This window comes from Arctopsyche grandis, chromosome 9 (assembly GCF_051622035.1).
Source record: "Arctopsyche grandis isolate Sample6627 chromosome 9, ASM5162203v2, whole genome shotgun sequence".
Classification (NCBI taxonomy): domain Eukaryota; kingdom Metazoa; phylum Arthropoda; class Insecta; order Trichoptera; family Hydropsychidae; genus Arctopsyche; species Arctopsyche grandis.
In genome coordinates this window covers 8,850,038-10,003,470 of record NC_135363.1, presented here as the reverse complement: position 1 = coordinate 10,003,470, position 1,153,433 = coordinate 8,850,038, and the positions used below count along the sequence as shown (strand labels likewise).

General features: G+C 34.3%; 17 protein-coding genes across 21 annotated transcripts; 10 read left to right on the top strand and 7 right to left on the bottom strand.

The window, feature by feature from the left end:
• Nucleotides 1-394,182: 394,182 nt before the first annotated feature.
• On the bottom strand, nt 394,183-394,959 carry LOC143916979 (baculoviral IAP repeat-containing protein 7-like). The gene has a single exon (XM_077438330.1). It carries the CDS (start codon nt 394,924-394,926, stop codon nt 394,402-394,404), a length of 525 nt encoding a protein of 174 aa, XP_077294456.1. The 5' UTR covers nt 394,927-394,959; the 3' UTR covers nt 394,183-394,401.
• A 43,157-nt stretch (nt 394,960-438,116) lies between these two features.
• LOC143916290 (putative inhibitor of apoptosis) lies at nt 438,117-440,530 on the top strand. The gene is made up of 3 exons (XM_077437309.1): nt 438,117-438,252; nt 438,641-438,795; nt 438,886-440,530. Exon 3 carries the CDS (start codon nt 439,394-439,396, stop codon nt 440,159-440,161), a length of 768 nt encoding a protein of 255 aa, XP_077293435.1. The 5' UTR covers nt 438,117-438,252; nt 438,641-438,795; nt 438,886-439,393; the 3' UTR covers nt 440,162-440,530.
• A 13,773-nt stretch (nt 440,531-454,303) lies between these two features.
• Nucleotides 454,304-979,583, top strand: Ten-m (teneurin transmembrane protein Ten-m). Its single transcript, XM_077438746.1, has 17 exons — nt 454,304-454,631; nt 573,625-573,724; nt 823,466-823,672; nt 965,167-965,340; nt 965,424-965,738; nt 965,923-967,521; nt 968,062-968,339; nt 968,410-968,626; nt 968,700-969,104; nt 969,176-969,511; nt 969,612-969,819; nt 971,313-971,529; nt 971,605-971,781; nt 971,850-972,258; nt 972,338-972,590; nt 972,669-976,452; nt 976,527-979,583. Exons 2-17 carry the CDS (start codon nt 573,709-573,711, stop codon nt 977,241-977,243), a joined length of 9,312 nt encoding a protein of 3,103 aa, XP_077294872.1. The 5' UTR covers nt 454,304-454,631; nt 573,625-573,708; the 3' UTR covers nt 977,244-979,583.
• A 42-nt stretch (nt 979,584-979,625) lies between these two features.
• Drp1 (dynamin related protein 1) lies at nt 979,626-991,030 on the bottom strand. Its single transcript, XM_077438998.1, has 12 exons — nt 990,813-991,030; nt 988,358-988,502; nt 987,870-988,289; nt 987,673-987,782; nt 985,965-986,102; nt 985,645-985,885; nt 983,775-983,920; nt 983,555-983,698; nt 983,292-983,483; nt 983,019-983,211; nt 982,724-982,935; nt 979,626-980,579 (listed from the first exon to the last, which is right to left on the bottom strand). Exons 1-12 carry the CDS (start codon nt 990,912-990,914, stop codon nt 980,523-980,525), a joined length of 2,100 nt encoding a protein of 699 aa, XP_077295124.1. The 5' UTR covers nt 990,915-991,030; the 3' UTR covers nt 979,626-980,522.
• LOC143916762 (uncharacterized) lies at nt 990,775-1,009,285 on the top strand. Of its 3 annotated transcripts, none has more exons than XM_077438004.1 (6): nt 990,775-991,578; nt 1,001,681-1,001,922; nt 1,006,420-1,006,610; nt 1,006,772-1,006,928; nt 1,007,195-1,007,360; nt 1,007,923-1,009,285. In XM_077438004.1, exons 2-6 carry the CDS (start codon nt 1,001,734-1,001,736, stop codon nt 1,008,552-1,008,554), a joined length of 1,335 nt encoding a protein of 444 aa, XP_077294130.1. In that variant the 5' UTR covers nt 990,775-991,578; nt 1,001,681-1,001,733; the 3' UTR covers nt 1,008,555-1,009,285. The 3 variants fall into 3 exon arrangements, with proteins under 3 accessions (XP_077294130.1, XP_077294132.1, XP_077294131.1); XM_077438006.1 differs by lacking the exon at nt 990,775-991,578 and adding an exon at nt 1,000,048-1,000,246; XM_077438005.1 differs by lacking the exon at nt 990,775-991,578 and adding an exon at nt 1,000,048-1,000,256.
• LOC143917262 (testis-specific serine/threonine-protein kinase 3-like) lies at nt 995,936-999,430 on the top strand. The gene is made up of 6 exons (XM_077438745.1): nt 995,936-995,986; nt 997,246-997,411; nt 997,453-997,567; nt 997,996-998,801; nt 999,175-999,239; nt 999,347-999,430. Exons 1-6 carry the CDS (start codon nt 995,936-995,938, stop codon nt 999,428-999,430), a joined length of 1,287 nt encoding a protein of 428 aa, XP_077294871.1.
• A 72-nt stretch (nt 1,009,286-1,009,357) lies between the features above and the next one.
• Nucleotides 1,009,358-1,011,334, top strand: LOC143917261 (uncharacterized). The gene is made up of 10 exons (XM_077438744.1): nt 1,009,358-1,009,482; nt 1,009,559-1,009,649; nt 1,009,886-1,009,951; nt 1,010,028-1,010,159; nt 1,010,230-1,010,374; nt 1,010,456-1,010,566; nt 1,010,639-1,010,781; nt 1,010,954-1,011,065; nt 1,011,123-1,011,138; nt 1,011,226-1,011,334. Exons 1-10 carry the CDS (start codon nt 1,009,358-1,009,360, stop codon nt 1,011,332-1,011,334), a joined length of 1,050 nt encoding a protein of 349 aa, XP_077294870.1.
• Nucleotides 1,011,335-1,011,494: 160 nt separating this feature from the next.
• On the bottom strand, nt 1,011,495-1,013,360 carry LOC143916839 (nose resistant to fluoxetine protein 6-like). The gene is made up of 8 exons (XM_077438088.1): nt 1,013,248-1,013,360; nt 1,013,018-1,013,178; nt 1,012,768-1,012,936; nt 1,012,498-1,012,691; nt 1,012,195-1,012,324; nt 1,011,927-1,012,116; nt 1,011,712-1,011,854; nt 1,011,495-1,011,620 (listed from the first exon to the last, which is right to left on the bottom strand). The coding sequence occupies exons 1-8, from the start codon at nt 1,013,308-1,013,310 to the stop codon at nt 1,011,516-1,011,518; spliced, it is 1,155 nt and encodes a 384-aa protein (XP_077294214.1). The 5' UTR covers nt 1,013,311-1,013,360; the 3' UTR covers nt 1,011,495-1,011,515.
• Nucleotides 1,013,361-1,019,127: 5,767 nt separating this feature from the next.
• On the top strand, nt 1,019,128-1,027,153 carry LOC143916838 (uncharacterized). Of its 2 annotated transcripts, none has more exons than XM_077438086.1 (12): nt 1,019,128-1,021,159; nt 1,021,238-1,021,476; nt 1,021,555-1,021,775; nt 1,022,527-1,022,693; nt 1,023,566-1,023,759; nt 1,023,840-1,024,000; nt 1,024,117-1,024,285; nt 1,024,360-1,024,553; nt 1,025,706-1,025,835; nt 1,025,919-1,026,108; nt 1,026,185-1,026,327; nt 1,026,424-1,027,153. In XM_077438086.1, the coding sequence occupies exons 1-12, from the start codon at nt 1,019,386-1,019,388 to the stop codon at nt 1,026,970-1,026,972; spliced, it is 4,131 nt and encodes a 1,376-aa protein (XP_077294212.1). In that variant the 5' UTR covers nt 1,019,128-1,019,385; the 3' UTR covers nt 1,026,973-1,027,153. The 2 variants fall into 2 exon arrangements, with proteins under 2 accessions (XP_077294212.1, XP_077294213.1); XM_077438087.1 differs by having other exon boundaries at nt 1,021,238-1,021,480; nt 1,021,559-1,021,775.
• Nucleotides 1,027,154-1,037,065: 9,912 nt separating this feature from the next.
• LOC143916479 (nose resistant to fluoxetine protein 6-like) lies at nt 1,037,066-1,061,328 on the top strand. The gene is made up of 12 exons (XM_077437607.1): nt 1,037,066-1,037,508; nt 1,056,817-1,056,998; nt 1,057,923-1,058,110; nt 1,058,177-1,058,471; nt 1,058,550-1,058,713; nt 1,059,796-1,059,964; nt 1,060,050-1,060,243; nt 1,060,318-1,060,443; nt 1,060,528-1,060,733; nt 1,060,813-1,060,971; nt 1,061,053-1,061,154; nt 1,061,248-1,061,328. The coding sequence occupies exons 1-12, from the start codon at nt 1,037,139-1,037,141 to the stop codon at nt 1,061,319-1,061,321; spliced, it is 2,229 nt and encodes a 742-aa protein (XP_077293733.1). The 5' UTR covers nt 1,037,066-1,037,138; the 3' UTR covers nt 1,061,322-1,061,328.
• Nucleotides 1,061,329-1,063,534: 2,206 nt separating this feature from the next.
• Pi3K68D (phosphatidylinositol-4-phosphate 3-kinase catalytic subunit Pi3K68D) lies at nt 1,063,535-1,084,820 on the top strand. The gene is made up of 32 exons (XM_077438743.1): nt 1,063,535-1,063,805; nt 1,065,600-1,065,861; nt 1,067,635-1,068,313; nt 1,068,381-1,068,457; nt 1,072,418-1,072,494; nt 1,072,580-1,072,788; nt 1,072,861-1,072,951; nt 1,073,020-1,073,160; nt 1,073,237-1,073,325; nt 1,073,557-1,073,794; nt 1,073,871-1,074,040; nt 1,074,112-1,074,331; nt 1,074,405-1,074,609; nt 1,074,685-1,074,933; nt 1,075,006-1,075,124; nt 1,075,197-1,075,372; nt 1,075,454-1,075,620; nt 1,075,696-1,075,918; nt 1,075,995-1,076,180; nt 1,076,246-1,076,403; nt 1,076,485-1,076,572; nt 1,076,644-1,076,773; nt 1,076,848-1,077,003; nt 1,077,083-1,077,233; nt 1,077,307-1,077,463; nt 1,077,544-1,077,671; nt 1,078,611-1,078,724; nt 1,078,796-1,078,996; nt 1,083,956-1,084,152; nt 1,084,233-1,084,378; nt 1,084,453-1,084,539; nt 1,084,610-1,084,820. Exons 1-32 carry the CDS (start codon nt 1,063,697-1,063,699, stop codon nt 1,084,784-1,084,786), a joined length of 5,577 nt encoding a protein of 1,858 aa, XP_077294869.1. The 5' UTR covers nt 1,063,535-1,063,696; the 3' UTR covers nt 1,084,787-1,084,820.
• Nucleotides 1,080,421-1,082,740, bottom strand: LOC143917494 (uncharacterized). Its single transcript, XM_077439081.1, has 3 exons — nt 1,082,248-1,082,740; nt 1,081,953-1,082,162; nt 1,080,421-1,081,872 (listed from the first exon to the last, which is right to left on the bottom strand). Exons 1-3 carry the CDS (start codon nt 1,082,273-1,082,275, stop codon nt 1,081,025-1,081,027), a joined length of 1,086 nt encoding a protein of 361 aa, XP_077295207.1. The 5' UTR covers nt 1,082,276-1,082,740; the 3' UTR covers nt 1,080,421-1,081,024.
• A 3,300-nt stretch (nt 1,084,821-1,088,120) lies between the features above and the next one.
• Nucleotides 1,088,121-1,095,534, top strand: LOC143916968 (integral membrane protein 2B). The gene is made up of 5 exons (XM_077438310.1): nt 1,088,121-1,088,314; nt 1,093,095-1,093,301; nt 1,093,383-1,093,569; nt 1,093,653-1,093,904; nt 1,093,981-1,095,534. Exons 1-5 carry the CDS (start codon nt 1,088,246-1,088,248, stop codon nt 1,094,118-1,094,120), a joined length of 855 nt encoding a protein of 284 aa, XP_077294436.1. The 5' UTR covers nt 1,088,121-1,088,245; the 3' UTR covers nt 1,094,121-1,095,534.
• On the bottom strand, nt 1,094,933-1,101,990 carry LOC143916969 (uncharacterized). Its single transcript, XM_077438311.1, has 10 exons — nt 1,101,752-1,101,990; nt 1,101,230-1,101,302; nt 1,100,994-1,101,149; nt 1,100,603-1,100,828; nt 1,100,260-1,100,529; nt 1,099,752-1,100,193; nt 1,099,416-1,099,640; nt 1,097,765-1,098,060; nt 1,095,577-1,096,812; nt 1,094,933-1,095,505 (listed from the first exon to the last, which is right to left on the bottom strand). Exons 3-10 carry the CDS (start codon nt 1,101,079-1,101,081, stop codon nt 1,095,121-1,095,123), a joined length of 3,168 nt encoding a protein of 1,055 aa, XP_077294437.1. The 5' UTR covers nt 1,101,082-1,101,149; nt 1,101,230-1,101,302; nt 1,101,752-1,101,990; the 3' UTR covers nt 1,094,933-1,095,120.
• Arr1 (arrestin 1) lies at nt 1,101,362-1,112,501 on the top strand. 2 transcript variants are annotated; one of them, XM_077438309.1, is made up of 8 exons: nt 1,101,362-1,101,969; nt 1,110,788-1,110,978; nt 1,111,057-1,111,235; nt 1,111,346-1,111,481; nt 1,111,554-1,111,711; nt 1,111,780-1,111,923; nt 1,111,994-1,112,123; nt 1,112,190-1,112,501. In XM_077438309.1, exons 2-8 carry the CDS (start codon nt 1,110,886-1,110,888, stop codon nt 1,112,286-1,112,288), a joined length of 939 nt encoding a protein of 312 aa, XP_077294435.1. In that variant the 5' UTR covers nt 1,101,362-1,101,969; nt 1,110,788-1,110,885; the 3' UTR covers nt 1,112,289-1,112,501. The 2 variants fall into 2 exon arrangements, with proteins under 2 accessions (XP_077294435.1, XP_077294434.1); XM_077438308.1 differs by lacking the exon at nt 1,101,362-1,101,969 and adding an exon at nt 1,109,504-1,109,612 and having other exon boundaries at nt 1,112,190-1,112,500.
• LOC143916966 (glutathione hydrolase 1 proenzyme-like) lies at nt 1,102,242-1,106,385 on the bottom strand. The gene is made up of 7 exons (XM_077438307.1): nt 1,106,247-1,106,385; nt 1,105,927-1,106,081; nt 1,105,707-1,105,858; nt 1,105,432-1,105,626; nt 1,103,296-1,103,852; nt 1,102,659-1,102,811; nt 1,102,242-1,102,576 (listed from the first exon to the last, which is right to left on the bottom strand). Exons 1-7 carry the CDS (start codon nt 1,106,272-1,106,274, stop codon nt 1,102,407-1,102,409), a joined length of 1,410 nt encoding a protein of 469 aa, XP_077294433.1. The 5' UTR covers nt 1,106,275-1,106,385; the 3' UTR covers nt 1,102,242-1,102,406.
• Nucleotides 1,112,502-1,113,377: 876 nt separating the features above from the next.
• LOC143916492 (neural cell adhesion molecule 2-like) lies at nt 1,113,378-1,122,492 on the bottom strand. The gene is made up of 16 exons (XM_077437625.1): nt 1,122,342-1,122,492; nt 1,121,467-1,121,659; nt 1,121,158-1,121,287; nt 1,117,628-1,117,836; nt 1,117,416-1,117,529; nt 1,115,860-1,116,063; nt 1,115,636-1,115,781; nt 1,115,424-1,115,565; nt 1,115,222-1,115,352; nt 1,114,992-1,115,151; nt 1,114,727-1,114,916; nt 1,114,551-1,114,654; nt 1,114,335-1,114,476; nt 1,114,111-1,114,262; nt 1,113,760-1,114,038; nt 1,113,378-1,113,685 (listed from the first exon to the last, which is right to left on the bottom strand). The coding sequence occupies exons 2-16, from the start codon at nt 1,121,570-1,121,572 to the stop codon at nt 1,113,492-1,113,494; spliced, it is 2,403 nt and encodes an 800-aa protein (XP_077293751.1). The 5' UTR covers nt 1,121,573-1,121,659; nt 1,122,342-1,122,492; the 3' UTR covers nt 1,113,378-1,113,491.
• Nucleotides 1,122,493-1,153,433: the final 30,941 nt, after the last annotated feature.

Here is a 1,153,433-nt window from a genome sequence, read left to right as displayed (position 1 = left end):
AAGTGAGAAAATTTTAATTAAATTCTAAAGTTTAAAGGCGTTCCAAGAAATTGGTAATGTTGAATGTGTTGTCACAATAAGCGTAGTACATTAATTATTTACAATTGTTAGGGAAACTAATCTCATCATTTAAGTAAATACTTTATAGTCGAGCTATAATACATATGTAAATATAGTACAACAGTAAATATAGTATTATGAATTTTTAATTTATAATTATATAATAATATACATGCACATTTTCTGTTATTGAGGGTAGATCTTTTCATACGTTTTACTATAGTATTGCCTTTGTAGTGAAAAATTTTCGCAAAGATTTTGTATTAAATATTTTGATACAAAACTATTAAACAAATGGAATTGCGATAATATATACATATGTATAGGATATTAATTGTTGATGCAAACTTTGTATGGAACTGTCTTTACTCTTTCTATGTACTACACATGTTATTTGCATATGTAAGGTATGTAATGTAAAATTGAGAGCATTAATTTTATATAAATTAATTATCACCGAATATCTCACTAAAATACACACTAGAAATTATTTGATAAAAAAATTTTATTTTTCAACTTTGAAATCAAGATTTCTTGGTAATTCTCATATCAGATAAAATAAAATAAGAAAATTACATTTTCTTTTAAAATTTTTACGTAGTTATTTTTATATAAATATGGGATCTATGAATGTTTGCGGGAGGATATTCAAAGTCAAAGTCTTTACGCAACTCGTTTAATGTGTTCGCTTCAGGCTCGTCCCAGCGAGTGACGCCTCAGGCCTGCCAACTTAAAATATTAAATTTCTACATAAATTTCATTTCTTTTCTTGGAAGTGTTGTTTAAAGATGTACATACATATGTCACGTGATTGACAGCCATGTATTTTTTAATTATATCATATTGTAGTAATATATCATATGCTTTTTGAAAAATTATTATAAATATAATATTTTTGGGTGATCTAAGGTTAACTTTGACTCATTTGCGATACTGAAAGTGAAAATTGTTAAATTTGTACTTTGAAACTCCTAACCTGAAATTCAAACGAATTGGAGCACACGAATTGTTCTGGAATTGGGTTTTGAATATAACGTTTTCGGGACATGAAAGTTTTACTCAGCGTGCGCGCGCACTTCGGGAAAATATCTCGCGCTTCGGACTTTTCCGCTAATTTCACCCGCTCGGAGAGGGAAAAAGTTCGCGGGTAAAATAAAAAAGACAAAAAATTAATTCGTTTTTCATATCTTGATAAGACTCGGTTCGTCCGTCTCCTCCCGCGAGCGTCTCTACCCCCCCCCCGGTCGAAAATAAAGAGACATTTTTTCTGGTGCGTACAGAAAGCGAACGATCATAATCAAAGGACATAACTTATGCTTATCTAAAGTTATGGCCGCCCCAAGATATCTCCCGAGAACACGGGAATACTTTTAAGGCATTATAATGTATGAACCGGCATTCTTTCGGAGGTAGTATGGTATGGGGTTTGGGGGAGGTACGAAGGCGAAAAAAGTGAGGAAACTCACCCCCATAAACCTCCTTTCGAAGCCCTCCCCCTCTTGCTACGTAATTGGGCATGTAGATTTATGAATTGAAAGCGCCGCGGGAAAATTGCTCGCGGTGTCATTTTCAATTTTCATCTAGACCAATGGTGCGCCGAACTAAATATTTCATGGTCTTAAACCGGTAGCTTTAACACGTCAGCGAGTTGGAGGAAACCTACCTACAGCCTGATGCGTGTCTTTTATTTCAATTTAAATAATCAAATTGTTTAAGGGACGAGGTGAGATGGTGAAACTTGCATATATACATACATATGTATACACATACGGTCGATGAAAGCATTTTCACATTTAAATGAAAAAAAATTGTATTCAAGCTATGAAAATTTAAAATGGCATTTTCATAAATATCGTGTCATATGCATATATGAATATCTGATTCATTAATTATTATACAAAATGAAACAAACTAATTTTGACGAGTGATGACATACTCGTACACAGAGCCGAACGAATGCACCGTGTCCATATCGTTCGTTTATTCGCGAAATAAAAGCTAACGTGCGAATGCAACGGTGCATTTGAAATATTGGATGCGCTTCAGCGTGTGAAATGGCGCCACAAAGAAATTTTACGACCGGTTACATTCTCGTTACGGCGTGGCGCCAATTAAGGTATCCTGGACCCCCCCGCCACCCAAATGCTACTGCTATTATATCGACGCACCTGAGCTTGCATAATAAAAAATTAAATGTTAATCTGGGAGTCTCGGCCTTTTGAGTTTAGCTGCAAAGTTTATCTTAAAATCAAATTCCGGGGAAATCATTTTTGAATATTCCGAAAATTCTATATGTTAATATTTGAGGAGAGTTTTTCCTGGTATATGTACTTCAATACTTTGAAAATAACTTATAAAAGAAAATTTATCAGTAGTGCTCGGCTTGTGTTAAATGGCCATGGTATTATTTGAAAAACTGGGCTCCATAATAATACTTTTTAAACAAAGAGATTCTATAAGCTATCAGTTTTCATATAATAATAATAATAAGTTCAAAGTAATTTTTCCTTTTAAAAAGAAGTTAATTTTTTTTATTATGTAGTTAAAAGAGAAGGGTATAGAAATTTTGTTTAGAAACAACGACGTAACATGTTAAAATTACGTTGTTGTGCTATGTCGTTTTAACTTAAGCAAATTGTATTTTTTTTCCAATTAAAAATAAATTATAGTAAAAATCAAATTTTAAGAAATTTAAATTATGTATATGTATATGTAAAATGTTTATTTCGTCACTATGATAATTCTTTGATGATGTACATACGTTACATCTACAATCACATTGATTGCTCGTATCGACATTTTGATCACCTGATTACTATGTATAGGTAGATCAATTTGCAATATCTTAAGACTCGTTTACCCATATTTTTCGGTGTATTTCATCGTTGAGTTTGTATATATACAAAACACATATGCGAAACGGTTTTACATAGTGAAATGCGTATTTACCGAGATAAATATCAACTATTAAAAAAATGAGTAAGAATCCATTTTAAAACGTTTTTTTTTAATATTTTAAAGGTGTGTAAATAGCTTAAAAACCCATGAATGATCACAAATATCTTGTATATTAAAGATATAACATACATTTATTATTACTACATACATGACATCTCAATGATGCTACATTCGAGCTCTTTTTCCTATTATGCTTTAGATTAACATTAGAATAATATAATACTGTGATTACTAACCAAATTAAATTAAATTGTAAAATAGAAAATGATCATTAGATCAGTAGCTATTAAAATAGATATAAGATGTATTGTGAACATAATTTCGTAATAATAAAAAGCATTTAAAAATCAAAAAAAAAAATGCTACATTCCTTTTTAAGCTCCTAAATGGTTTCCTCGATTGTCCCGATTTACTGAGCAAGGTTGGTTTCAGGATCCTAGTTAGGTATTCTAGACACGTTGCACTCTTTTCACTTAATCCTTTCAAAACCGATTCCCTAAAATATTCCTATCTATGTATATACAGCGTGTTTATCGTATGTTTAACGGGGAGCTGAATTACGTTGATCTATTCGATATTTTCTTGCATTACTTGATTGATTGATCCATTTCTATTTCTATTATATGTATAATCTTTATCCGATATTATATCACTTTATGTCTAGTTATGCACTATCCTACTTAGTCATATTTTTAGTTTTTATTCTTTTATTTTTCATTTGTTTGTCTCTATGTAATTTGTAAAAATCTATAATTGGGCTCAGATGTTATTTTGTTACATTTATTTTTTATTTTTATGCATTTCTACATCTGTTTTCTGTTGATTTTTAAATAAAAAAATATATAGATAAATATGTACATGTTTACAAAAAACATTTCTGTATACAATATTGTAAATACATACATACATACTCTTGTTTAAGCAGACGAAAAGTTGAGAAAACGAGTCTCGAGATATTGCAAGTTGGTAGAACGGAGCGCAAATATAAAATATTCTTGTAAAATACGTATGTAAATGCGTAAATACTTTTTGTAAATACGTAAATATTTTTGTGAATAGTAAATATTTTTGTGGATAGCCGCCGCAGATAGATATTGATTGATGGGATGATTTTGAAGCAATTACTTTTGTTGTCGAAACTATGAACAACTCTCATCCGATTCATTTCACTTTTTATGTATGGTATGTATACGGTTGTTGATTTTTTCCCCAAATTTATAGGTATAGATGTCGCAATGCGACTGGAGTTATTAGCATGCAGTAAATAGTGTGACGCGCCAGGGCTGGACTAACGAGGCCCATTCGGGCACGTGGCCGCCGGAAACAAATCACTCGTCCCGTCGCTCGCACGTGCCACTAATGTCGGCTTATTATTGTCATTAGCACGACGATGCATCGGTGCTACTTTTTCGGAGATGGGGACCAACCGTGTGGATGCAAGATGGTCTAGAAATTGATCCATATATGGCTATGTAAGGACGATGAAGCTTTATTAGTATGAATGTTCAAGGACGAGTGATATGCTATATAGTTTTTTAATTTATAATTAATTTGATTTTAAAGATTTCGGCGTGGTAGCGAAACGTATCCGCAACGCATCGGCCGCCGTTTGAAAACGCCCTCGAAAGGTCGGTGACGATAATAGGAGAGGATTTGGCGAGGGGGTGTTTTGTGGCTGTCTTGGGGGGCGCAGTGCCCTAATCCGTCAGGTGACAAGGGCCCCCCTCGCCTAATTGGGGATCAGCCCCCGGGATTCAATTACATTTTAATAACCGTATGTGGATTTGTCAAGTTGCAGTTTGATCGTGTCCCGCGGGATACGAATATGAACTGCGTATCTTGTATCCTTGCCCTTTCATTTTGGTTTATCCGTCGTGGTACGTGTGTCGTCTGTCTATTGCGAGTTTATCGGAAAAGCGCATTCGAAACGTTCCCTCGGGATTTATTAGAAAATGCATACACATAGATACATACATACAGTATAGTAAGATAGGTACTATATATAATTTAATTTAGTTTATTTTTTTCTATTAAATGTTACTCATTGGATCTTCAAAATTAACTAATCAGTTTGTATAGGCATTTAGGAGTACATAAATCACTTGAAATAGTCACTTTTTATTATTTCAGTCAAAGCTTCGTGATCAATTAGAGTTTATGAAGCGTGTTTGTTGACCAATTAATGAGTGTTGCTTTGAACAATCAGCACCCAGCAAACCGCGTTAAAATCGCGGTATTTATGGTAAAATCAGTGAAGTTTGATCGTTTATCATTAAATACGCTTGAATAGTCGTAATAACCAGCAGAATAGTTTAATGGTTTGCGTGTAATGTTTTCAATTGTGTGGTCATGGTTTCTATCCCTGGCTTTGTTGCTGGTCAGACCATGGATATGTGACTCCAAGGTCGATCGTTTCCTTTAAGATTTTTCCAATTTATTTGATTTCATTGAAACCGGTTCCAACAAATTGGAAATCCTGTCATATTTCTCGCAGAATTTAAGTTTACAGCATCTCTAAATTTGTTGATATTTAAAATGCTGCAAACATTTGTCCATAGATGTCTCTATGATCGATTTTTGTAATTTGAATAATATATGTATGTACAATGTTTGAACATAGATGTCGTGTAAAATAAAAATGGGTGTATTGATATATGTATAAATAAATAAATAAATATAGTTTGTCACTAAAAGTAGATGACGGTTAGTTGAATAGTGACTTACAGTTTGACGGCTTCATGTTCAAGCCTGTCTTAAGTGGCAATAGGATTCAAACTTAGCCAGAAGTATAGTTCGGTGGTTGCGTTAACGCTTTCCACTGAGAGGTTCCCGGGTTCAAGCTCTGGGTTGATCTCGATTGAAAATAATTTATTAGGAAGTATTTTTACAGTACTACTTATCAGATTAGGATATTTGTGACTCCAAAGTTGATTGTATCCTTTTAGAGTTTGCCAATTTATCTGATTTCGTTGTTGAAACGGTTCTTCATCAAATTGTCAATAAATCATCCTACCCACTCTGTCACCACTATTTGTAAATGATTTTAAAAATTCACAATCTATTAATTTATATATGAAGAAGTTTCAATTATTTATTTATATCTTTTTGCTACAGTGACATTACATAATACTCTAACACGTCACTTAGAATATAAAAACTATATACCTATATGTGGATATAAGAATACAGGCATATAAGCATAATACAAATACTATATATGTATGTATGTTCATATATATAAGAATTAGCGAGACATCTATGTTATAGATAATAAATTTGCATTAAATTATAGATAATGATATTTAAATAGTGGTGACATAGTGGGCAGGAAGGTTTTTGCCAATTTGATAATGAAATCAGATAAATTGGAAAACTCTGATACGATACGATCGACTTGTAGTCACAAATATCCAAGTTTGACCAGCAGCATTTAAGATTATACTCAGAATAAATTCTTTTCAAACGAGGTCATCTCACGGGATCGAATCAGGCGACTTCTCGGTGCCAGTATGCTGGTATCAACGCAACCATCAAGCCACGCTGTTGTTACAATATAATACAATCAATACAATAGGTGTCGCTTAGGGGCCACCCGTAATACTATAATGGGAAAAATATAAATATAAACACGACTATTCTTGCATTTTGAAACAATGGATGCTGTACTGTTTTTTTTTTTGTGAGACCTAGGCCAATATCGAGTTGAGTTTGTCGTTCGAGGTAAAGTTAGTGACGGGTGTTAGGTGGAGGTGCGTGAAAATTTAATAACATGACATCGCAATTGGACAATGGGAAAGCACACCGGCGGGTGGCCGCAACGAGGGATGGTCGGATAGTAAGAATAAAATGTAGTCGGTGTAAACTATTCGTGAACAGGTGTAATTGACGAGGCACGAGGGTCGCGCTTAATTTGGGAATACTTGCAAGGCGGCCGCCGCAGCCGAATTTATTGCCAGAACCTCCCTTTCCACCCACCACCCAACATCAAGCCCTCCCCCCATTCGAGAAAATGCCACCCGGTAATCTATCGCTCTTCTTTGCACACACACACACACCCCACCCCCTCTCAACCACCCCGTACTATCCCTATAATGTATGTACGTTGCATTTTATCCAACGACTCGCACTAACTATGGGGCATTAATTTCCTATTCAATACACCATCGTATGCAAATTTTGATGTTGCGATGAGAATGTGAAGTATGGAATTGATTTGTTCGCAGTGAGAACATTCTCATCGCAGTGTAAGTAATCGAAATATATTTTTATTACATCTGATGTGTGAGCACGTTAGAATTAATACACTTCCTAGTCGATATCGTATTTGTTTATTTATTTTTTTTAGTTATTGTATTACTATATGTAGATTGTGCGATATATTAGAGATTGCAATACCGGAGTACCGGTATACCGGTAAATCGACAACAAACTCGCCATCGGGAAATACCGGTAAAATTTAAAATTTACCGCTAGCTATTTTTTAATGCGAATAAAGAACATATACACGCATAATATTGCTAAATATTACATTAAAGGTCGATGCAAATGACGTATTGTAGATTAGGCTGTTTGGAATTTGTTTATTTTCAGTATTAAATATGAAAATTTCAAATTGATAAATTCAAATGGTACAAACTTTAAATAAATAAACATGATAGGTTACAATGTAAAAAATAAAAAGAAAAAAATAAAATGTATTTATTATTACGAATTTACACTTATCATTTATATGACGTTATTCACCTGAGATTTATTTGTCATTATTTTAGGAAAAGTAACTACATGCAGTTATCTAATCCACGATTTTTTTCATTAACCGTTAAATACCGGTATACTCGTATAAGAGAAATAATTTACCGTTTACCGGTAAATTAAATTCCCTACTGTATATGTATGTACACTAGTATCAACTTTAATATCTATTCATACTATCCAACAGTTCACGGCTACAGCACAGTACAGCAGCTCACGTAAAAAACAGTTTATATTTATACTATTCAGCACTTCACGGCTTCGGCGGGTTCAGAAAGTCGAAGTTTGGTCGAGTGCAACGCAAAATTGACTTACTTATACATTGCAGATCGTGACGATATGCAATATTGCTTGGGTCGTATCAATATTTTCACAATATGACGTTTCCGAAAATATTCATATGCGCATGCGCACCTTTGTTAGTACGCGTGCACTAGCTACTATGACGTCACGTCATGCGTGAATATTTCTACAGTGGCCAAAAAAAATCGGTTTTGCTTGCTACGTTACGGTGACATGAATAGATTTTGTCGGCTACTGCTATTACTTGCTGTTACGCCTACGCCACATTAGACACGAATGTGTCCATACAAAATGAACCGAGGAATATTTTTCGTACTGCTGGCACGAGCTGTGCTAGTATGAATAGACATTTATGTATATAATATTTCACACACGTCTCTAATGAATCAAATGATCTAATTTGCGGGATCATTTTTGTATTCATTGTTAAATATACATACACGTACTTCTCATTTTAAACATTTGAGGGGTAGGATCAGTCATTTTTTTCCCGTTGTGATTCGGGAATGATCAATTTATTATACATATGTTTGTATGTAGAACGTGGCCGCTGCAATGACTCAAATCAATAATTTCTTCAACTTAAAAAAATTAGATAAGATAGATTTATGTATGTAGAGCCAATGAGATCGTCTACACTGCTGGGTGAGAATGATTCCGTTTACTCACGTACCAATAAAATGAAGTTAATATGGATACGGCTTCTTGAAGCTAATCTGAAAGTCTGACAAGTCTATACTGTGTAGAACTCATTAAAGATAGAAAGCCAGATATTTAAAAAAAAAACTATTAGAATATACATATTATATTTAGACATATTATATACAATATAAATATTACAGTTTGGGCGTTTTGTATGTACATATAATGTAGGGATAAACATTGTCTCAATTTCAAACTTTTTGATGCAGTCTCAATTTATGGAGATAAATTAGCACCTTAATAAATAATTCTGCGGCGATAGTTACTAAGGCCGCAAACACATCACCCAGAGATTCTCCACTAATTTATCGGCAACGTAAGTCGTACCGAGTGCTTCTCATGGATTGGGGTGGTTTGCAACCCTCGCGTCATCAGTGTTGTTTCTGGCGCCCTTCTTGTCCAAGGGCCACCACTGCAGCCGTAAGGGGACGAATCTGGTGGGGGTGGGTGTGATTCAGGGGTATCGCAGTGTGGGTCCGCGGTCCGGTCCATCCATCTGGCTGCGGTGGCCGGTAGGCCTGACCAAACGCTCGTATAAATTAACCGAGCACAAAACACACACACTAGTATCAAACATTTGTATGTACATACGTATGAACCGTATTGTTTTTAACACCCACGCGACCCTCTTCAAAGTTACGTCCCGCGTAAATTCGCATTAAAAAGTTTTAGATTAAATTCGACCCGATTCCGCGTCGCAGAAGCCAAAGGGTCATCTGCGAAATTAATGGATGAGTTCAGCTTTTCGACTTTTAAACTAAACATTAAAATTCCACGTATTTTGAATGCTCTTCTATACCTACATATTCAAATTTTGAATAATTAGACGTAATTTTCACTCACCTTTATGTATACGTGCATATATTTAATATAAAGTTTCAATGTTGTACAGTACCCATGCATATATCTACATATATTGTGCATATTTTATTTTAAAAATACGGTAGCTTTCAAATTTGTCATTTTACTTCTTATGGATGTATACTTAAACTGCACCGGCGGCGTTTATTGATTATGAAATATTAGCTTATAGTTATTTTATATTTTTGGGGCATTGCGGGTTGAGCTTCATTTACTTTTAGAGACAGTTTGAATAGGTCAGTATATTCTAGATCTGATTGGCTGGAGTCTTATTTGAAGATAAATTCATTATATAAAAGATTTCGTTGGATTGGTAAGTCGATTATTTAGGCAATTTCATCAAACCAGCTAAGATAAAATATAAAGGAAACCGGAAATTCTACTATAACCAAATTTTAGTTATGTAAACATAGGAAACCTAACAGTTGGGCAATTTATTATGATGATTAATCATAAGGTAAGAGGTATTTCGAGGACTAATAATATTACTAAAATAAGCTTTAAGAAATGGACCCAACGCTTCAGCTTTATTGGGTTCAATTTAAAATCTTTTGTTAACTACTGTCGTGTTTAAATCCACGAACCCAACTAAGGTTCATCGATTTATGAATAATAGTAGAAGTATAATGCAACACATTGTGATCTGTACATCTAACATATCTGAATGTTGGCCGCATCAAAAGTATCTTATCCGTTTACGTTGGTGTTAAATATACCAAGTAAATAACAAAATCAACAAGTGTTAATTTTCAGAATAATTTTCGTTTCACAAGTTATTACCCGTCCAAATGATATCACTCAAAAACAACATCCAAGTTTATGATAGATACGAAGAACGGTACGAAGTATATCTTTTTTAAATGATATCCCCTTTTATTTCTCGTTTTTACGTCTCGCGATCCAACTTCTTATTTCCCCGTTACAAATAAAGTATCTACAAGTTGTTCGGCAATTCGGAGTTTAATTAGCCTCGTTAAAACCTTTGGACGCGATGCGATGGCGCGCTGCACATCCTACAGATCATAAACTTGCAGCAACCATCCACCTTTAAAATATTGTCTCCGGAGTTTAACGTCGAAACGAGATATCTCTCAAACAACGGACAGACGAATTCCGACCTTAAGTAATGTATAACATAAAGTTAGAATCGCTTTTAGGTACATATGTAGTTTATTGAGCCGTAAAGCGCACGGCTAACTTATCGCGCTCACCTTCGGATTGCCTTAATTTTGTATAGCTCTTTGTCCGGACGTAACGAGTCCTATATTATTTTAATTTCATTGCTAGAAATTATGTTGCCAAGTTTAAAATTTGCGAGGGTTCAGTGGGTGGGCGGGTGGGCGGGTTTGAAAGCCGCACTTTCTAGTAGGCTCGTCGCAAGTTTCGCGATATACGCTGCTTCTGGTACGAAATACGCCGCCGCGTAAGCGTAAGTTTGAAAAGGGCGCCCGTGTCGAAATTGCCCAGCGGCGCGTGCACCTGAAAGCCTTCAAAGTTTCCTGTTCCTTCAGCTGTCCATAATGTCGGTGGGGAGAGCTGTGCATTCCTCCCTCGTGGTGGTTTTGGGGATGGTTGTTGCGATCGTCTGATTCTTTAATGTGTGGATGTGTGATCGATGTCGGTTTCGGTTGTTGACGATTGGCAGTCGATTTCGAATCAGCGGTTGTGTGTTCGGTGTGTGGGCTGTGTAGTTGGTTTAATCTGTCTGTGTTGTATTGATTGCAAATGGTGGTCGAATGTGTTTTAAATGTTGTTGTTTTAATTGGGTGAAATGATCCTGTATACCTTTTTTATATTGCATAGTTTCGAGGCAATAGTTCGTACGAAGCAAACATTTTTTTTAAATATGAATCACCATATACAACGATTAGTTTAGTTTTGATGATAGTTTTTTGATATAGAATTGTGAACATAGGCAAAATCAATCAGCAAAACAAAATTTTATATACTATGTATTTGCTAAAGTACTGATGTTTGCTTTGATTTACGTTGTCTATGTTAATTTGGAGATATTTAAATAATAATGCAAGTTAAAATTCATATTATTGGTTTGATTTGTACAATTATACATATTTATATATGTACATTTGTTTCAGTTAAAGTACATAAATGTATCTTCCAGTTGTAATATATTTTGATTAGTTGGAATGTATTCCATCTAACCTGGTACTAACTACCGTTATAATTGAAGTGTAATTTCAGTTGTAATATATTTTGACTAGTTGTAGTATATTTTGTCTAACCCACGTAAGTTGATTCATATGGTGAATTATATTCCAACTGTCCAACACTTTTTTTCAACTGAAAAAGCAGTTCAACTATAAGTTGGTACCAGGTTAGATGGAGAGGTTAGCTTTTCGTGAAAATATCAGGTGAATAGTAAATTGAGTTGGAAAGTTACACTTTTTTCTTTTGAACACATTCTTAGAGGTATGGCAAGACGATAATTATAACTTTTATTCGTAATACCTAGCAAATATTAACGCATTATTGGATTCTTAAGCATTTGAAAAACATCAAAGCAGTCAAAGCTCAACTGTTATATTACAACTGGCGCACATTGTTGAAGGTGTACTCATAGAATTGTATGAGAATATGAATGAACTAAAAGGCTAGTTGGAATATATAACAACTGAAAATATATTTCGACTGTCACATACATATACACAGTTTTAAATTGTAAAAAATTATGAATATACATATGATATTTTGGTGAACAGAATATTCTTCACAAGAAAATTTTCCACACAAGTATTGCTTGCGGATTTCAATGTGATCTTCATGTGAGCAATACTTGTACGAACAATACTAGTGTGGGAAATTTGGGAGTTATTATAGGAACAATATGATATTTGAACAAAAATGTTGATTTAAAATAATGTGAATACATATACATACATATTCACAGGAAATCTAGTTTTTTTTAAATCTGAAATAACCTTAAGACACCCTTTAAGTTGGTTTTGAAACAGTCTGTGGAGCGATTTCAGCCATAAGCCTATTTAGATTCAAAGTTTTCGTGATGGGGAGGCACTCGACTAGGTGGTTAGAGTTGAACGCGCATTTTTAATTTTAATCCGTCGAACTTTAATCGACTTTGTGTGTCGTCGGAGTCCCAAATTAAGCCATCGAGCCGTGGTCGGGTGGCCGGTGGGCCGAGTCAACACATTAGCGGCCGGCCGAGTATTTGAGGTCCACTGGAGATGGCGCCAATTTGCGCGGAAGACCTACAAGGAAACCGCATTACGACGCATGCCACCACTGCTTCCGGCTGTGCCCTCCATCTCCACCAAATGGACCACTTCTTGTTGGCATCTGGATCACGTTGGGCAAACCGACCGGCTCGCGTGTGACCATGCGTGGTCGCGGATGACCGACAGCCCTCGGGGTTTATCTCCCTTAAAGCGATCCCGAAAACGAGACGCGATTGCTAATCAGAGTAGTGGTGAAACCACTCTCGATTGAAACTTCACTCGCAGTGAAACTTGTACGTCGTGTTTGCTCGGTTTGCCCTTCGACGTAGTAAGGTATAATTGCAACTGGGGAGTATAGTGGAGCTTTTCGGTTTTTCCTTTTTTGAAGTTTATTTTTTTACTTGGCGAATGCGAAATACCATTTGCATTTCGGTGGTGAAGTTGAGGTTGAAGTTTCCGTCTCGGCGGCTGCCACGCATCCACTCTCGTGCTTGGGAATTTTCCCCCGGAAAAGAGGGAAACTGCGCCGCGACGACGGATTAACAAGTTGGCCGCTCTCAAGAGCTGGCTGCTTGCTGCATTTCATTTCGCAAAAATGCCCCTTACGTGTACCGTGTATCGTACACGGAAACTTTTACAAAAGGGGTGCCCGAAAGTATATGTACTCTTTGGCGTATTTCGGTTTGACTTTATGTTTCATTTGAAACGAATGTAAGTGTTTTCGTCCATAATAATATAAGGAAACATGCAATGGTACTTATTATATAGTATACGTATAAAATTAAATAACACATAGATATATCGAATGATCTTTTTCACTTTGTACATGTTAATTTTAGAATAAAAGCATTAAAAACATATTTTTTCACAATATTTTCCTTTACGGCGTCTTTATGGAATCTCGTTTCAATATTTTTCACCAGCTTACATTCCTTATATAATACACATTTTTCTCCGAAATATTATATAGTATAGAATCTATACTAATTCGTAGAAAATTTCTTAACCGTCTCAATCGAAATCATCCAAGAAAGTTAAATGGGTTGATTTCCAAAGATTTTTGTATCGTTTCATTTTTTCAGGGCTATAGTCACTTCAACATTTAACGACTCCGACTTCAAAGATTTTAGTACGATCGACTTTACTTGTCAACGTATAAAATTGCTAGTAGTAAAAATAAAAGATATTTTCGAAATAAAGAAATAGAAGAAATTGAAAAAATCATTTAAAATTTACATGTAGCCCAATTTATTGAATTATTGATAATGAACTAGTTATAAATGAAAATAAAGTACATTAATAGTGTATATGTATGAATTCAGTACATATCAATTTTATGAAAAAATGTAAATAAAAATGATTGTAAAGATATATGAGATGGAGGAAATAATTGGTTTTTTGGCTGCAACACATTAAAATAAGCGCAATTCAACAATTTTATTTATACTATAATTAAAATTCAGGCTTTTTATGAAGACATTATTAAATTTCAATTAAGTGGTAGATTTGAAACTAGCTTTGAAACTATTATCTCAACTAGGCTCTAGTTGAGATATTATTAAAGATAATAATAATATTAATTAAAGATAATAATTAAAGGAGCCGGAGTCAGTTGATTTTTCACTACTCCGTGACTCCGTGACCCAGCATTATTCGGAAAAACCTCCCTGAACTTTTGACCTGGGGTTGTCGTTGACTATCCAAAATTGAATACTTACGGCAGTGTTAATACAAGTCAATCTACATTTTGATTTAAATATAGCTATAGTTCTTTATGCCATGTTCAACATAATGATTTGCTGCTACTGTAAAAATATATATTTTCTATTTTTGAAGCTAATATTTCATTTTTCATTCCACTTAAATTCCATCAGATATTGAAATTGAAAATATTTATTTGCTCGAATCGAGCAGATACGCAGTGCTCAATGATATAATAGTTAATGGTAGTTCGGAATAACATTTTACAACTACTGTAATTTGTGATATATTATGTTATTATGTAAATATGTATGTATGTATGTACATATGTGCATACACAAAATTAAGATTGTGGAATTGTTATCTTTTTGAATGTATAACTTCTGAGTTTTCCTTGTTTTCATAATATTATTCTGAACATTTATAAACAAAAGTATACGTATCTGTATATAATATATAAATTTGATACAAGTGTCCAACAATCGCAGATACGGACGTAGATAAATAGCGGAAAACGAAAAAATAAATATGTAATGCGTTAATTAACAACCCTCGTTTGCCTCAGCGTTTTTGCCTCCTCCATTCCATTTTCTCCTCCTTCCGAACAATTACACGCTTTTTGCGGCGTGGAAATTCGGCGAAAAGTTTTTTATAACGGAAAAGCGGAGGAAAAAAGTTGCGGGTCTTGTCGGAAGGTTCCATTTTCCGCGACGGACGTAACTTAAGTGTAAGAAAGTTGCCGAATTGTGTCCAGAAAGTGTGAGGATTTTCGTTATTTTTTTCCCACATTTTTTGTGAAAAAGTTTGACGAGTAGCTAACGACGAAACCGAAAGAATCACATGTGATTGTAAAAAAAAACCTTCGCACTTGTTACCATTGTATCATACAGGTAGTTCTTCACATGAATCGTTTTTATATTCAAGAGCGATTGTGAAGTTTTCCAGGCGATTTCCTCCGAGGGTGAAAATAATAAGGGCGATGAGCTTTTCTTTCCACAGCCACTGTTTGCAAATATGAATTGTTATTTAGAGAGCGAGTGAGCTGTTAAATGAGCAGCTCCGTTCAGCGGCTTTATTGTTCGGGTAAAATAATGAGTGAACGCAGCGAACAATAGACTTCGAAAAGGTTCGAGACTTCGAACGAGTGAAAAATATGGTCTTAGGTTAGGGTGACCCCACGTCCTGACATGCCCTGTCCACTTATAATTGTGTGTACCGTTCTAATTTCCCCTTTCAACCGGGTGGGCGAGGGGGGGTCCAATCGGGACACAGTTCGTCCCTGTTGATACAAAGGATTTACTATGGCAAACAGTTTGTTCTCGCAGTTCAATGGTCAAACGGTCAAATCAAATGTTCAATTTCCAATACGACGTCAACGACGACGACGGTGCTCCAACTGCGCAAATATATCCTGCATTTTCCAATCTATTTACAATATATGCATTGATTGTGCAAATATTTGAATTCAAGTTTCGGATTTTGATCAGAGCATTTTATTCAATTACACGGACCTGCCAATTTCGCATTGCATTTACAGTCAGTTTTAAGATTCTGACGTACATACATATGTACTACATAATTTAGGACATATAATTTGTCGGACTTTATCAAATTTCAAGTATTTTTTTTATATTATGTTTTTTAAAAGCACCAAGTTTCTATATTTGAAATTAAAACTTCATACATACATATGGAGGTTTGTAGATGTTTTGATTAATGCATGTTTTGACAAGGTTTTTAATGATTTACATATATTATTGTTCGTTACATTTATAAGAACTGATTTGATTAACGAAATTTTTTAATCAATGCAATGCGTATATACATATTATAATATACCTATACATATGTACATACATGTTATAATATAAAGATTTTTTTTATTATTTATATTTTAAATTTTTGTACGGTAATCTCTGCCAAATTTTGATTATATATTTTCTTGCAACAGTATTTTATCGTTTAATGATTAAAACATTGTGTAGTATTTACATATGTATAGGTATAGCTATCAGCAGCATAGCTTGGTGGTAGCGGTAATGCTAATCACTGAGAGGTTGCCGTGTTCGATTCCGTGGGTTGATCTCGATTAAAAATAATTTATTCCGAGTATTATCTGTAGTACTATTGTGACTCCAAGTAGATCGTTTCTTATCAAAGTTTGTCAAATTATCTGATTTCATTGTTGAAACGGTTCCCCGTCAAATTTGCAAAACCATCCTACCTACATACTATTTGTCATCACTATTTGAATATGATTTCAAATTTATAAATGTATATACATGTGTATGTACCAGCTTAATACCAAAGTTGTCGCTTAGGGGTAAACCCATAATGGCATCATGGAAAAAAATAAATCTTTAAATAAATATAAAATTCACTCTTTTAGGTATGTGAATTTGTTAATACATTTCTGGTGATGTTGACAGTTTCACCAACATCTTATTTGAAACAAATGATTCTTTTAATCCCTAGAAAGATGTATGTATGTAAGATGTCTTCTGAGATTTTAAAAGAGATTTTGTGGTTATTTATGTATAGTGATATTTAGAGTTTGAGGAACTCAGCGACAGTTGGCCATAAAAGTCGAACGTTAAACACGGTCCGGTTCGCACATGTCAACGTGTTCGTCAGATTCAATAAAAATTCTCGTAAATTAATTTATAGAGGGCGAGAGGAGGGGAAAGGGTGGTCCTGTATTTGAACTGCGCTCTGGTCGCTATGCATACGAACCGACCATTACTTCTGGCCTGTCCTGTATATTCAATCAACTCGTCGCCATTTCAATCGAATACGTCCGTCGCGCAAGCTCGCACTTTTATTTTCAAATTAAAATGACAATTTTCAGAATTCAAATTAAATTCACAGAATGACTGGACTGTTAATAATTATTTGATGAATGTTTTAAATTTATTACCCATACATTCTTTCCGGTTGCTAGCCTCATGTCTATGACTTTCCTGTCTTCTAATTTCCACAATGAAGCCCTGACCTGTTTTTGCACTGCATCTTTTTGGGCATCGTTCTCTTACTCTGTTTGTCTCAAAACTTCCCAGAACGACCATCTTTCCAGGTGGTCCTGGTCTTGCCTCACAATGTCTACAAAGAACTGGAACCATACATACATATGTAATATGTTGAATTGGGAGAAAAACATTGCTTGGGAACTATTATTTTGAACACAACTATACTGCCTGTATTGTAGAATCTTATTAATTCATGCTTGTGAAGTGTCGAGTGATGACACTTTTAGAATAAAAGAAGGTGAATTCTCGATGACTGTATTTTTTGTTTGTATGGAGGTTTGAAGAAAGTGTGATGATCGGTCGGTGATTGATTGGCGCCGGAAGGGCTGTTGTTGCTCCATCTGGGCCGATAGATAAATAGTCCTGTCTGTATGTCATTTGAGCAACGCTGGATGAATATTGATGTGCAAACTGATGTGCCGGGCCTGCTGATGTGCTCAATATTTATCAGAACTGTCAGCGAACGGACGTCAACGCGGACGTGCTCGGTTCACTCTTGTGCCTACATTTCATTGTATATTATTTATCAATAGTCGGAACGGCCAATTAAATGCCATTAGATTCCTTATAAAAGTGAATGCATGCGGCATAATAAGCTGATGAAAACGGTTTAACCAAAAAACTGTATGACATTTTTATATGTGAAACTAGTTAGTTTATTTTGCCTGCTGGAAAAATAGTGAAAATGGAAAATTATTACGAATGTAGTGCTAGGTGGCGTACGCACAAAAAATATAAATAGACTGTGATGAAGTTTATTTAAGGATATCTTTCCTAGACTACAGGAGAAAGTTCCCGCAGGATTCAACGCCAATTTCTCTCTCGCTGTTGACAACTCTCCCGGGAGGTATATTTCACGGCTTTGTGAAATCGAAAATATTTTTTCCCCGATTATACGTTTCGGCTGTGAGGGATAAAAATTTATATATGATTTTCAATTTAAATATAATGTGCACTATCGTCCGCAACTAGCCTACGTATGTGTAGATTGTAGGTTTGTATATTATTCAAAACTGATAGATGATGTAGTTCGAATGCAGATTTTGATCTCATAAGTTTACAGTAGAAGGGATTTTATGCTGAAGATGTCATTAATTACATTACAAAGATGGTTAGTTTTTGCCAAAATGCTGAAATCCGATATACAAACTTTCGCATCAAGATTCCGATACTCGCTTTCGCCACACCATGAGAATCACACGCAAGATGTGAATGAGTAATGTAATGGATTACCACGTTGCAAATCTTTTCCCATAAATATACAAGTGCGGTGGTTCCATTAACAATTTTGAGCGGGTGAGCTTAATTCGTCTGATAATTTAAACGTGTCATACATAATATATGCCATTAGTATCGCGGGGTGGGTGTAAGGAGACACTCCCTCTTCCACTTCCCCAACTTCGCCCACTTCCACGACACCCGTTATATCCTCTCTCTCTGGCACCATTGTGTCGTATGAATATCTTAAATGATGCCGAAGGATTGCATTAGAGGCGACGCGAATTGAAATTAGGACAAGACCTGTGGAAACCGCAGCCTATCCCCCCCCTCTACTTTCTATTCGCACTGTTGATGTATACCAATTTTCATAATCGTGTATTAATGCATGGATAATAATTTCAGATTAATTAGGTCGGATCGCAAATCTAATTTGGCTCAGGTTTAAATTGTGAGCTTTGGAAAAAGTCTGTCTTGGCAAGCTGTGCTAGAATTGTGAGATTTAAGTCACATTCAACTGGAAACAAATAACGAATTTGGGAATGACAATTCTGTTTTTATGTCGATAATTTGTCGGATTCTTAAAATGAAGGCTTATATGAGTATTTATATGATTTTACAATGTTTCAAGTATATATCTCTATCTATTGGCTACGAAAGTGTTTTGTATATATAGATTTTTACTTTATCTATGTACGTAGTAACAATAGATGAAGTTTTGTGATCATGCGAAAATTCGAACTCGAGATTTTGACTGATTCGAACTCAGAATCGATCACTGATCACGTTTTCATGATCTAGAAAAAATGTGTGTGTGTGTGTGTGTGTGTGTGTGTGTGTGTGTGTGTGTGTGTGTGTCTGTGTGTGTGTGTGTGTGTGTGTAACTGAAACTTAGTATCGGTCACTGAAATTCTTATCGACACGACGTAAATTTTTTTCAAATTTTTTACTATGCGAAGATTAGAATATCCTTATAATTATATTTTAGTTTTCATTTATTCTTTCATTGTCTGAAGAAAGAGTTCAGAAATTCTTGCATACTATCCAAACAATAAAGCACATTTGTTTTAAATAAAATATGATGAAGTTTAAAGTCAAAAGGAGAATCCATTTTCAGAAAGATATTGTTGCATTTTTTGCAATCATACAAACATAAAAATAGCAAATTTTAATTACATAAATATGCACCAAACTATACCTAAGTCATATGAAGTATTAGTTTGGTCTCAATTGAGAAAAAGTAAAATATATGCAAATAGATGAAAATATAATAAACGTGCTAGTATTATTAATACAATATTCTATCTTCCGTTTGTTTTTGTTTTTAGTTTTCTAGATTATTTAACTGGATAATTTCATGTCTTTCAATTGGATCAATAGATTTTCATTTAACCAGCAGTATAGATACGTGGCAAGCGTGTAATGCTTTCAATTGTGTGGTCACGGGTTCAATCTTCGGCTTTGTGCTGCTACCACACCTTGGATATATGACTCGAAAGTCGATCGTTTCCTATCAGAGTTTGCCAAATTATCTAATTTCATTGAAACGGTTCCAACAAATTAGCAAACTTGTCCTCTTTCTCGCAAAATTCAAGTATAAAGCATCTCAAATTTGCTAATTTATAAAATTATTGTTTATCGATGTTTATAATTGACCTTGAATAATACAATAGTATATAAATAATATGAGCCATTTTATTTGAAAGCGGCGGAAGTCCAATTTTCAGTTCCAAAAACACTATGTATTTCTGTTTGACTTAATTCACAAATTTCTATCACTTCTTTGAATTCGATATGTTCAGAATCTCGGAAAATCAGAATAAACGTATTACAGGCCACGAGTATTGTTAAACGCAAAAAAATATATTTTATGTTTTGCGAAACACTTCTTGAAATGAAGAAAAATGGAATTTACCGACTTTCAAATATAACGGATCATATACATATGTATAAAACTGTATAAATAAATTTACTTTTGGTTTCTCTACAATTGTAGGTTTTCCCGTAGAATAATATGTAACGGTATATTACTAAATGCAACAGAATAAAGTAAAATTAACGGAATGAATGTATATTTTTTTGTTTTAAAAAAATTAATAGACCCTGTACGTGTGAGTTGGTTGTGGGGATAGAGGAACAGCTGGGTAAAGGGGGTTGTCAGGTGCGGGCAGGTGAGGCTGTGTGGCAGTGTGAGGGGCGCATTAGCAGAAAAGCTCTTTGGGAAAATCGTCGCCTGCTTAAGATTTGAAACGGAAACGGCTTGCTAAATAGATGGGCTGGCAGATAGCCGTAATTAGGGGGGCGGAGCCTTTATTGCCGACGTGTGAGCACCACTTAACGACCACAAATGGAGTGATCATATCGGGCGACACAGCTCCACCGCGTTCAACCATCTCAATTTTTTATGTGAAAGTACGTATGTGAAAGCAGATATTATTCACTCATATATTATCATAGAGTTTGAAATGTTATATGTACATACAGTTAGTTGGAGGTAAAAATTAAATTTTGTAAAGTACTAACTTGTGCTTTTACTAACATCTAATATACAATTTGGAAAGATACTTTGCATATATGTATGTATGTATGTATGTATGTATTTAAACTTTGTTAGCTGGTTCGTAGTTTTTTTTTTCGATTCATAGGATTCAAAGTCCCTGGGGGCAAAGGCGCCGAGGGTGAAGCCCTAGGGAGCGCAGCTACGGAGGGCGCAGCCGCGGGGGTGCAGGTGCCGGATTCTGGTATACATATAATTTCGAAAGAGACTTACTATATATGTTTGTTTGTTCGTGTGACTCAATTTAATAAGAAAAACGAATGAGTATTCAAATAAATTTATATAAAATAAAACTATTCAAATAAATTTAATAAAACGTTTACTATTAGATTAGTCACGTTTTAGCGGTTTATATTACAAATACTGAGCGAAGCCGGGTAATACAGCTATTAGTTTATATTTTGATTTTTAAATGCTTTTTATTATTACTAAATTATGTTCACAATACATCTTATATCTACATATTTTAATAGCTACTGATCTACTGATCATTTTCTCTTTTAGAATTTTAATTTAATTTTGTTAGTCATCATATTATTATATTATTCTAATGTTAATGTACAGCATTAATAGGAAAAAGAGCTCAAAAACCTATTTACAATTCTTATAAATGCTCATAATACATCTAATACATAATATGAATTAAAGATTCTCTTAAGTCGACGATCTAAAACTAAATATTGTGTTTAGGTAATCTGAGTTTATACCTGCAGGGTATAGAATCACCGAGCACATAGTTTATATGCATTTCGGTCAGTGTTCCATTTTAATGAGTTTTATCAATATTCGAACATAATTTATTAACTCCAGTTGATTTCAAAAGAAAAAAAAAGAAATTACACATACATACATACTTATCATATGATGTGTCGATTTTTATTTAACATTCAAAGAAAAAAAAGTTTAAAACAAGTTTTTGACTTGAGAATTACGACTTTATCATATATTAGCAAACTTGGTAAACTGCTTTAATCTCGATTATTATGAATCTTTAAAGTACGCGAATTCCTAAATAAGCGTCATTTTATTGGTCACAACATCATAGCTGATCGAGAAAAACCACGTATTTTCCTGTCTACTTCCAAAGTAATTACATTAACTTCAAGAGACAGTTTCCAGTTGGGTTTTATTTGACTAAAAATAGCGTTTAATTATTATCTTAAATAATGAATGGGCATACGTATATGTAGTTTTGGATGATTTTGTGTCGTTCAATCTTTTGTTATTTTTTTAGTTAAGAAATTGAAATCGTAATAAATGAAACTAAGACTTTTAGCGCATTTGAACTTTTTTGTTATGTTACATTTGAATTTGACCATACAAAATACGTGAATTATATGTTTATAAACGTTGTCACGACACGAACGTGTACGAACAAAACGTCTAACGACACCAAGTCTACGATAAAATGAAAACGCGACATTTTCAATTGACACTAAAATAATCGTTATAACGACCAAAACTTTCAATTCAATAGTGTATTCAAAATTAGGAGAAAAATCAACACAAACTGAAGATGGACAATAAAGAAAGTGAAAAAAAATATAATTTTCTTATTATTACGAAGAAATAGAAGGTTCTTATGATGGAGTTTGTTATTTTTGATTAAATATAAAACTACACTTACCCATATAATATTTATTTATTAATATGTATGTCAAGGGATAGATCTTCGTAACCACACGTTTTATTGAAAACTAAAAGAAATCTTTTTTGAACATATTAATGTTTTGTGTATGTCATTTTGTCGCACACGTGTCGTTAGACGTTTTGTCGTGTAACCTTTACGAACACTTTATAGCACACGATAAGAAAAAAAATCTATCAATTAAATTGTATTTTAAATTTTCTTTTTCGAAAGTACCTGTGAGTTTCCTCTATAAAAGTAAACGAAAAGAGTCTAAAATGGCGTAAAATTTTACTGTTCCTTCAAAAAGGCTTCCGTTTAATGTGCCGTTGTGGGCTAACCGCCCCGCTAAAGATATTTGCATACATTTCTGGGTCTGGAGAGATTGTACACCCCTGGCTCGAGTCCTCCAACCCCCAATCTTCGGCATCTTCGCCACCCCTGTCTCCCGAACCACCCACCCGCTAATGGATTCCCAGCCGTATAAGCCGCACCAGGTGTCGCGCGAGCTTCGCAAACACTTTATTGGCGGATTATTTTCAATTATTGAGCTTTAAATCGGTTTCATTGTAGTGTGCTGGAGTGTTTCGCAATCGAGACCACTGAAAGGGAGCTTTTTTCATTCCAATCCGTTGTGCTGCATACACTTAAATCTTATATTTGATTCTTCTCTGTGCCGTCTTTTGGTAGCATTATAGAGAGGGGCAGGAACAGTTGGATGATTAGTATCTTGAAATTTAACACTGGAAATTTAACATTAATATCGTTTATTAATTTTCTTAGTCAAATTTGTGAAATATCTGTTTGGATGCTACATCTTTACTCTCGAATAGTTTTAGGTTGATTATCTTACAATTTATTCATTAAATATGAGTGAGGAGGTCAGATATTTCTTAAATAAGACAAGTTATGTTTTGGCAGCATTTCTTATTTGCCTTGCAAGGAATAATGTGTAGTGTGCATCCTCTTGGAATCACAGCATTCTAGAGGTTTAGGATTTTAATTTAGAAATTCAGAAAAAGTTTAGAGACTTTTCTGAGGTACGTAATGAACGATGTTCGATGACGTGCTGGGTTCACTTGAATGACATTATCTTCAAAAATGACTTTGTGGCTATGTAGTTTGTTTTTATTTATCGAGTGAATACTTATTGTTAAATTAAAGTATTAATTTTCAAGTTATTTACGTATGCTAGGAATCTTCTTTTCTGCTTACTCGTACGTGAATGTTATATTTATACCGGTTGTTTTATTGATATGAACAAGTATATATTTGGTCATATAGATACAACTACAGGTAACTAAAAACTAATAAGGTTTTCCAAATTTTTCGATGTCTTATGAAAAATCAACTATTTCACATCAAAGCAACAGAAGAAAGGCGTCATAAAACTAGTTGAAAAAAAAAATGCACGGAATTAAAGGGAGTGATGGATAAAAGTTTGATGCACATTGTAAATTGTCAGTTGAAAAAGAACAATATAATATTTTATTTTTAAAAATCAATATCACAGACAATTCCAAAGCCGCATTGTGGTTATAATACAAATATAAGTAAAAATAAATCAAGAATAATAAAAATCATAAAAAAATAAAAATCAAGTAAGATATATATGTATATAATAAAAAAAAAAAAAAAATAAGATTGAAAATTATATCGCGCTATGTAGGATGTGTTCGACTAACTCAACATAACTGGCATTGAAGAGGAAGAGCTCTAGAGAGGGGGGAAATCATGAGCACGTTTGTTTAAGCCCTAATTGGCAAAAAGATATTATGCTTTCGCAAAACAGTATGATTTTCCGGGGCCCAAAATTTTAGCTTTTCCAGGATAGCGGGATTGTGAATCTCTCCTCTAAGTAATTTTACGAAATGTTTCCCAAGAAACAAATCTCTTTTCTTTGGTAGGAAGTTGAAACCCAAAGATCCCAAGACAAAGCAACTACGATAAGGAACAGATATGGATAAAATCCAAATGTCTTCGGATATAAAAATCTAAGGAATTTCCTTTGGACTCGTTCCAACATTCCAACACAATATAATGGAGCCAGACTCGAACAAACTGCGAACTAATGTACAATATAAAAGACGAATGGCAGTGAGCCCTAGATCTGACGAATTACGGATTACGAATCCAAGGATTTTTGTTGCACTATTACATATATTCCCAATGTGGATGTTGAAACTCCAATTATTTTCGAAAACGATTCCCAGATCAGATTCTCTCTGAAGAAGAGAATCATGAAATTTATAGGGACGAGAGTAAGAAATGACCCGACATTTAAAGATATTGAAGGGAAGTTTATTTACATTTAGTTTACATTAGCCCACTCAAAAATATTTTTTTAATCCTCTTGCAAATAATGAGCGTCAGGTAAACCAATTATTCTCTTAAACATTTTTAAGTCATCCGCATATAATAAAAATTTAAAATGGTGAATAGAAGAATAAATATCGTTGATAAATAATAGGAATAATAAAGGGCCAAGATTTGATCCTTGGGGAATCCCAGAAGTAGCAACATACTCATAAGAAAAGCAACTCCCAAACTTAACAAATTGATTTCGATCTTGCAAATAAGAAACAAAAATACTAACAAGATTTTTAGTAAATCCACGAACACACTTTTTATTAATTAACATTTTATCAAACGCCTTCTTAAAATCAGTATACATTACATCCATTTGATTATTAGTCCAGAGAGCTGGTCATATCACTAGAGAAACATAACAAATTGGTAATAGCTGATCTGGCTGGACGAAAGCCATGCTGCTGATCAATAAGTTCATGTTGACAATGATTAAAAATATATTTCTGTAATATTACTTCAAACATTTTGGGTGTCGCAGACAAGATAGTAATGGGTCTGTAGCTCCTTACACAAGATTTGTAAGTAGAATATGTACGTAGAAGTTTATTTAAGAATTGCAGGGGCACTACAGGGTGGTTTTCGGACCGATAACGAGCCGCCCTCATGATGAGGCAACGAAGCCAACCGTGTGTGGCGCGCGTGCTCTGGTTTACGATATACACAAACCCCCTTGTCCACTCACTTCATTTATATCACTATTTTTGCACACATTCACCCTCCCTCCCCTTTGAAAGGAACATTCGAAGAATAATACTAAATGCTTCGAGAGTTCTTTTGGATTTGCTTTGTGTCAGGCACTCGTGATCGAACAACAAATTGAAGAACCATATATGTATGTACATACATATGTAGATAGTTTCGTTATATTTCATCTTCACATACACTACTTGATTGTTTACTATAATAATTTCTTATGTTCTAATTTCAAAGAACATATTTTATTCCATATTAAATTTATATAATAAATGCATTATAGTACATTTATCGGTAAATGCGCAGAGCAGAGTTTACCGGCGAAACTAACTCGCTTCAATGGCTCTCTATTGCATTCAATTTTATAGTATGGCTAAAAGTTAGCTTGCAAACGAAGTTTCAGCTTATTTCAGGGACATTTCCTCGGGCTATTTTTTGGCAAAAGCTCTATCGAAGCAGCATAATCTCGGAAAAGCTCAAAGCACGTACACGGTCAAACCCCCTTACCGAATCGTTCAATTTTTAATAGTAATCGCGAATACTTTTGTCGTTATCTGAATTAAACAGAATATATGTATCGCTATAGAGTATAGGTATATTGTAGATAAACCCGAAAACGGCAACAACAATAGGGGGTAATCGGTTTATATGCGCAAATATCGGTTTATGTAAATAAAAGGTTGGGGGTCGCTTAATCCTCACCCCAAGTGTCGGATCAAACCCTTGACTCAAATCGGAAACGTGGATTATTAATTATAGTTTGGCGTAATTCCAAAATATTCACGAGTATTTAATAAATACATACATGTTTAATACAAATAATATTTGATTTAAAAACTTGAATTGAAATTATAATTTACATAGATGTTGAGAAAAATATTTTCTCTATCATTTATTTATCTTGTGAATACCGAAAAATTAAAAGTATCAAAAGTTTTGTCACAAAGGAATTAATATGTATGTATGTGTATTGTAAAGCAGTTGGTCCGTGTCTCATGCATTTCACGAGATTCAGAGACACTGTTCTACTGATTGTTTATGTATGAATGTATTCCGGCTTAGTTGTGACACTTTATGGGAAAGTTGACACATGACTCGTGTATATAAGGCCAAAGGGGAGGGGAACATACTCTCTACCCACTTGCAGATCAAATATTAAAAGACCTCTCAACGCCGACTTGAGAGTTTATTTTTAAGACTACACAGTAGCCGCAAGTCCAACATATCAGGACAATAGTTTGATACATATTTGTAACTTAAAGTAAAAAAAATGCGATTCAAGTGCGAAATCGAAGTCGAAGCTGTTCGATTTTTATTAGCGACTTCAACTGCAAAGTCCTAATTTAAATTGACCAATATATGTATGTATGTACGCATTGGTCAACAACGTTAGAATGGATAAAAAAAACATACATGCATACGTATAAGCAAGTATTACAATTCACATTCAAATCCGTTCTGCAAATCGAAAAAAAAAATGCAAATTGGAGCTAAACTTGTCACAACAAAACGACGAATTTGGCGTTGATTGTTCCTTTCAGTGTAAATTGACGGTGGCCGCATGGGAAATCGACGATGCGGCCAAATTGTGCGTGCGGGACTTCGAAATCGTCTAGTCGCAATTTATACATTTTTTCATGCGAATGTGAAAAAAATGAAAATACATACGAATCGAACGAGTGTCTGGGCTATGTGCATACATACATATGTTCGTTCATTTGCAGAGTTCTTTAATTGTACGGAGTTTTGGTGTTCGACCCTTGGGCGAGTGCAAAGAGGGGATGGTAGGGGGTTTGTTCCCGGGGGTCGTAGGCCCTCAGTGGTCCACGGACCAGATTTATGCTGCCCTGCCGCCTGATTTACGATCCGCCCTCTCAATACTCTAACATGACTGATTTTAAATCGCACACGCGGTGACCTCAGCCAGTGAAGGCACGTTTACTATGTGCTATCAATTTCATTTCATTAAATTTTTATATCACGTATACATATGTACTACATATAGGTGTATTTAGATACAATATTTTATTATCTTATTTTTTTTTTCTGATACCCTAAAAGAGACTTTTGGGAAGAGGCATACAAATTTTTTGTTTTTCAACTTTTAAGTTTTGCTCTAGTGAGAAAAACTACAAAAACTAAAACCACATACATATGTATGTAGTTAGTTCGGCTATTATATTATTGTATAAAAAGTCGTATTGTATAGTTTTTTATACATATAGTCTGATCCGTGTTAAGGATTTATAAAGATACGCTTTCTGAATGCGATATAGAATGAGTGATCCAGTCTGAAAATAAGACGATAAGGTAAGTGAAGGAAGCAATTCGGTGAAAATGAAGGTGAGATTAAGTGATTTGAGTAATTTAATTTCAGAATAATTAAAAAATTTTGGAGTCGGTGACAGGTAACCCACTCGTTTTGTCAGATTTTAATTGTTTAAACGCCTAGAACTTTAATTCTTCCACATTTTATCTTATAAAATTTGCATTATATGTTCCATTATCACTCATATATATTTTTACTTCACTTATGGATTACATAATTTATATATCACGTGATCTCGGCCTTAAATCCTGCTTGCACAAGAAAGTAAGGCTGTGTGCAAGCACAATGCTAGCTGTGTGATTTAATTGCGTGTGTGCGTCTTTCGTCTTTTGTCTTTGGTCTTTAGTCTAGATTCATAAGTTGCAAATAAATCATTCTCTCCCTAATCACGTATTTACCAATCAACGATCGATCTTACTGATATTATATGTATATTATATTTAAACAAAAAATAAATCAAATCCTTAAGCCAGTAGGAATCCTAATGTAAACGAGCCTCTGATGTGTCTGGCGGCTTGCAATGTCCGTTGCACTGAGTTAAAGGACATTATTTTTGGCACGCCAATTTATTCAGGGTTGTCACACACACACACACACACACACCCACGTCCACATCCTACAGGTTAAAATAAAAACACCGCACAACATACAGTCTCGTTTCGTTCGATGGACCGATAAAAAGAATTACGCACACGAGACTTGGGAAATTAATAACAAACGCACACACGTCGAAACGAACTATGCATAAAAAAATTCAAAACGTTTCGTACGAAGTGACGTTAAACGGGGGAAAGCCAGTCCCTCGCGGATGGATTTATTGCGTTTCGTCATTGTTTTGATGGGGTGTTTAATTTAAAACATTGGTCAATGTGCATGTGCATACATTCGATACACGCTGGTGTGCACGTTTGATTTACGACCAATTTAGTACTGGCTGCTAAAAATCTAACGAGGATAATTAATAGCGATCGCCAACAGCGGCCGCTGTTGAATTCGTGCGAATAGTTGGATATAAAGTTGCATTATACGACAAAAAGTTGACTGGTTATTCATGTGAGATTAATTAGTCGGGTTTTTGAACAGAACGGTTCATCGATGGACGGTTCATACTACTTCGAAAGTTTTTCGTGCTTGAAAACTTTGGATTTGGATTTGGTTTGTTAAAATTTTGATGGTATGCATGTACATATGTATGCATATTTTTTGTTCATTTCATTATAAAAACCAGTAATTCAAATTAGTTTGAGTGAAAATTGAGGTCATACAATTAATTACCTATAAGTTCTAAGAAAAAATATTAAACGAATACAACTTTAAATTTATACTTTAAGTAATTATTAATGTATAATATTATAATAGTTTATAATAGTTGATATTTTCTAATAATTTCATAATGTGGTTGTCCCGAAGAAAAAAGTCAATAGTCAGAAAAAAATAAAACATGTGGTAAAATATATATGTATGTATTAGTACATTAAAAATATGAAAATCGTTTAAATAATATCCTCAAGTCAACGTTGGCATTGAAAAATTCATTTGATTTTCGATTACTTTTTAAGTGTTTTTACAAGATCTGATTAAAGTTGTAATACAAAATAAATTTAAAAATTGCAGTAGCCTTAGCTCTAGAACATACAACATTTTTATTTTAGCTATATATGTTTTTTTATAAATATATATACTACATATGTTTTTTTTATACATATGTACATATACTACATCATACATATGTGCTATGACTGGAAATTACCCCAAGGTAACCCCCACATATGGTTAGATTATTTTTGGATAATATATATGTATATATGTACTAACAATTTTTCAAACATAATAAGACACAATATATACAATAGAGACATCCATGGTCAATTAAAAAAAATGATGCACAGTAAATTTCCAAAAATATTTTAAGGTAATGTTTCATTACGTAGGTTCAACAAACTCGATATGCTAATAACTCGAATTTGCGAGAAACTAAGGAGGAGGATGACAATTTATTGGACCCGTCACAACAATTAATCTACAAAAAACGGAAAATTCTAGCAGGAGACGGTCGATTTTTTCTTTTCCAGTAAAAACAAGACCTCGCCAGTAGCGTATTTGGCCGGGACTTATCTTTTGGTATGCAATAGTTCTACTTTGTGGCTATGTTCTAGAGCAGTGGTCCTTAATATCTCGGCCACCGTTTTATAGCAATATTGATCAACCACAAATTTTAATCTGAATTATACATCAATAGATTGAGATTTTTTCTTTAAAATTATTATGCCTTAAAAACTTACAATAAAATAAGATAATATTATAAATACTTATAAAAAAGTGTAAAGTGGATAATTATCACTGGATCAGTAGCTATTAAAATAGATTTGAGATGTAAGACAAAATGCTTTTAAAAATCAACCAAATTGCACTCTACTTCAAAATATGTACGTACAAAATTTGAATGAAATGATGACAATTATTCGATCATCCATTATTCTTGATGTCTGTCTTTGATTGAATAAACATTTATAGAAATCCGTCAGTGATTGAATAGCACTGATATTCACGAATCTTTTGAACACCCTAATGAAGTCGGATTTACATATGTGTACGTATAATAAAACGGAGTCGAAGACTTGCACACATGTTGTATGAAGGAGTGTTAGAAATCAGCGTGGTCAAACACGGATGCAGATTGGCCGTGTAAACATGCAGGGCCGGCATAGCGTCCAGGGCGATGCGGAAGGGGGGCGGCTAGGGGCGGCTAGGGGCGGCTAGGGGCGGTCAGAGGGGCGGCTCGTTACAGTGGCGGTCGCGTCCCTAATCAATTTATACGCGACGCCATTGTACGCGTTCACAAAACGAACCCCATAATCGAACCGGTCGGGTCTACGCGCGCGCGACACGAATAATCAAATCAATTCTATTTGCCGTGCCATTTGAATACCGCCGGATAAAACTGCAATCGCTCTCTATTTATGCACGGACGTCAATCGGCATGCTTTCAATTTAATTTATATACATACATATGTGCATATGTATTTGTCGATGCGTTTCAGTTGCAGGTTGGCTGGTGCGGATTCGAAGGATCGTGTGGGCTTGTAAATTTTTACCGAATTTGTTTTTATGAATTGTATCAATACAATCGATTGAAATATAACTAGTGGCCCGGTGCGGGAAAATTCATGCTTCAAAAAAGTTTCTTTTAGATAGCTTCACGATATACGAAACACATTCTTACATAAAGTATGAAAAATATAGAGTGAAAAAAGAAAATGTTATAGGCGTTTAAATAATTAAAATCTGACATAGTGAGAGGGTGGCGAAAAGGGAAAAAATGATCAGAACAGTCTGGAAAAATGCGGCAATGTGGACAATAGACGTCACCGAGAAATATTATGGAGTATTTTTAAACGTGTATATTACGACTATTTTTACATACCTCCTTTGCATTTCACATGGCTTTCGTGTTAGTGGTCATTTTTTATATCTCTTATCTCTTATCCGATCGTTTTCATACTTTGCCATATTGCTCATTTTGGTCATCAATATACATAAATGTATCGTCTGCCATTACGTTGGAGATAAAATATCGTATACAACGCGTTTTAAAAACGGGGCACGTAACCTTCCTGACGTTTAAAAAGCGTTCGTCCCGTGTCTTCCAACTTTTTCGCCTTGATATGGCCATATCACATTTTAATTGTTTAAACGCCTATAATTCACTCTATATTTTATAAAATTTGCTCTATAGGTTCTCGTTATCTCTAATATATAAATATTTATAGTTTTAACTGTCATATGTATATATAAATTTCAAATTTGGCGTGTAGCTTCTTATAAGGTAATACACGATATATATTGATTTTTGGCCAAATATGTCAGATCTTCAGACATTTCACGACTAAAAGTATATCTCTTCACTGGGTTTTATCTGCGAGATAAGTATTCAATAAGAATTTATGTTGTATCTAATTGTTAATATGTTTTACAATAAGCTTACATACATTTAGTTTTTTACAATAAGCTTACATACATACTTCACATACAATTATTTTTAGTTATCAGCTGATTTTTCACCATTGTAATGGCGGACTTGATTTCCACATATATTGATGACCAAACCAAGCAAAATGGCAAAGTTTGAAAACGATCGGATGGGTGTGGAAAAGAACCCAAATTTCGTCAAATGAAAAATCGAAAGTGAAGTAAGAAGAGGTTAGTAAAAATAGTGAATAACAATAATGAATAACGTAAATATTATGTGATTGGCGCTCGTCAACCACTGGTTTACTAGCACTGATCACTTAATCGCGCGTTGGGGCTTTTTTGGGCGTAGTTCATTTTTACAAGGTTATTCTTAGTTTTACTTCGCTAATCGGTCAGGCAATATTCCTACATTCTTCCAATCGATTTCAAACTTTGCAATTTTGCGCGTTTTAGTCACCGATAGAAATTTAAATCGCTTCCGCTAATTTGATGGTAATAATTAGAGTACGGACCGAAAGCGCGCCGATCATTGTTCAATTGTTGTAAATACTTTGTAAAAAAGGTTCGGCAAACCTTTAACAATGCATTTACAATGAACGGCACGCTGGTTATACGGGCTTTAGTAATAATCATAATAAACAGGTTTAAGAGAAAAAATTTGGAGACGATTACAGCTTTTTCCAGTATTATTCTGTTGGCCTATTTTTTATCTATAGGTGCAGTGGATAGGGTTTTCAATACAAAATATGATATTTATTTTCATGAAATAAATAAACTATGTATTGTAATAAAAATAAATCAATAACAATGTATGTAAATATTGTAGATTAAATTTGTCGTTTTCTTTTCCTCTTTGTCGAGGAAGTTTATACCTACTTTTGGATTTAGGCTTGCACTTACATATGTATGTACATTTAACGACATGGGTCCGTCCGTCCGTAATAAACATTATTTCCATTTCTTAAACTAGTTGGTTCCTTTGAGAGTATTATTTTTAAATTAAATGAATATCTCTGCTGGCAGCTAAATAATGACTTGCTTCAGAAAAAAAAAATCTCCAAAATACACAGACACAGACACACACACACACACATTTTTTTCTAGATCATGAAAACGTGACCAGTAATCGATTCTGAGTTCGAATCAGTCAAAATCTCGAGTTCGAATTTTCGCATGATTACAAAACTTCATCTATTGTTACTAGGTACATAGATAAAGTAAATATTTAGTTAATAGTAATCTTGTACAAAATAGTCTCAATGAATGGGCATAGCATTGTATGTCATATACCATGAGTATTCATTGCAGTTATTTATTTTCAACAGATGCGAGAACAATATCAATTTCTTAATTGGTATTCATACTTTATAAGTCGAAAAAAAAAGTTCACGCCCATATAAACCGCGTGGCAACCACTGGTATACTTTCAACAACCAATAAGGTCTCGCAACCCATCGACTAATTATCTCTTTGCGCCGCATTTGTTCCGTGCTTCATTCAAGCTAGCTAGTCAACGGATCAAGAAACACTACTTGCTGCGTCTTTCACTTCGATTTCGGAAATCCCTCTACACGTCCACGTTAAATATTGCATCTGTCAAGAACGGACGAAGGCCTTAGATCTTTATGTAAATAAATACATATAAAAATCAATTGTACTTTAATGTACTTTTTAATGAAAATTCACTTTATATAAACAGAAAATAGTGACATTGATAGTGGCATGATCAGTCAATCCCAGTAAAAATGGGTAGATTTTTAATTTGAACTAATTATAAAGACTTTTAATATTCACAGACGAATACTAAAATTTGACGGTATTTCAATCAACATATGCATAATAGAATTGAAATGAAAAATTTTATATTATTTCAACTAGATCTGTATGAGACATTTTTATGAATTGACTTACTTATATATAGTTAGTAGTACTTTTGACATGTGATTTATGACAAGTACGGTTTTCTAAGTTGGCCAGGCATTCAAAGATGCTGTTCATTATATAGCGATTATACTCAGCTTAGTACTGGTTTTATTCTGAAAGTACAATAAATTTAAACATTGCGATTTTATTATATTATAACGATATATGTACATATATACTTATGTATGTAGGTTTGTTTGACTTTGTGTGTATGCGTATGCGGTATTTTGTGATTTCGATCCTTTCTTCGAGTGATTGCTTTCAACTGAGTATTATCAGCGTTTTGTCTGGTCGAGCAGTCGTGATATTTCGCGTGATTGAACCTTCGTTCAGATTGCAGAGCGCCGAGGTATTTAATTGTGAAATTCCAAAGAAACACCTCTCCAGGATTATGGTCGAAGTTTCGCTTATTTCGCTTTTTTTCTCTTTCCGGTTTTACCTCGCAGCTCCAATCAACGCCTTCGCAGCCCATTGCCGATGACTTCCGCTTCTTTTATTTTTTTCCTACACCGTGCTCTTTCTTTCATTTATTTAGTTTTTCTTTAGAGAAAAATAAAATCGGATCTCGCTTTCCCTCCCCCACCTCTTCCCACCCGTCCACCCTCCTGTCTCTCGATCCTTGTGAGGTTTTGCAGCTTTTAAGCTATACGATGAGCTTCAAAAGCTCCCCGCGGTTATCGCTGAACCGTTTTTTCCACCTCTCGTGGATTTTTCACTTTGTCTTCTTTTTACGAAACAAATTTTTCCTTTTCCTTTTCCCGTCTCGTCTGCTGTTATTGTCTTTTTGTTTGTGCACTGCGCGAAAAACCTCGAGAACATTAAAATAAAATGTATTTCGATAAAACGCACAGCTTTTGATCTTAAGTCGTAATGTAGCATTTGAACGAATCGTTATTTTACATTTAGATCTATTTTATTATTTTTAGGCAAACAATACTATGAGAATGAAATAAATTAAATTATTTTTAGCATTCAAAGAAGCATTTATCACCCGGCGTTGCTCGGGTTAGAACAAACAATGAAACTCAAACTCATAATATCATAAGATAGTATGTATAACAAATTTTGAACGGCGGAAAAGTAAATTAAAATTGAATTTTACAATGTATTATAGATTATTTAGTGATCGATTTCCGAATGAATAAATGCATATGTATGTGTAGTCAATATTTGAAGAAGAAGCTCAGCTATTTTTAATTTCATTAGGTGTAAATAATGCAAGAATTAAAATGCACTTATCTTTCTCTATAGTAAAATTCATACATATAACATATAAAACATTATAATAGATGCGAGGGTGACAAGTCTACATTTAATAAGGCGCAAAAGTGTTGAATTTTAGTAATAAAGTCCCACACGATTAAACGTATGGGTACAAAACCGTCGGTCGTAGATTATTTCAGCAGGTAACAGTTGGCACGGGCGAGAACATATTTCACTGCAGTTTAACACATACGAGTGTACGTACACGTGCACACGTGTGCACACACGCGGATATTCGAACGTAATATGAAAATATTAAATGACCCACACATTTTTGTGAATAATAACGACAATTTGTTACGCTCCCGCCTCGCGAAATCGTAAGTTATACGCCCTTTTATGCGCTCGTTTATTAAACCCCGCACGAGAGAGACGTACTCTCGGCAAAAGCACACTCGTTATTACCACATCTTATACATAATACATCTCGTATTATATGTGAGAAGTATCCGTTCGATTATATTTAGCGTAGGAAGGGGTTCGGAGACAGCCACTCGAATAGTAGACCCAAACTATTATCAGATTTGAAACGCAGACGTTGTATCAGCATAGGATTTTCGTTTGAGGATGTCTCATGCACATATAATACGTACAAATACATACGATGTGTAGAACAATACAAAAGAAGAGTTTCAAAGTGTAATAGATTTGTTGAAAAAGTGGAGCATTATGATCGGTTTATCAATTGTTTGATTTGATGATCATCAAAAAGTTTAGCATGGAATAAACAAAGGTCTTACTTTATGGCAGACATATTGTGTGATGTAGACGAAGGCAAAAAGCTGTCTGAATCGTTTTGAGGGAGGGAAAAAAAATAATTACAATAGCGACTTAGATCCTAATGATGTAATCTATCACAGTTTTTTCCTCTCGACTCGTATTGGCAAAAGTTTTCCCGTCGATATCTCGGACAGAAACGAATCAAATTGAGTTCATGAACAATCGTTAAAACTTTTTTCTCAGGCTGTTTTCTTAATCCCCCTTTACGGCTCATCCTCTATCCTCCATCGAGCCACCCCCTATCCCTACCAGATGCCGACAGGACTTTCGCTGGATGCTAGGATGTCTGTAATCGAAAATAAATTGGATAATCACCTTTGTCTGATGCGAAATAACAAACTACACAATTCTAACTAGGAAGTCACTTTTCCAACTTCCATACATGGCTACCTAAATAAACAGGGTACTTTTGATTTGCTTGCGAGATACTTCAAAACAGCGTTGTTCAAATTGTGAAAATCTTTTATACATTAAAATGAAATGGAAATTGTAATCCATTGACGGTAAATCAAAGCTCAAAGGACGGTTAATATTGCACTCCCCTTCTATATGCTTTTTTCCTGCATAGGAACGTTCTTATATCGCCCTCTCTAAACCTAAAGTATTGCACACACAATGTCAGAGGAGTTCTATACGTATATTTGTCTTTTATGTAAAATGCAAGACCGCAAAATAATTCAATATATTGACAAAGACTCTCGAGGGGATTGTGAACGTAGGCTTTGGGCCAGACAGTCTGAAAGATAAAGAATATATCGAAACGTATGTACTGCTATTTACTTTTAGAGTAAACTCTACTTACTAACACATACTATTGAATCTATATATCCGCATGTGCAACTAAGATGTTATTATTGAATTTAATGATTGTGCACAAAACGATTTTGTAAGTTAAAGTTTCATATTATATACATATGTACATATGTATGTACATACTTGAGGTGAGGTATTTGCTCCTTTTTATTCTGATTTTTAGTGAAGAATTTACGATAGTTTTTCGAATGGTGGGTTTCCGGGCCGTTGCCTTGATCTGAATATATTTGGACAAGTTGCAGAACAACAAAAAATATAACCGGATCGCTGGATGTCAGATTATGTCCTCTTGCCTGGCGGCCGGCCACCCCTAGCAAGGATTACTTCCCAACCCCCTCCTGCCTGTTCCCGTTCGACATATCTATCGGAAAGGGGGAGCTTATTGTGTTTTATACCGTTTTATTTTCTATTTCTAATATTATTGGCTTTTATACTATTCGCGTTACAGCCGCCAGCTACAAATACACAATGTAAAAGTTTATTTTAATATTGTCATTTTTTGCTCCTATTCACACATGCATTTATATTTTTTAATAATAACAGAGGTACGTCAAGCATTTGAGATGAATTAAGTTAATATACATACATATGTTTAATTTACTTCCAGTATTTAGAGTTTTACTCAATTTCGGCACAACCTAGTTCTATAATGTCTATAAAAATATTGTACTTGTCAAATAGACATGTACTGTACATATGTCTATATATATATTTAGTTTGGAAATAGAAGGTAAATATTGATTTTTATCGGTCAACGAGCTTTTTTATGAAACTTGAGAACATGATTAGATAAATTCCTATTGGTCAGAATCAAAACCAATAGAAATCACATATGTGGATATTATTCTATTTATTATCAAGTCAATTGAAATAAATTTGATTTTCGATAATAATTTTCGAATAATATTTAATTTAAGTGAATATATCTAATCGTGATTGCAATTATTGCTATAGATAGGATTAAAATATGATAACAATGATCCAAAACCATGTCTAATTAATATTATGTCATTAGTACTTCTATTTTATACCTAAAAATATTTCATGGCTATAGCAATTCTATTTATGGTAGTACGTTAAGTATCTTGTTAGTTATGTATGAATATAAACTCAATCCCATTTGCATCAACTACATTTTAGTTTAAAAAACATCAACTTGATCGTTTTGAAACATATTGGAATATTTCAGAGCTTCATAGATAATTTTATATATATATATACATATATATTTACACTTAGTGTCACTATCAGTGTCCAGCTAGTAAGAATTTTCCGTGCATCGAATACGTCACTTTGCATCCGCTTCGAACGTCCTTTACGACGAAGTCCCCCCAAAGTCGATAGATAGGATCTGGACGTACTTTACGGGATACCCTGCATTAATATTTGTCTTTTTTCTGGTACGGTGCACCTTCAATAAATAATCGAATAAAATTTTTCCCTTTTTCCTTGTCTCCCACCCCGTTCCGTCTTTATGCCCACGTCGAGAGTGGGGAAGGAAAAGCGAATTTTCCTCGGACAAGAGGAGGGCGGGGGCATTGCCGTTTATTTGCGATGGCCTTTTTAACTTTATGGCGGATAAGCGATTCATGTAGGCGATATATTTTATTCGGGGGATCCCCTACCTCTGCCAGGAGTGGCCATGCGTAACTTGGGTAGTTTTGTTCCATCGAGGAAAAAATGATAACGTGTGATATAAGGAGAGAGAGTGAGCAGATGTCCCCGATGGACGCGTAAGCCGTGTAAGATCGCAAAAAAATATTGCACATGCCTTAAATTTTGCAATTAAAATCTCGAAAGCGATGTCACCCCAACGAAATTAATATTTTCAATTTGGTCAAACGATGGGGTTTGCCGATCTCTTTTTCTCTCCCCCTCGGTTCGTTTTTAAAGGATGACACAATGGACGACGGCGTACATTGTGACGTTGAATTTATATTTACAGTAATAATAAAAAAAAATAACACACCGAATGATTAATAACAAACATGGCAACATCCTGCGCACAATGAGAGTGGCATCGTGCTGATATATGACTCGTTGAACAATAATATAATATAATCGCATATATTTGGGTCACGGAGTGAGGTTCGAGCGTTCTGAAGTACAGTGACATATCAATTGGATTATATTTAGTTGTGCAATATGCATTATTTATACATTGTACAATGCAGTTAGGACGTAGAGCTTGAATTGTGAATGAATCGGGTTTGATTTATTTTATTTTGGTCAAATATGTGATTTGTTTTAAGTACGTGAACGTTATACTTTATATATTTTTTTAATTCTCTCCACCTGAAGAGTGAAGTGATTTACATAAGAGGTGACCACGCGGGATATTTTTGGGCGTAGTTTATATTTTGGTCGTAAACTTTTTTTTGATTAATAAAGGACGAATACCAGTCAAGAAATTGATATTTTTCTCGCATATTTTGAAAGGTAATAACTGCAATGAATACTCAATGGTATATGACATATGTATATGTATTAGTACCTGCTATTTCCGTTCGTTTTTGGCTATTTTTGTATAAAATTACTGTTAACTAAATACGTTTTTCTCTAAGAAAGACATTTTTTATCTGTCGGCAGGTTCATTTTATTTTAAAATAATTCTCTCAAAGGATCCGAATTGATAAAAGTAGGAAATTATTTTTATTACGGACGGACGGACTAATGTCGTTAAATGTACATACATATGTATGTAAGTGCAAGCCATAATACAAAATAAAGTATAAATCTCTATGACAAAAATAAAAAAGGGAAACGAGGGATCTTATCTAAAATATTTAACACGAAAATATTTAAATTGTTATTTATTTATTTTATTACAATACATAGTACATACTTGTTTATTTATTTAATTGTGATGTGTTTAATACAATACACATTATATTATGAAATAAAAACCGCTATCAATCGCATCTATAGACAAAAATTCGGGTTTGACCAACCCATGACTTTATCTATGTATTTGAGGAATATAAGAAGGTTACAAAACAAAATTCGATATTGAACTAATAACTATGATAGCGATACAAATTGAGCGCAAATATATGGAAACTTGCACAAGACAAAATTTCTACTTCCGGTTGTCGGATTTTGTTCAAATTTTTTTTTATTATTTAAAATCAGTATAATTATTATACACATTAAATATCAAGAGGATAAAAATAATTTAAAAGGTCAAAATAAAATAATGAAATATTGTTTTAAAAAAAAATACTACTTCCGGTTTACGAATTCTGACCAAAACGTTACCAAATCTAAGTTAGTACATAAAGAATACAAATATAATTTTTCAGCTTAATACGTTCAGGGGTGCGGATTGTTACTACGTACATAGATAAAGTAAATATAGGCCAATAAGATATGTACATATATTGGAATAATGAACTACGCCCGAGAATAGCCCGCGTGGCCACCTCTGATTTACATATAATATATTTATTTTAGTATTTTATAGTACAACAAATGTTTCATAAATTTGTACATTTTTATTTCAATGTTGTTTCGATCTAAAGCTTAGTGGCGTTTATTTGTTGAATTCACATCGTTTTATTGACATACATATGTAGATATGCACATTTGTACCTGGAAGAAGATTTCATAAAAAAAATGTTGTATTTCAGATTTACTCGAAATACGCTATATTTTCAATATGGGTTTGTAAGACTTTTTATTTTTTTTTTACCTTTCAGGACGAAAGTTTTCCATTTTATCCAAGATAATATACTTCGGACGTAGGCGACTACCATGGGCAGACATCGTTTATGGCCCGTGCGATATATGTATTTAATATACTACAATGACAGATTAAAGTTTGCAATTTTGATAGGCATCTGGTAGGTGGTTTGGAATCCACCAATGGAATACGGTATCACGATTAGGCAAGTGTAGTGAGGAATTAATTTAAGAATTTCTCTCAATTTATGGGGGGGAAGCAGTTCCCGGCGCGCACATTAAAAGGTAAAAACAGGAATAGGATTGTACATCTGTAGGTTTCGCTTTTCAAATGGGGTTGGGTGGGGTTCGAATTATATGAAACTTTTTGTTGCGAATTAAATGGGCCATATTGCGTTGCAACTGCTTTGTTACTCTTTATTTAGGACCAATGTAAAACGAGAGCGTACAGTCGGCGACATAGAAACGATAAAAATGCATTAATAATATATAAAACTTACAGTTTACATACATCAACAATAAAATATTTCATTTAACTACTAAATAACAATACGAAATTTTTACATGAATAGTTTTATAACGCAAATTTTAAAAGTTTAAATTGATCAAGGCTAGTTTACACTGATTACCGATAGTTCAAAGTTGTTGCAAATTGTATTTATGACATCATAGTACATAGATAGTAGAAATTCGTCATTTAATTCATATTTCTGATACTATTTTTATATTTTTTGATTGTATCAATACCAGTAAGCGTATAGTTTTAATTCAGATATAACTATGAAAAAAAATCATGTACAAAAATAACATTTGCATTGTATTTCCAGTGGTGTATTCGATGCGTGTGTATTCACTTTTTACCCCACGCGTTAGATTCGAGTGTCTGTAGTTTTACAAATACCGATGTCGGTGTATCCATTGTAAATTCAGTCATTAGAATCGCTATTATGGCTTGTTCAATTTTTTATACCCACGGGCAATAATAGAAATAGAAAGGACCCCATTCGTTTTAACAACTGTGTTACGGCTTTCGTTTTTTTTTCTCTCTTCTAGTTACACCGATTATATTTCTAATCTATCATCGATTGGATATGGCGAAAAAGTCGGTCGAAATTTTAGCTTTTTACCAATGTGAAGCACGCATCGATTAAATCACACGATTTATGTATAAATATAATAAAATGCATCTGCGGATTGGTGGGAATAGTACGTGAATATTTATTATTTAAAAATAATTTCACAAAACTTGATTGATTCATTGAGAAATGTTTTCAAAGTACTTATCCTACAGTAATATCCTGTCCTTATGTAGGCTCAAAGGTGAACATTAGCTAAATGACCTTCAATTGTAAGTTCCTTTAGCTTTAGGTATTTTCTATTAGTATTTTGCTCGATGACATTTCAAAATAACATTTGATAAGGAATGTGGTTTAAATCCAAAACTTTTGTCGATTGTATTGTCAAAAAATGAGACGTAATTTTGAAAAGTTAAAAGTGGGATCTGTCAGAATATTTTATTTTACTTACACATATACATACATATATATGTATATATATACATACATATACTAGGAAGGCTTAACATGTAAACCCAAATGCATTCTTGGCCATTCGGCCATTACAAAAATATCAATATACAATTCAGAATAATTTTAACAGAGCAACAGCAAAAAATTATCTACATTTTTGATAAACTTACATTTTTCGAGCATTTTTTATGAAAATAAAAATCGTCAAATAACGAGATGCAGAAAAACTCGAAAATTTACGATATATTTATAGACGAATTTGCAGCATTTTTGTACGATTAGGCGAAATTTGAAATGCTTGAAAACTCGAAAATTGCGAGAAATGAGTAAAGGTTGCCAATTTGTTGGAACCGTTTCAATGAAAATCAGATAAATTGGCAAACTCGGATAGGAAACGATTGACCTGGAATCATAAAAAAAGGTCTAGCCAGCAGAAACTAGTGGAACTCGTGAATTGATAAGTCAATTTGGGCAGATTGTGGAGTCATCACTTTTGCTTTCTTAGCACGCGATATTCTCTAATAATGAAAGTAAAATCTTATAAATAAACAATTAAATATGTATGTGTACATACATATTATATATGTACATCGGACGGATGGTGCGTCAAAATTAAACATGGCGATATACAATACATAGGCCTTTTTGGAATCAAACACGATGATTTATTTTGCCGATTGCACAATTAATAAAACCTACTTATCCAATGGCAGCAGTCGAACACATAGCATTATATCAGTGGTCGCTCGTGCGCGATAATCCCGAATGTGTGCCGGTTTTTGGTGACACACTGTCAAATTAAGTTTGCTATTGGGTTTCGAGCACCCCAAGCCGAAATGTCCCAATGCTCGTTACCCTACCCTCGAATCCAATGGTTCATATGTATATAGTATTTTTATAATTAAAATTTAGTATATGTATAGTTAAAGCTTAAAATGGGACCTTAATTAACACCGGGTAATCTAAAATTATATAACAAATTTTGTATGCCTAATATATGTACATATGTATGTACATATATAATATGTACGCGTATGTAATAAATACAAAATGGTTCGTTTATTACAAGCATTGTTATATGTAATGAAATTATGAATATTGATTGAAAACGTGAAAGGGAATTTTCGCTTTTGTTACAACGAGCAATTTATGTTGGGTTTTGGTTTTACATAATACGTATGTATGTGTGTATGTATTATATATATGTTTATATAATATTATATAACCAATTATGATTTTAATTCGTATTTAAACTTCTTATAGATATCCAATCATATGATATATTAATCTTTACACTCGATTTTTGACCGAATAATTTATCCATACTATCATCACGAAATAAAGCCAAAATATCTGATATTGGAGGAAAAAAATCAAAATAAAAATCGAATTTGTATGAAATATGTTGGGTTAAATTTTTAAATTTATTTATAATCAAATTTAGATTTCTTGGAGAGCAAAATTCTCTGATAATAAGAATAATTAGCCAACGTGACATTGTAAGTAACCAACGTGACATTATAGAGAGTAAAATTGGCACTCAAATGATACCCAACATTATGAAAAATAGCTTAGTCGATAGTCCAAAATTTGGGGTTGATGAATTGAGAAAAAAATATGAACGTATGAATGTATCTTACATAGATTAGGCAATGAAAATTTTGGTTGTTGACATACATTTTTTTCATAGATGCAATTCGATTATCTAGCAGTGGTTCCAATACTTCCAGTGATGGTAGTGTTCAAATTTATCAAATGGCACGAATTTCCATCCAACTATAGTGAGTGCGAGAGTATGGATTTCACGGGAGAGAGGATTTGCTAGGATTTACGACCTCTGTTTCGCTTCCGCAGCCACTTAGTTTGCTATCCCCATCCCCTACCCCTAAATCCGAAATTCAATATACAAAAACGGGGATTTTGTCAGTTTATTTTCATAAAGAAATCTAATTATATGATAACATCTCTCGGGTCGCATGTCCATCGCAATAGGGTGCCATTGTGCTTAACGGTCTGTGCTAAAAAATAAATAAATAGGGCATGCGTATCGTTAACAGTTACGAAGTAAACAGTGTGCATTCGAACATTGAATGGTTTATATGCCGTGGGCTGGTAGAGCTTTTTTTGCTCTCTTACTACAAAGTAAGAGAGCAAAAAAAGGTTGCCAATAGTAATTGACAATAGTGAACCATTTATTGTGGGCAAAAGAAAGCTCTTCGTCGATGTCTGTTAAAAATAATCCTGACCGCCGATCTCTGGTAATAAGAGTAGTTCCAAGCCATGCTCGGACTTTTGGCCGAATGGACACTTGTTCGAACGGACATTTGGCTGACGGAGTTTTGGCCAAACGGACATAAGACCGACGGACGCTTGGCTGAATGGAAATTTGACTGATTGAAATTTTTAATTGCTTTAATTTATTTTTAATCGGTAGTGAATGGCGAATGGCCATAAATGATGATGATGATGAAAAAAAGATAAATAAAATATCATTGCAAAATATTATTTTATTAATAGTATATGAACAAAAAAATCAATAATAGCGCACACACTTTTATAAGGTACCGCCAGTCCATTCAATGCTTTAACATCGTTTATATCTTCTACTATTTACTAAATACAAATATTTTTTCTAATAATTTTGCATTTAGATCGATTTTGAAAAAACGCAATTTAAATTTTTAAAGCAATATAAAACGGTAAAAACTAATAATTGTGTATTGAAATTTTTAATAAATTCACTTAAAATAGATACATTTTTCAGAAATCACTTTGTCATAAAAATTTGATATTTCTGCTAAATTTAAATAATTATAAATTCAATTTGGCCAAATGTCCGTTCAGCCAAGTGTCTGTTCATTCATCCGTCTGTCGGCCTAGTGTTCGTCAACCAAGTATCCATTTGACCAATAGTCCGACAAACGTTCCAAGCAGCCTGGAGGATCTGGATTTTTTTTTAAATATGTATAATAAATACAATAAAGTTTCCGCTTTGTTAAATAAAAAGTTAATATTCTTGCTTTGTATGCATATTTTAAATCGTTTTCCTCATGGAATAAACTGGGACATATACTCGCATTATATCGATTCTTAGATAGTTTCTGCAATTATACAGACACGGCGAGATAGAGAGCAGTTATGTGTATGTTGTGTATGTATGTAGTGTGAAGCTGGAGGTGGAAAGTGTACGGCAAGGGTACATAAATAAGGCCAGAGGGCTCCAGGGGCTGCCTACCCAACAGTCAATGCGAATTATGGAATTAAACTCTAACAAAGAGGGGTGTAGCCGGCGACATTCTCATTCCATACACTAAATTGACACAAACTTGTATAACTCGGAATACATTTGCTATAACAGCACTAACGTGTGTACACATCGATTGAAAACATCACCGGAGATGTGGTGTTGAGTTTGTGCGAGCGTCACAACATTGATATAATCTTTAAGTCACTTCACAGATGTCATCTACATATGTATCTACCTGGGTGTTGAGTTTATTGTAATAATAAAATAAAAATGCTAATTTGAGAAAAATAATCTTGTTATAAGGGAAGGGTTTGGTTTTGACCGCATTTTAGGTGTTTGTAGTTACTTAATTTGTTTACAATTTAAAATATATTAGTTTAATCTTTTAATAAGGATTTTTTTATATAAGAAAACGTGAATTTTAAAAGTGGAAGGTTTACGAGGGATGTGTGTGTACAAATGGTACCCAAGAAAATATAAAAGAAAGCAAGTTATGTAGGTCAAGAAGCAAGTTTCTATTTGAAAATGTTTTGCTATTATAAAATACGATTTTAAAACTTTTTATATGAGACGTATAATGCAGTTTACTTGGAATGATAAAATATATACAGGTAAATGATTAGAATTTTATGAAAAGGATGATATTATTAAGACATACTGAAGTCGACTTAAATATAAATAACGAAGAACATTGTCTCCTATATATTGATATTATACGTGCTATTTGAACGATTCGTGTTTTTTTGCTTCAATTTTTGAAATAAAATACAATATTTAATATCTAGAAAGCATTGCTTTTGATGCTTAAATCTTTAAACCGAAAAGTTCGAATTTAGATATAAAATAATAAATGCGACTATGTACATATGTAGATATGCATACAAATGTAAATCATTTTACATTTGGGTGTATATTAGTGGGGTTCAATATTTCATTTTCTTTTCAAAAAAGTATATAGAATAGAATTTTATTTGATAATACCAATTCAGAAGGAAAATTTTATATTATATTTTGAATAAATTTTATATTATCTACCTTTGTAAATTTTTAAGGATGAGTGCATACAATATACGATTTATATAGGTATATTATAATATGTACGTAGATAAGTTTTAAGCTTTTTCTTTTATTATACTTTAACCATTTTAGCAACAAAAAATATATATATATATATATATAAATTACTGAACCAATAACTGTTAAAATATATCTAAGAACATAAACGTTTGTAAAAAACACTGCATATTATATTATACGTACATACGTTCCATTGAATGATTATCATTAACGACTGGATTGGTCGAGTTTGTTCGCTTTAAAAATTTAATCACCGAACATCGACAGGCATACGGACTTTCAGGTACCACTTGACACTTTTTAGCACCACAGTGCGGCACTGGAAATTATAGTTGCGGAAATAAAGGTAGTAAGTGTCGGCAATACGCCCGTGGCTGGTAGCGTCAGCATGTGTGACCTGCCCGCACACTAAATTTAATAATAACTACACCGTCTGAATACGGGACCCAAAAACCTCACATACCACACCTATATAGTATCTCCTTTATTTCCAAGACATTTCCTGACTCATTTTCGGCCAGGACAGAGTCCTTTCATTTCTATTTCGCCGCTGGGGATCGGCCAAAAGGACCGCTAATCACAGAAGCCTTTGCGAATCGATCGTCAGACAGTTCCGTCAGATCGCGAAAGATTGAGAGGTTTCGTAATAGGCTTATGTTTTAAAATTTCGCTGGGAGATGATGTCTAAAATCGTGGACGGGATGAAAGGATGGACTGGTGAAATTGCCGCAGTACTGTGGGGGAAGCCGTAAGTAATTTTGCAATTCATTTGAGAATTGTGTATTAAATTCGGCTTTTGTATGTTAGTGTATATGTGTGTGTTAATAGAATGAGAATAAAAGTACTGGATTGTTACATAGGTTCATTTGTTGGTTAGTTTAACCGTAAAGGCGAAATTGTAATCCTCGGAGAGCTTTGAGCATTACGGTCGCTCTGGGAATAGTATTGCGGAAAATTCAGAAATATTTAACGTATGAATATTCATATGTATGAATTCTACATGTACATAGGTTACGGTTTTAAACGCGAATGATGTTTATTTTTTTAATAACAGAGTTGAGAATGTTAATTTTCATTTAAATAATGTATTGAATGTATGATTTATATGTGATGTTTTCTATTTATTCGAAGGCGGAATTGAAAAGTGAAAAATAAAAAAGAGTAATTTAAAAATTAGCATAAAATTGATAAGAAAACATTCATACGAATAAATTTATAATGGTTCATTTTTAACTGAAATGATTTTTTTCTCGTAAACCATATTTCATATGTACTTAACAAATGTATTTAGCTCAATTGTAACAAATTTTGCTTTATTTGATTTATTTTCTAAATCAAAATACTATTACTAAAATTATAAAATTAAAAGAATTTTCTATGTAAATAATTTCGTTTGACAGATTAATCCATGTCTTAAGTTTGACGATTTTAGTTGATTTAAGAGGTCTACATATACCTTAAATCCCATAGTACTGTTGCCGTGCTTTTCAATTAATTTGTAAAAAGTCATCTGGAATTTGCTATTACTGTTTGGAATCCTTTATATTGCGTATAGTTAATGATTTAGAATGCATATGTATGTAGATAAATAAATCCATTCCTACTGCAATTTTTCATAATTATAGTTTTGTTTTCATCGAACTAGGAGAAAAATTTATGATTTATGTCTTTTGTTTAAGCATTTGAATTACATAATTGATAGTTCTGATTTATTGAGTAAGATCTTATTCCAATGTCCAATTAGATCCCTCCATTTATATTTAGTATTTCAAAGTGATCTCTGTTCTACCAACTACTCCTTTAATTCCTTTTTATATACATAGATCTTGCTCTTCTTTTAACAATATTCCCCCTCATATTGATTCTTTCTGTTATTTATTTTCTTGCTTTTTAATTTCTATTATTTGATCATTTTTCTTAGTAATACGTAAGAGAGAAAAAAAAGTATACAAGAAACAGAAATAAGATATTGGGAAGGAAGAATTACAGAAATCCTTTAAGTTTAAGAAATACATCAAGCTTGTGTCTGTTTTTTTAAATAAATATATTTATAATTTAAAATACTTCCCTAAAAGGTATTCCGAATGAGTTATGTACATACATAACTAAAGTCACACTCATTCGGAAATAGATATAAAAAAATGCGTCAAATTGATGAGTGTTGACCAATTTAATATCATGTTCACTTTTGCTTATGATTTGGAAGGTTATAGCTTTTTACTATATCTATCTTAGTTTCACTTTGAACAAAGATAATTTTGATTAATTTATACGAAGTAATTTAAAAAACACAACATTATAGGAATTTTTTCTTTCAGCAATGCTCTCATTTTCATGATAAAGGATATGAATTTGTCATGTATTACAAATAAGTACATATGCATGTATAAATATTATGCAAAGGTTCTCGCTTAAATTGTATAGCATACCGTTCCCATAGTATGTTTAGTTCGATCTGATTCGCCTCTGACGATCGAATCCTGCCGAGGATTCGACAACATTATAATTTGTCTGGGGTTGAATAAAACGATTTTGATTTTGAAACGACATGTCTGACACATGACATTGAAAATGGTAGTAGGATTTCGGTTGTGTGGCAGAACTTGCCTGGGTCGGTTCACCTGAGACCCCCGGGTTCAACGGTTGATCTAACAACGGCTTTTCCTGTCCAGTGCCGTGCACCAGACAGGACCTGGCTAGGATTTAGAAATCACCTCCAACACTATCCGCCTACTTGCATTTTGAATCTGTGACCCTTAGAACCCAAAATGAAATATATTCACACACCGTGTTCAAATGAAGATTTACGTACTCACAAACTCTGCATATCATGCAGAAATTAAAATAATAAATTGCTGTTATAGAAAAAATAAATTTATGCGTGAAAATCATTGCAATTATCAACGAATTCATTTACTACGGTCGTACAAATCTGGCGTCATATAAAATTTAACAACTTTCACTTAATGAGCATTATTGCAATATGATGATTTTTTTTAATAGACGTAGTCTTACGTGTAATTCAATGTGGTTATATTATATTAAATGTATGTATATTGAAAATAATCGTGATTACATTCTATTTTGGTGGCAAGTTTGAAATCCGATTTTCCGAATCGGTGGATGACCATTCCGGAGAGTTGAACAACTCAAGTCCGGTCTGGAGTGGGATGATGGGGACGGGTCTTTTTACAGGATGTGCACCCATTCCATTCTGGTCAGCTACTTCATTTTCAACCCCCCCATTGTTATCGAATGCAAATTGCAGCGACGTTTTATCCGGGTCAATTCTCCCTTCACCCTCTCAAATTTATTAATGGACATTTCTGCGAAGTTTTGTTTTGAAATTTCGTCATTTTTTATCTCTTCTGAGGTTCGTCTGCCTGGGATAATCCTTTGAGGAAGCGAGGAGGTACTGTGAGAAGTCGGAGAGGTGCCATTTTATATTTTGCGCCTTTGATCACCGTTGGGTACTTGTCAATAAAGTTCCAATAAACCGAAAAAGAGAAAACGCACAGCGAGAATTCTATTTCGGGTCTTCTCACACAAAGAAAATCAATTTGGGTCTAATTCGAAGCATTAGATTTAGGTTGGGTATTTTTATATACAAATGTGCGAATATAAATTTCAATTCTACATTATATTAGGTAGACATAATGTAGAATTGATTTCAAATATCTATGTATATGTATGTATAGGTTAATCGAATGTGAGTATTATATACGTTTGTATATAAAAATGTGTGATCCACAAACGCCATCCTTCAGGACGAGTAGCGTGGAATGGCGTGAAAATTTAAAGTGCATACAGTGGATGCACCTGGTGCAGCCGCTTCTTGCGATATTGAATATGTCCTTGCAAATCGGAAGGAGGCGAGTGACTCCATTATCCGGATACGGATTGCATTTACACAGATGGATCACCTGGAAACTGTGAATCTTCACCCAGATATATGTATTTTATTGCAAAAGGAAAACTCGCACATAAAACAAATTGGGTACATTCGATTCCACTTACGAATTGCACCTGGAATAAAATCGGATGAAATTCCACATATAATAGATATATTGCATTGAGTTTTTGAAAATTGTGCTATTATACGTACTTTAGAGTGAGAAACTATGCCGATTTCTATTTTGCGTTGACGATCCAGTGTTATTGATCCAGTTTGCATCAGCGAGAGGCTGTTACGTCCATAAAGTGGATTTGAAGCCGTTACTACCGAGAGGAAGTTTTCCAAACAAAGCACTCAAGAGCTGGGCCTAGGCCTAATAGCCCTATAGGACACCTATTTGCATTTATTTTACGGCCACGTGGAAACTGTCATCACCGAAATTGTTCCATTTTATTATTTTTTCTTCATTTCCTGAGCTCTCCACGGCGAAGTCGAATAGGTACCTATTATCGTTTGACTTTTATGAAAACTGCTATCTGAGACGACAGTCGAAGATTAAACTTCAGTTTTCAGAAGTGATTTCCTTTCGAATGTAATTATATTTTTTATAAGTCAGTCGGTGTCTTATATTGTATTATATTTAAATATTACTTATATTAAATATTTAAGTCAAAATGAATCTGACTAAATGAGAATTGCATATTTAAAGAAAAAAAGAGTATTAATAGGTAGAACTACTCTTATTTTATTGCGAAAATAAAAACTATAGAGTTGCAGTTTAACAACGATTCATTTATTTCATCATTGTCATAATTTTATCGCACATTTGTTTTTTAATTATCATTGCAGTTAATAATAGACCAATTATTATGGTAATTTGCAGGAATGCAGGAATTTGCATGATACAAAATTTCATTCAATTTTTGAATAATTTGGACACAACAATTTGGGCTGTCTGGAAATTAATAGGATAAAGGTGCAGACAGTGTTTTTATTTTCAAGGCTTAAGGTAGTTTCACACATGAGAAAAAAGCGTTAACATGCCTAATCATTGATATCGCGATCTTTGAAAAAGTCACCCCCTGGAGTCATTTTGGTGATATTTTATCCTTGTATTGACATAGCTTTGACAGTGGTCGATAACGGTGATTCCCATATTTGAAGAAATATAGGATAAACTTGTCGAAATAATAAAATCGTACGAATTAACAAATGACACGAATACATGCCTATCACAGTTGGAGTCTACATACATAGGCGTGACGTGTCGCAGTTTTAAATGTGTGTTTTTATTAATACTAATTACACTTATATAGCAACAAAAAAAATCACGTTTTATACTTACCGGAACGGAAACTAACCACATTTACATTTAGAGGTGAAAATTTTCTTTCACAGGTAGTGCTAATATTTTATAATTTATTTAAAAAAAGCGGATAATCTTGAAATAAAACAACAAGAATAACACAAATCGATCAACATGATTATACATATGTATTTGATTAAAAATATCTTCTATATAATATGTACATTGTAGATATATGGAACGACTTCCATTGAATTTATATTTTAGTAGCATGAGATATATACCTATGTATGTTTGGTATTATACATATCAGTTTCATATAGGTTAAGCCTTATTTTATAGAGGGTTAGGCCATCGAGGTCGTTGTAGGCGATCGGCTGTGAAATTGGAAGCTGCAGACCTCGCTAACTGCACTTCTGCTATCAGTTCTAACTTCATATTTTCTGACGAACAGTTTAATCCATAAACTTTCGCAAATATACTCTTCTCCCATATAATAACTATATAATCTAAAATCAAAACAAAAAGTTTCATCTATATCTATCGAGCTATAATATAAAATAATGATTCATGGCAAATTTCCAGCTCGAGTATCTTGTATGAGTGCATAGCAAAGTATGTCAAATTTATAACAAATGCGTTTGTTTAGCGTTGTTTTTGGTGTCGGCGTGACGGGGTTCGGCATCACGGTGAATTAATGGGTGGATGGTGGTCCATGGGGGTGGGTGGGTTGGGGGCTGTGTGCATCCCCCGTTACTGATTGAAACAGCTTCATTGCGAACGCAGCATCCCCAAGTGCAACTGTGGCGATGCACGTTGCACCCGTAAATCATAATGGTTTTAAGCCGACACACAAAAAATGGTCGGAAATTTGTTCCGGGCCCGAATTTCAGTTGCATCATCACTCATGTCCGCCGAGGTACTCTAATGCAACCCCTAAAATTTCCACCGTCTAACAATTGAGATGATAGTTTGAAAATTATTTAGAAGATCGCGGAGTGAGTCATTGTGAGTCGTGTAGTGGTTAGTCAGTATGATTTATGAATGGAAGCACTCGAATTCGTTCAGGCTTAAGAATTAAATTAAATTACCGAAAATTTAGGGAATGCTATTATAATTCATAATATGAATAAAAATAGCGCGATTTAATTGTAAGCAGCCGTAAAATAAATCACGGTTATGAAAGTTTAACTTATGTAGTATGATATGAGCAAAATTTATTCTGCTTATATCATACTGTGACATTACTAGAAAAACACACAAGAAATGTGATAATTCATTCTTTGATTACTGTCTAGTCGTATTATTTGCACTTCATGAAACAATTTTATGATTTCTCGAAAAAAAACACACAGATTTTGCATGCAAAAGTTTCTTGACTCATCGCCTTGACAAACACGTGAATTCAAGGGTGGCTTTCAGTCTACAAGACTCCCTCTTCATCCCCCGATCTCACCCGGGCCACACTTTGATTTATTTTCGATCGTGTGTGACCGCGAAGTGGAAAAATATATTATTATTGTTGAACATAATCCACCCCTACTACAACCACGACCACTCTATCGCTATGAATGTAATTAATTCGCGTGCAAAAAATACACACTCGACTCAAGTGCGTCTCAAATATTTACAAAGTCATGATGGTATCTTCTGCAGATGTACATATTTAATTCGTACAATTATCTATTTAATAATGGAGGTTCGGGGGCTCGATTTCAGAGACGTGCAAAGGGTAGGTCTGTAGACGATCGCCTTTCCCACTCGTCCCCTTATTCTCCTTCTTCCTCTTAAGAGTATTTATGAACATGACTTTCGTGTGCAATGGACCAGATCATAATCAGTTTTCACTGTCGGACCCCGGCGTGCTTAAGACCTCCTCTTTATATCTCCTTTATTCCGATAAAACTTTGATATCTTTATTGCTTTCGAGGGTTACGAACGACGTGTATTCTGTTTTCGTACTAAATTTTTGTATCGGAAACGGAAATGTATACATTTATTTCAATATGCTATTTTGTAAAATTATATTTGGATGTAAATGAGCACGTGTATGTACATTTGTGAGATAAAAAAGCAATTGTTTGCTCAACGATTACTAAATTTGTGAGAGAAAATAGTCACATGATAGTTTTAGTATAAATGTATCTGAAATTACTCATTAAACTTAATTAAACAGAATTGTTTGAAATTAAAACACACGAGTGGTACACGGCATGTATTTTTTTATACATAGTTTTGCATATATAGTTTTGCACATGAAAAAAAAATCACTGGCTTGCTTAGTCAGTACCATTGCGATCCTTCCCTTATTTTAACAATATTCCCCCTCATATTGATACTTTCTATTGTTTAGTTTCTTGCATTATTATTTCTTTATATGTAGTACATACATATGTATTTTTATCCCATATCTAACATTATTCAATGCTTTTCTTCATGTTTTTTTTGTTTTATTTTTTCATTGTAATTAATCTTTAGAAAACTTTTTAGTGTCAATGTTATAAACGTTGTAAAGCTGTTTTTTTTCATTAATATAAATAATTACTTCACATTTTACCCCGTTTCTGACACACTTTGAGTTTGCATGAAACTAGATAATGAATACAAATTTAAAAGAAATCACAAAGAATATAAAAAAAATATTTATTTGTTTCATCAAATAGTATACGAGTAGTATTTTTTTTAATAAGTTTTGATTCCTTTCATGCAATTTTTATGCACAGTTTCAATTAAATATTTAACGCATAGCAAATAGACTTCGCTCACTTTTTATTAAACCTTCAACAAAGCAAGTAGAACGTAAGAATGATTTACGATTAAAACGCCATTCAACGGACCATTAATGCAGACTAAGTGCGCTCCGTTCTTTAATTCGAATATATTTGAACGAAACGCATGATTTATGCACAGTTTATTTCGGATCGCCTTGTAAAAAGGTGAAACAGTCTAGTTAGAGAGGCGCAGATAGTTTCCTCAAAATTAAAATTTATCATTCAATTACAAAGCGGCGCTTAATGGCTCGAAAATAAATTCGCAAACCGGAAAATTCCAACAGAATTGCGAATACGTACATATATGTATGTGGACGCGCGCATGTGTACCGACAGTTTCCCAATAATGGATATCGCTCTCATCAAACGGCCCTAATATTACAACCGATTATGCAAATAATGGATTGAAACTGCATCTATGCGGTGCAGGGGTGCAATAAGCGCGCTACCGATTGCACATGGGGATGCGCCACGGCCGTTGCGCCAAATAACCGCACTGCAATTAATACATTTAAACATTTACGATACTTAATGCTGATGTTGGTTGTGTGGTTAAAATTAAAATGGAACGATGGTCGATTGAGAAGTGGTGGTTCGGGTGCATTGATATGCAAACAGAAGGGGTAGGATAACCGCGGCGCGAATTTTATGCACCAGAAGATATTGCAAATATTCAATTGCATCGGTGCAACGGTGGCCGTTTAATTAAACGGCCGACGCAAAATGCAACACGGTGCAGTGTGCGTTGTGTGAGCTTTGGCTATCGTCGTTGTTGTCCTTATCGAATTGGTCCGTGGCCGTGCAAGTTAATCCTCAGAAGTGGTTTTGTGCATGTTGTGTGCGATTGAATTCGAACGAATAACTTTTAATTGAATGGATTCATGTTAAGCTTATGTTGTGTGATTAAATAAGTTTAGATCAATGATTGAAATTAAATGAATATCGTGAAAAGTGTGATATATTTTTCTCTGATATGAAATCTGGCGGTGCTAAATTGCAAACGGTACAATTGAAGTTTACTCTGCGTTGCCTGGGCTTTTTTGTATGGGAGCCCTTTGATTTTAGACTCCGAGCCTTTCCAAAATACCACAATAGCTAAATTTAGAGCATCATGAATTAGGTACATAGTTAATGAATTCATTTTATAGCCCTAAGTTAAAAGCATTCGAATTAAGTAGATATACAAAATTTCATTTAAATATATGTACATGTGTACATTTGTATATTTAAATGAATATATAATAAAATACAAAAAAACATTCTTAAAAAATATAGATGTTATGAATTTATTACTCGCTCTGTGAAATTCGGAGATTTTTCTGCCAACAAGTTTCTGGCAATTTATCTGTCGTAAAGACCTTGATCCCAACAAATTTTTATTCACAATAAATTACATTATGGTTAGAAATGTTATGGTAATACATTACGGTTTAATATTTTTTCTTTTTGTGTTTCCTTTTTTCAATTTATTTAGAAAAACAATGGTGCTAATTTTTGAAAATATTTTTTTGATCTCAATCGTTTGTATTAGTTTTTAAAAGGTTTGTATTTATTTGTTCATTAAGTTCGTTTGATTTGGTCAGTAGCTCCATCTGATTTGGTCAGTAAATAGATGATCAGTAAGTTACATATCTATTATCGGTCATCGAATGCCTGACTATTGTCTAATGGTGGTATAATATAATGTACATTTATAAAAATAAGTTGCTTACTGACTATTTATTTTTGTCCACAATATAGTACACTTTTATTAATTTTTTTTTTGGTAAAAGTTAAAAATAATAAAATGGTATAAATTAATCAATACAGATATACACATGTATGTACATATGTATTATACAATATATGCCCCACTTTATAGATACGCTTTATTTATCTAACAGTTTTCGAGAGTCAAAAATAAGGTAGTACGCACGAGTATCCGAATAAAAATATATCAGAGGATTTATTTATTACACCTATAATATACTAGTGGTTTTACCCGGCTTCGCTCGGTATTTGTAATATAAACCGCATAAGCAACTTTTTATTAAATTTATTTGAATATTCATGTTTTTTTTTATTAAATTTAACGTCACGGATTCTACGAACCATAACTTACATACATAAATACTTACATTAATACATATGTACATACATAAAAAGTCTCTTTCGAAATTATATATAAGATAAGAATATCTTTTATAATATATAATATTTAGATGTCGAAAAATTATACCTAGTTAGATAAAATTAGCTATCAGGCGTTGACTATGTGACAGTCAGTATTACAAATCAAACGAAATGTCGCCAGAAGTCCATTACGCATTTTCTAGTTCCGAAAGCAAGCGTGCAAACAGCTTAGAGTGAGTGTCCTTTGACACGAAATTCGTCCTTATCTGGAATTCTTGGCAAATACTTTGTATGTAAATGTCGCGCCAGATATAATGGCAATACCTTTATAACGTTCGGCTGACATGAGCTCGCGAAACCACGATAAGGTCCACTGAAACGGCTTTTTATTACTCCCATAGACATTATAGGTATTATATCTACAACACATCTATTAAATTCAACGTTCGTCTTACAAATGTCTACGAGTGCAATCAATTTGATGTTTTTATATACATACATATATAGATAATATGTACAATCTTAGTTATATGTATGGTCGTACATATATACTGACGTCATTTGTATTCGAGGTGGACGAATACAAGAAATTAGTAATGCTCGGACCTTATTGAATCAGGGTGAATTACCTAATTAACGACAACGGGGAGATATCTCCCCGAAGGATTCGAAAAAAAATACAAGGAAAAAGCCAGAGCGACGATGCGTCCCTCTGAAGACTCTCGGAATTGTTATTAACTTCCATTGAAGTCGAATCTCCTTTTATCTTTCCCTACTTGGTTAGTCGAAGCTTGAAAGAAATGGAAGTTCGCTCTCTTTTTTCTTGCTTTTATGTAAAAAGATCGCATTTTGCAATTTCGATTTCATATTCGTGTGAAAATTTCACACTTCAGAGTACATACATATATGATAATTTTTATTAAGTAGCGTGGTAAGCCAATGTTGCTTATCTTTATTGCTAAAAGGCTTTAGTTTTACCGCCTTTAAAATTCACCCTACTATGAATCATAATAAAATATAGTGAAATACACGTAATTGCTATAATTATTATTCAGCCAGCAGCATAGCTCGGACGTTAAGCTTCTGCTTACCGTCAAGAAGGTGCCGGGTTCTATCCCTGAATGAAAATGAAATTTTCAGAGTATGCTGTTGGTCAGACCTGTATTTGTGACTCCAGGTTGATCGTTTCCTATCAGAGTTTGCCAATTTTCTCTGATTTCATTGTTGAAACGGTTCCCGGAAAAAAAATTGGCTAAAAATCCTTCCTACCTACTATGTCACCACTATTTGAAATTTGATGGATGTACAATAAAAATTTATGTACAATTCATAGATGTCTCGTTAATTTGCGAGTTTTTTCAGTGTCTCGCAATTCAACGACTTATAATAAAAAAATGCTGCATTTGTATTTGTAATTGGCCAGGAAGGCGCATTGGGATTTTCCTGTATAGCCTTCCTGGTATATATGTAAAAAAAAAAAAAAAAAAAAAAAAAATAAGTACATACATAGTTTCTAACTGATACGTGTAGAAATAATGTTACTTTGTCTGTAAAAAAAGATCTTCGATCAATGCGTTTTGCCAGTTGAGATTTATGGATGTGAAATTTGAACACCTAGAAGCTAATACAAAGCTTAATGCACTCGAAGAAGTATGGAACGTTGTATGCTCGTCATAACTAGGAGAGGTAGGAAACGGAATACGTGGGTGAGAAGTATCATAAGGGAAGTGGATATTTTTATTTTTTTTATTTTTTAACAGGTAAACCCCAATGTGCCTTCTAGACAATGAATTACAAACATTGCAGCATTTTTTTATTACATAAACACCTATGGAATAAGACTTGTACACAATTTTTACATATTATACATAAATCAAATTCAGATATATGTATGTACATATGTGACATAGCGGGTAGGATGGTTTTTGCTAATTTGATGGAGGAATCGTTTCAACAATGAAATCAGATAAATTGGCAAACTCGTATATGAAACGATCGACTCGGTGTCACAAATATCCAAATTTGACCAGTAGTACTATGGAAATACTTCTGAAAAAATGGTAGATCTGATAGGAAACGATCGACTTGGAGCACAAATATCCAAGTCTGAACAGTAGCATTAAAGATGGACACGGGATCGAACTCGGTAACCTCTCGATGCTAAGCATAAACGCAACCACTGAGCCATACTGCTAGCTATAAATGTACTGAAGAGATTGAAATGGCAATGGGTGGGTCAAGTAACTAGAAGAATAGACCAACGGTGGATAATAGAAGTGCTGAAATGGTACCCGAGCGAATGTAAACGGATGAAAGGAAGGCAGAATGAAAAATGGGTGGATGAAATTAGAAAAATGTCTTGGGTGCGATGAATGAGAGTTGCGACGAATGGAAGCGTGTTGGAGAGGCTTTCATCCAGGTGGTGAATGGCTGTAAATGATGATATTGTTGATACATTCAGACATATTAATTGTTAACTTTTTACATACCTCTTCTTACTTCGCCTTATTAAATTTACTGTGATTGTGTATGAAAAAGTATAAAATCACGAAATGAATATGAACACATTTTTGCGATCATTCATGATTACCAGTGGTGTAGTCGGGCTAGGTCGTCGAACTGGTACTTCTTTTTGAGCCAGGTCACCGCCCTGGCACTTTGATTGATATAAACATTGTTTTTCGAGTACAATTAAAAAATATTTTGACTAAAATTTCATATAAAATTTTGTATTCAAAATATTGTGAGCAGACTCTCGTTTTAACACTCGATGACTACAATCGAATAGTAATCTGAGCACATTTAAAACTTAAAAGACGTTTAATGAACTTTATTGGAGTTTTTATCTAAAACCACCCAAAACTTCGAAAGAAAACATTCTTTGAACTATTGAACAGACGCACTTGAGGATAGATAAAATGAGGGAACTTAGCTTAATTGAATAGTAATCTCTAAATTCACATGCTAAAATTAGTTTTTTGACATACATATGTATATATGTATACATATGTACATGGTTTTAGCAATGCTAAAAGCAAATGTTGCTGTTGACACACATACACGGGTTTTGCATAATCAAAAATGTTGAAGAGGGTGCATTATGGAAGTTTTTATAAAATATAAAAAAATAAATCATAATTTCAACAAGTAAGAATATTTTTTAATTATTATTTGATTTTTTTTATAAATATTTCAACTACTAATATTAGGATACAACTTTTTTTTTAGTAAGGAATACAGCGGGGGGGGGGGGGGTCATAAAAATTGAACACCGACTTGGTTCTTTTTTATTTAGCACTACACCACTGATGATTACCAACAACAATTCATCCTTCAAATGATAAATTCAACGAATAAAGTTTTCTTAAAAAAAAAAAAATGATTTCATAAAATGATTCCTTTGATGTGAACTCGGTTCAATTATACGTAGTTCGTTCCAAGCGGACGAGCCACAAATCATCGGTTCATTTTAACCGTCGTTGGCGGAAATTCGCATCGCCTCGAATAGTCGAAATTGTTTTCGCATTTTTGAAAGTCTATTAAAAATTATTTATTTGTCTGAGGGCTCCACACCCCAGTCGCGCGTCAGGGGGTTGAATTTATCGCCTCGGAATCTAATTAAAATATTGTTTATGGTGGCGCTGTTGTTTCAACCCTTTGACGGTCGGCCAGTCGTAAAGAGCGAACGACACGAAACGTTTAACGTCAATGTACAATACATGTATATTTGTATGCTTATGGTGATTTTTTTTATTTATTTACGAATTTTGCACAACACGGTCTAATTGCGTTCGGCCCGGGCGCGTTTTGAAATGCAAAATCGACTGCAATTAAATGAGCACACATTTGACGGATGCGTTTTATACTTTGCCGGTGAATTTGAGTTAATTGTTGTTCGGCGGGTGAATTTAACCGTTCGGTTCAGTACTCGTTAATTATGGTGGCTATTTGAAAAGCGAAGGCTAATTTCGTTTTTCCATTTTTGAGGTTGCGTGTTTTGTATATGATTTTCCATTTTAATGTTTTAAATTTAATGTCGTCGAAATTGTAAGATTAATATGGGTGTGATAATTTGGAACGATATTTTGTATGCGATCAATTTGCTAGTCACGTTAAGCTCTGTGTGGAGAATGTGTGTATGTAGTTTGAAAGTTGCGTGTTGTTCTCATCGAACTGTCAATTTTCGTATAAGTGGTTATTAATTTTTCGATACATAAACATTTGAATTCATTTTCCATTTAAAACAAAATGTAATAAAACTGTTGGTAAAATTCGATAGATGTCACTATATAACTATGTAGGAAAATTTGATGAAATAATTTGAAAAATTTAATAAATATATGAAAATATTGTTAAAGTTATATATAAAAAAATAAAAAAAGATTTGCAACAACAATAAGAAATAAATTTTGAATATAATTTGCGTTTAACGTTGCATAAAAAATATTTACGAAGTTTTAGTTGTTAAAATAAAATGTTGGTTTGATAATATTTGAGTAAATAATTAAATTAAACTGTAAATTTAAGTATACACATATATATTACATAATTTTAAATATATTACGCATTTAGATCTAGATTTTAGCATAAATGTGTATATTTGCTTAGTTGCACGTTAGGTTAGTTTCCCTACTAATAACCAATATTTTACAAGGTACATTTTATGCACTCAAAGTACATACAATTTTTTATGTCAAATAATGCTTTCATATTATAGATGAACTCGTTATTAAATCATTTAGTCACCGCAGTTTAGTACTTATAAACAAATTTAAATGTCAAAGTAAAAATTTGACAATAATTTCAGTACATAAATTCTCACTTTACTAGATCAATATCATTTTGTAAACACATTTCAACTAAAATTCAAACTGTAATTCAATTTTTAATCAGTCAAAGGGTTATGTTTCAAATTTCAAACTGAAATCGAAAGGTCTTTTTGATAAACACGAGTGTATTTACATATGTATATGTATGTATGTACAGTCGCTGACAAAAACGAATTGATTAACTTCCGATTAATAATTTCCTGTCGAAATTTACTGATTTCATCAGACGGCGATCGTAAAATGGTTTAAATATTATTGGAATCACCACAGATACTACCCATAAACATAACTGTTTAAGTATGTTTGAAATTGTAAATGGGTGGCGTGAAGTTTTGTAAAGTTAGCCAGCCGTCATCACGTAAATCTAGCAGGTGATTCTGATGAAATTTTAATGATTTCGTTTTGTTAATGATTAAATTCCTATAGCGTTGGAGACATTTGCTTACTTTAATGAAAGCTTACTCCTGTATGTCGGTAAAATTTAAAATCGACCGGAAGCGTGGAAGTGGAACATACGGTTAGCAAAACTAATAAAAGGCTTGTTTTTAAAAAACTTTTTTTTACCAAAATTATTTTATTTCATGCTTTTAGAGTTTCAGAATTTTTGTGTTTTGACACTTAATTTGGAGCAGTCTAATTCTTCAATGTGCAGTACATTTAGTAATGTCATCGTAGGCTTGCCCGGTAGTCCTAATACTAACCCGAACACCGATTTTTGTTACAGCTGCTTTATTGTAATGCGATTTTCATAGAATTTCCCATTTTAAATACTTGACCTCTTCGGTGACTGAAAAGTAGTGCAGTAAGATCAAACACCAGATGAATTTTGAAAGCTATGTAAAAGTAACAGGTAATGATTGGGCAAAGTACTTCAATAGTTGGACCACGAATTTCACCAACATATTAGTACCTTATTTAATATAATGTATAGTGAATTATAAAAGGAACACGAGAAAGTATAAAAACTTCTAATTATACGCTGCAAAAATATCTGAATTTGATTTATGTACAATATGTAAAAATTTATGTACAAGGCTATGTAAGTCCATGGATGTCTCAATGGATTAATTAATTGTTCAGTTCGTGTTCTTCAGACTTTCGAAATACAGTAATTTATGTAATAAAACTGCTGCAATGTTTGTAATTAATTTTCTAGGAAGGTTTCTCATTAATTACCTGTCAGGCCATCCTGGTATGTAAAATATATAAATAAATAAATAAAATAAAATCTCTATCAGGGACCAAACTTTGCAAAATGGCAAAGTTTTAAAGCGATCGGAAGAATGTAGGAAATATTGCCTGACCGATTAGCGAAGTGAAACTAAGAAAAAGCCTCATACAAAAGTATAAATATTTAACACGTTGAAGTCCATTTATAATCAAGTATGATACATTTTACAATTATTTATTGGATCCAAAAATGAAACATTAACAATTTTGTATATGGCGTCCCAAATATTATATTTGGTTCAAAAATCCTCTTTCTTTGTCAATTGGTTATTTCGCTGTCAATCCTAAGACATACTTTGTCAAGATTTGAGGTTATGTACATACGTCAACTTTCATGAAACGATTATAACTAACTAGTGTTGTACCCGTTGATTTTAACGGGTGGTTTCGAAAAGGAATTGAAACACGAATAAAAATAAAGTTAAATAAATTGAAACGACTGGTTTCGGAAAGAAATTGATGCACGAATTAGAAATAACGAAGTGATTACGAATTAAGAATTACGTTTTGTGCATCGCCGACGCCTCGACATCTTTGCCCCCAGCGCCCCCGATGCCTCCGGCACCCCGGGGGCCTTCGCCCTTGGCGTCCCCGTCGCCCCCGTCGCCTCCGGCGCTTTCGATGCCCCGGGGCCTTCGCCCTCAGCGCCGCCGACGCCTCCGACGCCCCTGCGCCCCCGATGCCTCTGGCACCCTGGAGCCTTCGCCCTTGGCGCCAAAGCGCCTCCCACGCCCCCAGCGTCCCCAGCGCCCCCGATGCCTCCAGCACATAAAAAAACCTAAATAAAGAAATCACCAATTCTCTCCGTAAACTTTGATCATGAATATGGCAAAGTGCCCAATCTGCCATAGCAAGAGGGGGGAGGAAGGGTGAAAAGGGAAAAAAATTATCAGAACATTGTGGACAAATGATTCAAAATTCTTAATAACTGGTGATTTTAATCTACCAAATTTGGACTGGCAAAACCTTGAAATGAATGAAAATTCTCCAATTCATCAAGAAATTATAAATTTATCTTTAAATTTAGGTCTTAAACAATTTAATACTATTTCCAACTTGAATGATCGTGTCTTAGATTTAGTTTTTTCCAATTTCAAAAACACTAACGTTATGAAATCTCATGATGTTCTATCTCCAGTGGATGGCCATCATCCACCCCTAGATATTATTATTACTTTAAATAAATCTACTAATCTACCTTTAATTCAGCAAAATATTTTTGATTATCACAGAGCCGATTATAACGAAATCATGAACCAATTAAATGTCACTAATTGGTCGTTCTTAAACGATAACATTAACTTTGAATCAAAAGTCATTATGCTGAATGAATTATTAATCTCTTGTATATACAACCATGTTCCTCAATATAAAAATAAGTTGCATTTTTTTCCAAAATGGTTTAGTCCCGAATTAAAAAACCTAATACATAAAAAAAAAAGTGTGCACAAATTATTCAAAATTTATAACTCTACACACATATATATTGAATTCAAAAAACTAAGAGCTTTGTGTAAACTACATATATCCAAATGTTTTAAACTTTATATTAAAAAAACAGAATCATTCATTGATTCAAATTCCAAATATTTTTGGTCATTTACCAAAGAATTAAACAACAATAAAACATATATACCAGAAAACATTCAACTTAACGGTAAATTTGTTGACAATACTAATGATTCAGTCAATCTTTTTGCTGATTTTTTCAAATCGATCTATGTCAAAAACAACAACAATAATTCTAATTATAGCATTGTAAATAATAATGTCCTGATTTCACCTTTACATTCTATAAATATATCTATTCAAAAATTGATTAACAAAATAAATGCCTTAGATATATCTAAATCTGCGGGTCTTGACAACATACCCCCAATTTTTATCAAGAATTGTGCCAATGTATTAACTTATCCTCTTTTTAATCTCTTTAATCAATCTATTTCCACTGGTATATTTCCCAATTCTTGGAAGTCTGGCTATTTAATGCCTCTCCATAAAAATGGGGATAAACATAATGTAATGAACTATAGAGCCATCTGTCAACTATCAACTATTCCAAAACTTTTTGAAAGTTTAGTATTAGACGAATTTATTCCTTTCATTAATAACATTATTATTCCACAACAACATGGTTTTACTTCTGGTAGATCTACCTTATCCAATTTATTATTATATGAAAATTTTATTTCTAGTGCCTTATCTGTTAAATTGCAAGTTGACTCAATTTACACTGATTTCAGTAAAGCATTTGACAAAGTTGATATTGAGATTTTATTATATAAACTAAACAGTATCGGAATCAGCGGTGTATTACTAAACTGGTTTCGGAGCTATTTGTCCAATAGATCATTATTAGTTAAAATCGGCCATTCTAAATCTTACTCCTTCAATCCAACTAGTGGCGTTCCCCAAGGATCTCACATGGGACCAGTCCTATTCAATATTTTTATAAATGATATTATAAATATATTTAATGATGTTAAAGTGCTCTTATTTGCAGACGATTTAAAAATATTTAAATGTATAAAAGACACTAACGATTGTGCTACTTTACAAACTAATTTAAACTCATTAAACGATTGGTGTTCTTTTAATAAATTATATTTAAACATTAAGAAGTGTTCTGTTGTCAGGTTCAGTAGGTCAAATAACAAAATTATTTATAATTATCATATAAATAATGAATCATTACCATCATCATCGCTAATTAAAGATCTAGGAGTTATTTTTGACGACAAATTAACTTTTAATTCTCATATAAATTTTATCACAAAAAATGCCATCAAAACACTTGGTTTCTTAATAAGAAATAGTACTCACTTCAAAAATGTAAATACGATTAAAATTTTATACACCACTCTGGTTAGAAACCAATTAGAGTACAATTCTACCATTTGGTCTCCTTATTTAATGAAACAAATTAACATAATAGAGTCAGTGCAAATAAAGTTCACTAGATTCATCAAATTTAAATTTTTTAAAAGTCATAATCACTATGTCAGTAACGTTATTATTTATAGGAAACTTAATTTGCTAAAATTATATGACAGAAGGAAAATTAACGATATTTCAGTTCTGTGTGGTCTTCTTAATGGCACTATTAAATGCTCTGACTTGGTGAGTTTAGTATGCTTCCATGTGCCGGGTAGATCAATTAGATGTAACCATCTTTTTGATATGCCCAGGTTTACCACTAATTACTCATTGAACTCAGCTATGTTGAGACTGCACAGAGTTGGAAACGAATTATCCATGGTCGATTTATTCATTGTTAGTAAATATAACATGAAATCTATTTTATTTAAATATTTTTTTAATATAATGTAATTTATTTTGTAGTATATGAATGTATGTGTATTTTTCTTTTATATTTCATTTTAATTTTTTTTTTCTTTTTCTTTCTCTATTTCCAACATGTAAAATGGTCAATTTTTTCTTGACCGTAAAATAAAATAAAATAAAATAAAAAAATAAAAATGGGACAGAATGGACGATAGACGTCACCGTGAACGATAGATGTCACCGTGAATGAAGATGCAGTATTTTCGAACGTGACTATTACGATTATTTTTCACCATCGTAATGGTGGATTTGATTTCCACATATATTGATGGCAAAGTTTGAAAACGATCGGATTTTTTCACACGAAAAAATCGAAAGCGAGCTAGAAAAAAATAATAAAAATTAAAATCATTTGTTTGAGTGCAACTTTTATCAGAGGTTTAAGTCACACACGACGTGCAATTGCATGTTGCAGGATCGGAGCCTGCGCCGTTTTGAAGGTCTAGGCTCCCAAGGTTGGTTGGTATAGGCCCTCTTGTCTGTCCCATCCCTCCGGTCGTCTGGCGTAGAGAGAGGGAGCCCTCGCAGCCTCCGTGAGGGCCGAACTCAGTCCCGTAAAGCGGCTCACACGTTGCGGACGAGGAGGAGAGAGAGAGCTTTCAGGTCCGCACCGGAAAACTTTCAGCCGCGAATGCAAAATCATGCCCATCATATGATCACAACAGCAGAGCAAATTTTCACTCATAAAGCCCTTACCAGTTTACCTGTTACGCACGACCCCATTCGTGTACGCTCCTCACATTCTCGTCATTAGCATACTAGTCATTCCTAGTGTCACGTGATGTGCTAAATTTCATTCTTCCTTCTAATTCGATAAATTTGTATACGTACGTAGAGTCAATAGAGCTTTGTGTGTAGTTGCTTCGTGTCGTAATTTGTAAGAATAGTATATTCGCATATATTCCTTGAAAACATTTTGTGTTGTGTGTAGGCGAGAGTCGGGTTGTGATCGCTGTCGTCTAAGGTAAGTTGTTTCAATATTTTATATTAATGCGTTTGTTTATGAAGAGTTTGATCCACTTTCTTTACGTGGAAAAGTTTTGCGTCACTAATGCCCTCTGTCGACGGAAATTCACGTTTGCAACGATGCATTCCTTCGGCGTGACAGCCACGTGTTCTTTTTGACAGTTAAGAATTTTCTCTTGAAGTTTTCAACATATTATATTGTTTGTATGAAGGTTTTTACATTTTCGAATCACGTCTGTAAGCACGTGCTGGACTGATTTTGAATTATAGAAAAACATGATTTTGAATTTCTTAACATTTGTGAAATATATGTAGGTATATGTACATACACATGTGTATAAAATATACATTAAGCAAGTATATTTTAAGATTAATAGAATCTTTAATCTTGAAACTTTATAAATACAAATTGCAAAAAACACTGACCAACCGATATGTGACTGACCATAGATATGTATATTATACTCACCGGCCTTTTGTCTATTTAATCCTTTTTTTCACTGACTGCTTATTTTAAATACTAATCATTTATTGAAATGACTGATCAAACTCATTTATTTATGCAAATTTAGATGCTTTATATCGAATATAAAAGCTAGGGGTTGTTTTTATTTAACTATATAAATAAAAATCGTATGTGAATGGTAAATAATTAATGTTACAACAAACTTTGTTTAGAAAACTTGAGTTTTCGAAATTGAAAAACTTTTTATATTATCAAAATATTATTCATATTATCTCCAAAAAAGGTTTCCAATTGAAAATTTTCAAAAATAAATTTATGGTGGAAGTAGTAAATAATTATTTATATTAAGGTCAAATAATAGATACATATATCCGTTAGTAAAGAAGAAGAAAGAAAGAGACGTATGAAGACGAAAGAGAGTGCATTTGGACGAATGAATGTTGTTTTTAAATCAAAAATGCCACTTTGTCTGAAGAAAAAGATCTTCAATCAATGATTTTTGCCAGTGATGACGTATGGATGTCAAACTTGGACATTAAACGCTACATAGAGTCTAATGCACTCAAAGAAGTATGGAACATTGTATGTTCGACATAACGAGGAAAGACAGGAAGTGGAACACGTGGGTGACAAGTATGACAAGGATAGTGGACATGGTGGATGGAGTAAAGAGACTGAAATGGCAATGGGCGGCCACGTGGCTAGAAAAATGGACGAAAGGTGGACAAAAGAAGTGCTAGAATTGTACCCGAAAGAATGCAAAAGGGTAAAAGGAAGACCACAGGGAAAATGGGTAGATGAAATTAGGAAAATGTGTGGGGTGAGATGGATGAGACTTACGCAAAACAGAGACGAGTGGAAGCGTGTTGGAGAGGCATTCATCCAGCAGTGGATGGTGAGCAGCTGTAGATGATGATGACATTAAAATCTACATATGTTTGCTTTAACAGACTTATTCTATATTTTCGCTATCGAATCCTTCATTCCATGATTGAAATATTCTATTTATAATTTATAAATATAACTTCTCTGTCTGTATTATTAAACGACCGTATTAAAATAACAATAATAATTGTATTTATGATTTCGTTTTACCTTGCGAACAATAATAATAACATGTAGTTTTCCTCTTAACGACATATCAAATCGCAAGTCGGGCAAGACTTTTCCGCAAATAAATATTTTATATGTCGCCTGGAGCGGTACCGAGGAGTAAGTAGAGGGGGTGGTGGGAGAGGTTTCACAAAACCACGGTTCAGTGATGATAATAAGTCGGTAACGTAAAAAAAATACAAAATACCTCTGATAGGGTCTCGGGGCACGTGTATAGGCAATACGTAATATCTCACCTGGAAAAATCTCTTTAGAAAAACCAATTTCCACGTGACACACGGCTACCATTACGCGGCTCTCGCCGCGATACATGTATAATTTTCCGGAAAAGCTCTCGCGCGTTTTTCCTACCGTGTGTGTGTTTTCCCGGCGGCGTTTCCCGATTCGATAATTTTGCCGTTTGTTATTTCGACTCGACCTTTTTGACGGCAAAATAAAGCCAGCCCACGTGAATAATGATCGTCGGCTCGAGCCTTTTGCTTTACCGCAATTCAATTTCGCTCCTTACGCGGAATTTGCCGATTTCGACGGATTTCTGCGCTGTACTGATTTTTACTTAGCTTTAAACAAGCTGCCAAGGGTGTACGTCCCGAACAGTAAGAGGTAATAAATATGTTTCATAAGATTCGAAAACGAAAAATAAGACGACTCCATGGAAGTTTACATTGGGTTAATACACATTTGAACATATTTGTCGAAGCCCGAACATTCTCTTCCTTATTTTTCACCGTTTATATATATATACATATATATATATAATTTTATTGTAATTTTCTCGAACAAAACAACAAAATTTTGAAGGTTATATTCGTTTTGAACCACAGTTTGGGAAACATTTCGCCAACTAAATATACGAGAAAAAAGTCTGTTTTTGTGGAACTTTCTCAGTTCTTTATGTGGCAGTATTTGAAATCTAATCTGATTACATTCGCATTTGACTCTTTTTCATTGAATTTAAATATGTATGTATATATATATTCCATAAGTAAATACGGGATTCCTATCTTGTCTTGTATGTACAGTAGAAAAGTTTTACAAGTCTTGATCGTTTGCCCAATTTCCCTTTCAAAGATGTCGACTATCTTTCCAGTACACGAAATTAATGTTTTTTTTGCTATTGACGCTCCGCGATCAAATCGAATCGAAACGTTTTAACTCTCAAGTAAATAATTGAAGCTGGAGATTGAAAATTTATAACGGAGTCAAAAGCAGAAGTCAAGCTGAATGCTTGTACAGGTGAACGCCGTCTCTACTATTCACCACCTCACACCACCCACCCATCGTTCCTTTCCTTCTTCTCCTTGGTCCTTTTTTTCCTTTTTTTATAATAGAAATGCAAATTACATTGCTCTAGCGACTTCCATCCTGGCGGCTCTGCAAACTTTTTTAAACACTCTTCAATTACCAGCGATGGAGATTTTTCCGTTCGCCTCTCCTTCTTCCCGTTTGGATTTCCCGGCAACACTGCTCCAGAATATGCATATTAGCCTCGGGTTTTTTTCTGCCTCTCTCGCACTCGTTTTCTGTGTGTTGCCAAAAGAAAAAATGTTTAATACGTTGCGCGCGCGTATCTACCTACCTTGCAACTTAAATGAAGGCTTCGACCGACAGCAGAAAATTTGCAGGATCCTGCGGAGACATTGTCGCCAAGTGGGAAAATTTCCCACGAGAGCCACACGCATAGAAGTGATAGTTCATTAGCTTAATTTAACACTTCAACTCATTCTAAATTTATATAAACTTGTATATTTAATACAATCACAAATGCCAATTGGACAAATACTCTTTAAATGTATTCAATTTTAACCACGACATGAAACACGCTTTATCCTATGTATTATTTTTTTCCGTAGACAAAAGAATTATATTAAGTAAATAATAGCACAGCATTGTCTCATTAATTTAGCGCCCCGCAAACAATGCAACATTTATCAAGGCAAAAGTTGGAACAAGACATTAATCCGCAGCGAGATATCGCCCAGCAGGCCAAACTTATTGGTTACATAAACCTCTCACTTATCAGCGGTATCTTTTTTTCCCCGCCTCCTTCGTCCCTTCTTGTAAGACCCCTTTCGCCGCCTCCCTTGCACTTCCTTTAGAAGCAGGGAAAGAAAACTCTCATCCGTATAAATAATTCATACAAAAATGTATTTATTCACGGGGAGTGCGAGCCACTAAGAGTTTGGGTTACGCGACGCCCAAATATTTATTTAGGAATACCTTAGAACAGAGTTTTCCAAACCCTATTGGTCCACAGTGGCCTAGTAAGTGTCGCGAATAAACAATGAAATGTCCTTGATATAAAAATTATAGATTATATATTTTAATTCAAACCATATACTACACGTGTATTATATTTCAACTGCTTAAGGTCCTTGTATTTTTCTAATCCAAATAATACTAATTATCGACAGGAACAAATAGAGATAATGTATTGTGAAATTTAAATTAATCAATATTACATATACTCGAGTATATTTCATTTTATGAATGTTTGCAGTAGTTAGAAAAAAGGCTTGTATTTATTTGGTCAGTAAATAGATGGTCATCTTGCTTAACTATTATTATTTAGAAGCAATCGAGAGGCCGTTCATTTTTAATAATACATAATCAAGGCCGTTATGTTTCATAAGATTCGAAAACGAAAAATAAGACGACTCCATGGAAGTTTACATTGGGTTAATACACATGTGAACATATTTGTCGAAGCCCGAACATTCTCTTCCTTATTTTTCACCGTTTTTATATATATATATATAAGTATATATAAGTATATATATATATATAAGTATATATATATATATATATATATATATATATATATATATATATATATATATATATATATATATATATATATATATATATATATGTATATATATATATATATATATATATATATATATATATATATATAGCATGAGTCAAATGCGAATGTAATCAGATTAGATTTCAAATACTGCCACATAAAGAACTGAGAAAGTTCCACAAAAACAGACTTTTTTCTCGTATATTTAGTTGGCGAAATGTTTCCCAAACTGTGGTTCAAAACGAATATAACCTTCAAAATTTTGTTGTTTTGTTCGAGAAAATTACAATAAAATTGATTATTTTTTCATATGTGATGACTTAACAAAGTAGTAACAAAGTCAAATTACGAACACATGCAGTTACAAAGTCAAATTACGAACTTGATAGGGAAGCGTTGCAAAATATAAAAAAAAAAAAAACACTGTAAAGTGTACAAAGCTTTTAGAAAGTACATATTTTCATGAATGACACTTTTGAATGGATAAAATTTCCATACTAAAATAATTTTAAATAATCTTTAAAATGCAAAAGAAGAACAACTCATTGAGCAGACTACAGAAGTTGTCTTTCAAGGAAAATTTCAACAGTAATGGTTGTCTTTCTTTTGGCTACGAATTCCATTTTAGAATTCAGTGGTGTCGTTTTTTTTCTTTATTTAATTTTATCCGGAATTAAATTTTCACTACGACTTTATAACAACTACTTATGTATGTATATATACCGTGGACTTACATACATATGTATGTATGTATTAGGCCACATGTAAAAAATCGTTTTAATCGGAAATACTCGGGTATTCCAAACAGCTGTTATTATTCCCTAGTAAGATTAAATGCAGATAGTGCATTTAATCTTACTAGGGATTCCTCTATTGTTTAATCTACATTAACTCTATGGCATGGATTTTTTTCTATCACGACCCTTGAAAATATATTCAAATGATCCAAGCCGCATTTCCTTCATTAAAATACTGTATTTTTGGCATTATTCAATTAAAGGAAATCATTTTGAAAACTCAAAAAAGATAAAGACAAAAACAGTAACGGAAACGATGAAACCAAATGGACAATTTCGTAATTTTATTGATAATAAGCAACCCAAGGGCTAAACAATATAAGAATTCATACGATTCGGGTAATGCCTATATCGAATAACTGGGTATTTTCGGTCAAAACTATTTTTTACAAGTGGTCTAATACATTTGTCCATGCTTATACATATGTATCATACCCCTCTTTAAGTACCCATATATCCTAATTATTTTTAATTCGTCGGTTAAATCTAAGCCTCTGAAGAAGTTTGAGTATTGAAAAATACTTAGCTAGCTAGCGTATGCAAGAAATAATATCTCTTCAGTGTGTTTTAGCTGCAACGACTAAATTTTACAGAGACTGCAAGCACCTAGCAAATATCTAAGCCAATTAATTGCGAATATAAATTAGGAGTGTCGTTAGAGGGTATGCTGAAAGGGTCTTCTTATGCGTTTCGAGGCAACTTTCGTCCGGATCAATACTCCATCATCTTGGACTAATGACGATATTCCGACGTGCACCGCCGAAAGTATTTCCATTAGGAAGAGAGCAAGAATGGTGCGGGCATGTGAGATATTATTCCCGGGTAGGCAATTTGCCATCGAGCGGGAATTTAATAAGGGCTGATGAAAACTGATAGGCGGGTGGGCGCGACAGGAAGAAATCAAACGTTAATCTAACCGTTCGACGTAAATATTACACTCCGACACGGACATCGTCTATTCATGTTGTATAGTCTAAATTAAACTAAAATCTTCTCAAAGTACTCCTTGTATCAATTTAATTAATACCAGTCCAATTTGTGTTGCTTGGCAAAGTATTAAAAATGATTTATAAAGAAAATGTATGTATGTATGTATGTGGGTATGTATACGGCGGACCGTGGACAAGAATATAGTAGTATACGTAACGTGACGACCGATCGTGTTGAGGAGATGCGAGGAAGCAGGGTAGCGGTGAAGTGGGGGGAGGGGGTTTAGAGTGTCTGACATGTGCTCATGATTAGAGTACGGATAGCCAAGGTGCCGCTCATTGTTCCATTGTTGTAAATGCTTTGTAAAAAAGGTTCGGCAAACCTTTAACAATGCATTTACAACATTTGAACATTAAACGGCACCTTGGTTATCCGGGCTCTACTCATGACATTGGACGAGTTGAAATGGGTGGCGTCAGTGTCAGATGCGCTGCGTGGGAGCGTACAAACATACACACATCCACGAAGACACACACACACACACACACACATTCATTCATCATATCGATGTGGGTGAACGGCACATTAATACGTGTGCGCCTATAAATTACTTTACACTATATTTATATATAATATATAACTTTATTTTGATTCATGTATCAATTCCTTTCCAAAGCCACCCGCTGAAACCAACGGGCACAACACTAGTTCTGTTCTAAAATGTTTATAGTTTGTCATCACTGTCTCCGGCGCTGTAATGCGCCAGATCAAAATAAATGGGTTCCTTTTTTTGATCCCTAGAGAGCAAAAAAAAGGTTAACAATAGAAGTTGACAAAAGGAACCCATTTATTTCGAGCTGGCGCATCACAGTGCCGGAGACTAGTCATCACGTGTTCTTTATTTGTTTATAAAAAAAAATCACAGTTCTTATTTTAAGCTTTTCATTATCTAATATATAATTTCGAAAGAGACTTTGTATGTAAGTAGATATTGTTGGTTGGAAAATGGTTGGGAATTTCGAAAACAAGTCAAAATTTCCATGGCGATATGGGGATTTGGGACGCTGGGCGAAGGCCCAGGGGGCACCGGGGGAGCCACCCGATTCTCGTATAATATATAATACATCTAATATATAATTTCGAAAGACAGTTTGTAAGTTTGTAACTATAGTTGGTTGGAAATCGAAAACATGTCAGTTTCTATGACGATTCGAGTGGTTGAATATATATTTTTTTCGATTCAAATAAATTTAATTAAAAAATAAATGAATATTTGCTATTAGATTCGCCATGTTTAAGCTGTTTATATTACAAATACTGAGCGAAGTCGGGTAAAACAACTAGTATAAAATAAATATACATGTAGTTGTATAGCTCTCTGAGTGAATGAAATTTTTTGTCTCGAAAAGAGGGTGTCGCAATCTATCAATATCGATCCGCGTGCAGCTTATTCGTTTATTATTAGTCGGGTTCGGTTCGGGTTTTCGTTTCGAGTTCGGGTTCTGGGTGTAATTTGATAAAAGGCCCGACCCTCTCTCGCTATCCTGATCAGATGGTGACCCCTGATATACCGTTACAGTTCACCTGAAACAGACACATTTACACACGGCCCCATCACCATCAATTATCATACACACGTCAACTATAAATTGAAGCTAAGAAAAAAATCCTCACGAATTCCATAGAAGCAAATTTTCACGGAAGTGCACAAGAAAAATGAAAATCGAGCAATATTTTTTTACAGCGCGTAGTTCTTCGAACAAAAAAAATGTAATAAGATTTTTTTCCCCGGTATAATATATGATTCAGGTATAGATAAACCGGGTCATATTCGATTTGAGGGCACGTATATTATTATTTTTTTCGCATTCATGGGGATGAGAGAGAGGGTCCATTTCGCACGGGGGTGAGCAGTAGGGGTCGGGACTCTCGCGTTCGAATGGGCACAAAAGGGAAAAAATGGGATACCTTTAAATTCACGTGGAAATATAATGTTGAAAGGTGGGCTTTCTGCTGTATGTGTGTGTGTGTGTGTGTGTGTTAGGATGGACGACATTCGTTTTCCTTTTTTCAGATTTATAGTTTTGTGTATGGCGCGGGCGAGAACTATCGCATAAATCCTGTATCGAGAGTCCGCTGAAATAATATTCTTGCACCGCGAAAATCTACACTAACACCCCCGCATCGGGGAAATGTTGACAATTTGTAAATGCGATATCGTATTTCATACGACTCGGGGCCGGAATGTACATAGGTATGTACACATTTATGTAGGTCGAGAAATGAATAGTGTTGTATGGATTCTTTTCTGTAAGTCAACTTTGACCGATACGTGGTATTTTCAAGTGGTGAAATTGGTGCTTACATATGTATCTTTCAAATTGTATACGTGTTTCATTTTAGTTCTGCAAAAATGAAACAAACTATAAACAGCAGTATTGAATGTGTTTTTGTACTAACGATAACTTATGAAATTGTTTAGGATAGGAGTCTTATACTTTTTGATCATTTTAAAAGTAGTGGTCAAATTTAAAGACTCAATGCTAAATTGACAAATTCAACGGCCCATAACTTTTTCGCTCAAATTCTTGCTCTTATTATTTATTGATAAAAAAAACAATAGAAACAAACGGCATTATACCAAAAAAGTTATTAAATTACAACAATGAAAAAAAATCATTGAATAATGTTAGATATGGGATATACATACATATGTACATATGTATTACTAAGGAAAATGACCAAACAAGAAATTTTAACCAAGAGATTAATATGAGGGGGAATATTGTTAAAAAAAAGAGAAAGAAAATAGAAACTACAGGAATAGTTGGTAGAATAGAGATTAATCTGAAACCATGAAGTATTATAGATATATCTGATTGAACATTGGAATTGGATCTTTTTAAATAAACAAATACTATCAATTATGTATATACATATGTAATTCAAAAGCTTAAACAAAACATACACAGATAAAGTAAATAAAACATAAATCATAAATTGTAAGGAAACAAAATTATCATTGTGAATAAATCTGGAATTGTAGTAGGAATGGAATTTTTTATTAACGCGATAGAAAGGAATCCAAACAGTACTAGAAAATTCCAGATGACTTCTTACAAATGTATTGATAAAAATGAAAAAATTATTTATGTATTGGTAATTATAAAATCAATATGAAAAAGGAAAGATAATTTACTATCAAATATATAAATCGCCAAAGTATTTCATGAAAAATGCATGAAAACTTTGATAGTATAGCTGAAAATATTGATAATATTTTTGTGATAATGAAAGTCAAGTAGATGTTAAAAGACATGAACTAAGAGAAATACATGCAAAAATTGAAGTAGATTAATTTGTATCGAAATCAAAACAACAAATTACAAAATTTGGTAAATAAAAAAGTTCGTATTAAACTTTTAAAAGTTATTATAAACAGTGATTTCTTTGAAATTTTATAGTATACTAGTGGTTCTACCCGGCTTCGCTCGGTATTCGTAATTTAAACCCCTTAAACATGGCTAATGTAATAGTAAACATTCATTTGTCTTTTTATTAAATTTATTTTAATCGAAAAAAAATAATATTCAACGATATCGATATCGTCGTCATAGAAACTTTGATTTAAATGTCATAGACAAATGTATTTACAAATCAGAATCAAAACATGTTGAATCTACTGGATGTATCATATCTAAGGAAAACCAAAAGAAAATACTAATATTATGTATATTCCTTATATATTAGATGGATATATGTACGTATGTACATAGATGATACCTTAAATTTTTAAGAAAAGGCTTTCCAAGTATAATCTTGGAGAATTGTAGACCACAAAAGTGTCTGGAAAAAATATTTAAATTCATAATACACAGAGGCGTGCGTATCGAGAGGTCACGTACGCGTTTATGACAGATAGTGTTCCACATAAAAAACGATAGCTTCAAAGCGATTTGTATACGCTGGAGGTCCAGCCCCTAGGTCCCGGCTACATTGTGTGTGACCTTTGTGTTCTGAAAAACCCAATTTTGTCGGCGAAAACCCGCCCGTCGAGGCCCATTGTGCCTTTGGTGCCCCACACCAACGGTAACTCATCTCGAAACGCGCGGTTTCGAAATATGACACAGTTTTCCACCGTGCAAATAAACAGGGTATACGTATAAAGTGTATTCGGATAATACCAATGTGACCTTCGTGCGACTTTTTCCAGTGAAATTTTTTCAATTGGAACTGTATATAAGACACTTTTCATACCATTTTTCATTTTTCATAGACAGCGCTCATCCTTTTTTTCATAATTGAATGTGATGTATGAGTGGAGGTTTGATCTTCTCTCTTCCATTTGGGCTTTGCAGGGATGTTTTTTATTTGCAGATAGTTCTTATATATTGGTACTGGCTGTAGGTGCAACACAATCCCTACTTTGTATTTTATAACTTGATATTTTTACTTTATCTTCTACTATTAAAATGTATTTTCGTTTGTGTATATATGTATGTATATGTTTTATTTTTGTCTCATCTCTCTGTATTTTTTCGACCATTACGGATTCTTGTAATGCCACAATGGTCCAAACTTAAACTAAAATAAATAAAATGAATCAGTACATACTCAAGCCAACAATTATTCTTTCGAAACATTCTCGCTTTTTTTATTGATATAATTGAGTTTTATTACAGTGCGTTAGATCATTTTGAATTTTTTGTGTTGTGGCTATTTCTTATATGTATGTACATGAATATGTGTAGTTTGTATCAAAATCTTCATCCAGAAGATGGTGTAAGGCTGTCAACGAAGATGTGCAGTATCCAATCTACAAACAGAAATCCAAATCAACGTGTACGATATGAAGTCTGGTAATGTCGATGGGGGAAATTGGGAAAAATTCTGGAAAATTACACATTCATGCATATCGGTTTTCCCCGTAGGTTGTCGAATGGGTGGGTGGAGGGTGGGTCTCATATCCGCCAGCTGTTATCAGTCAATAACTATGGGCGCGTTTTCGCACGGTGAAGAAATCCTGAAATTTCTCAAGCAATATTGTTGCAGGGCGATATATCATCATCATCCGTTCGCACATACCTGGCAAATTTTCAAGCGCGGCCCAAGAATTGATTACCGTTTAAGCACTCCTTAGTCATCATTTTTCAACGGGTGATTGATTGCCGCGCGTACGAGCTCCAGTTTTACAGGCGGCGCTTTTCAAACTGGGGCGCGCAGAGCTCTTATATATACTCACATTTCAAAAGAATGTGCACGCATGAAGTGTTAGTTTTATATTCCAATGAACGATACATTTTTTCGTAAATTTTCGTATAACTATAATCTTGTATTGTATATACGAGGATATTTATCATCACTGTCGTTTGTTGCAAATTATAATCATGTATTGCTGAAGGCAAAGTTCAAGTTCAATATGACTAAATAGGGCTAAATAAAAACTAAAATATGACTAAATAGGACTAAATAAAAACTAAAATATGACTAAACATAAAGTGATATAATATAATTGGATAAAGATTATATAATAGAAATAGAAACGGATCAATCAATCAAGACTCTCGTGATGGCAGTCCTGAATTCATGCAAGGAATTACCGAATAGATCAACGTCATTCAGCTACCCGTTAAGCATACAATAAACACGCTGTAGATAGGAATATTTTAGGGAATTGGTTTTGAAAGGATTATGTGAAAGGATTGCAATGTGTCTAGAATACCTAACTGGGATCCTGAAACCAACCTTACTCAGTAAATAGGGACAATCAAGGAAACCATTTAGGAACTTAAAAAAGAATGTAGCATCAGAGAGTCGTCGCCTGACAGAAAGATTGTTAATGGATAGGATTTTTAAAATATCGGAAACAGTAGTATTGGCGTAGGTTGGAAAATGGTAGCGTAAGGATTTAATTTATTTGTATACTTATTCGTGAGTCTATTTAAATGTATATATATATATATATATATATATATATATATATATATATATATATATATATATATATATATATATATATATATATGTATGTACTTACAATATTTATTTAAGTTTGGACGATTTGGGCATTACAGAAATCTCTAATACACCACAATGGTCGAAAAAAATACAGAGAGATGAGAAAAATAAACATTTATAGGTACATATATACACAAACAAAAATAACTAAAGCATTATAATAGTAGCAGATAAAATACAAATTTCATTTAATAAAATACAAAGTAGGGAATGTTTTGCACCGACAGCCAGTACGAATAAAAAAGAACCAGCTGCAAATACAAAACATCCTTGCGAGGCCCAAATGGAAGAGAGAAGATCAAAATCCACTCATATATCACATTACATACATATGTACATAGCCAGCAGCGCAGACTAGTGGTAAGCGTACATGCTTTCAAACATATACATAGGCTACGGGTTTGAGCCCCACTGGTTGCTGCTGGCTAGACCTTGGTTTGTGACTCCAGGTCGATCGTTTCCTATCAGAGTTTGCCAATTTATTTGATTTTAATTGAAACGGTTCCAACGAATTGGCAACCAATTTTTTTCAGCATCTCGAATTTCGCTGATTCGTATAAAATTTGTCCAAAAATGTCACGTAAATTTCGAGTTAATCACAAATTTGTCAACATTTATCCATTTTAACATATGATGCTTTGTTTAAAGCATTCAAAAATGTATATATGTTTGTAATAGGTTTGTAATATTGTATATATGTATATATGTTTGTAATAGGCCAGGAAGGCGCATTGGGGTAAAAATAAAAATATGTTTGTACATACATACATACATACATTTTTAAAAAAAAAGTTAACATATGTGCATTATGAAATCTAGAGTTGAATGTATAGACGATTGATTTTCCGTTATATACATAGTTTATTGCAAAGTTTTCCGATGTTAAAGACAATTTTATATATAATAACATCGTGTCAACGACAGTGTTGTACGAACGCATTTTAGCTAGGGGTTGGCTGCTGCATCACGAGCGCCACTTTATGGTTTTATGGGCGCTCGTGCTCGACAATTCGTTTATTTCTTTCTTGGCCATCGCCAACACCCACGGGAAAACCTCGTGTAATGTATAAATATGGCCGTAGAGAGGGTCAAATCAGTATTTTTCCAACCTTCAAATCCAAACAATATATTCCATAATATATAAATATTATCAGAATATGTGAAACAAAACACTGTCTGTTTGCACCTCAGTAGTCTGCTACGCTTGAAAATCTATTGACCACAATTCAATATAATAAAAAAAACAATCATTAATTTGAAGTGTTTTTAACCGCTTGCTCGGTCCGTGCTAAAAAATCCGCTAGACCCTGTACTGGATTTCAAGCATATGTGTGTTTAAATTAAAATAATGCAAAATCTGTAAGGTTAATTGTTTTTTTAGCTTTAAAATCATTATATCAAGTATTAAACGTCAAATAATATAAAATAAGTGTAAGGAATGAAAAAAATGACGACTGATGCAGAGCTGTCATTGCAAGGCGGATATCATTCTCACAGTGACCATTGAACGCGGAGCGTACTGAATTCTCACTTTTTCTTACATCTGTTAGACACGTTGTATAATGGGCTTCCCGTGAAAATAATTGTTTCTGTTGATATTGATCAATGTTTATATTTCGTATTGACATAATTCGAATCAGAGGTTTTGATGAGAAATACATAAAATATGAAGACTCTGCATTCCGTATATTTGGAGAAATAAAATAAAATAAAAGTCCTGGTCACTCGCTATCCATATCACCGGTCAAGTGATAAATAAGAATTATTTAAAAGATATTCCCCAAATAACTGTTTGATGCAGGGAAAATATCAAAATGCTTAGGCAACACGTTTGGCAGTTGGATGGCCTTTGAGAGGTTTGAGTCTACAAGTAAATTGGATCAAGCCAGAATTGGTAGAAATAGAGTTCTGGAGAAAAATCCTCTCAGCTTTTCGGGCACCTAAACTTGAGGCCAACCAGAATCTTTGCAATGTGACGGGAAAAAATCTTATGAGATTTTTTAAAATAAGTTGAACGTTTCTATGACAGGTTAAAAATAAATCCAAAAGGCCTATCACTAATCCACTCGAAAACGTTCTTATATTTATATGTAGTAATTTTCTCTGTACTCTCTAACATAAGCGGGTACTTAGTAGTCTGACTGGGACTCCATATGGAAAGTAAGTCTCCAGTGAACTACGCGCCAATGAATCGTGAGTTTTTAAAGACAAAATCCAACATTTTCGTAGTCCTATTACATATAAATATCATATAACATAAACGTATAAACCATATATTATATATGTTTAAACCAGCAGAATAGACTAGTGGTCAGCATATAATGCTTTGAACAAAGTGGTCACGGGTTTCAATCCCACTGGTTTCTGCTGGCCAGATCTTGGATTTGTGCCTCCAGGTTTAACGTTTCTTATTAGAGTTTGCCAATTTATCTGATTTTCATTGAAATAGTTCCAAAAAACTGGCAACCTTACCCATTTTGTCGCAAATTTAGAGTTTTCAGCAATCTAGAATTTCGCGGAATTGTATAAAATGATGCAAATTTAAAAATTTGGACATAAATATGGATAATTGATACGTATTTACTAAATTTCGCTGAATTGTATAAAATGGTGCAAATTTACAAATTTACAAATTTGACCATAGAAATCTCTGTGGGTGTTAATTGATATGTATTTTCTTTGTATAATACTAATAATACTTGTATTAATTGTACAACGTTTCTGGCCAGAAAGGCTTATTGGGGTTACCTGTTAAGCTTTCTCGGTATAAATTAAAATAATAAATGATCTTGGATATAGAAATTAAAATTCCGAATGAAATCTTTCAATACCAGGTGTTTTGAATCTACGTCATGTGGTCGGACACGTGTACGGGAGGTATTACGTATGCGCCGTCGAGCGGTGCATACGGTGCATACGGTGCACCAACTTGAGACAAGTGCGTTTCGGTGTAGCCGCCTACATGGAACTGCAATTAGGCGCAACATCCGAAGAGGAAGACCCCCGCGACCCTCCAGGCTACCTGCCCTTCCCAGGTAATTAGCACTCGCCAGACGGCTCGAGAGTTTGGCGTGCGAAAATAATAGGAAAAAAGCGTATATAGGGTATGGTCGCGAACGCAAACTGCAATCGAGCGTTGCACCTCGTTATGCACCTGGCGGCTCTAATTAACGACCTCCTCTGTTCGCGCCTGAAATGATTTATGACGTTCTGTAATTGGATTGGATCGTCACATATTCGGCTAGACGTTGCCGTGTTGGGAATTTTCAGCTTGCTTATTGTAAGTCGTAAAAGTGAAAAGTTCAAATTGAAATCTGTAGATTTGCACAACACACATACAATGCCCGAACACACGCTTAAATGATTGTTGATACCAGCGCAGTTCAACTACACGTAAACAACAGTACGAAAAATATTATTTAGTACATTCTATATGGACACATTCATATGTTAAGTGGCGTAACTGAAACAGCAGCAACTGACACTATCGATTCATACTATATCGGCAGTACATATCACCGAAAATTATCAAGTATAACTAATTTTATTTGGCCATAATGTGACGTCATAGTGGCCAGTGCACCCGTGCTAATTTTTATTTATTTAATTTCAATCCAACATGTAAACTCGCCTTACAGATTGCTCCAATGCGACAAGTGTACTAATACAGATACAATACAATAACGCATTTTATACATCTATGAATACATTTTTGGAGCATTTTTTTTATAGAAATTGGCGAACCTCAAGACGTTGAATATTTTGAGATTTTCAAGGGAGATTGGAAAGACAATGCCAATTTACAGGAACTGTTTAAATGAAAATTAGAAAAATTTGTAAACTATGAATGAAAACGACCGACCTGGATTCACAAACTAAGGTCTGGCCAACAGCTACTAGTGGGAATCGAACCGTGACCACTCTGCTCAAAAGCATAATATGCTAACCACTAGTCCACGCTCCTGGTTGGAATTTTTGTCATGAATATTTTCGGAAACCTAATATTGTGACAATATTGACTCGACGACACGACGCAAGCGATATTACGTCGTATCTTCGCGCTCTGTAATGTAAATGTATGTAAGCTAATTTTATCTTGCGCTCGTCCAAAACAAGCACGAAAACGAGTGGTGCTGTATAGCATTTTACATATGTATATATGCACATACATATATACAATATACCAGGAAAGCCTGACAGGTAAACCCCAATGCGCCTTCCTGGCTGATTACAAACATCAATACACAATTTTTAGAATAATTATAACAAAGCATCTTTGAGACATCTATGGATGAATGTTTGACAAATTTTTGATAAACTTACATTTTCGGAACATTTTTTTTATGTAAATAATTCGAAACTCGAAATTCACGAGACATTAATGGATAAATTTGCAGCATTTTATACGAATAAAGGAAATTAAAGATCTTGATAGCTCGAAAATTGTGAGAATTGGGTAAAGGTTGCCAATGAAAATCAGATTAATTGGCAAACTCTGATAGGAAACTATCGACCTGGAGCCACAAACCAAGGCCTGGCCAGCACCAGTGGGACTCGAACCCGTGATTACTATGATTGAAAGCATATATGCTAAATGCTAACTACTAGTTTGCGCTGCTGGTTGACTGGTAGTATTTTTCGTGTAGTACTGTACTATTTGTGCCGAGCATAATGTTAAATAATATTTAAAATTAAGCAAACTTTATAAATCTATTCATACTATCCAGCACTGTAAAAGAACAGCCCGGCACAACAGTGTGCGGAAAATACTACTTATATTCATACTATACAGCACCGCACGTGTAGGCAATTTCAGACTTATTTTGGCTTATAAGTGCAAAGCAAAATTGGCCTACGTATACATTACAGAGCGCAACGATACGGCGCACTATTGCTTGAATCGTATAGTCAAGTCATTATTGTAACAATTTGATATTTCCGGAAATATTTGTAAGCGCATACGCACTTTTTACTATAGCCTCTCGTTGCGCGTGAATATTTCTACAGTGGACAAAGAAAACCGGTTTTGTTTGATACATTTCAGTGACATGTACTGCTGTATAATAAGAGATTGTGCCAGCTACTACTGTTAGGTCAACGCCACATATATATTACGGAACATATGAATGTGTCTATATAGAATGGTCCAAAGAATATTTTTGTACTGCTGTTTACTTGCAGCTGTCGGTCTGTGCTGTGCCAGTATAAACGAACCTTAAATAGTACGAAATTTTATTCATATTTGGATATTTTAGTCAGTGCTATGCAATGTGCATTCGATATACTATTTATGAAAGCTCGCATTCAACAGCGTCTTTCGATACATGCCCATTTCCCAAGTCGATTTCAACACACTCTGGCACCATAGCTCTCCAGTAGATAGCATCGACTAATTGCAGTCTTAATTGCACAACTGGTGCATCGACGATTTAGAGGCCGCATAAGAGGGTGAGGAGGTGAGGGGAGGGGTCGGGGATGGTCTGGGTCATATCCAGTTGCCATTATTGGCGATTAGCGATGGGTGGCTTTCGCTCAGCGCAAACAGCAAACGGCCAAATGCAATTACAGTAAAAGCTCACTCGGCGGGGCCAAACGGTGCATCCATTGCATCCCGTTTTTTAAAAAGTGCACACAAACACCGTCGGATCATAATATCGACGTTTCCGACCGGCGAAGCGTGACTCATGTGTGTCGGCCTTTGCAGAGCTTTCCCTTTAATTAAATCGTACACGTGGTACTTGCGGACTCGTTGTATATTTCTCAACATTGATAGAATACAATTTGGAAATTTTCCTCACATGGATGCTGAACCCACACCAAGCTTCAAGCATACAACCGTAACTTGGTAGCCGACTTCAAGTGATGCATTTCAAAGGAGATAAACGATAGTTTTAAACATGTAAATGGTTTATAAATTATTCAGATAATGGTCTAGACCGGAAAATTCACGAGAAAAATCTTGCAATTTTCCGAAGCGCACAAAAGATTCCGTATAGAGATGGTGTGCCCGCCGAAACTTGAACCGGATCTTGATCTGAAATTTGTGTTGGACAAACACAGATAGTTTCAGGACTGCGGGATTTAAGTGATTGCGATGTGTCCCGCGGGACTCGGGAACATAGACCAGATAGCTGGTTTGTCGGCGCAGACACGCTGCAAGGAAACCAAATGGCATATGCGGGAATATGAGAGCACATAAACCCAAGACCAACCGGTTGTCGTGTTTGTTTGCGAGAAATCAACTTGTTCGATCGCGAAATATTATACAGTTCGGAGTTTATGGAATTTATTGTCAAGTCTATATATAGGAGGGCTCGTGAAGGTTATTCGCTAATTTGGAAATTCACTAGTTGATTGAAATATATTTGAAGACTTTAATCAAATTCCATTGAACGTATTTAAAATATGTGTGAGCTAATTCTAAGAATTAAAATTAATTAAATTTAATTAGAGGTTTAGAGTCAAAACTTTCGAAGTCTGCGGTTTGCTTCTACAAAGACCACTCTAAATTCTAATGTACTTATTAATAAATACCAATCCACATAGTTCTAGAAAAGTGCGTTTTCATCATACAGTTACTAGTATATTATTGCTGGCTTCACTCTTACCAAATAAAGATAGGAAAAAATCTACGGTTAAAGTTAGGATATCGCGAGTTATAGTCGATCCGATTAGTGTGAGACTTACGAGAACCGATCATGCTGTTGCATTCATGCAATTTGTTGTAACATTGAAAGTACGTTAAATTTTTTTTAATCATTTCTCATTTAACTACATATACCTATATAATATTATTACAATATAATTCAAATCTTTAATAATATTACTGTAAGCATTGCTATCCATAACATGACGTTGACAACTACTTTTACCGTCTAAAAAATATAAATTTCCATTAATATAAAATAATATACGTATTCTGTTTATAATGAGCTTACGCTGGTACTATTAAAATCTGACGCTCTTATTATTATTTACTGCTCGAATGAACTGACTGACTTAATATGTATGTATGTACTGATCGACTCTCGTACTATGGGTACGGTTTATATAGTCGATTCTTATCGACTTATTACGACCAATTTTATAGTTTTGTTATTCCCATGTATGATCAGTGTGAACATTCTAAATTAGATCGTGGGAACTAGGTAGAGGAGCGGTACGTAACAATATTTATAATGTAGATAAATAGATAAATTCAAGATATAACGAGGAGATGAAAAATCTAACGGTTTATTTATGTACATCAAGATCTACTCAGCATGTTGATATATTTTTGGATGGATTAGGACTGATCAAGAAAAGGATCATGTATCCCATGTATCATGTATGTAGATCATGTATGTAGATCATGTATGAACTCAACCCTTATAAATGGTTATAGTTTATATTTATCTTGTTTTAAAGTTTCAAAGCATGTAGGTTTTCTCAAAAATAAAATGATCCGATGAATACAAGTTTATAATCATTTAAGATCCTAATATTAGTATATTATAATATGCACAATTTATATTCAACGTTTATATTAAGTTTCTAAAGATTCCAACTCATTAAAATATACAAAGTTCTTACATGTTACCTTTCATATAATTTTCTACAAAACATTTCATGCAACATGAATCAATCTATATATAAATTTAATTCCAAAAACGTTCAACGTCTCCTCATAAAATATTCCAAACACTGAACAATCGTGAACCCAATCGAACATTTGTGTATGTGGGGCAAACCTCCTTTCGTTTTTCACCTCCATGCATCAACCGAAGGCTGATTGTCGATTTCCCAGGGGTAGAACACCGTTTTCCATCACGCCGATTTATTTTGGGCACCCGTGAAGCGCTCAGCATCCTGTAAATTATCTAACGAGTCTCTGAGATACGCGCGACACTTTTATCGACGGACCCCACAGGAGGTCCCACCAACTTTCGTCCGTCTTCCATCTTTATATATTAAACCCAATCTCCTGGATGCTGACGTCGAGGGTTTTTTCGATTTTTTCTTACCTTCTAAGACACCCCCTTTCCTCCCATCCATTTCCCGCGCTACGGTTCTGTTTCGAGCGCTGCCAATATTTGAGCAGCCATATCGCTAGTTCTCACGTTGAAGATTGATATTTTCGCCGATGAGAATATCGAAGCAGCTTCACCCATGTTCCAACACTTCAAAAAAGATGCGTCACGAGTGAGCTCACATGTTTCGGCTAAATCTAATTTAACAAGCCACTTCCCATGCATGTACTTTGAGGTTATATGACTTCAGGCTATGCAATTCAAATAGTTCATGAAGTTTAACCACTAGAATATCTTAATTAATATAATCAATATCAGAAAGTTCAAGAATTGATCAGGAAAAAGTGACTCAAGTTGAAAAGAAAAATAAATTGGTCGAAGGGGGATGCAAAATCGGTCTATTAGCAGTTTTTCGCTTTTGGCGGTGTTAATACGTTAATACTAAAAACACGTGAACAATTGTAATATACAATTGTAATAAACAATTGTAATGAACAAAAAAAGGGTTATTAATGAAATAAAATTTAAATAAATACTTTAAGTGAAATAAAATATGAATTTTTTTCCCGACACGCTTTGACACCGCCAAAGGCGGAAAACTGCTAATTGACCGATTTTGCACCCCCCTTCGACCCCTTTTTTTCTTTTCAACTTTGGTCACTACCTGAACTCTAACTAGCATATTCATTCTTAAATTTCACAAATTTTTGTTCATATTTGCATTCAGTAGCCTGTTTTACTATTTAACCTTAGTGGTCCATCCATTGTGTCACACCTCTGTATATGTAGTAACAACAATATATTACAACTGAAAGATACACTTCAACTGTAACACACATATTTAAAAAAACAGCGATACAGGAAGCAGTTTGGCTGTTTTTTATTTAAGTTAATTTGCTTGTTTTATTATAATTGTTTGTTGATTATAAAATAGTTCATATAAATCAACCTCTTATTTAATCTTTATATGAACTTTCTATAAGTTGAAAATTCTTGAGCCATTTAAGATCAAATTAACAAATATAAAAAGATAAAAGAATCGCTCATTTGATATTTTAAGATTTTTAGTTGAAAATATATGGATTTATAAAAAGTTTGTCCACTTCGAACACCTGTTGTTTCCAACCTCTTCAATTCCTGTCGACCGTTAACTGTATTTAAATTGGAATCTTCCATTAACTGAATTTATATAAATACATATATATATATATATTACGAAGTACACTTTAAAATTTGCCTCGGAAAATTATTGCAAAGAAATCTTTCTATATTTCCGTCGAAGATTGAATTGAAAAAATAAATCAAAATGAACGACGTCAATATTATTAAATATTGACGCAAACAGACGAAAGCCATTTGATTTTATGAAATTAAGGCCAATTTACGTCATTAGAGCTGCGTTAGGGCTGTTTAACCCTGGCCGACCGGAGAGTGGGAAGCGACGAGGGAGGTGAGGGTGAGTTCTCCTACCTCTCTGATGAATATCCTTTCCGATTCCAAATTAAAACATCAAGATGTTGCTGGCTGGCGTAATTAAATTAAGACGCCTCATGATATTCTAAAGTAATTTGTCTCTGTCTTAATTACGGGCGCCACAATTGGATTCGTCGGGCTTCTGCCGACCGGCACAAAGAGGAGCCGCAAGCGGGAACGCTTTTTTGGCTTCTTCGCCTCGAAATATTTAAACACTACTGTACCATGCGAGAGAGCGGGTGGATGCTGTGTGGGGGCAGTGGGGGGAGGGGCTCACTTAACGACTTTCAACTTTGTGCAAGACCGGAAGATGAAATCTAGAAGTTGCTCCTCTTTATCGCCGATGCCCTTCAAAAGTGGAGGGTTGCGCTTATTGAGCGGAGAACAAAGAAATTTGTAACGCAGCTAAGGAAAAAAATGATAAAAATCAAATTCGAATCGAATGACGGTTGTGTGTATTGGAGGTGAATTGCTTCTGCATATTGTACTCTTGACTTGATTTAAAATTGATTAACCAATATATAAGAAGGTTGGAGAATATCTCAAAGGGTGAAAGGAAATGATAATGTATTATTTGATATCATTTCATATATTTTTGCTTAAAGTCCGATCACTTCGAAAATCTGTCATTGTAGTATGTATGTAGTACTCTGTTTGAAGTTAATGTAAATAGATTACTTTTCAAAACTGCTTCTGCATAAACTTGACTCAGAATGAACTTACAAATAAAATAAAATTATTTACTTCTCATTAATCTAGAATTTTCTGTAGTGTCTTAAAAAAAGAAAAAAAAAAGACATGACAAAGATGAAAACTAAATGTTGCCAATTTACATATATTTATCAGTTTCAACAGATTTTAACAGCATACAGTTCATTTAAAAATATCATCTAGAACATGCCAACATCTGATTTCAAATCCATCGAATAAAACTTTCCACTGCATCCAGACTCATATACATATAGTCTATTTCCAGTTCATAAATTCTGACTTTGACTCATTGCGTATGTACGTATACATACATATATTGGATCAATTTGATAGCAAGATGATAGCATATATACTACCTTTCTATAGGTCAATGTGTATTATTTTTCATTAAAATAAACACGATTGGGATTTAATATAGATTTTAATTTAATGTATTTATTAAAACGAATGCTTTTGTTAATACCCGGTAGAAAGTTCAGTATGAACTGGGTTCATCAAATTGGATAGCTTGGTAGTTAAAACGTTCTAGAAGTAGTAGTATGTATGTACATACATATAATGCTGTATGTTACAGTATAAACACCATTTTCGCAATTCCGAAAAAGAAACTTGTTTGATTCCCTTTTGACGTACGACCAACAAGAGCAGGGGACGCGGACCTTTTCCTTCACACTTACACAGAGGGCAAAAGAGGGACAAAACGAATAGCCCTACCTAATCACCGACCGGGCCAACCCTCAGCGGCCCTCAAACGGGTGGCCGCGGGGGGAGGAGGCGAGTAGAGAAGGGTATTTACGACGGGGGCAGAGCCTCGCCGAAACAATGGCATTCGGTTTAATTATGTTAGGTCTCTCCGGTGTATCGTTTTACATAATGCTCCAGATCCGTAATCTTGGTGGGCCCACGTGTCTTATCCATGTCTGAGGGCGGCGATAAGGTTTATTGTGAGAGACGCGTAAAGATGTCTCGCGACTACAGCTCGATTACCCTCGAAGTACACTCGTGGGTCCCCAGTTTAAATTTACCGCGCGAAAGCCACTTTTCTTGTTGTGCTGTGTTGTGTTCTGTTGGGTTGTGTTGTGGCACACTTTTGTTTATGCGGCCGTATATCCGCAAATGTATGTGCGCCGTTCGAAACAAAACACGGCGATATCTCCAAAGGCCAAAACTTTATATTTACGGTGGGAAGATGCCGGGAATCATTTCTGGAAGAGTTGCCCTGGAATCGGTGACATTTCTCGCCGGGTAATTCGAGATGCTATCAAAAATATGGCGAATATACATATATATGTACTTATCTTCAAAGTTCTTATGTACTACATGTGTACTCGCGCATACTTAGCAGGGCCGGGACGAGGGTGAGGCGAACGAGGCACTTACCTCGGGTGAATGATGGAAAGTCACAGAGTTGATTAAGACTTCGATTTTTGAAGTCAATGATTTAAGAAATTAAAATTTGATGGAAAAAAGAAATTCATAAAAATCATCAATTTTATTTTTAACGAAAATTACAAGAAGGCCTTTCAAAGTTTTTTGCGTGCAGGTTCAAATATTTTGGTTGTATTGGCTATTTTTACTAACCTCTTCTTAGTCCTGAATCGATTTTGTTGTCTGACGAAGTTTGGGTTCTTATCCGATCGTTTTCAAACTTCACCATTTTGCTCGGTTTGGTCATCAATATATGTAAGTGGAAATGAAGTCCACCATTACCATGGTGAAAAATGATCGTAATAGTCACGTTTGAAAATACTGCATCGGTGCAGTATAAATACATCACAGTGACGTCTATCGTCCACTCTGTCCCATTTTTCCACACTGTTCTGATCGTTTTTTTCCCTTTTCACCTCCCCTCTCGCTATGGCAGATTGAGCACTTTTCCATACTCATGATCAAAGTTTACGAAGAGAATGGGTGATTTCTTTATAAGTTTTTAGGTCTTTTTATATTGTCTTAATTTTATAAACAAAATATAGAAGAGGTTATTTGTATGTGTGCATACGGGCAAATTTGATTAACAGGTCACAATCGGCTTTAGAAATGGAATTGCCTACAAGGTTAGAAAACAAACCTTGTATAATTTTCAAGTAAGATGATCGATCTTAACAACAAATGTTCCTTATGAATCATAAGGAACATTTGTTGTTAATCATAAGGAACATTAGTTGTAAAAATTTGTTGTTAAATATTTATCACTGCATTTATTTCTACTGTAAGTAAAAATGTGTCATCGTAAGTTATGATGATACATTTTTACTTACAGTAGAAATAAATGCAGTGATAGATATTTTAATAACACAACTAAGATGAAGATATTTTATTTCAATCAATTATTCACACTAGTCTTAGAAGATTACTCCAATGCGACGAGTATGGTATACAGATTTTAGAGTTTTTAATTATTTATACAGGTATATGTACACCCATATATGTATTTACATTAAACACAACGTCTATGGCCAAACATCGTACAGAGGTATTGTAAGTATTATACAAAGCAAATACAAACTTCGATTAAACAATAAACATCGATTCACAGAGACATTTATGGACAAATTTGCAGCATTTATACAATGAGCGAAATTCAAGATTCCAAAAAACTCGAAATTTTGCGAGAAATTGGGTTAAGGTTGCCAATTTTTTGGAACCTTTTCAGTGAAAAAAAGACAAGACTTTTGTAAATCTTTTGAAGATATTTTTCTTCGAACAGTGACCCATTTTGCTCATATTCGACTTTCTCAACGATCAAAAAAATCAAATTATCTGTTATATCAACATTGACCAGTTATGTGTAGTTAAAATAATCAAAGTTTCATAACTTTTTCCTTCAATTTAAAAGTACATACAACCTTACATTACAAGTTTAGTTGGCCAATTGCTCGTTATGAATCAAGAAATATACCCACTTCAGATCAATACTATTAAATTTGACGTAGGTGTCACTTACTTGTCGTTATATGAGGTTAACTTAGGACAAAATGACACCACATTTAACCAATTATAAACATCATTTCCGTTAACTTGAATTACTATTGGTCAGTTAGGATGTTATGACTAATGGATTATACTAGCACAGCTCAAACCGTACATTCTTATAGACACATGTATGTACAGATATGTTTCGCAATGTGTATGAGACGTTTCCTAAACAGCAACAACCGTCACGATCTATTCATATTAGACGGCAGTACATGTCACCGAAACGTATCAAATAGAACCGGTTTTTTAGTCGCTGTGGAAATTTTCACGCGCGATGTGACGTCATTGTGGCGAGTACACCCGCACTATCAAAATTGCTGTCAGGGGCATATTAATATTTTTGGAAAAGTCATATTGACTCGAAGATATGCGCCGTAATTTTGCGGTCTGTAATGCATACATATATGTAAGCCGATTTTGCCTTGCCCTTGTTTGAAACAAGCATCAACGTACCGAAAATGGGTGGTGCTGTACATTATGAATAGAAATAATCTTTTCCGTGCAGTGTTGTGCCAAAACGTTGACGTGCAGTTCTGGATTACATATGAATATGTAATCATACAAAATGAAACTTCTACATTGTGATATCAATGCATGATACATGAGGAATTTATATAAAATCCTCGATGTACATACATATATAGAGTAAGTAAATACAGTAGCAACAATGTCGAAGAAAGGTATATACTTTACAGTGTGAAAGCGTCTTGTTGCGGTGGCCACTTTTGACTTGGCGGCCAGACCAAGATATATCCTCGTTTAATGATAATGGCAGGGGAGTGCAACCGAGGCGAGGGTTGAGGGCAGACCCTGAGCCCATTGTTCACCACCCCTTCCCCGCAGACTCCAAATAAATCACCGGTCCAACAACAAACATCAGTGTCGGCCCTTCGAGAGAGCGCCCCCTCATTGTGCGGGGTTCTTTCATGGACCAACCCTGAATGGACTCGGTGGGGTCTAAACGCCTCGAGGTGGCTTTCCTCGCCGCGGCTCGTCTTGTCCGACGACGACAGTGTAAACACGCCATTGTCGGCCATGTTTGAAGATATTAAGTCGTCGTTTGTGCGGTGCACACTATTGCATTGTCCGATGCGACAAAGCAAACGTGGATCGAACGTGTGAATTGCACCGGTTCGACAATTGATTTTGTTCTTGTTTGTTTGTTTGGAATCATAAATAAACGGCTGGATTAAATTGTATTTGTGTGTAAGTGGTCAAGGTGCGCGTCTTGCTGTCTTCGTGCGACCTTTAAGTCAAACGGTGTCAGATAAGATGAAAAAAATTAACCTTCTCTAGAAATAATATATGGGTTTCCGAAATCAGAGTGCAAGACGCAGTAGTGTGGTAGATGTAGTTTATTGTTGTTCCGACGTCGATCCAGCTCCAAATGAATCACGCTCTAAAACCGCCCATTATTTATACTCAAACGTGTACTCTTAACACAGAGAGATCATTGGTCGATAGGTCGCGAGACCTCATTGGCTGTTGAGTACGGCTCGTTTATATGCCCAAGTATTTTTGGGGCGAACGCGAGATGTCGCGTTCAGCGCTAGTAAGCCAGTGGTTGACGAGTGCCACTCACCTTAACTCTACGTTACATTGTCATAGTGACGACTTGGAACTACTATGCAATGTAACTATGGTAAAATTGTAATAAATAATTAGATACACTTTAAAAACAAGTCTTGAGCTACATTTGAACTATTTGTTGTAAATTCGTATATTTTACAAAATACAAAGTAAACTTTCAATAATTAAAATATTTACGAAATCTTTAACATAGACATTTTTAAATTATGTCAATGAGATAATAAAGCACTTTTATAATAGTATTTTATTACTATTTATTTGCTAGAATTTGAATCTGGTCATTTGTTTATTAATTGATTTTCTTCCAACTATTATGAAGGGTGCTAATTAATTGAACTTTAATTTTGATCATATTAACATTCATAAAAATAGTGTATACTCATAGCTAATAAACACATGATTAAATTATTTATTATCACTGGAATTTATTTATTTGCACTTCAAATAACTAAATAATATGGTATTCTTTTTACTGGCAACGTTATATTTCCAATTAAGTACGTCTGTATCCAAAAGTTTCCTTTTTGTCTGTAAAACTGAACGTTACTTTGTTTATTAGTGACTGGTAAGCGGATTTATATATTAATCAAAATTTTCTAAATTTAAGTGCATGATATTTAACTTGTCAGTATTCGAAATAACGTTAAAAGTATTCGAGGTAAAGTTGAAAGTATTCAAAATAAAGTTAAGGTATACCAAGTAAATTAGATACTATATCTAATTTAAAGTGTAATGTATCCAAATTAAAGTTCCGTCTGCTTAGAGAATATGTATGTACTATCAAAAATAAAGTTCAATTTTATATTCCCCAATTACAACTTTAGATGTATGAAACTTTTTCTTCTTCTAATTTTTCGTTTTTGAGATGTATTACATATCGTATTGCAACTGAATTATTATTATCTATTAGTACATCCATATTTGGATGTCTAGATAATAAATAATTTAAATGCTTTTAATTTAAGCTACTGTCGAAGATTCGTTAGCCTAAATATTTGTCTTCTATAGACACTTTTTTCTACTGATTTTTCTTTGAATGATAAATTTTTCATTGATATTGTTGCGTACGGGTGGGTGGAGGATCCAAGAAAAAGGCCAACAGTCGTTTCACAGCATTTATTGATGCCTCAGGAGTTACACGCAGTGTCACGGCTAAGTCCAGAATGACTTATATCGCCTACGTACCGCCTTATAAAGGGTAGATCTCTCAGGACGCCTAATCTGTTTACCTGTTGTATAGTCACGTATTCGGATATGTATTTCCAAGACATTGGGTCTTCCCATACTGATTCTGAGAACTAACTAATAACGGTCATTGTTTAGCCTAAATGCACTTAGAGTCCAGATATAATCTTTGGAAGTAAGTGCATGCATTTAGTTAACCGATAACAGATATCCGTTGGTCTAAGTACAATTCGCTCAATCCACGGCGTACGTAACAATATAATAGTATTATTAAATGAATACTGAATACGATGAAGAATCAAATCAAATGAAATGGGGAATTTCCATGAATTAAATACTAGGCTTAAAAGTTTTAACTTGAGAGATTAAAAAATTCTAATCGATCTATTAAATTAGAAATTGTACTGAGCAATGTCTTGTCATATTTAAGGTATTTTTTAATCTTATTTCTGTTCATATCAAATTCGCAACGTGATAAAAAAAGATAAAACCAATTCATTCAATACAATTATCAAAATTTCCAACAACCAAAGAAAGGGAGCCAACAAACACATAACAAATCTATCGAAGGGGGCACAGATGTACCTCCAATACCTGGAAATCTGTCGATAGCATTATTGCAATAATAGCACATAATAATTACCGACCACGGGGTGGGATGGAATGGAATGGGTGTGTTGTGTGCAGTCGCAGTGCTAGATTGGCACCCCATTAATGAAGCCTATTAACCGTCGGCGAGTTGCAATGCAAATTGATTGACTCCCCATTAAATCGGTAGCCTAATGGGTCACACATATTGATGGTCCCGTCGCCGTCCCGGGATTCCCGGGATTTGTCGCGATGCGTTTAATTAGGAAATACGCCACGCGAGTTTTTGCGCGGAATTACGTACGAGTTCGTTACATAGGCGAGTTCCACTTTTAGCGACGACAAGTGAGGTACGAAATTAGTTGAAGGCGAAACTCGGTCGATTCATAAAACCCGTCATTTGCGAGACAGCCCGGTGACATATTTATTTTTGCCGAAATGGCGTGTGGGTGTTTTGGCGCATCTGATGTGGTGCGCCAAAATCGCCGGAAGTTGCTCTTCCGATGGCCGGCTTAAAACGAACTTAAACTGTTTGAAATTAATTATGAGAAATATTTAAAAATGGACCTTACTTTGCAGCAGATAATATTTTTGAATCATACTGTGAATGGCACAATTTGAACCTTATAAGGACTGTGAGGACCAAAAATCGGACTAGAGATATATTTGATATATTTGAATGATACTATGATTTGAATTTCACAATGAATTGCTAAAGTATACAGGAGACATTCCATTCGAGAAAAATACAACAATTTTCATCATGTTGAAACATATAGCATAAATTTTTTATATTTAATGCATATGTAATATGTAATCTTAATAAAAAAGAAAAGGGGAGCTTTCAAGAGTAGGGGCTTCTCTATTCAGGGTTAATAAGAATCTTATGTAGTTTATTTATATCTTAATTTACTTCTACATATAATATAGTGCATATCAGTAAGACACATAAGGAATATTTATATTCCTACGTTTACTAATGTTTAGTACTGGATTTACTCATTATCAGTTGGGTTTGTTTATTTGAGACAAATAATGGAAACATTATATTTATCTTAAATTTGCTTCGCATAATTGTGGTTGTCACATAGTGTCCCAAATAACCAGAATTATTATAAACTAGTGTTGTACCCGATGACATACCATCACATGGGTTTTGGCATATATAAAAAATGAAAAGAAATGTGTCGGTCCTGTGTTTGACCCGCATGCGGTCAAATTTTTTCCAAATTAAATATATTTAATTCAATATTTATATTTATTTATTTATTTTATTCTAAACAGACCATTGTGGCATAACAGGAATTCCTAAAGCGCCACAATGGTCAAAAAATATAACACAAAAAAAAAAACAAAATAACAATTAATTGTTTTAATATGAAAAAAATGGTAAAAACTACCTACCTACCTACACATAAACAATATAAAACACTACTTGAAAAATTAATTGATTAATTAATTAAATAATTCTTCAATAGATGGCGAAAAATTCTATATTTGCCTAGAGGAAACATTGGTATCGAACAGTATCAGTAACGCGCAATCAAGTCACCAGTATTAGTAAAACACCAATACCTAATCTTTACATTACATTATCAATGCTTAATAGCGTTAGTCTGGCTTTATATAAATAAGTATCAATAAATATACTTGTAAATGTATGTATGTATTATTGGTATGCGAGAGATAGGGAAAATTTTCAGATAGTTTTGCGAATGTATAATTTTTTTTAAATCGTTTTACTTTACTTAAGATCTGATGCTTTTTATACATATTTTGATAGTTAGATGACTGATGGACATCGGTGAAATTGCTCTCATATTAAATTGACTGCGTGCATCCTGACTGACTCGGTCCGGTTGACTCCCTATGTCAATTTTACAGCGGCAATTTGCTATGCCATTTTTATCTGTTCATGTCAATAATCTCAGTAACAGCATTAGGTGTGAATTTTCCGGTAGCGGAAAACGCGATCACGATCTGATCGCGTTCGCCTCACATCGAGCGATAGGAATGTGAAAAATGAATATGCGTTCCGGGTCCGAGTCGGATGCGATTATAAAAGCGTGGGAAATTGGTCGCATTCCATACTTTAACGTCGATCCTAACCCCCCTCTCATCCCTTGGATCTCCGGAATTCCGGAAATTCCGCCCCACATTCGAGAATCGCAACCGGCACGGGAGGGATCCCGCTCTCGCCGCCTCCTCTTTAATTGAGATTTTGTTTATTTGCATAAAAACGTCGTTCGCTGCGAATGGAGTGCACCAGCAGACGAGAGGCCAAATTACACTAAACGTATTTCCCTTTGAAACGTTACGACCCCATTTTACCAGAGTCGCGTCGCGGGACTTGCTCTACGCGAATACATACAACGAACGTTGTTATTCTTCACTTCTCAGCTCGAAAGGAGGTAGTGGGTGGTCGATTCGAGAGGGGGTTGAATAATAAAGTCCTGTTGAATTTATTCTATTAGTTAAATAATTAAAGCCTTAAACGGGTGCCGACTTATTCTCGGCTGTTTATGAATACAAACATGAACTGGGGTGAGGGAAAACTGAAGCCGCCGTACACAAGGCGACGAGGGAAACGCTTAATAGGCTTTACTTTGCTTGGATTTGTATTATCGTAGTTCTAAATGTAGTTGTGCATCTGGAAGATATTTAAAATGCCATCTTTATAATGCTTGGAATGTCTGGTTGCAAACTTCGAATAAAATAGTGGTTTTGTATAGGTATAAAATTGTAGGGGTCTGGATTATGTTAAAACATCTTATGAATATGTATGTATATTATGTTTGTATTTTCACTAATGTTCAATGTGTAATGATTGTATTGTTGGAATTGATTAATTAAGAATATTGCAACGATGGTCGATATTTGGAATTTAATGAATATTTTTTTAATTAAGAGCGTTGAAAATTTTTAAATGACAGTTTAATGTTACAAAAATACATTTTTATAAATATGTATAAAGACTTTTATAAATATATTAAAATAATTTAATTTTGAAACAGTATAATATTAGTCTGTATATGTTAATGAAAAATTGTATATATTATATGTATCATAAAGTTGAGCAATTTTTTAATTGTATGCTAATTTGATAAACATTTTCTTTAATGTAAGATGAAACGGAAAATTGTTGAAAAATTCAATTCTATTGCTTTTGTAAAAAAAAATCAATGAAAGGACAGACCTTTAAAGAAATCTTATTTCATTGATACAGTTAATAATCATTTAATAATTATACACGAAAAATATTGCTTAGTGTAACAATTTTATTCGGAAAACTTCTGAAAACGATTCTGAAAGAAATACTATGTCCTTATTTTCATATCGAAAGATTTTTCTTTCGTGCGTATGTATGAATATGGGAAGAGTTCCATGCCAGCTGTAATAATTTACCCTCAAAACCATAAACACATAACATATTGTGCACCATACCATCGATTCGTTTATGCAAAAGCTAAATTTTCCGCAAAATCTCGCATTTCAACCCGCTTGTGCCGGTTGGTGTCGTAAATTATGCCTCACGGAGTCTTTTTCCAGGGCTCGTCTGACGTACGGCTCTCGGGTGTATTGTCGACAAGACCGTTATGCACTCAGCCTCCTCGATAAATAATATAATAAGTCGATATATTCGTCCATAAAAGTGCATCTTCCAATTTTGGGTCAGGGGCGATGGTGAATTTTATTTGAGATGATGGTTGCGACAGATGTGGCTCGGACATTAACCGGTCTATTTTATGTGTCGAATCCAATTTGGTTTTTATTATTTAAAACGAGCGGAAAAAAACACGCGTGAAGATTTAAGCCAAGAGCATGTGAGATCACATCGCGAAAATACGGCAGTTACATTCGAATTATGTAAATTGTGGAAAATTAGATGTTTTCTTTTTACTTTGCGTCACACGTCATTAATCCACTTCTCGCAGAAGGATGGTTTTGTGTCTTAAATTCGAAAACAAACACCGTTTTGAGGTCATCGCAGTCGAATATTGTCGTATGATTAATTCTCAGCGATGGCTTGTAGAGTGAGCTCGATGAAAGAAGAAGATATATGTATATGTATGTACATAAAGCGTGCTTTTTTGACCATCAAGTTACCGGAGAGTTCATCCAGAGGGAAAAGATAAAGTCACTTCATTTTTAGAAGTTGTGTTAAGACAATTTAAAAGCATTGTCCTATTCTACAATATTAGATTGAAAGTATTTGTGGTATGTTTATGTAGTTATTGAATGAATGTTTAATCATAATCAATGAAGTTAAGGGAGTCAATATACTAATATTATATAAGTAAAACAGGCTAAGGATCCATATTGCCATTCGATAGAGTAAGATACATACTTAAACTCTCCAGAAAGAGATTAGTGGAGGCGTTAAGATCCTTGTACAATAATATGATTTAAGTAAATTGGGAAGTAATATTATATTTTTTGAAAATTTTTGATTTGTAATCGCCTCTGGGTCGATTTCCGATGAGTGTGGTACATTTTTAAAATATGCTTTTGAGAGTTTCTGGGAAAGTGTGGTATAAAACTCTTATCAACATGTATGTACGTAGGTACACGTTGATAAGATGCTTGTTTTTCAGAGAAGAAATATTTAATACAAAGTTGATTTTGATTTTTAAATGCTTTTTATTATTACTAAATTATGATCACAATACGTCTTGGTTAAATATGAGGTCGCGATAATTTTGTTTTATTTGGAGTTGATAAAGAACTATGGCGGTTAAATATTGGGTATATTGAGGATATCCCACGTATCGCTTTGAATTCAGATGGAATTCAAAGGAAGAAGCAAATAAAAATAAATTGATTAACGATTAAGTCTTATCTAAAACTTATTTATTGTATCTTTTCATGATATCTGATTAACAATTCATGGATTGAAAAACATTATAATATGTATTCCATATATGTATGTATATTTTAATGATGTTTTAAATAATATATGTATGTATATTTTTCGTTAGCAAAAGGTAACAACACTTGAAACAAAATACTTTTAAAATAGTTGTTTTTTATGTAAAATTGTTGTTTTTTATCGACAGGAACTATTTGTTTTTATAGCCAGAGTTATTTACGATCCAATGGGTTTTAAGAAATTACTTTAAACAACACATATAATAAAAACATATATATAAAAAGTTTAAAACTTAAATTATTTCTATATGTAAAAACGATGTTCAAATATAATAAGAAGTTTTTAATAAACCTCACCATGTGAACTACAGTCCGTGAGTTTTAGACGCAAACCTTATATTTGCGAGGATGATCGTTTAACTTTTATCTAACCACACATCTCCGTCTACATGGAAACTCTGACGTCTGAATATTGTCGCTAGACTCATTTTAAAAAATAACACTCAAATATACATACATTTCACGAACGCAATATAGATAGAAACACCGTCACATATCATGAAATCTCATTTTATTTCAGCGGTCAGGTCAAGCCACTAACGTATAGAGCTATATAAAAAGAGACTTTGTCTTCAGCGATTCGCTATAAATAATAGCGCTTGTGGCCATTATGACAAATTAATGTCGTAAGCCACGCTGTTGGTGCACACCAGACCAGCTATACATCATGATAAGCTGTTGGTGATACAAGAACTTGATGCCACAGCCTCAGATTTATACACGGCGACCCATGACCTCGTACACCATGAATAAATATATATATGTAGTACACATGTGAATTAAAATTAGCACCTACACACTGAGTATCGTGAAGTTCTGAAGTTGGAGAGTTTAATATGGGTCGGTTTTGGCGATCGTAACGAATACGGGGCACGTTGCCGAGACAAATCTTCGACGTATTCGTGGGTACGTTTGAGAGCTTTTAAAAAAGTTAAATTCGGGGTTTTCCGCATACGCGAAAACGAAATTACGAAACTCGGCGTACCGGTGTAATGTGCTCCACTTTTTGGTCGATTAGTTTACAATGGCGAGTTGCACAAACATTTTTATTCGTTTCGAGAGCGCAGAAGAATACGGTAATAAAATCGCGTTTTCAGTCCACTGGCGCCTGTAAATGACCGTTTTTATTTATTTTTTCACTTCGTGTTTTTTTTTACTATATTTTTGTGCTTCTGTGGCGTACGTCACCGATAATATTTCAAACTGTTCTAACAAGGGATTTGAATTCATGCGAAAAATCGTTTCACTAGAAAAGCAAAAGTTATTTTTGTTATTGAATTTAGTCTCATTTAAATATTCGTCTTCTTTTAATGAACTATTCCCAACTTAGAAGTCATATAGGAGTACGAGAAGAAACAGTATTATTGGCGGAAAATTATCATTTCTGACCATCTCTTATTTTCTTTTATTAAAAAAAATGTGACGATTTCCTATATCTATATATTTATTTACGTCAAATATAATAATTTAATGAAGTCGAAAAATTTAACCAATTAATTTACCTAGGTGTCTTAATTTCAAGAGAATGAGGATGCCAATTAGAAATCAGCGATGACCGTTCTGTCAAAGATATGGAGGAATCGTTTTACAACGAGAAAGACGAAACGTTATCTGGTAAGATCTCTGGAGATCTTTATTCCATTGTATGGAGTTTAGCTATCAACGGTGAAAAAGAGAAAGGGACATGTTAGATTCCTTTGAAATGTGAATCTTCGGAGTGTAGGTGGATCGTCCACCGAATTCCAGATGACAGGATTTGAGATAGAAGAAGCTAATACTTAAAAAGAGATAAAACACTAGATGTACAAAGTATTAAACCATGTCTGCTGAAGAATGATTGAAAATGTAAACTAATCAGGTTTTAACAAACTATAGATTACATCAAATATTTAAATGCTTACGAGCTTCCTAAGTACAATTGTAGTAGAGGGAATAGGGGGCGTTAAGAGGATTATTATTTTAATAAATTTAATATTCGGGGTACGATATTTATATATGAGCTGCCAATGGGTAACTAACTAATACATATATTTTTTTTTTCTAAATTATGCAAACGAGTTCAATTCAGTAAACATTTTGAAGTCGAATTTTCGCATTATTATAAAACTTCATATATTATTACTTTGTATATACATGTATGTATGTATGTATGTACATAGATTAAGAAAAATGTTAGGAACTGTTAAGTAACTATTCTACAATATTAAATTGAAGTGCAGAATCTTGCTTAATTGAACTAATGGTGTTTGAATTACCTCCATAAAATACAGATACAATAATTTACGCATACATATGTATATCATAACCAGCAGTGTGGACTAGTTGTTACACAGTATGGTTTCGAGCGGAGTGGTCACGGTTCGATTCCCACTAGTAGCTGTTGGCCAGATCTCGGTTTCTGGTCGATCGTTCCTTTCAGAGTTTGCCAATATTTCTGATTTTCATTGAAACGGTTCCTGTAAATTGGCATCTCCTTTCCAATCTCTCTTGCAAATCTCAAGCTATTAATCGTCTTGAGGTTCGCCAATTTTTATAATAAAATGCTGCAAAATTTTCTCCATATATGTCACTGTGTATGATGTTTGTATGCATTCCCATTGTATAAAATGCTTGTATTCATTGTATTATTGTATTGTATCTGTATTAGTACACTCATCGCTTTGGAGCGATCTGTAAAGGCGAGTGTACATGTTCGATTGAAATAAAATAAATAATAAATATAGCTGCAAAAATTTCGAATTTCCGAAGTCGGAATATTTTACTAACACTATACGTAATCTATCAATATTTCGTATGTATGTATGTATTTAGAAAAAGTTAATTTGTATAAGCAAAATACATACATACATACATGGAGACATATGAATGTATCGATATGTATTTTGTTCAAGTTGTTTCGGATAGTTGATTTATGTACTCAATTCGACTCAGACTGGTGGTTTTAATGGGGTCCAAGATGATGTCTCAACTTTCAAGTTGGAAAATCGGAAAAATTTCCAGTAGGGTGTACGGAGTGTGGGAGGGATGATCGAAAAGTTATGTTGTTATTAAATCGCCGCCGGGGCCGTATTTACGTTTTTCCGAAGCATTCGCTTTACGTGACGCCGTAAAACAAATTGGGCTGGGATGGAACGGCGTGTATTCAATAAAGATTTTTATGAGTGACATTCTCGTAAAACGGGTTCGTGTCCCGCACCACCGATTCGACGCTATTTTCGGGAAATTCCCTACACCTAGAGAGACGCGTACTTGGAAAAACTGCACGATCACTTTTTTTCGCCGCACAAAGTTTCGGGAAAATAATCTTATATGAATAAAAAGAAACTATCGATCAATACACATCAAAGAAAATAGTTCATGTAATATATTAATTCAACAACTTTTCGTATCATATTAACCAAAAGAAAATCTAATCGAATGCTTATTGAAACATATTGTATGAATATTATAATGAACTATTGATATGAAGCTACATATTATATGTATGCAAAAATTTCATTCATTACAATTCATTACAATTTAATGTAGGAATTGGTTTATCAATTTTGTATATGTAGAACAATTTAAACACTTTTTATTGGTCAAAACCAGGAAACTCTAATAGGAGACAGTCCATTTGTATTTTGTAATCCAAATCTTTTCATATATATTTGTAATCATTGAAAAAATTGAAATTTTTTTTAGTGAATGAATTATCGATTCATTTTGCTAGTAATAAGCTCGGTGGTTGCGTTAATGCTAGCCACCACCAAATTCAAGCTCTGGGTTGACCTCGATTTAAAATAAGTTATTAAGAAGAAACAATTATCATAGTTTAGTGGTTAGCGTGTAATGATTTCAGCTGAGTGGTTCATTCCCTGGCCCAGTGCTGTTGGCCTAACCTTGGATTATTGCCTCAAACGATTACGTTTCATATTATAATTTACCAATTTATCTGGTTTAATTAAAAGGTTCCAAAAAATTGGCAACCTTGTCCTAACTCTCGCAAAATTCAAGTTTATAGCATCTTTAATTCACTGATTTATAAAATTCTGTAAAAATGTTTGTTATATTCGTCCATGGATGTCTCTACGATGCTCTGTAAAATTGTTTATCGATGTTTCTAATTCGCCAAAAGATGCATTGGACACCTGTTAGCCTTCCTGGTATATACAATATCTATGTGTAAAATAAATAAATAAATTTATGTAGTAGTCAGACTTATGTATGTAGATATTTGTGACCAAGTAGAACGTTTCCTATCATAGTTTGCCAATTTATCTGATTTCAATGTCGAAACGGCTACTCATCAAATTAGCAAAAATATCCTACCTACTACATATGTCACCACTATTTGAATATGATTTCAAAAATTTATAATCTATAAATGTATATACAATGTACAAGCTTAATACCAAAAGTTAAGCTTAGGAGCAATCTATTGCAATCGCTTAAATACTAAACAAATAATTAAAGACACGAAAATTTTTCCATAAATTATTGATTCCGAACTTTGAAATGGCAGTGGGTGGGTCACGTAGCTAGAAGAACGGACGATATATGGACGAAAGAAGTGCTCGAAGGGTATTAAATATTATGTAAAAGGGTGTAAGGAAGGCCATAGGGGAGATAGGTGGATGAAATCAGCGAAATATATGGGATGAGATGGAAGAGAGTTGTCTAAAACAGAGACGAATGGAATTTGGAGAAGCCTTCACCCATCAGTGGATGGTGAAGGGCTGTGAATGATGCATCAAATAATTGTGTACCATTTAGTTTTCGAAAAAAAAACTTATCGATTCAGTCGTCGCTAAACGTAGGTGTATAAAATATTATTCGAAAGAATTCTGTTATCCCCATAGCGTACATTTCCCATAACACGCCACTTACATACCTCATTACTCTTTCAGTTCTCCCCTAATTGATATAACAAATTGTTACACGGATTCGCTTTCAAACGAATCAACCGTGCCGGTCGTACACGTTCGATATTTGCAATTCGTTTATATGAGATTCGTTGCGAATATACATATTGTGCGAATTGACTCATTGTATGTGTTATACAACGCCGAAAATATTTATAGAGACAGCGGTACACACTGTTAAAAAGCTATTAAATCTAACAGTAGTCTAAAAACTGAATGATGTTTTAAATTTGGAGCGTCTTACTCTAGACGCTGGCAAGGTTTCAGATTTTTTTTAATATGATGCGTATCGTCTTTTTCATTAGCAAGATGGCTAATTGCAAAATGTATTTCAACTTATTTAAAATGTTAATATTTTTATGAGGATATATACTTGTACTAGTCACCTGTGAAGTGTTTTCTATTTAAAATTATATATTATATTTAATTACTAAAGAACATCTCTGAATTTAAATTTAATTTTGTATATTTATCTATTCATCTTAGTTTTTAACAATGATTATATACTATTATTCTTTGTTTAATTTAAAAATTTGGCTACCCATGAACTTTCTATGATTGTTTTCAAAGATAAAATATATATGAGATCAAAATATATATGAGATTTATTTTATTTGATCAGTAAATAAAATACTAACAGTTCTATTACGACGTTCAAAGCCACATACTAATTTTTTTTACAAAATGCAGTAGTGTAGCTAACTTATAGCAAAGTCATGGAAAGCATGAGGGATTTACTTGACAGGGGGTCCAAATTAACATACATATATGTACACTCAATATAATTTAACATTGTCCAACTGAAAAATTTCGAATGTCATACATTTGTACATACAAAAATGTCATACATTTGTACATATAAAATATAATTTTGCTTCACATTTATTTTACGATACAGAAATGTGAAAAGGTCACAAGCAACTATTTAGAATTATATTGTAGTAGACTATAAAAAGCTATTTGGGTTCAAGTGGGATAATTAATCAACGCAGTTATTAAAAAAAGACGAATTTTTAAAATCGATGAGCTAAGTTAAATTATTTTTTTTTTGTAGAATTATTATATTAATAGTCCTATGTAAATATGAACATAGGTATCAACAAACAATTTGAATTATTTGCCACTGACAAAATTATATTTCTTATTTATATAGAAAAATATTACAGGTTTTTCATTCCAAATTGACCCTTTTTGTATTTTTTATATGAAAAATCGGACATACATATATCAGGTGGATACGATATTGTTTTATTACAAACATTGAATAATAAGCGTGTGTTTAAAATGTTCCTTTTTGGTGACGTATGAGTGTCGATCAGTGGTGCTGAAACTGCGGCGTTCATGGCACTGACCCATCGTCCATTTTGATGAATGAATTGACGTAAGTGACCGCTTCGCACCAGTTTTCCTCAACGTTTTCCTAAATATAGAACATCAACAGACGGTGATTTATAAACGGCCTGGCATTTATCCAAGTTTTGATTACTTTCACTCTCCATAACCGAATGGCCTGCCTGGCGCGAACGCAGATTGTCACCATCGCAAGTGAGATGTGTACATCGATAACACTGCTCACAGATTGGCCAAAAATAAAATATCAAGCGCATATATTTTATACCTTTTCAACTAAGTATTATAATATGAACCATCTTTTGACACTTCTTTAATCCTTTTTTTCCCAAACTAGTCATACTAAGAATTCACATTTTGGCTGGTTCTCTCCAATGAATTGGCGTCTAACGCATCTAATGATATTGGGTTGAGATATCGTTTTGGTCTTAACTTTTACAAATTTTGAAGTTGGCTCAATTGAAGTAAGTGGTTAAATTGATTGAACGAATTAAATTCATCTCAAATTTCAACAAGTGTAGTACTAGTGAGTGAATTACATTACATTATCTCAAAAATAGATGTAGGATGAAATTAAAAACCATCATAATGTCCGAAGTCAGCTAGTACATACATATATTATATATATGTATGTACTAGCTGACGTACATACACAGGTGAATCAAAATATAGATTTATTACTGGTTTAATTTAATTTTAATAAGAAATTTATATTTGACCATGCTACTATTTCAGTTCTCATAAAAAACATGGTTTTAAATTTGTATATACATATCTATATAAATTTACAGATTATAAATTTGAATTCAAATTCAAATAGTGGGTGGGATGGTATTTGTTAATTTTGACGTGGAACGTTTGACGTGGACGCCAAACTCTGATAGGAAACGATCGACTTACATAGAGTCACAAATATCCAAGTCTGACTAGCATAGCGTATATACATACATATGTACATATGTATACACAAGGAAACGTTTTTACTGTTCAAACTTCAAACATATGTATATATACATACATACATATGTATGTATTTATTTATTATCTTCACTAACTTCACAATGTATGCACATAAACTATAGACGTTTAAATTGTAGTAAAAGGAGGTGGGGGGGATTTAGTTTAGACTGGCAAATCACCACCCCTTTCCTCCACCCGCTACAACTAATTCGTAGTTGCGCTTTACGAATTCAGAGCACACAGGGCGCAAAGATCCAAAACCCGATGGGCCTGTCACTGTGTGTAGGGGTGGTCCCTTGATTACCCCTACCAATAAATATGCATCCAGTTAGTCCAAGGAGTTAGAGAGAGATCGGTCATTTGGACAATTGCCCCCGCCGGACCGACCCCTTTTGTTGGGCCCGCTAGTTGTCGGAGTAGTATACAGGGTGTGGGGCGTAAGGGTGGCTGGAAGCCCTTCGTTAATTGGACCAATTTCAAATCGTGACCATCGCTCCATGCCGGCTGTACATCATCCTGCCCTGCAATTAGCGATCAGCTCAGATGAATAACTTTCACCCCATACGTTGTGATTGTCAGTGTCAATGCGACAGTCACTCACGCGGCCACAGATCTTCAAACTTTTCAATTTGAATATATTTTTGTACTAGCGCGTATTCTGATGATGATTTCGAGTGGAGCGTTGTCGCTAATGCTACGAATACATTTCGTCCGTCAGTTGAAATGGCATGCCTCTCCCGATAATGGATGAGAACAATTTTCGCGCGATGTCGAGATAATGGCCGATGATCATTATTATTGAGAGCAAAGTTTCGGGGAATTTCAAAGGGTGCGTGAAGGATTACGGTCATCTGAAAGATCTAGATATAAATGTCGGAAGTCGGGTTTATACACTCGAAGTTTGCGATATTTTGAGAGCGTAATGTATATGTTGAGGCCGAAGACAATATATTGGACATTGATGAGAATATCCAATAAAATACACTCGGATATTTTCAAGGCTACAACGATATATATATATATATATATATATATATATATATATATATATATATATATATCATCATCATCATCATTTACAGCCATTCGCCATCCACTGCTGGATGAAGGCCTCTCCAACACGCTTCCACTCGTCTCTGTTTTGCGCAACACTCATCCATCTCATTCCGCACATTTTCCTAATTTCGTTCACCCATCTTCCTTGCGGTCTTCCTTTTACTCTTTTGCCTTCTCTCGGGTACCATTCAAGCACTTCTTTTGTCCACCTTTCGTCCATCCTCCTAGCTACGTGACCCGCCCATTGCCATTTCAATCTCTTCACTCTATCCACTATGTCCACTACCCTTGTCATATTTCTCACCCACGTGTTCCGCTTCCTGTCTTTCCTCGTTATGCCAAGCATACAGCGTTCCATACTTCTTTGGGTGCATTGGATTTTATTTTGCATCTTGGCGTTCAGTGTCCAAGTTTCACATCCATACGTCATCACTGGCAAAACGCATTGATCAAAGATCCTTTTCTTCAGGCAGAGTGGCATTTTTGATTTAAAAACAGCATTCATCCGTCCAAATGCACTCCACCCTAATTTCATACGTCTCTTTATCTCTTCATTTTTACTACCAGACATGTCAATTATTTGACCTAAATATAAATAATTATTTACTACTTCTACTGGTTTATCATCTAAGGGGATGCTATCAGGCATGCAATAACTATTGAACATTAGTTTAGTCTTATCTACGTTAATTTTTAATCCTACTTTTCTACTTTCCCTGTCCAGCTGTGTTAGTCTGATAAGTAGGTCAGCTGAATCACGAGCTACTAAAACTATATCGTCTGCGAACCGAAGGTGACTCAAAAAGCGACCGTTGATGCTTACTCCGGCTGTATCCCAATCCAATTTCCTGAAAACTCCCTCAAGCACCGCATTGAATAACTTGGGCGAGATTGTATCTCCTTGTCTTACTCCTTTTCCTATGCTAAATCTATCTGTACCTGAAAAAATTTTAACCGAAGCTGTGGCATTCTTATATATTGCAGCTAACAGTCCCACATAGGGTTCCGGCACTCCCTGTGTTTTTAGAGCGTTAAGTACTGCATTATGACTAACTGTATCGAAGGCTTTCTCATAATCGACGAAACCTAGGCACAATGGCCGTTGATATTCGTTGGCGCGCTCGATTAGTTCGCCAACTACTTGGAGGTGGTCCATTGTGCTGAAATTTGCCCTAAACCCTGCCTGCTCTATAGGTTGGTTCTCGTCGAGGATATTCTTCAGCCTTTCTGTAATAACCTTCGTGAAGAGCTTGTAGACCGCTGAAAGTAGACTAATGGGTCGGTAGTTCTTGATATCGCTTTTGTCGCCTTTTTTGTGTATTAAAATGATAGTTGCGTTATTCCATCCTTCTGGTATAGCTTGGTTCTGGATGCATTTGCTGAAAAGCCTAGCTAAGATATTAATTAGGGGGGGGCCGCCACATTTTAGTAAGTCAATGGGAATATTATCTTCCCCTGGGGATTTACCGTTCTTTGCAGTTTTTAGCGCGGCCTCTACTTCGCTAGGCAATACTGCAGGAACCCTTTGGCCGTGTGTCGATTCCAGAGCGGGGAATTGGCCGTTGTCGTTCTCGTATAGTTTTGCATAGAACGTGTAAACTCTGTCTATGATTTCTTCTCTATTCCTAATTATTACTCCGCTCTCTGATCTGATTGCGATCATTTGGTTTTTGCCTAAGAAAAGATCCTGTTTGCACTTTTTCAGGCTACGGTTATTCTTAATGGTATTTTCTATTAGCTTGCTGTTAAAATCCCTGACATCCCTGACTATTCTCTTTTTAATTTCCTTATTTACTAGATTGTATTCTTGCTTATTATTATCCCTATCTAAATTCCTTTTATGCTTAATTAGGTTTTTTGTTTCCGCTGAAATTTTGCTTAATTTAATCTGTTTCCTGAATCCACCTAATTTCTTACCTGTTGAGGTTAGAACCGAACTAATTACAGTGTTCAATTCCTCGATGTCTGCTTCTGGGTTTAATTTCCCGTATCGATTTCCAAGTTCGAGTTCGAATTCCTTTTTCCTAGACCTTAGTTGAGCGAAATCTGGAGAGTTACTGCATCCTTTTATTAATTTCCTACGTTCGCAATTTATATTAATGGCCATCTTGGCACGGACTAATCTGTGATCGCTACCTATATCTACTTTACTTAAAACACTAACGTCTTTAACGGAGTGCAGGGCATTTGTTAGGATGAAATCGATCTCGTTTCTGTCTCCTTTAGGACTCTCCCAAGTCCACTTATTGTTGGTGTTTTTCCTGAAAAATGAATTAGTGATAAAGAGCCTGTTGTGTTCTGCGAATTCTATGAGGCGATCGCCTCTGTCGTTTCTTTGGCCGGTACCAAAATTGCCTACTGCTCTTTCAGTATTTGCCTTTTGTCCTATTTTTGCGTTAAAGTCGCCCATGATTATTTTAAAGTGGTGACGGCTATTATCGTATGCGTCCTGTATTTTTTCGTAGAAGTCTTCTATTTCCTCGTCTGGGTGGCTAGATGTGGGGGCGTACACTTGGAAGATTTGACAAGTGTACCTGCTCGAGATTCTTAATACTATATAGCATATACGTTCCGATATGTCGCTTATTTCTATAATATTTCTTTCTATTCTCTTATTGATAAGAAACCCTACTCCTCCTATTCTACCATTTGGTAGCCCTCTCCAGTAGAGACAGTTACCACTTTTTAGGATTATTTGGTTTTGCTGTTTTCGTCTTACTTCACTAAGTCCTATTATATCCCATTTGATATTTTCTAATTCATTCTCTAATGCAAGCACACTTCCTTCACTCGATAACGTTCTTACATTGTACGTGGCTAAATACAGGTTTCTATTAGCTAAGCTATCATCCATCGTCACTCTTACCTTGTTGGAGGTTTGGATATTATTTTTCTCGCATTTATCCAAGATGTGTTGAGAAAAAGGCGGTACTTGAGAGAGATTTCCATTCAAGGAGTGAGTTCTTACCGCCATAGACTCTTCTCTGTGGTCAGCTTTGACAGATAGTCATCCTAGGTATCACTTGGATCACTTATGAGTTATTACATGCCATTTAACAGGGTTACTTTGTAAGTGAAAGTAGTTAGTTATGATAATAATAGATTAGCAATTGTTATACTACTTTTTTACAGATCTTTATCGTGAGACGCCTCTTTGGAGACAACGGATTTATATATGTGAGTGCGGTTTGCAATTTAATATTTTAATAATAAATTTAGTAAAGAATATAAAATTACACGAATTACTTTAATATAAATTAAATATGAAAAAGAACTATTAGACAGTTGGGAAACACCGTTTCTGTTTGCTATTATTCTATTAAGTAAAGTTCGTTAAAAATTTTTGTCTGAAAGCAATTATGTGGAAGATTTATTGCTTCTGTGGGACCGAATTTTGACTGGCGAGCAGGGACCCTTATTTTTTTGTATTCAGGTAGGGAGATGTATCTCGTTCGTATACGCTTTTGTAACTGACACAAAATTAACACAAAATTTTTCGCAATCACTGATATTAAAAACGCTGTTAACGGCCGATCGTCTGTTTATTTTTACACTTAAATTATACTAGGATGCAATTAGTAAAATAAGTGATTAGATGGTTAAATTTTTAGATTAAATTTCGTGCAATAGCCGGGTTTAAGCGAGTAATAGCGGGAAGAACGCAGAAGCACGTCTTCCCCGCATGACACGAAAGACCGAACTCGTCATATATATATATATATATATATATATATATATATATAGGAATTTAGATAGGGATAATAATAAGCAAGAATACAATCTAGTAAATAAGGAAATTAAGAAGAGAATAGTCAGGGATGTCAGGGATTTTAACAGCAAGCTAATAGAAAATACCATTAAGAATAACCGTAGCCTGAAAAAGTGCAAACAGGATCTTTTCTTAGGCAAAAACCAAATGATCGCAATCAGATCAGAGAGCGGAGTAATAATTAGGAATAGAGAAGAAATCATAGACAGAGTTTACACGTTCTATGCAAAACTATACGAGAACGACAACGGCCAATTCCCCACTCTGGAATCGACACACGGCCAAAGGGTTCCTGCAGTATTGCCTAGCGAAGTAGAGGCCGCGCTAAAAACTGCAAAGAATGGTAAAACCCCAGGGGAAGATAATATTCCCATCGACTTACTAAAATGTGGCGGCCCCCCCCCTAATTAATATCTTAGCTAGGCTTTTCAGCAAATGCATCCAGAACCAAGCTATACCAGAAGGATGGAATAACGCAACTATCATTTTAATACACAAAAAAGGCGACAAAAGCGATATCAAGAACTACCGACCCATTAGTCTACTTTCAGCGGTCTACAAGCTCTTCACGAAGGTTATTACAGAAAGGCTGAAGAATATCCTCGACGAGAACCAACCTATAGAGCAGGCAGGGTTTAGGGCAAATTTCAGCACAATGGACCACCTCCAAGTAGTTGGCGAACTAATCGAGCGCGCCAACGAATATCAACGGCCACTGTGCCTAGGTTTCGTCGATTATGAGAAAGCCTTCGATACAGTTAGTCATAATGCAGTACTTAACGCTCTAAAAACACAGGGAGTGCCGGAACCCTATGTGGGACTGTTAGCTACAATATATAAGAATGCCACAGCTTCAGTTAAAATTTTTTCAGGTACAGATAGATTTAGCATAGGAAAAGGAGTAAGACAAGGAGATACAATCTCGCCCAAGTTATTCAATGCGGTGCTTGAGGGAGTTTTCAGGAAATTGGATTGGGATACAGCCGGAGTAAGCATCAATGGTCGCTTTTTGAGTCACCTTCGGTTCGCAGACGATATAGTTTTAGTAGCTCGTGATTCAGCTGACCTACTTATCAGACTAACACAGCTGGACAGGGAAAGTAGAAAAGTAGGATTAAAAATTAACGTAGATAAGACTAAACTAATGTTCAATAGTTATTGCATGCCTGATAGCATCCCCTTAGATGATAAACCAGTAGAAGTAGTAAATAATTATTTATATTTAGGTCAAATAATTGACATGTCTGGTAGTAAAAATGAAGAGATAAAGAGACGTATGAAATTGGGGTGGAGTGCATTTGGACGGATGAATGCTGTTTTTAAATCAAAAATGCCACTCTGCCTGAAGAAAAGGATCTTTGATCAATGCGTTTTGCCAGTGATGACGTATGGATGTGAAACTTGGACACTGAACGCCAAGATGCAAAATAAAATCCAATGCACTCAAAGAAGTATGGAACGCTGTATGCTTGGCATAACGAGGAAAGACAGGAAGCGGAACACGTGGGTGAGAAATATGACAAGGGTAGTGGACATAGTGGATAGAGTGAAGAGATTGAAATGGCAATGGGCGGGTCACGTAGCTAGGAGGATGGACGAAAGGTGGACAAAAGAAGTGCTTGAATGGTACCCGAGAGAAGGCAAAAGAGTAAAAGGAAGACCGCAAGGAAGATGGGTGAACGAAATTAGGAAAATGTGCGGAATGAGATGGATGAGTGTTGCGCAAAACAGAGACGAGTGGAAGCGTGTTGGAGAGGCCTTCATCCAGCAGTGGATGGCGAATGGCTGTAAATGATGATATATATATATATATATATATATATATATATATATATATATATATATATATATATATATATATATATATATATATATATATATATAATGTGTAAATATTTGCTTTTTATGTAATGAATTGAGTGGTTCCTCATTAAATTTCTCTGTTAAGTATTGGAAATGGAAACGAATAAAAATATAAATATTTAGTTTACATATAATAGCTTTGTAAAAAAGCATCTAAGCTTAATTGTAAATGTAATTTTGTACAATTATATTCTGCAAACTGGCAAATTACTATTATAAATAATTCTAGCAACTTTGGTAATTTTCGGCCATTTTATGATCAACAGATCAAATTGAAGGAATGAATCAGCATCATCATAATTTGCAGCCATTCACTATCCACTGCTAGATGAACATCAATCAAAAACGCTTCAATTCGTCTCTGTTTTGCGCAACTCCCATCCATCTTAACCCACACATTATTCTGATTTCATCGACCCATCTTCCTTTCACTCGTTTATATTCTCTCGAATACCATTCTAACACTTCTTTTGTCCATGTATCGTTCATTTTTCTAGCTCATTGCTATTTTCATTTTAACAACTGTGCTTGTTATACTTCTCACCCGTATATTCTGTGTGGCAATCAATAAAATAGATAAATACATACGGCCTTTCAAACGAAAGTTAGAGCTCCTAATTTCGACCATTTAAAATAGTTTGTTTTACTTCATCTTTTAACATTCTCTTGGGAACCATTCAAGCACTTCTATTGCCCACCTTTTGTCCATTTTTCTAGGTATGTGACCCGCCCATAGGCATATCAATCTTTTCACTCTTTCCATTATATCCACCACTCTGTCATAAGAACTAATCGTATTAGAGAAGTTATTGTTGTGATTTAATAAATATTTTGTGTATAAAGTGACTTATTTATTGACTTGAAAAGGGGATATATAAATGTTTGAAAATAAAACTAGATTCACAAAATATGATTTGGATTTAAATTAAGGGTTTTTAAACTTTTGTCTGCAGAAGGGCCACATAGAAGTATTTTAACTATTTATGGTTTTTGTAGAGATTTTTGCGATTTGACATATGTATGTACATAATTCTGGAATGTACATATATACATTGTTTGAGGACATTTACTTTAAATAGTTGGAATCAAATTGTCTTAGAAATTTTAGGAATATTGAAATTGTTTAAAAATCTGTAAGCATTCGGTGTGTCGCTATGACTGATCAGAGATTAAGTTAGACGCAAATCTTTCAAATAGTGAAAATCAATGACGTATGTATTTATGTACATATATCAGACGTTATATTTAAAAACGGCATAAGTTCACTTTTCTTCATTTTAGGAAATATTTCGCAAAACATTAAATATAATATTTTGCGTTTAACAATATTTAAAAATACTGGTAACCTGTAATATGCTTATTCTGCTTTTTCGAGATTCTGGACATATCTAATTAAAATAATTGATAACAATTTGTAAATTAAGTCAAACAGAAATAGTATTTTTGGAACTAAAAATTGGACTCTGTAGCCACTTTAGTATTTGTAAAATGCTTAAATCAAAATATGCACACACATACATAGTATGAGAGCCACTGCTCCAAGCAGTGGTTGGTCGGCGGCCTTTTATTCAATTCTAAACGAATTTCGTCAGGTAAAAATGGAGGATGTTTGTCGGTACCCAGTGGGGTTTTGGGGGGTGGTTAGCAGTCGTCGAGGTGGATATGCGGTGGTGTTTCTTGTCCGGCTTATCGTGGTATTTGGCGGTCATTAGGGCTCCAGCTCTAGTTATGGTTATGTCGGAGACCCTCGTCATGGCTTTTCGTGACAATCCTCAGGACTTCTTGTCACACACTAGCGGCGATAATAAATAAAAAAAATACACACATTATATACATACATACATACACATGGAATCTTATGTATGTAGATGGAAATCAATTTGCAACAGTGCGTGGAAGTTTAGAGCTCGTAGATTTGTTTCCGGGACACCCTGTATGCATACGCATTGGACAATTTTGTCGGTGGCGGCGCGTTTTATCGTGCGGAATCCAAATGAAGCGTGATGATTAAAAATATGTTTGGTGGCGCGCAATTGGGCACGTCTCCAAGCTCCCGCCGAATTTGGAATTCAAACGGTATCGCAGAATCGGCAATTGGCCTCCCTTATACTACCCCCCCCCCCTTTGAGTCCCCCCCCTTCTCCTGATCTAAGGGGTGGTTGTGGGTGTTGGTGGTGGCAATCGACAAAACTGACGAATCGGCACAAAAAAGTGAAAGACCAGAAATTATTCCGCTCGATTTGAGAAATCAAGATTTCTGCTGAACGGGAAGCTGTTGCCAACAATCAGCGGGAGACGTGCTCACAAGCCGTCGCCGGAAGTGCAAGCCGCGGAAAAGTTTGACAATACGTGGTCTTTGGCCGAGCGTAAACTTTGCATGGATTCACTATACAATTGGAAGACAAATGTTCCGAGTTGAAATTGTGTGAAAGAAAATTGAAATAGCAAGTAATCGATTTCGGTTAACCTTTATTACTCTTTATTATTATTTGTATCTATGTATATAGATTACATTTTATTTGTTATTATTATTTGTATCTACGTATATAGATTACATTTTAAATAGGTTTTAAGATATATATTTTCCTACTATACTGTAGGCATTAAAATCAAAATAAGATAATATTATACTATAAATACTCACAAGAAAAAAAAATGTAAAACAGACAATGATCACTGGATCAATAGATATTAGAATATATGTACATATGTACCTAAGATGTATTGTGAATATGATTTTATTTTATCTTAACAAACATATACCAGTGTTATCACAGGCTACGCCAATATGACTGTTGTCAGATAAAAAGTACAATAATATGTATGTAAAATTAATAGTAACAGTAAAAATTTAACAAGAAAATAAAAATAAACAAATAAATTGATAAATGAATAATAAAAAGTTTAATCATGTTTTTACAAGGTTTTTTATAAGGTTTATTTGAGAGTAAGCTTATTTAACGAGGGTAGAGCGTACCTTGTTTGAGATAGAGTAAAAAAATCAATCAAATTTTAGTATGTGAAATATGATAAAAATACATAATCATTTTTTTTTCATTTTAAAAATGTAAAATGATTAATATTGTTTTTATAAGATAAACTAAATTGTAAACTTGGATAAGGCCAGCTCTTTTTATCCAAGAAAAACAAACGATTTTTTTTCGATATTATTACTATAAAATTTTTTAAAAAGTTTTTGATCCAATTTTCTTTTCTATGCAGAAGAAAGGCTTAACGTATTTTCAAACGTTATACGTGCTTTTTTTAAAGATATTTATTAATTTTCGACAAAATATGATTATTTTAGAATAAATCATGCAAATAAATTTGTATCTCAACGGTATATGAATAAAAATAATGAGTGGTTCGCAAAAAAATGTTTTTATTTATTTATTTTTGATTTTTAAATGCTATTTACATATGTCTTCACAATATGTCTTAGCTCTATTCTAATAGCCATTAATGCAGTGATTATTTTCAATTTTACACATAATTTTTTTTCGTTAGTACTTATCTAAAGTATATTATGTTAGCATAATAGGAAAAAAGCCTATTAAATCGAAACCTATTATTTTTTTTTCTTTCAATGAAAAGTCTTTGAGAGGTGTGAGATAAAGTATTTCAAAATGTGACAAAGATTTTACACTGTATGGTGACGTTAACTTTGTGCAAAAGTTAGCTAAGTTGAAAAGTTCTAACATACATGAACATATGTATGTACATATGTAAGACACTCGTTGAAAGGTATCAATTAATAACCGAATTTTCCTAGTAACTTGAGAACCATTTGAAACCATGGACATTATTTTTTTTCGATTTATACCGCATTTGAAACCACTCTACCGGCAAAATAGATAAAATAGAGTTATTTCACATTCTCAAAATAAACATCTTCCTTCGTCGGCCACGCATCAATTTGCGTGAATCCGAGCGCAAAAGGTTAACGAATTTGTTTGTTTGCTTTTGCTCACAGTGTCCGCGAACGGCATTATGTTTTGCAAAGCGCAGGTTAGCCGGTCTAATCTAGCGGAATAATGCAAGACGTTTGCCAATTCGCAATCAGGTATGCCGGTCACGTAGCCACAATGCATCCCAGGTCCAGGGGCGGGAGCAATCAAACGTACGCCAGCCAGGACCTAAATTCTGTATAGACTCCGCGCGAATAAATTATTGATCCCGTTTTCGTTCGGAATTTAGTCAGCGGCGGCACTAACCGAAAATAGCGCAAAAAACAGCATTCAAATAAAATAAACATGCCGTTTTCGATTGCAGAGTGAAACTTTGAGAGGTGCTGGTGCGCTTTGAAATTATTCCAAATAGTAATATTCCTTGTACGTGCATATGTATGTATATTTGCGTACTCGATCTGATTTGACAACACTTGATAACACCGAATCACAACATTACCTTGGTATGGTTTTAATACTACACATTTACATACATATGTACTACGTATCACTTGGACGCTTTTAAAATTTGAAAATTTGATTTGAGATTTTTTTGAACTAGCTGAATTGCTTGGTTTTACTCGGAGTTTGGAAAGTAAATAAAGCAAATTTTATAAAATATAGAGTGAAAAAGGAAAAAGTTATAGGCGTTTAAACAATTTAAATCTGACATAGCGAGATGGCGGCGAAAAGGGATACAAAGTAAGAAGAGGCTAAAACGAACAAACTGGACGAACTGGACGAACTGGACTGAACGATCAATTCGGACGATAGACGTCAAGAAGAAATATGACTGAGTATTTTCAAACGTGTCTATTAGGATTTTTATCGCCATCGAAATGGCGGACGTCATTTCCACTTATATTGATGACCAAACCGAGCAAAATGGCATAGTATGAAAACAATCGGATAAGAGCCCAAATTTTTTTTTGACTAGTGATTGTCAGTGAAAGTAAGAAGAGGTTTGTAAAAAATTGTACAAAATTTTATACGGGAAGTTTTTTGAGAGATATTCAAAAAACCGTCTACGGTCTAAGCTACAGTATCATAAATGAATACAAATTGTTTGCTTATTCTAAATTCAAACTATAGAATTGGATAGTGGACATTAAACAAACATTCATCTTTATGAGGTTGTATTAGTAATTAAAAATGTAGTAATTTAATTTTTAAGAAAACTTTTAAATTATTCATTATCTGTATGACTTTTAGAATAATGTTGTTGTTAGAATTATATATATTGCTCAAGTAGGTGAAAGTTGAAAAAAATTTTTAAAAAATATGTGCACGAAAAGATTTTTAAGAAACCTTTCAAAAACTCTTTACGTTTAAAATTACAGTCACATAAACTGTAGATTTTTCATAGCGGAAAAACAAACATACATTAATCTATATTAAATTGCATTGTATGTACATATATACATATATGTATTATATATGTAGGTAAGTAGATATGGAAATAGTAATTTCATTTTATAAAAAAATTGAAAAGATGAATAATCTGTATGTTTTTCAGAATCATACATTTGAAGTAAATAAAATATATACATATCTTGTATTGAATTTTGATATCAATTTATCTAAAAAATAGAGGTTTACCCAGACAATTGTTTGAAAAATCTGATGTGAATACTACCATACTTTTTTTGATTTATAAATTCAATCCCCAAGTGCATTGCACTACTATAATAATAATAAAAGAAGTATGACTCGTAAAGACGGTGAAAATTTCTACAAAAAATAAACCTTAGTTGAAAAATGAATTCTTACTAACTAAAAATACTAAGCCCTGTCTAAGACGTGATGTATTAGTTTAAATATTACGTAAAAATCTGTCAAAATACATAAACTTCTTTACTGATCGATTATAATTATATAAAGCGAAATAAAATACGTATTTAATATTAGAAATTTATTAATACTCAGATAATTACCAGGTTGTGCAACCAGTTTACCTTGACCGATTTTCTCAAATGTATTATTATTATATTATGCCTAGTGTTTGTGACTTGACAGGTAAACGGAGCGTTATGAAACCTATTTAAAAATATTATTTTCAGTTCAGAGAGGAACACTGCCAAGTAGACAATAAAAAAAAACGAGGAGACTGTGTTTGCTAATTTATTATTGTACACCCCGTAGGAAAGTCCGTTTACTCATCTTCCGTTCGCTGACGTCATATTTGAAAATCGTCGCTGCTTTACGACACTGCGAGCCGGGTGCAAATTTTCACTATTAGCAACTTTATAGAGCAGTGGTCGTAAACAATTTATGTGCTATTTTTATGTACACTCTGTTCAGACTAAACAACACACTTGCACTTTACGCACGAACCGAGTAAATACTAAAAAAAAATCTATTCCGAGGAACATTTTGAATCATTGAATATAATGTGTCTGGCTTTAGAATTGAAAGGTTCTTTGTCAGATAACAGAGTGTTATTAAATATTCAAATGTTTTGTCGATAGTTTTAAGTGCAGTAAAAGATGTGATATATTGTGTGAATCTGATATATGTATGTATGTATATTTCAGAAGATGTAAAATGTAAGCACACATATAAGAATGTATGAGAATAAAGGATGTTTTAATATTGAAAACCTGGTTTGATGATGATCGAATGATACGTGCACTAAAGGCGTTTTATGTGCAGTCCATATTACATATAAAAATTACGCGCAACAAACAATGTACCTATGGATAAGTTACATTGTATGTAGAAACATTGAAAATCAATGCTCAATTAATAGATTGAATCTGCAGTAGTTACATAGATAATCTGATGATGTGAATTGATATATCACTTGAGTAAAAATCATCCACTGATACAATCTTGTAGAAGACTAGTAGGATTCTACTCGTTGTTTTTCATGTTATTTTTTATAGTGTTTTTAATTTTAATATAAGTGTACATATGTACGTACATATCGATGGCTTGGTGCACAGATATTGTTTGTCCATTTTTGAATTTGTATCAAATTTTAAGTTTGTAGATGCTGGAATAATTCAGGTTTTTTTCTTTTAAGGCAATTTATGTGGTATATTATTATACAATATTTATGCACCAAGCCATCGATATGTATAGTCCAATTGAAAATTTTGTTCATATTACATATGTGTAGTTTGCTCATACACGAACCAATCAGGCTAGTTATAGTGTTCACAAAAGCGAAAATTGACAAACGAACTAGTTTGTTAAGCACAAACTATTAGGCATAAGTTTAAGTACTCTCAATCATTTGTCCTATCTTCTATGTATGTATGCTTACAATGGGTTTCAGTATTTTTAATATTAGTGGAAACGGGAATTATAGCAACGTTGTTGTACCATAGAATTTCCCTTTTAATATAATATATGGCATTTTGTATCTCAAAGGTTTTGATGGCTCAAAAGTTTTGACAGCTAAAGGAATCATGCAACACCTGATGAGTCAATTTGAAGGTACATAGCTTTTGACTGTTAGCACTCAAACTTGAACCAATAGTTCGTGTATGATCAAACTAGTATGTTCATGAATGAACCGGAGTGAACACTCGAACTGTAAATATACAGCAAAATCGGCAAAAAACTGAAAAATCTATTTACAATTATTATGTGTTCATAATACATTTTATATGTATAACCAGCAACATAGATCAGTTGTCAGCGTGTAATGCGATCAACTGAGTGGTAATGGGTTGGTATTCTGGCCCGGTGTTTGCTGGCCAGAATTTGGATATGTGACTCCAGGTTGATTGTTTCCTTACTAAAGTTTTCCAAATTACCTAGCTTCATGGAAACGGTTCCACCAAATTGACAAACTTTCATGTCTCGCGCAAGAATTCGGGTTCACGGTGTTCTCGAAATTTGTTGATATGTATAGTATATAAAAATGCAATGTTTGTCAAATTTATCCATAGATGTATCTATGAGGTAATTGTTATCGATATTTGAAATTGGATGGGGAGGCACATTTGGGTTTGGGGTTAGTTAGGCCTACCAAGAATATATGTTACAGTTGAAGTGTATCTTCCAGTTGTAATATATTTTGACTAGTTGGAATATATTCCATCTAACCTGGTACCAACTACCGTTATAGTTAAGTGTATTTTCAGTTGTAATATATTTTGACTAGTTGGAATATATTCCATCTAATCCTTAAAGTTGATTCTTACAGTTCAACAAATACAGTGTAACTATAAGTTGATATCAGGTTAGATGGAGAGGCTAGGTTTTCGTGAAAACGTCACTCGACTAGTAAATTTAGTTGGAAAGATACAGTTTTGTTTGAACACATTCTTAGAGTTATTGTAAAACGATAAGCATTGCCTTTATTCGCAATACCTAGCAAATATTAACACATTATTGAATTCTAAAGTATTTGTAATAACATCAGAGCTATCAAAACTCAACTGTTATATTACATACAACTGGCGCACAATACTGAAAGTGTATTTGCGCTTGTAGAGCTATAATGAACTAGTTGAATTGTATTCGAATATGATTGACCTACATAATACGCTAGTTGGAATATATTACAACTGAAAATACACTTCGATAATCTGTGTTTATACTTGAAGCCTTGAAGGGTTGACATCTTGTTGTAATCACCGAGAAAATTCACAAGTGTACAAGTATGGTTATTAGTAATTCTGTCATATAATCAAATGGTTGGTTTACATATTAGTAACCAGTGGGGCTACCCGGCTTCGCTCGGTATTTGCAATATAAACCGCTTAAACATGACTAATCTAATAGTAAACATTTTATTAAATTTATTTGAATAGTTTTATTTTACATAAATTTTTTTGAATACTCATTTGTTTTTTTTTTTTTTACTAAATTGACTGTCACGAACAAACAAACACATATACTGTCTCTTTAGAAACTATATGTATACCAGAATCCGGCACCTGCGTCCCCGGAGCCTGCACTCCCGGAGCCTTAGCCCCCTAGGGCTTCACCCTCGGTGGCGGTGCCTACGACTCCTAGGGCTTTGCCCCCAGCGGCTGCGCCACTGGCGCCTTCGCCTCCAGCACAAAGGCGGCTTTGCCCTCTTAATCTTATGAATCGAAAAATATTGGCGCCTATGAATAGAAAAAAAAACTACGAACCAACGAACGAAGGTTTCATACATACATATATGCAAAGTCTCTTTCGAAATTATATATTAGATATCTATGACTTCTCAGGTTAGTATAAATGGGCGTGTTACAAATGCTTTTTAGTAATAAATATGAATAGAGTGTATACATGTCATGCTTCAATTTAAAAATTGTTTCAAAATAGAATCATCAAAAGCTCCCAGCCTCAAAACAATACTTTGCATACAATTTATGCATATTTATTTTCTACGACAGGTTTACAACCCCTATACAACACGCTGTTTACAAACGCGTAGCCAAAATCCGCAGATTAACATCGTGCGATTGACGTCACGCATGCATCTCGCTCGTCGCCGAGACATCAAAAGCCGCCCCTGATCGCACCCAGCCAGGGACATACACATACATATTTATACATATGTATAATATACATTTTTTGAAGCACACGTGACTTTGACATAATCCATCATCGGGCCAAATTGAAATCCGTCGTTTGACGCGCGAAAAGAAGCTTTCGTTCGTCGCTACTATAATATAAAGAGATTCCCCATTTATTTATTTATCATTATTATTATATCTTGTCACATGCAACGTGCGACACGGGCTGATCAAAGGAATTAATATTTTGGAGTAATATTTTACTTTTTTTTATCCTCGATTTTTTTCCCGCACCCTCTCTTTGGTCCCGGTTCTTTCCGGTCGCAATAAACCGAAAGAGTCTTACGCCGCAATAATTTCATTCTCGGGCGGTCTCGCAATTTAATCTGTGCGCGCAGGGCCGGATCGAGATTAAATTTTCGGTCATCCGCGCGCGTAAGAAGACGCGCCCCGGTTTTTTAGCGCCTAACCCCCTCCCGGCCCGGCAAATAAAATTATTCATTACGAAGTTGGAATTTTATAAAAAAAAATATATAGAAAAAAAAACTTGCGAGGACCCCGTGGCAGATAATAAATTATAAGGTGAGGTCGCTGTCAGCCGGGCGCCCAATAAGCCAGTTACGGCCGTTTGATTCATTACCACCCCGGCGCTTAATTAATCACCCTCTAATGAATATTAAGTAAACCTATATTTTTTAATGGATGACCTTTGGTGGCCCTCGCCGACGTTATTCGAACGGGGTGACAGATTCGCGAAACTTTCGCAAAACTCGGCGCCAGTTTAAGATACGACCCCATTTTATCAGTCATGCAATCAAGACTGTGAATGTGTGTGTGTGTGTATTGTGTTTGAATATTTAAAATGTGACTTAATTTTATTTATTTCACATACATATCACATACATACATATATGTACATATGTATATACCTAACAGGTAAACCCTAATGCGCCTTCCTAGCCAATTACAAACAAAGCACCATTTTTGACATTTTAAAATAATGATATATTTTACACATTATTTTCTCCGCTATTGTGCATTTATCGGCCATTTTTATGTTTACAAGGATTGGTTTTCTATCCCAATATTTTTTTTATCTATACGTACTAATTCGCGTAGAAAAAAAATTCAGACAAAAAAACACTTCTTGTAAACGGTGTCCCGACAAAACCACGCGGGACAAAATCGCTTGAACGAAACCGCGCAGCCACAAAACGCGCAAACCAAAATAGCGCGGTGACAATATTTAATTGTTTATATAGCGCGCAACGCATATATTAATAAACAATTGTTTTTTATTCATACTTTATTGAAACTTGAATAACAAGAATCGACATATTAAATATAATTATATGTTCTAAATTAAAAATAATATCGAAGTATTAGTACAAATTCAAAAGTGCGCTTTAAAAATAAATAAAAAACCTTATTTTATCATTACTGTGTTCTATCGGATTTTTCTTATATATTAGACCTGTTTTTAATTGTTTTATATTTATTTTCTTATTTATATGTGTTTAAATTTAAGTATTCCTCAATTATTATTCCAGCCGCCCACGTACAAATGAGTATGTGTGTGTGTGTGTGTGTGTGTGTATTATGTAAATATGTATGTTCATGGTGCGGATCTCCTGCATTGTTATGAACTTCTGATAATTGTAATACTTATTTTTTGAAACGTATTATATATGTATATATATATAATACGTACTTGTCTTTTGAAATCTACTACATACAAAACTCAAATGTACAAAAGGTTATATGAAAATTATTTATAGTTTTAATTCATTCCTCATCCGTCAATGGTAGTTTAGAGAGTACTCTAAATTTGTAATAATACTATAATTTGAAAATAGCGAGAGCCGGAGCTACAAAGTTAGAGACAGAATTGTTTTCCTACCCTTTATTTTGTCCAAACTTCCGTACTAGACATGGAGAATGCAAATTTACCGAAATTTTCTATTTAAAAGCACATTGTAGTCGACTAAACCAAAAGTCCACAAAAGATTCAAACCGTATAAGAATAGCATAGGAAAACAAAACTGAAAGTTGCTTGAAAGGTTGTCAGTACTTTTACTGTTTTTATATTGGATCTTTTATACAATATAAAATATTTCTGATACATAACAAGATAGTTATCAATTCCGAATCAAACAATGTGCCAAAAGCTAACTTAAATTATTCAAATTATTCCAATCATAAAGATATTAGCACCACTAACAAAAGCGAACGGCATGATCATAAATGGTGTTTGAATGAATTTGCAATTCGTTAACTAACGATCGCCATAAAATTGCATTAAAGTCTTACTACATGCAAGCTTTCTAATATACGATCTGCATATATTATACAAACTATAATAAAATATACATTAATCGTTGGTATAAATACACACATGAAGCAAAATTTTCTTTCTTTACTTTTTTAACATACATATACATATATATAATAGTATCAGAAAGGCCTGACAGGTAAACCCCAATGCACCTTCCTGGCCAATTAAAAGCATTTAAATACTTTTTTTAGAATAGTTTTTACAAAGCATTCAAGAGACATTTATGGATTAATTTTTGATAAACTTACATTTTGGGAGTATTTTTTTTATATAAATCATCAAATTTTGGGATGCTGAAAAACTCGAAATTTGCTAGACATTTATGGACAAATTTGCAGCATTTTTACAAGCCTTCGTTATATTTCAATTCGCTAATGATTCAGTATCTATTCCTACAGTATTCCGATCGTTTTGAAACTTATGGAAATTTAAATTGATTCTGATAGTTCGATAGTGAAAAATAATCGTAATGAACACGTTTAAAAATGAAAAAAAATTTGGACATTTCACCACCCACTCGTCTTGTCAGATTTTAATTGTTTAAACACCTATAACATTTTCATTTTCACACTATATCTTATAAAATTTGCATTATAGACTCTCATTATCTCTCATATATATTTTTACTTCACTCATTATACGAATCAGCGAAATTCGTGATGCTGATAATTCAAACATTTGCGAGAAATGGGTAAAGGTTGTCAACTTGTAGGAAACATTTCATTAAGATAAATTGGCAATATCTGATAGGAAACGGTGGGACTCGGACCCATGATCACTATGTTAGAAAGCATATATGCACAATGGTGATATACATAGTATGTATTTTTGTAAATTCATGCTTTCCTATTATATTGTGAACGTTCTAATTCCTTTCTGAAATTACCTGTTAACAGGTGAAATATTAGTTGAAAGTAAAAGTAGCATTTGAAAACTGAAGTGAATTATTAAAAAAATATTTATTTTATATTCAGTTCCTTTGATTTCTAGCAATATATAAAGCATTGCTCTGAAAAATTAAATCGTTCGTACATAAGGCCGCGATATGTTCGCAGTAAATTGGCTACAGAATTGGATACATCGTCTTCATCTCACACTCGGTCCCCATTTCGTACATTGTACATATGAATCCGCCGAAGAGAGTCAGTTTTATGTAAATTTGCATTCAATAAAACCGTGAAAGCGCTTTCAGGAATGCATAATGGTTGTGATTCGAGCGCGAGAGAACATGCACCTAGTCGTCCGTCCCATTAAATGCACGACGGTTGTGTTGCATGCACTTTGCGGAATATGGAGGTGAGCATCTGAACAACAACAGCATCCAATGACGAGTACCCATTATTATTATTCGATTTTGGATTTAATGAAAAGCTCCAGCTATCGATGGTGGGTGTCGCCGTTTATGGTGTGGCTTTCGGTCAGTCAGGTCGTGTGACAGAATGCCATTTGTCTTATCTGACCGTATGGCTGGCTGGCTTATAAGGTCAGCTTTGGACTGAGCTTTGGTGTCCCCGATGTATGTATGTATGTATGTATGTATGTGCGGGGAGATTGAAAGGTTTATTGCGATTCGCAAAATTGGCATTGAATGCGGCTGATTTATGATGATGCATTTATATGCAGCGGGCGACAAATTAAGAAAAACTTGCACGTCAACATTGCATTGCAGTGTATTCAGTGCATTAAACTGCACTGTTGGCCTCTGGATACAATAGTTGAATGTATTGTGACTTCATATGGATATGTAGGTTAGAGTGGTTTTCGTTTTTTTTTATTAACTATATACATTTGATTTAATTATCATAATAAGGAATGCAGCCATTTTATTACGTTGAACAAATTCATATAAACATTTGTTGAGTATATTTCTTGGTGAATGTTCTTATCTATATATGTAAATAAAATTGAATGTCTGTTTGTTTGTCTGTCTGTCTCGTGTAGGCTTCTAAACCACTCAACCGATTACGATGGAACTTTCAAGATTTTTTGTATGCATGTCCGGGAAGCTTACCGTGAAAAAAAAACTGGAAAAAACCTCTTAATAATAATATTCGTAATTACGATTTTACCGATGCGAAAGTTTGAAGCGCCATTGTGTGTCAAGGAAATGTGTTCGTTGGTAACCACGTTACCAGTTGGTTTATGACGACACGGTGTTGAAGAGACGTTAGTTAAGCTCCGACCATTACTTGAAACGGGAACGGGAACGGGAACGGGAACTATAGGAAAATAATATAGTATACAATATACAAAAATTCTGCTGATAGTTTTTATTTAAAAACTAGTGTTGTGCCCGTTAATATTTCAATAGTTAGTTTTCTAAAGGAATTTATTTACCACACCTGTGCATATTGCCACTGGCTGTTTTAGTATGCACAGCCGTTACTTGCCCAGCCGTCCACGAACAAATGAGCATTTGTCTTCGACAGTAATCAAGGCGCAATCTTAATCATTCTGATCTATTCACGGTGTATAAATAACTATTTTTCAATTTTCATTCCATCCCTGTGTCTCGCCCGGTCACCCACGTACAATAAGCATATTTTACATGTACATACATATATAATATATACCAGGGAATCCTAACTGGTAAACCGAATGCGCTTTCCTGGCCAATGTTTCTGTGATATTTTTCAAAGTATCACAGAGACATCTATGAACAAATTCGACAATACTACTATTTCAAGAAGTACACACATTTTACAGAGTGTCTATTGTCCATCCGGTGTGGGATGACGGGTAAAACGTATATGTTATCTACCTCACCGTCTCTCAACCAATAGCATTTCGCGCGTAAAAATGTTCTAATGTCTGCACGAAATGCTATTGGTCGAGGGCGGTGAAAGAGATAGCATATACGTTTTACCTGTCATCCTACACTGGATGGACTATAGCATATTTATATCATTATTAACAAATTAGAGAGACAGGGTTGGTTGCCAATTTTGTTGGAACCGTTTCAAAAATGAGTTACATAAATTGGCAAACTCGTATAGGAAACGATTGACCTGGAGTTACATATATCCAAGATTTGGTCAGCCACACTTGGTTAAGGAATACACCCATGACCCTTCAGTTGAAAGCACTATTTGCTAGTTAATAATATATGTAGTAATAGTAAGTATTGGTCTATATAAGAAGTAATGTTTAAATTGGAAGCACATTTTTCAAACAATATGATAAAGGTTATAGTATATATTCAACTAAAACGATACAGATGTATGTGTATATATGTACACATATATTTCTTATAGAGTTTATCATCAAAATAATAAAATAAAAATGATTATTTAAGAATATGAATTCGGATATCAATTGTCAGATGCTGAATATAACGAATAATTCCCGATATAAGGCAGAACAATTCGGACTATTTTATCGACTATTCGTAGCAAATGACGATAGAGTGCTCGCATTGCACATACAACATGCACTCACAACGCCTATAAAAATAAATTTATCGCCCATCGCTCTATTCGCAATTTATGAAATTGGTTCGCGGATTTTTTTATTATTTTTATTTTTCACGCTTTGATCCGGGCCAATAAAAAAATGTGCGTTTTATGCGCGGCGCGCAAATGGGACGCGCGGCGTTAATGGGTTGAATTCGCACACCGTCGCCCAATAAAATCGCGATTCGGATATTTCCAATCACATAAAAATCGGTACGTTGCCACATCAGGCCGCATTATCCGCGGCTTTATTGTTATTTACGCCGGTTGAAAATATTCTTTTTTTTTCCTCGTCATTTCGGTTTAGTGCTCGCCAATCCCTCCTTAACCGTTCCACTTTATGGCAACGACATAGTTTGTGACGAGGGCTGGCAGGGAAACTGTCTCCGGCAGGCCCTTCACTATCCCAACGTAGATAAAGAGTTAAGATACTCGCTCAGAATATTCTAGTGTGCGATCGCCGGCCGGAAATTCGATAAAAATATAAACATGGAGCAAACTGTCCACCTTGTACAATTTTCTAAATGCAAATTTCGATTTTGGATCGTGCATACATATGTATGTATATATACAGGCAACGATGTATATAAGTCGGCACGTTGGAGAAGTGAATTGAAAGCTAGAAGTTAGAATCTGATTTTTTTTAAACATCCTTGAGACACATCTCAAGGATTTGATTTTTCTCAATGAAGTAAGGTAGTTGAGCAAAGAATATGTTTTGTTTGGTTTCGAGAGCAATTGCCAGAAATAAGAACATTTTTAATTGAAAGAAAGGATAATAATACGACCCACATATATCTTAAATTTAATTGGATCGATTTAACAAAAGGCTTATTGACATTAATGACCGTCATTTGCATTTTGCAGTTTCTTATAATCAATCACCTTTAAATGATGTTGAAAGTCTAGTAAAAATCATGATGTGGGAAATTTTGAATTACAGTTGATTGAATGCAAAATAAAGTTGATACAATATTGAAATCTTCTTATATTTGGAATGGAAAATCCAGAAAAATACTCATATTTAAACGAAGTTTATGACATTCATAACAAAAGGAAATTATTAAGTTATATTGTTTCTTCAATTATTCTACGATATTTTGCCTTTTAAAATGAATATTTTAAACGTAAAGTACTAAAAAAAGCAGCATATAAAAAATTTAGATGAAAAGTAGCTCACAATCTCAAAAAAGTTGGCCACCTTTTGTATAAGGCTTGTGATTTTCCAATCAATTTATACCAATTTATTTATCGTTGCCAGAAAGATTTGAGATGATTATATAGGTATTATAAGATTAAAATTGATCATCTCCTGTCAGAGTATCATTAAAAATACGATTTCTCATCGACTTTCCATTCAGTCGGCGCTAAATGGCAAACGAGAGACTACCCATGTGATGAAAACTTTTCCCAAGATGAACTTCACTATATGCCAAATATGTAGTACAACTGTTTTAATATGGCAAAGTCCACTATGCTCAGAATCGAGTATCCATTTAAAAAAAAACCGTTTTCAAATCATCCCATTTGCCCCAAAATTTTGGCTCTTTAAAAAGTTCGCATTATCGTATATACAAACATTATTTGCCATATGTTAGCTAAAAGTCAGATATGAGCTCATGTTATTTAGTTAGTGAAAATTTAAAGATTTTCGACGAATCATAGCTTAATCACGAGATTAATTATTTGGAATGATTCTACTATGGTCAAAGTAAGAAATGGGAATAAATTTAATTGAAATATTAGAATGGAATGCGTTGTATCTTTATTACTGATTAAAGTAAGTTTCATTTCAAGTACTGAAAAGGCACTTAGGTGTCTCTTTTATAATATGCTTTAAGATGAAAATGTTTAATAAAACTTGATATATGTATAGTGGAAAACTTTTAAAACTTTGAGTCGTCTCTTTTAAAAACATAAAAAAAAAATGTATGCCAAAAGGTAACGAGCCATACGAAGCAACATTTCATTGAAGAATCATATTCAAATTGCGTTTATATGATGTATTGTAATCAATTTGAACGTTAAGAGTCCTTCATATACGTTTTTTCTCGAATATTCCCTTAGGGTTGCATCGTTAGAGCGATATCGGCCACGTTGATGAAACTGCAACGAGCCGAAGGAACGAAGGAGCGGTCCGGTCGGTTTAAACGCGCCAGTAGTATCGTAATGGGGCCATTTGGACTTGGAAAGCCCCCGGTACGAATCTGGATGTGGACGTCCACGAAGAAAATTGAATATCGGCCTGGATTTCCTTGCGTGGCCCCCCTGGATTACCTACGGCCCCTTATTTTATACGTTTTTCCTGCTAGATGCGATGCCCGCGATAAAAACTCCCACTATCCAATCTTATTTACAGTTTATCCGAACGCCTAATGGACCATAAAAACAAAACAAATCCAAACCTACACAATACCAATATAAAGGACAATCTGGAGGACTCGATATAAAAAAGGAAAATTATTCGATTGCATCGACGCGGCTTACACGTACGTACGAGGCGTAATAACGGTCAATTGGAAAATCGATCTCGATTGAATTATCATCTAATTTACGACTGAATCCTTATATTTAATTTAAACAACAGTCTATATTATATTAAATTTCAATAAAAAAACGTGAATAATTACATTACTTTTATTTAATTCAATTTTTTACTTCGAAGAAACGATTATGATGCAAAATTAATGTGTTCAATTTTTGGACATATGTACATACTAGGGTTTCTGATTTCTTGACTTGAACTCCCAGGACACAGGACGGTGCTCGGGACCATTCCCGGGATGCCCGGGATCCTAGGATACCTCCCCTTATAGGCGTGCTCTTTTTTTTTTAAGTTTTTGGAATCAATTATCTCCCAACCCGCTAAACAGATCAGACTAAATTTTTATTATTTTTATTGAATTTATTTTTTATATATGTATGTATAATTTAATTAAAAAATAAACTATATACATATCGTAATTTAATTATAAAAGAAGATTTATTTTTAATAACTTCTTAAGAATACAAATATATTTAAATGAGAATCCAAAAGCTTACTTATATACTCGATCCAAATATTTCCAACATTGGCAAAAACTCTTTCAGTTTCGGTCGAAGCTAGTTTTATAGTTAAAAATGACGATTTTTTTTAATTGCCTTTTTTTGTATTATCATTCCTTTTTAAGTCGAGGCCATTTTTACTTACATTACTTTGTAGATTTACCTTTGATAAATCCTTATTTAATTCTTCATTCATCGTCAATCATACAATTTTCGAATCTTTATTAGAATCTAAGAGAGTTTCTTCTACATATTGTGGAAGAAACAATAAGGATACATTCGCTATACAATAGTTTCTAGGTAGGATATACGTTCGCCTTTATTATAACACTAGTGAATAGCCCGATGAAACATCATCGCATGGGTATAAAATTATTATATACTCTTATAAAACTAAAAAAAAAAATCCGGAACCGGAACCGTTATTTTCGTAGACTCTCATAGATAGTTTTTAATTCTTTATTTGTAATAATTTTCGATTCTTAAAAATACGCAGACTCCCATGGAGAGTTTTCAATTATTTATTTAAAGACTTCCTATTTTTTTCTATTATTATTAGCTATCGCCCCGAGCGATACTGCAAATCGAAATCGATTCACTCGATCCATGACACCCGACTTCTCCCGACAACTACCGAAGATATGACTCCGTTTTGATTGGTTGTCCATACGTTCTGTACGATTATTGAATATTAACGTTATTTAGAGCAGCCTTTATATCCGTATCATGGTGTACTGGTCAGTGTATATTGATCTGGGCGCGATGGGGGTAGGTTCGAGTCGGCGTCCTGGAATTGATTTTATTTTTTCAAATATCGCTAAAATATAAATTAATTTCAATTTCAATAATTTCAATTAAAAATATATATTTAATTGTTTTATATGAAAAGAAAAAAAAATGGTTCAAAACTTCGATAAATGAAATTATTAAAATTACGTATTTTTATATGGCGAGAAGGAATATTTCAATTAATGTTTAAAAAAAAAAGGCGAAATGAAAAATTGGATTTGGCACGATGTCAGAGACCATTAGCTCATTTAGACCCATATTCAGGCTATTTGGGGTGATCGGTTCGAGTCGCGACAAAGTCGTCTCGTCGAAAAATGAATTAATCGATTTTAATCGATTCGTTCATTATGTTCGGCGAGAGTTAGGACACACACACACACCCACACACACACCCACACACACACCCACACACACACAGATTACCGTCTTTATATATATGATTTAAAGAATGTTTTGATCGAAGTATTTTTCCTGGGACTCCCGGGTTTCCTATCAGAGTTTGCCAATTTGTCTGATTTACTTGTTAAAACGCTTCCCCACCAAATTTGCAAAACTATCTTGCTTACCATGTCACGAATATTTAAATATGATTTCAAAATTAGATTATGAAATAAGTTTAATAGCATATGCGTATGATATCATGGGAAAAATATAAATTTAATATATCTACACATGTATATAGTAAGACTTTATATAATGCTTTGAAAGATTTACGTTGACGCATCTTACCGACTTTGGGAGAGTTTTAATCAGTAATTCGGTGATGATATCTTCCCCTTTTCCCATTCCTTTATCCCACGGTAAAATGGAGGATTGATTGATAACCGTTTCCGTCATATCATAATTGCGGACATCAAATGCTAATTAATGAATAGCGCAATTTGGCACGAAGTTCGATGAAATTCCTCCAATAGAAATTATATTGTATGTATGTATATAATCGTACAATATACGGCCGAAGATATTATATGTATTATGATAATCCAAATAAATAAATCCATATACATACATACATATATGTATGTACATATATCTAGTATGATATTAGTAATTCAAATATTTCCATTACACACCGGTTGTTTGATTTTGACGAGAGTGGATACGGATATCTGCACAAACTAGTATAACTTGACGCTTTCAGAGCAGTCTTGAAGGTCGTGGGAAATGTTCGCAGTAAATTTATAAGTGTATCAGTTTATGTTCGTCGTAAAGTTCACGGACGTTTCGCAAGTTTAATAAGTCTGAACGCAAACTTTGCACGTGGAACAGTTCGGTTTGATTAAACAAATCAAAATCGGCGTATTAAATACGCGTGTATGTATGTCGGGCTGCGTGTTTTATTACACTGTTTTGATAATTTTGTATGATTACAATCAGGGAAAGTAATTCGTAATATGAATACTTACAATTTTCATTGTCATTTTGGTTATTATGTATATATTTTGTAAAGTTCACTAATTTTTACCGCAGTTTCTATGTTTAAACACTGACACATACATATATACCCGAGGAAGTTCTTTACAACTTTTATATTCAAAACAATGACGAGAACTTGAATAAAATGATGATTTTATAAAAATACTGTTTCCGCCATATTGTGCCAGTCACGCATCTTATATTGGGGTTTTGTATAAAACTGTGAACTAAACATAATTTACATATGTATTTAAATTAAAATAAAGGACTGTTGATTGATTTTTTCATAAGAGTTAATAGCTAAATAGCCCTAACGTCGCTCACTAGTAAAATATAATATATTTTTATTCCAGACGATAGGGAGAATAGTGCAATCCCTATCGCTCATATAAACAATATATAGATAATATAAATAAATATAATAATAATTATAGTAATTATATACATATAATAATAATAAATAAATAATTTAAATATTTAGTTAATCAATTGACAAATAATTTATGGTGCTCGGTGAAACAGTTCCATCCATCGAATGAACGGAAATGATGAGTCATGGCAGCAGTTACATAATTTGACGGCACGGAGACACGATAACGTGGGGAGGCCGCTCTCATCCTGAGAATGGCCTCAAATTGATGCACATGTCCTTCCACAAACATCGCACTGCAACACAAAAAAAGCACGGTAGCTCTTGTTGTATTCTACATTTATCCTATTCATTGTATTTCGCCAGAGGTGTCGTGGGTTCAAAACCCGACCAGAACCGAATAATCATTAGATGTATGTTTATACGCTGCTGGCGAAATCTGGATGGTTATTAAACCCAGATCAATCGTCTCCTCCTGTTAGAATTTCAGAATTTATCTAACTTAATTGAAGTGACGGATCCAATAAAAATCAGCATCCTCCCTCCCCTCAGTTTCTCGCAAATACGTCGCATAATGAACCAAAACCACCGAGCCACGTTGTTGGCTTACCTACTTTACAGAATGTGTATACAAATTTGGCCATTGATGTCACTGTTGTAATTTATTTAAAATGTTACTGTGTACAAAGTTTGGCCATATATGTCACTTTGGTGCAACCTGTCATGGTAAAAATGTACGAATACACAAATAAAAAACTATTCTAAAATAATTTGTATATAAAATTATTATTTTGAATAAAAATACCAATAATTTTATTTTACTACCGCCATCTATGTTTAAAACTAATAAAAAAACGGTGGATAAACGTCATCGACTATCTCTCCGGGCAGATTTCAAACGCGTCTTACACGATATTTTTGCACCATCGTAATGGCGGAGGATCCATTTACTTATATTGATGACCAAAATGAGCAATATGGCAAAGTATGAAAACGATCGGATAAGAGTCAAACTTTTTCCTGAATTGTAATCGTAAGTGAAACGTAAAGGAGGTATGTAATAAAAAATAGATCCACTTTCTGTGTGTATTTTCGTTATATTATATATTAGCCAGCAGCATAGCTCAGTTGTTAAGCTTCCGCTGAACACCGAGAGGCGCTGGGTTCAATCCCACGAGCCTACCTCGATTGAAAAGGAGTTTTCTGTAGTGCTGCTGGTCAGACTTGGATTATTGTGACTCCAGGTCGATCGTTTCCTATCAGAGTTTGCCAATTTTTCTGATTTCATTTTTGAAACGGTTCCCGATTAAAATTGGCTAAAATCCTTCCTAACTACTATGTCACCACTATTTGAGTATGATTAATGTACTATAAAATTTATGTACAATTCATAGATGTCTCGTTAATTTTCGAGTTTTTCAGTGTCTCGTAATTCAGCGACTTGTGTAACAAAAATGCTATATTGTTTGTAATTGGCCAAGAAGGCGCATTGGGGTTACTTGTAAGGCCTTCCTGGTACATACATATATGTAAAAAAAATAAAAAAATAAAAATATACATCGGATCATCGGTTATTTGAACGCACAGAGCATTGTTTAAAATGGATGAAATTTTTTATTTGATTTTTTCTTGATTTCATTTTAATCCAAAATTCACTATATACATATGTACATATGTACATACATACGTTTTTTGTATCAAGTACCTATACGAATGCTTGCACTAAGCCGCTAAAATTTTATCGATGATTTCGTATCATAACATAGTATTTAAAAACATATATTGCATAATTAACACAGTTGTTAAAAAAAAGTATGAATTGACAATTTATTGTATGTTTATAGCACAGTTATCGCGCTCGTTACGGACATTGAACGCGAACGATGATCGTTCGTCGATAATAATCGACGACTTTTGAGCTATAGTAAGCTCGATATGGTGCAGCACTAATGCTAAATTATGCCGGTAGTTTATCTCGTCAATTAATGAACTATTAAAATCTATTCACGGCGCTAACGACGAGCGAAAGCGCATTATCTGCGCGTTTAAAGCTCGTTCACGCGTTTGCTGGCGCGCGAAATTTGCTTCGATATAAACCCACACACACACACACACACACACACACACACACGATCTAAGCCAATAATGTTTTGTTAAATATACATGCAAATGTGTGTGTTTTGGTAAAATATAAATTTAAATTGGGTCACGAATTAATGAAGCTCAAAGTGCATTGTGTGATCAAAATGCTCGATGACATTGGAACACATGAATTATACAGTACACCGCGGCGATTGTAATGGTACTTATTCTAACAATAGTCTGAGTGCATAATATTCGAAAAATAAAACCGTTTATATATACATATATAGATCATCTCTGTAAATTTATATTTAGAAAATGAATACATTGATTTTGTTTGACAATTTTAATGTTCTATTTATGAATATATTCAAGCTACTATACATATTATTGATTGATTTGGGTTAAAATCTACCATCTGAATATGTAAAATATACAAATAATAATAATTTTTAAATTGAAATAAACTTTTGCAATAAATATAAATATTGTAGGCTAATTTTAGATTTATTATTGAATATTTTCTTGGTCAACTTTTACAATAAGAATAGTACGGGCAGTATATCCTGTATTTGATGGTTAAATAAACGAATTCACGTACAACTAGAAAAGTTTGTCGATTTATTTGCAAACTTTATGAATTCGAATCTCTAAATCTATAAAAGTTTTTTTTAATATTGTACTTTTTACTAAACTAAGCCAATTTAATGATATTTATAGACTGAAAACGTTAAAATTTGTATTTTAACGATATATTTATATTTTTCGATCATTGTGGCGCACTAGGGATTCTTGTAATGCCCCAATGGTCGAAACTTAACTAAATATACACATGTATGTAAGCCACGAACGACATTACAGCGCCGACAAGTCCGACAATGCCGCGCAAAACTAAACCAAAAAAATTAATTATATTCAATAAAACAGAAATTCTTTTTTAGAAGACAGGAAGATAGAACAAATTAAGACTACATAAAAAAGTATACATATAAAAAAAAATTGGATCTGACCCATGACTTTTTCTATGTATTTGAGGAATATATGATGTATAAAAAACAAAATTCGACACAAGTTTAAGTGCTAGTGTAAGGAAATTCACACAAGACAAAAACTTCCGGTTGTCAGATTTTGTTGAAACTTTTACTTTATTTTTATTATATAATGTCACTATGCATATTGTACGCATACCATATCAAGAAGAAATAATAAATAGCTCAATGATTGATTCTGAGTTTCACAAAATAATGAGTGTAATTTTCTCCACTCGTACATAGTTAAAATATATATGCAATTTCACAACACATATACAATAGTTTACTGAGCTATCCAAAATGTATACTATTAAATAAATTGGACTTGAAATACGGCAATAAATTATTTCATATCATAGCAAAATGTAAGGTAAATATAAGTACATACCGAAAATCGCCAGTACATCTGCGAAGACGAGGTTTAAACTGCCATCAAAGTTTCAATTTGAAGAAACACACACACTTCACTTATTTTATTTTCATTTTTAGTGTTTTTATTTTTATTTAAATTTATTCGACGAGCAAGTGCGTCACGGGTGGTTGAAATTCTACGCACTTTCAAAATGTCATTAAAAATTATAACAAATGCACTAAAAACGAATCGCAATCGGAAGTAAAGATCATCACGAATATTTAACGATTAATTTTAAATTGATCGCGAGTGTTCGACCGACATCTCTACACCGCTCGAGACACGCGTTGCAGTCAACTGCAGGTATTGCACCATCCATTTAAAATTTGCGAAACTTCAATCAGTCGTCATTTTTGTCATCAGTTGAATATTTGCCAACCCGGCGATTGGTTGTCGCGAATCTGTCCACGAATCTGATCGCGAATCTGCTCTTCGCATGCAGCATCCTTGTGTTTTCGTTCGGATAAATCTTAGTATCGATACGTTTACGATACTATGTACATACATATATGTATAAGTGTTTTCTGTGCGCGTTTTTAAATAATACATTTTTCGATGAGCCGCGACGCCATTTTCTTGTATCTATGTACATAAGTACTACGTATGACAATACAATTCATTTGTTTTTCTTATTTAAATTTTTCGTATTTAAATTCAAATTTATTTGATAAGTGTGTAATAACTATTAGTGTTTATTAAATTCTGTGCACTTAATAGTGGAGGAGCATCTAACATTCATACATTTATACCAGAGATGGTAAGGCTCTATACGGTATCACTTTATCTATGTACGTAGTAACAATAGATGAAGTTTTGCGAACATGCGAAAATTCGAACTCGAGATTTTGACTGATTCGAACACTGATCACGTTTTCATTATCTAGAAAAAATGTGTGTCTTTGTATTTTGGGGATTTCTTGAACACCATTAGTCCTATCGAACTGAAATTTAGTATCGGGTACTGAAATTCTTATCAATACGATGTATTTTTTTTTCAAATTTTTAAGTTGACCAGAAATTTTACCTCCGCTTATAGGTGTCCTCTTTTTGTAAGGTTTTGAATTCAATTATCTCACAAACCGCTAACCGAATCAGACTGAAGTTTTTTTACATGTAATATAAATTATGAAGTTTTTAATATTTTTGAATATTTTTACCTCAACCGGAAGTAGTACTTTTACTCTATAGAATCAAGGTTTTTTATGTTAGTTGGAATCAGTCAAAATCTCGAGTTCGAATTATCGCATGATCAAAAAACTTCATCTATTGTTACTACGTACATACATAGATAAAGTAAAAATGAGAAACACCGGTACTTAAAATTCATTATCTATAACTTAACGCAACTATTCTAAAGACGCAAAGTATTTAAAAAATTATTGGACGTATGCTTAAACTACAACCGTTATAAAGCTTTATGAGTTTTGTCTACACATAATTTATATTCCGTTATACATAGTTCAGCGTTTTTGATAAAAAAAATATTATTTTCATTTCTTTTGGAAACTTTTAAGATTTATTGAGACAAAAAATATTTAGTGAGACAAAAAAAATAATAAATACAAATAATTTAACTTTTAATTTCTATTGGATATAAAATATAATATATATACGAGTATATGTATAAGAAGTTACTTTTATCCTGCCGTGGCATGTCGGCGCGGCATTGTCGGTGCAGAAGTTTCATGCGCGGCTTTGTCATGGTACCACATATGTATAATATGAGGAAGTGCTTACGAATTATGATAGGACCTAATTAAAAATAAAATTGTAAAGAAATAAACGCGTACTTTAACAGAAGGCCAATACAATAGGAGAATTATCATATGATAATCGCTTGAGGAAAAGTCAAGTGGAGGAGTTTTTGGAATTTTCCGGGGTGGTGTTTGCGTACGGAGCGGGAGAGGACCAGTCAAAGGCCTAGTTGCCGTATTTTAAATGTACGATTGTGTAAATTTGACGCGGCCCGTCCGGGAAATCTTGGCGAGGGGCATTTTCGGGGCTTGTTTTTCCGGGGCGGAGGGCTCGAGAGTGCCGACTAGGGCTTTTTCCTAAGAAGATTTCTATTTTCGCCAAGTTTGCACGGCTCGAGCTTTCCCTCATCCTCTCTCTTCTCCCTCCTTTCGTTCGTCCTACGTTCGCCAGCCGCGCGAAAGTTTGTTTTTGCTCCGAACGGAAAGTTTTTCCACTACACGGTATTGTTGATTTACATTCGCTTCCGTACCGGCTTAGACCGGAATGATATTCACCCTAAGAGGCGCGCTGATGTGCCGCTTTTGTCCCGCTACGAACAATACCCATGACGACTTCTCTACATATATGTATGTACATTCCTATACTATACGCTAAATAAAATAAGGACAAATATTGATTTATCAACGTACATAAATCTCCTATCGGGTAAACAAGACTGTTACTCAATACAATGTTGAGCATTCATAACAAACATTACGTACATTGTATTTGTTATGTCTTTAGATTAAAATGTATACATATATATATATATATATATATATATATATATATATATATATATATATATATATATATATACATATATACATATACATTTATTAAGTTGTGGAGACTGGTCGAGTGTATGTCTCTATAATGTTTATTTAACAATTCCAGATATTCTAGAGTGTCTGGAATTTTTGTCCGCAAAGCTTAAGACTCGCCTCCGCAAACGGGTGCATATGCTAATACGCGAGCCAAAGTTTGCGCATCGGATTTGGATTTTCACATACACGACATCGTCGCGAAATTCAAATGTTGAGAGGATTCTCAATGCTGAATACTGGATACTGTGTTTTTTTTTTTTGTGAAAATATCCTTTGTATGGCTTCTTTCCGAGTTTGTGCTCTGAAGAGGAAGACTTTCTCTTTATTGGCGTCCTTTAAATAATCAGCCTCATACTAAGTAGTTTAGTCAAATGATTAATAATTCATTCAATGTTGTAATGGATAGAGTTGAGTTTTTCAATATTTTAATATTGTTAGTAAAAAAAAATTTAAATGATTTAGTTTCAACGAGAAAATAATTAAATATTATACAAAATTGTTCCACTCATTTTTTACATGTTTTATTGATGCGTTTTTAATCATAATTTAAGTACGTTATATATTTTGCTGATTTTAAGTAAATTTTTCTAGATTGAATACCATAAAGATTGATTTAATTTAGATTTTTCTCTTACTCATTATTATTGATTTACGTTTTATTTATCATACCATAAAGGAAGCTCTCATGCCCCTTTATGGTATGATAAATAAAACGATAAAGAAAGCGCATTATCTGCGCGTTTAAAGCTCGTTCACGCGTTTGCTGGCGCGCGAAATTTGCTTCGATATAAACCCACACACACACACACACACACACACACACACACGATCTAAGCCAATAATGTTTTGTTAAATATACATGCAAATGTGTGTGTTTTGGTAAAATATAAATTTAAATTGGGTCACGAATTAATGAAGCTCAAAGTGCATTGTGTGATCAAAATGCTCGATGACATTGGAACACATGAATTATACAGTACACCGCGGCGATTGTAATGGTACTTATTCTAACAATAGTCTGAGTGCATAATATTCGAAAAATAAAACCGTTTATATATACATATATAGATCATCTCTGTAAATTTATATTTAGAAAATGAATACATTGATTTTGTTTGACAATTTTAATGTTCTATTTATGAATATATTCAAGCTACTATACATATTATTGATTGATTTGGGTTAAAATCTACCATCTGAATATGTAAAATATACAAATAATAATAATTTTTAAATTGAAATAAACTTTTGCAATAAATATAAATATTGTAGGCTAATTTTAGATTTATTATTGAATATTTTCTTGGTCAACTTTTACAATAAGAATAGTACGGGCAGTATATCCTGTATTTGATGGTTAAATAAACGAATTCACGTACAACTAGAAAAGTTTGTCGATTTATTTGCAAACTTTATGAATTCGAATCTCTAAATCTATAAAAGTTTTTTTTAATATTGTACTTTTTACTAAACTAAGCCAATTTAATGATATTTATAGACTGAAAACGTTAAAATTTGTATTTTAACGATATATTTATATTTTTCGATCATTGTGGCGCACTAGGGATTCTTGTAATGCCCCAATGGTCGAAACTTAACTAAATATACACATGTATGTAAGCCACGAACGACATTACAGCGCCGACAAGTCCGACAATGCCGCGCAAAACTAAACCAAAAAAATTAATTATATTCAATAAAACAGAAATTCTTTTTTAGAAGACAGGAAGATAGAACAAATTAAGACTACATAAAAAAGTATACATATAAAAAAAAATTGGATCTGACCCATGACTTTTTCTATGTATTTGAGGAATATATGATGTATAAAAAACAAAATTCGACACAAGTTTAAGTGCTAGTGTAAGGAAATTCACACAAGACAAAAACTTCCGGTTGTCAGATTTTGTTGAAACTTTTACTTTATTTTTATTATATAATGTCACTATGCATATTGTACGCATACCATATCAAGAAGAAATAATAAATAGCTCAATGATTGATTCTGAGTTTCACAAAATAATGAGTGTAATTTTCTCCACTCGTACATAGTTAAAATATATATGCAATTTCACAACACATATACAATAGTTTACTGAGCTATCCAAAATGTATACTATTAAATAAATTGGACTTGAAATACGGCAATAAATTATTTCATATCATAGCAAAATGTAAGGTAAATATAAGTACATACCGAAAATCGCCAGTACATCTGCGAAGACGAGGTTTAAACTGCCATCAAAGTTTCAATTTGAAGAAACACACACACTTCACTTATTTTATTTTCATTTTTAGTGTTTTTATTTTTATTTAAATTTATTCGACGAGCAAGTGCGTCACGGGTGGTTGAAATTCTACGCACTTTCAAAATGTCATTAAAAATTATAACAAATGCACTAAAAACGAATCGCAATCGGAAGTAAAGATCATCACGAATATTTAACGATTAATTTTAAATTGATCGCGAGTGTTCGACCGACATCTCTACACCGCTCGAGACACGCGTTGCAGTCAACTGCAGGTATTGCACCATCCATTTAAAATTTGCGAAACTTCAATCAGTCGTCATTTTTGTCATCAGTTGAATATTTGCCAACCCGGCGATTGGTTGTCGCGAATCTGTCCACGAATCTGATCGCGAATCTGCTCTTCGCATGCAGCATCCTTGTGTTTTCGTTCGGATAAATCTTAGTATCGATACGTTTACGATACTATGTACATACATATATGTATAAGTGTTTTCTGTGCGCGTTTTTAAATAATACATTTTTCGATGAGCCGCGACGCCATTTTCTTGTATCTATGTACATAAGTACTACGTATGACAATACAATTCATTTGTTTTTCTTATTTAAATTTTTCGTATTTAAATTCAAATTTATTTGATAAGTGTGTAATAACTATTAGTGTTTATTAAATTCTGTGCACTTAATAGTGGAGGAGCATCTAACATTCATACATTTATACCAGAGATGGTAAGGCTCTATACGGTATCACTTTATCTATGTACGTAGTAACAATAGATGAAGTTTTGCGAACATGCGAAAATTCGAACTCGAGATTTTGACTGATTCGAACACTGATCACGTTTTCATTATCTAGAAAAAATGTGTGTCTTTGTATTTTGGGGATTTCTTGAACACCATTAGTCCTATCGAACTGAAATTTAGTATCGGGTACTGAAATTCTTATCAATACGATGTATTTTTTTTTCAAATTTTTAAGTTGACCAGAAATTTTACCTCCGCTTATAGGTGTCCTCTTTTTGTAAGGTTTTGAATTCAATTATCTCACAAACCGCTAACCGAATCAGACTGAAGTTTTTTTACATGTAATATAAATTATGAAGTTTTTAATATTTTTGAATATTTTTACCTCAACCGGAAGTAGTACTTTTACTCTATAGAATCAAGGTTTTTTATGTTAGTTGGAATCAGTCAAAATCTCGAGTTCGAATTATCGCATGATCAAAAAACTTCATCTATTGTTACTACGTACATACATAGATAAAGTAAAAATGAGAAACACCGGTACTTAAAATTCATTATCTATAACTTAACGCAACTATTCTAAAGACGCAAAGTATTTAAAAAATTATTGGACGTATGCTTAAACTACAACCGTTATAAAGCTTTATGAGTTTTGTCTACACATAATTTATATTCCGTTATACATAGTTCAGCGTTTTTGATAAAAAAAATATTATTTTCATTTCTTTTGGAAACTTTTAAGATTTATTGAGACAAAAAATATTTAGTGAGACAAAAAAAATAATAAATACAAATAATTTAACTTTTAATTTCTATTGGATATAAAATATAATATATATACGAGTATATGTATAAGAAGTTACTTTTATCCTGCCGTGGCATGTCGGCGCGGCATTGTCGGTGCAGAAGTTTCATGCGCGGCTTTGTCATGGTACCACATATGTATAATATGAGGAAGTGCTTACGAATTATGATAGGACCTAATTAAAAATAAAATTGTAAAGAAATAAACGCGTACTTTAACAGAAGGCCAATACAATAGGAGAATTATCATATGATAATCGCTTGAGGAAAAGTCAAGTGGAGGAGTTTTTGGAATTTTCCGGGGTGGTGTTTGCGTACGGAGCGGGAGAGGACCAGTCAAAGGCCTAGTTGCCGTATTTTAAATGTACGATTGTGTAAATTTGACGCGGCCCGTCCGGGAAATCTTGGCGAGGGGCATTTTCGGGGCTTGTTTTTCCGGGGCGGAGGGCTCGAGAGTGCCGACTAGGGCTTTTTCCTAAGAAGATTTCTATTTTCGCCAAGTTTGCACGGCTCGAGCTTTCCCTCATCCTCTCTCTTCTCCCTCCTTTCGTTCGTCCTACGTTCGCCAGCCGCGCGAAAGTTTGTTTTTGCTCCGAACGGAAAGTTTTTCCACTACACGGTATTGTTGATTTACATTCGCTTCCGTACCGGCTTAGACCGGAATGATATTCACCCTAAGAGGCGCGCTGATGTGCCGCTTTTGTCCCGCTACGAACAATACCCATGACGACTTCTCTACATATATGTATGTACATTCCTATACTATACGCTAAATAAAATAAGGACAAATATTGATTTATCAACGTACATAAATCTCCTATCGGGTAAACAAGACTGTTACTCAATACAATGTTGAGCATTCATAACAAACATTACGTACATTGTATTTGTTATGTCTTTAGATTAAAATGTATACATATATATATATATATATATATATATATATATATATATATATATATATATATATATATATATACATATATACATATACATTTATTAAGTTGTGGAGACTGGTCGAGTGTATGTCTCTATAATGTTTATTTAACAATTCCAGATATTCTAGAGTGTCTGGAATTTTTGTCCGCAAAGCTTAAGACTCGCCTCCGCAAACGGGTGCATATGCTAATACGCGAGCCAAAGTTTGCGCATCGGATTTGGATTTTCACATACACGACATCGTCGCGAAATTCAAATGTTGAGAGGATTCTCAATGCTGAATACTGGATACTGTGTTTTTTTTTTTTGTGAAAATATCCTTTGTATGGCTTCTTTCCGAGTTTGTGCTCTGAAGAGGAAGACTTTCTCTTTATTGGCGTCCTTTAAATAATCAGCCTCATACTAAGTAGTTTAGTCAAATGATTAATAATTCATTCAATGTTGTAATGGATAGAGTTGAGTTTTTCAATATTTTAATATTGTTAGTAAAAAAAAATTTAAATGATTTAGTTTCAACGAGAAAATAATTAAATATTATACAAAATTGTTCCACTCATTTTTTACATGTTTTATTGATGCGTTTTTAATCATAATTTAAGTACGTTATATATTTTGCTGATTTTAAGTAAATTTTTCTAGATTGAATACCATAAAGATTGATTTAATTTAGATTTTTCTCTTACTCATTATTATTGATTTACGTTTTATTTATCATACCATAAAGGAAGCTCTCATGCCCCTGAGCGAAACATAGGGTATTAAACTTATCTAATATATAATTTATAAAGAGACTTTGTATGTATGTAATGTTTGTTGAAAATCGAAAAACAGATCAAAGCTTCTATAACGACGATTCGATATGGTTTTTTTTCGATTCAAATAAATTTAATAAAAAAACAGATGAATATTTACTATTTGATTCGCCATGTTAATCTGTTTATATTGCAAATACTGAGCGAAGCCGTGTAAAATAACTAGTGCATTACAAATTTGAAATCATATTCAAATAGTGGTGACATAGTGGGTTGGATGGTTTTGCCAATTTGATGACGAACCGTTTCAACAATGAAATCAGATATGTATATTGGCAAACTCGTTAAGGAAACGATCGACTTGGTGTCACAAATATCCAAATCTGGATATTATAATATTTAAATGCGTCTGATGAATTCAAACAAACGTTGATAGATTTTGATGTAGGTATACACACCATCCAAATATCACATGTACTATCACTTTGTATTGTCAAATTTGGTAATGGTACTTTGAAAATTGGAATTTTGCTTTATATGTACTATATTATATACATTTGTAAATTATGTATATGTACATACATAATTATATGTATGCTGTAAGAAAATTTTAAATTTATTTTCAAACAGATATTTGATGGAATGCAATTTTTAGATGAACAAAATATTACTTTGTTCTGTATATTTATTTATTTTATTATAAATGTATTTTAAAACTTTTCTATCAATTCTGATATTATACGTAGTATCATTTAACTGTAATAAAATTTTGCGTGATTTTATACTAAATTATTCACATTCCGAAAAATCATTATTATTTATTGTTTTCCTTTGAACTCCTCCAGTTGATTATAGAAAAATATTAGTTTAAATCATTTTTTTTTTTAATTTTAAGATCAAAATTGATTTTTGCTAAACATATGTATTTTATTGTTATATGTATCTATGTATGTATATATTATTGAATTAAATTAATTATTTAAATCTAGCACTGCCATATGAAAAACATATATTTTTACGGAATCGTGATTTTTTTGCATGTAAATGAACCAACAGCAACGAAATAGGAATTGTTTTGCTGAAACACCAATGTAGGTTCTATGTACATATGTATGTATATAAGAGGAACAGAATGTGTACAGTTTCGTCGACCAGCCGTTACAGTATATGCAAATACGGAAATGTATTTAAGTTTATTCTAATAAGCAAAGTTTTCCGAGGCTGTTGACTTTTTCCAAGAACTACGCCAACTTTTAATTTTCCGCAACCGCGCGCGCGCGTCACTTTTGAATACAATTACGTACGCGACTTTCCGGATTCAATCGAACCATGTATACATATGCATATATATTATTAAATGTGTTAATGTTTGTCATCGTACTTAGCTTAAAGATCCAATTAGAACTTCGAGCTTAAAATATTAATATTGTGGGAGAGACGATGTTGCATCGTTTAAAAATAGTTGTGGGTAGGGAGGAAAATTCTCGATTTTCGTAATTAAATTTTGCCAGACCTGTTGAAGCGCTCGCAAGGGATGGAAAGTTATCTTTCTGAGAAAACACAACTCGGTGGAGACTAAGGGTTCCCTGGGATGGGACGGATGGGATGGGTACGGTCTTTAGGTGAATTCAGTCCCCCTTTTCGAGAATAAGACGATGAGGGAAAAGTCTCTTCTTTTAGACGCATACTTTGTAGTCTTATATAAGTATGTGTTATTTAAAATTCAAATTTATATCAACCATATATGTAATACCAATTATATCAACCTATAATCATATATGTAAGTAATAATTACAACAGGTATTTAAAACGTGGAAACGGACACATACTAATTAGTGTATATAAAAAGTGAGAAATGAATAATATAAATAATTTAAAGTCTCAATTGTTGTTCAACTATGCATTGTGATATATTAAATATTTTATTTCAAAGCTATTTAAGCGGTAAGGAAAAAAATAAACCATTCGATTTTTAGGTCTTCTAAAAGACATACACATATTTTGTATGGTATAGCTTTTTGACCAATATGAATCGAGATTTAGGGGTTAACTCTTTATTAACGAAACATCGCAAATAGAATGTTGTATTTGAAATTCCTTTTCTTTCTTTATGAAGAAGGTATGGAACTGTCGAACTGATTTGAATCCTTCACGAAGTTTATAAAAGTCTTCAAGACTTATGCATTGTATCTTAACATTGCTTTGACTAATGTATGTACATATGTTATTGTAAAGCCTTTTACCAAATTCTTAATATACTCAATCATGCTGCCACGAGATCATTATATAATAAAAGACCGGATTCTCCCTCCACTCCCAGGAAAATTAGGTGCTTTCAAGTATCTTTTTTTGAATTTGGAATTAAGGAGTAACTTATTTTGTAAGTTTGGCGGTACTTTTAGTCACTTGCGACTCAGTCGGTCCATCTCAGAGGTCTGGGTGCAGTCTGGTAGGGGTTTGAGACGTAAACATCAGCGTATTCATCCGATTCCTTATGGTGGATCGTCACATGGTGCCAACATGTTGATATGTTTCTTTTGGCATTTGTGATGTGTAATTTGTGGGGATGTGATTTTAAAATGGCGTACGCTGTGACAGCAGTGCTCGCAAAGAGTGCCGTTCTTACGTCCGTTCGTATGGAACTTAAAGAGATGAATGTTGAATATATTCTACACATTGTAAAATCATTAAACCTTACGAGACGAGAATATATGTACATATGTTTATTTGACTAATCAACTAATCATATGGTAATTTAATGCACTCGAAGTGATTTAAAAATATTTTAATGGATTTAAAAGCATTCAATTTATCAACTCAAGCTTCTAGCTTATCATGCCAAGGTTTTTGCCCATCTTTCCAAGATACTACATAGTTCTGTTGAATATATGTAAATACATGTAAATGTTTCAATTAATTCAAGATTTAAAGGCACTGTATCTGATTTTTTAGTTTTAATATAAACTATGTATATATATATTTTTTACTTGTATATATTCGTCGATGTAATTATGTAGTTGCAACTTAAATAGTACAAGTCCAAGAGTTTGATATTGATATTAGCGAGGATCGTGCCAAGTTTTTTTTCCTAACAAGCCGAGAAGCAACAACCGTCTGACGTCACGCGGCGAGATGAAACAACTTAACTAAGTCAAAATAAATTCTCTAAAACAAATTAAATCAACACTGCGAGAGTCTGCCTGAAGAAACTAAAGCAACGAAACGAGAAAACAACAACAGTTAACCGTACCGGGTGTACGCGAACGAACTCGTCCAAATTTTATTATATTATATTTACGCATCTAAACGGCTGATATTGACAAAACGATAGATACGAGGGAGGTCATCAAAGTGAAATTTGATTCGCGAGCGTCGATGAAAAACGGCTTAGGGTCGTTTTTTTTCGGTCCGCATAGTGACAAACTCGCGAGTCGCGAGCCAATAAAGTCAACTTTATGAAAACCATAAATTTCGAAATGGTAACAATGGATTCGCGCATCAAATTTCGATATGATGTGCGTTTCGTTTTTCCAGCCGGCCCCGTGAAAAAGTAACTCACCCCCCCCCCTTCCTCCCCTTTGCAAGTTTATACGAGTGGTCGTTTGGATTTTCAGCTGTAAAGTTGTTGTTGCTGAAGTGACTGTCGTATAAATTTATAGCGAACGCTGACGACGCCTTCTCTGCGAGAAAAATCTGAAATATTGTACTTGGATACTATTCGACGGTATTAAAATAAAAATATATACAAATATGTATTCACAACTGTAATCTTCTGCTTCTATTTTATATATAAAAATTGACCTTAAAAGCGAGTTGTAATATTATAAGCGTAAACAAATAAATGCTTTTACGATCCGCAGTTTACATTGCAAAAGAACATATTTAAATTTTTATTTTTATATCCTTGGATATAAAAATAAAAATTTATTTATTTTATTTATTTAAAATTTATTTATTCATTTTATTTTTATATCTAATAATTCATTCCTTAATTTCTTATAATATAGTATATAATTTTGAAAGATACTTTGTATGTACATATACCTATAAGTTTTGGTTCGTAGTATCCGTGACGCTATTTTCAATTTTCAATGACGACGATACCGATATCGATTTCGATTTTTTTTTCAGTTCCGGTTCCGGATTCCTCTTTCAGTTCCGGTTCCGGATTCTTTTTTCAATCCCGGTTCCGGATTAATTTTTCAGTTCCGTTTCCCGATTCAGGATTCCGGATTCAGATTCCTGTCTCAGTTCGGATCCGAATCCCGATTCTTGTTTCAGTTCCGATTCCCGGTTCCAACTTCAGTTCCGATACCCCTATATATTAAAAAAAACCATTCGTATCTGATTGGCTGTCGTTAAATATATATTTTTTTAGATTTTTTTCAGAGATCAAGTCATGACCACTGACAAAGACACAAACATACATGTATGTGTATGTACATATATTCATTTTTTTATTTTTTACATAAATAAAGTCATTTCCACGCGTAGGATGGAATCAGAGGTCAGGGGGAGAGGAGAGGTAGAGTGAGGGTCGATGTGAATTAACCTCAAAAGTTATGCATACTAAAACCACTAACAACAACAGCCTCGCAACAAGCAACAGCAACTTCACGCAACAATTCCTATCAAAAACCACCCATTGAAAAATCAAAGGACACAACACTGGTTTATGTATAGTTTTGATTTAATTATAAACCATTGATTAATTTTAAATCATTGATCACAAATGGTAGATGCGTCTCCTATTTACCTGCCCAACATAACATATAAAATATGCCTCATCCAGATAAAAGAACTACACTCACACGTACATATGTATGTACATACATAGTTCATAGCAATAACACGGCCAAGATTTAACATCGAAATTTTCACCACACGGTGCACTTTCCTCCGGTGAAAATTATCGGTGGAAAAGTCGAACGTTGCGCCCCCTACCGGTCTGTGGCAGGGGCGGCCAAGTACGGGACCCCCGTAACTACGTTATTCGGGCCAACCATGCACAAGTCACGTTCATTAGGGGCAGTTAGTTACGGCCAGGTTGGTCGCTCAACGTGCGTGACTGACTGCCAGCCCTGATGGAGGGCCGGAACCGACCCCAACGCTCTCCGAACCGAAAAACCGAACCGAATATGCATATAAGTAGCTTCCTCTTCGATCCATCGAATATATTATATAATACATGTATAAAATCCTCATACGTATAAGAAAAATATGTATGTAGAGCTATAAGAAGGACAATTAATGGTTGAAAGTATGCAAAATGTAGTACTTACATAGTTTCACAAACCAATGCTTCTGGGATAAAAAATGTAGTTTTGACGAACAAAATTTATTTTTTTACTCGCCAGCTGCATGGGTCGGTGGTTGCATTATTGATAAGCACCGAGAGGTTGCTAGATTTGACCCGGTCAGCTGACGATTGAAAAGATTTTATAGAGTATTATCGGTAGTGCTTCTGGTCAGTTTTGGATATTTGTAAAGTCGACCGTTTCCTATCAGAAAAGGTTCCACCACCAAATTGATAAAAAACCAATCCTACCCATTTTGTCATCATTATTTGAATATGATTTCAATCGGTCTCCGTGACGGTCCCGAATGTGAAACGCCCGAAAACGCAAATATCGGAAGGCAAAGATTGAAAAAAAGGGTGCATGGTAAACGGTACATACTCACGTACATACTCACTTAATTTGCGCGAGCAGGATGCAACAGGAACAAGAGGAACAGGCTTTTCCTCCCGTGTTAATGTGAGCGCGCAGAATGCTGTGAAGCGACTTTTATTTGGATCCTTAACCCACTTCTACGCAACAAATAGAATTCAATAGAGACATCTATGGACAATCAACAAATTTTTGATACACAGAAAATTTGCAAGAAATACATTATGTAGGTAGCATTTTATAAGATTCAACAAATTCAAGGTGCTAATAACTCGAATTTGTAAGAAAATGGGGGATACCGATTTATTGGATGCGTCACAACAATTAAGATAGAAAAGTTACAAAATTCTAATAGGAGACGGTCCACAATATCTCGCCAGCAGCGTATTTGGCTGGGACTTTAGCCCACGACCTCTCTACTGATATGCGATGTATGAATATGTATGTATATATTGTAAATTTGAGATGATACGTACGTATTATCGATAGGTGAAACAATAATGTGGTTGAATAGAGTTTACGTATAGTAAAAATTTTAATAAATCCTTTAAATGGCGTTAATAAACAAAAAAAAAAGTTTTTTAAAAACAAACCTCTTTTTTAATTTTGTATATAATATTGAGATATATAAATTATTATTTTGAATAAAAATACCAATAATTTTATTTTACTACCGCCATCTACATATGTATAAAACTAAAGACTACATAGACCTCACCTAGATTTCAAATTTGCAAACTTCAAACGCGTCTTAAACGATATTTTATCTCTATCGTAATAGCGGAGGACCCATTTACTTATATTGATGACCAAAATGAGCAATATGGCAAAGTATGAAAACGATCGGATAATGGGCAAATTTTTTCCTGAATTGCAATCGTAAGTGAAACGTAGAGGAGGTTTGTAAAAAAAACAGTCAAAATCTCGATATTGAATTTTTGCACGATTACAAAACTTCATATATTGTTAGTGCGTACATATGTATGTACATATATATGTACATACTTATGTAGATAAAGTAAAAATCGTTAATTCCAATTATGGTAAAAATAAAGAGTGGGTTCAACTGTTTTTGAAACTATTATAATTGCTCCAAATTCATACGGTTACAACTAGTATAGTTGTATATAAATGGGAATTGATTAATTTGCTACACAGTTAGGGTGAGCAACCCTGAGATATCATCGTCAGGTGTATACGTGTGTGTGTGTGAGGGTGTATGGGAGGGATTCGATTGACCCTAGCAAATGAATAGGTCGGACAGGGTCGGATTGGTAAGCAAGAAGTTATTGACGTACAGGAAAAGGATATGAGGACGACGACCTATTTAAGAATTCCTCACGCCTCGCCTATTCGTTTTGATCGTCAATTAAACCCGAACACTTTTCCAGCCACGGCTAAAAATCAACTTTCCCATATGTACACATGTATGTATGTATATGTTTAATACTAATGGTCTTTGTAAAGACGATGCTATTTGAATGTGAGGTGTGTTCGTCGTGTGAGGGTCGATTTATTATGTCTCCTTTGTGTTATGGTGTCCGGCGGAAAATCTGTGAAAAACGATTGTGTTTTCCCGAATAGAGAGTGCGCCTTGTACATTTATCATTTTCCCTGTCGCCCACCCTCCCCCCTCTGCCAATTTCTCCGCGTTGCTTCGGTACAAATAGCGACTAGATGTCCCAGCATCGCTGTCGAATAAACATCTCTTCGGTTTTTTCCTCCTTTGAAATTTGAATGAATCGAAAACGGTCGGTGGCCGAATCGTATTTCATTTTCGTTCTGACGTCTGAACGTGTAAATGTTTTTACACCGTTTGGGAGTAAATTTTTTGTCGGAATTATTTTAAGGACGTTTTAACGTGATTGTATGTATAATTTTTGTGTTATTATTTTATTGATTTGTTCAGTTATTATGATAATTATTTATCGATGACCTTATAATATATAATACTAGTGTTTTCACCCGGCTTCGCTGTGTATTTGTACATAATATAAACAGCTTAAACATGGTAAAATAATCTAATTGTAAACATTCATTTGTTTTTTTATTAAATTGATTTGAATCGATACTATATCGATATCGATATCGTCGTCATAGAAACTTTGATTTGTTTTCAATGTTCCCAACAAACCTTACATACATACATAGTTCCCGAACCCAGTTGTCGGAAATGTTGTTGGCGTTGCAATGCCACTCATTCCCATTTTTACTTACCTCTTCTAAGCTTGCGAACGATTTGGTCGTGTTACGAAGTTTGGGTTCTTATCCGATCGTTATCAAACTTTGCCATTTTGCTCGGTTTGGTCATCAATACAAGTGGAAATGACGTCCGCCATTACCATGGTGAAAAATAATCGTAATAGACACGTTTGAAAACACTGGATCTTCCTTCGCGGTGACGTCTATCGTCGACGATGACGTCTATCATCCATTCTGTCCCATTTGTCCACACTGTTCTGATCGTTTTGTCCTGTTTCGCCTGCCCTCTCGATATGGCAGATTGAGCATTTTGCCACACTCGTGATCAAAGTTTACGGATTGAATTGGTGATTTCTTAATTAGGTTTTTTATATATTGTCTTAATTTTATAAACAAAATATAGAATATGTTAGGTTAGGTTAGGCTATGCCAATGTACTCAAAGAAGTATGGAACGCTGTATGCTTGGCATTACGAGGAAAGACAAGGGTAGTGGACATAGTGGATAAAGTAAAAAGATTGAAATGGCAATAGGCGGGCCACGTGGCTAGAAGAATGGACGAAAGGTGGACAAAAGAAGTGCTTGAGTGGTACCCGAGGGAATGCAAAAGGGTAAAAGGAAGACCGCATGGAAGATGGGTGGACGAAATTAGGAAAATGTGCGGGGTGAGATGGATGAGAGTTGCGCAAAACAGAGACGAGTGGAAGCGTGTTGGAGAGGCCTTCATCCAGCAGTGGATGGCGAATGGCTGTAAATGATGATTATGATGATATAGATAAAATAAGTTATTGAGAGCTTCCTTGGGTATTAAATTATTATTTGAAATATACGAATTTCATGAAATATAATCAAGCCAAAATGTCGCATTGCTCAAAATCGATTCTTGATACGACGCAAGTTTTCAAATTCAAAGTTGGCATCTTTCGCTCCACCCATAATACACAATCATATATGTAAATACACCTATAGGAGTTTACGCGCTTTCGCCAACATTCCTCACACAGGCTCCGTGAAAGAAAGGTGTGCGACACCTGTTTTTTCGTTTTAACCTGTGCGCAACGAACATTCGTCACCGATGTCCGTCGAACCGTGAAATGCCCGCTTAAATATTCCAGGCGTGTGTGTGGGGTGTGTGCGCGCGCTCGCTTGCGATTTGTATGGCAGACCAGAAAAACACCCGTAAAGCCACCCCACACCCTTCTCACGGGGTTTAGATAACCCCATAGACATACACACACACACACACACACACACACACACACACACACACGCGTCCCTTCAAACGTACAAGCGAGCAATACGCCAAAAACTGTAAATGAAAGTGACACTTAGAATTCATGGCGATTAGGGAGTGAACTTCCTATGGAAGTTTTGTCGATAAACTGCTACGACGCTTTTAACCCTCACAATGGCGAGTGTAATGCCAGATCTATACGTTTCTATATAGTATATATTTTTCGTATATGTACATAATATAAACCTGATTATTTTAAGAAAATACCAAAAAATGACTAGTCGACAATCTATAGCAGATTGTATTTAGGTAATCTTTGTTTATAGCCAAATGTAATAAATTGTTGTAATCACTGAGACTCTTCACAAATGTATTTCTATGGCTATTAAAGGTTCTTTTGTAGAATCTCTTGGTTAGTTTGTGAGTTATATGTATCTATCTACAACTAACGGAATGTCATTTCAGGACTTAAGTATTTTTAGTTTTTTTTTGCATACCTCCTTTACGTTTCACTTACAATTACAATTCAGGAAAAAGTTTGCGTCTTATCCGATCGTTTTCATACTTTGAAATATTGCTCATTTTGTTCATCAATATAAGTAAATGGATCCTCCGCCATTACGATGGTGCAAAAATATCGTGTAACACGTGTTTGAAATTTGAATTTCTGAAAAGTGCCTGACGTCTATCCAGTTCTTAGTTTTAAACATAGATGGCGGTAGTAAAATAAAATTATTGGTGTTTTTATTCAAAATAATACTTTTATATACAAATTGTAGAAGAGGTATGTTTTTAAAAAACTTTTTTTTAAACATTAATTATTATAAATGGGCGTTTTTAAATCATTTTAAAAATTTGTTTTGGTTTATCTTAGAGTTTTGAATAGTTCGTTTTGGAGGCATTATTCCATACAGATGTAGCACAGGTGGCTACCCACTAATTCGTTTTGATGGTCCTGCCTTTTTTGACAAGGTTATTTCTTAGTTTCATTTGTGCATTGATAAGCGTTCCATTCCTAAAACACTACCGATCGCTTTGAAACTTTTGCGAGGTTTGGCCCCCGATAGAGATATAAATCGTGTCAGTATTTTTTTTATTATTTCTAAATATATACATACATATGCACAACTATTGGGTTTTTTAGTTATAAGTGACAGATTTTCATACACATAAGTTCATATTGACATAATATATACTATTAATATTTGATGATATGAATACAAACTTATCTTATTCTGTTTGTTTATGGATTGAAAAACATATATTATCAATACCAAATCATGTATAAAAATGAAACTGTAAGCCTATATGACACATTTGTACGAATATACTCGTGCATACAATCTATAGGTACATTTTTTCGTATTAAAGTTTAAAAAATGAGAATGTTTTATAATGATTAAAAGGCAATTAATACAGACTAATAATCAAAGAAAAAGTGCACTGAAATATGCAACTGGCTTTGTTTCGCAAGTCGTTGAAATAAGCATCACGCGCCTTTTCCCGCGCGCCTGCGCTAATTCCGAATTCCGAATATTTCAATTCACCGCGAAGCGATTTTCCGACCGATTTGACTTTTCCGAATTTTCAGAAAATTAATTGCGAATTCCTCGCTGGCTGTCAATATGCACGGAGGTGTGCGCGATACCGCCGATACGAATATTTATTAACCAAATAAACTTGAGGTATCTCGAATTAACTGCGCGAATACTTTCACTATATAGCCGCCGCATAGCATTCGAACGAGCCTATAAATTAAATTCCAAACCGAAAATATTCCACGTCATTATTATATTATTGAAAAAATAATGATGTTTGATATTCATTCTCTCTCGACGCTCGCCTTGAAACTGAGTCGGGCACGACGATTATAAAAGTGCAGACGTTGCACTTTCGCGAGAGACGCAATATATTTCGGCTAAATGCACAGTAATTTACGTGCACAATATAAGCTGCATAAGCGTTTTAATTAAAATTTGCGCAACTTATCCCGAAGGAAAATTTGCATCTTATTAAAAATTCGACGAACGTGGACAATTTTCTCAAATACTTAATGAGTTTATTTGTGCACTAGCTACAAACACCCGAGTGCTACAAATAATTGGATATGGGTAGGAAACTAGTGAACAACACCATCACTTTTTTACAATCTAGTGTCAGCATCTTTTTTTCTGTAGGAGACCTCGCTTGCCCATCATCATATACATACATATAATATCGCGGTCTCCGTGGGGAGACAGAATGTTAAATGACAGAAAACGCAAATATCGGAAGGCAAAGATCGAAAATCGAAAGATCTTAAGTCGAAAGATCAAAAAAAAAATAGTGCATGGTAAACGGTACATACGACATACGGTCATTTAACATTCTGTCTCGTCACGTAGCCCCATAATATCGCTATTCTATGTCTGTCTATCTGTCTGTTGTGTATCTAAGATAACGCTCGTTGTACTATAATAGTCTTTTTGATTCGACATATGTACATATATATGTATGTACATACGTCACAGCTAAATCACTGCCGAAAAACATATTTAATAACAAAAGAAAAAAATCTTCTATATACTGTTTGCTACCAATTTTTCCTCTAGGCAAATATACGGCTCTAATTCTAAGGCGCAAAGTCTCCGAGAATTTACCGCCATCTATTGAAAATTTATTAAATTAATAAATTTTTCTCTTGGTGTTTTATATTGTTTGTATGTATGTTGGTAGGTAGGTAGTTTTTACTTTTTTTTCATATTAAACAATTAAATATTATATAAATATAAAATTAAATATATTTAAAAGGTATTTGAAAAAAATTCGACCGCATGCAGATTGAACACAGGACCGACACATAACTTTTATTTATTTTTATTTAATAACTTAATATGCCAACACCCCATGCGATGATATTTCATCAGGTACAACACTAGTCATTGGATAATAAAAGATCTGTAAGAATTTCAACCTTTTTTTCAAAATATCGCTTCCTAGATCTTTATCTCTTTTTTTTCAGAAGCCTTCTCATAGCAATACCTAGGACATTCCTTAGAAATCTTAAGAGAAAAACAGTTTTTACTTTTATTATCTATACCACTTTCTAAATACTCATGTATGTTGCCTCATTGAAATGAATATCCAGATTTGAAGTCACAGTTTTGGGTATTGAATTTTATAGTAACAAATTTATTGAATTTTTGTTTTTCAATAACTTTGCTACGCCAAATATCAAATATCTTCTTTCTAAGCAATTTTTTTATTCTGTTATCCCTGTGACGCAAAACCCGTCAATTTTAAGGCTAGTCGAATGTGATATACTTCTTATTGAATAAGCTGGATGCAGATTGCATAAAAGAGATCCACTTGCAAATTTGATCGTATCCAAATAGTCAATGAATATAGCATACTTGAAAATAAATCTATAGTGTGCTTTACTTGATTTGGAGATCTCTAACTATTGATGAATAAATATTACTTATAAAAATTTCACCCACATCCTTAAATGTTTCATCATTGAAAAGACCCGTTCATAATTGCAGACCTTCATGTGCATATGCAAAAAAATCCGTCTACACTTTCTCTCTCGTATAGTGTATAATTATATTCTCTTTGTAAGGTGCATTGCATAATGAATCAATGTGCAGAAACGTGACTGCGCTTTTACATCGCCTTGCTAATGACACCATTATGATAATACGCTGGCATATTCCCGTCAAAAATGACGGAAAAAACATATGTACATTAAAAATAATCGATTGAAAGTTAATAGGGAAAACTTCCAGTACAGTACATAATAACTTTTGCTCGAAATTTATATGCATCGAATTAAAGTTTTCCAATATGGCTCCGTGCATGCGTTGCATGCCTCAAAGCGAAATTTATGCCCCGCGACAAACATTACTCATAGGAAACTTCGAGATCCTAAATCTTAAGCGAGACAGACGGACGGACAAGCCGTGCAGTGATATTTTTTTATCTTCACGTATAAAGTAAAGCTCACGGTGAATCGCAATAGTGCGGTGGAAAAGGACGAATGAATCGATACGCGCGTGTTCCACCGTGCAAGACGCAATATTGGAACTGTCACAATATGATTTAAAACCTATCGCGTTGCATTTCGCTCCAGTGAATGCCAACCTTTTTTTTATAGGTGTTTGTTTAAATATAATCTCGAGAATATACATACATATATACATGTCACAGTGTGAGAGTGCTGGAAATGGATGCTATTAACGTTGTAAGCAAATTCGTCTGACAATATCCACAGACGACTCTCCGTCGATATGTTTCGAAGGGGAAAAACGAAGAAAAACAACAACCGGATCTTTTTCCTTTCCTCTCCTGCCCCCCTTCCCCTCATCTTTCTCTCAGGTCGGTTCGGCGAGCAGTCGCGGAAACTTCTCCGTTCGCTGTGTGTCGCGGAATTAAAAAAGTTCTAGATGTCGCTGAACAAACGCGGATTACGAAAAAAGACACAACTCTATGTTTATGGGCCGCGGTGCTTTGTACTGTCGGATCCCTGCGGGAGAGTTTGTATTTATATAAATTTATATGTGCTTGTGTATTTTTGTCACAAGCGTGTACCAAGTACCTGTATGAAGTACCTGGATTTATTGTTTTTGATTTTATTACATATTTTTATTTTATGCAATCCGAATCAAATCGATAATTAAGTCAGCATCTTAAGCTAAAATGCTATATTCAACCGTTGACTATACATATACATACATACATATGTACAGTTTTAAAGAGAGAAACATTCAACTTGGTATATTATCTCATTCCACCTAGATTTATTTTAGCCAAATTTTTTAATTTTGCTTATTTGATGAATAATGCGAGGATGTTACCGTTTCAATACGTAATATTCAGTAAAATTAGTTTTAGTGAAGTAAAGTTTAAACAGGAACTTACTTTTAAGTTTTTACTTTATCTACAAATATACAAAGATATATATGAAGTATCAATAGATGAAGTTTTATGATCGTGAGAAAATTTGCCTTCTAAACTTTTACTGATATGTACCCAGTATTGATTTAATGCTTATTCAAATTTTATTGCTTCCTAGAAATGTGTGTGTGCCTGTTTATTTTTGGAGACAATTCAACAGTCACATTTATATGTGTACTAGCTTTATTACCCGGATTCGCTCGGTATTTTTAATATAAACCACTTAAACATGATAAATAGAATATTCAACATTTTATACGCCCTCTGTGCCCTATGCACCCCCGTGAGCCTTTGCCATCTAGGGCTACGCCCTCTGCGCCTCCCTGAGCATTTGCCGTCTACGGCTACGCCCTCTGCGCCCCCCTGAGCATTTGCCGTCTACGGCTACGCCCTCTGCGCCCCAGTGAGCCTTTGCCGTCTAGGACTACGCCCTCTGCGCCCCCAAAAATCGAATCGGCGGCTATGAATCGAAAAAAAAATCGAATCATTTGTTCGATGACGTCACGGATCTACGAAAGAACGAACGAAGGATAAATGCATACATACATACATACATACATACATACATACATACATACATACATACAAGTCTCTTTCCAAATTATAAATTAGATGTATGTAGTATGTTTAAAATAAAATAAATTAACTGCTGTTTTGAACCTACATACATTTTATTTATATATGTATGTATGTGCAGGTGTAGTTCTGTTTATTTTCATCAAGAAATGAGTCAAATAAAGATTTAGTACAAAGGCACTCTTATCGAAGTTTCAGTATTGTTTTTCACGTTTTGGTCGTATCGGGGTTGTAGTCGTTGGCTTCTGCTGGTACGACAAGCTCACGGCAAACAGTGGCCATCCCTGCTTATTCCCTTTGTTTATGTTTGCACTGAGCCGGAGTTTTCCGAGCCAGCGGAAACTTTCGAGTCAAGCTGCTGGAAAAATCTTGATTTTTCCAACGGACCAGAATGCCTAAGCCAAACTTTAAAACGGCTTTTAACTAGAAAACGCCCCACAACTAGCAGCCTCTCACTCGTTTACGTTTCAATCATTTTTATTTTTAAATAATTAATACGTATTTCCATGTATGCATAATAGCAAGGAGTGTTTATATTGACGATTTTGTTTACACGTACATACATATTTTATTTTGTTATGGAAGATGTAGCTTAGTACGGAGGAGATGCATCCAAGCGTGAGGAACGTAATTAAAGGTAAACGAGCCAACGCCCGTTGCTACGAGTAAGTGCATACTTGCAACGGCTACAGCTAGCTGGATAAAACACCATTTGCAATGGTCAATTCAATTGACTTATTAGATTGAAATTTAGACCATAATACGAAGAATCTTCCGAAGAAAGTCCGATTTTCAAAATCTGCCAATATATTAATGAATAATGCGTATTTAAAAAAATCTAAAGTCTTTAACATCATCAGCATCATTTACAGTCATTCACATATGACATACTCGAACTGTAATATAGTGACAGATCCGATGAAAATTTAATCGGGTGTATTATAAGTATTCCCGTTCCCGTTACGTTCCTGTTCCCGTGCCCGGTCCCATTTCAAGTGATGGTTGGAGCTCCAATAATGTCTCTTCAAAGCCGTGTCGTCAGAAACCAATTGGTAATGTGATTACCAACGAACACATTACCTTGACTACACAATGGCGCTTCAAACTTTCGCGTCGGTAAAATCGTAATTACGAATATTATTATTATGAGGTTTTTTCCCGTTTTTTTTCCACGGTAAGCTTGCCCCGGACATGCATACAACAAATCCTGAAAGTTCCATCGTGATCGGTTGAGTGGTTTAGGAGACAGACCGACAGACAAACAAGTTTAATACCAGAGGTATCACTCAGGGGTAAAACCCGTAATGGCATTATAATAAATTAAATCACAATTTTAATATAAGGAAAGTTCTATTCAGTAGTTTGAATCTTTCATTACCAATAGTGAAAGTGACGTCAACATAAAGCTCACCTAGCACAACTTTTGTAATTAAGATTCGTACGGCTAAGTTTGGTCCATCGTAACTGAAAATCGCATTGATATTTTCAGTCAAATTGATCACATAAGCACATAGCTACGATCTACATTTATATTCATGCAAGGTATTTTAGTTAGGACAAGGATATGAACGATTTTTGACGAAGGTATGTGATTTGTAGTCGCGGGCGTGTGTAATTGTCGCTGACACCGTGTATTTGCGGGATGTGCAGTAGCGTGCGTCCATGTGATCAGGCATTGCTAAATTGCTCCCATTTGGGGCCAGTGACGTCCTCATTAGTCTGCTGGCGTCAGGGGGACACCCCATGGGGAGGACTTTGGCCCCCAAACCACCACCCCCACGCCATAGTAATACAGAACCTCGAGATTCATCAGACAAAAGTTCACGGATTTGCCGAGCCGAGACCACTTTCAATTAGTGTCACACCTACATATGTACATATGTACGTGCGAAGAGGGATCGTTTCCATGTACTTAATTCCTATTTGAACAAATATGGTGTGGGAGGAGTGAGTGTGATTTTGAATTGTGATGAGTGTGATGATTTGTCTAATTTTTACAAGCTTTTTATTATCTGTTAGTTTCATGACATTCGTGCCCGTCGAAAATTTGTGATTTGATTTTAAAGCACTTCCACTCTTTATAATAAGATTTTCATAGATCGCTTTGATGTTTTACCGACATACGGAGAATAGCTGACATTGGAGTAAGTCTATGTCTACGACATGAAGTTAGAGGAGTTTAATCATTAACGAACTTATTAAAAATTACATCGGAATCTTGTGTCAGATCAGACAGTTATCCAAATGCGGCTTTCTACCGCCTCTACACAACTCACTTAAAAAGTGGTAAAAGTTAGCTTTTTCATTCCATTTACTCTGATCTCATATTAACTTAATATTACAATCTCATATACATACGTTTTTAATTCACTTATTTGTATGTACAATTTAAAGCGAATATTTGAAACATCTACATATGAGCCTTTATATTCGAAAGTGGCGAAAGTCCACTTTTCTTCATTTCGAGAAATATTTCGCAAAACATTCAATATAATGTTTTGCGTTTAACAATATTTAAAAATACTGGTGGCCTGTAATTACTATAATTTTTTTTCCCGAGATTCTAGATATATCGAATTGAAATAAGTGATAACAATTTGTGAATTAAGTGAAAAAGAAATGGTATTTTTAGAACTGAAAATTGAACTTCCACCACTGTCAGATAGATATAACGGATCATAAATTAATGAATTTATTCACATATTTATATAAGAAGTTTGAAAATCTTCATATGTACATATGTTTGTGTATAATAGAATTTTATTACATTAAAAGATTATCTGTTTTTTTCGTTTTATTTATTTAAAGTATTTTAGTTTTAAAATATTAATTTTTATAACAAAGTGTAATTGGAAGTTAATATGACATTTTAAGCGAAAAGCTTTAATTTATCAATTGATTTAATTAAGATCTTAAATATATTAGACAATTATGTAATTTTTACTATTCACAACGATCGAAGGCTTTTTTCAGTATCAGACCAGTTTCTTATACATACATAGTTCTTATTCGTTTCTTATTTTATTTATTTATTATTCTTTTTTTATTTCTAATTTTTTTATACATATTACCTACATATGTACATATATATGTTTTTTTTATTTTAGAAAATATCTCATTTCATCGATCACTTTTAAGCAGGAACAGTGATGCTCCATATGTACCTACATATTTATATTACATACACTAGACCGGAGCGAAAAACTCGAAATTTAGATTTGAATCGATGAACCTAGTGGAAAAATTTTGTCGTATCAAGAGAACGTTAAATAAAAATTTTAAACATCGATTTTAAACAATGTTCTGTGTTTCCAATCAATCGATTTATCTCGACGACATTTTGAGAATTGCTTCGATTTTTCACTATTTTAATAAGAAGAGGTATGTAAAAATAAACAAAGTCTTAATTGAAGTTTATTTGGGTCAATTATGATAAGTTTTGACTGATAATCGAGAATTCAAAGTCGCAGTTTCACTCAAAAGTCCCAATAGAAAGTACACCGTGCTCGTAATGGGTGTTTGTATGGAGAAGCGTTATTTTCAGAAAATCTTTCTACTAGGTCCATCGATAAAAAAAAATGCATTTTTCGCTCCAGCCTAACGCACACCCTTCAGATATCATCTCACAAACGACACAAAGTTGAGTCATAAAATTCAATAACAGAAGTAATAGTTCAATATCCGACGATTTAGTCATTCAATAGTCGTTCATGTTATAGTCAATTTGCGTAGGAAAATCATCTAAACTTTTCCTCTCGCAACTACCATCTCACCACGAAAGGGGGTCTGGCATCCGAATCAGTTTTGAATCGGAACCACCCGAATCGGTTCCGACGAACCGAACCGGTTTGATTTTTATATCCGGGGATTTGTCGCGATCGCCCCCATCCGTTGCGATTTCCCAGCAGCAGCAGTTGTTTCGAACAAACTCAATAACCGTGAATTGCGCCCGATTGAAACTTAACTGCGACCGATCGCAGTTCCAAAGTGCTACCGAGCGGTAAAATGTGGTAAATTGAGTCGTCGAAAGGTCGATCGATCAAACGAAGACGACGACGAAGCATCCATCTTCGGGTTATCGTTTTGCGGGGCGCTAATGGGTTCGGCTCGACCGCGGCTTATTTACTCCACACTTGAGATAAGACACGGCGGCCAGGGATGTTCAATCTTTTCGCGGAAGGGTCAAGTAGAGACGTCGACTCGTGCGGGATAGTTTCGATAAACATCTCGGCTCGAGTTTCCCGGAGAGGATCCTCTTTTATTTTTATTTTATTTTGCCCCCTTCTCTCCCTCTGGCTCTTCTGGTTTTTCTCGCACGACGTGTGAGTAACGCGCTCAATAACGTATGACGTGTGTGTGTGTGTGTGTGCTGTAGTTATAACCAGTGGTGTAGTGCTAAATAAAAAAGAACCAGGTCGGTGTTTAATTTTTGTGACCCCCCCCCTGCTTTTTTCCTTACTAAAAAAAAGTTGTATCCTAATATTGATATTTATAAAAAAAATCAAATAATAATTAATAAATATTCTTACTTCTTGAAATTATGGTATATTTTTTTTATCTTTTGTTGGATTTGTTGTATGCATGTCCGGAAAGATTACTGTGAAAAAAACTCTTAATAATAATATTTGTAATTACGATTTTATCGACGCGAAAGTATGAAGCACCAGTGTGTAGTTAAGGAAATGTTTATGTTGGTAACCAACTGCGCGCACGCATTGCCAACGTACAAATAAATTACGTACCACTCATACCAACCTCAAGTGCGTATACTCAATAGTTCAAAACATGTATTCTTTCGAAGTTTTGCGTGGTTTTAGATAAAAAATCTAATAAAGTTCATTAAACGTCTTTTAAGTTTCGAATGTGCTCAGATTACTATTCGATTGTGGTCATCGAGTGTTAGAACGAGAGTCTGCTATTTAGAATACAATATTTTACATGAAATTTTAGTCAAAATATTTTTTAATTGTACTCAAAAAACAAAAACAAAAATTGTTTATATCAAAGTTCCAGGGCGGCAACCTGGCTCAAAAAGAAGTACCAAATCGGCGACTTGGCCCGACTACACCACTGGCTATAACTGTATACATTCTAGTTTACTTAAAACTAAAAGTCGTCTTCTAAATGTACTGTGACCTAAATTACTGCGGTTGATATAAAGCGGTTCATTTTGACATCTGTGAAGCTAGCGATATGAAAAATTCAAAAGTATGTTTCATCTATGACGATATTTTTTATTTATGGCGAGTTATTGTGCAGTATTGTTAAAGAAATATTATTAAAAAACATTTGTAAAGTAATTTTTATATTTATGACTTGAAGTCATAAATATCGATTGACGATATTTATGACTTCGAGATTGACCAGCAGCATTTTAAGATTATACTCGGAATAAATTATTTTCAACCGAGGTCAGCTCACGGGATCAAACCCGTTGAGCTCTCGGTGCTTGGTATCAACGTAACTATCGAGCCACACTGCTGGCTAATATGCTTTATATGCTTTTTATTGTTCATAAATTGTGTTCTCAACACATTTTAAGTCTATTTTAATAGCTACTGATGTATCGGGAGAGAGAAAGGTATAGGCGATTGTAAAAGTCCATCAGTTTTACGTAGAGCTACATACATAAATATGTATATCTATTCACGAGGGTACATCTTAATGTCGTTATTTCTTGCATAGCAACTAAACATACGTACATATATCGTCGTATAAAGAAAAATCGACGTTTTATAACCATACTAATAAGTTTTTGATTTATAGCAAAGCCGCAGTATATGCGAAATTTTGTATGAAGTTCTGTCGGTGATCCAAATAAATTAAATTGAATGAAATATATAAACTTACATATATACAAATTTTTGTATTACAGAAACTATGGTATTCGCATGTGCGTGAGAAATGCTTATTTAATTTTACATGTAAGCACCTTGGCCCCAGTGATGTTATATATTCTGATTCAATTTTATCTGGCTATAATAGTGGAGTATCTAAGGACGATATTCTTCTGGTGTAACACTTTTCATGGAAACGTGTTACACCTGAAGAACTTATGTACATACATATGTATTTATGTAATAGAATGACCCAAAGATAACTTAGCCTAACACGAATCGAACCCACTGTAAACTAACCTACCTTTATTTTTGTACTTAAAGTTTCGTTGATTTCAAATATTGCCTTTACTCCAACTCCATATATAAGTTTAAATATTTTATTATATTATAAACAAATGAAAATTATATTATACAAAAAACTTGCCAGTTTACATAGCAACTGGCTAGTTAGAGTTTCGGTAATTGTTTGTAGCATATTAAAGGTATTCAAATCGTTCTAAAGTGTGTTTTTTTCGCAATATTTAAACGCTAAGAGTGTCGAGACAAATTTTTATGATAAAAATCAATCTTTTTTTAAATATGAGTGCAGTAATTAAATTTTGAGTTGAAACGGAACTCTCAACGGAAAATTTCACCGTGAAAAAAAATTGAATATCTTTTGTTTTAGGATATAAAATAAATTTTCATATTTATTTCTTGTAAAAGTAATTAAACAGTGTTCGTTATAAAATGGTGTGATCGTGAAAAGATGAAGAATATTATTTCAAATTGCAGCTGAATCTATCAATCAGTATTAAGAGGTATTTTAATTTTATATTTATTTATTTACATAAATATTTGCTACAGTGACATTATAGAATACTCTAACGCGTCACTGTGAGCCGACATATAAGCATAATTCAAATACTAGGTATATAGAAGAATAAGCCATGTATGTTATAGATAATAAATTATTGAAATAATATTCAAATAATGGTGACATAGTGGGCAGGGTGGTTTTTGCCAATTTGATGAAGAAACCGCTTTAACAATGAAATTAGAAAAATTGGCAAATTCTGATAGAAAACTATCGACTTGGAGAAATAAATATCCAAGTCTGACCAGCAGCGTTTTAAAATTATAATCCGAATAAATTATTTTCAATCGAGGTCATCTTACGGGATTGAACCCGGCGAGCTTAGAATCAACGCAACCACCGACCCACGCTGTTGGATATACATATATACATATGTGTGTATAAATAAACATTCAAAGTTCAAAAATATGATTTGAAAAGCATCATAGCGTTAATTATTAAATAAAAACGCGATAAAAAATAAATCAATCATACAAATTGCAATATTAAAAAAAAAACGAAAACAATAATTAAATTTTAAATTTAAATTTATGCGAGCGCATTACGTGTCCACTATTTTAATGCGACGTTTATATTATTTTTTTATTAATACCAAACAGGAGTTATTACCGTCGTTATTAGCGATTTTATGAGCGAATTTTATTTTTATAGTGACCAGCGCTGCGCAAAGCGTCGTCGTTTAACTAAAGTTAGACATGCGACGAGTTAAATAGCGAAAGGAGAAAAAAAATAGTTACAAATAAATATAATAAAAGTATTAACGTATCGGTATATAATATATAATACTTTCGGCGCGGAAGTTTGAATAATGAAAAATCGAACGAGACGCAAAACTTCTGAGGTGAGTTTTGAATAATAAGGTCAAAACTTGGGATTCGAAACGCGCAAAGGGGAAACAAAGGGGTCGCCAGCCGAGATATGAAATAATTTATTGCGATAAAAATATATATTATATGTATATATTTATATGTCGGTAAGTATGTGTGTGTGTGTGTGTAAGGGTATACGCCCTTTGGCCCCAATCTGCGCACATATCTCTATGGAAATGTGCTTTCGCAAACATTCAACTTTTTCTATTACCCGTTTGTTGCGAATGTTGCCCTTCTGCGTTCGCCAGTTCTGCTTCACTAATCAAATGTCCAAAGTTTTTCACTTTATTGGATTAGCACATCCTTGTCTAGCTGGGCTTCTTAAACTGTGCTTAGAGATTTTAACAGACACGACAAAAAACAGATTGTTACATATATGCACATACATATGTACCTACAAAGTTTGTATTGGTATTTCAACCAATTATTTTAAGTGAATCAATATGTGACGACAATTTGTATTAAGTGGTGAGGTGTTTCGAAATAAGGTATAGATATATATATACCATTGAACCAATTTCTTGATTTACGATTAGAATGGGTCATATCCTCTCGTAGCAACGTCATCAACGTTATCATAATCTTTGTATGTACATATATATGTACATATTTCCAGTGGGATGAAAGAATCTCCAACATGCTTCCATTCGCTTCTTTTTTTTACTTTATTTTTAATTTAGCAATTTAGCAATAAATCTTATTATGTAAATAATTCCACACATATTTTTTGTTTCATTCACCCATATCACTTGTGGTCTTCCATGTACTATTTTTCATTCTCTTGCGTGCCATTCGAGCACTGACCGTTCAAATTCTTTGCTTGCTCCATTATGTCTGTAAAATCATTTATCGTTGGAATTGGTACGTTTAGATAAAAAATATTAAGATAGAAAATCAATCTTTGTAAACGAAGGGAAATAATTGGGCCAATAAATGCATAATACTTGGCAAATGTGCAAAAAAAATATTTTTCACTTTTAAAATTCATTAGATAATTAATTATAAGTATTTAAAATAAAAAAAAATCACAATCAATAGACTCTTAGAATAGAGTATTGGAATTAATAGTCATACCACTATTGATTCCAATAATCACTTTTAGCACAGAAATTTTGAGTAGAAAGATTAAGAATAAATTAAGAAGACAAGAAAACCAAAAAATTATAAAAATGTTACATGTTTTTTAAACGTTCATATCTCATAAACGAAAGCAAACCAACAAAATTATTGTCATATTCGAATTTAGTGGGTCAAATTTAGTAAATATTGATTAAATTTGAAATCTGATATTATATCCAAAGGAATGTTGTTGATTTTTGTTTTAATTTGAAATGTACATATGATGTATTTAATTGGTATAGACAAATTATTTAGACTTACTGATCAGAGATTATTTAATTACGCAGAATAAATGGTAAAAGTCGAGAAATTAATCTTTTGAATTAAAAATAATACTTAATTAATATTTTCTAATTTTGTTTTATTAAAAAATGTTTGTGTTTATGTTTTTGTTTTTATGATTTCCCACACATGTATATACGTAATATTATAAAATATGAATCACATTCATAAAGGTCAAGTTTGTGAAAGTTACGTGCATATTTATAGCATTGCGATTATGCCGTGTCGGGAAATTTCTCATGCAAAATCAAGTAAGGGAAAGCTTGAGAAGCTTTCTGTCAACGTTAATAAAAAATAATGTCTAATGAAAAGTTTCAGGCTAAATTTAAAACGCACAAGTCTTTTCAAGAGCTCTTTATATGTATGCAGGGTTCCGGGTTGTGTAAACTTGGTTCATAAATCTTAGCTAGAAAACTATATTTACATCTTGAAGTGTGTGTTTTAGCGAAAAATACCAAAGGAATAAAAAAAAGAAAAGTTTTATTATTGCCGTTGAATCGTGAATCTGAATTGAATTAATTTACGTAGTATTTTTTTTTTGTTTCAGGTAAGCGACAGTTATAATTATTTTGCACGCGATCCTGCGTAATTGACGTAAGTGGTTTTTTTTTAATCCTATTTCTGTTTAGTGGAGATTATTTATAAAATTCCAAAGCACGTAAAAGCACCTCGAAAACGTACGATTTTGCGAAAAATAGAAACTATTTGCGCAAAACGGCCGTCAAAAATGACGGAAAGTGAGCAATTACCGAAACGCGCTCGTTTTCTTTGCATATTGTACTAAATTACATTTATTTCAAGGTAACAATATATGTATTCACATAAATGTGTTATACATATATTAATTTTCATACGCTTTTGATACGCATTATTGAAATTAGCCTATCAAAAAATATACTAATTTATATAATAAATTTATTGTGCGCAATACTTTTTATTTATTAAGCTTTAACGGAAGTGCTTATAATTTAATTTAAGCGTCGTAGTTTTGTATAAATTCTTTATCAAACCTGAACGGAGGAAGTCCCCCAGGGCACAAACAACAAGAATGAAACATTTCTCAGATTGTTCAAGATAAATTGTTTCCATTATAAATGACTCCGCAATGGATATTGAAGAGTTCATTAAGGGTAACGAAACATCAAATGTTATTTATTTGAATTGGCATAAATTCAATTATAAAACCGCAGGATTATTAGATATTATATAATAACAAAGGCTGCTTTTGCGAGACGTCGAGTGTAATGTAGGTGTATTTTATTACGTTAACGATCGTTAGAGTCGGAAAACTGATCCTGAATATAATGACAATAATACCCTCGATGATAAACGGCGTAGTCATTTAATTTGTCGTCGTGTAATCTTCGCGGTCATTTGACCCTCGAGATTATATACAGTGACCCTTACGATTATGTCGTGAGTAATATTGGATAGGACTTGGCTGGAAACCCAGCTCGGGAAAAATCGATTTCGATCGAACTCGACTATAATGGTGTATAGATAATGTAAAAATATAGATTTATTGTCGTTTTATGTATTTCAAAGCGTATATCATTTATATAATACGATATGTATGTAAATAAGTGATCAGACTACATTAGAAATTAGTCATCTGCATACAAATTTTGTACGATAAGTGCACATTGAGGCGACGCGATAACAGTATGCCAATCATTTAAAATGACAAATTATAATTTTTAGTAAGTGATGACGGCTCGTTGTTTCTTTTTACATCGTGTCGCGTCGCGTATGTCACTTCACTTAATAAGCAATTTTATTCGTTCACTTTGGTCAAGTTAGTCAAGTCACTTCACATCTCATTATTGCATAGTAAAGCTTGTAGTCTTACTTTCAATTTATTTATATTATTTTAATTAAGGCCTATTTAAAGTTGACGATCTATTAAGGGTATGTTGTCACCGAGATTCTTCACAAGTGTATTATCATATTATGGTTATTGGTGATTCTGTCTTAAAATCTCCTGGTTAGTTTGTTAATAATATCTAAGACTAGCAGAATATTGTATTGGGTGTGCAGTATTCTGTGGAGGCACAAATATTCAAGTCTGACCGGCAGCACAACAGAAATACTTCCGAATGAATTATTTTCAATCGAGGTCAATCCAAAACTTCATGGAAACCTCTTATGAAAGAACATGGGAACCTCTCATGGGAGCTACACTGCTGGCTTATTATTTTTATTATATTTATTGATTCAATAAATCACGCACACTCGATCAACAGATTGCTCTAACGCGAAGAATTTGTAAAACAGATTAAAAATTATTTATTAATTATTTAAACAGGTACACACATTTATTAAACGAAAGACAGCCACAGAGACATGTATGGACAATTTTTTGCAGCATTTTCTAATCAGTGAAAATCGAGATGCGGAATAACTCGAATGTTTACGAAAGGGCTAGGACAGAGTTGCCAATTTGTTGGAATCGTTTCAATGAAATCAGACAAATTGTAACATTTTCATGGGAAACGATCGACCTTGATCGAGTCACATATCCAAGGTCTGGCCAACAGCATACGGGATGAAACTCGTGACCACACAATTGAAAGCATTATATGCTAACCATTGATCTATATCGCTGGTTATTATGATTATATACTATTCTTATTGAGAGCTTTTTAAATATGCTAAAAGCCTTTTTATTTCAAAGAGTGGTTTTGTCCCGATATAGATCTGATCGCTATAGCTTAGTAGCAGCAATCTAATATCTCACTTATTTTTTAATGCTTTTTTATTTATTTTATATATTATTGTATATTTATTTTTCTCTGGCCATTCTCATTTTGGGGTAACTCGTGAAAACACTGGTACATGCGTACTAAAATAAAATAAAATATGTTTTTGAACTTTAAGGTGTATGCAAATTTCAAGTCGCACTATCGCCAGCTTCCAAACAAAAAGTCATTCGAACGGTCACGTACGCATCAATCAAGAGGGCAATTGTCACTGTTGCGATGCTCAAACTTGGGTTCGTCCCCAAACGAGAAATTAATGATCGGAAACGAACGTTGTCCCATGTAAATCGCACCGGCCGCAATATACATCATAAATTTTCCGCGAGGTCGACTTCTCGCCGAGATTTTTCATTCGCCAGATATGACGACCTGAAGAGGGAGCGGGAGGGGGGGGGGAAGGTTGCGAGGAAATTTGGTGATGGGGGAGGGGTGTGAGAGAGTGAGTTTTTATCTTGGAAGATGGGTGGGGGGTGGGTGGGTGGGTGGTCGGGGGCAAATGTCGCGTCGGAATTAATTGCCGATTAATTGTAAGTAATGTGCGCGCCTCTGCCGATGATTTATGGACCGCAATCTTGATAAACGACCCGAAAACTTGGGGCCCGGGGCCCGCGATTAATTTAACATTTCGTACATTACAATGAATCCATTATGCACCCTTAACGTAACGTCGTCACGCCTTTTTTTTTTTTTTGGCCGATTCGTTCGTGTAATTATTGTAGGCGGTCGCACGACAAGCGTCGGTCCGGAAAATTCAATAGGAAATCCGAGTGTACATATGTATGTATGAGCTGCTTTTGTGATTTGTAGACTTTTCGTGTGTTTTTATCGCTATTTTTCGCCATTGAGTGGTCGATAGTTGGATTTTAGCTTCCGACGAGTGATTTATATCTTATGTACATACATACATATAATACAAACGATTAAACAAGCGATTCTTGTGTGTTTATCAAATTTATTCTGAAAGTAGCCTCAATGATGGGATGAAACAGTCAAAAAAGTAATTAAGATATATTTTTGGAGTGCAAATAGAATAGTTATTAATTAATTATTTAATTAAGACACAATTTCATTGAGTTTTTCTCATTTATCATCATCGTCTTTGTTTGGTTTTTTTATTTAGTCAAATTACAGAAATCTTTTGCATCGTTTCTTTTAAATTTTTAACACATTTTAAGCCTGTTTTATTCGGTTTAAGAATTATCATATCATAGCAATATTGGAAATGTATATACCTGAATAAAGCCCTTAATTATATTTGAAAATAAAAGGTCTCGATAACATATTTACAGTAAAAGTGGTTGTAAAGTTAGCTAATTGACGAAGTGAAAATAAATTTTAGTTGATATGATTTATGATTTATTTAATATTTTGAGTATCTATTTTAACTAAATTCTTTAAATCGTGATGAAAATTTCTGAGGAAAATGTTTTGTGATAAAAAATTATATTATTCGCATTTACGACGAAAAAATTCCTCTCGAATAAATGTTATTTTAAATGAAACTATCCGTTTACGTTACTGGTAAGTGTAACGTAATAATTAAAATACGATTTTTTTCCACGTTTCCATATAATTTGATGGAACGCAAATTAACTTGAGAATTTAAGCGGATTACTCAAAAAATACTTTCAAAGAAACCGTGGTTGTATCATATTTCAAGTATGAATACGTGCGTTTTATTTTATATTTACGACCTTCAGTTGACATATGATATAACAGAAAGGGCTTAGATGACATACGTATAAACCCTACGCGTCTACGCTGACTACATTCACAATGCATTATGTGAAATATACATATGTATACATACATACATATGAATATACGATATTATATAAAAATATAATATGATTGACATTTTTTTACGATTTTGGGTGTATTCTATAGTGTTTATATGTATTGAAGTGTATATATATATAGATATGTAAGTGTATAGATTAAAATTAAAAATCTTTCAAAATTGTCCCAAAGATCTCTTACATAAATGTTCTCGCGATAATAAACGGCAAGCTTCAGACTATAGATTTTTGAATATCAAAAAATACGTTTAATTAACTCGATAAATCACGTTAAAGAATTAAAAGTTTAATTATTAGTGTGCACGTAATTTTACTCAATTGACTCAAGTTTTCAAGATAACAATTTTTTTTAATCATACTGGAAGTATGTGATTTATGACATTTATAAATAACTTTGAGGGGGAGCAAAAACTATAGTTTTAACAGAATATTGCATGGTAACCTGAAATTCGCATGTGTGTAAATTTTCAAGTTAATAAACTCTATTAAGATTTGAACCAAACAAACACAAATGTCAAGCTGAATAAAACCATGTAAAAAGGAAACCAGTGGAAATTTTTTTAATAGCTCTTGTTTCTAAAAATGAATAGATTTAATCAGTAAAACTTATAAATTATAATATATAAGCCGTTATATTTAAGTTCCACAAATATTTTGTTTGGATTAATTCACAATTTTTTATCACTTATTTTAATTCGATATGTTCAGAATCTCGTGAAAGCAGAATAAACGTACAGGCTTTTTTTCAGACCAGTATTTTTTTTTTTAATATTGTTAATCATTATATTTAATGTTTTGCGAGATTTTTCTCGAAATGAAGAAAAGTGAACTTATTATCAATCAATTATAACGGCTCATATTAGAAAATAATTTTTAAAATATGATCAAAATAGTATTATATAAAAACAACAAAAACAAATATAATTAAATCAAACGAAGAAATGAAGAGGGAAATGAAAATAATTTTTAGAGATTGGAATAGAAAAGGAATTTGAATACCTAAGTTAGACATGAAAGATGGCAAAATAAAACAAAATATGCTGGAGTTTCAAATAAATGATGAATTTTGTTAATTGTTAGAGGAGCAGAGATTCTAGTGAAATAATGAGTGATATCTGATGGATACATTATTCAAGCCGTTTTAAACGATTTCGAACTAGAACCACAAAACGGATTTCTGAAAGATATAGGAGAATAAGAATTCTACTAAAGAAGACATGAAGATATTTTACCAACGTACATATATTCACGTGGGGCAGATCTTCAACCTTGCGATTGAAAATTCAACGCAGCATACATCGTAATGAGTTATCTGTGACAGACCAAGCCGTTTTATAGGCTATTGAATTTCAACCAGAAAACGGATTTCTCACGGATCTTATAGAACAGCGTTGAAGAAGTGTACTAAATGAGACATGAAGACATTTTCTCAACGAAGTAGATCCCATACCTTGCGATTGAAAATTCAACGCAGCACACTCCTTCCTACCCACTATAACTGCACCGGGCATGTTAAACTAGCGGCGTTAAGATGCAATTTTATTGCAAAATTACCCTATGCGTCTATACGAGCAGACGTACGTACGTACGTACATACATATGTACATACACAGAGCAGCAGCACGTATAATGTACGGGACGTGTAAGAATGTAATTATGCAATAACGAGGCGGCACCCGGAGGCTCTCCCCAGAATTCCCAAAGTCGCAAACGCGAGTAATTAGAAAACCGAGGAAACAATTTTGTTTGTGTAAAGTGTAGCGACATTAAGGGTGTCTGGTCTTAGGCGATGATATTTATGGTTTTGCGGCGCCGATAAAGCATGTTACGGCGCGCCGCTGGCACTTTAATGCGCGACACTGTTCATTTGCTAACACTGTCCCTCTCCCCCCGCCCCACCCTCCCCCCTCGTCGAATTAATTATATCGAAATAAGAAATACGGCTGGCCGGGAGGGAGGGGGTTAAACTTTGGAAACTTCTCGACCCTTCGGCGACCCTTCTTATCCGCGCGGTCGGTCGACAATGGGTTGAGTTGCAGTGCGTTAACATTACTCTGCGACCGCATCGTACTAACTGTTAGTTTGTAGCTGTGGACCAGTTTTGAGATAAGATTATCTCCGTAGGTTTAATTTTGCGTGGCCTCTCAGTGTGATCGTTAGACGTGGTGATTGTCTTGTTGCACTGTATAGGTACATATGTATGTATGTACATAGAGCAGCAGTATGGCTTAACGGTAGCGTATATATTAAGCACCAAGTGATCAGTGGGTTCGATCCGCTATACTTGGGGCTTTATGGTTGGATTTGGGGCTTTTGTGACTCCAAATCGATCGTTTCTTATCAGAGTTTGCCAATTTTATCTGATCATTTTTTAAACGGTTCCTTAAAATTGGCAAAAATTCATGTTTCCTGTTTTCACAAATCTTCTATTTATTGTATGTACAATTTGTAAAAATTATGTACAAAAATTAATTAATTCTGTAATTCATTAATTAATTGTTCTGGAAATATTTAACTTCTAGAAATATAGTTATACATGTAATTTATTTATTTATTTTTATTTTATTTTTATTTTATTTCATACCAGGAAGGCATTACAGGTAAACCCCAATGCGCCTTCCTGGCCAAATTACAAACAATACAGCATTTTTTTATTACATACATAAGTCGCTAAATTACGAGACACTGACTTAAACTCGACAATTAACGAGACATCTATGAATTGTACATACATTTTTATTGTAATATTTACATTAATCATACTCAAATAGTGGTGACATAGTGGGTAGGAAGGATTTTTAGCCAATTTTTAATCGGGAATCGTTTCAACAATGAAATCAGAGAAAATTGGCAAACTCTGATAGGAAACGATCAACCAGGAGTAATAATAAAATGCTGCGTTATTTGTAATTAATTGTCCAGGAAGGTGCATTGGGGTTTTCCTGTCAAGCATTCCTGGTATATATCTATGTAAAATGAAATAAAATAAAATATATTCAGCAGTATGGCTCGGAGGTTGCGTTTATGTTAAGCACCGAGAGGTCACCGGGTTCGATCCCGTGCTAATCTTTAATACTGCTGGTCAAACTTGGATATTTGTGACGTCAGGTCGATTGTTTCCTATCAGATTTCACCAATTTGTCTAATTTCATTGTTGAAACGGTTCCTCCATCAAATTGGCGAAAACCTTCCTACCCACTATTTCACCAATATTTGAATTTGATTTATGTACCATATGTAAAAATGTATGTACACGTCTAAATCTATAGATGTATCTATGAATTAATTTAGTTAATTTCGTGTTCTTTAGCATCGAGAAATTCAGCGATTTATGTAATAAAAATGCTGCAGTGTTCGTAATTGGATAGGTAGGCGCATTGGGGATTACCTGTTAGGCTTTCCTGGTATATATCCATGTAAATAAAATACAATAAAACATAATAAAAATATACCAGTGGTGTGCCGTCATTACCGAAAATTAAAAAATATCAATAATTCAATTGCAATAAATTCAAATCATTGTCCATATTGATATTGTTCACTCGGATTAGCGAAGTTCAGAAACCAGAATCGGTAAGTGGTAGTGATGGTGGATTGCTATGGTATGGTACGCCGCATCGTTCGCATGCACGGACTAGTCTAGTTTCAATTCTGTTCCCCTAGTGGTACTGGCTCATTTTTAAATATAGGCGTTCCATCGAAGACAAAACTTATTTTTATTTACTCATCTCTTCAAGCATTTATGAAATTTTCACCAAGAATATTTTGATTTGTTTCTATCAAATATCATTCTGAGCTAGTTTTTGGTTATAAAAATAACACATTTACACTAAACTTGAGTGTAAATATGGCAAGAGACTAGACTTACGAAACGATACCCTCATAAAAAATCAATGCAGCACGCGCGGAAACAAATAACGAGTTTTCGAATGTCGCATTCTCGATCGATTGTTTGACAAATTATCCAGAAGATTAAGTTTTGAAGACAAACAAAATGTTACTAAAAAAGGAAGGCTACTTATCTCTTGTTGTTTTACCGAGCATACTTCCATACTTACTATATTATGGTATTGAAACTTAGATAGAAGATGTTTTTTAAAAGATCAGAGTCTGGGTCAGGCATATACATTTTTTTTCAAGCACTAGCACCTTTATAGCACTTTTTCGTCTATTTTTCTAGGTACATATTCTATCGATTGCCATTTTAATCTCTCCACTATATCAACTACCCTTGTCATGCTTCTCACATGCGTATTCCGTTTTCAATATCTCCTCGTTTGTCGAACACACAGCGTTCCATACATCTTTGAGTGCATTAGCCTTTATGCAGCATTCTGGCGTAAAATGAGGATCACTCTAATGTCACATACTTAAATGTTTGAAAGACAGAAGCAGGAACAAATATATGATTGAATATTGAAGTTAAATATCATACAATGATCATACTCAAATGGTTGTATAATACATCAATTGGATTAAAAATTACAATATTTCATGAAGAATCAGATCACATATGTGTTAGATGAATAAGTTAGTTTCACGAATATAATAAATGTGGAGTTTGGTCATATATGGATGCTAAGCATTTATGGGATGTATGTACATAGTTGTAGTCGAAATTTAAAATGCATCGAAAAACTTTAAAGCAACAAACAAACGATTCCCAAAAACATCATCACTAGGTAATTTATACCCACACGTGTTCCAAAGCGAATATTACTTACACGAGAGTGTCGCGAGGTGCATGCATTTCCCGCAACCGAAATGCATCCCGCTCGGCTAACATGCACATTGTACAGTGCACACGTCCGAGGCGGTGGAGAGAAGGAAGGGGTGGTTTTTGGCAAACGGCTCCACGTGGAATTCGACTGAATAAATCTGCGAGCCGGGGACAAAGTGTACAATTTAGCCGGGGCGACATCTTTTCTTGATGTCACCATGTGTGTGCAGTCGCGAAGAATTCATTTTCAGCTATCCAGATAGCCGTAACTCGTGAGCCGCACTGCACTCGCCGCATATAAAAATTGCAAACGCTGCACTGTCGAAATTTCCGAATCACCTTGAGATGGACATATTAAACGCAGATCTACATACTCATTTTGAACAGAAAATTGACAGATTTTGAGACATCGACCGAACAACACCAAGAAAAATCGCGCGATTTAAAAAACACATATAGCTCCGAATATCGAGCCAATCAACATTTTTTATTACCAGATTCGTGTTCACTGGGCATATCTATGTATAAGAAAAAAGTCATATCTCGTCTCTGAACCAAAACATTTGTCGAACAGTGTTATTGATAAATTAAAGATTTAGTTGTAAAATGTAAAATGTACATATGTAGATAATAACGACGAAAATAAATTAATAGGTACTTACCGTATAATTCATCATAATAGATATAATAAAGTTGTACATGAGTGGCCCATTTGATCATATGGTACCTTTGTTTTTTTTTTAACTTTATTATCATTTTGCATAAAATGTTTTATAATGCATGTTACACAGTGAGATAAATACAATAGTTAATTGTGACACGGTGACGTAACGAGCGGCACGAACGCGACCCACTTCATTGTCATGTCCCATTTTATTATCATTCCCATAATATTTACGACCGTATAGATTATTTTATACACTATTATATGTACATATGTATAGTATAATTCCATAATGGATATGTATGTGAGAGTGCGGAATCAGTGCGAAATACACATAACTGTGCGAGGTTTTTAATTGCGACATTTGTATAATGTCTTTTTGACCCACATTGTCGGCCGACCCGTTCGTTCGTACGGACTCATTATGCGCTCCATTTTCACGTGGCTTTTCACGGACATTTTCCGACGCCGATGATAATGTCATTTATACTTATTTCAGTTTTCCGTTCGCTCTTCCTGCAGATAGTTTGTGTGTGTGTATTTTTTTTCGTGAATTTCTGACCCGTGTCCGGTTTTCTTTTGTGTTAATGTAATATATATGCATACTATGTATGTATTTTATAGCGTGTTAAAATAAATGTTATCGTACGCGATATTTCATGGTGATTTTTTTATGTGAAAAGTCAATTGAGCTTTTTATGGTCGTATCTTTGTATGTAGATCAAACCTGATGTATTCATATATATACATATGTAGTTTTTGGGTTGACGTTGGCATGTTGAAAAATTTGTTAAAAATAGTGCGAAGTTAATAGTATTTGAAGGCAACTAAAAATGATATTAGAGTAATTATTTTAAATTAATAGCTTTGATATTTTCATAGAATTGAGGCAGCTATTGGATTTCTGTTTCTTGGAAACGTAATTATTGAGCTTTAAACCAGTGAGTCCTAATCTTTTTTGTGCTACGCCTCATTTCAATGTCTCAAAAATGTCAATACCCCCTCCATAATTATATCACTAAATTCAAAAATAGATAAAGCTATTAATACTAACCGTCACAATCCATCAATACGGCCATCATAAACCAACATAAGCCATAATTACAGCCCCACTGTCTGAGAACTTGTATTGAGAATTTTCTTGTACTCAATTTTAGAATACATAAGTTGTGTTTCTACATATGATTAGCAGTATTTTTTGCGGTATCATGAAAATCAAATGTTGATGGAATATAATATTGGTATTACTTGTACAAAATTCTAAGAAAATCAGCTCGGTAGAAGTAGGTCAAAAATTGATTATATGACTTGTTCCGAACAAACAGAAATAAAACTATGTCAAACACTAAATATCCATGTATATTTAATTTAATTTAAAAAGGCTCACCAACAATGTATATACATTACACAATATATTATTTACATATTTATGATTCTGGTATATATGTACATACATTACTTATAGGTGTGCACAACATTATTTAAGTATATTACAAATTATTTTTAAATATTAAGCAATTAATCTAGAATACAGTAGAACAATTAAGACAACAATAATAATAATAATAATTCGATTACAATAATAATAATAATAATAACAATTTCTTCCTAAACATCATAATGGAATCACTAAAAATATCTATATTACATCTTTCAGAGTTTACTTCATTATAGGTTCTACATAATCTAATATATAATTTCGAAAGAGATTGTATGTATGTGTGTTTGTTTGTTTGTTTCGTAGGATCCGTGAGGTTAAATTTAATAAAAAAAAACAAATTAATATTCAAATAAATTTAATTAAATTAAAACTTTTCGAATAAATTTAATCAAATGTTTACTATTAGATAAGCCATGTTCAAGCGGTTTATATTACAAATACCGAGCGAAGCCGGGTAAAACCACTAGTCTAATATATAATTTCGAAAGAGACTTTGTATGTACATATGTATAATATGTTTGTTATCCGTGACGTTCAATTTAATAAAAAAAGAAACGAATGTTCAAATAAATTTAAATAAAATAAAACTATTCAAATAGATTTAATCAAATGTTTACTATTAGATTATCCATGTTTAAGCGTTTTATATTACAAATACCGAGCGAATCCGGGTAAAACCACCAGTGATACATACAAACGAAAATTCAGATTTACTATGTTAGTAAATATTCAACATTTGTACATGTAAATAAGGGAATCTTTGATTACCTTGGACCTAAAAAGTGAATAAAAATCATCGTCGATTCGGATATGTATGCATGTATTTTGGTATTAGAAATACCGGTATCGCGACTTCTGCGTCGAATAACCGTTTCGCTTGAGCGCGTCCATTCCGGAATGCCTTTTGCGGGAACTTTGTCCGCAGTTTAGACGTTAATATGGTGTGAGTTATCGCTCACTTTCCGCCAACTTTATTCGCGGGGACTATATTACGATCGTCTTAAAATACCCCTAATCGTCCGCGAGGGTACGTCCAACTTTTGCGACTCGAAACGAATACGTCGAACGTGACCGTTACCCCGACAATGATACCCTCAGTTGAGATATACTCGTATGTATCCACGTATGATAGGACGTGTATCGAAAGTCGAATGATTTCGATGATTTTTGTAATAAGGTGGCGGTTTATCGATGTGTCGGTGCTCGGAGGGTTGAAAATGGCACAATATTATGATACGATAATGAACGAAGTTTAAATGTGCACTTCATGAAATAGAATGATTGCGGGCCATTTGCCGGCGCGCCTCCCATTAGTCTTTAGTGGTTTAAACTCGAAAATAACGGCTAACGAGCCGGGGACACCTCGACACGTGCCAAATGCACGTGCACAGCGATAGTCGAAAGTCGTGTGCTGACTTGGAAATTGTTTCAAAATTAAATGATTTTTTTTTGCTAATTGATTTACTTAATAATTCCACGTGTTTTGTGTATAGGTATGAATGTATGTATGTTTGTTATTTATTTATTTTTATTTTGAATATGTTAAATATGTGATGTTGCTTTATTGTTCGCTTGTCCGGAGCATATTAGAGTTTGCGTCTGTAATTTGGAGTTCCATAGAAATTAAATTCTCTCTATTGGTGAAAGAGTTCAAAAAAAGTTTCTTAGATGCCTTTATATTGGGAAATATAAATATTACCCCTTTATTATACCTTTTTACAAGGTATACTAGGCTTTGACTCACTATATTTAGTTTATTATTGCCATTTCCAAATATTTCTTTGGAGTATTAAAGGGAAGAATTGACAACCCTTCGATTTTATTGGAATTTAAATTTTTGGCGCCTGAATGGGGTGGAGCTTTGCGTCATTATTTACTTTTTCAACCTATTCCTGCGAAAACGTTTGCTTTCAATAACTCGTCTCTTTTAAAAGCTTTCCCGGTTCCTTAATGTGTTATATCAGCATTTGGACTTTTTGAAATTGAAATTGTCATGTTGATGAGCTGGTCAGTTTCATGAGATTCAAAACAAGTTTATTTGAATGAGATGAATGATTGGTAATTTTTATTGTTCTTTTCTTTGTTATTTTATTTTTTTGTAAGACTGGTGTGACACTTTGGGGCAACCTGTTAGGTCACATTGGTAATATTATTGTTATTATTATTATAAAAATAATGAATAAATATAAAATATGACATTTTGCGTCAAAATATGTCATTTTGGTCTCATTATATTTCATGCAATTCGTAACTTTTTGTGTTCAAAGTAAAGTACATATGTATGTATATACCCGAGGAAGCTCTCTACGACTTTTATTTTCAAAATAATTACGGGAATCCAAAAAATGACGATTTTCTGAAAACAGCATTTTCCCCTTACAAACGAGTTGGGTTCTCTTTGTATGGGGACTTTCCAGCGAAAGTTTTGAATTCTCGTTGATCAGTCAAAACTTATCACAATAAACCCAAATAAACTTCAATAGGTAAATATTAAGCCTTTATTTTGTTTAAATAGTTAAAAAATTAAAACTATTTTCAAAAATAAATATACATATATTAAAAAAACTCACATTTTTAAATTTATGTCATATAGATATATCGATTGGTTGGAGGCACAGGACATTATTTAAAATCAATGAAATGTTTTATTTCACGTTCCCTTGGTACAATGAAATATTTCTAGTTGTCCATCGATGAAAATCAAAAATTTTCGTTTTTTGCTCCAGCCTAACGTACATTGTATGTAGATAAATACATTCATACATGTGAAGGTTAAGTTAACCAGCAGAATAGACTAGTGGGTAGCATATATGTACATACATAATGGTTTCAACAGAGTGGTCACAGGTTCAAATCCCACTGGTTTCTGCAGGCCAGACCTTGGATTTGTGACTCCAGGTCGATGGTTTCCTACCAGAGTTTGCCAATTTATCTGATTTTCATTGAAACGGTTCCAACAAATTGGCAACCTTACCCATTGTCTTGCAAAATCTCGAGTTTTCAGCAATCTAGAATTTCGCTGAATTGTATAAAATGCTGCAAATATACAAATTTGAACATAGATGTCTCTGTAAATATTAATTGATAAATCTATGTACTTTGTATAATAATAAAAGTATTTGTATCAAATATACAATGTTTTTGGTCAGGAATGCTCATTGGGGTTACCTGTTCGGTCTTCCTGGTATAAATTAAAGATAAAATAAAATAAAATAAAGTCTGATAAGTGGCCTAAATTGAATTATTTGAATACATTATCTTGTAAGATGAATTTGAGTTAAAGTTAAATCTAGTTTATTAAATTCGTTTCATGTAGCTTGTAGATATGCTATATATGTATATTATATTATTCGATAATGCAATTCATTGCATTGCATTGTAGCCGATCATAAATGATGTTGAATTTCAAACAGCATTCACTTCGAATTCGAAACGCGAATTTCATTATGAAATTTAACACGTAAATGTATGAATGTTCATACATACTCGTATGTAAATACATATATAAAACGCCACTTTTTAACATTTGTACGTGATATGTAAATGAAAAAAAGCGTCAATAATTGGCCGCACGTACGTAGATAGAGAGAGTCAGGGGCGAGTCTGACACGTGTGTGCACGCACCAAACTACAGCCCCCGGCTGCATCCAAATTGACCCTTTCGTTGCACATTTGCGATGCAGATTGGCGCAAGTGGCGCGGGACGGTCCCGCGGGGCCGCAATTTGCGGCCCGGGACCGTTCAACAGCGATGCGGCCACTATGTACGTATGGCCCGATATTGTTGTCTAATTGATGCGGCCGGACGATCGGCCGCATGCTGATTATCACATATGTATCTACATATTACTACACATAGTCGTTTAGCATAATGTGGTGAATTTGGACTTAAAATTAGGGTTGAGGAGTCAGATAGAGAAAATTAAATCGATTTTTATTTTTATTTTCCTTTTCGCCATCCTCTCGCTATTTCAGATTTTAATTGTTTAAACGCCTATATCTGTCATTTATTTGTGTTGTTTTTATGTGGGTATGTGTAATCATTTCAGATTCATGATATTTCGATTGATTTCATATGTCATTTCAATTGGTCAGCTAAGATGTTCTAATTTATAATAATCGCATATTTAAAAATGTGTGTAACAGAAAGTTCCAAGTTACCTGAAATTGCCTGAAGTTTTAGTTCTGTGCAGAAAATTTCATGAAAATTTGAAATTTGTGATATTTTTTTTCGAATTTTTTCGAATGTACGTACATATAATGAGAAAAAATATTTCAATTTTATTTTATAATACGATCATTTTTTATGATAAAATTTAACTAAAATAATCGTTCCGAATATAAGACAGTTAGATTTAATTAAGGAAATATTATATTATATTTATGAGGGATTTTCGATGAGATGACTGAATGGTATTGTAAAGGTTAGCAATATTGTAGACCGAAATATTAATATCATGGAATTAATAAGGATTAGAAACAATATGTATTATTATATCATCCCGTTGAAATCATTTACATCGAAAATGTTTAAAGATGGAGGTATATCAATATACAAAAATACTCCGATGCGCCTTCCTGGACAATTAATTACAAACAATGCAGCATTTTATTATTACATAAATCACTGTATTTCCAGAAGCTGAAGAACACGAATAAACAATTAATTAATTACAGAATTAATCCATTGAGACATCTATGGATTTAGATTTTGTACATAATGTTTACAAATTATACACACAATAAATACAGAAGATTTGTGACAACAGGAAAAATGATTTTTTGTCAATTTTGAGTAACCGTTTCAATAATGATCAGATAAAATTGGCAAACTCTGATAAGAAACGACCGATTTGGAGTCAGAAATACCCCCAAATCTAACCAGCAGTATGGCGGACCGAACCCACTGATCACTTGGTCCTAAATATACACGCTACCACTAAGCCATACTGCTGGCTTAATGGTAGCCCAATACCTACTATTATCAGCAGCATAGCATATAATGCTTTCGAAAAAATTGGGCACTGGTTCAAATCCCACCTGTTGCTGCTGGTCAGACCTTGGATATGTGCTCCAGGTCGATCGTTTCCTATCAGCGTTTGCCAATTTATATGATTTTCATTGAAACGATTCCAACAAATTGAACACCCATGCGATGATATGTCATCGGGTACAACACTAGTTTATAATAAAATGAAAATCTAAAAAAATTCTATCCAATGCTAATATTGTGCTTAAGTAATGTATGTATATCAAAATAGCGACTCCATAGACAGTTCCAAAGCGCTTGTTGGCTATAATGATGGAATGGTAATAATTCGATAAAGTAACCTTTAGGCCAGAAGGTGTCTCGTTAGTGGGAATTCCTAGTTACGGAATAAATTATAGACAAACCTCGACATTCGAGAATGTTCGATCGTGGCTAACGGGAGCATTTACAGAATCGTCAATAGAATCTGGTGGGAGGGCGCGAGGGGAAGGACCGATGGCCAGGGCCGGAGACAGTTAGTTGTCAGGGGGCGGGTGCAATCCCGTCGGTTGCACCCTGAATGCCTAATGCCCAGGGCGGCCCTGCCGCAGACAGGGACGTGCCATCGCCCGCCGCCCCACCTTTCAATTTCACCTGGAACAAACGACGTTTAAAGCACAGGACTCGCCAACTGGACCCTAGCCAATGTGCACGGATGAATCGGTCAAATTTTCACAAGTCCAATTTTCGTTGCTTCAACGGGGTAAGCATCCAATTGCGAACACATTATGTTAAAAAATCGTTCATGCATGTTTATTTTTACTTTATCTATGTACATACGTAGTAACAATAGATGAAGTTTTGTGATCATGCGAAAATTTGAACTCGAGATTTTAACTGATTCAAGTTCAGAATCCATCACTGATCACGTTTTCAAAAAGTGGCCTAGAAAAAGTTAGTATGCGTGTCTGTGTATTTTGGAATAAACACCGTTAATTCTATCACACTGAAATTAAATCGCTTATCGATACGATCTAAATATTTTTAAAATTTTCAAGTTGACCGTAAGTGGTACAGCCCCTTATGTGCGTGCGTGACCGTATTTTTCAGAACTCAAAACGGGACGTTCAAAAATTTTATAACTATTTCTTTTTATAAAATTTTATAAATATTGTTAAGATATTTTTTTCAGAATGTATAATTATTTAAAAGTAGAAAATAAAATAAGATATAAAATGAAATACAATATAATATTGTATTTTATGTCGATTTAAAAATATTAATAACGAAAATAATAATAATAGCACGAAGCGATTTTTTTCAGCATGTTAAATGAATCATGTAACAAAATATTTAAATGCTACTTTAAAATGAATATATTGTATGTAAATGTATATTTATATAATAATATTTGTTTTTGGGGAAAAATTGTTTTGGAAAAACAAATACAAATCGGGACAAATTAAATAATTTCACAAAAACCACGGAACGAACGCAAAGCACGTAAAAAACGGGACTGTCCCAGCCAAAATCGGACGTATGGTCACCCTACTTATAGCTATCCTCTTTTTTATTTTTCATATGTGCCATACTTTCATAACAGGTCACCCTAAGTTATTCAATCCAGGCACATACATATGAGCCGTTATAATTGAAAGTGGCATAAGTCCACTATATATTTAACAATATTCAAAAATACTGGTGGCCTGTAATTGGTGACATTTAGAATTAAAACAAGTGATAAAAATTCGTGAATGAAGTCAAACAGAAATAGTGTTTTTGGAACTGAAAATTGGACTTATGCCACTTTTAAATATATAGGTTCATATACTGGTCATAGACCGCAAGCATTTATATTCTTGCAACAATCAACAACCTCTTACTAGTCAACTTGTCAGGAAGGGGGGGGGGGGGGCGAGGATTTTACCGGAACCTTCACAATTCTAACAGGAGAAATTACTTTAATTAAAAGAAAAACCACTCTCCTGGTAAAAAAAATGCTTATTCAGTGAACTATGTATGTTAGCTATGGCTCAATATATGTACATATGTACCTATACATTTATTCACATATAAATAATACAATTTATATTGTACGTGTGAAAATATAAAATATATACATATAAAATGAACATATACAGCAACATATCACATATAAAATGAACAAGCTATAGACTTTGGCATATAAGCCCGTCGCTCAAGCATTTATCGTCTTAGCCAGTTTTGCAGTTCGTTGCATCCGAGCATGCACTTCAAACGACACGAATATGGCCCGAATTGTACAAATAACAGATATCGGAAAATATCATATGCTATGCTGATGACTTTTTATAATATTTTATATGATATGCATGAAATATATTCCCCTTTCAGATATCTATGATTTTAAATGTTGGCTTTGAATACACATTGCCTTAAAAAGTCACACGTGTGTAATAAACTATAGGTAAATGATTATAACTAAAATAAAAATCACTGGGCCTGATTTGGATAACATTTTTTTGTACATATCCCGCAAGTTAAGTTACAAAATATGCAATATGTGGATGCATTTCCTATTTACAAGGTTTTTATATGTTTTCACTATATCAACTTGTGGGATTCGACATGTTGAAATGGGGTGACTTTAAAATGGCTTATAAAATCTAGTATGATAAATGGTTTGTAAAATATCAAGACTAATATAAAGACCAAATCAGTCCGAGCTGTCAGAATGGGCGTTTAAAATTTGGCCGTAACACGTACGTATGTACATATATCAGAATTATAATATAAACATTTTAACATTCATTATAAAACCTATGAGTGAAGTAAAAATATATATTAGAGATAATTAGAACCTATAATGCAAATTTTATATAAGGTATAGTTTAAAAAAGATAAATAACTAGGCGTTTAAACAATTAAAATCTGAAAAAACGAGAGGGTGGCGGAAAGGTAACTAAATAAGGGTACTTACCATAAGACATCAAGATGGTCAAAATTGTAGCAGAGCTAGGAGAGCCTTGTAAAAAAAAGTTATGTACGTATGAATTTGTATATATGTATGTATGTATGGTATTTTTTTTATTGTTTAATTGAGTTGTGACGGTAGAAAGCCGCGTTTGGATAGCTAGCTGTTATTGCTATGATCAGACACAAGATTCTGATTTTGAATGAGTTCGTTAATGATTAAACTCCTCTAGTTTTAAGTCGGAGACATTAGCTTACTTCAATGTTAGCTAACCCCCCATGTCGGTAAAATATCAAAGCGATCTAAAGAGCGGCAGTGGTTCTAAATCAGATCACAAACTTTTGATGTGCAGGAATTTCACTGAAGTAATAAAAATATTTTAATGAAAATCTTAAAGTTGAATTTTCGCATGATCACAAAGCTTCATCTATTGTTACTTTGTATGTATGCTAATAAACTGAAAAAGTTTTATATTGCTTATGACTTGTTTACTGATCTCGTCGTCAGCATCAATTTCACGATAATTTCCGGCAACAGACGATAGTCCCCGTGTCGGCTATTAGGTCGCTTTAATAACCCGTTAGCGATAACCTGTTGGCAATAATTCTGCATCGATTGCATTTTGAACGATGCAAGCCGATAATGGCACCTCGCGTCATTATGCAATCGCGTTCAACGCTCGTCGATGTTGACTACAAAGGACACATATTTATACACATAATAATAAACGGACATAGTAACGGAGGTGGTGATACACACTGAGGACACTTTCCCAACAGGTATGTAATTCGATCATTTCAAGTCAATCTAGAAAATCTCAAGGAAAAACGGAAATATTGATCGTAGTGCCACCTAGCGGTCAAATCAAGTTAGAGCGGCGGCTATTTGCGTAAATGCGTTTAAAAGCTCACCCCGGGATCCGGCGCGTTAATGAAGCCAATTACTCGAGTTAACCCATCCAGGGCTGGACCGGGGACTTGTTGTCCAATTACAACCCTCCCCCCACACTCTCTCTCTCTCCTCTTTTTGGTCCGGCGTTAGGCCCGCGTCCAACCAATCCCTTTTCTGGCCGATTTGGCGCGGAACTACTAATCCGGCTGACCGGTGCCGATTTGTTTTCGCTTCGATCGACTAGAAAGCTAGATTGGAATCTCGCAAAGATCTTACATATTTAAACTGGAATGGCCGGAGAGCTCGGCAGATTGAATTCGTTTGCGGAAAATCGACAGATGAAAGCGAAACGGTTCGCTCGCCTCTGGGTCGGTTTCCGACGAGTGTGGTACATTTTTAAAGTATTTTTTTGAGAGTTTCTGGGAAAGTGTGGTATAGAAGTATAATATGTATTTTTATTTTTCATTTTTTATTTTTTATTACATTTTATACCAGGAAGGCCTTACAGGTAAGCCCCAATGCGCCTTCCTGGCCAATTACAAACAATGCAGCATTTTAATACACGAGCCGCTGAATTACGAAACACTGAAAACTCGCAAATTAACGAGATATCTATGAATTGTACATACATTTTATTGTACATTAATCATACTCAAATAGTGGTGACATAGTAGGTAGGAAGGTTTTTAGCTAATTTTAATCGGGAACCGTTTCAACAATGAAATCAGAGAAATTGGCAAACTCTGATAGGAAACGATCGACCTGGAGTCGATCTGGAAACGAATATCCAGGTCTACGCACATATGTACATGTTGATAAGATGCTTGTTTGTCAGGGAAGAAATATTTAATACAAAGTTGTAGGATAAGTCAAACCACATGTGTATATTGAATTTGCTTACCATATGTAGCGTCTGTTTGTTTTGTGATTAATCAGTTTTAATCAATCGATTTATTCTCTTTGTAGTACTGAAAAACGGATTAATTCACTTAAATTGATAAATTGATAGTACTTTTTATCAATTTATTGACATGTAAAATAGATTTAATCTAAACATACATATGTCGTGTTTAATCTATTCTTATTTCTAGTATGAAGTATCTAGAACTGAATGCTTTGGTTCAAATTATTTATAATTGTAAATAGGTTTTTGAGCTATTTTTCCTATTATTTGCTGTACATTAACATTAGAATAATATAATACTATAATTATTAAAAAAAAAGAAAATTACCAGTAAATCAATAGCTATCAAAATATATAGAAGATGTATTGTGAACATAATTTAGTAATAATAAAAAGCATTTAAAATTCAAAAATCTAAATATGTAAGTTATATGTATATTCAAGTGCCTAAAGAAAGGTTTCCGTAAAGGATTTGTAAGTTGTAAACTACATACATATGTACATATATAGTAATAATACCCATAAAGTGTTGGAAAGAGCAGATGAGCTCAATTAATGAAAAGTTGGTACTCCATGTTTCGATATAAGCATGTGTTGGGATTTTCGTTAGATTTTAGTTAAGGATAAGAAGATTTATAAGAAAACTTATATCTGCTATCTCATTTCCTTCTGCCTTTTTATATACCTTAAACCAATGGAAAATCTTTGAAGTTGCTGAAAAAGTTTCGTAAACGAAACATGTTTTGGGTATGTCAATAAAGTATTCGATTTATAAATCGTAAGTCGAAAGTTTTCAGTGATTTTTCTTAAAAAGATTTGTATATTATTGAGAGTCTGCTGTCTTATTATATGTAGTTCGAAATTGGTATCATATTTATGTATGTTGTATTCCGTCTTTTATTTATTTCGTCTACATTGGATATCAGAAAACCATTATATATTAATTATATAGTGGAAAGAGCGACGAGCAAATCATTATGTATTATACATTCAGTATATCGTTATAAATTAAATTTTCCATTACATCTAAATATCTGAGTGCATTAAAATGAAGATGAGGCATTATGCAAGTTAAGGTTTAGTACGATGCTATTGATATTACAATTTGAAGGGATAGTTACGTATGTCGGTCGTTTCGCTGACGAAATTGTAAACGCTAATGTCTGCAAATTGCTTTTATGGCTTCAGCAGAATTTCATGCACTCCTGAAAGACTGACCTGCGAGGCAATACGTAGTAGTAGGTAGTAGTAAAAGCTTTTGCAAATTACTTTTATGACCGCGGTTATAAAACTGCATTTCGCTGACGTTTCATTATGTGATGAAGTAATGGTTTAGCGCTCGAGTACTAAATAAACGTTTTCCCACACCTACACACACACACACACACACACACACACACACACACACACACACACACACACACACACACACACACACACACACACACACACACACACACAAATATAGCTTTCACGTCGAATTTCCCACGCCCAAAAGTGAGCAAAGTAAAATAATAAATGTAATGTTAGGCCCCGATGTATGTCAGATATCATCAGGACTTTTATTCATTATTATATGTTTATTCTCTAGTTTTCCATTGTATTATTTTGGATATCATTCATGCACTTCTTCTCAAGCATACCTTAAGCCACGTATTCAATTACCATATTTGCATCAATTGCATGTTAAATTCATTGTTTTTGGTATATGCACTGGTCGACCATGTTTTCAACCAACAATCTCTTGTTCATCTAAGATTTAAGTGTATACCTATTTTTAATTCACTTCCAACAAAAATCAAGTTTTATTTGGAAGTTCAATTTTCAGTTCCAAAAACACTATTTCGGTTTAACTTAATTCACAAATTGTTATCACTTTTTTTAGTTCGATATGTCCAAAATCTCGGAAAAGTAGAACAAACGTATAACAGGCCACTAGTATTTTTAAATATTGCTAAAAGCAAAAATTATATTTAAAGTTTTGCGAGATTTTTTTCAAAGTGAACTTATACCACTTTCAACTAAAATGGAGGAAATAATAATTTCATATAAGTATGAAATTATTATTAAACTTATATTAATTAATTAATTTTATAATAATATGCAAGTCGATTTGTCCGTGATTCTAAACGTACATATATCTGGCTTAAAAAATCTTCGCGATTCATTTATTTCGTCTTAGTCTACATTTTATTATATGTATGTACATATGTATATTTTTTTTGTCAAAATCATTGAAATTAACAATAATTTTATTTATTATGATCTTTTAAAAACCATTTGGCAAGCAAATTCATATTTTAATAAATTATTTATCTTGTTATATTCAACGACATAAATTTTTAATTTGTAGCAATTTTAAAGACAATATTTTGTATACAAATATATGGCCGAAGAGGAGTTTTTTATATTAAAGTAAATATCAATGCCCAAATAAGCTCTCAACTATTTTTGTTTTTAAAATAATGACGGAAACATGAAAACGACGATTTTCTGGGAAAAAAAACCACTTCTACTCAAAATGCGCGTTTTGTATGGGAGTTTATGTATAGCAAAACAGTGACTTTCACTTCTCGTCAAAACTCAAATAATCGACTCAATTAAACTGAAATAGATGAAAATTGAGCATTCATTTCTTTTAAAAATACTAAAAAAATCCATACTATTAAAAAAAAATATATATGAAAAAATCCGCACTTTTTCGAAAATTCTGTTGAGGTAAATCAATTGGTTGGAGGCACAGGAATTTGTTTAAAATTTTTATTTAACGTTCCCTTGATACGATGCAACTTTTCCATTAGGACCATCGTGGGAAATCAAAAATTTCCCATCGCATTTTTCGCTCCGATCTAATTTACGTCAAAAATCAGTCGAAGATGTTTAATATTTTTTGGCATGTGTGTAATTTTGAGGACAGATAGTGTGTTCAGACGCGTATACGTACATACATTGTACATATTGAAGGGTCTTCAACGGAATTGGCAAACGGTAATTTCTTTTGGCGAATACGTATGAACGGGGTTTCGTCCTAAGAAGGGATTACCGGCGCTCCCCTATAATTGCAAAGGGGATTTTCGGAGTCTACTCTCTGGCCAGTTGTAAAATACAGAAATTCCTCTGTGGAAAGGGGGTGAGGGGGTCGGGGAGGGGGTTGGATGATGGGAGGAGATAGAGAAAGGTGTGGGGAGGATGAGGGGGTGGTACACTAGAGTGGTGATGTTTTGGTAGAGCTGCGTTCCTCGTCATTTGATACGGCATGGACGCGGGTGAAATTCGTCGTTCACTTGGCGTTTTACTACTATTTGCCTGTTAGACGACCATATTAAATTAACCCGTTCTTTGCCTGTCGGGTCTGCGCACTTTCTGGCGACGAGAGGAGCGCTTTGAGCACCTGAAATTTAGCCGCACTTCACAAATAACACAAACTCGTACTAACTATAATTTATACTAATGTAATTATTATCAGACAAATTTGCGTTTCTGTTTGCCTCGTTGATGACTGTCTCGCATTCTGTTGACTGTTTGTGCGCAATTTTGCGACGACGATTTGTCTCTATAGATTTCGAGTGATATGTTGTTATACATATATATAATATTAAGTATGTATATGAGTATATGTACGTATATGTATGTATGTAAGTGTGTGTATGTATGTGTATCTTATTCTTATTTATTTCTTACTAACTTCAAAGCATTTTATTGTAATTTTTTTTCTTTCTCCTTTTCTTTATGTAAAATGGTTATTTTTTTTGACTGTTGGAAGCTTTTATGTACATATGTATTTAGCTTTGAAGCTAAGGTTGTAGATATTCAAGAAATTTAATAGTGCCTTAATATTAGGCATTGATTGGTTACATCAATATTCGTGAGAGAGATCCGTTGTAATGATTTTATGAACAACTGAAGTCTATAAAGGCTTTTCAATAAATATATTACTGGTATTATTGTACTGGTATTCTTAAGTTATCCGAAAATTATAGAACCATTAAAATGGCATTATATCAAATTCAGTTTATAATTATGTATTATTCCATTTAAAATTTAATATTTCCAAAGGATTGTAATTTTGCTTAATGAAATGTGGTAAATTAAGCCCTAAGTCTCTAAATAAAATAATTAAAAAAATTCTATTCACATTTTTATTTACATTAATACGGTGTTCAATTTACTTGTTTTATTTAGGATTGTTTCCTTTTTATAATTATTATTATATTAGATCACTATCATAGTTCAAAGCCTTTTTTGTAAAAATAAAGTAAGAGTTGTAAATAAGTTTTTGAATTTCTTTCTTTTCTTAATGAACATATATACACTATAATTAAAATATTATAATAATATAAATACTAACAAGATAAATAATTTGTAAAATACATACATAGTTAATGATCACTGGTCATCGCTTCAGTCTGACAGAAGATTAAAGTAATTTTTAATGAATGCCGTTACGTTAGTGTCATTTATACTTTAATCGGTTACTCTAAATTTTTGAATTTACATTATTTATTGATAACAAAGATAATTTAGCATGAATGCATACCAATAAGTTAATAATTCGTATGAGTATAAAACGTGTTATCAGTGTTATCACTTTAGTGCAATGTTACAACATTTTACGGGTCATAATTTTTTAATTTGAGTCCATGCCACTCGCCATCAATACACACAGTGTTACAGGCATTAGGCTATTTGTTTTGTGTTTAAAACACTCTAGTGACAAGAAATAGTCATTATTTCAAGCAGACAAATACATTTTCAAATTATGAAGAGTGGAAGTGGTTCAAAATCAGATCACAATGTTTTAACGACAGGAATGTCACTGAACTAACAGAATGTATATATATATATATATATATATATATATATATATATATATATATATATATATATATATATATATATATATATACATAGCTAATAACATGCTTTCAACTAGCACCTACCAGTAATAAGTTGCAAATCTAAAGGGTTTCTCGTTTTTCCATACAAAAAATCACTTCCGTTTCACACACACGTCTCCACCACACATTTCACGCGACGATTTTCAAAGTGTCACTCGAGACTTTGTTCCAAATTAGGTCTATTCAGATGTGTGCCGTTAGTGTAGCTAAGGGCCACCGACGGGTCTCGCACTTGACCCGAATTTCTCAAACTTTCCCAACCTGGGGGGGGGTCCCCTTTTATCCCCCCACCTTCCTCCCCTCTGCGTCCTCCGTACTATATATTTTTTCTCGCGGAAAACTTTCGCGCTCTTCACGTCACTCCCGCATCAAATATTCCAACCTCACTGCAAAGTGCCCCAGTTGATCCTTCGGGATTTGCCGGCGGTCCTCTCCTTTGGGGCGTTCGCGAACTTCGGAACCTCTTAACGGCATTACCTACCAAAGAACGGGCAAAAGGACCGAAAAAAGGAACTCGTGTAGTACTAAAAGCGAATTCGGTGTAACGTTACATCGTTTTTGTTTGAAGGTCGCGAAGATCAACAATTTTTTTACTTTCATCGTATTTTTGCATGTACATATGTACATGTATACTGTTATGTACTTCGTTTAACAATGTAGTTCCCACAATAATCAAATTCCTTTTTTCCTTTCTCATGTTCATATATGTACGTGAGTAAAATTCAAGTCCATTAAAATTCCTGTAAAGAGATAGTCAGATAAGATAGGAGTGCTGGACTTTTCGCAACCCAAGAAATAAAGAAATCGTCTGTATAGATCGCGATTCGATCACACTAGTCAGTCAGTTACCATCCGACTCAACCTGTAAAAGTATAGTCACAAGATAGGAATACCCAACCCAAGTGATAAAAAAATAATTTATATAGATCACGATTCAATCACATTAGTCAGTCATCACCATCGAGACTCCGAGAGTAACTGTAAATCATCAGCAGAGTAGACCTAAATAGTGCAAGTCAAAGTGAAACAGTCCTACGCGCCTCATATACATATATTAAAGTTCACGTTCTATTAATACGTTTTCGCATATATGTATAAATCACAAGTGTGACATTTAAAGTTTAAATAAAGAAATCTTGGTTGAGAGTTGACGAAATCGTGATCCTCCTAATCAAGGAGTTTTAAAAAAAAACTTGAATGTGACCAATTGTTTAAAAAAAAATACCTATAAGGGGAGGTACCATTTACGGTCAACTTAAAATTTTGAAAAAACTTTACGTCGTGTCGATGATAATTTCAGTTATCAATACTAAGTTTCAGTTTGATAGGACTAACGGTGTTTAAAAATCACCAAAGTGCACAGACACAAACACCCACATATTTTCTAGATCATTAAAACGTGATCAATGTTCGATTCTGAGTTGGAATCGGCCTAAATCTCGAGTTCGAATTTTCGCATGATTACAAAACTTCATTTATTGTTACTCCGTGCATTTACACGTTTATAATATTTCTTTAAAGTTTTGCAAATAATAATAATAATATTAATAAAAAAATAAAAATAATAGTAATAATACTTATAAAATATATAAAATAAAAGCAAAAAATGCATGAAATTTTGAATAATAATAAACATATAAAACGAAACTATTGTAAATTCCAATGATGGTCATATAGATTATAAGACAATGATGAAATAGATGACTCTTTCCAGTTTTAATATCCAATAAATTTGCAGCTGAAATCCACTTTTTTAAAATGGCTACGAATAAAGTCGTCTGCATCTATTTCAAATTATTGGCAAAGTATTTGAAAAGCTTAGGTATAAAATATATTCAGTCTGCGTTTGAATTAAAATTTATTGATATGTGAATTATTCCATACATACATATTTTTCCGTACGAAATTGAATTACACGGGTTATTTTTTTACGTCTTGCTATGGATAAGTTTTCAGACTGTACAGAGTCGGGTTCATGGCTTATCTCGGCGTCTGGTAACTGAAGTGGAGGGTCAAGTCTTGTGGCCTCTCCTGACGACAACGAGGGTGGTAGTCGTGTAAACGTAAAACGAATTAGGATTGCCTCACAGCCCTGGAAAAAATAATAATATAAAAACAATTTACGAAAATTTCCCATCGTAAAATATCTCACTTTCGTTTCTTACGAGGGGTTGGATAGGTTTTTATATGGCGGGACTTCTCACGTGTCAAAAATGCAGCAGGGATTTACACGTGCAGTCGACTGCATCCCTCGCCGTTCTGCCGTGTCAAGCTGATAAATAAATAAACAATTTTCCCGATGATTTGTGATCTTGCGAGGGATGCCGTCAGTTCAAAAATGTCATTAATCACACAGTTTAATTACGTATTTCTCACGCGGATACTAGAGATGAATATTTAAGCTATTTTTTAAATGAAACATCACGTTTTCAAGCACTAAACAAGCGTATAATTAACGATATATGTATGTACATACCTATATTAGTTTGACTACATATGTATATCTGCATTATTGAAAGTATATTAAAGGCGTTTCAAATAGTTTCAATGCGACTTTTTTATCACTCGCCTTTATAGATCGCCCCAAAGCGACGAGTGCACTTACATATATATACATATATGTATGTAGATACAATACAATCAATATTCACAAGCATTTTATATAATGCGAATTAATACAAAAATCCACAGTGATATACATATGTACATATATGGAGAAATTTCAGTTCCAATTTTCCAATTTTCCAATTTTCAAGTCCAATTTTCAGTTCCAATAACACTTTCTGTTTGACTTATTTCACGAGTTATTATCAGTTCTTTTAATTCGATGACCAGAATATCGGAAAAGCAGCACAGGTCATCATAAGTTTTAAATATTGGCAAACGCAAAACATCATATTTAATGTTTTGCGATATATTCCTCCAAATTAATAAAAGTGGACTTATGCCAATTTAATTTGAACGGCTCATATTAGTTAGGTCTATTAACATGTGATTGGTCATAAAATATGTACGTATTTAAAAGAAAAATTGAAAATTTCTTGATTTATTTAATTATTGATATGTGTGATATGTCTCTAAAAAATCTATTAAAAAAATCAAATCTGTTTGAAGTGCATATACAGTTTTTTTGATGAGAGTATATTTCGTCTGAAAACATATTTAAAGGTTAAAAGGAGCAGGTTGGTGGCATAAAAAATTATTTATCTTTTTAATTCTGTATATTTTGACGCTGTTTGTACGTCGGCGTACCGGCGGGAAATCACGTTAGTTTTTATCGGCAAAGTGAAATAGGCGTCGTCAGAGACGTTTCATTTTCCTTGAAACGTGCGATTTTCTCGCTTTAATAAGGCTCTCGCGGAAAGCGGGAAAAACACTCTTGCGGAAAAGCGACGCTGAAATAAAAAAAGAAGTAGAATAAAAAACGAGCGCGAGACAAAAGAGAGCGTTAAGTGCGACACAAGTTTGTCGCTGCGAGACGTGCAACATCCACAATTCGGATATTTTTTTCTGATCTAAAAAATACAATTGAAATACATCGAAGTCTTTTACATACGCTGAATAATTTTGCGCCGTGGTAGATGTGTAAAGTTTCCACCGATATCTGTTTTGTATGCTCGGGGTGGTTTACAGCCACTTGTCCATTGATTTATCTGCGATTAGTCAACACAGGCTTTTGTCACTAAGCAAGAGACTGTCTCAAGTTCAAACGTGCAAGTTTCACGCCCTTTTTCTCTCTACTCAAGAGCTCTTTCGTCCCCCAAGCCCAAGGCTACGAACTACACAGCACTCGCTACTTGGCTCGTTTTCCTCGCGATATTGCCTCAATGCGGTCGGTTGTACATATTTATAAAATTATTCGGTAGGGGGAAATATTTTGTAACACAATTTCACATTTCAAAATTAATGATTTGTTTTATGTGCGGTGTATCGACCGTGCGGTCGTTGTATGTCGCTTTAGCGCAAAAGGCAATTTGGCCATTTTAATTGTAACCCCCCCCCCCACCCTCTACCTACGTCCCTTCGCGTTTGACTGTGAACTATGAACAAATCAAATCTGACAAATTAATTTAGAGCGATGCAATAACGTTTGCGGTTTTTATCATCTGTAACAAATGTGTCTGTCTACTAACTAGTAGTGGCAAATTTTATGTATGAACATAACATTATAACGCTTATATCGGCAGAAAATTGCGGTTCATACATATGTATATGTAGATATAGAATTGTTTACTTTTTGTTTCCGTTCATTACTTAATCTTTTTCATTTCCTTATTTATTTATTTTTATTTGAATTTTAGATTTTAAAACGGCAAATGCACTCAATTTCAATTTTATAAATCTCTTTATTAACTAATCTATAATATACAGTTTTTACATTTTTTTCTGACATGGAATTTAATACATATGTAGATCAAATACGTAAGTCAAGATCTGATGAATTTTGTAGACCTGTCAAAACATTATTCTACCTATTACGATAAAAATTGCGAGAGAGTTTTGCCTCATCTTACTTATCCTTATTTTTTCTTGGTTAACAATCATGAAACTTTCTAGCTTCCCATGTGGATGTACATATATAAAAAACAGTGGAAAAACTGATTCATTGATTTTTAAGAATGGAGCTAATGCAACTCCATCTGCAGGTTATTTTGCACATATATAATTGGAATTTTTATCGTGATAGGTAGAAGAATTTTTTGACAGGTGCAATCACATCTATAAAATTCAGCAGGTCTTGACGTACTAATTCTACATACATATGTATGTACTAATTTTCATGTCAGAAAAAAATGTAATTATTTCTACATCTTGCAAGCCCACATCTTAAAATATATGATATTAAGGAGATAAAATCCCCTACCTATTTCATAAATATTATTTTAAATTCGTTATTGAGGCTATGTGAATGTCAATTTTTCTTTAGAAGTATATAATTTCTTATTGTACTTGTTGAGAAATGTATTTGAACAGGTATTCGGCTGCGATACGAGCAATTTTTGCAATGCAAACTTAAATAAATTTCCTGGATTGTCAACGTCTGTACAATAGCTGCTATGAGATAATTCGCAACAAAAATAAGTCGATTTGCAAAAGAGGTGGACAAAATGGGGGAGAATGCGAAAGAGTCTGCGGAGGTACGGGGGCGAGGTCTTAATTATTAATCCTTTAAGCCGCTATACCGAAAGGTAAAACCTTTTGTGTTAAATAGGGCTCATGAAAACTGTTTGCGCGGACCTGAACACCCACCCCTCGCAGCTGCAGGTGGGAAGGGGTACGCAGTGGCGGTGAGCGGGCTGGAAACAAGAAAGTTTCGCTACATAATTATTGGATACACCTGGATTTCCCCCGGTTACTTATTGGAATCCTACCTACCGACCCCTGCCCATCCTCCCTCAACCCGTTCAGAAGTTTGTGCGCACACGCCAATTTACATATCGCAAATTATTTCCTTTCGCTTTAGTGGAATTTGCGAAAGCCTGTGCCGGCTGCGTGCGTTGAGACAATACCGATTTGGCGGACCTCATACCACTTTCCGGACGTTAAATTTCTACATGTGATTCGGGAATAGTATAACTTTGCATTTATTAAAATTTTAATACTATTAGCCAAAGCATATCTTATTGGTTAAGGCAATTGCTTGCTAGTTAAAAAGCTGTGGCTTCAAATTCCGACCGAAATAATTTTTTTTAGTTTATTCTATTGATCTACCATCCGATTACTGGTATTACCGATATTACGAGAAAAACTACCGACATTAACCAACTATGTACATTTATGTTTGGTCTCTGATGTGTTTCCATTTTCAGCTCCAGTTTCTTTCGTATTATTCCTATTTCGTATTTCGTGTTAGAATGTAACTATTTTATTAACACATTGATAGATGAAGGTATTTTCGGAATCCCTAATAATGATATTAATGTTTATCAACAGCCTTTTAGTAGAGTTTGTTGATTTTATGTGATTATCATTGTTCAATCCATACAAAGTTAGATATACAACTTTTTTTTTCACTCTAGAATATAGTGGGAAATATTTGCAGATGGGATATTTTTCCAAGACAACTTCAATACATGGCAAATAGTATAGATGGATTGGAGCAGGATATGAATTATTATAAAATCCAGATCAGAGTTCTTCCGGTTCTATCTGACATTGATTGTTGGGACGGTTGCATACAAGATTGTTTTTTTTCAAAATTCAACGTGATACACTTGAATCATAATTTGTTTTTTTTTTGTATTGTTTCTACTAAGAAACCATGAGTAGATAAAATCATTACATGGCAAAGAGTACAAATGCTTGAAATGAAGTGCATACATGTCTTAGAATTTATTAAGTGTTACTTACATACTAAGCGACTTGACACAATTCCGCTAAGGAAATGATAATGAAAAGAGCGTGTTGTTTCTTTGGATTTATGTTGATCGACAGTTTTATTTTTTTTTATATATGTTACAGTGAAAGCATATTTCAAGTGAAAATATATTTTCACCAATTCAAGCAGTGAAAATGTATCAAAAAATCAATTTACAACGTTTAACTCTATAAATTTAACCCTAATGACCCAATCTTAAATGAATAGGGCCAACCCTTACTTAACCTAACCTATCATCACCCTTAAATAATACCAACCCTAACAATCTAATCTTAAATTAATAAAACCAACCCTGAAAATGTAACTGGTTATGATTTCATTGAAACGTCAGTGAAAATATATTTTCACTTGAAATATAATTTCACTGTGACATATACATATACACATGTATAATCGTTATAAAAGTCTGCTAGGCTTGGAATCAAGAAATAAATAAATTGTTGACATACGTATATTCGAGTCAACTTAATTTTATTTTAAACGTAATTACGTATGCTTTGTAAATTTGTGTTGGAAGAATAGACCTTTGGGAGGTAAAACAAAAGTCAGGGACAGAAGTTTTCCTAATAATAAATTAATGACGACCCGGAAAAGGTGGCATTGTTGCACATAAATAAAGCGCATTAAGGAGACCACTCACCGTTCTCCTTTTTGGGTGCGCTAGACGAGTGGGTGTTATTTTAAGACTTTGCAAGGACCAAAAAGGAACGAAACGACGGAAAAGGAAATGACCAGACGCTGGCTGTATTTGGCCACGGTCGGTTTTGTCGCGGCCATTGTCTCCTCGCTCTCCGAGGGCTGTTATCTCGAGATGGTGCAGAATAACACCTATTATATTATTCTTTAAACTTCTAAACAATGTGTATACATAATGTGCACACACGTTGAAGAGCGTATGCCGTTTGTTTAAGGATACCTTTGATTTTTGTAAAAAAAAAATGAAATCGTCATGGACTTATTTTATTTTCACACATTATTCTTATTGGAAGTAGGTACATGTATTATTTAACCACAATAAACTGTATATACACCAGCAGTCACATAAAACGGAACGCTTGTGAATTTTACGACTTCGAGGTCATTAAAGGATTATCCCTTTATGTGTAGGGTTTTTAACGACCAAATATTCTAAATATGATTGTTTTCAAAGATTTGAGTTCAGTTTAGTGTGGGTTTTCGAGGAGAAAGCATCAAATTCGAATTTTAACACGTCAACATGAAAAAACGAGCTCAGTTATCATTGCAGAAGAGTGTAAAAATCGCGACATTGGCGAGTTCAGGATTTTCCTTTCGGTCAATTTCCAAGAAAATGGGATGTTCTATATCGACTGTTTCGAGAATACTGATAAAAAAAAGAGAATCTGGAAGTTTTGATCGTAAGAAGGGGACCGAACTGAAAAGATGCACATCGGAGAGGCAAGACCGTGTAATAACCAGATTATCTTTACAGCAGCGATTCAAAACTGCTGTAGAAATAAGAACAGATGTATCTTCACAATTTTCCATGGAAATCAGCGACTCAACAGTAAGAAGGCGACCCAGAGAAGCTGGACTGTACTGTCGGAAAGCTGCAAAAAAACCACTACTAACCAAGAGAATGAAAAACAATCGATTGGAATGGGCGAAAGCACATGAAAATTGGAGTCCATCAGATTGGCAACGAGTGATACTTTCCGAAAAATCAAAGTTTAACCTCTATAGTCCTGATGGTTTTCCGTATGTCCGAAGGAAAGTTGGCGAAAGGTATAATGAAAATTGTACCCTTAAAACTGTTAAGCATCCTCCATGTCAAATGGTCTGGGGATGCTTTTCGTACCATAGCATTGGACAATTGGAGTTTCTACAAGGTGCCATCGATGGAAAAAAATATAAAAAAATTTTAGAAGAAAGCTTTGTCCCATCGATGGAAAACCACCTTTCATATACCGATGATATAATTTTTCAAGATGACTCTGCCCCTTGTCATCGAGCTAAATTGGTGAGTATTCATTTTATTTGATAGCATTGAATATAAATTATAAAATTTCAATCAAAAAACTGATTTTTTTTTTTACTTTTTTTTTGGTTCGGGACTATTTACAAGAAATGGGTGTAAAGACACTACCATGGCCTGGCAATAGTCCCGATTTAAATCCAATCGAAAATTTATGGATGGGTATCAAGTACAGGATAAGGAAGAACAATGTTACTACTCTTAAATCGTTGAAAGAAATAATAGAAAAGATATGGTACGAAGACTTCCCAATCGAAAATTTAAAAACTTTAGTAGATTCCATGCCAAACCGAATAAAAGAAGTTATAAAATCGAAAGGAGCCGCTACAAAATATTAATTTCTTTTTTATAAGTTGTAAATAATAATATGTGACTGTAATAAAATTAAAAATGTATATGTATAGTGTTATTTTCATTTCAAATTTCATTTAACCGTGAAGTCAACGCACGGTCGTAAAATCTGCCCTCCATTAAATTTCTCCCCAACTCATTTTTGTCAACTTTTTTTTTTCACGTTTGGTATTACACGAATGCACTATGGTACACCCTATCATTTAAATGACTTTTGGTTTTGGTTTTATATAAGATTACCGAAATTTCACGCAAAAACATGTTTCGCGTAAGCGTTCCGTTTTATGTGACTGCTGCTGTATGTATATGTAATTAGAGATGTGAATCGATTGGATTTTACAATGTAAGGTAGAAAAATTTATTCGATTTCATCACACGATGGGAGCTCTTATTTTTCAGGAAAAAAATGTCAATTTTATTTCACCTTGCCGTGACAGTTCTAGTCAAGACAGTTTAAGATTTACTCATAAAGTTTTGTAGCTTAAAATTTATGTGGATTTTATGCCGTGCGAATTATTATGACGCACACTAACTGAATATAAAATGTTGAAAAAATATTTTTATAACTTAATATAACATTTTTTTGTGTAAATGATTTTGTCTAAATAAATTTTTGTGTTTGTAGTTTGATAAATTTGCCTAAAAAAGTAGTTTAATTATTATTAGTGCTTTAAAATTGATTTTGATAAAAAAAATTACGTCATATCGATAAGAATTTCAGTACCCGATACTAAGTTTCAGTTCGATAGGGCTAACAGTCTTCAACAAATCCCCAAAATATACAGACACACATACACATTATTTCTAGATCATGAATACGTGATTAGTGATCGATTCTGAGTTCGAATCAGACAAAATCTAACTTTCGAAATTTCGCATGATCATAAAATTTCATCTATTGCTACTACGTATATAGATAAAGTAAATAAAAAATAAACTAATGAATAATGAATATCTAAAAATTGTAAATAGGTTTCGAGCTCTTTTTCCTATTATGCTGTACATTGACAATATAATATTATAATTACTAACAATAAAATAAAATTGTAAAATAGAAAATGATCAGTAGATCAGTAGCTATTAAAATATATATAAAATGCATTGTGAACATAATTTAGTAATACTAAAAAGCATTTAAAAATGAACAAAAAAAAACAAACTAGTGAATATTCACCTAGTTAACATAATACACAATAAATTTGTATTTAAAATCGATAAATAATTTATCACAAGAGTGTTTGATTTCATTAATTATTTCAATGGAAAGTGTGCATTTAAGATTTAAAATGGAATACTACAATTTTGTATAGATTCAGAAAATTATGGAACGTTGTGTCCTTTAAATGATGATGAATGACAAAAAGACAACAAATATGTAGGTTAGAAACATGACTAGTTTGAGTGAATGAAGAGTTTGAAATTAAAATCAATAGGTAGGAACACAATAAATGTATATTAGAAGAATAAACAAAATATAGATACTAAAATTGCTCAAATTGTACCCAAAATAAGGGTTCTCGACAAAACGTCCACGACAAAACAACACTACTAACGACATAACGTCCATGACAAAATGATTACGCGACATAATGGTGATGGATAAAATGTTAACGCGACATTAATGGTGATGGATAAAATGTTAACGCGACATTAATGGTGATGGATAAAATGTTAACGCGACATTAATGGTGATGGATAAAATGTTAACGCGACATAATGTTCACAGATAAAATGATTACGCGACAAAATATTCATGAACAAAATGATTACGCGACAGAACACAGCATTTTAATCTTGTTTTCACATACGAACTTTTATTCTTAATATTTTATTAAAATACAGTTCTTGATATACACATATATAATACAAACACAAATACAGCATAAATTACGAACTTGATATTTATTGTAAAAATTTAACAGGTACGTACGTACATGTGCATTTGTAAAGACCAAGCTTCATTCAGCATATATTAAGGCTTTACTTATAATTTAATAATCAATCAACTGTTCTGTTTCTGGTATAAGTATTTATTTACATACACGGTGTTTGCACGGTGCAAGTTTAACAGATTGACGTTCTGAATCGAACGTGTGGTAGCGCGTGCGATACAAGCGTTAGTGCTCGTAAGTGCATCGCTGCATTATTGCATATTGCAGCCGCCGCGCTGTGTCAATTAGATTAGAGGTCCATTGTTACCCTTTAGTGGTTGCAGTTTGTATGCAGGACAGTCGCATCGGTCGAATTTAAAGCCGTTTCAGCTATTTTATTTTGGCCGTTTTGTTTGGAAGTGGGACACAAAAGACCAGGAATATTCGTGTCGAAACGCTTTCCGATTCGGAAAAATATAAAATTTGACTATTGATTATTTAATGATTTTTATTGTTCATATTATTATGTTCACAATACATATAAAGTCTATTCATTGCTACCGGTCCAGTAATTATTATTATTTTAATATATTTTATTTTCTTCCATAGAACATGAACACTCGCCTTTACATATGTATAGCTCCAAAGCGACGAGTGCACTTATACAGAAACAATACAGTCAATCAATACAATAAATATATATACGCATTTTATACAATGCGAATTCATACAAACATATACAGTGAAATTTATGAAGAAATTTTTGCAGCATTTTTGTAATCAAATTTTCGAACTAACGCTGAATAGCTTGAGATTTAGCAAGAGTGATAGGAAAGGAGATGCCAATTTTTTACACGAACCCTTTCAATGAAAATCAAAAAAATTGGCAAGTTCTGATAAGAAACGATCGACCTGGTGTCACAAAATAAAGTCTGGCCAGCAGCGGGACTCTAGTGGGACTCGAACACGAGACTACTCTGCTCGAAAGCATACTATGCTAACCACCAGTCTACCCCACTGGTTATATATATATATATATATATATATATATATATATATATATATATATATATATATATATATATATATATATATATATATATATATATATATACATATTTTATAAGTTGCTATTTACAGTATTATCTTATTTAAATTATAGCGTACATATGTATACTGCATAATAGTAAAAAATAACACAAAAACCTAGTTAAAATTCTTATAAATGTTCATAATGTGTACATATTACATACATATTATTTTTAAATAAAGACTGTTTAATGTTGACGATCTAATGCAAATTGTGTGTAGGTAATTTATATTCATACCTGAGGGATATACATATTTAGACATCTTGTTGTAATCCCAGTGTATTATTATGCTTATTAGTGATTCCGTCATAGAATCTTTTGTTTAATTTATTAGCAATATCTGCTAGTAACGCAATATTATTTTAGGACTATCGCATTTTCAAGATAATGTGTATAAATGGGCATGTGAGAAGTGATTAAATATACCCATGTAGGGACGGTGAGAGGGCGCATCTGATGGTCAGCTGTCAACACGTCGATCTGATAGTCGATTCCGATAAAATTTTGATGATTTCGTTAATGATTAAATTTGGAGACATTTGCTTATGTTAATTCGAGCTAACTTCTGTATGTGGGTAAAATATCAAAGTTATCGGAAACGTGGAAGTGTTTCAAAATCAGTCCAAAAATATTGCGTCTCGTACACACAGTCAATGAAACTATTATAATAAAATGTAGTGAAAAAAATGCAAAATGCATCGATCGGTTGATAGATATGGTGCATCGAGTGACTGTACAATATGTGTATATTTTGGTTAAAAAGTGTTGCTTTTAACCTTTTGATAGTTTCTGAAAAATTATTATTAATATTATAATTGACTTCCGTTCGAAAAATCACTCCTTTGATGTTGCACTGTATGTACATTGGTGATGAAATAAAAGTCCTCGAAACTTTTTACATATATAGGTAAATTTCCAACGAGTGTGCAATCGATATATGTATAATATGTATATAGAGTGAAAATAATATTTTTAACTGGTAGGTTATGTATGTACTAACTAGAGTTTATGATTTCCTAGACTTTTTTGATGCCCGGGACATTGGACATACATACATATGTACGATGTAAGTTTTTACCCAACTTCGATCGGTATTTGTAATATAAACAGCTTAAACATGACAAAACAATCTAATAGTAAATATTAATCTGTTTTTTTATTAAAATTCGAATTGAAAAAAAATAATATTTGACGATATGGATGTCGTCGTCTTAGAAACTTTGATTTGTTGTCTATTCCCAACAACCTTACATACAAAGTCTCATTCGAAATTATATATTAGATTAATATGAATATAAATAATAAGTAAACAATATTTTGGTATGTATCAATTGACTGGAAAAATGTTAAAAATATTATAATTTTTTTAATTTATTTGAAATACCTTCTTAAGAATTCTAAACTATTTAAATGAAAATCTGAAAGACTTTTTCCAGATTTAGCACAAATATTTCCATCATTTGAAAAAACTCTTTTAATTTCGGTCAAAGCTGGTTTCATAGTAAAAAGGAACGAAAACATATATTTTTATAATTACCTGTTTTTTCTCCCGTCAGCATTTACATATATTTTCATTTCTTTTTTAAAGTCAATGATATTTTTGTTTACGCTTTTTTTGTGTATTTGTCATTGATTTTTAATTATTTAATTAATTTATTTAATTTTTAATTCATTGTCAAACACGTCAAACAATATTGTCTCATATTCATCAGAATCTAAAAGAGTTTCTTCCATTATGGAACCGTCAATACAAGAAGAATACACTCGTTTTATAATAGTTTCATCGTAAGGATATAAATTCGCCTTTATTATAAAATTTAAATAACGGTTTGATTAAAATATTTTTCCTGGGATTCGAGATAAAAATTCGACAGCAAAAATTCCATAAATTCCTGGGAATTTCTGTCGCGGGTTGACCTGGGCAGAAACCCTAGTATGTATATAGGTACATATGAGTGCATCTTTAGATACATCTAAATATATTCGGTAAAAAATTGCTGAAATTCAATTTAAAATTAGTACATCTTAAGTTTTAAAGGTTAATTCTTAATGAACTAAAGATGTAGCGATCAATACGGTAATTTATTGTAGCGATAGAAAATAGTAAGTAGCAGACCCTAAACCTATTACATACATATATAGGTATAAATGTATTTTTTTCTGTATATTTTTATTTTTATCATCTCTCTGTATTTTTTCGACCATTTTGGTGTATTAGAGACTCCTGTAATGCCACAATGGTTCAAACTTAAACTTAAATAAATAACATGCTTCACGATATAAATCAATTCGTCAACTACGTTGATTTTCATATACATCATGCACTTCTAATAAACCAATTGAATTTTTGTCAAAAGCAACGCCTTTTAATCCATTTTTAATTTGTGAATAACTCGGGTTGAAACCAACGAGGCCCCAATTATATAATAATATCATACGAACAATGATTGCAAATCATTTTAATATCTATTTTAATAGCTACTGATCTACTGATCATTTTCTCTTTTACAATTTTAATTTAATTTTGTTAGTCATCATAGTATTATATTATTCTAATGTTAATGTACAGCATAATAGGAAAAAGAGCTCAAAAACCTATTTACAATTCTTTTAAATGCTCATAATACATCTAATACATAATATGAATTAAAGACTCTCTAAAGTCGATGACCTAAAGCAGATTGTGTTTAGGTAATCTGTGTTTATACCTGAAGAGTATAGACATTTTCCTGTAATCACCGAGACTCTTCACAAGTGTGTTAGTATGGTTATTCGTGATTTTGTCATAAAATCTACTGGTTAGTTTGTTAGTAATGTCTGTAACAAACGGAAAATTATTTATGGCATGCAGTTTTTTCAAGTTAGTATATATATAAATTATTTTTAGGGATTTATTTTGTATTACTTGGAGCTTGGAAAGGTTAGTATTCGAGGCGTTATTCCATTCAGGTAAAGCATAGTATAATGAGCGCGCGATATAATTTTATTTTATTTTGAGTTGATAAAGAACTATGGCGATTAAATATTGGATTTTTTTCATTTATCGCATAAGTTTGACGTAATACTTCAGATTAACTGTATGTATGTTAGTAGCCAGGTGAATTAATAATTATTGTTGTATTTTAGTATTTAGTTAATGATTTGTATGAATTTTAAAGGCGATACATTATGTAAGGATCTTGAGAGGGCATATAATACATATGAACAAATGTATGTCATATTACAGTTATATGTACGTCAAATAGATCGACTTTTAGTATAGCTCATACTCCTGCCTCGCTCTCCACGGCTATCTTTATAGATTGAATACACTTTTATTTGAATAGGCAACTTTTCCATTCTTCGAAAGTAAATTTTACAGCCGGCGGCGCAAGTTAGCGTGCAGTTTTATCGAGTCAAACGGGCGAAAGCGAAACACATACAAAGGAAATGGGGGATAGTCAAGTTATTCTCCGTCTGATGAACGTTTCTCCAGACTGGATGCTGTGCGCTGAAAGAAGTGCATTATTGGACGATTTGGGATGCGTTCAGCGAACGGAGGCTTACATAAATAAAAGGCTCTATTTCCCTCATATAAGCCATCGGGCTCCGCTCCGGGGTTAGACACATGAATCTCTCAAATGGCGAGGCATTACCGTGAAGGTCTCTATCTCGGTATATACAGGCCTATACACTCTATTACGGACAAAATCTATATATTGAATATACATATGTACAATACCCTCCCTCCCCCACCCGCCCAGCCGATCGCTTGCCCCGGTTATAAAATAGACCGGGACTCTACAGTTTCTCTTCTTACAAACCAATTACTTTTATCGCGGCAGATAAAAGTATTGAAAAGAGAAGAGGCCGATTTCAGTTGAGCGATCACAGGAGGAGACGCTCGTTCACGCTGTGCAAACTGGGTACCTATATTTTGGTGTTTTGGTTTAAAACGCTTAATATTTAGTCGTATTACTTCTTATATAAGTAAATTTGTTTAAATATTGGAGACAGTTATCGAACTCATTTCATCTTTCAGGTAAACACTTAGTATGCTCATCAAAGATACGAAACTTAAATCATTTTGGTTTGTAGGGAACCGACTGAGAAAAAGGATTGTTCTTAAGGAAGATTTCAAAATTTCTCGGGGTCCTAAATTGTAATTGCTCAGATACAAAAACACGCGCAAGTGTGTGTTTCTGAGCAATGATTTTTTTTAGTGAAAGATAAAATACTTATTTGTGTTTATATGAATTTTTGCGTATCATAATTTACAGTCATTCACAATCCACTGCTGGATGGAACCTCTCCAATACACTCCCATTCTTGTTTTGATCAACTCTCTTCCATCTCATCCCACAATTTTTTTCTAATATTATCCACTGAAGTCTCATGTGGTCTTCCTTGTACCCTTTTACATTATTTCGGGTAACATTCAAGCACTTCTTTCGTCCATTATTTTAATCACGTGAATCGTTCATTGCCATTTCAATCGCTTTACTCTCTCCACTATATCAGCAACCCTTGTTAATTTATTTGATAATTCCTCATTTTAAATATCAATCTTGTCAAAAAATCTATATTTTCATGATTTATTTTGAAGTTTGTATCCATTTTGTGATTTTATGAACTCAACACTTGCCTTACTGTGCTAAAAAATCCGCTAGCCACTGTGTTGGACGCCAAGCGTCAAGTTAAAAAAAATTATGGTTAATTTTTGTAATTAGCTATAAAAATCAATTTATCGTGTATTAAACCTCGAATAATATTAAATAAGTGCAAAAAATGAAAAAAAAATAATGGCTGAAGTAGTGACGTCATTTCAAGGTGGATATCATTGTTACATTGACCGTTGAGAATTGCGTACTGAATTCCCCTTCCCCATTCTCTTACATCTGTAAGGTACGTGTACAAGGAGCTTAAAATAATTATTTCTGTTGATATTGATCAATGTTTTTATTTCGTTATTAAATAATTAAAATAATAGGGGTTTTGATAAGGAATACATAAAATATGACGAACCTGCATTCCATATATTTGGAGAAATACAATAAAATATAAGTCCTGGTCACTTGCTATCCACCAAAGTGCGGCAAGTGTTAAAATATGTGTATGTAGATTGTTTGGATCTTTTGTTATATTTATTTCCGTCTATGCATAAAATATTGCATTTCTATAGTGTAAAGTTTACCACCGATTGATCGGCGTGAACGTTCCAAATGAAATATTGAAGCTTTTATCGAAAAGCCGACACGTTTCCTAATTCGAGTTCATATACGAGTCGCGTTCGATATCCCATCGATTATTTGGCAAATCCGTAAGTTTCTCGCGAATCGAACGACTCGGAAGGATAAATTGGAGTTTTAGAGACGCAAAATAATAAAAAAAAAATGGGGAGAGGATATCGTCTCAGGCGAGGAGGCTTCGCGGGAGAGACGCATTAGAGAGTCAGCCGAGCGCAGAAACAGAGAGAGGACTCGCCCTCGATGTGTACACAGGGGCCATTATGAGGCCGGTTGACAAATGTTGCTGCACAGACTGTTTGCTCATGGTGGGTGTGATTGCGGTTTGATGGTTCAGACATCTTCAATAGCCCAAGGCCACCGGGTGTTTCATTTCGAAGACATCCAACCTACCCTTCAGACTCGTCTTATCCATCGCCTGGGATGGGGGACCCAATAAATCTGCTCCCGGCTTAATTCTAGCCGAGCGAACGAACGACAACCGATTCTACATTCTTTCCAGTTTTTTAGCGTTTGCTCTCTTTATTGCCGATGTAGTGGTTCAAACTTATCTATACGGCCGGACCGGAGTCGGCTTTAATACCTCCTCAGCAGCGATTTTATACCAGTCGTATAAGTTGAGTAGCATCTGCTTCATGAGTCGACGAAACAAAGACATTTTATGAACAAAAGCACTCAGCGTATGTCAGATTTCGTATCAAGGATGGGACTATTCATTTGACGGATCTTGATTATTTTCGATAGGAGGATTAACATAAATTGCACAAACTTGCTTAGGATGCTTAGACTGGTGTTTTGAGGTGATTTTTCACATGCTTTCATCTTTGTAGCATGTATAATAAGGCTTGGGATCTATTCTAGGCACTATGTATGTACATATGTATGTGTTTTTAATAAAATTTCATTCAAAGGCCGTCAACACAGTGTGTGTGTGTGTTTTTAAATCCTCAAAACTTTATACAAAAAATAATATTAGTAGAAGATTTATTTTCCAATTTTCAATCATACATGGATATCTTATCAGCATATCTTTATATCCAAAATATCGATAAATTAATTTAAAAATATACATATATTTCTATGGTTTAAAGCTTGACTTTTTTCCAAGTTCGATAATATTCAGAAAATATTTCAAATCCCCAGATATTGAAATTGAGTGGTTTTTTCTTGCGTAGGATACATATTTCTCAAATTACATCTTTCATTCAAATGAATAGCACCACAATGATAGGTTTCGTTTATTACGTGAAAATTTATTGAAGTGGACATATGTATATAAATTTAATAAAAATTGAATACAGCAATCACCATAGTCAGAGAAATACTGATATGATAATTCATAAGATTGAAGACAACTAGTTGTAAAGAAGCTGTATTTTAAATTTTAAATTTATTTAATAGAAAGATTTAGGAGGTATGTTTAATTTACAAAACCTATTATTTTTATGGACTTTCAAAGAGTTTTCTCAAAATTATGGCAGTCCATAATGAGTTAATATATGTAAGTATATATTTATAATCTATTTTTAGAAACCAACTGCGCTATAAGAATTTTGGATTGAAGATTTTGACCTGATTTCTTTGCAATATATCAAGGAAAATAGAAAATAAACAATTAACAGGTTGATTTTGATCTTTTTGGCGTCCATCAATCTTTTCTTTTCAATTTTTATTTATCTCAGTCTGCTTTTATTAAACTAAATTTTATAGTATACAAGATTGCCTGAACGAAAGTTCAAGGGTTAAGAATCGAAGTGAGGAATGCGCGTGCCAAATAATCGCTAACTTACAATATGTATACAAAAAAGTTTGAATAAAAATCACGTCCCTTTATATTGTGATAAAATATTGTAATATTGAATTAAATTGCTATTCACTTATATTAAATTTGAAATAGAATAAAATCATTTGATCGATAAATGTCTGTTTGACATTCGTTAGATTTCTTTGCCTCAGTATATATAGAATAACACTGATTGCACAGTCAAAGAAAAATTTAATTTTCCACATACATGAATATAAAGTGCGATATATATCAAAAATAAATTTGGTGTTTGTGACATTTGACAAATGGATTTAAATATCGTGCGACCTTTGCGTCTCCCTTCAGGGGGGGGAGGCTCCCGAGGAGATCTGATCCTTTTTTTCACATTAGCCCGCAAAACATACGCATATATCGGGAGCACGGCAAAAAAATAAGGATAATCTATTTCGGGACGTGCGTATTTCAATACGCCTATTCCTTACAAAGGAAAAATTCAAAACCATTTTCACCGACGAGTCAGAAAGCTCGCCTTGTAGAATTTACCCCGTCAATTCTCCAATACAATGTTAGAGGTGTGGAAGATTTTCAGATTGAATCGTTCCGAGATTATTATTGGCACATAGACTAGAGAGTGTAACACGTGCATGTCATTAGTTGCATGTTGCGCTTCGTACGCAATCTCAAGTGTCAGACCACCCCTGTCAGACCACCCGCAGCACCATGTGTCTTTTTTAACGGTGAATGTTACTGCCATTTTTATGGCATTCCTTGAATCGTTTTGGAAATAATTGTCGAAAAAATCAGTCTGGCTCGCGTTTGTATGTGGCGGTCTGCGTCGTCGCGGTGTGAATTGAATTATTCTAAATTTGCAAATAAAAACAAAGAAGAAAGAGGAGCGAAGCGAACGACAACGTTCCATATATGGCACGTACGAAAATGGAGAAGCCCTTTTGCGAATACGTGTTTCTGCATATTTTTGCTTTTAGAAGCAGATGATTTCTTCTGTCGCGTCGAAGCTGTGCGGTGAATATCTACTTTTTGAAAGTTTTGTTTGCAATGTTGTTGAAAGTGAGTTTTTACAACTCTATTCGACGGCATGTTAGCTCGGATGTCTAATGGGAAAAAATGCTAAATATAAAATAAGATAGTTTAAATAAATATTCTATAACAAAATGATTTGCAATATATGTATGTAGGTCTAAATCCATAGATGTCTCAATAGATTAATTAATTTTTAATTTCGTATTCTTCGGCCTCTCGAAATACAGTGATTTATATACTAAAAATGCAGCAATGTTTGTAATTAATTATCTAGGAAGGCGCATTGGGGTCTATTTGTCAGGCCTTTCCTGGTATATGTATATATAAAAAAAAATATACATGTAAAAAAAATATGTCTTAAAGAAATATATTCGAAAACTGAATATTTTATTCGCTAAAATGAAACATGGAAATGCTAAAATTGAATAATTAAATACAGCGTCTCTAATTATAACGCATATTGGATGTTTTTTTTGAACATATGAATTTTTAAATATATGTAAACATTTGCAGATAAAATTTCGATATCTCGAATAAAATCTTTGAAGTATAATTTTAATATAATTCTTTTGGTTAATCAACTTATAATATCTTTTGAAAATCTGTATATTATTCATACATAAATATGTACATATACACGTACCTTAAATTTTGATGTCGTATATGAAATGGTTGAAATATAATTTTATTAAAGAAATCGCTGCTACTGAGCCTGGATGTGATATTTTCCACCTTAGTGAGCGTAGGTTATTATTATATGTAGATTATTTCAACCTATTTGTCTGTTAGCCTGCACTCATCATTATTTTCATAATTGAATGTGTTGTATGAGTGGAATTTTGATCTTCCCTCTTCCATTTGTGCTTCACAGGGATGTTTTGTATTTGCGGCTGGTTTTTAAATATTGCTGCTGGCTATATACAAGACATTCCCTACTTTATTTTATTATTTGATATTTTTACTTTATCTGCTATTATTATGATGCTATTGTTTTTTTATGATTATGTATAAATGTATTTTTTGTGTGTATATACATACATATGTAGATATTTTTATTTTTCTCATCTCTTTGTATTTTTTTGACGATTGTGGCGCATTAGGTCCAAAATTAAACTTAAAAAATAACAAATATAAATTAAGCTATCGTTTTATTGGTTAATAAACGTTTAATATATATAATATTTGAAATTAGGAAAATGTGTGGGGTAAGATGAGTAAGAGTTTCGCAAAACAGAGATAAGTAGAAGCGTGTTGGAGAGGCCTTCATCCAACAGTGGATGGTGAATGGCTGAAAATGATGATGATATGTTCTAAAGTTTCTAGTAAATTAAAACTAATGCCGAATACTCTTTTAATTTATAAATTAAAGTAAAACTTTAATTTTACTTTAATTTCTAGATGAAATTAATTGTGAAAAATGTAATTTATTAATATTATTTATCGTATGAATTGATGTGAAGTTTCGGAATGCGTTTAAAACAAAGCACTAAAATTTTCCGAACGATACGTTACGAGATTTCTTGTAGGTATTTCCGCAGGTATTTTTTACTGAAAAGTATTCTTTTTCACGAGTTTGGACATATTGAATTCTGAAAAATCTCCCCTTTGCAGGGGCAACAGTGGAACAATCTCAAACGGAAGAGCTTTGGGCAAAAGTACACGCGAAAACATATACGCACGTAGAGTACACGTTTTGCTGTCGCATACTTGAGACGTTATTTTCGTGAAACAATGCAAAAATAAAAGTTTATACGAAGGAAACTTGGACGTTTCCCTCTCCTCACTACTGGGGACGTGGGCGCGTGCGAAACAATGCACGAGTTTTGCTACAAGTTACACACACGCTTCTAAAATCAATCTGATGTTCATTTCTAGGTCCTGAAAACTCCCCCCCTATCCAAAGCGACCCTCCGAGGGCGAGTTGACAAGATAGCTTTCGGTGAACGTGTCGCAAAGGACATACAAAAACTTGTATACAGACATGTGTATGTACATATAAGGATTTTCGTAAAGCTCGCACTACACCGAAGAAGCATTTTTCAACTATGCGATTTGAAATTTTGCTGACAAAAGTTTAAAAGAAATCACATTAATATTGAAACATGTATGTCTTAAAATAGTTAAGGCTAAATAGTGCGACGCTCCTGGCATATTTAAAAAAATCAAAATTTATTTATTTAGAATACATAGGGAAGGCCGCAAAGCTGATAGACCAACGGGGTTTGACTTGTATAAATAGTAAAATCAAAACAAAAATACTCATAGCAATAGATAAAAGAAAAATATACCAAAAGATAATGAATAAAAATAGAAAAAACTGGAACGGTAACATCTAATATATAATTTGGAAAGAGACTTTGCATATACATATGTATGTATGTAACCTTCGTTCGTTGGTTCATATTTTTATTTTCGATTCACAGTTGCCGATTCGATTTTTTTCGATTCAAAGGATTCAAAGTGCCCAGGGGCGAAGCCCTAGGGTCGCAAGCGCCGCCAGGGGCGCAGCCGCCGAGCGCGAAGGCTCCGAGGGCGCAGGCGCCGGATTCTGGTATACATATAATTCCGAAAGAGACAGTATACATATATGTTTGTTTGTTCGAGACAGTCAATTTAATAGAACAAACAAATGAGTATTCCAATAAATTTATATAAAATAAAACTATTCAAATAAATTTAATAAAATTTTGTTTAAGCGGTTTATATTACAAATACCGGGTAAAACCACTAGTACATAATAACCAAAAGAAAACAAAAATATAGAAAAGTTATTGGAAAAGGAGAATTACAAAAATGCTTTAGGTTTGAGAAATACATCTAGCTTGCTGGCGTATCTATGTTTAAAATAAATATAGATACGCCAGATGGCTCTTAATAACTTTTATATTCAAAATTATGAGAGGAATATGAAAGAACATTGTGACGCCTTTTGTATGAGAGTTTCTGTCAAAGCGGTTAATTTGAATTCTCGTTAATCAGTCAAAATTAATCGTGATAGAACCATTGATCTAAAGTAGGTGATAATTTTTATAAACAAATTAAACTATTCTAAAAATGATACATACATATACATATATGTATGTATATACATATGTTTATGAAAAAAAATTTGATGATACATTTATACGTATTTTTTGTTGAGATAAATCGATTTTTTGGAGGTAAAGGACAAGTTCCAAATCCATGTTATTTTTTATTTAACGTAGTTTTGATACGACGTAAGTTTTCCATCACTTAAGGTCCATCGTAGGATATCCAAAATTAACAGTATTGGCTCCAGCCTAATTTACATATTATATTGTACATAGATTGAAATTAAATACATTCTTTCGTTGATTTGTATATTGATGTTTATACAGTTTGTGAGCTTAGTTAACTGTCTTAGTTGAAATGAAAATAATTTATATTTGTATATACATAGATGAACTTTGCCTTTAGATGTGTACACAAAACAAGATTCACTCAACAATCAATATGTAACTAACTATGTGAAAGACTCAGAGAGGTTGGACAGTTTATCAAAAAAATCCTTTGAAATAGCTGAAAGTGATTTTTGGTTCGATTTGTGTATATTGGGCTTAATGTCTGTCTACTTATACATATGTATGTAGGTAGGTTCGTATGGCACGTGCTTAGTGAAGGATTTTATTTTGGCGTGAGAGTGGGTATTGTTGGGCAAGTCGTGTTGTTGCGAGACAAAGCAATCAAAATGGAAGTTTGTGCGGATAGATGGATGATAGATACGGAGCGGAAATTAACGGCTAAGTACTAAGTAGAGATAACATTAAATTAATTAAACTCTCCGGCGAGATGATGGGACCCCCCCCGGAGACCTCGCTAATCGGGTTTGTAAATATAGTTTGCACAACCAATCAATCCAGTTCCAATCGATAATTCATAGCCCGGATTACTCGTGTACTTACAAAAGTCATATATTACATTATACTTAAGTACTTGTCTTTTGAAATTGGAATTGAGTTGAAATTAAGATTAATTGAACGATAGTTTGTGTCGGAGGAATACTTGTCTCCCGGCAGTGGGAATTTAAAACTGATGTCTCACATCTTCGAAATGGGTCTGTATTTATTTTTAGACCTAATTGGGAAGCTGTTAAATGTATGATATAACATTTAAGAGGATATTTTTACAGAGATTCCAACAGAGCGAACGATTTTGTGAGTGTTTATATTATATTTTGATATAAAAATTTGAAGATTTAGAACAAAAATATTTTTGGAAAATGCTGTAATATTATTTTATAATCAATAGCAAAATATATTTTGAGTGATTTTAAAAGGCCATTTTCTGGTGATTTAACTCGATCTTTTGAAGCAGAAAGCTGATTATAATTACAGATGAATTATCACAACAGATTTATTTAATACTTTCTTGATTTATACTATTACTTTTTTGTGTAAGAACACACTTAGAAAAACGAATAACTCTTTTTGTAAATCTAAAAATCAAATTGATGCACTTGTGAATTTGGGATCAGGATGCAAGGTGTTCCAAAGGAGGCACGTGGATTAGATCAGATAGTGTTTTATTTTACGTCTTAGCGTTGGGCATGCCATAGGGAAATTGTCTCATATATGGTTACTAGCTAGGTAGTATACGAGCATTCCACCCACTTCTTTCCACCGTGTAACCTACAATTGCTTAATCGTGTATGTATATGTATACACAGAGTCGTGTGAAGGTAGCAACGGTCCCGGGCTTCAAAATTTAGGGGCGCCAAAATCGTCATAAAAATCTCAATTTTTAATGAAAATTTTAAATTGAAGTAATAAAATCCCAAATTTTTAAGTGATACAATGTATGCAAAGATATCGTTCCCGCTTTTGAATGAAAACATAAAAAAAATATCACTTAGAATTTCTTTTATTAATTTATTGATTTAATTTGACAGAAAATTATAAAAAAATGTATAGAGTATGAATTTTGAATCAGTAAAAATATATTTCAATAAACTTTTTATTATCAAAAGTTGTTATAGATCTTAAATGGTTCAGGATTTCAATTTTATCTTTTATCATTTAATACGCAATTGTCCCTTTCGGCATCTTGACAATTATGGCAGCCCTATATTAGTTGTATGTACATATGTATGTATGTAGATTGCGATTTTGCACAACAGATGTGCTTACAGGTCAATTGGAAATTTAAAAATTTATCTTTTTTTAAATCAAATCTTAATTTTGGACCATTGCGGCATTATAGGAGTTCTTAATTTGCCACAATGGTCGAAAAAATATGTCATTATAAATAATCTTATTTACATACATACATATGTCAGTGATGTAAACATGCCACATTAAAAAAAAAACTGAGAAGAAGAATGGTTTTTCACATGGAAAATGTATTATTTCAATGGAAAAATCAGTCAAATTGAAGGACGATTTGCTGCCCCATTTATTTTACGATTCGTCTGATTTAGCTCCGTCTGATATTTATCTGTTTTCAAACATCAAAAAAACTCTTGATCGCAAACCATTTTCTTTAAACAATGAGCTGGAATTGACAGTAAAAGGCTATTTTAAAGAATAGAACCTTCTAGATTGGGTACATGTACTATGTATTGTATCTTTGAATAAAGTCTATGAAGATTATATCGAAATAATCGGTATAGATAAAAAAATAGTCTTTTATTAAAAAAAAAAAATTATTGCTGCCCTTTGGTATTTTCGTTTTATATGTACATATGTATACACACGCATGTATACTATATCTAATTTGAAGCTAAAAACTGCGTAAGATTTAAATTTAGCGTTATACCTAATACATACATAACATAAATAACCCGATTTTGCTTGTGTAAACTGGTGGTCTAATTGGTGTCTGGCAAGATATACGATATTTGTTTGAAAATACCTTTTACTTTCAACTTAACCTAATATATGAATTTCACGGGGTATACGAACCGTGCAATGCATGCATCGTTCCCGTGTTTACTTTGCATGTGTAAATGGGATCTTGAGGATTCTCGCCGCTCCCGCACAAAAGGATCCTCTCTCCCCCATTTCTTGAAAGTTTTCATTTCACGGCCGACAAAAGGATGCAGAAAGGAATTCCACAGATCCTCCATTGAATGTGTTCATTAGCCGGTCGGCCCCTTTCCCGTTTGGGGTAAACCAGAACCCCCAGTATCCAATCAGATTTCGATAACGCGTTCGCCTTTCAATACTCGGGTGGGGGAGTTTGGTCCTCCTCTTCGGAGAGGCTGCGTAATCTGCCCAGAACACCCACCCAACCCCACTCTCGGCTATCTTTAATTTCTAGTTCTTCCTTGAGAGCGTGGAGACCTCCCTCGGCGGCTTTTTTCTGGCTTTTCCGCCGTCTCGGCTTCCTTCAATGGTTATTGCTCTATTTATCATTGAGTATGATTGAGTCTGCGGATGCGTGCGCGCTGGGGATATATTTTTTTTGTGTAAGCCGCACTCGACGGGTCAAGTGATGGGGCGGAAAGTTATGAAAATAATCTATGACCCTCTCTTTGTCGGATGCACTTGGGGGCTGCAAGCAAGACGACCCCATTAGGCTGATAAAAATATATAGTTTGTGCAATCTATTGAAGCATTGCATTCACTTTCATCTCTGAATCCAGAGTGCATAGCATACGTTCCCAAAAAACACTTACTTATAGGGATATTGATATTGAAGGTACAAATATATATACGTACATATGTACATATACATATGTATATGATTTCAATTTTTTTTGATTTTGCTGTATCTCGTAACATTTTACTGTTCCTTTTTTTCTTATTGAATATTGAAAATTCCGTATCTAATCTATGGATATGTATGTTTGATTTCAAGTATGACAAAGGTGGTTGTAATAATGAATGAATTAAAGGTCCACCAAAATTTACTGGTCCACCAAACTGAATATTTTGAGGAACACCGGTCTAGTGCACTCAAAGAATTATTAAACGCTGTATGCTTGGTAAAGCGAGGAGAGATATAAATTGGAATGCGTGTGTTAGAAGTAAGACAAAGGTGGATGATATAATGGATTAAATTAAGAGGTTGGAATCGCAGTGGGCGTATCACGTATCTAGAAGAATAGACGATAGATGGATGAAAGAAGTGCTCGAATGGTACCCGAGAGAATTTAAAAGGTGCAAAAAAGGCCACAGAGGTGATGGGTTGATGAAATCTGAAAAATGTGTAGGACGAGATGAATGAAAGTTGCCCAAAACAGAGAGAAATTGAAGACATCAGTGGATGGCGAATGGCTGTGAGTAATTTCAAGTCGTATTTGTTTTTGTTTTAAATATCTATCTGTTATATATTACATATGAAATTAAATTTGCTCAAGAGAACTATCTCAGATGAATAACAATTACTGACAACTAGTATCATCATCATCATCATCATTTACAGCCATTCAACATTCACTGCTGGATGAAGGCCTTTCCAACACGCTTCCACTCGTCTCTGTTTTGCGCAATTCTCATCTTTCTCACCCCATACATTTTCCTGATTTCGTCTACCCATCTTCCCTGCTGTTTTCCTTTTACCCTTTTGCATTCTATCGGGTACCATTCTGGCACTTATATATTTTGTCCATCTTTCGTCCATTATTTTAGCCACGTGGCTCACTCATTGCCATTAACTCGTGTCTGCTATCAAGAAACCTTATAAGTTTAAAATTGAGGATGAAATAAAATTTGAATATATTGTACAAGAAAATACAAGTATGCATTTGGCTAAATTAGACGATTACCGAAGTGTTTATCATAATATAAGATATTCTAGAAATCTCGAAATTCATGCAATTTTGGCTTATAACTTTTACAAGAATCAATATCGTACGGTGCTACATACATACATAGTAACGTTCAAAACATCAAATTAACATTATATTTAGACGGTATCGGGATTCATTCGTGAATCACTTAATTCAAGAATCTTTAACTTAGTTATTCCGGGATGCGGAATCTACATACATATGTATACATACATACATATGTATATTCATTTAAATCTACATATACACTAGGTCTGTGTATACCGATACGTCGATAAAATTTCTTTGAACTCGTCTGAAAACCGTTCCACGGGGGGGTCTTCATCAATCGCTTGCGTTCATCTCGAACAATTTCAAGAATTCCCATAAACGTCGAATCTTTGTTGTAATTTGTACGCGAACTACATATAATGTGCAGCTCTCCCCACTTGCTTTGATTAGTTTTCTACTCGTGTCTGATATTGTAAATTTGCGGCCGCTTTGTGATCATCCCAACACGAAACGAGTACACCATATCATATTATAATATACATTATTAGTAGCATGTGTAGTATAGTTAACTCGTCAAGGTGTACTTATATACATGTGTACGTACCATTTAATCTGTTGTCACCTCGGTTCGAAAGAGTCGTCTCGACGATAATCCGTCATGTCTTTCGGAAAAGCAGGGGGAGAGGTCTTAGCTTAAAGCTCTCAACTATTTCTTGCAGCGTCCCTTTATTAATTAAAAGGGATTTTAGTGCCGTGCTGAAAAAAATGTAACAGATGCCTGCACATGGCCCCGGATTTCACTCAATGTCGTGGAGTCGAGGACTTGCCCTTTGTTTGTGTAAACGCAACGAAGCATCCTTACAAATTGTCCCGTTCCTGGAAATGACAAAACTGTGTTCCGTCTAATTTGGAACTCGTTTATATATACATAATATATATTATATAAAGAGAATTATATCATGAAGTCCTCATCAACATGTTTATACAAATTTAAAAATTTCTATAGAATTTTTTCTTTTCTTTTGGAACTGTTGTTTTCTTGTTTTGAATTTAAGGAAATTTTCATGTCACGTTTCCGTCCATGTGTTTTGAAAGTAGCTTAAGTTGGAAAACACATTCTGTTTTCGTCTAAAAAATTAACATTGATAAAAATCTAAGAAGTTAGTAGCATGAGTCAAGTTTAGATCTGAAAAATCAAGTCTGAAATGGCAATCAGTGATAAAATATAATATTTAGGAGTAACATTTGATAAAATAATGAGATGGGCCCCTCACATTGAGGCAGAAAAATGCAATGCAATAAGTGGTATACATATCTTCAATTTACCCAATATTTAACCGCCATAGTTCTTTATCAACTCAAAATAAAATAAAATTATATCGCGCGCTCATATTACCAATATTAACTTATTAACGGATTAACGCTTCTAATACTAACCTTTCCAAGGTCCAAATAATATAAAATAAATTCATAAAAACAATTTATAACATACCCATGTATACTAACCTGAAAAAACTGCATGCCATAAATAATATTCCTTTAGTCACAGATATTACTAAGAAACTGACCAGTAGATTCTATGACAGAATCACTAATAAACATATCTACTAAAGCACTTGTGTCTGTACCCTTCAAGTATAAACACATATTACCTAAACACAATCTGCTTTAGATCGTTGACATTAGAAAGTATTTATTTAATATTATGTATTATGAGCATTTATAAGAATTGTAAATAGGTTTTTGAGCTTTGTTTCCTATTATGCTCTACATAAAAATTAACATTGATATAATACTACATATAGTTAATAACAAAAAAATAAAATAAAATTGTAAAATAGAAAATAATCAGTCGTTCATTAGCTGTTAAAATAGATATAGGATGTTTTGTGAACATGATTTAGTAATAATAAAAAACATCTAAAAATCTAAAATATATGTGGGATTCATTTATTAAATTTAAATGATTTAATAACACGTATTTTTTTTGTTATAGATAGCGTCCGGTCTACTTCGCTAAAGGGTAAGTGAGCGCCATTTTTGAATTTTGATCCTTTTGTCTTAGCATTTCGAAAAATTTGCAAAAGTTTCGCATTATTTTTAAGATACGATATATTTTGAAGTGGCCTATGCTAAAAAATACTCAGAAAGTGGTTCATTTCAATATGAAAAGAAACTACAAAATCACCGCTCGCCACGATTAATGATCCGTCACTTTCCCTCAAATATCCGATGGTCTTCGCACAACAACAATAGGTCCCGTTGCAGTATCCTAATCGACTTGCATAATGCCTACGATCCTTTCCAAAGTCGCCCCCATCCCCCCACAGATAAAATAAACAATAATAACGACGGAAACCCACCCGTATCCAAATGGAGGCGTATTTGATACGCGCCAGCTCCGCGTCATCGTGCTCCTAGGCAGTATTCCGTAATATTTATATGAATGGTTTTTAAAATTCTATGCGGAGATTACTGTCGTGCGGCTTTTGGGTGGTTTCGAGTTCTTTTGTTTACAGTCGAGGGATTCAGCGGTCTCTGAAAATACGACCGTTCAAATGTTGCTAGTTCAAAATGAAAGTTTTGAAATTTCAGGGAAAATTGTTTTCGTGAGTGAAGTTTAAACAGCTGTTGTCTGATTTATTTTCGAATATTTTTGTCGAGTTCTCTTTTGGGAATGTCTTGAATTTTTGTTAACATGTACATATTTATGTATCGTGAATAGAGTTGAAATGATGATGATCCCACCGCTGCCACCAGTAGTTAAATGATCGTGAAATAATTGGAATCGATGTCAGCAGTATTTGAAATATTCATCATCATTATCATTTACAACTTTCCACCATCAATTGCTGGGTGAACGCTTCTCCAACACGCTTTATTCGTCTCTGGTTTACTACTACTACTTCCATTCATTTCAAAACACACATTTTTCTAATTTCGTCTACTTTTTGATTCATTTATCGTCATTTTTTTTAGCTACGTGATCTACCTATTGCCATTTCAATATCTTTACTTTCCTTATTTTAATAACTACCCTTGTCATACTTTTGATCCACGTATTGCGTGTGGCAATTCTTAAAAGAGATATATGTACACACATTTACATACCTTTCATACGATGATTGAAGCTCTAAATTTTTATCATGTTAGATGATACGTTTTATACTACTTTTTTATTATATTTAATATATCTAGTATTTATAGATACATATCGTTTAAAAATGTTTTGCCCATTTATTCACATATGTATGTATATGTACATAAATGTTCGTGTAAAATATCATTGACGGTGTTTATGAAATCAAGCCGTCAGAAAATTGTTGTCTAGTGATTTAAATCATTTTTTTTAGTTGAATCATGTTAAAAATAAATCATTTCGTAGTGAAAAGAATATTCGGTAATATCAGAAGGGTTCTTATTTCTTAGCTTTAAATTCTACGTGTAATGTAACCTGTAATTTTTACTCCCAAAACGTAAATATTATATATTATGATACATTAATATATTTTCCATAACGAAATTACGCATTTGTTTTCATCAATATTCTTTATTTTACCACAAAAACTCTTGAATGTTTTTAATAAATTTGAGAGTCTATCTTTTCATTACGCCTACGCCTGATCTAATTCGGCTAATTTTAAGGGCCACTCATTGACGAGTTCGCGCAAGGAATTTGAATGAAGGGTAAAGGTCAAGGATGTTTTACACGTAAAATATAATACAATCGCGTCAAGGATCAGTTGCAAGGAATCGCCTTTTATAATTTGATAGAGTTGTGTCGTCACTGTCGAAACTTTGGCGTCTCTTACACGTGACGTTTCAAAATTAATGACGCTTGAGGAATCGCTCCTCGGAGACGGGCAGGCAGTTGAGGCAGCCCTACTTTACTTCACGCTCTGATTCCGGTGCCCTTTTTTGCGCCACTCTCCCAACAGCCTTATGGTTTGGTATTTAATTAATGCGAGACGTCGGCTAAAGGTCGATATTGACGCGAAACAGAATACCAATGGTAAGAAAGTAACCTTCTAGTATGCGAATCTGCCATTGCTCGGGTAATTGCCATAACCGGAGTTGAGCCGATCGTTCCGGAACGTTCCGTTCGGTCTCGAGAGCAGCGAATCTGCAGTCGTAAAGTCGACTTTTACGGCTCGATTTATTCGATAATTATATGAATTTAGTGCTCCGCGGCGTGTTTTACCTCCGGCTTCTTCATTGTTTGAGTATTTCCTCCCGTGAGGGTGGACTCGTTGCTGGTTGACTTTTGTCCTTGTGAAACTGGCGAGAGGGCAAAATAAATAGTCGGGGAGGGTTGCCAGGTCGTTGCTGATACTTCATCGGTTGGAAACGAGGGGTGGAACGAATAGTGCGACGCTTAACCCATTAACGTATCGTTGTGTCTCGCACTTGAACCCCCTCGCTGCAATTAGCTTTGCTTTAAATTGAGAAATTTCAAATTGCGCTTTTTTAATGAAAGTTAAAAAGAAGTTTGTACTAGGGTGTACATAGTTTCATTTTGTGAAAAAGTGTGAAAAGAGTATTTCGACCAATTAGTCATTCAAATTTTTAATTTAAACCATTTGTAGCAATGTCAAATTGGTAGCACGAATGTCAAACTTGGCAAGTAAGAGCTTTTCGGCAATTCAAATTATACAATTAAAAAATGGGATATTTCTTCTTACACTCACAATGTATAATATTAAATTTTATAATTAAAATCTGGCAGTCTATCTACAAGTAAAGGTCTTCAGTACGGCACGTCAACACATCGGAACAGCATTGCACGGAAAAGACTACTTCCATTCATACCACACAGCACCACCCGTTTTCAGCACGTTCATACTTGTTTTGGATGAGTGCGAGGCAAAATCGGGTTGAATATGCATTACAAAGGGCGACAATGCGGCACAATATGGCTTGTTTCGTATCGACCACACAATATGATGTTTCCGAAAGTATCAATATGCGCACAGCAACACTTTCGTTAGTACGGGTGCACTCGCCATTGTGACGTCACTTCATGCGTGAATATTTCCACAGTGGTCATAGAAATCTGGTTTTGCTTGATAAGTTTCCGTGGCATGTACTGAATAGATCGTATCAGTTATAGCTGTTTCGGATATGTCACGTACACATTACGGAAGATGTTAATGTGTCCATGTACTAAATAATATTTTTACAAGGCAATATTTCCTACATTCTTCCGATCGTTTTAAAGCTTTGCCATTTTGCGAGATTTGGCCGCCAATAGAGATTTCAAATACTTCCGCGAATTCGATGGTGAAATATAATCGTAATAAACACGTTTAAGAATCCAAAAATTTTGGAGACGATGACAACTAACCATATGCAGTAGCCTGTAGCCTTTTGCCACCAACTCGTTTTGTCAGATTTTAATTGTTTAAACGCCTATAATTATAACTTTTTCACACTATATGTTTGCATTATAGGATTTCATTATCTCTCATATATATTTTTTCTTCACTAATAGTTCGTACTGGAATTTACTGGTGTAAACAAACCTTAAGAGTATATACATACATATGTACATATGTATATAAAAATACAGAAAAACAAACTGTGAAACAATATTATAAAATAAATAGTTGAAGCAATAGGTATTGATGTTTTAATGACATGTAATATGTTGTCATTTGAAAAGATTTTTTTTGTACATGTTTATGTTTCAATTTATTTCAGAATACATTTTTGTGAGTAAAAATGTAGCTGGGAATCAAAATCATTGAGAGTTTGTTACAAATTGGAATACAAGGTAGTTCGTTTCGAGGAATTAAGTTTGATAGGTTTTGAAAATTTATGTTAAAATAAACTAAGAACTAACTATTATATAGTATTTAATAGCTTAGTTGATATAATGTATGTATGTATTACGGAAAATGTTACCTAATATTTCCTCATAAGTACATAGGTAAAACAAACTTCCTATAAAGTTTTTGTATTAAAATTTTCATATTACGTATCAAATTACATTATTTTTCCATATAATCTACTTTGAGTACGTACTTAGCATACTTTTTATTCACAAGTTTACTTAGTATTAATTTCAGGCAAAACAAAAAAATTGGCTCTCAAGCCTCACAAGGGTCGCGTTGTATTTTCCGGTGAAATTTAATTAAATGTAAGTTTATTTATTTTTTGATATTACGCGTTTTAATCTACACGGCTGAGAGGTGGTGGATGCGGGAAAATGAAACGCAATCGTCGAGTTTCGCGGAAAAACTTTTAACCCTCTTCTTCGCGAGCGAGTCGTTAAGTGAAACAATGAGGGTAATATTTGGCCAAAGGAGGAGCATAGAGGGGTAAGAGACGCCGTTTAATTGCAGAAGGGGTAGGATGAGGTGGCGTATTATTGCGTTTCGCGAGAACGAGTATATTCGTTACTGAAGGGTATGTAAATCAGGGAAGGTTAAACTTGAAGAATAAACGTTTGCTGGCGACACTCATTTGGTGGCGTTTGAGTAAGCTTTTCATTTCTTTTCAACGAAAAAATCACGTGTTAAATATACATATACATATGTAATGGATAATATTTTATATCTTTTTCCTTAGTAAATTATATATTACCTTAGTTTCAGGGCAAGATGAAAAGTGTTCGATAGATCTACATACATACATATATCTTATATTACTTTATAAGTTTTATTACTCTTTTTCGACCTTATTGTACACTTTTGGCTTTAAATGTTTTACAAAGAGGGTTGGAAATATACTTAAAGAGAGGAATCATCATAACAGCCTCTAAAAATATAATAAGACAATTATGATGTGAAATTTAATATTAAAATTTTAAAGGTAAAATTTCACGTAAATTTTACCGCAGTATATGTATATTCATTGCTAAAGATGGAATGGCTTCAATTGAAATTTAAAAATTAAATTTTTTAAATTGAAGCTGTTTTTCAAATGTAGATTCCTTTTTACTAATTTTGAAAATTCTATTGCGTAACTTCAATTTAAATTACAGTATTTTTTTCATCACAAGAGTTTTGGAACATTTTCAATAATTTTACTTTATATATGAACATACATGTATGTAGATATATGTACATGGATGTTCAGAGTGGGTAGCAAATGTATCTCTAAAATAAATAATCAACAAATTGGAGATGCTACAAATTGGAATTTGTGACAAATGGGGATAGATTGCCAATTTGGTGGAACCGTTTAAACAATGAAATCAGATAAATTGGCCAACTCAGGTAGGAAACGATCGACATGTAGTCACATACATACATATATCCAAGGTCTGACCAGTAATACTGGACCAGGGAATGAACCCATGATCGCTCAGTTGAAAGCATCATATGTTGCTGGTTCAAAATAAGTTCACAAATTTTGTATGAAACCTATAAAAAGTTTGTAAGACATAACGCGTTAAAAATTTGGCTGTAATACGTACGTATGTATGTATGTATGTACATATATCAGAATTATAATATAAACATTTTAACATTCATTATATAACCTATGAGTGAAGTAAAAATGTATGAGAGATAATGAGAGCCTATAATGCAAATTTTATAAGATATAATGTGAAAAAAAAGTTATAGGCGTTTAAACGATTAAAATCTGACAAGACGAAATGTGTGGCGATTAGTCAAACAAACAGGTTACTGACCACTAAACGTCAAGATGTCCAAAATTTTTGCATTTTTAAAGTGTCCATCAGAATCGATTTAAATTTCCATCGTTGATCAAACGCGCGCAAAATGGAAAAGTTTCAAAACGATCGGAAGACTGTAGGAATATATACACTGAATCGTTAGCGAAGTGAAACATATAAAAGTCCAGTAAAAATCAGCTGATAACTAAAAATAAAACTATCACTGTTTAATATGTGTACTAATTAAGCTTGTATTGGTAAGAAAGTTTGTTTTGGAGAAATAAACAATGAAATTTGAGGTTATGGGTAGCTTGTAAGCTTTTTGTAAAAAACTAAATGTATGTAAGCTTATTGTAAATCATATTAACAATTAGATACAACATAACTTCTTATTGAATACTTATATCGCAGATAAAACTCAGTGAAGAGATATACTTTTAGCAGTGAAATGTCAGATCTGACATATTTGGCCAAAAATCAATATATATCGTGTATTACCTTACAAGAAGCTACACGCCAAATTTGAAATTTATATATATATATATATATATATATATATATATATATATATATATATATATATATATATATATATATATATATATATATATATATATATATATATATATATATATATATATATATATATATATATATATATATATATATATATGAGAGTTAAAACTATAAATATTTATATATTAGAGATAACGAGAACCTATAGAGCAAATTTTATAAAATATAGAGTGAATTATATGTAGGCGTTTAAACAATTAAAATCTAATATGGCCATATCACGGCGAAATGGTTGAAGATAGATTATGGTAGCTTGCAAGACGTCACCGTACCCAAAATTGTGGATATTTGATACGCATTGTATACGATATTTTATCTCCAACGTAATGACAGACGATACATTAACGTATATTGATGACCAAAATTAGCAATATTGCAAAGTATGAAAACGATCGGATAAGAGATAAGAGATATAAAAAATGACCCCTTACACGAAAACCATGAGAACTGTATAAGGGGTAAGTAAAAATGAATGAATTATTTTATCAAAGCTATGTAAATCACTATCAAAGAAATTATAAATCTAACTATTAAAAACCCACATGTGTCTGACCACTATAATTTTTAGTTGATTTTTATTAGGGACTGGTGTGTGGCTTATATAAAACTATTTCGCTCGGTATTTGTAATATAAACCGCTTAAAAATGACTAATCTAATAGTAAACATTTTATTAAATTTATTTGAATAGTTTTATTTTATATAAATTTATTTGAATACTCATTTGTTTTTTTTTTAATTGACTGTCATGAACAAACAAACATATATGTATATGTACTGTCTTTTTTGAAATTATATTTATACCAGAATCCGGAGGCCCCCCTAGCACCCCTCGGAGCCTTCGTGCCCAGATCCTTCACCCCTGGAGCCTTCGCCCCCGGAAGTTTCACCCCTGGCGCATGCGCCCCCGGGGACTGCTAATGCTTTGAATCGAAAAAAATCGAATCGGTGCCTATGAATCGAAAAAAAAATGAATGTGTCGTCTACGAACCAACGAACGAAGGTTACATATATGCAAAGTATCTTTCGAAATTGTATATTAGATTGTTAATTTTATATGTCTCACGTACGACTTTATGAAAGTTGAACAAGCGTAGACGTAAAAAAATCCGTTGTAATTGTCTTTATAACGATTATTATTATATTCACAAGTCTGGACGACCTCATACAAAAGCGAATGAAAATAAAGGGAGATTAATTGGCTTCGGCGGCTGGCTGGGTTTTTGGTCCTGGGTCGAGCTTTTGTTCTTGGGTTTTTCTTGCGGTCTCCGCCTTGACGATATCTATTTCGGTCTGCCGTTAATGAAGCGCTCTTTAATGAGGCTCAGCTTCTGGCTGTTTTGCGATTGGTTCTCCTCCTACGGTTCTTTTTGCAGAATAAATCTCCAATGCTTTTATTGCCGCCATCGCTCATCTGGTCGCAAATCTCCCATTTGTTGAATCCCCTTTCAGCGCAACGAACAAAATTGTCGCGACTGTAATTCGATTCCGATGACACAACGGTTTATTGCCGTCGTTAAGACTTGACCTGCTCCCGCATTTGACCCAGAAAAATTGACACAGTGAGAGCAACCAACAAAAGTACCAAGCTGTAAGCTTATAATTTAAAGTTTTGAAATAAAACATTGAAAAATAATTGAGCGATTGATTTTTGTAACTTTTAATGTGAAAGCCTTCGTAGTTGTATCGATTCGCAAATTTCGCCAAATAAACAATCGGATAGCGATCGCAGAATTTTACGAGGTTGTACTGAAATGGTTTCGTGTTGGATAGTGAACGAGCGCAGGATATATTAAACGTTTTAAACTGGGCCAATTAATGCGAAAACTTTTCTTATCGAAAGTTAATATAAACTTCTCCGTTTTTGAAGCACTAAGCCACCCATCGTTGCTGTAGTATCTATGTACTTGTTCATACTATAGTGCTTCGATCCTGAAAACTCAGCTTTAAAAGCGCTTCCAAACCAAGTTTTCAGCATGTTGGAGTACGCATAGACACTTACATATGTACATACATAAGTATCTACATTTATAAGATTGAAACTTCATTTATATTGTATAAATTATTGTTGAAATGTGTGGCGGTTGGATTCTTTAAATTACACATCATCATTTGATGGCTGTACTGCCTGCCCGCACAGTTCTTTACCAGATGGCTCCTATTCTAAGAGATATCCGGATGACTTCTAAAATTTCAAATCATTCATCTCATTCAACTAGACTTGTGTTGCATCTCATGAAACTGACCAGCTCATCAGCATGACAATTGAACAAGTCCGAAAAACCGGAAAGCCTTTACATGAGACAAGTTACTGAAAGCAAACGTTTTCGCAGCAATAGGTTTTGAAAAGTAAATGATGACGCAAAGCTCTACCACATGCAAATTGTACATGAAATACATATATTTCATATCGTTTACCAGAATTATTTTGGCCTAAATTAAATTAAATGGATATAGATTAGTTCTGGTTTCAATAAAACGGCGCTACACAAATTTGGGATGCCATAAATTTGAATTTGCGAGAAACAGGATAGGTTGTCAATTTGGTGGAACTGTTTCAACAATGAAATCAGATAAATTTGCTAACCCTGATAGGAAACTATCGATCTATTCAAGGTTTGGCCAACAACACCGGGCCAGGAAATAAACCCCTGACCAGCAGTTGAAAGCATTGGACGCTAACCACTGAGCTGTTGCTGGTTTATTTACGGGCTGATATTTATTTATGAGCTATGTACGTTTTAATTACGAAAAACTTTTGTGGGTCTGAATATTTAATTTTTTCAAAATTCTTGTCTATTTTCAGGATAAAATTGACCGATGAATGCTTAAACTAATAAGAATTGCTCATTTAGAATATGCATATATGATAAAATATGTACATATGTAGGTGTGTTGTGCATCGTTTTAATTACGAAATGCCGAGACGCGGTTGAGCACACGTCGTCTTACAATGGACGGGGCAAAGTTTGGAAGTTTGACTTGTTTACTCTTAGCAACTCGATAGTTATTCGAAGCTCTCAGTGTGCAGTTGCATGTTCCCAAAGACAATATTAGTCCAAGTCAAGACGCTAAGCAGCTCGCTGCTCTCTGTTTCCCTCTCCTTCTGTGTACCGAGCTTCGTCGCTGATTGCGCCATCGCTGTTTTATTTGCTTTATTAATTTTTGCAGTTATGTTTGTTTATGACGGTGTTAGTGGATTAAAATTTTGGAGCTTGTGTAGTAAGTTGGGGGTGGGTGTTGTGGTGCATATATCACAGTGGGAAATGTGTCAGCAGGGGCGGGTGTGAGTGCAATTGCAGCAGTGGGCCACCGTATGATGGATCGCTCGCTAATGCGCCGTTTTGTCCCATTTTGACAAAAATGCATTTTCATCCCAGAGAAATTCGTTTGTTTGATAATTTTTATGAAATTTGATTCCGGTTTTTTATTTATTTTTCACTTTATATATGTATATATGATGTGATATATACAAAAGGTCCAGGGTGTCGCGACTCAAACGACATAAAAGCGCGGCGTCAAAACCGCGCGATACAAAACTGCAAAGTGACAAAAGAGCACGCAAACATTACCGCACGAGGAGAAAGAGCGTGGGGACAGAAGCGCCAAATTTTAGTCATACAATTAAATTTATTTATGAAAAATAAAGTATATTATAGTTTATAAAATGAGTTTGAATAAATATTGTCGTTTTCAATATAGAGTAAATCATGCTGTGTGAAAAACCGACCATCGCTCTACCTCGGACCATCTTTTCATCAACCATCAAGACTATTTCAAGATAAATAATACTCGTGACTGTAACATCTGATATAACAAACTTGTTAAAAACACTAATAAAATATAATAGATAATATTTAGACTTGTATAGCATGTGTGATTGAAGAGTCTCGAAATAATGAAGATACTGAAAAGCGGACACTACCATATTATATTACCTAGTAACTACTAACTACTAACGAAATATTTTAATAATGATTTTTTTTTTGTATTTGAACATTTAAATTCTACCAATTAAATCTCTCAATTATCCTAGTTTTTTGCAATTAACTGCGCTATTTTTTCAAATGACAAATCGAAGTCTGAATAAAGGGATGATTGTTATTTGATATGGAAATATTTTTAGTGGACCGTCAAAAACACGAAATGTTTATTTACTCATTTGAAAAACTATAATATATTTTTTTTTTCATAATCATAAATAAATCAAATTACTCTTGACATTTAAATTTTTTCAAATATTCATGGCGCGCTTTTGTCACCAGGCTCTTTTACCTCGCGGGTTTACCAGTGCGATTACTTTTGTCGATTTGTGGTTTTGTATCGCGCTGTTATGTCAGCGCAGTTATGTCGGACACCATTTGACTGGACGCAAAGGTCCAGATATATTATATATACTATGTATTATACATATATACTAAAATAATGGTATAATTTTTTTTTAATAATTTTGTTAAATAACTAAGTAAATATATTTGTAAGTATAGTTCATCCCATGTATGATGGCTCACGCCAACTTATCGAAAGAGGTGCGCAAAAGCTACAGTCAGTATACAATTTTACTATGCGCATCTTTTCTATGGAGTGGGGGTGGGCCGTCATAAATGGAACGATTTCAATATATTGGGATTCTATTTGAGAGTACATTCGTGTGTGTTCATTTTGAACATTGTTAATTTGGACCGTTGGTAAAAGCAATGAAACGATACTTATTAATTGTTAAAAAGTTTCATTTACGTATAATATGTAAAAGCGATGCAAACAATTTACTACGCGAATGTTTGGTTTGTATTGCATTGTTGTTTACAAATTAATGAAAATAGTTTGCTCTCAAATTAATTATTTACTGTATTAATGAAAATTCACATTTCGTGCTGACGTTTTGCCCTTGTTCGGTTTTGGTTTTAATAATAGTAATTTTTCGTGTACAATTGTGAAATTGATATTGTTTTGTTCCGTTCGATGACACGTAGCTGCAAACGAGTGCTATGCACAAAGAGAAAAATGAATCAAATTAATCGAAAATAAATAAAATCAAATTATGAATTGTAATCTGTCATTTTGTTATGGGAAATGCGTTTTATTTTCCGTTTTCGCATTTTTATTTTAATAAATATTCACCGAGCGCATAGTTTCGCATGTAAAGAGTTAAACGAATGCTTTTGTCATTGATTGATCACTGGGCTTTCATTATGTCATACATATAATATTATATACGAGTATTAATATACGCACTCGTCTTACTGGTTTGTAGCTCATTTGTGTCGAATGCATTTGACAGACTGTTCAAAATAGGCACAGAATTATCAGAAATTATATAAAGAGATAGAGACTAGCTTTAGAGCAAACAAATTTTCCGTTATATTAGTTAAATTAAAGAACAACCAGGTCTATATGTTTTATAATACGTACATATATCTATATTTTATCAAAAATTCTATTCGAAGTCTATGATAATGATACATATATAAAACGTTTATTTTGGTTTAGTGTTCGTTTGCCCCAAACATATCCGATAAGATAATTTATTATATAATATTTCATAGTACAACGATACATAGCGTTTTGTATGGAGCAAGATCAAACTTATTCATCTGCCTCAAAAGTACCCCGTATAAATTATTTAAATTTCAACTGTATATTTGCATTTAAATAGATACACATATACATATATGAATGCATGTATAGGAATGGATAGGAATGGAATTGGGCAATGTAATCAATGACGGATTCTCCATGGCCGTCATCAATATTCACCACATCTGCATAATCCTTTCGATTTATCGCGTACGATCGCGACAGGTGCATCTGGTCGCACGCGTCAGGTGTGGCAATGGGGTGGGAGGGTGGGTGGGTGGAAGGGCGAGCCCTGGCCCTCGTCCCGGTCCTCCAAGTGCGATTGACATGTCATGTTTGCCCGATCAATGATAAGTTCATGGCAAATCGACTATCTGCGCCTGAATCAACACTGATGCTGCCTGCTCTCGTGTTTGCCCATGAGCACCTCTACTCTCTACCTCCTCTAATGTTTGCATCGATGCAATTTACCTCCTCTCTCCCCCTCACTCCTGGAGATGTTGCATTCTACGATTAATTTCCAGAGGGATGATGGTCGAATGAGTGCACTCGAAAACTATCGCAGCAGGGTGAAGTTGTCCACTTTTAATTAGTACATTGTGGGTGAATAGTATGAGGGCTCTCTGGAAATGTAAATATGTAGACTTCTGAATAATGAATCAATAGTCCATTGTATGGAATATGACGATGAGACAAGTGCTTGTGAGGAAATCAAATAGTTTGAAAAAAAGTAGCGCTTCATTTGGATATACATACATATGTATAGCTCAAGAATACGCAATACTAACAATTATGAGAAGAAAGGCTAAATATTTTTGTACGTCAAATATAATTAATATTTTTTAAGCACTTTTCATTTTACATGCTTAATTACTTTATGTTTGTATCAGATTATCTGACATCGTGGTTCGAATGTGGAGATTGAAATGTTCAAGGTGCAAACACAATAAATCGTATGCCATGCACGTGCTCTTGGTCTCCAGCTGGGAGGGGCGTTTCAGGTCATTGCTAATTTGTATGATCTTATTATTTCGACAAGTTTCTTCTACGTTTCTTCAAATATGGAAATCAACATTATCAATCACTGTCAAACCTATGTCAATACAGAGAAGAAATATCACCAAATACACTCCAGAGAGTGATTATTGGGCTGGTTGCCATGGTATAGATAAGGCGTGATAGCATTTTTTCTCATGTGCAAAAAAACACGTGCCACGTATCTCTATTTTTGTCTGTGCCTTAATGGCGTGATTATGAAGCTAGAATAATGGACGATATGTAGACAAGAATGGTAGCTAAGGGAGTGTATTAGGGCGCAAAAATGTTTTGAAGTACATAAGACGTGTGCACGAAATAAGGAAAGTTTGTGAGGTTAGTGTGCTCAAAATAGAGATGAATGGAAGGGTGTTGAAGAGGCTTTTATCCAAAAGTGGATGACGAACGGCACTAAATGATGATTCATATGTACATATATATGTAGAATTAGTTTTACAAATAAGTACATAGAAGTCTCTTGGTTTAAGTGTAAAATATATTTTTTGCTTAGAGATACATAGATGTACGTACATAGGATAGGCATACAATTTTAGAAAGCATATTTCAACCCTAAAACCTAAATCCATTCTATATACATACATAGTATGCATATACACATGTACGTCAGTGTTGTTATAAGCAAACAACCTGATATGAGGAATGAAAAAAAAATACGTTCATTTAATTTAAAATGTTTTTGTTTTACAATAAACTTTGAATACCGATCATCTACATACACCATATTGGAAAACATTTCAAATAGGATTTACATATTTGTTGCCATTTTCTTCTTTTTTCTAGTATTTGAAATGAGCACGCAGTAAATACGGCAAGGGTGGCGACCTGACGTGCATCGTAGGGGTTAGAGTTGATCTCTTTATTGGAGTACGATGGCGAAAACCTGAAAATCCCTATCCACACGTACGCACGTATCAGAAAGCGCTTTGATGTGCTGCTAAGAGCGAGAGCACAAAAGGAATTCGCGATACTTCGCATATTTATCCGTAGAGTGAATCCATCATGTGCAGCGGCTGCCAAATTGCTGTCGATGCCCTCTATCTCCCTCGTCCTCTCTCTCTCTGGTCCTGCATGCGAGGAAAAAATGCTGGATTAGGTTCAATGGAGCGTCTCTGGAGTATGATTGATCGCCTGCATCCATGTGCCAAACCGGGCCAGGTTTATTCTCGACCCCACCTCCTCTTCCTCCCTCGCTTTCATCCCCAAAAGACGACATTATCTGCAATTTCTTTCGCTAATACGGGCGTTTGTGCAACGTTCTCTCCTCCCCCTATTGTATTGTCCCAGATAATGTATGGCGTCACGCCTGATCATGAACGGGTCACCCTGTCCGAAGAAGATCGATCGATCATAACGATCGCTTTGTGAAGTTGTCATGTTGGAATTGCATCTGAAGCTATGATTTCATTTAAAATATCTTTTATTTGGGGGGTCATCAAATATATATTTATTTTTGGATTTGATTTGTAATAACGTGAGGCTTTACTTCCGAGTACGGTTGCATAGTACAATGAGGAGAGACAAAACACATTATACAGGTTAGAAGCATGACAAAGGGATTTAAATAGCAATGAAGGGGATATGTATATATGTATGTAGGAAGAAGACTGAAACGATACCGAAAAGAGTGTTGAAAGCAACGTAGTAGGTCACAAGTGTAAGGAATCAATTGGATGAGCGTATCTATGATGGGTATAAAAGTAAAGGTGCCTATGTCCATTTTCATATGTAAGTTCATTTAGAGTAAAACGAGAAAAAGGTTTTTGAGCTTGTGAAAGCGATTATACATACTAAAATAGAAGCTTTAAACAGTATTTTATACTTTTACTTATGAATAGAATAAAACTAACCCAAGATCCATTATTAAACAATAACACAAAATTTGTGTGTGTGTGGACATAGGCACCTTCGCTTTTATACCCCTTATACCTCATATATACATACATACATATGTAAATAGCATAAAATAGGACAGAATGAACGTTATATAATTTAAATTTTTTTCAATAATAAAATACAGATCCAGTAGGTATTTTTTTTATATTTTATTCTATCAACCATGCACACTCGTCTAATGTGCATGATTGCTTCAACGCAATTTAATTAAGATGATTTAACCATTTATTAAACACGACATCTATATTCAAACGATTAACAGCCACAGATACATGTATGCAAGCGCGGCTCGTTCATAGCGACGCTGCAGCACCCCCAGAAAAATTACAAAAAAATCACATTTACAACATGTATTTACATATATTTAACATACTCATTAATAATGATTATGTCAAATATCTAATCATTCTTATTTAAATTATATTCACAAGTTCGCCGCAGTTCCTATGCACGAGCCGGCGCCTGCATGTACATATGTAAAAATTTTCCAATCAGCGAAAATCGAGATGCTGAATTTGTGCGAATGGGATAGAGTTGCCGATTGATCGGAGCAGTTTCTATGAAATTAGATAAATTGGCAAACTCTGATAGGAAACGACCGACCTTGGAGTCACATATCCAAGGTCGATATAGGTATGTATGTATATTGAGACATTCTAATTGCGCTCCGTTATTTAATTCGAATTGTATATTTGAAGAAATGTAGGAGAAATTTGGGTGCAAGCGAGATGGCATGTAATCCACCTCACAGAGTACAGCGGTCGGACTACATGCCATCTCGCTTGCACCCAAATATTACGCGCTACAACCATATACACAACGAAAGCATTTAAATTGCAATTACCGCTTGAGTTAGTACGTTTAGATAAAAAAATATTGAGATAGGAAACCAATCCTTATAAACGTGGTGAAATAAAAAATTTGCCAAATAAATGAAAAACAGCACGGAAAAAAAAAAATATTTTTGACTTTTAAAATTCGCTAGACAATTAGTTAGAAATATTTTACAGCAATGAAATATAACAATTAATAGGAAAAATATCTGACTATTGATTCCAATACTCACTTTGAGCGTAACAATCCTAAATTTTGAGTTAAAGACTGCAAAAGCCAAAAAACTGTAAAAATCGCAGATTTTTTTAAACGCTCATATCTCGTAAACGATCACCCACCAACAAAAAGCAATATCATATTCGAATTCAGTGGGTCAAACTTAGTAAAGATTGGCTAGTCTCCGCTCTGGTATTTTTTATTTTGTTGCTCAGTGTAATTAATACTATACGAGCTTATACGTATAAAGTAGATGTATGTATATATGTAACTTGTAAATAGATTATTCAAATTATTCAAAAATTTTGATACTAACAGAAACGTCACATCGAACGACACATAAGCAAATTTTCCCATCAAGACTTCGAATACAAAATATTATTAAAACCCATACGACTGGTGATGCACTGAAGGCCTGACGGATATCCACGTCAAAATTGTAATTGGATCAAACCGTTAACTGGACGAAACGTCAACGCGCTATAATAATAGCTCAGCATAACATAGTACAGAGCACAGGGTCGGTCGCACAGTCACGAGAGTTTGCTAAACACTTTCGATGTGGTCCATATCCATAGCTCGGGTGGGTGGGGAATGTTAGCTTTACCATCGAACCGCCACATAATTTTCCATGGACAACCCTTATCGCAAGGTATCGCTGTGCGAATTTTACGGTGCAAATTTTAAGTGTTTAGCACCGATGCCTTAAAAGCCGACGGCCTCGGATAATCCGGTGTTCGGACCTGAAAGTCAGCACCCGGATTCTGTGGACCCAACCCTTGGATGTCCCTTATACCGAGGACCGGAGCTTTTGCTTTAATTCTACGCAACAACAACAACAATGGGACGCGGACCGGGCAAACACCGCGAAACACTATTTGTTTTGGGTCCTCAAAGTGCTTCCGCAAACACGGCGGGGTTAAATTGAATCACCGGATTACCGGGAATTAATTCGCACAGCCAGATAATGAGATTCGATCACCTTTTACCGAACGATCCGACGGACGGGTTGTACTTGGCGGAAAGACCTACGTTCGTTTGTTCGTTCGCTAAATTATATTAACCGGACATTGTGTGTGTGTGATAAAAAGTGATCCAACAGATTAATTTGTGTGTGTGTGTGAGTTTGCTCATCACCACACCTGGGTGAATCCTAAGATCGAGAATGTCAATGATTGCCTTTGTGGGCCGAAGGACAATAACGGCCAGTGTTTGCTCAAGTTATGCGATAAGCAGGACGTGGAGTACACCAGCTCCAGGATGGACAAGGTTCTGCGTGAAATTAATCAACGTAACGATGTTTGGCGGACAAACACTTAGGCTTGATGAGTTACTCTCATGCTACGATGCTCCATCGTGACGAATGTGGCAGGTCTGATAACGAATGGTACGATTCAACTAACCGGATGTGGGATGATGGATTGCGAATGTACCTGCCATTGTAGAAAAAAAATCATATTTTTTTCACCGAGATTGAACTTTGATATTTCAGCATAGCGATAGTATTATACATAACATTAATTAAAATATAATTTAAATGAAATAATAATATATCTGTTACAATAATATATTCCGCCTAAAACCACGTAAGTAGATACATATTGCGAATTACATTCCAACTTGTCAAAATATATTAAAATTGAAAATACAATTCAACTATAAGTCGGTACCAGGTTAGACGGAGAGGTTAGGTTTTCATGAAAACGTCACTCGACTATTGCATACAGTTGGAAAGTCACATTTTTTGTTTTGAACACATTCTTAGGGCTATCGTAATATGGTACTCATTGCCTATATTCGTAATAGCTAGCAAATATTAATGCATTATTGAATTTTAAAGCGTTTCGTAAGAATATCAGTAAGGTGTCAAAATTCAGCTGTTATATTACAACTGACGCACATTGTTGAAAGTGTATTTGCGCATGTACAGATATAACTTACTAGTTGAATTTTATTTGAATATGAATGACCTAAAACGCCAGTTGAAATATATTACAACTGAAAATGTACTTCGACTGTTGCATATATAAATTTATCAGTCATGAGGAAATGAAAAGGCCTGCTAGTCACTTCATGCTGAAAGAATATTAAGTAATGGTTGATATAAGTCACAAATGGGCTGATTTTATATTGCACATGTGTGAGTTAACTTAATTTAAGGTGTACAAACGCATCATATCAAAATAGAAAATTTAAATATATGATATTATATTAGTAACAAAATTGGTTCTTCGGCACGTTTTTGTGAAAGAATTTTGTATTAAAATGTAATGTGTAACTGAGGAAATGTAATATAACTTATTTCATTGGTTTTTATACTCCACTTCGTGAAATATTTTTGATTTTTAAATGTTTTTTTACTATTACGAAATTATGATCTCATATCTATTTTAATAGATACTGATCTACTGATCATTTTCTATTTTACAATTTTAATTTAATTTTGTTAGTAATCATAGTATTATATTATTCTAATGTTAATGTACAGCACTATAGGAAAAAGAGCTCAAAAACCTATTTACAATTCTTAGAAATGCTCATAATACATCTAATACATAATATTAATTAAATACTCTCTAAAGTCTATGACCTAAAGCAGAAGTTCGTGAAATATATGTATATGAGCCGTTATATTTGAAATTGGCGTCCACTCACTCATTTCACTAATAAGTGTATTCTTTGTCGAATTTAAAGTAGTGATTTCAATTTGTGAATTAAGTTCTCATATACGTTTTTAATTCACTAATTGATTAGAAATAATTATTCTTCACAATATATGTACATAGTCTATTCTAACTGGTCTAACAGAGATCAATATCTATTTTACAATTTATTTTTATTTTTAACATACATTGTATTATTATTAGTATATATTATTTTCAATCGAGGACCCTTTCAAGTCGAGTTCCCATATAAAATATTAATTTAAGTAGATTAAAAAAAATGATTTAGTTAACGATTTAATTTTGAACTGGAATACATTTACATTTTTTGTACATTTTAGAAAAGAAGTTTTCAAACCTCTGTCGGATACCATGTATTTAACTTGAATCAGCCGACCTTTGACTTGATCTATGTGTATGCGTTTTGCACATTTTCCCTTTAAACGACTTGCATGAATAGTCAGTACTTGACCTTTGGCGTTATGGGTTCTATGTATATATACAAGGAATAGGAAAACGGCGGTTTTTACCTCTCTCCATCCCCTTTCTTGCCCCCCTTAGCGTGCCAAAAGGTCTTTTATATAAATAAACGCAAATATATTTTCTTGTATGTGTGTGTGTATGTAAAGCGGAGTAGGTACAAATAAATACACACATAGGGTCATTCGAACGGAGTGCATTAGCGCGGTTCAAGCGTGCATTTTACATATGCGGCCAGTATTTATGCTTTCCGGATTAACCCTGAAAGAAGTTGACGCACGTGAGGGCAATGGGGTGTGCTTGGCCGGTTGCTGAAAGCGGCTTGATAATCCCTCGGTCGTTGTTGCCGGAAATATATATGGGGTGTTTATGGGAACGTACAGCTCTGTGGCCTCAGGGTGCTACACGTCGGACTTTAAAAACTTATTATGTAATGATTAATTTATTTTATTTTATTAATACATGTATACACCCATTCTTATTACAACGACATCTATTGTCGACATTGTTCATAAGTATTATTCAAGTCACACATCCAAGATCTGACAAGCTATAAATCCAAGAATAGAACTCGTGACCACACAATTCAAGGCATCACACGCTAACCACTGATCTATGTTGCTGGATAATGCGTATAAATTGTGAATTTGCTGCATTTTGAATTTTGAATACGTATGTATGTATGTATATAGTTGTTTTTGGTTCTCGTTCACCAAAAATACTTTTAGTACATTTCAGGAGTCAGATGGTTCATGAAAATTGAATATAGAGATGTGCAAAAGTATGAACGTTGCACAAATATTCCAGATAATTTTGTAATTTGACTTAAATCTTAAGCAAGCATCAGCGTAGCTATTCTTATAAATGCATCTTTTTGGACATTTAATATTGAAAATAAACAAATTCCAAACTAACTAATCCACAATACGCCATTTGAAATTGTAAATAGGTTTTTGAGCTCTTTTTCCTATTATGCTGTACATTAACATTGGAATAATATAATACTATGATTACTAACATAGTATTATATTATTCCAAATTGTAAAATAGAAAATGATCAGTAGATCAATAGCTATTAAAATAGATATAAGATGTATGGGGAACATAATTTAGTAATAATAAAAAGCATTTAAAAATCAAAATACGCTATTTGCATCAATTTTTAATGCAATAATATTTTTTTATTTACATGTATGTATGTATATATGTATATATTTACCAGGAAGGCCTACCAGGTAAACACCAATGTACTTTCCTAGTCAGTTGCAGCATTTTTTATTACATAAATCGCTGAATTTCTCGATGCTGAAGAACACGAAATTAACTATTAATTAATTAATTAATTAATCAATCTATAAAGACATCTATGGATTTAGACTTGTGCATAAATTTTTACATATTGTACAGAAATCAATTTTAAATATTGGTGACATAGTGGTTAGGATGGTTTTACCAATTTGATGGAGGAACCGTTTCAACAATGAAATCAGATGAATTGGTAAACTATGATAGGAAAAAATTGACTTGAAGTATCCAATTATATGTATGTATTATATATCCAAGTCTGACCAGCAACATTAAAGACTGGCCCGGAATCGTATTCGGTAGCATCTCGGTGTTACCTAGCATAAACGCAACCACCGAGCCATACTACTAGCTATTTTATAACTATAAAAATCCCGAAGCTACATATACATATGTATGCATACACAAAAAGTATAATTTGGATCAATATGACTGAAAAAAGTAACTACTCCAGGAGCAGTTAGTATCTAAAAACACTTTATATTTGTTTTTAAGCCTGTTTAGTGTACATCGCTTTATTATACAGGGTTGGATTAATCACAGAGAGTCGCGTGTTGGTCGCAGCATGGCATAGGTACGTTTCGGTGAATTATGGAGCACCGGATTCATTGCGTGTCCGCGCATCCCCATGCATCTACCGACGCGATGCACTTGCAACGCGATGCAAACTACACGACCGGTTGGCAAAAGCTTCACAATTCGCGCACTCTACCACCTATGCAAGAATCGACCTTGTGTGTACGTACATTTATCTACGTACGATGGAGTTTTCTTTGCGTTTTTTTTGCCGCTACTTTTCTTCTTCGCTTTTCCGTTTCCTCGCTCGCCGGAAGACAAATAGCCCCGGCTACCGTATCTTTATGAAGGAAGTGGTCTGCATTCAAAACCCGGACAAGTTTCAATGCACGTCTTGTTTACCCGCCATTGTGGACTGCAAAGTCGCGATACGGAGTGCTTGATAAAAGCGTAGACGTACCGGGAATCAGAATGAACTGGTATTTCACCGTGTGTATGTGTATGTGTTTCAATTATAAACGATATTAAGAAAACATTGGCTTATTGAAGTGAAAACTTCTTGCCGCATCATGTAGTAAATTGTACAGCTGAGTTTGTTACGAATCGTTGCACTCATCCTTTACTTATTACTTCACAAACCTTAACCCTTTCTTTTCATATATTTATATATTTTTTAATTAAGTCAAACTACGAATCGAATCTACAGAGTGAAAAGGTGAAATCTACAATATATTATATATGTATATACGTATAACAATGTAATAAATCATGCGGTTTGAATAAAAAAATGATAATTTTTTACCATTCATACAAATTAGCCGTCTTCCAATAAAAAGTTAATTTTTTGTTCAATTTTGTATAAGCTACACATCAATGAGTGGTTTTGGAAAGGAATTGACACATAATAATAACTCAATTTTAATTATGAAGATGCAATGTGATTCAAATTATAATTTGGTTAGTTAGAGCATTAGAAATTCTCCCAGAATGGTCAATTTAACTTTTTCATTATTACCAATCATCTTGATTATGTATAATCCTTTCCGGTTTCCGGTTCATAAATATTCTTAAACGTTCACGGTAAATTCATTGCAGAGGATGTTCTGTGACATCTTGAGCTGTTTTATTTATTACTGTAGATGGTAATTGTAAAGAACGACCCCCTTTCAGTAATATTCTTAGAAATATTCCTATTATAGAATATTCAATTATGCAGACATGTAACGAAATGCTTATTTTAATTTGAATACATTCGAATCATATTCAAATTTCCTTGTAGCAGATAATTCACCAAGTATCATAATTTTAAGCAAATAATCTCGTAGTATAGAAGGTTTTTAAAGAAAAGAAAACTTAAATAAGACGATTTGAGCTCCTTCTGCCTAGAAAATCATTCTGAATATTTAACTTACAATTTCGTAATTAAATTATTATTATTTTTATTTTTATTTTCCCATTATGCCATTACGGGTTGTCCCTGAGTGACATCTATGGTATTAAACTTGTATATATTATATACATATGTATGCATTTATAGATTATAAATTCGAAATCATATTCAAATGGTAGTGACAATATTAGGTAGAATGTTTTTTTCTAATTTGATGACGAACTGTTTCAACAGTAAAATCAGATAAATTGGCAAAATCTGATATGAAATGATTGACTTGGAGTCACAAATATCCAAGTCTGACCAGCACCACTGCAGAAACACTCCGAATGAATTATTTTCAATGGAGGTTGACGCAGGGAACCTCTCGGTGGTTAGCATAAACGCAACCACTGAACTACTCATATGTTATTGTAGCGTGGACGTGTAGATAGGTTTCCGAGGTCGGAGTGAAAGACGCAGTAGTAGTGCTAGGGGTAGTTTATTGAATGATCCAAAATTCAAAGCTGCCCAATATTTATACCCCAGCGTGTACTCTCAACAAGAGAGATCATTGGGCGATTGTTCGTGAGACCTTATTGGTTGTTGTGTACGGCTCGTTTATACGCTTAAGCCTTTTTCAACGCTAGTAAACAAGTGGTTGATGAGCGCTAATCACATAATTTCTACGTTACAATATCATGTAACAGTAGCGCAACATGTTCCTAATTTTTCATTAGGCAATAGGCACTTCTCTTTATAGGGATACGACATGTTATAAGTTCTGTAAAACTACTCCAATATATACATACGTACATGTGTAATTGAAAATCATTTTAACAAGCATATTATACCACAATTATGTTTATTTTTTTAAATGAGTTTTAATTATTCGGATAAGGGTCGGTGTAGAGAGGGGTTAATTTGTCGGTGTGTCGAATTGAAAAGCGATAAAATCGACAGTTTCGGGATGCTCGCACGCCCGTTGAATTCCAGATCCTCTACAAGCCTCAACGTTTACGCGCAATCAATCAGGATAATGAGGGTATTAGGCGATGACACTGTTTCGTGCCTGGCTACAAGATAAGGGCCATATTGGACAGCTATGAGGCCACATGGATGCACAAACACACAAACCGGTGAAACCGGCTGGAACCGGCGCTGATACTGCCCTCAAAACGCCTGCACTCGTCAATACGGTTTCTTTGTTTATGCGGGATGTGGCCAAGATACGGGCGCTTATATAAACTATCGAATACTAAAATTCACACACTAATAATTTTATTAATTATAATATATATGCATAGTATAGCTCAGTGGTTGAATTAATGCTTACCACAGAGATGTTGGCGGGTTCGATCCCGTGGGTTGACCTCGATTGGATAGATTATATTCTGTAGTGCTGCTAGTCAGACTTTGATATTTGTGATTCCATGTCAATCAAGTTTGCTGATTTATCTGATTTTGTTATTGAATAGGTCCTCCATCAAATTGGCCAAAACCACCCCAACCAGCATGTCACCACTACATATTTGAATATGATTTTAAAAATGTATAACCAATAAATTTATATATGTATGTACAAGTTTAATAACAGATGTCGCTCAGGGGCAAGCCCGTAATGACATCATGGAAAAAATTTAATTTTTTTTTAAATAAATTTAAATCATATTATCCTACCGTGACCAAGTTTTTTTAGTAATATATTTAATTATATTAATCCTCTAGTACAGTGCTTCTCAAATTGGGGGTCGCGACCCCCCTGGGGGGCCGTCGGATTTCTCGCGGGGGCCGCGAAAATATTCAATGGAAAGTACAAATATTCATTTATGAATATTTTTCCACATTACATATTTAGGGAATGTATATATTTAAGGAAATATTTCCCAAACTTGAATGAGGATGAAAGGAACAATTGGATAAGAACACCATTTGCCAAGTCCTTGAAATATGATCATATTACGTGGACAGCCCAAGAAGAGTGATCGATATTAGATCAGATAATTTACTTGAAGTGGATTTTAATGAATAAGTATTTCAGAATTTTGGTTAAGGCGACAGCAAGAATATCCTGGTATTGGAAAAGAAGCCCTGGTAACTCTTATTCCTTTCGCGACTACGTACCTATGCGAAACAGCATTTTCGTCATTACTTATATTAAAAAATAAGCAAAGGTCATGCCTTTCCACGGAGACTTTGGAAGATGCTTTGCGAGTTAGCATTTCTGACATTGAACCCGATATCGATTTGTTATGTAAAAACATGCGACCTCATCTATCACATTAAATTGTTTCATGTGTGTATAGATTTTATATTAGAAAAATGATTTTAAGCAAGTTCCTATAATTTTGTACTGAATATAAATATGTGTATTATAATTGTAATAATTATTGCAAAATAAATATTTTAACTAGAAAAAAAATTTTTTTAGGGGCCGGGAATTAATTATTTCAAATTTAGGGGGTCATGACATGCAAGTAATTGGGAAGCACTGCTTTAGTATACATATTATATCTTTATACTGAACCAAATACGTATAATTAATAAGATTTCAATCAAAATCGTGATCCCGACTTAAATTAATATAGATAATCTTCGCCTTTTCGCGGTTTTCAGTAATATATTTAATTACATTAATCCATACATATTATGTATATTTAATTCATATAAAGATCCTCTAAGATTGTCATTTAAGCCGAGACTATAATTTTTATATTGTAGTAGGTACATGTTTTTTTATTTTTATTTTCAATATTTTTTACTTTTTATAAATGTATATACATTTTTTATATTTTGTTATTTGGTTAAGAGCTTCAAAACATGTGACGAATACTTTGACAATCGCAGTTTATTTTAATGTTATTTTTGTACGACATAAAAAGTATGTAAGCTGGATTATTTATTGTATTTTAATCAATTGTATAAATTAATGGACATTTATTGTGAGTTAATATTTTCGAATCGCAAAATCCACTCCAGATTGTCGAAACTATTTTGGATTTAATCCGATCACTTATGAAAAGTTTAAGGAGAGTTGATTTGTTCGTTTAAAATCCATCTTGACTAGCACACAGATAATATAATTGTCGTAGTTAACCTTTGACTTTGAGTCGGTCGTCTGCGTATTCGTTCAATTGATTTGCTTAATTGCGCACATACATACGATGACGAATCGTGAATAATAAAACGCGACATTTGTGATTCAATTCGACGAAAAATGACAATTAAACGTCCGCTCTGCATTTTAATCGGTATTGTTATAATAACGTGTATACAAATAGTGTACGAGATCGATTTTGAAGTGCGATTCGAGAGCGGGTGGGGGGGTTATGACGAGTGGTTTCCGAAACTCGGTTAGATTATTCGTAAAGGATTCGGTGATTAGTGGCCCTTGGCAGAGCTCCTCGTCCCGGACAATTAATTTCGGGACCCCAGAACTCGATGACGGGGCATTTAACGTCTCTGGGTCCCTCTCTGGTACTCTGATGAGGAGACCTCCCCTGTAGAATGGGCCCCGTCCCACGGTCCTCTTGTTCGATAATGAACGTAATTGCGGCGCGGAGACGTTAAAAATTCATTATTGGACCAATTGCTGGGACGTTTATGGCATCGGACAATTGTTCAGTGCCTTTATGTTTAGATGACGGGGATTAAAATATTTAGTAGACGTAATAAATTGATTGGTGGATCGGATTTCGTGCACTCTACAGATTTTGATGTCAAACAAATCTAAAACCATAAATATTTTTGTACAATGTAAATTCAGTTTCATTTCAGTATACAGCTTTGTTTATACATACTACATATTTGAATCCCAAACACTTTTTAGTACATACATACATATATTCATAAATAAGCAGTTCTTTATAATCACTTTATAGTATAGTGGTTTTACCCGGCTTCGCTCGGTATTTGTAATATAAACCGCTTAAACATGACTAATCTAATAGTAAACATTTTATTAAATTTATTTGAATAGTTTTATTTTATATAAATTTATTTGAATAGTTTTATTTTATATAAATTTATTTGAATACTCATTTTTTTTTTTTTATTAAATTGACTGTCACGAACAAACAAACATATATACTCTCTACATATAAGTCTCTTTTGAAATTATATGTATGTATACCAGAATCCGGCGGCGCCCCCGGTGCCTTCGCCCCCGGACTTTCGAATCCTTTGAATCGAAAAAATATCGAATGTGTTGTCTACGAACCATCAACGAAGGTTACATACATATATGCATACATACATACATATATGCATACATACATACATACATATATGGAAAGTTTCTTTCGAAATTATATATTAGATTACTTCCAGTAACACAAAAATTATTTAGAAAGCAATTACGGAGTATTTTTTATATGTACATATGTACATCTTATCTTACTCGATTGGGGTTTAAATCAACCATCTTTTTCCGAAAACTTGATTTTATTCCATCTTTGGAATGTTAATACATATGTACATATGTATGTATAACATGCATCTTTTTTTCACGTAATTTTAACTATGTAGTCTTACTATAAGTCCTTGGGCTTTCTTTCTTTCGGTATAACTGTCAAATGCTCCATTTCTATAACAAGATTGTTTCACTTTTCAGACTTATTGAAACCTCTCGATAAACAAAGCTAAGATTATAATACCAAGAGATTTCCAAATACGTTCTCAATCCTGATAAAATCTCTTCAACTACTTCAGAATTAATCAATATTCCATTTTGTGGTTGTTTGCAGTAGGGAGAAAAATACGCCATTTCTTTTGGTTGGCTAAGATGTTCAGATCAATTGGAATCGCGCATTTTGAAGTTTGGGTATTTTTTAGGTGCAGACACACAGAGGCTATTAAATGGTTTTGCCCATGCAAAAAAAATAACTCTAGCATGCCTAATCTATACCTTTGCGATCCTTGGTTAAACTCACCCCCTTGAGTGTTTTCACTGATATTTTATCCTTGTATTAACATAGGTTTGACGGTGATTGAAAATGGTGATTCCCATATTTGAATAAATAAAGGAGAAACTTTTCGAAATAATAAGATCGTATGAATGAACAATGACCATCATTGCATATGTGTATACAACATTAGATTGCATATACATATATAAAGATTTGACTAAAATCTTATCTGATCTGCGTATATTTCCTTCTCCGATATTCTCTCGTATCTTTTAGTTTAGAAGTTATTTTTTTAAAATACCTGAAATATCCAAAACGAAATCACACGACCAATAGAAGTTCGCGTTATAAAATCAGTATAACGGCAACCATTTAACGACTTGGATGCGTCCCCAGACAATAATGACGCAATAAAAACATTTATAACACATTTCCACTACGATGAAAAAAAATGCAAAGAAATTCTTGATAAGCTCTTCCTCCCCATTGCGCAAAAAAATCGTCGAAACACACGTGAAAAAAACCATCCCTTGACGTTTGAATATTGTGGCACGTACGTTGAACTCCCCTGCATCGATGCCAGTAACTAGCTCATTGCAAGTCCTTAGTTTTTACAACCGCGTCATTTATAGTAATGGATCCTTGCGGAACTGGGGGGATAAAATTCGAAGAATATTAAAATATAAAATGAACTGGCATCTTAAATTTTAGTACGGATAGTAATTTCTTCGGTGCTGTAAATTATTATAAAATTAAACTCACTTTGATGCGCCTACGTTTACTTGACCTCTATTTTCAAAGGTCCAATGCACGTACATACAATGAATTGGTGTACATAAATTGTACAGGTTGTATTGGTCTTGTGTCATTCGTTGCAAGCCCATTAACTGATGGTCGTTTTATTGGATGTTTTTAATCCGAGTTAAAGTCCGCCAGGTCCTTTTGGTTCCGGATATGTGTTTGTGTGTGAGAAAAATGGCGAGGAAAGGAAGAGACTTTGCCGAGCGGAATGAAAGCCTTTAATTTGATGGTGGAAACGTGTTTATGACACCGAAAACATTAAAAAACGCATAATTCAAAACTTTCGGTAATAAAAACATTATATGAAGGCCTCCGAGAAAATCCCTTTGAACGGTGTAACTTTTACATTTAAACGCTGCCGAAATTTTTTTTCACTTTTTTATTTTTCGCTTTCCGACCTCCGCCGAAAAATGTTCCGACAACTTCTTTCTTTGGCAATTTTGAAAAATAAAATCCATTACGGGATTTTTCCGTGCGTATTATTATTTTTTCCCGAGACCGATTTTATTTCACTTCGCCATGAAATTCTTCATATAATGCCGCCCGTAAAGATTTAGACTGATCTGTATCGAATATCACACATCAAACGTATATTGTAAATAGGTTTTTGAGCTCTTTTTCCTATTATGCTTTAGATTAACATTAGAATAATATAATACTGTGATTACTAACCAAATTAAATTAAAATTGTAAAATAGAAAATGATCAGTAGATCAGTAGCTATTAAAATAGATATAAGATGTATTGTGAACATATTTTCGTAACAATAAAAAGCATTTAAAAATCAAAATCAAACGTTTCCCAGAATTTGAATATTATGTATAAGCATAAATATTATATATAATATATAATTATACTACTCAATATAATTAAAAGCAAATTCGAATTACAACTCCATATTCGAGAAACGTTACAAAAACATAATGTATAATTTAATAAAATATTGATAATCGTACGGACGCTTCATAAGTACAGGTGGTGCTTAAGATCAGATGAAGATATTATGTATGTATTGAATTTTCTAAAAATTATCATATCTACAGCCACTTTGCCATCCATTGCTGGATGAAAGCCTCTCCAACACGTATCTATTCATCTCCGTTTTGCGAAAATCTCATCCATCTCATCTTCCTTTCACCCTTTTAAATTCTCTCGGGTACTATTCTAGCACTTCTTTCGACCACATTTCGTCCATTCTTATAGCTACGTGACCCGACCATTGGCATTTCAATCTCCACACTCTCTCCACTATGACAATTACCCTTGTTTTAAATCGTATCTACGTATTCTGTTTCATATATCTTCTCGTTATGCCGAACATACTTTCAAACTTACTACCTTGTGGTATTCAAATTAAGATAGTAGATTGTATTTGAAAAGAACGGGGTCTGAGGTCAAATCCATACAAATTTTAGTATAAGCACAACCAATCTAAGCAGTATAGCTTGTTGGTTGGGCTAATGATAACCATCAAGGGGTTTCCAGGTTCAAGCCTTGGGGTGACCTTGACTAAAGAGACTTTATTTGGAATATTTCTGCAGTGCTGCTGGCCGTATACGCATCTTCCTTGCGGTCTTCTCCTTTCACTCTTTTACATTCTCTCGGGAAGCATTCCAGCTCTTCTTTTGCTCATCTAATCTTCTAGCTACGTGACCCATCCATTGCCATTTCAAGCTATTCACTCTCTCTACTATCTATATCCACATACTTTTCACCCACGTATTCCATTTCTTATCTTTCCTCGTTATTTCGAGCATACAGTGTTACATACTTCGAGTGCATTAGACTTTACGTAGAAAAGTAGTATTTTTGGTTTAAAAATGGCGTTCTTTTTGCCCAAATGTACTCTATTCTAGTTAAATGTATATTTATTTATTTTTATTTACTATTGGACATGTCCATTATTTGCAGATAAATTTTAATTTGATTTTTAAGAAAAAATGTTAATTTTTATTAGATTAACTTTACATATATTTACTATCAATAAAGAAATGTTTGTTATCATAAAGAAATTCGACCCTGAGATTCTTTTATTTATTGCCTACCATTTGATAAAATGTCGGGTAAATCGTTGAGTGTTAAATTTACCCAAAATGGTTTTATTTATACAATTTTGAATAAATAGTAAACACTGGCACATAAATATATCGCATAATTGTATTTTAAGCGTGGATATCTGCAGAAGATTGCCGCCACGAGCATAGCGCGAATTTAGTGTGATTTTTCCGAACGCACAATTTCGAATTCGCTTATACGAAATATTCGCTCGGTGCGGAATTACATCGACAGAAAAAAAGGGAGAAAAAGCCAGCGGTAACGATAAGAGCGACAAACAAGCCTACTGTTCCGGCGATAAAGCCTACTTACCACTGATGAAAATTCGCGAAGCGTACGCGCCGCGAACACTTTTCAAGAAAATAAAAAAAAAATCGCGTGTGCGTTGAAAATTTCCACAACGCCAGTCTGATTTTCCTCCCCTCCTCCATCTTCCACCGCGTCTCCCCACCCCCTCGCGATGAAATCCTCCTTCTGAGTCAATAATCTGATTTATCAATATTGCGTACGCTCTGAGGCGTGTCACACATGTCTCGTTACATTATATTGTTTATTCTAGGGACGTGTTCCTAGAAAGAATAAGAAAATGCTCGCACACACGCACACCCATAAATGATAATACATATCTCTGCAATAATATTTTTTATGACTTGGGGAATGTGTGTGTGTGTGTGACCCAAACAAAGCCATTTGTACGCGTGTAATAATGAATGGAAGAGTTGACAACCTCATATGGGAGCGAATGAATTTATTGGTCGACTTGGGCACAACTTCCCTGCTGCCGCCCCTGCGTTTTTGTATTATTTCTGGAAGCGGTCCAAATTGCCCAAATATTATCTTAACAGTGTCTCCGGAAGACCACAAGCAGAGTTTTCTAATCGTTCTTCTCTGAGAAGTCAATTTCTCTATTCATTTAATTAGGTTAGCATACATTATATATTTTTATATATATATTTTTTTTATAATATAGAATATATTTTTCTTACTTATCGTAAAATTAGACTTTTAAAAGCATTTTATTGTTCGTAAACTATGAATGTATGTATGTTCAATTGTACATATGTAGGTATGCTCACAATAAATCTTAGGGCTATTCTGATAGTTATTCGTCCAGCGGTCATTATGTATTTAAATTGCAGAATAAAGGGAAAAAATCAAAATATAAGAAAATAGCTCATATTATGAGTTTAGAAAGGTAAATAAAAAGCATGTACATACATATGTACGTAATTTTTTTATTTGACTGGTAATGATTTGTCAATAAATGAGTGATGTTCTATGGTTAAGGCATTATTACTACATACATAATTGTTGGGAATGTAATTTTAAACCATTTTGAAGTTGTCGAAAGTACGCAAAAACATACGTCGAAAGTAAAATATTAGAACTTTAAACCATTTTGAAGCTGACGAAAGTACGTAAATGAGTAAAAACTAGAACTTTGTAGTATCGTTAGTGCTTACTGATGAATGATATTGTAAATTCCAGCCTCTACGTTGTCACGATACGTTTTCTTAAATTAATGATTTAATGCTGTCTATATGTGTGTATTCGATTTGTATGATTTTATAGAAAGAAAATTTTCGAAATTTCTTTTAAATATTTAAATTATTATTTGAATTATTTATTTAATTAATATCAGACTGAAATGATCATTGAATCGTATGGTGAATGGTACTAGCTCATTTCCTGTTGTAGTTTGAAAAATTCGTATTCAATAACGGTTTCTAAAAATAGGCATCAATATAATAAATGATTAAAATTCAAATCCGATTCTTTTCGTACAATTTTATGCAGTTATTGAAATGATTTCGTATACAATTTTCCCATTTTTATACGTTCAATTTTATTTTCAGAAGCTTTTTACTATTCATAAAATACACACATGTGTTCAAAATACATATTCTTATTTAAAATTTATTTAAAAGGGTGTTTATTATTAAAAGGGTTGAAGATAAAGTTCGAAAATACGATTTTCAATTCTCACTCTCTTATACAAACTTGACATGATGGATGAAAATACGACTATTACTGCCTTCAGAATGCAATTGAAAATTCTTTTTAAGACATTTCAATTCAAGGTAGACTGTAAAAAAATTGAATATTTTATAAGGGCAATGTTCGTAAAATTTAGTAGGTATATGTATATCAATATGTACATATGTTTATACATATTTATGCAAGGATTATAAATGAGTTTTTTTTTCGTATATGCCACAGTGCAATGACAGGTTAAATTGACACAAGTAAATATCAAAACCCGCTATACAACAATTACACGGCTATACATTACAAACCGCAAAAATAAGTGTGCTTATAAAAATTGACAATCTTTCTGATCTTATCACCGTAAAAAATTCTCGTAAAATTGAATAAATTTTTGGATTCTGGTCGGAAATTGAGCGGTCTTCTCCGCTGGTAAAAGTCGCTTAATACTGTGGCTAGCAAGTCGTCTCGCAATTGAACGCATGGAAACACACCTTAAAGTTTCATTCCAACGTACATATATTAAATTTATTCTATATAGGGGCATTTAAATGAAGTTGTGTGCTCGGCGAGTTCACAAGGCGGCGAAGACGTTTTAAAAAAGCCAGTCGACGGCAGTAATGAGGGACATTTGTCACTGGAATGGCGCTCCAGAAACAAATAAAATAACGGACAATCAGCGGCATTATTCTGGATATCGTGAGCACATTATCCCGGAAAACTCTCCCGCCAACCGGCAATGCTTTATCGTTAACTTCAACCCGGATAAAACGCACATAAAACACACATCCCTCCATCCCATCGACAGACGACGAGTCCGACTCACTTCCCATAAGCAGTGTCCAATATAACAGCAACGATTTCTACATGCATATGTTGTAAGATAAGTATATTAATTTGTTGAATGTTTTATATATTTGAGTAATCGGAAAAAAATTATCCTTCAATTCTGGAAAAAACTACATACATATGTATGTAGTTATCTGATAAAACGAGTGGGGGGCGGAAAAAATATATAAGGCTACAGACTAGTGGCAAAGGATTAGCTGTCACTGTCTCCAAAATTTTTGGATTCTTAAACGTGTTTATTACGATTATATTTCACCATCGACTTAGCGGACCCAATTTAAATCTCTATCGGCGGCCAAACCATGCAAAATGGCAAAGTTTCAAAGCGATCAGAAGAGTGTAGGAAGTTTGTCAGACGAATTGATAAAGTGAAACTAGTAAAAAGCGAAAGAATATAAAAATAAATATTAAAACAATATATAAAATGTAGACGTATGTACATATATAAGTATTAAAATCTTAAAAATTAATATTAAAAGTACTGCAATATAAAAATTATAGTCCCGGCTTAAATGGTAATCTTAGAGAAATTTATTGTTATGAATCAAAAATATTATGTATACTTGATGATTTAATGTATTTCTTAAAACCATGGGTCCCCTTTACATTATCCTTCTTCGCGAACCAAAGTTTAAGTAATATATTTAATTATATTAATCCTCTAGTATACAATATTGCTGTTTCGAATTACTTAAATATTTTAAAATGGGGAATCAAAGTTCGTAGGTTTATATAAGTACACATATTATAAATACAACTTTGCATGTTCTGTAAAATTCGTAATAGCAAATTTTGAGGTAAAACGATTATTTCGTGTGGTAATGAAATTACTTAAAAACAGTTTTTTTCTCTCATTATAAAGACATTTTCAGTACAACGAAACAATTTATAAGTATGCGTAGTTAGAATATTTTTAAAATGAGACTGTAACATGTTTTTTTGTTAAAAAAATCAATGATTTACAAGATAATAAAAGCCGCGATCATTACGTGTATCAAAGTCGAATATTTTGTTTTCAAAAGATTTTATTATTAATTAAAATACATATATTTGAAAAATGCTGGGAATGAATTTGTTTTTAAATTGTTCGTGTATTATCACTATGCTTTTATTCATAATATTATGTTTTATTTACACGTTTAAATACTTAAAATGCATATAAAGCATATTGTAATGAATACATCGACATTCATTTAAAATAAAGATAATCAAGGAACATCCCAGCAATGTATGTACCATTTAATCCGGTTTACCCATGCTTTATTTATCGACCGGTGCCCGTTAAAAATAAGTCACGAATGTACACAGTTAAATTACGACTTAACTTCGCACTAACGTGTCATTATGGTGTCCTAAATGTAAATCAAAACACACGCGTTAACGGCGGCGTTAAATTCGCGTTTTCGTATGTATATAAAAAGCGGCCGTTAAAATGCGATGATTTCGCTCGTTTCGAGACTCGAGCAAACAAACGCCTCCATTAAAACAACACATCCGCGGCCGACGATCGTCTATAAATTATAGTGATGTGCATATTGTATAATATATGTATGTATATATCAGGGGATGAATGCTGGTGGGGTTTTAGCAGAGTTATTAGCGATTATTTTCTCTTTTTCGCGGTGTTAAGAAAGAAAGGCTTTAAAAACTACGGCTTCGTATAAAGCTCGCCGACGTAGTACAAACGATCCCTTGAAAGCTTTCAGCTGAAAAACTGAGCGCGCTGAATAAAACCGCGGAATGCTACATAAGTCCTACAGCGTGTAAAACTTCATGAGATAAATACAAATTAGGTCAATTTATCACATTTACATATGTACATACATAGGAACGCGTTTAATACGGGCTCAAAATGCTTCAAAGCAGTGACAGTTTTCAACCTGTCATGAAAATGAGAGAAATTTCATTTTGACTATATACACCGGGTTCTCAAATAGGATAATTGTATGAAAGTCAGAATTTAGTTCCTTTGCAAATCACTACTTTTTTATGTAGTGATTTGCACAAACCTCTTTTATGTTTCACTTACGATTAGAATTCAGGAAAAAATTTTCCTCTTATCCGATCGTTTTCATACATAGCCATATTGCTCATTTTGGTCATTAATATAAGTAAATGGATCCTCCGCCATTACGATCGTGCAAAAATATCGTGTAAGACGCGTTTGAAAACTCTCCCACGAAAAAGTGCCTGAAGTTTATCCAGTGTTTTTTTAGACTCTTCTCAATTTTCGCAGATTTCAGATTGTCAGATTTCAATTGTTTAAACGCCTATAACTTTTTCTTTTTTCACTCTATATTTTTTTAACATACTTTTAATTAAACCAAAATAAAACTTCATGTATTGATACTTCATAAATATGTACAAACAAATGTAATAGGTAGAGATAAAATACAAAAAAATGTATATTTTGATTTATTTTTACCATGTACTATTATTGGATTTCAATATGTAATATGTAATCATATATGGCTTAATGGTAACGTCTATATTTAGCACCAAGTGATCAGTGGGTTTGATCCGCCATACTGCTGGTTAGATTTGGGGAATTTGGGGATTTGTAAAAATTATGTACAAATCTAAAATTCATAGATGTCTCAATGGATTAATTCTGGAATTAATTAATTGTTATTGCGTGTTCTTCAGCTTCTGGAAATACAGTGATTTATGTAATAATAAAATGCTGTAATGTTTGTAATTAATTGTCCAGGAAGGGGCATTGGGGTCTTCCTGTCAAGCCTATACACATATCTATGTAAATAAAAAAAATATCGATAATATAATTTAACTTTATAATTTCCTGCTTGTACAGTTCTTTATCGAATGGCTCCTATTCCAATGTAATAGTTGCTGCTGAGCCTGAATGTTATATTTTCCACCTCAGTGAATGTAGGTTATCGGAGATTATTTTAACCTATTAGATCTACTCTCATATATTTAACGAATTTTGATCTACTCTCATCCATTTGTGTTTCGAAGGGATGTTTTGTATTGGTGCTGGCTATATGTGCAAGAAATTCCCTACTTTGTATTTTATTATTTGATATTTTTACTTTATCTGCTATTATTTTAATGTTATTGTTTTTTTATGATTATGTACCTATATAAATGTATTTTTTGTCTTTCTATACATATATTATATGTTTTTTTTTTATTTTTCTAATCCTTCAGTATTTTTACTAACCAGTATCTTAGTTCAGAAACGATTTTATCGCGTGACGAAGTTTGGGTTCTTATTTGATAGTTTTCAAACTTTGCCATTTTGCTCGGTTTGGTCATCAATATAAGTGGAAATGATGTCCGTCATTACGATGGTGAAAAATAATCGTAATAGATGCGTTTGAAAATACTGCATCTTCGTTCACGGTGACGTCTATCGTCCATACTGTTACATTTGTCCACACTGTTCTGATCGTATTTTCCCTTTTCGCCCCCCTATCGGTATGGCAGATTGAGCACTTTGCCATTCTCATGATCAAAGTTTACGGAGAGAATTGGTGATTTCTTAATTAGGTTTTTTTATATATATTTATTTTTTATATATTGTCTTAATTTTATAAACAAAATATAGAAGAGGCTAGTTTTTAAAAAGTATTTTTTCCATTTTTATAGGATGGTTATGGTGCATTAGGGACGGACTCCTGTAATGTCACAATAGGCCAAACTTAAACTTAAATAAAAATAATATAATTATAAACTTGAAATCAAATTCAAATAATGGTGACAAATGAGGAAAGGTGGCCAATTTAGTAGGAACCGTTTTAACAAAGAAATCAGATATTTTGACAAAATCGACCTATCACATATGTATGTATATTCAAGGTCTTGCCAGCAGCACTGGATCAAGGCCCGAACCCGTGACTCATCAGTTGTTAGCATAATTCGCTAACCACTGAGCTATGTTGCTGGTTATAATTTTAACATATATCTTACTTAAAGAATGATATAAAGATCGAGAGATTTTTATAGAGAATGTAGTTGAAAGACCGATAGATTCTATTGATTTATTACATTTTTCTATCTACCTGTGGCTTCATGTATTAAAGATGTTTAGAATGGAGTGGATCGTTTTCTGTTAAAATTTTCGCATTTTATAACTGTCGAAGAGATTCAATTGTAAAACTAATAATAATTATCTTACTTTTATATATAATATTACCTTTTTTCTTATACATATTTTTAAATATACATATGTAGATTATGAAACATAAGAAATCTGAAAATAAACTACACAATCTGTTTTTCATAAATCTAAACATATATATATATATATATATATATATATATATATATATATATATATATATATATATATATATATATATATATATATATATATATATATATGTATATATATATATATATATATATATATATATATATATATATATATATATATATATAAATATATATATATATATATATATATATATATATATATATATATATATATATATATATATATATATATATATATATATATATATATATATTTATATACATTTGTATATTATTTCTCGCTTTTTATTCATATAAGTTATGTAAATATAATGTTTTTAATATATAATAATAATATCATACATATATATATATATATATATATATATATATATATATATATATATATATATATATATAATAAAATTTTCGCATTTTATAACTGTCGAAGAGATTCAATTGTAAAACTAATAATAATTATCTTACTTTTATATATAATATTACCTTTTTTCTTATACATATTTTTAAATATACATATGTAGATTATGAAACATAAGAAATCTGAAAATAAACTACACAATCTGTTTTTCATAAATCTAAACATATATATATATATATATATATATATATATATATATATATATATATATATATATATATATATATATATATATATGTATATATATATATATATATATATATATATATATATATATATATATATATATATATATATATATATATATATATATATATATATATATATATATATATATATATATATATATATATATATATATATATATATATATATATATATATATATATTTATATACATTTGTATATTATTTCTCGCTTTTTATTCATATAAGTTATGTAAATATAATGTTTTTAATATATAATAATAATATCATACATATATATATATATATATATATATATATATATATATATATATATATATATATATATATATATATATATATATATATATATATATATATATATATATATATATATATATATATATATATATATATATATATATATATGTATGATATTATTATTATATATTAAATCAAGCACGCTACCAATTTTCAATATCTCGCTCGAAAGGTCAGAAATCCCACATATGAAAAGTAAGCATTTTTGCTACCTTTCGCATTTGGCGAAAAATGCTGTGCCATCACGTTGATGTTTGACACATTTGACCACTGGATGAGGTCAGTAGAAGGCGAATTGACATGTCGACCGACACGGACCCTGAATGTATTATGCGACCCTGGAATGACCGTAGGGTCCGACTAAGTCCTCAAAAGGACCTTTGATACAGGGAAAAAAGGACACGCGAGAGAAAACAGTTGTGCTACGTGAATAAATAAATCCGACTTGAAAACGCAACATTGAAATCCTCTATTGATTTAGGAGCTCGCTATATCCGATTACGAAAAAAGAATAACATTGTTATTATTCAAAATAATTCATATGAAAATACACACGAGAAATGTACCATAGTTTGTGAGCGCACTTTTTGACTTACAAATGAGATGAAAATTTTTGCCTTAGAATATTTTTCATATTATTTTTTTTCCTTATCTACATACGTGCATACATACATACATATATATCAGTGAAATTATAAATTCGCGAGTAAAATTATATGAATAATAATTTTTCTAGTGAATATGTCATTTCTGTTGCAAAATATAACTATATGTACATATTAAAATATTAAAATTCATTGGAATTGATGCTGTAACCCTTAGTGTCTATTTAATGCATAGTCAGATATGATTTCAATGAAACGTCAGTGTAATTATAATTTCACTTCTATTAAAATTTTACTAGTTGTGACCCGCAATGAATTTATAAATAAACTTAGTGAATGCTTAACCGGATATGAACTCACTGTAACTAAGTTTTATTTAAACTTAACTGTTTAATAAGTAAAAATTGACACAGTAGCCCTTAGTGAATATATAATTACACCTAGTGAACGCGTAGTCAGATAAAAATTCACTGATACGTCAATGTAAATCTAGTTTCACTGCTATACGAATTGACGTTGCAACTTGCAGTGATTATATACATAATCTGTTATAATTTCACTGAAAATTTTGGTAGTTTAAACTTGACTGCTATTAAAATTGAAACTAAAATCCACAGTGGACATATAACTATAGCTAGTGAATGCGTCGTTGGATATGAATTCAATAAAACTTGGTGTAATTTGAGCTTCAATGCTATTACAACTGACACTTTTACCCGTAGTTATTATATAATAATTTATTTATTTAATTTTATAATTTTGGACCATTGTAGCATTACAGGAAGAACAAGAAAACCGGAAAAAATTAAATGAAAACAGAATAAAAAAGCAGGAAATATGACAAAAAAAACGAAAGAAAAAAATCAGCGTCGTTATAATTTCGCTGCTATTAAAATTAAAACTCATTAAAAAAAATTGAATTTCGCTAGTGAATAACATCATTTTGGTTGAAAAATATAACTATATCATATTAAAAATATAACTATGTATATGTAATTAAAATTTTACTGCTATTAGAGTTAACACTGTAACTTACAGTAAATTTATAAATTTACCTAGTCAATGCGTAGCCGGATATAAATTCACTGAAACTCAATTTAATTTGACTCCTATTAGAATTGACACCGTATCTCGTAGTGAATATACATATAACTACACCTAATAAATACGTAATGGGATACGAATTCACTGAAACTTCAGTATAATTATAGTTTCACTGCTGTAATTGTAACACGATTTTGATAATTAGTTTGACTTCCAATTTTATATGGAATCGTCTCGATAATCATCGGATAGAATCAACAAACTCTAAAAAAAAGGCAGTCAATAATTATCAAAATCTTACCAAATATAATATAATGATTTTAGTCCTGATTTGAATACATTAAAATTTCGTTTAACTATTTGGCAAATAATATAATATTTAATTTAAATTAAAATATAGACACTTATTGGACAACTGTACCTACATATATACGTACACATAGTATCATCCATTACTACCGGTTTATTACTTGATTATAGAAAGAACTCTGACGTTTCAGGCCCGTGTCGTTTTTCAGCAGTTTCCTTGTAAACGTGCGGTTACAGCACAAGTGATGGATAACCAGCTCAGCTAAACATTCGGGTTATTTTATACATACATACATACATACACACACATAGCTGAAAAGCCCTCACTTTATTTACAACGCACATAAAATATATAGTGTTTATTGTGAAAGCTGAAATATCGCGGGAGACCCCTAACATATGTACAATGTACTCGTGTATTTTTTTTCCAGTTTATTTTTATACCTCCGCAAACTAGCATTAATTCTATATTTAAAGCACACACAACAGTCGGCGAAAGTTCCCGGCTTATCTAAGCTCGTGTTAGACCAACTTTGCTTTTCTAGATTGATGCAGAAAGTGCACACTCGAAGGTGAGTCAGAATGGAAGTACTCGTGTACTAGAAGTTGCAGTTTGCGCAGTCACTGGGTCAAACTTTCTGCACGAACGGTGGCTAAAATAGCGTGATTATACACAAAATCGCATTCGCCATGATATGCAGTAATACCTCGCTTAGCGCATTGGATGCATTCGTTATCTTAACGTATTTACATATACGAAGTTGGATCTATCAAAGTTTCATCGTATCGTGTGCATGTATGTAAACTGGCTAAATGTAGGTTTTAAGATTCATATCAGTTATATCAAGCAGATAGGTCCACGCGCCATCTGCTTGTGTAGAATTCGCGACATTCACCACGTCATACGGCTTTGGCCTGACACATGTCAAAAATTATTGCATGTTCTTGTTGAATGTGTGCGTGTGGAGATTAAATCTTCAATTTTCAAATGACATGAACAATTTTTACTTTGGACTTGATATCGTGACTTTTAAGTTTATGATTTTTTTGCTCTTATTTGTTATAATAAGTATTGAACTTATTGATGAATATTTTCCATTAATTAATATGTACATGTAGAACAATGTTTTCAGAATATTTCCAATGTTTAAGTACACATTATTATTACTATAACTATTGCGTATTACTACTATGTATAACTCTAAGAGTGTGTTTAAAACAAAATGTGACTTTTCAATTCAATTTACTAGTCGAGTGACGTTTTCATGAAAACCTAATCTCTCCATCTAACCTGGTAGCAACTTATATTTAATTGAGGTTTATTTTCAGTTGTCGTATATTTTGACCAGTTGGAAGTAATTCGCCATACCAACATAGACATAATATATTCCAACTAGTCAAAATATATTACAACTGAAAATTCATTTCAACTATAACGGTTGTCAGTAGCAGGTTAGATGAAATATATTCCAACTAGTCAAAATATACATATGTATTACAACTGGAAGATTAACTTCTATTATAAAATATATAGATACAATATATCTAAACAATGTTAATGAATATACTTTCAAAATCTAGATTGCATAGTTGTATATATGTACATATGTATATGTAAGTGCAGAGAGTGCAGTTTAGGATTTTATTATTATAAGTCAATTGTTGATAGGTTACTTAGTAACTGAAATATGTTAAAATTAGACGTTTCGGTCGTACAAATTCGACGGTAATCGATTAATATAAAAGTGTTATTATCGCAAAATGTTAATATCGTGTTTAAATTTGTGATGAAAATCGATCAATTCAAATATAAATACAGCTTTTGTTCAGCTTTGAAAATCGTAACGGAGTTTTTCTTAGAAAAAATTAATAAATATATCTTCATTTGTTTTTTATATGAAAAATAATTTAAAACGTTTTCGTTTGAAAATAATTCAATATTTCTCGCGTTGAACATAATGTAATCGTGAAAGTGAGTGAAAAACAGTGTACGAACGTCAACAGCCTGCAGCTCAAGTACTTAGAAGTTAGCAGAAAACTAAGGTAACTCATTTACCTAAATACTAACTCACAAAGTTTATCCTTTTTTAAGCATTTCTACCAAATATTATATAAAAAAAATATTGGAAATACCTATGCACTTTTTGGTTAGTCATTTGTCCTATGATTAACCTCGTAACGTTTAAATATCTTCTTTATCGAATAGAGTGGTTAAAATTTGGAACAACTATAGTCGATCCGATGTAGCGAGAGACTTACGAGAACCGAGTATGCTGACACATTCGTGGAACATTGTTGTAACATTGAAAGGCCGTAAAATAATTTATTTCTGTTTTTTAAATAATTTCTTATTTAACTATATAATATTATTACGATATAATTCGATGCAAGGTCTGTCATAAAATTATTTATGACGTAAAATAAATAATTAATTAATAAGTTTTGCTGTCCATAAAATATCGTTGAAAATTACTTTTGTTAATTATACGTATTCCATAAATATATAAAATATATACGTATTCCATAAATATATAAAATATATACGTATTCCATAAATATATAAAATATATACGTATTCCATAAATAAATTAATAATATCAACAACTTACGTATTTTATATTAAAATTTTATCAATGTAAATATTATAAAATAAGAAACTCACGAACTCAAAACTAACAATAAATAAAAGTAAAAATTCTACCGACCGCACGAACAATGTTGTATTTCTTGACCAAAATGCAATACGAAACTGAAACGAAATGTAACTGGCCATCGCATGGCAAGTGAGGGGTGAATCATCGCCACGTTAGATGTTTAATCAGTTTTAAAAGTTTAACGGATCTTTTCCCCTCCAGGCACAGTCCCTGTGGATGTTTTGAAAATTTGTATAGAATCTAAATCAACACTGTGATGATTTCATCAAATTGAGATTTCGTTATAATTCGTGTGTGTGTGTATGTTTATATGTGGAGTCAGAGGATGTCAAGTAGAAGGCAAATAAAGCGCGCGGCCCTTCGTGTAAATTGCACCATAAACGCGGCTTTGCCCGGCCCTGTTTCACTTTACGATCCTGCCTCCGGTATCAATCCCTTGTTTATTTTATGGTCATGACCATAATTCCGAAATGTGTGGGCGGCGCGAATCAACATCTCTTTATTTATTCGGCGGAGCAACTTCTGAAAAAAATCGACCGTTTCTTTGTTGTGTGTGCACGATTGCAATCTTTAAGCGAGTGTTGGGCTACTTGTGATTTTAATACGTGTAAATGATTTCCAGACTGTTCTGTTTGGTTCGAAGTTCTTTTAGTGATATCTTATACTTGTATTGGCACAGGTTTGCAAGTTATCGATATCGGTGATACGCATATTTGTAGAAATATTGGACAAACTTGTTAAAATAATAAGATGTTTCGAATTAATGATATGAAGATACGCCACGAGCCATGCCGTACGATTCAATGTACCTTTATGGTAAGAGCACATCTCAGAGTTTCTATCGGTTCGTGCTTTCATTCGTCGTTTCTTTTTGCAGTGGATATGTGTTGTTTAGCATCAGCTGTCATTTGTATTCTCTAATTGATTACCACTTCAATGCGAGCTTCTTCGATACGCAATCTTTAGAAATTAACTTTACATACATAAATATTTGAGGCTAAATAAGTTGATTTAAAATTTCTTTTTTTTATCATTAAGCTTTTCAGGTAATTTTCCGACAATCTACAGTTGCCGTCTTTTTTTTTAAATAAATTAGATTGTAAAAGAAAATCTAAGTCTGTGCTTTAAGCATTTTATACAATATATTGAGTGGTAAATCTTGAGAGTTTTTCTTGATATTTTATGTAATATACGGAATATTTTGGATTTACGTTATACTAGTGTTTTCACCCGGCTTCGCTTGGTATTTGTAATATAAACAGCTTAAACATGGCGAAACTCGTAGTACATATTAATTTGTTTTTTTATTAAATTTATTTGAATCGAAAATAATATTCAACAATATTCAAATTGATTTGTTTTCGATGCTTCCAAAAAACCTTACATTTAACCTTACATACAAAGTCTTTTTCGAAATTATATATAAGTATGTCATATACAAAGAAATGAATTAAATATAACGACATATGTTTAGCAAGTTCACTCACAAAGGACAAATCAATCGCTTTCTGTTTTTCCTAGCCGGCGGCCAAAAAACGGTCAGATTTTCATTTTGAACAGTGAGGAAAATCGTTGTTATTGCGGCGAAGGTCGATAAGACCCCGAAGGCTTTCGTTTTGAAAAGAAAAACACTTTTCCGAATCGGGAGAGACGGGCGACGAGGAGTGGGGGGAAGGGGTCGTTGGGAGATGTGCGACTTCTTACGTGACCGCAATTATCGCATTACCGGCCACAAAGAAAATTACCAGCCCGCTTTTCCTGCTTTTCCTTTGTGTTTTATTTCAGAGACGGCACGAGTGCCTCGCGCCACCTTTGTACGCCACTGTACATTTTATTTCTGTTCCTTTTTTTTTTTTGACCGCACGGAAAATAAACGAACGAGCAGTATAATAATATATAGGAATAGAGTATTGCTCGTTTCCACTGTGAGGTATTTTTTTTATTGTAATCATTAATGTGAGAATTTACCTGGAAATTTACCTAGAATTTATTCAAAAGAGCACAGTTTCAGTACAGCTTTTTTTAGAGCAGCATACAGAGATGCTTTTCTAATTTTAGTTTGGTAATACTGTGATGAAGAAAGGGACATTAATTTGATGGATAGCTTTTGTCTTGTAATTAACTCAAATTACATAAAATTCTGTAAATTTTATTATGATTGATGATTGTGGCTTTCCATTGAAACAAATTGAACCAATTCTTTGGCATTCTTTAACATAGATGTAACATTTATGCTAATGGTTACTTTCAAATCTTATCATACTATTCAAATGATTCATATTAATACGAAATTATTTTCGATTTCTTAATATTTTATTTACATATTTGTGGTTTATTATCATTATTTTATCTAGCTTACTAGTCAAATTTTATTCGTACGATACCACGTTACAAGTGCTATCCGACTAGCTCGTTTGAGCGACTCGTTCTAAATTTACTCGTATTATTTCAACCCGGTATAAGTACCATGGAATAATATTTCAAATTTGGCGGTTATAAATTATTTTTTACAAATATACATATGTATGTACACATGTAGGTACAAGTAGACAGCAATCAAACATTCATTCATACTAGTGATATAATATTGTAACGTGGGAACAAAACAGAGTATCCACTGTCCAAGTGCATTCGTGGGTGAACAATAGACAACGTATTAGGCTAACGGGACTCAAATAAGTAATTGCCCGAACAAAGGTAACGCTGGGGTTCTCACAGAACGGCGCGAGTATGGGTAGACTTACGTGCCTAACATGTCAACGGATCGGGGATGCTATGTTGGACAACTTGTCTTTTATAAGGAGATACCACACGGTAGATCAGATTATTCTGGAGTGAGCGGTGGTTACGTGTGGACCTCCCGAATCGTTGAATAAATGCTGTGAAGCGACTTTGGCTATTCGTTTGGATCCTGAACTCAACCCTACGAAACAATATCATGGAATTGGATTTTTTAATTTAAGAGTTAACCAATTATTTGATTAACTCATCTATCGATTTTTCGAAACTATCTGGTTGTTATGATTTATTTATGATCAAAATATACTATTTCAATTTCATACGTCTGTGTTATTCAATTTGAACTATTTGATATTTAAGTACCACAAAAAAATGTTATACATATATGTAAATATAATAATAAAATGGGATATTTTAATAAAGTGTACAATTTCCATGTACACTGCAAACTTCTCGTGTATTACAAGTACCTTTCAGTAAACTAGAAAAGGAACTCTTGGGGGGGGGGGTGGAGAAGAGGTGGAAATCTTAATAAAAGTAAACATGCACCTCTTGCAATCTAAACAATGCGTGCAACACTAACAAAACACAAGCCCTCCTGCCCCCCCTTTCCTGCTCTTCTAGCGCCATCTAATCAAATAAGGGGTGGGTAGAGAGCCCCTCACACAACGAAAATTTATATTGTATCATTATTCTTTTCTTCGGAGGAAACAAAAAGCGCTTTTATTAGAGTGTTTGCGCGGCGTTTTACTCGTGCGAAAATAAGGGTGGGGGGGACAACTCAAACGCTGCAAATGAAACTTACTTAACCTCAGCTAGGATAGGGTTATATTTATATTGGATTGGTTTTGGATTCCGAAGAGAGTAAGAAGGCGTTTGAATTATGAGTATGCGGTTTATCTTATAATGAAGTGGGGATATCAACGTTGCACCCCTTCAATATGCTGAAAACCAAACACTAAGTATAAATGAGGCAAAACCACACTTTCTCAAAAGATAAATAAAAACTAAATGTGTGGAAGGGCACGCACGATAGAAGTGTTAGCTTTTAATAATAATAAATATTTATTCCAGATAGTAATAAGTAGAGGTAGGACCGGAAGCGTGCTGTTTATTGTTCAATTGTTGTAAATCCTTTGTAAAAAAGGTTTAGCAAACCTTTAACAATGCATTTACAACATTTGAACAATATACAGCCCCCTCAGGGTCCGGGCTTTAGTAATAAGTTGTAAATGTAGAATAAGTGAAACGTAAAGGAGGTATGTAAAAATAGATTGTATTTAATATGTTTTTTATACATAGATTTGCGATATTTAGTTTTAAAGCTTTCCAAAACAACCAATATGTCTCGTCACTACAATAAACTAGGTTAAAGCGTTTTGTTTCATATTTGCTATAAACCTGTTTCAATTGCTTATCGACTTCATTGCCGCACGTTTTTCTAGACACCCATATGGAAAGTTTTTAAAAACTTACGAAAAGTACAATTATTTTCAATTTTATTTGTTTTTAAAACTATTCATAAAAATCGTTGTAAAATAAGCGAAATTAATTAAGCTTAATTTGAGGTATAGCGACTATGCGTACACGGATAGGCGCGTGGCGATTTCGAACCTTGCTCAAGCGCCCATTGTTGGGCGCACGGCGATGAAGAATGTACATTCTTAAAACATTAATAATGTATTACTGAATTACAAAAAGAATGTGAAAAAGTATAAAAGCTTCTTATATTGAGTTTATGTGAGATGAGAGTAAATGAGAGTAAAAATATAACCGTACCACTGTTTCGATGAGTTGTAAAGGGGTGGTAGAAAGAGGCGCATGGAAAGCGAGCTGTCATTGCTCCGATCTGACACAAGATTCCGATGTAATGAGTTTTTTAACGATTAAACTTCTCTAGTTTCTTGTCGGCGATATTAGCTTACTTCAATTTTAGCTGACCCCCCGTATGTCGGTAAGATATCAAAGTGACCTAAAGAGTGGAAGTGGTTAAAAATTAGATCACAATTTTTTTTAATGAATTACCAAAGTGAAGCTAATAAAAAGCTTGTAAAAATATCTAAAATTCATATAATATCGGAAATTTTCTTTATTTATATTTGTCGTTCCCAAGATTGCGCAATGATGGTCGTTATCCATTTATAAATTTGAATAGAAATTAATATCAATTTGCAAAAAATTGTTTCGACATACATATGTATATGTAACTGTTCGTGTTAATTTTTCTAAGAACTTCATTAAAAAAAACTTATTCAACAAGAATACATTATTACTTAGAAATATTTTACATATATATGTAGGTATACCCGATATACATGGATATATACATACATACGCACATAAAGGTATGTAATTATTTAAATACATTCATCACGAATTGTACGCCTATGAAAGTCGATCTTCTATATTTGAAAACTTCCGAGGTCTATAAGGGAAAATGGAGGATAGACAGGGGTTGGGAAAAAAGAGCGAGAGGGCCTCGGTAGAGACGATGACACGCCGCGTTTCCGTTAGAATAATTTTCGATTGTTGGAAAAATCAGCCCCGACATTGATGTATGGACGATATTATTCAGAGGCGAGACTTGCTGGCTGGTTGCGGTGCCCGACACTCCCTTTCTCTACCTTTCACCCTCTGAAGTCCTCTCTCCTCCCTCCCGAAAAAAATCATCCCTTGAATCGATACCCAATGCAGTTCACGCGCTTCCTTAAATTATAAAATATACATACGCACATACTAGGTGCATCTGCTTGATCCAAAGTTTGGCTCGATCGATCTCTTGGGTCATCGGATGGTGATTAAGCAGGTGTCGAGTGTGTCCCACCAATTTGTGTAGTGTGTGGGGTGCATCCTTGTTCGGAATGATGTGCAGTTTTCGCACCCCCTTGGCTTGTTGTCTCTTTTCATTGTGTGTCGATGGTGTGTAAACGGATGAATTGTCGAAGGGAAAAAGGTTGGCCGCCCGTACGAAAGCGAGCGTCTAATTTGGAAGCGCTTCTCGAATTGATTCGATTAGAAGCAGCGCGCGTGGGGTGAAGAATTCGTCATGTCCTGACAAGTGTACGTACAGAATGTGCCAGAATTATTTATTTTTACGAGGTTTAGTTCTCAAAAGTTTGATGATTAAAATCCGAGGTTATTGTCACTGGCAGTTCCAGCTTGCACGGTCAATTTGTATATATTGTACATATGTATTTAAATTATGTGATATTATATTTACTGCTGCATTTACATACATACGCCTTTACCTTCGACAACACAATGTCTACGGACAAAATGATAACGCAACATAATGTACATGCACAATACGTTCCTATGTTCAAAAAATGATTCTTTAACGAAATAAAGGTTTAAGTATACAATTAAAACGTGTGGTGACGAAGATCTGTTCACGTCCTTTGACAGATTAATAAATACATATTAGATAAGCCAGTATAATTGAAATTTTAAATTTTAATCATTAATAACAAACTTTATCATAAGAACTTTCGAATTTTTGAACATATGAATTTTTTCTGTGTGTATCATTATGTCGCGAAATCATTTTGTCCGCAGACATTATTTATTTATTTATATAAAGTTTGGACCATTGTAGCATTACAGGAATTCATGAACAACCGTCTCGTGCTCTGACGAAAGGGTCTCTTAGACTGTATTCGTTGGGGGGTGGGGGGGGGTGGTGGCCTCATGTTGAGGGCTTTAAGGGTCAAATTCATTGAATTTAAAGTGGGCTTAGTGAAGACATAGTTGGTAGGATGGGTTTTAGCAATTTGATGACCAACCGTTTCAACAATGAAATCGAATGAATTGACAAACTTTGATATGAAACAAACTAGTCGCAAATATCCAGTTCTGATCAGCATTACTACATATAATACTCGGAATAAATTCTTTATAAATTGAGGTCAACCCACGGGATCAAACCCAGCAACGTCTCGGTGGTTAGCTTTAACGTAACCACCAAGCTATGCTGCTGGCTAAATATGATGTAAATTTTTGATGACACACTTGTTTTTTTTTCGAGTATTTAGTGCCCACTATCCAATTACAACATGGTAGCTTATTTTAATTTTAATTTTAATTGAACATGTAAAGTCGCCTTTACAGATCGCTCCACAGCGACGAGTGTATTAATATATGTATGTAGATACAATACAATAATAAACTAATGCAAGAATTTTTATACAATGCGAATTCATACAAACTTCATCCACATTGATATCTATGGATACATTTTTTTGTAGAATTTGACTATATAAATTGGCGAATCTCAAGACGCTCAATAAGTTTGCAAGAGGGAAATTGGAAAGGGAAAGCTAATCTACAGGAACCGTTTCAATTGAAATCAGAAAAATTGGCAAAATCTGAAAGAAAACGATTGACCTGAAGTGAAAAACCAAGGTCTGGCCAATAGCTACTAGTGGGAATCGAACCGGAACCACTCCGCTAAGAAAGGATAATATACTAACCACTAGTCCACGCTGCTGGTTTTGTTATAATATATAAGCCTTGAACAAATATCCACGGTATAATTTGCACTAGAATTGGTTCACCGGAAGGCGGTTTCGCCGACAAAGGTAATATAACATGCATAAAACGTATGCCGATTCGTGAAAAGCGCGTATCCGTTTCACTCGCTGGCAGCACTGCAAATCCCGTCCGTCGAAACGTTTAATTTAATTCAATCTGCAAATTTCAAAGCTTAAAACCAACACAGTCGTCCGCGAAAGCCTCAAAGCTCTCACTTCTACCGCCCCTCCATCCTTCAGCATCCCCTTCGCCATTCGCTTCTCTCTTCAGTGCAAATCCTCCTGCCGAGTTTCGTCATACGTACAAAGCGAAATGTACGTGCGAATAATTATTACGAAACGAGGGTGAATTGCGGTCGCGCGCCGGCTCGGTATAAATTAATTTCGTTTCTCGCCCAACGGCTCCTGCGAGACAATGGAGTCATCTCTTGGAGAGACCACATCCGCACCACCTGCAATTGTAGAACTTTTCTGGTCGGCCGAGCTTGCGAAAGCTCTAATGGCGCCGGGGAACTCATTTCCGATTGTCGCTTCTCCGCCTCCTGCCCGGAAAAACTCGAAGGGACATTTTCCTCCCGTCCCTTTTCTAGATATTTTTAAGCCGGTCGGGATATTACCGCAATGAGCTCGCCGCCGCCGCCTCTCCGTGTGCATTTCGCCGGAAAATTGCATTATTAGAGAAGTGCAGCGAGTATCATCAGCGTCGGCGTAATCTGCGAGGAATGCATTACAAGTCTACGGTAAGCCTCTTCCTCCTCGCCACTTTCGCGATTACGAGACTTGGAAACTTCTTTCAGTTCTAGCCTTGTTTAAAGATTTTGTGCGGCTTTTCTGCACGCTTGTTCGTAATGCTTCTGGCCTACGTAAACGAGTCTAATGCCGCGTATAGAAAATTCATCATTAACCGTAGCTATTCATACTACATAACTGCAATAAAAAGTAATTATTTCAACTTTGGGTGAAAAGGAGATGTTTCAATATATTTTTTCCAAAATAGAAGCTTATCTAAAAATGCCAAGCCGTAGTAGCGTAGCTGGAAATTTTGTGCCCTCGTGCAAAAAATTACGTAAGGGCCCCCTAACATTTTTTATCTACATATGTATGTACGTCGTAACAATATATGAAGTTTATGATCATGCGAAAATTCGAACGCGAGATTTTGACTGATTCGAACTCAGAATCGATCACTGATTTTCATTATCTAGAAATAATGTGTGTGTGTGACTGTGTATTTTGGGAATTTTTAACACCGTTAGTCCTATCGAAGTGAAACTTAGTATTGGTAACTGAAATTCTTATCGACACGACGTAATTTTTTTTCAAATTTTTAAGTTGACCGGAAATGGTATCTCCCTTTATAGGTGTCCTCTTTGTATTTACTAACCTCTTCTTAGTTCACAATCGATTTTGTCGTCTGACAAAGTTTTGGTTATTATCCGATCGTTTTCAAACTTTGCCATTTTGCTCGGTTTGGTCATCAATATAATTAAGTTTTTAAATTCAATTACCTACCAAACCGCTAACTGAATTTGGACTAAATTTTTTTTACATGTAATTATAATCTTTATTTTAAATATGACATCAAATAATTTTAACTACGTATTTGCACAGAAATAAATATTCTAATAATACATGGAGTAAATAATGAAATAAATTATAAGCTCACTGATTTTAATTTTTTTTCTTTCTTGCTTTAATATTTGCGAAATCACTAAGAAGTTTTTTAAGTTCTATTTTTGATACTTATTTATGTTCAACGGCCAGTAATGAGAGATATTGAGAGTTTCTTTTGTAGTCTATAATGATTTTTGACGTACTGAAAGACCTTTCAACACTTGCCACTGTTATATTGGTAGAGTAAAAAATTACATAAACACAATATAAACAAATGAAAATTCTCTTTCTAAGCAACTGCTCAACAAATTCAAATTTTGTATGTTTTATTTAAATTTCGATATTTTTAGATTGATAATAATATTTTTTTCATATTGGGTGTTTACAAATTTGGGCCCCTTGTCAAATTGAGCCCTTATGCTTTGTATGACTACGCCACTGCTAGCAATTCTGGTTATATAGGTAATTATAATATTAGGTGCCGAAAAGTCACCAGGAAAGTTTCAATTTGTCTACGTTGTGGTCAGACGATCCTATTTAAGTCCGCTGCCGTAATCGTATTTCACGGATCCCAAAGTATTATTAAGGATTTGTCTTCTGAGAAATCTGTACATAGATGACTATGTATATACATACATTGAGTAAAGATTGCATATTAATTATGTATTCATATAATCCGCCTTCTGATATATTTTGTACCTTTTGAGTGCCTTAATTTATTCTATGTTGAACTTTTAGTAATATTCAGATGTGGTTAGGTTCATTTTGGTATTAGGTGAGAATAATTAAAAAATATTTTTACTAGTTTAAAACTTGCCGCACTGTAATGGATTGCGAGTGATCAGGAATTATATTTTATTTTATTTCTCCAAATATGCTGAATGCAAGTTCTTAAAATTGTATGTATTCATCATCAAACCTGATTTGAATTATGGCATTCCTAATTAAAATCATTGATTAAATCAACAGAAAAATTATTTTCGTGGGAAGCCTACGTGACTTACAGATGCAAAAGAGGGGGAATTCAGTAAGCGCCGCGCTCAACGATCAGTGTAAGAATGAAATCCGCCTTGGAATGAAGACTCTACTTTAGCCGTTATTTTTTCATTTCTTGCACTTATTTTATATTATTTAAATAAAATGATTTTACTGCTATTACAAAAATGGCTAGAACAATTAATTAACACGACAATTTCTAATTAGGGACAAATAAAAGCCCATTTCGAATCATATATATAAAGACGGTAATCTGTGTGTGTGTGTCCTAATTCTCGCCGAACAAAATGAACGAATCGATAAAAATCGATTAATTCATTTTTCGACGAGACGACTTTGTCGCGACTCGAACCGATCACCCCAAATAGCCTGAATATGGGTCTAAATTGAGCTAATGGTCTCGGACATCACGCCAAATCCAATTTTTCATTTCGCCTTTTTTTTTTAAACATTAATTGAAATATTCCTTCTCACCATATAAAAATACGTAATTTTAATAATTTCATTTAGCGAGGTTTTGAACCATTTTTTTATGTATTTATTTTCAATTAAATTATAATTATAATTTATTTAAATTTAAATTTAAATTATTTATATTTTGACGATATTCGAGAAAAAAATTGATTTCATTCACCGCGGGCGCCGGGAATCGAACCTCGGACCCTCCGATCCAAACGCATTGGCGCTCACGAGCTCGCGTCGCATGCCATATCCTCGCCCAGAATACGTGTTGTAAATACACATCATATGTATATGCACGTAATTTGTTATGTGTAATAATAATATTCAACGTTACGAGGTCAATGACCGTTTGTGTATAATCGGAAAATATTACATTTTGTTAACGTTAACTTTAAGAATTGAAAATTGTTACAAATAAAGAATTGAAAACTATCTATGAGAGTCTACGAAAATAACGGTTCCGGTTCCGGATTTTTTTTTAGTTTTATACGGGTATATAATAATTTTATACCCATGCGATGATATTTCATCGGGCTATTCACTAGTTATACATAAATACATTGTATTTTACAGGTTCATGAAACTATTGATTTTATTTCTATCGATTTGGGTTTACATTAAAAGTGCATGCAATTTAAAATACATGCAATAGTTCAATTATGTTTTTGTATTTTCTATTTTCAAGTTTTATAAAGATTAGTTTCTTGGCTCACGCTAATATTTTGTTCATTTTTTTTAAATAAAAGTATATAGCTGACATTATGAAATAGCATACATGTATATACACATACATATGTATATTAAATCCAATATATTGATTTGGAATCTAAAAAAAGATTACGTATCTTACAAGAAAGACTTATTCCATTCAATTTTAGTGCTTTGATCACATCGATAGCGGCCTTTTGTATCTTGCATAATAAACACCATCAAAAATAGTCGACAGGTAAAACGAAAACCATCAAACCTGTGCCCGTCCCCTAGCTGTATATTTTCCCATTTTAATTATAGTAAAAATGAACTGCACGTGTCAACTATGCTATTTCAAAGTTACCGTAGTAGTATTCAGCCGTGGCGGGGGTGAAAAGTACCCGTAGCGCATCGCAAGTAATTGGAATGGGTTTGGGGCTGCTCAAACAACCCTAAGTTACTAGACCGAAGGGGGGGGGGGGGGAGGGACGGAGCGGAAAAAAACTCTTCGGAAGAAAGAAGTGTCCGGCTCGTAGCAGATAGAGGCATTAGGTTGTAATTGTGGTTTTTGCCGAGGGAAAGCGAGGTCCGAGACGAGGGGGAGGAGGGCGACCTCATTGGGAAACTTGTTAAGTGGACACTAGGGGTCCGAGGAGCTGACGGCTAATAAACCCTATAATTAACTGGTAATATATGATGTATTCGGAAGGCCGAGTACTTTTTCTATTCCCTTCGATATGTATACGAGGCGAGGTCACAGAATTACTATTACCGAAAAATACGTTCATTTGAATCGGTTGATTAGAAAGTAAGATAGGGATTCAGCAATATTTGGGAGTTTTATTATATTTATTATAGTATTATATTTGCAATATGATGGGTGTAGTATAATAATTATAATAATATATACTATATATAAAAACGGACGCGATGTATGTATCTTTGTGGGTATGTACATAGAATGTGGCGAACGCGTGGACAGGTATGGAGATTTCAAAAAAACAAATTTTAGAATACCAGTAGTATACGTTATGCATGGGGATGTGGCGTGACGACCGATCGTGTCAAGGAGACACGGGGAAGCGGGGTGTAGAGCGTCTGACAAGCGCTCCAGATATTGAGCGAGTTGGAACAGGTGGCGTCGTCGTGAGATGCGCTGCGCGGGAGCGTGCACACATATCCACATCCACGAAGATACACACACACAAACACATATTCATTAATGATTTCGAACGGGTAATTAAATTCGTGTATCAATTCCTTTCCAAAGCCATCCGTTGAAGTCAACGGGCACAACACTAGTATAGTATAATATAGCATGATGAAAATAGGAGATTGAATGAAGAGTAAAAGTACTTGTATGTAAATAAATGTATAACAGTTTATAGGGATTAAATCGATTGGAAAAGGCTTCCTTCAGTGTGTTGATAATTTTTCAAACTCTTGTACCTACAAACATACTCGTATATACATATGTATGTATGTATATAATAATTAAAAAGTGTTTAGATTTTAGAAGTACATATTTTATGTAATAATTGTTTGTATCTTTGAAGTAGACTGATTGATCATTGTTTCGACCTAAGAAATAACCCAAGATATCTTCAAACCATTTATAAACTGTCTTGAATTACATATATTAGTATCAAAAATTCCTCCTTTTCGAGAAACTTGCTCGTCTGTTTGCAGTTCATTTGTTAGGGCTAATTCTCGAAATGTGTCTTGCAAAAATCTTACGGTCAGATTGAAATTTATCAGTTTAATATAACATGATTGTTAGTTAAATTTAATACACATGGGTACATATATTTCGCATTTTTTTTCGGTTGTGCAAAATGTCCCTGCTAATTTTCTTGAGGTCGCTCGGTGATTGAGGGTTCAGAGCGAGGGGTAAGTGGCCCTCCGGGGAGGGACAGGGACAGTTTGGGGAGCTGTTGTGTCGCAGATGGATGTCCAGCTCGCCGACTGACGTCTCGGATTGATTAACACCGCAATCTCACATGTCATGCCATCATTAGCCACGGACGGTTAAGCCCGACTTACACAGCATTATTTGACACGCATTCGTTTACCTAGATTTCCGTTTTGTACTAACCACGCAAGGGTATGTGCGGAACAACCAAAACAAACTTAGAGAAGAGGGGATAAGTTCTGGGTATGATAATTTATTTATTTTCATTCATGTATTTATTTATTTATTGAAAAATCAACAGGCCTTAGATGTAGAAATTCACAAACATAAAGAATAAATATAACAAAATAACATCTGAGCCTACATAATGAGCCATACATAATATATCTAGTACATATAGACAAACAAATGAAAAAGAATAGAATAAAAACTAAAATATGACTAAATAGTACAATGCACAATTAAACATAAAATGATATAATATAATAGAAATAGATATATAATAGAATATAAATATAAATGGATCAATCAATCAAGACTTTCCGGATGGCAGTCCTGAATTGATGTAAGGAAATACCGAATAGATCAACCTCATTCAGCTCCCCGTTAAGCATACGATAAATACGCTGTAGATAGGAATATTTTAGGGAATTGGTTTTGAAAGGATTAAGTGAAAAGAGTGCAACGTGTCTAGAATACCTAACTGGGATCCTGAAACCAACCTTACTCGGTAAATCGGATCAATAAAGGAAGCCATTTAGGAGCTTATTAAAGAATGTAGCATCAGTGAGTCTTCGCCTGACAGAAAGATTGTTAAAGGATAGAATTTTTAAATATCAGGAACAGTAGTATTGGCGTAGGTAGGAAAATGGTAGCGTAAGGATTTAATAAATTTTAGTTGGACTTTTTCAATACAATTAATATAGGATAAATAAAAATGTGACCAGATAATTGAGGCAAATTCAAGGTGGGACCTTACAAGGGAGAAATAAAGTAATTTACTTACATAAGGATCATTAAAGGGTTTTGTTGAGTGGAGTGGGAATCCAAGAGATTTATATTCATACATAAACTCTTCATAAAATTCATTATTTAAAATGTTCATTATAACTATCGAGTATATATGTACCTCAAAAATCTCTTGCATAGCAATACATAGAACATCAATGGGACGTCAACATCGTTGCGGTTGAATGGGTATTTGACGAATCGTCCATTTTATTAACAGTTCCTTGATAAACGCTCCCCGAGTCTGTTTATGAATCGTCCTTTGATTAACAGTCCGCAGACTGTATTAATACTAAATAATAGACATGTCCGGTAGTAAAGAAGAAATAAAAAGACGTTTGAAATTATGATGGAGTGCATTTTGGGCGAATGAATGTTGTTTTTAAATCAAAAATGCCACTTTGCCTGAAGAAAAAGATTTTCCATCAATGTGACATATGGATGCGAAACTTGGGCATTGAATTCCAGAATACTGTATAAAGTCCAGTGCACTTTAAGAAGTGTGGAACGCTGTATGCTTGATATAAAGAGGAGATATAGAAAACGAAGTATGTGGGTTAAAAGTACTACAAAGGTGGTTCATGTAATGGTGAGATAAAATAAATTAAAATGGTAATGGGCGGGTCACATTCCTATAAGAACGGGCGATAGAAGTGCTAACATGGTACCCTAAATAATGTACAATGTAAAGGGGTGCAAAGAAGGACATGAGGGAGAGGGGTGTATGAAATAAAAAAAAAATGTGTGGGATGAGATGGATGAGAGTTTCTCAAAATCGAGACAAATGAAAGCATGTTGGAGAGGTATTCATCCAGCAGTGAATGGCAAATGGCGAATCTATCAAAAAAATCGCTAGCAATAAAATCAATAGGAAAACAATTTGACAATTGATTCCAATACTTATTTTTGGCACAGCAATTTTTTTAGGTCTGGTTAGTTAGTTGGCCTGTTTTTGATTTTGTTTTAAATGGTCTTTACTGTTCATAAATCATATTCACAATACAAGGTATATTTTAATATCTATTGATCCAGTGATAATTCTCTATTTTACGCATTATTTGTTTCGTGCGTGTATACATTGTATAGTGTAATCTTTTTTTAATGTTTGCGTATACAACATAATACGAAAAAAGGTTAAAATCTCTTGACAATTCTTATACATGTTCATAAATCATTTTATACATATGTATATACTATTTAAATCTGTCGATCCAAAGCTAGTTGTTTTAAGTCGACTTGCAGACATATGTACAGTCGTATCTGTCATATCGTTCGAATTTGAAGTCTAGGTATACATACATACATACATATGCGTACATATAGTATGTAGAACTCATTGTGTTTGGGATATGTGAGTCAGACTTTACCCACTCTATTATAAGTCCGTGTCTAAAACTGGGTCGATGGAACCAACGAGGTCCAGAGAGGATCCTAGCACCTACCCGTACCTGAGGGACACGTTGATTAAGTCGTGGCACATAATTGGCACTCATTAGATCCACATTTAAATGGATCATCGGGTCGTTCACGTGACACGAAAATGACATTTATTGGGGTTCGTTATAGCGCGGTTAGACAAGGGCCAATTACGCTCTCCAACACCCAGTCAAAAGTAGATGTTTATCTCGAAGATTTTTTTATGTATGTGTACGAGCAAGTTTGTAAAAAAATGCTTATATAATATGCTGTATTGTATACTTTTATTAGGAAATAGTTGCGCCATGTGTAATTGGTTACTGATAAAGAGAAAATATTACATAGCGAAATCAGATATGGAAACGCAAAAAACAATGAGGAAAACCCTCTATCTGGGGCAGATGGTAGATTGCGAGCAACAAATCGAGAAAATAAACTTATTTTCAGAACGAAGAAAATCCTCCCCTAATCGTTACGGGACCGAATTTGGGTCATTCGCGTTTACATCGAAAGTTGCGTTTGTTTCGTTTCAAAAATTAAATGGTCCAGTTTGGTTCGATTTGCGATGCAAATATCGACGGAGCAGCTCCGAGAGAGGTCAGAGGTTAGAATAACGAAACTCTCAAAGTGAAAACATTTAGGTCTATGCGTTCAATTATGTACACGAAGGGCCTGTTGACTTTTAATAATTCACATATACTTCGTTGTGACGCAACTTCGGAATTGCTAATATTTGACTGAAGGTTTAAATAATTGTTTAGACCTATAACTTCAAAGTGTGCTGTAACATTGAATTGGTACAGCGTTGAGATTTTGATCCGAGGCAAAGTTTCGAACTATTAAATATTAATTTATCAAAAGAATCAAACTGTTCTCCCATACATACTAATTAATGGACGTAAATCATAAGGTCACTCCTGTGAATATTTGATTCATAATTTTAACAGAATATTAATTTATAACATATATCAGTATGTTAAAGTATGTATTTATTTTATTAAATGTGAACAGCACCAACAATTTGTAGAAATTTAATTCCGTAGTAAATTTAGTCCTAACTTGAAATTGCGTAATACCTTAATAATTACACAATTATACGCTTCATAGTGCTAATATCATTACATACCTATACATTACGTGGAACTATTTCACCTTTTATTCTATTTGTGTAGTTTGAAGTATCAAACCTAAAAGATTCCATAGAATAACAAGATGTAGAAACTTAGTCTAATTTGGTAAATTTAGTACGTATTCGGAATATTTAGGGCAATTTTCATTGAAAATTTGCACTCGTGAGTATTAGTGGTTCAATATCAATGGATTTTTAAATATTTGCGTTTCTTATTATATCTATAACAACATATGTAATTTATTTTTTATTTTATTTTATTTTTTTATTTTATTTTATTTATTGAAAAATCAACAGACAACAGGATTTAGATATGTATAAAAAACAAATAGTAAATGTATAATATATGTAACATCCGAGTCCAATAAAAGATTTTTACAAAGATTATAAAAAAAATGAAAAAGATAAATATAAGGAAAACAAATGAAAAAGAAAAGAATAAAGGCTATAACATGACAAAATAGAACATTGTATATTTAAACTATAGTATTAAAATATTGGAAAAAGGTTATTAAATAGAATATAAGAAGAAATTGAAATTTACAAATATAAAACAAATGAAAAAGGTAAATACAAAATAAACAAATGAAAAGGAAAAGAATGAAAGCTATAACATGATTAAATAGCACATTACATAACTAAACTAAAGTATAAAAATATTGGAAATATTGGAAAAAGATTATAAAATAGAATAGGAGAAGAAATGAATCAATCGGTCAAGATTCTCTTGATGTTAGACCTGAATTCAGTAGGGAAATACCAATTTATATAGTCATTATGAGCTAGAAACCATAATACAATAAGTATCTTGAAAAGGAATACTTTAATTGAATGTTTACTAACTTTATTGATATCATATCCAATATCCGTACGCCGATGACACTAACTCCGTAGAGGAAATTACGGATCTACTCCGTTGTCTACAACATGAAAGTTAAGTACTAAGACTCGAGATGAACAGAGCAAAAACCAATGATGGTACATAAATATGGTCAACTCTATGGTGAAGACGGATGCTCTATGTATCTGCTCTTGAAGTTGTACACGAGTTCGTCTATTTCGGAATAACATGATCGGATTTCGAATGATGTGAGGCTAAAATTAAAGATGGGTATGGAAAAAACCTCAATATTGAAACTGAGCAAAATTTGGAAAGACCAAAGTATCACCGTGTCTGGTCCCAGATTTTGTCTTCTTTATTTCTATATGAAGTGACGATATGGATGGTGTGAGCTCGAGATAGGTAGAGATGAGTCGATTTTGAGATTTGGTACTGGAAATGGATACTCCAGCAAAAGACTCAATATCTCCATCCTGCAAGAGCTGAAGGTTGGCGACAGGTTGTCATCCATCTGTCTCAAGCGTATTTTTCAGTTCTTTAAGCATATCTCGAGGCGATACTAGGACAGCCTAGTTGGTTGTTCTTGGAAGCGTTGAGGGAAGCAAAGGAAGAGGAAGATGCCCAACAAGATAGAGTGACCAGGTCAAGGCTCATACTGGGGAAACTGAATTCGAAAGGGCTTACTTTCCTCAGGCATGAGGAAAGCGACAACGAATTAAGAACAAAATTAAATCAACCTAGTCATTTTTTTTTTAAAGATATGTGATTTCACTCATATGAGCTTAGCATATTGTCAATCACTTTCCCTAACATAATCTCTGAAAGTTTGTAGTTTGGAATTTTACTATGTACATATGTAGGTATGTATATAGATTGCTTATATTTACCGGCTGAATATTTACTTCTCCAATTGTCTCAAATAAGTTGAATCAAATATAAAACATATGTATATTATTTATTTGCAAGAAAATTAATATGGAAAATTATTTTATCATGATAACTACGCTTCCGTATACATTTGTATAAATTGGACGACAATATTATACGGCGACACACCGAAAGTATGTATGTATATTTCATTCGGGAGATGTAGGCTGATTTTTACATATTGTCCACGCATTTGAAAGGGCTTGTTCTTTTTATATTTTTTTTATTTTTCGGTCCTTGACAAAACACACATACGCTGTCGTCCTTTTTATTGTGGTAATGATGAATTGGGGCGTGAATTGTGTTACGGGGGTGTGTCTAACCTCGCCCAGGGACGGACGGGGTGCTTCACGTCTTATGAAAAATTTACATATTTTAAATTATAAAGGAAGATTATAAATGTAAATTTTATAAACGCGACCAACATTACTAAGGCTCTACCTGGGGTGCCCATTTTGTCTTTTAACAATAAACTCTACATGGTAGTGTTGATGTATACATATAATATATACGCCATTTTATACGTGGCCGTTCCGGTGAAATTTGAAATAATTCGCAATCAGTCTACATAGAATCGTCCGTCTGGTTAAATGAAAAATGTAGTGAAAAATGCGAAATTTAAAAAAATATTTCATTCAAAGTGTTAAACGTCCGTGTTCGCTAACCAAATTAACAATTAGGTAAATTTTTCAAGCAAACGTCCATGTTTACAATTTGGTCCCCTTTTAATTGCGGAAAATTTTTCGAACGTTCAAAAAATTATTTTTATTATTTTGAATTTAATTTGCAAATTTTACGTTTGAGTTTATAATTGTGGAAATTTTAAATTCATTTAAATTGCTTGTAGGCCGTTGGCGAACATTGCGTTTAGTAAAAGAATAGTTCTTATATCACAATTTATAAATTTATTTTTAATAAGCTTTGTAAGCTATTTGAATTATGTCACTAATATAATGTTAATAGTAATTGATCCAGTGATTATCTCTTTTACATTTTTTCTTTTTGTTATTATTGTAGCTTGAACGTGTAGAGGGGTTTCCAAATTTGGAGTGAAAGACCCAACTAGTAGTGGTAGAGGTAGTTTATTGTTCTTGGTCCGTCGACCAGCTAGCTCCAAATGACGAACAGAACAAAATATTTATACATAGCGTGTACTCTCAAGTACAGAAAGGTCGATGAGTCGCAAAACCTCATTGGCTCAAAGGTCGATGAGTCGTGAATGCTCGATCAGGCGATTAGTGAAGGCAAATCAGTGGTTCACGAGCACCAATTACTCAATCTCTACGTTACATTATCATATTTCTCTTATTTTAATGTATAATGGTGAAACATTTCAAAAACCCATTTGCCATATAGATGTTAATGTAAATTTTTTAAAATTTCTAATGAAATTTCAACACAGCTTGGAATGATTATTTAAAACCAAATTAATTAAATGATTTATTTTATAAATTTATTTCTAAAAATGATCAAAAATGATTTATAATTTAATAACAGTGTTTTGAGAGTGTAACTTGTTGCACTTTTTCGATAATAAGAGAGTAGTTTGCTTCATGCGGATTCCACACAATCGCATTAAACTCTAGCTGACTTCTAACAAGCGAGTTGAAAAGTAAGCGAGAAGACAAAAGGTTGGAGAATAACCTAGCAAATATATATTTGTTAATTTTAATTAAAAACTTCAGATAATCTACATAATGCATAAAACGCTATATGCTTCGCATAACGAGGAAATATAAGGATACGTGTGTGAGAAGTATGACAATGAGCGGGTCGGGTACGAACGAAAGAAGTGCTCAAATGGTACCTGTAGGAATGTAAAAGGGTGCAAGGAAGGCTACAGGAGAGATGGGTGGATGAAATCAGAAAAATTTATGGGATGAGATGGATGAGAGTTCCCCAAAATAGAGACGAATGGAAGCGTGTTGAAGAGTCCTTCATCCAACAGTGGATCAGGGATTTAATTTTTACACGGTCATAAAAATTCATTCATATACTATGTACATATGCATGAGTTCATACAATTAGATGGAACAACGCAAATCTTACAGTTTAATACATCATTAAATTCCACTCGATTTATATATCATGATAAAATATTAACCTTTACAGTATTCAGCTATAAAATCTTATCAAAATAATTCACGATTCACTTCTCCGACCATAACAGGCTTATCATTCGCTTTTATATCGGGTCTCAAACGGCCGAAGACGATCCTTAAAAAGTCGTCTTTTTTACATTGTCAAAACATTGACTCATCCCCACTATCCCTATTAACGTTTTAACGTTCTCCCTCCCGTCGTTCCTCATTCAGATTATATTACTACACTTTTCCGCGTTTGTTTGCCCACCCCATTGTTCGCGTCTGCTGGCGGAGGATGGGGTGGACCGGGAGGAGTGTGAGGGGAAGTGTAACAATAAAGTTTAATTTAAGACTATTGTGTCACGCTCCTGAATGTTCCACTTCTTCTTCCTCCCGCTACTTCTATTTTTTTTTTGTGACTTTATAATAAAGATAAACAGCGGACGGGAACAACGGACAATTTCGTAACAATAACAAGTTTCATTCGTCTCTAATTCTTTTTTTTACGCTGCACCCTGTATAATAATATTCACCGTTTTTAATTTTGGGGAAGGGGTCTCGTCCTAATCATCTGAAGTTATGTTAAGTAATCACTGAAGTTTTCGACTAACTGCATTATAGAAACTAGACACCGGTTTAATGTACCTACGTAGTTCCATGTACTTCAAAGATTTTGAATTAGAATTTTATTAAACGAAAAAAATAGAATACATATAATAGAAATATACCCAAGCTTAAGATTTATTGCAGAAATGAAAATAGTAGAGTTGCTGTTTAACATTTGATGTATAGACATCATTGGAATTGACAATACTTTGAATTACTGAACTTCATACATATTTGCTCGACTTAGAAGCAATTCTGCTGACTGACTGTAAGTCATCGGGTACATTATCCATCATTGTTATTATGTATATTTGACGGTTTAAGTACTGTTGCTATGCAAAAGATAATTTTTAATAATTTACATTTTATAATAATCCAACATTACATTCATATGAACTCTTATCACAATTGTGTAGTTTTAATGAGAGGAAACCATCGATTTGTGAGATAAAAAAGCGATATTTAAAAACAGCGATATTTTTATTGAGTGGAAATAGAGATATTGTTGTCGAACGACTGTAGTAAATTACGCTAGATAAATAACAACGTTTTCGACAATTTATTGTCTCGTATTACACACAGTATATTTCGGCTAAATGGGCACAATATTTACCGAACGTTAGTGCGATCGGGTTATAAATAAAAAAGGTTAATCGCATTTGCGGTTTTTCGGAATATATAAAACCCTCCGCTGACGATTGATTGCAAGTGTTGAATATTCAAACATTATCGAAACGATTTAAAAATTGACTGTTTTTTCGAAAAAATGCAATATGAGAGGAAAAAAAAGTGTTTTGAAAGCTTGAATATACCATCGCTACACAAATTAATACTGAAATATAATATTTATCGAATGTAGAAAATATCGAAGCAAATGTACATATGTAACTAATTTTAAGATATTCTATCATATGATGTTCTTAAAAATAATTTATTTTATTTAATTTACCATGACGATGTATTTCTCTTTATATTTTATTTAAATCTTTTTATTATCTACGAAAAACCTAATATTTCAATCTAAATGTGTCAAAATTTTTATAAGAAAATCTGTTTTTTCTGTTCTTTGTTTGCAAAATTTTATTTTCTGCTTCTGTTTGTTATTTTGTCACTTATTTCTACATTTGTATTTTTAGTATATTTATCACACATTATTGCATTTTCGTTTTATTTAGAAATGAGTGACAAGTCCGATAAACGAGAGATAAACTTATGTAGGTCCAACAGTTCCCAATAAAAATATTTATATCCTTATCAAAAGTACCGAACAATGGTTATGAAATTCAAGAAAAAATTTAGTTACTATGACAATACAATCAATAAATATAAACTCTCAAGAAAATACTATTTAATTAAATAATAGTTGTTTTACCCGGCTTCGCTCAGTATTTGTAATTAAACAGTGTAAACATAGCGAATCTAATAGTCAATATTCATTTGTTTTTTTATTAACTTTATTTCAATCAAAAAAAAATTAATATTCAACTAATTGAAATTGTCCCAACTAATGATACAAACTTACATATAATTTTGGCCAGCTTATAATATTTTATAGCATTCACACAATTTCTCGATTTATTTTGTGTTCAAGTAAAGATAGATACCCAAAGAATAAAGTAAAGATAGTAAAGATAGATACTCAGTGAATTATATTTATAAAATAATGACGGCAACATTCAGGATTTTCTGAAGAAGAAAAAAACCACTTCTATGGGAGTTTCTGGCAAAATAGCCAATTCGTCAAAACAAATCATAATCCACTATATTAGAATGCAATTTCAGCGTATATGAGTAAAGTTTATTTTGGTTTTAATTCCACTACCTTACAATTCTCAGTTCAAAAGGTGCAAGCTCTCAAAAATCAAGCAGCATGTTTTCGTACGTAGCGTGAATAGCCCAGTGAATAAGTCAAGGCTTTTCCGCACTAGCTGAAACTACATAAAGTGCACAAACGCCGTTAACATCCTAACTGCAGTTATAGTGGCTTTAAAATCGAATGAATGCTTGTGCGACCCGGACATAAATTCAACATTGTGCCGAAGGCTGTTTAATAATATATGACCGATGGTTAAACTCGTGTAGAACTGATCGCTCGTAAATTTTAGATTTTCCACGGGAAAATTCGCCATCGGCACGTGACGGGCCGTTTATTTTTAATTATTACGTGCAAATAAAGCTCCCAGACTGGCACAAGATTGAAATAGTTGCAGAAGTCGATACCCACCAGGTAACGTGCAAGAGGTGCATTATAGTCTCGACTATGGTGTTCTAATTATGGCGACGAGGCGTTATTAGCGCCACAGGACAGATGACGAAAGTTCGCGGTGTAACCTTTTAATTACTTGGACTTAGAGCGAGGATCGTAAAGCGACTTCAGAAGACCGTGCCAAGTCGTCCCTGAGAACTTGAATTTGCAATGAAATTGTCGAACGAGTTAATAATGGATCCGCGAAACGAAGTTAAATGGGAAGATGCGACTCTCATTAAGCACATTGTGAAGAAGCACTATAATAAGGAATTTTTATATACGCTTTTATTTAGAGATTAATTTGATATTTGATTAATCAAATATGTATTTATAGAAAAATATACGATCTTTTGCCACAAAGTGTGTGTGTGTGCTTATTAAGTTTAAATTTTCGTACTGTGTTTTTGTACTTGTACTTTCCATTGTACATAAATACATACATATGTAGACAGGGAAATAAATAGGTTGTGATTATATTTAAACTCGATTACAATTATTTGTTATTAACCATGTTAGATTTAATTCTGACCTATTATGTAATTAACTACTTACACATGTAGTTACATATATTGGATCGGATTCCAAACTTAACTAATCAAAATTAAATAAGCCTTGAACTACTCAATATTGGGTTAATATTCTAGATTTATCTATTAAGTATGAATGTGTATCAAATATTTAAATACATACGAGCTCAATAAGCACAGTGGCTGCCAAGGTATGCGAGTTAAAAAAATAGATTGATTTTGAAAGAACTTCCAATCAAGAATGCCCGGGTAACGCCGGGTAAGTAATTCTACTATTTTTAATATATGTATATTCCCCGAATTTTGTATAGTATCTCGTGGTACCCTGACTTGGATTGTAGATGTGTTTTAGAAGGGGTCGAAGTCCTTTGGAGATTTTTTTGTCCGTCCAGGTAATGCCGGGCAATGCCCGTGTCTAGCTTCGATAGGCAAAAGTTAGACCGTATTGAAAATACATCATTTGTATAGATACGATGCAATGAAGATTAAACATTTTGTCTGCAAGTTGGGCAAATATTTAATTGGTTCGCAATAGTGGTTCAAAATCTACTCTTCGATCGTTTCTTTGACAAAAGGATAAATTATGAAGTAGAAACGCTACTAGTCCTCTGGGAAATTTGTCCACCATCTATCTACCATCGCCCAGTAATTTAATTGACTGCGATCGATGCGAAGGACAGGCACCTATTTTTAAATAAAATAATGATTTATACAGCTCTACTTATGTAAACGTAGAAATACGTACTCTATAGCCTAGGATATTTCTCTGCAATGAAAATATATACCAAAGTTTCATCATAGTTTTTACATTTTATTTTTGAACATCACTGCAATTAAAAATACTGTTATTTATTTCGGTCACATACAAAATGATATTTTATACATAACTTTGACGCAACACTGTTATACATATTTTACAATTATATTTTACTATGGTGTCATTACAGGTAGCTTCAAAGCGACACCAATGGTATAAAAATATATCCAATAAGACCCCAATGCGCCTTCCTAGACAATTAATTACAAACAATGCAGCATTTTTATTACATAAATCACTGTATTTCGAGAAGCTGAAGAACACGATTAACAAATAATTAATTAATTGATCCATTGAGACATCTATGGATTTAGACTTTTTACAAATTGTGCATATGTACATTAAATACAGTGAGATATGTGACAGCTGGTACGATGATTTTTTTTTGCCAATTTTGAGGAACCGTTTCATCAATGATCAGATAAACTTAGCAAACTTTGATAAGAAACAATCGACTTGGAGCCACAAATATCTGACCAGCAGTATTAAAGATTCGCCCGGAATCGAACCCAATAATCTCTTGGTGCTAAATATAAACGCAACCACTGACCCGTACTGCTGGCTGTATATGAGATAGTTTGAATCATTGACTTCAGCACCATGTATGGATCGTGTATGCAGTGGTGTAGTCGGGCCAGGTTGGGGCAGGTCGCCGCCCTGGTACTTCTTTTTGAGCCAGGTCGCCGCCCTGGCAATTTGATACATATGAAAATTGTTTTATGAGTAAAATAAAAAAATATTTTGGCTAATATTAATAGCACTTGAGACGAGAAGAATATAAGGCGACTTAATCGAAGTATTTAAAATAATAAATAATCATCATAATTGTCTTATGTCCAAACTCATTACGTTCAATGAAAACACTCATCTTAGAGGTCACACTCTCAGAAAAATCGAATAAATTGATCAGAGATTCCTTCTTTTCAAACATTGTAGTAAATTCTGAAAACCATAATAGTCATAAAAGTCTTTCTTAAACTTGAAGATTTTTGTAATCTTTCTTTTCCAATATCTTTTCTATATTTTTGTTTTCTTTTAGTTTTAATTAATTTTTTAGACGATATAAAAAAACAACATAATTTCAACAAGAATATTTGTTAATTAGCATTTGATTTTTTTTATTATACATATTTTTGGAGTGATGAAAAAAGAGGGGGGGGGGTCATAAAAATTAAACACCGCCCTGGTTCTTTTTTATTTAGCACTACACCACTGCATGTTTGTATGTATGTATGTATGTAAATAGCAGATCACACAGAAGTAAATTACCACACCTGAAATCAAGCATAAACTCTACCATCCAACTCATTTCAATAACAAATACTGATTTGGAATTAATACTACTGCGACATACATATTTTTAGACATCAAAGAAACGATCCGCCGTTTCGTCATTTTGAGGCAATATTGAAGTGAGCGAACGCTGAAAGCCAATTTTAAAGTATAGCACTGGTCGGAGGTAATCTTCCGTGGGTATGGGAGAGCGTTGGCGCTGCATTTTCTGCCGTAGGTGGAGAAAGAAGAAAGAGCTGCTGATTGAAAACCTGATGTAGCGGAAGGAAGGTGGCTGGCTGCCTCGGATACGGGAGGGATGGGTCCAAATGTCTCATAGAAATCCCCAGGCACACTCAGCATCCACCCACCCTCACACCTCCCCGAAGACGGAGCCACGGGGAGGGGTGTGTACACACGGATTCGAAGAAGAGGGTGGTGGTATTCGGCCAAACCGAATTATTTTCACGCTCCGAAATGTCACCCGTGCAGCTGAATTGCATTCGGGTTAAATCCGAAGATTAACGGATTCGATAGCGGTCGCTCAGAAATTTCGGAATGCGACACGCTTAAAGAAATGCGAGCAATAAAATCGTTAGGCCCAATAAATAAATACGTAATATCATTCGGGTAATAAATAATGGCGTGGTGTAATGTAGTCGCTTATTTATCACTACGCCCACTCTCATCTTTATCCGCTTCCTGTCGCACTCACACTCTCCTGCCCACGTATGGAATATTGTAAATATACTCGCAGCCCGGCTGAATAATTTCGTATTTCGTACGTGTTGTGTGTGGATATTTATTGTGGGTCAATCGGATGATTTCGGTAATGGAATCCTTGACTTGAAATAATAATCGCTAGTACGAATGTCGTGTGAAGTAGTGTGGTTTTGTGTAAGTGTGCGGGTTGATGTCGCAAAGTTCATTTGTATTTGTTTATTTTTTTTTTTGATTTTTAAATGCTTTTAATTATTACGAAATTATGTTCACAGTATATCTATTTTAATAGCTACTGATCTACTGATCATTTTATATTTTACAATTTTAATTTAAATTTGTTAATAATCATAGTATTATATTATTCTAATGTTAATGAACAGCATAGTAGGAAAAAGAGCTTAAAAACCTATTTATAATTCTTATAAATGCTCATAATACGTTCATAGTCGATGCCCTAAAGCAGATTGTGTTTAGTTAATCTGTGTTTATACCTGAAGAGTATAGACATTTTCCTGTAATCACCGAGACACTATTAGTGATTCTGTCATAAAATTTACTGGTTAGTTTGTTAGTAATGTCTGTAACAAACGGAATATTATTTATGGCATGCATTTTTTTTAAGTTACATAGTATATATGGTTAGTATTTGTATATAAATATAATGTTATTCATATCAATTGATATGTTTTTGCTGGAACAGTTGGGATTTTTGTCCCTGATGATTATGTGCGTGGTAGACATCATCATTGGATGTTTGTAATCCTGCTTACATAGTTCTTAATCGAATGGGTCTAATTCCTAGAGCTATCCGATTTCTCAATTAAAAAGTTGCTGCTGAATGTGATATTTTCCACCTCAGTAAGCGTAGGTCATCAGAGATTATTTTAACTTATTTGTATGGTAGCCTGCGCTCATCATTATTTTCATAATTTAATGTGACGTATGAGTAGAATTTGGATGTTTTCTCTTCCATTTGGGCCTCGCAGGAATGTTTTGTATTTGCGACTGGTTCTTAAATATTGGTGCTGGCTATAGTTGAAAGACATTTCCTACTTTGTATTTTATAATTTGATATTTTTATTTTATCTGCTATTATTATTTTTTATTATTATGTATAAATGTATGTTTTGTCTGTGTATGTATATATTTTTATTTTTACATACCTCTTTTATGATTCACTTACGATTACAATTCAGGAAAAAGTTTGCCTCTTATCCGATCGTTTTCATACTTTGCCATATTGCTCATTTTGGTCATCAATATAAGTAAATGGATCCTCCGCCATTACGATGGTGCAAAAATATCGTGTAAGACGCGTTTGAAATTTTAATTTCTGAAAAGTGCTTGACGTTTATCCAGTTCGTAGTTTTAAGCATATGTAGATGGCGGTAGTAAAATAAAATTATTGGTATTTTTATTCAAAATAATAATTTTATAAACAAATTATGGAAGAGGTATGTTTTTAAAAAACTTTTTTCTCATCTCTCATCACTGTATTTTTGACACAATGGTCCAAACTTAAACTTAAATAAATAAACTTGTTTATATAAGTAATTGCAACTAAATATTATGGAGTTTTTGAATGAAGTTATATTTAAAGATACAGGAGGGCGTTTGAAAATCAAAGTAGACATGACTTTTTTGTAAGAGGAATGTGTGACGGTATGTCAGGAAGTTGCTCTTGAGATAGTCTGGAATATAAACACATGGAGAATAAGTGTCTTCGAGCATAATAATCAATTGGAGTGAAAATAAATTTAGATGAAAAGTTTTCTTTTATTTTAGTGAATTCTACTATTTAAAAATAACAATTCTTTATATGCGTATGTGAATGATAGCAATGAACGCTTTGTGATCTATTTGCTATGTTTACATATTTATATCCTTTAAAAAATCACAACGTTCTGTAATAGTTGCTCCGTATTGCATCATCTTCATAAATGCAAGATTTTGACTGATTTATAGTTAGTATTGATTTCTGATTACAATGATTTCTAGTTACATATGTATAACTACGAATTTAATTAACCAAATTAATTATAACAAAAAAATTATCAAATATAAATGTGTACTTGATTGTGTATACGATTTTTACTTTATCTATGTATGTATGTACGTAATAACAATAGATGAAGTTTTGTGCCAATATGAAAATTCGAACTCGAGATTTTGACTGATTCGAACTCAGAATCGATCACTGAAAATGTGTGTGTGTCTGTGTATTTTGGGGATTTTTTGAACACTGCTAGTCCTATCGAACTGAAACATAATATCGGTTACTGAAATTCTTATTGATACGACGTAAATTTTTAAGTTGACCGGAAATGGTACCTCCCCTTATAGGTGTCCTTTTTTTTTGAATTCAAGTATCTCCCAAACCGCTAGCTGAATCGGACTGAAAATTTTTTGCATGTAATAGAAATTATAAATTTAATACCCGAATATTTTTTAAATATTTTTTCCTAAGCCGGAAGTAAACAGGAATTTTGTTTTGTGGCCTTCTTATATTTTTCAAATACATAGATAAAGTCATGGGTTGGTCACATCCGATTTTTTTTTATTGTTGCTTTAAAATCTTTAGAATCTTTTTGGTGTCAGTGTTATAAACATTATAATGCTGTTTGTTAATATTTTTTTAAAACTAAATAAATAAATAAAATATTATCTTATATACATTTTAGTGTATGTACATCATAATAAATAAAAATGCTCAAAAACAATTTTCAATTCTTATAAATGTTCATAATACATTTTATACATAATGAAATTTATATACATAAATATTTTTAATAATGACACCTAGGACTAATTTTTATTTTTATTTTGATGAATTCTATACAAAACCTTTTTAAAATAAAATAAATGAAAATCCTCGCCCGTAGAAAAAAATAAAAACATATTGGCAATCACAACATGAGAGTGTATGTATGTGCATAGGTACAGTGCGTACCGGAATCGGTACGCGCCAAATGAGATTTCCCGAGCTCTCACTTCATTTATCTTCAGCTGAAATAATGAGCTTTTGCCGATAATAAATCGGCCTTAACGTATTGATGTATTTTCTTTGATGTGCGACTTTGACGCGTTCTCCCCATCTCACCCCCGCCCCCCCTTCACCCTGGGGCCCCGAAAAACACTCGGCCATTGTTAAATGGACCGGAAGGAAATTGTTATTTCCGAGCCGCCGACCAAACAACTCCATTCGCCGGCGATCGCGAACTCTCGAGATACAATCCCGCTTTTTTTCATGTACGAGTTATTAAATTAATTAATTTTACTTTAGGGGAGTCTGCGGATGCTAGGATGACCTCGTAACTCACATGGCGTCCGCAATTATTCGAAGGGATTTCGGCCAACAATGGGTGACCATTGATAACGTACGGAGGTCCGGTATCCTTCCGGCCGCTAATCGTATATCTTTTAAGGGCCTGAAATCAATGACAATGGCCCGAACTGGGCCTTTTAGGGGCTTCCTAAATATTTTCTCTTGCATTTAGAGGTGCATTTAATGCTTATGAGGTGGACAATGCCCACCCGCTGTCACCCACTTAACCGGTCCATTTGTTAAATTATAGCCATCAGATCATTGAACCTAAGCTTTAACTTGATTATTAGATTATTAGATTAGATTTTAGAACTTTAAAAAAATGTAGTCCACGGTGTATGATACTAGAGTACTATGAGTTAGTATTAAGGGTTTCAAGTCTCTGTTTTCGAATAATTTTTATGCGAATATTTTTTTCTTTCTACTATTCCTTGTTCCAGATTAGAATTCTGTTGAAATTTTAATATTTTTTTGACCTAAATAAAACTTTATTCTAATTTATTTAAAGATATTTGAATAATTTCAATGTTCGGTAGCCCTAGTTGCTTTTTGTTCGTGGATGACCGCTATATACGTCAATCGTAAAATTCTAGTAGCAAGAATGGAGTGACTCACTGTGCAAAAGAAATACTTCAGGCGTGATTCACTATTTAAAAAAATACATTAGGTGTCAATTAACATATTTGGTAACTTGAATAAATATTACAATATTTACGGAAGGATTGTAAATAGGTTTTTGAGCTCTTTTTCCTATTATGCTTTAGATTAACATTAGAATAATATAATACTGTGATTACTAACCAAATTAAATTAAATTGTAAAATATAAAATGATCAGTAGATCAGTAGCTATTAAAATAGATATAAGATGTATTGTGAACATAATTTCGTAATAATAAAAAGCATTTAAAAATAAAAAAAAACAATATTTACGGTTGAAAACTCGATTTAAAAATTCATTAAAAAACTATCGCGAGAGCTGCCGTGGGCAAAGGCCATTGTTGGTAGTAAAAAATTTAAAACTGTTGATTTGCATAGCAAATCAACTAAGAAATTGACAATAATATAATATATTTTGTATACATTTTGTTTTTATTTTTGAATGCTTTTTATTATTACTAAATTATGTTCACAATACATCTTATATCTATTTTCACAGCTACTGATCATATTCTATTTTCCAATTTTATTTTAGAGTTTTTGTCAGTAATTACATATATGCAGTATTATATTATTTTAGTGTTAATGTACAGCATAATAGGAAAAAAGGCTCAAAAATCTAGTTACATTTTTGTATACAGAAATCATGAAATCTTGTATTTTGAGTGAGATTTATAATTCGATAAATTGTTTTTATTGATTTTTTTTTTAATTTTTATACCCAATCTATTGTTAAATTAATGCTTTAATATCATTGTGTAATCAAACGGAAGTTTTTAAATACAAAACGCACCGTAGAAAAGCTTAAGTGAAATTAAAGTGCTGATTTGTTGTTTTATTTTTTACAAAACATTTTAAGTAAACTGTAATGGAGCGTAATTAATCGACAGCAACGAAAACAACAACTTTCATTATTCTTTTGCAAAAAAAATTTCTTTAAATATACAAAAGCACACTGGTATGATGGCGTGCGAGAAAAATCCGCAAATGTTTATTGCGTGTTTATTTATTGCCCCTGAAAGTCCTTTGTGGATCGGATGCTTCTCTAGAAACAAATAAGTAACAAATGATAATGTCCGATATGATTAATAACCTTTCTTTATACAGCATTTATTACGTTACATGTCGATGTATTTTTTTCCCCGGCCCTTATCTCTTACCATCCCCTACCACCGAGCCCAAACCCTCGTTAAGTTTTGTACAATATTTCATATTATAATAAATATACAATCCCAAGCAACTCATTAAGATCACTCCTGTCGCAAAAGCGTCGATTTATTTAACCAGAAACCACTTTGTTGCCTGTATTGATTCCGATGTTTATCGGTCGTGTTCGACGCGTGCAAATCGATGTGCCAATACCGCATTACACGTGCATTAACTAATCGTTGTTTACCCCTTCCCTTTAGGGTAAGTCCTTTAAGCCGGCCATTTTGGATAACCCTCCGGCGACCGGGATGACGTTGCACCGGGGTCAACCCCATTGACAGACTCATAGATCAAGGCGAATAATCCCGGTCAGCCAGCTTCCTCAAGATCGATACTTGCATGGGACTAATGGAGGATGGATGTACTTTGATGGACTTGTGTGCAAATTGTACAGAACAGTCGAATTCGGTTACAACGAGGCTCGAGGGATCTATATTTCCTCGTAATATCAACAGGATTCAACTTGATAATGTTGTATTAAATTCAACTTGATTAAGTTTGTATTTTTTTTTTCAATCAATCATGGACACTCGTTTAACAGATTAAGAACTATTTCTTAATTATTAAAATAGGTCCCATTCATCAAAGACGACATCTATGGTCAAACGATTAGCAGCCACAGACATCTATGGTAGAATTTTTGCAGCATTTTCTAATTAACGAAAATCGAGATGCTGTATAGCTCGAATTTTTACGAAAGGGATAGAACAGGGTTGCCAATTTTTTGCAACCATTTTAATGAAATTAAATACATTAGCAAACTGTGATACTAAACGATCGACTTGGAGTCACAAATATCTAAGTCTGACCACTGATGCACTGCAGAAATACTCCGAATAAATTCTCTTCAATTGAGGTCAACTCCACATATCTAGAGTCTGGCCAGCAGCATACGGGATAGAACCCGTGACCACACAATTGAAAGCAGTACATGCTAACCATTGCTTTCTTTACTTGGTTACCATAAAAATGTGTCAACATTCATTGATTGTATTTATATATCGTGTTGTTTTAATAACGGAGGGATTAAAAATGAAATATTTTAAGTCGTGTTTCAACGGGCATAAAACTAGTATAATATAATGTTATTTATTCATTTGATTTTACATATCAAACAATATACATACATAGCTTATATACCTATAAATTAGTCTCACCCTATGTATTTCATATTCAATTTAGCCCGTCTAAAACAACTCTCCGATTCGCACTGTAATCTTCAACCAACAACGCAGCACATCAGGTTGATTCACCCATTTGCAATACATTGTCGTCGTCTAAATGAAGAAGGATGAACGGCGAATGCAACGGTTCGTCATCATCCCCCTGACCAAATCCCGGTCATCCGTTCCGGACTGATGAATTGAATTAACCGCGCCAAATAACATTAGTGTCCCCCCAGGACGACAAAAGAGTGGACCGCCGAGTTAAAAACTTTCGTCAGTAATCAAATTAAGACGTCGACCCTCTCACCCCCTATCCATCCAACCCACAGTAGATTCAGCCCTACAGAAGTACTCGCCGTCTGTAGATTTCAACTTGGGATCCACTCGAGTCATCCTCCCCCCACTTTGTCAATATCGTTTAATTAAATCGACCCCGATGAGACGCGAGCACGGTTCGAAGATGTCATAAATGCGAAATTTTGTACAATATTCAAAGTTTCGCTTGGCTCGGCAGTTGCAGCTTGCTCCAGACCCACTTTGGGATCTCCTGCTTCGAGTGTTCTTAATTGATTTCGTTGCATTGCGAGACTATGCATTTTTTCCTCTCCTTCGAGGACCGAGTGCAATCGAAGCCGCAGGGGTTCTATTAACGCGTTGCACTCTCGGTGCACTCCCTCGCCCGCTTGGTTATTAATTCTGTTTATCCATTAGTGCTGAAAAGTTGATGGATGGTACTTGAAGACAAACAGACGCTTCTTCTGTCAATTAATGATGGCTTGAAAAAGTTGCGCCGATTGTATTGCAATAATGGGGGGTGACAATTAAAAATACTAAGCGAGTCTTTGCCGACTTGTTTGTGCTCAACTATCGACTAAAAATAACAGATCGTTGAGTATAAATGAATATAATGCTAAGATTAAGCTTAGATTTTACATGTATACATATGAAAGAGAGCTAAGAGATCAACAACTCATCAAAAGTGGAGCTTAATATACAGTTACTATACATACTTCCACAAACATTTTATATGGAATATAATATTGGATGTTAGTCCCGAAACTGGGGGATCAAATTGAAACAGTTCAAATGTTATGGAAAATATAGTTTTTTGTTTTTAATTTATACCAGGAAGGCTTAACAGGTCACCCCAACGCGATTTCCTGGCCAGAAACATTGTACATATGTACATATGTATATTGATACAAGTATTAATAATATTATATAAAGTAAATACATTTCAATTAACACCCACAGAGATATCGACATATAGTCAAATTTGTAAATTTGAAGCATTTTATACAATTCAGCGAAATTCTATATTGCTGAAAACTTGAGATTTGCGAGAAAATGGGTAAGGTTACCAATTTGTTGGTACCGTTTCAATGAAAAAATTAGATAAATTGGCAAACTCTGAAAAGATCGACCTGAAGTCACAAATCCAAGGTCTGGCCCGCAGAAATTAGTAGGATTTGAACCCGTGACCACTTTGTTCAAAGCATCTAATCTATAATTTGGAAAGAGACTTTGTATCTAATCTATAATTTGGAAAGAGACTTTGTATGTAAATATCCTTGGTCGTCGTCGTCGTCGTCATCGTCCGTAGATCGGTGACGTCATCGAACACGTGATTCGATTTTTTATTTTTCGATCCATGGGCGCCGATTTGTTTTTTTCGTTTCAATGGATTCACCCCCACGGGGGCGCAAGGCGAGTAGCTTCATGGGGCCCCGCTAGGGGCGCCATAAGGGGCGCAGCCCCATGGGGCCCCGAAGGGGGCCCGGAGGGCGCAGCCTCATGGGGCTCAAAAGGGGGCGCAGCTTTATGGGGCACAGCCTTATCGGCCGCAGCCTTATGGGGCGCAACCTTATGGGGCGCAGTCTTATGGGGCGCAGCCTTATGGGGCGCTGTCTTATGGGGCGCAGCCTTAGGGGCGCAGTCCTATGGGGCGCCGCCTTATGGGGCGCCGCCTTATGGAGCTTAGCCGCATGGGGCCCCGAAGGGGGCGCAGCCTCATGGGGCGCAGCCCCATGGGGGCCCAAAGGGGGCGTAGCCCCATGGTGCCCCAAAGGGGGCGCAGCCTCATGGGGCTCCAAAGGGGGCGCAGCCTCATGGGGCGCCGCCTTATGGGGCGCTGCCTTATGGGGCGCCGCCTTATGGGGCGCTGTCTTATGGGGCGCAGCCTTATGGGGCGCCGCCATATGGGGCGCCGCCTTATGGGGCGCCGCCTTATGGGGCGCCGCCTTATGGAGCTTAGCCGCATGGGGCCCCGAAGGGGGCGCAAGGGGGCGCAGCCTCCTGGGGCGCAGCCCCATGGGGCGCAGCCTTATGAGGCGAAGCCCTAAACGGCAACTGATCATGGGGGCGAAGCCCTTGACGGCATTTAATCATGGGGGCGCGGAGGGGCGAAGCCCTAATAGGCATTAACTAAGGGGGGCGAAGCCCTAGGCGGCATTTAATCATGAGGGTGCGGAGGGGCGAAGCCCCAAAAGGCATTAGTTAAGGGGGGCGAAGCCCTAAACGGCATTTTATAATGGGGGCGCGGAGGGGCGAAGCCCTAAAATGCATTAACTAAGGAGGGCGAAGCCCTAAACGGCATTTAATAATGGGGGCGCGGAGGGGCGAAGCCCTAAAAGGCAACTGATAATGGGGGCGAAGCCCTAGACGGCAATTAACCATGGGGACGTGGAGGGGCGAAGCCCTTATCGGCAACTGATCATGGGGGCGAAGCCCTAGACGGCATTTAATCATGAGGGTGCGGAGGGGCGAAGCCCCAAAAGGCATTAGTTAAGGGGGGCGAAGCCCTAAACGGCAGTTAATCATGGGGGCGCGGAGGGGCGAAGCCCTAAAAGGCATTAGCTAAGGGGGGCGAAGCCCTAAACGGCAATTAATCTTGGGGGCGCGGGGGGCGAAGCCCTAAAAGGCATTAACTAGGGGGGGCGAAGCCCTATACGGCATTTAATCATGGGGGTGCGGAGGGGCGAAGCCCCAAAAGGCATTAGTTAAGGGGGGCGAAGCCCTAAACGGCAGTTAATCATGGGGGCGCGGAGGGGCGAAGCCCTAAAAGGCAACTGATCATGGGGGCGAAGCCCTAGACGGCATTTAACCATGGGGACGTGGAGGGGCGAAGCCCTTATCGGCAACTGATCATGGGGGCGAAGCCCTAGACGGCATTTAATCATGAGGGTGCGGAGGGGCGAAGCCCCAAAAGGCATTAGTTAAGGGGGGCGAAGCCCTAAACGGCAGTTAATCATGGGGGCGCGGAGGGGCGAAGCCCTAAAAGGCATTAGCTAAGGAGGGCGAAGCCCTAAACGGCAATTAATCTTGGGGGCGCGGGGGGCGAAGCCCTAAAAGGCATTAACTAGGGGGGGCGAAGCCCTAGACGGCATTTAATCATGGGGGTGCGGAGGGGCGAAGCCCTAAAAGGCATTAACTAAGGGGGGCGAAGCCCTAAACGGCAATTAATCTTGGGGGCGCGGGGGGCGAAGCCCTAAAAGGCATTTACTAAGGGGGGCGAAGCCCTAGACGGCTTTGAATCATGGGGGCGCGGAGGGGCGAAGCCCTAAAAGGCAACTGATCATGGGGGCGAAGCCCTAAACGGCAATTGCTCATGGGGCGTGGAGGGGCAAAGCCCTAGAATGCAAAGGCTCAGGGGGGTGCCGAGGGCGAAGCCCTAGAAGGCAAAAAAAAAATTTTGATTTTTTAAAAAAAAATTTTTGATTTTTTTTTTGATTTTTTTTTTATTTTTTTTTTAAATTTTTTTTTAAAATTTTAAAATTTTAAAATTTTTTTTAATTAAATTAGCTTAGTCATGTTTAAGCGGTTTATATTATAAACACTGAGCGAAGCCGGGTAATACAGCTAGTTATCTATATACTAACCACGAGTCTATTCTGCTGGTTACAGGAATTGAAGTGTAATAAAAAGTGTGTTTTGTTCTTAATCAAATTATGAATAAGCCTGGTTATGGTATGATGATTATGAAATCTTATATTGTGGGAAAAATTTACAAATGCTTAAGATAAAAATCAGTTTCATGGTCGTAAATTTTTAGTTAAATCTCATTTAAAGAATGTATAAGAGGTCTCACTGGTAAAAAAAAAATAGAGATTGTATTATTTAAAACATTAGCTCTTGGTGTTGTTAAGTATCTGGGGAAAGATATTTTCCAGTTGCTTCTACATATAGTGGTGAGAGCAGAATAAAAAAATGGGACATTGAACCTGTTGATATAAATAATAAATCCAAGCGTCATTCGTTCAACGTGAATTATTCAATTGATAATTTGAATTTAGGTGATTAGTTTTTGCTATATATTTTAATTGAAATTCAATAATACTGAGTTGTAGTAATGCATATAGAAAGGATTTTAACGAAATGGGATAAATCAACTGTTTTAGGGTTTGAGGAGAAAGCGATTAAGCTAGATTTCTACTTTCGAAAAGCTCATTTGAAAGATTGATTTTTACGACTTAATTCTTCGGTATCTAACTTCGAACATAAAACAGATCGAAAATTTTGATTTAAATTTAAAGTAGCATAAGAAGACAAGAAGATTAGGTATTGTATCTATAGAATCACTACTAATTCCAGCAGTGCAGTACTAAAACGGCCAAATCATCGCTCTTTGTGATCTCTGAAACTTGAGCTTTCAGCTCCATGGTTTCGGTGTCGGAGGGGAACCGACCGAGTGTTTCGCAAGAAACTGCGATTGTTGAGTTTCGTCGGTGTCGATATGGCCGAGATGGATGAATCCTGGATGAGGTTTGACGCGGTTGAAAACTTAACCCTTTCTCGCCGTTTGCTGCATTAGGAGAGACGAAGCGGTGCATCGCGGCGTGACTTGCACTCCGTGCGCTGCAATAATTATTCATCGTCTTCGTCATAGCGAGCTTTCACGGGCGTCCCCCACTTTGAGAACAATGAGCGACCTGCCCCCATCTCGGAGCGTCTTCCATCAATCATCGAAAGCTATACTATTTCGACTATTGATCACGCTGTCTTCGTATCGAATGGTATTTATTACTTCGGGTGTGAAATCTCCCCCGAAATATTCGTTTAAATTTGAGTTTGACTCATTTATTTATGCAGGATGATTCACAATTCGAAGAATATGTGGGGATGATACGGGAAGTCATCTCGGTGGAATATTTTGAGATGCAATCATTTTTTTATTAACAAATTATTCATGAGGCATGAGATTTCAAAGATTCCTTTTGTCGATGTGTTTGCTAGATAGCATATTATACTATGTACGTAAATATACACATACATATATCTATACGTATATGTATATCTACATATATTTGCAAAAAGTTTCAGTTACATTATAAATGTATGTGATGTAGTTTGAAGACGCTTGAAGTCACAATAATTTAAAATTTTAAAATGTATACATTTATATATGTATGTACATATGTACGTACATATATGTATATGTACATATTTGCTTAAACTAAGAAATTCCAATACATTTTCTATTCGAATTTACTCGATTTGTCTGACTTAAATAGATATTGATTTTGATTGTTTATTACATTTGTATCATGTCTAAAAGGCAGTGAAAAACTAATGGAAAAATATTCTTTATTTAATACAATTCTTTGCTTGTGAAATTGTAAAACATTTGTCATGATAAAGTATATGTACATACATATGTATGTGCTCTAAATCAAGTACGGTACTTTTACAAGAAGACGATGATAGTTGAGAAGCCAAATTTTCAGGATGTTTAAATTATATAAGAGTTGATTATATATTTCAGGATGATTAAACCGTATATAATTAATTCAATATTGAGAAATATTATAATATGTATGTACATACATTGTATATAAAATAATCGACTTGACAAAGTATTAGGTTTTATCTAGGGGTTATCAAATATTCGAATTACTCGAATATCGAATAGAAAGCTTTTAAATATTTGGATCAAGTTTTAGAAAAGATTTTGTATTTCGAAAAAATATGTTCGTTTAAAAATATTCGAATACATACACAGGTTTGAAATCTTTAAATGTATGTCTAATTACTGGATTTACAAATTTTTAAAAACTTGAATACTGTTTAAATTCTTAATAGTTAGTTGAATCCATTTATATGGAAAATTATAAACGGATGGAGCATTCATTTTTCCCAAGATTTTCATTTTTACCTAATTTATATTAAATCAATTCCAACACCTTTGATTTATGAAAATTGGTGTAAAAATCGTGTCCGGACATTTCATCGCGGGGACAACTGTTGATTTATATATTTTGTTCGAAAAAATTTATTGCCGTATAGTATAATTAAAACATAGTTGCATGATAGATAAGAATTGTAAATAGATTTTTGAGCTCTTTTTCTTATTATGCTCTACATTAACATTAGAATAATATAATACTATGATTACTAACAAAATTAAATTTAAATTATAAAATAGAAAACGATCAGTAGATCAGTAGCTTTTAAAATAGATATAAGACGTATTGAAAACATAATTTATTAATAATAAAAAGCATTTAAAAACCAAAAAAAAAAATTGTTGCAAGAAATCTGTCGGCAAGTTGTCCCCACGGTGAAATATCCTAGAATCGTACCAAATATAAGTAAACCTTGTCAACCCTTCACTCAATCCAAAGTTGATGTTTGGTTTAAATTATTATATGTACATATTATGTCGTATACATCAGCGGTTTCCAAACTTTATGCTACTACGCCTCCCTAAAAAAAATTTTTTTTTCCGCGCCTATAATAATATAGAGACGTTTTAAATAATGAACCTTTATTTAAAAAAAAATACTGAACACTACAATAGACAGAATAATAAAAAGGTTTTGCTATAACATAAATTTATACGAACACGTATATTTATTTTTATATTAAATTACTAATTAAACTATTTATTGGGACAAAGTTTATCAAATCTTGGGGGCAATATGGAGAGTGCCACTCGTAACTCCTTTTCGACTATTAACCTGGTTCGATATTTGGTTTTCATTGCAGCTAGTGCCGAAAAGCCCGTTTCGCATAAATAAGACGTTACAAACAGTGCCGGCCGGCCCAATGGCGCCATCGGGCATTTTTTTCTAAGCACCCTTAGAAAATTATTTTTTTATTAAAAAGTTTTGGCGCCTCCCCTGGCAGTAGTCCGCGCCTCCCCAGGGAGGCGCGCCTCCCAGTTTGGAAACCGCTGGTATACATAGAAATGAAGGATCACATTGTACTCGGTAATAACCGCGGAATAACCGCGCTCATAAATTATAGTAGTATTACATTTGTTTTTTCCATTTGGTATACCATCATCATCATCGTTTTCCAACATTGAAAAGTTGTGAATGGAGAAGGATGCACTTTGAAAAATTCGCAAACTGAACATACGTACATACACGAACTGTCGCGTCTGTCAGACGGGATAAATCCCGGCACGGTAAAAATGTAGATGGCGCCATTGTTGCCTGTCGAGGGCCTCAGGTGGTGCTCGATTCTCCATTTGCGTGATTATTGTTTCACTGTCAACAGTTTGCCATGCAACTTTTGCTCGGCTTTATGGGACACTAGATACACAGTAGGTACAGCTTGTCATTGGTTATTGTGCACACTGTGGAAGTCACCGAAATGCAACCTACATACCTATGTAGATCGGTCGGAGTATATCGATGGAAATATGTACATACATATAATATGTGTTATTTGTACAGCCACATATATATAATTTATAATGACTGACTAGTTCAGTTTAGTCGAATTTAAGAGGAAAAAATGTATCGGAGGTTTGATATGATCTGATTTTAGTTGTGTAGTAGTTTTCTTGCCTTGTGTTTAAAATAAGTTAAATGTGAAAACAAGATCGGTTTGATGACCAAATCTTTTATATACAGAAAAATATTCAAATATTTACAAATTCAAACAAAATATTGCTTTTATGTCATTCAATGTAAAGTAAATGAGATAAATGTTAGGTACATAGTTTAAGTCAACCATGGACTATTGGCCGAATAGAAAATTGGCCGACGGACGCTTGGCCGAACGGGCATTAGGCCGACATACTTTTGGCCGAAAATATATTTGGCCAATTACACTGTTAGACACGAAAAATGGTTCAGAGACGAGATATGACTTTTCTTATAGATCTATGCCAAGTAAACACGAATCTAGTAATAAAAAATATTGTTTGGCTCACAACACAAAACTGTGCTCCACTAATACGAGTTTTTAGCTCGCAATTTTACCGATTTAAAATTCAGCACACTTCCAATTAACCCTTTTAAACGAAAATAAAAATTAGTATGGCTAGAACACTATCCCAATTAAAAAATTCAATAGAAAATACTCAATATAAAATAGTATTGACAGTGGGAAAAAATCCCAAGTGAAAAAACGTTCTTTTGACTTTTGATTTGAACTGGATGACTACTTAGAGAGATTTGAAAGCTGAAAAGTACTACAAATAAAAGATAAAATAACCGATTATAGATTCCAATATTCATTTTGAACAGAAAATTGACAGATTTTGAGACATCGACTGAACAACACCAAGATATAGAAGTTGGCCTAATTTCCGTTCGGCCAAGTGTCCACTTGGCCAATAGTCCGACAATCATGTCAATATGTATAATACTGCGACATAATTTTAATCAAGTGAAAATATGAAATAGGCATTACAGAAATTGAGGTCCATATCAATTTTAAGGAATATATCAAGTGAGTATTTTAAGTTGGACTTTATGATTTTATTGGACTTCAGTTTTTATGGTCCAAAATGTAATAAATTTCGTATTTGACCTCTCACTAGATATACATCTTGATCACAATGAAAATAATCATTAATAGCATTTGATAGTGTCTGAAAACGTGGTATGACGAAGGGGATGGGACAGAACTTTGTTTGGATTTACCATACCGGTTCAGAAACCTAAGGGTCTGTTTATTAGTGGTATTTGTTAACTGTTGGAATACTGAAAAAAATCTTAAAATGCTAAGAACTACATATTACGAGTATCAAATTTCTCCATTATTCTTCTTCCTTATACATATTATTTTGGCTTCTAAATTACCCCGTTTTGTTCATCAAATCAATTGAAGATTTTTGTTTCAATTACTTTTTCAATCAGTTATTTTATTTTTTTACATATATACCAGGAAAGCCTAACAGGTAGACCCCAATGCGCCTTCCTAGACAATTAATTACAAATATGGCAGAATTTTTATTACATAAATTGCTGTATTTCGAGACTGAAGAACACGAAATTAACAATTTATTAATTAATGAATTAATCCATAGAGACATTTATGGATTTAGACTTGTGCATAAATTTTTACATATTGTACATAAATCAGATTCAGATATTTGTGACATAGTGGGTAGGATGTTTTTTGCCAATTTGACGGAGGAACAGTTTCAGTAATGAAATCAGATAAATTGGCAAACTCTGATAAGAAACGATCGATTTGGAGTCACAAATATCCAAGTCTGACCAACAGTATTAAAGATTAACACGGGATCGAACCCGGTAACCTCTCGGAGCTAACCTTTAATACTGAGCCAGGCACAACCAAAGAACCATACTGCTGGCTAATGCAAAGCTTAGTACTTACTTCAAATACTATCTCTCAAAAAGTAACGCAACCTAACCTAACCCAAAAACATTAGCTATTTATTATACACGTTTATTGTACAATTCGAATGTAAGCTATGTATGTACATATGTAGTAGTAGTAGGCAATTCATAGAAATAACTGCGATACTTTTCTACGTGAACCGTTTAGTAGGAGGCGAGCCAGTAAATTAATTTCGAATAGGTCCACCGATGTAGTAAATCACGCTTTGTACTTGAGTGACGTTAGTCGCAGACGTGCAGCAGACTTGCACTGGCTGCAATCGAGGGGCAAGGGGTGGGTGGGTGGGAGGAGGTGCATCTGAAGCAAGCCTTCAGAAACCAGACGATCGCCCCACACTCCCACCACCCCCTACCAACCCACCCTGGATGGGATAAGAGGGGGTGGTGTTAGAAGGTGCGGCTCAATAGGCTCCTCGCCAAGAATCACACGCCTGTCAAGAGCGAGCCTGGTGCTGCTTTATCAGTGGGTACTTACTTGGATACACTGTGACCCAAGATTTTTAAACCCAACTCGAATGTTCGGTGAAACATAAATATTATTTGGGTTTTGATGTGCATTTTTAGTTGTATGATCATTCCGATTCAATTGAGTCGTTCCATAATCTACCAATACATGTATTACAATATGTTTTTATATACATATGTACATATATTGAATGAGTCTTCCTACAATAGTTTTTGTTATTGACATTTTTATTTACATAAAAATCACATAAATATGTATGAACAGTGCCGGTCTTAAACCCAATGGCGCCCTTGGACAATTTTTTAGAAAAAAATTATAAAAATTGGATTACCATCCTCCTTTTTCCGGCCTTAGGTCCTTGCTATAGTTTCAGGTAGTGCCAACAAAAGCATAGCAACATAAATGTTTGGATATAATTCTTGTAAATTATGCTGTTTTATAAAATTTATTGCAATGAGTGGATTCATTTTACCTTGAACTTTATTTGAAAGAAGGGCTTTTCAATTGATAACTTTTCATTGCTAATAATATCAGATTTTGAATTCTCGGTGAGCTTAATTTGAAGATCAGCTCTTTCCAGTAGATTGTTTACAAAATACAAAAACCCCCACATCTTTGAATATTCGTTTAACTGTTCAAATCTAAGATATTTTTTTAGGAATATAATTACACGTTATCATTTAGAATCTTCCATAAATACATTAAAGCAGAAAATAGTGTAAAAAATCTTTGGAGAATATCGAAAAAAGTATGCGATGTTACAGAAGATTTCGCAGCGTCGTATAGCACAAGATTTAAATTGTGGCTGCCGCTGGAAAACGTTAATTATAATACAAAAAGGAATGCGCCTTCACCCTACGAATAGAATTTGCCGAGTACAAATGTTGAGTTTAGAAAGTAAAGATGCCTAAGACGCTATAATCAAAAATTTTATAAGGCCTTTGGCGCTCTAATTTTAAATTTTAAAGCGCCTTTGGCGCAACGAGCGGCGCCCCAAATAATTTGGCGTCCTCGAGCGCTGCCCGAACCAGCCCCCCCTAAAACCGGCACTGTGTATGTATATCGCATCAGTAAATGACTTGATATTTTTTCTATCCAAATTATGTTGTACATAATATGTATTGTAAAATGATAGTATGAAAAATGTATCAATTAACAAATTGTAGATGTAAAAACCCATTCCATAGTAAAAGGAATTTAATAAAGTTTCGAATTTTTAAATTACGGTTTTCACTTTGACTCATTCTGTACCTGTAAGAAGTAAATCCTCACCGCATGAATATCATTATGAAAACGCAGCAGAGATCGCAAAAATCGACAGAGACACTTTCTTATTTACCGATGCTCATTCTAACAGTCTCCAACAGTCACTATGTTTTACACGGAGAAATAAAGACATGAATGTTGCCTTTTATAATATACTCTACTTATATATATTTTATAAATATATAAAAAAAACAATTTTTACACTACACTACAGAATTCAAACAATAACACGCAACATCTAAGGTAAGAAACAAATTAAGTTCGTGAGGTAATTCTCAATGGGGTGGACGGGGAAAGGAGGATGAGTAAAATAAATAAATAATTAGAAGTTCTTTTAAAGAAACAAGACACAGGGTTTTATATTAATAGTTTCATAATTATGATAGTATTAGAGAATATGTACTATATATAGGTATGTATGATTGTAATTATTTGAAAAAAACCTTTTTTTATAATACACTCTAAAAATAATTTATAATACACCCATATATACTAACTTGAAAAAACTGCATGCCATAAATAATATTCCGTTTGTTACAGACATTACTAACAAACTAACCAGTAGATTCTATGACCGAATCACTAATAACCATACTAACACACTTGTGAAGAGTCTCGGTGATTACAACAAAATGTCTTTACCCTTCAGGTATAAACACAGATTATCTAAACACAATCTGCTATAGGTCATCGACTTTAGATAATCGTTAATTAATATTATACATTAGATATATTATGAGCATTTATAAGAATTGTAAATAGGTTTTTGAACTTTTTTTCTTATTATGCTCAATATTCAAATAGTGGTGACAAATACTAGATAGGATGGTTTTTGCGAATTTGCTATATGGGTAACGAATATTCTTCAATGAATTAATTTGCATCATCTCAACTATTCACTATTTCACGTGTATTTAATTGCATTGGACTGTATTATGTCAAAAAAGGTTACTTCTTTGAAAGCGACTAACCCAAATACGCTTACACGTTACAGTATTTTCATTTCACCACATATTTTCTGAATGGATCCACTTTAAACTTGGAAATCCGAGTGAGAAACAAGATCACAGCTTCACAATTACAGCGAATTCATACGGAAAGTGGGATTTGCTTACTTTTTTTTTATTATTCAAAGTTGTTTAGTGCAACTGGCATATGTATGTATGTATGCATGTACGTTGCAACTGTAGGGTAGTAGCTATTTGCCATTCCAGAATTGAATTCGAGTCGAATGCTGAATGGTCCGTAGGAAATGAATGAAGAGTGCGTTTGACTGGGCGGCTTTATGCCGGGGCGCCAAATGAATAGGCGTTTCAAAAAGTCCCGATCCCAGAACGAGAATTACACGGGATACCCTCAATTCAGCCTCCGACTGCACCAGCCACCATTCATCGTTCGTAATTAATTTTTGAAAAGGAACCCGCAAATAAGATCTCATCGCACTTCTAATAATTTTTACTTTTTCGTTTTCAGACGCTCTTTCATCGTGCTGGCGACCCGCTCTTACGAAACTTCACACAACATAATAATAGGTGAGTGCTTACATATATTGTATATATATTGTATTGCTTTACATATATGTTTTAAGATTCAGGTTCAAAAATGTATTTAAATGACTAGGAGCTATTGAAATCCTATCATAAAATCTATCTACCATTCATATCTGTATTACTGCTATAGTCGTTGCGAGATTTATTTATTTAAATTGGCACACATACAGAATAAAATATAAAAGAAAGCAACGCAGTGAGTCAAAAATAAATATAAATAAAAATAAAAATATTATATTCCAAGTACAGTGGCAATATAAAGAAAACAAAAAAGAAAAATTACAAAAACATGGTAAAAATAATGACAATGAAGGTGAGGAAGAAAATCAAACACAGATATGCTTCTTCACCTTAGCCCTAAAAGTACTGAGGCAAAAGTACTGAGCAAAAAGGTCAGGGCAATCATGAATACCATCGTAAAGACGGCATATCCGTGCGAATGCAATATTAAATGATGTATTGTTATTAAAATTTCCATCTAAATTATTGAGAATTTTAATTTCCTAATTTTTTCTACTTCTTTAATCTTTACATGATCATCTATAGACATATTTGTATCGATCTTTCAGAATGCTGTCTTAATTTGATCATATAGTCTTGTTTCAATCGTATTACATAGGTCATATATGTATGGTCTGCCTTTTTCATTTTCATCTAACCAAGGCTAACCACTTCAACTCTAGAACTTAACGAGACTTTTCTTTGTTTTCATTCAAGATTTGACCAGGTTTTGACCAATTTCTTTGAACAAATATTTCAAAAAGTCCAAATCTTCTATCGTATCGTAAATATGATAGATTTATCAATCTATCTATAAACTTTCTGTATCAGTTTATGAACCTATACATTTCCATGACTTGTATAATAGCAAACTTTTGCCGAAAGTTTATGAAGATAATTTTTATTTCCAGGATGATTATATATTGCTCATAACAGAAAGCATCCTATTTTTACTTAGGTTTTGGCGAAAACGTTACTCGACTAGTAAATTTAGTTGGAAAGTCACATTTTTGTTTTGAACAAATTATTAGAGTTTAGATTAGATTAAATTAGATAGATTAGATTAGATAGATAGATTCTCACTACCATAATTCGTAACAACTAGCAAATATTAACGCATTATTGAATTCTAAGCATTCGTAAAATCATCAGAGCTGTCAAAATTCAACTGTTATATTACAACTGGCACTTTGTTGAATATGTATTTCCACTTAAAGAGATATAATTTATGGGTTTGGTGCAAGCGCTCGACAATCACCAGAAATATTGAACGACAGATAAACTGGATGGCAGCTTTAAACGCAATTCTCGTCTTCTCGAATGATAGATTGCACATCAGATGACGAGTAACCTTTCGATTTTAATAATTGCATCTGTGCACATCGAAAGGTTACTCGTCATCTGATGTGCAATCTATCATTCGAGAAGACGCGAATTGCGCTTAATGCTGCCATCCAGTTTATCTGTCGTTCAGTCTGTCTGGTGATTGTCGAGCGCTTGCACCGCACCGATAATTTATAATTGAATTGTATTCGAATATGAATGACCTAAAACGCCATTTGGAATATATTACAACTGAAAATTCAATTCGACTGTAAGCAAATTCAAAAGCCTTTGCTGTGGATTGCGGACAACAAACATTCATGATAGCAAAATATAAATTATCATGACAAATTTCAAAGGTAACCAGGAACAATTTCAATAACTTAAAATCACCACATTGTCTTATTGGCAGAAGGAGTCAGTAATTTTGCATAAAAGATGGGAAAGTCTGTCGAGTAATTACTCGAATGTGAACCGTCTCTATTTTTAGGTCGTTTCACTCTGAAAATACTCGTTTGTAAATTGCTCGGTAAAACAAATACGCACAGAGGGATATTTCAACACGTTCAGCAATTAGTGTGGCGGTTAGCAAGTGTACGTTCCATACACGCGAGAGCATGTTTTAAACGCTTATTATTTATTATTCACAATAACGAATATTCATATTTTCAGTGTTTAATTGTTCCAAAGTTAGGCATCCAAATTGAATGTTTGAACGCATAACGTGTAATTGAAACGGGTGCGTAGTGGAACGCTACCCTTGTGTGTGTGCAAAGTCTCCATACAAGTTTGACAGTTGAGATTTAATTAAGCATCTTGATGCACAAAACCCTCCCAGATGCCAGGGCGATTCACTTTCTCTGAACTGGACTTCCTCTATTTCCCTTGGACGAGGGGAGATGGGAAGCTTTTTCATGGGTCGACTGGGATCAACGCCCAATTACACAAAACACCCGGTACCGGCTTGCACAATTCCTACACACTTTCGTTATTCATAATACTCGATTGTTATGGATATACAAATGATTCATTTAGACATAGTTTTCAAAGGGAGAGCTTTTCAATCTTGTACTGAGCTTCAAGTAAATTGATCGGTGATGTATGAAGTATCGATACACATCTAGTGTTTATTATATTACCAACGTTTTTTGTTGGTTATTTTTATGGTGTATATTAAGCACTAGATGTATTACCCGGCTTCGCTCAGTATTTATAATATAAACCGCTTAAACATGACTAAGCTAATATTAAACATTTAATTAAAAAAAAAATTTAAAATTTGAAAAAAAAAATCTTGCCTTCTAGGGCTTCGCCCTCGGCACCCCCCTGAGAATTTGCCTTCTAGGGCTTCGCCTCTCCACGCGCCCATGAGCAATTGCCGTTTAGGGCTTCGCCCCCATGATCAGTTGCCTTTTAGGGCTTCGCCCCTCCACGCCCCCATGATGCCGTCTAAGGCTTCGCTCCCTTCGGGGCCCCAAGGGGCTGCGCCCCCTTCGGGGCCCCATGGGGCTGCGCCCATAAGCTCCATAAGGTAGCGCCCCATAAAGCTGCGCCCCATAAGGCGGCGCCCCATAAGGCAGCGCCCCATAAGGCTGCGCCCCATAAGACTGCGCCCCATAAGGCAGCGCCCCATAAGGCAGCGCCCCATAAGGCTGCGCCCCATGAAAGCTGCGCCCTCTTCAGGGCCCCATAAGGCTGCGGCCCCTTCGGGGCCCCACGGGGCTGCGCCCCTTGTGGCGCCCCTGGCGGGGCCTCATGAAACTACTCGCCTTGCGCCCCCGCGGGGGTGAATCCATTGAATCGAAAAAAACAAATCGGCGCCCATGGATCGAAAAAAAAAAATCGAATCACGTGTTCGATGACGTCACCGATCTACGGACGACGAAGGATACATACATACATACAAAGTCTCTTTCCAAATTATAGATTAGATACATATATTACGATTCTGCTTAGCGCCGAGAGGCGCCGGGTTCGATCCCATGAGCTGATCTCGAATGAAAATGAGTGAGTGAATGAACTCGAATGAGTATATTTTTATTTTATTTTATTTTATTTTATTTACACCAAGAAGGCCTAACAGGTAAACCCAATCCTTCCTGGCCAAAGACAATTATATAAACATATATGTACACCATCCATATATACACAAATACTTACACGTTTACACAAATACACATACATACATACATAAATATGAAAATACACATATATACATATACATACATACACACCTACACATATGTATATATATATATATATATATATATATATATATATATATATATATATATATATATATTCACATATACATACATATACATATATATATATATATATATATATATATATATATATATATATATATATATATATATATACATATACACATACACATACAATACATACATCCATATACATACAAACATTATACATATACACATAAACACATAAATAAAGATAAATTACTCCTATATATAAAAATAAAAAATAGCATACATATATAAATAAAGATAAAACCAATATACATACATACACATTATGCTAAATAATAAAATTACAAAATGAAAACAACATGTGTAAATATGTATGTAGCCAGAAGTCATTTAAAATATGCTGCCTGACAGAACTGTATGATGCAGTAAAAACATCAAGGCTCCCAGAAAGCAGGTTAAATAATCGAATGGCTCTTGAAAGGGGTCAGTCATCAAACACATTAGTTCTGGCCCGAATAGGCAGGAACAGAGTTCTGGAGCGAGATTCTCTCAGTTTCTCAGGTACCCTAAGTTTAAGATTACATAGAATTTCAGGAAGATGACATTCACCCCTTAGAATTTTTAGAAAAAGCTTACCAAGATGATTGTTTCTACGTGAAGCTAAGGAGTCAAAGCCCAAGGAGCCTATGACAAACTTACTGGGAAATAAGTAGGGATAGCGCCCAAACTATCTCATATATGTAGTGCTGCTGGTCAGACCTGGATATTTGTGACTCCAGGTCGATCGTTTCCTATCAAAGTTTGCCAATTTTCTCCGATTTCATTGTTGAAACGGTTCCCGGTAAAATTGGCTAAATATCCTTCCTACCTACTATGTCACCACTATTTGAGATTGATTGATGTACAATAAAATTTATGAACAATTCATAGATGTCTCGTTAATTTTCGAGTTTTTCAGCGTCTCGTAATTCAGCGACTTGTATAAAAAAAAATGTTGCAATGTTTGTAATTGGCCAGGAAGGCGCATTCGGGTTACCTGTAAGGCCTTCCTGGTATATACTATGTAAAAAATAAATACATATGTAGTGAGTAAAGGAAAAGTCGCCTATATTTCAACGTGAAGCTTTGTACCAAGTTTCAGTTCAAGTCAGGGGTGTAGTTGTATCGTGCAACTGGTTTGTTTTATTCGATCGATAGGAGGATTTGGAAGTGGGAGGGGAGGTGGGGTTGGATACAGAGGGGAAGAGGGGGATAAATTGTCGTGGCTCGTGTGATCCCGCGCTCCAGCCTGGCGAGTTGCTCCCCCGGGACGAATAAATCTACCGGTTATGCGCTGTAAAAAGAGTTTTTAAGCCGAAATCTTCACGGCGGGAGCGCCGCTCTAGATTATGCCCGCTTTATAGGCGGCCATATTTTTTCATACCACTCAAGGAGGATATTGCCAGGCGGAGAGCAGGTGAGTTATGGCCGAAGTTCGGTGTTGCCAGCCGCGAGGACATCATCGTCTCGCGCCCGATAATGAAAACTCTCACTAATGTACTGAGTGAGCCGCGTGGAAGAAGCAAAAACTTTGAGGTCACCCGATTCGAAATGAAAAATAAGTTACCGCCGGATAACGAGATTTTTCGCCGCTATTCAGAATCAAAGCTCACCGTTGATGTTGCTCGGTGTGATGGGGAAGGTCGTCGGGGGAGAAGAGTCGCGTAAGTAGGGGAGAAAAAGTAGGAAATGTTTTCTAATGACGATTTTACTTTTGAAGAATTAATCTTTTACAATTTTCGCGGTGAATAAAAGGTTTTCAAAGAATTTCAATTTGGATCATCCCAGATTATTATATGAAAGCACTTTGCCAAATGACTTCTGTACTTCATATGTGTATTTGATGGTCATTACTTTATCACTGCGGACTATTTTTATTATTATTAATAGCCTCTTCCTACTTCGCTTTCGAATTTTTCGTTTGGGTTATTTTCCACACTCTTCCGATCAGTTTTAAACTTTGCGATTTTGCTCGGTTTGGTCATCAATATATGTGGAAATCAAATCCGCCATTATGATGGTGTAAAATAATCGTAATAGACAAGTTTGAAAATACTCCATTATCATTCTTGGTATTTATTTGCCGTATTTATCCACACTGTTCCGATCGTTTTTTTCCTCTTTCGCCACCCTCTCGCTATATCAGATTTTAATCGTTTAAATGCCTATAACTTTTTCTTTTTTCATTCTATATTTTATAAATTTTGCATTATAGGCTCTCTTTATCTTTCTTATATATTTTTACTTCACTCGTAGGTTATATAAAAATTGTTAAATAGCGTGGCTAAAAGTCGAATGACGTTTATTTGTCATTTCTTAGTGCGTGCCGACAGATCCACCAAAATGACAGATCCTAATCAGGTTATTTCATACAGGCTTACATACATATAATTAGTTATACAAAATTACATATCATCAAATACGACGTTCTTTTTTTTGGTATTTTTAATGGTATTTTTCCTTTTGATATGGTACAAAATATAATATAATCATTCTTTCACTTACGTAGAAAATTTTATATTTCATACCTTTACAAAGAACAATTCGTCAATTAATTGGTTTTTATCAAGATATTTATTCCATAATAGATTTATAGAGTCTGTAGTATAAATATATGTATAAAATATATTGCTTTCTTACTAAATTTCGCCAAAAAATATTTTCAGATATTTTTGGGTCAAAGTTATGGTATTTTCAATTTATTTTAAATACAAATACAAAGATCGTTTGAAATAGTTTTAAAGATTGAACGTATTTAACTCATTTATAGAAAAAGCCCCTTTCCATTATAAATAAAACTTTCCATTATAAATATTAATAGACTTCTAATTAAAAACAGTTTGATGTAAAATCTAAATCAATCTCTCACTTAACATACCCAGGATAATTTAATGGAAAGGAGCTTACTGATTATTTTACTTGACTTTAATTTTTTGAAGTTTTTCTTATCCATAAAGACAAGCATGTATGCGTAGGAAATACTACAATTATCTATATGGAGACATTCTATTGAAGAATTTGAAATTAAAACCATTTCGAAATTTCAATTTTAGTTTTTAAACGCTTTTATTATGTACATATGTACATACATAATTACATATGTTCACAATACATAAATCTTAGGTATATTCTTATACATAGCTACTGATCCAGTGATCATTGTCTATTTTATACATCATTTTTTTATAGTATTATACCATTTTAATGCTAGTGTATACAGCATATTAGGAACAGCTTAAAACCCTATTTACAATTGAAGCGTGCGGCTGAATATAGTTTTTGAATATAGAATAAAATTTTCAGTTATTTTTTTTATTGATTGAAAAAAATACAACTATCATCCTCTACCTACATACATATGTGTTTTCATATACATATATTCACAGTTTTCCTCAAATATAAGTGGAAGAGGATTAAAATCCCCCTGCGATTGAGAATGGATTTTTCAGTTGAACAAAGATACATGTTGTGCACTGCTGTGTCACGAGTAATTAATATTATTATACATATATCACAATTTGAATAAAGATATATGTATTGTGCTATCGTTTTATCATTCATCACAGAGCAAAGTATAACATAAATCTTTCATAGTACAACATAAAATTCTTGTTCATAATCTAATATATAATTTCGAAAGAGACTTTGTATGTAACTACGTAAGGTTTGGTTAGGATCATCGAAAAAAATTAAAGTTACTATGACGATCGTTGCATATTATTTTTTTTCGATTCGAATAAAATTAATAAAAATTAGATTAACCATGTTTAAGCGGTTTATATTACAAATTATATTACAAATACCGATCAAAGCCGACTAAAACCACTAGTACTTTTATAAATACAATACTATTTTTAAAGTCGACGATCTAAAGCAAATTCAGAATTTTTATTTTTTAGTTGCGTATCAAAAATGATCAATCACAAATTCACAACTTCGTCAAAAAGCAACGTTCACACCAAACTATAAACAATAAGACGTATGTATAGCCCAGAAGATTGCCTGAAGTAATATAGAGCAAGCTGACGAAGAAGGATAAGGAGAAAGAAAACGACAGTGAACATTACTTCTAATACCAACTACCCAATAAATAGTGTAAATCGCACACGAGCCACATCAATAGTCTCAGTTGATGTCCCCTAATGGAAAATTAGATTGCGCATTATCCTCTCGCATACTCCAAAGGGTGGGACAAATGGAGTGCTCGCCGAATTAAAGCATATATGCGAGTTTCACCTCCGACATTGTTATTAAAACTGTCTGGCAATATCCCCTAAACCACTCGACAAGTATGTAGTTGCCAAACTCGAGCCGAGCCAAACTTTGAGGACCGCCGCACTTGGCAAACCCCCCCCACCCCCCCGCTAATGTTCATCGATGCGAGCGTTCGTGTAATTAATAAATTATTGCTTTCGATTTCCCGATTCGCGAGCCCGACTTTCAGCACACCTGAAGACGAGACGCCAATCAAAACTTGGTCCAGGAGGATGCGTATTTATTCGTAATAATTTCATGAGCTTTTATTTTGATTTTTAAATGCTTTTTATTATTACTAAATTATGTACACAATACATTTTATATCCATTTTAATAGCTACTGATCTTCTGATCATTTTCTATTTTACAATTTTAATTTAATTTTGTTAGTAATCATAGTATTATATTATTATAATGTACAGCATAATAGGAAAAAGAGCTCAAAAACCTATTTACAATTCTTATAAATGCTCATAATACATCTTAATATATAATATTAATTAAAGACTCTCTAAAGTCAATGATCTAAAGCAGATTGTGTTTATACACGAAGACTGTGTTTATACACGAGACTCTTCACAAGTGTTTAAGTTTGGTTATTAGTGATTCTGTCATAGAATCTACTGGTTTGATTTTTGATTTTTAAATGCTTTTTATTATTACGAAATTATGTTCACAATACATCTTATATCTATTTTAATAGCTACTGATCTACTGATCTACTGATCATTTTCTATTTTACAATTTAATTTTAATTAGTTAATCTAAAGCATAATAGGAAAAAGAGCTCAAAAACCTATTTACAATCCTTATAAATGTTCATAATACATCTAATACATAATATAAATTAAAGACTCTAAGTCGATGACCTAAAGCAAATTGTGTTTAGGTAATCTGTGTTTATACACGAAGGGTAAAGACATTTTATTATAATCACCGAGACTCTTCACAAGTGTGTTAGTTTGGTTATTAGTGATTCTGTCATAGAATCTACTGGTTAGTTTGTTAGTAATGTATGTAACAAATGGAATATTATTTATGGTGTGCAGTTTTTTCAAGTTAGTATATATGGGTGTATTAAAAAATTATTTTTAGGGATTGTGAGCTTTTATGACGACCATTGTTCGACTCGCTTGCCGCAAAATAGACATACATATAAACAATATATAATAGAGGCATACATACATATATAAATTACATAAAATTTGCAAACAAATGTATTACTTGCTGTAATAAACAAATTCAAACCATCTAGATCTTGCCAACAGCGATAGATGTACTCGTAATCATCGAGAAAATCGAATAAATTTTTCAATTCCGGCACGGATTGAACATTCGACCCCCTCTACTTGTAAACCATCAAATTTTGGAGGTTAATTCTATAGATCAATGTATAATGTAGATTACATATTAATAATCAGGTTGCAAGGGTTTCCAAATGGTGCACGTGGATTGAATCAGATAGTGTTCATTGTACTTCTTTACTTCAGGCCTGCCATCATTATTAGCTAGGTAGTACACAAACATTCCACCCATGCACGCTCTGTCCTATACATCCTGCACGTTCAATATCAAATCCTACATATATGTACATATATCTTTTCAGGATAAAGTTTAGTATAGCTTCTCACTATTATTCCATAGTTTGAGTACCGTTTAAATACATACTAAAATTACATAAAAAATATTCCAATTGCAAGAAACTTAATCTAGCTGTATCCATTTATGATGTTTCAAAGTTAGTTTCAAAGTTTACTTAAATCAATTATGTACTTTGAGAGTTAGTACGAAGTTTGATGTTATATTTACATGTACATATTATTGTTTATTGATATTTACAGTATGAATCAAACGAAATATTAAATAGTTTATATCAAAAGATTCAAAACATCAACAAAGCCTTCCAATGAGTAGTTTAAAATATTGATAGTATGAAAATTAATTGCATTATCCACTTAAAGTTAAAAACAGCAATATTTTCACAGGAAGATGATTTGCGAAGGAAGACTTTTATAAAAATCCTCGTTAGTAAATTTTTGTTGAAGACTTAATTGAAAAACTTTCAAATAGCTTTTTTTTCTACAACGAAAATTTAATGTCTTAAATTCTAAAAGCCCTTGCAAAATTTCGGACGAGTACAAAGTTACAAACCATATAATATAATATGAAATTACCAATCTCACTCGGATTAAAATTCTCGTATCAAATTATACTTTTCGCACTTTAAGTTTATAATTAAGAAGCTTAATAATAATATATGTATGTCATATGAAGAATTCGTTTCAAATATACATATTTAAAATTGCAATATACCTACATAGGACGATTCTTCAAACGTACATAATTATATTATCCACGTCGTATAAATACACGCGAGTTTACGACACCTGGCTCGAGTGAGTTGTAATAACAAGAAACTCGACGCTGGGGCGGCAAAACCTTCTTCAGGGCCAGTCTACTCTCACGACTTTAATAAAATAATTCAAGTGTTAAATTAATTTAGGGTTAGAGGAGCGTGGGGTGTGCTATTGTTGGGGTGGCACTCCAGCCCGAATTACCGGAGCTGGAGAATCTGCAACAGATAAGATAACCACCCCCCAGCCACCCCCACCTAGAACTTATATAAACAATGTTGAGAAACTATTTTCAGAAAAAAATTGACTTACACGGTTTGAATGTGTATTAAAATTCCTCTGTTCTAGCTATATATGTACATCCATAATTTATTGAGATCTCTCTTACCCAAAATCATATACGTATTTCAAATTCAGCTAATGAATATTAATTTATATACCATTATGTATGTACATATGTACTACATATTGGACCTAATTCGTAAAATTTCTCATTTCATTTTAATGTCAAAAAATTTCTCTGTTCATGAAAATGTCAAAAAAATTGCTCAGTTCATGAACAGTTTAATAAACCTATTTCTTTTCATGATTTTCATTTTTCAGTGTATAGTATTCTTATAAAAATGACCACTTAAACGAAAACTATGTGAAACGTATAAGAGGTTAGTAAAAATACCATTGCTGATAAGAACACACTCAAAATTGAAGCATGGAACACTAAGGTAGACTCCAGATGTGATAGGCGTGTTTTCATTTTATTGTTAACTGTACGATCCTATTATTTCAACAAGTTTCTCGCACATTTCTTTAAATATGGGAATCACTGTCAAACTTGTGTCAATATAATGATAAAATATGATCAAAAACATTCCAAGGGTGTGTTGGAAAAGATCGCGATGGTATAGACTAGGCATGTCAGTATTTTTTTTTTGCTTGTGCAAACTATATAAAAATATTCTATTCCTGAATTAAAAACGTGTATTAGATAGTATTTTCTTGTAATAGAGTATATATGGGATAAGAGTAAATGAGAGTGAAAAAGTAACTTTGACCACTGTTTAAGCGACAAATGAATGTCAAATTTACTGTATTGTATATACTTGTATATAATACATTAGCTGTTTTATTGTTATAATATGTATAATAAAATTGAAGAAAAAATTTTGTAATTCAAATTTTAAAAACTACACTTTGAAACGAAATCGAGCAATAAATGAAATTGTTTCATAAAAAATTCAAAAGGATATAGGCAACCTTTTAGAGACGCTCATCTTACTACGTATGTATACAAAACTTAATGACTTTATATTATAAGTAACAGCATGGTTTAATATTTTAGACGCTATTTAAATTCTACAAAGTGCCACTTGAAAAAATAAATACAACGTTACTGAATATTTATATAAGATTATTTTCTTGACGGCTTTCAAGAAAATAAACGAGGGGAACGCAATCTGGGGTGATGCAATTTTCGGGGAGCGAACGTCAATTGCACTTTATAGTGCACCATTGCAAATATTACACGCCGAAAATTTTAATTCTAATTATCATCCGTGCATCATCTTGAATAAATTTAATACATACTTACATATATTAAATATGTTACAGTCCAAGATTATTTTCAGTTAAAATATATTCCAATTGGCATTTTAAGTCATTCATATTCGAATACAAATTCAACTAGTTAATAATATCTCTACAAGTGCAAATACACTTTCAACAATGTGCGCCAGTTGAGTCTTCACAGCTCTGGCGTTTTTACGAATGCTTTAGAATTCAATAATTACTATTCGCAAAGGTATTACTAATAAAGGTAATGAGTACCGCATTATGATACTATAACTCTAAGAATGTGTTCAAAACAAGAATGTAAATTTCCAAATCAATTTACTAATCGAGTGTCGTTTTCACGAAAACCTAACCTCTCCATTTAATCTGGTATCAACTTATAATTGAACTGTATTTTAAGCTATAATATATTTTGACCAGTTGGAATGTAATTCTACACATGAATCAACTTACGTGGATTAGACGGAATATATTACAACTGAAAATACACTTCAAACTATTATATAACGGTAGTTAATACCCGTTTAGTTGAAATATATTTCAACTACAACTGGAAGATACACTTCAACGGCAACATATATAATACATGTTGAATGTAAGGAATTATAATAAAAATTCACCACCACTATCGGTAGAAGCTGGAGACTTCAACGCGTTCGCGACGATCAAACGTCGCACGCGTAAATTTCGCAAAAAGATAATTTAACGTTGTAATTCGACCGTTTTGACCCTTTCGACGTCGGCAGTTTATTAAATTCGCGACGTCGGTGAAATATGTTTATTATCGCAACGCGGCGTTCGGTATTTGTATCACATTATAAATTCGGGGCCTCGCGTTAATTTGAGGCGCGTATTTCATTGCGAACTCCTTAGCGTACGCAATATAGAAGGTGGGGGGGGGGGGGGTTTAAGGGGCGGGAAAACTTCACCCACCCTCCCAACATCCTGCGTTGTCGTTGTGGAACATCCGATAAATTAGAAAGTCGTTAGTGCGAGAATATATATACTGAGTGTAAGACACACTAACTGGCTCTTCTTTGAGCTATGCACGATGCAAGTGATGAGGCTGCAGGCTAAGCTAAAGTTGTAACAATCATTGATTTTACTTTATCTATGTATGTACGTAGTAACAATATGTAAATGAAGTTTTGTGATCATGCTAAAATTCTAACTCGAGATTTTGACTGATTCGAACTCGGAATCGACCACTGATCACGTCTTCATGATCTAGAAAAAATGTGCTTCAGTGTATTTTGGGGATTTTTTGAACAACGTTCGTCCTTTGATTTTGATTTTTAAATGCTTTTTATTATTACGAAATTATGTTCACAATACATCTTATATCTATTTTAATAGCTACTGATCTACTGATCATTTTCTATTTTACAATTTTAATTTAATTTGGTTAGTAATTACAGCATTATATTATTCTAATGTTAATCTAAAGCATAATAGGAAAAAGAGCTCAAAAACCTATTTACAATCCTTATAAATGTTCATAATACATCTAATACATAATATTAATTAAAGACTATCTAAAGTCGATGACCTAAAGCAGATTGTGTTTAGGTAATCTGTGTTTATACCTGAAGGGTATAGACATTTTGTTGTAATCACCGAGACTCTTCACAAGTGTGTTAGTATGGTTATTAGTGATTCTTTCATAGAATCTACTGGTTAGTTTGTTAGTAATGTCTGTAACAAACGGAATATTATATATAGCATGCAGTTTTTTCAGGTTAGTATATATGGGTGTATTATAAATTATTTTAAGGGATTTATTTTGTATTACTTGGAGCTTGGAAAGGTTAGTATTCGAGGCGTTATTCCATACAGGTGAAGCATAGGTTAATAATGGTAATATGAGCGCGCGATATAATTTTATTTTATTTAGCGTTGATAAAGAACTATGGCGATTAAATATTGGATATATTGAGGATATACCCCGCATCGCCTTGCATTTCGCTGCCTCAATGTGAGGTGCCCATCTCATTCTTTTATCAAACGTTACTCCTAAATATTTTATTACTGACTGCCATTTCAGACTTTCTCCAGAGGGGATTTTCAGATCTGAACTTGGCTTATGTTTTCTAACACTAAAGAATATGGCGTCTGTTTTGGTTTGATTAATTTGAATTTTCCACTTAGTGAAGTGTTCAGTCATTGTTTTAATTGCAAATTCAAGATTTTTAAGAATAGTGTCTGGTTTTTTGCTACTTGTGAAGCAAGCTGTATCATCTGCATATAGGGCTATGTGACAGTTTTTTGGAATAGGTATGTCATTTATATATATGGAGAACAAGAGTGGGCCAAGCAAGCTCCCCTGCGGAACGCCAGCTGCGATTATTTTTGGAGACGATAATTCATTATTTACGCTAACCACTAGCTTTCTACGAGTTAAGTACGATTTGATGATGAGAATTAGGTAGTTTGGTATTTTGTTAATAAGGAGCTTATGAATGAGTCCATCGTGCCAAACCGTGTCGAAGGCCTTTTCTATGTCGAGACATACCATTCCGGTACTTCTCTTCATATTAAAGTTCTTCGTCACGTGTTCAGTTAGTCTTGTTAATTGTTGGGTCGTGGAATGTCCAGTGCGAAATCCAAATTGTTCATTTATTAATTTCTTATTTACGACTTTAAGTAAACGTGTGTAGATTATTTTTTCCAGAATTTTTGAAAGCGTGCAAAGTAAGCTAATGGGTCGATAATTGGCCGGGTTTTTTGAGCTTTTATCGGGCTTAAGTATGGGAATTACGTTGGCTGTTTTCCAGTATTCTGGGAAATACCCGGTGAGTAAACATGCGTTGAATATTTTAGATAGTGAGACTAAAGCTTTAAATGGAAGTTGTTTGATTGTGATGTTATCTATTGAATCTCGCCCAGGTGCCTTTTTATTTTTTAAATTACGTATTATATTTTGGATTTCACACGGATGCACCAATTTTATATTTTTAGTACTGTTAGTGGGAGTTTTTGTGATGATTTTAATGGACCGGTTGACTTTATTATGCGTTGGTATGTGATTGTAATGTTGTGTGAGTGTGTGATGTTTTTGGAAGGATTTTGATAATAGTTCTGCTTTGTCGCAATCACGCGTCACTGAGATTCCTGCATCATCTAATGGAGGAATCGAGTTTTTTGTCCTGCGAATCGCTTTAGCTAATTTCCATAGAGAGCCATCAACTGAGCTCAATTTTTCTAATTTTTTAGACCAAGCTTCATTTTTGATTTCTTTGATTCTAATTTTAATTTGATATGTGAGCTTATTAATTAATGTTTTCAATGCTGGATTTTTTGATGTTTGCCAAATTTTACGGAGTTTATTTTTACTTTTAATTAGATTTGCAACAAAGTCAGTTATCTCTAATTTGTGTTCAATGTATTGTGTCTTAGGTATGTGAAGGTGTTTGGATCGAGTTATTGATTCCGTTAGGTGTATTATGGAGCTGTCGATTTCGGTTTTGTTTGTGAGTGTGGTAGAAGTTAGAATGGTTTGGTCATTTATGTATGACTTGAACTCTCGCCAGTTAGCTCTCCCGTAATCCCAACTATGCTTGATGATTTCCTCGGGTTTCCCGTCGATTGAGAAGATTATCGGGAGATGATCAGACGACAGGGTTTGAAGGGCATTTGGTGTCGATATTTTTGGGCAGTTCTTGACGAGGACAAGATCTAGTGTGGATGGTTGTGAGTTATTTGTGGGATAGTGTGTGTATGTATCCGGATGAAGTAAGATTGTATCTGTTAGTTGAATGTATTTATAAAGAGTTGTGCCTTGTAGGTCAGTGTTTACGCAACTCCATAACGGATGTTTGGCATTAAAGTCACCAGCTACCACTACCGAACTACCAATGTTAAATATTTTGTTAAGATCGGATGCCAATAATCGTTTTTGGGGAGGATTGTAAGCGGATGCTACTATGTGATGGGTGTTGTTAATTGTTAGTTCGATGGCGGTTAGTTCTAAATTTTTTAGTGGCGGAGTTATTACGCGACAATGTTTAATTGACGATTTTATAAAAATGGCAACTCCCCCTCCATGCTGTTCTCGGTCTTCGCGATAGCAGTTAAAGTTAGGTAGGTTAATACGGATATGAGGTTTTAAGAAGGTCTCGGAGATTAAAACTATGTCAACACAGTACTCACCGATCGCCGACTCTAGTTCGTCAATCTTATTCTTAAGTCCACGAGCATTCCAAGCTAGAATGTTCAGGCGCCTCCCGTTAATCAAAGACATCGAGATATTCGACAAGCATGAGTGCTAGCTCTAGTTTGTCGGTGCAACCGCTGGCCTTGGCACGAATCTCCTGGAGGATCTTCAACATCTTCGTCATAGACGCCATGGAAGTTAGGTCTGTTGTTGGTTGAATGTTGGGATTGGTTGGTTGGTGGGGTTTTTTAGGGATATTTGGGATATTTGGTGAAGGAGTTTTAATGGTCGGTAGCTTTGGGAAGTTATGATCGTTAACGACCGGGATATTTTGTGGCTGCGCCACTGGGAGTTTCCAAGGGTTTGCTTTGACAATTGATGCTCGATTCTTCCTCGATTCCAGCATTTTCAGATAGCTCTGTCTTTTTGGACAATCTTTGAAGTTAGCGGGGTGAGATCCTGAACAGCCTGAGCAGACAGCAGGGGTAACTATTCCTTTATTGCATTGTGCGGTGAGGTGAGTGCCGGCACATTTGACGCACTTGGCCTGCCGATTGCAGTTTTTCGCAGCGTGTCCATATTCTTGGCATCTGAAACATTGAGTAATATTTTGTGATTTACTAGTATATTTAACGACACTGACCTTTGTGTAACAGATGTACCGGATTTCTTTAATCTTCTTTGCCGATACCGATGGCTCGAAGAACACCAAGTATAGCTCGGTGGCGTTGCTCCTAGGCTCCTTCGTCTTCATCTGTATGACTTTGGTTACAGGGAATCCCTGTCTGATGATGTCATCTTTAATATCAGCTTCCGGCAATTTCGGCAAGCCACGTACGACACTTTTTATTTCCTTTTCCTCCTTCCTGGAAAAGGTATGGAATTGTCGGTCTGGTGTCAATCCATCCCGAAGTTTTTTAAAGTCTTCAAGACTTTTACATTGTATCTTGACATTATTTTGACCAATGTAAGTCATTGTGAAGTCTTTTATAAACTTCTTGATCGACTCGATCATGCTGCCGTGAGTGCCAGTAGCTGTCATGATGATGGGCGGGATTCTTCCACCGCTTCTGGGGACATCGGAAACTTCCAAGAGCCCTTCAAATTTGTTTTTCTCCTGAATTTTAAATTCAGGAGCAACATCTTTCACGTTCTTTGCCGTATGTTTTGGAAACTGCCACTCGGTCTCCATCTGAGCGGTCTGAGAGCAGCCTGGTTGAGGAGCTTCGGTAGTAGTTATCAGTGTCTTCTTAATTCGCTTTTTCAGGTTGGATCCTCGCATGGTGCCAACATGTGTTCGTTTGGTGTTCGTTTTGTGGGGGGTGTTTGTTTTGTATGTTAAAAGGTGTGGGTTTTTTGACGGTATGGCGTATCGCTGTATTATGAGCGCTCGCACAGAGAGTACGTCTTCGGCACGTCCGTTCTCACGGAGCGTCGAGTGACGAGTGTGGCGTTCGTCCTTTCAAACTGAAATTTAGTATCAGTTACTGAAATTCTTATTGATACGACGCAAATTCTTAAGTTGACCGGAAATGGTACCTCCCCTTATAGATGTCCTCTTTTTTAAGTTTTTGATTTAAATTACCTCCTACACCGCTGATCAAATCGGACTGAAATTTTGTTACATGTAATAGAAATTATAAATTTTATACCCGAATATTTTTTAAATGAAGAAAGTTGGATTTTTTCTTCTTAGAAAAGTCAAAAATGTTGTGACCACGATTTCTTCCACACCACAAAATAAAATATTGCAATATTTTATTTTTACCTTTTAAATTATTTTCATCTTCTTAATATTTTATGTTTGTATGATGATGATGTTAAATAATTTTTTTTAACAAAATCCGACAGCTGGAAGTAGAATTTTTGTCTTGTGTAATGTAAGGAAAATATTCTTACTTTTCCACTCAATTTGTATCGAAAATGCTCTCATAGACAGTATTTGTGAACATCTATGTATTTTTACTTTATCTATGTACGTAGTAACAATAGATGAAGTTTTGTGATCATGCGAAAATTCGAACTCGAGATTTTGACTGATTCGAACTCAGAATCGATCACTGATCAGGTTTTCATGATCTATAAAAAATGTGTGTGTCTGTGTGTCTGTGTGTGTGTGTATTTTGGGGATATTTTTAACACCGTTAGTCCTATCGAACTGAAACTTAGTATCGGTTACTGAAATTCTTATCGACATGACGTAAATTTTTTTCAAATTTTTAAGTTGACCGGAAATGGTACCTCGCCTTATAGGTGTCCTCTTTTTTTAAGTTTTTGAATTCAATTATCTCCCAAACCACTAACTAAATCGGACTGAATTTTTTTTAAATATAATACAAATAATAATTTTTATAACCTCATATTTTTTAAATATTTCTATCTGAACCGGAAGCAGTACTTTTACTCTAGAGAATCGAAGTTTTTTATGTTTTTTTCAGAAACCTTTTGGTTTATTGAACTGAAATTTCATATCTAAAAGTTTAAGTTTAATACCAAGTTAATTATAAAATTTAGTTAGCATCCGTCAACCGGAAGTAGCAGTTTACTCTTGTTCGATTTTTCTTCCACTATTTTTTTCGACCCCTTTAACATGTGTGTTCGTCACAAAAAAATTCAAGTATAATTCTTGTATCAATTTGATGAAAATAAAAAAAAAATATTATATTTTATAAACCGGAAGTGGGATTTTTTCCTCGTAGAAAGGTCAAAAATGTCGTGCCCACTACTCTGTCCACACCCCTGAACGTATTAAGCTGAAAATTTATATTTCTATCCTTTATGTACTAACTTAGATCTGGTAGGATTTTGGTCAGAATTCGTAAACTGGAAGTAGTATTTTTTTTTAAAACAATAATTCATTATTTTTCAATTATTTTATTTTGACCTTTTAAATTGTTTCAAGCTTCTTGATATTTATTGTGTATAATAAAAATAGTAATTTTAAGTAAAAATAAAAAAAAAATCACTTAATTTAATAAACCGGAAGTGGGATTTTTTTCCTCGTAGAAAGGTCAAAAATGTTGTGCCCACTACTCTGTCCACACCCCTGAACGTATTAAGCTGAAAATATATATTTCTCTTTTTTTATGTACTAACTTAGAGCTGGTAGGCTTTTGGTCAGAATTTGTTAACCGGAAGTAGTATTTTTTTTTAAAACAATATTTCATTATTTAATTTTGACCTGTAAAATTATTTTTATTTTCTTGATATTTAATGAGTATAATACTGGTAGTGATTTTTTTATTATCGAAACTTATTTTTTTATACTTCTTATATTCCTGAAATAAAGTCATGGGTTGGTCACAATTTCTTCAAAGTTACATATGCAAATGCAGAGAGTGCATTTGAGGATTTTATTAGTACACGTAGACTGTTGATTAGTTACTTAGTTACTAAATAACGTTTAAAGTAGACGCTTCGGTTGTACGCCAATCCGAAAAATTCGCAAATAGTTAAATAGTATAAAAGTGTTTACGCAAAAAATAATTATCTTGCTTAAATGTGTGACAAAAATTGATCATTTCAAATATACATATAAATACAGCGATTTATTCAGTTCTGAAAATTGTACCGGAATTTTCTTTAGAAAATACATATAATAAAATTTCATTTGTTTTTTTACATGATTTTTTTTTAAATGTTTTCATTTCAAAATAATTCAATATTGCTCGCGTTAAACATAATGTGATCGTGAAAGTGAGTGCAAATTATTGTTATCGTGTAAAGTGAGTGCAAATTAGTGTACGATCGTCAATAGCCTGCGGACTGAAGTATAGAAGTTAGAAGAAAATTAAGGTAAAAATTTACACAAGACTTACATACATACAAGTTGTTTATCGGCATTTGTTCTTAAAAAGAAAACTAACTGTTTATTTGAATCGTTTATGCATTTTTCGGTATTTTTATTTTCAGTCGTATTATTCATATGTATGTATTGTCGCGAGTACTTTCACGCCATTTCGCCCGTCGCTTTGCCGTACATTAACCGAGGCAGTTTTGATTAAATGCTGGGTGCAGTTTGCAAGTGCAGTTGGTCGCTGACAAAATAATTCGCCTCATATATTTGCAACACGTTGCACTGTTGATTTATATGCGCACTGTATGAAGTTAACCCGACAAATATACCTATACATATGTACATACAACGATAGTTTGCGCCGCGTTAAATTTATTGTCCCTGTCGAAAAAAAAATGCGTTAATTTTACATGAAGTTGTGGCAGGCGAGGTAACTCGGTGCTTGGGATTTGAGTTTTTTCCAAATTAATGGGTGGATTTGAAATGCTATTAAGAATATGTGTTGATTTTTTAATTTGCGTAAAACGAAATACTGTCTGAATTTTTTGACCGTTTGATTAGCTAGAATCATTGGATCGATCTTTCCAATTAGTGGAATTATACTGAAATATGCATTTTTCACAATGTAAACACGATTCATTTAATGAATGTGGATTCTCAGTGCCTTCTATGTAATATATACATATGTATATATGTATGTATGTTTAACTGTTTAGAAGAAAATCAAACTCACCCGAAGAAGCAAATGAGATTGGAGTTTCCTTCAAACGCAAATTAAAATATTAGTTGTTTTTATAAATTGATTCGTTTATATCATTGTTTTTAACAAACCTAGAAGAAGAAGCTTGTCTTGTGAAAATCATTAAAATCAACAATGGTTTAATTTATTTGTTTAATGGTTAATTAAGGTAATTATAACTCTTAAATGAACAGTCCATCAAGTGATCTTACGCCATTTGCCGGACTGCAAAAAGTTTTGATCTTTTTTTATTTTTGTTAAAGTTCAAGAACTATTGTTTCACATACTAGCATAGATGATTATAATGAAATAATATGACTTCGCATACTTTCCAATTCAACCACCAGGCAACATGCATATGTACATATGTGTATCAGGTTTTCGTACTTAAAACTTTTGACAGTTGTGTACAAGTGACATTTGTCCATATGACGACGATAGAAGCGTGGCGCATTTCAACATCTTCATTTTACTTAATTATTTATACTATCTTTGGGTGAATTAAAAATGTGAAAGTGTGAAAACTTTTATTATAATGTTTTTATGAAATATTGTGGAAAAAGTTTCAGTTTAAACAATATCAACGTAGGGACGATGCTTTTTGCACAAAAAATAGTTCACCATTGTCAACCATGCTTTTTTGCTCTCTTGCTTTGAAGCGGTCTATTGTTATTTCCAGCCAACGCCGAAGATTAGTTATAACCAGAGGTAGGCGTTCGGTCTGTTGCTGTGAACACTAATGGAACGGTCTATTGTTATTTTAAAAGCAATTAGAAGACTAGTTATAAGTATACTGCGGATAGAGACCGTGCTTTTTCCAGGAATCGGGGCGGTTTGGCTCTATTTACTAAGCTAGAGTACAAAAAAAAAGGTTGGGCGAACCTTTTACAACAGTTGAACAATAGCATTTACAACAATTGAACAATAAACGGCGAGCTGTGGATCCGGCCACTAGTTATAACTAGACACCGGATAGTCACAGTGCTATACATTGTTCCATTGTTGTAAATCCTTTGTAAAACAGGTTCGGCAAACCTTTAACAATGCATTTACAACCTTTGAACAATACGCGGCACCTTCTGGGTCCGGTGACTAGTTATAACCATTTTGAGGTGGCTAAGATGCTTTAACCCACAAAAAATGGTTCACTATTGTCAACCATGTGGTTACATACAGCAGCTCACAAATTTCGTACGATTGGGAATTTCACTAAACTAACCAAGTGAAAGCTTCTAAGAATTGTTTTTACTTTATCCATGTACGCTGTAACAATAGACGAATTTTTTTTTCTTCGTAATGATAGGTAAATTGTATTATTCATCCAATGTTCGATTTAATAATTTAATCGGTGCTTTTGTATAATCCGTACTAACGAATTTTGAGAGAGAGAATAATTAGAATTTTTCGACAATAGTATGCGTAGTAAGTTTCGTATAATGGGGATCTCGCTCTGTTTAATATAATTCCACTTAATGAGTCGATGATGAAAAGAGGCGGCAGAGACGTCGGGAGAGCTATATCGCTCCAGATGATAAGAAGAAAGGCCAAACACAGTGAGAAATTCGAGACAGTCCAATAAACGGACTCTGATTAAGGAAACAATGGCTCGCGCGACGGCAATAAGCAATCCGTAGGGCTCATTGTTTACGAGCTGCGAATTAACATCTCGACGTCGTCGAATATACCTATACACACACCTGGAGGGACACGAAGGGTGAGCCGAACGACGGCTTCAGGCATTTTAATTTCGAAATTCCTGCACTGCTAGGCACTCTTCCATACAAACTTGGCTGGCTACCTGCGATCCTTCCCGCGTATAAATTTCCTCGACGTTTGTACAATGTACATAGGCGCGCGCATACACTCGCTAGTGTAGTACTTTAGGACCACTCCAGCTCTCCAACTTGGCTCGTTTCGGGAGAAATTTGCTTGAATATGCCATGCCGTGCTTGTCAGCACGGGGATTGTTTGATTTTGATTTAAAAGGATTGGTGATCAGGTTCTGATATTTTTTTGATTTTTATTTCTTTTTGATTTTATTATTTCACAATTGTGTTCACAATATATCTTATTACTATTTTAATAGCTACTGATCTACTGATCATTTTCTATTTTACAATCTTAATTTAATTTTGTTAGTAATCATAGTATTATATTTGGATAAAATTGCATTCATGGCTGTTACGACCTATTTCCCCCTCCATTCAGTGTAATGCTCTATAAGGTGCAATGCTCACGCGCAGTCAGACAGACACGTGGAGGTGGTCAACCGAGACACTCTTCTTAGACGAACTACTCAGATCACTGAGCAGTTCGGAAGCAGTGACACGTGAAAGTAGTCACTCGAAACCCAACTCGAAACTCATACACACAACAGTCGTCGGCACGCACCTTATGAAGCAACAAAGGAAAATGTGCTTTTAAATTACAAATAATTGTAAGCCAAAGAGAGGAGCAAGCATTTATTTCAGAATTCTGGATCCCGAACACAATCCTGATACAAGCCCGAATATGGTCCTTCTTAACGGACCCGAACAATATTATTCTAATGTTAATGTACAGAATAATAGGAAAAATAACTCAAAAATTTATTCACAATTCTTATTAATACATAATGTTAATTAAAAATTCTCTAAAGTCAACGATCTAAAGCAGATTGTGTTTAGGTAATCTGTGTTTATACCTGAAGGGTATAGACATTTTGTTGAAATCACCGAGACTCTTCACAAGTGTGTTAGTATGTTATTAGTGATTCTGTCATCGAATCTACTGGTTAGTTTGTTTGTAATGTCTGTTACTAACGGAATATTATTTATGGCATGCAGTTTTTTCAAGTTAGTATATATGGGTGTGTTATAAATTATTTTTAGGGGGGTTCTGCTATAGTCAAAGTTCTTTCGATTATTCCAGTAGTTGCTATTTAGAATTGTGATTTCTTTGAAACAGTAGTATAATAGCCTATATTGCTAGCGGCTGAGATGTTCCGTATTCAAGCTAGTTGGATCTTGATAGAAAAAAATAATCATAGCTAGTTGATTATTCATGCGGTCAGATTGGGATAACTGTGACTCAAAGTCAATCACTTCTTATCAGAGTTTCCCAATTTTATTTGATTAAAGCGTTGAAACGGTTCCATAAAAATTTTCCTATTAGTCACCACTTACTGATTGAACATAATTTTAAATTTTTATTAATGTATATCGTACATACACTATGGCTAAAGTCAATTAAAATGATTATAATAAAAACAAAAATGATGACATTTAATAATATTTTTTCAATAAAAAACCATTTGAAAAATACTCGTTCCGGTAAATGTTTTATTGATATGCATTGTATTAGTATCTGGTTGCTTCGTTAACGATATTTATATGTATCTATGTGTCTTTATTATCATAATCATTATCATAATTTATTACAGTCATTCGCCATCTACTGCTGAATGAAAGCCTCTCCAACACGCTTCCATTCGTCTCTGTTTTGGGAAACTTTTATTCATAGCATTCCACGATTTTTTCTAAGTTTATCTACCTATGGCCTATCTTGCACCCTTTTATATTCCCTAGGATACCATTCAATCACTTATTTTTTCCATTATTCTAGCTGCAAGACCCATTCATTGCCATTTTAAATCTCGGGTAATGAATAAGTGTATGATTTTTGAAGATACTCTTCTTCGAACAGTGACCTATTGAGTTGATATTCTACACCAGGGATTTTGCAAACATCCGAAAAAAAAATTTCGCTTGCAGTGCATGATAAGTAAGGACGATATTTTCTTTCTGATATCCTAACTCGTCGTCCAAACTCTTTTCTTTGCCATTTCCATTCCAATCTCTTTATTATATCAACTACATATTTAATATATAAATTGTTTTTATCTAACGAAAGGCTACAGTAAAGAGATGATTTAGGAAATTTATAGTTGAAATAATATTCAAACGTGCTATATTTTATATCTATTTAATTCATTTCTTTTGAGTCCTTTTTACTTTAATTTTATTTACATAACTTTAAATAGTGCTATACATATGTATGTATCTATGTACATATGTACAAGGGCGAGCAATTGTGAAAAGTTTTTCTTGAGCATGCCACTTTTGGTTTGAACCAAGACGGATCTGACCTGTTCGTTCGCATCATTTAAATATGCCTGTAAAAGTTTGAAAAGCACTGATTGGCGTCATTCATTCGCGCGGCCGTTTTGCGAGAGACATTGCACTGAAGTTCGTAACAACCTACGTTCCAAGTTTAAAGTTTCATTTACCTCCCATAGTTTGGACCTCCGACATGCGGCAATTAATACCCAGTTTGCACCCGGGAACTTTGCGCCGAAAGAAAAAGAGAGACACGCGAGAAAAAAACAAACGTTTCCAGTTGAATTATGTACATCGCCTATCTTACGGTGCAACGTTAATTTGTGCGACACAAAATCTGATTTAGCGGTTTAAAAAGTGCAAATTTAGCACAATGCAGTCGAGGGAAATAAGTCTGACTGGAAGAGGGTGGGTTTATAACGGTATCTGCGAGGAAAAAGTAAGAGGGGTTGGAAAGGTTGGTGCACGCGCAACGTTCGGTTCTTTTTCTGCAGACTGAAAATTCACATTAAACGGTTAATGGAAATTTTACACTCTGCTAATTAAAACAGTTTATTATTGCTCGAACACATTGCGTTCATACTTTCGAGAAATTTTAAAACGTTGATAAATCTCGGCGCCGAATTTAGTATTACTTTTCGCCGATTGTATGTTTTGTGATTTCGTTCATAAATCGTTGGCCACTTTGGATGTTTATTTTATTTTTTATTTTTTTTTGTTTCCATCGGTCGCTCGGCTATTTCCGCTATAAAATATGTTTTTAATTTTACAAACTCTTTCCAACTGCCGTTACATTTGTGCGGTGTCCGATAAGGAAACCTCCAGGGGCGGCTCTATTTTTTCCCGGACTCTCGCCGAAGATAATTCCGGAACCGGAAAACAAAAACGTCGAGCCGCGTCATAAATAAAAATATTTCGAAAAGTTTCTCAGGGGATAGGACGAGGTGGGGTCTCTGCGTTTACACAATGTGTTTAATTGCGATAGCGTTTTTTTTTTTTTTTTTTGTATATTTGTAAATAAATATATTTCGTTTTATTATTTTTTCGTCGTCAAAGTGATAGCCGCGGGCTATTGCGGGTTACTTATCGGCGGTGCGGCGCCTTTTCCCCGTGCGCATAAAGAAAAACTCTGTGGAGAGGAAAAAAACACAGGAAAAATGAAAAATGCTCTGCGGGAGGGGGCGGAGAGGAAAAAAGGCGTAAACACCATCGCAAACATTTGCCAAAGCTTTTTCGCAGCAAACGAGTTGATTAGTCGAGACGTTTCGCTACTTCATTTACCGTCGATGAAAATTATTTTCGAATAGGAAATTTAATTTCATGCTTATCTCACAACGTCATGTTATTTTAATGACTTTTCAGTGAATTAATTTTTATATGAAGTTGTTTAAATTGTGTACAGCTAGAGATTGAAATGACAATAGGCGGGTCATGTGGTTAGAATAATGGACGAAAGGTGGACAAAAGAAGGGCTGAAATGGTGCCCGAGATAATGTAAAAGGGTGGAAGGAAGGCTGCAAGGAAGATGGGTAGATAAAAAAAAAAAAAAGTGGGATGAGATGCATGAGGTTATAAGTAAAGCCCAGACCCAGAGCGCGCCGTTCATTGTTCAAATGTTGTAAATGCATTGTTAAAGGTTTGCCGAACCTTTTTTACAGAGCATTTACAACAATTGAACAATGGGCGGCGGGCTTTGGGTCCGCACTCTAGTTATAAGAGTGTAAGTGGTGATGGTGATATAAAAATGGCTTATAAAATCTAAAGTCTAAATCAGAGATAGATGAGATAGTAAAGAGAGTTGTCTTTACTATCTCATCTAGTGGCGAGAGTGGCGAGAATGGCGAGAACGCCTTGGCCAAAGAACGAACACTGCATCGGCCTTTTAAATTTTATAAAAACATATTTTTGTCGTTCATTATATAATCTATTAATGAAGTAAAAATAATAAATGATAGATAATGAAAACCTATAATGCAAATTTTATAAGACACTAGTGGTTTTGCCCGGTTTCGCTCGGTATTTGTAATATAAACCGCTTATACATGGCTGATCTAACATTAGTAAACATTTCATTAAATTTATTTGAATAGTTTTATTTAATTTAAATTTAATTGAATATTCATTTGTTTTTTTACTAAATTGAACGTCACAGATTCTATGAACCAAAACAATTATACATACATACATACATACAAAGTCTCTTTCGAAATTATATATTAGATAGTGTGAAAAAGTTGAAATTATTGGCGTTTAAACAATTAAAATTTGATAAACAAACGGGGGGTGGAAATTCAAATAAACATGGCTACTGACTATTCTAAATGGGTTAGCTGTCACCATCTCCAAACTTTTTGAATTTTTAAATGTGTTTATTATGATTATATTTCACTATCGACTTAGCGGACTCAATTAAAATCTCTATCGGCGGCCAAACCTCGTAAAATGACGGAAGAGTGTAGGAAGTTTGTCCACACTATCGGAACAAGTGATGCTAATATAAACCTTGTAAAAAAAATGCGTGCTTTTTTGTTAAGCTACGTATTCTTGCAATGTGAAGATATATAAATTCATATTTACTAAATTAACTAAAATGTGATGATAACAACAGATATTTGAAGCGTCTAAATAGTCGTTTAAAATGGTGCAGATGTCATCTGCGTAATTCATTATTTTGGGATCATGGGTATACTGATGTACATTGTAGTAGTTACACATTTGACGAAGCTGGTGCAACAACTTGACGACCACCTTGGGTTGTAGTGTCAAAGATAAAGACATACTTATAGCTACGATTTTTTGACAAAAAATCAAAATAAAATATTTCAAATTGAGTTATAACAAAATATTTGTCAGTGACCGATTCTGATCACAAATCAGTTACAATCTCGTTGTTGAATTTTTCATAAAACTTCATGTTCGTAAATATATACTCGTATGTAGGTAAAGTTAAAGTCATGATAGTCATTTACATATTTACTTTAGATTTTAAAATAAATAATTTGCTAGAAAATTATTCGAATCAAGATGCTTTATATTTTCCGGTGAAATTCGTCTTAAGAATGGTATTACGAATATTACCCTTTCTTTTGTTTTAAAATGATATTGAGATTTATAATTATCATCTTTTGTAATTGTACAACCTTAAAATCTTTATTTCGTATTGTTAGTACATACATATACACTTCGAATTGATATTTAAAATAAATAAAAAATGTATTGAATTTATTGAAAGCACAAAAATGTCAAATGCTAGTTAATTGTGCAAAATTTAATGGTACATATGTATGTGACTATACAAAAATCATTCATGCGCTATTATTATATACATTTTTATTGCAAATATAAATTGAATTAACAGCAGTAAAATATTTAATGTTTTAATGCTCTCAGTGACTTGAATTGTACTCGTAGAAAGGAGCTAATTGAAAATGAAAATTATCGGATTAGTCTCCCCTATATCGGTTTAAAAATGCGTTCATTTGGAGTTTTATCGCGCACAAACGAGTGGCAATCCTAGGTGTAGTCTTGGATTCATTGATATGAGTAGAATAAGTAATTATTAAGCCGGGGAATTCGGGTATTAAGTCCGTGGACACGGATAGGGATGAGAGAGGGTGTTGCGAATGAGGGGGAGAATAATTCAGCTGAAACAGAAATTAGTCCCTCCGCTGAAGGAAATGCGACCAGTCCTATAATTTGTTTCATGGGATATTTAGCACACACACACACACATTAAAAGAGCTTGCAATATAATTTATTCAAATATAAAAATCTTCATAATTCTGCCGAAACACCTGTCTGTCTCTTCATCTTCCAATTATCCCCCGCATTAAAAATAAGGTAACGAATGAATCGTGACGAAATCGTACTTTCGGAAACTTTGCAAGGTGGCACTTTTCTTCTTCTTCTTCCACTTCTTCTTTTAATATCGTTTTCGACTTTCCCCTCTTTTTCGCTAATGTAAACATTTTTTGATTAAAAAATAAGTAATCTGCCGTCTCTCCCCCACCACGTTGCGTTTAAATAAACAGGAATATATACGCGTTCGCGTCTCCGCGTACAATGAACGATGATATCAAAAAAAGTGCAAGCGAGACTTAAAGAAGCTTTAATGAGGTAAAGCGAGACGGTGTGGGTTTTTTTATACTGTCGGAATTTATATAATCTTAATTATATTGTGTGTAAGAAGTGCATGAATTTTTAAATATTTTTGGGAAAATGTTTACTAAGACTTTACGTTATGAAAAAAATGTAAATTTTAATTTTAAATTTATTGAAACGACTTCATACTGCCATGAAGTCGATATTGTGATATGTAGTAGATTCATGTTAGTGTTATTGTATACAGCATAATAGGAAAAAATTTAAAAACGAGTTTACAATTCTTATAAATGTATATAATACATTTTATACGTAAAAAGTAAAAAATTTTGAACGTCGAATGTGTGGTTTGCAAGCGTGCATAGTGCAGAGCGTGTTTGGGCAGAGTGTTTCTGAACTAGCTAGCTGTGTATACAGGCCCGAATTTATTTTTGATGAACCTATATTTTTAAGCAATTCCAACGTAAATTCCAACTATGTTTGACCGGTCAATTCGCAAATTAAAATGTTTGTGTTTTTTTATAAAAGTAGTAATATTTTTAAATTAAAGCTACTTAAAAGTTGATGAAAATTTAAATATAGCTAATTTTAATAATAATAAAAATAATTTGCACTTAAGCTTACACTTCTGGAGACCCCGGGTTCAACATTTATATTTCTATGAATATTTATTTACTTTATATAAAAATGACGATACATCTAATTTGGAGACCTCTGGATTTAAGACATCAAGCTTAAGGTTTTTACAAACCTCCTTTACGTTTCACTTACGATTACAATTCAGGAAAAAAAAATTAGTATATATGTAAATTTGGTGTATAGGACACTTGTCTTTTGGCAGGCCAATAACTATAACTACATATATATGATTTCTCAGACTGCTTTATAAGGAGCAATATGGGATTTACCCATACTTATTTCCTTCAAAATTCGTCATGCATATGGTCGGCTACACTTCTCTTGACCACAGGAGGAGTGTTGCCCTCGTCAAGTTCTTGTTTTCCATATTTAGAGGCTGTATCTCCTGTGCGTCTATCCTGGCTGAGTTGGGCCTTCATGCTCCAGAGAGTGTGATTTGGACCCGCCATCGTCCCCTTTTTCACACTCCTTTGGCTAGAACTGTGGCTTTTATTTATTCTCCCATTCCTCGCGGCCTCCGTTTCTTAAATTCACTGGATGGTGCCATTGACATTTGTCACGTCTCTCTTCATTATCTGCACCACTTCCTAAGTTATGGAGGTCGCGACCATTTATAAAGGTTGAGTTAGTGTTTTTAATTATGATTTCATGTTTTATTCAGTTATCTTTTCCTTATTTAATAAGTATATTTGTATATATAATTTGTTTATTTATTTTATATTTTTTCCTTTTGTACTTCTTAATCTTTTTAGCACACTTGTCGCTTTGGAGCAATCTGTTAGACGAGTGTGCTTGATTAATTGATTTTTTAAAATAAAATAAAATAATAAACACTGTTCCGTCTAATCCACGTGCATCATTAAGATTCCCTTGCAATCTAATCCTGCATACATATGTACATATATATGTATATAATTTTTAACTGAAGACTCTTTAAAGTCGATCAAATATAATCATACCAAGAATTGAAGAAATCTTTTCAGACGTGCGTATAAAAATGCATCGATTAAACATTTGCCATCACCATTAGCTGCCCCAAGAGTATAATTTAATTCTGTAATATGTAGATGATTGAATTGTGAACTAAATTATGTAATATGTTTTTTTTCGTACGAAATTTCCAAAATTTTCCTCTATAGACAATATCAGGCGACACGACAAAAAAGTTCAATATTTTTTCCACATCGCTCGCTAATTGGCAATGCGACGTGACAGAACGCAAAACTGAAAATTAATTTATCGTTTCGATTCCGACCCTGAAAATTCATTTTTAATCACCGCCAGGGGTGGACGCGGCTCGCTCGTAAAAATTCGACAAACACGCATATCGAAAAATAATTATTATTCAGTAGATTTGCTACATACCTGTGTGTGCGAAATGTTGAGCAGGAGTGTCGAGCGGATATATCGTTAGCGAGTGCACGTGCACGTGTACGTGGTGCATCGCAGACGGAACTGCGCCGTTGATATCCGCACGTTAACGACACGTTAATACGGTCAGGGGAACCGTAAATTTTCCTGAAGTTTCCACTCCATCTGGCCCATTTCAGACTGCACTCTTGCAGCTCGCTCTCCGCTCTTTAATTGTCAGTCCACGTTGCGACAGATTGCATTTCTAACGATGCACTCGCTCAGCCGACGACGAACGGGCTCACCGTTGAGTTGCACTGACGCCTCGTATTAAAGCCCATAAATTCAACGTGCAAATTTCTATTCGTCGTAAGTGGCGTGTGCAAGTTTGCCGACTGATTTATTGGTAGATTATGCTAAAATGTCTGCTTCGGCATTGACGTAGAACAATGCTGTTTATTGGGATACATACTAACGATAGCTGTGTTATTAAAAATGCTAAGGGTTCCACGACAAAAGCTCCACAGACTTTTGGTCCAACGACTTTACGTTCATAACAAGGAATCTATGTAGCTAACTAAGTTGCAGCGAACCATTGATCGACAAGCCATAGATCCAATGACATAATGACCAGAAACAAAATTTACAATATTTATATAAAAAATAAAAATCGGACGTGACTAACCAATGACTTTTTTTAATTTTTAATTTTTACAAAGGCTTGACAGGAAGAACCCAATGTGTCTTCCTGGACAATTAATTACAAACAATGCAGCATTTTATTATTACATAAATCACTGTATTTCCAGAAGCTGAAGAAATACAGTGATTAACTGAAGCTTATTAACTGATTCTGATTAACTTCCAGAAGCTGAAGAAATACACGAAATAATAATTAATTACAGAATTAATCCATTGAGACATCTATGGATTTTAGATTTGTACATAATTTTTACAAATTGTACAAACAATAAATACAGAAGATTTGTGACAACAGGAAAGATGATTTTTTGCCTAATTTTGAGGAACCGTTGCAACAATGATCAGATAAAATGGGGAAACTCTGATAAGAAACGATCGATTTGGAGTCACAAATACCCCCAAATCTAACCAGCAGTATAGCGGATCGAACCCACTGATCACTTGGTGCTAAACATACACGCTACCATTAAGCCATACTGCTGGCTACTCTATCTATGTATTTGAGGAATTTAAGAAGGTCACAAAACAAAATTCGATAATTAAACATACATACACGCTCACACATACCGGTTGTGAGAGCATTTTCGATACAAATTGAGCGCAAATGTAGGGAAACTTTTACAAGACAAAAGTTCTACTTCCGGCTGTTGGGTATTGTTTAATTTTTTTTCATTTCTTAAAATCACTCCATATTATACACATTAAATATCAAAAAGATGAAAGTAATTTAAAAGGTCAAAATAAAATATTGTTTAAAAAAAAATTACTACTTCCGGTTTACGAATTCTTACTTAAACTTTATAAACTCAGTATAAAGTTTAAGTAAGAATTATATTTGTATTCTTTCAGCACTTAAAGAATACAAATATAAATTTTCAGCTTGATACGTTCAGTGGTGCGAAAAAAATTAACAACAATTTTATCTATTGTTACTACATATATGTACATATGTAGATAAAGTAAAAAAATAACAATGATCAATTCTATTATTTTTTTTTAATAATTAAATTAATTAACCAGCAAAATATATACATATGTATTACAGATCAGTGGCTTCTATTTATTGTTTCCATTCAGAGTTTATCAATTTGGAAACGGTTTCAACAAATTGAAAATCCTGTCCTATTTTAATTTATTTGATGATTATTAACTATAATTTCAATGATTCTCACAAAGCGAGTTTACTATTATTATAATTGTAAGAACACACTCAAAAGTACGACACTGCACGCCTAGGCATACTCAAGCTGTGATTACCTTGCCTTTATGTAATTGCTAAAACGATCATTTTATACATTATTGGGGGTGAGTTTAAGGAAGGATCGCGATGGTATGAACTAGGCGTGCTATCGTTTTTTTGCATATGCAAAATTATCTAATAAAAAAAGCTCTTGTGTGTTTGCACCTTAACTATTGTGAATAAACTAGAATTTACATGTATTTCCGATATTTTAGATAGTTTAAAAAAATGAAATTTAACAGTTTTTTCGGTTTTTGTATGTTGAAAGTTACTGCTGAATTTACAGATGACTCGGAATTAGAATATCACTAATACTTTAAATGGTTCTGAGAAATGATGTTCCAGTTCTGGTTATTTGTAATGATGGTGATATTTTTATTAATTTCTTCTTAGTTCGGAATTGATTTTGTCGTGTGACGAAGTTTAGGTTCTTATCCGATCGTTTTCAAACTTTGCCATTTCGCTCGGTTTGGTCATCAATATAAGTGGAAATCACGTTCGCCATTACGATGGTGAATAATAATCGTAATAGATACGTTTGAAAATACTGCATCTTCGTTCACAGTGACGTCTGTCGTCCACACTGTCGCATTTGTCCACACTGTTCTGAGCACTTTGCCATACTCATGATCAAAGTTCACGGAGAGAATTGGTGATTTCTCAATTAGATTTTTTTTTATATACATGTATTTAAACTCTTATTTTGATTCGGACCATTTTCAAGCCGATAAATATTCATATTGTAAAATATTATACATATTTTCGAATCGTATCAGAATTGACTGAAACAATGCCAAAAACGAGTTAATCGGATTATTGTTTTACGTGGCAAAGGAAGGGGTGCGCTCTTTCGGGGTTGAATGGTCATTTTAATATTCGTCCGATTCTTTCGCAAAGCCGACTTCACTGAAAATTATTTTTTAAGCCGTTTTCTCCCTCACTTCTTCCCTCCTCCTCCCCCCCCCACTTTAAGGCGGGGGAATTAAACTCCCGTCCGCGGCCCGCCGCCGATAAATATTGACTCGCCTAATGCGCTTATAACTTCGTAAACACGCCATTATTGTTTTATCGGGTTGTACCGAGCGAAATAAGTTTATCCTTTGAATTATCCTTATTGAAAAACCAACACCGATTGGCGCGTGCGCCCGTTCGCCGCTAATTTTGACGCCAAACACGACTTCGGAAAAATTAAGTTTAAAGAGATTTCCCTTAACCTATCTAAACCTATCTAACCTAGCTAAAACGCAAATCAGCTATACACCTTTAAAGCATCTATGTATGTAGAGCGGATTTGCGTTTTAGCTAATATAGGTCGTTAGATATCCCGGACTATATTTTAGTTCAACTATCTATTGTACGTACAGTCCCATGACAGCGAATTACTAACACCATGCGGATTTTGCAAATTCTATGTTTAGAGCTATATATTGAAGAGTAGGTTCGTAAAATTAAAACAAAGATGTGTTTATAATGATTATACATAGTTTATTTACAATATTAATACAACATATATAAATATTATTAATATTTTGTATGTCCACCCTTATTTCGGAGACACGATGCTATTCTTTTGGGCATACTCTCGATACAAGACGCAATGGTTGACTTTATCTCAGGATCTCCCTGCCACACAGAAATTATGTTTTGTTTTAGGATATTTTTATTGGTACATTGGAGCTTATTTAATTTCATTTTAAGGGTATGCCAGACATTTTCTATAGGATTTAGATCGGGAGAATTACCGGGCCAGTGAAGGAGCGGTAAATTGTGGTCGGACATGATTTTTTTCACAATTTTGACTTTGTGGCAGGGTGCAATAATATTCCATTAAGTGCAGGCGATCCTTTTTGTCAATTTTGTTTTGTATAGAGTGCAATAGGGTGTATCGCAATACCGTTATATATTGCGAAGCATTCATCATCCCTTCTACAAAATACAATGGCCCCCGACCTTCCGCACTAATTGAGCCCCAAATCATGAGTGAAAGCGGGTGTTTCACATTTTTTATGACACAGGACTCATTATACCGCTTGCCGACTCGCCTACGTACGTATTGGTGAGTCGGTGTCATCAATTGAATTGACGACTCGTCAGAGAAGTGAACCTTAAAAATGTTAAAAACATCGATTAATTCGATTCATTCAAAAAATATTAAACAAATAATTTAATTTCAATTAAATTACCCCTTTCCAATCGTCGAGGGTGAAGTGGCGATGCTCATTAGCCAAATTGAGCCTGGCTTTCTTCATTTTTGGCGTCAAAAGCAGTTTTTTAGCTAGCTGCCTGGTTTTCATTCACGCCTCTGCGAAACAGCGTTGTATTGTCCGAGTCGATATTTCGGTTCCGCTCCCGTAAATTCGTCTGGATTTTTTTATTTGTGGCAAACCGATCCTTCTCAACAGTATTTATAATATATCGATCGACTCGAGGACCGTATTTTCGAGTGCCACAACAATTCTTACGCTTGGTGACCGTAGGATTTTCACCTCTTTTTAGTTGGGTGCTAATTTTATGCACACTGAAAACGCTAACCCCCTGATCTTTAGCAATATATCGTATAGAATACTTCCCAGTATTTAATAATGTGGAAATATTGGCGATTTTCTCCATAGATAAATCTTTATTTCTTCCCATCTAAAAAGGAAAGGGGGTTTTTTCACAAGCAATTTAAACAAATAATTAAGTCACATTTAAAAAATTTAAACACTTTAACTAACTTCAATGATATCGATAATATACAGGAAAGCAAAAATCTCTTCAAAACTAACTTTTCTCCCAGTGAAAGCACACGTCTACACCAAACGAATTTCAAAGCCAAACTGTGTATTTGCACTTGTTCGGTTTTTAAACTATTTGTATAAACACTACTCATCCTATCCTTCTCTAAATACATAGAATAGGATACAATGAATGGTCTACAAAAAAAACCAACCCAAAATGTTACTTAAGACGGCGCAGGTACACAAAATAGGGTAAATACGCGGGTGTTAGTAATTCGTTGTCATACGACTGTATGTATGCTTTCTATGTTTTATTTGAAGTAAAATCATAATTTTGTTTCATGTATCTATAGATTCAGTGTAACATGGAAACAACAAACATCTGGGTACATACATACATATATGAGATTGAAAGTAATGAATTTGTACACTTTGGAGACGAGAAGAATGAGAGGTGATATAATTGAAGTTTTGAAAATTGTAAATAGCGATTAAATATGAACATTACGTTTAACAATAACGCTTATCTGACAGGTCGTAATCTTAGACTCTCTTTTTTTCAAAAATAAAGTGGCTAAAGTTTTTTATCCAATGAATTAATAATTTCTAGTAACTTTTAAAAATATATCTATACATGATGATTTCCTTGAAATAAATGGGTTTTTGTAGTTCCTTCCTTTTTTTATTACTTTATTTTCTTTAAAGTGAAGTTAACCTTTTTTATTTTCTCTTGTGTGTTTTATTTTCGTCTATTTTGAGTGGGTAATATTTTCTTTTCGGTCTTCTTTGTTGATTTTCTTTCTATTATTTTTTGTTTTTGTTTTTATTATCCTATTTAAGATTTATATTTCTGTACTACTGTTTGTTATCAAACCCTTTGGGTCAATCGGCTTTGCCGCCTTTCCCAAGTATTCTTAAATAAATAAATATGTTCTTGAAAGCAAGTGTATTTAAAGAAATTTAAGGAGTACACATATTGATTTTAGTATTATATATATAATGAAAAGATACAAATAGATGAAAAATAAGCAAATATAATACATTGTATATGCATAAAGCCAGCAGTATAGCTTGGTGATTGCGTTAATGCTAACCACCGAGAGGTTTTGGGCTCGAGCCCTGTGTTGACTTCGTTTAAATAGAGTATTTTGGCAGTGCTGCTGGTCAAACTTGGATATTTATGACTCCAAGAGGATCGTTTCTTATCAAAGTTTGCCAATTTACCTAATGTCATTGTTAAAACGGTTCCTAGCAAATTTGCAAAACTACCGTTTGTTACGACTATTTGAATATGAATATTGAATAATACAAGTTTAAAACCACAAATAAAATATAAATTTTAAATAATAATAGTGAAACGCCTGAAGAGATTATGTAAATAGCATTTTTAAAGATTTTTCATTAGGAAATTTTATGAGAGATTGACTAGTGGCACCATATTTGGTACCAAAAAGAAGTAATTAAAGTTTCGCGGCATTGGTATTAGAACAAAATGTAAAAAAAGATGCATGGATGTTGTCTAGAATAAGAAATAATACAATTTTATTACATAGCTGTCGATTGTGGTAATGATAACGATGGTAAGGATTAAACTATTAAATTTACAATTATTTGATTCCATCTTGTTTGGAAGTCAAAAATAAAATAGCGTATTAGAAAAGAAACGTCTTTAAATCATAAATCAAGTAGAATTGATGACTTAGAATGGTACTTAAAGACATTGTATGCATATATTATTTGTATAAGTATGCAAGTCTGGTATGTTGAGACAAATGAGTGAGACAAATTGCAACGGTGATAATATCAAAATATCAAAACTAATCTAATTCCGAGTGTATATTTAGTTCCTAGACATCCATCGTATCAATGTTTAAAACAGTTTTGCACAAAGTTGAGGTAACTATTCACCCCTTTGGTAATATGTACGTTGTAATATTTAGTACGTGGAAACTCGTCGCCGATCGTAGGACTACATAGTAGGACTCTGCTTAAAATTGATAATTTAAAGTCAAACGTACCAGTGTCGAAAGTGTGTAAGGGTGTGGGTATTTCCATCCACACACAGGACCAAGTTTGAATGGGCCGGGGAAAACAACCGGTTATGGGGCCCACACAGACGCGCAGATGGTCCTTAATCTCGAATTTAACCCCCGGTATTAATTAAACCGCACGACGCACGTAGCCAGTTCGAGAGTCCTTAAAGTTTTGGCTCCAAATTCAATTGAAATTTGTTCGAGGCGCCTTCGTGAGCCGCATGCACAACGCCAGGATGCAGTTGCAATTAAAGAATCCTGACCCGCCCACCCTTGCAGAATCCCCGCGTCGTTTTGTGCTCTTTTTTGATTTTTTTTTCAACCACCCGCCCTGCATTTCATTAAAAATTCTCCGGACATAATTCGATTTCATAAGGTTACGTGATGGGCCGCGGGATCTGCACTGCAGCTGCTTTTCCCTCCGCTGGAAAATCCTCCGGCGTGCACGTCCAAGAATAAGAAATCGAAGATGGCCGAAGTCTCATTCTTTTGCACGCGGAATTGTTTTTTTAGTCCATTTTAAAACAGAAAAAAGTTTTATAATACATTTTTATTTATGAATGATTTACTTGGGGGTCAACAGATTCATATCTATATAATATGTATATCAAAAATTTCAAAATCATAGACTTAATAAACTTCCAAAGTATCAAGAAGTGAAAAAATATTTCTCAAAATCTCAAAAAGTTTTATTTTTTTTATTTATTATATGTTGATTTTCATATTATTTTTCGTTACCGCCTCAGTATAAAACTTTGATATGAATACATAGTTTGAGCTTCCAAATCTCCACTATATTACTATATTAAAAAATATCTCAAAACAAAATTATTTTGTAATAACTTATGAATTTTCATTTCAGTTTTAATTTGGCCTTAGTAATTGGGAATTAATTCATATTTAAAATCTACTTATAGACATATAGTTAAAGAACATCATCTTAATTTTTAGCCATTCACCATCCCCTTCTGGATGAAGACGTCTTCAATGCGCTTCCGTTCGTCACTGTTTTGAGCAACTGTCATCCATTGCATCTCACAATTTTGTTTTTATTTCATCCACCCATTTCTTTTGTGGTCTTGCTTGCATCCTTTTTCATTATCTCGGGTACCATTTGAGCGCTTTCATCCATTCTTCTAGCTACATCACCCACTTTTAAATATATTTACTATCTCTAATATATCAGTTTCCTTTGTCATACTTTTCACCCACGTATTCCGTTTCCTATCTCTTCTCATTACATATGCTGAGCATACAGCGTTCTATACTTCCTTGGGTGCACTGAATTTTATGTAGCATTCCGGTGTTCCAGGCCCATTTTATATTTTAGCATCCATGCGTCATCACTGGCAAAACACATTGATTAAATATTTTTCTCTTCAGACAATGAGGTAATTTGTATTTGAAATACCCAAATACAATCTACCTACATATCTACATATGTATGTATATACTAGTTTCATTCATCACTTTTATCCTTTTCTTAGCCTATAAATAGTTATGGATGTTGCTCACCTTTTCCGAAGAGGTGGGGGTAGGTCTTTATAAATGGAATGACCTCTACAAATACATATGTATATGTATAAGATAATGTACTATCAATTCTAATTCTAATATTATTATTACATTTTTATAATATAATTGAACCCAAGCATAGATAAAAATGATCTACGTTGTATTAAAATGACGAAATTATTGCACCGGGAGGTCTAAAATTCAATTTTTATTCAAATGGTACATCATTGATACTCGATAGTCATTCATCGAACTATAGAAACTAGCACTCTCAAAAATAGATTTCAAAAATTAGATGTGGGTTACTTGTGTGTGTACGTAAGTACGATTAGAGCGATAGTAGTACTCGTAGTGCCCTTCGACAATGTGGATCTAATTGTTGAATAGTAACAATGTGTATGAACTTGGAGTATATAATATAATCGTACGCTGTGGCAGCAATTGTGCAACGTGTAGTTGGATGCATGTATTATATTATATGTATGCAGTAGGTGTCGGATGCATCCTGCCGATGCGTGCCGCAATTGCACCGTTTTCAATTAATTTTTTGTGCAAGTCACCGATTCAATTTAGACCGTATTACGGACACAGTATTATAGGGCCCCGGTGTGGCCCTCGATGCTCAACATCATCAACGGCAGCCGATAGTAATAAATTTATATATTATATTAAATTATGCAATCGTTCAATACCATCTATGTTTGTTTGTTGTGGGTGTCTGTCCTGTGCAGAGTTACAATAAAGGTGTTTCGTATATACATATGTATGTGCGTGTTGTGTAATTTGGAATTTAGTTTGTTTGAAATGTTCGATGGAAATAGTGTGATTTGTATGTGGAAGTTGTAATTGAATTTTAGATGCATTTGTTGCATAGGTTGATCGTTGCGAATTTACTACATATATTGTCATGTATTTGAAATTACATAGATATATGAAAATATGTTTTATATGGAAGAGGATCTATAGCTAATTTTAAATGTTATAAATTCTCTCGTTATTTGTTCAAATATGTAATTTTATCATACATATGAGCCGTTATATTTGAAAGTAGTCCACTAAGTAAGTCCACTTTCCCTATTTCGAGATATATCTCGAAATACATTAAATATAATTTTTTGCGTTTAGCAATATTTAAAAATAATGGTTGCCAATATTTAAAAATACTCGAGTAACGTTAAAGCACGTTCGTCTATCTATCCATCCATCTGCCCATGGTTCATCTACATATATAGCTTTCATCCAGCAGTGGATAGTGAAAGGCTATGAATGTAAAAAGGTAAAAAAAAAAGACCGCAAGCAAGATGGGTAGACGAAATTAGGAAAATGTGTGGGGTGATATGGATAAGCGTTGAGCAAAACAGAGACAAGTGGAAGCGTGCTGGACAGATTTTAATCCGGCAGTGGATGGTGAGTGGCTGTGTATGATGATGACGAACTCCCTCGCATCTTTTTCGTTATCTCGAGTAACGCTAAAGCATGTTCGTCCAACTATGCAACCATCTGTCCATCGTCCATCTATATAGACGATTGGAATCCTGTTAGAGAAGCTTTTATCCAGCAGTGGATGGTGAAAGGCTATGAATGTAAAAATTTAAAAGGAAGACCGCAAGCAAGATAGGTAGAAAAAATTAGGAAAATGTGCGGGATGATATGGACAAGCGTTGAGCAAAACAGAGACAAGTGGAAGCGTGTTGGAGAGGTTTTAATCCAGCAGTGGATGGTGAGTGGCTGTATATGATGATGACGAACTCCCTTGCATCTTTTTTGTTATCTTGAGTAACGTTAAAGCATGTTCGTTCAACTATCCATCCATCTGCCCATCGTCCATCTACATATATAGACGATTGGAAGCCTGTTAAGGTCTGACCGCACTATGCGTCTGCGACACGAACGGCAGCGTGCGGCCAAATATTGTTTGTATGAAATTGTATGACATATAACGCACTACGCGTTACGCGACAGAGTTGCCTTTTGTATCAACTTTGCCGTGCTGTATCGTGCTGCAGCAGTCGACGGCCGTATAGTGCAGTCAGACCTTTAGAGAAGCTTTCATCCAGCAGTGGATGGTGAATGGCTATGTACATACATATGTTAATAATGATGTACATTTTTTGAGGAGGTTTTAAGCAAATATTTTTACTCAAATATAAAAACTTCTCGATAACATATTCAAACAAGAACTACGGGTATATTGGAACGAATTCGTTCAAGGCTCGTTACGATAGTGCACGGTCTAACGACGCTACGTTTTCCAGTTTTTCCAGAAATCTGAAAAAGAATTCACATCGTTGAAATTCCACGACAAATGACAACGTCCTGCAGAGGCGACGACTACGACAACCACCATTTCAGCACGTGTTGTGTTATTCTAACATCCTTTTTTTCCTCCGTCTCGTACGTCGCGTTGCTCGAACACGTACTAAACGCGATACAACCGAACGGAACGGCGATTTTTCTCCGGAAGCGTCCCGGCGTTTCCGGCTTATCGCGCCATTATGACGCGCAGATTGACTTTTATGTCCGGAACGGACGTCTCCGGATCAATTTGCGCAGGCGTCGAGTGTGCCGTACCCACCATACTAATATCCACCGGGGAATTGTTATTGCGGCTCGGTCGCTTTAAGGGTTAAGATCCTTCGACTTCATCAAATTGTTTTCGGGTGTGAGCCGCCCGCTGCGAGAGGACCCCTCTCACTATGGGAGGGCCCTCTCACTCAACGGGAGAGGATGCCCGGGTGTTGAGTTGAGTATTATTGCACCCGGCGTGATGCAACAGTTTTTACTTTTTTTTTTTTTCATATCGTGAAATTTATTAATAAATGCATGCGTTTATCCCCTCCGTTCGATTTTTTTTAAATTAATTGATTCATTAACTTATTATTAATCATGCACACACAGATTTCTCCAAAGCTACAAGTGTGCTCAACAGATTAAGACTCGAGAAATTATATATATTCAATCGGTCTCCGTGACGAGCCAGAATGTTAAATTACAGAAAACACAAATATCGGAAGGCAAAGATCGAAAATCGAAAGATCTTAAGTCGAAAGATCAAAAAAATAGGGTGCATGGTAAACGGTACATACTCACTTAATTTGCGCGAGCAGGGTACAACAGGAACAAGAGGAACAGGCTTTCCCTCCCGTATTAATATGCGCACGCAGAATACGGGAGGAAAAGCCTGTTCCTCTTGTTCCTGTTGTACCCTGCTCGCGCAAATTAAGTGAGTATGTACCGTTTACCATGCACCCTTTTTTTTGATCTTTCGACTAAAGATCTTTCGATTTTCGATCTTTGCCTTCCGATATTTGTGTTTTTTGTAATTTAACATTCTGGCTCGTCACGTAGACCCATATTCAATACATACATAAATCGAAACCATACATGTCAGACTTTGTAAATATCGTATACAATACGGTTGATAAACATCGTGTACAATACGATCAATAACATTTTCATGTAAAAATACGAATTTATATACATCTAGCTGAATGCGGCTTGCGTTGCAATGCCACAATAACGCATGCAATTCCCGTTCCTATTTTTGTTCCCGTTCCCATTCCCGTTCTCGATCTCGTTACCATTTGTCGTAAAAATGCAGGCAGCGAACACATTTGAAATTATTCAATTGTTTGTTTATTTTACCCTAACAACGCAAGTCATGTCGCGAAAACATTTGAAATGATTGAGTTGCAATGTCACTCATTCCCGTTTTACCCGTTTCCGTTCCCGTTTTTGGGCGATTTTTTTTTACAGTAAGCTTCCCATCGTAATCGGTCGAGTGGTTTAGGAGCCTTTACTATACGAGACACAGACAAACAGACATATATACATTTTTATATATGTGTGTATATATGTATGTAGATAAACATCCACGGAGACATCTATGGAGGGAAACCTGGCGAAACCCGATACATAACAAAATAACTCAAGCTTTTGTGAGAGAAATGGGGAGGATTTTGCAGGAATCGTTTCAATGAAAATCAGAAAAATTGGCAAACTCTGATAAGAAACGGCCGACTTGGTTACAAACCAATATCCATCAACCAGTGTGACTCGAACTCATCACCACACTGATCATAGCAAGATGTGGTAACCACTAGTACATTCTGCTGGTTATACCACTATTTATATCAGGAAGGTCTATCAGGTAACCCCAATGCGCCTTCCTGGCCAGAAACATTGTACATTTGATAAAATATTATTAGTATTATACAAAGTACATAAATACATATGAATTAATATCCAAAAAGACATCATTTAGGTTAAATTGGTAAATTTGCAGCATTTTAAAAAATCCAGCGAAATTCAGTAAATACATATCAATCAACATTCACAGGGACATTTATGGTCAAATTTGTAAATTTGCTGCATTCTATACAATTCAGTGAAATTCGAGATGGCTGAAAACTCGAGATTTTGTGAGAAAATGGGTAAGGTTGCCACAATTTGTTGGAACCGTTTCAATGAAAATCAGATAAATTGGAAACCTCTGATAGGAAACGATCGACCTGAAGTCACAAATCCGAGGTCTGGCCAGCAGAAACCAGTTAAATTTGAACCCGCGACCACTCTGCTCAAAGCATTATATACTAAACACTAGTCTATTCTGCTTTGATTTGGTGAAGATAGTACGCAGAATGGTACAGTTCGTTTGAACTGAGTAAGTTCAAACAAACATGTTTAATATTGTAACCCCTACAATGCGGGCACGCGTCGCCTCGTGCTTTTCTGTTTGGATTTTTGCCGGTAATCCGGCGTTGATAATCATCATGGCATTACGTTGATTTATCGGATTGACCCTTTACGCGCACGCTCGCGACATCCACATCTCACAGATTACTTAACAAAATGCGTACGCGTATTATAATAAATTTCATGGGTGACGCTAATTCCCGGTGACTCGTTTTTCACGCGATCAAACCGCTACCGTCTATGGAAATCTTATCATATTTTTTCTAGACTAAGAGGATTTTCTAATAAATATATTATAGCCCGGCCGCAATCATACTTGAGGAATTGGACTAAGTCGTTGCTCATTAGACGGTTAAATCTAAGCTGAACTTATTGTGTTGTATACTTGACACATTTAAAAGTCATACAAAAAATATCAAATAAATTATATAATTATTGCTTCACTATCATACGTAAACGTACATATATCAATGTCATACGAAAATTATGAAATAAATTATTTATTTATTTTATAGTTACAATGCTGTACATAAGAAAACAAGAGAAAAAAATACAAAGAAAAAAAAGCAAAAGCAGAAAAATATAATAAAAAAACAAAAGAAAAAATAATACATAAAAATTAAATAATACGCATTTAAAAAATATCAAGTAAAATAATACACAGTAGGGAATATCTTGGATCTACATCCAGCACAGATATATGTATGTGCTAATGCGTGGACTAGTGGTTAGTATATTATGCTTTCGAACAGAGTGGTCACGGTTCAATTCCCACAAGTGGCTGCTAGCCAGATCTTAGTTTGGAACTCAAAGTCAATCGTTTCCTAACAGCGTTTGCCAATTTTTCTGATTTATTTCCATCGAAATGGTTCCTGTAAAATTGGCATTTTCTTTCCTATATCTCTTGCAAATGCAAGTTATTCAGCATTTTGAGGTTTTCTATAATAAAATGCTGCAAAAATTTCTCTTTATACTGTGGATTATGTTTGTATAAATTCGCATTGCATAAATGCTTGTATCGATCGTATTGCATAAATGCTTGCAATGCTACTTTGCAATGATTTTGACCATATACGTCGTACATAATCTACAAATACATATTAATAATTACATATGTATTTATACATAATCTAACGTTTCTTGATCTATATTAGTACACTCGTCGCTTTGGAGCGATCTGTAAAGGCAAGTGTACATGTTCGATTGAATAAAATGTACACATAAGACCAGCCGTAAATACAAAACATCCCCACGGGGTCCAAATGGAAGAAAGAAGAGTTGAAATTTCACTTACATAAATTATGAAAATAATGATGAGCGCAAGCTACCAGACGAATAGGTGAAAATAATCTCCAATAACCTATGTTCACTGAGGTGGAAAATATCACATATAATTTATATACAAGGCACATATAATTAAGAGGGACATAAAGTCCCAAACGTTCCAGCAACGACGGGCATGACGTATTACCACGTGGAAGCCAGAGAACAAAACGAATTAATGATAAGTTTCTCCGAAGTTCAAGGGAATTATACCCAAGTATGCTCAAAAGGAAGGGAGTAGGTAATGATATGGGTAATACCCATACTCTTTCCTATATAGGAAACGAAGAAATGCATTCAGATCATGGAATCGCTACGCTGTGGACTTGAAGACATTTTCTCGAAATATCTACATACATTGATGAATAGTATATTTGAATTATATTCTATAATGTACTTTCTATTTGTGTTCTTAATCTATATAGAACACTCGTCGCGTTGGAGAAATAAATAAATCTTTGTTTAATAATTTAGATATTAGATAATTTAATGAGCATAAATTTGAATATTATGTATATACGTCATTTTCTATCAACTATACTAGTTTTATTTCTGGTTTCATACATATTTTACATCTCGTTAGCTTTTGAATATATGTACATAAATTTCATATGATTTGACACCCCATATAAATCTGGATTTTCGATAATACGTATTTTCATTGAAAAGTAAATGAAATTATCTTTTTTATAGTATGTATTATAAATCAAATTTAGCACAATATTATATTGTCAATAGAATATTGGTGAATTTTTTTAATGGCAACATGGGTTTTTTCGTTCATTGTATTCCTGCGGATCGAGCAACCCTTTCGCACGGGGATTTAACCCTTCGCGTACCGCCCCGAATTGGCACGCGGCTCTGCAAACACACACATATATGTATGTGTGTATGTAGTAACATGTGAACTTAGAATGCGACAATTCCTAAATACCATTGATATCCGTGAAAAAGTTCACGGCCGCACGCGATCCACCGTTCGACACGCTACTGTTTTGCAACAAATATTGTTTACTGCTACGCCGTTTTAGTACATTGTACTTTTTATTATATTTGATTTAATCTAATATTTTTTTAATGTTCTGTGTGATTTTTATTAAAAATGTTTATTAAAAATTACCAAAACTCGTCATGTAAAATGACGAGTCAAATGATCCAATTTCGGTTGAAAAATCATAACGAACGTCTATTAGAGGGTGGGCAGGTCCGGTGAAACGCAAACAAAAAGCGGAGCGTGAAATGATAAACACGGAGAAAAAGGGTTAAAAACGATTCGTACTGACTGTGGGATCTCGAAGCGCCTTTTCCCCTTCATTTTACAACCAATTAAATTTTTATTAGTTTTTTTTCGCCAACGGAATTCGCTGACCCTGAATCCCGATTTTTTCGCTCTAATTCTTTCTCTGACACGAAAATATTCCATTCCGGTGAAGTCGATTTGTGGAAATTGCAATTTTGAAACTTCCATAATTTTTTACGGGCGCTTTGAATGTTATTATTGATTTTATACTTCTTTGATTTCCATTCAAGTGATGCTTTGGACGTGGTTTCAATTAAATTTTATGCTTTTATTGAAGCCTAAAGCAAATTCAAACAGTCAAGGTGAAATACGATAATAACTAAAAGGATCATCTTCGGTTTTTCTACTCGTATTTCATTTATAAAAAATGCGAAAATATACGTTCAAAGTGGCATTTTATGTGCATACATACATAATTATGTACATGTGATTTCGAGAATTTTAAATGAAAGTTCTGGTCATAATATTTGTTTGCACTAAAGGTGAATATGGATTAAATGCGACCGATATTCTGCGAATATTTGTATTTATGACAAGGGTATTTGATATAGTCGAGAGAGTAAAGATATTTAAATGGTAATGAGTGGGTCACATAGCAATGTAGAAGTGTGGACGACAGATGAATGAAATAAGTGCTGGAAAGGTACCCGAAATAATGAAAAAGTGTGCAAGGAAGATCATCATCATCATCTACAGTCACTCACCATTTACTACTGGAAGAAGGCCTCTCCAATACGCTATCTTTCGTCTTTGTTTTGCTCACCTCTCATCCATTTCACTCCACACATTTTCCATGCGGCCTTCCTATAATCCTTTTACATTCTCTCGAGTACCATTCTAGCACTTCTATTGTCATCTTTCGTCCTTTTTTACAGCTACATCACCTGACTATTGTCATTTAAATCTTTTAATTCTCTCCACTATATCCACTACCCTTGTTATACTTCTAACCTGCGTATTCTGTTTACTATCTCTCCTCGTTATGCCCAGCATACAGCATATCACACTTCTTTGAGTGAATTAAACTTTGTGTAACATCTCAGCATTCAATCATTCAAGGGAGATAGGTGGATGAAATTCAAAAAATGTGTGGGATGATGAGATGGATGAGATTTGCTCAAAACAGAGACGAATAGAGGCGTATTGGAGAGGAATCTAGCAGTGGATTGCGTATGGCGGTAAATGATTATGATGATATATAAGTATGTATATATGTACATTTGTAAGAAGGTCACTGTGTTCAAATTTATTTAGCCCAATATATCATACACTAGCTGTATTACCCGGCTTCGCTCGGTATTTGTAATATAAACCGCTTAAACATGACTAATCTAATAGTAAAAATTATAGTTATATAATAGTTTAATTTTATTAAATTTATTTGAAAAGTTTTATTTTACATAAATTTATTTGAATACTCATTTCTTTTTTTTATTAAATTGACTGTCACGAACAAACAAACGTATATGTATATACAGACATATATAAGTCTCTTTCGATATTATATGTATACCAGAATCTGGCAGCCCCCCCCCCCCAGCGCCTTCGCCCCCCGGAGCCTTTGCCCCCGGCGCCAGCACCCCCGGGGACTTCGAATCCTTTGGATCGAAAAAACATCGAATTATTTGTTCGATGACGTCACGGATTTACAACCTAACGAACGAAGGCTACATACATACATTCAAGGTCTCTTCCCAAATTATATATTATATTGAAGAGTATTCAAAGGTAAGTGGAGTCAGGTCGAGGTACAAGAAAACACGCAGGCAGGTTCCAAGTCTTTATTGCTGCTCGTCCGGTGGAGGTCAGGATCCGAATGCCCCCGATCGAGAGCGTACCATTCTTATATCATAGAGCGCTCAGCGCATACACGTATTATCATTGGTCAAGGAGTCGGGTGCAGCCATTGGCCGCAACGCCCGACTCCACCATTGGTCGGCGTCACCATGACGTCACCGGTCTACGGGGCGTCTCTCTATGTAACGTTACAATATGTAATATGTAATAAAAAACTTTTGATTGGATTAAATTTGATTTTTAATACAATAAAACAGAACAGTGTTATAAATTAATATATTGTTTGATTTAAAATACTTTGCGCAATTTTAGCTTCGGGGAAATTATCAACATTATTACGAAGGAAATGCTTATAAAAGCATTTTATTCATAACAGACTATCCACTAATTATTTATTTATATATTAATCGTCCGGTTTACGGACCAAGTCTCTTTTGTGTTGCTTGTATCATAAAATAATCATATAATTTCTTCTATACACAACAAATGGTTTCCAGGACTTAAGCTCCGATTTGAAGAGCCATCAACATCTGGCACAGACCTTTGAGAATCGTCGACGTAAAATACATAGACAGTGTGTCGAACAGGTCGTAATCGTTTCATTGCCGCTCGAAAGGAGACCAGGGAAACGATGCTCTAAAATAAACTTGACACAGGAATGTTGTGCAATGTATCAAGTCCTACAGTGGGTAGGTCGATAAGCGCGCCCTAATCTCCACACCCGTCCACCCACCACCCACCCACCCTCATTCGCAGAGGCTACATCCCCGTATCAACTGCTTTACGGGGTGCACGTGGCGAATGAACTACCTTCAAATTAATGTTTTATCATTCCCCGCGGGGTGCGCCCTGTATATATCACGCGGACCCACGAGGTGGGGGGGGGGGGGTTTGTTGCACCACGTGTGGGTGGTTCGGATCCCTCCCCCTCCTTCCAAGTTAGGTCTAAGGGGGGCGGTAGGGGCATCGATCAACCGGAAGGAAGGAATAAGTTCTCCCCGTGATCCAATGAGAAATGATCTTATCCGATTTTATTGCGCCGTCGCAATAAACTTTTATTTATTACCCCTGGATTGGCGGTGGTCGATTCCGATCGGCGGAAAGAAAATCTTTGCATACGACAAAACTTAATATAAAACCCATTCTTCTTCTGGAGCACCCCCAGTGCATTTCCGATTTTCCGGATATTGCATTTTGTAAAAATAAAATCACTTCGCGGAGTCGCTCGAATCCGGTGACTCAAATTTTAGTTTTGTGACGTTTAATCTTCGAAATTTCGGATGTGTGTGTGTGTGTGTTTGAATGTTGAGTTTACAGTTATAGTCGCATATGAGTTATGATTGGTCGTGGTTTTCAGAGTTGGGTTCATTAATTTTGATATCAAATGTATGAACAATATGGTTGACTGTGGATGTGTACAGTGTGGATATTAAATTATGATTAATTCTAGTGATTTTGAGATTTTAATTGTTTGCATTAGTAAATGGATATTATCAGTATGCACATACATATGTAACCAGAAACCAGTGGTTAGCATGTAATGCTTAGTTGCTGGCCAGACCTTGGATATGTGACTCCAAGGTGGATAAATGAGATTGATGAGAGCTAACTTTCAAATATCGGTAAAATATCAAAGTGATCGAAAGTTTCTAAGTGGTTCAAAATCAGCTTACAAATTTTGTGTTGTACGAACACATTTGGTAAAACTAATAAAAAGCTTGTAAAAATCTATAGTGATAAGTTGATTGATTCATTGTTTAAAATAAGATTTGTTTTTCAGCTATAAAACTCTTCGGGTATTTCGAATCAAAAAGTTTGAATGAGAACTATATATATACATATGTATGGTAAACCAAATTGATATACCAAAAAAATGTATTGTATATTTTAAATACGTATACATATAATGAAAAGCTTTCTTTTGATACGTAAAATTTCTTCAACGTATGCAACAAAGACGTCACTTATTTCGCGTACGTTTAACGATTTTTTTTAAATTGAATAAAGCTCTGAAGATAGACCGATGCTAGCGAGGAGGAGAGACATTTGAGGAAAACGGCGAGGTTCGTAGATTTAATATCATGCTGTCTATCAATATTTGTATAAAACGACAAAGAATATAAAAAAGGAGGAAATTGACTTGTGAAATGTGGCTTTGTGCTCGGTGCCCCTTTTGTTGTTCGCGAGCGGAAATTTTCCACGACGAAAAAAAAATAGAAAAATTCGGATTCGCGAGCACATCGAGTGATGCGATTTTAAATAATTTTAGAATGCAAAAGTGGTGCAACACTTTAGCAATTATGCAAATACAGCGGTGCACGAACGGTGTGAACGATAATTGAAAATAATACAGGTGCGGTGATGCAACAACGATCGCCGGGTCGCACTGTACACGCACGCGTAACCTTTGCAGTGGCGTCACGCGACGTACGGACAACAAATTCATTTATTCTGATTTATCTTAATTTGTCTACGGTGAATTATTCATATGCTGGTGGTCGGCCGATTGATCTTTCAATGTATTTTCACAATTTTTTTTTAACTGAATCACGCTATTGTCTTTTGAATGCCGTTTTCAACAGGCGTTTTTGGAACTGATTTAATTTGATTAATATATCCATGTTTGTATTTTTTATGCATTATAGAATAATTGGAGTTGATTGATTGACAAAATTTTGACCGATCTTATCGATTCTTTATTTTTCGAATTTGCGATTCTTTATCTTAGCAATTATGAATTTCAAATTTCTATGATCAAAAAAAAAATTGGTGTTGGATCCAAACTTTCTTAGGGAGTAGGTGTATATTTCTTTGAACAAAAAAAAAGGTAGCTTTGAGATATATGTAGTAATAGACGGAGACCAGGTCATAAACAAATAAAATATAACTGAAAGTAGTTTCAATAATATACACAAGGCCTTTCAGAATTTCGGAAAATTGGGTTTTCCATAATTTATATTGTTTAATTATTTGTACATACATATAAAGGATCTGTCGATTTACGGCTGTGATATTTGTTATAATAATATATATGTAATAATGATATTATGAAAGTTCGTAATGTTTATAACTCAATTTAATTTGTAAACAATTTTTTTTGCATAATCGAATTTATTTTTCGATATAAAAATTAAAAACTTCCACCGGCTTTTTATTTGTAAAAAAAACCAAAAACCGGCTTTTTCTTTCGGATGGTTTTTTGAAATCCCCACTTTAGAATAAAGTTCAAAAGATTTTTTCAGTAATCTCTAGTATCTGGAAAAATAATTTCCTAATTTTTTAGAATCACTGGATATAAGTTTTCTAATACATTCTGTCTTGTGCTAAATTTAAAGATTAGAATACAACTATTTATCTTAGGTAAACTTTTTCTACGATGGAACACTAAGCTTTGGGCAACTTGGGGGCTCGCAAAATATTTTTTTCTAAAGTGGAGGGAAGTCAATCTTAATTTAATGGAGGAGGACGAATCATAAGTACTTAAACATAAAATATTGGAAGATATATTTTTAAGTTAAGAATAAAGGTGATAAAACATTATCCTTATTCTATGTACATATATGCTTAGCCATAAACCATGTGCCACAGGTGAAAATAAATCAAATATCTCCAAATACATCTAAATTTAAGATTTAAATTGTGACTTTTTTTCAAAATTTGAATCTCAAACTCTTATCTCACATCTTAAATCTCAAACTTTGAACACCAGTGTTCAAACTTGGGAACGCAAATTTATGAAAGCTTGATCTTATGCAATCTTAGCGAAATTTTATTATTTCTTCCATTCGAGTTGTTTTTTTTATCATCTTCTATCAAATTTTCTAATCACATATCGTCCTTATGATTGATATGATTAGTTGTGTTTCTCAACTCGGTGATGTTTTATTAAATTGGTTTTGTTTCTCAACTTGATGTTCAGCATCCGCACTTTGAAGATGATACAAAGATTCATTTTAGAAACGATGAATATTTTTACTAAAATAAATTAGAACGCTTAAATCAAGATTTTTTTCAGATAGTTTACACTTTTGTTTAATTTTGACTATAATGAATACGTATAAGTTTGTGTAAAAGTTTTCTAGTTATTAAAAACTACGTATGGATTTTCTTAGTATATGACTATTATATGAATGAATATGAAATATGAATACAAACAAACGATTTCAAATATGCCTCTCATATTTGTCATTTAATGCATTCTTTCCTAGAAAGGAATCATTAATATTCATTATTCACTTTATTATTTGGTTACTTTTTGGATATATTATATTTAATCAAACTAAGCTTATCGTACAAAATAAGACAAAATATTTAAATATAAAGCACCATTAGTCAACCGTGCTGCAAGTTAACAAAACAGACACAACTTGGCGAATCCTCACTTAAGACCAGGATTATAATTAACCATCAAAGTGATTGATGTTTTATTTAAAATATGCAGATACACATTGGGTAAAACTACACGACCGGAACACGACTGAATTCATCGAAACTCACTTACCATAGGTATTATATATGCACATGCATATATGTATTATATATATGTACACAAATGGGATGACCATAATTTCTAAGCGCCATCAGGGATGGGATGAGTCAGCGATGTCATTCAATTTCCATAACAATCGATATACATATGTATGTTACAGCTGAAGTGTATTTTCAGTTGTAATATATTTTGAGTAGTTGGAATATATTCCATCTAACATGGTAACAACTACCGTTATAGTTGTAGTGTATTTTCAGTTGTAATATATTTTGACTAATTGGAATATATTCCGTCTAACCCACGTAGGTTGATTCAAATGACGAATTATATTCCATTTGGTAAAATATATTACATCTGAAAATACATCTCAACTGTATGTCGGTACCAGGTTTGACGGAGACGTTAGGTTTCCGCGAAAACGTCACTCGACTAGTAAATTGAGTTGGAAAGTCACATTTTTTTAACACATTCTTAGAGCCATCGTAATACGGTACTCATTACCTTTATTCGTAATACCTAGTAAGTATTAACACATTATTGAATTCTAAAGCATTCGTAATAACATCAGAGCTGTCAAAACACAGCAGAGAAATGTAATAATAATAGAAGTGCCCTTACGAATAAATAATTGTTGTCAATATTACGCGGTACGTCAATACGCTACAACGCATGGAATATAATCGGATCAATTTACTTATAAAAATGTATCCCATGTTGTTTATTGTGTGTTTTTGAATGCATTGTGAAATTTTCACCGATGCTTGCCCATCTTGCGAGTAATATAAACAAACAGAGAAGTTTTTATCGGACATACGTCGAGCACCAGGCTTCAAATGCGACTGATGCTAAAATTATTTAGGATTGTCTGTGGACAATCGTCACTTGACAACAATATGACGCCTAAAGTCACTTCTATTAATATAAAATTTTCTCTGAAACTCAACTGTTATATTATAGCTGGCGCACATTGTTGAAAGTGTATTTTCGCTTGTAGAGATATAGTTTATTAGTAGAATAGCCGAATTTGCGAGAGAGGATAGGGATGCCACTCTTATCGGAACCGTCACAACAATGAAGTGGAACTCTAACTGGAGATTTTCGATCTGGATTTAATAACTATGGGACATATGGTCATCCCACAGTGTATGGAAGTGAACATCTAATTGTAGTGAGCAGCAGGAGTCGAAGGGCAACTCGCGCGCGTATCCTCCCACGCGGACCTCAATCAAGACGGCCACCAGCTAATGAGCGGAGATTTATTCGGTTCTCACAGGTCGACATGGCCATGACGAAGGTCATCCGAGGAGACGAGGATAGGTGGAGTGTGTGTAGTCGTCCTCGAGCCCTCGTTTTGTACCCTTGCCGCTTGAATTATGTAAAAAGGGAAGCGGCAAACATGTGTAAAATTAGCGGCTTAATGCCGCCATTAAATTATTATTACGGACACAATGCGAAAAGGGGACGAGAGCGTTTACGCTGCTACATATACACACATGCATACGTACCCGAGGCAAATTTTTGCAAGAGTGAAAAATAGATATTTGCATATGTGCGTATATAATACGATGAAAAAATGCCATCTGTTTTTTACAAGGCTCTTTATTAAAGACTTTTTTCTAATCATATACATATATATAATATCGCTATTCTTCATATTTTATTTTTACATATACATACATACGTACGAGTATACCAGGAAGGCCTTTAAGGTAACCCCAAATGCGCCTTCCTGGCCTATTACAAATAATGCAGCATTTTTATTATACATACAAGTCGCTGAATTACGAGGCACTGAAAAACTCGCAAATTAACGAGACATCTTTGAAGTGTACATAAATTTTATTGTACATTAATCATACTCAAATAGTGGCGACATAGTAGGTAGGAAGAATTTTAGCCAATTTTAAACGGGAACCGTTTCAACAATGAAATCACAAAAATTGGCAGAGTTTGATAGGAAACGATCGACCTGGAGTCACAGATATCCAAGTCTGACCAGCAGCACTACAGATGTACTCAGAAAATTTCTCTTTCAATCGAGGTCAGCTCATGGGATCGAACCCGGCGCCTCTCGGTGTTAAGCAGAAGCTTAACCACCGAGCTATTCTGCTGCGACAGTATATCTGTATGTATATAATATCGCTAACAAAATGTACGAATATAACAATGAAAGAAAAAACTCATGTTTATACTGTTTGCTACCAATGTTTTCTCTAGGCAAGTCTCTGAGCATTTAGCGTCATTTATTGAAAATTTATTTAATTAATTAATTTTTCTATTGGTGTTTTATATTGTTTATGTGTAGGTAGGTAGGTACTTTTTACTTATTTACGTATTCGAAAAAAAATCGACCGCGTGCGAATGGAACACAGGACCGACACATTTCTTTTAATTTTTTCTTATTTGATAACTTAATATGCCAACACCTATGCGATGATACTTCATCGGGTACAACACTAGTTGTATTTATAAAGCCACTGAAATATACATACATATATTTATTTTATTTGTATTCAATCAATTAATTTACACTCGTCATTAAAGTCGCTCCAATGCGTGTTTAAAAAAAAAAAAAAATATATATATATATATATATATATGTGTGTATATATGTATATATATATATATATATATATATATATATTTTTTTTTTTTTTTTTTTTAATACATAATCATTACATAATTCGAAACCGTACATGGCATCTATGGTCATACATCGTATACAATGCGATTAATAAACATCGAATACAATACGATTAATAAACATCTTTATACAATAAACATCCACAGACATCTATGGAGAGAAACCCGGTGAATCCTGAGATATAAGAATAACTCAAGATTTAGCGAGAGAAATGGGTAGGGAAAGCCAATTTTGCAGGAATCTAATTCACAAGTGATGTTTTAGTTAAAGGAAATACCTTGATTCAAATTTATTTTCAGTATAGTTTAAGTAAAAATATATTTATGTATTATACATGAATGCAGATGTCATGGTGTAAAGAATTCCAGGAACTTTCGCTTTATTTTATATATGTATACCTCTGAGTGCGTACGAGAGAAGGACATATGTATGTAAATATACATATATATAGGTACAATTTATAAAGACGTTTTCGCGTGCCAAAGCGAGAATTTTTCTGGCTTTTTTATGCGACAGGAGGACACAGGGGCGGTTCGCGAATTTCTCGCATAAAATCCGCCCACCCACACTCGTGGCGCTTTCACGGAATGTTGACCTCTCGGTGTTGTCGAATCGCGCTTTCGAATAATAATAAATTAAGAAACAGTAATATTTTTAAATAAAAATAAAATATGCAGGATTATTACCCAGCTGGTCACTATTTGTATTTAGATTTTTTTTTAATATTATATTTTATAGGTTTGTACATATGTATACCTACTATATCTAATGTGTATGAAAAAATAATTTATGTCCCAATTTATTCTTATACAGGTGTTTTGGACAATTGATACTAAACCTTAAATATTGATAAATGACATTATTTTGAATAGAAAACATTGTGACGGTCTATTATTAATAGTTGTATCTATAAAAAAATTGAGCACTGTACAGGAAAATATTTTTTATTTCGTCTAGACAGAGTGATTTTTTGCTTCAATTTTTTTCTTGTAATTTATTTTTAGTCTAAAATAATTGCTTAATTGTAAAAACAAAATAAGTGAATTTAATGAAAATCTTTATAGGATAAAAAATGGAATTTAATTACACTGAGCAACAAGTAATCACGTTTTTACTTTATAATAAGTTTTGTCAATATATAAAAATACGAACTCGAGATTTTGACTAATTAAAACTCAGAACTGATCACGTTTTCATAATCTAGAAAAGTCATGTGTGTGTTTCTGTGAATTTTCGGGATTTTAGAACACCGTTAGTTTTATCAAACTGCAACTTTGTATCGATTATCGAATATCTTATCGATATGTAAATTTTTTTCAAATTTTTAAGTAGACCGGAAATGGTACCTCCCCTTATAAGTGTCCCTAAATTATACTTTGGAACGTAGAAATGCATAAATGTATTTTTTTGCGATGTACCCCTTTTCTAAATCATACAAAATCTATTAAAATAAATTTCTTGTACTTCATTCTAGGAATACAAGAAATATAGGGTGTATAGCTTTGAAAACCACATAGTTATTTTGAAAAACGTAAAAATTGGGGCACTTACATACCCCACTTCGGTGAGGGAGGGTTAATATCTATACAATTTTGATGGGCAAATTTAATTTTCATAGTTACATATACATATATGCAAATGCAGAGAGTGCATTTGAAGATTTTATTATTACACGTAAACTGTTGATTAGTTATATAAATAATATAAATAAATAACGTTTATAATAAGTCGCGAGTTGTTCACTTATTATTATTATTTTTTACATGTTCTTATATTTTTATTTATTATAATATTTCTTAGTTATTAGTAGATATGTTTTATTTAAAAAAAAAAAACTCCGAATACTGGTCTGGTTCTTTTTGTTTCTTGAAAATTTGATCACCTTTCGCGGTACCTGAATTGAATAGATGGTGGGGGTTCGGCAATAAAACAAACCCTAAAAAACTTCATTACGTCGAGATCATAACGGATAAGTTCGATGGTGAAACGGGTTCGGATTTAGGGTCACTCGGTCTTGTTACGTGTCTGTGGGACATTAATTAAGTCGCGGAACGGTTGCGATCAAGACCAGAACGACTAAATTAAAGTCGGACAGACAGACACACGACGGGGGTGGGGTTCACCCTACCACCCCCTTTACACCCCCCTCCCCCCGGACTCCCTATAAAGCCGCAATAAAGAATGGCGACGGTCCGGTGAGTCACGTGAGTCCGGGTCGTTTATGGTCGCGTAACTCGGATACAGTACCCGCGGGCGTACCGCGTTTACGCGAAACAACAACCGCTTCTCAAATTGCCGTGCGAATTGTGAGTAAAACATCGAGACATGTATGTATGTTAGGTATAATAGTTAGTGTATCAGCCTCAGAGCTGTGGGACTGTTAAAAACAACTTTGACTCCGACTCTTCTGAAATTTTCGAACAATCCGATTCCGTTTCTTAAAATATTTTTACATTTATGAGCCTGGAATGGGAAAGCCGTAGTAGACATAAACGGTCGCTTTTTGAGTCATCTTCGGTTTGCAGACGATACAGTTTTAATAGGTCGCGATCCAACTGACCTACTTAACAGACTAACACAGTTGGACAGGGAAAGTAGGAAAGTAGGATTAAAAATTAACCTGGATAAGACCGAACTAATGTTCAATAGGTATTGCATGGCTGATAGCATTTAATTAGTTGATAAAAGAGTAGAAGTAGTAAATAATTATTTATATTTAGGTCAAATAATAGACATATCCGGTAGCAAAGAAGAAGAAATAAAGAGACGTATGAAATAAGGATGGAGTGCATTTAGACCAATGAATGTTATTTTTAAATCTAAAACGAATCTGCCCGAAGAAAAAGATCGTTTTGCCAGTGGATGTGAACAATTTTTCAAGTAAATCACCGTTATTTAAAGTCATTCACCATATTCTGATGATTGAGGCCTCTCCGTTTGTATCTGCTTTGAGGATTATTCATCTGTCTAATCTTACATATTTTATTTATTTCAACGACCCATCTCACTTGTGCCCTTCCTTGTATTATTTTATATTCTCTTGGGTACCATTCCAGGAGTTTGTTTTTCCAACTATGTGACAAGCTCATTGCCATTTCAATACCTTAACGAAACTAATATTTATTTCAATAGTGTTAACAAAGTAAATGGTTAAAACCAAATTCGAATAGAGGTCGTATTACTATTTGCTGACCCCATAGTTAGGTTCGATTATATATGTAGGTATGTATGTATGTATCTATAATGAAGACGATAAGCGTGGGCAGATTGACTGATGAGGATGATTAATATGTGGAAATTATTAGTTGTGTTGTGACAGCCCGGTTTGATATTGATTTTAATCATATGATAATGTTTTGATTATATTGAAGTTATGATAATATAGATTTGATTTGGACGCGGTTGGTATTAATAAACTATTAAAGGAATTAAATGTTATAAGTGTGTGCTTCTCTGTTTGTACATATATGTATAAATGAATAAATTGCTAGTTTTATTTTAGAATTTCTTATGTATTTGTATTATATTATTATATTATAAGTGGTGTTTCTACTGAACTAATATTATATATTATGTAATCTTTTTTGGGACTGTCATTTTAATTTGTTACCTTATTAATAATTTAATAAAACGTGTACATATGTATGTGTATGTATCTGTATCGATAGTCTTGTTTGTATTTGATATTATCTAAAATATGTATATGTAAATTTATAATTAGTTCAACACATTTTTATTGCGTATTGAAATTCCTCAATTTATCTCGATTTGAAATAATTCAATAGATAATACGGGCTTGCATCATTTCCAACGTAATATTTTGAATAAGTCATTATTTACGTTTAATGCGATTTATGACTCAACTCTTTTGTGTTTATTCTATAGCCCAAATCGCTCTATTGTTTTTATGACGTCGTAAATTATTTAAACAATCGTCGGCGTCTTATTTTCGCGTAATAATACGCCCGGCGATTTCCCTTTTGTTTCTACGGATCTTTTTATTATTATCCTTTTTTTTTTTGTTCTCCTCCTTTCGTTTCATTTCTGGCGGCGAGACTGTCTGTAAACAAGACGTAATGGCCGCCTCTTTTCGTATGCGTGGATTTTCCACTTCAGAAGATTGAGATATTGGATATGGAGAAGAAGAAAAATAGAGGCGCGAGGGTAAGAAGCTCGATAGCGAGCAGCTTCCAATATGCGACTTGTTCCCCCGTCTCGCGGTTCTCCGAGCTTTTGCCATGGAAATTCCGTGTTGACTTAATAACTTGCGAGATGTGATAGTGTAATAGCAAGTGAGTATACATATGTGTGTATGTGACTTGAAAGCCGTCAAATGACTAATGGTTATAGAAAAAAATCACCAAAAATGTGAACTTTCCCCCACATACCCAAACTATAATACAAACGAACCAAAAAAACGTACATTTACATATATTTATTGTTCTTAAAGTAGTGTTTATATTACCTTCATCTTACGTTTATTCCAATAGCTACTGATTTAGTGATCATTTTCTAATTTTCACATTAATAATTTTTCCCTTATTTAATTATTTGTATTTTAAGCTATATTAGGAAAAAACTGTATGGACTTTTCTCAGAGTATAATATGTACATAAGTTGAGAGATACAAAAAAAACTGTCTCCTTGGTGCTTCTTTTCTGTATTTCAAAAGAGATATTATGAAACTTATTGAAATACTCCATAGAAATTTTGATACTCATTATGGAGTAAATAGGGTTTTAATTTTTTTTTCGTTGAAAGTAAATTTAACCATAACTTAAGACTTTTATAATATAGGTATAATACATACAAACAGTGGTTGACGAATCATGAATCCAAGTACATATAGAAAACGTACAGCACAGCTAAAAGTGCTCTTTATTTAACAACTTTCTTACCCACGTTGATCCATTTGTCCTTGTTTAGATTTTCATTTTTATTTATTTTCAATTCAAAAATCTCTTTTCATCTCCTTTTTCAATCTCATTGATTGCTTTAGAAACTGTTTTTATAATGTCGTAAGAAATTCAATCCAATTATTTGACCGATCAGTCATACATACATACACATATGTATGTATGTATATTTCTCTGTTTTATTTTTAAAACATTTAACAAAATTATTAGTATAAAACCCTGTATGTACGGGTTACGAGAAATGGAATACGTGGGTGAAAAATATAACAAGGGTAGTTAATATAGTGGATAGCGTGAAGATTGTTTCCATTTTAATGGAAATGGGCGAGTCAAGTACCTAGAAGAATGGACGAAAGAAGTGCTTGAATGGTACCCGAGTAAGAATTTAAAATTGTGCAAAGAAGGCCCCAACGGAGACGGGTAGATGAAATTAGAAAAATGCGTGGAATTAGATGGAGGATTAGATTAGATTATTCGTCGCAGAGGAATTCATCCAGCAGTTGGTGGTAAATGGCTATGAATGATGATTATGATATTCTTAAAAAGTACTTCACTATGTTTCTCATTTATTCCTGTAATGCTAAGCGTCACTTCAATACACGATTAATACATTTGTTACAATGTATAACCCATTGATTTCCACCGAACCTACAGGTCACACTAGTTCCATTGAAACTTCATAACATCCGATATATTTATGTACGCTGTGTATGTATGTATTTATTTTATTCATTGAGATCCTGAAGCTCGGTCATTTCGTACGCATATAGGAAAATCATCGTCGGCTCGTTCTCACTAAAGATCCCTCGCGCGGCGTTCCCATTATTCTCCACCTACGTGGGCCATGTTGCGCGTATAAATTACAAGATATTCCCAGCGTGCATTATTGTAACAGCTGAATGAAAACGGCGGATTATGTTGTTATTATCTGGCGGTGACCCCGGAGGCGCCCGTCGACCTCCAGGGGTCGTAAATCGCGGTCCGCGAGGCGGTCGCCGTGACCTTTTAGCGTTGCACTTCAACTGCACTGATATGCACCGGCCCGTTCGCGGGGCGTAGGAGGACCTATGCAAGTACATGTGTACTATTGTAATGCGAGTACTGCAAAATTGTTCGAATACACTGGAGATGATCGAAATCTAGCACCCATGAGAACGAGAATAATAACAAATATGCATGTAGTACCTACCTGAGTATTCTCTCAAGACATTCTTATGTTCTGTATCTGTTGATTTTGAAAGTTGAACTATGTATGTAAATTGATTCATATTAAAATATACAGGTTTCAACTTAATTCGGATTCTAACTTACATATCTTAGTGGGTTTTGGAAGAGTTTGTATCTACATACATGGGTGTAGCTGCTACATACACCCATGAACGTAGTTACAAGCTCTACTACATGGCTATACTGTAGCATCCATTGATGTATAATACACTAGATCCGCCTTCACGTGTTATACTGGTCTCCCTTTTGGCGCATGCAAAATACATGGCGCATGCACAGTTTCTCTTAGTAGGTAGGTAGGTACCGCTGCGTCGTAGGGAAAAAACCCAACTTCCCCGCTAGTTAAACCCCCCGCACCCCTCAGTTAGTGAAGACAAGATCTCCGACCAAAATCACACGTCAGGGCCTATCTAGTGTATTATACATCAATGGTAGCATCTCACAGTAACGAAGGTTCGAAGGACCCGTATATAAAAATGCCGGTCAAATGTATATATGTATCTATGGATTAATTCATTAATTAATTAATTGTTAATTTTGTGTTCTTCAGCCTCTCGAAACACACCCATTTATGTAATAAAAAAATGATGCAATGTTTGTAATTAATTGTCTAGGAAAGCGCGTTGGGGTCTACCTGTTAGGCCTTCCTGATATATATCTATGTAAAATAAAAAATAAAAATAAAATAAAATAAAATATATGACAACTCAAATAGATTATGTCTCGAAAGATCATCCGCGTTTGCACTTGCCAACCATTGACCAGCATCTCAAATCGAAACATGCGGACAATGTTAGTAGATGTAATTTTATATTGTACTAAACCATTTTGAAAGCTACAAAAATTTTATGTATATAAAATAGTGTTACGTACGCCGTGGATTGAGCGAGTTGTACTTAGACCAACGGATATCTGTTATCGGTTAACTAAATGCATGCACTTACTTCCAAAGATTATATCTGGACTCTAAGTGCATTTAGGCTAAACAATGACCGTTATTAGTTATTTCTCAGAATCGGTACGGGGGAAAATACATATCCGAATACGTGACTATACAACAGGTAAGCAGATTAGGCGTCCTGAGAGATCTAACCTTTATAAGGCGGTACGTAGACGATATCAGGTCATTCTGGACTTAGCAGTGACACTGCGTGTATCTCCTTAATCATCAATAAATGCTGTGATACGACTGTTGGCCTTTTACTTGGATCCTCCACCCACCCTTACGCAACAATAGTATATATGTACATATCTATTATCAATTTAGTATGATGTTTCATAAGAGTTTAGTAGTGAATATAGCAATCTTTTAGTTTTTAAACTCAATACAAACTAAATTACCATCATGGCTAATCCAAATGCACTGTGTTGCAACCGAATTAAATCTTATCAATTACAATTGATGCAGTGGATTGTTCGCCCACGTCCCTCTCAACTGCATATAACTGCAACGGCAACGTTGAATCTCCCACGATTCTTGCAATTTACAGACTTGTTTTCAACTATTTCGACGAACCTGGACTTCCGAAACGATCTTTCGTAAGCAACAATGCACAATTTCGTATTAGAAAAGGAACAATACCATGAATTTCGTTCACATGCATATATAATACGTACTTAAGTGGGTTGAGATCGAAATGAAAGTAAAAAACCGCTGATAAGTTCCACTGTTCACACGAGAGTGGTCCCGTCTCGTCAATTAGTCTCAGTGAGTCGAATAAAAAAAGCACAAGTTCTAATTTATCGACTGTTGAGCCGCTTTCGTTGTCGTGCTTTGGCTTTTAAGGCTTCGACGGTCCATTGTAGTGAAATTCAAGGGAGCTCACCGTCTCGAGATAAATGCACTAAGCGTGATCTGCTACATGCTCTCAAGCCTTATCGACGATGTATGAGAGTGCGGATCGTAGTGAATCAGAAGCTACACCTTTCCAAAACCTAGTTTATAATTATTTTAATGAATTTAAGAAGTCAAATTTTATCTACTTTCAAATTATGTAGTACTAGATAATTCATGTCGCGTCTTTTGGTATATTCTATAACAATTGGTCGTTTTGGGTCGCTTCATATTGCTTCAGTATACACACATACATACATATATGTATGATGAAATCCAATAAATATTCGAAATGTGGTGATGAATATGGATGCTGCGCATACCTTGGACGTACCAAAATCTACATCCTCAAAGAGCTGGCAGTCTCAGAGAGACTCTCCACAATATGTACTATGTACTAAGTGAAAGTAAGAAGAGGCTAATAAAAAGAAGAGTTCTTTCATACTTTGGCAATATGGCCAGGAAGAATGTGGAGAGTCTGGAGAGGCTGGTAGTCACCGAACGCTGGAGGGAAGGCGACCGAGAAGACGGTCTTCCAAGAGATGGTCTGACCAAATCAAGGAACTGGCGGGATTGTCCCTTCTGCCCTTAACTTGGCACAGAACCGGGAAGAGTGGAGGCAGATTGTCAATCGTATCCAAGATGACACTAATGACCACGACGCTCAGCGTTGAGCAAGCGAGAGAAAAGAAAAATGAATATAATGAAAGGAGTGCTCAAATGGTTACTGAAAAAGTGTGAAAGGGTGCAAGGAAGGCCAGGGGGAAGATTGGTGTATGGAATAAGAAAAACGTGTGGGACGAGATGAATGAGAGTTCAAGAGCCCAAAACAGAGACGAACGGAAGCGTATTGGAGAGGTCTTCATCAATGTAGTATGATTTTACTTTAGTGTAAGCCGACTTTTTTTAAAATTCAGTTAGTTGTGTAAGTGTCGCTTCCGTTTACAATGGGTTAAAAGTCTCAATTGTTCCCAAATTTTGGCTGAATGATTTAAAAATTACAGCAATCAAGTTAAAAGGTTAGAATTAAACGGTCGCCTGTGACATGGCTGTTTAGCAGTGAATATCTGTGGGACTCGCCTTGGGGCTCACGGAGAGCCTCACGATTCTTCCTCTATTTCATTCTCACGTATGGTGAGAGAGGAGGATGATTGCTAAATGTTATGGGCGTTTGATGATGGGAGTGTGATGATGACTATGCCGGTTTCGCATTAACGATCCACCTACCGATTATCCGCAGGTAGATGGTTCTATTTTGAACGAGTGATCTATGGACGCTAATTTTTGTACAATACCGAGTCATAGTTGTATAACTTTAACATTTTATATATGCTTTATCGGTTATTTTAAATTTCGCTGGATTAATTAGCGTAATTGCACGTTCGATGTTATTATAAAATTATACGTTAGTTTCATAATAATATTGCTATGAGTAAAAACGTTTTATGTACTTTTTAAATTAAAAAGAAAACCGCAAACTCGAACCGTTAATAAAATGCCCGAGGCGCATAAATTGAAGTTCGCAAAATTTTCCTCGAGCTTGCTATTTGAAAATGTGCAATCTTTGAATATATATATTTTCAAAGTTTTTTAGTCAATAAATGTTCCACTTTTGAGCAGGACGTAACAGATCTGATTCAAATTGCGATGACCTAAATCTTATATAACTTAAATTGTATTTATTTTGCTACATATTAGTTTTTTCAGATATTTTTATATATGTATCTACATATGATATAATTAATTATGGTTATAATCTGATTTTAAAAATAAATTGGTGATTTTTTGAAACGCCAATATATGTACATATGTACATCCATAAACAACATATGTACGTATATACATAGAACATGATTTCAAGGGTTGTCTCATTATTTTTCGAAGTTATAGTACAAATTTAATATATATGCAGAAATGCTATATTTTGGAATGAATTTATGAATACAGAATGAATAGCTTCAACCACTTACCATTCGCTACTGGATGAAGGCCTCTCCAACACATTTCCATTCGTCTCTATTTTACGCAACTTTCATCTATCTCACCTCTCATTTTTTCTAATTTCATCCACTCATCTTCCTAGCAGCCTTTGTTTCGCCCATTTACATTCTTTCGGGTACCATCCGAGCATTTCTTTCGTCCATTTTTACATACCTCCTTTACGTTTCACTTACGATTACAATTCAGGAAAAAGTTTACCTCTTATCCGATCGTTTTCATACTTTGCCATATTGCTCATTTTGGTCATCAATATAAGTAAATGGAGCCTCCGCCATTACGATAGAGATAAAATATCGTATAAGAAGCATTTCAGGTCCGAAGATTTTTAATCTCGGTGACAGTTGGTAGTCATTAATTTTATACATAGATGGCGGTAGTAAAAGAAAATATTACAAGAGGTATGTTTTTAAAAAACTTTTTTTTTATAGCTACATACGTGGTCCACCAATTGAATCTTGTCATACTTCTCACCCACGTATTCAGTTTCCTTTCTCTCCTCGTTATGTCCAGCATATAGCGTTCTACATATGTATACTTATTTTAGTGCTTGGACTTTGTGTATCATTTTGGAGGTCAATGTCCAAATTTCACATCCATTCATTTACTACATAATATAAATTAAATAAACAAAAAGCACTTATATTAATTAACAAAACCTAGTTCATAGTGAATCCAGTAGTTTCTTGTAAAATTTGCATGTGAGTTGAATTCTAAGAATTATATATTTGAATTTTGTTTTTGTATGATGTATACATAAATAGGTATACATATTTATAAGAACGTGTAAATTTTTTTATACCAAAAATTCACATTGAATTCCGGGCGAGTTGGGAGAGATATTAGCATATTATTTAGGACGAAACAAAAAGTGCACGAGGCTGCTAAAGCTCGTGTCGAAAAAAAACAATAATAGCAGAAGGATGGTAAAAAAGGAACCATGTGACCCCAGCTGACCGCTCGAAGCCGTAACTCAGGTTGAATAGCGTTTTTTTCAATAACTATAAATCACACGGCACTCTTTGAGAGCAGGTCCTTCGCAGAATCATCAGGTGCGCGGAATGATCTTTGTACGGCCGTTTAATACGCGCCGATGGCGATCACTTTCCATCTTTACGACTCCAACTTAAATTTTTGACAACATAAAGGCGAATAACTTCCATACGAAATTCTCACCTCGATATTAATTTATCGTCGAAAGTGGAAGTGGGTTTGGTAGTGGGCGTATTGACCAAAACAAACATCTCAAATTACAAACATACAATGATACTAAAGCACATGCTTTACGTTAAGTTTTTACTATACATACATAGATATGTACATAGTGTTTAATATAACTTTACGATAGTGGGTTCGTTGAATTATAATAGGATTTCCAGCCACAGTATGTATTGAACGTTTCCAATGCGAGACTGTGATAAGCCCAAGAAGTGTATCTTGTGGGTAAATCACACAATATATATGGACATAGCAGATAATGTATAATACATATGTACATCCAGAGAAGCTTTGGTGCTTTCGTTGAAAGCGTTCAAAATTCAAATGAAAGTTTTTCACGTCGGAACAAAGGCTCTTGTCTCCGGAAAAATAAAAGGCTTATCTGAAGGGGGGTTGGCAAACGAAAGTAAAATATCTGGTCAATTAGTCACCTTTCTACGTTGTGGAAGAGATAAGCGCTAGTAACTGCTCGGCTGCTCCTTTTTTTCGGTTCAAGTTTACACCCATTAAGTGGAGTTTAGTTAAAACGAGATACGGTTACTGCGCTCGCTCAGAGATGTTTCTTATTCAAGAAGCGATAAATTATTGACTTTCTACCGCGTTTACACCTCGCGACCAGAGTAATGAGCGTTTTCGTTTTTATTTCAACGCCTCCTCGGTGACATTTCGGTGTCTATCTTATATAAAAAAGATAAGAATCAATTAAAATACACTAGACACACCTAATACTAATCGAAAATGAGAATTAGAATGTAATTGCAAGAAAATTAAATCACGTTTGAGGCATAAATACCCATCTTCAAGTAAGAGAATGCCAATCGCTCTTTTAAACCTTTGGATACACTTTGGACGTTTGGTTTACATCATTTATGAGATTTGAATTGTAATCATGTATTAAAAATATTGCCAAAATTAAAAAAAAACTTATTGTTAATTAACGAAGCGTCTAAATCAAGAGAAAACTAGTCAAATTATTATTGAGACGATAGGTATAGTATTAGATTTACACTTGTAAAAAATATTTTAATAGAATATTATATTATTTATCTGTATTTTGAGATGAATGTTTTCCATTATGCAAATCAAATCAATAGTTTTTAATCTAGAACGAATGAATTTAGTAAACACCTTTGTATTTCATATCTTATCGTACAGTAACTTTTACCATAGAACACAAAATTTTCTGGGAATGCTCAATTTATTTTTTTTAAAACTTTCGCCCATCTGATCTACGTTGGGTAATTTGAAACAAAATATTCCCCTTTTTCGATTTGTTTAATAATTATGAAAGGAAAAACATGCGCCATAGACAAAGACTTTTTTTATTACCCTTAAAGTATGTACGTTTAAAATATGTATTATTATATTTAAATATCAAAAACACCGATTTGTGCCTTTGATCTAATATATTTTAAATATATAAATTTAATATATTTTAAATAATATATTTTAAATTTATAAATTTAAATATATAAATTTAAATATATCACCGATCTGAGATATTTTAAATATATAAAAAAAATATTTAGAATTTTTTTTATGTTCGTACGTTGCAGATGAATTATGAATAAAAATAAACCTATTTTCATCAGCTTTTTTTAAGATTTTATCGAGAAGTATACAATCATTATGACCCCGGCGAGTGCTGATTCATAATTTGCTGTCGGTTTTTCATTGGATTTTTTTAATATCTGATATTCTCAGTGGTGTAGTCGGGCTAGGTCGCTGCCCTGGTACTTATTTTTGAACCAGGTCACCGCCCTGGTACTTGATATAACAATTGTTTTTTGAGTACAATTAAAAATATTTTTGCTTATATTTCATATAAAATTTTGAATACCAAATATTGTGAGCAGACTCTCGTTTTAACATTTGGTGACTACAACCATATCCTCACTCAAATGTCTATTTGAGTGCAAGAATTTATTTCAAAACAGCCCAACAACAACCCATTGAAAAATTATAGACACTTTGAATGACGCCGAAATCGAATTATCAGAACTCTATATTATTATATTGCAAAAAATCATAACCATTTTGATTGATTTTTCAAGTTAATTAGCATTTGATTTTTTTATAAATATTTATACCACCAATATTAGGATACATATTTTTTAAGTAACGAAAAAAGCGGGGGGGTTGTGTCGTAAAAATTAAACACCACCCTGGTACTTTTTTATTTAGTACAACACCACTGGATATTCTTATTATTTCCTCCAGATTAGGTCCTTTAAGTAGCATGGGTCTTGGGAATTGGCCTCATCTTCCCCCTTCCCATGTCAGCCCCGTTCATCGTCCTTCTTGATTTTAATCGATGTATCTCGATTGTCCTTTGATGGATTTTTTAAAAAATTGAAATTGAGATTGCCTGAAATATGGCGGTTTTTGTCGAGTTTCAGTTTGGGAAGTGTATGCCGATTTCAACCGGATTTTGGACGGTTTGAATGGCGCTGGTCGGACGGACGAAGATGGATGGAGCGCGATAGGCATCGATCCCTTGTCCCCGGGCTAAATGACATGTCACCGTGGCGACACGGCTACCGCTGGCAGCTGTTGCTTTTTTGCAACCGCCAATTGCCTTTTTTGAGGAGGGCATAGCCATCAGGACGGCACTCTGTGACAAGGAGGACGCATCCCAACAATACCTCACACCATCGACAGTGCTCGAAATACCGTAACTTTCACCCCCGTTTACGCAAGAGTCATAAATAATATAATAATAAAATATCGTAAAATATCGCAAGGCGGTTTAAAAATAGTTAGAAATCCTTGCGGAACGGTCAGTTTTAGATTTAAAGGCGAAAATCACAAACACAACACACCGCATGGAACTGTCAAACTATTGTGAAAGTACCGTTAGCAGCGTAGGTAGTCATTAGATGTAGGATAGTCACAGTGCTATCCATTTTTCGGCAAACCTTTAACAATGCATTTACAACCTTTGAACAATACACGGCCCCCTCAGGCTCCGGTGACTAGTAGTCATAGTAAGCTTATTGTAAAAAACTAAATGTATGTATGCTTGTTGTAAATCATATTAACAATGAAATACAACATAATTTCTTATTGAAGACTTATCTCGCAGATAAAACTCCGTGAAGAGATATAATTTTAGCCGTGAAATGTCAGATCTGAGATATTTGGCCAAAAATCAATATACATATCGTGTATTACCTTACAAGAAGCTACACGCCAAATTTCATATGAGAATTAAAACTATAAATATTTATATATTAGAGATAACGAGAACCTATAGAGCAAATTTTATAAAATATAGAGTGAATTATAGGCGTTTAAACAATTAAAATGTGATATGGCCATATCAAGGCGAAAAAGTTGGAAGACACGGGACGAACGCTTGTTAAACGTCAAGAAGGTCTACGTGCCCCGTTTTTAAAACGCGTTGTATACGATATTTTATCTCCAACGTAATGGCAGACGATACATTAACGTATATTGATGACCAAAATGAGCAATATGGCAAAGTATGAAAACGATCGGATAAGAGATAAAAATGACCACTAACACGAAAGCCATGTGAAACGTAAAGGAGGTATGTAAAAACCTAAGAAAGCAGCAAACCAACAATTTAAATATGAAGCGCAAAAATCTTATTTAACAATAAAATAAATGAGAGTGAAAAAATTAAGCTTTACCACTGATCAAGCTTTTAACCTGTGAGTTGGGGCGGTAGAATTGGCCTAGAAACCTACGGTAGAATCCTGTGGTAGAAACCTGTAGTAGAAACCTACATTTAGATAGCTGGCTGTCATTGCTTCGATCTGACACAAGATTCCGATGTAATTTTTAATGTATTTGTTTATGATTAAACTCGTCTAGCTTCATATCGGAGACATTAGCTTACTTCAAAGTTAGCTAACCCTCGTATGCTGGTAAAATATCAAAGCGATCTAAGGAGTGATACAAAATCAGATCACACACTTTTTGGCGGGCAGTAACGTCAAGCTAATAAAACGCTTGTAAAAAAGGTAATATTTTCTAATAGATTTTTTTTAATACTTATAATATTAATAAGTAGTCTTAAAAAAGAGTTTAAATTTAAATGTAATCAGACAATGTGCCTGCTTAAGAAATCAATCCAATATTATGTCAAAAAAAATACATAAACAGTACGATTTAACAGAGTGAACCTATAAAAAGCTTGTAAAAATAGTAACGTGCGGTAAATAATTACATAAGATTAAATCAGTCATGTTCGTAGGGTCGAAGTGACTAATTGTACAAGATTTAATTTTCATTAGTCAAAAGTCTAATATAAAGATAGGAAAGCTTAGTTTAAGTGGTGAGCGCTATCTTTTCCATATATAAAAACGTTTTCAAATATTTGAGATTCCATTGATAGGTTGAAGAATTTTTTAAGACCCATCTAAACGAAGCACATATGTACATATTGTGTATCTTGATATTTTGGTGATGTTTAAAAGCACTTATATCAATATTGATAACCCGCTTCTAGCACTTCTTTTGTCCACCTTTCATCCATTCTCTTAGCCACGTGACCCGCCTATTGCCATTTTAATATCTTTACTCTATCCACTATGTCCACTACCCTTGTCATACTTTTCACCCACGTGTTCCGCTTCCTGTCTTTTCTCGTTATGTCGAGTATACAGCGTTCCATACTTCTTTAAGTGCATTGAACTCTGTGTAGTATCTTGGCATTCAAAATCCAAGTTTCACATCCATACGCTATCACTGGCAAAACGCATTGATCGAAGATCTTTTTCTTTGTATGTACATATGTATGTATATAAATTATGCAAGTAAAAATGTTAATTTTATTTTTAAATACTTTTTATTGTTCATAAATTAAGTTTACAATATATTTTAGGTCTATTCTAATAGCTACTGATCTATCTGGTGATCATTGTTTATTTTACACATTATGTTTCTTGTTGCTATTTATATTATTATCTTATTTTAATATAAGGGTATACTTGTTATGAAATTAATCATACACTATATAGTTTTAATCCAAAATAATAATTCGAAAAATGTTCATTCTTATATTAACCGTGTGCTTTGTCAGTGAAGCGAAGACTGAGCTCCATGTCAAGTTCCAAGACCCTTCATATGCATCTTAAGAGTAGAATGCTATCCACTCGATATTCATACGACTCCACAGCATCTTTATCTCGAGATGAAATCACGCCACGATTTAATTCCAACGAATGCCCGCACAGGTTTTAGCGATTGAAACGTGTAAGCAATGTAGGCATTCTCTGCTGAATCACACATCGAAATTGATGATGTCGGTGTCATAGTGGCGTTGCCGATTCATCCGGGCAATTTAGACCCCATCTCCAAGTTTGACGGGATTACCTCGCAAGGCCTCCGTATATCTTTATTTCTGCGGGGATTTTCGCGCACGCATCATTAATCATCATGGATCCTGCGATGGGAGAGATCTTCAGAAGTTACAGCGCCGATTCGGCGACTTTGAATACCTTTTCTTTTCTTTGGGTTCGGTATGTTTGATTAAATTTGTAATCCAGGACCACACAACACAGCTGATCGATGATGAGACATAGATGATTGCATAGCTTTTTGTGAATTTTTAATTGAAAATTCCGGCCCAAATTAATATAATGATTTTGGGTTAGAAGTGGTTATATATAGTAGGTTGACTATCGATGTTGGATTTTGATATGAGTGTAGACGCCTTTCGCTCTCTTTTGGATCAATTAGCTGTAAAATGCTAATATGTGTGACAGATACCATCTGACGGGTGCTTGTGGGAGCTGATGATGACCAGACGATCTTCCATATGCCACGAAGGCGATGTCACGACACTCAATTCCTCGACTTTCCGACGAAACCATTTGCATATTCACGATTTTTCTCCCACACGCCCAGTTCGACTAATGAACCACGTGCATAAACTTCTTCTTTCACTTTTTTTCCCCTTTGATAAATTTTTAATTTAATTGAGGCCTCGTACTATGTATTGAATGTTTGTGCAATATTTATTATGGTCAATTTGTATCGCTTCGTATCTATTTATGTATATATGTATGTATGTAGTAATCTATGGATCAACTCCATCGTCCATTAAAATTATCTTATCTATTATTTCTATTAGAGTTTTGTTAAAGAAAACATGATATATAATGTGTTTATAAAAAACGGGATTCCCTTATTATTTCTTACCGAACTAAAAATATTAGAGTTAGTTCTTGTTTTACAAGCATTCATTTGTTTCCATTGGAATTAAGAATAATTTCGAGTATTTTTCGTATAACTTTGACTAAAAAATTTGGAGTATTTATTTTTATTTTGTAGTTTTGGATCATTATGGCATTACGGTGCCACATTAGAAAATAAGAAAAAAAAATGCAAAATAAAAATATATAAGATTAAAAAGTGAAAGCAGAAAAATATTATAAAAAAGCAAAAGGAAAATAATATATTAAAAAAAAAGAATAAAATACACCATAAATTTAAAAATAGAATACACAGTAAGGGATGTTTTGTATCCGCAGACACAATATATAATAACTAGCCGTAAACATTACATGTACATAAAATCTCCGTGAAGCCTGAATGAAGACAGAAGATCAAAATTCCAGTCATACATCACATCCAATTATGACAATAATTATGAGCGCAGGCTACCAAAATCTCTGATAACCTAGGCCAATAAGGTATAATTACTACAATGTGTCATTCTTACTTTATTCTGCATGTTTCTTATAAGAAGTTGAATCAGCCATCATTATCAATGCAGTTGTCTTCTGAAATTTTTATGGGTTTCCAATATACATATGTATATATGTATTTGCCACAAAAACTTGTGAATCTAACTTTCGACAATGGATCAATGGGATCTAAGTAAAATAGCGTTTCAACAATAGTCAGATCTTCGAAGTTTAAACGTTAGAATATTTCGCATCGAGAATAATAAAATCACAATGAAAACCGCCGCTCTCCGAGAACTGCCTTGAATAGGAAACACTGTAAAAAAATAACCCAAAAAAGAGAACTCAACGTAAACAAGCATTGTGTCGTTTGTTCGAACAAGTGTTTCTATTTTGGACGATCTCTCGAGTGATACAAAAAACATGTGCGCGAACGAAACCCGCAGAGATTGAAAAGGGTGCAAGCGCCGAAGAGAGGAGGAGACTACGAAAAAAATAAGAAGAAGGAACACGCTAAGTGGCCTTCGGGGGGGCATAAAGATATGGAGACGACGGGAAGGGTGGGAGAGAGAGAGAGTGGGTTGGACAAGAAAAAGGAATGCGTATATTCTCTGTTAAATATCGTTTCGGCGGGGCACACTTTTAATATATGCATCATGCTAACAAGGGTCCGAAAGGCATGTTTTTCGAAAATGTGTACCATCTGCTCTCGAGGCAATTTGTAACGAGACGATGATGAAAGATTTGCCTTATCGTAAACTTAATGCACAACACTTGCGTGCAATTAGTGCACCAATGCGTGAGGAGTGCTCCGAGCGAAATTCCATCCTTTAAACAATTTATTACCTACTCCTGTTCTGGGCAAACCGTATCCACGTGGTGCTCTCAGCATACTGTGAGATCCTTAAGAGTCATCTTGCATATAATTTTCATCGTTAAAAAAAAGAAGATTAATTTCAGTACTCTATACTTAAGTCAGCTGATTTGCATATGGGTATCATAATTTAAGCATTCAGCAAATATGTATGCATCTTCGTCTTTCATTATTATACATTATAATTTAGATAATACTAATATTATCCATTGAAAATAGTATGAATATATTTTAATTTAATATAGCTAAGCGTTAATCGGATGGTTTGGTCTAAATATTGCTAAAATAGCATAAAAATAATACATAAAAGATGGATAGGAGGACTTATAAGTTATAAGTATAACTGTTATAACTTATAACTGTTCAACCATGTAACTTGTGTATATATGTGAAGTTGCGTAGTTCTTTTTTGTGGGTTCTAGTCCCACAAGAGTCCCGCTGCTGGCCAGACCTTAGTTTTTGACTCCAGGTCAATCGTTTCTTATCAGAGCTTGCCAATTTTTCTGATTTTCATTGAAATGTTAAGTTATTCAACATCTTGAGCTGCTGCAAAAATTTCTCCATATCTGTCACTGTGGATGTTTGTATGAATTCGAATTGTATACAAATGCTTATGTATATTGATTGTATTGTATCTGTATAAGTGCATTTGTAGCTTTGGAGCGATCAGTAAAGGCGAGTGTTCATGTGCTATTAAATAAAATAAATACTGCGTACCAGTCTCAAAATTCACACAAAAATGTAAAATTTTCAACGATTTTGAATAATTCTGACCTGACCGTGTATGGTCTAGCTGGCGCATTATAATATCACGATTCGAAAATAAGGAAATTGAATGCGGAAAAGGGAATAACCGAGGAATCGGCGATGAGGGGGGAGCGGAACTTTTCGACCGGCGAAGTTGTTAATTAATACCGAGCGGAAATTCCGGCGCTTTCACAACAAAGATAGACAAGTTGTATTTTAAGTATTGAAAATAAGGCAAAACGTCAATGACAGATACGCTGAAAAGGGTCGAAATTATATTTATTTACGGGGTTATGCTCCGCGCCGAATGGAAGTTGCGGGGCCCTAATTTCAATTTGGCCCCGGGCGAGTTCTCGGCGCGCCACCACCAATCCGAAAGACAGCCTCTCGCAACGTTCGTTTCCCATAATTCGATATGAGGGAAATACTCGCACGAGTGCTATATTTATACCTGTGTGGGGTATCAGCGGTGTATACGGTCATATATAAACAGGTGAAAGATCTATTAAATTGCATACAGATTTTGTTGAAAGGTGACTTTAGGTAAATTTCTCAAATATCTCATTGTCCGAAGTATTTCAAGTATGTATTTCGAGTAATGTGACATTTAAGAAATTGATGTTAAACAATTTACCGGATATCTTAAAAGTTAAACGCCATGTGAAGCAAAGTACATATACATATGTTATATATGTACATATACATATGTATGTATGTAGGTACACAGGGATCAGATGGTGATTAGTGCAATGTCTGTTTGGCTATTGTCAGTGGTGTAGTGCTAAATAAAAAAGTACTAGGGTGGTGTTAAATTTTTACGACCCTCTCCCCCCTCCCCCGCTTTTTTCGTTACTTAAAAATATGTATCCTAATATTAGTAGTACAAATATTTATAATAAAATTAAATCAAATGCTAGTTAACTTGAAAAGTCAATCAAAATGGCCTGAGTAAAGCTTATTATTTTTTGCAATATAATATACAGTTCTGAAAATTTGGTTAGATGGTTCGATTTCGGCATCATTCCAAGTGTCTATAATTTTTTCAATGGATTGTTGTTGTTTTTAAAATTATTTCTGCACTCAAATGGGCATTTAGGTGAGGATACGGTTGTAGTTACCAAATGTTAAAACAAGAGTCTGTTCATAATATTTGGTTTACAAAATTTTATATGAAATATAAACAAAAATATTTTTTAATTGTACTCGATAAACAATTTTTATATCAAACTACCAGGGCGGCGACCTGTCACAAATAGAAGTACCAGGTCGGTGACCTGGTCTGACCTGGCCCGACTACACTACTGGCAATTGTTAACTTTGTGGGAAACCTTTTTTTTCCAAAAAAATCACCTTTAAAAAGCCTTGGGTTGAATTTGATTGGAAAGAATTTATTCGGAATATTTCTGCAGTGATGCTGGCCAGACCTAGGATATATGTGACTCTAGGTCGATCGTTTCTTATCAGAGTTTGCCAATTTTTCTAATTTCCATTGAAATGGATACTGTAAAATTGACACCTTCCCAATCTCTCTTGCAAATCTAAGTTATTCCACGTTTTGAGGTTCGCCGATTTGTATAATAAATTTTTGAAAAAAACCTCTCTATATATATTACTGTGGATGACGTTTGTATGAATTCGCATTGTAGAAATGCTTGTATTGATTTTATTGATTGTATTGTATCTGTACTAGTACACTCGTCGCTTTGGAGTGATCTATAAAGGCGAGTGTATATGTTCGATTGACATAAAATAAAATACAATGAATAACTTAAGCCATAGGTGTCACTGTGGGGAAGCCTGTAATGGCACTATGGTAAATATAAAAAAACCTACGACGAACGAAATTTAAATGGCAAACTAACGCAAATAAAAGCCATTAAAAAGGGTGTATTAACTTAAAAAAAAAATCACAGGAACGTGTTGGTGCATTTTTGATTGAAACAAACTCATACTTAATGTATCTATTGAAAATATTAGAAATACTTTGATCACTATTCTTCAGGTGTAATTTTTTACTGATGTTAGATATCAGAGTCTTTTAAAATCTATACCAAAAAATCGAGTAAAAACTTTAATTGATAGAGTTTCAACAAACTCACAAATAACTCCACTTTGAATTACACTTATTTTCGTTAAAATAATTAAGATTCAAATAACTGCTATGAGCAATACTTACTGACGATCAAAATATGCATGAATAATAAAAAAATGATTGCATTGATGAAGTATTCTCGCTAGTAATGATCTTTGCCTGATCGAGTAGCTAAATTAAGATGATTGAAATAATCGGAATCCATCACAATTCACTATCAAGTAAGATGATAAGATGATTCAATAGGAAGAACACAATTTATGTCTATGTAATTAGAATTTCAATATTGCTAACAATATATATCAATCACTACTGGATGACATGTTAGTATAGTATATGTATAATTAGATTAAAATTATAATTTCATTATTGCTAAGAATTGATCTCGTCCATTAATACTGGATGACTCGTTTCATTCAATTCAAAACTATGTATGTATGTAAGTCAATACAACTCACTTGTAGCCAATCTTGGGTAGCATTCAGCTTCACTTTCATCTGCTTTCTATCGAACCAACTATCGACAAGTTCTGAAACTGATATTTATATTTATATGTACATATGTATATTTGATTTTTTCCATTGAGGGAGTGAATGGCACTAGCGGTCGTTTATTATTCAAAGTCAATTACGCGAGCATCGATCGGCCCATTCGAATGATAATTAATTTGGGACGCGGCCATTGTTTTTTGAAAGTTTGCTCGTTTTATATTTGATTTGCATTTATCGCGCGCTCGCGTCGAACGATTCAATTTAAATTCATTTGGCCTTTGTTCGACGGCCATCATTTTTGCGATCTGCTAATTACGAATTACCGCGTTTGCACACTGCGAATTTCCACCGCTCTCAATTAAAATTTCATTCAAATCATTAGCGAAAGTCAAATATTTAAAATAATACTTATTCAAATTGGACGAGTTGTCATTTTGTTCTATTTGGAGGCTGCGACGAATGAGATGGTTAAATATTCAGTGTTTCGATATATGTACCTACATACAAATCATACATATGTATATATGTAGATACATATGTGTGATGAGACGAGTACGATTTGTGATTAGAATTTGAAATGGATTCGACGCAGACAGGTAGATATTCGTAGAATATTTGTAAACCATTTTAGGTATAAAGGAATAATAAAAAAGGTAGTATTGATAAGAAATATCCTTCCAAGAACCTTTTAAATACATCATGTAATAAATTTTCCTTTTGCTTTCATGTCGCTTATATTATATAATATGATTTATTACATAACAAACTGATGAATCAAGGATATGGCCAAAACATATTAAATTATTTAAATTAATTTAATCATCCAAAAAATTAATTATTCTGATAAAAATGCACCTAAAATTAAACTTGATAATGACATTTTTTTCATGTAGTTAAAGGTTGATTAGAATTATTAAAGATATATTTTATTACATAATTGAAAGCAAAAAGTGTTGAATAAACTTACTTATTTATATGAATCCAAAAAATATTTTCACATATCCATATGTTTACGTATCTGTTCATATTTATACCTTTTACCCTCAAATTTAAAACATAAGTGTAAAAGCAGAGCATTGTAAAATCGTCAACGCAAATTTGAATTTTGAATGCGAATTTCAACAAATGAACCAACAAGGAACGTTCGATTATTAGATAAATAGATTTTATTTGAGAGAAAATTATAAAAATATGAAGATAGCATGTATGTAGAATTTTAACATAATAGCTTAAAAGCTTAATATAAACTCAAAATAGTCAAAAGCTATTTAAGATCTTCAATGGCCCAGGATAGACTGAATAAATTGTGTATACTTACAATTGAATGCACTATTCTTAGATTTGACACTCTATTTTTATTTCTATTGCATAAAAAAATTTAAATATGATTTTTTAGGGGAGAGGGGGGGTTGCATAATTAATGTTTTTGTCCCGGTTGCAACTTCACATGGATTCCACGGTTGGTTTCTTCACATGGATTTGTTTAGAAACTTAAAGACGACTTAAAGATAATTTCAGACTCTCATTCCTGAAAACACACAGAAATTACCTTTTATTATTTCGCATTTGAAACAAATAATATTTAAACGAATACTTTTTATGTTGGTTTGAAGTAAATGTTCAATTTTTTTTACCTGCATTCTAGTATAGTAAATTACATATAAAGCATGTTCGCGTTGAGCTATGTCTTCATTGCGTTCTGAATGGGAATGCTTGAATTCTCCGAAGAAAATCTCTCATTTAATGAATGAAGGCTGCATTGAAAACTGAAAAATAGCATTAAAAAAAAATGAAAACCGCTCTCTATGAAAGATAAGCTTTGAGTTTCAGGGCAAAGCTTCACTATTATTTAGGGCACGTATTCGCTTTGCAACTATTTATAAGGCGAAAGCTTCGCTGGCCGCAGAATTGCTCGTAAAATCACTTTTAGTGCCGAAATGAATTAACGCCGCATAAATCTTGGAACTGGGACACTGGGATAACTGGAGATCGCCGCAAACGCGGAGACGATCCCCAATTTAGCATTCATTGTTCAGTTAAAATTGTATATTACATTTGCATGTTCACATATGAGGAAAATGCCTAATGAAAGCATAAACTCCCAGAAGAGATTTCAGCACACAACACTTAATCAACAAAACTTACGTCTGAATTTATATACGTACATAGTTCTTTTGTATACAGAAAGATATGCTTAAATATACTGGCTTCTATTGAATATATGTATGTACATACAATACGAAAATATCCATATATGGGAGTAATATCCAAATGATATTAATATACTTACTTATTTGCAAATTGAAAACTTTTCATAGATAGATATACATATGAAAAAAATACAACTTTATTAATATGTTTGCAAGAAAACATAAACGTAAATCATCTTAAAACATACACATTGGAATTTGCCTGTGTAAGAATTTAATGTATGATTGCAACATTATGTATATTTCATCATAAGTTTAAAATCAAAATAGCCACCTTATCTGATAAGTAAAGTTTTTCTAGTAATGATGTATGAATGTGAAATGACAATGAACAGAACTTGTTTCTAGAATGGTAACCAAGAAATTGTAAATACAAGAATAATTAAATTTGAGATAAATAACGAATACAAGAATGATTAAATGTGAGATTTGTGGATGAAGTTTGTAAAATTTGGATACGATTATTTGATTAGATAATGTGTAAAATGTACGATTAAACGAATATCTGTTGTCGGAATAATATCTCTAAAGGAAAAAAAACACTTATCATTTAAATGATTTATTGTAAAATATCACAAATATTAATTAAAGATTGTTTCATATTTCTTGATAACAAAAATTAAAACTGATAAAAACCATTCTAAATATAAATCAATAATAATAATCATTTCGAATCTTACTTTAATTTGTTAACGATCGTTTTAAATATACAATTAAGTACATTAGTACAACAATAACTATCACTCACGCGAATTTCGTCAAAACCGAGTTCAAATGTACGTTTTGACTTTATATTTGATTTGTACGTTACAAAAGGGACACATTTCGAATGATGCCGAGCACTCCATGCAGGTCAGTAAATGTCCACAGGGGATGAAACTGGCGTTCTTTTGGTTCGTATTGCATATAGTACAGTTTCCCTTCAACAAGTTTTGTCTATGTGTTTTCCGTTTACGTTCCATTTGTTTCAAGTCGACTCCTGGTTTGTTTTCCTTAGCTGCGTCGATGAACTCCGTTCCCTTCAAAAGTTCCATGAATTGGCATTTTGTGTCCAGTTTAGCGTGCTCTAGCCAAGGATCTTCGACTGGATGTTTAATGCTTCCATTGCAGAAGTAGCAGGTCATTTCAGCTCCTTTTCCCGCATAGTAGAAGCCAGCTTTGGCCACTTTGGTCTTGCATAGAGGTAAACTGCAAGGCCAGTCCCTAAAAGTCAATATGCGACTGCGGAAAGTCATGTAGTTAAAATTCGTAGGCAAGCGCTCTTCCTCTTTGTTGATTTTGATTAATTGTGACATTGTGATCACCAGTCTCCATGTACGATTTATGATATACTGACTCTTTATTGAATATGTAGATACTATGTTGCTAGTATAAAAATGTCAACAAGATAATGGATGATAAGATAATGAATGTGGAATAATAAAGTGCAAAAATAATATTCAATAAGATAAATGATAAAAAATACTAATTTATTTATTTATTTATTTTACGGTCAAGAAAAAAAATGACCATTTTACATAATGAAAATGGAGAAAGAAAAAAAATATAAAATAATGTAGTAACAAATGGAAAATAGTACAAACAGGTAATTTGTTAAATAAGATAACAGTACAAAAATTTAAAACGTTAAGTAATCAAAATTAAAATTATTACTATTATGTATATTAAAATTGAATTCAAATATCAAAATAAAAATATTATTATTATATTAAAATTAAAATTAAATATTGAAAGTTAAAACAGAACATACACAATTTAAATAAATTTTCGAAATTGAGCTAATCATCAACAATCATATAAAGGTAGTCCTCGACTTTTGAATTACGCAGGCCTGTGGTGCCCTTCGTTGGCTTGGTGCGTGCGAATTAAGGATTAGAAGAATTTCTTTATATAACCAAATATAAAAATTAGATGTGCGTTAGAAGAATTATAAGTGCGATAAAATAATTTCTTTATATAACCAAATATAAAATCTTGGGGTGTACGGACATGTTTTCAAGGTAATATAATATGTAAACCCAAAGCTTTTATATTTGGTCATATAAAGAAATTCTTAACGTTTTACATTTTTGTATTGTTATCATATTTAACAAATTACGTTTTTGTATTGTTTTCTTAGTTTTTATTAAGATTTTTTTTAACACCAATAAGTACTAAAATCTTAAAAATAAATAAAAAAGGACTACATTATAAAAATTATAGTCCCGGCCGGCTTAAATGATAATCTTAGAGAAATTTCTTTATATAAATCAATAATTATACTAGATTATTAGCGTAAAGGATTTATGTAATTAAATATATTACTTCGAATAAAGATATAATATGCACATATACTAGAAGATTAATTTAAAAGATTCGTGTACTTTAATATGTATATTACTTAAAACCATGGTTCGCCTTTATATCATATCTTCCTTCCAGGAATCAAGGTTTTAAGTAATAACATACCTCACAAAGTGGCGAAGTTTCAAAACGATCGAAAGAATGTATGTAGGAAGTTTGTCACATCGATTGGCGAAGTGAAACTAATAAAAAACCACAGTCATTTTACTTTATGAGTTCCAGAATTTTGTATTTTGTCTAAGATTTAGTAATTTCACTCTGTTAATGCTACCGTAGGCTTGTTCGGCAGCAAAGAATCTTGATCCTTAATATATTCTTGTCGATACCCTCATTCCTGAGGATCGCAACCTCCATTCCAACACTCTATATGCCAAGTGACAGCTATGTATAGTATATGGTTTAGCTAAAACACTTAATATCCCCAATAGATATATTACTTTATTTAATCTATTAGTGAATTGAAAACGTATGTGAGCAAGTATAAAAGCTTATAATATTAAGTTTATATAAGATGAGAGTAAAAAGTAAGTGTTATAAACTTATAACTGTTTAACTGTAAGCCTGTGAATTGTGAAGGGGTGGTAGAAACACGCCTTTGGATAGCTAGCTATCATCGCTTCAATCTGACATAAGATTTCGATAAAAAATTTAATGAGTTGGTTAATGATTAAACTCCTCTAGCTTCATGTCGGAGACATTAACTTACTTATATGTTAGTGAGCCCCCGTATGCTTATAAGATATCTGAAGCTTGTAAGACATCAAAGCGTCTTGAGGAGTGGAAGTGGTTCAAAATCAGATCTTAATTTTTGACGAGCAAGAATGTCACTGAACTATGTAATAGAGTGAAGCTTATAAAGCTTGTAATAAATAAAATAGGCGTTCAGAAATTCAGAGTTTACCTACTACAAAGGTAAATGAAATGAGGCTTAGGTATTGATGGTCCATATTTTAACCTTTTCGCATTCATATAATCGCCATTGGGTGCTCTCTTGCAAATCGACTTCTCCAAATTAAATTAGACATCCCTCACAACCGTTAATCGTAGAGAGACGCACGGCCGGCTTAACGTGCAGACTGCGGGATGCCTCGTGTGAATTAAGTGGATATAAATTTTATGAGATAAACAGCAAAACGCTAACGCTAGTCGGGTGATTAATGTGCCCGCGTGTTGGCTTTAAGTATTTATATATTAAATTTGTAGCGTCGCATACACACTTTATAAAAGCCTCGTTAGTTAACTTAACCTAAACGAAATAATTTGGGCACCAAAACACACACACCCTTTTTTCGAAAATGACTTGAACATTACAGCCCTGTTTAAAAAAATCTACTCTATGTAGCATCCGTTAATGTTACTACTAATTATGTGCTTTGTAATAATAGGATTGTAATGGTTGTTACTAGGGGCAGCACTTTGTGAGTCACATTACTGAATAAGGATATAATGATATACATATTTGAATGTGGCGGAAGTCCAATTTTCAGTTCGAAAAACTCTATTTCTGTTTGACTTCATTCACAAATTGTTATCACTCATTTTAATTCAATATTTCTAGAATCTCGGAAAAGCATAATATACGTAATACAGGACACCAATATTTTTAAATATTGGAAAACGCAAAAAATTACAGGTATTTGATGTTTTTGCGAGATATTTTTCTAAATGAAGAAAGAGAACTTTCGCCAATTTCAAATACAATGAATAAGGATAATATGATTTGGTGACATTTAAATATATACATACATATGTATATATGCAAGTTTTGAGTCAAAATGTTATTTACATATGTAATTGGAATTGATTTATTTTTACTTTAACAGTTGCCTTACTGTGGATGGTGGATGCCAATGCTAAAAATGCGTACTTCAAGTTAAAATAATACAAAATCTGTTAAGTTTATTATTGTAATTAGCTACAAAATCATTTTACCATATATTAAACGTCGAATAATATAAAGTGCAAGAATTGAAAAAAATAACAGTTGAAGCAGAGCCGTCATTCCAAGGCGGATATCATTCTCACACTGGCCGTTGAGCGCGGCGCGTACTGAATTCCCTCTTTTTCGCTCACAATTTTGAGGCACGTGTACAAGGTTCTTCCCGCGAAATGATTATTTCTCTTAATATTGAAACTTTGCTATTTTGCGAGTTTTGGCTCCCAATACAGATTTCAATTGTATCCGCCAAGTCGATAATCTATATTTAAATTTTTTTATATATTGTTTTAATATTTTTTATACAAAACTAATTTAAAACCTTGTTTTTAAAAATCTTTTTTTAATAGTTTTTTTTAAATGCTCATATCTCATCAACGAGAAGAATTCAGTGGGTCAAACTTAGTAAAGATTGATTGGTGATTAATGATTGATCTCCGCTCCGGTAAATAAAAAACGTAATTTTTTGATGCTCAGTGTAAATAGTCTACAATCAAATTATTGTTGTTTTATTAATAGTATTTTTTAAATAAATCGATACCATTAGATATCAGTACTACCGGTAGTGGAATTTTTTAAATCTTGGAATCCAAATCAAACATATGTGAATTATTGAAATGTAAAATCAGCTTTAAATATACTCAGATCAATGATATGAAATGTTAGTCGAGCTCTATTGTAGAGGTGAAATTTTTGATCTCCGAGGAAATGGAAACATAATAAATGAAATTAAGTTAAATCTATTATACTTAGAGTTGGAAGGACTTTAACGACTCGCCCTCCGATTCGATAGCCCCAGAATCCTTATGATACATTAGGTAGGAATGCAGGATGCGGACGACAATTACTCTATAATGTCATCATCTATCGAAATTGATCTTTAGAGCGTGTGTCCGTCAATAGTAACGGATTATGCACGGGGTGTAAGGGACATACCACAATGTGAATGAGTAACCGATTGAATGTCTTGAATGGAATATTACGATCACGTGCGAGCCGTTGCTCGTGCATGGTAATTTACCATTTCACGCGGCCCTTTGTACCGCAAAGGATCAATGGGCAAGGATTCGAGATGACGGTGTTTTATTGTTTCGATGTTTCCGAAAGACAATGCCCAGGGCATATAATTTATATTGGTTTGTAAGTCTGGCGCGCGCTCGCGCTCTAGGGGTCAAGCGTGGGTCGAACCCTTTTTGATATTTATTCACATTTTTTTTGTGTGTGTGTAATTCGATATGAGCGATATATTTGAGGTTTTGTGTTCACTTTGGAATTGTTTTCGATCTCAAGGATGACCGGGACCGAAATAGTCATCGGTTTCGTCATAAAGAAAGTTCTTTGTTCACACGATGCATTGAAGATTTTGGCGTATTAACGTATGTACATATGAACATATACATACATATGTATGTGAATGTGGATTTATTTTTATTTTTATTTTTATTTCAATATCATATAAAGTATATTATCTATTCATCAAATGTATGGTGTAATCGCTTGTTGGCTATTTTATATAAATGCTGGTGTTATCTTTTTACAAGGCCCAAGGATAAGATATAAAGGTGACCCAAGGATTTAAAGTAATAAATTTTATTACATTAATTTAAGCCCGGATAATAATTCTGATTGCAATCTTAATCACACCAAATGAGAATTTTTTATATTTCTATATATTTTATATTTTAGTGTATTTTTTAAATTTTCTTTTTATTTTATATTTTATCATATCCCATATATACTTTTTTTCCAATTTAGTTTTTAAAAATTTTGTCGAATTTGGTCTTTAAAAATCCTGAATGTTTGTGAGTTCGATTTACATGACGGCTTCAATGTGAAGTATTTAATAGTTTAATGCATATTCATAAATGTACATACTGGGTGACCGTGAAAAAGTCGAAGTGAAAAAGTCGAAAATATTCGTTTATCATGCATACATATGAAAAACGGTTAGTATATATACCTATCAGTGGCGTGCGGTAAAACTCTCTCTCCCCCCGTCGTACATCCTCACTTAATTTGTGTTAGCAGGATACAACAGGAACAAGAGGAACAGGCTTTTCCTCCCGTATCCTGCGCGCGCACATTAAACAAGGCTGTTTGACCAAAAGAGAGATAATTTCACCGCATGCCACTGATAAATATTATATACATATACATAGTACCGTTTACCATGCACCCTTTTTTTTTTTTGATCTTTTGACTTAAGATCTTTCGATTTCCGATCTTTGCTTTTTCGACCTTTTCACTTTCGGTCCCGTGAGGTAGACCCGTACATACTATATCAAATCAATTTCCATGTGATTTAAAGATAAATATTTATTTATTTTAGAAAGAATATATAATAAGTAACATTTTTTTATAAATAATTAAATAAAAACATCTTATATATAATTTCGAAAGAGACTTTGTATGTATGGATTTATGTATGTTTGTTTGTTTGGGTCGTAGATTCTGTGGCGTTCAATTTAATAAAAAAAATAAAAAGAATCAAATAAAACTATTCAAATAAATGTAATAAGCCTTTTACTATTAGATTGGTCATGTTTAAGCGGTTTATATTACAAATACCGAGCGAAGCCTGGTAAAAACACTAGTATTTTATAAAACACATATTTTTACTATTTATTATTACTAAAAATACTGTTATTTATGAATCAATTAAATTTGACAAATATTTGAAATCATACTGTTTATTTATTTATTTTGAGATAATTTTGGTTTGATTTCTTAGGCAGGCACATTGTCTCATTATATTTAAATTTAAACTCTTTGGTAAGAATACATACAAAGAATACATAAATATTAAATATTATACATAAATATAAAAAAACTTTCAATTAGAAAGTATGACCTATCTTTTAAAAGCTTTTTACTAACTTCACTCTGTTAGTTCAGTGACATTCCTGCCCGTCAAAAAATTTGTAATCTGATTTTGAACCACCTCCACATTTTATGTCGCTTTGATATCTCACCGACATACGGAGGTTAGCTAAGATTGAAGTAAGCTAATGTCTCCGGAATGAAGCTAGAGAAGTTTAATCATTAACTAACTCATTAAAATTTGCATCGGAATTTTGTGTCAGGTCAGAGCAATGACAGCTAGCTATCCGTACACAGCTCCTTTGCAACTCACAAGGTAAAAGCTTAATCAGTGTTAAAGGTAACTTTTTTCACTCCCGTCTCATATAATTAAACTTGTCAACTTAGTGATCATATTCATTGAATATACTGGTAAATATATTAACATAAGCTTCCAAGCATAGGTATTTTTGAATGTATAAAAAGTCATCCAGTCAATATTTCAGGTTACTAGTAGTTAAAATATTGGTAAATTCATATATTTAGAACTCAATATAAGTACGTATGTATGTACATACGTACTTATATTGAGTATTATATTAGTATAACGTTTTTGAGATATCTGCAAGCTAGTACCAAGTCGTAGATTGCCTTATCTCGAAGTTAAACATTATTCCAGGTCAAATACAATTATTCCTTCTATGCGAACATCGACGATAAAATCTGCCAAGTTGAGTTATGCCACTTTGAATAGGCAGTTCGCGCCACAACACGTGTCATGCGCTCTACCGTGTGGTCCTTGCGTGGAGGTATGCGTTTCGCGGACGACAGTTTGACTTCGAATGTTGCGATAAATCCGTCTTGAATATAAATTCGCACGGAGGGGCATTCATTAGGGGCAGGTCATGTGTGTTTATTGCCGGGCCGCGGCCCCTTTGTCGGTCCGTCCCTGGAATTTATGTTCGTCACTGGCCCAAACAATAAACCTGAATCACAATATAAAACGCACTGCGGTGACGAAAAGCCGCAAAGACTTTCTTCACAACAAAAATGTACAAATATATATGTTATTTATGTGTGTATGTATGTATTCAATTTTAAATATTTGTATTGTCTTTTAAAGTGGCTGAAAGTCATAGAAATATTTGATAATATTCAGTCCAAAATAGGCACGCAGCTACATATGATTTTTTCTTAGGGGGGAGGGGAGTTACTATATATATATGTACATATATATACATATTTACTATATAACATAATATGTATGTACATCCAAATTAACACATAGGCCCCAAACGCACTTGCGATTTTCTGTCGCGTGATCGTTTTTTCGCGCGACAACAACTATCGCACAAAAATATTACGGTGCACGCACTAGCGACTAAACAGGCGAAACTTTATCAGTTTCAAAATGTATTTTACAGAAAGGTGTTGTGTTGTGGCTCTGTTGTTGCGCATAAAAGCGAAAAAAAAACGTAAATAACATAGTGGGTACATCCCCTTATTAGTCAGATGTTTTTTAAAGGACTATTTCATAAAATTAATCTCGATTTGATTAGTCTAATTTTTAGTCTAACTTAGTTTAATTTTCGAATCAACGGTTCGACACCCTTCGTTACGTACTGAAGTGCGACTAAGCTGCTAAGCAAAATCTCGAGGTCGAATTTTTGCATTTTCACAAAACTTCATATATTTTTACTGTGTACATATGTTTACGAGTGATTTGAAATGATAAATTTCAGTAGGTGGGAGGGGGAGGGGGGGGGTAAAAGTCCCAAAGCCAAGCTTTCAGTGATAATTCAAAACTACTACAAATACAGATACCATTTTGATATGTATAGAATATGTAATAACTAGTGAATAGCCCGATGAAATATCATCGCATGGGTATAAAATTATTATATACCCGTATAAAACTAAAAAAAAAATCCGGAACCGGAACCGTTATTTTCGTAGACTCTCATAGATAGTTTTCAATTCTTTATTTGTAATAATTTTCAATTCTTAAAGTTAACGTTAACAAAATGTAATATTTTCCGACTATACACAAACGGTCATTGACCTCGTAACGTTTAATATTATTATTACACATAACAAATTACGTGCATATACATATGATGTGTATTTACAACACGTATTCTGGGCGAGGATATGGCGTGCGGCGCGGGCTCGTGAGGACATTTGAGGTGAGGAGGCGTTTGGATCGGAGGGTTCGAGGTTTGATTCCCGGCGCCCGCGGTGAATGAAATCAATTTTTTTCTCGAATATCGTCAAAATATAAATAATTTAAATTATAATTTTAATTTAATTGAAAATAAATATATAAAAAATGGTTCAAAACCTCGCTAAATGAAATTATTAAAATTACGTATTTTTATATGGTGAGAAGGAATATTTCAATTAATGTTTAAAAAAAAAAAGGTGAAATGAAGAATTGGATTTGGCGTGATGTCCGTGACCATTAGCTCAAATTAGACCTATATTCAGGTTATTGGGGTGATCGGTTCGAGTCGCGACAAAGTCGTCTCGTCGAAAAATGAATTTATCGATTTTTATCGATTCATTCATTATGTTCGGCGAGAGTTAGGACACACACACACACACACACACAAACACACACAGATTACCGTCTTTATATATATGATTGCGGTTTGGAAATCATTTGTTCTTTTTAAATCTTGAATATTTTAACAGTTAAATAAAATTGAACACATTGTCCATATTTTCGGGGCGTCGACCATCTCCAGGTCCACTCAAGTCCATTGTATTAGGAAAAACTAGACGACGACATCATCGAGGTCCACGGCGGGAAATGTGTTGAATGCCATAAATTTCGCGGGTAAAACACGCGCGAGGGCGAACTTCGCCGTTTAATAATTTAGAGAGGGATGATATTCCGGGGCTGCGATAAATATGTCGCCGAGATATGTTACCCGGCTCGTAAACAAACGTTGTTACACATCTGCACGTGGAGAGAGTTCTCTGGCGTCCCTGACACACGTGAAACCGTAAATATCGCGAGTTTCGCAGCTAATGTGCCACCCCTGAAAAATCGTCACAAAAATTCACGACACTGCGACTACATTACAGTGAAATTTGAATTTTAAATAATATGTTGAATGTACATATATACATATGTATGTAGTTATTTCAAAGTTATTGCCTTTGCTGGCAAAGCTTAATCTTATACATATGTGTGTATGTACTTTTAGCAATAGCTTAATCTCTTTAGGAGACTGCTTTGGAAGATTTGGGTATATGTAGATTGCAATTACATTAAGGCTAACTTATCTGGTTATCGATTTAATTTTAAAGACGGTCCTATGAATTGTTTAAATAATCGAAAAGTATGCTGAAAACTTTCAAAAATCTGTGCATACATATATGTACATATATTAAATTATGACCTTCATTCACTAAAAAGTTTTAAAATGATTGGATTAACAAATCTAACATATTTTTTTCATTCATTTAACCGCGTATGGTTTGAATTATAGGCGCACACAGAATTTCTTTTGGGGACGGTTAAGCCGAATAAAATTCATTGTTAGAACATGTGAATATTTTTATTATTAAAAATGTATGATCTGCTTGTCAGGAGACATTAGCGATACAGAAAATGATATTCATCCAGCGGTTTTAGTCGTCGTTTATTTTTTGAGACGCCATGTTAGCTACACGTTACCAATCTTATCATTCGCACATGCACTCTTCTAGGTTAAAAACTACACAAATCCCACATATAATATATAAAAAAAACGGAAGGATGTATTTAGGTATGTGAAGAGTGCATCGACAAGTATGAAGATTAAAAAAATATAGAATTATCGAGAGTTATTTTATCGATATTGATTCCGATTCCGATGATGACTTCGGTTGCGACTTCGGTCCCGACTTTAGTTAGCATTACGAGTACGATGAAAATTGTTTTGTTGTTTTCTTTTATTATTATATATAAAACTTTATTTTAATTCATATGTCAATTATTTTCCGAAAACACCCGTTGAAATATAAACGGGCACAACACTGATATTTTATAGTATCAGATCTATTTAAAAACTGTTAATGAATAATATTAAAAAGTATTTGTAAAAACCTTTGTATGTATAAAAAAAATAGCATTAACTCTATATAATTTTAATAAAAATTAAATCAATTTGTGTGTCGATTATATCTATGATTTTAAATGAAAATTTAGAAAAAAACAACTTTACGGCGAAAATTTTTTGTTTCAGATTATATTACACATTTATCATTTACGTATTTGGTTTTAGATACGCAAAATAGATGGCTCTGTGAATAATATTTCAAAAAGAAAAATTGTAAATATTTAACTTTCAGTACATACATACATATGTTCATACATACTACTATAAATTATAATTTTATAACTTCTTATCTATGAGATATATCCATGTGTACATATGATACCTACTGGGGCCCCCATACATAAATTCATACCAAGTGAATGTTCTCAAAGGCATTATTAAATTTAATTGAATTCAAGTCTACCGAAAAGTGTTCAGTGGAGGGTAAATAATCATACTAAGCGACACATCGTACCTGAAGATGCACAAAGTATCGCATCCCTCATGAGAATCCCGCTTCTCTTTTTTTTTTGAACCGTCTAACGAATTGCACGCAATTACTACTACGCACGAATTAAAAATTGAAAAAAAGTGAAAGAAGCAGAAGACGCGGAAAAAGAAGAGGAGCGGAAAGAACTTTGAAGTGGTCCGTTTTTAATTTGGGAAACTCGGGCAGCTGTTGCTGTAAAGTTTGCCGTCGCGCGAGCTCCAGGATTTTTACTTTCTCTCTCGCGCCTAATTTGGGAAACATTTCCGGTGTTGCCATATGGCGCGGTAAAAGAAAAGTCCTCCTTGCTCCTCGGGGGGAGGGATGCTGGGAGAAAAGGTGAAGCGCCCCTGAGGGCGGCTCGTTACCTATGAGCGATGACGAAATAAAGCCGCGCAAATGCCTCTTTACGGGAGTCCCGGACGTCGAGACGCTCCCTCAGGATCTCGGCCATTTTTCAACCACCGTGGAAGGGAGTGAGGGATGAGGGTGGCTTAAGTTTAAACTCGAGTTTGGCGTCCATTCTTGCGTTCGCGGGGATTAGTTCGCGAGCGGTCTCATTAATACGCGCGTAGCTGGAAGAGGGTCGTCAAAAATGTCCTTAAGTTGTTGAGTATGTGTTGTGTGCGATTGGCGATAATGTATATATTTGTTTATACATAATTGTAGTTTTGGTGAAGCTATTAAATTTTTAATTCAAGGGAATAGTCGAGGTTAGCTTCATGTTTAAAAATTCATTTTATTTTACTTGAAGTACATATAACTAGGGTAGTGGACATAGTAGATGCCAGTGATGGCGTATGGATGTGAAACTTGGACATTGAACGCCAAAGTGCTACAAAAAGTCCAATGCACTCAAAGAAGTATGGAACGCTGTATGCTCGGCATAACGAGAAAAGACAGGAAGCGGAACACGTGGGTGATAAGTATTATATAACAAGGGTAGTGGACATAGTGGATAGAGTAAATAGATTTAAATGGAAATGGGCGGGCTACGTAGCTAGAAGAATGGACGAAAGGTGGACAAAAGAAGTGCCAGAATTGTACCCGAGAGAATGCAAAAGGGCAAAAAGATTACTGTATGGAAGATCGGTAAAAGAAATTAGGAAAATGCTTGGGGTGAAATAGATGAGAGTTGCGCAAAGCAGAGACGAGTGTAGAGGCCTTCATCCAGCAGTGGATGGTGAGCGGCTGTAGATGACGGTGATGATGATGATGATTACAATGTTTATTTAGATCCTGTTGGTTAAGTTAAGAAAACGTAAAAAAAGTTTTTGATGTATCTTCTGAAGCAGAATATCTTTTCAACTAATTTTAATATGACAGATAATATATTTAGACCCATTTCTGTTTTATTTCAATTCTTATAAAAAAAGAGTTTGGTGCAACTTATATAGATTACACATTCGATCTTCTTCAAAAAAGAAGATACCTTTATTTTAGAAAAATATCCTTTCATAAATAATGTTCACAATAGATCTTCAGTCTATTTTAATAGTGACTGTCCAGTAAACATTATCTGTTTTAAAAAATTGAGCATTATTTTTCTTGTTCGTATTAAAATTACTATCATATTTAAATTTTAGTGTATGCAGGCGTAATAGGAAAAAAAATCTCAAAAACCTATTTACAAATTTTCAACATACACCATACATATTTAGTAAGAATATATTATTTTTAATTATAGTCGAAATCAAATAAAATTTTGGTAAATTTTGTTTATACCTGAAGGTTTGTTTGTGATTCCATCATATTCATAATATAACTTCTCTGTTATTTTGTTAGTTACAACTACGACTAATTGGCTTTTGAAATGTTGAGTTCATAGTTTTCGGACATTTTATACATAATCTATGTAGATATAGGATTATATACATAATGCTTCAAATCATCTTCAAAAATAAATATAAACCATTGAAGAATAAATACGCTTTCAAAGATATTGAAACAGTATTCTAAAAGTATTTTATGTGACTTGGATGATTTGTATGTATGTATAATATATAGTAAAATCTAAGCTTATAAATCGATTAAATGCAAATCTTTGAAATTTCAAATACATCTTTTGTGATTTTTCTCATATTTCTCATATGTACATTTCTACATTATTTCATTTAAATAACGAGAAATTACTAAGATCAATTTGCACAAATCAAATCATTAAAGAATAATCGTTTTACTATATTTCTATAGTAAATGAAAGATCACAGTAGTTTAGAAAGTTTTACTACATTGTTTGTGATACGTATCATTGTATACTTTATTATAAAAGGCTGTCTTTATTATTATTCTATCTTATTAACTTTAATCTCAAGTATTTTATTGAAGATTATTCTTAAGACAATTACAACAAAGCAAAAGTAAAAAGTTTGTCAATAAGTTGCTAGGCGCTGATAATAAATAAATACTTCAATTATAGAAAAATAATATGATATATCACAATGTATGTGTGTTAGCTATCCGTGGAATTTAATGATGGAATACTTGCCAGTTGTCTATTGCGAATTGATTTTTCGCTGACGATTTTCATTCGCGAAGGGTGGGTGGTGTAAAGCCGTCATGCTTTCGTGACTAAGCGAATCTTCCCCCTACCCTTGTGAGCTCCATACCCGTATTATATGACGTTACTCAAGTCTGATTGTTACTCGACTGTGTCTATGTTACGTACTGGATTTCTAAAGGAAAGCACCTCCTCCTGGGACAGACGTGTGCAATCTTGCGCTATACGCTGAAAAGAACATTCACATTCTGAGTGAAATTTAATTTATTTGGACGTTTGACGATACTCACTTCTTATTTTGAAAATCTTTAGTTATATTCGTCGAAGTTTTCATACTTTGGCCCATCAGCTTATTAATATTTTTACTCTGTGTCAAAGGTAAGGATCACAATCTGGAAGACCAAAAATCGCTCGGAAAAAGGGGTGATGAGGGTTTTAATCATTTTATATTGCACATATTGAACAAAAAACATTGTATGAAAAGTAAATACATGTGTGTTTTAAATATCACTTGGAAGAAATCAATTCGCAAAAGAATGAGTTTTACCAAAGTCAAAATCTACGCATGTAAATATGTATATAGCAAAGTCTCTCACCTGATTGCGATAGGTTCGCTTCATTTAATTAAAGTCCTACGACAATACATTTCATATACATATATACAAAAATTGTTTGGTAAATAGTATGGTACTAACATATGTATGTATATGAAGCTAAAAATTTGTAATAAAAAAGCTTTAGTGCTATATACATATGCCTATTCCAAACTTTCGACTATATTAGCGAATATATGAAGCAAATACAACTATCGACTATATGAAGCAATACACAAGTCATTAGTAGAAATGTATGTAATTCAACTACTTAATTAAATACGTACAAGCATTTATATAAAATATTAAATAGAAAAGTTCATTTATTAATTTAAATGGTATAATATTTCGATTTTACGCGTGTGTGACGTTAATTCGGTATCATGAAAACTCCAACTACATTGACATTGAACTGCAAATTTGGCGGTTTTAAATAGAAAATCTTTCATTTGCATACCAGTCAAATAAACATTAAATTTTGTATATACGAAATACATGTATGATATTGAAGGTACATTAAATTATTCGGGAATTTTATATACATAGGTATGAAATAATTGAAATTTAATAGATTTTTGTGAATTTTATACCCAACGATTGCATCAGCAGACCGAGTAGCAATGCCGACATTCAGCACACATAAAATAGGATTCTAAACCGAACTCCATGGCCATAAGTTGGGTATCCCTGTCGTCGAGAGTTGTTCTGTTGTATTTACAGTCGACGGCGGAAATGGATGTTTCTTTGTGTCTTACTCCACTCTCACTTGGGCCTGATTGCAAGTTTCTTTGTCGAACGATATCTCGGACTCCGAACTCGGATAGTATTTGAAAAGCTTCGCAAATGTAAAACATAATATATTTTTAATTCAATTTGCGGCCACGGACAATGAGTATTGTTGTGAGCTATTTCTCACAATGTAACATCATCACATCGGTACGTGAATCATGACCGCAGGTCCGCATGCGGTTTCATAGAAAATTACCGGCATTTATGCGAATCGTACCCGTGAGATGGGTACCCAAATTATAATAAAAATAGCACGTTGCGGATACATTTCGATTTCCTTATTATTGTCTCAATTCGAAGAAGTCTTTATAGCGAATGACACGTCGGTGAAATTTCTTTCGGATTATACATAACACAGTAATTCAGTGTTTGGAATTTTCGATGCATACATACATTTGTCATAGAATGTTTCTTCAATTCAAATTGTCGGACTTTTATCCTCAAATGAGGTAATTTGTCTCATTATCATACGGAGTTTAAGTGTTTTTACATTTGTCATTATGAATCATAGATTCTTTGTACGATTGGATTCGACTTTTAAAATGTGTCAATGACATATGCATATATTACGAAATGCGTGGTCATTGAAAAAGTGTTTATAAATTTTTCATTCAAAATTTGTTGAAAGAACTCCATACAAATATAACACAAATGTAAATTTCGTTTATTCTATTTAATTTAATCCTCAGTCATCTATGATTCATTCAAACAAAACTGTTGGATAAAATGTATTTGAAATAAAATACACCACTCTTGGAAGGTTGAAATTGTCGTTATATTTATTATGATAGATAGTCATTTAATTTAGTTCATTAAAATTTTGAAATCACTTCATACTTATCTATCATTAAAAGCTTCACTATAATAATAATTAAAAATGATTCATCGTATGAAGGAAGTAATGTTTAAAATTAAATAGCTAATTCAATGATAAGTGATATTTGAATTATAAAAATAAATTTTAAATACGATAAATATTTAAAAAGGTAGCAACAAAAATGTGTAAAACAGTAAAGAAATCTAATCAAGACAGGTTTACTTTTCAAACTACGAAATTTCAAACTATTGAGAATAATATCTAAATATTTCACCCTAGACCCTGAAATTGTTAAAGAAGTTAGTAAAAGGCAAGTACACCATTTTACAAACCCACACGAATACCCTAAAAAAATAGTACATATACTTGTCCGAGTTTCACTTTTCCTCATTAATTATATCCACATTTACCAACAGGGCTATCGGCGAGGGGGTTGGCGGAATTTTTCGCGGTAATAAAAGGGCAAATAAGTTATCGATGCGATACTCAGTATCGGGGAGCCAATCTGCGTATCGTTTCTCTTGTAAACGTTGGCCTGGAAAACTATGTGAAACGTGCGGGAAAGTGGTGGAAATGGGATGAGAGAAGAAGGGGGTGGAAGCTTTCGAAACAGGTGGTGGGGAAAATATCGCGCACATTAATTATGGTCGCTGGGTTCTGATCATGACTCCCCCTGTGTACGTATAAAAAAATCAAAAGCTAAAAGTGGAACGTTCACTTTACCGATATCAAAATGTGGAAAAGTGGAGCGGAAAAATACGCAAATTAAAAATTATTATACGATTAAAACCCTCGTTCGGTCGCTTTTTAAATCAATTCCATAGAGAATTATCATTTTATGTTTTATTTTAAGAAGCGTGCATATTTACTAAATTCATCAAGGGAGTTTTATTTGAAGCGTTACTTAAATACATACATAAATAATAAAAAAAAGTATCTTAAAATTAATTCAAATCTAAGGCTTTGATTTGACGTTTCATGTTGGACCGTTATCCAATTCATTCGTCATCTAAAAATGAAAGAAAAATCTTTTTTTTTAAAACAATATGAATTTCATCTCAACACGCAATTTTAATAAACATATTTCGACATTCTCAAATTATTTTTGGATAAGATGTATCAAAAATATATTTTTAGAACATTCACATTCTATAAGGTTCATTTATATTTCAAGGTTGACCATAGTTCAGGACTCAAAATGGGACACTTTGCAAAAAAATTGTCTCTCCCCCCCGTTTATAAAAATATGTGTTACACGTCCAAAAATTTTATAATTTTTCTCAAATAAATACTATCAACGAATTTTTAGTTTATCTATGTACGTAGTAACAATAGATGAAGTTTTGTGATCCTTTTTAGAATGTACAATTCTTGTATACTAGAAAAATATGTGGAAACAAGATAAATTCGATGAGTTTGAATTTTCGCATGATCACAAAACTAAATCTATTGTGACTACGTATGTACATAGATAAAGTAAAAATTACAATTATTATTATTATATTTGATGTAAATATTTGTATTATTGTATTTGATGTAAAATATTATTTTAATCTCAATGTTTATATTCACATAAAAGAAAAAATATTTGAAAACTCTATTTACCATTCATATTTTATCTTATGTATATACATATCTACATAAATGTGTATGTATTAAAGGAAAAAGTAATTGAACCTCAAAATAAATTTTTATTGTTAAAAAATATTGATATTATTCCACTATTAATACACTGACGTTCATATTCGACTGGCGTTTAAGGTCATTCATATTCGAATACAATTCAATTTATACATTATAGCTCTAATAGTGCAAATATACTTTCAACCATTTGCTTTAGTTATAATATAACAGTCGATTGTTGACAGTTCGAATGCTTTAAAATTCAATAATGCGTTAATATTTGCTAGGTATTATAATGAATGATGGTAATGAGAATCGTATTATTATAATTATTATTATCACGAAAACCCAACCTTTCCATCCGAACCTGGTACCAACTTATAGTTGAACTGAATTTTCAGTTGTAATATATTTTGACCAGTTGGAATGTAATTCGCCATATGAATCAACTTACGTGAGTTAGACGGAATATATTCCAACTAATCAAAATGTATTACAACTGAAAATACACTTCATCTACAACATATACATAAAATAATTCTTTTCAACAGATTTTTTTTTATATAAATGCCTTGAGATTTTGTACTGAAATTGGATTAAATAATTGTGAAAATATTTTCAATATACGTGTGTATTATACTTTTTGCTGCAAAAAATCAAAAGCATTTTACTATATTAGAAAATTTGTTATGCCAGAGAAGCTTTTAGCCATTATTTGCCATATTTTAAGGAAATTGATCGCTCCTATTATGCTAAAAACATTCATAATGCGACAGTTGACATTTGAATACCAGACAAAACCCAAAACCGCTTACATTTTTTACATCGCCTAACCCACATACGAAATAGCGAAAGTCCGAAAATAATTTCGCCCCACGTTGGTGGGATAATAACGGGGCCCCCGATGAAGATTGCAGGGGGCCAGAGCTCGTAATTGTTCATTTGTTTTTATATTTACGTGTACAAGAGCAAGAAGAAGTGAAATTAACATGCTAACAAGAAAAGTTGAGGGCCTTAATTCGCGCGAGTCGCTCTCCCGTCGAGATTGGGTAAATAATGGAGGAGCCTCGGCCGGTAACTGCCCAATCAGACCTACTTTGTTATTATCATTAACCGTCATTTCGCGTCATTCATTAAGGGATAAAGTGCCCCCGGCAACAGCAATGGGTCGACAACATTTTTAAATTCAATTTCGGCGGCAGGCCATGGGTTAAGTCGCCTACGATGAGCTCCTCGGCGCCTAATCCGTTTACGTACAACGGGACCACTATATTACATCTGGCCGCTTTTGACCTAAATATTATTTATGTTTGCAATATTATCGCGAGCTCTCCCCCCGGCTTTATTTTCGCTCGAGCGTTATGCGAAAAACGAGGAAATTCGACTTTTCATCGCGGAAAAACAAGACCGAGTCGAATGCTGCTATTAACCTCGCCGCTTACGCTCGCTCTCTCTTTGAATGAAATAAATTAGATTACTTATGTTTGATTCAAGTTTTTCACGAAATAAATGTTCCAAGCTCAACTTGAAGAACGGCACAATGATCTGAAAGTAGTAATATTAATTACCGTCAAATATATAACAGGCGTGTAATCTCATTATGTTTAAATTTCAACAATGTCAATATCGGTTCGGTGATTATTGGTCACAAAGTGCTTGCCAAAAAGTCACTAAAATCTCTACGGAACATCTGAACCGAAAAGTCCATCATACTAACGAGAACTCGAGTGTCAAATATTTCGTATTCGCGATCTTCATGGCAAAAATTGTCTTTTGGGCGATCGTAATGTGACTAATAATCCAATTACCGTTAATATCATATGTATAATTAGCCAAAGCTCGGTGGTTGCGTTGATACTAAGCACCGAGAGGTCGCCGGGTTCGATCCCGTGAGCTGACTGCGATCGAAAAGAATTTATTCCGAGTATAATCTTGAATACTGCATGCTTTGATCCTTTTCTATCAAAGTTTGTCAATTAATCTCACTTCATTGTAGAATCGGTTCCTCCATCAAATTGGAAAAAACCATACTACCCACAATGTCACCACTATTTCAATATGATTTCAAAAATGTATTATCTATAACATAGATAATACATTTACATAAATGGCTGAAATTAACAAATAATTAATTCTTTAATTAATCCATAGAGACATCTATGGATTTAGATTTGTACATAAATTTTTACATATTGCATATAAATCAAATTCAGATATTTGTGACAGCAGATAGATTGATTTTTGCCAATTTGATGGAAGAACCGTTTCAACAATGAAATCAGATAGATTGCCGAACTCTGATAAGAAGCGATCTAATTGTAGTCGATCCGCCATACTGCTGGTTATATTCGGGGGTATTTGTGATTCCAAATAGATCGTTTCGTATCAGAGTTTGCCAATTTTATCTGATCATTGTTGAAACGGTTCGTCAAAATTAGCAAAAAAGTCATCTTTCCTGTTGTCACAAATCTTATGTATTTATTGTGTGTATAATTTGTAAAAATTGTGTACAAATCTAAATGTATAGATGTCTCAATGGATTAATTCTGTAATTAATTAAATAATTAATTGTTATTTCATGTTCTTCAGCTTCTGGAAATACAGTGATTTATGTAATAATAAAATGCTGCATTGTTTGTAATTAATTGTCCAGGAAGGCGCATTAGGGTCTTCCTGTCAAGCCTTCCTGGTATATATAGGTATCTTTTATGGAATGATTTTTTGTTGTATATATTAGGGGGACCGAAAAGTAATAAAAAAAAAATCCCTGTCTGTAAAATTTTCCTATGTGATAGACTATGGAAAGTCAATCTTCAACAATAATTCCTCGATGGTTTGAGAAGAATCTGATTCCACCATTGACGTCAGGATATCATCATCTAATTTTTGAGCTCTTTTTTCGTGCGATCTCCTTGAAGTTTCTTTTCCCTTTTTTTTTAAATTGCTTATACCACCGATAACTCTTGTTTAGTTTCAGAATATCCCCGTGAGTATCACTGCTTTGTTTGCCTTCATTACTTGGTCTAACATTAACAGCATAAAATGACGCAAGTGCCCTTCCTCTATTATCGGTCTCGACATCCTTCGAAAGGTATTTTTTTTTTAAACAGAAACCATAAATTTACAACAATAACTTCAACATAATAACAAAACTTAAGTGCTTACTGGACTGCTTTCTCGACATAAACTGACTGCGAAAGAGTCGTTGAAAGGTTTTGTCCCCCTAATAGTTACGAATTTTGTAGCCAGAGACGTGCCTTCCAACCAATCACTATATGGATGCCGACAGTATACAGTACGTGTTAACAACATTAGACCTGTAGTTTGACCAATCGAAACCAACTCAAAATCAGTCTCACTCAACGGTACCTTCCTGGGAAGGCCGACCATCATCTCAGTCAACACACACACAGCATCCTAGTGTCAAAAGGACTCGGGTGTGTCGTCCTTTGTGAGTCGTTGTTTGTATGGGCGTCGGTGTCCATTGTACAGGGGAGGCTACGCTAGAGTGGCACCGCCAACGAGATTTCACATCACAGCGGCTCCGTTAATGACAAGCCCTGCTTTTTTTCTATTCCCGTTTTGTCTGCCAGTGATGCTCTTCAACGGAGGCTGCGACGCGACGTAGACTCGGCGTGTCTCTCTATGTGTAGCCGTTGGCGTAGCGTGTGACGTTCTACGCCACCATCTCTATGGCGTCTACGCTATTGTCTACGGCCCAGACGACTTTTTAATACATAATCATCTCTTGCTGGTCTGCATGCACGTGCTAAACAATTCGGTGTGCTTGTCGCGCTAATTTTTCATGTAGGTGCAAACAAAATTGTAACCTAAAATGCAAAGAGCGTTTTTAATGTTTTATTTCTCGTCCGATTTTAAAAGCATATTAGAAACTCTTGTCAGTATGTAATTTTCGTTTGCATGCTTGTATGGGAACGCTATTTGCATGCTATTTATTGGTACTCAACATAACTGGTAGTAACCCTTTGAATGCTGACCAACGCCGATCGGCGTTTTGTCAACAATTCCATGAGTCTGAAATACGCGGATTAGAGCGAAATTACACAGCGTGGGATGTGGGTTTTTTTGAGATAATTTTAAATATATGGAAAAAATGGGTCTACGTGACGAGCCAGAATGTTAAATTACAGAAAACACAAATATCGGAAGGCAAATATCGAAAATCGAAAGATCTTAAGTCGAAAGATCAAAAAAAAAGGGTGCATGGTAAACGGTACATTCTGCGCGCGCACATTAATACGGGAGGAAAAGCCTGTTCCTCTTGTTCCTGTTGTATCCTGCTCGTGTAAATTAAGTGAGTATGTACCGTTTACCATGCACCCTTTTTTTATCTTTCGACTTTAGATCTTTCGATTTTCGATCTTTGCCTTCCGATATTTGCGTTTTCTGTAATTTAACATTCTGGCTCGTCACGGAGACCGAGAAAAAATATGGCGTTCATGGTACCGTACATGGGATATTATTTTCAAAATGACACATTCGAGCTGTTTCGTTGAAATTAGCCCAATGCGCCTTCCTGATCAGAAACATTGTGTATTTGAAAAATATATTATTAGTACTATTCAAAGTAAATACATATCAATTAACATCCACAGATACATTTATGGTTAAATTTGTAAATTTGCAACATTTTATACAATTCAGCAAACTTCGAGATTGCCGAAAATTCGCGATTTGCAAGAAAATGGGAAGATTGCCAAAATGGGTAAGATTGGGACCGTTTCAATAAAAATCAGATAAATTGGCAAACTCTGATAGGAAGCGATCGACCTGTAGTCACAAATCCAAGGCCTGGCCAGCAGAAACCAGTGGGATTTGAACCCGTGACCACTATATTCAAAGCATTATATGCTCACCACCAGACTAAGCCGGGTAAAACCATTAGTTATTAATAAACATAAATTTTAACTTGATACTAAAATATTTAATATATTTTAAATATTTATCTTGTTTATGTCGAATAAATCCAATCACTGTTACTATTTATGTACATATGTACATATGCATATATAATTTCTAAGATTATATTCGTTTCTCAAAATAATGATTGATTGTTATTAATTAAAATATATATTACATATTTTTAAGTCAAACTTTTGGTAATTTGGAACTAAAATCAGTTAATAAAAAAATGTCACCTTGAAATAATACGAAGATGTTTTTCCATTCAAAACAAAAGAAATATATTTACAAAGCCCTTAGTTCTTAAAGTAAGTCTCTTAGTAAGTTCTTAAAACTCTTATTTACTTAAATTGAAAACCTGTTTGTTTGTCCTGAATGATATGATATTTATAACATTTAACATTACATAGTACACTCATACATTTAAAGATTTATCATAATTTCCAAAAGGGAGTAAACATCGATGTAGACAATATTTGACTTTATTATGTCGATATGATTACTCTTTACATTTGGTTTTCCTAGTACATACATAAAACAAATTCAATTTAAGAATTCTATTGAACACTTCAAAGACGATCTACGGTATATTAATCCCGACTGTATAATTAATTTTGAACCGTGAATCACCGCAACATTGATTACACGAACTCGCACAAAACAACACCCAACATTTAACATATTAATCAAAACGATTTTTGTTTTATTTTTGCAGGTAAGTCAACCGGCCGCGAACTTAATCTACAAATGCACGCCAACCGAGGGAAATAAATAGAAGAACAAAACCCGGCTAAAAAAAAGGAAAATAGAAGCTTGAGCGTGTGAGGGGTGATTTGGTGATGTAATCAGGTGGGTCACTGTGGCGGCTGCTATCAGTTAGCTGATATGCGCGCACATTTGTATCGAAACCACCCCCTTTCTCCCACCCACATCGGGGATGTGAAGTCGGGGGTGCTGCCCACACCCTGATAAATACCCGGCGAACCGCAGACACCCCTAAATTATTTGGAAATTTCACCGCATTTATCAATGACGTGATTTGGCCGCTCGGCAAATGGGAAAACTCTATTAGTGTGTAACCTTCCTGCTCCCCCCTTCATTTCTCACATTTAAAACAAAAAAAATCGTAAATTAAATGAGCATCAATCATGCCATTTTGCGTTTGTATTCGTGCGATCAAACTTAAGGGATGAATCAGTTTTTAAATTCATCACCCTTCGTCGTCGTCTTAATCATGGTGCGGAACATTAAGTGAAATTGATTTAAAATTTTGATGAATTACTCTAAGGGTAATGTTGTTCTTAATTTTAATTCTGTCTTTGTGCATTTGATAGGACGAAAACTTTAAAAAAGTATTATTATATAAACATTATTAATGACTAGTGTTATGCCCATTGATTTCAACGGGTGGCTTCGTAAAGGAATTGATACACGAATTGAAATAAAGTTATATGTTATACATATATACATATATAAATATATTGTAAGGTAATTTATAGGCGCGCGCGCGTATTAACAGTAAAAAAGTCGAGTGAGCTCATTCGAAATTATGAATGAATGTGTGTATGTGTGTGTGTATGTGTGTACGCTTTTATACGCTCCAGCGCATCTGACGCTGACGCCACCCGTCAGTTCAATATCAGGAGCACATGTCAGACCCCACCCCCCCCCCTACTTCCTCGCTACCCCGAATCTCTTCGATCGGTCGTCACGCCACATCCTTATGTACTCCTGGTATTCTAAAATTTGTTTTTTGAAATGTCCATACTTGTCGATGCACTCGCCACTTACATACCCACATACCCACTAGCATACACACATCGTGTCCGTTTTTATATTAATGATAATGATATTGGATGATGTGAAAATTTGAAATTTGATTTGTATCCATTATTACCCCGGCAAAGCTGGGTATATCAATTAATTTGATATATCTATAAATTGCGTATACAATGCCATAGTGATTCATTTTTTAATGTTGGTTAATTATGTTTGTTTTGATACAACATTGTATTGTAAAAAATCAACAATGAGTTAATCAAAAATTGATCAGAAGATTTTATCCAATCATACAAGTAAAATCAGGCCAAATAAACATGAAATTAATATATTTATTATTATTTATTCATTTAATTATGTATGTAGTTATACGAAAGGCTAAATAAAAACCCACGTTCAGTTTGAGAAACGCCATTAAGTATGTAATCCATAATCCAGAATGCGTTTTGTGAGTACATTCACCGGAAAAGTATATAAATCAAAATAGAATTTTCATTATTTAAATGGAAAAATTCTTCCATTAATAAGAAGCAATGTTTGCACGAATAACGTGAAATAAGGGGAAACAATAAGAGGAAATCAAAATTAAAATTGGTATATAAATCAAATTAACGAGCTTAAGAAAATGATAAAATAGATTAAAAGCTCAAGTTTATTTAGACTTAATCAATTATTACAAACATTCAATGGCGTAGAAATTGCGGCAAAATTACACACACATATGTACATATGTATGTATAATATAAAACATGCACAAGAGCTTAAAACGAATGAACCGCGGTTAAAAACTGTGATTAGACTCACCGAAAGCCTCAACACAATTTATATCATTAACCATTGAGATACCGAGGTCCAGATAAGGGGGTCCAGAGTGGCCGCGAACGTTAAGGCGCGTGCACACCGACGAATTTTCCTAGTGGGAAATTTATTTTCGGAAAAGTCTCGAGCGAGCGCGGGCACCTTATAGATAGACGTACGGCACGCCATGCCGCGATAAATCGTCCGGCGAAAAAAACCCATTTATATGTGGAAACGTTAATTAAAAGATTCGTTCGGGGAGGGTTGGTTTGATTCCGTGCGCGCCCAAATTGAATTATACCGCGCACGTTAAAACCGATTCGATTCGATCGGAAACTGCAATCGCAGATGTGCGACTTTTGATTTTTAAAAGCTTTTTATAGCTCGTTTACAATAAAACTTAAGTTTAAGACTTTAAAGCTACTGATCCAGTGACCATTACCTATTTTTTGTCAATATTTAATGGGGTGGGTTCAGGTTCCAAATAAAAGGCCAAAGTCGATTCAGGAGGTCCACACGTAGCCACCGCTCACTCCAGAATAATTGATCTACCGTGTGAACCTCATTTTAAAGGGCAAGTTGCCCATCATAGCATCCCCGATCCGTAAGCGTGTCTATTGTTTAGGCACGTATGTCTACCCGCACTCGTCCCGTTCTGTGAGAACCCCAGTGTATCCTTTGTTCGGGCACTTACTGAGTCCCGTTAGCCTAATATGGGGTATATTTATATTGGGTCTATGTAAGTAGCGGGGGGGAAGGTGGCAATGGAATTGCCAGACCCTTATATTTAAAAAATAATATTATAATTATGTCAAAATATGAACATGAATAATTTATTTGCGTCTTGAATTGCAAATGTTGTATTCATTTTGTTGAATAGATAAGAAAACCGCATTAAAGCGTCGCTGACGTAATTTTTTTGGCGTTTTAGGTCACAATTAGTTCTTAAAAATTAAAATACATAGATTAAGTTTTGAATTGGAATTTTGTATCAGTATCAGAATTGTTGATATCAGAAAAAAAATATACTTAATTTGTATGGAATTAATGTAAGAAGAATACTACGATTCCTTAAAAGAAAAATATTCCAAATGTTAATTTGAAATCATAGATTGAAACGGCAATGGACTAGTGCGTAGCTACCATTGCGCAGAGTAATGCAAAGCATCTCGGCCCATGCTCGAGAAGGGCCCAAATTTATGAACACTCAGGAAGTGAGGCTTAAATGATGATTTTGAAAACAAACGTCATTCTGATGAGTTAGCATCCGATTACAGATTCAACAGTGAACAACTATTCACAATAAATGTATTTTATAACAGTATTGAAAAGGTAACCATTCAACTTAAAAACAATTAGTGAAAAACTATTTCAGTTTTCTCAACCTCGTAATATTATGAATTTATCCGAAGAAAATATTTTAGAAAATTGTTTTAAATTAAAGAAAAAATATCCAGAAGTTTTCTCAGAACAATTTGATGACCGGTTCATTCAAATAATTTCATTATTGAAAAACGATTGCTCTGAAAACATGACCATAAAACAATTTTCACAATTACTTATCACAAAATACAGTTGTTTAGAAAGTGAATTTTCGGAAGTTTATGTCGTGTTTATGTTATTTTTTATTTTACCAGTTTACAGTGGCGAGTGTTGAAAGATCTTTCAGTAAATTAAAAATGATAAAAACTACAAAAGAAACTCTATCGGAAAATCAAGGCTAAATAATCTGTATAATCTAAACAAGGCTGTATTGTTGGCCATTGAACATAAACAAGCGGCAAAATTAGAAGTTAAAAAATTTAATTAGTGAATACGAAAGCAAGAAAGAAAAAAAATTAAAATTGGTGAGCTTATTTCTAAATTATTTTATTATTTTCTCTATTATATGAATAATTATTATGTAAAATATGTACATAAACTTATTTCATTTCATATTTAAAAAAAATTCGTAATTTTTGCATCAGGGCCCAAAATTTCTAGCTATGCCACTGCAATGGACGATAGGTGGATAAAATAATTGCTTAATGGAACCTTAGATAACGTGAAAGAATGCAAGGATGGCCTTAAGTACTTAAAATTGTAGGAGTATTGCCAAGAATAAAGACGAATGGATGCGTATTTGGGAGGCTTTCATCCAGCAGCGGATGGTGAACGGCTGTCAATGATGAATTTAAAATTTAAAATTCAAAAAATATTTCAAAAAAAGCTCTTAATTTTCCACCTTATCTTATTTATTGATATTATCAGAATAAAATATTATTATAATATCAGTATTTAAAAAAAATACTATTTTGCATCGTATAATTTCAAACTTTGAAACCATAATTACAGATGTTCACATATGTATGTGGAGATTTGTTTGTTGACTGATCGACAGCTATTGGCTAAAAGTACGGCACGGGACGTGCTAGTGGTTTCAGTTTTGACTGGCGTATCTTCACGTCATTATTAATTTGTCCAATCTTATTATTTCTAAATTTTTTATATTTTTTCAAATATGGAAATCATCTTTATCGATCACTGCCAAACTTGAGTCAATACAAGGATAAAATATCCACAAAAATACTTCAGGGGTAAGTTTTGCGAAGAGACGCGACGGAACAGATTTAATCCTGCTTTTTTTTGCATGTGCAAAAAAACCTAAAAAAAAAACACGTGCCGATATTACTCCATGTTACTGCCGAAGCGGTTTCACAGAAATCAACAATTTATTGAAAGACTTGGTTGACAATAAATTTTTAAAGGCTTTTGTTTTTATTAACGTAACACACTTTTTATGCATTGCGCAAAATTTTTCATTGACATCTTGAATTAATAATTGTCTAATGTACATACATACATATGTATGTCTGTTATTAATAAATGGCCAACTTATAATCACAAATATACTCACAAACATAGATCATTGCGTATTTTTCGAAACCGTCACACTTCACATCCGGTAACACATCATCCCCAAAAGTAACACTCTATTTTTCTAACAAAGACCTTCTCGGAATGCTCGCCATGCGTCAACAGCTCGCTCCAGACACGAAAAACACTCTCCAGGATATACACATTATTTTCTCTGGAAAGATAACAACCTGGAATCCTATGTAAACATCGCGAATCGTCTGGCGTCGAGGGGAATACCGAATTCGCCACTGTCGTAACTTCACCAAGTCGCAAAATCAAACACCAAATTCACCACGATTAATATACGTGAATAAGTACAATTGTATCAATCTTATTTTCAATTTTTTCACATTTCATTATGTAATATAATATTATTATACAAGTTATGGCAAACTTCGAATCGTGTCTATGGGACTCGGGACGTGTCTGGGCGAGATAAAAACGGGTCATAATGACCCACCAGAGCGGAAGCCCACGTCCTTCCGACGAGAAAGATCTCATTAAAAATGTATTGTGCTAAAATAGTAGTGGTATATAAATGTGCATAGGTTCAGTCGATTCTTGCAAAGTTGACCCACTTCTGCGAAATGGTTCATATATATATTTTTTTTATTTTTTTCCCTTCGACGATTCGCGAATACGGTGCAATTTTAGCGAATTTATATTACATCACTAGGTTAAAAGTGCAGGTTATATGTATGTATGTACATAACTTTACATTTGTACAATATATTATACATATGTGCAATAATGCCATATGGTGTATGAGAGAAAGGGGTCATCGCGATCAAAAGTTCATTGTAGTGTTGTATAGCTGATGACTTGTGCGGTGGCGTTTATGGATATATGTACATACATACATACATATGTAGGTTTTGTAATTGAATATGATTTATAAAATGAGTCAAATCTGATATGTAAATATGAACACATTGCACATGATTATTCAGAATAGTATATCTAGAGATTTTCGTTGTATATTTATTGATAATAAAGTAATTTATAAATTGTATATACATATGTATGTACATACATGTACTGACCAAAGTTATAAATTATAAATTACAATCTTGTACTTTGAACTTTGATGCTTTCCAATCATACTTATCAATTAGAGTAATCAGTTTAATTAAGCTTTATAGATATTTAGATGTTTTTGATAAAAATTTCAGCAGATTACAAATTAATTTCGCCGTCGAGTTAAATTAGATTAGATCGAGTAAATTAGATCGAGTAAATTAATCAGTTCGCCGTCGTTCGTTGTCGATCGATGACGCATTCGCACCGTTATTAGCTCTTCCATAAATAATATTTAATTAAAGTACCTAAACGGTCTAAAAAACACAAAAAAATAAAAAAAATAAAAAGATCTGTCAATCAAAGTTTGTTCCTGTTGTGCTATTTTTAATTCGTACTTATAAAATATATTCATAATAATTTCAAAAAATATAAATTCAAGTTTCAAGTGGGTAGTCCATACATTCTCGTTCGCAGAGTGAATTTCATAGATTGTCAACCTTTAGTTCAATTCAATTTGGCAATCATGCAGTGTTGTGCATCTTGTGAAACGCAATTTTCTAATGGAGTTCAATGTGCTAATTGTAAGAGGCATTACGATTTTAATTGTGCCAAAATTACTGAAGGCGGCTACAATAAATTGGGAGCTACTAAAAGGGCTACATGGAAGTGTCCACGATGCCGTAATCCACAAAGTCCTCATTCTTTGACCGAGTCACCTTCGCCGTCATTGGGTACACTACTTACGGAGATCCTGGATATCAAACGTAACATATCATGCCTGCCGTCGCTTGCAGAGGACATAAAAACGATAAAAACTGATATTAGCGACCTCAAAGCTACTTGTGAATTTAACAGTTCAAAGATTATTGAGGCCGAAAATAGGATAAGTGCAGTAGAGGATAAAGTTAAAGACATCGAGTCACTTAAGAATATTGTTGATGTATTACAAAATAAAATCGCAAGCAATGAACAGAGATTAAGGCTCAACAATGTTGAAATAAAAGGAATCCCTTGTAAAAATAATGAAAACGTCTTTAATATTTTTGACTCGATCTCCAAAACTGTAAATTGCAATATTCCAAAATCAGAAATTAATTATATCACTAGAGTTCCCACCCGCACTTCGGATAAACTACTTGTAGTGAGCTTCATCAATAGATATATTAAAGAAGACTTTGTTGCGACTACCCGTAAACACAAGAATCTCACAGTTAATGATATAGGTGTTGGTGTTGATAATACCAAAATCTACATAAATGATCAATTAACCATTGCCAATAAGCAACTTTTGACCAAAACAAAATCCTATGCTAAAGATAAGGGGTTTCAATACGTCTGGGTAAGAAATTCAAACATACTTTTAAGAAAAAACTCCACTTCAAAGATTCTACACATAAAGACTTTGGACGACCTAAAAAAGATTATATAAATATTTTTTCAATGAATAAGCAATCAATTCTAATTTTTTATTTATATTTTTCTTACCTTCTCTTTTATGTGACAATTATATTTACCGATCCTGTTATTCTCTTCTCTATATTTTATATCTACATTTCTTACTTTATTTTTTACTGTATTTTCCACCATATTTTTTACTATATTTTCACTTTTATTAATAATAATTATTTGAATATAAATATTATTATCAAAGAATATACACTAACTAATTCCATATTTTATTTTGCTTATACTTATTTCAATTCAATTGCTATCATCAATAATTGTTGTTTGATAATTGATTCTATATCTTCATTTATAATTACATATACTTGTACATGCAATTGCATTTTTTACTGTAATTTCTTCCATACTTTTTGCTCTATTTATAACTATAGTTTCACTTCTATTATTGATTATTGTCTTAATATTAATATTATTGTTAAAGAATATAAACTGGTTAATTCCATTTTTCACTTTGTTAATATATGTTCAGATTCATTTACTACCATCAATGATTATTATTTGAACAATAGTTCTATATCTTTGTTTATAATTATTGATGCATGCTCATTTGTATACATATGTCTATGCTTACCTACGCATGTAGGCTTATACGTCTATCTTTATACACTTTATCAATTCTACCCATATATTATGGTTTTTGTTTTCTTTATTAATTATTGGTTCTTTCTTATATTTCTGAACGCACTTTATTTTCAATTCTATCATCAATTGTCATCTAAATCATTGTTTATTATTATATTATGAACAAACACTTGCCAAAAAACTATATAATTCGCTTTATTAATTTTATTTTAACTCAATTGGTATCACGAGTGATGGTTTGCTCGGTAATTCCGTATCGCTTCTATGGATGCAAGTATGTATGTGTATATTTATATTCATATACACATAACTGCTGATATTTATGCTTCTAGATATCTACACGTCTATCACTACGTACTCATCAATTGCCAATTCTATTTACGTTTTACAATTTATCTTATTTTTATTACATTGCTATATTTTATTCTGTGTACTTTCCATGTTCCTTATTTCCATGTGCTTTATTTTCCTACTCTATTAATACGTTTCATTTTTATGTTTGCATACATATTGACATGTGTATTTTCGTGTATAATTGTATGTACATATGTGTGTATGTGTTTATATGCATTTGTATATGCACATATATATATGTGTGTGAGTACCTTTTTATTATTTTTCTGAGACCACTTAATGGATTCTATTAATTTATATTATCAAAATGTACGTGGTCTCCGTACAAAAACTGATATTTTTTTACGAAATATAAACATGTCCAATTATGATATTATTTTGCTTACTGAAACTTGGTTGATGGACACTATAAGTGATCAGGAACTCTTTGATGAAAGATATATAGTGTGGCGAAGAGATCGTAATTATGTTAGCTTAAACCAAATACGTGGTGGTGGTTGCCTTGTGGCAACTAAGCGTGAACTTGGAGTTGTTTCACGTCCAGAGTGGCACTCTTCTGCGGAGGATATCTGGATATCTCTCACTTTACGCAGCACCACTAATCATCGCAACCTTCTCAAATTTCATATATGTGTATTGTATTTATGTTCTGAGAACATAGGTAATTCTTTTAATACTCAACTTACTAATTTTCTTGAAAACATGTCTACTATTTCAACTAACTACCCGGATGATAGATTTTTAATTGTTGGAGATTTCAATCTAAGTAACATCCAATGGTCCCAGGATATCTCCAGAGGAGGACTTATACCTATCAATTCGTTAAGAAGCACCGAAATGACTCTTATTGATGCATTACATTTTTGTAATTTTAAACAATATAATGGAGTACTTAACTTATTCGGCCGTATTCTTGATCTAGTTTTATCAAATGAACATTTGGTAGTAGATGCCTGTTTAGATCCTCTCGTTCCTGAGGATCCTTATCATAAATCTCTGTTAATTACTGCTGATCTAACTTTTTATCGATCACTTAAATCTAAACCTTATACTAGATTCCTTTTTGATCTTGGTAACTATAACGAGATTCAAAATGAATTAAACTCTGTTTCTTGGTCTTATTTACATACTGTTTCTCTTGATGATGCTGTAAATTCATTTTATAATCTTATATATAATTTAAGGGATAAATATATCCCACAGAAACATGTTCAAAGTAGAAAATTTCCCGCTTGGTATACTGCACCCCTAAAAAAAGTCCTGAAGGAAAAGTACAAATTTTTTAAGAAATTCAAAAATTATAACAACCTGGCTGACCATCATACCTTTGTACTATTACGCAATCGGGCAAAAACTTTAGAGAAAGAATGTTTCAAAAATTATATGACTTTAGTAGAAAACGACATTTCCTTGAATCCCAAAGCATTCTGGTCCTACATTAAATCAAGGAACAAAAACAACGTCCTACCTCATATTCTGTATCATGGTGACATTACTGCTGATACGGGGGTGGACATTTGTAATTTGTTTTCTTCCTTCTTTTACTCGACGTTCCTTAAACCGGTCTCTAATCAATCGACTTCCTCTTATCCCTTACCAACCAACGTCTGTTCTGTCACATCTTCCTCTGAAATTGGATCAATTGAAATTCGAAGTGAAAAAGTATTAAATATTTTGAAATCAACTGATATTCATAAAACAGCAGGCCCAGATTTAATTTCTCCAATTTTTATCTCAAAATGTGCTGAAAGCCTAACTTTACCACTAACCATTATCTATAAAAGATCTATTAGTGAGGGCCTTGTACCTTGTATCTGGAAATCAGCATTCATATCTCCTGTACATAAGAAAGGAAAAAAAAACGAAATTTCCAATTACAGGCCTATATCAAAGCTATGTATATTTGCTAAGATATTAGAAAAATTAGTGTACGACCAACTTTTTCCAGCTATCTCGCAATCTCTTAGTATGCAACAACATGGTTTTCAGAAAGGACGCTCAGTTACAACAAATTTACTACTATTTAATGATTTCGTTACTAATGCCATGAACGATCGGTCTCAGGTTGATACTATATATACAGATTATAGTAAGGCATTTGACAAGATTGATCACGATATTCTCCTTGAAAAACTTTTACAGATCGGTATTCATGGTGATCTCTATAGATGGTTCACCTCATACATTACGCGTCGATCACAGGCTGTCTCATTAAATGGATTTATATCGAAATGGATGAATATTCCTTCTGGTGTTCCACAAGGCTCCCTCTTGGGACCTCTATTATTCAATATTTTCATCTTCGATATTGAAAAATGTTTTCAGAATTCAAATGTACTATTATTTGCTGATGATATGAAGATTTTCAAGAGAATAGACAACCGAAATGATGCTTTGGCCCTACAAGATGATTTGTTCAGACTAGAGGCTTATTGCAGCATAAATAAGTTGGAAATTAATGTAGCAAAATGCTCCTGCATAACCTTCACCAGAAAACTATGTCCAGTTGACTTTCCTCATTCAATTAACGGACATAGACTCACAAGGGTATCGGAAATTAGGGATTTGGGAGTCTTTTTAAACTCTGATCTATCCTTTAGTAAACATATTGACAATGTTGTAGCTCGAGCGTCGAAGGCCCTCGGGTTCGTCATCCGGTCCTCCAAATGCTTTACTTCTATAAAATCATACAAAATACTATATTGTGCATACGTAAGAAGTATTGTTGAGTTTGCATCCCAAGTTTGGAACCCAGATTACTCTGGTGCAAGAGACAGATTGGAGCGCATTCAGAAGAGATTCCTGAGGTACGTCAGTAGCCGTTTTGGATTAACCTATACTTCCTATGAAGATGCTTGTAGGTGTCAGCATCTACTTCCTCTTGTCAAAAGAAGGGAGATAGCTGACATCTCAACAATTTTGAACATCCTTAACGGCTCGATTGACTGTCCTCAATTATTGAGCAGACTATCATTGCGTGTACCAAATAGAATGACTAGATGTAATGAGCTCCTTTACATACCTAATACTTTTTCTAATTATGGAAGAAGCTCATTCATCTGGCGTGCAAGCTCCACCGTCAACACACTAATCTTAACAATTTCTATGTTTGACTTATTTAATATTAATGCTATACAAGCTAGAGTAATTATTGCAAATTTGTTTTTCGATGATTAATTTTAATGAAAGTTTATGATTATGATTATGAATTTTTATTTTGATGTATTTATTTTGTCTTTTTGTTTTTTGTTATATATTATATTTTTTATATTATTTCATAATTTTTATCATATTATTATTCTTATTATTCTGATATTTTTATTATACTGTTATTTCTATTTTTTTTCTTTTTTTGTTTTCTTTAACTATCTTACTCTATTATCATTTTTGTTTCTTATTTTAAATGTTTGAGCTTTTCTTTTTTTACCTATATGTGAAAATTATTAATGGTTTACTTAACATAATTATATTTTTTTTACTATCAATCTAATAAACTGTAAACTGTAAATTTTCCAAATAAATAAAATAAAATAAAATAAAATAAAAATAATTTATAAATAGATTAACCATTTAGTCTCTTTATAGATTTATTATATGTACATAAATTTGTATCTACATAGGTATGTCATAAAGTTTACTGTTTATAAACAAATTAAAAATAGATGATTTTCAGTCAAACGAAACTTAATAATTTGAAATCGAATAAATAAAAAAATTTCCGATTATAAAAATCAAAACAAACTTGTGACCTCAAGTGCTTACAATTTTTGTCGATAACTTTTACTTACGGTTTTAGCTCGTTACCGGGTTTTTGGCTCGTTGCCGTTAAAATTGTCAAAGGCAGGTGAGGTTGTGTGTTTGTCATATCTTTGGGTCAACTGGCCGACAAGGGCCTGTTTGTGTTTCTGTCCTTTGACTTTGTGTCGTGTTTGCGACAACTCTAACGCATATCCAAAAACAAAATACGGCCGCACAGACTTTCAAGATATCATGAAATTTAATAACATTAAAAATAAAGTAAAAACCGCCATTTATTCACCAATGTTTAAGAATATACATACATACATAAATTTTTCATATCACGAAGGCGCATTTAAATAAATAATGAACTGATTCTAAATGTATAAGAAACAAATACGTATGCATTGTATTTTTATTTACATTCCATAAATCATATGAGTGTTTATGAATGCCGGTTTTAAATCTAAAATTCCACTTCGCAGAGAGATCAAGATGTTCAATCAATTTGTATTGCTAGTGATGAAGCTCACCAGTGATAACGTCAAAATGTTATATACAGAGTCCAATCCTTTCAAAGAAGTATGGAACGCTGTATACTAAGAATATATATTATGTGGGTGAGAAGTATGACAAGGGTAGTTGATATTTTGGAGAGAGTGAAGAGATTGAAATGGCAATGGGTGGATTACGTGGCTAGAAGAGTGAACGAAATGTGGAGAGAAGAAGTGCTAGAACGGTACCCGAGAGGATTTAAAAGGGTGAAAGGAAGGTCGCAAGGAAGGTGGGTGGATGAAAATTGAAAAATATGTGGGGCTTGATGGATGAAAGATATTTTTGGAGTACATTTATGGATACTTTTACTAGAGGGAAAAAAGTAAGCCCACTCAACCAATGCGATTCGTGAGGAAAATGCGTATATACACTCGTTTATTAAAATTGCTAGTTTAAATTGTCTAGCAGACATGGAAAAATTCCAAACTGACGTTAGTAGATTATCTCCATGTATTTGATTTTAATTTTTAAATGCACAATTCTCTTCTACATTTACATACTTTGTGAACGTAAATACATACATATGTAGTTGGAATACGAGACTTGCATACAATTTTTACATAGCTTTGGCGCAATAATGAAAATTGTCGACTAAGCTTCATTTTTCCTTTTTTCAACGATGCAAGTATTTTATTATCGTTATATGATATGTAAATATATGTACATATCTGTGAGCGTAGGTTATCGAAGATTATTAGATGTTTTGTGTTTGCGGCTGGTTCTTATATATCAGTGCTGGCTATAGGTATAAGACATTCCCTATTTTGTATTTTGTTACTTGATATTATTTCTTAATTATTATAATGTTATATATTTTTATGATTATATATAAAAGTATTTTTTTGTCTGTGTATATATGTATATATTTTTATTTTTCTAATCTCTCTGTATTTTTTTGACCATTGTGGCGCATTATAAATAAATACATATTGGATATATAGCAATTGTAAATATGACACATTTGCATAATTCTACTAATGATAAAACATAAATTAATTATCAGAAGTGATATATATATATATTTAGTGACTATGACTGAACCCATCGTATACATATATACATAGTAGGTATACCAAAAGCTGTAGTGCTTTATTTAGAACTCGTAGAGTTGAATTTTGAGTTGTGTTACCGGTCTAGGAAAGGTATCGTTCTACCGTTACGTCCTCTAGAGAATGCAATAATTTCAACGTATGAAAGCTTAAGCATATAAGGTTCGGTAGAAAGCTCATGAATACGTCACAAAGCGAATTGTTTGAACGAGTTCGAGTGATTCGTGCGAGCACGTAACCGGCCAATAAAAGGTTATTGCATTGTCAACACACGACATCGCGTGTTTGGCACGAAATTACGACACGCTTTTTACTGTCCATAACCAAGAATTTGCACAGAAAAATATCGCTTTTGATCTAGATCTATTTGTACCCATTGAGAGAAGGTCGCGAAACTCGGCGAGATGTGTTTTCGGGCTTTCGTGTCGAGTGCGCATTTGTTATTGCAAATGTATCATATCAATATCGACGTGCATTTCGCATGTCAACAGTGATTCTCATATACTCGCAAAATACACATACGACAAGATGATTGCTGTTTTTGGACGACTTTTGGTTAGCAATAAGACTGGCACAAAAAAGTGAAACACGGTACTATGAACGTATTACATATATACAATAATACAATACATATAGCGAAAGCTCTTATATATGGCTTTCATTATATTGAATATAATGTATAAAAACGGCTTACAAAAAATAGGATAAATATAAAGTTCGTAAAATATCCCAGTTCCGAATAGACGCTCTCAGTCCAAAATGAAGCAAAAAAGTCAAACTCAGAGAATTGAATACAAACATCGACTGGACTTGAAGTATTTCGTTTAAACGATGAATCATGTCAACCGCGGTACTGGAATTTTAAGAATGACGTCCATAGCGGTCATCCACGAGGAAACCAGCTAATGTTGAGATATATTTGATGGTTGTACCTGCTGCTCGCACAGTTCTTTTTCGAATGGCTCCTATTCCAAATGGAGCTATTCGACTTCTCAATTAAATCGTTGCTGCCGTCCCTGAATGTGATATTTTCCACCTTGGGGAGCGTAGATTATCGGATGTTATTTTAACATATTTATCTGGTAACCTGCACTCATCATTACTTTCTTAATTTGAATGTGATGTATGAGTGGAATCTTAATCTACTCTCTTCCATTTGGGCCTCGCTGTAATTATATTTTATTTTTATTCATATTTTGTTTTATTTATTTTACTTTTTCTTTCTCCTTTGTACATTTTTATGTACTATTTTAATTGTATTATTATTTTCCTTTTGTTACTTTTTTATAATTATTTTATTCTACCATGTTTTCTGCTTTTTAATTTTTCTGTTTTTTACTAATTTTACTTGTATTTATATCTTTGTTAAATGTAGGCCATTGTGGCGCATTAGGTTCTTCCTGTAATGCCACAATGGTCCAAAACTATTAATAAATAATAAATAATAAATGTACATATTTATGTAAGTAAAAACGCGGAATAGATAGATATTATATATGTAATACTTTTTTTTTTCAAATAATTCTAATAGAAACAAGCATTATGGTATATCCTCCGTACCTTAATTCTACTTATAATTTAATATGTAGACATTTCATAACGTCAAAAACGATTACCCAAAATTCTTAACAATAATGTGTAATGAGCGTGCTTTCCGCACGAGGTAAACCGCGTGCTTCCACACACGCTTCTACTTATTAAAATAATTTTTGCTTTAACGAAAAAAAATTATAGTATTAAATTTTCAGGGACGTTAAAAATAATTAGATTTTCGTCGGAGGAGTAGCGCCGAAAAAAAAGGTTCGGAAAATATTAGATGCGATATCTTCCCTTATTTTTTTCCTACCTTTCTTTCTCGAACGCGAGCGCTTTGGCTACCAGATAGGGAGAATCTCGACAAGTTATTAGACATTATGCGCAAATAAGTTGACAGTGAAAATACATTACCCGAAACGAACGCGAGGCCCATATTAGAAAGGGGGAGGTAGAAAGGGTAGGTCACGAGCCCTAGTATCGTATGCATGATCACTTATAATCAAAATAAATTGAGAGGGATACACCGAAGACATATTTCGCGCAGAATGGGTTCTTTACTTTGCGAAGAATAGGTTAACTCGAAACAGCATTGCGAATGGTAACTTTTTATTGAGGGGTCGAATAATGCTGGTGTGTTGGAACTTGGAAGGGTTCGGGTTTATCTCGCGCTCAAATCTGAAAGTCCTGAAACCAATTTGGGGGGGCAGGTCCGAAAGGAAGACGAATTCCCCGGATCCTGGCCAGGACAACGCCGAACTCCTCCTGCCAAGATAGTGATGATGGATTGCCCTCTGTGTGTACACACTAATGCAAGGACCCCTCTCCGATTCGAATCGTCCTTTTGAAATTTTCAAAAGCGGCAAACTTACAGTGTCAAAAATGTTTTTGAATTTATACATACATACATATGTATGTAGCCTTACGTATTATAATTGGAAAAGTTTTTGGATTTCTATGTAGATTTCGATCGAATGATCACATAGATGGTGTCGATGATGGAATTCTCGACCTAAATATAATATAATAACGATCCTGTTGATCGATTTATGAGGATGAAATGGCTGAACTACTTCGTATAATAGAGATAGAGAGTAGACACCCGGGTCTAGAGATAAACAATAATCCTTATCGTTAACAGATTTGAGACTCTCATAAATTCCATCCCATTAAAAGACGATGAGAAAGTCGACGAATTTATCTACCTACATATGTATGTAGGTGACTTGATCTCAAGGGAAGGAGGATACCAAGCAGAAATCCGCAGAAGAGTATGAAACTAGGAATGGGGAAAACGGTGATGATCAGTCTAGTAAAATATGGAAGAACCGCTCTATTATGAAAATCCGTCTGGTGTTCCCCATTGCATTATATGGAGTCGAAAAATGGATCCTGAACAATAGACTAAGAGACATTTTACATTTATTCAAAATGTGGTGTTTGAGACAAATGCTGCGCATACCAAGACATACCAGGATCGCAAGACGCGCGAACATCTCCATTCTCAAAGAGCTGGCAGTCTCAGAGAAACTCTCCTTAATATGTAAAAAAAGAGTTCTTTTATACTTTGGCAATATGGCCACGAAGAATGTGGAGATTCTGGAGAGGCTGGAATGCTGGAGGGAAGGCGAGCGAGAGTACAGTCTCCCAAGAGATGGTCTGCCCAAATTAAGTAACTGGCGGGATCGTCCTTTAACTCTACCTCTAACTTAGCAATGAACCGCGAGGAGTGGAGGCGGATCGTCAATCTTATCCAAGATGACACCAATGATGACACTTACTCGCTTGCTCAGCATTGAGCAAGCGAGAACAAGAAAAAGATCGATTAATAAAACATTTTGAAGCTGTTTATACCAAAGAGAAAAATACAATCAACTAAATTATTACAAACCAGGAATCGCAGATTTTGATGTTTGCATATCATCATATCATACGTATGATATCGCTATCTACTATATAAAACACTAAAGTTTTTTTTGTATTCTTGTATTTTTCGCCATCTGTTCATATATGTATGTATTTATGTATTTGAAAGGAAAAATGGACTCGAGATAGTTGCAATTCCACAAAAAAGCGTAAAGGCGTATTTGTATGTTATCCGAGGGTGCTAACTTTTTTTTGTGGAATTCTATTGCGTAAGTTATTTTTGAGCGCCTTTGAAAATTATGACTTCTCGAAACTGCGCTACTATTCAGTGCAATTTAGTGCATCTTTCCGGGAACCGATAGGAAGTCCGCAAGGAAGATTGGTGGATGAAATTAGAAAAATGGTTGAATGTTTCTCAAAATAAAGATAGTCTCTAACAGGATATGGACGCTTTGAATTTAATAACCATGCAGATCCGGTACATGTAAATCGAATAATTACTCAATTTCGGGATTTAAGCCTTCGACCTCCTTACTGTTGATAATGACTCTACTAGTGAACTACATATGTATATATATATTATACATACACCTATATATGCCTTGGAAAAATATGTTTTTGTTAGAAATTGTATGTTTAAACCCTTTGTTAAAATATAGGATGTAATTGGAAACAATGTTATATAGGTTGTTTAAAAAATTGCAAATCTATGAAAAAAAACCCATCTTTATAAGATAACTTACTTCTGGTCTTTGATATAATTTGGTATTTTCTGCCGGCTACATTACATATCAATCGTACGACCGAAAAGACGAGTAGATCATTCTAAATATAATAATATTTAGTGCGCCAGTCGGGTTAGTATATTTTTAATGCAAATAAATCAATCTGCTTGATAATTAATTCGAGTGCGAGGCGAAAGATTAAGATTTGTTCATTTCTCGGCGGCCGAACTTTATTCATTAACTCATTAGCGAAAAATCTCTGAGTGGAATAAATAATAATCTCGGCGCTTGAGAAAGACGCTAAAAATGTTGTCGGAAACGGAGTTCAGGGGCGGTGCGCGGGCGGGACCAGAGGGGGGGAGGGTAATATTTAATTAAATATATTTAGCCGTGTAAATCTCCCGGCGTTTACTTAAAATTCATCCATTTTCACGCCTTGAATTAAAACGAGTTCACTAAATTGTAGGCAGGATTCCTAAGGATATTATTAATGAAATTTACGACTCTCGGCGAAGATAAAGGTGCTCAGTGTTAATTCTATTGTAGCACCTCCCCCCCCTACCCTCTTACTCTCATCCCCACCATTTACATCTTCCACAATCCCCGTCGCCCACCCCCATGTCGTCGTTGTAATATGTACCCCAATAGTTAAGAATAAATCTCACAGCAATTTGTACAAGCGGTTAGCACAGGGTAAATTGGTTTTATTACTACCACCGCGATTTTATATTAGATCATCTACCAGGTCACGTTATTGACTACTCTTTAAAATAAAAAACAAAACTCGATAATGAAACATATGTTCGCATATACATACATATACATACCTTAGCACATACTGGCCATGACAGCTTTTCGATAAAAATTGAGTGCAAATACAGGCAAATTTACACAACACAAAATTTCGACTTCCGATTGTCAGATTTTATTATATTTTTTTTACTTAGTATCACTATAAATATTATAAATATTAAATTTCAAAAAGATAGAATTTTAAAAGGTCAAAATAAAATAATGAAATATCGTTATATTAGTAGCCCCAAGTAGTAAAAAATATTACTTCTTGCGGTTTACGAATTCCAACCAAAACCTTATCAAATCTAAGTTAGTACATAAAGAAAATAAATATAAATTTTCAGTTTAATACGTTCAGTGGTTTGGAAAAAACTGTAAGGTCAAAATATTTTTGACTTCCGGTTTATTAAATTTAATATATTTTTTTTAATTACATCACATTGACAAAAGGATTATACATATTTAAAGGGTCGAAAAAGATTGTGGAAGAAAAATCGACCAAGAATATGCTGCCACTTACGGTTGACGAGTGTTCACCAAATTTTACATATAACTTGGAATTAAACTTAATCTTTTATATATGAAATTTCAATTAAAAAAAAAAGAAAAGGTTTCAAAATAAAAACATAAACCTGGATTCTCTAGAGTAAAAGTATTACTTCCGGTTCTGATAAAAATATTTAAAAAATATAAAGCTATTCAGCATCTCAATTTTTCGCTGAATTGTACAAATGCTGTAAATTTCCCCATAAATGTCTGTGTGTGGATGTGTATCGTATTTTATCCTTGTACAATGCTTACAATACTTCTGTACAATGTTTGACCATAGATGCCGTTTTTAATATAAAATATTACGGTATAAAATTTATAATTTCTATTACATTTAAAAAACATAGATAAGGTAAAATTTCAGTCCGATTCAGTTAGCGGTTTGGGAGATAATTGAATTCAAAAACTTAAAAAAAGAGGATACCTATAAGGGGAGGTACCATTTCCAGTCAACTTAAAAATTTGAAAAAAATTTAGGTCGTGTCGATAAGTTTTAGTTCGATTGGACTGATGTGTAAAAAATATTCCCAAAATACAGACACATACTAACACACAGACACACACACAGACACACACACAGACACACAGACACACACACACACACACACACACACACACACACACACACACACACACACACACACACACACACACATTTTTACATCTAGATCATGAAAACGTAATCGGTGATCGATCTTACTTCAAAATCTCGAGTTCCAATTTTCGCATGCTCACAAAATTTTATCGATTGTTACTACGTATGTACATACTAAGGCTTCCAATCCCGGGATACCGGTGTTTTCTGGTACCGTGAATCCCGGTGCTGAAACTAGTCTGAATACCGGGATTACGGTGCTGGCAGAAATTTCTTTAAAAATATTATTTTTACAAAAATAATATGGAAAAAAACATAAAACAACAATATATATGTATAATGAACAATGGTGGGATGAGCAATGACAGTCATAGTCCATTTGTTTGCCACCCGTTTCGACGCCGGCTTGCCGTTTCCACGAAATGGTATGAACGGCCTGTATTGTGTCCCAGATATTGTGCTCAACCGCAATTATATTTGAAGCATATTTTAACTGATTCGAACTCAGAATCGACCACTGATCACGTTTTCGTGATCTAGAAAAAATTTGTGTGTGTGTGTCTGTGTTTCTCTGTGAGTATCTGTATGTTTATTGTGTGTCAGTGTATTTTGGGGATTTTTTTGAACACTGTTCGTCCTATCGAACTGAAATTTTTATCGACCGGAAATGGTACCTCCTCTTATAGGTGTCCTCTTTCTTTTTAAGTTTTTGAATTAAATTATCTCCCAAACCACTCATCAAATCGGACTGAAATTTCTTACTTGTAATAGAAATTATTAATATTATACCCAATATTTTTTCCTAAACCGGAAGTAGTACTTTTAATTTAGAGAATCAAGATTTTTTATGCTTATCTAAGAAATCCTTTAACCAAGTTATATATAAAAGTTGGTAAGCATCGGTCAACCAGAAGTACTTTATTTAATTACATTTTCGGATGTGTTTTATGTAATCTTAGAAATTTATGGATACGAACAGAAAATTTAAATAATGTAGCCAAACTCTCAAAATTAGTACGCCAATATGGGAGTATTTATGAAACATCGGAGTTTACAAAATGCAATTGAACGGTTTTGAAATATGAAAACATGCAATTGAATATTTTTCTTATTCATTTGAAATCCCGGTGTTAGCACCGGGATCCCGGGATCGGAAATTCTTAGCACCGCAATCCCAGTGCTGAAGTAACCCTCCGGGATTGGAAGTCCTAGTACATACATATGTATGTATATAGATAAATGAAATTTACAATCGAACCCATTATCTGAATGCGTGAACGATGATAAGATATTATATAAAATTGTCGCTGATGTGGCAGTTCTATTCCAATCTACTAGTAATAATCACGTGTGCTTGGTACGATAGCAAAGCAAAGTTAAAATTGTGGTTTTTAGAAAAAAAATTATGGAACAACAAAAAAACGTATGTACACAATTGTTTTATATACACATGTATGTTTTATTTAACATTAATACATTATGTGCAACTTAAGTCCCTAATGAATCCTAAGAATTTGATTTAGAATTCATTGAAAAAATTATGTATATTAAACAATATACAAACGTACATATATGGGTAAGATACCACATTGCCCCCCTCCCCCCGTTCAAGTGCTTTAGACCACTAGTGTTATACAAAAGTTTGCATTTTTTAAATTTATAAAATTCTTCTTAAATACATCAAATAATATTTTAAAATCTCACGTATATGTATGCATGTATATGGCCATTGTTATTCATATTGATTATAAAACAATGGCATGTAAAAAAAGTAATCAGCAATCCTTATGGTATTTACTATCGATTTACAGATGATGATAATAACAATGAATCATTGACAAATTTGCATTGAATAATGCAATTTTGGGCAATGAATAATTTCTAAGTAATTTTGACAAAGAAATCCATACAAAGCAGAAGGATCAATAAATCATTAGAACAAACAATATAAACAAGTCATATACAGGTATATTTTTATTAATTTAATTGTTTTATTTTAATATGTATATATGTATGTATGTATGTAATTTTGACTCGATTTTTTAAATTTTTTCAGATTAGAAAAAAATATATTTGTAACAAAAAACTCTATTCTTATCTACTTCTACGCAGTAAGTAACGAAATCAGCTTTGCATAGTGCTGATAAAATATAGATAGGTGATATACGTTTACAGAAGTTCAACATTTTATATTTCATTTTTTGTAATCAATTTCGCGATGTATTTTCAAAAAATGTGCGCTTTTTTTCATACATCGTACCAATTAGGCAAAGTGTCTCAATTTAGAACGTTAAATATGATTCGTGGTTTTTAAAATACGAAAGAAAAAAAAATTTCAAATTAAAAATATAGAAAACTAGGAAATGGAAACTAAAAAAATAGAAAACTAGGAACTGGAAACTAAAAAAATAGAAAACTAGAAACTGGAAACTAAAAAAATAGAAAACTAGAATCTGGAAACTAAAAAAAAAATAGAAAACTAGGAACTAGAAACTAAAAAAATAGAAAACTAGCAACTGAAAACCAAAAATTTTAAAAATAAAGAGAATAAATGATTTAAAAAAATGGCAAACATGTTAATGGAACGTGACCGTCTCAAAACGCTTGTTAATTGGCCCGTGAATTTTATAGACAAACGAAAAATGGCAGTAGCTGGCTTTTATTACGAAGGAAACGGTTCTGACGACAGAGTAAGATGTTTTCAATGCAAAGTAGTTGTGGGTCAATGGGAACCAGATGACGAGCCCAACATAGAGCACATAAAATGGTCGAGTAATTGTCGCTACATAACATTGCTAGTAGATCCACTCGTTAGTGTACCAATCGATGGTCCAAGACACCAAAAATATGCTAATTTCCACGATCGAATGAAAACTTTCGAAGACTGGCCAGTAAGTTTACCTGTAAAGCCTGTAGATTTAGCTAAGGCTGGCTTTTTTTACAAAGGAAACAGCGACAAGTGTTGTTGCTTTTATTGCGACAGTGTCATTAAATGTTGGGTGTCAGGAGACGATCCTTGGGAAGAACATGCGAGATGGAACCCCTCTTGTGTATTTTTGCATACAGTGAAAGATGAGAAATTTATTAAAGCTGTACAAAAAAAATATTCATCAAAAACCAGTCAACCATTGGAAATTGAAGATATAAATGCAGAAGAAATTCCGGAAGTTGATGAACAGAGTTCGTGTAAGATATGCTTCCAGGATCGAAGAAGTATATGTTTCCTACCATGTGGACATATACTATCCTGTGCTAATTGTGCCTTCGCAGTGAGTAAATGTCCAGCGTGTAGAACAGTTATTGAAAAAAGACAGCGAATATATTTTTCGTAATCTAGCGTAATTTCGTAAATTTCGACAAATTACACTGAGCAAAAAAAAAAAAATTACCAGAGCGGAGACTAACCAAACTTTATTTAATTTAAGTTTGGCCCACTGAATTCAAATATAATAATGATTTTTGTTTGTTAGTGATCGTTTTCGAGATATGAGCGTTTAAATATATGCGGGATATTGGATCAAAATTAAATTTAAACACCCCATAACAGAGCAGCATTGAATTGCGACTGATAGATAAAAAAAATTAGCACACCTCATGATAACAGATAATTTTCATTTAAAAAGATGAATTCAAGAAAATGCTTGAGTAATATCAATAAAAATTTATTTGGAATAAAAATCCTAAAAATATGAACATCAATAAAAAGTCATTCAAGAAATAGTTCATTTAAATCGTTATCTTTATAAATAATGATGGATGTGAAGACAAAAGCCAATATTAATCTTATCTTATCGTAAAGATAATATTTCTGATGTTAACGCTTTTGTTAATAAAATATACAAACTTTTCAAAAACCCCCTTTTTTGAACAAAATAAAATGCAGCCGGTGAAAAATTTTTACATTTCAATATTGGCAAATTCAAAATTGGTTAATCATATTATCTCAATTACGTTAGTAATTTTTGACACATATTTACGTTGCGAAAAGATTCATCCTCACTGATCTTTTCTTTAGACCAAGTTTACAGAAATATATAAATCGTCACTAGAAAGCGGATACAGTGTTTACAGTGAAATGTTCTAATTCCAATACAGTACATTGTATTGGAATTAGAACATTTGGATTATCATTGCCGCTTACCAAAAGCTCAACGGATTATAGGATTATGACGAAGGAGAAGGATGAATCATTATTATTTTTATGTACATATAATAATTTTTATTTTTAATTAGTTTCATTTGTGTAAATATTTAATATTTTGATACATGTATGATATTGAAGGTACGTTAAATTATTCGGGAATTTTATATACACACGTATTTTTATTTTTTTAAATTCATTTTATTATTACTAATAGTTTTTAGAAAAAATAGTTCATAATATCATCCAGCACTGTTCGTCAACAACTCGACACAACACTGCACGGAAAAGACTATTTCTATTCATACTATACAGCACCGGCCGTTTTTGGCACGTTCATGCTTGTATTGGACAAAATCAGTTAAAATATTCATTACGACGAAACTTCACAATATTGCGTCGAACCTTCGAGTCAATGTTGTGACAATATGACGTTTCCGAAAATATTCATACGCACCCGGCAAAACCATCATTAGTACGGGTGCACTCGCCAATATGTCGTTACGTCATGCGTAAATATTTCCACAATCGTTTCGGTGACATGTACTGCTGTATAATATAAATAGATCGTGTCGGATGTGTCTATATGTATATGTAGAATATTTTTCGTAATGCTGTTTACGTGCAGCTGCCGGCTTGAGCTGTAATGATATAAACTGACCTTCAAATGTATCGTATTGTTAACGTGCATACATACATACATTAAAATTATTGAATTATAATATAATAGTTAAATCATGACTTAGTAGTGTTTTTTTTATCATAAAACATTAATTAACGTCAAATTATTTATTTATTTATTTATTCTAAACAGACCATTGTGGCATAACAGGAATTCCTAAAGCGCCACAATGGTCAAAAAATTATCATGATGTGCACAACTAATAAGTCTTACGTATATATAATATACATTTGAGCTTAAAGCATATCGAATTTGCTGGTAAAATGGTACCCACTTTGTAAAATGTATGTATGTATTTCTCAAAATTTTTCCATTGATATATTTTTGACATAAACATAGATAGTGATAAAATTAATCTATTGTATTTATAATTTTAAATGTAAAAAAAATAATTAAATAAATGTCAATTTAAATTCAAATTCTGTCCTTTTTAATTTAATTTTTAATTTTTTTTGATTATTTGTTTTACATTATTTTTATCTTTGTAAATTAAGAAACCTCGGTCAATCGAGTTTGCCGCCTATTCAAGTATCTAATATACATATAATTTCGAAAGAGACTTTGTATGTATGTAAGTATGTAAGTACATATCTTTGGTTGGGAACTTCGTAAACAAAACAACATTTTTATGTCGACAATTCAATTGGTTGAATATTATATTTTTTTCGATTCAAATAAATTTAATAAAAAAAAATGAATTAAACTATTACATGAAATGAAACTATTGGATTCGACATGTTAACGCTGTTTATATTACAAATACTGAGCGAAGCCGGGTAAAAAAAAAACACTAGTTTTAAATAAAAATAATAAATATTAAAATTAAAAATGGATTGTTATCATTTTAAAGATCAGTATTGTATTAAAAAAATTAATATAAAAAAAAAAACAGATTCACTACTGATTTTAAACGGACAACTATCTATATCTTATTCTGTTATTTTTTTATCATATATTATATCTAATTATAAATTTTATTATATATATTTTTTTCCTTATGTTCATTTTTATGTAATCTTTTTCTTGTTTATTTTCTTATGCAGGCAATTGTGGCGCATCAGATTCTTCATGTAATGCCACAATGGTTCAAAAAACTATAAATAAATGATTCCATGCGGAAACGAAAATACTTCTAATTCTTAAATTTAATGACCGTTAATTTTTTAAAATGAAATCACCGTATTTGGAGTTGATTATATGTACATAGTTTCGTCTACATATTACGGTCAATTATGGGATTTCATACATTTTCGACCAACTTTGAAGCAATACGGCGATCTGACTCAATACAAAACGTCATTCATGCTCTATTCAACAGCTTCCATCCTATATGTAGCCTCACCAATAGCGTAATGCAACGACAAAAATATCCACAAAATATATGTGTTAAAATTAAAATTTAAAAATATACTTACAAGATTTAATCAACAGCCAGTACCAATAGTGAAAAGATAAATGTGTCGCGCAGAACGAATCAATTTAGCGGGGCGTATCAGAATCGCACCAGCCTCCGGACAGACAAATGGGCTTAGGGTTGAACCCGATCCGGTATCTGTCCAGCATCCGGTCCAGTGCCAGCCCTGATACATTTCCCGGGATCAATTGATCGAGACCGACGCGCTCTCGTCCCGGTGACAAATCGTCTCGGATAATCGCGCGATTAAGCGACCACCGACACAGGTAATCTTCAGTCGGGGTGAAAAAATCGAACAAAGACACTTTTATACACTCCCAACGACCAACATACGAAGTTCAAGAGATATGTACTGCTTGCGGATAATTCGGAAGGAGAAATTCGCCAGTTGCAGTTGCAAAAGCGGCAGCAATCGATATCTACGACATTTGTATTCGAAGTAAGTGGTTGGTGCAAATTTATTTGGGTACTTACATAGATTAGAGATTTTGTTTTATTTTTAAGCATAATAAGACTAAAGCCTAATATTTTAGGTCACTGAAATATCTTCTTATATTCTATTTTATAACCTTTTCCAAATATTTTAATACTATAGTTTGATTATGCAATGTTCTACATATTTTGTCATGCCTTTATTCTTTACTTTTTAATTTGTTTTCCTTATATTTATCTTTTTCATTTTTGTAAAAATCTATTATTGGACTCGGATGTTACATATATTATTTATTTACTATTTGTTTTTTTTATACATATCTATGTACATCCTGTCTGTTGATTTTTCAATTAATAAAATAAAAATAAAAATAAATAAATAAAAAAATCTGCTACCTCCCACTTACTAGTTGTCCAATTAATTGTGAAGACAAATTTTCTCATGTGTGATCTTGTAAGAATATAGTATCAAAGTTTGGAGTATATTGTGATTGAATACATATATTCAGAAGACTCGAAATGCTTTCGATGATTATTTACCTTATAAATACCTTATAAGTTCGTACTGTTTGCAGATTATTCGACGGAAAAAGTTGCCAGTATAATCGAAATCTATGATATTTGTATCGCAGTTGGTGTTTGGCACAAATTTGGTTAAGTTCTTACATTGTTTTGAGCATAATAGAGCTAAAGACTAATATTTAAGGTTATTGAAATATTTGTTTTCTACGATTTAATAGTTTGTCACGATGAATAGTTCGACTAATTGTTTCATGTGTGGATTTGTTGGTAGCACCAATGTGTGGAGGTGTAATAAGTGAAAGTAAGAAGAGGCTAGTAAAAATACAATCATATTGTGATTAAATATATTCAGAAGACTCAAACTGCATTAAAAATAATTTCGATGTGTTTAATGATTTTTTTTTATACATCGTATACGAAGTTCAAGAGATATATTATTGTGCTTGCGAATTATTTGAAAGAAAAATTCGCCAGTTACAGTAGCTAAGGTACTATATTGTTTTGGAGAATCTTCTATTTTTGACATAGTAAAGTTAAGGCATCTAGGTAGTTCATTTTTTAATATCATGGCTCCTTGGAATACCTGCTACTTCTTTGTATTATGCTATTATGATATATTGTCCAACTAATTGTGCTTCATGTAGTACCAAAGTTTAGATTTGTAAAAATACAATCATGTTGTTATTGAATATATTCAGAGGACTCGAAGTACTTTAGAAAAAATATCTATACCCTTCAGGTACACTTCAGGTAGATTACCTAAACACAATCTGCTTTAGGTCATCGACTTTAGAGAGATATGCTTTAGCGATTTGTTTTTGCCAGAAAACACTCAGTTTGACCACAATGTAAATAAGTTTTAAGTACAAATTAATCGTTGACTTTAAGTGTTCAATATATTTGCACAAGAAATAATCCCTCTGCAATTTTATGAATCATAAAAAATATAACAATAGAACTAATATTTCATTATTACATACTATTACTCAAATTTATGTTTGCTTTTTCTAAATTCTTGATTAAAAAGAGTGGTAAAAGTTTTGGCCATCAAAATGTTGTTTCAAACAACATATTTTACATCAGAGTTCAAATGTTTTTGAAATTCATACTTCATTCTGTTGCTTGTTGCAAGTTTTCAATGTATGTAAATGTGCAACATTCTACAAAATTTAGCCACATACAGAGATAAATTGAACTGGAATCAACATAAAGCTTATTTTACTGTGCTTCTTTTTGCACGTTGATTGATTATCTACTCCAAAGGTTATTAAAAGCAAAATATTAGTTAAGTATATCTCATATATGAATGTAGAAGAACACTCACAGTACATACATATGTACATACATACATATACGCAAATTGAGCCAAAACTGAAAAACCACAGAGGTCGTATATTTTGCACCGAGCCTGTGTATTCCAATTAGTCTAAGCGAAAGATTAGTGACAGGTAAAATATCTGTTTGAATCGTATCTATCTGTACGTGCAATTGAGCGCGTGTCGAGAGATTCGAATCTCGAAAAGTTCTTTGTTAATGTCCGATTGTTGAGTGTGCGTTTATATGCGTGGGTGTCGGGAACATAAACGATGACCGTTGTTAAATCGTAACTTCTTTCTTAGGTACATCGCATATATACATACGTATGTATGTACATATGTACATATATTTATAATATAATATGTATACATGTAAATGTTGCCAGCCTTGCTCTGACTAAACGAAATCACGTCCCGTCGAGTGTGGGATTCGTCTCGTAAGACAATTTTAATATGCGTCGATTCGATAGGTGTGGTAATTATATTTAGTTTCATATGCGAAATGTGTGTGAGAAATGTATGAAACAATGGTGAGTGTTGTGTGTTGCATTTTATATTGTACGATGCATTGTGAATATGCAGTGTATTTCATGCTCGTACGCTACGTACGTAGTGTCTGGTTGGTGCGATTTCTGTAAGCTTCGAATTGGCTGTAGAATATTTAAAAGTAGGTTTTTTACTAATTTCTACTAATCTTGACGTATTTTTTATGAGTTGAATAAAATTGTAAACCAAAATAAAAACCATTAAGATATGAAATACATTCTTAATAGTGGAGAGCTGTATTTTGTATTATTTTTTCATATTTCTGTTTATTTCCTGATCATTGCCATTTTTAAAGGTTCTTTTACAATACTTTTCAGTTGCTATGTCTGATTTAAATTGAATATATTTTATTGACTTCGATTTTTAATTTTTAAATGATTTTTATTATCACTAAATCATGTTCACAATATATTTTATATATATATTTTTTACATACCTCCTTTGCATTTCACATGGTTTTCGTGTTAGTGTTAATTTTTAACAGCTACTGATCTACTGATCATTTTCTATTTTACAATTTCAATTTAATTTTGTTAGTAATCATAGTGTTAATGTACAGCGTGATAGGAAAAAGAGCTCGAAAACCTATTTACAATTCTTATAAATGCTCATAATACATAATATTAATTAAAAACTCTCTAAAGTTGATGACCTAAAACAGATTGTGTTTAGGTAATTTGTGTTTATACCTGAAGGGTATAGACATTTTGTTGTAATCCTCGAGACTCTTCACAAGTTTAGTGTGTTCGTATGGTTATTAGTGATTCTGTCATATAATCTACTGATTAGTTTGTTAGTAATGTCTGTAACAAACGGAATATTATTTATGGCATGCAGTTTTTTCAAGTTAATATATATGGGTGTATTATAAATTATTTTTCGAGATTTATTTTGTATTATTTTGAGCTTGGAAAGATTAGTATTCGAGGCGTTATTCCATACAGGTGAAGCATAAGTTAATAATGGTAATATGAGCGCACGATATAATTTTATTTTATTTTGAGTTGATAAAGAACTATGGAGATTAAATATTGAGTATATTGAGGATATATCCCGCATCGCCTTGCATTTCGCTGCCTGAACGTTAATGTGAAATTTTGTTGCATATATTATAAATATATGTAGAATATGTAATATGCGGTAAATTGGTATTATATATCCTGAAAATACGAACATACATATATACAGACACCTATGTATGCACATACATATGTACATATGTAGATCACATAATGGATATTACCAAATAATTGATGTATCATTTAACCATATATGTACATTCTGAGAGCTCGAATTGAATACATTCAATCAAAATTCATCGATTAACCTATAATAATTATCAAATAGAATGGCAATAATATCATCAGAATGAAGGAATGACACTATATTGCATAGCACCAATAGTCGGGCGTACAACAATATAGGAATGACAATATTGAAAATCTGAAATGAATATTGTATCAAATCTGAAATGAGTATTATTCAAGCTATCAATAAGTATTGTTTAAAATGGCGGCCACTGAATATTCGGACACTTTATCAGATGCTGTTTTAAAATCTCCCCCCCCCCCCTTCCACCTTCCTAATTTGGGATCACAGCTCGCTTTTCTATGCATGTATGTATTATTATGTATTGCAATGCCTTATATTGCATTATGAATGCATTGTTTTAGTGCTTTCGCGCAATTACTTGCATCCCGTTACTGTGTTTTGTGTTTAAAACAATAGCGGTTGCGAGACATATTCCACCAGCCAGCTCCTTGCGACGAATTTCACGGCTCGCAGCTCCTCAAAGTGTGGCTCGTAGAAACTCCCGACTGCAAACCCCATCACTAAATTCAATAAGAGTACATTTAAAACTGGATTAAAAATCCGAAGCGACTTTTGAAACGTTTCTACCCGTTCCGGGGTGCACATGGTATGCATGTGTAGTACAACGTGTACGTTTTTAGAGGAAGTGTCTGGTTATAATTGCGAATCGGCTTAATAGAGATGTGATGAAGTATCAATTAACACAACAATTGGTACAATTTCACACGAGCTATTAATTACGCTAACATCTGGCTCGCTATAATTTAATACGCTCAATGACTGTATCGCTCGTGTATCTTTCGAAGTAAATAATAGATAATTACACTTTATAAACACGATTGTAGCACGAGCTTAATTGCTTTATAAACGTTATGGAAGTTTTTTTCTATTTATATCTTGACGAATTTGTACATGTTGATTTTCTCCGTAGATGACTTCATTTTAATGGTGACGTGTGCAGATTTTTTAATTTCGGTCGAAAGACATAAATGCGTCGTAAAGTGCAGACATAACTAATAAAAACCTTGTAAAAAATAAAAGGAATTCATTTTTGACGATGATTATATAACTGGAATGAGAGCGACGTGTCTATTTTTGGCTTTTGATTTGCTATCAACTGTGAGGGAGCAATATCAGTGTGCTTTTTGTGACGGTAGATAATTGAGAGCAGATCGTAGAGGTATAATGGGACAGCTACATACGTGAATGTAGATTTAGTGACAGCTACTGTTTTATTCAGCTTCTCTGAAATGTTTTTCTGTTATATATTTCGTTATAAAATTTAATGATTTTAATAACAAATAGTTTCGACGCTATATTGGTCTGGCGTTTGGAATTTTTACGTGAGTTTTTCCACCATTTTAATTAAATTTATTTTTAGTCGTTAAATAATATTTGTTATTTTATTAATAATAATAATATTTAAACAATTCAAAATCTTAGTAATAATAATATTTAAACAATATTCATTATTCACAAGCATTCGCCATTTGGAAGTGGCAATTTACGCTTGTTCGATTTTTCTTCCACTATTCTTTAATTACGTGTACTCTTCACGAGAAAATTTAAGTATAATCCTCGTATCAATGTGATGAAAATAAAAAAAATATCATCAAATTTAATAAACCGGAAGTGGAATGTTTTCCTCTTCCGTCAAAGTCAAAAATGTTGTGAATACGCGATTTTTTCCAAACCTCTGTACTATGTACTAACTTAGAATTGATAAAGTTTTAACTAGAATTCGTAAACCGGAAGTAGTTTTTTTTTTAAAAACAGTATTCCATTATTTTATTTTGAGCTTTTAAATTATTCATATTTTATTTTATTTTATATAGGTACAAACGATTGACAAAAATCGAATCGAAACCATATCTAATAGTCGTCAACCAACATTACAGACTTACATAGTTGCAATGCCTCTTTCGAAATTAAATATTAGACTAGCTGAACCCAGCATGCGTTGCAATTCCACAATAACGCAGGAAATTCCCGTTCCCGTTCCCGTTTCCGTTCTCGTTCCTGTTCCCGTTCCCATTCCCGTTCCCGTTCCCGTTCCCATCCCCGTTTCCTTTCATATTTGTCGGGAAAACGCAGGCGGCGAACTTGACTTGACTAAAAATACAATAGAAGGCGGCGAACACTTTCAATTATTCAATTGTTTATTTATTTTACCCCAACAATGTACAAATGTTGCGAACTGATTTGAAAGTATTTGCCATGCAATGCCATTCATTCCCGTTTTTCCCGAAACCATCGCGGACATGGACAGAATAACTCTTGTAAGTTTCATTGCAACCGGTTGAATGGTATAAGAACGCATACGTGACAGACAAACAGACAAACATTGATTTTAATATATGTACATATATAGATTTGGTCAAATTGGACCCTCTTGTTTTGCATGGGTTAGATATGAGGTAGCTACGCCACTGGAAGGAGAGGTAGGCTTTCGTGAAAACGTCAATTGACTAATGAATTTAGTTGGAAAGTCACATTTTTGTTTTGAACACATTCTTAGAGGTTAGAGCTATCGTAATACGGTACTCATTGCCTTTATTCGCAATACCTAGCATTATTGAATTCTTAAGCCTTCGCAAAAACATCAGAGCTGTCAAAATTTAACTTTTATATTACAACTGGCGTTCATTGTTGAAAGTATATTTGCACGTGTAGCGATATAATTCACTAGTTGAATTGTATTCGAATATGAATGACCTAAAACGTCAGTTGGAATATATTTTATTTTATTTTATTTAAATTGGCACACATACAGAATAGAATATAAAAAAAAGAAAGCAGTACAGTGAGACAAAAAACATACAAATATAAATGAAAATATTATATTCCATGTACAGTGAGCACCACATTGTAATATAAAGCAAACAATAAAGAAAAACATATTAAAATTAATAAATAATGAATGACAATGAAGGTGAAGAAGCAAATCAACCACAGATTTGCTTCTTCACCTTAGCCCTACAAGTACTGAAAGAGTCAGTAAAAAGGTCGGGACAATCATCCATACCATCGTAAAGATGGCATGGCATATATGTACATACCTATGTACGTGCGATTGTAGTATTAAATGAATTGTTGTTATGATAAATTAGTGGATAGATCAGATTTCTACATCTGGTGAATCGGGCATTAACGTTAAAATTAATTTTGTTCAAAACAGATGTATCAAGAATACCATTAGCAATATTGTATAAAAGTTACAAATCAGAAACCCTTCTGCAATGAGACAAACTAGCGATCTAGAAATAAGAGAGTCTGTCATTATACATAAGATGGTAAGAATTTAACAAGACCAGTCTTATGGGATAAATGGCGCAGAAAACGCTTCTGAATTGTCTCTAAATCATATATACATATATGAATTTGGTAATAAGGAGACCATATAACTGAAGCATACATACTCCATATTACTGCGAACCAAACTGTTATAGAGCAATATTAGAGTATGCGGATTGTTAAAGGTCTTCGCAACTCTGCAGATAAATCCCAATAGCTTGTATGAATTTTTACCATGCATACATTCTTTTTGATCTTTCGACTTAAGATCTTTCGATTTTCAATCTTTGCTCTCCGATATTTGCTTTTTCGATCTTTCGGCCTTTCGATGCCGTGATGTAGATCCGATTAAAATGCTCATTAAACCAGTGCTTCCCAAATTGGGGGTCGCGACCCCCTGGGGAGATCCCCATAGGATTTCTCGTGGGGGCCGCGAAAATATTCCATAGAAAGTACAAATATGCATTTATGAATATTTTTCCACATTAAATATTTAGTTAATGTATATATTTATTTAAGGAAATATTTCCCAAGCTTGAATGAGGTTGAAAGGAACAATTGGATAAGAGCACCATTTGCCAAGTCCTTAAAATATGATCATATTACGTGGACAGCCCAAGAAGAGTAGATCGATATCAGGTCAGATAATTTGCTTGAAGTGGAATTTAATGAAAAAAATATTTCAAAATTTTGGATAAGGCGACAGTAAGAATATCCTGCTATTGGAAAAGAAGCCCTGGTAACTATTATTCCTTTCGTGACTACGTACGTATGCGAAACAGAATTTTCGTCATTACTTATATTAAAAAATAAGCAAAGGTCATGTCTTTCCACGGAGACTTTGGAAGATCCTTTGCGACGAAGTTTTTAAGCACGTTCCTATAATTTTGTGCTGAATATAAATATGTGTATTATAATTGTAATAATTACTGCCAAATTTTATTTTTATTTATTTACATATATACCAGGAAGGCCTTACAGGTAAATAAATCCTAATGCGCCTTCCTGGCCATATACAAATTACAATTACAAATACAAATGCAGCATTTTTATTACAAGTCGTAAATTGCGAGACACTGAAAGACTCGCAAATTAATGAGACATCTATGAATTATACATAAATTTTATTGTACATCAATCAAACTTCAAATAGTGGTGACATAGTAGGTAGGAAGGATTTTTAGCCAATTTTTTTTCCGGGAACCGCTTCAACAATGAAATCAGAGAAAATTGGCAAACTCTGATAGGAAACGATCAACCTGGAGTCACAAATCCAGGTCTGACCAACAGCATACTCTGAAAAATTCATTTTCATTCAGGGATTGAACCCGGCACCTTCTTGACGCTAAGCAGAAACTTAACGACCGAGCTATGCTGTTGGCTAAATACACCTTTTAACTAGAAAAAAAAAATTTTTAGGGGCCGGGAATTAATTCTTTCAGATTTAGGGGGTCGTGACATGAAAGTAATCGGGAAGCACTGCATTAAACGACAGTTTGAAATCTATTAGAATAGCCAAGTAAGTCTCTGGCACAGTTTTTCGTTATTAATATTGTAAATGAAGTTAATTAGATTATGATTTATGGAAAGTGTCAACTGAAAATGCACTTCGACTATAACATATGCATATATAGAGGAGAGCTTTCTCGAACGGATGCGGTGCATCCGCTCTAAAATCGCCAGACAAATTGAACGACAGATTAACGAACGGCTGCTTTACATGCAATTCTCATCTTCTCGAATGATAGATTGCACATCAGATGACGGGTAACCTTTAGATGTGCACAGATGCAATTATTTAAATGGTAATTATTAAAATTAAGTTGGATCTTTCTGGCGAGTTTAATAAGGCATGATTCAATAAGTTCCGAATTGAACGACAGATTAACGGACGGCTGTTTTAAATGCAATTCTCGTCTTCTCGAATGATAGATTGAAAATCAGATGACGGGTAACCTTTCGATGTGCACAGATGCAATTATTAAAATTGAGTTGGATCTTTCAGGTGAGTTTAATAAGGCAAGATTCGATAAGTTCCGAATTGAACGACAGATTAACGGACGGCTGCTTTAAATGCAATTCTCGTCTTCTCGTATGATAGATTGAAAATCAGATGACGGGTAACCTTTCGATGTGCACAGATGCAATTATTAAAATTGAGTTGGATCTTTCAGGTGAGTTTAATAAGGCAAGATTCGATAAGTTCCGAATTGAACGACAGATTAACGGACGGCTGCTTTAAATGCAATTCTCATCTTCTTGAATGATAGATTGCACATCAGATGACGGGTAACCTTTAGATGTGCACAGATGCAATTATTAAAATGGTAATTATTAAAATTGAGTTGGATCCTTCTTGCGAGTTTATTAAGGCAAGATTCGATAAGTTCCGAATTGAACGACAGATTAACGGACGGCTGCTTTAAGTGCAATTCTCGTCTTCTCGAATGATAGATTGCACATCAGATGACGGGTAACCTTTCGATGTGCACAGATGCAATTATTAAAATTGAGTTGGATCTTTCTGGCGAGTTTAATAAGGCAAGATTCAATAAGTTCCGAATCTTGCCTTATTAAACTCGCCAGAAAGATCCAACTCAATTTTAATAATTACCATTTTAATAATTGCATCTGGTAATTATTAAAATTGAGTTGGATCTTTCTGGCGAGTTTAATAAGGCAAGATTCGATAAGTTCCGAATTGAACGACAGATTAACGGACGGCTGCTTTAAATGCAATTCTCGTCTTCTCGTATGATAGATTGAACATCAGATGACGGGTAACCTTTCGATGTGCACAGATGCAATTATTAAAATGGTAATTATTAAAATTGAGTTGGAACTTTCTGGCGAGTTTAGTAAGGCAAGTTCCTAATCTTGCCTTATTAAACTCGCCAGAAAGATCCAACTCAATTTTAATAATTACCATTTTAATAATTGCATCTGGTAATTATTAAAGTTGAGTTGGATCTTTCAGGCGAGTTTATTAAGGCAAGATTTGATAGGTTCCGAATTGAACGACAGATTAACGGACGGCTGCTTTAAATGCTATTTTCGTCTTCTCGTATGATAGATTGAACATCAGATGACGGGTAACCTTTCGATGTGCACAGATGCAATTATTAAAATTGAGTTGGATCTTTCAGGTGAGTTTAATAAGGCAAGATTCGATAAGTTCCGAATTGAACGACAGATTAACGGACGGCTGCTTTAAATGCAATTCTCGTCTTCTCGAATGATAGCTTGCACATCAGATGACGGATAACCTTTCGATGTGCACAGATGCAATTATTAAAATGGTAATTATTAAAATTGAGTTGGATCTTTCTGGCGAGTTTAATAGCTCGCCAGAAAGATCCAACTCAATTTTAATAATTGCATCTGTGCACATCGAGAGGTTACTCGTCATCTGATGTGCAATCTATCATTCGAGAAAACGAGAATTACGTTTAAAGCTGCCGTTCTGTTAATCTGTCGTTCGTTTGTCTGGCTATTTTAGAGCGGATGCACCAAACCCTGTTTTTCGTTATAAGGTGTTCGTTATTAATTTACGGAAAGTGTCAACTGAAAATACACTTCGACTGTAACATTTGCATATATAGAGGAGAGCTTTCTCGAACACGTGCGCGCTTGCGAGCTCGTCGCGGAACACAAGCTCGCGAACGGGGGGGGGAGTGAATCGGGCAAGGGTGAGTCTGCGCGCGCTTTCGGCCAAAGGCGTGGAGGGACGGGGCGAGGAGGGGGAGGGGCGATTCAGAGCAGGGGTAAGTTCCCCGCGGAGAGGGGTAGCGCACGAGTCGTGCGCCGTTCAGAGCCAGTCACAGCGCGGCCGCCGCGCAGCGCGCACGTCACAAACGGTACGAAGCCGCGCTTCCGCGTGTACGACAAAACCGCGCGTTATCCCATGGTGCAGTTTTAACATACACACCCACAACCGAGTGACCCTGTTCACACACATACAGTGCAACCATCCTCCGATCACTGCGATCGTTCACACTTGCCAAATTTCCACGTACGAATGTGTTTGTTGTTTGTTGTGCTCTCTCTACGCTGAGGATTTTCCCGTACGTTTTCCGCCGAGACTGAGTTTTCCGGTCGCAGGACCGCTACGCTCTGCTCACCATCTCCAACCCCCGTATAAGCGGTAAGTGAAAATCGCGCCGCGTATATATTTTGTGTACTCTGCATCGTGTGCATACATATGTACATATGTCCCCGCCCCTGTTTAATTCGTCGCATTATGTAATGCGGAAAACCATCGGTTTAATTTTTGTGCAATGCGGACAGAAGACTTGTGCTTTTCTGGCGCGTGTCGCTGTGTTTATGTGTGCTGCCGGGGAAATCTCGCTTTTCCGCCCCTGCGTTTGTTTTGGACGCGTTCTAGGAAACGGAAAATTCGCGCACAACACCACTATGAGCTTGAAAAAGCCTGCGTTCGAAATGTGTGATGTGTAAACGAAATATTACACTTCAAAAAATATGTTTCAAATATAAATATTCAAGAAGGAATCCATCAATAAGCTAAACTTTATCTATACAGTTGTTTTAAAAGAAAATTCATCAATAAAACAATTCATAAAAATATTATTTTTGATCAAAACTTGGTGCAATGATATATTTCAAACCATTCTACAACAACTTTTAAGTTATTATATTTAATGTTCACGCCATTCAAACCGCCAATTCAAAAAGTTAACTTTTCTACAATATATTGGTTCGCAGTTTCAGTCCAACATTGACTCTTGAAGTCTAAAATTAATAAATAAAACATTCCTAAATGCACGTTTAAGTATTATTTTTGATGAAAAGTGAATTTACGAATATTACAAGTTAGTGCAATGGTATATATTTCACGTTGTTTTACGAGAACTTTTATGTTATCATATTTCCTTTGCACTCCATTCAAATCTCTAAAGTACTATTAAAGTACTATTTTTGATCAAACGTGAATTTACAAATATTACAAGTTAGTGCAATGACATGTATATTTCACGTTGTTTTACGAGAACTTTCATGTTATTAATTTGTTTTGCACGCCATTAAATCGCCAATTTAAAAAGTTTTCTACAATATATTGGTTCGCAGTTTCAGTCCAAATTTGACTCTTGAAGTCTAAAATTAATAAATAAATAATTCTTAAATGCACGTTGAAGTATTATTTTGGATCAAAAGTGAACTTAAGAGTATTAAAAGTTAATGCAATGATATATATTTCAAGTTGTTTTACGAGAACTTTTATGCTATCATATTTCATATACATACCATTAAAACGGTTGGTTAATAAATTAAGCCTTTCTACGATATATTGGTTGGAAGTTTAAGTTGATATTTGACTTTTGAAGTAGAAAATTAATTAATAAATCATTCCTAAATATACGTAAAAGTATCATTTTGGATCAAAAGTGAACTTACGAGTTTTACGATGAAAATGATATATATTTCACGTTGTTTTACGAGAACTTTTATGTTATCATATTTTCTTTGCACACCATTCAAATCGCCGATTCAAAAAGTAAACCTTTCTGCAATATATTGGTTTGCAATTTGAATCTTGAAGTAAAAATAGTTGTAGCGAAATTTTCGGTCTCGTCGGTTCTATAAATATGTAAATCGTGCGTATAAAATATGCCGTAAAAAGTTGTACGAAGCTCGTAGTAAAATTTTTCGATATTGAGAAAAATCGCATGTTAGGTTTTCCCAGCGGAAAAGCGCTCTCCGTAGAAATTGTGCCATGAATGAAAAAGCCAAAGTTAAACTCGACGTGTTCTCTGCGATTATAATTCGCTGCGATTATTGAAACGTCGAGTAAATAAATTCGCCATAACTCAAATACTATCTCTTTGCTTATTTGCACTCGATATAAATTTATCAAAGTGTTTGTTGGTTGTGACGAAATCATCCAAAGTTTCCTTCGTTTATTCTCAGCCTTGAGTTTTGCGTGTACGAATATTCATCAGACGACGGAATTTCGTTGAGTTTAACTTGTGAGAAATCTTATTGATACGATATAATGCGTTAAAATTTAATCCACTAAGCATTAGGCTAGACCGGGTATCGATTATATTAGTGGCCTATTCTAAAATGCGATATTAATTAGGTTAATTTGAACGCAGGTATTGCGATCGGATACCTCCTCATTAAATATTTAAAACGTAATCAATTCGACACGTTAGGAGCCTGCGTTCGTAATACGTTATCTCCTAAATGTATTATAAACCGATTAATTAGTACGAGAGGAAATCGCTATGCAATATGCTCGGTTATATTTTTGCACATGTACGAGTATATATGTATATATAATGGATCCGCGTGCTGAATTGACGGTTTCGGGGCAAGACGGGTTAAACTTGCAGTTTAATTTAACCGCACGCGAACTCTGTGTTTATACGTACAGTTTGCCATTATCAAAGTTATGAAATTTTATATGCACTTTTCCGAGAATTTTTCTACAATGGTGATGTGATTGAATTTTTTTTTTGTTCTGCTGTTTAAATCACTTGTTGTTTCAAGTGTAGTTTTAGTGTTTTATATTATATATTGAATATGCCCAGGGCAAAAATTATGCAATAGATCTCTTCAAATTTAATAATAGCTTTAGAAAGATCGTGGAATCAAAAAAGTTGACCGAAAAATTTTTATCATGTTCTTCAATAGGTATGTAATGTTATTTCGGATGTGAAAATTTGTAGGAAAGTTTATTTAAGACTACAATTTAAACAGTCAGTAGCTTTTACGAAAATTTATAAAACCACTCATTGTTGAAGTATTTTTTGACAAATAGACGATGTTCAAGCAGTTAGTGACCGATTCAATTCAAACGAAGCAATCGAACAAATGAAACGAAGCTATTGACCAAATCAAACGAAGTTACTGACCAAATAAATAAAGGCCAAAGTTTAATTTTATTTCATCTTGTCCTATACTTTTAGCTATTTAATGATGTATACAGTTTTCTTATAGTTTTAGAGTAAAGTTTCTGGTAAGTTTTAGAGTTCAGTTGCTTTGTGAACGACCAAACTAAATTATAAGTAATATTTGTAGTTTTTAAGTCAAAATTTTCATATAATTTGAAAGTAGCTAATGTTTAAATATGTAATTAATGTAAAATTTATAATTTCAAAATGATTTTTGTTGTTAATAAATTATGTTCACAGTGCATCTTATTATATTCTAATGGTTATTGATATATAAATCAATTTCCACGTAACAATGTTTTGTAAGTATTTATAATATCATCTCATTTTAATGTTAGTGTATAGTATAATATGAAAAGTAGTTTGAAAACCTATTTACAATTCTTATAAAAATGTATTCATCATACATTTCATACTACATATAATACATACGTAAAAATTTAAAAGGTGCTAATATTCAATGAAATTTTGTTACAAAAATACAATTAAATACCGAAATTATTTGTAGTATATTTTTCTAATTGAAATATCTAAGATTTCCTGCTCAAAACCCAAACTAAAACTGAATAGCTTAGACTTAAGTCGGCTAGATAAACGTTGAATAAAATACTATATACAATTAATGTCAAATTTACACTGAAAATGGTAAGGTAAGGGATTATTTTACTCGAAGTCACAGTTTACAGTTCGTAATTTCGATGTTCATTTCAAACGCCAATCCAAATAAAATATACTAGGCATTCGCTTTTTTTCGACATCGCGAAGTAGTTTGTTCAATAATTGCGCAACGCGAATTGCCAATTAATTAAAAAGATACAAATGGTGGGAAAGTAAGACGAAAATATAAGCATAAATCGGCGATTAAATTGCGCGACGGCTCAATTAGAATTTTGTTTATAGTTTTGCTGCGGCGGCGAACGTGTTAAGTCGTTAGCGCGTTTTCCAGTAAATCACGACGAACGATGACTTTAATTAAATTGAAAGTCTCCCGACGAGCCAGCGAGTATATGAGATCTTTTGAAATTTGTCTCCAAACTATGCGAATAAAAATACCCGTAGACTAATAACGAAAATAGCCGTGAAAGTCGTTAAAATCTATCTGGTTAAAATTACTTCGGCGATAAACGAACAGTTCAAATCCAATAGGCGATCGTTAATGCACTATTTGAATTTTCTAAATAACATTACCTAATATATTTAACGATCGCATCGATGATGAAACGCAATGAAATAATCATTTTATTGTTTATCATATGTATTATACATATTTGAATATTAATGTAGAGATCTCTTTCTATATGTGAAATAATATACATATGTATATACGTATGCAAGTGATTCACGATGTTCATAATCCACTAACGAGTCTCGCAAAATCTCGTGCAAACTCGTGACGAATGCACTGTAAAGTGCAGCGAAAAATGCACTCGGGTAATTTCGTTCGGTTGCAATTTGAACTGCGCCAAACAAATTAATTGCCTTTACAGGACTGCATTCGTCTGTTACAGTTCGCTAATGCACACTGAGATAATTATTTTTGACGAAGCAAATACTCCAGATTGCAATTCTGGATGAAATTTTTAATTACGGAATTCATTACAACTTTTGCAAAAATAAAATTTAATACAAATCCTTTCTCTGATTCTACAATGGTACCATTCAACGTCATGTTAATTTCGAATAAAGGTATTTGCTGTTAAATTTTGCTCCAAATATCATTCAATTACAAATTAGCTACAATTAAATGAGTTTCACAACTTTCTATCCACTATTTATTTTATTGCACCTAGTTTAGAAATGAAACGTATGACCTGAAGCATTGATATTTATTATAAAAGTTTAAAACAAATACTTTGATTCATGTTTTAGCAAAATAAATGGCAAAAATCTTACATATTGATTTATTGCATAAGTTCATGAACGTTTATGCTCTTACCTTCAATGAAAATCAGGCATGAACTTATGCACTAGTTTAGTTCAATTATATTTCAATGTGACATAAAATATGCCGTTATGATATGCAAACTTTTTCTTTTAATTTTAATAAGTTCTAAGATTCATTATTTGTGAAATTATATAAATACTAGTGTTTTTACCCGGCTTCGCTCGGTATTTGTAATATAAAACGCTTAAACGTGGCCAATCTAATAATAGTAAACATTTTATTACATTTATTTGAATAGTTTTATTTTATTTAAATTTATTTGAATATTCATTTGTTCGATGACGTCACAGATTTACGAACCAACATTACATATTTTCTTATATAGTTACAAAGTCTCTTTCGAAATTATATATTAGATCAATGGACGAAATGTTGATGAAGTAATTTATGAACAAAGTCGAGTACTTTTCGCGTTGATTGAGCGGTGTCGAAAAGCCGTAGTGAATTAAATAGATGGTTCGTCATCATCATCAGTATCGCCGGGTTCATTGTGTTTCCTAAATTATTATCTCTCTCTCCTACACAAATATTATAAAATGTATTATATTGTGCGGCCGTCGACGACAAACTGAAATATTGTGTACAATTTGACGACAATGGGTCGACATTGTGTCGCGTTTACCACTCGTCAAACGATGCATCGCATAATGCGAGTTAAATTTAACTAAGCCAAATTTGTAAGTTTGTTATTTATACCGTATAATTTGGCGTGAGAGGCGTAATGGGAGGGTATTATTATTTTTAAAATTGAAATTGCACTATTAATCAAATCCGAACGAAGCTAATTTCATCGTCGAAGTGGGGGCCCGTTCTAATCATTAAAGGCGAGTATATTTTCGGTCGGTTATTTTTAATATTGAATGGTCAGTAACTGTGTATGAATTTGAACAGTTAATTTATCAGTTTATTCAGTAAATATTTTTATTGAATAATCAAGATGTCCATAAAAAAAGCATTTATATTTTCGGCTTCAATAAAATCATTACTCAATGCTTAATAGAACAATACTTATTAAATTACGAATCAACTATCAAATTCAAATTCAATAAAAACACTGATAAAGTCCATATATAAATAAACATATAGTATACATACAGAAATAGGTAATAATTTATTATGTAACAATTACTGAACCTTCCACTACGTACATATATATGTAGGTATACTTATCCAGGTATACTCATCGTTTACTTATCATTTATTATAGTTACTACAAAAAAGCATTTTAATAATTAAATACAGGCCATAATTATACATCCTCATAATTACTCGTAATTGAAATATAGTGATTTAAATCAGTGCTTCTCAACCTTTTTACACCTGCAAACCATTGAAATATAGGGGATAAATGACGCATTAATTCGTGCCTGTTTATAAACAATCATGACCAACTGTTACACAGGAATAAAAATATTATTTAAATATTATGCGATGGATTGGCCGGCGTTATTCGGGTGGATGAAGTTTAATAAAAAAAAAGATTCTATAAATAAATGCCTTTTTCATTCTAAAAATTCTTTTTAATCAGAGTTTCGTTGGGATATTTAACTTACCTATTTTATTTTGCGACTAAAGCTCCATTTAATTACTACATCATATATCAAATAAAATTTTAAAGCTGTTGGATTTTCAAACACATTTTTTAACTCTCGTGTATTTGCTTTATTGCATATTTTAGTGACTCGTTCTATCGGCGATTTTTATTGAAAAAATAAGCATATTACTTGAGTCTTCAAATGCAATAAAATTTAAATGAAAATCGATAGCGTGCAAACGTATATCAATTTGATTGAATGACAAAAGCTTTCAAATTTTCAATGAAATCCGAACACACACACAATTTGAAAGAGTGCGTGTTTTATTTATCTGGGCTTTCCGAACATGCTTTTTATATTCATATTATATATACATACATATATGTATATATACATTTCGGAAAAGCCTCCTCGTGACGGAATTAGACTTGGTTCTTACGCGTACGAAACGGCGTAAATAATGAAAACGCTTTGCTCGTTTTTCTCGTGTAAACAAGATGAATCGTGAATGAACGAACGCTCGTACCTGCTTAACAATTCATTTGTCAGCATTTTAATGCGCTACGGAATCTCGTGTTTATTTTTATATATTTTTCTTTCGTTTTTTCGAATACAAAGTGGGCGAGGAAAATGGTTTCTGGTGTTATAAAAGCTATCAAAACTTTAAAAATACTATAGATATTTTTCCAACGATACCTATTTCATTACTCATGCCTCACTACATTAATTGAAATAGGTTTTATTTTTTTTCCTACTACGCTTTAAACCGTAGCTTTAAAATAAGATACTATCAATACTATTAACGAGAAAATCAATGCGTAAAATATGTAGATAATAATCGCTGAATCAGTAGCTATTAAAATGAATCTAAAATGTATTGTGCACAAAATACATGCATATGTACATATATATTTTTATAATAAAGTGATGCAATTACGGGCTGTCCTCGAGCGACACCTATGGTAATAAACTTGTACATATATACATTTACAGATTATAAATTTGAAGTAATATTCAAATAGTGGTGACATGGTGGATTTGCCTAATTGTTGTGGAGCCGTCTCATCAATGAAATCAGATAAATTGGCAAACTTGTGATAGGAAATGATTGACTTTGAGTCATTACTGAGCACTACTGATAATACTCGCAATTAATTTTTTTCAAATGAGGTCATCCCAAGGCTTGAACGCAGGCTCCTCTTTTAACGCAGGCAGGCTTTTAATGCTTGAAAAATAAGAAGCGATTTTTAATTTTAATCATTTATTTATTTATTTATTTAATAGTTTTGGACCATTGTGGCATTACAGGAAGAACCTAATGCGCCACAATGGCCTACATTTGAAAAATATATATAAAAACATGATATAAAAACAAGTAAACTGTAAATAAAGGAAAAAAGCAAAAGCAGAAAACATGGTAAAATAAAATAATAAAAAAAAGTAACAAAAGGAAAATAATACATCATTCAGAGAGAAAAAAAAAATAACAAAAGTGTAAAAATTAAAAATAAAATCCATAAATCCCATTCTTTGTTTACACTGAGCAAAATTAAAATAGTATAAAAAAAATGTACAAAGGAGAAAGAAAAAATAAAATAAAATAAAACAAAATATGAATAAAAAATAAAATCACAGCGAGGCCCAAATGGAAGAGAGTAGATTAAGATTCCACACATTCATCACATTCAAATTAAGAAAGTAATGATGAGCGCAGGTTACCAGATAAATATGTTAAGATAATATCCGATAATCTACGCATAATCATAAAAATACATACCAATTAACGTTATCGTAACTGACCATGGTGCTTTTAATTGTAAAAAATATATAAAAAGCCTTATATCCGATTAGTCTCATCCAGTCTATATCAAATAGTGCTTCTTATTTTTATTTAATTAACTGCTCGGCGTTGCTCAGGCGGTTCAAAGTTTAGAAAATAAAAAAAACGATGAAAATCTTTGAACGGAAACCCTTTGACCTTGGGATCCAATACTTTCCAAAATCCGTCTATGATCTACATAAATTAGAGCTGCATTTTTAAATTGAAAACTATACATTCACTTTTCACACAAGAAAATGTTCAACTTTATACATATATATTATAGATACATGTACATATAGCAGAATAGAAGAAGATATATAGAAAAACATATATGACCACCTATGTATGTCATCATCATTACAGTCAATCCACTACTGGGTTAAGGCCTCTCCAACACTTTTCCATTCGTAAAGGTTTTGAGAAATTTCCACCCATCTCACCCCCCCCCCCCCCACACATTTCATACGACCATATCAACTAATAACAAAATTTTCATTCATGGTATCTCAAAGATACGACTTTTCAAACGGCAGATACCATATATAAATTTGTTTTGAATATATATACATATGTATTTTCCCGTCACCTGTTTTCAGATTAAAGAAGCTGGCGATCTGTCGTCGTGTGTTCGTTAACCCTTTGACCCAGTGGCTCGAATTTGGGGTGGGGGCTGGATTCGTAGGGAGATTGATTTCGGCGTCTGGCCAAAATTAAACCAGCTGTCATCGTCAGCGTCCGCTCGTCACGGACATAAATCATTGTGGACACGCTCCCGGCGACAGCTACATCCATTCACGATAGCCGTGCTACAATAATAACCGCCGGTTGCAAAGGGTTTATTCGAGGGAAAACGAACGCGTGCCATAAGCCGCCTGTCCAAACTTGCACGTCGAAATCCCCGCATTTGTAAGCTTTCACTTTTAGCCACCGGTCTGATCTAGTTTGATTCTAATTCGACGCTAATAAGCCGTCTGATACGACTGATTCAATTTTAACCCCTTCGTGACGAGTCCTCATAGTTTGTTCCGCACGCATACCTTTGATATTCGCACTTTTGAGAAGGGTGGAAGTTGTGGTCTGGAATTATCCCTCACCTATCCATTTGTGCTTTTTATATGTGTAATAAAACATTATTATTGTCTTATAAATACATTAATATCAATTTAATAACTACCTATGATATAAGCTACAGTCTATGTAGCTTACTGGTAGAGCCATAGCATGCCAGTAGAGATGTCCTGGACATTTATAGCATCCTAGTAGACGTTTCTAGTGAGATTTGGGTGGTTATTAGTACCCAGATTGACGGTCTCCTGTATTCTATTGTAATGTTTAGAATTGTTACTACTTTTGTACAAGAAATCTGACCATATGTGTCGCTTTGGGGCAACCTTTCATGATATCTATGGTTGAAATGTTGTATAATATAATAAAAATATATTTCAATTTATTCTCTGCACATAGAAGACTCCTTTCTGGAAGATTACACAATAAAAGTCTAAAATCATACGTGTATTAATTAGAATGATTTCATTTTGTTATTTCATATAAGAAGACAGTGCATTTGGCAGTCATACAATCATTCTGTAGGTTTTTGTTGAGCTTTAACATAAATCTTTCTATGTATGTACATACATACATATATGCAACGAATCGAGAAAGATGTATATGTAGACAAATTAGCATAGAAGAATTTTAATTACACGAATCATTCTAAATATCAGGGTTTGAATTCTAAGCTTTGCATTGATAAGTGTCGGAATTGACTTTTGTTGATAATTTGGCTCAAAGTACAATTTGATTTCTTATTTATGATATATTTTGGAGTGTTGTTTTGAAGACAAAAGACGAAGAAAATGTTTTATGCTTGGTCTAAAAATACGAAATTACTAAAACTTTACCGTATTTTTCTATTTCAGGTAACGAAATCCATTAAAGAGAGTTTCGAACAAAAATTACACTCAACAAGTTTGTAACTCAATGATAACCCGAATACATAATAACGCGAAGGGTCACAGAATATTAAATAATATATCGAAACATATAAATAGTGCACATTGTTGATTCATTTTTGCTTAAAAGGTGTCGAGTATATCTTCCTGAATATACACATGTATTAAAAATCGTTCTGGGATCATTGCATAATATTTTAAGATCAAATTAATAAGAAATTATGATTTTATTTTCTACTAATACTTCTCCAGGAATTTTACAATATACACAAATTATATTATACATAAATTTAAACTCCAAGACTTTTTTTATGTTGACATAATATGATATGTATGACAAATGAACAGTTACTTATGTACAATACGATATTTGTTATTGGTCGAACACGATTCCAAAGACAAAGGATGTTAATATCAGTCATAGGCAATATGTTTATGTTATAATACAAACCCAACAATAGGCAATTTATCACGTGCTTAGAATCACATTTGAATATTTCAACAAACGTATCAATCAAAATCGTTCAGATTGAATCGGCCTCATAGGGGAAGTAAAAATAATAATAAAAAAACACACACATCGGATAAAATGGACGTGACGAGTTATCGTACTTTATTTTTGTAATGGTCGATCTAATGCGGCACGTTTAAAATAAAAATTCAGGCACTTTTTCTATGTTTATATTATGTGGTTTTTCGTCGCCAATCCTTTTCAATTAGGTCAATCATGTAATAAAAAAAGCGTTGTATTTTTGTGCGTGTGTGAAAATTGGTCTCATTTGAATAAGCGTTTCGACAAATTTGCACAAATTACGTTTGAAGCATGTGTGGCTTTTTTGGCGCCAAAATAGAGTACAGTATTTCTAAAATGTAAATTTGTATTACGCTCCAAGGAAAATTTGCATATGAATATAATTTTGTTAGTAGCATATTGTATAGAATGCGAAGTATGTTGATATACATATTTAAACTATTTTTACCACACATTCACAAATAGATATATTTATCTTTGAGAATATATCTATTAAAAATACATATGTATGCTCATACACACGCAATAGGCCGAAAACACACTGAGTGGCAGGTGGTACGTGCTATTTTTAGATAATTTTAAATATGCGAAAAAACGCAGCACCCCTTGTCCATATACATACATGGTACACAGTCCCAAAAATCACCCCCTGGAGTGTTTTCGGTGATATTTTACCCTTGTATTTATCCTTGCTTGACTGTAATCGATAACGGGGAATCCCATATTTGAAGAAATTTAGGAGAAACTTGTCGGTTGTATATGGATAAGCATACACGTGCGACCTCCCAAACATATGCATTATGCACGTGCAACTATGTACATCCGAATTCGGTTTGGGGAACATCCACTGTTTACGGTCACGGAACACCAACTGTTTACAAACCAGGGATGTGACGTCCCATACCACTCAGTGTGTTTTCGCCCTTTAGGTCCGTTTATACGCACAACACATCACAGCACGGCACTACACGGAAAATACTAGTTATGTTCATACTATACAGCATCGCTCTTTTTGTGGAAGAGTGCAAGGCAAAATTGGCTTATCTAAACATTACAGAGCGGGGAGATACGGCGTAATATTGCTTGCATCGTATCGTTGAGTCAATATTGTCACAATATGACGTTTCCAAAAATATTCATATGAACATGGCAGCACTTTCGTTAGTACATGTGCACTCGTCACTATGGGCCGGGCCGCACCGTGCGAATTGCGTGCGACTTGGTTGAGGGCGACCAGACCAATGCATGCAGGTAGATGGGACATGCTGCACCCGTCAACTTGTTTGTCGCACACATTTCCATACATTTTTTCGTGTCGCGCAACTAGTCGGCCGACAAAGTTGCACGGTGCGGCCCGGCCCTATGGCGTCAAGTCATGTGTGAATACTTCCGCAAAAAAAAAAAAATGGTTCTATTTGATATGTTTCGGTGACATGTCCTGCTGTATAATATGAATTGATCGTGTCGGTTACGTCACATAAATATTTGAATGTGTCCATAAAATGTAGTAAAGAATATTTTTACAAGGCTCTTCTATATTTCACTTCGCTCATTGGTCTGACAACATATTATATTATATATCCAACATTCTTCCGATCGTTTTGAAACTTTGCCATTTTGCGCGGTTTAGTCAACGATAGATATTTAAATCAATTCCGCCAATACGATAGTGAAAAATAATCGTAATAGACACGTTTGAAAATGCCAAAGTTTTGACCGTCTTGACGTTTAGTGGTCAGTAGTGTTATATATTTTGCCTTTCCGCCACCCTCTCGTTTCGTCAGATTTTAATTGTTTAAACGCCTATAACTTTTTATTTTTCACACTATATCTTATAATTCATACTGATGTTTACGCTCAATTGCCGGCTTGAGCTGTGCTGGTATAAACGTACCAACGTATAAGTGACTTTTCATTGTCGATTTTTCGTTCATCGATTTTTTTTAAAACCATTGAAACGTTAACATTTTGACTCCCAAGCTTGTTAGCTTTATAGCATTATATATTTGTTTAAGTTTGCGGAGTATTCTAAAATATGAATAGCTGCTTGTACCAGCTTATTGTTCACACGAGACTGACCAGGATAATAATGCCCAGACACACAATAGATAAACCTTAACGACTCGTGCGATAATGTTAAAATAAACGTTGATATGTATGCACTTATGTATTTATATTATTATTACGTTATGGGTGGTTGTGACGCATTTCGAGCATGAAAACCCATTCATCATCATTGCTGTGAAATCTTCGGGAAAGTTAGTACAAATTTCGGTGGTCTCTACAGCGTGTCTCCGAAGTGTGTCTTATCATCGTTTGATTTATTTGTTTAAATTTTGTTTCTAGTGTGTGTAAAGTTGGGATTGTCAAAAATGTTAGACAATGTTGTAACTACTACATATATAATACTATGCTATTAGTAGTAAATAAGATAAATTATAGTATTTAGGCTTTAAAAGTTCGCTAATACTCTTAAGCGCTAACTTTCGTAACGAACCATATAATAATTTGGTATTCTCACTATAATTTATTTACATATATGTATATGTAAAGAAGTATTACATATTAAACCCAGCAACGTAGGTTGCGTTAATGCTAACCACCGAGAGGTTGCCAGGTTTGAAGCTGTGGGTTGACCTTGATTGAAATTAATTTATTGCGAGTATTGTCGGTAGTGCTGCTGGTCAGACTTGAATATTTGTGACTCCAAGTCGATCGTTTCCTATCAGATTTTGCCAATTTATCTGATTTCATTGTTAAAACGGTTCCTCATCAAATTGGCAAAAACCATTTCACCCATTATTTGAATATGATATCAAAATGTATGTACATACAAGATTATACAAGTTTGATACCACAGATGTTGCTCAGGGGCAATCAGATAACGGCATCATAGGAAAATATAAAATTGGGTTCTTCGGCTATGCCTCATTTCCTAAATTATAAATAAAAATATATCATAATAGTTATATTCTTACATATACCTATTTTTTCAAAAAAAATGTATGAAGCCTTACTTCATGACCTCGGGCTCTGACCCTTTCAAAAACCATCTTCAGTTTAAGCAAGTATATTAGATTTGGAGAGTCGTAATTAAAGAACGATAGTGTAGCAAACAAATGTATGTCATAATCATCATCATCATTTACTGCCATTCGCCATCCACGGCTGATCCAACACGCTTCCACTAGTCTCTGTTTTGGGCAACTTTCATCCATCTCATCCGACACATTTTTTAAATTTCAATCGCCCATCTTCTCTGTGACTTTCCTTGCAATCTTTTACACTCTCTTGGGTACCATTTGAGCACTTCTTTCATCCATCTATCGTCCGTTCTTCTAGCCGCGTGACCCGCCATGTCAATCTCTTAACTCTCTCCACTATATCAACTATCCTTGTCATACTTCTCACCCACATATTCCGATTTCTCGTCTCTTTTCGTTATGCCGAGCATGAATCGTTCCACGCTTTTTTGAATGCATTGGACTTTACGAAGAATTCTGGCCCTAACAACTTATATATGTATGTATATATTTACAGTTTTTTTGACATGGTCGACTTTACTCTGTTGCTTTTCGATTTTTTCTGCCTATAGAGGGAGGTGCACGCTCGGTCACCAGGAAACCACCCTCAGCACCCCTTTCGGCCCATGGTACATGTAAATCACCGCCCAACCCTACATCCTCCTCGACCCTCCCACCACCACCGTTCATCCCTCCATCTCGGACCGGTTGCGTGTGTGTTCGCACGGAATTAAATGAATTCTCGCATTTTCCTACGAACCGCGTTTGACCCAGAAAGTGTGCTATTCGTTGGTACGCCGGCCATATTTCACGGTTCCGTGTACAAAAGAATACGTAATGGCCGTTCCCGGTTGACATGTCCCGATTTCTCCTCCCCTTTTTCCATTGCACTGACCGGACAGCCAAACTACCCCCCCATTATCACCCCGTGTCCGTAGACATGCGAATAAATCACAATTTTTGACCGAAACCGAGTCCTGTGTGACCGAATTCGAAACGAATAAATCAGAACTATGCTATGGGAGTGGACGAGAGTTGTTACATTGAATTTATTGCACCAGTGTGTTGTGGGTTCAAGTGATGCCCACTTTAATTTAAATTGTACCAATGAGCGTGTCACACTTCGTATCAAGGAGCTGGGTACGACTTGGTATGTCGATAGTTTTATAGCACTTGAAAAATATTTATCGTCATGTGTTTAATTGGAAAGGTAGTCCAAATTAATTGCACTTAAATGATTTATAGAGCTGTCATTGTCTGTTCAATACATTTTTATTTCATTTCAAGAATGACACTCTTGTCTAATCTCTGCTATGTACATACATATTTCCTTTTATATTTTTTTGGATACTATTCGAGTATCTTCTTTCATGCCATCTTTTAACCACATTTTTCGTCCGGTTCATCATATCTTAGTCATACTTCTCAACCATTTGTTTGTTTTCTGTGTCTTCTTCTTTCACACAGTATACCACGCTCCACACTTATTTGAATACATTATGCAGATGTATGTATGTTATTCAGCGTCTAAATTTGTATTCAGAAGTCAATATTTTCATTTTAATTGAATAAAATCCTACTGAACTTGACATATATTGAATTGAAATCAAAATTTGTATACGCATGTAAATACTTAAACATTTTAAATTATGTCTAAACTTAAAATTTTGCAAGTTTTTGAAAAAAAATCACGAACATTAGAGTTGAGATGTAATTTTAAAATTATTAATGCTTATTTTACATTCCTAAAAGTGTAAACTTAAACTATGAGGCTTGCTGCTAGACTTATACATACTGAAAAACCAAATAAAGTTTCGGCAAAATGATGATCATCTTAGAACAATCGCTAATGATATACAATACTTTTTACACTTTTACAATATTTAAAAATACTGGTGACCTGTAATACGTGTATTCTGCTTTTCCGAGATTCTAGACATATCAAATTAATAGAAGTGATAACAACTTGTGAATAAGTCAAACATAAATAGTGTTTTTGGAACTAAAAATAGGAAATCCGCCACTTTGAAATATAACGACTCATATGTATGTATGTATGTAAATAAGACTCATTCTAATCAATGGAAAATTAATCAAACTTATATCTCTAACTAAAATTCCCACGAATTATACTTATCAATGTCACTTTGTATTACATACAAATTATTAATTGATTTTAAATACACCATCACTCCTCTTTACCAAACACTTTGTATATATCTATGTATACATATTAACACTATACACGTTCGCTAAATAATCGATGTTCAACACAAACTTGACACATTTGTTTTGAGCACACAACGAACCCACCCGAAAAAAGGTCCCTTTTATAAAAGATTCACCCCCGAATACATATTTCGGCACATATTATAGAACAGTCATTGTGTCGATTGTTTGAGCACGCAACGCGCGTCCCAAACAAATTGTCATACGCACACACTATAAGTATAATATAATATTAATGATATATTTAATGCCGACGATTGTAAATAATGACATCGCTTCCTTTCATCGGACAGCTCTTGCTCTCTCTGTGGTGATTGTTTTGCATTTTGTTCGTCGCGTGTGGGAAGAGGGAGAAGAGTCAATGGCTCAGTATCTGCCATTTCGCAGTAATAATCGCGAATGTGGTTGAGATTCGCGGCTAAATTTAGCATGGGTCAGTACGGCACAGTACGCTAATATTACACATGTTTGTATATCGTCTCGCACTTTGTTAAAACAGTATGTGAAGCTTTGATTAAATATATAAAATTTTAATCAGAATACTCCAATTGGGTTCAATTCCAGATATTATAGTCAATGGATACTGATGTAACTACTATTAGTATTCATATGTATTAGTATTCTATTAGTTATATATAATAATAATATATTTCTATTTATATTATAAAATGTTTCTTTGATTTATGTTTGAAAATGCGTCTAAGGCTAAAATTCTATAACGCAATATAATTTTCTATCAAAAATAAAGGATTGCGAATTGTCATATGCGATAAAAAGTAGTCTATATTTTCAATTGAATGATATTGATAAGTGATTTACTCTAATTTATGTAAAATTGTGATATCCAACTGGCATTCTGGACAAAGACTTCCATTACGAGACAATCCCAGTTCAATTCAGGACTTTTGGCAACCCTAATTACAAGTCAACTTTTTTCGCTACGATGGTCGTAATAGAAATTATACAAAACAGACCATGAATAATACAATATTAAGAATATAAATAGATGTATACAAACAATATGAATTGAGGAAAGAGGGGGATCTCCAGTACCAATGTACAATACTGGCCCAATATATTCCAAACATCATACCAATCGATGTAGAGCAGACTAAAAGCTTTACAGATTCATATAATCCTGTTTCCAAGTTTAATACAAAGGCTATCTAATTTATGTTAGGGAAATAAACGTCTTAAATAAGCACTAATATCGGCTTATATAAGATGTGTAATAATAGCCGTAGGTTAGCAGATATAATCTCATATGCAGTGTGTAAGTGTCTGAAACTATCGACTTTCCATTAAGATGGCAAGTTCTAAACATTATCTAGAAGTAAGCTTTCTGAAAGATCAATAATTCCTCGTGTGATACACTTTATATGTATAGGTACATATGTATGTTCAAAAATGTATGAACTACTATAGTACACAGTCGTAGTAATCAGCTGATTTTACGACTTGTCACATGCAATAGTTATTTTCCCATACGAAAAAAATCCGATCATTACAAACAAGCCCCCCCCGTTGTAAAAATTAGCATAAAGTAGAATTTTAATTAATGTACACTCGTGTGCTGGGTAAAGGACGGTTACTATTGTGCAGGAGTTATTAATGAAAACACATCGTTTGTACCACCGCACGTACATATACAATATAGGGGTGGTGTTCACCCCTGGCATAGAAATTTTTTTCGGACATTAACCATTGTGATCGGTAAAACATAATAACTCTATTGCTACTCGCCGAAATATTTCATCAATCGTGTACTGAAAGCGGTGACGAGGGGGTGGGTTTTGTTACAAAATGTTCGTACTAAGGAGAGGTTACCTTTTTTTTTTATTTTTCCCACCCCTGTGTATATATTATGCAGATGGTGATATTCATTCCGAGAGGCGAATGCAATTTCCTTGCCCCATTTAATTTATTATTACTTTTTTTTTATACGTTTGATTTCGACTCTGGCGCGAAACTTCGAACGTCAGCGGTTCGGAACATTTTTGCTATAGTGTATTATTTTGAATTGTATGAACTATTTAGTTTACTATGAAGATTTGGCGATAGTAATACGATCTTGGATAATATGATTACAAAATAATTATAATATGGGATTTTCATTTTATTTATTTTTTTAATTTAATCGAATATTGAAATAACTGATCTATGTATGTATATATGTACTTATAAATATGTAAATATACAGAAACACCGACTTTAGTACATACTTATGACTATATTATAGAATAAACTTATGGCTATATTATAAAATAAATATAATTATATTATATTTATGCCTAATAAAACAAATATATAATTAATATAATAATTAATATAATTAATTATAATAAATATATTTTACAAAATAAGTTTGATTTTTGAATGTACATAAATACACTTAGTATTATATAAAATTAATAGCGCTTTGAATTATATCAGTAATTTATCAAATTAACTGTGTTTAAATCATTTTAATCAGCACAATTACTTTTCCAAGATCTTGCATGAAGCAAGTCGATTCTGAATAATAAAAATACATTCCATCTGCCGTCTTCGCGTTATTCACTCTATTTATAACCACTCTCCATTCACATATGCTTAATTCACCAATATTATTAGTACGTACAATTATAGCTTCATTACCAACATACACACCATCTGCTTTAAGTACTTCGAGTACTATTTACATAAATACAACAGATTTTACTTTGGAATATTTATTTCGCTTCTGACAACAGTTCACCAGTGCAAAGGTACTGTTTGTTAATTTTAGCACATGTTGCGCATGTACTAAAACAATACACATTTTACTTTCATTTTTAACAAACGAACCGCTCTTTCACTTGAACCTACATACATATACTAAAAAGTTACGCACGACACACCCACTTATTTCTCACCTATGCATATTTTACATACATACATACATACACATATCCAAATATACATACATATAATAGACTAACTTTACGCGATACACATATCGCACGTTCAACTTTTGCTTTTGAAATCGGTGACAGATGACGATTACGAGTGCGAAAGTTGCACCCCCTGTTACGACATCATATTTCCATTTTGCTCGGTAGTCGGACTACGAGGTAGTATTTCACGTCGCAAAGACGACTCTGCAAACTTTGTTCGTCATACCGAACCACCTCTCATCCCCCACTCCGACTTCCGACGGCAAACTATCAACTTTCTAAGAAATGTAAAATGTAAATTTTGGACCCTTTGTTATCTCTTGCCCCGGCTCTGTGTTCGACGGTAGCATTTTGCGTATGTAAATATCGAAATAACACACACACACACACATAACGTATTATACATACAACTTTCGCATTAATTTTGGTTGGATGTAGATAATTTATAATAGATAGATACATAGAATTGCTCAATGTTGACCTTTTGACTTGTTGTTTTATTCCTATCGATTGTTTTGTGCCAACATAGTTATGATAAGTTTGTATTTCGTTGGTAGCACTTTGTATATTCTTAATAATTCAGTTACGGTTTCAAATTAAATTCTACTATCTTGTATAAATACATATATATGTATGTATTGAATGAAAATACATATTGATACTTTTATTTATAGGCAACAGCTGTTATGTCTGCTAAATTAATTAATCAAATTAATTTGGAGATCGAAACAACGACGGCTCAAATCCTGATTTAATTAAAGCTATACTGTTTATTTTAATTATTTTCAAAGTAGAGCATTTATTCGATAGGTCAGTATTGGTGAGCACAGAATTTTAATATTAAATATTTATATGAAATGCGTAAAAGCAAATTAAAAAATAAAGATACATATATTAAATTAGTTAAATGTTTTAATCTAAGATTTTCATGATATACATATAAAATATAAACACCCATATTATTTGTGTGTTTATATAAAAGTCAAAGTTGAAATGAAGCAATATTAAATTATTTTTTTAAGAAAAATGTATTTATGTAATGTAAAATTTAAAATTAATATATGTATGTAGAAGCAGGAAATGCTTACCATGTGTATGTATCTGACATCTGTATGCAAATAATTCTGTATGCCTTTTGAATTATAAATATATTTTTACAATATAAATTAGAATATTACATATACGCATATATAAAAATGTAACCAATCCATATATTAATATTAAATGTATTTAAAATATATATGAAAATATGTACATCATTATCAAGGCTCACAAGAATGGGAGAGGGAAATCTTCCAGCACTCGTGGTGCTTGAAGAGCTTTTATTCCGAAAAAAATTCCAAGCGAGACTATATTTAAAAACGACCGAATTTATTTGACATTAAAATCTATTTAATTTTAGCTGGGCTTCTTTATCAAAAAAATTGTTTTGACAGTATTGATTTAAATTTTAATAATATAATAAGAATATTCAACAAAAAAATTTTCTCATGTTTTTTCTTTCATAATTATTTATCGCGTTGAAAAAGGGAGGATATATTATTTTCAAAATTCTAAAATAAGCCCCCCACATTATCCTTCGGAAGTTTTTTCCATGGATGGTCCTGATTGTGATTCACTGTCAATGGTTGCGTATCGCTGCACAGTGTGCGACAGTTCACGCAAATTCACTCAAAGCAGGGACGAAAGCAATAAAAAAAGAGAAAGTTAATTTATTACAACAGTTACTCACTACAGATATATAGATTTATACACGGACTATAAACACTTGAACGTCCATTACTCGAAATTAACGAAAATCGAATAGGAAAAAAGACGCCTAAAAAGAAAAAAAAACTACTATATATATGTAAGCCACCCAGTCATTCCAAAAACGGATGTTTTTATCAAGAGATCCTTTCTTCATCTTATCTTTCCCGTTTTGCGAACGAAACCCAATATAAATTCTTTCCGCAATTTGTCCTGACAAAATAGTCCCCGGACGTCTGAAACAATAGTTCGCCGCGATAAACCAACAACCTTTCCCCTTTCCCGTCGGCGTAGAAAATTTCGTAGATATTGGAATTCTTGTCTTAACATTTTGGGTCGAAATCTCCATTAATTTTACAAGCCGGCTGGCGACATCGTATCTAAATCTCGTCTACGTTTGTATACCTGTCATTCATTATCCAAGTAAAGATCTCGAATGCAATGCTCCTACTTGACTACCTGACGCATACCTATATTTGAAATTTGATACGAATATTCTTGGTATTGAGCAAATGTATCACAATCAATATCAATTCCGAATGTAAAAATGAAGTAATAATTTTATCATTACATACTAACTACGCATGTAATTAATCGATGTAGTCATTATCCAATTAAATTACCCTAGTTTGCATCGATCATCAAAACGAGCTGTACTATAATTATTTTTTTTTTTACATTTCTGTTGTATCTATTTGATTGATGAATAATATTCTGTTTTTGATATAAATAGTATGTAGGGGACTAAATTGCTTGTGCTTTTTAACTGGATCATAGCTGTTTTGGGAGTTCATACCTATATTATGTAACAATTTACTACATACTAGTTGATATTTTTGTTAACTTGTGAATAGTTATTAAACATTGGATTGATTGGCTTAAGTCTAAATCTATTCTTTGGAATAAATATAATATATATTTTTTTATTAACAAATTGTTTGTGCGATTTGTATGTGAGTTTCTGGTGAAATGTTTTATTTTACATACATATGTACATATATACAAATATACCAGGAAGGCTCAACAGGTAAACCCCAAATGCGCCTCCTGGTCCACATAATTATTACATAGATACATGTAAATCTAAAAAATATCTGACATCTATGGTCAGATATTGCAAACATCGTACTAATACGATAAATAACGATGAATAACTTTCATGTAACAATACGAATTTTTATATTCGATAAACAACCACAGAGACATCTATGGTGAGCAATATGGCGAAACCTAAGATATAACAATAACTAAAGGTTCGCAACAGAAAATTGGGAAGGAAACACCAATTTTACAGGAATCGTTTCAATGAAAATCAGAAAAATTGGCAAATTCTGATAAGAAACGATCAACCTTGACAAACCAAGGTCCGGTCAATAGCGAGACTTAGCGGGAATCGGACTCGTAACATCAAGTACGAGATAATTCAACATTCACCACTAGACCACGCAACTGGTTAACTGGTTATTTTGACGTTGAATACTTATAAATCAGTCAAAAATAATCATTATTGAATCAATCGAACTGCAATATGTGACTTTTGAGCGTCTTTATTTTTTTAAAATAGAAACTATTCAAAAAATATTTGAAAAAAACCCAATGTTTTCGAAATTTTTGTCGGCATAAATGTATAGGTTGGAGGCACAGGACATTGTTCAAAATCGAACTTTGTCTTGATTCGACGAAAGTTTTCCTTTAGTTCCATTGTTGGACATTCGAAATTTTTCGCTTATTGTATTATATTATCACTAAAACAGACGAATGGAAGCATTTGAATAGCTGTGAATGTTGAAATACATACATACGTATGTGTATTATATTTATATGATTGAAAAAAAAAGTGGGGAAGTCCACTTTTCTCCATTTCGAGAAATATATGCAAAATATTAAATGTAATTTTTTGCGTTTAACAATATTTAAAAATACTGTAATACATTTATTCTCTTTTTCCGAGATTCTTTACATATCGAATTTAAAGAACTGATAACAATTTGTGATTTAAGTCTAACAGAAATAGTGTTTTTGGAACTGAAAATTGAACTTCCGCCACTTACAAATAAACGACACATTTAATAAAATAAAACGCTTAAATAAAAGTCACGTTTAAAATGTACTTTAAAATTATTATATGAAATTTAAATTTCAAATAAAAATAAACGAATAGAAAACAAAACAAATGAAACAAACCAGTGAAAAAAGTTATAAGCCGGTGAAAAAATCGTCTCGTACATTTTAAAACCCTGCAGAGATTAATTCGGTATGTTGCAAAAAATTTACACACGCAATTAATTCGCAATATATTATAAGTATTAAAAATTCAACAAAAAACATTTCAGCTATTTTCGGAATCCATTGAACCATCAGACGAGCACACATTTACGAAACTACGAGATGTTCCGCAAAACGCAACACCTGTGTCCCCCACGCACTTTACACTCATCACTTTCGACCATTTTTTTCTACGACTTTTTTTGCACATCAGCGATTACAATCTCGCTAATCTGATTCGCGTGCGAGTTCGCTTCTTGTAAATATCCGCCCACCCCTGTGCGAAAACGGAAGCGCCAAAACTATAAATATATATGTGTACAAACACGAACCATTAACGCGAGGATCCGCTTACCATGTTTATTATGATTATAATATGCGTATGTTTGCTCCAGCAAAGTAACTCTGTACGTTGTCGAATATCAAGACAAATGTTTATAGTCGGGCCACGCAACACGTCGGCTCGTGTGTATGTTTGTTGTAATAATTTAAACATTAATCAAGCGCCGACGTTAAAATGATTTAATTCCATTCAGCCCATTAATTCCTCCCCTTCTCTTCCACCTCCTCCACATCACTCCCTTTTCGGTTTTGTTAGACGTGGATTATGGATTAATGCTTCATCCGAGTCGAGGACGAGAGTTCTTAAACGCCTTCATGTACATACGTGGGTTCATTTACGTAAAGACGGGCATTTACGATGCGTTCTCTGGCTACGAAATTTGTCATAGCTTAAGATATACCTTCCGAGAAATAATTTTCAAACAATCAATTCATTCTTCTGTCAAATGTATAATTTTGGGTCAATAACCCGAAAATGTGGCTAAATTAATTCAGAACACATTACTAACTGTTCAAAATAGCATCTAATTTTATTATGGCTGTATAATAAACTTATAATGACAGACTCTCTTTTTTCAAGATCGTTAGTTTGTCTCATCCCAGAAGGGTTTCTGATTTGTTACTTTTATACAAGATTGCTAATGGTATCTTTGACACATCTGTTTTAAACAAAATTAATTTTAACGTTAACGCCCGATTCACCAGATGTAGAAATCTATTCTATACACCAATTTCATTTAATACTAGAATCGCACGTATATGCCGTCTTTACGATAGTATTGATGATTTTCCAGACCTTTTTGCTGACTTTTTCGGTACTTTTAGGGCTAGGGTGAAGGAGCAAATCTGCGGTTGATTTGCTTCACCTTTTTAGTTTTTTTTATTTTTATTTTATGCTTCTTAGTTTTACAGAATTTTATCTAATTATTATGTACAAATTTATTTAATTATTATTTTATTCATAATTATTTTCATTATAGTATCGCATCTGAAAAAGGGTTGTAATTATAATATTCGGTTCATTGTTTAATGATATTTCAAGCCTTTGAAGGACACAACTTAGATTATACAAGCTCGCTGGTCTCTGAGAAGCCGCTATGACAAACAAATTATTAGACATTTCCGACACTTGGTTTGTAGATATGTATGCATCTAAATAGATTTCTACGTGAAAGGCTACCATAGCATGATCTACCGGAACGTTTGTTCCGGTTGCGAAAAAAACACGTTGCATTCATCTTATGTGTGCATTCGCGCCCACGCGCTAAAATCAAATCGCTTCGCTCTAAAAATAAAGGCTTTTAAAACTAAAAGTGTCGCGATCGACGGAAGTGAAACTTGGCAAGTCTAACTGCCCAGAGTCGTAATAATACTAAAATATAAAGGCGAGAGATGATGATGAGTTCAACTCATGAACGGGCCGAATTATGTAAAGTGATCTGAAACGGATGGCGAAATCGGCAGTGACGATTTCGTTTTGAGATAAAATGTATTCGAATATGAATTTGAAACTATTTCCGTATTCGGCTATTGCGGTTCGATTCTAATTATAATATTTTAGCTTAGCTAAATACTTCGTAATGGGCTATGGAACTTTGATAGATTGCGCAATATAATTGAGAGTGATAGAAATAGTGGTTTGAGATTAATTTATTGCACAATATAAGTTATATCATTATCATCATCATCTACAGCCATTCACCATGCACTGCTGGATGAAGGCCCCTCCAACACGCTTCCATTCGTCTCTGTTTTGCACAACTCTCATCCATCTCACTACAAACATTTTTATAATTTCGACTATCCATCTTCCCTGAGGTCCTCCTTTTACCCTTATGCATTCTGTCGGATACCATTCTAGCACTAATTTTGTCCACCTTTCGTCCATTTTTATTTCCACGTGGCCCGCCCATTGTCATTTCAATCTCTTCACTCTATCTACATATGAACTACATACATATGTCCACTTCCCTTCTCACCCACGTATTCCATTTCCTGTCTCTCCTCGTTATGCCAAGCCTACAGCGTTCCATCCTTATTTGAGTGCGTAAATTTTGAATATATTTATGTTAAAATTAAAACTGAAAGAAAAAACTTGTGGTTTTTTAACGTTTTGAACGTAAAATTGTGAAAATTTTAATTTTAAATTATAATATGTATGTATATTTTGTTGCTTTATACTTTTTATATTTTAAATGCCACTTAAAGTCAGCTTTATTTGAAATAATTTTATAAAAATGTGGTAAACGTAATCTTTTCATTTTTGCTTTTACACATATTCATATTATGTTAGATGAAAAATATATATGTATCTATGTATGTATATATAAGCACATGTTCAAATATTTTGTAGTACATAAATTTAATGTACTATTTGTTTTGTTTCAGGTGAGTCACTACTTTTCGTAAACACAATAAATCAACCAAACGCCCAAACTCGAAAATTGTAGATAAGTATAATGTTTTAATGGGTTTTATACATTTTAAGTATGAATATGATTGTGATATGCATGTGATTAGCCTTCCATAGAGGAAATATAAAAAAGGAATTGAATCGCAAGTTCAATAAATAATAATGTAAATAAATAATTGGTGCAGTAGCTAAATTTTAAATTACACTTTACGCGATGCAAATGAAAAGCCAGTTGACGGAACAATAACACGGGAAAAAGATTACACGACACCGATACGTTATTATTAATTAAAAGTAACAGCGTGATAAAACACCCTGTAGTGCGCGCCTCCAATTAATAGCACGCGACAGTTCAACTTTAACCCGCACAAAGCGACACGATCGGATCGTCATTAACTTATTATTTAAATTGTAAACACATGTGCATGTGTGCTTATGCCGTCGGCATAGAACGAAAATCCATTAACTGCACGTATTACTATGTACATACATATGTCCAGTACATTTTGATAGAAAAGATGATCTCTTGGATGGTATAACAAAATATAATACATCCACATTGTATATATGTATATGTATATTTCAGTGATTTCATATTGGCAGTGAAAGTATATTTTCACTGGTAGTTTAGAAAAATTCTTTATGATACTTCTACATATTAATGTTGAGTCTTCTTCTTTTACCTCCAACAAAAACACTTTCTGTTTGACTTACATAATTCACAAATTGCTATCTATCACTTCTTTTAATTTCATACGTCCAGAATCTCGGCAAAGTAGAATAAACGTATTACAGGCCATCAGTATTTTTAAATATTGTTTTATACTTAATGTTTTAAATATTGTTATACCTAATGTTTTAAATATTGTTATACTTAATATTACACTTAATGTTTTGCGAGATATTTCTCGAAATAAGTAAATTAAACTTATGCCACTTTTAATTATAACGGCTCATATAAACAAATTAGGTTTTGTATGTATGTATATGTACATATGTATGTATATTAGGCACATTTATGGGAAGAAAACACGCTGCCTTTACTAGTGCGAAGCTTGAGATATTTATATTTAATTTTTATTATAGTGAAAGTCGTTATACATGCCTAGTTTTGTACATATGTATTACATGCGTTTGTTAAATCGGAATTATAATAAATCAGATTTGAAATTTTATTAAATCGTACAGTGGTGATAAATAGAATAGTGGTGAGCCAATTTTTGAAGAACGGTTTCGACAAATCAGATACGTTGCCACTCTGATAGGGAACGATCGACTTGTAGTGACATACATATGTATGTATGTATATCCAAATCGGACCGGCAGCATCGTATAAATATTCCAAATCATGCAACATATGAGGTCCAACCAGGAACTTCTCGGTCGCTATCCACCGAGCTGTATTGCTGGCTTAATTTAAATAAATATATTAGAACTTTTTTTTTCAATTCATGATATAATTTCGCAAGTCGTATATTTTCAATCCGATTGCTCTGCTTTGTACGATATTGTTGTATAATAGTATACATCCGTACGTGTGTGCTTTACAACTGTATACAGTCGGTCGTCGGGGGTCGTTATTACCCCGGCGCGCGTTGTTTATGTCATAAATGATGAATGCGCATTGCCGGCGTCGTGACAAATCACAGCAAAGTGCTGTTAAGTGCGAGGCTGCATATTTAAATCCCCGGGGAGAGTGATTTTTCATTGTGACATACATATGTGGTACCCCTTGTATATATTCATACATATACTGAATGTGTGTGTGTACGCGAGTGGTCAGATTTTGATCGACCGTCGGTTTTCCCAACCCTCCTGGAATGTGCGTTAAATCGTGATTCTACTGAAACGTACTGATTTGGATGATGACTTATGGTTGGTTTGGGTTTTCGATGTTGCCTATGGTGTCAACTCTACATATGTATGTAGTTATCAGTGATGTGAGCTTGTTTATCTGTGATCTATGAATATACATACATAGTGTGTTCAATTGTTCAAATTTGGACATTGAACTGCAAAATGTTACACAAAGTCCAATGCTCTCAAATATGTAAGTATGGAATTATGTGTACTCGGTATAACGAGGAGAGATAGGAAAGTTATTATACATGCACATATGTAGTAGAGCGAGTGAAGGGATTGAAATGGCAATGGGTGGGCTACGTATCTAGAAGAACGGGCGAAAGAAGTGCTTGAATGGTACCCTAGAGAATGTAAAAGGGTGAAAGAAGGCCGTAAGGAAGATGGGTGGATGAAAATTTAAACATTTGTGGGTGAGAGGGATGAGAATAGTGCAAAACAGAGACGAATTGAAGTTTTTGCATGGTGAATGGCTCTAATAAATGATGATGATGATATAATATGTGCATTATTAAGTAAAAGCACAGCATACTCTGAAAATGAATTTTTCAGAGTATGCTGTTGGTCAGACCTGGATTTGTGACTCCAGGTTGATCGTTTCCTATCAGAGTTTGCCAATTTTCTCTGATTTCATTGTTGAAACGGTTCCCGGAAAAAAAAAATTGGCTAAAAATACTTCCTACCTACTATGTCACCACTATTTGAAAAATTTGATTGATGTACAATAAAAATTTATGTACAATTCATAGATGTCTCGTTAATTTGCGAGTTTTTTCAGTGTCTCGCAATTCAACGACTTATAATAAAAATGCTGTATTTGTATTTGTAATTGGCCAGGAAGGCGCATTGGAATTTACCTGTAAGGCCTTCCTGGTATATATGTAAAATAAAAAAATAAAAAAAAAAATAAAAAAAAATATGTATAAGCGAAATCGGAGCCGGAATCACTCGATTTTTTTTAATGAATATTTGATGCTTTACAGAAAGCTCTCCTGCTAGATGAGTGTGATGAAAGTATTATATTTTGAACACGCTTTGATTAGGTTCAAATATTGATATCGGATTTTTCATTGATTTTCTGAGAATTGCTGCATATAATTATTTTATATTTTGATGCAGTGGCGTATATATGTATAGTAAAAGTTGTGTTACACAAATTATTTTCACAATTTCAATAGTCAATTACTCTCACTACCATTTACCTATTGCCATATATGTAGCTAGCTTTATAATATCTAAATGTGTGCTATAGCCTATTAACACGTTCTACCTGATACGTTTATATGTATGTGCTTGTTAGTTGTAAGATAAGCGTATATATATTATAATAGTGAAACTTTTGCCTGTAAATTTGATTTGATATCGGAACATGCTAATCTCGCGTAGGTTTCACAAAATCTCTAGACAGCATATTGAAATGACCCCGGAGACCTCACGCTTACGGTTTACGGAATCCCAGCATCACAGACCGCAACCACGTATTATCTTCAGATAGCATCGCGACAGAGCTGGGGAGGGAGGTGGTTCGTTTCGAAAAATTTCAATCTCAAGATACCGACGTACATATGTACACATGTATGTACATAAAAAGGTACTTCTCACTCGCCTCGGAGCACTCATTCGCCGTAACGATTAAAACAGGTCGCTATTTTGGCGCTCCTTCTTGCCGGAGTGCTCCCGTGCGAGGGTCGGGACCTCAGGTGCGAATCGGACCAGGTCGCATTAGCGCCCCGGGACTCTGGGATTATCCCGAATGCGGATTCAATTGTTACTTTTTATGGCCTATTAATGCAGCCCGGGATACGCGATCATTACTGGTTTAGCACCTGGTGCCGTTCGGCCCGCCTCCCGCCGCCACCGCATCGTCTCAAAAACGCTCCTTTTGCGCCCGGCGCCATTTTACATGCCCATTAAGGCGCCCTTAATTCGCTCAATAAAATTTTAGTGCAGTGTGGGCGGGGGTGGGTGGGCGTCGGGAGCGTTTTCGCCACCCAACTACAACCGTCCGGGGATTTATTGTAACGGCGTAAAAATGCAATTGCCCAGCGCTACTATTGCATAAAGCTCGACGTACACTTGGAATGCTAATGTACATACCTATACATACTCGAGGGCCGAGGCTTATATAAAGTTACCGTGAGCCCTTAAGGTCTGGTTCCAGACTGAGAGCACCGTCGCACCATAAAGGGGTAAACTCATCGAGGACACTTGCCGAATGGAATTCTGGGTTTGGGTCGCGTGGTGCTCTTTTTTTTTTGGACTATTTTTTCACTCACTATGGACTTTTAACAGGCTTTAAAGGGACAAACTAACTGAGATGTATCGAGTGGTTTCTGCTGTGATATCTCTATAGTCGATCATATCGCACGCTTACATGCAAATAATGGATTAATGTGTTACCGGTAGCTGTAAGGGCGAAAACACACTGAATCGAGTGGCACTAGCATGTTCTTGGCATCCCGCTGTGAAATATATCAATGGTTTTTTCAGCAAGTTTCCACTAAATTTTTTCAAATGTGGGAATCACCATTATCGATCACTGTCAAATCTACATATGTGAATACAAGGATTTAAGCTTGGGTGTCATAGTATTTTAGCTAACTATCTAAGATAAAAAAGTATGCCTCTCTGTGTGTTTTTACACCTTTACTGTTAACAAACACCTTTACTGTTAACACGGCGAAATATCACATAAAGATAAGAAGGCTTGTAAGCTCTTCGATGTTCAAGTTTGTCAATTTTTTTTTATATCTGAAAAAAACCGTGCTATCGATCATTATATTATTTTGAACATATGAAGATTTAAAAAAAATCTTAATCTTCAAATTTATTAAAAAAAAAAATTAATGTAATGGTTGGTTTTTTCAATGGAAAATTTGACTTCAGGGCATGTTAATTTATCATAAGGTTATTTAAAATTGTGTTTGAACCAAATGGTAGAAGAAAATTTAGGTATGAATTTGCTGTATTTTATTTAATTGTAATTATAGGGATAGGATGGGTAAGCCCTTCTAAAAGGTTTTAGTGAGGCTTCTGTTTTTCTTTCCGATTCTGAAAAGGATTCACGTATAAAACAAAATGTTGAAAATTCTCTTTCAATGATTCCTATTGAATGCATCAATTTTGAGCGGTACACTTCAAGCAGCAAGGGACAGGCATTATCGATCAATTATAAACATACATATGTAGGCTCTGATCGCTGGTGTTCTACATATGTAATTGCTGTTAAAACTTCATTGAAAGTTGTTGTAAATATGTATCATCAAATTCGTCTCAAACGATGTTGGATACTAATAACAATATTACTAATCCATACATGGGAACCTTTCCGCCGGGTTACTCGCTCACTCGCCGCGTCGAAAGGGTTAACGGTCACTCGATTGGCCGTCGTATAATCGGACAAGCACTCGTTCCCCTCATTATTGTTTTCTTCTTCTTCGTCTTCTTTTCTCTTTTGACGGTTCGGTTCTCGTCCCTTGATCCGTTCGTTCCTCGACTCGAATAACCGGCCCACTCCCACTCGAGTGTTCCGTATATCCGATCAAACCTCATCTCGATTCGAGTGCACGGCTCGTTCCTCCAATTATGATGCCCATTCTACGATCGTGTGTATGTAGTCCCTAGTAGATGTGTGTATGTATTATTCAAATCATTATTTATCTAAAGATGACCCCCATTACGTTGGGGATTGACAGAAGATCGCTCAAGTTGCGGTCGCCGACATCGTTCGTCTGTTCTAGTGCACTCATTATTTATTTATTATGTATAAAATTGAGCTCATGGTAAAACGGTCAGCTTTCGTCGTTTGTTTGTTGTGGATAGCTATTGAGATATGTGTGTAGAATCATTATTGAAAATAAAATCGAATCGAAGATTCATGACATATTAAAATTTGTCTTCGGAGTACATACTATATACATAGTAATAATCATTCCTGCCCATCTAAAAATTGTGATCTGATTTTGAACCTCTTCCAATCTTCAGGTCGCTTTGATATCTTACCGACATACGGGAGCTAGTAGCTAGCATTGAAGTAAGTTAATGTCTCCGACAAGTTAGAGCAGTTTAATCATTAACCAATTCATTAAAAATTACATCTGAATCTTGTGTCAGATTGAAGCGATGACAGCTGGCTATCCAAACATGTCTTTCTATATACATACAGGCTAAACAGATTTAAACTTTTTTTCTCTCATTTATTTATTTTTAGATTTTATGATTATATGCTCGTCATAACGAAGAAATATAAGTAGTGGAATACGTGGGTGAAAAGTATGACAATGGTATTTGATATAGTTGAGAGAGTGAAGAGATCGAATTGGAAATGTGCGGGTACGTAGCTAGAAGATTGGACAAAAGATGGACGAAAGAAGAGCTCGAATGGAACCTGAGAGGATGTAAAAAGCTGCAAGGAAATCCAGAACGGAGATTGGTGGATGAAATTAGAAAAATGTGTGGTATTTGATGGATGCAATTTGCTTAAAGCAGAAACGAATGAAAGCGTGTTGGAGAGGCTTTAATCTAATATTAGATGGTGTATTTCTGTAAATTATTTACGTTTTACTTATATTTTTATATAAAATTTGTAATTTAACACAATGTCAACTTTAAAGCCTTTTTCTGATAACTGTTTGTTCAGTATAATGCTGTTTGAAAACTGACATTCGTGATTCCTCACTTAAATCATAGTATTTGATTTTAATTAATAATAAAAATTTGAATTTGCCCTAGCAGATATGGATTTGATTATATTTGGCAATTTAATACGTCATCATTATAAAAATCCAGTCAATAAATTAGGCAATCGTTAAATATGATTAATTTTCCGATAATGGCCTGGCTTCAGCGCCAGCAAATTAGTTTAAACATGGAGTGATTGACTCGACCTATGTATACATATATATAGATAATTATACCCATTTATAAATAAAAAAAAATATGTAGGTACATGTATCGAATTTTAAATTTAATTATTTGACATTTTAACAGTCTCGTTCGCCAGTCATTAAACTTCATCATAAGGGAGTCATCGTTTTAATTGGTATTCGTTATAGTTTGTTAATCGATTGGTTAAAATTTAGAACGAACGAGATGCTTATGCATACTACATACATTCCTACATATGTATACATCAAACTGGTGTTGATGGATTTAATTAATTCTGCGTACCGGTCCACAATTTGAAACAATTGTAATTTTTATTAGAGCGCTCGTTTGTAAATTTTTCGGGTTAATTATTCAAACGGTCGACCCTGTGAGCCATATTTCCTCGTCCTATTGATTTTCCTCGGAATTATGTTGTACGTGTGTATTGTGCCAGGATGTGGTCGGATAATGGGGAAGTTCACATTGCACACATAGGAGTTTGTCTCATCGGGAAAACGTTTTGTGAATAGTTAATTGGTTATTGTGAACACACTGTACATATGTACATATGTATGTGTATCGTAAATCATATATGTATGTACGTATGTACATATGTATGCATGTGTGTATAATTTGCAGTCTTTGTTGCTTTGTGTGCGATTGTACATTAAATCTAGCTGAATTATAGAACCTCTTCGGCGACTCCCCTTCGTTGTCAAACTTTCGTCCCTTGTCCCATTAATAATTTCCCTTTATTTTGTTGTGTGCTGTGTTTTTTTGTGTCGCGACTTGCTTTTTTCGAGTGCCGGCTCGGTCTTAACGATTCCGTCACAAGTCGCTCCTTCCCCTGCTCTTATTTTTTAACATTTTTTTTTTTTGGGTCACCGAAACAATCGCCGAGTGGATGAATTATTCGCGTAGCTGCTGTCCGCGAATTATTGATGTAGCGAAGCGACCCTCTTTGAATGCACGCACTTTCGCCGTAACAAACGCTCGTTTCAATTTTCGTGCGTCGTTCGGCTGAAGCGCCCCGTTCTGCCCGGGCGAGAATTATTGCATAATATATTTCGAGTCAACTCGGTGGGCCCCATAACAATGAAACGGCAAACGAAAGCAGAGGTATGAATTTCGGAATGAATTGTTCTTGTGCTTGTACAATTCTAGTGTGACCTTGGAACATGGCCTAGGTCTGGACGTACATACATATGTACATATATATGTACAATATGAATACTTCTCAAAGTTCTGGGTTCATTTTGGGAACGATTTTTTCGATGTTGACATCTAGGGGTGTGATATTTTGTATCGACGTTATGGTGTTTTGAAGATACATATGTATGAATATATGTACATACATACATATATGCTAAAAACGTGGTTTCAAAACGAGATAATATTTATGTGAAGACAAACTGGTGCATAGTGGTTCAAGTGGTTCGTTGGTTTTTTTTTTAGATTTTCACTAAAATAAATTTGTTTTTAATGACATTTAAAAAATATTTATATATATTTGATAAATATGTATTTATTATTTTCAAAATTACAACCACACGCTTGTATAATATATAACTCTCTAAAACCATTTTTCTCGAAATTTATTTAGAAAGCAATTTTTTCAACTTTCTACCTATTTTTTAAACTTCTGGTTTGAAAATTCTAAATTTACGATATTCACTCTGTCTATTGGTATTAAAACGTAAATCCATCTTTGGGTATTTATTTAAAAAAAAATCTACAAACATCGTTCAATCGTACTTGCTCACGAACCAAGTGATCGTTAATACATATGTATGTACATATGTAGGTACATACATATGTATTTCGCGCGTATTAACGCTATTTCAAAAACATTTTTTTTTACTTTCTACCTATTTGTCGAGTTTCGGGTTTGGAATTCTAAATTTGCGATATTCACTCTGTCTGATGGTATTAAAACAGAATTTGACGGATGGTGTTATACGATTTGTAATAGAAATATTATAATAAACTAATCTGTATTTTTCATAGTTTGAATGATTCAGAAAACAGTAAATAATATATTTTTAAAAAGTTCACATCTTGATTGTTTTTACCTCCATATTTTGATATAATTTACGTGTTTATAAATTAAATCTATCCGTATTGCGCTCACTCGTCTTTACCAAAATTCACATACATATGTAGTTAAATCGTTGTAATTTCTAAGATAAGCAATAAACAGTTTACTTCCTATTTTTTACGAGCCTCTTCTATGGTTTAATTCGCAAAAAAATGATCTAAAATTCCTACAGTCTTAAAATCGTTTTGAAACTTTGCGATTTTTTAAAGTAAATTCAAATCTTTAGGCTCAACGTGTAATCGTATAGATTGAATTTAATTGAAAGTTTCCATCATGTGAAGTTTCGATAAACGATCATACACGAAATTATATCTGGGTTCGATTTAACGTAAGGCATACATTTGTAGAAATGTATAAATGTAAATCCAATGTCAATTTATTATGTCCAACGTCTGAAATGGATTCTTAGGATGCGTCATTGATTCAGATGATTTCATATTATACAATAAATAGACCGTAATGTGTACAGTTTTAGAGTTACATACATACATCAAAATACACATTTTAACAATCTTGTCTAGTCGAGTGTTTGGTCTCGATTGGTCAAACGTTATACGTACAAGGTACTGCATTCATACTGTCATTAGTTCTTATGTATGTATGTATGTATATATTATACTAACATACATTGTAATTTACATCTATTTTGTGGTTGAAGATCATTGACATGGCGTTGTCGGTGGACGACCGAGAGCTGTTGTTACGTAGTGTTGGATGCTTGCTATATGTAGATGTGTTCAACATTCAACTTCCCTAATAAGGACACGAACCCTTGCGGCAACGGAGCGTGAGAAGGTCCCTTCGCCCTTGGACGTTTCTCTATAGAGAGTGAGTGAATGGATGAAATCGTTACATCGTCAGATACTCGACGATGTGGAGTACAGCTGTGTGTATGAATATATGTATTCAGAGTGTTTTATAAAACGCATACACAGGTCGTTCGTAACGAAGAAAACCACAAAGATATCTCAAGTATTTTTATGTCGCGAAGTTCCCTTGTTCGATATCACTCTATCGGTATCGTAATTTATTAGTGTATGATATAAAATATACAAATGCGTGTATGCATGTATGATGTGTTGGTGATATGTAATTGACTTTGTGAACTTTGTGACCGTTTCCTGTTGTGAGTAATCGAAAATTTTAATCAAAATTGTTTGTATGCAACGGCTGTCCGGTGTTAATTTATTCCAGTGTGTAATTGTAACACTTTCGTAATCATCGAAACAAATTGAACCTTTTTGTTTTTGAGTGCTGACTAAGATGCATCTGAATTTGCTTTCACTTTAACGTTGTTTATGGTGTGGTGTTGGATCGTTGGATGCGTTTTTATCGTTTTTTTTTGTTAGTAATAGTATTTATTACTTTTGATTTGTCATTAAAATATTTTGAACTTTGATTAACGTTGGATACGTTTCATATTATATTATGTATACGATGTTTTGCTTTGTTTGATCACATCCTCGTATTAAAAACATTTAGTTAATGTTTGATTTTTGATCATGGAATGTTTTCCTGTAATCTTTCAATCCTGAAATTCATTTTGACAATTTAATAAATTTAAAACAGAAACGTACAATATACTGGAAAAAGTAAACAAAAACATCATACGAACAGATAAAATGAAATTCTGCCTTTTTTTTCATTTAAATTTTATATACCTACTATAAATTTCTTCGTTTTTTTTTTTTTCAAATTCATTTGGTAAAGTAATTTATGATACTTTCATTTCATTTAAATTTTCATTTCGGAATATTACGAATTACGTCCCAACATTACTCGTAAATCCAATTTTGATCAAAAGCAATATTTTATGCGTATGTACATATATCCTTTAGTACTATTCCGAATATATGTACAACTGCGTGTAAAACTTTTAAAACTATAGCTATAATAACAAAGCTTGTAAAATTACAATACAAATGTTGATAAATCAGTTTTCTGTGTTTTTTGAAAAAAATTGACTTTGATTTTAAGAGGTTTATTAGTTATTTTTTTTATTCGAGGAATGCGCCTTCCTGGCTAATTATAAACATCGATAAGCCATTTATTAATTGTACAGAGCATTATAGAGACATCTATGAATAAATTTAACAAATATTTTGTAGCATTTTATATATCAGTGAAATCGAGATGCTGAAAGCTCGAATTTTGCGAGAAATGGGAAAAGGTTGCCAATTCGTTGGAAGCGTTTCAATGAAATCAGATAAATTGGCAAACTCTGATTGGAAACGATCAAGCTGGAGTCACATATTCGAGATCTAGCCAGCAGCATCGGGACAGGGATTGGACCCGTGACCACTCAGTTGAAAGCTTTAAACGCTAACCACTGATCTATGTCGCGATATACAAATTAATGGTATGTATTACCGAAATATACAATGTTATCAAAGGTCATTTTATTCACTTCAGATTCATTCGACAAATCATCGAATTTTTCCGATAAGCACGGCCTGAAAATTATTTAATGAGATCATCAGTCAGATCACCGATAGCGAAACCCCTAGCTAGCTACCATACATACACCGACAATAAAGCTGTTTTATCGCCTACGCGAAACCGGTGGGCGGGTGGGGTGGGGTGAGGCTAGTATGTGTACGTGGGGGGGGTGGGTGGGTGGATGGGAGGTTGGCTTTTGTTGTCGTTCTCGTTGTTAGCCGCCCTTATCTCGCAGAGTACGGGCTCCTTTGTGGACGTCATTCGCATTCCCTTTCGCATGTAAATATTCGATAATAACAACATTCATACGTGGAGATTATCGGGTCGGAGTCTCTAACGGACCCCCTCCCCGGCCGTTCCGACTACGTATCCGGATCCGGACATCAAACGGCCGGTTTAATTGAGCCGGCAAGGTCGCTGGGAAAATTCGCCTTTTTGTATGCAAACACATTCGCGAACTTTCGCTCGTCGTAAAAAAAATCATCCCCCCGCTGCTTACTCCCACTTTCCTCCCTGTCTACTGAGAAATGGTGTGTGTGTGTATATGAGAGACTTTGCAAACGTTAAACTTTACGATGGAGAAGGAAATTGTGTCGTCTTCGCTTTTTTATTGACTAAAATGTATTAAAATACAAATGTGTATGTGAGCTAGGTATGTATGTTTATTTTTACTGGATGATTCATGAATCGTAAGTGCTTATTGTTATGGATGATATTTGATAATCATATGGATGGTTTGTTCTTGACAATTGAACAATTTAGTATCGCTTGACTCATCATAGAGTGTATAAATTTAAATAAATTTAGTTCTACTTGACCATGCAATTGACTGTCTTCGCTCTCAATATCTTCTTGCAGTATTTGAGCTCCAATCAGAGTAATACATTTTACATTTAATGTATAAAAATTGAAAATAATATCTGCATGTGGGTTTCAATTGATTGTTTGAAATATATGTATGTATGTAATGTTAAGATGATTCTCATCTCCGCGCACGAAACGTTTTTTATGTGCAGGTTTGATAGCCTGCTTATAGATTTAGAATAAGCATAAAAATAATAAACGAATGTGTGTCAAAACCAAATATGTAAGCACAATTAATTCCTTTAAAATAATTGACAAGCTAGCACCACTTCAATGTAATATGCTTTCTTTTTTTTGAATATAAAAGTCATTTCATTTCAATTTTGTTTTGATTCATATTCATATTTCATTTATATTTCGATTTGTATTAGGTTTGACAAGATGAGTTGTTTTATGTGTTTTCAAAAATTGAAATGTTCTAAAATTTGATAAAGTCGTCTAGAAAATCGACTCTTCATTCTTATTTTGATTTTTTATAAAAATGAAATTTAACTTGTCATTTGATTGATTGCAATTTTATCGATGAAATCGAATCATTCGCGTCGAATTTAATCCACACACAAAACTTTCGAAAAATCAATAGATCAGTACGCAGATTGTCTTATGAATTTTTCAGTTTATTCTTGGATACAGTGTTGAATCATTTCAGGTGCGCAGTTGTTAAAATGTTAATTAATGATTAATCAGCAATGGGCGTCGCTGAAATCCAGTGGCGTGCGGTGCCGCGGCCCTGCAATCGCTCCGTACGCGGATTGAATTTGAGTTGAGCTTTAACCCTATAATTTCGCTAATAATAAATGAGACATAAATCAACAAATTAGTCGTTGCGCGCTCGCCTATATATCGGCGACCGACGATTGAGCGTGGGCGAGAAGCCGACAAAAATGATTCGAATCGAGTTCTAATTGGCGACGAGCTCTATTTAAAATCGTATTAAAAATAAATTTGTACGCCCATGTCTCTTACATTTTATTTATTATTTTTTTTCTCGTGTTGTGTCTCATGACGGCCATTAACCGAAGTTCACGTCAGCTTAGATGAAAACTACTCTATGTCATCTCTGGATACGCCGTTTCAATACAAAATAAAAATACAATCCCTGCGGAGTTATTGGAAAAAATTGAAACGTTGACTAGGGATTTTTTTTAATATTTTAAATGAAAATTGCAAAAAAAACCTGTACGGTTTTGCCGTTTTCATATTTTGTGCAACGGCAATCCATTAAGATATTGAATCCTGAAACGATATATTTATGTATGTATGTATGTCTACTTTTCAATACGCACGTTTTCCAACTGTAATGTTTCAGGCATTGAAAACGATCGCCATCAAAGTAAAATACGATATTTTACATTAAGTTGATGAAATTCATTTCCGATACGATCGTTCGCTTTTCACTAAACACACGCATAAATACACGGTTTTATTTTCGTAACGTAGACAGAGAGACGGATGCGGAAAAATCGCGCTACTTTTTGTGGGATAGAAAACTGTGTGCGGTGTCAATATTTAGAAGTTGAATAGTGAAAGTTTCTCTTGAATAAAAACAGTACCTATTTTGTTTTAATGTAAATATCGACTCATATGTTATTACTCTCGTACGAAAGCCTTTGAAATGTTTATACTGTGTATGTTTATTGTTTCATTTCTTGATCGGAATATGATGTAAATATTTCAGATACGATTTTGAGTATTGATTTAATGTATGTATTTAATATTTTATTATCTATTTCAAAATATTCTATATATAATATGCACACATATTCGGAATGATGAATAGCACATGTTGTATCGATGCAAACATAATTTTAACATTAGCCGTCGTGGACTTTAAGATCAATATCTTGGTATCAAGGTCGTCTCCTAGACGAATTTTATGGCAAATTATCGTTTAATTTAATTATTTTTTAATATAAAAATCTATATTTTAACATGCTGCCATTACGGGTTTTATCCCTGAGAGACAGACACCTTTGGTATTAATCTTGTACATATTTAAATTAATAGATTATAAATTTTAAATCATGCAAATAGTGGTGACAAATAGTAGGTAGGATAGTTTTGCCGATTTTATATGGAACCGTTTCAACAATGAAATCAGATAAATTGGCAAACTCTGATAGGAAGCGATAAACTTTGAATCACAAATATCCAAGTCTGACCAGCAGTACTGCAGAAATACTCCGGATAAATTCTCTTTAATCGAGGTCAACCCAGGGCTTGAATCCTGGAACCTTTTGGTGATTAACATTTATACTACTGCTGGATAATAATTTATTACTTTATTATAGTTTTTAAATGGTTGTGCAAAAAGGGTTTTAATCATACTGAGTAGTTGCGATTAGTTATTTATATTTATATGGTTCAAATAAATTTTATCTTAGATAAATATGTACATACGTATGAAGTGTAAGTATTTTAAGTAAATATATAAAATAGTTGTTGTTATGTAGTATGTACTAATACAGACGAGTTGGTATACTAATACAGACGAGTTTCTTATCGGCAATGTCACGGCGAAATTGAACGTTTTCTTCCGGTAACGTTTTGTTTGCCACAAAATATTTGCATACTGCTTTAAAGTTTCACTTTAATAATAAAATAAAAAATAAAAATGAAAAGGTTTACATAGAATTTGCTGTAATCGCGTGCGGGCGGGCGAACCCTCCACATTGCATTTCCCTTTGAATCAGAATTCCGCGAAAAGTTAATTGCAATTATTTATTTTCACCGTGTGAACTTGTTTTAGCGACAATATGGCGATCAGCCTCTGAATTATAATATAACCGACCTACGAGATATTCGTCAGCGTTTATCAGAAGCTAATGGGACAATTTGGCGACGAAACGTCAAGCTAATGCTGCAATAAATCTGTCGTGTTTCTGTTTTTTTTTTTCGCTTGTTTTGTTTGATTATTCCGTTACACGTGCAGCATACTGAACAGCTGTCCGTTCAATTGAAAATTGCGTGGGAATCGTTGATTTCGCATTACGGCAACCCTGAATATACATACATATTAGTATGTATGTATGTATATATCTTTTTAACTTTAAGATTGTTCACGATGGATTGGAGATCAAAAACACAACAAACCAAAGCCGGTTCGCGAAGATCCGTCAACAATGCCATTATAATTTGTTGTTCACACACACGTTCGCTTTTCAATTCTAAAAGATCTATTATGAAGATCAAAGGATGCGAGAAGTTTTGATCTCTTATTCTCCGACAAATTGCGGCGACGAGCTCTCTTTCTTTATTGAAACGAGCCGAAATCGTAGCAGACTCGTCCCGAGACTTAACTTTCTCGTAAGAAATTAATCATTCGTCATAATTATCATTCATCCGACACTTCTATTTCTGGAGGCACTGCTGTCGCAAGAAAAACGAGATGCAGACGACCCGTGGTCGAATTCGATTTAATTGGATCGCTTTTAGAATAGGACCATTGCTTCGAATTATCTTTGTGTCTTCTGAATTGAATTATTGCACAAATTTTGCTTTTGATCTTTACCTTCTTGTATATCAAACTTTTGAGACATTATACATATACATAATATGTATATCATAGTGAAGTTTGTAGTTTGGAGAAGCTACTCTATGGGTACCCGCTTAAATCCATTTGTAAGCAATTATTACATTAGCGATTTAGTTTGTGGCTAGAAAATGTAATAATTGGATAAACAAATTATTGCGATATAATTTATAAGACCTATGTAAATTAGACCAAAACTTGAATTTGCTTATTCAAGTTATCTTAGTTTTAAAAATGTTTAGAAAACGTCAAATGAAGAGTTACAAAAACGCCTTCCGAACTTGTAAATCACTTTCATATGATATGAGATTGAAAAGAATGAATCATTTCACTTTGGAGACGAGAAGAATTAGAGGTGATCTATTTGAAGTCTATAAAATTATTAATAACCATAACAATTGTCCAATAATAGACCTCCGTACGTTTAACAATAACACTCATATGAGACGTCATACTCTCAGACTCTAAAAATATATTTTCTTCAAAATATTTAGAGAATCCTTCTTTTCAAATAGAGTGGTTAAAATTAAAAAAAAAGTCTATCCAATGAAATTTAACTTCTAGTAACTTAAACTTTTTAAAAATAAACTTGATGATTTCCTTATTTTTATTTATTTTATTTTATTTTCTTTATTGAAAAATCAACAGACAACAGGATGTACATAGATATGTATAAAAAACAAATAGTAAATATATAATATATGTAACATCCGAGTCCAATAACAGATTTTTACAAAGATTATAAAAAAAATGAAAAAGATAAATATAAGGAAAACCAATGAAAAAGAAAAGGTTATAACATGACAAAATATGTAGAACATTGCATAATTAAACTGTAGTATTAAAATATTGGAAAAAGGTTATAAAATAGAATATAAGAAGAAATTGAAATTTACAAATATAAAACAAATGAAAAAGGTAAATACAAAATAAACAAATGAAAAGGAAAAGAATGAAAGCTATAACATGATTAAATAGCACATTACATAACTAAACTAAAGTATAAAAATATTGGAAATGTTGGAAAAAGGTTATAAAATAGAATAGGAGAAGAAATGAATCAATCGGTCAAGATTATAACAGAAGGGTTAATATTGGTTATTTTTTTATTTATTTTTAAGCTTATCTATTGATATTTCGTCTATTGTATTTTTGTCTATTTTTTCTTATCGGTTTTTTTTTTAATATATTATTTGATATGTGTATTTCTGTAATACTGTGTGTATATTGTACTACTGTACAAACCCCTTGGGTCCATCGTATTAGCCGCCTTTCCAAAGTTTTCTTAAATAAATAAATGAATATAAGTGCAATTTTAAAGATCATTCTCATCAAATGAAACAAATCAAGTCGAAACTTATGGTAGATTTGCAGTTCTGATACGATTCTTTATAGTGGTTTTTTTTCTCACTTGAATCAAAACAAACAACAGAGGTTTGTGTTCTTTTTTTTTCACGTATAGGTAATAAACTAGAATTTGGACATCTTCCATAAACGTTGTGTTGTCACATAACCGTGACCGTGTGTGCACTGTCGAAGATCCCCAGAGCGGAACACATGTGCTCGTACGCCCACGCCAATTGTCGTCCACTGTCAAAATTATAATTAACGTCAGCCGACTGAACTGTCATTCTATATAGTGAGTTCACACACGCTGGCAGCCAGCTATCGGCAGACCAAGTTCCACTCAGACCGAAACCATTAAAATAACCGCTAGCTAACTTTTCGGTTAAACTTCAACAATGCCTCGAGCGATGCGAAACCCCACACCTAACCTTACGTACACGACTCGGCGTTGAGTCGTTGAACTGTTCTCTAAGTACTCGCTAAATTTCAATTCATGATCATTTTGATTAGTAATAAACGTTCAGATTTGAATGTCTCATAATGAAATAAAAAAATGGTCCGGAAACGAGGAGAGATTTATAGTGTAACGTCGCGTTGTATCGCCAAAAGTGTACTCGGATCTTTTTGGATGGCCAAATCATACGAATGCAATTATGCTTTTGTATGAAATCAACCTACGATACATTGCTAGATCGGTCTGAAAACTATAATTTGCATGGAGACTTTTGCATGGTGTCACGATAAATGTTCCCGGGCAAAACGCCGAACGACACAACCTTTCCGACAAAATGATAACGCGACATACATATGTAATGTCTACGGAAAAAAATGACGAATCGAATGTACATTAAACATACTCTTATATTATGTGGTTCTGTTGATTGTGAAAAACATTTAAAATTGACACTGTAAATTAGTGAACTAAAAATATTATTTTTTCGGGGACGCTGTGTGGTTCGCCGTTTTGTAGTGGAACCCTTTTGCATACATGCGTAGATTTCGCGTCTTATGAAACACTTCCAATCTGGCGTAATCCTTGTTGTTCGTTGATTCTTGCCACTTCTTACCTTCGTTAACCCGGATCAGATGTACATATGTATACCATTTGCAATGTGCGTAATATTCGATTTTAGCTACCAAGGAAAAGTAGTCCGAATTTCCTACCACTCGTAGGTCTAAACCGCACACACGCCGGAGACAAAGGAGTCTTATCTGTTCTGGGAACTGTGTACAATTTGGTGTTGTTCCTGTCATTGATTGATGACAGGTACAAGACGCTTTGATCTCTCCTTGGCCTCTCTCATCTCCTTCTCTATATATCTCTCTCTCTCTCTTTCTTACCTTACTTCGAGGTCTTAAAGAATTCTATGCGTAGATTTATACCTATGGATATACGGTGCATATCGATCGGGAGGAGTCCAATTTGACAATGGCTCACGGAAAGTTCCTATTTTTCTCTCTCTCCCCAAATTGGCGATATCCTTCCGCTTATGTATTTATTATAAACATGAGTGTATGTTTGTATTTACATATTATGTTTTTTCCCAGTGACATGTCACAATCAACGTCGAACGTATTAACCGAAGCGTGTTGAATCGAAACTGTCCGCGTTTGCGTGAATAAAACCGTTTGTGGTGTTTGCTTTCGACAACGATGGTACCCCCGGACTAAAATGAAAACATTCGTTATTCACAAATATTACTGTGTGGAATGTGTTTGTGTGCACTATTGGGGCTATTTAAACGAATCGATGTTGTGTAAGTACATATGTACGTATGTACATACGTTCGTATTAATTGAACGCACACAAACAAGCCTTTTCACAGAGTGGAGTGATGATCAAACTCGACGATTTTTTTTTTGCTTTATTTTTTACAATTTCAATTGAGTGCCGTTTCAAATATTATGCTCATTGTTTATTTTGTGAAAAAATATATTGAAGGGTGTCAGTCGTATATTGATGTCATTTCGATTGTTCTCTTTATCAATTATACACATACATATGTAGTACATTTCAGTTTTTGTTGTTTTTCAATTCAAAGTGATGCTTGTATGCAAAATTTTCACTGAAACTGAAATTTGGATTTCTTCTGTGTTTTGAAAAGAGTCACAGACATAAATACATTGTATATATGTACATATGTACATATACATATGTATCTTCTTTATTTCAAGTTAAAATATTTTTATTTTTATTTCAATTTTATTTATTCAAATTGTATCTTTATTTCAAGTTCAAATTGAAATTTTTAACTCGTGGTCTTCTTTATACATTTTCTTATTGGAATTTCAATCGTTTTACTATATCAGCTGTTTTAGCCATATGTATTTTTATCAATGTTTTCATTATAAAATATGATTGTTTCCATGGTATCATTACGGGATTTCCTCAGCGCGAAACTTTATACATGCATATGTACTATACATATATATAAATGAATAAAATTATAAATTAGAAATTAAATTCAAATAATGGTAGCAAATGAGGGTAGGTGGCCATTTTTGTAGGAACAGTGAAATCAGATAAATTGGCAAACTATTATAGGAAAAGTTAGACCCAGAGTTACATTGAACATGCATACATATATATGTACATTTGACGTCTGCCAGCAACACCGGATCGGGCTCAAACCTGCGGCCCCTCAGTTGTTAGCATTACACGCTAACGACTGAGCCATGTTTCTGGCTATATATATATATATATATATATATATATATATATATATATATATATATATATATATATATATATATATATATATATATATATATATATATATATATATATATACATATATATATATATATATAGGGAAGACTTTTGAACGTGCATAGTGTGTATGGGCAGAGTATTTTGAAACTATGTATGTAACTGTTTATGGGGCACTCGCCATTTGGCGGGCCTGACGTGAAGACGCATAATAAACGCTAATTTACCTAATCCGAGTATATATCATCTAGAACCCCTTGTATATTTAATCATACATATGTATGTATCTCTTCATTATTGAAGCAATTTTATGGATATATGCATTTTATTTTTTCGATTACATCTGATACTTAATCTTATGATACATCTGATACTAAAAGGCCTCTATAATTCTCTGGAACATTATACGATGTTCCATTCTTCTTTGAGTGCATTGGACTTTATGCAAAGTTTAGCACCTATACGTGTATAATTTGTCAATTATATGCACACTTTCGAAATATAATTTTTTTTAGACTGTATTTTTACATGATTTTTAGGTAAAATTATTAAGCTCACACGTTTTTCCTTTTCTGTATAATTTTGTTTTTAGTGAAATGAGTTACACTTTATGCTATTTTCGTAAATTTAACGAACGAAATATGCTTTTATGTATCATACAATATTATGGAAGCTACTTGATGGTTTTTTTATTATTAGTTTTTGGTGAGTTCGTTGGAATGTCTACCCAAAATTATGTTCACATCTTCGGTCATTCTGTGTGAAAAATTCATTAATGTGTGTCGTACGAGTGTATTGAGATATCGGTACGTAAACTTCGATTGACGTCGAGTCTCGCGCGTTGTGCAACAGGGTCAGTGCACTTGACGATTTGCATCTAAATTTGGAAATACCACTTTTGAATACACATTCGACGTTTAAAAAATATCTTTATGGAAATAAAAAGCCGAGGGCTACTACTACTGCGTGTAGATGGACGATATGTATAGTAAAACGTCGAGATTGAAATCGTCCGCGTGTGTATGTAAAAGCGCGCGCGGACTCGCTTATGGATAGCACTCGCACGGGACGCGGCAATTTAACCCATTAACACCTCGTCTCCGCCGACATGTTTACAGAGCCTTAATCATTTCGTCGGGGCGGCCAAGTGGGTGGGTTCGAAGGGGGAGTTGGTGGGGGGGGGGGGGAATTATCTGCTCTCGTCGGCCATTATCCTCACGCACATTTTCCATTATGGCATTAAGTAATCGGGCCACGGAGTCGGTTTTATCGGCTCGGCGACCGATGGTTGATTTAGTACAGCGGGGCACGCATTCGCTGCGCCCTGATTGGAATCCGATATTTTGTCAATTTAATCAACGGTCAATTGGCCCGGTGAGTCCACTCTTACGTGGCTGACTGCGCCTAAGATTGATTTGTGATGTCTATTTTTTTATTCAGTATTTTTTTTTGTATTCAGAATGCAAGTTCATAAGACTACTTGCAGTGTGCATACATATGTATGTGTGTTCAAAAAATGAAAATCTCTTTAAGTCATTGTAGAAATGTGTATCTTTTTATTTGTGTCACTGGATGTGTGTTGTCTCCGCAACATCTGTGAGCAGATTTTGAACCGCTTCCATTCTTCCGATCGCTTTTATATTTTTCCGACATACTGGGGTTGGCTGTCATTAAAGTTAGCAAGCGTCTGTGACATTAAGCCGTAATAATTTTATCTCTATCGAAATCACTTCATTAGAATCATCTGTCAGATCGACGTGATGACAGCTGGCCTTTCGTATAATAAAAATTAATAAAATTAAATGATATCGATAGATTCATAGTAGCCTGATGAGTGATGAAAAACCCATCTATAATTTGATTAAAATATTTAATCATTAAGTTATACAATATGTATGTGTGTAAATTTTATTATTGGTAGGGTTATGGTTATTTTTGCAATTAAATTTGCTCCTAAGCTATCTTAGTTAAGTAAATAAATAAATATAAACTTAATATTACAAGCTTTCACACTTTCTCATATGCATTTTTAATTCACCAATAGATTATTCTTCAAAGAGTTACGGATCAATTAGAAGTGGGTCCATTCGATGTTTTACAAAAAAAAATGTATTTAACTTTCTCATTTCAATAGACATTCTTTGACTTAAAGTCTGACTGTAGGTCATCAAGTCAAATAATTATTATATTTATGTAGTTATAAAGCGTTACGTTCTTACTGTATTCGATTTTGTTTTTGTTATGCAAGAGCTATTTTTTCGTGATATGAACACCCTCAAGAATAGGTGTTGTTATAAATAAATAAACTATAGATACATTCATTTTATGCGTTGTGTTGCTTGTATATTTGACATTCATTCAGCTGTCCTTTTTGCTAAATAGTTTTTAATGAATTGGGTTATTGTTGTGATGAATATTGGCTATTAAATACCACTTGCCATGCGCCTTGGTGACTTGTGACAGAAATACTTTTTTTTTGTGTAGGAAATTTATTTTGCCGTGCCAATTTTGTACGGAACTGTCTCTAGTACTGTCAGATGTAATCAGAAAACTTTGAAAATAAAAGGCCGGGCTGTATACATGTATCGAATCTTTCGAAAGATGTTATAAAACATTTTCATTACTGATGTACATATGTACATATGTAGTTCTTTTATATTTAGTAACGCTTTGAACTGTTTATATCGTAGAATAATTAGTAGTCATTTTTAAAGTACATATTGCAATTTTCATGAGTTGATTTCAACTGTCGATAAATATTTTAATTTAAACCCCAGTCTTTCAGTCAACAAGTAAACGTTCAACGGTCTGAGCTATCGGTGCGGCTTATAATAAAAATTAATTGTTCGGTCACAAATGAAAACAATCGCGTTGTCGTCGACTTATTCACTAACCCACCCCCTCGATTCGACAAAGCTACCCTTAATGAATTGTGACGGTTGGTCGAGTAAATCCCGTCGGATGGGGCGAGTTCTGTCAGAAGAATTGACCATAAATAATCATATTGTACGGCGTCGTGTTTGTTGCGGATGAACGAACCGATCGATATAATGTATGAATACATACATACATATATGTATGTACATACAAACATTCATACATTGGGACATCTTAATTTTTGTTATGTATTTTATTCGAGCGATCAATTCGCACGGTCAGATTTATGGTATTGATTTGCGGTCGCGTTGTTTTCGTTGCGGTTTACTTGATAAGTCAAGGCCGATTTTACTCGAGAAGATACACGCGTGAATTGTGTGCGAAAATGGCGAAAATCGATTATAACGTGTTTTTTTTTTGTATGTTGTCAAGGTCGATGTTACGCGAAAAAGATATTTTTGTTTATGCCATTTATGGTATCTAATTGAATTTGCAAGTAAATGTGTTATTAAATTTTAATGATCGTTGGGCTGTAAGATTCTAATTGTAATTACTATATTTTTATCTTGCTAGTTTACTAGCCTAATAATTTCATATGTGTATAACGTCCCCTTTTTCGATAAGCTTTTCTTCGATCGAGGAGTTGAACACAATGAATGAGACTCGGCTAATCTCGTTTTACACCCGATGGATACACGCAGGGCTGTTCCATGAGTAATTGATTTTTTTTTCTAAATATATCTTTAGAGTTATTCTGCATAAACTATACGAATCATTTTTATGAGAGGTTTTAGGCTTTAAGTTGATTTTTAAATAAAATAAATAAATCTTTTTTGATAGCTACTGATTCAGTGATCATTGTCTATTTGACACATAATTTTTCTTGTTAGTATTTATAGTACATAAAATCTTATTTTTAAAGTTATTGTATACGGAATATTATGAGTGGAACAGCTCAATAGCCTATTTTACATATAATATATTGTTTAGACTTTCCGTACTTGGGTTGATGATACATAGATTTCTTTTAGGGGGTTTTGGTTTGTTCTTTTAAAAGGATGTTCGTATAATGGCTATTTGATTTTTATTGTTCACATAACCAGCAGCGTGTACTAGTGGTTAGCGTATTATGCTTTAGAGCAGAGTTGTCACGGTTCGATTCTCACTAGTAGCTTGGTTGGCCAGACTTTGGTTTGTGCCTCCAATCGCTTCCCACTAGAATTTGCTAATTTTTCTGATTATCATTGAAACGGTTTCTGTAAATTGGCATCTCCTTTCCAATCTCTCTTACAAATCTCAAGCTATTCAGCGTCTTGAGGTTCGCAAATTTGTATAACAAAATTCTCCACAGATGTTGCTGTGGACAATTATTGTATGATTGTTAATAGCTACTGATCTAGTAAGTGTTATCTATTCTACACATAGTTTTTCTTGTTGTTTATAATATTATCTGATTTTTAATGTTAGTGTTTAAGACATAGTAGGAAAAAGGTCAAAAACCTATGTATGATGACCTCAAAATTTTGGTCCTTCTGCTTCGGATGCTGTTTTAATATTTAAAAAAATATTTCAGCTTTTAAGTTTTTATATATCAGTGGGTTAATCATTTTCAAAATTCGCCTGAAGTTGGTAAATATCAGATATTTCAAGTATTATTTGTACTCCGGCTTACTAAGGAAGTATTACTTTTCCACTCAGGTCCACTAAGTAACTCAATTACTCTTAATTGTAAATCTATTGTTAATTGCAGTCTACATATATTTCAAAGTATGAACATTCAGTAAAGTTTTGACCGGAAATAGATTCCAGCTTATGACTGTTCCAATTAAAAAGTTAATAACGAAACAAACGCTTCCGTTATTTATGGCCCATCTGTATATACTACATACATATGTATGTACATATGTACCGACAGATAGTTGGGGCAGCCCTGATCAGTCATCCGTGGCCCACTGGGTGTTCCGTAGCATATCTGCAAATGACTACATTTCCACTGGCAGGGTCGCGGACGTTTTTGATGGATGACGACCGAAACGTCATTGTCATGGAGACGAGCTTGGACCCGGGGTGCGCGCACCCATTAAAATCAATTTGGGGAGACCCTCTCGCCCTTTTGTGACAAAAATGTGATAATACACGGTGCACTCGGTAATCTCCCTTTTTGTCCTGCCGCCGGTACAATGGGCTCCGCTCCCATGTTTTGATTGATAACTGATTCTTTTTTGCCCCGGCTTTACGCTCGGCTACACAGTCGAGATCGACGCGATGCGACTTTCCCTTATCCCCGAAACCATCAATTTTGTCGGCGAACACAGCGAAAAAAATCGGCTGGCGACAAAAAAGGCGATAATCTCCAGTATTACCATAATTCTATTTGGCTATAGGGAATGGTGAAAAGTGTATGAAAAAAAAACCGGTATTCAATATTGCACATAGCCCGTTCCCCCCCTGTTGCCGCCTCTTTGCCAATTAAATTGATTGTATCTTTTGATGAGTGGCTTTATAATCAATCCAAAATGAAACTAAATTTGAATTAGTTTAAGTTTGAATTATGGCGAAAACACACTGTTTTTTTAAACATGCGAAAAAAACGCAGCAACCCTAGCCCATATACATGGTATACAGTCCCAAAAATCACCCCCTGGAGTGTTTTTGGTGATATTTTATCCTTATATTTATCCTTACTAGGAGAAACATTTACCTGAATTCACCCGGTTTGGGGAATACCCACTATCAAAACGTGGAGCCAGGGACGTGACGTTCCGTACTATTCAGTGTGTTTTCTTGGTTTTTACTCGAGCGGAAAAATATTGAAACAAAAATTGTACCGTTTTTTAAAATCTTCGATCTATTCCAAAAACCCTTAGTGGTATATAATTTTGGAATGATTATGATCAAAAAATCCTCCTTAAAAATGTTATAATACTTAATCACACTATACATATTAAATACATGTGTACATGTAATGGATATTCATTTTATTTTAATTTAAAAAATTTAACTACATGAATTGTACTATTTTGCGACAAATATTATAATTCAACTCGATACTCGCATAGTTTTTTTTTCTAAAATATTTTGTATACATATTGTAAAAATATATGATAATATTTTAGTGTATTATGGAAGAGCAGTCTTCATAGATGGTTGATTTTTTTTTAGCATTAAATATTTGAATAAAATTTTATATTTTTAGTCTGGATATTTTATCACAATGTATTTTAAGTGTACGCTTTTTCGCTATCTTCATCGATTTAAATAAACCATTACGTACTTATTCGTAAAAATTCTACATTGCGAAATGAAACATCTCAATTCTAAACAGTTGTAATATAAACATATTAGTCAAAGTTTATGTTATGTTTATCTTTATATGGTAGTTTTGATATAAATAACATTTTTATAAATGTATGTTCAATAATGTACAATTGTACAACTGAAATTTCAGTGAGTATATTGAAGAATATATTCATATGCATGTACATATACTTTGAATGTAAACTATGTAAAAAATAATGATTGTCTTCGTACCGAAGGGTTAACGTTACCGGCTCGTCTCTCACCAATTGACCTCATTAAACTCGAACCGTTTCTAAGTAATCCACTTTGTCACTCTACCTTTGATCGGATGGCGGTTAATTTTTTTTCCGAGGTCCATTTTGCCAGCGTCCCATCGATCCGTCTTCATTGTAGATTTAACGAGACAGCCAAGTTGTTGTTGGATCGAATTAGCGGTTAATACGGCTCATAAACTGTACTTATGCATTTCAAATGCGAACGAAATGAACCTTCTATTTTGTATTAGTATGTAGATATGTTTTATTTTGTTTACTAAAACAGCATTAAATTCTTTCACGTTTACGCTAACCACATATGGCATCCAAACACACGCGTCTGCGACACAGCTGTAGCTAAAGCTCGATCCACACAGGAAATATCGTACATTCAAATTCAACAAATATTTCGTCCAAACATACAGAAGTAAAGGTGTAGACACACAGTGGTACGCGGCACGTGTTTTTTAAGATTGTTTTGCACTTGTTAAAAACTCGCCCGCCAAAGTGTTTTCGGTGATATTTTATTCTTGTGTTGACATAGGTTTGGCAGTGATCGATAACGCTGATTCTCATATTTGAAGAACTTGTCGAAATAATAAGATCTTACGAATTAACAAAGATATGAAGATACGTCCATCACAGCTGGAGACATGCTTATACGAGCACATCCATGCCGTATGATTCAGTGTGTTCTTGATATAAAGGATTTAGTAGAACTGTTGAATATATTAAAATTACAATAGATGAGTCATATTTTCAGAAGAATGTGTAAATGATAACCAAGAGATCTGGGTTGGTTGGAGGCAGTAAGGAAAATGTGTGTGTGAAAGTGTTGCTCAGAATAGAGATGGATGGAAGCGTATTGGAGAGGCTTTCATCCAACAGTAGACTATGCATAACTTAGGTTATTATCATGATGACAACGTAAATAACATATTTTTTTAGTAAATAGCATATTTTATAGAAATATCATATTTTATATAAATAATATATAACGTAAATAAAATATTTTATAGAAAGATTTCAAATACATCGCTTGGTCCATTTCCATTTTGAGTGGAAATAGTTGATATGTTTATTAAGTTGTTAAGGAAACATGATTTAAGAAAAATGTCAAAAATTAAAATAGTGGTAGTCTTTAGAAGTTTGTTGGTCCTTTCTATAATATATGAAACTGTTTGTGTACAATTTTAAAATGACTTTTTTATAATGTACTTATGTGATATATTACAATATGTTCCTCTGGTAACAGAATTAAATTTCTTCGAATTTCATGCTAATACGAAACTTTTAACTATTTTTAACTTATTTTTTTCTACGCGTTTTTTTGTCGGTGTGTATTTGTCTGCGCGCTATTGTCAGAGTTGTACTGTGCGTTTTAACCTTGCGCGCAATTTTCAGGATGACCTTTCTATACCTTAAAACTTGTTTCCATGGATTTATCAGTCAATTTGTTGGTGTATTTCTTCAGTACTTCTTCCATGTTTGCTTATCTAAATTATGATATATTCATTTTGATTTTTTTAGTTATATGTATGTATGTATATACATATGTTTATATATTCATCATTTGATTCTAATGTCATTCGTGTGTACCGGGCTTTATTTTCGAAAGTATGCGGATTCTAGCCGCATCCGGCTCTAATTAGAAGCAGTGCACCAATGAATCGAATCTGAGAGGGCAGTACCGACACGTCATCCCGTGCACTTGGAACTTATGTAGGTATTTGCAATTGAAATATGCAGTCTCGGTCCCCCGATTTCGCGCACATTGGTATCGGATGTCGCAGACATTCGACATGGAATTAATTAACGGATCCTCAGCCTCGGTAATGTGTCGACGAATCCACGCCTTTGTGTATAGTATACGGCGAGGGTGTGGAATCTGTGGGCGAGGGGTGGTCGGTCGGCGGTGCTTCTTCTTAATTCGCGTGGGGATTTGCGACCGGAATCCCTGATTAAATTTCCCATTAACCGCAAAACTCGGGGACGCGGTCGCCATCTGTCCGGATGGCGAAAAAGATTTCATAAGTAATGAGCAATATGATACCGGGCGACATCGACGAACCCCCTCGCCAACAATCGGCGAAACAATTTCATTATATTATAGGTTCTGAGGGATAGGGGGACGATCATGTTGACGCGACGCGACAGTGCTATAATTTCGTTGATGATTCTATATCAAACCCTTAATTTTGAGGCGGATTACGTTTGGATGTTGACACAGAAGAAGGGTGGCTTTTTTTGTTATTGTTGACGATTGATTGTCAAATTTGTGGTGAATATTGTAAGTGAATTGAATATATTTAATTATTTATTGAAAAATCAACAGGCCTCAGATGTAGAAATTCATAAAAATAAAGAATAAATATAACAAAATAACATCTAAGCCCAATTATAGATTTTTACAAAATACATAATATATCTAGTACATATAGACAAACGAATGAAAAAGAAAATAATAAAAACCAAAATAGGACAATGCATAATTAAGCATAAAGTGATATAATATAATTGGATAAAGAATATATAACATAAATAGAAATAGAAATGGATCAATCAGTCAAGACTCTCCTGATGGCAGTCTTGAATTGATGTAAGGAAATACCGAATAGATTAACCCCATTCAGCTCCCCGTTAAGCATACGATAAACACGCTGTAGATAGGAATATTTTAGGGAATTGGTTGTGAAAGGATTAAATGAAAAGAGTGCAAAATGTCTAGAATACCAAACTGGGATCCTGAAACCAACCTTACTCAGTAAATCAACAATCAAGGAAACCATTTAGGAGCTTAAAAAATAATGTAGCATCAGTGAGTCGTCGCCTGACAGAAAGATTGTTAAAGGATAGGATTTTTAAAATGTCGGGAACAGTAGTATGGGCGTAGGTAGGAAAACGGTAGCATAAGGATTTAATAAATTATAGTTTGACTTTTTCAATAGAATTAATATGGGATAAATAAAAAGGTCACCATATAATTGGGCAAATTCAAGGTGAGACCTTACAAGGGAAAAATATATGTACGTTTTTAGTAAGGCTAGGTTCGATTTCTAACATTAAATGTAGTACACATCAAAAAGTACCATTGAAGCGAATTTATGTTGTTTAGTGTGGCAATTTGAATTCATGTTTGTATATTATTCAAAACAATATTTGAGCATTTTTTAAATAATTTTATCGTTGTTTGAAAATTTGTTCGACTTTCTGTTGATATTCCTTTTAAGCGTGGCTGTTTTTGTGTTCGCATTATGAACATTCGCTTTATGAACTCTCTCTGTCAAAGCTTTGCCAAAAATATTTATGAAGTGTACACATTGATGTTATTTTTTATTACATTATACATACATATATACATACGTAGGTACATCATCGACATTCACTATTCACTGCTAGATGAAGGCCTCTCCAACGCGATTCCACTTGTTTCTGTTTTTCGCACCTCTTGTCCATCTCGCCCCACACATTTTGCTAATTTCATCTACCCGTTTTCCCTGCGGTCTTCCTTTTACCCTTTTGCATTCTCTCGAGTACCATTCTTTCAACTTTCGTCTATTCTTCTAGCCATAACATATGTGATTCTGGAGTCTCCGCTTTTTTAATGTCTCGGGACTCAAGATGTGGTAATTTCAAAGTTCCGAGACTTACCGGGACTCTTGTCTAGAAAAAAAATTTGATAAATAGTTTTGTGTTTAAAGGTATTGTGTGTGTGTGTGTGTGAAAAATCGAACAAGAGTAAACTGGCATTTCCGGTTGACGGATGCTCACCAAATTTTATATATAACTTGGTATTAAGCTTAAAATTCTAGATATGAAATTTAATTTCAATAAATCAATAGGTTATAAGAATAAATCAAAAGTTCGAATACACAGATTTTAGACCCTAGCTGCAGCTCACTAGGTTATTGTTTCACATTCAGTCTAGACATCCTTTGCTTTCTAAAAAAGTTAGTTGTGAGCTTTTAAATTCGATCACAATTTTTGGTTATAGATATGATATGATATGTTAGTTATAGATATGTATCTATTATATTACAAATTCGAATGCGTGTATTTTTCTATATAAATGGAACCCAATTTCGCCCGTTGATGGACTTCGATGTCGGTGGTCATCCGTCGGAAAATCTATGAATTTTTCACAAAATCAAAAAGAACGGTTCAATTTTGAATTTGCATATTTCGAATGGACATCCTCACGAGGCATTTGGAATGCGCCACTCGTTTCGTTCCGAACGTACACGACACGACAGTCCAGTGGCGTACGTACTCGTAGGTATCAGGATACCTGTTGGCGATGACGGCATTACGCGAAATCGCCGTAGGGGCGTCGCGACGCTATTTGCGACGTCGGCGCCATGAATACCTAAAACCACCCAGCATCCACCCCCTGTTTATCCCCCCTCTGGTCCTCCTCGGTCCGAACGCCCCTGGCCTGCGAAACGTCCGCCTGATTAATACGACCGGCAAGCGTTTAATTTTTCACGCGCGAGAATCCCCCTGTACACTCTTTCACTGTCTCGGTCATTCATCAAAAAGGGCTGAAAAGGCATCCCCGGTAGCTGTCGATGGCTCGCGCTTTGATTGATGGGCGCGCGCGTGCAAAATTGCAAGACTTGCCTGTTGGTACTCTAAAACTGTGTTCGGAAGTGTACTTTTTTTTTCAAAAATATTCTCTCAATATGAAGCTTTTCATTGATGCTTTGTTAAGTTGCTTACAAATATTAAAAAATATATCTATATATATAAAAATGAATGTCTGTGTATGTGTTTCGAATGGGCTTCTAAACCACAGAACCGATTACGATGGAACTTTCAGGATTTGTTGTATGCATGTCCGGAAAGATAACTGTGAAAAAAAACGGGAACGGAAACGAGATAAACGGGAATGGGTGTCATTGCAACGCTCTAATTTCAAATGTGTTCGCTGCCTGTGTTTTTCCGACAAATGGGAACGAGAACGGGAAAGAGAACGAGAACGGGAGCGGGATAGGGAATGGGAACGGGATAGGGAACGGGAACGGGAATTGCATGCGTTATTGTGGCGTTGCAACGCATGCCGGGCTCAGCTAGTACATACAAGGTATATACGTAAATGAATGTCTGTCAGTCTCGTATATCCTCCTAAACCACTCAACCGATTACGATGGAACTTTCAGGATTTGTTGTATGCATGTCCGGGAGCTTTCTGTAAAAAAAATCACCCAAAAACGGGAACGGTAACGGGAAAAACGGGAATGAGTGGCATTGCAACGCAATAATTTCAAATATTTTCGCGTCGCGACTTGCGTTGTTAAGGTAAAATAAACAAACAATTGAATATTTTCAAATGTGTTCGCTGCCTGCATTTTTCCGACAAATGGGAACCGGAACGAGAACGGGAACGGGAACGCAACGGGAATTGCGTGCTTTATTGTGGCATTACAACGCATGCCGGGTTCAGCTAGTATAATATAAACATAATATGACTGAGAGGTTGATTCGAGTAGTTGAAGTAGCGAGGGTTTAAAATGGCAATGAGCAGTCCTGTAAGATTGCTTGCATGAAAGTAATAACGTGCGGATTTGAAATTTAGCATTGCATGCCAAAATGTTAAATAGATTCCGATGCACTCATAAAAGTGTGGAACGTTGTATATCAAGATGAAATATAGTATGTGAAAGACATTTGATTAGCGTGTGAAGATATTGAAATGTTTGGGTTTATTTTATATTATTTTATTGATTCAATCAATTAGTAGTATCAAATAGTAGAAGTTATCAATAGTTATTTATATTTAAGACAAGTAATAGACATGTCCGGTAGTAATGAAGAAGAAACAAAACGACGTATGAAATTAGGATGGAATGCATTTGGACGAATGAATACATACGGGTTTTAGATCAAAAATACCACTTTGCATGAAGAAAAAGATCTTAGATCAATGTGTTTTAACAGTGATGACGTATGGATGAGAAACTTGGATATTGAACGGCAAGTACAATAGGATAGGGTTGCCAATTTTTTGAAACCGTTTCAATGAAATTAGATGAATTGGCAAACTCTGATAAGAAACTATCGACCTTGGAGTCACATATCCAAGATCTGGCCAGCAGCATACGGGCTAGAACCCGTGACCACACAATTGAAAGCTTTACATGCTCACCATGGACCTATGGTGAGTTATGTTACATATAGTTACATGCTCACCATGGACCTATGTGGTTAAAATAATGAAAAAAAGGTGGTTGAAATAATTGTAAGATAAATACATACATAGATGAATGCAGAGAATGGTCATTATATAAATGATGACGGTTTGTACAAACAACATTTCCAAAAAATAAGTTGACTATGAATAAATACGCAAACATTGCAGCGTTAATAATAAGGATGCTTTCATGAGGGAAATATTATATAATGTAATTTAATACTAACTGAAACTTTGATTGCTTATATTGTAGAGGATTTTTTTAAATGTTTCATGTCTTTAGGATGAATTTCCTATGATATTCCTCTTTATTTTGGATTATTTTAAAAACGGGCATCAATTCTGTTAACGTTGAAAGTAGGACAACGATATCTGATCTTCTTGATATTTCTATTATTCTATCTTGATATTTCGATCTTTGATCTTGATCTGACGACGCAATATGAAAGATACCACCGTCAAATATAATTCTTGCCAATCTTAGCATCTTCATTGGACTATTCACCTAGTTAAAGTTCACGTCTCACTGTGATTTTGAACCATCGTCTCGATCAAGTCAATTAAGCGCATCAATTAGCATACATTTGACGAAATCAACAGGAAATCAGTTTATCGTATTCGGAACATTAAAACACTATTATGTTAATTATTTTTTCGATGTTTATCAATATACCGACGTCCGTGACCAATTTTTTAAAAAGATTTACAAATTCCTAAACCAATCTATGTACGTACCTATTCGTATGAAATATATTTTATATGTATAGTATGTACCTATATATAGGCATATTTCTCCACCCACATTTCAATTAGTGTATCCTAATACGCTTTGTCAGTTCTATTAATTTAATGTCAATATTACGAGAACAACACGCTAACTTCAGCCCTTCCCACTTTTATATTTATTGGCGTCGATTCGAATATCTCGAGTGTGTTGTAGTACGCTGCCAGTTGATACCAATCAACGTCGTCCAAGTCTTAGATTACACATGTCTGTGCAAATATTTTCCCCTCGTCTTAGCTATTAAGGCTTTGAGCCCTGGCGTGCGAGGGACTTGCACCGCTATAATACCGGGGGTGTACTCAGTTTGCTTCCATATAAATATATCCTATGCAAACAACCCAAATCGCAGATAAAAACATCGCCCTATCAGCATCCAAAAATGACGTTGCAACAACTCTTAGATTATACCTATGTTTGTGTACATACATTGCCAATATTGAACTTTGTACTAATGTGTATCTTTTTCTTTTCGTTGCAGGTATGTTACAACTTCTACATGTACAGTTTGGAATGAAATAGGCTGCTGGGTGAGGTATGTCGCCCTTCTAGAACTGATTGTAGCATTGATCCTTGGAAATTGTACTTGCGTTCCGAATAGATGATATTGCGCGGTGCCTTGATTCGTTAAGTGATTCAGTGCCGATCGCTTCCGGTTCGGCAGCTTTCGAGAATGTCTCGGGAACGGGTCAAGGGTCCGTCTTATTCATCAATTCTCCAAATTGATAAGGTTTCGGTTATTTGCGATGGGGTCAAATGAAGGGTTTCGAATTACTGGTCTGAATTGAAACGCATTGATTTTTTTTTAATTTTGATTATAGGTACATATGTAGGTATATAGGTTTATTGTATCAATGAATATGATATGCTCAAATACTTTTCTGTATAAAATTAGTTGAAATTTTTGTAGTTTATGGTTTGTACTGAAAACTTCGAATCCTCTCTAGAGCTTTTATAGTTCAAAATTCAGCGCGAGTTCACGGTCAAAGTGTCGTATCTTACAAACGACTTACGTTACATGAATAAAATTAACGTTAAACTTGTTTGGGATTATGCTGAAACTATCAGTGAAAGTTTCGTGAAAATCGGTTCAATATTCCTGTATAATATTTGACTTGTACGAGAATGTTTATTTTACGAATACGTATTGAATACCTAATACTTGGGGCTTAGCCCGTTAAAAAATGCTCAAAAATTTTACTTTCTTTCTCAAGTTAACCATTTTTCACTATATTGACAACTCGACACGTTGACCATGTATTTACCATTTGGAACGCTGCATGCTTGGTATAACGAGAAGGGATAGAAAACGGAATACGGACAAAGGTGGTTGATGTAATTGTGAGGGTAAATAAATTGAAATGGCTATTGGCGGCCCACGTAGCTAGGAGGATGAAAGAAGTGTTCGAATGGTTCCCTAGAGAAAGTATCTAAAAGGGTGCAGGGAATGTTACTGGGGAGCTGGGTGGACGAAATCAGAAAAATATGTGGGATGAGATGGATGATAGTTGCTCAAAACAGAAACGAATGGAAGCGTGTTGGAGACGCCTACGTCCAGCAGTAGATGACGAATAGCTGTGAATTATAATGATGATGAAATATATTATAAAAGCAGAACTTTCACCAATATAATATCTGCACATTGATGACATGTAGACAGTATGTAAGTTCGTATAAATTAATAATTACTCAAAATAATAGAAACTTTCATGATTTTAGTCCAGAATTTTTATAATATACGATGAAAAACTCTTAGTTATATTGGTGTTAGATTACACTTTGCAATACTATAAGATTTTATAAATATCAGTTTAATTTATCGATATAAAATCAAGTACTTTTGATCAATATTTGATTTTGTGTGTTGGATATTTAAAGCGTAATGCTACTGAAGTATAATATTTGTGTAGGAGTGGCAACACATTTATCAAATTCCACACAATAAGTCAGCAAAAAGCTGCAACGATGTACGAAAAGAATCCGAGACCGATTCGATATATCCAGTTCACTGTTGTTTGTTCAATTGCAGGCAATTCCTTTCATGAAATTTTATCGCCGTGCGATAAAGTCGTGTAGGCATAATACGTAAGTAGGAAGAGTGCAATTTAGAATTATTTATTCCGAAAATATTCCTCGAATTTTGTATACGCATATATGTACATACGGAGGGAGGCGATTGAGAAATGTGGCCTGGGGTGTGGGAGGGAATGCTGGGGGGGGGGGGGGGTTTCGTGGGATCGTATATATTTGAAATATCGTACCTGATATCGGCATTCGGATAGCAAATAAATTACATTTATTTGTTCAATACGGGGTCCTGAGTGAGAGAGAGTGTGAGAGGTGGGTATTGGGCGCGCTCGTGCGCCGCTCCTTTTATATCCCATCTTATCTCCTCCTGCTTTGCATCTCTGAGTGTGAATTTATATTTAGGATTATGTTTGAATCGGCAGCCTCCTTCTGGGTGGAGGGCCAAAGTATCGGCGAATAAAATAAAATTCCTTCCTTCAGGATGTTTTTATTTCGCATGCTAATCGATGGAGCCTTTTCCCCTCCGTCGCGGCGCGCCCTCTCCTTCTCCACGTATATATCTGCAGCTTTCCCTCGCGCGTTCTTCTTTTCCTCCGGGCTCGGGGAGAGCTTTTCCCCTTTTTGCCCCTTTTTCCACCGGCGAAAAAGAAAACATCTCCTCGGGAGAGGAGAGGGTGCGCCCCGGCGCTAATGCGTATCTCCCATTCTCCCCGTACGGGAATGGAAAACTTGGCGAAACGATTGCTGCAAGGAGACGACGCTCACATACATCATCGAGGATGTGTGTCCCGAAAAGGATTATTGGATGTCTCAATGATTAATATCGCACGGTGTGTCTTCGTCGGCGATTGAACGCGTCAGTAGACCATTTCGTGTGTGTGTGTGTGTGTGTGTGTGTGTGTGTGTGTGTGTGTGTGTGTGTGTGTGAAATATCCTCATTGTCGATGAGCGCTCATCTGTTCGATGGTCGAACACGTTTTAAAATCATCCTTTTCCTGACGATTCTGTGCCTTGTCTATATAGCTCGTGAATCATCAATCATGCGCGTTCGATGTTGGACTAATGTTGCGAGGTGGTTTTGCACTCGAGAGCGAGTTCGTCGATATTGAACGTATGCGAGTTGGATCGTTTCTTGGTAATTGTGCGCAAATGTGAGCATTTCAATACTTTTTATTATGAATTTATTGCACGTCGTAGACTGTTTATTAATTTGGTCTTAGATAAAAAAGAGTGCCTGTTTCATTAAAATGGTTAAACGCAATGACTGAAATTTTAATTAGTTTTCTGATTAATATTTTTCGGATAACATATTTGTATGTACGTGTGTATAAAAAATAAATACATGAGCAGCATAGACTCGTAAGTAGTTGTTTTTGAGCAAACTTTTAATCAAAAAGAGCTATGTTTTAATTGAAATTTAGCATTAACTGTGTACGTTAAACATTCAAATCGTTTTAATTGAAACTTTAAGGCTTAGTTTTAAATAGCAACATATTATTTCAATATATGAGCCATTATATTTGAAAGTGGCAGGTCCAATTTTAGGTTCCAAAAACTCTATTTCTCTTTGGATTTACAAATTGTTATAATTTTAATTCGACAATATGTCCAGAATCTTGGAAAAGCAAAATAAACGTATTACAGGCCACCGGTATTTATAAATATTGTTAAACGCAAAACATTATATGTATGTAATGTTTTGCGAGATATTTCTCAAAATGAAGTAAAGTGGACTTTTGCCACTTTCAAATATAACGGCTCATATTACTATATGTACATATAGTAGAGATATTGCATGTAAAAGTCAAAATTTAATATTCCGACCGAACCGAAATTGTTTTACATTCATAGGAATCGTTCAGTTTCATTTGCAAGTATAAATTTTCTAAAGTATCTCGCCATTTAAGCTTATTTGGAATCGTGAAGCGTCGCTTCGACCACTACTCGCTGTAAAAACCCATTTATGTCCAATTTGGGTAATGGATAAGTCTCAAACGAATCACGCAATAAATCGAAGCACATACAATACACGTTCGGTTGCGGTTTTCATAGAAACTGATTAAAGCCACATACATACACACTATGTATGTATATTTATACAAAGATCGTATAAAACCGCTGTCTACTTATACTTTTTATTTCAGACTGTACAATTCCTTGAATTTTTATCATACAATGTATGTACTATTAAATTTCGAAAGATCAATCGTCGATTTTTTAACAGCTGTCGCGCACGTAAGTAAGCGATCAATTCAGAAGAGACGTTCCGGTACAAATTAAGAGGAAAACCTTCAACTTGACCGACAGGGGTATCGTGTGACAGGCTCGTGTCCGACCGGTCACCTTCATCTACCGATCACACTATAATCTGATACTCCAATGTTGTACTTTATCGTCGTTTTGTTCCGCGTTCGAACGCGTAAGGTTATAACCTGATCGTTTGTAGTGGAATTCCATTGTAAGATAGTATGGTACTCGGCGGCAGATTTTAACTCGTTACTCGTTATATCAGATTCAAGTTTTTCTATGTATGTACGTATGTAAGTATGTGTAATTTAGTTTCGCAACGCATTGAATCGCGACCGTATATGTATGTACGTCCAATCTGACCATCTATGGTCGGTTCGAATTAATAGCTAAGTGAGACGTATTTGGCTCTGGACCACTTTCTTTCTCGTTCTGCGGACGCGCTGGCCCTCCTTCAATCACAATTAGAGGAGGCAAACATTAACGAAAGCCGTGGAACACTTAACAAATAAGATTATCGCTCCTCGGACGAGCCTATTTATCACCGGGTTGCCGGATAATTGCCGGAAACTTTCGCCGGAGAAGAAGTCCCTCGGGAGGAATTAGCGGTTAGAAAGTAACATATCCCTCTCGATGGACTGCGTCTAGGCACTGTGTAGGCGTATAAAGCACTATTACGAGTCGTATCTATGTGGGAAATTTGCAAGTTGTAAATTTATGTACGGTTTCGGGCGTGTTTATACGTGTTATGGTCGGGTACTGAATCCGGAATGAGTTTACACAGTCGCCGTCGATCGGCTTGGAGACCGTTCCTGACGTGTATAAATTTGCCTCTAAAATCTATCTATGTTTAGATACATACATACATACATACATATGTAAACTTCAATTTGACTGGTTTTTCTTTCATTCACACACATACATATCTACATACATTTATGCTAATTCTTTGAGAACTTCGATTGATTGATTTTGCATGACAGTAAAATAATTTGATATTGATTTAACATACTTCGGGGGGGCGGGGGGCAAAGCCGATTAGACCCAAGGGGTTGACATATTCATTAAAAAATATGAAAAAAAATAAAGAAATAACATATTCAAGATAGAATAAAAACAATAATAAAATAAAAATAAAATAAAATACAAAGAGATAAAAAAATAGAACAGTAATTAAAAGAATATAGAAAGAAATGAAGATATAGGAAAACCCTTTAAGTTTAAGAAAGGCATCTAGCTTTTTTTTAATTATTAAGGTTTTCAGAAATCGCAACATTGTTGGGAAGAATATTCAGAACATTAACCACTCGGTTTTAAAAGAATATCTAATCAATTTATTCGCTACTAATTGAATTTCCATACTATAAAATACCGTTGTAATTGCTTTTCAATTTATTTTCAACATGGTTTGATCCCATATAATTCTAGAACTGTATTATACCGATTACAGATGGTTCATTTCACCAGCTGATTGTTGATGATATAGTAATCCTGATTGTGGCGAATCATTAGTGCGTGGTTGATTTTAAGTTTTGGATTGATTTTTGTCTTCATTACGGTAAAAAAAAAATTCGATGATAATCTAGCGTAAGTTTGTACATATATATGTATATACATGAAAATACCCGGCACCATTTGAATTTACATATCATAAATTAAATTCGTTCATGGGGAAAATGAAAGGGTTGGGCATCTTTTAGCAGTTTCGCCGATTGTCAATTCAATAGAGGAGTAGTATACGCTATTAAAACCAGTACCATTCGTTTATTTACAACGACAAGAAATGACAACTGTGGACCTAAGCTAAGGTCCTTAATGAGGACATTCTACTGACTGGCTACTATTTACGTCAGAGTGTGTACATATTTACCTTTTACGATACGGGAGAAGCGATTGTTCGTAATCAACGAACCGCATGATACTGCACATATTTGATTCACTTCGATACCGTATTTAGCCCAACACAATACAAGTCTATTAGGTCGTGAGATATCCTCAAGTATTATATGCATATATGTATGTACGATTCGTGAAACTGATAGATGTGTAGTGTGTGCGTGTGTGTAATTTTCAACTCGAAATAATAATTATGCGAAAGTTGCGAATATCTAGGTGGGGTGACCGGAGGGCAAACAAAATATTAATCAAGCAAAAACCGGGCGATGAATTCGTTAGCCGGTTCGCGGTCTTTGTCCGGGGGCATCATATAAACAAGGGTCACCATTATATGTCAGGAACAATGTGCGATCCCATTTCTGGACCCCTACTACACACCATTAATGGTCTCTCACCTTGCGGCCCGCGTCCTTTGTGGCCGAAGGACGATCGTGACGTTGACGTCCTCCAAATTAGATTTTGTACCCGGAATAAAAAATAAGAATAAAGTGGTGTTTGCATCTGTGGAAGTGTCTCCTCGCTAATCCTGATGTAGCGAGCGTGCACGTCAGGTCAGATTAGGCGTGAGGAAATACTGCGGGATGGCAGGGTTTTCACAGTTGGAGATTTGACCGATTCTTCAGTATTTGATTCGATAAAAACGTCAAGACCTTCTTCACCAGCCAGCAGCGTGGACTAGTGGATAGCATATTATGCTTTTGAACGTTGTTCACGGCTCGATTCCCAATAGTAGCTGCCGGCTGGCTGCGTAATGCTAACCATTGAGAGTTTCCCTGGTTCAAGCCCTAGATTGACCTTGATTGAAAATTCGGAAGAATATCTGCTGTGCTGTTGGACAAACTTGGATATTTGTTTCTCCAAGTCGATCGTTTCCTATCAGCGTTTGCCAATTTATCTGATTTCATTTTTGAAAAGGTTTCTCATCAAATTGGCAAAACCGTTTTATCCACTATGTCACCACTATTGAAATAAGTTTTCAAATATATAATCTATAAATTTATTATTTACAATTTTAATATCATATGTGTCGTTCAGAGGCAACCCGTAATGGCATCATGGGAAAATATGAATTAAAAATTGTATATATGTGTATGCAATTATGTAGGATGACGTCGGATTTTTTGTATTGTTTTCTTTGTTTTGTTTTGTTAGCTTTTATATCCATTGTCACATTTGCACTATTAATATAAATATCGGATTCTTCTAGAATCTTTGATCCTTCGTTTCACGTAAAACTGCGGTTAGGTCAATCTTATTTGATCAGTCCATATTTTGGGTGATAACTAAATTTACTCGTGCAATTATTATTATTGTTCTTGTCTATTACTTTGATCAAATGAATGTGACAGTCTTAGTTAGAGTACTATTAGATTATGTACATCTTAAGGCTACCCAACTTGGTAGTTCTAAACTAAAATCTAGATTTGCATGTCGGATAAATAAACATGTGAACTTTTAGCTTCATATACATACGTAGTAGATATGAATGTATATATGTATACATATGATGCATATACTGGTTTGAACTCTTTCTCACCCAGAGAATCTTCGGAATAGTTATGGGTTAGATCAGTCCGCCTTCAATAAGTTCAGCAGACGAATCGACTGTCGAAGATACTTATGTACTTATTTCGGTCATTCACAGTAGTCGACGTTCAACTAATATGAATAAAAATAGCTCGGTGCGTCTTGTAAATTGCTCATAATCCGTAGGGTCAAACGGGTCAGCAAAAAATCTAACCCACGCCTACGCACGCTTAAGGCACTGCTGCGGAACTGGCTTAACCCCGGCCGCAACGCGAAAAAGAGGACTTACGAGAAAAGCCCGAGACCGGAAAACGGACCACTATTGACCTCGCTTTTCCGGACAGAAGTGGCCTTAAAAACCGACAGACGGTCGGATTAGTGTCGCGACCTCTCCGAGTACCCAAAACCCGGATTAGTCCGGCTCGCGCATGTGCGAAATTCGATTGACTCCCTACCGGTCGTCGTACTTCACTGTGGCCAAATTCGGATGCACACGCGCCTTTCGAAACAGACGCGTATAGTTCTGAATACGGTTAAGTCTCCCCCCACCTCCCCCTAATCGGGTAGATGAAGGCGATACCGTGGAGAGGTTCAAAGGACCCAACTGTCAAGGGCACTCCTCGTCAGTCATCATAAGAGAGTCGAGTCGAGGCCAATCCTGACAAAGGATAAGCGAATTCTGTAACCGGAGAGATCACCCACCACTCAAAATTACTCAAGAGACGCTCTATTTTGAACACTATTACCTGTGCTTCTGTAACTATGTAAATTGGTTAAGTCCTCATCTGCTCGCGATGTGTGGGGAGCATCTTTCATTATTTTAGTGATCAAAGAGTCCAACTACACAGAATCATTATGTACCCACGAGAGCAAGTATCGCATCGGCCAAAGGAATGAAAGATGTCTAGAGAGTTAGGCTTTAAATCCATACTAGAAAGATAATGTCTGATAATTACAGATGGAGTCCGAAATCCGTAACAACGATTATCCATCAAGAAATGCTGGAAGTTTTTAGCTTCACTCTGTTAGATCAGTGATATTCCTACCCGTCAAAAAATTGTGATCTGATTTTGAACCACTTCTATTCTTCAGATCGCTTTGATATCTTACATTCTTAGCTAAACATTGAAGTAAGGTAATGTCTCCGACATGAAGCTAGATGAGTTTAATCATTAACGAGGTCATTCAAATTACATCGGAGTCTTTTGTCAGATCGATGATCCAAACACGTCTTTCTACCACCCCTTCACAACTCACAGGCTAAACAGTTAAACAGTTACTTATTTTACTCTTATTTATTATATCAAGCACAAGCCTATGGAATAGTATACTGCTATAATAATATCACGTCGAGTCTAATTAATCATAAATGTATTTATTGTCATTGGGGATTTGTGGAAATAGCTATAGCACAAGTCGCTTGAGGGGTAATAAATTAACATGTGAACTTTCAAGATCCAGATCCCTCATTGTGACCCAAGCGCGAGCACGCTACTATGTATTTGCATTTGTAATATATTTTTATTCTAATAGTTCATTACATATATGTATAATAAACGAGCTGAACACGGCATGCGTTGCAATGCCACAATAACGCATGCAATCGTTCCCGTTTCCTTTTTTTCCCGTTTTTTTTCACAATAATCTTCCTGGACACGCATACAACAAATCCTGAAAGTTCCATCGTAACCGATTGAGTGGTTTAGGAGCCTATACGAGACAGACAGGCGGACAAACAGACATTCAATTTTATATATATAGATAAATTAAAAATATAATGTCAGCAAGCGAAAGTCTATTTATGAAGATATCTAACAACAGGTTTCGAGAAACCCGTTGAATGTTACAACTGCAGACGATGATGAAATCTTAACTCTTCCTACCTCAACTTTACTTCTCATCGTCAGTACACTGTGTGTGTTTTAAGTCGATATAATACATATAAATATGCTTGAATTTTCAACAACATTAAAAGTTATCTATGATATGAACATTCGCCAATGAGTCGACAAGAAGCAAGTTTAGCGCAAACAGTTCTTTGCCGTCAAAGAGACTTGGCAAAACTTTGTCCTACTATCTAATCAGATAGCTTGCATACGATCGTACACCTGCACATGTAAATTGTAATATCGGCTAGCACTCTCGAGGCAATAATAATCCTGGGGTTGTAATTTATACGAAGGACCGAAGGGAAGGATCGCTCGAAGGAATGAGAAGGGGGGGTTGGAGCCGAAGGGCACACGTGGCCGGCCGCCTGTTGTTGTCGTCCTGGACCAGCAAAATCAATAATAACCCTCGGCTGATCTTGGCCGCGAGATTAGCGGTCGGGTCACTCCCGTTTATCCGGACTCTGTGTTGTGTGTGGGACTCGAAATGAACTCCCTCGCTAACCGCACACTGTCCCATGTAGGTACCTGTCGTTGCGCAAACAAGGATTGCTTTCAAGGTCATCAGTGAAACTAATTTTCTGATGGCCCTAGAATTAATTCTTGTTGATTATGTGGGAAACGCTGGTAGATCGGCTCATAATGTTTTAGCATCGACACGGGCATAATTTTAAGTGGCATGAAGTGGTCCTCATTGCCTTTATATTTTCAATGGAGTGAAATATTTTCTTCATCAGAGTTGTTAAAACATTTTGTTCCATTTACAAAGGCCCACCCCCACTCATCGGAAAAGGTGCGCACAAGCTACAGCCAGTACATGATTCTAGCGTGCGCATCTTTTTTATGGAGTGGGATGGGCCTTAGTAAAGTGTTCGAATTTTAAATGCTTGTTTTTCATCAGAATGCTTGGAATATTTCACTGTACAACTACATATGTGCATACATACATACTTGGATTTATCTGTTTTTTTTTTTAATCTTAAATGAGATATTCCACCTTTTATTATTTTTCCTTTTTATTCTTTTTCTTTTAGAATAGCTAAAAATTTATTTAGAAGAATATATGTATATATACACACATTGGCTATAGTCACCGTTTTTCTCATTTTTAAGACTTCACAGCCTTACCGTGTTAAAAAAATCTGCTTACTGTGTTGGATGCCAAGCGTCCGGTTAAACGTGAGTGTTTTAAGTTAAAATAATGCAAAATCTGTGAGGATAATTATTATAATTAGCTACAAAAATCATTTTATCGTGTATTAAACTTCGAATAATATAAAAAAGTTCAAAAATAAAATATGTAAATGGCGGCTGAAGCAGAGCCGTTATTTCAAGGCGGATATCATTCTCATACTACCGTTGAGTGGGGCACGTACTAAATTCCAAGGTACTAAAGTACAAGGGCTTCCCACGAAAATACTTATTTCTGTTCATTTTGATCAATATTTTTATTTCGTAATGACAGAATTCAAATCATAAAGGTTTTGATGAGGAATACATAAAATATGAAGACCCTGCATTCAGTATATTTGGAGAAATAAAATAAGAAAGTCTTGGTCACTCACTATCCACCACAGTGCGGCGAGTGTTTTATTTATTAAACCGCTAAAGCATCTCCATCATATGTATATGTTCCTCTTCCCAATTCATTGAGCAAAACTAATATGTAATAGTAAAAAATCTGTATAGAGATATGATTAAGCACTATTATAGTATTAAGCAATAATGTACGTTTAAGTCAGAGTTAAGTGTAGTTTTTTATTGTGTGGAGCATAAATCATTCGTCGATGATTAATGTATTTGTGTATATCATTTGACGTGACACACGGTAATTGAATATCGATACGAAATAATGTTAACAATTAATCACTACTCGATTTTACATTCGCGTATTAATTAATACTCCTGTCTTGCAATGTTATGTTCATAATTATTTTCTTACGATCGCACAACAATAATTAATGACTTTTATTTATATCACTGCCAAGCGGAATTAAGCGAAAACGTTCGCTTTGTTAGACAAGGATATTATTAATTTAAACCAACCCAAATTGGTTAACATTTCGTGTAATGTACGTAGCGCGAGACGCGTCCCTTGTATTGTATCCCTTCATTGTTTCATTTTCCGAATTCTACGTATATGTATACACATACATACATCTGACTATTTTTTCGTTTTTTTTTTGTTTTGATTCTGTAATCCGTTAAATTTTTAATGGCATTTTTTAATTAATACTGTAGCGTTTCGGCCGTTGGGTCCATTCGGATTTTTTTTCCGTTGAACAATTGCAAAAGATCGAATGGCTATTATCGGCCGCTTATTGTAATCGAAAATTTACGGTCTGGCGATGTTTCGAAATCTAAATCAGCTTATATGTATATGTATGTATGCATGTATGTATATGCGGATTCGTATCGAACAATGCCCAATTGTCTCTCCTATAATTAATTATATACTCTTGAATTGTACAATCTCTAGTCAATGTGGTCCATCATTATTTTAAATTGAATATATTAAACCTATTAATAATGAGTGAAAATGAAAAAAAAACTCATTTGAAATCCATTTGCAATCGAATCGTTCCTCATTTTTGCCTCCCAAGGAGGTCAAGTGGTCTCCTCTTGGAGGATGAGAATTCATTTCTATTCCTGGATCGGAGGTGGGTTGTTTGCGATTTGAAATGGCCGATCGTTCTTATAATTATATTATTGTAGGCCATTGTGGCGCATTAGGTTCTTCCTGTAATGCCACAATAGTCCAAAACTATTAAATAAATAAATAAATAATCAGGAAGAATATTGTTGAACTAAAAATACATCTATGTATCTACTCCTACATGCAAATCTCGAGGATTTATCTCGAAAAAATGGTACTTAATATACTTGATCTCAAAGTCACGATGTTCATTTTTCAAACGTCATTTCTTCATTGAATTTATGCATACCTTTGGTATTAAACATTATCCATACTAAATTATACGTGTGTGCCACTTATTATTATAATACAAATACACAGTGATATTTGATACTCATATGAGTATAGGATTCATCGAGTTCCTATGTCTTCCGCGTCTAGATATGTTTCTCAATCTGTGCTGTACAAGTACATATGTACATGTACTATGTGATTCCTAATCCTTGAACGATATCGTACAATTATAATCCACAGTAAAGATAGTACAATCATGCGAGAATACAATTGCATATATCAAAATTTAATGTTGTTTTGACCTCTACCTGTGTATTGTATGTTTAATTTATGTTCATAATGTTAGTGTGTGTAAGTTTGACAAGTCTACTGACACATCCTGGCGAGATTTCTAGCCAATAACTGACGGAAAATACTGTTCGTAATACTGATTTTAATCCTTACGCGGAGATTTCACCATATGATTTTCCAATTTAGGATAAAATTGTATTTATTTAGTCGAATGTTACGCCAATTTATTACTGGCTTCACTATTTACTCTAAATTTGTCTAATCGGTTCAGATTGAATTAAAATCTTTAAAATATTGACAAATGATAAAATAAAACAGAAAAAAACAGCATTACAATGTATACATATGTATAACATTGATACCATGAAAGTTTCTAAAGATTAATAACAACAATGAAAAAAAAATAAAATCAAAGAAGAAAAGCATTGGATAATGGTAGATATGGGATATATTTACATATGTATTACTAAGAAAGAAGATCAAATAATATAAATTTAAAGCAAGGAAAGGAACAACAAAAGAGATCAATATGAGGGGGAGCATTCTTAAAAGGAGAACAAGATCCATATAAAAATGAATTACAGGAATAGTTGGTAGTACAGGGATTAATGTGAACTAATGAATAATTACGGAGGGATCTGATTGGACATTGGAATAGGATCTTACTTAATAAATAAGGACTATCAATTATATAATTCAAAATCTTGAAAAAACACATGTATGTATGTTTCTTAAATTTTCCTCCTAGATTGTAAGGAAACTAAACTATCATTAAAATATGAAATATTTTTCAACTGTGTTGTTGGTATTTTTCTTCTTGTAGTATGTTTCATATCGGATAGGAAGAATCAAAATGTATCTTTTGCTAAATTATATTTTTCTGAAAGAGCTAAAGCTTTTTATTTCTTAAACGTATAAGAATTGTAAGATGTGTATGAAATTCAAGTTTTTTTTCTTGAAGATACCTTGTAGAGTTAAAAAAACGCATATGAAACACGTTCCACGTACTAGTGGCAACATACAAGTTTCAATACGTTGAAATAAACTTTTCACAATAAATAAAATACATTTTGCCGCAAGATTATTCTGTTTGACAGTTTTTGTGTGCACTAGCAGTTTCGTCGAGCGCGCTTTTGTGCACCATTTTGTGTCGTTTTCTAGAAGTTTTTTTCGCATTTCTAAACTTGCACGTGCTGTATCTATTCCTTCTGCTCCCAAATCGAGCATTCGTCAGGTGTTAACATTGATTTCTAGTATTGATTCTGGCGCGTGTGTGTCACAAAGGCATTCACGTGCATCGAGCAACCAGCTCGATCGTGCATCGCCTCTCAATTCTCAATACGAACCCAACATTCGAGTTGGAAAAGTCTGGTCGAAAGATATTAGTATGCATCTGTCGACTTGAAACAGCGGCATCATATCCGCACATAACGAACGTTTACCACACACCGAAGACAAATGACGTTTCCAAGAAGAACAAAGCACCAGCAGAAGAGTATCGAATGTCCCCAGGATTCGCTGATTGACGTTAGCACTAATGGTGCACGCAGGCTTTCTGCCACAACCAGCACAAATAAAATTGAAGAATGCACTTAGGAATATATACAAAATAAAAGTTTAAAACAAACACAAATATGTATGTACATATGTGCCTCCTGCTGTCAATTCCGTCAATCATTAACTTTGAGCTACTGTCTTGACGCATTCGAACGAACGTCAAAACGATAAGATATACAGATCAAACGCTAAACTCTTGTTTTTTTGATGACCCTGTAATCGAAAATAGGATTTCGTAAGCGCGTGTGCGTGCCACATCGTACCAGAGAACATCTAAGAACAAACCCGATCATTGCTTATGCGAAATGTGTTTTTTGGCCACGGACGCGTTCAGAATGCAAAACCAAGCATACATAATAGAAATTAGTTTTGAAACAGAAAAACTCAAATGTATAAGCGACCTTGTAAAAATCCACGTTGTCATCAATCATCTATCGTTCTCTGCACATGTACGTCATTAATCCCCCGACGGAGAAAATGGGGTCGAAATATGCGGCAACATCCTCTCTGCATATTAAGATCTGTCGACTCGGAAGAAGATGAATAAAAAAAATTGGAAAAGATGTACAAAACCGGAGTTACATACGTGGTATTTATGTACGAAGGGCCACACGCATTCTACTATTATGACCCACGTTTGTATAAACGAATGTTTCTCGGACCAAAGATAGAAACCGGTACGTACCCGATAGACATCGTACCGAATCGCTAAACACCTCTTTGTATTGAAATTGTGGGACTGACGACGACGCCTAAGCGAGTTTCGACTTCGTTTAAAAAACGTTAAAGCTCTTTATCTCAATAAAATCTAGTCGTTACGTCTTAAAAAGATGTCGAAGCACGCGAACGACTCAATAGACTTGAATTATTTTGATTTTATGCGACTTTACAGCCTAATTTTACAACTGCTATAATGTGAGCCGAGGCGGTCGACGCTCTTTGGATGTTGTAAAATGTATAGAATGAGTTCATCGAGTCGTAATTTCGTTATTTTGAAGTTTTCGAAAGACAAAGAGCCGCTCTTTTGCATGATTGCATGTACTAATTAGTGCGAAAATGATAACGTCTTGTAACGATGATTCATCGCGTGCATAATGAACGCTCTCCATTGTTCCTCGAAACGGCGTGAAATTTATCTCGAGAGAACGATTCGTATTTCGTACGGTCCTCACTAATTTTTCGAGTGACTTTGCTCAAAGAGAAAAAAACATGAAGCCCGCCCTTTACTAAATATCGTCAAGAATAACAAAACGGGATTTGTAAACACCGTGTCGGATTACACGTTTCCTGTGGTGCGCGGGGTGCGTTTGGCCCCATGGCCGAACGCCATGTGTTCCCATCTTTCGACGGTTGTATATATTTAACGCTAAAGAATACCCCGCCGCGTAATTAGGTTTAAATAGCTGATGAAACGACCGGCCGTAACGCGGTTAGCGCTCGAAGGGTTAGCACCTTTAGTGACCTTCCCCGTGAGCTTCCTCCTGCAAGTACGAGTGTGCATTTAGGACTTGGTTCTAAAATGACCTACATATATCGAAGTTTAAAGATTGTAAAAATAGGTGTGGTTTAGACCGGATGTGAAAAAAAGTCTAGATGTGAAATGACACGCTATATGTTAATTACATACTGAAAAGTGCGGCATGGGACGTTCCCTTGATTTCGAGCTGTGCTGGGCGTGGTAAATGGACTATTATACATACATGGCGCATGAAAATCATTGCCAGGTAAATCGCAAATACCTGACACTCGAATTCTCGTTAGCGTGAATGACTCTGGGAGGGTGAAATTTTCCAGTGCCAGATATTCCGTGGTCGAGATTTTCATAACGTGTGCGAAATTGTCACCGAAACGTTCGGTGTAACTTCATGTCATTGTTTATTCATATTTCTACGATAAATTTCTTCAAATATGGGAATTACCTATAAGCTATCGATCACTTTTAAACATACACATATGTCAATACAAGAAAAATCTATAACCGAAAACACTTCAGGGAGTAAGTTTTGCCGAGGTTCGTGGTGGCAGAGATTAGGCGTGCCAGCGCTTTTTTTTTGTCTGCACATTTAGTCCAGTGAGTCAAAGTCGCAAACCGGTTGTTTTGAAAGTTTAACAACGTGTGCTTGGTCTCTGACGTTTCCATTAGTGAAGTAAAAATATATATGAGAGATAATGAGAGCCTACAATGCAAATTTTATTAGATATAATGTGAAAATGATAAAGTTATAGGTGTTTAAACAATTAAAATCTTACAAAACGAGTGAGGGGCGGAAAGTCAAACAAACAAGGCTACTGACTAAATGACATCATGTTGTACATACATAAATTGTTTAGCTACAGATCGCTATTGTTATTGAGAGTCAATTAATGTAAATAATTAAATATTTAAGAGAAATTTTGGAATGTACATATGTATACTATCTTTTAATTCGACCAAAAATAGTACATGCTTTTTACTATCAGTTTAATGTGTAGGAAAGATACATAGCATCCTGGTTTAGATAATATGCGTGGTAGCTATTGACATCCTATATAATGACTGTGGTTGTGTATACATATTTTTAAGCAATTTTTCAAGGATCTTTCATCCGATATTTTTGCACGCGATATTTCGCCTCATCTTCGACGCTGAGAAATTTCCTGTAAACAGGCGTGCACGTCCTTATCGGATCCGGCACGAAAATAAAGTGCTGAAATTTAATTTTCAGCCCAGTAATGTTGGCGACGTCGACGTCGAACTAAATAGAAGCCGTCATTAACAGCCTTTGAATTTTAATAGGTTTAAAAATGAACGTTTACGTTATGATATCGTTTTAATTACACTCCCGGGCATTCCTCTAACGACTTCCGCGAAGACGACCTGGAAGTAGACAACGAAGATGAAAAAATTAGGGAATAGGGGACAAAAAAAAAAGACTCATCCTCTTTCATTTTATTTTGTTCCCTCCCTACCCTCTTTCAGGTCTACTTTAGGTGAAATGAGAGATATCTTTCCGACGACTCCGAAGTGGCAAAAGAGCCATCCGGGAATATTCGGCATATCTGGTTTCGGATTCCTTGCGATTATGCGTTCAGTTGCGCAATAAATAAAAGAGACGGTCTCTGGGAGTTTTTTGTGTCCTCCCCTTATGGAACGCGATGGGGGAAAGGGAATGATTTTTAATATGTGTGACGTTCCCTGTTACGGTAAATTAGATGCGTCTCACACAGACGCGTGGAGTTGCTCGACGAAATAGAAAAAATGTACTTGCGTCGAGAAAGTCGAGTCAATAAATGAAAGCAAGCGTTTATCCAGTGCAAAAACTGGAAGCTATCTTGCAACATAAATGCTAATTGAGGAAGTGTAGAAAAAAAAGTAAAAATTTCTTTGAAGACATTGCAGGTTGACTTCTGTTTTGCGTCAGTCTTTATATCACTTTATACTTAATCTGAAATGGAAAGTCTTTTGCCCAGTTTACAATTGTGTAATTGAGTGTACTCTATGTGCGGTCGTTTATATCCGGTTATTGAGACTTTTATAACTTACCTAACTCGAAAATTGGATAAAAAAATCGAAAAGGGAGACTCCCACAATTTGTCACGTCGCGTGCAGAGAGAGCACACAGCATCACGGGCACAAATTGCTTTGATCGTCATCCGTCGCGGAGTCCGTGTCACGCCACTTAACTCGTTAAGATTTTCACTTCGAGAAAAAAAAATAGAAATAAAAAATGAACGTACACGATAATTTGATAAAAGCCAGCAATATAGCCTACATACATTTATTTCGTCCGTATCTCGTTCTGTCCCCACATTCGCACGTCCCTCTCTATGTGTGAGAGAGCATCCTAGTTCGCTTGAGGCTATTGTCTTGTCATTGTTGCGGGACCCGTCTGTTGTGTTCCGGCACGACAATATGTTCCATTATTATTGTAATAATAATGAACGGACCGCGTTCAACAATCGAAACGGTGACATCTTAAACGATTGCGGTACTACGTAACTGTGCGTGAATGTGTATCCCATCAATTCGAACGGTCATCTTTAAATAAATGAGGGATTGTTAATTAAATTTCCGTTGATTGCTACCGAATTGCATTAAAATTGTACTTTTATTAATGAGCGTGCGCGAAAGCATACCGCGTGATTTACACCGCTACAGTATGAGCTTTTGCTCGATCGCGGGAATCGAAGGTATGCTCGCGACCGTTCGCTTTAATTTCTATCATTGTCAAATGTACACATCCACAGCTAATGTCTTATGTGTACGTCGACGCATCCGTTGTTATTATTATATTTTGGGTTTTTTTTTGTAAGTCCGATCATTACGTATAAAATAACATCTAAAAAACATGCAGAGGAACTTAGGTTAATGGGAAAATATTTGAACGCGTTTTTTTCTCATTTCGATTCCAAGTATGTGTACTTACAAATTACGTGACATCGTCATGCTCTGATACTGTTACCCTCATTAGTGATGGGGCTGTGGGTGAGAGGCACCAAATTGTTGTACATATAAAATAACATCTGGACAAATTGGACTTGTGAACTCAATGTTGTGATGACAATTCCTGATTTTTTGTTATATACAGTATACTTTATATAGAGAAAAATCACAATATAAGTGCTGTTATAAAAGCATTCAGATTTGTTTATAAACAATTTTTTTGATCATAGGAAATATATTGAACAAGCTTTTGATGACTTCACATTGACTGGGTCAGATCGCCGCCAAGAAAGTTGTAGAATTCGAACCAAACCCCTCTCGTTTTTCATACACTTAATCCATTTATAAAAATTCCTGCATTCGTCTCGCTTCTTCCCGTTCTCATTCCACCATCAATCTCCCTTACAAGACAAGTCTACTCGAGTCGACCATCATCGTTCGCCAGATTCTCGCGCTTTTTCTAACCTCCTCTCCCTTCGTTTCTTTCTCCTGTTTTTTTTTTCGCCTCAGTCGGTCTAAATTCAACGTTTCGTCGCAGTGTGACCTTCTTCCTTTCTATATCCCCTCACTCCACCTTTTCTTAGCTCTCCCGGGAGTCGGATGACAGCTAATGGATTTTGATGCGAGGCAGACTTGACGAGATCGTTCAACGCTCAGTGAAAGTCGCCTGGCATCACCCCATCGTCCCCTCAATCCTAACCCCTTCTACCCCACACACACCCCATTTACTCTGATCGATTCGGGGTATGGCCGGTCCGGGACGGTACTGAAATAATGTACATATGTACGTGTATGCATTCGTTTGAAATGCCACACGACAAACATTGAAAATCCGAGCAAATATTGATTTGTACTGTATCCAAATTTGTTTTATAATGTGACGCTAACGATGTTTTGTTTTTGCTTGTTGCAGGTATGTACCCCCAGAATGGTTTTTTTCCACGTTGCGTCATGAATATTCAGTCGGACAAGGTAGGCGTACATTTTTGTGACTTAATTGGATGAAACGTTCGATTTGGGATTCTGCCGCACCTGATTTCGTCCAATTAGGTGGACATTCAGACCCCGGGTCCTCTTAGTGTATGGACTTTGAAAATTAAATCGTATTTGGCGAGGGTTGCGCTGTACGTACCCTTTATTAGCCGTATCTCGGATGTTCGGACTCACCCCTGCGATATCCTACGTCTCGGGCCTATCGACAATTATCCAGTGTCGTAACTACCCCACCGGTCCATGGCAGGGTTAAAGTCGGATTCCGGTCACGCGCCACCTGAATGGCTTGACGAGCCTGTCCGGGCTGGACCCCACCAGGGAAATCTGCTTCATTGTGTGTACGACCGGGTAAAAAATACCCTCTCGAGCGTGCATGCGAAGAAAGCGCTCCTTTAGGGGTTGCCTTGTAAAAGCGCTTTATCTTGCCAGAGTCTTTATTTTATGCTTCTTCATATAAAGTCTTTTTCTCTCTCTCTCTGCAAGTGACACATTGCCGTTCTTGCCGATCAAAATATTTTCCTCGCACACTTCCTCTGCCGCCTCCTCCTACCGCTCTTTCCGTCTTTCGACCCTCAAGATTCGAACTGTCCCAAAGCCCTTCGAAACGACCCGAAAGTAGCCGAATAATAAATCGAGTCGGTCGAGTCACGGTTTTTGACAGTTTCAATCTATTCCGACACACTCGGTTTTCCAGTTTCCATTTCTCCTCGCCTACGTACATTTTCACTTTGCGAAAATATTGCGATTTATCCATTCTAGCGCGGGATGAACTCATTCTTTCCGTCGTAGGTATACGGGTAACGTATTGATCTTACAAATGATCCGAACTTTCGAGCGATACCTCAAAGTGACACTTACAAACTGTCTCTCGTTGATTTCCATCAACCGCTGTAAATCATTACAAACATATACTTTACATTCTATGTATTTTATTTACTCGTCAATTCAACTCTGAAGCGTTTTAAATACCGCACGGTCGTATTGTCAATAAAACATATCTACATATGATTTTATACAATAGTCGGATGTAATTGATGCTAAACATACATTCATAAATGATCTGAGGAATTCTTTCATTTATATTATATGAATTGAGTTACGCAACGGACATATGTACACTTGAAAGTAAATATTTAGAAATTGTACAATGCGTATACCTGTAATTGTAAACATTTGAGCAGCGATTCTCAAAATGTGCATCGAATCACGGGCATTTAACCGACTATGTATGTATGTACTTCAGACTACACGTTCTTTTTTACAAGGCTTGTATAATATATGTTTCACTTCGCTAATGGTTCAGGCCATATTCTTACATTCTTCCGATCGGTTTGAAACTTTGCCATTTTGCGCGTTTGGTCACCGATAGAAATTTAAATCGCTTCTGATAGTTTGATGGTGAAAAATAATAAACACGTTTAAGAATGCAAATATTTTGGAGACGATGACGTTTAGTGGCCAGTAGCCTTATATGTAGTCACCGGAGCCTGAGGGGGCCGTGTATTGTTCAAAGGTTGTAAATGCATTGTTAAAGGTTTGCCGAACAATGGATAGCACTGTGACTATCCTACCTCTACTTATATGTTTGACTTTCCGCCATCCACTTGTTGTGTCAGATTTTAATTGTTTAAACGCCTATAAATTTATCTCTTTCACACTATAACTAATCAAATTTGCATTATAGCCTCTCATTATATCTCATATATATATATATATATATATATATATATATATATATATATATATATATATATATATATATATATATATATATATATATATATATATATATATTTTTTTTTACTTCACTAATAGATTATATAATTAATGAAAACATGCTAATATTATAATGCTGTTAAACATGTGTGTTACTGCCAAATGCAGCCTCTTGAATTTGACTGGTCTATCTGTTTTCAACTCTCTGATTTCGCCTTTCTGGCTTGATTTCCACTGAACAAGGTACCACTTCCGATCGTAAAATCGATCTAATATTTCGCATGCTTGCCATACATATATACTTTTGCCTAAAATTCCTTTTTTGTTTTTTCGTTTAGAATTTTTTTCTAACTTATTTATGATATTAAGCGGTATGTTTTTTATCCCAGAATATATACGAGGATTATATTGTTAATATGCTATTTTTTATACGTGCGAAAAGAGTTAGTTTTACCTTAAAGTCAATTTTTAATCACGCTACCGTTCATAGTGCAAAAATCATACGTACTACACAGCAACACTATTTTCTTACACAATTTTCAAACATTGAAAAATAAGGTCAGCGTCTTTCAAATTGTTTGTAATAAAAGTTTTTTATTTACTTAAAGCTCACCTTTTTTGGTATATACTAGCTTGCTTAAGATTATGCAGAGTCTTGGGTACTATTTGGAGGTCCCAAGTTGAGGTTGATTACTTAATAGCAAAGTTAATTTACATATTCTTAACAGTATGAGGATGCGTCTTTAATGCAAAAATAATGTACGTAGACAAATTTTACATATAAATCGTTGATCTGGTGTAGTGGATACTAGAAAACTAGTCGAGCGGGAGCGGTGCCAATGATTTGTTTGAAAACTTTGCTGCTTTGTGTACACACGCAGCGGTTGTATATGGCGCGTTTAAAAGCACTTTAGACCACGTCCGCTGTATAAATAGTTCCATTGATATTGTTTTCTTTTGATTTGACTGGCGCGCATTGCACAAACACAACAGTTGCACAACGCATCCATATATCCATGTATACCCACAGTGCAAACGGGGAAAATTGTAATTCGTCGATGCGACAAGGAGAGGAGCGTTGCACTTATCATATAAATTAAATGTGACGTGGAAGAAATACAGATGTTGAATTCGGATAAGCCACCGGCAATGCAATGTTCGCACATACATAGTACATGCATACATATGGTATATACCTTTGAGATTCTATTGAATTCTTATGGTCTTCGCTGTGTCCTTTTTAAACTCTCTTGGGTACCATTCGGGCACTTATCTTATCCACCGTTCTTCCAATCTTCTGGCTGCCTGACCCGCTCATTGTCATTTCAATTTTTCACTCCCTCTACTATGTCAGATGATCTACTCATTTCTCTCAACGTTCCATACTTTTTCGAATGCATTCGATTTTATGTAGTATTTTGACATTCAATACCCAAGTTGCACTTTTTTTAATTACATGTAAATAGGCTTAAAATATTCATTCAATTTTTAATTCGGGCAAAGTGTTACATATACATAAGTGGTACTTTAATATTTTTATTCCATCTGTATATGATTAATTGAACTGTGCAGCTTAAGTATAATTTCAAATCGAGACTAGTTTTCAAGACGTTAAAATTAATTCAAACTCAAACTAGCCCATTTGATTCTGATATTAAGCTTATTGTTTGTATAATAGTACGAAAAATGCCCAGATTTGGGTGAAAATTTAAAGAAAATTAAGCTTTGTCAAAAACTTTCGCTGTCTTAAGACACACATAAAGGTAAGCGACAGTTTTTTTTTTAAATAGTTTTACACGTGTATTAAAACGCGAGACGTACTTCGGTATGCCAAATCTGTACCGCAGCGCCCCTCGCAAGCTTCACCTCACGCTTTTTTCGGTGTGTTCTTGCCATTAGTCGTTGGACAATATGTCCGTGGACCTTTAATTGTATTGTGGAGCTTTGTTTGTTATCAGTACCATCGAGTTTCTTCGCAAACCTCACCCCCTGGAGAGTTTTCGGTGATATTTTATCCTTGTGTTGAATACGTAGTCTTGATAGTGATCTAAAACGGTGATTTCCATATTTGATGAAATGTAGAAGAGACTTGAAGAATAATCAATGACATTAAGATACGCCTCTCACCGTTGGAGTTCATGTACGCGTCCCATATCGCACTTTTGAGCGAGATGTTACCATTAGTTAGAGCAGCATGAGAGCTTTTTGTAGATATACCAAGCTCGTTGATTCTAAAATGAAAATTGTAGATTTACACAGTTGGAAAACAAATGATCAACTGGCAAAACTAAAACCAATAGTAACCGAAGATGATTAAAAATGTATAGTTCACTTAGTAGCTTTATAGAATTCCGGTACTATTTACATTTCTGGTAGCAAAAAACGCACACGTATAAGGGAAAAATCCGTACGTATGTACGTACGTAACTGTCGTCCATAGAAGTGAAATGGTGAAAGTGTTGCGTGTTCAGCTCCAGCTGTGCATCGTAAATTATTTACGGGGACGCCCCGTGCTAAGAATCTTTTCAGCCTGGTGAAAACTGGCCTTTTCGCCAGGGATAGACTTTTCCAACCCCTACACCGCACAAGATTCCGGTCGTGCAATATTTTCCAACCCCCTTCTCGATATCGACAAGTCCCCACCGCACTTATGAACTATTCATAAGTTCCATTATACTCTACACGTTCCGGTACATGATTCTATTTATTGTTTTATCTATACTCGGGTTCGGTCCGTCGACCGGATATTTCAAATATCGTGAAATATTAAACTTTCGCAAAGTGCCTAATCTAACATTTATTATTGTTAATTTGCTATAGTGCAGTTATATTACCTCCATTTCAAGAGTTCGTACGATAGAGTACGAGCTCGTGAAGTGGTGATTTAGAGCTCGATTTCAGATTCGAAATTGCTACTTCTAAAATTCATTATCTCTTACAAATTTTGCACTTAATAATAATGTTCATATTCATTTATCGTTCACAAAATTAAACTTATACCGACATTTTAATACTACGATTATTATAATTCTTCGTGTATAAGTAAAAAGGCATAATATACGACACCTTAACTATGTAGTACCATACTTAATATCAGTGATGTGCCGTGACTTTTAAACAGGGGACTAGGTATGGACAAAAAATATATATTTTTAATTTTTCAATTAAAATAATCTGTCTTGATGTGATAGGTATAAATTTTCATTTTTGGGTAGCGTACCTTTCTTAATAACATTTTGCTTGCTTTCAAAACTTAATCTTCTGAATGATGTGTCGATGAATCGATCTTGTTATTTTTTTCCGCTAGCTCCACACTAATTTGTTTTGCGGGAATCGTTTCGCAAGCCGAGTCCATTGCCAATTTTATACTCAAAAAGTCCTGGGTAAATATGTGTATTTTGTATGTTTGATAGACACAAATCAGAATATTCTTAGTGAAAATTCCAAAAATGCTTGAAAAGACGAGGAAATTAAAAAAATGCTCGCAAGTAAAAGGTAAAAGGGAACAGAATTGAATCGGGGATTTAGTGCAAGCGAACGACGCGGCGGACCATACCATAACAATCCGTGGGGCCGATTCCGGTTTCTGAACAGCGCAAAGTCGAATGGACAATAGCAATATTGAGAACGATTTTAATTTATTGAAATATAATTATTGATATTTTAAGTAAAAGATTTTAGGGGACTGGTCTAGTCCTTCTAGTCCAATGACGGCACGCCACTGCTTAATATATGTATGTACATATAGGACAGTTGCATGTAGGAGTAGATGCCCACTGAGGTATAAAAATATTGCAGGTTTATTTTTAGTATTTCATCGTTCGGTTTGAAACTTGAAATGAAAATTCTGATGGTATTTTATATATTAAGTCCTTTTGACATTACACTACCTAAATTCATTCAACGTTGTGTACAATAATCCGGGTAGTTCATAGCATGGCAACATTCTGTGTGGTCAGCAGAAGAAGCCAGTGTGCCAAATTTGGACGATATAGTCCTATGAACCCACTCTGAAGTGTACACAGTGACTTACTCTGCAAATTTGGCACGAACGCTCCTTACATTGGCCGTCTGTGATGCAACGCAAAATTTTTATTTTAATAAATATGTATGTATTATATATATATATATTTTTAAGTTCGTACGTGGTCAATTAGTGCAGTACGTGCATGCAAAATTAATTATAAAAAAATGATAGCACGAGTGCGGATGCAGATGCTGCGCGGTATATCTGAACCCACCGGAAACATATGTACATAAAACAGATAAGTTTTAATCTCGCATATTTAAAAAGCAAATAGCCAACTGGGGACAAAGTGCTAGATTGTGGTGCTGCAGGGCTGCGGTTTTGAAGTTAGGGCCATAAATTTTGGATAAGAAGATACATAAATAATATAGAATTTAAATAAACAGAGGTAGTAGTAAGCCTTTTATTGAGATAGATCGATGGACATGTCTCTTTTTAAGTAGAAAGCAGTCTATTTGTATATATTAGTGTTGACATAAATCGAATATTATCTTTCGAATAGCAACAATATCATCGAATAGAGCGATAATGACGCTTTCTAACAGTAATAATTATGAAGTTGGCTTGTTGACTGTCAGTCAGGTATACGAAATATATATGAAGTGTTATATGTTAAGCTATTATTAATAATTCCAATTATGTTCACAAAGACAATGGTGATTATTATTGAATTAAATCTAGTAACTTCGATATTTTCACTTCCAGCATGGAATCTTAAACTAAATGTAGAACTGGGCAGGGCAGGGCGTATGTAGTTAGGCCGAGGTATTTTTTTGACAGCCCTAATAAGTGATGTGAAAGTCAGCGACGATAACCCTTTGACCGCGTCTTCTTCTGAGTGATATCGTTCGTTTCATAATAGCCCATGAAAATGTAGATTGCGAGAGTGGGTTCTTGGGGTTTTATCCGCGTTGCATCGCTCGCTGCAAATCGAGTTGCACCGCATAACCAGTTTAGGCTCTGCCGAGCTACGGGGTGCATTATTAATGTCCCGAGGGATGGAACACGGCGTCATCCTCGGCGTTTGTCGCGTCGGAGATGTCTGAATCGAAAATATTGACCCATCAATTTTCAATTTTGGCCAATGGACAGTGGCGTGCCTCACTTACGGACTCTGCAGCTTTATTTGATTTAAAAAAAATTAATTTAATCTTTAACTTAATATTGTGAATTTAATGCCGTAAAAAGACACGTATTCTACAATACAATGCCAATGAATAATAGTATATGGAAAAGACTTCGATAATGGTTTGATGTAGTTTATTGAAATGTAAAATTTGCACGTGGTGGTTCAGCGGAGCGTACGGAACACAAGTTTGTCCGTACGCCGTCTGCTCGAACTCTGTCGACCGTCGCGTATTTCCGCTTGGGCCGACACTAATGCCAACTCGTCAATAATGCCAATCGACAATCAGTTAATAAGACTGTTTGCCATACGTCATTACAAAAGTCGGAACATAGTCCCACATAGGAAAACTGTTGAACAATACAGTTATTCTACAGAGTTACAGCATTACTGACGAGTCGTTTACAATAAATCATAGCTCTTCAAATAATTAAATAGAGGGTGAATAATGAAACCTTTGCCTCATCCAGTGTGAGGATAAAATCAATTTATTGGTTCAGTAATATTTCAACTTATAGATATACCTCTGGTGAATGTTGTTTCTATTTACATTAAAATTTTTGAAATCTCCTTTGAAGCTGTGAATAAGCATTACAAGATAAGTTTACTTTAAAGAAGAGAGAGTGGACTGTATATGGTTTAAAACTTAAGCATTCCTCATCTTGATGTTAACTTAGACAATACAATGTTGACACTATTACAGTAGTCAATACAGATCAGCTATTACCGATCAACTTAACTTGATTAGTGAGTGTAATGCTCCTAAGTTAACTTGATTTCATCAATAAGTAACACAAACATTGCTAAATTAAAAGTAAATTGGAAATTCATTCATTCATTCCTACAAGCAGGAAATGAAAGTGAACTATGATTATAGATGTCTCTACGTTAAACATTGAAATGTTCAGTATTATAATATTTACTTATTCTATGATTCACATAAATACTATAAACAGTAAGAGTTAACTTATGTTTTCATAACAAGAAACATAAGACCTGCGGATGACTCCCGGCAAGTTATAATTAAGTAGACATGAAATAATTTAAGATGCTCCATTAAGTGTGGCTTGGAGACTAACATTAACAAATCATGAATCTAATTTTAACTGTCAAATTTGAACAGTTTATTTTAAATTTTTAAATTTAAATTTTTATTTTAAACTCGGATATAATCCTTCCGAGTGATGACATGAGACAAGTCTTATATTATAAAGACAAAATGATTAGATTAAATTCGGAGATATATACTGCCGAATGTTAAAATGAAAATAGCTTAAATTATACACACAACACAATTAAAGTGAATTACGGAGTACTACTATTAACATTGAATGATTTAAACTCATGATTACATCTAATAAATAATATGAGTTAGGGGTAGTGTCTTCGGGTTAAACTAAGCTACCGAAGTTGACGGAATTGAAGCTGCTGTTTCTCCTCCCTCTTGCTGATCTTCCTTCCTGTCAAGTGGTCCTTGTGGTAGAATCGGCAATGGCGCTACTAGATGACTGGACCGACGAAACTCTCCGCTGGCAGTAAAGACGTCGACGACTCGAACTCTGCCATCTGGTCCGGGATACAATTTAGTGACTCGACCCAAGACCCATCGGGTTGGCAGCATGTGTTCCTCCTTTAACAGGACCATTTGACCCACACTCCGATTGTTGCTCGAGTCCTTCTTCCATTTGTGTCGTAACTGCAAAGAATGTAAATATTCCGCCGACCAACGTTTCCAAAATGCTGCTGTGGTCAATTGTATCTGAAGCAGATTGGCATGGACATTAGTGTTATATTTAACCTCCATTGGAAGAGCGAGTAAGGATCTGCCAATTAAGAAATGTCCAGGTGTGAGGGGTAAAAGGTCTAGTGGATCCGAAGACAAGGGACTAAGAGGACGGGAATTCATGCAAGCTTCTATTTGAGTCAATACCGTACAAAATGATTCGAAATTTAAGGTGGTGGCCTTTAACACCTTGTTTAAATGAATCTTCATGGATTTAACCGCTGCTTCCCACAGCCCTCCCATGTGAGGCGCCCTTGGCGGGTTAAACTTCCAACGAATCCCTTCGGAGGCTACATACCGTAGTAGCTTCTCCTCATGAGGACGTTCGTAAATTAATTTTACTAAATTAACGAGTTCACGACTTGCACCGACAAAATTAGTAGCATTGTCGGAATATATCGTATTGGGCCTGCCACGTCTGGCTACGAATCTTCTTAAACAATTTAAGAAATTTGAACTCGTTAAGTCTCCGACAAGTTCCAAGTGAACTGCCTTACTGGAAAAACACACAAAGACACAAACGTAACCCTCAATTATCTTAGAATTCTTATTGCAACCACTCTTCACAGGAAAAGGTCCTGCGAAGTCTATCCCCACATGACTGAAAGGAAAATTCGCAGTGGTACGTTCAAGCGGGAGCAATCCCATTAATCTATTGTGTGACAGTGGTTTATTTCTGAAACAAATGACACATGAACGCACCACTCCTTTGACAGTATTATGTCCGGCCAATGGCCAATAGGTCTGCCGCAATAACGACAGTAAGGCTTGAGTACCCAAGTGAATATATTTCAAGTGCGCATCTCGGACAATCATGTGTGTAAGTTTATGCTTATTTGACAAGATAATGGGTGACGTTGATAGAGTTGTTCCCAGAGGAAGTCTACTTCCAACACAAATTAAATTCTCATGGAATAGAGGGGACAATTTAGCTAATTTACTGCTACTGGGAATTGGATGTCCCTTGCTCAGCAAACGATATTCCAATGGAAATGATTCCATTTGCGATAACCTTATCAAATTATTTAAAGCATCTTTTAATTCGAAAGCGGACGGTTCGTTATTTTCTTTAACGTTTAATTGTTTATTCCTTAGTGGCCGACGAACATATGATAAAACTCGAAGGAGTCTTGGAAGATGAGAATATTTATCTATCTAATTATTTTCCCTCACAAGGGTAGCGTTAGTGACTACCCTTCTCTCTGGAAGATCTATTGTGATCTCAGGAGGTCTTCGAGGCCATCGTGATTCATCTAATTTCAACCAACTAGGGCCGTCCCACCATAACGAATTATGATTTAATTGTACATTTTTATTTTTCTCTGCTATTTGAATCTGTCGGTACATCTGCTTAATATCCGCAGTAATCACGTATTTATGGAGTCGAAAGTTGAGTAGTAAACTTAACAAATCTGATTGGACATTAGGTCCCACCATCAAAATATTATTTAGTGAGATATTGGACGTTGTCTTCGCGGACGCATCAAAAACTACACGATATTTAGTGGTAAGGCTAGACTCCTTAACCACGACGTGATGAGGTAAATAACAATGAACCTCATGTGCCTCCGGAGGTTCACACTCTGACATATGTCCTAAATTTATGTACTCTTCTAAAACTTTATTGTATTCCATTTTTAAATTATTATTGGCTAAAAAACGTCTTTCCAAAGTTTTGTGTCTTTTCTCCGCAATGTGCAATGAACTTCCTAATACTACCGGGGAATTTTTATATGGTAAAGCTACACAAAATCTACCGTTTTTATCTCGTGATGTGTGTGCTTGGAAATGTTCCTCACATCTTTTCTCCTCAAGAGATTGATGTTTTACCATAGGAACCTGGTCTATCATCCAAAAGTTTTGAATGTGACTGTCTAATTGACTTAAGCCTATGTGGCTCTTCCCTGGAGCATTATTTACTTCGGGATATGGACCAACTATTGTCCATCCGAATTCGGTATCCTTTAAGATAGGCATACCTTTTCCTAACTGGATGGTTCCTGCTTTCATAGCATGAACGCAAATCTCGGCGCCGAGCAATAAATCGATTGGCGTCGGTTTATTCCAAAGGGGATCTGATAACTTGATTCCCGCTGGTATTGAAATTAACTGTTGATCCAGTTTCACAGTTGGAATTTCGCCAGTAATTTCTGGTAATACCAAACACAACACTTTGGTTGAGTAATTAGTGGTTGAAGACCTTATGGTCACCTTGGTGATGTGACGAATGCTACTTTCTTGATTAGCGATACCTACAATTTTTTGAGAGATTTTCTCTAATTTGAAGTTATTCTTCTTAGCGAAAGATGTGGTAACATAGTTGACTTGTGAGCCGGAATCTAATAATGTGCGACCCTTAACGACCGTTCCATTGGACGTTATAATGTCTACTTGTACCGTCGGTAAAATTATCTCCCTTTGAGAGAAATGAGTAGAATGAGCATTAATTGACTTCCTTCCCGTATTATTGGAACTAAATGTATCGTCCTGATGCAACAAAGTATGATGGTTTTGTTTGCACCTTAAGCAATTATAGTTAGACTTGCAATTTGTTATCTTATGCGATGAATTTAAACATTTAAAACACATGTTATTAGATTTAACGAATTCATTTCTTTCCATACTGGATTTTGCTTTGAATTTATCACATTTGCCTATGAAATGATTATTTCGACAGAATGCGCATGCGTTTACCTTACTTGATGGGTTTTTGTTCGCGACATGAGTTCTCCTGATTCGTTGACGGTTATGAGGGAATTCTTTCACCGTAATTACAGATGCAGTAGATTGTAATACGTTACATCTATTCTGCAGAAACGTTTCTAACTTCTCGTACGGTGGCATTTCTCTGTCAACCAGAGATGTTTCCCAGTCCTTTAATAAACTAAATGGTAATTTCCTTAGAACTAAACATGTTACCCATGGATCTAAAATTTCTCTCGCGTAACCCAATGATTCAATGTTTTTAATACACACCGTTACCTTATTTAATAGATCTCTCAATTCGATATGTGATTCCTTTGTGATTAATTTTAAGTCACAAAGTGAGTTGATCCTAGTTTTAAGATTAAGTCTTGGTAAATTGTATTGCTTGTCTAAAATACTCCACGTTATTTCATAATTGTCTGAGCTAATATCTAACCCTGATACAGCTGCTAAAGCGGGACCGAGTAATGATTGATGCAAATATAGTAATTTCGTGACATTCGAATATTCCGTTTTGTTTCCTATTATATTCTTAAAAGCTTGTTGAAACGATTGCCATTCAGATGGATCTCCCTGAAATGTGGGAATGGTTAACGTCGGTAACTTATCTCTAGCAAATTTAATTGTTGCTTGCTCTACCTTTAGTTTACTATCTTGAAAGGATTGGCAATCTAATGCTGCTTTAAGATTTTTAACTGTTATTGTAATTGCATCGTACTCTTCGTCTATTTTGGCCGCTTTCGATATGTCTGTAAGGTTATCTAAATACTCGTAATGGAGTTTTCGGACATAATCGTATGCTTCTTTAATGGTTTGATACTGTCCTTCATCTAATTCGGAGGATTTATCTATTTTTCCTTTTAGTCTTTGTACCGCGCCTGAATACCTTAATTCTATTGACGTCATTATAACTTCTACTTTATTTTCCTTCGCTAATATTTCTATCGATTGAGTCTGACTTCGAGTCTGATGTATTCTAGAGCTTGACCTGTCTCTAATAGGTTCTACGTCCCTAGTTGGATTTCGACCTTTATGCGACTGGGAAGTCGAAGCTTCTATTTCCTCGTTTTTAGCACTTGACATTTGTTTCAGAAAGTTGCACTATTTCGTCTCATAAATACAGTTATTCTCTACTATAGCTGTCAATTGAACTATTCGTAGAGATAAGGTAATAATATTCAATGATTAACCGTGAATCTTAATATTCTACTTTAACTATTATCACCAGAATCTATCCAACATATTTTGGAAGAAATAACAACCCTAAATTGGTGGGTGCTTGATTTAAACCACTTTGGGGCTACAAGTCTTGTGATTTATTTTAAATCACCACTGTTTCATCACACATTATGAAACAAAGAGATCTACCGATGTATGAATATGCCGGTATGTACTTGATTTAATCCACTTTGGGGCTACAAGTGTAATTCCACATTTATCGTGGAAGGGGGGGGGGGGGAGGGTGTTTCTACACACATTAAGAAACAAAGATCTACCGATATGAATATACCGGTATGTACTTGGTTTAAGCCACTTTGGGGCTACAAGTATAATTCCACATTTATCGTGGAAGGGGGGGGGGGGAGGGTGTTTCTACACACATTAAGAAACAAAGATCTACCGCTATGAATATACCGGTATGTACTTGGTTTAAGCCACTTTGGGGCTACAAGTATAATTCCACATTTATCGTGGAAGGGGGGGGGGGGAGGGTGTTTCTACACACATTAAGAAACAAAGATCTACCGATATGAATATACCGGTATGTACTTGATTTAATCCACTTTGGGGCTACAAGTATAATTCTCCACGTGCTTTGCTAATTTTACACTACATCTGATTTTACACTTTTAATACGAAATTCGATGCGACCGATGAAACATTCCTTCGTAGCGCGATATTATTTTATACAATCGCGTTAATTAATTGTTATACTTTAAAACATATTTTAAAACTGACCTACCCACATGATTGCCTTTTGAACAGATTGCCTGAGATTGAATACATTCACTTACTTGAATATCCTTTACGATGTTTATGTGATCGTTCCGATAATTTTGGATTACCTCTGTGTCCCATGCGTCTTTGTAGGTTATGTTTTTATTTATATATTTTCTGCGTCAATCACGCGGTCATGTACCTCTGTACATCAATCAATATATTGCTGAAATAGAAGCAAACATGTTATTAGTATTGGAAAGGTATGGATAGTAACAAAGGAACGATACCGATTTCTTAATTGACATCCATTTTTTCTCGACCACGTTTTTTCCTATTGGTTTGTCCGTTTGGTGTTGTGGCCTAGGTTACTGGTATCCGGTTCGAAGGACCATCATGGAAAAGACTTCGATAATGGTTTGATGTAGTTTATTGAAATGTAAAATTTGCACGTGGTGGTTCAGCGGAGCGTACGGAACACAAGTTTGTCCGTACGCCGTCTGCTCGAACTCTGTCGACCGTCGCGTATTTCCGCTTGGGCCGACACTAATGCCAACTCGTCAATAATGCCAATCGACAATCAGTTAATAAGACTGTTTGCCATACGTCATTACAAAAGTCGGAACAGTATAGTTTGAGTATTTATTTAAAATTAAAACGAGGATATGATCGTTAAGTTTCTGCACTCAAAATAAACAAAGTTGCAAAGCTTTCGTTTTTTTATATACAATGTCCTCAATTCTTCTTCGATCTATGTATTCTGATAGCTACTGATCTAGTGATCATTTTTATTTGTTTTACACACTATTTTTACATACCTCCTTTACGTTTCACTTACGATTACAATTCAGGAAAAAGTTTGCCTCTTATCCGATCGTTTTCATACTTTGCCATATTGCTCATTTTGGTCATCAATATAAGTAAATGGATCCTCCCCCATTACGATGGTGCAAAAATATCGTGTAAGTCGTGTTTGATATCTGCCCGGCGAGATAGTCGTTGACGTTTATCCATCGTTTGTTTATTAGTTTTAAACATAGATGGCGTTAGTAAAATAAAATTATTGTTTTTATTCAAGATAATAATTTCATATACAAATTATAAAATAGGTGTTTTTAAAAAACTTTTTTTTATGTATATATTTTTCTTGTTCTTAATAGTATTGATTATCTTATTATAAAGTTAGTGTATACAGTATAAATAGGAAAAAATATCAAATACCTATAACGTGGACTTAAATTTGGCACTAAAACATTGATTCTGTTTTGAATTTTAGAATGTCTTTGGTTTGTATTTGAATTACATATGTTCATTTTTGAGTTACAATTAAAAAAATGTGGCCTTTTATTTGTTTCAAATCTGAGATTTATCTCAACAATTTATCTCATATCCTCGTATGGCAAAAATACTCATATGCATAGTTTGTATTCTAAATAGTAGATATGTATATGTACATATGTAGATACTAAATGATTTGTGGCTCAGATTTCTGAACATTTTGATTAAAAAATAATTTTGGATAATAGATATAGAATTTTGGTTGCAGAGAACAAGTGTGATATTTTGTAACAATAGTTGATCTGCAATTTGTCAGAATGCAATATTGCTTAAAATTTTTGAAACACTAAATCAATCTATGCATTTTTACAATGCCTATACAATGAAGAAATAGAATCTTTGTAAAATGGCAACTCTGGTATAAGACATTCTAAGCTAGGTCGTCAAACGTACATATGTACATAGTTCTTCATTCAAACGTACATACATAGTATATTTATCAAAACTCTGCCGAAAAAGAGTGTTCTAAACATGAGTCAATAAAAAAGATGTTGATGAAAACTTTACCCTCAGTTACAAAGTTACATTGCAATCCAGTTTGTATTGCAATTGTATACCAGTCACCAGAATAAATTCACCAAATAATAATAATGGAATCGTTCACACTCCACTGGCGCGCAATCCAGTTCCAGATTCAATCTCGCATTTTTGCAGCAAAGTCACGCAACATCCGCGGCCGTCGCAGCATAGGGGTTGTGTTGTGTCATCACTCTTGTTTATAGCACAGACACCACTCGATTTATCCGAATTTGGTAGGGAGGGAACATTCGCAGCGGCATAAGGGTTGTTGTCCCATGCCTTATGTTGCGCGCATAAACAATGCATTTATTGAACACCGGTTTCGGGCGGGACCCACGGTTTTAATATATGTGGTGGAGGTGGATTTATCGCGGGATGAGGGGGAGGACCCAAAACACACAGAAACCCATCCCTAAATATATAAGCATATAGATCAAAGTAAATTTTCGTTGAACAACACACGGTGAAGATTCCTCGTGTGACACTGCGGAGTGCCGCACTCGGAGCAGTTTATTAAACTTTTGTGTTGATTTATGGCAGTTTATTGTTTTTGCGGCACTCTGCCTCTCTCCTCTCTTCTGCCTATCCCCCTCTCGGATCCGTAGGGATGATAGATGCCGAGGCTAATGCGGGAAAATGTTTTTCCACTTTTCCACATGTTGCAAATGTTGCAAGGGAGTGAGCTCCGTTTCAATATCGCACAGATTACTAGTATATTGTGCAGGTTTTTTTTTTAATACCCTCATCTCCCTCGCCAAAGCTCGGTTCGACCGCAAAGGGTTAACGTTGAAATCATGACCTGTTAATTACTGCTGGTATTTACATATTTTCCTAGCCGGCTCAAAGCGTTTGATAATTTATTCAAAATACACATTTTATTTAATGTTCACACGAGTATTCAATTGGCTCACTCAATAGATTAAACGTTTGCTATCTGGTAAATTTTTCAAAAATCGATTGCTCGAAAGTCATATGCACGAATGTCATTTTTTTCAAAATACGATGACCTCGACAAAAACTACGATTGTTTATATCGTGTATTATAATACGAATATAGATATCCAGCAGCATAGCTCAGTGGTTACGTTTTTACAAACCACCGAGAATTTCCCGGGTTCAAGCTCTGGGTTGACATCGATTAAAATAATTTATTAAGAAGTATTAACATATGTAGTGCTGATGATCAGATTTGGATATTTGTTGGACTATAAGTTTATCGTTTTCTATCAGTTTGCAAGTTGAGACGGTCCCTCATCAAATTGGCAAAACCATCCTACCCACTATGTCATCACTATTTGAATATGATTTCAAATTTATAGTATATAAATTTATATATGTACACATTGAATACTATAGGTGTTACTCAGGAGAAACCCGTAATGGAATCATGGGAAAATATAAATTTTATTAAATAATTATAGAAAAGTACATGTAATTATTTATTTATTTATTTAATATACTTGGGGGAGGCGGCAAAGCCGATAGACCCAAGGGGTTTGATCAAACAATTATTTGATCATACACAAATTATAAACAGTTTGATCATACACAAATCACAAACAGTTTGATCATACACAAATTATAAAAAAATATATTTGGATTAAACAATGTGTTTGGTAATTCTGTTGGAGAGCAAATATTATAGTTAGTCGAACGACTGATATTTGGAGAACTCGTATTGTGAATAATTGATACTCTTGTAACTTTTACTTCAAGCAGTGTACTTGCGAACAATTGATTTCGAACAGTTGTTATAATTGAATATGCTTGTCATTTTGTCAGTGTTGCGTGTCGTGAAGCATTTCTGTAACAACACATAAATAGTAGGAAAAGATTAGGAAATTGAAACATTAAACATTAAAAGTGTTTGTATGTACATATGTATGTACTACGTTATAATAGCGAAGTTGCGAGTCTGAATGCAATAACTATTACGTCTTCGAGTTCGTTCACTTTGTCGTGTGAGATTACTACACTTTACACGGTGGAACTGTGGTTTGGTTTGTCGCACAGGTGCTCGCAAAGCTCAGGTATGTTTTTGCATTCGTATTATTGAGAATTTTGAATTAATTTCATACTTTGGTCGGGATTTTGACGCGCGCGTTAAGGTACCTATGTACGCAAGTACGTACGTTGCGTCAGATGCGGTTCGCTTCTGAGGCTTCGTCCTTTTGTAATTTTGAATTTTCACGAATATATTTCGGGAAAAGGGGAGTGACAGTACTGTCTGCATTGTCCTCGTTGAAGCCGTTGCAGTGTCTTCGGTGCGGATTCCTTTTTAATGCCCGCATTTAAATTCCCTTTGTCGCGCGGCATGTGTTTTCAATATGAGGGAGGGGAAGTTCGCTCACAAAAATCGCTCTTTTTTCATTTATTTCCTTTTTTATTTTTTTACTCCAAAGTGTTCGCACACACGTGTAGACATTCCACGCGCATAGAGAAAAGCCTACGTGGATTATGCATTATAATACGGTGTTGTCTTTTTCAAGAGTGGCGTAATTCGATACGCGCGTTTCGTATCGATTGCGTTGCGTTTTAACCGTTCGAATTAACTCGTCTGATTCGGAGGAGCGTTTTGTTATATTATGGGGATTTTAACCGGAGGGTGGGAGCCGGGGGGGTGGTTGTTAAAATATTAATTATGCGAGAAGCAGCTGTCGTCGCCCGTCCAATCAAAACTATAGCAATTTGCGCATTGTCTTGCGAATTAACGAGTTTCGCACAAATTCTCTGGTCGCGAGCTTTAATCGAACCGAAATTATCAAAACAATACGTACGTATACATAAGCGCCCATCCAAAACGAGGGACGAACTTTAAATTAGTTTTACATGAGCGCGTACACTCGGATTACGTCGTTGTATAATTCAATTTTCAACGGTTCGCCTGAAAGTGTTCGCGGTTCGGAAAACAAAACCGGAATCGACTGGATTTGCCGTTTTTTCTACATATGTATATATATTTCTGTATCAATTAGATTGTTTGTTTTGATGATTCGGTCGTGCTAAAAGTAAATTAAATTTTGCGCTTCGTATCCTATCATTATTGTTATTTTACTTGTACGTGTTTTTATTTATTCCCATAGTTGCGTAGTGATGTGAGCCGGAAGTGCGGTCAGTTGTATTGAATTAAATGCGGTTTGCGTGGACTTTTGTCATTTCCTACTATGTATTTATATTACGTCTACATATGTACATATACATATGTACATATATAAGTGCTTAGATGAATCAACGGCGAAAATTGCTGGTGTTTCGTAATCGAGCGTAATTCGCCTATAAACTGCGGTATTATGTGAGATTTGATTTTAATTTCGTATAAAGAATTGTAGTACTTTTCTAAGAATGATATTAAAAAGCAAGGATTTTAGATATCATTAGTATATACATATATGTATATATATATATATATATATATATATATATATATATATATATATATATATATATATATATACATATATGTATATACTAATGATATCTAAAATCCTTGCTTTTTAATATCATATAATATATATATATATATATATATATATATATATATATATATATATATATATATATATATATATATATATATATATATATATATATATATATATATATACATAGTGGAAACTTTGTTTGATACTTCAGATTTAACGAAGCATTACAACGAAATTTGAAACGTTTGGTTTATATGCTCGTTGTTTTGAACAAAGATGTTTGTATGTATGTATGTATATATTTGGGAAAACTCACATGGAAAACGTTGTTATCCACAAACATCTACATACATACATACATATAATACATTCATTTAAATTGTATATAATGGCATCTTAGCTTGTTTTTGTTAGTGTATGAAATATATATATATACTCGACTAATATCCTCTGAAGTTAGAATGTCTTTAATGATTTTTGATGAATGTCAAAACTATAGTTTCAATTTGATTATTCTGTAGTTTTTCCTCACACTATTTTTCAAAAATGTAAAATTTTTTGAGCTGGTTTGGCGCCTTTTGGTCTCGCGCTTCTGTGCCAAGCACCACTTGCACAAGCCACGTGCCGGCCCTGGGTGGATGTAATAAGAAAAATGTGTAGGATGAGGTTCTCAAAATTGAGACGAATGGAAGCGTGTTTGAGAAGCCTTTATCTAGTAGTGGATGATGACTGACTGTAGGCGATGATGATGATTTTATGATACTATGCTAATGCGTAGAAAGCTACTGTGCGTGGTATTTTGACTGAATGGACACTTGGATGGCAGACATTAGACCGACGGACTCTTGGCCACGGACATTAGGCCGACGGGCTTTTTGTCCGATTTTGTATCAAAATTCACAGAAAACAGATACATTATTCAGAAATCACCTCATTTCATTAAATTTTGATATTTTCGATACATTTAAACTATTAAAAATTTCATTCGGCCAAATAGCCGTCGGTAAAGTTTTCATTTGGCCAATAGTCCGTCAACCCTTGTAAGTGATGACTAGTTTTCAGCGTTGGCTGGGTTCTCGTCAATTAACAATAGACCACTCCATTGGAATACAATGCAAGAGAGCAAAAGAAGATGGTTGACAATTAAAATTTTCATTCGGCTAAGCGTCCATCGGCTTTTTGTCCGTCGGCCTATTGTACGTTGGCCAAAAGCCTATCAACCGTAACTACGATACGATACGACGATTTCCTTGTATTGAAAAATCTGTGATGTATCTTACCTATCCTTGTAACGATTCATCATATCAGTGCTTACCCAACTTTTGTAAAATTAACGGTTGACATGAGTGTGGAAATTTCTATGTTGATGAGTTTTGAAGTTATCTCAGTGTAATTCACCCACCAAAACTTTTCGAAAATGTTAGTACATATTATGTACGTTTACATTATATAATTAGATCTTTTCGGGTATTATCTCGCCTGTGCATAATTTGCGAGGGATAACGATTCGTCCAAAAGTGAAAAGATAACCCATTAGGCGCGGAGGAGAACCCTTCCGCGAGCGCTGTGGGACAACCCTTTCGCGCCGAGCTCGCACTATTACGCCACTTTTCCGCCTCGTAATTTATACACACACGCGCGGATGAGAAACTAGGTTAGGGTTTTCGCCTGCAGAAACACTAAATTTCCCATCCACCCGCCCTTCCACCCACCCACCCACCCACTTCCGCTCACCTCTCATCATCCCTGCCCCTCGGAAGGTAGTCCCGAACGACGGCACTTTTCCGGCACGGGCAAAATGGAATATTCGTTTTAAAGTGAACGCTTAGACAGCAGGCATGTTGGGGCGCGTTCGCATACATACATACTCCCATGTCCTCCCCCTCGCCCTCGCACACCCTGGGATACATAATTGGACATCAAAGCGGGTCTGAGGGTGTGCGGCCGTCCCTATCGTCGTCCCTCTCACTCTTCCTCTCGCACCCACCGGGAGGGTTTATTAAATCCCTCTTGTAATTAGTGTTTGATATATGTGACCTTATCGGACGTGCTGGCCGGGACCCGGTCGCCAATTTCGTTCCTCACGCCTTTTTTGCCGCCCCCTGCTCTCTCCTCTCCAAAGTGACGGTAAATTTACCGGTTACTTGGAATGAATTTAATTTTTAGCCTCCCAAGTGTCTATTATGTTATGCATGTATGAAAAGGTACGGCCTTTGAACGAGGTATGTGTGTGTGAAATTTTGACCCATCTTTATGTACGTACAAATGTTGCGTTCTTAATAAAGCTGCATGCTTGATTTAAATAGTGGTTTGCGTAGTTTTGATCAAAATTTTTGATGTTGTGATTATATTAGAAAATAATTTTCATTGTCCTGTTTTTGAAGAGAAGAAAAATGAATAAAAAATTGTATAATTCGTATGAATATTTTTGGCCACTCCCCGAAATGTGTTTGCTTATTATATTATCCTCAAAATTGAATTAAGATTTTTTTAACTTAATAGACAGATTTTGGAAAACTCCGTTAAAGACGTTTAAATGTAAAATTTATGTAAATAGATATGAGAAATGTATGCATTATATTCGAAAGGTTTGAACTGATATTACTCAATTTTATCCAAATGAAGATTATTTTTTTTTTTTATTTTTATTTTTATTTTATTTCATACCAGGAAGGCATTACAGGTAAACCCCAATGCGCCTTCCTGGCCAAATTACAAACAATACAGCATTTTTTATTATATAAGTCGCTAAATTACGAGACACTGACTTAAACTCGACAATTAACGAGACATCTATGAATTGTACATACATTTTTATTGTAATATTTACATTAATCATACTCAAATAGTGGTGACATAGTGGGTAGGAAGGATTTTTAGCCAATTTTTAATCGGGAATCGTTTCAACAATGAAATCAGAGAAAATTGGCAAACTCTGATAGGAAACGATCAACCAGGAGTCACAAATCCTGGTCTGACCAGCAGCATTACAGATATACTCAGAAAAATTCTTTTTCAATCGAGGTCAGCTCAAGGGATCGAACTCGGCGCCTCTCAGTGTTAAGCAGAAGCTTAACGACCGAGCCACGCTGCTGGCTAATTATAATAATAGGTCATACTTTCAAGAAGTGTGATATAAATTGAAGTGGTTTATTGTTATTATAAAAAAAACTAGTGTTGTGCCCGTTGAAATTTCAACGGGTGGTTTCGGAAACAAATTGATACTTGATTTAAAATAAAGTTAAAATAGGTATAATAATAATTAATCAGAATCGGAACTGAAACAGTAATCGGGATCAATGATTGGAACAGTGATTTGAATTTATTGTAATATAATTGTTGATATTTCTAAATTTTAGGTAAAGATTTGAGCGTACTAGTTCAGTCTCTCTAGTCCAATAATGGCACGCCACTGATACGGATGTTATAAAATTGACATATTTCGACTTAAAATGAAAAAAAAAGTTGTATCCGTATGTCCAACTTGGCTATTGCGTATTGAATGAAATATTAATATTGATTTATTTATTTTTAAAGTTCAGACCATTGTGGCATTACAGGAATTCTTAATGCGCCACAATGGTTAAAAATATAAAACAAAAGACAAAAAAAAATAACTATACATAAATATGAATGAATGCTATTAGGTTATCTTGTTTACATCCTGCTATTTGTGATGTACATATTTCTTATCACGGTTGAACTTTTTAACACATGAACTTCCGTAGAAATTAATTTGAGCTGAGTCAGATTTATTATTTCCAGAACAATAATAAAAATTAAATGGATGATTAATTTTATATATATATAAACATTGAGATTTGGAATGTTTATTGAAATCTTATCTTTTTAATGAACATAAGCTTGGATGTTCATTTGTTTTTGTTTTGACAGTACCGATATTGTAGACTAAATTTACAAACGTAATTAATGCTGAAAGTTTACTTGTGAATATTTTACTCGGTCAAAGTGTACGAAAAGCTTTTATTTTTGACTTTTCCAACTTTGACACTTTTCAGCTTAATTTCTCTCGACGACAGCGAATATGCAAGCCTTAGCTTTAATCAAAAATCTTAAATTACAAATATGCTGCTGAATATTTTCCTCTCTGAAGTAATTTTCGTCACTTGTGCAAGTGCAATTTTCCTTGACGCGTTTATATGACGAGTGCCAGATTCCGGAGCAGATTTACGGCGAAGGCTTTCGGGGTATCGAGGTCGGACCCATCAAAGCTTTCGCCTCTGTTCAAAGCGAATTACCAAGAGCTGGTGGCGTATGATCGATACTACTGTATTGCAATTATAAACGTGTGTATGCATCGGTCAGAGGTCGCAAACCGCAATAGTCAAAGCATAATTGCACGCATGTATACACACGAACCTCAGTTTCGGTTAGGCAATTTTGACAACTACATACATATGTACATGTGTATAGCCAGTATCGTAACCCAAAGTCGTATTGACAATCTTCGGAATTTCGTGTAACTCTCCTTACTCAAGTGGTTGTACTCGAGTGTTTTTGCTAGTTCACTTTCGGATAAGATATCTCTTTTTGCTTTTATAAACTTTCCTTTTATACTGCTGAGGCTCATATGCTGTTGAACAACTTTGTGATTTTTTAAAATAATTTATGCCTGAAGAAAAAAATCTTCGATGTGTCTTGTCAGGGATGACGTATGGATGCGAAACTTGTGCATTGAATGCCAAAATGCAAATAATATGGAACGCCGTATGCTTGGAATAACGAGGAGAGATAGAAAATAGCCAGCAGTATAGCTCGGTCGTTAAGCTTCTGCTTAACACCGAGAGGCGCGGGTTCGATCCTATGAGCTGACCTCGACCTAAAAGAATTTTTCTGAGTATATCTGTAGTGCTGCTGGTCAGATCTGGATATTTGTGACTCCAGGTCGATCGTTTCCTATCAGACTTTGCCAATTTTCTCTGATTTCATTGTTGAAACGGTTCCCGATTAAAAATTGCCTAAAATCCTTCCTACCTACTATGTCACCACTTTTTGAGTATGATTAATGTACAATAAAATGTATGTGCAATTCATAGATGTCTCGTTGGTTTGCGAGTTTTCAGTGTCTCGTAATTGACGAAAGAAGTGCTCAAATGGTATCCGAGAGAGTGTAAAAGGGTGCAAGAAAGGCCACAGGGGAGATGAGTAGATGAAATCAGATAAATTTGTGGGATAAGTTGAATGAGAATTGCTCAGAACAGAGAAGAATGGAAGCGTGTTGGAGAGCAGTGGATGGTGAATGGCTGTGAATGATGAATAATGATGATGTAAGGTTTACTGTCAATTTGTTTTATCTTATAATTGGGTAGTGTGATTTGTTATGAAATCTTTGGAGATCATTTTTAGTATACTAGATATATGTCTTTCTCGGCTGTGTAAAAGTTGAAAAAATAATGAAAAAACAGAAAAATTACAGAAAATGATGTGTTAACAATCTAAGTTAGAGTACGGTGAGATATTGTACCAAATTTGGAGGAGCTAGATTGAAAATTGTGAAATAGAATACATAATGAACAAACGTATGTATACGTAAACATTAATATTTCAATAGTAAACGTACATCGTATTTTCAAAAATATTATTTTTTTGTTATTGCTTTATTATTATCTGTGTTTTAATTTTATATTTACATTATTACGTTGTTGCTAAGATTTTTTAATTGGTGGACGTTTACACTGATGTATGTAAAAATATTGAAAAATGTGAGTTTTTATAGCTAACGGTGGGTCAAACATGACAAGATTACCAACCATGGTATATTTTCGGCCGCAAGCGTTCTTTGTAAAAGTAATATAATAATGAAAAATCATAGGCCGTCATCTGAGTTGGTATTCATATAATATTTTACGGTCGTCGAAAAGTTTGACATCGGCTGATGTATGGGATGAACGTGAACTTCGTGACCCGGTTCCGCTGTGGGACTGCCTTCAGAAGGGAAAACTGACACGAAAAAAGGTCTCAGAAAAACGTGGAAAGCTCCGTGTTTATCGATTAAGCTCGACAAGGTTCAAAGCTCCACCGCCTGTATAAACACGAGCATTCTGAAATGTTTTCATGTCATTACACTGTAATGTTTTCCGATCCGCAAGTTATTTCACTTCGAGGAGAGTGGAACTGGTGGAGTGCTAGAGTGGGGGGTGTCTCGAAATGAAGAGCGGAAAAGCTCGCAGCGAGTGCCGCTTTGGCGGAAAAGTCAATTTTCGTCGGGAAACTTTTCCCGCGGAAAGTTTTGTTTTTGTATTATTTGTTTATTGGAACGAATGACCCATCCATTGACATCATCAATCATCGTCGTAGTTATCTGCTGGTTAAGTGATAATCTGTACGGTCAAAACGTTGACAGATTGACAGATTTTTTGACAATATAAAATGTATAATCTTATGCATACTCTTTTTAGAACAGATTATATTTTGATCTTTTGAGTTCAATGTCAGTTAGGTGACTGTTAGGTTAGGTAGATTAAATTCCTGAGAGACAAGACTTAAATACATCTCGAAATTTGACATCGGTTTTAGAATATTTATACATATATTTTACAGTTGAAGTGTATCTTCCAGTTGTAATATACAATTTTGACTAGTTGGAATATATTCCAACTAATCTGGTACCAACTACCGTTATAGTTGAAGTGTATTTTCAGTTGTAATATATGTACATACATACATATACCGTCTAACCCACGTTAGTTGATTCATATGACGAATTACATTCCAATTGGCTAAAATATTATATATAGATTACAACTGAAAATACAATTCAACTATAAGTTGGTACCAGGTTAGGTGTAGAGGTTAGGTTTTCGTGAAAACGTCTCTCGGCTAGTAAATTCAGTTAGAAAATCAAATTTTTGTTTTGAACTCAGTCTTAGGATTATCGTAATACGGTACTCATTATCTTTATTCGTAAAACCTAGCAAATATAAACTCATTATTGAATTTTAAAGCATTCGTAGAACCACCAAAGCTGTCAAAACTCAACAGTTACACATTGTTGAAAGTCTATTTGCGCTTGTAGAGATATAATTTACTAGTTGAATTGTATTCGAATATGAATAACCTAAAGCACTAGTTTGAATATATTACAACTGAAAATACACTTCAGCTATAGCATATAATGTTTATATAATTTTCGTTGTGCTATGTGAGATCGCCATGTGCAAAATTCTCACCGTATAGTTGGGCATATCTTCATATCATTGTTAATTTGTACGATCTCATTATTTCAAAGTTTTTTCTTAATTTCTTCATACATTGGAATGAATGTCAAACCTTTGTCCTCCATTTTTTTTTTGACTTAATAATAATTTTTGACCTGAATACCATAGCACAGATCAAGCGTGTTGCTGTTTTTTTACATGTGAAAAACTATCTGAATAAAAACACGTGTTGCGTACCTATCTGTGGTTTTTAAGTTATATTCTTTACTTCACTGTAAATTTATCGGTTTTGTGTTTCATAACATTAAACTCTAAGTTTATTCAATTCGATTATTTCAAACGTTGTCATATCCCCCAACATCATTAAATATTTTTCATGCACTTTCATCCTCGATTATACATACATAGTTTGCCTATCGTCAACCAACGTGCACATCCGGCCGTCGATATCTGCAGGATATTGCACCAAAGCACACACATACACAATCGCACCGAGAACAATCGTTCATCTGCCATACAAATTGCATAATGGCTTCGGCTGCCACGAGTGCATACGCATGCAATCGACACACTCGAGAGCCCTTTTTTCCCTCGAACGAATGGGGCGTCCATCGTCGGACATTGCAAATGAATTCGGTGTTCAACTCCCACCCCCATCCGTCGTGCGATTAATTGAATGAGTCCCTAATTACATTTGGTCCAGCTCGAGTATCGGCAAACTTGCCTAGCACTCGAAATAAATCAAAGCTTGCCCTCTGCAACGGGAGGGTGGGGGGTGGGTGGGTCAGAGGAACTCTTTTTGAAGGGGGAGGGTTGTTGCTTCACGACGGATGGACAGACGCTTTGATTAATCACACCCGGTGACGTCATCCAATTAAAAGAAAACATCTAGACGCTAACGAGTTTCGAAAAAGAAAAAAATGCGCTTCTATTTAAATCTGTGCACTTCCAGATTAAATTATGCACTCATAATTCCTAATGAATTGCGTTGCAATTTTGACGCCGAGATATTTTACGGGATTAATTATTTTTATTTAATTTCAAATGATTCCTGTAGTGTAATTCGATGGCTCCTATTCCAAGAGCTAAACGACTTCTTAATGATATCGTTGCTGCCGTGTCTATGTGATAGTTTCTTCATCAGTGAGCATAGGTTATTAGAGATTATTTTAACGTATTTGTCTGGTAGCCTGCGCTCATCGTTATTTTCATAATTTGATTAAAGAAATGATTGGACTATTGATCTTCTCTCTTTCACATGGGCCTCGCGGGATTTTTTTTTTGTATTGTAGGGCTGGTTCTTATATACGGCTGTGAATGCAAGACATTCCCTACTATGCACATAATCTGTTTGTATTTTTTTCTTGTTTTCTTATGTAGACCATTGTGGCGCATTAGGTTCTGCCTGTTATAACACAATGGTCTGAAACTAAGCCTTGTTTTATTAATGTTGATTGTATGACGCGAATGAAGTGAATATTCAAGTATGAATATCGTAATACAAATCTCATCGTTTGTGTTGTTGTCTTAATAACATGTATCAATCTCAACTATGTAGTATGGCAATTTCTGATTATAGTACGATACTTAACATGATTTGGTGAGGAATGTTTTGATCTCTTGTTCTTCATTGAACTGATGTCTCATAATATGATCTCCTTTTATACATATATTTTGCCAGACAACAATATATGTACATACTTCAAACGAATTTCTCAATACATATTTGTTTGTATCGATAGATTATATGTATGGGACTTTAAATGAATTTTGTTATATGTCTCTGTATATAATAATGTACTCAGTATGCTTAGAAGATCAGTCAAGTGTGAACGAATTGTACTAATCTGACTGTTGAACTAGGGAGCTTTTACGGTAAAATAAAACCGCTTCACAGTTCAAGTATTCATCGTAAATGCAGTACTATAGATACATATATCTAACATTTGTAGGTATTTAATGATTGTATGTATGTAAATAGTTTATATTATATTACATTTAATTTCGCAAGTTTCTATACTGCATGTTGTAAATGCTTTAGTAAGTACATATTGTACATTCTGCAGTGAACTTTAGAACTTTTGCGCTAACTCACTGTTGCGCTTTTATTAACGGGCGCACAAACACACGCTTCTTTGAATTAAAATTACAATTAGCACAACAAATTCGAATAATGTCGAATCGTTGTCACGCGAAGTTGCGTGCCACTCGCTCGTGGCACAATGTCATCAAATCTGTTTGTGCCGTCCGTCCGCCTCCTCGTTTCGTAATACCCGCTCGCGCGCCACTGAATTAATTGCTTTCTTTGTACCCCGACGCTCACTAATTTCGACAATAATAATAATAATAAAAAGGTCGATTTGTTAGCTCCGCCACTGCATAAAAAAGTTCACATAATAACTGAATTGTAAAGCGCGAATCGCGCTAGTTGTATCAACCAAATAGGAGATGGTTCCATTCAAAATGGTGGAAATTGCACCCTTTCCCTTCTACCTTTAGAAATAAATCCTCTGTATTCGACATGAGCTTTATATTTTATTGTACATTTATAACTTTTAGTTATTTTTTTATTGATCAATGTGATACGATGTGTATATTTCTTGGATATTTATGGCTCGTTTGTTTGACACATATATTTTTTTAATATAACATATGCAACATATTCAGTAAATTCAGAATCAATATTTGACACATAAAGTCCGTTCATATTTCGTTTCAACCGTTTTATTTTGACGCTCAGTATTTTTTCATAGCCTTCTCATTTGTAATTTGAAAACGTTATTTAATTGAGAGAGCTGTTTCATATTATTCATAATATTTTTATATTTTATGAAAACGTTTGATGATCTTACACATTCATTTTGATAACAATATATTATATCGATTACCACTATCAAATATGTAAATTTAAAGTAAAAAAAATAAAATGCTCACTTCGTGAATAAATTATGAAATTCCTACTTTGTATCAAACCTTGTTTAAATTAGATACATTTTGAAATTAAAAATGGTCCAACAAATAATTATCCTTTTGAACTCTCTCATGATATGAAATTGAAAAGAATGAATCTTTCCAATTTGGAGACGAGAAGAATGAGAGGTGATCTTATTGAAGTATATAAAATCACAAATAACAATACAATTATTGTCCTATGATAAAACTTCTTAAGTTTAACAATAACACTCTCTCGGATTCCAAAAAGATATTTATCTACTTCAAAATAATTAGAGAATCTTTATTTACGAATAGAGTGGTTAAAATTCAGAATGGTCTATCCAAAGAATTAGTAACTTTTTCTTCTTTTATTAATCGGTTTTTTTCTCCTATATTTTGAGTTTATTTATGAAATTATTTATAGTCATTTATAGATACTATTGTGTACTACATGTAATATACATTACATCAAATTATATGTATTTAAAAGAATTGTTTTATAAATAGTACGGAATTGACGCAATCCTTCGGTCAAATTTTTCAGCTTTAGTATTAAGATTAGTCCAATTTAAGACCTATCGAATCATAAAGCACGAAATTCCACTGTGAAAACGGTCCACTTACAAATGACTGGTTGTTTTCGTAATAAATTCCACAAATACACACGGAAACGGTGCAACGGATGGACTTTAAACGTACACTTAATAGTGTTTCTAAAACTGGTAACAGTGCATTATTGCATTCGACGAGATTGCGTCCCTTGGCAACTCCCCAACAAGAACACACACACACACACCCACCCACTACTTCCACCCCTTTTGAAAATCTCCTTAGCAAACTGTTGTGCAACCCCTAACGTGGCAAAGTTCAATCTGCGGCCTGTAATTCAGCTGAATACTCAACCCTCTCGCTACCAGACCACGTTACATATAAATATCAAAGCAGGTATCCAACACCTGGAGGTTCTTGGATCGATTTTAGTTACCTTATCGCAGGTTTCTTGACCGGCCAGTGCGGTGTATCGACGTTCGCATCAGTTAATCTCTTAATGCATCTCTCGTAACCGCCACTGCTGGTATTGCTCCTCGATCCAAAATGGTAGTAACCGAGTACGATCGGACAGATCGAGTACCCACGAGTGAACTTTACGCCACTCATGTAAATTACTATCTGATCTAATCGTAATTTGTATATATGTATGTGTGTATGTGTATTGTTGATAGACATCCGTCTTAGTTCATGAAGGCTTTTAGCGTGACATATCTCGATTCGGAATCTACAATTTATTTCAAATGCTATATTATACCTAATGTACTACGACTCGTATTCCAGATGTTTATCAAAAATTTGTGTGAAAAAATATTTCTTAAACTACCGGTTGCTTCGAAAGTTTAATATTAAACGCTAGCGTATATATTTTCAGATTTACATAATTTAGTCTTCACTAGGCGAATTCTTTATTTGAATTTTAAATTTTGTAATATTTCTATTTTAATCATTATAAATATTTTTATCTATTATGATTTTTATGTATGTATAATACACATTTAGTTTGTAATAATAGATTACGGTAAACTAGATCACCGTTTCAGTTCATTCATGAACAATTCCTATAACAGTTATATGAATAAAAAAATACCAAAACGGTTCTTAATATGTACATTATAAATACATCTTAATTTGCTTTCTATTAATACTTCCTGTTTATTTTAAGCTTAGATATTTGTAAGTCATTTCTGCAATAAGACTCTATTCTACGAATTTCTTTATTTTTACTCTAATAATAACAATTTTCTTATACTAGATACTCACACGTATCTATTCCGGGTCATTTAGGTAATATAATATAATGCTCCATGCAGAGTTGGGCATTTTATCAGCTTTTCGCACAAAAAATGTTTCATTTTTGTCAATTTCTCAGAAAAACCCTGCTTTAAAGACTAATGGAACGGTCTATTGTTATTTGAAAATTATCTTTCCAACGCTGAACTTTTGCTTTAAGCCAACAGTATAGCTCAGTGGTTGAGTTAATGCTAATAAACGAGATGTCCCTCGGATCAAGCCCTGGGTTGACCTCGATTGAAGAGAATTTATTCGGAGTATTTCTGCAGTGCTGCTGGTCTGCCTTGGATATTTGTGACTTCAAGTAGATCTTTTCTTATCAGAGTTTTCCAATTTATCTCATTTCATTGTTAAAATAGTTTCTTATCAAAAAGGGCAAAACCATCCTACCTACGAACTATCACCACTATTTGCATATGTCAAATTTATATATGTACAAGTTTTATATATGTATGTACCATAGTTGTCATTCAAGGGTAAAGTCCGTAACGATATCATGGTAAAATATATATTTTATATATTAAACAAAAAATCATCCTTAGATTTTTCAGCTCATTTCATTCATATACTCGTACAATAATCTAATAAATAATGACTCTCAATTAGTAAATAATAAAATTTTAAACTTTCATCGTTGCTGTGTTTTTTGTTGTACATATGTACATACAATAACCAGCAGCGTGGATTAGTGGTTAGCATAATTATGCTTTCGAGCAGAGTGGTCACGGTTCGATTCCCACTAGTAGCTGCTGGCCAGACCTTGGTTTGTGACTTCAGGTCAATCGCTTCCCATTAGAGTTTGCCAATTTTTCTAATTTTCATTGAAACGGTTCCTGCAAATCTCCTTTCTAATCTCTCTTGCAAATCTCAAAAAGAAAATGCTGCAAATATTTCTCCGTAGATATCACTGTGGATGATTTTTATGAATTAGCATTGCATAAATGCTTGCATTGATTGTATTGATCGTATTGTGTCCGTATTAGCACACACGTTGCATTGGGGTTATCTGTAAAGCGACTGCACATGTTCGATTGAAATAAAAAAAAATCATGAACTTAGGTCATCTGTCGTTTGAAATGCTTGTACGATTTTTGAATGGAAATTCGGTACATGGATTCAAATTTTTTCGACTGCATCCAACGTCCCAGAAACCCGGAATTGACCGCACGTATCGTATCGATTCCTCGAGCGTCCCCCCTTGGCAAAATAGGCTCTGTCGAGTGGGGGAGAGGCACAAAGCCTCTTCGTAGGGGCCAGAACCTGGGGATTATTCCCAACGAGACACTCTGGCCCTTGGGCTTAAATCGGATCCGGCGCGTGATGGTTAAATTTATCGCACTCGTGAGCCAAACTACTGCCGATACGGTCTTGCGGACCACCTTATTATGCCGGCCGTGATTGTTATGGCTCAATAAATACTTCTTAAACCGGGTCGTATATTAAACCGAGAGTTGACCGTAACGAGCACCGACGACTCTATCTGCGTGAAAGCACTAAACTTTGTATAATCTGTATAAATTTGGATTATGTGGAAGACGTGGGCGCGTGCGCTTCCCGGCCGCAGCGTGTTAAGCGGATGCAAAGCGTGTCACCACTGCGGGTATATATCGACTGTTATAATGCGGCGGGTAGCAAAAATAATCCAAGGAATAATCCTCCGTTTGTCAAATGAACTTTGTGTAGCTTTGAAAAGTTCTTATGGGTCAAATAACGTAATAATACGTGACAATGCGCATGCGCGGAATCAAGTGTGTGAATGCATGCACCAAGCCACTAAAGAGTTGCATTGTTGAAACTTAATTCAAATGTCAACTTCAATATTACTAGTATATGTATGTATTATTAGATCAATTAGTTATGTTCAGCTGTTGAAATGTATCATCAACTGTTAACCTTTTGCCCATTTAAGTCGGTTCGTTTACAATGAACGGCACATTATTGTTTAACACAATTGTTTGTACATAACATATTTATGGCATATACAAGTGTTCTCTCCCTCTATTTACTAATTGCGCAAACCGTTTACAAGCACTCTAAATGTGTCATGCATGTCATAGAAAGCTGCAAAGCGTTGCGGGGAGAGTCACCGCTGAAAATAAAATCATTTAACGTCAAACAATGGAAACTTTGAGTCGATTCTCGGAATTGTTTATATAGGTGCAAAGGCACGTGCATCCTGCGCACGAGTTTGAAGTGCAACGTGTGTGTTCCAGGATAGGCTACAAACGTCTCTTTTTAAAGAGGAGTTTGTCGGTTTATTTATTTATATCTTAAGACCGTCGCTACAGTCAAAAAAACCACGTTTCATATTTTGAACATATTTTTAAATTCATCAAATAACGATCATTGATAAAATAACCCAAGTAGAGCTAGGTGCCTTTTCGTTTCTAATTAAATATATGTAGTATTTTGAAATATTTAAAAATACTTGAGAAAGGCAGCAGAGCCGATGGACTCAAGGGGTTTGTTAATACAAAAAGTTATAATACAGTTAACACGAATAAAAAGCTTTTTTTACCATATTTTTATTTAATGCTTCGAGTTTCAGAATTTTGTGTCGTCACATAATTTAGGGCAGTCTAATTCTTCAATGCACAGTACATTTAGTAATTTCACTCGGTTTATGTCACCGTTGGTTTGCCCGGTAACAAAGAGTCTTGATCTTGAGATATCAAAGCGACCTGAACTGGAAAGTCACTAAACTAACAGAGTGATGCAAATAAAAAGCTTACAAAAACACAAATTTCAAATAAGATCAAAAATCGAAATGAATTATAAAGCAAAAATAAATAAAAAATTAAAGGTTAAAAAAAGAAAATAAGATAAAAAAAATAAAAAGGAAAAAGAAAGAACTGCAAAAACCCATGTTTTAGTACACATATGCATATACATACATACATATTGTACATATATAACTATGTGCGTGGTAGACATCATCATTTGCTGGCTGTACCTCCTGCCCGCACAGTTCTTTTTTGAATGGCTCCTATTCCAAGAGCTATTCGACTTCTTAATGAAATCGTTGCTGCCGAGACTGAATGTGATATTTTCCACCTTAGTGAGCGTAAATTGTCGGAAATTACTCTAACCCATTTATCTGGTGGTCTGCGCTCATCATTGTTTTCATGATTGATTGTGATTTATAAGTGAAATTTTGATTAACTCTCTTCCATTTGGGCCTTACAGGGATGTTTTGTATTTGTAGTTGTTTCTTACATATTTATTGAAACTGGCTGTAGGTGCAAGGCATTCCTTATGCCATATTTTTTATTTGATATTTTTACTTTATCTGTTATTATTAAATGCTATTTTTTATGTTTATGTATGGATGTATTTATGTTTATGTTCAAATGTATTTTTTTATGTATAATTGATGAGTATATTATTTTCGTTATGTATAATTGATGAGTATATTATTTTCGTTATGTATTAATTTATGTTTAATTGTTATTTTGTTTTTTTGTGTTATATTTTTTGACCATTGTGGCGCTTTAGGAATTCCTGTTATGCCACAATGGTCTGTTTAGAATAAATAAATAAATAAATATTGTGAGGTATTCTGAGATTTTTTGAACATTTACATACATACATACATACAATGCAGTTAAGATCTGACATAAAATATTGTTGTTTTTTTTTAAATTTGAAGATTTTAATAATAAGGTTGAATCTTTATTTTAATATTTTTTTTATATAAAGTGTTAATTTTAAGGCGTGTCTAAAACACAAATAGAGGTGTCTAATCATGAGACTCACGCTAGAGAGCGGGCCACTATTGTTAGTTTCTTAGAAAAGAGTTTTTAGCCTTAGGGAACAGTCTATTATTTTTTGCAACTACCAAATACATAACGTCGGCCACTGTTTTTTGTACAATTATTTAGAATTCTTACAACTTTCATATCCGAATAGCAAACGTTGCACTAATCGATGCATTTTTATTAAAATTTATATCATACAAGCAGACTGACGAAAATCAGGATTATTACGTAACGATATATTAAAATATAATTTTAGTTTGAGAGAGGTTGAAAGCTGTAAGTTGAAACGTGGCGTTCGTTAAATTATCTACAACAAACAGTTGTGAGGTTCTAAAATATCGTATTAAATAGGAGTCACGCTAGAACAAGTCGTTAGCGTTGATGTACATATACATACATATGTATCTATGTATGTATGTATGTACGAAATACACAAACACCCTCAACGCGTATTTCGAATATAATTTGAATGTTAAATTTTACACGTGGAATAATTACCGGAGAGCGCGCGCGCGTACACGCAGTTACATCATAATCATAATGCCGGGGTCCTGGAAGGGAATTTCAATATTTATGGCCCGCGGAATTCGCATGCCATTATCGAAGTTGGCAAGTGGTGTACGAATCGCAAATGACTTAATGTACAATGTTGTTGTTTCGGTGTTGTGATGGCAAATACTGCTTGATTTGGATTCGTGACGCAATTTTGCGCGCGCGGCTCGCCGTGCTCGAGGCGCGTCCGGCGGGTAGTGTTTTAATGTTGAGATTTACAATAGTTTGATGTATTGTAGTTTTGTATGCGCGTCGGATGTTTGGCTGTTTTTTTTTTAAATGTATCCTGTTTATTGAAACACTGTAGGTCTTGAGCGAACGTGAGCTCTGTTCTTACCCCAATGTTTTTCATGTTTTCCAATAATAAGTTGATGCACTCTTATGTCGATTGAATGTATGTAGTAGAGGCAGTTTTGTGCGATTAAAGTTATGTACTCAAAGAAGCTGTGAACGACTTTTAGTTTCAAAATAATCACGACAAAATTATGATTTTATGAAAATAACCCATTTCGAGCACGGCTCGCTTTGTATGGGGACTTTCAAGCGAGACGGCGACTTCGAAGTCACGTTAATCAGTCAAAACTTCTCATAATTGATCCAAATAAACATAAAATAGATGAATATTAAGCATTATTTATTTTAAAAATAACAAAAATAATCGATACTGTTCTCGAAAAAGAGATATATGAAAAAAGCCTACTTTCTCAAATTTTTTATCGAGATAAATCGATTGGTTGGAGGCACAAGAAATTGTTTAAAACCAATGAGATTTTTTATTTAACGGTTCACTTTTTTATTTAACGACGACACTTTTCCACTAAGTCCATCGACGAAAATCAATAAATCGCTATTTTCGCTACGGTCTAACATACAGTTGTATGTACAATATATTTAATTATCTTGATATTTTAAGATATACATATATTTATACGTAAAATAATTTATTAATTATGAATATTAAATTTGATAAGGTTGCGAATTCCGATGAAAGTTTTATCTGCCTACGCATCACTTCATTAATGAACTTTCTGTACAAAATTACGTACATATGTACAAATATATATACAAATTTCTGCTAAATTTATAAATAGTACCTACCACACAGACAATACAAAAGCTTTTTAATATGCTTATTGTAATGTTCAAAACAATTCATACACAATATGTATTATATATTATACATATATATATTTAACTAAATATATTCAAACCTACTATGCTTTTTTAATAAGAATTTTCCGGAATTCGCAATTGAGCGGCACATGTCGCGATCGGAATCAAATCGCTCACGGCGTGGATCATGAGGTTAGACCAGTTAAGGGGGTTGAACCAGGGGGTGGTTGGGGGTAAATTGAAAGTCACGGCTTGTGCGCCTCAGTCGACTCTAACGAAGTATTACCGTAACCGAATTAGTGCGAGTCTTGAGCGCCTGACCCGGTTTTCCTAACCGTCGTTCCCGCGGGAGATCGTGTCTCCGTAATTAACTGTGTCAACTTTGGGACACCCTGTATACATGCCAATACCAAGTCATTGCAGCATCTGATAGTGTCTTTTTGGCGTGGAGCTTCCGTACGCTAACTAGACTTGGAAAATTTTAGATTTTGACGTCTTCAAATTTCGAGAGTCTAGCTTTAAACGTGGCTTGCGTGAATCAAAACATTCACATTCGTCTCTAGTAAGTTATATTCAAGTAATTTCGGATAAGCTGGTTTAGATTGTCGGATTTAAGTCGAGATACATCTGGTAATTCTGAATATAATTGGGATTTGAAGATGGACAATATATAAAATAAATGTTGTTCAATTTTTACACATGTACATACATACATAACAAGATACTTTTCTTCGAACAGTGACCCTGTTTTGGCCATGTTTAAGCGGTTTATATTACGAATACCGAGCGAAGCCGGGTAAAAACACTAGTATTATATAAGAATAATACTTAATTTCTGATATTCTAATCTTAAAAATATGTTATCTCATATTTAACATACATATTATATAATGTTTTTAAAGTACAAGTCATTAAATCATGCTTTAAGCCCACCTTAAAGTATTATATATGTAATATTTTATTTTTGTTTTTTGCCTTGAGTGCCAAACTGCCAACATGTCTAGTCCCTGTACTGATATGTATACTATAATGTATTATAATACAATAAATAAAGATCATAAGCATGAAATGACAATTATCGAGCGCTCCCATTGGAGAAAAATTTCATTTCGAGCCCTGAATCTACTTCGAATTAGATCATCTCAATTCCATAATCATAATGACAATGTTAATTACCCAACTTTGGACTGTGACTCATCGGTTAAAATTTTCTATAATATAATTTAGACAGTTTCATCTTATCCTTATATCATATTGCTTAAGTCAAAATAGCTTTTATGTAAATTTGTGAAACATTGTATGTATAAGGATTTTTATTTAAAATCATGCTATAATGTAATTTATGAATCCAATTTTTTATCCAGTTGTTTACTTTGTGGTTCAAATATGTAAAATGTTAATCAATTTTTATCAGATAAGCGTGGGTGTTGGATGTAATTGAATATTCCATAAGAAATTCGAATATGATTAGAATTCTGGGATCGCGTTTATACAACGATTGGATGAAAGAAATAAGTCAAATCCTACATATGTATCCTACATAAGTAGTGGACGCTATGGAGACCCACCTCCGCAAAAAATAATTATGTTAAAAGCTTCCCGAGAAACGGGAGATTGGGGATGGTTGGAGTGGGAGGAGATTGAAAGAAAAAGCAACCGGAGAACAAAAGGAACCGGTTCGAACCTTTGATCGAATTGTGGACGATGTCCCTCAAAGGACTTTCGACTTGTCGAAACGAAAAATCAAGACATTAACATCAAAGCCCTCTAGGTTTCGGCGGGGAGTGGGTGTTGGGGGGGGAGGGAGTGACGCCATACGAAACGTCAATAGCGAAACGTCATAAATATAAATGAGAGACCTTTGTGGATGATGTATTTATTATTAACATGCATAATTAAGGGGAAGTATTCTCCTTGGCGACTAATGTTAGGAGATTTTACAATAGGAATATTTACAAAGGATCTATGTTTGTATGTATGTACTTTCGAATGGAGTTTAAGACAATATCGTACTATTGTACTTTGACTAATAAATATACATATGTGTTTTACCAATTATGTATGTATGTGAGACCCAAACTATCATATCATAAGACAGAATCGGTCAATATAAATTAGACGCGTTGCGCTATACATATGTATTTGGGTTTTCAATCATTATCTAGACTCTTATTCAATGAGTATCAAATCATTTTAAAACAATTTTGCAAGAGTTGCATTGTTGAATGAAATATTTTCGCACTCATTTTTAGCTTCAAACACCTGTTGCTTATTCAAACAAACACACTTTCGATTGACAACATGGCCCTAGATGCTTACATTGGTAAATTAATGGGTTGATCTATTATAATTATATCTTCCATATCTATTGTATCTTCCAAAATTCATACGTCTCTTTATTTCCTCTGTTTTACTGTTGGACATGTCAATGATTGGACCTAGATCTTATATAGTAATAATTCTTATATCATTGAATAGCAATGATAAAATATATATCTACTTAGTGACTTACAGTTAGTTCGCAGAATTGTGTCAAGCTTGGGCTAAAATGTATTTAGTTCTATCCTGCTATGGTTCTGTTGCTAAATTATGTTATATACATACAATGCGTGTTTTTCAATTCAGTATTTATGTATAGAATATAATCGTTTTGGCACCACCCACTTACACTCCCGGCTCTTCATCCCCAACCCACGAGACACATGTACGATCGTGTTCCGGCGTGTGACCGTAGGACGATGGCGGGAGCACGATTGTAGGTAGCCCCCGGGCATTATGGGGGCTATCCAGAGGGGGTGGTGGGTGGCAGGTGGGCGATAGGGTGGTTGGTTGAGCGTCAAGTCGGTCCGGCTATGTCGCGCTATGTGTCAAATGCCCGCAAGTCAAACGGGACAGACTCGCACGCCGCCACTGTTGTGATTTCTGATTCGTTCAACATTTGAACGAATATGTCCACACTGATCTGCCGTCGAAATTTTATTTATTATATATTATAATTTCTGTATTTTACATTGTAAAATCATAAGCATCATCATTGTCATACACTGCTGAAAGGATTTATCTGTTATGGATAACAAACCAGCGGCGTGGACTATTATTATTGTGGTTGTGGACTATTATATTTGTAGGCCATTGTGGCGCATCAGGTTCTTCCTGTATTGCCACAATGGTCCAAAACTATAAATAAATCATGCTTGCGAGCAGAGTGGTCACGGGTTCGAGTCCCACTAGAGTCCCGCTGCGAATTTAATAAAATGCTGAAAAATTTATTCATATATGTCTCTGTGAATGTTTGTATGAATTCGCATTGTATAAAATGCTTATGTATAGGAATATTGATTTTATTGTATCTGTACAAGTGCACTCGTCGCTTTGGAATTTGGATCTGTAAAGGCGAGTGTTCCATGTTCTATGAAATAAAAATTTAAGTTCTGTAAACAAAATCCTTGGCACAACATGGTACAGCACTGTACGGGAAAGACTACTTTTATTCATATTATACAGCAACGTCAGTTTTCGGCACGTTCATACTTGTTTTGAAAGAGTGCAGGGCAAAATCACCTTACATGTATATTATTAAGCTTGAAGCTTTATATTGTCACAATAAGACGTTTCCCCAAAATATTCACACGGTATCACTTTCATCAATACGGGTGTACTCGCTACTATGACGTCATGCCATACGTGAATATTCCCAAATGGCCGAAAAGACCGGTTCTGCTTGATACGTTTCGGTGACAGTACTGTATAGTATGAATTGATCATGTCGGTTGCTGCTGTAATAGTGTGTCACATGCATATTACGGAGCATATGAATGTGTCCATATAGAGTGTACTAAATAATATTTTTCGTACTGCTGTTAACGTACATTTTCCGGCTTGAGCTGTATTTGTATGTATAAACGAACCTTTTTCCGAAAATTATAATAAATATTCCCATTTCGTCCTATTCCACGAAACTCGATACATAGCATAAGATGGCTACACATGTCCATTCATAATTTTATTCATCCCCTATTTCTCGTATTTGCTATGATAATAAAATACACGTGTTCTCAATCCGTTCGGCGAGGACAACCCGTCACATTTGTACCGAGTCGCCCGCCGGGTATATTGATTTTGAATTACGCGGTAAAGGGTTAAAAGGGTAGTCCGAAAATCACATTCAACATTTTGATTGTACAGGTGTATCCACTTTGGGATTAGTGACGTCGCGGAAAATACCAAATCTGCAAAAGTACACCACACACATACACACAAACAAACGCGTCCGGAAATTGATCCCTTTTTAGTCGCACACGTCCGAAAAGGGTTAACGTTATTTTTTTTTCTCTTTTTATACTCGAGCGACACATCATTCACCGGCACGCGTGTATTTATTGAGTTTTTAAACCGTCACGATTTTTACCCGCACACAGATTCGATTCGTTTGAACTTCTGAAGTGTAAATTTTGATGCAGGATCGTTACGAAAAATGTTGCGGAAGTTATTTCTAATTAATGTGCACTCGCTTTGTTCCGCTACTCAAAACAGCTCATAAGCTTTACTTTTGCACTGTATATGGCTTCCCATACACCCAATTTTTGCTTAGGAGACAATTATTTGTCTTCAGTGATCTTCTTTTAATTTTAATTTTGCATTTAATTGTTCTCAGGTGAGTGATATAACCGCTGTGAGCACGTCTTCTCATCCAACAACACCGACCGGCACATGATTCCAACACGGACTCTTCGTAGATATGAACTATTCTCAAGGTTTGTAGTAAAAAAGTACCAAAAACAAAATATCGAAAAAGGTGCATATTAAGCGATGTACATTGTATACGAACCATTAAAATTGACAATGATTCGGTTTAATGTAATAATCGCATATGCCGAATCGAAATCATCGGTTCAATTCATCGACGTGCACTCAATTAAGCACGGCGATTACGATTTAACGCTACGGCTTTATATCCGGCTCTTTTTAGTATCCGGTTTATGCGTATTTGCGGAATAATAGTCGTCATGTTGCGCGTATTGAATTTGTGAATGAGTTTTGGGATTAATAGGTGGTTATCTTTATAACCGAGAGGATTTGGTTAGAAGTCATCGGTGAATCAGAAAATCATTTTCGAACAAAAAGTAGTACAGCTGTCCTTAGTCCGGATTCCTTGAATTATTTATTAGTAATCGTTTGTATCAGACACAATTTTTTTTATAAGATTAACTAGTTGTCTTGTCACTGTAAAATTTGTGAGTTGATTTTGAACCACTTCCATTTTTCTGATCTAATATTTTACTGATATACGGGGGCTAACGTATGACGCTAGAGGAATTTAAACATTAAGATTTCACCAGAATCGATGTGATGACACCTGGCCTTCCGGCCGATGCTTTTGTAACCCCCTCACAACTTCAAATAGTTCCTTTTTTACACTATCTCGAATAAACTTATTAACAGATTGGTTGATTAATGATTTGAAAAGCTAGCAGATATATTTTTGTATTCAAAACTAATATACAAAAGGAAAATACAAATATATTCTCTTTTTCTTTTCGACTTCCCAAAGTTTAGGTCCTAAGCTGTTCTTAAATAACCAATTAGTGAAGTAAAAATACATTAAGAGATATTGAGAGCCCGCAATGCAAATTTTATAAGGTATAGTGTGAAAAATATAAAGTTATCTGATAAAAAAAAATTCTCCAAAATTTTTGGATTCTTAAACGAGTTTATTACGATTATATTTCACCATCGAACTAGCGGAAGCAATTTAAATTTCGATCGGTGACCAAACCGTGCAAGATGGCAAAGTTTCCAACCGATGGGAAGAATGTAGGAAATAATGTCAGACCAAAAGGCGAAGTAAAACTAAAAAAGAGCCTTGTAACAAAAAGGTATATTGAAAATTATCATAGGTTAAAAAATTTTCAAAGGTTCAAGAAGCACTTGTCTACATACATAGTTTAAATCAAACTTAAAAAATATGCTTTCCTTTATATTATTAATTTTTAATAATTTTTTTTAATATGAGAAGTGCTTTGATGAGTTATCTCTATAAATAACCAATTAATTAAGTTTGTGGTTTTGTTGTTGAAAAATTTGTTTTGAATAAAATACTGATTAATTTATAAAAATAGATTTAATCTTTAAAATCATAACACATGATAGGTCAGTCGGCACGTGTTTTCAAACAAAGTTAAACGATGAAAAAAATTTACAAATTTATATTTGTTTTGTTTACGATTATATACATTAAGTTTGATTGGATTTTTTTTAATAATATCTTTGTATTTTGCGGTGTGGATTTCCGAGAAAATCATATGAACTACATGCCGTTACGCGGAGTGCGTAAATATTGTCGGGGGAAAGCTCCCGTTTTTCCACGGAGCTTTACGTCTCCTCCTTGTTCGACAAATAAAATTAAGCCTGTGAAATGTAAAGCTTTCCCGTTTATTTAACAAAAATTTAATGATGCCTCGCGGATCTGCTTTCAATAAATAATAGGGCATTTTGAGGAGATTTCATCTCCGGCTTAATGGAAAACTGGAGGCCGTGCTGTGCCCGTGAAGTCCTTCCTTGGCTCTTCTTCCCGTCTCTTCTTCACGTATTTTTTTTTACATCCCTTGTACCTTTTCTCCCGCGAGCCTTCGCGCTTCATAAAAGAAAATTTCAATATGTTATATTAATGATCGTTTTTCAAATATTTTTATGGAAAAAGTTGCCTGAGGAAATTTCTAACGCTTCCGAAATTCTCCCCCATCTTTTTTTCCCATCTCCTTGTTGTCTCGACAGCGCAGTATCAAGTATCTTGGTTAACGGCGTTTCGTTTTTTTTTTCACTTTATTTAAATTTTTTTTCATTTTACATTAACGTTGTTCTGTGTGGTGTTTGTTTTTTCCGGTAAATTAAATTATGTAGATTTTCGTCGCATCTCGTTAAACGTTCGGCTCTAACGAGACGCGTATTATCCCGTGAATTTATTTGACTTTCGTTAATAATGTCGTGTCGTTACGCGGATACTTCGGTGGCGATCCGTTTATCTACAAATTGGTATGTTTTATATCAAAATCAGGTGCCACCAACCACACTTTACCCGCCTTAATCTTATTCCTTATGGACATTACACGCCTTCATAATCTCTACTAGTATAATATTCCAATCTTAATACATATTTTTAAAATATAATTTGCTTGAAATTATGCAAATTTACAGTTTTCAATTCAAAACCACCAAATTTGGTATAAAATATATATAAAAACGGACGGGATGTATGTGCAAAGGCATCAACCAGGAGATTTCAAAAAAATACATTTTAAAATGCCAGGAGTATATTTTGTGCCTAGAGATATTTAATAATATAAATACACGCGAACGAGGCGCACAGCCAATCAGCTTGTAGTGGCCCACGTGGACTAAAAACTTTGACCAATTAGAGGAACGTATCGTCATTCTGGCCAATGACTGCATTTCAAGCATCCGCTATGGGGATGTGGTGTGACGAGGAGGCGCGGGGAAGCGGGATGGCGGGGAAGTGGGGACATCAGCGTCTGATATGTGCTCCTGATATTGAGAGCTGAGCGACGTCAGGCCAAACGACGAGTGACATCACATACACACATTCATTCATCATTTCGAACGGGTGAACGGGTTGGACTGGTGAGCGTGTAATGCGCGCACTCAACCTTTTCTTTAATACGTGCACGCGCGCGCCTATAAATTATTTTACATTATATTTATGTACATATATATGTATAACATATAACTTTATTTTAATTCGTGTATCAATTCCTTTCCGAAACCACCCGTTGAAATCAACGGGCACAACACTAGTTCATTCTATAATCGCCTTAATCTGTATGTGTGTGTGTGTGTGTAAGTAACGCTCTCCGTAGTATAATAGTTAGAGGTAGGATAGGGAGCGTGCGTTTTCCAGGAATCGGGGCGGTTTGGCTCTATTTAAAAAGCTAGAGTGCAAAAAAAAGGTTCGGTGAACCTTTAACAAAGCTCGGCGAACAATTGAACAATGAACGGCGCGCTTTGGGTCTGCTCACATTAATAGTCATTTCGATTTGACATACGTCACAGTTAAAATACTTTCAACATAATGTACGAACAATAACGAATTGAGAAAAAAAACTATCTATACGTATATATACTGTTTGCTGTTAATATTTCATCTTGGAAAATAGTGCCACGAGTATTTAGCGCCATCTACTGAAAATTAAATCATAATTATTTCTATTTTTGTTTTATATTATTTATATGTATGTAGGTAGTTTTTACTTATAATACACCCGATGAAATTTTCATTGGGTCTATCACTATTGTACTTTAACACACTAACTTAAATCGTCGACGACTTTCGGAAAGGTAGGAATTCGTAATGAAAGTGCTCTAATATAACATGTTTTAAAAAGTTCTGTTTTACTATCACTCTTTCTTCCAATTTTCAATATCCACTCTGTGATATTCGTATAGTAAAATATATGTAGTACTGCATAACTACATAGTCTACATCGTTATTAACTCACCACGTAGGGCTTTCCCGCCATGCAAGTTATATCGTCCACAAACAACGAGTTGTAACTAAAAGTAAGAGAGGTAATCTTCCCAATTGGGTGTAAAATTCTTGAGTTTAAGTACGTCACTGAATAGTAATATAGAAGTCCGTGAATAATTTAATCCGAACGGCATTCATAGCTCGTTTAACGATGCACTCTGAATGGTATTGTAAACGATGCGATATTCGTCAAGTTGAACCGTCTCAAATTTACATACCGAATAGTTCCGACGATCGCACTAAGGTTTAAGGGCGAAAGTTGTTAATTACCACGGTATTTAGTGAGGGGCGTCAGATGGTGGGGAGGGCAGTAAGAAACGATAATTTCGTAAATTTCTGAAATCAATCAACGGTTTGCGGTTTGCTGACAAGGACCTCTCTCCATAGGTTAACTGAAAGTGTGCAAGGGGATGAGATGGTCGCATTCCACAACAGCCACAGGACCAAATTGCCCCAGGACAAGAGGTGAACCGCCGCGGTCAGGTCTCTCATACCCCCGAAATCCCTCACCTAGACACCTGATGACCTTCCCTCAATTTCAACCCCCCTCCTCTTGTCAAATTTTTAAACCTTGTTGAAAAACCACAACAGGGGTCAAATCTCTTATATACTTGCTTAAATTGTATTTATTTATATTTTTCATTCAATCAATCCTGTGAATATGTACATACATATACATATACATATGTACATACATACATACACTCGTATTACAGATCGCTTCAATGCGACGAGTGCACTATACAGATCAAGAAACACTAAATAATATATAAATACATAATTATTATATATTTTTACATTATACAAGACATGCATATATGTTCAAACATTGCATTATTTTATACAATATGATCAATACAAGCATTTTATACAACACGATCAATGAAAGCATTTTATACAATACGATCAAGACATGCGTATTTACATATGTTAAAAACAATGTAAGTGTATTTTTGCGGCATTTTATTGTACAAGCCAGCGAGCCTCGAGACCTTGAATAACTTAAGATTTGTGAGGGATATAGGAAAGGGAATGCCAATTTTTGCAGTAAACGTTTCAATGGAAATTAGAAAATTTGGCAAACTCTGATAGGAAGTGATCGACTTGGAGTAACAAACCAAGGTCTGGCCAGCAGCAACCATTAGGATTCAAACCCGTGACCACTTTGTTCGAAAGCATTATATGTTAACTACTAGTCCATGCTGCTAGTTTTTCTATTTACTATCAGGAAAATTCTTCAAAATTGATTACTTGTATAATATACATATGTATATAAGTTCAATAGTACGATCGTTTGAAAGTATCATTATATGGTGTTATTTAATTTGACATTTCGATCAATGAAGCTCAAATCTTACAATCAAATTGACACACTTTGAGCTAGTTTTGTTGACATTTTGAAACTAAATTTGAGTTGAGTCTTTGAATCGTCAGCGATAGTTAATATAAGCTTTGTATATTGGAAAACTTGTATGTGTTTGCTTGGTTACTGTATTAATTAATCAACATTCAGTATTTGCATTACAGTGAGTGTTTTTTCAATAGTCGATCAATAGAAGATAAATATTTATAAAACCATTTAACTTAAAAAGTTCTTCTACACAGTAATGTTAGTTGAATGTTTAATCGAATTGAAAATATTGATACTTTCGGGAAGTTTGAATTATATTATACATAAACAAGTGTTTCATAAAATTTTACACTGTTGAACAACTGCTTTCGAAAAATGTTTGATGTAACCTTTTATATACATATGTATGTATATACTTCTTATCTTTGAGATCTTCCAAGCGTATAAATACAAACGTGCGAGTTGAAATCTAATATACGTCGCACGCGTTCGCGTTTAATGAGGGAAACGCACATAAAACATACGTGAGCGAATATATTCGCACACACGATGTACTTACGCAGTAGGTATTTAGGTATAGACATCAAAATTCTTAATAATAAAATCATTTAGAAAATTATACGGTGCCTTTGCGTATAGAAAACGTTAAGGTTAATTCTCGCCGTCGGGATGAAAAACGCGCCATTTTATTCATGAGCAAAGCCAGCATTTCATGATTTTGCATTGTATGATTTGTATACGCTTTGAAAACGATACCTACATAAATATGTATGTTATTAGCTACTAATTGGAAATTATTGTCAACATTTATAGTACATATTTGAAATTATTTCCCATTCATGGGAATCTTTGCAATATTCGACTTTAGAAATTAATGCGAAAATTTTTGCTAATATTAAAATTATTTAGTAAAATGGTTAAAGGTATGACGTCTTTGTATACATATGTACATATAATACTTCCTGAATGTAAATAAATCTTTATTTAGATATGCACGTAAAATATTTTCAGAATATGAAAACATCTCAATTTAGATTTTCTCATTAAATTATATATTCCGACATTAATGAGCTTATTTTGACTTTATTTTTTGTTATTTACATAATTTCGTACTCTGATGAGCAGATTTTGTGTATAAACAAATGTTTTCCCTCCTCAGTTTAAATATTAATACATTGATTGATACTAAATAAAATTTGCAGTATATCATTGCGTCATGTTTTATGATTTAAGCATTTTAATGTGAGTTGAAAATGGCAACGTTTTAAATAGTCAATTTTATTCAATAAATGGTCAGTACGTATTACGAAAATTTTGTGATAATAGTGTACAACATATATATATATGTATATGTAGATAAAAAATAAATGATCAGTAAACCGTTTATTGTTTTAAGAATCTTTTGAGAAAATAGATAATAGTCGAGCAGTCAGCAACCCATTATCTGACTAAATCAAACAAAAATAGACCAAATAATACAGAACAAAAATACCTAAGCCGAATAAAATAATAATAACTTTTTATTTCAGACTATAGGGAAAATCCCTACCGTCCATATTAGGTAAATAATATATAGATAATACAAATTAATGTGGACATAAATAAATATAATATAATGATAATAATAATATATGTACATATAGTAATATTAAATAATAAATAATAATGGTTAAAACGTACATTGACTATAAAATTTTCATCACTCTTCTTTTTGTCTCTTGAACATTCATTCACATTGAACGAAAACTATATAGATGAATATAATAAAATACTTCCCTCGAAACTTTACAATAACACATGGTGTAATGATTACAAACGCGTTGCCATATCATCAAAACAAACAGAATTTTTAGTGGCTCATTAACCCATTACAACACTTCAACATGGAATTACTCAAAATTAGTTCCACATACACTCACACTCGCACAAGAATTATTCAAAATATTCAAATGCACGGTCATACGCAGTGATTAATGCGGAATGTCTGTTTATCCAGATGCATCTAGGAGAGGGGAGAGAGGCCGTTTGTGCGGTTGAGTCCATTAATCTAAAAGTGCCAGCAATTAAAACCAACTATTTATCACGCATACAAACGGCTAGCCCTGCCCCGGCCCTTCCACGCACCCATCCATCTGTTTTAACCATCTGAATCAATAGGGCACAGACGTATTATACACGTATATGTTCTGTGGGAAGTGTTTGCACTAAATTTATAACGCAGTTAAAAAATAAACCTAGGGGGATGGATGGATAGATTGTTAGATGTGAGAAACGAGCGTGGGCGTTCCGTTCTATATATTATGCTCCATAAAGCTCGAAAAGTTGAAATGCTACATGAGAGTATAGTTTTTTATTTGTCTCTTTTGGATCGTAAAGGGCGTCATTATTGTTGGGTGTACAAGTGTAAAACGACACTGTTTAGGGGTAATCCTTTTTATGAGTCAATCAAAATTGTAAACCGGTTGTAGATCTTTAAGACTATGGATATCGATATTTTCATTCAATGATTATTTTTCACTAGCGTTTTTACCCGGCTTCGCTCGGCATTTGTAATATAAACATGGCCAATCTAATAGTAAACGTTTTATTAAACTTTTTTGAATATTCATTTGCTTATTTATTAAATTGAACGTCACAGATTTTACGAACCAAACAAACATACATACAAAGTCTCTTTATAAATTATATATTAATTAAGAAGATACAGAAAAATGATACAAAGACAATTTCAAATTGATAAATTTGTACAAATATTGATTTCAAAGAATATAAAACATTTAAAAAGTCACGCACTCAGATTTACTCTTTTGAGAAATATTTTTCAGATTGGAATATGTATAGATCATTTTTAATTCAATTTACCGTAGAATGTATTTTAATTACGAGTATCGAATATGATACATATTTTGAAGCAGAAGGATTTCTTCATAATAATAAGCTCCATAATATAATATTTACGTGGTAATACGTCATGCCCGTTGTTGCTGGAGCAGTTGGGGCTTTATGTCCCTATTCACTATGTGCGTGGTAGACATCATCATTTGCTGGCTGTACCTCCTGCCCGCACAGTCCTTTTTCGAATGGCTCCTATTCCAAGAGCTATCCGACTTCTTAATGAAATCGTTGCTGCCGAGACTGAATGTGATATTTTCCACCTTAGTGAGCGTAAATTGTCGGAAATTACTCTAACCCATTTATCTGGTAGTCTGCGCTCATCATTGTTTTCATGATTGATTGTGATTTATGAGTGAAATTTTGATTAACTCTCTTCCATTTGGGCCTTACAGGGATGTTTTGTATTTGTAGTTGTTTCTTACATATTTATTGAAACTGGCTGTAGGTGCAAGGCATTCCTTATGCTATATTTTATTTGATATTTTTACTTTATCTGTTATTATAAATGCTATTTTTTATGTATGTATGGATGTATTTATGTTTATGTTTAATTGTTATTTTGTTTTTTTTCTTTTTTGTGTTATATTTTTTGACCATTGTGGCGCTTTAGGAATTCCTGTTATGCCACAATGGTCTGTTTAAAATAAATAAATAAATAAATAAATAAATATTAGCAACAGTAATATGAAGACTTGAAGCATGAACAAAAATCAAATAAATCAGAATAATTCAGTTTATAGTCTAATAATTTCCCTCTTTCTTGATTTATGACAAAAATTCAATCGAATTTATTTCCAGAAGGTATATTGAAAGTAATGTCAAAAATAGTTAGCAGTAAAATTGTATTATATATGTACATAAATACGTATATGTATTATCTAACAGTGAGCATTTGCTCTTTTAGAACGCTATTGCATGATATGCCTTGCTTTTTTGCGTTGTTAAGCTTATGATGGTATATATTTTTTTCTTTTATTTTCTTTCGTGACGTACATAAAGCTTCTAGCTATTGATGTTTGATACGAATATATTTTTATAAATGTAAACTAATGGAGCCCAAGTACAACTACGTACCAGGAATGAAAACACTAGAGCTGTTGTTTTATAAAAAAATCATTTATTTCATCGTTTGATTTGTGAAAATCATTAAAATTAACTTTGATGCAATACTACGGACTGACAGTTAATCAACAGGTCGGATAATTACATAGACGAATTCTGCTAAGACGAATTCCTGTAGAAGTAGTTATAGATCAAAATGAAAATATGAGAATTCGTATGCTATAAAACAGCAGGGGTTTGGCGCATCAAAGCGTGTAAATATTACATATAGTACGGGTGCGATCCGGAAATAGTAAAAGCACACTGACACGAATCTGTCAGACGTATCTCACGGAAGAAATCATTTAGCGAGCAATAAATTATTAAAGGATTTCCACGTGAGAGCACTCCGTGCTTCCCCTCGGTGTCTGGGTCCTTGAGACACTCCCCGACCGCCGTCTCCTCTCCCCATCCAGCCTCCTTTGAGCCGACAAGCCCAGATCCCTCAGGATCCATCCGGCAGACAGGGACACTCGTCTCGGTGCATAAAAGCGACACAATGCAGGTGCATCAACAGCTGTCTCAATAGGGGGTGGCTGGGGGAGCGAGATAGGAGAAACGGTAACATCTCCATCGACCGTGCTTAGCACGGCAATCGTTTCAGGCTTATGTGCAGTGCTAAACATATATAAAACCCGACTTAACGGGTTATCTTTTATACCACCGTATTATGTCATGGGATATAAAATTTGAAGGCAATACACGTTTTTTGCTACAATACTTTTGTCAACATTTAGATCTAGCGCATTGTGAATAATGTTTAGTACATAATGCTATCACAATTCAGTATATATATGTACATATGGTCTCCACTTTCATATAGTTTATTTGATTTATGAGACTTTTTACAAGGTTTTTATTTAGTTTCACTTAGTCAATTAGTCTGACAAACTTTCTACACTATTCAGATCACTTTGAAATTTTGCCATTTTGCGAGGTTTGGCCGCCGATAATTATTTTTTGAGATTTCAATTGGATCTGCTAAATTGATGTTGAAATATAATCGCAATAAACACGTTTAAGAATCCAAAAAAATTTGAGAAGTTGACAGATCACTCAATAGCCAGTAGCCTTATTTGTTTGAATTTCCACCCCCCCCCCCCCCACTCGTTTTGTCAGATTTTAATTATTTAAACGCCTATAACTTTATCATCTTCACACTTATAAACTTTGCATTGTAGACTCTCATTATCTCTCATATATATTTTTACTTCACTTATATACTATTTCAGTTGCAAAAAATAAGATATAAAGAGACGTGATAAAGGAGGTTTGTAAGAATATAGATTGAAGTACGTTTGGGCGAATGAATGCCGTTTTCAAAACAAAAACGCCACTGTCTGAATATAAAGATCTTCGATAAATGTGTTTTTTCTGTGATGACTAGACTTTAACAATGTGCTAATGCTAATGCTTTTTAAATAACGATGTGCTAACTAATGCACTCATAGAAGTGTAAAACGCTATATGATCGGCAAAACAAGGAGATATAGGAAACGGAATACGTGGATGAGAAGTATGACAAGATTAGTTGATATAGTGGAAAGTGTGAATATATTGAAATGGCAATGGGCAGGTCAAGTAGCTAGAAAAACGTATGAAAGATGGACGAATGAAATACTCAAATGCTACCCGAGAGGATATAAAAGGGTGTAAGGAAGGGCATAAGAGAGATGGATGGATGAAATTAGAAAAAAAAATGTTGGGTGAGATGATTGAGAGTTGCTCAAAACAGAGACGAATGGAAGCGTGTGGGAGAGACTTCCGGAGATGATGATTTCGTACTTCATGTATTTTAATAAAAATAAGCATATTAAAATGAGTCTTCTGAAGACAGCCGAGTCTTCTTTTTAATTTAATACTTATAAGTATATAAGACTTTAAGTTTCAATCGATTGTGAATACATACATATATGTTTATTTAGTTGTTGGTCTGGTAATTGTATGAATATTTGAGACGGTCCTACAATGGAAAACTACGAAAGTGCTCTTAAATATAATAGATAAGATGTCTAATTTTAACTCGTCTCAACCAGCTAAAATTTGGGTAGCTACTATTCAAGATGTACCAGCTAATTAGTGGTACCTATATTTTTGAGTAGTGTACATATGTAATGTAACAGTTTCCAATGTGTGAAGCTTGTATGTAGTTAATACCTTAAAATACAGAAATATCACAATTTTATTGTAATAATAGTATGTTAACATCTCAATTGCTAAAATCGTTTTTATGTAGTAATATAGCATATAAATAATCGTAAGTGCGCCTTAAATCAAATCTAAGTATTTCTTTCAAGTCTTATTACAACCTATGGATACCTAATAAATATATATGTTCACACTAAAAACTTCAACACGTTAATAGACATATTACACTCATGTGAAACGTTTGTCTTCCCACACAAAAATAAAGGAATCGGACAGATTAGTACCCCAAATAGAGATTTACGACGCGGTCTTGTCGATTATCCAAAAAGGCATATAAAAGTTTAAAATTTACTATACACAAGTTGGATCTATTATAATGTAGTTCAAACGTTATATGGCCGTGATATTGTTGCATTGCAATTAGTGGGATATATCTTGAAATATTGATCAATATACAATTCATTGACAGCTCTTTTATTTATAAATGCAACTCGAAGCCGTTTCTATAGGTATTGTATAAATCAGCACTTTTATAATAGCTATCTCGGGAGCAACCTGAGATGTCTGTATCGCTTTGAACTTAATTCAAAGCACTTATATTATAAGAATAAATAATAAAAAGTACACCATTCTTACATACAGCAATCCTTTCATTTGTATTGGTTGTAATTTTTGGATTAGCTCAAAGATTCACAAGATTTTTGAGTGAGACGTGTTTCATTCGATTTAATGCTTGTCCACTGCTCCAGTTTAACGACCGCGGCCGTAAAAGTAATGGTGGTCCTAAGATGTACATTATTGTACCGATAAGGGATTTAAGACCGACGTCAGCAGACGCGTCTGGTGCTCTTCATCATTGACAAATTAATGATGCCAGTGGTGTAGTTCAAGTGTTGTGTAAATTAAAGTGTCCGAAACGAAGCCGAAGCGATAACCCCTACTAAAGTCTAATGCACACTATTGAATATTCAAATCACATTCTACAAACTACATATGTATTTGCTTGTATTCATCTTCCTTATTTCGAAACCTTTTGAATTGAAATGTTCATACATACATATACATCCCTAAATTTGTAATGTTGATCTTTTTATTTGGTTTTAGTTCAGGACCATTTGTTAAACTTGACGTTTCTGTAGGTAGGGCTCAAAACTTGCAATCGAATATTTGATCAACTTGTACTGAGACAATTTTAAATCATATTCAAATAATGGTGACATTTGTAGATTGTAGAATGATTTTGCCAATTTAAAAAGGAACCATTTCAACAATGAAATCAGAAAAATTGGCAAACCCTGACGATTGACTGATTCACAAATATCCAAGTCTGATCAGCAGCACCAAAAATATACTCGGAATAAATTATTTTCAAGCGAGGTCAAGTAATGGGATCGAACCCAGAAATCTATCGGTGGTTAGCATTAACGCTATGCTGTATATATTAAAATATAATAAAATGAAACATTGAATAAAAAATTGTATTGAAACTTCAGGTAACTCCCCCCTCCCTCTCTAAAGTTTTTCAATAGTCAGAAAAAGTTAGTAGAAACTTAGATATGTAAATATTATCTGTTTACTTCGTTAGCATGCCATTATTTACCGTTAGAATTAATACGTTTAAATAAAAAATATATATATTGAGATGAAAAACCAATCTTTGTAAACGTAGTAAAGTGAAAAATTAGCGAAACAAACTCGTAATATTATATAAAAAATGTTTTTGATGTTTAAAATTATCTAGATAATTAATTAATATTGTTGAAGCAATAAAAAAAATCACAATCAATAGCAAAAATATCTGACTATAGATTCCAATACTCACTTTTAGCAAATAAATACTAGATTTTGAGTTCAAGATTGCAAAAGTCAAAAATCTGTAAAAACTGCGCATTTTTTACAAGCCTCTTCTTATTTAAGCGCTCATATCGCATAAATAAGAACACACCAACGAAGTTCGTTGTCATATTCGAATTAATTGGGTCATACTTAGTAAATATTGAATAGTATTCGCTCTAGTAAGTAAAAAACTTTATTTTTTGTTCCTCATTGTAATTATTATGTATGTAGTATGTATAAAAGAGGCAACAAGTGTATAGTTCAAGTTTCAACTTTTTTTTGTTTTTTTCCAAAATTTATCGATGTGGGACATCCCCTTTGATACATTAGATAGTTTCTAACTTCATTATAAGTAGTTGTATTGATTCTTTATGACCATTGAATTGGAATAATAGCACCACTCACACGAATGAATTGGCTCTACGATAACATATAAAAGTGTTGCCCGTGTGTGGTCCATGCTTTATATTTAACGATCACATGTAAATCGCATCCGTCTCAAGATCGAAAGTGCACTTTGGTCATTGACACGAAGCCCATTTCACAAATGATTATTTATCGGAGAGACAAGTTCAACGAGTGCGAGTTAACGGGTCGTAAATTCACATGTGATTGTTTTCAGTTAACGCTGTGTATTATTTACCGTCGGCTAAAGTGTTAAAGTTTGCGAATGTTTAGCGAAAACAAGCGATAACTATAATAGGAAGGGCGGCAAACTTTCGGGTTTGTTTGTCAAGCTGGTTATTTTATTAGAATGTGAAATGAGCCGCGAGACCGGAAATGTTCCCGATTGGCGAAACTCCATTACCGGGACTTTGGATATCGTCCGGCTAAATGTCGTTCCAGTTTTCGAAATTAGTTTTAAAACATACGTATAGTATGGACGTACGTAGAAAATCGATATTCGATAATATCGCATTGTGCGATATTATATATTTACAATATGTTTCGTAGAAGTGTCGATGTTGCGAAACTATCTGCGAGAGAAGATATTTAGATTGGATTTTGAATATGATTAGGTAAAGTGCAACTAGTGCATTTGTTGAGTTGACTTTTGGAGTTGGGGAGCCTGCGAGGTATTTATTATGGTTTGTGCTCAGTTAGTCGGAAGTTGATCATGAAATTGGGTCAGAATTCAGTTGATTGTTGATATGTATCTCGAATATTGATCGTTTTCCGAGAATTGGATATTGAAATGGAAATTCTATTTGATATTGAAATGGTGATTCTACTATGAATATATTTGGTTTGATTTCCATTTAATACATTCCTCAGAATTTAATTTGCGTTATTTTCGAATCATCATATGTATTTCAGTGATTTTATACTTGCAGAGAAAGTACATATACTTTCGGCTTAGGAGATTCATAATTTTTTTAATGTTGCGTCTTCTTGTACTACTTTCAACAAAGGTTTTTTGATATCTTCAATTTATAAATGTTACATCAAAATGAAAATTTGATGATTTTAGACCAACTTTTGCAGTGTGTCCAAATATAGGGACCGTTTGATTTCTGAGTGGAATGCCCATTTTTCATAAATTTGAGTCCTGTTCAGTCCTGTTTTCCAATTGGTGCTGTTATGATCAAGCATCCAAGTTGACAGCATGTTTTCAATGTCCTGAATTGTGTGACATGCTTCCACCGACTGAGTTGACGAAAGTATACTCCTATTAGTGAAATTTTAATTTCACTGGGGAATACAGATTCACTGTATTAAATATATATAAAATATTATTCAACAAATACAAATGTATATTTTTTCTAATGCAAGAGATAATCTCGGATTTTTTGCCATGATTACCACCAATATGTTTCCTCACGAATAGATATCGTTTTGTGTCACAAAACTAAGCTTTGAATGTTAATCTAGTGGTAGTTCGTAGAGAAATATTTTTGCTTGAACTTGTCTATATTATTTATACAAAAACCAGTTTCCTTGAAGTACTTCAATACCTCAGTGCCTATAAACGAGCAGCGCATAATTAAATGTATAATAAATCAGGTACATTTAATATAGAAACGATATTTTTCAAAACTTATTTACTTGGACGTTGCCACGTTACGAGTAACGTCCAAGTGACCAACTTATCGGACTTGGTCTGAGTGCAATCGTATCATGTTAATAAAATGGGCGAGTGTCAGAGTCCAGAGGTACTGGTTGGCCTCAAGCTTCGAGTGTTCGAGAGAATTTTGCTCCAGAACCTGGCCAATTATGGCTAGAGCCAATGTGTATGCTTTTCGCACAAAAAATGGTTCACTAGTTACAATTTCTTTTATTACAAACCATGCTTTTTTTCTCATGCTTTGAGCACTAATCGAGTGGTCTATTGTTATTTGAAAAGCATCCATTGACCGTCGAAGACTCTAGCTTGTGGACTCATACTTTATGCTCCACATTATGTCTGAGCATCTCGATATTTTCATACAATTCAATTCAGCATCTTTTGAATGTCTCTTAGTATCTGTTAGGTCTTCCTGGTATAATTTTTAAATAAAATAAAAATTATATTGCTAAAAAATGGGACTACAAAATATATGCTCTGATCGTATATGAAATAAAACCTTTAATAGGATAAAAATTGCATTAACAACCTAATTTGGGCGAATTTTACCATTTATTTTTGGTACTATGTACTGTGTTCTAGGAATGGCATGTATGACATATGTATGTATGGATCATACATACTATACCTTACATTTCGCCTAATAAACGTTTAAAAATTAAGGTGTCCGATAGAGGGTGGGGTGTGTGGTTTTGCTGCACGCTACTGCATGAACAGGGGTGGTCAAGCCGAGCCAGGGGTGGTCAAACGGAAAAGGTAGGACGTGGACGAGGACACGGAACCGCAGCGCCACCTGCGGAGAAGTCCGGAATTCAATTAGAGGATTTCGCAACGGCGCGGTTCAAAAGGGGGGCGATTTGAAGGGTGGTCGGTGGGGTGGTGGGTGGTCCAAATTGGTGACCACTAACTCTCCGCCCCTCTGCAGTTTCAACACCTGGCGCGCCTTTCGCTACGGTCGCCTCTATATAGGATAAACTGTCATCTTGCACGTGGCTCTCGTGAAATAGGTGACCCAAAAATTAAATTGAAAGTACCACCTGTGTATATAATATACTCTTTTTTCCGATGAAATGTCTCGGAATTTCATTTTGAAATTTTGTATATTGTACAATATGGCTCGTAACTTTTGCACATATGTACATAAATATGTATGTATGTGCATATTCATATTTTATTTTATTTTTGAAATTTATTTTTACCATGGTGTAATTACAGGGTTGCCCCAAACCGACACCTATGGTCAACTTTATACATATGTACTATATATAAATTAACAATCTATATATATATATATATATATATATATATATATATATATATATATATATATATATATATATAAAAATCAGTTTGTCTGTATGTCTCGAATAGGCTCCTAAACCACTGTACCGATTACGATTGAACTTTCAGGATTTGTTGTATGCATGTCCGGGAAGATTACTGTGAAAAAAAAAATGATAAAACCTCTTAATAATAATATTCGTAATTACGATTTTATCGACGCGAAAGTATGAAGCGCCAGTGCGTAGTTAAGGAAATGTGTACGTTTGTGACCAACTTGCGCGCACGCATGCCAACGTACAAATACATTACGTACCACTCATAACAATCCTACATATGTATATAAATCAATTTGTGTCTGTCTGTCACGTATACGTTCCTATACTTTACTATAATTTAATTTGATTATTAAGTTCACTTATCGAAACGCATCGAGAAACGGGAACGGGAATTGGATGCGTTATTGTGGCATTGCATCGCATGCCGGGCTCAGCCAGTATTATTATAAATTTGAAATTAAATTCAAATTATGGCGACACATGAGTTAAGGGGGCCAATTTGGTAGGAACCGTGTCTGAATTGTACAAAAGTATGTACATATGTATACATATGTATATTTACATACAACAGAAATTTTAAATAATACATATTAGCAACTAACTTATTTCCTCAGAAAGTGTTGCGAGCATATGTAATTACAATTTGATATGAGCTAATTACAATGTGTTTATTATTATGGAAATTATGGAAAATGCATTTACAAGTAGACATATTTCGATAATGAATTGCTGATATAATTGACCAAAATGCATGTGAAATCACAGTCGTGTTTCGAATAAATATACGTCACCCACCCACCTCCTCTTTACCTTCTCGTCGCCTCGTGAAGTGGTGGTGGGAGTCGGGGGAAATTGGGAATGGGGTGGTTGAATTTTCCAGCGGCGCATTCGCTGGAAAAGCGGGAGCATTAATCTCGGCGTGGAAGAGCTTTCCCCCAAAGACCGGCTGGCGGAAACGGCTGGAAGCCTCGCACAGATCGCAGAGGAAGTGACTCGCTCTTTTCTATCTGTCTGTCTGTCGGTGTCTGTCTGACGAGTTCGCGTTCTAAATTTCACCATTAACTCGCGCGCTGGCCGGCAATTTACACGAGACTCGATCTTTTTAAGTTTTCGCCATTTGTATGTGAATTTGCGCTGTGTTTTTATTTGCGAAATTTAATCGCCGCATTGGGAAAACCGGGAAAATTCAACCTTGAAATTGTAATCGGCTTAACCCAATTATACGCCGTATAAAAATGTACAATGTACGTATGCTCATACATACAATAAGCCTGCTTTATCGATGACCTTTGATGTGAATGTAAAACTCCTTTCCGACCAATAATAACGTTTCAATGTGTAATTAAATTCAAGTATGAAAATCGGGTTTCTCGAATATTCAACATAAATTTGTGTCTATTTTTGATTTTGATAACATAATTTGGCTGAATTTTTGTTATTCGTTTTAGCATTCTATATTTAAATTTATTAGAAAAACATTCTCTCTTGGGGATTCTATAAAAGTTACCGCATGAAGTGGATGAAAATAAAAGAAGAAAGCTTTCTTAAAGTTGACTGTATAATAAGAAAGTTTTGCATAGTTTTTATTGAACGGAAGTTACTAATTTCAAACGCCTTTTAAGTCATAAAATTAAGCTTCTAGATATAAATTTTAGTGGGATAAAACAAGCAGAATAATGGATATTGGCATATATTTAGACATATTTTTTGTATATTTAAATTCTAATTTTGCACATACAATTAACTGGTTTTAATTTAAATTATTATATTTAAAATAAGCAACGAAATTGTATATATGAATACTTACAAATCGGCTCTCAGTCCTTTAGATCATAAACTCATATACATATACATATGTATATGTACATATATTACATAAATTTATGTATTTATTTTATACAGGTATATACCCATTTTTTTATTAAAACTTTACGTAAGTATTATTCAAGGCCAATTACAAACGTCGATCATCAAAAATTAAAAGCATCTTAGAGACATCTATGGACAAATTTTTGCAGCATTTTTAAACATCATCAAACTATGAGATGCTTTAAACTCAAATTTTGCGAGAAAAAGGACAGGATTGCCAATTTGTTAGGACCATTTCTAATGAAATCAGATAAAATAGCAAACTTTGGAATGAAAAGATCGACTTTGACATGACATATCCAAGATTTGGACAGCGACATATTCAAGGATAGAACCTGTGACCACAATCGAAAGCATTATATGCTTACCATTGACTTGTGTTGCTGGTTAATACATACATGCCTACATATTCTATCTAATGTATGGTAGGATGGTAGGCAAACATACATATTTGTATGTTATTTTGTTTAATAGTATTCAATATCTGTTTCGATTGAATTTTCAAGCTGAATCTGTGAAAATAAGCTCGATTTTTTGGATATTATTATTTTAAGCTAGGGTATTGATATACGTACATACATATATCTAGTCGAAATAAATCGAAAATATAATACATACGAGCAATTTATACTTAAATTAATATCGCCATTCGTGATCCTTGCACTTATTGCGATATTGTTTTAACAAAATGGCTTCTGAACCACTAACCCTCAGAGTGTGGGGGCTTAAACCGCAGCAGCAGTCGTGCAACGGTCCAGTTGGACCAACTTTGCCACCCTTGTCTGACCGACTCTTCACAGATGGGGGGTTAGAAAGGAGGTTTGTGGCCTTACACGAAACGTCTCAGCTTTATATACCGAATCACTACAATATCGTATTTGCAAAGAGCAATAGAGAAGCCGGCGCTCAAAGGGTTATAGGGTGCAGGAAGCGTGTCGTGTTTTTTCCCCTGTTCAGCAAGAATGAGTTGCGCTTCGGAAAACGATTGGTAATAATAAACGGTTTCCCCGACCGGTAATAACGCTTATAAATATTAATTGCCTTCGACAACAAAAGAGGGAAATATGTATGGGGAAAACTCTTGAAAAATTAATAAGGCTAGTTTTTTCGCTGTTTAATTTTTCCGCGTATCGTTGTTGCGGTTCGTCGGTTCGGTTGCGCCGCATTCCGTTCGAAAGTGCATAATGCATTGGCAATGCGATTTTTTTTTCAAATCCTCCGCTGCTCAAATTGTTTAAGGGTGTGTAAATTGCATTGCGGTTGGTTTTGAGCTTGTTTGGTTAAATTTACTCATAGATTTACTCTTAGGTATGTTGCCTGAAATAACAATATGTAGTTCGAAAATGTATAAGGCTCTTTAAATATTTGTATAAATTTGTCGTCATGATTGGTACTAAATTTATACTGTGGAAAATGCTACAATAGTTGAAAATGACTATTGTTTTCGAGTGAAAAGTAAACTTTGAATACAATTGCACAACACTTAGAGACAGTATTCCAACCACACAATATTCAATCTGATGCTGATTATACACCAATGTATCAACCACAGCAACTAATCAAAACTGTCACCCCTATGGAAGTAGCTAAAGAAATATATGACAACATAAATCCTAAAAAGGCACCTGGAATTGACGAAATCTCACCGGGACTATTCAAGGAACTTTCGAAAAAGGCTATTATAATGCTAACATACTTATACAATGCATGTTTCCGGCTCAGGCATGTGCCAGAGTGCTTCAAAACTGCTCAAATCATAATGTTGAAGAAACCAGAAAAGTCACCCGAACAAGTAACATCATACAGACCAATATCCTTGTTGCCTGCGATCTCTAAGCTATTCGAAAAACTATTATTAAAAAGACTCAAGCCCTTAATCGATGTTCCCGACTTCCAATTTGGATTTAGGTCGAAACATTCTACCATCGATCAAGTGCACCGTGTTATTTCAAAAATAGAGCAATCGCTAGAGGAAAAAAAGTATTGTCCGGCTGTATTTCTTGATGTCTCACAGGCCTTCGACAGGGTATGGCACGAAGGACTTATCCACAAAATCAGCAAGTCATTACCTGGAAATTATGTCAAATTACTGGAATCATACTTATCCGGACGCAAATTCAGAGTTGCTCATGAGGAGGCATTCTCTAACTTTTTCACAGCCTCTGCAGGAGTACCACAGGGAAGCGTAATAGGGCCTATACTGTACCTGATATACACTGCTGACATCCCGACAAGCGAAGAGACATTCATTGGAACATTTGCAGATGACACAGTCATTATGTCATCGAGCGAGTCACAGGAGGAAGCATTTGAACGCCTGCAGCGTGCACTGGACAAGATCAGCAAATGGACCAAGGACTGGAAAATGAAACTCAACGAGCTAAAATCAATGCAGGTCACATTTGCACTGCGACGAAATAGTGTCAGCACTCAGACTTTCATAAACGGAATCCAAGTTCCACAAGCTTTGTCAGCTAAATATTTAGGACTGCATCTTGACTCAAGGCTTACGTGGAGGCATCACATTAAAAAAAAAATAGAACAGATTCGAATTAAACAAAGAGAAATGCATTGGCTAATAGGAAGACACTCCAAATTAGACCTACAATGCAAAAAACTGATATACCAGGCAATCGTGAAGCCAATATGGACATATGGCATACAACTGTGGGGATGCAGTAAGCCATCCAATATCGAAAAAATGCAAAGATGTCAAAACCAGTTTTTGAGGATTATCACCGATGCATATCGCTTCGTCACAAATGAAGAGATCCACAAGGACCTTAAAATCAAAAAAGTAAAAGAAGTCATCCGAGAATGCGCCGGGAGGCACGAGTTGAGACTGCACCGTCACCCTAACATAGAAGCGTTGCAGCTATTGGACACAACTCACCAGCAGAGGCGTTTAAAGCGAAAAAAGCCTCACGAATTGGTGTTCTGAATGTGAGAGATTCAGAAGCCCAATTCACAATTTTGGGGACGGAGTGATGATTCCGTAGTGCCCGTACATGATCTGAAGAGCAACGATATCGCTGGTGATGATTTATCGGGAATCGATAAGATGGCACCAAAAAAAAAAAAAAAAAAAAAATTAAGACAACCAATGGAATCGGTCTAGAGAAATTAACTTCAAATTTTTTTCTACATTAGTTATTCAACTTGACAGAGAAATTTCATCTTTGTTCATGACCTTTTGTTTTCGTTTAAATTGATATTAATTAGTATCAGACCGGAATATTGCTTATTTTTTATCTAAAATACATATGATATGACTTTATATCTTCAGCTATGTATTTTTCTGGTCTTTAAACAATATTTTATAGACATAAAGTAAATTCATAAAAAATATGATACTAAAAATGTCATCAGATTCAAAATTATTAAACTCACCCCCACTGTTGTACATACGTCATGTCATTTATAGTCCGAAATATTAAACTTTCACATTATTTTTTAACGCGAACGTATTATATATCCAAAATGAATAATACATTTATTCAAAGAATCCATCTTGGTCACATTTCACGCGGCGTAATACTCGACAATATCTATTAAACGAGAGGCTTTTGCGGCGTAATGCACGGTAATTAACTCGGGATATTAAACAGACCGAACGATATCACCCACCCCATCCCTTAACCACACTTTAAAATTTCAACCAAGACGCCTTTGAGGAGGGGGGGGGGGGGGTTGGATGGTTAGTAAAAACGCTAAAAAAAAGTAAACATCGGAAGGGGCGAGTATTTATAACGGCTGTAAAGTTTTATGGGCCGTTAAGTATGAAAGAGTGTTGGCGTATCTACTGCCATAATAATGGCGAGTTGGTGGGACCACCTTGTATCCCCCTTCCCGCTTTCCACCTTCCTCTGTGGGAGTGATGATGCTGCCAAAGTCCTCGCGGTATCTCCGCAACGGTCCATTCTTTCTTTCTTTCTGTTTTCCGCTTTTTTATTTGGTTCTTTCCGGATGAGGGACCGTCCCTCGGAAATGGTACTCGAAGTGCACCACCGAGACGGTACAATTCCGTAAGCCAAATCTAATGAAAAGTCTATGTATAGCGCGACCGCTTTCGTATGCAAAGATTATCTTCGTCTTACAAGAGCGACTGGACTCGAGGAAAGAATTCTCTCTACCATAGCTTGTTTTGAATTTAATTTAAAAAAAGACTCGTATTAAAAATACTTCGTTTCAATTTTTTTTTAATAGTAAATTATGATAAATTGGTCGTTAAGCTTCTGCTAAGCGTCGAGAGGCGTCGATTGAAAAAAAAATTCCGAGTATATCTGTAGTGCTGCTGGTCAGGCCTGGATATTTGTGACTCCATCGTTTCGTTCCTATCAGAGTTTGCCAATTTTATCTGATTTCATTGTTGAAACGGTTCCCGGTAAAATTGGCTGAATATCCTTCCTACCTACTATGTCACCACTATTTGAGATTGATTAATGTACAATAAAATTTATGTACAATTCATAGATGTCTCGTTAATTTGCGAGTTTTTCAGTGTCTCGTAATTCAGCGACTTGTATAATAAAAATAAATGCTGCAATCTTTGTAATTGGCCAGGAAGGCGCATTGGGGTTACCTGTAAGGCCTTCCTGGTATATATGTAAAAATAAATAAATAAATAAATATGTAACTTCAAAGTGGTTTTACACAATGAAGAACGTTATAGAAATATAATTTAATTTATTGTAAGACACTGGTTGAATTAAGGCCCGTTTATATTATCCAGCAATGCATGTCAACAGCTCAACACAACACCGCACAGAAAAGACTACTTTTAATCATACCATACGGCACCGTCTGTTTTCGACCATTAATACTTGTATTGGATGAGTGAAAAGCAAAATCGGCTTACATATACATTACAGAGCGTGACGATACGGCTCAATATTGCTTGCACTGTATCGTCGAGTCAATATTGCTACAATATGATGTTTCCGAAAGTATTGTTGGCGACAACTCCTAAATGTTAACTAACCCCCGTATGTCGGAAAGATATCAAAACGACCTAAAGAGTGTAAATGGTTCAAAATCGTATCACAATTTTTTAAGGGCAAGAATGTCACTGAAATTAAGTTAATGCTTGTAAAACGTTAAACTATGAGACTACATATGTACTTAAATGAATACCAAAACAAGTTGCTCTAATATTTACACTATAACTATGCTTATACATAATTTGAGATGTTTCAACAACATTTTAACACCCGATCGATCGATTATATATTTTATTCCGACATGATTTTATCGAAGTCATATGATGATGACACGTCAATCGCGATCTAAAACTATGTAGTTAGAGACACGTAAGCAATAATATTTCGCCTCTCGGGAGTGATTGTACGTGGAGGTTAAATTCCATTCGACCGTTGCGTACGTTGGTTGGAGGAAAATAGGAATTTTTTAATAAAAAACTTCACGACTCGAATGGAATTCCGTATTGCTGGAGTTTTCCAGCTTTGATGGTTTCCACCGTGCGTGTTACGGCAGTTACGTGTTTTTTGACTCTCACTCACTCACTCATCTTATAGACACATCAATCAAATATAAAAGCTCACGTGGAATGTGATGTAATATTACGCCTGTGTGCAAAACGACTTTAGATAATTAAAAGTTCTGGTATTGATCTTCCTTTCACCCAGCTTTGTGCTATGTACGTATGTACATACATATATTCAATCAATATAGGTATTGTAATCCTATGAAATTGGAACAAGCTTTTCACCTATGTATACGATAGACTTGAAGCGTCTTTGACGAAAGGCTTATCTGTAGCTCTCTTTAAACGATAATAAAATGAAATATATTTTGTATGGAACTTTTTTAATATACATATATTTACAGTGAATTAAATTTTGAAAAAAAATTATATATCAGATGGCTTTTAGTTGTATTTTGGAACGATCTAAAATTAATTAATGAGTAAAGAATATCTATCCATATCTTCGGTTAACTGCGAACGATCTTTATATGAGTTTTATTCTCTAAAGATATAGCTTTTAGTCATTAGCCTACTTATATATATATATATTAAATGGGTAATAAGCGACGCTTTGACATATAAACAAGTGTGTATAAATTTTATTAGGACAGTATTTCAATTAAACTTCCATATAAAGTGGAGTATTATCAACTTGTGCTTTTCACTTAAAATTTAATTGTTTTGTTAAACTTTTGTATTTATTGTTTTATAGAAACCATTAACGTACTCATATCAACCCTTTTATGTAAACATTTTCTAGTGTTTATTCTTTTAAAAGCATTTTCCAAGTATGCAAACAGCAGCGAGGGGAGGGACATTTCAAATGAATTAGATTCGAATACACGTAACATTTTACAATGCGATCGTAACGAGTTCAATAGAACCATTTTAAAAACGCACCAGTAGAATTTTTCAATACGAAACTGCAGTCAAATGACGTGCATTTAAAAGTAATTGAAGGTCAATTGTCCGATTCGAGGGGGGACCCTCCCAATTGAAAAGCGTCGATGCTCGAGTGCATTACACCGCTTATCAGTTTGGATGCATCTGTGTTTGTGAAGAGTGTTTGCATCTAAGTGGTAGTGTGTATTCATGGGATGAAATTGTATGCAGGTTTGGGTGCATTTTGGCGCAAGGAGTGGGAGTAAAGTGCGGTGCATACACGGCGTTAGGGGCGCACGAGGACAACTTAATGCAAAGTGCATATGGCTGTTTCTCCACCCAGATGTGTGTATGCACACGGAAATGCATCGCGGGGCTTAATCGAATCATCCCCGTCATTGTGGCGAATAATTCAATAAAAAAAAATATATAGTAATCTTCGCACGAGGGGTGGCGCACTTAACGGTACAGACTGACGAAAGCCACGCTCTAATAACGGTTATTGCCCAAAATGGCCGTTATTTATTACGATTTTCGGCCGGGTCGGGGGTTGTTTTGGGTTCGGCGAAAAGCCGCGGGTAACTTGGTTACGATTTAATTTTTTGAAGCGTGTAAATTTTAGAGGGAAAGTTTCCGTGTGGAAAACGAGAGAAACGTGTCGTGTCTGTGAAGCGATACGAAGCTTGCGGGTACAATGTCAGAAGTCAACTTCGCTTTTCATACCCGACGTCACTTTTCTATTTCGTCGACTCTTGAAGATCCTGAAGGACCAAAGTTTTGACAACGTTGGTATAATTAAAGTAAATGCGACGAAAGAGCTTTTAGTAGTAGCGCGAGAAAACCGCGAGCTCTGAACGCGCGCGCTTTCGTTCCAAATTACCGAGCCTGTGGAAAATTTTCTATGGACGTGTTGTATACTTTGTTAGTTTATTTATAGTACGGTGATTCCATTTAATACGTTCGAGATGAAAATTTTAATACGATTTGGCATATTATGTATATAAAGTCGCATCGTAAGTGAAATGAATTCATGATAATTTGAATACTTAAGTTGTGTTCAAACTATTATATTATATTCATCTGTAATTATAAACATAGAATTCCATGAATGATGAACGCATAAAATTGATACATATAAGATATACCAAATTTTATATACATATCTATACGTTAATTGGCTTAGGAGACGATAAGAATGAGAAGTGATTCGAATCAAGTCTATAAAATTATATAATATATAGTAATAATTGTCCGATGAGTAGCCTCTTTACATTTAATAAAAACATGAGAAGTTATATGTACTCTCAGACTTGATTCAAATCTGACAATGATTTTTATTAGCTTTCTCTCGTTTAAGAGATATCAGCGTCTAAAAAAATGGACAAAATCTAGCATTGCTGTGCCAAAAGTGAGTATTGGAATCAATAATTTGATGTTTTTCTATTGCTTGTTTTTTTTATTGCTTTAAATTAATTAATTAAGTAATGAATTTTAAATCACTTAATCGTATGGCACGGCATGCATAGTAAATAGACGCCAGCTGTGATGGGCGTATCCTCGGGCCATTGTTAATACGAAACGTTATTTTTTGACCATTGTGGCGCTTTAGGAATTCCTGTTATGCCACAATGGTCTGTTTAAAAATAAATAAATAAATACATTATTATTTCAATAAGTTTCTCGTACATTTATTCAAATATGCGAATTAACGCTATCGATCTTTTTTAAATCTATGAAAATATATACAACGATAAAATACCACCTGGATCGCCATAGCATAGATCAGACGTGCTAGTTTTTTTTTCATTGTAAAAAAACTATATAAAAACAGCACGTACCGCGTATCACTCACTTTGTTTCTGCGCCCTAAAATTTGCCCGTTGATATTTCAAGAAGCCGTTTTTTATATAAAGTAATTGAAATATACATACAAAGCTAGCCACATTTTCCAGAATTTCCGTGACAGTCTGTAAGTAAAAACAGAACTATTTCAGAAAACTTGATTCTGAATTCCGCCCCCTTTCTAAAAACTATATCTTAACTTTGTATTGCGATTTGCTATAAAATCATATTGTTATTTAGGATAATTTTATAGGATAGGTTTTTTTAGGATAAAGTCATAGGTGTTTAATAATAATAATAATAATAATATCTTTTTATTCCAGACGATAGTGCAATCCCCAACGCCCATATAAATAATACAATATATTGTAGATAACAAAAACAATATTATTGAAAAATAGTAAAAAAAAAAATACATAAATAAATATAATAATAAATAATAATAATAAGAAAAATTTATTATTTAATCAATTTAATGTCTATTTAAGGCGGTCGGTAGAGTAGTTCTATCCATCGAACATACAGTGAAGAATGCAAATGAGAAGATGCAGCAGCAAGAAGACGATAAAAATATATGAAGACGTAGAGAGGCCGCTCTCATCCTGAGAATGGCCTCACAGTGAGGCACATGCCCTTCAGCCTGCAGCCCCTAGATAGCCTGAAGAGAGCACGGTAGCAGTTGTTATATTGTAACTTTATCTTCCTCATCGTCTCCCGCTTTTGTCTGGTCTATAGTTATCCAGTATAGAAGCTAGTACAAAAAGACATAAATAATTGTCTCTTAACCTCTACACTGGAGTGGTAAAACCAATTAAAGTTAAGCAATTAAAGTGGGGAGGGGAGTCAAACATATAAGGCTACAGGCTAGTGGCATAGGGTTAAAATCGCGAATAATTGGGGTTAACGGGTTAATATTACGAAATGTAATAATGATCTTAGTACCTATGTAATTGTATTATTGTACAACGCAACTTACAATATTGCACTCGAGCGCTTAATATTGTGAGCAATTGGTTCGATTAATCAATGTTCAAACTGTGGAACTATTCCGTCTCAAATACTAATTGTTATATTGAACTCTGAAATTGGAGATAAGGTACGATTCAAGGATTCCGAAATCCGACCTGGAGAGGGTGTACGAAGTTCGCCCGCGGCTCAATTAGCGCGCCAATTTCCTGACATACGACACGATTGCCGGTTCGAATCCTACCATGGATGACCTTCGACGTCGAGACCATATAGAGAGAGAGAGAGATTAATAGGCTCACGGGGGCCCCGATGATGTATCGACGCGTAAGTGGCGAAGCCCCGGGGCCCCCCTCGCCCCCCTGACGTCACACCGTTTGATAAATGATGTTGCATTTTTCTCTCGACGGACTGTAGCCAGGTCGGCAGATTTCCCTGGTGAGGGCGAACGGAACATCCACCATTGATGAGGAGAGGTCGTGACGCCCTTCCAGAGCCTATTCGAGGTTGCGGAGGCCCATGAATATTACAGGCTCGACGCAGCCCCAATACAAAGCGAAACTTATTGATCCTGTAAAAAAAGTGCTTCTTAGTTCATAAAACTCTAAATGTTAGTGGATTTGTCTGGACTTTCTGTTTTGTCTTCAAAATGGGCTGTATTGCTATGGAGCTTTATATGACAATTGGTATCCGGACATGTACCCCCTCTGGACACCTACTCCCCGGACACATACCCCGGGCCAAAAACCCCCTGGAAATAAACCCCTCGTGCGAATAATCCTCGCCATGGATAAAAATTGTAATAAATAATTAATAATAAAGTAAAGTAATAAATATTAATAAATTGAGTGTGGTAGAGCATATTAAATTTCAATTTATATACAATATTTAATTTCGGATCAAGAACAATAACTCTACCATTAGGACGAAAACACATAGCACGGAACGTGGAACGTCGACAATTTCTCCTACATTTCTTCAAATATGGGATACACCGTTATCGATCACTCTCAAGCAAGGATAAATATGTACAAGCATACGATTTTACCAAAAACGCTCCAGGGTATCATTTTGGGACACGGATTTAGCTAATCTGAATTTGTTTGATTGTTGCAAGCATATATGTAAGGTACATATGTACATACACATATGTATGTATGCTTAATCGACTGTCTCTTACTGTAATTTTCCCAATTATTATTATTATAGTAATAAGAGAACTCATTACTCTTATTATTAGCCTCTTCTTATTTCGCATTCGATTTTTTCGTCTGATTTCGTCTGACGAAATTTGGGTTCTTATCCGATCGTTTTCAAACTTTGTCATTTTGCTCGGTTTGATCATCAATATATGTGGAAATCAAAAAAAATATGGTGAAAAATAATCGTAATAGACACGTTTGAAAATACTCCATTATCATTCCATGTGACGTCTTTTTGCTGTATTTATGTTTAATGTTGTATGTTTTATGCCAAGATGCGTGATCTCCTCTGTAATAGAGATTTCAATCTTGACCTAAGGATGAGAATTCTACACTGCTACGTTCTATCAGTACTTCTTTATGGGGTCGAATCCTGGACCATGACTCAAGCTACAGAGAAAAATCTGGCAGCATTTGAAATGTGGTGTTTCAGGAGAATGTTGAGGATCCCCTGGGTGGACAGAGTCCGAAATGAAGAAGTGTTGAAACGAATGAAAAGAAAACGAGAGTTACTAAGCGTCGTGAAGCGCAGAAAACTCGAATACCTGGGTCATGTGATGAGAAATCCGAAATATGAAATCATACAGCTCATATTGCAGGGGAAAGTACAAAGGAAAAGAAGCGTTGGTAGAAGACGCATCTCATGGATGGGCAATCTCCGTGGATGGTACCAATGTGACTCCACAACACTTTTCAGGGCAACCATGGATAAAGAGAAGATATACATATGTCATGATATCCAACCTCCTACGAGGAGAGGAATAAAAAAGAAGAAGAAGCCGTATTTATTTATTTGTCTATTTTTTATTAATTCATTAATGTCGTATTTATTTATTTGTCTATTTGTTTTATTCTCGCTATGTCAGATTTTAATTGTTTAAACGCCTATAACTTTTTCTTTTTTCACTCTATATTTGACACACGAACACCGAATGCGCATGGTAACGTCAGAGGCTACGCACAACTTGTTGATATTTTCAAAACAACCGATAGATGTCGCCACCGCGACTCACCAGGCTAAAGCGTTTCGATTATTTATTTATTTATTGAAAAATTAACAGACCTCACATGTAGAAATTCATAAAAACAAAGAATAAATATAACAAATACATGTAATGTACATTATTAATTTTATGTAATGTACGTATTTAAATATAAGTATATAAATTCAATAGCAAAGCTCATTCCTTGAACAACACGCCTAAGCATTGTATGGAATTCCGAATTGCACGTTCCGCGGGAGATGTACACACCCCCAGCTTCCAAACGGTTGTGTGACGTCATGCCTTGCGAATCGTCAATTAGAAAGTGGGTCTAGCGCGCGCCCAAGTTTGAGAAATAATTATGATGGATCTTAATTGAATCGGGCGCGGTTGGTTGACGAGAACGCGCGCTCACGAATTATAACCCATCAAACTGCGTTATTGTGATAAAGCCATTACGAGCACTTTGCTACCTACCTACTTGTATGTATTTCCATCTATATACATACATACATATATACGCAAGTTCTAATCCGCTAATGTGACTGCTGATGGGAAAGCTGTGTCGGCGGACAGACGCACAGATCCCAGGCACGTTCGTGCCAACTCTGTTCTAATTCGTGGGACAAGCGTTTGAATGCTAACAAGTTGCTAGTTGATGCCCTTCAATTGGTTATCGCTTGTTTGCGTTTAGTTTTGATCAATTCCGAATTAATACTAATTGATTGGGTAGTCTGAATGAGCTTTAATATAAAAGCTTTCTATGCATGCTTACTATTGAGATGATACGCCTGTTCGTATTTTAACGGGTATTTTTGTAAACTCTCGTTCCTTTCTACATACATATGTATGTAGAAAGGACTCTGAAAAATATTCTTATTATAAAATCTAAGAATTAATTCGTTTAACCCGTCGGGAAAGCATTTGTAGTTGTTAAAATTGACTTAAAATGTATTAATTTAAGTATGACCACATAAAGTATTCTGGCAAAAATTTTTATTATTTAATCAAGTCGTTCTATTCTTCGATGAGGAATTGTATGTAAATGGGTTTTTGAGATTTTTTCTTATTATGCTGTATACACTAACATTTTCTTATTATGCTGTATACATCAAGAAAAATAATGTGTAAAATTGACAATTTTCATTAGCTTCGAAGCTATTAGAATTGACCTAAGATGTATTTTGGACACTAGACCGACGGATACTAGTCCGAGGAACATTAGACCGAATGAAATTTTCAGTTATTTAAATTTGTCAAAAATGTCAGGTTATTTCTAAATAATGTATCTGTTTTCGGTAAGTTTTAGTAATTTCGATACAAAATCATCCAAATGTTCGTTCGGCCAAAATTCCTTTCAGCTTAATGTCCATTCGGCCAAATGTCCGTCAGCCTAACTTCCTTCGGCCAAGTGTCCATTTGACCAAAAGTCAGCGCACGGTATTTTGAACATAATTTACGAAAAATTAAAAGAATTTAAAAATCAAATTAAAATTTGTTGCATTTTAGTCATATATATTTCATATTCATAAGTAGTAAATACACACTTTTGCGTGTGAATATATGTAGCACAATTCAATAAAGTAAATCAGTTAATAAATACACCAACATATGTATGTATGTATGTAATAATATAATCTGATTAATATTTACTATTAATACAAATTTTGGAAGTAAGGTCTAAGAAGAAAATAAACACTAAAATAATGTGATTTTTCCCATTTTTGTTTTAATTTTTATTATACCAACATAATTTTTGTATGCGTTATATATAACTACACCTAAGGATGCTAAAAGCCATTTTCTTGTTCCATCAAAACGCTAATTTTTTATCTGAAAATATTTTATAGTGTACTTACGTTCGAGTGTAATTTTAAAACTCACAGTAATAATGCTTAAAACTTTATCAAAGTTAAAATTATGCAAGCCAGAATCTTCTGGGTGAGCGGCCGGCTTAAGACTTCGAGGCGCGGTTTTTTTTGTGCCAAAAATTAACGGCCAAATAATTTTTCGCCGGATTACGTTTAGCGTTCGCCATGGCAATAATCGTAAAAAAACTTTGATACTAAAAGTCGTAGCGGAAAAGCTGTAAAGCGCACCTTGCAACACCTTTCTCCCCCGTCGTTGTTGTGTTAGTGCAGCATTACAACCAAAGATAACATCTCCGAAGGATGCAGGGGAGATATTGACGGAATCATCATATCCGGATATGATCTGGGGTAAATACACCCGTTGGGGATGTTTGGGCAATGACTTGGCAAACTTTATCGCGCGCGCCTAACAATTTGTTCCTGCCGCGATCGTCACCTTTTTGCTCGAAATTAATTGTTGCAATGTGCGTGGGTTTCTAATACGAGTATATATCTTTTGAAATGGTTCCAGGGGCGGTGGGTGGAAAACACGCCCCCATTTCCATACTCGTAAACTTGCGGAATTACAAACTTGGCCGCGAATCGATCGAATATTCCGTGTACATTCGCTCGCTATTCGCTTTATTGTTTTACTGTTAAAATGTGTCTGATATATGTTTGTAATATATACAAAATATTTTAATATGCAATGTATTGATTATTTACATACAAATATTTTATATAGAAAATGATTACTTTAATTGAAAAGAAAACATTCACTTACTAAAAAAGTATCAGACATATAGGATAGCATTACATAGACTAGTCAGTACTTTTTAGAATATTTTCCATTGTTTTATTCATAATATGTACGATGAATACTGCGTATAACGAGAGGAGATATAACAATGGTAGTGGACATAGTGAGAGTGAAGAGATTGAAATGGCAATGAGTAGATCACGTAGTTAGAAAAATGGACAAGTTGGACACAAGTGCTGAAATGGTGAAAGAGAATCTAAAATGGTGAAAGGAAGGTCGTATGGAAGTATGACAATGAATGTCTTTACTCTCATCATGACAAAATGATGAGAGTAAAGAAATTAAAATTGCAATGGATCGCGTAAATAGAAGAATGGACGAAATAAGTGCTCGAATGGTACCCGAGAAGTTGGAAAAGGGTGCAAGTAAGGTCACAAGAGTGATGAGTGGATGAAATAAGAAAAATGTGTGGGGTGAAATGGATGAAAGTTGTCCAAAATAAAGTGTTATAGTGGGTCTTCATCCAGCAGTGAATGGTGAATGGCTGTAAATGACGATGGCGATGATGTGATTCTTACATTTGTAATCAAACTTGAAGTGAGGTTTGACGATCATATGTATATTTGCTTCCAACCGTGAAGCTGCTGTTTTATAAACATATGTAAATGCGAGCGAAACAAGTTCTTTTCAATACAATATGTATGTATTTATATTGAAATTGTTTTCTAAAACCACTCGTTTAGATATAAATAATAATAATAATAATAACAATAATAATAAACTATTGTTTATTCAAATTTGGATATATATTTAAGCTAATTGTCTAGGTATTTTAAACATACATACATACATATTATAAATTTATGTGGATTCATGAAGTTAAAGAAATCAACTAGATTTTTTTTTTTAAATATGTATATATGATTGTTATTATTAAATGTATGATTGTTCTCAGCTTTCAATTATTTATTTTTTTATGTATTGTTTGTTTATAAACGTATGCCTTAAGCTAATTGTTATTTTTTAATTGTTTCAGGTGAGTTTCGCTTGTTGTATAATACTGCAAAAAATACTATCTACATAAATAGAAGGTAAGCTTTATTCGAGTGGAGTTTAATTAAAATTAAAAGAAGTCAACAACGAGTATAATACATTATTAAAATGTTTTCTACGCTCATTAGAAACGTCTGAATAAGAACTACAATACTTAAAATGTATACAGCTATGATCAAAAGGACAAAAACAATGCGAAATAGTAATGTAAATTTCTGTGAAATTCTCAAATTTTCAGATGAAATCGTATCTGTAGCTTTTCCTTCGATATAATCCAGTGTAATTCCTGTGCGGGCTAACTTTGGCCATATTCCGCACTTACGTACATATATAACGCAGATTGAGGGGTTTCGGGAGAGGGTTTGCGGAGGGCGCATGTGGCGAACGAGCCCTCTCACCCACCCTTCATACAACGTACCTAAGCACATACATACAAGCTCAGAATTACTTCTGGGTCATATAAATCGAAACGAGTTAAGTTGCCCACCCTATGGCCCCTCGCTCGCTCATTAGGGGTGGATTGAAAGTTAATCCTCACCTCCGAAACGGGGGTGTGGGGTGCGTCAAATTTGGTCCTTTTAATGACTTTCTCATGGTAATGCATCTTGACCACGGGTCAGATGGCGTGAATCATAACCCTTCGTATGTGTGCTGAGGGTTTGGATAATGATTCGGGGAGTCTGGTGACTAATTCGGTCCGAATTTTTACGGACTCGTAAACGGTTTGCCCTCTAATCGGGCCACTGTGTCGTTAGTGGCGATTATGATTTTATTATGGCGATTGTCGAAGTTAGCACTCGCACTTCCGGTGAAATAACACGACCTTTTTCTTTTCTTTCGACGTGGGGTCGTTAAGTTTTATGAGGAGTCGAGCTTGAACAGTATGGGTAGCTCTCAATCTTTTTGACATCTGGATTTGTATCCCTCTATACATATATGGACAATTTTTTGTATCATTTAAGCAAAAATAAAGTATAGTAGAGATGAAGATGCCTTTAATATACTATTATAAATATGTAATTATCATTTAAAACCAAAATTAATGGGTGCGATGAAGTGAAATTGTGAAAGTATTATAGCAAACGTTAGGAAAAATAATAAGAAATTTTTTTAAAAAGTTTTAAATATAAAAATGTACCTTATATCATATATTTTATTGTATAGGATTCTCTCAAGTAATATATTTTAAAATGGGTATTCAAATTAGAACGCGCACCTCAATTTTAGAACTACAACATACAATATGAAAAGTCTAAATCAGTAAATCGCCATCACTTTCGCATGTGTGTAATTCACTTTTCAACTCCTTTATTATGTAAAAATAATCTCTCGTTTGAATGATTAGCTTTCTCTGTTATTAAAATCAATTTAAAAATTCGCCTTATCTTAATCGTTCGCTTTTAATATATTCTGCGAAATTTTAACGCCCCCGAAAGCTGTTAAAAGTTATACGTCAATTTTCAATAATTACTCGTATAATATATTTAGATGTGATCTAAATTTCTATTGATGTTATAAATTTGAAATTCACCTAACAACACTTTCAAAGCCCGATTATAATATTATATTCGTATTTTTGTTTCGAATTTACCTCGCAAAAGTGTGCAGACGTACTCACAAGTGAAACTTGCAAGAAAGTCTTTATAGAGAGTTGGTTCAATGTCTGAAACTTAAATAACTTCAGGATCCATACATACACATATGCCATACAAACAACCTGCAAATGACATTTGAAATCCAATTTATCCAAGTTTTACATGTGTGTGTGTGTGTGTGTGCGTTATGTGTAATAAAGTTTACGATTTTGTACTTCTCTGAAAATGAGCAACATACAAATGCAACTCCACATATACATACATAGTTCACTCCTTGGGTTATGGGAGATGTAGAGGGTTATTAGGTTTACCCCTTATATTAATTAATATTACAACTATATTTCCTTAATGCTATTTTCACATATAAATACATAGGTATTAATATAATTTTAATGAATGATAATCAAAAGTAATCATCATTTTGCTAGCTTAAATTTGACACATCGCATAATTCAAATTTTTCATTAAGAAAAGGCTCTCGAAAAGTATCCAAATAAAATTTTCAAAATTTAAAAAAAAATAGTAATGAAATAAACATTGTATATTGCTTTATGCTATATAAACATTTGTACATAAATGCATATATCAGACTAAAGTTAGATAAGTAATTCTTTATGTTATTTGTGCATTGAGAAGACTAAGTTAAAGTTTATGGTTGAGAAGTATTTGTATTTATTTCATTGAAGCGCCGAATGAGACTATCTATTTCAATGAGTTTTTTTTATATTGTATAGAGAAAGTGGTTTTCAATGATAAAGAGATTCAGTTGGTTTATGTAGGAATCCCTAACAGTAACAATGCGATTTGTTATCACACGCGTCCACATAAAACTCAATCTAATATCCCGATTCGCTTCCGCTTTTCCCATTTAGAGGCGCTTTTCCGGCTGCGTATAGGAAAGTTCTCCACTCCTCACCCCCTATATCAGCCTCCCTCTATCCTGCAGTAGTATATAGAAAATGATTGTGCGTGCCCTTACCGAACAAAACGACCCAGAGGTTTTAATTAGAAGCAAAACAACACCGTAAATTGGGAACTGCCGCCGACGATACGGGAACAAAGCCGCCGGCTCAGCCTCTTATTACACATAATCGGGGATTTAGTTCCCGATAAATCCGCTAATTAGATTTCTTAGAACCCACTTCCACCCACCCACCGAGCCACCCTCTTATTGGTTTTGATACAAGTACCTACCGGAGAAGAGGAAGTAGAAGCGGAAAGCACGGCATTCAAAAGATAAATCACCGCGAGATTACTCCGATCGAATCTTTTCCGCAGAGTCGTATAAGTCTTTTCGGTATAATTACTATACACATACGAGTGTATGTACATATATCTATGTTTTATAAAATGAGCTTTTTTATGTACGGTAGAGTGAATTGGTTTCATACCATTGAACTAGAGTGGGACGCTTCCTTCTTTGAAAATTACCTCACAAACCTAGCCCATTCCTTTCCTGGTTTTCATGTAGGTTTTGTATCAGTATGCAAGTTTTTTGTAAAAGTGTATTGCAACACGATTCAATTTGTTAAATTTTGACATGGTTTTATTAGCTTCACCCTGTTAGTCCAGTGAATTTCTTAAACGTCAAAAAATTGTGATCTGATTTTGAACCACTTCCACTCTTTAGATGGCTTTGATATCTTACCGACGCGACACACGGGGCTAGTTAACATTGAATTACATTAATGTCTCCGAAATGAAACTAGACGACATTAATCATTAACGAGCTCAATGAAATTTCCATCGGAATCTTGTGTCAGATTGGAGCGATGACAGCAAGCTACCCAAACGCAGTTTTCTACCACCCCTTCACAACTCACTTAGACACTGGACAATGTTACGTTTTTCACTCTACTTTATATATTTTAGGAATATGTATGTCTGTACATATATACAAAAAAAAAATACACCTCAACTTTCTGAGACTTTCAATAAGTAATTTGTACTTAGTGTAGGATTAAAAATATATGTATATTATGCAATTTTATCCTTTTAAACTGTTATTAGTGAAATGTCTTAAGATTAATACTCGTCAGATCGGAGCGATGACAGCTCGCTTTCCGCTTATTTTTTTATCACCCCTTTATAACTCATTGAAACATTATTTTTATTTATTAAATGAAATTTATTTATTAGATGAAAATTTGGACCATTGAATCTTTACATGATTACTTTTCTTTTTGATTACTTTACATTCAATCAAAAAGAAAAGCAAATTTATGAAATTGTAAATAATATAATCTAAATGACAGAAATGGTGGTAGGGTATCTTACACCTATGTATGTGCATTCACCATTGTAATTCCATACAACCTTTTCATGATGAATCATTATGAATGTCTAACATGCGCGATTCCTTTTGGATATATGTATGCACATGTAGGAAAACATTCTGAACGTGCATAGTGTGTATGGACGAAGTGTTTGTTTACTACCTATCATGTAACCGTATATGGGGCACTTGCCCTTTGGCAGGCCTGACGGATTAGCATGGAATAAAAGCCTTGATCTAATCCGCATATATCATTCTGAATACTTCGTATCCTGAATCTAATTAAATATATATTATGTATATATAATATGTAGAAATTCTATATTTTTATTTGATGCCAAGCTAACTCAAGATGCGTGCAAAATGGTTTATTGAAATCATACGTATTGAAAGCGGGTAAACTTCGCACGAAATTTGTAAGATCGGGGGTGGGGGGGTTTCTGGGGTTGTAAAGGAAACCCGAAACCCTAGACTGAGCAAGAGGAAGCGCTATCCGGGTCCTTAGAGTTGCATTCGAGGACATTAATATCCGGGATCCGTTTAACCGGCAAACAAAACGTCAGTGTTTTATGGCGACAATTACGACCCCGGCTACAAAAGACCCTCGACGACGTATCCCCTCTCGCAAACCCCATCTTAAATTTTGCTCCTCGGCAGATAACGCACTCTCAAAAGTTAGTTTTGCTTCGACCCAAAGGCGCGCATACACACAAGTAGCACGTCCCTCCGCGTACAAGGGAAATGCTTTAAAACGGGGGTTGCAAAAAACCCATGGCAGTTTGTCTTCATTGACCACGCTCGAGAAAGGTCAATAAAAGCGGACCGGAAACTAAATTGATGATTTAGTCGAAATCGGGAACTTGTGCATCGTAGCTACCGTTGATTTATGCGAATTTTTCCGCCGGGTTAATCAAGTGACGCACTGGTGCCAATATGAAATTGGGGGGGGGGCGAATATGTAGTTGAAGAAGGGTAGTTTTGTTCCCCTTTTATATTATGTGTGTAAAATTTGCATATTATATAAATTACCATATAGTTAAAATAGTTATAAAGTTTTAGGGTTGGATTGCGTTAAATTTAGATCGATGTGTCCTTATGTCACACTGGGAGTATCCGACAATGCTTTTTGTTTAATTTTGTATCTGTTATAATACGTTTGATTTAGAATGATGGATTCTTTCATGTATGTTACGGTTGTGAATATTTTGACTAGTTGGAATATATTCCATCTAACCTGATATCAACTACCATTATAGTTGAAGAGTATTTTCGGTTGTAATCTATTTTAACCCGCGTAAGTTGATTCATATGGTGAATTACAAACCAACTGGTGAAAATACAGTTCAACTATAAGTTCGGATCAGGTTTTATGGATAGATTAGGTTTTCGTAAAAATGTCACTCGACTAGTAAATTGAGTTGGAAAGTTACATTTTTGTTTTGAACACATTCTTAGAGCTATCGTAATATGGTACGTATTACCTTAATTCGTAATACCTAACAAATATCAACGCAATTTTTTGATTTATTTCTAGATTTTAACCACCCAAACAATGACAATAAATATTGCAGTTAGAACTTAAAATAATATTTAAAAAAAATTGTGGGGAGAAGAAGTGCATACCTACATACATATGTACATATAGTTGCCTTCCCATGCTAAGATCAACATAAAATGAAGTTTCAAATATTATATTTTCAGATTAAGCAAGATATGTAAGGAAACTAATAGCATGTATATTATTATGAAAGCAAGATATAATTTCTATTTTTTCTGAACTGAAATAAACACATTTATACCTACCAACTTACATAAATAGTGATTTCTACATACGCAATGCTACTTCATTGTCATCTGAATCGTCTAAAATATCAGATTCGGTTTAAATATACTTCAGATTATATAATCAGCTGCAAAAAGATTCGATCATCTCATGATTTGAGCCACATATGCACCTCAATGCCTGAGTTTTGAACACATCTTATCAGCGGTCATATATATTAATTAAAGAATCAGAATAGCTTTTGGTCTACCACCTATTTTAAATATTCAATGCAAATAAAGCCCCCTGGAATCACATTGTGTGCACTTTGCACGTTGCTTGCTTAGATTTTTATGTGTGTGCTAGGGTAGGGGGTGGTTTGGTGTCGAGGCTACGCACGTTGACTTGGCACGGCCATTTCCAAAGGTAATTGTACAAGGAAACAGCACGCACCCTCCCTCCCCATCAGCTGTCGGCATTTAGCGAAGATTTACACACGAGAGTGCCTAAAGGAGGGGTAGTTTTGGGAGTCGGTAGTGCACCCACTAAATAAAACACAATAAAACACTTCTAGATCCGACGTGGTGTGCTTCTAAAATATACCCATACATCACGCCGACAATCCTAGTTTCGTTCTTGTAATATTGATTTAGCTTTAGACTCGGTTGGTCGGTATTTTATTACGATTGTGATCAGTTCTTATGTATGTATGTATATATGTACTTGTTTTTTTCCTAATGAACCTCTCGCTATTACAAAATTGTAATGTAAATAACTTAAAGTTCAATGTAATTAATCAAGCTGTTAGTATCTCTTCAGTGTGTGTTTAGATTAGGCCGATTTATTGTGTAGATAATTTTATTTTATTTCTAATTTTAAATCACCATTTCTGCTAAGAAAACTAGCAGTATACATAAAATAAAAAAATGATTAGAATCAAAATCAAATTACCTCTTCCCATTTCACTTAAGCAATGGTAAAATTTACTTTTATCATTCTCAATTATTTATAATTAGCTTCAAGTTATGGTTGATTTTATTATATTAAATAATAAGTTGATTAATACGTATTTCAAAATATTTAAGTGGAATATTTTCTAATTTTTTGATATGATTCTTATTACCTATTATGAATAAGATTTATAACAGAAAATGATGAAAATTTTCAGAACAATTTATTTTTAACCGAATTAAATTATTCCACTCTCATAATTATTGGCGCAATTAAATATGATAGGATTCTTTTAAATTTATAATTTAATTAGACTTTAAATCTTATATATATATTTATATATGTATTAAGAAACTTGTTCAAAACTAAATAAAACTTTTGATTAAAGAACAGCTTCTTTATTGGAGATGATGAAAGTTGATTGAAAGTTAAGACGAAGGCACAAAAGTATACGTAATCACGTTCTATTTATTTTTAATTAAACATATATTTAATTGAATTTATAGCCGCAAAGTTTTATATTTTGCTTATTATTTAAAACTAAACGAGTTCATATAATATATGGCAAAACAATTCGATGTAACTCGAGCAAGGTTGCAAGCGAACGTTGCAAGCTCGAATCAAAGCTCGCGTTTAATTATTCAAAGGAATTTGATAATTACAACTCTATCATATGGAGCTGGGCTTCAAAGTGTTGTCATGAAATACCTCGGAACAGTTTGAAAATCGGTGTAAAATCCACTCACGTATTTGCATACGTACACGCAAGTGTGGGCAGCTGGTGTTGAGTGAATGTGGCTGGGAACTGGCGCAGTCAACGTCGTAGTAGCGTTTGTTGTACAATATTTATGGGGATTCGCAGGAATTTCGGTTGTTCAATGGTCTACGAATAAATTATACATGTCCTTTGAAATTTATCGATTCGAACGGCGGGGGGAGGCTGGGGGTGCATATTGGCCCCCATCAATATTCCCCGAGTGACTTTGTGGTGCGGTGAATTCCTCCGCACCCTCTCCTCCACGTCCTCCGTCTCTCATCCCTTCTCCCACGTCGTGTATCCCGGGAGATATTTACATTCTGGGAAATTGCCGTCTTGGGTTACTCGAGCACCCGGTCGTCTCGTGCCGGATAAACGGGACTGCTCGTACACTTTGACTATAATGGTAACTATGTGTAGTTTGCATCGTAATTACTCTTAATATTGTATTGCGGCTGAAATGTGCTAAATACTACAGTTCGATTACATTTCATTCATCGTTTTTGACATCATCTTATATCATCATTTGATGGTTGTACCTCCTGTTCGCACAATTCTTTATCGAATGACTCCTATTCCAAGAGCTATCCGACTTCTCAATTAAATCGTTGCTGCTGAACCTGAATGTAATATTTTCCTGAGTGAGCGTAGATTATTTTAATTTATTTGTCTGGTAGCCTGCGCTCATCATTATTTTCACAATTGAATGAGACGTATGAGTGGAATTTTAATCTTATCTCTTCCATTTGGATGAAAATCAGATAAATTGGCAAACTCTGATAGGAAACGATCGACCTATCACAAACCGAGGTCTGGCCAGCAGCAACCAGTGGAATTCGAACCCGTGACCACTTTGTTCGAAAGTATATATACTAACCACTATTCCACGCTGCTGGTAATATGTGACAGTCGAATCATTCATATTTGAATACAATTCAACTAGTAAATTATTATATGTCTACTAGCGCAAACACGCTTTCAACAATGTGCGGCAGTTGTAATATAACAATTGAGCTTTGACAGCTCTGATCTTTTTACGAATGATTTAGAATTCAATTATGTGTTAATATTTGTTAGGTATTTAAAATCATAGTAATAAGTTACGATAACTCTAGAGAATATGTTCTAAACAAAAATGTGACTATCCAATTTAGTGACGTTTTCACGAAAGCCTAACCTCTAAATACATAGGTGAGGTTTACTTTCAGTTGTAATATAATTTGACTATGAATAAACTTACGCGGGTTAGACGGAAAATATTTTAACTATTCAAAATAATATATTACAACTGAAAATACACTTCAACTATAACGGTCGTTGGTGCCAAGTTAGATGGAATATATTATTCACATAAGATACACTTCAACTCTAACATATGCACTTTAACTGGCCAGATTGGTTTGTGTATGGGGAAACTGTACTAAAATATAAACTTGGACTGTAACATATCTTATATATTATATGCGAACCAATGAATGAACCTTGTTTAGTTAACTTTTTAGTTTCACTTCAATACAAAATTTTAAATAGACTCTCGTCCTTCATATGCGGACACATTCGGACTTCGATATACGCACTATCAAATTGAATTTTCTCGTTATTTGACATGTATAAACACGTACATACAATTCCAACGCAACGCTCGCCACAATATCGCAATAGTACGGAATTGAAACGTTAATTTCCAACGCGTTATACCGGCACGTCAAGTATCACCGTTAACACATTTCGTACGTACGCCAGGCACGTCGTGAGTTATCGCTTCATCAATTATTAGCGGCATTAGGTTAATTATTATATGAATATTTGAGGCGAGAAACCGACCCACTTCTGGGCGAGAGAGAGACGAGTTGGCCGTTTCGGTAACACAATGTGCCGATTTGATTAAGTCATACGCTTATATAAATACACACACAGCTTCAATAACCGCCCCTCCCCCTCAACTTTATTGGATCCATTTGGAATATTTAACAATATTTTGTTTATAATTCACAGCTTCATTATGCCGAGACAATCGAGCTGCGGGTAAAAGCACTTTCGGTGCCGATTGTGTTAGCTCTGGCTCCTCTCTCTCGCTCTCATCCAGCAGTGTGCCAACAGACCCACTTTGCATACAATAACATTGAGGGATGTAGCGATCGATATGTGCTATATAGCCAGATGCTATGTCCATATATATTTTTTTCGTATTGTAATTTTTCATGTTTCTTAGACGGATGCTGTTGAATTTTCCAATCAAAAGTTGATTATCTCCATATCAAAAGTCAACACGAAGGTTGCTTCGATGTAACTTTTTATCCAATAGATAAAATGATTATTTGGAACTATAGTGATACTCATTATATCATATAAAATTATAAATCGATTGATATTTAAAGAAAATTAATATATTATTATTATTAAATTTACAAATTCAAGCTCAATATATATTTTTCGCATATGTATGAAACGTCCTTTATAATACTGTACCATTAAACTATTTAATTTAAATATTACACTCCATATTACATATACATATGTATGTAATTTTTATAATTGTAATTTAGTTCAAACGATATATCTTCTGTTTATAATTGCATCAAACAATTTCTAAATAATATAAAAATTGTATAAAAAATTGTTCAAAATTCAAAATGTATATATATCACATTATGTACTATATGTACATATATATTTGTCTAAATATCATCATTATCATCTACAGCCATTCACTATCCACTACTGTATGAAAGCCTCACTAATATGCTTCCATTTGTTTCTTTTTTAAGCAACTATTATCCATCGCATCTTTCACAATTTTCTAATTATATCTACCCATGATCCCATGTGGCCGTTTTTGTACCCTTTTACAATTTCTTGGGTACCATTCGAGTACTTCTTTCATCCATTTTTCTAGTTATTTGACCTGCCCATTTCTATTTCAATCTTTTCATTCTCTCCATTTTATTAACTAACTAACTTAGTGATTCATTTTACCCACGAATTCCGTTTTCTATCTCATGTGTATATGTAAAAATAAAAATAGACATTCATTTATACTATTATACGTTAATTTCAGAAATATTATTTTAATTAAATTTGTATATAACCACCCAATTTTAAAAAAAAGAGAACATTTTTTGCAATTGAAAATATAATACGTAGCATTGAGTAGTGCATAAAATGTTAAAGCTGGCTTGTATCATATAAAAGGTTAATTTTACATTACTATTCGTATATATTTAGTAATGTTATAAAATTATTTAAATTTTTCTTTAATAATATGTAACAATATAATAGAAAACTTTGCAATTAAAAAAGTTATAGTCGCTTAAAATAGGGTGAATGTTTTTGGCCCGCCATACAACACATGGGGGGTCGCGCGACAAAGCAGTGCCGGCTCGCGCCCATTCGCTTATATTTATGCGCAGGGGCGTGCTCCATAGGGAGGCAAAATTCAGGGGCGCCCCCGCTGAAACAACGCTGAAAAATTAATTTCATAGCTATTGTGGAGAGAGACGGCGCGTTTCGTTCCCCGTCTCGCTCCAACCTCCGTTAAGACGTTTTGCTTGCGAGGCTTTAATATTGGAATTCTTGTTCGTAACCGGTTGAATTATTGTATGTGTGGTCGCTCCTCGCTCGGGAAATTTACTGGCGAGGTGTCAGATGAGAGTTAATTATCAGGTGGGAATGTTTTAATATATGCGATGAGAACGGAGTGTGGTTAGTATTCCTACGACATCAATTTGTCCGAATACGCTGATAAACAACGAGCTCTTCAAATAATTTTTGGTACTTTTCAAGTTAATTTGTCTTCGTTTAGAAGCATAGATAACGAGTACTTACATACACTAATTAGAATTCAATTCAGATAAATGGAAAGCCATGTCATTTAAAATTTATCAAAAAAGTTCAATGCAAATTGCGTGGGAATTGATCGGGCTTTGTGCCCTCTGCGAATGTTGATTATATTTTTCAATTGAATCATATTACCAATTTATATGAAATGAATTACAAACAATATTAACAAAAATACTCTGGATTCCTTTTATGTATATTGATATTTTAATGGATATTGTATTCAAAACCAATCCTACAATATTTAAATTGAAAATTTTAAATATTCAAATTGATATCGCTCAAAATAAATCTTAAATATAAATCGACAAAAAATCTTATTAAATTTTAAAAAGAATTTGTATTATCCTATAGATATTTCAAAATTTTTATTAATCATTTTACGCCTTTCTAAAAGATCTAAATCTAAACCCTTTTATTCGACGTTATATCAAATTGAGAATTTTGTAAGGAATTTATATAATATCTATGTATGCATTTTACCAGAATTTGATGATTTATAAATTATAATATACATTCGTCTATATGCAATATATTGCATATAGACGAATAGCCCGGCGTTGCTTGGACTAATAAGAGTTGAATATAAATCCCTTACAAAGTCGATGAACTTTTTCATCTACATATACATACATATAATACAGAACTTTTTACATCTACATATGTAAGACAAAGTTCCATGAGATAACATACAAAATTTTGCGGCCCTAAATTTTTAAACATTCTAAATATTCTTCCAATAGGAAATAAATGTAAAGCGTAAATTATTAATGGTACAAAATTTCAAAAAATCATCAATAAAACGGAAACTAACAGCAATTTGACAAACTATCGTCTCTCAAATAAATTGCCAGAATGAATGTAGACAATCTTTCTAAGGTGATTTTTCTTCATCTGTTGTTAACAACAAAAAAAAAAAAAAACAAAGTACGACTGCATATTTGTGTATAGATAAGTTGGGAAACTAACATGAGAGGGGTCGATCTGAATCTTAGAAAATCGAATAAATTTTTCGATTCCGACTTGGGTTTGAACCCACAATCTCTTTAGCTAGGCTGTGGCTCATTGAGTTTTCTCACGTTTATTTAATATTGATTTTCTCAACTCAATGCCGAAGGTAAACCTACCTAGTACGCCTTCTTTTCGACGAAGGCACTTCGAGAAGTGTTATTGAAGTCTCAATTTGTCGTCGGTCGGATTCTGTAACTTAATATAAAACAATTGAAACCTTAAAATTTAGCGAGCGAGCGTATGGAGTGTACTCGCGATCTCAAATAAGGAGAGAGAGACGGGGAAAGAGGAGGGTTTTCGCCGCGAGTGGCTTTCTCTCGTCGCCATTATGTTTTCATAGCGGATCGTTGCCGAGACAATTGTCGACGAATGTGGGCAAAACGATCCATCCTCTTGAACAAATCGCTGGGAAACCGAGCCGAGCGAAAAGGCAGCCGGCTAGAAAATAATATTTGCTTTCATAATAGAGGGCGCCACTGGCGCTTAATACCCGGCGAATTTGGCGTGCGGGAGTACGCGCGAGCACGCCTTTGCGAATTTCACGCTCTCCCGAGCGCACAATTAGCATATTTCGTTATTTAATTATATATATTGTGATGTGAAAGACGGTAAGCAGTCATCGTCATCTTTCCGCATGCTTCTGAAAATGTTTCGTTTGTAACTGGAGACTTTTGAAACCCAAAATTCGGCGCGTGTTGCCAAAGCGCGCGACGGAAATAGAAATGGAACCGATACGATGAAATATTCATATATTAATTCGTCGAACGGTTCAAGTATGCAAATTATAAAAAAAAATATGCATACATATACATATGTATGCATATAAACGAACGGTCTGGATTATTTTTCAAGCAGAGTCTAATAAGGTTGTACAAATATTATTTTACTCTTGTAAACACATACCACATATGTAGGCACTAGAATTCGCTTTTAAATCATATTGAATCATTTTTTTTTTTAATATTTTTGTTGCTTTTCTTATATGTAATATGCATCGTTTAGAAAATTAATGTATGTAGATTAAATGAATTAAAATTAAAAAATTATCAGGGACAAAGCAGATTTTTCCGCTGTGTGTTGAATGTAGAATGAATGAACTTCAGACGCTTTCAATTAGGATTTTTCATAGAAATGATGAAAAGTTTTACAAAGTTGCATTCATTTCAACATTGTCTTATACGTTTACTTTGTGAATATCATATATATTTGACTTTTATATTATGAAATTCTTATATTTTTTGCACACCTTTAATGCAATACTTTGGACTGACTTCAAGTAACCAAGAAAACTAATTATTATGAAAGCGTTATCCTATTTTTATTTAATGGTATAAATCATATTCTGATGCAAGATATAATATATATATATATATATATATATATATATATATATATATATATATATATATATATATATATATATATATAATCTACATATGTATATCTATAATGATTTTAAAGATGAAGGATGCGATTTTATATACATTCTTAAATATTCGTAATTCGACATCAAAAAAGGTGAATTTTTGTTAGTTTCAAAATACTTGGTGAATAATACATTTTCTTTGCAAATTTAATATAATTGATAATGGAAATGAAAATTTTCATGCAATATACTTAAATAGAAGCAGGTTCTTGATCGTTGATAATCTCTCTTAGTGTTTTGATTAAGTACATAATTTTTAACTTAGTCGAGTAATACGCCAAGTCGCTTTTATAACACTGTTAAAATCTCGCCGTCAAACTTTTAAGCCTAATATAATGCGGCGGAAAATGTCGACGTGGACTATGACGTTATATAATTAAATACCGCATCATTTTCAAACTTTCAAACCGCAAGTCTTCGTCCATATTTTATTCGCGTGTTTGAACTATTGGAGTGAATGCGAAGAAATGCCGAGTGCAAGGCACCTGTACCGTCTACAAGGGGACCTTAATCCTGCAGACATTAATAAACGCGGCTTAAGCCATCCTCCTCCTCCTCCCCCTACCAATCCTCCCAGTCTTGTCTACAATATTCCTCATCCTCCCCTTCAGCGTTTCTTTAGCCGAAGAAAACACCCTAATAATATCGTAAATGAAAACAACCGTGCGACGCAAACAAATGATGGTCAGCGAACTTCAAACGTTTCAAATATGACGAATCATTCATATTTTTTATTTGAATTTTTACGACAGACTTCGACTTTCGTCTTGATTGTAAAAGTGCTTCGAAACTACTGGGTCGTAATTCCAGTCTCGTTCGATTGTCGTCGTTTGAAGTCCGGGAAGATTTAGAGAGAGAATCTCGACCGCCGAATAAGAATAGTACGAAAGCTATGTAAATGCATAGCTATTGGAATTTTTTGTAAGATAGTTGATAGTTGAATTTTATAATAACCACTTTGAGGGAATTCTACTGGTACATTTATATCAAGGTATTCGTGCAGCACGCGAATGCACATCCGAGTATTACACGTGCATTGTATCATATCAATTTATAATATACAACGTTTCTTGATTGTATATGCTGCTTATAGAATTTTAATTCGACGTTGAGCCTTAAATATTTCACTCAAATTCACGTGCTAGACAATTGTAATAAAATTGTCTTTGGAGAAGATTTTCAATATATTGTATCATCATTTATAGATACACCATCTACTTTTGGATGAAGGCATCTTCAACACACTTCCATGCGTCTTTATTTTGCGCAACTCTCATCCATTTCACCTCACACAGTTTTCTAATTGCATCCACTCATCACTCTTGTGACCTTACTTACACCCTTTTACAACTTCTCGGGTACCATTCGAGCACTTCTTTCGTCCATACATCGTCCATTCTTCTATTTACGCGATCCATTGCCATTTTAATTTCTTTACTCTCATCATTTTGTCATGATGGGAGTAAAGACATTCATTGTATACATGTATACCAGCATACAGCGTTACATACTCATTTGAGAGCACTGTACCTTATGGAGCATTATGGCGATCAATGCACAAGTTTTCCGTCCACTCATATCTCTTATGACCTTCCTTGCACCATTTTATGTACATCCTCTCGGGAACCATTCAAGCACTTATTTCTTACATTCTTCTAGCCATTTCAATCTCTCCACTATATCAACTACCCTTGTCCCACTTCTCATTAACGTGTTATGTTTCCAGCATTCCATACTTATTTTATGTAAGTGTGGTATATGGATCTTAGGACTGTAAAAATTTGGGCGCTGATTAGTTGAATGGTTCTCATTTTAAGAAACACTGATATTTATATAAAGACTTTTGAAGTGCCTTTATCTTAAGTCAAATTCATCAAGTCGCTTTAAGGATTAACAAGTTTCATTTCAACGAGCACGAGCTCCAAATAAAAACAACGAAAGTCCAAAATTCTCCGAAGGGCTTCAAATTAAATGCATTTTTTTCCCCGGGAAGAGTGGGTCGTTTCGGTCAATTAGGCCGTCGGATTGAGACCGTCTGATTGACGGCGCACATGCACCGAATTCCACAATCTATTTGTGAGTGTCAAACGAGAAGAGTTGACATTTTTTCCGGTGCTTCGAACCCGACATTGTCTAATCTCCTCGGTTAAAATTACGTCTCGTTAACCATCCGTAGTGTATGAGCTGGGATCATCGCAGACCGGGAATAATAGAGACGAGCCGTCTCGGCGTCTTGGCTTTCGAAGATATCCGAAACAAATTCAAAACAGATATTTTAGCCGGGATAGGGGGAGGTGGGCGTGGACTATCTCCTCCAATATTTGTTCAGCTCGGTCGGAGCGCAAGAAAACCGGTGTACCGAGCTATGAAATAATGATTTTTTCATCCCCGTCTAATCCGGCTTAGCTTCACAGGATTGTAGCGGGCGTCCTGTATCCACCGGAGTGTGCGCCTATTTTCGTATTTTCCTCCGTTTTTCCAAAGCCCTCCTCCCCCACCCCTTCTACGGCAAGCAAGAGTATTTTTAAAATGAAAAGGGAGCGTAAATGGGTCCACCCGGATTTCGGTTCAACGCTCTCCACTCGTCAAAGAGAGTGTTTCCTCTTGCATTGTGCTACAACACCAATTGGGGCTATGTTCCCGTTTCTTCTACGAACGAGCGGGAAAGGTCACACTGTTACAATGGCGACTAAATTCGCGTCCTTTTGCATTTTGTAGTCATTTTTTTGTGTGTGAACTTTCTGATTTCAACAATAGTTCATTTTGTGCTACTGTGTAATTTTCTTCAGTGTGATTATACCCATGTATATGTATGTGTGTGGAAAATTCTTCCCCTTCGGTTCGTTTGGCGTTTTCACTAAATCGTTCTCGCTTTCAATCCATCCTTGTCGCTTAACTTGTTTCCTGTTTTTATTTTCCGTCGACGACTTTCTTTCTCGACGTTCTTAATCAACGATTGACGTATTTAAATGGAAATAAAACATTAAAAGAAAATGTGTGTTTGTTCAATGTATCTGACGTAGAATATCCCAGAAAAACTATTGATTCCTTTATAAATTTATATCTACTAAAAATTTCGGATCAAAATTTATTATGCCTTCATTCTTTACAAATAAACATTATATAATACGTTTATAAACTTAAATGTATTGGGAAAGGCAATTTTTTTTATACTTTTTCTCAAATAATATTATATTTTCATACAAATAAATAAATGAATGATGAAAAAAAGAAACATCAATGGTTTGAATAAAGATGCTTTGTGAAATTATTCGCTTATAAATACATATGTACGTATATCGAGTTTGGATTTCGATTTCATACAAATATTTGTTTATTGAAAGTAAGACTACACACGTATATGTATATATGTATGTTCATACACATATCTGAAAATAATTGGGCAAAAATAAGTTCAAACGAATTACCTACATAAGAATAATATAAATAAATGCTAGAAAGCGAAATAAAAATACAAAAAGCTGAGAAAAGTTAAATATACTAATGATATTTACTTAGGTTTATAAATGAATATATGTACATACCTACAAACATATTTAATATCTTCAATAAACATATGTATGTATGTAAAGGTAACGATATCCAAAAATATTTTATTAACGATTTCAGTATGTAAATAATGCTTGTTTGAAATTGAAATAAAAGTCAAATAATTTAGATATATTAAAGACAAACAATATCAATAGACACATTTAACAGTTTTTTAGTATCTATGTAGGTATGTATGTATGTTTGTATATTTTTGACATAATATTTAGCATGATGTACAATATAATTTTTGTTGTTGTGATGTTTCATTATTCAGTCGCCCATTCTCCGTAATCCTTCAAAGACGGTGAAAAATTATATTAAAATATGAGTGAAAGCATACAATATATATTTTTTGTGTCGTCATCTCTCACAATCGTGATGTAATTGAAAGCTTCATCCCCCCACGAATTGTTAATCCCCGACTAATGGGGCTCTTGTCCCGTTTCACACGGCCAAAGAAGGAGCACAGGTAATAATAGCGAGACAATAAGTAGTCATATGAGCAGCGGCTCTCAAACTGTTTTCGGGGCGTGTAATCTTCACATCAGCGCACTTTAAGCAAGCAGTTTCAATCGTTAGCATACCAAAATACGTGACTATTTTTAATATCTCTGTACGTTATATGTATGAGTTGAGGGATTTATAAATAACTTCATTCACTCAGAGGAGCGTTCTGTATTTTGAAAATTTAATATTCCGAATGGAAAATTGGAATTTCCTCTCGCGTGAGATTTAAGTTAAAAAGTGGCAAAATTCATCAGACCAAATCAATTCAACAAATTAATATAGCGCTTTCAGACTTATTAGCACAATTTCTTCAAAAGATTATGAAAGAGCCGGAGAAAGTGAGAGGGGGGGAAGTGACTCGACCTGAAAAGTTCATTATAGTCTCAAGCTGAAACTGACGCACCATCTCGAATATCAATTTATGAAGTTTCCTATTTTACATGGTCGTATACGACCTTCAAAGTTGGTAATTAAAATTTTCATTTAAGAGAATCTACAGTGAATTCTTTTGACTTTTATTGCATATTTCCAATAAGGCTTTCAACCTTTGTTACTTTCAAATTTTCCATTTCTTTAATAGTGTGGAAATCTATTTATGAGTAAATACTTTTAAGGAAAAGTATGTGTATAGTAAGCATTTTTAACTAGTTATCTATGCAAAATAATAAATATTATAAGTTTAATCCTCCTGATTTTGAGGCTAGAAGACAAAACAAAACCAAAGAAAACAGCAACTAATCCAAATGATAATTTTATGAGTTAAATTTTAACGGTTACAGATGCATAGGTACACTACGAAGTTGAGTTAATAGTACAACATAAACTTTAATAATTTTTAAGATGTGTTCGTATACATATATAGACACTTTGTTAGTACAAAAATCAAGACATAAATTTAGCTACTTAATTAAAATTAAATTAAAATTAATTAAATTTTAAATGTTAAAACTAACGGATATTAGGCTGACGGAAGTTTGGCCGAACGGATATTTTGCCAATTGTGTTTCGAAATTCTTCAAAATTCACTGAAAGAAAGATATATTTTTCAAAAATAACCTCGACTTCATTATAATTTGATATTTTTATATATTTAAACAATCAAAAATTTCGGCCAAATTTCCGTCAGCCCACTGTCCGTTCGACAAGTGTCCATTCGGTCAATAGTCCGCTAGCCAGATTGCTGACATAACGAGGAGATACAGGAAACAGAACAAATGTGAGAGATGTTATGATAAGGATAGTTAACAAGTTGATAAGATAGTGGAGCAAATGAAGGGTACTCGCAGCTAGAATATGGACAAAATAAGTGCTTGAATTCTATTCAAAAATATATAAAACGAAAGGCCGCAAGTAAGATAAATGAATGAAATTAAAAATATATGTATTGGGTTAGATGAGTAAATCTTGTTCAGAATATATACGAATTGGAGAGGCATTGAATGATGATGAAAATTGCAACCAATTCAAACTTATATTTGTATATATGTTTACTTTGATCTACAAACTCTTCCATCTTAGAGTGTCACGTTTGCGGCAACCATCCAGAAGTTGATAGATCATATAAACAAACCAACCTTCACCAGTAACTGTTCCCATTGAAAATATCCAAGCATTAAATCTATCGATTACATATTATATTTGGGGATGCTTTTAAATAGTGAGCGCCACTTCGCAATGGCGCTTCGGAGCGCATTCGATCGTTCATTATTTAATTACTACACGCGTGTCTGCACACATACGATCTTGTCAATATTAGCCAATATCATACATGTATATAATATGTGGCTTCTTGTGTGATATTCCCTCGGTTCGTGACCGTGGCCGCCCCTGATATTGGTGAAGCCATTACGCGTGGGCGATTGCGGAGGTGACCTGTCGGCCAACTTCCAAAGGTTACACACTGATGTATAATCAGAAACGTGTGATTTATCAACACATGTGCTCACTCACAGTTACTTTCCAGAGATTCTTCAATTTGAGGATTAAATCGATTAAACCAGTCTTACAAAAGAAGAATAGCAAAGAGAAGAACAATAAAAATTACCAATCATTCATCTCATTCAAATGGACTTGTGTTGAATCTCATGAAACTGAACAGCTCATCGACATGACAATTGAACAGGTCCAAATGTTCATCTATCACATTGAGGAACTAGAAAGCCTTTAAAAGAGACGAGTTATAATGTATAATGTATAATGATTCGATCGAGTTTATTTCTGTCCTTTCAAAGGTATAATTCTATAAAGTTTTGTGTTTATTTAATTTATCGTTCATACATTTATTGAAAAAGTTATGAATATGTACTTAGTTGTTGTTATGAATTTCGTGAATCTTTTTAGTACAGCATACAAGCAAACTCATAAAATGTGATGACAGTATACAGCTGTATATTGTAGCCGCTCTTGCTTGCTATTACTGAATTTTATTCGTTTGCTTTGATATTAAGCTAGGTCAGGTCCATTTAACAAAACTATATATGTATGTATTTTTATATTATGAAGATAAAGGAATGCCCCACTCTCTATAACGATTAAAATAAGTGAAGGTTTCAAACGTTTTTTGAATATCATACATACATTTAAAAAATGTATGAGCTTTTATTAATAAATGGTCAAAAAAAATTTCATGGAAGTCATAATATTATATTATAAATTAACATATTTTTTTCTATATAGATTAAAGTTTAATTAAAATGTGTAATATTTTAATTATTTTCACAGTATAAGTAAAGCTCAATTTTTATTCGATATCCTAATATGTATAATACTTGCAACATTTTTCATCGTATAAAATTTATGTGGATGAAATCAGAACAATGTGTGGGATAAGATGGATGAGAGTTGCTCAAAACAGAGACGGATGGTAGTGTGTTGGAGAGGCTTTCATCCAACAGTGGATTACTATAAATGATGATTATTGATTAAAATGAACGGTCATCAAACCGCTTATTGTTTTAAGTACATACTATATTTTGAAAAACAGACAATCGTCAAGCAGTCGACTGATAGTATAACTGAATGATCATCTATTCACTGACCAGATAATACAGGCATTAATCAAATCTCAATATGGATATATAACCAGCAGTGTGGACTAGTGGTCAGTGTGTTATGCTTTCGAGCAGAGTGGTTCGGTTCGATTCTCACTGGTAGCTGTTGGGCAGACCTTGGTTTGTGACTCCAGGTCGATCGTTTCCTATCAGAGTTTGCCATTTTTTTATTTACATTGAAACGGTTCCTGCTGATTGATATCTCCTTTCCAATCTCTCTTGCAAATCTCAAGCTATTCAACCTCTAGTGGTTAGCCATATCTATAACAAAACGCTCCATAAATTCTCCATATATGTATGTCACTGTGGATGATGTTTGTATGAATTCGCATTATTTAAAATGCTTGTATTGTTTGTATTATTTTATTATTGTTTCTGTATTAGTACGCTCGTCGCTTTGCAGCGATCTATAAAGGCGAGTTAATAATAAAATAATTCAATCTTCGGTTAAGTATGTATGTAGAAATTTGATAATAAAAAGATATCAGTGTGGTTAGCTTTAATGGCAATTATAATTGTGTTTCTAATTAAATGTCATGGAAAAATCAATAATTCTTATTTCATTTTGTTCACAGGTGAGTTTCATTATTGAATTACCATCTCCGGTCTGCGTCGGGTAAGAAATTTAAATTGAATAAACAGTTTCTCCGGCACGCATCCTGGGAAGCTTTTATTGCGATTGTTCTCCAATCGAATACGACGTATTTATTTAATAATACTCTGGAAAAGAAGAACGCCTTCATTTGTTTTAAATTAACGTCTTTTCCCCCCCTGTTTTTTATTTATATTTTGCGAGGCGAACGAAAAGTTAACGAACGAAAAATGAAAGCTTTTCAATAATGATTGTCGTCTCGGAATCAATTGCTTACGTTTCGAACGTCTTCGAACAAATAAATTCATTAGTTATACGAGACAAATTCAGCCCGATAATTTCGATGAAAGGGAAACGAATTCAATTATTTTGACGCGAATTATTAATACAATATTTGCGCGCGGAAATTTAAAACAGATTGCTAATTATTTTTTCCTCACGTTTCCACGTCGAGATAGACATACATGTGTATCTCCATTATAACTCATAATGTTTACCGAACATACGAGCCGTAAAAGTTGACCTTTTATCAACACGTGAGAACACCTTCTCGCCTATCTACGTATATTATGTACACGCGTGGTAAAACTCGTTTAGTTAAATTGTGAGGGAACTACACTCGATACGTGTCGGACAAATCTATTCTAAATTTTATTGTCTAACTCGTTTTACCCGTTTCATAATTACACGTTGGCTATGTATGTATGTACCTCCTATTCGTCTGATGGGTGTATGGGTGCATCATTAAAAATAATCTCATTAGAGATGAGAGCTCTCTTCCTATCTTAACGGTCTCGTCGCGTGGATTCTGCGACCTAAAACCTTCGAACCTTCGCTGTAATTCGACTTGAAACGGGACGGTGACCTTTTGGGTCTCGTAAATGTGACGTTACCCATCATAGCTTATCATAGACGTCGAACGCAATCTTTTAACCCTTTCCACGCTCCAGTCACGATGTTGAATGTGCCGTTGATGAGATATCGCATTTTTAATTATTTTTTTTAAATTATCATAATGGGTGGAAATTTTCAAAGACGTCTTTTCAGTGCCCTAATGACACTATTGTGTCATTCAAAAGAATTTTTAAACACCTCGGTTATAATTAGTATGCGATTTATATGTCTTTGACCTCGGAAAGAAATGAGTAAACGCTCATGATGCGTGCATTTACGTGTGTGAACTTTTGACTTTTGAAATCGAGATACACAAAAATATATGTATGTATCTTAGACTCCTAGAAATTAGCTTAGATTAGATTGGGTTCAGCTTATTTGTAAGACCTACGTAACAATATTCAAAGCTTACACGCCACAAATAAACTTAGAACATAATAAATTAGTTTGGATTAGGTTGCGTTTACTTGTAGTAATTTGGTATATAAAAATAGTTGGAGCTCTTCTGAAAGTTAAGTTTAGATTTAGTTACATATGTAGATTAAATGTTGCTTTTCTTGTGAATGGTAGCTTAAGTAACTCTCATTTACGTTAACAAATGTATTATTTGTTTAGTTAGAAATGTGACTGTCTTCAATTTGCTGAGAAATTTGGTTTTCTTTATAGTTTTACTAGAAATATAAGTATAACATGTTGGTGAAAATCTCACGGCCCATATTTAATTCATCTACATAGCTTTGTATATTTGTATATGAATATAAAATTTATGAAATATGATCGTGAGAAAAATCGATCTCGAAATTTTGTCTGATTTGTAATCGGTAACGGTTAGTATGTATGTATGTGCGTTGGCATATCTGTTTTATATATTTTTTATATTATAGACATTTAGAATACACGTTACAGATTAAAAGTATATATTTACATACATATATTTTTACATACTTCCTTTACGTTTCACATGGCTTTCGTGTCAGTGGTCATTTTTATCTCTTATCCGATCGTTTTCATACTTTGCCATATTGCTCATTTTTTTATTATTTACAAGTATATATTTACATTAATATATTTTTAAACAGAGTGGTTTCAGTTTGGAAAAGTCTTCCCAATGATGTAATTTCTGACAAACTTAATATTTTTAAGAATAAGCTTAATGTATTTCTTAAACTTAAAGGAGTTCTGTAATTCTTCTTTCCCAATATCTTATTTTTGTTTCTTGTTTACTTTTTGTTCTCTTATTTTTATTTTTATTTTTATATTTTTACTTTTTTTCTAATGTCATTTTGAATGTATTTTACTTTTTTCTCATTTAATTTACAAATATGTATAAATTGATATAATATGTATAAATCAAATCTTTGCCGCCTCTTTAAAATATGTTAAATAAATAAATAAAATATACATATTTCAATATTAAATGGTTGGGATAATATTGTTTTCTTAAAGAAAACGCTTGATGCTTATGAATATAACTTGCACTAATTAGAAAACTTTTGGCAAAGTGAGCAAAATAGTCACTTTAATGTACACATGTAAAACTATGACGATATGTAGTATCAGTTAATAGCTAAAGCAATATCTTTAGTAATAGATGGTTAGGGGTTTTTCCGAGATTTAAAGCGATCCTTTAAAGATGATCGCCAGTGCAAGCGTTGGTGCAATATGCAAGCTGATGACCTTTTCAAATTTCGCCACAAGTTAGCATATGCATTGTGAGGTATCCACAAAGTAATTATTTAATATTCATAGATTTATAATCATTGTTCGTTAATTACGGAGATCTGCAGCTGCAGCAGTTACGGTTAAGGGGAGTTGAGGTTCGGCGCGCATCACACGTTGTCGCGAATCTCCTGGCAAACTTTCCAAATTAGACTTTCATTACGTGAAGAGAGTGAAACGTCCCTTCTCCTCTTGTAGCGTATCACGTTTAATACAAGATCTCCAACAGGTCGACGTTGGCGTCGTTGTGGTTCGTCGTTTAGTTGGAACAACGACGCTGCAGCATCTCTAAGCCTTTGCGAGTTAACTGGAGACGGCAGCCAAGTCGGCCTTTATTACCGTCATTCTCCATCGTCGCTGTGAGCCCAGCTTAGGAGACAGTTTCACCCGTAATCGGTGTCTTTTATACTTCAGTGACCTGACTCTGGATATATTGTGGGTATATTGTGTGGAGTGGTCTCAAGCTTGGAACCACAATGAGACGACACTTGTCGGCATTCATTCCAGTCTGAGTGTAGTCTACAAGGGGTCTTGGAACTTTTTAGGGCGCTATTTTTTTTATTTAAGTAAGATTCTTCAGATCTTCAGAAAAACTCAAAGACAATTTGAATTCATAAAAGTAAGTAGTACAGTATCCATCGCATAAAACGGAACACTAATAAAAATGCGATTTTGAATGAAATTTCAAAAAATCAACTCTCAAAGTTATAATTACAAAATATAGAGTGAAAAAAGAAAAAAATAAAGGCGTTTGTTTAAACAATTAAAATCTGACATAGCGAGATGGTGGCGAAAAGGGATATAAAGTAAGAAGAGGCTAAAACGAACAAACTGGACGAACACTCTGAACTATCAATTCGGACGATAGACGCCAAGAAGAAATATGTATGACGGAGTATTTTCAAACGATTATTTTTCACCATCGTAATTGCGGACGTCATTTCCACTTATATTGATGACCAAACCGAGCAAAACGGCAAAGTTTGAAAACGATCGGATAAGAACCCAAACTTTGTCACACGACAAAATCGATTCTGAAGTAAGAAGAGGTTTGTAATAAAAATGGTAGATTATATATACATACCTCAGTGCATTCTTTTAACACCAATCGTTGAAAAAAAAAGGCACAAAAATGGGCTGGGGACAATTTTAATAATATGAAGATTTTACAACCAACGTTGACTTCATTGTTGAAGTGTAATTTGAAATTAAAATATCAGTTTGTTTATACATTTATTTTTATTTTATTGCAGTTACATTATCAATTACGAATTATAAAAAAATAAACTAATATGTGTTGCGGCTTCTTTCGATTTTTTTTTGGATAGTCGTAAAATTAATTAAAGTTTTCGAAATTTCCATAGCAAAATCTTTCTATCACACTTTTTCTATTGCTTCTTTTAATAATTTAAGACTCTGATTTTATTTATTCTATATTTTAAACTCATCCATAAAACTTTAATTTGATTTAAATCAAGACTATAGACAGGCTATGGTAGTGTCTTGCAAATAAAGTAGTGCCCATTGCAAATAAAGTAGAGCAAGGGGTAGTGCCCATTTCTTACAAATAAACCCAAATTTTAATTTTATTTCAGTTGGCTGATAAATTTAGCTTGATGACAAGCTGCAGAGAGACTTAAAATATTACGTTGAAAGGTGGTTTTCCATCGACAAAATGAAACTTTCTTCTATCAACTACAAAAGATTTTGCAGATATCATCCACTTGTATTATTAAAAAAAGTATCTCTCTACCATTCGACTTGGAAAATGCTTTACTGTCTTCAGGGTACATTTTTGTTTACATATAGATCACAATTCAGAATTAAGTATCTATAAATGTTCATGTTAATGTTCAATCAATCAGTAAAATTGTAAAACGTTTACAATACTTTATTTATTTTTCATGTATGTAATTATATTTGTATTGAGTTCATAAGTTTCAAGTGATAATTTAATAGGAAGTCAGTAAGTTTAAATAATAATTTCATACACATTTTCGTGCGGATATTATCTACTTTCGTTTGGCATTATCCAATTTTGCCTGAGATGATATTTTTTCTTTTCGCCAGGTTCGGAATTTTGCGCCGCGAAAAGCGTAAAAGTTTCCGCGCTTTTCCGTTCCCTCTCTCTCGCCGGACGCTACGAACGGCACGTTCGTTTGCGAATCGTTAAAGCGTTAAATTTCGCACAACGCGTTTTCCGTTAATTTATGTTGATCGTTTGTTTGTGTTTTCATTTGCCAAAACGGCGCTGTAATCATTCCCGAAATGTCTACCAATTAATGCGACGTAAGAGCGCGAGCCCTACGGTGTTTCAAATCCGCCCTCCGAACAGTTTAAATTAAACATTACATTTATACGACGGCGAATATATTTCATTCATTTTTGTAACACCAGTTTGTATGTATTTTGAATTTTTAATATATTTGAGTTTTGCAGGTGATTAAACAGACTATTTTAAATAATAAATTTTAAATTTGAATTTATATACGTGGCTATTTTACCGCGAACAAATGAATGTTTTTTAATAAATATTACAGTCTAGTGTAGTTTCGAGTGAACGTCAAATGCTCAGCTAAATTATTCAACATTCAAAAGGTAAAATATTGCCAATTCGTTGCTAAATATATATGTACATACATTGTGGCATTTTTCGCTTTGAATCGTGCGAAAATGGCTCATAATCTATCTGTATTGAAAATTTGGTCACTATCAATTGTACAATTTTTCAAATCAGCATACATATGTATATATGTAATGTACACAATGTACGTATATTTGAAGGTATCTTTAATGATCTGAAGCAAGTATTTTTCATAATGAGGCTTGTAAATATAGACTCATAAATGAGACTAAAAAATCATATGTGATTCGACGGTCGCCATTTTACTATCGACGAACGGAAAAAAGTATCGAAAAACAAATGAAATTTGTTTTTATTTTATGTATTATATATTTTGAATTTTCTTTTATATATTACGATATATTTTGAAATTTTATTGTTGAATATTTGTTATGAGAAATATCGTACGTATTTTTATTCAGCTTAAAAGTCCGCTTACAGTAAATTCACGTCTTCCTTTGCCATTTTGACGTAACAGTTTGTTTCAAAAGACTCGTATAAATATTTTGTAATACACACAAGTATATTATATTATGTTCCATTTGACAAAGTACATAAGATCTTCTCAGTCCCCTCTTCCTTACCACTAATGTGATTACGTCTTCTGCAAAAAGTTCAACAACAAAACTTCTAAAAGCTTGCACACTTTCCAAGTGCAATTTCGCCACACACAATCACCACTACTCTCCTCAATTAAACATACCACTTCAAGATTCGAATTAAAGTTTCATATCTCGAAAGCCATCTAATCGACTTAAAACCGGCAACAATTAACGGTGAATCATCACTATACATTCATACCTACATATGTAGGTAAATAGTTCACCTACCCTTCTGAAACTGTGGCTCGACACCTGGCACGACCTGATACGAATTCGAGTTAAACATTTCCCCTATTTATACATTCGTAGATAGTTGTATATAGAGAGAGAGAGAAAGAGATAGTTACCTCAAGGTTGACCAATTTACGCTCCTTAGACCTGTCACCTGCACTCGCGGCTATGGGAGAGTCCCACCTACCCCTAGGGAACTCCCCTTTTTCCAGATATAAAATAAAAACCTGAAATAATATGACAGCACCGCCGTCATCCGCCTGTCAAATTTTTATTTGTTTCGCGTGTGGCGAAGCGTATCGGCAACGGGTGAATATTTGTCGCCAGAAATATACATACATATTTATATGTATATATCCCATTTTTTCGGCGACTTTGATCCCTATCATCTCGGGAGAAATGCATTATGCACCTCAATCTTATAAATACATTAACATAAAAATACTTAAATTATTCAGGTCGGCTTTTTTGTACGCGGCACTGTCTTCATATCTGTCGTTTGAAATATTCACCCTATTCCCAACACTATCCCGTGATATCTTTTTGTGTATTGTGTTATATGTATGTATGTAGATATTACATATATTGTGTATGCAGAATGCAAAATACGTTGTACAATTTTGAATAGTTAATTTTGAATATTTAATGTGTGTGTTTTAATGAATGACAATTAAAGCTAATATTTCACCGGTGTTAATGGCTTGTAAACATCAAATCGCCGACAATAATTCAATGATTTTAATAATGAACGACGAATTCGCCGTTTCGAAGCGAAATTGGTCGTTGCGATATTTTAGCGATGCTTAAATGTGCGTTTTGATAGTGTCGTTTGTTCAATTTATAGTTTTATAAAATATGTATGATACTTATGCACGTTGAATGCAGTGCGTCACGTGAAATGTGAATAAAACTTATTGATAGTATTAGTCGAAGACGGACTCCTTTCATCTGCAATTTGAAAGGAAATTTATTTGCGCCGATAAAATTATAAATTTCATTGGGAATTTTATTTTAAGCGGTTCTCTGACTTGTATTACTATGGACTATGCATATTTTTTTGAACATACATATGTACATTTATATATATTTTTTTTCGGATGCAGGTAGACTTCAAGTATCACAATCATTGATATATTGAGATAATTTCTGAATATTTTTAGCACTTGCCTTACTATTCTAAAAAAATCTATTAGTCACTGTGCTGGACGCGAAGCGTCCAATTAAAAATGTGTGTTTTAAGTTAAAATAATGCAAAATCTGCCATTTCAATTATTGTAATTAGACATTAAAATCATTAAACTTCAAATAATATAAAATGTGCAAGAAATGACAAAAAAATTATGGCTGAAGCAGAGCCACCACTCAAAACTAAATATTGTTTCGTCGAACCTTGAAGTTTCAATCACTTTAAATTTTAAAGTTCGTTAACATGAAGTTTATAATCGTGAATACTTTAAATATTTCTTAAACACAAATTCAGCATGTATGTATCAAGGAATAAAAATTAGCAAAGAAAATAAAAATTACTTTTCGTGTGATTTCAAATGAATTATTTATAATTACAATAAAGAAAATCTAGGAATCTCGGAAAGCAGCTTTATTTATTTCAAGTGTTTTTCTTATATCTTTGTTAAATATTTTAGCTTCTATCATAAAGTACTAAAATAAATATTATGTGTGCTATTGATTTTTGTTTGCAATCATCATTATCATCATTCAAAATCATTGACCATGCACAGTTAGATGAAGGCCTCTCCAACGAGCTTCTATTCGTCTCTGTTTTGGGTAACTTTAATCCATATCATCCCATACAAATCGACGCGATAGCAATAAAACAATCTTGATTTAAAAATTATATTCTTCTAATGGAATTTATTCAATCATTTTTTATCTACTTAGTTTACCCTTGAATTTATTACGTAAAATAGTTATTTAACATTCCTTTATATATAAATGATACATAAAATATCAAAATGTGAAAAAATTGTTGCATTAGGAATAGCTTGATTGGATCTTATCAAACATTACAGCTAAAACAGCTGATTTTCTCTAATCGGAATTACATGTTGTATTTACAATCCTATAGCATCATCGTCATCAGTATTTATAGCCATTAGTCATCTTTTGCTAGATGAAGGCTCTCCAACACTTTTCCACCCATCTACCATGTGGCTTTTCTTGCACCCTTTTATATTCTCTCAGGTACCATTCCAGCACTTCTTTCATCCGTTCTTCTAGCTTTTATTTACAATGAAGAATTTAAACAGTATACATTTTATATGAGAAATATTAGTAATCAATCTTGCACGTAATCAAATTATATACATAATTTTATTGTAAAGAAACTTTTTCATTTAGAAACTCATTTTTATCAATATAAATGTACCATGTGGATATATCCATATGTAAGTTCAGAAACTTTATACAAATGTTCTAGAAACATTTTAAAAAAAAAATCGCAAGCCGATACGTTCAACTACCTTTCATATAATGTACGTTCATATACGTACTTATGTATGTACTGCTGCAAAAAAAAGCACCCAAGCTTCGGATTCATACGATCGTCAGTGTATTCTGCACACAGCACATGAGCTCAGAATGAGCAAAACATGCGAAACTTTCGGCCCCAACGTCAACCGATGTTTCCGTCCCGTACAGATGAATATTTAACGACACGGCGCGCCGTCGAAACTTCTCCGAACGAATCTTTTTTTTCCCCTCCACCCCCACCTCCTTTTTCGGGGATGGGATTTCTCTCGGAACAACCAATCCCTTGAAAATCGAGATAGGGAAAAAAACCACGTAGAGGTCATAAAACAATTTTAACCGCATCGGCACCGCCGAGCTGCACACTCGTACGCACACACTTGTATATGGATATTGTGACCCGGGCACTCCATCACGGGACGATAAGACGCGGGGAAAACCGACGCCATCAAGGAAATTGCACCGACGCCGGTGGCTGCAAGTGAGCGAGCTTAGGTGGGGCAGGGCTGGGCGTCCCTCCCACACGTAATGATATCTGTATCATAAAGTCGACCGCAAATAAAGAGTTATGAAGGGCATAAAGTCGGCGAGAACGAGCCGGGCTCGGTTTGAAATATGGCGGAGGCACGCAACGCCTCTCACGAATTATATGTACGTATGTATAGCGCGGCTTGCGGCCCGTAGATGGCCGCAATGGCCGCTTCTCACGACGAGGGAGGGCGGGCGCGTTAAATGCCCTCTTTAAAATTTTATTGCGACGAAGGGCGATCGCGTGTCTGGCGTCAGCCGGTCTGTGGAAATCCGAGTGCGAAGATTTTTGGCGGGATTGTTTTTTTTTGTTTTGTTTTGAAGTTGAGCCACAGCCTAGTACACCGTTTAAGAGCAACTTTGTCACGACATAATGTATGGAAATGTGAGCGACAAAGAAGTTGACGGGTGTGGCGTGTCCGATATAATTACATGCGTTGGTGTGGTCGCTCGCAAGTCACACGGTGTGGCCCGGCTCTAAGCGATTGTTTGTTTACCAGTCGATAGTTTGTAGGTTCTAAATTTGGAAAATGAAATGTACGAGTACTTCGATGGTTATTATTATTCGGGCTCGATCGCTGACTGTGCCGCTGGCCAGACCTCGGATGTGTGACTGCAAGGTCGACTGATTCATTTTTATTACAAGGTTTATATTATATTCACTTAATCAATTGGTCTGACGAACTTCCTATACTTTTCTGATCGCTTTGATACTTTGCCATTTGGCGAGGTTTGTCCGCCGATAGAGATTTCAATTGGGTCCGCTAAGTCGATTGTGAAATATAATCGTAATAAACACGTTTAAGACTCCGAAAATTTTGGAGACGGTGACAGCTAACCCTTTGTCTCTAGCCTGTAGTTCCCCACTCATTTTGTATGATTTTAATTGCTTAAAACATGATTGATCTGCGTTTAGCAATATTTAAAAATACTGGTGACCTGTAATACGTTTATTTTGGTTTTCCGAGATTATGGGCATATTGAATATATGTAAGTGAAAATAAGTGATAGCAATTCGTGAATTAAGTCAAACAGAAATAATATTTTTGGAACTGGGAATTGAACTTCCGTCACTTTCAAGTATAACGGCCCATATGCTAAAAATTTATGAAAATTTATATGAAGTATTATTTGTAATTTGTATAAAATGAAAGTATTGTTAAGTCAAGTGGCGTTTATAAAGAAAATAGTACAGGACAAGAGTGATAATAAGTGAATCTTTGTAAAATGGCAATATTAATTTCTGTAAAATATAAATGCATGTTTATTTAATGAATAATAAATCTCATTGCAAATTATTATGCCATATACAAATTAGCAAACACGTACAATGTGTTGAAATTTGACCGTTATTTATTTTTCGGAATTAAATTATTAATACTCTCAGAGACGTAGTGCGTGTTGATGGCGTCGGATTATTTCACTATTGTACTTTTATATGATTAACGTTTTTATTTTATTTCGTTTATTATTTATGTGTGCGGGCTTAGTTTGATCCCAGACGTTAAGCTTACACTAAGCCGCATCAAAGATTTTGTCCTCAAATCATTTACACTAGAAAATGTTTATCCGATGTACATATGTATGCATATGTAGGCATGTATGTACATATGTATGTACGGTGCGCACTCGTTACAGCTATCGCAACATTCGTATGCGTCGCGTGTTTTTGACTCGAGATTTTCCAGCGATTTTTCACCGCTTTTCCGCGTCGTTGCGTCGTCGTCGAAATAAGGGATTCAACGTTCGTAGGATGCGCCGGCCGTCTGGACAGGACCGGACTCGACTAAAAACAATGAACTGGACACGAAGAGGGGGAGTAGAGATACTCTCATCGGAAAAGTTTGAAGGGAGGGAGGAGGGTGTGTTCCAAGGGGAGTGGTTTGAGGGCTCATTGTTATTCAGGAGGCGGGTCGGGGACCTGCGGCCAACTTTGCTCGACTTCATCACCGAAATACCTGAACAAAGTAAGACGTCAGCCGCGGTAAAACGACCGTTTTGCTCGAAAAAACCGAAAAAATCGAGTCGGCAGCTGCCGGGGACTGCTTTGCATTCATGTCCGCTTTATTACCCGCCATCTTCCCCCTGCTTTTGCTCGGTCTGAATCGAGTCCTCCCAGTTGTGACATTACCGGTGGTGGCACATTGTCTGTGGTCAAAGTGTTGGTCGAAGTGGTCTCGGCGTTAATGTTATTCTCGTGGGTTGTTAATTTCGCTTGTGCCTACTCGAGTATTTATGCCTGTTTGGCTTTTGAAAGTTTCATATATGTACATACATACGACCGTAAAGAAGTCTGCTGGGAAATGTGCTATCTTTTGGAAAGTCTTGTAAATAAAGCAATGTTTGGCGGTAGAGGTCTATTTTTCATATATAATATGTATATATAGTAAAGGCCTACACTCGCATGTTTTTGTATGTATGTGGATTGAGGCTGGGTCACTATAAATGGAACGATATCCAATGATCAATCTAGTAATTGGTGTATATTTTTATTTATTCATCGCTTTTATGTTACATCGGAATCCAAGATTTGTTAACTAATTTCTTGGAAATTTTCTCGACGTATGTATTCGTGTTTTCAATTTTTCCTTATATCGTATGGAAAAATTGAAACTACATATACATATGTAGAAATGTATATATAAATCTATATACTTTTCTATATTCTTCTCTTCTAATGTCTTTTATCAGTATAATCTTGAAATATTATAGTAAAGTAAAACTTCCTTATGCAAAATCCACTACATATAATCCGGATAAAGAGGGGGGCAAAGGAGGTTAGTTTCGTGCAATGTTTCAGTATTTGCATCTCTTCATGATGCTGAAGTGATCTATCAAAAACAATCTACTACCATATGTAGTTTTACTTAAAAAGTCTTCGTCGGTGAATTTTTGTTGCTTTCTATGATCAAATGGAATATAAGAAAATCTTAATTCAGCAAAATTGATAAAAGCACGTTTAGACTTTGGTAAAAATTGACATTTTATTTAAGCAGTAACATTTTATAAAGATTAAGAATTGTTTGTTAATTATTTAAACAGGCCCATTTATTAAACATGATATCTACAATGGTCAAGCGATTAACAGTCACAGAGACATCTATGGACAAATTTTTGCAGCATTTTGTATCAGCTAAAATCGAGATGCTGAATAACTTGAATTTTTGCGAAAGTGGTGGGACAGGGTTGCTAATTTGCCGTAACCGTTCCAATGAAATCGGATATATTGGCAAACTCTGATAGGACACGATCGTCCTTGGAGTCACATATCCATGGTCTGGCCAGCAGCATACGGGATAGAACCCATAACCACAAAATTGAAAGCATTACAAGCTAACCATTGATCTATGCTGCTGGTTGATACTTTCAACTGAGGGGTCATGGGTTCAATCCCTGACCCGGTATTGCTGGTCATACCTTGGGTATATGTGACACCTGGTCGTTTGTTTCCTATCGTAATTTGCCAATTTATCTGATTTCACTATTGGAACGGTTCCACCAAATCGGCAATTTTTCCTCATTTTAATAAAATTTCATATTTATTTTTTCTCGCAAATTAACATATCCATATGTTCATAGTTTGTTAATATAAAAAATATGCTTGCCTACATTGTATAGACATATTAAATGCTTTTTTTCGGAAATTCGTAGTATATTTAATTCGTTGATTGTACCAGTTTGTCCATAGATGACACATTTGTTTTGTATAGTAATAGCTATATTGTAATGTTTAGTACAAAAAAATGGACCATAAGTGTCGCCTATGGGCAACCCGTCATGGGACCAATGGTGCATAGAAATGTATGTATAATAAAATATATGTTTTGCAACTATATAAATGTATGTGCATATCTGTGTAGTATATTCGAAATCTTTAATAAAACTTGTTCAAAGTCAAACAATTCAGAGACTTTTGAATTTTGCTTCAAGTCGGATAAGTATTAATGATCACCCTTGGTTGATCTCTCTTCCGTACGAGGATAGAAACCGCTAACATATGTACATACGTGTGTATTTATGTATATTGAACCGTGTTGCTGTCGGATTTTCCCATAAGTTGTTAATTATACAGGTGGAAAATCAGTGGAGCATCAACCGAATAAATCCATATTAAAACGGTCCCTTATATGCCATATTGAATGGCGATAAGGGCGAGTTTGGACGCGTTAGAAATTATGCGAGCGGCGACTGCTCGCAGAATCTCTCATCCAGAAGCAAATGGTTAATGGACACTGGGGGTGTTTCGGTCCGACCACACTAACTCGCACCGAATTCGGTTAGTGTCGTGACACTTGACCACCGTATAATATTATTGCTCTCGGGCACAGCACGTCGAAATAAAACCGATTCGTAATTGCAGAACAGGTGGTAAATGCGACACTTAGTATGTATGCCGGAGTGTGCTTGTCCCTCTGCACCATATTAAACCGTTTGATTGAGTGTTATTATAATGGTGGTGGTTTACGTGTCGCAAATTCTATTTGAATTAGACGTTTCGGTTTGTCGGTAAATATTATGATAACGATAAATTCCTAGACGGCTTGTTATAATTTGGATTGTGTCGATGAAACTGTTTGGCTTGATTGGATCGTTCGTCGTACGTTTGCTATAATAAGTTCTGTTTTGCGTAATGATTGGGTATTTTTCTTTTTCTTTTCTATTGTTATAAACTTCACTCGAGTGAATAATATTATTTTCATTCAATGAGATTGTATTATACATACATATATTATGTATTTTCTCCGCGTTCATATTATGTAATACCATGGAAGATCTTCTCGACGTAACAGGAGTATTTAATTACTCGGCGTAATTTATACGCTTGAAATATTAATTCAAAGGTACTTATAATCTATAGAAATTCATGAGAATTAGAGACATTGCGTGGGATGGTTTAAAGTGAAACTTTTTATAAAGAAAATTGTTGTTTTTTGTTTTGCGTAGTATTTTGTTTCATTTGGTAATATTTATTTTTATCATATATTTTAGTATTACATACATATGTATATATATATATATACTATATATAGGTATTTTGTCTCTGAAACTACTATATGTACATACTTACGGCTAATTGTATTGTGGTTTTAAACTTTGTTATTAAAACTTGTAAGATGTCAAAATGGTGGTTCAAAAGATCATACGGTAGAAGGATGATAGTGATATTATATAAATGGTATTATGAGCGTGTATGAGAAGGAAAAAAAGTGGGATGAGTGAAAATGGAAGATTAGAGAGAGGTTTTGATGATCCTGTGTTATATAAATGATACACGGATTTGAGAAAAGTGTAATATCAGTGGAAAAAAATATGGAATTTAAGTTAAAATTATGCATTACTTATGGAACTTCATTTTAACTAAAGCGAAGTGTGCCTATGAAATATAATTTAGTCGTGTTTTAGTTTAAAATACCGATAGAAACACTGTTGCTTGTATTTTTTGTAATATTATATTTTGTTAATAGATAGATGGCTGATTAATATACATATTACATACATACATAATTGCTCAATATTTGGTAAAATATTTGAATACTTAAAAATACAAACCTCATGTGAATTTTAAATGGCTTTGAACTTTACGTTGCTATATAAAAAATATATTATTTTCGCCCCATGTATTATGTATATGTATATGTACTCGTATACTAAAATTTTCAATTAAACTTTTCCTTTTTGGGTAGATAATATAATATTTATTTCCGATACTATATAATGCTTTTACGAAAAAAAATTTTTTTTGCAATTATATGTAATTAAACAGTAATTATTACGTTCACAGTGGGTAGGTTACTCACTCTAAATTTCAATTAGTAATTATATTTTTAAAGTCGTATAATTATGGCGCAAAAATTTGCCTTTTAAATGCCATTTTGGAGGTCAGGCATAATTGTTTTAATGTAATCCCCGTCGGTCATTAATAACGATGATTTTCAGCCCTGCAAATATGTATACATATATAATAGCACATATTATAACTGATATTATTCCAGTTTTTCGTACATTATTATTATATTATCTGCACACATACGTATGTATGTACATACACATATGGGCTAAATAAAACAGCTGCCATCCGCGCACGGGTCAAATATGGGTCTACGTGCTGGATTCAAAGGATTAACATATTTCCTGCTTATATCCATTATGTCGACCTAGAAAGTGCGGTTTTTTTTCTCTCTCGTATATGCTCGTCGCTTACGACCTTTCGTCGTCGTCAAACTGCGACGAAATCGTCCATTTTTGCCCCCGCTAATATTTCATATGTATGAGGCGGAGCGACGGCCATTAGCCCACGGCGGTCAATTTCGCAGACAATGAAATCGTATTAAGGGTTGGCACACAAACCCACTGAGAAGAATTTTCATCCCCGTTCCTTTCCCCCTCCCCCAAGCCCCCGCCTGCTCTCGGCCGGTCGTGGAATTTAATCCAGGGGTGCCCGCGGGCCATTCCGCCCTTTACGCGTATTTTATTCTTAACTCTTTCTCTGTCTCTCTCTCTCTCTCTTGCCTCTCTGTGTCGTGTCTCTTTGGGGCATTTGCATTAGAAAAGTGGGCCGGTCGTCGCCATTCTTCTTCCGCGTCTCCGTCTCCTGTCGACTTCTTTTTATGGAACTTTTGAAGTGCGTTCTTCGTCGTCGACCGCACGTAAGGAGCTCACCTTTGTGTCGTCGTCGTATCCATATGTATTATCGTAACCTTTCGACTCATTCGGTTAAGCCCTTAACTGCGAGCTTTACGACTGTGTACTTGTGTATGGATGTACGTACCTCGAATGTGTTTTTGCTTGTAAATTTTTGACGGTGTGTATTATATAGAATGTACATATGTATCAAAGCTATTTTATAATGGATCTACATAAAAAAATCGTGTTTTACACTTGGCGTACTGTGGTGGATATCGAGTGACCGGGACTTATATTTTATTTTATTTCTCCAAATACAATATTGAATGCAGGGTATTCGTACTTTATATGTACATACCTTATCAAAACGTCTATGATTCGAATTATGTCATTACGAAATAAAAACATTGGTTAATATAAACAGAAATAATTATTTTCGCTGCGAGACAGAGTGGGGAATTCAGTACGCGCCGCGCTCAGCGGTCAGTGTGAGAATGATATCTGCTCTGCTTCAGCCGACGTATTTTTCAATTCTTGCGCTTATTTTATATTATTCAACGTATGATGAAATGATTTTCATAGCTAATTACAATAATTAACCTCGCAAATTTTGCCTTCTTTTTAATTAATACAAATTTTTAACTGGACGCTTGAAGTCCAGCACAATGGCTAGTGGTTTTTATAGCACCATATGGCAAGTGTTAATTAGGTATGAATATTATTAAATTTATACGAGTTACAAAATATACCTATGAATTACAAAATATACCATACAAAAATCTACATTGAAGTTTGTATAAAATCATACTATATGTAGGTAAAAAATTAATAAATGACATTGAAATTTATAAACGGATTTCCAGAATTTATTTGTGCGTGTGTATAAATGTCAATGTATTGAATTAATTAATTCTCTATGAAAACTCTGGGAATCGTTGATGAGCATGTGGACAAAAAAATGAATAAATCATCAAACGTGTCCGTCGGTGATTAGTTACACACGTGTAGATAGTAAGAGAGGAGAGTGCGATGCGTGCGGTTAGAGATGCACATGTGCAAATTAATGCATCGGCGCTTCGCAACAATTGAACTTTTACAAGCTGAAATTCTCTCGTTTGCGAAAAACAACGAAAGTGTAAAGGCGGCCGCGAGCTGAAAATTTTTTTTTCATGCCTATCTCTTCGTTTTTGTTCACTCTCTCTCTCTTTTTTGTTGTTGTTTGTTATTGCACCCGCTTTTGTTTCATCGTCAAAGGGCGTCGTGACGAGGAGAGAGAGAAAGCATTGTGCACTTGACAGGGGCTCTGACCGGACATGTGCAACAAAATACTCGCAAAAACATTCCCAAATATATATATAAATACATACTTCACAGTTTGCTCGATGGAAATAATAAATTTAACCCAGTGTTGTTGCTAAAATTTGCCGACTTGTCTCTTTTTTTCTTGATGGCCATTTCATTCCTCGTCAGATGTGCATTGATTCATTCGACTTACGTACGTTCGTCATTTCAATATTATAGGCTAGGTTAGGTTAAATTTAAGGTAGTCCTTCACGACTTCAAATATCCAGCACTTTGACTGTTGAAGCTTTGTTCCAGAGACTATGTAGTAACTTACTTGGCTTTAGTTCACAATGCAATACGATCCTAGTTGTATTCGATGCTTTCTTGTAAGAACTTTACATATTGTTAAATGTATAAAAAAACTTTAAAAACACCACCAGCTGTCTTCTTTTTACATACCTCCTTTACATTTCACATGGTTTTCGTGTAAGTGGTAATTTTTCCTTACTCTACCTACAACTAAATTTTGATTATTTCTAGTATAATAACTTTGGATATCTCTATTTCTTATTGCATAATCCTTAAAATACTAAGGTAATGTTCAATTGAAATAAAATAAAATAAAATATAATCGGATTCTGGGGGAGGGGGGAGGGGGGGGGGTTGGAAGCTTTATATTGATGACGTATCGATCGCGGTTATTACACAAAAGCAATATCGTCGAATCGACGCGGCGGAAAGCGTCTGAAATTTTTATGAAAGAAGACGACAATCCCACTCAGCGATTCCGAAGGTTGTTCTCGTTACGCTGTCACTGGAATAAAGATAAAACGGAGGGCTTTGTGCGTGGACCCGTGAGGGAAACAACCGCGGGTCCACCCACCTAATAAGGGTCGCCCTCCTTACGTCAGCTTAATATCAATAACTCCTCGTGTATGTGTGTGTGTGTGTATGTATTTATACATATAAATGTATTTATGTGTGTCTTTGTGTTCGTGTCCGTATGTCCTGCCGGTTAAAGGACGCAATAAGAAAATGGACGACGACCATTCTCGTAATGTAATATTCCCGGTGCGGAACGGCAAATAAAAACCGCGATATATATCACCGGGGATGTGGAAATTGCAGGCACATCCCGTATAGGTGTGCGTTTATTTTTATATATTACTATGGTGTGCAATATAGCCCCTAAGTTGCGGATGTACGTATGTACCCCGGCTATTATTTAGCATGGTGAGAAAATGTTGCCTTTATTGTGCTCTGTTGTTGCGGTCGGTTGATCCCGCTTTAAAAATGATTGTTGATGATTCGGTTTTTGCTTGCGATTTTTATTTTATTTCTATGTACACTCGTCATTACAGATCACTCCAATGTGACGAGTGTACTATACAGATCAAGAAACACACCAAATTATTAAATATTAATACATAATTCGAAATTATACATTACATCTATGGTCAAACATTGCAAAGTGCATTGCAAACATCGTATACAATACGATCAACAAATATTTATACAATAATACGAATTTTTATTCAATAATCATCCACAGAGACATGTATGGAGAGAAACTCGGCGAACCTTGGGATGTAACATAATAACTCAAGATTTTTCGAGAGAAATGGGAGGGAAAGCCAATTTTGCAGGAATCGTTTCAATGAAAATCAGAAAAATTGGCAAACTCTGATGGGAAACGACCGACCTAGTGACAAACTAAGGTTTGGCCAGCAGTAACTATTATGACTCGAACTCGTAACCACACTGACCATAGCAAGATATGCTAACCACTAGTCCTTGCTGCTGGTTATGTACATATGAGAAGGTGGTGGGGAATTGATTTATACGTATGAGATTTTTACACTCAAGAATGTTCATTAGAGTTCGATTCAATTAAATTAAAGCCTCTCAATTATGTATTGCATGAAACTAGTCGACGGTTCGATGTGTTAGTTTATGGTCTATTCATATATTATTTAATGATTTTTCTTTATTGGCTAGGAAGGTGCATTTGGTTTACCTGTTAGGCCTTCCTGGTATAAATATATAAATAATATAAAATATACACGGCTACAGCAAGCACAGCAGCTCACGTAAATGACAGTTTCTATTCATACTATCCAGCACCTCACGGTCTCGGACGAGTTTTGGCCGGGTGCGTGGCAAAATCGGCTTACATGTGCATTACGGAATACGGCGCAATATTGCTTGCGCCGTATCAATATTGTCACAATATGATGTTTGCGAAAATATTCATAAGGGCATGCGTACTTTTTTCAGTACGATTGCACTTGCAAATATTTCCAGTGGCCAAATAAAACCGGTTTTGCTTGATACGCTTCGATGACATATACTGCTGTATAGTGTGAATATATTTTGTTGGCTACTGCTTTTATTTGCCGTCACGTCTATGCCGTGTTAGACATGAATGTTTCCATACAAAATGTACCAAAGAATACTTTTCGCAGAAAACTTGCAGTTGCTAGTACGTGGTGTAGTAGTATGACTTTTAACCGTTTGCCCGCGTCAAAAAATTTGCTGGTATCGTGGCATTTAAGAAAATATAAGGGCTGGCATGCAAAAAATATATCATATTCGAACAGTTTTGAATCTTAAACATTTGAAATGTATGTAGTATAATGCTCAAATTCCCGTGCAATGTTCATGACCTCTATACACGCCATCCACGCTATTGGATGCTCGAACTTTTAAGTCTATAGCGGTCATCCGTGAGGGAAGGCGTTAATTAATTTTTGGGAAATTGGATATTGTATACTTCGTATCTTATCAGGAAATTGAAGATGCTTTTAACTATTGATGGTTTTCAGTTGAAGGTTCGCGTGAATGAAGTTTTTATTCTATTTTATCCGTAAAGACAACTTCTTCCATGTCGATTCTTCTGAGGATTAAATTTTGCGGTGGTGTCGTTTTTCCGTTGTGTTCCTTCGAGTTGATTGTTGTTGTGAAAGTGGACGATGAGATTTTCGTTTGACGGTGAATGGGAAAATTCGCGTTCGGATCGTGTTTCGCCCTTTTGTGCCGTGAAAATCTTTTTTATTACAGCGGCACATTATTGTCTAACTGTTGGAAAATTCAAAAAGAGCGGCGCCGTGTTCCCTGAAAGTCTTCTGAAATTTTAGACCGTCGAATAATAATAAGGGGACATGTGTCAAAAGTGATTGAAATTTCGAGGTTCGAAGGAACAACAGTTAATTTTAATTAAATTTAATATGATATAATTCAATTTAGCTCGTTAATTGTCTTATATAACAATCGTATTTAACACTTGCCGCACTGTGATGGATAGTGAGTGACCACGATTTATATTTTATTTTATTTCTCCAAATATACTGAATGCAGGGTATTCATATTATATTTTATCATTTCTTGGACTTATTTTATATTATTCAATATTTCATTACACGATAAAATGACATATAGCTAATTACTTTATAGATAAAATGATTTTGCATTATTTCAATTAAAAACACACATTCTAAACTGGACGCTTAGCTTCCAGCACAGTGGCTAGCAGATTTTTTTTAGCACAGTAAAGCAAGTGTTAAATGGCTGTGATTTGATCTTAATATTGTAAATTAAAGTATATATGTATTATACTAGTGGTGCTACCCGGCTTCGCTCGGGCCCACTTTTGATGATCTCTTCCGCTTTAAAACGGATAAAATAAAAGTAACTTGAAATGGAAACGCAGACTAATAGTTAGAAAAATTTCATTTGTTTTTTTATTAAATTTATTTAAATCGAAAAAATATATATTTAACGACCAACCAATCACAAATGTCTTTGACCAATCCAGCCAATCAGAAACGAATTACAGACGCCGTTTCTGTTTTATATTTAAGACTATGATTATTATATAATGAATGTCGCATAGTTCATTTCTTTTTTCCTTTAAGACATCTTGCATTACATATAATAAAATGTTTCAAAATGATGATGTATCACTAATCATATTTATATTTAGTCAAAGGAATAAATAATAAGTTAATTTTATAGTAAAAGCTGTTAAACTTTATTCCAAACGGTATAAAGTTTTCAATTAAAAACAGCACACATCAAATGGACATCGCATTTAATACCCGGTACCCTTTTATTTGTGCGACTTTCGAATCTTTCTCAATATTTCACGTCGGTGTATTCGACTTATGGAGAGACAGAGCGAAGAGCGAAAAGAAAAAGTGGGCGTGAGAGAGAGATGGAACTTTTCCATTTTTCTAGTAGAGAAGAAAAAGCCTCAAATGAAAATGTTAGAGAAGGGAAGCCGTTGACACTTGAAAGCCGACATATTTTCTTGATATGTTTCCGCTGTATTTACCCCGACTTAATACCACGAAACGAGAGGATCCTTCAGGCTCTTTCAATTACGGCCGACTCAAAATCACCACAATATGTTATTTGCCAACGAACCACCCGCCCATACTCACTCCCCCATTCACTCTCTCTCTCTCTCACTGTCGTTTCAAAGACCGATTCGTTTCTATTAAACATTTACGTGTCGCATCCTATTATTTATTTGACACATTTTAATTTTTCCTTTTTTTTTGTTTCAGGTGAGTGATGTATATGCATATTCAACCACACAAACAGGATGTATGTACAACTGCGATCGGTGAGCTTAATTTTCATATGCATTCAAACATATACAAGCTTGTGTGTGTGTGTGAATGTAATCAGTTATCGGCTCCGGTAACATCGTTTTTAACACGTTCGCTGCGGGGTGTCCGAACGTTCGATGATGATTGATGACGCCAGTGCGCTAATGACGTTCAAATAGACACGACGTGCGTTAATTATTTATGTTAAACGTCAAAATTGTATGTGTATACTTAAGAATGGGCGTTTTGAATTGATCGCGCTTAAAAACGAGTGTGTATATACTACACATGTATGTATATATGTGCTTTGCCGAGTTGGGTTTTTAAAGTCGTGACTTTGACTTGACGTCAGTCGAGGTCCACAAAGAGTTTGACAATCATATGCTTATCTTCGCCTATCGCATCTGACAGCTCGGATTCTTTGATGTGACGCTTCAAATTTTGTTGTTTGTTTTTTTTAAACGTTTCTCTGCTGTGTGATATTACACATATGTATATTCGGATCGCCAAATATAAATAATAATTTAATAATAAAGGAAAGAAGTTCCCGTTTTTTTTTTGTTATTTTATTTTAATCTTAATGTAATTTACGCGTTAATTTCCATCGCAACTTTTTCACCGCTAACGAATTTACAGATTTCTTGAATTTTTTTTCTCGTTCTTCTTTTAATATGTATTTATACATTTTTTATGCGCACGCTTCGGATCCTACTAGGTTCCCTCGTCTTCTTCTTCTTCTTCTTCTTGGTGCAAAAAAATATAATTAATTTAATGAATTCGTCGTATCTTTTCAATTACACTGGTAGATACCCACCCGGTCCACTCCTGCGGTTCTCCAAATGTGCACCGTCCGCTCTCGAAAGTTCAATTTATTTCGATTTAATTATTGCGCGAAGACAGGTGTGCACGCAAGAAGACAGGTGCCCGATTTTTATCTCAATTTATTTCGCACTCTTAGCCCCTCTGCCATACCCCCCTTACCCCCTTCCGTCCGCTTCCTCTTGTTCCCGCCTGCTTTCTCTCGTTTTTCTTTTTCGCTTTAGCATCCCCGATGGTGTAATTTCGCGTTTTTCCCGTCTGTTGAACGTTGAATATTTTATTATTTTCTTCGGTGAAAATTTGTTCGTCTATATGCCATGCCGGCGATAAGGTGTGAATTGCTTACATTGTGGTTTATCGCTCGGATTAATTATTTTAATTAAATAATAAGATTTGATTAAAAATATAGATTTTGAGTCATCGTTCAAATAAAAATTATATATATGTTTATAGATTCTGATATTACACTATATTTGTAAATACATATGTATGTATTATATGCATAATAAAGGTTGAGGGACTATTGGGCGAATGCAGACTTGGCCGACGTACGCTTGGTCGACCGGACATTAATCCGACGGACATTTGGACATTTTAATTAGGTCGAGGTGATTTCTGAATAACGTGTCTGTTTTCAGTGAGTTTTGAGTTATTTCGATACACAATCGGCCTAATTACCTTTCGGTCCGTTGAATGTGTCCATTTGTCCAAAAGTCCGCGCACTATAATGAAGAGGAGACAGGAATGTAAATACATATGGAGATGAGAGGTATGACTTAAGTTAATGCGCAGACACACAAAATCGTACGGCACGGCATGCCTAGGTATACTCCAACTATTAATGGGCGTGTCTTATGCCTTTGTTAATTATTATTTCGACAAGTTTCACCTAAATTTCTTCAAATTTGGGAATCAACGTTATCGATCATTGTCAAACCTATGTCAATACAAGGAAATTTTATTACCAGGGGGTGAGTTTTGGCCTGGCATAGATCAGGCATCTAGTTTTTTTTACATGTGCAACACTATATCTAAAAAAAATCACGTGCCGAGGACGACTCTGTAATCTGTATGTCTGCGACCTAAATGACATTGTTAAAAGATCGACATCTTAATGTGAGTGCTCGAACGGCAGCCAAAAGAGTGCAAGCAATTGAGATTAGTAAGGACGAAGTAAGGAAAATATGTAGTGCTAGTTTTATGAATGTTCAGAATAGTCGAAATTTTGTTTTCTATTAATGATGATGTATGTAAAAATGTATTTGTATAGTTTCGTATGTCAATATTTGTTCGTGTCATTCATTTCAAATATGCACGTAAATCGATCTTTGTACACATATGTACATATGTACAGCCAGCAGTTTGGCTTAGTGATAGCGTATATATTTAGCATCACTGAGGTCATAGGTTCGTGTCCTCGCCACTGTTGGTTAGATTTGGGGGTTTTGTGACTCCAAATCGATCGTTTCTCTATCAGAGTTTGCCAATTTTATCTGATCATTGCTGAAACGGTTCCTGAAAATTGGTATTAAAAAATCTAATCCTGTTGTCACAAAAATCTGCCTGTGTATAATTTGTATTAATTATACACAGTAATCTGAAAATCCATAGATGTCACTATGATTATTATTTCTGATTAATTGTTATATTCTATATATTCTAATTGTATATGTATGTATTACTGTATTTCTGATTTCTGATTGTTTATGTATTTCATTAACGTACACCCGTCGCATTGGAGCAAATCTGTAATTGCGAGTGTGTATTGATTTGTGACAATAAAATAAAATAAAATAAATAAAATAAAATAAAATATGTGTGTATGTACATATGCATGTTAGTATGTTATTTTGTTTGTTAATTTAAAATCATATTGTCATCATTGAAACGTCTTACACACGTTCGATTTATTTTCGTGTCAGGGTAAAAAAAAATTGCAAGTAAATGCGAAGTTGGCTGGATTAAAAAAAAAAACAGCGACATTTTTCAAACGAGCAAACAAAATGTAAAAAATGTAAGTCGAATTATTTTATTTTTTTGGTCCTGTCTTTCGGCACTCACACTCTCGGCATGTCTTTATAAATTTGCGGCCTAACTTACAAAGTGTAATATAATTTTATCGTCTCGGATTCAATATTAACCGCACGCGAAAGGCACATAAAAAACTTGCGTACAAAAGTGAATTATCGTCTCTTTTTTATCCCTCCCCCCCCCCCCATATATCCACCCACTTCGTCCGTGTCCTCTTTATCTTTTGTATTATGCGATTATCAGATTTTTTCTGTGTCCCTTTCTGTCGTACCTCGATTCATTTTTTCGGGATGTCTCATCGTTTCTAATGTGATTAGGGAATGGGAGGGAGGGAGGAGGAGGGGGGGGGGGGTTTCATATTTTTTGCAGCTGCTGAGTAGAACACGTACAGCTCTTCGGTTCTTATTTTAATTTAATTTCGGAAATATTCGATTGAGAACGACCGCTAATTGTTGGTGCGTATTTTTAGATTGTGGGTTTTAGCTGAAATTTATCGTTGCGTTCTTGGCCTTTGATCAATATTCATATTCGATATATAAAGCAACTTCCTGGTTTGTTTTTGGACATGTTTCGTGACTTGCAGCACCAGCACTGAATTGTAATGATTGAAATGGAAAAGAGAAATTGATTTTTATGTAGACAAATATTCTTAACAGAAAGTTAAGTTTTTTCTGTTTAATCGTTTTGTTAAAAAAAAAATTAACCGCTTAAATTTAATACGATACATTTTACTTCATTAACGCGAAATAAAACTTATATTGCTTTTAAATTTAAAATTTGGAAAGTTATAATAACTTATTATAATGTGTTAAGTTATTCAAATACAAATTAATAATTCTCGAGAAATGAAAGTGAAAGTACAAAATTTAATAAAGGCATTATTTCGTGTTTAAGAATAATTGAATTTAATTAAATTTTCTCGGGAATTATAAAGTCATCACAATTTCGAGCGTATTTTATTATAATATAATCGACGCGTACGAGAGCGGTGTAGCTCTTAGATTTTTTCGACCGTCGTTTAATGAAATTTTTATATTTTAATATCGCTCATCTCGTTACGTAGATAATGCACGTGGAAGGAAAAATAAATTTGCATCGAAAATATTCAAGGGATGGTTTTGTGTTCTCGCGGAAATATTACGCGCCAAAGTGTAGATGTTTTCATAAGCTTGCAATGTATGTAAATATGCAAAAGTGTTGCGGTGTTGATGAAATGCCCGTATATCGTGTTATAACATACACGTGTATTACATATAGTAAGTATTAATATTAGATATACTTGTATTTTCATATGCATTTCAATGGGAAAGTTTCATTGTAGTATAAAACCAGGGATAGACACGTGTTTGTTGCGATGCACATGCAGTGCGGTATCTACATACATATGTACATACTTGCAAACTGCACTTTGTCAAAAATTTTATACGGAAACACCCGTATACGTTCGTATTATGTTACATTTTTACCGTGATAACATGTATTATTATTATCGAAAATTCGTTTCAGTTTACATTTTTTACCAAAATATAAATCTACGAACTAAACTACAGTTTTCATAGTTACATATGTACGTTATCGGCAATAGGTTTGGTTAAGTTTGTTTTCTTGTTTAATATTACATATATTGTATATAAATGTTTTTGTATCATATTCATCTGATAATTTGTATATTATATACATACATACATACAAATATTTGTATGACATACCTATGGCACTATTTTATATAGATAGATACAGAAGTAGTGTGATGTTATTTGAATTTAAAAGTAAACTTTTTTTTTTATTTGCATTTTGTGAATATTTTATATTATACACAATATTTCATAGTGTTGATGGATGAAATTGGTGGTATTGATGGTATGAATTAAAATTATTCTTAATTTTATATATGAACTCAGAATTGTAATTTAGGTATATATAATATAATATATGACTATTCAAGCTTTCGTCCTTGTTAATTTCTTTAAATTATGCCATATAGATATTTTTATCGGTGTATATTAAATATTTGGGTTTCTTAAGGACTTTGAGCCGCAGAATTAATGTCTTTCTTGATTTTTTTGTGAAAAAGTGAATGCATGTACTCGAACTGCCGTGGAAGTTGTCTCGTATCTCCGACACAAAGCTACATTGACGCTCTCGTTTTAATTAGCGTTTTTTTTGTTTGTTTGCTTGTGTGTGTTCCTCCTTTTCTTATATTTGAGCACAATTTAAACAAGAATTTCGCCAACAAACAAGAGGAAGAAAACGTCGGCCGAGAGGGGCCCGGAGGCTCTGAAGGAATTCTCGACGCCTCTCGTTGGCCCCGGGGCCCAGCTGTCCTTTGTGATGCCTTCGTGCGGAATGAGTGCACACCGAGGGGAAAACTTCAACACTATCGGAATAATAAAGAAACGAGAATATATAAGTACTTCTGTGTGTACGCGCCGACCGAGATAGAATAAAATAAAAATAAAATGAAAGAAGTCGGAAAAGAAGCGGCCGAAAATAAAATGAAGAACGCCTTCCACTCTATTAAGAGTTCGTGTTTTCTTTCGCTTCACGTTTATTATTGGCAAAGTTCGGTACTCGGTCGGTGAATGAGGGGAGGAGTGAGTCTCAGGAGCTGCTCCTCTCTCTCTGTCTCCTCCTCGGCTCATCTCGCATTTGAACGACTGCGCTTTGATATGCTAACGAGCCCCTGGATTTGAATTATACGACGGGGCACTGACAGTTTTTCGGGTCACGCGCGAGCACACTATGTGACAGGCCGTCAACGAACCAAATGGATAAATTGCGGGAATTATATTCAATGCGGTTATGCTACGCGCATTCGGCTGAAACGCTGCCTATATGCGTGTGTATGAATGTACATATGTACATGCGTGTGGTGGGTGTCAAACATCGTGGCTCTTGTTGATATATTTCGATAGTGTCATCGGAACGTGTCGTTGCCGATTGTTTGTATGTTTGTACTTAGTAGTAGTTATACTTAGCTTAGTTGTTTTTTTTTTAATTTTCAATTGTTGACTCTATTAGTACATATATTTAAAAATATTATTGAATCATGTGTGAGAAAGATAGATGGCGAATTGGATTTTGATCAAATGAACCGTGGAAAATGTATAGCCTTCAATTATGTTTGAATATATAGTATAATGAACTCAATAGGTCTTCACCCAGAAGTTTATAGCTGATTGTGCTGCAAAAATATGTATGTATGTATGTACATAAATATGTATATAGAACTTGGTATGAATGAAACGGTGAAAATGTAGAGCAGTGTCGTTAATAACGCAACGGTCGCATTGTACACATTGGTCTATTGATTGTTTGACTTGCTAATGCCGCGTGTATACATATAGTATATTGTACAAACCAGGGGGATACCCATCCAAATATTAACTGCGGCTAACGATTCTAAATTTCGTATGTTTTATTCATCAACGGGAACGTCATAAATAAATATTTCATACGTATATAGAAGTATAATGTGTGTACCTAAGTATGTATCGTGCAGTCAATTGAATAACGCAATATGTACTGTACAGGATATATAAATATGTTGGGGTAAAGTGTACATTGCATAGATAGATAGAGTTGCTACATTTGTGACGAGCAAACCAAATAAATGTGTGCTTTTCGAATCTAGAACTGTTCATCACAGGTGGGGTCATCTACGGTCTATTCATCAGAAGGACTGTTCATCGGATATTAAAAAATATTTGACTGTGGCAAATTGTTTAGTTTATATTAATTTAATTTCACAGAACATGAACAATCGCGTTTACAGATCGCTCCAAAGCAACGAGTGCACTTATACAGATACAATACATTCAATATATGTAGATAAGCATTTTTATACAATGCGAATTCATACGAACATCCACAGTGACATACGTATATGGAGAAATTTTTGCAGCATTTTATAATCAATTTGACGAGCCTCAAGACGCTGAATAGCTAGAGATTGGCAAGAGAGGTGGGGAAGGAGATGCCAATTTTTACAGGAACCGTTTCAATGAAAATCAGAAAAATTGGCAAACTCTGATAAGAAACGATCGAGCTGGAGTCACAAATCAAGATCCGGCCAGCAGTGGGACTCGAACCCATGATGCTCGAAAGCATAATATGCTAAAGACTAGTCCACGCTGTTTTAATATGATCAACGCTAATTATATTTTGTAAAATTACAGTAGATTTGTTACGATGTGTTAGTGTTCGTTGCATATATGTATGTACATATGTACATATATAAAATTTATTATAAATAACATACATGTAAATAACATATATGTAGAAAATTCTATTGTAAGGGTTTGATACATTTCTTCGAATTTTAAATACAAATTGTAAATTAACAAGTAGCGGTACAAAAAAATAAAATGTAAAATGACCTTCATTTAAAAGTGCAGGTGAGAAATTAAATACGTGATCCGTTCAACGAGCGTTATGTAAGGTGAATTGCGTGTTCGTTATACGCGTTGAAAAAAACACTATATAAAAATACTTCGGTAAAACTCGTTACAATTTATAAAGGATTGTATAATACATACAATATCAATGCGATCGGCATTCGGTAGTATGTGAGTTTCGGACAAATGTTTCGATATATGTATGTTTGTGTGTGTATTAAGCATTTTTCTTCAGTATTTGAATGAATGAATGAACGGTCGATATTCCCCTCGAAAGGATAGCTCTCTTTCTATTCATTTTTGCAAGATTTTCCAGGACGAAGGTACACAAAGCGGGTAGAAGTAAACCGATTACGTTTTACGAGTGCGTATTGTCGATTCAAACTGTTTCCATAATCTATTATGTTTAATTCGAAAGATTTTTTTCTTGGTCGTTTTTGAATTCGGAAGAAAAAAAAAATAACATTGTCGTTTTACACCGACTAATAAAATTTTAATGAAGACTCGGATGTTTTATTTTTTTTTTCTCGGCGCAACAACGTTTTCTTTTTCAAATCCTGGTCATTAGTAACGATAAATCACGGCCGTACAAAGTGACGTAATTATTTCGTAATGTCACTTTAGCGCCCCGTCTCAGATGGGGCGGTTTTATGGGGTGGGCTGACTGGCCTTTGTGAACTTTAAAAATGTCATCGACGAGCACGGGGCGCCCTTCTTCGTCGGGGTCTGCGCCCCCCGGGGGGCGAAAGCCCCGACTAATTTCGCGTTAATTACGAGGCTTTTTTCGCGCGGACCCCCCTCACTTCTCGCTCGCTCTTATTTTCCTTTACGACCCGACCATAACACTTACTTATGCAGATTTCTTGCGAATGGCGTGTACGTTTGATGATGACAATGCGCCTTTGTAATTAGGAATATGCTGTATTATTTACGTATGTACATACGTCATTAAAGTTTGTACTATGTATGTATTTAGTAATAGAAGACAATTTGATAGTGAATAAATAATTCGTTCTACTTGTAATCGAACCTAATTTCTTGAATTGACCGAATCTAATCCAATGTATGGTTGTTACAATTGCACACTTGTTCTAATTAATTTATTATGATATTTCGTTTTCTAAGGATGTTATGAGTTGATTCAAATTACGTAAAAATGGAGCGTATTTCAAATTCTCACCGACTCCGAGATGAGATTGTTTGAGTTTTAGATAACCTTTTGGTAACTAAATACCTGGTTCCACCTTTAGCGATAGGTTGAAGATACGCGATACATCTTTCCTCATTTTTGGACCATTTTTACAAGGCTCTTTCATATTTTTTATTATAGAAGTTTAAGGGTGTGGAATTTCATGTTAAATTTATGGCACATTGACTTTGATCGTCGCAGTATCCAAAATGGTCCGGGAACGAGGGAAGACATATGGTATATAATTCATAAGTGAAGGTGTTCCTGACTTTTCCTATTGTATATTATAATAGACTAGATGGAAATACAAAATATTCATCGAGACACTATATTATGTGCTCCAGAATTGTTTTTTTTGCACGAAAAAAAGTGAATGATAAAATGGTCAAATTCATGACAAAACTTTTTTGTTGTTAATTTGGTTTATTATGTCGAGCGGATAAATTACATCCATTTTTATATAAAACATATATGGATGTATGTGTATTGGAAGCGGAAGGTTATATAAAGTTTTAGTCAACATTCACGATGAAAATATGAATCATAGCTGTATTGATTCAATTCTAAGGAAAACTTCACAAATATTTAGCTTTCATAGTTTGATATTTAAATTGGAATAGTGACATATTGTATCGATCGATTTTAAAATACATACATACATACATAAATACATAATTTAAAACTCAATTGCCTTTATATGTCGTATTATATTATACATAGGACCGATCGTCGACATCCATTCAAAATTAACGAACCAAAAGACACCGTCGCCATTAAATATGAATTAGACCGTGCCGATCTTTGAACGTATAATAATAGTACATAGTATCTACGTAGGACATGCTTTAGGGTCAACATCGTCGACGTGAATTTCAAATATTGACCAGGTACAATCGGATTCCGGGTAGCAGGGGCGACAGAGTTTGAGAAACGTCTGTTTCTGTTTCTTTCGATTAATTTAACGGTCGTGAACCGCGCTGTTGACAAGTCGATTGTTGTTTGTGTGCGCGCACTTTGGTTCCGGTCGCCGTTGAACCGGCTAATTGAGCTTATTGCTCGTAATTACGACGACTAGACTACGTCGAACAACTAACGGCCCATTGAGCTTACAAAATTCGAATAATTGGTGATTTGGGGGGAGGGGGCGATCGCACACAGTTGTTTAATTTTACGCGCCGTTAAACGCACAATATCGACGGCCGCCTTATCGAGGCATTTCGGACTTGACTTGGTTTTTGCCGAATTATGATAGCTGGAAGTGTCCTGTTTATTTGTTTTGCTGGAATATTACACATCTTTCGAACTTAGAGCAGGTTTGTATGTATGTATGTATGTACATGTGTACGAATATGTGGTGATTGGATGGACTTGAAGTACTTACGAATTTATATTATGTATCAGCATCATCATCATTCACATTCATTCGTCATCTAATGCTCGATGAAGGCCTCTCTAACTAGCTTCCATTCGTCTCTGTCTTGAGCAACTCTCATCCATCTTATCCCACACATTTTTCTGATTTCATCCACCTATCTTCTATAATATCTTCTCTGTGGCCTTCATTGCACCTATTTTCATTCTCTTAGGTAACGATTGAGCACTTTTTCGTCCATCTATCGTCCGTTCTTCTAAGCAATTTAAATTCACCATTACACCAACCTCATGTACATCTATTATATATTCTATATACCTAGATGGTAACAAAGATTGCCTATCTTTTGGATAATATATTTGGTCATTTTGCTATTGATTTGTTCTAGAAAGTTTATTTATTTTTGTTTTTGTATACATACATACATGTGTCTATGGTGTGTAAGTTAAAGCCCATCAAAACGTGGATTTCTAAAACGGTTATAAAAATGTTTTTAATAATTTTTCCAAAAGTCTTTTATATCAAATCAAATCAAACTATTTTTGTCAAATATCTAATCAAAATAATTTTGATTTAATATTTGAATCAGTCATTATTAAAACATTATTTTTATTGAAAATAGTGTAATATTTTACCTTTTTGGTTATACGTACATAGTTTCAAATCATGTTTGACATAAATTCCCTTGAGAAAGGTATTCGAATGAATTTTGACTTAATCGGAATATTCAGATGAAGACACAATTCTGAGTTTACAAATTATCGTAATGAACCATCTTATCTTTAGTATGAATAGTTGAACTGCCTGGCGTAGTTCGATTGGATGAAAGTTGAAAAAAAAAGCGAGGCCGGATTTCAATTCCTTTCAAAAACCGTATACTATCTTCATATGTACATAATAGTATGCACAATGATGTACTATTCCAAATTTTTTAAAAGCTCTAGATTTGCATACTAAACAAATCAAATAAGAAAGCTGTACGTACATAATTAAGAGTTTGTTGTTTAGTTAATTAACATTGGGAAAGTATAATGGAATATAATTAAATTGTTGTAGAGATGCATAAACGATGTCGAAGTGCGATAACACCCAAGATAAAGTGTTGTGCGAAAGGATTAAGTCGGCGTACAAGGAAAATGCATAATGTTATTTAAAGGATTAACATGCCGTTTGACGGGGATGAGTCGTTTGCGAAAGCTTCGTCGTCGACATTGACACGTCCGTGTCGCGAAGAAGCTAAATTAGTAGGGTGTGTAAATGTTGTTTTTTTTTATTCTACGTGTCCAATTTATAATACAAAATTAGTGCCATAAAACACAGTGACGGGTAAATTGGTTCTAGGAGGGGACTCTCGTCATATCCGATGGTAGTTTTAATGCGTATGGGGGAGGAGGAGGCGAAGGGGAGTCGTCGCATCTTGAAAAGTGGAGGGGTGATATAATTAAAATAATATAAACTTTTCAAAAAGGTCATATTATGCGAAGAAACGAGTCGGCTAGGGGGTTCTTAATGCGTTCTTGCAGGCTGTGTAGTTTTTATAATGTCAACGCTAAAAATAGTACAGTCAGTATTCGAGTGTGTGTGTGTATTTTATTAAATTGAGCAGGTGTTGTAAACGTTCTCGAGTATTTATTCTATGGTATAATGTCATGAATTTTTAATGCATTGTTTTGAATACGTGACGTAAATTGTTTTAATAACGTCATTGATCGTATGCTGTGTTAATTTTTCGACAGCATTGAGGTCAATTATCGTGTTTAATCTCCAACAATGAAGCTTAAATAAAACAAAGGGTTGAAACACAATTAATCCTGGAAATAGAAGCACGTATGTTGCTGTTTTTCACGCGATTGCTATTATGTGAAATTATATTGAAAAGAAAAAAAGGTAGTTTTTCGTAGTTTGAAATAAAGACTTTTGAAAGATTCCAGGAAAAATGGCGCTCATTGCAAACGTTGAATATTTATAAAAGCTGCTGAAATGCAGTGTGCATTAGCGTTTCATATAATGAGATGCGATAAAAAGCTTCGAAAACACTCGCAAATATATTCGCATGCGGATTCAACCATTTGGCAAGCGTTTCGAAAATATAATTCATATAATGTGAACGAAGCTCTTTAATAATTGCATGTATTTTAGTAAATAACACTTTGAAATTATGAAATTTTAACGTACTAATGTAACGGATGTGTGTTTGTGGTGGTTTTCGTGTTGTATCAAAGTCAAAGTGCCACTCCTGTTGAATTTCCTCACGCAAAGGTTATTCGAAATTTATTGATTCGATATGTTGAAAATAATTCGTTTTGCTCCTCCAGCGATGAATTCCAATTTTGTAAGCGTATTGGATGTTGTATCGGCGTATCTGGTATCTGTCGTTCGGTGAGATTTGCGCGGGTTTTCCGAGTCGTCGTCCGTGTTCGTCGCAGTTTTCCACGTCTGGGCTGCGGAAAACCCGGAAATGAGGTCTGCCGCGTATCGCGCGTAGGTTATAGGCGCGTGTCCCGCCTTTTCCACCTTCAAGATACACCTTCGTATTTTTTATGTGTTTATGCGTCTTATTTATGGCGACCGTAAGGAAAATGGGATGTTGGGTAAAGCGGCTCTGTGACAACAACGCCTTTATTTTTTCCCTTTTTTTCTCTCTCCTCCGTCTTCTCCTCTCCTTTCGCCTTTATTTTTCCCCGTGTACGCCTTCATCCGAATATTAAAACAGTGTCCCTTTGTTATTGCTATGGCCCTTTCTCTCCCCCATAGCGCATAGCCTTCCTCCGGAAGGAATATTCGGCAAGAATATAGTTTTATTTAGTGTTTAGTTTACAGACACGAGGGTAATTTAATGTATGTACTTGCTTAAAGAATCGGCAAATAATCGGCCGTTGGGCAATTTCGTTCATTAAACGATCATGTTTATAATGATGTTAAACGTTTTTGATATTTTATAATGATTTATGTTCATATTTTTGTATGTACATACGTATATATAGATTAAATATATATATTATATAGTATAAATAGTTTAATTCGAAAGATATCTGATGTACATATGTAAATATTCATTAAATAGATTCCAGCGTATATTATGTGTATTTATTTATTTTGTAGCGTTAATATGTAGGATTCGGTTTATGAACATGCAGGGTGTATAGTACAGAGCGTTTATGGGTAATTTTGTACTACCTAGCTTGTAATCATAGATGATACACTTGACCTTTGGTAGGTCTGACGTAAAGACGTTCGATACACACTGTTTGATCTAATCCACGTGCATTATTTTGAACCCCTGCATCCTAATCTTATATATGTATGTATATGTTTATCACAGTAAAATAATAATTTAAAATTAGGTTAATAAATTGGAAACGTCCAAATGAGAGCAAGCTGTAAAAAAAATGATCAATATTGCAGGAATTTTATTAAATTAATATACATATATCGTGCGATATGAAATTAATTGGCTATGATATAATTTTCTGTTGTTTTACAATGATCATATTATAAATTATTTGAATATACAATCTTCGGTTAAAACATCTTTTGGCCTAATGGATCTTTTGGCCGATGAACGATAGGCTGACGGACGCTTGGCCGAATGGACATTTGGCTGATTGTGTAAAGAAATTGTATAAACTCACTGAAAACAGTGAGTTTATTCTCGGCCACATTAAAAATTTATACTTTTGATAAATTTAAACAATTAAAATTTAATTTTGCCAAATGTCGGTTGGCCCAATGTCCGTTCGGCCAAGTGTCCGTCGGTTTAGTGTCCATCGGGCTATAATAGTCCGTCAACCTTTTTATTTAGATGTACTGTTAGTGTTTATGAGAGGTTGCTTTAGTTTGTGATTGTCTGTAGGCCATGTGTGTAACCATTTTATTAGATAGAATTGAAAAAGAGGTTATTAACTGAAGTCACGATTACGCCAAATTGATCGTATTTATTCGAAAACGCATCAACGCATGCAATATGATTGCATGGGGGAATTTTAAGTTGAGCTTTTGTATCCAACCCTCCCCTGTCGCGGCCCATTCATTGTTATTTTCCGGATATCCTTCGATTTCCCCCGCAGCGCACACAAAATTGCAATTGACGGCTATGAATTGTGGAAATCGTTCGATTTTTATACACGGCCTGTGTATGGACATTTTGCCTCACTATAAAAGTAAAGTTATTACATTGGTGTGTGTGTGTGTGTGTGTGTGTGTATGTATACAGCGTGAATTCTTCGTTATCTACTTGGCGGACGTAAAGTTTGAACTCTGATATAATAAATCCGAGTAATAAACGGTCGAAAGTTTCCCCGCTTTTCCGGGTTTCCGAGAAAGAGCGGCGATAGTCTACTAATAAGTGGTATGCAAATTTTAAGCGCTTCTTTCCCTCTCTTTCTTTGCACGCTCAAGTTTAATAATATTTTCTCATTACAATATGTGAATGCGTGGTCGGGAATTCAATAGGGAAGAATTATTAGACGATTCTTTGGACTTTGTATATGTACTTGTGTGTGTGTGTGTGGAGGACAGGGGATGGGGGGTTGGAAAAAAATCACAGAGCTCAACGTACCGTTCTCAATTCGCGAAAAAGGAAAATAATACGATTTTGGCGTGGGCTTGCCATTGTGCGGCCGTATCTCGCAGAAGGCATGTCATCTCGGAATGTGTTTTTCATGTGTGTGTGTTTTTTGTCGTCGTAAAAATATTTTCATTCGAAATCTGCGTGATGTATTTGGATAATAAAAAGCAGGCGCGCCACGCTACGGCGACTCTCGCCGCGGCAAAAATTTGATTTTCCTCTATCCGGTTTTTCCCGTCGTGCGTTACCTGATTTTCTTTCAGATATACTCGTAAAGGGATATAGCTTCCTTTATCTAATCGAAATATCGCACACGCGCGTGAGCCGCTCCCGATTCATACGCACTGCAAATACAGGATGTGTGTGTGTGTGTGTGGGTGTGTGTATACATAAAAAATGAATAAAAAGAATGCCAAAACGGTCTTATCTCTGAGCCAACTTTACCTGGCACGGACAATCTAGAGTCGAGATTGTTTATGTCGGTTTTACTTCTGAACAAACGCGGTACTGTTGTTTGGTCGTAAGTTACGCCAGATACTTTCTCTGTTGTGTGATATAATGGGTGGAGGATCTTATCGTTTTCAATGCCTTTAAAAATTAAAACAGTGCTATGGGAATTTGTACTGTCAAAACTTATTATAAGTGAAAACTTCTTTACATGCGGCTATTGTGATATGAAACGTTGCATCTCTCTTTCTGTGCGCCGTTCAGGAATATTGACATAGCCGTTTAGGAATATAAAATATAAGACATAGATTTTATATACATACTACCTCAGGTTGTTTATTTACTGTAGATGATTTTTTGATTGGTTCTTAGTCCTATATGAAGGTTTCTTTTTCGGGTTTTACCCACCCGAGTAATGCCTTGCAATTAGACTAGTTTATAATTCGTATGTACATATGTGTATGTCTGTTATTTTAATTGTTCTCTTTTTTTCATACCAAACTTGAGGTTGAGTTTAAGCATTGAAGTTAATTTTTAACATATAAATTGAATGAAGTATCAATATATTTTTTTTAATCTACATATTTTGGGCAAAAATTTGTGAACTTTCATGACACCAAATCATCAACTTTCGTATCGTACTTCACCGTATTTAATAAATTAATTTTAAAAATGTTTCTGTGTGTATCAAAAGTCAGTTGAGGGAAAAACCCGTATTTTGGATTTTCATTGATGGATCTAGTGGAGATTTTTCGTCGTATCAAAGGAAGGTTAAATAAAAATAAAATTCATTGATTTTCTCCTGTGCCTCCAACCAATCGTTTTATCTAAAATTTAGAAAAATAGGCTTTTTTAATATAACTCTTTTTTCTGGAATAGATTTGGTTAGTATTTAAAAAAATAAACGCTGATTATTCATCTGTTGAATTTTATTTTTTGTCGATTATTATAAGTTTTGAAATTTTTTATATTTTATTTAACGTTACCTTTATTTTATTTAAAATTTTCCATTAGGTTTAACGATGAAAATTCCAAATTAGACCCAAATCCGGTTTAAAAGACATATATACGTATAATATTATATACATTTAATGTATGTATGTATGTACATACATACATTTAATATAATATTACTGCAACACTCGATAAACTGTTTTGAAACTTTTGGAGCTACTTTTGGTATACAATTTTGCTTTAAAAAAAAAAAGAAAACATACACACATGAGACCATATCTAAAAAGAAAAACCACCCCACACCTAAGCGAGAAAAATCCAAACATCCTTATTCCAACAGCCGCTGAAAGGATGGGTACATTTGTCATCCATCAGGAGCGACCCGAACCCGAACCCCAAAAGAAGCCCGCCACGCTAACAAAAGGCGGCGTGTCGCTTCTTTATTTTTCGTATTTATTTATATTTTTTTTCGTCGAGTAATATTTAATATTTAAGATAAGGCCCATTAATCATTCGCGGGTGGTTTTTTTTTCTCGCCTCGACCGGCACGCGTCGAGGGGCCGAGTCTCCGAACTGGGAGCTGCGCCACCGAAGGATGCCCCCCCCCCCTTCGTTAATATAATATATTTATTTTACGTATTCGTTTATTTTTTTCCTGTGAAGAGTGACAAAACGCGATCGCGAAATTAGCCACTGTGCGGTCGTTACGGGTCCACCCGTTGTGCCGTTGATGGCGAGAAAAATGGCGTAATTACACGGCTCGGAACATGTCCGAGTGTGCGCTTTTGTGAAAATATTAAAATACGAAAAATGGCTCTTTATTATTATTATTATGGTCGTCTTCTCGCTTTATGTGGTGGGTTTCTCTTTTTTTAATTTTATTTTTGTTCCTCGTTGTCTCTCCATTGTGGTAGGCGTTGTGTGACTGATGGTCTTGTGAGTGACAGGGTCAAGGTCTGCAACAAATCTTGAATTTTTTTTTATAAAATGCTAGACTGCTGTGTTTTCTTAGCTGAAGATATAAAATTGTATACGTTTTTATCAAAATGTATGCCAATTTTTGTTATTTATTATATATTTGTTTTTTACATACCTCCTTTACGTTTCACTTACGATTACAATTCAGGAAAAAATTTGCCTCTTATCCGATCGTTTTCAAACTTTGCTCATTTTGGTCATCAATATTTATTTTATTTTATTCTAAACAGACCATTGTGGCATAACAGGAATTCCTAAAGCGCCACAATGGTCAAAAAATATAACACAAAAAAAAAACAAAATAACAATTAAACATAAGTTAATACATAACGAAAATAATATACTCATCAATTATACATAAAAAAAATACATTTGAACATAAACGTAAATACATCCATACATAAACATAAAAAATATCATTTAATAATAACAGATAAAGTAAAAATATAAATAAATGGATCCTCCGCCATTACGATAGTGCAAAAATATCGTGTAAGACGCGTTTGAAATTTGAATTTCTGAATAGTGACTGACGTTTTTTTGACTCCATTTTATAGTAGTTGTTCCATTTTGTCGAAATCATTGGGTACGTTTTAAAGATGAAATTGAAAAACATACAATAATTTTGTGATAGGATTGTTTAATCGGTTTGATTTGATAGGTTTAATAGTATAGGATCGGAATTATGTATTTTTTTTGATTATAAGAAATGAGCCATTATGTTTTTCTATCGATGAAAATACTAAATATTATTTTGAATGTTAAATTAAAGTTGAATTAAATCGATGCTATGTATATTGTTTTCAGTAGGCACTAATGAAATAAGTATGGGCTTTTTATAAACAATAGACTTCCAAACAAATACTAATAAACTCAAAGGTAATTTGATAGTATTATGTGGACGTATTATAAACGTAGAATAATCAATTGTTCAATTGCTGGAATTGACGTCGATGAATTTATCAGATTACAAATCACCTGATTACAAATCACTTGATGTTTTTTTGTATGTTTGTATGTATGTATGTATAATATACAGATACCTATTGTATATGTACATATGTATGTAGTTTCCAAACACAATACATTATATGTACATCTAGTTTGGTAAACGATTGTTCCGATTCGACGATGCTTTCTGATATGGTCAATTTATTATCATGTATATATTATTCTTCGAGGATATCAATATATATATATATATATATATATATATATATATATATATATATATATATATATATATATATATATATTTATTTATTTATTTTATTTTACATATATACCAGGAAGGCCTTACAGGTAAATCCCAATATATATATTATGAGGATCAATTTTTAATGGCGGTAATTCGAATCTATATAAAAAAATCAATTTTATTTATATAGATTGCGAACAATGAACGTCATCGCCGCACAGGAATGGATTTCAACAGTTTTTTTTTTTTTTTATATACCAGTCTTCTTATTCTTCCTGAACCGCTTTGGATCGCCGAAATATCGGTGCGCCACACAAAATCATCGATTACACGTTTCATCACCGCGTCAACAATGCTTTTGGGCTTTCAAAAGCGAACAAAACGGCCGTGAAAGCGACGGACACGACGACGGACGAGTTCGTAGTAACTTGACATAAAAAAAATATAATAAAAAAAGTAAAATTACACAAAAAGCCGAATCCGTGAACATTCTAATTACGGCAGCTGAGAGTTTTAATAGCCTGCCATTGTTGAGCGACCCTCGTTCAAAAAAGCGGACCACTTTTAGTGCGAACCGCTCGGAAACGTCATTTTTTTCGTATAAAAATTACGTGTACGAAATAGCGATGTTTTCACCGATGAATGAGTTTGATTATGTGTATATACATATATATTAAATAAAAAATATGGTATTGTCCCGCTCCTGATATGCAATCTAAATCTGTCACGGATCGGTCTCGTTAAACGACATCGATTAATCGAGCGTGTCCCTCTCTGGCCCGTGTGGGTACAGCACGTTTCAAACTAGTTGGCGTCGAATTATTCTGTTATAATTAATGCCTTCGCAGAAGTGACGGCAGAGGATATTAATTGAAACGCTCACCGGTAATTAAATAGCTATGAAGATCGTTATCGACACGATGACTAGACGAGGTGTTCGCCATTCAAACGGAATCGATGTGTAATTGAATTCAATTGAAGTTTGATAATCGCCGACGAGGCAAATATTCAATTATCGTGTGTTGGGAAGATTTTCTTTACGTGCGTGTGTGTGTGTGTGTGAAAGCTTTTGAAATGGTTAAATTTACCAGGAAGCCTGGGAAAATTCTATTGAATAACCTTTGATTTGAACATCTGCCTGTATAGCGTTTATTTTTCAATTTGGTCCGACAATTGGGTCTTGATTGTGTTTCCAATCTTTGATTCGTTTTAATTTTCGCCGTTTGATTTTTTTTTATTTTTATATTACATATATACCGCTTGTTTTTTTGTTAGTGAATGTTCCATTACATTTCGGAAATATTCAGAAATAATATAAGTTAGCCTTTTTATTTTCGATATATAATGTATATGTAGCAATTGAAGTGTATCTTCATTTGTAATATATTTTGACTAATTGGAATATATTCCGTCTAACCCACGTAAGTCCATTCATATGGCTAATTACATTCCAACTGGTCAAAATATATTACAACTGAAAATACTGTTCAACTATAAGTTGGTACCAGGTTAGATGATAACATCACTCGACTAGTAAATTGAGTTGGAAAGTTACATTTTTGTTTTGAACACATTCTTAGAGCTATCGTCATATGGTACACATTATCTTCATTCGTAATATCTGGCAGATACAATATTAACGCATAATTGAATTCTAAAGCATTCGTGAAAACATCAGAGCTGTCAAATATCCAATATCATCAATATTACAACTGGCGCACATTGTTGAAAATCTAATTGCACTAGTAGAGACATAATTTACTAGTTGAAATGTATTTGAATATGAATGACCTAAAACGCCAGTTGGAATATATTACATCTGATAATACACTTCGACTGTAACATATGTATGTATATAACAAAAGTTATCCAACTGACAAAGACTCCTACGGCAATGTGACGATCTTTTTGACCTTTGATGAAACAGATAAGATCATTTCTACGCTATTTATTCAATGAAAATTTAAAAATAAAATACTTACAACTAAATTTAAAAAAAAAAAAAAATATATATATATATATATATATATATATATATATATATATATATATATATATATATGTATGTATATTGTATGTGAAATTTTCCTCATATGCTACTATTACTCTTAAATAAGTTTTAATATTTAATATTCTCTGGTGAAAATTGCCTTCGACTGTAACATATGTGATATACAATGTATCTTTTGTAGCTGGCAATTTGTTAAAAATTCGTATTTAATTTATTTATACACAGTATTTTATTTATTAATTAAATGATGTATACTGGATGAGCCAAGGGCACCTTCTAGTAAAATCAAAACGAAAATCAAATTTACTCTACCGTGCCTGTAGATATTTCACTTGAAAAGTGTTTCAGGTGAAATATCAATCGACAAAACACTAGTATGATGAAATTTTAATGATTTAGTCTAAAAAAAAAACTCCCTGCTATAATATGACCGATCGTTCCAGTCCGATTTTTACATAGAAGTACATATTTTCCACTAACGAATGTCGACAAATTGTTTCATCTCAAGTTTCCACTCTCTCCACCCTCTCTTGCCGCTAGTCCGCTTGTTATTTTCTCACGCAGGCGACTGTATGTACAGTGGGTAGATGCGGTACACAAGGAAAGAGGTTGGGATGGGAGGGATGGTGGGTGGGAGGGAGTGGAGGATAATACAGTTGGTTGTTTACGAATGTCGAGTTTATATTCCGCGAATCTTCTTTAATTATTTGCATACTTCGCCGTGCGCTTGATAGCTCATTCCTAGGTAGAGCGAGCGTGTGCGGGGTGTACCGTCAGAGCAAACTTTAACACTCGCCGCTAAGTGATTTATTCGTTCTTGTGCGATTATTATTCAAAAGATTCCGCCGAGTTTACGCTATTATGTCTGTCGACTGAGATAAACGCAATTTATGCTGGTCTGGAGACGGCTGAAGCTTCCGGACGATCAAATTTGCATCGATTCGTTCGGTCACTCAATGTCGACTAAGTGCCAATTTTTACTTATCAAATTTTAATGCCATATTTATATTGGTATATGAATGTACTAGGGATTTCAATGCCAGCACTACTGAAACCGTTTCTACTGGTTTTGACCAAAATTTGACCTTCGGTACTACCAGTAGTACAAAATTTGACCTTCGGTACTACATATTTTTTGAATTGTTTTGAATTTAGAATAAATCATTCTATCGGCTAGTTTGTACAATGTATTAGTCGAAGAATTAAGTATCCTCTGTGATCTGCTATTGAAAGGATGATAATTTTAAAATCAAAAATTAAGTAATGTGTGATTTATGCATGCAAGAATAATTAGGTTGGCATGCATGAGCTGTCATCTTGTACATGTACCGCGTCAAACGATTCAGATCATTGTGGCGCTCCGGTGAGTGGTGTTATCGAATTTAATAGCCTCGTTGAGTGGTTCAATACATATTAAACCACTCAACGAATCTAATTTTACTCTACCGCTTATGTCTCCTGATACCAGATCCTACAGTATGCTGAAAATATCGTACTTATTCGTGAGACTATTTCCTAATACTATATTGATTCATAAATGACTGTTAACAATGAAAAGCTTCGACTCTTTCTGATATTCGGAAATCATTTTTTTTAACTTGAACATTATTTGAATACAAAGTTAAGTCAAATCATCATCTTCCACACAAAAATTTTTCAAAGTAAGGAGTACGCAAAAAATTATTTACAATTTTTTTGACAATCGCTGATCGGTAATTCAAGCGGTGTAGAATGACTGAACTCATTATTTTGTTATTTGGAAAGTTTTAATTGTAATAATTATTTATTAATCGACCGAATAATTAAAATTTTATTGATAGTAAATTTAATTTTCTTGCATTATTTGCTTGAATAAATCAATACCGGTAAATACCGACATATACCGGTTTTATTGGTAGATATCGTTTATTAATTTTACGGTATTTCCGGTAGTGATAAATTTCGGTGTTTTTGGAATCCTTAGTCATTGTCGTCTGCAGAGTAGTATTTAAATCTACATACATACAATTACTGAGGCTATAATGGCATTTCTACGAATTTAGACTGCGATCTAATTCAAGAATGTAATCTTTCGGATAAGTGAAATTATATATTCAAAAGCGATTCAAATTTTTATCGATTTTATATGTGACATTTTTTACAAGGTTGATAAGTACTAAAATGTAGTCTTACGAATAGACGTATGCAAGTACGTATGTACATATGTACATATGTAGTTCGGCGTCAAAATTTAAATCTTTTTTGATCAGTTAGGTTGACAAGTTTATATGTTGAACTGCCCTAGTTTAAATTTCAATTCACAATATGTATGTATGTATATGTACATACATATGTGTTTAGATCAATTGGATATGAACAAGTGAACGATGTGTGTCAAGTTTTTTTCACACACTAAGATCACTATCGTGTAATTCACCTACGCGCACTTTACACTTGTGTTGATTTGTTCAGATTAAAACTATGAAAAATTATGCTTTTAATTCAAATGTCGGAAGCGTCCATTGTTTCATTAAAATTTTAAGTTTATGATGAATGGCTTGATGAAAAATTACAAGTATACGCAACTTGATTTTTTTACGATTGTTTAATTTTAACATGCGTGCTGAAAGCGTTTTGTTTCGGCCGAGTGCGTTGACAAAATTACGCTATTTTATTATTTGCAATATATGTATTAACAATGTATAATATAATACAGTGTATGCGCAAATTTCTTAACTCGCCTTCGCCATTGTACATAATTACGTGTAATTTTTATTTTTATGTTTTTTTTTTGTGTGAAAAATCGCCTGCAAGCCTTAATTGCCACCCGTCCCGGTTAATGCATGTTGAATTTTATTTATACATTTGAAAAGTTCACACGACCACGTGCAGGTCCGACGAAATATTACAGTGGTCGAATCGCGTGTCGCGAAATCTAGGCACGTGCATCATCATCCTGGCGGTGTTTTACTTGCACGTGTAATTTTTAACCTATTTTTAAAACACTCCTTCACGCGAAACTTTATTGAATAAATAATTCGGTCGCGCGATTGCGACACGAATAAATGTCCCGCGAATTTGCATAAGATTTTTCGGTATAATCAAATCTGCATGGCATTGGCCGCTGGTTTTTTTACTACTGATTAAATCGTTAGTGTTGTTTAATTTTCGTCGGAATTTTAATTATGGTTACTTTTAGATATACTGAGATCAAGTTTAACCACAATATTATTTAGAAAATATGCTAAAATCATTCCATATTAAGTTTAACTGTAGGAAAAATATGTTAGTGGTGAATTTATAATGTTGCGTTATTGTGTGTTTTTTTACATAATTTAGATGCTTTGAAACTCAGGCAAACCGAAATGTATTTTTCGTAAAAAGATACCCAGACGTTTTATTGTTAATTATTCAACGAATCAGGGCTTTCTCTAGTTAAAATAATACAGAATTATAGTCTAAAAGTAGATATTTTTGAATACATACTCAATTTTGATGGTTGCTATAGCAATTATTTATGCTTTCTGATGTTCAAGTTCATGTAAAAGGTATTGTACTATTGTTTATGATCATATTGCTTTGAATACACAATATATTTGGTGTAAAACATTCAGACTGATATTGTGACGACCTTAGAAATGAGAATTTAAGCAAAATAAGCTTTACGTATTTTATTATTAAAGTAGGTTTTGTTATATGTACCTGCATATTATATTGAATAAAATACGGAATTACTTTGAAATATAATTTCCACATTTAATACCTACATAATTTCGTGCACTGATTTATCTTATTAAGACGTGTTTTAAATTACATCGCGCGCTGGTAAAAGAAAGGCTTGCTTTGTTATATTATGACGTAATTGTTATATACATACGTAGGTTCATTTGTGTTTAGATATTTTTTATACCTTTATATATATGTATGTACATATATCTACGTTCTTATATGGCTAGTTTCAATACATATCCAGCTAAAACTTCAGGTTCACACGGCGGGTATTAGATAAAATTTCAACGTTCGTTCGTTCGAGGAAACCCTACTCGAGAGCTTTCGATATTGAACAATTCCGTCAGTCGAAATTCAATATCTCTTCGCTTCTTTACACACGTATATATGAAAAAGTGAATGTTTCGAATTGTCTTTTCGGAGGGTAGTGGGGTACGTGTTATGAGTTCTGAAAGGCTTCAGCGGCACCTTCATTCGCAGACGGCGGACATCTTCAGCCCTTCTTCAGATTCTCCCACGTCGTCGTCGCCGTCCTCCTCCTTCTCTACTCAGGGGTGGATTTCGATTGTCACTGAATAGGGGGTGGGGATTGTCCTCCCTTCAAATAAAGCCAGGGGCACTGGTTGAAAACAGGACAGGTGTTGCGTACGAGGACCTGTCAAATTTCCTTCACACATACCTCCAGGTTCTTCCTGCTTATTTGCTATCCCGATTTCCTGCATGTATGTAGGAGGTACATACATATGTGTGTGAGGATCCACACCTGTACCGGTGTTAGTTCCCGATATTAGTTCCCGGCGTGTGCACCTGTTCGCGATGTCTCAATATGTAGCCGCCGAGATATTTTCTATACAAGATTGACGTTTCCATTTGGTCCTACCCTCACGCCCTATTTAAAATCTGCACACCCTTTTTAGAGACGCATATTGAACCGCAGTAGCGACGGTGGATCGACCGGCAGAGTGAACTCTCGAGACTTCTGGGACTATGAAAATTTTATTCAATTTCCTCTAAAGTTCCGCTTGTACTTTTTACAATTCTTTTTTTGAGATCTCTTAACGGGATTTGCTTCTTATATTGTAGAATAGAAATTGGCAATTTCAAAATATTTATCCTAACCATTATTAATTTTGGCCTTTTACAGTTACCGCACTGTGATGGATAGCGAGTGACCAGGATTTATATTTTATTTTATTTCTCCGAATATACTGAATACTGGATTTTTATTTTTTTTGTATTCCTCGTCAAAACCTCTATGATTCGAATTATATCATTACGAAATTAAAACTTAGATCAATATCAACAGAAATAACTATTTTCGCGGGAAGCCCCTTATACATGTGCTTCACAGATACAAGAGGGAAGGAGAATTCAGTACACTGCGCTCAGTGGTCAGTTTGAAAATGATATTCACATTGGAATGACAGCTTGACTTCGGCCGTTATTTTTTTTTCATTTAGGGAATTGTTTTACATTATTCGACGTTTAATGTAAGAAAAGATGATATTTTTATAGCTATGTAATTACAATATTTTACCTTTCAGATTTTGCATTATTTTAACTTAAAATACACACATGACTAGCAGATTTTTTTGTAGTACAGTAAGGTCGTGCATAAACTACTGATCTGAATAAAATCTCGAAATTATTTTGGATAGTAAATTGTACAGTTTAAATTTAGAATTATTTTCTTAAATACCTATGTACATATTGCTGTTGCTCGAAAAACATATTTGTTTTTTAATACGTTTGTATGGATAGTTCATACCTTCATAAAATGTATTATGAATGGTAGGTTTAGGTCTTCAATACCACTAAGATTTTTATTTCATTTCCTTTTATTCATTTTGAGATAATTCATTTCATTGTTATTTGTACGATGTTTCTGAACTGAAGATTCAAAATTGAATCGTTACTGAATTCCATTTTATTGTATCTAGACCTAAAATAAAACAATATGATAGATCTATCAACTATTCAATAGTATATAAAATATGCGTATAAATATGTACATAGAGTAAATCCTCTGTAATATTCAAAAGTTGGAAAATTAATTACGAAAATACCCTTTTTAGAGTGTTCAATGAAAATGTAAAGTGTGGTACTAAAATTTCAGTGTGCATTTTAAATATGAGTATAGAAATTTGAAAGACCTCTCAAAGGTCACAACGCCTAGCTGCTAGCTTGGCTGTATTATAAATTTAGTTAGTGCGCGTAATAATATATTAAGCAATAAACAATTTGAGTGTACGAAAGCCGTATAATCCGGTGCTCGAGAGTTGGTACTCGGGTTCGGTGTTCAACATTCAACTTTAAAACAAATTAGAATTGAAGATGAAGAGTCTTGCGAGCTCGCGCGCACACTTGACGCAATCTTGGGCACAAACTCTCCGGCAATTATCCAGGCTTTAGTAATATACGGCCTCGGATTGAGTTCTTTCGAGCGTTATTCGCTTTAAATAAGAGGGAAAAAAGGGATACAGTCTTCGGGATAAATAAAGCCGCTTTTTTGCGCCTTCCCTTTATCACTTGTCTGTCGGTGCAGTCGATTGAGTCGTAAGTCGAAAGCTTACACTTCGATTCCCATAAAATACGTATGATAGTTTGATATCATAAAAATAGTTATATTATTTTTAATACAAGTTATTATTTGCATCTGTTTATGCATGTAGATTGAAATTTTATGTTTACTATAGCTGTTTTAATAAAGTTTTCATAAGTATAGTATAGTATAAAATTTGTAAATAAAAGTAATTTCATACATCATACTAATATACACACATATGAAATTCTGAAATTATAGTAAGAGAGGATGAATACATATATGTTATGAATGTACATAATGTGGATGAAAAATTTATATATTTATATATGTCAAGTATTTTTATTAAGAATCGTTCAATTTTAGTAGGTGTTTTAATTAATTAGTGATCATTGTAATATGGGCTCGTTGATTATTAGATAAACTTTTGAAATTAGAAATATATTATTATTTGTCGCTAGTAATACATATGTATATGAAAGAGGTCTTAATTTCAAATATTTGTGATAAATATTACGGTTTTTATATATCTGAGGTTCGGTTAGCTTTTCAATACAAAATAAATATGCTGGAAACAGATTTTCTCAGAATTTTTTTTGTGTATTTTATTTATTTTTTTTTTTTGTAATGTATTGAAGAGGGAGTTTACTGGATTTGATTAATTTTTCTGAGGCGCTCACTGTCGATTGACACGAAAATAGTTCTTGCTGTGATAAAGAAGGAAGAAAAAAAGGAGGCGAAGTGGTAGAAGGAAAGAAAGATAACTTTGACTGTCTGCTCCTGATTGACAGCACTTTGGACGGCTTTGTCGATAATATTATTTGCCGAAAGGGAAAATGAAAAAAAAGGCCGACGACGACGCTACAAAACTTTTTTTCATCAGACCCGCTACCACCACCCCTTTCCCTTCCACCCCTCCCCGATTCCTCCTTTTGGTCCTTTTCGTCTCGAATGGAGCCTCATCGGCGCTTCGGTTCTCTGTCAGGAGCATTTCGGCACTTAGTGCGCTTCCATATCCTGTTCTTCGGGTATCTGAAATCCCTGTCGTCGACTTTGTTGATATTCGGTCGGGGGTCGTGCAACACCCCTCTACTCCTTCGGGGGTGCTTCTCATCTCCTATCCTTCCTCCCGTGTCGTTCGGTTCTATTTCCGGTGGCGGAATTTGCCGTTTCCGGTGAAACAGGTGCGAAAACTCGCTGATTGGTCGCGTTGTGCGCGCTGGGAAAATTCGCCTTTCATACGGAAAAATGTTTTCCTTTGCGCTCTCCCAACCAAACGTACCCACTCGCTGAGCGATGTCGTCTTTGTAAGGGCGCGTATGGAAAAGCTCTCGCTCTGTGATCACACATCCCACTTCGAAATAACTTATTGCTTTTTCTGTTCTCATTCACTTCTCAATAGTGTGTTGTATGTATGCACGTACATATGTATACCGACCGCCATCCTCTTTCCTTTTCTACACCTTATTCAAAGAATACCGAGTGAGTCGCTCGGGAAAGGACAATAATCAACACTGGCGGAATACGTAAATGGGATTTTAAGTCGATGTTTTAATTTACCCGAGTCAATTTATTTTAGACGCATGTGCGACGAGACTAGATGCAATCTCTTTAAAAATGCATTGAAGCCTTTCCGATCGCATTATGTTATGCTTTCGCATCGTCGCTTTTTAAATTTGCTATCTTACTACGATCGAAATGTTGCAGCTAGTACTTGCATCGATGCATTCATAAAACTTATGTATATGTACATATACGTATGTAGTTACAGAAAGGTCTTCGATTAATGTGTTTTGCCAGTGATGACGTTTGGATGTGAAACTTGGACATTGAAAGCCATGATGCTATACGAAGTCCAATATACTCAAATAAGTATGGAAAGCTATATCCTTGGCATAACGAGGAAAGACAGGGAAATAACTACGTGAGTGAATAGTATGACATATGAATATAGTGAAGAGATTGAAATGGCATTGGGCGGGCCATATGGCTAGAAGAATGGTCGAAAGGTGGACAAAATAAGTTTTAGTTTGGTACCGGAGAGTACGCAAAAGTATAAAATGAATACCACAGGGAATATGTGTAGAGGAAATTAGGAAAATGTGTGGGGTGAGTTGAGTTGAATGAGAGTTGCAGAGATGAATGAAAGCGTGTTGGAGAGTATTTCATCCAGCAATAGATGGTGAATGGCTGTAGTTGATATAAATATGTAGTTCATAAGTTACTTTTATAAATAACTTCCGGATTACCTTCTTTGTAAATGCTGGAACTTGTTGTTTTATTTAAGCAATATTTGTAATTAATTTTTAAATCAATTTTTAACCCAATTGATTTGAAATTTGGCAAACATGATGACTACAGACGACAATATTTCATTATTACCATCATAAAATTTAAGTTTTCTTTTAAATTTCGTAATACCTATCATAATCAGTTGTGATTTATTCATAATAATTTCTCTTTTGAAATCATTCACCATAGGTTTGTGTATTTGAAATTTTGAAGGTTCTTCTTATCGTGGCTACTTTGGAGATTTTGTTTTGTACGTGCTTATTAAGGAATTGATCAAATTTTGAGTCGGGAATTACGATAATTTGGCACTCGTAGTATAATTATATCCGAAGCAATGAGTACTTCCGTTTGAATAGAGTGTGCTTGATGCTAATTTGAATGACATTGATCGCATCTGCGTACAGATAACGCCATACAATAAAAAGCAGCTCTCGCTCACTCTCCGACGATTGGACTAAATTTATTGGATTTTTGATTTATTGTCTCGTTTATGTTCAGATCCACATGTGTATGTACCATCTACTTTAAGAAGCACTTCTCCAGTACGTTTTTTTCATCTTCTATGTCGTTCGTTTCAACCCCTCCCCTTTGCCATAAGCTTCACTTCGTCATTATATTTCACATCGTGCGTGAAATTATATTTGGAAAATGAGAGAAAGTCTTGAGTGTCGTTGCGTCGTCGTGCCACCCAACCCAAGGTAACGACAAATTGTCTCGTCTTCCCTTGCAAATTTAATATCCTCGTTCATTGCGCGGCGTCTTCTCTCGCCAAATTGGAGTGAGACGATTCGTGACATCGGGATTTCTGTCGCGGCTTGTTCCACTTTTTCATTTCTACATGCGAGTCGAATAAATTAAAATCAATTTTGTCTCGACGTTTTTCAAGCTCCACTCTTTCGTTTTCACATACGCCGGATGAGAGGGGGTGGGTCTTTCGGTGAGATTCTTTTCCGGTGTATGGGTAGGTGTAATGGTAGTTTTTCCCGTTGTAATTTCACGGCCATTAGATAATCTTGTTATGTTGCGCGCGCGGCGTTTTCATTAAAATGCAAATTTTTACATTTTAGTCTCTCGGACCTGCCGCACTTTCTTCTCTTGTTTCGAGCCTTTGTACATCCACGTACGAACGTACTTTTTTTTCAGTCTTATTTACCTTCGTGTATATATTTTTGTCGAGACCTGAAAAATAACGCCGTTCTGAGATTCCCACGTACGAAACAATTCCGTCTCTTTTTTAATTTAAATTAAAATCTAGAGTGGTAGAACGAAGAGTCTCCTTTTGAGTTGGGTGACTCATGTTTTCACATTATTTTGCTGACCTGATTTAAAATAAAAATAAAATTGTGTCTCCTACAGGTGTAATTTTGTCTTTAATTTGTCATTATCTTCTCTTTTGCTTTTCAACTCGCTTGTGAGAAGCAAGCTAGAGTATAATTCGATTGTGTGGAATCCGCATGAAGAAAATTACTCTTTAATGATTGAGAAAGTGCAAAAAGCATTTCTTCGTTTCCTATATAGGAAAGAGTATGGATATTACCCATATTGTATCTACCCTACTGCTTTCCTTTTGGAAATGCTCGTGTATAATTCCCTTGAACTTCGGAGAAACTTCTCATTAATTTGTTTTGTTCTCCAGCTTCTACGTGGTAATACGTCATGTCATGCCCGTCGTTGCTGGAATAGTTGGGACTATATGTCCCTAATATTTACGTGCGTGATAGACATCATCATTTGATGGTTGTACCTCCTACTCGCACAGTTCACTATCGAATGGCTCCAATTCCAAGAGCTATTCGACTTCTCAATTAAATCTGAATTTATTATTTTCCACCCCAGTGAGCGCAGGTTATTGTAGATAATTTTAACCTATTTGTCTGGTAGCCTATGCTCATCATTATTTTCATAAATAAATGTGATGTATGAGTGAAGTTTTGATCTTCTCTCTTCTATTTGGGCGTCGCAGGGATGTTTTGTATTTACGGCTGGTTCTTATTTTGGTGCTGGCTGTAGATGCAAGACATTCCCTACTACCTATTATTTGATATTTTTACTTATCTGCTATTATTATAATTCTATTTTTTTTTTTTATTATATATAAATGCAGTTTTGTCTGTATATATTTTTATTTTTCTCATCTTTCTGTATATTTTCAACCATTTTGGCGCATGAGGGACTCTCGTAATGCCACAATAGTCCAAATTTAAACTTATATAAATAATAATTTAAAGTTTTATTATTATAATTTTTGAATTAAAACAATTTTAATTTAAAAAAATTAAATATTAAGTTCACCAGTAAATCTGCCGCACTTCCATACGTGCATTTACTCTGCTCGGAACACACAACCCGCAATGACTGAAGCGCTGGCATTAGTCACCCGGCAATGCCCGATTATCCGCATTGCATTATTATGTACGGCTACGCGGTCGTTGGCAAAGCCGGTATATCGAATCGGAGATTTGTCTAGTTGGCGGTTTTCTAGGGTTAAACATGGGCTTTCGCCTCAATAGTCCATTTAACGATTTAACCCATTCGCGACGCACGAACGATCCTTGCAAATTGCATATCCCCGAGACTGACCAAATAATACACCGTACCTAATACCGTGTTTATATTTCACCTTGGCATTGATTAATATAATTCACATCTGAAGATTCGAATTCGAATTCAATTCATCATTTTATTATATGTAGATATATGTACATACATACATACATATGTAGATGTAGAAATTGTGTATATTTTGGTCGTATTTTCGCGCTTTCGGTGCACGCTTTGACACTCAAGCCCCAGTTCATTTCGCAAATCCCATAGTCGATATGAAATCCAATCATTTTTGAAGGATTTCCCCGGTGCCAGGAGATTTGGCAGGCATTGACCAGGGCGAATCATCCCAGCCGGCAAATGGGGGGCTTCACTGATGTGTTGATCCGCGCAACGGGCGGCTTTTCTACCTTTTAAAATTCTGAATTATAACTTTCATACAGTACTGATAGATGTACCAGGCTTCCCCCTTTGCTAATGGTGAATATTGTATATGAACGATTAAATGGTGGCTGGTGTTGAATGATGCTGGGTTTGAGTTGGGTGACGCTGGGTATATGTAACATATATGTATGTATATCTACATATGTGCTTAAAATTTTCCTGAGGTCATAAATTCGGTGAATTTCAAAACTATAATACATAAGTACATCTACTTATATCAAACTTTTATTTTATAAGAGATACGATCTAAAATAGCAACTCTTCTTAATAATTGGAATAAAAATATTTTTGGCTATTTTTAAATAAGATTTATAATGTTGAATTCATGAGGATTACTTTGGTTAGACATTCGGTTAGACAATTCATGTCATTTTATGTTTCAATTGAAATATTTTTGAGTCATTGGTATGGCAAAATCGAATTGATATACATATTAAATTTTGAAATCATCTACCGTCATTCACCACAGACTACTAGATGAAGATTTCTACTTGTCTCTTCTATCTGTGCAGTGGCCATTTAACTATAGCTATACATTTTTCTTACTCCATCTACTCATCTCATTAGTGGTTTTTCTCATACGCTTTTATACTTACCCATCTTTCAAGTACTTCTTTTGTCTATTATCCTATCTACTAGGCCTGCGGTTTACATTAAAATCTATTCGTTTGCAATGTTAGCTACTCCTCTTATCCATGTGTGCCGTTTGATGTCCCGTTTTACATATAAGGTTTACTTATGAATATGATGCAAATAGTCATTGGTTAAACATTCCAAATGTGTCACAACAAAGGTTTATATATGTATGTATGTATGTACATATACTTACTTCATCATCATTCACAGCCATTCCCCATCCACGATGGCCTTTCCAACACGCTTCCATTCGTTTCTGTCTTGAGGAACTTTCATCCAACTCATCCCATCCATTTTTCTGATTTAATCCACCCATCTCTCCTGTGACCTTCCATGTACCCTTTTACATTCTCTCGGGCACCATTCGAGCACTTATTTCGTCCGTTTTTCTAATTACGTGACCCACCCATTACCATTTCAATTTCTTCACTCTCACCATTGCATCAACCACCTTTGTCATACTTCTAACCAACGTATTTCATTTTCTCTCCTCGTATATATATTTTCCATATGTATGTGCAATATTACACTGTATATATATGTATGTATAATATCTTAGCTCGTAATATCAATTACATATACAAAACGTGAACACACACGTGCTTTCCATTTCACAATCACGATCATTACGCCGGACTTCACATGTACACGGAATATGAGCACTGTACTATGTAATTCCTGGAACGTTTAGTATATATACATATAAATGTACATATGTACATTAAAATGTTTACAGATAGAAGCTGCACGCCGATTCCCAGAAATCCCGTACGACGTAAATTTACCTCGAATACGTATGGAATATATTCCGTTCATGGCAAATAGTACTTGTACGTGGTCTTCCACTGGATCCACCATTAGCTACTACACACACACAGTGTGTTCAGAAGTCGTCCGTTGTTACCGTGTCCCGATATCAATTAGGTTTTCCCAAACATTAGAGCGTCTGTGTGGGGTAACAATGCGGTCGCAATTAGCGTCGATCTGATATGCGTCGCGACGCCCCGATCGTATCTGTCGAGAGGATCTCTCTCATTAGCGGTGGGGAGGCCAAATGCCGGCCCGCAGACCGAAACCATAATTTTTCCGACTTAATTGCACCGTAGGATAAACATTTCGTTGCCGCCGAAATCGATTAAGCTTCCCTGGTTGTGTCTGTGTATGCATGTTTGTGTATAGTTACGGGCCATTGTCGTTTTGCTCGGGTTTTAAGCTTTCGCCGTTTAAGCACTTAAGCTATTCACACAAACTTTAAAGGCTTCTTCTTATTATTATACAGTGTATATGCGATATATTTTATAAATGAAACATGCTGTTTTTAGTGCATAGTTGATTTTTTCTGTGGTAAGCTTCATTGTATCAAATATTTGCACTGTCGTAGTGAAGTAGTTTTTCATTTTACATACTCCTTTAGAGGAAATGATGGAAATTGCTCATATATTACTATTTTTAGTTAGAATATTGGTGGTGACATTTATGTATAGAACTACATATTATTGTAATGATAAACCTGGCAATCTTGAATAGAATCTGAATTACGTAGTTCTTGACAGAAATGTTCGTTTTTATTGATAAAACCGAATACATTTTGCGATCTTGGTCCGGGTTTAAATCCACGACTTCCCAGTTATTAAACAGTAGTTAGAATAATATTGAAACAAATATAGTTTCTATAGCAATTTTTAAAGTAAGAGAGGAAGATGAAAGTTGGTTCGTTGAATGAAAAAAGGAAAAACTTTGTATATGTACGGATAATAAAGCTCTAAACGAATGCTTGTAGTAAAAAAAATGGTTCAATGTAAACAGGAATGTTATTAAACTACGAACAGGATCTGTGCTTCGAGATTAAATGAAACGATTTCGGAGAAATCTGAGAGGAAATTAAAAAAGTATTTTTTTTAATGTAAAAATAGTATCAAAAATTGTCCTCCTAGAATATAAGGGTATAATTAGATTATTATGAGACATTTGATATGATATTTAATTTAAATGCATGTTTATTTATATAAACTAATAAAATCATTGTAAAAAAGAAACGGTATTTGCAAAATTTCGACGACTTTTGACGAATGAATTCATCTGGAATTTGCGTATATTATTATTAATTTAATATATTATATAAGTTAAAATAAAAAGGGCCCAAGTGGGCAATAAAGATGGAACTCAAATTACTGATGATAGTATCAATGTGTCAATTTTACTAGAAATACAGTATTTTATATTACACTTTTATAATTTTCTTTGGATTAATGGTTTTTTTGTTTTTTGTTACAGGTGAGTGAAGTTCGACTTTGGTCTCATTTAACGGCAAGGTAAATTTATTGGTTCGATTTATTTTTTTCACCCAGTAATCAGATCAAGATTGAGAGTCGCGCCGTTGTAAATTAAAGCGTTCGGTTCGTTCATTAACGGAAAATATATTAACGAGGGAAATCTCGCGAAAAGTTAATTAACCGACAGTTCAGATATTAAATTACAAAGACGGCTCTCGCGCAAGCAATACGAATCGATATTATTGATGTTTTGCGATATTGAATTTTCGTTTGCATTTTATTAACGGCGTTGCTTTTTTCGGTTATATCAGCGGGCTGTGTAATATATTTCCGGGTTGTATTAAATTTTCTATTCACTAACAGTGTTTAATGTGCGTACACAATCATTACGTTTACATCTTTCTATTTGCATAATAATATATTAACTAAATAGATAACGTAAATAAACTAGCGGAGTAAGCCTTCTTTTTGCCTAATAAAAAATTCATTTACTGTAATTGTCCTAGATAAATTTTCCCTTTCTGTTGATAATAAATTTTATGCGATTTTTTTACATTGTGTAGTAAACAAGGTTGGGTTAGGTTCGAACCATTAGCTTCTTTATTGATGTATTGTTAATATTTATGGGACTATATCTTAGACCTTTAATGTTCGTATTTGAAAATTAAAGCTACATATGTATACTCGTACTACAATTTCGGTCTAAATTATCAATGGAAGAATAATTATAATATTGTATACAATGTAGGTAAATATATAAACATAATATGTATCATATTATATTATACATATGTGTATGTATTTAAAAATAGTTTCCATTTTTTTGAGAAGTTAAGTTCCTTTTTGGTTTTACAACAAGTGTAAATTTCGTGGGAGCGATCGCCATGTGAGATATGATCACCGAACCGTAAAAATTATGTCTCATCAGTAATATGTATGTATGTACATATTAAAGTCATGATTTTATTTATTAAAAATAATCATTTATGGATTAGACACAATTTTTTAATCATTTATGCTGGTTTGAAACCTCGAATTGAAAATATTTGTACCAAATGAAAAAAAAAGTAATTTTTCGGTAAAATAACAACGATTGATTGATTTTTATACAACTAACTAATGAATTTATGGGCATGGAATGATTATAAATATCTTGAGCGTTTAATATATAGTAATTGTCATTAAATATTCGAATTGGCCAATTTTCTCGCTTAAAATTTCCCTCATATTTTACCAGACACCCTGCTATTGCAAGTACTTTTCCGCACAAACGAGACTTCTCGTCTATCCAACGGTCGAGAGGCAAAACCGCGTCTTTCTGTTGAACAACTCGAGAACATGAATGCAATTAGTGCAAAGTCTCGGAGAACACGAGCCAGAGTAGCGTTTCCGTCGAGTTAACAGCGATCAGATTTAGCCGTTCACTAAGTTGCATAATACCAATTCGATCGAGGTAAAATTAACCGTTTTCTAAATACGCGAGAGTTTTAGTAGTTTCATTCATTGTTTAAATTTTATTTTGGCTTCGACTGTTAGACGTCGCACTTGGAATAATAATAAACTGCGGTGAGCGGACGAATCCGATCCTTGCCGTCCGGTCAGGGCCGTAGTCGCGAATTATCCAGAGTAATAAACTACGTACAGAGCCAGTCTCGGCTTAATCTAATTAAATTGAGAACAACTCGGAAGACTTTAAGCCGCTCGACGGATAACCGGCTAGATCCGGACTCCGGCAGCTGGCTTGGTTGCTGCGGATTTCCGGATAACCGACTAAACGACCGGCCAAAAACAATAAATATTTACCTGTCTCGACGATTTTTCAAAAACAATTTATCTCTACTCAAAGAAAGAATGATACTCTTATTCATTGTATAATATATAATACACATATGAACGGTCTCGATGCCCTTCAGAATAAAATAAATTTCACCGGGGAATATCAACTATGCTAACAAAATTTCATTATATTTTTTTGTTATTGAGTTTGAAGCATTATTATATTTTGAATTGTTTTGTCGAAAAGCGTAGGAATGATCTTATTATCCTTTTCATTGAAGGCCAAAAAGATCGTCGTATTGCTGTAGGAGTCTTTGTCAGTTGAGTTACTTTTGTTATATACATATGTATGTATGTACGTTACAGCCGAAGTGTATTTTCAGTTGTAATATTATAAATTCCGACTGGCGTTTTATGTCATTCAAATTCGAATACAATTTAACTTTATATCTCTACAAGCACAATTACACTATCAACAATGTCCGCCAGTTGTGATATAACAGTTGAGTTTTGACAGCTATGATGTTTTTACGAATGCTTTAGAATTCAATGTGTTCATATTTGCCAGATATTACGAATAATGGTAATTAGTACCGTATTACGATAGCTCGATAAGAATGTGTTCAAAACAAAAAAAAATGACTTGCCAACTCAATTTACTAGTCGAATGATGTTATCACGAAAGCTTAATCTCTCCGTCTTACCTGGTACCAATTTTTGAATTGTAATTTTATTTTTGAATTGTATTTTCAGTTGAAATATATTTTGACCAGTTGGAATGTTATTCGCCATATGAATATACTTACGTGGGTAATATTACAACTGGAAGATGCACTTCAACTGGAACATATACACATTGGTATTAAATGATACCTTTTTAAATAATATAAATGAATTTTTATAAATAAAGCAATTAAATGAATGATTTGATTGAAAGATTTGCTTAGGTCTTTTACATAGTTCGGTTTCTGCTTCGACTGTGTTATATATGTACACATGTATGTATGTATGTATGTATGTGAAAAAAAATGAAACAAGTGTGTAATAGCTATTGTCGTGATTAATATTAATGTCGGTCTGCGATTGGCATCGCCGAACGCGTATAATATTATTTATTTATTCGCATTTGAATCGCAAATCTCGGGGGAGCGTCACGCGCACTTAAAATTCCACGGCGAAAACCGTTTTCCCAGAATCGGTTTGCGAATAATTCCCCTTTAATTATGGGAGAAGATTTTCCGTCGCTACAGAGCCCCTCGGACAGCTTTTCTCAAAGACCCGGAGACTCGGAAAAATGGCCATCGAACGGAAAGGAAAAACCACCCAACCCTTCCCACTTTCTCAGATAGATTTACGAGGGAAAAAATTAAGAAAAATTCGATTGCATTAATTTTTGAGCCGAACAACCCGACCTTACAAAAGTTTTACATTGTATCACATGAATATTTAATATAAAGAAATATTTCTTTATTCAAAATAAGTCGGGCGAATTTCTTATAACTTAATATTATGCAATATTAAGAACATATGTACATATATGTACTTGGAATCTTAGTCAATTTAATCATAAACGATTTGATCAAAAATTCCACATACCATATAAATTACATATCATGATATAATGTAATATAATTTCGTATTATAAAAAACTTTCCTTTGCATTCCCTCGAAATTGTTTTATTATTTTTCCAACAAATAATACGTATATTTAGATTCAAGTTGACTTTCCGACGATCTTTGTAAATAGTTATACACATCAAAAACATCAAAATCATACACACACACATATATATATGTATATATATATATATATATATATATATATATATATATATATATATATATATATATATATATATATATATATATGAATATATATGTAGACGTTTTATTTTACTTAGATATATACCAGGAAGGCCTACCAGATAGACCCCAATGCGCTATCCTAGACAATCAATTACATACTTTGCAGCATTTTTATAACATAAATCGCTGTATTTCGAGAGGCTGAAGAACAGATAATTAACAATTAATTAATTAATTAATTAATCCATGGAGACGTCTATGGATATAGACTTCTACATATTTTTTTACATATTCTACATAAATCAAATTCAGATATTTGTGACAAAGCGGGTAGGATGATTATTGCCAATTTGATGGAGGAACCGTTTCAACAAAGAAATCAGATAAATTGGTAAACTCTGATAAGAAACGATCGACTTTGAGTCATAAATATCCAAGTCTGACCAGCAAGATTAAAGATTAGCACGGGATCAAACCCGGTAACCTCTCGGTGCTAAACATAAACGCAACTACCGAGCCATACTGCTGGCTATATATTATTATTCTCTGATTTGTTCGAAATCTTAATTTCAACTGTTGAATGCACCTATGTACATACATCTAATCTATAATTTGGAAAGAGACTTTGTATGTAAATATCCTTGGTCGTCTTCGTCGTCTTCGTCGTCGTCTTCGTCGTCGTCCGTAGATCGGTGACGTCATCGAACACGTGATTCGATTTTTTTTTTTTTCGATCCATGGGCGCCGATTTGTTTTTTTCGATTCAATGGATTCACCCCCGCGGGGGCGCAAAGCGAGTAGTTTCATGGGGCCCCGCCAGGGGCGCCACAAGGGGCGCAGCCCCGAAGGGGGCCCGGGGGGCGCAGCCCCGTGGGGCCCCGAAGGGGGCCCGGGAGGCCCAGCCTCATGGGGCGCAGCCCCATGGGGCTCAAAAGGGGGCGCCACAAGGGGCGCAGCCCCGTGGGGCCCCGAAGGGGGCCCGGGAGGCCCAGCCTCATGGGGCGCAGCCCCATGGGGCTCAAAAGGGGGCGCCACAAGGGGCACAGCCCCGTGGGGCCCCAGCCTCATGGGGCGCAGCCCCATGGGGCTCAAAAGGGGGCGCCAACAGGGGCACAGCCCCGTGGGGCCCCGAAGGGGGCCCGGGGGGCCGAGCCTCATGGGGCGCAGCCCCATGGGGCTCAAAAGGGGGCGCCACAAGGGGCGCAGCCCCGTGGGGCCCCGAAGGGGGCCCGGGGGGCCCAGCCTCATGGGGCGCAGCCCCATGAGGCTCAAAAGGGGGCGCCACAAGGGGCGCAGCCCCGTGGGGCCCCGAAGGGGGCCCGGGGGGCCCAGCCTCATGGGGCGCAGCCCCATGGGGCTCAAAAGGGGGCGCCACAAGGGGCGCAGCCCCGTGGGGCCCCGAAGGGGGCCCGGGGGGCCCAGCCTCATGGGGCGCAAGCCCTAATAGGCATTAACTAAGGGGGGCGAAGCCCTAGACGGCAATTAATCATGGGGGCGCGGAGGGGCGAAGCCCTAAAAGGCAACTGATCATGGGGGCGAAGCCTTAGACGGCATTTAATCATGGGGGCGCGGAGGGGCGAAGCCCTTAAAGGCATTAGCTAAGGGGGGCGAAGCCCTAAACGGCAATTAATCTTGGGGGCGCGGGGGGCGAAGCCCTAAAAGGCAACTGATCATGGGGGCGAAGCCCTAGACGGCATTTAATCATGGGGGTGCGGAGGGGCGAAGCCCTAAAAGGCATTAACTAAGGGGGGCGAAGCCCTAAACGGCAATTAATCTTGGGGGCGTGGGGGGCGAAGCCCTAAAAGGCAACTGATCATGGGGGCGAAGCCTTGGACGGCATTTAATCATGGGGACGTGGAGGGGCGAAGCCCCAAAAGGCATTAGTTAAGGGGGGCGAAGCCCTAGACGGCAATTAACCATGGGGAAGTGGAGGGGCGAAGCCCTTATCGGCAACTGATCATGGGGGCGAAGCCCTAGACGGCATTTAATCATGGGGGCGCGGAGGGGCGAAGCCCTAAAAGGCATTAACTAAGGGGGGCGAAGCCCTAAACGGCAATTAATCTTGGGGGCGCGGGGGGCGAAGCCCTAAAAGGCAACTGATCATGGGGGCGAAGCCCTAGACGGCATTTAACCATGGGGGCGCGGAGGGGCGAAGCCCTAAAAGGCATTAACTAAGGGGGGCGAAGCCCTAAACGGCAATTAATCTTGGGGGCGCGGGGGGCGAAGCCCTAAAAGGCATTAACTAAGGGGGGCGAAGCCCTAGACGGCATTTAATCATGGGGGTGCGGAGGGGCGAAGCCCTAAAAGGCATTAACTAAGGGGGGCGAAGCCCTAAACGGCAATTAATCTTGGGGGCGCGGGGGGCGAAGCCCTAAAAGGCATTAACTAAGGGGGGCGAAGCCCTAGACGGCATTTAATCATGGGGGTGCGGAGGGGCGAAGCCCTAAAAGGCATTAACTAAGGGGGGCGAAGCCCTAAACGGCAATTAACCTTTGGGGCGCGGGGGGCGAAGCCCTAAAAGGCATTAACTTAGGGGGGCGAAGCCCTAGACGGCTTTTAATCATGGGGGCGCGGAGGGGCGAAGCCCTAAAAGGCAACTGATCATGGGGGCGAAGCCCTAAACGGCAATTGCTCATGGGGCGTGGAGGGGCGAAGCCCTAGAAGGCAAAGGCTCAGGGGGGCGCCGAGGGCGAAGCCCTAGAAGGCAAAAAAAAATTTTGATTTTTTTTTTTGATTTTTAAAAATTTTTTTTTTTAATTTTTTTTTAATTTTTTTTTAATTTTTTTTTTATTTTTTTTAATTTTTTTTTTTTGATTTTTTTTTTATTTTTTTTTAATTTTTTTTTTAATTTTTAAATTTTTTTTTAATTTTTTTTTTTTTTTAATTAAATTAGCTTAGTCATGTTTAAGCGGTTTATATTATAAACACTGAGCGAAGCCGGGTAATACAGCTAGTATATTATATATGTAGCTGTAAATGCAATCGATTCGAACGTTCAACAGTTCGCACGATTAGGACGCAGTTGCGGTATTTCGAAGCGGCACTCTCCTTCGGTGCATATACCGCGGTTTTGGGGTTAAATACACGAACAACCCTCCCTCTCGCCGATTTTCAGCGGCGTATAATAGTTGGGAAAACCTCCTCCCACACCCAACGGCCACGTCTAAGTTCGCCCGGCACTGTTTAGCCTCTCATAATCGAGCCAGCTTTGCCGGCATTTTCTCCCGCTTATTCAGTATTGTCATTCTCTATTAAATTATTTTCCCTCGACTCGGCGCTCGTGTACATATTTGTGTTTGTCGTTGTACTTTTCTTTCCGTCTCACTCTCTCCCTCTCTCTCTGGTCGACGTGTTCCAGCTCACCCCTTTCACCCTCCCGTTGTGGGGTGGTCGAAGGGGGGTTGGTCTCCGTCATCCCATCCTTATCCCCCTTCGACGTATAAAACGTAGCTTTTTCGCAGACGCTCTTGTTTATTTCATTACGCGTATTTTTTGCGCTCTGGCAAATTAGATTCGAGCGAAACGTTTTGATTTAAACGACGTTTTTCGTATATAACGAACGCATCGTGTCGTTAATGCGATGCTATTCTCCCGTTCGCCAGTTACTTTATATCAAGCTTTGTGTTTTGTGATTATTTTTCTGTTGTTCAGACACTTTTGAAATGCCGTTTCGTTTTATGGCACTATTAGGTAATGGAAATAAACGTTTTCCTATAATATTTTAGTCACAGATTTGATCCTATACGAAATATTTAGTATAAATATGTATTTATACTAAAGTAAGTCTATTTTTTTTTGCTTTGAAAAGTTAGCAGTTAGCGATAAAACTAACCACCGAGAGGTTCCTAGGTTCAAGTCTTGGGTTTACCTCATTTGAAGATTATTCATTCGGAGTATTTCTGTGGTGCTGCTGGTCAGCACCACAGAAATTTTGTGATATTTGTGGATATTCACAGGATATTTGTGGCTCCAAGTTGATCTTTTCCTAGCAGAGTTGGCTAATTGATCTGATTTTATGTAATGTTGAATCGGTTCCTCGTCAAATTGGAAAAACCATCCAAGAAGTTTTATACTATAGATGTCGTTCAGGGGGTAAAACTCGTAATGGTATCATGATAAAATTAAGTTCTGGAATGGTACCGGTAAGAATGTAACAGGCAGCAACATAAATGGGTGAATGAAGTTGTGGGTGAGAGTTGTGCAAAATACAGGCGATTGGAAGCATGTTGAAGAGGCCTTCATTCAGCAGTGAATAATGAATGGCTGTAAGTGATGGTAATAATGATGATAAATATTATTTTTTACAGTAAAGAAACTATAATATTGATTCCTATTAGTAGAAATGTTTCCAAGATTCTTATTGGTCAAAATACATATTTAAGCGTGCCAATCGTCTATTTTCCTTCAAATATCCGTGAAATAAAAAATATGTACATATATTATACACGTTTCATTGGAGCGATAAATACATAAACATTGATATAATATATCAGTTCATTATACAGAAAATACCGTTAAATATTTTAATAATCTAAAAACTTTGTAGAAACTTTTGAAACAATTTTTAATTATCAAGAGATAACGTAAAAAATAAGGGAAAAGATCATATTTAAATCTATAAGTACCTTAAGAACTATAGTTAATTATTATCTTTGTCATTATGAAGTACGTTTTATACGTATAGAATGATTCTCTTCTGCTGTAATAAGTATGTAATAAAATATAATCACCGAGGCTGCGCTTCAAATATAATTGCGCTATTTATATCCGGGTCGAGGGATGTGGAAGAGAGCGGGGAAGTGGGTGTGTGTGGGGGGGTTAAAATTGCACATTTCACAGATCTTTCGGTTTCGATAATTCGACGTCTTCCGAAATATTTGGGCAAACTTTTGGCAAAATTTCTCGTTTAACCGCATTATAAATCATAGCGCGCGCCGTTTAATCGCGACGTTAACGGCAATTCGAAATGGACATAAATAACGTTCGAAATTCGAATTTCGGTCGTTTCCGCTAATGATATTAGCGCTAATTAATACTCGTTTAAGATCCATTAAATTTAATCGAAATTCGATAGACGCACAACGATCGACATTTGCGAAACTTTCAGTTAAGCCATTATGTACATTTGTGATATCTGCATACGTACATATGTAACTTACAGTAAAATAATTTTACTATAGAGTACTCTTTATAGTAAATATATCAGCATTACACAAAAAAAGTTTCTAAATTACAACAATGTACAATTCATTACAGTCAATTATCAATAACAATCAATTACAATTCGAATTTTTATATTCAGATGATTAACTTACTGTGGGAACCTGTTAACGAACGATTTACTATTAAAGTATTGTATGTAAGAATATATGAATAGGTATATATGTATGTATAGTAAAAGTGTTAATCATTAGCATTTAGAACGTCAGTGTATCGATTGAGCTTTCTCTATGGCTATACAATTTATTAATAGCACCGGGGTAGGAAAAATGTTATTTCTTATTATATCCCGTCAACATCCCCATTGTATACGTTTAAGGAAGCCTTCATAACATTGTTTTGGGACGGATCCCCCGGGGAAACATCCTGTTGACTTTTCTGGTATTAGGTTTTTTATTGTTGCACCATCGTTGCAGTCAACAGAGAAAGAGGGAAACGCTTCGGGTTCGAACCGTCTCTCCCATTGTTCTTGCGAAAAATGGAGACAAAAAAGGGTACCCCTGTTTCTTCACCTCCTCCCATACCCTCCGCCTCCACGGTTGAAAATAATAATATGCAGGTGTTTATGACTTTGAGGGGAGGGGGTGTAAACAACCGGCGCGTATTTATCATTTTTATTATCTCGCCAACCCTCTCTTCCGGGCGGTAAAACAGTGAATTTAATTCCGGTAACGCCAAATATAAATAAACTTATTCTTTATTCATAGTCGTTCTTCTCTTTTTTTTTTTGATTAAAAATATATTCGTTTCCGTTTTTCGAGTGTTTTTCGTATCATTTAAGTGTGTGTCTGGTTAGTGTTGAATTTGAGTGGATTGTGTATGAAATTTGTAGTGTTTTGAGAGGTGATACTGATAGTAACACAACACAGACCTAATTTATTTATTTATTTATTTATTTTAATATACAAGTATACCACAGAGTCTTTACAGGTCACCCCAATATGACACTGTGGCCAGACAATACATAAAAGATCAAATACATAAGAAAAAATAAAACAACAATAATAGAAAAACAAATAAAATAAAACATTTAAAAAATTGTACATAAAAATTAAAAATTGAAAAATTGAGAATTAATAAATTGAAAAATCAAAAATTAAAAAAAAAAAAAAAAAAAATGAAAAATTACAAATTGAAAATAATACTAATGAATAAGTTGAGTGTTGATTTCAGTCGATGATAAATTTAGAAAGTGCTATTTGATATCCACAGTTCGTAGAGTGAGATTTCTGTCAATTTAAAGTACACTATTATTACATGTTTGGTATAAATGGTTCTAATTTTAAACTGGTATAAAGTATTCTAATATAATAATAATTTATTCTTTTTTTTTCCAACTTTTTCACACGCCCGAATAATGCCGTACAATTTGACTAATATGTATGTATGTACCTACAATGTGTGTATTATAAAAATTTAAATATACACCTGCCATTTCGCCGAATAAATTAGATCAACATAAAAGTCAACAGTTTACGCATTCTTTCATTAATTAGTCATGCGTATTCTAGCGTTTAATTTTTATTAATTTAATAAATGGAAATATGTGGCGTGTCATTAAACGGTTAATCTCGCAGCGTGGCGCGCATCCATTGACGTTTCGGCTTTTTAAAACACGAAACATATTTATTTTTTACATGCAATATTACCACTAACCTTCATTCAAACGAAGATTAGTTTCTTACTTAAAAATAAAAATAAAAAATCAATATAATCAACGGTAATAAAAATTTAATACGTCCGCATATTATATTGTTATTACCGGGTTTGTCGGTTTGAATAGGCGATCTAATGAGCGTACATAATTGTCGATGTGTGTATTACATATATTATAGTTTGTTTTTATTTTTATTTTCTGGATGCTGTATCTCTATTTTAAATCTTTTGACGGTTTTACTTTCGTTTGCGCGTAAAGTACACCGATGCGAAAGATTCTTTCCGCGACGACGAAAATGTTTTATGAGGCTTTTAATATTAAGGAGTAACTATGTATATGTACATAGGAACATAGGAGCACTATGGCTCGCTACAGGGACCGGGAAAACGACTCTTTGCCGGAGAGCACACGAATCCATCTGGATTATTCACCGCGGGTTAATGTCAGTGAAGCTAAGATGCGGTCTACCGTAATATACTGCACGGCTACGGTACAATATCACGACGAAAACTTGGAAATTCACATTGTTAGCTCTCTAGAGCTGTCTCACTCATTCTAAGTCTCCTCTTTTGGTCTCTCTCTATCTCTCTCCCTCTTTCACTTCCTCTGTCTTCCTAGTTTAATTTGATCACATTAGCCGGCAAAGAAGCGGTGAGAAATTTTTAGAAAATAGTCACCAAACATTGCGTTGTTAATGGATCGGTGATGAAGCTGTAATTACTGTGGCCATTAACGAAATTCTTCGTGGATTTTCCATTGAAAATTCTATGCATTGAATGCAATTCTTTTTAATTCATACGTGGAATTAATTATCATTATTGTGTTCGTCTCTGATACTAAAATATATTCTTTGATTTTAATGTCATTTGTATGATATTTTTATGTTAAGCATTTCCCAATGTCATTCAATAGGCTTAAGAACTTGCCGCGCTCTTATACAATAAGATATATTATTTTTTAAATAGATTTATTGTTCACATAGTATGCATATTATCTATTTGTTTAAAAGTCGTTGTTAGTTACTGGTATAGTGATGTTAAGTAATGTTTCTCTTTTTTAGAGTTTGTTTTTATATAGTGTGTATATAATATTAGAAAGTTAAACTTTTCAATGTAAATTTGATATCATAAAATTTTTATAATTTTAGTTATAAATGTTCCAGATCATATTTCTTATATATTTGAACAGTAATTGCAAATAAAATATAGTTTATACGTATATATAATGCTTTATAATTTCAGTAGCAATTATAGTTTTCAGAAAATTTATCTTTATTATCAAATATGTAGGTATGTATGTATTAGTAATCTTAGATTACTAATGTATATGTAATAGTAATCTTTCTAAATAATAATTAATTTTTAGTCATCATCATCTTCATCATTTTTAGCCATTCACTATTCACTCTATATGGAGGCCTCTCCAACACAATTTTTCTAATTTTATCCATCTCCATTCCCTGGGGTACCATTTCAGCACATATTTTGTCCATCTTTCGTCTATTTTTCTAGCCACGTGAGCCGCACATTGCCATTTAAATCTCATCACTCTCTCCACTATATCAACTACCCTTACATATTTTTAGTTACATATAGATATACATACAAATGTAATATCCACGAAATTTCTAACTTCTTTTCAAATCACATATTGATTTGCTCATAATGTTCCATTGTATTCATTGAATCATTCTAATCTTATCAATACTATTTTACCAGTAGGTAGTATTAATTTCTTACGTATCGTGTTGGTATGTGGTTCTGTGAATAAATAATAATTAATTAATACGCGTAAGAACACCTCGGTTGCCGAATATCCCTGAAGAATACGTTATGAAATTATACTCGGGCCGTTTTTATCACTGCGCACGTATGCAAATGTCAATTCTAGAGCCGTATATCTGCTACATATTCCCTTCGGTGGGGTGTTTAGGGGTTGCGCGGGACGAGGGATGTTGTCTGAATGAAAGGGAAACTGTGTGGGCGTACGGTCTGTATGGGCCCCCGTAGTCTACTTGAGGCAGACGAACTCTACCCCCATTTTATACAACAAACACGATTATCAAACTTTGAGTATGGCCAGATGGCTGGAGTCGACTTTCGGCCGTGCCTCGGAACTATCGAGTCGAAAAATCACGTCGAAATTTTCAAAATTGAATTGTTTCCAATTAAATATATACGTATGTATGTATGTACGACTCCTCCCCCCCCCGCCCCACGTATTTTTCGTTTAATCTGTTTGTAATGTGCGGCTGTAAGTGTATGTTATTATTACGTTTAGAGTATTTAATGTTATACAGGTAATTGTCATCGCGTGCCGCCCGTGATCGATTGTTTTGCGATAGCGCTGCTGTGGTGCAGTCATAACGTGTCATCGAATAGTTTTTTTTAATTTTTTTATTGTATATGAATACGTTCCAAATAAGCTACTTTAACTTTTATTAGTTGGTTGAAACGTGTGCGGACTTTTGACTAACGAACGCTTGACCGAGCGGACATTAGCAAATTATCAAATTATCGTATCAGCAGTGAATGGTGAATAGCTGTGAATGATGATGATGATAATGATGGTGAAAAAGGGGACATCGATACAAATTAATTAATTGATTTGTTGAAAATAGTATGTAGATATGTTTAGTGAGTGTGTTTTTAAAAATAGTATTTTATTTCAAAGAACATGAACACTACATAACTAGCCTTTACAGATCGCTCCAAAGCGACGAGTGCACATATACCTATACCTATAGATACAATACAATCAATATATGTATATGATCATTTTATACATTGCGAATTCATACAAACATCTACAGTGACATCTATGGAGAAATTTTTAAACAAGATAGATAGGAAAACAGCTGCCAATTTTACAGGAACCACTTCAATGAAAATCAGAAAAATTAGCAAACTCTGATAAGAAACGATCGACTTTCTAGAGTCGGAAGTCGAAATCCTGGAGCAGGATTCTAGTGGGACCTGAACCCACCTCTCTGCTCGAAAGTATAATATGCTAACTAGTCCACGCCGCTGGTAATGATTTCAGGTGCTTTTGTTAGGTGCCACCAGCCTATTAAGTGCCTTAAACATCGTTTTTATCGTCTACTATTTACTAAATTTAAATATTATTTTCAATTAATTTTGTATTTTGATCGATTTTGAAAAAAAATCAATTTTTTTTTAATATAAAACGATAAAAATTAATAATTGTGTATCGAAATTATTCAAAAGTCACTAAAAAAATGGATACATTATTCAGAAGCCACTTCGACGTATCATAAAATTTTGATTAATTTAAACAGTTAAAAATTTAATTTAGTCAAACGTTCGTCGGCTTAATTTCCACTCGGGCAAATGTCCTTTCGGCCAAAAGTCCGTCGGCATAAAATCCGTTCGGCCAAGCGTCCGTCGGCCAAATGTCCATTCAGCCAATAAATAATAGTCCACCAACCGGTTGAAATTAGTTGTGTACAGAATTCGAGTGGAAACGTTTGAGCATCGCAGCTTCACAGGAGAAACGTAACGGTGTGTCTTTTTATTAAGGATATGCACACAAGTGCAACTTGCAACACTTTCTTCCTTTCACTGCCCCATTCAAGTCCCCTGTCCCGGTGCTTTTATGCGATCTTCACAATGACGCATCGTAACCGTTAGCCGAACAATGAACTTGAACTTTCCCATAGAAAAATATAAAAAAATATACACACACACACAGTATAGCTATCCATTTTAATTTCAATATGAAACTTGCATACATACATACATATTATATATTTGAGTGTACAATCCCTCAATACGGAAAGTCGTAACTCATTCGACCCCACACACGTTCAAAAGTATACTATCTCACAGATAAGGTCCGACTCGACACAATGGGGTACCATTCTTCACAGTCCACATACGCCGGATGCGGTGAAGCTGGAGCGTCTCACTTCCTATTCGTAATCTTAATGTTGCCTCTATCTGTGTATACGTATGTTTTGGCCGGGTACTGTATATGTGGTGTGCACTGCAATTTCACACCATTCTTCTGTTCCAACCCTTCGAGTGCTAATTCACGAAATCGTAAGGGTTGCTATGTGCAGTATATATGTATGTAGTACGATAATGACCGCCCTCGATGTTTCTCTCCCTACGTTAATTCGAACGAGTCGTGATTCGGAACGCGTGCAGTCGATTGGTTAAGTCAACCGGGTGAAATTAATAAAACGGGAAAAAATGGTCGTTATTAAATAAATATAATATTACGTGTAGCGGGGTGAACACGCGAGCGTCCGGGACGCAAAGGGTTGAATCAATAAATGTGTCGTACTTTCGTATGTTTTATATTTATGTAGGTACCTACGTTAGGTTTTTGATGGAAGTCGGGCTTAATTTTTGTTTTTTTTTATATATATTTGTATGATTATATTCGTGAAAGAGCATTTTTCTTAATTGGATATGTATGTATGTTCGCTTCGATTGGACGTAATATAATATGCGTGTGTGTATTGGAGGCTTTCTATTTTAACTTTTATGGCTATCATATTCACACGATAAAAGGTTCATTTTAGTTAAAAATTAATACGCCGTATAGTTTAAAAGCTTTCGTAAATCTTTTATCTTTCGACGGCAATCGTATATTCCGTTTTTATGCTTGCAAAATATGCTTGAATTTTTCATGGAAATATTTCCAATAATAGTCCACTTTACGCTATACACGTATGATTTTGCGGCAGAACGGTTTAGAGTCAAGTTTATGACTCAATTCGTATAATTGTATGATTTTTTAATATTAATTTATTATTTTTTTATTTATATTCAGGTGTAGATTCCGTTCGTTGTATTTTTATTCAAACTCTATCTAGCTTGAAATTTCTTGGTAAAATGGAAATACCAGAGTTTTACATTCATTTTTACCATCATTAACCACATTTTGTTGTCCATTTTCTTTGTGAGCATCATTGGAATTAATAATAATTTCCATTTTATGGTCATTTATAGAACTTGAATAAAATAAGTGTTTACTTTATTTATGTAAACTTTGACGCCAATATTTTAGACTGACTATAAACCATCTGAATGACTGAACATGGAAAAAATCTGTTTTTGTATAGTATATTTATGTATATAGTATAGTATATTTTTGATTTGAAAATTCGCTAGAAAATTAATTATAAATATTATAAAGCCACAAAAAATCATAATCAATATAAAAAAACATCCGAATATTGATTCCAATACTCAATTTTGGCACAGCAATACTAGCTTTTGAGTAAGAGACTGCAAAAGCATTTTTTATGCTCTTTTATCTGATAAACGAGCGCAAAACCAACAACAATCATTTTCGAATCCAATGATTCAAATTTAATAAAGATTGATGTCTCCATTTCGGTATTTTGTTTTGTTTCTTAGTTTAATTATTGTTACAAAGGGTCAATCTTGTGCAATTCAAACATATAGAGAAAATCTCATATTCATACAGATTTTTTTATTGTTCTGTGTGACGTCACCGACTGACGTAGTTTCGGCATCAAAAATTTAGATAAGATTTTATATAAATTATAGTATGTTTACTAAACCTATTAATCAAATGCGTTTTCGTGTGAATAAAAGCATTTCCGGCTGTGAATAATGCCGTGGCATACATCGACGACCGCATCGAGGGTTTCGGTCGCGGAAAATTCGACGGGGAATTTCCCGCATTAATCCCGTGCTCCGTAGGTAGTACATGGGTTTATACGTACGTACGTGGGTATGGAAAGGTTTTTCGCGATCGGACACTGCCCCATAAACCTTGATCAAAGCTCGCATGCATCCCCCGTATAACAAAATATTATCGGATTAAAGAGCCCGGCACCAGAGCCGGGAGCTTTCGGAGCTTTCGCTTCGGTTATAAAGGCCGCGCTGCAACTTGTGACCGGGAAAATGCGATTAAGTTGCAATCGAGCGTCATCATTCAAACTGCACCGTGACTTTTCAACGGTGTCCGTTTTAGATGTGTCCGTGCGATTGCTTCAAACTTCTATCTGTATTCCAATGTATAAATACATATGTACATACACAGGTCGGTGAATTTTACCAATTTTAACTTGAACGGTATAAAAAGTTTTTTTGTTTATTTTAACATGTATAATATTTGAATATACGGGACAGATTTGTTTACTTAAAAATATGAGCATGCATTTTCGCATTAATTTAATTTGAAACATCGTGGTTTTTATGTGAGTACAGTTTTGATGACCATATATTTTACGTTTAATTAAGGCCCGTCTTTTTGTATTTGTTTGTGAGAATGTATTACATATAATACATACAAACATATATATATTTTTTTTTTTTTGGTGCCATCTTATCGATTCCCGATAAATCATCACCAGCGATATCGTTGCTCTTCAGATCATGTACGGGCACTACGGAATCATCACTCCGTCCCCAAAATTGTGAATTGGGCTTCTGAATCTCTCACATTCAGAACACCAATTCGTGAGGCTTTTTTCGCTTTAAACGCCTCTGCTGGTGAGTTGTGTCCAATAGCTGCAACGCTTCTATGTTAGGGTGACGGTGCAGTCTCAACTCGTGCCTCCCGGCGCATTCTCGGATGACTTCTTTTACTTTTTTGATTTTAAGGTCCTTGTGGATCTCTTCATTTGTGACGAAGCGATATGCATCGGTGATAATCCTCAAAAACTGGTTTTGACATCTTTGCATTTTTTCGATATTGGATGGCTTACTGCATCCCCACAGTTGTATGCCATATGTCCATATTGGCTTCACGATTGCCTGGTATATCAGTTTTTTGCATTGTAGGTCTAATTTGGAGTGTCTTCCTATTAGCCAATGCATTTCTCTTTGTTTAATTCGAATCTGTTCTATTTTTTTTTTAATGTGATGCCTCCACGTAAGCCTTGAGTCAAGATGCAGTCCTAAATATTTAGCTGACAAAGCTTGTGGAACTTGGATTCCGTTTATGAAAGTCTGAGTGCTGACACTATTTCGTCGCAGTGCAAATGTGACCTGCATTGATTTTAGCTCGTTGAGTTTCATTTTCCAGTCCTTGGTCCATTTGCTGATCTTGTCCAGTGCACGCTGCAGGCGTTCAAATGCTTCCTTCTGTGACTCGCTCGATGACATAATGACTGTGTCATCTGCAAATGTTCCAATGAATGTCTCTTCGCTTGTCGGGATGTCAGCAGTATGTACTTTTGTTCACATATCAAATTAGTATGGTAATAATACACTTATGAAACGTCCTGATTATTACAACGCAAATTTTCATAACACAATAATTTTATTTTGATCGCCAAATTTAAATAACCATTTTCATAATAAAATGTATTGTGAAAATTTATAAAAAAAAATGTGAATAGAATTATGAGCGTTTTTCCTATTAATCTGTATACATATATGTAAATATGTACATTATTATGAAAATATACTATAAATACTAATAAATGTAAAATATACAATGATGACTGGATCAGTAATTATTATAATAAAAAGCATTTACAAATATTGTAACGTACTATATAAAGGTAATTATTTATTTGCCTCTATGTAAATCTGCAGTTTATTATTTAGAGTTATAATTTTTGGTATTTGCCTGAGCAAATGTGTAGCTTTTATGTAACTCCTTAAAATTCGTTTACTTTATAAAAGTGCATGAGTACATTCAAATTTTGGATATAAAATTATTAAATTTAGATATTATTCATTTATTTATATATGGGAAAGGGGTCTACCTCACGGGCCGAAAGTGAAACGCCCGAAAACGCGAATATCGGATACAACAGGAACAAGAAGAACAGGCTTTTCCTCCCGTATTCTGCGCGCGCACATTAAACAAGGCTGTATGACAAAAAGAGTGATAATTTCACCGCATGCCACTCATATATATTATATATACATAGTACCGTTTACCATGCACCCTTTTTTTTTTGATCTTTCGATTTTCGATCTTTGCCTTCTGATATTTGCGTTTTCGGGCGTTTCACTTTCAGTCCCGTGAGGGAGACCGATGGGAAAGGCAGCAAAGCCGATAGACCCAATTTAATATTTTCCCAAAATGCCATTATCGGCTTGCCCCTGAGTGAAATCTATGGTATTAAACTTTTACATATAATATATAAACTTATGAATTATAAATTTTAAATCATATTCAAATGGTGGTGACAAATAGTGGTAGGATGTTTTTGCTTATTTGATGAGGAACCGTTTCAACAATGAAATCATATAAATCGGCAAACTCTGATTGGAAATGATCGACTTGAATTGAATTGATAGATAGATCGACTGAATTGGAAATGAGTCACAAATATCCAAGTATGAACCGCAGCACTGCAGATAATACTCGGAATAAATTATTTTCAATCGAGGTCAACCCTCGGGATCGAACCCGGCAGCCTCTAGGTGGTTAGTATTAACACAACCACCTTGTTGAGGAGAATTAAATTATATACATGTACATAAAATAAAATCATCAAAATTTCATGATGTACATATATCGTTATTAAATGTTTTTTAAGGATTTTTTCGAAGTATGTGTATTTGAATATTTCAATGTAGGTATATACAATTTGCGTGATTCAGGCAAAGCCCGGTTCGTGCACATCGTTAATATAAATACATAAAGTAATTCAAAATATCGACGGCGATTTATAGAGAGGCTCGTGTAAAATTGTGCCGGTGTGCGCTTTTGCTAAAACTAATTAATTACACCGTAAAGTGGATTAATCCGCATCCGATGAGGCCACTAACTGGCTGAAAATTGATGTCGAGCCATTTTTGCCGTAATCGAGCTTTGGCTGAAACAAAATAGCGGTGGCGCGCAACTGTGCAGGGGTAGCTTTCATTACTTACCCCCCGTTTTCCGACCCCTTCCTCTCGATATTACGTAATGTGAACGTATGCGATAGTCGGGCAATCTACGTGAAAGCCACGACGACGTGCACTTTTTTTGTTTTTTTTTTTAGAATTAAACATTTTCTTTTTTTAAGCCTTCAATTAACCAGAAACGTTTCCACGTGAACTTTTCCTCGCATGAAATGGACTCGATTCGGGAAAAGTAATCTTGTACTATAACTCTTTCACTTGGAATTAACCATCGCATAACTATTAACTGTGTGGGTGTTGTGTGATTTGTAATGGGAAAATTTTATTCAATTTGTGAAACGTTATTATGAAGTTGTTACACATACATACATATATATGTAATTTTATTTGAATACAGCAAAATTACTTTGAAAGAGTTGAAATTTGTAAACTTTTGAAGAAAAGCTTTTGGATTTGTCATATTTTTCTTCTGTTTTTGGTGGCATAAACAAGTTTTGTTTAACTTTCTTTCTTACGAACATATGTACTTTCCAGTTTGTTTGTATATTTTTCTTAGTAATTGAAATCAAATATGTACGTGTTTTATAAGCTGTTTATTTTAAAACTTTATATATTATATTTTAAATATTTGAAAGTCCAATTTTCAGTTCTGAAAACATTATTTCTGTTTGACTTGATTCACAAATTGTTATCATTTATTTTAATTCGATAAGTCCAGAATCTCGGAAAAGCAGAATAAACGTATTACAGGCCAGTGCCAGTGTCATATAAAGCCACTGATCGTTTCAAATGGTCATTAACTTTGAAACGATGATTAGTAGCTGTTCAAAAATTGTATTACCAAATATATACTTGTGTAGATAATATGCAACATTTAGAGTACCGTTTTATTTATAATAAATGAAAGTTTCAAAACAAATTACTGCAATCTATCGCATGTTATATGACGATCGTACGACGGTTTTGCTGTAATTAAAACGCTTAAAAAGCTCTCCGGAGAGCAACTCGATAGGAAAATTAAAATTTCAACGTTGCTTTATTATTATTATGCGGTAAAACTAATAAATTTTAAATGAGAGCGCATCGTGTGCACGCTTCAGATTCTGAAACGCGGAGAGATATTCAAAGTCGTTAAACGAGCACGTTTATTGAAAACAAATTATGGATACGGCAAAAACTGCAATTTCCCCGTGCAAAATGGGCACTTTCATGTAAATGAGTATGTTATCGAGCCCATGAAAAATTAAAAATATATGAACCTTACTAGGCGATAAAAAACTCATTTGATGGGAGTTTGCGTACACTCGTTCATCGCAAAATATTTGCTAATGCATTTGCGGCACGCGAGATACATAATTAAATTAAGTAAAAATGCACTGCTTGCACATTCGAGGCTGCTGCATTAAATTTTAAATGAATTATTTTGTTCGTGTGCTTCGCTTTTATATGATTATTACAGTTACTTGCGTATTGCGTGACCTGTATGTGTTTTCATTTATCACTGATACGCGTTTGGCTCGGTATTGCCTTGTAAGCTTACTATTTTAGTGGGTTATAAATTCAACAGGACTATTTTGGTGATATTGTACAATATTACACAGCGCTTTTTTTTCGGCTAAAGAGCTTCCGTGTTTATTTTGAATACTAAATTAGCCAGTATTCAGATACATAATGAATCTTCGACGTGGATTAAATGTAACTTTGCGTACTATTTTAATTTTTATATACAAATTTCTATTTATTTTTTGACATTCATTTTAGCTACAATTTTTTTAATTACAGAAAATGATAGCTTCTATTGATTTTAATGTCGAAATAACAATACCGGAAAATAAAAATAAATAATTAATATGGACCTATGTATCTACATATCTATAATAAATCAAAATACATCCATCCCCTGATTTACGCGGTTGATCTATTCCGCGATAGTCGTGTAAAAAAAGGCAAAACATGGGATAGGATCTAAAAAAAACGTGTAAATAAAAATATATAAATAAATGCTCAACGAATGTATGAGTTTTTACATTTTGTTTTAAAAAATTCAAACGGCAGAAAAGTGCGCATACAACGCAATTATCGAAGCGTGCATAGGAAGCATATCACATTGGAATTTACGACCATTTTTCCGTTTCGCAGTTGATTGGATTGATATATGTATGCTTACTCATATTTCTTCTCCAGCGTATTTATCTACAAAGCGATTAACGACTAGGATGTGCGTTTTAAATTTTACGATTTCATATTCCGTCTGCATCGTTCGGCCAATGTAGATAAGCGTAGCTTTATCTAAAAAAGCGTGGGAGATGGAAAAATTCCGCTTCCATTAAAATTCCACTCATACAGCGTGCGTTTTGGATACGATGGCGGATGTGTGCGATTGCGGAAAGCAGAATTCAACGATAACTGAATACGATATACATACATATAATAAATATTTATTCATTGCAAAGCCGATCGTTCAATAATGTCATGTGTTAGAGTAATGAATCTCCGCAAGCTCGGTACGACTCTGGGGAATGAAAGCCCGCCCTGAGGCTTTTGGTACTCGTATGTCCTCGTAAATGTACAAGTATGGTAATTATGAATGTAAGCACCACTCTGATTCGATGATTGAGAGCTTTCTTCGACAACAAATGCTTTGACAAGCGACAAGCAAACACACTGCATCTGCTCTGTAGGTGATATATGTATAATAAATACCCCTAGGCAGATGCAGTGTCAACAAGAGTGCCGTATACCCAATAAATATCGATAAAAGTATGTAGTAGTGGCTCCATTCGTGTGCGAACTGTGTGCATTTTGAATAAAATTCCAGGCTAAAGTTTTTCGTGTGTATGTAGATATTTAGTATTCATAATTCGATGCTCTTGGTACATACATACATATGTACTGCTATAAATCGGTGTTAAATCGAGCAGCGCCCTGTATTTATTCCGAATGTCATATTTCAGCCGTAGAGTGTTATGGTGTATGACTTTTACATGAAAATTTCAAAACGTATATATTCCATCATCATTATCGCGAAACTTCATCCCATTTCCTCCCGCATACTCGACTCATAAAAATACATCGCAGTCGTTACGCATATTATTAACGCACATATTCCGGAATAAATTACGACATTTACCTACATATATTATATTACTTACGGCGCACTTTTATATATTATAATATTTTCATAATATATACCTACTGCTTTACGTAATACGCACTCAGTGACGATCCCGGTTTAACGACATAAATAATTCAGGAACGAGTGTCGATAATTAGCGCGAGCGGTTGGCTCGTTCTGACCCGATAACCGGATAATACGAACAATAACCGGGATAACGAGTTCACGTGCCAATAACGATAATGCGATAAATCGTAACGGACGCAATAACGCGAATCACGTGTTCTGCTAGTAGCCCAGAGCTTTCTAACCATCTGTCATTTGGTGGTTTATTTCGTTTCTTTCGGGTTTTTTTTAACAAAGAAATCTATAACGTGTGAGAAACGATACGCTTTAGCCTAGTGAGCAGGGCTGTGGAGTCGGTTCAATATTTACCGACTCCGACTCCAACTTGAACGATTTTAGTGAGATCCACCTTTCTAGCCAACGTATAAAATTGTTAGTAATAAAAAAATAAAATCGATTTTCAAGCAATAAAAATCAAAAGGAATTAAAAAAAACCACATAACCAATGTTTTTGTATTATTGATAATTACCTAAATAGATGTAAATAAAAATATGGGTAAAAATAAGCAGTAGGTATACATATGTGCTATTCCAAAATTTTATTTATAATGTAATTTAATTATTAAATTCAAATTGATAAGTGAATTTACTTCAATACAATTGTAGACTAGTTGACAAATACCACAATACTATTATTTAAATAAAATAACAATAAGATAAACCTTGTCAAAGTAAGCTTTTAAAGTCAAAGAATTCGACACTTAAAGCTCTCAGCATGTGGCTGCCCCCCCCCCCAACGAATACAGTTTGAGAAACCCTTTCATCTTTCATCAGAAATATTGCACAAGAACAACCGCACATCACCTTGTAAAAATCGATAAGAAGAGGCTAGTAAAAAGGACTCGGAGTCGGTTGTTTTTTATGATTCCGACTCCGCTTGAAATTATCCGACTACACTTGACCGAATGAAATTTTGATTTTTTTTTAATTTATCCAAAATATCATGTTTTTATGATACCTCGAAGTGATGTCTGAATAATATAGTTTTGAATTATTTCGATACAAAATTGATCATTTGTATTGTTTTGTATTAAAAAAATCCAAATTATTGATCAAATTTCAAAATTATTTGACAATAATATTTGTATTTAATAAATAGTAGACGAAAAAAAACGATGTTTAAGGCACTTAATGGACTGGCGGCACTTAACAAAAGCATGTGTGCGTCACTATTGAATTTTGTTTGATTTTTAATTATATTCTATTTTTAACAAGGAAAATCATAATAATTACAACAATAAACTGCAACGATATGTTTTTTAAAATGTCCAAATGTCTATCGGTCTAATGTCCGTTCAGACAAATATACATTCAGCCAAGCATCTGTCGGTCAAGTGTCCATTCGACCAAAGGTTCGTGTACGGTATTTGATGAGGAGTGTCACTGAGAAGAAAGGTGAGGTGTTTTATTGAGAACTTTTATCGTTCTGCGGAAATTCGCACGTAACGTGTGAAAGTTATTGGGTTTGAATTTCCGCGGGAAAAATACAGTCGAAAGCTTCTGGATAAGTTTCGCCATGAATATCGTCGATTTCCCCTTCGTTCTGTTGGCTGTTTACGGTAAACACATTTGGTTCTGTTGGGGCAAAACGCACGCACACGCGTCGGGGACCGAAATCCAGCTGAGGCACGTTTCAGTGTCTGGGGGAGACCGCATATTCCACCCCCTTGGACCCCCAACTCTGCTTCTATCTGGTTTTAGGGTGTTTTTTAGCCTTTTGTTGCCGTCCGCTTGCAGGATTTGCATAGAACTTGTGTGTGTGTGTACGTGTATGGGTTGTCAGGTAAGTGGCTGAAATACTATTGTGATTTGTTTGTTCGGTTTTGTGACACTCAAACTCACCCTTTCGCCTTCTCCCCCACTCAACTGTGGAATTTGTAGTGTTGAAATTCTAAAACTAGCAATTTTGCCGAATTCGTTGCTTGCATTGTGGGTAGGGTTCTGTGAGATGGGTCACTTGATATGCAGTTTGGATCGTATTAGTATTATAACCGATATTTATTAATACTTTAGACCTAGAATTGCGCCTATTCGCAACGGTACATTTATACTTTTATAATAAAAAAAATACTAACAATACATCGCACATTGAAAATGGCACAAAGAAATATCTAGCTCTGTAACTTGCATAGTATCAATATTCTTATATCCTCCAATGCACAGAGTAAAAATGAAGTACATAGGTATATCAATAATAAATGGTTCATTTGATGAGTTAGTCAGTCCGCTGTATTGCGTCAAATATATAACCGACCGTAATAAATGAAACTTTGTCTACAAAGAAAATTTATAGGATGATACATTTCAGAAAGATACAATAATATAAGACCTACGCCTTCAAACTAAATTAATAGTTGTTTATTATTTAATCTTAGCAACATATTTGTTTCTTTTGAACAGCGCAGAGAAAGTTTGTTTTAATAAAATATATTTATTATTTTATATAAATATTTCATGACATGGAGTAGTAGTAGCATCTAAAAATAACGCGTTGAATTTTTAATGTTGTGACGTTGGGGAAATGTTGAAAAGTCATCTTCCCTTAAACATAACGTACGTAGCCTTACAAATTAAAATTAATGTGTGCGGGAGAAGACGAGGTCTGGGAAAGTTTCTTCGCATTTGCATTAGGAAAAGTAATAAGATTTCGCGTTTATGTATGTTCGAGCCACTCACATTACTTTGGATTTGTCGCCGAGTTGAGGGGTTAACCTATAGCCGACGACATCGACATTTCATGCAAAAGGTCATCTCATTGTGTGCAGGTTAATAATTCAGAGCGCTTTGAGAGCGCAAGCACAACCCTATTCCGATATTAAAATTTAATAGTCTTCCCGAATCTTAAAGGCGAATTGTGCTCCATTGTTCCTGTAATATTGTACTGTGCGTATTTATTTTTCAATGGGAATTTATTATACGCCATTGTTCAAAAAAGTTATTAAATGAAAATGCGGGATATACGACGGAAATATTAACACTCGCTATATGTATGTATGTACGTTCATATTCATCCGAACGTCTTTCTAAGCTCTTCTGAATCATATTGGAAACTTCTAATGCCTCTACACATCTTTCCAATAAATTTTCCACTCCCTTTTCCACCGTTTGATGGGGATGGGGGAGGCATTAATAAAAATCCTCGCTGTCCCAGCGACTCGGATCCTTATCCTGGCGCGGACGGAATTAACAGGTGTTTTCTCGAATCCCGTGGGATTTTTTCGCACGGGGATTTCGCTCGGAGAACTTTAGCAAGCGTTGACTTTTTCTCGATTTGTCGTTTAGATTATGAAAGGCGACGTATTCGACTTAATACTCGAAGATTTCATTCGATCGAGCTATCATATTCGCAGTTCGCTTTTTGAAATGAAACTTTATGTTGCCCGTGCATGCTGTTCCTTTCTATGTACACTAAGGATATTTTATTATACATATTTTTTTATACTAGATTCTGAGCGAGGCAGATTTCACCATGTCAAAATCTGTATCAATAATTTCTAGAGCGGAAACAGAGAGTGATTAGGGTGAAAGTAGTACATAGGTAAAACTTTTAGTGCTGCCAATTTTATATTAGAACCAATTCTTGCTATATACATCAAGTAAAACCAGCAAACTGGAACAAGCGATCTGGATTTTATGATCATCCAGATATTAGCTTACAACATTATATATTAGCTTACAACCTCTCAATCAGTGTGATCGTTATTGACTAAAGATAATTCGTTCAATCATACGTATGTAGTAAATTCATAGTAGTTCTATTGAACACATTCTAATCGCATCATATGCGGGCGAATTCAAGACGCAGTCGATTTGAATGTGAAAAGCGCTCACCGATAGTAAAATTCTAATCGCAACAAACGCATCATTTCGCTTATTGTATGCGATTCGAATTTGATTAGTTTCACTTTTAACGTTTTTGGCTGACACACGATTATTTTATAATATACATACGTAATCTGGGCTTTTTGGCCCACACTCCTCCGTGCCAAAATGCCCCAACCCACCCCTGCCTCGTTTAAAAATGCTCGGCTCGCTTAATTAATGCATCCCCTGAGACAGAAATGTCGAAAACAATGGCCAGAATACAATACGCGCCACTGCACGAGAGAATAAACAACGCCTGCAGCAAGGACACCCGGGGGGTGGTTTTGACCCCACCCCCGCGCATCTCTTACCGTCGGTCGCGTTTTTGCGTGGTCGAAATTTATGTACACGTATAGTGTGTTTGTGTTTGTCCTTTTGCGAATTTTTAATGTGTGCATTTTCGGTGGAAAACTAGGTCGTCGATCAATTTTTGGCGATGCAATGCGGAATGTGTCGCTTTTCAAAAAAATTTGACGCTTTTTAATATTGGAATTTGTATGTATGTATGTGTATATTTTTTCATGCTGTGATTGTGACGTTTAAATAACACCAGTTTCGCTCATGAAATAAAAATGATAGCGACGAGACACGTGTCAACAAACGGATTCCGTTTTTGTGGAAATATTTACGTATTCGTGAAATCTATTCAGAAAAAAAATCATAACTAAGAATTGTAGTGATTTTGTACCACATAGTATTTGTTAATAAATTTATTTAGAAAAAAGTTCGATAAAATTAATCAAATTGAAAATAGATTTAAAAAATTGAAACAAAATCTTAAATTAGCACTGATGAAAAGCTTGTTTTTAAAAACTTTTTACCATAATTATTTTATTTCATGCTTTTTCGAGTTCCAGAATTTTATGTTTGGTCACTCAATTTATAGCAGTTAAATTCTTCAATGCGCAATACTCTCACTCTACTAATGTCCCCGTAGGCTTGCCCGTCAGGAAAAAGTCTTGATCCTAAATATGTTCTTGTCAATACCCTCATTTTTGAGAATTTGGACCTTTCAATGATCTTTCAATGACGAGTGTGGACGCTCCAGAAAATCTCTCCAACACTATCTGTGCCAAGTGACAGCTACGTACAGGTTAGGATTGAGCCAAAACACTTCAATGGTTGGGTCAAGAATATCACCTATGTATGTATACATAGATCCTTTATTTGATCTATCAGTTAATTTAAAACGTATATGAAAAGTATAAAAGCTTGTAATATTAATGAGGAAATGAGAGTAAAAAAGTAACCGTTATAACTTTTTGTGAGTTGTGAAGTTGTGGCAGAGAGACGTGTTTGATTAGCCAATGGATATGATTTTAAGGTCATAAAATAAATTCTTCTAAGTTTACTTTACTTTTTTTTTTCATTTTTGTACTGTTATCTTATTTAAAAAATTACATTGTTGTACTATTTTTTTTATTACAATTTTTAATTTAATTAATAAAAATCATTCTAGCTTTACTCATATATTTTTGAGACTCCTATTCTTTAATATGATCTTTTCAAAACTATGAACTTAATTTTTTTACGATAGTTTAGTTTTTTCGGTGATATTTTATCCTTGTATTGACAGGTTTGACAGTGATCGATAACGGTGATTCCCATATTTAAATAATTTAAGATAAACCAATTGAAATATAAGATCGTACAACGACATGGAGATACTCCCATCACAGCTGGAAACCAAGAACACGTCCCATGCCGCACTTTTATATGTTTTCTTACCAAAGCAATCCCTCCAAATACACAAGTTACCACTGAGATTCGCTTTATATTATTTCATCATCGTTTGAATTGACGTCATCGCAAATTCACCCTGTAATTTATAGGCGGTGTCGTATACGTACATACGCATCTATATACGTGTCCATTACGAGTAGTTTTCGAAAGTGTAATATGTCAGTGTTGCAAAAAGGGGCGAATGCGTGTCAGCGTGTTACTATGGTACAGAAGGTGCGGTTTTGTCCCGAGGAACCGGCCCAGGACGACACGGGACCAAGATTTATGAATATTTCAGTCGAGTCCAACTGACCGCCATAATAAAGCGGTCTCCGTATTGTTTCAAGACCCGACAATTTCACGGAAAATGCGCCTTCCGGCGGCTAACTGTTTCCGTTTTGTGTACCAGTATATATACGTACATATTTGTATATATTTCGTGTGTATGTGAATGTCGAATGGCGCGTAAGTCAATTTTTGGGGCAACGGATTAAATTTTGCCGAACAAATATGACCTTTTTTATTTTGTTTGATTTCGTCCGTTGTTCCTCGGATAGTATCTGTGTGTTTGGAATGGGGTTGGGGTGGTTTAGGATTCGCAATTTTTTCAGCAATCGAATCAATCGAGTCTTTTTGATTGATTTTTGTACCCGTATAAACGTACGAAGGATCGTCATAACAATCTTATATGTATATGTCTATCAATTATTTTTATCGTAAATCTTTTACTTCTATGTTCATATTTTATCTGTATAATTTAAACTTGTGAATTTCTGTACGTATCCTTTAGATTTGATACATAGTCCGTTTAATATGGGATGATCCTTTAAATAGTTTTATTATTGTTTTATCATCATCATCATCGTCTACAGCAATTCACTATCCACTGCTGGATGAAAGCCTCTCCAACATGCTTCCACTCGTCTCTGTTTGAGATTTGATTAATGTTTACATTTATTTGGTCAGTACATGGATGATCATTGAGTTATACTATCAGTCATACTGCTCGACTATTGTCTGTTTTTCAAATAATACTTAAAACAATAAGCGGTTTTATGACCGTTCGTTTTTATCAATCATCATCATTCACTGCTGTATGAAAGCATCTCCAAAACGCTTCCATTCGTCTCGGTTTTGTGTATCTCTCATCCATCTCATCCCACACATTTTCAGAATTTCGTCTACCCATCTTCTAAAACGGTCTTCCTTTTACCCTTTTGCATTCTATCGGGTACCATTCTAGCACTTATTTTGTACATCTTTCGTCTATTCTTCTAGTCACATGGCTCGCCCATTTCCATTTAAATGTCTTCACTCTATCCACTATATCCGCTACCCTTGTCATACTTCTTACCCATATATTCCGTTTCCTTTCTTTTCTCGTTATGATATGCATACAACGTTCCATACTTCATTGAGTTCATTGGACTTTGTATAGCATCTTGGCGTTCAATGTCCAGGTTTCACATCCATACGTTATTACTAGAGGTAGGATAGTTACAGTGCTATCCATTGTTTGGCAAACCTTTAACAATGCATTTACAACCTTTGAACAATACACGGCCCCCTCAGGCTCCGGTGACTAGTTATTACTAGTAAAACACATTGATCGAAGATCTTCTTTTTTATATCCCACTATAAATAAAATATTTGTTCTGTTGCTTAATTGCAAAAGTTTGTTCCAAAATTAGTATTAGGATATGTTGGAAATCTATGATTATTACATCAAATAAACTTTTATAAATTTAGCCAGTACAATACGTGAATATTTGTTCTTTGCCGGTACACCACAAATTTTAAAATAATTTGAACATGCAAAAAATGATTTGACTCGCATAATTCGAGGTTTCCAGAGGTTTGGTGTGACCTTGGATGAATTCGCGTGATAGTTTATGGACGTTTCAAATTTCTCGGCATAATTGATTAAGCGCAGCCTTGATGACATCAAATCATCAATGTCTGAAAACTCAAATCATCGATTTTTTTATTATTTTTGTAACCAAGGCCGTCCATAGATAGTGCTATTTTTTAATGTTTAATATTGTACGTTTCGGAAAAGGAATCGACACAACTCGTGAGACGTTGGCGTACAAGTCGTGTCAAAACGCGACTCACGGGTGAGCCGCTGGGGTTTATAGATTTAATGTTGTATTTTTCCAATAGTCATAAGATAAAAACATATGTATTTCTATTGTGTTTGACCAAAGTTTATGTATAGTTTGTAGAAGCAAAACACAATGTATATGTTACACAAATTTAAAAAACTATGGAGCTAGGTTGAAAGATATTTACAACCTCAACATATTAAAATTCAACATCAAACGCATGTTTCGTGCTTTTGTCATGCATGTAATGAGTTAAAACCGCAACGCAAAGATCAATCGATTCTTATGTACATACATTATGAAGGGGTGTTAAAGTCTTGTGTTAAGGATATTAAGAATTATTTTAAAATGAAGGTCAAAAGTTAGGGTCTATTTTCCTCTTGAAGTCCGTCCCTAAATTTACAGCGTCAAAAGGATTCAGTTTGACCGAAAGTTTCCTTTTTAGTATATTTCTTCGCATTTTTCGGACCAATGGACCATCCTTAATCACGTTGTATACGTGTGCGGGTCCTTTGCCGCAAGATTTAAATATGCATACACGTTATACATTTTGTTGTATGGACATCGTATTATATATGTATGTATGTATAAATGTGTATATATAATTTCCTTTTTGGACTTCTTGAATTATTCAACGCTCAGTTTTCCTTTTTCGCTTTCATCCGCTACATTAGGAGGCCTTGCGGCTTATCAACTTGCGGGGAATAAAAAAAGTACACGCGCAAAACACGAATAAAAAATAAAAATAAAATACAAAACGTAAATGAACAGTCTTGACAACGAAAATAAAATATTTTCCCACGTTTCAATGGTCTTTACACCTGTGCCGATTTCAGAATTTTTTCCCACCCCGTTGCGTGTTTTTATTTTATTTTCCATATAATATTTTCCCGGTCGTCTCTCTCTCCTCGGCGTTTTCTTTTCTGAGCGTGCGTACGATTTTTTTTCTCGCAAATAAAATTACATTGATACGCTTACGTTGGCCATTTTGAATATCGCTGTATTATTTGATTTTTATTCGCCCCGAGGCCAAAGGCGATCGCACGATAAGGGTTATGTGGATACACAAATAATGTATTGCCACACCCGAGATCCCGGGTCAGCTATGTATTTCCCTTATATAATTTTTTTTCTCTCTTCTATAAGTTCCTTTTCGGTGACACGCACGTGAATGACTGAATTTTAAACGAACCGATCCATTTATAAAGTAACCGCTTGAAATTACCCTCGTTATAGATTCAATATAACAATAATCATAGCATTGTTATGTATATATTTGGGTATTTGATTAATAAACCAGTAACATAGCACAATGGTTAGCGTGTAATTCTTTCAACTGAGGGGTCGATGGTATGGAGGGAAGAAGAGGAAAAGGTAGATCTCTTATAACCTGACCGAGCAAATACGAAATTTACCCAGAGTCGTCTTATAAAGAGTCTTATCTTCCCTATTTGTTTATATAGAGCCGAGACGTGGACAATGATGGCAGATAGGACAAGAATTGACGATTTTGAGATGTGGTATTGGTGGTATTGAAGGCGATCGTTGAGAATCCCATGGACCGATATGCGAACGAATGTCTCCATTCTTGAAGATATCAAGATTCAGGACAGACTGTTCACATTTTGCCTGAGACACATTCTCCTGCTCTTCAGTCCCATAGCACGAAGAGGAAATGAGTGCAAGGGAAAAGTCGATGGTGTGGAGGGAAGAAAAGGAAAAAGTAGATATCTTATAACCTGGACCGAGCAAATACGAGAAGTGACAGACCTTCGTGTGGCTGAATCCAGAAATAAATGGAAGGAGCTAATCAGGCAGAAAACTTCATGATCACGATCATCAGATTGAGGCAGACGACTGAATATACTCCATATTGTATGTGTATGGTACGCTTAATTTCGAGTGTGAAATAAAAAGATCATCTATTTAAGTCACTTTTAAAATCAAATGCTGTTTTTTTCTTGAAAAAATCAATAACCGCTTAGTTACATATACATACTTGCCACCGACACTTTTTGCCTGCTCTCCTTTTTCGCGACAACGATCGAGCCGAAGTTCGCCTTCTTATAAACCTTTCGTTCGGCGAGTTGGTTAATTACGTCGACGTCTTTTAAAGTAGTGTAAATTTTTAAACGGCTTTACAACACAGCCTCCCTCTTGGAAACCGCCATCCCACCACATCGTCTCTTTCCGCCAGTTTACGACGCCGTTGTAGCGGCACCTGCGCCTGTGTGTGCATTATTTATAAAGTCGGGCGTCGGCTAATGAGCTTTATTAATGCGATATAATATCGTTTGCATAAACTGCGGTTGCCGAACTAATACTGTGCCGGCATTAGCCGCTCAATTTAGGCGGATTTCGACGGCCATTTTGTATGTGTGTGTGTGTTTCGGTGCTCACGAAACCATTGTTCGACAGATCGGTCGACAATTGCGCAAAGCTTTTTTGTACATAAGCCTGCATTTTTACAGAAGAAAGCCAGACCGCCTTGGTGAACTTGTAACTTTCGAGTTTTGTGTTCTGCAAACTGTTTCGTCTTTGGATGAGATGTCGTATTGAATATTCATTGGATAAATTGTACTTGCGTATACTGTTTCTTTTTATTTTTTGTACTCCTTGCTTACTTTGGGGAAGGCTGCAGGGGACTAGCAACAGATATTTATTCAATTTTGACCCATTGTATTGATTGTACATATACAAATTACTTCAATTGCATTAAATTTAGACTTTGGGTTTATTTTAAACAGAGCAGTGATGGGCGGTTGTTCTAGTGCAGTGTTCTCCACGCTGTTTTAGAGCGTATTTTTTCAGTATTGTTTTTATATATGGACAGATAATTTCAATACAAAATAGATATGAAATGTATTTTAGTAAAATAAATAACAAAGTGCTATGTATTGTAATAATATAAATAAATAACAATGTAAATATTTTCATGTTAAATATTGTGGAAAAGATCCGTCATTTCCTTTTTATCTTTGTTGTGGAGGTTTATTTCTATTTTTTTGTATTTAGGTTTGCACTTACATTTAGCGAAATTGTCCCGCCTGTCCATAATAAACAATATTTCCTGTATTTAACTATTCGCATTCTTTGAGAGTATTATTTTTAAATAAAATGAACATTCCTGTTGGCAGGTAAATAATATCTTGTTTAAAGAGAAACGTATTTAATTAAAAGTAATTGCATAACAAAATATTCTCGCTGAACGGGCATAACTGGTACTAACAAGCCATAAATATTCATAGTAGTTATTTTTTTTTCAAAATTTGCAGGAACAATATCAGTTTCTCGACTTACATTGTTTCATTTCAAAATCATAAATTTACTAGCCCTTGATCATTTAACGATTTTTTGACTGAATTTAATTCTTACTGGTTCTACTTTATTAATTTATATTTTTATTTTTAAATATAAATTTTAAAATATTTTTTTTTTGTAAATATTTAATGACAAAAAGCGAAAATTTTTTTGTAGATAATATTGAGAGGTTAAACTTCAAGACGAACATACAGTCAAGTCTTCATAATGTTGAAAATAAAATCCGTAGATTTAAGTTTTCATATTTTTAAATCTTGAAAATAAACGCTAAAACTACCATATAATATTAATTAAAATGGTAGTTAATGTGTAAAAAATCATATTGCAAGCAAGCAAAAATCTATAAAAAAATCTTTATGGCTTTATTATTTTGGAATTTGCGCTCTTACAGTTTTTATATTCAAACATTTTACCTCGTTTTGGTAGTGTTTAACAAATTTGCAAACAATTTCGAAACGATTTTCCATTTTAAACGATAAAATCGAAAGCTCTCATCGCACTAAATTTTGTAAACACATTTCAGATTTACCAACGCTTACGCTTACCTATGTATACTTTATGGAGGTGTTAGTGCGTTTCTCTTAAGTAAACATCGTCGATGAATTTGACATGTTTTGCCACCCAGGAATTTAGCACCACTACTAGTAATGGCGTCCGAGGGGGTGGCTAGCGGAAGGGTCGTGAGGGAGGAGGGGTGGGAGGGCGGAGAGGTGGATATGTGGGTTCGGTCCATAAAGCGCCACTTTTACGGTTCACGGAATCGAATCCCATCGGATACCCGCGGGGGCGGATATCAAATCATAAACGGGATTTTTAAACCTTCCATTTCGGTCGAATATTACGAATTTGTATGGAGGGGGGGGGGGTGTATGTATGTATGTATGAGTTACCCATAAACGCGACCCCTTAATTGACAATCGCTACGATCCCATCGAAACGCTCACGCTCCACTTTTCCGCAAGAGCATTATCATATCATTATCATCATAAGTGTCGAGCAGTTTATAAATTGAAATTTTGTATGTTCGTTTTTGGTCCGAATTCTACTTATTTTTTAAGCTGGGATAGTTTATACCTACATATTCCTTCGTTAATAATTTTATGTGTACGTTTATACATATATGTATGTACAATCTTAGCGATGTTCATTTACATTTTTAACGAATAAAATATTTATAATTTATTCAATTTTTTTGTTTGGGTGACTTCAAAAGAATCTTTGTAACTTCTTCATTCTTTTCACAATTTATTTCTCGCTCGAACTGAGCCAATTACTGTATATTTCGTTCATTTCTTTCATGAGAAATGGCTCGACTTGATTGATTTAATAATGAAATATATTCTTCCCCAAACGTTAAATAATATTTTTTTAAATATTATTTTTATATATTGAGAAATAAAATATTCATTTTATAGTTTAAAATATGATTATATTTAAATTTAATAAGATTTAAGACTTAAATATCTTCATTAAAAAAAATTAAGATACTTGTCAATGTAAATTTTGGTTAATTAGAACATATGGGAATTGAAGACCCCTTTTCTTCTTTAAACACTAAATATTAATTGAATTTTGTGAGATTTCTATTTTATGAATATAACTGTTATATCTTTGAGTGAAATCTAATATTGTTTAAATGATATTTAAATTATATTAAAACTGATTTAAAAAAAAATTCAAGATACATTTCAAGAAGATATTTAATATCATTTTACCCAATTAAAAGTAGCAAACATGTATACTTCACCAATTCAGACAATTTACAATATAAATGACAATCCTTATCTGCAAAATATATGTACAGCATAGACACTACATCAGCCTCTAATGGCATATACAAATTACGAACACATTAATATCATAATTAACACACACACACACACACACACGTACACGTTAAACGTAACAAAATTAAACTATCCCCTCAGTAATTCGATGTTTCCATTAAATTTTCACGCCGAAATTAAGAGACGGGTGTTAAACGCGATTGCAACATTAAAGTTTAGCCTCGGCAATTAGGGGTCATGAACTGGGGGAGGGGATGGGGGGGGGGGGTAAGGGATGAAAGTGTGCGTCTTTTGAACCGGGGCGAGCACGTTAATTACCCCACGATCTCGTCGGCTTATTAAGATTCCATAAAAGTGACGATAAACTGTCCGCGTACGAAACCCACCCCCTTTCGATGCGACCCCTCCCCGCGAGCAGGTGATTCGGTTTTAATCTGGAAAATTAGCCGCACAGGGCCGGCTCGCCCTAAAGGGCTACCCCCAACCGGTTGTAACGAGCAGTTCGCCCTCGGGTTACGAGCGTTAATTTTTGTCGCAAACTATAAAGAGACGTCGTAAAGCGGTGATACACTTGTCGGATCGCTTTTCAGTATACATACGTACATTCCCTGTATGCCTTAGCAATACCCTGGTATGGGTTGTAAAAGTGGCCTAGAAAAATTGTACACGCCCCTTAGTGCATCGTATAAGAGTGTGCTTGGGATTAGGCAGTTTACGGCTGCTCTGGATCGGGGATGATGGCACTTTATTCTATTTAAATACAAACGTACAATCGGCGAATGTAACAGATGTATGTAGCACTATTTTGAGCTAAAGTACGATCAGTTTACATATGTCTAGTTTAGAATTTTAATTTATAGTTAAAAACAATAGCGTAGTGCACTGGTAGAGCTATTGCATATCAGTGTAGAAGTTGTGGGTTCCAGTCCCGGCTAAATACGCTGCTGGCGAGATGTTGTACACATGTATTTAGTTATTAAAGCACAGATCGACTGTCTCTTGTTAGAATTTTCCAATTTTTCTATCTTAATTGTTGTGACGGATCCAATAAATTGGTATCCTCATTTTCTTGTAAATTTGAGCTATTAACTACTAGAAATTGTTGAATCTTTTAAAAATATGCTACCTACCTCGCAAATTTGCAATGTATCGAAATTTTTTTGACTATCCGTAGATATTCTATTTTATATACTGTTATTTTTTATTTTTATTTTACATAGATATGTATATACCAGGAAGGCCTTATAGGTAGACTCTAATGCGCCTTCCTAGACAATTAATTACAAACATTGCAGCATTTTTATTATATAAATCAGTGTATTTCGAGTGGTTGAAGAAGACGAAATTAAAAATGAATTAATCCAATTTTTACATATCGTAACATAAATCAAATTCAGATATTTGTGACAGCGGGTAGGATGATTTTTGACAATTTGATGGAGGAACCGTTTCAACAATGAAATCAGATAAATTGGCATGACATAAAAGTCACAAATATCCAAGTCTGACCAGCAGTTTTAAAGTTTAGCACGGTATCGAACCCGGTAACTTCTCGGTGCTAAACATAAACGCAACCACCGAGCCATACTGCTGGCTTATGTTATGTTTAAAGACTTGTTAGTACTTATGTACGAAAATAATCTAACCATGTGTGTCGCCTTGGGGTAATTCCTGTCATGGCTACCGTTAAATATCAACTATCAAATCCATAGTTGAAAAGTCACGCATTTATACATACATATGTCATTACATTTTCCTTTCGAAGTATCGAGGTGAGGCGAGTCGCTCTATACGAGTATTTATGCTCTCAATTTTGCAAAATAATATTTCTAGCTCGCTTTTACCGGATATTTTCATACATTTTCGATCGGAAAACCGTCTAGTATGTATGTATGTATGTTCCACAGGAAAATCGAATGAGATCGCAATATGCCGTTCTGATATGGCGAACGAGCCGGATCAAAGTTATTTCACTCGCTCTATCCGGATGAGCGGAGTCCGATTTAATTTCGCCATCAACTTGGCGCCGAAGATGACGCAATTTAAACACGATCGGGAAAACACCGTGAAATACAGGATGCACGTGCATTTTCTGCACACACAAGAGGGAATTTTACACCGCTGAAAACTCACCACGCTTTTTTCAAACTCATCAGCCCATTTTGTTCAGCGTAAGAATAGCCAAAAGTGTCAAAAGGCCAGGTGTAACATTCCAAAGTGTCAATTTAAGTTGTTAGTACATATGTACATACATATGTATGTACATATATGCAGATTATTCTCAGTTGAAAATGACCCTCGAATATAGAGCGGAAGTAATTTGTTGAGGCGACTGTACTATCGTCGTGCATCATCGTTACAACGGGCGTACACCACGCGTCTGAAATTTCGTCGAAAATATTAATCTTGTGATTTATTCGAAATTCTAGTTAACGCATCAACTTCCGCTCGCACGATTATCAAAAGTAAGCTTGACCCGTTGACGCCCACGCGCTCTCCCGAATTATGCGTTGCGTTTTGATAAATTGGACACTCACGCAATTTCAGCCGTGACATGTCGCGTCGCCTTTAAATCAAATTTTTATACATTTTTTCGAAATTCCAAGGCGTGTTTCGAATTTTTCGCGACGCCAGGCACATCTTTATTATAATTCTCCGTGCAAAAATTGGCCGTCGTAAAGCTCGGCTTTATGACGATGTGCATAGATTGGATATTGTGGTGAAGCACGTCCCCGAAAAGTCGTTATCTTTTATAATTTTCCTGCTCAAAGGGGTTGTGCGCGATAATGCGGTTGTAAAAATGTGCACGGCAGACATTCTTTAATGTGGAAACATTTATTTATAAAACACCCTGTGCGAAAGTTACTGTTTAGTCAATTTTTTCGCCTTTAATAAAGATGTACTCAAGATGTTTAAACTTATAAACATATTTAGCCACCAGAAAAGCTTGGTGGTTATGTTACTACTAACCACCGAGAGGTTGCCAGGTTTGATCCCGTGGATTGAAAATAATTAATTCCGAGTATTTCTGTAGTGCTGTTGGCCAGACTTGCATATTTATGACTCCAAGTCTATAATTTCCTATCAGAGTTTGCCTATTTATCTGATTGCATTGTTGGAACGGTTCCCACTATGTATGTCACCACTATTGGAATACTATTTGAAAAATTTATAATCTATAAATTTGTGTATGTTTAATACCATAAATGTTGCTGTACGTATTTTCTTATTTTAATGTTTGTGTATATAGCTTGATAGGAAATAAACTCATAAATCAATTTTTGCAATTCGAATAATAATCTTAGATTTGTACCGATTTTAAATACTATTGTGTTGCGTATTTGTAACCCAAAATTCTTATTTTTAAGTCTTAAGTATTAACTACTATCGATTATATTCGTAATACTAAAATGATTCAAATTCAACATTACAAAAAAACTGCTCAAACTTCATACAAATTTTCATACATTTCTAACATAACTTCGACGCAATATTCCAAACTGACTACAAGTCAGCAGACCAACTAATTAATCTTAAAAAAGCAGCATCAGTGTTATATTAAACGATTTAAGTATAATTGGAATCGGATTTTTTGATACGCTTGTCTACATTTGATGTAGAGTACATATGTTCCTCGCAAATTTGTTGTTTATATGTATGTTGAATTGGATTGTACCATTTTGTCAATAGATGACGCTGTTGTATTGTATTGTAATCCTTAGTACTAATGTATACAAGTTTGACCGCAGATGACGCCTTGAGGCAACCTGCCATGGTCAAATGAATGTATAATAAATAAATAAAATACTAATTTTGAAGCCAACATTATTACGCCTCGCGTGTGCAATCACTAATAGACGTAATTCTACATTTAAACTGAATATTTTCCAGTTAAAAATCGGTAGACTGTATGCTCATGCACTTTTCGACCACACTGTACTACACTGTATACAATATTCAATGTGCGGTCTAATGTAATTTCTAATAATAAACGCAACGAGCTCGTGGGTCGCGCTACTACCGGTCGTTGTCCTTTTATATTCAGGAACTCATGATTCGACTCTCTCGAGCATATAATAATGAGGTTATTACAGTTCCAGTACATTTAAAATATTAAACATATCCATACATACTCCGAAACATTTCTGGAGTTCTTACGTATGGAAAAAAATCGTTTCGTCTGTCCGGCTTGATTTATTTGACGTTGAATGAATTGTTGTGGATTCGTGCGCCCTTCGTTTTGACCCTCGGATGACCGGCGATCGCCCTTCGCCTTTATCGCAATTACAAAATCGCAACGAACGCATTTGCATGAAATTGATTTTTTGATGCGTTTCGGTGGCGTGTTATGATGGCTTAATTCTGACATTAAATGTTCAAACCTGCGCTCGCAATTGATGTGTTAAACTCCATCAGAATATATATGTCCGTATTAAGTCTGTGTAATTGATTTTGCGGCTTAATGGTATTGACTAAATCGTTCGAGAAAATGATTGTTCGCGAAATTTACTATAGGTAATAAACGTACGCTTATCAAAGTTGATTGATAATTATTTAGTGTGCTGAGTTTCGCCTAATTAATAATCTCTCACAAATTTAATTTAAATTCAATTAATATAAAATTTTCGCATTAATAATTTTCGAAATAATTAATTTCAAACAATTTTGTACGCTAATGATGTGATGTAATTAATAGGAATGTAATGAATAGCAAAATTCAAAATCCTTTTTAAGGTATACTCATACTATCCAGCAGTTCACGGCCACAGCACAGCATATCAGGTCACGTTATCAAAAGTTTATATTCATACTATACAGCAACGCACGTTTCAGCACGTTTATTTTCAATCAGAATTGACCGTATGTATAACATATTATGTAATATTTATTGACAGAATCAGGCAAATACCAAAAGTAACAGGCTACTTTTACGTTACACTACTTTTTATGAATTGTAGATATTTATTTTCACGCCATTTCTTTACGTCTTAATTATTGATACAAATATGATAGGTCACTTCATTTCAATTATTTTAAAATATTTCCATGCTATATTTTAAAATTATTTTAAATTCACCTCCGAGTACTATTTTAAAATTGAAAACTCATACAATATGAAGGTCGATAAAACAGTTTTCATTTTTATCCAAACAAAATGTGACTTCGTATTTTCAGTGTTTATAGAGTAAATCATCGTAATTACTTAACAAACGTGATTTTATCGATTTTTATATCACACTTAAATACAATATTCATTTCAAATAACTAATTTGATTTTATCTTGTTCCAGGTAAATACATATCTGCTATTGCAATATCACTCATCAACGATAGCTTCTAGCGCAGACAGACACGTAAGCATTGTTCGATTTCCCCCACGATCTATTTTCCGTTTGTCTATCGTCGCTCGGCGATGCACTTTTCCTTCCCCAGGGTCTAATTAATAACCGAGACAGATGCACACGTCATTCCTTCCCATCTTCCTCTATCCTACATCAGATAAACGGGGACGAGAGAACGGACGTGCGTTCCATCCTTTCCTCGGCTCGTTTAATCATTAACTTTTACCCTCGAGTGCATCGAAAACGCAGATGCATTTATGACGCGCGTCTATTTATTATTATGCGACGACGAGTGATCGGGGCTCGATCTCATCTCCTCATCTCGTTTAACACTCGCTATGTACGTCAGCGAAATGATTTTGCCGTAAAATTTTTATTTTTAGGATACCTCAGATTAGTATCGTGCTCCACGCCTCGGAAATGTCTTATAGGATATAGATATCGGAAAACTGAGACATCTCAATCAATCGTTATAAAGTTTCCAATTGAATTTTATACGAACGTATTCGTATGTTTTCATGCTAGGGTTTGAATTAATTAATTATATTATGCATAATAATAAAGCGCCGGCAGCTGAAAGCTGAATCTTACACTACTGTTGTGCTTTCTATTGTTAGGATTTATACGGTATTAGATTATTAATGATGAGTAAATTTTGCGCTATATATGCACATGTATGTATTTACACTAACAAGCCAATAAAATAATCGCCTTGAATTTGTTTACTTTTTTTACACGTACCTATGTAGGTATTTTCATTCATAAATATATATATATATATATATATATATATATATATATATATATATATATATATATATATATATATATATATATATGTATGTATGTATGTATGTAAGTTGGAAAATTTCATAGGCGTCGTTTATATTCGTTCGTTTGAATATTTTTATTCTGCAGCGTGTAGGAGTTTGAATACACTATAAAACATTTTATCGCATATTATATTGTGTATTTATTTATATAAAGTGAAAAAGGCGTAATAATCATAAAACGAATGTAATGTTTTTTTTTTATATTTTTTTCTCGTAGTATTATATATGTATGTGCTCTGTGTATAAAGACGAAAATAAACTATAAGTATTTTTATTGAGCGATAAATCATGCGTTGAATAGTTTTCATCGAAAACCGCTAGCCTAACAAACCGTTTATAATAACATTTCACATTCAAGTCAGAGCTAAATTTAAAATACGAAATATTTTCAAGATTTATTTCAACGCCGATGCAAATGGTGGAAAAATGGTATTTTTTTATAATATATCTCAAATGCTATACGTCAAACGAAATTGAAAAATCACATTTGCTCTCCATAAAACATATGTACATACATACATATATACTCTTTCCCCACGAATGCTGCATTTCCTATTGTATCTACATATATAAGTACATATTTATTGCATTAATAAACTTGCATTGCACTAATTCGTTTGCTGCAACATGTTACATATGCAGTTTTCATTCATAATTACTGCTCAAACTGGTACATAAAGCAATGAGCTTATATACTGATATCAAATTTCGATGAATGTAATTTTATCTACAGAAACAGTCCTTATCAAAATTTATTTCAAATGCCAATAAAGTTATTAGATTTTACTATAAATTGTTTCTTATAAGAAAAATATTACCTCATGGGCGTCATATATAGACATTTCAATTATTAGTGGGAATTTGATGCATGAAAATTTCCCAAAAATTTTTTTGAATAAAGATAATATGAAAATACATATAAATATAAAAATATAATGCAGTCATGCAGTGACGGAGACTAGTATGTACAATAAGTTAAACTACCACTTTGTTTTGATGATAGTGATATGAAAATTCTTACGCTTTTCTACAATAAAATCAAAATAAAATGATTCGAACTGAATAATAAAAAATAAATAAAATATAAAATTTTATTTACAATTGTCCTGTGATAAACCTCCTAACGTTTAATAATAATACTTGCATATCTGAGAGGTCATACTCTCACACTCCAAAAAGTATTTATGTACTTCAAAATAATTAGATAAACGTCATTTTTATATAGAGTGGGTAAATCGGGATAAGTCTATCCAATAAATAGAATTTCTAGTAATAGTATAAACCGTTTTTAAAATAAACTTGATGATTTCCTTAAAATAAATAGGCTATTTTAGTTCTTCCTTTTAGTTAATTATACATACATACATATATTTTGTATTTTATCTTGTTTGTTTTATTTTCGTCTATTTTGAGTTGTTATTATTTTCTTCGTTTTCGATTTTTTTTATTATCTCATTTGATATTTGTATTTCTGTACAAATTGTGCATATGTACATATTATCAAACCCCTTGGATCCATCGGAGTAGCCGCCTTTCCCAAGTGTTCTTGAATAAAAAATAAAATATGATAGACAGGTATTTTCTTCAAATGTTACTATTAATAGATTGCTAGAAAATTTTCCGAATTAATAATAGTTAATATCCTTCGGTGAAATTCGCCTTGATGAGACCATTACCTTATGCGTATTTTATAATAAATAAAATTATCATAACAAAAAAAGGTAAAATAAATAGCTACAACGAATCAAAGACAATTATTTTCTTTAGATGTCGTATTACTTATGTACATACATATAATACATAAGAGTAGTTCGACGAAATTTGTTTTAGTCATACTTAAGTAGACCTGAACCTATTTTATATATCTTTTTTTCTACGAATGTTTGTAAATCTTTTACATATGTATTTATTTTTAGGAATGTTTGTAAATCTTTTACATACATAGTTTTGTCGCTCATTTTCATTATCGATCACACACTTCATAAGGCAGTGATTGTTTGATATAAATATTCTCCACCGTTTTCGTTTAACATCCCCCTTCGAACATCACCCCAACTTGTCAAGCACATACTTACAACATACATACATCGGTATAATAATATCGGGAAGTGCACGTGCATTCTCCGAAGTCGGAACCACGCTCGTTCGTGTAACTCGTGGAAAAACACCAGACAGGATAATGAATACGTCGATCCGGGTACACGAGGCGTCGAAAGCAGCTCGTCGCATTTTTTACCCACAATAGAAATTATTCATGGGACGGTCGGTGTTAAAATCGCATTAGAGGTTCTCTTTCCTGGTCCATGGGATCACGGGGGCGCTCCAGAGTGAAATATGTGACAGTGGCCCGGCTGCTACTGCCATTGCACCGACAACGACACTTTGATTTATGGCGTCTGCACCTGAAAACCCGTCGGTTGGCGACCCCTGACTTCCTTTTTCGATCGCTGCTTCTCGATTATAAATTCAAAAATAATAATGCATCGCCCTGCGCCCGATACAAAGGGCTTAGAGAGCTCATATTCTACTTTTTCTCTATCTACATATGTATAGTGTGTGTATGTGTGTGTGCATGTCAAAGCTTTCGTAAAAATTTACGGTATATGTTAAAAATATGTGTAGACTTACGGGTACATATTTTGATTTATTATAGCTGGTATAAATTTTCAGATAACCAGATTATCTTTGACGCTAATGCTTAATTACGCAATATAAGAATTTTTACATTTTTTATATAAAAGTTTTTAAGATCGTATCTTTACTGTTATTTTTTTTTTTTTTTTGAAAATCATATTAGATTTTTATACATATGAATGGAATGATGTTTTAGTCTTTAAATATTTTTATGGTGATTTAATTTAGAACATTATTAATCAGATTCGGAAGATGAGTATATGAATTGAAAATTTAAATGTATTTATTTTAGCTCAATATTCATACTGATATATAAATGTACATTTTTTTGTCTTGATAAAAATACCTTTTATGTCTAGATATAAATTTATATTATTAAAATCCTCGATGGTTTAAATCATTGTATACATCAAAGATTCATAAGGATTGCTGGAGCTTTTATTTATTATACTATTTTTTTCTTTAAAATGAAAGACGCGTACATAATGAAATTTTTTAGCAAGTAAGAAAGCGCTACATTGAAAACGATATGCTTTTTTACATTTTACTTTCCAAATAGATTTAATCCAAAGCTTTTTATTAAATCTACATTTTGACATTTACATACATATATCTATCTATATTTTCAGTGTATAATTTCAGAATATAAATAATCTTTGAATAGTTAATTTTTTTTTTCTTATTTTATACATCTCTGAATCTTGATATATGTACATATAACGAAAATTTAATTGTATGAAATTTTTACAATCGCATGGCATTCAAAAAGTTTTGATTCCATTGTAAAAATGTGAATCCGCCTATGATAGCCGTTAGTGCAAATAAAAATATCGAAAGTATTTGAAATACTCTCGCCGTTTGCGATGAATTCCAGTGAAAATAAAATATCAATTCTTCTCGAGGGAAATATGCATTCTATTTGACAAGCGAAATGCATTCGACGGCGTGCTTGCATTATTCAACGTCATAATAGAAACATTGACATCGAATTCGGTCAAAAATTTCAACGTGAAACGCAATGCGTCATAAATTTAAAAACACCCCTTCCCCCTCTCCAAACACCCCGTCACGTACACGCCAAATATTTTATACACTATATGATATGTACGTGGCTATATTATACTTAATAATACAACGTAATATTAAACAATGCCAAAACGTGGCGGCTAAGCTCTCCCCCACCCGCCGCCCAGCTTAAGCCCGTTGTCTTATTAGGGGCACAAAAGAGTCTCCGAAAATTTAATGAACGTTTAATGAAATTGGGCCGCGACCCCGCGTTTATTAATCCGCGAACCGACGCTCCCATATTAAAAAGTCGTTTTGTTCGCAGTCAAAGGCGCCCGGCGCCAAATTGACACGCGCCTCGGCGCCGCAAACGCGCCGTTTAATTTCTCCAACCCTCCCTCCCCCCCTTAATTCACCCAATATATGTATGTATATATCGGGGAAATTCTGTGAAAATTTTACTAAATAATCTCCAGAAAAATCGACTCCCCTTTGCTTCGTGGAAAGCTGCATCTAGATTAAGACACACTGAGGCACACTGAGACATCTTTGTGTCTTACTGTGTGGGGATGTATCTCTGTGAGCGCCCGTGAGTGTCTTCGTTTGTCCTAATTTGGGTGGATTATGACATGTATCTCTCAAAAATAATCAAAAATAATCTCAAAAATAATCAAGTATTCAGACTATCTTTTATTCGCCGATGACCTTAAGATTTTTATGACAGTTAAGTCTCATAGTGACGCAGCCCTTCTCCAATTGGACTTAGATGCGCTGTCAAGTTGGTCTGTCGATAATAAATTATTTTTTAGCATTCAAAAATGCTGTGTTCTCAATGTGGCAAGATCTTCAAATCGCTTGATTTATCCATATCGCCTAAGTAGTGTTGAATTAAAGTTTGTGGATGAATATTGTGATTTGGGGGTCTTGTTCTCGAATAATTTTCAATTTAAACGACACATAGACAATATTTGTTTGCGAGCCACAAAAATGCTGGGATTCTTACTAAGAGTTAGCAAACCTTTCCAGAGTAGGTTGGTGCTTAAAATTCTTTATGAATCTTTAGTACGTAGTATTCTAGAATTTTCTTCTATTATATGGAATCCTACCCATATAACTCATTCATTGAAGATTGAGAGAATCCAAAAACGGTTTCTCAGATATCTTTATTTGAAACAGTATGGTTATTATCCTTGGCTATATCCTAGTGCATTCCTATTAGGGGCGTTAGGTTTCAACTCATTGGAGTCTCGTCGGAATATGTTACTGGGAAGGCACTTTTTTAAGCTGTTGAATGGGATAATTCACAATCCTCAGGTTCTAAATGAATTTAGGTTTAATGCACCTAGCAAATTCAGGGACTTGAGATATCGTGATTTGTTTGTTCCTCCTGTGGCTCGCACAAATATGTTGACAACGGCTCCTATATCTAGGGCTATATATCTGCTCAACCGGATTTCTGGTGAAATTGACCTCTTCAATATAAAATATACTAATCTGGTTGAGTGGTTGTTGAGGAATGCCAGTGGTTGATTTTGCCTATTATAAATATGAATGATTGTTATTACTTTATCTATGTTTTTTTTTATGATTTTATGATTTTAATGATGTTGTGTCAATATTGTTATTTTTATAAGTTATTATTACTGTTATGATGTTATTATTACTGAATGACCGGCCACAGTGACGCGTTGGAGATCTCTGTAATGTCACTTTGGCTAATATGTTAAATAAATAAATAAATGTAGTGGGGTGTGGTATGGCGTCTTTGGAGTGATTTTTTTTATTGATGAAATTATAGATAGGGGTGACGTGTGGTGATTTTCAAATTAGGGGGTGTTAATTGCGTCCTTGAGTCCAGCCATGTGTGTTGAATTTATGAATTATTTTAAATTATTGATGTGACATCGAAATATTTGAATAGTTTAATGTTATTAATCATTTCATAATATTCATATACAAATTTAGATACATACAATATAATAAACTTTTTTATATATTTTGTTAATTTTTATAATTGAAAAGTTAACTAAATTATTTCAGCCATATATTAAATATAATGTGAATCATATGTCATCATCATCATTCAAGCCATTCATCATCCACTGCTGGATGAAGCCCTCTCCAACACGCTTCCATTCGTCTCTGTTTTGAGCAACTATCATCCATCTCATCCCACACATTTTTATGATTTCATCAACCGATCTCCCTTGTGGTTTTTCTTGTACCTTTTTACATTCTCTCAGGTACCATTCGAGTACTTCTTTCGTCCAGTGTATTTTGTTAAAAAAGTTTAAGGGTTCGTAAATCTGTATGTTCGTAAATATTAATAAGTAAAGACATGAGTATTTAATTAATTCATTACAATTAACGAAATTTTATGGAAAAATAGCATTGTTGACAAAAATAATAAATACAATGGATGAGGCAAATGAATGGAGATTCACGAACTGGAAGAAGAAAGGAGTTTATATATTATTAATAAACGAGGGCAAGTAAGGGTCAACATGTGTAGGAATGTTATGAAATGAATCTGTGAATAAAATTGAGAGATAAATCTACTTACGATGATGCATTCATTTATTGGACTTGTTTATGTGAACATTTACATTTATCTTTTTATTTAATTCACATTTTAACTTAAACAATAAGAATCTTTGTTTATTTTTATTATGACCTTATTTCATCAGCTTCTTTCCAATTTCGGAATATTAAAACGTATTAATTCGAGGATTGATTATTTTTATTTTATTTTTTTATTATTTTAATATGATGATAATGCTTTATGAAAAAAAATTCGAACCAAATATAGAACCTTTAATGACATACTATATACAATGTATATTTAGGCAGGGTGGGTCGTTGCAGTTTGTCGTCACCGCCACTAATGAATTTCGATCATCAATCATCTCGAGACCCGCACGTCACCGCACGATCTAAATTTTGACATATTTTTACACACATTAAAATCATAATAATAACACATTTAATAAAAAAAACCAAAAAGGGGAGAGAACGCGCCTAACGAATATGAAAATATCGATTTGACCCATTTCGCGTGCACAGCCTATTCCACGTTTTTATTCATAAAGCTCCCGACCACTGTCAATAACCGAGACACGTATATGATCAATAAGTTCCCGAAATAGCTTTATATTTATTATTCATTACATCGGCTATGCGGAACATTCCACCGATGGAGTTTTGACTAATTGAAAGGCTCGGCTCCATTTTCGGTGAATCGTCCCGTTTTGCAGTATTGGAATTCGTGGATCACATTGTATTACATACATATGGGATCCACGGTTTTCATTCAGTCTGGTAACTTATTGATCAGTGTGTCGTAGTGGTGGTTGTAGGTTATTGATGAGGGTAACTCGTCTGCTGTTACATCGTCAGTCACGCTTCTGTCGAACGAGCCCGCATACGGTTGATGGTCGATTGACAGCCAGCCATGATGCCCATGAAAGCTCAAAGCTTCCCAAAATGTAGGCTCAATCCGATATTTTTTTGTCCCCGGTCCGAATATATCAACGGTCGTTTTGATGTGTGTAGTTTTGAATGAAGGCAGGTCGGAAAATGGACCGTTCAATCGTGGATCCTGTGAGGAAATCAACTACACTTTACATAATCATACTAGCCATGCACATACATACATATGTGGATATATCATAATTAGATATATGCAATATAAAAACCGGAATTTAGAAATTTGATGAAGCGGAAATAGCTTGGAAAAACCGATCGGAAGAATGTAGGAATTTTTCCTGAATCGTTAGCGAAGTGAAACATACAATATAAAAATTGGGGTCAATTGGAGATTAAATTTGTAATATGATATTTATTACTCTTCTATATGTATGTTAAATGCATACATTTTTGCGTTTAAAACCCTTTTTTATTGTATGTAATTGAACGGTCTAACTTTTAATAAATGTATGAATGTATAATATGAAAATAATATGGCAAATCTTCTCTTATATATGTATAAGTAAATATGAAATTTGAAGGGTTGCATGAAAGCTTTATTTATGTTAGATGTTCTTGGTTGACGCATACACGTATAGGAAATATTAGGTAGTAGTTTAAACTGTTCAAAATAAAGAATTCAATTCAATAAATGAAAGGATATATTCATAAAAGTAAATTTAACTGATAATAAGCAAGATTTTTCTTAAATGTCCAATATATGAGCCTTTATACTTGAAATTGGAAATAGTGTATTTGAAACTGAAAATTGGTCTTCCACCACTTTAAAATATAACGGCTTATATGTACATATACATATATGATACATTAGGGTACATTGAAAACAACGAATTTTTGAATTTGGAAACAGCTTAATTTGGAAAAAAGACGTTCCGACAAACTTTAGCTTTTTTTTAAATATTATTTCAACGAATTCTTCATGTTAGAGAATGTCTTATCGAACTTTCAAATTCCAAAATTCGTGCATATATACATACGTGCATAAATAAGTGTCAATAGATAAAATATTACTATTTAAGCAACACATTTTTATGAATAGGTAAAAGTTATATACAGATTTTTGTACTATTTATTTCATTTTACTAAATATTATTACTCCTACAAAATATGTGGTAAATACATAAATAAAATAAGCCGTAGAGAAGCCACGTTTTCAAGCATATAAATGTGTTGTTTTATCAGATTTTGAAGTATTTATAAAGCTATGTTCGTGTTATTTTATAAATCAGATTTTAATTTGAGTTTGTTGGAATCATTTTATTTTATTTGGCGGAAAAATCTTATAATATAGTTAACATGCAATTAACCTCTTTTTCATGAAACGCAAGCCACGTGGATTGTTTTTAAAACGCGATAAGCTGAAAAATAAAATTTGGGATTTGATTTCAACCATCAAAAAGACCACCCCTATCATTCCGCGCGTATCGCGAACCACGAATCGCCCTTATATTACCAGTACGAATTCAAATTATGCGAAAGATTAATTTAAAAGCACGAAAAAAATGAATATTATTTACTTTTCTGTCGACGTTTGCGTATTTAAACGCTGAAGTAAATCTTATTTACCCCCTCCCCACGCGCAATATACTTCAGGCTCGTCGCTCTCTAGGCACCCCTACAAAAAAAAACGTGGAAAAAAACGCTTTTTCAACACAGCGGCTTTTCCCCGCCCTCGCGTTTGCTCTATTCTGTTTTTTTATTTTATTTTATTATTTTTTTTCTTTCGTGTCGTATTATTTTCGTCTCTTCGCAAAACGATATCCACCTGCTCGAACGAGGGCCATCAAGATTTAATTTAATAATTCAATTATTCCGGTACATGTGGCTCGCACCCTCCTCGTGTCCGAATGAGAGGGGTGTGTGTGCTTTTGTCTCGACACTGGGACACATTTCACGTGCCGAAATTTATGTTTAACCCTTTACGCGTGTGATTTATTCACTTTTGCAATAATTATATTAAAAAAAACATGTTTGTACGTATTTCTAACGGGTGTATGTGCGACGATTCAAAGTATGCGATGCGTGAAGTGAAAACTTGTCGCGTGCGAAGGGTGCATATTTAAAAGTCGATTGATTTCTAAAGGTTCGTATGGGTGTATGTAGTTATGATGCTGTAAATCTCTTTTAATGGAATTATATTTACATTTTGTGTTTTGTAAAAGTTTTGTGCTAGAGGTTTTATTTCGTTTTTTTCGTTGGTATCGGGGTATATAGAAACTCGTTCACATTACAAAGTATAAACGTTGAGGGGAAAGAAGTAGGAGTTGCTTGAATATAAATTTTTATAGACTTTGAATTTTTTCGACTGTTATGAATGCATTCGGCGATTTATTTCGTTGATTCGTGTTCGGTCATGTGAAAATTTATTTTAAATATTTGTTGATAACAAATCGTATATACCTACAGTTTCATCAGGCAGGTACATACATATGTATATACATACATAAATACATACAGATATTTAAAAATATATTGTAAGATACTATAAAATGTTTAAAGAATACCATACAAGATGAGATCGCGATACAAATCTCTATAATATGTATCAGATATCAGCTGCCATTATCAGATACAAATCTCAGATACATGTATACATGTGTACATATGTATGTATGTATGGCAACTTGTCCTCAATTGCGTTTACATTCTCAATAGGTTCTTTTTTATAAAATAAGACAAGCACTATTATTTTGTAGTAACGATCATCCTCGAATTTAATATAATATTTTAACATATCATTGAATTTAACTTGCTGCTCTTTTTTTGTTTCATTTTGGGAAAATGTTTGCCTTTTGAACTATTCTCTGGAACACTACGCTGGCTATACAATTTTTACGATTGAAATATTAAATTTAACGATGAAAATTCAACTTCTAAAAAGTGAAGGTATCTTCAATTTATACGGAGAATGAAAATGTAAATATTTGTGTTTTTAAGGGTGTTTTCTATGCAAGGGGGGAGAGGTCGAGGGGCAGAGGTTTTCCTATTAAGAAAGCGATTATTTTTAAGCACGCCATAAAATCTCGATCCGGGCCAAATCCGAGGTGTGAAATTAATTAAAAAATCCGTCCGAATTAGCCCCGTTTTCCGGAAGAAAGTGGGGGGGGGGGGGGGTTGTAGGTTTTCCTTCGCGGTCATAAAAGGCAAATTAGGCGGCCGTAACCGTCTGCGTCGCTTTCTTTGTGAAATAGCGTTTTAATCACGTAAATAAATGCCCTAATTGTGTACGGGCGATTACGGGTAAACTATCGTCGTACATTATCCCGTAATATCCTCGAACGTGAGGGAAGCTGGGTAGAATTTGAGAGCACTCTTTACTTCTCTGGATGTACATAAAGAGCGGCGGTAAGGGGGTGAACTAAACGACCCATTTGCATATCGTATGTAAATGCCTCAAGGAGGATTTGTAAAATCAACTGGGGTGGGCAAGTGGGTGTTAGGGACTTTGCCGGAGATTTTCAGGCGATCCGCGAGATAGAAAAAAAATTAGATTGTTTTTGCTCAACCCTATTTAGCATTCAACGCTCGAGGGGAGCGTGACCATATGTGAATAAGGGGGGTGAAAATGTTGCCGCTTATCTTGAAGTGTTCATCTTCAGGGATAAAAAATATTAATTTGCGCTACTGATGATTCTGATGACTGATTAATAGGTAGCGCTTAGGGTTTGAATGGGTGGGTGGGGGTGGCGTTTTTGCCCGGTTAACCCTCTCAGGTTTCGAGGTGAAGGTGACCCAGGGGCGGATCGAGAAATTAATAGACCACCACCACCCCTCCTCCCGTCATCGGGTCCACCTTCTGCCCATTTTCAACTACTAATTATTCCCATTGAACTGCGATATGATTAAAAGTCACCTTTGTGTGGGTCGGCCTCTATTGTGCCACTGATTGGATTTACGTACCTGCGTTAATGTCGAATCATCGTTAAATGCGAGGTCTTTGTGACCAGACTTTCGGCCCTTTAGTGCTTATCGATCAGACTGAATAGAAAAAAAGTCCATACGGGCTATTATATTATTGAGAGCTCTACTATATATGTAGGTATATGGAGTCGTCTGGTTTGTGGGATGTCGCTTGCCATGTGACGAAGTTATCGTGTGAAGTTGGAATAAAACTGTGATTGATTGGACTTATATATGTATGTATTTATGTATGGTTTTATCTATTAAATTGATTATTACAAGCTTTTTATTGTAACTAAATACTCTTTTTAGTCGTCGATTAAAAGCAAACAATATTTTTGGTAATTTGTGTTTGTATATGAAAGGTATAGACATCGTTAATACTCTTTATTAGCAGGGTTTCTGCCCGAGTCTCGGGAATATTATTTCAATCAAAACGTTATTTAAAAGTTATAATAAAGGCAAGGTTAAGTTAAGGTTGGTACTATTAATTTAAGAGTAGGTTGTTAGGGTCGGAATTTATTTTTGTCAAATTTTATTTTTGTTACTGGCAACCCATTTGACGTTTGATTTGCCGGACGAAAACCGAATCTGTCGTGCGAACTATTATAGAGAGAGGCATTCTTTTTATTTGCCGAGGCAATAAATGGCACCCAATAGAAATTATAACTTTCATATACTTATATTTTTTATTTTATTTTATTTTTGAAAGATAACGAGCTATTGCAATTAAGCATTGGGTATAAGGAAGACAAACACAAATAAGTGTGACATTTATAGACTGAATGCGACATTTACATAATGATTTTTCGCATTTCGTTCCAAAAATAAAAATAAAACCCAGAGGCACAACAGGACGTGAGGGCCGATCGTAGATGTGGGAGGAGTAGCAATCGTTCGAAATTGATCCGTATTAGTCGATGTCATATTTCAAACGATTACTGGCGATAAAAATGAGGAATGGCGTGGTCGGGGCATAATGAAACCGGCGTATAATTGATAGCCAGATACGAGACCACCTCGTTCGGATTACGTGTCTCTGGAACTGAATTATGTAACGGGACCACGGCGAACAATGAATGCTCGATCCGGGACCCAGCGAGGGGAGGGACCGGCCGATGAGGAGAGGGTTCGGTGGGTGGGACCCCCCCCCCACACCCTCCCAGAGGCTGGAAATTGGGCCGGTTGGACAGATCGATCTCGCGGCGCGGCGTATAACGCCACAGCAAACAGGTAGACAATCAAACGAGTAATACGGTGTACAAATATTGGGTGGGTGTCAATATTAAAACAATGGGGCCGGCGGCGAGCATTATGCAAATAGCGTCGGACGCGCAAACTGGCGCGATTGCGCGTGTCCACGTCCAAACCAACCCCACCCAACCACCCATCCGTTCGAAAGTGATCCGCTTAATGGTTGAAGTGTTAGGCGATGATTGGGTGTTTGTGTGCTGCATGTCTGATAGAAGCTACTTTTGACACTCTCATTTGGATGTTGCTGCGACCGGTAGATCGGTAGATGGTACTTATTTGTGTTGCGAATTCAAAATTTGAATCTGTTTCTGTTTGTACTTAGCACATCGCAGCTCATTTGACTCAAATTTGTAATGATTATTATTATATTTATTTATTGAAAAATCAACAGGCCTCAGATGTAGAAATCCATAAAAACAAAGAATAAATATAACAAAGTAACATCTGAGCCCAATAATAGATTTTTACAAAATACATAATACATCTAGTACATATAGACAAACAAATGAAAAAGAAAGGAATAAAAACTAAAATATGACTACATAGGACAATGCATAATTAAACATAAAGTGATATAATATAATTGGATAAAGAATATATAATAGAAATAGAAATGGATCAATCAGTCAAGACTCTCCTGATGGCAGTCCTGAATTGATGTAAGGAAATACCGAATAGATCAACGTCATCAGCTCCCCGTTTAGCATACGATAAACGCGCTGTATGTACATATATAGGAATATTTTAGGGAATTGGTTTTGAAAGGATTATGTGAAAAGAGTGCAACGTGTCTAGAATACCTAACTGGGATCCTGAAATCAACCTTATTCAGAAAATCGGAACAATCAAGAAAACCATTTAGGAGCTTTAAAAAGAATGTAGAATCAGTGAGTCGTCGCCTGACAGAAAGATTGTTTAAGGATAGGATTTATTATATATTAATTTATTATATGAAGTATATATAATAGAGCTATTCTGTGTGTATGTGTATGTGTAAGATAACGCTTAATAGTCGTTTCGATTCGACATACATATGTACGTCACAGCTAAAATACTGCCGACAAAATGTTATATATTCGTACATTTTATTACAAAAGAAAAAACTTCTATATATTATATGTATATGTATGTATACTGTTTGCTACCAATGTTTCCTCTAGGCAAGTCTCTAGACAATAATAAAATACTATATAAAATAAAAAAAACAGCGAGACATTTATGTTATAGGTAATAAATTTTTGAAATTATACAGTAGGTAGAATGTTTTTTGCCAAATTGATGAAGGACGCTTCAACAATGAAATCAGATCAGAAATTGGCAAAATCTGATAGGAAACAATCGACTTGAAGTATATGGAGTAAATATCCAAGACTGACCAGCAGCATTAAAGATTATACTCGGAATAAATTCCTTTCGACCGCGTTCATCTCACGGGATCAAACCCGGCGACCTCGTATTTAATATAACCACCGAACCATGCTGCTGCATCATTGTAACAAAATTGAAGATTTGGATCACTGTGTATGCATATTTTTAGATACGTTTCATTTCAGAACGGATTTGAAATTCATATCCTTCCAAAATACATACATTCACGATTAATTTTAGAAACACGAAACTACATTAATATTAAAATGAAAACACACATATGTACATACATACATACATAGAAAATATTTGAAATTGAAACCGAACGTGTATTGCGTAAACTCAGAAAAGCACTATTCAAAACGCGTAATCCCGGAAAAGATTGCATCACGTAGTCACCCACATATAAGAGCACATATTACTACACTTCATATATAGCACAAAGAAACAGTATAGATCCTTCCACACACATAAAAGGGAAGCGAGTGAGCATTTAGCGGCATGGGATTTTGAATAATAACACAAAAGCGGTTTAATTCGCACGCATTCTCGTTTCGGCGACCAGATGCGCTCAGAAATTTGAGTGCTCTCTATCTGCCCACCCCCACACCGATTACACACGTACAAATATTCGTACGTACATATACATATGTACATACATATATATGTATATATGTCGTCCGTCGTTCACAAATGGCGGTGTCCTCTCAAAAGGATCAGCCTTTAATTGAAAGTGGCCGGCCGTATGCAAAACATGTCATCGTGCGGCTCTCGCAATATAAGCGCATTCCCCGTCTGGTCGTGTGTGGATCGACCCTTATGGTGAGAGTGAGAAGGGCCGATGCGGTTGCAAGGGATGGAATAGGATGGCTGATATGTGTTGTATGTTGAGAGACAAATGCGTCACCACGACACATGCCATCAGTGCTATGCGATGTCTACATACATACAGTGGATGTGCGTGAGTTGTCGTTTTTGATAAAGTGATAAGTTATATTGATGGCTCGGATAAGCTTGGTTGTGGTTTGATTTTAATGTCAGTTTAAAACTGGTTTCATTTCAATTTTGGTATATTTAATTTAAATATTTATTTATCAAAAACAATTAAAATCTGACAAAAATAGAAGGTGGGGGAAAGTCAAACATATTTATTATTTTTATAATAAAAATAACAATAATATGACCAATGTGACCTGACAGGTTGCCCAAGTGTCACACCAGTCTTACAAAAAAAGAAAATAACAATAAAAATTACCAATCGTTCATCTCATCCAAATAGACTTGTGTTGAATCTCATGAAACTGATCAGCTCATCAACATGACAATTGAATAGGTCCAAATGTTCATCTATCACATTAAGGAACTGAAAAGCCTTTACAAGAGACGACTTATTGAAAGCAGATGTTTTCGCTAGAATGGGTTGGAAAAGTAAATGATGACGCAAAGCTCTACCACATCCAGGCGCCGAAAATTTAAATTCCAGTAAAATCGAAGGGTTGTCAATTCTTCCCTTTAATACTCCAAAGAAATATTTGGAAATAGAAATAATTATTTTCGAAGATAGTGGGTCAAAGCCTAGCATACCTTGTAAAAAGGCAGTGGGAAATAAATAGGAGTAATATTTATATTTCCTCATATAAAGGCATCTAAGAAACTTTTTTTGAAGTCTTTTTTTGGGACGCCAAATTACAGACCCCAAACTCTAGTATGCTCCGGACAAGCGAAAAATAAAGCACCGGATTGAATTTACTAAATTTTAATTTTTAACGCTTTGAATTTACTATTTTTTTTTCATTTTTTAAACAGCTCAGCTGACTTGTTTATATCCTGACTCACGTCGATTCGGTTAAATGACAAGTCAGTACAACAATAGACGATCGATCAAGGTCTACTTTCAATTAAAATGACAGAAGCGTCACGCCAAGCTACCAGATTAATTCTCGGATATTGTGAATCATTTTTGACTCGCAAAGACCTTATCTTTTTTAGACGCGATTTTTTTCCGTCGTGTAAATCATCGCTCCTACATTACGAGCGGAATGAGGCAGGACAGAGGGACTGGAGATCGGGTGACAGGATTTCAGCCGCCGGGAGGGGAAAGGGGTGGCAACCCTTGGCGCTTATCTAAAATTAATCTTCGTCGTAAAAACAGTTTGGGGTTGGGCTTTGCTCCCGCTCGATGCGCTTTTGTGTGTGTTGTGAACGCTTTAATTGAATACCGCGAGCCCTATGGGAGATTGTCGGCCATGGTGTGGTGTGGCTTCTTCAACTACCATGCAAACAAATTTATCACTACGAGAGAGAGAGAGAGAGAGAGAGAGCTCTTAAAAATTAATCACGTCCTCCGCACATATTCATAAAAAAATATTAAAAAAATACCGCCAGTCACCCTCCTTATTTAATAGTGAGACTTCAGATTTTGCGCGCGGCTCATCTTTATCGTGGAATTTTATTATGCGAATTTTTTTCCACGCGCCGCATATGGCCGTCTCGTAAAACGTCAGCACGCGTCGTCCTTTTCTGTTTGCTCCGCTTCGATGTAATAAAACGAGCAGCGTATGAGCGTTTATTCGACTTCAATTGTTTTATTGCTTTGATGTGCATTTTTCTCTTGTTTTTATTGTTGATCATCGTTGCGATGATACGCCACTGGTCCACTTTAGAAAACGCATATTGCATCGTAAATAGTGAATGGATTTCATTTCGAGAGAAAATGGTAGGTCTTCGTTTGGATGCATGTAGATATTTAATTTGTAAAAGTTGTAATATTATATAAGCCTTACGAGTATTAAAATTTGATATGTACATTTTTATCGTTTTCATACACACATACAAATGTATGATTTAACATATATCATCAGACATGTGTCTGAATACGTTTTTCCTTTAATAATTTATTTATTCAAATTGAATTTGACAGTATTCAAATAATATTTACGTTCATCGACTACTAAAATTGAAGTAAGTTGAGAGTTTTCATTTTCCAAAAGTTTTAGTATACAGGAATGTTTTAATTTAAAAGCCCGTCAAAGCGAATTATATATGTACATACATACAGATGTATTTAAATTTTTAAAATTATATTATTTTATTTAGCCAGCAGCATAGTTTGGTGGTTGCGTTAATGCTAACCACCGAGAAGGTGCCGTGTTCGATCTCGTTGGTGGACCACAATTGTAAAGAGTTTATTTCGAGTATTATCTGTAGTGCTGCTGTTCGGACTTGAATATTTGTGCCTCTATGTCGATCGCTCCCTATTAGAGTTTGCCAATTTATCTGATTTCTTTCTTGAAACAGTTCCTTATCAAATTAGCAAATATCATCCTACCCACTATGTCACCACTATTTGCATATTATTTCAAATTTTTAATCTATACATTTATATATAGACAAGTTTATTACTATAGATTTCGCTTAGAGGCAACCATAAAACGGCATCATGGGAAAATATAAAATTTAGTCATCGGTTATGCCACCCAAAATATTATAAATAAATAAATATTTTCAAATTTATACAATACTATGATGCAATTGTAGCATTTGATAGAAATATTGCAATAAAACAATGAAACGTTTAATTAGGTGATAAAATCAATATAAAATTATTTTTTAATTATTTATCTCCTATTCACCCCTTTCTTGTCTGCTGTGCATGCTAAAACCGCAGCGACAATAGCCTCGGGTGTGGTTCTTGTCTTGTTTAAAATCCTTTCCGAAACCATCCGTAAAATATTATATCAACGAGCCCAATACTAATATTTATATTAACATACATTTCCTTTCATTACACTAAGCAGGAAAAAGTATAAAAAAAAGTATTTTCACGAGTATAAAAATGGTTGCTTTTTTTTAAGTTAACTTTATTTAAAAATAGCAAGTAAAATAATAATATAATATAAATAATTCCCATAATTGAAATTTTTCAGTTAATACCTTGCGTAATTTCTTCGTATATTTACAGGCGACCTTCTCGAAGACTTTCCTCTTCCAGCTATTTTATTATTTTATTTAAATATCGCAACGACTGAATTTTCAGCCGTAATCGGATTTGCATCCCGAATAAAAAAAATAATAATAATAATGAAAGGCCGCGAATAAAAATGAATATTAAAAGTAAGAGCGAGCGAACGATGCGTTAAAACGTTTGCCGAGGCTTATTTTCGCAGGGGAGGAAACCGACCGTCTCCGTGCCTCTTAATGTGATACAATATTCCGCCGACCTTCATCTGCGATACCGAAACGAGAAAAATTAACCCTTAGCGTGCGCGAAAAATCTTTACGCCGCGTTTTCGCGTTCCCACGGGGAGGGGAGGGGGTGGCTCGCGCACCCCAGTTCGAAAAGCGCTTTTCGGTGTAAAGCCGCGCGGATACATTTAAAGTTGCTCGTTAAACTTTCTATTTGCGAGAACCCTTTGGACGAATAGATGGGGAGGCTGCAAGGGGAGGAAGACGTTCTCGGATTGTATCCGCGCCGGTGAACACCCCTAGTCGTCCATTTTTCCAACCCCCTTTCATCCGCGCCGGTTTAAGCTTCCAAAATTTGTCGGATGTCGCTTTTGAGCAACGAATGCGAATGACGAAATAAAGCCTCCTCCGGGTGTGCTTATTGTCTAGTTCCAGTCGAAGGATCCTCGGTTGGTGGGTCACGAATCCCAGACGAGAAAGGGTTAACGTGTGTACAGTTTATGTATAATAGTACTAACTCAGTGATACACTCAATTTGCTCGCATTCAACAGTTGACACAAATTCAAATATCTATTGTTAATGAATGATACTTTTATTGATTCAAATTTGTAAAACAACTGTATTTATAATTTGTATAACAGTATGGTGTGTCTTTTATTGTGCTATTGTATTATTAAATTATTATAAAGGCTTACTGTGGGGAACTTGTAAACTTGATCCTGAAATCTATTACTTTTGTCACTTTTCCCCCCTTTCCTTGCTTCTTTTCTACTTAGTTGTCATTTATCAAAATTAATTTTTTGGTGACATTTTCCTCCGCTGTAAAAATAAATATACCAATTATAGGGGGAGAAGAATTTTGCAATGATAGAAAACTTTCAAATCTCTCGTGCTGTTTGGTCGTGGTGAATAAATTACAATGGAAATGCATTAGATGTGTTTAAAGGGCGGGTGGAAGAAAGGGGAGGAATTAAAATTGATGCATCTATTTTGCATTTCAAGCTGAAGGAATTGTCGTTTCAACGGTTGCAATTTATAATATATAAATATTTTAGTCGAAAAAGTAATTGCTTTTGTGGGAATTTTGATATTATTTTAACGTAGAGATTTTTATTGGTGCTCGTCGAGCATTGGTTCACTAGCGCTGATGGCCTGATCTCGCGTTCGCGCCAAAAAGGGCTTGACGTATGAACAAGCTGTATACAACAGCCAATAAGGTCTCGCGACCCATCGACCAATGATCTTTCTATATGGAGAGTACCCGATGTGTATAAATATTAGGCGGTTTTGGTCCGTGCTTCATTCAGAACTGGCAGGCTGACGGATCAAGAACAATAAACTATGTATTTCTATAATTACTAGCTGCGTCCTTCACTCCAATCCCTCTACACATTATTATACAAACATATGTACATATAATAGAAGTATGATATTGGTACTTGATATAATGGAGAGAGTGAAGACATAGAAATTGACGAATGTTGGACAAAAAAGTACTAAAATGGTACCTGAGAAAATGTAAATGAATGAAAGGAAGAACGCAATGGAGACGGGTGGATGGAATCAGATTTTTTTTAGTTTTTACTATTTTTATTTTTAAAACTAACTATTACATTTTAGTATTATTTAAAAAATATATTATTATTTAAAAAAAATTAGAAACAAGTCATTGACATTTTGCAATATTACAACACTTTAGTATAAATCATAAAATTTAATGTTTGCCTGATCGCTGTGTAAATCTACAATTTTCAATTTTTAATATATGTATGTACATATGTATGGACATATGTACATACATACGTATGTGCTTTGAATGCATACAATTTTTGGAAGGGGTCAAGGAGCTGCCATTCAAAATTTTATAAAAAACTTACATTTTTAGTTTTCAAAGTTTGAATATTTAATCGAGAGGAGAAAGTCTAGACCGGATGTGTATCGAAATGCTTCATCCTAGTAACTTCGCATTGGATATGTCTATTGGTTGCTTTGGACAACTGATGTTTCGGTGCGCATTTCATATTCGTGTGTCACTCGCTATATTTGTAGTATCGTATTGAATACAATATCTACATACATATGTTCTTATATATACGTAATTTAGCACTTTTATTGTATGTGGCCTTAAAAATATATGTTTTATTTTTAACTTTTACCCACTGGAGTATTGTATAAAATTAATAAATATTATTCAATTTTCATATAAAGATTTTCTTATATTAAAAATATATTATATGAAAATGTGAGCCAAAAACCACAATATACCATATAGGCAATCGGCTTATAAAAACACAAATCTGACATATTTGAACCGTCACTAAGTAAATCGTTCCAGTAGCTACCTCTCACATTTCAACATCATATCGAAGCACGCATTATATACATTTTTTCTGAATTATTTCGGTCGTGCACCGGACGAGGTTGAGGGGTGATATCGATACCCCAAGGACGATCCACCCCTTCCACCCACCCCCATCGTCGGCAAGCACATTATTCCCGAGGGCCACCCCCGGTCGGTTTATGGCGGTCCGTATTAAAAATATAACTTCATCATCATCCCTACCTACCAACCACCCCCCTGCCCTCGAAATTGAAGTTTCAATCATCCCTGAAATGGAGGACTCAACCCTGCCCGAAGGTCGCTCGAGCGTGATGCTCAGCTCGGGTTAAACGCACCCATCGACAATTTCAAATAAACGCACTCCAGTTGTTTTGCCCTACCTCTACCCCATGTACCCTTTTTTTAATCAGTCAAAATACATGTAAAATCTATATATGTATATATGTACATACATTAGGAAAACCGTCAATTGTGAATCAATACAATTAAACTCTGTTTTTGCGGTTTGTGGGGTTTGGTTTCTCGCAAAAAAAATGAAAAAGAAAAAGCGAGAGCTCCTGTCATATCCAGCCAGATACGCATCCATCCCTTAGGAATAAATCATTTCGAGACGCACGCACTTGAATCATTTCGCCACCGGGGGAAGGGTTCGATTGGTAACAAACCACCCTCGCCACTCACCCCCATGTAAGTGTGGGTGTGTTTTTCCCCCCCGTTCGTCGCAAAATATTCATTTTCGTCTTGGGTAAACGCGTTGGTCCAAATCGAAATATCGCCGTTCGCTTTAAGTCAAATACGAGGTCGTATAAATATGTTTTATTTATGTACGTGTGTATTTATCGATGAGAATTGAAATTGAACGAAAACAGTCGTGTGTGTACATATATTATATTATTGATATTTTAATCTACGCGTGTGTGTACATATAATTTAATACAAAATTCTTCAATATGTTATTTCTGAGGGTGTACATTTCCTATATTCATTTTATTGACATAGGCGATTAAATATGATATTTTATTTCCATTTTATTTATATTCAATTTAATTAAAGTGTATTCAGCTTGATCGTATTGAAAAGCTTTGAAACTAACTTAAATTGAAATGTTATCACTTTACAAATGTCTCTAATTTATTTTAGACCATTTAATTGACTTCATGAGTTACTTTTTTTTACTTTTATTTTAATTTCTTGATAGTATACTTGCTAGTATTTTTATTAGGTGCATCTTATTAGTTCAGCGACATTCCTGCCTGTCAAAAAACTGTGATCTGTCTTGAACCACTTTCACTCTTCAGGTCGCTTTGATGTCTTACCCACATACAGAGGTTAGCTAACATCGAAGTAAGCTAATGTCTGTAACATTTATCTAGAGGAGTTTAATCACTAACGAACTCATTAAAATTTACATCGAAATCTTGTGTTAGATCGGAGTGGTGACAGATAGCTATCCAAATGGGGATTTCTACCGCTCCTTCACGTTTCTTTTAAGCAATGCTAAAAGTTACTGTTTTTACTCTTATTTTTGTATCATAGCATTGTAACTTGTTCTAACGTAAATATGTAATACGTACATATTTATTAATATGTTAAGGATTAATATTCATTTTCAAAATTAATCTTCTCTGATATTTTATATATAAAGCATAACGCAATAAAGGATACTGATCAAAAAATATAAAAAAAAAACTTAAATAAAATGCTACTTTAAATAAAATAACATCCGTCAGCCTCTTCAGCTGATTCTGTACACATATTTACTTTTAGATAAATTTAACAGGAATGTTTGTCAACTAGTTTGTCATCCTTCTCTCAATCCACGAATTGATAAATTTGGTTTGGTATCTTATGTTTATGTAGACTGAACGATGCACATATGTATGTATTTATGTGTCCAGATGTATTTTATCATTTCAATAAGGAATATTAAGTGCATTTCTTTGAATTTCATTATTTTATTGATATTATTATATGTATATTGTCACTTTATGATAAATTCAGATGTACTTATTATAGGGACTTATTGCTCATTATTTAAGTTTAAATTGTACACTTTGTTTTGATAGCGAGTATTCGTTCCTCCTGAGGTGGATACTCGAGTTGGAAGAAGGAGTGTAGGTGATTCCTGGGAGGAGATGGGGGCGTTCATTTAATTCGAGATTGGATTGCTGATTAAGCACCATCCCCTCAGAGGCGAGGGGTAGCTTTCACCCTCCGTGGGGAGAGAGAGGGGTAGGATAGGTGGGTAGGAAGAGTCAAGGATGAGGCCGGCGGCCGCGACGGGGAATAATGCTGATTCTCGTGTATTACTTTTTGATTATTGTGCATAAAAGGGATTTGCCCCGGGGAGATCTCTCTTTTTTAAAAGAACAAATCCTCATCCGTCGTTATACTCCAATTAGGCCCGAGACATAAAAGTACAACGACAAGAGCGCTCAATAATTCCTTTTTTATATATACTATATGCTTTTTTTTTTCACTTGTACAATTCGTCGGATGCCTATACTTTATTTTTTATCTGTATACGTTTTACTCGGGACTCTCATTGTTCGTCCGAATTGATTTTTCGATTTTATGTCTTTATCCCGTCTTTCATCTTTCGAATTCGTAATCTTAAGACGTCTTCGGTGAAGATTCTGAAGAGCGTTTGAAAGACTTTTTTTTCTTCTCCTTTTTATTTAGCTATATATTTTCAATTCGATTATCAGAACGGGGCTTAATCTCCGTTTAGCGCCAAGTAGATTTGTTTAGTCGAGTCAGTTCGTTCGGCGAGCACTCTACCTCAAGTCGACGAGTACCAAGTGTACACAGAGTAATCCGCAAGTCAAACACAAGTGCGCCCAAAGTAATGTTAAAATGCTTACCGCGGCTTTGTTCCACATTATCAACGTTTAATCTCATCCATAACGTACTGGAGCAAGTGCGAGCGAGACCCAATGGAGATTGAGCGAGTGGGATAGGGATGGCGATAAGAGCACGCGCTTGCTTAACCCTCTCGACGTCTTTGTGCCTGTACTACCTTTTATTATATTTTATTTATCATGTGTGAGGAGAGAGTGTAAAAGCATTTGAAGCATCACAATGGGGACGCAATGTTTTGATTCGAGATGGCGCCGGGGTGGTAACACTTTCGCCTCCCCGTCCCACTCTCCTGTTACGTTACGTGTGCTTTGCTCGAAAGCTTTGTTCCACTTTTACTTGCGTTAACCGGTTTCGATAAACTGATGGGTTTTTGTTTTGTTGCAGGTAAGGGGAGCTTCCAGTGCTGTGTGTGTGTTGTTACCATTCATCGTCAGGTGTTGAGGTGAGAGAGAATCGATTTTCCCGCGAACGCGTGTGACGCGTCCAAGACGTTGTGAATGTAAACAGAATAAGCGTTCAACCGGTTTGTGACCGATTTATTTATATATGTATTTATTCAATCGATGAAAATAAGAAGCCATAATCATCATCAAACTAATTTTCGTAGATTACTACTGTAAATTTTAACTTAATATTCCCAATACAAGAAGATATTATTTAAGAATCGCAACTCGTACACCATTACATATTCAACGTAAACCATATGATATAACGTTTACATGCAGTAAAGCATACACGCAATACGGCAGATGACATGCAATTGTTTTCTTAATACCGGTGAATATAATACAGGGGGTTCTTTAAGTACTATATGTACATATGTATATTCAGAGTCTGTTATTCCAAAATTCTAGCAGCACTTTCAATAAGTTCATGAAAAATTCTAGCACTTTGGTAGAGAAATTTTGGAAATCCAAAATTCGCGTTTTTCGCTCCGGCGTAATACATACATACATGTACATACAATATGCTTGCAACAATCTCAAGCAAACAATTCAGACTATCCGATTTCGCAAAAAAGGAGGAGTTGCTTATATTATTGGATCCATCACAACTTATTATTGGCAAACTATAGCAGGAAACGATCGATCTGGATTTAATAACTCTTAAACGTACTACTAACTCTTAACTCTTAAAAGACTCGTATTCATTGTAAAAATCGAATATTTTTTTAAATTTCGGTCGACATTTGAATCTTTATATAATCTCTCTACATGTAAACAATAGCTATACCAGAAAGAAATGTTGTTTTTGATTTTTTTTTAAATCTTAAAATATATACATATGAATGACACAAATTGGTTTATTAACTTCATATATTTATATTTTTACTAGCCTCTTCTCAGCTCGCTTTCAATTTTTTCGTCTGGCGAAATTTGGTTTCTTATCCAATCGTTTTCAAACTCTGCCATTTCGCTCGATTTGGTCATCCAATATATGTGGAAATCAAATCAGCCATTACGATGGTGATAAAATAATCGCAATAGACACGTTTGAAAATACTCCACTATCGTTCTCGGTGACGTCTATTAGAAATTTATCCACACTTTTCCGATAGTTTTTTTCCCTTTTAACACCCTCTCGCTATGTCAGATTTTAATTGTTTAAACGCCTATAACTTTTTCTTTTCTCACTCAATATTTTATAAAATTTGGATTGTAGGCTCTATTTATCTCTCTTATATATTTTTACTTCACTCGTAGGTTATATAATGATTGTTAAATTGAATGTTAAATAGCGTGGTGTTTCGGTCAAAAGTCGAATGACGTTTATATCTGTCATTTATATATGCACATTCCGACAGATGCTAATCAGGATATTTCATACAGGTGTACATATAATTAGTTATACTAAATTACATATCATCAAATACGTTGGTCTTTTTGGACATGACGGTTTTTTTTTAGTTATAATCATTGTATTTAAGTAAGTATAAAAATAATGAAAAGGTTCGGTACAATCTGCATCACAAATAATAGATTTTTTTCAATTCATTTCACTATCGATATATGTATGAGTATAAAGGTCAGATCAAAGATTGGCAGTTTACAGTATATTTACAAAAAAAAAAAAAACACGATAAACATATCGTGCCGTATTTAACCCCATCGAATAATGATGAATAGATTGCGCGGAAATCGTTAGATTATACGTAGCGTGAGAGACCCGTCGTTTCAGCCCCGTTGGTGAAAACGCTTAATCGGCACGGTACAGTGAAATCGTCGAAGTTAAGACTGTATCGACGCGATTTTCGCCGTTTTTCCCAACGTCGGTCGTTTGGGGGTTATCGGGCCGGTGCGATCGGTGAGCCTCTTCCACACCGCGACGATTATCCATTCGCTCGGGCGAAATAAGCCCATAAAGGTCTACCAGATCGAGTCGAGATAGGAGCTGCGGTGGGGTCCAGGGGGACCCCCATCTCCGGGTTCGCGAACCGGGTCCGATTTCGACTTTTATCCCGAGATGGTATCGGGGACCGCTAACGAAGTGGCGGACCGCACCTCGTAATGAACCCTCGGCAACAATGGCTCCCCGTCTCTGGACCAGCGACGTCACAATTAAAACCGGGGAGATTTGATCTTCTGCTCGACGAGGTCTCGGAGGATGGGCGGGTGGGTCTCTGCCAACCCTGTTGCCGAATCGTAACTCATGCTGCTTTGTGCCCCGAGATTAATTAAGACGATACAATAGCGCCTCCTCCGCCCCGTTTCTTCTCCCTCTCCAGTTTGGGGGAGGGACGTGAGGCTGTGTGCCTTCTGGAACTATTGGCTTCTTGCAATCGACAACTTTGGCCTCTGGCTATTGTTTTGTAATTGGGTCAACGTGCTTCGATTTGGCCATTATTGCTCGCAGACTCCTTAAATTTCGATACACTTTCAGCTCCACACTCTCCTCCTCTAGTGTGTGTAGGTATTATTATATGCTCGTAATATGTTGTCGGGAATGTGAAATCAATACTTGATTCTCGAGGGTGTTAAGGGGTTAATGCTGAAACTTTGACTTTATTGTTGTCTTAACACTGTACTTATTGCTTTAACTAACTTTTTTATGGTGAATGTAACTACATGACTCTCCTTCATACATCAACAAGTACATTATTACGTACTTTGTTTAAGCACTTGCAGCTTTCCCCAATACCATTTAAATATTAAATAATTATACTTTTAGTTATTTTACACAATATGTTTACTTTAATCTTAACAAAACAATAATTACATATATACATACATGTAAATCCGTATTCTTCTAAGAATACATTTTGATTTTGATTTTTTAAGTGCTTTTTACGAGGTTATTCTTAGTTTCACTTCGCCCATTGGTCTGACACTATGCCTACATTTTTCCAATCAGTTTGAAACTTTGCTGTTTTGCGCGATTTGGCATCCGATAGAAATTTAAATCGCTTCTGTTAGTTCGATGGTGAAAAATAATCGTAATAAACACGTTTAAGAGTCCAAAAACTTTGGAGATGATAACTCATGACCTTGTTTGTTTGACTCCCCTCACTCGTTTGTCAAATTTTAATTGTTTAAGCGACTATAACTTTATCATTTTCACACTATATCTTATAAAATTTGCACGATTGCACATTATCTCTCATATGTATTTTTACTTCACTAATAGCTTATTATTGTTTAGAAATAATTTTCATAATATATCTTAGGTCTTTTCTAATAGTAACTGGTCCAGTGATCATTTTCTATTTTGCAAATTAGAAAATGATTAGAGAATGTCTACCTAAAGTTGTCGATTTAAGACAGATTGTGTTTAGATTTCTCTTAGAGACTCTTCACAAGTGGTATTACATTACTTCGCGACGGTGTAATAAAAAAAAAACCCTGTATTGGGCATGTTTTTAATATATAGAAAACAATATATGTACATATATGTGCATTGAAATCATATTAGTGGACTAAAATTATAAATATCATGTATAGGTGTATTAAATACTTTTATGGGTAGTTTTTCGAGAGAAGAAACTGCGTCTTATTTATTAGTGCAAATCGTGATATAAAGTAAATATGTGCATATGTAGGTCTTTATGAGATAAAAAAACTTTAATTTTTGTTTTACATATCTACAAAATTTGCTATACATACATATGTAATTAAAATCAAAAACTTGATTGTTACTGAACTGCCTCAAAATTTTCATGTTTTCCCTTAGAAGTGATATCTCAGAGTTAATTTGTTTTCTGTTAATGCTATTTTGCTGTAGTTAAACGAGTTAAATAAAAATTGAAAACATTTATTGTATATTGTCTTAAGACGTTATATTTATTGAAAAATTTTACGTTTAGATTGCTGAAGTGCTGTGATCGAAAAAGTTTGTAAATCATTGAACGATGCGCTTTTCATTCCATTGCTTCCAAAGAATTTCTATTTGTGTAGTAGTATAATACTAAAAGTTTGCAAACTTTTTTTTTAGTTTTATAAAAAAAAATCTCTTTTAGCTAAAATTGTTGGAATTCTCGACATTTGTAGACAAATTTCAGGTCGTAAAGTGCCAAAATTATTTCAGAGTTTGAATTTCTATTCAACCCCTCTTACCCAAAATACACGTGTCAAGGGCTCCTTCGAACTCTGAATAATTCGCTTCAGCCCTGCAACATTTATGTCGGTACAGAATCAACCCCGGTTGCGCGGACACAAACAAAACGGCGAATTAGGGAGGATATCCTCCCCTCCCACTATCCGAGTACCCCTCATCCGTTGAATATTTAATTGCGAACCCCGCAAAGTCCGGAAGCGGTTAAAACGGCTGACGACGACACCTGGAAACATTTTTCTTCGCATAAGTAATCAGCCCATTGCAGTGCACGCGTAAAACCCGAGTCAATGTTTGAATGCGATATGAAGTTCGGTCCCGATATTGAGGCTGGGTTTGTAATTGGTTTTGGTGCGACCGCTCCCGACCGTTCCCTTTTAATTTTCCTTCACAGAGCAAACTACTTAATTAAACTTAACGTGCCCGATAGAAACTCGAGAATCGTTCGGAAACACGACCAAACAAATCGGACCGGAGCGAAATTGAAAATTTCCCTTCTGACGATTCTGTATCGAAGGTATTTCTTGAGACTTAACTCATTTCCGATTGTTTCGCTTTGAATGTAATACGAGAAAATAAATAATTTAGAAATCAAATTATTATTAAAAAAAAACTAAACTTTAGCCGATATCATACAATAACAATTGTCAGAATTTCAATGATCAATTACTAAAAACATTTCATTCCGCGGTAGTGTAAAGGTGCACAGGGTAGTGTAAAGGTGCAAGTGAGTGAAGGGAACGAGAGTCGTTCCTATTCAGTTTATCTCACTCTCATTATTTTCACTGGTTTTTGAGCGATCATTAGACGTTCCGTCAGAAACTATATCAATGATTTTTCAAACATATGTGTACGCCATTTAGAAAATCCATTCCAAAATCACTTGTTGAATTATCAACAAGCATAACAGTAGTTTGATTTGACTTTCTTTCAGCGTACTTCATGAATTCTCAACTTTTTCAAGATTTTTCTTAGTTTCACTTCGGTCTTTATTCTGACAAACTTCCTACACTCTTCCGACCGCTTTGAAACTTTGCCATTTTACGAGGTTTGGCCGCCAATAGAGATTTCAATTCGATCCGCCAAGTCGATGGTGAAATATAATCGTAATAAACACGTTTAAGAATCCAAAAATTTTGGAGAAAGTGACAGCTCACCCATTGCCAATAGCTAGTAGCCTTATTTGTTTGACATTCCACCCCCCGTTCATTTTGTCAGATTTTAATTGCTTAAGCGCCTATAATTTTATAATCATTTTCACATTATACAATTTGCATTATAGGCTCTCATTATCTGTCATATATATTTTTAATTCACTAATAGGTTATTTATTTGATTACAAGATGATATTATTATCCTAAAAGGTTTTGAAACGTTTGAATTCAATGGAAATAGATTGAAAAAATGTATATACATTCAAATTGTCATAAGCGTGTATCAATTTCGTAAAAGCTTATTTTTTCAGCTTGTAAATATTCATTTCAATTAGGTTCGTTTTGTATTTTAGCCGAATTACAACATCGACGTGCGGCGAGTATCATCACGCTTTTGTTTCAACTTGCTAATTGTCCGGGCGGCACGCGCAATCAGAACGTGTAAATATGTGCAAATTTGGCGCCGGTGCGAAAATGGAAAATTTGCGGAAAATTCGCACTGATATCGTTTAATATTCACGCGATTCGGACGAAGGGTGCTTCGAGCGGGGGGACGCGCGGTGGGCAGGTGGACCACTCTCTCGCATTGTTCGCAAATCGCGTTAAAATTTTAATTCGCTATAACGAGCGGATCGAATTAACCGATAGGCCAAGCTGAATTATTCAAGCGAATGCTTTCGAGGTGCGAACTGTGGAAAAAAAACCAACGAATTGCACGTGGACGTGCGTTAAATTTGTTCGATGAAATTCGAGATATGTACATAGTTGCTAGTACTATTATAAAAATTTGTCGGAAATATTTTAAATTTAATATTATTTTCTTTATAATAAAGCGCGAATCATTAAGCATGACAAAACCAAAAAGTTTGACTATTCAAAAGCTAAAAAATAATATTATACACATTCAAATCATATTTCTATAGAATGATTAACTCGCATAGAAAATTTATTTCAACCGTATGGATTGGTTGAAGCTGTTTAAAATTATACCAATGGAATTGTTTTCATTTGTAAAATAATTGCTATGCGTTTCTTTGAAAAAAAAATATATCGAATCGTTGTCATAGAAACTTTGTTTTGTTTTCGGTGTTCCCAACCAAAAATACTAACATACAAAGTCTCTTTCGAAGTTATATATTAAATTAGATTCGATGAAAACATCAACAAATAAATTTTATCAGATCTGACAAGTTTGAATACATAAATTGTAATTGTAATAAAAACACTGCAGTGTTTTTAATTGTCTATAAAGTCGCATTGGGGTTCATGTGGTTGGCCTTCCTGGTATATATATATATACATATATATATCTATGTAAAATAAAAAAAATAAATATTATATTTTTGAAAAAACCTGTAAATATACATATATGTACATATGAGTATAATGTAAAGTTGTGCAAGATAAACAAGAATATAAATTATGACTAGCATTTACAGACATTTTTAAACGAACTTTATTTCGAAAGAATAAAACAAAGGCAACTTAACTACATACATATATGTAATACAAAAAGAGCAAGCAGTTGGATCTAAGATTGGCACGGAATCTATAAAAAGCAAACGAAGCTTCAAGTAAAGATGAGTGCAAACGAAAGCCCGACCGTTTTCTTATATTAGCTCAAACGAGCATCCACTCATAGTACTCGTAGCTTCGAGTCATTTAAGTAGGGTCTTTTTTCATCGTTGATTGCCAGATTCGGCGAGTTTCATTGACGTCAAAACCGCCAGATAACATCTCCGAGAAGGACAATGCAGATTCCAGTCACGGACGCCGCGGAATGTGAGCTCTTCCTTACCACCTCACGGACACTTTACAAAAGGTACTAACGCGAGCTCCTTTCGTCTGTCAGGACGATACGAGATAGCCGGCAGTCCGTGACCGATAGTCGCAGTCGGTGATTGTCCGTCATCCGATGATGAGGAAGTCACGACGCGTTGCGACATCTTTGCCATTGTGGTCGTCAGCCACAATGACTCCGACTTCATGACCGCTCCATCAGACGGCACTATTGTCTGCGTGAAAAGTTTTTTTTTTTTTATTTCATTTCTTACGATCGGTTCGCTTTTCGGTTTTGTCGTTAACAACGCGTCGTGCTTCCCAGTTGCGTCTACTCCGTGATTGTGTTAACTATTAAGTTCGCTTTTGTCATGTATATTATGATTTATATTACCATTTGTTTGTTTTTTTTTTTGTTTGTTTGTTCACTACGCACATATGAATATATTTTATCGTCTGTTTTTGGAATTGTTTGTCTAGAAATGGAACTTCATACGTGTGAGTTATTGTGTCGTGTAATGCTCGAAACATTGACATATTAGCTTGGTGCTCGAGAATTGTTCTGAGGGTCAAAGCGTTAGACTCAAAAATTTGTATACTACTAAATGGTGTTGCTTATTTTGTTTATAATAATCAAATTATTTTATTTTGAATACTTCTTTAATGCGCTGAAAGTCAACTTTCTATTTTATTTGTATATATTTGTAAAATTCAATCAAATTTACTTCTAATATGAAAGGTTCTTATACATTCACCATCCACTGCTGGATAAAGTCGTTTCTGTTTTGGGCAACTCTCATCAACCTCAACCCATACATTTTCCTAATTTCGTCTACCCATCTACTTTTGCATTCTCTTGGGTACCATTCTAGCACTTTTTTGTCCAGATTTCATCTATTATTCTAGCCACGTGGCTCGCCCAATGCCACTTCAATCTCTTCACTCTATCCACCACTACCCTTGTCATACTTCTCACCCTCGTACTCCGCTTCCTGTCTTTATACAAGCATACAGCTTTTCACATCTTTGAGTCCATTGGATTTTGTGTAGCATCTTGGCGTTCAATACACAGGTTTCACATAAATACGTCATCACTGGCAAAACATATTGATCGAAGATCTTTTTCATGGCATTTTCGATTCAAAAATGACATTCATTCACCCTAAAGCACACCATCATAATTTCATACGTCTCTTTATTACTTATTTTTTACTACCGGACATGTTTATTATTTGTCCTATAGATACATAAATAATTACTACTACTACTATTTTATCATCTAATGAGTTGCTAAAAGGCATGCAATAACTATTGAACGTTAGTTTGGTCTCATTTAAGCTCAATTTTAATACTACATACTTTCCTACTTTCCCTGTCCAGCTGTTAAATAAGTCAGCTGGATCGTGAGCTATTAATACTACATCGTCTGTAAACCGAAGATGACTCAAGAAGCGAAAGTTTGTTTACTCCTGCTGCTTCCCATTCCAAGTTCTGAAAAAAATAGTTTATGAGAGATGACATCTCCTTGCCTTAATCCTTTTCATATGTTAAATCTATCTGTATCTGAAAAAAGTTTAACCGAAGCTGTGACGTACTTATGTATATGTAAAATATATACTAGTTTTAAATTCAAAGCAATCTCAGCAATGAATAGTCAAAACATAAAGTGATTTTTAGCATACATTTATTTACTTCTTTTTCACACGAGTAGTTGTTTAGTATTCGAACTTCGACCGAGGGCGTACCTTAATTTAAAATTCCAAACTTCGTATAATGAGACTCGTCTCCGATAATAGCGGTACATAAAGCCCTCCCCCTTCTAAAAAACATACATTATCGATTGTTGAATATAACCATTTTTTTTCATCATGTTTGTGTGTAGTGCCTACACGTCCGTCCATTCAGTGTGTCGTGTTACTTTTGTATGCCAGTCGGCCAGGGGTCCACGGTACTTGCGGAGGACCACCCGCCGAGACCCGTCTCGACCCTTTAAGAACCTTTGGACCCCCACCACTTAGTTCGCGGTGCATTATGGCACAAGCCAAGGGTTAAAAACCGGCGAACCGCGGACCGGTCGAATTAATTATTAATCGCACTTAATTGTCTCACAAGGATCTTTGCGGTTTTGTGCACCGAAAATCGAACGAACCCACTTAACGAAGGTCGTTTCGTTAAAAATTAATACGCCGTACAGTTTAGTGTGGACGAATCTGCGAGCTTTTGAGTGCAGTTTGTCTAGCGTGGATTGATATAGTCCAGTGTTCGGAAAGCGTGGTTCTTTACCTGGTAAATATCATACTTTCTTTACAAATCTTCAAGCATAAAGTTGTTTCATAAAATTTGTCATTGTTTCACTATTTTTTTTTACATTCCTCAGAATCTACATATTAGGTACTATTTAACTTTTGAATCATTTTTTAATATTTTTCGGATTAAAATTACTTTATTCCGTTCTTAAATTTGTATTTTTTTTAATACATCTTCAAATCATGTTTTATTTTTGTATCTATTTACATATGTGTTAATGTATATTTTAATTTAACAAATTGAGGATGCCTGTTATGTCGCTTTGACCCAATATAATAAAATCTTACATGTACAATCAGCCCTTCTAAAACGACCTATATCTATCGATAGGAAAAAAAGTAAAAATGGAATAGAAAAATAATGAAATTGTATGAAAACATTTTACAGGATGTAATATATCCAGAGAAAATAAAACACCTTTTTTTTTTTTCTTTTTCATACTTACATTTACTACGCCATTTTGCTGACCCAGAGCCTTATACACAGATTGATTGTGTGTATTTTATCTCATAAAGTTCAAATTAAATTTTTTTTAAAGAAATCTTCAATATAATTCGAAATTCGTTGTCTTATTAAGATATTCAGGGTACATTCAGTAATTTCTTATAATTTAATATATTATGCTGCGACTCTCAAAGCTTGCATCTCAATTTGGTGATTATTTGGGCTTTCCCTTGAAAAAGGTTTCGGATAACTATTCTAATCTGATAACTAGAGGTAGGATAGTCACAGTGCTATCCATTGTTCGGCAAACCTTTAACAATGCATTTACAACCTTTGAACAATACACGGCCCCCTCAGGCTCCGGTGACTACTGATAACGATAAGTTACACATATCCGGCTGACAGTACGTTTTTGCAAATATTTTCTTATTATATATATTTTTTGAAGGTTGTTACTTTTTTATGAAGGTACAAAAGTTCGTAAAGTGTCGAACGCTTATTGAAATTCATATCTCTAAAATATGTACAACATCTAAAAAAGAACCACCCAAAGATGTATCCTCTCTTTTTGGACACGTTTCTGGCGACCCACGCGCTTTTATGTTTCCTTCTAAACTTTACGACCCCTCGGGATGATTTCACAGTCGTATAATGGCCGCTTTAATGGTAATACCAAACACCCATTCATCTGATATAATTCAATCTTGTGTATGGGAATATAAAAGGTCATTCTAGACCTTTTTTTCTACAAAATATTGGGAAAAAAAATTATGAACTTGAGTTAGAGCTGTTTAATAGGGTACAAATATTCTTTTCTAAATGCATACTTGAAATTAATGACTTCTAAAGAAATATAAATGTATGTACATACATATATAGGTATATACACAAAATGGATTTATTTTCTGTCTTTTGTCACCTGTGTATTTTAGCGGTCTAGTTTAAATAATCAAAAAACCATTAACACGTGGAAAAAAATCAATGCCTTCTTGGGTTAATGTCTTTTTTTCCTCGGAATTCCACTTTGGAACGTTTTCATTGAAAGCCGACACGCAATCCTTCTTTGTTCAAATTTTTGTACTGCCGTTTTCGTCGTAAATCTTTCGGCCGATGTGACCTCTGTTTTCCGTATTAGAATTTCAATTTTAAATGCTATTTTATCGTATTTCTTTTATTATCTTCTACCCCCGTTGTTTTGTCGATCGTATATATTTGATTTACTGCGAGCTTTCGCAATAAAACATCCCCCATTGTTCGTGAGCGCGCGTGACGTCACAAGTCACATTTCACGTTTTTCATATTTATTGCGTCATTTAGGAAACGTAATTAAAGGAAAATCGTGTCTCTGATAGGCGTTTGGTAATAAATAAGAACAAAAAATACCTGCTGTGTAGAATTACGTGCACCCTACATAGCTATGAAAATATCAGAGTTGCTCTTTTGCAATGATTAATATATCTTTTTTGAGTATTTTATTTGTAAACATCTCTAAAAATGAAGCTCGAGGTGGTGCGCATTTACGATTTAGTTGCTAGACCGTTCATTTGAGCTAAACTCCGTAGAGTTGAGGCATTTAGCCCGGAAGCGTGTCGTTGGGAAATTTCGGCCAAATTAGGCCGACAGGATGAGCTTTCGAAACGTTCCTAGCCTTTAAAGTTGAGTCTGCAAAGTTGGCTGGAAACTTACGCCTAGGCAACGGAACCAACTTGGACTGCAGTCCAGTAGCTGACAGAGTTGTACCAGAATATTGTCCAACTGGAAGTTGATAGGAAACTATCAACCCTTAGGCGCAGAATACAATAAGTTGTCAGAATAATAGTGTTCATTTGATCAATTAACTAATTAGGCCATAAAACCACTCTTCGAATCAATGAAGCTGAGTGTATTTTGATTAAATCCTTTTTATTATTACTAAATTATGTTCACAATAAATCTTATATAAATTTTAATAGCTACTGATCTACTGATCATTTTCTATTTTACAATTTTAAATTAATTTTGTTGGTAATCATAGTATTATATTATTATAATGTTAATATGTACAGCGTAATAGGAAAAAGAGCTCAAAAACCTATTTACAATTCTTATAAATGCTCATAATACATCTAATACATAATATTAATTAAAGACTCTCTAAAGTCGATGACCTAAAGCACATTGTGTTTAAGTAATCTGAGCTGAGTGAATAAAACTTATGTATCTGTACTTATTATGATGATACCAAAATGCAGAGTATTTGTTTGCTGAAATTCTGTTCAATCTTTTTGAAAATTACTAGAATAGAGAAGGTAAAATCAATAGCAGTTTGAGTCGTAAAATAAGACATCTCACTTTGATGAGTTATTTAAGCTTGAAAATTTTCTATGAAATGATCATTTATTTAACCATTTTCAACAAGTTTTATAGAATATTTGAGGATTTAATTTTACTTTCAATATACATAGCTCCTAAAATATTTAGATTTGATAGATGTTTATAAATAGTAAAGATTGAAATATTTACTTGAATTTCGAATTAAGCTAGTCTGATGGAATGTTTAAAAATTGTTCAACTCCTCCAATATTCTACAAAACCATTTATTTTTTTAATATATATATATATATATATATATATATATATATATATATATATATATATATATATATATATATATATATATATATATATATATATATATATATATATATATATATATATATATATATATATATATATATATATATATATATTTATTTCTATTACATATGTACATACATAATATGTGCCATGACAGGAATTACCCTAAGGCGATACATGTGGTACTATTATTTTTTGAACATAGGTACTATAAATTTTTAATTATAGTGATACAATAACAATTAATAACATAACGGTAAATACATAGAATACATCAATGAACAGTCAAAGAAAATTTGATATAGCAAATTTGCTAGAAATACACTATGTAGGTAGCATTTTATATGATTCAAAAAATTCTATATTAAAATAAGTCGAAACTGAGGTTAGAGATACCGATTTATTGAATCCTTCACAATACTTAAGTTGCCCACGTAAGTTGATTCATATGACGAATTATGTACATTCCAACTGGTTGAAATACATTACAACTGAAAATACATTCAATTCAATTATAAGTTAAATGGAGACGTTAGGTTTTCGTGAAAACGTCACTCGATTAGTATATTGAGTTGGAAAGTCACGTTTTTGTTTAGAATACATTCTTAGAGCTATCTTAATACGGTACTCTTTACTTTTATTCATAATATAGTTAAATTCGCAAATATAAACGCATTATTGAATTCTAAAGCATTCGTAAAAACATCAGACCTATCAAATTTCAACTCTTCTATTAAAACTGGCGCACATTGAGATATAATTTAATAGTTGAATTGTATTCGAATATGAATAACCTACATAAAACGCTAGTTGGAATATATTAGATTATAAATTGAAATACACTTCGACTGTAACATATGTATATAATACAATGGTCACAAGAATGTATCCAATTTTGATATTCGAACATTGTAGAATGGTAGATAAATCTAAAATTAGACTATTTTCACTATAATCAAAATGACAAATTGCAAAGGCAGCGGGCGGTGGTAGTTCGTGCTACTTTCTCGTGGGGGCTTTTAGGGTTAGAATCTCCTTAGATGGCAGGATAGATGGTCTCAATAAAAGGGCGTGTCTCTAATAATGGTTGATGGATGCTAGGAAGTTGAGATTGATGGTCGCTACGAATGGGTGGGACACGACGCCGACAACAAACCCTTTCAGGTCATTCTTCGACGTGTCCTTAAGTTCGATTTTCGCTCAGCGGAAAAAAAACTCCATTTTCAAATATTGATTCAAATTTTTCGCTCTGTATTTATTTTTGGTTCGGAATGGAAACCGGGGGCTAAAAGGTGGGGTTAAAAAATACTAGAGATTAACACGACTGAAGCGACTGTCACACAACAGGCCAAGTCGCCAGAGGCGCTTTGATAAAAATGCTCCATTACGGTAGCGGTCCTATGTGGATGCTGTCATATTTATCTTGTTTTGCATTTGTACACGTTGTACACAGGGTCGGTTGTTTGGCATGGCGTTATTTTACAACTTTGCCAAATTCGCTCGTCCTACAAACAGGACACGACGTATTACCATACGAGTTTTAAAATAAATTTAACCTTTTACATACGCAGTAGGTGATGCTAGGGTGTGTGGTTATTTCCGTCGTATGCAATTTGAGATTGCTTCATACGGTTTTTTAATTGAAATTTTTATTTGAACATAAATGAAAATTGTATACATTTATAGACCCAATACAATTATCATACAAAACTAGTGCTGTGCCTGTTGATTTCAACGGGTGGTTTCAGAAAGGAATTGACACCAGAATTAAAATTAAATTAAATATTATATACAAATATAATGTAAGGTAATTTATAGGCACGCGCACGTATTAATAGTAAAATGTTGAGTACGCGCATTACACGCTCGCCGATCCAACCGATTCACCCGTTCGAAATTATGAATGTGTGTTTCTTCGTGGATGTGTGTATGTGTGTACGCTCCCGCACAGCGCATCTCATGCTGACGCCACACATTCCAACTCGCTCAATATCAGGAGCACTTGTCAGACGCTCAGGTTCCCACTTCCCCGCTACCCCGCGTCTCCTCCACATGATCGTTCGTCACGCCACATCCCTATAAAATGTACCAATTTTTTAAACATTTTTTGTCAAATGTTTTAGTCCACGTGGACCACTTCACGCTGATTGGTTGTGCACTTCGTTCGCGCGTATTTATTGTATTCAATATCTCTAGGCACAACATATACTCTTGGCATTATAAAATTTGTTTTTTGAAATCTCCATACTGGTCGACGTCTCCGCCACATACCCACAAACATACATCGAGTTCGTTTTTATATATATTATTATACAATTTCATGTAAGCTATACATATTTGTTCGCTTGTATAGGTCATTGTAATAAACACCTCTACTGTTTATATAAGTAATTTTTCAATTTCGTTTGCTATTAATACGACTTTACCATTGATAAATTAGTGGGCGGTAACAAGATAGAATTATCTAATAAAAAAAATACAAAAACATTTTAAACACGCAGTACACATTTTTTTCGGTCGCTACGAATTTATTTCGTTTTTTTTTCGCCATTGTTTCAAGAGAGTGGCGTGTCCACTCGTTTATCGCGCACTAGGTAAAAAATTGCCGACGATTTAAATGAGCGAGAAATTAAGCACAGTTTTCGAGATTAAACCCCCCAAGCCCTCCCACCCACTTCGCTCTCTCACCCCCCCCCCCCCCTTCCAACTCACGTTGAAATTTTCTTCAGTTACCTTTTTGCGCGAGTTGCGAGGTAATCCTGTCGTTTGATGCTGTTTGTTTTTATCTTTATTTCCTTCTTTTTTCCACCGTACATTTTACATCCCAAAGAATTAGCTTTTGGGAAGGTTGCTCAACTCAAATACAACATTAAAGCTCCGTATTATGTACACTTTGTACCTTTTTTTTCGCCTTTGCCGTTTGTGTCCGGATTGGAGTAGATATGTACTAAAATTGACCGCCCGCATCTGTAAGAACTAAATGCTATATTTCAACTCTTATCTAGACAATGTCTTATCTGACTAAATTTAACCTTTACTGTAACTGAAATAAATTTATACAATTCTTCGCATTAATCTGAATATAATAAATTGATTGCGATCAAACAGTGAGTGATTGCAGCAATGTTGTACAAGTACTGCTATGGTTTTAAATGTGTTTTGTATCTTAATCTTATTATAATAAATATGTACGTATGCAAAAATGGATTTGATCAAAATTGAATATAAATAATATGAGAAAGCTTTCAGCTTTGCAGTACCTGGCGAATTTTTCATACATGACCAATTCACATACATATATACTTGTATTCTTATTACATTTTTCATAATAGAGTCAAATTTTCTTATAACGAATGTAAAGAGACATTAAATTATAAATAATTAAAAATTCTAATTTATGAAAAAAAGTTTTATTTTCCAATGTCTAATCAATGAACCCATTAAAATCAATTTGTTTCGGCAGTGGTTTAGCTGTGACGAACATATGTATGTCGAATCAAAACGACTATTATGTATAGTACGACACAGAATAGCGATATTATATATGTATACTTATATTATATTATATAGTCGGCCTATGACAGACTTCATAGGCCGACTATAGACTAATATAGTCAGCCTAAGAATGTCAACTTGTTATTCCTTTCGTAAGCATTTACTGCGTACGGATAGCTATGTAGTGAATGAATTTACTAGTAAACGCGTTCATTCATTCTCCCGTGTATACTGGTACTGAGTGATTTTGATGATGCACACACTCACTAGTCAGTGTATACTGATTCGAGCTTTACACTCTTACTGTAACATTTATTTATTTATTTTACATATATACCAGGAAGGCCTTACAGGTGACTGCAATGCGCCTTCCTGGCCAATTACAAACATTACAGCATTTTTTTTATTATACAAGTCGCTGAATTACGAGACACTGACAAACTCGCAAATTAACGAGACATCTATAGATTGTACATTAATCGATCTCAAATAGTGGTGACATAGTAGGTAGGAAGGATATTTAGTCAATTTTACCGGGAACCGTTTCAACAATGAAATCAGAGAAAATTGGCAAACACTGATAGGAAACGACCGACCTGGATTCACAAATATCCAGGTCTGACCAGCAGCACTACAGATATACTCAGAAAAATTCTTTTCAATCGAGGTCAGCTCCTGGAATCAAACCCGGCGCCTCTCGGTGTTAGGCAGAAGCTTAACGACCGAGCTATGCTGCTGGTATATTTCATTTGTATAAAAATATTAATGATTTATTTTGAGTTTATATAAGTTTGGACCATTGTGGCATTACATGAGTCCCTAATGCGTCACAAATTCAACATGATCAAATTCAATATAAAGAAAACATCTATAATTATGAATGGTTATGGTATATATGACCACTAGTTATGGTATATATGTACATACATATGTATGTACATACATACATATATACCATAACGAATAGATATTTTACATTTTACTTTAAAATCTTCACTTACGATATTATGCCTTATGTTACCATGTACTTATGTAAACAAGCATATTGCAGTATGTTGGAATTTTATCCTATTTTCTTCATTTTTTTTTGTGCGGTGGTTGGCGCAACAATGCCTCCTTCTCGGCTCCTTTTCTTTCCACTTTTTCCCTGGGGGTGGGTGGGTGGGAGGGTGTGTGGGGTAATTAAGGTTGTCGCAGCCCCGGCAGCGGCCACGTCCGCCCATTCATCACGGGTGTGGGCTTATCTAATCAGAGGCTGCGCACATCCGATTATGCTAAACAGGCGCAAGCGCCGCGGACACATATGCAAATGGAAAACGTAAATAACGAGACAACAGTGTTTGCCGCACCCACAACAACGCAATTTCCACGGGACGAAAAAAATGTAGGCACACGTATAAATAAAAATAAATATAAGGTGGAAAAACTGAGTGGCGTCGGGGGTGGCACCTATGTTAAATTTGACAACATGCAAAAGCGTCGCAAATAGAATTATCCTTAGATAAACACGCGCCGTACAAACAAATGTAGCGTGATTGTTACGGCCGGTGTACACGTTTTGGCTAAAAAATACACAAATTTATGTATGTATGTATGTATGCACGTGCGAAAGTTAAATCTGCAGGTAGATAGAGGTAAGCTTTTAAACGTATGAGAATTGTTTTGTTGAAAATGTTTTGATACTTTCATTTTTATACAGCTACATAGTTTTCGAATTCATATTTGATTCTTTCGATATTCAAATTTATATAAATGTCATCGTTTTACCAATTTCATTATTTTAAGAATGTAATATAAGTGTATTAAACAATTAAATCTGCTAGGAATTGAGACCAAATTATAAAGAAATGTAAATTCGCAAAAAAATACTGTTGGCTAATGGATTATTTGTTAAATATTTATTTATTTATAAATATTATAATTGAGGACCAATCTAACGTATATTACTATTGAAGAATTGAATTGATTAAAGTTTTCTACGCAATCGGCTAGTAGATTCAAAAATGCAGATTTTTTACTTGACTATTCCGAATTGAAAATGCATCAATGGGAATGTGCAGATTTTAGACATCCTATTACTTGGGCCAACTTTAACTTAATTATATCATATTTTCAAAAATATAAATCATAAATGGTGGCCTGAATTGGTTTAAAAATTGGTTATTAAATTGATGTTATATATTGTACATATGTATATAAATAAAAATTTTCTACCTATTTCCCTCGTGGTCTACCTTGCACATTTTTACATTCTCTCGGGTACCATTCAAGCACATCTTTCATCCATTCTTCTAGATACATATATGACCCGTCCATTGCCATTTCATTCTCTTCACACCCTCAATATAACATATAACAAATATAACATATTGAGAGTGTGAAGAGAATGAAATGGCAATGAACGTGTCACGGTCAAAATAGATGAAAGCGTATTGGAGAGACTTTTATCCAGCAGTGGATGGTTGTTGATGATAAGTAACGATGATGATCTAAAATATTCTCGTGTTGAAAGAAAATATTTAGATTAGTTCTCAAAGTACATTTGACAGATCATTAAAATTTGTAGAAATAATTTAACAAGACACTTCTAAAATTTGATACCATTATAAATTTAAATGCATTATACAAAAGAGGTTCCTGTTCCATATTATTTCGAAGTACATATATACCTATACACGTTCGAATGTTTCAACTCTCGACCTTTCCAAATTAAAATCGCACTCAAATCCAACACCAATTTATTTATATACTTCTTCTTGAAAATATACACTGTCAGGGTTGAGGCTTAGTGAGGTCTCTTTTCGACTTTTTTTTTCAGCTCGTCCTTATCAGGTTGCCTTTTCCCCTGACCGACATCAAAGAAAACAACGCCGAGCTTTTATGGCGCGCGTCGCTATCTTGCACAGGGTTAAACAAACCCCACCGACCCCCATACACCCCCAGAACCTACTGTCAATATACATGTAAATTTGCGTCACAGTTCACCCCGCGAAACGGCTGCTTTATGGTGAATCGATAATCGTGTGAAACGACGACGAAGGCGATCAATCAACAAAGAAAATGTCTCACAGTTACACTGTTTTCGAATGCAACGCGTATGTATGTATGTATGTAAGGGGATGAAATTTAAAAATCGCTATCGTATCAAACTTCGATGGTGATTGGGCGTAAGTTACGCTCGCTTTTCCGGCGTTAGCGTCTTCCCGCACATTGTCGAGAAGGGAGCGTGAGGGAAATTTCATTTCCTAGTCGGTCGAAATTACTTCAATCGAAATTTACAATCGACCCAATTCCTTGCGATCCCTTCGCCCTCCCTGCAACGATCGTCTACCCTTTAAATGCGAACCGCGATTTATTCAGTGGGGAAATTCGGGAGTCTATATTAGAGGAGGATCTCATTCGAAATATATAGTTTTGCATTTTTCGAAGGTCATTTATTTTGTATACGGTTCCTAATAAATACAAGTCTCATATTTGATTTTCCTTTTATTTATTTTTTATTTAAATGGAACATGTATACCCGTCTTTACAGATCGCTTCAAAGTGACGAGTGTATATAAATACAATACAATAATACAATTAATACAAGCATTTTTATACAATGCGAATTCATACAATGACATCTATGGAGAAATTTTTGCAGAATAACTTGAGATTTGCAAGAGGGATTTACCAATTTACAGGAACCGTTTCAATGAAAATCAGAAAAATTGGCAAACTATGAAAGGAAACGAATGAGCTGGAGTCACAAACCATGGTCTGACCAACAGCTACTAGTAGGAATCAAACCGTGACCACTCCACTCGAAAGCATAATATGCTAACCTCTAGTCCACGCTGCTGGTTTTGAATGTTTTATATATAGAATAAGCATAATATATATCTTAACATTAAAAGTGAGTACGACATATCTATATCATATGTCGAAATACATTCCTATATGTACATACATATATACGAAATATCATGAGATAGTACTTATTTTAGTGTACTTGTATTATATACTTTAGCCTACATTTTAAAAATGTGCATACAGTTTTATTTTATTATTGTGAAACTCAACATTTATATTCATAGTGTAATTTACTTTTGTCTTTCTGTCAACATGTATGTACAAGTTTCGTCCATCGTGTCTTAGAGTGCTTCAAATGTAAAATGTTTACGTGCACTTTTATGCTGCTTTCCCCATTTTGCCGTTCTCCTTCCATTTCTCATTTGATTTCAGCACTTATAGAAGAAAAATGTTTGAACAATCAGATACTCAAGACTACAACGCTACATTTTACCTTCTGGCTTTCGCAACAACGTTCAATTTTCAAATTTTATATCTCTGGTGGAAATCGAGAATGTGTCTAATCATACGATAGTAAATTTTTCCCGACGTCTGCAATTCAGCGAGAAACGCTTCGCTCAGTGTACTTTCTGGATATCTGCTCGATTGTAAATTAAATTTTACGATGTCGTTGTATTTCCGACTACCTTTTCCATAGTTTTCAGTCTGGGGAGCTCTGGAGGGTGAGGCGACCTACCTATACCTAACGAGCTATTTGTTCTGCTTGTTAGTGAAGTTCGATGAGTAGTTTGAAGAATGTCTATGACGCTTCGTTACGGCAGTTTTACAATATAAAAGTTCCACTCTGTAATGGCATTGGACTCGACGCGCTTTAAAACGTTAACCCTCTTAGTGGCCGTATTGAGCTAGAGTAGGGGGTGTTTTTAGTATTGAATCATCACCCTTTTTCGGAGCAGGCACAGGTGGTGGGGGAGTGTGGGGAGGTGTCTTGCATGTATTGTCAATAACGCGAAGATGCACGTCTCGGATAGTAAAAGGTCCAGGGCATTTCTCACGTGATAGCCCTAGAAAGGGACGGTAGGGAATGAAAGGTTAGGGGGGTGGGAGTGTCGGTGGGCGAAAGCCGGGATCACGGTCACGTGTACCAAATATTTTCAGGACAAGAGTGGTTCTCTTGCCGTTTCAAGCATCTTATCCCTTATATTGCTCACCTGAAAGTCGGCAGGGGTCATTGACATGTCTCACCTGTGTTTACGAAAAATACGATTTTGGAGTCGCCAAAAATATTCAAACTATTTACTGAGCTTTAATTAGCATAAGCTATCCATCAAGATGACTTATGAAAGGGATTTAATACGTACATAGATTGAATTGATCAATTCGACATAAATGTCATGGATCAAACATTGGATATTGTTCATATTCAGTCATAAAATTTTTATTGAATTCCACGGCTCATAAAATTTTATTCGGTTGTTCACATTCTTATAAAATATACATATCAGCCGTTATATTTAAAAGTGGCGGAAGTCTAATTTTCATATACAAAAACACTATTTAATTAAATCTGTATAAACACTAATTTGATATGCTCAGAATCTCGGAAAATCAGAATAAACGTATTACATACAGGCCACCAATATTTTTAAATATTGTTAAATTGCAAAACATTATATTTATTTTTTTGCGAATTATTGGAATTATACCACTTTAAAATATAACGGCTCATATATTGTATGAAAAACTCTCAATTATACATGAAACAAAACTACGTTTATTTTTGCGTCTTATGCCGCCGAAGACCTACTCAATTGTACCTAGGCGTATTAATAAAGCGGTTTCATATAAAGGCTTAAGCTTTATATAGTCGCTTACAATTTACATACATATATTGTATAAAATATAATTATTTCGAAAAATCTTCAGAGTTGTTATTTATTTTGTTACTTCAGTGAAAAGGCATATATTTTCCACATAAAAAAATTCGGCCGAAATATGAATAAACAGGCGTCAAGAATAATGCCCGTTTTTCGGCTGTAGAGGAACGAAAGGGTTAAAATACATAAAATAGGCTGCAATTTGAATTTCAAATGCGCGCGGTTGATTTATGTTTCGCGAAAGCGTTTCGTCATCGCCTTGGAAGCGTCGACTTTCGAACTTCCGATTCGGGGGTCCTTTCTGTCGGGGAAAAAATCCGCGACCGGAAGTGTCCGTGGCCGCTGTCGAAGGGTGGGTCGAACGCTCACCCCCCACGAGTCCTCCCGGTCCCACCCCCATCCTACCAGCACTCCGGGCCGGTATTGATTTTGCCGGGTGTCCCTCTCGGCCACGGGGTCTTTTCGGCAATCTTCGGGCCCTGAGAGGAGGGCGAGGGGTGTGGGGGGGGAGGAAAGGGCACTCGATTTGGCCCCCCCTAGCTCCGGTCCTCTCCCACATCTCCGTCAAGCCCTTTTGTTTATTTTATAGTTGACTTGGAAGTTAAGGGACGTGCGGCGTATTCCCGGACAAACATCCGTCGCGATTTCAATTTAGATTTATGACACTTTTACAAGTACGGTCAGATTAATGTTCGGCCCTTTTATTCATTCAATTATTAAAATTTTGAACCAAATATATGTATTTACTTATAGATACCCTCATTACCAGACTAGGCTAGGTATATACTCGTAAGTATACCGTTTATAATTCATAAGGTATTTTCACAATAAATGTTAAATCTGTAATGGTTTCTGGTCCAGTCAGCATTCAACTTTACATATTAACTTTATCTATTATATAATACCTATATATACCTATATACATGTGTGCACTCATACTAGGAATTCCAATACTGCCACTATTGAAATCGGTTCAACCAATTTTTGGTCAAATTTAGACCTTTGGTACTATCGGTAGTACTGAAATAATTTATATTTATTTATTTATTTATTGAAAAATCAACAGGTCTCAGATGTAAAAATTCATAAAATTAAAGAATAAATATAGCAAAATAACATCTTAGCCCAATTATATATTTTTTTCTATTTTATATTAGTTGAATTGTTTTGAGTTATGAAGAAAAAGTTGTATCGGCTGTATTTTGTATGGATTTATCGATTAATTATTTCTTTTGACCTGCTATTCAAAGGAGCCACTGACTGTATTAATATAAATTTTAAATCAAAGATAAAGTATGCCAAAAATATGACTGTTTCCAAATACAATTAATTTATAGCTGGCTTATCGCCTTACGATTTTATCACTCGCCGATTATTTTAATATATCTATAATATTTAAAAGCTAGAACCATCCCTTCCACACAAGAAATCTTTAAAGCAAGGTGCACGCAAAAAATTATTTACTTTTTGACACTCGCTGATCGGTAATTCGCTCGGCTTAGAAATTTTAGTGCATTAATGGGTTAAATAAATCAAAACCGGTAGATACCGGTAATATGTACCGGAAATTGAATTTCTCTCGGTATTGCCGGTAGTGACAAATTTCGGTATTTTTGAAATTCCTAATACATTATGTACATCAATAGATAATTTGACTGATTTATACTCAATATTGATTTCTGATCGCATTTTTTTTTTTTTTTTATTTCATACCAGGAAGGCATTACAGGTAAACCCCAATGCGCCTTCCTGGCCAAATTACAAACAATACAGCATTTTTTATTATATAAGTCGCTAAATTACGAGACACTGACTTAAACTCGACAATTAACGAGACATCTATGAATTTTACATACATTTTTATTGTAATATTTACATTAATCATACTCAAATAGTGGTGACATAGTGGGTAGGAAGGATTTTTAGCCAATTTTTAATCGGGAATCGTTTCAACAATGAAATCAGAGAAAATTGGCAAACTCTGATAGGAAACGATCAACCAGGAGTCACAAATCCTGGTCTGACCAGCAGCATTACAGATATACTCAGAAAAATTCTTTTCAATCGAGGTCAGCTCAAGGGATCGAACTCGGCGCCTCTCAGTGTTAAGCAGAAGCTTAACGACCGAGCCACGCTTTAAGAATTTAAGAAACCACAAATTTTAGTGGTTTCTTAAATTTGTTGTTATTAGCATTCACTTATTCCCTTATTTTAATGTCAGTTTTTATGAAAAAATAAGAAAAAAATCTAAGGAATACTAAAAATCGTTATTTATTCTCTTTAACATACAAAATTTACATTCAATCCTCAATTATACATGTTTCATCCACCATATGTTATCTTTCTTTATATATGTATGTACATATGTACGTATAATATTGGTTAGTTCTCGTGCAAATAATTTCAATATTTTTAAATTCATTATTGAAAAAACATTGATTTTAAATATTGAATGATGCATTCTACATATTATCGCATAATGGGTAATTTAAATTATTATAAAAACCTGTTATTATGTATAGTGTGTAGTCATATCATACATATATGTATAAGCATATTGTCCTCAATTTACTTCATAAATTTAGTTTCAACTTAAAAATACAATATTGATGCGATTTCAGCATATGTAGGTTATCGAATTTCCGTTTCCTCTTGACGTCCCATAAAATCCTTTTTATTTTCACTATCGCTTTGGTGCGTTCGAAAAATTTGTCTCTCATATGGTTTTTTTCCATATGTGTATTTCAATTGATACACTTTCCCTCGGCATTTCAGGCTTCATTTAGCTTTTCCCACTTCGCTCTACCCAAGCAATGATATGGGATGTTGCCCTTATCGGCTCGCCGGGACATGAAGGTGCCAATTTTACGGTCCAGCGACGGCTAAATCGTCGGGTTCAGGACATCTTCCCTGATCCTGACGGTGGCAAAACCTATCGGAAAAACCCTATACATACACAACTGTAGATATAACTTCAAATATTGACGAATCTGATGTTAGACCCAATCAACCCCTCAGCGCGCTCGTTCATTAATTGTCTTTAACAGGCTTCCCCTTATTTGTTTCGTACGTCTATTGTAGACAATAGTACTATTTTCCTCCCCTAACTATCGATTTGTGATTCTTACTTTTCAAATTGAACCGTATTATTACATCGTCTGCGCAAACATTAGCTTTGTATCGAAAACGTTTACTTTATTTAAGTGTGCCGACCAATTCTTTTAATTAATAATACGTATATTGAATTCCGTATATAAAATACAATAATAATTGAAAATATATACACATATATAAAAATATAATAAGAATCATTATGTATTAAATTGGATCATATAATAAGTTTTATGCACTATGGCCAGGAGTAATACTAACCGCCGAGAGGTCCCGAATTCGAGCCCTAGTTTAACCTCGATTGAAAATAATTTATTCAGAGTATTTCTGCAGTGCTGCTGCTGTGACTTTCCTATTTCCTAGTGGATCATTTCCTAACAGATATCGCCAATTTATCTGATTTCATTGTTGAAACTGTTCCTTACGAAATTAACAACCAACTTATCCACTATTTGTCACCACTATTGGAATTTAAGTACAAGTTTTAAACCATATGTGTCACTCTAGAGCGAGCTGTAAAAGCATCATGGTAAAAATATAAATTTAGATATAACAATAAATCAAGCTTCCACAATATGGTTCAATATGGACAAAACGTCTACGACAAAATGATAACTCAACATTATGTCTACGGACAAAATGATTACGCGACATAATGTACATACATACAAAAAACATTCATATATTCATTAACGATTTTTATATATCTATCCATAAACGAAAACGTGTGATAACGATAATATACATACAATATATGTACACGTCCTCTGAAATATTAATAAATAAATATTAGATAAGCCAGTATAACTGAATTTTAATCATAAATAACAAACAAATAAGAACTTTTGAATTCTTCGTAGGTTTGTTTTGTGAAAAAATCGTTTTCGAAAATTTTGTGTATGTTAATTATGTCGCGTAATCATTTTGTCCGTAGACATTATGTCGCGCTATAATTTTGTCGTAGACGTTGTGTCGATAGACGTTTTGTCCGTAGACGGTGTGACGTTTGACGTTTTTTTCGTAGACGTCTTGTCGTGACACTTTTGAATATATGCATGTATATATATAGATACATATCACTGAGCACACTCATAGATATGAAATATTTGTCCAATAAACTTTTTGCACTCACCTGGACCAGTGGTGCGTGTTTGATTCACGACGGCCATCCAAGTGTCGTCCGCAGACTTTTCCATCCCCTGTCCCTTCTGTGAGACTTTGTCCACCCCTAAAGAAGCTTTCAAGCCATCGAAAGGCCCCATCAGGGGGTAGGGGGTGTGCATAATGCAGACTCGGACCGACCGGTCCTCATAAATAATGACCGTGGACCGACACCGACATCAATTACTCGACGGGCGTTTCGGATTCTCCGCACACACCCTCTTTGAGGTGGGGTACTGCGTGTCTCGTAAAACGACCGATTTTACGCGTTTGCGAACCACCGTTTGATTGCCTTTTAAACGGGTCGAATTAAATTGGGATTTCGTCGGGTTTTGCTCGAAGATCGCACGTGCGAAAGTTTCATGTAGCCAATGAATTCAATTTGATTCATTCAAAGCTACGAGTATATGAAGCTACATTGAAGCTTTGATGTGACGTCACGTGTTAAGAAAATTTGCAACTCAAAACACAAAACTAAAGTGGGTCAATAGGGAAAGCCCTCCTCTTTCTTGAAAACTATCTTATGTATCTTATTATTATATATTCACCACAATTTTATTAGACAATATTGTTTAAATATATTTTTATATATGTACATTTACTGCATGCATTCAAGTATTGAATCATTATCAAAAATTTATTGATTACAATAAAATTTATACTACCTATATTTTGTGATGTGTGTTTAAAAAAAAAATGCATTTTGTAGAATTACACTCAGTAAAAAAAATATCGAAGCGGAGACTAATCAATATTTACTAAGTTTGACCCACTGAATTAGAATATGGCAATGATTTTTGTTGCCTTGCTCTCGTTCAAAAGATATGAACGTTAAAAAATCTTTAATTCAAAATCTAGTATTGCTGTACCAAAAGTTAATATTAGAATCAATAGTCAGATGTTTTTTTTCTTTTTATTGCTTTGAAATACTTAGCTTAATTGCTTATCTAGCGAATTTTAAACTTTCTCTTTAAACTTTTTTTAATGCATTTTTTCCCGTAACATCGAGTTTATTTCGCTAATTTCTCACTTATCCACGTTTATTGGGATTTTTTTTAATCTCAATATTTTTTTACTAACTAAACGTACTAATTTGAGCGGTAAAGGATTAGTATTGATAATTTATGACGATTATTGAGCTCTTATTAATATACAATGGTTGATATATTTTGTATCATTTCAAATGTTAATTATGAGAGGTTATATGGTAAATTTTGCTTAATATTTGCTTTCAATTTATTTAATTTACTTAATATTTGCTTAATATTTCCTAAATGTGATATCCCTTATATACGCTTTAATATATGAGTATGTTTGTATCAAAGGCTTTAATTTCTAAGAATATTGTAATGAAGTCTTATTGACTTAAAATCTCCATTTCAAACAACTCAAAGGGGATTTGCGACATCAAATCAAGAAATAATCCAATATTCAAATTCATTAGCGATTCTAGTATAAAAAGCAAGCTGTTTGTAAGCGGTTTTCTTTATAAATATGATTTATTCATTGAAAATATGTATGTTCTACACTATATAAAACATATGTATGTACATATATGATTTATGTAAATGTGATGGCTCTTGTAAAATTTAAAAATGATGTCGTTGAAAGCTTTTTCATCAGCATTGAAATGTCACACGTGCAAATCTTACCTGCGATGACATTTCATCTCATGAAAATCGCGTTAAAATATATGGAAAAGCGTACGTTGGCTTCGCTTTTCACGCTTTTCCTTTTGCCGACCGCAATCGCGCTTTTTTACCGTGGATTATATTTTCTAATTCACTTAGCAGATTAAATTCGACTGATTTATTTGGTGATTAAATGTGGCACGTCCCCTCCAAGCCTCCTACCCACCTCCGGTACATACATCTACATAGAAGGGACCCTTCCCACTTTCAGTCCTCTCACAGCCGTTCGCAGACTCACCCTCTTCAACCCCCAGATCTCCGAATAAAGAATCCACCCCCGAATGCATAAATACGCGGTGTTGATTCTGGCCGTGGCCGTAAATTGCATTCGGATTTAATTGCCTGAACAAACACGTCGATTTCCATTCTGTGAAAAATCTCGCATAGAATATCTCGCGTAATAAAGATCCATGTTTATATTATTTTGAGTGTACGTATACGTGTGTGTGTGTGTGTGTGTGTATAATGCGATAAAAGCAATTCGCGTGAGTAAAACTGTAACTAAGATTTATCGTGTTACCTTTTAAACTTTGAACGTGCTCCTTCTGAAAAAGTACGCTCGAATTTATTACTTTTATTTCAGCGTATAACATAAATTTTGATACACTCTTCTCGAGCACAATGCTGATGCTTGAGCCGTTATACAATATTAAATTAATGTGTCACGAGGATTTATTCGCGTGATTAAATTGCTTTATTCCGCGTACGCATATCTAACGAATATATTCCGCGATATGCGTATGTATGTATGTATGTATGTATGTACGTATGTTATAAGATTTTATATTTGATATATAAAACTTGAGAAACACGCATAAATCCTTATCTTTCTTTATGTCGACCCATATAGATAAATTGTTTTTGTTTTTTTTCAGTATGTTTCTATTTGCAATTCTGACACTTTTATAAAATACATAAATATGTAATACTATACATATAACGTACAATATTATCCTCTTTTCTTGTACATTATAATATTAGTCTGCAATTCGTAAAATTTTTGATTTTCCTTATGTCTTGCTCGAAGATCTCGACGTATGGATGCTAGTCGTCACGAGGAGAGTGTAACAAGTTAGTAAAAGAGAGTTAGTTGATGTAATATTGAGCGCAGAGAAATTGAAATGGAAAAAATGGACGATAGATGGACGAAAGAAGTGCTCGAATGGTACCCAAAAGAATGTAAAAGGGTGCAAGGAAGGTCACGGGGGAGATAGGTGGATTGTAATTAGAAAAATGTGTGGGATGAGATCGACTAGAGTTCCTCAAAACACCAATGGGAGCATTTTGGAGAAGCTGTGAATGATAATGATATCTTGCTTAGTGTCGTAATTTTATAACAAATTTTTTTATTAGTTTCACTCACTATACGCTTCGCCCAATGAAAATGGTTCAATATCAGATCACAATATTTTAATGAAGAGGGATGTCTTTGAAATATCTGAGTGAAGCTTGTATAAATGTAGACTGGTTATTGAAAAATCAATCAAATAATGTATTACATGTAATATGTATATTTATGATCATTTATTTATGAAGCATACATAAGTTTGGACCACAAGTCCTCAATATATGAAAATTATTAGGCATTTTCAATACATTTTGACTATTTTCTCGTATATAATTATTCGGAAGATTTGGATATTATTTACTGCATACGAAAATATTTATGTATATAAATTTTCTTTAGAAAATACATAGTTGTATTCTTGGTATAAATCAATGTTGAAACAACAGTGTTCAAAACTTTACATAACATCATACCATTTTAAAGCAAGCTTTGCATACGATCGTATAATAAATAAAGGACGTATTTATCTACGAGTAGTTTAGCATTATAAAATAATATAAAACAGATCCTTTTTATGAATTTAAATGCGATAGAGGGGGGGAGGAATGAGTGTTTGGAGAACCCTTCCATACCGCATAACCATTACTGTCGATGGTGAGCTTTATCTTTTTGGGGTTCTTTGACGTAATTTGTGGACATGTAAATTTTGCGTGGACTCTGCAAAAAGGGCCCTCTCCCTTCCCATCTTTATTTCTGGCCAATATGTCGGCCATAACTCTGCGGCCTGGCGCGAACGAGTAGGCAAGGTTATTTATAAACCAATTAAACGGACACGCAAAATGCATCGTTGCACTTTCAGAAAGTCCTGTGCAACGTCAAATTGTAAATCATCGCCGAATTCTTGGCCACCCATTTACTGAACGAAAACATCCACATATGTCTCTACCATTCTTTGTCCCGAAGATTCATAAAAGGGGACCGAAATGTGCTTTTCATCGTACGAAATGCCTCAGTAATCCATGGAATTTAAGGTCATACACATATTTATTTACATGTTACATATTGAATATTTAAATTCATGTGACTCTTTATAGTCAATGTAACTTATTTTACATAGATATATACCAGGAAGGGCTAACAGGTAAACCCAATGCGCCTTCCTAGACAATTAATAACAAACATTGCAGCATTTTTTATTACATAAATCGCTGTATTTCGAGAGGCTGGAAAATCCATAGAGACATCTATAGATTTTTATACTTGTATGTATATAAATTTTTACATATTGTACATAAATCAAGGGTAGGATTGTTTTTGCCAATTTGATGGAGGAACCATTTCAACAATGAAATCAGATGTATTGGCAAACTCTGAAAGGAAACGATCGACTTTGAGTGACAAATATCCAAGTCTGACTAGCAGTATTAAAGATTAGCACGGGATCGAACCCGGTAACTCGGTGCTAAACATAAACGCAACCACCGAGCCATACTGCTGGCTAAATATGAAACAAATTTAAATTATCAATCCTCTTCTAAAAAATGGGTATGTAATTTTTTTTGAATGCTAGAATTGTTTGTTAACTTATTATACTATATTATGTACGGTGGTAGTAATGATATCGAATTGAATAGCCGTTTGGGGAATTCAAAGACTCCGAATTGGATTTTTATATCATTGAACACGCTCCCGTTCCATCTCCATCCCTTTCGAAGATTTAAATTGTGCCGGGAACAATTTACGTTTTCCTTTGAGGACGGCCGATCGATAAATCGGCGTGGGCTTTCCTGTGAGCTTTCTCGCGCGAAAGCTGGTAATTTTCACATGGTCGATTGGCCCGGCCGAAGCTCCCCGGGGCGGTCGTGGAGGCCATACCAGCCCACCGCGAGATTTACAGCCTCCTGGACCGTTAGGAAAAATAGGTTTTTCTCGAACCGGTTCGAACGGTTACCGTCTGTCCGACCAACCGGTTGGGGCTATTGACCGCGAGAGCAAACACGCCGGGGTGCATTCAATCTTGCCCTGCATGGGGTGGGGTCCGCGGCCAACCCCTACGCCCATAAATGATTATTTCAAGAAGCAAAGCGGTAATAACCGTAAGTAAAGGAGGGCTGTATGGTGTTTTTATGCCATTACACACTATCGCAATTTAGACATATTTTTTTATTGGACGCGAACTCACCTACCTCCCTGTTCTTTATAAGGGTGCGGATCTTACGAGCGCATCAAATTTTATATTTATCTCGTTTAATAATATGGTTATTGGTGGAATTGATGCCGCTCATCATATGGTCTGCAATTCAATTCATCATGTTCTAAATGGATATATGTATGCATATACCTATTTGTACAAGGGTAAGCTTTTGTATGAAAGAACATACACTTCAAAAACGATTAAGTAAGGCTCTTCTCAATTGAAACAATTCTTATATTGATAATTTAATCATTCTATAGCTTCTCATTGGATGATAAAAAAGTAGAAGGATTCAATAATTCTTTATATAGGTAGTAAGGACAAATAATAGACATGTCCGGTAGTAAAGAAGAAGATATAGTAAAGAGACGTGTGAAATTGGGATGGAGTGCATTTGGACGAATGCATGCTGTTTTTTTTTTTAATCAAAAATGCCACTTTGCCTGAAGAAAAAGATCTTCGATCAATGTGTTTTTCCAGTGATGACGTATGTATGGATCTGGTGATAGGATGACCAAAAGAAATTCGAAAAGGTTCGAAAAACGGAGATGAAAGGAAGCGTGTTGAAGACGTTTTCATCCAGCTGTGGAAGTTGAATAGCTCTAAATATTTGAATAAATGTGGGAAAAACTCGTCGAAATAATAAAATCGTACGAATTAACAATGAAATGAGGATACGTCCATCATAGCTGGAGTGTATCTAGGCAAACCATGCCGTACGATTCAGTGTTTTTATGGTTGCAGCTATCATACATTTGACAACTGTTGCTGTTTGATTTAAAGTTCATCTCTCTATTTAAGTGCAATCTATAATTCAACCTCATTCTGTCATGTAAAATTGTTTATATCAAAATTGCTTTAATTTAAATAAAAATGTCAAATTCTATTTAAAGGATTTTAGTATGTTTCTGTTCACTGAAGGCTTCCAGATTACATATAAAATTGTACATATACTACCAATATGTACCCATCCACAAATTATACAATTATATAGTAAACTAACACGTGCAAGATTTCAGTCATCGTTTTCATATGCATTAATGATGTTTACATTTGGCCAAAATTTGCATTCTAAACTACATATTCGCATATCATTGTTGCATTTTCAGCATACTTACTACGAATACTATGCATAGCGGTAGTATGGGGGCTAAACCCAAAGGCAACATGTGATTTCGGCCATAAGCCAGCAACCCTCACGCCACGGGGGGGATTATAATATCAATTGAGCTGCCCGCAGGTTATTCCTAACCCCAGAGGAGATATTCACACAGCATCACGCCGAATATGGCCGAAAATTTAAAGAGGATTTTTCAACCCCACCCAATCGTACCGTAAATTCTATTACCACACTGCGCCATCGACGCACGCACGACCCTCCAAATAAAATACAAGTTCCACATTTAATTACGTTCGATTCAACGTCGAATCAAAATACATAATCGGCGGGCAATCTTTAACGGAATTCTGTGTCGTAAATCGAATGTTTCGTGGGTCGCACGCGAGCCCTTAAATAGCCGCTCAGATCCGAAGTTCGAGATTGGGTGGCTATTTAGCCTAAAATTACGCAAGTCAATGACAGGGTTGTAATTAGCGTAAAAATACGCTTTTCAGTATGTATGTGTGTAACACGTCGTTTATTAAATTGCAATCTCTCTCTCTCACGTTTCTTGTAAGCAAGTGCGATAACGTTTTGGGGTCGTTTTAGGGCAGTGTTAATTGGAAATAGTTGGATTTTAAATTGCGTCCGGACACGATTGGGGTTGAATTTATATTGGACAGCCGAGGCGTCCGGATTCGGATTCACAAGTCAAATTTAAGGGACGCGTGATGGTTAGAAGTGAATCGGAAAAAAGAATAGGGATGATATCAATCTATGTATGTATGTATGTAAGAGTGATTTAATTTTTTTGAGTACATATATCATACCTTTTGACCTATTGTAAAAATAATTACATTATTTATGTATAAAAAGTCTACAATACAGATTTCATAGAATATTAAATTACATATGCATACAATCATATGGGTATAGGCTTGAAAATTTTACTCGTACTAATTCACCTGCATATCTTATGTACTACATGTATGTTATCGATCGTACTTACATATTTACTGCTTTTATTTCATCTCAAACACATCACGTTATTATTTTTGCATAAGAAATATGTATGTATGTGTTGGCATGCAGGTTTTAGTCAAAAGGCGAACATCATACTATTCAAATAGCTTCTAAAACTATGTAGGCTATAAACTGTTTCTAAATATAAGCTCCCATATCCTATCCGGAAACATATTGCATGTGTTTAATAATTTGTTCAAAGATACATATTTATATTTGACCGTCCCTTGATATGACGAAAGCTTTCCACTGGTGACATCGTGTAAAATCTAAAACTTTCATTTTTGCCCGGACTAAGGCAAATACATACATACATGTATATATGCACATATGTACATATGATAGTATTTAATTAAAAAACTTTTACCCCTGAGCGACACATATGTATGTATATGTTTAACCTGTACATACATATTTATAAATGTATAGTTTTGTTAATTTTGATAACTATGTTATATTATTGTAGTTATTAGTTTTAGTTTAAACTTGTTAAATAATTCATTAGCGATTTGCTGTTTAATAATAAATAAATAAATGTGAAAACATATTCAAATAGTGGTGACAATTAGTAGTTAGGATGGTTTTGCCATTTTTATGAGGATCCGTTTCAACAATGAAATCGGATAAATTAGCAAACTCTGATTGGAAATGATTGATAATAGTCTCAAATATCCAAGTCTGACCAGCAGCACTACAGAAATACTCTTCAATTGAGGTCATCTCAGAGCTAGAACCCGGAAGCACTTCGGTGGTTAGCATTAATGCAACCACCGAGCTTCTTGCTTTTATAAAAGCAAAATTTCTGAATTGGCAAGACTTTTTCCAAAAGCAGTCAATTTGACAGCTAATAGCTGATTAGTGCTCAGTTTGGTTTGCCATTTCACCACTCGTCTCTGTTTTGCGTAGCTCTCATCCACCTCACGTAGCATTTTACTAATTTTGTGTACCCATCTTCGTTTTGCCTTTTCCTTTGCATTCTCTCGGGTACCATTCTAGCACTTTTTCTGTCCACTTTTCGTCCATTCTTCTAGCCACGTGGCCCACCCATTGCCATTTCAATCTCTTCACTCTATCCACTATATCCACTACCCTTGTCATACTTCTCACCCACGTATTCCGTTTCCTGTCTTTCCTAGTTACGCCAAACATACAAAGTTCCATACCTCTTTGAGTGCATTGGACTTTGTGTGGCATCCTGGCGTTCAATATCCAAGTTTTACATCCATACGTCATCACTGACAGTTTCCTGTCTTTTCTCTTTATACTAAGCATACAACATTTTATACTTCTTTGAGTGCACTGGATGTTATGGCGTAAAATTTTGGCGTTAAATGTCCTGGTTTAACCTCATAAATGATAAATACGTCATCACAGGTGAAACATATTGATCGAAGGCATTTTCGATTTAACAACGACATTCATTCGTCCAACAGCACTCCATCCTAATTTAATACGTCTCTTTATTTTATCTCCTTTACTACCGGACATATCTATTTTTTGTCTTAAATATAAATAATTATTGACTATTTTACAATTTTATCATCTAATGAGATGCTATCAGGCATGCAATAACTATTGAACATTAGTTTGGTCCTTCTCACCCACGTATTCCGTTTCCTGTGTTTTCTCGTTATGCCAAGCATACAACATTCCATACTTCTTTGAGTGCATTAAACTTTGTGTAGCAACTTAACATTCAATTTCCAAGTCATTTACTGTTCCATACCTTTAAAATATCTAAACTAAAAACCAATAATATTTTATTCTACATTATAAAACATACGTGGAATGCTACAAGTTTTAAAAGCACCTCTTAAATTTCCACCACCATTTCCCCTCTCGTCCGTTGAAATTTCATTTTAAAAACATTGTGCACTTTTTTTTACATTACATAGTGAAAACTAACATCGCAATCAAAGCACTATTCACAATGGCGCGTCGGGGATGTGCTATCCGCCATAATCTGCATTTACTACGTACGAACCGTGACCGCACGAAGAGTAAAACAAAAAAAAAACACTTCAATCAAGGCTCTCATATATGTGTATGTTTATACAGCACCCCAGTAGTAACGTCCATTCATTTGCCTCGCGTCAAATGAAATGAATGCAGCGCGTCCAGACAGCGATTTTATTCGAATCCGTAGCAGTGGTAGCTGCGTAGAGCTACTACTGTGTACTGCTCTGTGGTCGTTTGCAAAAAGGGACCGAGAGGGCTTTCCCTCCTCCTTTGCATAATGCTACGCCGCCGGCCCGGATGATTATGCCGGCTCGGTCGTTATTTTTGTGAACGCATGCGGACCTAATGCCGGAGGGCCCCATTGAGTACTCCGACGTCGGGGACAAGCCGTTCGCTCTCTCTCCCCACCGAAAGTGGCATCGGTCCGTCACAATTTGCTACGAAAAAAAATGGGCGGAAAATATAATAATAAAAAAATTTAAATCCCGACGTTAAAGTGTTAATTTGCGCGAGTAACGCTGCCGCCCGCCGACCCTTGTGTTTTAACGCGGCGACTTTTGATCTTGATTTTGATGTATGAACCGCTCATTTTTTTTGATTATTTTAATATATCATTTATTTTTAGTGTTAGGGGAAGTCACTGCAGCTGTGCATATATAAATATGTATGTCGTAATTTTTGACGTAAAACAACAACAAGACTTTTTCTATATGTAGATGTTTTCCTTATATTGAATTTGATCGTGTTGAATTTGTGTCGCATTAGGGACTCGTGTAATACCACAATGGTCCAAACATAAATAAATAAATCAATGATATTTTTGTATAAATTTAATATACCAGCAGCATAGCTCGGTCGTTAAGCTTCTGCCTAACACCGAGAGGCGCCGGGTTCGATCCCATGAGCTGACCTCGATTGAAAATATTTTTTCTGAGTATGTCTGTAGTGTTGCTGGTCAGACCTGGATATTTATGACTCCAGGTCGATCGTTTCCTATCAGAGTTTGCCAATTTTCTCTGATTTCATTGTTGAAACGGTTCCCGATTAAAAATTAGCTAAAAACCTTCCTACCTACTATGTCACCACTATTTGAGAATGATTAATTTACAATAAAATTCATATACAATTCATAGATGTCTCGTAATTTAGCGACTTGTATAATAAAAATGCTGTACTATTTATTTTTTTAATTTCTTGCACTTATTTTATATTATTCGGCGTTTAATATATGATAAAATGATTTTTATAGCTAATTAAAATAATTAACCTCACAAATTTTGCATTATTTTAACTTAAAACACACATTTTTAGCTGGACGCTTAGTGAGGACGCTGAGTCCAGCATAGTGGTTAGCGGATTTTTGTAGGACAGTATGGCAACTGTTAAAGTCGTCGGTCTATGAAAAGCAAATGGTTTTTATCTACAGAACATAGACATCTTGTTGCAATAGATGTATAATATTATATGTATTTGTAGAATTACGTGTCTTTTCTTCATCATGTCAGTACATAGTTTACCCAATTTATTACCAATTCAAACTTTTGTAGCCAACCTTCTGCAATAAATCTGTCTTTCATATTCATAATTTATCATCGGATTTTATATTATGTCAAGTAAAACCAGCCCTGATTGCTTTAAAATTGGTGATAACATTGCCTTGAATATCTAGCATTTTAGAATATCTGGACTATTGAAATTGAATCAGACTGTAGTGTATTCATTAAATAATTTATAGTTTTTAATATGAATTATTGAAAGATCCCTACAATGAAATCCACTATGGTATGTAGGTCAAGTTTAGCGCATATATCAAAAAAAGGATAGATAAGATTCAGTAGAAACAAAAGTTGAATGCCCAAAGGTCCTAATTTGGCGTTGATCCTTCAATGTAGTCGTAAAGACACGGATTTCTCTTTTTTGTTTGTTTTGATGTAATTTCTTATTTATCCCCGTGTTCCTTCGGGACGCAGCCATGTAAACAAGTAGATCCCAGTTAGCCAACAAATCGATCTCTATCATTTCGCTGATGTTTTGTTTCCCTTATACATAATTTCAATGTTTATTTCTTTGTTTCAGGTGAGTGCGATTAGCGAAGCGCCGTTGAAACTCAATCGAGCAATAAACTGGTAAATACCCTACTTGGATTTTTATATGCAATATTTTTATACAGTATGAGCGTGACTAATTTATATTATCTTCCGTTGGATGTATATAAAAAAGCTCTCGTGCCACACAATGAAAGCTCACGTTATAAGCACACGAGCGATACCATCTTTAGCTTCATTCTCGCTACTCGTGTTGCTTTGATATCGAACCTCATCGGTCACGTGCCTGGTTTAACCATTTTCATGAATCGTTAAGCCTGATGTCTCACTGAGGGTTGACGAAATTCAACGAATTATACTTTAGGAGGGTGAGGGTCACTTATGAACTCATTCGCCGTATGATTCCTGCTTTTTCGGTACTCTGATATGGCGCTTTGTCACGTGTATTTTAATGATTTTTCCGAATCAATAATGGGATCGTATTCTAGAGAGGCGGAATATCCTTAATCCTTCCCTGACAAAGTCTTTCCTAGTGAATTCTGGAAGCCGATTGTGCGATAAGCCACCCTCTGCTGTGTACGTTTGCGGGCAACACGTGGCGTTTTGTCATATGTAAATAAGCCGCGATTTTAAAGCTAGATCTAGACGAGAAAGGTTTCAGAAGCTCGAGCAGGTTCTAGGGGAAGGGTGGAGGTTCACACCCTCCGAGTTTTGAAAGTTTGTTGCGATTTTTCCTGATTACAAACTGCCGGCTGTTTGTCACCATCAAACGTTTCCCTTCGGAGCGTACGAATGAGACTTCTTTTTCAAGATAAGATTTCTGAGAAACTTCCCTAAGCACACGGCTCTTGTATATTTGCACACTTGGAGTGCATAGCATTTCGTACTTTGATATGTACGAAAATAAACTGACATAACACAAGTCTATTTACAAAAACACTACCAAACATGGCTGCGTCATTACTCTTCACATGACATTATAACTCAAAATATTTTTAAATATATGTATATTTTATATAACATCTGATATGTCTTAAAGACGAAGTTTGAAATTCCTGCAAAATTTTCTCAAACCTACATATAAATTTCAAATTATTTAATAGTACCATACAAAATTTACCATACCGTACAAAAAGCAGTGTACAATTTAGCTACAAGCATATTATGAAGGAAAATATTATAAATAACTTATATAATAAAAATTAAATATTAATATACGTACATTACTTGTCCTTATTATGAATATCTTTTGTACGTCTAAACCGGTAACATTTAATATCAAGTGCGCCTTTGAAACTTTATTAAATAAATTCTTTCTATAAAAGTTTTAGCATTATCCTTCGAAAGTATACATACGCACATATGTAGCAGGTATATTATGTATATATATATATATATAGTGACGTAATTTCTCGTATGAAATTTTCATCCGGGAGGTTTTGCGACACACGACATTTTATTATTTTATTAGAGGAGCGCGCGGTAGAAAGTGAAAGTTCATTCGGAGCAAGGACGACAAAAATATGGAAGGTCTCCCGTTCTGTCCTCGAGGATTTCAGCGCTGATAAATATTTTATTTTATAGGTTTTTGAGCGTGCCGGGCACACAATAGGGATAAGAAGTTAGATTGCAAAATGATTATTCTTTACCCAAGTCGCGTACAACCTCTGCATTGCGCCAGACTCAATTTGCAGTGGCGTAGCTCCGATTTGGCGTATACGTTCCCGTTTCGAACGTATATTCTACATATGTACATATATTTTCGGCTGTGAAAAAATAGATCGAATATAGAAAAATGCGAGGTGAACACGGGGAAATTGCTCAATTTTCACTGAACACAAACTGTGAACGTTTACGCTTCATTTACTGCCAGATAATGAGAGGCGGATATGTATCTATGTACATTTTTGATGAAAAATCGATTTGATTGTTTTGTTGTCGTGTCCAAATCAAATAGAGTAATAACAGTGTATCGTACACATTAGTAAGTAGGCTTATCTGTATTAGGTTGAACATCTACTTGTCTTATATATTAGGAAATGTTTTCTTGAAATTTGCGAGCACTTGACCCTTTAGTTCTCTGTCTCTGAATTTCACAAAGGATTCTGTAATATCTGGCTAAGGATTTCGTCTCAATTTGTTGTAGAGACAATTTGTGCGCCTTTTTCTTCGTATATTTTTTTTGTTTTTATCTTTATCTTCTTTCTGATGCTCCATTCGTAGCGGTATATCAAGGCAAACGACACTCGATAAAAATAAAGAAGAATTTACCATTTTTTCATAACATTTTTTTTATAAACATCGTTTCATAATAAGTATACGTGTATGCTGTGTAAAGCTTTTATACGATTTGCACATAACGAGGATAAGAAATTCTATCTATGTTTATTTTATCAGCTGCTGTACTTACTTTTTAGGTATTTTAGTGTGCATTGCATGTCTGACAGTTGTAGGACTTCTTCGGATATGCAGTTTCGTCTAGAAATCTATCTGTCTACCAGCACTCGTCAATAAATCTTTTACGCTCTTCTAAAAAATGCTAAAGCATATATATATTTCGTTTATCTTATATTTTTAATGCTGCAGTATATTATAATTTATTTGGCAATAAAATTATCATATAAACAGACCCAAATGATCGTAAACTAAATTTATTGCATTATCAGTTGATTTTTATATTTAATGAAATATTCATTTAATAATATTTATTGCCTTGCGTATAAGCTTTTTTTTAAATTGATTGCCAATAATTTTTATATCCGAGCTAATGCCAAAAGAATCGCATTTTCGAATCGACATTTATAAAGTAAAGCTGTTATCTAAAGAATATTATTTATTTTAATTGAAATTTGATCCGTGAATCGATTATATTATCAGTCTACTGTCATCGTATTCAAAATCGAATCGATCGTTATCAAGTTTTTGTATTATAATATGAAACTTGAAGCTGCGTTGAATCAAATATTGAATTTCAAACATTACTTTTAACATTTGCTTGTCTTGGCATCATTTTCTTATTTTCCACAATTCATGCTATTCAAAAAACAAATATTTCAAATCAGTGCCACCAAGTTTAATATACTCTCTCGTAGTGCTTGATTTTGAACTAAAAATATTTCAACTAATTTCAGATAGTAATATTATAAGAGTTTAAGCTTTCAATATAATATATATATACAAAGTTGAAATTTGATCTAAAAGCTACGATTATCTCTTTATGTGTAGCTCTTAAGTTCTTGTCCTACATACAAACGTGCAAATCCGAGCCTTTATTACATGGCCCAATTTCAGTAATTCCGCTTGTCACCGAGCGTTTTGAATTAAATTGAATTGAATTAAGTTTTAATTGACGGCTTTCTCTCGCATGGTGGATGATTACGCCTTCAGGTTTCAGGGTCCGGGTCCCGAGAAGATGGGGAGGAAGCAAATTTTCCCGCGTTGCGCTCTCTCTCTCCTCGAGACCCAAACTTTACATCGGCTCGTAAAACCCACGGCTGAATCCACTACCGAAGGCCATAAAACAAGACTTCGGGATCGGGTAGGTGGATGGTAGGGGGGTTGGACGAAACTTTCATCCAGCCGGCTGAGTGATCCACAAATTATATTACCCCCTCGCTTTGCCAGCGAGCGCACTAACGGCTCCGCGAACACACTTCATCGCGGGGATTTTCGCGTTCGCCTTTTTACCTTTTCCACCACCACCCCAAAAACCCACCCACTCACCCATTTGATCCACCCAACCGCCCGTTTGATCCACCGTCCCACCCGTTCCTCGGTATCCTGCCAATCGGAACGGCCCCGAGGCAGTTTACATTATGAATGCTCCACGCATATATAAGTACTCGTCTTCATTTTTAGAATTTCATTTCTTCCGCTTGCACTTTTATTACTCCATATACTCGCATGACCCTTTTTTGTTCCCAATTTATATAATTATCATTTATTTATTTTTATTTACATACACATAGGTATATTCATATATAACAATATGATCTCGCATAGAACAATGATAAGAACACACTCAAAAGTACAACAGACACGCCTAGTATACACCAGATAAGTGTACCTTCATGTCATTGTTAATTCGTACAACCTTATTATGTACATATTTCACCAGATTTTTTCAAATATGGGGATCACAGTTATCGTCAAACCTACGTCAATATAAGGATCAATATCGATATTACTGAAAACACTCCAGCGGCTGATTTTTGCCAACGATACTGACGGCAAAGATTAGGCGTGCTAGCGCTTTTTTGGCAAAATGATCTAAAAGAAAATACATGCCGCATACCAATCTGTGTGTCTGCACCTTAATACTTCGAACATTGAATAGTGCAAGAAATGATACTTATTTATTCCATTACAATTAGTGATATTAACCTGCAGCATAGATCAATGGTTCGCATGTAATGCTTTCAATTGTGAGGTCACGGGTTCTATCCCTGGTGGGTGGTGTTGGCCAGACCTTATTTGACTCCAAGGTCGATCGTTTTCTATTAGAGTTAGCCAATTTATTTTCTTTCATTGAAACGGTTACAACACATTGATACCCCTGTTCTATTTATACTGCAGATTTGTCAACAGATTTGTCAATAATATGTGTGGATTGTCTTGTATAATACTTACAATACATCTGTACAATGTTTGACCATAGATGTCGTGTTTAATGTAACTATATAATTAATTAGTATGTATATATAATTCATTAATTATTAATCTGTAAAGCAAACTCTTCGTTTTTGACCAATATATTAAGATGAGTGTGCATGATGAAACCATTCTGAGCTATGTACATATACTGCTGACTTGCATGTGTGGATCGGTTAGTTTGGTGATTTACAGTCAGTCAGTCAAAGTGATGTTAAAATTTATGAGATATCGATTCAAATGTTGTCCAAGACAATGATGAAATACATATGTACATTTAAACAACTAGTTTTGCGTTTAAACACGTTGAGGTGATTCCACTTCAGCCTTGATATTTTTGTGTAGATGATGTAGACATGAGATTGGAAAGTTTTGTATGCAATGTAATAATGTCGTCAAATATCAATGTGACGATTTATTTTATAGCGTACCGACTGCCCCTTTAGTCGTCTTTTATCGCCAAAGACGACCGTATAATCAAAAAAGTTAGAGGAGCGCAGCGTTGTTTGCGAACTACTTAACGGAACAATAAAGTCAACTTACGCGTGCTCGACTCACACTCTTCATATGGAATTTATGTTTATATTTTGTATAAAAAAGTGTTTTTATTACACTGTACTTCTCACTTTATCGCCATACGAAGTGTAATATTTTAAGAAAAATTTTACTTTGTACTTTTTTTTTACTTTATTTTCTCACGTTAAATTATTTAGAAAGTTCGGAATTAAGTGCTTAAAACTTTCAGAAGCAAATTAAAAATTATATAATATTTTAATAAGCTACATACAATATTAATATTAAATAATATCATGTTTACCACATTTATATGAAGATAATTTAATACGATTAAAATGTATTAAAACAAAATTAATAGACTAGAGCTTATTTTGTGAAATATATGCATAGAAATGTTAAAACACGTTGATTCTTATTATATAATACCATTTTTTCAGAAGAAGCTTCTTATCGTCATATTTCCATCAACTTGTTTTATCATTACTATGTAATATATGTACATATATAAAGCCAAATTTAATTGATCTGACTCGTTTCTATCATTTTTGACTGAAAGAAAATATATTTTAAAAGTAAATGTAAGAATTGGATAATCTTATAATGAAAATTAATTTATAACTCAAGAATAAATGTGAAAAACATAATATTATGGTATAAAATATATTTGAATTTAGATTTGAACCATAGATTCAACTGGTATTTGAAATTAATCACATTACATTTGTACACACAAATATACTCCATAGACTATTTAATTTTAATTGAAACATAAAATCTGTATCAGTCTTCATTCACATGTATCCTTTCAATCCAAGCAAGTAGGGTAAGAAGGCATACACATTTGCGATCGTTCTCGCACTTATCGATTCACACACTGAACAATTTCAATAAGAGCGAGCTGCGCAAACAAGCTCAGTGTGTTGCGCTGTTATCTTAATGTCTAAATAAAATGTAATCACGCTCTCGCATGTGTCTGATCTCCCTCACAATTTCCGTCCCTAACAGTCTTCAACCCTACGGGGCTGTTGTCTCAGAGAGATCGTTAGATTTCGATCACGGCACCCCCGGGACACTAACAACTTTTGAATCTTCATACATATGCTTTCGAGCACAATCCCGAGCTTGCAAACATAACTAATTCACTAAAAGTTGTTTCGTATTCATTTCAGTATTACGTCGGCTTTTTTCTCCAACACATAGCATGTATACTTATAATATAATACATACGTATGAAGCTTATCGTGCGCGCCACACCCAACGTTATTCTTCCCTCGTAAATTGTTTGGAGATCGGCGATAATAAGTCTGTCAAATCGTTTTAGGCTCTCTCTTTCTCTCTCTGTAGGACTTTGTCCCCCTCGTTCGCTTCGACTTTGGCAAGGTACGGGAGAAGGGGGTCGGTGTTTCGAGCAAATCTCCTTTTGTGCGGATCGCCGTTAAAAGTTTTGATTCGCGAAGCCTATGGGGTACGTACTGCGGCACGGCTCCCTAATGGATGTTTGATATTGTCGAAATTCGATAATTATCGCTTCGAAGCAGCCGAGCAACTTTGGTGACGGTTGACGGCCGAAGCCGATATCGCAAAATTGACAAGTTTTTTAATTTGAGAGCGAAAAGTATATTCCCGGTGAAAGTCGGGCTTAAGTTCGCGCTTCAGCGGTCGTCGGGTCGTTTTTGTACGCGTAAAAGCTTTTATCCGCGAGCAAATATTGTATATCTACATACATATATGCGCAAAATTTTATTTACTATATTGTTAATTGTTATGACTACGTCGTTGTATTTTATTAGCTTTTAATAATGTTAAAACTTTTTATGTACGCGGGGTATATTTTAATTCGCCAATTATTCGTGCGTCATATTGCACAATCACACATACATATAATACATACATAGGATATTATTAAAAAAAAAATTATTCATTTAATTTTTATTGTGATTAAAAAAACTTTTAAACTTGGGTGGCTTTAAATGTTTCATATATCAGCCTTCGACTATAGGAAAGCACACTCTATAATGCAAGTATTTAAATGTTGATTGGTTGATATGGTTACCAATTAATTAAACATATGTCATTTTCAACCTAGATTCAAAGAAGTTTGTAAAGTTTTTCAGGAAGAGATCGACTCAAATTATGATAGAATGTTGTATTGTCATATTGTATGCAAAATTAAAAACAAAATTGGCTCGGTGTAGGTAGGTCAAATATTGATTGCTAGAATCCTACTCTACTGACATAATTGTCAAGATTAAAACCATGTAATAAAACTTTCATATTATCAAATTGATGTAGTCATAGAATTTTCCAGGAAAGCATCATGTAAAATAAATAATATAAAATATATACATACATAGCTTATAATTATAATGAGATAAATTTTGGTTCTTAAATACTAAAATATCAGGAGAATTCTCTGTAGGTACATCTTATCTTTCAATTTTAAAATAATTGATAAGCAAATCTTAAGTGCTTATTTTTTTAAAGTTCTGTCGTTCTAAATTTATCAATTTCATCATTTACAGTCACTCTCCGATATGATTCCATTCGTCTGTTTTTTGGGCAATTCTCATCCATCTCACAATTTTTTCTAATTTCGTCCACCTACATATCTTCCTTGCACCATTTAAAATTATCTTGGGTACCATTCGAAAATTTCTTGCATCCATGTATCGTCCGTTTGTCTAACTACGTTACCGGAGATAATTAAATTAAAATTTAATTCTCTTTACTCTCTTGATTTTGTAAACTTTCACTCATATGATTAATATAATGTTGTGTACCAAACATCATATTTATACATAATCTTTCACTGGATTTAACAATGATTAAAAAAATCGTATTTTATATTTTATATATTGATACAAGGTTAATTACTGGAGACAAAAAATGTTAAATTTTAATGAGCAAACGTTCATTTGAATCATTAAATTTTTGCACTTACATAATATTATATGTATGTAATGTGGTCCTCCATTTTCCGAACAATATTTATTCTGCAATAAAAACAAGTATCGAAATAAAAGTTTCATACAATACATATGTTTCTTCTTTTGGTGATTAATATAATAATATGTTTCTTCTTTGTAATAAAACAATTACAAAGTAAATCTCTTACTGAAAAAAGGACTGAAATTTAATAGTAGACTACGAAACAGAGGTTTTTACTTATTAAAAAACCAAAAAAATATGTAAAATTTTCACTCTAATATAACATATTAAAGATCCATTTCAGGTGGTTTATTCTCATGATTGGAATATCCCCACATAACGTTAGGGTTATTCCCCTATCATCCGTAGCAATATGACCATCGAATCATATGCACACTGTGAACTCAACGTTGAATAATTAATTAAAAATTAAAAAAAAAACGCACTGAGCTCTTAATAGGGATTGAAGTCCCCCCAAATGAAAGCCCGCCTATAAATACATAAAGTGCCATGTTTGTCCGACTCGATACACTTTAATTTATGGCTAAAACAAATAATCCGTAAATGGGCGGTGGGGTTGTTCAACGTGCAGTATCGAATATCGGCTTATACACACGCACACACATATTTGTGTTGACGATGTAAATAAACCTGATTTAATTTGATTAAGCGGCACAGATATACACTTTTGGGAAACAGCTGGGAGGTTTGGGGTCGTTTTATTGACATGTGGTGCACTTTTCCCAAGGGCTTCGGGTTCGGGCTATCCGAAGTGGCACTCCCCGCGGACTAATCCGCGTGCAACATTGCACTCTGGTATGATTATGCAGTATGCAAATTCTTATTCTGAGTCTTCTCAACTTGTGGGTTGGGGAAGGTGCTTGCAATTTTCCTTTAGAATTTCGCTCGAAACGTTGTTCCCCACAATGGGATTTCGCATCGTTCGGTCCGTGTAATTCGATTCGATTCTCATTTCTGACCGATGTGTCTATGGCGGATATTGCGGTCGCTTTTCAAAAGCTCTATGGGTTTTGCGTATATTCACTATATATGTATGTATATGTGTTTTCTCCTTTCGCTACGGTGCCCAAAAGCTCAATGAAATAACGTTTGATCGATTGAACTACAGTGTCGAAAATATGCTAGATGGATTGTTGTGCTTTCATGTTTGAATGTCCAATCAGACTAGAGTCGATTGTTCGATTGTAGATCGATCATAGATTATCCGATGTTGAATTCAATTTTTAGCGGTAAACTTCAATCAAAGTATAGCAAGATAATTCTCAAATAAATACTATATAAAATGCTTCAATTTTTTTAGTGTTGAAGATTAGATTTGTGTTTGGATTAGACCAAAAATTCTAGTGAGTGGATGCCAAAATGGCAGTAGTCGACTACTGATGGATCCTAACATAAAATATAAGTTGTAGGTTCTTGAAATACGACAAGGTTACAGAGCCAAGAATGGTTGGATGGATGGATGGTAGTTTTTGTGTTTGTTCCAAGCTTTGAAATGAACTTTAAGTGTTATACCTATGATGAATTTCGTACTTAGCAAGTTCTGGCTTAAATGTGTGTGTGTGTGTGTGTTATTTTTATATCATTCATATATTTTTATGTTTTGTATGAAAGCTTTCAGACTCGATAAGGTTTTTGGCAAATTTCCGGTAAGCAAAAGTGGCAATTCATTCTGCATCGCGTTTGGTTTTTTTTCTAGGTCTTTAGCTATTTTGATCGTTGTGATTTTCCGTATGTATTTATGATATATTTAGGTTGTAATAAGACCTAGTTAAAATTTTATCGCACAAGGTTAACTAGAAATGAGTTTTAAAAATAATTTATAGCCTTTTTCATACATTCTTACATATTTTAATGGTGAATTTAATTACGGTGGATTTGTTTTATTTCCTTATTGATATTCGCAATTTAATTTAAAGTGGAACAGTAGTAGGTTTATTGCCAATGTGACGGCAAATACCACCGTAAAAATACAAAGAAAATGCTAACGAAAATGCGTTTTCCGCATTGCTTTGACGAATCATAAGCTCCAACGCGAAAGCACGTACAGTAATAAAGGCGATTAATTACACTTTTGTTTGAGAAAGTCTCGCTATATACGTATAAATGTACATGTACATAACGAACGTTCAGTGCTGGGATCAAAGTAAGAAGTCGTAATAGATTTTACAGACTCTAAAGTTGAAAGGCTTCCCCGGGAAAAGCTCAATAAAAATTCCAGCTGTTCCCCATGGTGAGTGAGGACCAGAGAGAAGGGGCTTAGAGGCTTCATGCCGAGCTTAATTTCAACACAAACACACATACGCACATATTATATACTTAAAATATAGAAAATATATAAAAATAAAATTGTATAAAGTATAAAGTCTGTACTTTATTTGGTTTGCCCATTTTCTTCGGTCTTTGTCGTTTAGTCTTCGATAAAGGTCTTTTGCTGGGAAGCTAAAATGCAAGGAAGACGCAGCTCTTCACCTGCATGTATATAGGGATGGTATCCAACCCCACCCTATTCCAAATTGAACTTTTATTGAATATAAATTGAATTTCAGTGTGTCGCAAGCTCACCGTGTACTGCCACGCTTTTGCCCGGGATCCGCTCTTATCCCACGACTATTGATGACGCTTTAGTGACTTCAATTCTCCTTTGAAATATTGCAAAGTCTCTCTAAATATTTTGTGCTTCTCTCTCTTATAAAACATTATGGCACGAGCTTCGTGCTATTAAAGGAATCACTTCTAAAGTTGTGTGTGTTGCAACTCACGCGATTTCTTTCCAGCTACTTACTTACTACCAGGCAACACGCAGCCGAATGCGTGACTGAAGAAAAGAGTGAAAAAAAATACTAAAAACGCTGATTCTTTGAGCAAAATGTCTAATAATCGCACGTATTCTGAAAGGAAATTAATGTTTAATAAGTCAATTTTTTCCAAGCAAAGAAAAAATTATGTAAATCATTGTTGATTTGATAAAATTCGCACGCAAAACTTTGTACTGTTACTCACCTGTTGTACTAATTTAGAAATATGTCATGCATTAGGTTGTTTTATTAATATAACGACGCTTTCATTTATTACATGTATATATTTTTGAATCGCAATATCAAAGCCGATTTAATACACATATGTACATATTGTAATAATTTCCAACTACAAATCTTTTATATCATAAAATCTCTTATGGCGTATATAATAACATGCCGTTCTTCTTGAACATATATGTATGTATGTACATATATACAAGTTGAACTTTGCATCCTAAAGCCCCAAATACACAAAGGCAACAAGTGTCAACTTGAATGTTTCAATACATCGAAGAGAACTTTCACGAAACTTGTTATAACTTTTAGATATACTTTTAGATTCTACCTGCAAACATATAAGCTTCAATTTTGATCGATAGATCGAAATTTAGATGAAGTTGGACAAACCAATACGATTTTGTTTTTGAAAAGTCTTAGAAACCAATCATTTACTTGGCTATAATGATGTACATATATAGTATGTATGTATAAAAGTTTCAACAAACACATCCAGTTAACAAGCTTTTTAACTATTCATTCAATTTCATCATCAATTATAGCCATTCACCATCCACTGCTGGATGAAGGCATTTCCAACATGCTTCAATTCGTCCCAATTTTCAGCAACTCTCATCCATCTCATCCCACATATTTTTCTAATTTCATCCACCGATCTTTATTGCAGCCTTTTTTTACCGCTTAAATTCTCTCAGGTACCATTCTAGCACTTCTTTCATCCACCTTTCATCAATTCTTCTCACTACATGACACGCCCATTGCCATTTCAGTCTCTTTACTCTCTCCGTTATATCGACAACCCTTGTCAAACTTCTCACAAAGTCAGTAAAATGCTAACATTTAGATACTATGTTAGCATAATGACAATTTTCATTGACATATCAATCAAATATTTTATTCAATTTTTTCATTTGCACATATGTATTATGTATTAATTGAAATATATCAAACCTTTTAGAGCTTTTTTATAGTTTTTTCTTTTATTGTTCGATTCGATTGGGTGCAATGTGTTTTCATTTTTCACCCATTCCGTCTGTAGGTCTTTGGGTCCCCATTTTGGCTCGTCACGCACTCGCGACATTTACGGCAATTTTCGCGTTCGCATAATTGGCATCGGCACGCGAACAACCCACCTTTACTTACACCTGAAACGGGCGCGAATCGCGTTTGACTTGTTCAAACAGATCGGCTCGATACCGCATTACCCTTTTGTGTTTAGCACCAAAGCACGCATATATTACACATACATATGTACATACATACATACATATATGGTTAAAATGAAATAAAAAAAGGACGGGATTTCGGCATTCGGTGAACGGATCGAACGGCACTAATCTTAATGAGTAATCTTCAAATTATATGGGCTTTGTTAAATCGAGTATTCAATGCACATTATTACATTGGACAGGGAAAACTGAAAAGCCGATTCTCGCGCTCTTTCTTTCTCTCTCTCTCTCTCTCTCTCTAAACTCGTTATTTACATTCGAATAGGTGCCGTAATGTGTTAATTTCACCGGGAAAATCTACCTTTTTTCGACGTCGTTAACTTTTATGAAAGTCGACCGTGGCTAGTGAGTAGCTGGTAAAAAAATCAATTTCGAGAATTACATTTGGAAAAGCGAGGCTATTTTCCTAAAGCCGTTTTGTCGAAGAATGACGCGGTCCGTTTGCATGCTCAATTATTCCGCTTCAAATGTTTGAAATTAAATTATTTATTATTGATTTATTTACTTACAGAATCACTGATGAACTTTCATCAACTTAATTATTGAAATTCGCTCGCATCATGTTCACTGTGCATTTTCTTATTAAATAATGCATTATGAAGCGACGCAATATAAAAACATGATATAATTAAGTAATTAGTGTATGCCACTGATTTATTTGTGATGGAATTAATTTTAATTTTAATTACTGAATTTTGTAATTTTAATTACTGAATTTTGAATACACATACGAGTTGATATAACAACGGCTTGTGAGTTTTTTTAACACCGTAAATTCTAATCCATGTATATATCACAGTCCAAATGTTCAATCCGGCTAGTTCATAAACATACTAGTTTGTTTATACACTCAATAGTACTCAATAGAGTGCAAAATAATGCAAGGAATGCCATGGTTGAAATCGGTAGACGAAGTAGAAAAAGTGTGTGTGGTTTGATAGATGAATATTACTCAGAACACAAACGAATTTAAATGTTTTGGAGAAGCCTTCGACACGATAAAAGCTTGGACAAGTAACTTGGACGTCTAAAACGTTCCAAAACGGTTTGGTTCAAGCTACTCGCATCGTGTCAACCCTGCATTGGATAGTGAAGATGGAAGAAAGTACCTATGCATACTATACAGGCATCATAATTGTAAATTATAGGACGTTCGTGTATACGTATAAGTAGGCTTAAAAAAAAAACATTTATATTTCATTCGCTTTCAGGTGTCGCCAACATTTTTTCCCCAGACCCCCTCTTCGATATTGAATTTTGCGAATTATTTTTCGCCGACGGCGCCGTTTCATTTCGCATTATAAGTGCGATCAATCGTGGGGGAAGCGTACATATGTCTGTCTACGTGCATTTTTTTTCCAGGACTTCATCAAGTCCCGAATCCCCTGAGACTCGGGTATCGTTAACGGACTTATCCCCGGAATTCTGACTTCCATCATCGCAGTCGAGGGTCGGCACAATGTACCTCGCAGACGGATCATATGTGCATTTTGCACGTGCAGTATTTCTTGTTTATGTGTGTGTGCATGAATGCAATCCCGACCGCATCCCTGGGGTAACATCAAATGTTGGGGTACTCTCGCATTCTAGACCCAGATATGTTGTCTTTCGATGAGGGACTTCTTGACTGCAATAACCTCTCCCCCTATTCGGAAATTAAATTACGATTTGTTCGGTTGCGGTTTCTTCCATTCGGATCGAACAAGACCTTCAATCAATTACTTAGATTTCAAATTGAAAGATTTTATCTAAAAATATTATAACATGTACTTTCTTGTACTATGTACATGTATAGAGCACAATTGTGATAAGTTCACACTCTCCAATTAGTTGTTCATAACACCCAATATTTTAAAGTTATTTTTTATTTTTTTATTTATAACAGGTAACCCAAATGTAGACCAAATTCTAGACCAGAAACATTGTACATTTGATTCAAGGGTTATTAGTATTGTTACGTATACTAAAAAGAGCCGCCGAGTAATTGCGATCGGATTAGGCCGGGAAGCGTCCCGAGAGACCGTGTGACCAGTGTAAGTGGTTTTAAGGATTAGCGACAAGCTAAATGCATGTAGGCTAAACAATGGCGACTATTTCGCAGAATTGACCTGTACCGTGGGAGCGAATGTCGAGGGAAGACATATCCGTACGTCACCATAACAATAGGTAAACAAATTAGACGTCGAAGATGTCCTGAGAGATCTATTCCTTATAAGGCGATTCTTAGGCGATATCATGTCATTCTGGACTGAGCACTGCCAGTGCGTGTATCTCCTTAATCATCAATAAATGCTGTGAAACGACTGTTGGCCTTTTACCTCCTCCTCCGAGAGAATCCGATAAGATCCTCCACCCACCCCTACGCAACAGTATTATAAAAATTAAATACATATCAATTAACACCCACAGAGACATATATGGTCAAATTTGTAAATTTGCAGCATTTTATACACTTCAGCGAAATTTGTTTGAACCGTTTCAATGAAAATCAGATAAATTGGCAAATTCTGATAGGAAACGATCGACCTGAAGTCACGAATCCAAGGATTTGAACCCATGACCACTTTCTTCTATATATTTGAACCCATGACCATTTTGTCTATATGTTGAATCATCTTAAGAAAGATGATCTCTAATTAATTTCCACGGTCTTCTTTATATGACGATTGCAAAAACGTTGTTTAAATTCTTCAAATGGAGTTCAAAAGCTTCTCTAATACTTCAAAATAGCACGTATTCTCCGTCGAATAAGGAAGCTATAACCTTTACAGTTAAATCACTCGAGCGTACAGTACAAAAAAACTATTCAAGAATCTGAATAGATAAAATCGTTCGATAGTAAACTTTGAATTTTAGTATCGGTCGTAAAACTTTTTCTATTTATACCTAGCATATGGAGAAAGTAGTAAAAAATCACACCAGTCTACCATTCGCCGGGATTGATCAGATATCGGCATTCGAATTACGTTTAGTTTCGCGATCGAATCTGGAATGAAATACACTGATTGCCCCGGTGGAATCGCGTGCTCTTTCGTATCGAGCCGCAGCAAATTTTCACCAGAAATTTTCTCGACTTTTCCACGCGAGCTTTCCTCGGCCGGGTCGTGACCCAACATTAAATTCCACTCGACTGTAACTCTTCACTAACGAATATTGTTAATTTCGACTCGGAAAATGGAAAAGAAAAAATACAATAACGGATATAAATATTCGACCGTACGTTTCAGTGCTTCGTACGTGAAAACACACGACGTGTTAAATGCAACCGAATATTCGGTATATTCGTATATAATATATTGTGAAAAACATTTTCACAGACGAATGGAAATACTAGCAATCGCGTGGTGCCATGCAAGTCTGGGTTCACTTTATGTACATACCTACATACATACATATTTTCCACATTGCTTTAAATTAACGACCGATTTATGTATGTAATAATAGCTTTTATTTAAAAAAGCTTAAAATTGAATATATGTATTTAAAAGTTTAAAATTGAGATTATATTATTCGTTGGAATTTGCTATTTAATTTAAATGATTTCGCTAATGATACGATTAAAAATAAAATTCGGCAAAACAAGCAATAATCTCATCTATCATTTGCTAAAAAATAGCATTGAGATCACTAACAAGCATTTTAGGTAACTTAAATCTTCATTTTAAAACGTTTACCAATTAGTGAGAGTATCATTTTAAATACAAAATTATTTTTAGTATTCAACAGTTCATTGTCTTTTATTTTAATTTGGATTTTTCTTAAACACAGAAAGTCATAACTTTTGCCGTTAAGTGTTTAAAAAATGTGTCGTACCTCAAAATTTCGTTCTCTTCTTTTTATAAAATGGCTAGCGTTTAGCTTAACAACTGAGGAGTCAATGGTTCGAGCCCTGATCAAGTGTTGCTGGCTTGACCTTGGATATATGTGACTCCAGGTCGATCGTTTCTTATTTATTTATTGAAAATCAACAGACAACAAATATAGAAATGCATAAAAATAAAAAATAAATGTAACAAAATAACATCTGAGCCCAATTATAGATTTTTTCAAATTACATAAAATGGTACATAGAGACAAACAAATGAACATGACTAAATATGACAGTGCACAACTAAACATAAAGTGATAGAATATTGGATAAAGATAATATAATAGAAATATAAATAGATCAATCAATCAAGACTCTCCTGGTGGCAATCCTGAATTGATGATGAACTCATCAGAGTTTCAATTTATCTGATTTCATTGTTGAAAAGGCTCTTACCAAATTGGCCACCAATTATGTGTGGCCTTTTGGCAAAATCCCGTAATGACACCATGGTAAAAAAAATTACAAATAAAAAAAATATGAACCTTTGAAAATATTAATTAGACAGATATGCAAAACATTTTTCCTTTTGTACTTTTTGTAGCACAGTAAGCATTAAACATTGGTTGAAAAATGAATAGACGACTTAAAATCAAGCAAGCCACTTACTTAAGAAAGAACAACATGTCTCTTTGTATTGCTTAAATAAGACCGAAACGGAATTGTGAGTTGTTTGATCGCATAAAATTAGATTATATCCAATAAAGTCGTCCCGTTCCGTTCGGTACGGATAAACCCACACGAATATAAAGCGATGAAGTTTGACGTACGCCCACATTCGAAAAATTGAATATTGAAAAAACGTTACATATTTTTGTTTATTTCTCTGAGAAAATATCAAATTTCAATTTTCCGAATGCCGTCTTCCTCTCCGGTGAGAAAAAGTATCGCATTCCGGTGCACGTTTCGTACCAAATTATAATTTCGGACCACTGTGGGTAATCCCCCGGTAAGCTTAATAATCTTCGAAGTGACGAAATGTCGCGTCGCGGTCGGAAATCGTGACGTATTAGCGCATTGTCCGCCTGTCCGGTTTTCGGTGATGCGACCGGAATATCGGTCGTCCGGACGGAATATCAAATCGTGCGACCGAAAAATTAGCCGCAGAATCGCCGCCGGTTATTGTTTTGGAAAGTCGGTTCGGCCAACCGACTGGCTCGTCACGTAGTCCCAACGAATTTCACGCTCGAAAACCGGACCGAAACCGGACTGGCGATTGTTTCGACTGAATTCCGGTTTCGTAAATATTTTGCCGGCGGAGGGATTTTGCCCAAAATGTGTACACTGTGTCCGCCGCAACGTTCAATATTAATTTAATGTTGTGCACACAAAATTTGTTTGTTGATAGTGTCGAAACCAATATAATATGTTGTCCGATCGGATGATGTTTATATGTAGAAAATAATAAAGCTATTTAATCTGTCTATTTATTTGATTTTAAGTTTAAGTTTGAACAATTGTGGCATTGTAGGAGTTCCTAATGCGCCAAATGGTCGAAAAAATACAGAAATATGAGAAAAATAAAAATATATACATTTATACTACTCTTCTCATACTCACCCACGTACTCCGTTTTCTATCTCTTCTCGTTATGACAAATATGTGTGTATATATATTTATATTTGCCTTTAAATAATCGTATAATATATTCGTATTTCTTACAAAATTTTTAAATCGTGTTTTTGATATGTAATATCTATTAAAAGTATTTTAAATAAAATTCATATAAAAATGTTTGTTCGAAATTAAAATATATTTTTGATGAAAATATGTCTATCAAAAATATGAAATGATTTTTTATCAAAAAGTAGAATAAATGCATGAATATATTTAAAGCTTTTCAACTGTAAGGCAAGTTAGCATTTGAATGAATATTTATGTACATAAAAAGTAAACATTGAAATTATATGACACAAATTTGAAAGCTTTTTTAACACGTCTACAGAATTTTTTTTAAAAGGTATTAAAAAAATGAAAAACTCTAAGCATGTATTCGTCATTTTTAACTATAAAATTTTCACTCAACTCAAACCAATGTCACTATGTACTAAAAAAGTATAAAATTATTTAAAAAAAAATTAAAATTTCACTTAAATTTATGACCTCAATTAGAACAACCCTTCAGTCGAAAATTATAGCTTTCATAACCGACACCGTACATACTTACTATTTCAAAAATTTTCATCTCCCGGGATTCCCAGACAACTCATGCAAATTGGGAGGAGAGGGGTGGGTGGTCGGAAAGGGTCCCAAAAAATACGACTTTCATTCGAAAGCGCCGCTGTAATGACCCCATTTGTTTTGTTAATTGGAAGAACCCTCATCGGAGCTTCGCCCGGTCGAATCTACCTCCCCCACCGAACCCACCCACCTCTTACAGTGGGCGGGCGGGAGGATTCGCGACTGTTTTTGTTGTCATTTATGAGCGAGATCTCTCAATCAAACGATATTGTTATTGTTATTACGATTGTAATTACGGCGGTAATCGCGCGATATCAATCTGACCCTCTCCTCGGCTATTGTCCTACCCTTTGCTCGCTTATTGCAATGTATACATCAACCGAAATAATACAACAGACGCATTTTACAGTGTAATAGTCGTTGGTGGTATTGAGCCATCTCGGGACGGAGGATTTGAATGAAATTTTAACCGAGCTTCGAACCAACCTATGTATAGATATATTCACATATACATATGTATTTATTATATTTTATATTTGCATAGTAATACAATTATAATAAATTGAAACATATTCAATATGAGGGCTGATACTCTTTTTATAAATTATGTTTTCAATTCAAGAAATGTGTTTAATTTGCTTCTGTATTGTGTATCTTTGAAAACATTGTACATAAAAATTTGACTCAAATTTTATTCATATATGTACATGATTTAGTGTAGTGTTTTTAAGGCTAATATCAGTAGCTATTCTATGTTTATAAAAATTATACTATTTTATTTATTTTCATACATTATGCCAAATCAAACTGAACATTAATAAAATTTGCTGAATCACATAGAATTATATGAGATAATGTGAAAAAGGTAACTGTTATAACTGTTCAACCATGTTATATGTGAATTTTAGAAGAGTTGGTAAAAATACGCCTCTGTATAACCAGCTGTCATCGCGTCGATCTGACAGATGATTCTCGTCAAATTTTAATGATTTCGTTATTAAATAAATTTCTCTAGCGCCATGTCGGACACATTTGCTTATTAAATGACAGCTCACCGCCGTGTGTTAGTAAAATAACAAAGTTATCGGAATAGTTGAAGTGGTTTAAAAATCAGCTCACAAGTTTTGCGGTGATACACATCTAGTAAAACTAATAAAAGCTTGTTAAAATAGAAAAAAAAGTAGTGTAGGGTCCGAATGAGAGTACCCCGAAATGATACATTCATACATCAAATTTATTGTTAGTTAATTGAAAACTGCAGATTTAAAACAAACATGAATGTAAAATGTGTTTAATAAGCAAAACACTATTCTTTCAGATTTAAATTGAGTCAATATCTTAAACTCTTTTTGTTGTTATTTTAATAAAGAATATTATTATTGAATACAAGCAAACATATCAATAGCATCATTTTATATAATTAAATTTCTTGTAATAAATCTTCAAACGGAACTCATATTATATGGTGAATGTGGTTAAAGAAAATCTTTAACAATGATATTTCATCTGAAAGGCATGTTTATCGACAGAATTTTCTTTGAGAGTTTTATATATGTACATACATATATCTTTTTGCTTGTAGTATATAATATTGTTGAAGGACTTATCACAATAATTTGAATACTGCCAGGCAAGATGAATTTCAGTATGTATAATATGTATAAGAAGAGTCATCGCACGTGTTTGGATTTGGGTGCTATTTTTTGGTTTTTATCTAAATCTCAGTGCGGCCAGGAGTGTTCAAAATCAAAAAGCAAGAAAAGGGGCGAAAGTGTAAGGCACTGATGATTAGTTAGCGAAGTCATATCGCCCTCTCAGAACCGTTAATTAATCGCGAAAGTTCGCAGCTCGCGGATGGCGCCGCGGGATAGGCGCCTTTCGCCCAGAGTGGGGCACCCAGCCAGACGAATTATGTATTCAAGTAATTTTAATTGCTTTTAACTTGACGCTGTTTTGAACAAAAACAACTTGTGATGGCGGGGAAGTGAGGGTTTGAGTATTTCTCCGATCCACCCCCGCGCGGCCGCCGTTTTGTGGAATCAATTAGCCGCTCGAAGAAGTTTTGACGCCATCCGTTTCGTAGGCAGCAGGTAAACAAGTTTGTGTGCAAAAGAAAATTCAATAGCCCCGGCTCCGCTACTGGAAGTTATTAATGAAAGTGACGATGGAAGTTGTTTCCCAACAATTCCGCTTCTTAATAACTGTCCTTTGGAACCAATCCCCTCATCAGTGGCGCGCCTACCCCACTCATCCCCTCCCCGCTTTTTTACGATTTTTCTCGGATTTTCACTGTCACTAAGTGATTCTTGGAAATAGCTCGTTCTAGCGTTCTGCGGAATTTCATAACTGGCGTTCTCTTTTAGAGTTGACGATATTGCTTACTGTTTTAACTTTCATTTTTACTACAAAACACTTACAACTCAATTTGTAATAATTAAATACACCGTGTGATCAATTTTATACTTTTACTAACTCGGTACTAAGGTACTAAGGATTGCAGATATACCAAAATTTTCAATATCGGTATAACTGAAAGAAAAACCAGGCCATACCGGTAGTACCGGTACTTCCAGTATTGTTTTTACAAGCCTCTTCTTACTTCCAAAAATATCCAATTTTGATTAAATGTTCGTAGCTACAAATCAAATCAAAATAAACCATTTTTTTACTAGCCTCTTCTAAGCTCGCTTTAGATTTTTTTCGTCTGATTTCGTCTTATGAAATTTGGTTTCTTATCCGATCATTTTGAAACTATGCTATTTTGCTCGGTTTGGTCATCAATATAAATATGTACGTATTAGTTGTATGTGGAAATCAAATCCGCCATTACTGTGGTGAAAAATAATCGTAATAGACACGTTTGAAAATACTCCATTATCGTTCTCGGTGACGTCTATTGTCCACATTGCCGTATTTATCCACACTATTCCGGTCGTTTTTTCCCTTTTTGCCTCCCTCTCGCCATGTCAGATTTTAATTGTTTAAACGCCTATAATTTAAAATAATTAATTGGTAATATGTACATAGTTCCTTTCACTATCAGTGAAAGGAAACTCGACGTTGTATAATATAATATATTCAAATGAATAGTTTTACAGTGGCGTCTCGTACGCGATTCGGCAGTTGTTTATGAAAATTGGAAGGATAACTAGTTGATCCTAATTGGATATGGGCTAATGTAGCGCGCTGTCGGAATTCTTCGACACCGTTAAGCATTCAGGTCACAGGCCGACCGTTTCAGAGCTGAAACGGCCTGCCCAGATTCGTCGGCAATTTGTGTTTCATCTAAATATTGTACAGGGCGAGGGGTTGGGGTTGGCGGGGGTATTATTCCCGGCACGTCCCGTCCCGGTCTAAACAATCAATAACTTTTGCTTTTAACCGACCTCCGTTGCCGCGATTGCAAGACGGATGATGATCGTCGGAGCCCAGCGACGTATGCTGATTCCTCCAGAGTGCTCCAGCTCCTGAATCCTTAAGCAGGACGTGATAGCAATCTGCAAGCAGGATGGATACACACAGGAGAGCTGCGAATCCTCGCGGACCCCTCACACTTATCATTGTCTCATTATGGAGGAACAAATTGCGCCACAAATCCCGACACGTCTAATTGCTACGATTGTACAAGTACATACATATGTAGCTGCTTTCGACGTTTTCAATTCTCATTCCAACTATAACGACAGAGTTCACTGGCTGAGCATTTGAGGTTTAAATGTCCAAAATTGTCAAAAAATGCTTGAAATAATAAAAATTCTATAATACTAACCGTTGATTTTTATCTACATGTTTATACATACAATAGTACATTTTCATCACAAAATTTTCGTTAAAGTTACTGACAATAAAATTTGTTGTAATTTTAATTTCAATAATGATATATAACTCATTCAATTTGATTTTAATTAACACATACATATGTATATAGGTTGATCCATTTACGTACGTACATATGTGCCGCAGAATAATTACAATGTGGCATAAACAGAGTTGTTAATTTCATTTGCACGTTTTATGCACATATAACGTAGCTACAACAATGTGAATTTTTTAATTGAATTTCCCAACATTTAAAACCCCCTGGCATCTGATTTGTAAGTGGAAAATTTTTAATGAATCGAAAGAAAACTACACAACTACACTGTATACATACATGACACAGAGAGATACACGACAATAGAGTCTAGTCAGTACATTCTTGTGTACATTTTTCATTCTTTTCGCAAACACTGATACTGACAAGCTTTTCAAGTTCACCCCTACCTCGTCCGGAATTTCAGACTCCAGACGCTTTTGTTCCAAGACTGAAAACATAAGAAAATGTGCGAAACAACAATTTCAGTAGCCATCGTGAACTTTTCCAAACGGTAGACGTCGTTTCAGCTACGGTAATTGGATCAAAACGATATCGAAACTTTTCAATGTCTGAATTGTTCGCTTAATTTTTTTATTCTTCGCCTTATAGTAACTAGGTACGACCAACCCCAGGAGGGTTAAACGTTCAAATGGTATACGTATGTATGTGTATCCACCTACCTCCTCCTCTTCATATCGTATATAACCCATTTATGTGGCTTGTATTGGCATGTAATGTGCGTGTACGTTCTCCTTTGTCGATCTACTTACTATTGACATATATGAGGGGACATTTCCAAAGGAGTTTGCCAATGTATAATAGCAAACCCCCTTGTCAGGAACAGCAAAGGCGATCGCCTTATATTATAAGCTTAATCTATTGTTTCTTTGATAGAATCGTATAATTTTCGAATCGATTTGTTAATTAGACTGTTTTTGACTTTGAAGTGAGCTTTCAACTCCACAAGTACGACACGGAAACCAGACAATCTTTTCATTGAAATGAAACAATAATACTGTATTGTTTATTTATCAATATCAACTGTTACTAAGGTCGTATTGTGTCCCTTTTTCGTGAAGTTTGAGCCTCTCATACAAAACGCCGAAAATTCAATATAAGCGCTTTTAATGGCCCGTAGACTAATTGTTTTTTTAGTGTCTGAAAAAAATTTAAATTTCTCCCCACGAGTACATGCCGAAACGAGGGTCTCAGTTGTTTAAATGCAGTAAAAAAGTTCCGGTGTGCCCTAAAACCGGAACGAGTCGCCTTTTCAGACCTCTCCTACACATCCATAGATATAATATATAAGGACATCGGATGCTCGACAGAGTTAATGTTACATCGTAAAGGAACCGACGCGAGAGTTCTTTTTTATTCAGTCTTTGTTCTCGTTTCTAATTTATAAGAAGTGTATCGTGAGTATGGGGTTTGCCAAGAACGCGACGGTCACGATCGAAAGCTCGCGAATCGAAAATCGCGGTTTAATTGGAGATTCTAAAGGGGTATCGGAAAGGGGTTGATTCGTTAGGCTTGCTGGAATACTGGAAGCCGCACCCTCTCAGTTAACGAAGCGATTCGTTAACCGAGGAATTGGCGCTAGTTGGCGAAGGTGAATAAAAATATTTAATTCGAAATTATGTATAAATATATACAGGTTTGTTCATCCAAATAGAACAATTCGGTCCTTTTATTTTTTTGAGAATTAATAAATAGATTTAAACGTCAAAAAAAAGAAAATGGCGCCAAAACAAAATAGTAACATGACACTTACCTCATTTACAATATGTATGTATATTATACAGTTTCATTTATGTATTATAAAATTAATTTTACAATCTTACTTCTTTAATATTTATCATCAAAAATTTTTAAATGTACAATTTGTCATCAAAAAAGCTAATAAAAGCTACATACATATGTATATACTTTTTCAATACGAATTAATTATGCTTATTCCGGTCCCAGCTCGATGGATATCACATTTCACTCTGGTCGACAAATCCAAAAGTTTATCCAATGCTAATACCATTTCAATGTTTTTATACGTCCGTGTTGTTGTTTTTAGTCGAAAGGGTTCATCAAACTCTCGCCGCTTTTTCAACTCGAATTTTCGCGCATTGAAATCACCGCCACGCGGAAACCGGAAGAACCGTCGCAAATCTCGGCTCAGCGTTAATTATATCATTCGCGGGGATCAAAAGGCAACAACAAAAAGAGGAGTCGACCTACCCGATCCTCATATAAATGTACCCCTCCCCCACCCGTGTGTTTTCTTGACCCAATTAAAGGGGAGAGACTCCCTTTGTGCGGCTTCGTTAAAACGTCAACACACACGATAAAGGGAAAAACCCCATCCGTATGTATGTATGTATGTACATATGTATGTGTGTACGTATATTTTGTGTTCGATAACCTCTGAAATGAGCTTTTCAGCTAAAATTATAACATAATAAGGGGGTGGAGATGAGGAGGCGGAGGCTCTAATTAAGATTTTCATACACGACATCAACTCCCGTATATAATAACCTAACTGGTTTAAGAATACGTGTATGTATGTATGTATATACTGCCGAGCTGCTGCTTTTTTTTCAGCGGCTCTTAATATGGCTGGAATGAAGGGAAGAAAGGGTTCGGTTCGAATCTCCTTCTCCAACCCTGTCGTAAAGTATCCGTTGCTAACGATTCGAATATTCCATTACGGTCGGTCGTTATACGATTCATTATCCGATTTCTTCGAATGCCAATTAAAAAGTGTATGGAAAGGTTATCGTATTATTTTATATTGTATGTAGTTTAGATAAGTGAGACGTGATTCGATAAGTAAAAACTTAAATTACGCGTATCTTGAAGTACTTTCAGATTTTATACTTTGATTTAGATTGCGTATTAGTTGTAAAGTTTTGGATTTTAATCTTTGAAAATGCATATAAATAAAGCAATAGGCTTGTTTTATATTAACTTTTGGCTTTTAGGGATAGAAGTATGTATGAATTCATACAAACATCATCCACGGTGACATTTTTGCAGCATTTTATTAAACAAATTGGTAAACCTCAAGACACTGAATTTGCAAGAGAAATTGGAAAAGAGATGCCAATTTACAGGAACCGTTTCAATGAAGATCAGAAAAATTGGCAATCTCGAAAGTAAAATATGCTAACCACCAATCCACGCTGCTGATCTCATTATTTCGAAAAGTTTTACTGCATTAATTAAAACATGGGAATCACCGTTATAGATCACTAGAAAACCTATGTCAATACAACTAAAATATATCCAAAAAAACTGAAATACTCAAAAGCAAACGGGTGAGTTTTGGCCTCGATGACCATAGCGTGTTAAAATTATTTTACATGTGCAAAACTGACTAAAAAAACACCCGCCCTTAAAAGCCCTAAGCCTAGCAATTCATACTTTGTCTACTTGGCCTCTGATGTTTCTGTGATTATATTATACATACTTACATATGTATGTACATATATGTATATAACGTATTGAATATTAAATCACCTATGATATTAAACTTATGGTTTAAATTTCAAATCGTATTCAAATATTGGTGTCAAATAGTACCGTTTCAACAATGAAACCAGATAAACTCTCTGGACATATTTGGATATTTGTGACTTAAAGTCACAAATATCCAAATATGTCCAGCAGCACTGAAGAAATACTCCGAATAAATTATCTTCAATCGAGGTCAACCCAGGGCTTGATCCGGCACCTCTAGGTGGTTAGCATTAAATGGCTAAAATGACATTAAAATAAATTTGTGTTTCATATGATCTAAAATATATACATATACGATCATCTGCGTAGAAACATTCCGATAAAATAATAACTTATACAGTATCTTATCTCAAATTAAATTCCTTCACCGTACGTACATAAGTGCATTGCATTTGAGAAATTTCAATATTAAATTTTTTGATTAACGAGTGGCGAATCTCTTTAACAAATTGGAAAAAAGCTCCTCTCCCGTCTCGTCTTTCGCGAAAGGGAAGGCTTTGAAGGCACATCGCAACAAACCGCAAGGGATGCTGTACCTCATCTGGGCCGTGACCGCAACTGAGCAGACCGCAAAGCTACAGCTCGCAACAACTATATATACACCTACACCATATTATTACCCTTCAATCAGTGTCCTCCACCCTCCACTCTCTCCTAAGGCCCTCCCTGTAAACAGATACTGATTAATCAGAAGGGGAGGCTGTTGCGCTTGCAAAACTGCACTGCAAAGTAATCAGCGACCGTGTGCAACGAGAGATGCGCAATTTAAAAAATTACGCAGTTTGAGGTTGTGAGTAACGATGCGGTACGGATCGTGCATTAAATTAATTACACATTCTATCCCCGGTTTGTTTTTCTGTAACTGAAAAGACCGGTAGTGGGTAACGAGTCTTGGATCCTACGCAATACATAGTACCAATTAAAACGGAAAGGTTTTTGTTCTTTTTGACTGGTTTTCTAGATCCATGCATCAAGGTGTCCATTAGTGCAAGATCACACCTCGGTGGAGGCGACACGGGTCCATTAAAAGGGCCTCGTTGTCGGTTTGTGATCAAAGGCCCGACAAAAATCACCGACGGAGACCCTCGACAAAACGGTGTATGTAAATTTGGGGCCTGTCCTCGCCGAGGCCCAAATTATTCCTGATGCCTATGCTAATCAGGATATTCAATTTGAAAGAACCTGTGCCTGTATAATTAGTTATGGGAAACTATAGGCGGTGTCTCTGTTGATGGAACGATATTTGAATAACTAAAAGGACGACGATTTATCTACATTTGGGGCCTTAAGTATTCTAGACGCTTTGAGACACTTTTAGTGTATAATTCTAATATCTATTGAATTGATATTACCGTTAAACTTTCTGTGCGTATTTCATCGTATTTAAAAGTATGATACATATTTTATTACATGCATTGTCATATGACAGATTTTGATCGATTTCATTTTTTTTTTTATATAAAACGATAAAAACCAATAATTATCTATCAAAGTTATTGAAACTTACTTAAAATAAACACATTTATACCTGAAGGGTATAGAATTTTGTTTCTTAAAATATGCTTTCACTGTAACATATTCAAATGACTCACAAAGCAAAGAGCTCGAAGACATGTGGTATGAAGCGTCGCTTTCCAGCGATCATCGTTTTCATCAACAGCTTCAAATCAAATCAAATCATCGCCGAAACTTCGCCGGGAACTCGGAACGGTTCTCCGTGGCTTAAATTTCAATTTCATACCTCAGACGAATCGTTCGCGACATTTACCACATACACACACACAGACACATAGTGGAGTGGCCAATTTGGTACGTGCGCCACCGGCGAAATCCGGAGCCGAAATCGAATTAAGCAGATTTGCCGGCGTGTAAACAGTTATGAAAATTCATGTCGTCGGAGACAATGGCGGGCCTCGCGATTTGCAAATCGAGTTTGGCAAACAAGCGACGACTACGACGTAGCTCTTCGTAGCCCGAGGCGCATGCACTCGAGGGGAGCTACATCTCTAATTGCGTTACCAGTTAACACCTCGCACTTTACCTCTTTGACTCTTAGTATTGATATTGCACATTAACGCGGCTATGTATGAATCGGATCAATTCGTCGACGTTCGGCTTCGAAGCTTTTAATCAATCGACTTTTATGGAACTACATATCGGGGCAAACAAATTCCGAGCTAGGCAATCGATTGGTGGTAAACGGTTTTTGAGGCAAAGAAACGCTAAGCAAATGTTTATGTAAAAAATCATATAGAAATATGAAAGCAAACTTAAATATTAGCTTGTATGTTAAAGCACTCGTATATTCCACAGCATACATATGTAGCTCGAATTCATAGCAATGCTGATGGATTCGAGTAATCATTTGATAATCAGGCTGCTGAGCCTGATTGTGATATGTTCCACCTCAGTGAGCGTAGGTTATCGGAGATTATTTTAACTTATTTGTCTGGTAGCCTGCGCTCATCATTATTTGCATAGTTAAATGTGATGTATTATATGAGTCGAATTTTGATCTTCTCTCTTCCATTTGGTTCTCGTAGAGATGTTTTGTATTTGTGGCTGGTTTTTATATATTGGTCCTAGATGTATGTAGATTTGAAATTTGAAATTTATTTGAAATTTTTACTTTATCTTCTATTATTATAATGCTTTAGTTTTTTTTATGATTATTTATAAATTTATTTTTGTCTGTGTTTATATGTATATATTATATTTTTATTTTTCTCATCTCTGCATTTTTTCGACCGTTGTGGCGCATTAGGGACTCCTGTAATGCCACTGGTTCAAACTTAAACTTAAATAAATAAATGATAAACATACGCTGCTGGCAAGATCTAGGGAGTTATTAAAAACCCGAATCAACCGTCTCCTAGTAGAATTTATCTAGCTTAATTGTCGCGACGGATCCAATAAAATCGGTTCGAAATGCACAGAGCATCTGATGCTGACGCCACCCGTTCCAAGTCAGGCGCTCAATATCAGGAGATGTAAGACGCGTCTTACATGCACTCATCGACACGATCAGCCATCACGCCACATCACTATGCATAACGTATACTCCTGGTATTTAAAAATTTATTTTTTTGAAATCTCCATACTTGTCTTGAAAATTTTAAATCTCCATACCCACATACCCACATACAAACATACGTCGAGTCCGTTTTTATATATATTATATTATTATTATATTGAGTAGCTAAAATAACCTACTACCTACTAGTTTGTAATTGAACCAGCAACGTGGTCTAGTGGTGAGTGTTGTATTCTCTCGTGCTAGGGGTCATGAGTTAGTTTGATTTAATTAGGCATTATTACCGTTAAGACGAGTTACTACATACTATTTTGAGCTTTACTACTACATACTGAATTTTAATTGGGCCAAACTAGAAATTCGATATAATATATTGTTCATTCGTTAAAACTATGACACTCATTATAAAACTAGACAGCATATATGAATTACACAAATGGTTAGTTTTTTTTTAATTATCCAACTTCAGACGTTGTCGGCTACGTGTGTGCATTCCACCTGTATTCTCAGGTGTTTGTATAACATTTTCAGGTAGTTCAGAGGTGTGACGGTCGTTGGTAATCTCATCACGAAGGCTCTGCCGCAGCGGGGGGTGGCTCAAGCGAATTGTGGTTCGTTTAGCGCCTCCTTATGCCCCTATACGTGCGTGAATACACACACACACACACACACACACATACACCACGAGATGAAACACCCTGTAGAATAACGCCTTTATGTACATTGTACGTTTATACTCTTGTATATGTCTGATTTCACGTTGTGAATTATTAACCTGGTATCCGCACGAAAGCAGCATAGATATCCACATTATATCGACGCTCAGAATATTTTTATTTCATATCTTCTCACGGGGTGTACAAATTGTTATTTCAAAAATTCATTTAAGGCCACTTTATAGTGCATTTAAATTAATTCAAAGTGCGCTAAGGCTATCGTATTAAAAGCTTGAGATTTGTTTCACTTCGCAAACGGCGTACTTCTGTGAAGCAGTTTCACTTGCTTTTGATTAATTTTTGAATTCAAATTATTTTAAACTGTTGATCATGGTAATAGATAACTCATCCTGAGCTAGTTCTTCTTCTTATATCATTTAACTAGCACCGTGAACTAGTGGTTAGCATATATGCTTTCGAACATAGTGGTCACTCGTTTGCTGTTGGCTAGACCTTGGTTTGTGACTCCAGGTCTGATTTATCTGATTTTCATTGAAACAGTTCCAACAAATTGGCAATCTTTACTCATTTCTCGCAAATTATAAGCTAATTCAGCAACTCGAAATTTGACGATTAGCATAAAAATGCTCTGGGAATGTATGTTTATCAAAAATTTATGTCTCTATGAGGCTTTGTTAAAATTATTTTAAAATTTGTATATTGTTTGTTATTGGCTAGAAAGGTCCATTGGGGTTTAGCTGTTAGGCCTTCCTGGTAAAAATATTTATAATATATTTCTACACAGATGTAAACACATGTACGATAGTAGGGATTCCAATACCGATACTATCGGTTTATGTTCAAAATTTGACCTTTAGTACTGCTGATAGTAAAAAATAGCCTACCGGTAGTAGCGAAGTATAATAATTTCAATGCTATTGAATTGCTTTGGATTTAGAAGAAAACATCGTATAAACTAATCGAAAAATAAGTCAAAATCTTTTTGACTTGAGCCTTTAACAAATGAGCCTTTAAGTGTATTATAAATTTAAAATCAAAGAAAAATTATGCCAAAAATATCTTACTGGTATACCTGAGACTATTTCCAAATACATACATACATATATTGATTTTTCACTTAACAATACATATGTACATGTTTTATGATATTTCAAGCTTAAACCATCCCTTTCATAGAAAAGTTCTTCAAAAACAAAAATTAATTTAATTTTTTTAACACTTGCTGATCGGTAATTCACACGGTGTAAAAGTACTCAAAATACTTTTTTTTAAATGTAGAAAGTAACTTTTTAAAGTAATTGAGTAATATAATAAATGTAATGGAGTAATATAAAAATAAACATTTCATTCGTTATTGCTTAAAATATATTTAATAATTTCTTAAATAAATAAAAATATAGTACTCACGAAATCGGAAGTCCTGGTATTGACAATTTAGATATTTTTGGAATCCCTAAGTTATATATGTATGTATGTATGTACATGGATATAGATTTCCATTTTTATTCCAACTTTTTTTCAATTATACATCGATATTTATTATAATATCAATAGTTATGTATGTACATATCAAGTTTTTAAAAAAGTACACAAGTAATTTTATGGTCATACCCTTAAATCCTCCAACCGTACCCTACCTATCTCACAGTTCGAGCTCGAGTTGGTATATAAAATTGCAAATTAACAAAGGGAGTTCTTGTTTGTATGTGTATATTATAGACGTGCGATAAAGTTTAATCGCTTTTTTGGAAAATTGGCGCCAACCGAGCCGAGGCACGCTCCCATAAACCAACCAAGCCTAACCAACCAACTCCAAGTCCAATTTTGTCAGTGAATTTATGCCCTGACACGGTTTTTATCGCACCATTATGCCAATTTGGCGTGCCACGACCTAAGCTCGACTGTTTATTATAAACACATGTATACGTAGAAGAATCCAATAGTATTTTTGAACTGTGGGGTAAATTGCTTCCTTGCATTTTGTTCTTTGCCATCCCCTAACTACGCACAGCACCCAACACTGCTAATCAGTCTACACATGCGCGTACAAAATTATTATATTTCTCCCCACTAAAAATCAAAATTTTTTAATTCGTACCACTTACAGAAAATCCTCGTACATTCGAGTACTCATTTGCAATGAAAAACTTTGCCAATTTGCGGTCCGTATGAAATTATTACCGATTTCGTTTAGTGTAGTGTATGTTTTTTCGGTCGCTCTCGATTGTTCGATATCCTTGGCAGCTTTCGCATAAAACTTTCGGCTTTGTACGTATTTGCTTACGCGGTGCGGATAAATTAAAAAGTTTGAAGTGAACCGCATATCCCAGTCGAAGTTTTTCGAGTGGTTTCGCCGTGGTTTATTAGTGTAATAAATGATTCGATCGCAGCGGGAGGGTACGCTAAAAATCCGTAGAGCCCCATAAAAAAAAACTCGAACAGGGTTGGGGGTGGTTCAAGAACCATTGATTGAGTCTGTGAAATGGAGAAGAGAAAATAATGAGGTATCAGGGATAAAATAATATTTTTTTAATATTAAACTACGTTATATAATACGTATATTGTGGCGATCCAATTAAAACGTAACTATTTTGTGTGTGCTTTGCTGCTTTCAAAATTGAATCATTTGAATCATATATTCAAAATAATGATTCATTTAATAAATTAAATAATTTGAAATATAGTATATCTGTTTGCTTTGTAGTAAAAATTTATATATAAAAATAAGCGGATTAAAATTTATCGAGGTTTTTCAATTTAATTAGATCGTTTATTCAAACGAAAACGGTGTGCCTTTTTTAATATATCAAATGTATTTTTGACACATATAATGTTCACAATTCTATTCTAATAGCTATTGATTTATCCAGTGATCATTATCTACTTTGCAATTTATCTTTCTTAGCTCATTGGCTTATTTTAATGTCAGTATACATACACAGCATAATAGAAAAAAAGCTCAAAAACCTACTTACAATTGTTATAAATGTTCATAATACATTTTAAACATCTTTTTATTTTATTTTACATATTTATTTATTTATTTTATTCTAAACAGACCATTGTGGCATAACAGGAATTCCTAAAGCGCCACAATGGTCAAAAAATATAACAAAAAAAAACAAAATAACAATTAAACATAAATTAATACATAACGAAAATAATATACTCATCAATTATAGTTAAAAAAATGCATTTGAACATAAACATAAATACATCCATACATAAAAATAAAAAATAGCATTTAATAATAACAGATAAAGTAAAAATATCAAATAAAAAATATAGCATAAGGAATGCCTTGCACCTACAGCCAGTTTCAATAAATATGTAAGAAACAACTACAAATACAAAACATCCCTGTAAGGCCCATATGTAGATATATACCAGGAAGACAAATAATTATTTAATTAATTAATCCATAGAGACATCTATGGATTTGTACATATGTTTTTACATATTCTACATATATCAAACTCGGATATATGTGCCAGCGGGTTGGATGATTTTTGCCAATTTCAAAATCAGATAAATTGGCAAACTGTGATAAGAAACAATCGACTTGGATTAAAAAATTTCCAAGTCTAACCAGCAGTATTAAAGATTAGCACGGGATTAAACCCGATAACCTCTTGCTGTTAAACATAAACGTCTATATATGTTTATTAATAACTAAAGGCTATTCAAACTTGACGATCTAAAGCAAATTGCATTTAGGTAATCTGTGTATATGTAGATAACCATAAAATCGTTAAAAAATTTAAACAGTATAAATATACAAATATCATGATTACTGAATGAAGACCTCTACAATACGCTTCAATTTTTTGCGCAACTCTCATCTATCATATTCCACACATTTTCCTGATTTCTTCTACCCATCTTCTTTACGGCCTTCCTTTTGCTCTTTATATTCTCTCGGGTGCCATGATAGCTTTTATTTTATCTATCTTTCGTCCATTCTTCTAGCTACGTGGCTCACCCATTGCCATATCAATCTCTTCACACTCTCCACTATATCCATTAATAAATTTATATATATACATATAATATTTTTAAGAAAATTGTAGTTGGATAATCTGTGTCAATACATAAAGGTATAAGGATTTTTGTTCAGACTCTTCATTACTGAATTAATATGAAATTCAACGAAAATATTCATATATGATGTATCATTTTTATAGTGAATCTCAATTAAATCGAATCGTCTCTTGTACGCAATCAATAGTATTGTGATAGATGTCGCTTTGAATATTTATTTTTTTATATGGTGTTTTAGTCGTTCTAATCAAAAATGCTAAATACGTCTCCTTGCAAATAGTCTAGGGGGGGGGGAGGGGATTCGTAATTGAAGGGTTGAAACTCGCCGAGCTGAAGGTGTCTGGTTCGAATCAGTCTTCTCCGTCTCTGTATTTGATTAACAGCGGTTTGGTATGTGTCACCAAGCGTGAAAATACACGAATTTGCAACGAACGAGGATTACGTAGCAAACATTCGTAGAGGCGTAGCGCTACGGCGAAGCCGAGAGCGGCGCTCTTGTTTTATCTGAAATTATTTTTCCAATTAACGAAACCGGAGAGTCAAGATTTTCCACGCTCATTCTCCAGGGAAGACGGATGGGGAACGAGAGGGGGGAGGGGGGTAGGGGGTTAGCCGATTTTCCGTTTTTCCATACGTAACGAGCCGCCAGTGATGGCGCATCAAAGGAACGCGTACCATTATTTATTCCGGTAGCATCGAGTCTTTTTCCCGTTTGCGCATTCTATTCTTTATTTATTTTTATTTGTGTTGTTTTCGGTCGAAGTAGTACGCCGAAAAATTTTCAATTGCCTCCGGAAAAGGGGGGGAAATTTTCCGAAAATCTGGCCGGATTTTTTCGGTTCGTTTGGCTAAAGGAAAACTCTCATTATGTAGCCGAATGTTTTTTGTATACTTAATGAGTTCAATCCATTATTCGGATGAGCCTTTTTCGGGTTCGCGGGTCTCGGCCGCTTCCTACCCCACCCTCTCCACCCTCTCGCAACCAAAAACCACCCCCTCCCCGTTAGTTGGATATTTCGGTCCTTTCCGCTGCGAGAAAGGATATGAAACGTCGGAAAAACGATGTTTTTTTTTTGGAGCCCAGTGCTCATAAAAAAATCAGCCGGAAAGTCGAACGTAATTGATATACTCCTTTCAACGATCCATAAATTATGATGCGATTCTCGTTATGTAAAACGGAATGTTCGTTTTGAATGCCGACTTAAAATGTATAAAATAAATTAAGTTCGCTTTCACCGCTCAATGCCAAACGGGAGTAATTGATTTCAGCAAATTTGATAATAAACAATTTTTTTCAAAAGCCAAAATGTAATTGATGTTGCAAATTGAAGGAATCGTTAAATTCAATTAATTATTGCGACATTCAATATATTTAAAAAAATACATACATACATATATTAAATTTATTAAAAGGCGTATTGATTTTGTATTTAAAATTTTCAATGCTTTTTATCAATCATCAATTATATTCACAATACATAATAAGTATATTCTGATAGTTATTGATCTAGTGATTATTTTCTACTCTAGTAAAAATTTCAAATACCTTTTATATATTATTAAAAAAAGCCAAAATCCTTTTTACAATAAATTATTTAAAGCATAATGATTTAGTTTAACCACAACGTGGACTATTTTCACGAATTAAAAATAATTTGTAGGAAAAAATAGCACCATTAAACTAAAAACTAATAATATTACATTTTGAAGAACTTTTAATATTATATATGCAAAATAAATCAAACTATTAACTTTTATGACATGAAATTTAAAACAAAAATTGTATATCCCCTAATAATTACCGTACAATGTTTGATCAAAGATGTCGTTTTTAATGTAAATACATTGGATTATAGCTGTATATATTAATATTTTTATATTTTTATCCTTTTGAGTAGTGAGTTAATTTTGAGTAGTGAGTTAATTTGAACACCAGAAACGTCTCAGGAGTGAGTTTTTTTTTCGGAATCAACTGACTTGAAAAATCCGAGCGAACACTCTTATTTTGTGGGAAGTTTTAAAGTTGACATATTTCGCTCGATTATATGATTGATTTATTGCCCGGCGGCGGTTTTGCCTTCCATCTCGAACCAAATTCTCTCGAAAATAAATCTATAATTTTACGCTAAATTATTTTTATGAGGGTCAAATGAAATAAATTTAGTCAGAGGTTTCAATGTTATTCGTTCGGAACATATTTTATAGTTTTTACACGTGGAAAATATTACTTTGGAAAAAAAATTGTCATCATGTTCAGTCATAAAAATTTAACTGGCTTTCACGCCTCGTTAAATTTGGTTTCTTTATTCGAATACAAAAATATATATACACAAGAGTGAAAGAGAAACCTCAGCAACACTTGAAAAAAAACGAGATGCAAATATGTCGAACAATGAGAGAGGTAGAGTATTTTGAGTTATTGAACGTGTCAAATCGTACAAGTACGGCCGTACTCTGGCGGGGCCATTTTACTTTTCACGTACCCGTACGGCCGTACTCCTCAAAGGGTTAAATTGAATAATTTTGATTTTTAAATGCTCTTTATTATTACCAAATTATGTTCACAATACATCTTATATCTATTTTAATAGCTACTGATCTACTGATCATTTTCTATTTTACAATTTTAATTTAATTTTGTTATTAATCACAGTATTATATTAATCTAATTTTAATGTATAGCATAATAGTAAAAGGAGCTCAAAAACCTATTTACAATTCTTATAAATGCTCATAGTACATCTAATATACATATAATTAAAGACTCGTAAAGAAAAGTCGATGATCTAAAGCAGATTGTGTTTAGGTAATCTGTGTGAATAATGCTGATTGATAATATTAAACAACAAGGAATGTTGACCACCATGTATAAAAATCAATCAATTCAATATATTTTGATTTTTAAATGCTTTTTATTATTACGAAATTATGTTCACAATACATCTTATATCTATTGTAATAGCTACTGATCTACTGATCATTTTCTATTTTACAATTTGAATTTAATTTTGTTATTAATCACAGTATTATATAAATCTAATGTTAATGTACAGCATAATAGGAAAAAGAGATCAAAAACCTATTTACAATTCTTAAATTCGATATATGAAAATTCAAATAATAAAAAAAAATTGAACAATTCATATAAAAACAAACGAACGATTTCTTTAACGTAAAATAATTTTCTTTTGTTGTTTTTTTCTTTGTTGTATTAAATCCTCCATTGTATTCAGTTTCGACGGTAGATTTATACACCGAGCAGTGCGTATCACTTATATCAAAAGTTACAGGTAACGAACGAAGTTTCGTCGACCATACAAATAGACCATTCTACAGCAGAGCATTTTGATTGTTTCAGGCAGGGGCAGATTGTACCCGGCGTATAGTGTAAGCGGGTCGGAGGGCGAGGGCTCGTGCGGGGAGGGAGAGGAGGGCCGCTGCCCCCTGGGGGCGCAGCCCTGCCGGGGGCTCTCCGACACCCCAACCAGCGAGAACGCCTCCGACGCCACGCTCACAGACTCAGAGCTGGCCCTGGCACGAGACTCCACGCTACTAGTGCATAACGGTCAGTAACTAAACTTGACAATTTTCCACCATCCGGATTATCCCGAGACGTGGTCCATTACGAGCCAGGTGTGATTGACGCGTCCCACTTTCGCCTTCTCGCCCTCGCCACGGGGCGCCAAACTTCACCGCACAAAGTTAACACAAAAGATCATATTTCACAGGGGGGGGGGGGAGGAGAGAGAGAGCTGAAAAATAAAACGCTGTAACCTGAAAACGCTGAAGTGAGAGATGTTGGAGGGCCCGCACACACTTACCGTTTCCTACGTCACGCGCCCTGCGAATTTATTAGGCCTGACATCGCACGTGTATTATACACACGTGCAGGTATACATTATACGCCCTGTGTTTCGGCCTAACCACGGTCTTATTTTTCGCGTATTTCAAGTCTAAATTTATTTCCTATTTTATAGTTGGAAGCAAGATCATGTATTCGTGGCAAAATTCATCAATTTTTCTCTTAATAATATTTATTTATTTATTTTATTTATTCTAAACAGACCATTGTGGCATAACAGGAATTCCTAAAGCGCCACAATGGTCAAAAAATATAACACAAAAAAAAAAAAAAAAATAGCAATTAAACATAAACATAAATACATCCATACATAAACATAAAAAATAGCATTTAATAATAACAGATAAAGTAAAAATATCAAATAAAATATATGTAGCATAAGGAATGCCTTGCACCTACAGCCAGTTTCAATAAATATGTAAGAAACAACTACAAATACAAAACATCCCTGTAAGGCCCAAATGGAAGAGAGTTAATCAAAATTTCACTCATAAATCACAATCAATCATGAAAACAATGATGAGCGCAGACTACCAGATAAATGGGTTAGAGTAATTGCCGACAATTTACGCTCACTAAGGTGAAAAATATCACATTCAGTCTCGGCAGCAACGATTTCATTAAGAATTCGAATAGCTCTTGGAATAGGAATATTGAATTACTAAATAATAACTATTGTATGCAGATCTTAGACTTACATATATATAGATTGGTGCTACTTAAATATGCGGTCTACCTTTGAATCGCAGTCGACTGTTTTTTTTTTTTTTTGTATCGTAGCAACGAAATGTTTATTACAATTTTTGTTTTTTCCTGCCGCCCTATAATCAAAATATATACATATATCTCCTTACCAAATCTTAAATGAATAGGGCCAGCTTAACTTGACCTAACCTATCCTGCCCTTAAATAAATAGGTGTTGGCTGCTAAGATGTGCTTTTTTTGTGAAAATGTTGATGAAATAAAAAAAAGGTATCTTATCAGCCAACACCTATTTATTTATGGGTCAGGATAGGTTAGGTTAAGTTAAGGTTGGCCCTATTCATTTAAGATTAGGTTGTTAGGGTCGGTATTATTCAGTCTCAGTGTCACACACGAAAACTGAGATAGTGAGATCGCATATTAAAGTAAAAATGTGAGGGTAGATCAAATACTAAATTATATATGTGAAGGTAGACCGCATACTAAAGTAGCACCCATAGATTGTAGGAAAATTCGAAAAGTCGGAATCATGTTTTTCAACGACTCAAAGTACTGGTTGGAAGTGTTGATCGTTTGAGAATACATGTGTACATATGTGACTAGTCATATCGATTAAACTTCACCTTTTACTTAATTTATTTATGCCTTGTCTTTTCCTTTTTGTACCGTCTAGGAGACTTACAAATATATACTTTTCCATATGTATTATATATGAAAAATAATTCATAAATGTAATCGCTCAAGTTACATATATTTTGACAAATAGTGATTTGTAGTAATTTATTCAATTTGTCGATACAAGTGTTTCATTTTTATTTCGACTGCTTTTATTCAATTTGCTTCATTGACACAAATAGTGAATAGCTCGTTTATTTGCAGGGAAGTTTAAACGAATTAATTCAAATCAACTGATGTCATACTATGTATGTATTTGTGAAAATATGAAATATTGTCATATTTCAATGTTTGAATCAATTGTGATAAACTATTTGTATATTGGCCAGTGTGTTCAATTGAATATATGTATGTATGTACATACATGCATACATATATAGATACATGTACGTGTAATAATATATATAGCCACTCGTAAAAAATACTTATAACCGAAAGTAATCGGGTATTTGAATCAGCCACTACCTGCATCGCTTATTACTAGGAATTCGTCCCAATGCTTATTAAATCTACATCTCTTCATTGTTTTTTTGTTAATACGAAATTGTCCATTTAACACAAATCAGTGTTTCAAAAGAAGTGGTTTTGACGTGTTTTTTTTATCGTTTTCGTTTGTTTTTTTATTTATTAAAGAAGTGCAAGAAGTCTTTTATTTAAAAATGACAAAAATATGGATATCGAGTGAAGGAAACACGGCTCAGATTGTTTTAATACATTTCTAAGGAATAGATAAAAATTTTCAAATAAATCGCGATGTTCGGTTCAAACGACACTTAAAGTAGACAGTAAGATTGATTCTAAAAAAAATCGATCAAAAACGGGAAAAATTTATACGAGAGATCTCATTTTAACGATCATGTCTTTTGCAATCCCAAAAACGGATCTTTTGAACTATCTGGAGACGTGAAAAGTGAATTAAATTTAAAATTTTCTTTATTTATCGTAAGAAAACGTCTGACTGAAGGTAGATTATGGCGTTTCAGATTCAGAAATTGACCTTTGCTTTCTGAGATAAACATTTAAAAAAAATAATTTTTCTATTCAACTGAAAAAATTCAATTCAATATATAGACTTTTCCTAATTGAAGAAATTAATTAATATTTTGATATATGCTCATCATTTATATATGTTACATGGCAAATTTAGTAATACAATCTATAGTAAATTATATATGTAGATAAAAAAAAACAAATAAATATATGAAACTAGTATATGAATAAGTATGTATATGTTGAATTTTTTAATCAAGATTGTTTCATTTCAATTTGATTTTGTCCCAGTTTCAGGACATATACGAAGAGGCCGTTTTTGTCCCAGTTTCAGGACATATACGAAGAGGAGTTATTTTATTTGAGCTGTGAAATATATCGACTCTTAAAAAATGAAATAGTGAGGGGGGGGGGGAAATTGCGAGAGATTCATAGAAGTTACTAAGAAAACACACTTGAACAAGTCTTCCCTCGGCGAGAAAACTCTCGCAAAATATTGTTTTTATTTATTTATTTATTTATTTATTTAACATATTAGCCAAAGTGACATTACAGAGATCTCCAACGCGTCACTGTGGCCGGTCATTCAGTAAAAATAACATCATAACAGTAATAATAACTTATAAAAATAACAATATTGACACAACATCATTAAAATCATAAAATCATAAAAAAAAAAAACATAGATAAAGTAATAACAATCATTCATATTTAATAGGCAAAATCAACCACTGGCATTCCTCAACAACCACTCAACCAGATTAGTATATTTTATATTGAAGAGGTCAATTTCACCAGAAATCCGGTTGAGCAGATATATAGCCCTAGATATAGGAGCCGTTGTCAACATATTTGTGCGAGCCACAGGAGGAACAAACAAATCACGATATCTCAAGTCCCTGAATTTGCTAGGTGCATTAAACCTAAATTCATTTAGAACCTGAGGATTGTGAATTATCCCATTCAACAGCTTAAAAAAGTGCCTTCCCAGTAACATATTCCGACGAGACTCCAATGAGTTGAAACCTAACGCCCCTAATAGGAATGCACTAGGATATAGCCAAGGATAATAACCATACTGTTTCAAATAAAGATATCTGAGAAACCGTTTTTGGATTCTCTCAATCTTCAATGAATGAGTTATATGGGTAGGATTCCATATAATAGAAGAAAATTCTAGAATACTACGTACTAAAGATTCATAAAGAATTTTAAGCACCAACGTACTCTGGAAAGGTTTGCTAACTCTTAGTAAGAATCCCAGCATTTTTGTGGCTCGCAAACAAATATTGTCTATGTGTCGTTTAAATTGAAAATTATTCGAGAACAAGACCCCCAAATCACAATATTCATCCACAAACTTTAATTCAACACCACTTAGGCGATATGGATAAATCAAGCGATTTGAAGATCTTGCCACATTGAGAACACCGCATTTTTGAATGCTAAAAAATAATTTATTATCGACAGACCAACTTGACAGCGCATCTAAGTCCAATTGGAGAAGGGCTGCGTCACTATGAGACTTAACTGTCATAAAAATCTTAAGGTCATCGGCGAATAAAAGATAGTCTGAATACTTGATTATTTTTGAGATGTCATTAATGTAAATTAAAAAGAATAATGTCCCTAAGTTGGACCCTTGAGGTACCCCAGAATGTGAAATAAACTCATTTGAGGAATTAGGGTGAAAATAGACAAATTGCCTCCGATTTTCAAAGTAATTTTGTATAAGTTGCATCAAGCCATTTGATAACCCAAAATTTCTTAACTTCACAAACAAAACATTATGGTCTACCATATCAAAGGCCTTCATGAAATCGGTATATACTACATCAACTTGGTTTCCCGCATCAACCGATTTGGTTACATAATTGGAAAAACATAATAAATTAGTAACTGTTGAACGAGAACTTCTAAATCCATGTTGTTGATCGATCAAATATGGTTCACAGTGATTGTAGATATACCGATGTAAAATTGCCTCGAACACCTTGGCAGGAGCAGAAAGTAGCGCAACCGGTCTATAATTTGTAATTGATAAAATGTCACCTTTTTTAAAAATGGGAACATTTTTTGTGATTTTCCAAAAATCAGGAAAAATTCCCGAATTTAATGACAAATTGAAGATAAAGCATAGTGGTTGCGTTAAAGGAGCTTTGCAAGCTTTCAACACATACGCAGGAATGAGATCTGGACCAGCCGACAGTTTTGGTTTCAGTCTGTTAAAACCATAAATTAAGTCATTTTGATTGCAGCAATCTAGGTTTAGAAAAGGGAACCAGCCATTGTCTGATATACTGTTAGACTGACCTTGTACAGATTGACAACTCCGCACAATATTGCTAAAATGTTCACCAAACTTATCAGCAATATTTTGGGAACCATGTACCTCACAGTTTTCATAAATCATAGTGCCAGGCATATTTTTAGTAAAACGTTTAGAATTAATAAGTGACCAGAAAGCAGACGGCTCCTTAGATAGTGCAATTTCACAATTTAAAATATATTTTTTACGGCATTCATCCATAGTTGATTTTACTAATTTACGCAGATATACAAAATCAGCACGTGCTATGCAACATTTCGTTGTTTTCCAAATTTTATGGACGTAAATTTTTCTTTGAATAATCTTAATTAAATCTTTTGAAAACCATTTAGGATACTTATAATCGTTGGATAACTGGGCAAATTTATTTTTATTAAAAATGCCATTACATTCATTATATATATTCGCGCGCTCACTAAGTAGCGTTTTCGGACGCGGGTTCGCCGCGCGTTCAACTCTTTCGAAGAAAGTTGTAATTGCGACCGTTGCATTGTTTACATTGTTTTTTATTTTTTTTTATTTTATTTTTATTTTATTAATTGAAAAATCAACAGACAGGATGTACAGAGATAGGTATAAAAAACACAAAAAGTAAATAAATAATATATGTAACACCCGAGTCCAATAATAGATTTTTACAAAAATGAAAAAGATAAATATAAGGAAAACAAATTAAAAAGTAAAGAATAAAGGCATGACAAAATATGTAGTACATTGCATAATTAAACTATAGTATTAAAATATTTGGAAAAGGTTATAAGATAGAATATAAGAAGAAATTGAAATTTACAAATATAAAAAACAAATGAAAAAGGCAAATACAAAATAAACAAATGAAATGGAAAGGAATGAAAGCTATAATATGATTAAATAGCACATTACATAACTAAACTAAAGTATAAAAATAATGGAAATATTGGAAAAATAGAATAGAAGAAAAAATGAATCAATCGGTCAAGATTCTCTTGATGTTAGACCTGAATTGATGTAGGGAAATACCAAACAGATCAACCTCATTCAGCTCTCCGTTAAACATACGATAAACGCGCTGCAGATAAAAATATTTTTGGGAATTAGTATTGAAAGGATCAAGTGAAAAGAGTGTAACGCGTCTAGGGTATCGAACTGGGATTCTGAAATTAACCTTATTCAGTAAATCAGAACAATCAAGGAAACCATTTATGAGCTTAAAGAAGAATATAGCATCAGAATGTCGTCGCCTGACAGAAAGATTGTTAAAAGAAAGGATTTTTAAAATGTCGGAAACAGTAGAATGGGTATAGGTAGGAAAAAGGTAGCGTAAGGATTTAATAAATTTAAGTTGAACTTTCTCAATACAATTAATATGGGATAAATAAAAAGGTGACCAGATAATTGAGGCAAATTCAAGGTGAGACCTTACAAAGGAAAAATAAAGTAATTTTAGTACATAAGGATCATTAAAGGGTTTTGTTGAGCGGAGTAGGAATCCAAGAGATTTAAATGCTTTGTTGGTAATAAAAGAAATATGTTCAGAGAAATCTAGTTTATTATTGAGTATTACACCAAGATCCTTAATAGAAGATGACGTGTTAAGGATTGAATGATTTAATTGATATTGATTAGTAATAATTAATTAATAATTGAATTGTTTCACGACAAGCACCGATCGTCCTCTCATAATACGCTTGTATTCGAAAAGTGAGATCACCGACGAGTTCACGTTTGCCGTGTTCGCGTTTATATTATGATATAAGTTGGCTTGCGAATTATTACCCGCAAACTTCCGAACCGGCGACGAAGAAGTGTTTCGGCGCGAGTTTAACCTACTTTGTGCGAGTGTCGTCAAACTTTCGCAACACCCTATCGCATTTTACCCGCACGTAAGTGTTATATTCACGCCGAAATATTTACACATATGTGTGTACATATATATATATGTATATATGTACGTCGCGAAAAGAAAATCGTCGAATCGCATGAACTTGGACCGATCGCGTTCGATCCCGAGCACACGGAGAGAGAGAGAGCTCAGGGCGCGTCGCCATTAGCGACGATCAAACTTTTCCACTTTGGGACCCCTCCGACCTCACATTGAAACTTTCGCACGCCGAGAAATTGTACACACGTACATATATCCATACATACCTACGTATATCCACGAGGGTGTATGCGAAATCTCGGTTGAATTGTGGACGGTCGGCATTATAAAGTTGTTGTGTGTATGCGAAGGTTTATACGGCCATATGGCGCTACCAAGTTCTCGTGACATCTATGTACGTATGTACATATTTATACTTTTCCACCTCCCTCTTGCTACGTATACCCCTCCTCGTGTGGAAGACTTAATCCTTTCGGAACCCAGGGCGTAAAATTTCGCCGGCTATTTTACGGCTTTGCGGATTGCGGGACCCCGTTTTATAGTTGGCCGCTGCAGCTCGGTTCGGACATTATTAAAAGTTTAGGCGCGCGTGCGCCGTTTTCGGCGTGTAATGATTTAAATATTATTTGAAGTTGAATTTGATTTATTTGTGTAATTTAAATGTGGCGTATTTTATTTATTAAAGTATACGGCTTTCGTGTTTTTAAGTGGTCGTACTTATTTATGTATGTGAGCATGTTTTTTGCTAATGCTCATCGTTTTGGGTATATGTACATAATTCAATTTAAAACTATGTACTTTACGTGTAGCCATTTTCATATGTGTGTGTGTTTTCCCGTCGAAGGCTTTTGGTTTCTTATCCCGACTGAAGACTTTCTTGATATTTTCTTGATTACGCTTCTTGATATTATCTTACAATAGTAAGGAAAGAAACTTTTTTTATGTTAAACAAACTTCAAAATGTGCATTCGAACTTAGATTTTTCAAATTTTGATCAAAATCAAAATCTGTGTGTTTTCACATAAGATTTTTAATTACATATATGTATGTATGTATGTATGTTTTTATGTTTTGTGATCATGAGAAAATTTAAGCCCGCGATGCGATATTGACTAATTTGAATCGATTACTGATCAGTTTACACGGTATTTTATGCTGTGTGTTTTAGTATACATGTGTATCTATGCATTTTGGAGATAAATCTTTAATTTTATCAAACTGAAACTGGATATTGGTCAATGAAATGCTTATCGTAGCGCTGCAATTTTTTTTGAATTTTTAATACAATCAGAAGGGGTGTTTTCCTTTATAGGTATTTTTTTTATTTTGTATATATTCATATTTTTTATTCAATATATATTTTTTGTATTAAATTAAATTTATATTATGTAGTAGGTATGTGTGATACTTAAGGCTTCAACTTAATTAAATCTAAGGAAATTTATTTTGATCATTTATACATAGGTATGTACATAGTTTAGTATCTACATTTTGAAAATTGACATAAGTGATGTAGAAGGTAGAGTGAGACTCTTGGGATTCGATATACATATGTATGTATGTATGTCTACGGTCGTTTGAGGTACTGTTATATTGAAACAGTACCTCCTGCCAGTAAATCGTCTGCCTCTCTAAAGCTACCGGTGAAATTAGTTGCAATATGTTTGCGTTTCTATTGTCTCGATCTAAAAGCGATGTCGTTCGTCATTGCAGTCTAATGCATTTGATTTGTTTCATTTCAAAACATTCCGTTCGGTTGCTAGAATGGCCCCAGGCCACCGGCGAAACTATCCCGTCTGTTTGTTGTCTGTGGCTCCATTCTGCGCACCACCTCTGCGGTGTGTTTGTTTCTCGCTAACTTTGCCAGCAGTTTGAGAAGCGGTGGCTTTCCCGCGCGGGACGGGCGCTTTTCCGCGCGGCGAAAATTCTCGACACGTGTGTGTTCGTACGTATTAACGCTTATCGAAGGTCAGTTGAAAATCTTTTTTTACTTTTTTTTTATTTATTAGATTGTATCTTCAATTTTTATTATTTTTAGTTATACATACATATAAGGAACACTCGTTTGTAATGCGATTTTCATAGTTTCCATAAATCACATCGGTAGCGTTTATTAAATGTGTAATTTCAGCGTTAGACGATTATATCTCGGTTGTAACCTTCGCCTTTTTTTTCGCTTTCTACCGGTCGATCTATGTAAAGTATGAGCTTTTTAAAAATAATTGGATTTTTTGACATCGTAGATCAAAGATCTGTAATTTTGTAAAAAGAAAAACAATTGACCCATTTTTTTTGTTACCTTGCATACAATAGTAATTATCGAAAAATTGTATTACATTTATTGCTTGTTGGAATTTTATTTCGTTGCACGATATTGCTATTATTATTGAGCACGTTAAAAAGGCTTTCGATTATAAAATCTTAATAGCTTTTCCATTATGTTCGAAACGTTTTCTCTGACGTTGCAATTAGCCCGTTCAATAATGAGAAATTGTAGTTTTGAAATAATGCAATGTTGTTGTATTTTACATATATCGGGAAGGTTGTACGTGTGTATGTACATATGTACGTGTATTTTATTCAATTTGCATATTTGAGGAAGGTTCTTATGATGATCTAACCGTTCCGTTGTGGAGTCTTACGCGTATGGGTACACAGTGCGGGATTGTTATCGTTCAATTTTGCCCTTCAAAAAAAAATAAATTTACAAAATTTTCTGCCGGCTCTTGAGCATGTTTGGGCGGCTCTTGAGCTCTCCTAACGACGTTTTTGGGTCTGTGAAAAAATCGTAAAAAAGCATGTTTGTTGTTGGCGCGCGTGCGCCCGCTTGTCGTAAACCTTTTTGAAGTATAATCGCAGTAGGCGGGCCGTCGGCCATTACCTTCTTCTGTTTCGTCCAATTTACGGCCCATCAGCGTCTCACGGAAGAAGCAATTTCCAAGTTTAAATGAGTGTCGCGACAACAAGGAGAGAGTGGGAGCGGATGGGCGCGGGGAGCTCGGGAGACGGGGTGGTGAGAAAAGTGGTCGGGAAATCCACCTCGTCCTCCGATCCCAAGAAAAATAGATAATAACAAAGGCGGAAAACACACCGAACCAGACGCTACAAAACCAATCTTGGGACCGCAAATCGTACACACACACACACACACACACACACACATATATGTATGTATGTATAAGAATTTTCTATGGGTATTGTAGACTCATTTTTACCTCGGCACTTATTTGCCACTTCGACCATGTGTCTGAATGGACTAATTCAATATCGTATTCTAGTATTATGTTCTATGGAACTGTTTGTTGGAAAATTTCAGGTATTTTATTGATTCAAACAAAAAAAATGTGATTTTCACAACATTTTTGCAATGAGAGTTGAAAATGTGTATTCATGATGCTTATAATACTGTCTTAAACGTACTTTATTTAAAGCTATATATTTATCATTCATTTTAAGTTGTGTGCAATTTAATTATTCAATTCATATAGAGAATACTTTAGTACATTTTTATTTATACAAGATAAAGAAATAAATCCTACATATCTTGTCTAAGAAGTAGACATACATACTTTCAAAACAAAATAAGCGCATTAAAAAAAACAAAAGTGTAGAAAGGTGTTCACAGCTATTGACCGATACATTTTTCGCTGATGCTTTTCAATGCAATTAATTTTTCGTCTTTAAAAGAGACACATTATCTACGTGAATTCCATATGTTTTGTAACATAGTTATGCGTATGTGTATAGTGACAGATTTTGTAGAGATGGTACGGTTTTTACTTTGCTTTTATTGTAGGTATTATATTTTCAATATCCGTTCGACGATTAGTATGCCGAAGTGGCGCAATCAACGGTATTATCTCACGAAGCTCGGTTGTATCGGAAGAAATATTCGGAATTAATAGGCGATATGTAGTGTATATGTATATGTATGTATATAGAATTGGGATTGGAAGCCTCTGCTACTTCCTTTTCCACACAGCAATTTTCATAGACATAATGGTTTTCGCTTTAAGGGAAGCTCTCTCTCAGTCGTCGAGCGCGCGTGCTCGCCAGCTCCAGCTTATTTCGTGTGGATGAAAAGTTGTATCGATTCTTTTGTTCGGCTGTGATTTTCGTTCTTTTCACCCGCACCCGGGGTATCTCATTTTGTCCGTAACTTTCGCTCCTTTCTTTATTTTTATTTTCGGTCGCTCGTCGAAACAGCCCATGGTAAAAGGAAGAATGGGAGGAGGTGTGGGGGAGAGGAGAGCTCGAAATTTAGTTGGCGAATTGTTTGCTCGATAAGAGGGCGCCGAACCGAACACCCTCTCCGAACGATGGGGGATGTGAACGAAAAAATCCGCGGTCTATTTATTCATAAATTAGCTTTCATACTTTCGCTGCTTTCGACAACCGCCTTCCGAGTTTCTTTTTAGCGGTGATCGTATTTCAAATTCATAAATGAGATTTGGGCCACGTAAGTACTATGTAATATATTATGTATAAGTATATATGTACATACATACGTGTGTATATGTATTTACTCACTGATTCACGCCTTTCGAATTAAATTCAATTGATCGACAATGATACAGTTTGCACGTCAGCAGTTGAACGTGTCACCCGAGAGTGATGCATAAACAGTTTCGAATTAGATCAGCATTGTAGATTGGAGTTTAGTTATGGCCACTTGTCATGCAACGCTCTGATAAAATTTAACGTGTTGTTATTTACGTATCGACACGGCGGTAAATCAATTATAATCGTTAGGGTATTTGCGACGTGGAAATTTGTTTTTATATACATACATATTTACATAAATACTAGATGGACAAAACTATCGTATAACGTGACGTGATATGATTAAGCAATTGTTTTCCAGTCTATAATTGAATAATGCATTGTATTATCTTGATGATTACGAGTATGTGTAACGCTACTGGCAAGATCTGAATAGTTTGAATCAAGATAGAATCTGTATTAGCTTTCATACAACATTATCATCCATTTTCTATTTTTAATGCTTAAAAAGGCAGACTTAAAACTACTGGAGATGAAAACCTCTTCCAAGATAACTTATGTACATATGTATATATGTACATACATTGAGTACGCAAACCTTGGAAATGCATAATGAAAGAAAAAAAACCTACCGCGTGTTTAATAAACCAGGTAAGAAACAGGCTAGGTGCATGGATAAATTATAAAGTTTGTGGGAATGTGATGAAAGTCTTTAGTTTCATGCGTTGTTTGTCCAGCGTTTGTCACGATCAAAGAAATTTACTTAAAAAATCTAGTGAGGTTTGCAACTTTCTAAAGTTTTGATAAAGACACATGTATGTATTTTATAAAGTGAATTCACGTAAGCGTTGAAAATTTGTCGTCCGATTTGTTGATAAATCCAACCGTACACAATATCCCATATAAATGTCTATTTTTTTTTTGTCACTTCTATGGTGCGTCAATTTATTTTTGTCGGAATCAATTCCGCCGTCTATATTGGTCCCGTATTTTTCCTCAAATCTCCACTTGTGTATAAATAAAGGCCCCCGACATCATCGTATAGCCGAAAAGCAGAAAGTTTTCGCCGGAGAAAAGCACGGGCGAAATCTCCCCGTATGTCCCTCTCTCCCCCCACTCGGAGTTTGTCTTCGTACTTTTTATTGGTATAGTTGTAAAGAATAATCTAGTGGAAGTGGAGAGTGAACAAACGCGAAGCAGAGTTCGGCATATATACATACATACATATGTATTATGTATGTGAGCGTATATAAATATCGTCGTTCGAAATAGACACCCACGTATTTATACTGGGTACGTGTGGGAGAGGAACGCGGTCGGTCTGAGAGGCGAGAGGGAATATTCCCTCGTGGGAAATGCGAAAATGTTTCGTTCTCGCCCGAAAATTTCACAAAATATGATTTTCACAAAGCCGTCGGGAGTTTCGGCCCCGCAGCGAAAGGGTTAATTTGCGAGCTACGCACGGAGCGAGCGAACGTCTTGCCGCGACGTAGACGCAGACCTCCTCTCTCCTCTCTCTCGCTCTCGTTTTGTAATATTTCCGAAATCTAATTAAAATTGAACCGACTTTCTTGATCGCCTTATTAGCACACGACCTTTTCGTAATTATTCCATTCGAAAATTTATATGATGAATTTTCGCGTGTTGCCTCTCGACGCATAATCTTTGCGCTTTGGTATTTCGATATAAAAGTGATTTTTTTTCTAAAAAATTCATTCAATATTATCAATGACTATAATCTAAATATTTAAACTTAATTAATCAAAAATTTTAATCTACTACTTTTCGTTTCCAGCTTTCAATTTCAAACTGTAAAGTGTAGTTTACTTACTCTCTTATGATTTTAAATAGGGTTGATGCCAAGTGGCCAAGTGACTTCATAATCGGGGTTCATTCGCTCAAGCAGGGCCGGACAATGCCCCTGTTTACTACATATGAGCTATTACATATATTTGAAAGTGGCATAAGTCCACTTTTCTTCATTTCAAGAAATACCTTGCAAAATATTAAATTTGCGTTTAACAATATTTAAAAATACTGATGGGCTGGAATGTATTTATTCTGCATTTACGAGATTCTGGATGTTTCTGATTCTGCATTTACGAGATCGAATTAAAAGAAGTGATAACAATTTGTGAATTAAGTCAAACAGAAATAGTGTTTTTGGAACTGATAATTGGACTTCCGCCACTTTCATATGTGTAAAGTTTTATATTTTTCTTTATTTTTTTTCAAAAATGTTCCACAGATCTGAACTGATTTTTTCATTCTCAACTTATGGAATCATAAAATATTTAATTCGAAATTTTGACACCCCACCCTTTTATCCGGATTTCGTCCTCTCGAATGAGACCGTGTACTAAACTAGCTCATATTAAAAATATCCGCCTGTTGCTTGTTTACATTCTTTTGGTATTCAATTAACTAAAAATAAATTCTACGTTATCTAATAGTATTTTATTTCGGTCAAATAACATGACAGAAGTATTTTTAAAAAATCTGTATCTTCTTTATTTTCAGTGCTACATATGTAGTATGTACATACATATGTATGTATGTATAATATATTTACGATATTAAAGCGACGAATTTTCTTTTCAATGGAAAATTTTACTGAACTTTAAATTAACCTTTAGCTCTCACCCAGAAATTTCTGACTGGTATTTTATCAAATAGTGAATTCGCCATTAAATATATTTTTTTGTATTATTTACATTAAAGCGTCGTTCCATTCGGGCGCTCATCATTGCTCTGTGTGTCGTCTCGCGGGAGTCTCGCCTCAACATCCGGTTCTGCTTGGCGACCCCTGGCCGGGTGTTCCTCGCTGATAACCCCTGACGTCCCTGCGGATTCTCTCACCTCCTCTAAAACCCCGACTCCCAACTGGGATTGTCCACTTGGACACCCCGAACCGGAGATTCGTTAAACGAATTAATAATAGTAATACATACACACATATACTAACACGTGTATATTATATACTAGTTGTTTTACCCGGCTTCGCTCAGTATTTGTAATATAAACAGCTTAAACATGGCGAATCTAACAGTAAATATTCATTTGTTTTTTACTAACCTCTTTTTACTTTGTTTTTTTTTTGGATTTTTAAATGCTTTTTATTATTACGAAATTATGTTCACAATACATCTTATATCTATTTTAATAGCTACCGATCTACTGATCATTTTCTATTTTAGAAATTTAGTTCAATTTTGTTAGTAATCATAGTATTATATTATTCTAATGTTAATGTATGTACAGCATAATAGGAAAAAGAGCTCAAAAACCTATTTACAATTCTTATAAATGCTCATAATACATCTAATACATAATATTAATTAAAGAGTCTCTAAAGTCGATGACCTAAAGCGGATTGTGTTTAGGTAATCTGTGTGCCTTCTTACTTTCACTTACGATCACTATTCAAGAAAAATGTTGGCTCTTATCCGATCATTTTCATAATTTGCTATTGTGCAAATGGAAAAAAAATATACTATTCAACCAATTGAATTGTCGTCATAGAAATTTTGTTTCGTTTACGAAGTTCTCAACCAAAAATACTTACATACATACATATATGTATACATATATATATATACAAAGTCTCTTTCGAAATTATATATTAGATGTAATATGTGTGTACTACATTGTATCATAATAACTCACACAAGTGTTCACACTTGTAATATTATTATAATATTTCGCTTCGCTATATTTTCCTATGCAAAGATTTCGCCGAACGTTTACAGATCCTATGCAAACTCAATTTCGAAAAATTGGACAGAGTCGTAAAAGCGAGCGAAAGGGCGCCAAACAACCTACACAGTCAGTCGTTCGAAACTGATGACGCGCGTTCCCGACGCTAAAAACTCGCACACGGGTTAACATATTCATCCTCCTTAGGTAGGTATAATATAACTGGGGAAAAAATAAAAGTAACTCAGCAATATGCAGATGCTCTTGAGGTCGTTGTTAACTCGCCAACTCGCCACTCGACCAAAATCCTCTTTTTTTCCTTTTTTTTTTTACCCCCGGTTGGATTTATTCAGATCCGCATTTTCTTTTTTGGTGATTCGGACGAATTTGTGTGTCACTTACCCTAGGTGGTTTACATATCGCATATTTTGCCGGCCTTGGAAAAACGGGCGGTTTTGTGTTCTTTTGTAGTCGAAATTTTGTTTTCGGAGTATTTATGGAATAATGAGCGTGATGGGATATCGATGAAGTGGTCGCTTTTTAAGGATAATGTTTTATGACGTGGCTTTGTAGATATAATCCATGGGACTTTTTTTTCTATTACTTTTTTTAACATTTTAAATTATAATGTAAGTCGTGTTGGCGTTTAAAGTGTCACTTGAATTTTGTTCGGGCGTGTTATTTTATACGCTTTATATGCAAATTATGTAGTTTCATTATAAAATATTAGTGAAAGTTTTAGAATGAAAAAAATGCTCATTTGTTTTAATTATATTACTAAATATTAATTAAATGATTTATTTGTATTTTCGATAGCAGAAATACCGATTATTAAATTCAAGTTTGAGATTATTATCATAATAATGTGTGATACTGAATTATTTTTTGTATAAAATAATCTTTTACAATCCATCAATTTTCCGTGATTTTTTTTCTTGCTCTCCAGATCAACAAAAATAAAGTGAAAATTTACCGGACGGAAACTAATCAATCGATACTTAGTTTGATATACCCACTAAATTCGAATATGACAAGGTTTTTTTTTTTGTTTACTCTCGGTTATAAGATATGAGCTTTAAAAAAAAAACTCAATTTTGGCATAGCAATACTAAATTTTGAGTTAAAGACTATGTATGTACAAAGCCAAAAATATGTAAAAATTACGTACTTTTTTAACGCTCTATCTCATAAACGAAAATAAACTAGCAAAAATGTTTATCATATTCGATTTCAGTAGTTCAAGCTTTGTAAAGATTGATTAGTCTCTGCTCCTCTATGTAAGTAAAAATGTAATTATTTTGTTGCCGAATGTAATCAATTGTTTTATTGAATGTTTTTGAAATAGAAATAGTCTAATTATATTTTAGGGATGTGCAAATGTAGGAAGATGATGAATAATCTTAAAATGCAATTTCAATTTTTAACTCTTTTTAATTTATTACAGTATACATAAGATATCACATAATGATTTTGTTCAGATGTTCAAAAGCTATTGATCGCTCGTACCTAATAGAAGAAAAGTTTATCCTCTTAACAACTACAATATTTTTGAACGTCGAACTCGCCGAGCTCGTAGGTGATTTTTGCGCTTTTGGTTATTTGTTATGTAAACTTTCGAGCTTTCATTCGCTCCGACAATCGAACAATGGCCGAATCGAACGAACTTTCGATCGTGGAACGCGCGCACCGACTATTTCAATCGAACTCGATAAGAGAGAGAGAGCTTCGGTTAGCAAAAAAAAAAGGAGTAAAAAAGAAAGGAGGGAAAAAAAAGAATAAAAAATAGAGGGAAGGGGTGAGCCGGTGCCCCGATCGCTTTACACTTTGCCGGGGCCATTTTTCCCAGGAGTGCTTTTTTTTTCCAGGAGAGCGCCAGGTCCTCACGGACTCGACCCGACCGGCGATCCCTTTCTAGCCGTGAATCGGCCGCCTCTATTAGTTTGCTCCAACTTCGCCTTTTCATATAAATTCGCACAAAGGCGACGAGGGAACCAACCCCTCCCCCCACCCCTCCCACATCGCCCAATCCTCCCTCCATCTACATCGTTTACTACCAGAGTCGAGATCGCGACCTGGTCCTCCTCCTACTACTAATCCTCCTCGAAAGGTCCCTTCTCGAAAGCCTCCGCACTCCGAACTCGCGGGGTTTTCACGCGCGAAAAATCCCCGAAAGTTTCCCCGGTGGAAACTTAAATGAGCGATAAAGTGCCGACCGATCCGCTCCAATATATATCATAAAGGTCCCTCTTCTCCTCCCCCTTCACTTTCGACGACGTTTCTTCTCAAATGAATAACTCAAAAGCTCGCTCATTTTTTTCTCCGCGTCTTTTCTTTCTCACCTCCCCCCCCCCCCCTTCTTACCACTTTCCTTCATGATTCGTAGCTTACCGTGGCGTATCGGTGTATTAAATAATCGAAAATCAATATTTTGCTAATACATAAATACATGCATACATACGTACGTACAGAATGATTTATGATATATGTACATATGATTTATGATATATGTACAGAATGCGGTTTATGATATATGTACATATGTATGTACATATATTAGTTTGATTGAAAATGTGTTATACATAAATTACCTGGCGTTGCTCAATCGGGTGAAGGTTGAAAGATATAATGTATAGTAAATTTTGCAGTACCACGCAGTACAAAAGACTTGTACTTGTTTTCACATTTATTTAGTAAAATCTATTACTACTCTTTTCAACACATTTTTATCGATTTTTTTTATTTATAACATACATACATACATACATACATCATATGTGCCATGAAAGGAATTATCTCAATGTTGTACAATTACACTAACAATAACAAGGTATTAACATTTTTCAAAAATAACATTTCATAGTAGAATACAATAGAGACATCTATGCACAATCCAACAAAATTGAATACACAGGAAATTTGCTATAAAACCAATATGTCGGTAGCATTTATAAAATTCAACGAATTGGAGATGGAAACTGAGGGGAAGTATACCGATTTATTGGATCCGTCACAACAATTGGGCTAGAAAAATCGGAAAATTCAAACAGGAGACGGTTGATACGTGTTTTAATAACCACCAAGATATCGCCAGTAGCTTATTTGGCCCGCACTTGAACCCGCGACCTGTCTACTGGTATGCAAAAGCTCCATCGTTGTACTACGCTGTGGTTATATACCCATACAGATTACATATATGTATATGTAAATTAGAGATTTGTTTTTGTATGACGTTTAATTTTTCAAATAATTTCTCTATTATATAGCTTTCACTATTCAACACGAATCAACATGTATGTGTGTGTATGTGTATATTATCCAATAAAAGGCTTAATGTTTTTAATTTCGACTAATTTTATTACGATTGTCGTCGTCGCATAAATCATACATAAAGACCTAGTATTTTAAAGGCTTTGCAGTCGTTTTTACGTACGAGTCGAATAAGCACCGCTTCCGGAGCCGTAAATAAATACATATAGTGTTTTATATTTTCAAACCGGAAAAAGCGCCGCTTTCCGAAGAAAAAGCTCGACTCGGGGGCTGCGCACATTTTTTTGTCGGCGGTAAAGACCGTCTTGCGCGGGGTTCGGGGGTATCCCTTAAAAAGGCATGTTTAGGGTCAGTTAGGGCCGGTCGTAAACAAGAGTTATTGTTATGACGCCAACTACTGTACGCGTTCGAGTTCGACTTTTGACCGATACTCAACTATAGATTAGTATTTTAACGACCCGCATAGAAGGGTAAAACGCTACGGGAATAAACCGCCCTCGGAGTGTGTCTGTCTGTCTGTCTGGCCGGATGTGTACTGACTTTGTTTTATGCGCCATTAGCCGGTTTAGGGTCCAGTTTACTCGACGCGTACATCTTAACCCAACTCTTACGTCTGAGTGCCAACTTCATCTTAGTCCCTCGGATGCCTGAGAGTGGGTTCGATATATATTATATAATATATATTTTTTCAATGTTTTTTTTTTGTTTGTGTATTATTTATAATAGTGGTTGGTGGTCGGTCGGTGACATAACCTGTTCTTCCCTGTCATTAGCTGTCAACTCTGGTGGCGGTTGTTAGACAGCAAACCCGCCGTTCTACCTTATAGTTTGCCGGGTGTCAGCTGCCCCTGTTACGGCCCTGTTATTAGGCACGTGCCGCCCCTGCGCATAAACTGGCCTCGCTTATTTGTAATAACACTACGCACGTACATACACGTATATGTATCTACGTATTAACGCATCATTAGTGGTTGTCAGTATGTGCTTATGTGTATCTGTTGTGTTTATATGTGCATATGGATGTATGTATGTATGTATGTTCCAGCGGCTTGAAAATATTCTAAGGTATTAAGAAAAGTTTCGCTTTGGTAATTTTTACTTTAGAAATATACGTATGTACGATGTATGTATATATGTGAGGTTTTGTGGCCGCTAGAAAATTCAACCCTCAAGTTACATATGACTGACTAGTTCAGTTTCGATTACTGATCGAGTTTTCATGTTTTTAATAAAATATTTGTGTGTATGTGTGTATTTCGGATATACATAACTCGCACTGTTAATAGTTTGAATACAATAGTATGATAAAAAATTAATTTATGTATATACTTATGGAGTACAATTTTTTACCAAAATTTTACATATAAATGAGAGACTTTTTTATCCTTGTTTACAATTGATAACAAAAAGCACATAAATCGTGCTTTTTTACGATTTTGTCTTAGAGTGTATGTTTATTTAATTTTAAAGATTTTTAAAAGCATTAAAAATATATGAAAAAAAAAAGTCTGCAGGAATTTTAGATCAATTTTTTTGCGAAGTGAACCATAGAATAGGCTTGTAATAAGTTTCATCTGATTTTGAAACACTTCCACTATTGAGGTCGCTTTGATATCTCACCAACATACGGGGGCTATAACAAATAATTAAGCGAATGTATCCGACACGAATCTAGAGTAGTTCAATCAATGACGAACTAATCAAAAACTACATCGGTATCTTGTGTCAGATCAAAGCGATGACAGCTTGATATCCAAACGCGGCTTTCTACCACCCCTTTACAACTCATTGACAGTGGTTAAGCTATGTTTTAAACTTTCATTTATTTTACATATATTATTTTTCTTACATTTATGTGCATATAAAATGAAATTGTCGTCCAAAATCATGGCGTCGCTATTTTCCGAGACGTTTATCCCAAGAGTAAGTTGATTCAAAGTAAATGGCAACATTTTATCAAGACTGCTCAACGTCTTAACTTACATATTATATACTGTTATTGTTAAAAAACATACATCCATACAATGAAAGTTAAAAAAAGTACTGTTTTATGGGAGCTAATATCAGATTTATAGCGGTTTTAAAGGCTAATGTGTATATATGTACCCTCACGAATAGACTTCAAAGGTCAACACTCTATAAAATTTTGTACTTAAATATATTTTTAAATATCATTTAATGCATATAATTATTCACATTTCTGATTTCGATAGGAATCCGCGTCCAAAACGAAAGGTTAAGAACCCCTGCCCCATATTTATGTACATACATACATACATACATATGTACATACAAACACCCTTAAATAATTTATCGCGGCAATATTCTAAGATAGCGAGTAGTAGTGTGTAGAGCGGGAACTTTTCGCAAGTGCGCCAATTAATGTCATATCGATATTTAATTTTCGGCCTGGGATGAGGGGTGGGTTTCGCTGCACACCCACGAACCCTTTCCCAGTGGCGGCTCGCAACGATCGGAAGGGTTGTTCGTAGATTTATGACAATAATTACAATTTAATGCCGCCTCCCCGCTCTAAAACCGCTTGATATATGGGCTATCGTCAAAGTCTTAAAGGCGGTTTTTAACGCGACTCCAGAGCGGTGCTAAATTTGAATGTCGCCGCCGCCGATTCGCATTATTCATGACAATATTATTATTTCGTGAATTTTATTTTGTATGTAAGTGTGTGTGTGTGTGTTGAGGTTTCTCTCTGTGCGTTTTAAAACGCGTGTTTAACGCAAATCGTCGCTCTTGTAATCGGTATGTAAATTGTTGCCGCTGATTAATCGCCCCCAGGCATACACACGCGTGTGATTCACAGTGTTCGGTATCGAAGTAAATATCTCTGACGTGTTTACTCTCTGTATGTTTGTATACATATGTATGTACAGAAATTTATGTGATATCAAGCTGTGTTTATTACTATTGTTAATTTTATTTAAATTATGTTTATTTCGCCTAAAATAGTGTTAATAAATACAGGTTTTCCTTTCCAGTCTATACGAGTGTTTGTTAACGATACGATTTTGAGTTTTAATCATCTCTCCATGATATTGTGCAATTATTAATTTTTTTGTAATTTTATACGTTGCTTATGTTTGTTTTTAAATATTATTTATTTTGTATTTTTCTGTACGCAATTTAATAACTATTTCTTAAATATGAAAATAGTACGTGAAGTATGCAAATTAATAGCTCATATTTAAAATTAAATTTAATATTACATTTTCAACAGATTTTATACTCACTTATATTGTTTATTTTAGATATTTTCATATTTTAATTAAAGAAGTATTCGTTGCTTATATTATACATACGTATGTAAATGTATGGTGGAAAGTTTTTAATGTGTAGTAAAATATACATACGTATATATCTACAAGGCTCAAAATGGAAATTTTCACAAAGTGAAACACTCCATAATTTTCGAAACATGCTTTTGATATTTACTTTATCCATGTTTTTTATTGTATTGTAATACATTATATATGTATGTACATATCAGATCCGGGACTAGACATTTTGTCACCTGAAGCAAAAGGAAAAATTTACGCTTCTTTGTAATTTTATTTTAAGTTTGTAAGTATTTAAACGCTTTGTAATATATTTCTTAAGCAAAAATAAGATATTATACATAAAACATTTAAGGAATGGCTTAACCTTAATTTAATAGGGGGGGAGAAGTTGATAAATGACTTGTACTTTTAAAAATATATACAATTTATACAATATGTGAAATATGATTTAGCATATTTTTAAATTTGGAATACATGTATGATATGTTCAATTAAAAAAAACGCGCGCGACATTTTTTTCGGATGTTTGAGAAATCCTAATGTAGGTAGAATATCAGGTCAATAGGTTACTGTTCGAAGTAGAGAATCTTTATATGTAAATATGTACATATATACATATGTATACATATATATTACATGTATTCATAATAGATTGACATATATGTGTGTGATAAGTCTGGGTTTCTTAAATTAATCATCACTGATTTATTTGATACGTTCATTAAATTCAGGTTTTCTTTTAAGAGGGATATGCAAGACTGAAATATTTTAAATGTTGGTTCCTTAAAAAAAAATATTTTGATTTTGATGTTAATTTTTTGTTCTTCGGACTTATAAAAGCGTTTATTGAAAAATTAAATATTCAAATATTAATTAAAAGTAACAAGAATTGTTGTAGTAGGTCAAAATAAAATAAGATACCGACCAAATATGGTAGGATATTATATGTAGTTATATAATTAACGCAATTTAATATTACTTTTAATTCAATAAAGATGATAAATTTTATATTGAATTAATCGATCGTCATACATAATACATACTACATATTTTAAAATTAATACATATGTACATATAGTGTAGTATAGTAATAATATATTAAATTCCATCGTTTCGACTGACTTGAATTACCACACCGAACTAATATCCCATGCAGGCTCACCTTGAAAGCAACGGAAGAGGGAGGGGGAGGGACTTCTTGTCTTGGGGGTCAATTTTCCCACTTATCGGCCTGGGGATGCGAACCGTTCTAATTCGAAAGGAAATAGTGTCGGATGTTGGACCACACCGTCTCTTCGAAGGCGGCCAGCTAAGTGGCAAATTGTGTTTTCATTTTAGTTTATTATGATTGGCCACCTGACACCGGCTCTTAGCCTCCTCTAATGCGGTGTCGTCTCACGTTATCGCCATCGACCTGAATCTGGTACGTGAGCAACGTACATTTTACACCACCACTTTAACACCCTGCTATCTCTAATATTTGTCTTTCGTCGTATATATGTATGTACATATGTATGTATGTATGTATGTATTTGATATATTCGTCGCCTTTAAAATTGTTCCTTAGTTTAGCTAGTTTATTTTTACCCAGTCATTATCTAGTGGAAACGTGTTGTGTTGCCTACTTTCATATGATTATCTTTCAGTTTGTATGTACATACATGTAAAATTGCTGTATTGATTAAACATTATCCACTTTGTACGGCCGACAACTGTGCAAAATTGGTGCCGACAGGTCGTGGATGCAGTATGCACTTTGTTGTACTTGCACGTGTCGTTTATCCGCAACTAACCGGCTCTACCTTTAATTTTCCGACCTAGCCTTGTAATTTTCCCCCGTGGAGGTTTTCCCGAGTCTTCCGCGGATCAAAGTGTACTTTGGCTGTCGATTTTTGTTGCAACCAGAGGCCACTATCCACCGCTGAAAGCACTCAATTGTATAACGGTTTTTCCCAATTACATTAGGGAGCAGTCTCGGGCGAATTTCAAAGATTTATTTATCCCTCTCACCCACTCTCTCTCACTCTCTGTCCAGCCGCAGAAAGGATTGTATCTATCGAATGAAAAGTTTCCACCCTCAAAACGGAATATAATGGCGTCTGGGCGATAGTCCGCCAAGGGTTAATTTCAAGTAGTGAGCGATACGGCGCATCTAGGTGGGGGGTGGTGGTTGGCTGAAAGGAGGTGGAAATGGGGATGGGGTGGTTTGGTCCTGGCGACGCCGCTTTTAATCACTTAAGCGCGTACAATTGAGATTTAACGTTTAATCGGATAACAGTTTTGCGGTGGAAAATCTCTTTAATTATATTCGGATACTTAATCGTTTTTTGACCGCTCTCTCTCTCTCTCTCTCTCGAGCGGTCCCCTTTTCAACGATCCCAATCTTAATTCGGTGTTGCCAATTAAATAAAAAAAATTGAGAGGTTGAAATTTGCATGAAATAAATATATAGATGAGGTAAAAATAGAATTTTACACCTTTACTATATAACATTAAATTAATTGTTTCAAGTAGCTTTAATATTTTTACTTTATCTATGTACGTAGTAACAATAGATGAAGTTTTTTTAATCCAATACTAGAATTTAAAGCATATACGTATGTATGTATATGTAAGTTTATAGTAAAACCCAAAATAAATTGATTTTTACGGTTTTTGTAAAATTAAATGATTCACTTTGTTAGTTCAGTGATATTTCTGCCCTTCAAAAATTTGAGATCTAATTTTGAACCACTTTGCTTTGTTATCTTACCGATATACGGCGATTAGCTAACATTGAAATGAGCTAATTAATGTGTCCGACATGAAGCTCAAGGAGCTTAATCATTAACGAACTCATTAAATTTACATTGGATTTTGTGTCAGATCGGAGTGATGACATCCAACTAGCCATAAGCATACATCAATGGTAAGCGTGTAATGCTTCCAATTGTGTGGTTGTGGGTTCTATCCTTGGCTGTGCTGCTGGCCAGACCTTTGATATTTGACTCCAAAGTCGATCGTTTCCTTTCAGAGTTTGCCAATTTATCTGATTTCATAGGAAAAATTGGTTCCAAAAAATTGGCAATCCTCTCAGAATTTGGGTTTATGGCATCTCAGAATTTCTTGATATTTAAAATGCTGCAAAAAAGAATTGTTAATAGATGTTTCTATGAATGTTAATCGATATTTGTATAACGGCCTTGCATAACATTTACAATACTTATGCACAATATTTGCTATATACATACTTACTATACTTATGTAAAATACTTACAATTTTACTTGATACATATTTAGTGATTCTAATGCTATTATTTTATTAGTGGTTAAACATGTGAGCACACGAATATATTATCGATAGCAAACAAATGTTTGTAATGTATCATATCTTGTAAAGTATGTACATACATACGTATGACTGTGTCATTATTTCATTAAATTTTATTTTGTTTGTAATATATGTATGTTACGACCTTTATTTTAATATAATTTAAGTCACACATATGTATGTATATGTACTTACATACATATATTTATGAAACTTGAAATGTAGTATGATCTACGTACTATTCAGCATAATTTAAACTTAATTTAATACGAATGGGATCCGGTTTTCAAGCATGGACGAGTGCTATCTTGAAAATTTTCGACTTTGAGATCAATTTTCAAGGTCTTGTGGGTTTTTGACCGAAAAATGAAATGAAATAGCGCACGTCGTGTATGTTTATTGTACGCACTTGCTCTTCTTTACGCCGAAACAGATTCACTCACTCACTCACTCTCTCTACATATAAATCATCGAAGCGTGAAAGGGTTACACTTTCGTGCCGAAACGGAAACTTTGAATGACCGTTCATGCCTCGAATGATTTTGTGTATGACCGAAAAGTTTCGCGCTTCGGATGGGAGAGGGTCAACTAAGCAAAAAAAAAAAAAAATATATATATATATATATATATATATATATATATATATATATATATATATATATATATATATATATATATATATAATGTGTGTATACGTACATGTCATATTTCCCCCGCCCGCGTGTCATACATATGTATGTAACGAGCATTGAAACTTTCCTGAAAATCCAAAATGATAAATATGTACCTTCATACATAATAGACAAGCCGGCGGTCTCTCCTCGACGTTTTTGTATACATATGTAATGATATGTAAGTGTGTATGCGGGTGGTGTAAAAATAACGCGAAAACACCGAAAAGGGATATAAAAACGTTGACAATTTATGTGTTGGTAAAACCCGGTTATTGCAGCACGTATCCGGTTATAACAAATCGCGCACGAAAGTACGAAACGGAATGAAGTATGGGGTTGTTGCAAAATCTCGATGGTTTTGCATACCATGTAATACACTTTGTAAGGCTATGCAAGTCTATGTTGTTATGGGGTGCTTGTTTGAAAATGTGAATATAGATTAATATAATCAACCTGTGCAATATTTATCTATGATATTAAACTTGTACATATGGATATAAACTTATTTATTTAATTTTTTTTAAATCATATTCAAACAGCGGTAGCATGATGGGTAGGATGTTTTTTGTCAATTTGATGAGGAATCATTTCAACAATGAAATGAGATCAATTGAAAAATTCTGAAAGGAATCGATCTACTTGGAGTCACAAATATCCGAGTCTGACCAGCACACTACAGAACTAGACTATAGAAATACTTCCCAGGGCAACTTAGTGCTTGAAGCTGGGAATTTCTCGGGAACTAACGCAACCACCGAGCTATATATGTATAGTGCAAAAAACGTATTATATGTAGACCGAATTTAATATAGAATTTTTTTTTTCATAATTTATGTACATAAATGAACACTATTAACTGAATGATATTCGCCAGGTGAATTCGTTATAATTATTCCAAAGATTCATTTTAGCTCTATGTAATGGTGTCAGTATTATCTTTATGCAAAATATAATTTCGGATTTTTAGCAATTTTGAAGGCAACACTTTCATGCATGCATTTGTGCCCTCTCAGATAAATAATAACCTTATTAATGAAAAAATTTAAAAAATCGTGGCAAAATGAGAATCACTCTAGTATATACTCTACATACATATACATACATAGTATCATTATATATGTATTAATGTATATATGTAGATATATTGTGTACGATTTTCTTCTTTGAGTGCTGTACCTACGAACATATTGTACGTGATTATTGATAAATAATTCATCGTCCGCTTGACGAGGTCTTCTCAAATATTGTAATGCGTCTCTCGGCATACGTTAGCGAGTTTCGCTGATTTTCGCACACGACGGGTGGTGCTATCGGGCGATTTCCGATGGCACCCGGTATTCATGGGTTGCCCTTATTTGTTATGCAAATGGCACATTGAGTTTACACCCCCTTCTCGCCCTCTTCCCGCGTCTACACACACACACACACACACACACACACACACGCCGTATTGAAATTCAAATAAGAAAGAGCAGATTCCGACTCGCCAGGTGGAGTCCGTTTTGTTGCCGCAACAAATAACCGCCGCGTTTTGTGCCTCGCTCGCTACGTGTTGAGCGCCACTGCTTCTTCGAGCAAACGCTTCGAATTTTGCACTTTGGGATTGCGAAAGTGTGTTTGGAAATTTTAATACATTACGAGTGCTTGTGTACGGTTGGGCGTGCTTCGGTGTACTTTATTTTTGTGTTCGGTGTACTTCGTAGTGAATTTTTTGAGAAACTCGTATGTACATTGCTTGGGTCACCATTTTTTTTTTGAGGTTCAAAAGTGTACTTGCTTAATTCCAATTACATATATACATGTTGGATTGAGTTTTCAAGTTTGAATGCTTCTACATATAAACGCTGAATGGGTTGTTGGTACCAAGTGTTACCTTCACGAATTGAATTATAAATTTATATTAACTTGAAAGTATAAAAATGAAAGAAATAGTTAAAACGTTTAGCAAAAAAAAAAAAATAGCAATTGGGTGATTAAAACATACATAGGTTTGCGTAATACAACAGGTTCAATTAAATGTTTTTTTGGCATTTTATATCATGGACTCGTGGTTAGCATATGTAATTTCGAACATAGTGGTCACGGGTTCGCGTCTCATTGGATGCTGCTGGCCAGACCTTGGTTTGTGACTCCGGGTCGATCGTTTCCTATCAGAGATTGCCAATTTATCAAAAAAATATTTGCGGTTGAAAATGTAAAATAATTTACCAATACGAAATATTTGTCATGTGATTTAGTTCGTTCCATTACAAAAAAAATAAAGAAATAGTGTTTGGAGTAAATTTAGACAAAAATATTGATAGCCTAACTGTAAATTTTCATGGTCATATTCATAATTGATTAGTTTTATATATTATATATTCAGTGAAATCCTTGTATGTCTTACTCGATTTAGGTGTTGCATTTGTTTGTAGTGTAATTTGCATTGCCATTTACTACACATAGTATGAATGTATTGTTTCGTATTCGTTAAAAATATATTTTTTATATTGTATACTAAATGTATTGTAGAATTAGCTTCGTTTTTCAGAAAATGTTTGGCATTTATCATAGTTTGACGTCACGGTTTCGAAAAACGTTTCAATACACATAATTCATTTTGACGCTGCATCAATGCCCGCTTGGTCCAATTTTCGAAACGTTCGAATTATCGTCAATTGGAAAAATCACTATCGGAAAACGCGTACCACGCGCGCAAAAATCGTCGAAACGGTCGTATTTCCATTTCCAAGTTGTGAAAATCCCATTTTCGCAAGCGTGTACGTACAATCCATATACATATGTACATGCATACGTATATGTGTATGTATGTATGTATATGTATGGAAATATTTGTGTTTGCGCCGAAAAATAGGGAAAATTTCGTCTGAATATGATATCTCGAGAATGCCTCGTCAAGGACGCGAAAATGGACCACGTTCTCTGGAGTGCATATTAGATTTCGGTTCAAGTAGATTAGGTATGTCACGTACTCGAGTGCATACAAAAGGTGAATTGCAAATAACGTATGTAAAACTTCTCACACTACATGTTTATTTTTTTACTAAATACCTTTATACGTAGAAGTCTGAGATTCTAGTAAGATAAAATAACAAAAAAATAATTTTATATTAAAAAAACTGCAATTTTTTCGACATTCTGGAAATTATAATATAATCTATGAATGTTTTTTATTATACATATGTAGGTATGTACATATATAGGAAGGAAAAGTTTGAATTGTTCTTGTTAATAAGAATTTTTTTCAAATCAAGAATCGACTGTTGCTTAATAGTTGTATGATAAATATCATACAAATGATCTGTGTAGTTTTTTTTTTTTGATTCCATGGTTATCGAAATGTATTATACATATAACATATTATAACATACAAGCATCTAAAAATGCTGCACAAAGTTGTCCGGTCGCCATTTAAGATTTTTGTACCAGAAAATTGACTAATTCATGCATATTAAAACGAGGGCAAAAATAATACACAAAACAATTGCAACGGTCGAACACAAGGTGCACATTTCCTGGAAACAGTTGCAACTCGAATCTAAGGATGCGAATAAATTTTCGTCGAATACCAACATCCGTCTCTTTCTCTCTGATCATGAATTGTCATACACGTATATCTGAGCCTGTCGCACGTGCAGACGAAGCACGTAGACGTTCAATTGTTGAAAAGTGGAATTTCAACGCGACGAACAATAGAAACCACCCTGTTCTATGGAACTTTCTATGGGACAAAAACGCATCGTCACCGCGACTCAAATGCCCTCACGTAACGAGTGACAATTCGAGCCGACAGAAATTAATTCGAGATCTTTAAAATTGCAAAATCACGTAGCTCTTCGAATGTACCCGAATCGAAATTGTTCCGAAAGTATTCGTTCCGAGGGAGTATGCGGTCTCGGCGAGTAGCGGGTGTCCAAGAAGCCGCAGCGTCAATAAGTGGGTAATGATATACGACAAGAAAGGGGAATCTCCGCTATAGGGGTTGTTCGGTTGCACGAAAGGGTGCAGGAGAAAAAGCCCTTGCACATGCACCGAAAGTCCACAGTCGTCTCGGTATAAATCAAAAAGTCCAAAAGCGACGGCCCCGCAATTACAAGTTCGAAACGGAAACCGAAAGCCGCAGTCCACCCCTCTCTCCCTACGGTGTGAAGGAGTGTACAATAGAATTAAAATTGTTTAAATTCATAGAAATCTTGGGTACTTTCAACGTGGTGCTTGTAACGGATTGATTTATGGTTCGCGGTGAGGGGAAGTTTCGGTCTCGCGGTCCAAAGCACGATTCAAATCAATGCCTCGTTTGTAGTGTTTTATAATTAAAATTATTTTCTAGCGATCGTTTATTAGGTTCATTTCTTATATTAACAAATTTTCAAAGGTTGTACTTAACATTTAACTTATTTAAGGTAAATTTTTAGCTAGGAATTTATTACAGTTGATCAGCTTTTATATTATATTAAATGGAGTCAGAATTTATCAGTTTAGTTGCTAAAATAATTCTTTGTAGTTGTTAAAATAGTTGTAACATAATATCTTTGACTTTTACGGATGCTTTTACGAATGCTGTAGAATTCAATAATGCGTTAATGTTTGCTAGGTATTACGAATTATGGTAATGATTATCGTATTACGATAGCTCTTAGAATTTATTCAAAACAAAAATGTGACTTTTCAACTCAATTTACTAGTTGAGTGGCGTTTTCACGAAAACCTAAACTTTCCATCTAACCTGGTACCAACTTATAGTTGAAGTGTATTATCAGTTGTAATAAATTTTGACCAGTTGCAATATAATTCACCATATAAATCAACTTACGTGTGTGAGACGGAATATTTTAACTAGTCAAAATATATTACAACTGAAAATATACATACTTCAACTGTAGTTGGTACCAGGTTAGATGGAATATATTCCAACTGGTCAAAATATACTTATATTACAACTGGAAGTTACTCTTCAACTGTAAAATATCTACAAAATACATACATATGTAAATAAAATATGTAAGTAAATTTGATTTGATGGTTAGAGTAAAGAAATTGAAATGGCAATTGGCGGGTCACTTATGTAGCTGGAATAATGAACGATAGATGGATGAAAGAAGTGCTCGAATAGTACCTGGGAGAATTAAAAAGAGTGCAAGGAAGACCACAGGGTTGATGGATGTGTGGGATGAGATGGATTAGAGTTAATCATGTATTCATTCAAAAGTTTGAAAAAGCTGTGCTCGACTTACATATGTACATTCGTTTGGAAATTATTTTTCATCACCAGTTGACTTTGTTTTATTTAATTACTAGCTGTATTACCCGGCTTCGCTCAGTGTTTATAATATAAACCGCTTAAACATGACTAAGCTAATTTAATTTAAAAAAAAAAAAAAAATTTAAAAATTTAAAAAAAAAATAAAAAAAAAATTAAAAAAAAATAAAAAAAAAAATAAAAAAAAAAATAAAAAAAAATCAAAAAAAAAATTTAAAAAAATCAAAAAAAAAAATTTTTTTTTTGCCTTCTAGGGCTTCGCCCTCGGCACCCCCCTGAGCCTTTGCCTTCTAGGGCTTCGCCCCTCCACGCCCCATGAGCAATTGCCGTTTAGGGCTTCGCCCCCATGATCAGTTGCCTTTTAGGGCTTCGCCCCTCCGCGCCCCCATGATTCAAAGCCGTCTAGGGCTTCGCCCCCCTTAGTTAATGCCTTTTAGGGCTTCGCCCCCCGCGCCCCCAAGATTAATTGCCGTTTCGGGCTTCGCCCCCCTTAGTTAATGCCTTTTAGGGCTTCGCCCCTCCGCACCCCCATGATTAAATGCCGTCTAGGGCTTCGCCCCCCCTAGTTAATGCCTTTTAGGGCTTCGCCCCCCGCGCCCCCAAGATTAATTGCCGTTTAGGGCTTCGCCCCCCTTAGTTAATGCCTTTTAGGGCTTCGCCCCTCCGCGCCCCCATGATTAAATGCCGTCTAAGGCTTCGCCCCCATGATCAGTTGCCTTTTAGGGCTTCGCCCCTCCGCGCCCCCATGATTAATTGCCGTCTAGGGCTTCGCCCCCCTTAGTTAATGCCTATTAGGGCTTGCGCCCCATGAGGCTGGGCCCCCCGGGCCCCCTTCGGGGCCCCACGGGGCTGCGCCCCTTGTGGCGCCCCCTTTTGAGCCCCATGGGGCTGCGCCCCATGAGGCTGGGCCCCCCGGGCCCCCATTCGGGGCCCCACGGGGCTGCGCCCCTTGTGGCGCCCCCTTTTGAGCCCCATGGGGCTGCGCCCCATGAGGCTGGGCCCCACGGGGCTGCGCCCCATGTGGCGCCCCCTTTTGAGCCCAATGAGGCTGGGCCCCCCCGGGGCCCCACGGGGCTGCGCCCCCTTTTGAGCCCCATGGGGCTGCGCCCCATGAGGCTAGGCCCCCCTGGGGCCCCACGGGGCTGCGCCCCTCGTGGCGCCCCCTTTTGAGCCCCATGGGGCTGCGCCCCATGAGGCTGGGCCCCCCGGGCCCCCTTCGGGGCCCCACGGGGCTGCGCCCCTTGTGGCGCCCCTGGCGGGACCCCATGAAGCTACTCGCCTTGCGCCCCCGCGGGGGTGAATCCATTGAATCGAAAAAAACAAATCGGCGCCCATGGATCGAAAAAAAAAAAAAATCGAATCACGTGTTCGATGACGTCACCGATCTACGGACGACGACGACGACCAAGGATATTTACATACAAAGTCTCTTTCCAAATTATAGATTAGAGAAGATGCTAATTTGAAACAAAGTATTTTGAAGGAAAAGTAATACATACTTTTTCCGATTTCTCATAATCTTTACATAAGTATGAATATATGTTGTCGTTCTCCTTTAAGGAATAAAAAATAAGCATTAAAACTTCACCAAAAATAGCACTTTTTACGGTTGAGAAATGATTTTGAATTGTTCATTCTTATTCTACTTACAATATATGATTATAAATTTGATTTCTTCTTAAGAAGTGTTCTATTTTGAAGATCAATAACATTTTCAGACACATTAGAACCACTGTAACGTGTAATACATACATACGTATATGTACATGAATCGTTGAGCTAAACCACATCGATGCATCAGAGACCGCAATTACATCAAGCATTCAAAACGTACACGACAATTATTTGAATGCCGCATTTTCCCGTCGGACGCCGTCACCGTGACGACCTGCATCTGGTCGAATTGTTTGCGAAATTAATCGACTTTAGCCAACAGACGGTCATCTGAATGCACGCGTGCAGTCGCATACACCACGTGAGCATAGATATAGAAACCTGCAAAACCCACACCCCATCCACCCACCCACCCACCCGTTCGCAATTGTACGGACGGACGCCAGTAAATCACTGCCAGTCTGCGCTGTCCACAATTTCAGGATATTGCACGTACTACTTAGTACTTATACACGGCTTGATTAGTGGGGGAAAAGGGGAGTGAAAGTATGCGAATCGTCGTACCGTACATAACATGTATGTGTAAGCACGCGATGAGTATATTTGTATGTATGTGTGTGTGTGTGTGTGTGTGTGTGTGTGTGTATTCTAGACACTTCCTTTTAGACGTTGTTGCAAAAGTTTCGACGCCTCGCACCGGTTTCCGGTTCGCGTAAGTTTGCTTTTAGCGCGGGGTGAAATCGTCGTGTTTTGGAATCGTCCCGTATGTATGTATGTATGTATTATATATCACCATTATCGTCCTGTCGATGATAATAACTGAGTTTGAACGGTGGAATGTGTTCTATTGATCTTATTGTGCTATTCGATTGGGTTCAAAGTCGTCCTGGTGAGGTAACGTTGTGGTTTGGTGAGCTCGGTTTTGAACTCGTGCCCTAAAAGAGTCAAATTTTGTTCCAAATAAATATTTTTTTGGTGGTTTTTTATAGTGAGGTTTTTTGGGGTAAGTTGGGCCAAGTCAAAAATGTAAAGCGAGTTCGGCTCTTGGATTTTTTTCATTTGTGTCCCAAATGGACTTAATTAAATCTAATTTACAAAATTGTTGATTGGAAATGTCTACTATTTTTACAAGCTTGTCTACTATATTTACCAGTGACGGGGACTTGTGGTTAGCATATTGTGCTTTCGAGCAGAGTGGTCACGGGTTCGAGTCCACTAGAGTCCCGTTACTGGCCGAACTTTGTTTTGTGCTCCAGGTAGATCGTTTCTTATCAGATTTTGCCATTCTTTTCTGATTTGTAGATTAAATATAAATAAATTTACCATTTTTAAGATTTTCAATATATGTATGTATGTATGTATGTATGCATGCATGTATTAGTATAATTCTTGTTCGGTCTGTGGTCCAAAATTTGCTTATCTTATGGTAAAAATGAATACAAATATCTTAATCGACGGGCAGGAGTATACATATCAGCTTTATTGACATATGTATGTACGTATATAAATATGTACATATGTACATATATGGGGGTAAATATCTAGTCGTTCATATTAGATGATAGTCAATTAATTTATGGTTTGCCTTATTAAATACAATGAATATATGTATGTACCAAAAATAGTCCATTAACTTAATACTCAATTGACTACATTTTGTTATGCATGTACATATTTTCCAAAAGATATTTAGCTGTGGTTGAGTATATATTTTTTGATTAATTCTTCATGATGGGTGGGTGCTTAGGAATCGTTTTATATGGAATCGATTAGTGTAAGAGGAAGGAAACGAGTTGTATTAAATCTTGATGAACTACTCTAAAAAATATAAGCGATAAAGTATATAAATACGTCGAACATCAAATAAAAATTGAACGACTCCGGTATTAAATCGAACGTGGTCCACGCGAGAGGCGAAAAAAAATCCGTTTCCTCTCCCCCAGTAGTTCCAGGTCGCCGAGGAAAAACTGGGCCGACAACGCATTTTCTCTATTGGAAAAACATTTTCTCGCGGAGGAGCGCTTCTCAAACTCGAATTTATTGGGTCGTTGCGTGATAAAATATTAAAAAGAAAAGAAGGTCGGTCGCCGTGCCCCGAAAAATACTTAAAAGAAACTACGCGCAGTAAATAATGCACGCTAAGTAAGAATTTTATTAACCCATTGCCGGTGCGACCCCAATTTTTTTTATTATTAAATTATTTATCATTTGAGAATGACGGATATCACTCGCTAGAATTTCGTCTGCGTTTTGTGTACCGGTCATAAATCTATGGCCGACAAAGCAACGCGTTGACATCGCTATGCATCTGAATGCATTCTCGCATGTATGTACGTGTCGGTTATATCGCAACAGAGCACCCTTTCACGATTTCTTAAAGCCCGTTTTGAAATTTGGGTCTGAAATTTAATTAATTTTGACGCTAGTTAGCGGCTTACTACCGCGCTCGCAATTAGGGCGGGTTTTGCGTGAGCGTTTTAAACGCAAAGCGAATCCGGTAACGGTGCGTTAACAATTAATTCGAGTCGGACAATTAGGGGACGCGCACCCATTATGGAGAACCGCTGACCTCCCCGTAGTCCTCTCGACCTGTAATGGTGGTACTTTCGTAGCTAGGGGGTTGTTTCACCGTTGATAAGCTTTAATGTCGCCAGAGGTTCGAGAAGAACTTAACCCTCAATTAGCGATGATGGACGGTGGCACGACGATGGAATTTTGATACCCCCCCCCTCTTTTCCCTCAGCCTGTCGAAATATTCTTTGCTGCTTTTAAATGTTAATCAGTTTTATTTCTGTATATCGCCACAGCGAAGTGCATTGGTAGAGCTATTGCATACCAGTAGATAGGTCGTGGGTTCATGTCCCAGCCAAATACGCCGCTGACGAGGTCTTGTGGTTATTAAAACACAGATTGACAGTCTCCTGTTAATTTTTTTCCATTTTTCCAACTTAATTATTGTGACGGGTCCAATAAATTGGTGTCCTCCTATTCAGTTTATTCGCAAATTCGAGTTATTAGCATCTGGAATTTGTGGAATCTTATAATTGATACCTGCATTATGTATTTTTTGGAAATTTGATAAGTATCAAGAATTTTGTCGATTATCCATAGATGTCTCTTTTGTATTCTATGTAATATAGGCGTTTAAAATGTGTCTCAATAATAATAATAATAATATATTTCTATTAGACTTGTACATGATACTTGAAAGAATCTTTCATTTTCGCTAGCTGTATTTGAGTTAATCTAAATGTTTGTATTTAGTAGTCATGCAAATTTTATTAATTTTCAATGCATTATAGATATATACATACATACATATGCATATATGAAAGGAAGCTTGGAAAAAATTGTTGAATGTTGCATATATGTATGTACAGTATAATACATACATTACTATAAATATGCAGTAGTGTGTATAACGTTCAGTAAATTTTGTTAACTTTGTTCCAGGAAACCTCCAAGTATCTAATTAAAATACGAATATTACATATCATAATAGACTTTATCATAGCTTCAACCAACCATTGTAAAATTCCTGGAATTAAATTATGTATATTTTTGACGGGATTTTATTTTATTGTAAAAATGCATTGCAAAAATTTAATAACTTTTTGCATCAAAAAATCACAATTTTGTTATATTATTCAAATTTATTTCAATTTTTAAGCTTAAGAAAATCTTTAATTTTTCGAAATAAATATATCTACATATATTAATATAGTATACTTATGTATACCATAATATAGTATATTCGGAATATTTTAACCACCTAGTGGTTTATTGTGTCTATCAATCTTTCGCCTGTTATATCGCGTATATCTTCAACGTTGGTTACAACGGCCGACATACTGGGGGTAAAAATATGATGCTAATTGTATCACATTTACATTGTTTTACGAGGGGGAGAAACACAACAAAACTAAGCGGACTAGTACGCCCCGAGTATTTGCATTTTCGGCGCAAAAAAAAGTAAATATAAAAGAAAATAAAGATGAAGTCGACGTAAGACGAATGCGCCAAAAGAAGCACACACAGACAGACACACACTCGGCGGTAAAATATGAGGGAAAAGGGCGCAGAACGGAAAAGGGGAGGAGATTTGCGGGTGGAAAAATAAAACTCTCTGGCCGCCGAAGAACGTCGAAGGGGAACCGTTTGAATAAATACGATTCGGATATGATGCGTTTATTTAAATGCGAGGCAAACATTGCCCCCCGCTTAGGACATCATCTCCAAAAGGAAAAAAAAATGTGAAGGAAAATACCGAAAATATGGCATTAAAATGGATATTTTTGAGGACAGATGAGAATTCAAATACTTTGTTTCGAACGGGAAAGTTTCGTCAAATAAATAATATGTCTTTGAAACGATAAAGAAAAGTATGAAATATGCATGAACGTTCTTTAGTAAGTACAACGATTTAAATTTGTATTATTTAACGTTTGGAAGATAAATTTATTAGATTAAAATTATGATGCATTACATAAGTGCACAAGTATTGAAATTATAATATTTATATTATTAATGTGTTTTTTTTTTAATTTATCTCGTACCCGAGCAACGCCTGACAATTCTTCTGAACAATATATTGTAACAATAATATATCGTAAATAAATATTATACGCAAAATTCCTTATATAAATAAACATAAGTGGAAAGGATTGATAATGCAAGTTGAAATTTAATTATCTTTTATTTAATTTGAAGCCACTTCCCAGTTGCCTTTAGAATTTTAAAAAATCGATACGTTCTTTGGAAGGCATTTCTTGTAATATAATTGAATCATATTATTGGTAGTTGATTGATCTATTTATTCGAACGTAAGTTTATGCTATTAAATAGATTATAATTTAAGCAAAGAGTGCCTTAAAAAGTTTTCAATTTTCAACATCGATTTGAATACATTTCCGTATAATTTATACTAGCCTTAGGTACGGATACAATTCGACGAAATTAACGAACTATTCCGTTCGTTATAAAATATCGAAAGGAAGATCCAAAGTCACCGCTGATTTTTTCGAAACGAACAGATGGCAACAATAATACATAAATAAATAGAAAGGGGGAAAAATGATGCGAAACAAAAATTAAACAAATAAAACGAGAAAGGAATACGAAAAAAGGGCAAAAGGGCGACCGGAGGAGATAAAATTTGAATACGAGACAATAATAAATATGTAGGTGGAATCTGGATCAAAGGAGCTTCCCAATCAATGTCTCGCAGCAGCAACAGCAGTAGCAAACGATTTGCAATTATGCAAATGGCACACAGAGGGCAATTGGATCGAATCAACTTTTGCGTACGAAAGCGGATTACGTTCCGGTTGGACAGACTCCCACAAAACAAGCCCTGATTGTTTACCACCGAACCAACATATCCACACACGTACTATTTACATAGATTGCATAAATATCTGAACATTACATTCCCGCTCAATGTATACATCACGATGGACGAAGTCAATAAGGTTCACCGGCTTAAGTGATTAAATTAAACAATAGACCTCTAAATGCTTTCACGGTTCTCGGTGTGCACCGGGCTTAATGTGTAAAAATTAAACGTACATGTATGTTTATATGCATATATGTATGCAGTATACGTAGGCTTGATGCCGGCTACAACGGTTTACTAATAACTATAACGAGATTAACTCGATGCCGCATCAACGAGTTAAGCCCAGAATTGTCTGTTTACAAAGACTGTAATGCTATGTCTGTGATCTCTATAATGTGTATTAAAGTGTGGTTCACCTCATTTTAAAATTATTTTAAATATATTATTATTTTTAAATATTTGCGGTCACTTTGCCGAAAATCTTTAATTTTTCGGCAAAGTGTACTGAAAGTCTATTGAAAATGTCACAGTATATTTAGTTGTTTTACCCGACTTCGCTCATTATTTTTAATATAAACATGGCCAGACCTTGGACATGTGACTTGGAATGTTCATTAGTATATGTAAATATTTTACATAATTTTTTTCTGTACAAATGTATGAATTGCTCGCAAAATTTGATATATATCGAATTAACTCATATACATACATATATGTATATTTATATGGTATTGTAACCTAGAGATTAGGTGATTAGTGCTCGTCAACTACTAGTTTACTAGCGCTAATCACTCGATCTCGCTTTCGCGCCAAATAGGCCTTGATGAATTAACAAGCTGTATACAACTGCCAATAAGGTCTCGTGTCCCATCGGCCAATGATCTCTCTGTACGGAGAGTACCCGATGGGTATAAAAACTAGGCACATCTGTACCGTGCATTCATTCGGAGCTCGATCGTCGACGGCACAACAATAAACTACTGTTGCGTCTTTCACTCAGATCTTGGAAAATCTCTCTACACGTTCAAGCTATAGTATTGTATAATAAAAATATATTTGTATTTGTAAAATGTTTGGAATTGTTAGTACTTATGAACAAAAAAGAGTAATAAAATAAAATAATTAATCAATGGAATTAAACACGTATTTTAAACAAAAGTTTAAAAGCTGGTAATAGTAAGTTAATATTAAATGAGAGTGAAAAAAATAACTACCGCCGTTTAATTGAGTTGTGAAGAGGTGGTAGAAAGTCGCGTTTGTATAGCTAGCTGTAATCGTTTCGATCTGACACAAGATTCCGATGTATTTTTTAACGAGTACATTGATAATTAAACTCCTCTAGCATCATTTCAAACACACAAGCTTATTTCAATGTTAGCTATCCTCTGTATATGCCGGTTAAATATCAAAGCTATCTAAAGAGTGAAAGTGGTTCAAAATCAGATCACAATTTTTTGACGGACAGGAATATCATGGAACTAACAGAGTGAAATTGAGAATAGATCAAGTTTTTGTGATAATGAAAAATTTTGACTGATTTGGATCATTGACTGATGTGTGTCTGTATATTTTGAATAACACTAATCTTATCACACTGAAACTTAGTATTATTTATTGAAATGTATGACGTTTCCTTGTTCTTCCACGTTTGTACCAATTGAGGAAATTTAGACTATGTACTACGATATAAAAAAAATTACTTCACAAAAGCTAGTGTTTGATAAAGAGGTGACAGGCCTTCATACCTTCAGATTTGGTTAGTTAAATTGTGAGTCTACACATTTGAATGTTTATTTCGATTCGCCAAATTAACGTTGAATTTTTCTCTTGTTTCAGGTGAGTGTTTCGAATACGTGCGTTTTCGTCTAAGGACCCACCTCGTCACAGTAAGTAACGTTTCGAACGCGTAAAAAGTCCTCGAATGCACAGTAGCGTCGACTGTTTCGGCGTTTCATTGTCGGAATAAGGGAAAAAATCCTTTCAGTGCTTTCGCCCTGTTCGAAATTTTTCGAGAGCGCTTCCTGCACGGGGGTAGGTACGCGCCAGTGCTTCCCCACATTCGGTTCGTGGATCCTCCCCCCCCCCAGCCTACTCCCCTCGCTCGTCTCCGCCTACGTAGCCTTTGCTCTCGGCGCTAAGAGGCCGTAAATTTAACTTTGCTTCCGTTTTCCGGAACGAATTTGCCTTTTTACAAATATTTTTTCGGGCGCGCTCGGTTTTTTTATTTTCGCAGGAAATCGCTTTAGCGGACCGCGGGAAGGTGGATGGATGAAAGGGTGGATACAACCCTTCAACAATTCGTTGATAATTGAATTGAGTTTTATTTTTGGGGAAAATTCTATTAATTTTCGGCGTCGGCCTCGTCTTTTTTGTCCTCGATTTGTCTTGCTTTTTGATATCATAAAATTCTAACTTTTTTTTTAAATATGTATATTTGTAGCGTGAGACTTACGAGAACCGAGCATGCTGTCGCATCTGTGCAATGTGTTGTAATATTTTTTATTATGTAACGTTTATCTCAACAGTAAGTTGATTCAAAGTAAATGCCAACAGTTTATCAACGCGTAAAAACGCTCCCACCCAATCTAGCCGTTACCCTTTTATGAAATTGGCAAACTATTGTCCGCTTCGAAACGGTTTCGGTAATATTTGCCAACTCGTAAATACGATACGATACGATCAATAAACGGCCAACGGTGAAATTGTCCATTGCACAATTCACACAATAACAGCGGCCGCACCATTCGTTCGAGACCTGAAAAGCGTGTTGCAAAATTTCGCCAGATGTGATGTATCTACATACTCTCTGCATTAGTTCCTGCTGAAATGTAGAATTCGACGGTAATGGCTGTCCATCAGCAATTTTCAAAATATGAGTCAGTAATGCTTGGAACCCGAGGCCGTCGTCTTGAACGATCAACTAACAGGCGAATATATCTTTTATATACTGTTGTAGTAGAATGAGTGGGAAATAAGCTGCATGTGAGTGAAAAAACAATATAAATCCGCGATAAGACGGTTTGTGTGCGGCACGGCTAAGAGCGAGTGCGCTCGGTGCGAGCGAGACGACACGGCAGCGCAACGAGTGCGAGCGAGATAGCGATAGCGCGCGACGCGTGACGCGTCAGAACACGCACGTTATCGCGCGCTCGTAGATAAATCCCGACATTAGTTTTATTTATATTTTCGTGTTGCGTCGACCCTCCGGCCGTCGACCATAAACCAAACCGAACGAATGTTTCGCGCGCCGCGGCCCTCTTCATGTCAAACGCTCGTTAATCATCACCCTTCCCCTCGGCTCGCCCTTCCCCCCTTCCCTCACTCATCCTGACAGAACAGCCCCTTGATCCCGTGACGCAATGGTCCCGTGACGTCACGGCGCAATGTGACAGGACTGCGGCTGCTCGACTATTGATAAGCGCTTGTTAGGACCCGCTTTCGAAATTGGCTCGTTAAGAGTGTTCGCTGCTCGCTTATCTCGCCGTTTTTCCAATACGTAGTAATTTATGAAACGATTTTTTGTGTGCGGATGACGCAAAATTGCGTCGAATTTGTATTTGTTGCAAGAATTGTAAGATTTTTTTTTTGCATTCTTCTTATCGCCCTTCAAGAAAACAATTTATTCCCCTCTCTCTCTCTGTGTCTTTCTATATCTTTCGTCCCGGGAACAACTTATTCCATCTTACGCTGCACCTCATTAAGTTACCTCCATTGTGCAGAGTTTTCCATTCCGCTCCTCCTTTTTTTCCCTTATTCCAATTCTTCGTCGTCCCTCTCCATCGTCGTCTTCTGATAATAACGCGATGCTCTCCACAGGTGAGAAGTTCGCCTGAATCTTTCACCTCAGCCCTCCCACGGTTACCTCTCAAAGCGTCCTTTGTCGGATTCAAATCTGAAACATCCACACTTTTCGTGTATCGGATTTAGGAGACAATCGAAGCAGGCACTTCGAGACGACCGTCCTTGTGTGTAATCTTCAGCTGAATATTCCAATTTAAAACTAAATAGTTCTAAAACTTCAATCTTCGACAAAAGTTCCTTGTAAAAGTTGAACGAGTTTCACTTAGGAAGCACCTGCAATTGCAACTGTTTTCTTTGACTTGGTCGATTATATACAGTTTCGACTTTGCCATTTCTATGCAAGTCTATTGTGTTTTAGCATTCGCGGTCTCCAATCAAAGTTTTCCGTGTTGGATCGCGAACTTTGTGATTTTTCTTCTCCTCCTCCTCCTCCTGGTCTGAAATTTTCTTTTTATTTCCTTGCTAAATTCGATTATGAATGCAAAATAAGTCAGACGAAGGCGGAGGATGCGGATATGCAACTTTTTCCCCATCGAGAGCACTCGATTTGATTAACGACATTCTTCCAGCCACCCTCCTCTCCATCTACAATGTAGACTAACACGATCGTTCCGTTTCTTTGTTCTGCTTTTTCGCATCTGGAAAAGGACACGGTTCATCAGCCGTACCTATTGGCGTTGAATTGCGAAGCTCGGTTTTGTGCTGAAAGTTTCGCTCTTTTGTAGACCGAAGAAATCCGCCTCGTTTGTTCTGCGTCTATTGCGCGAAAAATTGTCCCTTAATCCCACTCAGAATACTCTTCTCCTACAAATGAGGTCCTTTTTGCATTTGATCAGGTTTACGATTGCAACCGTTCTCCTCCTCGTTTCACCTCTGCGTAGAGGAGGGGTGAAAGTTCTTACTTTCGTTCGACGTAAAACCTTATTGAAAACGACTTTGTTTTCACAGCGGATTCTTTTGTATTAACTCGGTCCGAATATGGGACAACTTTTTATTTCCATTATTAGGTAGAACGAGGGGGGGGGGACTCAGATGGGGTTGCAAAACTTCCCGTTCATCAACCCTTACTCTGTTGTTTTCTGAGAAGAAAGGACATTTGGACTTAATGGAACGGCAATAAAAAAAAACAATCTTAAATCCGCCCGTATAACAAGATAAAAAAATTCCCTTTGCGTAAGTATAATATGTACATAATTTCAATGCGTACAAACGATGTAAATAATTCAAAGCATCATATTGTATTTTGTATACAAATATCTCACAAATAATGTAAATACTTAAATTTAAACGCTATTTTCTTTTTACGTGTAATGTAAATATTTTGCTCACAGTGTATATGAGTATATACGTTTCTGAGAAACGTATTACCTATCGTCACAATCAAATAGCTTTCGTTCGAAATTTTCGCATTTTTCTCCGACCGAAACTTATCTGAAAGGCGAAAGGGTGTTCTTCCTCTACCCTGGCCCACCGCCTCTCCAACCCTCCCGCTAGACACAAAGGGGTGCCGACTTCAAACGGTGGCTCGGGACAACGGGGGCAGACGAAGCCCACTGACCTGTGTGTAATTCGAGGGGTTTTATCATGCGAATTTCGTCCGTTTTCTCCTTTTTGCATGTCACCAACATTCCTACGAAATAAAACGGGACGGAATTAATTATTAATTCGACTTTAGAACCGGCGGCGCGGCTGTCGAACAATGTGCGCTCACAAATTGAATTCTCCACTCGGATGTGCCGCTCTCGCAGTTTTTGCACTCGACTCGATATGAACTGACACTCTTTTATACTATATAATAAGATCAAAATTAAAATTTAACCAAAACTGTTTTAGTATATATTGGGAATGATCACAGATGATGTTTTATCCTCCTACGTTTTGCCACCTTAAATTTAATCACAGGTGTATATTGAATTATGGTCACCCTCACCTCTTAGATTACCGTCCCTCAGGTCACCCTTCTGTCGATTCAATACTAAATCCAATTTCGTTTACGCGCCAAGACCATATCTGTCCTTTTCGCACTGGACGCGTCTTGAAAGAGCGCGAAAGAGACGCACCATGTAACGAGCTCGCATTTCCCGCTATCTGCAGATTTTTTCTTTTGCCAAAGTCAATCAATAACTCATTTTGGCGACCCTTAAAACAATGACCGCGCACTTTTTCCAATCGAAATCATATATTTGAAAAAAGCGCGGCGAAAAATAAATTACCGGGGCTGAAATGATTCGCTCGCTGTCTTTAATCATACATACATATGTACATAGAAGTTCTATGTATACTATGATAGAGTAATAGATAAGTAGTTCTATGATAGAACTATTTAGGCTACGATTTTTTGCAAAAATTAAACCATCAAAGTTGCTGTTTTATAACGATTCGTTTTCAAAATTGTATAGTATATCTACTAGTGTTTTTATCCGGCTTCGCTCGGTATTTGTAATATAAATCGCTTAAACATTTGATTAAATTTATTTGAATAGTTTTATTTTATTTAAATTTATTTGAATAGTTTTATTTTATTTAAATTTATTTGAATAGTTTTATTTTATTTAAATTTATTTTGAATATTCATTTGTTTTTTTATTAAATTGAACGTCACCGACTCTACCAACCAAGCAAACAAACATACATACAAAGTCTCTTTCGAAATTATATATTAGATTTTCTTTATGAATAACATTGGAACTAATAATAGTTTCATTTATTTCAATCGTGTATGAAACTTCATCTACAATTTAATATATTTTATTGCAATACCTCTGATTAACTACAAATCACCAGACCAAATTTATTTATTTATTAAAAACTGAAAAACATAGTATTTCAATATGTTTTCATAACATTGACACAAAAAAGTTTATATTTATTTATTTCTTTATTTATTTATTCATTATATATTAACCCCGACCATGGGTGCGACTTCAAGTTGCCCAAGTCGACACCTACGGTCAAACTTTTGTACATAAGTACCAAATACCATCATTACACATAATGATTATACACAAAACATGAGTTTAAAGCACTGTTTGACAATCCTTACCACCCAACTTCCTCTGCGGAAGTAACTATTAGCAGCTACGTCATATGTAGATGTTCCTCTTTCCAATTCATCGAACAAAACTAAAGAGTTGATTGCAGTGCGCCCAAATATTGCTGCTGCTTCACTCAATTCAACCAGGAAGGTCAACAGTTTTGTCATCATCGTCATCGTTATTGTCAAATCTTACAAATATTTCATCGATGAGAGCCAAACTGCTCTTTGCGAAAATGTTCAGATTATTGATGCGAATCAACAATTGAATAAATCTTTCTATAATAAATGATTTAAAAACGAATTAAGATTACATATCATCATTCTTGCTTTTGTTCTATGTATGTACATATAATGTTTAGTTTTACGTCAAAATAAGACGGTAATATTTTGAAAATCTATAACCGAAAAGTTACTAGGGATTGGGGGGTGTAGTGAAAGATGGGGGATGGGTGGTCGGTGACAATAGCACCGTTGCTAATTGTCTAACTGATGAAATATGTAAATACCTGTGCCGCGAATTGGCTCCTTTGAATTTCCTCCATAATTACAGGTGGCAGGCGGGTGAATGCGATATTAAAACTGGTAAACGGCGGCCGGGGTAAAACGAGCGAATTGCAAGGAGGGTGGGCGGAAGGGTGGACGCTAGCCGCCCCCCACCCCAACCCTGGGGTGAAGATATCTCTCACAGGAGTACTACCCTCCCGTTCCTTTGATATATTCATTTAATATAATCTCCGTGTATATGTATTTGCGTACATATGTATATATCTGTTTATCTGTCTGAGCTTTGTATCTGTATTGTTTTCTGATAATTAAAGATTTACACTGTCAACGCTTCGCTTGGCACCTAACCGGTTAACGCCAGCCTAGATAAAGCCACCTTGAATATTTAATATGTAAACGGAACCGTTTTTAATGTAATGACTGGGACTTTGGGTACAATTATCTACACGCGAATGGGTCGCAGAGATACTGGCCTATTCCACGTTTGTGTGTTATTTTCGGATATCCCAGTTCAAATTGTCGGTATTATTATTTTGATTGATGATTAGTTTCGTTGCGAATTCTATATTTTATGAATATGATTGTTTGTGTTTGTCCACTACACAAATCTACAATTTTCTGTTTACCAAATTTGCTATACTACATATTTTATAGTACTCTAACTTAGACCGTAAACTTTTATTTCAATTCGATTTAAAAATCACTGATTGAATATCAAAGGGTACAATACTAATATGTACACATTTGAATCTTTCATATTATGACTTACATGCGTACATACATATGTATAATAAATATATTCATTGCCAATTTAAATTTTTCACCTGTAATTCTATTAGCGTCGTTTAAAATTCCGACTGGGGTAGATTAAATAATAAAAAAAATCATCTATCAAAAGGGTGTTGCTAAGACGATCACCATGGCGAGGTATGGACGGACCCTTTCACAATTAATAACCATCTTGCGATTTTTAATTTTAGCACAATTATCCGGCATTGTTTCGCCCTTGTCGAATCGTATCTATTATATCTCTCCCTTTCTTTGAATTTCAAATACATTTGAGACACTCAAAATTTAAATCATTATTTCTATGTCTAATAATTTAAGCCGTTCCGAAATAATGAGGCACAAACTAACGCCCGTTGAATATTCAATAATAATATTATCCCGTTGAATCTGAAGATATCGAAATTCCTTTGTACGGGGATCCAATTACGAGACTTGTTTGTTCGTAGTTTTTTTTCTGATTACACTCGAAGTTTTTTGGAGTCGAAATATTTTATCGCCCGTCCCAGCCCATATACTTTTACCTACCTTTTGCCTTTAGTTTGTACGCGAAAGCACCGAGAAAAGTCCTTCGGAAAGTATTTTCCAAAGATTCGATTTCGAGATTCGACCCTTGTAAAGCGGAGAGTTGTAATTGCCGTGGACTTTAACGACTCTCATGCTCATTCATATAAATTTTAATTATTGTTTATATTTAATACCATTTTATTGCATTTGCTCTTACTTTGAAGCGAACATATCGAGTATATATTGAATTGAACTTATATAATATATTATACGTACTATGTATATATCTCGTACAGCAATAATTTATTACTCGCAATGATTATTTCCAAAGCATGTCACTGAAATGCTTTAATTTTTCAACTGGTGAAAGTCTCATAGTATAATTTTACTTCATTCGAGATAATACATATTAGCGGTATGAATTAGTGGTATACAATTTTTTATGAAGTCTCATAATTGACCGCAGTAAACGAAACTATCGTTAATTGCAATGATGTTTACAAAACAAATGTACAAGATAATGGTGACAATGACGAAGGTGTTGAATATTTGTAAAACAGCAACTCTGGTGCTTTCACTCCAGCAAAAAATCTCGTTAGTGTTTCTAGTGTTAAATAAATGTACTTCCGTCTTATAAATCTAATTCGTTATAAATGAATAAAGCTCCCAGTAATGGACCCATTATATGGGTTTGATGATGTATTACACGATCGTATAATTCCATGGAGTTTCGTCGGTTTTGTGTTGAAATTTCGAGTGTATGAAGCCGACTAGAGTTTCTAGAAACCAATTATAAAATTCGAAACGACCCTCTTCGGTTTTAATGTCCGAATAAATAAGCGAGAACAAACGCTTTATGGGGTCCGGTCGAACGCAATCGGTTCAATCGGCGATCTGTATCGATCGCGTGGGCGAACCTTTATCCCTCTCCCTAAACCCATTCTGATTCTCCTGAGGTCCCCACCCCGCACCCCCTTCACCTCCCCCGAAGGCTAGAGACCTCCGAACTTGAAATTATCCGGTTATAAATAAGTCTTGGGACCACCGTCTCTGTCGCCGCGAGATATCCGGCACACCCTCGAATCCGGAATACGACGTGGTTTATCGCGCGAGAACTCTCCGTCCCGCCTCTAGCGTTTGATGTATTAACCTTTTCAATTTTGATTGAAATTTTTAATAGTTTGTATTCAATAATTTTATATATCGATAGTACAACGTATATTCTACTGTATTTAAGTGTCCAAATTTTCCCAGGTTGCACATGTATTTTTTAATAAAATGTCTAGGATTCCATTTCCTAAATTTACTAAATTGCCCTCTTAAATAAATATAGGTTTCACATGAAATCATTTTTACGAAAAAAATGTCTTCAGTAATATATCGTTTATTTGTTCAGTTTTCAATATTTAGAACCGTTTAATTTGGAATAGATGTCATTTAATGGTATTCCAATTTAGACTGTATGTACTGGTAGTTCCTTAAAAAGTTTATTTTTTTATTCCAATTTTCACTCGTCCAAGCAACGCCAGGCAATGCGTCTAGTTAATTATATACTAACGTATGTATGTATGTATGTATATAGGTATGTATGTTCAATACATAAATAAATTATGATGACATTTTCATGATTCGAAATGAAGTAATATTTAAATGATACTTGTTCAAAAGTAAAATATTCAGTTGTAGCCACAACAACTCATTTATGACAACTCCTAAATTACACGTGTTACCCAAAACTATGGAATTTTTTTATTACAATCATACATACAAGTATCTCTCAGACAATATGTCAATAATATTTTGAAATTTTAGAAATAAATTAAATTAAATAAACAACAGTTTATTAACCCACTATGGGCCGTAAGTAAACACATACGTTTATGTTTTAATAAAATTTTATTGAAAGGCTTTCAATACAGCGAATGTATTTTTAAATCCCAATGTATTTAAATATATTTAAACTTCATAAAAATAAAAATATATTATTTAAAAAGTTAAGTTAAACTTACATTCACAGCTATCATACCAGCATCTTTATACAATATATCGATAAATAAATTTAAATATATACATACATATATGTATGTATGTATATGTACATATGTACATATATACTATGGTTTAATGCTTGCCTTTTTATTCAAGAAATGTATTGATAATATTCCAAAATATCAAAATTGCCTATTTTTTTCTCGCGAAATTTCCTATTTTCTTCTTAAATTGAATATTTCATTCAAATGAATAACACAATAAGATAGATATCGTTTATTAAATTAAAATATATTGAAATGTATATATGCATACACTTTATACAAAATTAAATACAACAATCACCACAGTTTGACAATCGATGATTATATCGTTTACACGATTGAAGACAAATGCAAAGGAGCTGTACTATAATTTTCAATTTTATTTATAGAAAAGCTTAGCTTATTTTTTTTAAATTTACAAAACCTATTATTTTTACCAATACTTTGCGATAAATACGCGCGGACTCTCATAGTATAGTGTTTGCGGAAAATTTGGATGGTCCATAATAAGTTAAAATATGAGGAAATTAGTTGATTGAGTTTTCATAACCCTGCAAATGGTATTCATAATCAATTAACTCTTTTGTATAAGCGTATGATAAATCGAATGGTGCCGAATTTAATAAAAGGCAAACAGATATTTGTGTATATGTATATATACATAGATTCGAACGTATTTTATTTACTCCTTACGTGGAAATTATTTAACCCCTATTTCCCGGTCTTCGAACCCACCGATAAGAGTAACCATTGAATAAATAAACGTGGAAAATGTCCCCGGAATAAGGTCATCGTGGTCGCGTTTACGCTCGCGGCGCTAAACTGGCACCAGTCACGCGAGCTTATTAGTCAAATTGAATAGTGAAGATTGGCAACTGGAAGGTTAGTGGGTTCGTGGGTGGGTGGGTGGGTGGACGGACGGGAAAGTGAAGTAGACTCGTCGTATTATCGGGAATTTATAGCACCGAATTCCACGACCGCACTCTGACCCAGATAAGAGACTTAATTGCCGAACCGCATGAGACGTCCCATTGAAATGGCAAAATATTTTTTTAATCATCCTAAGACAGCTCGAGAACCTGTGGATGTATTATATTATATTTTGGATACTGGTAGTGGTGTTGGCGGTCGCTGTGGATTTGAATCGATCGAATTTAATTCGACCTCAATTACACTTCAAAGGTTTGATCGCCGGCGCGTGGGATGATCTTAATTGGTAATTGATTAATATTGTATAATATTACGTGCAGGGCATTCGATTGTGGCTAACTGACCAAGTTGTGTTTTTGTCTCGTTAATTTATTTTGTTCAAATCATACTTATAAACTTCACAAATCCGCTTACTGAATTACTGGGGTGTTTTTTTGAATCTACTGTATATTTTTACAAAAGTGAACAAACGGTTCATTGAGATCAAAAACAACAGTTGGAAAAATAAGTGAGAATATTGTTCTTGGGTTTCATTAAAGTTTATCGGCATTCATCTTCATCGTCAGGTGATTCTTCGAGCGTATAATGCTTTCTCTTTCGATCGCTTCAAATCAGATTACGGAACGGTTCAATTCGTGATCCGATTTTCCGGGGACGAATTCGAGGAGTTGTCATCGAAGCTTTTCTTTCTCGATATTAATTAGTTTTCCCGCGGGACCCGGTGTTAATTAATCAGGTTTAAACTTTCCGTTTATCCCCTCGTTTCCGCGGTGCTCTCACCCCGGGAGATTTTCAATTTGTTTTAATTTTGATTGAAACACGACGGCGACGACGACGACGACCCGCCCTTCTACCTTCATCCCTTATAACCGCCATCGATTGGAAAAGCGTTGCGTAAGAGGATCGGAAGGGGGTGGGGGGGGGGGGTCGCAAAGAAGATATTTGAGGGCCTATGTTATTTCAAGTGCGAACCGTTCATCTGGTAATGGGCGTGTATTTGTTGGTCTTAATTGGAATTCGCCGATATAATTTATAGATTATAGATTTTACTATGTATGTCTGTACGCCCACTTCAATTCGTCCCATATAATTTTGAATTCGAATTGAACAATGCTTCATCTGGGATTGTCGTTGTTGAAGTGACGTAATAACGAAACTGCTATGGGAAAAAATCTCAGCACTAACTTTCAACGCATTCAGATAAACGATGTTGAGTGCTTTGTATGACATGGTTTTACGATGCGAAAGCTACTTTGCTAGTCGATATTGAGAATCACTACGAACGTTTAGAAAGTGTCGTGTCGTAGATCGTCCCGACGAGAGAAGGGCCAAAGTGCACATCGTTCACGCAAGTTTTACGAGCTTTGGCGATTTATCAAATATCCCCTCGTTCAATTAAAAAGTTTCGGAGGGTGCCATTTAGTCGGCCGAAAATGTGCAGGCAAGTTTGGGAAGAAGGAAGACCTTAAAAGTCGTACAGCCTGAAAGACCTTTACATCGGGGAACGAGACTAGACGAAAATGTATATAGGAAATTCAAAAAATATACTTGGAATAATCTTCCTATCCATCAAATTGACGCTTGTTCATTCTTTAACGTGTCCCATAAAATTTTCATATTAAAATTTTCACACTGATATTGAAAATATTTTCCTATATACATATGTACATATGTACAGAAGTCATTGTCTTTGTCTTACTTTCCAGGGCTTCTGTATAATAATCCAAAATTAATTTCATATATAGCTTTCAATCAAAAACAGATCTCGTATATAATAATCTTACAATTCGTTTTATATGCACTTTTCTCTATGAGAATTACATACGCTGTTAAGGATTAAGTTTCAAAAAAACGTTGGTACTACTAGTATATTTAAGTAATATTTTATATCTGCACTTTTCTTCATTTCGAAAAATATCTCAAAAATATTTAAAAATAATAATAATAATTAAATATCTCAACAATATTTAAAAATGGTAATTTTTGAATTGAAGTCAAACAGACATAGTGTTTTTGGAACTGAAAATTGGACTTCTGCTACTTTCAAATATAACGCCACAATTCAAGAAAGTTGTGCTGTTGTGTATTCGTATTTCACTTCACTTCAAATCACTTTTTTGTTCTATACATTAATGCATCTCACATTTCTTTTCTTTTTTACCTAAAGGTGACTGAAAAACAATGTAATTTATGTATGTTTCATGGAATTCATCCTTGTAGATGATTACAATGTTGGTTAGAAAATAATAGCAATATTAAAAATTAGATACAATTTGGAATCAAGTAAACCACTTAACGAAGAACATAAATCAATAGAAGTCAACATCTGTTGCAGCAATATTATAATACACGTCCTCGGGCAATGTGTTGCCTTTTAAGCGACCATCATTATTCTAATAGCAAATTACCAGGCGTTCTACGGCCCCGTAAAATCGTTCCACTATCAATACTGGGGATGAAGCGCGTGGCGCCCGCGGGGGTGGATTCCTCTCGAGCTAACCGCCAACGAACAGGTGTGAACATGATCTATTGGCGCGTTTTATGAAAGTCCCTTTTTTACCTGCAGATTTAATGGTCACCCGGAGCGCGGACGGACGTGCGTAGAGAGGGCGCCCTCGAGGCCCTACCGTGATGAATGGGCCTTTGGGCCCTCGTCGCCCTCGCCAAACTTTGGACCTTTCGATTCTCGAGAGTCGTAAACGGGCGTTAAGACACTTTTTCAGAGGCGGGAGAAAGGCGACGGGGAGGCGAGACTCGGACGCATATTTGGATCGTAAATTATAATTCGGTACTGGCGAAGGTGCACACGTGTCGATCCATCATCCAAATTAAATTATACCGTAACTTAATCGTTTTAAACTATAAGCGTATGTACGTAGCTCCGATCTATACTAGACTATAAGATGTGAATATGCCTATGTTAGGACAATAAAACGGTGGATTCGTCCGCTTGAGATCTTTTGCCGAAATTTAAATACATACCAAGAATTGTTTTGCACCCTTAGTCATCAGACTCTCTTAGTCATCAGACAGTATTTCTGTTGTACAGAATCATTCTTGGTAATGGAGTAATGCTGAATCAATTGGTATTCAATTTCTTAAAGGGTTTCAAAGCGTTGTCGATTATCTCGTTTTCGGTGGTTTCGAAACGGTGGTCCGCGTCCAGTTCGTACAGGTTGCCCCACAGTCAATGCACATGACCCCGTAGGCGATTTGAATAAATTGGCACTAGGGATGGATCTCGGCAACAATGGCCCGTTTGATTGGTATGGAAATGGGAGGGCTGGATCGAGAACGACCCAATTATATTCGAACCTTTTATTCAATAATGCAACGAATGCTCGTACAAAATGCACCAAATAGCTATTCAATAGAGAACTGGATACTCCATAATATTATATATTTATGTATATAAATAAAGTGTTACAGTTTGTCTACAAAAATGCACGCCTGTTTTGAATGTGATCATTTTCTTTGACTGTCAAACTAAATTTGAATATTTTTCAAATATAAATATACCATCTCTATTTATATTTATATGTATTTTCTCAACTGTAGGGTTGTGTTGATACGTTTCGAATCACCATTCCTAGACAGTTTGCTATGGAAGATGTAAAATGAAGTTAGGATCGTTGAACTACAGATCGGCTTTACCTTATTGGAATTTTCAAATCCTAAATATCTAGTTAGTTCAAGACGAGACAATTCCATACAAAATCAGCATGTCTTAATATTTCTTATATCCATCAATTAATTCCACCTTTCCTTTAATTGAACCTACATAAATGAACTGAATTATAATTGTAAAATTTCCTTCCATTTGGACCTCACGGGGAATATTTTGTATTTATGGATTGCTCTATGTATTTTTGTCTTATGTTCATTTTTATGTATTATTTTTCTTGTTTTTTATGAGGACTATTGTGGTGCATTGGTTTCTTCCTGTAATGCCACAATGGTCCCCAATTATAAATAAAAAATATTTATTCCTAGAACGGATTATGTTTCTTTCAAATATAAAAGACTTGAATTAGAGCATCTACATAATGTATATAAAAAAAAGTTTTTAAAATTGCAGTCAATTTGTCAATTATATACGTACGAAGTACATAGAAAAAGGAAAAGGTTATTGTGATCGTCAATGTCGACGTTTACGATTATGTACTCCACTGTAAAACAATAATCATAACTGCTTTTGAGAGTGCGTAAAACCGGCATAAAACGTCAGTATTGGGGTCTCCATTAATCGGAACACTTTCAGCTCTTATATGGGTGTTCATAAAACACTCGATAAAATCGACCTGTCTATACACATAAATTCCATCGTTAAAAACATTTCAATGCTCCCATGAAAACATATCGTCCACACAATATGTATATAATATGTACGCGTATTTTGTCGCTTTTCAATAGGTTACTGAGCAATTGAAAAGTGCGGCTTTTTTCTTATATTTCAATAATTTATGAGCAAAACCTTTCAACCCTTTTCATGTAGCGCGATATACGGCAGACCGTTAACCCGGTACGATACACATCAAACATTTCAAAAGCTTATTCCGTACATGCGCTCATTTTGTAGTTTAACCTTATGAAATAATCACCGTTTGTATTGCTCGCTGTAACTTTAACAAAATGGCAATTTTACAATGTCGAGCCACGTGGCTTTTAACTCTGGTAAAGGATGTTTATCGATGGAATCCTCTCGGATATCCCGCTGCAGGCGTCGTCATATTTTACAATAAAACCGAAGGGTTGGCTGTGCACCCTCCGATCCTGATCTCGTCTCGAAGTCCTACCGATGCTTCTTCATCCCCTGGATCTGGTCGCGGTCGACGTTTTCCCCGTTTGATTACATTATTTCGAGAAACAGATGCCGTGTGGAATATTCGTTCGGATGTTTCAATCCCATATTTCACCCGCTGAAAAGACAATGCCGTCTAATGCCACACCAGTCCTTGTGAAACTTTTCATGTTTTATTACTTTTTATTTTATCATGTGTTTTTCGCATCGTGTAGTCGGCGAGAGAAATAGGTACATATGTATGTACATATATGTATGTATATTTACATATATTGTACTGCTTGAAAATTTTCTTCTTTGATCTGAATTTAAATTTATATTTTCTGCGAATACGTAAACAGGCGGCTCAAAAATAATCTACTTAAGTACATACAATTATAATTAATTTTATAATAGGTCATATAGAGGTCTTCTAGCAAAATATATTGAATTTTTTTCTCTTATAAATGCTTAGTGAATGTTTATAGTCTGTTCTTTTTGCTTTATCTAATAAATATGTATATAATATACAAATTATCAATACATATGTATAGTGTTTTGATCTTGAAAATTTTGTGTCATTTCTACTTATTAGGTATAAATTTTTGATCTCTTTTAAATTTTAGTGTTTAAAAGCATAAAAATTATGTCTCAATATGAAATATTTTGGAATTATTTGTCATAATGAAAGTTTCATACGTTTTACGAGTATGATAGGACTTTTAGCTTCTAACTATTTACAATTAAAATAATTTATTTATATATACATAATACGGTTAAAGTATATCTTCCAGCTGTATAGTGATATAATGCAAGCTTACATAAATTAATGCTCCCTTATCCATGGGTGATATATAAACTTGTAATTTACGTTGGAAGTGCTATGTATGTTGTAATACAAATTTTAATGTAAAAATTTAAAACAGTTTTACGGGTTGACGTAAAATATATAAGAAGCCTTTTTTATGATATTTTTCTCAGTTATAAACTTGAGTTGTTTTATACGTATGGCGATGACGATGGTCCACTTAACCCTACTAGCAGCGCCTCGTCAATAATAACACTCGCGCTTTCGAGGGCGCTCAGCACAGAGCGAAAGCATAAAAAAGAAGACGAGAAGAAGAAGAAGAAGAAGTAGAAGAAGAGGAGCAAAGTAAAGTAAAAAAAAAAATACAAATTGACGACGCCAGAGGCCTCTTTCACAGGGCTGCCACCTCACTCCGACTGGTAACTGCTCTGATCCGATTAACCGTGGGTGGATGATGGGGGCTCTGGGGTAGTACATAGATGCTGCCGAAAAATGCTTGGCTCGATAAAACCACCTCCCCGAGACGTATACACATACATATATAAGTTATACGGCAAAAGCCCAACGGCACACTTATAAATTTAACGTGAAATATATTCATAAGGATATAATTTAATTCCGCACGGTGTTCAATTCGGATACTGGGGTGCGCTTGTTGCCTCCCCCCACCACCCAGAACCTTGTCTAGGTGTTCCACTATCCCTTTTTGCTCTTTTGATGTATCCTTTCACTGTTTTCGCATTACGTGAAGTGAACACTTTAATTTGGGCTAAGGGTCCCTTGCACTCTTAACGGATGACCCGTTGAAAAGTATGTATGTGTGTGTGTGTGTGTATATGTATGGAACTTTACACCGTTTTGGCACAAATTGAAAGCAAGCGTGGAGCAATAAAGGAATCCGTTAACATAATAAGACCGTTTTGTTCCCAAATTGAAAAGCGCATAACCGTACATTTCGTACGTATACAAAAACAAGGACCACTCTGTGAATTTTCCTTCCCATTCGACACGAGTGTCAGTCTCCTTTGTTTTCGCTCCTTATTTTTTTCTTTTTATTTTCGTCTTCCTCGTGCATATCTCGTCTATTTTTACAGCTCCTTGGGCGCCTCCCGTCGCATTATCCTCAGCGCAATCCGCCCCCACCTCCCCCTTATTTGCATATCACGTTGTCTGGCAATATTTCTTGTACAATTTGAACGTAGCTACTACTGCCGTGGATTATCAGCCCCAACCTGCCCTGAGGCCATCGTCAGGTAATGAGATATGTAAAATTTGATGAGACGTTCCGCTCTGCAAGGTACATGCATAGTTCTTTTGCGAGCCTACAAAATAACGGACTCATTCTGCAGAAGCTCATATCTTCTTTTGCCAGTGGGTGCCATTATGCATCTTACCTTTTTTGATTATGACTTGAAAGTCAACCGGCTTTGACCTAAATAAGACGGCGAGATGAATCTTCTCCAGTCACCCCGTCTTTGGAATGAACTCACGTTTGCTCACAATTTTTTGTAATAGAAAAATACGCCATGTTAATGAATGCTCTATTAATCTCATGCATCTGTTTTTTTGTCTTCAATTTTATTTATATTCGTCTAACGTTTCAAAGTATAAAATGTTTCCATAGTGAAGTTTTATTGCAGTTTTTTTCAAGTAAAAAATCGTAAAATGTAAAGCATTAACCAAACCACATAACACAAAGTGAAGCAAACAGTTTATACGTTGTCTTATCACTCGCGTATACAAAGCTTTTTTCTGGATGCATTAAAGTTTAAAAGTTGGTTTATTTACTAATAAAAAAACGAAGTTCTCCGACCTTGTACAAAATTTATTGTTGTTTTTTTTAGTAAATTTTACAAACAAAAGAAACAATTTAGTTTTTAAATTGGATATCTATTCATTTACATTCGTATTGAATCGACTCTCAGGTACTATTACTTATACAGCACATATAGAGATTTCTTTCACTTTTAAAATATTTTATTTTATTTTTATTTTATTTTTTTACCTAGATACATATGTACCAGGAAGGCTTGACAGGTATATATCAGGACTCCAATGCGCCTTCCTAGACAATTAACTACGAACATTGCAGCATTTTTATTACATAAATCACTGTATTTAGAGAGTCTGAAGAGCAAAAAATTAATAATTAATTAATTAATTAATCCATTGAAATATCTATGGACTCAGACTTGTAGATACATTTTTACGTATTGTACATAAATCAAATTCAGATATTTGTTACAGCAGGCAGGATGAATTTCGTGAATGAAAATCAGATAAATTGGGACACTTTGATAAGAAACGATCGACTCACAAATATCCAAGTCTAACCAGCAGTATTAAGGATTAGCACGGGATCGAACCCGGTAACCTCTCGGTGCTAAACATAAACGCAACCACCGATCCATACTGCTGGCCAATATGTTTGACGCGTCAATACATAAACTATGTATGTAAATTTAATAAATCTTGAAGATTTAAATAAGCTAAAGAATTCGTATGTCACTTACGTTGATACTTTTCGTACATTCTTTGCATTACACAAAATGCTTTCAAACTAATAGATTTGAGTAGGTGTGTTAGTAGTGTTGTACACAATAGCTTACTGATTCCAACAATAAGACGATACATTCAAATTTAAACTTTGTCGATTTGCATCTAATGCCACTTTACATAAGGCAGCAAGTGTCTCTGTTTGACTTAACGACTCCATACAGATGTGCCATTATAAATTCCAGCGGATAACAAGATTTCCCCCATCCGGGCGTCGGTCGAGCATTATGCGACTGCAAAGTGCAATTACTGCAGGTGAAAGCCTTCGCGTGTCCTCGTCTAAAAACTAGCAAATACTGGCGTGTCGTTGTCGGGGTCACAAAAGCCGCTTAATACCCCGGTATTAAGTCGATAGTCGCTCGCTTTTGTATTCTCTCCTCGTCGCGGCTTAAAATCATCCCACGGCCGCTGTCAAAGCAAAGCTTTTGACAAACGGAGCATGCTTCTGCTTCTGCTTCTGCTCCTGCTACTGCTGCGTCTTTTCGCCCTCCCTCCCTCCCATCTAGCTTCGTTCACCTCTTTATCTCGGGTCAGGGGTCGCCAACCCTCCCACAGTGGCGTGACCCATCGAATAACTCCACTCGCACGCGATCCACTCGATACTTCCAACTCCTACTGAGACATCGGAATACTATAAAAATACTTCCACAGAAAATCATATACTGCACCCAGGGGTCGCTGAGTCACTTTCAAGCCTGTCACAGGCCTGTGACCTGTATAAACCACATCAGCTATATTAAAAAATATATTTTCGACAACAATGACTAATGATAAAACAAATAATCCAAATACTACTATAGTTAAAACTGAATAGCACACTGTATGTAGAAGCGAAACTTAATTTTTGAAAGAGAGTATGTAGCTAATAAACATATGAATCACCTTTAGCTTTAACGGAAAATATAATCAAATAATCTAATATATAATTTCGAAAAAGACTTTGTATGTATGTAAGTATCTTTGGTTGGGAACTTCGAAAACAAAACAAAGTTTATATGACGACAATTCCATTGGTTGAATATTATATTTTTTTCGATTCAAATAAATTTAATAGAAAGGCAAATGAATATTTATTAATAGATTCGCCATGTTTACGCTGTTTATATTACAAATTCTGAGCGAAGCTGGGTAAAACAACTGTATAAAATAATATATTAGCCAGCAGTATGGTTTGGTGGTTACGTTTATGTTTAGCACCGATAGATTATTTTAGAGGGTTCGATCCCGTGCTAATCTTTAATACTGTTGGTTAGACTAGTAAAAAACAAACAAACAAACATACATACATACAAAGTCTCTTTCGAACTTATATATTACATGTACATATGTATGTATTTTGATACCAAACGTAAACGATATGATTTGTCAATCATTGTGATGTATCAATTATTTTATTGCTCCGGAAGTACTGCCGATTTTGTAAAGTATACACATGTATGTATGTACATATGTGCATATGTACATACATAGATATTCGCATTAATATTCAAGCGCAATATCGCATGTCGGGCCAAATAAAAAATTTCGTTTTTTCTTTCGATGATTTTATTTCATTTTATAATGTCAAGGTCGAACGTGAGCGTAGATGTATGTAAATTCGGATACTCCCCAAGCGACAGTTTGAGAGCCGCTGACTGCCGAATGTCGTCCCCGGGGCGCACTTCGCGTCTCGCTCGCGGGTAAAAATCTACTCTCGACAGCTTTATCCGTTGAAAATATCGAAATTTCAGCGATTCTGTGCGCACAATGCGAAGAACACTCGAATGAAAGCTCAAAATGCTCCGGCGTATTTAAACGCGGAAGACGCGAACGCGCGTCGAAGTGAGCTTGATCGTGTCGCCGTCTCGCTCGCACTCGCACAACTCCCGGTACGTCTCTTTCTCGGATTATTAGACGTTTGTTGTGTTTTTATGATTTTGATGGGGGGGGGGGAGGTTTGCGCGTTTCGATTATACGGCTTAGTAATTCAGCGCTTTTTCTAATCTAATCCTCTTTGGAGAGGCTATTTTCTTTTACGTTTGCTTCTTTCTTCGCTGTCCAGTTGGCTGTAAAGTTTGCTCGCTTTCTGCTCTGCGTGCACTTTTTAATTGAAAAGTGGAAAATGTGGAGCTATTCGACAGACAAATTTTAAACTTACTTACTTGCTTATATTATACAGACAGAAAGGTGGGTGTAAATTTCGTCATTCAAAGTGTCATCGCCAGTAATTACGTATATTGATGGTTATCAAAAATGCGATAAAGCGAGAATGTGAATTGGCCTAATTGGATACGTCTAAAAATGGATGTGCTTAAACAAGTTGAATAAATTAAAACTGAAAAATATTTCAATTACACTTGAATTAGATACACGAGTAATTCGTGATACTCTTGTGATTAGACATTACGACATCTATGGTCAAACAATGTACAGAAGCATTGTAAATATTGTAAAAGGCAAATACAATCAACATCCACAAGGCATATATGGAGACATTAACAGCAATTTTAAATCTTTGAAAAATCGACATTTTGAATAGCTCGAATTTTTGTGAGATGTGACAGGAGATGCCGATTTGTAGGAGCCGTTTGAATTAAAATCAGATAAATTGGCAAACTCTGATAGAAAACGATCAACCCTGGAGTCACATATCCAAGATCTGGCTAACAGCAACCAGTGGAAATCGAACTCGTGACTATTTTGTTCGAAATAATTGTATGCTAACCACTCGTTAGGTTAAGTAAGGACTTTAAAGCTTCATCCAAATTAATACAAAACATACGTTCAGAACCGTGAGTTGAAAGTCTACTTGGCGTCTCCGTGCGTGTCTTGTATACTAGAGCGCGCCTTGTACATATCTCATATGAGAATGTATCTAAATACAAAATTTCATATACTATTAAAGAAAACGACAGCTCTAAACTATCCTCGATTGATTAAACAACGAACTACACAAAAGTCATCCGAGTAGAACTACGTATGTATGTATGTACATACAAAATATATAACATACGACACACGCTCGAAATAATTTGAGAAACGCTGCCCGATCAAAGCGATACACCCGGATATTTTTTATACGATCCGATACATATTTCATAAATATCGTTTCAAAACATTTGTCAAAGCAATAAAAGCGTCTCGGTGCGGCCAAGTCAAACCTCAAGCACACACAACGCGCAAAACCCAAGACCCCTTCATATCCGACAGCTGTTCGCTATCGATCCGACAACCAACCCCTCAGAGCACATAATTTCATACTGTTTTCTTTCAAAAGCAAAATATTTGAGAGACGACGTATCCGGCTTATCGTACGACCGGCTTTTATTTGTAATTGAGTGGCGAAAAGTTTGTAAGGTCGAGTTTCTGGATGACGGACATCGGACTAAACAAACTGCATACTTCATCCACCCCCCACCCCTCGGTCCAACACTTTGCCCGTTCTTACACCCTCTACTAAGAATATAATCTTAAGTTTGCGCAGGGGTACGGAGTCGTGTTTGTACGTCACCCCTGACGTCAATTGACTTTTGCCCCGTCGAAGCAATACCATCCCCCACCCCCTTTCCATCTTCTAAAGCTCACCCCAGTATGCGGAAATTGCTACGTGGTGCTTTTGAACATCGCGAGACCATCTTTTCATCTCCTTTTCTTGATGTAAAATAAAAATGTAAAACATCTAGTATAATCTGAGGCAAGATGTAATTACCGTCGTATTAATTGCGATGTCAACTATGATACAGTCTGCTGTGACGTTTTTGTTAAACGAGGAAAATCTTATTATAATGTTTTTGATATATATGTATACATGTTAACAGTTAGAAATTTTCTACATATATTCATAAAATATGTTAGTGTTGTATCTAAATACTTACACGTAATCATTCAATGTTAATCAAACTAACTATGTAACTTTGATCTAAACTGCGTCAAACTAATTGACGTTCAGCATTTAGGACTTAGTACATCATATCATAAATATGTATACATATATGTATGTATGTTATAATTATTAAATTTTGAGGTATTATCTAGTATCCGACTTAAAAAAAGTCAACTCAATGATAATATATTTATGTCGAGAGCTATTCAATGCATAGACCTATTTTTATTAGTTTCACTTGAAGTGATGGCGAATTGAAATTTGTAAGCTTTTAATACACTTCAGATCGATTTGAAACTTTACAGACATAGGGGTCTATTTTCTATATTAATATAAATGTTTATTTTTTTGTTAATGTCCTGTGCGAAAATATTTTTCAATTTAGAACCACTAAAATTGTACTGTGTTAGCTCATATGTAATACTATGTATGATAAACTGTGAACGATTTTTAGAAAGGATCAAACTTTACGGTTGTAACCCCATACAAAATTTTCTGAAAGAGTCATTTTTTATCACTTTTTGTTTTTAAACTTTCAACCAAACAAGCAAGCCCAGTAACTCAATAATATTAACTCATTATGGACCTATCAATTAGAGTCCGCGGGGAATTTTCGCAAAGTAACGGTACAAATTGTAGGTTTTGTAAATTAAGCATAAATCCTAAATCATTCAATCAATTAAATTGAAAATTGGAATACAGCTTTTTTACAGTTGTCTGCGAACGTTTAAATGATCAATTAGTATTTCTCAAACTCTGGTGACATCTATAATCAATTTTGTATAACATTTACATATAACGTTTTAATATACTTTCACGTAATAAATGATATCTATCTTTTAGATCACTGTGCTATTCATTTGAATGAAAGATTCAATTTGAGAAGTACCTACATATGTATGTATGCTACGCGAAAAAATACAAGTGAATTTCAATATCTGAGGATTTGAATTTTTTTCTAAATTTTAGAATATTATCGTTAAATTCCTTAGACAAAAAACTCGAGCATTTAACCACAGGAAATATATATATATTTTATAATGTTTTAAATATATTTTGGATAAAGATATATGCTAGTATGATGTTATTGAGTTCGAGTTTTATTCTTAATCTTTTATATAATACTATTTTTGTATGAGTTTGGAGGATTTAAAAAAACACAAGCGTGTTGCCTTTACATCAAGTATTTTTTATTAAAAACACAGTTTAACGCTGATAGTGAATTAAATTACAATAACCCTCGTAATTACATTTTCTTGAAATATTTATACTGCGTTATTAAAAATTATCTTATTGAAATTTGTACTTTTTATTATCAGACTTACTATATTCAAAGCTTAAAAAAAGAATAGCTATGGATTAGTCATTTTATGTATTTTTTATATAAATTTTAGACCTATTATTTTGATCAAATTTTAATAATGTATTGCGTATCATGCGATGAGTTTTCTGAAAATACATATACGTACGTGCGGACCCGTAAGTCTTGTTTGATTTTTCGGTATGGTCGTTAAACCGACCGGTCGTAAATAAAACCGGTAGCTTTCGGGGTCGGTATTTTTGTTTGAGACTCGAACGCCGACGTCCACAAATTTGATTAGGCGCCTCAAAGGGTCCTGCGATACGCGCACCGACGTTTGCGACGCCTGCCTTTCGCCTTTTCCGCTTTTGTGCGTCCGCTTTTCCACCTCTTCCAACCCCTCGTGGAAAATCGACGCCGACACGGGCGTGTGTGGCGTCTCGACGCCACTCCGATATCAAAACGCGGTCGTTTAAAACCGTTTCCATTTCAAATATATTATTATATTTGACGTTTTCGTAAAAATTCTCCTCTTCTATTATATTAAAATATCGTTATGTGTGTGTGTGTGGCCGTATAAAAGTATCAGGATATTATTATTGGATTTTACACTGTCAAAGTGAAACATTTATAAAGCCATATAATCAATTTATGATTTTCTATTTCGTATTCGCTAAACAGAATAAATGATGCGATTGATATCGATTTTATTTATGTAATTCTCTTGAAATTTTTCAGTACCTTAATAAAACATAATCAACAACGAAATTTCGTGGAATTTTGAATTATTTTGACATGAATAAATAAAGCTTGAAGTATTTTACAATTTTTTCTGAGTTGTTTTTTTGATAAAACGAATTCCTGCTTGTCATTTACATATATTGAAATTTCTACCTTATATTTTCAATATAAGGTAGAAATTTCAAGTTGGTGTTTAGTTGTTTTAAAAATTAGAAAACAAAAAATAAATCCCTTCCAAAACTACGTGTTTATTATTTTTAATTAATGTTTTTTGTGGTCGTAAATCAAAAACTGTAGAATTTCACACCAGAAAAAATACTAGCCCAGCGTTTTCGATTTGGAACTCCCAAGTCCTTCCAAAACCCCATCCTTGGTCTAAGTTATGATGCTATGAATTAATATCTCAAAATTGATGGTTTTTCGTTCAAAAATTGTTGATTTTTGCAGTGAAAATAGGCCATATAAAATCAATACATATTACATAGGCTCAGTGCTGCTGGCCAGACCTTGGATATGTGACTCTAGGTTGATTGTTTCCTATCAGAGTTTGCTAATTAATCTGATTGGCAACCTTGTCCTGTTTCTTCGCAAAATTCGGATTTTCAGCCTCTCGAGTTTTCTGATTTATAAAATGCTGTAAAAGTCTAAATATGTCTCTATGATGCTCTGTAAAATTGGTCTTTAAATTTTTTATCGGTATTTATAATTGGCGCATTGGGGCTTAAATGTTAGACCTTTCTGTTATGTATACATATGAATAAAATAAAATACAAAATATACAGTAAAATTGTGATTTTTTAATCATTTTCATTGATATACATACATATAATAAAATCAAGAAAACGGCATCAATCGCTTCATTGCGTCGACATAATTAAATTATCTCGTCAAGATTCGTTTTATTTCACGGTGAAAGACGACGACAACCGACAACGACAGGGTCATTGGAAGACGTCGAATTAATTTTACACAAAATTTAATAACCGTTCATTCGAACGAGCGAAGACGAAGCCAAAAGTAAAATATAAAAAAAGAGTAAAAAATAAATTGAAAAAAGTAAAGGCGATGTTGCCGGATGCGGAGTAAGAAAATTAATTCGTACGCTCGAGTTGTTGATGTGATGGAAAGGGATGAAGGGTGGTTGTAGAGGCACAAATCAAGGCCAGAAACTCTCGATAAAAAGGAGGCTTTTGCGCGCGCGTATTAAGTTTATTAAGAGCCCGTGTCCCGATGGTTCGCGTAATCGTGCGCCCCGCAGCCGAAGGGTTTTCCTCCTCCAAATTAGTCCCTTGTATATTTTATGCGATAACCGACGCGAATTCACCGCAGGTGGGACGAAAGGAGAAGGGCTCGACCACCCACCACCCACTTGACCCCTGCCACCCTCTCTCCAAACTTCCAAAAAACCCTTAACCTGCCCGGTGCGCGTTTCTCTTCTCTTCGCCGCAGAAACAATCGCTTCGGTTCTCCGCCACAAAGTAATCTAATGAATGGCGTATGTGGCCGCGGGCTATTTGTATTTTCAAAGGCTTTCGAATAAGACTTTTATGATTCAATCAGACATATGGGCTCTGGATTTTTTCCCTCTCGACCGAATTCCGCAACACAAAACAACGAGCGTATACATAAAATATAAGGTGTATTTTTTCGAACGGACTTTTCGGGCTATGTGTATTTTTCTCAATTTTCTTTTTTAATTTTTTGGTTTATTCCGAAAATTTGTCGTGGCATTGTTTTACGATATTATGAAAATATTCGAAGTTTATTTATAAATTTGGAATACTTACGAAAAATCTACTTTAATGTTCATTAAATTATTATTAATATACATATATGTACATATATTTACGTATACTTATATATTGAATCATCACTGTAAAATTTTAAATCAAATTTTATATACAATTTTGATGTATGTAAACATTTGCGTATTGTTATAATAATTCGTAATTAGATTGAAAACGTATGGAAAAAGTGATTTTATAAAGGTATAATGTTCTATGAAACAGTTTCAATGTAAAATTGAACTATGTTTGTGTAATTATATTATATAAAGAAAATATTGAAATATTTAACCAATTTAATGTATGATTTTCTTATTGTTTCAGGTAAGATACATATAATCTTAATCTACATACTTAAATCCTCTTGAAGCAAAAGGTTTGTCTTAATAATAATTGTCTTATGTATGTTTTATACAATCATTGTGGACCGTGATATGCATTCGAAGTTATATCAAATATATTCTTGTATTCTTGGTATTATACCTATATATTATATAAATCGGTAAATATATGAAACGTAAATGAAAAGCGTAATTTTGGATTACGCTAATTACGTCTTTAGGGACAAAAATCAATTACGCTTTCGGGAACATTTGTTTTTCAGTTTGGCTTTGACGTTTTTTCTTTATCGCTTTTTCTATCCTTTCTTCAACCCCCCATCCCCCCCACCTTCTCTTACTTCTTTCTCTTGGCCACCAATTCACCCGCTCCCTCTCAGGCAAACTATTTAAGTTTTCCTCCGGTTCTTCGGGGTTCTAAAAAAAAGTAGGAAAAACTTTAGCGTTTTCGTTGCGCTTTTTTCCCGTCGGTTCCGAATTTCCTTATTTTTATCTTAAATATGATTGATAAAGGCTGGCGTGTTTTATCGAAAAAATATGCGGACGTTGAAAAATAGCTGGAAGGCTTGAGGCCTACTCTAAATGTTAAGTTATTCTCAAAGGCTTACCCCACGCAACTGAATGTTCGGCAACTTCACATTCGATACACCGTCATCCGGTCATGAGCTCGTGAAGAGAATGTCCAACAGTTTAACAACGGCACCTAGTTGGATTATTTTAATATGCAAATATTTATACGCCCCGGCGAGCAGTTAAGTTTTTAACTAGCTCCCGGGTTAACGAGCCCGAATTTAATACGCCAAATTTTAACGGCTCGCTCTGCCCGCCCGGTGCGCGTTTATTATCCCCGAAGAAGAAGCAGAAAGGCGGAAAAAAACAGCGCAAAGTTTAATATTATATATAAGTAAAACGTCGAGTTCAAATTAAAAAATAAAGTAAAAAAAAAATGCCGAAGAATTTTTTTGGAAAACGTGTCCATAAGCTCTCTCGCTAAGGCGTCTGTGTATGTGTGTGTGTGTGTGTGTGTGTAGGGAATTGCTTGGGGTCAAATCGGCCCTTTTGAAGTGTGTAACCGTTTGCATATAAAGTGCCGTTGGGTAAACTGCTCGTCACATTGATGGATGACTCCACCATTACCGAATGCGTAGATTTTCCGAAGATTTTTCACCAGCGAAAAGTCGCTCGAGCTCTCGTGGGAAAACTTTCAAGCTTTTTTTTTTCGCTTTTATCCGACATATATATTTTTAATCATTAAAATATAATTTTGTATAGTCGTACTCAAAAAACGTAATTGAATTTAGCACTATGTATATTTATTCAAACATCTATATATATTTGTTTGATTTTTGAATGTTAAATAATTACTAAATTACTAATAATTACTAGATTATGTTCACAATAATTAATCTTATAAGTATTTTAACAGCTAATGATCTTCTGATCATTTTCTATCTTACAATTTTATTACTTTATCTATGTTTTTTTGTTAGTAATATGTATTATTATTTTATTTTAATGTTAATACATATATATAGCATTATTGGAAAAAGATCTCAAATTCTTATAAATGGTCATAATACATTTTATATATAATATTAACTAAAGATTCTCTAAAGACCTGAAGCAGATTATGTAAACATACATATAAATGATGCTTATTTTTCCGTAATATGATTCACATTTCCTAAGAATTTCTTTTTATATTTTCATTATAAATACACATAAAAATTGTAATAAAAGTTTCCGGTTAATATTATATATTGTTGAAGGTACTTGATTAATATAGTCTCCTTCTTTTTCTTAAAACTACATATTATATAATATATAAAATATTAATACATAAATAGTTTGGTTCTGTTTGTGTTAGGAATTGTGTATATGTATAATCTTTCCAAAAATATGCAATGGTTCTGTATAACGCTATAAAATGAATGTATGTATATTGAATGTGTCCGTGTTGTATGAAATTAAATTATATCGTTTTAAAATTCTAAAGGATTTAAAAAGGATACGGCGAGTAAAAATAATGCACAAGGGTATACGGGGGACGAAAAAGCTCAACAGTACCGCATATTAACAAATGCATTATTCATTGTCGGGACGCTGGAGGAGCAAAGCTCGAGCAGATCCTTCCCAGTCCAACTTTCAAGTTTACATTAATTGAAACAGCTAAAACTGACAATGGTTGCCGCTACTTCTCCAGGTCTCTCTGATTTAAATTTCAAATGTCATGATGACACACACACACACACACACCGAACAAATATCACCGTGCGACTGTTCCTGTGTATACGTACGTTCATATATGTCTACCTATTCGGGAACGGTCCGAGCAAACTTTGGCGCGAAACTAAAAACAAATCCCGATAATTATGATAATTCCGTTTACCTGCGGCGAGCACACCTGGCTCCGCAGAATCCGTATGTATCAGTTACTGAGTCAACTAACCGTAGAGCAAACTTCGCAGACAATCCCGACGACGAATCTAAATAATTCGGGCTACCGACCGAAACTCGCCTAGAAATGCACGCGTTTCTAATTCAATTCTGTAAAAGGGGACGAACGCTTTTAAAAGATTCACCGGACTAAAATTTAAAACTTGCATACTACTCTCACGTATCTAATGCATACATACATATGCACAGACGTATGTATGTATACTTTATGCATTGGATACGAGAGTTTCTCAAAAGGCGGTGCACTATCCATTAGAATACTATTCGATTTTTCAGATATTCATATTAGTATTGCTTTCTATAGTATAATATACAAATATAAATAAGGCGCACACACAAGAATGTATGATATAATATATGTGAATACATACATATATGTATATATGTGTAGTTTAAAAACACTACTTTATTAGGATCTAAATTTATTTATTTATTTATATTTTCCCATGATGCCATTACGAGTTGCCCTGAGCGACATCTATGGTATTAAACTTGTACATATGTATATAAAATTTATTCATTATAAATTTTGTTCAAATAATGGTGACATAATGGGTAGGATGGTTTTGCCAATTTAACGAGGAATCGTTTCAACAACGATATCAGATAATTTGGCAAAATCTGATAAGAATAGATCGACTTGGAGTTATAAATATCAAAGTCTGACTAGCAGCACTAGGTTGACCTCTTTTCAATCGAGATCAAGCCAGGACTTGAACCCAGGTACTTCTCGGTGGTTAGCATTGACGCAACTACCAAACTATGCTACTGGCTATTTTCTATATGCATGCCTATAGAAAAAAATGCAAACTATCCTGTTTTGCAAATTTTATTCTACTAACCATACATTTTCTAAATTATTTGATATTTAACCTGATTTTCGATATAATGTATTGATATTCAACTGAATTTATGAAAAAAACGCAATACTTTATTAAGCTATTTTTGACCTTCAAGCATTTAAATTTTATCACGTTTTTTAAGGATTCGGTTGAGATTTATTTAATTTATTTATCAGACATCTCAAAAAGAAAATGTTAAATTCTGAGCCTTTAACCAAATATTTCTATTCAGAAAACTTCATTTATACGTACTTCATTTGTATGTACGCAAAATTTCAGGACCATTTATAATGTTAGAAACATTTAACTAAAAAAATAGTCGACTGCAGCTTGTATGTAGTATATCAATAAAAATGTATTTTTCTTTTTCATTTCTATATTTGAAAAAAGTTTCAGAATTGTTTTGTATGCAATTGGTTTGCGTTCTAAAGAACCCTCTGAGGCAATGCGACGACAAGACCTTATAAAATAAACAAGTATTCTTCGAAAGGTATCAGTGAAAGCTTGGACACACATTCAACTCGAGAAAGTGGGTACGGGAGAGTGGAAATAATAAAAAAAAAGGAAAAAATAAGTTCCGATCGGATCTTCGAACAAGACCGGATGAAATAAGCGCTCTCAAAGCTAGTGTTGAAGGAAATCTCGCTTTGGAGAAAAGCTCGCTCATCGTAAAATCTACATTTTAAAGAATTGAAGTTTGAGTCGAACGTTTCGCCTCTTCTCGAACGAAACTACAAAGTGAATTCAGGAGCTCCGGTCGTGGAACTTTTCACTCGCTCTGGGAAATATTTACTCGGCACAGCGAGAATCGTGAGCCCGCATTTAAAATGTTAAATACGACGACGTTTTCGGGAGTATGGAGTCTACAACTAACCCGCCTCGGATTCTTTTCCCAGATTTTACATCGAGAACGATCCCTTTCCACGTGCTCACTTTTTTCCAACCGTCCCTTTCCACACGCGAAACTTTCAAGATCGTTGAATCGAACTACTAAAACTCTCCCATCTGTTCATTTGTTATTAAAAGTGTACATTCAGATTGATTAGAATCTTCTTTCATCGAACTTCAACAGTTGAAAGTAAAGTTTGCAAATCAATAGTACAATAGTTCTTCAGTATGCACAGTGTAAAATTCTCATCAGGACTTATTCACAGTTTGAATATATTTCATCTGTAGATGCGATAGGATAACCCTTTGTCGATGGATCAGTAACCCTGGCAAAGGTCGGCGACTCTCCTCGTACGTGAAGATCGATTGCCGAAAAGGGAAAGGGTGCGAGCAACAAAGTAAAGGCGAACCATACAAAAGACCCGAAAAATACTTAAACGCGATAAGGGTCGAAAATACCTGTGAAAAAAAAAACTTCGACGCCACTGCAAACACCGAAAGACCGCTGAAAATAGGCTCACAAAAAATACAACACTGGGGTATTGAACCTTGTGCGATTTTCAATACTTAGTAAAAGCCTACATACGCGGGGGGGCAACAAGTGTCAACATTGGAGTCTTAGAAGAAACCCCACGAGACAAGTACATACATACATATGTAGTATGTAGTTGCAAGAAAGTGTATTATGTGTATAATACGAGGATAAATTAGAGTTGAAAGTATACGGGCTTGTTGATGAGGATAATACTTTTATTAATTTGAGTTTCTTATACCGGCTCTCGGGCGATTCTTCCGTCTAACTTTGTCCTTCATAATCCACTTCCTCAATTTGTAGAATAATCTCATTTGAAGCGTTAGTGTCATTGTAAAGTGTGCGATAGCTGCTGAAAGGTCGTCGTCAAAGGCCTTTATCTTAAGACGCAGCGCAGGATATTGGATCTAAATATCGTCAAGGTTCATTCTTCCAAAAGCACTCCATCCTAGCTTTATCATTCGTCTAATTTCCTTCTCGTCGCTCTAAATATAAATATCTATTATCCACTTGTACAGTTTAACTGCTAAGCATGCCAAATTTATGGTTATAACTGTATTTGAGAGATGTGTATGCTCTTTTTTAGATATATTTATTATATAGTATAACATTTAATTGCCAAATACATATGATCAAGATGTATCAGTTCTGATTCCTGATTTCACCTTCAAATCCGATTCCCGATCCCTTGTTTTAGTTCCGATTCAAGATTTCTATTTCAATTCCGATCCCAATTAATTATTATTATGCGTATTACATAGTAACTTTATTTTAATGTATCAAAATTAATGTATCATGCATCAATTTGTTTCCGAAACCACCGGTTCAAATTTCAACGAGAACATTACTAGTAAGTTTATATTTATAATGTACGAGTGACTGATTTGATTCTATATAAATATATACATATGTATGTAGATATAATATTTTTTCTTTTTAATACGATTTGTCTTGTTGTTTTAAATTAAAATAATACTGATATAACAATCTTTCATCCATAGTATAAATATAGAAAAGGAACAATATAATCTGAGTTAAAATAATTAGACAAAAATCTCACTCTATATAAAAATGGTTTTTAAATAATTCAATTTTAATTCTGTATATTGAAAGTTTATTATTAAAAAAATAAAAACGATTTTTAAAATTTATTTTGTTTAATACATATTTCCTTTATTTCTGACAGTTAATACATCAACATATCAATTTAATTATATCGAAAATTTCATATAATTTTACGTAATGAAAACAACTCATATGAGTAATTTTTGACTTTCACAACTCAATCAATCATTTTTATACATAATAAAAGCAAAAGCATAAAATTTTATAATAGAAAACAACAGTGTGTTATTTCTGCTAACGACTATTACACGTTTTTATATTGTTGCTTTAATATTTTTAAATAAAAATGATTCATGAAGTTGTACGAATTAAAATTTCAACGGATGTGCCGCGGAAATTGAACATATTTTCCGGCATTTTCACGTGAACAATTTTGATAAGCAAATTTATACCAGCCGTGAATTAATATTTTTTTTGCACACGCCCGAAATAAATTGGCGTCGCATGGAATTAATTAATTTTTATTTTTTTTTATTATTTTCTCTGAGCGGTACGTATGTACGTGTGAACGCGCCGAGGTAGAGCTCCATTTCTTCGCAATTAGCGCGCAGACGCTTAAAGCTCGCACAAAGCTCCGAGCGGTGGAGCTTTTTTTGCACGAGGGCTCAATTAGCAAACTACGTTACCAACTTGAGCCGAAGTTGAATTGGAAAAAATTAAATTACGGCAGTTTGCGCCGGGAAATCGCGTCGAGCTCATTTGCCGATCCGGGGAAACTTTATACGCGCTCGCGCGATTTTCATTTCCAACGAGCTTTTCCGCGTTTTTCATTTCACTTGCGTGGCGCTCTATTCGCGGCGGTCTAAAAAAAAAATGCTGTATATATGTATATATAAATAATGTGTACATAAATGCTTGTCGGGTAAGATCTGAGGTTCTTGCGGAAAGCTGTCGTTGAAAAGTTTGAAGCTTTTGCGGCACTCAAATTAAAATTCGCTTCCGGTTTTGAGCACTGTCGATAAACACATAAAAGCCTCCGCTGACTGTCGAACTTAAAAGGCTGTTAAAGTTTTCACGCTTTGCCCAATTTCTTTTTGACTGTTTGAAAAGTGCTCAGAAGTTCGCTTTTGCCCTTTTTCGTACTGGCTCGAAGGAAAAATTTCTATGATGCTTTTAAAAACAATAATGCTATTCATCGTAGAAAAAATTCTATGCCTTAGATATACCCATATTATAATATAACGTGTAATTATAATTACAATATAATATATACATACGTACACGTGTGGATATAAAAATCATGTATTATTAATTATATATTAGGCAACTATGCAAATACTCTATTTTCAATTTTGTCGATTACCGCAAAACATCCGGGAAACGACTGGAAAGTTTATCTATTATTATTTTAATACTTAGTAAACTGGAAATTTCATCCATCCGGGTAATGCCTTACTTGGCGATACTTGAAAAGAACGGAAATAATTGGTTAATTTTAATTTACGAACATGTATGTATTCTTGTTGAATCTCTTGAGAATCTCTGTATTGCTCTGAATTAATTTCCCTAGACTTTATTCTATTATTTTCTCGCGTTAAAGTGTTTGGCTACAATTTAGTGTGTATTTATTTTATACGCATATTAATTTATAGTTACGAATTAAATTTAAAATTATTACTATTCATATATTTATGATCAAATACGCATTTTATTATAGATTTATATGTACATACGTTGATATGGAACTGTATTTTGACCGTTATTTGATATTGAAAGTAATAAAATGAACATGATCTTTTCTGTTACATATTTCATTATGTTACAATCGCACAGGAAGTTTACAAGGATTACTTTCCGAATCGTATACAGTCTTCTCTAGCATTATTTGCAAGTAAAATTTGCACTTTCTAATTCCGCCGAGATCAAAACATCTCGCTTGTATAGCGTAACTTGTTTTTCGAGCTTAGTTTTCATTACATTATTTTAACTGCGAGCTTAAAACACTTCACAAAATGAATATTTAAATTAGGGCGCGTGTTTACCGTGTGTTTTGCGCGCGATATTATTTTAGTTTTAATACGTTAATATGTATTCCGAAATGTCTCAGACGAGGAGGACAAGCTGTTGAGACGAGATAGGGCATCTGAGATTGGGGATGAAACCCTTACGCATTTATTTTGTATGAAAACTGTCAAGTTGAACAAGATGGATGGATGCTCGCGTAAACCGTTGCATCCCGAGGTGCAAATAATTAATTTATTCACCAGCTCGCAGAGTGACTGAAGGCGTTAATGAACCCGGTGCTGAAAAATCGCGAAACCACCGAAATCCAATACATTCGAAATGTGCGGATTTGCGAACGACGTCTCTCTCCCGACAAAAGTGCAATTCGGCGAGATTGAGATGGATTTGGGGAACGCGGCCGTGGCGAGGGGGTGCTATTTCTACCGGAAACTCGGGGAAATTCGATGGAAATTTCATTGAATTATATGTGTATGTAAAGGGGGTGGGTGGGTGGTTTCGACACTATCGCATCGGCTAGGGAACACCTCATTATCGAATTCAATAGAGCGGCCTCATTCAGATGCTAGTTGCGAACGGGATTATCCCCGGATTCGAACCCATCCCGTGTAATGAAAAAGAGATACAACCCCTCCATCCGACCCCTGGAAAAAATATGGCGTTACGTATCGGGGGCTTTCGTTACACAATAAAAATCCGACAAAAAAGAGACGGAAATATATTTATTTATTCACGCGTTGAATTTGCGTTCATAAATTAGATGCATTGTTGGGTCGCTCATTTTGATTGATTCGAACTAAACTAAATAACATATGTTCGAATGTATTATCAGAAAAATACATATATAATATTTGACATTTAAAGAATTGTTGTAAATTGCTATAAATGGTTGTTATGTTGTAATATTTTTTACACCTGTTTATCTTATTTTGATCATATTGTTTACATTATATTATGTATAAAAGATAAATACCTATAAAAAGGAAATGTAGATGAGAAATAAATACGCATAAATCAATTCGATAAAGTTATATTTCAATTCGATAAAGTTATAATTCAAGTAAATAAAGTTAATGTAATATTATATGAATCTGAACATTTTTCATATGAATCTGAATATATCTTTGAAAGCTACGAATATTCTTTTCAAAATAGATTCTTACAAATATATTCAATGCTTTTAAAATATTTCAGATTTTTTATCTTAAAATATCATTTAAAAGATATATTTAAAAACTAATAACACAAAAGTGTTATTTTTTGCAAATATTTATTTTAAATATTTTCAACACATTATATCTACTTCTATATACTTATCTTATAAAATTGCATGTTTGTTTATTTTACTTCTATACCAACGTACAATTTTATTTCTAGATTAACTTAATTTGGTATTTCTAAATTTGTGGTTGATACTACAGTTATAAAGTTTTCTGAAAAAGCTAATATTTTTAACCAAAATTTTATCCTATTGAAAGATATAAATTTGTGTTTGTAAAAATAATCTATGTAAATAATCACACTAACCCCTTGAAAAATTAATAAATAAATAAATAACGGTCACAGTGCGACACAAAAAACATAGATAAAGTAAAAATACGTACCCTAAAAAAGGGCACCACACAAAAGAATAGGCGCGCCACCCGAAATTGGAGATAAATCGAATTTCCACGGGGAGTGCAGAAAAATGGAAATCGCGGATGACGCACCTGTGCGTCCTCGGCCCACAACTATCGCCCGCCCGACAATGCCGCATATTTATGCAGATTCAATTGAAGCAAAACTTTTTGATGCGAACGAATTGCGCTCAAAGGGAACGAGGGTGGATAAGGGCTCCGCTCCGGGGGGTGGTTCTGGGGAAAAACCAACCACCCGCGACGCATACACAACTGAAAAATCTTCCCAGAACGTATCCTAAACACATCCACACAACCTTAAAAACCAACATATTTATATATAAATTTAGTAATATTAGTATATATATCTAGTTCGCACAGGTTTATCTGAGATTCATTACGACTTGAAGAGGTGTAGCCCTGTCAGGGAGAGTACCTGAGGGGCTGTTCCTACAGTGGATTACATCTAGAGGGTGTGTTGGTAGTTCCGATTTGTCGGCAAAGAGGTTCTCGTGTAAGGGGTGCTAAATGAAAGGTAGTGTCGATCGATTCGTTCGCAATAAAACACCTGTCAATCAGTCGCGAAACAACACCCACACGTATATGATAAAAGTGCATTAAAACATATTATGTATGGGGAAATTCGCGAGTTTTCCGCCTAGCTATTCGTCTGCTGATCAATTGGGTGTAAAAATAATAATCGACTTATCGCCTAGACTGCGGAGGATAGGTAGGAGGGTTGTTGGGAATCGGTGGGTGGGAGGGGGGTGGTAGTGAGGAAAAGCCCAGGGGAAGTTTCCACCCTTGACACCTGTGCATGATGATTGATAGACGTTTGGTTTTGAATGTAATTAGGGTGGTGTTGGGACGTTTTGTGGGTGGATGGGTGGTAGGCACGATAGCAATCTCGGCTATAGACGCGACGTTAAGGGTTGACTTCTGAAAGCCTCATGAAACCCCGATTACGATTATGTTATTAACCCATTCGTAGCCGGCGCGCGTGTCACGAATTAATTGCCATCGAAACAAAACGTCTATATTGACTTGAAAGCCGCCGAATGCCTTTGAAATTTACTGACGGATTAATCGCGTTGCTCTATATTATATTATATTATTATTATCGCGTATGTGCGGAGGAAGTTTGTTGAAATTTGACGCGGTTTGTGGTTTGTTTGATGCTAATTTTCATTGGGAGTTCTTCGAGTAGTTGCTTATATGAAAAAGTGCATTGATGATAATAATTCAAACTTAATTGTTCCGAATTTTATATGAAAGTATTCGTAAGCATTCTAGTGGATTGCGTTGTGAAATCGAGATTTTTTTTTCGGTGATAATTTAAGATTTCCTAAAATTAACATCGCGCTAATGACGTCAACAATACGTCGAAATTCGTTTGAAGCAATTAAAAAAGCATTTGTCAGACGCTGAAGACGCACATCTGTGTCTAGAATCGTAACCAAAACACACGTAAGAGACATTTGTTATTTTTCACTTGATGCTATTGAAAACTCTTTAATTATACACGCATATTACAGAATAACATTCGGCTGTTTGGAAAATCTTTTTACATTGCTTTCTCGCCAGAATAGATTGAAAAATATACATGTACCTACAAGATACATATGTATGTATGTATGTATATACATGTAGGTACTAATTATTTTTCTTAATTGCAATCATGAAATTGAGATGCTTTGAAAATATCTATAGGATTGAAAAAAAAGTATAAATTTTTACAAAAACTTCCACTTAGGATTTTTTATTCGTAAACAAGGCACTTTTTGTATCAAAAAAATTTGGATTTGCGTTTGATTTTTATCGAATAAATACATTTGATTTAGGAATATCAATTGGTATTTGACTCGTGTTTTCGAGACAGTCATCAAATAATACATAAGCCAAAAAAATTGTCGCATTTCTGAATATGTATGCATATTGAATGTATTGTGAGTTGCAGCGTAGCTCACTGGAAGAGCTATTTCTTGCCTGTAGAGAGGTTGTGAGTTCAAGTCCTGGCCAAATACACTGCTAGCGAGATATTGGTTGTTGTTCAAACAAAGATCGACCGTCTCCTGCTAGAATTTTCCAATTTTTCTAGCTTAATTGTTGTGATGTATCCAATAATATCCAAATGTATCCCCCCCCTCAGTTTCTCGCAAATTTGAGATTCTATTAATTCTAATTCGTTGATTTTTATAAAAAAAATATGCTACTTACGTACTGTCTTATATTGTGTTATTTAGCAGATTTTATTTATATACTACGTATATGTATATAAAATTTGTTGATTGTACCATATATGTCTCTATTATATTCTTATATACATCACTGCTTTGTAATTTTTGAAATTGTAAGTACATACTTCAGATCGGAGCTATAAAGTCGCATTTGATGAAATGAATTTGTCGAATATGAGCCTCTCTCTAATTTGAAGCTACTTATATAAGTCATAGAAAGTCAATCCACGGTTCTGATTCTGAAAACTTCTCGACTCCAACTCTGATTACACATCCCTGGAATAAAGTGCAGATACATATAATGCATGTAGAATCAGATTTGAGTCACTTTGAAATCAGAGTTAAACTCCGACTCTGGAGTCCAACCAAAGAGCCACAACTCCAAATCCTACATACTTGGACTCCACAACCCTGGTACATACATATGTGTACATGAGTTTGTATGCAATGAAAGGTTTGATCGTGCAATTTCAAAGCTCCAGACCATTCGAGAGTGGACGCGGCGCTGCGACGGAAAGCTCGGCGCCAAATGAATTCCTTGATTTTCCTTTTTATTTTACTTTTTTTTTGTTTAGCCTTTAGGGAAGGGTCATGTCTCTGGGAACGGTTTGAAAGCGTATAGGAGCCCCTTAGGGTCGTTTGGGGGTCGTTTAAGCGTCGTGTTGACGCACCTAGCGGCGTCATTAAAAGGGCGAGAGTCGGTGTTTGCGCCGCGCCCCAATATCCGCCGATAAGTTGGCCGAGGCTGCCCCGCGATCCGACCGAAAATTTATTGCGCCCCTTTGTGCGCGGGGGTCGCTCGTATATATTGAATCCGGCGGAAGCTGGACCCCCACAATAAATATCCGCACGCACCGTGCAACCGGCCCGTTGGAAAAACATCGTAACCCACCCCCATCACCACCCCTCCATCATCCCCGTCTTTCTGACCCGTGGCCTATCTCGCCCCCTTCCCACTCTCCGGCCTCTCGGGGTGGGTTTGAATAGGTTGGTGCAGTTGGAAAAGTTCTTTGAAAGAAAAGCTCTATATGTGTGTGTAGGATTTTGAAAAGATGAATATTACATACATACATATATTACTGATATTTTGCTTGTTGATATTTCAATGTGGGCTTTGGAAAGAATTTACAATATCTATACATATATGTATAAATAAACTATCAAAAAATTTATGTATGTTAACGATTTTCTATACAAATCTACAGTTTTCAATCTAGATCCACCAAATTTCGATATACACTTAATAGTACTATATCTCTTCATACCTTAACTTATGTAAATCATATACGGTATATATATTTTGGAACATTGCTTTTGTCTTTTTTCAAATGCAATATTAAACAGTTTTAAGCAGTTAATTAAACATTTTTCAATATATGTAGAATCACCAAATTTGAAAGGGTAACTACATACATACGTATTATATATATATATATATATAATATATTTTTTGATTTTTAAATGCTTTTTATTATTTCTAAATTATGTTCACAATACATTTTATATATATTTTAATAGTTACTGATGTACTGATCATTTTATATTTTACAATTTTAATTTAATTATGTTAGTAATCATAGTATTATATTATTCTAATGTTAATGTAGAGCATAATAGGAAAAAGAACACAAAAACATCAATTCTTATAAATGTTCATAATACATCTAACACATAATATTAACTAAAGACTAGTCAAAAGTCGATGATCTATAGTATATTGTGATTAGGTAATCTGTGTTTATACCTGAAGGGTATAGATATTTTGTTTTAATCACCGAGACTCTTCACAAGTGTGTTAGTATGGTATATCTAATATACATTATATATTAGATATATATATACATATATGTACATATATACGGAGCATTAACTTGTTATCATTGTACATACTTGAGGGTTGAATTTTAAAACTAACAAGATGCTATTAAGAAAGGTACGCTATTTAGGATATTTTCGCTAGCACAATATTATAATTCAAAAAGTAAAAAAAAAAAATTATCCATACCTAGTGCCCTGTTTTAAGTCATGACACGAAGGGTACGAATTGTTTAGTAAAATATTTAAATCGACTGAAATACAGTATGAAAGATGGTAAAATGTACATAATATATACATTCGTATGTTTTCAATTTTGAATGATGAATATACGTAAATAATCTTACATAAAAAAATGTTTAATTTTCTCATTGCTTATGTTCATATTGTATTATATTTTATTCAGAACAATAATTGAATGGGCATATCATAAATAAGTCAACATATTTTAAAGTAATGTATTTGTTCATTAGTATCTTTTAAATTATGATATTTATTCATTTCTAAATATGTCTTTCATAACTCAATAGATCACCCTCCACTGAAATGACCTCAAAATGTCGCATATATGTATTTATGTACATAAATGCACCCGATTCAATACAAACGCGACCTTATTTAACCCTTCGAAAGATTTATTCGTTTGACGAAAATCAACGACGTAATATATGTATGTATGTTTAATAAATCATAAAAGAAGAAAAATTCGGCAAGGATCATAAATCGCTCGCACGATTTAATGAACGATTATTCTCAGTCGATAAATATCGTTTTGGAATTTTCCACAAATGCTGGTTTTCCCGGTGACGCGACAGTAAACAGTCAAATATTTCTTCGCGGTTGAGGGATTCTTGTTTTCCTTCGGTTCGGTTTGTTTTTTTCGGCGCGAGCGTAAATATTTTCTCGCGTTTGGCGGGAAAAGCGTTATGGCGCATCGGTCTCGTTTATGGCCGTGTTTTCATATGGTCGCAACGCCAATAATCTGCCGACTTACACGCACTCAACTACTTCGGCGTGCTCAAGTTTTTCTTTGCCGTGCTCCACAAAGGAAATTGACTTATGAAAATGTACGTGATAATATCGTCCAAGTTAACGCTCAATTCTTTTACTTTTCCCGTATGAATTTTCATATAATATGATACATTTTATTTATTAAATACTGAAAATACTATCATACATATTATATTATCAGAAAATTCAAATTCATAACTCATATTATATTTAAATTCGACTTTTCATTATGTACTTAATTTTATTCCAAATTATTGTGAATGAAAGTCTTTTAGCTATATTAGTTGAATTTAGAATTTTTTATATTTTTGGAAGTGATGGTTTTAAATACGATACATTTTTTGATCCTTGTGCAAAATATCTGAATTCTACAAATGTACATACAAAAAATAAGTCTTTTAGTTATGTATATTAGTTTTTTTATGTATAATACATATGTACATATGTGGAATGCAGATATTTTGCATAAGGATCAAAAATGTATCGTATTTAAAACCTTACACTTCCAAAAATAATTCAAAAAACTCTTATATTATCCCACGTTGTATAATATTGGCCTGTATGTAATTGATCAACAATTTCCTTTGATTTTATCAGTAAATAGATGATCAGTAAGTTATATTATCGGTCACTGACTGCTTGACTATAGTCTGTTTGTCAAAAAATACTTAAAACAATAAGCGATTTACTGACAGTTCAATTATATATTTTGTACACTATTACGACCAAATTTTCGTGAATGTTACTGACCTTTTTGTGAAAAAAACTGACCATTTAAATTGTTGCTTATAAAAAATATTATGTAGTTAAAAAATCAGTAATTTGTTACAATGTTATTGTAATCCTTGAAGAACTTTTATTTAAAGCTTTAATTTAGTTTGTTTTTTGCATAAAAAGTAAATAGAGTTCTCTTATATAATATAACTACATATAAATTATAATTTTTCTTTCAATATCATTGCATCTTCTTTGAATGAACCTTGATAGCATTGCAGCTTCTTTTGATAACCTTGACAAAAGCTGCAATAATTTTATGAGCTCTCAAAGAAATGAACTTAACAAAAATATATCCTTTTTTGCCTCTATACAATTTGTAGAGTGGTTGTTTAAAAACCTTAAAAACTTAGATATATTACAATACAATAGCTCACTCTTCATTATAAATATTTTTACAAATTTCGTCCGTTTGAGTAAGGACATGTTATTTTTACTAATTTGCGCTATAAGTATTGCACTTGTGCACATTGAAACCGGTTTAATTATAAAGTGACACACCCCACCGTACGCGAAGGATCATTAGGATCAAATATGACGGATAATATCTCAAAATTTACCGTACAATTTCGCGCCGTGATGAAAAGCTCCGTCGCGCCATCAATCACGCCCGGACGCATCCATGCACACATTCGCTTCAGTCGAACTCGAGACAAAACACCTGAAAAAAAAATATCACGCCATTCATAGCCCGAATCCTTTCAGCATCGACAACAAAAAATCGCGATGGAACAAAGGCGTCTCGTCGTCGAGAGAAAAAAGTGTTTTCATCCGAAGGAAAGCGCGACGCCTCGCGCGTCTCGACGCCTGTTCCGACGACCGCATATCAAATTAAAAACTTTCTTTCACAAAAGCGCACCGGCCTCATCTCCTTCAGGGTGAAATGTGGTGAAAGCTCCACGTAACGAGCTTCGCAGCCCTTTGAGCGACTATCAAACGCGCGAAAGCCTGCCTAACGATCGCACTTCACACTTTGACTGATCGCGTTTAGTACTTCCGGTTTCGATTCGATCCGTCTGCACTCCACTGTTCTAGTGATTTGTATTTTAGCTATTAACTTTTTATTTATCTAAAATGTACATATGTATGTACATATAATATTGTAAATATGGATATCGTGCTTTGAGCATATAATTTCGGTAAGTTATCAAGTTCAAAATAAGTTTTATGTTCTTGCTGATTGGTGTGTTCCTTTTCTCTATAATGATACAAAATTCACATCTAAACATTCTCTATACAGTTGAATAAAACGTATATAATATTTGCAGATTTATTTCTAATTTACTATGTCATTCAATGTTTCTTTTGCTTATATTGCCATCCAAAAATCTACTTCGATCCAAAATTATTTATATTTAGTTCACGGAATCTCCAAACGTAACATATTCATGTTCACTCGATTACATATATGTAATTTATTCACAATTTTAAGATTTTCTTTTAAAAAGCTTTTATTAATATGTTAAATTAAGTTTACGATGTCTTTAGCCTGTTCCAAAATACAAATCGATCTAGTGATCATTATCTACCTATATTATATTATGTGTCACATTATTTTTCTTGTTAGTATTTATAATAATATCTTTTTTTTATGCTAGTCCTTAAAGGCGTAATAGGAAAAAAGTTCACATTTTATTCCCACATAAATATTTATACTTGATTGCCAATTTTAAACGACTGACTAGTAAAATATGACTTTTTTCCTACTATGCCTTAAAGACTAACATTAAAATAGGATGATATTATAAATACTTGAAAAATTATGTGACTCATAATATTAAAGTTGAATTTTTTCAAGATATGTTGTTCAAAATGCGACAAAAAAACTGACCATTGACGTTATCTGAATCATACATGTACATATATATGTATAACAATTGGTACGAATTTTTCAATCACTATCTTTAGAATGCAATATAGAGTTAGGTTTTATTTTATTAGTTGGTTCAAATATTATTTAGTTTGCTAAATTTGTAAATATATACATATCTATGTGTATTTAATATTTGTATGACGTATAATATTTGTATGATCGATGTATGTACATACTACAAGGTTCGTCATCGTTCTGTTGTAAATACGTAGAAGTGTGTACAGATATAGCCGCGTTTTATTTATTTATTTTCCTCTTTCGGTATATTCAAATGTGTATACGTCTTCGGAGCACGAGAAGTTATTCAATTCGGCAATGTAACATTTATAATTTTCTTTATCGCCTGCCGAGCGGAAATGTTAGCGCTGGTGGCAATGGCGCACATTGTCGCCGTGGCTCAAGTGCGAGTTTTCCATTTCGGGCGCTCGGAAAACTCATTGTGTGTAAGGGCTGCCACCCACGCACACCCGGCGAAAAGCCGTCTGAAAGCCAACGCTACTTAATGAGCCCTTTTGTAATGCATTTTCAGAATTCATCCTCGCCACGGACAGGCAGAGGGGCGGAGACCCGTCGTCCGATTAAAGCGAAAGGGATGAAACTTTTCGCCTTTGAATTATACGTGGATGTGAAAAATGGAAAAATTCTGAAACGCCCTTTGATATATGTATGTACATACATACATATGAACCTGAACTTGAATAGATTTTATTTCTTTATAAAATATGTATACGTAAAAAAGGAGCGTTTCTTGTTATATTGCCTTTAATTAATTCCATTCGATTCCGTGTCAAGTATTATTAAAATCGAATTTAAATATTTCAATCATTATATTCGTCAAATCGTAATGAAAGATGGGGAAAAAAAGTGGAATTGAAATAAATATTTTAATATAAAGGTGAGTCTTTGCGATTGTGGAAGACGGAGGCAAGGAAAAACGGGACAGACAAAGAGGAGAAAAGCGGATAACGCGAAAGCTCGGAAAATTCTCTTGGCCAAAGTGTACGTTGCTAAAAAATACAAGTATTATATATTCGTGTACGTATTCTTTAAAGAAAATCCAAATGTAATTTACATGTCGGTTTTATATGTAACTTAAGATAATCATATTAGATACATGTTACGAAACGATGTATTGTTTATCTGAAATCAAATCCAGTAATGACAAATCGAGGTGATTTTTCCGAGAATGCTAACAACCCTCCTCCCTGCAAAAATAAATACGCGGCCGTTTCCGCGCACAAAAGCTCCAGCCAAATATGATAAAAACCTACCCAGTGCACGCTGAGTGCCGGGCATTATTTATTTTTATTAGATAAATAAGAGAGACGTGTGCCAAGTACAATATTATACGAAATAAACAAACAATGAGCTCTCGCAGATAACAAAAGCCTCGTTCGATACATACAACAAACCCATCCATCGATCGCCAACGGCTTTCTCTTCCTTTCTGTGTTTTTTTTTACCCCCTTCAATTATTTGCGCTCTATTGCCGCCGGATTTCCCTTAATAACTTCTACCTTTGCCCTTACTTTGAAATTCGTACAAAATGATTGATGAAATACGACGTACATACATGTATACCCCTTTAGAAAATTGCAATAGTTTTTCCGGTGGAAAAAAATGGATTTTCCCCTACCGTCTTTTGAATACCATTTTAGTTAAATATTTACATCGTCAACTAGTGTTTTGCATTTTCTATTACAATGCCCTATTATCTCTAACTAGATATACTTTACAGTTAAATATACATACATTTTTTAACAAATGCCAATCAAACTCGATCAATTGGATTGAAACATTCTGTTTGATTGAATTTATAAAACATACATATAAAAACGAGGTCTGACTTTCTCACAATCATTAAACATCATCTATTAATATTTCATATATCTACATATGTACATATGTACAATATGCTAAATCGAAATGTATTTTCAGCTGTAATATATTCCAACTGGCGTTTTAGGTCATTCATATTCGAATACAATTCAACTAGTAAGTTAAATCTCTACAAGGCACAGGCTACAGAGGCACTTCAGATTGTTACATATAATATTTCTGGTAAGAAAATTGACACATTCAAAGGTGACTTTGACCACAATCGAATAGTAATCTGAGCATATTCAAAACTTAAAAGACGTTTAATGATATTTATTGGCTTTTTTTATCTAAAACCACCCAAAACCTTGAAAGAAAACATTCTTTGGATTATTGACCATACGCATTTGAGGATAGATAAAATGAGGGAACTCAGCTTAAATTAATAGTCATCTCTAAATTCACATTTTAAAATTTGATAGTTTTTCAACATATGTTTATATATGTACATGGTTTTAGCACTGCTAAAAGGAAATGTTGCTGTTGACACACAAACACGGGTTTTGCAAAATCTAGGATGTTGAATGCATTAAGTTTTTATAAAATATAAGAAAATACATCATAATTTCAATAAGTAAGAATATTTGTCAATTATTATTTGATTTTGTTTATAAATATTTGAACTACCAATATTAGGATACAACCTTTTTTTAGTATGGAAAAAGCGGGGGGGGGGGTCGTAAAAATTAAACACCGATCTGGTTCTTTTTTATTTAGCACTACACCACTGCATATGTATGTATATAGGTATACATATGTATATACATATGTATTAAAAAATAATCAAGAGTCGTAGTCGCGCCAAACTCGTTCCGTCATGCTATGAATATTTTACGCTCTCGTTCAAGATTGTCTTGATTCGATTTTGAACACTTTATCGCCGGGTCAGGCAAACGAATCGTATAAATGAGAGACCCCAACATCCATCCGATATGACAGTGCAACCAACGAGGGGACAGCACACGGCCATCAAGACGGACAGTAAAAGGCGATCGTAATTGCGAGCGTCCCGGTGGTAAGTCGTAAAGCAAATAATGGCCTAGATAGAGGAGGTCGTCGAAGTGTTCTCTTTTTATTCTATTCCGAAAATCGAGCAGCAGCTTAAAAGGAAGCCGGAGAGTTTACAGGGTCGGTCGGTCAGGTCACAATTACTCGTAGCAGGCCTTCCACGAAACGAGAAAGGAAATGATTCTTAATGCGAATGCGCACTTGTGTGTGGGAAACTTGGCGGAGATTTGTGATCTTTTGTTTTCGTCGGGAGGGCGGCGACGTCGGAACCTTTTAATTAAAAACGGCCCTTTGCAACCTTTGCTGGGAGGCGGACGAGTGCCTTTAAAAGCTTTCGGATAAGGCGGATCGGCCCATTTCTCCTTTAAATGTACCAGAATTTATATGCACACTGGCGTAGATGTTTGCCTTTTTTTTTGTTCACCGTATATGAGAGTATCCAGACGTGGATGAAATGTTGGCAAATGAATATTACATAATGCGTGTGTGCATTGATGATTATGATCAAGTACCACTTTGAAAGTTATCAATGAAGATTGAGTGATCACTGGATAAATAGCATTTACTTGAAAGTTTAACGAAACTGCTTAGTTTTTCGAAATGGTTATATGTAACATACATACATAATACATTAATATGTTTGCTTATACGATATGTAAATCAACAGATTTCAACGTGTTGCCGTCAAATTTAGTACATTTATTTTTATTTTTTATTCAATCAATGTATATGTATACTCGTCGTTACAGATCGCTCCATTGCGACGAGTGTACTACATATATACTGCTCACCGAAGTATGAACACGTGTTACTCGAGGCTATTTTGTGTACCTGCTCTCGTTATGAATAAATTCATATTTTAAAAGAATAAACACTCAAAATTCCTTGAAATATATTGTAGAAATGCAGGATAAAAAATATTTTCGTTTCAATCTTCGTAAGTATTTTTTTTTCGGAAGAAAGCAAATGTCTATACTGGCGGCATTTCGAAAATAATAAAGTGTGCTTCTACACTCAATTGGGTTTTAAAATATTTGTATGAACAATACTGCACCAAATATTTTGTAGATAAATACAATAGGATACTACGCATTGTTTACAAAAAAAATGAACCCAAAATGTCATTCATAACGAGAGCAGGTACACAAAATAGCCTCGAGTAACGCGTGCTGATACTTCGGTGAGCAGGGACTGTAGATCAAGAAACACACCAAATTATATACATAATTATTACATAATTCGATATTATACATGACATCTATGGTCAAACATAGCAAAGTATAAACAAAGCAAAAACCAACATCTATACAACAATACAAATTTTTATACAACAATCATCTACAGAGCCATCTATGGAGAGAAACCCGTGCTTCTATGGAGAGAACCCACTGATCACCAGGTGCTTAACATACACGCTTTACACACATACACTAAACATAATATAATACTATGATTACTAACAAAATTAAATTAAAATTGTAAAATAGAAAATGATCAGTAGATCAGTAGCTATTAAAATATATATAAGATGTATTGTGAACATAATTTAGTAATAATAAAAAGCATTTAAAAATCAAAATGAAACATACACGCTACCATTGAGCCATACTGCTGGCCATGTATTCTTCTTCTTCTAATGCCGAATCCGTATTCGGACGTAGGCGACTACCATGGGCAGACATCGTTTATGGCCCGTGCGAATTCTTCCCTATCATGGGCAAGCCGAAATAACTTTTCGAGACCGAGTCCCATCCATGACCTGATGTTCCGGAGCCAAGAGAGCTTCTTTCTCCCAAGTCACCGTTTGCCTTCTATTTTCCCTTCTATGATTGTTTGTAGAAGGCGATATTTGGGGCCGCGAATAATGTGGCCAAAGTATTCCATCTTACGGCGCTTCACTGTGTCAAGAAACTCTCTTTTTTTATGAAGAAGCTGGAGGACTGTTTCGTTTCTTACATGCTCCTTCCACGAGATCTTTAGCATCCTCCGGTAACACCACATTTCAAAGGACTCTATCCTGTTCATAGATGCCACTACCATATGTATTAGGTATATACAATCAAAATCAGAAAAAAAGCCATACAATTCACAGCACAATATGAAGTCAACGATGGCATACGATCAGAAAATCTTCACATATGCACATACATAGCTTCCGTCACATACGTACGTGAATTGTAGTGGATATGTCGATTTCCGGTCGTCGACGGTGCATAATGCGAGTGGGTGGGTGGGTGGGTGGGATATTTGTATTGTCGAGAGTACATGGTGGCCGTGACCGCCGTGCACGGTCCGACGTGACCCCATTATACCGGAAGCGGCCGATCTGCCGCCGTAATTATCCCGATACAATGCGCAGGCTGGGGTCGACTGGACCCCGGGAACAATGAGCTTAATTTTGCACGAGGGCCGTTGCACTGCTGAAATTCCCCCCCCCCTCCCTCTCTCTCCAACTCTCTTATCGCTTTTAATCTTTCAGACGAACCGAAGCTCTCCCAGACCTGGCTGGCGTTATTTATTTTTTAGCATGGGTACCCCCGTTGAATGGGACCGGTTTTGGTGACATTCCAAATTGCACACAAATCCGTTTTAAATATGTAAATAGCAGCGGAGGAATATTAATCGCAATGGTTGATTGTTTTGTTCATGTTATATATATTTTTTTAAATCATTTTTACCGTAGTTTCATAACAGGTTGTCCCAAATTGACACGTATTTATTTATACGGTTGCACTCATTTTTATTAGCACGGCATATATTGTCAACATTGTACATGTATTATTCAAGGCCAATTACAAACATCGATCATCAAACATTACAACCATCATAGAGACATCTATGGACAAATTTTGCAGCGAGAAATAGGACCGGATTAGAACCGTTTCCAATGAAATCAGATAAATTGTCAAACTCAAACTCGAAGCATATATTCAAGGTCTGATCAGCAACTAATTAAAAGCGAAAACGAGTATTTTGGATTGTCGTCGGCGGACCTAGTGGAAAACTTTCAAGTATCAAGGGAACGTTAAATTTAAAAAAATCATTAATTTTAAACAATGTCCTGTGCCTTCAACCGATCGATTTATCTCGATAAAAATGAAAAAAGTGATTTTTCATATATCTCTTTTTTGCGAATAGTTTCAATTTTTTGTATTATTAAAAAAATAACCGCTCTTTATACAGCTATTGAAGTTTATTTTGGTCAATTATTATTTTGAATGATTAACGAGAATTCAAAGTCACCGTTTCGGTAGAAAATCCGCATACAAAGCGCGCTGTGCTCGCAATGGGTGTTTGTATGGGGGAAGCGTCGTTTTTAGAAAATCGTCATTTTGTTCATGTTCCTATGATTATATTGAAAATAAAAATCGTCCAGGGCTTCCTTAGGTGTATATTTATTTATTATATATTTTTTTCATTGACTGCTTTGAATATTTTGAGTATGAATTTCCCTTTTTTATTAGTTACTACTCTTATAATACATACGTACATTCTTTGAGATGTGAATCAATCAATCTGTGTTATGCATTCAAGACGAGGAAATAAATTATTCGGCTGTCGTGTTTCCGAGTATATATTATGCATATGTATGTATGTATATGTAGGTATCGAGAATTTTCCCGGTTCAAGTGCGGAAATTCATCCGGTTCGTTCCTAGTTTTCGCTTTTCGTTTTATTTAATCGGAAGTTCTCCGGCGGTGATTTTCAATTACGAGCAAGAAGTTGACCCGCTCGATGGCGGTTTTAAGATTTAACTGATAATTAAAATGCAAATGAAAGTGGGGCTCGTTCCCCCGCTCTCCCATTGTCTATCATTTCCAGAACTAATTCTCGTCCTCCACGATCGCGTTTTATTCACGACGACTTATTTTGTTCCTTTCGTCTCCACCGCTCCTTCTGTTTTTCTCACTGCTCTTTGGGTAGCCGTAATTGTCTGTCGACCGACAAACCGACAATGCTGTCCGACTTGAGCCGATTATTTTCGCCGTCACAACTTCTCTGAACAGTTCCATATTCGACGAAATTTACTTCCTTTATGATTACTTTCTTCTATACTTTATTTACTTTTTTTCATAACTTTATCTTTTATAATGTAATTAACGACTTTATTTCGCATTACATTCGACGTTAAATAGGATATGATTCAAATTTTATAATATACAGCAAGAATACTTAGAACTTTGACTAAAAAAGTAAAGCCACAGCGTAGTGCACTGCTAGACCTATTGCATACCAGTAGAGAGGTCGTGGATTCAAGTCCCGGCCAGATATGCTGCTGGCGAGATCTTGTGGTTATTAAAACACAGATCGACCGTCTCCTATTAGAATTTTTTCTTCCTTTAAGGCTTAATTATTGTGACGAATCCAATAAATCACTATTCTCCGGCTCAATGTCTCGCAAAATTCAAGCTATTAACATCTCGAATCATATAAAAATATGCTACCCACATACTCTATTATATTTTTTTAGCAAATTTGTAGATTATCCATAGTCTATTTTACTCTATGCACTATTATGTTTAAACAAATTGCTAATACTTACATACTTATGTGCAAAAATAATATTACCATAATCCCTCTATCCTGGAGATACTTGAATTTTTGGCCCCGGATAATCATAGGGTTTTGTGAAAGCATGATATCTTGTTGCCAATTAGTGATAAAACAAACTCCCTCCTCTTGAGAGCTGTTCAACTACTAAACTTACTGGCACAATCCTTGGATCTCTTCAATACCAGTTTTGTTGAGTTGGTCGAACACATCCTACATGACAGGATATAATTATCTTTATTATTTTTTTTACTTGCTTACTTGCTTTTAATTTTTTTTATATTTTTGTTACTCTTATTTTATGTATTAACACCACAGTGACGCTTTGTGGCTACCTGTCAAGTCTCTGTTGTATTTAATTTTTTAAATAAAATGAAATAAAAATACAATATTAGTCACCTTGAGGTAATTCCTGTCATGGCACATACGATAAAAAATAAATAAAAAAGTACATAGAACTATATGTACGTTCAAGATTTCTTGTAAATATAACAATACAAAAGTTACTGTTGTACCAAGATTTGTTTATTACAATTGCCAAGCTTTCAGTCTTACTTCAATCAATGATGCAAGTATTATTTCCATGTCAGAGATAATATCAGATACATAGTGATTTTGTAGCCAGCATATTTACGTGTCACGACTACCACGAATAGACGTAGTTGCATGTCAAAAATCGAAACGAACTCCTAAAATTCGTTCAGATATGAAACTATGCATACTATATGTATTTAAAACTCCTCTGTATATTGCATTTGTATTGAGTGCTCCAGTTTGCAGGGCTCGCGCTCGTGTCGTTTTGTCACGTTTGAAAAATCGTGTCCCAGTGAGGACTCACGTTCCCTTTGGCGAACAGATCCTGTGACCTGTACACATGAGGTCCTTCCCGTGTACACACGATCCTCCTCCTCTCTTTTTGCCCCCGACTTTGTGTCATATCTTGGCGTGCTGACGTTTAAATTCCACCATTTCAACCGTGCAACCGTGCAACCGCGCCTCTAACCTTTTCACTCTCCCTCTCTACATTTCCACCCGTCATATATTTGTTTTTTTTTACGTTTTTTCTCGTCTTTTCTTTTTCGATCGGGTCAAAAACGAATCCGTGGATATATCCTCCACGGACGCGACTGGCACGTACAACAATGAACGTCATGTATCGCCGATACATTTCAGTTCAGTTCACGTCGTGTCTCGGGAGATGCACGACCCGATAACAACGCCGCGTATATTTTATTTAAAGATTTTTATCTCGCGAGATATTGAAAGAAAAATGAACATACAACGTAGGAATGAAGGTGTTGTAAAAAAATATCGGGTCAAAGTGAATTCTACAAGAACAGAACTAGGATTTCTTGCGCGAACGATAATGCCAGAGTTGCCGTTTGATACTTGTTTCACATTTGCTTTGAGAACATAATTAGAATTTATAATAGTTTCACTTATACTGACATTAAAAAATATTACATAAATTGACTAAAAGTCACAAGACTAATTCATTAAATTTTTATAAGGTAGTGTTGAATTCATTGGGCTGGATGCACTCTTTTGTCGAAGTAATTGAATTGCCACTAGGTAATTCAGTTTTTGCATGTCGATTTTCATCGAATGGATTCGCCTTTTTTTAATTTAATTTTAATTGCAAATTAAATTAATACGGATTTATGAGTAAATTCAACATATGAGTTGTTTTATTTAAAAATGGCATAAATCCACTTTTCCTCATTTCGAGAAATATTTCGCAAAACATTAAATATACTGTTTTGCGTTTAAAAATATTTAAAAACAATAGTGGCCTGTAATACTTTTATTCTGCTTTTCCGAAATTCTGAAAATATCGAATAAACATAAGTGATAACAATTTGTGAATTGAAACTTGAGAAGAAATAGTGTTTTTGGAACTAAAACTTGAACTGAAAAAGTATTTAAAAACATATTTCTAATTTTTTTATTAAAATAATCTGTCTTGAAGTGATAAATATGTATGTATATATTTTCATTTTTGTGCTCGTAGAAATATCCTAAGTAATCTATCTCTCTTAATAATATCTTGTTTGATTCAAAACTTAATCTTCTAAATGATTTGTCAAATAAGCAGTCGAGAATGCACATTTCAAGGCCTCGTATTTTGTTTCCGCCCGTTCTGCATTGATATGTTTTGGGGGAATCGTTTCGCGAGCCGAGTCCCTTGCCATATTTTTAATCAAGAAGTTTTGTGTAAATATGTTTTATTTTAAGGAAAAAAAATAGTTTTTGATAGACACAAATCAGAATATTCTTATTATAATACATTCCATAAATATTTAAAGAGACGAGTAAATTAAAAGATGTTTTGTCTTCGACGAAACACCCATACTTAACAATTCGCCATGAACGCGAATGAAACAGAATTGAGACGGCGAGGCCGTGCAAGCGAACGACGCGGCGGACCATACCATTACAATCCACTACCACTACCTTTGGTAGGGCCCATTCCGATTTCTGAACTTCGCAAATTCAAATGAACAATATCGATATAAACAACAATTTGAATTTATTATTGAATTGTTGATATTTTTAAATTTTAGGTAAAATATTTTAGGGGACTAACCTAGTCCCTTTAGTCCAATTACGGTACATACATACATATTACAATCAAAAACATCCATTGCATATTTCAAGTATTATTGACTAATTATCTCTTTTCTTTATAATGAAAATTTTTACTTTATATAATATGTACGTTTATTAATTGAAAATCAACTGACAAAGCTGTATTCTTGTTCCATTCATTGATATAGGTATTATTACTATTCATATATTTTCGTGTGCCTTTTACTCTTGTATACGAATGGTTATACTTATGTACATTTTAAGTTATCAATAACAAAATAAAATAATCCACCCTCTGGTAAATATTTCATCGTATGTATGTGTATGTACATACATATGTATGTGTGCACGGTGGGTAAATGTGTTTATAATTAATAATTATTATTATAATACGGAATATACATTGTACATACATATTAACAACGATTATGAGAGGAAAATGTGCGTATCGGCTTACCGTTTGTGTGTCTTTTCAAAAAATATCGTGAGCCATTTAGGCGGTTACGAGCGCTCGTTTGCGTTTTAGGAAAACGTGGTGTTGTTTAACTTTAGAAAGCCGCAAAAAGTTGGTAATGTATTACGAAAATCCGTATTTATATTTTGGGATGTTGGCGAAGCTTCGTAAATTTTAATGGGCGAAGGGAGGGAAGGTGTTTAATTTTCATCCGGTTGTTTCGAATGTTACGTTTTAATTTTATTTAATTAATCTTACCAAATACGCTCATGAAGTAGACGAACTATTAAATTTTATTACGTTAATTATTCATACTAATTTATAGTGGGAATGAATCAAGCCAAGTTTTAATTAAATTTATTATATTGTACATATATACGTATGTATGTATATACATATGTATAGCATTTATTTGATCGACTACCATTAGAAAGTTTGATCATAAGTCAAGTTTGTTCTCGATTAATCTCATGGTATTGAGAACCTTTCGAAAACATACTTGTATAAGAACTTTAAAGTCATACTTCAAGCTTGTTATTTTGAGACCAAAGTTTCAAAACCTAATATGAAACCAAAATCTGCGTTTGATTTTCTCAAATGATTTTCATCATTTCTTCTAAATATTTAAACGATATCTAAACTATATACAGTTTTGTGAAATTGGTCCAAATTAAATAAAATATTGGTTAGATTTTTAATGTGATTTTTCCCTTAAAAGTTGATGTAGTCTGTTTTGAGATTAATATTCTTCTTATCCTTTTCTGACTGAAGTTCCAACGTCTTCTTCACAAGACGTTTTTTGCACCTTTTTTCTCTAAATCCTTTTTAGTCTTTTCGATTTTGATAAAACCATCCCAGCATGATATATTTAGTTGAGACTTCACTAATGATTAAAATTATGTATGACTTCGTTTACATTTCTTTTATATAATATACATACATGCCTTCAATTATAGTACATGGAGGTTTGATACGAGTTATTTATAAAACGATTATCCTTCAGTGGGTACTTGTGCGAAGTTTTTCTCAGATTTATATTTTCCCGCGGTTTTTCTTTAGTTTTTTTTTATCATTTCATACAGCCTGAATTTATTCGTTGAAAAAATGTAACTGGTACAGTGTATTTGTGGGGCGTCGTAAACTTTTCTCGCACAACTGGAAACCGGACGTGTATATTTTCCTTTCGTGCTTTTCGTTCCATTTGTTTCTCTTTTATTTTGTGGATTTTGTATGCGAGAACACACACACACACACGTTTATATATTTTTCTCGCAATAAATATATTACAATGTCAGGAACGGTGGTAGGAATTACCGGACGAATCCTTTTTTTTAGCCGTCGTTTTATTTTTATTTTATTATCGCTCCTTTGTAAGGAGGTCCCGTAGACCGGACTTGTAACAATTATAAAAGGACATTCGTTATGGCGATTTTTCACGAGCAATTTCTCGCTTTCGTTTTTATACGCGAGGACATATTTTTTCAGACTTTTTCACGGCGACTGCAATACCTCCCCCCTACATTTATACACATTAAGGGACCGTACCGTGTGCCACTAATTTAATTTAATTTGTCGGAAAGCAATTAAACTTTGTCGTACGTACATATGTATGTAGGTACAATGAATTTCCAATTCGCAATAAATTTCGCCTAATTCGACACATCCGCGATAAATTTGAATTGCGGTGTGGCCATCGTTCCAGGCAGTTCCTTAATTATATCCCGAAGGCTCGGAACTTCCGTCGCATCGTTAATTGCACACGAAAAATGGCCCAGCAGACGCGATGCCTTCGAATCTCTGTCCAAAAGCTTTCCGTTGATCCAATTAATTTCAACAAAATTGATTTGAAATATTGTTAAATTTAATAACATTGTTTTTTTTGTATTGTTTCAGGTATGTTGAGGTCAGCCTTTGACAGCAACGAAAGAGCGAGGTCTAAGGAAAGTGAGTGAAAAACCCTTTAAATACGATGTTGTCGTAGTATTTTCTTGTGATAGTATTTATTAGATTTTTTTGTTTAGATTCATTTGCATACTCATCGCGTCTCATTAAATTAAATCGTCGTATATCTATACAACAAAATACTCAACTTTTTATTGGATAATTCATTTAAGAATTCCAATCTTGTCTAATGTGTTTCTTTATGCAAGCAATTTTCCGTAAAGCAAACATAGACGTATATAATTACAGTCTTCTGTATCTTAATGACTTTTTCAAATTAAATTTTGACTATTTAATGCTTTAATAAACGAGACTAATCTCGCAGAGCTATTTGTAATTTATAATATAATGTATTTTGTCTACGTTTACCTGAGCAAATCTTTTATTACACTTCTTTTTATATACATATTTGTCTCATAAAATTCTACTAAGCATTATGTGTAGATATATAAAATAATACATTTATATTTAATCTATATAAATGAATTCTAATTGTAAAAATCTTATATTATATATATCATAAGTAGATTTTTCTAAAGGAGAAAATACGCCATTTTTAATAATGTTCATCGTGATGTAAGAATACTGTGTATTCCACATGTATTTTATTAGTTTATTCCAATACGTAAATGTTGTTTCATATCGAATGAACAATTTTAACAATGAGAAAATTCTCTTGTTGTTCACTCAGAAAAGATGACGCTGTGCTTGTGCATTGCAGATACGCGAAGCTGGATCAACGGAAATATTTCATTTTTTTGTATTTACGCGATTTCGCATCACGTTCGTTCTTGCGCTCGGAAAATAAACATTTTTCCGATACGTCGCCGTCGCCGTGGAAAATGAATGAAAAGCCCCCGTAGTAATTTTCTCGGTTATCCGCTTCCTGTTCGGATCGGCCCCGCAGCTAATACCCGACTGCCTGTTGTTGCATTGTTGTCGAAAAAGCACGGGCAGGTTCGTTAAAAAATCACTACGGCTCGCACGAACACCCTGTACCTTTTCCTCATACCCGATGACCAACTCGTCCACGTTTCAATTAAACGAAAAATATTTCCATCGGTGAGAAATGTTTTAAAACAAAATATTTTGCCATCTATACATACATATATTATGTATGTAGATGAATATTCCTCAAATAATGAATAACAATCGTCAGTATGGAAACGTACTAATATTTGGAGAGCAGATTTTTTTAGATTTATATTCAATATACCGTCAACCTATGTATGTTGTGTCGAAGTATCAAAATAGTCATTCACAACAAATCTGCGCATAACTTTCTAGTTATTTTTATATTTTATTTGTTTTTAGATACCATCAACTTGTTTAACAACACTTTTTTTGTTCATTAGACAATACTATAGCGTGAATATGTAGAGAGGTTTCCGAGATCAGAGTGAAATCGCATCAAGTAGTAGTAGAAGTAGGTTCTTGTTCTTAGTTCTTGATCCGTCGACGATCTAGCTCCGAATGAAGCACGAAACAGATCCACCGAACATTTTTACAATGTTTACTCTCAGAACAGATAGACCATTGGTCGCGAAACCTTATTGGTTGTTGTATACGGTTTATTCAAACGGCGAGGCCTTTTTGGCTAGAAAGCGATGGTTGCCAGTAAACAAGTAAACTAGTAAACTAAACAACTAGTAAATCAGTAAACTAAACAGCTAGTAAACCAGTGGTCGACGAACATCAATTACCTGATCTCTACGTTAAAATACTACCGATTTTAGTGATTTCGTCACTTTATTTCAAGTACTGAAGATGTTATTTGTTCATTATGTTTCATAATTGCATACTATAGACTCTTATAAATGAAACAAAGATTGATCTGTTGTAGATTATATCCGTTGAATCTATGAACAACTATTTCCAGAACAATCTCTTCGTGTATAGCTACCTTTACTAGCCGCTTTTTTGATTTTATATTGCTTTTCCTCGTACAATATATCGTGCTGTGTAGAGCTAGGTCATATTGTAATTCAATTTGATGTACGAATTAGAGGATAAGTCTTTGGCGAAACAAACGCGTAAAGCATGCCGCAAAATATCAACAACAAAAGAGCAAAAAGCACGAAAAAAGGCGCACACGAAGCAAAACAAAGTTCCGCGAAAATACAAATGTCGTCGGCGAAAAGGCAAAGTCATTCCGAAAAGCGAAAGAAAAAAAAACGAAAACTTTTTCAAGTCGAAATGAATAATGTATCGGCGGTCTGTGGGTGGGGGGGAAAACGAGGGAGTTTTTCGGTGGGGTCGGTTGGGTTGTGTTGCCGCCCTGGGGCGGCATTTTATTGAAAACAGGGCCGCATCGGACGGCCGAATCATTTCTTGCGTTGAAAAGCCCTGATGAATGGGGCCATTTGTCAACCATTCTTAAAATACAATTTGCGATTTAACGATCGGCACCCCCGAAACGAAACGGTGGGTCGCGACCCCCATTCACCAAATCGAACGTCCTCCTTTCTTTCCTTCTCCTACTTTGACTCCACTGGGAAATAAAGCCTACTCCACCTCTTCGCTTCCTCCAGGTATACAAATACAATTAAAAGCAATGATTTATAACACACCAGACTTCAATGTGAATACTGATATTTATTAACCTTTTGAAGTATGTACATATATTATGAAAGTTTTCCCACAGTTTAATATTCGCAAAGTGTGACTTTGTCGAACGTTACCTGTTTTCTGGCGGCCTCATAAAAGTCTTATCTGCGGGCGCAGTTTTTCCGCATTTTCTCAGCGGAGCAAAGGCTAATTTTCCGGAGTCGGCGGATGGAAAACGGTCGACGATAATGAGAGGCGGGCCCTCGCGGGATTTTCACGCCGCTTTTCCACGTTCGACCGATAGCGGAAAGGCGTTCTTTTAAGTCGGAACGTGGGGGTAGGAAAATCCTATGCCAATTATATGACACGACAGCGAAGCCATTTCCTACATTCAAATGTGCACTATAATAATAATAAAAAAATATATTCAGATCCCATCTTTTGTAATCGCCGCATAATGAAGTAACCTGGAGTACTTCAATTCAAATTGAAAATTTATTTCAAAACATAATCAAGGGTTAAGTCGACTAATTAATCGATTGTACTAATACATAATTAGGGGATTAAAATACTACCTTGATTAATTGGATCTTATCACCATTCATCAATAAGAGCCCTCATGCACGATGAAATATAAAACATATATACATATACAAACATACATATGTATAACGAGTATTGGATATCAGTACGTATTATATTCAAATATCTGATACATTTATCCTTATAGACGCAGCATGTCAGTATAATTTCAACTTAATGAACGCTTACTTTAATATTGAATTAATATATTACATTACTGGTAGGAAGGGAGAGTCTATCGGTTTCCAATTATGATTTATAGCCGAGGGTATACCCCTTCGGTTCGGCTTTTCGTCTCTATCTTAAATACCATAATAATAATTGAAGGCTTTGCTAAGTTTGCGCTCTAGAAGAAAATCGTTACTTTTTACGCTTTTCGTTATCTCGGGGATGAAAATCCCCTCGAATTTCGACTAATCAACCGTGGCGGCCTCCTAATAACCACTCTACCTCACCCTCTCGCTCTCACCTCCCTCGTTCCCTACTGCCGTCCCTTTCTCTCACATTTTCTCTACTTTTGCAATTTAGATCTCGAGATAACTTCCAGCAATTTTCTTTACTTTTTCCCTTTGAGCGGTCGGTCGCGCCGGTCGATCTTCCCATTTTGCGGCCGACCCGCTATATTTTATTACCCACGGAATTATCATCTTCTTGCAATACAACGCTTACGCAATTTGCATGTGAATTTAATAATCGACTTCGCATAAATTCAACTCCTGTCTGAATTCGTTAATATAATGTTATATTGCTTACATTCTGGTGACAGATATACTGTGGGAAATTTGGGTCAAAAGTCGGATTTATCGCGCCGCAAATGCATCTGTGCGTTTTTTTCGCGTGTTAAATCCGGTGAATGCCGTACACAATTTTAATTGTTATTTTGCTTTTTGGAGCTCACCACCCCTTTGCCCTTTTCCCCCCAACCCCTCCCCCGGTTATTAACGCCCCATTAAGTAAAGCTTAGCGTCGGCGTCGCCCCCCGACGCCATTAGCCCCTTATCGCCCCGAAGAGAAATAACCAGTCCGCCTCTTCTACTACCTATATTTTTTCTTGTCTTGATTATATGGATTTTTTTCCCTGTTCGAGCTTAAAATCAATGATCGACCTTGAACTCAGTGATACAATTTTTTTCAAGCCTATTTTATTGCCTCATATTTTTATTAGAAACTTTGAGAAATGTTGTATTTATTTTCCGTGGAAAATGTTTGAAAAATGTGAAATTTCGTATCGTTTATAATCATATTTTTTCGGACCTTTTTTTTATTAAGGTTTACTTTAATAATATCAGTCGGAAAAATATGTACGAAAAAACATTTTTTTATTGACTGAAATTTTTATAGTTCAATCTTTGAAAAATATCAAACGGTTTATGTATTTATTTATTCAGTTTTTTCAATAGCTTTGGGTATTTATGTATATACACAGCTACTCATATGAAATATATTTATATACATTCATGTCCACAAATATTGAAAATTGAATGAAATATGAATATAGAAAATGGAAGGAGAGCAAAAGAAAGTATTGCGCATAATCGGATTTATTATGATACGATACATATGTACATCATGGAACCGTTATATTTGAAATTAGCGTAAGTCCATTTTTCATCATTTTGAACATTATCTCACAAAACAATAAATATAATGTTTTGCATTTTACGATATTTAAAAATACTGGTGGTGGCATTTTACGATATTTAAAATACTATTATTTCAATTAAAAAATCATAAGTTTATTCTGCTTTTTAGAAATTTTGAACATATCGAATTAAAAGTAGTGATAACAATTTGTGAATTAAGTCAAACTGAAACAGTGTTTTTGGAACTGAAAATTGGACTTTCGTAACTTTCAAATATAATGGCTCATATGTGCTATAATACACATGCGTATGTAGTATGGTATGAAAATAACTAACTATCCAAACATAAGAACTACCTATCTACTATTATATACATATGTATGAGTACATATGTTTTACGTTTTACAAAATTTAAAAATACTGGTGACCTGTAATACGTTTATTATAATAAGATTCTGGACATATTGAATTAAAAGAAGTGATAACATTTTGTGAATTAAGTCAAACAGAAATAGTATTTTTAGAACTGAAAATTGCACTTCCGCCACTTTAAAATATAACAGCTCATATACATACATATTTAGGTATAAATTGAATGTTTGTTTGTTTTCGCGATCTCAAAATCTTTCAATTTTAAATCACCAAATTTGATATACCGTCAAAATAGAGCCTAGACGACTTTTCTCATTTCTGAAAAAGTTCGATTTTAATTTTTTTATTTATCTTTAGCCCGCTGGAATAACGCCTAAAAATTTAATATCATATTTGTATAGTATTTAAATCCAGATAAGTAATTTTCTTATAACATCAAATAAATAACCTTTATATTCATCAACATTTACATGCACCTACATACATATGTACATTTAATGTTGTTATCATTTTTAATTTGCTATTTATTTCAAAAAGTTACCTACAAATATACATACATTCCTAATTATTTTTTTACTATGATTGATTTTATTAAATTATGCTAAATAGAATTGAAAGCTTGAATGTCGTATTCTAACGTATGTGTAATATATTCGTAAATACATTTATTTGTTTGAAGTTTGGTTTGCTGGTTCTTCGTGTTTCATTCAGAATTCCCACAATACAGTTTGGGAATGTCTGCTTTGTGAGTATTTAACTTTAATTATCTTCAAAAATGATAATGAACACGACGCAACTTTTCGCGCGTTCGACTCTCAATTGAACCGATCGCATCTCCGTCTGCCAACGAAAACACTGAATTCGTTCCAAGTGAACCCTAAAAACGAAACGGGCACGGACCTAGCCTAGGGCTTCCCTACACCCCCACTCACCTCAAACCTCTCGGATCCATCTTGGCCGCAATCCGCACAGTTGTGCCAAAGTTTTGCCTAATTAAGTTCTGTTCGCGGGGAGGAAGAGTCGTGGTGGAAAACGCCGCGGGCGCTTCGACTCGAGTTTTCCCATTTATACAAATCTGTATCTCGGAAAACTGATAATATCTATAAGGAATAAATACAAAATTGAGTAATAGACCTTTGTAGCACCTTCCCCACCCCCTCATTTCTACCTACTCACTACCCCAAGAGCTACCCTCGACTTACTCGGCTGCGGTAGGTAGTTGCAGAATTCTTGCACAAGAGTACATCCTTACCCTTCCATTCTCACAGCTCGATAATTACGTTCCATTGGAAAAGTATTCGCGAGATATTTCTTAATTATCTCCTTTTTATTATAAATTAAATTTAACTATATTCAACATCATTTAATAAAAAACGCCCAAACAAAAAGTGGTTAAATTAGCCAAACAGGAATTCCAATCTTACCAGAAATGTTTGAATCTTTTGAGTTTGCTAGAAACTTTATAACTACAATAAATCGAGATAAAAAGTAGACATGCTAAATGAAAAGCCAAATGAAATCTCATATCAAAAATTATTATCTAAAAACGAGATTGAACCATTCATAAGCTACAGAATTGTATTTTATCTAATACATATATGTACATACATATTTATGAATGTTTATTTATTCTATTTCAATTAAAACTTGTACACTCACCTTTTCAGATCGCTCCAAAGTGATACAGATACAATAATACAATTAATACAAGCATTTTAATACAATGCGAATTCATCATCCACGGTGACATCTATGGAGAAATTTTTGCAACAGTTTATTATAAAAATTGGCGAACCATAAGATGCTGAATAACTTGAGATTTTTGAGAGAGATTGGAAAGGAAATTCCAATCTACAGTAACCGTTTTATTTTATTTAAATTTAAAAACCGAATAGTTTTATTTTATTTAAATTTATTTGAATATATTTTTTTTTATTAAATTTAACGCCATGGATTCTACGAACCAACGATAGTTACAGATGTACATACAAAGTCTCTTTCGAAATTATATATTAGATGTATGTATAAAATGTATGTGATATAATCTGATTTTACATAATCTTTATAACTTGATTACTCTTTTCAATCTTTTGACATTCAGAATTACGAAAATTTTCAACGATAGGCTATTCAGATTTTGTCTATAGAAAGTATGTAATTGCATAATATACTTCAAGCAATAAGTATTTTTGCCTGTATTTCTTTTAGAATGGAACTACTTTTAGTCTATTTTATTAACTTCCTGATAATGCAAGCGAACGTTGAACGTACTTCAAAGGCAAAAGCTAATTTTTCGAATTGATCAAGTAGTTGGTTGGGTGGGTTCGCCGATAAAAGTGCTTCCTGTCCCGAACACCTTATCAGTTCACCCTTCGGCTACGCGACCGATGATAAATGGTTCGATTCCAGCGTTTGTCAAAGTGTGGCTCGTCCCCGTATCTGATCTGTCGGAACAACCCCCTCTATTGGTTTGCCACCGAGGAAAAACCACAGCCTTACGTTGTTGCGTCATAATTGACTTTCGCCTACCTTTTCCAACGTATCCAAAGTTCGCAGACTCCTTATCTGAATCTGCCGAAGTTCATTTATCATTCTGTAATTGTACTTGTTTATTTTTCGACAATATCTCGAAACTTTCTAAACAGCTTTTAATGTATACATAAGTGTTAAAATAATAAGTAATTTATTCTGATGTAAATATGGCGTGCTTGGAATTGATTCCGTATAACATCGCTGAAGTCAAACTTTGCTTCGGATCATTTTATTTTCAGTTTCTCTCGCGTTTATTATTTTCGCTATTTTTATTGTGGATTTGCATCAACCCCTAAAATAGCCGAAATATTCAATAATTCTCGGCGACATTCAACGTTTTCATTTATCGAAACTGGCACGCGATTACGACCTTATTTGTCCAAAGTACAAAGGCGTCCGAAATGACCTCAAACAATACATACACTCATTTTATTCATTTATTTTCTTGTTTTTTTTTTTTTTTTCGGGAAGGGCAATCGATCGACATGCAAATTTTCGGTTTAACGACTCGCAAATTGCGACACGCGCTAAAACAAAACAACCAAAAATAAGAACTAAAATACACTACGAATAAAATCGCTCCTCGAGTATTGAAAGTCGTTACGTATAATATATGCTAACCTTAGCATAAATTGAGATTAATGCGAAAATAAAAAGCTCACGTTGTCGCAAATCTGCCGACGTTATTATTTTATTCGAGGCGATTTTTTTCGTCTCCAGTGTGTGTCGAAATGTTTAAAGAGCGATTACTTGAAGGGTCCGCGAATTTATATATCTGATTTGGCCCAAATTAAACAAAAACTTGTGTGAAGTATTTTATTTTCGATATCTTTTATGCAAATTTGGCTATCGCCTTTTTAACGAGTACTTTTACATCAACGGCAACACACGGTTAGGCGATCGTTCAACGTCAAAACCGAGCTCGAGCTTTGTTGTAATAAATGTTATAAAATATAAAAAAAAAATTAAAAAACCAACACTGAAAAAAAGTGTGCGATAAAATTAAGACAATGAATTTTATTGCGGGTTTTTTTTTATACACACACCCATACAATGAACGTTCTTTCATTTTATCTGCGGCGTACACGAATAATTTACAAGATAATTTCGCACACAAAACAATATATCATGACCCCCTCTCCCCTTCCATCTGAATAGATTAAATTTCCATATTTATATATTCACAAACGTGTTGTGTCTACATATAAAATGTTATTTGGAAGAGTTTTTCGCAGGTTGTTTTAACTCGTTAACTCACGCAATGCGTGAGTTTCACTTGAATTTTTTTTTGTTTAGACTTAATTTAGCTATAAATAATTTCATTAATATATAAAAAACTAAATGTGATGATTTACTTATTAAATATTTTCAAAATTAGCAACCCATCGTATATATGTACGTATGTATGTATGTATATACTTGTATAGCAGTATAGTTATGTTGTTTCGTTATGCTAGCCACCTAAAGGTTTCCGAGTTCAAGCCTTGGGTTAACGTCGATTAAAAAGAATTTCTTGCGAGTACTTCTGCAGTGCTGCTGGTCAGACTTAGATATTTTTAACTCGAAGTTGATCGTTTCCCATCAAAGTTTGTCAATTTATCTAATTGTATTTTTAAAACGGTCCCTCATTTGAATATGATTTAAAATTTAAAATTTATAAATTTATATTTGAGCACATTTAATACCATAGGTGTCGGTCAGAGGCAACCCTTTATTACATCATAATATATAATAAAATTTAATATAACATAAATGTATGTAATTGCTTCTGGATTTTATATTTTGTGTATGCCACATACCTACATATGTATGTGTGTATTAGACCATAAATGCTTGTCTATAACTTGGTTATTTATGCATCAATTATGCTAAATTTTTGTCGAATGCGTCGAATTTAGGTTCATATATTGTTGTATATATATTTGTCGTACGAGTTTTGGAAGGATTTCCGGGCAAAACACCTGGGCGATGCCGGGCATGTGTATTCTCCGATATATACATAATTTCAGTTTTCTTCATATGTCCAGAATATATAATATATAAAACCATCAAATTCAACGTAGACATCGGGCAATGCCTGGCGTTTCCTAGCATAGCCTGGAAATATCTGGTTATGTCAAGTAACGCCAGTTAACCGTCTATATAAACATATTGTATAGTTTTTAAAATTTGAATTATTGTAAAATAATAATAAAAATTAATTTGGAATATTTGAGTATTTCCAAAATAAATCTTCGTTCAATCATTCAGTTACTTTCGAAAAATCACAAACTATCATACATTTTCTTATAAATTTATGTTATATCAAAAGGCTCGTTCATCTTCGGGATGACCTTTCAGTCTGGAAACATTTTACCAAGTAAATGGTTAAAAAAAATCAGCTCCAAACTAATCTTACGTTCGGTCGAGGGATAAGCCTGAAACTCGCGACGCCCTTAATAGTTTTCCACCACCACCGCCGTCCCCTTTTCCCCTTCGGAACCCGCTTTCCCTCGGAAAAGCGCTCGGAAGGTCAGGCCGACTTGATGGATTGCCACCGGTCATATGATGCGAAAGTTTCGACGATGGAAAAACGGGCGAGGCGGAAAAAATTATTCATGTTTACTTTTTAATATTGTATTCGATTTTTATTCGATCAACATAATCAAACTTTCGCACTCTCAATGCGAAAATGAACTCGCCCTTTGACGTGAATCAATTCCATCGTGTTTGTAGTGACATTTATTTCGTGGCATTGTAGATTCGTATATCGCCGTCTAGACTTGTAATATTCTTCATAATTGAATTTGTGGATGATGATGTATTGTACTAGCTGTGGAAGTGCGACTCCAAAACGACACCAAATAAAGTTTTCAGACGGCGTTAACACAATTCTTCAGATGAAAAATTGCTACAAAGAATATTCGCTCGTAACAAAAAATAAGATTAATCGTCGCGACAACATAGAGCGAAAATCTTCGCACCACGTTGTAAAATGTAAGTGCATACGAATTCACGTCACTCTCATTTGTTCCCTACAAACATAAATAAATTAATTTAAAATACATTTAAATTTAAATTCATTACATTTTGCGGAGTTTAACGCTTTTATTCTATACTTCTGTGGCGTGAAGATGGCGACCAATGGGTGATCAGCACTCATCGTCCAATCAGCGATCGGTACTCAACGGCGATCACGGTTTATCAACCAATCAACTCACTACTTTCGCTCTGATTGTGAAATCCATATTCTTCAGCAATTATTTTTCTTTTTCAAGTTTTTCAATTTTTATGACAAAACTACGAGTTTTAGATTCCAATAAAGTGATTTAATTGTTTTTGGCCTTGGAAAATTCATTTTCCTATTACTTATCCACTAAATACATACACATTTTAAAATCCTGAAAGTAAATACACATTTTGCCTACCTTCTTGTTACTATGGATAAAATTAAAAGTAAAAATCAAATTATTTAATTATAAATGTATATCTGTAATGAGAAATGATTTATGAAACTGTAATATACTTAGCTGGCCGTTGTTAAATATAAATAAACTAGTGTTGTGCCCGTCGATTTCAAGGAGTGGTTTCAGAAATGAATTGATACACGAATTAAAATAGTTATATGTTTTATTTAATTATAATGTTAGTTATTTTATGGACGCGCGCGTGCACGTATTAATAGAAAAAGTTGAGTGCGCGCGTTACATGCTCGCTAATCCAACCCGTTCACCCGTTCGAAATAATGATAATATTCTAAAATTTTTGAGTGTTTTTTTTTTAAGAAAATCAAGGAGTGTTTTTTTTTTAATCTCCATACGTGTCCACGCGTTTGCCACATACCCACAAACCTACAATCATACATCGCGTCCGTTTTTATATATATTATTATTTATACAAAGTAGCAATACATACATACATGTACATGAAGCTTTTTGTGATCATAATATAATTAACAATCGCTCTATTTTAGAATATTTTAAATTTTACGTTCCTGAACATATTAGGTTCTAATAATAGTATAATCTCGTTCTAGAACACTTTTTCTGTCTGTTAGGTCTATGTAGTACCAATATTTAAATGGACTTGCCTCCATCGGTTGCAATCAATCTTCTCAAAATATTTGCAATTCATATTGATATCTATCAATTGCTTAAAAATACATAAATTTTTATATAATATTTTTTCAATTATAATAATAACTCTGTTAAATCCTCCACAAGAATTCTCTCCCAGTAAATTTCACACGACAATGGTGAACTACGTTTCAATGTAACGACTCTCTCAAGCACGCGTTGTCGCACGATTTGCAAAGTTTAATCTTGGCGAATATTCGCCGTCGCCGTAAATTCGTTCATAATTGCGCAATAAAGTGCATCGTCGAAATTAACGGTAGGGTTAAACTTGTACGCACGTAGGAGAACACACACAGGGATAGGTACATAATCCGCCATTGGGATTGTTATGTAGGGGGTGGTTACTTCACCAAGCATCCCCCGACCGATATTAACATCGGCTAGAAACCCAGGACCTAATGGCCAAGATGCAGTTATCAAATTACTCGCTGCAGGGTGCAACGGACCCCTACTATTGTACGTTATATATGCCAGATACCTTTGCTTGGGATATTTACAGTTTTCGAAAGCAATGTTCGGAATTTCGTGTATAATTTTGTTCGCCTACGCCCTCGCACTTTCGTTGGTAATTTGATTAGTGGTGTAACTCTGGCTTCATAATAACGTCACAATTGAAATGGATGACGCAATAACGGACCCAGGATGAGCTCCAGCCTCTGTGCTGTGCCTCGAGATCACTATTCTGCTTTAACGATGTTGAATCGATATTAGGATTCTACTAGTAGGTGTCTTGCGGCTTTCGCTATGAAGCTTGTTGAATATTGAATGAATTTTGTTATTATGAGTTGCGTTGTAATTTTAATAAAAATATTATTTTTGTGTGCTTAATAGCAGATGACTCTATGTTAATGGTTTGAAAATATAAAATTATAATATTTTTTATCTGGAATAAATTTCAATGCCTTTCTGATATATTATATTATATTTAATTCATGAATCTTCTTGAAATCTTTCAAATTTTCACCTTGAATTTTATTATAAAAATATTTGAATACGTTATTATGATTAATGACTTTTTCATATGAAAGTTAGTTAATTTGATTTCTTGGTATTCATGTAACTCGTCAATTTTATTTCTAAGACTAAAAAAAAGTAAATTGGACGCTCCAAACATTCTTAAGAAGTCATCTTTATGATCTATTACAATTAAATAATTAAATAAATATTTATCTCATTATATTATATAATATACATATGTATGTATATAAAAGAAAGTTGGGCAAATTTTGTACGAATTAAATCAAAATTCAAAACCCATTACATATGTATACGTATACGGTTTGGTTGTAATCAAACTACAAACCCATTTATTGACTCAAGTAACATATATAGTTTCGTTTTTAAAGAGTCCCTTTAATTGCTGTACGCATATCGTAATTCACCTCTGGAACTTTCTTCTTGCATTCTGCCAACCTTTTTCCTGAGCGATTGTGTTCGTTCGAGTCCAGTTCGTTGCAATATCAACTTACCCCCAACCCCTACATATATATATTCGTATTTCCGCCAACGTAACATCGTAAATTAGAGCTCGTGGGATGGGTGGACCTCTGCGGGGTGACTCTGACCACCCACCACCCCCTTCACGGCACGACCCTCGTATAAATATTCATGTTTACTGCCGGCACTCAATATGTATATCTCCAGATTGGCGCCACGAACAGATTTGAAACTATTTGCCGTATCCTCGGGGCCATAACCGACAACTGTTGTCGACAAACATGGCCAATTTTCACCTACGAATCCTGACCGTCACTCAATAGAAGAGAACCCCGAAGCTATTTTGCGGTCATAGTCACCCTACGAAAAATCGCCAAGAAAGCAAAATCAATATTTGTAATATACATATATGTACATTTTTTCACATCAACAAGTGTATTTCTATTCTTGTTAAAATACCAGACAGTAAAAATTGATTAAACATTTGTATGGAAAGTGAATTTGCATGTTGAGCTTGAACTTAGAACTACATAAGTGCACCCTAGCTTCTTATTATATCTCGTGCTGAAATGAAAATAGCAAAGTTGTTGTTCATAAAGTTTCATCTTCCCCTTAGTTTTCATCCTTTTTTTATACATTTTATGTGAAAATTATTAATATCTAAAATAATTCCAATTATTACCATATCCAAGACTTCATACATTTTTTTGTATTCATTTTATGCATGTAGACAGACTCAAAGTCACATTTTCGGTTCATTCAATGATATAAATACTATACAAAATGCCCTACAATTTTCACATAACTTTGAAGAAGTAATTTCTATAAGCTATAAGACTATACAAAGGTCATTTGTTCAATTTATCATCATTATTAGAAAGCAACATCCTTGCTCTAATCGATGATATAAATACTGTTTTCGTACATTGTTCACATAACTTCGATCATATTTCAAATGTAATTTAACCATTACTATGCAATAAATAATCTCCGATTTTTAACGATATTAAGGCAACGTATTTACATATTTTCGTATCGAGACTATTTACTGCTAATTGGTTTCATCAAGGATATGCTTAGTCCTATGTCAAAAAATCGAATAGTTCGCATTTCTGACGAACATTAAATACATGCGTGCTCGCTATCTAGTGTAATGAACACACTATCGGTAATCTGAGGGTAAATTTTCCCTCGGAACTGACTCCCTCGTGTAGGCGAGCAAGGGAGGTTTTCCTTGGTTGGAAAATCGTGTAGTTTCTTCCCCTAGAGCGTATTAAGACCCTTGTTGCGTCCCTACAGAGCGTTCTTGAGATGCGACGTCGTTACCAAGTTTGCCAAAGTCCTTTGTAATTGTAGTCAATCGACCCAACTTATATCGCGGACCCCATTTATTATAAACTCCATCGTTCGCCCCCGAAGAAAAATCACTATTCAACCCCGCCTCCAGTCTCTGTATCTTTGACTAACATGGTAAATTTGAGTTCAAGATCACTGCCTACTACTACTATTTCATCGTTAATTTGAAGTCTTACATACACTGTACACTGTACACTCGATAAGTGCGTTTAACGATTTCGTACTTGAATTTTCTATGAGTGGTATGAAATGATGCTCGGTAAATCTTCGCATTTTAATTGGAAAAGTTATTAAAATTGCAAATAGAACTTTATACAAGTCTATTTTTATAAAATAATTAAATAATTTAATTACTCAGTAATTCACCGTCTACTGCTGGATAAAGGCTTCTTCAATAGTCTTCCATTCTTTTACAGACATACATACATATTTATATTGTGGGCAATATTCATAGATTTTCCGGAATATATTTTTCTTTCCTCACTCTCTCATCTTACTTGTAACCTTCTTTGCATTGTTTTTTTTTTAACCATTTTGGAAACGTTTGTGCGCTTCTCGTATCCATTGCCAGTTTACCTTTCTAGTTATAAGACCTGTCAATTCCGCTCAATGCTCAAATAAATAAGTTTGAAATCTTTAAATTGTATCAATTGCTTTTGAAATTATTTACGATAAAGTAAATTGTACACATTGAGATTTGTGTACAATTTACTTTACTTTAAGTATTTTTATTTTTTATATACGTATATACATATTTATGTATATATAAGGCCTAACAATTAAACCCCAATGCGCTTTCCTGACCAATTACAAACATCGATAAACAGTTTATACAGTTGCATTGAGAAATCTATGGACAAATTCGATAGTATTAATATTTCGAGAAATACACACATTTCACAGAGTGTGTAGCATATTTATAATATCAGCAAATTTGAGATGCTATACAATTTTGCTAGACATGAAATGTTGCCAATTTGGTGGAACCATTTCAATGAAATGATCGATCTGGGGTCACATATCCAATTTCTGAACAGCAACACCGTGCCAGGGAATTAATTATACAACATTTTTATAAATCAAAAATGCTGAACACTCTAAATTTGTGAGAAATAGAACAAGGTTGCCAATTTTTTGGAAATTTTTCAATGAAATCAGATAAATTGGCAAACTATGGTAAGAAACGATCGACCTGGAGTCTCAAATCTTAAAATTCTGAAAGGCAACACCGGACCAGGGAATGAACCCACTCAATTGAAAACATTACATGCGTTCCAGTAAACTATGTTGCTATCGAGATAAACTATGTAGTATTATAAACTATGTTCCAGTAAACTATTTAGTATCGAGATAAAATGTGTAGTATCGATAAAGACATGGAGAATGTATTAATAACTGATATTTGATCTATGTACATACATACATTAATGAAATAACGTGTACATTTAGAGTATGTCGAAAAATATCATCAGTTCGAACAATACTTAATTAAACAGAATTGCTAAATTCGATCCAAAAATAATATAGACACAGGCGTGATATCTTTCGGCTACAATAGAATAAGTTTCTTACGAAAGTCGTTAAAAATTAGATTCAAATTAGAAGCGAAACGTCACAAGAACGTCAAACCGGGATAGGGTTACATCGCCTACTACCCTTCGCCCTACCGACCACCCTTCCATGGCAAGCGGTCCTAATTGCTTCGGTGATTCGCCGGAGCAATCATCATTGTTCCCCCGGTTTATTATATTCGCCGCAGTCGATATTTGCCCGAAATTAGCCCTCGGAAAAGTGAACGCAGATATAGGGTGGGGTTGGAGGCGGGGGGGGGGGGGTTAATTTGACCCCGGAGACCTAGCCGGCACTCAATAACCTTCGGGATATTATCGTAAATTTGGTTGGAGAGCGCGAAACTTTCACTTTTGCTAGTTGCGCATAATGCGCGAAAGTGTCACATCATCGAAACGAGTCGGGGGTGGGGTTGAGGGTGTATTTTCGGTGGGGTCGAATTTGCCCACAGCTCGACCACCCGAAGGGTTAACAGCCAATTCAGGGATTCGGCTCGGGTGCGATTAGGAATTTATAGTTTTTGCCCGGGCGCGGCGCGTTGTTTTAATATAATCTCGCGTCGTATTTTACGTGGAGTTTGTTGCACGCTGCTATTATCATATAATAGTTATGTGTACTTTGACTGGCCGTATACATTATACATTATACTATTTCCATGTTCTGTAAATATGAATAAGGAATTCTGGGGAATATTGTTAGTATAATGTGATGTAAAATCGCTAAGCTATGTATCTATGTATGTATGTACGTTTACTTTGAGACCTCACTACTTGTATAATATGTATGTAGCTTTACGTGACGCGTTTTGATAAATTGCTTTTTTAATGATTTGAATTAATAAGGAGAAGTTTTCACTTTGTAAGTGTACGTAAATTGCCAATTATGTTCAGATTAAAACTTGACAAATTACACAACTTGTCGAAGTAGTGTAATAAATTTGAAAATTTTCTGTCATCTCACTATCGTTGATGGAATTAATTTAAGATTACATTTTTTTATTTGATTAAAAAGATTTTCTATCAGCTTATATGTATGTATGTATAATAATTTAAATCGTGGTTAGCATACATGTATGCTTTGAAACATAGTGGTCACGGGTTCGAGTCCCACTGGTTGTTGCCGGACAGATCTTGGTTTGTGACTCCAGTTGGATCGTTTCCTATCAGAGTTTGTCAATTTATCTGATTTTTATTGAACCGGTTCCAAAACAAAATGGCAACTCGAATTTCGCTGATTCGTTAAAAATGCTGCAAATTTGTCCATAAATGTCTCGCAATTTTGGAACATCACGAAATTTGACGATTTAAAAAAAAAAATGCTCCAAAAATGTTAGTTTATCCATAGATGTCTATGACGGTTTGTTAAAATTGTATATAGATGTTTTTATTAGAAGGCGCATTGGGGTTTACCTGATAGGCCTTTCAGGTATACATACATATGTATGTTAATGTTAATTCTTTTTTACTTTGTTGAATCTTAGAAAATGCTACTTCAATGATGTATTTCTCCCAGGTTTTCTGTGTAACAATTTTTTTTAATTGTCCATAGTTGTTTCTTTTGTATTCTATGTCCTGTTATATTTGGAAAATTGTAATTATTTATGTACAAAAACTTTTGAGAAGTTTTGAGACATTTATATGATAGTTTTTGACAAAATCAAGACCATTTCTATCTATGTATGTATGCATTTGTATACATACATGATACAATATTTTTCAATAGAAAATCAAACGTTTAAATTAGGTTTCTATGTGCGAACAATTAGGAAATTGTTTTATTTGACCCAAATAGTACTGGCTTTGTTTGATAATTGATTGGTGTATTTTAATCAGCACATTTTACTGATTATTTTTGATAACATTAAGGAAATTGGATTTATTTCGCACAAATGTTATAACGATTGATATAAATCCACACTAAAATTTGGCACAGGAAAAAACCTCGTATATATACTCGTAATACTATCGATAGGTATAATAAAGTCGAATTTTCCAAAACGTTTTCCGACAGACTTGACTCACTCTCCCTATAAACCACCACCGCACGTACCCTAGTGCGTAAAAGCGTAATCACACGGATCTGATCTCTCGGCCCGCAACATCAATATCTATTTCCAGAGCCTACGCCTCTAATGAAAAGAGATTCTACCGGGAAGTTTCAGCCTCGAAAGGAGATGTGATATGAGGAGGTGGGGGGGGGGGGGGGGGGTGGTTTCTCCAACCGCCACTTTTGAATATTGCATGTACCTGGTGGCGGTGTCGGTGGTATTCCCGATTTCTTCATCGTCCTCTAACCCTCACCTGGCGAATGGGGGTGGGTGGGACTCTTTCCACCCGCTAATCCGGTGCTACTACACCCCTGAGGATGATAACCGGGGGTCTAACGGCCACCCCGTTCGCCGGGATCGCACATCACCCCGGTCAATCCGGCAGAGCAGACGTTTTATTTTATTAAAACGTTTCGAAGAGGTCTTTCCTCCTACGCGGCCGTTCAGCCTCCGAATTGGCATCCTTAAACTCCCATTTTGCACGCAAATTAATTCGCAAGAGAATTTTCGAGGCTGGCTATCGTCTTTACATGGCTGTCGTAACATTTGCACAGGATGCCTCAGAGTCGGCGTTCAAAATATAATAAAAACCTTTTTCCTTACCAAACTATGTAGTACATATGTACGTACATTCATGTATATAGATTTTGTTTATTTATTTTCAAAAGTAGATCTTCATACAGTGCAGATTTTTTTTAATGTTTAGTAGGTACTTGCGGAATTGCTCGGTTAAAGTAAAAAATGTTTTTACCTTTCATCCTAGGTTTCAAACCATCCAAAAAATTATATAGTCTAAAATAGAATGCAGTATCAATTTTAATTAATTTAATTTGAAAACCATAGATTTACATACCGCATAAACAAACTTTCAACTTATTATATAGCATATGTAGTATTATATACATTGTAGATAATTTTTAAGGATTTTAATATTTTTAACCCCAATATTACATATGTATATATTGTATATAAATTTCGTATGATATCAATTTTGATAATTATCGAAAATTACCTTTGCTTTGCTTGTACTCTTCCATTTTTCTTAATTTTGAGATTCTATTTTAAGATTTTCCATGGTTATTTTATAGGTGTATGAATTCAAATTATTCTTTAATATACTTTCTGATAAATTCAACATATTCAAACTTTACTCATAAAAACAAAATCGTCTTGCTTAATATCATACCCCTTTGATATGTATCATTGAATAAAACTATTTTTCATTTTTATTTACAATAACTTTTTAAAAGCTTTGGCTGGTAAATATAATATAATGACTCATAGAAAAACTCTTTAAATTTAGCCGCCCTTATTATTAATATGTAAAGAGCCTATACAAGTCTATAATAGTTTCATTTTATAATTTGTATAGGAAATTTCACGTTGATTCTCTCGGAAAATGCGGAAATGTAGAATCGACTTTCAAGGATCGCGTTAAGATTACTACGGCCCGTAGACGTAAATCGACACTTCTGTAAAATTCAGTAATTAAAAAGGCACCTCCTTCCCCATTTCCACCCCTACCCCCCCAATGGTTTCACAGTGAAAATACGTATTTTCCGTAGTAAATTTCGCCGCCGTTTATTGTGCAGTTGTTCGAGTCGTTAAACCGATAATTTCGCTCGGAACTCGAGGGCCGTTTCGAATTCGAAACGTTTCTACTATAAAATCTACCCTTTAAGCGTTCAAACCCTTCCGTGTTGTTTCTGCGGGGATTTGACCCTACCCGGTCGCAAACAACCCCCCGGTCAAATTAATAGTTAATTCGGAAATTATTATTTTGACGCGCGAATTCGGACGCCCGGTGCTTTTCATTGCACTTCGAGAAAATGTATGCAGCCTTTGATCAGAAAGTGCAATTACTTTTGCAAGGAATTGAAATCGTTCGTTCCGAAGGAAGTTTTCAATGAAATGATAGCTTTGATGCCATTCGAAAGGTACATCTTGAATTTTCCGTTGACGTAAGCGGACCGCGTTTCAACCCTTCAGTGAATGGGTCACCTAATAATGTTCGAATCGGTTTCGATTGACCAATACGACCGATTCGGCAAATCGGACCTTTTTCGCCAGCTTCCGGTTCTATCTATCGACAGTCGTCTAAACTAAATTTTTATATTACATAACATAGATTCGTCTTTAAATATAATGATTATATTTCTCCATTCACGTTTAAATCTAGGCATTATACATTATAATTCTTAAGTGAAAAGCTTTCGTGCTTATTTCGCACTTATGAACATCTGAAAAATTCAATACTACAAATAAAATACATATACATTAGCCGAGTCTTTAGTAATGTAAAGTATTCGCCGGGCGTCCTATTAGTTAAACGCGTCGCTTTTCTTCCGTGAAAATTTCATTTCCATATTATTCCCCATCAATCACTCGCGTCACTTTATCAAATAGTCAATCGGTTAATGCGTTTTTTTTTCTGCTTCCACCTTCCGAGGTAATTTTTCACAATTCGGCGGAAAAGCAAAACTCACACACATTCAAGAAAACCTCGGCGGAAAACTTAACCTGAATTTTATATACGTGTGTACATATTTCCGTTGATTAATTCCGAACGGGTTTTTTTTTTATTTGTTTTTCTTCTATTATTCAAAAACTGCTTTCTTTCCGGTCGTAGTCGTAAATTCACGGCGATGATGCATCTCTCGTATTGCACTTATTCTCGGTTTGCATCCGGCTCAACCAGGATCTGGTCTTGCCATTGTCTAAGACTGCGCATAATACATGAGCACATTTCCTCGTCTCTTTTCGAACGTGCAACGGCGTCTTCGCCCGGAAAAAGCGACGTATTTTATTTATGTGCGCGTTTGCAAATGCTCAAATTTTCCTGGATTTTTGTCATAAATTTTATACCGCTACCCGTCCGCACAAATTGCCAAAATAATGCATATAGAACATAAAACAAAAATTTTGAAATCGAAAGCTTATATCGTACTCCGTTTTCAACAGTATGAATAAATACGACTTCAAAATCTCAGCATCTGGCTTCAGACACCGCAACACTAACCACTACGCCATCAGCACTTATTATTTAAAAGGACTTTAACCTCGTATTGTTCTTGAAACAATAGCGAACGATTCCTTTATAACAGACAATACCGCTTTACATAATGTACGATGCGGTAAAATGGCGGGTGATTATGAATTCTTAATTTTTTTTTAATTCATCGCAATTTTCAATTCATACAGTATTAAAACACATTAAATAGAATACTATTCAATTTCATCATCCATTTGCCATCCTCTGACGACCGCTCTAATACGCTTCCATTCGTCTCTGTTTTGGGCAAATCTCATCCATCTCATCTGACACACTTTTCTGATTTCAACCACCCATCTCCCTGTAGAATTCCATACATCCTTTCACATTCCCTCGGGTACCATTCTAGCACTTCTTTCGTCTATCTATCGTCCATTCTACTACCTACGTGACCCACCCTTTGCCATTTCAATATCTTTACTCTCTCCATTATATCAACTACCTTTGTCAGACTTCTCACCCACGTATTCCGTTTTCTAATGTCAAATATACGTATATATATTTGAAAAATAAAATACTTTAACAACATAATAAATATTTCGGTAAACCCATTTCTTTATCAGTTATTACAATAAATATTTTTTTAATTTTAATGATCAGCAGCTATAAACCAATAGTATCAGTTTGGTTATTAAATATTGGATATATCGAAATTTTCTTTCTATAAAACTAAAAAACCGAATCTTCGTATGTCAAATTATGACCATTTAATAAAAATTTTGATCTTACACATAAAATGTAAACACTGACTATGTATGTACCTATATAATATGTATATACACTTGGCCATAAAAAAATACTAACCATTTATTGATCCGAATGTATTAATTTTATTTATTAAGTTGCTTAAACCATTTAAAGCAAATAAATTCATGCGAAACATTATCGAGTATTCATGATGATTTGATGATATTTTTTTTAAGTATTACTTTAAATCTTAATTTAATCAACATTTTACCGTACAGATTGTCTCCATCATTCGCCGCATTTAATTCTGGAATTTGTATGCATTCGTTTTGATTAAATTTTTAATACAATTTAATTTCCACATCTCGGTTGCTTATTTCAAACTTGACGAACACTCACCTCGTAAATTACCATTCAAACGATGAAGACTTTACATTGTCTCCGTGTACATTACCACAACGCTTCTGTGGAAAATGAAGAGTTTGAGGTTGGGGGGGGGGTGGGAGGAAATGGGGTCGATTTGTTATTTTTTTCTACAACCACCCTGTTGTGCACACAATGCAAAACTCGTCGGACTTTACGAGCCGCCATAGTGTAGTGGCGCAAACCACAACAACTTCGAAGAAACTCAAGCTAGCTCACATATTTATCGTTTTAATTAAAAGCAAAAGTTGGGTCATTCTGGTCGTGTACATGTCGTCCTCTTATTGGATGCACTCGGTGCAATTGCATTCCACGCCGTTGACAAATGAGCTCTTGACTCGTAAGCGACCTGAAACGCTGCAATGTTGCTTTCTGGGTCTTAAACTCTCCAAAATGCTCATTTGTCACTAGGCAATTGTCAGAAATGCAATAATATGGTACATACATATGCACATTCACAGTATATATTATTGATATAAAAACGGACGTGACGTGTGTGGATATGTGACTATGTGTATGGGGCATACGCGTGGACACACACCCAATCAGAGCAAAGTATTCGAGATCTGGTAGTGGGGAAGTGGGGGGAGGGGGGGGGTGGAGCGTCATTTGACGACAGGCATGTGCGACGTTGGGCCGAGTCACGGGTGACACATACACACTTCTTTCGTCATTTTGAACGGGTTGGATTGGTGAGCGCGTAATGCGCGCACTTTTTATTACGATTAAATTACCTTACTAAATATTTATATTATAACATATAACTTTATTTTAATTCGTGTATCAATTCCTTTCCGAAATCAACGGGCAGAACACTAGTTATTGATCCTACACATTTGCAAAGATTACATTTTATGGCAGACATGATCTTCAACTAAAAATACCAACCCTTACATTTAATTCAAACTTCAGATATGATTACGGAAAAAGTCCGAATCATTTCTAGCACCGTTCGTATCAAGGCCGCTATCAATTTTCCCCAGAATTTTCCCGCGGAAAAGCTCCTTGCACGATGCGAATTTCAAACGACGGTTACGCGCGCTCTGAGCCAAAAATGCAAAAATAAAAACGGTCGCAATTTGCACGTCACAGACCTGCATTCTCCGTCTGCTATACATGCACGTGTGCAATGTGCATCATCGCCATACACACACGTATATTGTACACGTTCGTGTTTCATAACATTCGAGTGTTTCTCGAGATGGCGAATAGAACGGGGGCGCGCGAGCTTTAGATGAACACTTTGAATCCCCTGCACCTCCCACCCCACCTGCCCCTTACACCTCCCTGCGGGGGCTTTCAAATGAAAGGTTTAAGCCCAGGGCTCCGCATTATGAGGAAAATGAAAATAGACAAAGCTTATTACTGTCACTGGGTACCATCCTCCGTTCCCCGTTTAAGTGCTATCGCCACCCTTTCGGGAGAGGAGTCCGCGTCCGATATTTGCAAATGAACAATTCGGGGACTCCACTGTGTCTCCTATAAATTTAGGCACCTATTGAAATTTTGGAATATATATTGTACATCCACACCCTTCTTGTGATCCCTGTGTGATTGTGTGAGGTAGTCGGATCACACTATAAAAGCAGACGAGCGTCGAAATTGATTAGTGCCATAATATCGTCTGTCTACTTACATTAATATGTTTCTGATGTTAAAGATTCTAACACTGCGTCTTATTTGAGATACTGTTTAGTGTTCTAGGAACAATCGATAGCTCGTTTATATTATTGGAATCATCCATACGCGCTTAATTAAATTTCTTTGTACGTATTTGTATGGGTTTATGAATCTATTGATATGTTCATAGTAGTAATTTTCGAATAATGAGAGAACTGGTTGTATGTAATACTATTAAATACATTAATTTAGAACTTCAATGCTAATTAAAAGCTCTTTTAATTCTGCTCTTATTGACTTATTAGTTCATCTGTGACAAAATGTTATAAACATCATATATGTATGTAGAGTATATATTTACATACAAATGACAAAGCCTATAGTACAAAATAGACTACAGGTATTACAGGATAAGTTGAAGAATGAAAAAAAAACTTGTCTACTTATACCTGTTACTATTTCAGAATACGTCTATTGATTTATAACTTTTTTTATTTAATAATTAAGAGATTTTTGACTATCAACTATTAATGACTATCAACCATGACAGTGATCCAATTGCAAGGTAGCCAAAACATTTTAGTAATTATTTATATGTCAAAAGAATATCTTAAACTAAACATTATTTAACCAATGGCATATAAGATAACATCACAAAGTAGTTGTTTTACAAAGATTCATTTACATCATCACTATCTCTACTGTATTTTATGTACATTTGATTTGAGAACTTACGATGATCAGCTAACAGTATAGCATGGTAGCTAAAGCTAACCACCGAGAGGCTTCCGGGTTCAAGTTCTGAGTTGACCTCAATTGAAAAGAATTTATTCGGAAGTACTACTGGTTAGACTTGGATATTTGTGACTCCAAGTCAATGGTTTCCAATCAGAGTTCGCCAATTTATTTGATTTCATTGTTGAAACGGTTCCTCGTTAAATTGTCAAAGCCATCATACCCACTATGTCACCACTATTTGACTATGATTTCAAAAGTTTATAATCTTCAAGTTTATATGAGGCCATTCTCAGGATGAGAGCGGCCTCTCTACGTCTTCATGTATTTTTATCGTCTAATTGTCTTCTTGCTGCTGCTTCTTCCCATTTGCGCTCTTCATTGTATGTTCGATGGATGGAAGTACTCCAGCGACCACCTTAAATACACATTAAATTGATTAATTAATTAATTAATAATTCTTATTATTATTTATATATTTATTATTATATATGTACAAGTTAAATACCACAGGTGTCGCTCGGGGGCAACCCACAATGGCATGATGGGAAAATATATATTTTTTGAATTAAAATTAAATAATAACGGTCGTTTTATACATTTTGAGCATTGCTAGGTCGTTTCATACATTTTGTTCAAGTCATTCTTGTTATATTCTTCGATAATCTTGAAACGGCTCAAAGGCAACATTTTTTCATATCATGGGCTATTGACGTGTCGTTTTCCATTCTTTTGACGATATACATATATTATATAATATTTAATTTCAATTTAAAGTGCACGTCTGTAATCCACGTCGCGTAAACCGTAAATTTGAACGCAAACCGGCGCGGGATTAACGCGCTCCTCCACTTCCGGGGGCGCCACTTTCGTCGGAGGGCGCCCTTTGACGATTAAGCCCCTGCGACCCTCTCCAGTGGCGTGCCATATACACGGTCAGAAATTAATTTACCCGGTCGGGGGGCGCCGTTTTTGAGGGCCTCACCTGCGCGCCAGGCAAAGGCACCCTCGTTAAATTAAAATTGGCCCGTTAGCTCGCTATGGGGGCGGCCGGAGAGGGCGGGCCTGGGCGTTCTCTCGCATTCAAAAATCACACGATTATGTACATATATGTATGTACGTACGCTCTTGTTATTTTTATGCTGATCGTTAGATCGTGTAAATCGGCACTGAATACAATTCCCACAGCAGGCTTTCACTTACATACATATACCATTGCCAGTGTTCACATTTCATTACGTTACATACATATGTATGTAGGATTCAATTCAATTCCTAATATAGCTTGGTGTTTGCGTTAATGCTAACCACCAAGAGGTAAGTTCGATCCCTGGTTCGACATTGATTGAAAATAATTTATTTGGAGTCTTTCTTCAGTGTTGCTGGACAAACTTTAAAAGATATCTGTGACTCCAAGTCGATCGTTTCCTATCATTTGAAATGGCTCTTCACCAAATTGGTAACCAACCTACCTACTATTTGTCACCACGATTTCAATATTTTATTTTTATTTTATAGAACATGAACACTCGCCATAACAGATCGCTTCAATACTTTTAATCGAATTAAAAATTATTTATTTATTCATCCAAAGGAGTTCGTCGTAGCCCCAACTCTAATACATACATACATATATACGAAATGAATATATTTTATATCAAAGTATCAATGCTACTTATAAATTTCTTTCAATCGAAAAGTATTTACATACCCTTGAAATATCAAGTCTGGAAAAATTTCATCAAATATTTTTCTGTTACGAAAAAATTACAATATAAAACGTACCATTTTCAGAAAAAAATTCCGTTAAAAAAAAGCAATCTCACTGTTTTATGTATTATTGAAGTCATTTAACTTTAGTATTTGTACTAATAAATTTTTACAACACATTAAACTCGGGCAATGAAAGATAAACACGCCGTAAAAAGTATTTAAACCAAACTTCCACGTTTAATTAACTGACATTTCACGTACCACACTATATAACCATACATATACATACGTACATATATAGCAGTGTAATTCGAACATACAACACAGCTACAATTCACATATAAAAATAATAAATGATTACACTCAAAAGCTTAACAAACGAAATTGCACCATATTTCCACACAATGTACGCCAACATATAATAAAAACGAAACCGGGATAATTTCAATTTATTTTTTTTTACATAAAAAAGGACTTCATAGGAAACATAATATATCTCTTAATAATAAATATAATATCTCGTTATTTTATCGAACAGTAGGAGGGGGGGGGTTCCTTTTTTTCCTCTCTCTCCAAATTAATAATGAACACACGCCGGTATCAGTAGCGCTTCGGCTTCAGCTTAATCAACAGATAAACCGTATCCCATTAAAAGTTACTTCCACCATCCCTTCCTCTTGGGCCCCCTCATCCAGTTTTGACTTTGCGTTTTTCCCTCCGGGTTCTGACCGACCGGGGATCGTCCCTCATTAGGCACGTCCGTCAAATAAAGAGGCCCGAGCCCCGTTTAACGGGCTCCGTTGCGCGGGGTCTTACCCTCCGATAATCGAATCCGGCCGTGCGTGCGGCCTGAAAACGCCTGAATAGTTTATTAGATTTGAATAGTTTACGCGTTTCACCTGCTCCGCTATCTCGCTCAGGTAACTGATTTACACAACTTGTATCTAGTTCGACCGACTTGTGTGATATTTCAATGAGTTTCCTCTGATCTAATATGTCGGATGATGTTCGTTCAGTTTACATGTTTATTTTACTTCATAGAACATGAACACTCGCTCCAAAGTGACGAGTTCACTTAAACAGATACAATACAATCAGTCAATATATATAAGCATTTTATACAATGTGAATTCATACAAACAGCCACGGTGACATCTATGGAGAAATTTTTGCAGCATTTTTTTTATAATCAAATTGACGAACCTCAAGACGCTGAATAGCTTGAGATTAGCAAGAAGGATAGGAAAGGAGATGACAATTTTACAGGAACCGTTTCAATGAAAATCAGAAAAATTGGCAAACTCTGATAAGAAATGATCGACCTGGAGGCACAAGTCAAGGTCTAGCCAGCAGCGGAACTCAAGTGAGACTCGAACCCGTGACCACTCTACTCGAAAGCATAATATGCTAACCTCTAATCCACCCCCCTGGTTAAATTTAAAAAAATCCAAACAGTCAAAGATAAATAGATAGATGAGATCTAAAAGAGATATGTCAAACTAGCGGTGAGAACACCTTGACCATATAAAAAATAATTTTTACCGCTTTCCTATGATAAAAGTTAATAGTTTGATTTATTTTGCATATGTTAAAAGTTTTTCAAAATGTAAAACTACTTGTTTTTCGTGTAATGGTTCTATTTTTTCCTACAATTTTTTTTAATTCGTGAAAATAATCTACCCTATGGTTAAATTAAATCATTGCGCCTTAAAGAATTTATTGTAATTTATTTGATTTTGACTTTTTTTCTAATATGCGGTTCACCAATATTAAAATAATATAATTCTTTAAATGCCTACATAATTTCTATGGAATACAAAATGATCACTTGATCAACAATTATTTGAATATAATTAATATGTATTGTGAATATAATTAATGAATAATAAACTCTGATAAAAAACCAAGGTCTGGCCAGCAGTGGGACTCGAAGCCGTGACCAATCTTCTCGAAGGCATAATATACTAACCAATAGTCCACGCCGCTGGTTTTCCTTACTGATTTTTTTTTTTTTAATAATTTAAATTTACATTTCAACCATATCTTCACATGTTTCGGCCAGTAAATATACCACTAAAGTAAGCCAACGTTGCCAAAATTATATTCTAGAGTTTTTTCCGCAGACCGTTTACATGGCGGGGTATGTTGTTACAATCCCGGTGCAATACCCGAGATATCCCTAGGGTCGTCCCGTTGATCCCCGGCCTCCGATAGAGGAATGCATCAATCAAACTAAGCCGTCCCGGGTATAATCGCATCGGGACGGGATATGCAAGCTTTATCTACCGAGCTTATTTGACGGAGGTGTAAAAGCGTCCCTGAAAACTGTCAAAATCCACCCACGACCTCTAAAATATTGCACCGTTTGACGGACAGCACCCTCACTAATGAAACACAACCATGGCAACCAAATCGTGTTCAAGAAGATCAAAATTTTCCACACAATATGAAAGATTGGGTTATTAATTGTTTGCGTGATGCATTTGCTGCAACCCTCTGTGTGCCTGAGGAAAAAAATTAGAAAAATGTTGTGGGTTAAAGTGTATGCGAATGACACGAGCAGTGTCCATTTTCACCCTTTTTATATCGTCACCCCAATTGACCCCTGTTGACCAAAGTGCATTATCGAAGCGTCCACGGCTACTCCAGTCGTTATTCATTCCCTTTCGCTTTACTCTTCATTGTAATATGTATATAGAGACACTTTGCTGTGTGTATGAAGTATCGTTGAGAAAGTGTCGTTATCGTTCTGAATGTGCTGCTTTGAAATTTTTGAGTGATGTGCTTCATATATTGTCTCTCGGGCACGTTATGGTCAGATTACCACTTTGGGAATCATTTTTTTTATTTATTGTATGTTTTTATTTTTGCTCCTTTGAGACTGTGTAATTTGTTCTATTCTTGAACAAGCTTTGTGATACAAGCTTTTTATCCAACACAGTATGCATTCTCAAATCTTTTTAATATAAAATTCTAATTTGTTTCATAGATATTTTTTATAGGTACATTGGACCTAAATATTTCATAGAGCTTTAGTATTATGTAGTTGTTCAAATTTTCACAAGCTTTAAGTTTATGCAACTATTCATTGACGGTTTCAACCTTCAGGTTTCAGGTCATTAACAAAATGCCAGCAGCATGGCTCGGTGGTTGCGTTGATACTAAGCACCGAGAGGCCGCTGGGTAAGATCCCGTGAGCTGACCTCGATTAAAAATAATTTATTCCGAGTATAATCTTAAATGCTGCTGGTCAGACGCACTGACTCCAAGTCGATCCTTTCCGACCAGAGTTTGCCAATTTATCTGATTTCATTGTTGAAGCGGTTCCTCCTTCAAATTGACAAAAACCATCCTACTCACTATGTCACCACTATTTGAATATGATTTCAAAAAAAAATTGACTATAACATAGACGTCTCGCTAATTCTTATATACAGTATTTGTATTATACATATATGTATGTATGTTAAACAAATTTGCAGCATTTATACTAGTCAGCTAAAAATCGAGATGCTGAATAACTCGATTTATGCGAGAAAGATAAGACAGGGATTTTATTTATTTATTTATATATAATTTTAGCTATTAGCTAATTTACAAAAAAAAAACATTTCAATAACTTATATCTAAAATTCTATATTTAACTTGTATGTACTGTCCCTCACAGAGGTGTCTCTTTGCTCCTTGCCAAATTGTAGGAATTATTTCTATGAAAATCAGAGAATTTGCAAACTTTTATTGGAAACCATCGACCTGGAGTCACATATCCGAGGTCTAGCCAGCAGCAACTGGTGGGATCGAACCCGTGACCACTTTGTTCGAAAGCATTTTATGCTAAGCACAGTCAATGTTGCTGGTTGCTATTACATTCTCATGGGTACTACTCGAGTATATCTATCTTCTATCTCGTATTTTCAGGATATATCCCACTGCCTTTCCACCGTTCATCACAATCCTCTCTGTCTCGACACACATACATACAATCTATATTGTACTAAACTGCATTTCTCTCAATTTATGCTACTGTTATTTCATCCAATGAAACGGCCGTTAAGTCTTCATCATCATTTATAGTCAATCACTAGCCACTGCTTGATGAAAAGCTCTCCAACACACTTCCATACGTTTCTGTTTTGCCCAACTCTCCTCTTTCTCACACTACACATTTTTCTAATTTCTTACACCTATTTATCTTTTACTTTTTTACATTCTCTCAGGTACCATTCAATATTTCTGTCCACCTTTTGTTCATTCTTCTAGCTGAGTGACCTGTCCATTGTTATTTCGGCGTTTAATATCCAAGCTTTACACCCATTCGTTATAAGTGGTGAAACAAACTGATCGAAGATCTTTTTATACTGGCATTTTTTATTTAAAAACGGCGTGGATTTCCAAATTTATGCACTCCATTCTAATTGCATACGTCTCTTCTTATGTCTTAAATTATATAAACGTCAACTTCATTGATATGAGTCATTTCATTTGAAAAAAAAGCTTATTCAATACAAGTACCTGCTATTTTTTAAGTACTGTCTTATTATTCTACACAATTTTCCATTATACGTTAATTTATTGCTGTGCATTCATGTAAATTTAAATTTTCATTGATATTGCAGAAGACAAATTCGATTTTGACGATGCATTGAAAATGCACTTTTGTCTAAAGCTCTACTGCTGCGAGCGATCGGGGGCGATCCCTATTTTTTTATTCCTCCTTCAATTTTTTCCTTCAATTTGAAGAGGGTCCACCCCTCTCGATTTTCCCTCCACCCCCGTGGCGAATTTTCTTTTATCATTTGCGACATGCTGATGTAAATAATGAGAGGACATACGTCAATGTCACGCGACCCACACAAAAATAACACCTGTTTTCTTTCCTCAAATCGGGTTTTTGCGGCATTTTCTCAACACTCCCTCATTGATATCCCCCGGTTTTTTTTATATTCCTTTTCTTCTTCTCACGCCGGATTTGTTTTCGCGTCATCAATATCACTTTAAAGTCCATTCAGCCGCGCGGAGATAACGCGTAATTCGTTTAAATTCTTTGAATTTTTCGCATTGTTTACATCGGCCGGAGCGCTCTTCCCGGCAAAAATTTCATCTCAGAAAATCGATGGTCTAATTCGAGAGCGATTTTAGTCCCGTATTGTGTTTTATCGTCCGTATTTCGGGGGTAATCCCGGATGAAACCGGTCGTGTGCACCGCAATACCGGACTTTTTTCCGGACGAACGACCCAGTTGCGATTGCAGGCGAAACCCGGATCGGGGATTTATCGGAAACTGCGGATAATAAATCGACGGTTCGCGCCGAAAGCCGAACGAATTGAGACTTGACGATTTTTATTTATTTTTTTGTTAGAAATTTTTCCGTCTTTGTACGATTTATGTGCGCCACAATTTCGGATATGTGCGTACGAAGTGTTGTAATTTAACATAAATCTGAATGTACCCCATTTTCAGAAGACTACAGTCGAATTACACATTAAAATACATACATAACTTTATTACACAGAATGTGTATGTTCACTGCATGTTTTCAATTTCACTTTCAATATATCGATTTCCCATGACTCGACTCGTAATAAACGACACATTAAATTTAATTTCCACTTGTATGTAAATTGCTTTCACTCGAATAGATTAACGTGTATTAGAGGTCATATCTAAGGCCAATCCCTACTCTACGGAAAAGATACACACTCTTAGATCATATACTGATCGTTGTTTTTGATCATTTTTTCGGAGTAGTAGAGGTGAACCTTCAAGATAAATATGTAGTACCACTTTTAGAAATTATCAACATTTTATTTATTCAATAGAACATGTACAATCGTCTTTACACATCTCTCCAAAGCGACAAGTGTACTAATACAGATCAAGAAACACTAAATTATGTATACATACATAATTATTATTTCACATTATATACGAAATCTATGGTCAAGCATTGCACAATAGCATTGCAAGCATTTATACAATGCGAATTCATATGGAGTACATTTTGCAGCGTTTTCATTATACATATCGGTGAAACTCGAGACGCGGAATAACTTGAGATTTTTAAGAAAGATGCCAATTTTACAGGAACCTTTTCAATGAAAAAAAGAAAAATTGGCAAACTCTAATAGAAAACGATCGACCTGGAGTCACAAAACAAAGTTCTGGCCAGCAGCCACTAGTGAGTCTCGAACCCGCGACCACTCTGCTCGAAAGCATAATATACTAACCACTATTCCACGCTTCTGGTTTAATTATTTAGTTGTAATTCATTTTTAAACTATTTAAATGAATTAAGAACTACCAAATGTCATAATATCTCATGGTATACTTAAATCTTACTACTATCTTAAGGCTATCTTCCATTCGTCTGTTCGTATATATGTATGTCTATTAAATAATCTTTTTACATACTTTGCATACTCTTGCATACTATTGATAATCTTCTCAATCTTTTGACATTTAGAATAACGAAAAGTTTCAACGATAGGCCATTCATTTTGTCTGAATAGTCTATAGTCCACGCTGCTGGTTATTATATACCATACAATTGTATATAACATATAATTTAAAGACTTGCAATTTGTTTACAGTTTAATCAGTTAGTAAAATCTGTATATAAAAAAACGTCAACCTGCAACACTTCGTACCGTGTCTATGCACTTACATAGAACGGACTTTGATTAAACGTTATACAAAAAATATGTATCTTAGTACACAAGACAGTTTATTTAGACTATTTTTGACACCGTTTTAAACTCCCATTTTGAATTATCGCAGTGGCGTCCACGAAGCTCGTAAATCTGCCCGTTTATATACACACACACACACACTCAGTACTAAATAAAACTGTACGAACGTTCGCTGCAAATGCAGCTCGATAATTTATAGTTCAACCACTACGTACTAACGCGAAATTTCACACAAGTTCGAAAAAAAGAGAGACCGAACTATCCCCGAAAAGAAAAAAAAATGCAAAAATATAAATAAGGGTTTGCGCATTGTGATAGCCCGCTTGATCGATCGCCGTTTAATATAATCTCGCGCCATTGTGTGCACCGAAAGAAATTTATTATTATATTCTACTATATACGCACAAATATACAATTTTTTTCGCGTCTTCTTCTTCTATTATTGCGATAATATTCATCGTCGGCTATCGTCAATCATATTTTACACGCTATTTTTTATCGCGCGGGCCCCTATAATAATTGCGACGATAAATCAAAATGACATGCGTTTCGTCGGGGGGGCGATGCTAGACGGGGGCTTTGGGGGCGGAGGCTCGCGGAGCCCCGCGGCGCCTCCGCCCCGTCGATGTTGGGGCTCCGACGTCCCCCCTTTCGGACTCGGCGCCCCACTGAGACTTTGCTTGTATGCTGCTGACGTAAATTGCAATTTAACGGATGCGCTCGCGGCCATCATTATGAAAACAACCCCCTCCCCCCAACCTCCTTATTATTATTAAAATAAAAGTTTAGGTAGATTCGACGTGTCGTTTTGAAAATCCAGTCACCCTCGCGTTAGCCTTTTACTATCTGCAATACCTGAGGGTATGATATCTTATTAGTGAACGCGTTAAATGAAAACCCCAAATTGGATTGTATACATAATATAATATACATAATACAAATTGAAATAAAATTTATTATAAAACATTCATTCAATCATAATAAGTACATACTCATAAGCCAACAGTGGTAGGTTTTTACTTTTAGCACCAAGTGATAATTGGGTTCGATCCCGCTATACTGCAGGTTAGACTTATTTTATTTTATTACATTTCGGAAGGCCTTACAGGTAAACCCTAATGCGCCTTTTATTATACAAGTCGCTGAATTATGTGACACTGAAAACTCGCAAATTAACGAGACATCTATGAATTGTACATAAATGTTATTGTATATTTATCATATTCAAATAGTGGTGACATATTAGGTAGGAAGGTTTTTAGTCAATTTTTAATCGGGAAACGTTTCAACAATGAAATCGGAGAAAATTGGCAAACTCTGATAGGAAACGATCGACCTGGAGTTACAAATATCCAGGTCTGACCAGCAGCACTACATATATACATGGGATCGAACCCGGCGCCTCTCGGTGTTAGGCAGAAGCTTAACGACCGAGCTATGCTGCTGGCTTAATATAAGTGAGACTTGGATATTTGGAGTCCAAGTCGATCGTTTCTTATCAGAGTTTGTCAATTGTTGTAACGGTTCCTCAAAATTGGCAAAAGTACTGCTCGCACTCTATGTCAGATTCCCAATATATCTCTCCACTCGTCTTGTGATCCTGATACTTTTGTCTCGACTTTTACCTTTTTAAACTTGCCAGAAAGATCCAACTCAATTTTAACAATTGCCAATCATCAATGCACATCGAAATGTCATCTACCCAATGAATATCTCGTCTTTCGTACATGCTTAAATTCAAACAGTCGCTAATTTCGTCGAGACGTCAAATACCGAAATCGAAATGAGCATGCAGCTGCATCGTTTACAGCGATTTGTAGCAAAACCAGACTGTACACACATACTGGGACTATTTAAAACGGCATGAAGCGGAATGCAACCCCTCCCAGCCAGTAGTGGTATGTGGGGTTTTTCCGGTTGGGCGTGGAAAATTGTCGTCGCCCGCTGCGCCACGAAAATGAAGACGGAGGCTTCCTTCTTTCTGTCAGAATTTAAATTAATAGTGAACGCTTGGCCGGGGGCCATAATGGGGCTTTGCCCTATCAACCCCTCCCTCCAGACCTTCCCATGCCTTTGCGGGGCTTCTTCTTGCACGTGCGGGAATCACACGTGCCCATTATGCTCGTCAGGCGCTGATAAAGATTGATGACCGACTGGACGTACCAGACGACACACACCCAAGAAAAAAAGACCTCAACCTTTCGTAAAAACACACCGGTTTAACGGCGCCATTACTATGGTTTATCGCCCCGGTATATTTTTTAAACTACAATTCTCGAAGGGTTGTTTTGCATACTGTTTTGCAATTTTCTCAGACTTATTTTATGCTTTTACATAGCAGTTTTGCAACCGTGCTAGGATTGAGAGTCGTAGTGTCGATACATTGACCGTTGGTATGGTAAATATTGATATGGTGTGGTTCGCGTGACCCGTGATGGATCACGCACCTGCTGCCACCACTGTGTTTTCTGGCTTTATAATAACCGAAAACGCCATCGGTTTTATTGAAAACTGGGTGAAAGCCTCTTTGTTGACATCGTTTGTCAATCTCGCTTTCACTGCTCCCGAAAGGCCGCTTTATTTATCTCGAAAATACACAATGATACCGAACGTTGTATAGATATCCCACGCAACGCGACATACGCCTTTCAGCTGCATTATGAAAATGTTTCTTTGTTGATTCATTGAACTTATCCTAGCTGTATAGAGACATGAATGGATGTAGATACATAGGATGCGTGGGTTGACGGACTATCGGCCGAATGGACATTTGGCCGACGGACACTAGGCCGGCGAACGCTTGGCTGAACAGACATTAGACAGCATATCAATTTTTTATAATACGTCGAGATGATTTTGAAAGATTTCGATAAACAAATACTTATTTTTATCGTTTTATATATAAAAAAATGTGTAAAAATTACGTAAGTCCCATGCTAGAATGATGGCCAATTACATTTCGTTTCATTTTCGCATTGCCTTTTGGCCATAGAATACAGCATTGTTCGTGCGTATAGCGGTCGGTAGAATTTGACTTTCATTTCTTGTTAGTTTTGAGTTCGTGTTTCGTATTTTTGAATATTTACATTAATAAAATTTTAATATAAAATACGTAAGTTGTTGATATTATTAATTTATTTATGGTATACATACGTGTATATTTTATATTAATGGAAATTTATATTTTTTAGACGATAAAAGTAATTTTCAGTTATGGACAGCAATACTTACAGTAATATTATTAAATACCTTGCATTGAATTATATTTTAATAATATTTAATAATTAAATAAGAAATAATCAAAAAAATATTTTACGTTATTACAATTTTCGGCCAAAAGTCCATCGGCCTAATTTCCGTCCATCCAAGAGTCCATTCAGCCAAAATTCCGCACACGGACGCGTTAAGGAACCCAAATGATAATCACACCGTAGGGGGCCGACCGAGTGTGCATATATCCGAGTCAGTCAGGGTGTACGTGAAAATATGGAACTAATATATCACCAGTATCCATCACATGCATTTCCTGTCAGTTGTTCTTTAGAAATTTTACTATTCAGACTAAACAAAAAAATTACTCTTCAGGTTAAAAAACATAAAAGCTCTCTTTTTGTAAATCCAGTCGACGTTTCAAAAACAATTAAATTATTTTAAAATTCACCAAATATAAGAAAATTTATTTTGCTTGTAAAATGTCTGATTGTATGCAATTTATGTAGGATTGCAGTATTTGAAATAAAAATTGCATGCCATTTAATACTCTTCATAGCCGGTTGGTTGCAAGTAATTGCTTCGCTTTCTGAAAATGCACGCCATTGCAAACCATTACGTTTTTACATAATCTCAGTTCTTGTTCTTCTTATCGATACTAAATCAAATTAAAAGTTTGAACAACCACCGTTCTAACGACTGAAGGAACGCGACAAACCTAAATTAGCAATAAAACAAAACGAAACGATAACGACAGCAGCCCCTTAGCGATTCCATTAAGCGGCGAGATTCGTTCGACGAGGGTCACCTCCCTGTCGAATCGGCTCCTGCGAGCTTTCCACTCGAACAGACGATGGGGAAAAAGTGATAATGTTTCGGTGGAATTTCCACTTGTTTTTCCGACGAGGTGGGAAAATGCGCCGGGACAAGAGCAGGTGGAAACGCGAAGGAGGGGGGGGTCTGAAGTGCCCTCCCACCTCCCACCCACGGTCAGGAAAGACAGCGTTTCCGTCGCATCGTAAAGAAGCACTAAGCACGTAATAATTATTCACGTTGGGGAACGAAACTGCTCCAAATGAATCACCGGCTCACGTGAACGGACCCTAATATAACGCGCCAAGCTTTATGCAAATCCAAGCGGGAGGAGAAGAGGAGTCCGGGGTGGGATGGAAAGGAATTGCATCATTTGTTTCGAGTTGCATGCTTTTTGCAAGCTATGACTAATTTTTAAGCTGGCAACATTGTCCTATCAAATTAATTTATTGCCATATAAAACCGTTCGGTTGATTTTCAAGCTATGTATATGTTCATACAACTTGAAATAAACTTCAGTACATATGTATCTACATAGCTTACGTATTCTATCCCATCTATCATTGAGATTCCCCAAGATACGTAATTTCACTATATGTATAATCAAAAACTATACAGATCTCTTATAATTCTTACTGAAGAAATAATAGCATAAATTTAACATTCCACTGGTGTCAGAAGTGGGATCTATTCTACTTGAACGATACTAAAATCTATTACATTAGAGAAATCAAGGCCAAAATAGAAGGCCAGCTTAAATTCAATGCGGGCTGCAAATTTTGCGAATCGGATGGGACACGTGGTAGGAGTGACAAAATACTACTCGTATTCAAGCATTCTACTAGTATTGACCAACGGGCGGCTACATGTCACTCGATTAAACTTACGTCACGCGTTAGTAATCTCCCAATTGATTTTTTTTTCCTATAATATACTGTTAATAAAAAAGTCCTACTATATACTACTAAGTTTTTTTTCTTTTTTAAGCTTGTTTTAATGATATCAATTTAGTCATACATAGTTAATGAAGTTCGGTCAATGAACTTTTTAAACATTCCCATTTTATTTTAGGATATAATGCTATAGTGGCTTTACAGGTTGCCCCAACACGTCACCATGTCACAGACATTTCCAGTCCTCAAACGGTGATGTAGTGTTTTTTCTGTTTCTCCAAATCCTCAAAATATGTACCACACGTCGTGAATCACCCCATATTGTATTTTATTGGAATAATTCATCGTTAACTGCTTGGTTTCACATTCGTATCCGCTAGAGAGCGCCGCGCTCGCCCGTCGCCATTGCAACTACGAGCACACCTGCCGAATCGTTACAAACGATCGCATTATTCAATTACACCCCCCTGTGTTCCCGTTTGCGGATTTGAGCAACGTTCGGGTCAATTAAGTGGTGGGGACTTTTTTTTACATTACATTTTTTTTTGCACGCCAAATTTGCTACTGCGCACGCGCTTTTTAACGCACGCAGTAAATTGGCCCGTAATCGAATTTCATAACTGCAATAAAGCCGTCTTTGCCCCCTCGTCGACCCTGGATATTTATGGAGTGGGAGGGTGGTGGGAGGGGGGGGGGATGAAAAAGTGCAACTGGCCCCGTCGCCGAGAGCCATTCGAGCGATTTATGCGATTGTTCCAACATTCAATAACCATGCGCTCGGAATTTATATGCGTTTTATACATATTGAATGTTTCGGCTCACGTTATACCTACAGAGCCAGGAAAAAAGTTTTTAAACCAATTCGCTCTTATTCTTGATTATGATTTTGATGACAACACAACCATTGAACTTACTTCATAAATGTCAACTCCAGCTACCCCCACCCCTTCCACTATTAATTTCCTTCTTTCAAGTCAGCAGCGTGGACTAGGGTTTATTATTTTAAGCTTTCGAGCGGAGTGGTCTCAGTTCGATTCCCACTAGTAGCTACTGGCCAAACTTTGATTTGTGACTCTAGATCGATCAGAGTTTACCAATTTTTCTGATTTTCATTGAAACGGTTCCTGTAAAATTGGCATCTACTTTCAAATCTCAAGTTATTCAGCATCTTGAGGTTCACCGATTTGTATAATACAATGCTGCAAAAATGTTACCACGGATGTCACTGTGGATTATGTTTATATGAATTCGCATTGTATAAGTGCTTGTATTGTAAATGTATTAGTACACTTTGGAGCGATCTGGATGGATTGGAGTGTACATGTTCGATTGAAATAAAAAAAAAATCATATTAGATTCCTTCTTGTAATCACAAGCATATATTATATCTTCAGACATAAACCTGAATTTTCAAATTACATACAAAACTCTCACTTTTACAACAGTGCGCTAAAGACCGCCGACGCAATAACGCGTCATTTATTACTACATCCGAGGGAATGTTTTAAGCATTATCGCACAGCCCGTCATAAATACACATAAAGTTGTTATACGACTAACTCTGCAAGTGTGTGACGAAGAGCGTCGCAAGATGGCGCTGGCGTCGCTTATCTGTCTGGTTGTCCCCGACACGCACGCACAACAAATTGCAATGGCGGCGTGGCCGAAAAGTTGCGATAGCACCGTCAGGGAGCGCCGATAGTGTCAACCCTGCCGTCCTACCCCCTGAACAAGAGCCCCTTGGCGTCGCAGACTTAGATGGTATCGTCGACTTCCTTTTTGTCGGCAATAAATTAGTCGCAGTCGTCGACGTCGGCGTCGCGTGACGGAACCTTCACCCCCCCCTTCTCCCCATCCCTTGCTCCTCTTTTTCTCCGTTCCTGAGATAAGAAAGAGGAGTCACATTCCCGAACCGCTGGCGTCCATCCGTGACAGGACAACTTGAGGATGGACTCAGAGACCTTATCAGCTCAAATTGATTGCGACTTCCACCACATTTCGTATTAGAGTCGCTACTTGTGAACTATCGCGCGTTTCAACAATGCCGTGTAGTTAATTTATATGCGCGACTTTAAACAAACTGCATAGAAGTTGTATGTAATGTATACTGTTGAGATTAGCTTTAGTCCCATTCCGCTAGGTGGCAATCCATCAAAGAAGCAAAAACCTTTAAAACAATATAATACCTCTTACGAAAGTTCTAAACTACATAGTAAGTTGTTTCTACCGAAGCAGTTATTAAATATTACTGTGCAACCTCCAGCTGCTCTGTTGACGTATTGGGTATAGTCGCAAACATCGAAAACAGACACATATGCCCGACTAAAAGTAATATCAATTATGATGATGAATCGATCCGCAAGCTTCAACTGTATTCATCCGCACCAGCGTCGCTGTCCATTTGAAAACAGTCTTAATTTTTTTTTATTTTTACAGGCGGTTTCTGAGCGACACCTTTAGTATTAAACTTGTTTATACATACATATGTACACACATACGTATGTAAATTGATAGATTATAAATTTTGAAATCCTATTCAAATTGATTTTTTTTTACATAGATATATACCAGGAAGGCCCAATCCGCTTTCCTATACAATTTTGAAACGAATCTTTCCTATACAATTTTGATACAATCTGAAAACGAAATTTACAATTAATTAATTATAGAATTAATTCATAGAGATATCTATAGATTTAGACATGGACATATTTTTTTACATATTGTACATAAATCAAATTTAGATATTTATGACATAGCGGGTAGGATTATTTTTGCCAATTTGATGGAGGAACCGTTTCAACAATGAATCAGATAAATTGGCAAACTCTGATAAGAAACGATCGACTTGTAGTCACAAATATCCAAATCTGACCAGCAGTATTAAAGATTAGCACAGGATCGAACCCGGTAACCTCTCGGTGCTAAACATAAATGCAACCACCAGCCATACTGCTGGCTAAGTGGATTGGTTTTGCCAATGCTATGAGGAACCATTTCAACAATGAAGCAAACTATCGACTTCGAGTCACAAATATCCAAAACTGACCAGCACTACTACAGAAATACTTCCGAATAAATTCATTTCAATCGAGGTCAACCCATGGCTTGAATCCCGGGAACCTGTCGGTGGTTAGCATGACCATAGCTCGTATTTCGAACAGTTTACTACTACACACTTCATAGTTTAGTGTGTAATAGCTTCACTGTAAAAGGTTTTCTAAAATGAAAAGGCAATGCTTATTATATAGCACGCTGTATTAAGAAAATGATAATACTGCAAGTAGATATAACACGACACTAAACATACCAGCAATACGCTCGTGTGGTTATTTCATCTCGGCAATAAAACCGTAACATGTAAAACGTAATGAAAGCACGTTTGACGAAATCGATTCGGTCGTAAAAGCGCACTTTTTTCTCCCTTTATTATCACACATATGTATGTACACGTCGGAAAATGAGTTAGATCTTTCAGCTGAAAATACACACAACGGCGGTTACGACAGATAGGACAGATAGGCTTCGTTATGACGAACGTCGTCATCGGTATAAAAACGTCTTCGTTTATTACGACGAAACGATCATGCTCGGATTTCACCAGAGGCCATACAACTTTTCGCAACAGTGGAAAAAAAAATAAAATGAAAAACACGAGTGGGCGGCAGGAGGTGGAGATGCGTAAACGTCGCTTTTCTTTAAATACAACCGCTGGCGGAAAAAAGGCGAAAATCCCGCGGCTAAAAATTTACAAAAACCATCCCCTCCCCCCCCCGTCTCTCCGCCACCACCTCACTTCCGGTGAAATTTGCGTCTGAAGTGAGCCTGTGTTTCTGCAAGCCAGCCTCGCATTGCCCCTCTCGTCCCCTTCGTCTCTCTAATTAAATCCGAACGACAACAATACACGGTACAAAAAGCTCGGGAAAAAACACTCGAAAGTTTCCATTTTAGGTATGTTTTTTTTGTGTGTATCGCGTTTTTAATTGGACTCTCTTCGAGTGGTCGTGTTTTCTTTTGCTACTACCCCCGGAAAACTTTTCGTTTGGACGATAGATTTTTCCTGAACAAAATTCAAACCCCTCCCCATTTTAAATGGATTTTTTTTAGGCGTATAAATGAAACCTATTGTGCAGAAGATTTATAAACGATTATGTTTTATAGTAAAATGATTATGAACCACTTCCACTCTTTAGGTCGTTTTGATATTTTACCGACATATAAAGGCTAGCTTATATTGAAGAAAACAAACCTCCTTTACGTTTCACATTAAGACGACTTTTTTATATCTCTTATCTCTTATCCGATCGTTTTCATACTTTGCCATATTGCTCATTTTGGTCATCAATATACGTTAATGTATCGTCTGCCATTACGTTGGAGATAAAATATCGTATACAACGCGTTTCAAATTTTCAACTTTTCGACTTGCCTGACGTCTATTCGTCAAGCAAGCGTTGTCACTTGTCTTCTAACCTCTTCGCCGTGATTTCGCCATATCAGATTTTAATTGTTTAAACGCCTATAATTCACTCTATATTTTATAATATTTGCTCTATATGTTCTCACTATCTCTCTTATATATTTAGGTCACTCATATTGTTGTAAACTTTGATCGTGATATAAGCAAAAGTAAGAAGATTTTGGTGGTATAAAAAGTTGTTACGACCTATAGTGGCTTCGGTGCTCTAATGGTTCATTTCATTTGACGTTTCTTGCGGGCTGTTTGGTTTTGTGATTTTCGTTTTTAAATCTGAATCTGACCGTCCCGCAAGGATTTCAAACTATTTTTAAACCGCCTTGCGATATTTTACGATATTTTTATCATTACATTTTATACCGGGAAGGTCTTACAGGTAAACCGAGACACTGAAAGACACTGAAAACTCGCAAATTAACGAGACGTCTATGAATTGTACATACATTTTATTGTTAATTAATCATACTCAAATAGTGGTGACATAATAGGTAGGAAGGATTTTAGCCAATTTTTAATCGAGAACCGTTTCAACAATGAAATTAGAGAAAACTGGCAAACTCTTACAGGAAACGATCGACCTGGAGTCACAAATATCCAGGTCTGACCAGCAGCACTACAGATATACTCAAAAAAAATCTTTTTCAATCGAGTTCAGCTCATGGGATCGAACCCGGCGCCTCTCGGTCTTAGGCAGAAGCTTAACGACCGAGCTATTCTGCTGGCTAATGTCTCCGGCATGAAGCTAGCGGAGTTCAATCATTAACGAACTCATTAAAAATTACATCTTGTGTCAGATCGAAGCGATGACAGCTAGCTATCCAAACACGGCTTTCTACCGGCCTTTAGCAACTCACAAGTTAAAAATTTGATCAGTGGTAATGAATTTCCAGCAGCATGACTCGGTGATTGGGCTTTTTCCTAGCGCTGAGAGGTCGCCGGGTTCGATCCCGTGAGTTGACCTCGATTGAAAATAATTTATTCTGAGTATATCTGTAATGCTGCTGGTCAGACTTGGATATTTCTGACTCTATTTGTTTCCTTTCAAGGTTTGTCAATTTTTCTGATTTCATTGTTGAAACAGTTCCTCCATTAAATTGGCTAAAAACCCACCCTACCCACTATGTCACCACTATTTGAGTATGATTTATGTACAATAAAATTTATGTACAAGTTTAAAATTCTCGTCTATTTCGAGTGTCTCGTAATTGAAGCATTTTTATAACATAAATCACTGTATTTCGAGAGGCTAAAGAGCACGATATTAACATTTAATTTTTACATATTATACATAAATCAAATCCAGATATTTGTGACAGCAGGTAGGATGATTTTTGCCAATTTTGAGGAAACGTTTCAACAATGAAAATCAGATAAATTGGCCAACTCTGATAAGAAACAATCGACTTGGAGTCACAAATATCCAAGTCTAACGAGCAGTATTAAAGATTAGCCCGGGATCGAACCCAGTAATCTCTCATTGCTTAACATAAACGCAACCACCGAGCCATACCGCTGGTATGTAAAATAAATAAATAAATATCCAAGGTCTGGCCAGCATCAAAGCCAGGGATAGAAAACGTGACCACACAATCGAAAGCATTGCATGCTAACTACTGATCTACATACATATGTTGCTGGTTGCTATTACTTATTATGTCTAACTTATTAATTTTCCCTTTCTTCTACCTCAAATTAGATTTTCTACGCGATATACATACCTATACATACAATAACATGTCCATCATAATAGACAACAGGTAGCGACGCTCGATTATCTCGACATCAATACCTTGGGCGTGCTATTGTTTACCAAACAACATAATAAGTGGCGGTATCAATTTCCCGAAAGTGGTATTTTAAGTGTTGCCCTGTACCGGTATTCCATGCTGCAAGATTTAAACCATCGAGTGTGGCTCATTGGTCCACGGGGAGTTCCGATCGGGTGAGGTTGGGTGTGGGTGACCCCTCAGGGGTGTCCTCCCTCATCCCCGCCCACACAGCCACCCGCTCCCCAGTGAACTTTGCGTTGCGATTTATTGTTCGAAACGAAAGTTTATCTCGATTTTAATTGGAAACCATTCATCTGGCACGCGTATTAGCCATCTCTCTCTATCTCGTTCACTTTTTCGCATACGCCATTCGGACGATTTGATTTACGGACAATGGTCGTTAATTTTTTTCGTTTCCCCCCTCCCCCCCCCCTCCGTTGCACTTCATTAGTATTCAGACATTTTTCGCTTTTAAATTTCGCGCTCCTTTATCACTTGGCACGCTCTCGAGAATCCGTAGACTCGAAACTCCTTTTGTCTTCTAGAATTCATCTCCTTTTAATATTCGTTCGCCCGTTTCCTTCTTTTTTTTGAGACTTGTTAGAGTGCTTCTCAAACTTTTTAATTTACTTTCTCCGTATCATCATCATATTCAGCCATGTACAAGCCACTACTGCTTGAAGGACTCTTCAACACGTTTTCATGTTTTTCCTATTTTATGCTATATTTCGACATTTTGAGTATTCTAGTATTTTTCTAACGATATTTATCTCGCTGTTTTTGACCCTTTGAATGTTGACCTAAGCCGATCGGCGTTTTGCCAACAAGTCCATGAGCTTGAAATAAACCGATAGGCGTTTAAAAAAACGTCATCTATTGTTACTAAGTACATAGATAAAGTAAAAATGCATTGAACACGGGTCTTGTAAAAATCCGTGTCAATGTTTATAAAGACTGGTTTACATCGGAATATCTGAATTTATAGCCATAGGTGAATTTCTCGATGGAAATCCCTAACTGCTGAGTATTTAAGATTGTGGATTTGTATTTAGATTGTGAGCATTGCATTTTAACAAAAATGAAGAAGATGGAACTAGTTTTGGAAAAATACATTAATTAATTGACTTATTTTGTTTATTTTATATTGTTGCAAGATATATTAGAAAGTTTAAACACACCTTTACAAAACTCGAAATATTCGGCGGTAGTTATGTAGGGTTTGTTTGGATTTGCTACAATTTTTATACTTACTTTCTATTGGATTTCTAAATAATTTCAATTGGAAATGTTGACGAAAATTTCAGCATGGTGGATTGTCAACAGAAAAAACGTCAACACTCAAAGGGTTATTAGTGAATTTGTCATATTTTTAACCCAACTATTTTTCTTCTCATACAACAAAAACACGAATTGAAATTTTCGGTGAGAATATTGAGGGTCAATTTCATGTTATTTTCGTCTAAATTTTAGATTGTATCTATTAACGATAGAAAAAATTCTCATTTGATTTCATGAAAAGATTGTACTTTCCGTTTATTTTTCTCCCTCTTCCCTTCTTACCCCATCGTCCAATATCTCAGCTTAATTAATATTCTAATAGATACTCATTATTTTTGCAATGTAGACCCTCTTTACCAATTTAAGAGGTGATCACCGGTTGTACCCTTTTATCTACGGGGGTACTCTCACACTGATGTACGGCAAACATTTCACGTCCCGTTTAGAATTATACTAGAGGGGGTGAATATGGGGATGGGGGTGGGGTTATTTGTCTTGGTGCCCAGGAATTCTCCAACGGCGACAAACTATTCGTACCGAAATGGGAGTCCCTCAACCCGTTTCCACTCCCCCTCCCACCCACCCTTCGTTTGATTATCAACTTGATTAATGTTCACCTCAGGCGTATTAAAATTCCAACTCGCTTTTGTTCCTCGCAGACGTTTAGTTCGAATTAAGCGATCGCAATTAAACGCAATCACTCAGTGGGACCTCGATTTTGCACCCTTTTTCAATTCCTTTTTAAGGACCTTATCGTGCGTTTTTGTTGGAGAGTTAGGTTAATGTAGTCGGTGTTGTATTTAGTTTTAATTAACTGAGTGTTTGTTGTACGCTAAACGCCATTGTTTTTGTTTGTTTCAGGGTGTTTGTTAGAAGGTGGAGGTAGGTCAGGACGTGGACCTGACGTTCCCCCACGCAATCCTGCCACCATGAGCAGACCCAACGGTAGGGTCACGGGGAATCCTGCTGATCTTGCTGATTTTGAACCCTCCTGCCTTGTGAGGACTCCCTCAGGCAATGTCTACATACCCACTGGTATACTTTTTATCCATTAAGTACACAATCTAGAATCTAGATGAAGAAGCATTACTTATTATCGTTGGATGTTGGGTTTTTAGGTGATATCCAGAAGAATTCCTCGATGGATTACAAGTCGAATTCGTCGTGCAGCAGCCCGTCCAAGGAGAAGGTGATGGGCGGCATGAGCAGCATGAGTGACGGCAGCAGAAGGGGGCTTCCATTTTCGAATGCACCAGTGTTGCCACTCAGGAACAATTTGAGGAGGCCACCTTCCGGTTCCAGTCACTTCCCCCCTGCAGCAGGTCGCTTCCACATCCGCAAAGGACTAGCATCCAACTGCACGTGGAAATGCACCGCCATAATCTTCATTATGCTCACAGTGCTGCTCATAGCAGTGCTTTCTTATATTTCAGGTAAGTCAATAAATACTGTACGATTCTGAACATCAGATTACAAAATTCAATTTGTAAGATTTCATCTCAATGAAAACACTTTAGTTGTAGCTGTATCATATTTGCATAAAACAGATAAATGTTCTGGGTTTGAATAGTCGTCTCGTTGTGGAATATTGCAAATAATTTTGTTTTGTGTTTTCAGCGTCCAATCTATTGAATTGGTCATACCAAAATACCAAAGCATGCTCAGTGCTGGTCAGCGAAAGCTCAGACATATTCCCAGCTTCTAAGGCGACTACCCTGGAGACGAATCGGTCGGTGAGCAGCAGGCCAAGGCCAGCATCGGCCGCAGGAACCAGTCCAGCTGGAGGTAGGGCAGAGTCCTCATACCCTTTGATCCCGCTTCGCCGCTCACGTAGACAGGCTCTTCAGCATGTAACTCCTTTAGACACAACTATCGAGCCTTTGGATCTGTCACTGTCTTCGCCAATAGTAGAACTTATTGTGCATGATGACCAACTAGTGGCCACATCTACACCTATTATTATTTCGCATGAATCTCTTCAAACGCATGACCATAGTACAGCTACTGCCACTCCTGATCAAACCCCAACCTCACTCTTCGCTTCTACTACCACTACTGAAGAAATCGACGACATAACTGCTAACTCTGGTGTGAGCTTCATTAACGAAACTTCTTCTACTTCTAACTTGTCTAACAACTCTCTTCTTCCTACTCAAAACCCGACACACGATGTAATGTTGCAAGACGATCACATGGCTATAATCACATACGACAAGGTGGATACGTTGAGTGATAAGAACATGCTTAAAAACGATGTACCAATAGAGGAGCACAAATTGGAAGAGAAATTAAATGCACCTGACAGCAAATTAACTCGCTATCCAGAAGAATACTTGCTATTAGACAACTCTTTGAGTGCTTACCGCAATAATCTAAAATCTATGCATGGTTTGAAATCAGCCACCGAACAAAACACCGTATTATCTAACAATACTAATAAGGCTGTGAGCATTAACCGTGTGAATAAGAACGATTCAAAGCACTTACCAACTGACAATGTTGACCATGCAGTTCTTGCAGAGAAGCTTTCGCCTGAAAATAATTATGAGAACCGCCTACTAGTCAACTTGACGATTTCGACCGAGAGAAGAGGGATCAATCAATCGAAGCCTCTCTACATGCTGTCCATATCAGTGCCAACCAACGAGAGCTCAGGCTTCTTGCCAGACGTAAAACTAACGCCAATAGTAGACACAGAGCATGAGTTTGACGCATCTGACACTCCTTCTGAAAGCTTACAATTGGCCTCGTCCGAGGACGACGTCAATGCTTACAAAGAAAGCTTCCAATCGACTGAACCGCCAGTCACAACCACCACTATCTCAGCCGATAAGATGTGGGGAGGTGAATGTGTCTGTTCTTGCCCCTCTTGTCCGGATAATCTAAATTCTGACAATATTACAGAGTCCTTTTTGGATGACTACTTCGAGCCGGACTTTGAATCCGACGAAACGTTCATAACCAAAGTGTCCGAATCCACAACGATTCCGACGACAACAACAACGACCACCACTGAAAAATTAACCAGTGAAGTAGACGAATCTAGCACGTTTACAGATTCGACAACCATCTCTGATATGATGGATTTTGAGAGTAGTTCTGATACCCCGACTTCTACCGAAAGTGACGTTGCCACAGATGAATTTTCAACGGAGACGTCGTGCCCCGTAGTGACAACTCCTCTTCCCCCACCGCCCACAATTCTCATCTTGGAAGGTAAGATCAATTTTATTCTCTTTATACTGTTTGGAGAGACTTTCTTGAATTTTTGGATCTGCCAACCCTACGTCAAAGCATGGAAGCGCTCATTCTGCACTGCGAATCATGCCGTTGAATCAATCACACATTTTCTCCTCTTGTTTTCGGTACAACACATCGTTCAAAATTGGACTTTTATCATATTTATATTAGATTAGATGCTTACAAATAAAATTATAATGCCCATATGCATGTGCTTACTCTTTTAATCGGTGTGGATTTAATTTTAAAAACCAATATCTTCGCTTTTTGTGTGTATGTGTTTGTGTGTTTTCTACAATTATTTTCCTATTTCACCTTTTACAATATTTAATTTCATAAATCTATTTTAATTTTTTTTTATGACTTTAATACGCTTCTATTTTAATATAAGATTTTTTTTATGTTTATGTTTTTCTAACAATATTCATTAAACAAATCATTCATTATTAATAATATCATACAATAAACAATTGCATATAAAGTGTAGAAACTTACACTTAGTTTTTTACTTCATAGGTGCTCGAACGTTCCCGGCTCGATCATTTCCTCCGGACGGTACAACGTTTTCCCAAATATCATTAGGACAACGTTTATCCAAAGAGATCCCTCCATATAGTTATTGGAATATGCAATTTTATCAATCGGAAGCTGCTTATGTAAAATTCGATTATAACATTCCGAGAGGTGCCTCGATAGGTGTATACGCCAGAAGGAACGCTCTACCCACACACACCCAATATCATATTTTAGAAGTTCTGAGTGGTTTTAAAGCAAGAACGACAAGAGCATCACATGTAAGTATCCTTTTATCCGTTCAAAAAAATTCCTTTTAACACACATCACTGATTTTAATTAAACCAATAGCCGTCGATGAAGAAGGAAGTCACGCATTATATGGAGCAAGGTCACTGGTTCTTGTCTCTGTACAATGACGACGGTGATCCCCAAGAAGTAGCCTTCATCGCGATGATTGCTGACGACATGACACACAATTGCCCTAACGGTTGCTCAGGTAAAGGCGAATGCTTGATGGGACACTGTCAATGCAATCCTGGATTCGGTGGAGATGATTGTAGTGAAAGTGAGTATTGTTAGTAATATTGTAATATTTCATTTAGTACATTGTATCACTAATTATGTTTTTCTCAAATCAGGTGTGTGTCCAGTGTTGTGTAGTCAAAAGGGTGAATACATCAACGGAGAATGTCAATGCAATCCGGGTTGGAAAGGAAAGGAATGTTCTTTAAGGCATGATGAATGTGAAGTTCCTGATTGTAACGGACATGGACATTGCGTCAATGGAAAGTGTGCTTGCATCAGGGGATACAAGGGCAAATTTTGCGCTGATATAGATTGCCCACATCCGACGTGCTCCGGCCATGGTTTCTGCATCGAAGGTTCCTGCTTCTGTAAGAAGGGTTGGAAAGGTACTGACTGTGCAACTATGGATCAGGATGCTTTGCAATGCCTACCAGACTGCTCAGGACATGGAAGATTTGATTTGGACACCCAATCGTGCATATGCGAAGCAAGGTGGTCCGGCGATGACTGTTCCAAAGGTGAAATATCCAACAGATGAATGTTTCCAAAATATACTTCATTGTATTAATACATATTTTTACTATAACAGAGGTATGCGATTTGGATTGCGGTGCTCATGGATTCTGCGTTGGTGATTCTTGCCAGTGTAATCCAGGATGGACTGGAGAATCTTGTTCATCGAAACTTTGCGACTCTCGCTGTGGTGAACATGGTCAATGTAAAAATGGTACTTGCCTGTGTGTTTCTGGTTGGAATGGTCGACATTGTACTATGGAAGGATGTCCAGGTGGATGCGGCGGTCATGGATCATGCCGAGTCAATACCGATGGACTTTGGGAATGCAGATGCTTTGACGGCTGGGATGGAGAAGATTGTACAACTCTCAAAGAACAGAATTGCAATGACGCTAAAGACAATGATAAAGGTAATATATTTTTAGATTTTTGATATTTCAAATTTTTTAGGTGAAATGTTGTTGGGTTAGTAAGAGTGTATTAAAAAACGCTTCTCTAATGAAATTATAGATGGATTAGTTGATTGTGAAGATCCAGAGTGTTGTACGAGTTATCAATGCAGAGAAAGTCAACTATGTCTCTCGGCACCATCGCCGATTGAAATTCTTCTCCGCAAACAACCACCGGCCATCACAGCATCCTTCTTTGAACGCATGCAGTTCCTCATCGACGAAGACAGTCTACAAAATTACGCACGGCAAGAAACGTTCAATGAAAGGTGAGGCTTTTATATGTTAAATAAATGTCAGACATATGCTCTGCTGCTAAAGTTTGATCACGTGTGTGAAAGCTATTTATTTTCATATATCTATATTGTTATAAACACCACTTTTTTGAGCGAAAATTTTATATTATGCGATCTCGAGAACGACAGGTTTTTTTTTATATTGTGATATTAATTGTTTCTCTTTGTACGGAATATATCTGTTTTTAAAAAATGCATTGTTGTGCCCCAGTCTTCAATCCTGATGTTATCCATTTTTAATGTGTGTGCAGGTATGATAATGTCTGTCGTTATTTTTCTGTCACCCATTTTATTTGAACGGAAACAAACACCGAAAACTGTTTACAAAGTGTTCCGATTTTTATATGTCTATTCAATTTTGTGTGTGTGTGCGTGTGTATTATTTTAATTTCAATCTGCTGGCTGAAACACAAAACAAAAAGAGCAATCTTATTGAAATTTCAGCACATAGCATGGTTTTACAATAACAAATTAACAATGAGCCAATCTACATACACATGATAGCTTAATTTTAACTGGGCCTCATATTTAATCTCATCATTGCTTAAACACAAGACAAGTTTCATTATAATAAATTTGGCTATACCTACCGGTATCAAATATGATTTCTAAATACCAACTTGACACTTTTTTTCTAATTTCTTTCGATATATTTTACGCTGCCCAGTGTGTTTTGGAATCAATTCAACGCAAGGTAAGAATTTTGCAAACAATAGGCGATTTAAGTAATTTAATCGTTTTAAACGAGTAGATAGAATAAAACCAACTTTGAAGTAACATATTTTAAATAAATAAATAAAAAAAACACATTTAAAAAAGATTTACAATTGATAAATAATCACTGTGTGTTGCATGTGTGTTTGTGTGTTCGTCATTCTTTTTAACGATACCCTCGTTTTACGTGTCCTGTGAATTTTTATTTTTGCTTTATTCTTAACGTATTCAGCTGTTTGAGTTCAATCAATATTTGTGATGATTTTATTGTGTTTTGAAAAATACACATATATTACTACTACAATTATCAAAAATGGTGTAACTTTATGTATAAATTGTTTAATAATTTTTAGTAAACTTTGTTTCTATTTACATACATAAGTACATACCATTTTTTTTAATGATTGAATTATTTATATAAAAAATAATACATTGCAATTTTTTATATGAATAATCATTATATATTGTGACTTGAATAAAATTATAAATAAACCAATAGAATGAAATAAATTTTTAAAATATGTATATCCAAATATAATATAATAGCTAAATTTTCGTTCCTTTTGATTAGAACACATATGTGTGTGATGAATTTATAATATAATATAATATATTAGCCATAAAAAATCCGTATTTTGTTTAGTATTAGTAGTTTAAATTTATGCATTACTTATTTAGTATTTTTCACGAGTACAATTGTAGGTTGAACTGATATATAATTTAAATACTCAATTGGAATATTTTTAATATAGCCGTTCTGGAGTTGTAAGAGGCCGTGTAGTAACTTCTTTGGGATCTGGCCTCGTTGGTGTCAGAGTGAGCACCACAAAACCATTGGAAGGTTTCACTCTTACCCGTGAAAATGGATGGTTTGAACTGTTGGTTAACGGTGGTGGAGCAGTCACTTTATCATTCGGTCGATCACCATTCAAACCGACCAATCATGTTGTTTATGTACCATGGAATGAAGTGAGTGGAACATACAAAGTGGCCTAATACATATATTTTTATAGAAATCGCTCATGTTAACACGTTTTATTATAGGTCGTCATCATAGACAAAGTTATGATGACTTTGAGTGATGAAAAAGGTTCAATAAGCCCACCTCAAGCTTGCATGGCTCACGACTACGATACCATGAAGCCAGTAGTTCTCGCTACTTGGAAACATGGCTTCCAAGGTGGCTGTCCTGATAAGAGTGCCATATTAGCTGAATCACAGGTATACTTCCTATCTTAAATAAAATTTGCCAAAAAATTAATTTGTTTACTGACCGAGTTGTATTGCAGGTTGTTCAAGAAAGCCTGCAGATTCCAGGCACCGGATTGAATCTTGTTTATCACAGTTCAAGATCTGCCGGATATTTGTCCACAATTCAACTTCAGCTCACTCCGGAAACAATTCCTCCAACGTTGAGTTTGATCCATTTACGTATCACAATTGAAGGAATCCTCTTCGAAAAAGTATTCGAAGCAGATCCAGTCATCAAATTTACCTATGCCTGGAATAGATTCAATGTCTACAGGCAGAGAATATATGGTGTAACCACAGCTATGGTTAAAGTTGGATACCAGTATTCAGATTGCAAGGATATTATATGGAATTATCAAACTACTAAACTGAGTGGACATGATATGAGCATTTCTGAAGTCGGAGGATGGAATCTGGATATTCATCATAGATACAACTTTCATGAAGGTATGTTTATCATTTATGTTATTTGCTTTTTTTAAACTGTTTTTGGATCATCGTTTTATAATGTGTTTGGCATCTATAGGTATTCTTCAAAAAGGTGATGGTTCTAATATTTACCTGAAACACAAACCCAGAGTAATTTTGACGACTATGGGAGACGGACATCAAAGACCGTTAGAATGTACTGGATCCTGTGAGGGTATTGCATCCAAGGAAAGACTTTTAGCTCCAGTTGCGTTAGCAGCATCGCCTGATGGCTCTATTTTCGTTGGTGATTTCAATCTCGTTAGACGTATCCTCACTGACGGAACAGTCAAAACAGTTGTCAAATTAAAGTAAGCTAAACATCCATTATGAATAATGTAATATAAATTTGCTAAAAATATTCTTAACAATAAATGATTCTATTGCAGTGCTACAAGAGTATCGTACAGATACCACATGGCTCTCAGTCCTTTGGATGACAAACTTTTCATCTCCGATCCTGAATCTCATCAAATAATAGCAGTCAGAAATATAGATGACTATTCAGACCCAGAACATAATTGGGATCCTGTTGTTGGATCTGGTGAACGATGCCTGCCGGGAGACGAAGCTCACTGCGGAGACGGAGCTTTAGCGAGAGATGCAAAACTCGCTTATCCTAAAGGAATGGCAGTCTCAACAGACAACATTTTGTACTTCGCAGACGGTACTAACATTCGAATGGTCGATAGAGATAATATTGTAACGACAATCATCGGAAACCATATGCACAAATCACACTGGAAACCAATACCATGCGAAGGTACACTCAATGTCGAAGAAGTACATCTGAGATGGCCTACAGAATTAGCTATAAATCCACTCGATAATACTTTGCATATCATTGATGATCATATGATCCTTCAATTGACACCTGATGGAAGAGTGAGGGTGGTCGCTGGCCGTCCTTTGCATTGTCCAAGCCCCTCAACTGGATTTGATGTTGAACTCGCCACTCATGCTACACTTATAATGCCTCAAAGTATTGCGTTCGGTCCAGCTGGCGATTTGTTCGTGGCTGAGAGTGATTCTCAAAGAATCAATAGAGTGCGAGTGATTGGAACTGATGGAAAAATAACTTTATATGCCGGAGCTGAATCTAAATGCAACTGCTTGGAGCGCGGATGCGATTGCTTCGAAGCTGATCACTACTTGGCATCTAGTTCCAAATTCAACACAATATCAGCAGTTGTTGTCAGTCCCGATGGTGTCATACACATCGGCGATCAAGCCAACTATAGAATAAGATCAGTGATGGCCAGTATTCCTGACGCGAGTGGATCCAGATGGTATGAAATATTCTCACCAGAAACCCAAGAAATTTATGTGTTCAATCGATTTGGTCAACACATTACAACAAAGAACATTCTGACTGGTGAAACAATATATTCCTTTGCATACAACGTCAATACAAGCAATGGAAAACTGAGCACAGTAACCGATGCAGCTGGAAACAAAGTATTCCTACTCAGAGACTATGCAAGTCAAGTTAACTCAATCGAAAATACTAAAGGCCAAAAATGTCGACTGAGGATGTCTCGTATGAAGCTGTTGCACGAACTGAGCACACCCGATAACTATAATGTTACTTTTGACTATCATGGACCGAGTGGTTTGCTCAAAACTAAATTAGACAGTACAGGTCGCAGCTACGTTTACAACTATGATGAATTCGGAAGGTTGACTACAGCAGTTACGCCCACAGGTAAAATCATAAGTCTCAACTTTGACTTGAGCCTCAAGGGTGCTACCGTTCAAGTGAGTCAAAACAACCGCAAACCAGTATCGATGCTGATCAAAGGTTCTTCTGTAATCACAAAAACTGGAGAATCTGAGTTGAGAACAATGGTATCTACTGATGGAAGCATTTCTACTACTCTTGCTTGGGGACATACTGTCTCAACCGATACCGTTCCATACACAATCCTTGCTGAGATTGATCCATTGCTCGGTGAAAGCTATCCAGTTCCTGCCAAACAAAAGACAGAAGTAGGAGGAGAGTTGGCTAATAGATTTGAATGGCGCTACTTCTTACGCAGACTACAATCAGGCAAGACTAAAGTCGGCAAGACTGTAGCTCAAATTGGAAGAAAGTTGCGTGTCAACGGTGAAAACTTGATAACTTTGGAATACGACAGAGATACTGCTACAGTTGCAGTGTTTATGGACGATAGAGTGGAACTTTTGAATGTAACATACGATAAAACATCCAGGCCGATCAAATGGGGACCACGTAATGGAATATTTGCCGGTGTCGAATTGGAATATGACAGATTCAGCCGTTTGACGAGCTGGCGTTGGGGCGATCTTAGCGAAATGTATGGCTTCGATAGAGCTGGTCGTCTATTCGAAATCAAATATGGAGACGGATCTTCAATGGTATATGCCTTCAAAGACATGTTCAGCAGTTTACCGCTTAAAGTAACCACACCTAGAGGAAGTGACTATCTTTTACAATACGATGACGCTGGAGCATTGCAATCCCTGACCACGCCCAGAGGTCACATCCATGCATTCTCGCTTCAAACTTCTCTAGGATTCTTCAAGTACCAATACTTCTCACCGATGAACCGACACCCTTACGAAATACTGTACAATGACGATGGCCAAATCTTAGCCATGGTATATCCTCACCAATCTGGCAAAGTTGCATATGTCTACGATAGCTCGGGTAAATTGGATACGTCTTTAGCTGGAGTGTCATCTATACATTATACGTACGTTGAAAGCACCCAACTCGTAAAGAGTATCGAAGTCATCGAGCCTAACTATGAATTGAGACAAGATTTCAAATACCATGCTGGAATATTGAAAGATGAAAAGCTCAAATTCAGTTCCAAGAGCGGTCTAAACAATGGTCATTATAAATATCAATATGACGGCAATGCCAGATTATCCACCATCGAAGTCAACATCAACGGTAAGGAAATGCCTCCACAACGTCTCAAGTATAACCAAAATATGGGTACTCTTGAAGGTATCAGCGATTTGCGTACTTACAGAAATACATTCAATCGGTCAGTAATGCAAGACACTAGCAAACAATTCTTTACTATTACCGACTATGATGATCACGGTAGAATCAAAACTATTCTAATCAACATCAAATCATACGACGTCTTCCGTTTAGAATTGGAGTATGATTTGAGGAATAGAATCAAGACCCAGAAACTACTCATTGGCAGGGCAACCACTACAGATCGTATCAATTACAATAATGATGGACATGTCATGGAAGTAGTCGGCAGTAGCGATTGGAAGTATGTGTATGATGAGAATGGTAACATCATTGGAGTCATTCACCAAGGTGAAAAGATTTCACTCGGATATGACAGTGGAGATAGAGTTGTGCAATACGGTGATGTTGAATTTAATAATTATGATGGACGTGGATTTGTGGTGAGACGCGGTGAACAGAAGTATCGTTACAATTCCAGAGGACAATTAATTCACGCTTTCGAAAGAGAGAAGTTCCAGTCTTGGTACTTCTACGATGACAGGGGTAGGCTGGTATCTTGGAAAGACGACAAAGAGAATATCACTCAATATTTCTATTCAAATCCGACCATGCCCAACTCCCCTACACACGTTCATTACCCGAAGACCGGAAAGACCTTCAGATTCCTTTACGATCAAAGAAATATTGTAATCAGCGTTGAAACCAGTGAGCAAAGATTCTACATTGCTTGCGATCATAATGGTTCACCTATGGCTCTATTCGACACTAATGGAAACATTGTGAAGAACATTAAGAGATCACCATTTGGAAAAATAGTCACGGATTCAAATCCAGACTTCTATTTACCTATAGACTTCCACGGAGGTATATTTGATCCTCACACTAAATTGGTGTATATTGATAAGAGACTATACGATCCTTCGGTAGGACAATGGATGACACCTTCGTGGGAACATCTCGCTACAAAGCTCAGCACTCCAACTGACATATTCATATACCGCTTCCAAAATAATGATCCGATCAATAAACGACAGAACTTCACATATATGACTGATCTAGCCAGTTGGTTGCAACTTTACGGATACGATTTGAATAAGATGATCGGGTCGAAATACACTGCCAACATGATCTACCAACCCATGGTAACGGTCACTTCTCCACAGCTCGCTCCAGACTTTGGAGTAATATCAGGCTTGCAGTGCATCAACGATAAGGTAAGTACTTGTGAATGAGTCATGTGTTAGTATTTTTTTGACGTTTGTATTAAATATATGTTTTTATGTTGCAGATCAATGAGAAATTCTCTGATTTGAGTTTCGTACCGATGCCGCTGTTGAAAATGGAACCTAAAACACGAAACTTGCTGCCGAGAGTGGCCTACAGAAAGGCTGTATTCGGAGAAGGAGTCTTAATTTCCCGTTTGGACGGAAGAGCCTTAGTCAATATTGTTGAAGGTGTTAATAGTGTGGTCCAAGATGTCGTGACTTCAGTCTTCAACAACTCTTTCTTCTTGGACTTGCACTTTAGCATACACGATCAAGACGTGTTTTACTTCGTCAAAGATAATCCGTTGAAGGTCAGAGACGATATGGAAGAATTGAAAAGATTAGGTGGAATGTTCAATGTTTCACAACATGAAGGCGGAGAGCAGGGTGTAGAAGTCAGGCTTCATGGTGCTGAAGCTGCTGTCGTGCTCAAGTACGGCGTTGATCCTATGCAAGAAAGGACTCGACTGATAAAGCACGCACACAAAAGAGCAATAGAACGAGCTTGGGAGCACGAAAAGGCGTTGGTGGCTGCCGGATGGGAAGGTCGCGCTCCGTGGACCGAAGAAGAAAAGGAGGAATTGATAGCACATGGTGTTGTCGATGGATGGACGGCTCAAGACATCCACTCAACGGCACTCTTCCCGCAGCTGGCTGACGATCCCGGCAACGTGGCCTTCGTCAGAGACGGCAGGAGGAAAAGGAGAAAGAGCAGTCGGGCACACCGTCGCCGCTCCTGATCACCACGCCCGTAAACTATAACCAACCAAAGCCTTTTCACTTTCACCTAATCATTATTAAATTCACCAAATTCTTCATGAACATTGAAATAAAAATTATTTTCTCATTACTAAAAAAAAAATTAAAAACATCTATATTATCTTTTTCTAAAACGAAATGGTGATATGAGTGATTTCTTTATGGAAACAAATGTGTAAAATAAACTACTAGTTTTTTACATGAGAGCGCGAGTAGACACGTTTCACTAGAGACTATTATGTACGTGAAGCTTTGTCGGGTTGTAACAATTTGTAAAAATTATAACGTTTGTGGGAGAAGGTTTTCACATAGTGACTATTTTTTTCACAAGTGTCATAATTTCTAGTACACTCTTTAATATTTTTCATATTCGGTTTTCCTTTAAGCGTGTTTATATTTAAAAAAAAAAGAACGGAAAGTAGATGTGAATGTTTGCAAAGACTTCTTTCGACGACTGGATCCTAGTAATAAAATTTTCAAGCAAAATGAACTGAAAAACAGGGTATCAACTGAAATACCAATCAACTCGGCAACAATTAAAGTGCCATAATGAAAGTTTGTATCACTTTTAATTTGTATATATACTAATTGTAAAAGTGTGTACGTTTTCCTCGGAAGAACGGAAGACTAAAACCAAATCATAAGTAAAATTTATTTTATTACATACTGCTTGTATAAGTAAATTTTTGCTACTAATTAGTCAATGGCAAAGAAAAGAAAAACACTCAAAAATAAATTTTTGTTTGAATAATTAATATATATCATGTTATATATATGTATACATACATTATTTAATGATATCAACGTACTTTTTCTATTTTTTATATATTTGGAAGTATCGTTTGTTTTTAAGTTAAAGAAAATTATATTTTTATGACAATGTGTTTTTTATATGATAACGAAATAGCTGCTTTTCATGTTAGGAGTCCAAAAATAATGAATTCACTCTGTTTAGAAAACGGGTTTGATCATTTTATACCGCATTTTAGATAAAATAAAATAAAACACATACCTACATATGATACATATATCGATGTCGATTCTCTCTCTACACATTGTCAAGTCTCTTCGTATGAAATTCATGATATTCCACATAGCCAAATGTAATGTTTAGTGAAATATATTTTTAAATTAATCCTGTAAATAATTTGTACTCAAAAGAATCACTATAGCTTTTATTTTCATTTAAGTTTTTTTTTTACAATGTCATCTGAGGACGCAATGTGCAAAATATTACAACGAGCCGACTCAAACACTCTTATCGAGTGTGGGCAAAAATTTGTCTTAATGCAAGCAATATAAAACAATTCGGCTTGCAAATTCAAGTCCGCCATGTCATTGTATGCAGTCTTGTCCAAAAAAAAAAAAAAAAACTAACTGTTTAACGTATGCATGCGACGTGCAATAAAAATCATGTAGCCTAGACCTCAAAATATAGAAATAATCTAGTGTTTATCCAAAATTTATGGTGTTTCGTCTGAACATTGTTTTTATTTTAAACTGTGGTGTCCACCATATTATTTAGATGTATTGTATGTTTGTCCGTAACGAGAGGGTGGTGATATATAAAAGTGAAAATATTTCTACTGAACAGTCTTAACCCAGACATGTCCAAAGCGATGACGTTCGACAATTCGTCAACTGAAAATTTAAAATATCCAGTCTTATACGTACGCGTCGACGGACATGTCTGGGTTGAATATAGAGTATGACAGTAATCCTGTCAATATAAATATATATATATATGATTAAGTGATATGATTTCGCAAAATGTGACTAAACAAAGCAATACTTTGTATCTTATATACGTCTTAATCAGTACGTAGAAGCTAAGTAAAATGTCTGTATGTTGTACGTAAGGGTTGCTTTAGAATCTCTGAACGGGGGGTAGTAAACGCAGCTTCTGACGTCAAATTCCAGTCTGTTTTTATAATATGTAAAAAAAACTGTACATAGGTACTTAATTGTAATTGTATAAAAAAAAAACATTATGAATTCTTTTTGTACATATATTTGTGTTAAATTTATTTAAAATATATAAAGATGAAAGATCCTTAGAGGAGGGCCTCAAATAATAAATAATAAAAAAAAGCAATGAAACTATATCAAGCTGCAAATCATACCGGTCTGTGTCCAATCTAGGCAGTCTGACACTAAGTAGAGTATATAATAGCAAAGGAATGGCTAAAAATATATATATATTGTATCCCAGTCAGATGTATAGTTAGCCTAACCATACATTGTATCCATAGACACGACGAGTGAGACTGTCCAGCCAGACGGTGACGACGAGTGAAAGGGAAGGATGTGTGAGCATAGGCATTATTCTAATGGAATATATAAATAATAAAAACAATAAATTTACTTATAATATACCAAAATGTGTTTAATTTTCAATTAAAAGTTGATTATATATATGTATACAAATCCAAATATCCAAGAATGAAAAAATGCACAAAACGATCAGCACTCATCGTCGAGGCTTGAGATTTTAAAAATGGTAGTAAATTTGTTTAAAATTAACAAAGCGAACAGTCAATACACTTTAAAAGAGTCTTGATATATGAGTAAAATGTAACAAAAACAAATACAAATATGCGCAATAAACATACATGATACGTGAAATTTTATTTATATCACTGAATTGTTTTAAAAATAAGTACATTTACATGGTTACGGCGTTTAAAACAAAACAAAATATTTATATATATATATATAACACAGCGTTATAATACTATTTGAGAACTCTATATACAGTACGACCCCAATTCGATCCAACTCCCGATGAAAAGACTTCCATCAAATGACAATATGTATGTATATTTAATCAAGACTATACTGCTCAATGAGTACAATGCAATATGGAATTGTTTATTCATCACTATATATCTAAGGTGGTATAAATAAATAAAAAAAAAACTTATAGCAGCTACGAAATATAATAATAATAATGCCACTATTACACAAAAGTCATCCTTCACAATCTAAAAAATTGGATAATTCACATACAATAATAATTTTCCACACTTCAAAATGTTTTTTTATATAACACACATCTGAAGATAAAATCTAACAACAATTTATTCTACATGCATAACTTTTGTCGCCTAATTAAAATTCGTTAATGAGGTTACAACAATAATAATTGCAAAACGATAACAAAATAATTAGATCAATCAGTATTTAAAATTCACAGGGGAAACAGAGTCGCCCATCAGAGAGTATACGTCTAAAGACTAGAACGATGCGTGGTACGCCGTTCACCACATGTGAGTTTCTCTAATTTCGCTAATGATCTGACCAGCTCGCTGCAGTGCCTGAAAAACATACCAAAGTTTCGTAAGTATAATTATGTACTGTCAATAACACTGAGCAACAAAAAAGCATGCTTTTTTTACTTACCGGAGCGGAGACTGATCAATTGTTAGTAAAGTTAAGCCGACTGAATTCGAATATCACAATGATTTTTGTTGGTTTGATCTCGTTTATGAGATGAGCATTTAAAAAAATTATAGTCCTTAACTCAGTGGTTTAACCAGTGCACCACGAAAAAAATTGTAAAAACAGCAAAATCCCCAAAATAGTGAAAATAGGATTCGTTCATTTCATAGATGAGAACAAAACAGTGACTCGGTATCTATGCTGCAAAGAACTTAAACCGTTTGCCCGCGGCCGTCTTCTATGGAAGCTTTGCGCGACAAGTCAGTAACGCGGCTGTCTTCCATAGAATTTCTGAACTTTGCACGGGATTTTGAGCCTTATATACGCCTATTTCAACTGTTTTAAGGTTCAAAATTGGTTGAATATATCACTGAGAGTTGAATGCCATCTATTCAATTTGCTTAAAATGAATATATACCAGTCAAAATTAGTTTTTTGTGGAACCATACTGAAACCTCGTTTATGTGACGTCACGTCTGTTGAACAATGGCGACGATACGTCTCAATCGTATGAAGAATGATTATTTGACAATTAAGCCAAAACTACGAGATATATTATGTATTTTATTGTTTAAAATAATAATTTGTGTTAATTAACATATCTGGTTACTTGAGTAAATATTAAAATCTGTATTTATTAAGGTCGAAAACTCGATTGCCAAATTCGCGAAAAAGGTGCGGCGTACAGGGCTTGTTTGCTATATTTATTGTCGCGGGCAAAGGGTTAAGAACTTTCAACATCATATTTGTGTGAGCATGGTTTCTCAACGATAAAACCAAAAAACGAGAAACACTTCTGAATTTAGACGAAGAATTGAGGGTAGCTACATATATCAAATATTCAACCTAATATTTCTGAAATCTGCAAAATCTGACAAACCCAGATATTAATTGATTTTTACATGAAATAATCATAGCGCACCGCAATTTTTTCTCATGATGAAAAATGCACCATGACTTAGAAAAGGTTAAGAACCATTGCTTTAACTCAAAATCTAGTATTGCCTTGCCAAAAGTGAATATTGGAATGAATGGTCGGATGGTTTTTTCTGTTGATTATGATTGTGTATTGCTTTCAAATACGTATAATTAATTACATATCTAGCGAATTCCGAGTCAAAAATATATTTTTTTTTACCCCTCGAGTAGTCCAGGCCCTGGAACTTTACCCCTGCTCCCCCCCTCTTATCAACCCTGCTCGTAAATGAGATCAAATGATCATGTCAAATTTTGGTGTCACAACAAAACGTCTACGACAAAATGATAGTGGCACATGTCTACAGCCAAATGATAATGCGACATAATGTCTACGGACAAAATGATTATGCGGCATAATGTATGTACATACATACACAAGACATTCATATTTTCAAAAACAAACTATGTCACTTATAATGTCAATTGTAATTGCTTTTCACAATCAACAGAATTTCATAATTCGAGTATGTTCAATGTATGTACATTCGATTCATCGTCCAGTTATCATTTTGTCCGTAAATATTATTTTACGTTATCATTTAGTATGTAGAAATTATGTAGCGTTATCATTTTGTCGTAGACGTTGTGTCGTGAGACGTTTTGTTGTGGAACCACGCTGATCATTCTTCATCTTACTATTACATCATGTTTACGATCATCAACAACAGCATATTTTAACTCAATTTAAAACTATTTACTGCACGAATTAGTACGTTTAGATAAAAATAAAAGTATATTGATGACCTCTAAAATTCGGTAGATAATTAATTATAAACATTTTAAAGCAATAAAAAATCACAATCAATAGAAAAAAAATCTGACTATTGATTCGAATACTCGCTTTGGCACAGCAATACTACCTATTTTGAGCATTTTTTTTTATACGCTCATATCTTATAAACGAGAGCAAACCAACAAAAATCATAGTCATATTCGAACTCGGCGAGTTAAATTTAGTAACGATTGATAAGTCTCCACTCCGTTATTTTGTCTTTTGCTCAGTGTAATCTAAATCATTTACATTTCAAGTTATAAAACACACCTTGAGCATATCAGCCGCTTCCTTACGTCTCTGGGCGATGTGTTCAGATTCATTCAATAAAGTCTCGGCCTGATCAGATTTGTACAGATGCGTCACCAGTTCCGGTTGAAGGTTATCTTTTACAAAATTAACAAGGAAATGCATCACAGCTTTTGGAACGGAATCTTGTATTGACTTACGCACAATATAGAAGTACGATTTGATGAGTCGCTCTGTGGAAAACATGTATTTACATTATAAAATCCAGTACAAAATAAAAATCAATAAGCATATAATGTTATTCAAATATATATACCAATGACTTCACAATCGTGTTGTTCTCTTTCGGAGAGTTTTCGAGAAGTTTGAATCGGAACTTCGGGTAGCAAATTAACTGGTTTAATGGGACTCAATACTTTATTGGGATCCATCACACCGTTGGTCAACACCTCATTTCTCAGATCGCGATTCACATTAGGATTATTCACACTTTCCAACAAATTGGGAAGCTGAAAATTTACATTACATTAGCATCGACAGAACAAATACTGATTAGATCAATCGTGCCAATTGCAGATGGCATATTCACCGAATTAGGAGGCTGAGGGTTTCCACTCGGAGGAGTCCTTCCAGTTTTCATACGAAAAATGGGACTGCCGTTATCGTCTATATTTCTGTTATCAGTTCCCTTGAGGAGTCCCGACACTAAGGCAGCATCGCGTTGAAAATCTGGATGCTTTGTATTAATGTACGCCAATTCAATTGCAACTAGATTTTCCACCTAAGCAAAATATACAAACACATTATCAACTGTTTTGATATTGAATGACGATTAAATCACACCATATTCACCATGGAATTTGTTGTTGGAAGTCGTGTTCTTAACAACTGTGTCACAACGTCTACAATACGCTGATGCAATCTTGGAAATCGTAACATTTCTTGCTGAACTTCATTGCCACAATGTTGAACTATTCTTTGCATCTCTTCGTGCACCTAAAATCCATTAAACTGAATTTTAATCTACATTTATAAAAAAAGATATTAAGATAATATTCGAATGTCTAATTACCAATTCGACACATCTCAAAGATGGATCCTCCAAACGTCTGATTTGCCTCTTGACGAGTAATTCAAAAGACACTTCGGGTACAAACAAAGCTGGACGGGGGCCGGTGGCATTCCTTATTGCAGTCAGGATATCCATTTTAGTGAGACCTTGTGAGGAAACGGTAAATATTATTACAGGTAAAACTAGCATTTTGTTCAATGAGTGATTTTGAAACGAAGTTGAGTAATAATATAAGTATATATTTACTATAGTTACAATTGAAGTGAATTTTCAGTTGTAATATATTCCAACTGGCGTTTTAGGTTAATTCATATTCGAATACAATTTAACTAGTAAATTATATATCTACAAACGCAAATACACTTTCAACCATGTGTGCCAGTTGTAATATAACAGTTGTGTTGTGACAGCTCTGATGTTTTTACGAATGCTTGAGAATTACTAATTAATTGACAAATAAAGGTAGTGACTACCGTATTACGATAGCTCTAATAATGTGTTCAAAGCAAAAATATGTGTCTTTCCAACTCAATTTACTAATCGATTGACGTTTTCACGAAAAGCTAACCTCTCCTTCTAACCTGGTACCAACTTATAGTTGAACTGTATTTTCAGTTGTAATATATTTTGACCAGTTGGAATGTAATTGGCCATATGAATCAACTCACGTGGGTTAGACGGAATACATTCCAAATCGTCAAAATATATTACAACTGAAAATACACTTCAACTATAACGGTAGTTGGTACCAGTTTAGATGGAATATATTCCAAATGGTCAAAATATATTACTGTAACTTATGCACACCTGAGAAATCATATTTTCAGGATCAAGATCATATTTTTGAGATAAGTAATTCGTTTTCAAATTTACGTTCAATAATTCCATTCCAAAAATACACATTGAAATATCAATAGGCACAACACTATGTAAACCACGAAAGAAAAATACAATTTTTTAATAAATAGAGACATCTATTGATCAATATTAAAACTTTTGAATTTACATATTTCAATGAATTAGCAGAGTTCAAAACCGACGTCTAGAAAAATTTGGCCAATTTTACAAACGTCTAGCAGATGTACAAAATAAAAAATATAAAACAAAAACCAGTGCGTGTAATTCGTTTCTGATTGGCTGTCGCCAAATTTGTTTTTTACTGGCTATCGTAAAATATTCATTCTTTTCGATTCAATTAAATGTAAAAATATAATACAAATGAATGTTTACTATTAGATAAAGCCATGTTTATGCGATTTATATTATCGTACAAATAACTAGCGAAGCCAAGTGGAACCACTAGCATAATATAAAAATAAATGTTTGTTTATTTGTACAATATACAAATCTACAATTTCCATTTTGGATCAAGAAATTAGTTTTTAGAAGAGTCCAGAGCCCATATAAAATTTTCTAAAATATTTTTTACTCACCCGAGCAATGCTGGGCAATTTGGCTTATACATATTTTACTTTATTTTTATTTCAATCGAACATGTACACTTGCCTTTACAGATCGCTACCAAGTGTACTAATACATATACAATGCAATCAATACAAGCATTTTATACAATGCGAAATCATAAAAACATCATCCACAGTGACATCTATGGAGAAATTTTTGCAGCATTTTATTATAGAAATTGGCGAACCTCAAGACGCTGAATAACTTGAGATTGGAAAGGAGATGCCAATTTACAAAAACTGTTTCAATGAATTGGCAAAGTCTGATAGGAAACGATCGACCTAGAGTCACAAACCAAGTTCTGGCCAACAGCTACTAGTGGGAATCGAACCTTGACAACTCTGCTCGAAAGCATAATATGCTAACCACGCTGCTGGTTAATACAAGAAATATAGCGATACCATACCTACTAAAGGATGTACGGAATCCAAAGTCCGTCCGAACGTTTCGTGAAATATATAGCATATCCTCGCTCCTCCACACAATTCCGTTGTTTCTATGTTTCGAGAAGTTCCTTCAATCGTTGAACAATACGCACTGGCGAACTTTGTTATGATTTGAAGAAGCGTTTGCGATTTGTCTGATACGTCCTCTCCGTAAGAATTTAATAACGATTGAAACTGTGATACCATTACGTTGAGTCTAACCTAAAAACAATAAACACTTACCTGATTACACCTTTGAAACATATAAATATAAAGTTCATACATAAACAGTGAAAAATACCTTAAGTTCAGGAATACAATCACGAATGTGATGCATCAATAGTCTATTTAAAGTCTTGGCCAAATACGGTGTACCGTTTCTAGTGGAAATAGTGGGATACTTTCTTTGTAAAAATGTAGCTTCGTCTTTTAAAGAATCCTATAAGGTGAAAAATTACCAATAAAAACAATTATTTAAATAAATATTAAATTACACTGAGCAACTAAATAATTACAGAGCGGAGCCAATCAATCTTTCAAAGTTTTGACCCACTAAATTCGAATATGATAATAATTTTTGTTGATTCACTCTCATTAATGAGATATGAGCGTTTAAAAAACCGCACAATTTAAAAAAAATTGGCTTTTGCGGTCTTTAACTCAAAACTAGTGTAACGTGGGAACATTAGAGAGAGCATCCACTGTCTAAGTGCATTCGTGGGTGAACAATAGAGACCCCGGATTAGACTAACGGGACTCGGTGAGTGCCCGAACAGGGGTTACGCTGGAGTTCTCACAGACCTGGGCGAATGCGTTCGTAAACAATAGACTAGCCAGGGTAGACCGCTAAGTGCCTATACAATAGACACATTAATGAATCAGGGAAGTTGTGCTGTGCAACCTGTCCTTTATAAGGAAGTACACACGGTAGATCAGATTATTCTAGAGTGAACCGTGGTTCCGTGTGGACCTCTGGCATCGTTGAATAAATGCTGTGAAGCGACTTTGGCCTTTCATTTGAATCCTGAACCCACCCCTACCCAACACTAGTATTGCTGTGCTCAAAGTGAGTATTGGAATCAATAGTCAGATGTTTTTATATATTGATGGAAATTTATTTATTGCTTTAAAATACTTTTAATTACTTATCTAGCGAATTATAAGTCAAAAATATGTATATATTTTTACACATTTTCCATGCTATTATGCGTTTATTTAGCCTTATAACGCCACATACTCCACAACATAGCCATGCCAAATAGTTAAGTTGGTATAGCCTACCAGCCCCTACTCCTCGGACCAGTCAGTTTCCAAGCGCAAGTCTACAATAGTCTACTCTGGACCAGAGTAGAGACCAAACCACAGAGTAGAGCAAAACGTTCCCTGGGCGATGGAGACCAGTGGTAGCTTATAAGCTCCTGGATTTCCCGTCACCTTCCTAAGCCACGATGTTTGTGGAAAACAGCCAGAAGCCATTTCCAGAGAAGAAGAGATCTCGCCACAGTCCAACGTCGACGAAAGTGCATGACCTGGTCTCCAGCTCTTCTCCAGTCAGCTCATACGGCTGGCTGATCTTTGCCGAGATTAACGAACCAAGACGAACCCGCTTCATCTATCTGACACGTCCTCCAGCTTAGTCCTGACATAACGCAAGTCGCCTGACATAATGGAAACACATGTGGGACTTTTGACCTGGAGTGAAACTATACGTTACATCTGCACCCATATGGGGCATATTGTCATGTTTTTTAATTCACTAAGATTATAATGATTGGTTTTCTATCTCGATATTTATTTCATTTAAACAAACTAATTCAGATGTTAAATGATTTGAGCTAAAGACTTTTTTGAATTCTGCACTTTTTTTTAACGCTTATATCTCATCAACGAGAACTAACCAACAAAAATCATCATCATATCCGAATTTAATGGATGAAACTTGATACAGATTGATTAGCTCCAGGCTCTGGTAGTTTGTTTGGTTGCTAATTTGTTATAATAAAACTCACCTTAATCGTTTTGTTGTCAATAATGTCTTGCTGAGATCTGTTTACCACTCCTACAATTCCCAATTTAACGGGAATCACTCTTCCGCACAACACGTCTATGGCATCAGTGCCTAATAAAGCGAACAAATACATCAGAAAAAAATTTCAAACACTATATATGCATATAAGTATAGTTCAATACAAGGAACGAAAATTACCAGCATCCATTAAATCTAATTTGGTAATTACAGCCAGAGTTCTTCTACCGTCCGGGTCGACTTCCTTCGCCATCTTAATACTTTCGCTAGTAGCCATATCAGTATTCGCAGACGTCACCGCTAATACTATTGAATTGGGATTCGATATATGTTTAAAGAGAAGTTCACGAATTTGATTCTCGATATCTATGGGCTGATCCCCGACCGGCACCTTGGTGATTCCCGGCAAATCTACTAGCGTCAAATTGACGACCTTAATCGAGAAAATTTTAAGACTAATCGGGTCGGCGCAGACACCTTTATTGGCCCCCGCCAGCCTATCAGTCTCTCTTTCAATTTCTTTTCGAATATCTTGGAAATTGGTATACACCTTTTCTTTTGTATGCAAAAACTTCCCCCATTGTTCAAGTTCAAGTGTTCCTGAAAAGTAGTAAGATTTGAAAATAAATTCCATACAATATATGAAAAAATGAAACAAAAAAAAATACCATCATCGGCAGATCTATGCTCGGTGCTATCTTTGGGTGCGTAAACCAGCTGCAAGACGAGTGGTCTTCTCGTAACTATTCCGGTGCCTCTAGGTAAAAAGTCACTTCCTACCAAACTTTCTATTACGGAACTTTTGCCAGAGCTCTATAAAAAAATTAAATGAAATTAATACAACGTTCAAAATATAATATATGGTGTAATTCTCCGGTGATTGCACATCTAGAGTGAGAATTGCATATCAAATACTATTACTGTAGCGATTAACGGAGCAACTGCCAGTTTACGCATAAGTAATAATCAATTAATTACGGACACGGTGAGATAACTTCATAATTTGTTGGATCTATATGTGATAATTGGAAGTAATTTACAGCTACGATAAAAAGAAGCAAACGAGCACAAGGATTAATTACTTTCATTCATTATGATTAATCTATTTACTAAAGATTATCGGTAATCGATCACTATATGTGATCCTTTATATCTATGAATAAATAAAACTTAAATAACAACCTTTTTCTAAATCCTGAAAAATGTTAAACTTTACCAGAAATAAAACTACCATCACTCATCATTACCATTTAATTTTAAATACATCCTCTCCTATTAAGGATCTTGGTGTAATACTAAATAATAAACTCGACTACTTTGAACATACTTCCTTCATTGCTATTAAATCATATAAATCTCTTGGATTCCTACTCCGCTCAACTAAACCCTGTAATGATCCTCATGTACCTAAATTACTTTATTTTTCCCTTGTAAGAAAAAGTCCAATTAAAATTGATCAAATCTTTACACTACCGTTTTCCTATCTACACCCATAGTACTGCTCCCGATATTTCAAAACTCCTATCCTGTAACAATCTTTCTATAAGGCGACGACTCACTGATGTTACATTCCTTTTTAAACTCCTAAATGGTTTCCTCGATTGTCCCGATTTACTGAGTGAGGTTGGTTTCAGGATCCCAGTTAGGTATACTAGAAACGCTGCACTCTTTTCACTTAATCCTTTCAATACTACATAATTCCATAAAATATTCCTATCTACAGCGTGTTTATCGTATGTTTAACAGGGAGCTGAATGAGGTCGATCTATTTGGTGTTTTCTTGCATCAATTCAGGATTGCCATCGGAAGAGTTTTGATTGATTGGTCCATTTATCATTGTCGATATATTACATATATTATTTGTGATTAAATATATTAATGACAATTATACTTTTCTTTCATTTTATTTTGAAATATTGTATATTTGTTATTTTTATGTATACGTATGTCCTTCTTTATGTATATTATATTGTTATTTGTAAAAATCTCTAATTGGGCTCGTATGTTATATTGTTATTTTATAATATTCCGTTAGTCACAGACATTACTAAGAAACTAACCAGTAGATTCTATGACAATCTCTAATAACCATACTAACACACTTGTGAAGAGTCTCGGTGATTACAACAAAATGTCTATACCCTTCAGGTATAAACACAGATTACCTAAACAAAATCTGCTTTAGATCGTCGACTTTAGAGAGTCTTTAGTTAATATTGTGTATTAGGTGTATTATGAGCATTTATAAAAATTGTAAACAGGTTTTTGAGCTCTTTTTCCTATTATGCTGTACATCAACATTAGAATAATATAATACTATATGATTACTAACAAAATTAAATTTAAATTGTAAAATAGAAAATGACCAGTAGATCACTAGCTATTAAAATAGATATAAGATATATTGTGAACATAATTTAGTAATAATAAAAAGCATTTAAAAATCAAAAAAAAAAATTGTTATTTTGTTTCTATTTATTTCTATGCGTTTCTATATCTGTTATCTGTTGAATTTTTCAGTTTGGTTTAAAAAATTAATATTATATTAAAATGTTCGTTTCTAGCTATAGTTGTACGTATGCTTCGATTAAATTTTTTCTATATTGTAAATAAAAACAAAATATAATACACAAGTATACTTAAACGTTTGCAGTATATTAGGAAATATATCAAAGTTTGTCCCCGATGACAGGACCAATATGAAAACGCATCATGTACACATTACACATTCGAATATTGAATTTGACACAAATAGAATGGAAAGCACGCAATACACAAAACAAAAAATCAATCAAACAAAACGATAACTGTCTCTTCGTGGAGAAACCAGCACGGCTAAAGAAACCGATCACGACAGATGGGCAGCGCCAAAATCCGACATCATCATTCATCAAAATAAAAGTGAGTTTGACTCGAGTTGGTAATTGAAGGCGAGTACGAAATGCATCGAAATGATCGGACATAACCTCAAAAGATCGTCCTCAGAGGTGAGGGCGCCGGGGAGGGGGTTGCGGGGGGTGTTTGGGGACAAAGGGCGGTGTTATGCAACGCGGTGGTGGTGGTGGTAGTGGTGGCGGTGGTGTAAGTGAGCAGGTGGTGCGGTGTGGAGAAGCGGTCATGTACCTGAGTGCCGAGGACGACGATCTGCGGCAGCTGGATGGCGTCCGCGCCCACGGTGTTGAACACATCTTGCAGTTTATTGATCACAGGGATGAGAGCCTCCATAGCGGACTGCGAACGACGGCGATCGAGACGAGCCCGACTCGCTCACTGCGCCGACGACCGTTTGCGGACCGCTCTGACACTAACGAGCCAAACACCTCTAACCACAGCCATGCACTGCAACGCGCATTCGTAAACAAATACAATTTGCCGGATCTTTTCATCTTACAATTATTTTATTGTTGCTTATTGATGTCTGTGTGTGAGTTTTTGTATAGTTTTAATTTTAAAATATTTTTATTGCACATTGTCGAAAATCAATGTAGAGACTACAAAGAAATGTTATAATAATAGAATTTGTAACGCGACGTTCTCCCGAGTGTCCTTTCAGTTGGTAGCGGTAGTAATCTTTAGGTTGGCACCAGTTACTTTACCGCGCCAAACACCATACCCCTCTCGAGAAGTATCGATACGCGCTCTCTCGACAGCCAGCCACCATCCGGGACGGACCTCCCTCCAGCATCTCCGCCGAGCGTCTTCAGAGACGCCCAGAGATCGCCATCTTGGGTCCACACGAGGCAGTACGGAGTTTGTCTCCTGCCTCCCCCCTCCCGCTGCTGTGACCCGACCGCAGAGCCAGCTTCCGGAGCCAGGAAGCTGTTATCAACGCAGACGACTTGCAGTCAGGAACCTCCCCGACTATATACACATATATAACTATCCCAAGGTTAGTCCACGTTTCCACCTAACTCGACTCTTGGAAGAATAACGACGTATCACGCCCTCTGCATAAAGACGCGCGTAAATCCGTTCATTACAAAGTGCCTTTACCAATAAATTGCCTGTTTCAAAATAATAAGCGTACCGTCTCCATGACTACGCATATATGAGCCGTCTAGTTTCAAAACCAGATAAGTCAGTTCTTAGAAATTTTTCAGGAACAAGGAAAAACTTATAACTAGCTTAATTTTTATTTTTATTTTTTTAAATATTTTATATAAACTGGTCATACATGTGACTGTATTTTCACTTTTGACCAATAACTAGTTTTTGAAAAAAAAAATTAATTTTGGATCTATCTGGTTTTGCAACCTAGTTTAGTAATGTATTTGGTTTTGCAACCAACGTTGTGGATCTATCTTGTTTTGAAACAAACTATATCTGATTTATATGAATTTTTGCATAAGTTTGCGACTCACCTCCATTGGGCGATCTATCTGGTTTTGTTGCAAACTTCGAGACTTATCTGATTTTGAAACAAACCTTGACTTTAGCTAAGTAATTCAATATAATGTAAATTGCTTTGAACTTTCTTACTTGGCCAACATATGGATCCGTATTTTGACCTAACAAAAATAGCATAAAATGAAAATTGAAAAAAAATTGATCTATCTGGTTTTGAAACTAGACAGCTCATATATGCTATAACGCACGGAATATGATCAGGGTCGTCACATATGTATTCACTACAGAAATAAAAGATTGATTTACAATTTAAGTATATGGTGGTATTGGGCGTTGGTAGTAAGAATCCCAAATCCGAATATTCGAATACATTTTACATACCTCCTTTACGTTTCACTTACGATTCAAATTCAGGAAAAAATTTGCCTCTTATCCGATCGTTTTCATACTTATTAATATAACTTAGTATTCGGTACCACCGAGAGAAATGTTTTTACATTTATTTAAAAATAATTTTTGCATTTCTCTGGTGCCACCCCTGAAATTTTATGTAGAATGCGGGCGATCGCCATGAAACTTTTACAAACTGTCAAACTACGACGTTAGTAGAATAATATGTTACTTAAATGATCAATTTACTTATAAAAATGTATCCCATGTTGTTTATTTTGTGTTTTTAAATGCATTGTACAATTTCTAACGATGCACTTGCCCATCTGGCGAGTAATATATGTATAAACAAACAGAGAAGTTTTTATCGGACATACGTCGAGCACCAAGCATCAAACACGACTGTCGCTGTAATTAAGTGAAAAGGTCCGTGGATATTCCTCACTTAACAACAATAAAGCCACTTCTATTATTATAATATTTCTCTGAGAAACTACGACTGTTTGCTCGTTAAAATTTTCGCATACTTTCATAAATCTTATCTTTTAATTGCTGAAAAACTTGTAACCATTGGTGTTGTGGGCCGCACCAAGCTGCCCACAACACCAATGGTTACAAGTTTTTTTGTATTTTTCGTTGATACCAAACGAAAAATACAAATAAAAACTTCTGCAACGTGGTAGATCTACTTCACAAGAAAACGGAAAAAAGCAAGTAATGAATAGTGAGCTAATGTGAATCATTAATTAAACTTTTTTATTTCAATATTTTGTATTTTTTATTTACAAATGCATGACAACGGATTTGTAAAATGTCAGGCCTCTCCTCAATTTGACTTAATTTGGAAAAAGGACAAAGATAAAAATGACATAACACTATCTCAAATCAACATATATTTGGGTACATTGGATCTTAATATCACTCTTAGTTAATACTTCAATACTCATATACATAATTAGGTTAAAAAATAAATGCTAAGAGTCAAAGTTGTTCGATTTTTAACGAATCCACGATTCCAACCGCAAAGCTACGATTCTACGACTCCACAGCCCTGGAATAAAGTGCAGTTACCTATCATGGAGGTCACATCAGATTTAGGTCACTTCGAAATGGGACAACTCGCATGCGTACTAACTTATTGTCAATAAAGTTTCTGGTGGATTTCAGAGTATTAGAAACAACATCACTTGATATGGTGATACCTATGTACCATATGCATATATGTAGTTAGTTCATACATACATGGAAGTCGTTATAAATGAAACACTTTCTACAGGGAGCATTATTATATCTTATAAATATGTATCCCATTGTTATAACGGCATTTCGCATAGCGTTTTCCTTAAACGATTTGACAATGAGCGATTTATTTATTATTGTATTGATGTTCAATTGCTCACGACTCGTCATACATACATACGGATCTATGCACATATAATACATACTTATGTAGGTAGCTGATCGTGAATCACATTCTTTTCGTTTTCGACACGATGACTGTACAATAATAAAATTTCGATCAAGAACACAATAATGTGTGGTGTTTTCCCGCGTTCAAGTGTCACAATAAAATTGCATTGTGAATCGCGTAATCTTTGTGTGAAAGTGAAAGGTCAAGAGTGTGCAACGTTTGCATCTCACGACTTGTAATAATAGTATTGCATCGTAACTTTAATCGTAATCATGCTAATGGTTTCCTTTGAAAACGAAAGCGTCGATTTAAATATATAAAGCACAAATTAAAATAATGATGATGATCTGCGATTCGGCTGATTTTCTCTATTTATTCAGTTTTTCTCTCACTTTTTAATATGTATATCATATATACATATGTACATATAATAGCGCTATTCTGTGTGTCGGTGTGTGTCTATGTATGTTTATGTGTGAGATAACGCTCGCCGTACTATAATAGTCGTTTTGATACGACATATTTATGTAAAAACACTGCTGTTGGCAGTGTTTTTACACTTAATAGATCAAAATATATACGAGTATAACAGATCAATAAAAAACTATATATATAAATATATATATATATATATATATATATATATATATATATATATATATATATATATATATATACTGTTTGCTACCAATTTTTTTTCTAGGCTAACAGACGACGCAAAGTATTTATTACGGCGGCTCTAAGTATTTAGACGGCTCTGATCATTTAGCGTCATCTATTTAAAATTCATTTAATTATTTTTTTTACTTTATCTATGTACGTAGTAACAATAGATGAAGTTTTGAGATCATGCGAAAAGTCTCTGAGCATTTAGCGCCATCTATTGAAAATTTATTTAATTAATTAATTAATTTTTCTATTGGTGTTTTATATTGTTTATGTTGTCATAGGTAGGTAGGTAGTTTTTACCATGTTTTTCATATTAAACAATAAAATATAAATATTAAATTAAATATATTTAAAAGGTATTTGAAAAAAATTCGACCACTTGCGGATTTATTTAATTAATAACAAAACCGACACATTTATTTAATTAATATCTTAGTATGCCATAGCCCATGCGATGATATTTCATCGGGAACAACACTAGTGTATTATAATATGAAGAGCGTAATAAATCATCATTGACGATTTGTTTATATCACGTCGACAATTGATATTTCTATACAATCATGAAGCTTCACGAGTCAATTGATTAAAAAAAAACTGGTTATAACGTAACCAAGGTGCGTGCAAAAAATAAAATAAAAACATCCATTGGGAAAATTGTCTTATTCACAGAGGAACTCGATCATTGGAGGTCTATTCTCTTTCGTTTTTGAATCACAATCTTCGCTTCTACCACTTATTGTGCAACCGATCTGACTTCTACTTCCTTGTACAATCGGCTGGTGGAAGACGATACCTGTACTGGAATCGGTATCTAACGATGTCGTCAGAATGTATGTCCCCTGGAAGTTAAAATATGAAATGTCGCTTTCTAAAACGAAAGTCGATCGAATTGTTGGAATAATCCACTAAATTGACAATTTTATCTTGTTGTATTCGTGCATGATGATGCTGACCTGTCGGATAATTTCATCGATGGACATCATGCAAAGTCATCAAACTCGTTTTAAATAAGAATAGTCACACATACGAACATACCACTTCCGTTTGATTGGGAAACACTAATAGAGTCGTATCAAAGATATTTATTAATCGCTATAATCATGACCCGACAAAATCTATGCAATTATAGCAATCGAATTTATCGACCACGTCTATAGATTTGAAAGAAATGCTACTGATGTTTTTTACCAAAATCCAACCGTATATAGCACTTATCATCATCGTTTATATAAAACTATTTTCACTAAGAATTGTAACTAATAGCCGTTCGCGACAACTGCAATTAATTTAATGTGGTAACACTGTATATGTATGTATGTATTATTTTCTCATAGAAGCTTTAGAAAATTAATTATGCAAAAGAAATGTCGTTAATCGCTTTTTGTTAATAGGTGTTAGAATACTTAAAGCGGCTTAGTGTTTTATAATGTTCAAAGCGTTGATGCGCAAGTTTGAAAAGACCAAAAAAAAGTCGAAAGTGATTTATTGTGTGCCAAAACTGGCAAGTTTTTAATGTGTTGCGTATTTTTAATAGCACAAAACACGCCCATGCACCGAATGTGAAATTTAAACACAACGATCGCTTATTTATTACATAATAAAAAAGATTCTTGTGTCCAACACGAAACTCTCGCCATATAATTTTCATCTTGCACTTGTAGGATATCCAGCGATTCCCCAAAACGCTGTAACAATGCACCTCGATTGATATACCTATAGAGAAGTCTTCACGATAGAACAGTAGCATATCCGGGCTTGTTGCCTATCAGCTGTTGAATTGGGACTCAAATACCACATGTTTATGATAAGTTTATACGATTTTGATGATGGGTTTAAACAGGAGCGGCTCATGACTTTAAAAACAAGTGGGGCACGTGAAAGCTAAGCCCACCCCCCTATATATTTATTTTTTTCCCCCTATATATATATATATATATATATATATATATATATATATATATATATATATATATATATATATATATATATATATATTTTGCCAATATATATATTTTTATTAACATTTGTTTATTTATTTATTTATTAGAATACATGGGGAAGGCGGCAAAGCCGATAGGCCCTCGGGGATTGGCTTAGTTTGGACGATGAGATAAAACAATAATACTCTTAACAATAATAACATTAATAAGATAAAAGACAAAAAAAATTAAACACTATAAAGGATGTGACATAAAAGAGAATACCAAAAGATACCAAGAATAAAGATAAAAGATAAAAAAAAAATACCTAAAACAGTAACATATTAAATAAAAGAAAGCAAAAGTATAGAAAAGTTATTGGGAAAGAAGAATTACAGAAATCCTTTAAGTTTAAGAAATACATCTAGCTTGCTTTTACAAATTTTAAGGTTTTCAGAAATTACTGCATTATTTGGAAGACTATTCTAAATTGAAACCACTCTGTTTGAAAAGAAGGAATCTCTGATCAATTTATTCGATTTTTCTTTTTGGAGTCTAAGGGAGTGACCTCTGAGATGAGTGTTTTCATTGAAAGTAATAAGTTTGGACATATGACAATTATAATGATTATTTAATATTTTAAAGACTTCCATTAAGTCGCCTCTTATTCTTCTCGTCCCCAATGTAATCCAAGGAAAATGATTTTTTTGTAATTGTAATCGACTTCGTTCATTATGTGTTCAGAAAAATCAATTATAGCTGATTAAAAAAAATATATGTAATAGTTAAATTGTTATATTGTGATTGACAATTTAAGCATACTTTGCAAAATATAGTTGAAATGTCAAAAAACGTTGACGGTGTCGGGTATTTTTCGAACCGTATAGAGAATATAGACAACCGGGGCTGGCGTATTCTGCCCCAAAGAGACTTTTACGCAGCCAACTATAAACGACCTTCAATATACGATAATACGGATATTTGTTTGCTTTGACTGTCTGTCCATACTCTACACATACATAAGTAATACCACCCGCAAGTTTCAGAGTATCAGCTAAGCTGAAGCTGGCGACCACGGGACCATGGCAGATAAGCTACTGCCCCAAACTGAGTTACGAACCAGTTCTGTTCACCGGATGGTGAGCGGGATAAACAAACACTTGTCGACTCTTGACGAGACACCAACAACATACTAAATTTATTTTATTTTTTGGTTAGGAAAAATGTGAATGGGGCTGTGCCCCGGTTGCCCTCAAAGACGAACTGTCACTGGGTTTTAATTTATGCATTAAATTTTAATTGATGTATTAGTATGATATATTTTCAATCATGGCCATGAATTTGTTGACAACGAACAGAACTGAATTAGAATTTTTATTCAGGAAATCAAAATTTAAGAATTTAGTTTAATTATAAATGGATTTTCAGAACTATAAATCCAAGATGAAAAAAATAACTAAAAAAATTTGAAATTGACATTTGATAAAACAAATGAATACTCCTCAAAGCATATTATTATGTTTCTAGTATTATAAATTTTATTCTAACTTTTCGGAAACATGTCTAGTAACACATACACAATAGGATCAAAAATAGGACAAGGATCCTACGCTTCAGTATACAAAGCGAAACGTATCGATCCTATCACTTCCACCTCCAAAGAATTAGCTTGCAAAATTTTCAACAAGGACACAGCTCCACTAGACTACTTGTGCAAGTTCTTTCCGAGGGAGTTGCAGATTTTGCGCCAGATTGAAAATCCGCACATCGTCCACATCTTCGGAATAGTCTACAACGGACCCAAAGTGTTCATATTCATGACGTATGCAAGGAACGGAGATTTATTAAACTATCTCCAAACGAATGGTGCTATCAAAGAGAGCAAAGCCAGGATTTGGTTCAAACAGATTGCCAACGGATTGAAATATTTGCACGATAAAAATATAGTACATCGTGATCTCAAATGCGAAAATATTCTATTGACAGAATATTTTGATACTTTGATCACTGATTTCGGCTTTGCTAGATACTGTGTGGATGCTAGAAATAGAAGAATTCTTAGTAGCACTTTTTGCGGATCTGCGGCTTATGCAGCGCCAGAAATCATTGCTGGAGTTTTGTATGATCCCAAAATTGCCGATGTTTGGTCTCTGGGAATAATTCTGTTTGCGATTCTTAACGCTACGATGCCTTTCGATGACACTCACTTGGGGAAACTACTCGAGAGTCAAATTACAAAGAATTTTAAATTCTCAAACAAACTTTTCTACACGTTATCGATCGCGGTGAAATTTTTACTTAGAGACATATTAGAACCAGATCCCAAAATTAGATATTCTTTACACCAAATTATGAACCACGAGTGGATGCATCGTAATGAAAATCATTATTATTGAAAACGCTACATTTAGATCTAAAATATTCCCGAATCCAAAAAAATATTGTTAAATAAAAATATCAAAAGGCTTAGACTTTTATAACAAATTTATAATATCTTTTTATATGAAAATAAAAAAAAATTATGAACGTTTAAAACTTTTTTGTGAATATTAAATTACTAATGAACTTAGCTCCCATGTTTGCGATGTGTTGCAGAATGACTCGCCAATACTCAATGTATGCAGATCTGAGACGCAGTATTTTTTTATCTTTGTCTTTTTCCCATTACTGACGTAAGAAAATATATTAACAAGACCTAGCATCCTAATAAAAGTGATAGAGAATGCATTCAAATGAACTTGACTAGTTGATGTCAAAAGGGGGGCCAATTTGAGGACAGCTATCGCTTTAAACAATGAATGTAAAAAAAAAGTAAAAAGTATCGGAATTCAAATATTCATAAATAAAAAAATATATATTAAAATAATGTATTTTCATCATCATCTCATTATAAATACGTACATATACTTATGACCTAGAAATATTTGAAAATTGACCCATTCGTCACATTGAGTGGTGAAATAACATTAGAAGTATTCCAACAATTAGAAGAATTAGAATAAATTAGTCGAAATTGAAATCGTATTATGGGAAAACGTCGGAGTTAATATCACGCTTTTTAAACGATTTCACAGCTTAAGATTATATGTATGTACATATATTTTGCAAAAAATTGAATTGTAAAGTTGTGTGTTAGCCACAACATATCAATTGCGATAAAATTTATAACAGCTTAATCGGTCGTAATAGTAATTCAATATATTAAAAATTCATCAAATACACCGAGTCCAGTTCAATAACCGAAACGGCCTTGGTGCATTAAAATAAACGACCGTTAAAAATTCGATCGTTAAGTAATTGAGAACGCATGCGGCAAAATTTCACGTACAGCATTATGAAGAAAAAAAAATAACGACGTTAATTGTCTAACGCGACCGGATTTATGAAACACAGCCACATATATACCTAAACATAGTTTCGTAAGTCCGGGACGCCAAAGATCGCGGCGGAAGCCCGGAGATTTTTCGTCCCGTGTCCGTTTCATAACCATTGCGCACCTTGAAAACGTTACCGCGTGTGGTAACTTTGCGGTTGCACAACGAACTCGGCGATTAGCCGGAGCCCCGAATCCGAAGGGGGGGAAAACATCGCGACTCACGTGCGGCGAAAAGGTGTCGTCAGTGGCGTTCAGAGATTCGTGCAGATCGGGCTGCATCTCCTGTCTTTTGGCCAAAGCGCGCGAAACATGACAACTGTCAAATTCAAACAACTAGCGTTAACCTCGCACCGTTAAAACGGACACAGATGCATCATTTAAAATATTTCTTTTGATATTGAACTTTTTCTGATTTGGTCAATTGCAGTTGACGAAACATATGGTTAGAGTTGGTATATAATACGCACATATACATAAATCCGCATTAATATATTTAAAATAAACATTTTTGCAAGACGTTAGAAAAAATAACTTTATTATAACATATTTCGTGATTTTATAATAAGTCAGTAAAGCAATTTTAATTAAGAAGCCTTCAGCCTTTTTATAAAAAGTTTTCCAAACATTTTCTGTACACCTTATTGTATAGGAAACGTCCGATTGAAATGTTCCAAAGTTTTTTTTTATTACATACCTCCTTTACGTTTCACTTACGATTATAATTCAGGAAAAAGTTTGCCTCTTATCCGATCGTTTTCATACTTTGCCATATTGCTCATTTTGGTCATCAATATAAGTAAATGGATCCTCCGCCATTACGATGGTGCAAAAATATCGTGTAAGACGCGTTTGATATCTGCCCGGCGAGATAGTCGTTGACGTTTATCCATCGTTTGTTTATTAGTTTTAAACATACATAAAAGGCGGTAGTAAAATAAAATTATTGTTTTTATACAAAATAATAATTTTATATACAAATTATAGAAGAGGTATGTTTTTAAAAAACTTTTTTTTTATTATCAAGTTTTGTTTAAGACCAAAAGTCTTTGTAAATATCTACATACATATATGAGCTCTCTTCTTAATTCTTCTGGTACAAAAATTCTGGAATATTTCCTGTAGATTATGTACATACATACATAGTTTTGCATATATTTTTGACATGTCCAATTTCATCAATCTTTTGTATGCAAATTTATAATTGTTTAACAGTAGGCAATTTCAGTGACAATATACATATGTACTATATTATCAAAAAAAAATCATTACATGTTGTTTAAAAAAAAATGTAGACACACTCAAAAATATTAATACAAATTTATACTTATTACCTACACTGCAAATTTTTAGCATAAAACTTAATTTTAACTGGATATTGTGACATTTTGAAAACTTTCCTACCGTTTAATAAAATTTCACATTCTATAATACAACAATCAATGGCGCGTTAAGTTAAATGGGTTGAGAATCAATAAGATAAGAAATATTTCATGTATTGAAAAATGATTGGCAATGATTTCCGACATAATGCATATTTCAGAACTGTATTGAAGTGTGAAACGTCTGTATAAAACTATTTGAATTCGTCAAATTCTTTAGAAATACTGAACTTCCGTACATATACCCAATACGGAAAACTTTACCTGAAAAGATAGTACCTTTTTTGTAGTTGTTATACCTTCGCCTACTATACCTGAATACCCAGTAACCGATTTAATCTATTGCTATAAAGTGTTTATGTAACTTTCGCTCGTATCGAAAGTTCACAGTTGCGGTTCTACTTCTACACATACATACATACATAAACATACATATTCGCTAAATTCTCTGTATGTGCATAATTATTGCGAAACTCTAATTATTGTTTGTGTTACAGTGGGCGTGTTGGGCAAACTTGCTATGTGATAAATTAAATGTGCGATCGTGACGATGTATCTGAACGGCTCAGACATGTCTCTTCGTGTTTATCTCGTGTTTTTGTGGTGTTTTGAGTTCATCTCGGCAGCCATTCTTGCACCCTCGTGGGCAGATCCGGCCCTCAACCCTTGCGCTTTGCTGCCTCAGGGTTGGCAAATGCTCTACTGGCCTCCAGATGGAAAGTGCTACAAAATATTCAAGGTATTGTATAATGTTTACTATGTAAATTTGGAACGACTTCCACTTTGATTAGTAGGTACCTGATAAAACAACTGTTTTTATCAAACTTTCAAAATTATTATTTGGTTGAGAGATGAACAAAATCTCATGTAAGAATTCGTGTCTACTTTAAATACTCTACCGATTTTTCAGTGTGACATCAATTTTAGTATCCGTCATGTGATTATGTAAGAATATGTTTCAAAGTTGTTTTGTCTTGTGAAGAAGCCAGTTTTGAAGGTGGGATGAGACAATGGTTTGGTGGGCAAGACTGTGGGGGAATATTGATGATATTATTATACGTATTTATAACAAGTTAAACATTCTACATACTAATTGAGCTTTCACTCTTGCTTTTTACGGAATATTTATTTGTTATTATAATAATTTTGGTAAACGTATTTGTATGTTTAATTTGATCGGTAATTCAATACAATATTATACATATTTGCATTTAAAATTTTCTGCTGTATGTCTGACAAATAATAGAAAATTTAAAGCAAAAATATCAACTTTTACTTTTTTGATAGATTTTAGATGTACATACATACATATTTGACATATCTAATGAGACTTTGTACGTATGTATGTATGTTTTGGTTCGTAGAATCCATGAAGTTCGATTTCGATTGCGTTTTGCGTGGATCTGGATTCCTTTTTCAGTTCTGGATCCCGATGCCTGTTTTAGTCCCGGATCCGGATTACTGTTTCAGTTTCGTTTCTGGATTCTTTTTCCAGTTTCGGTTTCGGATTCATTTTTCAGTTTCGGTTTCAGATTCCTTTTTCAAATCCGGTTCCAGATTCCTGTTTAATTACCGGATACAGATTCCTGTTTTAGTTCCGGATCCGGATTCCTGTTTCAGCTCCGAATCCCGATTTACAGTTCCGTTAAATAAATTTAATAAAAAAAAACAAATGAATGTTTACTATTAGATTAGCCATCTTTAAGCGATTTAAATACCGAGCGAAGCCGGGTAAAATCACTAGTGGTATAATTGTTTTTACCATTGCTGAAAAATTTCAGGTTCATTCATGAAAATATAGTGTTTTTACCCCCAATCCCATATCTAGGACATTGTTCTTTCGATGACCAACCAATACTAAACATCGTTAAAGAAATATATCTGGTAGTCGCAAAGATAATCTATATATATAAAATTGAATGTCTGTTTTTCTGTTAATCTGTATGTCTGTCTGTCTCGTATAGGCTCCTAAACCACTCAACCACGATGGAACTTTCAGGATTTGTTGTATGCATGTCCGGGAAGCTTACTGTTGAAAAACCTCTTAATAATAATATTCGTAATTACGATATTACCGACGCGAAAGTTTGAAGTGCCATTGTGTAGTCAAGGAAATGTGTACGTTGGTAACCAAATTACCAGTTGGTTTATGACGACACGGCGTTGAAGAGACGTTAGTAGAGCTCCAACCATCACTTGAAACGGGAACGGGAACGGGAACGCAAACGGGAACTGGAATTGCATTCCTTATTCTGGCATTGCAACGCATGCCGGGTTCATCTAGTAGAACATAAAAGACTTAGGACCGAAACTATACCTGCTATCCCGTAATTTCCTCGAATTATAGTTCAGGAGTGTTACAAGTTGTAACTTGTTCTTTCGGCCGCCTTTATATTTCGGCCACCTGTGCGCGTTGCACACATTTGTACATATGGTATGCGCAGCCCTGGTCACAATAACAATAGCTGAAAAAAACCATATTTATTTATTTATTTATTTATTTAATAGTTTTGGACCATTGTGGCATTACAGGAAGAACCTAATGCGCCACAATGGCCTACATTTGAAAAAGATATAAAAACATGATATAAAAACAAGTAAACTGTAAATAAAGGAAAAAAGCAAAAGCAGAAAACATGGTAAAATAAAATAATAAAAAAAAGTAACAAAAGGAAAATAATACATCATTCAGAGAGAAAAAAAAATAACAAAAGTGTAAAAATTAAAAATAAAATCCATAAATCCCATTCTTTGTTTACACTGAACAAAATTAAAATAGTATATAAAAATATACAAAGGAGAAAGAAAAAGTTAAATAAAATAAAACAAAATAAAACAAAATATAAATAAAAATAAAATCACAGCGAGGCCCAAATGGAAGAGAGTAGATTAAGATTCCACTCATTCATCACATTCAAACTAAGAAAGTAATGATGAGCGCAGGTTACCAGATAAATATGTTAAAATAATATCCGATAATCTACGCTCCCCAAGGTGGAAAATATCACATTCAGGGACAGCAGCAACGATTTCATTGAGAAGTCATTGAGATTTCATTGAGAAAATATTGCTGTAATCACCCTTTGCTGTCCTCTAATCATAGTCTAATAAGAATAATTATTGAAAATTTTGTTCTTTTCTTTAATCAATTTTTCTTTAATTCAATAAGCAATTGGAAGAATCGTTGGTTTACTGATCAATGCTTGATGAACAGTTCATGTATGAATTGTCCTTTGATGAACAGTCCTGTACATATGAATCGTCATTTGATGAACAGTCTGAGATTCCATGAATTAGATTATGTATTTCGATAGGTACTAACAATAGTTAACACCAACATTGCACTTTTGCTCAAATAAAATCACCGGTAAAATCAAAATTAGCAAACGGTCCCCATTTTTTCGTAATACGACATTGAGAACTTGCTAGAAATGAGTGATTCATTTTTTTTTCATAGAAATTTCGTAACCACACAGTTCACCTTCGCATGTCGATAAACGAGCACAACAAAATGTTCATTCATAAATTGCACCACACACGTAAATAAGCATAGTAAAAAAATTGTGTATACTTATTTTGAGCACGCTTTCATTACGCTTTATCAATTACTGATCGCGAAGTCAATAAAAAAGAGATTTAAAATAAACGAAATACTAATATGCGATGATTCCGACGACCCAAAGCGTAAGAGAGCGTCCATTATTATTATGTATTTTCACGTCATGAATAATTCAAGTTCATAAATTCGTTTATTTTGTTGCGCTGTATGTATGAGAAAATCGCATTATGGATGTTGAATAATCGAAAGTTTTTTGTTAACCTTTTGTCGACCGTTGAAAATTATTCGTAATCCGGTCACAATTTGCATAAATCTTCATATTAAAAATGTGACTTTGACGGTTGAATTAATCAAGTCGAAAAGAATCGTATTATTTTGCATAATCAAACTTACATAGATGCGTTTCTCTAAAGGTCATACAACTAAAGGAAAAGGTTTTTGCTTGCACTTCGACCGGTTTTCTCAGCACAGTAAGGAAGTTATAATATAATATTTCTGGTGTAACTTACGCTTCTCTGTATTTATAATTAACTAGTGTTGTAGCCGATGAAATATCATCGCATGGGTGTTGGCATATTAAGTTATTAAATAAAAATAAATAAAAGTAATGTGTCGGTCCTGTGCTCGATCCGCACGTGGTTGAATTTTTTTCAAATACCTTTTAAATATATTTAATTTAATATGAATACGTAATTGTTTAATATGAACAAAAAGAAATAGTAAAAAACTACCTTTGAATATACATATAAACAATATAAAACAGCAATAGAATAGCTAATTAAATAAATTTTCAATAGATGGCGGTAAATTCTCTGCTAAGCGGAAACATTTGTAGTAAAGAGTATATATAGAAGTTTTTTTTTTCGTTATTATTTTCGTATATACGTTTTGGCAGAGGTTTAGTTGTGACATATGTATGTAAATAAGTATGTCGAATCGAAACGACTATTATAGTACGGCGACCGTTATCTCAGACAGACAGACACACACATTGCCGGTTAAAGGGGGGGGGGGGGGGGGCTGGGTCTGGTGGCGCTCGAAGGCGCCAAATAAGTTAGGGCGCCGCTGGATGCGCCAAAGGCGCTTTAAAATTTAAAATTAGAGCGCCAAGAGCCATACAAAATTTTAGATTAGAGCGCCAAAGGCGAAAGTTTTTTCTAAGAGTGTTTAGAAACAATTTTCCGAGGGCGCCATTGGGTGTAAGGCCGGCACTAGACACACAAACACACAGACAGAATAGCGATATTCTATATATATATGATATAATTACTGCACATATTCATGGTGCAAGATCGAATAAATAATATTTTATGCTTCGATGAATGCTTTGAAAATGAAGCATTGAATTTTTTTGTCACTCTTTTCTTAACAAGTCAATTAATTTTTTGCCACTTATTCAACTTTCTATGAATCATAATAACTATTATAAACATTTTAATGTGAAAATGTGCTAATTTCGTCAGTTTGTGTTATAAGAGTTAGTTTTATTTGAATAATTCATACTTCCGACACACATTTAACCAAGCATAAAATAATATAAACGCTTGCATAACTTCAAGTCAGGTAGGTATTGCACCTTGACTATTGCGTTAAACCGAAAAAATATTTGGGTCTATTACCTACATACTTACTTAACACCTTCCTGTAAAGTGTATGCTTCTTCTTGTGTTTCAACAGATGGGCTATCCATGTCCACCTTCTATGGAACTTACACCGGGTAAAGTAGGTAGTGGTTCTGGAGCTACTTGTCGCTGTCCTCCAAAAACGATAAAAGCTTACAATTCGAATATTTGCCACCCGATATTTAGCAGAGGTCCTTGTTTACCTGGCGAATATTTTGCACCGAATCCATCCAAGCCAGGAATTGAGTACGTATTCCTATACTACATTTTGGATTCAATGATAAAACCGCACACGAAAAAGCGATTTTCTTTTCCAGTTCACATTTTTCTGTATGGATTTTTCGTGTATGGTTTTATCCGATCATGATTTATTTTTTCATACCAACTTTTTATGTGCATATGTGTAGATATAAGCTTGGAAAATGTTTGCATCCATCCGAGTGTCCCGATCCTACTCAAATATTTTGGCCAGCTGATGGAAAATGCTACAGAAAGTTCAGCAAAGGACCGTGCTCCCTTGGAAACATTTTGAGTATAGACACCGATGGAATAGCCAATTGCACTGTAAGTATAAAACACGTCCAATGAGTGGTGTTGCACAACTCGTTGACCTGCCATTGTGTCATGACATTGATAATGCCTCGTCCAATGTTGTGGGCAAGTCTAGTCCTGCATACTAACGTTAATTGTTATTCAAACACGCACACAAGAGAGCCAAAGAAGGAGAAAGTCACTTAAAGTGCGCTCGTATCTGGAATATATATAAATATTTTAAGTCTAAATGTGTGTTTTCAAAGTTTCGGTGTTGATCGTTTTAAAAACTGTTTTAGTGCAATGTCATCGGTGGTCATTATTGGAACGAGGATGGACGATGTTATGAATACTATACTAAAGGACCTTGCAAACCAGGACAAGTGTTTTTACCTGGTGGCAGATGTGGTTGCAGCTCTGATCTACCTCACTATCACTTTAATACAAAATTTTGCTATGAAATAGGTATTATTCTGCGATGCGGTGCAAACGATCGACAAGCGCCAGACAGACTGAAGCACAGATTAACGACACTTGTACCTTATGCGTGCGCACTGCTCGCACTTACACTAAGCGAAATCTACCCGAAGTCCCGACATACCTACCCTGTATACGTTCTGTGCTTCTGATACTTTAGTTCCAAATTTTGCCTTATTAAACTCGCCAGAAAGATCCAACTCAATTTTAATAATTACCATTTTAATAATTGCATCTGTGCACATCGAAAGGTTACTCGTCATCTGATGTGCAATCTATCATTCGTGAAGTCGAGAATTGCGTTTAAAGCAGCCATCCAGTTAATCTGTGGTTCAGTCTGTCTGGCGCTTGTCGATCGTTTGCACCAAAACCATTATTCTGGTATTGATTTTTGCCCTGTCATTCAGACGGTTTTGAAGGGTTTTCGTAAATCCTTTGAAACCTGATAAACGTCAGGTTATTAGATTAAATGTCATCAGAAACAATATTACTGAAAACCTGTTTACTGAAATCCTCTGTATATATGTACTTATTAAATGATTACTTTCAGGTTCAATAGGACCTTGCAATCACGGACATCGTTATTCTTTATCAATTGAATCCCCGAAAAGAGCCCAATGCAGATGTAAACCGAACTATGCAGTTTGGACTGATGGCTCTTGCTACAGACTGTACACGCAAGGTCCTTGTAGTGCTAAAGAGCTGTTTGCTCCACCTTCTCGATGTCTCCCTCTTCCATGTCGTCGTTCCAGGCTTTACTTCCCAGACGAGAAGCGTTGCTATAAAGTCGGCTCGCAAGGTCCTTGTAAGGCAGGCCAGGTGGTAATATTTGACTTCGAAGCTCGCCCTTCGATCGATGGCGTTGCTTATAATGGTGTATGTGGGTGTGTGGGCTTACTATCTATAGATAAGCCCAACGCTTGTAATGAAACCAGAATGGTAGATGATGATTGCTCGACTATGCCAGGGATGAGAATAGTCGACGGGATGTGTCACATGTTGTATACAAAGGGACCATGCAAGGATGGAGAATGGCTGGTGTCAAAATCAAATTCTACCAGCACCGAATGCTCCTGTAAACCTGGTTTCACCAAATCTGAAGATGAGCTAGGCAATGTGTGCTTGCATCCTACTGTAACTTTAGCTAAATATTTGAATGAAAACTACACTGTCGGAAGGTGATAACTGGCAAGGACACCTTATTTAGAACAATTGTTGACAGAAATGTTTGTTTCATTTCAATTGAAACTAGTCTTCTTCATAAGTATCATTAAATAGTTATGCTAATAAACGTGAATACGGGCGAAAACACACAGCAAAGGAACGTGGCACAAAGTTTTTTTTAGATACTTTTAAACATACAAAAAAAATATGGCACGCCCAGCACACACCGTCCCAAAGCCACCCACTGGAGTGTTTTCGGTGAAATTATATCCTTGTTTTTATCCTTGCATAACAGTGATCGATAACGGTGTGTCCCATATTTGAAGAAATGTGGGAGAACCACCACAGCAGGGAGCCAAGCACGCGTCGTGCCGTTCTTACCTGTGTGATTTCGCCCTAAGAAAGACTGTGTGTCCAAAATGTTGCTACTGTACATTTGTACACTGTACAGTGTACAATGTTTGACTTTACTTTTCATTTAAGAATTGATAAGACCGACAATAGTATAGACTTACAAATATGGATTGTGTTTATCAAGTGTATTGTGTATCAAATAAAACATGATAGTGATGAAAGTTTTTGTATCTGAAAATCATGTTGCTTAAAAATGTTTTGTCAAACTGTGTTAGTACTACATTTCTCATTTAAGTATCATTAGTGCCATATTAATTTTAATATTTAGATTGTATGTAACTTATCCTATATTTATGGCTGTATTTTAATGAAAATATATTTCAAAAGCGATATACAAACTTCATTTGTTTTATTCAATGATTAAATATATGTATAAACCGTTTCTTTATATAAATTTTTTAATAGCGATGGAGAAAAATGAATTGAAGAGTATTTTTGACGATGAAGATGATGATAACGATGAAGACGTTTTCATTTTTGAAAATGGTACTTGGATTTGGGATACTGTCGAAAATCGTTTAGCGTTTAAAGCGTGAGTTAAATGCTGTTAGCTATGTAATTACAAAATGATTAATTGAATAGAACAAATTTAACTGTTTATAATTTAGTTTTACAGATCATGACAAAGAACAGTCTCATAAACAGCGGACACCTTCTTGGATGGTTAAATTCAAAGATGAAGATAACGTGTTGGAACAGGTATTGTAAAATATGCATGATGCGTTATATAAGCAGACCTTAGAAACGGGAATGTTTTATTTCACATTGAAAAGAATTGGAAAGTGGAAAATTTTCCATTTTTAACAAATGCCACACTGATAAAGAACTAGCATAATTCTAGCGTTAAATATATGCTAAATGAGTCAGTTTGGAAATTAATTTTACGATTATATTATTGCATTACAGGCATACGACTACTTCTTTTTTTATTTCAGCTCCGCTTTACGAAAAAATATCAACGAAAAATTCACAACGGTGAACCTGATGTTATCATACTGCAAGTAAATAAAAATCATGAGATGTACATAGTTATTGAAAAGCAAGATAATTATAGTAATTATTCTGGTTTAATTTCAGGATGTTAAAGATGTCGTTCTTTTTACAGCGCCTATATCATTATTAAACAAAGAAGTAATCAACGTTTTACATACTCAAGCTTATGATAGATTTGTTAGAACTCTCATTGTGTATACTCAATATTTTCTACGGGTGAATTTGGCTTTTTTTTTGTCGTAAATTAATTAATCTTCATCTAATCAAAATGATTTTAAAACTATAGGTTTCCAAAACATTGAAATTGCGAATTCAAGAAGGACGTTATAAGATAAGATTGCCAATCAGTGATTTAGTGGAAAAGCAATGGGAAGATAATTTATCAGACATGCGTGTGATAGTTGCCAAAGAATATTTTAATTTTCTTCATGGTATGTATATTTACGCCTGCATTTAATTCATTTTGTAGATATTATATAATTACATTATATGAGTGTTATATATTTTTTTAGAAAATCATAAAAGTAATCACGAAACTGAATCTCATTTTATGGAAATGCTTTTGAGATTGACTGTTCAGATTATTTGGATTTCTCTTAACAGAACTAATTTTAACATAATTGGTATTTCACAAAGTTTATTCGACAAAATTGTATAGTTTAGATTTATTTTGACTTTATCTATATTTATTTTAGATATTGAGATCAATCGTTTGGTACGAGGCGAAGCTTTTAATATTTCTTTTCATTTATCGAAAGACCAATGGGCAAAATCATTGACTGAACGCGAAAAAATCACCTTATTTGGAAAATCGTTTCAAACAAAATTGGCTAAAAATGTATATAAAATGAAACGCATTCCACAAAACTTATACGAATCTGTTTCTCCTTTTGCTTCTGCATTGTTATATTTTAAAAGAGATTACAAAATATTTGGTATTTACAATATTGGATTTCAAGAGTATGAATTGTTTTATAATGTTTTAAAAATAAAATAAATATGCTATTTAGTATACATTTGAAGATTTTTTAAGATCAGAGAAAAGAATGATATTTATGGAAGATTATTTTTGTGCTCTCGAAGAAGAATTTACAAAACTTGAGATTAATATAGGGATTTTAGGTAAAAAAAGAAGCTTATATAATTCAATGTTATGTCTAATAATTGATTTAAATAAAGGAAAACATAAAAAGATGTAAGGCATAAATACTTCAATTAAAATTATATATTTCTTTAATTGTAATGAATTATTCTAACAAAATGTTTTATTTTTTATTTATAGAAATGAATCGAAAAAAGCTACTACTCCCAAGAAACTTATTGACATTCTTTCAAATTTGTATAGATTACTAGAACTTCCAAAAACAAAGTATTTAAAATCAGTCTTTTAATTTTGTTTACTACATGCTGACACATATAATTTATATTTGATTATTTTACTTTTAGTGAAACGTCTAATATTGTCTTTGAAATACCTCCAAAATATAAGCAAAGGGCTATAGATGAAAATCAAAAATACAAATGGCTTAAAATAATAAAATAATAATAATAATAAATCATATTGTTTATTAACTAGTTCTTAAATAATAATTTGTGAATGTTATTAAAAGGAATCTCAATTAATAAAGTAAATACAGTTGATGAAATCAAAATGGCACACAGTTCAGGAATGTTAATCTGAAATATTAAAAAATATTTTTTTACCTAATATAAACATATGTATCTGATGAATAATATTTTATATTAAATTAATATATGTCGTACTGACCATCATTTGCAGTCTATAAAAGTCGGAATGTCTTTGAATTCCAACGTTGTAGAAAAATATTGGAAATTGAGTCAAATATATCCCGTAGGCAATTTTAGTACATACTTTAAAGCCTCCCCACGAGAGAAAATCTCCAAATTTACCTGTAAATCATATTTCAATACACAAAAAATAATCAAATACATAACGTTTATTATTCGTTAAGTTAATTTTACCTGCACAGTTGTTATTACAAGCCCATATACTCCACGAGATGAAAGATCCCCATACAATCGGTGCAAAAGCACTATAATATGCAGCTTCCATTCTATCATATTTATAATTCAAAAGAGCTATATGTTGAGGCCCAATTAAAGCTGACAATCCTAGAAAAGCCGCTATTGACCAACTTAATGTTACTTGTGACTGAAAAAAAACAGGTTTTAATAATAAATAAATAAATAAATAAGCATATTTTAAATCATTTAAATTTTAACAACGAACCTTAGTCAAGTTTATTTTGCTTTGATTGTGTGTCATAAAATATGCTAGCAAAATTCCCATTGTGTAAATAGTGGCTCGGTGACTCGGTAAAATGTATGAATAATTAGCAGAATCAAAAAAACGTTGAACTCTGAATATGTTAAATTTTATATCTTTTTATATATACACATTGGAAATATTTAGTTGTCAAGTGGTTGTATATTTAAATTGTCAAAAAAGATGACAATGTGAGGAAAACAAATAAAAATATTGAAATTTAAGAAATAGTAAGATAAAGCACCGAGAGCTTCACTTTTTACTTACGGCATACTACAATAAACAATCATCGATAACTCTTTCCTTATCGCAACAACAAACCGAAGAGCTGTGGAAAGCAGAGACACACCTAACAATATCTGCATGCCTCTGGTTCCTAAATACCATAATAATCCAACCGCCAAAGGTGCAAATATAAACAACTGCATGTCTATTCCCAATTGATGAGTATGAGTCAAGCACTGAAATGAATTGTAATGAATTAAATAAAAATGAAATGCAATTCAAATTGATAAAAATAGCTACAAATTAAAGTACCATATTTTCAAAGCCCATAAAATTATGAATGAACATTAAATTCATCCACATGTTCCGTTTGCAAAGTCTAGAGTGCTCGTTTATGACCGTCTCCCATTGCGGACCACTTCCCAAGTCTGGTAATATATACGTACAGAACAATATGACGGTTAATAATCCTGGAATTAATCTGGTTGAAAATATCATAATAGTTGACAGATAAGATTTGACTTCACTTTATATAATATATCAAAATTAATGATTCAAATACCTGAACAGTCGGCTTATTAGTTTCTTGGTGAAACGCATTTCATTATAAGTGTGCAAGTCTTTGAGTAAACATCTTGCTGTCAAAAACCCACTGATCAAAAGGAAAGAGTCAGTATAAACAATAGCAGTGCGACCAATGATCGCCCAAGGCTTACCAAACATCTAAAATTAAAAATAATTTGCTTAAGGTAAAAAAAAAGCTATTTGTATTCGTTCGGGTTAAATACTCACTTCAGCCATTTGTGTTCTATTTATATAAGGATTGAAGAAGAGTGAGAAAGATTTGTGAGTCATGAGTAATCCGAGTATGTTCAAAGCTCGGATTCCGTCCAATCCTGAAATCTCATCAGTTGAAGACGTCTCCAAAAGTGATTTTGTATTCTTTTTCAGTGAAAACTGAGTGATGAGCCTTCTAGAAATACTTTGTCGTTCCTCTTCCTTTCCATTTTCAATTTCAACATCCAAGATTGAACCGAATACAGTAAATAAAATAATACTTCCAAGAAACATCCTAAAGCATACATTGAAAAATTAGACAAATGCAACATAAGCATACATACAGGGAAATTACATTTCTCTGCATACATATGTGCAGGGGTGACTCATCTTTAAGGGCAACTGGGGCACTACCCCATACGAATTTCTCCCAAAAGAAAATAAATTTTGTGTATTGTTGGTCCTGCTCACCACACGGTGAGCAGAATCGGTTCGTAATTCAGTTCAGGGCAGTCGCTTTCTGCCGTGGTCCCGTGATCGCCAGCTTCAGTTCACTTATTACTCTGGCACTTGCGAATGGTACTATGTATAGATTGTAGATAGTCAGTCGAGGTAGAGAAAATATATCAGTATTTTTGTATATAGAAAATCGCTTTTAGTTAGCTGCACAAAGGTCTCTTTTGGGCAGAATACGCTAGACCAGGTCTCTTAGGGCGAAAACACGCAGAGATGAACGTGGTACATGGTTTTATTTTAGATAGTTTTAAACATGCGAAAAAATGCGGCGTACCTTGCACAGATTCATGGCTCGCTCAGTACGCACCGTCCTAAAATCACCCCCTGGATTGTTTTCGGTAAAATTGTATCCTTGTATTAATCCTTGCTTGACAGTGATCGATAACGGTGTATCCTATATTTGAAGAAATGTAGGAGACCACCCATAGCGGGGAGCCAAGCAAACGACACGACGTGCCGCTCTTCCTTGTGTGATTTCGCACTTATATATGTATGTACATATATATGTATGTCTATACGATTCGAAAATACAAGGCACAGTCAACGTTTTTTTACATTTGATACTATATTAAGCAGTGCCAGTTTTAGGGGGGGGGGGGGCTGGGCCGGGCGGCGCCCGAGGGAGCCAAGTAAGTTAGGGTGCCATTTAATGCGCCGAAGGCGATTCAAAATTTAAAATTAGAGCGCCAAAGGCGGTACAAAATTTTAGATCAGAGCGCTAAAGGCGCCTCTACGTTCTAAGTTCAAACATTTGTATTTATTTATTTTTAACTCCACCAGTGGGGTTGGGAAACCTTGTTAACCACTTTTCTGCCGGTCCCAAGCCCGGAAAAAGGAGAATGATTTTTTAAAATATTTTTAGGGGCGCTTAGAAAAAAATTGTACGAGAGCGCCATAGGCTGTGAGGCCGGCACTGATATTAAAAGGGCTGGACAGCAGCGCCTTGTCCATACAAACGTACTATACTTCTCCCTACCTCAATTATGGCACTAGAGAAATTATTTTTTAATATGCTATGGATATCCACCATTGGGGTGCATCTATCGTTTTATTTTTTTGATTAATTATTTTTTATAGGAGTTAGGAGCCGCCAAACATCTATAAAATCGCCTCTTTTTTACACCCACGAAAAGAGTCTAGCGTGGTTATTTAACGGTCGATTTAAAAAAAAATTCGCACAGAAAATATCTTTCTCATACCGATGATGAAATTTTTTTAAAAATTGATCCAGTTTTGGAGGAGAAAATAGTATAATACGAAACCTCGATTTTGTCAATTTAAAACACGTTTTATCTGGTTGAAGCACAACTGTCGCATTCACTCAATGTATATTGATATATATTGTCGCATTCACTCAATATATACATACACTCAATATATATATCGAAGAAAGGAACGGTAACAAAATTAAGGTTTCGGGTGTACAGCCCTCTTAAGCAAAGCATGCTTAAATTGCCTTAAATTGTCATCACAATATGTCAATTCTTTAATTTATATCATAGAGTATTTTTTTACGTAATGAATAAGTCGATAATTTGTTAAAAATGACATTTTCCTTATATAAAATGTTATTAAAAATATATTATGTTAATTTTTTTGAAAAAAAAAAAAATATATATATGTGGGGGATGGGGGTAGGGTGGCTTTAGCCTCTTCGTGCCCCACCTGTTTTTAAAGTCACGAGCCGCCTCTGCACATGTGCATACATATATGACAAATTTACTGACATAGTTAAAGTTTTTCCAAATTGATGGGCATTTTTAGTGTCAGATGTGACACATTGCTTTTCACTGACTAAAACGTTGACATTTTCAAATGATGTTTTCAGTTTAGTCTGAAGCTCACTAGCTGAACATGAAGCAGGAATACAAAAACCCCACTGAATCGTCGACACTTTTGGAACTCTGTGACCTGGCTGGAAATTTCATCAATAATATATTAAATGTGTAAAAATTGCTATTCGATTAAGTTGCAATGCTCGTTTTACATCAGTCAAATTGCTGGATACCCAATGATGAGAATGGATCAGTGAATCCAATTCAACTGGGAGGTTATCCTCTTTGAACGACACGTCAAGCATCGCCAGGCAGTATTTTCCTTGTATGGGTTCTTTTATGCTTAAACATTGATCGAAATCTCCGAATTGATTTATGTTTCCGTTTAAAATTCCAGACGGTAGTTTGGCAGACGAATCCAACACTTTTGAAAATTGATTATAAAATTTTAAGAGGTTTGGTAAACATATGCTGTTTATTAAGATTCAACTCACTTTTCAAAGCCCATAACTTTAAATCTTGAACGTCTTGAAACAGTTTCTTGGTATCAGTAGCACACTGATCACTCACATTGTTTGTTGGAATGAAATTTGACGGAAAAGCATTCCACAATTGAAAAATGTTAATTTTTTTTGAAAAACTTAAATTTATATTGTTCTCACTTGGTTCTTTTCGAAAATGAGAATCGGTAATATTACACGAAGAATTATTTTTGTATAAGTTTATAAAATTATTATTATCACAATAAAAGTTTTTTGGTTGAGAATGAGCTGTCGAATATAAAATGAACACGATCCCTAATAAAAGTATGATTTTTACGTTGTACATTGTCGTTGGTGGTTGAGAATCGACTAAACTATGTAGTATATAGAAGCTTCAGCTAATCTTTAAATAACGATTTGGATTTGACCTCATGGGAAATTGTAATGGCATAATTTTCCTCCGGTACAACGTCTATACAAAATGAACTTATCATTGACACGATTTTCAACAAACGACGATGTGCAAATTAGAAGCGAAAAAAATACCATAATAGTACAATATGTATTGTTTCAACAGAGAAATTCAGTTCAATAGTGCTTCAGCTATACTTCATCTCATTTACTATGGCGCTATGAAGATTCAAACCTTTCGTTATTGATGAATTCCATTCTAAATTGGCATTTGGGATATAATGAACCTTATACACTGATTAGGATGGAGTGCATGTGGAAGAATGGGTGTTGTTTTTAAACCAAAAATGCCACTTTGTCAGAAGAAAAAGATATTCGATCAATGCGTTTTGCCAGTGATGACGTATGGATGTGAAACTTGGACACTGAACGCCAAGATGCTACATAAAGTCCAATGCACTCAAAGAAATATGGAACGCTGTATGCTCAGCATAACGTGGAAAGACAGGATTCGGAGCACGTGGGTGAGAAGTATGACAAGAGTAGTGGACATAGTGGATAGAGTGAAGAGATTGAAATTGCAATGGGCGAGTCATGTGGCTAGAAGAATGGACGAAAGTGGACAAAATAAGCGCTTGAATGGTACCCGAGAGAATTCAAAATGGTTAAAGGAAGACCGCAGGGAAGATGGGTAGACGAAATTTGGATAATGTGTGGGGTGAGATGGATTAGAGTTTCGTAAAACAGAGACGACTGGAAGCGTGTTGGAGAAGCCTTCATCCAGCAGTGGATGGTGAACAGCTGTAGTAACTTATAGATACACTGCGTAACTTTTATGTCACCCAAAATTAAAGAGTAAACAAATCACAAAAAAACAAAAATTAGTTTATTTAAAAGCAAAATGTATAATGTTTACTGTCAATATCTTCAATCATTCTGAATCGTATGCCCTGTTAAATCAAACGCGCTTTTTGTGTTACACGTGGTATTTTGTAGAAGACTCGCTATTAAAATATTTATAAATTATGTGAGGTATAAATGAAATTGAAAATATAACTACAAAAAGTACTATTTTAACGCGTTAAATACTCCGGTAAACCACAGTTAAATTGCTCTCGTGTGATGTCATGTCAGTGGAGAAGGTTGCGGTTTGCCTCATGTAGACAGCAATCAGACCCATCTGTTTTAACTCATCATTGATGATTTTATTTCTTCACATTATAAGTATGAACAATCTCCTTCAGTTATGGATGATTCAAAGTGTTGTTTTTGCGTTCTTTTGCATGATTGCATAATTTTGGATAATTATCATACAGTACGCTTGCATTCACAAAACATATTGTCAAACAGACTTACTGACCTGCCTCAAGCGTAACTGTCTCGTCAAATGTACGTAAATAGACATAGAGCAATTGGGTTAACGCTTGCTACATAAGCTAATGTAACAATAATAGAACAATCAGCGTATTATCACTGGATTTCAATCAACTGAATAGTGTTATGAATTCCTATCTCTCCATGTTTATGTACATATATTATACCAAGCATATACAATAGATCAGTAGCAATAGCAATAATTGCCATATTTAATAGAGAAGTCATAGCATATCCGGGGGGATATGATAAAGATTAGATAAAGAAACGAATTAAATCACATAGAATGGAATGCATTTGAGATAATTAATAATTTATTTAAAAAAAACACAGCTTTGCCTAAAACATATAGCGTTTGATTAATGTGAGAGTAAGGTATAAATAGAAAAGTTGCATATGGAACGTTAATGAAAAGTGCCAGAATGATACCCAAGAGAGCCTAAAAGAGTGCAAGTTAGGCCACAAATGAGATGGGTAGACGCAGGACCGCGCCTACCATATGTTAAAATGTGTGCAACGCACACAGGCGGCCGAATGAAATGAGAGTTGAACAAATTATATTCCTTAAAAAATACGAAACAAGACATCGTACTTTTTAAAATACATTTGGGTGGTCTTGTTGTATATGTACTTGTGGATTGCTGTTGCAAGTTACAACTTGTAACACTCCCAAACTATAATTCGGGGAAATAACGGGATAGTAGGTATAGATTCGGTTCAATTATCTTTGCGAGCGCCAGGTGTATTTCTTCAAGGATGTTGAGTATTGGTTGGTCATAGAAAGAACAATGTCCTAGATGTGGGTTTGGGGGTAAAAACACTATATTTTCATGAATGAACTGGAAAATATTCAGTCTCTCTTGTCGTCTGGTCCTGTTCAGAACTGATAGTTTTAAAATATGATTTATATAATACAAATGCTGATAAAATTAAAGAGCGGTCGATTTAAGTTTGGACATAGGCGACGGAACTCCTAGGCACGGCCCTGGGTAGACGAAATAAGGAAAATGTATGGGATAAGATGGATGAGTGTTGCTCATAACAGAGCTGAATGGAAGTGTGTTGAAGAGTTCTTCATCCAATGGTGATGCATGTGTACGTTAACTTAAGCTGATGATCCTCGAGCTTAGCTACTGGGCATTGTTGAACGATATGGGTACTGGTTTAGCGAGTGTCCAAGCCGACGATTGATGTCAATTAATTTCGTCTGATATTGTTGTTGCCGAGGAGCATATCGCACATGCTCTGAGACCATCTCGGCAGCTGCTGCTAAATAAAAACCTGGCATTTGGACGCGTGCCATGGTCGCTCCACTCCGACGGGGCCAAATTGACACAGTGCGCTCGCATGGCCCGGATCGGCCACTCTCATCTACCACAATAATTGACATTCGATTGCTCTCCTATTATCGCATATCCATCCCAGTGTGATGAGCCATCGAGCGACTCCTAGTCCCCTGAATAACACCGCAATCGAAGAATCCTGAACGCGCCTCCTCTCCCCCTCCATATTTTAGTGATGTGCTCCACATTCTAGTGAGATTCAGCTGCTCTATCGGATGAAATGGCATTTTGAAGGTTTTCTTCCGTGACACAATGGCGGTCGCTGGGCGTTTCACGGCCGTTGCCATCGGCTGTTTCATCCTGTGCGCTACTTTGGCTCAAGCTTTTCGCATCAGAGACCTTCCAACGAAAGCGGTGTCATCAGACGCTCCATTATCGCCGATTCAGAAGGCAAAATGTGACAATTGTAATAGAGACGTTGGCTCGTTGCCACTGAAACATCCTCCTGTCGATTCGTCAAAAACTAAACACATAGTGGACGCGAGCCCGCCAGCTAAACTGGTAAGTAAACCTGAATTGGCGCCAAAGAAAAACTTGCCGGTAATAAAACCTGCTATTAGATTCAAAATCATCGCAAGTGATGAGGATGATGATAGCACAGATGAAGATGATAGCGATGTTGATATACGCATTAGTGATGATGATGATGAAGATGACGATTATTACAATTATGATAACGATTCTGGTATAGACTCAAAAGATGACAGTGATTCTGATGAAGATGACGACGATGACGACGATGACGACGATGAGGATGATGATGACGATGAAGACGATGATGACGACGATGAGGATGATGATGATGATGATGATGATGAGACAGATAGTGATAATGATGATTCCAATACTAAAGACTCGGATGATGACACCGACAGTACTGATAACGACGACAATTACGACGACGACGACGACGATGATGATGATTCTGATGAAGATGATTCTGAAGACGAAAAAGTATCTAAATATTTACCAAAAAATGCAGTGTCAGCTAAATTGCCAAGTATGAAAGGAAAAGACTCTCCATTTAAAATTGGCTTGAGACCTAAAGGTCAAGAATTAAAAGATACAAAAAATATAAAAGTCGAAAATTTAAAAGTAAAGCCTGATCCAGTGGCAGCACCCAAACAAAAAGAGACAAGTAAAGTAAGCCCTGAAACGATTCCTAATAAACAACATAAAACTGTTGTAGAAGAAAAGAAAACACAAAAAGTAGAAGAGAAAAAGGGTTCGATAGTACCAGATTTAAGTATGTCAAAAGATATACAAAAACGTGAATCGAAAAAGGATGATAAAGTTTTAGAGCCAACGAAAGCAAAAGAAGTAGCAAAACCTAAAGAAACTCCCAAGCCTAAAGAACCGGCTAAACAAATAGAACCACCAAAGCCAAAGGAGGTACTTAAACCGAAGGAAGTACCAAAACCCAAAGAAGTACCCAAACCAGTAGAAGTACCAAAACCGAAAGAAGCGCCAAAACCAAAAGAAATACCAAAACCAAAGGAGGTACTTAAACCAGTAGAAGTACCAAAAGCAAAAGAAGTACCCAAACCAGTAGAAGTACCAAAACCGAAAGAAGCGTCAAAACCAAAAGAAGTTCCCAAACCAAAAGAAGTACCAAAACCAAAAGAAGTACCGAAACCAAAAGAACAACCGAAACCCAATGCGAAACCTGATTCAAAACCAGTTGAGCCAATGAAAAAAGAGACTCCAAAAATAAAAGTGCAAGAACAAGTGAAACCCAAAGAAATTCCAAAACACACCGACAAACCATTAAAAAAAGCAGACAGTCGTGAAGTCAAAAGTGATAAAACCAAAGTTATACACAGCAACGTCAAAAAGGGCATTCCTCTAAAAAGAACCAGTGAAATCGTTCAAAGGAAAAACATGAGACAAGCAAGTTTTGAAGATTATTACACGTTCTTCCCAACTTTCGCTCCCAACTTTAGCAGAATTCACAACCCAGAATGCCGTAGACATGGACAGATTCTCTTAAGACAATTGCGAGGTGGAAAATTGTGGCCTCTTGAAAGTAAGCTCACCATTATTGATCATCACTTTTAAATGTGATTGTTTGTTTGTATTAATCTATTGTTTTGATTGTTTGAAGTGTTGGACGCTACGGCGAAGGTACCGTCAGGACTGCTTAGAGGTAACAGTTACCAATTGGGTGAATTCGACGAGTGTTTAGCTTCAGGAGCACGCGTGAGATTGAGGACTGGTTCCTTGGTTAAAGTTGCAGGTCGCTATTGCTTGGCTCATATTGACATCCGTTCTACATCTCCAAGTACCCGTGTACCACTGTACTTTGCACAGTCTAAAAACTTCATCAGAAGTAATATCAATGATGCAAGTATTGTTTTATATTTTAAAACTTAATTTTGAAGTTTTTGATTTTCTTTATTGAGATTTCATTACATGATTTAGCCAGGACATTTCATACCAAGATTCACTACTTTGAACTGGGGCGTATGTTTGCCAGCTGCTTGTGGTGCAGCTGAAGCGGAGTTCATAGTCCGAGATGCTCTCCGTCATTATAATTACTCTTCTGGGTTAAGTTTTCAAGTTGATGTTGATCCTATCGATTGTCATACTGCTAAGAGTCATTGGTGGAAGAAGTGGATTGATATACCCACTATTATTACCATGTAAGATTATGTACAATTTTTCGATGCGGTGCAAACGATCGACAAGCGCCAGACAGACTGAACCACAGATTAACGACACGTTTACCTTATGCGTGCGCACTGCTCGCACTTACACTAAGCGAAATCTACCTGAAGTCCCGACATACCTACATACTACGTTCTGTGCTTCTGATACTTTAGTTCCGAATTTTGCCTTATTAAATTCGCCAGAAAGATCCAACTCAATTTTAATAATTACCATTTTAATAATTGCATCTGTGCACATCGAAAGGTTACTCGTCATCTGATGTGCAATCTATCATTCGTGAAGTCGAGAATTGCGTTTAAAGCAGCCATCCAGTTAATCTGTGGTACAGTCTGTCTGGCGCTTGTCGATCGTTTGCACCAAACCCACAATTTTTATATACACACACATTCGTGCATGCATATATGAGTATTTCAGTTAAAATATTTTTTTTGTAACTCTCATACATACTTGGCGTTGTTCGAGTATATAATAACTCAATGTTAAGATTAAAATAGCACATATATACTTATATAATTAAGTAAAATTCATTATTGATGTATTTGTATATATATATTTGCTAGTAACTGAATTTAAATACTATGAAATTGCATATAACATTCTGGGCTTACAATGATGTATCATAATTTGTTTCTGACAAGCATAATAAACGCGCTTTTAATCTTATATTCAGTAAAATGTAAATATAATAATATTTAAAAGCAACTGTCACATATTTGGTTTCAGATTGTTTTACATTGTCATTATTGGAATTACAATTTATGCCACTATTAAAGATATGTGTATAAGTGATCAACCCAATGAAGAAAATAAAACAGAAGAAGAAGAAGAAGCTAATTCTGAAAATCCTCAGACAGATCCAAATGAAAGTGGTGAACCAAAGGAGACTCCCAGTAAATATATTTTTATTTATTTTTAATCTATACCAGGAAGGCTTAACAGGAAACCCCAATGCACCTTCCTGGCTAGAAACATTGTACATTTGATACAAGTATTATATAAAGTAAATACATATCAATTAACACCCGTAGAGACATCTATGATATAATTTTTTTAATTCACAGCATTAACAATTCAGCGAAATTCAGTAAATATATATCAATTAACATTCACAGATACATTAATGGTCAGATTTGTAAATTTGCAGCATTTTTTATAATTCAGCGAAATTTGAGATTGCTGAAAAGTCGAGATTTGCTAGAAAATGGGTAAGGTTGCCAATTTGTTGGAACCGTTTCAATGAAAATCAGATAAATTGGTAAACTCTAATAGGAAACAACCGACCTGGAGTCACAAATCCAAGGTCTATGTTAAAAACCACTATTCATGACCACTATGTTCAAAACATTATATGCTAACCATTAGTCTATTCTGCTGTTTATATATAAATACTACTTGCATTCATGATGAAGGCAATACATATCACAATTCGGGTTTCTATAAGATGAATATTAAATTTGTGTTAATTTGGTTATCTTTTGTGCACACGACAATACTCTTGTGCATTACTAACTCATTCCAATATATTATTTCACTTTCAACTAGCGTTGGTGTGTTATTTTAGTGGTAAGTAGTTACCAGCAATACTTTGGGCTAAAATTGAAACTGAAAAGTTTATGTATTAATTATGATTAAGATTTTAGTTAAGAATTCATTGTTTCATATGGTTGAAACCCATTTTGCTATGTTATTGTTTCTGTGGGTTAGAAAAACATCCTTCAAAAGTTTCTAATAGGAACTGAATTACGTTTTATTTTTGTTATAGAAGTTCAAAGCCTCCTAGTAAAAGCATTTTCATTGAAACAAACGACTGGAAAATTGTTGATGGAAGCCAGTGCCGATGGTGATATTGAGTGCATCCACGGAATACGAGCTCTGAGTACAATCGCATTAATAGTAGGTCACAAAGTAATGGCCATAGCAATGGTACCATACACAAACAGAGGATTCTTAACTGAGGTATACTATTGGAACAATATAGTATGGATTGTATAGGTTAGGCTAAGTTATGTTAACATTTTCATATTACCACTCAATAGGTATCCAACTCACCGTTTTCAGCAACTTTAAGAGCTAGTTTAATTTACACTGACACTTTCTTAATTCTGAGTGGTGTGCTCACTGCTTATCATATGAGTCAAGACCTCGACAAGACGGGAAGTATTCCGTGGTTACGACGCTACATAGCCAGATACATCAGGTATACTTAGAATATTCAACCACCGTATAATGTGTCGCAATTACGACGTGCATATTGTGGAAGTCTGATCACAATTTAGCATGAGATAAGCTGAAAACATTGTAGACATATTTTAGATTGACTCCGGCCCTCTTCGCCGTCTTGCTTTGGTACGCTTGGATTTCGGACAAAATCGGCAGTGGACCTCAATGGGGCACTGTCGTCACCAGAAATGCCGAGCTTTGTCAGGATAACATGTGGCAAAATTTAATGTACCTGCAAAATTTCTTCGAATTCGAAGATATGGTGCGTGCATTTGATGTATTGTCCAATTGGATAATTGAATGAATGTGGTTTTATTTTGTTTTGTTTTGTTTCAGTGTGCAACTCATACCCATCAACTGGCTTTGGACATGCAATTGTGGTGGTTGGCTCCGGTAACGGTTTGGGCTCTACGATCACGACCCACCTTTGCACTTCCAATCCTCGGAGCTTTGCATTCGTTGGCAATTTGGTTGCGATACTCAGCGACTATATCTGATAATTTATCACTAGTTATCTATCACGGAATCACGTAGGTCTTATTTTATTTTATCAGTGTGATAATTAAATCATGGTATTATACTAAAACAGCTAAATTTTCAAACTATTAACCACTTATTCCTCAATTGGTGTACATATGTACTCGGTGGCGGCTCTTCTTTAAAGGCAACTGGGGCGCTGCCCGACATACATTTCTCCTAACCAATAAATTTTGTATATTATTTTTGTATTGTTAAGAGTCAACAAATGTTTGTTTATTCTGCTCACCACGCGATGAGCAGAACCGGTTCGTAATTCAGTTCGGGGCAGTCGCTTATTTTTGGCGTGGTCCCGTGGTCGCCAGCTTCAGCTTACCTGCTTCTCTGGCACTTGCAAGTGGTACCGTGTGAAGAGTGTGGACAGTCAGTCGACGCAAAGAAAATATATCCGTATTACCATATACATACAGAAGGTTGCTTTTAATAGACTGCGTAAAAGTCTCTTTGGGGCAGAATATGCCAGCCCGATCGTCTATATTCTCTATACGATTCGAAAAATACACAACACTGTCAACGTTTTTCAACATTTCAATTATATTTTGGAAAGTATGCTTAAATTGTTAATCACAATATGACAATTTTATCATTAAATATTTTTTATTAATCACATTTTTGCCAAAGCCGATAATTTGTTAAATAAAGCCAATTTCCTTGCATTAAATGTTATTAAAAATATATTAAGTTTTTTAGAAAAATATAAATATGTAGGGGGGGACTTTATCCTCCTCGTGCTCCAACTGATTTAAAGTCACGAGCCGCCCCTGTATGTACTTGATTTTAAATTATACTTACTCACATTTTGACAAACATTGCTGTTCGTTATTGAGGTATTTGGGGAATATTGTGAACTATTTGAAGTTGATATACATATACTAGTATATATGTAGATATATCTGGCGTCTCCTTATATCAAATTATTAATACTTAATACTTAATATTTATTGAAATAGTAATTTGAAAGTCGTCAGTTATTTTTTCCTAGATATTTAAGCAAAAAAATAAACAATTTAGGTATGCTAGCATAGTACTCTAGCTGATATTACAAAATTGTTTTTCAATTTTCCCCAGTGGAGTAGCACCAGATAATTCGGTTAAAATATTATAGAAATAAACAAGACTTCAATATATTATTTATAAAATTTCAGAGTAAGTCAACTGTATAGAACTGCAAATTTGTGTTATGCTCTGGCACTTCACCGAGCAACGCCCTATCTCGCTGGAATTGGGTTAGGAGTTCTCTTACAGCAGACTGGAAAAGAAGTCACACTCTCTAAGGTTTATTATGCTATTAAATTTCGACTGAATGACATAATATATCTTAACATATTTTCTTATAAGTCTAAAATTTTGTTTTTAAGTTCCTGTATATACCGGGTTGGTTGAGTTGTATATATTTTGGTGGTTGGACTCTGTATACTCCAGTGCATATGGCTATGCGAGATTATCAATATAGCGTTGATGAAGCTGCTCAATATGCTGCCATAGCTTCTGTGGCATGGGCACTATGTCTTAGTTGGATTATATTTGTTTGCTTTACTGGAAATGCAGGTATAAATAAATCTAATGTAAACAATTCTCGAATAAACTTCAAGCACAGTAGAGTGATCACTATTTATATTTATAGGTCCATTGAACAACTTTCTGCGTCTGCAACCGTTAGTCATAATAAGCAGAATTTCATATTGCATGTACCTGTGTCAATTTTTAGTATTTTTCTACAATGTTGGAAGCCAAAGAGCACCTATAGAGTTTTCATTAAATTCAGCAGTAAGTAAAATGATATTTTTTATATTTACATATTACATATATACATATGTATGTGGTTGATTTCATATTGTAATATCAATTTATATTTTATTCCAGATTGATATATCCGAATTGCTTATCGTTATCATGGCATCGGTTTTCTTAACTTTAGTATTCGATATTCCCATGCAAAGTGGAAAGAAATTAGTGATGTCTTTCGAGTTCAGTACTTCACAAACTGATAGTAATGAAGAAGCAGAAGCGAAAGACGAAGGGCAAAGTGAAAATCAACCTGGCGAAGAAGGTGAAATTGCTGATGCCGAAGAAGCTGGCCCTGAGGAAATTGAAGAAACTGAACCAGTGGATGGTGATTACGCTGAAGAAGTGGAATACGAAGAAAATAGTCAAAGTGAGACACAACAAGATGAAAATTACATCGATGATAATGAAGAGAATTTAGAAAACGTATTTGAAGATGAAAGACCAGAAATTATTTATGAAGAGGAGGAAGAAACCGAAATAGATCCTGAAAATGTCGAAGATGTAGATCATTGGGAAGTAGAAGAAGGGCAAGAGGTAGACGAAGATGGTGGAAATAAGCAACTGGATGATGATTTAGAAGGATGGGAATGGACAAACAATGAAAATCAAAACACTGGGAGATGAAATCGGAATTTCGCGTTGTAAAAATACTACACAGAGTATTATTATTTAACAGACTTTTAGTAATACGATGTGAAGTTTTATATTTTGTACATACAATAAATTGTGTAAAATAATATATTTCAATATTTCAATTTTATTGCTCAATAGTGTATATTGATTTAATTTTATTAATAAAATACTTAAAAAATAATTTATTCACACCTTCTTCATGACATATTGGTAATCTCGCTATTGAAGTTTTAAAAAAAATAATAAATAATACAAAAATATTTATTTCCAATAAAAAAAACCAGTCGTTTCGCTCAAGCAAATCTAAGATAACTACATTATTTAACATACATAGGTACAATAGTTTTTCAAAGAGTCAATATTAACGCAAGCTCTGTAAATAGCATAGGTTTAGTAAATATTATACATATCATATTATATTCAAAGGACAAATAATATATTACACATTAATTAACTTTGTAACGATGCTCACGTTTTCAAGGATAATATTTTTCTTTACACGCAACCAACACATAAAAATTTTATATTATATGTTTTTATTACAAGGTTATTGAAAGTGGAAAAAAGAAAATTATAATTGTATTTTAGTGTTTTATCCAATGGCGCATAAATAATCACCATCTATAATATGTTTTCCTAATGGCGTGTGAAATAATAAATGTCAAGATGGGTTTCAATTAGGCAGACATATAAAATAAACAGTATAAATAGTGTGTACTTACAGCATGAACAATGTTTCGAGAAATCTAGTTTTGGGATTCACCAAAAGTAGCTTGAATTTTTGCAATTTTATATTTTATTAACTTTTTTAGTCTGGTATAAATCCTATCAATGTTAAAAAAATTCTGATTATATGACATGTGAGTTTGATTATGTCAATTTGCCAATTTAGTGCACACGGTCAATGTTAATTTGCAAATACAAATACCGGTTTTAGTGGATTTATGCACAACCTGTATAATTAACTCTCTAAAATAATCCATGTTGCGAAAAAAATGATGTTTTTTATTTATTTCGATAATCGTGTGCGTTACTGACAGTTAAAATTCCGCCTATTCGATTTTAGATGAAAATTAAAATAAACAATAATAATATTCAATGTAAAAATAAAATATTACCAATCAAAACATTTATATAAATCAAAAAACATGTGAAAGATAATGCAATCAAAGTAAAGGTATTTTAAATAAAAACTTGGAATAAACAAAACAAAATGTTAATAAAATAGAGTGATGTAAAATTTAAATTTAAGATTTATATTTCCGCGATCACAAAAAAAATCTAATTTTCTCAGAATCGTTTTAGTATTGGAGTGTAAATTTTCATTTTAATGGCCAAAATGAGGAGTTGTAATCAATTCAAAACAAATCTTGCATTTTTAATGGATATAAAAACTTATTTTATGTAAATTCTATTATACATATCAGGCTAGGATCGATGTTATTTTTTGTTTTGTTTTATTCATTGTTGATTTTATATTGCTTTTTAAAAAGTTGTTTGGAATGAAGATTCTGATTTTAACTTTACACTAAGTATGCATTTTTTTCATGCTATTTTTACTATTATATTGTTGCGTAGAGGTGGGTGGAGGATCCAAGTAAAAGGCCAAAGTCGTTTCACAGCGTTTATTGGTGATTAAGGAGATACACACACCGGCAGTGCTCCGTCCAGAATGTCTTGATATGATCTTAGTACCTCCTTATAAAGGGACAGGTCGCTTAGGGCATCTTCGACGTCCGGTTACTTCCCCATTGTTTACCCGGATATGTATTCCCACGACACTCGGTCACTTCTGAGAAGGGATCGGGTGCCGCTTACTACGCCAATTCGGTGGCCATTGTTTAACCTACTTGCACTTAGTCTGGAGATAATCCTTGAAACCAATTATAACGGTCACACAGTCTCTAGGATTCTACTCGGCCTAATCCGATTGCACTTAAGTCGGCGGTGTACGTAACAATATTATAAAATTATCATAAATTTATCTATTATTTCATTAATTTTCATAATAAAACATTTATTACTTATTACTACATATTACCACATTATATGGAAATAGTATCAACGTTCAATTGAGCCGTTATATTTAAAAGTGGCGGAAGTACAATTTTAAGTTCCAAAAGCACTATTTCTGTCTGACTTAATTCACAAATTGTTATCACTTACATATTTTAATTCGATATGTCTAGAATCTCGTAAAAGCAGAATAAACGTAGTACCAGTATTTTTAAATTTGCTAAACGGAAAACATTATATTTAATATTTTCCGAGATATTTCTCAAAATGAAGAAAAGTGGACTTATGCCACTTTCGAATATAACGGCTCAATAAATCTTTATTTAAAAAAATGTTAAAGCATAGATATTTAAACGCCAAGAAACCACACGTTACATTTTATTGTTATTCGATATATGTATGCACGTAATTAAATTTAGACTAGCTATATATACATATATTCCGTATCAAAGACCTTCATTGGCCAACTTTTCATTAAAAAAAATATTTTACGCCTTTGATCCAATTGTGAAATTCAAGATTTTGTATACTTAGTATTGCTAGTAGCAAATTTTTAAGCAGCACCTGTTTGTTTGTTTTTTGCCAATACAATAATCATTCTCGCCAAAAATTTATGGAATGAATTCACGGTGAACGTCTTTTTGAATAGGCGCTTGATACATTTTTGTCTTTATCAAAAGCGCTTTATGCCGAATGTATAATAAATAAAATAGCTATTTAGTATGTATAATACATACATATGTATGTTCGCAAATATTTTGCGAAGTTTCAGGAAATGGTAAAAACAGGTATTTTTCGCTTTTTTTTCTCTGTGTTTGATTGCGATTGGTATCTTTTATGTCTGACCAGGAAAACTCAAAAGACGAGACGAAAAATATTCGTTAACAGATTTTTTTGAAAAGAAATCTCCGCCGCACAGACGTATGAATGTACTACATACATACATATATACGTTTGGAAAATATGTTTAATTTGGAAGTGTTTGCTAAATTAGTTCCGATACGTATTTATTTAGTGGACGATATTTGCTTTAAACGATGACGCACTATTCAGCTTTAATTAGGAGTACATCAGTATAGTAGATGGTACATGCGGTGACATGACGACTGTCAACGTGTGACAGCTCTCGTCGACTTACAAATAAATCAGACATATTAATATACTTAACACATGGAACAGGTTTTAACAATTGATTTGAATACATACTTATTTTATATGAGTAAATACATATGTAAGTATGTACATATACAGTGCCGGCCTTACACCCACTGTCGCCCTCGGGCAATTTTTTCTAAACACCCTTAGAAAAAGATTTCACCTTTAGCGCTCTAATATAAAATTTTGTATGGCTTTTGGCGCTCTAATTTTAAATTTCAGAGCGCCATTGGCGCATCGTGTGGCGCCCTACCTTATTTGGCGCCCTCGACCCAGCCCCCCCCCCCCCCTAAAACCGGTATATATATAATATATTATGTAACATATATTATATACACACACAGGGCCGGCGCGAGATCAAAAGCCGCCAAATTAGCTCAAAAAAGAAAGTGTCAATTATTGGCAATTGAAAAATAAATAAAAAAAACCATAGAAAAGAGGTTGAAAGAGCAAATTAAAAACCAATAAACGCTACATAATTTTTGTGGGGTGGGTGCGATCCCCCTGATGCAAAAATGAAATTCAAATCCAAAATTTTCGACACTTTGTTCACAACAGCAATTGCATCAATAAAAATGCGTTTTGAATCATTTAGTAGGATCCTAGAACCATTTGAATTTGTATATAACATTTGAAGAGTGTGATAAAACGGAGGGCAAACAGCTGAAAGAAAAATGTAGAAAATATATATGTAGAAACGAAGGATATAGAAGCAGAAGAAGTTGAAGTGGAGTTGAAATTTTTGTCTCGAAAAATTGAAGAAGGTATTACATACCCAAGGATGCTTATGAAGTGGATATATGAACATATAATATATAGCCATTAGCCAGCAGTGTGCCTTAATGGTGTATGTTTAGCACCAAGTGATCAGTGAGTTCGATCCTCTATACTTCTGGTTATATTCGGGGGTATTTATGACTCCAAATCGATCATTTCTCACCAAAGTTTGCCAATTTTATCTGATAATTGTTGAAACGGTCCTCAAAATTGGCAAAAAATCATCTTTCCTGTTGTCACAAATCTTCTGTATTTATTGTATGTACAATTTGTAAAAATTATGTACAAAACTAAAATACATAGATGTCTCAATGGATTAATTCTGTAATTAATTAATTAATTAATTGTTATTTCGTGTTCTTCAGCTTCTGGAAATACAGTGATTTATGTAATAATAAAATGCTGCATTGTTTGTAATTAATTGTCCAGGAAGGCGCATTTGGGTCTTCCTGTCAAGCCTTCTTGATATATATTTATGTAAAAATAAAATAAAATAACAAAAACTTAGAGGAATTATTTCCAAATATATTAATAGCACTGAGACTTCAGACTTTGCCAGTTTGTTCTCTCTCCCCTAGCAACAGTTCAGTTGCTAGGGGAGAGAGAACCTTTTCAAAGTTAAAACTAATCAAGAATTATTTGCGATCTACAATTATATCGATTAAGATTTTGCTAAAATGAAAGCCAGAAGAAAAAAATTTAGCAAAAGTTAAATAAATGTACGATTTTGTTAAGTTCTTTAATTACTATAATTTTTTAAGTATTTTTTTTAGAAAAGGCGCCAAAAATTGAACCGCACATACAAGAAAAATATGACTCGCTGACCCCTGTGTACACACAGTAATACAATATTGTTGGTAATATGTAGGTTACTTCTCTCCAAATTATTGAAATGTTTGACATGGATTTTACCTGAAGTGAATATTAGTCACCCACCATCCTTTGAAATCTTCATATTGTGCTGACAAATTATTCAGATCCAATTCAAATATTATAGAGGTGTGTACATACATACCTACCATGTATTAGAGTGACCTCATTTTATTAAAAATATATTTTTAGTCATTTAAAGTCAATAAGTGTCATGGTAAAATCACATAGTCTAATTTATTTTTCAGGGTGAACATAAATATATAAAAAAAATTCTAAAACCAAAGATCACATCTAACACATACATACATACATATAGATATCAACATATGTCTGTACTTATATACTCATAGTAATACAGATAAGTGATGAACATGTCTTTTTGAGGTTTAAATTATTTTTTCTATTTAAAAAAATGCTTTCATTGCATATAAACTATACTTTATATACATATGTACGTAGTAACAATTGATAAAGTTTTGTGATCATGCGAAAATTCGAACTCGAGATTTTGACTGATTCGAACTCAGAATCGATCACTGATCACGTTTTCATGATCAAGAAAAAATGTGTGTGTGTCTATGAATTATGGGTATTTTTTAAACACCGTTCGTCCCATCGAACTGAAACTTAGTATCGGTTTCTGAAACTCTTTTCGATACGAGGTGAATTTTTTTCAAATTTTTAGTTGACCGGAAATGGTCTCTCCCCTTATACATACATAGGTATCTTCTTTTTTTTTAAGTTTTTGAATGCAATTATCTCCTAAACTGCTAACCGAAACACACTGAAAATTATTTACGTGTAATAGAAATTATAAATTTTTTACCCAAATTGTTTTTGAATATTTTTAACTCAACCGGAAGTAGTACTTTTACTCTAGAGAATCGAGGTTTTTTATGTTTTTCTCAGAAACCTTTTGATTTATTGAACTGAAATTTTATATCTACAAGTTTAAGCTTAATACCTACATATGTATACCTACATAAAACTGTAGCGTAGGGGTGGGTGGAGGATCCAAGTAAAAGGCCAAAGTCGTTTCACAGCATTTATTGATGATTAAGGAGATACACGCACTGGCAGTGCTCCGTCCAGAATGTCTTGATATCGCCTTAGTACCTCCTTATAAAGGAAAGGTCTCTCAGGGCATCTTCGACGTCCGGTTACTTCCCTATTGTTTAGGCATGTACCCGGATATGTATTCCCACGACACTCAGTCCCACGCTATCGGTCACTTCTGAGAACTCCACGGGAATGCGACCCAGTGCCGCTACTACGCCAATTCGGTGGCCATTGTTTAGCCTACTTGCACTTAGTCTGCAGATAATCCTCGAAACCAATTATAACGGTCGCACAGTGTCAGGGATGCGCCTCGGCCTAATCCGATTGCACTTAACCGGCTACAATACTAACTGAATTTTGAAAATGTTTTAGTCAACTGTATATTATATTCTGAGATCGTAAACAAATTTGGTGGTTCTAAATTTGAAACTGTAGATACATATAATGAACAACACGTAACCAAAAATTCATATTTATATAGAAGTATGTAGTAGTACATTGTATACACAATTTTGAGAAAAACCTTGCGGTCGATGTATATTGAGTGAGTTTTTCTTAAATTTCCCCCGGATCTGCTACATAGACCGCAGTAAATGTTATCAAAATCATCTCAGCGTCGTGTACTTACATAGATTATGCATAATAAGGAAAATTTGACATTTTCCTTATTATTTTCGTACAATGACAAGTCACAAGTCAAAAATGTATTTTATACCACATATTATATATTGACATGTATAATTTAAACAGTTTTGGTTGATTCCGAGAAGTCCACGAGCGTGACTCAAATTGAATCTTAGCCCTAAATTTACATTATATTGTATTATAATTTAAAACTACCTTTGTTCGTTTTCACTTTGTCTTTATTTTACCTCGAACTCTTTTGTAGATGATCAGTCATCATATGTACATATGTATGATGACTGATCATCTGTGTACTTGACCACGAATGGATCAAAATACTTCCTCGATGTGTCAAACACGACCGTTTATAAAACTACTGTTGTAATCGTAAATCGCATTAACCTGTAATTACAAACAAGTTTAATTTATTCAATTACGGTCGATTTATGCAACTGAGAAAACTTGGGAAACGACCGCTATTCTACCGTAAAAACATTATTTCATCTTACGTACATATGTAGCTACGTCACGACAATATATTAGTAAAAGGCCAAACTTGGGAAATAGTTAACAAACTTGCAAATGAAGATATTAATACTTTGAAATCATGGTTTGATAATAACCTACTTACACTTAATGCAAAAAAAACAACATATATATTATTCTCATTACAAAAAATACCAATAGAAAAAGTTAATATTACAATCCATGATGAAAAATGTGACTATGTAAACTGTAAACTACATGATCCTGTTTGTACTGTAATCAACTCTTCTTCTGAAATTAAATATCTCGGTGTTATCATTGATCAAAACATGAAATGGACAAGCCATATTACAGAGCTAGTAAAGAGAATAAGGAAATGTATATATATATTTGTTAGGTTAAGAAATATTTTAAATGTGAAAATAATAAAAAATGTGTATTATGCCCTTGTCCACTCTCTGCTTATCTATGGAATTATAGGTTGGGGAGGATCCTACAAAAGCAATCTAAATTCAGTAAAAGTTTCGCAAAAAATTATTATAAAAGTAATACTTAAAAAAAACTCTACTTTCTCGACAAAATCGCTTTTTAAACTATTTCCAGTACCAAATATCGATGACATATTTAAGCAAGCTTCCATTATAAAAATGTGTAAAGAAAAAAATAACAAAGAATATCAAGAATTTTATAAACTAATGAGAAATGGAAACCAATTTATCACACCAAATTTTAAAACAACACAAATGCAAAACCATTATATTTTCCAAGCCATAAATAACTATAATAATCTCCCTTCTGAATTACGCTGTATTGTTAACCAAACAGAACAAGTAAAACAAATTAAATACTTTTTCAAAAAAAACTTGCACTGAAAAATTTTAATGTAATTTTTATATAAAAAAATATTATAATAGATTTTAAGAATTTATAATAGAATCGTAGCTCCCTTATCAGGCACAAGAGCTACTCTTATCTGATAAGGAATACATGTCCAACTTTGTAATAAACATTATATCCTGTAAATATATGTATATGAATAATAAAAAAAAAAAAAAAAAAAAAAAAAAAAAAAAAATATGTACATGCGTATGTAAGTTCTATGTACGTGCATAAGTACATACAGGTGTCAAATATAAATTGAGCTATTTAATTTGTATGATTTCTTTAAACTCTTTAAAAAATGTGGTGACATATTTTCCGTTCTATGATACATAATGTTATTATTGAAAAAAAATATAATTTGTTTCTACAAAATAAGATCGTTAATTTTGAAACATTTTGTTTAAATGCAATTGCTGATATATTTATATTTATATGTAAATATATAAAATTGAGGGTCACAAAAGATGCACGCAAGCAAACCAACGACAAACAAATAATTAAAAATCAATATTATGTTAGCAATTCGCCATACGATAATTTTAAAAACAATGAAAGAATCGCAATTGTGTTTCCCAAGTTTTAATAAGCGATATTCTCCCATGGAATAGTAAATACATAAGTGTAAAATTATATTGATAAATATACTCACTTATACATTATCAATGATTAAAGTGAACGGTATTTATAACAGTTGGACAAGATGAATGGATAGTTATTATTTCAAATTTAATAAAATTTATTTATCAATTATAAAGTTTATTTGAAGAATAAAATCCAGCTTTCTCTTCTTATTTCGAAGCTCTTGAAAAAAGTGGTATTTTAGAGAAAGTTGTAGTGTTTTTCTGTATTTTCTTTGTTTTTGTGTAGTCGAGACTGAGTGCCCCTCCCTTCTAGGTGCGGGATCAGTATTTATTATTATTATAAATATATACACATATGTATATACATATATATATATATATATATATATATATATATATATATATATATATATATATATATATATATATATTTATATATATATATATATATATATATATATATATATATATATATATATATATATATATATATATATATATATATATATATAAACGGACGCGATGTCGGTATATGCTGGACTGTGGAGACAGCCAATCAAACAGTGGTCAAGGAAACGCTGGGAAGTGTGGTAGCGGGTAAGTGGGGGGGTGAAGCATCATGTGACGTCAGGCCGAGCGACGGGTGACACATACACACATCCACGAAGACACACACACACGCATTCATTCATCATTTTGAACGGGTTGGATCGGTGAGCATGTAATGGGCGCACTAAACTTTTTACGATTAATAAAACGAGCGCGCGCTCGCCTATAAATTACCTTACATTATATTTATATTTTTATTTTATTTATATATTAGCTTAGCTCTAAAATTTATAATTTACTTGTACATACATACTGTCCATCACATATGTGTCTCTTCGCACCTCGCAATAATGCATCCATGGTCTTAGCAGACCTGATGTACTCAGGGAGGGCATTATACATGAGCACACCCCTGTGAAAAACACCCCCAGCTATATATATATATATTTTTTTTTTTACCCTACTTACAACTAGTTTGTCTCTATTCCTTATTATATAATCAGTACTTAGGCAATAACTTATGATCTAGCTTGTAAACAATAGACAATGTACTATATATTATATAACATATAACTTTATTTTAATACGTGAAACCACCCGTTAAAATCAACGGGCACAACACTAGTTACAAATAAAAATAAGCTGAATAAAAAATAACCTGAAAATAATTACTAATTACAATAATTATTGAAAGTGCAGTTTAATGAAACATGAAAAAGTCAGTCAAATTTTAATTTTTGGAAAACTATTGATTGAATGGGAATATTTATAGGATTTTTGCTGTACTTTTTTCAGTCATGCTTAGCCTAAAAATTGTTTATTTTAAAAAGTGACACTATTCATACATATGTACATACTTTGAGAAACACTGAATTTTTATTTTTATTTTTTGAAATTTGGATGCGTGAGAGCGCGTCTGGGAGGTGTATCTCGTAAGCACAAAATTGTGGTGGGGTAGTTCGACAAGGACCCTAGTTTTTGCACTGCTTGACTATCATCATCACTTCAATCAGTCAGTCCGGCCACCAAGGTCCACCAGTCAAGATGGTGCGACTCTTGCTTTTGCTCTTGACCATGGTGTCCATTGCGTTCGCCGAAACCGGAGCAGATTCCCAAGTCTTCGGGGATTTGGACGAGTTCAATGACGATGACGATATGCCGACTTTCGATATCGTTCAGAATGTCAATGTTTTCGGTTCGGAAAACCGCTCAGGAGCAATGCAGGACGATTCGGATCCCCTGATGGTGTTAGCCGGTCTGCAGTCTGTCAACGTATTGAGTAAATCGGTGTTGCACAAGAAGGCTATGAGTGTCAATCCTGATGTTGGCAAGCCCACGTTTTTTAATTTGACCGAGTTGGAGAAGAAATTGGACTTTCCCGTCAACTATGGATTGTCTACGGTTCTATCTAGTGATATATTGGCGTTGAAAAGCGGGGTGGAAAATTTGGAAAATTCGCTGTGCAAGAATCAAAGTTTGCTACTCCTGCGTGGAATGCTTCTTGGGAAGAATTGGGCGTTAAAAAGTAAGTTTAGTTTGAATTAATTTTATACTACTTTTAAGGAATAGTTTAGAAAATTATTTATTACTAGTACATGTTTACATATGTATTTATAATTTCTAATATACAATTTCGAAAGAGACTTTGTAATAATAATTTTTATTACATTTATTGATCTTTAGAGCTAAACGAAATTCTTCAAAAAATTTTTAAATTGGCTTTAGCCAATTTAAAAATTCTTTCATTTAATCAATTTAGAAATCCTTCCAAAGGATTTTTAAATTGGTTTTAGCCAATTTAAAAATTCTTCAAATCCTTCAATCCTTCAAATTCAAGAAATCCTTCAAAGAATTTTTATTTTTGAAGGATTTCTAATTTGATTAAATAAAATCAATCAATTAAGTAATTTTAGTTTGAATTAATTTTATACTGCTTTTAAGGAATAGTTTAAAAAATTATTTATTACTAGTAAACGCTTACATATGTATTTATAATATCTAATATATATTTTGAAAGAGACTTTGTAATAATAATTTTTATCACATTTATTGCTCTTTAGAGCTAAACAAAATCCTTCAATCAATATAATCAATTTAGAAATCCTTCAAAGAATTTTTAAATTGACTTAAGCCAATTTAATTCTTCAAATCCTTCAATCCGTCAGGAATTTTTAGGAATTTTTAGGAATTGACTTTAGCGATTTTAAAAATGATCGATTTCTAAATTGATTAAGTGAAATCAATCGATTTATAAATCAATCAATTTAGAAATCAATCAATTTAGAAATCCTTCAACGAATTTCGTGACTATTCTGAATTAATATAAAGTCAACGGGAAGAAAAAATGTTTAAAAATCGTGCTGCATTGAAATACGAATAAAAAAACAGCTTAAAAATGAACTATGTATGTATGTAAAGATTTCTGTATCCACTAATGCGTAATTTTACAAGCGATTAATATTTTTCGGATTAATTGAAAATGGAAATGGCATATTATTGACTAGCTTAAGTCGTAATCATCTTAAACAATATAACCAAATTGCCACAACGAAGAAGCAATATTTTTAGAGGATGTTTTTGAATATACATATGTAGGTATCTATGTACATCAGTGGCGTATATTGGGTGTGTGCTAGGTGTGCGGCGCACACCCGTGAAAACCAAAGACCACATAAAGTAGTATTTTAATACAAAATAATGTGTTGTTGTATAAACAGGCATTGATGTGTATGGTGTATTTACCGCGTGCGCTAAATGTATGGTGTATGGTGTGGTGTGCAGTCTGCAGCGTGTTGTGTGATGTGTGTATGTAGTTTGTGCGCCACGACGAGAGAATACCTATGCCGTGCAGCAAATTGGTGGGTTTGGTTGGAGTGTGCAGGCGGATATTCGCTTGTATAGGTTTGTTCGCGATATTAAGACGTACGGTGTGCTACGACTTCAGAGCACCGCGCACCGCACCGCACCGCACCACTCGGCAATTGACCGAATGCGATGCGACACGTGGTCTCGTACTTTTTCGCACATTCGTATTTTTATGGTCATTCGTATCTCAGTCATACCTCTAATAACTAATAATGGCTAACAGTGTTCAAGACATTTTAACTATTCCGTTTTCAAATAGAAGTTTTGAGATAAAATTAAAAATAATTAAAGATGGGAAACCGTGTCCGTCTCTTCCAAATTTATCCAGTTTGCATAAAGAAAAAACAAAAGTTTACACTAGACATTTTTGCGTTTCAAATTATAAAAAATTCGAATGGATTACAGGCTGTGAAATTCGATCCAAACTTTTCTGCTGGCCATGTTTATTGTTCTCCAAAGATATTAATGTGTGGAACAAAGAAGGATTTGCTGATCTCAACCATTTGACAGCAGCACTGAAGAAACACGAAGGATCGCAGGCACACGTTCAATCATTTCTTTCCATACAAATGTTTGGCAAACAACGAATCGACGTATTAATTGACAGTCAACGTAAAGCCGAAATAAGTCGACATAATGAACAAGTAAATAAAAATAGAGATGTTTTAAAACGAATTATTAACGCAATAATCTATCTAGGAAAACAAGAACTGTCCCTGCGAGGTCACGACGAGTCATGTAATTCCGTAAACAAAGGCAATTACATTGAATATCTAAATGCTCTTCGAGAATATGATTCTGTTTTAGATACTCATTTAAATACTGCTACTACCTTTCGTGGTACTTCTCCAAGTATACAAAATGACATAATCGAAGCAATCGCTCATGTTATTAAAGTTCATATAAAAAATGAAGTAGAGTCAGCAAGTTTTGTTGCTATTATTCTCGATGAAACTTCAGATATAATGACAAAATCACAGCTCTCAACAGTTTTACGTTTTGTATGTAAAGGCAATGTACATGAACGGTTTATTAGTTTTACAGACGTTAGTGCTGATAAAACATCTAATGGTCTATTCCGTCACGTGGTGAACATAGTTGAAGAATTTAAAATTCAAGACAAATCGGTTGGACAGACTTATGATGGAGCAAGTGTAATGAGTGGACACGTAAATGGTTTGCAATCCAAAGTCCTCAATGCTTATCCTTTTGCTCTTTTTACACACTGTTATGCTCATGTATTGAATTTAGTATTGCAGCAAGGTCTTTCTGATATTAAAGAAAGTAAATCATTTTTTCAAACTTTAAATGGATTGTCTACATACTTTTCAAAATCTTCCAAAAGAGTATTCACCCACAAGGTGGAATTTTACATCTCGTTTAAGTAGCACAGTACAACAATACAGAAGTCAATTTACAGATTTTTTTCGACATGTTATAGAAAATTGTGAATTATGGGACACAGATACTGTTATAAAAGCACGAGGGTTTTTAGGCTTTTTAGAGGATTTTCAAACAATTAAACTTCTTCAATTTTTTTCAAAACTGTTTGGAATAACTGATGTTTTGTATAACATTCTTCAATCTAAATCTTCGGACGTTTTATATTGTTGTAAAAAAATTAATGATGTTTTGCAGCAACTGAAATACGAAAGGGATAATAATTTTGAAATGTTATGGAATAATTATTTAAATGAAAAAAATGATGATCATGATCGTAGGCCACAAAGATTAAAAAATTATTCAGAAGTAGAAGATAAAACTTCATTTCGTCAATTATATTTCAAAATAGTTGATAGCATAATCGCACAAGTCGAATGTAGATATTCTTCACTTTCCAAATTAGAATATTTTCACCTTCTTTGTAATGATAAATATGACGAATATAAAGAAAATTTTCCAAATGTTTTAATTAATAAATTAAAAGATTTTTATGGATCACTGTTTGATTATATTCGATTGAAAAACGAACTCATTGTGCTATATTCCAGCTCTGAATTTTCAGAGAAACCTGTTCATGAATTAATACAATTCATGACAAAAAATAACCTCGAATCTGGTTTTAAAGAGGTGTTTAAGCTGGGAGAATTAATATTAACGATACCAAGCAGTACAGCTTCAGCAGAACGTTCTTTTTCGGCGCTGAAAAGAATAAAAACTTGCTATAGAGGTACGCAAGGTCAAGATAGATTATGTGGCCTTAGCTTAATTTCAATAGAAAAAAAGTTATTGGTGGAATTAAAACAGAAAGACACATTCTATGCAGACGTGATTGAAAAGTTTATGTCTCAGAAACGTCGCATTGAACTTATGTATAAATAACTAATAAATTAAACATTTTTGTAATGCAAAACGAGTATTTTTTTTTAATTGCTAATTTTATACCCTATGCCCTACGGCATACACAGCACACCCGGTATTAACACCCACCGTCCGCCACTGATGTACATACATATACATATATCTTAATATATAATTTCGAAAGAGACTTTGTATGTATGTATGTATGTTTGTTTGTTTGGTTCGTATAATCCACGACGTACAATTTAATAAAAAAACAAATGAATATTCAAATAGTTTAAATACAATAAAACTATTCAAATAAATTTAAATAGAATAAAACTGTTCAAATAAATCTAATCAAATGTTTACTATTAGATTGCCCATGTTTAAGCGGTTTATATTACAAATACCGAGCGAAGCCGGGTAAAACCACTGGATATATAATTAAAAAAAATTTAAATAAATGTGTCGGTTCTGTGGTCGATCCGCACGCGGTCCTATTTTTTTATTAGCCTCTTTTCAGCTTATTTTAAATACCTTTTAAATATATTTAATTTTTAATTACCTATCTACCTACATATAAACAATACAAAACACTAATAGAAAAAATTATTTATTAATTAATTAAATTTTCAATAGATTGTCAAATACCAGAAACTTGCCTATAGGAAACATTGGAAGAAAACAGTATATTTAGAAGTTTTTTCTTTTGTTATTGTATTCGTACATTTTGTTGACAGTGTTCTAGCTTTACTCCATATGTATGTATGTTTAGTTTTAGTGCATATGTATGTTGAATTGAAACGACTATTATAATAGAGAGCGTTACCTTAACCCGACACACAGAATAGTGATATTATATACATATATGATCATTTTTCCAGTATAAACTTGGTTGTACATACATATAATTTAATTTTCTTTGATTAAAAAAGCAAATGAAAAAAAATACAGAAAAATATGAACGATAGTATTTGTATTGTTATGTGAATATGAAACTTATATCAATGAAATTGAACGCCAGTTGCTACACAAAGTCCAATGCACTTAAAAAAGTATGGAACATTGTATGCTTGGCATATAGTGAATAAAGTAAAGACATTGAAATAGCAATGGACGGGCCACGTGGCTAGAAGAATGGACGAAACGTGGACAACATAAATGCGAGAATGGTACCCGAGAGAATGCAAAAGGGTAAAAGGAAGACCGCAGGGAAGATGGGTAGACGAAATAAGGAAAATGTGTGGGATGAGATGTATGAGAGTCGCGCAAAATACAGACGAATGGAAGCGTGTTGGGGAGGCCTACATCCAGCAGTATACATAATACAGCATACATAATCTTGAGGTTGAAAATGGGCCCGGAAAAAGGGCCCACGCAAATGTTGAAACTTACATTTCGAGCCTAATAAAAAAATTTAACCAATCCTTGGGCTGTTAAAGCAGGTATTAGTTGTTTGTGTATATCGTAAGAAATTTGTTTTGTTGAAATACCCAAACTTTAGGTCCCAAAGTGCAATATCCTATAATTTTTTACACACGTGAAATAGTTAAAAAGTTATTTAATTTTAGTAAGAGCCCATATTTTTTAACAGATAGTGGGGCCCACATGCCATCGGGCATGTTCACTTGTATGGCAAGTCCGCCACTGATGATGATGATGATATTATTTTACTAATATGTAGACCTCCTTTTTTCAACTTCACCTACCTGAGCAACGTTGGGTAATTCGGCAAGAACAATTAAATATGTGTGTGTGTTTATAATTATGAAAGTCAACTTTAGATACCCATATATGTATGTATTTACAGTTCAGTTCAACGATCAGACATTGACAGTTCAACGCTCCTGCTGTTTATTATACACTAGTGTTTTTACCCGGCTTCGCTCGGTATTTGTAATATAAACCGCTTAAACATGGCTAATTTAATAGTAAACATTTTATTAAATATATTTGAATATTCATTTGTTTTTTATGAAATTGAACGTCACGGATTTACGAACCAAACAAACAAACATAAATACATACATACAAAGTCTCTTTCTAAATTATATATTAAGATATGTACATATGTATGTAGATGCCTATATCCAAAATCATCCTCTAACAATATTGCTTCTTCATGGTGGCAATTTGGTTACATTTAAGTTTAAGATGATTACGACTTTAGTTATTAAATAATATGCCATTTTCATTTTCAGTTAATTCGAAAAATATTAATCGCTTGTAAAATTTCGCATTAGTGGATACAGAAATCTTTACATGGTTCATGTTTTTTATTATTATTTCAATGCAGCACGATTTTTAAACATTTTTTCTTCCCATTGACCTTTTATTAATTCAGAATAGTCACGAAATCCTTCAAAGAATTTTTAAATTGCTTTTAGAGCTGAATTATTATTTAACATGCAAAATGCAAAATTTCTCATAAAAATGCACATTTTTTATGTAACAAACGTCGAATTGTTTTTCCTGTATCAAAAATACATTCTTTCAAATTGTTGCAAGTTTAATGTCCATAATAAAACATGTTTGAAATGTTGGAAATCAAATGTTGACCTTTGTTGTCTTTCTATGTCCGTGATATAGATATTTGCCACTTAGACTGTTATTGCAAAACAAAAATCTAAGTCCATGAACGGATATTGTCCAGATGTTTTGAATTTATTTAACTGCATAGTAGATAATATCAAATGTATTCGAGATTTTTTTTGTCAAATGCCTTTTATTTAAGTAACCAAATTTCGCACGTCAGAAAGATCTATGCATATATGCTATATTCTGCGAAAACTTGTTTGATATAATCATAAATTTTAAAGCAGCTTTTTTAATCACCTTTAATTTATTGAAAAGTTTAAAAAACGCATAACATAAATTATTATAATATGTAGTATAGAAAATATCATTGAATTTAAATCAACACTAGTGTTGTACCCGATGTTGCATCATCACATGGGTGTTGGCATATTAAGTTATTAAATAAAAAAAAATTAAAAGAAATGTGTCGGTCCTGTGTTCGGTCCGCACGCGGTCGAATTTTTTTCAAATACCTTTCAAATATACGTATTTAATTTTATATTTATTTTTAATTCTTGAAATAAAAATCCCCAAAATACACAGACACACACACAAGTATTTTCTAGATCATGAAAACGGTATCAGTGATCGATTCTGAGTTCGAATCAGTCAAAATCTCGAGTTCGAAATTTTTTACGATCACAAAACTTTATCTATTGTTACCATGTTCGTACCTATATAAAGTAAAAAATGGTAAAAAATACCTACCTACCTACATGTAAACAATATAAAACACCAATAGAAAAAAAAACAATTAAATGAATTTTAAATAGATGGCGGTAAATGCTCAGAGCCGTCTAAATACTTCTGTTACCCTAGAGGAAACAATGGTAGCAAACAGTATATATATAAGTTTTTTTCTTTAGTAATTATATTCGTATATTACATACATATATTCGTACATTTTGTTTTCAGTGGTTTAGCTGTGACGTACATATGTATGTCGAATCGAAACGATTATTATAGTACGGCGAACGTTATCTTACACAGAAACAGAATAGCGGTATTATACATATATATGATATATGTATATTATGTTTTTGACCATTGTTGTGCATTAAGAATTCCTGTAATGCCACAATGGTCCAAACTTTAAATATAAAAATAAATAAATGATTGTATTTCGGCTATTTTACCAATGACTGGTCTAATTATATGAATCAATATTGCACCCGAAAAAAATGTCATCGAGGATAGTCAACATATTATATGTTATGTACATATGTATATACATACATAGAATTGAGACTATTCAGGGTGAAGATCACGAGGCGTGTAAGCGATAATATGTAAAATAAAATTCTTATTGTGTTCGAAAATGTTCAACATCGGTTCCAAAGTACATATTTATAACATATTAAATATATACATATGTATGTGTGTGTGTATATATATATATATATATATATATATATATATATATATATATATATAATATCGCTATTATGTGTGTCTGTGTATCAGCGATAACGCTCGCCGTACTATAATAGTCGTTTTAATTCGACATACATATGTATATATGTCATATTTATAATATGTAATATGTATATATCTATCTATAATATGTAAGCTAAAACACTGGCAACAAAACGTATGAATAATAACAAAAGAAAAAGCTTCTATATATACTGTTTGCTACCAATGTTTCCTCTAGGGAAATAAATCTCTGAGCATTTATCTATTGAAAATTTATTTAATCAATTAATTTTTCTATTGGTGTTATATGTAGGTAGGTAGGTATTTACATATTAAGCAATGAAATATAAATTTTAAATTAAATATATTTAAAAGGTATTTAAAAATAAAAACAATATGACCGCGTGCGGATCGAACACAGCACCGACAAATTTATTTTAATGTTTAATGACTTAATATGCCAACACCCATGCGATGATATTTCATCGGGAACAACACTAGAATTATATAACCAAACAATAAAATAATAAATGATTGATCATATACTATATAACAATCACATTCGATACATTTTACATACTGTATTCGATACATACATATGTAAAATAATTATAATAATGCAATACACCTAAAAATGTACATATGATATGTATTTTAATGATTCAATGCAAAAATTAAATGGCGTGTTAAATGATTTTAGCGCGCAGTTGAAGCGTTTCATTAAAAATTGTATAAATCTATAATTATTCATTCATATATGCACATAAATCTTTATTTCTCTTTTCATATATTCACCCACGTCAAAATAGTATTTTTCTCGTGATATGATCAATATACAAATAAGAACAACCTTCAAATTAACAAGTTTACTTAAGATCAAAAAAAACGAGGTATGTAATGATCAAAACTATCGTAATCTTCCGTATTCGTATGTTTAGAAGCAAACAGGTGATTAAATTGGACCATTCACTCAATGTGCGAAATTTGATTGATAATAATATTAAAGTGTTAATTAATAAATTAAGCGCCGAGCTATTGTATATACATATACATATATTGCATATAAATTTAGTAAGTAGCAATAAAAAATTACACTAATTAATATTGTGTCATTATATTGTGCAACACATTACAATTAGTATTGCAAAAATGAATTTTATACCGGTTCAGTGTGAATACAAATTAACATGAACGGTTATTTCCTGAATAATTAATATATACATATATATTCCCACATTCATGAACGTTTTTGTATATACATATGTCAATATTGTTATTAAATCAACAGCTTTGCATATCACAAACATATATAACCATATATACATAACTAGATGAATAGACTAGTGGTTAGCAAACAATAATTTGAACAAAGTGGTCACACGTTCAAATCGCACTAGTTTCTGCTGTCCAGACCTTGGATTTGTGACTCCAGGTCGATCGTTTTTTATCAAAGTTTGCCAATTTATCTGATTTTTATTGAAACGGTTCCAAAATATTGGCAACCTTATCCATTTTCTCGCAAAATCACGAGTTTTCAGCAATCTAGAATTTCGCTGAATCGTATAAAATGCTGCAAATTTACAAATCTGACCATTGATGTATTTGTGAATGTTATTTGATATATATTTATGTACTTTGTATAATACTAATGGTATTTGTATCAAATGTACAATGTTTCTGGCCAGGAAAGCGCATTGGGGTTATCTATTAGGCCTTCCTGGTATAAATTAAAGATAAAATAAAATAAAATATGTACATATGTGTGTACATATGTATATATATACAAAAACATTAAAAGTGTATAATGCATGTTGCATATTCTCATGCTATTTAAATTATGCATATATACATTCGTGGTTATATACTCATTGAGCATACTAAGTGATTGCTCAAGCTTATAAGTGATAATTGATGTAATTTAAATTTGAGTATGTTTGATCTTCGACGGAATTAGAATCCTGTGACAAAAAATGTGTGATTTTTGGTGAATCATGTTTGATTACTTTGCGGTAATTGGCCGTAGTTTAGTATAATACAAACATTTAGAAATTCTTTTTTATTTGAAAGAGCTTAAAATCTCGGGTAATTCCTATTTAATATATATTAGTATGTGGTTAATGGATTTTTGCGGACCGAATTATTCTTAATATGGAAAAAAATCTTTTGTACACCGATTTTTCCGGACACGGATTATTCCGCACATTGTGCCTACCTACTGGGAGCACTAGGTTTAATCACGACGTAGAGTATATTTTGGTGAAAAATGATCCCAGCCAACTTAGGTACATTAGATGTAGCAGTTTGTTCTCTTCTCCTGTGACAAGTACCAATTTGGTAGTTTCATTGCATTTTTCAAAGGGCATCAAGTATGGGTTTGTTTAATATCAAATATGCTGATCTGGTTGAGGGTTTGATTTGTTATCTTTATCTTTTTTGTTTTTGCATCCATATTTATTCTTGTAATGTTATTTTTGCTAAGCCATAGTGATGACTTGGAGCAATCCTGTAATGTCACTATGGCAAAATTGCAAATAAAATAAAATACTCCAGACTATGTAGATATTTTCGAACAGGAAAATATCCCTCTATAAAATATTTATGATTGTATATACATACATACATACATATATAGAGCTCTATAGATCATGATGTGCTTAAACTGTACTTCGTCTTTAATCGGATTTTAGATCAGATACATCAGATTCAAAACTGTTTTTAGATTCTGAGCTAAATCAAAAATTTTAATGTCCATTAAAATTTCTGGTATACTTACATAAATATGTATATGAAACAGCATTTTGAATTTTAAATATTATTTTATTCCAAACATAAACTCTACCCCAGCATCCAGTTCCAAAGGACGACAACAGCACTTTGACTCTTTGGTGGAAAACATGGTTTTTCTTTTATGTTTTTTATTGTTTTCAACAAATTTATCTTTTATTCTTATGATTAACGTCATTCACTAAAATAATATTTAATAAACACATTCAAACAAATAAAACATGTTGTTGAAAAATCTTATTTTCCACCAAAGGTAAAAAGGACAATATTCGGATTTCGGAATTTATATCAGATTTTAATATAATATTTCTTTAAATGAAATGTTCGAATTATAACACAAATAAATAGCTTAAATGTACGTACAGCCTTTGAACCATGATTTCAAATCGCTATCTTCAACAGTACATAAAGTCGTGATCTCAAATAATATCAGATATCTACAGTACATACCTAATTTACTCGTTAAACCGGATTATTCATAGACCAACATAAATAGTACTCACAGTTTAACTATGTATATCCGTATGAAATCCTGACAAATAAAAAATACGGTTTTATGTAATCGATTGTATTTATTGCTAGTTAGAAATTACAATCGATGAAGCAGGAGAAAGTCTATTCTTCTGAAATAAGTGTACACACGAAGATACGACTAGAATGTTAAATCTTATGCAGTTACATTGTACGTTCGCTGTTTGTGACCTTATTGGACTTTCAGATTTCATAACGAGTCGAACGATTCAGCCTCTTTGCGTAAAAGCGAAACTAGTGCCAACGAAAGTGGTTTATTTCTTCGTTAGTACCCATAGTATAATTAAATACAGTTTAGATAACGAAATTGTTATTTTATACAAATACTATATGCAAGGCGACCTAATCCAAAATGAGCCTACGGATTGATTTGTCCTCTAATTCCAATTATAAACCATTCACATGCCCTCTATTGAGGTTTGAATATTTGTATAATATTGTAGTTATCGGCTGACAAAGTACCCACTATATTTAATTGTCATTTTTTTATGAATCTGATTTTTTTAGTATTATGTAAATACGGTTCGGTGATTACTAGTCAAATGTGAACCGGTCACAGGACAACCAGTCGCTCTAGATCGGTCACACGTGATCACCCGTCACACTAAAACTGGTCACGAGAAAACTGGTCACACCCTAAAATCGGTTAACCAGTTTTCTCGTGACCGATTTTAGGGTGTGACCAGTTTTCTCGTTACCAGTTTAAGGGTGTGACCAGTTTTAGTGTGACGGTTTATCACGTGTGACCGATCTAGAGCGACCGGTTGTCCTGTGACTGGTTCAAATATGACTAGTAGTCCGTTTACCGTAAATACATATATATGTATGTATATATAAATTTGTAAATCTTAATGCCAAATTGTAAAACCTAAATAATGCACGTCAAAACTGATTTATAATAAAAATCATTGACGTTTCTTTTTTTAAAAGAATTGTGATAGAGATCTAATTAGTGGCGGATTTATTTCGCTAGGGGCCCGAGGCGTTACTAATTTCTGGGGGGCCTATATTGTATATGTATGGACATATGTTTATACAAGGCCGGGTTCCAAACCTAAAATATTTTCCAAATAAAATAGCTGTTTTTTGTATTGTATCGGCATAAAATATGATAAAGCTTTTCCTTGTCAAAAATTTTAATAAAAAATATAGAATACGCAATTTGGTATTAACAAGTTAACGACCGAAGACTCGCATTTGAGTCTTAGCTAAAACAAAGTCAGCGGACCGTGGACTCACATACGAGTCTTAGCAAAACCATTTCAACGGGCTGAAGACTCGCATGTGAGTCTTCTTCCTATATGAAGTTTCCCACACAAAAAAAAAACGTGTGCGTCATCTGGAGTGTTCGGTTTCGAGTTACGGCTAGCTGAAATGACTTTTTCGTGGAATGGTTCTCAACATGTTGTCAAGAATATTGAAGTACACTTGAAGCTGCCGGCTTCAGTGCAATGTTTGATAAGAAACAAATCTGTTCTGTTACCGAATGAAGATAAAAGCCTCACCAAATGCATTTTCGGAAATGCGTACGTGCGCGCATAATTTTTACTATCGGCTGCGATATTTTGAGAAAACAATAGAAGCTAAACGCTATTTGCACGCCAAGCTTAAGGCGAGGATGCACAAACTCTTGATATAAATACAATCTGGCTAATAAGTGCAAATATAGAGTTTTTCGTAAATGTGATGCATTTATTAAAATAAGGAAAACTTTTTTTTCTTTAGAAAGTGATTCAATTTTTCGATGATTGAATTCGTATCGGATAGGTACAGAATAACAATAATAATTAACATTTGTTTTAAAAGGCTGTCCAATTAATTGGGGGCCCGAAGCGACCGTCTCCTCCGGTTGTGCGTAAATCCCCCATTAGTAGATCTATTGGCACATTTTGATACATTCTCCAAGAAAATAAAATCAAGATCATCATAAAAGAGTACATATGGTAACCCTAATTTGTCAAACATTCTTCACGTAAATTTGTGTACCCATCATAATCGAGAACGCGACAAAGCTTTTCCGCCTTAAAACAATAAAAATAATCTGTGTCGCATTTTGCCGCATTTTTTTAATAATATTTGCATTCGCAATTGACTCGTGCCGGCTTGTACGTATATATTATAATTGACCAAAAATTCATAGTCATCCATTAGAGCTGACATTTGCGCTGACTTTCAAAGTCTACGAGTCCTGACGATACCACAAAGAAATTTTCAAATTCAAATCGCAGGTGATGACGAATTGAATGAGTAACTCGCATACATATGTACAAACTTACATATACATATGTATGTATGTGCATAAATTTATCGGTCAATGTCGGAGTTAAATCGTTTTGAACGAGTATCAATAATTTATTACCTCAAACGTATCTAGTTACATTACATGCGTACTCGTAGATTCAATCGCCATTCACTTTTAATGATTCTTCTTGTACTCAATAAAATTTTAATAGATTTGTGATTTCCCATATTTCGGCATTTTCAAGGCGTATCCAAACAAGATCATGTTCAAGTAATTTCAATAAAATTAAACTTAATCGATAAATTTGATTGATATGTACATACATACAGTATCGGTCTCCGTGACGGGCCCGAATGTGAAACGCCCGAAAACGCAAATATCGGAAGGCAAAGGCATTTTATTTATATATATATATATATATATATATATATATATATATATATATATATATATATATATATATATATATATATATATATATATATATATATATATATATATATAAATATCCATAGACTTGGATATTGGTGACTCCAAGTCGATAGTTTATTATCAGATTTTGCCAATTTATCTTATTTCATTCTTAAAACGGTTCCTCAAATTGGAAAAAAATCATCCTACCCGCTATTTCACTAATATCTGAATTTGATTTACATATATCATCATTTACTGTACAAGTCTAAATCCTAAAATTATATATTTATAAAAAAATTTTACACTTTCGCATACGGTGCTAAAAAATTACACGTGCACCTATGGTGTTACATTTAGAAGTTTTGTGATTTTAAAGTCGGATAAATATGAATATTTAACCATTTTTCCTTCTATTAATGACCATAGTAATAGTCCGTATCTATATAAATGAATATATACATATATCAATATTGGTTATATACTGCTAAAGACGACCTAAAAACCAGAAAAATGAAGACGCGTGCACAACGTCTCTAGAATGACGCGCATATCATCTCCGACTGACGACGTACTCTGACCATAGATTTCTCAATGGTCTAAATCCATAGATTTCTCAATGGATTAATTCATTAATAATCGGAATTAATCGGAAATACAGCGGGTTATGTTATAAAAATGCTGCAATATTTGTAATTAATTGTGTAGGAAGGCGCATTGAGGTCTTCCTGGTATATATAACTATGTAAAATAAAAATATAATAAAATATGTATGCGGTATTTTTGGTTTCACATTATCGACCGTTCCAACTTTGTTTGGGGCTTTCGTCAACCGATCAGCCCATTCTAATATGAAATATAAAAAAAAAACTAGTCATAATGTATGGGGTATGCTAATTTTGGACAATAAACTTGAGAATTGACGTTTTGACCACAATTTATTGCTTCGATAAAAGCGAATCCGATCAGATTTTCAACGCATACGCAATCATTGAAAAATAAATCGCAATAATGCGGTTGTTATTGTGATGCATTCTGACGATAGAAAAGTCATTTCTGACACTTTGAAGATGAAAAAATCATAAAGACATATAACATGTTTATAATGTTGAGATAATATCTTATAATTGAATAATTTACGACCTTCAAGCAACGGTAATAACGTAACAGTTTATCTTAACTGAGTTATAATGCAGCTTTGTTCCTGGTTTGATACACTACATATGAGAGCATATTTGTAACTTTTCAAATGAATGTCTCATATGCAAAAGTTAGAAGTTTTAACTAAAATTACGAATCTTATATTGTAAGGTGAACTTCCAACTGAAAGAAAATTAGCTTGAAGGAATTATTAAAACTTATCGTTTTAATATTTAGTCCGCTTGATTTATTACGCTACCATGAACTATTAAGAGGGCTGTACACCCGAAACCTTAATTTTGTTGCCGTTCCTTTCTTCGATATATACATATATTGAGTGAATTTATAGATTGAGTGAATGCGACAATATATATCAATATATATATATATATATATATATATATATATATATTGAGTGAATGCGACAGTTTCGCTTCGACCAGATAATGCGTATTTTAAATCGACAAAATCGAGGTTTCGTATTCCACAGTTTTCTCCTCCAAAACTGGACCAATTTTAAAAAAAATTTCATCATCGGTATGAGAAAGATATTTTCTATGCACCTATGTGCGTATTTTTTTTTAAATCGACACTTAAATAAGCACGCTGGACTCTTTTCGTGGGTGTAAAAAAGAGGCGATTTTATAGATGTTTGGCGGCTCCTAGCTCCTATAAAAAATAACTAATCAAAAAAATAAAACGATAGATGCATGCCAATGGTGGATATCCATAGCATATTAAAAAATAATTTCTCTAGTGCCATAATTGAGGAAGGGAGAAGTGTAATACGTTTGTATGGACAAGGCGCTGGTGTCCAGCCCTCTTAAGTATGAACTTGTTATAGTTAGAGTTAGCGTGTTTACGCTCTAAGTATGCATTTATGTAGATAACTCAAACAAATGTAGTTAAGTCAATTAATCCGACACATGCTTCGAGGGAATTTAAACCTTGAGTAGGTACTTATCGTAAGCGGAAGTATTCCTAATATTATGTAAATAGCTTTGAATATGTTGCCTAATAGATATGGAAAAAAATGTTTATAGCAAGTACAGGAATTAAATTGCAATAAGAATGTTGTAAAATAAAAAAATAAAATATTATTCATATATGTATGTATGTAGATTGCCTATGTTAACGTTCACCAAATTATACATATATGTACTTGTTGATGAAATACGATGTTTCATTTAAAAAAAAAAAATTATGTTTGACCTTCATTCCGACGTCAACGGTCTTCCAATACTGAGTCGTGATCAAGATTATTTCTACCTACCATCAACCCTAAATGCTCGCAATAATAAGTATAAGAAAAAAAACTGAATATTTGAAATCCGCATTCGATTAAAAAGTGCATGAATTAAAACGAGATTGAAAAACAGTGAGGTTCTGCAAATTCAGGGCACTCTTTGCTGAATTCAGAAATACTTACTTAAAACGAAGGTCAATAATTGAATGATTATGTACTGAATATTAGGTAATAGTATGCAAAGTAATCGACCATTTTTCAATAAGCCAAGATTATTTTGCAATACTAATTAACATATATTTTAACAGTTATTAAAATGTGAATATTATACAGTTTTTCAAGTCAATACAATTCATACGTGTAATATTAATTTAAATAAAATTCAAAATGTCAAATGTGTTGCAAATCTGTTTGTATTTGCGAAAGGGAAATATTGCAATAGGTACATCATTATGGTTAATTATGCATTGTCCTATTTAGTCATATTTTAGTTTTCATTCTTTTCTTTTTCATCTGTTTGTCTATTTGTACTAGATATATTATGTATTTTGTAAAAATCTATAATTGGGCTCAGATGTTATTTTGTTATATATTTTTTTATGAATTTCTACATTTGAGGACTGTTGATTTTTCAATATATAAATAAATAAATAAATTACCTATATACATACATTATATTAAAATCTTCATCTTCATTATCGAAAACATTTATATATGTACATCATTATTTATAGATTTGAAATATTTATAAAAGAAAACAAAATATTGTTTTGTTACCAAAAGTAACATGATATTCAATATAAAGATAACTTCTTTTCAATTTAAATATTCTATTATGTATATTTCATCAATTATATTCGTAGACTTTAACCTGTTAACTATTAACTATTCGATTATCGTACAGATATGTATGTATATAATATCATTATTTTATGTGTCTGTGTGTCTGTGTAAGATAATGCTTCGATTCACTTTTAAAACACTGTCTACAAAACGTACGAATATAATACGAACATAATAAGAGATCAACAAAAAACTTCTATATATACTGTTTGCTCTAGGCAAACAGTATATATAGAATTTTTTCCTCTAGGCAAATTAGTCTCTGAGCATTTAGCACCATCTATTGAAAATTTATTTAATTAATTCATTTATTAATTTTTCTATTGCTGTTTTATATTGTTTATATGTATGTTGGTAGGGAGTGTTTATCATTTTGACTTTATCTATGTACTTAGTAACAATAGATGAAGTTTTGTGATCATGCGAAAATTCGAACTCGAGATTTTGACTGATTCGAACTCAGAATCGATTACTGATCACTAGAGGTAGGATAGTCACAGTGATATCCATTGTTCCATTGTTGTAAATCTTTTGTAAAAAAGGTTCGGCAAACCTTTAACAATGCATTTACAACCTTTGAACAATACGCGGCACCTTCTGGGTCCGGTGACTACTGATCACGTTTTCATGATCAACAAAAAATGTGTCTGTGTGTCTGTGTATTTTGGGAATTTTTTGAACACCGTTAGTCCTATCGAACCGAAATTTTTATCGACACGACGTTAATTTTTTTCAAATTTTTAAGTTGACCGGAAATGGTACCTGCCCTTATAGGTGTCCTCTTTTTTTTAAGTTTTTGAATTCGATTATCTCCCAAACCGCTAACTTAATCGGATTAAATTTTTTTTACATGTAATAGAAATAATAATTTTTATAACTTTATATTTTTTAAATATTTTTATCTGAACCGGAAGTAGTACTTTTACTGTAGAGAATCGAGGTTTTTTATGTTTTTCTCAGAAACCTTTTAGTTTATTGAACTGAAATTTCATATCTAGAAGTTTAAGCATAATACCTAGTTATGTATAAAATTTAGTAAGCATTCCTCAACCGAAGGTAGCAGTTTACTCTTATTCGATTTTTTTTCCACTAGTTTTTTCGACCCCTTATACTCGTGTGATCTTCACAAAAAAAATCACAAAATTTAATAAACCGGAAGTGGGATTTTCTCCTCTTAGAAATTTCAAAAATGTTGTCGCCTGGATCCTGTCCACGCCCCTGGACGTATTAAGCTGAAAATTTATAGTTGTATTCTTTATGTACTAACTTAGAGCTGCTTACGTTTTGGTCAGAATTCGTAAACCGAAAGTAGAACTTTTGTCTTGTGCATGTCTCCATACATTTGCGCTCAATTTGTATCGCTATCATACATAGTTGTTAGTTCAATATCGAATTTTGTTTTGTAACCTTCTTATATTCCTCAAATACATAGATAAAGTCATGGGTTGGTCACACCCGAATTTTTTTTTTATATTAAACAACTAGCTGAACCCGGCATGCGTTGCAATGCCACAATAACGCATGCAATTCCCGTTCCCGTTCTCGTTCCTGTTCCCGTTCTCGTTCCCGTTCTCGTTCCGTTTTCATTTTTTTCGTTTTTAATATTAAATTAAATATATATTTAAAAGGTATTAGATCGAACACAGAACCGACACCTTTGTTATAATTTTGTAATAGCTTAATATGCCATAAACCATACGATGATATTCCATCGGGCACAACACTAGTATAACTTTAAAATCATAATACGTATAAATTGCACGTATCATTTATATGGAATATTTTTTTATCTATCGAATTGTTCATCAATCAAAATCCAAATATAATACATGATATAAATAATACGTCCATCTGAGTGTGCTTTTTATCGCATGCATACTCCATACTCTTTGAATTGAATGAATGAATGAAGACCTGTCTCATTTATAAATGTCTTTGTTCAAAATAAGATGAATATGTTTCAATCAACTATGTAAATTTATTTTTTACATATATACCAGGAAATCCTTACAGGTAAATCCCAATGCGCCTTCCTGGCCAATTACAAATTACAATTACAATTACAAATGCAGCATTTTTATTACAAGTCGTTGAATTACGAGTCACTGAAAAACTCGTAAATTAACGAGACATCTATGAATTGTACATAAATTTTATTGTACATCAATCATACTTCAAATAGTGGTGACATAGTAGGTAGGAAGGATTTTTAGCCAAATTTTTTTCCGGGAACCGTTTCAATAATGAAATCAGAGAAAATTGGCAAACTCTGATATGAAACGATCAACCTGGAGTCACAAAGCCAGGTCTGACCAACAGCATACTCTGAAAAATTCATTTTCATTCGAGGCCCGGACCCAGGGATCGAACCCGGCGCCTCTCGACGCTAAGCAGAAGCTTAACGACCGGGATATGCTGCTGGCATATAAATCTGTATGTAAAAAAAACTATTTACCAATAATGAATTCATTATATAACTTTAAATATGTTTTTAGTGTACGATGCTTCGGCTAAGTCTCCCAATGGCCTTTTGTGGGGAGCTACTTTTCAGCTTGGAAACTTCGACGAATGTCTCAGCATTCAAGGACATGAAACCGAGGAAAATTCGCTTGTTGCACAATATTGTCTAGCGAACGTTCAGTTCAAGAAACAATCAACAAAACTCTCCAATAGCAACGTAAGTGTTTAAGCAACGTAAAAACGACTTCTACGGTAGGCATACCTCGACCGTAATTACCAGCTCGGAATAACGAATAAATTACCCATACACTCACATTCATCTAATAATATTGACTTTGTTCGTTTTATTGAAGTTTTACAAGTTTTTTCCGCCTAACTGTAATGATACTTCAATATTATAATTCTCATCATTTTATTTTAATCCTACTGTTTACTCTTGATGAATAGTATTGAATTATTTGCTATTTTTAGCACTTTTTACTTTATCTATGTATTTACATAGTAACAATAATGAAGTTATGTGATCATACGAAAATTCGAACTCGAGATTTTGACTGATTCAAACTCGATCCTGATCACGTTTTCATGATCTAGAAAAAAATGTGTGTGTGTGTCTGCGTATTTTGGGGATTTTTTTCGACCCCTTACATTTTTGCTCTTCACGAAAAAATTCAAGTATAATTCTTGTATCAATGTGATAAAAATATAAAAAAATCACAAAATTTTAAAAAGTGGGATTTTTCGCTATTAGAGAAGTTAAAAATGTTGTGACCACGATTCTTTCCACACCCCTGAAAGTATCAAGCTGAAAATTTATATTTGTATTCTTTATGTACTTAGAACTTATAAGGTTTCGATCAGAATTCGTAAACCGGAAATAGTATTTTTTCTTTAAACAATATTTCATTATTTTATTTTGACCTTATAAACTATTTTTATTTTCTTGATATTTAATGTGTATAATAATTATATTGATTTTAAGTATTAAAAAAAAATCGAACTAAATCCGACAACCGGAAGTAGAACTTTTGTCTTGTGTAATTTTCCCTACATTTGCGCTCAATTTCCTACAAAACGCTCTCATAACCGGTATGTGTGAACGTGTATGTATGTTTAATTATCGATTTTTTTTTATTTTCAGAGACTGGGGCCTAGAGATGACATACATTGGGGCATTTGTGTACCTTCGGCGTGCTCTTCGAACGAAGTTCGGCATTTTATTTCAAATCTTTTAATAAGTGCTGGAAATTCTGGCAAAGTCACAATACCACCAGAGAACTGCTACAAAAAGCAACCTATAGAAATAAATACTTTAGATATAGTTTATGGGTGAGAAATCTGTTTCAAATACACAGTTGAACTTGTAATTTGTATTAATCTATCTGGTACTTTCAGATCGTTTCTTATTGGATTTATAATATTGCTGTTCAGTTGTACTTGCTTTCATTTATATTTTAACTTAAAAAATAAGGCTGGCGATAAAAAATCTAAGACGATTGTCGAATCAGTCATAGTGTCATTTTCCATCGTTGAAAATCTGAAGAAAATATTCAGTGTAAAGCAGCAAAACGATATTGGATTGAATTCTATTGCCGGAATTCGAACATTAGCAATGTTCTTTATACTGGCTGGTCACGCTCTAATATTTATTGTAGGTGGTCCAGTAATGAATTCAAAGCTGTATGATGATGTAAAGAAATTTGAGAAACTTGATATAACTAATTTATTATTTTTTTGATATCGTTTTACATATACATATTTTTTTCAGATGATAATTAGACCGGAAAATTCTGTAATGCTAAACAGTCCCCTATTGGTTGATACGTTTCTATTCATTAGTGCATTTCTATTTTGTCGCTTATTACTTGCGGAATTTGATAAACGTAAAGGACGCGTGAACGTTCTGCCAATATATGTATTTAGATACATAAGGTAAGCAATGAAATACATACATCATCATCATCTATAGCCACTCACCATCCACTACTGGATGAACGCCTATCCAACATGCTTCCACTCGTCTCTTTCCTGTGGTCTTACCCATCTTCCCTGTGGTCTTCTTTTTACCCTTTTGCATTCTCTCGGGTACTATTCTAGTACTTATTTACTTCTTCTAGCCACATGGCCTGCCCATTGCCATTTCAATCCCTTCACTGTACCCACTTTATCCACTACTCTTGTCATAATCCTCACCCACGTATTCCATTTCCTATATTTCCTCATTATACCAAGCATGCGGCGTTCCATACTTCTTTGAGTGCATGGGACTTTATGTAGCATCTTGGCGTTTAATGTCCAAATTTCGCATTCATACGTCATCACTGGGAAAACGCATTGATCGAAAATCTTTTTCTTCAGACAGAGTGGCATTTTTTATTTAACACATTCAGCCCGGCGCATGGTTTCATACATTTACCCATGTGGCGGCACTGTCACGCGTATCGGCACCCAATTACGCGTGACGGCATTAAATCACTTTATATGATGAGTTGTCTCTAAATCTTTAGAATTTTATAGGAATTTTAGTGTTGAGGTGCTCAATGAAGTGGAGCCGTAAAATTATAGTCTGCTATAGCACTATCCGCGTGGCCACCGGTGCTACACGCCGGGTTGAACGTGTTAAAAACAACATTCAGTCGTCCAAATGCACTCCATCCTAGTTTCAAACGTCTCTTTATTTATTTTTCTTTACTACATGTCAATTATTTGACCTAAATATAAATAACTATTTACTAATTCTATTGCAATAACTATTGAACATTAGTTTGGTCTTATCTAAGTTAATTTTTAATCCTACTTTCCCTGTCCAGCTGTGTTAGTCTGTTAAGTAGATCAGCTGGATCGCGAGCTACTAAAACTATAGTCAGCATAGTTGCCTTCCAATAAAATTCATATTACAAATAAATACAGATATGTAGTTCTATTTACGAAATGTGACTTCTGAAATTGAAAAGTAAACATATTGCATGTACTACATTAATTTGCTTTAATTAAAATTTTATTTAATTCTGTAGAGTCACATCATCATATGTCATTGTAATATTATTATATATGACCTGGTTGGATAAAATTGACGGAGGGCCCTTGTGGAATATGAAAGTTGGAGTTGAAAAACAACGTTGTTTAGAATCTTGGTGGACTAATATACTTTATATCAACAATTATGTCAACACAAACACTTTGGTAATGAAATTTGTCTGTACATAGTTGCTTTGCATGATATATATGTATGCTTTTTATTCTTTAATTTAAATTTTATTACTTTTAGTGTATGTTTCAATCGTGGTACGTTGCAGTCGATACTCAACTATTTTTCTTGGCACCAATAGTTATTTATCCTCTGTGGAAGTGGCGTCGATTTGGAGAAATCCTATTGGTTTTTTTGACCGTAGCCACGACGATTATTCCATTTGTAATAACCTACCAAGATAAACTGGACCCCACTTTAATGCCATTCTCTAAGTGAGTTAAATTTGATTTAAAAAAATGGGGCTTTCAAATATGATCAAAATATAATCTAAAGTTTTAAATTACAGAGAAGTATTTGATATATCAACAAACAAGTACTTTGAAGCAGTTTATATGAAAACGCATATGAAAGCCTGTGTCTATTGTGTTGGACTTGCATTTGGGTACATATTGTATAGAATTCAAACAACAGGGTATGTTTTTTTTTCATTTTTAGGAATGTTAACATGTCATTTATAAACATTTCATGAATAATTTTTTGTTTTGTGTAATTTTAGTTACAAACTATCCAAGAAGGTATTGATATTCGGTTGGATTACAAGTATAGTATGTTCGACGAGTGCACTGTTTGGAGTATCGGTATTTTATCAGGTCGATTATGAATACAATCCAATGGAAGCTGCAATTTACAATTCGCTACATCACATCGCTTGGGCAATAGGCAACGGGTGGCTATTAATTGTCTGTGCAACAAAAAATGCTGGTTTGTAATTTCAAAACTGTTAGCATTTATGTTTTAAACTGTAATTCTGTAATTCAAACTCTCTAAATATCAATTTTAGGATTCATTGACAGCTTCTTTTCATGGAAACCGTTTATACCGATTAGTCGATTAACTTATTGCGCTTATTTGATAAATGGTGTGATTGAACTTTATTTACAAGGAACATTGAGAAATTCAATTCATATTAGCATATATTCTTTGGTAAGAAATTTTTTATGTATACTTGTTTATTTACATATTTATTTCACATGAAATAAAATATACTAAATGTAAACAAAAACATTTCAGACGGTTTTAGCATTTTCACATATTTGCCAGACATTTATTGGAGCCGTTATATTGTGTGTAATGTTTGAATCACCATTACACGGAATAGAAAAGATTTTACTGAAAACTATAGGTATGTATAAAACAAAATGTATAAAATACATTTTTCATTAAATTAATGATTTTGCAGAACTATTTATAGTAATTAATGTTTTTAAATTTATAGGTAGGAATAAGCATGTCACAAGTACAAAGGAAATTCCTAATACAAGATACAATAAAAACGAAGAGAAATATTGAGCCCAGGTGTTTCTTTTTTGTTTATTTTACTTGTGTCTATATTTAATTCACATGTAATGGTGTACCTGATTTAATTGTACGTAATGAGCTGTGATCATACTTATTAGTTTAAGTAGAATAATTACTATTTTTAATAAAAAAATTGTGATATTATTGTTTAAAATTAATTATTTAATACACAATCCTTCGTCCTAATCTCTGTTATGTAAATTTAAACTGACTATTTTACTTACCATTTTTATCGTTAAAAACTAATTTCCAAGTCAGAGAAAAATTACATATCAATTTTATGTATTTAATGATCTGCATAACTGTCTGCACTCGCAAGTGGAAAGATATATGCATAAAAAAAAGTTTTTTAAAAACAAGTTTAAAAATGAAAAAAGTTTATATTATACAATGTTTTCTATAAATAGTTTCTGGTGCTTCTGTTATGTAAATCAAGAACTTTATAAAATTGATCTAGAATATTTTGGTAATTTAATTTTTTTAGAAAAATCTATAATAAATAACAAATCCGCACTTGATGGGATCGCGATAAATATATGTAAGTAGTATCTGTTTTTAAAACAAAAACAACATTTTTCTTATAAATTTTCAATATAAATCTTAGAGGAAGTCTGTATAAATAATTTTATGTTTATTCATTATTCGTCTATAACAGTAATTCTCACAGTGTGCGTTGAAGCATCACAAATTTGGGCAAATTTAGGGGGCGTTGGAATAAATCGGGAGGGGGGTGGACACATAAATAAAGAAGAAAAACTAGGAAAATGATGAAAAACCATTCGTTCTTGTTTCATATATGATTATATAGTATGTAGGTTATTACATTATTATATATGATTCAAGCAATTATGGGGGCGAAAATAATTAAATTAAGATTTGGTTCAAAGCACACTGTCGGGAAGGAAGTAAAGTGAAGCCACCAACATGGTCGAATCAGTACCAATTCACAGGGTGGTGACCCAAACTCGAGCATGTCATAGATCCCCTACACAATCATCAAAATTATAACTAATTGAATGGAATATTATTTGGACAGCTTTGTATTGAAAATGATGACTAATTCAATCGTTTGAGAAGTTCGTTGACTATTAAAAGGTATATGTTCATTTTTTTGTATTCCAAACATTTCACCTTATTATTCAAAATTGAAGTCCTTTGTAGTTACATATATTTATATTATACATATATTAAAGTAATATACCTATTAAGGTCTGTTCATACTTGGCTTCACCACTGCACGACTCCATTTCAAATATGTCATTTTATTACATTTCTATTCATATCTACCTACACGTCGCGGTCACGTCACGTTTACAGCAATTTGGCCGAGTGCAAGGCAAAATCGGCTTACTTATACATTAGAGGCCATGACGATACCGCGCAATATTGCTTACGTCGTATTGTCGAGTACTTGCAATATGAATGCATACACGTGCATTCGTAGCTACGCGTCAGAATACAAGTCAGCAAAAATGTTTCGACGTTTATCGAACGAAAAATTATGTATAATCGTGCTGTTGTTGGAAGAAGAAGCTCAAGAAGGCAATAAAAAAGCACGGAGGCGTTTTGATGTGCATTCCATGTTAAAAAATAGAAAAACCGAAGGAGAGTTTTGGACACTGTATAAGGAGCTTGTGGATGATGGACAAATTTTTTTTAAATATTTCCGTATGAACCGATACCAATTTGAAACAATACTGGATAAAATAAAAACACAAATCACCAAAAAATCTACAAAATTTAAGGAAGCATTGTCAAAAAGTCATTGTCAGCGCCAAAACCATGTCGAAATATTGAACAGCTGTCAACTGTCACTATCGATAATTGGTCCAAAACAGCAAAGCGTCAGACTCATGGCACGTAATTCGCGTGTATATCTCCACGATGGCCAAAAAGACGAATACGATACGTTGACGGATGTTGCTGTAAGGTATGAACAGGAAATGTCGGGTACTGCTGTAAGCCTGCCGTGGCGTAAACGTGACGGTTGGTATGAATATACCCATATAAAATGTACCAAAGAATACTTTTCGTACGGCCGGATACCTGCTGAAGTCGGTTCGTGCCGACTAGGTATGAACAGACCTTAATACAGAAAACCTCTATACCGCCGCTATGGCAGCATTCGAGTTCGAGAGTAAAAGGGCGAAACAAAAAACAGCTGGCAACACTGATGTACTGTCGATGTGTGAGGTGGCAGCAGTGATCTTAGTTTGACGTCTACGCGTGTTATGGTCGGGTGTTGTCCGCATGAGAAACGATCTTTGCTCTGTGCGGAGTGAGGGGTGAAGAGTGAGGAGTGAGGAATCGGCAGTCAAAGTGGAGAGTGAGGAGTGAAGATCCAGTCTCCCTGACTGCAATGCACCATGTCGGAGTACGAGCGCCACTTCCAGGCCGAGTTGGAGAGAGCTCAGGCCCTCAGTCTCGAAAGTCTAGCCCTAGACCAGTTCCGCAGACAGCGCAACATTCACTCGGGTAAACCCCCCACATTACTCATTTATCTCATTTTCATTGTGATAATCGCCACTGTGCCGATTTTAAATATACATATCTTGTGTCTGTAGACCTGTCATTTTACTTTATTCTGTACACTTGCCTGTAAAATTGTTCACGAAGGTAAAATTTATTGGTTATTGATCGTTGCACCTGTATTGTAAGTGTAATAACCGATCATATTAGCATACAAGTAAATATGAATAGAGATAAATTGGATTTGATGAAAATCCCATTGAGGATCATCAACGTATAAAAATCGGGTTACTTGGGATATTTAGGTATTTAAAAATCTGTAGTCTTTTAAATTTATAATATAATTTCATCCTTTCATATTATATGAAGCATTACTGCACTGTGGATTTTTTTTCTAATTGCAAATGTGTTGATTTTTTTTTCTAATTGCAAATATGTGTTGAATTTTTTTTTTATATGAATGCAATATAAATTAATGTATTAAAATTTAAAAAATATATTTGATTGGAATCATTTAAATATTCTTAAAAATCAATTTATTTACTATAATTGTTTTGACATTGATCCAATATACATACGTAGAAGAAAAAGGAAGACTTGGCCAGAATTATAAGGCCGTTCATAAATAAATAATAGTATCTGTTGACATATAGTCGTAGCGTGATGTCACAGTGTAACGTTATCTTTGGATTTTGAGCGCGAAAAGTGAGCCCAACTAGTGAACAAGTACCTTATTATGTTATATATACATATATATAACTATAAATATCAATGATAATACAAATTATATGATTTAAAAAAAATCATCTTGGCAATCTTATCGAATACTACAATGAAAAGGGTCGTCGTATTATATTGGCTAAAATCCAAATTTTGATTTGGTATAGATTTTATATCATTACATAAAACTTCACATAAACCATAATGATAATGATATGAAGTTTCATAATGGTTTCGTAAACGAAACGCAATTTTTAATATAACGAATAGACTTTCTATTACTTTCCAAAAGTGCATTGATTATATTATGATTCACAAACATACCCACAACTAATGATTTACTGACTAATTTTGAATTTTAATAATTTAAGTTATATTTAATACAACGATAACAAACATCAAAAGGTATTTATGATGATGAGTATATTTCTGATAACATCAATACTTTAATCAAAATTAAATCCACATGCTTATTTTTTTTGTTTATTTTCTGTGTGTACATATACTATTATCTGCAAATCATAATCAATTCTAATCATTTTCTATTGTATTTTCTAAGCAGCTATCAGTAAAACTGGTACGTACTATGAATATTATACATACACACTTTATGATAATACGTTACATATATCGTTTGAATAGTTTATCTCGCAAAAACGTTTGTTTTTTTGGATATTACATACATTTGTCAGATAATTGAATCAGTTCGCCGAGTGCTTTGAACTTCACATCCTTTCAATTTAACTTACACAAATACTTCAATTATTGAATTTATCCCAATGAAAAAGCTACTTTTTCATTGCGACAGTGACTAAGTTTTTTTTCCGTCAATTTTATTACATTGTTGAACTTATCTAAAAAAAAAAAAACAATCGTTTTATGCGTTTGATAATTCACCGTCAATACTGTCAGTTCTTAAGTATGCTACATCTTGAATTGTTATTATCTATCAATTGCCTGAAATCCCCTCCACTACGTCCATTCCGTCTGTCTATCTATTTCAATTGAGCACTTCAATACGTTTATCTAATTTAAATTGCTATGTACTTGTGTTGATATTTGCGTCTTTGATGTTTTCAGCGAGTCCTACTTCGGAAAATGAATGTGATGGACCAATCAGACCGACCCGTTCACGTTCAAATTCGAGCGGCTGTCCACCGCTCTTACCTCCGCCTCCCCGTCGACCAGCTCGACGGGCTCGGAATTCTCCACATCCTGAAGGAATCCGTTCCACCTCCAGTAGTCCAACGCCGTGCGAGTCGAAGAATGATGATTTGATATCATTCACTGCACCCTCCTCTACAGGAAAAGCGCACCAAGAATTCAAAGAACATATTCACAGGTGTTTTAAAATTTTGCTTTTAACCCTTTGCCCGCGGCAATAAATATAGCGAACAAGCCCTGTATGCGGCACCTTTTTCGCGAATTTGGCAATCGAGTTTTCGACCTTAAATACAGATTTTAATATTTACTCAAGTAACCAGATATGTTAATTAACACATCAAGTATTATTTTAAACAATAAAATACATAATATATCTCGTAATTTTGGCTTAATTGTCAAATAATCATTCTTCATACAATTGAGACGTATCGTCGCCATTGTTCAACAGATGTGACGTCACATAAACGAGGGTTCAGTATGGTTCCACAAAAAACTGATTTTGACTGGTATATATGAATTTTAAGCAAATTGAATAGATGGCATTCAACTCTCAGTGATATATTCAACCAATTTTGAACCTTAAAACAGTTGAAATAGGCGCATATAAAGCTCAAAATCCCGTGCAAAGTTCAGAAATTATATGGAAGACAGCCGCGCTACAGACTTGTCGCCCAAAGCTTCCATAGAAGACGGCCGCGGGCAAACGGTTAAATCACTCTTGTCAAAATAAAAATAAAATTATTAAACTGAATAGAAACAACTACTTTTATATAAAGTATAAACAATACCATTATTTTAGATAATGGTATTGTTGTGTAAGGGTGGGTTCAGGATCTAAATGAAAGGTCAAAGTCGCTTTACAGCATTTATTCAATGATCCCAGAGATACACACGGTACCACCGCTCACTACAGAATAAACTGATCTACAGTGTGTACCTACTCATCAAGGACAAGTTGCACAGCATAGCTTCCTTGATCCATCAGTGTGTCTATTGTCTAGGCACGTAAAGGTCTACCGTGGCGAGTATATTGTGTATGCACGCACTCGCCCAGGTCTGTGAGAACTCCAGTGTATCTTTTGTTCGAGCTCTTACTAAGTCCTGTTAGCCTCACTTCAGAATAATCTGATCTACTGTGTGTACCTCCTTATAAAGGACAAGTTGCACAGCACATTATCGATTAGTGTGTTTACGCACGCACTCGCCCACGTCTGTGAGAACTCCAGCGTATCCTTTGTTCGGGCACTTACTGACTCCCGTTAGCCTAATCCGGGGTCTCTATTGTTCATCCACGAATGGACTTAGACAGTGGCTACTCTCTCTCATGTTCCCACGTTACAATATAATATGAAATTTAATCAGTTTCCTGTATTGAGATGTTTCTAATTGGCGAAAAATCCGATCAATGAATCGAAATCAAGGTTTGCATACATATTTTTGAATACATCAAGATAGTTCTGGCGTATAAATTTAATTTCAATTTATATACAGTGGGTAAATCTTAAAAACGTTTGGATTTTTTTTTTACTTTAAAATGTGTATGGTTTAAATATTATTATTTTTAATCCTAAAATTATTAGTATTAATTAATTCTAATTTTCACAATTCATAATATTATATATTGTATCTTCATCGCGTATAGATTGATCATTATATCTAGAAAAATGACAAACTCTATATACAAACAGCATCAACTTCCTCGCATGCAGCTGGCAACGGAGTTTGTGCTATTTTTATATTTAATTACGAACCGTCCATTACTGAATTCTGGAAGCGTTAGCATTTCTAACAATACCAAATGTCAACCGTTACTAAACTCTTGACAAGTGGTATGATTATGTAGCGCTAGCATTAATCATTTTCTAGATACAATGACACTTAATGTACTGAAGCTTGAGAAGTTTTTAATTTATGATACATTTATATAACGCTTACACTTTTCTATTTTTAGATTGAGTCAACAGTCTGATTTATCAGCGCTAGTCCACGTTCCCAAAGGAGTCACTAAATTATCAAGGAGCAATTCGAGTGCATCGTCACATTCCACTCATAGCATAATTCCATATCCGTCTGGAGCGGCGAATTTAAATAACTTTATGAATCCCGTGATAAATTATCCTGCGAGTTCGCCCTATCTGCAATACAACTGCATTCCAAATGCGACTCCACAAATGGAATCGTCGCGGCTTTCGATGAACAATCCTCCTTATGGATTTTCAAATTTATATCCTAATCTCGCGAATGTGAGCCCGCTGCCGTATGTTTGTCAAACGCCCACCGGCTCAGTGACGTCGAATCCTCCTATTTATCCGCAACTGTCGACGTTCAGTAGAAGCGACTCTCTGTTTAGTAACAATTTGCCGACTCTGCCGCCGAACCTTCCGACCAGCGTATCGGTGAATGCTATAGATACTGAACTAAACAATCGAAACTCGTCCAAAGTAATCAACAACAACGGAATCAACTGTATAAGCAAGTCGAGGAGTGTCGATTTGAATACCGTGCAAGATATGAACCCTAGTCATGTAACTGATGGTGTGCGGAAGTCGCTCAAAGAAAAAAGTTCACATCTGCCATATATCAATGTTCCGATGTCGAGTTCTGGTAGTCCAATAGTAACACAGCCGAAGGTACATATTTTTAATATGATTTTGTATTATTTAAAAAAATTCTTATTAATGTTTTATTTATTTACAGGCTGTGGTAATACACAGAGGTCCAACACCTCTTTCGGGGAAGTCTGTTAATTTGATTGATTTAGCGCCTAATTCCAAGTATGTATTAATCAAATAAAATATTTGTACATATTTATTCATTAGCCGATATAGTCAACATTGCTGATGCCAAATTCCTAGTTGTTATTGTTGACGCTGTTAGTCGCAAGCCTCAATAGGATAGACTACTTTGAAATGTGGTGTTACCGGAGGATGTTTAACTCTTTGCCCGCGGCAATAAATATAGCGAACAAGCCCTGTACGCGGCCACCTTTTTCGCGAATTTGGAAATCGAGTTTTCGACCTTAAATACAGATTTTAATATTTACTCAAGTAACCAGATATGTTAATTAACATATAAAGTATTATTTTAAACAATAAAATACATAATATATCTCGTAGTTTTGGATTAATTGTCAAATAATCATTCTTCATAATTGTATGAAGACGTGACGTCACATAAACGAGGCTTCAGTATGGTTCCACAAAAAACTAATTTTTGACTGGTATATATACATTTTAAGAAAATTGAATAGATGGCATTCAACTCTCAGTAATATATTCAACCAATTTTGAACCTTAAAACAGTTGAAATAGGCGCATATAAGTCTCAAAATTCCGTGCAAAGTTCAGAAATTCTATGGAAGACAGCCGCGCTACAGACTTGTCGCCCAAAGCTTCCATAGAAGACGGCCGCGGGCAAACGGTTAAGAACTCATGGAAGGAGCATGTGAGGAACGAAACGGTCCTCTAGCTTCTTCATAAAATGATAAAGCTTCTTGACACGGTAAAACGCCTTATCATAGAGTATTTTGATCACGTTATTCACCCAAATATTGCGTTCTACAAACAATCATAGAGGGGAAAATAGAAGGCAGATGGTGGCTTTGGAGAAAGAAGAAGAAGAAGAATGGAATCAGGTCATGGATGGGACTCTGAAAAATTGTTTCGGCTCACCCATAATAGGACAGAATTCGCACGGGCCATAAACGCATATACGTCCGAATATGGATTCAGCATTAGAAGAAGAAATTCCTAAACAAAACATGTAAAACTTATTTTGAAGTTTGGTGACACTGCATTCAAGCCAGTTTTTTTAAATCAAATACTAAAAGAAATTCATCATAATCTTCTTGCTCGTTTGCTCAATGCTGATTAATTGTATCATCTGGAATCTGGTGGATGATCCGCCTCCACTCCCGGTCCTGTGCCAGATTGAAAGCAGCGTTTATTTTCGACCCCATCAGTTACTTAATTTGGTCTGATCATCTTATGGGAGACTGTCCTCTCGCTCGCCTCCTCCTTAGTGTTCCGGTGACTACCAGTTTCTCTAGACTCTCCACATTCTTCCGGGAAACATGGTCAAAGTAGGAAAAAATCCTTTTCCTATATGTTGTGGAGTCTCGCTGAAACTGCCAGCTCTTTAAAGATGGAGATATTTGTGCGTCTTGCGGTCCATGAAACGCACAGCATCCGCCTTCAACACCACATTTCGAAGGCATCTTACATGTCCCTATCTATCTTTTTAAGCGTCCATAACTCGACTACATACAATTCAATGGGGTCTTTGGATTTTCGTTCTTCTCATTATAGAGCCGTATTTCCATATCTTATGATCTCGTTTTTTTTTCTCATTTATTCAGTTTTATAAAATACATACAGTAGAAAGAAAACGGTGTACAAAAACCGCTATTTTTTATGACTAGATGTATTTTAAATGACTATTGAAGAATTATTTTATAAGTAATTACCAATTGGTCGTTCACTTAAGAGGGCTGTACAGCCGAAACCTTAATTTTGTTGCCGTTCCTTTCTTCGATATATATATTGAGTGAATGCGAGAATATATATATATTGAGTGAATGCAACAGTTGCGCTTCGACCAGATAATACGTATTTAAATCGACAAAATTGAGGTTTCGTATTCTCCAATTTTCTCCACCGAAACTGGACCAATTTTTAAAAAAATTTCTTCATCGGTATGAGCAAGATATTTTCTATGGAACTGTGCGCGTATTTTTTTTTTAAATCGACCGTTAAATACGCACGCTGGACTCTTTTTGTGGGTGTAAAAAAGAGGCGATTTTATAGATGTTTGGCGGCTCCTAGCTCCTTTAAAAAGTAACTAATCAAAAAAATAGAGGCACAGATGCATGCCAATGGTGGATATCCATAGCATATTAAAAAATAATATCTCAAGTGCCATAATTGAGGAAGAGAGAAGTGTAATACGTTTGTATGGACAAGGCGCTGGTGTCCAGCCCTCTTAATCTGATTAGATTATGATATGATTAGATTAGATTTTAATAATAACACTGAGCAACAAAAAAATTACCGGAGCTGAGATTAATCAATCTTTGCTAAAATTGACCCACTGAATTTGAATATGACAATGATTTTTGTCGGTTTGCTCTCGTTTATAAAATATGAACGTTTAAAAAATGCGCAAATTTTTACAGATTTTTGACTTTTGCAGTCTTTAACTCGAAATCTAGTATTAGTTTAGATCAAAGCACTTAGGGAGATTAAATCGTTGACTTCCTCATAGTCTTTAAAGCATTGGACTTATGAGAGACTCGTTTCTGTCATCGAAGAGAATTTTTGTTTATCTCTAGACCTATTTCTATTAGTAGTTCAGTCATTTCATCCTCATTACTGGCCATTAACATCGTGTTGTCCGCAAATCTTATATTAGAAATCTATAATTTCATCATAGTCATTTGTATTAAAAAGCTGAAAAGTTCTACATACTTGTTCATATATTTAATGGCTTATTTTAACCCTTTGACTGCTACAACAACGATAAATCGTTGTTTTGAAATCGGCGAAGATTGCTACGACGATCGTTGTTGACGTCATTAATTGTCGTATTTCAATACTTTCTTTGAGCCACCAGCGCATCAGTGGCACGAAACATTTTTTTTATATACGTATTTATATTTATTTTTCAATCAAGCTTTATAAATATTTATCAATTTTTTAAATAAAAGCTCTTCAATTTCGGGTTCATCATCAAAGTAAATTTCGGGTTCATTGTCAATGTCATATAAGGAGTTATTACTTGGGAATTGATTATTGTCGATAAATCCATTTTCAGAATCAGTAGAGCTGCTGATTTGTCGAGTTCCTCGGCGAGGAGCTATTATTTCGCTTTCATCACTTTCACTGTCCGATATCATTTTGCAGAGTTAAAATAAATGGCAAAAAACAATAGAAATCCGCTTTCAATTATATAGGTCACGAGACGTCACGAATTCATGCAATCAATCAAATGCAACTGAAATGCATACAAAATGTTTATGATACATGTTGAAAAATTATTTGATTATTAGAAACTTCGCATCCTTGTGTGTCTCGCTCACACGTACACAATTAAAACCAAGAAAGAAAGAGAGAAAGACCGCTACCTGTTTCGAATATATCGCATGTTGTAAGGATACATCGATATCTAAAAATAGATTATTGAAAAGAATAAAGCGTCGGAAAACAATTGTCAAAACTTATTTAGTGTATATATGTAGGTATCTCTTTCGCACGCACGCATGTAAAAGCAAGACAGAAAGAGAGAGCACGAGTCCACGACTGCTTCTTAAAAATGTATATAAAGTATTATAAAAATTACGAGTGTTCGGCGAAGTAAGTATGTAAAAAAAAATATTATATTTATTTTTTTTCAAAATAATTACAAATGTTAGCATTTTTCGCTTGGACATTGAAAAACCTCGTAGCAGCCAAAGGGTTAAATCCAAATTTTTTGAGAATTACTTTAACTTAACAGTATAAAAACGAAGCAAGGGTAGATATATTGAAAAAGAAAACATCTAAATTTAATCATTTTTACAAGTTTTTTATCAATTAGGAACACAAAATGTCTTAAAAATGAGATGCAATATTATTTATGGAAATTCAGTCATACAACTTTATGCTTGCATAAATGTTTCCAAACTAACTGAAAAATGATTATGTGCATGGAAAAAAAATCGTCTGTCTTATTAATGTTCAATTCAATATGTCTTTTAGTTGCGGTGGTGTTGGAAATATCAGGGTAAGCGTATTAGAAGCTTTTGATCCATTAATGGCCAATTTAACCGCAAGTGGTAAATATTTAATTGATTTTCATATATGATATAATATGTAATGCAATTAATTTGCAGTGATTTTAATTGGTTGTGTAAATTTTAGATTACATGTATAGTAGTGAATGTTCCAGCAGCATATACGATGAGTACGATCCATTAGATTTCCTATACGGGGAAGTCAAGAATTCCAAAGAAGCTCCAGTATATGCTACGGTAAATCGGCGAGACACTGTCTTGTCACCTCTGCCGTCGCCGCCTCCGAGATCTCTTCCTACTGCGACGCCAGTAATCAAACGAAACAAATCTTTAAATGTACGGCTTGAGCTTAAATTATGCAATACGTTGTGATTATGTTGATGTAACATTATATTGATCTTGTTGCAGAGTAAACTTTATGAGTCTGTTGTGTTGTGTAAAACTCGAAAGTACGAATCGGAATTAGTGGCCTTCTTAGAAATGGTCAAACGAGTCAGATGTATGTTTTCATTCATATGATTTAAAGAAGTTTTTTATGTTTAGTTCATTATTGTTTCAAATTTTTAGCAAAGTATAAGTATTCTGACAGCGAAACTAATCCTGGATATGTGATATCTTCCAAGTCCGAAGGCCAGTATAATCCAGGGACTAGTATTAAACTTCTAGTGTATCATCAAGACCGGCATCCAGTCACGTTTACGTGCGATGGTATTATTCAATTGGGTTTCGTTTTTGATATTTACTACTTATGTACTTTGGATTTTAATTTTTTATTCGATTTTAGTTGAGTCTACCGTTGAGCATGTTATACTACACGTGGTGTGTGAACTCGAAGGTGAAATTAGGGAAGACATCTCGGGATATACGTTACGAGTGAGTGCAATTTATTAAATTTTTATGGTTGTGGCTATTTGTAGGTACTATATCTGCGAATTATTGGCTATATGCAGATACTATATGCGCAGAAGGCTTTGCGCTTGTCACATATATAGTACCTGCAAATAGCCCATTATTCGCAGATATAGTACCTTCAAATAGCCACAACCAATTTTTATTTAAAATATATACATTGGTATGTGTAATTTATTATTTTAATTTGTTTAGGTGTGGGGTTTGAGTGAATATTTAACCCCGGGTAGTTCCCTTAGCGAATACAACTATGTGAGACAGTGTTTTAGATTAGAAAAAGATATTGAGTTGTCTCTCCAGTCGACTAGGGATACCAGCTTAGCCAGAAGTGAACGGGACGATATTAGAGACAGTCATCTTGTTTTAGATAAAATATTGCCGAATCAAAGCTTGCTGCCTCCAATTTCTTTTCACGACTTGTCCATATTGTTGGGTGAGATATTATAGACATTTATTGTCGATATAAAGTTTTTAAATTGAATGTTTAAATCATACTTTTAAATGTATAGAAACTTTGGAGCGTGAACTGTCGAGAGTTTCTTCTAATATTTCTGAAGGTGCAAACGTTCGTTTGGGTGCGACTGCTCAAGCAGTCAAAGCGATATGTGCTTTGCTCGGAGGTGTAGAAACACAGCATGTATCGACAGCTTTGAGAACTTTGATTCATGCTTGTGATGAGGTATTTCCCTTTTTTACATTTAACTATTATTTTAAAAGTAATTTGATAGTAAAGCAATCGTTTCATTTAAGACGAAACCGGATTCCAGTATAGTGAAGCCTGAAATTATCTCTGAGACCGGTGAGTATTGCGACGTGTCTCTTCGAAAGGCTACTATCAAAGACACAATCGGTCTGCACTGTCAAAGGCTTCGAGAAGCAGTCCGTGGATTTATATCAATTTATTGTCGAGCAAACGGGGTCGATTTTGAACTCGAGGACAATCCTTACTCTCCGCCCGTTAATAGCGAAGGTATATATTCAATATTATAATATATAAAACGTTCACAATTAACATGAAAAATTATGTATGTTTTATATTATAGGTTCTAATCCGTTGACATCAGTTACTGAATCGACAATTTTCTTTGTGGAAGGCATTCATAGACATCCTGTATTTTGGAATCATGATGATTTCATTGTGAGGGGACAGATTTATCACGGCACAAGACTATTGAAGGGTTCTAAAAGTACACAACCAGTGTCCGTTGATACTTCAGGATTTTATCCTAGAATCATGTTTGAAACTTGGTACTATTTTCGAGCTGTTGATTTTTTTTAAATATACTATTTTGTGGGGAGTGATTTAATTAATATTAATTTTAGGCTGACTTTAGATGATATAAACATAGCCAAGTTGCCGAAAGAAGCGAGATTAGTCATAACTCTCAGTGGAAGAACGCTGTCAAAACCCGATAGTCAAAGTGGAAATGCCGCTTCTGAAAAAGAGAAAGCTGCCGATTCATCCAATTCACCTGAAAAGCAAGAGAGTGAACTTTCAAACGATCCTAATTTTGTGCATGTTGAACTTGAAGAACTCGGATGGTCGTCGATTCAATTGATCGATTTTGATGGGTATTTATATTTTACTTTGAGAATATTTTGATTTTAATGCTTCAGATATACTATTATGTTAATTGTTCTTAGGATGTTGGTTTCGGGAGGATTTATATTACCGCTTTGGCCAGTTTCTGCTGATAAAAGATTGGGTCCTTCACCCGATGTTACGGAATGTCCACCACAACCTCATCCACTAATCAATATAGGTATGATTAGTACTGATAAAACTTTTAAATAATTGTGCTATGTATGTTTAATATCAATTATTATTTTTATAGAAATTCCCTCATACAGTACTGGAGGTGTTCATTGGAAAGACTATTCTGAAGAAATCAAAAACATGCCTAATTCAAACCGACATTCGTTTGAAGCCTTAGATAGTCATACGCAACAGCAATTGATGCATTTAGTAGAACAAGGGCCCTATCAAAAAATGCCTTTAAACTGTCGTGAAGTGAGTTCACATTGAAAATTTGAATTTAAACATCAATAACATTATAATGTTTGCTATTTATTTTATTTATTATTATTTCAGATCTTATGGGAAAAAAGACACTATCTTGTCGGCATACCGGGTGCTTTACCTTTAGTATTACAAGCGTCTGTAAACTGGGATGCAATCGGTAGATGGCAATTGATGCAACTGTTAGAACAGTGGACATCTCCAACACCCTATGATGCTCTTCATCTACTTCTACCATGGTTAGTTATTAATTATATTATATACAAGTTTCATATATACATTTATAATTATTAACATCTGTTGTTTTATTGTAGTTTTCCTGATGAGGGAGTCAGAGCGAAAGCCGTGGAATGGCTTGCCCAAGTGTCCGGAGACACTTTAATGACTTTGATGCCTCAACTTTGTCTAGCAATCAGATATGAACGCTTCATCGATTCTCCATTAGTGGAACTTTTACTATCACGAGCATTAGAATCACCGAGATTTGCTCATTGCCTGTATTGGCAGCTTGTGCATAACATACCTGGAAATTCGCCGGTATTTGCTGTAAACATAATCGATTTCAATTTACACATACTGTATTAAACTAATTTATATAATTTGTATTGTATAGAATTCGTCGGAAGAATTTTTAGGAATATCATTAGACAAAGATAGCAACACTTATGTTGAACCCGATGAAAGCATAGTTGCGGCTTCACGATGGGTGCGAAGAAGTCAAATAATCTTGAGATCTTTGCTAGCGATCGTCGGCAACAACTTAAGCGATAGATTGCTCAAGCAACAAATCTTAGTAAAGGTAATGGGCGTGTATTCTGGATTTTCATAAATTTTGGACTTGCTTCTAATTATGTCCAATTTTAGGGGCTCGCTGATGCTGCGAATGCGGTGAAGAGGTGTAAAGAAAGTCAACGTAATATACAGCTCGAGATGGGTATAAAGAGCTTAGTGCCGATTATCACGTCGAGCAACGTTTGTCTTCCGTTATCTATTTCTCAAGAAGTATTTGATATCGATATAAAGTAAGTTCGGATTGAAATTCGAGTTCGAATTTATTTAAAAATGTATTAAAAAATTTATGTCGTTTATTTTGTTCATTGAAGGTCATGTTCCTATTTTCCTTCTAATACTTTGCCACTGAAAATTAACTTTATTGGAAATGATAACACAATTATTCCGGCAATATTTAAGGTAAGTTTTAAAGAAAGTATGATAAAAGTAATTTTATATTGCAATTTTAACCATGTATTGTGTATCAAAAGGTCGGCGATGATCTTCTCCAGGATTCCTTAGTGCTTCAAGTGATCCGAGTGATGGATCAGTTGTGGCTAAAGGAAGGCTTAGATTTAAGAATGGTAACGTTCGATACCGTTCCAACTCAGCATAGAAAAGGTTAATATTTGTGTTGTATTTGGCTCTTATTATAAGTATGTGGTTATTATAATCTGGCTAATGCTTTTCAACAGGTATAATTGAAATGGTATGCAATGCTGAAACACTACGTGCAATACAGGTAGAATGGGGATTAACAGGCTCGTTCAAAGATAAGCCGATTGCTGAATGGTTGGCTAAACATAACCCTTCCGAGTTGGAATATGAGAGAGCCGTCACTAATTTCACAGGTTATATTTTTTTCAATTTTGAATTGTATGATGATTTTAAATAGATTTAAAACAATTGCTGATTTGTTTTTCATTGTAGCATCGTGCGCCGGTTACAGCGTAGCAACGTACCTTTTAGGCATATGTGACAGACACAACGATAACATAATGTTGAAGACGTCAGGTCATCTATTTCACATTGATTTTGGAAAGTTTTTGGGAGACGCTCAAATGTTTGGCAATTTCAAAAGGTCTATATTACCACAAACATATAAATTATATTTATTTTGCCGTTTTTTTTTACAATAATACATCTGCTTTCAGAGATCGTACTCCGTTCGTTTTGACTCCTGATATGGCGTACGTGATAAATGGAGGTGAGCGTCCGTCGCAGAGGTTCCATCATTTTATAGATTTGTGTTGTACAGCTTTTAACATCATTCGAAAGCATCATAATCTTATTTTGCACATGTTCTCTCTGGTGAGTCTTTCAATAACAATAATGTTCAGTTGCAATGTAAAAAGGCTTGTTTATTGTAATACATGCTGGCTTTGTTTTAGATGGCTACATCGGGAATAGCCGGAGTATCGGCTACAGCTGTGGGATATGTTCAGGCTGCACTTTTACCCGGACAAACTTCAGCGGAAGCGTCTGCTGCCTTCGCCAAGCTGATTCATTCGGCATTAAAGTATGCTTTGATTGTTTTGTTGAAATAATTTTATTAGCAAGCAAAGTTAAATATCCACTTATGGCGCTCGTTTCGTTTATGTTTCAATTCAAAATCTTATTGGATCAATTTCTAGAGATCTATGTATGTGCTACCTTGTAATTAATTTGACTTTCTCTTTTGGAATCCAATATTGATGTTCATACACAGGTTTGACCCATAGAAAAAAATTCAATGAATTTAATGATTCATATGTATTATGAGTCAACGAAAAAGTATTTAAAATCCAACTTATCTAAGTCGTTCTCAGACTCTATTTGTGATAATAAACATTGATTAGTATTATATTGATTAACCCTTTGAATGCTGACCAACGCCGATCCAAGTCCATGAGCCTGAAATACGCCAATAGGCCTTGTATTTTGAGTATGTAAAAATAAACAAGAATGCCACCCGCTAAGCCTTTTCAGGTAGTGTTGAAATAAAATGCATTGAACATGGGTCGTGTAATCTGTGTCAATGTTTATAAAGACTGGTTTACACAGGAATATTTGAATTTATAACCATTGCAGAATTTCTCGATGGAAATCCCTAACTGCTGAGTATTTTAGATTGTAGCTTGCCATTTAGATTGTGAGCATTACATTTTAACAACAATGAAGAAGATGGAACTAGTTTTGGCAAATAAATTCATTAATATACTTCTTATGTTTATTTTATATTGTTGCAAGATTTATTAGAGAGTCTAAACACACCTTTACAAAACTCTAAATCCTCGGCGGTAGTGATCTAGGGTTTGTTTGAATTAGCTACAATTTTTATACCTACTTTCTATTGGATTTCTAAATAATTCTAGAAATGGCGAAATTTTCAGCATGGCGGGCTTTCAACAGAAAATACGTTAGCACTCAAAGGGATAATAAAAATTAAATATTACATATATAATAATATTTGTTTTAGGTCACGTTTTACACCGATAAACTTCTTCCTTCATAATCTAGCCCAATTCAGAGTCGGCGGCGACCAGCCATCAACTTCCACCGAACTATTATCGTTTATGCCTAGGACGTATACGTGAGTATTTTGATTGAATTCTTATACTATTTCAAGATTATCGGTATTTTATATGCATATTTACTTCACAGAATGGAACAAGAGGGTAAAATAGTGAATGCGGACGTTATCGGCTATGAAAAACGATACGAACCTGAAAAGTATTACGTTTATTCCCTTAAAATTCAACGGCAAGATCAAGCCACGCCGTTCATCGTATATCGCAGCTATAAACATTTCACAGAGCTGTATCAGAAGATTTGCATTGAGCACCCGTTGGCTAGTGTTCATAGGTAAAATACATTCTTTTACATTTTTGTTACTTTGTATATGTTACAGTCCAAGTGTACGTTTCGTTTGTTTATGAACATACTAGTTTTTTGTACACGAACCAATCTGGCCAGTTATACTGTACACAAAAGAGATAGTTTGTTCATTCACAAACTATTATGAATTAGTTTAAGTATTCTCAACCGTTTGTCCCATCCTCCATGTTTGTATATATCCTTACCCTGGGTTGCAATATTTTAATTAAATAGAATTATAGCAAATATTAAGGCATTTTGAATCCTAAAGCATTGGCCAGCAGCATAGCTCGGTCGTTAAGCTTCTGCTTAGCGTCGAGAGGCGCCGGGTTCGATGCCATGAGCTGACTTCGATTGAAAAGAATTTTTCTGAGTATATCTGTAGTGCTGCTGGTCAGACCTGGATATTTGTGACTCCAGGTCGATCGTTTCCTATCAGACTTTGCCAATTTCTCTGATTTCATTGTTGAAACGGTTCCTGATTAAATTTACTAAAAAACCTTCCTACTCTATGTCACCACTATTTGAGTATGATTAATGTGCAATTCATAGATGTCTCCTTAATTACGAGTTTTCACTGTCTTGTAATCCATTGGCTGGTGTAATAAAAATGCTGCATTATTTGTAATTGGCCAGAAAGGTGCATTGGGGTTTACCTGTAAGGCCTTCCTGGTATAAAATTAAAAGAAAAAAATAATTGTTAAAACATCAGAGCTGTCAAAACTCAACTGCTATATTACAACTGGCGCATATTGTTGAAAATGTTTGTGCTTGTAGAGAGATAATTGGAAATAGTATAAACGTCAATTTTATAAAAAAAATTTGCATTTAAAAAGCAATTAAAAAAAAATTTGTACATTAAAAAAAGTTTCTGTACATTACAAAATAAATTGTGTACATTTCTAAATGACGGATACAGATTGCATTAGAAAATTTGCTTTGATCATTGAAAAACTACTTTAAAAGCGAATTAAATGTGCATTAAAATGACAAATGAACTGTATCGGCAACGTCGCGAATACCAAAATACAAACCGACAACGACGAACGCTTCTCTCTACTGTATTCCTTCTTTTTACTCTTCGGCTTGCGACCTTCGACACCTACGACCTTCTTCGACTCTACAACCTGACATCATTCACATTCATACATAATACGTTAACAAAATAAAACACTTGACAGTTGACTGCAACGTTGTTATATCTATTCTAATGCTAAAATTTATTTTTCGAATGATCGTATCGTATTTTTTAATGGTCACTTTATAATGCCAAAATATTTTATCCGATGAACTAGTACAACTGAAAATACACTGACTGTAACATGTATAGTAAATATGTAAATACATCAGCGGCATTTGACGAAATCCCATTAATAGTAAATATTGTCAATAATAAAAAAAAAGTTATATGGATAATATTTTTTAATAATCAAAATTATTTTAAGTGCATATTCTTATAATATACTATTATTTTTTATCGTCGCAATAAAATGTCAATTTTATCACTTATTATGAATTATATTTTTCAGCATAATCTTTTAACAGCTCGAATTGATTATACATGCAATTAATTACAACTCAATTTTACAAAATATGCTAATGAACAGTGTAGATTCTCATTGTATGTCGTCATTATATCAAATTATTAATTTTACATTGAAGTACATACATACATACATACATGATATCTTTATCGCCGTAATAAATTCTGTCGACTATTTTATCTCTAAAATCGACTATTTTATGACGTATTACACAACGGAAATGAAATTTTTACCAATTTATTGATTCACTTTGACCGCTTACAAAATATTTTCTTACAATATTTGCTCTATCTATTTTTAAACAATTATTTCATGGCACTTTTTACATATTACATAATATAATAAATATGGTTGCGTCTGCATTTGCACGGCATTTACAAGACGTGTCTAGTCCGACTTTGCCAACTGTATACCGTGATTCATTTTCACAATAATCACAAGTTGACGATATATCACCACACTAAACTGTGCACTATGCTTCCGTGTCACTTTCGTTGCTACCGTTTGATGCTTCTGAGATACGTCTGCTCTGAGGATTAAATCCGACGACAGTCGGTGTACGGTCATTGGCAAGGGGATTTGAAGTGTTACCGCTCGGCTTTGACAGATTGTTGTTTCTGGCCATCGCTCCTGCGTTGTTTTGACTAGCCATGCTTCTCAAATTGTTATTCGCTGGCGGCTTAACTTCGCGGTGTAAGTTTTGCCGATGGGCAGCCACCATGTCCCAACTACTCGTGAACCCACTGTCCGGTTCTATGTCATTCGACGGGGGAGCTGTTCTCGTATTTTTAATGAGACTGGTTGGATTTCTGGGTGGAGGAACTGCTGGCGTCGTGCTCGCGTTTCCTTTAGGGTTTTGGGTTGCTGCTACTGCTTCCACGTCGATAGTTACACTGGCGACTGGTTCAGACGTTTTCTTTCCTTTTTTATTTTTGTCTTTCTTTTCTTTTTCTTTTTGTAATTTTTCCTCCTTTTCCTTCTTCAATTTCTCTTCCTTCTCTTTTTTCAATCGTTTTTCCTCTTTTACTTTCTCCTCTCTTTCCTTCTTAGCTTTTGCTATTAGTTTGGCTTTTTTATCACTTAACGCTTTGTCCTTTTCTGTTTTACTATCACCTTTCACTTTTTGATTTGGTGGTTTATCATCACCTTTCACCTTTTGGTTTGGGGGCTTTATAACCTTTTGCACGGCACCATTAGAAGTACCCTGAACTGTTGGATCGGGTATTGGCTTTGGTCTCGTTACACTGCTTCCGGGTGGATTCGATGGAATAGTAACTTGGGGCTTGTTCGGAATCTGTTGCGGTCTATTCTCAGTTGAACCTAATCAAAATTGATGTTTTGTTTACTGTCTGTTATACTTTCTACTTAAGGTACATACATATATGGTATTATATTCTTACTTTCATTGATTTCCCTGTAACTAGGTGAATATATATCATTTGTGTACGGTCTGTAAACTCCGCTTCTCACTTGAACAGTGCTTTCACTTCCATCGACAGAATCTAATGTTAACTGCGCTCGGAACCATTTAAGTTTAATTCCGACCACAGCACAGCAAAGTGCTCCGAGAAATGCGAATGTGGTCAACCATTCTATTTGCACCAAATTGTCTGAAAAGAATTGCAAATGTAATATGTATAAGGCATATAATTTTGAATAGAATGGACTGTTATTGCCAGATATTTGAATATTTACCTGTTTTACTTGATTCAAGGGGTGCCATATTATATTAGCTATTATAAAATATCTCATCTGTCAAGTTATCTTTTTGCATTGTCCGTTTTACTATTAACTGTTTGATTTTAAGTTGGATTTACTCTAGACTCGACATCTGCGTGGAATGTCACTGAACACTTGACTCGCAAACGAGCGTGACAAATGCCACTTATGATTGATAAGATATTGCAAGATTATAAGTAGCGAATGGATATTTCTGATGGGTTGTCAAATGTTTTTAAAGCATATTTATTTGTCTGAAATTTTAAACGTTTTGTATGTTTCCTTCAACATTTAGTCTTCATATGTTTATTTGTGAGGTTCAATTGAGACTAACATATAGAATAATTGTATTCGCAGCATAATTTACTTGCATATAGTTTTTTGACTTATGAAGTTAATAGCGTGTGAAAAGTTTCTGATTGAAATTTTAATTAATATATACACAATAGTTATTCATTAAAACCGAATTGAAATCACTGGCCTGATATTTATCATAATAATCTTTAGGATAAACCACTATCTGGCGATAATGATAAATGAACAGGTTACGCGTTTTTAATGAAAACATTATTGATATTATAATCAACCTTGCTATATTTTTTATCTGTTTCTAAATTTCTTATGAAATTAATATCTACTAAGTGATATACAGTGAAAAAGTATTAAAATTCGTAAAGTTATTAAAAACAATTAACTTTCAATGTCTATTCAATATGATTTCATTTCCTATATATAGTTTATCATCAGTCGATCGTATCATTTAGATTGTATTTCAATTTGAGAGAATTTTCGGTTAGATCAAAGGAATGTCTTAATTTAGTAGCGAACATTGTAGATGTAGACGCTATCTTAAACGATACTAATTGATACATTGAATCGTTCATTATTTTCAAATAGATTTTCGGCCGATCAATAGAAAGTTCATTGTCGGTTATATTAACCCTTTGCCCGTGGCAATAAATATAGCAAACAAGCCCTGTATTATTAAATATAGCAAGCAAGCACCTTTTTCGTGAATTTGGCAATCGAGTTTTTGACCTTAAATACAGATTTTAATATTTACTCAAGTAACCAGATATGTTAATTAACACATCAACTATTATTTTAAACAATAAAATACATAATATATCTCGTAGTTTTGGCTTAATTGTCAAATAATCATTCTTCATACAATTGAGATGTATCGTTGCCATTGTTCAACAGACGTGACGTCACATAAACGAGAAAACTATTTTTGACTGGTATATATTAATTTTAAGCAAATTGAATAGATGGAATTCAACTCTCGGTAATATATTCAACCAATTTTGAACCTTAAAACAGTTGAAATAGGCGCATATAAGGCTCAAAATCCCGTGCAAAGTTCAGAAATTCTATGGAAGACAGCCGCGCTACAGGCTTGTCGCGCAAAGCTTCCATAGAAGACGGGCGCGGGTAAACGGTTAACCATTCCAAACACTAATTGGAAGATTAAAATATTTGCATACACACTGTGTGCTCAAAAATTTCGAATTTGATTGGCATTTTTGCCGTTTTATCATCAACAAACAAAAAACGTGATAACCTAAGAATTTTTGTATGATTCTATGTAATTGCCTTTTTGATTGATAGCGAATTTATAGCTTTTTAATCCACAATTTTTGCGACAATACATAACCAATTTGTGTGTAATTGCATTTTTCAGATTACCTGTCGGATTGTATATGGGACGAATGAATACGAGACAAGCAGCAGAGCGAAGATTCGGAGACATCAAAGCCTTTATAGACTCCTTGTTCAAGCTAGCTCCTGAGATTGCGCATTCGAAACTCGTTTATACATTTTTTCATCCACTCTTACGAGATCAACAGGATGTTGAACCGCAACGAATTAAAAACAGAAGTAAAATAATTGCCTATATGTACTTCAATCAGAATTTCATTTACTATTGATTATTACATGTTGTTTATGTGTTTTTTTAGGCGAAATACAAAGGAATACACAGGAAGGTGTCGGTGCGTTGAAAATATCCTTGCATTATAGTGCTGAAATGTTGTCAGTTATGATATTGCATGCCCAGTCATTACCTATGACACCTCAAGGTGTACCTCCATCTCCTTATGTCAAGGTATATAATGATTATTTCAATGATAATTTTAAAATACGTGAACAATTGAATGAAATCGTGGTTTCTTTTTCCAGGTATATTTGTTGCCTGATCCTTCTAAGGAGACTAAACGGAAGACTCGAGTCCTTAAACGCAATTGTCATCCTTCGTTCATGGAAATGGTAAAATTTAAAACAAACAATCTGTATTTTACATCACTTTTATTTCAATATTTTCATGTGCGTCTTTCAGTTGGAGTATCGACTACCTTTGGAAATAGTACGAGCGCGAAGTCTTCAAGTCACAGTCTGGCACCACGATTCCTTACAGGAAAATCAATTCTTGGGCGGTGTCCTTCTACCGTTGCATTCCATGCCGCTAAATCCTGAAATCACAGAATGGTTCCCTTTGCAGTACATGCCGAGATAACAATTGATGAATTTTTGCTATTAATTACAATGTTAATGTAAAAACGCTTGTTATTCCTGTTTATGAATTTATTTAGTATATGTATTATTTTTGAATATAAAAATTATTGATAGCTATACTACATATACATATACATACATATATTGCTTTATAATCCGTCTCTGTGCGATTAGTTTATATGCCTTATTTGTATTGATAAAATAAGCTATTTTTGTGATTCTCAACTAATCTCCGTTTCGATGATTAATCTTTGTTTATTTTATTTATTAATTTAATTTATATTTTTATTCCATCAATACATACATAAATATGTTTGGTAATAAATTATCAAAAACTATATATATATACATATATATAATCTAAAATCATATCTTCCAGTATTCTAAATGATACTTTTCATATAAATATATGCACATAAAAAACTGCACCACAATTAAAAGGAAATTATTTACTACATTCTTTGATAATTATTATGTTATCATAATAATATATGTACTTTAGAATCAATCATACTAATTATATATGATATTTTATAAACAATATGAATCGTTTTTTACCTATTAATGATCGATGTGTTAGATTTAATCGCACACATATTGGAATGCTTATACGACAGGGTCAATTGTGCATATACGCTAATTTTTTTTTAATTGATATGAATTATTAGAGTAATATCTTCATATATTTGTATGTTTATACGTTTTTTTTTTTGTGTATACTTTCTAGACGCGAGCTTGCGTAATTGATAGTTTTGAACTTGTCAATTGCTTTCGTACTATACCTGTCATTTGTATGATTCTATAGACTTTATATCTGTATTTTACACATTTAAAGTAACGTGATTTTAGTCATATTGTTGAATATGTGTGCTATGAGCAATATTGAAATGTTGCAATCGTTCTAACATATTTTTTTGGTGTCCAATGTGCTTTGTAGCTTTTGTCATGATGAAGTTTTTATATCATTAGTTTTACAATGTTTCTTATTTATATCTATACATATACCTGGTAGATCGATTTAGTCTGAATAGATTTTCCAAATGTGCTTAGACTGGATGTTTGCTAACTTTATTCACAAATAGCAGTCGACTACGATAGAGGATGCATAATTATCAAATGTTACGATCGTGAAGTTTTCAATGATCGTATTTATTATGCACAATGTAACATAGCTTTTATAGTAGAGCGTATTTTTTACTTTTTTACTTATATATTTTTATATCTACATATCTGGTCTGTACGAGTGAAAATATACCATGTCTCTCGTATATATTAAAATTAACAATTTTACTCGACGTATGTACATGTTTAGCGTACGTAATATGATAGTTTACTACATGAATATTTTTGTGCAAATATTAATGCATACATATGAGATTTGTTGAATACTTTCCTCTACATATTGTAGTGTAATATTTTTTATTTTAAAATTAAATTTCTTAAAGCTTTATATGTACCGTTAATTTTTAATATTTAATTAGATATGTAGCAGTATTTGTTACTGTGTGCTTTCAACAATCATATTTGTAATTCGTATATGTGCTTTATTTGCATTATTATGAGAGATTTAATTATGCCGAAGAAACGATTATCGTCACTACTTATTTTGAATGTGCGTTATATCAGTGATTAATATTATTGAATTGAAATTATCATTATTTTTTATGTTTACTCATACGTTTTACGGTTTTGGATGCATGAAATTTTAAATCACCAAATAAAATGTATATGTAAAGTCACGACTTAATTTTATATTTTGTCACACTGAATTATGCACACATTATTTAATCGATAATTAAAATGCTCTTGTCATATTGTTTTATTATTCATATATAGCTTTTAATTATATTATATTTGTGTTTTTATCTTACCAAAGTTATTAATCAAATAACAAATAAATATTTGATAATCAATCCGTTACTTTACTCTCTGTTAACCTTTATTCTTTTGCATGATGTGACCCAGTTGTTGCAACAGTCGGAAATTTTCCCGCTCGATGCGAATCTTCCTGTCTTCCTCCATCAGAAGCTTCTTTAGTTTTGTTTTTATGTGAGTCCTTTCGTCCGGACATTTATTATCGACGACCGGCGAAGCGAGTTGCAGCTAAAACGTGAAACGATTCGTTCATATTAAAATGTGTTGATGATTAACGTTTAGCACAGGCAGTACCTTTTTCAAATGATTCGCGAATCTCCTCCGTTCAAAAATTTCAACTAAAGTTGAAGATTTTGACATTGGGTCTGAAACGGCCGTATCTATCCTAGTTGAATCAATAAATATCCACTCGTAGTCAAGAGTAACTGTTACAATGTGCACGTGTACATATGCATATGTATGTACATCTCGATGCGTGTTGAACTAATTGGCTAAAGGGAGATAGAGTAGTTGCTTTGATCAAACACTTTCATAATGGCTCCATAGCTTTTCACTCTTGGTGTTGCCAAGATAAAATATTTAGAAAATCGCTGAGATTTTGTAGTTTGTTATATGGAAAGTAGTGATTTGATCTATGAAAGAAAAGTATGCTATACTTTCATTTAATAAAAAGGATTCATTCGAGTTTTTAAACCAATGTTTTATATCATATATTTATATAACATTCACAATTGGAATGTAATCACCGAACCGTTCAAAAGTCAAAAAAATTGCCCTCTCATCGTCACATTTCGAGAAAATCACACAAAACCATTTCACATATAAATTATGGTAAATGGATTATGGGTGTAGGGTGAGTGGGTTCGGTGATTATTGGTCACAAAGCGCTCGCCCAAAAGTCACTCAAATCTCTATAATGGAACATCTGGCAGCCGAAATATCCATCATTCCAACGACAATTATCATACATACGAGAACTCGAGTGCCAAATATTTCAAATTCGCGATTTTCATGGCAAAACTTGTTTTTTTTTGGGCGATCGCAATGTGAATAATAGTCCAATTACCGGGTGAGTGAGACGACCATGTTGGCAATGTACAACTATTTATTTCGGCAGCCGGGGAGGAAATACTGGTAAACGCTTGCCGTCGAAGCACTTTCCAATCAATAGTTTTACGGTCAGTAGCTCGGGGCTGTCACAGGATCTGGCACTCGAGTTCGCATTAGTACAATATTTCGCGATTGATAGAGTTTTGGGTGTCAGATATTCCGTGATCAAGATTTTAGTGACGTACGCGAGATCTCTTTTTGCGCAATCACCACCGAACCATAAATTATAAGTGAAATGTTTATATGCTTTAATATAGAGACATAAAAAAATACATTCGGTTTTATATGTCCTTCCTGGAGGTCGTTAGGTCGACTGAAATCCAATTGTCAAAATAGAAATCGGCATCGTAAGATTGGCAGCAGTGTGTTGGCGGTGGTGGCGCAATTGAGGGGTGTGCGCTGCGCAGCCGCTCGTCTCGAATTGAGCGCTCCCGGTGTTCGCGAATTAGCAGTCGTCCAACCAGTCGGGGGCGCGATGGTGTCTCAGGAGAAGCAGCAGTCGGGGGCGCAGGCGTTGCTGAAGGAGCCGCGCGCCATCACTCAGGTACCCCATCATCATCCTCTCCCCTCGACACATCTCTTTATTTTATTTGACATTTCATTCACCCCTAAAGACTCCATTGTGATACGCATATCACTACTGCCCTTTCCTTGTCTCACCGAAGAACAGCAATCGCTGACATTCCCATACTGTTCATTCGTCATCATAAAACAAAACGGACGTATACAATCCTGCAATAATTGCAGCAACACAAAAAATAGTAGTTATCAGTGTATACTGTATACATATAAACAGTATGACTTTTTGAGATAAGAAAAAGACCTAACAAGTCTTTTTGTTTGCTGTCATTTTTTACTTTGTTTTAATTTTAATCAATTCAATTGTTTATTTATAATTATAACAAATAAACAATTGAATTGATTAACTTATACGATTTATTTCAGATGTCGTTATGTGGTGATGAAGAATTGTAATTTACCGTCAAATTTCGTAAAACGGTAAATGACCTTTTACTACTACCGGTAAACCGGTATTTACCGAAAAAATCGATATTTGCCGACAAACTGATATTTACCGGTAAATCGGTATTTGTCTGGAGATCCGTATTACTGGTAAACCAGTGTTTACCGGTAAATGGAAAAAGTTTTTTTTTGTGGATTTAGATAACTGTTTGGTTACTTTTTCTGAAAACATTAATATATACGATTTATTTCAGGTATCGTTATGTGGTGATAAGGAATTGTAATTTACCGTCACATTTCGTAAATAAGTAAACGGTAAATGATTTTTACTTCTACCAGTAAACCGGTATTTACCGAAAAAATCGATATTTGCCGACAAACTGATATTTACCGGTAAATCGGTATTTGTCTGGAGATCCGTATTACTGGTAAACCAGTGTTTACCGGTAAATGGAAAAAGTTTTTTTTTGTGGATTTAGATAACTGTTTGGTTACTTTTTCTGAAAACATTAATATATACGATTTATTTCAGGTATCGTTATGTGGTGATAAGGAATTGTAATTTACCGTCACATTTCGTAAATAAGTAAACGGTAAATGATTTTTACTTCTACCAGTAAACCGGTATTTACCGACAAAATCGATATTTGCCGACAAACTGGTATTTACCGGTAAACCGGTATTTGTCTGTAGATCCGTATTACTGGTAAACCAGTGTTTACCGGTAAATGGAAAAAGTTTTTTTTTGTGGATTTAGATAACTGTTTGGTTACTTTTTATGAAAACATTAATATATACGATTTATTTCAGGTATCGTTATGTGGTGATAAGGAATTGTAATTTACCGTCACATTTCGTAAATAAGTAAACGGTAAATGATTTTTACTTCTACCAGTAAACCGGTATTTACCGACAAAATCGATATTTGCCGACAAACTGGTATTTACCGGTAAACCGGTATTTGTCTGTAGATCCGTATTACTGGTAAACCAGTGTTTACCTGTAAATGGAAAAAGTTTTTTTTTGTGGATTTAGATAACTGTGTGATTACTTTTTCTGAAAACATTAATATATACGATTTATTTCAGGTATCGTTATGTGGTGATGAGGAATTGTAATTAACCGTCAAATTTCGTAAATATGTAAACGGTAAATGATTTTTACTACTACCGGTAAACCGCAATGTCATTTTATGTGCATATGTATATTTTTCGGTAAACGTCAATGTCAGCGATTGCTGTTCTTCGTAAATGGAAAAAGTTTTTTTTGTGGATAGGTGGATAGATATGTGGTCTCTTTTTCTAAAAATATTAACCTACATAGATTGAATCGTAAATAATTAAAAATAAATGAATTATGTCATATAAATGCATTCAAGTAAAAGTAATTCGTAATAAATAAATATTTTATTTATATTTTTAACTAACCATATTTATTTATTTAAAGTTTGGAACATTTGAATGTTTCGATCATAATTAAAATAATAGTCTGATCGCATTTCTAATCTATCAATTTCGAAATTGCCATATTTAATACTGAAAATAAACAAATTCCAGACAACCTAATCCCCAACACTCCATTTTGCATCGATTTCGAATGCATTATTATGCAATTATATGCCTAAATATGTACTCAATCCGCGGTAAAATAGTTTCCGGTAAATTTTCAAATTTAAATTACTGGTAAATTTTCAAATTTACCGGTAAACCGGTATTGCGATCCCCAATGGTAATATAACGAAACACCAACTACAAGCAAAATTATAAAAATTCAGATTTTTCAGATTTCAATTTTTCCAGCTTATTTAATCTGCAACGATTTAAGCATGGTCGGCGAACTACTTATCACTAGAGGTAGGATAGCCAAGGGGCCGCTCATTGTTCAATTGTTGTGAATCCTTTGTAAAAAATGTTCAGCAAACCTTTAACAATGCATTTACAACATTTGAACAATACGCGGCACGCTCTGGGTCCGGGCTTTACTCATCACTAGAGGTAGGATAGTCACAGTGCTATCCATTGTTCGGCAAACCTTTAACAATGCATTTACAACCTTTGAACAATACACGGCCCCCTCAGGCTCCGGTGACTACTTATCACATGTGTTTACTCGATGAGTTTGAAATATGAAGAACTTCTACATGTAGTCCACGTTGAAATAGATACATATGACTCGATGAGAAATTTAGAGCAAATGATGTTTTTGTTGCAAAACAGTTTAGTTTGGAAAGTTTGCATATATTGCTTATTTCATGTAAAAGATACAAACAGCAATTTTACAGCGTCAACAAATTGTGTAGCCGTTGTGAAATCGATCCGTTATAAATTGATTTCAATTGGCCTATGCTGCCTTATCTATGAACATGTGTTTCATGTTTTATAATACGAGGCCAACGCCTGAATAAATATCCTCTGATAAATGGTCACTTTTTATATCCACATATAATAATGTTTGTGGTTAATAACACTGAGCAACAAAAAAATTAACAGAGAGGAGACTATTAAATAAATTTAACCCACTGAATTCGAATATGACAATGATTTTTGTTGGTTTGCTCTCGTTTATGGGATATTGACTTTTGCAGTCTAACTCAAAATCTAGATTTGCTGTGCCATAAGTTAGTATTGGAATCAATAGTAAGATTTTTTTCTATTTATTGTCGATTTTAATTGCTTTAAAGTACTTAATTCTCTACTGCATTTTAAAAGTCAAAAATATACTTTTTTTATACAATTTTTTCTCAAGCCATTGGGCCAGTTGTATATTTCACTACATTTACAAGGATTGGTTTTCAATCTCAATATATGTATATATATTTTTTTTTTTCTTCTAAACGTACTTATTCCAGCTGTAAACGATTTTAAATTGAGTTAAAAATGTTGTTGTCGTTGACTATATGTTTTAGCGCATCATTCGATCTCACTCGCTCACGCTCACCTACGAGCGACGAGTGTCCCGCTTAGAACATTTCATGTTTTATTTTATTTTATTTCACACATTTGGCAAACCTCAAGACGCTGAATAACTTGAGATTAGCAAGAGAGATAGGAAAGGAGATGCCAATTTTACAGGAACCGTTTCAATGAAAATCAGAAAAATTGGCAAACTCTGATAAGAAACGATCGACCTGGAGTCACAAACCAAGGTCTGGCCAGCAGCAGAACTCTAGTGGGAATCGAACCCGTGACACTCTGCTCGAAAGCATAATATGCTAACCACTGGTTAGCATATTATATTGTAATTTAAAATCATTTACAGCTCGAATTAGTACGTTCAGATAAAATAAAAAAAATATTGAGATTGAAAACCAACCCCTGTGAACATAGTGAAATATAAAATTGGCCAAAAAATGTATAATAGCTCGAGATATTTTTTTTACTCTTAATATTCGCTAGATAACAGCAACAAAAAATCACGTTTTTGAGTTAACCAGTCTTTACTAAGTTTGACCCACTGAATTCGAATATGATGATGATTTTTGTTGTTTGGGTGTCCTTTACGAGATATGAGGGTTTAAAAGAATGCGCAATTTTTACAGTTTTTTGGCTTTTGCGATCTTTAATTCAAAATCTGGTATTGCTGTGCTCAAAGTGAGTATTGGAATCAATAGTCAGATGTTTTTTCTATTGATTGTGATTTTTTATTGTTTTAAAATACTTATAATTAATTTTATAGCGAATTTTTAAAGTCAAAAATATATTTTTTTTACGGATTTTTTATCTGTGCTATTTTGCATTTGTTTGGTCAGTTTTTCATTTCACCACGTTCATAAGGATTGGTTTTCTATCTCCATATTTTTTATTTTTATTTAAACGCACTAACTTGAGCGGTAATTGCTAAGAAAGACTTTCGTTCAGTTTCCGTGAGCGTACACCAGAAATGTTGGTGCAAGCGGGACGGCAAGCGAGAGTCCGCCACTTACGCGCGTAAGTGGCGGACTTGCCATCTCGCTTGCACCAACGCTATCATTTATCAGAGGATAGTGATTTGAAACAAAGTTAATAATTTTTATCACAAGGCTTATTATATTATTCATAATACGTATGTACATTGCTTACGAATTCTGCAAAAGTATGCAAGATATATGCCACCTCACCCAATCAATATTTTCGACCATACGCATAAATATAAGAAAATGTTATCGTATATCGTATAAGAAAATAGCCGTATATACATATTTGTTATTATGTTTTTTGTTAACGTGTGGATAATACGCAAATTTTCCGATGCGATGTTTTTTTTAGATAATGCAATCATTGTGTGACGAGCATACTAGCTTTATGCATATTATAATATTAAAAAATATTTGCATTCAATGTTGGGAAAATCATTCTAAGTGTGTTTTGTTTCTTATTTTTCAGGTGATGGTCGACATGAAGTTGTCCGACCTGACCGATGAGCTGAAGGAGAAGAACAAAGGGATTTTCCACTTTTCGTATTATGCCTCGTTATACTTGTGCTTGATGGTCGTGTTGATATTGACTATCATCTGTACCAGCTCGTTATATTTCTACGACGAGTATGCAAACGTACAGATGCAGCATTTCCGAGGACGTTGCAATATTCCGGTAAGAAAGGTTGAAGCTGAAAGGTTTTTATTTTTACAAGACTTGTGTGTTTTGTTACTAATTTTTGTTGATTTATTTTAGGTTGCGACGCCTCAGGGTCTGAAGCAAAACCAAGCTTCACCCAAAAACTCGAATATCGAGCTAGAATCTTTCTATGAAACGTTCGATATCGGCTTGCAAGATGATCCGTATGCGAATATCGATGTTCCGAGCTTCCAAGACGGTAAACCTGGTCGTTTTATACACGACTTCAGCACTAATATGACTGGTGGGTTGATTTAAAATGTTATTTTAAATAATTGAAATGTTTGTATATTATTATTATCGACGGGTTATTTATCGGAATTACAGCTATAGTCGATCCTGAAGGTATGCGTTGCTTCGTCATGCCTCTCGATAGAAACGCAGTGCTGCCTCCGAACTCGCTCATGGACATGATTCAGAAGATGATGAACGGGTATTATAATATAAATATGAACGTCATAAAGCACGATATGCGGGTGATCACTCCTCCGATTAAAGATCTGTCACGAATTGGAGTCCACATTAATAGGGAATGCAGGGGCTATGAGGTGTATGCCTTAGAAAATTATTATCATTCAGGTATTGATTTTTTTGTATTAATTTTTGTTTATTTTTTTGCATTTCTTTGATTGTTTTTTTGTTGTTGTTGTTTTAGTATCGAAGCGGTCGATCAACGAAGCCGTTCCAACCAAGTTCAGAGAATTCGCCGGAAACACTTTCCAGGAGTTTGATATTTTAAATCTGCAGGAGATTATTAAGTACGAGGCGGAGACAAAACAAGTCGTTCCAAATTGAATAAATTTTCTTTCCCATGATTTCATTACTATTAATTATTATATTATTTCTAGTAAATATGTATGTTTAACGTTTAAATGTGTAATTTAAGACTTATGTACATATATATGTGTCTTTTGTGTTTGAACTATTTTTTCGGTATTTATTATATATTCTATATGTCAAATTATTAAATTGGTATTCGACGATTTGATTACTTAATTAATGCTTTTAATATCTTTATCAATATTTATTATGTGCACCGTTGATAGATGATCAGTCGATTTTGTGCTGGATCAATGTCAGTAAATTACAGTTAAACATAGTTTTAGTTTAGTGTTATTACTATAATGAATATATAATATGAATTATAAAGGACATATTCACTATCCATCAGTTTTAGATAAAAATTACATTCTCTAGTAATAATGTACTTTAAAAATTTTGTTTTTGTTCTGGTATGTCGTCTTTGTGAGACTTGTTTTAAAATTATTTCATATAAAAAGTGTTAAAAAGTCAAGGTTAAACTACAGTCTTGCCATATGAACTTATGACAGCTTTAAATTGATTTTATTACTTTAAATTAAGTTTGGCATGTTATGAAATTGTTATCGAAGGAGTTCTTTCTTCATGAAATATCGTAATGTAATTAAACTGGATACCGGTATAAACAGAACGGAGCAGAAATTTGAACGTTCAATGATTCAGTCAAACTGAGAACGAATACGGTGTATAAATAAATGCGTTTAGATTTCTGTTCCGTTCACGACAATGGTACAAATTCCAATTTTATAAAAAATGTACTTTCAAATATGCAATTAAAGATAGGTTTAAAATACACACAACACTGTTTTTTAAACACTAGTTTATTTATAATTTAAACCAAAACGAGTTTGGTTACACAATTGTTAATTACATATCATAGTACATGTATAAATACACACATTTTGATTATTTTATTTCGTATAAATATAAAAATAACATTAATGTGACACTATATTAAAACTCAACAATGATTATTCTATATGAACGGCGTGACTTCTTCGTCTGTCTGACACTCTTCTATGATGACGTCGCGGTGCAGTGGACGCTTTCTGGTTTTCTTCATCTTCTTCCTGTGTATCTCTCCTATTATGTAGCTGGGATTGTCAAAGTGTTGCGAACTTGGCATGGTTACATTCGTTATGTCGTTGTCGCGTCTGTCAATATCTTCCATCGCCACTTGCCCGCCGAAGATCTCCGGAAGAGCGTCAATGTCGTCTGAAAAGTCCATCGCCACCGAAGACAACGGAACGTCTAAACACGGCGACAGCAACCTCGGACTATTGGCTAGAAATTCAGCCACTTCAGACGCATTGGGACGAATCTTATAATCCATGTTCCAGCATGACTTCATCAAACCTTCCCTTAACAGTGAAATAAAACATTGATTATTGTATATTTTCAGTAGTATTTTACCTAAAAAATGTCGACTTACAGCTGCGGCTTCACACCGTTCGGTATTGCCAATGTTTGGCCACCTTTGACATACTCCAATACTTCGTTGTTGCTCATGCCTTGAAACGGGAAGTTGCCGAATGTTATAATCTCGTATAGAAGTATGGCAAATGACCAAACGTCCGATGCTGGAGTGAATATTCCCAAGCACAAGCTCTCCGGGGCCATCCATCTCACCGGTAGCATACCTTTTCTGTTGAAGCGATAGTAGTCGTTCTCAAACATCAACCGGGACATACCAAAGTCGCCTAGTTTTACAACTCTTTGAGCGTTGATGAGGCAGTTACGGCATGCAACGTCCCTATGAACGTACTTCAGCTCGGCCAAGTAGCTCAGCGCTCGAGCTATATCCAAAGCCATGCTTGTAAGCTTTTTGCACGATATCTCATCTTTTTCCTCGGTATACATTCCGTTGACTAAATGCCTCCGCGCCAAAAGATACGTTTTCAGATCTCCGTAGAGCATATATTCCATTATGGTATAGAAAGGTTCGTTTTTGGTACACACTCCTAGTAATTTGACGATGTTTTTATGGTCGAATCTTTTCATGGATTCTGCTTCAGAAAGGAAATCCAACTTTTCTTCTCTATTAGCGCCCATTTTTAGAGTCTTGACGGCAACTGCTACCCATCCGTCTCCTTCGGTTAGCAACGCCTCTCCTCCGTAGACCGTTCCGAATGCTCCTTCACCTAGTTTTCGATTTATAACAACACACTCTCTAGAAGTTTCCCACTTGTCTAAAGAGGAAAGATTGATTGCAGCACTTTTATCAAAGCCGATAGCTTTCATATAATCTTCCGTCAGTTTGATTTTTTTGTCATACTTTCTTTTGAGCAGTATTATAAAAGTCAACAGCAACATGCCAAACACTGTAAAGCTTACTACATTGACTAATATAATTGCATTTTCGCAACTGATATTCAAAAAGTCAGCCAACGGTTGCAACAAACACTGCTCAGGTAAAATGAATCCATCATCTGGCCTTGTTTCTAACGGAGTTTGCCAAATTATATTAGAAATGTTCAAGTGTAAGATTCCAACGCCCATTTCTCCTTGAGGATTTGACATGTTTGGTGTAAAGTAACCGACGATTACTTTCGTATCGTTCAACCATTGTTTTATGTGTATTGTCGAGTACCGCGACGGACTACCGTAGAACTTTATTTTTCCAGATACACCATTGAATTCAGTTTGTCTTATAATGTCGACGAGATTCCTAAGAAAATAATAAACAAATTATTACAATTCATACTTTGGAAACTGTTAGGGCGAAAACACACCGAGTGGTATGAGACGTCACGTGTTCCGCGACCGTAAACAGTGGGTATTCCCCAAACCGAATTCAGATGTAGTTGCACATACAGAATGCATATGTTTGGGAGGTTGCATGTGTATGCATATCCATATGCAACCGACAAGTTTCTCTTAGATTTCTTCAAATATGGGATTCACCGCTATCGATCACTGTCAATCAAGGATAAAATATCACCGAAAACACTCCAGGGGGTGATTTTTTGGACTTCATGTATATGGACTAGGGGTGCTGCGTTTGTTCGCATGTTTAACCCTTTGAGTGCTGACGTCTTTTCTGTTGAAAGCCCGCCACGTTAAAATTTTCAACTAGAATTATTTAGAAATCCAATAGAAAGCAGGTATTAAAATTGTAACTAATCCAAACAAACCCTAGATAACTACCGCCGAGGATTTCGAGTTTTGTAAAGGTGTGTTTAGACTCTCTAATATATCTTGCAGCAATACAAAATAAAAAGTCCATTAATGAATGTATTTTTCCAAAACTATTTCCTTCTTCATTGTTGTTAAAATGTAATGCTCACAATCTAAATGCCAAGCTACAATCTAAAATACTCAGCAGTTAGGGATTTCCATCGGGAAATTCTGCTATGGTTATAAATTCAGAAATTCCGATGAAAACCAGTCTTTATAAACATTGACACGTATTACACGACCCATGTTCAATGCAAACTGAAAAGGCTAAAGCTCTTGGTTACTTTGTAGAGGCTCAAAAATACAAGGCCTATCGGCGTTTTTCAGGTCCATGGACTTGTTGGAAAAACGCCGATCGGCGTTGGTCAGCATTCAAGGGGTTAAAAGTATAGCGTACCACGTACCACTCAGTGTGTTTTCGCCCTTATTGTACGAGTACTCACATTGTTGTGAATTCAGAATGCATATCTGAAAACGATTCGGGATATGTGTTCAATAACTTTTCAGCGGCCAATGCGTATATCCACACAGCATCGTAAGCATATCCTGCATAATCTGAAGCGTAGTCATCGTTCAAGGCCAGCGATGTATTGGCCGTTTTGACACTTTGAAAGTGAGACCATTCAGAAACACGCTTCAAATATTTGGTACGCCATGATTTAACGCTGATGTTTTCTTGCATTATAGAATCGTCGGGTGCAAAGCTTGCATGTTGTAAAGAAAAGTGACCAGTAATTGCCTGAAATTTTATAGATTTTTTAATGAATACAAGTGATTATAAACTTATATAGAATGTGAAAACCAAAGCAGGATGATTATATATGTATATTTCGAAACTTTCTCTAGTGAAGTCATTATAAGTATTGTAACGTGGGAACATGAGAGAGAGAGAGAGAGAGTATCCACTGTGTAAGTGCATTCTTGGGTGAACAATAGAGACCCCGGATTAAGCTAACGGGACTCAGTAAGTGCCTGAACAAAGGATACGCGTTTAGTACGCGGGACAGATGTGTTGACCGTGTCCCGGTCTAAGAAAACACCGTTTGTGTTTGTAAGAGGATCGTTTATTTTTGTTCTTTCTTCAATTGTTACAATGGTTATTGTATGTACGAAGAAGTTGAGCTTCGGAGAAGTGAGCTGGTTGAACTCCAGAGGTTCACTCTGGCGTCTGGAGCTGTTGCGTCGGTTTATATATTTTCTGGCTTGAAGCGTGCCGTGTGCAATGTGTAAACGTCTTTCAGGACACGTTACAGTTTCCTGATGACATCACTGTTGGGTTTCGTTCGTTATACGATCGAGCGATGAACTCTTTCTTTTGGAATGGTCAAAGGGGACGTTGCCCTTGATTTATGCATGTTTGTATAGGAGCGATGATGATTGGTGTGAAATGTATGAGATCACTGGTTTTGATTCGTAATAGCACAAGTTGTGCTATATTCCTACACGCTGGAGTTCTCACAAACCCGGGCGAGTGCGTGCATAAACAATAGACTCACCAAGGTAGATCTTTTCGTGCCTAGACAATAGATACACAAATGGATCGGGGAAGCTGTGGTGTGGGAACTTGTCCTTTACACGGTAGATCAGATTATTCTGGAGTGAGCGGTGATTTCGTGTAGACCTCTCGAAACGACTTTGGCCTTTCATTTTTGGATCCTGAACCCACCCATACGCAACAGTATATTCTGCTGGCTCCAAAATATATGTAAGTCAAGGAACGATCATAAATTTCTCACAAAAGAAGACTCGATCATGTTTGAACAGATAGACGGACTCAAAAAGTTGATGTTTTAAAGTCAGAGAGTGATATAAATAAGATATTTACTTTATCTATGTAAGTAGTAACAGTAGATGAAGTTTTGTGATGATGCGAAAATTCGAATTAGAGATTTTTACTGATTTGAACTCAGAATCGATCACTGATCACGTTTTCATGATCTAGAAAAAAATGTGTGTGTTTGTTTGTTGTGTCTGAAATTGGTTACTGAAATTCTTATCGATACGACGTAAATTAAGTTGACCGGAAATGGTACCTCCCCTTATAGGTGTCCTCTTATTTTTAAGTTTTTGAATTCAATTATCTCTCATACACACCTCGATCATGGCATCCACGCTGCAATTAACACTCTCATTGAAGAAAGTGTTATAATGTGTTGTGTTGTACCAGTTATGGGATAACCAAGCGGGAAGAAACCACACATAGCCGTGTTTGCCGATCATGTTCAAATTATATGCTTGACACATGATAACTCTAGCTATATTGTCGTAAGTATCGGCTATGATTATCCTAGCCCTCTTCTCCTTCAAGTCTTCCAGATGCTTTTAAAAACAATATAAATACAATTTGTAAAAGGATACAATTTACACTTGAGCGCGGTTTATTTTGAGTTAATCTGATTTAATGTTGGAATAATATGATCACATACCTACCCTAATTATAGATGACTCTTTACGGTTGCTGGAAAATTTCACATTGGCGATCAGATTTATACCATTCGTCTCTAGCAGATTTCCCATGCTTGATATGTACTCGGTATATTTTTGTCCGTCTTCAGTCAAAGCCGCCACTCTGTTCCAATTCAGCTCTTGAAACAAGCGTAAGTAAACTTGTTTGTACTGATCATTTTCACCGTTGCTACGGAAGAAGTATGGATATCTGGTTCTGTCAGAGAAAGTTGAGCCTTCAGCACTGTATGATATTACAACTGTCGAATAATGCTTGGAAACACCAGCTAAAGGTTCCAAGGTGTCCGAGCAAGCTGGTCCGAGAATGCCGATGAGGTCTCGGTACTCGTTATGGTAATCTTTAATATTATTGCAATGTTCAGGTATGTAGTATCCATTTTTGCAAAAATCTGCATCACAATAGAATCTAAAATTAAATGCACATTACTCAAATAGGTTATTTTTGATTGCATCATGTGGTTGATTGACTCACTGTTTTGTTTCATTGTCGTAAGCGAAATTTTCCAACACTTTAGTGTGTTCCGAATCCAAATTAAAAATATTCGTCCGATTGTAATCCAAAAAGTATTCCCAACGATCGGCACCTTGTGAGAAATTGTACAGTTGATGTGGAATGAACCATCCGTATCTGCCGGAAGGCGCAATATTTCCACATTCAGAGAATAAATAAAAGTCCAAAGAGTTCTTGTAGTCTATATCCGGAGATATGGGAACTTCCAAATTTATCATCACGTTCGGAATTCTAAAATATTCAAATATAAGCAATATAAAGTATACGTTTTGATTCAAATTTGAATTGTTTCATTTATACGCACTTTCTGTGCAAATGTAGACTTTCATTTGAATCATATATTCTTTCCATCATCGTTGAAAAATTCGAAGAGACTCTTCTATCGACAAAATTCACTTTCTCATACCCCAAAACTTCTTCTAGTAATATTTTTAAGATGCCATTGAACAAGTGTTGTGTTATTTTATTCGACACTTGTAATGTAATATTGAGTGGTTTCCCTTCAAAATATACATTACGTGGACTTATATCTGAAAAAGAAAATTTTATTGAGTGCGAGGTATAAAAAAACGAATAAATATTCAAGTAAAACTATTTTTATCAGGTTTATAAACAATAAAATAAATTTATTGTATACACAAGATAAACATACGGTTTTGATTCGAATGAATAGAAAATGTCATACTAAAACTCACCGGTTAAATTTTTGAAGCATTTACTTCCCTCAATCGGTACGATCAGTATATATATTACAAGCGAAACATTGACGATGGAAAAAGTCATAATGTCATGCAATTACAATCTGTATATTATCCATCAAAGTATGTTTGTTTTCGATGCTTTTATTTTTCCTTTTAAAATCGGATTGATTGATTTAAGCACAATTGATATAATTTTAAGTAAATTGTACAACATATTTTTTACCACTTACCTGTTTTGCGCATAACTTACACAATGGGCTGTGGCGGCCCTGAGTAAATATACTCAAGATCGAGGCCTCTTTACTAGACACAGAAAGAAACCATTTGTTTAAACATATTTGGAATAATTTCAATATCAACACATGTATATGTTCGGCGGGATATACATATAGTAGCGTAAGTGCGTATAATTTAATCAAATTCTACGAAGTTAAAAACACAATTGAAAAATATTGCAATTTTGCTATTTGTTTTGTGTATTTTTTAATGCAATTACCTATCAATCGTTCATGTATTATAGTATTGTTTGAACTCGTCACAATAATGAAAAAATGACCATGAAATGTTACAGTGTAGAAAAAATGAATGGATTACAAATGAATGTTCAATATTTACAGTGTATTTTTTCGGGTTACAAAATGAATTATGGTGATGTAATAATTATAAGTATATAAATACAAATGATTTTTCATTAATTATAGAACAATTGCTATTTTTTTATATTCAAAGTATTATAAATGCATGTGACTTACGTTCTTGTGATTCTTGTGATGGTGAATTGTTTAGTCTTGCAGGTTTTTGTGATTTTTTGTTTATTTGGAATTCAAAGCAATCTATTCCGTTTCGAATTACTATTATGAATGGGTATTTACGTATTGTTTTCGCAACGAACAGCCGGTGCCGTACTGAAAGCTATGTAGATCTGTGTTTCGACTCGGCAAACGTACGAGTGGTGTCGCCAGTTGTCCATGTAGGTATACCGATTTGTTGTAATTATTTAACCTTTAAACTGCTGTCATTAAAAGAAATAACGTTGTGTAAAAAATTGTAAGTAATCTGAAATATATTATACATATAATGGAAAAAAAGTGGTTTTTTATATGATGTATCATACTAAGTTTGAGGATCGTTGTATTTTATTTTAAATTATTTAGATTTAATTTTTTTATGATACAGCTTCGAGTCACATTTATCTTTGCAGTGCAGGTAAAATGAAATGAAAGACTTTTTTATTTAAATTTAATATATTATATAAATAGTTTAGAAATAAAATCATCAAAATCACATTTGTTGTAAATAAATATTAAAAAATATCACCTTTGGTTAGCACAGTTGTTAAATTATTAAGTCAAATGCTTTAGTGTGCATTGGACGTCAATTTTTTGATCTCAAAATGTAGATTAAGATCTAAAATCTTGATGCAATTCCACCGCCTCTGCTGTCAGAATGCGATATTAGATCGTCTCCGAGCTGTTGTATACCGTTGCATGTAGGATATGGCTCTGGTGCGACCAAGACTGTTCCAAGCAGTCGAAGTGTTTGAAGTATGTTATCGTTGAAAACTGGTGTATGACTTTCTATAATATAAAAGCCAAACAGTATTTTATAAATAAGCGATATTGCAATTAGAATAACGTCTTAAATTAATCAACTGCATACTTTCATAAGCGATAACGGAACCGTTTAGAGCCTGCAGACGTGGACTCTCAAGAACTGAAGCCAATTGCTCTGACGTAGCTTTTCCTCTTAGAAGGTTTTCGATTACTTGAGCCGCTCCGGTGACTTCACCGCAACTTAGAACAACGCGTTGATCTGAAATTATGTATATTTCAAAATTAACAATATCGTATTGCTATCGCAGATGTCTTACACAGGATGTGGTGGATATTGATGATATGATTAGTACCTTGATGAGGACCTTAATTGAAAACTAAATATAATATATGTATATTAGCTAAATAAAAGTAAACTATATAGGTTTTTCATTCGAAATTGACCTATTTTTCATTTAAAATTGATTATTTTTCATTTCAAATGTCAATTTGAAATGAAAATTGGTCAATTTGGAATGAAAAACCTATATAAGATAGCATTATGTAGTGTTCTAAAGATAATATTATTTAGTTCAGTTTGGCATGGTATCGAATAATATTCAATACTCTCCTCTACAAAATCTCTGAAATTCGAAATTCTCACCCGAGTGAGATCATCTTCAAAAAATGACTTTGACACCATGACTTAATATTATATTTAGTTTTCAATTCAAGATACGGATTGCATTCATAATAATAATTACCGCATGTTTGTTCTGGTGTGATAATTATCGGCATGTAATTATTTAAATGGTCTGGTTTTCCTTGTGGTAGATTATCAAGGATAAAACCGCCAGAGGCAAATATTTGAGAACCGAGAGGTGAATTTAAGCCGATGATTAATGACACGTAAAGTTCGTCTTTATCGATGACTGCCACAGTGGAACTTGATCCGGACGAAGAAGACGGAAATATCATCTTGATATTTGTAGCCGTTCGGAATGCATCAGCTCCTCGGAAGGTAGCTTCATTCTGGGCTTTGGAGTAATTTAAAAATTTCATTAGCTTAATAGCTGCTGGTTTCGAAGGCATATAAATGGTGGTCTCGTTGAAGGTGTAGTTGGCTGCTTCGCTCGTTGATATTCCAGATACGCTGGCTTCCGGAATGAAAGATGTGACGCTGGAGTTTGCGATTGCGTACAAGAAAGAGGCTAAGGAGGGAAGCTTCAAGATGTGGCCGGGTTGAATAGGACCGAATAAGTTAACGTTGCCTACATTTTGCAATGCCATGACTAGAGTATTGGGAACGCTGAAGCCCGTTCTGAAACAAATGGAAAACATTTGTAAAACAACTAAACAAATGATTAAATTGTACACAATACTATAACTATATCTTTTTCACACTATATCTTACAAAATTTGCATTATAGGCTCTCATTATCTCTCATATATATTTGTACTTCACTAATAGGTTATGTAATGAATATTAAAATGTTTATATTATAGTGGTGATAATTCGATATGCGTGTTTTGGCCAAACGCCAATTACAAGTTGATTTTACTTCTTATTATTTTATTAACTAGTGTTGTGCCCGATGAAATATCATGAAATATCATGGGTTATGGCATACTTGATTAAATAAAAAAAATTAAAAGAAATGTGTCGGTCCTGTGTGCGATCCGCATGCGGTCGCATTTTTTTCAAATACAGTTAAAATATAATTTATTCAATATTTATATTTAATTGGTTAATATGAAAAACAAATGGTAAAAATCTACTTACCAACCTACATATGTACATTATAAAACAGCAATAGAAAAAATTTTTAATTAATTAATTTTCAAGAAATGCCATTTGTTGAAAATTAATTAATTAATTAAGTAATTAATTTTCAAGAAATGGCGCTAAATGTTCTGAGACTATTTTCCTAGAGGAAACATTGGTAGCAAACAGTATATATAGAGGTTAATTTTGATTCGTTATTATATACGTACATATGTTTTGTTTGCAGTGTTTTTAACTATGACGTACATATATACATATGTCGAATCGAAACCACTATTATAGTACGGCAAGCGTTATCGCAGACACACAGAATAGCGATATTACGATAAGTAAGCGATATTATGATAAGTAGCATAGTTATCATATTCATATATATAATATCGCTATTCTGTGTGTCTGTGTATCTGAGATAACGCTCGCCGTACAATAGTCGAATATAAGTCGTTTCGATTCGACATACATACATATGTACGTCACAGCTAAACCACTGCCAACAAAATGTACGAATTAATATACGAATATAATTACGAAAGAAAAAAACTTCTATATACATATATACTGTTTACTACCAATGTTTCCTCTAGGCAAATTAATCTATTGAAAATTTATTTAATTAATTTTTCTATTGGTGTTTTATATCTAATATATAATATCGAAAGAGAAAGTTAGTAAGTATTTTTGGTTGAGAATCGAAAACAAGTCAGTTTCTATGCTGACGATTCGATTGGTTGAATATTATTTTTTTTTCGATCCAAATAAATATTTACTATTAGATTCGCCATGTTTAAGCTGTTTATATTACAAATACTGAGCGAAGCCAGGTAAAACAACTAGTTTTTATATATGTATATGTCGGTAGGTAGGTAGTTCTTACTTTTTTTCATATTAAACAATTAAATATATTTGAAAAAAATGCGACCGCATGCAGATCAAACACAGGACCGACACATTTCTTTTAATTTTTTTTTGTTTAATAACTTAATATGCGATAAATATTATCAAATTAATATTCTATTCTAAAGTTATATATTTAATAAGTGACTTGTTGTCACTTCTGTTAGTATTCAATAGCAAGTTTTTAATCCTATCTTTTATTATAATATAGCAAAGTTACCTTGCCAGTTCAGCCGCTGGCAAAACCAATTCCTCCCAATCGATGTTCCCAAATCTATTGTGAATGAAAGCTAAGCCTTTCACTAATTGAGGAATATTGGATTTACTATCGGCTGTAAAATCTACAACTATTGGTGAAGGTGTGATTGGAGTTCTTCTTGATTTTCGATAGTCGTACATCATCATTGTTCCAGTACTGTAAAATAAAAATCACACATAAAACAGACTGAATGGAAGTTATATTGAAATATTTATATTAAATAAGTTATGAATTACGCATCGAGTCCTGCAGAGTGAGGATTGACTACGGATAAGCAGAACGCAGCTGCTATGGCTGCATCCACAGCATTTCCTCCGGATTTCAATACATTCGTTCCAATACTAGAACACTCCTGACTGTCAGTAGCGACTGATCCGTGTGGAACAACCTGTACAATTTTTTTTCACCAATCAATAAAATGAATATCATAAGATTTCAGATCAAATCAAAGTATACCTCATAATCTCCATAGTGTATTTGAGTTGCGAGAGCAATAGTAACGGCTAACGAAAGTAGGGCAAACGAAATGATGATTAATTTAACACCGCCGAATTTATGTGCAAAGCCCGTCGACTCCGAAGGTCTCAAAGGAATGTCTTCCCGAAGTTCACCTAGTTGTAAACAAGAAAGTAAGTTTGGAAACTTTCAAAAGGAAGATTGATTAAATTTTCAAAGCATAATCTTTGAAATTCATCATCAAATTGCCGATTTGTTTACAGTGTCCTCGTTTTATTAACGATGACCGTTAGTAATTTATTTGATTTAGTTAAACTAACCCGGATTGGATGGTTCATCGTTGACCATTTTCGCACGGTGGTTCCAGAGCAGTGTCAATGATCGGAATAAATGATGAATATTGCTGTCGTGTCTGACATGACGGAAGACCAGGTCATCCCAGCTGTCACGCACCAACTGACGTTCGTTGGCAGACGGTCAGAGGTGGTAAATGCGGGTACCATTCCACTACAGAAACTTGTTTGGCAACTTGTGACGCACTACATAGTAAACAAAGTTTTACTCCAAAATAGTACATATAACTTATCTAGTCGAAAAATGTACACTTAGTTAGGTTAATCTTTCTATAGGTTCATACATCATCATCATGGGTCTACCTCACGGGCCGGAATGTGAAATGCTGGAAAACGCAAATATCGGAAGGCAAAGATCGAAAATCGAAAGATCGTAAGTCGAAAGATAAAAAAAGGGTGCATGGTAAACGGTACACACTCACTTAATTTGCGCGAGCAGGATACAACAGGAACAAGAGGAACAGGCTTTTCCTCCCATATTATTGTGCGCGCGCAGAATACGGGAGGAAAAGCCTGTTCCTCTTGTTCCTGTTGTATCCTGCTCGCGCAAATTAAGTGAGTGTGTACCGTTTACCATGCACCCTTTTTTTATCTTTCGACTTACGATCTTTCGATTTTCGATCTTTGCCTTCCGATATTTGCGTTTTCCAGCATTTCACATTCGGGTTCGTCACGGAGACCGCATTACCACATACATATATGTAATATCGGTTCTCGGAAAGATGCACTAAATTGCGCTGAATAGTAGCGCACTTTCGATAAGTCCTAATTTTCAAATGCGCTCAAAAAGAACTTACGCAATATAATTTCACAAAAAAAGGTTAGCACCCTCGGATAACATACAACTACCCCTTGACGCTTTTTTGTGGAATTCTATTGCGTTAGTTGAAGTTCTTAGTTATCCTTGAACATCTTTGAAAGTTTGGATGTCTCGAGAGTGCAACTATCTCGAGTGCAACTATCTCGAGTGCATTTTTCCGGTCACCATAATATCGCTATTCTGTGTGTCTGTTTGTCTGTGTAAGATAACGCTCGGCGTACTATAATAGTCGTTTCGATTAGACATATATATGTATGTACGTCACAGCTAAAACAATGCCAACAAAACGTACAACATAATACGAACATAATAACAGATCAACAAAAAACTTCTGTATATATACTGTTTGCTACCAATGTTTCCTCTAGAGCAATAAGTCTCGGAGCATTTATCGCCATCTATTGATAATTTATTTAATTAATTGGTTTTTATATTGTTTTTCGTGTTTTATATTGTTTATATGTAGGTAGGTAGGTAGTTTTTCGCATTTTTTTTCATATTAAACAATTAAATATAAATATTAAATTAAATATAGTTTAAAGGTATTTGAAAAAAAATTTACTGCGAGCGGATCGAACACAGGACCGAAACACTTCGTTAATTTTTTTTTATTTAATAGCTTGATATTCCATAACCCATATAATGATATTTCATCGGGCACAACGCTAGTCTGTTATAATTTTGACTAGAAGAAACACTACATTCATTGTTCATTGACCACTTTAAAGTTGATGGTAACTAGGACTTTAAATTTAAAAAATAGGAATTATGCGTCATACTTAATAATGCTTTTCATTACTTATCTAATTATATATTAATCATTACTTATAATGCTTTTGATGGCACTTTTACTCACTACAGATTGATATCAATATTTTAATTTACCGACAATTGGAATTGATGCATTCATTATGTAGCCCTTCATAATTTCAATGAATTTTGAAATACACAATTGGTGATATTTATATATTGCATTGATTAATTTACTTTCTAATGCCCTGATTTAACATTTCTGACCAGTACAGTTACGTGGGCAATGACTCATCGTATGAACACAAAAGCTGACGCTGGTAAATTGGCTTAACGTTTACGTAGCAAAATACGTTCATTTGGATCTCCTTTTCTAAATGCAGCAAATAGGTTTTGTGTGTTTACATATTTTATAATATGTCTTGAAGGTCAACCTTGAATGAAAAGAAACATTTCGAATGCAAGTAATGAAACCCCATGTGTTTCTAGAAACGAAAATATACTCATATTGTATGTATGTATGTAGATATGCAGTCAAAATTCAATAAAAGACTGATGAAGAAAATAGACGATAAATTGTAATTTTTTGGATTTATTTATTTATGTAATTAAAATTATTTGTAATTATCACTAAGCATTAATTAAATCAAATTTTAGCTTCTAATTGTTATATGAACATAGCTCGTATCAAAAATTCTAACTAGCGAAGTTGATTCTAACTAGCGGCAAATAGAGTAAACCTAGAACCTAGAATTTTCTTACTAATTTCTGGTTGGAAAGAATGTAAAAGGGATTAGAATATGAATATTGATTTTTTTGACACTTTCGATGCCAGAAACCTGGGAAATTGTTATCTTCTCAGTTTGCTAAGTCAATCTCCGATTGTAATAAATTGGTAGAATGAAACTTATACAATACATATAACAAATTACCAGGCGTTGTCCAGGCGAGTGAAAAGTGAAAAAAAATGAAAAAATTTTCGATTACCATGAGATAATATACCAAATTTGATGGTTCTAAATTAAAAAATGACATTATATATAGCGGGAAAACAAACATTAGCATTTATATACATATTATGGGATGAAAGGAATGAAATGATGGTAAAATTTAATACAGAACTGTTTAATATGACGGCTGAGAAGGAAGTTAAGTGGTAGCCACCAACATGGTCGAATCGGTCTTAGCTAACAGAATGGCGACCCAAACTCGACCATTTCGTGGCCACAATATTTATTAGGATTGGATATGTTTGCCAATTCAAGCCTTGATTTATTGTCCTTCAATTGAGTTTAAATATATGGCAATTAAGTTCTGTCCTTTGCGATTCATATCCTTTACAAAAGGTGATTCTTTCTGAACTTGACCGTCTTACATCGATAACTTTGATACAAAGCAAACCTTTCGACAATGTCACGTAGGATTTACTTAGCACGTGTTTGTGTGCGTTGGCCTGCATAAAATGGAAAACGCTTTAAATGTCACGAGGAAATCATTTTTAACAAGATTAGACTATTAAACATATTACGGAAGCCCCACAAATAGACAGTCAATATAAAAAGAATATCTTTAGGGTTCCATGTACTGTGTGCGTGTCTTCCGTTCCAAGCAGTTCATTTCATACATCGTATTTTTGGTATAGCAGAGTGCAAACATGGTTTATAATTTCAAAGTGTTTAAAAAGTGTGCTCCGAATGGAAAACTCACCCTGTACTTGGGAAAAAGGGACTTCGTTGATTACATATCGGCCGTCGAACCTATCGGTGGGTTAATTAATTGATTCTGTTGGATCAATAATGAGACCCAACATATTTTTTAGTGATAATTAGTCTAGATAGTTAGATTTTGTAATATTTGTCGTCTTTGTCTTACAATCATAGCCAGCAGCATGGCTCGGTGGTTGGACTTTTGCCAAGCACCGAGAGCCGCCGGGTTCAATCCTGTGAGTTGATCTCGATTGAAAAGAATTTATTCTGAGTACATCTGTAATGCTGCTGGTCAGACTTGGATATTTGTGACTACAGGTCGATCGTTTCCTATCAGAGTTTATCATTTTTTTGTATTTCATTGTTGAAACGGTTCCTTGATCAAATTGGCTAAATACCTTCCTACCAACTATGACACCACTATTTGAGTATGATTAATGTACAATAAAATTTTTGTCTCGTTAAGTTAGAGTTTTCGGTGTCTCGTAATTCAGTGACTTATGTAATAAAAATGCTGCATTGTTTGTAATTAATTTGTAATAACCAGGAAGGCGGGGTTTACTTGTTAGGCCTTCCTGGTATATTTGTATATACTAAAATAATACAATAATCGATTAACCAACGTGGACGCATTTGTCTTGGACTGAGTATTTTTTAAGTGGTATCTCCTTACTTTTTAGAAGAAAAGAATGGAAATTTATTTAGTAGAGTAAATTTAGCATTGTATGAAAAACAAATTTGGCTGTTTTTTTGTTGTTGAAGAAAGTTGTCGAAGCTGTTTTTTTTTTGTTTTGACCAATTCGATGTATGTTTTCAGTACTCAAATGATACATGTTTTAGAATGAATGTTTTTTTTGTACGAATGTGCACATACGAGTGGTATTCTAAAATGCTCGACATTCTTGAATTTCAGTGTAATTTTTTTCTTTGGACTAAATTCTATTGGAATAATTGCGTGTATCGACAAGGGTTAGTCGGCCGTTTCTACAAAATGTATGTATGTATGTATGTATGTACTTATTTGATAACATTTTTCTTGGAATTTGGCATTCTGGAATATTTTCTATGTATAAAACTGTTGTCATTGTAGTTATTTCTTAGAAATTGTAGGCCACATTCCCTCAAAGGGGTTATTCGGACGGTCGGTTTTTTGCTCGCCCTTAAATGTTCATTCGATGTATGATGTAATATAATATTTATTGGGTCGCGTTAAATTTTTCGACTAATTTCAGATGGAGTCATTTTGTTGGATCCGGAGTATACGAAAGGACGAAAAGTTTACGGACAAGTTGTATGCTCGTTCCGTTATGGAAGGGAAGAAGATGAAGTGATGGGATTGAATTTCCACAAAGAACTTTTCCTAGCTTCTGAACAGTTGTATCCTCCTCCGGAAAAGCGAACTTATAATTTGACTAAATTACAGGTTAGACTTGTCGAACTTAAACCAATTTTCCTTGAGATGAAAATTTGTACTTAATACGAAATTAATTTGGATCTATAGGAAAGACTATTGAAGAAGTTGGGCGAAAATGCAGTGCCGTTTACTTTCCAACTGCCAGCAGGTGCTCCAGGATCTGTAACATTGCAACAAGGATTGGAAGATGAAGGAGAACCATGTGGGGTTCAATATTATGTCAAAGTCTTTGTTGGAGAGAGTGAAATCGATAGATCACACAGAAGGTACATACGTTTTTACATAAGCTTCATCGACACGTGTTCATTCATATCTAGAAAACCTACCTTCTTATTGTTATGTATTTACAATTAACTCTATTCATTGTTATATAAAGGAGCACTGTTGGACTGGCAATTCGAAAGATTCAATTTGCACCCAGCAAGCAAGGAAACCAACCATGCACAGTGGTTCGAAAGGACTTCCTGTTGAGCCCTGGAGAGCTCGAGCTAGAAATGACTTTAGACAAGCAGGTACTTATGTATACGAACATTAAATAATACTTATTTTCAGTTGAATCCAAATTAAACATATCTTATTTTCAGTTGTATTTACACGGCGAACAAATTGCGATCAACATATGCGTACGAAACCACAGCAACAAACCTGTCAAGAAGGTAAAAGCTTCTATCCATCAAGGTGTAGACGTTGTCCTGTTCCAAAACGGACAATATCGCAACGCCGTATCCAGTGTTGAGACACAGTAAGGACTTTTTGGGTTTATTCTGAACATATTAATAGGCAGTGGCTCCATTTTAAACTAACTTTCAGAGACGGCTGTCCAATTCAACCAGGATCTAACTTGCAGAAGATATTATACTTGAAACCTTCTTTGGGAAGTAATAGGGATAAGCGTGGTATTGCCTTGGATGGCCAAATCAAGAGGGATGACACTACCTTAGCGTCTACCACTTTGTAAGTTGAATTTGTTGAATTATTTTGTAGCTAATTAGACAGTGTTTAAGATGTAGCATTTTGGGTACAGGTTGATGGATCCAGAGCAGCGAGATGCTTTTGGTATCATCGTCAGTTACACAGTCAAAGTGAAGTTGTACCTTGGAGCACTCAATGGGGAATTGACAGCTGAACTTCCATTCATCTTAATGCACCCCAAGGTAAATTATTGTTTTTATTTTAATCTAATTATTCTTATTGCGTATTTATCATTGATGATGTTTCAGCCTGATAAAGCAAAATTGATCCACGCTGACAGTCAAGCTGATGTGGAAATGTTCCGACAGGATACTATTTGTCATCAGGAGAGTGTTGACGTATACTGAAAATAATAAATTAATATGAAAGGCGTTTAAATAATTATCCAAATATTTATGGTCATGTATATTATCGGAAAAAAAAGTATTTAAATGATTGGAAACGCATAAAATTTAATCGCTTATTTAAACAAAATAACAATATTTAATCAAAATAGTAGTTTTAATACAAATGTATCTTTATATGAATGTGTAATGATTTTAATAAATGTATAAATATTATATTATTTTTATTTTTATATACTTTGATTTCGGTTTTATATGTCATTTTTACCAAGGAGCCGAACCGTTATTTTTTTCGTTCCTGTTCGGTAAAAATATATATCGATTCAGACGCGGTTTTTGGTTCTCTTGTATTTAAATATTAGCATTTTATTTAATTTAGATACACACACACCGTCTATATCTCTATTTATATGGATTTTCGCTATAACTTATTGTGATCATATATAATTCATAATTAAAATGTCAAAGGAGAATATTTCCTAGCGTGTGCAGCTTGCCACTGGTGCACTGCGGAATAGAGGGCGGATTCTGATGTACCTAAAATGCAAATAATTTAAGTCGGAATCGTTAATAGAATCTTTGATTGCTAATTGTAAAGTATGTGCCACACATTTTATTCCGATGAGATTAAGGAAAGAACAGTTCTTAATGGAAGGTAGCATATTTGCTTCATAATTTCTTTCATACATAATTAATATTTTGGTTTTCTTCATCCATTTTGGTTTCTAACAAGTTGAAAAATTTGATCATATAGCTCGATTATCTGTTGTAACAGAGTACATTTATTTGATATCGATATTATATTTTTCTAAAAGCTTCAAAAACATATTTAAATATACATTCCGGTATGTATCCATTAATTCTATCATTCCCAAAATTCATATACATATATATTAATTTTACTGAATCGAAAATAATATCGGTTCGGTTTCGGTTTTCATTCCGGCAAAAATAACGTTTTATCCGGTTTTTGGTTCGGTTCCGGTTTGGGTCTTTGATTTTTACAAAATACATAGGTTTTATTACTTTGCAAAATACACAGTAGATGTCTCATTCACTTTCATACCAAATATGTAATAAAAAAGTCTCAATATGTTATATTTAAATTTGTTTATTTCCAATTGTAATAAAATCATTTTTGTTTGATATAATTGTAATAAATATCTAATTACAATACAGTTACACGTGTGTGATTATGTTTTTATTTTATACGCAAGATTCAGGCAGTCTTGTATCTAGAAGTTTTTCTTTGAATGCTTGTATGTTCAGTGACGAGTCTCCATTGAATTGAATTCGATTCGTCACTACAAGTCCATGAGAGTTTAAATTTTCAGATCCGAATTCGTCACTATTGAAGTTTTTTCCTGAACCCCACGTCCTTGCATACAAAGTCGGAGGCTCTAAAACAGTTCATACAAAAATTAGGATTCTGGAACTTGATCTGAAGTCTATGAAACTAGATTATAAAATTTACCATAATTCACTGGAATGATGTCTGGGTCTCTGTCATCGGCCAGGATATCATTGGGTGGATGTAAATCAGTATGTGAATACTTATCGGCGAGATTTGGTTGCGGAAGCTGAGGAGGTGACACTCGAGGTTCTGCTTTACCACTGTTTTGACGTGGTATACGCTCGTTTGAGCAAGATCTCTTCACTTGACAAGCAACTATCAGTATGAGGATCAACAATGACACCACACCACCGATCAAAGCTCCAATCCAAACTGGCACTTGAGGTTTTTCTTCAGCAGCTGGAAGAAGAGCTTTGGTTGTTAGTGTTACCTTTCAAACAATTTCTAATACATTTTGTTTTTCTACAATACCTGCTTGTTTGTCAGGATCTCCTAGATGTACTCCGACCAGGATTGCGGCAGGACTTCTTCCCTTTGCATTGACCGCATATACTTCTAGACGAAGTGTCATGCCAATTTCGAGCGGTACTGTGAATAGTGCTTCAGTATTGCTGATGTTGTATCTGTAAAAACAAATTTGGTTTCAGTATATGAGCTAAAATTGAAATGTTTGTATTGTATCGTAGTTTTGTTACATCGGATCTGGTTTATCATTTGTGTAGACTTCGATTAGAAAATGTTGGGGAAGACCACCATCAAATCCAGCCTCACATGCTACTTCAGCAGCACCACTTGTTATGTTGTTCAGCGTACAGTTTGTCAACGGTTGAGGCTTACCTGAAAGTTCAACTTAAGTTAAATCAAACATATATGTATGTAAGGTAAATAAAAAAAAAGGATGTTGTTTTAACCTGCAGCAACCAATTGAAAAATGCATGGTGACATTTGGTTGCCGACATCATTGATTGCCGTACAGGATAGTGTTCCAAAATCCAAATCCGCTAATGGGACATATCTAAAAACATTCAAGCATTTAGTTGCAATTCATATATTTAAGATTTGCATGCACAATTACTGTGAAGATTACCTTAAAATACTTAGGCTACCATTGGACGTAAATTTATTAGCGCCAACGTCCATAGTTTCACCAGAATTGTTGAACTTCCATTTGAAAGATCTCGCAGGAGGATCTGCGTCCACTTCACAAGTAACCAAAAGCTCTTCTCCACGTGCTGCTCCTATAGCGACAGGACCCGAATTTTTGCAAATTGGAGTATCTGAACGCAAAAAGACATTGAGTCAATATTACGAAATGGTAATAGCAACCAAACCAAAATTTACACAGTACATACATTTGACCCGTAGAATGAACTCGTCGCTTATAGTCTCTCCTTCAGGATTGATGGCCGAGCACGAGTAGCGGCCTGAACTTTGCCTGGTTACTTTTTGAAGAACCAAACTTTGATTGCTCCTGACCACACGAGCAGAAGTGTTATGGTTCACCAAAGCTCCCTACAATGAAAATGAGCAAAAATAAACAACATAATACGATTTCATATAATTGAAAACAATTAAAGCATACATTGTGCATCCAAGTTAGCTTCCTCCAAGGAGGATTTGAAACAACATGACATTCAAAGTAGACGTCATCGCCTTCTTTTATATCATCCGATGAGAGAGTGTTTCCAAGTGCTAAACTCACTTGAGGAGGATCTGTTGAATTATTAGCATTATTTAAGTATTTTATTGTAAATTATGAAGTGAATGAGAAGAAGTATGCTTACAAACAACTTCGAGCTTCCAAGACGTCTCCAAAAACGTTGAAAGATTTGGATTTTCAGCTCTGCACACTAAAAGTCGTTCATCATCATCTATAGATGGCACGAATGTCAATTCGCTTATAGTTACGTTGTCTTTGGTTTCATCCTATTATTGAAAATTATTGTTATTGTAATGAAAATACTTATGTTTTTTAACTACAACTAGGTTTGGTTACCTTTGTTCTTTTGAGCTGACGTTTTCCTTTATGCCACGTAATGATAGCAGCCGGTCTAGATCCAGATGCTGTACATTTGGTTACGTAGCGACGTCCAGCACTCAATACGCCTTCAGTTTTGGCTATCGATATCGTCAATGGTTTCACTGAAACGGTATAATTCGTTCGTTAAGTGTTCTTCAGCACGTCCGTATTATATTTATTGAGTTATAAAACTTTTTTACGGTTCATATCCAGCGTGAATGAAGCCTCTTTCGGCTCCACGAGAGGACTGTTGATGGCTTGACAGGTAAATATAGACCCATAGTCCTGTCTGCCTATAGCCGGCCAAGAAAGTCTATTTTCGATAACATCGCCAGTATTGTGCTCGTATTCCACATCTACCAAAATCCCATTTACCAACCACCGAACCGTGGGTGAAGGTCGACCTAAAATATTATATATGTATATAAATCCTTTCGATACGATTCACAAATCTTTCAAAATGTTGATCAAAGAAACCGCAGTGAATGGTCCGCTTAGTTCGTTATAATACAAATACATCCTTGGATCGAGAATTGAGTTACAAATATTGAATAAACGTTTGTGGGTCTTGATATTATTTTTCATTATCATTATCTACTGATATAGTGAACCAACTTGAATACGATACTCTTCGCCAGTTACATACTTAAATAGAACACATAGAAATTTATTTTTATTTACTTATATGATACTAGTGGTTTTACCAGGCTTCGATCGGTATTTGTAATATAAACTGCTTAAACATGACTAATCTTATAGTAAACATTTTATTAAATTTATTTGAATATTCATTTGTTTTTTTATTAAATTGACTGTCACGAACAAACAAACATATATACTAAGGCTCTTTCAAAATTATATGTATACCAGAATCGGGCGCCTGCGCCCCCGGCGCCCCCCGGGCTGGAGGCGAATTTATTTGTCGTCATGGAAACTTTGACTTGTTTTTGTTTCCCACCCAACTATACATAGTTACAAAGTCTTTTTCGAAATTATATATTAGAAGATATATTATGTGCTCGTAGTATTTTTATTTATATATATATTTTTTTACCACAGGTGCCATGATAGGTTGCCCCAAGGCGACATTTAAATATGGTCAAACTCTGTATTATACATAAGTACTATACAATTCTAAACAAATTAATAAAACCAGCACTATAATTCAATGGTCAGCGTGTAATGCTTTCAATTGTGTGGTTACAAGTTCCAACAATGGTTTTTTTGCTGGCCAGACCTTGGATATGTAACTCCAAGGTCAATTGTTTCCTTTCGGAATTTGCCAATTAATCTGATTTCATTAGAAACGGTTCCAAAAAATTGGCAACCTGACCCATTTTCTCGCAAAATCTCGAGTTTTCGGCGAATTCGATTTCATTGAATTGTATAAAATGCCGCAAATTTACAAATTTCACGATTTTATTTGATACGTATTTACTTTGTATAATAATAATGATCAAATGTACAATGTTTCTGGCCGGGAAGGTGCATTGGGGCTACCTGTTAGGCCTTCCTGGTATAAATTAAAAATAAATAAATATATACTAACATTGAAATATGATATTACGATAAATACTAACAAAAAAATTTAAAGAGAAAATGATCACTGGATCAGTAGATATTAGAAAATACCCAAGATGTATTGTGAACGTGTGTAACTTATGAACAATAAAAAAAAATTAAAAAATCAAAAATCAAAATAGATTTGAAATAAAAAATGTAAAGAATGTATAATTAAAACAGGTTTAAATATTACCTCCTTGTACAGTACATGTCAGCAAAAGGTCATCACCCTCTTCTTTTGGTCCCAAAGATGAACTATTGAGGGCGCCAGTCGAACGATCTATCACTAGGGGTATCCCAGGTGGTACTTTTAACATAAATTTAAATATATATTAGGGGTATGTTAATGACGAGGGTAGATAGGGTGAGTTTTCCGAATATCAAATAACTTGAAACGTTACTCACCGATGACGGTGAAGTTGTACCGGAAGCTGACCGTTTGCGTGTTTCTATAGTCGACCCTGCAACGGTAGATGCCCTCGTCGTGTCTCTTGACATCCTTCAGCAGGAGAACAGCGGGAGGGGGTGCAGCCCGGAAGTGAGCTCGTGGTCCAAACACTCCCGGTGCTGACCAGTGTCGACCTTCGGAAGTTCCTACGCCACGTACGTCAAAGCTGTACAACAACGAGGGTTTGAAAATATGTTCGTCAGGGTCGACGCAGATTATTTATGCAAAATTGCGTGGTGTTTTTATGTGTTGCGTGTTGTTGACCTTACGATGCGGTCGTAAATTCAGAGGAAAACGCGTGAAAATTGTATGAAAATTCCTAGCATGCAAGTGTACGTACATAAACAAGTAGAGCGTGAATCAAATGCTGTAGACTTTTTTTTTATATTTATTATGTGAAAATTTGCTTTTTCATTTATTCATATAAATATGTATATATTTTCGAAGGACAAGTATTATTTAAAAACTAATTTTATTTAACTTTTATATTTAACTAACTGGCATTGCAATGGCACAACAATGCATGCAATTTTCGTTCCCGTTTCTCGGTGTGTTTTGATAAGTGACTGTTTTAGTTTCAAATAAATACTCAATAATCAAATTAAATTACAGTAATGATAATTTGTCGGAAAAACGCAGGCAGCGAACACATTTAAAATTATTCAATTGTTAGTTTATTTTACCTTAGCAACGCAGGTGGTGACGCGAAAACATTTGAAATTATTGCGTTGCAATGCCACTCATTCCCGTTTTTGCCCGTTTCCGTTCCCGTTTTTGGGCAAATTCGCGATGCTTAGTGGTTATAAAGTGACTAAAATCCTTCGATGAATTTCAAAACCCGTCTACGGTCAAAATTTGGTAGTCTTAAGTTGAAAACTATGGATTTTCATACATACATACATACATACAAACAAACATTCGCTGTTGCATTATATAATATATAAAATATAGAGATTAAGCTAGTAACATGGCTTGATGGTTGGCTTAATGCTAACCACTGAGTTCAAGCCCTGGTTCAACCTCGATTGAAAATAATTTATTCGGAGTTTATCCCAAGTGCTGCTGGTCATAATAGAAAATTTGTGACTCTTTCAATATTTTCTTCCGAGTTTGATTTCATTGATGAAACGGCTCCTTACCAAATTGGCAACCAACCTACCCATTATTTGAACATAATTTATTTGTGTATTTATCACCACTATTTGAATATATTTCAAATTTACATAAGTACAAGTTAAACACCACAGGTGTCACTTTGGTGGCAAACTTTTAATGGCACCGTAGTAAAAATATATATAAAAAATGTTTGTCTTTTGTTTAACATATCAAAGTTTCTTCAACATTTGAAAATTTTTGATTGTATCATCCATCACTTTCTACGATTGACAAGAATTGTTTATTTTCTTTGTATTATAGGTAAACAGGGACTTGTTTCAATATTATTATATGTATTTATAATATGCATGGGAAACAAAATACTGACTCAAATTTAAATGTAAAGAATTTGAGTGTATTTTTTTGTTTTATTTTGGTTATAAAAACGTCCTTGGGTAGGTGTTTACCAAATTGAATTCCGCAAAGCTGATGTGTTGCGTGGGAAATGAACAGGTGTTCCGAGAAAAAATTACGTATATTTTTTATATAATTAAAATGAAGTCAGAGTATAGAATACATTTTTTTATTAATAAAATATGCGGATTTTTCATAATAACCGGTTAAAAAAAAAGGTTTTGTTTATACCGGTACAGTTCAAGCCGCCAACTGCATATATACAGTACGTTCTTTAGTACATTATACGAGTATATGGACACATTAATATGTTCCGTAATGTGTATGTGACGTATCTGAAACAGCAGTAACCTAACTATTCATAATATACAGCAGAACATGTCACCGAAACGTATCAAGGGGTTTTATCTAGCCACTGTGGAAATGACGTTTTAATGGCGAGTGCACCCGTACTAACGAAAGTGCCGCCATGTGCATATGGATATTTTTGGAAACGTCATATTGTGTTAATACTGACTCGACAAAACGACGCAAGGAATATTGCGCCGTATCGCGACGCTCTGTAATGTAGATTTAAGCCGATTATGCCTTGCACTCGTCGAAGAAGTATGATTGTGCCGAAAATTGGTGGTGCTGTATAGTATGCTGTATAGGTGGTGCTGTATAGTACAATTTTTCTTTTCCGTGCAGTGATGTGCCGAGATTTTAACGTGGATTATACATATGTGTTCCATAATCAATTTTTTTTTTAAATTTTATTTCATAGAACATGAACACTCGCCTTTACAGATCGCTCCAAAGCAACGAATACACTTAAGTAGATTTTTTATACAATGCGAATTCATAGAAACATCCACAGTGACATCTATGGAGAAATTTTTGCAGCATTTTATAATCATTGGTGAACCTCAAGACGCTGAATAACTTGAGATAAGCAAGAGAGATATGAAAGGAAATGCCTATTCTGATAAGAAAATATCGACCTGGAGTCACAAATCAAGGTCTAGACAGCAGTGGGACTCTAGTGGGACTCGATCCCATGACCACTCTGCCAGAAAGCATAATATGCTAACCCCTAGTCCTCGCCGCTGCTTTAAATGATATAGTTTGATCCAAAAACTGTTTTCTAGATAGAGTCCGGTACATAAAGCTAGTTATTCTGTATTGAATATTAAATTAAATAATATAAAATTGACTTATTTATAACGCCAATAAATAATGGCGTACATATGAATACAGTATTTCATATTAAATAATATATAAAAAATTCTATTTGCGTTTTCATAATCGCAGTATGGAAAGTTATGCTTGTACAAATGTTTGCGCACAATTAATATGCTAGCTACAAGCAATCGATTTCGGCAAGCAATAAAACGAACCTTTTTATATTACTAATGCTTAAATAATCCGGCAGAAACCATATATACCATTCGAAGCATAAAATTAAGCTTTTTGAATATATATGTACATATGTATGATTATTATAATAAAAAAATAGAACGGGTGCAATGTGTAAATGCTGGATACATTATAATAGCTTCTAACACACTCTCATTCATCTCTGTTCTGACTAAAATTCATATGCCTAATCTTATAATATTTCCTTATTTTGTTAAACCATCTTGTTTATGATCTTTTTTTGTATTTTTTTACACCCTTCTACCGTTCAAATTCATTGCTATTTAAATATCAAAATTCGCTTCATCATGTTAGCTAATTCAGTCACATTCGAGCATGGTCTCATTATACTGAGCATACAGCGTTCCATACTTATTTGAGTGCATTGAATTGTATGTAAATTTTTGCATTACGTGTCCTAGTTTCGAATCCATTACTAGATTAAACTAGGCAAAGCTACTTTTGGCCTGTTTGAATCGTTCACACGCGTGTGATGAAAAACTACGATTTTCCATCTGGGTGAAAAGCGCGTTAGCACATTAACCAAGAGTCAATTGATTGACAGGTGATGTTGTTGTACCTGTAGAGTGGAATGCCGGCATCGTCCTTGAACCAAAACACAATGTGAACTTTGTCATGTTGACCAGAATTGATGTCGCACGGAAATTCGGCCACTTTCCCCTCAACAGCCTCCACGTCGACAGTGCGCACTGAAACACATTTTCATATCCGGTCATTGTACACCTACCACATATTTCCAGCCATCGACAGCTGTCTTTGCGAATTTGTATTCTTATTTAAACATTCAAACACATTATGAATTTAGATAAAATATAATAGTATCAATCATGTGGCGTATTATAGTATTTAAATAGATGCAATTAATTACCTTGCTTGTCCAGAATCACTGACAACATCGGCATTATCAAATGAGACAATCCGACAACGAACACTAATATCTTAGCAAACTTCGGACGACTTGATTCCATTTTCATTTTATGTAAATCAATATTAAAATAAACCAATGTACATATTTCACCACTGATCACACACTGTCAATATGTGCATTATTTTGACGTTTCCTATTACATGAACACAACAAACCTTAAATTAAAACTTTTCTTATATAAAAAAATGAAATGAAAATTTTTTTATACAATTTAATTTCATATAAAAGTTGATATTTAATAATAATATATTTATTTTAGACTTAAAATTAAAACTTTTCTTATATAAATAAATAAAATTATTTTTTTTATACAATTTAATTTAATATAAAAGTTGGTATTTAATAATAATATATGTATAAGAGACAAATGTCAATATATTTAAATATTATAAATGATTAAAATTTATATTATATAAAATACATTGATCAAATAAATGCATGTTGAAAAAAAAAAATATTAAAAACATCAAACTTTTTTTAAAACAATATTACAGCTACGGTTTAAGTTTATGTAGTTTAAAAAATTTGGTGAATCTAAATATAAAACTGTAAATTTATATAATAGATAAATAAATGTTCGTCTTTATATTGGAAATGTGTTATAAAATTAAAGTAAGATACATATGTATTATGTGTAGTGTTGAAAAAAAAACTGTTTCATCATAGGATGCGTCACTTTTATGCGTATGAATAATTTTTTTATAAAATTTTTATTTATTATTAATTATTATTTATTTGGGGTTAGTGATTCGTAGCACTGAAATTATACTGTAAAATATTTTTAAATTAAAAAAAAAAAATTAAGTAAAAATTACTCGAAGTGTTGTTCGACGCAGTTTTGAAATTTATCCAGTGGCGTTCGTATTTGCGCGGGAAAATATTATTGATTGTGTATTTATATATACATTTGGAGCGGCGCAGGGGCGCGCGCGGGCCCCCGGCGGGCCCCCGCGGCACACTAGTCTCCGCCAAAGGAGACTTCGGCGCGCGCAGAGACCCCCCTCACCCCCCCTGGGCCCCCATCCCTCTCCGGAGGGGCCTACGAGCCGCATTCATTATTCAGTCGTCGAAGCCGCGCTCGTCGTCCGCCTCCAGCATCATCATCCACTCGCTAATATTGTCAATCGGACGAAATGAGCCGGTCACGTTCGGCCCAAATATGCTACCCAACAATCGTTTGAAAGTTTCACGAACTTACCCAATCGTAATTTTATACCTACATATATTGGTCTGTTGGAACTGTTATATATGCAAAGTTTCTCATATTAAATCTTCGGTCGACTTTACGATCGTTCAAATGTCTGATATCGCTTCCATCGTCGTTACAAGATGACGAACTTTCAGCATTATAATAGGTACTAGCTATTACGAAAGAGGATCTATTGTTATCCGCGTCTAAGCAGTTTAAACTGAAGATTGAGATCATCTTAATGTGATGTTCAAATGTTATGTTAAAAAATGGTTAAACAAATCCTCAATTCAAACCATTGTTTTTTTCAAATCATTATTTATATTTTTACTTTATCTATGTACGTAGTAACAATAGATGAATTCATGCGAAAATTCGAACTCGAGATTTTGACTGATTCCAACTCAGAATCGATTACTGATCACGTTTTCATGATTTAGAAAAAATGTGTGTGTGTTTCTGTGTATTTTGGGGATTTTTTGAACAGCGTTAGTCATATCGAACTGAAACTTAGTATCGGTTACTGAAATTCTTATCGACACGACGTAAATTTTTTTATTGGACTTATGTATGTGTGTTGTCGAAATAGTATTCGTTAATTTTATGGAATCGACAGTAAGGATAGAAAATGATTTGAAGGAAAGGAAGGGTCAATTCTGTATAGAATCACTTAAACTCGGTCAAATGTACGAACATACCCTTTAAGGCCAAAGTAAATTCTAGTTTGACAATTTATTTTTTATCTGCATGTCTATTTCTATAGCGGAACTAGTGCTGTGCCCGTTGATCTTTCAACGGGTGGTTTCGGTAAAAGAATTGATACATGCATTAAAATAAAGTTATAATATACAAAACAACAATGAAGTTAAAAGGAGGTATGTAAAAAAGAAACAATTTTCGTTGTATAGATATCTCTATGATGGCTGTTTGATGTTTGATGATCGATGTTTGCAATTGGCCTTAAATAATAAATACTAGTGGTTTTACCCGGCTTCGTTCCGTGTTTGTAATATAAACCGCTTAAACAAATGGCTAATCCAATAGTAGACATTCATTTTATTATGTATTAAATTTATTTGAATCGAAAAAAATATATATTCAACGATATCAATATCGTCGGCATAGAAACTTTCATCTGTTCGATGACGTCACGGATTATACGAATCAAACAAACATAGTCTCTTTCGAAAGTATATATTACATGTAAAATGTTGACAACAGATGTCATGTTAATAAAAATGGATGTAACCTGTATAAATAAATAAATATTATAAATTGAATACTAAAGGTAAAGACACATGTTTTTTTTTAATTTTTGGTTTATAGACAAGTTTTTGTTGCTTATGCAACAAAAAAATGTTTGACGCACTCCAGCACGTCAAATCTATAGCGTTGCGTTTCTTCGCAAGCCTCAGCCCCTGGAGTGTTTAGTGCGATATTTTATAATTGTATAGATATAAATATGTAGGTTTGATAGTGATCTATTAAGATGATTTCCCATATTTGAAGAAATTTGTCGAAGTAATAAGATCTTATGAGTCAATAATGTTAGGTTAGGCCTGTCATCGATGGAGTACACGTACGCATCTCGTGCCGCACTTTTATATGTTCTTAGCATTTGAAATATTACATAATCCAAAGATATGAATATATTCTGATCGTTACCAATTACTTGATTATTAAAAGAAAAAAATATTAAATATTTCACATATTCGTGTCAATGCCTCAAATACTTCACCACAGCCATAATGCAATGACGCAGAACTGAAAAGAGTTGATTTATGACTTATTCAAGGAAAAAAGTTTATTTATAAAATTGTCGAATTCTTCTATGAGACTGTCGATCTGGGTTTTGATAAAAACTAGGTTTCGCTAGAATCAAATTAATATTTCAAATGGGCATTCAATCTGAGACTCTTACATCACGTGCCTATTCATTGACTTAAATATTCCTATTGCTTCAATTAATTAAATTAAATTCAATTAAAATAAACTTTTTAAAACAAACTTATCAATGCTATGAAAATATAAATATCTAGTTCTTTATTAGTAAATACATATAATGTTTAAAAAAGTGTATGCCTTTGAGTATAAAAAAAGTGTATTTTTGACTTTTAAAATTCACTAGACAATTAATTATAGGTATTTAAAAAAAAAAATCACAATCAATAGAAAAAATATCTGACTATTGATTTCAATGCTCATTTTGAGCACATCAATACTAGATTTTGAGTTAAAGACCGCAAAAGCCAAAAAAACTATAAAAATCGCGCGTTTTTTTAAACGTTCATATCTCGTAAACGATCACTAACCAACAAATATCATTATCATATTCGAATTTAATGGGTCAAATTTAGTAAAGATTGGTTAGTCTCCGCTATGGTAACTCAAAAACGTGATTTTTTGTTGCTAAGTGTAATACGCGCGCGCGCCTATAAATTACCTTACAATATATCATAAATGTATATAATTTGGCTATTCCATGTGTGTATCTGTGTGTCTGAGATAACGCTCGCTGTAATATAATTGTCGTTTCGATTCGAAATACATGTGTACGTAAGCTAGACCATTTCCAACAAAACGACGTACGAATGATAACAAAAGAAAAAAGTTCTATATATATACTGTTCGATGCGAATGTTTCCGCTAGGAAAATATACTGAAATAATAAACCGCCATCTATTGAAAATTTATTTAATTAATTAAATCATTAATTTTTCTATCGGTGTTTTATATTGTTTATACATATGTACATATTTAGATAGTTTTCACCATTTTTTTCACATTAAACAATTAAATATAAATATATTTAAAGGGTATTTGAAAAAAAATGGACGCGTGAGGGATCGAACTCATGACTGATGACACATTTCTTTTAATTTATTTTTATTTAATAACATAATATGCCAACACCCATGCGATGATATGTCATCAGGTACAACACTAGTTTACATATTTTATTTTATTTTATTTATTGAAAAATCAACAGACAGGATGTACATAGATATGTATAAAAAAACAAATAGTAAATAAATAATATATGTAACATCCGAGTCCAATAATAGATTTTTACAAAAATGAAAAAGATAAATATAAGGAAAACAAATTAAAAGTAAAGAATAAAGGCATGACAAAATATGTAGAACATTGCATAATTAAACTATAGTATTAAAATATTTGGAAAAGGTTATAAAATAGAATATAAGAAGAAATTGAAATTTACAAATATAATATGTTATATTTACATATATACATATGTACATATAACACACTAGTTGTTTTACCCGGCTTCGCTCAGTATTTGTAATATAAAGAACGTAAACATGGCGAATCTAATTTTTGTTAAATTTATTTGAATCGAAAAAAAAAATTGAATCGTAGTCATATAAATTTTGACTTGTTTACGGTTCCCAACCAAAGATACTTATAAACATACATTTAAGTATGTCATTTAAAAATACTGCCACTCGTTTCGAACCATCCAGTACATGTTTGCATTTTTCAATCACTTTCATTCGGTGTTTTTTCGCACACTTTCAATGACGTCAGCAGTTTGCGTCGCTTCCCACACGCACATTCGCACTCCCACGAGTACGAACGACCGAGATAAAACTCGCGGCGAGAAAAGCGGAAAAATCCGATGGAAAATCTTGTCACATCAGTGGCGACGGCTAATAATAAGGACACGCACATAAGAACACGGCCAATGGCGGTTAGGGGGAGTGTTGGGGGGTGGGGGGTGCGTATGAATTTGGGCGAAAGTTCCGGGGGAATTCGGCAGTGTGGATGGGCGCCTCCGGTGATTTATTATCACTTGGTGAAATCTAATATCACCCTAAGGTGTACAACGGCCAACTTAGCGCGAATAATCGATATCCGTTTTCCGGTTATCTCGCGCGTGTAATTCCGGATCGTGTTGCCGAAGAACGCGACCGACCCACATAAAATCCGACTCGGCTCGTTTCAATGTAACGTTCGCTTTCAGATTCTCAGATACTTGCACCGGAAGTTGCCGACTGACGGTCGACGAGGTCTTCTTGTATCGATGTCATTCTCAGTCGTTGATTATTTTCGTTTATTATTATTTTGTGTATTATTAAGTATCGCATATATGCAGTGGTGAAGTCTATATATATAAAATCAATGTTTGCCTGTCTGTCTATCCCGAATAATTAAACCGAAACCACTGAACCGATTACGATGGAACTTTCAGGATTTGTATGTATGTCCGGGAAAATTTCTGTGAAAATAAAACACGACAAAACCTCTTAACAATAATTTATTTATTTAATATACTTGGGGGAGGCGGCAAAGCCGATAGGCCCAAGGGGTTTGAATAAACATATTTTACAAATTATACATATATGCAATAAAAAAATGAGAAAAATTAAAATACATTAAAAAAAAAACAATGTTAAAATAAAATAAAATAAGAGAAGAAAAAAAATATATAAACAAAAAAGATAAAAATACAGAAATATGATTATGGGAAAGAGGAATCACAAAAATCCTTTGGTTTTAAAAAAAGTATCAAGTTTATTCTTAAAAATATTAATATTAATAGAGGTTACTAAATCGTTGGGAAGACTATTCCAAACTGAAACCACTCTGTTAGAAAAGAATGTATCTCTGATCAATTTATTAGATTTATCTTTTTGGAGTCTAAGCGAGTGACCTCTGAGGTGAGTGTTTGTGTTGAATGAAATAACATTAGACATATGACAATTATAGTGATTATTAAGAATTTTATAGACTTCGATTAAGTCACCTCTAGTTCTTCTCGTCTCCAATGTAGTGAGATTCATTATTTTCAATCTTTCATTATAAGTAAGTGATTTGAGTTCAGAAGGAATCTTTGAAATTCTCCTTTGAACCCTTTCATTACATGTAATATCCTTTTTAAAATGAGGATTCCATATGTTAAAAGCATATTCAAGTCTAGGTCTGATGAAAGTTTTATATATTTTTGTTAAAATAGTTAAATTTAGAAAATTGAATACCCGCTTTATAACATACAAAAATGAGTAAGTTTTGTTGACAATATGATTTATATGTGCGGACCATTTTAGGTCGCAAGTGGTGATGATACCTACATAGGTCTAATTGGTATTGGACGCAATTGAGGAAAAGGCTGTTTATTTTGTAGGAAACATTTGGGTTATTTTTTCCTAGTAATATTCGTAATTATGATTTTATCGACGCGAAAGTATGAAGCGCTCACGCATGCCAACGTACAAATACATTATGCACCACTCATACCAACCTGACATTACGTACCACTCATAACAATCCTACATATGTATATAAATCAATGTTTGCCTGTCTGTCACGTATGCTTTCCTATAATTTAATTTGATTATTAAGTATTAATTTGAAACTGAAACATTCACTTATTGAAAAGCATCGAGAAACGGGAACGGGAATGGGAATTGCATGCGTTATTCTGCGATGGAACTTTCAGGATTTATTTTATGCATGTCCGGGAAGCTTACTGTGATAAAAAATCGGCCAAAAACAGGAACGGAAATGGGAATAACGGGAATAAGTGGCATTGCAACGCAATAGTTTCAAATGTTTTCGCGTTGCAACATGCGTGGTTAGGGTAAAATAAACAAATAATCGAATAATTTCAAATGTGTTCGCTGCGTTTTTCCGACAAATGGGAACGAGAACGGGAACGGGAACGGGAATTGCATGCGTTATTGTGGCATTGCAACGCATGTCGGGTTCAGCTAGTGCTAAATAATAAGTAAAACGTAAAGGAGGTATGTAAAAAAGAAGTAGGTCGGTGTTTAATTATTACGACCCATCCCCGCTTTTTCCTTTCTAAAAAAAAGTTGTATTGGTAGTCCAAATATTTTAAAAACAAATCAAATAATAATTAGCAAATATTCTCACTTGTTGAAATTATGAAGTATTTTTTTATATTTTATAAAAACTTCCATAATGCATCCTCTTCAACATCTTTGATTTTGCAAAACCCCTGTTTGTGTGTCAACAGCAGCATTTGCTTTTAGCAATGCTAAAACCATGTACATACATATGTATACATATGTTAAAATTCTATATTAAATCAAATTTTAACATGTGAATTGAGAGATGAGCTGAGTTCCCTCATTTTATCTATCCTCAAGTGCTTATGGTCAAATAATGTTTTTTCTCGAAGTTTTGGGTGGTTTTAGATAAAAAAGCCAATAAATTTCATTGAACGTCCTTTAAGTTTTGAATGTGCTCAGATAACTATTTGATTGTGGTCATCGAGTATAACATAGAACGAGAGTCTGCTCACAATATTTGGAATACAAATTTTTATGTGAAATTTTAGATTTAGATATATATTTTTAGAAAATACTTTTTAATTGTCCTCGAAAAACATTATTTATATCAATCAAAGTGCCAGGGCGGCGACCTGGCCCGACTACACCACTGCATATATGTATGTGTTGATGGTCAGTTATTATATTAAATCATCAATAAATGAGAAAAAAAACTGTGATTCATTTGACAAACAAATGCACATATTTATGAATGTTTACACAATAAGTCCGGTGCAAAATCATTTACCACTAAAAAAAATAATGTTTTAATTTAAAAAATTCGCAAGATAAATAATTATACGTAATTTAAAGCAAATAATATCACAATTGATAGAAAAAATATCTGACTATTGATTCCAATACTCACTTTGGCCACAGCAATAGTAGATTTTGAGTGAGAGATCGCAAAACCGAAAAAAATGTAAAAATTGTACGCTCATATTTCAATTAGAGTGAACCAAGAAAAATCATCATCATACTCAAATATGATAATAATGTAGTATGTTATAAATAGGTTGATTGTATGTATGTACATAGTTCTATTGTGCAATTAAGTATAAGGAAACAATTTTTTTGTAGTTAAAAGTACAATAGCCAAACCGACGAATTCGCAAACAGTTGCCGAGCAACTGCACTTAATAGCCGACCAAATATTTAGTTGCCAATGTTCATTTGGTTAGTAACTGGAGACGCTGAAATTAGACATGCACTGGATTAAGATCGTATGTGTATACTCTACTAAGCTCGTAAGCTCGACAGTCTTAACTGTCATCGCGACGGCTTTACCTAGTTGCGTCGAAATCGATTCCAGTTTTGGCGTTGGTATAAATGGTCCATAGTTTTCGCAAAATTGTGACATACATACATACTTCAGCAACCGTAATAACTATGAAACATTACAACGGGAAACTAGTTCCGGAACTACATAGATCCGGACACATATCCGACAATAATCAAAACTTCGTCCGAAGCACATATGTACATAGATTTGTCCGGCACCGGCACACATGATCGTGCATCTGACACTTCCGGGCTCTATTCCGGCTACCGAAAATCGATACAAATCTAATATAGACATATCTATCAATTGTGAGGGGTTTGAAATGTGGAAAAGTGGGAGATTTGGTGACGCAAACTGGGAATAGGGGGAGTAGGGGTTTCGCAATGGACATAATTTTGGCGAGCGGGGTTCGGCGACCGCACGGGCCCAGAATGGGATGAAGGGGAGGGGGTGGGGGTGGTGGGTTAAAATAAATTCACCACTTTAATAAACGGATTGACTTCGGTCCCCGGGTGTCAAGAAATCCCGGCGGGTCCCCCCCTCAGTCCGATGATTTATACAGGTGGGTCCCCCAGGGCCGGCGCAGGTGCGCGACCCATTACTCTGCCCCTCTGCCGCACATACATCTGACCCGGCACTGGCGAGAACTTGCCGGCATCCATCCTGTAAATTTGCACCATTTATTTTTTCTCGCCAGAGCCACACACACAAAAATGCCTTTGAATATATTATGGCGGTCGTGCAAAGCACCCCTGCCCTACCCTCTCTGCCCCCCCCCCCGTTTCACTTTCGAAAATACGTCAAAAAGCCACCCCTTCATTCGACCCGTCCCACCGCAGAACAATACTATGAATATTTGTCGAGGAAAATCCTTCGGGCCATATCGAAAGGCCAAGTGTGTGGCCATCATTGTCGTTTACGCGCGCGCTTTCGGCATCTTTCATATCGTGTTGAATATACATACATACGTACATACATATATTTTATTTCACGTACATATTGTACACGTACATATGCTTAAAAGAGCTGCCGTTATTATTGGTTTTCGAGGATCATCTCCAGGATTAAGTGCTGTCAGCTAACAATGGAGACCCCTGAATAGATTTAGTGGTCGGTATTGGCATTCGGCCGCCTCCTGCTAGAGTTTTCAGAACTGACAGCGCGAGACCGTGGGACTGCATATCTGGTACATGATTATAACAATAGGTAAACAAACGCGCTGAGGAAGATGCAGTGAATGACCAGCCCTTTATAAGCAGGTACTTAGTACCATATCAGATCATTCTGGAACGAGCGCTGGTTCTCCTGAATCAATCAATAAATGCTGTGAAGCGACTTTGGCCTTTAATTTGAATCCTCAACTCACTATTACGCAACAATACATATAATAGTATTATAATAATAGCAAATAAAGTAAAAATATCAAATGAAGGCCATATGAAGGCATTCTGCGTGGATCTCCTTAATTTAATTTAATTTAATTTATTTTTAATCATTCAATAAATGCTGTGAAGCGACTTTGGCCTTTTATTTGGATCCTCCACCCACCCCTACGCAACAATATTTTATTTTATTTTTAAATAGATATATACCAGAAAGGATTGCCAGGAAGACCCCAATGTGCCTTCCTGGACAATTAATTACAAAAAATGCAACATTTTATTATTACATAAATCACTGTATTTCCAGAAGCTGAAGAACACGAAATAACAATTAATTAATTGATTAATTACAGAATTAATCCATTGAGACATCTATGGATTTTAGATTTGTATATAATTTTTACAAAATGTACATACAATAAATAAAGAAGATTTGTGACAACAGGAGAGATGATTTTTTGCCAATTTTGAGGAATCGTTTCAAGGTAAAATTGTCAAACTATGATAAGAAACGATCGATTTGGAGTCACAAATACCCCCAAATTTAACCAGCAGTAAAGCGGATCGAACCCACTGATTACTTGGTGCTAAACATACACGCTACCATTAAGCCACACTGCTGGCTAATATACTGCTGTATATATGTCACAGTGAAATTATATTTCAAGTGAAAATATATTTTCACTGACGTTTCATTGAAATCATAACCAGTTACTTTTTCATGGTTGGTTTTATTCATTTAAGATTAGATTGTTAGGGTTGGTATTATTTAAGGGTTAGGATAGGTTAGGTTAAGTAAGGGTTGGCCCTATTCATTTAAAATTGGGTTGTTCGGGTTAAATTTATAGATTTAAACGTTGTAAATTCATTGTTTGAAACATTTTCACTGCTTGAATTGGTGAAAATATATTTTCACTTGAAATATGCTTTAACTGTAATATACATATATACATGCATACATGTTGTCATGTTCCAATGAAGGAAAAAATGGATATGAAGACTACGACATCAGGATTCGTAATTCTGTTCTTTTATATTAAATTTTAATGATAGACACCTAAGAAAACGTTTTTGAATAGCTTCAATACGAACAATATAAATAACGTAATGAGGGTTCCAAATTTGGCTGGCATACTCAAGATGGCTTCTTACTAGTGCACAGTATAAAATTTTGATGGTTTTAATTGATCTATGACAGGTATGACAGGTATGATTAAGGTAAGTCTTTTGTTTTGGATTGTGATGTGTGTTTTATTTGTGAATAGCATCGGAAAAAGGCATCGGTAAACGTTAGATTTTTCAGCATATTGATAATGGTGAGCACTAAAATTCATATAATATATTCATACACGTAAAATATATATACATAATATTAAAAAATGTCAGAATTTTTTGGTAGACAGATACGCATTGTACATATTTTTTCTGAAAAGAAAACATAAAACGCAGCTTAGTGTGTCAATTTTGGCGAATTCGGTGATTTTGAGTGCGCGCAAGCGGGTCATAAATAGGGATGCAAGCGAAGGAGGCTGCTTTGCATTTAATATTAATGCGTCCGTAAAATAAGATGATAAGGTGTATAACTCAAAGTAAAGCAGCATGGCGAATTTTACGGTACGGATCCGACATGAATATAAATTGGAAATTTGCAATATTAATCAAAAGATTTTATATATCTAGGTGGATGGGTGAGTGAAGGAGTGAGTGGGGTAACAAAGGCTTCGCGCCATACAAAAAGAAACGTATGCAGTTATTATTAATGAAAATAAATAATAAATAATAAAAAAATATGCTGCTTTTCCATACGATACATAAATTATGTGTATACGTAAAAGTACACCGAGGATAAAAAATAATAAAAAAAACAACAGAAAAGTGTCAGTTTCGATCGGTAAAAACATATCGCAATCTGGAACTATGTACATACACATGTATGATATATATTTTATTAATTAAATCTATATAGACTATGTAGTCTCTGGGGGTGCAGGCGCCGGATTCTGGTATACATATAATTTCGAAAGAGACAGTATACATGTTTGTTTGTTTGTTGGGAATTCCTAAGCAACACATTCGATTTTTTTTTTTCGATTCATAGGCGCCGATTCTATTTTTTTTCGATTCAAAGGATTCGAAAGCCCCGGGTATGAAGGCCCCGGGGGCAAAGGCTTAGGGCTGGAGTCCCCGGGGGCGAAGTTCCAAGGGGCGCCTAGGGCGAGGGCGCCGGGGTGGCCGCCGGATTCTGGTATACATATAATTTCGAAAGAGACTTAGTATATGTGTTTGTTTGTTTATCAATTTAATAAAAAAAACAAATGAGTATTCAAATAAATTTATATAAAATAAAACTATTCAAATAAATTTAATAAAATGTTTACTATTAGATTAGTCATTTTTAAGCGGTTTATATTACAAATGCCGAGCGAAGCCGGGTAAAACCACTAGTTATAAATAAGTCAAAGCTCTAATGGTTTGTTGGTATATGACGTACGTTTTAAATGATTATTTCAGTATTCATTAAATAATGAAATTTAATTATGTCAATAAAATTGTTATTTTATTATTCCAAGGATACATATTTGGCGAAACATCTTGGCAAATATTCGTAAATTAATTGTGTTTGGTAAAGTTAAAATGGAGCGTTTGTCTTATATACAATAGGTAGCACAGGGAAGGATTTATTATTCATTTCCCGAACTAGTTCCTTAGTTTTTGCGCTATTATCCGGAAAGAAGAGAGCGAGATGACAAATTGAATGATAAAGAAGTGCAAACACCGGAATGGTAAATTCGTTTATGCCAAAAGTCGTTTTCTATTTTATTAATGAATTTAGCTCCCGCCCAATGTGTGTCTGTCAACAACTAACGGCCCTTGACTGTCGTCGCAAAAGAACGTCCAAAATGGTCTCTCGCTGAAGAACAAGGAAGAGAAGGGAGGAGAGAGCAAGATAAAATGGGCAGGGGGGGTAGGAAGGCAGCTTTCATAGAGGTGGGCCACACAGAAGTGAATCTTATCTCCGGGATGGGTGTGGGGGAAAGGTCAATAGAACAGTAATTAATTATTTCCATTTTGTGTTACAAAAAGCAGTGGAGGGAAGACCCTTCCCATTCAAAGCGGGCGATACAAAGAACGGAGAAAGTTCACGCAGTTTAACTTCCCTCGAAAGTATTAGCAGTTAAATTAATTTCAGCCCGCACCACCGTTGGACGCATCCCCCACCCTCTCGTAAGCCGATATTACGATCGATTTTTATATTATATACACGTGGGGGAATTGCGGTTGTGGTATTGAATATCGGGATCACGCTCGTCCCGCATATTTCCAGCTCAATTATAAACGTTGGCGAAGGTGGGAGAGCTAGCTAGCTGGCTATAATGTTTTGTTTGAGCATAAACAAGAGGCTCAACGGCCCCGATCTAACGACAATGAATGCTTAGCCGTACGTGCGGTCTCCGTTAGATTAGACCTAAACAGATTATCGCCTGAAACTATTAGGCAATCCCGGGAACCACGACCGGGAACTCTAACCGCCATACTAGTTATGCAAGTCCGGTTTTAGCACTTGCTAATATAGCTGGGAAAAAATCATCGCATCTAATGCAACTTTCGAAATTGCAAACTTCATGGTTATTAGTAAAATCTTCTTTGAAGACGGTATCTATGTAGTTGCATTGCATCAGAAATAACATGCAAATGACTATCTAATATATACTTTTGAAAGAGACTTTCATATATGTAACCTTCGTTCGTTGGTTCGTAGACAACACATTCGATTTATTTTTTTACTAACCTCTTCTTACTTTCACTTATTTCGATTCATAGGCACCGATTCGATTTTTTTCGATTCAAAGGATTCGAAGTCCCCGGGGGCAAAGACGCCGGGGGCGAAGGTGCCGGGGACGAAGGCTATTGATAACTGGCTCACCTCGATAAAATAAACGAATTTTTGTTGAATAGTTGAAAGTGGAATTTTATTTAATTCTTATATAGCCAGCAGCATAGCTCGGACGTTAAGCTTCTGCTTACCGTCAAGAAGGTGCCGGGTTCTATCCCTGAATGAAAATGAATTTTTCAGAGTATGCTGTTGGTCAGACCTGGATTTGTGACTCCAGGTTGATCGTTTCCTATCAGAGTTTGCCAATTTTCTCTGATTTCATTGTTGAAACGGTTCCCGGAAAAAAAAAATTGGCTAAAAATCCTTCCTACCTACTATGTCACCACTATTTGAAATTTGATGGATGTACAATAAAAATTTATGTACAATTCATAGATGTCTCGTTAATTTGCGAGTTTTTTCAGTGTCTCGCAATTCAACGACTTACAATAAAAAAATGCTGCATTTGTATTTGTAATTGGCCAGGAAGGCGCATTGGGATTTTCCTGTAAGGCCTTCCTGGTATATATGTAAAATAAAATAAAAATATAAAGATAATTTAATATATTATCCATATTAATTCAATTCAGATTCGTTTAAATACTAGTACGAGCTTTTAGCTCGCAATTTTACCGATTTAAAATTCAGCACACTTCCAATTAACCTTTTTAAACGAAAACAAAAATAGTGTGGCCAGAACACTATCTCAGTAAATATGTTTCAATAGAAAAAACTCAATATAAAATAGTATTAACAGTGGGAAAAAATCCCAAGTGAAAATACGTACTTTTAACTTTTGATTTGAACTGGACGACTACTTAGAGAGATTTGAAAAATAAAAGGTACTACAAATGAAAGATAAAATACCCGACTATAGAATCCAATATTCATTTTGAATAGTAAATTGATTTTGGAAATCGACCGAACAACACCAAGATTTAGAAAAATCGCGCGATTTAAAAAACACATATGTATATCTCCGAACCTCGAGCCAATCAACATTTTTATTACCAGATTCGTGTTTACTGGGCATAGATCTATAAGAAAAGTCATATCTCGTCTCTAAACCATTTTTCGTGTCGACCAGTGTTATTTCTCGGAGCCGTTTCCAATGAAATCAGATACATTGGCAAACTCTGAAAGGAAAAGATTGACCTTGGAGTCACAAATCCAAGGTCTCGCCATCAACATAGCCAGGGATAGAACCTATGACCACACAATTCGAAGCATTTCACGCTAACCAATAATCTATGCTGCTGGTTAATATTTAAATAAAACTAGGAAGAAAATTTGTAACATTTGTAAATTGGTTAAATTTTTGGTGGGTAAGGCTCTGAAGAGAACACTTCATATTTGATCAAAAGTAAAGTAGATTTGGAAATATAAAACTTTTACTGTCAAATTAAAATATTATATATTCATTTATTATTCAGTTGTCGCACTTTATATAAATGAATAAATATATTGTGATTATTATTATAATTTTATAAAAGAATGTTTAATATTCATTTGTAGTTTGTTTGATTTTCACTTTGATAATTTTAGGTCTGCGGCTATTTACGATTTATTGCTTGGGCAATTCAGACTAATAATAAAATATATAATGTGAAATCGATAGTCCTAGCATTCGAATTTAGTTGGTTGTAAATGAAAATTCGTTGTCAACTATGTACGTCTGTTAGTCTAACGATGGGTAAAAGTAGCTCAGCTTTAACGATTGCTACGCACACACTTGTCTATTTTAAGTGCCTCAATATCAAAAGCCTATTAGATTCGATTTGAAATTTTGAATGTAGTTTGGAAATGGAAAGAATTATTAGAAATTTTACAGACATAAAATCTGAATAAAGTCGATAGCCAGTGGCGGGCGTGTTTGCTCTGCTCTCAGGCTCTCCTTTCTCAAATGCTCCATGAATAAAACATGGCGAGCAGAGGATGGTGGGTAAACCGTTCGAGCCAATAATTGCTCTAGCATTTGCCACTGCTCTAGATGTTGCTGACAGACGTGCCAGAAGCAAGTTTTGACGGTAGACTAGGCGGTTAGAAAATTTTAATTTCGGTGCAAATTGATTCGATTCAGAACCATCCTTGGTGTATTACTACATTTAAAGTCTATTCCAGATCATAAAAAGCGATTACGTTTAGAATAAGACAGATTTGAAAAATTATGTTACATCTTATGTACTTAAATTACTTTACTTTTCCCTTGTAAGGTCTCACCTTGAAATTGGCTCAATTATCTGGTCACCTTTTTATTTATCCCATATTAATTGTATTGAAAAAGTCCAACTAAAATTTATTAAATCCTTACGCCACCGTTTTCCTACCTACGCCTATACTACCGATATTTTAAAAATCCTATCCTTTAATAATCTTTCTGTCAGGCTACGACTCTTAACTGATGCTACGTTCTTTTTTAAGCTCCTAAATGGTTTCCTTGATTGTTCAGGATCCCAGTTAGGTATTCTTGACACGTTGGACTCTTTTCACTTAATCCTTTCAAAACTTATTCTCTAAAATATTCCTATCTACAGCGTGTTTATCATATGCTTACACCCGAAACCTTAATTTTGTTACCGTTCCTTTCTTCGATATATATATTGAGTGTATGTATATATTGAGTGAATGCGACAATATATATCAATTTATATATTGAGTGAATGCGACAGTTGCGCTTCGACCAGATAAAACGTATTTTAAATTGACAAAATCGAGGTATCGTATTCTCCTATTTTCTTCTCCAAAACTGGACCAATTTTTAAAAAAATTTCATCATCGGTATGAGAAAGATACTTTCTGTGCATCTATCGGCATTTTTTTTTTAAATCGACCGTTAACCTTTCCACCGCGTACGACTACTATACATGTCCTAGCGAACATGCCCTCAGCGCGTGAGACACACATAGATGTCTTGGAAGTTCCAACCTGTATAAGAGCCGTCTATTGTGTTAAAATTTTATAACTTGGTTGAAAATATTACTAAATGTATACTATACCAAATTCAATAGATGGCAGTAGTCAAAAAAAATTCAATATAGGCTAAAATAATTTATAAAATATTACAACCTATATTTATAGTCGAAAACGCGATAGCAAAATCCGCAAAAAAGCAGCCGCGTACAGGGCATGTTCGCTAAATTTGGTGATGCGGGCAAAGGGCTTAATAAGCACGCTGGACTCGTTTCGTGGGTGTAAAAAAGAGGCGATTTTATATGTTTGGCGGCTCCTAGCTCCTATAAAAAATAATAAATCAAAAAAATAAAACGATAGATGCACCCCAATGGTGGATATCCATAGCATATTAATAAATAATTTCTCTAGTGCCATAATTGAGGAAGGGAGAAGTATAGTACGTTTGTATGGACAAGGCGCTGCTGTCCAGCCCTCTTAACAGGGAGCTGAATGATGTTGATCTATTCGGTATTTCCTTACATCAATTCAGGACTGCCATCAGGAGAGTCTTGATTGATTGATCCAATTATATTTCTATATCTATTATATATTCATTATCCAGTTGTATTATATCACTTTATGTTTAATTATGCATTATCCTATTTAGTCATATTTTAGTTTTTATTCTTATCTTTTTCATTTTTTTGTCTATATGTCCTAGATATATTATGTATTTTGTAAAAATCTATAATTGGGCTCAGATGTTATTTTGTTATATTTATTCTTTATTTGTATGAATTTCTACATCTGATTCAATAAATAAATAAATAAATCTGCGTGGTCACAAATGGGCGTATAGTAATTAGAATTAAGCGATTCGAATGAAATAAATTATGAGGTGCTAGTTAAAGGTGACTTGTTAAATAGCTGATAGCTTAATTAGTGATATCTAAAACTGTTAGAATCGTAATGACGGTTAAAGAGCGAACAGCAATAATGGAGTAGATTCCATGGGGCCACACGACAGCGCTAATTTCCATACACAAATGACATGGGTTTGAAGCTCGAGCGAGGGTGTTGATGGAGGGGTGGTTACTAGTGGGGGTTTGAGGGGGTTTATGTGTGTAAGTGGCGGCGACAACCGGACCACCACTTATCCGGAAAACGACAGCCCGACCGATAACGGCTACTGATGGAAACGGCTCGTTCACAATACGAGCCCATTTCCTATCTGCATTTTTTTTCCCCGCCACCAAACATATTTGCTTCTCTTTATTGGCCATTGACTTTCTATCGGGGTGTTTCGAATATTTTTAAATTATTAGGGTCGTATTCGCATGTTGTTTCCGTTATCGCTTTTGATGGGGTTGCGCCCTTGAATTGTTAGTTTTTGTGTTGCTGACGTGACCTTCATTTCGTTGCTTCCCTTCGAAGAAGAAAACAAATTGAGTATACATAAATTCTGGCTTAGAATGGTGATTTTTTTAACCAGAAGCATAGACTAGTGGTTGGCAAATATCGCTTTCGAGTGGTCACGGTTTGAGTTCCACTGGTTGCTGCTGGCCAGACCTTGGTTTGTGACTCCAGGTCGATCATTGCATAGTTTCAGAGTTTGCCAATTTATCTGATTTTCATTGAAACAGCTCCAACGCATTGACAATCTAGTCTTATTTCTCGCAAAATTATAATTTTCAGCATCTAAAATTCGTACATATATACATACATACATATGTATATGTATATATATACATACATACATATGTATATGTACATATATATGTATATAAATATTCGTATATATTAATCTTGTAAACATATTTCCGTGACACGAAAAATCTCCTTTAACAATATTGTAGAATTGTAAATAAGTTTTTGAGCTCTTTTTCCTATTATGCTTTACATTAACATTATAATAATATAATACTAAAATTATTAAGAAAAATAAAATAAAATTGTAAAATAGAAAATGATCAGTAGATAGATCAGTAGCTATTAAAATATATATATATATATATATATATATATATATATATATATATATATATATATATAAGATGCATTGTGAACATAATTTAGTAATAACAAAAAGCATTTAAAACCAAAAAAATATATAAATCTGATATCATATCATATGTATATACGAAGACTTCCCTGGAAAAACTGCATAAGTAACAAAATGAAAATTTTACAGGAGTGCTAAAAACAGTTTAACTTTCGTAATTATACATAAATATAATACTTTATTTAATACCTGGAAAATGCTCGTTTTTCCTGCAAAAATGCTTGGATACGTGCTATTTTTCCAAAGCTGACTATTTTTTGACGCTCATTTTATGTGACTAAAAACTTTTGTTCAAATTCAATAAAAAGTGAGCATGTATGTATTACGTGGTCTGAACTCTCATTTTAATCAATAAAATCAATTTCGAAAAAAATGGGCATACGAGTATGCAGGTTTTCCCGGGAGGTCTTCAATTATATTTTGAATTAAGCAAAAACAGCGATTTATAATAAAACTAATAAATTAAACTGGTACGTAGTATTGCCTGAAAATTATGAAAAAAAAAAATAATGACAAATAACATTAAAATTTGTATTCAAACTTATATTTATATGTATGTATGTATAATGTATATGTATGTATGTATGTATATATAATCTGTAATTGGACTCGGATGTTACATATATTATATATTTACTATTTGTTTTTTTTTACATATCTATGTACATCCCGTTGTATGTTGATTTTTCTATAAATAAAATAAAAAAAATAAAATAAAAAATACCTTCGTATATTGTATTTATACCTAGTTCTTTTGTAATATGCATAACATTGCAGACCTATGTTGGCGTAACTCTTATTTTCACAAACGACAACCTTTATCATCCAATATATACCGCGAACACAATTCACAAAATGAAAAATATAAAAATAGACTCCGCCATAGCTTGGCATGTGGGACAAAGGTAGTTTATTCAATATTCTCAAACATACGTGGATCAAAAAGTTTTGGCACATATTTCACTTTTTATATGCAGTATGTACATAACCATACATATGGGATTATTTTTATTTTATTTTATATTTACCGATAATTGCAACAAAAGCAGAGTTAATGAATAGTTGATTTTACCAATGTATAACGAGACAGCAGAAACGAACACAAAGAATTTTAATAGTCTATAGAATTTAATGGGTTCATTACGTTTTAAATATGTTAAGATATCTTCTTCGTGTCATCTTTAAGGCACAGCTACACTGAATCGTACGGCACTCCATGCTTAGGTAGACTCCAGCTGTTATGGGCGTATTCTTATGTCATTCTTAATTCAAAAGATCTTATTATTTTGAAAAGTTTCTCTAACATTTCTTCAAATATGGGAATCACCGTTATCGATCACTGTCAAACCGAAAACACTCCAGGGGGTGAGTTTTGACTTGGATGGCCATAGCATAAATAAGGCGTGTTAGCGTATTTTTGGGTATGCAAAACTATCTATAGGTAAAAAAGCATTCCACGTACCCCTCTGTGTGTCTGCCCTTAGCTTAATTTTGAAATACTGCGGTTCTAAACCAACCAAATTCCAAACGTGGTCTCCCTGCTTAATTTGTCACCTAATATGAAGTCCTCTACGCTTCCAGTGTCAAGAATTATGGGAAAATTCTTCTACTACTAACTTCTAAAAATTCTTCTACAACTAATTTCTAACAATTCTTCTACTACTACTACTAAACACTAATAAAAAGCTTTTTTTACCATAATTATTTCATTTTATGCTTTTTAGAGTTCCAGAATTTTGTGTTTTGTCTTAGCAACCAGTCTAATTCTTCAATGCGCAGTACATTTAGTAATTTTACTCTGCTAATGTCACCGTAGGCTTGCCCTGCACCAAAGTTTCTTGATCCTAAATATATTCTTGTCGATACCCTCATTCCTGAAGATCACGACCTCCATTGGTCTTCCAATGAGGAGTGTGGACTCTCCAGAATATCTTTCTCCAACACTCTCTGCGCCAAGTGACAGCTACATGTATAGGTTATGTGTGTGTGACCAAAACATTTCAATAGTTGGCCACGAATATCACCAATATATTACTTTATTTAATCTATTAGTGAATATTAAGATTATATTAAAAAATTAAAGTAAATAGGAGTAAAAATGTAACTGTTTAGCTTGTCAGTTGTAAAGGGGCGGTAGAAAGACGCGTATTGATGGCGAGCTGTCATTGCTTTGATTCGAACGAACTCATAAATTTGAATGATTTCGTTAATGATTGAACTCATTTAGCTTCATATCGTAGATACTAACTCACCTGAATGTTAGCTAAATACTCTATGACATGGTCGAGTTTCGGTCACCTTCCTACGAGTTGGGACCAACTCGACCGCGTTCAAAAGTTGCTACAGCACTTTTTCCTCGGATGTCAAAATAAACAGTCATGCATCAACAAGCTAGTCGTCTCATTTGCCCTAACCCCATAATATCAAAGCGACCAAACGAATGGAAGTGGTTCAAAATCAGACCACAATTTTTTAACGGGCAGGAATGTCACTGTACTAACCAACTAAAGCCAATAAAAAGCTTGTAAAATGCATAGAAAAAGGCAAGAACGACTTGATAAATCTAACCATATAAGGGTAAGTTGATTGAAAACAAGGGCGAAATTGATCTTGACCAGAGCAAAGTCAATTACAATTACGACATCCCCCAGGAGTTGATTCCTGGACATTAGCAGCGTATTAAAACGACCTGCCGACTGATCTAGCGGTAGTTTCATTGATTTGCAATCTTTCATAGCCATATTAAAAGTTTAGCACTCGTTTAGCTCGTTTCGTATCGAACGTGCAGGTGGGTCGTTACCGTAATCCGATTGGTCGGTTTGCGTGTCGGGCACGCGTTTCGCTCTCGTCTTTGCGATTTCAGAGCTCAGCATTTCGATTTCAAAGTACCAAGTACGTTAAAATAATAATAATAATAGTCGTCGTGGACTACGAAAATAACGCACAAAGTGTAAAGTTCACACGTGACGAAGTGAGTGTGTATTATTTGCGAAGGTGTGTATATATGGACGACTTTATAGTGGATGTAAATGCGTTTCGTCGTTATCGGGGCTATGGAGTCGGGCTGAAAAACTAACTGAGCTCGTAATTTAAGCTTTTTCTTAGTCGGGTGTTCCAGTTTATTTGTGGATGCAAAACAAAGGATTTATACTGGTATGGGTTTGTATTTTAGTAGACTCAGACTGAAGTACGTATGCATGTACATATGTACGTTCCAATTGCAATTACTCTAGCGCTGATTTGGAATCTGTTACATCTATTATGTATAAAAAAGCTAATTTCGTTAAGAATGACTTTGATTCGGACTTTTTTCTAAGATGTCTGCCATATGATATCCAAACCAATATTGAAGATTTCGAATTAGAATCTGGATCTGAATGTCTAATTAACAATAAGATTCTAACTTTGATTTCTGTTCAGATTGCGACTATAACTTTAGCTTTATTGCTGAATTCAAACATTACTCTGGATTAGGGTTCGATTCCAACTATATTAATTTCAATCCAAACTTCAGCTTTGATTTCGATTTCGATTCCAGGTTCACTTCATTGATTACGACTGCAGCTTCGATTGGAATATTGTATTATTAGAAACGTTCGGAATTGAATTGTATTCATCGGAATAATCTAAATTAGTACTTGCCGCACTGTGATGGATAGCCAGTGACCAGGACTTATATTTCATTACAAGGTGTTTTATTATTATACTTCCTACACTCTTCCGGTCACTTTGAAACCTAGCCATTTTGCGAGGTTTGGCCGTCAGATTTAAATTGGGTCCGCTAAGTCAATGGTGAAATATATGTAGTTGAAATAAACACGTTTAAGAATCCAAAAAATTTGAAGAAGCTCACCCATTGCCAATAGCCAGTATTCTTGTTTGTTTGACTTTCCACCCCCCACTCGTTTAATCAGATTTTAATTGTTTGAACGCCCATAACTTTATCATTTTCACACTACAAATTATTACATTTGCATTATAGGCTCTCATTACCTCATATATATGTATGTTTTCTTCACTTATAGGTTTTATCATTTTATTTCTCCAAATCTATTGAATGCAGGGTCTTTATATTTTATATATTCTTCATTGAAATCTCTATGATTCGAATTATCTCATTACGAAATTGAAACATTGATCAATATCAACTGATATAATTATATTTGCGGGAAACTCCTTGTAGACGTGCCTCAAACATGCGAGAGAGAGAGATAAATAATTCAGTACGCGCCGCGCTCAACAGTCAGTGTGAGAATGATATCCACCTTGAAATGATTTCTCTACTTCAACCGTTTTTTTTCATTTCTTGTACTATATTTATATTATTCGACGTTAAACAAATGATAAAATTATTTTTAAAGCTAATTACAATAATTCACCCCACAGATTTTTCATTATTTTAATTTATAACACACGTTTTTAACTGGACGCTTGGCATTAAGGCAAGTGTTAAAGAATCTACTAAACTTGCATTAATTTACCTACTGGTCAATAAGTGTTTAAAAGTAAACTTTTTTAAAACAAATATTTCAAAATTTTTAAACATACATATGTACATCGCATACTGTATGATAGATATATTTTGACTGAAACCATGAGAAATTTCTCTTCCGATTCTGACTCTACAGCCCTGATTGTTACTGCCGGGAGTGCGTGTGGCCACCCCTGACTTATGGGCGGTTTCAACCCCACCACAAACGTCTCCACCGACACAGGAGTGCCTTTTGTTCGTGCAGAATAACTTGTCATTCGAATTACACTAAAATCATTTTTCGTTCTGTATGTTGGTCGAAACACGCCATTTCGCCTATTTGACATTGTAAAAGGGGGCGTTTATTTATTAGTAACAATCGGCGTGAGTGCCCTTTAAATTTATGACGGGGAACGAAATTACAACGTTAATCTGGATATTCTTACATATAAAGTGCAACGTTTAAATACAACTCAGGCCTACTATTACGGGTGACTGTAAAGTTTAAACCTGTCTGGGAATCAGTTGGGCAATTTAATTTGGTCGCAATCTAGTAAGAAGTAGGTATTAAAGGACTAAAAATATCAAACAACGACTTTGGCTTTATGGTCAATTTTTAATCTTTAATAGAAAGGGGGGGGGGGGGGGGGGTGGGAGTGAGAGGGTTGCGAAACGCTTTGTTACAATTTTTTATTTATTTCGTAAGCGCTTTGTATCGATACTACAACTCGCAGGCTAAGATGTCTTTCAAATATATGTACATATATATCATATATACAAATGTACATATGTTCTAGGGGTTGTTTACCTTATTAAAATTTTGATTAAGATGATAAAGATTCAGTGAAAATCCAAATGAATATTTATTTTTTATTTAATAAATTGCAATTTCATTATAACTTCAAATTAAACTAGTTAGTTCTATTACACGTCAAAAGAAAGAGATTCTTTTAATACTGAAATATTTATTTTCCACGAGGTAGGTACACTTTTTATTTTCTCTGGTATATTCGAAAAGAACTTTTGAACTTGATCTTTGATATTGGAACCACGAACTTGAGACAAGCGTAGAATTGTTTATTAAGAGTTTTCGCTCGTATTCTACTAACTATTAACCTTTGTCCGCGGCAACTTTCACGCTACTTTTTTACAGGATTCGTAAATCGAGTTTTAAAAACCATAAAAATATATTATAATATTTATTCAAGTGACTTAATATGTAAATTGACGCCTGAAGTATTTTGTTTACACAGTGAGTACCATTAGTGCTACTGGAATTTTATGAATGGCGTCTATAGCGGTCATCCACGGGGACAGGGTTAAGAGCTTATGCTCATGACGGTTGAATCGATATATTGACTTGTTGAATCGAATATTATGGCTCTCGTATTGTGAATCTGATGATGTCAATGTTTATCTTATAGAAACTATTTTCTAACTATCTTACCGTTTTTATGGTTTTGATATTTTTATATACGATTTTTGTATTTATTCGAAATTATTCTAAGTAGTGGCACGGGATATGTAATAATAGACAAGGGAAAAACGCAAATTCTGAATTCTTCACGATGGACCTAGTGAAAAATTGGTTCTTTTATATCTTTTTATTTTTTGGAAAATTTTTAACGACCCAATTAAACAGCCACTTAGTAAGTGCAATTCGTGGATGCCCAATAGACACCCCAGATTAAGCTAACGGGACTCAGTAAGTGCCAAAGGATGCGATGGAGTTCTCAAAGACCCGGGCGAGTGCGTGCGACTCGCCAGGGTAGACTACGTGCTTAGACAATTGACACATTAATGGATCGGGGAAGCTATGCTGAGCAACTTGTCCCGTACAAGGAGGTATATACTGTAGATACATTTATTTTTATTGTTATTCAATCAATCAATAAATATATATACACTCGTCATTACAGATCGCTCCAATGCGACGAGTGTACTATACGGATCAAGAAACACCAATTTTTATATTAATACAAATTATTACATAATTCAAAATTATGCATGACATCTATTGTCGAACATATCAATGTGCATTGCAAACATCGTATACAATACGATCAACAAACATTTATACAACAATACGAATTTTTATACAACAATCATCCACAAAGACATCTATGGAGAGAAACCCGGCGAAGCTTGAGATATAACATTATAACTCAAGATTTCGCGAGAGAAATGGGGAGGGAAAGCCAATTTTGCAGGAATCGTTTCAATGAAAATCAGAAAAATTGGCAAACTCTGATAGGAATAGACCAACCTGGTCACAAACCAAGGTCTGGCGAGCAGCAGGCAGTGTGACTCTAACTCATAACCACACTGACCACCCTGGCGGATTCACGATGGTAGCACGAGGTCAATGGCTACCACCTTAGAGGACTAAATAATATTATACATACAAATAATAATAAAAATTCGCATTCGGCGTTTAAAAACGCAAAATCAAACTCGCCTTTTTGGTCTAAAAAGTAAAATTATTGAATCGAGAGTGTGAGCAGACCACTCTGCTTGTCAGGTATAAAATGTTATACTGCAAATTTCCTGTATCCGCCAATGACTGACCATAGCAAGATATGCTAACCCTAGTCCATGCTGCTGGTTATTCATTCTGGAGTGAGCAGTGATCTCGTGTGGACCTCCCTAATCGTTGAATAAATGCTGTGAAGCGACTTTGGTCTTTAATTTGGATGCCGAACTCACCCCTCCGCATTACAATTGTTACGTATGGGTGGGTGGAGGATCCAAATAAAAGGCCAAAGTAGCTTCACAGCATTTAGTGGGCAATTAAGGAGATCCACGTACTGCCAGAACTGCATGCACTGCACTGTCAGAATGCCTTGGTATGGCCTAAGTACCTGCTTATAAAGGGCAGGTCTTCCTCGACACGTTTGCTTACCTATTGTTATAGTCACGTACCAGATATACAGTCCCGCGGTCTCGGCATGCAGTCCCACGCTGTCAGTTATGAGACACCGGATCATTAGACACCGGATAGTCACAGTGCTTTTTCTAGGAATCGGGGCGGTTTAGTTACAAAGCTAGAGTCTAAAAAAAAAAAACGTTCAGCGAACCTTTAACAATGCAATGAACAATACACAGCACCCTCAGGGTCCGTTTTTTTTAAGACGGCACCTTGTTTATCTGGTCTTTAGTTATGAGAACTCAAGCGGGAGTGCCGTTACCGACCACTAAGTCAATTCGGGGGTCTCCATTGGACTTAAGCCTGGAGATAATTTTCGCATGTACTACACTATTATACAATTTTGCTTTTTCATGACTTTTATTTAGATTTAAAGTTATTGGTTGGAGGCACAGGACATTGCTTGAACTCGATGAAAATTTTTGTTTAACGTTCTCTTGATACGATACAAGTTTTTCGTAAGGTTCACTGTGGGAAATTCAAAATTTGCATTATTCTCTCCAACCATGTACAAAATTAGACGTTGAATTTACTTTCCTGGCAAGTTTAATTTGATTGTTTTGGCCGTGCTTGGTGGGGGGGGGGCCACAGCTGTCTTCGCCGTAGTCCAGTCCGTCCCTGTTCGGTTTTCGCCCGGCTTGTCCCGGCAAATAACCACTTAGTTTTTATGGCCGCGGACAGTGCGGCCGTTTCGTTTTGTTTCGTATTACCGTGAACGAGCCACTTGGGTTGATGCCGTTTGCGTTTATTATTATATTATATCAACGAAAAAAAGCGGCATCAAACCGACGTAAAAAATCTATAATGGCCGTTAACTGAATTTATACCGGGGCGCCGGATTGCAAAGTACCAAAAAAAAAGAGAAAATTCGGTCGAATTTGAGGAATTTTCCCGCCACATCCTTATAAGGGAGTGAATGCCAGACTGAATATTTTATTTGCTTTTTTAAGGAAAAAATATATTTGCTCACTTTAAATACCTAGAATTTTTAATTAACTTTCATACATAAATATACGATGTTATTTTTCTTTTGTTAATAATCTCAATTATGCTCGTTATATTCTATACTAACGGAAAGTACTGTGGCTGGATATGGCAGGCTTTAATAAAGTCGAATTTTCGACTAACTTGGACAACTTTATATTAATATGGACACATGCATACGATATTTATTGTAATTTGTATTTATATGTAGTATTGTACAATATTATATATAGTATAGTATAATATTATATATAGTATTGTACCCGATGTAATATCATCGCATATTAATTTATTAAATAAAAAAAAAATTAAAAGAAATGTGTAGGTGCTGAGTTCGATCCACACGCGGTCGTATTTTTAAAAGCCTCTTCTTACTTTCACTTACGATTTGCAGTCGGAAGAAATTTGGGTTCTTTCCCACACTCTTCTGATCGTTTTCAAACTTTGCCATTTTGCTCGGATTGGTTATCAATATATGTGGAAATGAAGTCCGCCATTACCATGGTGAAAAATAATCGTAATAGACACGTTTGAATATACTGCAACTTCGTTCATGGTGACGTCTATCGTCCACACTGTTCTGATCGTTTCTTCCCTTTTCGCCCCCCTCTCGCTATGGCAAATTGAGCACTTTGCCATACTCATGATCAAAGTATACGGAGAGAATTGGTGATTTCTCAATTTAGAGAACTCTTGTATTAACCCAACCAATAAACAAATTAAATTATTTGTAAATAATAATTAAATAATATTGTATTTAAAAATAAAATTCTCTAAAAATGAAACGTATAAAATAAAAAAAAAAATAGTAAAAAAAAGATTTTTAGAAACTAGCCTCTTCTATATTTTGTTTATAAAATTAAGAAAATATATAAAAAATAAATGTATATAAAAACTTATTGTACTAAAATATAAAAAATAATTATAAATTAAAATAAAAACGCAATTTAAACAATATTTCAATAACAAATGTACGACTGTATAAACTATAAATATATACATAAAATGTGTGGGATGTCATGATTAGGATTTGAATCAAAAAGATTTCAATGATTGGGATTTAAATCAAAATTATCATCCCGGCTTAAACTAATGTAATTAAATATATTACTAAAAGGCTTGGGCCGCCTCTATATCATTACAGGTTCGGTACTTCGCTCGGTATTTGTAATATAAATCGCTTAATCATGACTAATCTAATAGTAAAAATTTTATTAAATTTATTTGAATAGTTTTATTTTATATGAATTTATTTGAATAGTTTTATTTTATATAAATTTATTTGAATACTATTATTTAATATAAATTTATTTGAATACTTTTATTTGTATAAATTTATTTGAATACTGATTTGTTTTTTTTATTAAATTGACTGTCACGAACAAACAAAAATATGTCTATACTTAATCTCTTTCAAAGTTATATGTATACCTGAATCCGGCGCCTGCACCCCCAACGACACTTCCGGTGGCTGCGCCCTCTATGGCTTCGCTCCCGGCGCCTGGGCCCCCGGAGCCTTCGCCCCCGGCGCCTTCGCCCCCGGAGCCTTCGCCCCCGGCGCCTTCGCCCCCGGCGCCTTCACCCCTGGGGACTTCAAATCCTTTGAATCGAAAAAAATCGAATCGGCGCTTATGAGTCGAAAAAAAGAAAAATTGAATGTGTCATCTACGAACCAACGAACGAAGGTTACATACATACATATATACAAAGTTTCTTTCAAAATTAGATATTAGATGCATCTTTAATTATAACGAGTATATATATTTGAAGAGGACTTTAAATTGAATTTGAGGTTGGAACGAAGAACTTGAGAGACGTGTATAACTGTTTATCATTTTCTTCACTGATTGTCTGATGTTCTGAATATTCTGAATGTTGATGTGAAAATTCGCACATACATTTACAACGTTTTAGAACTTTTCGCTAAAATTTTCTATTGAATTTTTAAAAAAAATTATACGGAAAATCTTTCCATGAATTTTCGCTGCCAACTGGCTCTAATTGATATTAAATGAATACATGAGTATATTGGAATTAATATGAAAAAGCAAATTAGTATAAAGTGGAGCTTGCAATTTACCCTACACTTAAATATGCAGGTGGAGACTGGTAAGAGCCTTTACAACTGACCGCTAGTTATTTCCACAACTTGATTTTACACTATACATTCAAACACTTGCTTTGAAATGGCATTAGCATTTTTACTTCATAATAATTTATACAATTTTTCCGAAATGAAAATAGGTACAATTAAATACTAAGCTGTTATTTATTTCAACACAATCCGTTAAGCACTCGACTTAAAGGCCTGCGGGTGCATTAGAAAAGTTTCAGCAAAAAAATTAATGTATGTAGTGATTTTTTTGTAGGTCTATGCGGTATTATGTGAATAGCTCATTCTGGTTTATACGTATTAGTACTTTTGGAACAATCTGAGAAATAGGCCTCGCGAGGCGTTGATCGATCGTCGCGGGGGTCCACACTGACCCACCCTTCTGTGCTTTGGGACCCTTTCCACACTTCACCTGACACACGCAATGGAAAATAATCGAAATTCCCCAGTTTGCGAGCAGCGATCCGCTTCTCGGCTAAATAGAAAATTTGCACATACTTTGAGCGTTAATTTAATTTCGAACGTACTATAACGACGTATACAGAATATCTAGGTACGAGCATTTTCTCGGGTAGTAAATCTAATATATAATTTCGAAATAGACTTTGTATACATGGATATATGTAACATTCGTTGGGAATTCCTAAACAACACATTCGATTTTTTTTTTCGATTCATAGGCACCGATTCGATTTTTTTTCGATTCAAAGGATTCGAAAGCCTCGGGGACGAAAGCCCCGGGGGCAAAGGCCCAGGGCTGAAGTCCCCGGGGGTGAAGTTCCGAGGGGCGCCGAGGGCGAAGGCGCCGGGGGGGCCGCCGGATTCTGGTATACATATAATTTCGAAAGAGACTTAGTATATGTGTTTGTCTGTTTATCAATTTAATAAAAAAAATAAAGGAGTATTCAAATAAATTTATATAAAATAAAACTATTCAAATAAATTTAATAAAATGTTTACTATTATATTATTCATGGTAAAACCACTAGTATTTTATAAAGTTATGTTTTATAAGTAGGACAGTTTTATCTGTTATACTTATGTTATATACATATTATATGTTTGAATGAGTCAGAATTTAGCATAGGCTACAGTCGATCCGATGTAGTGTGAGACTTACGAGAACCGAGCATGCTGTTGCATTCGTGCAATGTGAATATTGAAATGTTGTAAAGATGTATAATAATTAATTTATTTATGTAATACTAGTGTTGTATGCGATGACATATAATCGCATGGGTGTTGGCATATTAAGTTATTAAATAAAAAAAAATTAAAAGAAATGTGTCGTCGGTCATATGTTCGAAATTTTTTCAAAATTATATCGCGCGATCATATTACCATTATTAACCTATGCTTCACCTGTATGGAATAACGCCTCGAATACTAACCTTTCCAAGCTCCAAGTAATACAAAATAAATCCCTAAAAGTAATTTATAATACACCCATATATACTAACTTGAAAAAACTGCATGCCATATATAATATTCCGTTTGTTACAGACATTACTAACAAACTAACCAGTAGATTCTATGACAGAATCACTAATAACCATACTAACACACTTGTGAAGAGTCTCGGTGATTACAACAAAATGTCTATACCCTTCAGATATAAACACAGATTACCTAAACACAATCTGCTTTAAGTCATCGAATTTAGAGAGTCTTTAATTAATATTATCTATTAGATGTATTATGAACATTTATAAGAATTGTAAATAGGTTTTTGAGCTCTTTTTACTATTATGCTGTAGATTAACATTAGAATAATATAATACTATGATTACTAACCAAGTTAAATTAAATTGTAAAATAGAAAATGATCAGTAGATCAGTAGCTATTAAAATAGATATAAGATGTATTGTGAACATAATTTCGTAATAATAAAAAGCATTTAAAAATCAAAAAATCAATCCAAAGATTTCTTAAATTGTTGTGATTTTTTTTATATATATTACATATTAATATTCGGTATTTCCCTACATCAATTAAGGACTAACATTAAGAGAATCTTGACCGATTGGTCCATTTCTTCTTCTATTCTATTTTATAACCTTTTTCCAATATTTTAACACTTTAGTTTAGTTATGCAATGTGCTATTTAGTCATGTTATAGCTTTCATTATTTTCCATTTCATTTGTTTATCTTGTATTTATCTTTTTTATTTGTTCATCTTTGTAAAAATCTGTAATTGGACTCGCATGTTATATATTATATATTTACTCTTTGTTTTTATGCATTTCTACATCTTGTGGTCTGTTGATTTTTCAATAAATAAAATAAAAAATAATAAAAATATTAATGTAATCAATACCTTCAAAAACAGTTTCTACTTATGTAAATGGAAAACATTGGGTATTACATGGTTTTATTTACTTAACACATTTATTGGTGGAGCTTAAATCGTACATTAAATGTCTGATGATAATAAAATATTGTATTTATTGAAATTTTAGTTGAGCCTCTCCCAATTAATTTACAAAGTCTTTGAATCGTTGATGGAAGTTAGTCAAAGCTATGCTGGATATACGTATGTATGTACATATGTATGTATTGTATTTGTTTACCATATCAATTAATCGACATTTAGTGTACATGTTATGTCGTGATTTTGTATTAGTTGGAGGATGAAAATTGAAATTGTATAGTTTGAAAATTTTATAACATTTATATCCATTTTGAATAACAATGCAATATCAAATAAAATTTCAATGAATGTTAGCTTCATTGGCACACTTTCATAAATTTTCGTCAAGTTGAAAAATGATTTAATTATATTGTTTATACAAAATAAAATGGCAACACTTATGTAATTGAATGATTGTATTTGTATAATTAAAAAAATAAATTACAAAGCAGTTGTAAATTTTTAATAATCGCCCGTATCAATGCCGCACCTCATTACATTCGC

Bases quoted from the DNA above. Each gene is read 5' to 3' on its own strand.
- Pi3K68D (XM_077438743.1), top strand. From the start codon at position 1,063,697: ATGTCGGAGTACGAGCGCCACTTCCAGGCCGAGTTGGAGAGAGCTCAG. The intron at 1,076,404-1,076,484 runs GTAAGTTCGGAT...TGTTCATTGAAG, and splicing joins GTATTTGATATCGATATAAA to GTCATGTTCCTATTTTCCTT. The intron at 1,084,153-1,084,232 runs GTAAAATAATTG...GTGTTTTTTTAG, and splicing joins GCAACGAATTAAAAACAGAA to GCGAAATACAAAGGAATACA.
- LOC143916968 (XM_077438310.1), top strand. From the start codon at position 1,088,246: ATGGTGTCTCAGGAGAAGCAGCAGTCGGGGGCGCAGGCGTTGCTGAAG. The intron at 1,088,315-1,093,094 runs GTACCCCATCAT...CTTATTTTTCAG, and splicing joins AGCCGCGCGCCATCACTCAG to GTGATGGTCGACATGAAGTT. The intron at 1,093,570-1,093,652 runs GTGGGTTGATTT...TCGGAATTACAG, and splicing joins CTTCAGCACTAATATGACTG to CTATAGTCGATCCTGAAGGT.
- LOC143917262 (XM_077438745.1), top strand. From the start codon at position 995,936: ATGTTCAAAGCGTTGATGCGCAAGTTTGAAAAGACCAAAAAAAAGTCG. The intron at 995,987-997,245 runs GTGATTTATTGT...TGACAATTTAAG, and splicing joins AGACCAAAAAAAAGTCGAAA to CATACTTTGCAAAATATAGT. The intron at 998,802-999,174 runs GTAATGAAAATC...GAACTTGACTAG, and splicing joins GAACCACGAGTGGATGCATC to TTGATGTCAAAAGGGGGGCC.
- Arr1 (XM_077438308.1), top strand. From the start codon at position 1,109,504: ATGGTTTATAATTTCAAAGTGTTTAAAAAGTGTGCTCCGAATGGAAAA. The intron at 1,111,236-1,111,345 runs GTACATACGTTT...TGTTATATAAAG, and splicing joins ATCGATAGATCACACAGAAG to GAGCACTGTTGGACTGGCAA. The intron at 1,111,924-1,111,993 runs GTAAGTTGAATT...TTTTGGGTACAG, and splicing joins ACCTTAGCGTCTACCACTTT to GTTGATGGATCCAGAGCAGC.
- Drp1 (XM_077438998.1), bottom strand. From the start codon at position 990,914: ATGGAGGCTCTCATCCCTGTGATCAATAAACTGCAAGATGTGTTCAAC. The intron at 983,699-983,774 runs GTAATTAGACAT...AATGGATTTTAG, and splicing joins CTTTGAGATGTGTCGAATTG to GTGCACGAAGAGATGCAAAG. The intron at 982,936-983,018 runs GTATATATATTT...TGTTTTCCACAG, and splicing joins ACACGATTGTGAAGTCATTG to AGCGACTCATCAAATCGTAC.
- LOC143916762 (XM_077438004.1), top strand. From the start codon at position 1,001,734: ATGTATCTGAACGGCTCAGACATGTCTCTTCGTGTTTATCTCGTGTTT. The intron at 1,006,611-1,006,771 runs GTACGTATTCCT...GCATATGTGTAG, and splicing joins CCATCCAAGCCAGGAATTGA to ATATAAGCTTGGAAAATGTT. The intron at 1,006,929-1,007,194 runs GTAAGTATAAAA...AAACTGTTTTAG, and splicing joins ATGGAATAGCCAATTGCACT to TGCAATGTCATCGGTGGTCA.
- LOC143917261 (XM_077438744.1), top strand. From the start codon at position 1,009,358: ATGGAGAAAAATGAATTGAAGAGTATTTTTGACGATGAAGATGATGAT. The intron at 1,009,650-1,009,885 runs GTATTGTAAAAT...TTTTTATTTCAG, and splicing joins AAGATAACGTGTTGGAACAG to CTCCGCTTTACGAAAAAATA. The intron at 1,010,567-1,010,638 runs GTATTTCACAAA...TATTTATTTTAG, and splicing joins AACTAATTTTAACATAATTG to ATATTGAGATCAATCGTTTG.
- LOC143916966 (XM_077438307.1), bottom strand. From the start codon at position 1,106,274: ATGGTCAACGATGAACCATCCAATCCGG. The intron at 1,105,859-1,105,926 runs GTATACTTTGAT...AAAATTGTACAG, and splicing joins TACACTATGGAGATTATGAG to GTTGTTCCACACGGATCAGT. The intron at 1,105,627-1,105,706 runs GTAATTCATAAC...TTTATTTTACAG, and splicing joins CACTCTGCAGGACTCGATGC to TACTGGAACAATGATGATGT.
- LOC143916839 (XM_077438088.1), bottom strand. From the start codon at position 1,013,310: ATGACTCACAAATCTTTCTCACTCTTCTTCAATCCTTATATAAATAGA. The intron at 1,012,692-1,012,767 runs GTACTTTAATTT...AATTCATTTCAG, and splicing joins TTATGGGCTTTGAAAATATG to TGCTTGACTCATACTCATCA. The intron at 1,012,325-1,012,497 runs GTAAGTAAAAAG...TAACATATTCAG, and splicing joins ATTGTTTATTGTAGTATGCC to AGTTCAACGTTTTTTTGATT.
- LOC143916479 (XM_077437607.1), top strand. From the start codon at position 1,037,139: ATGCCGACTTTCGATATCGTTCAGAATGTCAATGTTTTCGGTTCGGAA. The intron at 1,059,965-1,060,049 runs GTAATGAAATTT...TATTACTTTTAG, and splicing joins ATGTCAACACAAACACTTTG to TGTATGTTTCAATCGTGGTA. The intron at 1,060,444-1,060,527 runs GTATGTTTTTTT...GTGTAATTTTAG, and splicing joins TATAGAATTCAAACAACAGG to TTACAAACTATCCAAGAAGG.
- LOC143916492 (XM_077437625.1), bottom strand. From the start codon at position 1,121,572: ATGAAAATGGAATCAAGTCGTCCGAAGTTTGCTAAGATATTAGTGTTC. The intron at 1,115,566-1,115,635 runs GTAACCAAACCT...TTTCAATAATAG, and splicing joins GTCAGCTCAAAAGAACAAAG to GATGAAACCAAAGACAACGT. The intron at 1,114,655-1,114,726 runs GTAATCTTCACA...GAATGTTTTTAG, and splicing joins GGTAGCCTAAGTATTTTAAG to ATATGTCCCATTAGCGGATT.
- LOC143916838 (XM_077438086.1), top strand. From the start codon at position 1,019,386: ATGGCGGTCGCTGGGCGTTTCACGGCCGTTGCCATCGGCTGTTTCATC. The intron at 1,021,160-1,021,237 runs GTAAGCTCACCA...GATTGTTTGAAG, and splicing joins AAAATTGTGGCCTCTTGAAA to TGTTGGACGCTACGGCGAAG. The intron at 1,021,477-1,021,554 runs GCAAGTATTGTT...TACATGATTTAG, and splicing joins TCAGAAGTAATATCAATGAT to CCAGGACATTTCATACCAAG.
- LOC143916290 (XM_077437309.1), top strand. From the start codon at position 439,394: ATGGCAAACATGTTAATGGAACGTGACCGTCTCAAAACGCTTGTTAAT.
- LOC143917494 (XM_077439081.1), bottom strand. From the start codon at position 1,082,275: ATGGCACCCCTTGAATCAAGTAAAACAG. The intron at 1,082,163-1,082,247 runs GTAAATATTCAA...AATTCTTTTCAG, and splicing joins CCTTGAATCAAGTAAAACAG to ACAATTTGGTGCAAATAGAA. The intron at 1,081,873-1,081,952 runs GTAAGAATATAA...AATTTTGATTAG, and splicing joins TTACAGGGAAATCAATGAAA to GTTCAACTGAGAATAGACCG.
- LOC143916979 (XM_077438330.1), bottom strand. From the start codon at position 394,926: ATGTCACAATTAATCAAAATCAACAAAGAGGAAGAGCGCTTGCCTACG.
- LOC143916969 (XM_077438311.1), bottom strand. From the start codon at position 1,101,081: ATGACTTTTTCCATCGTCAATGTTTCGCTTGTAATATATATACTGATC. The intron at 1,100,194-1,100,259 runs GTGAGTCAATCA...ATTTAATTTTAG, and splicing joins TACGACAATGAAACAAAACA to ATTCTATTGTGATGCAGATT. The intron at 1,096,813-1,097,764 runs GTGAGTACTCGT...TTATTTTCTTAG, and splicing joins CATTCTGAATTCACAACAAT to GAATCTCGTCGACATTATAA.
- Ten-m (XM_077438746.1), top strand. The intron at 968,340-968,409 runs GTAAGTATCCTT...TTAAACCAATAG, and splicing joins GAACGACAAGAGCATCACAT to CCGTCGATGAAGAAGGAAGT. The intron at 976,453-976,526 runs GTAAGTACTTGT...TTTATGTTGCAG, and splicing joins TGCAGTGCATCAACGATAAG to ATCAATGAGAAATTCTCTGA.